Source organism: Meriones unguiculatus, chromosome 7, assembly GCF_030254825.1.
Source record: "Meriones unguiculatus strain TT.TT164.6M chromosome 7, Bangor_MerUng_6.1, whole genome shotgun sequence".
Lineage (NCBI taxonomy): Eukaryota > Metazoa > Chordata > Mammalia > Rodentia > Muridae > Meriones > Meriones unguiculatus.
In genome coordinates, this window is record NC_083355.1 from 92,220,434 (window position 1) to 93,245,456 (window position 1,025,023).

General features: G+C 46.2%; 12 protein-coding genes, 1 long non-coding RNA gene and 4 pseudogenes across 41 annotated transcripts; 10 read left to right on the forward strand and 7 right to left on the reverse strand.

Moving 5' to 3' along the window:
• Positions 1 to 333: 333 nt before the first annotated feature.
• On the reverse strand, positions 334 to 40,794 carry Nek9 (NIMA related kinase 9). The gene is made up of 22 exons (XM_021634129.2): positions 40,416 to 40,794; positions 37,742 to 37,919; positions 35,818 to 35,873; positions 35,220 to 35,290; positions 33,540 to 33,645; positions 31,069 to 31,200; positions 29,350 to 29,460; positions 27,388 to 27,452; positions 24,040 to 24,090; positions 22,828 to 23,020; positions 20,090 to 20,234; positions 18,979 to 19,179; positions 18,759 to 18,805; positions 17,306 to 17,461; positions 15,614 to 15,722; positions 14,461 to 14,622; positions 12,813 to 12,983; positions 11,923 to 11,982; positions 10,085 to 10,305; positions 6,670 to 6,831; positions 4,613 to 4,819; positions 334 to 2,788 (listed from the first exon to the last, which is right to left on the reverse strand). Exons 1-22 carry the CDS (start codon positions 40,629 to 40,631, stop codon positions 2,666 to 2,668), a joined length of 2,943 nt encoding a protein of 980 aa, XP_021489804.1. The 5' UTR covers positions 40,632 to 40,794; the 3' UTR covers positions 334 to 2,665.
• On the forward strand, positions 34,321 to 34,608 carry LOC110546931 (large ribosomal subunit protein eL37-like; annotated as a pseudogene).
• A 5,683-nt stretch (positions 40,795 to 46,477) lies between the features above and the next one.
• On the reverse strand, positions 46,478 to 81,744 carry Tmed10 (transmembrane p24 trafficking protein 10). Its single transcript, XM_021634143.2, has 5 exons — positions 81,465 to 81,744; positions 64,506 to 64,617; positions 60,237 to 60,310; positions 50,087 to 50,213; positions 46,478 to 49,466 (listed from the first exon to the last, which is right to left on the reverse strand). The coding sequence occupies exons 1-5, from the start codon at positions 81,687 to 81,689 to the stop codon at positions 49,345 to 49,347; spliced, it is 660 nt and encodes a 219-aa protein (XP_021489818.1). The 5' UTR covers positions 81,690 to 81,744; the 3' UTR covers positions 46,478 to 49,344.
• Positions 81,745 to 143,363: 61,619 nt separating this feature from the next.
• On the forward strand, positions 143,364 to 151,206 carry LOC110546941 (uncharacterized). Of its 2 annotated transcripts, XR_009593037.1 has the most exons (5): positions 143,364 to 143,531; positions 143,629 to 143,698; positions 148,258 to 148,728; positions 149,313 to 149,435; positions 150,496 to 151,206. It is a non-coding gene; the product is annotated as an uncharacterized LOC110546941 (long non-coding RNA). The 2 variants fall into 2 exon arrangements; XR_009593036.1 differs by having other exon boundaries at positions 148,258 to 149,435.
• Positions 151,207 to 164,587: 13,381 nt separating this feature from the next.
• Positions 164,588 to 168,039, forward strand: Fos (Fos proto-oncogene, AP-1 transcription factor subunit). The gene is made up of 4 exons (XM_021634168.2): positions 164,588 to 164,900; positions 165,645 to 165,899; positions 166,342 to 166,449; positions 166,573 to 168,039. Exons 1-4 carry the CDS (start codon positions 164,760 to 164,762, stop codon positions 167,212 to 167,214), a joined length of 1,146 nt encoding a protein of 381 aa, XP_021489843.1. The 5' UTR covers positions 164,588 to 164,759; the 3' UTR covers positions 167,215 to 168,039.
• A 98,541-nt stretch (positions 168,040 to 266,580) lies between these two features.
• LOC110546954 (U4/U6.U5 small nuclear ribonucleoprotein 27 kDa protein-like) lies at positions 266,581 to 267,379 on the reverse strand. The gene has a single exon (XM_060388451.1). It carries the CDS (start codon positions 267,377 to 267,379, stop codon positions 266,912 to 266,914), a length of 468 nt encoding a protein of 155 aa, XP_060244434.1. The 3' UTR covers positions 266,581 to 266,911.
• Positions 267,380 to 286,707: 19,328 nt separating this feature from the next.
• Jdp2 (Jun dimerization protein 2) lies at positions 286,708 to 327,675 on the forward strand. 2 transcript variants are annotated; one of them, XM_060387879.1, is made up of 4 exons: positions 286,708 to 287,936; positions 296,920 to 297,143; positions 319,690 to 319,794; positions 323,477 to 323,745. In XM_060387879.1, exons 1-4 carry the CDS (start codon positions 287,645 to 287,647, stop codon positions 323,546 to 323,548), a joined length of 693 nt encoding a protein of 230 aa, XP_060243862.1. In that variant the 5' UTR covers positions 286,708 to 287,644; the 3' UTR covers positions 323,549 to 323,745. The 2 variants fall into 2 exon arrangements, with proteins under 2 accessions (XP_060243862.1, XP_021489832.1); XM_021634157.2 differs by lacking the exon at positions 323,477 to 323,745 and adding an exon at positions 326,566 to 327,675 and having other exon boundaries at positions 286,719 to 287,936.
• A 40,147-nt stretch (positions 327,676 to 367,822) lies between these two features.
• Positions 367,823 to 368,376, reverse strand: LOC110546967 (large ribosomal subunit protein uL22-like; annotated as a pseudogene).
• Positions 368,377 to 368,905: 529 nt separating this feature from the next.
• On the forward strand, positions 368,906 to 413,596 carry Batf (basic leucine zipper ATF-like transcription factor). Of its 2 annotated transcripts, XM_060387881.1 has the most exons (5): positions 368,906 to 369,010; positions 369,122 to 369,440; positions 371,676 to 371,780; positions 411,922 to 412,028; positions 413,478 to 413,596. In XM_060387881.1, the coding sequence occupies exons 2-5, from the start codon at positions 369,378 to 369,380 to the stop codon at positions 413,512 to 413,514; spliced, it is 312 nt and encodes a 103-aa protein (XP_060243864.1). In that variant the 5' UTR covers positions 368,906 to 369,010; positions 369,122 to 369,377; the 3' UTR covers positions 413,515 to 413,596. The 2 variants fall into 2 exon arrangements, with proteins under 2 accessions (XP_060243864.1, XP_021489839.1); XM_021634164.2 differs by lacking the exons at positions 368,906 to 369,010; positions 411,922 to 412,028; positions 413,478 to 413,596 and adding an exon at positions 390,941 to 391,474 and having other exon boundaries at positions 369,131 to 369,440.
• Positions 413,597 to 415,669: 2,073 nt separating this feature from the next.
• On the forward strand, positions 415,670 to 473,854 carry Flvcr2 (FLVCR choline and putative heme transporter 2). The gene is made up of 10 exons (XM_021634171.2): positions 415,670 to 416,761; positions 451,185 to 451,326; positions 453,926 to 454,066; positions 460,001 to 460,068; positions 462,308 to 462,411; positions 465,836 to 465,946; positions 467,119 to 467,224; positions 467,348 to 467,459; positions 467,945 to 468,000; positions 472,321 to 473,854. The coding sequence occupies exons 1-10, from the start codon at positions 415,985 to 415,987 to the stop codon at positions 472,399 to 472,401; spliced, it is 1,698 nt and encodes a 565-aa protein (XP_021489846.1). The 5' UTR covers positions 415,670 to 415,984; the 3' UTR covers positions 472,402 to 473,854.
• Positions 423,138 to 428,163, forward strand: LOC110546939 (WD repeat-containing protein 73-like; annotated as a pseudogene).
• Positions 473,855 to 475,820: 1,966 nt separating the features above from the next.
• Erg28 (ergosterol biosynthesis 28 homolog) lies at positions 475,821 to 483,789 on the reverse strand. Of its 2 annotated transcripts, XM_021634184.2 has the most exons (5): positions 483,646 to 483,789; positions 481,272 to 481,432; positions 478,953 to 479,043; positions 476,651 to 476,769; positions 475,821 to 476,539 (listed from the first exon to the last, which is right to left on the reverse strand). In XM_021634184.2, exons 2-5 carry the CDS (start codon positions 481,402 to 481,404, stop codon positions 476,460 to 476,462), a joined length of 423 nt encoding a protein of 140 aa, XP_021489859.1. In that variant the 5' UTR covers positions 481,405 to 481,432; positions 483,646 to 483,789; the 3' UTR covers positions 475,821 to 476,459. The 2 variants fall into 2 exon arrangements, with proteins under 2 accessions (XP_021489859.1, XP_060243876.1); XM_060387893.1 differs by lacking the exon at positions 476,651 to 476,769.
• Positions 483,790 to 483,852: 63 nt separating this feature from the next.
• Positions 483,853 to 732,643, forward strand: Ttll5 (tubulin tyrosine ligase like 5). 10 transcript variants are annotated; one of them, XM_060387882.1, is made up of 34 exons: positions 483,854 to 484,262; positions 485,681 to 485,852; positions 491,758 to 491,864; positions 499,712 to 499,794; positions 501,211 to 501,317; positions 506,130 to 506,260; positions 513,114 to 513,196; positions 519,968 to 520,037; positions 520,960 to 521,044; positions 531,778 to 531,879; positions 534,109 to 534,200; positions 535,187 to 535,294; positions 545,238 to 545,319; positions 547,265 to 547,326; positions 548,624 to 548,718; positions 557,347 to 557,460; positions 557,731 to 557,822; positions 570,137 to 570,199; positions 574,832 to 574,870; positions 583,067 to 583,224; positions 584,161 to 584,467; positions 588,242 to 588,362; positions 590,970 to 591,116; positions 592,138 to 592,241; positions 595,317 to 595,444; positions 598,034 to 598,117; positions 598,651 to 599,043; positions 603,928 to 604,112; positions 623,804 to 623,958; positions 662,057 to 662,252; positions 683,044 to 683,258; positions 697,266 to 697,348; positions 701,061 to 701,183; positions 732,044 to 732,643. In XM_060387882.1, exons 2-33 carry the CDS (start codon positions 485,779 to 485,781, stop codon positions 701,180 to 701,182), a joined length of 3,987 nt encoding a protein of 1,328 aa, XP_060243865.1. In that variant the 5' UTR covers positions 483,854 to 484,262; positions 485,681 to 485,778; the 3' UTR covers position 701,183; positions 732,044 to 732,643. The 10 variants fall into 10 exon arrangements, with proteins under 10 accessions (XP_060243872.1, XP_060243868.1, XP_060243865.1 ...); XM_060387884.1 differs by having other exon boundaries at positions 603,931 to 604,112; XM_060387888.1 differs by having other exon boundaries at positions 598,651 to 598,791; positions 603,931 to 604,112.
• Positions 576,747 to 577,439, reverse strand: LOC110558206 (derlin-2-like; annotated as a pseudogene).
• Positions 732,644 to 735,768: 3,125 nt separating the features above from the next.
• Positions 735,769 to 756,444, reverse strand: Tgfb3 (transforming growth factor beta 3). The gene is made up of 7 exons (XM_021653001.2): positions 755,362 to 756,444; positions 746,274 to 746,437; positions 745,879 to 746,008; positions 741,796 to 741,903; positions 740,042 to 740,213; positions 737,890 to 738,043; positions 735,769 to 736,948 (listed from the first exon to the last, which is right to left on the reverse strand). The coding sequence occupies exons 1-7, from the start codon at positions 755,705 to 755,707 to the stop codon at positions 736,790 to 736,792; spliced, it is 1,233 nt and encodes a 410-aa protein (XP_021508676.1). The 5' UTR covers positions 755,708 to 756,444; the 3' UTR covers positions 735,769 to 736,789.
• A 150-nt stretch (positions 756,445 to 756,594) lies between these two features.
• Positions 756,595 to 832,677, forward strand: Ift43 (intraflagellar transport 43). Of its 9 annotated transcripts, none has more exons than XM_060387897.1 (10): positions 756,602 to 756,734; positions 763,201 to 763,293; positions 787,991 to 788,055; positions 811,722 to 811,754; positions 813,003 to 813,049; positions 831,064 to 831,108; positions 831,318 to 831,390; positions 831,623 to 831,698; positions 832,193 to 832,255; positions 832,398 to 832,677. In XM_060387897.1, exons 2-10 carry the CDS (start codon positions 763,210 to 763,212, stop codon positions 832,515 to 832,517), a joined length of 606 nt encoding a protein of 201 aa, XP_060243880.1. In that variant the 5' UTR covers positions 756,602 to 756,734; positions 763,201 to 763,209; the 3' UTR covers positions 832,518 to 832,677. The 9 variants fall into 9 exon arrangements, with proteins under 9 accessions (XP_060243877.1, XP_060243879.1, XP_060243884.1 ...); XM_060387895.1 differs by lacking the exon at positions 756,602 to 756,734 and adding an exon at positions 760,733 to 760,825; XM_060387898.1 differs by lacking the exon at positions 756,602 to 756,734 and adding an exon at positions 761,045 to 761,182.
• Positions 832,678 to 900,102: 67,425 nt separating this feature from the next.
• Positions 900,103 to 949,086, forward strand: Gpatch2l (G-patch domain containing 2 like). Of its 8 annotated transcripts, XM_060387905.1 has the most exons (11): positions 900,271 to 900,734; positions 902,232 to 902,903; positions 914,598 to 914,662; positions 917,891 to 918,067; positions 918,950 to 919,029; positions 922,436 to 922,503; positions 923,963 to 924,017; positions 926,032 to 926,117; positions 938,963 to 939,057; positions 941,579 to 941,706; positions 946,045 to 946,171. In XM_060387905.1, the coding sequence occupies exons 2-10, from the start codon at positions 902,242 to 902,244 to the stop codon at positions 941,695 to 941,697; spliced, it is 1,407 nt and encodes a 468-aa protein (XP_060243888.1). In that variant the 5' UTR covers positions 900,271 to 900,734; positions 902,232 to 902,241; the 3' UTR covers positions 941,698 to 941,706; positions 946,045 to 946,171. The 8 variants fall into 8 exon arrangements, with proteins under 8 accessions (XP_060243887.1, XP_060243888.1, XP_060243892.1 ...); XM_060387904.1 differs by lacking the exons at positions 900,271 to 900,734; positions 941,579 to 941,706 and adding an exon at positions 900,103 to 900,211 and having other exon boundaries at positions 946,045 to 949,086; XM_060387903.1 differs by lacking the exon at positions 941,579 to 941,706 and having other exon boundaries at positions 900,279 to 900,734; positions 946,045 to 949,086.
• The last annotated feature ends 75,937 nt before the right edge of the window (positions 949,087 to 1,025,023 follow it).

A 1,025,023-nucleotide genomic window follows, 5' to 3' on the forward strand; every position in this document is an offset into this window, starting at 1 on the left:
CTCAGGTTACCAGGAGTGCCCAGCAAGCTACTTTGACCTGCTGACCTGTCTTGCTAGCTCCGGATCCTTCTTTTAATGGCTTCCCCTGAATTTTTAGACTTTTGGGGAAAAATGCTGTAGCAGCAAAAAGGATTTTTTTTTCCTGGCAAGAATGAGATTGGAAAACAGCAGAGGTTATTTTTGTGTAATGTCTCTTGTATTATTTCTGTTAAAAGAACATATTTATTTATTTATAGAAGACTCACAAAATCAGAGATTTCCCAAGGCCTAGGACCGTGGGTGTTTCATCTCCGGTGACTGGAGTGTACAAGCTTACTGAAGCACAGCACTAGCTGAGAGTTTAAACGTTTATTTAAAACAGAAATGGCACACCACTCCACCCTCATCCTTTCCAGCATCTGGCTAACAATAAGCTGGCTCTTCAGCAAAGTGTTGGCACAGAGGATTAACGCAGGCTATACTGTAACTCAAAGCAACACTACTGGAAAGCTTCAAACATCTAGCATTGCATAGAAGACAAGCAGGACGATTTGTAAAGATTCAGCTACAGAAAACCATTTGAAGACATTTCTGCTGTTTTGCCTTTTACTCAACCTGGTGCATGGCTGTGACTTTTGAACTGGTTTCTGTTTGCATAGCTGTTGGGGGGGGGGGGAATCTTATGGCTGTCCTAGGCACAATACTGTAAAGTGCAAATTGTCTCTAAGGCACAGAACTTAGCTCCCAGCTGGATTAATAGCAAACCTAGATTTCCCAAGGGAACACACTAGAGAAAACGACCACCATGCTCTACCAGAGAATGACTCCCAGGGCTCCTGCCCCCTCAGCACTCACTGTCACACCACAGTCAGCAACATGCTCATGCCCTCAGCTTCCCGAGCAGAAGCAATGCTCTTAATGAACGCCTTAAACCCTGCCTCTCAGCCCTGCTGAGATGATAAGCATAAGGATACAGGACCTCGAAAGGCCAGCCAGTCCTGAAGAAAACCGAAGTTGCATTGACATGATGAACCAAAACTCTGACAGGGTTTACAGGCAACAGCCAGACCCCTAAATTTGTAACCTCACACCAGGATCGGGCCCTTCCCTCATTCTGGGAAAAGGCTTCAGTGATTACATCAGTACTACTGTACTACGCTTCTCAGAATTGAGAAAACAACAGAAGAGCAATCATCCCATCGGACAGAGCTGCCCATCCTCAGAGATAGGGTTTCCTCTCAGCACCAGCCTTTATACCACCAATTTGAGGAAATGGCAAAATTTCTCCTGCAGAGGTAAATCATCCTGCAATACTAAAATAGATAGCAAACCTTTTTTTTTTTGGCTTGGCTAAATGAAACAGTATTAATTTAGCTGTGTGTAACACGGAGGATGTGGTACTTATCAAAGCAGCTGCTGTGGCCCCAAACACAAGCAATTCATTAGACTTGGTGGAAGCACAAGGCTCACATTTAAGGGAAACCATCAAATGATTGCCCAGAGGGTTGGCTCTTCTAGGACACACACTGTCTGTCTTTGGAAAAGGTAGCTTGCTCCTCTCAACGAGATCACAGCAGGAGGGAGCTTGCAGCCAATTTCCTCTCACTTGGCAGGTTCTACCTGTCAAGCTCTTGGGACCCCTAGGATTTGGTGCTGGCTTTGGGCCACTCAAGTACAAAAGATGATACCAATTTACGGGGTATATGACATGGCTTCAAAACATACCAAAGGGAAGAAATACTGACTAGACATAAAAGGGAGTGTCTGGGACTGCTCATCCCGATCAGACCCCTACGGGCCATGACACTAGAGACACAAAAAAGCCTTCATAGGGGCAGGAGACCTCAATGCCTCTCAGACACCAAGGCAAGGCACTGAAAGAAGGGTTACCTTCCTTCTTGATTTTCCCCCACAGCTCTACCTACTACCCAATGGTGTAATTCTCACAGACACCTCTCCTGGAGGAATCCCACAGAGTCGGGAAATCCCACCTTGTACTAACCATTGCCTCAAATTCTGGCTATTGTGATGAGGGACCTGCCCTTTCTCTGCTCCTCACTGATGTTTCAAACAACCTCCACAGTGAAAGCAATCTAAGCTTTCCTCATAAAGCACTCAGCTGCATGAAGTAACCAAACTTCCTGAAAATAAGCTCTAGGCTGACTCTACCAGTAAATTTTCCTGGACTCCAGGCTTCTGAGAAGGCATGAATACTTTACTACCCTCTGGAGGACCATGGGCAGCCCACTCCATTTTTACATTTTTCCTCCTCCATCCAGATGTGCAATGCCTGCTGCTAAAATCTCAAGGCAGCTTCCAATTAATGATGAAAATGATAAACAGAATATGAGCTGCTACCAGTGCAATTAAGGTGAGTACTGTGTCTCCTCTTCAAAGGTAGAATTGAAAGATGAGGTACAGAGCTGCTGTTGCTATGGCAGTCACTGATGACAACGCCAGGGCCACAGGACCCTTCCATTCTCCAAAACAGTAAAATCACTCATAGATCCTATCTAAAAGGCAACGCCACTCTCCAAACGCACAAGGAAGTGCTTCAGAGCCTCCCTCTGCCCTCGCTCTGTCTCTGCAAGTGAACAAAGCCAGGAAAGCTGCTCTCTGCACTCGGTAAGTGTGCGGTGAAGTTCTTTGGGTCCCAGTTTCCTGAGGGCTATATGGGCTCAGGAGACTAGAGGCTGGGTCGACAAGAGTCTGTTCCAAGGAGGCACCAGGAATCTGAATCTAAGTCAGGCCTCGGATCCATTTCCATTTCTTCCTTTGCTGTCTGAGTTCCTCTGGAATGCATCCCCACCTGTGCAGACAAAGCAGTTCCACATTAGCAACAGTGCTACTGGCTGGGGCACTTCAGGACTGTTTTCAATATAGTCCAGTCTCTCAGAATTTTCTGTCACAGGCCTGTGGAAGGCTCAGGTGGCACTGCCTCAGAAACAGTCTCCATCTTCACATGGGTAGAAAGAGTAACAAGTTGTTCTGGTTTGCCAAAGCCTACAGGGTTTTCAGATTGTACTATAAAAAGTGAAACAGCTGGGGTCTTAGTACACACCTTTAATTCTAGCACTCAGGAAACAGAAGCAGGAGAATTTGTCTCCTTGAGTTTGAAGCCACCCTGGTCTACACAGTGAGTTCCAGACAAGCCAGGGTTACATGATGAGATCCTATCTCAAAAAACAAAAACAAGCTGGGTGTGGTGGGGCACGCCTGTGATCCCAGCACTCAGGGAGGCAGAGGCAGGTGGGTCGCTATGAGTTCGAGGTCAGGGTGGCCTACAAATCAGTCCAGGATAGGCAAGAAATCCAGAGAAATCCTATGTGGAAAAACCAAAACCAAACCAAACCAAACCAACTAACAAAAACCACAAAAAACAAAAAATACCAAACCATCAGTCCTGGATAAAACAAACTTAGTCCCTGCTATAGCTGCCAATCTTATCTCAGAAATGTATATTACATTCTAAAGTGTATCATACACACTGTTTCCCTTAATCTTTAAGACAACCATATAATTTAGGCTGTATTCACAAAGTAACAGGTCCAAACCCACATTAGGGGTAAATGGCAAAGCCAAAGAATGACTCCTCCCTCATCCTAGCTGAATCGAGGAGTGATACCAAGAAGCATCAAATGCAAAATGTTTTTCTCAAACTATTTGACCTGAACCCATTAAAACCATAATTCTAACTTGTAGTTTTCAGAAAAGAACATGTGCTCAGGCCATGTGCAGGTAAGAGGCTAACTCTTGGGAGTGGATTCTTTGCTTATTATTTATTTATTTACTTTTGAGTTATTTATTTATTTTTTTGAGACAAGGTTTATCTGTGTAACCTTGACTGTCTTGAACTTGTTTTGTAGACCAGCTTGGCCTCGAACTCACAGAGATCCACCTGCCTCTGCCTCTTAAGAGCTGAGATTACACGCATGTGCCACCATGCCTGACTGGGAGCTGATACTTTCCCATTACTGTGGGTTTTGGGGACTGAACTCAGATTGCCATGTTTATGTGGCAAGTGCTTTTTTCAGCTGAGCCATTTCCCCAGCCTTAAACCATTTTTTGACTCTACTTTAAAATGGTTCAGCAAGGACTAGGGATGTAGAGTGTTTGCCTACCATGCATAAGACATTGGGTTCAAGCCCCACTATTGCACAAATAAATAAATAAAATAGTTAAAATAGTAGCTGGGTGCTGATGGTACGCACCTTTAATCCCAGCACTCCAGAGGCAGAGGCGACCAGACTGGTCTACACAGTAAGTTCAGGATAGCTAAGGCTACACAGAGAAACCCTGTTTCAAAAAAACAAAAACCAACTAACCAAACAAACCAAAAAAATCAAGGGGCTAAGTCTTTAGTACCTTGAATCTTGTTTCTGTGACTTTTCAGAGCAGATTTAGAAATTCAGTTACTTTTTTTTTTTTAAAGATTTATTTATTATGTATATAGTGTTCTGCCTGCATGTACACCTGCACGCCAGAAGAGGGCACCAGACCCCATTATAGATGGTTGTGAGCCACCATGTGGTTGCTGGAAATTGAACTCAGGACCTTCGGAAGAGCAGCCAGTGCTCTTAATCTCTGAACCATCTCTCCAGCCCTCAGTTACTCTCTTAATAAATGCTCTTACCTGCTGGCCTCCTTCCAATTTCTTGTTCAGCTTTTGTAGTTGGGTAAAAATCTGGAGGTTTTCTTGCTGTAGCTTCTGCTGTTCATCCAGACACTTTAACACCAGACCCTGCAACCTCTCAACCTCCACCTGCAGAGTGCTGCATGCACAAGCGGGAGAGGTCAGTGCTTTCCCGGCACACGGTGCTGCAGGATTCAGCCGTGGGGGCTAGGGACAAGAAGGAGGTAATGCAGAAGGATCTGTAGTACAAACAACTTTCACTCTAACCAACAAGACGACAAAAATACAAAAGCAGGTGCAAGTAGAGCAGAAAAGGCCTGGATTCCAACTACTTGTGAGGGTTTTGCAAAAATGTTTATTTTTTAAATATGTTCTCTTTTAAAATGGCCTCAATTTATCTGGAGTAAGTTCTGTTCACAGTGAGGACATAGTTCACAAAATGTAGTTGGTTACACTGTAGAAGAAATTTTCGAAGAGTGTGGTGAAAAAAACTGAAGAGGACACAATTTAAGAAGGCTAACACAGAAAGGGAGATGTTCAATTTCAAGTTTTAAAGGTTTTGTTACCACTCTTCTGGGAAGGCTCTTAATTATTCTAGTTTGGATTTTTCTCCATTATATGCTTTTTAAAAATAGCAGGTCGGAGCCTAGTGTGGTGGTCCACACCTTTAATCCTAGCACTTAAGAGGCAGAGGCAGACAGATTTCCGTGAGTTCAAGGCCAGCCTGGTCTATAGAGTGAGGGAAGCCAGGGCTACACAGAATATCCCTGCTTCAATAAACAAACAAGTAAATAAAATTAAAAAAAAAAATAAAATAAATAGCAGGTCAAATAGCCTACAGGTCAATTCTGACCTGCTTTTAATAAAACTTTATTGAAACATAGATACACTCATTATGTATTACTGGTTGAGTATCCCTAACCTGAGATGCCTAACTCCAAAACTCTTTGAGTACTGACGGGACACTATGAGTGGATAATGTCATACTTGAGCTCATGAGATGGACTGCAGTTCAGAATAGGTACATTAAAAGATGGCACAAGGATGGGCATGGTGGCCCACACCTGCAATCCCAGCACTCAGGGAAGCAGAGGCAGGTGGATCTCAGCGAATTAGAGGCTAGTCTGGTCTACTAAGTGAGCTCAGGACAGCCAAGGCTACACAGAGAAACCCTATCTCAAAAAACAAAACAAAACAAAACAGCACAAAATGGCCTCCAATCTATGTTTACAAGGGCTTTATGAAACACGAAGAAATTTATCTTTAGCCTTGGGTCATAGCCCTTAAGATACCTCATTATGTATGTGCAAATATTCCAAAATCCAGCAAAATGTGAGATTTGAAAGACTTCTGGGTCCTAATCATTTGGATAAGAGATATTCAACTTGTATCTGTGACTGCTAAGTTATATGTCAGAGCTGTAGTTGCAAAGTGAATTATACAAGCCACAAAGTCATGTAGTAACTGTATAGCTTCTCCAGAAGCGTGATGGCCTCTGGGTCAGAGCTGTTGATCTGCACAATTTCATCTCTGCATGGGGTGGCTTTATATGCACCGTCCCTTCAGCAGACCACAGGCATTACTTCTTATACATGCCAAACCCACTGTCATGAAAACGGAGTTTAGGGGCTAGGAATGTAGCTGTTTATGCAGTACTTGCTTAGCACGTACAGAGCCCTGGGCTGGACCCCAGCACTGCATGACTGGCTATGTGGCACACGCCTGTAATATCATCACTTGGGAGGTAGAGGCAGGAGCAGCAGAGAAGTTAAAGGTCATCCTCCATCCTTGGCTGGGCTACACAACTTGTTTCACAAAGAAACAAACAAACCATTTAGGAGGGCTAATAGGAAAATTTACAGTTCAGTTTTTGTACTTCTGAGGAAGGGGAGGGAAAATAATCCTATGGCGCTGAAAGGTAGAGTGGCTTTTAGAACTCCCGAGAGACAGTGTGTAGCCCTGGCCCAGGGAGTCTGAGAGCATGGTGAAGCCAGGAGACCCTAAGAACTCACAGACACTGTCTACCCAGCTGAGGTTAAAGAGAAAACTCAAGTTACCCAGGCTCCTACTGGGGACTGGTGTTCTGGAGGAACTTCAGTTGTGACTTTGAGCCCTTGCAGCTCCTCATAGGGCAAGGTGTCCTTCTCAGATTCTGAAAACGCTGCACTTAGGGGAGTTGGGCTGTCAGGCATGGGGATGAACTCTGCGTTTTCCAGCTCCTAAGTCCACAGAAAAGAATCTTGTCAGTTTGTTAGCAGCAATTTACTTTCTCCCAAGTTCCCCTGTAGCTTTTACTTTCCTTCTGTTGTAACATCAGCACCCTCTAGTGGACAGAGTAGTGGTGGTTAACGACACATATTGCCTAGCCTGGAAACAAAATGCCATCCCTTATCAGTGATGCAAAGTCAGACTCAAGTTCAAGAACAGTTGTATCTGGTTCATTTCCCCAACCCAATTCTACACACAGTATCCTCTGGTCAGGAGGCTTGAAGGCAAGGCCCCCTGCCAGGCTGCCAGAGGTCGAGACCGGATGTGCCGCTCCCTCTGCTCTCCATCCTCAGTTAACGGGTTAAGTCCTATTGGATGAAGAGCTCTACATGTTGCTCACAACCACCACCCCTTTTTGTAAAAAATTAAAAATGCCACCATGCGTGCTGGTAGTGCCTTTAATCACAGCACTCAGGAGGCAGAGGTTGCAAGTTTGGAGCCAGACTAGTCTACATAGTGAGTCCCAGGCCAGGCAGAACTCTTAAGTATCTGCTGGCCATGCTGCACCTACTAAGTGAGTGAGTCAAGACGAATAAAAAGAGATAGGTTAAGAGCACCAATAAAACCCAGCAATTCCATCACCCCGAGAAATCACCACGGGTACGGTGGTGCCTAGATTGTCTCATCCACATTCTTCTGCGCAATGCATTTTCTGAAAGAATAAAGCCTTGCTGATAGAAATTCCATCTTCTCATATAAAATAGTTAACATTTTAACTTTCTGTACCTTTACTTTTAATAAACTGCATTTTTATTGCAAGGCATTTCAACTGCAAATATTTCGCTTCTGTGAACAGTAGTATATGATCAGTAAGTTTGATCTTTGTACAGGTACACTGCAAAAAATAGTTTCCATTCCACTTAAACTCTTTCTGTGTATGTTTTGCTTTTAGGAAGCTTGTACAGTAGTACATTTCCTTATGACTTTTTAAAAAAAGATCTACTTATTTATTATTTATATAGCATTCTGTCTGCATGTACCCTGCACACCAGAAGAGGGTACCAGATCTCACTCTAGATGGTTGCGAGCCACCATGTGGTTGCTGGGAATTGAACTCAGAACCTTTGGAAGAGCAGCCAGCATTCCTAACCTCTGCGCCATCTCCCCAGCCCTTCCCTATGAGTTTCTAAAACTGTCTTTGCAGTGTTACCCCTCCTGGTAGAGTTACCCTGTGAGTAGTGTTAGCCAACCCTCCCAGTAGAGTTGCCCTATAATGGGGCAATGATGCCCCTACTAGATGCCACAAGCTAACAAACAGAAGATTCAGTGCTAGGAATGGATTACCTCTTTTGGAGCTGTTGGCAAGTGAGGGCCCATAGGCCCCCAAACATTACAGGCTATGGCCAGTGTTCTTAGTTACCCTCTAGAACTTGACAGTAAGTTGAACAATAAGACCCTATTGATCACTTGGGAGAAAGAGGCAGGATGTTCTGTGAGCTGACACTCCCCAGAAGTCTTATCACTCCTGGCGAGCACCCATATTGCTGAAAGTTTCTATATACAGCATCAGAGAGAAAAAGTAATTACCTAGCTGTGAGCCCTTCAAACTATAATGACAAATGGCCTGGCAAAACAGGCCCACTGGTGCACAGGGGCATGGATATCACTGCAGTAAACAACCACTTTCTGACTAAATTTAAGGCTTATTTCACAAGCTGAATCCCATATCTGGACTGTTATTGGGGCCAAAAATGTAGCACAGACAGGTCACAGGCCCTAGGAGAACCTATTATTACTTTGTTAAATGGGGGTAGTATTAAACTGACTCCTAAGGACTTACTGTTATATTCACAGGCCAGAATCTCTCTCAACCTCAAAGAAGCTTCTTTTGGTAATAGATAGTGATTAATAAATACAGAGGCTCAAACTGCTGGTGATGGTGCAGAGAATGAGACTGGAAAGTGCTCAGCTCTAAATAGGACATCTATATCATACCCTCTCCTTTCAAGGCTCAGGGATCATCATGGAGGAGGCAGAAAGAACCTAAGATCCAGAGGCTGCATGCAGGTAACTATAAGAAACTGGGTTCCCTGGACACAGCAGGATGGCTGCATATATAAGTTCACAGCAGTTGTGACAACATGCCGAAGACCTATACAGGCTCAAGCCAGACCAAACCCCAGCCCCAGCATGAAGAGAGGAGGTGGGGATGAAACCCCATTCCTAGCTAAAGACCTACTGGCAACTGCTAGCTGCTGGGAGAGGAAGAGTCAGTCTTCTTAAAAGTGTGGCTCCTAGTAGATTAACTATACTTCAGTGGAAAGACATAAATCCAAGAGCATATGGAGCCAGGCATGCTGGCACACACCTTTAACCTCACCATTCAGGAGGCAGAAGCAGCAGATCTCTTGTGAGTTCAAGGCCAGCCTGATCTACAAAGACCAGGACAGCTAAGCCACACGGAGAAACCGTCTCTGGAAAAATAAAACAAACAAACAAACAAGAGCATATGGACAGTACAAACTACTTGATGGGCTTAAAAAAGGGTGGGGGACAGAGTTGGGTCATAAGAAAGGGGGTGGATGCAGGAAGAGTTGGGGGAGAGGGATGAATTAAATAGGATCAAAATAGAATGCACAACATTTTCAAAGAATTAATAAAAATGAAAAAAAAACTTTAAGACAGGTTGCAAAACAAAAAATACGTTTTATGAATTTACATTCACTTTAATAATGTAGGCACAAAGGAGCTGAGGCCACTGGGGCCCATGCCTTTAAACCCAGCATCTGGGAAGCAGAGACAGATGAAACTCTGAGTTCCAGGCCAACTACAGCTACAAACTGAGTCCCTGTTTTTAAACAAAATATAGATGTGAAAATATGCTGTAGGGTTCAGAGGCTAAGAGCACTGTCTGCTCTTCCAAAGGTCCTGAGTTCAATTCCCAGCAACCACATGGTGGCTCATAGCCATCTATGATGAGATCTGATGTCCTCTTCTGGCCTGCAGGCATACATGCAGACAGAACACTGTATATATAAATAAATCTTAAAAAAAAAAAAAAAAGAAAAGAAAAGAAAAGAAAACATGCTGAATCCTTTCTTCTTTGAAATGAAAACAGGATTAGCTTTGTGGTGCCTTCTTTCCAGGTGGGAATCTAAAGCCTAGACTCCTGCCTAAATTAGAAGGACACAAGAAACTGAGACCTTGGCAAGCCGCTCCTGCCACAGACTTATGTGAAGCATCTGTTGTAAGGGAATGAATTACCTTCCGCAGCCAGCCAGGACAGGAGCTGCTAGCCCCACAGCTGTTCCCCACGGCCTCCGTGGGACTGATTAAACCTTCCATTCCACGGTCTGCTTCCATTGTTCCTCGGAAGCCTCCGCTTGGATCTGGAGTTTCAGATTCCTGCTGACTGTCTTCCTCTTCACCGCCGCCGCCGCCGCCGCCACCAATGCCACCGCCTCCTGGGCTGGAGTTCTGAACCACTGGTAGATGTGTGGCACAGAAGGAGAGAGCTTTGCTATGCCTCAGAGAGATTTACCATCTGATAACCCCACTCATTCCCACAAAAGTTCTTAGAGTTGCACGAAGTGGAGCGTTCAGTAAAATAGTTGAGACAAAATAGTTAGTTTTTACAATAGGATTTAAATTAAAAAAAATCATTTAAAATAGATTTTGTGGGTGATTTTGCCTGTATGTATATCTGGGTACCCTGCACATGACTGCCCTCAGAGAGCAGAAGAGGGCATCTGATCCTCTGCAACTGGAGTCAAAGATGGCAGTGAGCGGCCATTTGAGTACTGGCAACCAAACCCCAGTTCTCTGTAAAACCAACAAGTGTTCTTCACTGCTAACCACCTCTCCAGCTCATTATTTTTAGATGTTATTACGTTTATTTATTGTGTGTGTGCATGTGGGCATGTGTGTGCCATGGTGCATGTGCAGAGGCCAGAAGACCACCTGTAGAGGTCAGTTCTCTTCTTCCACCATGTGGATCCCAGGACTGAGCTCAGGTCATGATGGCAGTGTAAGCCATCATGAGCCATCTTATAGGGCCAATTTCTATTCCTTCCTTCTTTCCTTCCTTTTTTTCTTTTCTACCTACCTGCTTATCTACCTATGTATGTATATGTGTGTGTGTGTGTATGTGTGTAGGTTTTTCAGAGTAGGGTTTCTCTGTGTAGCCTTGGTCATCTGGGAACTCACTTTAGAATGCTGGGAATAAAGGTGTACGCCACCAATACTCAACTTACAAATTTTTATTCTTCAGACAGAATCCTTATGTCACCCAGTCTGGCCTTGAACTTGGCATATAGCCGAGGATGGCCTTGAACTTCGAATCTTACTGCTGCCACACCTTCTCAATGCTAGGCTTTTAAGTATGTGCCACAATGCCTGGCTTACATAAACGTATTCATGTCCATTTTCCAAATCCTAATGTATCCCTGGCAGGTGATTCACACTGCAATGCCCTCTACCTGCATTTGTCTTTGGTAGAAAGTTGTTCAAAAGTGAGCCAAACACCTTTTAAGTTTCCACCAAATAACAACATGGATTCTGAGACACCAGCATATATATATATAACTTCTCACAGGTTGAAAGCAGGAACAGTTTTAGTTTCCTGGCATGGACCCAAGTAACAAAGAACCACAAAAACTAAAGTCAGAAAGCCATCAAAGGGTTTAGGCTTGTTTCTTAAGTTAAAAGTTTAACTGTCTTTTCCTTCTACAGGCCTATTTTGAAGATAAATTTTGTTTATGTAGCCCTGGCTGGCCCACAACTTGCTATATATATACCAGTCTGACCTCAGACTCACAGAAATCCACCTGCCTCTGCCTCCCAAGTGTGTAGATTTTTAAAGGCTAGAGTACCTGCAACACCATGGAAGAAAAGGCCCCTGGAACGGTAAGGAATACAAATGTCCTATTACAATGTGGAGCAAGTCTCTTAACTGCTTCCACACGTGATGCAGGCAAAAAAGATGCAAAGTTATCCCAGTAACAAAGCCAAACCTCATCACTCAACAAAATACAACCTTCCCTCTTAACCACAATTCCTCAATTCAAAGACCAAACTGGCACCGGGAGAGCACCACTACTTACCAGTTCCAATGGACAGGCCGCTGCTATTAGAACGGATGGTCTTAGAATTCAATACTTTCTCTGAGGAAAAATATGCAGTCGGTAAATGTCACATACAGACATTAGGAGGAGACTGCCACTGCCACCCCTGACCCCCAGAACTTAATTAGAAGTTAATCTCATAAGTGGAACACTTACTGAGCTATTATGCTCAACATCTGTACTGGGAATTTTCTCTCTCTCAGTTCACTGGAAGTACCATGGAAACTTTACAAAGTAACAATACCTAAGTCCAACCCCAGACATCCTGATTTTGGTCAAGGGTTGGGCAGGACTAAGATTTATAAAAACCAAGGCTTTAATCACGTATTTCAAAGTAATCTTTATGCAAAAAGCATTTGGAAATTTTTTTTAAAAGAATTACTAGATATTTCTCAAGAAAACACAAATGCAGACAACACATTATTATTATAACACATTAGTTATTAAATGGAAGTAATAAATTCTATGATGTAGATGTATATGGAGGGAAAAGTTCAAAATTGTTACACTAAAACAGGCCCAAACTGACAGGGGTGGAACAGGCCTGTAAGCCCTGCACTCAGGAAGTAGAAGCAGATCAGGAACTCAGGTTATTTTTGGCTACTAAGAACTGAGTGTGAGGCTAGACCTTATAAGCTACAAGACCCTGACATAAAACAGTCCAACAGAGAAGAAATGGCAGATGACTAACTTAGGAAATGAAATGTTCTGTTCCTACCACTCTGTATGACATCTTTATCCAGGACAAGACTTGAAGCAGCAGCCTCTGCTTCAGAATACTTCTGTTTCTAATTATGCCACCACTAGTACCTTAGGTGTGAGTCAATCCTGTCCAAGCCAGCCCAATTGCATATATATGAAACCCTTACCAACAATAAGAATGGTGTGCCAGCCACGGCAAGAAAGGTCTGGGACATGATGCAGAGATCCAAAAATAGGCCGAGGCCATGAGGTACAGATATCAGAGCCATGTGGTCTCTCTGTGGGAGTCATTGCCAGGCGGCCATTGCCACCATTACCCCAGGCAAAAATGTGATTATCTAGGAAAGAATTAAACAGCGAATTAATGGGACACTATTTTTCCAGCTCTATGATGGGTATCCCACCGTTATAACCTCGAACTTGAAAGACATCCTGCTAAGTACTAAGTGAGGGAAAAGCTAATTATTTCTCTAAATAGAGCCTAAAATTCTTCCTGACTCCACCCAGATAAAAATGATTACTGTTCCTAATGTCTGGCATTCACTCACTCACTCACTCACTCACTCACTCACTCACTCAAACAAGTATGAGAATCTACTCCATGGTAAGTGTTTCTCAAGGTATCTGAGGCATGAAACAAAGCTGCAGTGAATTCAGTGGGGAGAATGACAACACAAAAACAAATAGCCATCTCAGATTTCAGATAATGACCAGTGCTATGAAGGAAGCAAAATGGTGGTGAAAAATGAAGGAGATGAGTAACAGCAGGATGGCGTTTCATCATTTTAGAGAAAGTGGTCAGAGAAGTACTCTTTGACACTGGAGCAGAGATCTAGCTGAACTGCAGGAGTTCTCAAGGTCACATGGGTGCAGCTTTGCACAATCAGGGAACAAGGATGTCCCCAGGAGAAGAGAGTGTGGTAGAGTGTCCTGATCATATGGCCATGCAGGCCTGACTGATGTCCAAACCATGAGAGGCTCTGGGCAGGAGGTATTTAAGAGGAGCTTCGAGGCTATGCTGAGAACCAACTGCAAAAGAGCAAAAGTGGAAACAAGAGCAGCTGACATACTGATGATGGCAAGAAGCTGTTGGGTGTGTTCTGAAGAGTCATTAGTTTTTGCTGATGGAAAGGATGGTGGGTACAGGATGGAGCTGGCAGAGGTAAGGAGTCTGTAAGAAAACAGGCCTGGGCAGAGACTCACAATGTTTGACGTGCCAACACTAGAAATCTGATTCTTACCCAATTCAGGCTGGCATTCTTGCTCCTCTAAATGAAAGGGCATGGAAGTACTGACTACGGTAGGACAGCAGATATGAGTCATAACTCATTCAGAGTACATGGGCGATACTGCCACTCTAGCTTTTGTCATCCAAGCTGAGGGGCTGCTGACTAAATGTCCAAAGGCCAGAGATGATAGTGCATACTGCACAGTACGGAGGGGAATTTAAAGGGATGAGGTCCTGGTGGAGAAGAGGACTGAGTCCTGGGCAGAGGTGGATGTTTCCATCACAGCACCTGGAAGACTGTGTATGTGCCTCTTTCCACACACCCAGGCAGTGCTCACTGGTATCAACATTGGTACTCAACTAGACAGGCAGAAGTACTCAATGGTTCTGGAAATGTTTTACCAAAAATGTTAAAATGAAAATAAACTTGGGAGAACTTACAATATGAACCTGCCATTATCTAGAAATCTGGCCTTTAAAAAAATTACTATGTTGGACATAAAAGCATATGGCAGTTAGACAGAAACAACTTTCCCAGTCAAGAACTAAAGCTGTCTGGGAGGCATGAGGAACAGAAGCAGACTCACCATCAGTGGCAGCGATGGTAAACTCATCACCACAGGAGACCCTGACCACCTGCTTCCCACCAAGGGGGCCCCCCAACAGGTTGATTCCCAGGCGCTTCTTATAACTCCCAACACCCAGCTGTCCACACTTATTACAGCCAAAAGTCAGCAACCGGCCTCGTTCTGTGAAGCAAAAATAAACAGTCAATCAAAAATAGGTCATGAAACAGAGAGGACACAGCAATGCAGACCCCACACACTAGAGGCTAGAAATATGAAGCTACCCACATGACCTTGAGGTGAGGGTATCTAGGCAGCATGACCATTTAGAACCGTAATTTAGAATACTTAGAGTAGGTGCTAATTAGAGACCATAGAAGCCAGATGTGATAAATATGGTTTTTGTAAGAATATTTATAGCTGGGTGTAGTGATACATGCCTTTAATCCCAGCATTCAGAAGGCAGAAGCAGGCAGATCTCTGTGAGTTCAAGGACAGCCTGTCTACAAAGTGAGTTTCAGGACAGCCAAGGCTACTACACAGAGAAACCCTGTCCTGAAAAACAAAACAAAGATTTAAAAAAATTTTTTTTTGCATTTTTATTTTATGTGCATTACAGTGAAGGTATCAGATCCCTTGGAATTGGGGTTATCGACAGTTGTGAGCTGCTATGTGGATGCTGGGAGTTGAACCCAGGTCCTTGTGAAGAGGAGCCATTGCTCTTAACCACTGAGCCATCTCTCCAGCCCCCAAAACAAAGACTTATTTATTGAGTTTCTGTGTCTCTCTGTATGTATGCACATATGTGGGTTCCCTCAAAGATCAGAAGACAGCATTGGATCCCCTGAAGCTGGAGTCATAGCTATGAGCAGCCCGAAGTGGGAAATGGAACATGGGTCCTCTGGAAGGCCAGCAAACACTATTAACCACAGAGCCAGCTCTCCAGCTCGAAGTGTGCTCTTCTTATTAAAGTTCACATTTATTCTGTATTTATAAAGATCATTAAAATATAAAAAGATCTGTGCTTAAATGCCTAATTTGTTAACGAGGTAACACTGAGTACTAGGGAAAAGCCAGAAGGATGCATGTATCATTGAGAAAGCTAATACTGCACAGCCCAGCACCACAGAATCTGAGCTCTGAGGGCATGTGATACAGCTGAAAGCCAACTTACCATCAATAGCAGCTGTATGAGTCTTGCCTGGAGCAATGGTACGGATTTTGTAAAAGGACAACTGTTTGGCCAAGGTAAAGGAGGTCGTGTAGGGAACTTCATGGTATGCCTGAGACAAGTAAAACACAGAGCAACAGACTCATGAAGCAAACAACGGTGGTGGTGGTGGTGGTGGAACAGGCTGAGAATGGAAAAGCCCTTTCAAACCAATTCTGCTACTAAGCGAGGGTACCATATAGCTTCCCATCTTCAACAGGACATCTTCAACATAGGATCAGAGAAATCGGTGTATAAAGCAGGGATTTCTGATTATAAAATTTACATTTTTAATTAAAGCATGCAATACAAGAACTCTTCATCTAGGAACTTATTCATCTAAGGATAGAATAACTGACACCTGTGTTGCTTACGTACTCTATCTAACAAGGGCAGGGTACAGCTGGAGAGATGGCTCAGAGGTTAGGAGTACTGGCTGCCCTTCCAGGGGTCCTGAGTTCAATTCCCAGCAACCACATGGTGGCTCACAAACATCTATAATGAGATCTGGTGCCCTCTTCTGGCATGCAGGTGTACATGCAGACAAAACATTGCATACATAATAAATAAATCTTAAAAAGAAAATCTCTCTAGCTTACAAAGAAACCAGTTATTGTAATCTAATTTCACCTACAAAGTAGCATTTTACAGAAATTCACTACACAGTCTTCTGAAGTTGTATAAAAGCCCCAAGTAAACAAAGTTCACAACAAACCTGCAATTTAACAAACCACAAAATCACATACTAATTTTGAAGATGCCTTTACCCTGAGTCTGTGTTCTCCTGAGACTGGACTTTAGACACTGCATACAAATTAACTCACCTTTCATTTAAGTTAGGAAATTGTAAATTTACTTGATTTTTCTCTTTTGCATTTGAAGGTGAGAGGCAGGGAACAGACTTAATCTTTAGAAATGACAAACACTCGTGATATTAATACACCTGAAGGTGATAATTACCCTTGTTAGTTTATGTGAGATCAGTGTTTTGGAAGCAGTAAGTCAGGAATCTACAGACACGGGAAATGCTTATTTTCTCTAGCACATTCTTATTCCTGTTTTGATGGTGACAAGGTGAACATGAACTCTTTACCCTTTGCAGTCAACTTTGTTGAGCTGTAACTATAAAAAAGACTGCACAGCTTGACCCACTTCTGCACATAGGCATCAGTGAGATTTCTGCCTTGTTTTAAAGAGGTCTTGCTACAAATCACAGGGTGGCCTCAAACTAAAGAGCCTCCTTCCTCAGCATCCTGAGTGCTAACACTGAAGGCATGTACCATCACACTAAGCCTGTGCACCAACACATTTATAAAACTACCATCCTGCAAGATAAAGACCACTCCCTTAGGTGACTCTTCTACTTTCTGAGTAAGATCCCTGTCCCCCAACAAAGAAAAACGAATATAACAACAATAACAATAAACCCCACAAACACCTGTTCCTCTACTCCGAGGCAGCCTCTGACTAATGCCATCATATTCATTTACTCTGTCCCTGAATATCACATGATGCAATCATATACTGTGAACTCTTTTGTGGCTGGCTGCTTTTGCTGAACATAATGTCTGTCACTTTATTCTTAAGTTAACCTATAATAACAAAGAAATCCCAACCCAGAATTCGGACAGTGTTAAAACTTCAGGGGCCACTCACTTCATGGTTGATGATTCCAGACATGCACTGATTCAGACCCAGTTTGTTGAACTCATTGAGTCCACAGGCCAGCACTTTGCCTGACTGGGTGAGCAGAAAGGTCCCATCACAGCCACATTGAACAGCAACAATGATTAAGGCCTTTGGAACATCCACCTGCGAGAAAAAAATTAATTAGAAAAAAATCCCAAGTATATACCTCCTATTAGAAATAAAGCCCAAGTTCCTTCATCATGCTCTAAGTAGCTTGGAGATCACTCCTCCTAACAGAGCTGAACAACACAGAGCGAAAGGCTGCAGTTGAATGAACAGACCTCCCTGTCTGTTTTAGGAATGGCTCCTACTTCTCTGGAGAAGGCTTCTGTAGGGGGGTACTAGGCAGACAAATTGGGAAAGGGGCAGCTCTGATCTCTAGTTGGCTTTCTGCTGAGACGGAGGGCTCCTTGAGAGTTTGAAAAGAAACAGCAGCTTGGAGGGTCTCAATCTTTTGGGAAGTATACAGAGGTAGCAGCGGGTACTCGAATAGCCTCCTACAGCTTACAGGACAGGGCTGGAGAATGAAGGAAGTCAAATGGGGACATGGGCATGTGTAAAACCTTGAGCCTCAGTTTCTTCTCATAAGAGGAATGGCTGTGAATCTAAAGACAGTTTCTAGAGACTGGAGAGATGGCTCAGAGGTGAAGAGCACTGGTTGTTCTTCCAAAGGTCTTGAGTTCAATTCCCAGCAACCACATGGTGGCTCATAACCATCTATAATGAGATCTGGTGTCCTCTTCTGGCCTGCAGGCACACATGCAGTATAGTAGAATTATAGCAGAATACAATAAATAATAATAAAAACATCTTAAAAAAAGACAGTTTCTATATGTATCATTTCATCTTAGAATATAAATAAAAATTGACAACTGTCAATAGTACAGTACTGCAGTTAGTAGTGGTTAACCTTCCAGTCTCAGGTCAGCCTGAGATGGGGAGGTGTGACTGTGCTTGGCCCTCAGCTCCTCGGGCCCTGGGAGCCTCTTACAGTGCCAGCTCTAGCAGTCCTGACAGTAATCAGATATGTCTCCTGCCACACCACCTCTAAGCAAAAACAATTTCATGTGGTGTTCATCTGTAGAAGCGGAAGGCTGGGGTAAGAGGTAATACATTGCTTCCCATCACCTAAGGAGAGTTAGCTGTGTGTGACACTTTCTGTTTTATGCGCCGATTTTAACTTCTCTGAGTAAGATGTGACTGCAGTGTCTGTAACAGCTGTATCCACTTTCTCAATTTTCTGTGATTTACTCAGATGACAAGACCACATAGTGCTAAATCAGGAATCCTAGGTTGTCAATGTCCTAGACAGGACCGACTTCAGAAACGAACACTCTGCTATTAGGAGACAGGGAGAGAGGATGTCCTTTTGGAGCCTGTGTTTTAGACAGGCTTTAGGAAGAAGCTGCTTCTCAGTTACCCTCTGCGGTGTATAGTAATCCTCTTCAGAATCCAAACCCAGCCGTCCTGAAACACACATGAGGACAGTCATTATACCAAGGGTGTTCCTCCCCAGGAAGATGCTGTTACTCTTTCTGTATTAACATCCGTTGAAGAAAGGCTATTTGGTGTGCTCAGTGCTCAAAGACTGACACTGTATGAGCACCTGAAAGAAGCGGACGGAAACAGGCTTCACCTACCATATTCCCCACAGCCCCAAGAATAGACCTCCTTGTTCCGTGTCAGAACCACCACGTGATTATCCCCACAGGAGACCTGCTCCACCGGGTTGCTGAGGAAGAAGTTCAGCTGCATAGGTTCCAGCACTTCAGGGCCAAAAACCTTGTCCACGCCCATGCAGCCGTAATAATCTGATCCAAAGGTATAGAGCTGACCCTCATCTGCAAAAGGAAAGAAAACCATTAGAGAAAGGGATTATTCTGTCCAACCAGCTGGCCAGAGCTAGAGTGAGGACCGCCTTAGCCAATGGTCTCACATGAGATGTGATCCCATCATAAGTCAGGCAGGTGGACCATGCAAACAAGCAGAGCTGTTTGCAGCTAGGGGACCACTGTGGTAGTATTACTGTAATGAACAGTCTAAGAAGTTGTAGGGTTATCATGCTAAACTTCCCTGTTTTGTCGATAGAAATAGCAAGGATGGGGCTGCAGAGATAGCTCAGCAGTTGAGAATGTGTATTGCTGTTCCAAAGGACCCTAGTTTGACATCCTGCACCCATACCAGGAAGCTCACAACTATAACCCCAGTTTCAGGGAGATTCCAGCACCTCTCCTGGCCTCCATCATAAGCGTTACACTCACATGCACAAACCACACTCAGATAAACATATACACAAGATTTTAAAAAATACTGAGGAATTATAAAGTAATGATAAAAATGAAAACTCAGCGTAGCTCTTGCTCCTGATTTTGTGACATACAAAGCCTAAAGAGATGGTGAGGTTATTTTTTCCCCAAAGCAGGACACATAGTAATTTCCCCTATCTCACATCTTCTCTGTAATCTACCTTTTCTCCTTGCTCATCACTTTTTCCATACCACAGCAAATTGGGAAGTTTGTTTTGTTTGTCTTAGTGCTGATAATTGAACTTATAGCCTTGCCCATGTGCATCAAGCCTGGGGATGTTGTTATTTGTGAGTACATTTGTTTAATGTCTTTGGGGTTTTTTTGTTTGTTTGTTTGTTTGTTTATTTTGGTAGTCTTTTGCTATTAAATCCCAACTAAAACTGCATAGCATTAGCACAAAGTCCACATGAAATGTACCCAAGATGCTTTTTGTTAGTGGCTCACCTGTCACACAAACAGTAAAATCATCACCACAGGACACTTGGTGAATAGCTTTTCCCTGCAACTTTTCCACATGTTTTGGCTGTCGGTAGGAAGCTTTGTCTCCATGTCCTAGCTGACCGTGGAGTTTAGTGCCCCCTTGCATGTTCTGTCAAAAGAAAGGTCTTGTGAAGTTCTAACATTTCATGTTCAAAGCTAATCTTTAATATTACTACCTTGCGGGGGGGGGGGGGGAGAAAACAGTAAGAAAAAAACAGAAATTTAAAAACAAAAGTGGGTAAGGGGATTACGCTTAGTGCTCGCTGTCCTGTCACTAACTCTCTATGTATACCAGGCTGGGCAATTCGCCTGCCACTGCCTCTTTAGTGCTGGGATTAAAGGTGTTCATCACTTGGCTTCACTAGAATAAAGCATTTTAGTGTTTAATATAACCTTCATCTACAGGTAAGAAACGTTTTAAAGCACATCCAGATTCATATTCATCAGGTATCAGGACAAATTCCAAATTCTGTCTTTATCTTAGTATAAGGTGAATACTACACATAGTCATGTTCAACAATGGGGGGTGATGAAAAGTTCATTATAGAGTATAATTTGATTGCTTTCTGTTCTAACTTGATTTTTGTTGCTGTAATGAATACCATAACTAAAAAAATTGCAAAGAAAGTATAGTAAAAATTATGTTTTCGTTTTAACCCAGGCATGGGCATATGGGGCTGCTTTGTAGCAGCTGACTATGATTTGACTCATGCTCTAGCAAGGCGTGATTTTGCCAGCTGCAAATAGTTTCTGCAATTGTATGATATTTGGAGTTCTGGAAATTTTTCAGAGGGTATATAAAGTCTAGGGCCCTGAGAAGCAGAGTAGGTTGTTGGATGGCTGTGGGTAGTTGTTGGTCGCAGCTTGTTAAGTAGTTGTGCACAAAGAAGAAACAAGAAGAAGAAATCAGATATCCTTACATCGAAGATCAAACTTGCCTCAAGGAACTCCACACCCCAATCAGCAGGAAGTAGTCTAATAATAATGTTGCCCCATTTCCTACCCCTGACTTTATTCAGAGATCTCTTTCCTTTTCTCTTTATTCTTCTTTCTCTCATCTAGTGTTAGGGGGCTGAAAGGGTGAAAGAAAAGAGGCAGAGAACGGTGGAAGTAAGTAGCTAAAGACAACTTACAGAAAGCACTTACAGTTTATGGTCTATCATCAAGGGAAACCAGAGCAGGAGCTCAAGCAAAAGCCATCATTGCTTACTGGCTTGCTCCTCAGGGCTGTTCATCTTGCTTTCTTACAGCACCCAGGACCACCTGCTCAGACGGGTGGCACACCCATCCATCAAGAAAATGCCCCAGTTGAGGAGGGCAATTCCTCAACTGGGGTTCCCTTTTTCCAGGTGACTAGTTTGTGTCAAGTTGACAAAAACTAACCAGAACACTTTCTAAATGAGTATAACTTTGAAAACAACATGTACTAGAAGTTTTATATATTTTGGTCAGCTTCCTTAAAACACAGAACAGCTATAAAGAATATAGCTATATTAAAAAAGAAAAAAAAATGAGAAAAATAAAGTTTGGTTCTACCAAGGAAGTGCACACGGTAATAAGAACAGTCCTCATAGCTTTGTAACAGTTTCTTAGAGATAGCAATTCTTCCCATGCACTTACTCAAATATAAACCCTTTAACAACTAGTTGCAAGGTATTACTTTCATAGCATTTCTGATAGCCGTCCTCAGGCTAATTCTTTAAGGGATAAGGTAAAATAACAGCAGGTCATCAGTCTGTTCCTGGGACCAAATCACTCATATATTTTTTTTCAACACTTCACAATTACTCACTATCTATTCTCATACAATGGAGTTAAAACCCCTATAAAAAAGCTGACGCCACTTAAAAGTAGAGGAGCTCCTCAGAGAGGAAGCAGGGGTAGCACAGGGCTGGTGAGAGCAAGCAGCCTGAAATTCGCCCACAGAAGGCACAGCAATAAAATCAGAAGCCAAGTGACAACAGAACTTTGAGGGAGTAGCCAATTAACTGTGCTGGGTGCTGCTGAGAGGTCAGTGTAGGTAGGGACAAAGGTGTTTATCTTATTTGAGCAGTTCATAGGTCATCTGGTCAACACTATGTCAACTGGGTGGCAAGGATAGATGCTGTACTGTAGGTGAGTGAGGAAGAGTGGGAGATGTGGAAAACACATGTTGGTGATGTACACCTATAATCCCAGCAGGAGGCTGCAAATCTGAGATCAGCCTTCGCTACAGGGTAAGACCCTGTCTCAAAAATAAAAAATGCAACAATAAACAACAACGAAAGACGAATGACAGGGCTGAATTTAGAGGGCAACAAAGGGAAATTCTGAGCAATTTTCATTCACAGATGGGGGCTTTGAGGTTTCCTGACATGGCATGTGCTTGTTTACAAAGCTATTTCTCTGGTTGCTCTAACCTCATGGTAACAGAACACAAGTACCTGATATAGATGACATCATCTTGTTGTTCACAACAGAGTCCAGTCTTCTGACTAGACCCAGGCGCTCGCTCTCATGTTCTTTCCCTTTCTCAATCACTCATCCAAAAGCCATTCATAGGTGACCACTATGCCCTAGGAATGGCCTGAAGTACACAGCCCACACCCTTCTCACAGGAGCTCAATGTGAGTTCACCTCATCCCTGCAGCACAAGGACAGCTAACAGAATGCCTACACACACAGCTGGGCCAGAAGCAATGGCTGCAGTCCATTCCACTTACCACCCAGGTGTACAGCTCCTTTTCCACAGTGACCACAGCAAAGTGGGTGTTCCCTGCGCACACCTGTCGGGCACTACAGCCACTCTTGATGACATCCAACTTCTGGGGTGTGGACTTCCCACCACCCCAGACATAGACTTCACTGGTTCGTGATGTCACCACAGCAATGGGTGCCTCAGTCACAGTGCTTGACCTGCCAGCAGTCCCAAACACAGGCATGTTTAACATAAAGACAGCTTCAGAGAAGACTGGGGGTGTAGCTCAGCACTTCCCAAGCGATTTTCTTATTCCAGTGCTTGCCTAGTATGTATAAAGCCCTGAATTTGATCCTTGAAGCCACATAACAAAAGCAGTGTGAACTGTAAGAATCCTTTCTTAAAAAAAAGTCTTATTACCTCAGAAGAAGTGCCAATTTCACCATGAGAAAGCGTGTTTTTCAACACTGTCTCCTAACAGGCTTTCCAAGCTCAGCTAAGGCTTCATCACAGCCCTCAGCCAGACCACATTCCAGCCAGTCCCTAGCAGCTCCACTTTCAACATTCATCATGGTAACAATATCCGCTTTCTTGTGAGGGAAAATTATGGCTTCCTTCTTCTCTTCAGAAAAGACTATCTGGGGGCTAGAGAGATGGCTCAGAGACTAAGAGAACAGGTCGCTATTCCAGAGGACCCAGGTTTGATTCTCAGCACCCAGTGGTAGCTCAAACTCTAGTTCCAGGGGATCTGATGCTTTTTTCTGGCCTCTGCAGAGACCAGGCACACATGTGTACAGATATACATGCAGGCAAAACAGCCATACACATTAAAAAACATAATGAAACAACAAAAACACTCAGTAGGGGCCAAACAGCTAGCTCAGCAATTAAGAGTGTGTACTGTTCTTTCAGAAGACAGTTCCCAGCAACCCTATCAGGTGGCTCACAACTGCCTGCAAATCCAGCTCCAGGCCCAGTGTCCTGTTCCGTCTTTGAAGGCACCTGCATACACACAATTGTACATTCATACACGCATGAACACATACACAAATGAATCTTAAAAAATAAAAAGTAAAGAAAAGAAATGACTATCTGTGACTATCTGACATTTAAGCCAATGTTGACTCCTAAATTGACACCACAGGCTACTAGGATCAAATAATGCATAAATTTAAGTAAGTTCCTATATCAGGAACTGAAGATATATAACATTCCCATAGAGCCTCTTGAGAATTACCTTGGTCTCTTTGTAGGTGCATTAAGCAGGGTGACTTTTTCTTCCATCTCTCTACCAAAAGAAAAAAAAGTCATGTGAGCAAAATACCAGGTACATTGCAACCATGACCCGTTAATACATTTCCCAGACTAAATTTTATAACCACATACATGTATCCTACAACAGGACAATACTTTTAGGAAAGCAAATCAAAATAGCAAGTTACACAGGCCTGACATTGTTTGAGTTGCTAAACAGAGGGGGCAGCATTTTGAGGTCTTTGCTTTGTATGTATGAGGAATGGTCCAGACTGGAATAGGGCCTTGAGAGCCTCTGACGCACATGACACACATCTCCATCTGGTCTGCCCACTGACTCACAAATAACATCTCCAATCTTGGGCTTGTTATCTTTCTGCCAAGCCAGCTTTTCTCTCTGGTGTCTCTATTTTTGCAACTGACAATACTTCATTTTCTCCCAATCCACTTCAGTCATCTAACTTTCCTCTCTCCCTTTCTCCACTATGCCATTTTAATAGATTTTGTTTACATAGTACCTTTAAAATTTTCTTCTCTCTCCATCTCCCTCTCTCTGTGTGTGTCCATCCATGTGTGACTGTGTGTGTGTGTGTGTGTGTGTGTGTGTGTGTCTCAGACTGGCCTTGAACTTGTGATCTCCCACCTTGGCCTTCCAAGTGCTGGGATTATGGTTGTACACCATTATACTCCACTACTGTACTTTTCCTGTTACTCTTCCTGCCCCATCTCACTACCTTGTTCTGTGTGGCTTTGCTTCCCATCTGACTCACAAACACAGTAGTGTCTCTTGGCCAGCCTTGCTTCCGAGCATCCCAATTAGTTCCTATGTCCCAAACTAACTTAACACCTGGTACAAGTTCTGCTGTGTGACTTCTTCGGGCACCCCTCTCATCATATAAACTGTCCTCTACAAACACCTAATTCTTGTATAATCACTTTTTTCTTTTTTTAAAATATATTTTATTTTTATTTGGGGGGTGGGTTGGGGCATATATACACATGAGGGCAGGTGCTAGAAGAGGCCAGAGGAGCCCGATTCTTCAGAGCTGGAATGACAGGTAGCTGTGAGCCCTCCAAAGTGAGCACTGGGACTAAACGTAGAGCCTCTGCAAGAGCAGCAAGTGCTTATTCCCCTAAGCCGTCTCTCCAGCCCCTGTACTCTCTTTTGAATTGAGCTTGGCATTCAAGAGTCCCGATCCTTCTGCCTTTGATTTACACCCTATATTCCAGCCTAGCTCATCGTTCTGCATAAATTTATGAATTATTACAATATCTCTTAGGCATCAATAATTTTTGAAAGCTCTTAAGAGAGCTTGGCCAGGTCTAGAACCATTAATCTAGCCAAACAATATTTTGTGTTTGCAGAGTATTTTACACAACTTTCTGTATCTGTTTTTCATTCTATTATTTTTCTCTGCCTACAGTATGATATCTTATATCTTACAATTAAAGTACAAGTGCAAAATAAAATAATCAATTAAAAATTAATTGAAGGGGCTGGAGAGATGGCTCAGAGACTAAGAGCTGGCTGCTCTTCCAGAGGTCCTGAGTTCAATTCCCAGCAACCACATGGAGGCTCATGACTATTTATAGTGAGATCTGGTGCCCTCTGCTGGCCTGAAGGCACACATGCAGGCAGAACACTGTATACATAATAAATAAATCTTAAAAAAAAATAACTTAAAAATTTCAGTTAGAGATTAAGGCCAGTTAGAGAAAATTTTCAGTTAGATACTATTGAGAAATAAGCTAGATAAAAAATTAAATATATGTTTAATGAGTCCCAAATGGTAATAGTGTCTGAATATGCACAGAACATAAACAGAAGCTCACAGGCTGTATCTGGGCATAACGCATAATTCTACATATCGAAACACTGGTTATAAAATAGTAAGGCTCAGGGAACACCGGAGAAGGGGGGCTGGAGAGAATGTAAGAGCTGGATGATGGGGAAGAGTGCTATGAAATGCTCTTCTGGGCCTGACATGGCTGTTGCACTCATGAACTCACTGCAGTTGTGGTTACCTACACAAGATCAAATCAACAGGATCAGGTAACATCCCACAAAAGGTGGGATGACATGAAGGTGAGAGGGGATGCGGGGGCTTCCGAGGATGTGAAAGGGAGGTGACAGGGTGGATATGATTAAGATATACTACATACATGGATGGCATTGTCCAAGAATAAACAAATGATATGAAATAAACAAATGATATTCCAAAAATTAATAAAACAAAATGGACGGGAGGGAAGGCTCAGTAGTTAAGAACACTGGCTGCTCTTACGAGCACCAGGGCTTTGGTTCCTGTATCCATTCGGCGGCTCACAACCATCTGGAACTCCAGTCAGAGGACATCTGTTGCCCTCTTCTGATCTCTTTGGCACCAGGTATGTATGTGATGCATACATACAAGTAAAACACACATATAAAATAAAGTAATCAAAAAATTAAACAAAACAACTAGAAATGAGGAAAAATTAGTTATGGAGCAAAAATTTCAATGAACTATAGAACAATTATTAGAAAATACAGGAAAAAAAGCTTCAGAACATGAACTAGCCATGTCAGAACAAAGAATAGGTAATAAGAGCAAAAATTAAAATATGGGCTACATCAAATTAAAAAGCTTCTGTATAGCAGAGGAGACTGAATAGTGAGGGAACAGCTTACAGACTAGGAGAAAATATTTGTAAACTTCATCTGAGGTAATTTTCCAAATACATGAAGGATGTGACCACTCTACTAAAAGAAAATAAATCTAATCTCATTTTTAAAATGGTGATTTGAACAGACACTCCTCAAACACACAAAAATCGGCAAGTCTATAACAAATGCCCAAGATCATCACCATGAGGGAGAGCACACAAACCAGGGGAGAGCTACTTGTCCCAAACAGAAGGCTACCATCAAAAAGGCTAACAAGTAACAAGTACTGGCAAGGATGTGGAGCGACAGGAGGGGTAAGATAAATTAGTATGTCACGGAAAATGGAGGTTCCTCAAAAAAATAAAAAATAGGCTGATGTATGCCAATAATCTCAGTGCTTGGGAAGCTGAGGAAGGAGGATAGCAAGTTTGATGCCAGCCTGGGTTACAGAGCAAGGTCTTGTCTCAAAACAAAACAAAACACCCAACACTAAGAACTAAAAACTGTAGAACTGAAAGCAGAGAGCTCTTGGGTCCTACTAGAACAAATCTAGAATAAAGTGGTTGAAGAGATAAAGGCGAGGAGGCACCCTGAAACAAGGAGAGCAGGGCGCAGGAAGGAGGCAGTGCCCTTCCTTGCGCACTCTCCACTGTCTCTGGGTGAAGTGATTCCTTTGTGGATTACCTCCTGCGTTTCCTGAGAAGCGGGAGATCCAGAAGTTCATCCGCAGTGGGTCTCTGCTCTGGATCCTAAACAGTAAAAAAGATTAGTTTTCTCTAAAGTGAATGAGCAATATGAAAACCGAGGGATTTTTTTTTATTTATTTTTATTTATTTTTAGCTAACTTATTTACAGCCTTCTGTAAGTAAGTTAGCTAAAAATAAATAAAATAAATAAAAAAATTAAAAATAAGACTTTCATTTTTTAATTATAATTTCCAAGAATGAGAGGCCCAGATTGTCTGTTGATATATCCTGTCCCCTAAACATGACAGGGAAAATGCACCCACAAAATCTCAATAATATGGTTGCTGAATAAGACCAGCATAATGATACCTGCAGTTGACCTGCCAATGAGGACAGCAGAAATTACGTATGGTCCCAGCACTAGATGAAGAGCTATAGTCAATGGCTGCTGAATGAGAAAAAATCAGTTTCTTCCACAAATGACCAAACCCACATGGTCAGCTCTAGGCACACACATATACAAGAGAAGAGTGCTGGATCCTCTGGAATGGGAGTAACACAGAGTTGTGAGCCACCATGTGGATGCTGGGATTGAACCTGGGTCCTCTGGAAATGCACCCGGTGCTCTTACCTGCTAAACCACCCCTTAAGCCCCAATAGGGCTACCTTTATGTACCCAGGAACAATGTGGTCTTCCTTTTCTTCTAGAGCCTGGGCTCCACAGGTGACATATGCGTGTACATGGACATGTATGACTATATTCACATGTGTGTATACATGTAACAATAATAAAGAAGAAATCAACTATTTGGGGGAAAGAATATGGGAGGGGCTAGAGGGGGAAAGAGAGAGGCAAGAGTAATGTAGTGCCCATGTATAAAATTCTCAAAAAGAAAAAAAAGCCTTCCGTAAGAAATTTTAATTTCTTGCCAGTTATGGTGGAACACACTTTTAATCCCAGCACTCAGGAGGCAGACGCAGGTAAATCTCTATGATTCAAGGCTAGCCTGATCCATATAGCAAATTCATGGCCAATAAAGGCTACATAATGAGACTTTTCCTTCCATTTTTCTTTCTTCCATCACATTTCATGTCTGTCGGCACTATGACAAACACTGCACACGAATGAGGAGTTGTATAACGTGCCCTTCTCCTCTGTTCAGTTAAGGCAGCAACTCTCAAAGCCCAACACACAGGCACTGAGTCCTCTGGGGCTTTATTCACAGACTCTACTGTCTGGGGTAGGGACAATCAATCTTCATTTTCCTGAAAAAACTCCCCAACTAGGTGATTCTGATTGCTAGTGGCTTTCTGTCCATACCATCAGTAACGGTAGAATTGAATACACAGTAAACAAACTTTAATAAACTATATATTCTAGTCATAGCACTCAGGAGGCTGAGACTGGAGGATCATAGCAAGTTCAAGGCCAAGCCTGAGCTGTGTAGTGAGGAACCCTGTCTAAAAAAAAAAAAAAAAGGAGGACAGGAAAAAACAAAAAACAAAACAAAACAAAAAAACTTGACCATAAAAAAATGGAACACAATTTAGATGTTAAAACCATCTTACAATTATATATTTTCAAAATAGAAAAAAAAAAAAAAAGCCGGAAAGACCACTCAGCAGTTAAGAGCACTGGCTGCTCTTCCACAGGACCTGGGTTCAATATTTAGCATCCACATGGCAGCTCACAACTGTCTGTAACTTCAATTCCAGGAAATCTGACACCCTTATACAGACATACACACAGGCAAATCATCAATGCACATAAAATAAAAATAAATAAAGCAATTAAAAAATAGAATAAAGTAAAACTTTGCTAAAGAACACAGATACCATGAATTACCGATGCTTATCCTGAGATCAGTTTGGGGAGGTAGACATGGTTTTCTAAGTTTCATATCTAAGTCATACCCCAGACACTAAGGCTAAATGTAACAGATGAAGAGTTCAGGCCTACCTGGTCAAGGCATGCATGCACCAACTGGATCAGTTCCAAAGAATACTGACTAGAGTCAACTTCCATGGCCCGGATTCCCTGCACAATCTTCACACAAAGGTTGAGCGGGTTCTAGAATAAAAGGAAAACTACATTGTTCCTGGTTACAGAAAGACAGTGTTATTGTCACTTGAGGGGATGGCTCAGTAGTTAAGAGCACTGGGTGCTCTTCTGGAGGACCCAGGTTCAATCCCGAGCACAACTATATGCTGTTCCTATTGCAGAGGATCCAACACGCTCTTCTTACCTCTGTAGAGACCAGGCACTCATGTGGTACACAGACGCAGGCAAATACCCATATGAATAAGATAATTGACAAGTTAAACAAAAAGAGAAGAAGATAGTATTATCTCTACCAAGCAGGGGCCCAGAGGTATCTGGAACTATTCAGAGAAGTAGCAACAGTTCTATGTTAGCTGATTTCATCTTAGAACTATTAGTGTACATCAGAAAGAAGGGGTGATGCATTGCTGCTCTCAGATGGAATGAAGGGAACCCAAAGACAGAGATCAAAACTAGGACTATGTTCCTTGGAATACGATATAATATCACCCTTCCACTAGTTGTCTTTCTTCTACTCTGTTTCTTCTACTTCTACTTCTGTTTAGGAGAATTAGAGGGTAGACCAACTAAGTCTTGTAACAAAGCAGTGAGTCTGCATTACCTTACATTGTATCAAAAAATCTTCACAGGGAGATAGGCATCATTTTCATGGTATAGTGATGAGACAGGGTCACAGAAATGGTTTGTCTACATTCTCACACCTGGTTGTAGCAGACTGGATGTCAATCCACTGCAGCTACTCCGAAGTGTGGCCCATGGAGCACAGCCAACAGAAACATCTGGGAGCTTGTTAGAAATACAGAACACAGCCCATCCCACCCAACTTGCTCAAACAGAATCTGCATTTTAACAAGATGTCCCAGAGAGTCTGAATGCAAATTAAAGGTTGAGAAACTTTTTTAAAAAGGAAAAAGAAAAAGATTTAAAAAGACTTGCTATCCATAAAAACAAAGATGACCTTTACTTAGGGAGTGTGTGATGTTTCAAAATTATTTGATGGGTTGTTATACATAATATGCCTTAGCTTAAAGAAACAAAACAAAGCTGATGTAGCTAAAGTATAAGAAATGAAACAGCTTTTCCAAACTGTAGCATCACACAGGTGACTCTAGCTCAGTGGTTCTCACCCTTTCTAGTGCTGCAACCCTTTAATACAGTTCCTCAGGTGGTGGTGGTGACTCCAACCATAGTTATTTTCATTGCTGCTTCATAACTGTGATTTTGCTGCTGTTATGAAATGTAATATAAATATCTGACATGCAGAATATCTGCTATTTGACCTCATGAAAGGGTCATTAGACCCTCAAAAGGGTCTTGGCCCATAGGTTGAGAACCTTTGCTTTAGAGACAAAATTATAGTCAACAGATTAAAATACAGCAAGCGCTCCAACTGCTTCATTATGCTCATTTCAACAAGGGAACTCAAGCTGCAGATAAACTTGGTCTACGGCATTTTAATAACATATTATAAGCCAGAGTCTAATTACAGTTTACTTATTTATTTTCACTGCAGATGATTTCTTTTCAGGAAATGAGAAGTTCAGGAATAAATGAAGTTGGTTCACTTCATCACGTACTACACTGCAAACACAATTTGGGGATAATACACCAACTTACTGTAGCATCAAATGTCCTCTTTAGAGTAAGCAGTTCAAAAATGACACAGCCAACTGCCCAGATATCAGACTTGAAATTGTACTTTACTCCTTGGCAGAGCTCTGGAGACATGTAATATGGAGTGCCCACAAGCTAAACAACAAAAACAACAAAAAATACAGAATTAACTTATTTTCTCGGGTAACTAATCATTTCAACAGCTAAATTAAGAGTTAAAGGCATTAGAGATAATACCCACAGAACATTCGTCAGCATGCAAAAAGGGTTTTGTGAGATGATGCCACCCCAGGAAGAAATACAGTGGTGCTGGGGGTTCCGCTCAGTGGGTAGAGGGCCAGGCCAGCATAGCCGAGAAACAGTATTCACAGCAGATCTCCTGGGCCACTTCCTAAAGGGCAACTTTTGGTAAAGCACTTTGGATAAACTGGAAACCTAAAGCCTGACTCAGACTTTACACTTTCAAGGTCTACTCCAAACTTCAAGCAGGTAAGAGCCTGTGATGTCTCCTCTTGCTGAATAACTTGACCACATCTGCGATCAACTAAACTGCAAGCAGCAGGCCACACCTGTAAGGGATTTTTGTGGATTAAGTCACTTGATCCACAAATGTCTGCGCCTCACTTCTCAGAGATCCAATGCCCACTTCTGGCCTCCACGGGCACACATATGCAAGTGCTACACACACACACACACACACACACACACACACACACACCAATAAATCTTTAAAAGAAAAAAGTTTACCCATGGGAAAAAGCTATGTATAGGCAGTGAGAAATGGCAACTGAATCAAAGAATTAAATGGCCTAAATTGACATTTGTGAAAACAATATATTAAAATGGGCCTGGAGAGATGGCTCAGTGGTTAAGAACACCGACTGCTCTTACAGAGGACGTGAGTTCAAGTCTCAGCACCCACATGACACAAACTGTTTGGAACTTCAGTCCCAGAGGATCTGACACCTAAAGTGACACCTTCTACTGGCAAAATACATGAACAAAATCCAAAAAACCAAAATGGGCTCAGAGCTGGGCACAGTGGTACATGCCTGTAACACCAGCACCTGTGAGTTAGAAGCAGAAGATCAGTGAGGTTACATAGAGGGTTTGAGGTCCCATTTAAAAAAAAAAAATCTAAAAGAATTACCCTGAAAGTTAGACATAGTGGCACACACCTGTCATCCTATCACTGAGGCTTACCAGGGAGTCACTAGCTCAAAAAAGAACACAAAGGTCTAAAAATAAAAATGTGTACATTAACTACAGAACTCCCAAGAAAGCGGACATCTTTAGTTAGCAAAGCAAAAATGTTAAAAGGCTTACATGGCACTTATACATTTTTGCATCATTTTCTTACTGCATTTAACTAACCAAAAATAAGTCAATTTTTTTTTTCAGATTGATATTGAAAAAAAAAATCCGTAACAAAAGAATTACTTCTTTAGAAGTTCAATTAGGGACTGGAGAGATGGCTCAGAGGTTAAAAGCACTGGCTGTTCTTCCAGAGGTCCTGAGTTCAATATAGATGACTCACAACCATCTATAATGGGATCTGGTGCCCTCTTCTGGTGTGCGTGTGTACATGCAGGCAGAACACTGCATACATAATAAATAAATTTAAAAAAAAATGTTCAATTGGCCACCACAATACAAACACTGAGTCCCTGAAACAGAGGCTCTCAACCTTGGCTGTCTAAATTATTTGCAGGCATGTCTTGATATCAGAAAACATCAGGACAAAGTTAATTCTATGAATTTACATTTCCAAATTCTTTTAGGGGCAGAGCACTGTGAAACCAGACAAGTAATACTTGTGTCTTAATGCTAAAGAATAAGATCACTGTCCTAACAGCCAGCTTAGACCTGCTTTTTAACTAATGATTTTTTTTTTTTTTAGATAGGGTTTCTCTGTATAGCCTTGGCTGTTCTGGACTCACTTTTGTAGACCAGGCTGGCCTCAGACTCAGAGATCCACCTGCCTCCATCTCCGAGTGCCGGGATTACAGGTGTGCACCCTTGCACCTGGCTAACTAATGATCTTTTTAAAATCAAGTAGGATGGCTCTGCTGGTAATGGTGCTTGCTGCCAAGACTGACAACCTGAGTTTGATCCCCAGGATCCACGTGGTAGAGGAATAAAATGACTCTCACAGTCTTCCTCTAAGCTTCAAGTGCATCAATGTACATGTACTCATAGGAAAGTTAAAATATGGAACATGACACATACTAAGGCTGCAGAGATGGCTCTGTGGGTGAAAAGTACTTATAGCCCTTGCAGAGGACCTGGGTGTGGCTCCCAGCATCCACAGTAGGTGGCTCCCAACTCCTGTGACTCCACTATCCTCTCCTAGTCTCTGTGGGCACCTGCACTCATGTGATGCAGAGAAACTCATGCAGACACATATAAAAACAAATTCCCAAACACTTCAAAAAAAGTTGACATTTATTAACTTTTACTGTGGCTATACTCACCGTCTCAGCCATGGAGTATTCAGAATTCAGTTTCTTTGCTAGGCCATAGTCTCCAAGCTTTATCAGATTTGCCTTGGTCAGAAAAATATTTAATGTCTTTATATCTCTGAAAAAGAAGATGTAATATATTAAGCCCCTGTAACAATGACCTAACCTCCTCACCTCCCTTTTCCTGGGATCTGTACAAATAAAAATGAGTGTTAGTACCACTTGGTTTCTGTTACAAGGTTGTAAATGCCCCACACAGTGCTCACCACCAATTTATTGCTGGAGAAGGGGCTTTGGAAGGAAAGGCAAAGAACTATCTTCACTTTCTAGGGCTTCTCAGCAAAGGAGTATCTCCCAAATCAGTGATGTCACTGGGTGAAGAGTAAGATGACAGAACAGTGCTCCTGACAGCCACAGTCGTATGCGAGTCACTGACTTTTCAGGTACCAGTTAGGCCTTAAATTATATACCTTGACACATAGTTGGTGTCAAAGATTCAAATAATTTGTTAAGGCATAAGAGACTGCATGGCTCAGAAACAACACACAGGGCTGTTTTAATTATCTAAATAAAGCTGCTGGCCACTTTTCTAAAGATGAACTGATCACAGATAACACCCTCTCTGTCTGGCTCACACTCTGTCTTCTTTTATTACAAAACGTGAGCAAACCAGAACAGTACATTTCTTTACTTTTAAAAAGAAAGTGACAACCATGCAATGCAGGCATTGAGTGGCTTTAAAGAAATGCAGCCTAGCTCTTCCAGTCTCTTTGGCCTCGGCGGCAGAAGCAAGATGACGAAAGGAACGTCATCCTTTGGAAAGTGCTGCAGTAAGATGCACACGCTGTGCCACCGCTGAGGCTCTCAGACCTACCACCTTCAGAGGTCGACCTGCGGCAAATGTGGCTACCCTGCCAAGTGCAAGAGGAAGTATAACTGGAGCACCGAGGCTAAGAGACGAAATGCTACTGGTCGGACGAGGCACCTAAAAACTATCTATGGCGGATTCAGGCATGGATTCCATGTAGGAACGACACCTAAACCAAAGAGGGCAGCTGTTGCAGCACCCAGTTCATCTTGAGGATTTTAGTCAGTCAGAAAATAAATGCTCTGGTTTCAAAGGAAAAAAAAAAAAAAGAAATACAGTATAACTAAATGGACAAATTACTAAAAGAAACTCTGGTAGATTATTATCAGTTGCTAGCAATAGTCACTTGCTTAGGAAAAGTATAAGGTGGAAATGTTCTTAGCATGGTTTACAAGAAATGAATGGTAACTTTTTCTGCCCCAACTTTTTTTTTTTTTAATCAAATAAAGACTTGGCAAAAATCACATACAATGAACAGGTTTTAATTTAAATAAAAATAAAATTACAGTATTAACAATTGCCAACTACTCTTTCTCAAATACATTTTCTGTGAATTCCCTTTACAACCCTTTCTGGGCTTTACTGATGAATCAATGAACTCAACTCTAAGGTCCATCTAAAAGAACTAAGTACTTAGTTACTTAGCTACTGAGGAGGTTCTTCCTACATTACAAACATGGTTTAATGTCAGAGATAAGAGATTATATCCTTTCCTCACTCCTTTCCCCTAATCATCAACGAAAAAACCTTGACATGACACAAATAGGGTAATGAGAGGTAGGGCAGAGGCAGGACTGGCAGTGGGGTTTCTTTTCAGTCATTACCTGTGCAGGATCCCAGCTCTGTGGATACAGCTCACAGCTGAAACAATCTGGAAAAGGTACCACACCACCATCTGCAGATGTAACACGTTACACTTGGATTAGAAACAACAACTCTATTTAAACACACACACACACACACACACACACACCATAGACGCTGCAACCAGAGGTTACAACTCAACATGACTTGATAGCCCTTGCTTGTAGGTTGAGTAGGCAAAGAAAAGTAGTAAGGGTAAAAAGAAAACGCAGGTCATCTAAGATAGTTCCAAGATCATTACATACAGGATGGTAAAGCAGACTTGTGGAAAGAACCCCAGGAAGAATGCAAAGGTACAGAAAACTGGGCATACCAGTATGCAGTAATAGAACCAGGAAAGAAAGCCCATAGTGAATCATGGTGTGGAGGTAAAACGGTTAGGAAGCAGCTATAGACAGCTTCCTGGTTAGAGGTTTCCTTTCTCATGAATATCACTCAGAGCCTGGAAGGAGTCTGAACAAAAGGAAAAAAACACTCTTCATTGTTGGAAGAGTAAATACAGAACCAGAATGCAAGAATTAAACATAATTCTAGCTTCCTTCCACACATATGAATTACCTCTTCCTCGAACAACTTGTCCTTCTGACGAAGGATTTTGTCATACAGGTTCCCTCCTGCAATTAAGCAAAAAACAGGTTGAGTTGTTCAATGGAGAGAAAAGCTTGTAGCCTGTATTAATAAGGGTTTTAACAGGTGACATCAGGAAATGAAGGGTTCTACTTCCTTCCCAAAGGAAATTATTTCTTCCCTCTTGGGTTTTTACAGAGGTGCAAAATTCTTCTCATCTCCCTGTCAGAAATATTTGTCAAATGTCTCTTCCCCCAATACAAAAGGCTCAAAATTGGGAACTCTCCGCTTTAAAAAACACTGAGAGTAAAGACCACTCATATGCCTCTAGGGAAACAGCTTCAAAGTCAGAGCATTTTCTTGTCTAGACTCTCTTTTAAAGAATCTGCAATATTTTTGTAGCAATTTTGTCAATTTGGCTACTAGAAACTGTGGATTATACCTATGATGTACTGGTTTAAAAATACAGTGTTCATAAACAACTTTTTCTTTGTAAAGGTTTCCCAAAATCTAGGGTCTACTCCTAGACTGTTTGAAGTTATTGTTACTCTTACTCATTTCTTCCTGTAGAATAAGTGTAAATTTTATCTTACCTCCTACCCACAGCTCCAGTTTATGATTACATTTTTACAGTTCTCCTCCCCTGCAATTCAGTAACGCAGAGTGAAAAAAAAAAAAAGTATCGTTTGTTCTAGTTCCTCTTAACCAAAAAGGAAGTGAATTATGTAAGGATTGTGCTATTTCAAAAATTACTTGTATATTTAGGGTTGTTTGGAACCAGAAATAATCCCAAGACAACAGTGCAGATGAATATGCCAGTGCCACCTTGATGTGCAGCTCAGAAAAGGATTCTGAGGATTCTCATGTGTAATAACACTAATAGAAGATAAGTCCTGTAACAAACACTTGCTTCATATAAAGAATTCACTTAATAAATCCTTAGAATCAACAAACTGATTTAAGATGAGGAAACTGAGGCACATGGTTGTTTTTTGCCCAAGGTTACAGAGCAATGGAACTTAGGATGTGAGGTCAGAATTTTGTTTTTAAACAACTAGGCAGAACTGTCTATTAAGAAAATTTGTTCAAGAAATTAGAAAACAGAAAAATAAAACCATATCATACTATCATTCTCATTCACTTATGATCTTTAGACCATTTATTAGTAGACAGTAGAATAGCATTAGCTGAAGTTAATATAAATAAATATTCCATATAAGATTTCATTAAACATTACGCTGTTTGATACTGTGCTGTCTAAAATGGTGAACTAATGTCATCACATATGGAAAAACCCTGAAAAATCTATACAAAATTCAACTGAAAAAAAAAATTTGAAGAGGCAGGAATGTGGCTTCTACCTGCAGTCTCTCTCTCTCTCTCTCTAAGATTTTATTAATTATACATACAGTGTTTTGCCTGCATGTATACATGCAGGCCAGAAGAGGACACCATATGTCATTATAGATGGTTGCTGGGAAATGAACTCAGGACCTTTGGAAGAGCAGCCAATGCTCTTAACTTCTGAGCCATCTCTCCAGGCCCCTCCTGTAGTCTCAGCACTGGGGAGGCAGAAGCAGGACTTTATCAGCTGAAGGCCAATTTGGGGAATTGGAGATACAATGAGACTCACAAAACCAAACAATAACAAAAAACCAGACAGAACCTACCCCCACAATAGTCAATAGTAACTTGGAGATAGCTGGAACTATATCTACAAGAAAGAATGTGATAATGGAAGGAAACTCCCTACCCATCCTCTCAACATCATCTTACAAATCTCCAAGACCTCAGTCATTTCTCTTAAACCCCATAAATCCACTTAAAGTCTTATTCTAGGTCTCTTCCCTCTTCTCCCTCACGATACGGACATGTGAATGTCTCTCAGAGGAAGTACCCCTGAATTCTACCTTACCATTACAATATTCCAGCTCAATCAGCAGGGTGGTGTTGTCCATGAAGTGATTGTAGTAGGCAATGATGTTGTCATGCTGCAGCAGCGCCAGAATGACAATCTCATTCAAGGCATCACGACGTTCCTTCTCAGAAAGTCTGGTCAGATCAACTTCCTTCCACACCACCAGTGAGTCATCCTACAACACAGCAGCAGGAGGATTGTTTTCTTCTTGCCTGGCAGTGCACCGATCCATACCCAACCTGTGAGTCTAAGAAGAAAGCCTCCTAGAAGGGCAGAGAATGACTCTTTACTTTTTCCTTTTAACAGGCTTTAAAAGTTCTGCACAGTTATTATAATTTACTGAAGAACCAGGGGGAATTAAGCCTAGTTTAAGGTGGGATTTCCCGGCCTGGAGAGATGGTTCAACGTTTAAAAGAGTGTATTGCTTTTGCAGAGGACCAGAGTTTAATTACCAGCTTCCACCTTGGGCAGATCACAAATGTCTGTAACTTTAGCTCTGGAAGGACCTGGGTGGGATCCAATGTCCCTGACCTGTGAGGGGCCCTCCACTCACTTGCATATATCCACATATACACAGTGAATTAAAAAAACAAAAACCTAAATTCTTTTTTTAAGTCACTTTGAGGGCTGGTAAGATTGCTCAGTGGGTAAAGGTGCTTACTGTCAAAGCTGATAACTTGAATTTGAGCCCTAGAGCCTGCAGGGTGGAAGTGACCCTGCATGTTGTCCACTGACCTCCACACAATCAACGAAGAAAGGCTGAAACATTACTTTGTTGCTACCCTTAATTTGCACAGTATCAGTTGCAGAAAACAGGGAGAAGGATGAGAGGAGACCAGATCCCAGGGATTCTCTTGAGGAATGCTGCTGGTCCCCATGCCTGTGGTAGAACTAGAATTTGGGGGTGGGGGTGGGGACAAGTGCACAGCCCCATCTACAGCTGAGAACAGGGCCTTATGAAGTGGAAGAATTAAGCTTGCCTGATTTCCCAGAAAACCTAAACTTCATGATTTTCATTTACTCTGACACTCTGCTCCTTCCCCACCCTTTTTAAAAAAATCCTCATAACCTGCAGTCACTTCCATGCACACTGCCCTAACCTTTACCACAATTTGGGATACTTCAAATTCTTTCGATACTGCTTCCTAGCCTACCAGCACCTATACTAACATCCCTTTAGACTACCTCAGCAAGGCCTTTCAAACTTCCTTTCGGAAAACTTTAAATCTTTTCCCATACATGTAAATATGAGTTACTGTCTTATTTCGGTACCTGTACACTGGGAGTCTCTGTTCTTTTTTTCACCTTTAATATTCATGCCTGAAACCCTGTGACTAACAGGGCTGACTGGTCTTCCCGTGGACTGTAACCTAGGGGAAAGGGCTGCTTCTAAGAAGCTTTGTAAATTCAGATCTAGTAAATCCTGGGTGACACAGATAATGCCATACAGTTCTGAGGAGTGTGAGAAAAATGAACCCAAAGCTAGTAATCAAGTCCAACGTGATAATAAAAGCCAGAGCTATGAAGACTGGAGTGTTCAGCTAAACCTTGAGTAAGCCATTTTAAATATACCGAGTTAAAGGCTAGAAAGTAACAGTGATGCAAATAAAAACACAGACTACTAACAGGTGATATTATAACTCTCTTCCCTAATGGGGTACTGGAGCAGAAAAGAATACAAAGATATTTTCGTGCAACCACTTTTCTTCCATCTTTCAGTCTTAGACATATGCTAGGGGTTGGAGGTGTGGCCTCAGTGGTAGAATGCCTTCCCAGTCTTGGCAAAGCCTGTTTCGTCCCCGGCACAACAAAAATGCTGGCTGGGAGCAGACACTAGAATTGCAGGTGGATGAATCACCTCCTGCAACCTCGGTGAGTTCTCATTAAATGTTTACCCTAAAGCTAGAGCTTTAAGGCTATAGTGACTAAAGCCAACTTATGGGTAGTTTTAGGGAGCAGAATCATCACCACAGGGTTTTAAATCAGTACACATTCTTAACTGGGGAGTCAGGGATCCGGGGTCTCTCCAGAGGGTGTGAACCTATGCAAAAAGGTGGAGAAAATGACTTTGCCTTCCTGTGCTCTCAAAGAACACAAACACACAAACACTGAAGGAAAAGCAAGGAGGAAAAACAGAACAAAACACGATGATTTTCCCGGTGACCACCAAGAAAATCCTCCAACTGAGTGCTCATTTATAATAATAATAATAATAATAACGACAAAACTAACAGAGTTGGTGTCCGTGTGAATATTTGGAAGCATACACCGACTCCCCATCCCGAGCTTGAACAGCTATATGAAAGGAAGAAGGCTTTGATAGACTGTTCACAATGTGCAGAACACTTTCGTTTGGATCTCAAAATAACCTCTGAAAAGGAAAGACGGGGGTAGTGGGGGAGAGCAGTCATCGTTAAGTCCAATTACAAACAGGAAAACTAAGCTTCAAAAGGGCGCTCAGCGACTCGCTCAGTTTCACCCACAATGACAGGGTGATCAAACCAATTTTCTAGAGCAGGTAACGAAAAAGCGCGGTGGGGCCCCTGAGTGAGACCCAGTAAGCCCAGCGGACGCCTCAACACAGAGAACCCGGGGCCAGCCGGGCTGGAAAGCGGGGCCGGGAAGGAGGGCGCGGGGAGGCCCAGCAGTGGCCGGAGCCGAGGGCCGCTACCTCGGTGCGGCGGTACAGCGTGGCCTCCCCAAAGGCACCGCGGCCCAGGACGCGGATGGGGATGTAGTGCAGCTCCTCCTGTTCCGCCGCGCCGCCGGCTCGCGGCCCCGGGCTAGCGCTGGGGCCCGGGCCCGAGTCCCCGCCACCCCCGGACTCGCTTCCAAAGTCCGAGTTGATGGAATCGCAGTGTCGCTCGTACTCGCCCAGCACCGACATGGCGGAGGCCGCAGCTCCGCGGGACCCGCCTGCGTCTCCGCGGCGGGCAGTGCCGGCCGCGCAGCGCCTCTGTCGCCTCAGACGCCCGCCAGCTTAGGTGGCCCCGCGGCGGAGTGCGCTTCCATGGTGGCTCCTGCCCCCTGACCCGGAAGCAGTTGTCGGTGTTTCCGGCTCACTGAACTTTTCCTCCGCCTTCGCGTGCCCACTTGTTGCCAAAGCGTCCCCTACGCCTGGGGCGACGGTGGGTTTGGCACTTGTGACAGTCGTGGAAGCTGAAGGGCGGTCGCCCTGTGTCCTCCGGGCCTGGAGGTCGCTTCCCTGCATCCCCTACCAACTCTCCAAACTGCGTCAGACTTCGGAGATGGTCCAGTCTCATCATGGCGTCAAGTTTGTCCCAACAGCTGTGATTGCGGTAGCAGTCACTTGATTTATTGGACTGGGCTCTTGTTTGAAGAGATATAGTAAAGATACTGTAGCAGGCTGAAACACTTGACCTCTGACATCTCAGTCAACAGGACCAGATCTTTCTCTTATCACCACCACAGGTCCCCTCTTAACAACTTGTAAAATATCTTACCCTTGCTTACGCTATTCTTTCCTCCTCATCTTCCAGATTCAGCAAAATAGGATGCGTTTTTGCAGATCTTTGGCCGTCTGATCTAACGAAGCATTTCTGAAACACTAGGTGCCAGACATTCATCATATTTGCGAACAAAGAGTGGATGCTCCCTATTACCTTCAAGTCAACCAAGGGAGCTGCAATACAGTCGATAGTTTCATGATTATGTTACCTAAACCATTATTTTTTCTTTTGTCTATAAAGTTGCAGGACTACCACCTACACCACAGGCGAGGGCACTATGCTAAAGGCTTTATTTATGATACTGTGGCTGTCAATCCTCACAGTACCGTGAAACAAGGTTTATGTGTATTGGGGTGGGGAGTGTTTAACGTGATACAACTAGTTAGGAGGAGCTTGGAAGTCAAAGCCAGCAATCTGACTCCAGAACTAGGAACAGGCAGAATGGGATGAAGCTAAGAGGTTATGGGGGTGAAGCCCACTGTGTATGTGGGGTAGAAGCAGAAAGTACATTTTAAGTACAGTTTGGTGTTTCCTAGGGACAGTAGGAAATTATTGGAGACTTAAAGGACTATATGATTAGGGCTCTATGTCCCAACTGTTTCTTTTTTTAAAAAATATACAGTGTGGTACACACACACACACTCAATGGGAGGTTGTGTGCTTCCATGCCACACACATGAGAGTCAGAGGGTAACTTTGTGGAGTTTTTTTTCCTTTCACCTACACATGGGTTCTAGGGATCGGATTCGCCAGATTTGCATGGCAAGCGCCTTCACCCAGGGAGCCATTTTACTGGCTCTCGATGCTGCTCCAATCCTCTGAGGAAGTGATTCATTTATGCTTTCTTCCCCTAGCACATTCTTTTGCGTAGGTGTCCAGCTCAGTTACTAAGTTTGATCACCTGAGGCTAAGACCTAATTTCCATTTTACAAAGAACTCAGAGAGCAGGGTGGAGAACAGAGACTGGCAGAAAGGCCATCAGGTCGGAGGCAATTTCTGTTCTAAGAGGTGCTGAGGCAGTATTGCTGAGGAAAGAGGTTCAGATTGCAGACATCCATCTCAGGGATATTTATGACTTGGCGATCAATTGGAATATGGCAAGGTAGATGCAGGAACTCTGGAACTTCAGTCTAGGGCTTCACCAAATAGATCCCATGCCCGGGAGGAAGACAGAATGGGTAGTGGTGTGAGGGCTAAGTGACTGTACACCTCATCAATGCTCCATTTGATACATGGTAACAGTTCAGACTGCATGTGGATAGTAGACCACAAGGGGTTGCTGCTGTCTGGATCTACCTGGATCCCGTCTTTATTTATGTACCAGCCTCTGTAATGATAGTTTGCTTTCATGACGCTCGCTCTGAGCTAACTTTACCCTCTTCACATCCTGTCCAAACCAGCACAGGCATCCCAGTCTATTACCATTGCTGTTTTAAGGATGCTTATCTACCACATTCTGATGCTTCTTGCTTTTATTGTTATCTCCATTTGTTGGAGCGTTAAGTGCTGGGGGCTGAGGAGATGGGTCAGCAGCTAAAAAGACTAGCTGCTCTTCCAGAGGACCAGGGTTCAATTCCCAGCCTCCACATGGCAGTTCACAGCTGTATGTAACTTCATGATCTGACACCCTCACACTGACATACATGCAGGGAAAACACCAATGTATAAAAAGAACAGTTATTTTTTTAAAAATAATGTAAGGTCCATGAGAGCTTGGTCCTTGCGTTTTTCATTACTATATATCATCATTAGTACCCAGAAACATGCTTGACCTAATAGTAGAGGTGAAAAAAAAAAAAGTTGTTGAATGAATATTCATGGGGTTCACAGTGGTCCATGTAACAGGAAATAACCAGGCAGTAATAGTTTTGTGTAAGTGCTTTTTAAGTCCAAGCTTCCAAAAAAGCATTCTTTAGGAGGGGTGGAATCAAGCTGCACTTGTTGGGTATGTGAAGGGTTCTCAGAGGAATGTCCAAAGGAAAGTGTTAACAGTGATTAGAAGGAACTTTGAGAATAAATATTGCCTCTTTTTTTTTTTAAATCTGGGTACAGTAGATTTTAGGTAAACTAATTTTGTTTCATAGAACAGGAAGTTGGTATTTGAGCTGCAATAATGGAGGTAAATGAGATTACTTAAAATCAGAAGTGTTGACTTTCATTCCAAGACATTAAGTCTTGCTGAAGCCTAACAATTCATTTTCCTGGTCCCTTTGCAATGAAGAGCTGTTTAGCTTTCTTTAACTTGACTGCTTAAAACTGTGAATGGCCTTACTTATAATGCCTGCATATCTTAGGTCTAATTAACAGAACGTCATTTTGCATCTTAGAGTATACAGAAAGTTCATGCTGAATTCATTAAATTAGACTGAATTGAAACTAAAGTTTTGAGACAAAGCTGGCCTGAACTATGTAGCATGGGCTACACAGTCATTCAGATATTTATTCAACTTCATAGCATGCTTCCTGCTTCAGCCTCCCAAGTGCTAGGACTGCAGGTGTCAGTCACATGCCCAGCCTAAAACTAATTATCTGTAAACACTCATAAATCTTGAAATGTTCAACATTTATTTTAAAGACCTGTGGTCAAAACAGGCCATTTCCATATTTTAACAGATGAACAGCATGCTATGTTGCCAATTTCTAATTGGTGAATGGCAAACCCCCAGGACCGTAAAATTACTAGAAAAATTAAATAAGTCACTAAGTCACTAAAGCCACTAACTCCATGCAACTACTGAACACTGGTACTGTATATGTAGCTGCACTCTGGATTTCAAAGGAAACTTGAATCATTTTTATATTGATAACATATGGATATAAATAAATATATAGAGAAGAGGGGGGAGGGAGAGTTTTTTTTTTTTTCTTTTTTTGAGACAGAATTTCTCTGTGTAGCCTTGGCTGTAGCGGACTTCTTCTGTAGACAAGGCTGGCCTAGAACTCAGAGATCCACCTGCCTCTGCATCCCTGAGTTCTGGGATGACAGGCGTGTACCACTGAGCCCTGCAGATACACGACAATATTTACAGAATACTAATTAAATACACCGCTGGTATTTAATTCTACTTGTTTCTTTTTACTTTATTGTGACACTGTAACATTTTAAATTATGTACGTGACTCATATAGAGGACATCACCAAAGTTTATAAAGTATGAAAATATAACAGCTATGGCATGATTTTGTTTCTAAGTTTTTTTAAGATTTATTTTTATTCCCCGTGTATGAGTGTTTACTTGTGAGTATGTGCTGTATGTGCATACCTAATGGCCACAAAGGTCAGAAGTGGGCACTCCTGGAACTAGAATTACTATGTAGGGGTTAGGAACCAAAGCTGGCTCTTCTGCAAGAACAGCAGGTGCTCTTTACCGCTAAGCCATCTCTCCAGCCCCTAGCTGTAAGTTTTGCTGAACTCACTACGCTCTCTAAACCATCAGTGAGAAAACACTGGTGTTTGTGTCTGTGTGTATGTACACGCACGTAGACGCTACAGGGCAGCCTCATATGTCATTCCTCAGGAGCGATACCTTGTTTTTTGAGACGACATGGTCTCTCACCAGGACCTAATGCTCAATGGTTAGGCTGACAGGCCAATGAGCCCCAAGTATCTATCTATCTGTCTCCGCCTCCCTGGTACTGGGATTATAAGCACAGGCCACTCTTCCATGCATGTGCCCAGCCCCTTACATTAATATTAGGAATTGCCATGCAGCTCTTGGTCCAGTTGCTGTGTTGAGCACAGCAGAGGTGCGGGCAGAAGTCCACGCCTGCCTGGTTGGCTTGCAGCCAAGACACAGGCCCAGCAAGGCCCAGGCCCAGCGGATGGGAGGGAGGGCAGCCCTGTTGAGATGAAACCAGGCAGAGGATAAATGATGAGTCTCAGATAGTCTTGAAGTAAGAAAGCGTGAACCTTTATTCATGTGAAATCAAGGGCAATATACACCCGGGGCAGAGGGAGAGATTTGTTTGATTAGCTGGGGTCAGGTGGTCAGAGATACTTTGGTCCTATCACAAGAAGAAAAGTACAGTACCTAATTATCCTATGGGAGGGCGGGGCAAATCACTAAATACAATTGAAGGTCACTGCTGGACTAAGATCGTTAGCAGGGTGGGCGTTTCTAGGAATTCCTAGATACTTGCTAGAGAAATTTCCTTAGCAAATCTGGAATCACCCAGATCAGGGGAGACTTTTAGAACCCTGCTGAGAAAAGGGAGTCTACCATCATAGACTGAGTGTAGAGAAGACAACCAACTTCACCGTTTTCCAGAAGAGCCCCATAATGTTTCTGTGTCATGTTCTCTACTGACTTGAGATACCTTCTCAACTCCCAGGACACACAATCTGATGTTAAAATATACTTCACCAGGCATGGGCCAATCTTGGAAGACTGATACTTGAAAGATTGAGGCAAGGGGAATGCTATGCATCTGAGACCAGTCTGGCCTACACAGAGATTCTGTCTTAAAACAACAAGCAAAACCCTCCAAATATTGGGAAATAGTATTAAAATAGATTCATAGTAGACTGAATTTACTAATAAATTGTGTGTGTGGCCAGCTAGTGATCTATAAAACACTTTATGCTGGCTTTTAGAAAGAAGATTCATGGGAAGATGGAGATGGCTCAGCAATTAAGAGTACTTACTTGCTGCTTTTCCGAGGACCCACGTTTCATTCCCATGGCAGCTTACAACTGTCTGTAACTCTAGTCCAGGGGATCTGACACCCTCCCTAGCTTGCAGCTTCCCTGAGTGTGCATAGGCGTATATGTAGGCAAACACCCATCACACAAGAATAAATGAATAAAAATTAAAAAAAAAGAATACTCATGAGAAATGTTAAAAGTGCAAGGGGATAAGAAATTGCCCTCTGTTGTTTCGGGTGCATTTAATCTAGATGGACCAAAAATATATAAACAAAATACCCCAAAGTTGTAAACTGAGAGGGACACTACAGGAACAGAAATAACAAGAAACTCTGGAGAAACAACTCTAGTGGTAGCTACAAGAGAGGATGCTACAGAGCAGTCCACAGCCCACCTGCTCCCCCTAAGGACAGTCAAGGAATGGTTAGTGACATAAACACATGGATATAAAGGGTTACTAGTTCACATAAAAACCTTATCCATCTACAGTAAATTAGGGAGAACATTTTTTTCTTTAATTCATCAGGTTTCACTTACTGTACGTTAAAAAGTAGCAATAGAGGAATCACTGCTGATCCAGACAGAGGCAATAAAGAGTAACAGGAAAGTACACCTTAAATGGTTTCTGCTAGCCTTTATTTGTGACAGTTTACACAAAAGTTTCCAACAGGTAAGCTTGTATAAATCCCACATGCCTTTTTCCATTAACAGAAGAATGGCTCTGATGGGGGGGTCACGACAACGGTACATGTGGTAGTTTGTAACAAGGCTTATTGAAAACTATTATTCTCAGATTATTTTGAATATGTTGAAAATGGAGAGAAACACATCTGTTTATGTGTTTATAAAGCTGATATGCCTTTGTGCTAGCCTACTGTTAAAGGCAAATGCTCTTCAATTAACTTTTAAATAGAAAATACCATGTTCCAAGTTAGTTGTTTTTGGCATGACTTAAAATGAAAGGACTTGAAAGAATTTCTGTTCTACAAAGCTTAAGTTTAGAGTTGTATTTGGAAACAAAAATATGGACAAAAATCTATTTTCTCCTACTTTCCTTGACATTTTCAGAACAGAAAACCATAACTAACAGAGTAGCTATCACTGTTCCTTAAAGAGGGGAAGAAGGCACAAGTCAGAAATAGGAGTCTCTGGTTAGGCTAATGGTAAGACTGCGGTTTTGCATTTAAAAGTCTACAGATGGACTTTGATCCAAAAGTTTGTCTGTTCTTTTCCTGCTTGAATTGTTCCTCTGTCATCTGATTTATGAATGTTACAGATTTCTGAACATGTGCTGTTGCTATAGTGAGAACTCTGAGAAGCAAGACCTGTTACTTCTCAACAGCAGATGGCACTGTTGTACCAGAAAACACTTTATGCCACGTAAGAAGAAATTTATGGGAGTCATAAGACAAAGAAGGCTTTTGAGTTTACAGTAACTGGAACCTTAACAGAACAGCCTGAGACTTTAACAACATAAATCATTCCCTTTCACCTTCGTACTTCAGTCAGGCCAATGTAACAGTGTTCTCTGATAATTTCAATATTCCATTTCTTTACTGCAAGCAACATGGGCCTAAGTCCTGTAATTCTCAGAACCGCAATTAAGACAAGGCCTGTAACCGGTCAGCAGGGTTAAAAGATTACAGAAAAGATATATTACCTATTTCCCAGGAGAAGTGGGACAGACATGGGATGATAAATGAGTATTTTTCCTATTTACAAACATTTGTATCTACTTTCCCCCTGGCGCTGGAGATCAGGCCCAGAGCCTTACATACGTTAGGGAAGTGCTCTACCACTGAGGTACTCCCAGCCCCACGCCTCTTTTATACATTAGAATTGCCTTGAGGTACCCAATACTCCAACCAAGTGATCCTTGGCTTTGCTTTTACAACACGTGTTTTCAAGTATTTACTTTCTATGGCTTTCCTAGATGTCTATTTAAACCCCGTATGTCCAATTTTTAGAGATAACACATAAGGACAGGAATTAAATCAGTGATTGGCCATGCATGAAGGGCTGGTAAATTTACTCATTCTTCCCTGGTAGAAGTTACATGAAAAATTCAAGCAACTACATATCTGACAGAGGACCTACACAAATCTCAACAGTGAAGTGAACAAATGATGTATGTAGAAAATGGGCAAAAGTCATGAACAGGCATTTCACTAACAAGGACATACAGAAAGCAAATGACAAGCACATGAAAGGATGGTCAACACTATTTGCCATTAGAAAAAAAATGCAAATTAAAACCATAATGAGATTTTACAGGGGCTGAGTTAAAACAACAATGATAAATACTAATGAGAATGTGGAACTGTAACATGCTATGGCCACCCTAGACAAGAGCAGGGAAGTTTCTTTTAAAACTACATGTGCTCCCACACAGAGCAGCAACTGCCCGCTTAGGCATTTCTCCCAGAGTGATAAAAACTTACATTCACATAAGAACTTTACTAGCTAAGGGCCAAGCCCACCCATATGAGCTTTATGCACAATGTGGTACCATCCACGCTCCTGGAGGAGCACTAGCAACAGAAAGGAAACAGCTACCAGCATATGCAACAACTTTGAGGGGGATTTCCTAGGAACTGTGCTGAGCGGAGTGTGACCTCCAAAGTTACACTCTCGATGAGCCGTTTACGTAAGAAAGAAAAATAACAGAAATAGTGAGCAGATTCGGGAGCCAGGGGCTGAGGTGAGAAGGGAGTGGCTAGGACAAGGCAGTATGAAGACCATACTTCATACTGTAGTAGTGATGGAACTACTCTACCTGGAATGATCACCGAGACCTACGGGTGATAAACTCAGACAGAACTAAACACACACACACACAAGGAGTTCAAGCAGTTGAGCACAAATGTTTTAATTGTCTAAAATGAGATCTTCTTTTAAGAGATTATCTACAGTTCAAAGCTCACTGTTTTATGTGTCCCGTTCATGACCCTTTAGGAGACATAAAATTATGAAGGATATCACCAGAAGCTATGTAAACATTTCATCTAAGGGCCAAGAGAAGTTCAAGGTGGTTCCACAAGGAAACCAAAGAGGACAACTGATATGAAACAAGCTGACCATGGTCATAGAAATATTGGGAGAAGAACAAAAGTGAAAGACCAAGCTTATGAGCAAGTGCAAGAAAAAAGCAAACAGCTCAAACCTATCACGTGAGGAAACCCAGGACGAATGCTGGCTTTGGCATTATCTAGGTAACCCCTGTTTTTTGTTTTGTTTTGTCCATAGGCGACTTTAATAATCTTGTTGCAAAACCAGTCCAAATCCTACCACATTAAAAAGAAGTCCTCATTGACTTGTTGGTTGTAGGTGGTGCCCATGTTCTCCCACACCAAAAGAAATCAGTTCTGGCAAGAAAGCTCCACTGTGCCTTGATGGTACTGTTGATAGGATGGCCTTGGGCTAGGCCAGGCACGTCCCAGCGATGTTCTGCTGGCTGAGATACCAGGGACAGAAGACTGAGCTTCATTACTCTATCAGCTTCTTGGCCTTGAAGAAGCGACGCAGGTAGAAGACCTGCCAGGTGGCTAGTCCAATGAGGCAGAACATGGAAAAGATGCTGAAATACAGGACGCGGGTGTTCGTGGACTCTAAAGAAACAAAACAAAAGCATTGTAAATGGAAAAAGTAAATTGCTTCATTCAGTTGGCTAAACAACGGCCAGGGGAAAAGACAACTAATTAACCTTATTCTGTCCCTAGGTCTAAGAGTGCAAACAATTAAAGAAAGAAAAAAAGCAAAGAAGGCTATGGTAATACACCTGTGATCAGAGCACTTGAGGCTAAGATAGGAGGATCTTGAGATCTAGGCCAGTTTGGGCTATGTACAAGACCTTGTTAAGAAAGCAGTCGCTGGAGATGTACCTTAGCAGCACACACCTCTTTTTTTAGCATACACAAGGCCCTGAGTTCTATCTCCAGCACTGTTTTGTTTTGCTTTGTCTTTAATCCCATCTAAAACATTAAAAATTACACCTTGGTATGACTTTGTTACAAGCCAACCAAAAATACGGTCATTATATATCATGGAAGAAAATGTCATTCTTCTGAAAACTAGTCAGCTGGTTTACCTTTCAATAATAAAAGACCTAAAGAAGCAATTTTCTTTCCCTAAGTCATATTCCACTTTTCCCAAACTGAGATTCAGTGTTCAGGATGTCTCCTTTATCGCTGGCTCACTCACTGAGAAATGAAAGCCATTCCCAACTCACCATTGGTGTCCCGCATCTCCTCTTCCCGCTTCTTCATGTAGGCAAAATCATTAACGATTGATTCTGAAAGGTCCTCAAGACGCCGTAACTCCACCTCCAACGGTTTGAGTTTCTCGACTTTTGCAATCTGGAAAAGATCAGAATTAGGACCTCACTCCCTGAAAAAGCTGCTCAAGTAAAGAACACCAAGCATAAAATCGAAACAAGACATCTAACTGGGAGGGTTTGTAGGGCAGGAACTAGCCAGTGTTGTAAGGGGGCCAAGAGACAGGAAGGAGTGTGATCCAAATGCATTTATACACACATGTGCAACTGTCAAAGGTTTTAGAAGTTTACCACACTCAATTTTTCTTCTGTCAATCATCCTAAGATATTTTAAAATCCGGCTTTCTACATTTCTCTACACACTGTATTTCTCCACCTTACATCTTAATTTGATCAGGATCTCTTTACAACAGGTGTAGCAGTGGTACATGTAAACCCAGCACTGAGGAGGCAGAGGCTGGAAGATCACCAAGACAAGGTCAGCTACAATAAAAAAAAAAAAAAAAAAAAGACTCTTCAAAAAACGAGGCTGGGGATGCCGTAAATGGCTCAGTGGGTAGGTCACTTGCTATGAGAATCAGCGTACACGAGCTCATCTCTAGCACCCATGTTTTTGAAAGCGGGGCATGGTAATTTACTCTTGAAACTTCAACTTTGCATTGTGGGGCGAAGACATGCAGAGGGCAGAGCTTAAAGGCCTGCCAGCCTAGAAATACTGAACTTAAGGCTCAGTGACAGATACTGTCTCAAAAAAAAAAAAAAAAAGAAAGAAAGAAAGAAAGAAGAAAAGAAAAGAGAAAAAAAAAGTGGGAGAGCAACAGAGGTAGGTGCCCAATGCCTCCCTCATGCACACCACTTATACACCAAAACAAAATAACCCCCTTCTTTATAGGTACAGTAAAATGGGAGGTTGTGAAGCAAGACAGTCAGAGATTTTCTTTCTCCAGATCCCTGACTGTAATAAAGCACTATGTGTTGCTTTCTCATTCACTGTTAGGTAACAGTCATCTTCGGGCAAGTGTACATAGAAGAAAGCATGTACTCCTACAGCATCACAGAATAAGCAGAACCAAACAACAACAACAACAAGAGGACCCTATCTGCACATAGAAGTCACACAACACTGGGCTTCATTATACTTGGGAGCCAACAGAAATCCTGCATTTGCTCAAAAAACCACCCCAAGGTTTTTCTCCTTCCTTCCTAAAGTGATACAGCTAACTACGAAAACAAATCTCCAAAGACTCCCTGTATGCCAAGGAATGAGGGATGGAAGACTAATAAGCAAAGTGCACAGCACATGAGCAAAAGTTTAATTGCTTAATGCTTGTTTTAAATCAGCTTATTTTCTCTATTTTTCATTACATTAAAAAAAGGCCAGGCATGGTAGCACATCCCTGTATCTGTACATACAGAAGTGGAGGAAGGAGGTCTGGGTAATCCTTGCCTAGCTGCACCAACAGTTTGAGGTCAGCCTACAGATACAGATATTTGTAGCTGTATTCAAGTCACTGACAATATAGCCACTCAGCATGCCTCACTCATGCTCATGGTTTACTTTCAAATGGATCAACAACCCCCCTCCCCCAACAGGGTTTCTCTGTGTAGCCCTGGCTGTCCTAGACTCACTCTGTAGACCAGGCTGGCCTCAAACTCACAGAGATCCACCTGCCTCTGCCTGGGATTAAAAGTGTTCTCCACCACTGCCCAGCTCAAGACAAACATTACCAAGCATAAAAATATAATCATTCAAAACTTTAAAAGAAACCAGCTTTACATATCAAGTATATCAAAATATACTGCTAGGTTGACAGTGACAGGCACCTAAGTCGTCACTGGATGCCGATCTCTTCACACTGGAAAATGCTAGCTGCTTCATCAAGTATCTGGTAGCTGTGTGAGATTTAACCAGCAGTTAAATGTTCTCTGCTAAAAGAAAAATTTAATTAGTCAGAGACAGAGAATAAAAATCCAAAGTCTATCTTGACAGCTCCTTAGTTCCCTTTCAGTCCCCATGTTCCCTTTCAGAGGCAGCTATGGTTATCAACTTAGCATGAGGTTTTTCAGACCCTGTTAGAAGATAATACAGTGTTTACACTTTTGTAGCTTTTCTAGCTGAGGGTCCTGAGTTGCCATTCAGTGCACAAAATTCCCCAAAGCCGGGTGTCATGGCATATCTTTATTTAGCACTCAGGAGGCAGCAGTGGGCAGATTTCAGTGAGTTCAAGGCCACACTGGTCTACATAGTGAGTTCCAGGACAGCCAGAACTACATGGTAAGACCCTGTCTCAAACAACAACAGACCCAAAACCAACCAACCAAAACCCCCAGGGAAAGGGTACCAATGAAATATATGATAAACCAAATTTAGTCTGCTTAACATCTTCCCCCTGCTCTGTGCTTCCCCATCCAAAGCTTCCTGAATGAGACAGAGAAAGGCAACAGTATGAAACTTCTTAGACATCAATTATTTAAGGGTCCCCAAATAGAAACTTGCAAAAAGGAACTGGAAGTGAAACTGTGGTTGTGCTCTGCCAGCCAGATGACAATAGCCAAAGGCCTCAAACTCAAAAAAGCATCCATTTAAAGGGTGAACCATGTAGTACAGCTGCCCTTAGTCTGTCCTCAATCTCTGCAGCATTCCTTTCTCAACTGAATAAGCAATACATAAATGTTCTCTGCTAAAAATTTTTAATTAATCACAAACAGAGAATAAAAATCAAAGTCTACCTTGACAGCTCTTCAGATCCCAATTCTCACACCGCAAAGGCAGCTATTGTTATAAACTTAGTATATTATTTTCTAGACCATGCTAGAAGATATACGGTGTTTACACTTTTGTGTCTATGAAATTTACTAATGGTCTATGCTATACCGGGGTCTATGGCTCACTCTTTTCAAGCTAGAAAGACGCGTCTTTTCCAAATGCATCCCACTGTGGATTCATCTCACTCTAAACGGCCACATGGCTTGCCACACTGCTTACTCATCATTCTGAGCTGCAGCCCTTCTCTAGAATTGCGCTACCAGTCTTTACGGCTCTCCATAACTAATCAGTCAATTATGATTCTTTAACTTGATTTTATTTCACAGTGAAATCTAAACTAAACCCCCATCCTTCTTTCAGAAATTTTCAGTCTACTATTAGTGGGATGAAGATTTCATTAACTTTTTTTTTTTAAAAGAAAGGCTTATTTTTGTTAAAACTTTGCTCTTGATATTAGTTTAAAATTCAGAAAATACACATAAGTATCTATGTGTATGAACAAACATATAAACAAAACCTGCTGCGTTGGTTGAAAATAACAAACAAACAAATTACAATACAATTCAGAAAAACCTACAAGAAACCACAGGAAGAACCATTTGTTGGGACAGGCCACGCAGGCCAGCTTAGTGACAGCTACATGGAAGGCCTCTTGGGCAACTTAGTGAGATCCCATCTCAAACCAAAGTAAAAAGACGGCTAAGGGTACAGCTCAGTGGTAGGGCACTGGTCTAACATACACTGGGCCCCAACTTCAGTCCTTCAGAAAAAGGCAGGGAAGGAGAGAGGAAGAAGGTAGTAGAGGGAAAGAGGGAGGAGGACAGAGGGAAGGAAGGAAAGAGGGAGGAAGGCTTAAGTTAAATGGGGGGTGAAAAAAGCAACGCGACTAGCCGTATTGACACATGTTCAGAATGGGTTATTTTACGCTTTACAGTGTCTTTCAATCACAGAAAGCACTATTGTACATCTTTAGCAAAGGCACTAAGTCTAGAGACATGCAGTAACTTCTCAAGGCCTCACAGAGTGGTGGAACTGAGACGAAAGCCAGTCTGTCAGAATGCATACTCACTCTGCAGGGTAGCAATCTGAGAAGAACACCAGATGACTCCACTAGGGCACTCCTGATCAGATGTGAGATAAGAGCAAGGTGTACAACCTGCAGCCCCAGTACTCAGGAAGCCAAGGCTAGAGGCTGGCTGGAGGTAAAGCCAGAAGATCAGAGGCTCTAGGGCAGCCTGGCCTACCATACAGTAAGTGTGAGGTGAGCCTAGGCTACATGAGACTCTACCTAAAAACAAACAAACAGATGGATAAAGCACCCTCCCCCCAAATTATACTATGCCAGAGGGGTCCAGTTAAGTTTTTCAGACTAGTAAAGCTTGAGAACTTTCCAGTTTTCCCACTGCTACTATCCTCATGTGTTGTTTTTTGTTTGTTTGTTTGTTTGTTTTTGGGGGGGGGAGGTTCCGGGGGTAGGGAAGCAAAACTTTAAAAGAATTCCATGTGCATTTTCCAGAAGACCCTCTTCACTTGCCCAGGACTTTATATGCTAGTCAGTACAAATCTAAAAAGAAACCTCAAGGCTGGCATGCAGCTTGACTGGTGGAATGCTTGACTATTACGCATGAAATCTTGGGTTTGCTCCCCAGTGCTGCAAATAAGTAAAATTACACTTGTTCAAAAGAAAATGAAAACCTATCACCACCCCTAACTGCTGCTCTGCTCATCTAAATGTCTGACTTAATGCTCTAAGATTCTGAAAGAACACCAGTTCTATGTTTCTCAAAGACAGACCAGTATTTTATGTTTTTCTTCTAAGGCTGGAAATAGGGTATTATTCCCATAGCTTGATAAAGGCAGGCCATGACAATATGTAACACAAATATTCCACTAGGGGGTGCCACTCTCCCGACACACTACACATAGCCATTAAACAATCAAAGGAACAAGGTACTCATTTTGCAAGTCCCGCATTTTACAGAGAAAAAAAATTAAACATTCTATAGTCATTCAGCTTTTTTAGTAGCAGACTAAGGTTTTCAGTGGCAGGCATTTATTTACCATCAATACTGCAAAGCTTGGGTGTAAAATAAAACCCAAGAACACAATCCTCAAGTTCAAAAGCATACAATCTCATTCTGCCCAATTCTACCTACCTGTGTTGACTATGAAGACCCCTTCGGCCACCCTGTCCATGGCCACTCCCTCTCCCTAACCCTGAAGCGATGACTGGCACAGTGAACACTCACACGCTCTCATTTGCACATTACTGTTTTGACTCGTCTCTCAAGCCTGAACTCAAGGAGGTTACCTAATACGCAGCACTGGCTTCAAAGGGGCCACTGTCTTAAGTCCTGTGGCCCCTTAAGCAAGCACTCTGCACCTTTCTTCCCTAAAGCCCACCACCCAGAGAAAGCCCCCTATTCACCATTTCTACCACTCTAATGTGAACAGTCCATATTGCACAGAAAGCAACTAAAAGCCATGTGGCCTTTCCCTGACTATGTGTCTTCAGAGCATCAAGAAATTAGGCCCTTCCTAAACTGCATCCATGTCTGCCACTCTGATGATGACTTAATCCACAGTTCATTGTAATGGTACTTAGAAAACTGTTAACCTCCAAGTAAAACTAAGAACAAGTAAACTCAGCTGCTTCAAGATCCATGAAAAAAGCTTCTTGCTATAAGCCAAATTCAGTCAAATTAATGTGCTACCTTCATGCCCCGCCTCAAAAACAAAAACAAAAACAAAAACAAAAACAAATGGGCTCCCATAAGCTCCAAAGGCAAAGAAATAAATGTGAGGGACATGTAATCTAACACAAGGCAAAGAAAAGAAAAAGTTTCGTGGACCAATCTCCGGGCACAGGAGAGGTGTGCAGATCACAGGCCCATTCACAACCAAGAGGCTGTCAAAGCTGAGCTCAGATTAGAAGCCCAGGTTCAGAAATTTGAGTGCTCTGGTTTGTTTCTGTCACAGTCATTTGGTCCGGGATGGGTAGGAGTGGGAGGGAAACCCCTCAAGCTGATCAGCCACGCTTCCTTATGGACTTACTCCTGTCCTGTCCTTAGAATGTGCAACTGGTGCATGGACGCAGAGTTCCTCCTTCCTGACCGCATTTGGAGAGCTACAACACCTGGGAAGTCTTCAGCTGTAGCTCAACTGTGTTCTGGGGCATCAACTGGTGGAATGACAGACTAATGGAACCTAGATAAAACAGGACTTCCTCATGTTGAGAATGTGGACACCCACAGTAAGAAAGGACGTGTGCAGCTACGGAGTTACGGGACAAACTATTTGCTGGTTGCCTATCCCTGCAAATAGCTTCTCCAGTTCACAGAAAACAAGCTGCTTTAAAAAGTTAGGAAACAAAAAGGCTAGATTCATATATAGAATCTAAGAGATGCTCCCATCTAAGGGGCAGAGGCAAGGCAGTCCAGAAGTTCAAGCATCAAACATCAATTTCTGTGCACAGAACACTATTTCTTTTTACATTACAGCAAGTATTCTGTCTCCCAAATATCACTTGTATTAAGACTATGTAGTAATTTTACTAATTAAGTCCCTCATAACATTTCAAATAGGTTAATATGCTAACCTGTCCCACTATTAAGCTGGGTGTGGCGATACAGGCTGGCAGTCCTAGTACCTAGATGGCTGAGATTAAAGGCATTGACGGTTCGAGCCCAGCTGGGAAGCTACATAGTGAGCTCCAGGCTAGCCTGGGCTACATGGTGAGGTTCTGTCTCAAACAACAGGTATTACTTAATTTTACAGGACAAAAGAGGATTTCAGAACTGAGTCCACATTCTTAAGATGCTAGATGTTAAGAAAATTAAAGAAATACGCTGCCTTCCTAATGCCAAGTGGTTCAAATCCTTTTGGGATAAAGGATTTCTATTACTTTTAGGGTTTAAAATTAAATGCCTCAAAAACTCTAAATATGCTCAGCACTCTCTGGCAGTTACCCAGGAACAAAATACTTCTGTTACCCTCATCTCACCAAGGAAGCTATTAGCCTAGGCCTAAGCACAGCTATTTCTAAGTAAGATCCAAGGAGTCTAATAGCTAGCGTAGATTCAAAAGGACTGGTTTCGGCTTGTCAGAGCTACTCTGCCTTTGCCTCAATCTGCTTGACTGCTGGGAGCTGGAGAGGGGAAGTCATTAAAGAAAGTGGCGAGGAAGAGTTGGTGGTTAGGAAGCAGAACGTTAGAGCTGTGTTGTAATCATGTGCGTAAAAAGCTTAGGACACAGCAGACATCAGAAGCAGGAAACAGGCAAGGGAAGCGATGTAGTTCCTTTCCGCTAGGGATTCCCCTCTTGTGTTAAGAAGAAGGTCAAGTGAGACAAACTCTTTTCAGTGTTAGTGACACTTAAGGACGCTGGAGATGTCAGGAATTACCCAGGTATATGGAATGATAGGAGCATCCATACCATTCTTTATAAAAACCCACAGGAATGCCACTGTTTTGAGGAGACCATGGCATGTTTTCAGTTTAACAGGGCTTCAGGTACCCTGTTTTTTAATACATACATGCTTAATGACAGAACTACAGTAGGAAATAATGTCTCTGTTTCAGAGAATGATCTATGGTTGGAAAAGCAGCAGCAATGATGCCCTGAAAACACTGTACCTATTCTTGTAATTCAAAAGAGCTATATTTTCAACACCTCCAAGGCTCAGGGAACATGGTAGAGGAACAGAAAGAAGGTACGCTCTAGAGCACAGAGAGGAGTGCTGTGAAATGCTGTCGGCTAAGCCTAACATGGCGCTTATGCACACAAACTCCCAACAGCTGGACAAGACCTGAGCAAGATCAAGCCAGTCAAAATCCCAACACGGATGAGAGTGGCTCAGGAGTGCCCGACCCAGCTGAGGAGCTGCTGGCTGCAGACGGCTGCTGGGAGACACAGACAGAGTCATGTTCGCTGGGAGCATGACCACTGCTAGGTTGGCCATGTTCCACTGTTAAAGGTGGCTGGGCCCCACACTCATGTGCATATGATGTTAGTGACAACACTAACCAGGTTCTCACCTTGTGGCTTGTGACCCTTGGAGGGTATAACAACCCTTCACACAGGTCACCTAAGACCACTAGAAAACACAGATATTTACATTACAATTCGTAACAGTAGCAAAATTAGTTATAAAGTCGCAGTGAAAACACTTTATTGGTTGGGGAATGGTATTAAAGGGTTGCAACCTTAGATAGGCTGAGAACCACTGAACTGAACTAAATTCAGTGGGCTATAAAAAACAAGACATGAACTTAGAAGATGTGTTTGGGAAGGTCTGCAGGGATTGGAGTGAAGAGAGTAGGGGGATGTGGTCAAAATACACTGTGTACATACATATGTGAATTTCTCAAAGAATGGAAAGTTAGATAAAAGAGCCGCGTTCTTAGTATTTACTATCTCACAATAGCAGCTTATGCATGTTATTAAGATCCACTTTTGCCAGGTGCTGGTGGTACACACCTTTAATCCTAGTACTTCCGAACAGACGGGTGGGTTTTGGTGAGTTCAAGGCCAGCCTGATCTACAGAGTGAATTCCAGGACAGCTAGGGCTACACAGAGAAACTCTGTCTTAAGAAATAACACACACACAGAGACAGATTTCACTTATAAACTCATCAAATAGAGGCTCTTCTGCTTTATTTCTTTTAATTAAACAAGCTGGAGATACAAGCAATTTAGTCTCTACTGGGAACTGTCTTCTATTCATTACTGCATCATTTGCTTGCTCTAGGTACTTCTTCCAAGTAACTCTGGCCTCACTCAATTAAATATGTAAACAAGAGAAAAAAGAAAACTCTATGGACTTACAATCATTACGCTACCACTTCCTGATGCACAAATGGCCAATTACTTCCTGTCTGCTTCCATTTCAGTACATTTCCTTCCAAAGTCTTGACAGAGCAATGTCTGTTTATCATTCCTAAAATTCTAGATCACTTTAAGCAACTTTTCTTCATTTATTTAGGACACATAAAAATGCCCATTTCTAGTATTCTATAATACTTCCTAGCAGAATATAATTTTTCTTTCTTTCTTTGGGTTTTTTGAGACAGGGTCTTGCAATATAGCCCAGGTTGGTCTAGAACTTGCCATGTAGGCAAGGCTAGCCGCACACTTGTGGTGACCCTCGTACCTGTTCCTCTAGGATCACAGGTGTGCACAAGAGCCTCCTTCAATTTTCTACTCATTATTAAGGTCCCTTCTCACTTGCAGCTTTTTATGCCACTTTGCTTTCTTCCTTATGTCTGAAATTACATGAACCGGAGGTTACTTTTTGGCTATTATTTCTCAAAAAAACAGCACTGCTTTTAGGATATGTCTTTCCACTAAAAATAACCTGATCAAGAAGATTCCTTTCAGCTGTGCCCAACAGCTTCTCTCTCAGTTGATTACGTATCCAGTCAACTCAGACTGGACCGTCACAGTTAGTATAATTGCCGTTTAAAGACAAGAACTACAGACTGTGTTATCAAGATAAATTTGGTCTAGCTGTCCATGAAAATGCATCTGTTGAGACAGAAGTAAGTTCAGTCCTTCTATACCTCTTTAGCATAATAAACTAACTCCTGAAAAAGAAATAGGACTGTTATTCCAAGTTTTTCCATCCCTTTGCTAAGTTACCTTGAAGAAAGATTTAGTCCTGAGACCTTATTACCCCACCTAGGAAATGGTGAGGAATTTAAAGCCTGAGTTATAATACTGTCTTTAAGTTTTTTTTCAATAAATACAATTTTTATATTATATATATATATATAATATATATATGTTAAACCATAATGGTTAGTAACGGTATTGTAGTCTGAGTTGAAACGTTTTCTCTAATTAGAGTAAAACACAAAAATAACCTTCACTCTGCTCTTTAAAAGACAAACAAACAAAACAAACAAAGCATTGCTGTTCAAGACTAAACTGCACCGAATCTAAGTCGTAAGATAAATACCTACCTGTTGGTTCAGGGGGGGAAAAAATCTTAGGAATTAAAGAAAAAAAATCTTTCTTTTGACTAATTCTAGTTTTAAAAAGTTGCGTGTTTGTGTCTTCTGCCCCAGAATGCTAACGGCCTGAGTGAATTCTTTACCACACCAACATACATGTATACAGACAGCTGGTTCCGTCCCCTGGCTATAAACACAGTCAGAATTATTGTTCAAGTCTGTTGATATAACCTTTTGTATCACTAGGACCATAGCTGGTTGTCACGTATCTGCTGAGAAAAGCCACAACTTTCTGGCAAAGTGTAGCACATTGGCTTGATTAGGAAACACAAACCCCACAGCCCCAAATGCTACTCTGTCTTGTGCCTGTCAGAGCAGACATACCTCTTCATAATTTTTCGCCTCCACTCCATGCTTCATGTCTAGAATCACGAGTTGGTCAGGTATCCGCCCTGTTCCTGAAAAAGAAATCAAAAGATTCATTGTGCAGAATACTTAAAATTCCGGGAAATCACCACCCACCCTCCCTCCCTAACCCCTATCTGCTCAATAGAAGGAAACAGTCATAACTCCTCCCCGCTGTTCTGCAGCAGCAAAGTCCTGGCTAAAATCACCAGTACTGCAGACAAAGCCTCCGTCTGTGCAGCCGCTGGAAAGCAAGCAGAGCATGCTGCTGGCAAACATCTCTGAGCAGGACACAAGAGACTGTGGCTGGTACTGAGGGCAGATTCGGAAAAAGAAAACTCACAGCCTTGCTGGACTGAGAGACACGGAAATCGCAACAGTGTGAACTGAGTGGCACGGAGATCAACAAGGAGTGGGCGCCATTTCTACACCTCAAAAACAATGCTCTAGCAAACTGCGAGACAGTAGAGGTTTCTTAGGATTACTTGGGTATACTAAGTTTAGATTACTTAAAACAAACTTCAGCACTGAGAATGTAGGTCTTAACTAATATTCTACTTTGATTCAAACATTTTGGTCAAGGTAAAGTCTATCTTAATATGTGAATAAAAAGTTACAGGGATATTCCTATTAAGCATTTGAGAGAAAGTGCAAAAATGCAGGAACAAAAGCCAAATTTAGTCTTGAGTATAACTCTCGGGGATAGTTCTTAGAAAGAAATGTCTATCTGGGATAAAATGCCCAAGCAATGCAGTAATTATAGTAGAAAAGTAATCTGATTTAGCTGATCTGAATTAAGACACTAAGCAGGAAAAAAAAAATACTCAAAAATCCCCAGAAAACTGTTGACAATTTCCTGGGGTTTACTATTTATAGAATGAAAAACTGCCTGCATGAAATTAGAAGTCTTAGGCAAACCTAGAGCTGTTCAAGTGTGTTCAGGTGGGCCTTCTTGATGCCATGAGCCATAGGGAACTTGTTACTGTAACCCGATGCTGCCTGAAAGACAGCAAAGGTTTTCTGAAGTTGACTGAAGTCAACTCAGACAGTATGATGGACTAGAGCCTCACCAGTGAGACTTTACAAAGGTATAATCTGCCTTCAAGTGACAGAGCAGACAGACACAGCACGCACCAGCTGTGGTTAAAACGTGAAACACTGTAAAAGTTTAAATCCAAATCCCCAGCTCGGATAATTCCAGCTGTGGAACACAGGTTACAGAAGAAGCGAGCTCTGGGCTGACGCTGATAAGCTGTTAGCAAACATCTGAGGTCGAGACTGGAGCCAAACATTCTAGACAAAAGACAAAGCATGGGGACAGGGTCAGATATGAACTAAGCATGGCCTTATTTTTTTTTTTTTAATATTTGTATTTATGTGTCTGTGTGTATGTGGAATCCAGATGAGGGTGTCAGTCAGATCCTCTGGAGCTGGAGTGACAAGTGGGTCTGAGCAGCCCAATTCAGATGCTAGAAAAGTTTCTCTGAGAGTAGCAAACATTTTTAACCAATAAGCCATCTCTGTAGCCCCTCCCTGCTTTTAACACAGGGTTTCATGGAGCCCAGGCTAGCCTAGAACTCAGTTCATAGCTACTAACCCTGACTGTGACCTCCTGATTCCCCGTCTTTCACTTCGCAAGTGCTGGGATTATAGGTGTGAGCCAGACATGCATGGCTGAATATGTTTAAAAAGACACTACAGAACAACTTTTGGAGAGACTAGAACTTGCAAGCAAAAAGAGAAGACAGTATAGGCAAGATGCTGTGCAAACAGGAAAGCCTAAGCTCAAATCACCAATCAAATCACCACATAAAACCCAGTCATGGTGGTACATATCTATAATTCCCATGGGCATAAAGGCCAAGTCAAGAGAGCCCTTAGGTGCCCTCAGGTCCTGGTATACTCTGCAACAAACAGGGTGGAAGCAAGGACAAAGACCTGCAGTGGGTTGTCCTCTGATCATGTATCTGTTGTGGCATGCAGGTCTCTGAACTCACATATGCAAATTCTCAGTGCACACACAGACACACAGAGACACACAGGCACACACACATACACATCCATATACCTGTGCAAAATTTTTATACACACAAAGAACCAAAACCAAACAAACAACACCCCCAAAATCACCCCCCCAAAACCCTCCAAAACTCAAAATCCCACAAACTCAAAACAAACTAAGACCACCACAGATGCTTTCTGAATATTTAAACCAAGTTTACAATCAAGGTAGCCACAGCAGCCTCTGCCCAAATGCCGTGTGTACTCCTGAGAGTGACATTATCCATAGATAATACAAATCTTTGCTTTTCTTCCTCATTTAGAAGGTTAAGAGGCAAGCGAGGATGAAGGGTCATAGTTAAAAGTACTCAATGCTCTTGCACAGGACCTGGGTTTAGTTTCAAGTACCACATGACATCTCACCATCTCCCTTAACTCCAAATCCCGAGGATCCTATGACCTCTTCTGACCTCCTTAGGCAACAGGCATGCGTGCAGCGCACATACACACATAAAAACTCTAAAAACAAACAAACAAATAAACAAAGACCCAAGGAGGTGAGGTCTTGGTTAGTGTTTGGGAAGAGAAACCTCAACTGAGAAAGTGCCTTCATCAGATCGCCTGTAGGTAGGTCTTGGGGCATTTTCTCAATTAATGAAGGATGTGGGAGAGCACACCGTGGGTGCTGCCACCCCTGGGCAGGTGGTCCTGAGTGCTATAAAGAAGCAGGCTGAGCAAGCCATGGACAGCAAGCCAGAAAGCATCATTCCTTTGTGGTTTCTGCATCAGTTCCTGCCCTGGCTTCCCTTTTTGATGGACTGTAAACTGTAAATGAAAGAAACCCTTTCCTCTTCAAGGTGGTTTTGGCTAGTATTTTATCACAGCAGTAGAAAGCCAACCAAGTTAGGTTACAGCTCAGCGGTAAAGAAATTACCATTCATGCCCAAAGCCCTGGGTTCCATCCCTAACACTGAGGGTAGGCAGTGCAGGAATGGTGGCACACACTTATCATGCCAGCACTCCGGAGGCTAAGGCAAAAGGATCACTGGTTCAAGACCAGCCTAGGCCACATAGTGATATAAACTTAAATAACTCTAGTCTTGCTTGATCTAAGTGATCGGATTTCTGCGTGTCAGAGCACCACCCCCAAAATGCAAGGCACTCAATCTTCACTGTGGCAAAACAAACAAATAAACAAACAAACAATAAAACCCCACTTTTTCTCTCCTATTTTTTTTTCTTTAATTTTTTTTTTTTTTTTTTTCTGGACGTGATGGCACATGCCTGTAATCCCAGCACTCTGGGAGGCAGAAACAGGCAGAACTCTGTGAGTTTGAAGCCAGCCTGGTCTACAAAGTGAGTCCAGAACAGCCAGGGTTACACAGAAAAACCCTGTCTCGAAAAACCAAAAATAAAATAAAATTAATTAATTAAATATTTTTGAAGATGCTCTCACACTGTAGCCCAGGATGACCTCAAACTCAACAGTAATCCTGTGGCCTCAGTTTCCTGAGTGCTGGGACTGTAGGTACAAGTTACTATGCCTGGTTCTTGAGCATTCTCTGTCTACCAAAGTCTTCCCTTTCTGTGTGTCACAGCATAAAGCGTTAGCACTTCCCAAGCCCAAATAAAACCCCCAAACCACGAGCCTCTGGCTGACCTGAGTATAAACTATACAATTTCTTGTGCAGAATAGTTATCCTATTTCATTCGCTGATATGAACAAAGGCTTAAAGGATCTTTAACGTTTGTAAAACAAATAAACAAAACCTTTTGAGTAATACCTCTCTCTGCATCTGCCTGTCAAACGGATAATCAATTTTCTGTTTTCCAAGATTTTATTATAGCCGACTCGGGAAAGCAGTTCCTTTACTGCTCCAGGCCTGGGCTCTTACACTACACAGGCACAGCCTCCCCATTACCAGTATCTGCTATGGGCATGGTCTGTGGATGTTGAACCTATACTGACACATTATCATCCATAGCACATGTGATAGTGAAATCAATGGACCATGATACTTATATCACTATAGTACCAGACAGGAGGTTCCACAGTCCTAGAAACCCTGTATGCTATACTTCATCAACCCTTTATTCCACCCAGACAATCTTTTAGAAGATTCATCAAAGGCTATAAACGTTGGGTCTCTGCATCAGAACAAACAAGGACCAAATGAAAGTAGAAATCGAGTGCTACTGCAGCAGGTAGCTCTGCAGAGCTGAAGAAGAGGCTTTGTGACTACTTACCCTTGCTCTCAAAGCACACTTCAAACATGTCATAGTCTTCCGTGGTGAAGGCAAACTTCCCCTTAGTTGCATCCTCCTTGGCATACAGAATATGGCCAGCAGAGTCTGTGATCTAAAGATGCAATAAAGAACAGTTATTTAATAATGAACTTGGAAGAAGGGCAATTATGGAAACTGGGGAGACAGAGTTACAAGATAAAAGATAGCCAGGATTTTGGGCATTGTTGAGCTGAAAAGGACTTATACAAAGCTCTGGGCTTGATCCCCAGCACCATATAAACATGGTGTATTTGGGCAATGCACACCAGTCACCTCAATACTGTCCAAGTGGATGAAAAAAGATCAGAAAAGTTCAAGCTATCCTTAACTACACAGAGAACTCAAGACCAGTCAAGTCTATATAAAACCTTGTCTCAAAAAACAAAACAAACTAAAAAGACAAAGAGGGGCTGGAGAGAGGGCTTGTACTGCTCTTTGAGCACATGAGTGGAGTTTCCCTGTACTCATGGTCCAGTGGCTAACAACCATCTGTAACTCCAGCTCCAGGGATCTGCTGCCTCTAGCCTTCTAGGGCACTTGCACTCCTGTGCACACACCGCACAGACACACATCTACACATAACTAAAATTATAGCACTTATTTATTTATCTTTTTTAGTTTTTTTCAGGATGGGGCTTCTCTGTGTAGTCTTGGACTTGCTTTGTAGACCAGGGTGTCCTCGAACTCACAGTGATCCACAGTGATCTGTTTGTATGTATGTATGGGCACATGTGGAAGTCATAAGACTTAGTTTTTCCTTCCCCACGTGGTTCCCCGAGATCTAACCTGGATTGGAGCCATCTCATGAGCCATCTCACTGTCCCTAAAATCTGTTGACAGTACAGGACCCATACGACAGATCCAGACAATGTTCCAAGTACACAGTTTCCTGGCAAAAATTTCACATTACAGAATGTAATCTAATCTTACTTATTCCCTAAAGAGAGACATGTCACACACACACACACACACACACAAAAAAAAAACCAAAACAAACAAAAAAAACCTAATAAACAGGAAAAGAAAGGTACATAAACCACATTTGTTATATAAAGCAGCAAATCTTGAGAGGGCAACATTGAAAGGGTCAGAACAGACTTAGGACACTTGACTACACAAAAGGAAAAGCCATGTATACACAAGATCTGTTCCTGCAAACATGCTAAGTATGCAATGGTGGCTGAAGAGAAGGCTCAGAGTTCATGAGCACATACTGTTCTTACAGAGGCCTTAAGTTAGGTTTCCAGTACTCAGCCAGATAGCTCCCAACTATCTGAACACACACACACACATACAATACAAATAAAAAATTAATCTTAGACTCAAGATTAATTAATCTTAGAGGATAAGCCAAACTTTCTCCACAAAAAGTACTGGCTTCCTTATATTAAACTTGATATGCTAATGTCATTTGTTAAAATAAAATTCTTAGCCAGGTGTGATGGCACAGGCCTGTAATCCCAGCACACAGGGAGGCAGAGGCAGGCAGATCACTGTGAGTTTGAGGCCAGCCTGGTTTACAAAGCAAGTCCAGGATAGCCAAGGCTACACAGAAAAACCAAGGTCAAAAAAAAAAAAAGAAAGAAAGAAAGAAGAAAGAAAGAAAGAAAGAAAGAAAGAAAGAAAGAAAAAAAAAAGAGAAGAGAGAAGAAACATTTTACATGTTAAGCACATAAAAATATTTAGATTGTTTTTTGATCCATCATACATAGAGGTAAAAGCACTTTTTCTTTTGTTTGGTTGTCGTTTGAGACAGCGATCTTGGCTGTCCAGGAACTCACTGACATGTACTACCGTGTACAGGCATGAACCGCTGGCTAAGTAGAAGCACATTTTACAGAGTAGTTAATTTTGAATAGTAGGACTTCCTCTTTACCCACAGTCTCTCACACACAGTTTTTTTGTTTGTTTGTTTATCTACTAATTTATTTTGATAAGGGGTAGGGTCCATACACACATGTGGAAGTCATCGAGGGCAACCTATGAAGGTTGGTTTTCTACTACAGGGATTCTGGGAATCAAACTCAAAACAGCCTTTTAAAAGATGGTTCTTCTATTTTCTTAATTTTCTACAAAGGCATATGTTACTTAGCATTAAAAATAATAAAGTTACTTTATTTTGGAAAAATGGTAACTAAAGAAAGTTAACTTATTAGACAAAATTGAAATGACATATTAATAAAACTCCCAAATTCCCCAACACCAGTTAATATCAGTTCAGTGTCTCTGTTTTTCACATCATTCATTAATATGTGAAACATTTAAGATACTGAGATCTAAGCCAAGTGGTAATGGCGCACACTTTTAATCCTAGTGCTCTGGAGGCAGAGGCAGGCAGGTGTCTGTAAATTTAAGGCCAGCCTGGTCTACAGAGTGAGTTCAGGGACAGCCAGGGCTACACAGAGAAACTGCATACAAAACAAAACAAAATAAACAAAAATCCATGGTTACTGGTAAATGAGGGAAAGGGTTAGAAACAAGAAAGCTTCACCGTTCATTTGTTCATTCGTTATCATTTTGCATTTCCTTGATGATTAATGATGGTGGACATCGTTTTGTGTATCTGTTGGCTTTTGGTATGAAGTGATGACATATGCTAATGAACTGGGTATATCAAAGCATCAACACTGTATATACAACTTCCATTATATCAATTATACCAAAATGAAGCAGCAAATAAAATAAAACAGAAAGAGGACAGATGGAATGTAATGCAAAGAGTCACTGTTGCAGGTGCACAGGATTATGGCGCACCAAGGTGACTTTGGGAGAATAAGCTGAAACTTAGAGGATAAACATTGACCAAGGGAAGAAGAGAGGTAAAGAGACTCAGGGCAGCTGACAGTCCTCTCAAATGCTACATAGGACTGTTCATCTGCATTCACATCTTTGAGAGATTAGCAGACACGTACGTGGGTAAAACAATCTTGGCAAAGGAGCATTTGGCCCTGAAGATTTGTCAAGTCTCTGTTCATGGGATACTTTTCCTGGATTACCAGTTAAGGAGAAAAGCAAGAAAGCAAGCACACAAACTACTTGATAACTCTGACTATATCCATATTGTAAGGCAAAAAGATTTAAAAACTAATCAAATCCCAAACTCAGGTAGCTGGTGTGGTACTACACACCTCCTTTCTTCAGAATCAGCTCCGCCCCTAAGCATTTTCCTACAGCCAGCCTCCCAAAAGCACACTGACAACTCTTAAGGACTGTTCAAAAGGGCAGACTGTAGTGATGGCTCAGTGGTTTAGAGCACTCGTTGCTTTTGCAGGGGACCTGGGTTTCACTCCCAGCACCCACATGTAAGCTCACAACCATCCATAACTCTACGTCCTTGGGCACCAGGCACACATGAGATCTGGCATACATGCATGCAGAAAAAATATTCATACATATAAAATAAGATAAATATGAAAAAATTTAAAAGGCAGACTATAGGAACAAAGCTGATGTGAAAACACCAATTTGGATTAGTCTCTTATGAATGAGGTCTCACACAACACAGAACTTTTCTAAGGTGAATCTGGGTAAGAGAGATTTCATTTTTGTTGATGCCACTAGTTTAAATCTAAAGGGAGGAGGTTGCTAAGATGTGTTTCATCATATGACAGCCAGTAGAGGACAGCAGGGAATATGTGTTAAGCTTACAACAGTGAACAATCAGGTTTCATCGTCTCCATGCTCAGGCAAGGAAGGAGAGCAGGTCTCTGGCTAGACAAACACCTCACTTTAACAGTGTTTACAATATCTGGCACAATCTCCCACCCACATTATTTTCTGCAAGATATTAGGATCACCTTCCTTTCTCCTAGAATATTAAAAGTGTCCTTCAATGATTTTTTTTTTAATTTAATGAAAGGAGCCTTTCCAGATTGTAAAAGGACTTAAATGCAGGTCATAAATCTCTTACTAAAGCACAGTAGCAATGCTGCACGGAGTGATTTGGGACATAAATTAAGACCTAGCTATGTTCCTCTGAAGGACTCCACAGTTCACACCTCCAAATGGTACTTAAAGGAGTGGACACTGTTTAAAGGCCCCCTCCACACTGTGCTGAGAAACAACGATCATGCAGGCATCAGCTGCTCTGCTCCACCACATCTGAAAACCATTAGAGGTTAAGGTCACTCTAGGGCAAAGGCTCAACTGCATTACTACAGGCTGAACGAAGGACCCACGCGTGTGCCCAGAGGTCAGAAGATGGTTGCATTACACCCTCTGAAACTGGATTACAGACAGTTGTGAGGTACTGTGACGCTAGAGGGACTGAACCAGGTCCTCTGCAAAAGAAACGAAGGCTTTTACTGCTGAGCCATCTCTTCAGCCAATTGTAGAGTCACAGCTCACAGAAACTACGAGAGGAACCAGAATTGTTAAACACGCAGGTTTTTTTCTCCAAAGAGAGGAACGACACCTGTTCACCTGGAGTGGATGCTGCCTAACAACCTGGTGATCTTTTGCTGCTTATAGGACCAGCCTTCACCGGAACCCCCCAAATCCTGAGCAAGCCTCTGAATCAAAGAACCCACCTTCACACTTGTTACAAGCCCTTCTTCCCTAGGCCCTTGTCCTGAACACTGTTTATCAGTCATCTCTCGTTCTTATGGCTGAGGTTACAGGTGCTTGGCTAAAGAGGTGTAGCTATGCCTGAAGCTTTGTTGTGATCATGTGGAAACTTTTCCCAAAGTTTTACTGTGTTTAAATGTGTTAAAAATAAAGCACTTAAAAAAAAAAAAATAAAGCGCTTGGTCAGACTCCAGAAGTACTTGACCCAGCGCCGGCTAAGTCATGCTGACCCAAGTTTCATTTTTACCTCATGAGGATCATTTCCTTGCCAGCTGTGACATTCGCAGGGACCTCCACACCAACTCCAACCCACTGCCGTTCATCAGCATGAGTATCGCCTTCCAGAAATAACATGTGATAATGCTTAGTGTTCGTTTGGGCATCACAGTTCCATCCCTATCACCTTACACTATCCCAACCATGGGAGGGTATTTATTTGGATACTTAGAAATAAAAGCAATTGAACTTTCAGGTTCAACTGACTCATATGAACTGCTGGGCATTTTAACAGATCTTAATATTTCCCTAAAAACCAGTAAGTTTTATATCAAGTACAAGTAACTGCAGTTATTTAACAGCAAAGCTATTAAGTCTTGTAAACAAACAAAGAAACCAACAGGCCCCTCTTAACCCCAACATCATTATATAAACCAGCAGGTAGCTAAAATTAAGGAAGAGGAAACTGGGCCAACTCAGTGATTAATCAGAGCCCACAAAGTCTATGGGCTGAAGTGAGGAATTGATTATTTATTGGTTTTCCAGGCAAGGTTCTGCCTTGCAGCACTGGACAACCTGGAATTTGTGTTAACCCTCCTGCCTCAGTCCCTTACCACAATCCAAGCAAATGATGTTGCTTTTTGTTTTGTTTGTTGTTTGGCTTTTCAAGACAGGATTTCACTGTGTAACCCTGGCTGTCCTGGAATTCCCTCTGTGGACCAGGCCATGAACTCAGAAATCTGCCTGCCTCTGCCTCCCAGGTGCTGGGATTAAAGGTGTGCGCCATTAAGCCAGGTGCATATGTTTTTAAACTTACCCTTAATTACAAAATTTTGATTACCTATCACCTGCTTTCCAGTAATAACGTGTTTCTTAAATTCTACAGAATTACCCAGGCAGCATGCTAAACTGCTATTGATTTTGCCTACTGGAATGCTAAGTCTTTAGGGTCTGCTGCTATTGTTTTGAAGGCAGGGTCTAATAAATGTGGACTTAGCTGGGTGGAATTCCAACTCAACTGACATCAAACTTGGGTGATGTCACCGGCGGATCCTACTCCTGAAGCCTGCTCCTCAGCGCTGGGATTACAGCCATTAAGTCACCACCCACTATCATGCCTGACTAAATAAACAACAACAAAATACTTGTAGTAATTACCACAGAATGCTCGGATTAAACAAAGGTAATTTTAAACTCTGAACTGGTCCATAAATGACATCACGGAATAAGAAGTTATAAATTTTGTTTCTAGATAACAGTTTCTAATGAAAAACAAACCAAAATTCACAACTTGAAAAGAGAGGAAAAAGGTGTTAATTATATAAGCAGAGTAGTTGCCGTCAAGACTACGTGAATACTCACACTGAAACCATCAACTAAGGGAGAAAATAGGTCTCGGGGAAATAAACTCATCTAGAATTCTATCTTCTTGGATTAGTCTAAGCAGTGGCTAGGAGCAGGTTCTTGAGCTGGTCCAGAAACCTGCCTGCTGACCAGTTCCATTATCAAACATTCAAGCCAACAGCCTGCCCAGTGTAGCAGGGGCTTTAAGAAGCTCGGGTCAGTAAAGTACTTAGGAGTAAAAGAGAAGAGTGCTCACCCAGAGGAAGGAACAAGGAGTGTTAAGAGCCTGAAGTCTGTATGGTACATCTGACCTTAGGTTGGCTTGAAATTGAGATTAAAAGACTGGAAGAGAAAGCACTTGAAGAGGCAGAGGCAGGCAGATCTCTATGAGTTCAAGGCCAGCCTGGTCTACAAAGCCAGTCCAGGACAGCCAAGGCCACACAAAGAAACTCTGTGTCAGAAAACCAAACAACAACAACAAGACTATAAACGAAGCAAGCTAAATTATGTATTATTTGTTTAATGATGAAAGCCCACAAATATATCTCCGAACAATATAAACATGAACAATTTATCAGGAAGGTCCCTGTTGTTTTCAACCACGGCCTGCTGAAGGCACAGAGTTCACATGGATGTGACCTGACCCTCTGTACTGATGATGGCCTGACCCCACAAAGTACTGCACCAGGATCTAGAGGAACTGAATGTTTCCAAGCCTGGTTGGTCCCTTACTACCAAGACTTTCCCAGCCCAGCCCACTTGTGCTCACAGAACACCAGCCTCGCTCTAGAATTCCAAGGATGGGAATATTTGGCCACTTGTTGCTACAACTGTTGGTTGATGCAACTTATTAACAATAAACAACTTATACTGTCTAGTCTAAGAGACAATCTAATAAACAAAATAACTTCTAAAACCAACCAGAAAACACAGGATCATGGTATCTCATGGTGCCAGAAAGTAAGCAAGCGCATAAAGACAAAACCTCAAGGATGGGAGTGTGTGAAAGGGACAAGCACAAGGAAACTGCTCTGAACAGCCAGAGCTGAAAACAATTTGATCACCAAAATAAAGGAGAAATGGATTGTAATCTGAGGTAGACAGTATCTGTGAGTCCATACCAGTAAAGCATGGTTAAACAAATCACTGAAGAAGAGACACCTCTCCTGAGACTAACACACGCCCTCAAGGAAGTGAATCCAGCTCCTACTCCCTGTGTGGCTGGCCGCGCTGAAAGACTGCATCCCAGAGCACAGCATGAAGAGCACATGTGCTGAACTGGAGACACCTGACGAGCGCCGCTCAGACAAACGACCTGTGACAAGTCACGCTGCTGTGTGATAAGAATGGCACTTAACCCCTCAGTTTCCCCACCAAACCCAGTTTTACCTTGAGAAAATCACTGGATAAATCCTATTAAAGAGCCATCATGGGGCTGGGGAAGTGGCCCAGCACTTGGAAGCACTTGGCTGCTGCTCCAGAGGACTAGGATCTGGTTCTCAGTGCCCACACAGCGGCTAACAACACCCTCTTCAGACAACATACAAACGGCAGTCATACACATAAAATAATCTTTAAAATATTTTTAAACAAACGTAATAGGAGTGGGAAGATGTAATTCCCTTTAAGTTGGCTCCTATCTACACTCTTATCTTCTTTAGGTTGTGGTCAGTCTGTGATATACTGAGTAAAATATTTTAAAGATAACCACCAACCTTATGGGTCCTGCTTAGAAGCTCCAGTACAGAATAAAAATACCCTTGACAACGACACCTACTTTTTGTCTTTGAGAGACAATACTTTTAGATAAAAGGTTCTGGACTAGTGAGATGGCTCAGTGGTTAGAGCACTTGCTGCTCTTGCACAGCACCACAGTTCAATTCTAAAACCCACATGATGGCTTACAACCATCATAAACTCCAGTCTCAGGGGATCCAATGTCTCCTTCTGGACTCCTTGAGGACCAGACATGAATGTGGTATCTGTACACATGCAAGCAAAACACACCTACATGTAATAAATAAATAAATAAATAAATAAATAAAAGATGGGTGCTTCTAAGCTGGGCATGGTAGCTCATGCCTGCAATCTCAGTACTTGAGAAACACAGACAGAAAATCAGGAAGGAATTCAAAGCCATTCTAAGCTACACAGAGCTCAAGAACAGCTGGGCTTTAGAAGACCTGTTCTCAAAAACCCAAAATAAACAAAGAGAAAAAAAAATGCTGAAGGTTCTAGCGTCTGCCTGTCTGGTCTAATCATAGTTACACAGTTACTGGTCAAATCATAGTTACATCACTTACCAGTTGTAGAGCCTGAAACACGCTCCTTAACCTCTGTGCTTTGTTCACAAAGTAAGGACAGCTGTGTACACGTCATAAGATCACTGAGGAGGGTCAAGGCCTGGAACAGTGCCTGTCAGGCAGCACTCAGAACTTCCTGAACCATCAGGTTATCCTCACACTGACCACGGAACTATCCTAGGAGATGGCAGAGTAATAAATACACTATGTTATCCAAGCCCAAGGACGGCTGGGGCACAAAGGGTCACTGCAGGGGACTAGAAACCACGAGGTCCATCTTGAAGGAAACAGCAGGATTATTAGAAACTGTAGGGTATAAAAGCCTATCGAAGCAGGCATTCCACCCTTTTAGATGACAAAAAGGGAGAGTATATGCCATGGCTAGGTTTCTCGCCAATTTGACAGGAACTAGAACCTTAAAGAGGGTAACTCAATTGCAAAAATGCCTCCAACAGGATGATCTGTCAGCAAGCCTGTGGGACATTTCCTTGATTAAAGACTGATGTGGGAAGGCCCTGAGGGCAGTGCCACCCCTGGACAGGTGGGCTTGGATAACATAAGAAAACAAACTGAGCACGCCACGAAGAGCCTGCCAGGAAACCCCATTCCACCACGACCGCTGTTTCAGTCTCTGCCTCCTCGTTCCTGCCTGGCTTCCTGGATGATAAGCTGTAAGACCAAGCTGCTTTTGGTCATGGTGTTTTGTCACAGCAATAGAAACCCTGACCAACACAGTGAGGAATCCAGGTGGACTCTAGCATCTCCAGAATGCTGTTCTTAATCTGATAAGGGATACATCTGATAAGGAATAGCCCAACAGGAAGCTAGGTCTGGGGGCTCATGCCTGTAAGTCTAGCACCTGTGAGGCAGGGGGATCAACTTTGTGACCACCCTCAGACTACAGTGACTGTCAAGGTAGCCAGGGCTTCCAGGTAAGACCTCATAAAAACAAAGTAACTAAAACAAAACCCCAGTAGTCATAGTCTGGGAAAAGATGACACTTTCTGAAGGCTACAGCTGGCAAGATGGTTCAGCCAGTCAGGGTGCTTAATGACAAGTCTGAGGACCTGAATTCAATCCCTGGAACCCACACACTAGAAAGAGAGAAACACACACACACAGGCAAGCTCAGGCCCAGGGGTAGTAATCCATAACTACAATTCCAACATTTGGAAAATAGAGTAAAGAACAGAAGAGTTATCCTCAGCTACATACCAAGTTTGCACCTAGCCTAGGCTACATGGAGGGAGAGACAGGCTACCTCAGACAGGGGCTAGGTAAAGTCAGTGTTCTAGAAGTTCTGAGCTCAACTTCCTGTACAAATAAACCTGCAAACCACAATTTGCCCCTGTATCTAAAAAACAAAGAAGATGGTAGAAGTTACTAATTTTTGTTTCCTTTTTAAGATTTGCTTTTATGTTTGTGTGGAGGTGCACAACCTAACTTCAGCGGGAGTTACAGGTGGCTGTGAGCCGCCCACTGGGGCGCTAGGAACTCAGGGCTTCTGAAAGGGCAGCACATGCTAACTCACACCCACTTGGCCCCTACCCTGATTTTTCAGTCACGAGCAAATACGAAGTCTATCAACTGCATTTCTGCAGTCAGAAGATGACACATAGCAAACATACACTGGGAGCAGCAGCCAACACTAAATCCTTTCAAATCTCCCACCCGTTCAGTGATGGGCAAGGAGCACAGTGTGCCCACACTCCTTAAGCATATATGACCAAGGAGGGGGTTCTGTACAGTTGTTGAGAATCAGCAATGGAAAATTTCAAGCGCTGGTGGGATGGCGGGCAGATGTTCTCTCCCTGCTTCTATCAGCATTTGCTACATTAACTTAACACAGGCAACAGTCATGCTTGATTGGAGGGGGTGGGCAGCAGGGAAGACGAGAGCAAAAAGAGGAAGGGAGGAGATGAGAATGAAAGACCAGTTGCTGCCCTAACAACACTACTGTGGGGGTGAAGCCAGATCAAATGTTTTTTTTCATACTGTTCCAGAGTTATTTACGGTAAAAACCTCCAGCATGACCCTTTTAGGCACAAACAAAGCCTTGTTCTCTTTTAACAACTAATCTCTTGATTTCCCACACATTATGTTGAACAATGAAGTTGGGGTGCAGGATAAAGCAGATGACATCAACCTTCCTCAAGTCTGAGGCTTGTTTGGTGGCCCAAATTCTGGCCTGTGGCCAGCTGGGTGATTTCACAGAGGGCCCCACTGTCTAGGCCGCAGAGGACTCTGGGGCAGTGGCTGAGCATCAACCACCAGTCAGCAACTGACAAACCAGAGTTGCTGCGGCCCCCAGGCTACCTTTATAATTTGTTCCATCTCCAAAACACTGGACTCTGTCTTCAGACTGATTCCAAAAATCTACACAGTCCCTTGTTCTAGATTAGTTCAGAAGATACAAAGCTGTAGACAACTGGTCACTGAGTCCAACGAAGAAACATTATTTAACTCTTATGAAGAAAGAAATACAAGGTCAGGGCTTAAGTAAAAGCTAGAAGATTTATTCCGGGCATGGTCGCACATGCCTTTAATCCCAGCACTTGGGAGGCAGAGTCCTGCCTGGTCTCTGAAGTGAATTCAGGACAGCCAGGGCTACATAGAGAAACCCTGTCTTGGGGAGAAAAAAGCTAGAAGATTTGCATGTAATACAAAAAGAAATTAGACTGCAATACAATCAAATGTTAATGTAACAACCATCTTCTGTAGCAAACCATCTAGTTACTGGTCCGGTTTTAATATCTACTGATAACAGTAACATTAAATATCAATTTAAAAGGGCCGCATTTTCACTAAAAGAAAAAGGTGAGTCTAAGTAAGGGTTCACATGGTAGTTAATGATAAAAGACTGGCTTCTTCTGAGAAATAAGCAACAAGTATTCTAGTGTTTTTTCCTCTACAACACAGAAATATGCTCAGCATAGACACCAGAAATACAATCATTTCCTTAAAAAAAAAAAAAAACCTAGAAACTGTATTACATATAATATCTCTTGATGTTGCCCAGCATGGGTGCCCAGCCTGCAGTAGCAGGGTAACATCTATACTAACTATGGATGCTGAGGGGTCACGTCCAGCTTCAAATCTGGATAGCAATTTATAATCTAGTACCAATGCTGGTTTAGCCTCATACTGTGCAATGAGCAGACAATTTGTACATCTTCAACACAGAGTGTGTCTGGCCCAGAAGGCTTTGCATGAAAATCCCACACACATCATGGCTAGCTATCCAGAGGACTTTCCTGACCACGTAAATATCCTTTATCCAACCAATCACTTCCTCCACTACTGTCTGTTTAACTTTTTAGAATACTTTTCATTACCGGAAACCAGTTTTGTTTTGTTTTTTTTCCATCTTGTTTTATGTTTTATCTTTGTTGTTTCCTATTACAACTCATGGACTTTTAACTAATAAACTAGGTATGGCAAATACTAAATATTAAAGAAATATTTTTAAATGAATAGAAGAATCACAAGCAGATTTATTTTAAATCACAAATAAATGTCATTACAACATTCCATATCACTGTGCGGTGGTGGCAAGTGCCTTTAATCCCAGCACTTGGGAGGCAGAGGCAGGCAGATCTCTGTGAGTTTGAGGCCAGCCTGGTCTACAGAATGAGTTCCAGGACAGCCCAGGGTGTTACAGAGAAAAACTCTGTTTCAAAAAACAAAACAAAACAACAACAACAAAAACATTCCATATCGCCTGGCAGTGGTGGCATACACTTTTAACTGAGGCAGAGGCAGATAGATCTGAATTGAAGGCCAGCCTGGTCTAGCGAGGGAGTTCCAGGACAGCCAGGGCTACACAGAGAAACCCTATCTAGAAAACAACAACAACAAAAACCATTCCATATCTGGTCATTTCAATAACATATAAGGCCACGTTTTCACTCAGTGGAACAAAGCACAAGAGGTTCCCGGGATACAGAATCCCTGAGCTCAGTTCTTGCAGCTCCTTGACCTACACCGTAAGGGACTAGCTGAGATGGGTTAGGAAAGATCATACACTCTATCAGTTGTGCAGCGGCTAGCTTTTCAATCCAAAACTATGAGTAGAGATCAGACTCTCTTTATTCACTATTCTATGCAGATGGTGATGCTCCCCGGTAGCCCCAGAACTTGGGAGGAGGCAGGAGGATCGAGAGTTCAAGGTCATCCTTTGCTATTCTGTGCTACATAAACAATATCTCACTCTCTGGCTCTCACTTCGTCACTTCCTCAAGCTTTCCTTTCTCTCTGTCTCCCTGAGGGTGATCCCCTTACCTCCTCCCCCCTGCTACAATAAATCTTATGCCATTAACAAAACAAAACAACATAACAATAATAACAAAATCCCCACTATCTCAAGTTAACCCCCATCCCAACTCTGCAAAAGCTCTGAGTGTTGTGGTAAGTGCTTGTAATTCCAGCAGGCATAGAGACTTCAGAAAGCTTACAACGGTCAGCCTGGGCTATACAGCCCCATTTTCAAATAAACAAGCAAAAAATATAGGGGCTGAGGGAGCTGGCTCAGGCAACAGTGAACTAAGGACCTGACCTGAGTCTGGATCCTCAGCACTCACTTAAGGTCAAGTGAAGCAGGCATGCCCTCAATCCCAGCTCCGGGGAGGCGGATCAGGAGGAACCCTAGAGCTTGAGATCTGGGTTCAGCAAGGGATTTTGTTTGAAAAAAAATAATAAGGTAGATAGTGATAGAGAAAAATACCTGTTCAACAATAGATGTATGTATAAAGCTAAGGACACGGATGGATGTGATATGGAAATCAAAAAGGAAGCACTATACTACACCAAGACAGCTGTCCTGTCAAGCAGTGTGTAAAGAAAGCACATAGGGGGTTCCCCAAAGCCAAGAATGGGGCAACTTAATAACCCATAGGCTGATCAAAGTCCTGTACTGTGTGTGGCCTGCCATGTAAGCAGGGGCTACGAGCTTAGGAGGTACACTTTTGAAGTGGAAATGGACTACTGTAGGAACCCTTGAGGCAGAATCTGAGCCAGGAAGTAGAACTGTGAATAGACACTACAGTGGCAAACTGCCAAGGGGCTTATGAGAAAATACGAAATACATATATTACATAGAAATAACTGTTTACAAGATTCCATACTCTGAGAACTGTTCATTATAAAGTATAAAGTCAGGGCTGGAGAGATGGCTCAGCAGTTAAGAGCACTGGCTGCTCTTCTAGAGGTCATGAGCTCAATTCCTAGCACCCACGTGACAGCTCACAACTGTCTGTAACTTCAGTTCCAGGGGATCTGATATACTCACACCAATGCATATAAAATAAAGTTAAATAAAAGTTTGTTTTTTAAAGTATAAACTCTGTATTTGTTCTCCTTATATGAATTATAAATTTTAGGGTATTCAAATGGTCTTTTTGAATAAATGCGAACAGAGCAGCATCTTGCCATAGATTAAAATACAAACTACTGTATTGGCAGTCATACTAACAATAAAAATATCTTTTCTCTCAATTTCAAAATAAATGCTCAATTAGAAAGCAATGTTTTTGCAGATATCATGTCACACATCTCAATAGTCTCAGCATTTGGGAGGCTAAGGTCAGGTTGGGCTACAAAGACTGTTAAATCTCAACTGGGTGATGGTGACACACACCTTTAATCCCAGCACTTGGGAGACAAAGGCAGGCCAATCTCTGAGCCTGAGGCCAGCCTGGTCTACACATCAAATTCCAGGACAGCCAAGGCTACACATAGAAACCCTGTCTGAAAAAAACAAAAAACAGGTTCAGCAAGGGATTTTGTTTGAAAAAATAATAAGGTAGATAGTGACCGAGAAAAATACCTGTTCAACAACAGATGTATAAAGCAAACAAAACAAACAAAAAACCCAAACCAAAACAACAACAGAAATCTCTGCTTCTAGCATGAAGATCCCCTGCCTTCCTCTTCTCTAATCTTACTCCATATAGTAAACCACTGACTATTACATTTAGTATGGTCTTTCTAGTCAGTAAGTATATATGGTAATGTGTTACTACAGCAGTAGGGCCCTAAAGTACGTTTGAACTTACGGTTCTGTCTTAACAGATGAGAGGGGCTCAGAGTGTATCATCATGCTCCTTGACCCCACATAAAGAGTATAGACTATCCTATCCGTGAGCTAAGTATGGGGGTAAGTGCTCTTTCTACCAATAAGCTACAACCAGGCCCATACAGCAGCAGCTATCAAGTACCCACACCAAAGAGATAAAACTGAATCTGATTACGTATTTATTCCTTATTCCTTTTACAAGAAATATGGGATGGAAGGTTGAGCTGCCAGATGTGGGTGCTGGGGAACCTAACTGAGGTCCTCTACGAGAGTAGTATTGAGGCCAGACTCGGTGGCACACACCAGTAATCCCAGCACTCAGGGAGGCAGAGGCAGGCCTCTGAGGGTCCAGGACAGCTAAGGCTACACAGAGAACCCCTGTCTCCAAAAAAACCAAGGAGTGGTATTTGTTCTTAAATGCTAAGTCAATTCTCTAGCCCCAACAAACTAATTTTAAATAGGTCTTTTTTCAAACAAGTGGAGAATCTTTAAATTTTGTGTTGTAATTTATTGTGTGTGTGCTCATGACACACGTGTACATACGGAAGTTAGAGGACAACTTTGGGGAGTTGATTCTCTACACCGCCACGTAGGTTCCAGGAGGTGAACGCAGGCTTGGTGACAAATCTTCACCTATGGGACCATCTTGGCAGACTGGCCCCAGAGGTTCATTACTGTAAGGTTGTACCATGATCCCTATTCTCACCGAGTGCTCACGCTACTTAACGCTCTAGAAAACACAAACAGGAAAGCAATTCCTGCCCTTAGGAAGCCACTAATAGCTTGATAAGGGAGACAAAGGGTAGGCAGAAATCATTACAATGAGTACTGTTCAGGAAGGCCCGGTAACAGTGATTTAGAACACAAATCAGAAACTAACAACATATGAAGCTTCAAGACAGATCTCTTGAGTACTACGGAGCATGTCTGCAAACGTAAGCTATCAGGCAACAGGGAGCTACTGAAGAAGGGTTTTCAAACAGAGGATGCAAGGAGAGAGAGCATCCCTGAAGAGCAAGGCCTCTGTGAGTGCTCAAATTCTTTGATTCTGGGCACCACTTCTACTCTGAAGAGCCAGCATTATCAAACCCAAAAAAGCTGTTATGTAGGTCTTTAAAATGCACCATCCACATTTTCTTGGGTAGAGAGTTCAATATTTAAAGAGGATAATAAAAATGATGAGAACAATAGCCCTGAACAAAGTTTTTCTCTCCCAAATCTTGTCTGTTACAGTATCACTTCTGTGGTCCAATACCTTAAATATATAAACAATGTATCTGAAGAGTAAACTGTTTCAGGCTGGAGACATGGTTTAGATCACTTGTGGCTCTTTCAGAAGACCCAAGTTGGGTTCCCAGCACCCATATGGTAGCTTATATCCATCTTGAACTCCAGTGCTAGGAGATCTGATGCCCACTTCTGGCCTCCTTGGGCCCTAGGCACCCACATGGCACACATACATGTATGCAGAAAGAAACATATATATTATATATATATGTTAAGTAAACTTTCTATTTAGCTTAAGAATGTGAGGTTTCCATTGTTAAAAAGAAACAACAACAAAAAAAAGTTACAGTGCTTACTGTGAACGAATACAATTATTGAGAACACAATCAACTCTTGACTATCAGCAACTAAAAATCTGGCTAAGGAAAACTAAGACCAAATGGTATTATATAAAGTAGCTGTCACCATCCAAGGACCTAGCTGCCTCTGATGTAGCTAAGGGACTGAGACTATGAGCATCTTGTGACCAGTAACAAATCCCACGAATTACAAATTAAAAGCAAAACGAATAGTGTAGCACTTTTCTGTCAAGACACTGGCCAATTCCACCTCAAGTTCTTTCAACTTGAGCTCCAGTTTCTGTGTTTATATAACAAGGCCACCAGTTCCCATCTGTTCTCCCATAAGGTAGCATTTAAACTAAATAAATGCACAGCCTTAAGCGGCCCAGGAAGTGACACTGCAGATGCTTACTAACAAATTCAGTCAGCGTCAACCTTGCTGTCTCCATTGTTCTGTTAGGTGTTGAGGTGTCTTACACCAATCCCCACTGAGCCTCTCAAAATTCTGCCAGGAAAAAAGTAAAAAATCACGTTATTGCCCAAGACTCCTGAGACCTCACAGACACAGGACCCTGAACGACAGCCCGAAGTCCAAAGAGTCCCGGCCCTCCAGTCATTTGGTCCGCCAAGGCCTCGCCCCGACTTTGGCGCGCAGCCCCGCCCCACGAACCCCAACGCGCGGGGTGAAAGGGCGGTCCCCACCGCCCGGCCTCGGCGCCCGGGAGGTGGGGGAGGGGAGAGGCCGGGCCGAGCCCCAGCCCCCGCCCGCCGGCCTCCCCCGACCTCGGCCTGCCCGCCGGGACGACGCCTGCCGGCTGGCCGCCCGCCCCCGCGCCGCCCGGGGCCGCACCTTGAGGTGGGTGCGCAGGCCGCCGGCGCCCCCGGACTGGTCGGTGATCTCGTACGCGCCCGTCACCAGCAGGTCCTTGTGGATCTCCTCGCGGAGACACTTGCGAGAGTTCACGGGCAGGTGGAAGGAGATGGCGAGGACCGAGCTGGGGCCGAGCAGGAACAGAAAGAGCAACGCAGACGTCAGAGGGCCAGGCCAGAATAATGGGCCAGACAAACCAGACATGGTGCCGGAGCCTCGTTCACCACCCGGGGCCTCTAGCGCGCCGGAACCGGGCGGGCCCACGTGACTCGCCTTTGCCCTAGCGATGCCGGCGGCGCCATTTTGGAGATTGGCTAATAGAAAAAGAATGTAAAGCGAGTAATTTTTAAAAGGAAGAGGAGGTACTGTGGTATGGCATAACCAGGGGATTAAGAGCTAGCGAGGAGTTCCCAGAGCTTTTTCGTACAAGTTTTATTTTTTTGTTGAGGGGAAACTGCTGAGCGAGCCATAGTAAGTATGGGCAGCCCAGGAAGTAATTCGCGTTTAAAGCCCCGGAAGTGGTTCATGCGAGTTTTTTCTTACCGTCGGTGACACCATAGCAACCAGGCCCCAATAAGAAACAGCCACAAGGCCTTTTCTCTGGGCCCGCCCCCACGGTTCCTTAGACTGGGACTAAGTCACTGAATGAGATTCTGTGCCCTAAAGCTTACTCTGATAGCAGTTGGGACAGTGAAGCACTGGAGAGGAAAAACAAAGGAAAATTTTGATTCAGTTTTTTCAAATCAGAGAAGAATGTGTAGAGGTCAACAGGTGAATGAATTGACAGGAATCTAGCAGGGTTGCCTTGCCTCAGTGAAAGAAGTGGCACTTAGTCCTGATTCGACTTGATGTGCCAGGGTAGGTTGTTGTTGGGCGGGGGGGGGGGGGGGGGGGGGTAATGGGGAAAGTGGGTGGGAGGGTGGAACCGGGAGAAGAGGGATCAGGGTTTCGATTGGGATGTAAAATGAACAAATAAATAAAATAATGAAGAAAAATAAAAATAGTGCCTACATAGTGGTATACTCCTTTAATCACAGTGCTTGGAGGAAAGACTCAGGGCACCTCCTTGAGTTCGAGGACACCCTAGTCTACATAGTGAGTAAGCAGTGAGTTCCAGGCCTGCCAGAGCTACGTAGAAGACCCTGTCTTGGAAACAAAACAAAGCAGAAGTTTAGCATCTTTATGTTACAACCAAGTATTTAGAGCTGAAAAATATACCAAAAACCACCCACGCTCGGTACAACATGCCTGTAATCCCAGACTTTGGGAGGCTGAGAGAGAAGGATGGCCTTGAGATTGAGGCCAACTTGGACTACACAGTGAGTTCGAAGCCAGCCTGGGATACGTGTCTCAAAAAGGAGATACTACAACACCAAAGAATAAACAGTAGCCTGTGTGTGTAACCATTATCCACTTTAATTAAGGCCTCTTGAACATTAGGAAAAATATCCAGAAGTTGAACTGTTTGCCCTTAGTAATTTTCTTTTGTTTTGTTTTGTTTTTATAGCTTCTTTCTGTCTACCTAGTTCTTTTCCTGGAACAGAGATCTAAAAACAAAACAAGCACAAACATAATAGAGTCGTTTAACATTTTAAGATCTGGCAAATGCCATATAACATTTTATGAGGTGTCCACTCAGGAACGTTCCGTTTGATTTATCCCTGCTCTAAGCTAAGATTGACAGTCTACTGAGTACATCCTGATCATTTGCCTAGGCCTTTTCCCTGCCAGTGAGGGGAATCAATATGAAGTTATTCTAATTCGTTGTTCCTAGGGGTCTTCTGACTGTTAGCCAGAGTATTACAACCTGGAACTTACCTGTATATAAGTTTTCTTTACATTTTCATCTTTACACAATAGACTGTACATTTTTAAATGTCTTCATATATATATTTTTTTCTTTTGAGACAGGCTCTTTTGACCCAGGCTGGCCTGGAACTTGCAGTGATTCTCCTGTCTCTGCCTCCTAAGGGCAGGCGTGCACCACCAGACACAGCCTGTTTCACTTATCTTTTTGTTTTGTTGTTGTTTCCGAGACAAGGTGTCTCTCTGTAGCCTTGGCTGTCCTGGACTTTCTTTGCAGCCCAGGCTAGCTCGAACTCTCAGAGATTTGTTTGCCTCTGTCTCCTGGTGCTGGGATTGCCAGTGCTCACCTCCACACCTGGCTATTTCACATATTTTGTTTTCTTTTTTTAATTAATTTATTTTTTATTTCACGTATTTTAATGACCAACGTAATCTGATATTTTCAAAAACTATAATTTAGCCAAACATTTTCACTTTTAGATAAGGAAACCGAGGGCCTGAGATCTAAGAAACTTGGGTAGTGTTAAAAAGATGTTGTTGCCGCTGAGCTGGGAGGGCTGCCATCTTTACTCAAGGGAACTGTGGAGACTGACATGTGTCACAGTGCCACAATGGAATTGTATAGTAGGAGAGAGACTGTCAACTCATAATACAAGAAAAAGTAGGAAATTATGGGGCAAGGGGACTTAGTCACGAGGTAGAAAACCAACAGGAAATATTTGGATTAAGGGGAATTTCTGGTCAAACTGACTTAGCAGCATTCTTGCTCTCCGTGAACAATGCCTGGGCATAAATTCCAAAAGGGCTTAATTGAGAAATAGTTCAGAATAGCCTAAATTTAGGATCTGTCAATATTCAGAGTCCCAGGGGCCAGTGAGAGAGCCAAGGGAAACGTACCAACTGCCAAGCTTGAAAATCTGAGTAAGATTCTTGGGACCCACATGGTAGAAGGAGAAAACCAACCTCAAAAGTTGTTCTTTGGATTCTGCCCTTCCACACAGATAAATGAATGAATGACTGTAAAGGTACAACACAATCCCACAGTTTTGAAAGTGACAGAGGGCCAGGTGAGGAGGTGGGCACCTTTAGCCCCAGCACTCAGGAGGCAGAGGCAGGCGGATCTCTGTGAATTCAACAGCAATCTGGTCTGCATGTTGAGTTCTGGGACAGCCAGTTTGTCATGTGGAGCTCCTGTGTCAGGAAAAGAAAACGTGACAAAGGTCAGAGCCTTCTTCAGGAAGACACTGTAATATTTTACAGATGGAGGAACTGAGGCAGAGAAATTGCGTTACTTTCTGTACCACAGCCCTTGAATCCTTTCTTGACCTGTGCTCTCACTTACTCCCTTTCTGTCTCCGCCTTCTATTATTTATCTCCCCTCTTAGCGCTTACCGTAAATACGGTCTCCATTTTACCTACTTGTCTGCCTCCCCAGCATGATGTCTTTTTTGTAATGGGAAGGATTTTTATCTAGTTTCTTTCTTTCTCTCTCTCTCCTCTCTCTCTCTCTCTCTCTCTCTCTCTCTCTCTCTCCTCGGTTTTTTGAGACAAGGTTTCTCTGTGTAGCCTTGCCTGTCCTGGATGTAAACTAGGCTAGTCTCAAACTCATAGAGATCTGCCTGCCCCTGCCTCCCTGAGTACTGGGATTAATGGTGTGCACCATGCCCGGCTTGCTCTCCCTTCTTAATTTAAAATAATGCTTGCCTCCCAGGCATGATAAATACCGGCTCCATGAAGGCAAGACTGGTTCTTCGGTCCTGGTGGAAGGCCTAACAGCCAATTCCTTCCTTTGTTCTTTAGCCATTTTCACACATAGTTACTGAATAGTGATGTATCTAAACTGTAACTCTAACTTCAGTTTCACCAACATTATGCAAATATTTTGCTTCTGTTTCTTTGGGACAGGGTCTCCATCTATTGCCCAGGTGGCGAGTTCTCAATTCTGCTTCAGCCTCCGGCATGTTCCACCACACCTGGCTATTTTTTTTTCCCTGTTGGAAAATGTGTCCTTAGAAGGACACAGACTAACAACAATAACAAAATCTTGCCTCTATGCTGTGGAGCTGGAGGGTAGGAAGCAGAGCTCTAGGGAACCAAAACGTTTACACTCTGCACCTGAATTGAAGAAGGTATCATCTTACAGCTGCCTGAGAGCTAGGTACCATCACAGCTGCCCAAGAGCTAAGCATCGTTTTGAACTGGTGATGGAATAGAGAGTGTGCCTCTTCCTGACCAGCAGTCCTGGGTCGTCATGGCTGTCATCCTGAAACTTGACCAACCAGATTCTCCTAAAATTCCTGAGTTACAAATGCCCTTGGGGTTAAAGAAACATCTAGTGTATCTCTAAGCCACATGTTTGTTTTTTTTTTTAACTTTTCTTTTATACAAGAAAGAACATGCCTAAAATGCACCTCACTCAGACATTGAATCGGAAGCCCTTATTAAAATTTGACATTTGTGGGCTTGGCATGGTGGCAAATGCCTTTACTCCCAGCACTTGGACGGCAGTGCTAGGTGCTCTGTGACTTTGAGGCCAGCCTAGTCTACATGGTAAGTTCTAGGCCAGACAGAATTGTATAGTTTTTTTTTTTTAAATGGCATTAGGAGGGCTGGAGAGATGGCTCAGCAGTTAAGAGCACTGAAGTTCTTCCAGAGGACCCAGTTCAATTCCCAGCACCCACAACTCTGTAGCTCCAAGATCTGACCCCCACATACATGTTGACAAAACATCAATGCACTAAAAATAAATTATTTTTTAAAATGGCATTAATAGCAAATTTTTTGGGTGATTCTGCATTTGGGGAGCACTTTGGGCCTCTCAGCCCACCCACTTTAACCAGCTAACGTTCCAGTTAACTTGAGTTTTCTGGACACCAATCTGCAAGGACCCTTGGCTCCCATTCATGGGTAAAGTCCTACACACAATGTGTGTTTCCATAGCAAACACAAGCTAGTTTCTGTGGAAATGCAAAAGACTCCCTTGGAACACAGTTTGGCAGTATCTGTCATGTGTATAGTCTCTGACATAGAAACCGATTCCAAGGATTCCATCAACGAGTCCACTAAATGCTGGAGCCCTTGGGATCTGGCCCTAGAACATTCATGCTGCTTTCTAGGTGATGTCATACAGTCTCATGACATGAAATGCATCCACAGACTGATAACTCTCAGACATGGATCTCCAGCCCTGACCTCTGCCCTCTGCTGCAGAGTCTAAATCCACTGTCCGGCTCAAGAACTCCCGCTTACATGAGTAACGCTTGATTTCCCCTCTCCTTTGCCTCTCAAACCTACTTCCTCCTCATCCCACCCCCGCAAACAGCACCACCTTCTACCCAGTGCCTGAAACTATCCCTGCTTCCTCATCCATCCTCTCCACACACAGGCAGCTCATCAGCAAATCCTATCCAGTTCTGTGTCCTAAATAGATAATAATCAGTTTCTCCTCTCTAAACCCAGAGGCCACAAACTACTGCTCAGACAGGCAGATCCAATCAGGCCAGGGACCTTCTGTTTCTGTATTGCCTAAGAGCTAAGAATGTGGGTTTTTTTTCTTTCCTTTTTTACAGTTTTAGAGGGTTGTTAAGGAGGAAGAACAGAATGAGTGGCAGAGAACTTGTGTGACCCACGAAACCTGAAATTTTACTATCTGATCTTTATGAAAAGTATTTTGCTCTTCTCACCTAGACAACAACCTCCTGATGTTCTGTCCTCTCTTTCTTGTTGACCTATCACCACAGTCATTACTATACACAAGATGACTTTTTCAAAGTTTTTATTTGTATTTTGTTATATGTGTTCTGCCTGCCTGTGTGTCAGTGCACCACGTGTGTGCCTGGTGCCCACGGAGGCCAGAAGAGGGCATCAGATCTCCTGGAACTGGAGTTACAGACAGGTATGAAGCACTTTGTGGAGTCTGGGATTCAAACCAGAGTCTTCTGGAAGGGCAGCCAGTGTTCTTAACAGCTAAACCATCTCCAGCCCCCAGAAATGATATTTTTAACATGTAAATTAGGTCAATCAGAATAAAACCTAAACAGCATACCTTAGCTCACAAGGCTACTGTAACCTCTGTCTAATTTTGTCCTTCCCATTGGTAACTTCTTCCACATCCTGCTCTGTCTCTCGTTTATAATCACCCAGCCTTGCAAACAGCTTATATCCAACAGACAGGTCTCCCTGGAGCTTTCCTCCTCGGGCCTTGTCTTGCAGACTGGACTCTGCAAGCAGCCTCTCATTATTTGGGCCCCAGGTCCTCCATCACCTCCCACCAAGAGCTCATTCCTTACCCTATCCTCAACTTTCTTCCTACCATACTCTTTTGTTGCACAGCAGTTGTCACTACCTGGTATATTTCTCTTCATGTGTATTTATTCTCACTTCAGTGGAATTTAAACTCCAGAAGAGCTGAGACTTTGTTAGAGGCCTGATAAATTTCTGAGGTTAGGCATAGTCTCCTGTATATAGTTAAGTGTTCAACAAATATTTACCTTATGATTGATAAGCATAATAGTGGGTGCCCAGCACATGATGGACAGAAAGAAGTTGCTCAATAAATGCTAGTTCCTCTATCTAACAGCATTTTAATTACCATTTTTTTCATATAGAGAAGCTGAGGTCCAAAGCTGTTAAGTGACTTGTCTGAAACCATACAATGAGTCAGTGTTAGAGCTGAAAATAGGAATGACCAGTTTTCAGATAGGATTGTCACTACACTTGATAAAATTTTGTATTTAGTACTTAGTTCCCACTCTGTTGGAAAGTTTTGTATAGGTTTCATAGGTCGTCTTTCTCTACCCAAACTAACATTCATAATACAACACTGATGGTTCACATGGAGGTTCAAGCCTTCCAGAACATCCACAATGGTTTTTATAGTGGCTATTGAAATTTATAGAATCTCCCCTCAATTCTCTTTACTTGAGAAGACAAGATTTATATTCCTCTTCAGATGTCTGTGGGAATAAATTCATTTTTCATGGTGCTAGGGATTAAAGCCAGCTCCTCGCATTTGCTAAGTAAGCCCTCTACTGAAGAACTACGTTTCTACTTCTAGATGCTAACCATAGATGGGTACGTGAATGTCCCTCACCAGCTACCCACGTCAGTCAAGGCCCTTCCTCCACGATGGCTGTAGAACACTTTAAGATCAGGACTCTGTGGTGCCGTGTGCTTACAGCCTGTAAATTCTCATTGTCAAGATCAAAGTCCTTTTGTGTGTATGTGGGAAGGGGGGGCTTCGAAACAGGGTTTCTTGGTAACCCTTACTGTCCTGGAACTTGCTCTCTAGGCCAGGCTGGCCTTGAACTTGAGATCTGCCTGCCTTTGCCTCCCCAGAGCTGGGATTAAAGTTGTGTGCCACCACCAAGATCAAAGTTTTAGTGATAGCTGTGAATTGAGGTTATAAGATATCTAGATTTAACTGCAAAAACAACAAAAATCAGGTGGATATGGTAATTGCCTTTATTTAATCACTATTTACTGTACGTGTGTGTGAAAATGTCAACTATCCTTCATGAGTAAATTATGTCAGTTTTTTTTTTAACTCAGAAGAATTTTAAAGATGATTTACGCAAAAGATGCAAAACGTGCCTCAAAAACACGAGTTTTAGAAAAACAATCCTGTGGTTTGAAAGGATGAATCTAGAAGAGTTCTCTCTCTCTTTCTCTCTCTGTCTCTGTCTCTCTTCCTCATACACTCTGTTTGCTTATGGACACTGTTCCTAGAATCTGGTAGAGATTTGGAGTTCTGGAAACTACGGAGGCAAAATCTTATGGCAGGCATGAGGTAAAAAGTTCACTGGGCCACCATGAATAGAGTAATCGAGGGGCAAATAGAGTTGTTAAGACGGAATTGTAAGGAACAAAGAAACAGGGTGAATGACGGAAGATGAGACCTTCAGGGGCCCCCTCTTTACCGCGCGCGTATGCATAGCCACTCATGCCACAAAGAAGGAGTAATAAAAATACCGAGAAAGAAAGGAATGGGAAAATCGCTTAGAGCTTTGGAAAGTAGCCCCAGAGTTCCCTAAGGCCTCCAAAGGAGGATTAAGACAGAGTCAAAGGGCATCTGCGCTCAGCATCGGCAACACTGTCCACCTGGACACGGCCATGCCTGAAGCGTGCATGTATGTAGATCCTCAGATGACCTAAGATGACTACTAGAAGCCCTAGGACCATAAAGCCTGCTGACTTGGAGTGGAAAACCACACTGAAAACAGGCCTTCTTCATTCCTGGCTCTGAGAAAGCTGTGACTTCCTCCAATGCGTTTTCCTTCTCAGGCTCCGTGAGCAGTTAGCATCGGTGTCTGCCGTAGCTATGGATGAGCTTCCCTCCTAGCACAGCTTTTTGTTAGAGACAATCCTGCTGTGGAGCGGTGAATGGACTTGAACTTACATCAGTCCTCCTGTTGTAGCCTCTTGCGTGCTGAGATTACAGGGGTGTACTACCTCATCTGGCCTCAAGTTATCTTGAAGACTGCTAAAACTCACTCTTCCTCAGTGGCAGCTCACCCCTGCAAGAGACATGAGCCATACAGATTGAAAAGAACATCAGCCTCAGGAACCTTGATGATGTCTGCTTCCCTGTTGTGCTGTCATTATCTGCTAGACTGGACTTTGCATACCAGAGCCACCTGAGCAGCTTTTAAATACCTAAGACCTAACTCAGAAGAACAGAAACGGAATATGTCAGCATGACACCTGGAATAACATGTTTTTATCATGCCTTAATTTTGTTGCACGTTTGAATCATCTGTAAACCTGTTTAAAGCACACACACGCACACACACACACACACACACACACACACACAACCTGGGAGCTGGGTGTGGTGGTCTACTATAATCTAGCACATAAGGAGCAGAAACAAGAAGCTTGCAAGTTTGAGGCTAGCCTGAGCTACAAACCAAGACCTTGTCTTAAAAACCCAAGCCCGAGCCAGTGATACGGCTCAGCGGTAAAGGCTCCCACTGCCAAGACTGACAACCTGAGTTTGATCCCCAACACCTGACCCACATGGCAGAAAAAGAAAATCAACTCCTGCTGCCTTCTAACACGCCCCCCCCCATCATATTAGTAGTACCTAATAATTAAAACAACAACAAAAAAGACCTGGCCTGTTGGCATAGGCCTATATAATTGTAGCTACTTACAGAGTCTGAAACAGGAAGCTGAAAGAAGCAAAGGGGTCTGTCAGGAAGAGGGGGCACACATGCGTAATCCCAGGATTTAGGGGGCTGTAGAAGGACGCTGTAAATTTGAAGCTCACCTGGATTATATAACAAGACCCTGTTTCAATAAAGGAAAAAAAAATATTCAAGGCTTGCCCAGGCTACAGAGTTTGGCCTGAGCAATTTAGTGAGACTCTTTCCCAAAATAAAAAGCCGAAAAGAGAGGTGGAGACACATCTCAGCCATACAGTGCTTGCACAGCAAGTGACAGAGGCCCTAGGTTCAATCTCCAGTAAAGTAAGGCGGGTAGGTAGAGGAATAGATGATAGACGGACAGACAGACAGATGGAGGCTGATGCCTGGCTTCCACTCTCAGACTTTTGGATGCTAATGGCATGGGGTACAACCTGAGCATCAGGATTTAAAAGCCCAAATCACTATGATCCATTTTGTGTCCAGGATTGAAAATGAATCCAACTGGCTAACCCTGGCTCATTTCTGTTTTAGTCTCTAAAAATCTCCATACCTTCCTCCAGAAACATTTCCCTGTTTGGTTTACCTCCTGTTTCTCCTACTGAAGCCCCACCACCCTTTCACCTAGAATGCAATGCAAAATGTGTCCTCTGGTAAGGAGGAGTGTCTGCAATCCTAGCTGGAGGACAGGGTTCATTTCTTCATTTCCCGCTCCTGCAAGCTACTTGCCCCTAGCTTAAGAGCTGGAGAGGAGGGAGGAGTGAGAAGCAGGGCTTCAGGGCAGGAGGAAGGGAGGAAAAGCTTTTCCTTCTAGCTTGCAGAAAGTCACTGTGGCACGTGGGCAAAGGGAGTATTAATAACCTTCGTGAAGACATACTTTATGAAGCATGAACCACAGCCAGTGCTGTCTGTTCTACAGATGGCCAACTTCTGCATTTTGAATGACAGCTTTTGAAGCTGGTACAGTTCTCATCCCTAAAGCAGAAGCCCCAACCAAAGGGAAGGAATCATTCAAGTCTCTAGGCCAGAGGTCAAAAGCCACTACCCACATATTGGTAAGGAACAAAAAAAAAAAAAGTCACCAAGAACAGTGACCTCTTTTGGAGCGAAACTAAAGTAACATTACAGTGTCATCTAAAACACGGCTCAGTGGAATGGGCGGGCTGTGGCTCCCCCACTCAACCGGAGACTCTGGACTGCTATTTATGTGTTCTAGATGGTGTTGGCTTCCTTCTGTGTACCTTATGATGCCAGAGGTGGGGCTGAGTTTTTCTCTGACTTCTAACAAATAGGTCTAAGTGCTGGCTTATACCTATAGTCCTAGCATTCAAGATCAGCCTGGGCTACATAGAGAGTGTAAGGCCAACCTGTGCTACCATATGAAACCTTGTCTCAAAAAAATAAAAAATAAAAATGAAAATAAAAATAAAAGATTCAAAGCAAAACAAGTTCCTGCACCCAAGACGGAGAAGTGACAGGTCTGCACAGGCCACTTCCACACTCCATAGCTGACAGCTGTGTTTTGCTATCCTTCTGTGGTGCCTGGAGTCTCCTCTGCCTGCAAAGGGTCTAACTCCCACTGCTCAGGGTCTAACCCACTGACTGCCAGAAAACTTGTGTGCCTAGGATGCAAGTCTCTGTAATAGTTTCCTGGGACAGCAGCAAGAAATAACTGCAAACTGTATGACTTAAAACACCAGAAAGCTGTCCTCTCAGAGTTGGCAGGGACGCTATCCCTCTGAGGGCCAAGGGAAGACTCCATGAACGAGCCTCTTCCATCTTCTAATGGCCCCAAGCAGTTCTTGGCTCTCAGCTTCATCATCCTAATATCTCCTGCTTCACATAGCCCGTCTCTCCTCTTTGTGTCTGTTCCTTGTGTATGGAGGACGTAAATCACCGGATTGAGGACCCACCAAATAATCCAGAATGGTCTCCACATTCTACACTGATCACACCTCTAAAGACCTTTATTTCCCATAAGGCCACCTTCACAGATTCTAGCCATCAGGACTTCTTCGTGTCTTTCAGGGGACACAGTTACCCCCTCACACCCTCCAAATGGAGAAGAGTGGAGGGATGTACAGAATTTTGCCAGTCCTTAAAGTTCAGGTACAGCTGTCACCTCCTGTGACAGGACTCATTCCTCCACTAGGCCTTCTGTTTACTCCTGTCCTGCATGTTTTTCTCCCTACTTATGTCTAGAACTCCTGAATCAGACTATCCAGGGAGGACCAGCAAGATGGTTTAGCAGATAGAGGTTAGCACTCAGGCTGGAGACCTGAATTCAACCGCAAGATTCCACAGGTGGCAGGGAAGAACTGATCGCCAAGAACTGTCCCCTGACCTCCAGACAGGAACTGCAGTCATGCAGATATACATGTACACACACACACACACACACACAAGAAATCCATAACAGAATTCATTTACTTATGGAGTTAACTAAAAAAATATTAATTCTGTCCTTTCTGTGTCAGCCCTCACTGTCACTGCTGCCAACAAATCAGGCTCTCTGAAACAGAGTCCAGAAGTGTGCGATTTAAATAGCAACCCTGAGAGGTTGTTGTTTTTGTTTGTTTGGTTTGGTGTTTTTTTGGTTTGGCTTGGTTTGGTTTGGTTTGGTTTTTTGTTTTTTGTTTTTTTTTTTTTTTTTGAGAGAAGAGTTTCTCTGTGTATCCCTGGCTGTCCTGGAACTCACTCTATAGAACAGGCTGGCCTTGAACTCAGAGATCCACCTGCCTCTGCCTTCTGTGTGCTGGGGTTAAAGGCATGCACCATCCCTGTGCAAGGAGAATTTTATTTTATTATATATATAATATATATTAAATATAATATATATTATACACACATATATATATACATGTGTGTGTGTTGCCTGTGTGTGTATATATGTGTACCTGGTGCCCACAGAAGTCAGAAGAGAGCATCCAACACCCAGATACTGGAGTTATGGATGGTTATGAGCCACCTTGTAAATGCTAGAAGCCAAGTCTTTGTCCACTGCATGAGTAACAAGTGTTCTTAACCACTGAGCCATCTTCCTGGGAGATTCTAAGATATTTGAGGTGCCACCTGTGAGCTCCAGGACTATTTTCTGTATCTCTAGACATTTTACCTTTCATTAAGCTGATGCAATTAATTAAGTATTTAAATGTGGGGGCCATGAATTCCAGAATACTGGGACTCTGCTACCCTCCAAATCCACCCTTGCTCATGCACTAGCTATGCGACTTTACACGAGCTTCCTGAACGCACGTTGTCTGCTTCCTCATGTAGACAGAGAGGAGTGGAACATTTACTTCCTAAGCCTGGATGAGAGATAAGTGAAAGAAAGCACTTAAATGGCTTAGAAAAGGGTCTGGCCCATGGTGCAATCCTGAAAACTTTAAGCTGTGAAACAGGAGAAGTTGAAGGTGTCTTATTTTCTTACCACATTCTTAGACCCTTCCCTTCCAGGAGCTCACGTTGAGCTGCCCTCAACAATGGTTTTTTTCTTTCCACACACTATGCTAAATTCTGTACTCCTGGCCCTCTATACCCATAGGTTCCGTATCTGTGGACTCAACCAACTATAGGTGGCAAGTAAATACATAATAATAAGAGTAATCGCATCTGTCCTGGACATAGACCTTTCCCCTTGCTGTTCTCTAAACAATACAGTGCAACAGGTATTTATGAAGCATTCACATTATATCAGGTGGTAAAAGTATTTCCAGAGATAATCTAATTTATACAGGAGGATGCATCTATGTTCTGTGCAAATACTGTGCCTTTCAGATAATGGACTTGAATGCGCTCAATTTTGGTAGCTGATAGGGTCTTAGGAATGAGTCCTAACAGAGCTCATTTCATGCTCTCAGCAATGGGGTAAGTAAGGCTTGTGGTACAGTCCTTCACTCTCTGGTTAACAAGCCAAGGGTCAGTGTGGCGGCTAATCGTGGTTGTCAACTTGATGCACCTGGAAAGAGGATGCCTCCTTCAGATTGTGGCTCCCGGAAAGGTCCCTGAGCGGAGAGCCGGCCAGTAAGCAGTGGTCCGGTAAGGAGCAGTCCTCCATGGTTTGCTTCCGGCTCCCACCCTGAGTTCCCGTCTCGGATTCTCTCATGGCGGACTGGAAACTGCAAGATGAAGGGACCCTTTTCCTCTCCGGGTTTGCTTTTGGTCACGGTGTTCATCGCATCAACAGAAAACAGACGGGAACTAAAACAGATGGCTTGAAATCCCTGTTCAAAGTCTGCAGTGGACCTGAAAGTGAGAGGGGGGTCTGTCTGGATCCCACTTCCACCAGAACTCTGTCCTTCTCCGCACCCCAAAGGCTTTCTTTGCCCCCTTCTCCTGGCCCAGCCAGCTCTGAATCCCTAAACCTCTCACCACACACAGTCTTCCTACAACAGTTCATCTCCGCTTCCCCCACGGTTTTTCATCTCCCTCTCGGTCTGCTCCGTCCGGGAAAAAGGTCCTTTTAGAGGTGTTGAACCTGACCCCATCCTCCACTTCCCTGTGGCACTCCTTCAAGTCCCACACGTGCCTTCGGGAGTCCTCTGCCCCCACATCTCTGCCCAGAGGCCCCTTACGCCAGCATCCCTGCTGGCCTCCTGTCCGCCCAGATCCACTCCCAGGTTGCCTCTTTATGTTCCCAGCCTACAGCTCCTGGTGGGAAAAACCCACAGGCCTAGAAGCCAACAGCAGCCAAAGATCCCCTCTTCTACTGCATCCAAGTGTTCTTGACCACCTCTGATCAGGACATTGTTTCCCACACAGGCCCTCTCTATTGCTCGCTGCCCACTTTTTTTCTCACTGGCTCAGGGCACATGGTTCACCACCAGGCACACAGGTCTTATCTCTGTGCAAACACTTCCTTTTTCTCCAGGACTGGTTCTCACCCAATCAGTAATCAGGGTAAACTTCCTCTGACAATTTACTGAACAAACATTTACTGTGCAACTGCTCTAGGTAGGGTTCTGGCTAGGCCTGAAAGGGAGACCAAACCTAGTCTTTTCCTTGAGGAATCTCGTTCTGACATTAAGGAAGCACAGAAACGGGTACATGTATGAAGATGCTTATGATGGTCTTCCTGCCTTCCTCCTAATCGTGTTCCAGCTCCTTGCTCGCTATCTTTCATAGGTGCAGGTTGCTTTCCCTTTCAGATGCTGAATTTCCTTAGCTGTGCACGGGAATAATGCTGTGTAGGTTTGCTGAGAATTAACAAAGATAAGATGCATGAAGGGTGTGGCAGGACACTCTCGCTCTGGGAGCCAAGAACTGGTGCCACCTTTTAGATATCAACCGCGAGCTTTCTACCTGCTGGAGGGGATCAGCCAATCAGGCAGACAGCAAGAATGTGTTAAAGAGCAACGCATTTGTCTGTGTTTGGGGTAAGGTGGAAACCACAAGCGAGGCAATGAAACATAACCCCTCAGTTAACTGGCGTGAGTGGGTGTAATGTATCTGTACATGACAAGGAAACATTTCAGGATAAGACTGCTTCCTAGGTACTTGCTAATGCTGTGGGCAGTCTTTCAAGGAGAGATCCCTGCAGGCCTGGAGTAGCTGGGAAATGTCACTCACTGCTGGGGAGTCAGCATGCATAATCACAGCATCCCAGGCAAAGAATCGCTGACGCTTGAAGACGCAGAGTGAGAACAGTTTCTTCACCCCACCTCTCTGTCACAATAAGCAACCAAAGCGGCCAACCTCTAAAGAGGCCTTTTTCAGTTCTTTCTTAATTCTCTGGCCTGGATTTGCAGGAAATGTGGGAAGAAAGAGAAGAGAGGGAGCTAGAAAAGTCTAGGCTGAGCCTGGTGGCGCAAGCCTGTAACCCCAGCTCCTCTGCAGGCTGAAGCAGGAGGGACACAAGCCCAAGGCCTGCATGGGCTACAGAGAGAGCCCAAGTTCAGTTTGAACTTCTCCTTGTCCCGAAATAAAAAGTAAGGGGAAGGGACTCACAAGTGCCCACCCCTCCTTGGGAACTTACAAAAAGTTCATGGTTTTTTTTTGGGGGGTAGGGGAAGGGAGAAACATTTTCTTCAGCGTAGCCACTGGTAGGGAGTTCATCTTGCAAGTGTGTGTGTGTGTGTGTGTAGTGGTGGGGTGTCGTTTTCTTCAATGTAGGCACTGGTGGGGTGCCTACCCTCCTGTAAACATTTACTGGGCAGCTGCTTGGTGAGGGTTCTGGCTAGGCTGCAGACAACCCTAGGAAGGGTTGTGCCCATGATTCTGGAAGCAACCCTAATGAAACTTACTGCATAACCAACCGACCAACCAACCAACCAAACAACAGTCAAAACAACACAAACAAAAAAGATATGAAAATAAAAGAGGGATTAAATGGGAAGGAGAAGAATATTCTTGGGAACGAGAGAGGTAGTGGTGTATGTGTGTGAATATGATAAAAATATATACATGTCTAAAATCCAAGTAAACTCATTGTTATGTATAATTAGTATGCACTAATAAGAACTATGTTAAAGTAAAAAAGATGGCTGCGGATATTATTTAGTGTTAGAGCTTTTGAGTTGCTTGGCATGCAAAAATGCTAGGGTTCAATACCCGTTGCCATGGTTGGGGGAGGGGCCATGGGGGAGGTGTGAGGAGACACTGAGTGATGGACAAGGAGGGACAAGAATTGGAGAGCCTTGCCAGCTGCCCTCTTGACCTCTTGTTGCCCTCTCATGGGAAAGGAGGTGATGCTAACCACCCCTCTATGGGAGGAATGTTCTAGAGAAGGACACCACAAAGGCACAAAGCGTGAGCTTTAGTGTGGGGCAGACCCTGATTCTCATTAGGCCTTTAGCATACACTGGCCACGTGACCTTAGTGAATTTACTTTTTTTTTTCTTTTTAATCTCTCTCCAAGATAGGGTTTCTCTGTGTAATAGCCTTGGCTGTCCTGGACCTGCTTTGTAGACCAGGTTGGCCTCAAACTCACAGAGATCCCCCTCACTCTGCATCCTGAATGCTGGCATCAAAGTCATGTTCCAGCTCCACCCAGCTTACTTATCTTTTAAAAAATGTTTATTACTAAAATGTATTGTACGATGTATTTTGATCATATTTTCTCCCTCTCACGGCTCCAGATCTTCCCTACTTTCCCACCCACCCAAATTTATGCTCTTTTTCCTCTCTCTGTCAAAAAAGAAAAAAGAAAAAGAAAATTCAAAACAAACAAACAGTAAGACAAGAAATGCCAAGGCAGAAAGCACACAAAAGACACGGAGTCTGTTTCGTGTTGGCCAGCTACTCCTGGACATGAGGACTGCTCTGCAGTGTGGCTGACATACTCAGTGATACTCCATTAGAAAAAAACAAACAAACTGTTTTTTCCTTACTCAGCAGGTATCAATTCCAAATAGCTTCTCGGCTTAGGGGACTTTGTCTCCACTTCCCCTTCTCAGTGTTGGGATTTTGTCCGCTTTAACCTGTGTAGGTCTTAACATATGCTGCCAGGTTCTGTGAATTCATATTCATATCAGTTCTGGTGTATCTGGGAGATGCTTTTTTCTTGGGGCCATCCACTACCTCTGGCTCTCACAAGCTTGCCACCTCCTTTTCCAAATAGATCCCTGAGCCTCAGGAAAAGGAGTGTTATGAAGACACCCCATTTAGGACAGTGACTGCTTCAAAGTCTCTCATTTTCTGGGAGCTGTCCAGTTTGTGGGTCTCTGTGTTCATTCATCTACTACAAAAAGAAGCTTCTCTGATGAGAACTGAGCAGTACTCTGCTCTATGTGTACAGCAATATGTCATTGGGAATCCTTTCATTCCTATGTTCCTTCAGCAGAATAATAGGATTAGGTTTTTTCCTAGTTCTTGGCCTCTTCAGCAGTGTCAGGCATGGGTTCCATCTTTTGGAGTGGACCTTGAATCCAATCAAAGTGGATTGTTATTTCCATAACATTTGTACTTTTATCTTTTTGACCCTTAGTTTCCTACTGTCCAAATGAGGATCACTTTCTTAGAATCTGTATGAACTATTAATTGCCCGATACAACCTAGGGAGTGCTGCATTCCCTTCCCCTCTCCTGAACTTCTAGGAATGCTCTAGAAATATAGAATGGACTATATTTGGTGTCTAGCTCCTTTCCTGCCAACCCATGGTTAAATAAGAATGAAGCTATCTATGCTACAATCCTTAAAATTCCGAGTTTCTCTGGTAATGCAGTGGGCTGGGTGGGTCCACAGCTTATTAGTTCACTGTTGTGGCTTTTTGGAAGGCTGTCCTCAGTGACCCTGGGTACAAAACCCTGTTAGACCAATAGGCAGAGAGGTGAGGGGAAGCCCAGAATCATTTTTCTCCTGCCTGGGTCCCCTCACTCCCTTTTCTGTTGCTGCTGCTGATGAGTATGGGTGTGGGGTGGAGAGACAGGTGACCAGTAGAAAAGAGGGAGGGGATGGCTGGCCTCACAGAGGTGACTGTTCAGGGACATTCCTAGTTTAACTGGCTTGGGAAGGGACATTGTAGGAATAAGATGTCAGAGGGCCAGGGTTCTGGGTAGATTACTGGACTTTGCCCACTCTGAATGTCCGTAAGCAATGAATCTTGCATTGATGAGACTGTGTTGGTCTGTGGAGTAGCTGCACTGTGTAGGCTGAGGACGGAGACCAGTGATTCTGAGGAAGGTGATATAGGTCTCTGAATGGAGCTCCTTCCTCTGTGTCACTTCTGAGTCTAGGAGATTTGACTATGTCTCTACAAGAACAGGTGCTGGAAAGTTAATTCCCTAAGGTGACAGTTTTAAAAAGCCCAATCTTTTTCATTTTATTTTTTATTCTATGTGCATTGGTACTTTGCCTTCATGTACATCTGTGTGAGAGTGTTGAATTCTGGAGTTACAGACAGTTGTGAGTTGCCACGTGGGTGCTGGGTATTGAACCCCGGGCTTCTAGAACAACACTCAGTGCTCTTAGTCACCGAGCCATCTCTCCAGCCCTGAGAAGCTGAATCTTGAAACTCTTTTTATTGTATTTATGTGTGTGTGAGAGCGTATACATGCATGCACGTATGTATACATTCGTGAGAGAGACAGAGAGAGACTACACAGTCTTGCTTCCATCCTGACCTATTTAAACCATAGCAGCCTGAGTGATGTTCTCATGTAGAAACTGCACCCCATCCCTTTCTCATCCTCCTTCATCGTTTCCAGTGGGTCACGTTCCAATCTCAGCTCTTTACCCTGGGAACAAGGTGCGGGGTTTGACCTTTCCTCTGCCGTTCCCCTCATTTGCACTCTTCTTATCACAAGGACCTTTCTGCTCCTTATACCAAGCTACTTTTGCCCTGGGACTTTTGCTTCTTTTTCAAACACAAGTTTAGTAAAATGTACAACAGAATTCAAAACACTTGACTGCATAGGTGGTAAAAGGGCCACAGCAGAGAATCCAGACGTTTAAGTAGCAATGGAATCAAGGGCCAGTATCAAAAAAAGGAAGGAACAGTTAGCTTTTTGCCACGTTTCTGAATTCCGCCTGCAGCCTGAAGGACCTTCTCAGTGAATTTCCTCTGCTCCAGTTTGCTTGCTTTTGAAAGCCCCATCTTCATCATCTAGCTCTCCTGCCTGCTTCTTGGAGTATTCCAGGGGCATCTTGCCACCTTCCTGGTCCAACATGGCACCCTGATCCTGATCTTTGCCCCCTGGCTAGGATGAGTGAGCGGTGGAGCCCTTGCCTGAGCCCAGCCTCCGACTTTGGTAGTCCCTGCACCTCCTCCCTGGGGCATCCCCTTCCAGCGAGGGTGAGGTATGGCTCCTCCTCTAGACCAGAGAGGCAGCCTTTTCAGGGAAACTTTCTCTCACTTAGTGCGTCCACCTAACACTCATTCCCTACACCTTCCCCGGCTTTTCTGGTTCATCGCTGAAAATGCTCCCGTTCAAGAGAGTAAGTCTGCAAGAACAGGAAACTGTCTCAGTGCTGGCCTGAAAGGATTCTCTACAACTACTGGTTAGACGAATGAGCAAACAAGCACACAGACTAAGTTCCTCTAAAAGAGCAAGTGTTTTCATGTCCACAGACACATGCACTTGTTCATGGTGCAAATCAGAGGTCTGTAGTGGAAATGGACATTAGTACTAGGGAAGAAGGCATCAAAGGAGACGGGAAAGAACCGTTATTGAACTGTATCTTGGTGCCAGGTACTCTACGGCTTTTAGTACATTTGACCCTTACAATAAGCCACTCAGCACTGTGAAAGGCTGGAAACATTCTAGGCCCAGGTTAGCAGACAGAGGGAGTGAGCCTCTGAGACAACAACTGAAGCAGGCAAATAAAAGTTCCTGTGACAGGACACTGTGAAGAAAGTCCCAAGGATCCATCCCGTCACAGAAGTAGGATCTTCGGGGGTGGGATCTGGCTTACTGTCCCCATTAAAAAGATAAACTGAGTCTCAGAGAGAAGAAATGGCATGCCTGAAGGTAAGCTATTCATATGGCCACAGCAGGATGCGAAATCAAGTTTTTCGGGTTGTAGGGCAGTCTTGTTCTTTGTCTCATAGCAAAGGAGAGATGACTTTACTCGTTACTTCTTTTCACTGTTGAGGGATAATGAGAAAGCAAGCTGGGGAGCGGTGTTGCATGCCTGTAACTCCAACACTTGGAAAGCAGAGGCAGGCAGATCTGTTTTTTGTTTTTCAAGACAGGGTTTCTCTGTGTAGCCTTGGCTGTCCTGGACTCACTTTGTAGATCAGGCTGGCTTGAACTCACAGAAACCCACCTGCCTCTGCCTCCCAAGTGCTGGGATTATAGGCGTGTGCTACCAGGTCTAGCTGACATCAGATCAATCTTGAATCAAGACTGTCTTTTCATTTTATTTGTAAACTGTTAGGTTTTGTGTTGCTCTTTAGAATAAGATAGATAAATGAAGATAGTATGCTAACTTAAAATTTCAAGATGCATTAACTATGAGTAAGACCTCCTGAATCACCACGATGTCCTGAGGATACTACTAACCTTTTCTGGACTTCAAATTGCATAACCCAGAGGAGTCTGGCTGCAGTGGGGAACTGTACCATTTAGAGCCCCTAGGTTTCAGAAGACTCAGTTGCCGAGCTGATGTGTATCTGTAATCCCAGCACTTGAGAGGTGGAGATGGGAGAACCAAGGATTCAAGGCCAGCCTTGGCTACCTGAGACATGAGATCCCATCTAAAAAACAGACAGTAGGACTCATCATTTCTGGCCTCCTATCCTAAACTTTCAAATTATAGCAAGCCACATAGTGAGGACCCTTACAAAGGTGAGTTAGAGATCTTTTTTTTTTTTTTTTTTTTTTTCCGCCTAGACAGGGTTTCTCTGTATAGCTCTGGTTATCCTAGAACTGGCTTTGTAGGCCAGACTGGCCTCAAACTCACAGCGATTGGCCTGCCTCTGCCTCCCTGAGTGCTGGGATCACAGGTGGGCGCCACCGCACCCAGCTGAGGTCCCCTTTACCTATAAAAATGTAAGCCATCTCCTAGCCAACTTGTAGGAGACTCTTATCCATGGGCGTAAATGAACTCTTCGTCAGGGAAGAGCCATTACACACTGTGTGAGGACGACCTGGAGAGTCTGCATCTGCATCGTAGAGTCGCCATTAGCCCCCAAGCCCGCCTCTAAATCCTTCCTAAAATTCAGTCCCAGGAGTCCCAAGTAGCTCATTCTGGGCCATGTGCCTCTCTCATAGGACGTGGGATCGACTGGCCTTTAGGATTCTGCAAATTAGGAAAAAGAAAGACAGGTTTTAAAAGAACAGATGCTGACCACATTGAAAGAAATGTATGCACTAATAGCTACTGGTTATTTCTTTTCCCTTGTTGTAGTTTTGTTTTGTTTTGTTGGTGGGGATTGTTTGTTTGCTTTCTCAAGATAGGGTTTCTCTGTTTAGCCCTGGCTGTCCTGGGACTCACTCTGTAGACCAGGCTGGCCTCGAACTCAGAGATCTGCCTGCCTCAGCCTCCTGAGTCCTGGGACTAAAAGCGTGTGCCACCACACCCAGCCACTATTAGTCATTTCTGCCCAGTAGAGTAGAAATGATGTGACCAACTTATATCATGCTATTTGTGCTACTGTGTGCTTGTGTCAGGAGCTGTACGTGATCCTGATGACATCCATATTAAGCTTCCATGTGTGTATGAAAAGCTGAGGGCAACCTGACAGGAGTCATTGTTTTACTTCCATCATGAGGGTTCTGGGGATTGAACTCTGTGTCCATCATGGTTCGAGACAAGCACCTTTCCTGCTGAGTCATTTCTCTGATCCATTTTTTTTTTTTTTTATTTTGCTTCATGGTTTTCTTTCTTTTTTTTTTATGTTTACTAAAACATTTTAATGAGCATATCAGAATGACAGAAGGAAATGGGAGAAAGGACATATTTTACAGTGCAAAATAATTATGCAGAAATTTTAAAACATCTAATTCACAATTTTGAATGCCTACTTAAATTATTACTTCAGATGGTTTTCTTTTGTCCTTTAGCGTAATTGATTTGAAAAAGCCCGGCGCCGTGGCGCACGCCTGTGATCCCAGCACTTATGGAGGCAGAGGCAGGAGGGTCTCTGTGAGTTTGAGGCCAGCCTGGTCTACAAATCGAGTCCAGGACACCGAAGGCTACACAGAGAAATCCTGACTCAAAAACCAAGATAATAATAATAATAGATTTGACAATTTGAGAAACAAAATTGGATGTGTGCACCTCTAACCCTAGCACTTAGGAGGCTGAGACAGGAGAATTACCAGAAGTTGGAGTCCAGCTTGGACTCTATAGTTATAGTGAGTTCCAGGGCAGCCTGAGCAACAGACACGTGAGATTCTGACATGAGAGGGAGGGAGGAATGGAGGGAAGCTGGAAAGCTGTTAGCATTGACAACTGTGAGGAATGAGCAAGGCCGAGCTGATGGTGCGTGGTAGGAAGCAACTACCGAATAACGCTCACGGGCTCCAATTGCAGTTTGCAAACTTGACCGGACGTTTGAACAACTGTTAGAAAGGTGATCCCCAGAAAGTCATCTCCAGCCCGAACTAGAATACTCTGTGGGTGTTGCCTGCAAATGTTGTGTTATTTATGTTAGAGACGTTACGTTTTCCTCACGGTGAGGCCTCGCTGTTCTCTAGCTCCTGGCCTTAAGCAATTCTGCTGTCTCAGCCTCCTGAGGAATAGACTCATGCTATCAGAGCCGGCCTGGAATTATCAGCTTTGAAGTATTTGCCCATCCTTCTCCTGAGACAGGCGGCATAGTGGAGACTGTCCTGTAGCTAGCTGGACATCGGCCTGTAGACTGGACCATGCAGTCACTGGCCTATTAGACATTTTTTTTTTCTAAATGTCCTTTAGTCCACTTTTACATCTTATCTCTTGCTGTTGCAATTAAGTATTATCAAGGCATAGCTTTTGAGCACTCGCAATTTGTACTCATTATGTTAGAGCCAGCAATCTGCATGATCTCTTTTGAGGTCTTTAAGGACAAGAACAAGGCCAGAGAGGTTCAATGGCTCCGAGCCCTTGATTTATTTTGTTAGTGTGTCTGGGGTCTGGGACTCTTAACTGGGGCTCCAGGGAGAGGGCATGTCCGTTTTTCCTTTGAGGACAATAATCCCAGGTCACACCCTTCCTCTCATGGTAGCTAAGCCTCCACAGCAAACACACCTATGTCTGGTATTTCTGCATTGCTATCTGTGTGCTGAAGACATGCTGTTCTAGGAGCCAGGCTCATTTTGCAATTTCCATCCACCTCCACCCCTTGGTTCTGCTGATGAGCTCCTCTGAGTCTTGACACGTGACAGGCCATAGGTTCTGGGTGTTCTCTCTAGGTTGTCACAAAACTGTTGACTTTTCAGTAATAGCAAGAGTTCAAAATGATGGTGGTCTCTGGGCACGGGGATCTGGAGTAGGTGTAGACAGATCATATGAACTCAGCTTGTTCCTTCCCATTCCTACAGCAAGGGGGCTAAGGATTCTTTCTAACTTGGAAAAGGATTTCTAATTGTCAACCATGAATACCATCTTCATGATTTTTTTTTTTTGCCTATTCCATGTGCTACCCATCTGTTATTTATTTTGTATTTTCATAAGTTAATTACCATGCTTTGCCATAGCAATCACTACTCCTTCTAGCCTTGCTATAAACAAGACTATTCATGAAGTCACCAACCAACTCATGAAAGCAGATCTGATAGGATACCCACTAGTCTCCAGTACTCATTAAAATAAACACACATTTGTTGATGCTGTGTACTATGTAAAATCCTCTCATGGGCCACTAGATATGTGTGTCACACCTGGAGAACGTTAGCCTAAGAAAACCTAGGAGTTAAGAGGAAGGTGAAGGGCCAGGAAGATGGCGTAGCAGAGAGAAGATCTTGTTTCCAGGCAAACCCGATAACCTGATGATCTTCAGAATCCTCCTAAGGAGCTGGATGTTCCTGTCATCCTGGTGCTTCTCCTGTGAGGTGAGGGGCAGGGACACTCGGGCACTCTGTGCCAGCTGGGCTGGAGCCCTCAGTACAGCAACACAGATGAGAGAGACCCTGCCTCAGGTGGAGGCGACCAACTCATAATGACCCATGCGCACTCTCTCCTCCTCTCTCCCTCTCCTTTCTCCTCTCTCTTCCTCCTCTTACCTCTCTCTCTTTCTGTCCCACTTCTCTCTCTCACACACACACACCATGCCAAAGAGACGGATGAGGATGATTCCAGACCCATCAATTCATCACGGTGTAGATGCCAACTGTAAAAATATGTTTTTAAGAGTATGTTTACAAAAACAAAAACAAAAACAAAAAACCCTACTTTTGTGTCCTTTTGCTGCAGAAGTCATGGTTCAGGGCAGGGCAGGAACCAGGCTACCCAGTTCAGCAAAACTGAAATTGAAGGACAGTGATGGAGAGAATGGATAAGAACAAAATAAAATGACATATATGTACGAAAATACTATAATGAAACTCATTACTTTGTACATTAACATTTTTTATAGTCTCACCTTGTAGCCCTGGCTGGTCTAGAACTTGCTTTGTAAGCCAGATTGGCCTTAAACTCACAGAGACCCAGTTGCCTATTTCTTTCCAGTGCTGGGACTAAATGTGAGCTCCACTGTACTCTGCCTAATATTTTTCTTTCTTTTTAAAGAATAAAAATTGTTGCTAAAGATATGGCTCCACAGTTAAGAGCACCTGTTACTCTTACAGAGAACCCAAGTTCAGTTAACCAGCACCCACATGGTGGCTCACAACCATCCCCAACTCCAGTTCCAGTGGATTAGCGGCCCTCTTCTGATATCTAAGGGCACTAGGCACACAGGTGTACAAACACACATGCAAGCAAAACCCCCTGACACATACATCTAAAAAAGACCGAAGTTCACCGTTTTCTAATTAAGAGAATGTCTAGAAACGGGGTTCTCTCCTGGACTGAGTACCAGAGTACCCCAGATCTGATTTTCTGGGGCAACTGCAACTCCTCCATAGCCAGGGACCACTAACGAGATTGCTGACTTTAAGAACTGACCGGGCAGGACATGGGCAGATGGGCGAGTGTGACGAGCGGCTTCTGATCCTGAGAATCTGTGTAAAACCTGGACAGCCATGGTGGCTACTGCAATCCCAGCACTCCGGAGGCAGAGACAGAGGATCCCAGGAGCAAGCTGGCTGGCTAAGGTACCTGGGATCGATGAGCTCGGAGTTCAACACGAGACCCTGCTTCAATAAACAAAGCGGAGACCAATTAAGGAAGACACCAAGGTCAGCTTCGGGCTCTGCATACATTTCCACCTGTGCGTGGGCACCTGTGCATATACCCCCCTACACACACACACACACACACACATGACCCGTGGAATCCACCAGCAAGCCCTAATCTCAGAAGCAGGTGCTACCCCACTTCCTCTCCTCTGCCGCGTTTCTACCTTCCACACGTGGATCTGGAAACAGCGTGCTGGGGCATTGTCGGTATTCCATAGCCAAAGCAGCTCTGAAGGGAGTCTGACTTGGTCTCTTTCTGCCTTTCGAATGTCTCATAGGTGCATCTCATTTGCTAGGACTTTCTTCATCCCTAACTGTAAGGGGTCTAAGAAACAGTTTATAGAAACATGAGAAGGCTCAGGAGACAAAGAATGGATTGGATGAGACCCACACGTCGCCCGTCACTGCCAGCACAGCTTCTGTGAAGGAAGAAGTCAAAAGGGAAGAGAACATGATCAACCCAGCTCTTTAATTATACGGTGTATGTGGGTGTGTCCACATGTGCCATGGTGCATGTGTGGAGATCAAAGGACTATTTACAGGAGTGTGTGCTCTCCTGCAAACATGTGAGTCCCAGGGATCAAAAGTATGTCTTCAGCCTCGTTGGCAATCTTGCTGGCCCAGTGATGTTTTTCTATGTCAACAAACTTTTTTTGTGTGTATGAGTTGGAAGACTGTGTGTATGTGTGTGCTTGTGTGCGTGACACAGAGAGAGAGAGATTTTCTTTTAAGATTTATTTATTATATATACATATTCTGCACCAGCTATCATTTCAGATGGTTGTGAGCCACCATGGGGTTGCTGGGAATTGAACTCAGGACCTTTGGAAGAACAGCCAGGGCTCTTAAGCTCTGAGCCATTTCTCCAGCCGAGAGATACAGGTAAAGTCAATAAAAATGACCTTGATAGTACAAACTGATCTGCCTTTCCCAAACACCGGAAGTATGCCCCTAGAAGTATGCCTATTGGGGGAAGGCTTAGGAAAGCCTTGGTGTTGGTTGTTTGACAGGGTCTTCCTTTATAACCCAGGTTGGCCTTTAGTTCAAGGAGGCCCTCATGCCTCATGCCAAGTCCTCAAGTGCTGAGATTACCGCCATTCCTGGCTGGTCACGCCTCAAACCACCGGTCCAGTGTTGACCTCAGCAGCACTTTCTGCCTCCATGAGTCTTACATTCCCTTTTATTATGGGATGCTATATCTGGGACCCCCTTTCCTAGTCCCTCAACATTTGACACGCTAGACTGACCTGATCTGAATACAAGCTTGTGACAGGGCAGGGCCTCGGAGTCTGCATTCTAAGGCGCATGTTGTTCCTTCCTGTCTACAGCACACACTCTGGGTAGCCAGAGAATGGGGAAGGCGGTGCTTTCACTCTCACCTCACTCTGCCAAAAGATTTGCACAGAATCTGTACAGAATTGGAGGTGCAAATAATGGCCTCAGGACAAAATCTTCCCGTGGCATTGCTAAGCCAGCTGACTCTTTCAAAACCAATAACCTTGGCCTTATTAGCAACTGAGCTAACTGCAGCAAATGAATAAATGACAACATTTGGCTCATTTGCATTTTAAAACTGTTTCCTTCCTTTGCTTACACTCCGGTGGGGGTGCTAATGAACCGTGAAATGTCTAGAACACTGGCAGTGAGGAGAAAAGCAGAGCTGACCCGTGCCTGATGATTACCCATCTTGAAAAATCAAAAGCTGTTATATACAGGGTGATAATTTGGATTATGTACATGTGTGCACATGCACATATTCACACACGCACACACACACACGTGTGCACACACAGGTGCTCGAGCACACAGGAGCTCACACACACATGATATCACAAGGTGAAGATTAATGAGTTAATGATAACGTGTTGATTTCTTGGTTCTGACAGGTACAGTAGCATGGTGACGTGAAAAGGCTAACATTAGCAGAACATGAGGGAGAGGTACATGGAAATTCTCTATGAGCTATCTATTTTTTTTTTAATAAATAAAATTCCAAAATAAAGAATTTACTGCTAGGCATGCCTGTAATCCCAGCTTTCAGGAGGCTGAGGTGTAGGGATGGTGAATTTGAGACCAAGCTGAGCTACATGGGGAGACCATCTAAAAAAACAAATGAACAAAGAAAGAACAAAACAGCTAGACTGTATGAATTTTCTTGCTTTGCACAGTGTCATTTGTAACTATAAAGCAAGTTTCTGTAATTATAAAACAATTGCTATTATTTAAGAAAAAGACTGGAGGTAAGTATTCATGGGAAAAATTACCTAATCGAGCCCGAGTAGCCAATTCAAGATGTTAGAGGGTTGCTAGTCCCCAGAGTACACCGGGTAGGGTCATGTGCCATTGGTACCTATACTCCAGAAGTGAGTGGTCATACATCATGACTTCTGAGACGTCCTGGCTGCTATTAGCTGCTGATTCTTATCTCCCTTTCTTGAGCATATCAGAAATTCTTCTCATTCTTCATGTCTTAGTCTGCTTTCTGTTGCTATAATTAAATACTATAGATTAATTTACAAAGAATAAAGGGTTATTCAGGTCACAATCTTGGGGATGCAAGATAGAGGAGGGTCTTTGTGGTGGTTTGAATAGGAATAGCCCCATAGGCTCATATTTTTGAATGCTTAGTCATTATTTGGCATTATTTGAAAGGATTAGAAGGATTAAGAGGTGTGGCTTTGTTGGGGGAAGAGTGTCTCTCATCGTGGGGTTTGAGGTTTCAAAATCCCATGCTAGGCCCAGTGTTCCCCAACTCTGCCTACAGTCCAGGAAAAGGTCTCAGATACTGCTCCAGAGCCTATCTGTGTGCTGCCATGCTCCCAGCCATGATAATAATGAACCAAGCCTCTAAAACTATAAGCAAGTCCCCAGGTAAATGCATTCTCTTATAAGAGTTGCTGTGGTCATGGTGTCTTTTCATGGCAATAGAACAGTGAGAAAGGCAGCATTATTGTTGCAGGGCATTCTGCAGTCCTAAAAGATGGTGCTTGGGTATAATGCGATGAGATGGTATAGGCCATCTCAGGCCTCCCCTCCTCTTATATAGGTACAAGTCCACTAAAAATGACAATTGAATTCCAACCCAAATTTTAGTGGGATAGCATAAATGATCCTAAGAATTGACAGATTAGGATGCTGGGAGATAACTCAGTGGATGAAAGCACTTGTCGCACAAACCTGATGGCCTGAGCTTGGAACCTACAGAAAAATCTGGATATAGTGATATGTGTCTGTAATCCCATCTCTCAAGAGTCCAAATGGGAAGTAGAGACAGGACAATCAGATAGAGCTCTAATATGCATAGGGCAGTTGTGAAACCAAGAGAGACTCTGCCTTAAAAACACGGTGGAAAGAGAGAACCTCTTGCCAAAAAGTTGTTCTCTGGCCTCCACACACATGCTCTGCACACATGCATGTGCACGTGTGTGCACTCGAGGGCACACACACACACGACATGAATCATCTTTAAAAGAATTGACAGAGTTCCATGAAATTACAAGGCTTCTTCACATCAAAGTGTGCAGATAGAGCCTACAGAATGAGGCAAAAAATCTTTGCCAGCTATGTCTAGGGTATAGAAAAAATTCCAAAATTAAACACTGAAAAACCAAACCATTCAGTCCAAAAATGAGCTAATGAATCAGAGATAATTCTTAAAAAAGAAGAAATACAAATTCCCTCCAAAAAGTGTTCAACATCCTAAGCCATCAGAGAAATGCAAACTGGAACTACTTTGAGATTCCGTTTTACTCTAGGGGGATAAAAAGGCTATTAGCAAGAAAACAAAAGTTGGAGAAGATGAGGAGAAAGAGGAACCCTTATTCACTGCTGGTGTGAATGCAAATTTGTACAGCCACTGTGGAAACCAGGTCCTCGAATAAAAAGAAAAACAAAACTATCATATGACCAACCTGCATTGTTTTTAGTATATAGGTAAAGGACTCCAAGCCAACACATTACAAAGACTCACGGACGTCCGTATTCTTTGCTGCTCTACTCACAGCAGCAGGAAATGAAACCAATGTATCCATCAACAGATGAATGGAAAGCCAGGTGATATATATGTATATGTGTGTGTATATATGTATATATATATATGTATATATATGATTTTTTACAACCATAAAGAAAAATGAGGATTAAGGAGTTGGCCCAGTCTGTAAAATGTTTGCCTTGCAAACAGAAAGACCTGAGTTTAATCTCCAGAAGCCATGTCTGTTGCTTGTCGTTTGTGTGGCTGTTGTTTTAAAGGTGGTCTGAAGAGATGGTTAAGAGTTCTCATTGCTCTTGCAGAGGACCAGGTTTGCTTCCCAGCATGCATGGGATGGCTCACAGTAATTCACAACTCTAGTTGCAGAGGCTTCTGACACCCTCTTCTAGCCTCTGAGGGTACCAGGCATGCATGTGGTGCATATAAACACACACAAGCAAAACACTCCATAAGTATAAAAATAATAATAATAAAATACAAGTGTGGTGAAACACACATATTCTCAGTTTGATGGAGGCCGAGACAGGAGGATCCCTGGAAGGTTCTGGGCAGTTAGCCCAGCTGATTTCCAAGTTCTAGGCCAATCAGAGACACTGATTTCAAACCAAATGAGGACTGTACCTTATGTTGTGTGAGGGAGGTTGAGCTCTGCCTCCACAAGCACACACATGTACACACACACACACACACACACAGGGAAATGAAACCATGGCATTTTTTAGGAAAACAAAGAACTGGGAATCATTAAACTAAAATAAGACAAATGCGGAAAGACAAATACTGTATTTTACTCTCATATGCAGAACCTAGATTTAAAATTATACATGTATATATACATATATGTATGTGTGTATTTATATATACACACATGTATTATGTGGAGGTCATGAAACTAAAGGGGTAGGACAAGATCTTAAGGGAGGTGTGAAATAAAAACAGTAATGGAGGGGGCTGGAGAGATGGCTCAGTAGTTAAAAGGACTGGCTGCTCTTCCAGAGGACCTGGGTTCAATTCCCAGCACCCACATCGCAACTCAAAACTTTCTGTAACTCCTGTTCCAGGGGGTTGAACGCCCTCACACAGACATACACTCAGGCAAAACACCAATGCACATAACATGAAAACAAAAACCAGTAATGGAGCATGTGTCATCAGAGAGCAAAGGGGGCAACTAATTGGGAAGAAGGAAGAGAACAATCCAGAAGGAAAAGTGAGGTGCACGCAGGGGGACAGTCAGGGGGGGAAATGAGACCAAAGCATAACATATGAAACTGTCATAATGAAACGCGTTACTTTCTATATTAGCCCCCCCAAACTGATGAAAAACCAAAACCAGGCTGAGTGTGGTGGCCCATACCTTTAATCCCAGCACTCAGGAGGCAGAGGCATTTGCTCAGGAATTTGAGACCAGCCTGATCTGAAACGGCCAGGGCTACACAGAGGAACCCTGTCTCACCAACACCCCCCCCCCAAAAAAAAAAAATCAAAACCAAAAATCCAAACCTGAGTTTCAGCAGAGAATTTAAAATCACAGCACATAGGAATCCCCAGGAACTGTGCTCAGGGCTCAGGATTGCTGTTTATGGAACAGATTTATTTATTTATTCACTTACTTATGCGTTGGTTTTTAAAGAGAGATGGTCCAGGCCGGTCTGGAACTTCCTGCAGTCTTCCCGCAGACTCCTGCTTCCCGAGTCCTGGGACTATAGGTGTGGGCCACCATGCCCATCACCACACTGATTTAAATGCCTGGTCTTGGTCTCCCATCTTCCGCAACTGTGTTTCTTTACATGGGAAAGTCTGTAAGTCTGAGTACTTGAACTCAGCCCTTATCGCAGCTGGAACAGCTATCAGTTGGGCACGTTACAGGGGCTTGATAATTATTCGTTGGCTGGAAGAATGAATGAGTTACTTCAGTAACTCCCGCCTGAAAACCGTGGATTCCCCAGTGATATTTCATCTGGTGGAACTTTTTTAAAAATTTATCAATAGGCCTTATTTAATTCTGGTGAAGACTCAGAAAACCATGAAGGTCTGAAGTCGCTGTTACAGTTTGGATCTGGAATGATCTCTCGGGGTCACATGTTGGGAGCTTGCCCTCTAGCTCCGGCTGTTATTGGAAGGTGGTGGAAATGCCAGGAGGTTCGGAGTGTAACTTTGTATAAGATAGGCCCTACAGAGCCAGACCCTGGCTGGCTCTCTGAGCTTCTGGATGTCCTGAGCAGCTTTTGTCTCACCTCAGTACAGGCCAGCCTGTACTACATGGAGACCAGGGACTGTGGACTGAACCCTCTTAGACTGTGAGCCAAAACAGACCTTTCCTGCTTTAAGGTGTCTATCTTGGTTATTTTGTCATGGCGACTGAAAGCTGGCTATCCCGTTCTTCCAGGAGCTGCAGCTGTAACTAAGATGTGCACAGCATCTGTGCGCGGGTATCGTAGGGCCGTTCTCAGGACCGCCTGCGAGGACTGGTTCTGGGCTGGGCAATGTCCCGTCAGGGAATGTCGGCCTACGTGCCAGGTGTTTAAAGCTTTATCTGGCCTGTCCGTGCCTGTCCTTCAGTGTGATGGGAAAGAAAGGTGAATTCACAGTTCACCTGCCTTCTCGGTAGATGTATATGATCCCTGTCAGGCCAATCAGTCTTCGCTGGTTTTGAAAACTCTGAGCTAGCCTCAGTGAGATGGCTCAGAAGGTTGCTGTAGAAGCCTCGAGGCCTGATTTTAATCCTTGGCACACATGTAAAAGTGGAAGGAAAGAGCCAACTCCAAAGAGTTGTCTTCTGACCTCCAAACACACACACACACACACACACACACATGCTAATAATACAAAAATTTATTGAAAAGAGTTTGAACTTGGAGCTGATGGAGGAGGAGATTCTACTTGCTGGAGCACAGAACCAGAACACTGCAACTTGGGGCAGCTGTCAGCTATCTTCATCGTCATGCTGAGAGAATCAGCCCAGGCTCGGGAAAGATAACGAAACGGAGGAGAGAGAGATCTGACACTCACGCTGGGTGCCGGGTCCAATTAAACTCAGGCCATCTCAGGCATCTGAACTTCCAGATGTGACAGCCGACAAAGTCCCCCACCTCCCTCTCTCCCCTGTGGCTGATCTAAATTTCTGCCAGTTGCTATGGAGTTTTGACACTTCTATTGCTGGGGGAGAATATGCCATTTCCTTTCCACTCCTAATGGGAACTAGCACCAGCCAGGGAGCCTGCTAGGCCCCTCTGCCTGGATGGAGCGCTGAGCACTGAAAACCCAGGCCCCTCCTTCCATGACATGTCACTGGAGGCCTCGCCGCAGACTCTACTTCCTGTCTGTTACGTTCTGGTGGGGAGCATAAGCAGCTTTATCAAGGGGGTGTCAGCGAGAATAATGTGTATCACTGCCTATCTGGGAGGTTCTCAGCATGCTCCCTTTCTGGTTTTCTTGGACAGGGTCTTCCTATGTAGCCCAGGCTGGCCCTGAGCTAGAGGTAGTGCTCTTTCTGCTTCAGGCTCTTGACTACTGGGATTATAAACCTGTACCACATGGGCTGGATGAGTGTAAACTGTAATCTCTGGGTGCTGAGTGATGAGATGTGTTTGCCTGGTATGGTTTTGGTGTTTTTCTGAGAGCCTTGCCTATGTAAATTCCCCACTACTGAGCTACGGACACAGCCTTTACTTATCTTGTTTTTTGCTACCTACTAAGCGAATAAGAAGAATTCTCAGGCCCTCAGTGATAGCAGGGCCTCAGATGACCTGGGGATAGCCTTCTATTGTGCTTTGAATAGGTTTGACCTTCTAAAACTCATACTAAAAAAGCTAGGAGCAGCAATGTTCACCTGTAGTCTTAGCATCTGGGGAGTTAGAGGCAGGAGGATCAGGGGTTTAAAATCATCTTCAGGTGCATAGTGAGTTGGAGGTCAGCTTGGGTAACATGAGGTCTTGCTTCAAAACAAAACAAAACAAAACAAAACAAAAACAAAAATTCATCATTTTGACATTCTTGGTTGCTACTGTGCTAGAGTTGGGAGGTGGGTTCTAAGAAGTGATTTGATCATTAGAGGAATAAATGTATTTTTCTTTTCTATTCTTTCTTTCATTTTGTCCAGATACGGTTTCTCTGTGTAGCTCTGGCTGTCCTAGAACTGGCTTTGTAGGCCAGACTGGCCTCAAACTCACAGCGATTGGCCTGCCTCTGCCTCCCTGAGTGCTGGGATCACAGGTGGTTGCCACTGCGCCCAGCTGAGGTCCCCTTTACCTGTAAAATGTAAGCCATCTCCTAGCCAACTTGTAGGAGACTCTTATCCATGGACTTAAATGAACTCTTCGTCAGGGAAGAGCCATTACACACTGTGTGAGGACGACCTGGAGAGTCTGCATTGTAGAGTCACCATTAGCACCCAAGCCCGCCTCTAAATCCTTCCTAAAATTCAGTCCCAGGAGAGAGTTAAGTGGCTCGTGCTGGGCCATGTGTCTTTCTCAGTCGGAGATTTTCTAAGCGGCACAAGCCAAGATTAAGGTGCGTTTAGGGAAAGACCACAATTTAAGACAAGAAGAGATGAACTTTGTGGTCAAATCCAAGAGATGGTTTCAAAGACGCAAACAGAGAGAAAGTTGGAAAGTGAGCCACCAGGTAAAGTCTAAAAGAAGGGCAGATAGAAAAAGCAAAGAAAATGAGAAGCCTGTGGCAGTAAGGAACTGGGTGAGTCCTCTGGTTTAGAGGGGCAGGGGCGGGGTGGGCAGGAAGCACAGGTTACTGGGGGAACGGTGCCAGGCATCCGGCCAGGGGGGGATGAGTCGAATCCTCAAACAGGAAATCAGTCATGACGTCAGAACCTGCGAGGAGGTTTTGGAACATGTTGGGATATAGAGCTGGAAACAGGTCAAGACAAGTGGTTCAGAACTAATGGCTGAGGTATTTTGGAAGCTCATTTTCTGTGGAGTCTTGGGCTGGGTCTCATAGGTAAAGGGAAGGAACGCAGCCAGCCAGGTGGGGATGAGCTATCCAATGGGACAGCTGCATCTCAGCTCCCATGGACTGCTACCAGGTGGTCGCACCGTCCCAAAGTCCTCAGATTGCCCCATTTTTTTTTTTTTCAAGAAAAGCAGGAAATTCGGATTTTTATGTGAAATCTCCTGCATGTTAAAGGCTGGCAACAAATTAAACATTCCAAAAACACCTGGTGGGCCAACTAAAACACATCTGCAGGCTGAACTGGCCCACACATGGCCAGCTTTGGACCTCAACTCAGAAGAAGTGGGTAGAGATAGAAGCGTGTTAAAAAAAAAAAAAAAAGACCAGCAACAACTATGAAAACCATTCAGTTTCCCCGCATCTGCAGACTGCAACACAGACAAGGAGGAACTTTGTGATGCTGGCTAACAATACAATGTCTTTGGTCTAAAGAAGCTGCCACAGACGTTCCTCGTGGTCCCCGACACCCCTGCAGCATCCTCCAAATTAGCTCTGCTGCGCTGATGGAGCGAGCTGATTTTGCTTGATATCCCTATCAGGTACATCCACTTAGAATCATACTCTCTTTTCTAAAAGGCCATCAACTCTATCTTCCCAACTGGGTTTACAATAAAAGCGATTTAGAGAAACTGTACCTGAACCAAACATGACCTCGACTAGCTGGATTTTATGATAGGAAGTGCTTCCAGGCCAAAAACCTCAAAAGCGATCAAAGGTTTTCAAAGACGGGATCCAGCTAGCTCAGCTTATTGACCTTGGCCTGGGTCTGGGCCACGGTCATGCCCAGAGGATGTGGCAGAGGCCGAGGCTGATTCACTTAAAGGTGGTGTCTTTGAGGCTGCTTATTATCTAGCCTAAGGTTTGTGCAGCCCACCATCCTGTTTGCCAAGGAATGAGATAGTTCCTGGGATGTGGAGCTTTCAGGGCTCTTGAGAGAGCAGGGTTCCTGAGAGAAACAGAACCGATAAAATGAATCCATGTGTATATATGTGTAGACACGCAGACACACATGTAGACATTATTAAAGTGGCTTACAGACTGTGGTTGAGCTAGTCCAACAATGGCTGTCTACCAGTGGAAAGCCTAAGAATAACAGTAGCTGTTCAGGCCACAGGGCTGGATGTCTCAGCTGGTTTCAGCGTACACCAGAATCCTAAAGACGTAGGCTGTAATGCTGGTGAAGGAATGAACTTGCCAGCAAGGGCAAGGGCAAGGGCAAGGGCAAGCAGGAACAGAGCAACGTCTTCCTTCCCCCGTGTCCTTTTAACAGGCCGCCACCGGACAGTGTGGCCCAGACTTAAGTGTATCCTCCCACCTCAAAAGACCAGATTTAGGGTCCCCCCCTACTTCCAATATTTTAATTAAGAAAACTCCCTCACAGGTATACCTAGCTGCTTGGGTTTTAGTTAGTTCCAAATGCGGTCAAGCTGAAAACCGAGACTAGCCACCACAGGGGCTAACACTCAGACATCCTTGACCCGTCACCCTGTGTCATAACGTCCTTCTCTTAGTGTTCATGCCATGAAGCGTTGATATCTTTTGAACAACCCTTAAAAAAAAAATGACTAGGGATGAGCTCTCCATGAGATCTCTTGGTTATCGTGTTAAAGGCCCTGGGTTTGGTTCCCAGCACCACGTCATCATCATCATCATCATCAACAACATCATTTGGTATAGTGGCACGTGCCTGTAATCCCAGCAGTAGTATCAGGAATTCAAGTCTCGCTTTGGCTACATGAGACCTGTCTAAAACAAACCAACAAACCAAACCAAAACAAAAACAACAAACCCAAAATACAAATCAAGGTTTAAGGCCAGACTAGGCTACACAGTGAGACCGTGTCTGGAAAATTAGTGAGTCATGGGCCGGTGAGGAGTCTCAGCAGGGAAGTGTGCTTGCTACCAAGCCGGAGAGCTTGAATTTAATTCCTGGGACTTATATATGGAAAAAGAGAATTGACTATGGAAAAGTTGTTCTCTGACCCCTAACTGCACACACCCTCAGATTAGTAAATAAATAAGTAAATGTAATAAAATTTTAATTGGCCAATTAATCAGTATCAAGACAAAACAAAGTCTCTTTTAGGAAGTATACTAAAACGCTCTTAGCTTTCTTTCTTGTTTCTAAAATTGTTTTCTTTTTTTCTTTTTTCCTCCCTCCCTCCGTCCCTCCCTTGCTTGCTTCCTTCCTTTTCTAATGGTGCTAGACATTGAACCCAGGGCCTTGCCTCACCCATCCTTCTATCCATCTACCCATTATGCTCATGCTAAGCACATGCTCTACCAATAAGTGTCCCCTCTAGCCTTTTAATTGTTCTTGTCTTCTTTTAAAACTGCCTCCTCTTCCTCCTCCTCCCCCAATGCCGTCTCCTGCCTACTCTGAATTACTCTTCACAGCCCAGCCCCAGGGCTTCTGCTCTATTTTCTGCTTGTCTCAGTGGACTCACACGTACATGGATGATGTCTGCAGTTAGTCCTTGAGCTCTTGCCTGAGCCCCAGCCCTCAAGCTTCAACAAGCTCGGGAGCATTTCCCCAAGGACGCCCCGACGGTCTCACTCCTGAGTCACCGTCTTGCAGTCCAGCTCCTACTCACTCCTTCACCACCCTCTTTCACTAGCAGCAGCTTCATCTTTCGGAGCTCTGAGTCTCAGAACCCCAGAGTTGTCCCAAATCAGCATCACACACCTTGTGTCCACAGCAGCCACCTGTCAGCTGGACATGTGAAAAGGACTCAGTGAATGCTTACTGACCAAAGAGTCAAAAGAAAGGGACAGTTCACAGCACCCTACTGTAGGCTTAAGAAAGCCACCTAAGAGGTCTGGACTGTAGCTTGGATCATAGAGTGCTTGCTTAAAATACACAAAGCCTGAGGGCCGCTATCGCCAGTACTGCAAGAGCCTGGCATGGTGGTACACACTTGTACATCTGGCACTCAGGAGGTAGAAGCAGGAGGATCATAGGTTCAGCATCATCCTTGGCTATACACACTTGAGGCTCGTTTGGGCTACATGAGACCCTGTATTAAAAAAAAAAAATCCAAGTATCTGTCCAGGATTTTAAGTAAAAGTATTGGAAGAAATATGGGGCGTGTTATCACTGCTGCCACAGTAAACTCAAGTTGTCACTGATGTGGCTTCAACCACAGATATCTGACCTTCTTCAGGTAGGCATCTTTCAACCCAGGCAAGTTGGCAACTAAGATTAACCATTACAAGTCCACCCCTTGCCAACCCGACAGCCAAATCCGTCGCTTTCCACCATACTTACTTTCCAAAATAAAGATAACAGCTCAAGGTCACGATCCTGCATAGCCTGACTGTGCTGAGAACCACAGAGAATGTTCCTTCTCAGAACAGAAGACAAGGGATCTTTGTTTTACTTATTTACTTACTTATTTACGGACGTACATATGTATGTGTGCATGTTTATTTATTTATTTATTTATTACACATATGTAATAAATATGTAATATGTAATATGTAATACACATATTACATATGTATGTGTGCGTGCATGCCAAATTGTACATGTGGAGGTCAAAGGACAACTTTCAGGAGTCAATCCTCTCTTTCCACGTGGGAGTCCAGGGGGTTGAACTCAGAGAGTTAGGCTTGGTGGCAATCGCCTTCACCCCCTAAGCCATCTTGGCTGTTCCAAGAAGCCAAGTTTCTTGAGTAATTCTAGAACAACTAGGACTTTGAGGGCTTGAACTAAGAGTGGTAGTTTATGCCTATAATCACGACTCCTAGGAGGCTGGGGCAGGAGGATCTCCACGAGCTTGTGGGGTATTTGCAAGCATCCCAGGTTAGATGCTAATAGCAAGCACACACACACCTCCCGTCATGACCACCCCAGATGTCACCAACCATTGCCAAATACGTGGTCGGAGGCAAATTACCTATGGTTGCTTCTTTTATACAGAAACTGGCCAGACACCCATTCTAACAAAAAAGCATGTCATCCTATAGTCCACACAGGTCATGCCCCAGCCTGCAGCTGTCCACAGAGATGGGAGGAAAGAACTAGCTCTAAGCAGGGCCCAAGGCTGGCCCTGACAGTCACTCAGAGAGACAGAGCAGCCGGCATCTTATCTGAGAAAATTCTCTTTTGAAAGATATCCTGCTCCCTGCTGGGTGGAAGCCGGCTGCACAGAGAGAACAGGTGGGGTTGGAGACTGTGAGACTGAGTCAGCAGAGCTGCTGCAGGCCCTGGGGATTTCCATGGGGAACCGTGTGGACAGAATTCCCCCTGGGATGATGGTCTAGACAGGGCTCACCCTTCCCTCTGCTCTGGAGGAGCTTCTGCTTCCCCTTGAGGAAGAGGAAATGCTCTGCCTGTTTATTTTGGGACTGAGGATGTGTGGTGTGGGTGCCTAGGATGGGTGCCAGGATATGTCTTCTTGCAGGGGCCATGGTGAGAAAAAGGTGTCCTGGTGCCCGAGGGGCCATTCGAACCAACCGTAGAGTGGAGAAAGAAAGTGCCTGAGCAAAGTCTAGTGAACAGGAGCAGGTTAGAGACTGGCTTGGTGGCACCTGCTCGGAAGCTGAAGGGGCACCTGAAGAGACCCACCCAGGATAGAGACCGACAGACAGACAGACAATAGATATGTAAATTAGAGCCAGGTGTTTCCCACCTGCCTGTAATCCCAGCGCTCAGGAGGCTGAAGCAGGAGGATTAGAGGCCAGCCTGGGCTATATACAAGACTCTGTCTCAAAAACTAAACTAAACAAAGCAGCAATGAAAAACCCCACAAGTCATTACAGTGACTTCCACGACAAATCAGCACAAAGAGCTGGGCTTTGAACTCATCTTCTGCACACTATTGTCTATCTTCCTTACCTTCTACTTAAAGGCATTTTTCTAGGCACCATTTCATGTTCATAATGACATATTATTATTTTGTTTCATTAGTTTTATATTTATTTCTATCTTCATTATTAAAAAAAACAAAACACCAAAAAAAGCCTTTTGGTGATATGAATATGCCGTATCATTATTATCATCATTTTATTATTAGTGTGTATGTGTGTCCATGTGCGGCAGATGGTTTTGAACGTGGACAACCGTGGGTCTCAGTGTTTGCGCTCCATCCTTGTTTGGGAGGAGGATCTCTGTTGTTTTTCCACTGCATATGCCAAACTGGCTGGCCCACGCGTTTATGGGAGCTCTCCTGCCTCTACATCCCATCTGCCCTCGTAGAGGTTCTGAACTTACAGATGTTTTTCTGGATCTTAAATGGATCCAGGGGATTTGAACTCAGGCCTTCATGATTGTATGGTAATCGCCTTGCCTACTGAGCCATCTCCTCAGCTTCATACGACATTATTTTGATTAAAAGTCTGTCCCTAGGTAGATGGGCTTCTCCCTTCCTGTTCCTCTTGGTGTAGGTGAATCAGACACTCTTTGACGCTCTGTCCTTCCATCTCTTTCTTCTTGTCTCTTCTCTTCTGAGACAAGGTCTTACTCTGTAGCCTAGGCTCACCTGGGACTTATTCTGTAACTCCAGATGTCCTTGAGTTTTGCAGGATTCCTGCAGCCTCTCAGCGCTGGGATTACAGAAGCCTCCTTGCCATGGTGTGAAGCGGGTTCTCACTGGGGCCAGGGACACTGTCAGAGCTGGAAAGTCCAGGAGCCAGGATAGGTCCTCAGAAAGTGGCTGATGACAGGGGCCAGGTTAGCTCCTCAAGTAGTGGCTGGTGACAGAGGGCTGTGTTCCCTGAGCAGCAAATAGGAAGCACATTCATCACACTTTAACTCTGTGTCAGACCCGCCTGCCCCTTACACACCTCATCGGAACGTCACATTTTAGAGGCGAGGGCCCTGAGTCTGGGGCCAAAGTCTGTGGAAGAAAAGCATGTTGTAAGCATGTTGTATAGGCCTGGCTGATCCCACCTGGTGTGTGTGTGTTGACACCGCCAGGCGGTACCCAGTGTGTGTTGGTTGGCTCTGCTGGGCAGTAGCAGGCACTTCCAAAGGACCTCCTTCCCATCTTGGAGCCTCTTCCACTCTGCAAGAGGAAGCTCCCTCTCTCAGGACCCCTCCCCCACCCTTTCCTCACTGTCACAGCACAGTGCATGGTCGAGACCTGCACGCTTCCTCCAGCACATCTGTCTTCAGCGTCTCCCATGTCTTCTGCTCCCGCTCTAATTTCACACATCATCATTGTCCTCCGGGTGATTGCAATTGCCTCTTCGTTGGCCTTCCCAGGGCCTTCTGGTTTCTTCTTCCCCACACCCACACTGCAGCTGGGATGGTCTTTTTTTTTTTTTTTTTTTTTTTTTTTTTTTTAATTTTATATCACACTCCTTTTTCAAAGCCTCAAGAAACTGTCACCCAAACCCTAACTGCCTTCCTTGGCTTAGGAAGCCCCACAGAAAGTGGTTCTGCTCCTTCTCAGCCCTCCATGCTGCACTGACTTTTCTCTGTCGAGTGTGCTGGCCGTGGGGTGAGAGGTTGCTGTGTTTTACCTTTGGCTGCTTTCCCTCTTAGCTTGGAACACCTAGCTTCTCATCACTCCAAGCTCGATTTATCGCTCGTTTCTCAGAGGGGCTTTCCCAGACCACCTGTGACAAGTAGCTGCTCAATTGCTCGCTGTCACGTCTGCCTGTTTTAATGATCGGCATGCTTACCAAGACTGGCGCTTTTCACGTTCCGCTCTTCACTCACTCACTTCCTGCGTCTTTCTGTCTGAATTCGTCCCAGTGCTGAGGATGGGGCTGCTGGATCTGTATGCACTGAATAAACTTCTGAGTGGAAAAATGACATTTTCATCTGATTAGCTGATTCAACTAACATTTATAATCTGTTAAGAGCTAGAGGCTAAGCTTTGTGGATAAGCAAGATACAGCAGCCCTCAAGAACTATTTGACTTATAATGTCTGAGGCCTGCTCTAAGATAGCTCCAAAAACAGCGCGCAGGATTCGTGTCCTGGGGATGTGTGCAGCTGGTGAGTGCTTGCTGAGAATGTGGGAAGCGCTGGATTTTACTCCCAGCACTGAATAAGCCAGGCATGGCAGTACACACTTGTAATCCCAGCACTCAACACGGGGGAGGAATATCAAAAGTTCAACGTTATCTTTAGTTATTTATTGAATTTAAAGTCTGCTTGAGCTAAGTGCAACCCTGTCTGTTTAAAAAAAAAAAAAAAAAAGGAAGGAAGGAAAGAAGGAAGAAAGACAGGAAGGAAGACGTGGAACAAAGGAAATGACTGGCCAAATGTTGATGACAGTCAGGGCAACATGAATGCTATTATTTATTTTTTAAATATCCACAATAAAAAATGTTTTATTTTATTAAAAATAATGAAGTGCCTATGCTGTTGTAGATTGTTATGAATGGTTTCACCAGAGAAACCCTTGAGTGTCTAAACATTTACTGAGCATCTAATACATGTGTGGCCACTGAGCTAAGCACTGAGAATGTAAGAAGCAACACCACTCTTGATTTCAGGCAGCGTGCATCCCAGCCCATCCCAGCCGAGGGACGGAGGGGCAATTGCTAAGTGAAAGCATAAACAGAGGGTGGCAGGAGCGGGTCTGAAAGAGACCTCCCAGGGTGTGAGCTTCAAGAAATAGTGTAGATGAAGGGCAGACAGGGACAGGGAGAGCAGCATGCACGGTGGTTCAGCATCTTAAAAACAAAACAAAACACCACAACAAGAAAGGACCTTGCGGGCTGGAGAGATGGCTCAGAGGTTAAGAGCACTGTCTGCTCTTCCAGAGGTCCTGAGTTCAATTCCCAGCAACCACATGGTGGCTCACAACCATCTATAATAAGATCTGGTGCCCTCTACTGTCATGCAAATAGAGTACTCATATGTAAAATAAAGAAATAAAATCTAAAAAAAAAAAAAAAAAAAAAAAAAGAAAGGACCTTGCTCACCTGAGGGTCCCAGAGGAGACCAGTGCTCTCAGACAAAAGAACAAGGAACAAAGTGGGAAGAAAACAGAGAGAGAGAGAGAAAGAGAGAGAGAGAGAGAGAGAGAGAGAGAGAGAGAGAGAGAGAAGGCTAAACCAGTGAGCAGGCCAGACTCACAGGGATTTGAAAGTCATGTTAAAAAATTGGAACATGAAGCAGGGCGGTGGTGACGCACACCTTTGATCCCAGCAGAGACTGGCACATCTATGAGTTTGAGGCCACCCTGGTCTACAGAGTGAATTCTAGAACACCCAGGGCTACACAGAGAAACCCTGTCTCAAAACAAAAAACAAACAAACAAAAGATTTGGAAGCTTCAATTTAAAGGGGGATGCAGGGAGGTGGCCCAGGATGCAGGCCCTGGAGGTCAGGAAAAGTGCAAGAGGCAAAGGCAGTTGGGCTAGGCATTCATGGGAAGGGTAACAGAATGAACTATAATCCGGAGGGAGAAAGTCCAGGGTATTGAGGAAGTAGCCAGTGTGTGCGTGGGAGGAACCCTGGTGCTTGGAGGGGTGTAGAGGGCAATAAGTGGGAAGGTCAGAGACAAATGCCAGCCACCATATTCTAGGAGTCTGGACTTTACTCCACAGACAACGGGGAGCCACTGAAGATATTTTGATCATCAAGGAGATATGATCAGAGCTGTACAGGATAGCTCAGTTCAGAGCACAAAGCTGTCCATGGGAGAGGCAACGAGGGTCCTCTTTAAGACTCAGTGATCTGTCAGGCACTGTGCACCAGCCATTACACCCAACACTAGACGTACAAAGAAGACTGCCCCTTCTGACCTCGTAGCAGACTAAAACAAAATGTCAACACAGTGGATCAAGCTCTTAAGAAAGGGGTTCACACGTATACCCACAAACATACAAAAAGGAAGGAAGAAAAGAATGAACAAATGAAAGAAACAGGCTGGAAGGGACGGTCGTCAGAAAGGGCTTACAAATGATACGAGGTTTCACTGAGTTCTTCCTCCCTCCTTCCCTCCTCCACTCCCACCCTCTCTTTCCCCCTCCTTCTTCCTTCTCTTCTTCCTTTCTTCCTTCCCATCTGCATGTCATCCTGCGGTCCTGGGGATTGAATCTAACACCTCCTACAAAGCAGGCAAGCAATAGGCCACTGAGCTACTCTCTGGCCTTTCTCGAGGCAGATGGAGCTGGGGAGAAGGACAGCCTAAGAGACGAGGAGGAGTGTAGCACACAGACCATGAGGGTTTGTTTCTCCAGCTTTGTTTTTATCACTGTGGCAATGGACCCTCTTGGCTGTTGAATGAATAAACCTAAGGTCTTTATTCCCTGGTGGGGGGGGGGTGTCCTTCTCTCAGGTCCTACCTCAGTGAAATATGTTCTCTTTGTCTTTTTCTCTGTCCTCACTGACAACTTTGGATGTAGTAAACAATTCATTATCTTCAGCTGTGTCTATTTGAAGGCTAGGTTGGTGGCACTAACCTCCTGTGTGACCTTAGTGCTTGGGAGGATGAGGCAGGAGTAGCATAAACTTGAGGCCAGCTTGGATCACATAGTGCGTTTCTAGTCAGTCTAGGCAAGAAAGTCTCAAAAATCAGATAGCAGGCAGACAGACAGACAGAGACCAGTTGATCAATTTTAAGAGGATGAGCACAGTCAGATCTTCATCTTTCTGGGTATCAAAGAGAGTGATAGGTCCATTCTGGCTGGTGCAGAATTATCAAAAGAGGTCCTAGTTTAGGTTTCCGGGTTTGCATAATAGGTCAACTTATTGGGGCACAGAATATAGAAGCATTCAGGGCTATAGAGATTTACAGTTTGATTTTGTGTGTACAAGGGTATAGAGGCCAAGAAGCCTTGGTAGATCATGCTAACCTCAGGGGTCTGGGCTTGAGTCCACAGACAGTAGGGAGCCGCTGAAGGTTTTCTGGTCACCGAAGAGACGTGATCACAGCTATCCCTTAGGCCTGTATGAGAAGGCAGTTATGTAAGAGGCGGTGTGAGCCTGACTTTACTACCCAACAATTTATTGAGTGCATATGAATGCGCTTGGGTGGAAGGGGAGCCATCAGATAGAAATGTCCTGGAGGCAGCTGTATATACACATCTGTGGTCAGAACAGAGGCCTGAGCCAGACGGATGCAACTGGGAATCAGGAGGAGATAGATGATGGAGGTCTAGGCCCCCCAGAAGAGCGTGTGGCAGACAGCAGTCAAAGCAGGCTAAACCTGAACATTTAGGAGATGGGCTGAAGAAGTGGAACACAGAAACCAGCCTTAAAAGAGGGCTGGGGCCATAGAGTGATAGGGTAGGGGGGACACTGGACAGGATACTCAAAGGAAGTGAGGAGCTATGCCCTGAGGAGGCAAACCTGTGCAGGCGTATTCCAGGCATGTGGGGACATAAGCATCTTTTCAGTAATTCTTGTCCTTTAGCTTGGAATACTAAGGGGAAAAAAAAAACAACCCACACACTTTCACATCAATCCTGGTGCCATTGAGTGACCTGGCCCAACCCTTCACCATTGTCCAAATGCGTCAGGGGAAGCCACCTGGCAGGAAGGAGCCAGGTGGAGCAGAAAGCAGCCAGTCTTAGAGTCAATAACTGGCGATAAGACCAGATGTGTGGCAACATCAAATAATCAAGAACTGGCGTCATCCCAGGTAGCGTGGTCAACTGTCTTCAGTGTGGAGACAAGGAAGGAGTGTCCCAGACACCTGGGAGGGGCAGGGGAAGGGGCTTGGGTTTTTGGAGTGGGCCAGGCACGTGCTAGACTCTTCCTGTGTCCTCAACTTTTCCTTCAAAAGGTGAGAAAGCTGGGGTTCAGAGAGGTCAGATCACATTGCCTGAGGTTACAGTGACTGGATGACTTAGGCTTTGACTGGAGAAGGAAGGTCAAAGCCGCTGCCTCAGGGAGCGCTTGGTTGACACTTTAGTCTGTCCATGCTAGTGCCCTGAAGTTCCACATCCGAACTCCAGATGGACACTGTCACAAGCCTTCCCACCGAAGCTGGAGCTGGTCGGGAGTGGTGGCTCACTGACGAATCAGTGGCCTCGTTAGGCATTCTTCATAAGTGGTTACTGTGGGTGGGTGCTGGCTTCTAAGCCAGACTTCCGATTTTATTCACACCTGCTGTCTCACTCTCTCCTGGGGTTTTTGCCAGACTTTTTGCCACTCCCAGCATGGGGTGAGGTGACCTGGCAGCTTACAATGAGGAGCCTGTCAGACTTACTGACCCAAGATCTGGCAGGCTGTCAAGAACACTGGAGATGAACCCTTTTCAGCCAGCCCGGGAGACCCTAAAGGACCCCATCCAAGCCTATGTGCAGGCCAAACAATGGTAAAACCTAAAGGCTACTGGGTGGTTCTCTGTTATACAAGTTTAGGCCTTAAGTTATAGGCCTTACTTGTATTGTTTTCTATAATCCTTAAACCACGCCAGGATCAGGTGGAATGACTGTGCTCATTCTGTACTCAGTGAGCTCAGAGAAAAGTATGAACAGCCAGAATATACCAAGTGGATCTGAATCAGAACCCAGACAGGGTACCCCCAGGTCTCTCACTTCCTCTCTGTCTCTGCCCCCAAGGCCCTTGACATAGATGCCCTGATCCCTAAGGAGTCCTCCCTCTCCTTGTGTTTTTCTTTCTCTCTGACATAAGCCTGGACTGGCTTTGAACTCTCTATGTAGCTGAGAGTGACCATGAGCTGCTCTTGATCCTCCTGTAACTCACGGTGAACTTACAGACACATGTCACCATGCTGAAATGAATGCAAGGCTTGGGTTTGAACTCAGAACCTTGTGCATGCTGGACAAACACTCTACTAACTGGGCTACATCCTTAGTCCCTCCTCCTCTTTTCAGAGGTAAAGAAAAGACTGTCCAAAGGTGCAAAATGATAGTAAAGGCAACGTGGGCCTTGGACAATCCCTAGAGCCCCAATCAGAACCTTGTACTCTATAAACAGAGAGGAGTAAAAAGCACTGTCCCTGTTCCAACATTTTATACTGTCAATGGAGCTAATAAGGAAGACGTGGGTGTGTGTGTCTGTGTGCATGAATGAATGCTTACATATACGCAGGAGTGGCCTGACAAACCTCAGAGGCTTGTTCTCTCTGTCTAGTGTCACACGCAGCTGTGGTGGCCACGTGTGAAGACACATATTGCCCAGTGCAATGGTCTCTGTTGGAAATAACACCCCAACAGTGACACCGAGGCCACCCACATGAACACTCAGAGGCTGGCCCCTAACAATTGGACAGACACACTATGAGGACAGGCTCAAGCCCTCCGATAGAGACAATATTTTGTGTTCAGGCCTGGATACGTGATTCCAGACTTTGAATGGGTTGATAAAGGATTAGTGTTAGCAGGCTAATGTTAAACCTTTTCCCACAGATGATCTGATATCCCTGCAACATAAGGAATGGGAGTTCGAATCTAAGTCAGTCATGGTGATGCAGGCATTATTATAATCCCCGTACCCAGGAGGTTGAGGCAGGGGGATTGAAGGCTCAAGGACAGTCCACATAATAACCCTCTTGGAGGGGTGGGGAGGGACCTGAAATAGCATCTTGCTTTGGGGGCTACATTATAATCGGACCAGTGAGGGACGCAGCTTGGTGGCCTGGCAAGCTTGATGCCCTGGCTTTAAGTCTAGGTACTGTTGCCCCGACCAAGTGAAAAAGATGACTTCTTCTTCTTCTTCTTCTTCTTCTTCTTCTTCTTCTTCTTCTTCTTCTTCTTCTTCTTCTTCTTCTTCTTCTTGTCTTACAAGCATTTCCTCTCCAAATATTACCCATGAAGCCTCTTGCAACAGGCTATCCTTTCTGTCCCCGTTACACACTGGACAGCCTCTTTCCAAGATACCTCACCTTCTGCTGGCAGGTGCCAGCAGATGCCCTATGCCTTCTTCTTCTTCAAATAGACAATGGGCGGGTAAAAAAGCAACCTCGGGTTTAAGCCACATTAATTCAACATCATTCCTCCCTCGCAATTAGTTTTCAGACGGTGTCAGGACTAAGGCTGGAGAGGGGAGGCAGTGCAGTGCACCGGCCACTGTGTGCAGGTGGCGAAACGTAAGGAGGGTTATGGGACCAGAGAGCTCAAGATGTGGGGGTCCTGGCTTTACTTTTTCATTGCTGCAGAACAAAGTAGCCTAGTTTACCCACTTAGAAGGACAAGAATAGTCTTACTTTCCGTGTGCCAGGGGCCTAGCCTGAGCGTCACTGGATTCTCTGTTCAGGGTCTCACTTAGGGCCTGTGGACTGCATTTATCTCTGGAGCCTGGGGCTCTCTTCCAGGCTCGTGTGATGGTTGGGAGAATTCAGCTTCTTCCATACAAATCCTTAAGTCCTCGGTTTCATTCTTTGTTTAATTAACTTCCCCTTCCCCCTCTGAGACAGACTCTCATACAGCCTAGGCTGATCTCAAGGTCTCTGTGTAACCAAATATGACGCCGGACATCTGATTCTCTAGCCTCCAGCCCCCAGTGCTAGGAGTACGGGCATGCATCAACACTTTGTTTTGTTTTTTTTTTTTTTTTTGCTTTTTCCTGTTGTTTTGGTGATGGAGGCAGGATCTCACCCCGAGACTCAGGCTGGCTTCCAACTCATGAGTCTCCTCGCTCAGCCCCACTACTGAGAATTATTAGTGTGCCTTGCCTTTCATGGCTGAATCCTTGTGCTTCCAGGTGTCAATAGGGATCACTCTTAGCACCTAGCGTTGCCTCTGAGTACATGTCCTGCGTCCTTCTGTATGGCCCCTCATGGCCTGGTAGCTGGATTCCTCAAGGCCGCCGGGAAATTCTTTCTGACGTCAAGAAGAGCCCCATCACCTCATGTGATTGGCTCTCTACTTCAATTAGCTCCAAACTACATGACTAGGGGCCTTCATTATACCAGCAAAGCTCCCTTGCCATAATCCAGAGCAAGATGCCCTATCAAACCACACTCAAAGGAAAGATTGAGTGTGATGGGTACCACAGAGGCAGAAATCTTGGAGGACACCTGAGAGCCCTGTCCACTTGGACCAGGGAGAGAAGGACAGGCATCAGGGAAAGGCAGATTTTCACTGAGAATCATAGTTTATATTTATTTCATGTGTAAGAGTATTTGCCTGCAAGTATATATGTGTGTCATATGTGTGTCTGACCAAGGTTGCTCATGAGCAAAGGGGATGAAGAAGGACTAGGATGAAGGATAGATGATGCCTTCAGCAACAGTGGGGATATGAGAGGGGTGAGCCCCCAGCTGAAAAGGGCAGGCTACAGAAAGGGTGGGCAGAATTCTAAGCCTCAAACGCCCACTTTTTCAGTTAGTTCTTGGCCTCCACTCTCAGTGACCATGCAAGCCAGGCTGATAGACTAAAACTGTCCAACAGCCGACGTTTCACTTTGAAGCTTCCCACACTCCATTTCTCTACCCCGTCCACAGCCCAGCTCCCTCACACACGTTTCTCTCCTCGGAAGCCTCTCTGCAGGTCTGCCGGGCTCACACACGAGGCAGGCTCATCACAGCTCTGCTGGCCTACTGAGATGAGTACCTATGCTCACGTCACGCCCGGCCGTAGTAGGGGAGCAGAGCTTTGCCTGCTGAGCCGGTTTGGGATGTGTGTGCGGAGAAGCCAGAGCATGGCAGACCAGAGAGGACTGCAAGAAACCAGAGATCCCCGCCTGTCAGTCTGTGTAAAAATGAAGAGCTCAGAGGGAAGTGGGGAGGCAGCTGAGAGGGAAGAGGGGTCTCAGAGCAGCTATACGGTTTAGACCACAATGGAAGGGGGTGGGTTTTTTTTTTCTTTTGTTTTTGTTTGTTTGTTTTTCTGCTGGTCAGATCTCTTTCCTCTCACTTCCTCTTTCTCTCCTCTCCCCTCCCTCTCTTCCCTCCCTCTCTTTCTCTCCTCTCCCCTCCCTCTCTTCCCTCCCTCTCTTTCTCTCCTCTCCCCTCCCTCTCTTCCCTCTCCATTTCCCCTCCCCCATCTCTGATTCCTCTCTTTTGATACGCCGTCTAATGCTATAGCCCGGGCCAGAATGGCCTGGAAGTCAGTATGTAGCTTAATGGAGTCATTTTTTACTGCTAAGTTACTAATTAAAAATGGGGAATCTGGGGCCTGGAGAGATGGCTCAGTGGTTAATAGCATTGTCTGTTCTTCCAAAGGACCTGGGTTCTTGGGCTCTATAAAAATATACCCAGAATTTACTTTGGTTTTATTCAAGAATCAATAAATCCTATGTGATAGTTAAATACGTTTCAAAGAGGCCGGTAGACAGAAGGTTCCCCCAAGTGAATGTGTGGTAGCTTCCAGAGTCTGTACTACCAGATGGCGGAGCGTGCTTCGCCTGTACAAAGCCTGGGTTTCACCTCCCAGACAGCGCACAACAACAAGGAAAGCACCCCAACTCATCCTGTCTAATCTGTACCATTTTCCCGGTCTCTGGGGTCTGCCACGTCCCTCCCCGGAGGGGACACCTGGTAGTCAGTGAGGGAATTAACAAACCTCCTATTTATTTTCTGGCAAAAAGGTTCTACCCTGCCTTCTCTCAGGCAGAGGACAAATCACTCCACTGCTTCGGCTGGACCGAGTTTCTGCCTACCACACTCGTGAGCCAGACAAGGTCACAGCTCCAAAGCCTGCCGAGCAGCTGGCCACATTCCTCAGCCTTGTCTCTCCCCTTGACTTCTTAGCACTGTCTTTTAACCTCCAGATCGCCTGTGTTTGGGTCAGCTGAAATCAAAGCAAAGCGCGGGAATACTTTGCCTTTGCTTATCTGTTTTTGCAGAATGAGGTTTTGAAGAGGCCTGCCCTCCCCCTACGTGGCTCAGAGGGTAGTGTGTGGACCAGCGAAGAGGAACTGCAAGGTAAACTTGAGACTGGTGTGGAAACTGACTTGCTTCCAAATGGCCTGAAACAGCTTTTGCACAGTCCCACCTGGCCAAGCTCCTTGCCACCAGCTCTCAGGCCAGTTCTTTGACATGCTGTCCTCAGAGCGGGTCTCTTCATGGCATACACTTACACCAATGAACACACACACACACACACACACACACACACACACACACACACACACACGGCTCCGTCTGGTGACAGATTGGGGTCTGAAAAATCTGGCAGCCTGCGTGGCTGATGGCAGAGTGTTGAGTCTGTTCTGTCTCCCTGGAGTCCCTCTGCACACGCAGGTGCACGTCAGCGCCTGCTCTAATTTTATCCCTGGCTGATGGAGGAGACTAACTGAGCAGCGGGAAAGATGCTATTTTGGGTCTCTCTGCAGCTCTGGGTTATATAAAGCCTACTGCCGTGACCTGCATTGCTTTGAGGCTGAATCTCACTCTCTTGCGCATTCTGTCACAATATGTCATCCGTTCAGACACACACACACACACACACACACACACACACACACACACACACACGGTGCTCTTGGGGAATGAGAAGGGAGGTGTGTGCTGAGGAGTGTGTGTGTGTGTGTGTGTGTGTGTGTGTGTGTGTGTGTGTGCTTCTGCAAGCTTGCATATACTATCCAGTGAGGAGGGCACTGCAGGTGAAGGAGGCTTGTTCTGGAAGGAGATGGAAGAGCTCTTTCTGATGGAGGAACGTGAGAATCCTGCTTTGGATTAGGACATTAGGACACAGTGTTTGTGAGCTGATGCTGTAGGTCTGCTGTTGGCATGGTGATAAGAATAATTTCTATTTTGGTAACTTTTCATTTTAAAGGAACGTAAAGGGGTTCGTGAATTATACACAAACAACTCTGCTTTGGAATGGCAAGAGTTTTTATCTGACACCAGCAGCTGCTGTCGCGTGAACAGACGTTACAGTCTGTTTAGAGATGGGCCATGACAGAAGAGGGCCTTGCCCACACCAATAGGGAAAAATCTCACCTGGAAAGGTTTTTCCTGACAGGTCAAAAGACCCCTTACACTGCAGGGAATTTGTCTATCTGGTTCAAGATTCCCGCTCGTTTGATTTAGTCAGGTTCCATATGTGACCTGTCTTCGGGTTTTCTCTGAGACCGAATCTTTTGTTTTTCGATGTGTACATTTTGACAGACAAACACCCAGCAGAATCTTGCTAGAACAACCTTGAAAGCGCTAGGATCCTCAGTGTGTGTCATTTGCACAGAACGGGGGTGACCGGGCCCAAGGAGCCTGTCCCGGGCATCTGTTCTGATCTGCGCTTGTAGCAGAGTGAGGAGACAACGCCCTCTCAGCGAGCCACGTGTTTTTCGTCTATACTCCCTGTGGCTATGCTCCGGGTGACATGACAGTACCCATAAGGTATTACCCAGGGGAATGCAGACTTGGCAGGTTCTAGTTTTGGCTTCGGGAGCTGCCAGAATGGGAGGCCTAGGGCCAGGGCTCCTGCCGCTGATTCGGTTCCCGTCACTGGCAGCAGCTGCAACCGTGGCATTCCCATAAGTCCGTAACTTGACGGGTGCACTATTTCTCAGCTGCCCTTTGAAGGCAGTTGATCCTCCCCTCCCACTGGCCAAAGCGCTACTGAGGGATTTTGTAGAGAAAAAAACCTGAAGCTTCCCACAAAGAAAGCCAGGGGAATCTGGCCGTTAGCTGCAAAGAGCAGAGAGGAGACGGGCCTGTTGGAGAAGTCTAGTGAAGGGAACCACTAAGAGGAAGAGGAGAGGGAAATGAACCAGAACCAAAGGCAGGGTTTGCTGGGGCCGGTTGGGGAAATGAAGCCAGGAATGGGGAAGGTGCAGATGAATCACCAGGTGGCTCATTAATAATGGACTTGGATGGAATTTTGACACCTGAGCCCTCCTTTCCCTCTTCCAGGCTGGAGATTAGCAGCTCTCCCTGGTGGTCTGCTTGACGCCTTAATCAGTCTTAGTCTCTCTCTGTTTCTGTCTCTCTCTTTCTCTGTGTCTGTCTCCCTCCCTTTCTCTCGCTTACTATGTAGCCCAGACTGGCCTCAAACTTATGATCCTCCTGCCTCAGCTTCTTGAGCGCTGGGTCAGAATATCGTTTCTAAAACATTGATCCAGTTGTTAAACTGAGGCGGTTTCCTCAATACTCCGTTTCTGGAACATTCCCGATGTTTCCTTCAGATGTTGACTCAAACAAGTTGTTTTTAGCTCCTTCTGCCCTAGATCAGGTCCCTCTCCCCACCCACCCCCCAGCATATTTCTCCATCTCTGCTTGAGCGTTTACCTGCTCCGAAGCCCACCTAGACCGAGGGCATCTAGAGGACAAGAGCAGTGTAGGTCTTACCTAGCCTGCCGCTCGGGCTGCTCAGGTTGAAGGAATGCCGACATTGGGCAGATGCCACATTCCACTGCTTCCTCCATGGCACAGGGGTTGGGGGTGGAGCTTGTGGACAACATCAGAACGTTTGAAGAGAGAAGGCCCCGCACTGGTGGGGTCTGATGAAGAAAAGAGGTCATCCTGGGTTCTCAACAGAGGGACAAAAATAGATCTGGCCAGTGGCCCTGTCACACAGGTGAGATATTGACTGAGGCAGCCCATGTCAGCAGTCGGTACCTGCCCTTTCTGTACCCCATTTCCAACCAATTTATGGTATAGAGTAGATGAGTTGCACATGGACCCCAGTGTCCTTCCCAGAGAATGCCAGGCCCCCACCATGCCATGCTCCAGTCCCACCAAGGCTCTACCCAACCAGCTGTGACTCTACCATGACCACCAGAACTTACAGCCAGTGGGACCCGGCCCGGCGGTGCATGTCTGTGACCCCGGGGATTTGAGGAGCTGAGACAGGAGCAGTGCAAGGTAAAAATTACCAGAGTGGCTTAGCAAGACATCTCAAAATAAAAAGTGAAGGGGGTGGGGCGGGGTAAGTGGTGGAACTCGCTTAGCAGGAGCGAGGTTCTGGGTTTAAGCTCCACTACGTGGGTAGGTGGTGCTGGGAATAATGTCATAGTTCTATCCCTGGGCTGGCTGCCACCTCTGCCCAGGTCACACCCTGATAATGCTGCCCCAGGGCCGGAGGCACTGGAGAAAGTTTGGAGCGCCCATTGCTTGACCCAATTACACCAAACCAGCGGTCAGGGCTCTCAGCAAGTCTCAGGACATACACACTTCTGAGAAAGTCAAGAGAAGACCAGAGAAATCCCCCCCAACCCCCCCAACTGCAAATCAGGTTTAAGTTTAAATGCATTATTTAATCTAGGTTATTTAGTTTAACCTTGGATACAGTCTTGAAAATAATTTTGTGACGGCTTATTGTCAATTCGTGTCTGCACGTGCACAAAAATATTATCCTAACTCCTCCGCTCTTGCCCTCAGAGGTACTCTGTGAGAACAGAACCATAGTGACAGTATCCCAGGATACTGGCTATGAGAAGGGTTGGGCATATAATTGGCATTTGGAGGAAATTTTCAAAATTTTCAAACAGTTCCTTTTTAGAAAAGCTCCTGAATCTTGACAGCCACCCTGCTTTGACAGAGAGGTGGGGGAAAAGAGCAGTCTATGTGATTGGGAGCCATTCAGGGGAAGACGGAAGAGGACTGTTATCCCAGCCGACGACCCTGTGACAGCTGCAATGGCTGGACTAGCTCCCCTTGAATGAGATGACGCTGGGCCACTTAGGGGAAAGAGAGACGATCCCGCAGATGACCACAAGGCCGAGAGAGGGCTTGGGACACACGGAGGGTGGGTATTAGAAGGATTACGTGTTTTAGGCCGTGTTGCCATCACCCAGAAAGGCATGCGCTTTAACTGCCAAGAAACTAATAATGAATTGGCACACCATCCAGGGATGAGAACAAGTTAAAACAATAAATCCTTTGCTCAACCTGGGTGCTATTTCAAAATCAGCAGTACACTGGCTTTGCAGGGCACGGGGGAAGAAAGCCAGCACAGGGGCCTGTTTTCTTATTTCATGATTTTTTTTTTTTTTTTTAATTTGTGAGTTTATTTTGGTTTTTAAGGACAGAGTCTCAAAGAGTTGACTTTGAACGTGCTATGTATTCAACACTGGCCTTGAACTCCTGATCTTCCTACCTCAGACCCCCAACTTCTGGGATTCTTAAGATATGTGCTCCTACACTGGGCAATCTGATTTGGATTTTTTTTTTTTCTTTTAAAACAGGGTCTTTCTATGTAGCCTCAGCTGGCTTAGAAGTTGCTTTGTAGACCAGGCTATCTCAGACTCACAAAATCTGCTTGCCTCTGCTTCCAAAGTGCTGGGATGCAAGGTGTGAACTAACACACCTTGCTATTTTATCCTTACAAACAAACAAACAAACAAACAAACAAAAACAAAACAAAACAAACAAACAAAAACAAAACAAAACAAACAAACAAAAACAAAACAAAACAAAACAAAACAAACAAACAAACAAAATGCCGTCGAATAACCGGGCTCCTTACAGGAAGGAAGCTTGTTTGCAGCCTGCCAGTCCTTTTGTGTGTTTTACACCTGTCACCTCAGACAAGCCTCACAGCTTCACTACCTAACCCTGTACTAGGTGAGCATCCCCATTTCACTGGTGGGCAAATGAAGCCCCTGCAAGGTTAAGTAGCATGCTGAAGGCCACAGAGTTGGTGAACAGCAGAGTTAGGGTTTGAATGAAGGCAGTTGGGTTCCAGATCCCAACGGTAACCACCGTTCTAGACTGCCTTTGTAGTAGCCAATAAGCATTCAAACAAACAAACAAATAAACAAACACACAAACAGACAGACAAACCACCTGACTCTGGTGATATGCAGGGTGTGGGTTCAACCCCGGTGAGGCAGGATGAGAGCAGCTGTGTGGAAATCCTGTGCGGACGTCAGTATGACATCACTGAGGACGAACGCTTATGAATCCAGGTCAGTTGTGTCATCCTCAGGGCTCGGCCTCTCCACACTTGGAATGAGTCTCACTTCTGGAGGCCCTCCCCTGAAGCCTTCAACAAGTGCTCCGTGTATGCGTTCGCTCAGTAAGCGCTCCTTGAGCTCTTAGTCTGAGCCAGACAAGCCCTACTAGGCTCCGGAAATAAAAATGGGCCTGATACATAGCTCAGCACTACCCCAAGGCCGATGTCACCCATTGTCCGTTCATCTTTTGAGGACTGCTATCATTTTTTTAGAAGTCTTGATGGCTTCTAGTGAGCTGTCATCTCTGCAAGCCACCTGAGCCCACAAATGTTTATCAGACGAGAGCTTGAGGGTTTTTTGTTGTTGTTGTTGTTTCCAGTGAGTGGGGTGAAGTGGAGGTACTGAGACCAGGTGGCATGTAGCCCGAAGCAACCTTGAACTTGCTATATGTAGCTAAGGCTAGCCTGGAACTCCTGGTCTTCCCCTCTCCACCTCCTCGACGTGTACCATTTCGCCAGGCAAGAGCCTGACTGTCTTATCTAGAAAGTGATGTGCAGTGATGTCAAAGATGATGGTCAGATGAGAGATAGCGATGAAGAGAATGTGTAACACCAGCCCACGGTGGTTTAGTTAAGTATGCATAAACGGGCATCTGTGGCTAAGCGTCTAACCAGCTGCTGTAGCCCAGTGACTGGCAATCTGGGCTGTGAAGTCAGACTGTTTTGATTCTGTGAGTGTCGCAACTTGACCCTTTCTACGCCGTACATTGTGTCTGTGCAGATCTTGAACAGTCCATGCAAGCCACGGCAAAGCCTCAGTGAGAAAATATACATCCTTAGGATGGTGTTGGAACACAGTAAGCGTAAGCGCCCTCTATAAATTTACGAGCCATATTTTTTTATTTTTGCAGAAGTGGTAATTTTTAAAACAACATTATTAGTAACCATAGTTACTTTATGTGGCTTGAAGGGAAAAGGAAGAGGACTTTACCTTTTCCATTTGTATGATTGGATAGTTTTATTATTGCAATTAAAAAAAGGAATGAATTTTATGGTTAGAAAAGAAAGAAAAAGACAACATACATGTCTTTTTGCTCTAGAGGTCTTGGCTGAAATTAAATAGGTCATCTGAGAGGCCGTAAGTGTGTCCTGGCCATCTGTTTCCACCTAGATGTGCTTCACAGGGTGGCTTCAGGTAGGAGACTTGTAAAGGGTCCAACTAGTTTTTCTAAGAGGTACCTCATCGAATTGAATAGTCCAGGGCAGGCTGAATCAAGGAGATCCAGGGCCGGTGCTTATCTCTCAGCAGGTCCCCCTGGCAAGCTGGCGGGACTCTCAGCCTCCTCCTGTTTGGTGAGGACAGCAGCTGTAGGGCTCGATGCTCCTCCTTTAAGGCTAGTGTAAGAACAGCACCACCCTCTCTCTTAGCACTCTGGGCTTCACGAGGGTCATGTGCCCATATCTGAACCAATCACTGTGGTTGGAAAACTGAGCAAGGATCTGATTGGCCATACCTCTGTTATACATCTGCTGAGGAGGGGATCCATAGAGTCACCTTGACGTATGTAGAGACTAAGGGGAAATGGGTGATTCCCTGAAAGAGAAGTGGAGTCCAGTTGCAGAGGAAGAATGAATGAGTCCTGAGTGGCAAAGCAAGAGGTCTAATACAGCCAAATATGGTGGTAAATACCCATAATCCTAGCACCCAGGAGGATGGAGAGTTCAAGGTTAGCCTGGGCTACAGTAGCAAGACTGTTATCCACAAAACCAAATGAGTCTCTGGAGGGACGGCTCAGTGGGTAAGAGCACTTGTTCTTGCAGAAGACCTAGGTTCGATTCCCAGCACCAACATCACATGGAGGTCCACAGTGATCTGGAACTCCACTTCCAGGGGATTCAGAACCCTATTGTGACATCTGTGGACACCAGGCACACATGTGCAATGTGTGTGTGTGTGTGTGTGTGTGTGTGTGTGTGTGTACATGTAGGCTAACTACTCAGACACATAAAATAAAAGAATCTAAAAAAAAAAAAAAGTAAATAACCAAACAAGGGCCAGTAATATGGCTCAGCAAGTAAAGATGCCTGTCACTGTCACCAAGTCTGGCTTCCTGAGCTTACTCCCCAGGACCCACATAGTGTAAGGAGAGAATGATCTACTGTATAACACAAACACACACACACACACACACACACTAAATAAATAAAAAGAAATGACATAGTTTTCCTTATGCTCCAGTTAGGAAAACATGTTCACAGTTGGCTTTAGGGTAGCAGACCAATGACTTGGAACCAGGGGGGTCACATGGGAAAGGATAGTTCAAAATGAAGGCTGGAGTATACAGACTCGGGGTGCCAAGGGCCTACCTATGTCCTGGGGAACAGCGGCTGTGTGTCTGCCTTTCACTCACACAAGACAAAAGCCTGAAATCTCAAACACTCCTGAGTTCAGGCAGATAACACAAAGGAACACAGCAGATTCCTGCGCCAGGCCTGCACGCATGACTGCGAGGCAGCTGTTTTTCCCTCACAAAGGCCCTGAATCCAGACTCCAAGTGTTGGTATGCGTGTGCATACAGTCTCTGTTTTTAAATGCCGAATGATTTTAAAACACACGACATGAGCCAAAACAAACACACGTACCAATGGGTCAGAATCTGCTGTGTTACCCTCTTCCCTCCAGAAGGTGACATCTGAAAGAACCATATTGACACAGAGCAAATGGAAAGCCCTTCTCCTTTTTATAGAGTTTCAAATCTGTGCCCCAGGCAACAATTGCCCAGTGATAGCCCTCCTGCCCAAAGTTCAGTCCTTTCATCTCCACTATCTAATTCAAATCTGAAAAACACTGAGTGGGCCATGAAAGGCAAGGAACATTACGATGAGAACTGTACTTTCATTTCCTGCCGGGGGTGTGGTTAAATTCACAACTTTGGTGTGACTCTAACCGTCGGAGGGTTTTACATTCAATTTCCTGTTTCCTTTTCTTAATAAAGAAAGGAAAAGCAGGCCCCCGCAGCAACTGTACTTAGAGTTCCATAGGAAGACACCACGGGGGTTCCGAGTTGGCCACAAGCAAATACAAAACAAAACCTGAAACCCAGCAAATAGCAATCCACAGAAGACCGAGGTCACAGTGTGGCCTGTCATTGTTTTCATCCGCTCAGGCAGCAATTTTCCACACTACCCCCATTAGACTTGTGGCCATCTCCTCTCTGCTTCTGAGTGGCTGGAACCGTTTCTCACGTAAGTTTAGAATGTGCTGATGGCGACAACGGTAGTTGCGGTAGCTCTCCTGTTCCAGGGACTGCCTAGAATTCTAGCATAACTCCTCCAAGAGGTGCTTCTGTTTTATGCATGAAGGGACAGAGGCATGGAGGTGCTATGATAATTTGCCCAACTGTCCTAGCTAGCATTAGTTGTCAACCTCACACAGCCCAAAGCCCAACTCTTACAGAAGAGCCTCAGCTGAGGAATTGGCTAAATGGAGTTGGCCTGTGGGCACATCTGAAGGGGATTGCTAGTTGACGCGAGAGGGTTCAGCTCACTGTGGGCAATACTGTTCCCCGTGCATGTGCCCCTGGACTGTATAATGAAACTAGCTGAGTACGATTCGGCCACCAGGCACTATTTCTCTTTGGTTCCTGCCTTCAGGCTCCTGCCTTGAGTTCCCTCAGTGATGGGCCCGAAGTGTTCGATGAAGGAAACCTTTTCCTCAACAAGCTGCTTGTTGCCAGAGTGTGTTAGAATAGCAACAGAAAGGAAACTAGCATGCCAGCCTCTTCTCACATTCGGTGTTGGCTGGGAATTGAGAGGTGGCTCAGAGGTTAAGAGCACTGGTTGATCGCTCACCCGTTGGGGAGGCATTACCAAAGTGGTTCCAAGCGAGGGCACCCGTGCTCAGAATGAAGCCTGCTTGCTGAAAACAACCTGTGTAGAGTCTACTTTTGGCACAGTTGTCTGGACTTCCCCTTCATTTATTCAGGTTCTTTTTATAAAAAATGTATTTATTTACTTCTGTTATGTGCATGGCTGTGCACCCGTGTATTCGTATGCATGCTTCATGCATGAAGTGCCCTCAGAGGCCAAAAGAGGGGGTCTGATCCCCCCGGAGCTGGAATTACAGCTGGTTCTGAGCTGCTCTGTATGAGTTCTGGGAATTGAACCTGAGTCCTCTGCAAGAGCAGCAAGTGCTCTTAACTGCTGAGCCATCTCTCCTGGCCTACTCAGACTCTTAATGAGCATCTACTATATGCATAATTCTAGGCTGAGTGAGGCTAGGGTAATACAGAGAGGGACAAGGAGCTGACCTTGAATCCCTGAGCTTATTGCTTAGTTAGAAGGCAATCTGTACAGTAAAGCACACAGTAAAAGATGCTGCCCAATAAGGACCAAGGTCAGTGGTCAAAAGTCCAGAGTGGCTTTGCTAGGCATTGTGGCACATAACTACAGTCCCAGAACTTTGGAGGTGGAAGCAAGAGGCCATCTTTAGCTACATGGTAAGTCTGAGGTCAGCATAAAGGCACTTGAGACCTTGCCTCAAAAGAATAATCACAATTTTTCAGAGGAGCAACGGACTGGCTATTCTGGGATGAAATGGTTGGAGTCGCAAAACAATGATATTGTGTGTGTGCACACACGTGGACGTGTGCAAATAGAGTGCAAATACTATCCAAGGTAGGTACCCAGCAGAAAAGGGGCAAATCCTAGCACAAAGAGGATGTAGAAAGTATATGGTATATGCTGTACAGCATAATTTGGCAAAGGAGCCCTTGGTTGCAGCAGCCACATGAGAAGTCAGCCTCTGCCCCTTCCTACCTAGGTGACCCTGGATCACTCATTTCACTTGTCCTAAGTCCTGGTTTCTCAACCCAGGAAGCGTGCAGAATCAACCAAGTGATATAAAGTGGAGCCTGTCGTCCTTGGCAGCTGCGGCTGTTGCCATGGTCTGTCTGTGGGGGTATCCCTGCAGCTAGCTGTTCCACAAGAACAGCGGAGAGATACATGTGACCGCACTGAAACCATAACGTAAGAGCCCAGAGGACTGGAAACTGAAGCCGTGAACTAAGAGCAGTGTGTCAGTCCCCAGAATCGGATAACACAAGCAAACCACAAACATGCCGCTTAGGTGTTTGAAGTTCTCCGGCGGGGCAGGACCCACTGTAGATTAATTCACACGATTAAATCAAACCACATTTTTTTCTTCTTCTTCTTCTTCTTCTTCTTCTTCTTCTTGTTCTTCTTTTTCTCATCAGAGTTCACAGGAAATCTACTCCTCTGTTCAGATTTGAGATAAAACAGCCTTTCCCCTTGGCTCTTCTTTGTGGCAGAAACTCGGCCATAAACTCCCTCACTTTCTATCCTAGGATGGATCATCATCAACTTATATTTAGTAGGCATTGCCCTTAGGTTACAAGCGACGGAAGTTAAATCTAAGAAAAGGAGGTGAGGATACCGAGGGGGAAGCCGAGGCATGTGGATTTTTAAAGGCTGTTTATTTTGTACTTGTAATCCCTTACCATGCTGTTGTTACCCAATAATTATTTTAGGTTTCATGACTTTCAACCTAACCTCTGTGCCTAACAGAGAGAATCTATCCCGAGGCGATGACATGGTTTCTCCGCAGCTGCTACGGATGGACAGCTTTGGCTGCCTCCCCAAACTGACATATTAAAATTTACCAGGAACACTGGCCAGCCTTTAGGGATTTCTCAAGACCCCATCACCTAATTGAATAGCTCTTCTGTCCAATTCTAAGAGTGCTTGTTGCTGGGTCTCTTTGGAAAGGACTAACTCAAGAGATGAAGGCATGTCATGGAATAGTAACTATGACCACAAGTCCAGTAGGTGACAGCTCATCTTAGCATAATCAAGAAAGAATCAAAGATGTAACAACCCATCACCGTGGTATTGATGCCCATTCTCTGTGGAGTGCTAGTCCCCCCTCACCTCTGTACCTATTAAGCCTAAAAAGTGAGTTGTTAGTGTTGTCAACTTGACAGAATCTAGAATCCTTCAGAAGCAGGAATCTGTGGAAGATTATCTTGATTGTGTTAATTCATGTAGGAAGAGTCATTTTAATTGTGGATGAGACCATTCCTTAGGCTTGGGGTCCCAGACTGAACCAAAAAAGAGAGAGCCAGCTGAACCCCTGCACTCATTCCCCTCTGCTTCTTGATTGTAGATGAAGTGTCAGTGCCCACAACTGGAGTTACAAGCAGCCATGAGATGTGATATGGCTCCCGGGTTCCCTGGAAGAGCAGCCACTATTCTTAACTGCTCAGCCATCCCTCCAACTCTCATTGTAGATGAAATTTGGTCGACCAGACGTCTTAAGCTCGCCCTGACTTCCCATCATGAAGGACTACAACCTTGAACTAGGACCCAAAAGAAACCATTCCTCCTTTCAGTTGCTTTTGTGAGAGGTGTTTGTTTTTAAAATCACAGTAGCAAGAAAGAGATTAAGATATACAGATCTTCTAACTTTATAAACAAGGCAACCAAGCACAAAGAGATGAAAATTTGGGAGATCAACTGTTTATGAACAATGGCAGAGCTAGGATTTGAACCCAGAAGGGAAATCTGACTTCAGTAGCAAACATGACAAAGATATATATGTTCTACCAAGAGGAACAGGGGGAGGGGAAGATTCTAAGATTAGAAATAGAAAGAAGTCCGAGGCAGGAGGATCTCTGTGAGTTCAAAGCCAGCCTGTCTCACACAGGAAGTTCCAGCATAGCCAGGGATATATAGTAAGACTTTGTCATGATGAGGGACAGGGAGGGATTGGGAGATAAAGAAAGGTGTCTTAAGGCCATTGTCTTTAGTCTTGAAAGGTGTTTTCCCAGTTATAGAACAGAATCCAAGCTCAGATGGACAATATGTCTAGACAGATGCCCAGAGATAAGATCATCTGCTTAATATACCAGCTCTCTGAATCCATCCTTTTTTGTTCTGTTGGGTTAGCCAAGCTCCAGCCCATTCTGAGACTTACAGCAGACCATGGCGTTACTGGAGCATTCTCTAACCCATGAACTTACAAAGCGGCCACTGGGAGTTTGGTTGCCTATCAGATGGCATTCTGGAGGCATGGGTCCCAAGGATGCCCAGTCAACTGGACTTCAAGGCCTTGAATCCTCAAGTCAGTATGGAAATGTTGGCAGACTCTCTTGGTTCCACATCGTCTTCCCTGACTCTGAGAGAAGTTGAATATACTCCAGGAAGTCAAAGTGAGTTTGGACCTCACCCTTGCTTATGTTGACTTGGGGAGGTTATATTCTCTGTCTCTATTTCTTCCCCAGTCAAAGGGGGAGGGATTACGATCAAACATGCCTCATAGATTATTTAAGAATTGTGTCTTCAAGTCTACATCAGCCACCAAGGACTCCAAGGGGTCAATTAATGTGGGTGATTTAATTATCTAGCCCTTGTCTCTCTTTGAGAAGATTCTAACTGTCTAAAGCCCACAATACATGTTATCACATCCGGGTAGGGAGTGGCCTCAGGAACAAAGCCTGTAACCTTGCCACACCACTCTTGGAAAGGAAATGGTTTCATCACCCGGCTGTCTAAGTCACAACCACTTTCTTCAGGGAAGGGCTCTCTACAGTCTCGCCAGCTCAACATGCTGAGTTACACCAGGCAACACCAACCTGGCTCTGCCAGTCCCTAGCGTGTCAAGGCATCCCTGAGAGTTACACACCTACGTCTTGGGCAGAATGCTCATTCATGACAGGCCTAAGTGACACTGTGTTGGCCCTGTTCCCATCTGTGACACGGGTGAGAAGCTCGTTTGATCTGATGGCCTTCTGAAGGTCCTTTTGTCCACTTGATGACCATGACTGTCACCTTCAACTATGAAATCCTTGCATTCCAGAAAGACTACTCCAAGGTTCACAGCAAGAAGGTTCTTTCCTAAATTGACCTAGGAGCCTGAGAAATCAATTGTGAGTATGACAGAATGGGGAAGTAACGATGGTATCTGTGTTGGATACCCTAACACAATATGGCCCTGCAGGAACACCAATGGTAAGCTATGGATCCTGGGACCAGACACCCCTCCCTCCAGGCCTGCTGTAGTCGCAGAGAAGCTGTGCCATATTTGGCAATTTCCTTGACTTCTCTGTCCCTGTTTCTCATCTGTACAATGTGACAATGATAACACTGTTCACCTACTCACCTCTTTAGGTTGTTTTGGGGTGTCAACAGATTTTTGTAGAAATGTTTAGAACCCTTCCCGGTTAGTTGGGAATAGTGATCTATGTTGGGAAGATGGGATTGGGACGCAGGGGCAGGAACGTCAAGACTTCAACATCTTTGGCTACACAGTCAGTTTGAGGCCAGCCTGGGCTAGAAACCCTGCCTTTAAAATCCAAAGCCTACACACAGACAGATAGCAACAGCAACAAACAAAAGAGCAGTGCCTAGAATATGGTGGTATAAGTACTTGCTGTTGTTTCCCCATAAGCTTGAGATTTTCATTCTAGACACAGTCTCTAATAAATAAGGAGGTAAATCCTCCGTCTGGTCGACGTTGAAGGTTGTTCTTTTTGAATGTTATTACCTTGTCTGAAAGAATATACGCAAAGCCCATGTTTCACCCTTGGGAGCAACAGTTAGGTTTTTATTTTATTTTACTTTAATGAAATTAATTAAAATTTTTATTTTGTTTTTTGTTGGGACAGTGTCTCAGGTAGCCCAGGCTGGTTTTGAACTTGTGGTGATCCGTCTGCCTCAGGTTCCTTCCAATTGCTGTGATTACAAGTATGTCACTTTGTAGGGGTTTTGTTGTTGTTGTTGTTATTTTAGAAGCAAGAACTAAGGTTCCCCTGGGTAATAATATAGGATAATCTAACCCAAATGAATTTGACCACCCATTCCCTAATCCGGATGTCAGAGTGTCATGAATCTGGTAGGTCTGCCCTTTGGCCTGAATCTGGGTGATGTTAGTAATACAGGAATAGGTGAAATGCCAGCCACGCCTAGCTAACCCAGAAAAAAGGAAATACTTCCCACACCTTGCCTTTGCACACCAGGGCCCCCAGGAAAGGCATCCCCAGCACCAGCGCCTGGACCTGCTTTAATGCCTGGGTGTGGCTCCAGGAAACACCCAGTACAAACTGGAGTGAACCTGCTGCCCTCCCCCTCCCCTGGCTGCCAAGTCAAACAGAACACTGGGAACACAAATAGAATCATCACAATAAACCGGTTGTTGGAGCCAGACACTGGACAACCCACTCCCCGGCACTGCCACCCCCATCACAGGTCCAGACATGAGAAGTACTCTGAGGGCTGAAGAAGGTGTGGCCCTTGGGCATTCCTGCCCAGCAAGAAACCCTGCAGCTTGTCTGTACTTACTGCCACCTACACGCCCTGCTCAAGGATCTGCTTGCCAAGGCGGGGAGGGAGAAGGGTCTCCTCTTCCTCCGAGCCCTGGATCACTAGGAGATGCCCTTCCCTCCAGACCCACTTGACAAACACAGCTTGTCAAGGAGAGAACTCCTCAAACACTAAAGGCATCTGAGGTTGGGAGGTATTCCTGCTGGACGTGCCTCTCTGCAGGGTTGGGCATAGGGAGAAGAAGGAGGGGCCTGTCCTAAATGACAGCTTCAGATAAATGAGAGTAGGGTGCTCTGGGTAGCTCTGAACTGGGGTGGTGCTCTCCCTGGCCTGGAGCACGTCAGACTCCTCGAACCGCCCAAGCCTTTCTGCTGTGTGCTCTGGGCCATGTCTCCCTCTGCCTTCTTGGCTCCTGAGCCAAGGCAGAAATGTAGGCAAGGGTAGATCCTCTGTCTTACTTCCTGATGTCAGCACTTTTCCAGATAGTCTAGTAAATCTCACAAACGATCTCCAACCCACCCCATCCCCACCCCCGTTTCATTTTAGTCAGTTTGGGGAATTGATTAGAGCTTTCCCATGGAAAGGAACACATAGAATGAATGATCCAGGAGGAAGGTTTCGGGGTCTTCCACTGCATGAGAATGGAGGACGGAGGATGGGCAATCGGTCTGAAAAACGAACATCTGGCTGGGGAGCCTGAGTCTTTGTAAATACTGCATCCTTGGCATGTCGCTTAACTTCGGTAAGCTCAGTTTCTTTAGTTGTCAAAATGGATAACAAAGTGTCTAGTTCTCAGGGGTGTTAGAAGGACAAAACAGACCGTAGGAGAATATTTTGTCCTATCCCATGAAGTCCCTTCCCTCCTGACTCTTTGTCATCGCCTTCCTAAGTCCTTGACTGGCACAGAGAATCATTCAGTGAAAGAAACTGTTATTCTAACGTAGCCATGTTTTTCTTGGGATGATAATAAGGATTGCAAGATGGGTTATTTTGTGGCCTGCAGGGGAATCTCATCAGCTCTCTCTGTCACACATGAAACAAAACACGAACACTTCATTTTCAAGCCCAGAGGGATTCAGTCTAATCTACCTACAAGCCAGGCCTTTCCACACACCTGAACTTGAGGTTCTGCCTTGCCTCCACCTTATGTTCTGGGTTGAATATTGGCAGGAATGTGGCAAATGCTGCTCCAGGAGGTCCCTGAAAATGGCAGAATGGGCGCTTGCTTCCTTGCCTAGGGTCAGTCCCATAAGAAACAGTTCCCACCTGGCTATATCTTAACTACAATCAGGGGGTTTAAGTTCAAGGACAGGTTTGTTCCATTTACCATACGCCTCTGTTTGGAACTGAATGACAGTTCCAAAATGCTGCCTGTTGTAACCTATTAAAGCAGAGGTTTTGTTTTGTTTTTGGTAGTTGTTGGGGATGGGTAGATAGGACAAGAGTTGGGGGAGCACTGGTTGATGAGTTAGACCTGGAGAGAGGCAATAGAGTAGGAAGTGGAGGGAGGGAGAGCTGTTTAGAGAAGGGTGTCAAGGAAGTGAGCAACAGGTGGGTCAGAGGAAGGAGCAAGGGAACGTCGAGAGGGAATGGATAGGATACCCTTTGTGGACAGGTGGTAAAGCGTCTATCGGCAAGCCAAGGAGGGCTATTGCGGAGTGACAGGAAACCTTGAGGTGCTGATTGGTCGAAGAAGGAAAATGGGATGAGCTTTGAGTTGGAGGAGTAATGGGAGGACACCAGGCCAATTCCAAACGCTGTGCACGTACGTCCATGAGCTCCTTCACTAGGTCTTCAGCCCCTAACGCACTCAGGCACACTCACCCGGCGACTTGCGTTTTCGTTGTTTTGAGTCTTGCTGTATTGCCAGGGCTCCTTGAACTGGAAATGGCCCCTGCTATGCTTGTGTGCTGGGATTAGCGGAGTGCATCCCATGCCCTACCATGACTGACATTCCAACAAGTAATTTCCCTTGTGACTCCCCACCCCCATAAGACACGGTTTAAATCCAGATTGTGACCATTTGGAGTCCTGGGTCCTTCAGTCATGTCTTATCACCCAGAACTTACATTCTGGTTAGGGTGGTTGCCTGAAGGTGGTGGTCTCAACCCTTCGCTAAGCTTGTTTCTTCTTGCTTCAGTCTCTCTGTAACTTTTTCCGGAGCCTGGCCAAGGAGGGGGGCAGGGGAGAGTAAGAGACCGCACAGAAAAATTTCTCATGTTTGGCCTGCTTGTCTTAAGCATTAAGACAGAATTAAGCTTCAGTTGTTGACCTAAAATTTTCAGGACTTTGTCTTGTTTGCAAATCACAGACTTCAGGAACTTTTGAATTTCCTCTCCCTTTGAGTGGGGTCATTTAGGCATCCCCTTCTGTCTATGGAATCAGAGCCTCAAGTTCTGCTCTATGGAAGACAAAATGTAAACTTTTCCTCTCCTGATTTTCCTTGATTCCAACAGTGAGTTCTCTAAGTGATTCGAGCCTCCTGGGCAAGGTAGTTTGGTTAGCGGCTGTTCTGTGGTCTACTGTCTGAGGAGAAGTGGTTAGGGAGGTCACCCAGACAATTTTGGCCCACCGAGGGTGGAGGGAGTGGTCTAGGTTCGGCCTCAGTCTGGAGTCCCAGGCTCACAGACAGCTCTTGGCTCAGGACCTGAGGCTGAGGCGTGCTGGGACAACGTAGGGGTGTCCTGGCTTTCCCAGGGCTGGGGAACCCTCGCTGGCTCGGGGGCGGCAGACACTGTTCCAGAATCTGTTCTGGCTCCACTGCCGCCTCAGCACTTTCTAATTACAGCTCCAAACAACAACAGCAGCCCCTGCAGTCATGACAACAGGCCCCGCCCACCAGGCCTCCCGCCCAGCTGGCAACACGTGACGGCGACGCTCCCTCCGCCCCTGGCGCAGAGGGAGGGCGGGGAGGCGAGGAGGGAGGGAGGGAGGGATGACGTTTGCTCTGTCGTCTCCATGGCTATAATGCATAGACGTCAACGCCGCCAGTGTTTGGTGTGTAACGTTCTTCGGTCTCCATAGGAACGTCAGGCGGCCCAACACTGGACCCCGGCAACAGGCTTCTGATTGGTCCGAGGCCTGCAGGGGCGGAGCTTCGGCTCCCGCCCGCTCGGCCAGGTTGCTGTTTTGGTTGTTGTCTCCCAGCTGTTTATTTCTGTAACAGATCTTGGAGGTTGCGGTCTGGCTCCGTCGCCAAGGATGAGATCCAGGAGAAAACGTGCTTAACGTGCAGCTCTGCTCCTCCTGATTACAGCCCCACAGACGACATCGCTCCACAGTCACACCAAGTCGCCTGTGGGAGTCTTGCTTCCATGCCCAGAGCCTGCTACATAGCTCAGTATTTTAGTGTCAGAACGTCGGCTCCCAACCCGCACCGCCGCTCGCCAACGCCATTACCTTCTCAGCCAAGTCCTAGAAATGGGTTGGCTTCCCAGTTAACGCTTCTCCTGCTCTCAAGAGCAGCCAGGGCCTCTCGTACCCGATTCCTGGATTCGGTGCTACCCCTGCAGGATCTGGCTCCATTCCCTCCGTCTGGTCCTAATTCTGTGCAATGACATCATTTACCCACATTCCCACCAAGATGCCCAGATTTCTTCTTGCCAGGCGCACATCCAAAAATCCCAAATGACCTTGGGTGGGTATTTCTGGCTAAGGACTCTCGGGGTTTTCTCTCTCCCGTGGAACCCTGAAGGCGGCAGTGAGGGTGGGAGGGAGTGATTAACATCTTGATTTCTCCAAATGAACGGCGAAAACCGAACTGAAGAGAGAGGTACACAGAGTCACTTTTCACGTATTAAAATGCCAGACTTTCTGACCAATGACCCTGCCATCCTGATGGAGTTAACCTTCGAAGGCTTAAATAGTATCTACAGAAACTTCTCTGCTTGTCTCCCTCAATTGAGGAGTGAAGCCAGGGCCCAAGGCCTTAGGGAAGCACACTAAAGAGCCAAAGGTCCCAGCTGTGTTAAAACTGGAAGCAGTTTTAACCTTACCCTGGATTCCCATCAGTGAAACCAAGTTAGCAGCTGTCTAGAGATAACAATCTCTCCTCAGGGCTTTCAGTCAAGTCCTGCTTTAAAAAAAAAAAAAAAAAAAAAAGCCTTAAAATCTTTAGTTCCTGTGTCTTATAGAATACACCTTTGCCAGCTCATGCACATACAAGTCTGGGGTGTTTCATAAAAGGTTTTGATGACCTGATAACATGTTTTCAAACCCCAGGGAAGGAGGCTGACACAACAGTTAAAAACAAGAAAGTAAAATGGCTGTCCTAAGTCTGGGATGATGGGAGATCCTCAGTCCTTGCTCTCAGCCCACCGCCTCCTTTCCCCTTTCTCTTCTCTGGTGAGTATCTTTGCTAATTTCCCTTGCCCCCTTCTTGGCCTGCCTTACAGCCTATAATTCCCTTCAGAGATGTGAGTGAAATTAAATGAAATTAGGAGCTTGCTTAATGCAAATAAGACCAAAGGGCACAACTCTTTATCATAATGAACTTCATTCTGATTAAGTCAGGAACTGCAAGCATTTACTGTTTACACAGTAAATGTATTAAAGTGCCGGGCAGGTCTGCCAGGAGGTTTATGAAAGTCTGATACAAGATCATTTTTTGACCATCGTACATTGCTTTCTAATGCTCTTGTTTCTTTCGACATTTCCAGGAATACAGAGCGTCTTGGTTTCTAAAAGACAAAATATCTGGGTTATGTTTATCGGTGAGCTATGTACACTGCATGTTGAAGATGACCTGAAGGAATGGAATTGGTGATAGGGTGTTCTCTGGGTTAGACGAGAAAGCGGGGAGGAGGGTGGCAGGGCACAGCCTCTAAGTGCCCAGATTTAACTCTAGTTCCGGCACCAGATTTATGACCCCATCCAAGGTCATTCATTATAATAAAGCTTCCATGTTTTAGTTCTCTTTTTGGTAGACGCAAACATGACATGGGCCATGGTATGCAGATCAAAGAGTCTTCACTTCAGGAAATCCTAAATTGATTACAATTTAATGGTATTATAAGGAGTATGTGTATGTGTGGGTGTGGGTGTGTGTGCTTGTGCACACACGCGAGTGCATGCAGATGCTGCAGAGGCCAAACTGGAGTCCTCTGCAAGAGGACTCTTAACTACTGAGCCATCTCTCCAATCCCCAGCTTTTTTTTTTTTCCTGATCCAATTCAACAAAAGGACCATGATGACCTTCCAAGTTGCTGACTTTCTTAAAACACAGGACAATTAATTTCCCCAGTGTATTTCCTGGTCTGTAGCACGGACTTGGACACTCCCTGTGCTTGCTTTGACTGAAAAGGGCTGTGTGGCTACAGTGATTCTTGGTTGGCACCGTGGAAGTACCAGCTGCTGGTTGTTATGATTGGGCACACTGTCCCAAAACATCTCTCTGTCCCACCAGGTTTCCAGAGCAGAGGTTTTGTCCAAGGCCAGGGTGTGTAGGAAGAGTGACCTGCTTGACCTAAAACACACATACACCTCGAACCTCTTTCACGTCCCAGCCAGGATGGAAGGCAATCCCTTCTGCTGTGCTTCTCACCTCTGTCTTTCCTCAGATGTAAAAGCGGATGCACTGCTGTCGGCTGGCTTAGCCCTCAGACCTGCTGAGTTCACAGCAGTAATCCTGAGAGGTGGTTGAAACCATAAAGCAGAATGATTTTCAAGTTTAAAAACCTTTTGTAAGGAGCCACGGGTGACACACGCCTGTAATCCCAACTCTTGGGGAGGCAGAGGCAGGTGGATCTCCGAGTTCAAGGCCAGCGTGGTCTACAAAGTGAGTTCCAGGACATCCAGGGCTACACAGAGAAACCCTGCCTCAAAAAACAAACAGACAAAGACAAAACAAAACAGGACTGTTAGACCAGACCAGCTGCCTGGAAGAAGCAGAAACCAGCTGATCTGTTTGGAAGATATTTATTTAGACCTGAGCCACTTGCAAAGGGCACTCTCCAACCTGCTGAGCTGCCTGGAGGCTGTGCGCTGTGCACCAGGTTGCAGGCTTTTTGTGAGCTGTCACCCATGCTGGGGTGGGCCTTGGTGATGCGGCTGTCCCTGAGTCATTGCTGCTCCTGGAAGTAACCTCTCACCTACTCCTCTAAGTAACCCCAATAAAACTCTTTGGTTCATTGGTCTTTGCTCTGTCACGGGCTCTCTATTTGGGGCGAGAAGGCAAGGGTTGCATCTCCCCCATAAAAAGTTTTGTCACACAACACAGGAACACAATACCGTGAATGATGACTTTGGGATCTTTCCTCTTCGGGGGCAGATTGATTTGCTTTCAGCGGGGCCAATCCTTGCTTGAGCTATTTCCCACCTAAACCGAAGGGTCTAACCCAGAGAGGTACAATTACTGGTTGCACTATGGGTGCTTCAGGCAGATCCGATGGTGTTAAACTGCAGGAACTGGAGGAGTTCCAAGCCTGTCTTCCACCCATCGTCCCAGGACAGAAAGGCAGATACTGGCAGAGCCAGTTTGACCAGCACCTTAAGAAAGCTCAGGCCATTTTTCCTGCTTCTAGTTTTCTTTCTTAGATGTGGAAGCATTTTACATGTTCTATGATTGCCTATGAACTCACTAAAACCAGAAAAAAACAAAAAACAAAAAACAAAAAAAAACCATTCCCTCCAACACACCCATCCAAGCAAGTGCACACACACACGCACACACACACACACACACACACACACACAGACTGCTTGTCTTGTCTAGCATATAAGAGGCCCTGGATTCAATCCCAGGCACCCTAAAACAAACAAGCTAAACCCTACAAAGATCGTTTCGTGGAGCTTATCTTTTTGATATTAGGCCGATTTCTTTGTAAATAAACAGGTATAATTATAAAAATGTGTTATTAAAGTATGGTTAAATGTATCTAGAAGACAAGGCTGTAATTTAATTCTCTGTAATGTAAGCATAATTAAGGCCCACAAGCCTGCATTTCCCTTCTCAAACTCTCCCTGGCAGGTACCTAGGGAAACAAATACACTTAGGTCGCCAGGACGCTTCTTGCACTGCAATAGGGAGAAGGAGAAAATATTTAGACCAACTATCCACTGTGGGTTTGACAATTATAACATAAGTATTTAAAAAAGAAAATGAGCCTAAGGAAAGGATGGTGATATACTCCTACACCACCGGGTCTCAGGAGGCGGAGGCAGAGTGATTGAGCTTGAGCCATAAAGGAGTTCACATTGATTTTGTCTCAACCAACAAAATAACTGAACCTATTAAGCAGCCCAAATAACACACTTGACAAAGCTCAAGGTGAATATTCAGTAATCTCCGTGAGCGTCCTCCTGGAATTCGTGATTCCGGAGCAGGCACTCAATGAGCCACAAGCTATGGATGGTGTTTACACTGATTCAAAAACTTTCTGAAATGTTCACTTTCATGACTCGTGGGTGTACGCCGTGTGTATGTGGGTGCCCAAGAAGGCCAGAAGAGGTTGGATTGCCTGGGGCTGGAGTCTCACCACCTAATGTGGGGGTTGGGAACCAAACTCTGGAAAAAGCAGCAAGCGCTCTTAACGGCTGCGCCGTCCCTCCAGCGCCTGGAAAATAGCTGGCTCTGAGCAGCTGTTAGGCGGTGGCTACTGTTTTAGGCTGGGGAGAGTCCGTGATGAGTAAAACACAAGAGAAGTGCCTGCCTTTCTGGAGGTGGGCAGTACACACCAAACACCACGTGCTCAGCAATTAATAGCTGCTACTAGAACCTGGCCCGTTGGAAGGTACATCAGTCCCCAAAAGCAATGATCAGCCCGGCCTGGTGATTCAGACCCATAATCTCATTTACTTGGAAGACTGAGGCAGGGGGACTCCAGCTTCATCCACGAGGTTACGGAGAGATTTCAAGACTAACCTGGGTAACTTAGTGAGACCCTGTCTCAAGATGAAAAGGAAACACGGGGCTCGCGGTGAATGTCTCTGTGGTAGGGCACTTGCCCAACTTGCAAAATGGCCCTGGGGTTCAAGCCAACATCCTAGACTCTGTAAAGGTGGTTTGGAGTTCGTGGAGCTCACGCTTTAGATTTTAGGCCTATCGCTTCTCAGATAAATCTGTATATTATTATAAATGGTGTGTGAGTGCAGTCAATGGAAAACCTAGGACAGAATGAGGAATTCTAAAAAGTTTCCTGACTCAGCCTGGGTACTCATGATACATGTGAGGATGACATTTTTTTTTTTTTAAGTTTGAGATCTAGACAAGGGATAGGGTGGACTGAGCAAAGCGAGAGGGGTGAGGAAGAGAACGTACCCACGACACTAACGACGCGTATTAATTCTTGACGTCTTTCCCCAGGCGTCCTCAAGGTTGGGGCTGCCCAAAGACAGAAAACGTTCTTCACAAACTAAGTATGCCCTTGCCCTGACTGACTTCAGGCCTCCTCAGCTCCTTTCGTAGAAACAGCTTCCCTCTTCCGGAATGGCTGACAGCAGACAGCTGCTGCCTCAGCTTCCCTGGCTCTCCACTGCCTGGAACCATCAGTACTAACTATGATAGAAATGACCTCTCTGGGAACCAAAGACGACTTCTTGTCCTTGCAGTAATGAAAGTCACCCCAGTGACCCCAGGGATGTGTCAGCATACATTTGCGGCTGGATTTAAATAATAAAGTGTGGTTTGTATAATCCTGTCTCAGGCCCGAGCTACCCTCTTCCCTCAGCACTCATCCCCTGGCCCTTTGCTACTGAATTTTCTCTCATCTCACTTTTAATGCTTTGCTTATGTCATTCCCATTAGCAAGCTTTCCTAGTCGGGTTCATATTCCAGCTATGAAATAGTTCACATACTTCAGTGAAGACATAATATTTACAGGAATTGAAGATGGGTGGATTTGATAGCGGCTTGTGGAAAAGCCTCCAGTGCAGTCAAAATAACAAAGAATTCAAGAAACAGATGCCTCCCAGTGATTTCCCAAGAAACCCCGCCCCTCAAGCTCCCCCCTCCCCCGCCACTGCCCGGCCCCATGCCAAAATACACTCAATCAAACCTTAAGTAAGAATTCAGGGGAGCCGTGCCTTGGATGAGAAAGCTTGGTTTGCTCAGTGTTCTGCTATTTTACAGCACAAATTCTAGGCTGAACTCTGTTTGTTGTCAATAGCTTTCCAACAAAGGGTGAAATGGAATGTGCCTGTTTTCACATTCCTGTAAAAAAAAAAAAAAAAGGAGCCCTGGAAGTCCTCAAGGCCTGAGGATGAGTGGCTGGCTTCATTCTTTTGAAGACCCACTCAGCTATGGAGAAAGAGCTCAGGGTGGCGTCTATAAGAAGGTTCTGGAGGGCTTGTGTTTGCATGAGAATGAAATAAAACCGTCTGTATCCTGTTTGAAGTGGAGGGGCAGCGAGGGAGGAAATGAAGCGAGGAAGGAGCTGGGAATTTTCCAAATTTGGTAGCACTGATCCAAAAAGTTGGCATTTAAGGTCTAGGAAAGGGAGAGTCATTCACCCAGACAGTAGGGGCGGGGATGTCCCTTTGCAGCTTGGCACGGTGGGGGTGAAATGGTTAGCATGTCTGTCTCCCTCCCTTCCTCTCTCCCTCTTGTCATCCCACCATCTCTCTCTCTCTCTTTCTCTCTCTCTCTCTTTCTCTCTCTCTCTCTCTTTCTTTCTTTTGACAGACTCTCTAAAGCCTTGACTGACCTCAGATCCACAGCAGTCCTTCTGCTCCGCGTCCTGAGCGCTGGTGTTGCAGGTTTGTATCACCTTACCTCTTGGTTCAGGCCATGTCACCTCCTTTTACCCTGCCCAAAATAGCAACGCAAATACAACGTAACCTATCCTTCTTCTTTTTTTTTTTTTTAATGTGTTTTTAAAACAATTTATTTAATTTTATTTTATGTGCATTGGTGTGAGTGTGTCAGAGCCCTTGGAACTGGAGTTACAGAGATTATGAGCTGCCATGTGGGTACTGGGAATTGAACTAGGCCCTTCGGAAGGGCAGCCATATCCTTAACCACTGAGCCGTCTCTCTAGCCTCATATCCTTCCATTTTTAATTAAACTCAGCATTTTAAACAACCTCCCTGATGCATGTATGCATGCGGGCGTGCAAGAGCGAGTGAGAGCAAAAGAGAATGAGAGAGAGAGAGAGAGAGAGAGAGGAAGCCAGAAAATGTTCTTGTGGAGTTGGTTCTCTTCTTCCACGCGGTAGGTCCCAGGGATGGAACTTGTGTGGCAAGTGCCTTCACCCACTGATCCATGTTATCAGCACCTTAGTGTTTTCTTTTATCCGATGTTTTTCTCTTGTTTATTCGTTATCAGGCAGTAAGCCTCATCTTAGGAAGCTTGCCTATATACTATGGATTCCAGTGATCTGCACATAGTAGGTGCTCACCGCAGGTGTTGCGTGAATGGGAAGAGCAGGGTGCTGGAGTCTGCACAATCTGGACGGAGGAGTAACTGCAGAGGCCCTCTCTCAGGACCTTCTGGCTCATATACAAGGAAATGATATTTTGAAGTATGTGAAAACCCCTTTCTTCCCTGGAGGGAATTCTGAAACCATTGGGAAATAGAAAGAAAAACACTCATCTGATAAAAATACAGTTAAATTATCTCAAACTAGATGTATGATACATATACCTCGGAGCTGCTCTTACCTAAACACACGTCTAAGACACTTAACGTGAAACCCTTTACCTTCTTCATATGGTCCTTTACGGTGTAAGTCATAAATGGGCTAGAAAGAGCTGGGCATATAGTTCCAGCACTTGGAGAGCCGACACAGGAGGATTGCCAGGAGTCGGAGACCACCTGAGGTTACATAGTAAGTAACAGGTTAGTCAGGCCTATGCAGTGAGACCCTGCCTTAAAACACCCACAAACACACAAACAAAAACACCAGAAAATAGAACAAAACAGGGAGACGGGGAGGAGAAAGAGGAAAAGAACTTGTCCCAAGAAACAGCTTAGAGCTGTGAGAATCATTAGCTCCCACGGCTCAGAGTTATCATTTGGCAAGCTGTTTCAGTGGGTGAAGAGGAGAATGTGGGGTGAACATCAACTTTGTTTTTTTTTTTTTTTTTGTTTGTTTGTTTGTTTTTGTTTTCCCCCTTTGGACATTTCACAAGCCTTCATTTCTCTCTTTTCCATGTTCTAAATTCAGACATCGGCTAGATGAGGTCTGGGTTCCAATGAGCTCAATGTCAAGTGCTTGCCGCAAACACAGGCATTTCCTATTTGCAGCAGAGTCCGGGCAAAGGCAAAGACTGCTCACCCACAGACAGTCTCCGTAAAGGTAACCCATGACTTATCCCAAGCCACCTGACGAGTCTGGACAGAGGGCTGGAAAGGCCATGCCTTCACGCTCCACGTGTGGGAGCCAGGCTGGAGCAGAGATCGTGCCCACCCCAAAGGGCTGATGTAGCGGCTGCACCCAGAGCCTCAGTGATACTAGGTATGAGTATGTGATAGCCAGTCTCTTTATTCTGGGCAGTTCAAACAAGTCAACGTGCCCTGGTCTCACCCCCTGTGTGTGTGTGTTCAGCCTCAGACAGACGGTTCCATGAGCCAGTAGCTGGAGCAGGGGTGAGGGCTATTTAAGAAACAAAAGCTTTGGATCCCTTATCCTGCGGTGTGGGGTGCTGTTCCTGGTACTGGAGAAGCAGCTCTCGCTCTCCCCTTCTCTGTGGAATGTGTGCAATCATCCTGGCATGATCCCAGCATACTGTAAAGTGTGTGTGTGTGTGTGTGTGTGTGTGTAAGGTCTTCATGGATGCTAGGTCTCACCGATCACCTGTGGGTGAGGTGACTATAGCTTTAAAATGAAAATACCTCAGATCTCCCTTTCTGTGTGCCAAATGCTAGAAACGCCAAGAGCACAGAGGTGATGGGTCTGTGGAGTTCTAAGAGCAAGTGTGTGCACACCGTGGGTTGATAAGTGAACTATACTGATCATGAAGACGCTAACCAGCTTTTCGGTTTTGATGAGGAGGGTTGTGGCAAGAGGTCATGCCCATTACAATTCTGTACTAATCCCAACATTTAACAGGCAGAGGCAGGAGGATCACCATGGGTTTGAGGCCAGTCTGAGCTACCCAGCAAAACCTTGTCTCAAAGAAACAAATAGTAGTTTCTTGTCCAAATAAGGAAATCCATGTTGTTTTCTTAGCCATAGGACTCATGAGCCTTCTGTTCAACATCCATTCATTCCACAAGCATTTACCGAATGCCTGCTTGTGTCAGAAAACTGGGCAACTGAGTGAAGGCTGATACACACTAACCCAGATAAGCTCGACAGTCTTGAGGAGCTTGGGGTCTATGTAGGGGAAAGACAATGAAAAGGTGCATGGACAAACAGCCCGTACTGGCACTGTAGCGATAAATGCTCAGGAAAAGGAAAACCAAGGGACGTGACAGAAAGTGACGGAAGGCTAGGAGCATCGGAGGAGGGACACTCTTGGAGAAGGTGACATTTGAGCAGATGTTGCTCGGAGGAAGAGTCGACAGGTCAGTATCTGGAAGGGAAAGGAGTGGTCCCGCAACAGAACCGACTCGGCACATTCAGGGAAGGAAAAGAGAAACATCATGGCTGGAGTAGAGGGAAAGCAAGCGGTACAAGCTGAAACCCGAAGGCTAGGCAAGGGCTGGATGGAGAAGATGCAGAGATTAGAGACGCCACGAAGGAGTGTTATTTTGCTTGTATGTTTGATTTTTTTAAAAGTCGAATTTTAAGCAGGGTGGGTGGGACAGCAGGTCTGTTCAGAGTCGTGATTTACTTCACAACCTTTAAATGAGGAAGTAGAAACTGCTGGTGGGTGATCTGTCTCCATCTGCCCTTGTCTTAACAGATGACTCCACATCCAGGTTAGCCCAGAGTCCAAAGGTAAAAAATTGTTCTGGTGTTGGGCCTTGAATCCATGGCCTTTTGCACCCTAGGCAAGTAAGGTCTCCTGCCTCTGGCCTTGAAGATGAAAAATTCTCTGGTGAGTCACTTTTAGTATTTCACCAGGGATCTCTAACTCTAACCCTGCAGATGAAACAAGAGCAAAGTAAAATCAGACTTCAGCTGGCAGCAAACCACAGCTGGAAGTTTTCTTACAGGACACCATCAAATACTAAGTTGAAAACTGTTGCCACATCTAAGCTCAAACTCTGACTTGCATTCCCATATCCAGGTTTGGATTTTTCCAGGTTGGGAAAGGAGGAGGATTTCTTTGGCACGGCAATGACCAGTGCTTCGTTCAGCCTTGGTTAAGATGACGGATAAGATGTCTCAGCGCCTTGAAGCACGTCATGCGCCAGCCCTTTCCAGCCACCCTCGCCCTGCCCGTAGTGATGGTGAGGTTTTCTCGTGGGGCGGGAGGCCTGCATTTGAGGTTTCTCGGGGTGTGTTGCTGTCCTATAGGTTTATCGACGCATGGGAGGCTCCTTTGGAATCCCAGCAGCCAAGCTGACCCGAGCCACAGAAGGTCAGCTCAGGACACTTGAGCAGCTGGCAGCCCGAAGAAGTCCTCCCTTGTGGTCTGATAGTGGGTACTTGTTCCCGAAGCGAGGCCCAGCACGGCAGACAGACGGGTGTGTGATTCTGCCGCTGGTGGTGAAGGGAATGGCAGGCTTGGGCTGAAGTGAGTTGATCTTCGGGACCCAGTTCCTCAGCTCCAGATGGATCGTGTTCTGGGATTACACAGCCTCCTTTAAGGACTCACGTTAGCAGCAGGACGGGGTTCCTACTGAGGCATCATCTCTTGTCAGAAAGCCAAGAGTTGTTCAGAATGAAAACAGAATCCTTCCCAAAGAGGCTAAATCATTCTCACTAATTAGTCGCGGTGGTGGCGAGTGCGTGGGGTGGTGCTAGTGGCAAATCTGTGCCTGCGCTTTTCTAAATAAGGACAACTTGGGCTTTGTTCACCAGCAGAGGCATAGGAGGAGTAGCCCTGATCCCCTACGACCCTGTGTTGGGCTCACGTTCATGTGAGTCTCACAGAGAGTGGGACACGGCTTGTTGGATCCAGACCTTCAGAACGGACACATTTGGAATGCTCGGAACAGTTACTGTCATGGTAGACAATGTGGTGTCTGTGGATGGGCGCTGCAGCCCTTCCCATGGCGTCACATAACGGACTGAGTCTGATCCTTTGATCTTTCGCCCTCCATGGACCACTGGCATGTTACACACAGGCCGCATCAGCCGAAGAGAGCTCAAACATGTTCCTATTTCCCCTTTTCCAGTTTCCGACTAGTCCTACCCACGAATGTAAGTCTCCTTCTCTCCTCTTCCCTTTCCCTTTTTGAGATAGGGGTCTCCTGCAATCCCATCTGGCCTTGAACTTAACTACGTAGCCCTGTCTCAAAAAAAAAAAAAAAAAAAAATTGGGGGGGGGAGCAGTGCATAAAAATGACCAAAGAAGTTGAAGAAATAGCTGTCCCAGAGTCACCCAAAGAGTTGGTTCTGATGTGCACATCTTCCTGCCTGCTGGTCTCGTGCTCCAGCCACAAACCTTCACCACCAGACCACACTTCCCTAAATAAATAGCTACTTCTGCCTGCCGGGGACGGGGCCTGTGCGGCAGCACTTACGTAGGCGGCGCGGACAGCAGCCTTTCACCTAGTGTTGCAACAACACAGGCTGAACGACGCACACAGAGCTTCAAAAAGTCACCGAACAGTCTCGGCCCTGCTCGGGTTTCCCTGTCCACCGGTCGCACCACAGAGCGAAACCAGAAAAGCCTGCACGAGAGGAGAAAAAAAAAAATCTGCTGAGAAAAAGGAATTTTCCTTCCTTCCTCCTTTTCTCCTCCCTCTCTTCCTTCCTTTCTTCCTTTTGCTCAAGATCGCCCCACATTCCCTGTGTAGCCAAGGGTGATACTGAACTTCTGAGCCTCCTTCAACCCACCACCTAAGGATAAACCTTTATTACAGGCTGCTTGCTACCATGTCCAGCTCCCCAGCTCCTTTTTTTGGTTTGGTTGTTTGTTTTTGTTTTGTTTTTATACGACAAGGCCGGTCTCACTTGGTAACTAAGGCTGGCCTGGAACTCCCTGTGTGGCCCAGATTCAAAGCAATCTTCCTTTCTCAGCCTGCTTGAGTGCTGGGATTGCAGGTGGCAGCCTCGATGCCCACACTGAATTTGTTTTGAATTTGGGTTAAAATCAGACTAGGGATTCTGGAGCCTTGTGACTTTCGATCTCCAGCGAGAGGAACTAAGCACACAGATAGTCCATTCACGGCCAAGGCTCTGGTGGTTCATGCTCAGACTTGTCCAGAGCGCGGAATCCCTACCCTACTGGGAATCAGCACCTGCACCTGTCTCAAAGCTGCTCTGACCTTTGCAAATGGCAAAGATAATTTCACAGGCAGGTACCGATTTGTCTTTATTTTTAGGCTACATTGTGTGAGCTCCATTAAAAAAAAAAAGCCTTATCTTTAATTGGCAGATCATTGTATAGAATCTGTGGGGAGCATTTTAACACCTGTATATATTTTGTAATGATCACAGCAGAGTAATTAGTGTCTTTACCATCTCAAATGTTTATAAATTTCTTTGTGCATAAAAGTATCTAAAAATCCTTTCTTCTTTTTATAGATATTTTGAAATACGTTACCACCCAGGTTTAGTGGCATACATAATCCTAGCACTTGGGAGGTGGAGGCAGGAGGTCAGGAGTTCAAGGTCATCCTCAGCTACACAGTGAATTCCAGCCAGTTTTTGAGGCTCTGTCTCCAAACAAGAAAGTGTGTGTGTGTGTGTGTGTGTGTGTGTGAGATCTATGTAATAGAAAACCACAACCTTTTCTTTCTGCCTAATCATATCTTTGTACTTAGCCAACTTTTCCTTCCTTCCAGCTGTTTTTTCCTGGTAGTCTTGTTTTCTTCTCTCTACTTCCAAGGGTTCCACATTCTGAGATTTCAAATGTAAGTGAGAGCATGTGGTGTTTGTCTTTTGGTGTCTGGCTTATTTCACCTAACACGACCTCTTGTAGGTTCCTCGATACTGTTGCAAATGACAGATTTTTTCCTATTTTTTTTAAGAGTGAAAACACTGTTTCACTGTACGTGCATACCATATTTTAAAATTGATTTCTCTGTTGATGGGTGCAGCTATTTCTATGGCCTGGCTACTGTGATGAATGCTGCCATAAACACCTGTGCCAACACACCTGGCATAATTTCTTTTTACTGCTTGCTATTAGGTTTTGTAGTGGTGGGATTAAACTCAGGGCCTTGCACATATCAGGCGTCACTGCGTCACTGAGCCACACCCCCAGCCTGCCCCACTTTTTCCTCCCTCCCTTCCTTTCTTTGTTCCTTCGTTCCTTCCTTTCTTTCTTTCTTCCTTCCTTTTTCAAAGACAGGGTTTCTCTGTGTAGCATTGACTGTCCTTTGCAGACCAGGCTGGCCTTGATCACAGACATCTGCTTGCCTCTGCCTCCCTGAGTGCTGGAGTGACCACTGGTTCTTAGTGGGGGGGAGATAGAAGGGTCTGAGGTCTTGAACCCTTATACCCTTCTCAAGCCTGGCCTTACCCAGAGAGCAGATGATCTAGACCTCACCTGGGGATTGTGGTCACTCTGAGTTCTGACTCCAAACCCTCTCTGTGCCCCTTACTATTCCATTCTTCAATCTGTCAAACCACTTGCGACAGCCCCATAGTTCTCTATTGAGTAACTTCCCTAGCTTCCCCAGAAGCGTGGCTCTACGTGAAGGTAAGGACAGGTCCACCCCATTCACTGCAGGAAGTGTCAGCCTCTACCCTACCTGAGTCCTTTCATAGTTCTTTGTTAAGTAAACGAGAGAAGATATTAACACATGGTCTGTCCTTTTAAGTTTTATTATTTTATGTGTATAGTGTTTTGTCTGCATGTATGTCTGTGCAAAGTATGTGTGCTTGATGCCCAGGGAGGCCAGACAAGGACATTGGATCCCTTGGAACTGGAGTTACAGGCTGTTAGGTTGCCATGTGCTCAAGAGAGTTGAACCTCGGTCCTCTGGAAAAGCAGCCAGTGCTCTTAAACACTCAGCCACCTCTCTAGTCTCTGGCTTGTCCTTTTCTGGCCATAATGTTGCCAGGAAGGGGAAAAAAAAAAAAGCTAAGCTATTTAGCTATTGGGAGGAGAAAGGTTCACCCAAAGACCTCTTTTCTTCTTTTATTACCAACATAAGTGATGTATGAGATAAATCCTGGATATAAAATCTTGACACATCTTTGAGGTGTTGGCCGGAGCAAGCCTGAAGAGAAAGTAAATCAGATCACTCCAGGTTTTCCCTAAGAGCCCCTGAGATGCAGTTATGAGTGAAGGCAAGGCCAGACAGACCCAGGAATTCAAAGCTTGACCTACTTTGTCGAAGCTAATAAGAGGAAAGACGTCTGCATAATCTGTGTGTGTCTTTCTCTCTCTCTCTCTTCCTCTCTCTCTTCCATAGTAAAGGACAGTGGAAGCACAGGACAGACATTCGAATTCACAGAGAGCTGAAGGCCATGAAATCGCTTCAGGATTGAGCAGCTACGAGAAGCCTGTGTTTCTGCGTCGTGTTGTTCTCTTTCCCCTCCCCCTCTTTAGAGTGAGAGAGAGAGGAAAAAAAAAAGTAAGTGCCTAAATTCCCACCAGCATAAACCAATGACATACAATGATGAAATTCTGTTTTCACCTCTGCCTGTGACAGGGAATGCAAAAAATAGCAAGTGGCCTATTTCCACGAATCCCCGCCTCCCTGCCCTCCCCGCTCCCGCCGGGTTTGGATCTCTAAGAATGGAGGCTAGCGCACAGGCAGGAGCCAGCCGGGATCAGCCCCCGAACCCCAGGGTGATGTCAGTGGACGGGAGCGGCCGCAGCCGGGCTGGGGAGGCCGCGGCCCCTGGAGAGCAGGGAGGGCGGGTGGCCTCGATGGGCGGACCGCGCGCCTGGCCGCGCGGCGTCGCCTGGAGACGGCCCTGGCGGCGCTGTGTTGCTGTAAACAGCCGCTCGCTGTTACTATCTATAGCAAGATCGCCTAGCTCCCGGGTGCGGCGGCCCGAGGCAGGTTTGTGGGTCTGCACCCCTTGCGCCCCCAACGATCTACCCGCTGCCCTAATCCTTTCCAGCCCACCTTGGAATGCCCACCGGTTGGCTTGACCCCCAGAACCCACAGGATGGAGCCGAGGGGACACCTGAGTGGTGCGAGGATCTGCGGTTTCCTAACCCAGGGGTGACAGGCGCTCTGGGGCCGAGCCCAGTCAGTGTAACCTGCCTTGTCCTCTGCAGAAGGACAGGAGACTGAAGGCACGTAGGGGTGTCCTGCACTGAAGCACCTGGCCTCCCCAAAGTTCCATCTTCCAAGACTCAGAGCTGTGCTCGGGTCCCAGGCGCCAGAATCTCCCCTGCGCGCCGCTGGGCACCGTGCTTCAAGTCCCCTTTGGTTCCCCTTGCCCCTCCCCCTCGCCCAAGTCCGAACTGGAAAATCACCCGCTGCCGGCTCCCTGGAAGCGCAGTTTCCTGGCTGCACGGATTCAGGCCCCCACCTTCCCAACGCGGACTTGTGTCTCCTCCCCCCCAAGAGCTCACCTCATTTTGTAATCCTGAGCCGCCCCCTGCCCCCACCTGCCCTCCGGCCCCAGCTCAAAACCAAGCCGAAGACCCTTTCAAGGCAACTTTGCAGGGAGGGTTTTGCACAATGTTTATCCGTCCGTGTCTCGGGGACAGACAGTCGCCCCATAGCTCTAAGTGGCTAAGGGCCAGGGTTGGGGGTGCCGCCTTCCTTTAAAACACAAGTGAATGAATGAATGAATGAGTGAACTCAGTACCGTAGATAAAGCAGGTTACTGTACACTTTAGAGTCCTTCACTTGCGGCTTCCAACCTTAGTTCTGGTTTCTCGAGGCCAGGGGCTGGAGCGAGGGGCTGAGAAGCTGATTTCATCATCATCATTATTATTATTTTGCACTGATTTGACATGGGGGCCCGAGGTGGGCAAGCTTTCCTTTGGGAATAGAGGCTTCAAGGCTTTAGGGGCTCTCTGACTGTTTCTCCTAATACCAGAGACTCAGAAAATGTTCTAGATTTCTGGACAGTGAAAAGGAGGTGACCTGCCCCCCCTCCCCCCGCCCGTCTCATCCCCCGACCCTGGGGACACGGCCCGCATTGAATCAGGTGCGAATGTTCGCTCGCCTTCTCTGCCTTTCCCGCCTCCCCTCCCCCGGCCGCGGCCCCCGCTCCCCCCTTTGCGCTGCACCCTCGGAGTTGGCTGCAGCCTGCGAGCTGTTCCCGTCAATCCCTCCCTCCCCTACACAGGATGTCCATATTAGGACATCTGCGTCAGCAGGTTTCCACGGCCGGTCCCTGTCGTCCTGGGGGGGCCCGTCTCCGAGATCCCGCGTGCGGAGAGTTCAGGAGACCCCCCGAGACCCCTACCGTGAACCCCGTGGGCGAGAGTGCTCCGCTGGGACGGGGGTGGGGAGCCTGGGGCGCAGAGTTGAGCCCTGGGTGCCCGCAGGGGGCGCTGGGGCGCACGTCTCCCCCGCAGGGCCTTGGTTCCGCCCAGTGACGTCCGAGGTTCATTCACAGGCGCTTTCTATAAAGGCGCCGACCGAGGCGCCTACTACTCCAACCGCGACTGCAGCGAGCCACTGAGAGAAGACGGGATAGAGCCGGCGGCGCCGCGGACGAGCAGTGACCGCGCTCCCGCCCAGCTCTGCTCCGCAGCTCCCGCCAGGGTCCGCCCCTGGAGCCCTCGCCGGCCTCTGCCCAAACCTCGACCATGATGTTCTCGGGCTTCAACGCCGACTACGAGGCGTCGTCCTCCCGCTGCAGCAGCGCCTCCCCGGCCGGGGACAGTGTCTCCTACTACCATTCCCCGGCCGATTCCTTCTCCAGCATGGGCTCGCCTGTCAACGCACAGGTGAGTTTGACCGGGTGGTAGCCGCCGGGTCCGGGCTCGGGGGGTCGCAGAGGAGGGGACCCCGGGGCGGGACACTCGGGGACGTCCGTTTGGAGGGGGGCGGGTGTCTTCCTCTCTCACTCCGGAGGGAGGCTGCCCTGGCCTGAGGCTCCGGGACTTGTCTGAGCGCACGCACGCTTGTCGTAGTAAAAAGACTTGGCGACCCCTTCCCGAGCGGCAGGTGGATTCCGAGCGGCCTGCGCTCCTCTCTCGGGGACTTGTCTCAGTCTCGAGCAAAGGCTCGCTCGCCAACTTGAGCCCGGGAGGCGGCAAGCGAGCGGCGGTCCTCCCCCGCCCCCCGCCCCCCTCTTTTCCTGGGGCAGCCTGGAGCAGGGAGGAGGGAGGAGGGTGCTGCGGGCGGGTGTGTAAAGCGGTTTCATTGATAAAAAGCGAGTTCATTCTGGAGACTCCGGAGCGGCGCCTGCGTCAGCGCAGACGTCAGGGATATTTATAACAAACCCCCTTTCGAGCGAGCGATGCCGAAGGGATAACGGGCGCGCAGCGGTTGGATGGAGGGGAAAAGGCTGCGCTGCGGAATTCATGGGAGGGTATCGGGACAGCTTTTATCTCGGCTGAGAGGCGCGCAGGAGGGCGCTTCTCTCTCTCTCTCAGACCCTCCTGCGGGCGCCACCGAGGCCGCTCGCTCCACCTGCCTTGAAAGCTCCTCGCTCACCTCCCGCCTTCCCCTCCTGGTTCTGTTTTCAGGACTTCTGCTCGGATCTGTCCGTCTCCAGCGCCAGCTTCATCCCCACGGTGACGGCCATCTCCACCAGCCCAGACCTTCAGTGGCTGGTGCAGCCCACCCTGGTCTCCTCCGTGGCCCCGTCGCAGACCAGAGCGCCCCACCCCTACGGAGTTCCCACCCCGTCGTCGACCGGGGCTTACTCCAGGGTGGGAATGGTGAAGACCGTGTCAGGCGGCAGGGCGCAGAGCCTCGGCAGAAGGGGCAAGGTAGAGCAGGTGAGAGGCTGGACCTGCAGCTGGGAGGCAGCGGGAAGGGGGGGGGGGGATCCAGGGAGGGGGGACACGACACTGCCCAACGGAGAGGGTGAGACCCGGGCGCAGCCGACTGCACCTCCTGCACCGGGAGCCGTGCCTCCTAGCCCCTTTCCCTCCCTCGTCAGGTTCTGACAGTACTTCTGACAGTCAAGAAGTACTCCCTGACAGTTTTCCCAGACAGCTCCCTACCTCACTCCTTAGCCTGCACGCTTCTTTTGTTCCCTCCCCCGGGATCTTACTTTAAATGCAAATCACACTCAAGCCTGCCAACTGCAGGTTAGAAAAAGTGCTTTCCCGAGAGAGGGGCGAGGGCGCTGGAGGAGCCAGCTTTCCCGGGGTGTCCGATTGGAGGTGACGGCCAGGCTGCCTTACTGAATGTCGGTCCTTTTCTTCCTTGCTACAGTTGTCTCCCGAAGAGGAAGAGAAGCGGAGAATCCGAAGGGAAAGGAATAAGATGGCTGCAGCCAAATGCAGGAACCGGAGGAGGGAACTGACCGACACTCTCCAAGCGGTACGTTGAACCTGCTGGCTGCTCCTGAAACTTCAAAGCGAAGTCGAAGGTTGGGATTAAGGGAGCGGGAGGACCTTGAGCCAGACCGTGCCTCATGCTTTCCTTCATCTCTCCCCCGTGCAGGAGACAGACCAACTGGAAGACGAGAAGTCTGCCTTGCAGACGGAGATCGCCAACCTGCTGAAAGAGAAGGAAAAACTGGAGTTTATTTTGGCAGCCCACCGACCTGCCTGCAAGATCCCCGACGAGCTGGGCTTCCCAGAAGAGATGTCTGTGGCCTCCCTGGATTTGACTGGCGGTCTGCCTGAGGCCGCCACCCCAGAGTCAGAGGAGGCCTTTACCCTGCCCCTTCTCAATGACCCTGAGCCCAAGCCGTCGTTGGAGCCAGTGAAGAGCGTCAACAACGTGGAGCTGAAGGCTGAGCCCTTTGATGACTTCTTGTTTCCGGCATTGTCTAGGCCCAGCGGCTCCGAGACCGCCCGCTCTGTGCCCGACATGGACCTGTCCGGTTCTTTCTATGCAGCAGACTGGGAGCCCCTGCACAGCAGCTCCCTGGGGGTGGGGCCCCTGGTCACGGAGCTGGAGCCCCTGTGCACCCCGGTGGTCACCTGCACCCCCAGCTGCACTACCTACACGTCTTCCTTCGTCTTCACCTACCCCGAGGCTGACTCCTTCCCCAGCTGCGCCGCTGCCCACCGGAAAGGCAGCAGCAGCAACGAGCCCTCCTCTGACTCGCTGAGCTCACCCACGCTGCTGGCCCTGTGAGCAGTCAGGGAAAGGGAGGCAGCGGCGCCCGAGAAAGAGCCCGCTGCCTGAGCTGGTGCATTACAGAGAGGAGAAACACGTCTTCCCCAGGGGTTCCCGTAGACCTAGGGAGGACCTTATCTGTGCGTGAAACACACCAGGCTGTGGGCCTCAAGGACTTGAAAGCACCCGGACTTAAGTCCTCACCTCTTCCGGAGATGTAGCAAAAACAAAAACAAAAACAAAAACGCATGGAGTGTATTGTTCCTAGTGACTCCCGAGAGCTGGTAGTTAGTAGCATGTGAGCCAGGCCTGGGTCTGTGTCTCTTTCCTCTTTCTCCTTAGTCTTTTCGTACCATTAACTAATCTGTTGGGTTCATTATTGGAATTAACCTGGTGCTGGATATTTTCGGATCGTTATCTAGTGCAGCTGATTTTAACAATACCTACCGTGTTCCTGGCAATAGAGTGTTCCAATTAGAAGATGACCAATATTAAACTAAGAAGAGATAGAACTTTATTTTCCAGTAGATAGAACTAAAATAGCTATATCCATGTACTGTAGTTTTTCTTCAGCGTCGATGTTCATCCGTCATGTTACTGATCATGCATTGTTGAGGTGGTCTGAATGTTCTGACATTAACAGTTTTCCATGAAAACGTTTTTTTATTGTGTTTTCAATTTATTTATTAAGATGGATTCTCAGATATTTATATTTTTATTTTATTTTTTTCTACCCTGAGGTCTTTCGACATGTGGAAAGTGAATTTGAATGAAAAAAAATTAAGCATTTGTTTGCTTATTGTTCCAAGACATTGTCAATAAAAGCATTTAAGTTGAATGCGACTACCTTGTTGCTCTTTTTATTCTGAGAGGGTTTTTTTTTTTTGCACTGTTTCTGGAGGGCGGTCCAGGAGACCAGTTTGTCGAGATGGGTTGGTCCTGGAGGGAGGCACACCCTCTGCCTGTTTTCTTATCACTCAGAAGAAACGCCAGTTCAGGGTATTTTACAGATATGTGCCTTTATATTGCACTGGGAAGATTTTCTACCCACCTGCCCTGGGGGCCGAAAGCTTCGTGTAGCAGCTTGTGCAAGGACTTGCCTTCTTGCTTCTCTTCTCTGCTCTTTGGAGGGAGTATTCTTAAATTTATTTGCTCATCTTCAATTTAGCAGTTGTCATGGGAAAAGAATCCTTTGAACACAGCCTGGCTCTACACAAACTATTTTAACCTTTTTTTTTTTTTCTTTCCTTTTTTTGTCTTGTTTGAGATAGTATCTTGCTGGGGAGCCCAGAATGGCCTCAAACTTACAGTAATCTTCTTGTCTCAGCCCTGCCAGCGCTGCTATTACAGACAAGCAGCAAGCTTAGCCTTCTATTCCTACAAAGTCATGTGAAGGTTTACGCTTATCTCAAAAAGTGAGCGAACTGAAGAACGGTTGAGATAAACAACCTCCCGTACTGCAACAACAAATCACCACTTCCCACTCTTATCCAGTCTATTAGGCTGGACTGCCTGTTCTTTCTTTCTTTTTAATTAAGCATTAAAATCACATTTATTTATGTGGGAGGGCGTTTGTGCGCCTTTGCGCCCCCACAGGACAACTTCCAGAAGCTATAGGTCCTGGGGACTGACCCCAGGTTGTCAGGCATGGTGGCAAGCAATTTTACCCTCTGAACTAGTCCTGCCAGCACCCCCCCCCCCTTTTTAAAGATGTATTTTTATCTTATGGGTAAGGGTGTTCCGCAGGCATGTATGTCCACGCACCGTGTGCATGCAGTGCTCACAGAGGCCAGAAGAGGGCAGTGGTTCCCGCGGAACTGGAGTTCAGGGGCAATGGAGGCTAACTACGCAGGCGCTGGGAACCTGAACCTGACTCCCCTTGCAAGACCAGCAAGTGGTGCTCTTAACCGCTCAGCCACCTCTCCAGTCCTCCTGAACTGCCTCATAATACTTGGCTTTAAAAGTTTTCCCTTGGTTAAACAAAGGGTTTTCCCCCAAATTTTAGCTGTTTCTTTATTTTTTTGAGATAGGTCTAATGTAGTCTAGTCTGACCTCAAACTTGCTACGTAGCTGAGGCTGGCCCTGAACTCCTGATTTTTCTGTTACATCTCCCAAGTGCTGGCAGTGCCCGTCTGTCTGCACAGTCACACCTGGCTTCAGTTCCTCACTCTCACATGTATTCATTTAGTTGACCCTTTTTATTCTCAGAAGAAAGGAGGGGAGGCTCTTGCCCTATGCCACCGTGAAAAACAAATTCTAACTTCTGAAGTTACTTCAACGCCGCATGTACTTCAGGTTACAGTAGGGGGAGAGGGAGTTGGCAATTCAAAGAGCTCAAGCAGCACCCATAATGGCTGGTCATTCTGTAAATAAGAGGTTACATAATAGCTCAGTGGGAGGAGCCAGCAGACTCCTTGGTCTGGGACACCTATGGGAATGCTCCTTTCACTTACATACCCCAAAACGGTGGCGACAATGAGCCTCTACCCTTTGCTCTCGAGTGTCTAAGACCCGGAGACAGTTTCCACACATGCCGGGTGGAAGGGGAGCCTCCAGGGCAGTAATGGTAATGAAAATCACTCAGTGGTCACGGTGGATCCCACACTCTTGGCAAGTTACGTTTCAATTACAAATGACAGTTCAAATGACACTTGAGCTGTTCGCCTATGATCTACCTGTTCCTACCATAGTGATCGACACTTCAAAGCAACTCACTCAAGTCTCTTTAGAACATTCTTTACAGGACACACAACTTGCATACTGCTTTCGTCAGTTCTGAATGACGAGTGAGACCCAGAGCTGAGGTTCACCTTGAGTTCTGGGCTACACTGTGAGATCCTATATAAACACAATGAAATGTGTTTTTTTGTAAGGTTTGGGCTCATTATTTGCTGTTTGAAGGGTAAATATTCTTTAAATAATGATCTCTAGCTTTAGAATTAATGTGACATTTGTAAGGACCCAGTGGGCTCTTTTCGATGTGTGGTGATAACAACCTGAGGGAGATTTCCCAGATAGGCACACAGAAAAGTAGCTTGCCCCAGGGGCCTCACTAATAGCCCTGGCAGCCTGCATGCACACTAGCTATGGAAGAAGAGCATCACCTTTTTTGAGAGCCTTGACGCAAAGCCTACTGCAGTTCACCATAGCCCAGGCCATACTCCATCCACGGGAGAACACTGAAACTCCAGGAAGACAGAATCTCTAAAAGGTTTGCTCAGAGTCCATGGGATACCCTTAGGACTGACACCTTCCAAACACCTAGCCAGTTACTTCTAGATGTGAGGAAGAAGTATCTTCCCAGTCTAGCCAAAGGACTCCTTCTAAATCCCCCTTATGGGGGTTCAGGGTTCAAAAACTGCTGAGCACGACTGGCATTAGGAATGCCAACTTTCTCTTGGGAAACACTTCCATCACTGCTCAGAAGACGCAGCCTCAAACTAGTTGGACTGGAATAACTGCCTGCATGTCTTCATTGATTGATACAAGTCCTGAACATACAACAGAAAGGGCAAAAGATGAGGGGCCATTTCCTTTTGGGGACCATGTCTAGTCTGACCCACCAATGGAATGGACTTGAAGACCTAGTTCAGAGCTACAATACAGGGTTAGTGAACATTTTGCTCAGTGGGTGAATGAATAAATCCTGCACTCTTTCCACAAGCAGAAAGCAGCCTTGCACTGTTCTGTAATTTTTGTTCCAGTCCCCCTTAGGATGTTAGGCAATAGGAACATTGTTGCGCCTTTTACATCGGGCTGCAAACACACACCCCACTTCTGTCCTTCATTCCTGGAATTCCTTCACTGCCTCCCCTGGATCCCTTCGGCCATTTCAGCAAAGTGAATGTATTACAACTGGCTGAGATTAATTTTAGGTGATGGAAGCAAAAAAAAAAAAAAAAATACTCATCAGGCTCCACATCACCTTTGCACACGCCTACGTCTCATGCAATTACCAAAATTAACGAGAGGCACTTTTCGTTCTAATAACAGTTATTTTGTATCAACAGCAGTTCCCCTACGTGAGTGCAAGTAAATCAGTCATGCTATGTTTAATTAAGGGACAAAGTCTAAGGACTCGGTAAAAAGCCTAAGGCGATCACTCTAAGCAAATGATGGCAAGTTTCAATGTCTCTGAAGTAAAAAAGAAGCAAAGGCAAACACGACCTTTAAACCGTGCACACGTTCCCTCTGAAACAAGTCCTCAAAGGGTAGGGGATAGGAGTGACATTTGAGCAGGCTCTTTACATGGTGCTGGGTTTACTATTAACGTTAATGAGTTGAGCCTTTATTCTCCTTTCGATCCCCTCAAGCTCCCCGTAAACACCCTACAAATACCCTGTGAACACACACTGCATGAGGTCTTGAACTCAAACCTTCAAGAGGTTCTTGTTTGTTTCAGAATATAATAGGAGCCCATGTGGGTTCATTTAGTGTGCTGAAGGATGCAACCTGTCATTTGGTCTGCATTAGAATGGAAGAGTAAGGATCGGCATTCAAGTGATCAGTTTCAGTGTCATTAGCCAAAAGAAGGTCCAGACCCGAGATGGATAAGATGTGCTAGATGCTGGTGAATGACTTTGGCCCCTAGAAGTGGCCATTGGGTACATTTTCCTTGCCATTGCATGCAGGAAAAGGGGGACAGAAATCCAGACCTGTTTAGTTGTAACACAGCCCATTTCGACGCTTCCACACACTCACTCCTGGACTAAACGCAACACAACTGCCTTTCCTTTGGTCGAAAGCAATTGTCCTGCCGCTGAGAGGACACAGAATGGAAAGGGGTCCGGCTACTGTGCCAAGGAGGCTGCCTCCTCACTGTGGTCACTAGCTCTACTTCATACTCACTTTCTAACTTTCAGCCCTGGTGCTTGAGTTTGGTTAAAGCGGGCAGTTAGAAGTCTGGGGACCCACAAGTGTCTAATTGTTGGCTATGTTAGGAACGCTTCGTCTTAGAAACAGGCCCAGAGGCTCGGGATATAGTGGTATAGGCCTTGCTTGCTTGTGTGAAGTCCTGGGTTGGCTCCCTGGCACTGCAAAATGAACAAACATTAGCAGTAAGCTGGTGTGGAAAGGGCCTAATTTAAAAGGCCTGCCTGGGACAAAAAGCAGTTTTATCCTAAGTGTAAATGGTCTAGGATCCAGTTGCCAGTTTATTTTGGAGAGCAGTTTGTGATCAGTTCTACAGAAACAAGGATCCATTAGGGTTTTTTGTTTGTTTGTTTGTTTTGTTTTGTTTTGTTTTACCATTCAGATGGCTGTCATTGAAGATAAACTTATCAAGACAATATGATAGTTTAATCTGGATCCAATATGGCAAAGTATTCCAGAATACAGCCCTAATTCTGAATCCTGGCTCCTTGACTTTAGGCAAAGTAAGCAGTCTGGACTCAGTTTTCTCAGTGGTAAAATGGAGATGGTAATTGTGCCTGACTATTGAGACTTTTATGAGCGTTCAGCAAAGCAAACTGGAATGTAGAGAGGACTCCTTACAGCTCCTAGGCATGCAGAAATATGGTAGGAGAGTTGGTTGTTGTTATGACTTTGGGAGACAATGGTCTGTCCGAGAGACACATAGGGGCTGTATTACATAGAACAACAAGGTGCTGGGTGGCTACTGTATATCATACACTGAGTTCAGAGTGACCAAGATACAGTTGTGTTTTCAGAGTTTGGGATTTAGTAAAGTCGAGAGATATGCAAACATACACCCTGTAATACACGGCAACACCAGAAATATCAGGCTAGAGGGATGAAAGGAAGAAGGGAGGAAGTGTCTAAGTGACCTCTGAGTTGACCTTTGGAGGTAGATGATGTAGAGATTTTTCAAGGCATGGAACCACTCTAGAGGCACAGACTCGTAAAACAATGAGTTTGGATTTGCTGGGCTAAGGTTATGAAACACGTGGGGTGGAGCTAAGCAGCAGGGAGGGTGCGGAAGCTAACATGTACCTCAGTATTGCAGCATCAAGAGTGGAGGAGGTTAAAGGTAGGTCGAGACCAGATTACTGCGAGCCTGGTTCAGTGTGTTTCAAGGCTTCGCCAAGGCAGCGGTGGTGGGAATGGAGAGGGAACAAGCGCTAATTAGGAGGCGGGACTGCCCAGACTTGGTGATGGAGTAGATGTGGGTGGTGAGGGAGAGGAGGAATCTAGGAATCATCCTAGGTTTGCCAAGCTCGCCACACAGGGAGGCGTATGGTTCCTCCCCATCTCCCCAACCCCCCATCGTGACCTTGCATCCATAGAAAGAAGCACGGGTTTGGGAGATACATATGGACATTAAATTGCGCGTGGACCATTTAGGTTTGCAATGTAGGATCCATCTAGGGAGAGATGGGAGTAGTCACAATAACCTAATTAAAAAAAAAAAAATGAAATGAGCTGATAGGGTTTACTCAGCGCCCAAGGTTGGCATAGACCCTGTGGCCCTGGGGTAAGGTTTCATATGAGCCTATTAGGTACCAGGCTGGGCCAGGGACCTTGTTCGCTCTGCTAGTCAGCATGCCTCTAACAACTGGCACTTGATAGGTACAGGATCGTTATCATCTTGTCAAATGGTTGCCTCATTTGAGCCTCACACCTAACAGCCCAATGAGACAGATATTAGTATCTTCATTTCATAGGAATGGAACACGATCCAGGAAATAGTAAGCACATTGGCCAAGGGCCCACAGCTGATAAGCAGCAGACCTGAGATTTGAATATACACTTTGTGATTCTAAAGCCCAAATAGCTTAACCACATTACCAGGTCATTAGAATTTGACTCTGGTTATATGATCTACTTTCTCTGAGATTTTTTTTTTTTTTTTTTATATACCCATCAGGGGTGGGATTAAAATATCTCTAAGCTCAGGGTGGAGAGGTGACTCAACAAGTAAAGTGCTTGCCGCAAAACCCGGCAACCTGAGTTCGATCCCAGAGACCCACAGAAAGACAGAAGTCATCTACAAATTGTCTCCTGACCTCTACATACACACAAACAAATAAATGCATTTCGGGGCTGAAGCAGGGAGACCTCCATTTTCCATTTATTTATTTATTTGTGTGTGGGTGTGTGTGCACTTGTATCATGGTGTATGGAGGTCAGAGGGCAACTTTTGGGAGTCAGTCTTCCCCTTCCATTTCTACATGGCTTGCTCTTGGCATATGTATATGTATCTGCACACCAGAAGGTGGCATCAGATGGGTATAGGCTGCTATGTGGGTGCTGGGAATTGAACTCAGCTCTTAACCACTGAGCTATTTCTCCAGCCACTCAGGTGAGCCATCTTGCCAGCTCCCTTAAACTAATTTTGTTTGTTTGTTTTTTGATAAAGGGTCTTGTTTAGTCTTGTCTGGCTTGGAAATTGCTAGTAGACCAGCCTGGCCTTGAACTGTGGAGACCCCGACCGCCTCTGCCTCCTGAGTGCTGGGATTAGAGGAGTGTGCCACCATGCCCCACCCCACTCCAACAGATTTGAAATGATAGCTGGTTACGGTGCCCTATACCTGTAACCCCAAATCTGAGAAGTGGATGTAGGAGGCTCACCTCTGAAAGATAGTTCAAGGCCTAACTTTGGCTGCATACCAAGTCTGAGGCCAGCCTGAATGGCACAAATACTTTCTGAAAAACAAACAGGCAAAACCAAACTGATATAACACAGTGACTGTGAAGGCAAGCTGAACTTGAGTTACTTCAGAAGCTGTCGCTGTGTATGGGCAGTTGGGTTTTTGATGTGTGTTTGCAGGCTTTTGAGAAGCAGTGCAGGTAATATTTTGCCAATACTATTGGCAAATGCATTGTAGTGGACACATTTAGTATTTTTATTAGATGTTAACTTCTTTCTTTTTTCTTTTGGTTTTTTGAGACCTGGTTTCTCCGTGTAGCCTTGGCTGTCTTGGAACCCACTCTGTAAACAAGGCTGGCCTGGAACTCACAGAGATCCACCTGCCTCTTGCCTCCTGAGTGCTGGGATTAACGGCCTGTGCCACCAGCACCCGGCTAGATGTTAATTTCTTTGTGTGCTTTTTAAAATGGAAGCCTTAATGTTGTTTGCTTTGAAACTAAAGGCCAAGCAGAAAAACACGATGTGGGTTGGTGGTGTGATGTAGTGGTAAGCTTTTGAAGAATAGGGCAGCCAGCACTAACTTGGGCTCCCAGTGTGCTAAGCACTACTTAAAAAGAGTCTACTTTTTTTTTTTTTTTCCTTTTTAAAAGGGGGTGGGACTGGAGAGATGGCTCAGCGGTGAACAGGGTACACTGCTCCTGCACAGGACTTGAATCTGGTTCTCGGCACATCCATCCGGCACACCTGTACACACGTGCATAGAGACAAACATAAGAAATAATTAAGACAGATTTTTACTAACAGCAGTCACAGGGCTGGGGTTGTGCTTTAGTTACTGGCGTGCTTGCCTAGCGTGAAAGAAGTGCCCCAGAACTGTTTGAACAGGGTACCGTGGCACCTATTTGGGAAGAGGAAGCAACGGGATCAGACGTTCGAGGTCATTTCTCAGCTCCCCAGGGAAGTCCAGATCGACAAGGAGTTCGTGAAACCATGTCACAAATAAATAAAATAGTCACAAATACCCTCTACGGACAGCCTAGGGCACAGAAAGACTGTGGCCTGCACTTTATTAACCACGTGGAGTGGCGCCGCTGGAATTTGAGGGCAGTCCCCTGCATGCTCAGCGGCCAGTAAGAAAAAACTAAAGTCTGCAGCAACCTTGCAGGCCACTGAGACGCTCGGGAAGGGCAGGAAGATTCCTCTCTGCGGGCTTCCCCGGGGTCTCAGCGCCCCTGCTCCCTCCCTCCCGGCAATTTCTCGGCGCCCGCGCCCTGCTCTGCTGAGGCCAAGGTGTCTCCCAGCCCTTCCCAGCTTCCGGCCCTTTGCTCCAGGTCAGCTCGCTCCTGCAGGCAACGCCAGGAGCCCGCCAGTCCTCTATTTACTGTTTGGTTTCCATGGTGACACGTAGGCGCCGTCAGCGCCTCCCGTCAGCGGCTCCCACCCGGCGCCGTGACGTCTGCCCGCCGCTTCCGTTTTGCCCATATTTGGAAGGGGCGCTGCGGGCGGGGAGGGGCTGGAGCGGACTCCCGCGGCGCCCCGCCCCCTGGCCGGCTCCGCCCCCGCGCGGCCCCGCGGAGCCCCGGGCTGCGCACCCCTCCTCCTCCCCCGACCCTGCGGAGGCGGGCGGGGGCTCGGGTCGCCAGCTTTCCCGGGGCCCCGCTAGTGGAGGCTGCAGTCAAAGCCTAGGGCCTGGCTCCTCGGTTCCGTGTGGGTGACCGGGGATCACGATTTTGCTTTTCTGTGCCCGGAAATCCTGGGAGCCGTCGTGGTCTAACCCTCGCTCTTCTTGATACACTTGATTTCAGATTCTCGTCAGTGGCGCAGTGGAAAGCTTTGAGGATAGACGCGGGGGGTGGGGGGATCTGTGTTTTCCCCTGGGACATACGTGACCTTGGGAAGGCCACTTCTTCTGGCCGGGGGGCGGGGCCGCTCTCTTTGCAGCCCTGTCCTCTTGCTAGCGAGGTCTTCCATCACCTTCTAACTGACCCCCCTCCTGATGACATAATTGCGAAGTGGGGTGAGGTTCTTGGGGACCCCTGCCGTTCTTACGCCTGCGTTAGTTGTTGTCTGTGGGTCCCCCGGGGCTCGCTTTTATTAGACGCTTAATTAACTCGAGTTAACTGGCGATTGAATGAATGGATCCGAGGCAGGGTTTTCACCTTCAGAAGTCCGGACCCCGCAATTCCTTTTTACAGGCGGAGGGAAGATTGAGATGATTAATAATCGCGCGGCAGGGGTTGCTGATGCAAAACGATTCGAGGATGTAAAGGGCAATAAACATGCGGATGTAAAGGAATCCGCCGAGATTCCAGAAGTCTCGGAGGAGCCGTGGGTGTGTGCGGCAGGGCGGGAGGGGCGGAGGTGGGGCGCGCGGTGCCGCAGTGGCCGTGGCTGGCTGCTCCGTGGCAGTCCACGAGACGTGCGGGGCCAGTTCTCCAGGAGGCCTCTCTCCCCCCAACGCCGACACACTCCCCTGCCCTGCTGCGGTCGCCCACGTCCCCCCAATCCTCTTGGCCACAGGAGTGGGTGTTTTCCAGAATGTCAAAGCTGGGAGGGACTTCAGATTAAACTTGTCATTTCACAGACAAGGACACTGAGGCTCGGGGAAGTTGGCTCACCCAAATCAAGCTAGGACAGATAGCTAGAAACAGAGAAAAGTCGGGTTTCTGGCTTTAAACTGTCCTTCCCTCTCATTAGTGGGTATGGAGACCCGCCTAGACCTGAGCCCAGGACCCTATTTGCTTGGCTCAGCTGATGTACAGTTGGGCTAAATATTGCATCTAGGGGTCTAAGGATGCCTACTGTCACGACTCAGCAACAGAATGAAAAGATTGTCAAGAGGTGTTTACTCCTTAAAGCCGCTCTCTAGCGTGGCTGGATCTTTGTCTAGAGAAGGGTGAGAACCGCAGTCGGCCCTGTGGAAACCCCATTAGGGCTTTGTTCCCTGCTCAGACTGCGGCTGGTGGGCAGGCTACCAGGAGCAACCCTGGGCTGCTTCGAAGGTTTCTTAGGAGCCCGGCTGCAGGAAGGTATCTGTCAAAACTCTCTTTCGGCCTCCTCCGGATGCTCCTCACAACCCCTTGTCTGACCTCCAGGCTGGCTCTGAAGACACCTGAGCCTCAGCGTTGACTGGGGCCTCCTCGCGGCCGCTCAGCAGCCGGTGTGAGGAGTGGTCTGGGACTCGCCCTCTTCCCTCTCCCTGTTCTCGGTGCGGCCGCCTCAGAGCAGCAGCTCTGCCACCTGGTGGTTACCGGAGCCAAGTGTAACCCCCCTCCAGTTCCACCGTGGTGTTTGCTGTGAGGAGGCCTGGGGACCAAGTGTGAGAGTCGTTTCTTCTGTCCCACCGTGCCCGGGGAATCGAACTCAGGTTGTCACGCGTGGGCAGCAGTCACCCCTACCTGCCGAGCCACACTGAGAGACCACTCGGCTGGGAAGAGCCAACCTGGCAGGTGAAACCCAGAGCAAACCGAATCACCGAGTGACTCCAGCTGTTTTCTCTCTATTTCTGAGGATTTGCGGACGTAGGGAAACCGTTCTGTAATTTCTCTTCCCAGGACTGCTTTTTACACCCACTCCCTCGTCTCTTCCCAACCGTATTTCAGGCCCCATCGCTGAAATAAGTTCCCTGACTCTGCTCTCTCGTCAGCCTGCTGTGACTCAGCTGCACTGAGTGGGACAGCTAGGGTGGTCTTCCATTCTCCCTCTGGAAAAACTCAATCCGCTGCTGTGGCACGTGCATGCGTGTGTATGTGTGTGTCACGGTGTATATGTGGAGGTCAAGGGACAACTCTGTGGAACTGGCTCTCTCCTTCCATCTTTATAAAGGTTCTGGAGATGGAATTCAGGCCATATGGCTTGTGCAGCAAATACCTCTACCCTCTGACTATGTGGACAGCCCCCTTTTCTTTTCTTTTCTTTTCTTTTCTTTTCTTTTCTTTTCTTTTCTTTTCTTTTCTTTTCTTTTCTTTTCTTTTCTTTATCCATCCATCCCACCATTCGTTTGATCTTTATTTTTACTTTATTTTATTTTTCTTTCTGAGACAGGGTTTCTCTGTGTAGCCTTGGCAGTCCTGGACTTGCTTTGTAGACCAGGCTGGCCTTGAACTCACAAGAGATCCGACTGCCTCTGCCTCCCGGAGTGCTGGGACAGGTGTGCCCACCACCGCCCAGCTTTTATTTTTATTTTTTGAGACTGAGTTTGGCTATGTAGTGCACACTGGCTTCAAACTCACAGCCCTCCTGTGTCGGTCTTCTGTGGGTGGCAAGTACCGGTAAGTATCACCATATGGGGTTTGTGGTAGGGGTCCGTACCACCAAGTGGAGCCTATATGCTGGCTTCTTCACTGATTGTTTCCTTGGAGGTGGGAGGTCATATGTTGTCCCCTATAGGGCCTTCCACAGGGCTGGGGACCAAAATGGTTTTCAATAAGTGGTTGCTTTCTGACTGGCCGTTTCTACAGACGCGCTCTAGTCCTCTGCCCAGATAAGCCTTCTAGAACTCCTAGTTCTCAGTGGTGGGGGCCTGTAGAGGGTGATCTGACGGAAGGGCCTTGCACAACACGTCATTTCACAAGAGAATTACCACCCCCTGGAGTGAGATGAGGAAGCTGGAAGTTTGCAGTAGACTCAGAAAAATGAGGAGGGAGGGCTGCAACCAGGAAAGGAAGGAGAAAAAGGGAGGGGTCCTCTGTGGCTGGAGAGACGGTGAAGGCGTCAGAGCTAGCCTCAAGTCCAGACTCCCTTTGCTGCGTGGCCTTGGATGGTTTCCTCTGCTGTCCCCAGCTTTCTCCTACATACACAAGTGCCAGGGTGTGAGCTGAGCTTATAAACTGTATGAGGTAGGCATACTTACATCTGTCTCCAAAGACTGCCGGGTTAAGGCCTCATAAACTGCCTGGTATATCAGGAGCTTAAAGTCAGGAGTTACCAGTATTAGGTATAAGGGGAGGCCCTGTAAAGACAAACGGGGTCCCAAAAATCCTAGAAGTTTTAAGAGAGACAGAGTTCATGGGCTCGGAACAAGACCGGTTAGCCAGCTGGCAGGGGAGGAGAGGCTGGGCCGTGAGCACCTGTCATTTCTGAAGCAACCAGGAACCAGCCAGCCCCACAGGTGTGAGCGGCACAGCCCTTCACTCTAGGAACAGTTCTGCCCCATGGCTATGCTGAGGGTGTGGACCCAGTGGGGCTAGATGCCAGGCCCCGTAGGTTCTCCTGCCCTCCTCCAGGGAGGGGGGCTTCAGCACCCGAGGGTGTGTGCTGGGTGGGCCTTGGCAACCGATTGTTGTTGCGTGTGTGAGAATGGCCCAGGCACATCTTGGCCCAGGACACGGACTCTTGGTCCTAGTAAGTGAAGAACCTGCCTGCACAGCTCCTCCGAGCTGCAGCTCCAAGCCTTAACTGAGGGCACCCTGGGACCAGTTGCCAGCGATTACCAGAGAAGGGGGAGGAGGAGGGCTGTGGGAGCCACCATCATCTCAATTCCCTTCGACTTCGAGTGTGTGGAAAAGTACTAACTGAGCTATGCAAATGGCTGGATCTTTCAGTTCTTTTTGAAGAAGGAAGCGGGTTACGAAATCGTCTAGCGTTAGAGTGTTGCAATCTCGATGTGCTGGGAATCGTAATAAGGACCCCGCACTGGACAGCTCTGGTACCCGGTGTCAGCTCCTGTCCCTTGTAAGACATCAGAGTGTCTCCTGCTTTAAAACTGATGAGGGCCAGGGGTCTCCCGTCACGTAAGCTCTTCTTTGAGGATCCCAAACACGAGTCAAAGCTAAGCAAACTCTGGGGTTGCTTTTTGGGGAGCACAAAGAAAATTGGAAACCTCCTTCCAATTTCTAGTAACAGCAACAGGGTGGGCTCTGGTGAGCAGGCCCCGCAGCAGCTCTGTGGGAACCAGACAAACAAACAAAAATCACCAAACCAAACCAAACCAACCAACCAACCACCACCACCAAAAACCCATCTTGCAAAGCCATGGTGGTGCCTGGGGAGGAGGAAGGTATTTTCTTTTCTTTGCTCATCTGTGCTTTATGACTGTTTTTTTTTTTTTTTTTTTTTTTTTCTGGTGAGCACAAATTGCTTTTATAAAAAGGAGATATTTTAAAATGTTCTCAGCAGAGCAATGTTTTGTTTCTTTTTTTTAAAATAGATGGCAAAGCATAATTTGCCTTACCCTTTCTTTCCAAAAGAAATAGATATTCCTGGCTTAAAAAAAAAACTTCGAAAATTCAGACAGTGAATATATGAAGAAAATTTAAAATGACTGTTATTTTTTCACAAGGACAGCCACTGTCACCAGTTTTCACTCTAACTTTCCAATGCCTGCGTAAGGTGTTTTTTTTGTTTTGTTTTGTTTTGTTTTTGTTTGTTTGTTTGTTTGAGACAGGGTTTCTCTATGTAGCCTTGGCTGTCCTGGACTTGCTTTGTAGACCAGGCTGGCCTCAGACTCACAGAGATCTGCCTGCCTCTGCCTCCCGGAGTGCTGGGATTACAGGCGTGCACCACCGCGCCCGGAAGTTTTTTTTGTCTCTGCTTTTTCTTCGAGTGCTGCTGCTGGAACTCAACTCTGCATAAAATCAGATGTGATGGCACAGGCACTGGCCTGAAATTCCAGAATTGGGGAGGTGCAGGCAGGAAGAGCATCACAAGTTCAAGGCATCTCTCAACTGCCCAGTAAGTTTGAAGCCAGACTCAATTATGTAAGAAAAAGAAAACAAAACTGAAACACTGAGGCCTCAATGCAAAATTCTACATGTAATCCCAAGACAGAGCACAGCTAAAACACAGGTACTCTAAAATAGTGGTTAAAATTAGCATCAGGTGCTAGGCACGGTGGTGTACAACTTTCATGCCAGCACTCGGGAGGGCAGGCAGCTCTCCGCGAGTTTGAGGCCAGCCAAAGCCACGTAGTGAAATCTCAACAAAAGGGATCTTAAGGCTATTAATGTAGCGTGGTGCCTGAGGAGTCCACCTCAGTGGTCAGGGAGACCCTCCGGTCATCTGTGTCAGCCTCTTGAGTGCTAACATTATAGGCGTTTTTTGTTCTGAAGGGACTCCACCCCCCCCTGGGGGAGGGCCGCCGTATTGTGCTGGAGAAGGAGAGCTAGTAGAGAACACATAGCTCAGAGGGATCCTAATTAAAACACGGATTAGCCTTTTTTTTTTTTTTTTAACAATCTCACTTGTGAACTTTCTCAGAAAGGGGAGTAAGCTGTTTTGTAGGAGGTTTGGTCAGTTGTGCTGAAAAGTCTTGGCTGCCAGCCAGGGAGAGAGGGCAATCAGAGCCAGGAGGGTGGGGAGGGTCCCTTCCCATCTCAGGCGCCTCTCTTCTGAACCAGGCTGCTTTAGACAGGAAGCATGCTTAGATGTGGTTCCGTCCTCAAGATGTCCTGTTTAGTATATCGGATAGCTACAAAATCCAAAACACGTCAGGTCCCCAGCACGTGCAAGGATGCTACCAAACACTGTGTATGGGGAAGAAGTTACACACCTTCTCTTTCTTTTTCTTCTTCTCCTCCTCCTTCTTCTTTGAGACAGGGTTTCTCTGTGTATCCATGGTTGTCTCGGTAGAGCAGGCTGGCCTTGAACTCAGAGATCTGCCTGCCTTTTCCTCCCGAGTCCTGGGATTAAAAGGCTTGTGTCCCCAACGCCTGGCTAAACCCTCTTTACAGCTGAGAAAAGCACTACTTCCCTCAACTGTAGAGTTGGAATATGGCACAAGCTTTGTAATACAGTTGTTTTGTTGTTATTTTTCTTTCTTCCCTTTTTTGTTTTGCGATGGTAGGAGTTGAATTTATGGCCTCACACATTCAAGGTAAGCAGCCTCCTGCTGAGCTACAGTTGCTTTTTGTTTTTGAGATCATATAATCCAATGAAGATCAGGCTGGCTTTCAGTTTGTGGTGATCCTCCTGCCTCTGCCTCTGACATGCCGGAAATACAGGTGTGTGCTTACCATGCCTGGCTCTTAGACAATTGTGTTGAGAACTTTCTGGAAAACGTTTCTAAAGTAGGTACATTGGCACAGCATGTGCTTGGAAATGGCTTCTGATTTCTAGCTTGTCCTTTTCGAGTGGGAAGCTGTCTGGATGTAGTACTTGTTTCTCCTAGCTGGTTTGTTCATTTATTATTTTTTTAATTTTATTTATTCATTATTTATACATATTCTGCCTGCACCAGATCTCATTTCAGATGATTATGAGCCACCATGTGGTTGCTGGGAATTGAACTCAGGACCTTTAAAAGAACAGTCAGTGCTCTTAACTTCTGAGCCATCTCTCCAGCCCTTGTTCATCTGTTTTAGGATTTTTGGAAACAGGGTCTCCCCAGGTAGCCCAGGCTTGCCTCAAACTTGGGTTCCTTCTGTCTCGTCCTCCAAAGTGCTGGATTATGTGTATGTGGCACTATGCGTGATATTCAAAAGTGTTTTTGGTTTTGTTCTTAATATGGAGCAGGGTCTAGAGAGGTGGCTCAACAAGTAAGAGCACTTGCTGTTGGCTTCTCCAGAGGACCCAGGTTTGGCTCCCAGCAGCCATGCCAGGCAATTTACAGGTTTGTAACTCAAGGGGATCTGATGCCTTTGGGCTCTGAGGGTGCCTGCACTCATATGTACAGATATTCCAACTCAAGCACACTCCCATTCCCGGTGAATCCTGGTAAACAGTGACCTGAGGCCCCGAGAGCCCACTTCCTAGGTCAGAGGGGGCCCTGTGTGTCTGATCCGTGGTTCTGCTGTCTTCTGTTTCCCCTTGGTCCCCTCTTGCTCAGGCGGTGCCTATCCTTCCCGTTCCTCGAGTGCATCCCTGCTCTTCCCCGGTCTGGGACCTTCCTACCTTCTCCCCTGGCAGGGCCTCCCACTGTTCTCCCAGCCAACTCCTAGGCATCCCTCAGCCCTCAAGCTTAAAGTTTACTTCCTAAGCCTGGCCTACCACACTGTTCCCCATAAACCAGCCGCCCAGGGCGCCCCCCCCCATAGTCTCAGGATCCTCCCCTCTGTACGCTTCTAGCCCCGAAACTCCTTGTGGGGAGAAATTAAATGTTTTAGCTCTGGTAGATTATGGAAAGCCCATCTGCCGTAGGCACCCCTTGGGCATTTACAGAAAGCGAACAAACCGGTTCATTTGAGATCCATACAATGTGCCCCGCCCCACCTCAGAAGGGCTTTAATTCTGTCTTGATGGATGCCCGAGGATTAAGGAAGCAGGGAAGTGTGGAAGATACTTAGCCAGCTCCAGGATCGTCTTCCTCCTGCCGCTTACGCTACGGGGCTGTCATTTCCACCTTAATATTGAGTCGCTGCGCCCCCTTCTGGCCACTATGGGATATGACAAGGACAAAATTCTTGGCGGAAAAAGCTCTTTTGCCAAAGGCACATGGGCACAAGGTTAGGAAAAGCGCCTCAGAATTCACTCACCCTGTTCAGGACCTCTGCCACCCAGAGACACAAGGAATTGCCGGAGCGGGAGAATCCTGGGCCTGGAAGCTACCCTCAGCTACTGGACATTTTCCTCCGGCTCTCTCCGCTGTTTTGCATCGCACACCCCTTTTAATGTTGGGAGCTTGTCTACTAAGACTTGAATCACGACTTTCGTGGGCCCCTTCCTCTATTGGCACTAGTATATTTTTTTAAGCTGTCCTACTTTTTTTTTTTTCCATTTAAAAAGGTCATGGTAAGACATGCAAATAGCATTTACCATCTTATTTCTACTGTTGATGAGCACTGGGTTGCTTCATTTTTTTTTTTTCCCTTTGTGGATAATGTAGATATTTACCGGGTACACGAATGTTTCTATGTGGTTCTGCCCCAGAACGTTTAAGAGCACATACGGAAGTAGAATTGCTGGACCATATGTTGCTTTAATTTAATTTAATTATTTATTTAGGAGTGAGCACACTGCTTTCCATGGCTGCTGCAGGGCTCACCCATTTTCGGGGCCTCATAGGGCCTGTTGATACCGTGTTGATGGAGTTGAGGTGGTCCTGGTGCCCAGGAACGCTGAGCAGCGTTTTTTTTTTTTCATGGACTTATTGGCCACCCATGTTTCATCTTTGGAGACATATGTGTTCAGTTCTTTGTCCATTTTTCATTTTTATTAGTGTGTTTCTGTTTGTTTTCTTTTTGTGGAGCTGAAAATTAAAATCTGGAGCCTGGCACAAGCTAGGCAATTGCTCTACCATTGGTTCATACACCTAGTCTTCTTTGCCTCCCATTTTTTGAGCTGGATTGCATGGGTTTGGGTTCTTTCTCTTTCTTTCTTTCTTTTTTTCTTTCTTTCTTTCTTTCTTTTTATTTTTCTTTCTTTCTTTCTTTCTTTCTTTTTTTCTTTCTTCTTTCTTTCTTTCTCTCTCTCTTTCTTTCTCTTCCATCCTTCCTTCTTTTTTTCTTTTCTTTTTTGGCTTTTGAGATAGGCCTGCCTGTCCTGGAACTCTCTCTCTGCAGACCAAGCTGGTCTTGAACTCAGAGATCCACCTGCCTCTGCCTCCTAAGTGCTGGGATACCTCTCCACCTTTCGTGTGTCACTACTGCCTAGCTATTTTTTTTTAAATTAATTCTTTATATATTCTGGATATTAATCCTTTATCAGATACATATGTGATTTTCAAATATTTTCTTCCAGGCTATTTTATTTTGATGACAATTTCACCCTCTCTGTAATGATGGAAATCAAACCCCAACCTTGTACATGATTGCAGAACACTACCACTGGGCAGCACATGCATCCGAAGAACGTCTTGCCAGGCTGGCCTCAGACTCACAGATATCTACCTGCCTCCTGAGTGCCAGGAACTGAGGCATGCACCACCAGGCTGGGCCCAATGTCAACGTTTGCCTTATGTTTGCTTCTAATATAGTCTTAGGTCTTAAGTCTTTGTTCTGTTGTGAATTTGTTTTTATCCCTTTTCCTTTTGGTACTGGGGATTGAACCCAGGGCCTCACAAATAATGAACCAATGTTTCTTCGGGGTTACGTTCAGAACCCCATCTTGAATTAACCTTGTATATCGTGTTGAAAGAGGTCCCCCTTCATTCTTTGCACATCAACCTCCAGTCTCGCTGGTGCCAACTCTTATGACACTTTCCTTTGTTAAAGCATAGACTTTATTTTTTTTTAAACATATTAGCCATGTAAGGAATTCTGAGAGTGCAGGGCAACACAAAAATGTCCTTTGTGTCAAGTGTTCATATCGCTCTTGCCGAAAAGCATCCAAATGTTGAAACTATAGTTTACGGCTGCATTAGTTTAAAGTGGAAAGTGTTAATACGATATATGTGAAATATCTTCTCTTAAAGTTTATTCATCATTATTATCACTATTATTTGTGTGTGTGTGTGTACGGATATGCATGTCATTAGGCACATGCAGGAGTCAGAAGATGTTTTGTGGAGCAGGCTTTCTCCCTCCCTCTGCATATGGGCTTCAGAATCAGAAACAGGGCACCGGGCTGGTCTAACAAATGCTTTACATACTGAGTCATCTAGCCAGCTCTATGTTAATTTTTTTTTCTAATTTAAAAGTTTGGCGCTTTTTTCCCCTTGTGTATAAAGTCCTGAAAAAAAAAATCCCCACTCTTAGCCGGGCACAGTGGCACAGGCCTGTAATCCCAGCACTTGGGAAGCAGAGGCAGGTGGATCTCTGTGAGTTTGAGGCCAGTCTGGTCTATCTATAGAGTGAGTTCCAGAATAGCCAAGGCTACACAGAGAAACCCTGTCTCGATTACACAGATTACGTTTGTCTGGGACACGCCCAAGATGGCCTTAGATGCTCTGGGCACTGCTCTGCTTCGTAAGCCCTGCCCAAATTATGTCGTGTCAGCAGCAAAGCCCGGGACGGGCTGAAAGTGTGTTCCCCGCTCCCACGTGTCCTGTGAGCTGTAGAGCTGACAGGGTGACGTCACTTCCCTCACACCACACAACTAGTAGGTGGCAGATCAGAGGCCTGAACCCGTGGCAGGTCCCATCTCTCCAAAGGCTACGTCTTCTGTGTGACAGCACACGTGGATGAAATGGTTTCGCAGGTGTGAGGATTGCCTGCTGGCTAGGATGTCAGGGAGGTTGGCTGGTCCTGAGGAAGGAGGAGACTGGGAGAATTTTTTGAAGAAAGGGTAGTGGCAGGTCCACTCTGTGGATCACAAGTATGTGTGGATGCTTGTCTAGGAGACCAGGGGGTACCCCAAGGGGGAAGGAGCTCAAGGCTGGAAGCAGAAGGCCAGGGTATCGTGTGAAGAATTTGGGCTGAGGACAGTGTTTTGTGGCAGGGTCTTCATTTCCCTGAGCTGTGAAATCTCAACCTAAGTCTTCTTCACTAAGGTAGACAGTTTACGGCCCTCCTTGATGCTCTCTTAGAGGTGTCAAATGCTCACATAGCTGTCAGCGCAGCCCTGATGGGGGAGGGGGGGACCTGTGTCTATTCAGGCAGTCATCCTAGGACCAGATCCCTCAGAATGCCTCTAACGGAGGCACCCCCCCCCAAGTCCGCAAGTGGTAGCAGGCACCTGCCTGGAGGAATATTACCAGCAGAGGGCGCTCATCAGCAAGACAAGGCTGGCTAGGAACCCGGCTCTCTTCAGTAGCCTTGACCCTTGAGGACCTGTCTTCTACCACGTGGGTTCTGGGGCTCGGACTTGGGTCGTCAGGTTTGGTGGCCAGCACCCTTACCTGATGAGCTGTCTAGCCAGCCCCACTGATCGTTTCTTTATGATAAAAGCCTTCAAAGTTCTTCCAGCCTTTTGAAATGTGTTCTGTTGCCTTGTGTGTGTGTGTGTGTGTGTGTGTGTGATGAACCCAGGATCGTGCGCACATTAAGCAAGTGCTCAACCACTGAGCTACGTCCCCAGCCCCACAGTACATCAGCCTTCTCTATAGTCTCACCCAGTTCCTGTTGGCAAGAGTTCATCACCCCTTCCTCACCCTTTCAGCCTTCGGTGCCCATCATTCCCCTCGTCCAGCCTCTGAAATGCTTCTCTAGTTTTATTGAACAGCGGGCTAGCCTTTAGTCACGCCGTCGCGGTCAGCAGGGCTCTGGGGTTGAGGCGGGGTCAGCACCTTAGGGAATTATCTGATGCCCCACCGTCCTTTGCGGCTTCCACTTCGCCCAAGGGGTTAGCATGTGTGCCATCACACTGGGTTCTTCTGGATCTTAAAACCATGGTGGGGAAACACCCCAGGGTGCCAAAAGAATTCCTGCCCAGGCAGGGAGCTGCCTTCCCCGAATCCAGGGCTTCTGACCTCAGCCCGGCCGGCAGCCAACCAGCGAAAGAGCTCTTGCAAACTGGCTGGCCAGAGAGAGCCTTGCAAAGGCGGCTGAGCCCAAACAAACAGATTTGGGTGAGGCTGGGAGGAGCATCAGGCCTGGCGTCATCCGGCTGCAGGCCCAGCTGTTGCCTGGTGATAGCTTGTTCATTTACCAGCCAACAGCTGAGCCAGTTCTCTGAAGGGGAAGCCCAGGGTGGGGTGGTGGTGGGGGTGGTGGTGGGGATGGGAAGGGGGAGAGGGGAGGGGGGAGGGGGAGAGGTGGGGGGTGGGAAGGGTTGGGGAGGGCTGGTGCTCAGGGGTAGCCTGGGGTTCTTTAAGTGTTAGAAACCACAGGGAGGGCTTGGCAGCTTTCTGAGAGAGAGCACCTACTTCTCAAAGGAGCTGGCGGGAAGCCTGGGGTTGGAGGTTGAGGGAGGCAGGCTGGAGAGCCAGAAGCAGCTACTGCACCAAGGAAGGGGGGGGGGAAGAGAAGCTGGAAGGCTTTCCTGGCAGCAATGAAAGGATTCTCAGCTGCGTTGGCTTTCAGGGCAAAAGATGAACTGAAGTAGATCACAGAAGGTGTGTGTGTTTTGGTTATTTGGGACAAGGCCTCTCTATGTAGCCTAGGCTAGCCTGGGACTTATACATAGCAGAGGCTAGTCTTCCCACGCTCCTGCTTCAGCTCCCAAGGGCTGGGTCATGAGCCACCCTGCCCCACCTATTTTTATTATTGGGATGATGATCACAAATTCATCCAACGATCTTTTAAGTGTTCAGGTCTGTGGGGAAAGGTTACTTTAGGACGAAAGAGAGACCTCCTGTCCGGCCTCTGCAGACTGTCAGTCAAGACCAGTGCAGTGGGGGAGAGCATCTTGGTACTTACATCTTGCTACGAGAGTGTCTGTCATTCAGGCACGCATGCCCCGGCCTCACTTCCCCAAGGTTCCTGAAGGGGCATGTCCAAAGTGGAATGGGGATGAGGGACTGCACGTGGGCCGGGGAGTCGGTGCTTAATGAGTGTTTGTTCAGGAGGTGGTGATGAGCCAACAACTCGAAAGTGCTTAATGCTGAACTTAAAAAAGGCTCCTGCTTGCCAGGCCTGGAGGCACACGCCTTCAGTCCCAGCACTTGGGAGGCAGAGGCAGGCAGATCTCTGTGAGATTGAAGCTAGCCTGGTCTACATAGGTAGTTGTAGGCTAGCCAGGGAGACCCTGTCTCCAACAAAAACAAAGAACAGACAAACTGAAACAAATAAACAAAAACAAAAATCGGCTAACGACTCAGTAGATGATCCTTACCTAGCATACACGAGAGCCTGGTCTCAATACCCAGTAACACACACATACCCATTAAAACCAACAAAAAATAAAAATAGTAAGCTTCCATTGCTACAGTGAAAGCCTGGTGAACTAAAGATTTTTCGTGACCTGGAGACATGGCATTTCTTCCTTTCTTCCTTTCTTCCTTTCTTCCTTCCTTCTTCCTTCCTTCCTTCCTTCCTTCCTTCCTTCCTCCCTCCCTCCCTCCCTCCCTCTCTCTCTCTCTCTCTCTCTCTCTCTCTCTCTGTGTGTGTCTTTTTCTGGTGCTAGGGTTAGATAAAATCTCCACCGAACTACATCCCAGCCTCTCTGAGCCTGTGGCGTCCTGGAGGGGGACTTGGTGTTCCCCTGACAGCCGCTGTGGAGAAGGGTGAGTTTGTTGAGAGGCTTCCTGTGTGTGCCTCCTCAGGCTAGTTGACAGCGGGAGGGCAGGTGAGGCATCTGAGAAAGAACTGGTGCTTGGAGTGAGCCTGGAGGAATCGCCAGTGCAGGGCAGAGGAGGGAAGAAAAGGCCTGTCTCAGGAGGAGGGGGAGGAGGGGGAGGAGGCAGGCCCAGCTCCACTCTCACAGCCGCTCAAAATCCTTCTTCCTTCGCTCTGGCTAAATTGAGAAACAGGTTGAGCTTGCCCACTTAAGAGGAAACAAAACCAAATGAAACAATGTCAAAATGTCACCTCTCAAATTTCACGGAGGGAAATGGCTCGGTTACCACACAAGGCTGGGCGGCAGGCGGGGGAATCTAGAGCAGAGATGCTCCCGCCAAGGCACCACTGCAGTTACCTTACCTGTGAACAGTTTATCCAAGGCGAAGTCTCTGGTCTAAAGACACATCATCAGTCTCTGCCAGCACTTACTGAATACAGCTGTAGCTGCCTGGTTCTCCATATGCCAAGCTCTAGTGAAAGCAATAAACAGCCGTTCTTTTAATTCATTTAAGAGCCACTAAAGGGGATTTTTTTTTTTAATTTTAGCAAAACAGGCAACAACACAGACTCATAATGTTTTGTTTCCTTTTTCTTTTTGAGAATGGGTCTCACTGGGTAGCTAAGGCTGTTCTCACACGCTCCATCTTCCTGCCTCAGTTTCTCCCAAGCACTGGGAGTCCAGGCATGCACCGCCGTACCCGAGGAGACCTGCGTTTACTAATTTGGTCTCCCTGATCTGTATTTCCTGATCCTTTCCGTGAGAATAATGTCGCAGCCAGAGAAGCTGAGCAGCTCCCTAACCTGCACTCCCATAGCTGCAAGCAGCGGTATCAGGATTCGAATCCAAGTCTACATAACCTATGGCTCTGTTCTCAAACAGTAGTGTTGGAGGAGATACTGCTGCTGAGGTCATGAAAGTAAACGGATAACGAGCATCATGCTGCGTGCGGGAGCAATCAGAATGACTGCTAAGTTGCTCTAGCATCAGGTCACAATGACAGTCAGCGGGGGAGAGCAGCGAAGGTCGTGAGCAAGGAAGGGTTTGGCTGGAATGTCCATGAAGCCACAAAGCACACAACAGATAGAATATGAAACAAGTTCAGCTGTGGTGTGCGTGCGTGTGTGCTCGAGGGCGTCCTGTGGAAGTTCTGTTGTACGTGGGGTCTGCTGCATGAGCTGTGGTGTGTATGTGTGTTGCATGTATGTGCATGTGTGTTGCATGTATGTGCACGTGTGTGCATGTGTATGTGTTGGGGGTGTATGGGTGTGAGGGGGTGGGCTGTGTGATAGAGGCTTTTATGGCCGCTGACTTGTGCAACACTGAATCACACCGCAGCGGCCGGCACTTAGCTCTGACTAGGCGCATCCAGCTCAAGTCAGTGTTTCATTTGTCTCCACAGCTCTTCAGCTGCTAGTTATAGGACGTTCCCTGTTATGGATGGAGAAAATGGAGGCACAGAAAGACCCTGTCCTGCAGAGGCCTGTTAGGAAGAAGCTGAGCTGGGGTTTGAAGCCAGGCAGACTGGTGGCGGCTTCTCCTCTGCTTCCTGTTTTGTTTTTGTTTTTAGACAAGGACTCACTGTGTTACTATGTAGCCCTGCCTGGCCTGGGACTCACACAGATATACCCACTTCAATTGTGTGCATATGCTTTTCTGGGTGTGTGCAGAGTGCATGGAAACTAGAAGTTGATACCAACTTTTGAGGCAAGGCCTCTCCCCAGACTTTTAATCATTCTGGCCAGTGTGCTCCAGGGATCTGCCTCCCTCTGCACCCCCAGATCAGTGTGTGGACGTGGGACACTGCACTGGACTTTTCCCGGGGTTCCCCAAACTCAGGTCCTCAAGTTTATGTGGCAGGCATGTTCCTAAGGATGGTGTCTGCTAGGTCCTCTTTCTTCTAAGTAACTTTGTTACATTAATTGTTGTGTCTCCTGCCCGGTTTCTGTTGGCCTGCTTTGGAGATAGCACCTCATTACATAGCCCAGGCTGGCCTAGGACTCATCTCATCTTGTGATCGGAGGACCCGTTCACAGTGTGAAACTGTGGCGGCGAAGACAATCTAACAATCTGCACTCCTTCAGTCAGCACCAACCGAGCTGAGCCACCCAAGGCCACACAGGGCACCACGTGCAATCTTGCTGAATTTGATGATTAGTAAGAGCTGAAAAGATGACCGGGGAATCGGCCCCATGGGTAACAGCCATTGCCACACAGCCCTAGCAACCCGACTTTGACCCTCAGGACCCAAGGCAGAAGGGGAGGACCAACCCCCAACACTTGCCCCTGCCTTCTCCACCCATGCTGTGGCACAGTCACACACAACAAGAGCGGAAAACAGAACTCCAGTTCTCAGCCCTCAACATGGCCGCTCACAACCACGTATTGTCTACTGCCAGGGGTTTTGGCACCCTCTGGTGGCTTCCGTAGGTACTGCATGCTGTGGTGCATAGATACACGTAAGCAAAGCACTCAAACAAGTAAAATCTTTTGCACAAACATGAGAAAACGTCTGCGAGCACTGTGTGGTTCACGCTAGTGAAGTGTGTATCGACAAAATGGCCTTGTTGGTTTGCCGCTGTTAAAACAGGGGGTCCGGGGAGCCGGGGATGTATCTCAGCCGTTTGGATCTCGTGCGACATGCATGAGGCTCTGGGGCCGGTTTCTAGAACCTCAGGAATGAAAGCAAAGCAATGAAGGAGCCCGCGGAGACACTGGCACCACGACTTGGATGAGGTTTGAGTGCCACAGTGTTTCAGGTCCCCCGCGAGGTTGTGAGAGAGCAGGAGCTTAGTCTGACTATGGTGTTGACTTAGAGACACCTTTGGAGGTGGTTAGGGTAGGGTCCCCACGATGGAATCCCAGGACCGTTCTAAGGAGGGAGACCAGAGGACTAGCCGTGTACACACCCAGCTGTTTCGTAGGCTGTGCTGCCTCAGGGCTTCGACAGCAAATAAAAGTCACCACTCAGTGAGCTCTACCCCCTCCCACCCCACCAGCCTTAGGTCAGAACCGTGAAAACAAAGCTCTTTTCTTTAAACTGTACCCAGTCTGTGGAACTGTGCTGTGAGACATGGAGCAATAGCCAGAAGTATGGCTGGGTTAGAAGATCCGTCGCCAGGACAGTCCGAGTCCCTTTGGTAGGATGGTGTTCTCGCCTTTCTCCGGTTGCCTTTCTGGGGCTTGCCACATTAAAGTGGAGCATGACAGAAGGCGGTCTCTGGTCATGCCACTCAAAGTGGAAGAGACAGAGTCTGTTACTATAGCAACTCAGGTCATTCACCCCAGAGATGTTTACTGAGCACCTGTTATGTGGCAGGCTGTTTCATCTCCGTGACGAATGAGATGAAATAGGTGGACTTACAGAGTGTTGGTTCCAGTGTGGAAGAGAAGCATCAGACGAGGAAACCAACATCAAGGATATAAACCCAGACAGAAAGATGGTCTATGAAGAAAACAGTGCAGCCAGGGGGTTGGGGGAGGGGTAGTGTGGGAACAGAGGCGCATAGTAGGTGGTGTGGCCCCAGGAGGCGTAGCTGAGGCTGTGCAAAGTGGGCGCTCTAATTAACGTTAAAAATCTGATTGTTATGTACTCCACCCACGGCTCAGGCCCCACTTGCTGTCAGTGAGGTTGCATTCCTCATGTTCCTCTTCCTGTCTCAAGGATCTGACGCCACACGCTTCCCCAGACTCCCGCAGGGTGGAGGTGAATTGCAGTGAGTGCAAGATGGAGGAGACCCCACGGAGGGGACTGGGACATGAGGGGAGGCGTGGGGGCAGGTAGCAGCTGTTCAGTCCTCTTGCCTCCTCTCCCCAGGGTCCGAGAAACACCCAGATTCCTTGATGCAATGCTGAAGAAACTTCTGATCGTCCTAAAGCAACCAGGACAATACCAGTCTTTTTCCAAGTGGGGGATATAACATTAGAGTCTTTTCAGGGGTACTCAGAGGGGACACGCTCTCCCCTTGTGATCGAGAAACAGGTGCTGGAGTTCCAGGTCCATCTCTCAGCCTTCATGGGTTTTATGTAGAGGTCAAAGCTGACATGCAGATGAGGTAAGGGAGCAGAGAAATGCACCAGCATTATCTCTGAGCCTCTGCAGAAACCTATCTGTGAGCAAGTTCGTCCATTCCCAACATTTTGGGGTGCCTGTTTGGGATTAGCACGGGAGGAGTGTGGACAGATAACCGGCACAATCCACGGCCTGGATTTCATTCAGTCTTGTCATTCAGGCTGAGTGACTGCAGGCAGACCATCTCAGCTCTCTGTGTATCAGTTTTTATCTGTAAAAGGGGCTGATTCCAGGGCTGGAGAGATGGCTCAGAGGTTAAGAGGACTGACTGCTCTTCCAAAGGTCCCGAGTTCAACTCCCAGCAACCCCATGGTGGCTCACAATCATTTGTAATGAGATCTGGTGTCCTCTTGTGTCATGCAGGTGTACATGTAAGCAGAACTCTGTATAAATAATAAATAAATAAATTTTAAAAAAGGGGGGGCTGATTCCAGCCGGGCGGAGGTGGTGCATGCCTTTAATCCCGGCACTGGAGAAGCAGAGGCGGTCGGATCTGTGTGAGTTTGAGGTCATTTACAGAGTGAGTTCCAGGACAGCTAGGGCTGATTCCACAGGGTTAAGATCAAGCTCGCACACCCTGTGTAGGGCGCCACTCGGCGGGCAGTGCTTGCTTTGGACGATGTGACAGGCCACCCGGATCACTCCTCAGGTGCAGAGCTTACTGGTCCCAGCTGTTTGAATGCTCTATCAGTCAGTAGCTTTCTACAGAGATGGCTCCAGTGAAATAGAGGAGAAGCGCATTGCCCAGGGCCACGCCCCCTTCCGGGAGCTGCCTGACTGACCTGTGAGGAACACTGAGCTGCCTGGCTCCTTAAGTTCAAGACAGCTCCAAAGGGCTATCGTAAGCCCAGCAGCCTCTGCAGTGTGGATTCGAGCCTCTGTCAGAGGATCCCAGCTCAGCTCAACTTCTCCCTTGCCCTCTGCCCTCCCTTTCTACATGTGTCCATGCTAACAGTACACACTGCCCGCTGGTCATATCCTCCTAAGAACACAAACCTTGGCCCAGTGTCCAATGTTGTCCCTGTCACATCATCCTCACTATCTTCACCTTCATCCCAGGGCATCCTAAGGGGTAGAGGAGCTCAGAGGAAGAGCTACCTGTGAACAGGAAGTGGTGACCTCAAAGAGAGGTACAGATAGCCCAGAACAAAGGAGAAGGTGGACAAGCAGACAAGGATCCTCTGTAGACCTGGGGGGGTCCTTCCCAGACCCTGGTCTGCAGCCACCTCTGTGCTGGGAGAACCTGATGACCTGAACCCCAAGTTAAGCTCTGTGTGTGACCTTGAGCAGCCTATGGGGAGATCTTTCTCAATGGACTCGAAAACTCCCCACACGGCCATCCTACAGACGTGCTTCCCTTGTTTCTGGTCCTGCCTTCCTGCTCTGTGACTTTGGCAAACACTTTTCTCCCGTAAAGACTGAGCTTCGGTGGTGTGGTGAGAGGAGCGGGTGGAACGGGCCGTTTCCCCGCATTTGTAGTCACTCCGCTGCCTTCGTAGTCACTGGGAGCAGGATTTAGCCTTTTAGGCCTGAGAGGAACCTGTCTGATGGTCTCCATGTGAGGTCAGGGCCCCTCTGAAACACAAACCAGGGTTAGCCTGGGCCTTGTGTGGAGCTTAGGGAGAGGAGAAGGCCTCTGCCTGTCCTCTGGCTATGTAGGCAAGAGGTGGTGTCACAGACATCAGGCTGGTACTCAGTTATCTCCCTGTCAGTGGAGTTAACAGAACCCTATAGATTTCACTAGTGGGGTCTCAAGGACATCTCTCTCTTTCTCTCTTTCTCTCTCTCATTCTCTCTTATTCTCTTATGTTATTCTCCCCGCCTCTGTCTGTCTGAGGTGGTGTGAAATAGAATAAAGGACACTGTCCCAACTCTTGACATTGGCAGAAGAAATAAGCCACATTCCCAAGTGTGGTAGTTTGAATGAAAATAGCCCCATAGGTTCACGGGGCGCCTTGTTGGAGTAGGTGTGGCTTTGTTGGAGGAAGCTCCCATCCCTGAAACCATACAGGAAGGAGGGAAGGCCACTTAGCATAGGACAAGCCTGGAAGCTGAATAGAGATTCTCTGAGCTCCTAACACTGACCTAAGTGTGTCCGCCTGTCCTGTGTCTTTGCTCCTGCTATGTGTTAACTGGGTTAAGCACTCACCGCCATTCAAGGACTTTAATTTGGTCTGTGAGCCTTCTGATTCTGGTTGGTGGGTTTTTGCTCGTTCGTTTGTTTAAGACAGGTTCTCACTAGGTAGTCCTGCCTGGAACTCCCTCTGTAGACCAGGCTGCCTTGAACTCTCAGAGGTCTGCCTCCCTCCGTCTCCCAGTTCCGGGAGTAAAGATGGGGTCACTATGCCCAGCTTTCTTTTTTATTGTTGGTTTTGTTTGTTTGTTTTGTTTTTAAGGTAGCTTAGGACTATATAACTCAGGCTGGCTTAGAATTCCAGGGTGTCACACCTTAACTTCCTCAGTTCTGGGACTGGCAGTGTGGTCCACTACGCCTGGCCAAGGCTTTCTGCCTGTGACCTGAATACCTCACTGGCATGAACTACAGTTGGAGCAAAGGCAGCCTCCAGGTAGTTTCTGGAATGTCTGGTGCCTTGGTTCTAGCTTTCTGAATGAAACCCCAGGAAGACAGGGATTTTCCCCAGCAGGTGACTCCTGAGGGACTTCTCTCTGCAGGAAGTCTGTGAGGAAGTGACAGACCCAGGACAGGGCAAGTGACAAAGCCCTGTAAGGAAGAGGCCCTCCCGTGACATGCTCAGCCTGATTCACTGCAGCGCTGACTCCCTGGAGGATGGAGGGGCTGTTTGCGGCTGGCTGCAGCCACGGCTGCTGGAGTCCTTACATACTGTACTGTGGCTGCGTCCCTACTGCTGGGCTGGGAAGCCTCAGGCTTTTATCTGAGGGGGAATGGCGAAGCGTAGACTGTAGGGCAATGATCCTTGGCCTCAGACAAGGCTGGCCTCCAAAGACTGAGACTTTTTTTTTTTTTAAATGTGCATGTCAATCAATACCTTGAGAGTGTGGCTGGTTAGTGTCTCAAGGAAAGGAGAGTTTTCTAAAGAAGTGCAGACTTCTGGGCCCTTGTACAACAGCTCTGGTTCAGTAAGCCAGGGCTGAGAGAGGGGAGAAATTTGCATTTTAAGTTAAGTCCAAGGGTGCCTGGGAACAGGTTGTCCTAAGATAGTAACTGAGGTTAGGGAAGACTCAGCATTCAGTTATTCAGCCCTGGGAGGAGGAAATGCTGGCTTTATATTATTTTTCTGTTCCAAAAGAGTTAAATTAGCCTAAAAGGGATCAACCGAGCTTCCCAAGGTCGCAGAGCTACTAAATGGTAGAAGGCGGCTTCTAGAGTCACACTTGACTGCAGCCTCTGTGGTTCTCTGAGATCCAAAGGGAGAATAGTGGGGAACTGAGCCTAATCAGAGCTGCAGGCTGGTCCTTTGATCCTCCCTGAAGAAGCCCCTGTCTGAGCCTTGTCATTGGCTAAGTCAGGACCAGGTTAGGTTCTGCTGCAGTAACAAATGAGCCAGTGCATTTTCTCACATCTTGTGCCCACGACACATCCACAAGGGCTCCTATTCACAAGTCCAGCCTGAAGCTCCATCTGGTTAGGTGCTTCCGCTGCTGCAGAGGAGGGGGGAAGGGGTTGCTGGCTCTGGAACTAGGCTCTCTGTCTGGGAAGGACATGGGTGCCAGAGCTGTTGAAATTTCATCACCAAGTAGGTTCTGCGACCTAGCCTTTCATCAGGGTGCAGAAATGCCAGCTGCCACCCTGTTCTATCACCCTCTGCTTGAGACTGAGCCTCTTCCTGAACCTGGAGTCGGCCATTTTGTTTAGCTAAGCTGACGACTAGCAAAGCCCCAACAATCCTGCTTGTATTTCCATGGTGGGTCCTGGGAATGGAACTCAGGTCCTCATGTTTTCAGGACAAGTTCCTGAGGGAGCCATCTTCTTAGGCACCCCATCTGAAATTATTTTGTCCCAGATTCTCAGCTCGGCTGGCAGGTACCCAAAGGGCCTAATTCTGGATCACCTTCCACCAGCTTGAGTTAGCTTTTCCCAACTCGCCCAGGCTGGATAGAGGCCCCAGTCTCCAGGTGCCTGGAGGAACCTGGGCTTTTTGTATCGTGGGGCATTCCATGTTGCAAATTAGAACTGTCGATTCTCTTGTCTGTCCCCTGTGGCCTGTGGCTTGGATATGGTGGTGTGTAGGTGTATAGAGACAGGCCTTGTATTTTTTAGCCCCTAGAAAGGAGATGTGCAGGCTCCCAGGACAGAACAGCTTGGTGACTAAGAGCCAGGCTCCGGGCCTTTCCCATAGGAACTGGCGGGGTGGGGGTGGGGGCGGGGGGAGCTTAGAAAATGTGGAAGAGGAAGGCGAGCCCTCTGTGACTTCAGGGTGAGACAGCCCCAGATGGGCGAAGAAAGCCCCTCCTGAAGCAGTGGGCTTTTTCTGAGGTTTGCCCCATCGTGGAAAGGTCTGGCCTCAAACCTGGCTTAGTCACTCCTGGAGCCAGCTGTGTCGCTGCAGGGTGGACTCTGGGGTCCTTTGAGAGAGCATTATGCAACTGGGAGAAATGCCCCTATGTCCTCTGTAGGGGCTGCTGACCCTAAAGGCCGGAGCCAGCAGCAAGGACAAGTGCTCAGGGCCTCCAAAGAGACAACTTGACCTGAGCGCCCAGTCAGCCACAGCTTTCCTGCTCGGAGCCCACACCTGGAGGAGCACAGCAGACAGCTGAAGGTTCAACATTCTGTGTAGAGCAGGTCCTGCTCTGTGTCCCTGAGGCGACATGGCGTCCTGGCCTCAGCCCTCCTTCCTTCAAGGGCTCTAGGGAACGAACCATTTTTAGTGTCAGGAGACCCCCCTGGCCTCTCAGTTCCGTGCCTGTATATTCATTAGCTCCAAGACAACCCTGCGCCTTTTCACTGGCATTTCTTGGCTAGAAAACAAACTCTCTATATGATTCGTCTCTTTCTGATGTAGTTTCTACTGTGGCTTGAGGGAGGGGTCTGTTCTGGGTGGGCTCCATTCCATAGGGCCTGGCACTCCACAGTTCCATTCCTTCCTCCGCTCCTCACCTGGATTCTGGGGGAACATCCAGGCCTCCCCACTAACCACACACTGCAAGGCCTCTTTCCTGGAAAGCCTCCCAAGGCACCGTTCTAGGCCACTCTATCCCAGTCTAGAGGTTCCGCTGGTTCCTGAATTTAAAGCCCTTGTCTTTTATTTATTTATTTTTCTTCTTTTGAGGTGGGGGTGGTATCCGGGTACTGAATCCAGGGCGAGAGGCAAGCAGTTTACCACGGGGCTGTTTCTCGGCTCTTCCTCAGAGAACAGTTGCTGTTAGCTTTCTGCTGCAGAGACGGTCAGTTTCCTGCCTCAGTGTGTCGGTCCTTTTGCCCAGAGGCTTGGTCCCGCTCGGCCCAGCTAAGCCTGACCCCTTAGATCTCATCAGCCTGATCCTCTAAAGTTTAGTGCGGGTCCCACCACAGTGCCCTGTACCCCAGGAGAGCCACAGGATGAGTTTTGCCTGTGTGACTGGGCTGGGAGGGGGCCCCTTCCCTTTGTTCCTCTGTCTAGACTCAGGGATAGCTTGTTCCCAAGTGTTCTGTGCTCTCCACAGCCAGAGGGTTCTGTAGACAGAAGGTTGTGAGGAAAACTCACAGTGCTGAGCTCACACAGGAGGGTAGGCGATACAGCCAGGCACAGGATCAGGCTACAAGCTCTCTGAGGCAGATCTGAGGAAGGTCTGTGGCAGAGGCCTAGGTGAGAAAGCCCTTGAGAACGGCACAGGAGCACTCAGTTCCCTCCTTGTTTGCCCTATCCGCCCTTGCTCTCTTTGCACACCCATCTAAGTCTTCCTGTGCTAGCTGGCTGCTTTCTGGCTCTCATGGAACTGGAAATACATCATTTACACCAGCCTGACCGGACAGCAAGTCAAGTTCCCAGGATCCTCCTGTCTCTGCTTCCTCGGGCTGAGTTTACAAATGCATGGTGTAGCACCTGGCTTCTTTCTCTCTTTCTTTCCCTCTTTCCTTCTTTCCTTCTTTCCTTCCTTCCTTCCTTCCTTCCTTCCTTCCTTCCTTCCTTCCTTCCTTCCTTCCTTCCTTCCTTCCTTCCTTCCTTCCTTTCTTTCTTTCTTTCTTTCTTTCTTTCTTTCTTTCTTTCTTTCTTTCTTTCTTTCTTTCTTTCTTTCTTTCTTTCTTTCTTTCTTTCTTTCTTCTTAAAAGTAAGTTATTGGGCTGGAGAGATGGCTCAGAGTTTAAAGATACTGGCTGCTCTTCCAGAGGTCCTGAGTTCAATTCCCAGCAACCACATGGTGGCTTACAACCATCTATAGTGAGATCTGGCGCCCTCTTCTGGTGTGTACCTATATATGCAGACAGAACACTGTATATATAATAAATAAATAAATCGTTAAAAAAAGGTAATTATTTTCATACAATATGTCCTGATTGCAGTTCTCCCTCCCGCATCTCCTCCCAGGTTCTCCTTCACCTCCCCACTCATCCAACTCCACAGCTTCTTTAAAACCCAAACAAACAAACAAACAAACAAACAAACCAGAATTACAACAACAGAAAACAAAGAAAAGCGCAGGAAGCAGGCAAACATGAAGACTTAAATTAAATCTCCAGCACCCACATAAGCAGCATGCTAGTGTATGTGTGTGTGAGTGTGTGAGTGTATGTGAGTGTGTGTATGTGAGTGGTGTATGTGAGTGTATGTGTGTGTGAGAGTATATGTGTGTGAGTATAAGTGTATGTGTGTGGGTGTGCATTCCTGCTATGTATTGCTCTTGTGCCGAGGTCAGAGGACATCCTTGTGGAGTCACTTCCCTCCTTCCCCCTTTTACATGATGGTACAGTCACTTCTTGTCACTTTGACACAATGCAGAGTCACCAGGGCAGGGAATCTTAAGGAGAGACTGTCTAGACATGGCCTGCGGCATGTCGGGGGGAGGGGGAGGCTGTCTTGATTATCTTAGCTGACGTGGACCCAGCTTAGAGGTGGGCAGACGGTCCTCGGGCTTGGGTCCTGGGCATACAAAAGGGGGAACCTGAGCTGAGCAATAAGCCTGCATTAGCGTTCTTTCTGCTCTGCACTGTGGCATGACCCTCAGCGTGGTGACGGCAGATGCAGAATCAGCGTTGTCAGTCTTGGAGAGAGTCACGTGCCGAGTGCTTGAAGGATGCGAGGCACGATGTTACGTGTTTTATGAACACTGTCACCCCTAGGCGCCGTCCCATTACCGTGCTTTACAGGTGAGACAACTGAGGCTCAGAGGGGCCTCGCTTGAGATAGACTTCGTACTTCGGCGAGAACTCAGTGCGCTTTGCTTTTTGTAGTGGAGGCAGGAGACCTGTCTGTACAACTGAATGGTACTGTATGTTCCGGGCCCCAGAGCAAGCAACCTAACCCCCGTGACCTCAGCATTTTTCCTCTGTGGAAAGGGGTTGGTGTGTAGGGGAGAAGGGTTAGGACTGTCTGGCACATGAGAGTATTTGAAATGCACTGAAACGTGTCGATGCCAATTGAAAAACCTGAAGCCACAAAAACTGTGCCACGAAGCTAGTTCTCCTCAAAGGACTTAGCTGTTGCTGGGTGGTGGCGGCTCCCCAGCCCTCGGGAGGCAGAGGCAGGTGGATCTCTGTGATCTACAGAGTGAGTTTCAGGACAGCCGGAGCTGCCAATGCTACACAGAGGAACGCTGTCTCAAACAAAACAAAACAAAACAAAACAAAAAACAAAATAAAGAAATAGTTAACTTCAAAATATATCCTAGTCCTAAGACACTCACATCTGTATTTCTCAACCTTTTTTGGTTCAACTAAAAACCTATAATGAAGGAAAATGAAAACACACAAGGCACTTGGGTTAAATTGAATCATGGTGCAATTAAAAACCTTCTCCCAGTTTGCTGCTTTCCTTGTACCGTAGCCCGTTAACTTCGCTGAGCATCCGTTTCCCCGGGTCATTCAGTGGGATTAGTGTTGTCGTCCCCCCCCCCACCTTGGGGGAGAATACAAGACTAAAACCAGCGTATGTGAAAGCCGCTCAGGGTCTCAGTCATACAATAAGTAATGCATGTCAAGAGGAAGTGTGCATGGGGTGAGCTGGAACACGGGTTCTGAGGTGAAACTTGGGTTAAAGTTCCGGCTCTGCCACCTTGAGCAGGTTAGTTGATGGCTCCAACCTGGCCTCGTGGGGCTTGTAAGGACTGAGGGGTGGGGTATGTAGAGTGTGGCACAGAGCGGGCCAGCATCCTGGAACTCATCTGAAGACCAACCAGGCTGGCCTCGAACTCAGAAATCTGCCTGCCTCTGCCTCCCAAGTGCCGGGATTAAAGTCCTGCACCGGCACCACTTGGCACCTCAACATTCTTTAAGCTCCTTTTCACACTTGTCTGCAACACAGCTTGGTATTGTCCTGCTTAATTATTTTACAGAGAGGGTCTCATGTAGCTCAGGCTGGCCTCAGGCTCACTCTATCACTGAGGTTGACCTCAATTTTTTGGTCCTCCTGCTTCCCCAGCCTAAGTGCCAGGTTTACGGGTCTGTTCCTCCATGCCCAGGTCTGACTTTTTATTTTTCAGTTTTTGTTTTCCCATGAGGTGCAGGTTCCTGAAGTCTCCACCTGGGACAGAAAGGTTCTGTTTTGTTTATTTACTATTCCTTTTAGGGATTTATATTTGGGTTGTGCTTGATAATTCATTGCCGCTTTGAGCTGTGTTAATTCTTGCTGGTTTCTTCTCCTATTTCCCAGGGTTTAACCCAGATTGAGTTGAAACACTTACAGAAAATTTCACTGGGCCTGCCTGGTTCCCCAGAGATATGAGCTCCTGTCTCTGCTGCAGATCACAAATGGAGAGGCTGAAGGGCTTGCCTGCCTCAACAGGCTTCTGATAGTGACGGAGGGGGTCTCTGCAGCCCCCTCCCAGCCACTTGATTCCACTGTGGCTTTGTGGGACATCTATGGCCTTAAAAAGCATCAGGGTTTCAGTTGCTGGCCTTGGTGACTTAACTGCTGGCTTAGTGCCTAGTAAAGAGGCTATGTTGTGGTTACAACAGGTAACAGTGATGAAAACTTAGAGGCATACAGAGGGAGGGGGTAGAGAAAAGACTTGTTTGCAGACTCTTCAACTTTCCCAGCTGAGTACAAGTCATTAAAAAAGGGAACTTCATACTCTCCCAATCCTTCCGCTATTTTCATCCCACCCTCGAAGGGACTGAAGATTGAATAGACGAAAAGAGTTGGCTGTCAGTGACCAGCAGAGTGTATGAACAAGTATGCTAATTTGTGGATCTAAAATTGTCCTTGAGTACATCTTTTTTCTTTCTTTCTTTCTTCCTTCCTTTCTTTCTTTCTTTCTTTCTTTCTTTCTTTCTTTCTTTCTTTCTTTCTTTCTTTCTTTCTTTCTTTCTTTCTTATTTTTATGAGACACGGTTTCTCTGTGTAGCTTTGGCTGTCCTAGACTTGCTTTGTAGACCAGGCTGACCTCAAACTCACAGAGCTCAGCCTGCCTCTGTCTCCCTGAGTGCTGGCATGAACCACCTCGCCCAGCTGAGTACATCTTTTCTTTCTTTCCTTCCTTCACTAGATTTTTGTTTGTTAGTTAGAGATAATTATCTTATCACATAGCCCAGGCTGGTCTGGAACTTGTCATGTGGCCCAGGTTGGCTCCCAACCCATAATCCTCCTGTTTCAGGCTCCCAAGTGCTAAAACTATATGCATGTTCCACTGGTTGACTATCCTCCAGGCAGACCCTGTGTAGACCTCCTTGCAGAATATGGATGCAGCGGTGAGTGGGAAAGGCCTAGGGCCCCAATGTCTCAGACCTGGAAGGGAGCAAGATCATATGAATGGCTCGGCTCGCTACACAGTAGGCATTTCACAGGGCAGTAGGGATGTTCGTAGAAAGAATGCCAGGCCCTGACTGGCATTCAGGAGATTAAGCCGGCTAGACAGACACACAGTATCTAGGTGGGCGGGGGGGGGCGGTAGAGGGAGAGCTAGGCATGACAGGCTTGGTCTCGCCGCAGCCAAAGGGAATGGTGGGGTGGTGGCTCACAACTGTAACCCCAGAATTTAGGATCCTGGGGAAGCAGGATTGCTGTGAGTTTGAGGCCAGCCTGGGCAACAGGGTGAGACCTTTTCTCACAAACCCAGAAGCCAATGGCAACAGCGGAAAGGAAAGCCCAAGGCTCTCAGCATCCCAGTCATTTAATTCAAGAAACGCTTGTTTTCCAGTCCTCTGAAGTCTGGTGCGAGTTCAGCTCGCCACTGTCTTCTGCGGGTGACTCACTGATCCACTCTGGTAGTGACTCCTGGGTCACACATGGTATTTGGTGAGTCAGATTGTCTGTGCCGCACAGAAAGACCGACCAAGGCATGTTGGGAAACTACTAGTGGCTTCAAGGGGCTAGAACTCACCGTGTATATTGGGATGTGGGACGGCTCAACAGAGAAATTATAGGGAATCAAGCCAGGCTGAGGTCAGTTACACTGGGCCTGGGAAGCCACCTCAAACACTGAGGAGTTTGAGGAGGATGTGAAAGAACTTCTTAAGACATGATAGCTTAGAAAGATCAGGTTCTAGGTAGGGACGGGTGAGCCAGATTAGGGAACACAGCAACAGGATCGTGGCGATGGCCCAGTGGCCAAGCTATGCCACTGTGAAGACCGGAGTTCGGATCTCTGGAGCCCATGTAAATGCTTAGTGGGCAAAGCTGAGAAGGCAGAGATAGGTGATCTCCAGAGCAAACTGGCTATTTAAGCTAGCCGTATCAGAGAGCTCTGGGTTTGATTGAGTGATCTTGTCTCATTGAATGAGGTACAAGCGTCACTGAGAATGAGTTTCAACAGCAACCACGGGCTTCCACGGGCACTTGTGCACCCAAACGTGTGCACATCACACACATGAAAATGGAAAAAGAAAAGGAAAAAAACAAAGGAAATATGTTAGGTAAGAGGAGACGGTACCGGAATAAGTCTGGGCTGTGGGGACGAAAGGGATAGATGTTCCCAGGATCTATGGAGGATGTGGAGAGGATAGAGAAGGAGTGTGTGTGTGTGTGTGGGGGGGGGTAGGGCTCACACTTTTGGGGCTGAGCAACTAGAGGAGGGTTCTGTTCACCTCCTCAGACATTGCAGAAGTAAATTTAAGGGAAAGACAATGTGATCAGTTGGGGACTAATTTCAATTTCAATTTCAGAGACCAGCAGAGAGAGAAATCCAGAGGACGTTGGGACCAAAGGGCTGAGGCCTGAGAAGATGGGCTGACGGTGCTGTTGCCAGCATCAACCACGAGTTGGGTGGGATCTGAAGTCATGGTGTTGCAAAGCTGAATGAAAAACTACTTTGCTCCTGGCTCCTGTGGGGAAAGACTTGGCATATAAGTGACTGGAATTCAAGGTAAATGGTATTGTAAATGCTTTTACTTCCTCAGATGCGGGGATGAGATGAAAGTCGTGCCCAAGTCTTTCTAGCTCTTTCGGAACTCTTGATGGCTGGTTCAACTCAATTGTTCTGGCCCAAACTCCTCTCCAAGCTGACTGATTCAAACTGGCTTCTCTTAGCTTCTGACTGAATTGCTCTGCCTGGCCTCAAACTAATTCTTGAAGTGTGTTTTAATCTTCTGTCTCTTTCTCACTCTCTGACTCGTCCTGTCTTCACCTGGATCTAGCTTGTTCTTTCTTCAACCTGTCTCTGTAAAACTGTCTCCCTAAAAATAAAAAAATAATAAAAAATTCTCAGTAAAAACAAACAAACAAACAAACAAACAAAAAACAACTCTCTTCTCTCTCACTGCTCTTAAGTAGCCTCTCTTTTCCTGTTCTCACGAGAATTGGGCATATCCTATCTCAGACTCATTCCATCAAATCTTTCTTTGATTCATCACTTTGTCTGCCCCTCAATTAGATGCCACTGTCAAACACAGTTGCTTCTTTCTATAAACTAACCTTTCTTGCACTGTTTGGGATTAAAGGTTTGTACTAACCTGTCTGTGTCCCAGCCAGACCAACGACAGTCTAAAGTGTGTCTGCATTCCAGCCGGGCCTTCGGATGTGATCTCTTGCCAGAGAAGATATGGCGCCTCCCAGTGATCACACAGAGAGGTCCAAGGAAGGCTTGACAGGAGCCAAAGTGGAGTGACAACCTGGCAGGTGGGTCAGAGAAAGGCAGTCCATGGGGAGGCCACAGCATGTGTAAAGGCACAGAGGTGGGAAGCAGCTTTGCCCAGCCAAGGAAGCCTGCTTTCTGGAGCATCTCTGTGTGCCCATCTGTGAGGGGAAAAATCTGACCACCAGCAACTCCTTAACACCTGCTAGTCCCAGAGTTGCATTACATGGTTAGTTCACAGTACTGTGGCCCTGTTCTTTTTACATTAACTCATTTGTTTGTTCATGCACACATGCAAGCAAGCACGAATAGGCCCATGTAAGTACAACATATGTGTGAAGGTCACAGGACGTCTTGCAGGAGCTGGTCCTCCCCTTTCACCGTATGTGTTCCAAGGACTGAACTCAGGTCTTCTGGCTTACATGGCGAGCACCTTACCTGCTGAGCCATCTTGCCAGGCCTAAAAACGTATATATTTTAAGCACTGTGATAGCTTTAAGACATACTAAAAAGATGGAGAAAACAGCAGCACAAACTCACGTGTGACCGTCCCTGACGCTCAACAGTTATTCTCAACCGACCAATCTTTGTTCATGACTTTATTTCTCCCACTTCGACGGCCTGAGCATCGCTTTGAAGTTTGCACTGTGAGGGAAGTAGGCGGAGGAATACAGGGAACTGTCATGTTTCTTTCTAGTCCCAAGAGACGTCCCTCAGGGCCATTGTTTCCCTGCCTGTGCCGCCATCTGCTTACTGGCCTTCTACACTGTTCTGAAGCGAATTCCTGACACCGTGTCACTCTTTTCTAAAAGATGTGCACCAAATGAGCACCAAATCAAAGGGTGGTATTTGGAAATCCCCAGGGATGTGTTTGGCAAATCCAGAAAAAAAAAAAAAATCCCTTAACTATGCATGTACTTCAGGGAGAAAATACGAACGTCTGGGTTAGTTCAGACCTGAATCTTTTCACCAACGACCCTGTGAAAGCCTGGGGTGGATTAGGAGACAGGCCAAAGTGGCTCTCACACCTCTGTGTCCTTCACACGGACCGCCTTTACCTGGTCCATCTGCCAAGCTCCCACTCAGTGCTGGTCCCTGTAAGACATCTCCAAACACCACTCATTAGGGACATGCAAAGTTGTGAGTGGAAGCAGCTTGGGAGACTAGGAGAAGCAGGTGTGTGTGTCTGTGTGTGTGTGTGTGTGTGTGTGTGTCTCCCTCCAGCTCTACCAAGTGCCCTTGTGAGTAGGAAGTTCCATCCAAAGGAGAGACAGTTGGGAGTAGGGATGAAGAGGGAAATGGAAGCAGGGAGAGGGGCTGGTGTCAAGATGGAGAAAAGATGCAAAAGGCTAACCAGAAATAAATGACCAATAGAACATCCATGTACACCAGCCCTTCCCACCGGCTCCAGGCTCCTGGGAGAGGGGCTTTCCCACAGGTACTCGGCCTCTTCTTCAGCCTGTTCAGTAAGCTGCTCCATTGCTGAGGGCAGTTACAGGGCAGGTGTGCACAATGTATAAATGATCGCACCACGGTTGTAAAGAAGTTGGGCTCTGTGATGGCAGAGGGTCCGGCTCCAGCGGGGTGATTACAGCAGCCTCTGCCCAGGACCTCAGCAGAGTCCAGGGAAGGGTTCAGACTCCAGAAAGCTCCAGAATGGAACCCTCCAAAGAAAGGTCCGAGGGAGCAGGTGAAGGGATCGCTGCGTGACTGGCATGTGCTGTGTGACCTGGAACAGAGCATGTCTCAACACCCTACCGTGGGCCAAAGGTGGCCTTCCTGTTTCCTGCTGTTGGAGAGCAGTGCAGGGCATGGGAGGGGGCCCTGAGGAGATGGAGCGAAGTAGAAGGGTTCCTAGGCTTTCATAAATCCCCAGGGATTGTCTGTGGAGCGGGGGGGGGGGGGGGGGGGGGGGGAGGGGGCAGGGTGGCCAAGGCTTGGGCCATGGCGACTGCAGTTTCTGCTGAGCTCCGGTGTGACTTCCTCCAAGTTGGGAGGGCAAAGCTGAGGATAGGAGGCCTCCATCTGGGCTTTAGAGGGAAAGGGTGAGGCATCCATCCGGGCTTTAGGAAAGGCCTCTCTCTCCCAGGGCCACAAGCCCCAAGTTGCTGAGGAAGTCTGGACCTTCCTGTTCCTTCTCAGACCAGCACCCCGATGTGGGTGGAGGAGGCATGCCAAGGGTAGAATTGCCATTTTTCTCTTCAACCACGACAGTTGCTTGGGCTACTTAGCCTTCAGTCCAGTGTTTCACAAGGCCCAGGGCGCATGCCTGCAGCGTGCTGCCTTCCCACACATGTTAGCATGGATTGCAAGAGGCCTGCCTGCGTGTAGTGGGGTCTGACCCAGGGAGGGCGCTCTTTCTTTTTCCTTCTAGAAAAGACACCGGCTGGGGTTTGATCAGAGCAAATGGAATGACCAGTGCCCACAAGAGACCTGGGGATGAGGTCATTGGTGGTGACGTCACCAGGACTTAGCGGGTTGGTGAGCTCGCAGTACAAGGAGGTAGTAAGTGTTAACTCCACACTCGGACTCCGTCCATTCGCAGCCAGCAACAACAGTGCCAGCCATGGTTCCAAGCATTGTCCTGAGGCATCCCAGGGGGTCTGAAACACACCTCATCCAGATAGTTCCCGGCTTCAGATGAAGAATCAAGTCACAGAACCCAGAGATGATACCGCTTGGCTGAGGTCACGGAGCCTCTGGGGCTGGGGTTGTGTTCTGCCTCTGTGAAGAAGAGGGAACAAGAGCCGCCCTTCTCTGAGGGGAAAACTCGCTGACGTTAGGGTTTCTCTGCAGAAAGCACATCTCAGGGCTGTCGCTGACATCACTCTCTGGTTCAGCAGAACCTCCCAAGTGCTGAATCCACTCCCGTGTTCCTGGCTTCATTTTTCTGCACACGGCACAAATGGGCGCTCCCTAAGGTGACATTCAGCCACCAAGGAGAGATCAGCTTACAGTGGGCAAGCTGTCTGAGCAGGCTGTGGACCGAAGAACAAGTCCTAAAAACGTCTTGACCAAAAGCCAATCACTAAACACAAGAATTTGCTTCTCTGGAAGTTTGTCTTGGAACCAGGAAGGTGGTGCAGCAGGTAATGGCACTTGGCACCAAGCCTGAGGACGTGAATTTGATCTCTGGAAACCATCTGGTGGGAAGCAGGTTGCCCTTTGACCCCCACGTAGGTGCTGTAACAGGTTCATACCTCTTCAAATAAATATCGGAGAATTTTTAAAAATAAGGAAGTTTGGTTACCTTGGGAACTCATGCCAGAGGATGCTTGGCTTGTTCTCTCTTGTAGGACTTTTCGCGGTGTTAGCAGGGTCAGCATCTGGGAAGCAGAAAGGACAGAGTCCCACCATTGTTCCACTGACAATGACCCCAGGAGATGGCGGCGATCACGTGATAGAGCTCTCTTTCTTCTTATGGCCCAATTCTGAAATTCCCCAGACTCGGGGCCTCCCAGTGCCAGGCAGCCGGCAGTTTCTCCAGCATCGCCTTGGCATCTTACCCCCTTCACACAAAGCAGATATTGTTGAGGAAAGCCGCCATCCTCTGACCGGTTGGCATCAACCCCCTGCCCGGCATGCGTGTGGGAGAAGGAACTCGCTCACTGAGAACAGATTCTATCGTAACGTAGGCCTTTATGGAGAAAGGACTCCCAGGAGAATGACTTTCTTCAGGTGAGGATAGGGTGGGGCAGGTGAAGTGATTTCCTGGGGAAACCTGGTAATGCCACCAGGATACTGCAAAAGCCCTGGTCGGGCCCCGTTGCTCATGTCCTTGCCTCAACCTTCACTGGCACCGATTTCACCCAAGCCTCTCTGCCATTGCCCCGGCCTCTTGAATTTGTGTTCCACAATGGCATGCTCGGTCCACAGCCAGTGTCAGGCACTCTGGAATGAGTGGTCTAGAATTTTAGCCTCACTTTTTGTTTTCTTTTTCTTTTTTAATTGTTGGAGGCTGTCTTGGTCAGCGTTCTACTGCTGCGAAGAGACGCTGTGACCATGGCGGCTCTGAGGAAGGAACACATTTAATTAGGGCTGGCTTACAACCTCACAGGCAAGCCGTAAGTGGTTCGCCTTGGTTGGAAAGGTGTCCTGGTGGTCGGGACCCAGGTTTGATTCCGAGCCTGTCTGTAACTTCGTTACTAAGAGACCTCTTTCTCTCTCTCACTCTCTCTCTCTATATATATATGTGTATATATATATGTACATATATATGACACATATATGTATATATAATATATCCACATATGTATATATATAAATATATAATACATAATACACAACTATAAACATAGATATGAATGTAGAGGTCCATGGGATAATAAGCAAATGCAGACAGACTATAACTTGTAACCCCAACAGTTAGGACTGCTAAAATTTCCACACCAGTCTGAACTCCAAAGTGAGACCCCAGTCTCAACCCTCCCATCCCCCAAAAAGCATGAAACATAAGATTTGTCATTTTAATCATTTTTGGGTCCCACAGTAAAAGATGGATGACAACAACGTGGCCAGATGTTTATAAATGATGGGGGGGGGGAGGTCGTGAGGCATGGTTATCTTTTATGCTCATTTTATAAAAAGGATTTATTTATTATCTATAGTGTTCTGTCTGCATGTACACCTGCACGCCAGAAGAGGGCAGCAGATCTCACTATAGATGGTTGTGAGCCACCATGTGGTTGCTGGGAATTGAACCTTTGGAAGAACAGCCAGTGCTCTTCACCTCTGAGCCATCTCTCCAGCTTGTGACACTCATTTTATTTTGAAACTTTTTCTTTTATTTTCCTTAAAGGTGTATTAATTTTTTTTGTATTAATTTGTATATGTTTTGTCTGCACAGATGTCTGTGCACCACATGTGTGTCGGATGTCCACTGAGGACAGAAAAAGGCATCAGATATCCTAGAAATGAAGATATAGACAGCACTAGGAATCCCACCTGGGCCCTCTGAAAGAGCAGCAAGTGCTTTTAACCTCTGGACCATCTCTCCAGCCTCTCTAAAACTTTTTAAAATTAAAAAAAAAGTTTTCTTAAGAAAATTTCAGAGGGACTGGAGAGATGGCTCAGCAGGTAATAGTACTGGCTGTTCTTCCAGAGGACCTGGGTTCAATTCCCAGCACATACACCATACAGATGGCTCACAGACATCTGTAATGCCAGTTCTAGAGGATCTAGTGCCTTCTTCTGGCATCTGTAGGCACTGCACACACATGATAATCATAACACATGCAAACAAAACACCCATACATTTAAAATAAACTAATTAAAAAAAAAAGCTGGGTGTGGTGGGGCACGATGGTAATTACAGTCCTCGGAGAGGCAGAGGCAGGAGGATCTCTGGGAGTTTGAGGCCAGCCTGGTCTACAGAGTGAGTCCAGGACACAGAAAAACTGAGAGGAGGAGAAGGAGGAGGGGAGAAGGAACAGTAGGAGGAGGACGAAGAGGAGGAGGAGGAGGAGGAGGAGGAGGAGGAGGGGGAAGAAGAAGAAGAAGAAGAAGAAGAGGAGGAGGAGGAGGAGGAGGAGGAGGAGGAGGAGGAGGAGGAGGAAGAAGAAGAAAGAGAGAGAAAGGAAGGAAGGAGAAGCTTTCAGGTGGCAGGCACTTGCTGCAGTTAAGCCTGATGACCTGAGTTCAATTCTTGGACCCCACTTACAGGTGGAAATAACCAACTTCACAAAGATGTCCTCTAACCTCCACACGTGTGCTGTGGCACATGTGTTCCCACAAATAACAATCAATAAAGATTAAAAAGAATTAACAGAAGAAGGTTCTTTTAATTAAGAAAGAGGGAGGAAGAAAATGAACACTGGTTCATATGATGTTTGCATCTGGAATGTTCCCCAAAGGCTCTGTCCCAGCATGGGGTGCTGTTGGGAGGGTTTAGAGCCTGGGGGAGGGGCTGAAGGGTATTGGGGGAACCACAGCTTGCTACTCTTCCTTTTTCTTTTTCTGCTTCCTACCATGAAGTGGCTTCTGTCACACAGGGTCCCAAAGCAATAGGACCAGCCTATCTTGGGCTGAAACCAGGCACTGAAATAAATGTTTTCTCTTTGTAACTTGATTATTTCAGGTGTTTGTTATAGTCATGGAAAGCTGGCTAACTCAGCACAGGCCACAGACTACCCTTGGATCTCTTCTGTTCTTTTCTGAGACAGGGTTTCTCTGTGTAGCTCTGGCTGTCCTGGAAGTCTTAGACCAGGCTGGCCTTGAACTCACAGAGATCCCCCTGCTTCTGCCTCCAGAGTGCTGGAATTAAAGGCGTGTACCACAATCGCTCAGCTTTTTTTTTAAATGACATGTTTCCATGTGTGTTATACATGCATGTGTGTATGTGTGTTTGCATGTGAGTACAAGGGTGCACATACACACGTGTGCATATGCATGATGAGACCAAGGCTGACTTTGAGAGCCTTTCGGTATCCGGGTCCCTCTCCAGATTTATTCACTTAAAAGGTGTTCCCTATTGAACCCAGAGCTCCCTGACATGGGAGTCCAGTCTGCTTCTGAGCCCTGGAATTCCAGGTGGGCTCAGGCCTCCTGGTGTGCTGGGAACCCGAACCTCAGCCCTCATGTTTGTGCCCCACAGTCCTCCACAGCCTCCAGGTTTTCCTCAATGTCCTGTCTCCTGCTCCAGGATCAGATCCAGGATGCCGCATTGCATTTGGCGGTCACATTTCTTCTGAGCCGTGAAAAGTTACTTGGTTTTCATGACCTTGGCATTTCACTGAATGTCACTCGATTTGGGTTATCAGAGTTTTCACATGAACATATCGTGGCTAGGGGCTTAGGGGAAGAGCACCGTAGAAATAAAATACCGTTTTTCTTTGAATTTCAGCAGGAGGTGCAGGGTATCAATGTGCCATCAACATCCGGCGGGGGAGGGCTCACTTTGATACCGTGGCGGAAGTGGCCAGCCATGTTTCTCCACTATGAAGTGACTATTTCTTTTAATAGTCTTCTTTTTTTGAAGGGAGTCACTAAGTCCAGGCCACATTCAGAGTGAGAAACCTGAGGCTTTACCTCCAGAAGAGATTTTTACAGTGGAAATTTGAAGTCGTCTATAAAGAAGATATATCTCTTACCCACAATTTATTTTACTTTTCTTAAAACACACACACACACACACACACAATAATTTTTATTTGTTCTTCAAGAATGTTATACACATATATAATGTATTTTGGTCATATCATCCCCCATTGTCCCTCCAACTTCCCACAACCTTCCGCCTATCTCCCCCTCCAAACTTTATCTCTTCTTTGTCTTCTTTTTAAAATTAACACACTGAGTCAATTAATGTTGCCCCCATGTGCACAGGTGTGGGGCCATCCACTGAGGAGGAATAACTTACAAGTGTCTGGAAAACTACAAACCCCAGGAAAAAAAGATTCTTTTCCCTCCAACAACCATTAACTGACATTGGTTCCCTAGCTGGGGGAGCCTTGTGACCCTCCCCCCTCCAGGCTGGAATTTTTACTGACTTGATCTTGGACATGGAACCATAAACGCTGTGAGTTCCTAAGTGCAAAGCCCAGGTTCTGTCCAGAAGACACGATTTCACAGTCTTCTCCGCATCCTCCAGCTCTTATATTCCTTCTGCCCCCTCTTCCGTGTTGTTCCCTGAGCTGTATGTGCCCACATGCTTGCATCCATGTTGATGTATGTCTCATTTAGGGCTGAACACTGTCACGTGTTCTTAGATCTTTGATCAATTGAATCTCTGCATTAACCATTGCTTATTACAAAAATGAAACCTCCCCGATCGAGGTTGAGAGCAGCACAAATCTACGTGTATAAACAAAAATATTTAGAAGCCAGGTTGTCAGTAGGAAACCCCCCAGCCATGAACTTTTGACCATATTCGTAGTTCTAGGTGAGAATTCCCTCTCTTGGATCTGGCCTTAAATCCAACTGGTGATTGGTTCCCCCGTAACAAATATGCCATGATTGTACCAGTTCAGTATTATAGCATTCAGGACCCAGCACTGGGCAATACCACTGAAGTCTTTTCTCCCTGAGTGGTCTGGCACCATTAAAGTTAAAAACCAGATAGGAAGCTTTCTGTTCAGATCCAGACTGATCTCTTCATTTTCTGAAATTAAAGTATGTGATGTCTTCAACAGTAGGATCTTACCATGTGGTTATTGTGGGAAATGCAGAGCAATGGAAATAGTCTGTGTTGTCTTGGGGCCCAATGGAGCCTTTGGGGCCCAGTGGAGCCTCCTTGACCAATAACTCACAGAGAGCTTGTGTCACTGCTTGGATGGAGAGGTGTCTTGACAGTATAGAGCCACGGAATACCACAAAGTCACCACACAACAAACCTCACACAAGGGATTTATTGGGAGGGAAAAACCCAGGAGGGCGGCTGCTTCTGCTTGGGCCAGAAACAGTAAGGGCTGAGCAGAAGTCAGGGTTTCTGTAGGATTTCTTGCAGCGAGGATGGAGGTTTCCAGGGTGGAGATCGGTGAGATGTCACAGTGTCACGCGTCTAGAGCCTGGGCTTTTTAACTCTGCAGGGCAGGGGCTGGGTCTAGCCACTAGGGGAGTCAGAGTGTTCTTTGGGTGGAACCTGGTGGTTGGAGAGCCTCAGAGGAATGGCCACTCACGTGCCTCAAAAGAGGCATCTCGGCTATCTCGTGCCCAATACAGAGAATTTCATTTCGTCCACCCATTCAGGATACCTCTGTTCAAACTCCTTCTAACATTATATGTTTTCATAGCTTACAAAGTAGTGGGTTTCCTAAATCTACTTCATATAGCCTTATTTTTGCTTAACCCATTCTCACTCTTCCCCTCTCTCCATAATAAATCCATAATTTATTCTCATTACGATGGGCTTGCAGATACTTTATTCTTTGAACAATCATCTAATAATTCTGCTATTTTGTTGGACAAATTGTTCCAGCCTTAGTCACTGGGATGCCTTCTGCTGCTCTTGTGTTTTGGACGTGTCCTAGTTTCCCCTGCCATTGCCTTTCCAGCTCACCAAGAGGCTCCTGGCTCATCATGTATTTTTCCCACTTTGGCCTTAGAACCAGTCCTTTTCAAAGGAACCCTGGCTCCTTTTACTGGAGAAAAGTGTTTAAATGTTTTTGTTTGTTTGTCTTTTTCTGTGTTTTTTTTTTTTTTTTTTTTTTTTGAGACAGATTTTCTCTGTGTAGCCTTGGCTGTCCTGGAACTTGCTCTGTAGACCAGGCTGGCTTCGAACTCACAGAGATCTGCCTGCCTCTGCCTGCCAAGTGCTGGAACCAAAGGCGTGTCCCACGTTTTGTTTTGTTGTTAAGATTTATTTATTTTTATGGTATTTGTTTGGATGTTTTGCCTGCATATATGCATGTGTGTGCAGTTGTCCTTAAAGGCCCAAAGAAGGAGTCGGGTTCCCCTGGAACAGGAGTTACAGATCGTTACAGGCTGTTGTGTGCCGGGAGCCAAACCTGGGTCCTCTGCAAGAGCAGTGGGTGCTCTTAACTGCTGAGCCTTGTCTTCATCCCCGGGAATGGCGTTTAGAGACAAGTTTCTGAGTTCTGGGAGTGCTTCTTGCTGCTTGTGCTGTTGCTTCTAGAGCCTCTCCAAGGAAGGAGATAGGAAACGCATGGATAGATGCCAACCCATGTATATGCCTATCTGTATTTCTGTGTCTTTCTGTCTGCATATATATACATACACTATACACACACACACATATATACACATATACAGATACTATATATGTATATAATTATAACACACACACACACACACACACACACTAAAGAGATGACGTAACTTACCCCAGATGAGCCATCTAGCTAGAGGAGACAGACCCAGGGGAAATTCCTATTCTCACATCTATGTCCTTCTCACCACACTGTGTGGATCCTGGGGATGAGGAGAAGGTCAAGGGCCTTCAGGAAAAACCTGTTGACGTTGATTCAACAAGCCTGGGAAGAGATTCCCTTTCCAGTCCATCACTGTGTACGCAGAGAAGTGGAGAGAGAAAGGGTCCTTCATGCCTCTGCAGCCCCAAGATGAGGAGACGCCTAATGGCTCTAGGAACTGGGTCGCTACCTGTTACAGCAGTAGTGACTGTACCCAGAAGTGACGGCAGAGGCGCGCATGTCAGAGCTACCACGTGTGTGTACCATCCTGATTTCTCTTGTCATCCGCTTAGTACCTGAAACACTGAGGTTGTCCTACCTTCCCGGCTCAGGGCGTGAGCCCTCCCAGCCTTCCTGCTTGCTATAAAGAAGAGACTGAAACTTTTATTTCTTTCCTTTTTAAAAAGTTTCTTTTCTTTTCTTTTTTTTTTTTTTTTTTCTGGTTACTGTTTTCATAGTCTCCGTCACAGTTCATGGAACACGACAAAAGTACTATTTACTGGGTGAGTGAATGAATATAATGTCGGAGACGTCACACGAGAGTTCTTTGCCATCTCCGGAGTGGTGCACAAGGACTGTGTACAGCAGGGGCTGCTGCTCTGGCCTCGGGCGAGCGGCTTAACCTCTCCGGGCGTCAGTTTCTCCAAGTAATAGTTACTCTTGATGGCTGGCTTATGAGGCTGATAGAATTTAGAATCACTTTAAAGAGGACAGTACCCTTGCATGGACTAGGGTCATAGGCTGATTAAAAGAGAGAAAATGAGTTGAGCATAAGGATTTGCCGCTGTCTTAATCACCCCTTGGCCTTGTCCTCCCTGTTACACCTTCCTTGCAGTGATGAACTGCTTCCTCTGGAACCATGAGCCCAAAGAAACCTCCTCTACCTGGAAGTTGCTTTGGTCGGGTGTTCTGTGGAAGCAACGAGACAGGGAGCTGTGACACCCCATCGGGGACACCACACGCTCTTGGCCTATTTTGAATTAAACCAGGTGGTTGCTATAGCCCATTTGCAATCTGTAATTCTGTAACTCCAGTATTCACTGATTGTTATTAAAAGTACCACAAAGATCTTTCAGGTTGAGTCACGTGACAAGAGTATCAAAGGCCACCATGCCCTAGAGCTGGACCATGAGCTGACGTCTTCCTATGAGTCAAGGTGAGTTGATTGCTGGTGGACCCTGGAATGCTGGGAAGTCTCCCAGGGTCAGTGATATATGAGATGATCCAAGTGACACATATCATGAGAGCAAAATAGTGTCAAGCATGCCAATATTTGTCATCACCAAGTTAGAGGCTCAAGACAGTGTCCCCTCTGGGGCTTCTGGGAGAATTGTTACTTTCCTCTGATTCTGTGTGATAATGGAGAAGCCACTTAGCTGGTCCCAGGATTTCCTGGCAGTAATCACTGGATTAGACAGGATTTTAGTAACCCTTGTTGCCCATCTGCCCTTTTCTTTCTTTCAGTTTATCTATTCATGTATAAAAGTGCTCTATCTGCATTTACACCTGCTCGCCAGAAGAAGGAACCAGATCTCACTATAGATAGTTGTGGGGCACACTGGGGCTGCTGGGAATGGAACTCAGGACCTCTGGAAGAGCAGCCAGTGCCCTTAATCTTTGATCCATCTCTCCAGCTCCTGCCTTTTTTTTCTTTACCAGGCAAATACAGAACATTGATTGGCTGGTTCGTTGATTGATTCATGAGAACTAGAATCAGAATGATTCTAACTCCCTAAGATTCAAATAGTTCTTGAGGAAAATGAAGCTACAGAGATGTAAACATTCTCTAAATAAAACAAACCCACTTAGCCAAGAATTTTACATGCCAAACACCTCAAACATGCTAGTTAGCCCAACTAAACAGCATGGCTCCGAGAACACGGATGATTTTTTTTTCTCTATTTTATTTCTATTTACTTTAAGTGTATAAATAAGCATTTTACTTCCAAGTGCGACGTATACTTGCAGTGCCCACGGAGGCCAGAAGAGGGCGTCAGATTCCTGAAACTGGAGACAGCTGTGACCCCAGGCCTCTGCAAGAGCAGCAAGTTGCTGTTAAGAGCTGAGCTATCTTTCCAGCTCCACAGATGATCTCCACCCCTCATCCCCACCCACTACCCGTTCTCTTACATCACTGTGTGGGTCCATGAGCTTTCCGGATAAACCCTTGTTTCCATTGGTCTACTCAAGTGATGTGGAAATGGTAAACTCCGAGCTTGCTTCCCAGAAGTCTTAAAAGAAATATGCGAGAGATGCTTATTTACACTTCTTTGTACTCAGGGAAAGCCAACCAGCTGTGCTGCGAGCAGGGATATTCCCCTCCCCTGTCTGCTGGGCATGTGCCAAAAGTCTCAAGAACATGGTTTGGGGGTTGTATTATGGATGTTCCCATCACTTCATGGCTGGCCAGAAATATTTGACCTGGACAACCAAAACAGCAACCTTTTCCCTTCTTTCCCTGTGGTTGTTAGTTTTCCCTCGCTTAGCAACACAGGCTTCCATCATTTCCATCCGAGCTGGTCTTTCTCTGCTGTCCGGGCGGTTCTTGAAAAAGGCTGAGCTAACTTGGAGTGAGCTAACTTCGGGGCTTGAAATAGATGCTTTTCCTGTCCCACATCTGACATAGTGACTTCCTCAATAGAAACATCACTTCAAGAGGAACAGGACGTCCTTGCAACAGAGCCAAGAAAGTCATATGACTAGATAGTTGGGGGCCTCCTGGGACCTTGTTTCCCCTTAATCTGTTGGCAAGGGCTTGTCCCTAAAAGCCTGTCAGTGACAGATGCTGTCCGGACCTTGTGACCTCCTCCTTCCCAGGGTTTCTGCAGGGGACAGGCAGCGGGTGAACAAATGCTGGGAGGGGGCATTGGAGAAAATTTGTGGACCATCTCTGGTGATCTCAGGGTGACGAACCTGGCAGGCCAGAGCTTCCACATGTGACGGCCAGGGAATCCCCATGACTGTTTGATCTCATAACACCCTTAAAGGAGGTCGTAACGTTTGGACAAGAAGCCCAATGTGCTGACTGGGGAATTCCTTGGCCTAGTCCGGAGCCAGCTGGAATGGAGAATGGGAAGCAGAGGGGAAAAATTCAAGGTCAGCCAGAAGATAAAGGCGTGTATGAAGGATGAGTCTCTGCCCTAATACTGGTTCCAGATTCCCCCCTGACCTCACAGACACGTGGTCAGAGTTTATTGGGAAGTAGCACAGGAGAATGTTGCTTAGACATCTGTGCAGCATCAGGGCTTGGAGAACTAGGGCTGATCTTCAAGGGGCCCCAAAGCAAGGGGGAAATTAACTGAGTCAGAAGCCAACCAGAGGAACCTGCACAGGGGAACTTGGTCTGCTGGGTTCAAGTAAGCTTCGCACTGAAGAAGCAGTTGGGCATTTTAAAACTGTGGCTTCCCAGTCCTGTGAGAACCCCTGGTAGGCACAGGGTGATTTCACATTATTTAGTGAAATCTTCCAGCAGACTGAAGGGCGGAGGGTAAATCCCCAGGCAGACCAGGAAAACCCTCCGGGGTATCAGCAATTCTCTAGGGCCACCTGTTTTGGCTGCTCTCACAGGTCAACTCTCACACCCAGTGCACGCTTGAATCTTGCTCCCCGTGGAGATGTCAGCTTTGATGTCACAAAGGGTATGCTCCTAGAAGAACAGTAACAGATAAACCCAGAGACGCCATGCTTTTGTCCCATGGAGGAACCATACATAGCTGAGCATCAGCCAGGCGAGGCCACAGAACTTCAGTTTGTACTGAGATACAGTGAAGGTGCAAAGGTCACATAGCCTACCGGTGGGCACCCATTGCCTGGGTTAGAATGCACAGTTGCTGACAACGGGGTCCACACTGCCTAGGGGAGGAGAGGGCTTGCTTGGGGATTTGGGGACAACCACAGAACTACCAGAGGGCCGGAGGAATGGGCTCTCGGCAGAACTTCGGTTTCCCCGGAGCCGCACAGCAGGACTGGATTTGTAGGCAGCCCCTACAAATCACAATCAACCGTGGACTCTGTTTGCCTTTGTTGAAGATGAGGTACCACTGTCATCTCCGACCAGAAATCTGCCGTGCTCGCTACCACCCAGGCCCACAGAATACGGCTGCATTCTTCCAGTCTCCTCATGTAGCTCACTTCCATATCGAAGTCTCATGTGGACTTGTCTGCGTGGCAAAGTCTAAGCTGCCCTCCTGCAACCAGGAGCAGCAGAAGACGAGAAAAGTGTACAAGAATGTGGGCATGTGTGTGTGCCTGTGTGTGTGTGTGCCTGTGTGTGTGTGTGTATAAAGTCTTTATTTAAAAATAAAAAATAAAATACTCTTTAAAATGATAACTGTTTCGGTTAGTAAAGGACCCAGAACAGGGCCGTGCAGTGGTGGCGCACACCTCTAATCCCAGCGCTTGGTAGGCAGAAGCAGGCGGATCTCTGTGAGTTCGAGGCCAGCCTGGTGTACAAAAGTAAGTTCCAGAACAACCAAGGCTACCCAGAGAAACTCTGCCTTGGAAAACCAAAGCAAAAACAACAACAACAAAACCCAGAACCCTAAGCATTTCTTATTTTTCCATTTTTGCCTAAAATTAACCAATTAATGTTTTGGGGGAGACATCAGCTGGGGCTCCATCACTCACCCACACAGTGGGTGTGCCCTACGGACTGAGTCCAGTATCTCAAGGCCATGGGCCACAGACTCCTCACAGTGGGTACATCATTCCTGACTTCCCAAACGCCTTTATTAAGCTCTTAGTCTTTAAAGGACATTCACATCTCTCCCTGTCTCTGTGTGCACATGTGTGCATGCGCGTGTATATGTGTGTGCATATGTGTGTGTATGTTCCTTCCTGTGTATATGTGTGTGGCATATGTTATAGCACTTGACTGGAGGTCAGAGGACAAATTTGTCTGAGTTGGTGCTCTCCTTCTACCGTGTAATTTCTGGGGATTTAGCTCAGGGTGTCAGTCTTGGCTGCAGGCACCTTCACCCTCTGAGCCATCTCCCAGGCCTTGTCATTGCTTATTTATCTTGGAGAGATATGAGTATGTGAGTAAGCCCGCGTGCTGTTTTACACTTTGTTGTTCTAGTCCATTCCGAACATTGCGAATGGCGTGGACAGTTACCTACCTAACCGCTAGTCCTGACAGGATGGGGAATGCAGACTTTGACCTCTGTGGCATAACTATGGCCTAACCATGGCCGAGATGCACAGAGCAGACAGCACAGGCAGGTGACCCAGGAGCTCAGAGGAGCTCTGGGGCTTGGGATCCCCAGGGTGGCTTTTGGAGGGAGGCAGGAGAGAGCTGGTCTTGAGCAACGAGTAGGATTTAGACAGATATTGAAGAGGGAGAAGTGGAACTGGAGGGCAGAAGGAGGTAAGCAAGGCTTTGAGGGGGTGCAGGGTGTGTGAGAGGACCCTGCGAAGCAGCCAGTTCTAAGATGGGAAAAGGCAGGGGCCGCTTTGAACCGGAGAACTGGAGGCGATAATGAAACTGGAATTGCAACCGTATGCGTTTTGGAGACTCGTGACGGTCTTGCGGATTAGTTGGGGCTATTTTGGTTTCAGGTGATTGACACGTCCAACTTAAAACTAACTTAAGATAAAAGAATCTATCCCTGCATCTCCCCAGAGAGCCCCAGGGCATGAGTTAGATATATGGCTAGGTCTAGGCGCTCGGAAGAGCTTGTGAGGATTCAGTCCTGCTCTCTGAACTGGTTTGTCTATGCTCTTTGTTCTCCCGGCAGCTTTCTCCACGTGGTGGTTCACTGGTGCCGACTCCAGACTGTTCTCCATCGCACTGTAGTGGTATTTTCCGAATAGTCCTGAGGCCTGAGCACTGTTGACTGACTCAGCCTTTCCCCCTCTTCTGCCAGGACTGTAACCAGGGCCAAGAGGATGTAGGATTTCTCACTGACCAGGTTTGGGATGTGACCCAAGAGGACAAACCCAGCTGACCACATGAGCGACTATCGTTGGAATGCTGTGACGGCAGCTTGCATGCTCCCTGCAGCTGCGACAGGTGCTTGATCTTTAAAAGGCTACGTTAAGAGCCCTAAGAGGGTAGAACAGATGGAGACACATTCACGCGTGCGCCTCCACCTCTTAGAATGCACCACTCCATGCTGCCTCAGGAACAAACTTCTTTTCTTTATAAAGGCGCCTGCTCAGGTATTTCGTCATCCTAATAAAGGACTAGTACAGTCACCGTGGCAGACATGGTTGGTGCTTGTGGTAGTCAGACTGTTCTGCTCAAAACACATGTTGAAATAAATACACTTTTGTGGTAGCTGGTGTTGAAACTAGGGCCTGTGTGCTAAGCGCATGCTCTGATACTAGGCTATTTCCCCAGTCTGTCTGTCTATCTAACCGTCCATGTGTTGTGTGTGTGTGTGCTGCACACACAGGTGTATGGGTACATGAATTCATGTGCACACACAAGGAGGCCATGGCAAGATGTGGGTGTCTTCCTTTATGACCCTCCGCGTTATTTGCTTGAGACAGGGTCTTTCACTGAACACCGAAGCTCGCCATTTCAACTGGGCGGCAGCCGGTGAACTCTCAAGATCCGCCAGTCCCTGCCCCTCACCCTTCGGTGATGCTAGGGTCACAGGCAAAGGCAGCCATTCTCAGTGTCTTAGTTGCTGTGAGGCAACATCATGAGTAAGGCAACTCTTATAAAGAAAGAAATTAATTGGGGGCTTGCTTACAGGTTTAGAGGGTTAGTCCATGACTATTATGACAGGAAGCAGAAGAAGCAGACAGGAACAGTACCGGAGCAATAGCTGAGACCTTTACATACTAATGCAGGCAGCAGGCAGAGAGACTGGACCTGGTGTGAGCTTTTGAAACCCCAAGCCCATCCCCTATGACATGCCTCCTCCAACAAGGCCACACCTCCTAATCTATCCTAAACAGTTCACCTCTTAGGGACCAAACATTCAAACATCTGAGCCTGTGGGGGTTAATCTCATTTAAACCACCATACCCAGCTTTATATGTGGGTGCTGGAGATTCAAACTCAGGTCCTTGAACTTGCATAGCAAGCTATCTCTACAGCTCCCCTGTCTTTGTCGTCCTGAGACAGTATCTCACACTGTAGCCCAGGCTGGCCTAGAACTTGACAATTCTCCAGCCTCTGCCTCTTGAGTAGCTGGGATTACAGGCTTGCACCACCGTGACGAAGGGAAAATGTAACTGCCACTGTAAAAGTGGGGTGGGGCCTTCAGGAGGCAGATGGTTGAGAGGGTTCTGCCCTTATAAATGGCCTAATGGACCAATGCAGGAAGAGCTCTCTGAAAAAGAGGGTGTTCATACACTGTCCTGCCATACACAGGCCCACTGGCCCTTCTATCACATGTCCCAGCACAGAGGCTCCCGCTGAGTGCCAGGGTCATGCTGTTAGATTTCCCAGCCTCCAGCATCAAGGTCAAAATAGATTTGTATTGTTGGTAGATAACTCAGGCCCAGGCATTCCGTTAAAGCCTCGGGAAAACGGCCTGAGCCAGTGATGAATGCTCCATCCTTCTGCCCTTGGCCCTATCCACTTAAGTAGATGTTGGTTCAAACCTCAGCTGTTGACACCTGCATCTCTTCCTCCGGGGGCTTTCTGACCTCAGCACTGCTGTGAATGTATCCAGTCTGCGTGCTGCGGAGCCAGTGCTTCCAGATGTGGTTTCCACAGCACCGCTGTATAATCCCCCAGTTCTCCCGTCACTTGGGGGTGGCTCCTGGGTCACATTCTACAGGGCTCCTCAGCGCCCCAGGGGCTTGGAGTAGTCCCGGAACAGCACACTTCCTGTGGACATCCTTCCCCATCGACTCCTTTACTTCCCTTGTGGTATTTTCTGGAATCACCTCCTAAATTATCTGCTTGCGCTTGACTCTCCGCCTGTTTTTTTTGAGATTCAAATTAAGATATTCTTCAAGAGGAAGACCAGGTATTGTTGCAAGGATGAGGAAGGAGAGTGGATGCTGGGTTGGCAGAAGATCTGGTGATAGTTCCCTTTGGCTTAAACAATATTCGGTTTTTTAGTTTTCTTGTCTGGTAGGTGTCTGCCTTCTCATTGGGACAGGGGGAAATCACGGGTTGTTGACTGCGGTGTCCCAGAAAGCACCACAGATGCTAAACGGTGTTTGTGCCCATTAGGTTTTGTGAGTAATGAACAACCAGCTGTAGGAGCTTGCATTCTGTTGCTAAAACAAGACAGGTGTTTATGGAGCAATCTTGGAGCCTGAAAGTCTGAGACGTATCTGTGAGGTTCTGGTGGACTCTAAGACACCTTCCTCATTTCACCAAGGGAAGGAATTTCAAAAAGTGAAAGCATAGTAAATGTTTCCCTTAAGTTTGAGTGAGATCCTAAGGGTGGGATTGCCTCCAGAGCGGGGACTGTTTTCTGAAGAATTGTCTTTGTATCCAAGAAGAGTTTGTAGATTAACCGAAGGCTAGCAGCCAAGTAACACCAATGCCACGAAACAGATGGCCATTTGAACAGGTGACTTTGGGCTGCTTCTAGAGAATTCCTTGGAGTCTGGGGCTTCCTGAAGATAGGCTGAGTACCCAGGCACATAGCCCTAGGTCATTTCTGTGTGTCCATCAGTCCTTTATTTCTTTTCCTCTAGAACCAGAGCATGCCAGAACATGATTTCAAGCCTCTCTCAGAGTTAGTTGAGGACACGTGACATACTTGTAACCACTACAGTATGGGGTAAGGTGCAGTAGGCTACCTCTAGGCCTGGCCCTTAGGACCTCCTCCCCTGTGATCTGCTATCCTCTCTCTTGCCTTTCACCTGCTGGCTGGATTTTGAGATGCTGGTGTGGAGGACTCCAGACCTTGGTTGAAGACACATGCCTTGAAGGGGGTTGGGTCCCCTGAATGATTGTGTTTTTCAATGGCCTATGACAAGAGGGAGAAATAAATACACGCCAAGATTGGGGTGAACACAGAGTCATCAGCTGCCATGTTACAGAGGAACGCATTTTAACATGGGCAGGGAGAGAAGGCCTAGGCATCTCCCGGTAAGAAAACAAACCGACGTGTTCATAGATAAAGTGAAGTAGGAGAGCGCTGATTCCCAGGAAGGACTCAGGCCCCTGCTTAATGTGAATCTTTGTGGTGACAGGGGTCAAACACAAGGAGGCCAGGCCTGGGGTTTTGGTTAGAATCCGTTCTAGTAGAATTGGCCACTGAAATCAGGAAGTACAAGCTGAGTTGAGAAGGGCTTGTGAAGGGAGGGTGGCGGGACTTGGCCTGCATTTGGGAGATGGCAGGATGAGTGGAGAAAGTGGGTCTAAGCTGGCGAGACCCAGGGAGACACCATAAGCAATGTAGAAGAAGAGCATGGTAGGAGGTGAGGGCCAGGCACTGAGGAGAGTATGCTTCCTATATTTAAAGAGAGTCAGAAAGGATTCGTTTCCCTCAGGATAAATGTGACAGGAGAGTAAAGGTCACGGCAGCATGAGAGCTGAAGTCAGGGGGACATATGGGGGGAGGCAGAGGACAGTTTACTATGGGAGTAGGTTCTTCTTCCATTTTGTGGGTTCCGGGTATTGAACTCAGGTTGTCAGGCTTGGTGGTAATAAATACCTTCATCCACTGAGCCATCTTGCTGGTCCCTGTATGATTAGAAGATAGAGGAGGAGATAGAAGGAAGCAAGCTTAGAGATAAAGCGTGATTTGCTGTATGCTAAGTCTTTACAAGGCGTTTGTGTAAAATGTGTCTGCTCCAGAAATCAAACTGCAAAATCAAACCAAGCCACCGACGATTGAGTTTCTTACTCTGCATCACGTTTTCTACGCTTCAATAAATGTTACTCAATTTGGTGTCGCCCAGGTCCTTTAGATCCAGAGCGTAGGCCCGACCCAAATGATTTCCTGTACGGCTCCAACAATACTATACTTGACGAGTATCCACGGAGAAGAGAGCAGAATTTGCTGATCAGTTGGAAGCCAGGGGCTTGCTCTACTCTGAAGCCAGGGAAAGTTTCCCTCTGAGGCTTAAAGGCTGGTTGTGGGAGGAAGAAAGAGTGGCCTCTAAGGGGAAACGGGAGAATTGTTGCTGAGAACAGCAGGAAATGGAGGCAGGTGGCCGTGGGGGCAGCAGGTGTCCCTGAGAGCAGGTGTTTTGCAGGAGGATGACTCTGGCAGGTTCTCCAAGTTACACATTTCTCTCCTGCAGCTGGGTACCGTGACTGGTCTTTGGATCTCAGCTTCTTGGGTGGAAGTTGGGAAATCTCCAGGCCACAGCCATCTTGGCACCAGAGGGGTTAGGAGGTCAAACCTGGTTTGCAGAATGATAAAGACAGGCCCGTGGTGATGGCTTTTGTGCGCCGGGTTCTATGCTAAGTGCCTCCTGGGATCATTTCCATTTGTCACCGCCGTGCTACCGCCAGGGTTGGTGCTAGTCCCAGTTTCTACACTGCAGAGGAGAAAACGGAGGCTCCCAGGAATGAGGAAAATGTCCCACTCCGGGATACATGCCACTAAGTACCTGATTAGGAGCTTGGTAGGTAGGCTTCCAAAGACTGTTCACTTTGGAGAGACTGAGGCAGCACCTGGGAGGTACTGTGTTTGAGAGAGGACCTGCGTGAATGCACACCCCATGGGGGCTTGAGGCTCTGGAAACTATCTTTAGAAGACAGCCATGCAGGACAATGAGTGACTCTCACGACAGGCAACATTCGAATTAAGGTAGAGACATATATCATGATGACGTGGTCCTCCTGTCACTTCTTGTGCTAGGCACAGCCAAGCTTCCTGCTGAGACTCTCTAGCCCCGGACCTCAGAATGCACTAGCCCTCCCTCCAAAATGGTGGCCTCCCGCCTCCCTCAGCTCTCTCTGCCTCTGTTTCTTATGTTAGGATGGGGGAGAGAGAGACAGAGAGACAGACAGACAGAGAGAGAGAGAGAGAGAGAGAGAGAGAGAGAGAGAGAGAGAGAGTCTCATATAAGCCAGGCTGGCCTTGAACTTGCTTTTGTAGCTGAGGCTGACTTTGAACTAATGCCTCCACCTCCCGAATGCTAGGACCACAGGGTGCAACACGCCACACCCACCTGCTTATCTTTTCACAGCGCCTGATGTTTTTTAGCCACTGTGCTCCCTTCTAGTCACGCTTTGTCTCCCGAGCCCTCTGAAGCCGATACTGGTTTGCCCAGCGTAGGCCCTAGAGCCAATTTCAGTTGGTACAGAAAAAAGTGGAGGCCAGAGGTGCCCTGTCCTCATTTCTCCCAGCAGGTCCTGGGGTTAGAAGCCCTAAGGATAGACAAAGTTAGCAGGCTGTGGAATTCACATGCTCAGGTGTTCACGGGGTTCCGCTTCTTGGAGGCTGCTGTGAATGGCACCATCTGATCCCAGCGCTTCACACCTTCCGTGGTGTAAAAGTCCTTGGGGGTGCAGGACGGTCACAGCCCCCAGAATTCAGATTCAGAAATTACCAAAGGAGACAAAGAGGAGAGAGCTACCCAATCAGGTGGGGGTGGGTAGAGGGGTGGGGTGGGGGTGGAGTGGGAGGGTTGGGGGGGTGAAGTGGGGAGGGTGGGGGATGGGGTGGGGGAATGGGAGGGTGGTGCCTTGCTCCCCTCTCCTCCCCGGTTTAGGAATGGAGAATGGGGTGGGGCTTAGCTTGACCAGAGGTCTCAAGGAGAACCAAAGCTTGTCGTCCAGTTCCTGGCCAAAGGCAGACTCCCTTCCTAGGCATGAGCTTTGGTAGCTTTGTCCAGCTACAACCACGAAATACAGCCCAAGAGCTGATATTTGCCTGATGTCTACAATGCATTAAGCTTTGGGAGAGCAAAGGGTGGCTTAGACCAGCTCATGAGATTGAGGTTTCTGGAGTGGACGCTCACTCACCGTCCAGCTTTGACCTGACACGCAGGGCAGCTCCTTTCCACTCCTTCCCAGTTTCATCATTTTTTTTTCCTTCTTGGTCTGAACCAATCAGCCTTTCAACTTTCCCTTTTTCCTATTGTTCTTTTTTCTTCCTCTCTTTATCTTTACTTCTCTGATGTGTATTTCTTTGTTTGGTTGGTTTTTTTTTCTTTTTTTTGGAGTTAGGGATGGAAACCAGGGCTTTGACCTTGTTTGGACTGGCCTATGGGTATGTCCATGGGGGCATCTCCTTTGTTGCTGATTGATGTGGAAGGGCCCAGCCTACTGCGGGCAATGCCATCCCTAGGCAGGTCCACCATGGAGCCTTTTCCCAAGAACCCTTCATTATTCATTTAAAATAAGTTCCTTATCCCTTGCTTTTTGGTAATTAACGAGCATGTGAATTGTACACCTATTGAAGGCCTGTGACCAGCGACTACGAAGCCACACCCATGTGGAGAAGGCAGACAGACAAAGGCCCAGCCCTCCTGGGATTTAGAATCCGGAGGCAGAATAATGCATTCAGCCCAGGGCGGGATCCGTTTCCGTGTTTTTAGTGTATCCTGGATTAGCCTGTAGACATATGTGGTAGAAACTCATGTAGGACTTGTCAGAATTATAAAAATGTAACGCAGGCATCTGCAGGCCCTGCTTCTGTTCCAGATGTCCCCACCCCACTCCCTCCCCTCCCTCCATTTCATTCTGGGGCTGTGATACTGTGCTGGGGCTTTCTCTGACTCTGTGTGTGTGTGTGTGTGTGTGTGTGTGTCCAAGGCTACAGCTCAGGGGCCACCTGTTCTAAGAGGGTGGACCCATGAGGGCAAATTTATCATCACCCCACCCAGGCTTGTGGTCTGGGCTCCAGGAGAGCAGAGAGAGCAGGTGGGCAAAGGGAGTGATCTGGGGTAATTCCTTTGGCTCCTCCTACGTGGTGTCAGCATTACTCCGCTCCCTGGCCCTGCTGTGTGGTTTGGACGCACTTGCCAGCAGCCCTGCTTTTTGTTATGAAACCATCAGCTGTTTCCTCATACTTTCAGGCTTCTAACGTCACTGCTCCTGCTCAGCAGCAAGCAGCCTGAAGGCCCATGCATACAGGAGGTGGCCAAGTTGTTGGTGGCAAGGGGAGGAGATGAGAGTGCTTGACGTTCCTCTGCATGGAGCTGGGGTCACTGCTTGCCTTAGATACCTGGCAGAGATTCTCAGTTAGGACTGGTGTACATCAAAGCCTGTGTGGACACCATGACAACCTCGAGTGACTCCTGACTGGCTGAAGGGACACAGTCCTGGACACTGACTTAGAGGGGGTCTTCCATACGAACCTGTCTCGACCTTTCTTTTCCATAGAGTAGCATTCTGAGGTTCAGAGAGGTGGGGTAACGTACTCTCAGGATCTTAGTCCTGTCCCTTAAATTATTGTGTTTTCAGCCTCATCTTCCATTTGAACACTCAATAGTCCTTTACTTGCATGGAATATAATTAAGTACAGATACATGTTTATATTTTCATGATCAAAAATACAAACATTTTTTTTTTTGAGACAGTATCTTGCTACATAGTGAGGCTGGCCTTGAACTTGTCATCCTTCTGCCTTAGACTCCTGAGTTCTGGAGGTGTAGACAGGTACCACCTCACACAACATTCGTAGTCTTCTTCTTTTTTGTTTTTTTAAATAAAGGTTGAAATGTTCTCAGTAGCTGAAGAGGAAGGGATTCAACTTCCCCCGGCGTCCCTGTCTCTTCCCTGGAAGGACTCACAACCTTGTGCTCCTGAGTACAAATTCCCGTTGCATCACTCTAACCCTGTTCCACCCAGCAGGTAACCAGGCTGGTTTTGAGCTGGCGAGTCTCCTGCCTCAGCCTCGTGTGGGTAGATGGCAGGGTTGAGGCCCCACACCTGGTTGAAGCAATGTTAATGCCTCATCCAGCTCTCTCACCCTGGAACCCTTTGGGAAGATATGTATCTAAGTGCATGTACAAAGGCACACGCAGCGGAATCGTTTGGTGTCGTGACTGTTTTTACGACACCCAGAGCTCCGGCGAATTCGGAAGAGATCACTTCTGGAAGATTCTCTTCATTTGGTCAGGACAAGGATTTTTATTAGATGCTCAGGCATTATTCATTCCCAGAGGTGTCAACGTCCCCAGTTCTTGCCATCTTGGGTGTATAGGTGTGTAAGAGGCTGAGTAGGAATTTCCTGGCTTCCTACCGGAAGTCCAATCCGCCCGCAGTTATTGGAACAAGGAATGTATTTTCCCGTGAAAGCAGTGTTGTGCGATGGCTCCGAAGGTTAGCTAATCCCTGAGACTTGTTTAACTCCACTTATGTATGTATAGTTGAAATCCTGCTCGTGTGGAGTTAGGGACAAAGGGAAACGCTGCTTTTTAGCACCATCAGTATACTTCCCATAAGGTATAAAATTAAGTGCAAATTCATTTTGAATGAGCTTGCACACTAGCATTAGGAGTGGAGGTGGTGGACAAGGGCTACACAGAGACTGTCTCACATACATGCATACATACATACATACATGTTATATACTCACACAAACTTACATGTATGCACACACACATAAGGTCAATAGTGTGTATGAGAATGAGCTAGCCCAAGATAGGACCATGTCCTGGCTTACTTTTCTGTTGCTATGATAAACATGTCCACAAGCAGCCTGGAGAAAAAAGGGTTTACTCGGCTTACAGGTTTCTGTCCATCAAGAAGGAAGCCAAGGTGGGAACTGAAGTCAGGAACTAGGAAGCAGGAACTGAAGCAGACACCATGAAGAAATGCCGCTTGTCAGCTTGTTTCCAGGCTCCTGTTCAGCTACCCTTTGTTGTGGATATATATAAACATGTTTTTGTCTTGGTCCCAGGTGTGGGATGTGGGACTGATTCAAGGGTCCACAGCAGCAGACTATTTGCCTCATGCGGGCTCTGAGAGGAGCTCTTTGCCAGCTGTGGATAGTTTAAATCTCTAGTGTCCTCAGATTTAAATATTATATGCCAGGGCACAGAGAATGTGGCGGCTCTGAGAAAGAACAAGGCTACTGCCGCTTCCCTCCCCCCCCCCCCCCGCAATCCTGGTTGCTGTTGTGAGACAAGAAGTTGGAGATCTCCTGAAACGAACATTGGATTGGCTCCAAGGAGCCCAACGACCCTAACCAGCAGGAAGCAGCTAAGAGAACGGCTCCCCCTCTCCTACTAACCCTTCCTCTCTCCTACCTGGTGTTGGGGTGTTGGAAGGAATTGGGGTAGAGTAGGGAGAAAAAGATAAAAGAAATGTAAATAAGAGTTTTAAAAACTAACACCTTTCTTCTAAAGCTCAGGCTGTAGAATGCCCCGCAGACATGCACGCAGGCCAAGCCAATGGTGGCAATTTCTTAACTGAAGTTCCCTCTTTGTAGGTATGTCAAGGTGACCACTGAAACTGACTGTGCCGACAAGCCTCTAATGATAAATGGGTGTGCTGGTTAGTTTTGGTCAACTTGACGTAAACTAGAGTCACTTGAAAAGAGAGAATTGTCTTCATCAGACTGGCCTGTGGGCATGTCTGTAGGGGGCCTTTTCTTGATTAGTGATTGATGTGGGAGGGCCCAGCCCACTGTGAGGAATGGGTGTCACTGCTGATCAGGTAATCCTGGGTTGTAGAAGGAAGCAGGTCAGGTAAACAAGGGAGAGCAAGCCAGTGAGCGGTGTTCCTGCGTAACCCTCGCCTCTGTTCCTGAGTTCCTGCTCAATCATTCACTGTGATCAGCACACGGAAGCCAAAGAAAGCCTTCCGTTCCCAAGCTGCTTTTGTTCACGGGGGTTATCGAAGCAATAGAAAGCAGAGGAGGACAGCGGAAAAAGGAAAATATTTGACCCAAGGACCTAAAAGAAGAGAAAATGGGGTAGGGAGGAGGCACAGCTACTCTCCTGCACTGTCAGTTTGGGGATACTGAGCATCTCTGTGGTGTTGCTAAGGTGAAAGCAAATGGAGCGGCACTCACCCGGCACCCCAGGTTAGGAGACAGCTGCCACAGGCTCAGCCAGGATACTTACTCAGGGACGCTCTGGGAGAAGAAGGCTTGATGAGGAGGCCCGTCAGGTCCTCTTACCACTCTGCCAATTCTTTTTTTTTTTTTTTTTTTTTTTTTACTTTTTATTGATTCTTTGTGAGTTTCGAATCATGCGCCCCAGTCTCACTCACCTCCCTGTCCCCTCATCTCCACCTTTCACGCTTGCAACCTCCCCGTCCCCACAAATTAAAAAACACAAGCAAGCAAGCAAACAAACAATACCAATAACAAAAACAAAGCCTAGAAAACGGTTCATCGTGGAAGCCGTAGTGTGTCACAGTGTGTCCCATGGTGTAGCCCTCTGTCCACGTTTCTTCACTGGCAAATGAGTCATTGGTCTGGTTTGAGGTCTCTGGCTTCTGTGACACCATCAATATCCGGTCCTTACCGGCACTCCTGGTTATCCTGTTGTTGTCCCTTATCACGGAAATCCTGCAGCTTTGGAACAGCAGGGCTGGCCCAACCATTTGCAGATGATATTTTAAGGTGGATCTGGGCCTGGGTGGTGGTCAGCCTGCCAGCTCTTTCTTATCCACACCACCAGGGCGAGCTCTCCAGCACTGCTCCAGGTAGGCCACCCAGTGCCGCCTTAGGGAGGAGGCAGGGTCGGCAATCCTGCCCTTAGGGTAATTCTCACCCATGCCTCCAGAGCCAGCTCCACTGTGCTGCCCAGTCAAGGTTCAGAGGCCACTCTCCCAAGTGCTGCAGCCTGGGAGGGGCTGGGCCAGCTCTCCTGCTCTCACACCCTTGGGGCGGCCTCAGCCATGTTCTCGCCATCAGGGCCAGCTCCACTGTATTGCTTAGGTGAGGGGCAGGGCCTGCTCTCCCAAGTGCTAGTGAGGGGACAGGAGTAGCTCTTCCAACCTCATGACCCCAGGGTCAGCTCCCTCGGCTACTACAGGAGGCAAGTGGGGGAAGAGGAGGGTATATCACACCTGCACCCACACCACCTTATATTAGGTAAGTGGCTGCTCTCTGGGCTGGCTCGCCTGCGCCCCCTCCATCAGGGCCAGCTCTACTATGCTGCCCAGATGAGGTGTAGGGCAGCAGCAAGGGACCCAGCTAGCTCACCCATTCTCATGACTTCAAGATTAGTTCTCCCAACTGTTGCAGGTGGTGAGGGGCAAGGAGGGCAAGGCAGCACCCATGCACCCACGACACCTCATGGCAGATGAACGGTGGGGCCAGCTCTCCTGAGCTCTTGCCCTCGGGGCTGGCTCACCTGCACTCCTGGCCACCAGGCTCAGCTTTGCTGTGCTATTCAAGCAAGGTGCAGGCTCTCGGGAGTGCTGCAGCTGGTGATGGGCAGGGCTAGCTCTCCCGAGCTCATGACGCTGTGGGCAGCTTTCACAACTGCTGGAGGTGGTGAGGGGCAGGGTTCGAGGGTGGTATGGGGTATGAGTGGGGTGCATCACCTCTGTGCCGATGCTACCCCATGGAAGATGAGTGGCAGGGTCAGCTCTCCTACACTCACATCCCCACTGCCAGGACCAGTTCCCTTGTACTGCCTAGGCAAGGCACAGGGCCTGCTCTCCCAAGTGCTGTACCTAACGAGAGGCAGAGCCAATTATGCACAGCCCCTGGGCATCCATGTGGTCCCCGGTGACAGCCCTAACCAGGGACATCTCCATTTCCTCTAGTGGTAATATGAGTCACGGATATAGATACTGACTCCCGCCGCTGCTTAGCCACGGACTCAGACATGCCCCTCAAGGACAGCTAAGGCTTGGGACCTCACCATGGACCCAGGTGGCAGGGCTGGCTGTCTCTCCACTCTTGGCCCACAGGTTCCATCTCGCTTTGTAGTGCTCAAGCTGCTCCACTCTCCTTTCTCTCCCATCTGACCACAACATACTCGCACACTGCGGTGGCGCCCATGGCAGGCTGGCCACGTGGCTGGCGGGCCCCTAGGCAACATCCTCTATTCCCGCTGTGTAATGTGGCAGCAAGTGGGTGTCCATGGCCGGCCTGTGCCATGTGCTGGAGGGTTGGTCTGTGGGTGGCATGGAAGTCTGCCGGTCTCTGCTTTCCTCCTCCCGCACTGCACCGTCTGGGTTTGATTTGATTATCAGATCCAACCACTCTGGTTCTGAGAGTGTATCCTTGTATCACAGCTGTTGGCCTGAACTCTGACCTTGGGTGTCCTGTGGAAATGCTTTCGATCAACTTCCTCTTTTAAAAAAGCTGAATGAAAAAAAAAAGGAATTAAAAAAGGAAAGGGCGCACGACTGGTCCTGGTTATGACAGAGGACAGAGTTTATTGTAGCTACGTGGGACAGCAGAGCCAGAGGCAGGGGCATCTGGGAGAACCAGAGTGGCCATGACCCTGAGCCATCTGGAGAGAGGGGGACGGGAAGGGAGAAGGGAGAGCAGGGGAACCCGGTGCAGCAGCCAGGAGGCCCCAAAGGGAAGGGGTGAGCAAGCTAGCTGAATATTGTTTTCTGTTTGTTTGCTTTGTTTTTGTAAGCATGAATTTGAGAACCTTCTCTTGGATCTTCACTCTAGGGGTTGCTGTGTTCCTCAACACAGCATTTATTTTCTGGGTGATATGAACCACGTGTTCAATCATTCCCCCCCACCCTTCCACATGCTTTTGCTCAGCTTGCTAGAAAGCTCATGTTCAAATCTACAGCTTCATCCTGAGCAAGCTTAAAGACTCTTCCAGCCTCAGAACAGAAATTCCTCCCTCAGACTCTTCATCTTACTTTTTTTTTCCTCTCCCCACTTTATTTTCTCATTTACCTATACTTTTGCTTTCGTTCTATCTCACACACTTCTTAAAAGCCGTCTCAAATTATTTCAGGAACGACGTGGTTAAATAAACACCGAGGTAGTGGTGGGGCACTGGCTCTCCCCGACCGGTTGGCGAGTGGAGTTGGTGGCTTTGAACAACAGGTTATTCATAAGCACAGGGACTTCGCAAGGAACTCTGGAAGTACCTGTGCTATTTATAGTTGCATTTTTAACAGATTCTTGAATCCACCGAGTGGTGAATATGTGCCATTCTAACTGGAAAGGCAATTATCAAATTCCTTAGGAGTCCATTTGGCCAAGACGTGGAAGCACCATTGCACTCAGGAGCAGGAGGCCCTGAGAGGCGGAGCTGTTTTCTTTTAAGGTTGATACCTTCACCTGCCCATTCGAAGATCAAAGCTCAGATACCCAGTCAAAACCGCTGACTATGCAGATCCACAGCAACACTGGATGGGGTCCACAACCACCAAGGACCGAAGAAAGTGAAGAGACATGCAACCAAACCCTTATAAAACACAGTGTGTGCACACATCTTGTTCCGTCTTAGCACCCTCACTGGGCCCTGCTGCCTTCATAGTCTTTCTTTCTTATCAATGGGTGTGTGTGTGTGTGTGTGTGAATTTAAGGCTCAAAATCGTCTGAATGGTGCAAAAAAATAAGCAAATGAAATTGTTTCTTTTTTTTTTTTTTTTTTCAAGGCAGGGTTTCTCTGTGTAGCCTTGGCTATCCTGGACTCTTTTTGTAGACCAGGCTGGCCTTGAACTCACAGAAATATGCCTGCCTCTGCCTCTACCTCCCCATGGCTGGGATTCCAGGCATGTGCAACAACACCAAGTGAAAATTAATCTGTTTTATTTTGCTAAGGGCTCAGCCCACTTCACCTGTGCTAAAACACCATAAGGGGGCAAGAAAACCAGACTGCAGTACTGAAAAGGAAAAGGGGGTGGGGAGGTAAAAGAAGGGCTTAATTAAATAGCTGCAGCCAGCCTCCTGTCTGCTGACCACAAACTTTTTTACTTAGTACTTGGCCTGCCATGTGGCCTGCACAGCTGCCATGAGTGGTGGAAGTGCTGCTCTTGACCTGAATGAGGACACCTGCAAGATGGTGGGGATGTCTGAGGAGCATCTGAAGCTGTCACTGCCCAAGCGTCATCTTCTGGAGTCATGACAGGGTGCCCGGGGTAGCTGTGACTGAAAGCAAGCCTCCTGAGTAAGAGCTGTCAGCATGACATCCCCTCACACAGAAACAGCAGCTTTTGCAGTGGCGGTGACAGCTGTGGCAGTTTCTGCAGCTGGACTGAAGTCTCTCTGGGCATCAGCTGCTGGGTCAGAATCTCCCTCAACAGCCACGAGGCATTTAAAGCATCCTCTGCTCTCATAATGACAACAAGCTTCCCCGACTGCAGAAAAAGCAACTAGTTGATTGACAGCCCTCGGAGCTTCCAGGAAGCCACAGTGATGTTGTGCTTCCTGCTCTCTTCTGGAAGAGCCCAACCAGGCTGTGAGAGCGACGAGACAGCAGTGGTGGTCTTGAGTCTGGCTTCCGTCCCTTCTAGAGCTGGATTGCTGCCTGGGAGCATTCTAGGCAGTTGCCCTGTGTCCTGCTGTAAGAGAAAGATCCCACAGTTATGTTGTTGAGGCTGCCTTTGAACTCCTGAGCTTCCTGAATCCACTTCCAGAGTTCTGGGACCACAGATAAGAACCACCATGCCATATCCAATCCCTCTATTTTTCTTCCTCTTCTATTATTATTAATATTACTGTAAGTATATATTTATTTTTTTAAAAACGAGAATAAAATTATTGAATACGCTCCACAGGAAAGGAGCAGGCTTGGGCAAGCATGCCACTTAAAAGCCTTAGTTTTTTGATACAGAGTCTCACCAACGTGTTCAGGCTGGCCATGAACTTGTGATCTTCCTGCCCCAGCTAGGATTACAGGCCTGCATCACCAAGCCTGCTAATGATGTGTTTCAAAGGTGCTAACAGAGAGGCTTTAAAATTATCTATGATTTTGTTTTCATGTTCACGAACGTTTGCCTGTGTGTGTGTGTATGTGCTTGCTCCATCTGCTTGCAGGGTGCCTACAGGGGTCAGGAAAGGATGTTAGATCCTTTGGACCCGGAGCTGCAGATGTGTGTGAGCCATGATGTCGGTGTTGGGAACTCAACCCAGTTCATCTGTAAGAGCAACAAGTGTTCCTAACTGCTGAGCCATCTCTCCAGCCCCTAGAAAGGATTTCTAATGTTTCTAGCCCAGAGAAATGGTAAACCATGGGAGTGATGGTTAATCCGGCACCCTGACCTTATTATCATCACACACTGTATATTTGCTGAAAAGCGCAATGCACCCGGAACTATTTAGGGCACTTATTTGCCAATTACTTTTTTTAAATAAAAGTTTAGAGTCCATAGTGGTTATCTCTGACTTGTATAATATTAGGGATTTTTTTTTTCTGCTTAGTTCTATGGCCTGATTTCTCTGCCTTGTATACATGTAACAATATGTCTGGCGGCTAAGAGGAGGCAGCAATACCATAAAGAAGAAAATTACGTCCAATGAAATTACTCTCCCTATTATAACGGTGTTGCTGGGCAAGGTGGCTTATGTCTGTAACCCAGCACTCAAGGATGGGCAGAGGCCAGAGGACCACAAGCCTGGGCTGCAGAGTGAGTTCTGGGCTCCAGTAAATTGCACGTGTGAGTGTGGAGATGTATGCATACGTATAGATCACATGAAATAAGATGTACATGGTTTTGTGTGTTACAAAGTTGGTGCCTTGAGTTTAGGGCCAGGGTATATAGAAGAACATACCTTAAACCTTAGAATCCACATAAAGGGTCTGACCTTGTGGCATTGAGACCAGATGTGGGACTGTCAGTCATCTGCTCATTCCTATGGTGGAGCCCGTCCCCAAGAAAACACCTCCATCCTCCCCACTTCTCTCTCTCCCTAAGATGTGGCGTGGAAGCCGGCACCAGGCTGGGTTGCAGGGCATTGTTTTCACTAGCTGCTTGGAAGGTCATCAAACTAAACAGTGCTGCCTCAGAAGTAAGTCATCCCAACAGTTTTAAGCTATGGGACGACGGGGGTGCGCCTGCGCATAAAATCGGGGCCTCTCAGGATGCCCACAGGGCCTTCCCACATTTGCTTGGAAACCCAGACTGACAGCTGGGGGCGGCTGTGGGACGGGGTTCCTCTGGTGAGGATAAGCCTGTCATTTAAATGTCCTTTTTGAGATCCTGCTCTGATTTGGAGGGTGGGGCAGAGATTAGATGGCGGGACAAATTGCCAGCACTTCATTTATCCTCTCTCAATCTCTCGCCGTTGGAGCTCCCCACAGACTGGCTTGCCCCGGGTGAGGCCTGGCGTCTCAGACAGAGGAGCACATACTTCATGAGCATCTGTTATGCGTGAGACTGTAGTACTGGCTTTTGGCCTCTACCCCCAGGACCCTATAGGTTCTGGGGAAGACTGGCATTGGTATTTGTAAGTACAAAAACCACTAAGTTCTCCAAAGAGAAAAAGCAGAATCCTCCCAGACTATACCTGAGGTGCTACCGTGGAGAGAACCGCTGTCTGTCTGAAAAGCTCCTGTGCAAGTTGGAAAGTGTGGGCTAAGGAGGTATTGGCCAGAGTCAGGGTGTGGGAGACGGCGTTCCAGCAGAGGGGAAAGCGTTTGTCCCGGCCCACGGAGACACAGCCTCCCACGAAGAGCCAAAGGAGCCCTTCTTAGCTAAAAATAAGCTGTCCCTGCCAGGAAAGGGTCCCCCGAGAGAGACCCCCGAGACGAGTCTGTGGCTCTACCTCCAGGCTCCACCCCACCGGATGTGCAGGCCTGGTGGTCCGCACACCGCGGCTCCAGACCTTCCCAGCTAATTTCACCTCCCTGGAGCGTGTCTCCAGCGTGGCGCAGCTCCCAAGCTGGGCGCCCGCCAGTCAGTCTGGCCAGGGAAGGAACTATTTTGGGAATTTTTATGATGGAACAATATTTTTTGGGTAAACAAACGAAGAGCTGTTAAGCAGGGATGCTCACCCCTAGCTCCTGGTTCACCTTTCTCCACGCAGAGGTGTCACAGAGACGGTATTGTCGAGTGGGGAGAACGTCCCCCGGGCTGCCTCCTGCCCTGCACACACCCCATCATTCCTCCAGGGTAAATATTCATAGAAATCAATCAGTGGCAAAGGCTGTCCTCGGTCCCAGCTCCGCGCCTTGTATTCCTTGGAAACTCTCTCAGTGGAGTCCCATTAACCCCTTAGGGCCTTAGGCTCAGCTGGATTCAGACCTCCAGTCCTGGAGGAGAGATCTCGGAAGACACCTGCCTCCTCCTTGCCCACAAGAGGACACCAAGGCTTTCTCGAAGTCACTAGTATATCAACTTCAGGGGAGGATAGAGGATGTCAGCCGCTGGCCCTTTGCTCTTTCTTTGGAAAGAATTAAACCATCAGCAGAGACGGTGCCAGGGACACCCTCAGAGAATGGAGACTATGCTAAGTCCCTACGTGCTGATGGCTCTCCGCCTCCCGTGCTCAGCACCAGTCCTTTAGCATGGGCTTGACCCGACCCAGCAGCCTGGCCTTCCTGGGATGGGTACTTGGACCAACCAGTGGCACTTGCTTCTGGTTGCTGCTGGAAGGTGGGGCAGGACCCCCTTTATTCCCTTTGTTCCAAGTCCCTGCCCAAGCCTCCATTCTATAGCATCTGTGACACCCTCCCCCCGCCCCTGGAAGCCCTGGACTGGATTTTTCCAGATTGACCGTGGTCATGTTTTGATGTTCAGACTCAAAGAGAGATGGTTAAGGCCCCCAACCGAAAACAGTAATAAGTGTGACGGCTGTGGCTGTGCTCAGTTGGTAAAGCGCTTTGCGTAGCATGCGTGAAGTCCTGGGTTTGACCCCGGCACTCCATAAACCCAGTATGGTCCATGACTGCAATCCCAGCACTCAGGAGGTAGAGGCAAGGGGATCAGTTCAAGTCCATTCTCTGCTACGGAGTAAATTTGAGACTAAGATACAGGACATATTGCCTGGGGGTGGGGGTGCATGCCTTTAATCCCAGTGCTTGAAGCATTTGGGAGGCAGAGGCAGGTGGATCTCTGTGAATCTGAGGACAGCCTGGTCTAAGAGTGAGTTCCAAGACAGCCAGGATAGAAAAAGCTAAAAAAGGCAAAAAAGCCTGGCGGGGTGGCACATGCCTGTAATCCCAGCACTCAGGGATGCAGAGGCAGGCGGAGCTCTGTGAGTTTGGGGCCATCCTGATCTACAAAGTGAGTCCAGGACAGCCAAGGCTACACAGAGAAACCCTGAGTAAAAAAAAAAATAAAAACAAAAACAAAAACCCAACACACACACACATATATATGTATATATGTACACACACACTTAAGAGACATTTTCTAAAAGCGTGTACATACAGTCTCTTACTGAGACGCTGCTGATCCCTTATCTGTAACCTTTTATTATACAGTAACCCTGAATTACAGGGGTTTGTTGATTCACTGAGAGACAGGATCTTACTCTATTTCCAAGGGTGGCTTTTCAATTCATGGACTCAGGTGATGATCTTTCCTCTGTTTCTCAAGAATACAGGCATACACTGCTATGCCCAGAACAGTAGATGCTGTTTGTCCCTCTTTCTTTCTTTTTGCCCCCTCAAGACAGGCTTTCTCTGTGGGTAGCCCTGGCTGTCTTGGATCTCACTTTGTAGACCAGGCTGGCCTCGAACTCACAGAGATCCTCTGCCTCTGCCTCCAAGCGCTGGGACCAAAGGGCGTGCACCACCATGTCTCGGGGCTTGTTTGCCCCTCTTAGGCAGACGCAGAGGGCCAGAGAAATCCAAAGTCCCGTAACTAAAGAGGGTGTAATGGAACTGGGATTCCTTTTAGCTCTGGCTGGGTGGAATCCCACGTCTCTCCCTCTCAGGCCTCCTCCATGTGTGAAGAGAGTGTGTCCTTTAAAAAAACAGAAGAAAATGATAATGGGAGGGGCAGCCTGAGCTCCAAAAGATCAAATAATGAGACTGAAAGGCAGGGCCAAGTAGAAACAGATCATCCAAGCTTGGAGTCCGTGACTTCTGAGTAACGGTCATTCCCCACACCACCCCTGCTAGAGGGAAAGAATCCCTATGGAGAGAAACCAAGTATGAAAGGGGGGGTGTCTTCATCTCTGTGCCAGGGGGTGGGCTACAGCTGGCTGGGGGACATCTGGCCAGGGCACCAGCTCTCTTTCCTCTTTTTCATTTTGCTTGGCCTCATTGTCAAGACAGGCTTCCTGTGTATTCCAGGCCTGGCCATTGCAAGGAAGCCTGGACTCATACCCTCACCGCAGAAAGGAGCCATGTTATTTTATTTAAAAAATCTGATTGGTTGGCTTAGGTCACGTGCTCAACTCTGACACACTCACACAGGAGAAAAGTGGATCGATCGTGTGCCTGGAGGTAGATCACTGTGTATTCCCTAGAGGGGAAAGGAACTTTGGTATCTGATGCAGAGGAAAGAAAGAAAGAGAGAGAGAGAGAGAGAGAGAGAGAGAGAGAGAGAGAGAGAGAGAGAGAGAGAAAGAAAGAAAGAAACAGCAGGCCTCTTGGCTTAAGGACTGGGGTTGTTGGCACTGGTAATAATCAGAGGGAAACGTGAAGAAGGGTTTCTTAGGAATAGCAATCATGCTAACTTTATCAACAGTAGCGAGCAACGCTTACTTCATTACATGGCAGCTCACAGACCCCTTTCCCGCACAGCCTCTTTAATTTTGACGGGTAGGCAGACGGGGCAATGTTGCCGATCTAGCTGTACAGATGAGGTGGGTTTGCACAGGAGTAACTGGCAGGTGGTCACCCACACTTGTATTTTCTTAATCTAGTGAGAAGAGACTTGAATGTAGAGTGCCTCATCATCTGAAGGAAGATGCTACTTAAGCTTTTTTAAAAACTATTTTTTTATGTGCGTCAGTTTTTTCGGCATGTATGTCTGTGCACCGTGTGTGTGTGTGTGTGTGTGTGTGTGTGTGTGTGTGCTTGGTACTTGTGAAGGCCAGATGAGGGCATCAGATCCACTGGAACTGGAGTTAGAGATAGTTGTGAGCCGCCATGTGGTTGCGGGGATCCTAGCTCAGGTCCTCTGCAAGAGCATCAAGAGATAAACCTTCCCTCTGTCTCCTAGAAACTATTTTTGAGGTGATAGGCACAGACGAGTATGTCACTTTGGGGTCCTTTAGCTTAGTGTTGTCCCCTGCTAGGCTTAAGGGCCAGGGGACAGGGGCACTTATATGTTAGTGCACAGGAGCAAGGGAACGCAGGATGAAGTGTGGGGTGTCTTGCCTTCATTGAGAGATCAGGGACCAGAGCAGCAGGCCAAGGGATGAGGTTGGAGAGCGGGTGGAGGAGGAGAAGGGGTCCACAGGGTGGTGCAGCTCCCTCAAGCTCCAGAGGACCTTAGCCATGGACACTGAGACCTCCCCCCCACAACATTGTCTTTCTTAGAGCAGGGGATGAGAAATACCTTGCACACAACAAAGGGAGCCCCGCACTGAGGCCTACCCAGTAAGACAGCGCGCTTTAAGCCTCTTCATGACAGCAACCAAACCCTTTGAAATTCATTCAGTAGGTGGAGCAGGAGTGACTAGTTTTCCCTTCCCTGGTCTTGGATAAGCCACTTCATCGTGCCGGGTCTCAGCTGTCACCACCTGCAGGATGGGATGCTGGCACCTCTTTTCCTGGCTGCCTTGGGAAACCTCTAAGGTGACTTGGAGAAGGCAAATGAGCAGAGAGAGTGAGATCGAGGTGTGGGGGAGTGTTTTCAGTGAGAATGTGTGCCAGTTTCCCGTCACCCCACCACTTCCGCCTCAAAAGCTTGTTAGGCCCTAGATTTATCAGCTGGTCTAGTTAATCAGAGCTAGGAGAGGCCTCGTGGCCCTTCACCATCCGCCTGGACATGATTCTCCCCAACCTTCCATAGGCTCAGAAACTACAGTTTGCCTTGGCTGTGATGGGCCAGACCGAAGGAAGCAATCCTGATAGAGAGCTTTCATAGAACTCTCAGTGCTGGACCAGGTTGGGTCTCAGTAAAATGCCACGTGGGGTGAGGGAATCTCACGTTCATGATGCTTGAATGTTTTAATTCACATGAAAAACGCAAACATCGAGGTGCAATAACCGGTGGGGCCCGGGGCACTAATTCAGGATGAATTAGTGCTGGATGGTGACGGGAATGTTGACAGGGCACATCGGCTCTGCTGTTTGTGGGGGTCCCCAGCTCAGGAGGGACCCCACCAGGGCTGTGAAAGCCTCTCACCCTGCTGACTCACCATTAACACTCTTGCTCTTCTCGGGGAGCCCGATACAGGGCTTCTTTGTGAGGCTTGAAGGACAGCCGAAATGTGATTTGGGAGAGGCCAGTGGAAGAGCAGAGGGGAGGCAGTGTCTTAGGGTCGGGGATTAAATAAGAAAGAAGGAAGAATGTGAAGGAAAGGAAGAGGACAATGTATCTGAAAGCTGGGAAGCAATTTCTCAGATATCTCACACTTGGAAAACAATAAAGCAAATTATGGCCCATTCACTCACTCTGTTCATTTCTGAAAAAGTGTTCTCCCTAATTTAAAGTATGGTGCACACTCACGGAACTTCCTCTGAAATAGAGCATGCATTAGGATACAAAGCAAATCATAGCTAATATATTAAAATCGAGATGATTGTTCATGTAAGTTTTTAAATACTTGTTTTTATTATTTTTAATTGTGTGTATGTTTGCATGTATATGCTATGTGTGTGTGTGTGTGTGTGTGTTTATGCACACGAGTGCAGATGCCCATAGAAGACAAAGATGACTAATCCCCTTGAGGCTAGGGTTACAGACACTTGTGAGATGCCCAGTATGAGTACTGGGAGTCACACTCGGAGCCTCTGGGAGATCAAATGCATGCTCTTAACTGCTGAGCCAACTCTCCAACCCAATTCCTTGTATTCTATCTGATCATAACAAATTAAAACAACAACAACAACAATAAGAGACACTATAGAACATATACAAACCCATGGAGATTAAACACGGCTATTGAGTGATAAGTTGATCATTGAAGAAATCGAGAAGGAAGTTAAAAAAAAAATCCTAGAATCAAATGATAGTGAAAACCCAATATACCAAAGCCTGTGAGATACAATGAAAGCCATCCTAAGAGGGACAATGTTACTGCTTAGTTTTAACTGTCAATTTGTCACAACCTAGACTCCCTGGGAAGAAAGTCTTAGTGAGTAATTGTCTGGACCAGGTTTGCCTGCAGGCATGTCTGTGGGGGATTCTCATAATTGTTAATTGATGTAGGAAGGCCCAGTCCTTGTGGGTGGCATCATTCCCTAAGCAGAGAACCCTGAACCATTTAAGAGAGGGGTAAGCTAGTTGAGAGCAAGCAAGCAAGGGTCCATGCATTTATTTTGTCTTTGCTGTTGACTGCAGACATAGTACTTTAAGTCCCTACTTTGACTGTGTCTCCAATAATAGACAGAAATTCAGACTTGTAATTCAAATAAACCCTTTCTTCCCCAAGTTGTTTTTAGTGTTGAGATAAAGCTATGGCCTACTCAAAGTTACTGCATATTGTATAAAACTGTCTTTCAGGCTGTGCTTCGCCCCAGGAGATCCCATCTTCCACAGAGCCTTTGACTCCATTTTGAGGAAGAAGAAGACGACTGAAGACCCTGGATGCACCCTCTGCAGACACCCACCCATCCAGCACAGACTGATAAATGATTTCTTTCTGAGAATACAAAGGGAGCCATGTTGCAAATTTATTGAGGAGACTCGAAACTGTGGGGGCACATGGGCCTATTAAAAACCACGCCCGAGAACTGATCAAGACACACCGGGTTGACAGAAGGTCGTAATTCCCTCACTTAGACCCCGTGAAGTGGCAGGCGCCTAACACCGAGACAGTGAGGCCCCCATACCAACCTCCCAACTGATACTTGGGGAGTATCAAGGACTGAGGACTGCACGATTCAGCTCAGTCCTTCGCCGCCGAGGAAGACTAAGACTACTAGACTGCCTGCCAGTTCATATCTGCTCTCCCATCTGGACCTGCTTTCTGACCAGTTTCCTGCTCAGACCCATCGGAGCTTTCTCACCTTGCCGCTGAATCCTCTAATGTTGCTTTCAAACCCACCGGCGTCTTCTCCCTCAGCAGTTTCCCCAGCAGCCCCCTCTGAACTGGTCTATTATCTTGTAGACTCTTTCTCAGCCCACTTCTAATGCCTCTTCAACTCTTCTGTGGCCTCTTTAGCTGTATTCATTCATAAAATCCATATATATATATATATATATATATATATATATATATATATGTATAAAGAGAGAGAGAGAGAGATTTACTGTGTGCTGTGTAATATGAGTGTTAATATTAGCAATCATAATCGGAATAAGGAACTTGCATTTGCCCCGGCCTGGCTACCAAGGCAGGTAGATTTTTATGACACATGGCTGTCCTTGAAACTTTAACTCTTGTGAATTTATTGTCTCTCTCTGCTGGTTGAAATTTTTTTTTTTTCAATTTGACTCAAACCTAGACATATCTGGGAAAAGGGAATCTTAATTGAGGAAATGCTTCCATAATATTGGCCTATAGGCAAGTTTGTGGGGTATTCCCTTGGTTATAATATGGGAGAGACCAACTCACTGTGGGTGGTGCCACCCTGAGCTGGTGGGCCTGGAGTGTGTAAGAAAGCAAGCTGAGCAAGCCGTGGGGAGCAGGATAGTAAGCAGTGTTCCTCCGTGGTCTCTACCTTCAGTTCCTGCCTTCAGTTCCTGTCCTGACTTCCCTCAGTGACGGATTGGGACCCTAGAGCTGTCAGCTAAAACAAACTCTTTCCTTGTCAAGTTATTTTTGGCAACAGAGTTTTATCACAGCAATAGAAAAAAAAAAAAAAAAAAAAAAAAAAAAAAAGGACAGAGTTTATAGCTCTAAGTGCCTAGCTAAAAAAATCAGAAGGAGGCTAGAGCAATGTCTCAGTTGTTAAGAGCACTTGCTACTCCTGCAGAGGACCTGGGTTCAGTTCTCAGCCCCCTCATAAGAGCTCCCAACCATCTGTAACTCCAATCCCATGGTATCTGAGAACCTCTTCTGGCCTCCACAGACATCAGGCACACATATGGTGCATAGACATACATGTAAGCAAAACACCCACATAAAGTTAAACAAATAATAATTTGATGGTATATCCCAGGGACTCTGGAAAAACAAAAGGCCAAAACCCAAATCAGTCGATGCAAAGAAATAATTACTCTCAGGGCAGAAGTTAATGAAATAGAAACATGCAATTGATGAAACAAATGAAAGGATAAACAAGACTGAAAAACCTGTAGCCAAAATAACCAAAAGAAAAAAAGAGAAGGCTCGAATGAACAAAATTATAGACAGAGGACTGGATGGATGGCTTGATGGTTAAGATCACTTGTTCTTGCAGAGGATCTGGGTTTGGTTCCAAGCACCCATATGGCAGCTCACAACCATCTATAACTTCAGTTCCAGAGGCTCTCCTGCCTGCCTCTGACCTCCTCAGGCACCAAGTAAGCATGTGGTGCACAGACATAAATGCAGGAAAAACACCTACATACATCAAGAAAAAACCCAACCCCAAAGCCCTCCACTATAAAAAGTCCAGACATAGATGGACTCACTGATGAAGTTTGTCAGATTTCCAAAGAAAAACCAACATCAGTGCTTCTTAAATTATTCCATAAAACAAGAAAGAAAAAAAAAAAAACACCACCAAACTCTTTGTACTAAGCCACTATTAACCTGATAACAAAGCCACATAAAGACACAAAGTGAACAAAAAGTGGAGAAAATTACAACTCAGTCTCCCCAATGCACATGGATGCAAATATTCCTAACAAAATATTTGCAAACCAAATACAAGAACACATTAAAAAGATCATAGACATCAGTCAGGTTATTCCATCGATGTAAGGAATGTAAAGCTCAACAGATGTGTCCCAGTTGTTTGTTTTAGTTTTTTGTCAACTTGACATGAGCTATTTGAGAAGAGGAAATCTCAGTTGAGACAATGCCTCCATCAGATTGCTCGTAGGCAAGTCTGTAGGGCATTTTCTTGAGAGCCTGGGTTGACCTTTGCCTGCAGTGAGTGGAACCTTAGGATGTGGAGGGCTGGGTGAGGTGCCGTGCTGTAGGAGATCAGCCAGGGACAATGTCTACTGTCACTCTGCTCTGATAAAAGATGTAGTTCATCCGTAGACACAGAGATGTATCACCCAGAAACCCCTTCAAACACTAACTGCCCAGCTTTGGAGAGTGGTCAGCAGACAGCTGCCAGCTCACTCGGAGCCCACTTCCTCTGCACACAGTTCTATTAGTCCTTCTGGGACAGCCTTCTTTTAGTGACTAAGCAGAGGAGACTTTAAAAGACAGCCTGTTTGGGGACAACCTGGTGTACCTTAGCCACACTGCAGGGCTTCAGGCCTGGTCAGGGCAGGTCTGCTTGGGTCTGCCTCAGGTTGACTTATCCCTCTGCGTAACCTGCTTATTTACCCTTCTTTGCACAAGTTCCAGCCTCCGTAAACACCCCTGCCCTCTTCTCTTTTTCCCCTCCCACCAGGAACCCCAACATGTAATAATCCCCTTTGTCCCTCTCCCAGTTATTTAGTGTGCTATATGTTTAAATAGGGACCGCGATTTCCCAAGTTTGGTGCCAAGTTACAGTTAGAGATGAGGGAAGTTTATGCAAATTTGATAGAGGGAAGTGAGGTGGTACAGCCTGCCGGTCAGCGTTGGGCCGGGCACTGCTGTGTCTCTCCCGAGACACTAAGACACGTGCAGCTCATCTTGCAGGCACACTTGCTGTCCCTCACTCCTCCAGGCTCTCCCCCTCCACCACCTTCAGCAATTCTAAGTCCTGGGCCAGATGCATGGCCAAGTCCACGACGGGGCATCGGCGTGTGTAGAAGTTCTCCACTCGGAGACAGGAAGCCTGCAGACAGGTGCAGACTGCAGTTTCTCTAAGCTCTTCCCAAGCTGCCAGTTCTGCTGACCACAGGCCCAACACCAGACACCAAGGCAACCGTTTTCTGTAGACTATTTAACCAAGGTTCCATGACCACAAGAAATCTAATTCCTATGACGGTTTCTTCCCCCAACCCCACTCCACAAATTCTGGCTGATACTATCATTACTTCAGGCCCTCTGCTGATAATGTGGCATCAGCCATCAATGGTACTTGGGTTCTTACTCTGTAAGGTAGGATATTGACACCGGCATCAACTTTTCCCATTCTCTCCTGCCCTTCTTATCCCTTCTATCAGCTATTTATTTTCATTGTCGAGTGAGGTGACACATATAAAGCAGCAGTGAATTTTCCCCTTCTTGTCTATGGTCCATTACAGAAACCATCAAACATTTGAAGTAGTGAATTTCGTGTGGGTGTCTGGGCACAAAGCCTGGAGATGGGCTGAGATCGGTTTCCCTTCCTTAGATATCAAAGGCAGATTCACCTGTCACTACAAGGACAGTCGCCTTAGTCTCAGGGTCAAGGAGATTTCATTGTTTTATCTATCAACATTAAGTAAAACACATGCTGCTTATTTGGATCACAACTTTTCTGTTTAATGATTTGTTTTTCCAAGAGCTTTTGGTTTTTGTTTGTTCTGAGACAGGGTTTCTCTGTGTAGCCCTGGCTGTCCTGGACTTGCTTTATAGACCAGGCTGGCCTCCAACTCACAGAGATCTGCCTGCCTTTGCCTCCCTGAGTGCTAGGATTACAGGCCTGCATCACCACACCTGGCCATTCAAGAATTTTTGATCTTTCTTTCTTTCTTTCTTTCTTTCTTTCTTTCTTTCTTTCTTTCTTTCTTTCTTTCTTTCTTTCTCTCTCTCTCTCTTTCTCTTTCTCTTTTCTTTCTCTCCCTTCCTTCTTTCTTTCTTTCTTTCTTTCTTTCTTTCTTTCTTTCTTTCTTTCTTTCTTTCTTTCTTTTCTTCTTGGGAAAAGAAAATGAGGTCTTTGCCATCCTGTCCCAGTTACCATTAAGCTTCTTATACATTTTATGCATGGGTTGGAATTCTCTTTAGTGCTCTAGGACTCATTTTCTTTAGGACCCACTGACCTTTTATTGGCTACATATTTTTTTGAGGCTCACTAAACCAATATCACCCTGGCACTTGATTTTGTTGATCCTTATATTCTCACATTACCTTTATGTTCCCTGATGTCCACTCCAGCTTCTCTGGAAGGATTTGTTGCTCAGTGCACTCATAAAAAGCTGTACACCTTAAGTGAAATCAAGTATTACCTTTGTGACTGAGCAAGTTTCATAAGGATTGCGTTACCCTTCTCATGGAGTCACTATGAGGATTGTACTTCACAACGTTGCAGACACACGAGCAAATTTGAGTTTATTTCACTAATCAAACCACTGTTTTGATGAAAGATCCTAAAGTGCTATTGCCTGTGAAATAAATTCTAACTCTGCAAGGTCCTCTGTCGTCGGATCTCAGTTGACTTTCCAGATTTATCTCCTGGCCTCTTCGTGGACTTTGAGCTCTGCTCAACTCCTTGCCCAGCTCACTTGTACTTTCCAGTCTTTAGCTTTGGCTCTCTGTGGCCCCTGTTCCTCTGAAGCCTGTGTACCCAGATGCTCCTGCCACTGGGCAGCCTCTGATCCTCAGCTACAAGCCAGCCCCAGCTCTCCTCTCTACCCACGTGCTTGGCAGGCTACCAGTGGATGGAGCGGGCTCTCTAGGCTTCCCTGCAGCCGAGGAAGCTCCTGTGCTGCGTGATTCTCTTTGCGGGCTGGGCAGATTCTGTTGGCAGCATTTTCAGAAAGCCAGAAGGCTACTGCTTTCATCTTTGTCACCAGTGCAGCTACTGCTTTGTCACCAGTGCAGCTGTCCATCACCATAAACAGGCCCTTACCTCATCCCACGTAGGGCTCACACTATTTTTAGGGAAGCCACTATTAGCTAAGGTCTTTGGCCACTGGGAAAATGTTTCTCCATTAGGTATTGCTCTTAATGGGGTTTGGGTAAAGGAACTATATGCACAGACCCAGGGGTGGGGTCTATTACCTTAAGGGTAACTTAGTAACTCTAGCATTCACTCACTCACTCACTCACTCACTCACTCACTCACTCACTCACTCACTCACTCAGGTACTTGTTTACCCATTCAGTCAACAGGTCTATAAATGGCTTTGATGTCTCTGGGTGTGCCAGGCTTTGTGGAAAGACTTAAGGATAGAGGTAGGGAAGACCATAAGGAAATCATGACCATCTTAGGTGGCTTTCCAGCCAAGAGGTTGGATATGTGGGTTAGAATGGTGAGAAATTCCAAAAGTGCTGGAAACCTGGATTGAAGCGGATCCATAGAACGGTGAGGTGACAGGATTTCCTCTGCCTCCCTGTTTAGCAAATTAGAGCGTGGCCAGGTCAGCCACTCGGTTAGACAAGAAGAAGGTGGAAGGTGGCATGATTTGAGCTTGGAATACACAGTTCTGACCCTCCCAATTCACTTGAGCTCTCCTGACCCAGGAGAGAGCCCTGACAATACCTCAGTGTTCCTAAGGTGACCACAGAGAAAGGCCAATCCTACTCTTTGTTCAGCTTCCTGGTAACTTCCTCATTTCCAGAGTGAGCATAGGAGGCATGGGAGAAGAGTGGCCTTAACCATTGCTCATGCCACACCTTCCTCTTTGGAGTCACCAGCCCCAGCTGCAGTTCTCTGGACAGGGGCGGGGGGCACCCAGCCCTGGGAGCATCTTATATTTTTGAGTAGATGCTGCAGTCTATTAAAAGGTGGTCAAACCCTGGACTGGCTGCCCCACACCAGACAAAGCTCCTTCTGTGGCCACTGGGATGGCAGGGAGGGGCAAGCGAGGCTTTTAATGTGGCCAGCCATTTTCCAGCTTATGTCAGTAAATTTCTCCCCGGACCTCTTCAAAACCAGGCTTGACTAATGTGGAGCCATGGGGCAGTGTGGTGGGTGCTGGCCAGGCCTAGTGCCACCATCTACCAGCTCTGGTTCTCTCTGCTCTTGGGCAGAGCCAGTTCAGGGTAGACTAGGGTTTGGGCAATGGGTCTCACAACCTCAGCATTTCAGTTAAGCCTCTGTAACCATTCTACCCCAGAGGAAGGGCACTGGGGAGTGCTCCCCCCCCTAAATAAGAGGCTACATTTCTTACAACACAAATATCCTTGGAGACAGCCAATCTAACCTTTTTATGATATGACAGGGTGCGGAGAAGTGGATGTTGAGGCTCGCTCACCTATAGAGACAGTAGCCACACTTGGGCCTGAACCCAGATCTCCCTGCTCCTCGTTTGGAGAGCCTTTGGCATACACAAGGTATCACTTTTCTTTCAGAAATGTGTAGGCTTCAAGAAAAGTGCGAAAGCAAGAGGACAGTGTTAGCTCTTCAGACCCAGATGATGAAAGCTCTCAGAACAAAGTGAGTGGCCCACGGGACAGGGCACCCCCATGCTCCCATTACACCACCTAAGAGCTCTTAGGTGAAGCTCATGTGGGACTCGGAACAACCCTGAGAAAGCTTGTGCTATCTGTGTGTGTGTGTGTGTGTGTGTGTGTGTGTGTGTGTGCGTGTGTGCATGCGTGTGTTGAGATAAGGTCTTGTTATGTAGTTTAGGCAGGCCTTGAACTTGCAGCAATCCTCCTGCCTTAGCCTGCCAAGTGTTGGGATAACGGTCATATACCTCTATACCCCTCACTAAGAGATATTACTATCCCTTTTGATAACAATCCATGAGCTAAGGGGAAGAGAGGCTGTGTAGTTGCCAGATGATGTACAGCCTGTGGATGGTGAGCTGGGTCTTAAAGCCAAGTCCTAGACTCTGAATTGAACTTTCTTTCTTTTGTAACGCAAGAAAGCATGCAGAAGTGTTTTGAAAACTGGGAAGCTGTACAGGACGTGATATGATGATTGTTATTGTAATTGCTGTCACCTCCAGAATTGTTGCCACAAACACCATCATTATCATGCTACCGCCATGAACACTACCACCATCACTCCCCCAACCCACTCTCACCACAGCCACCCTCTTTCTTCCTACATCGCCATAACCACCACCATCACCACAACCATCACTCGTACATCACAGCATCCCTGTACATCAACAGCACCGCTCTCACATACCACCATCACCAGCATTAGTCTCCCTATATTGCCAGCCACCACCCTCAGCACCCCACAACCCGCCGCCACCTTTTCCACCACCACCATCAGCTACCACCAGGACCGCTACCGTCACCATCTCCATTAACACCACCATCCTCATGAATATCACAATCGCCACCAATAGCTGCGGCTTTTGCACTACCGCTGCAATGCCAATGCCATCCCCTGCATTGATGTCCGTGCTGTGTTGTGCTCACCTGCATCCTCAACCTCCTGAACAGCTAAGCAGCTGCAACAGGTTCAGCTCGCCCAGGCCTTTGCTGCCAAAGTAAAGGGCCAAACAGTGTGAGCCTCTCCTGGGAGCTTGTTCAAAGGGCACGACCTTCGCCTTCACTCAACTTGTGGGATGGGTATTTTAAATTTCAACGTGATAATCAGTAGTGATGTATGAGGAGCCGAGAGCAGGCTTAGAAGGGCTAGGACCCTGTCAGCCTGTCTGAGAGAGAGGTTCCCGGGGGTGGCTTGTGGACCACAGCTGCCAACACCCTCTCCTTGCCCTGTAACGGAGGTCAAAGGGCAGCTGTCATGACTGTGATTCTATGTGCTGAACATTGTGTCTCGTTCTAATGGGACACTGGGGCTCAGAGGCCTAGAAGAGGAAAAGTAGTCAAACAGTCTCAGTCTTGACAGTCGAAGAGTAAAATGAGACACGGTCTGTGTAAGAGCATTGCTTTTCACCATTCTCATGGATTTTCCCCCTCGCCAGGCATCGAATTGGAAAAGGAATCCATTTGAGCTATTTTTCTCTGCTATGCCTTCCACACGCACCTGGGGCTTCCCAGGGGAGCAAGAGCTGCTTGGTTAGGAAGAAAATCTGGAGCTCGTTCGTGATGTGACTAGAGTCACAGAGAAAATCCTGTGGCAAAGGGAATGCTGTCTTGCATCTCAACAGCTCTTTGGCAGCGGTGATAGCAAAGGATGGCTTTGGTGGGGGGATTAAATTGAGAGCTCATTGCAGGGCTTTATAAGCATGGCAGGAGGCAATGCAGCCAAGAGGGTTAGAAGATAGTGGGGACAGATACAGACTGAGGGACAGCTGTGCTAGGACTCACCGGCTCTGTGACCTTTCCACCAACGTCTCCTCCATCTGTCCACTGACGACATTAGGGTTGTTGCGATTTGTGGTGATTAATCTCAGTTGTCAGCTGGATGAGATCTAGGATCACCTGGGAGACTGATCTCTGAACATGCCTGCTGGATATTATCTTGATTAAGTTCATTGAGATGGGAAGACCCATCCATTGCAGGTAGCACCGTTCCCTGGGCTGGAACCCTGGGCTGCACAGGAAGGAGCGAGTGAGCGCTTACATTCACTCGGCTTTGTGTTTCCTGACTGCTTACGCCATGGGAGCAGCCATCCCAGGCTCCTGCCACCTGGCTTCTCTACCGTGATGGACACAGACCTTGAACCCTTTATCCTTGAAGTTGTATTTGTCAGGACATTTTATCAAGCCGCAGGAAAGGTAACTGAGGCAAGATGAAATGAATTAATAAAGTACCTAGAACAACACCTAGCACTCAGTAAGCGCTCAGTACACGCTCTTTATTATTATCAGAGGAGGAGGAAGTGGAAACAATAAGCATTTTCGAGTTCGTTTGTGCAGGCGATTGTAGATTCTAGGCACTTTGGGCAATAGATGGGTTAAAAGGAAGCAGAGTTGGGTGCCGCCATAAGGGCTTTCTGTCTAGAAGAAGAGAGAAGGTTCTAATGGCAGCTGAGAGGAATGCCATGCCAGTGAAAGCAAGAGAAAAGCCAAACAGACCTCAGCGTGGAGAAAGAAGGCTGGTCCCAAAAGGAGAAGAGCAGAAACCAGGCCAGACCTTGAACATCCTGAGCTCTCAGAGATGGGAAAATTACCTCGACTATTTAGGGCAGCACGGTGTTGTATATATGTGTATATAGACTCACCCATAAAAAGAAAGGCTAACTTTTTTTTTTAAGAGGAAAAAAAGGAACTTTTCCAGCACCCCCCTCTCGCCTCATTTCATCAGGCAGCTCCATGAATTCATTAACACATCAGGTATGGAACCTTGGCTTCAGCAACCCAGCCGAGAGGATTCTGGGGGAGGGCTCTCAGCCAGGGAGAGAAAGAGCCATATGGAGAAGTTCCGGGTCACAGGAGAGTTGGGTGACTCTTTCTCGGAAGGTGAACCAGGGACCTCGAGTCTCTGACACCAGAAGGAATCTGTCTCTGGGACCATCAACATGGAGGCTGATTTATGTGTGCGTATATCCTTTTATTTACCTTTTTTTTTTCTCCCCCCCCCCCCCCAAGACAGGGTTTCTCTGTGTAGCCTTGACTGTCTTGGACTCACTCTGTAGACCAGTCTGGCCTTGAAACTCATGGAGACCCACCTGCCTCTGCCTCCCCTTGTGCTGGGATTACAGGCGTGCACCACCACGCCCAGCTTATCACTGTGATAAGACACCATGAGCAAGGCAACTTACAGAAGGAAGGATTTATTTGGCTCACAGTCCCAGAGAGCTAAGAGCTCATCACGCCAGGGAATCGTGGCAGCAGGCAGCAGACACAGTGGCTAGAGCAGAAGCAGAGAGCTTGTTCACATCTTGAACTGCAAACAGGAAGCAGAGAGCACAGTCGGAATGACATTAGGCTTTGAAATATCAAGGCCCAACCCCAGAGACAAGCTTCCCTCGGAAAGGCCGGCACCTTCTAAATTTACCCCAAAGTGCTACTGGTCTCCAACTGGAGACCAAGTATTCTGAGCTTATGGGGAGCATTTCTTAAACAAACCACCGAACTGTGGTTGGTTGAATTCAGAGAGGCACGACCCGTGGAAACGGAGAACTGCCTGTGTTTTGAATTTTGTGATTTTATTGAAAACAAAAACCAACAGATTTGGGATCCCGCTCCGGCATGGAAGGCTTTGGAACTCAGAGTGTCTCACACCTATCTTTATAAAAAGAAAAAGCTGAGAAAACAAAAAAATCACCGAGCTTTCTTGGACCCATCATGGGTTGCAGTGCAGATAGTTCCGGAGCGCCGATTCCAGGACCCACTCACTGGAGGCTGACTATGAACTCTTGTGAAGGTTCTGGGACCCGCAAGCTAGGAGTCCCACACTGTTGTGGGCTTTACCCCAGGAATTCCGCCAAGTTCTCTCCAGAAGGAGCCCCTTGTGGCTTTGGCAGCAAGGTGAGGAAAATGTTCATTATGAAAATATTCAGAGCAGTCCCTGCAACAAAGCCAGCTCTTGGAGAAGACTTCACCAGAGCCTCAGCCTACCCGGGGGTTAAATGTCTATCAGACTCTGGCCTGCTAATCTTCCTGTCTCACCCAAAGGGACACAGAAGCTGAGATGCTTTTGTGAAGGTCACCGTCCAGTGACACAAGTCCACTGAAATACCGGGATTAAACAATAAAATTTATAACTCATCCTCTCACACCTTATCACCATAGCAACAGGGCTCTAGTATAGGTTATATCTGAGAGCACCAAGGTCCAGAATCTTTGTAAAGGGTGTTCCTAGGCATTCCCACAACACAGAGGAGACCAGATGCCTACAGTTACTGTAGTTAGAAACAGTAAATACAACCCAGCTAGCCAGATTAATATGAAACTTTACACTAAGACTATTACCTCAGTTTGTAAGACCCTACAGGTCCTATCTGCGTATGGACAACAAGGACAGCAAAGTCACAAGCCATGTTGTGAATGGGGGCTGCAGAGATGGCTCAGTGGTTGAGAGTGCTGGATGCTCTTCCAGAGGACCAGGGTTCAATTCCCAGCACACACATAGCAGCTCTCACCTGTCTGTAGCTCCAATTCCAGGACTTCTGACACCTTGACACCTTCATATTCAGGAAAAACACTAATCAACATAAAATAAAAGATATATATATATATTATATATTTCTCAATGCAGATGGTCTATATAAACAAAGCAAGCATTAGAACAGCTCTACAGTCATCCATGACATACCTTCTGGAAGGACTTTTTAAAAAAAGAATTACTTTACTTTAATTATTGTCTATATGTTGATGTACTTATGTGCAGGTGCTCAAAGAAGCCAGAGGCGTCCATCAGATCTGCACGGAGCTGTTACATGCAGTTGTGAGCCGCCTGACATGGGTGCTGGGAACCGAACTCAGATCCTCTGCAAACTCAGTTCACACTCTTAACTATTAAGCCATTTCTCCAGGCCCTAGACAAGGAACTTAAAATAACTAAAATGGAAAAGTAGGCAACATGGAAGAAGGCTAAAATAATCTGAAGGCTGGGGACTCTAAGAACAAGAAAAACAGAGGGAAACATTAGAAATAAAAACAAAATTATAAGAGACGTGCAGAATGCCTCTGGCAGGCTCAGGAGGAGACCAGGTGAGCTGATGGAGTAATTGGTGAGCTTGAAGGTGTTATTGGTAGAAAACCCCCATCCTTAAACCCTCAAGAAGGAGAAGGGGAAGGGAACACTAAGCTAAGTGGCTTTGGAAATGGGAGGAGTCCATGGGCATAAAGGCACAGGAGCAGCACGGGAAGAATGCAAGAAGACTGTGGTGGACAGAGTTGGCCCCTGAGGAGAGTCTGATGAATAGTCCTGACTTGGATCTTCAGGCAGAACCTGAACCATTGATGAAGATGTCAGCTGAGAGCAGGCAGCCACCCCCCCCCTGGCTGCGGTAAGATGGTAAGGGGGTTAGAATGGTCTTTGTGGTAGAGCACAAGAGCTGAAGACATCTGTCTGAACTCAGTAAGTCAACACTGACAGCATCTGTAGGATGTCTGCACGCACAGGGATAGACAGACATGCTTTGTTGGCTGAGGGGTCCTACACCCAGCCACAGCCTCATAGCAATGACCTCTTGGTATCTCTGATACCCTCCTCCAGTGAAAGGACACAGGGCCCTTGAAGAAAGGCCTGCCTATAAGACTTGGGCAGGAAACACACAAAATGAACCTAGAGAATATTCCAGGAAGGAAGCAAATGCTTGAAACAGAACAGTAACAGCAATGACATCAAACTGTACAATGAAAGGGATTCAACAAAAGGACCCAGGGAACCAACTGGAAGGGCTCACGGTGACCAAAGCTGGGACATCCTGAGCAAGTTTAACGCCAAGAGAAGAAAATAAATATCCACGAGGACACGTAGATATAAATAAAAGACTAAGTAAATAAACCCGTGGAGAGGGCAGAAATCTTCTGCATAGAAAAAATTCCAAATAACGTATGGAGACATTCCCCCTTCCATGTCGTGAATTCCTGCCAAAGAGTACAGCCTGGAAAGGTGGCTCAAGGACACAGGGCAATTAAAAGCACTGCGACACCGTTAGCGAAATCCCGGAAGCATCAAAGGACATTAAGTAGAAATGGAAAATGTGAATAAGGTTTTAACAACTCAGATATACATATTCATACAGGCATACACGCGTGTGTGTATATTCTGTAAAACCGTTGGGTAATTTCTGCTTCTGATCGCTAGCTGGGTGTCCCAGACAACCTCTCTCTCCTCTGTAATTGATCTGCTAACTCAGAAATCAAGTTTATTCAAATCATGCATAAAGCCAGGAAAAAAAAATTCGGGCCCAAAGAGGGGGCCGGGATGCTCTCCTGTAAGTGATATACATAAACATATGGAATTTATGACAACCGTTTGACTTCCCATGGTACTTCAGGCGGGGGTAAGTCTTTACTCTCGGATGCGTCAGGCTTAAAATAATCGCAATTTACATTTATGAGCACTTCTGGGTTGGGAGAGCGCATCTCCTCTGTTTATTTTGCTCTGTCATGGGATGAAGGTAATGGCTTTCAGACAAGATGAGATGGTGGGTGGTTCAGCTCACTGGGACCTGTGAAGTGGCCATATGCGGCTGAGTTCCACAGAGCCAAGGTGTGGCCATTTTCTTTCAAAAGAGTCAGAGTTTGCCAGGCATGGCAGCTCATACCACCACTATGGCTGTTAAGGATCACAATTTAGATAGAGGCCAGGCTGACTGACGTAGTGAGACTCAGCTCTCTCAAAACACCCAGAATAAATAACAAACAGCAGAATATTCAAAAGTTTTTTGAATGTCTGCTGATGGGCTTGGGGGTGTGAGGCTTATTTTTGGTCCCAGAATCACAATGATTGGTGTCTTCTATCCTCTCTTGAGGCACTGGCAATCCTGTGATTCTCCCTAGGAAAACTTCTTCCTGTCATCAGCTTAGAGAGTGGCTCCCCCCTGGCATAGCAGGTTCGCCCTTTGCTCTCTTCCAGGGCTAAAAGCTCTCACCAGTGAATTGACCTTGGAGCCCCTAGGGAAGAAGGGGCTTGGATGCCTTTGCTGCTCAGGGTTCCCTATGTAAAGAGCCCACCCCCCTCCACACAGGGACCAGGATCCTTGAAACCTCTGCTGTACCCATTTCGAGAACCCCCCTCCTTTTCCCTGTTCTGTCCCAGTGTGGACACTGATCTCCAAAGAGGTAGCAGGCTGAGTCCCCAAATAACTTAGGCTTGGTGGGGTTTGGGAATTATTTGGTGTGGCCACTGCTCAGCCCCTTCAGCAGCAGCAGGCTGGCCTTCTCCACAGGCCAGCGGAGAAAAGCTTTTGTAGAGTTCTGCTGGTTAGCCCAGTAATAAGAATTTTCTGCTTGTGAAACGGGGACAGCAGAGGGACCCACTTGCTATTTCTGGGCTGTTCGTGTGCACTGCATGACCTGCTGTGCGTTTAAGAGATTAAAAGGAAATAGTATCCAATGCTTAAAAGCCAACACGCTCACATAAAGTCTGGAATAAACACTAAGTCATTTCTTCATCTTTTCTGCTCCTTTATTTATTTATTTTTAAATTGGTGTGTGTGTGTGTTTGTGTGTGTTATTGGGGGGGGTATTAAGAAGAGTCTCTCTAGGTGTCTTGCCCCAGGCTCCTTAGTGCTAGGAGTACAGTCTCTAACCACCTTCAGGAAGAATGTCCTCACCTCCCGCTTCTGTTATCTGTCTACCTGTTAACACACCTGAGCTCCAGATTCTGCCAGGCATGACAGATGCGGAGGAAGGCGCAGGCAGTGCCGACACTGGAGCCCCTGACGGCACTCGGCAGGTGCAGCGCTGCTGTCTGTGTGCTCTGCCCTCCTGGGGCCCAGGAATGTGTTCACAGAGAGGGCAGCCTCTGCTTCCTCTCGCTGCCCAGCGAGGGGCGAGCTGACCCCTCCTGCGCCGCCTTTGCCTGTCTTGCTGAGGCAACTAGACAGCATTCAGATCTCCGAGGACCACAAGGTTGTGGAGCTCAGATGCCCTGTTGCCGTTTGTCGGTTTTCCTGACAGCTCTTTCCTGTACACACTGGATCCTACCTCAGGATGGATTGAGGTGGCTGTGTTTTCATTGTTCCTCGGAGCAGCCAGCGTTCACACCACTGAATCAGAACGCTGACTCAGCCACCTGCGTGTCTATCCTAATCCCTAGCTGTTTGAGCAACTGGGTAAGGCAGGAGGCGGTAATAATTAGAAATATTTGTTCTGCTTGGGCTCGGATTCCAGTTCCACCAACCAGCAGCTGTGTGACACTGGGTAGGTTCTTTGTCACCTCTGGGCCTTGTTTCCACCTCTTCGACCAGAGTCATGTGTGAAGAGCTTGGCGTGGGCCAGATGAGGTGGGAAGCGGATGGGACGGAGGAGGAGGTACCAAGTGTACGTACTGACTCAGCTGGTTGCCGCATCTCAGTAGAATGACCCCAGTCATGTCCGACTAGTAGCCCTCAGGCTGCATGTGTCCATGTAGTCTAACACGCTTGTAGATGACAATGTCACAACTCTGTAATTCATGCCACTTTAACCCTAGGGGTGGGGCAAACCGCCCCAGTGAAGACTAATCAGCAAAATCCTTCTTGTCTAAGGGTGACAGGTGACTCACTCTAACCTAAGAAATTGAAGGCAGCCTTGAGAGAATGATGCCCTCTCTCTCTCTCTCTCCCTCTCTTTCTCTCTGTGTGTGTCTCTATCTCTGTCTCTGTCTCTCTCCTTCATTCTACATTTCTACATAGTGAAAGGACAGGAATTGCTGCTGCCATTTTGGCACCCTAGGAAAAGCCTGTCTGAGGATCAAGACATTGCAAAGGGGCCCTGGAGACAACATCCAGACAGAAGGGGGGGGGTTGATGAGCCCTTGAGTCAAACCTACACCAAAGCCGCTCTATTGGAGCTCTTATGCAGATTTGAGCTACAGTGGGAGGAACCCAGGTCTTCCTCAGCCTTTACCCTGGGGGCTTCGGGGGCTGCGGGACATCACAGAAGGCTTTCAAGGAGGGGAATGAGATGAGAGGAGCGGAGCTGCAGCAAGAGGTTGCCTGGGTACTGGGAGTGCATGGAGTTTGGCCCGAGGCTTGAGTCAGTCAGAGACAGCGAGACTTGAAGGCCATGAAGATGCCAGAAGCTAGGCTGACTAGACTAAGAGGTCTGATGCAGATGGAGAGGTTTCCTCTTTCTGCCTCCATCACAAACCCCCTGGGAAGCCACCTGCTGCCATATCCCGTTTCCAGTGTTTGGTAGATTTGTGCCTCTAACTGCAGTTTCTATGGTTCTGCCTGGTTCTCCAAAGCCAGGACCGTACCCTGCCATTTTCACATCCCAGGGGGTAGGCCAACATAAGGTTGACAGTCAGCCCACACTGACTTGGACCAAGTTGACAGTGCACTCATTCTTGCTGAACTAGGCCTGAGCTGCTCCCTTCTCCTTCCCTGGGAGCTTAGTCATCGGTTTCATAAGCAGATTTGAAAAGCTGCAGCCCTAGTACCCAGCTTCCTTGTTGCTGGCAGGTGCTGGCAGCTGCAGAGCCAGAGTGGGGTGGGGGTGGGAGCGAGTGGGAAAATGACACACACACTGTGCTAGGGTGAGGAACTCAGCCAGGCCATCACGGTCACAGGCATTTATGAGGTGTGTGTGTTCCCTGGAAAAGACATGACCCCCCACCCCCACTCCATCCCCATCCCAGACAGAACCTGAAAAGAACCAGAAGAAGAACCAGGAAAGAATCAAGCCTCCTTCCTTGCCTCTTTTCACCTGTCCTGTCTGAGGTCTAGAAATACATCCGTGAACTTTCTGTTTCTAAAATAAATCAGTGGTGGGTCCCAAACCACAAGGCGACCTCAGATTCATTCCCTAGAACTGTTAACCCACTAGCGTCTCTTCAGGCGCGTTAAGATGTGTAAGTTCTATCTATGGTCCTGAAATATGAATCATTCGGCTCCTTTCAGGAGCGGGGGTCTCAGCTGCCTGTTGCTCCCCGTCTCCAGACTCCTTCCTCTGTACATACTTACCTGAGGATGTTAAGTGTCTTTGGGAATATTCAAGGGCCAGACACCGACAGGGTGGCGGAAGTGTTAACTGCCTCCCACCTTCACAGAACCCCTGCCTCCATCTTATCTTCCCAGCATCCTCTTGGTCTTTGGAAGGTCTTTCTTCCTCCCACCCTGGAGCTAGGTTTTCCCAATCTGCCCTCCAAGATGCCAAGGTTTCCCTCTGGGCTGTGTCGTCACGGAAATTCCTGGTTCTAATGCTTCCCAGAAGGGCTCTGCCACCGGGCTCTCATCCTCCCCAGTGTTGTGTTTTTCCCGTAGTCATGGCAGGGATTAAGCCTGCTGTTGAGCCAGGCAGGGCGGGCAGAAGGGAAGGAGTGAGCTGCGGGTAGGAGAAGGCAGCCTGATTGGAGGGCATTCTCGGGAGCGGGCCAGAGGCAAGCTGGTGGAGTGTCTGGGAGGATGGAGGCTTTCTGTTTTGCTTTTGTCATAATCCGGTTTGGGTTTGTTGTTGGGAATGATAAAAGTAAGTAAGTAAATAAATAAATAAATAAATCACTAGGAATTGAATTCTTCCCCGGGACTGAGTCACAGCTAAAGAGCTCTCTTCCTAGTGGTCAGAAATCTGAGGTCACATGCAGATCCCAGGTCTAACAGGAGGAACTCTTGAAGCTGATGGTAGAGGTCGGGGGTAATGCATTTGTCTGACAGGCAGGAGGCTCTGGGTTCTCCAAACAGCCTCTAGTTAGTCCTGATTCACACTGTGGACTAGCTGCTCGCTCAGCAGAGAATACAGGCCAGCATCCTCCAGGGCAGAAGGTGCCTCTCTTTGTAGACTTCTGCCCTGCCCTCCCTTTGTCTCTGGCATGGGAAGTCCTTGGATCAAGGGAGGCACATAAGCAGGGCCCACGGCCACAGCTGCAGCTCCCAGATATTCTCACAGCACCCAGGACCCTAGCATCTGCCTGGATGGCCCAAGCTCATTTCCAGGTCTCACATGGGCTTGTTCCAACCGTCTGCCCTCTCTGAGTGGCTCCAGGGATGATGGTTGCTTGCTGGGAAGCACACAGAACAGGGAGATATGGCCTGGCCTCCAGCATGGCTAGGGTAGAAGGCAGTAGGGACAGGCCCTGAGCTGGGGCTGTCTCTCCCTGTGATGCCACGTGAGCCCTCAGAGAATTCTGACTATACCTTTGGCCTTCCAGAAGGTCATAGGGTTCCATTTTTGATGCCCAGTGTGTGCCGTGGGGGCAGAGCCGCTCACCCTGTGGCTGCTGGGAAGCAAAGAGAGAAAAGGAGAAGGAAGGGTTGAGGGTCTCAGCAGCCTTCAAGGGCACACTTCCCACTCCCCAATGAGCTAACATCTTTCCATTAGGCCCCACCTCCTAAAGGTTCTAGGAATTCCCAAGAATGCCACAGGTTGGTGACTGTGGGTCAATTGAGACCCATACACTTCTGGGCCTTTGGGGGACATCTAAGATTCAAACCGTAATGTTTAGTTGCTAAACCATTTCCCATTTGGAGAGAGTCCTGCCCCCCTCACGTATGCTCTCTGATCCCTAACAGGCAATAGAGCCTGTCCCCCTAGAACCAAAGATAAACATGCTAAGAGCCTCCCATGACAGACGCTGTCACTGCCTCCTCTTGGCTCCATTCTCCCGTTTCTTGTTTCCTTTAAAATGTTATTTAAAATTTTAAATTTAAATTTAAATTTAAATCCTTTAAAATTTTTGAGATTATAACATCGTTACAGCATTTCTCCCCTCTCTCTCCTCCTTCCAAACCCTTTCATACAACACGCCCCACTGGGCTTCAAATTCACGGTCTCTTTTGATTATTTCGTGCATCTATATTCCTAAGTGTGACCCGCTCGGCCCATATCATGTTAGGTGGATGTGTGTTTTCAGGGCTGACTGTTTGGAACTGGCCGGCCGGCTGGTGTGCTCTTCTCTGGGGAGGACGACCTCTCCTACTCACACCTTTCCCAAGTTGCCTAGAGGTCCTTGTTTAGGACTGAGGCCCCCTGGGCTTTCCGGCATGCCTTCGGTGTCATCCCTGTTTGTCATCCCCACATTTGAGGGGTCGTGTCGGTGAGACTTTATGGGGATAGCTTCTGATAGTGCTAGGGCGCGCAGTCTTACAGCAAAGCCCACGATCCTCTGGCTCTCGCAATCTTTTCCCCTCCTCTTCTATAATGTTGCCCGAGCTTTAAGCACAAGAATGTTTTGTAGGTGTGCACTGAGTGGTTAGCTGGGTTTCCAGTCCCAGGCATGGTATCCCTCTGACTAAGCAAGCCATAGATCCAATTAGAGAGCTGTTGGTTACCGCCATGGTATGTGTGCCACTGTTGCCACTGGTGTGGCCTTCAGGCCACACTCACTGGACATTGATGTGCTTCATAGGCAAAACAGCTGTATAGGACTGTTGGTTGCCTCCCTCCATTGGAGATGCTTTCTGGTGCTATGAACGCTGGCCCTCAGGAAAAGGGCATTCGGCTTTCCCAGTTTTCTCTCATAAAAGAGTTTCCAATTTGTAGCTGGGTGCCCCGCTCTCTGGATCAGAGCGCACATTTCTCAGAGCTCTTCTCTGTTAGAGGCCGATTCAGCTCCTGAGCTGTAAGTGGTGAGCACACATTCCAGGAAGTAGACGGGAGCCAGAGCTTATGTTAATGGAGGAAGGATTCATTTGGCTTTTGGTGTCAGATGGTGGAATCTGTCCTGATGGAAACGGTGTGGTGCACTGTGGTAAGAGCAGGCAACCCCTCACCTCCTGGTGAGCCAGAAACAGGGCTGAGTAAGTCCTGCTCCCTAGCAACTCACTTCTGCCATCCAGGCCTCACCTCCTCAAAGTTCTACAACCTCCCAAAACACTGCCAGCAGGTGTTCAAACCCGAGAGTCTGTGGGGCACATTTTCTACCTTTCCTAGTGGCTGGAACTCCTAGTGGTGTGATGGCAGAGCAGACACAAGGCAGCATGCACGAGCACAGCAAACAGAGGGGACAGACTACAGGCGACCTTACACTGCCTGCCATCAATTTTTTTTTTCTTACACAGGCAAAACAAATGTGTAATTCTGTTTATACCACAGTCATTTTACATTTTCTGACACAGAGCAAAACCCAAACCTGAATGAAGTATTTGTTTTCCCAGCCTCTCTTACTGCTAGGTAGGAACACAAAACCATGCTCATTTAAAGGAGGCCTTCCTTTCAAGGGCCGTTGTAGCAGGAAGCTCCAGTCCCCGAGGCAGCGGTGGTGACATCCAGTGTGGAGTGTGGGTGAGGCAGGGTGAAGTATCTGGGGCTTGCTGGCAGCACAAGGGCCTCGCTGGGTCCTATTTTGGGCGGTAAGTTTCCCACCCCTGTCCTCCAGCTCACCCATTCTGTGGGTGACCCAATATCCTGCTAATAAATTCTGACAGAGTCAGTCATCGATGTAGTCTTGAGCCCTGTCAAAAGGCATTTCAATAAAAGTTCCTGAGGCAGTTAGTTGGCTCTGCCGCCACATTAGTCACTGAATAATCTGTTAAAAGTCTGTGTGAGGCATGAGTCCCATTTAAAAGTCAGAATTTTCTCACACCTTTGTTTCTATAGATACTTCTGGGACAGAATGGGGTGCTTTGAAATAGCTGGTGTCTCTTGTTGTAGGAGAGGGTGCCATCTGCTAGCAGAAGCCTTGATATTTGGGGACCCATCAGGACAAAGTAAATGCAGCACGGGAGTTGGTCAGAAGTGCACTCAGAGGGCAGTGGCACTTCATTTGTCCCCAAGTGATTTGCACAAAAACCTCAGCTGTTTGAAACATTGTCAGGAATGAGGAAAAGAGACAAAAATCAACAAGAACCAGGGTGGGGTAGAAAAGAAAGAGAAGTCAATAAAAAACCCCAAAACCAAACGAACATACAACAACCCTCAGAGGAAAATAAAACAAAACAAAACAACAAAAAAAGATTGTTCACAGCCAACACAAATGCTCCACCCTAGCTTGTGGATTCTCTCACAGGCAGGCCATTTCCCAGCTCATTTCCATCTTCAGAGAGACTTTGCAGCCTACAGCACAGAAGGAGGAAGAGCTTGGGCTGCGGCAGCCCTCCTCCTCCATGAGCCAGAAGATGGTTCGCAGTTTATTCCAAAGGCCGGGGTGGACCTGGAATGGCCAGCAGACAGGCGAGGTGGCATCTGGGCCCATTACTGCGATGGAAGCAGCACTGTGCTGCAGCTCGGTGTGGAGAGAAGAATGTGTGGTCTCAGATCTCCCCAGGGGATTGTGGGAAATTAGGGGGTTGTGGGAAATCAGCCAGCAGGATGGTCTCCAGCGCTGGTGGGCATGTAGGGCAGTGGGGAGCCTGTTACTGGAAGGAAAGCAACTACTTGGGAGAAGTTCAGCAGCTCCTTGTGGGGCCGAACACCCAGCAGCTTGGCCCAGAGGTCAGCTCTTACAGTAGCTGCAGGGACTGTGCCAGGAAAAACCCCAACAGCACAGTTTGCAGTGGTGCTCACAACCCCCTGAGCACACACTGCAGTGCCATCCATAACGGAACGTTACACGGTAGAGTAAATGAACACACTGAAGCCGCTTTTGACATGAATAGATCTAAGCATGAAGGAAATGAATCACAGGAAAGTACATAAGGGCTGGGATGTGGCTCAGTGGACAGAGAGCTCCCTAGCGCGTGTGAAGATCTGGGTGTGATCCCCGAGTCACATAAGCCAGGCATGGTGGCCCACGCCTATAATCGCAGCACTCAGGAGGTGGAGGCAGGAGGATCAGGAGTCTGTCATCATTCTCATCTATGTCATGCATTTGAGGCCAGCTTGGGGTACATCAGAGAGACAGACAGACACACAGAGAGAACACATAGACAACTCCATTTCTATAAAGTCCAAGAACAGGCAAACTAAAGTTGGAGCCAAATTCACATGCCGTTCACTAAAGAATGGCGGAGACACAGGGTATAATATCTGGAAGAAGGTTTGTAAGGTGCCATTAGGACATTGGTTTTTCTTAACTGGTCCTGCTGGTTGGTACTCTATAGTGACATTTGTTCAACTGTACAGTTGTTTTATTAATGTCTAGACATTGGTGACAATTGTTTAGGAAAAAAAAAAAAAGAATGAGCAGGCTGACGCTGTACTTGGGATGCTGAGGCAGGAGGGTCTGACTTTTGAAACTGGCATGTACTAAATACAATGGGCCTATCTCACAAGTAGAAACAAAATCAGCTGGGCCATGTGGGCCAGACCTGAAGTCTCAGCTGTTTTCAGGGGGCTGAGAGGGGAAGACTGTGAGTTGAAGGACTTCCTAGACAACTTAATGAGAAAGACCATAAACAGTAGAAGAGGTTGGTGACAAAGCTCAGTGTAGAGGACTGTGCCTAGCATGCGGGAAGCCCCAGGTTCGATCCTCCATAATGCCCAACACACTCACACACACACACACACACACACACACACACACAGCCCAAAACTAAACTAAACCCGAGAAAGCTAAATTCAGAAAGTCAAAGGGGTCATGTTCCGACCCATGGGCTCTGCTTAAGAAGGCAAAATAATATTTAATAGCAGCCGAGAAAACAAACCCCACACAAACAGTTTAGGTAGAGCACTGGGAAAGGTCATTGATAGAGGACAGCATCTCTGCTTTCTTCCCAGATGCAGAGAGACCCAGGGGTGCCGTGCTAATGACCCAGAGCCCCGACTCGTTTCTGTTTTCAGAAGAATTTTTTTTTTTAAATGGGTAGAAATAGTTTTATTGGGGAAAAGCATGTAAGTTACTTTCCATTTTTAAGAACATCTAGCAAACATCCACGGAAAAGCACACCCAGGTTCTAAGGAACAAGGACAGATAAGTGGACTGGTGGCCACCCCAGGGACACTGCCTTGAGAAGTTTTTACCTACCTCCCAAAGAAAGTAAGTAAACTGGGTGTCACAAATAAGACTTTCTTACTTTATAAAAAGGAAGAACCAAGATCCTGTTTTGATGTGTATTAAATACAAAATATAAAATAATCTCTGACCCAGATGAAGGGGAAAATCCTCCTTCCAACACTTCAAGTCTCATGCAATAAAATCCAGAGGTCTGTTGAATCCGCCTTTTCGATTCATGTACTGCCTGTATTTCCTCTTCTGAGACACGATTATGGCATAGGCATTTACAGAGCCATCTACCTTCTTCCCTTTTGTGGAGTCAAAAGAGGCAAATCCCATTAATTTCATCATTTCTATTTCTTCCTCTGTTTTACCCTCCAAATCTTCCTCAGTAATCTGACGTTCTTTGCTCTTTATTTCTTTAGTTTCTTTCTTTTCCTCATCTCTTCTTTCTTTCAGGCGAGAAGGAGAGGGAGATGTGGATCTATGTCGTCTTAGAGACCTGGAGCGTCTTCGGTGTGGGGATCTTGAGCGGCTCCTTCTGCGATCTCTCTCCCTGGACCGGGACCTTTCTCGGCGCCTTCTTTCCCGATCCCGGGATGTAGACCGGGACCGCCTACGTTCCCTTCGTGGGGAGCGGCTACGGCTTCGACCCATCGGATCAGAAGAATTTTTTAATGATTAAGATGAGAAACAGAAACCATTACCCAGGGGTTCTATGTCACGAAAGAGGATGTCCTCTCCTCCGCATCAAGAGCTTGTCACCCTGGCGCCAAGTTCGCTGTGACTCATCAGTGTTCTTCAGCACACAGTAGGTGCTTAATAATTGGTTTCTGAATCAGAACAGGAAATGCTTAATTTAGTTTATCTTAATACGCAGCTGTGGCCAGCCCATGCCACCGCTTATATGACCCTTGGCTGTCCTGGAACTCATTCTGTAGACCAGGCTGGCCTCGAACTCAGAGATCCTCCTGCCTCTGCCTCCTAGGCACTGGGATTAAAGGTGTGCTCCGCCACCACATGGTTTCAGTGTTGGTATAATGTTCTTTTGGAATGTATACACCTTACCCTTGTTCATTCAAATGCTGATTTCTCTCCCCAACTCTCTGGTTTCAATCCGGACATTGCATTGTGATATTTATTGTAAGCAACACCTGTCTAAACTTTGTGTAAACATGCCAAAATAAAACAACCAGCCACAATGTTGAGCAATAGAGAGAAAGGAGTAGGCGGGGAAAGGGGAGGAGCCAGAGGATAGGAAGAGTGGGAGGAAGAAGGGCAGAGGAGAGCTGGGAGAACAGAGGTAGGAGATCTTGGAATGATGTGGAGAGATGGACTAGACCTAATATATCACTAAAAGCAAGTGTAATGTGGGAAATCTAAATGTTAGGAAACTATGAGGGTTTGGGTGTTTAGGATGGGCTAACTATTGCCCAGCATTGTGTTCTAGGTTAACTAAATACATTCCAGTTTCTGTGTGGTGATTTGGGTATACAGCTGTTTAGGATTAACAGCAGCGTTTCAAAAAGATAATTAACAGTAAATTTTAGCAGCAACCTACAACACTTCAGCTTCTCTTAAAGCTAGAAGTGACTGTATAGCATGGTAATGCCAATCTGATGCAGGCTCTTAGAGAAACTGTGTGTGTGTGTGTGTGTGTGTGTGTGTGTGTGTGTGTGTGTGTGTTGTGTGTGTGTTATTTGTTAGGTATGTATGTGTTTCTGTATGTATACACACATGGGGTCCAGGGGACGATGTGGGTTATCTTCTTCCATCACTCCTATTCTATTTTTGAGACAATGAGCTGCAGGACCCACCCCCTCGAGCTCCCTCCCCCACCCCAATGCTGGGGTTATAGATGCGCACTGGCATGCCTGGATTTTAGGGGAGCTGAGGATCCGAACTCAGGCCCTCATGCTCATGTGGCAGGTATTTTACTGCAGGCGCCGTCTCCCTGGGCCCCTCAGGTTGTGATGTTTGTATTAGGTTCACTATTTTTTACGTTTATGAAATGTGCTTTCCCTTATCGTCTTCCTGCCTAGTGCCAGAGCTGCCAGGGGCACTGGATAGCCATGAGAGCAAGGCTAACAGAGCCAGACAGCAGCCCTCACAATGCAGAGCTCTGGTGCCGGAACCGGCGCTCTCTGCCCTTAGACTTTCCTTATTTGAGGAAAATGAACACCAAATTAGGCCAGTGCTGGATGGATTTTCTATTGTGTGCAGCTGACAGCTTGCCTGATAGAATCTTTTCATGGATGGCTGTCAAGGGTGTTGGGAGTGACAACAGGGAGCAATCTACTTTTTGGCTTGCCAAAGAAGGACAGTATTTCTTGTGGGCCTGCGAGTCCATGGTTACTTCAAAAGCAGGGCACATTTAACATCCAAATCTGCCAAGTGGAATTACTCAAGGCCCAACTGGATGGTGTGGTCATTCGGCTGGACCAGCCACACTGCACCTGACCCGGGCTGGACAAGCCACGCTGTGTCTGAGATGAGGGATTCATCTATAGATCAGCATCTTTTGTGACTATAGTTTCTCTAGTGTCGTGAGTCAGCTTTATTTATTTGGCAGACTGACAAGCTCGTTTGGTTGGTTGGTTGCTTTTTTGTTTGTTTTGGTTTGTTTTTCTTTGCTTCAGAAAGGATCTCACTCTATGGCCCAGGCTAATTTTGGACTTATGGCCATTCTCCTGCTTTAGCCTCCCGACTGGTGGGATTTAAAACTGTGAACCACTAGGCCAGGCTGTCATAGATGGGATCCTGGGTAGCCTCGGATGCCCTCAAACTCTTGAGCTTCCTGCCTCAGGCTCCTGAGTGCTAGATTGCAGGTGCATTCCAAGGAGCCAGACCTGTTCCATGGGGCAACAGAGAATGGATTTGCATATCAAGGCTCATACTGCATCAATGTTAAAACTACCCACTGCCACCCTAGAGCTGCCCGGCTGTGAAAGCAAGTCCTCTGCTGGCTTCCTTTCCCTCAGCAGAGGCTGTGTGTTGGCAGTCTCCAAATGCCCAGTGTGCCTTCAACTTTTATATCCTCATTAGAAACACACGTGCACACACCCATACTCTCTCTCTCTCTCTCTCTCTCTCTCTCTCTCTCTCTCTCTCAAGCACAACCACACCCAAGTATTGGCTTTTAAATTTGGTTCTTCTTTCCAGCCAGCCTTTCTATGGCTGCCTAATCCTCATAGCCAGACATTGTTTGGCTAATAAACACCTCAGCCGCACCCAGATGGTCAGAACCAGCCCTGGCTCCTGGCTGGACTCCACTGAAGCCCTCTTGGCTGGTCCCACTTTGAGACCTTGCACCAGATTTTGTGTCTACAGCACTGAGTTAGGATCCTAGCTTACAGACATGACTGAGGCTCAGGAAAGCCCCAGATCTGCTGGACTTTAAACCTAAGCTACACACAATCTTTTGGTGAAAGGTATTATTCATCCCATGTCCTAAAACCAGCTCCCTAGAGTTTCCCATCACACATCTATTCCCCTCCATCTTGGAAGTTCCTCTATTAAGCGATTTATTCCTGGCTGGGAGAGGTGACACACGCTTTTAATCCCAGCAGTAGGGAGGCAGAGGCAGGAGCACCTCTGAGTTTGACATCAACCTAGTCTACAGGGAGAGTTCCAGGTCAAGGGCTACACAGAGAAATCCTGTCTCAGACAGACAGAGAGAGAGAGAGAAAGAAAGAGAAGTAATTTTTTTCTTGCCTGGCTAACATTGAAATCAAGATCTGTTGGTTTCAGCATCTCTTGTGGACCACCAACTCTGATTTTAGCATTTCAATTTAGGGAAAGGCTACAGCAGGATTAAGAACTTTCTGCAAGATTCAACCTTTACCTGGGAACTCCTAAGTGGAGTTGTAAATAGAGGAGTCCTGACAGAGGACACTCCAAGGTGGTGAGAGACATCATGAGACTTTATCTTGAGGGCCTTTCCTCTGGAGCTTTGGGTAGCCCAGCGTTAGCTTCCTGCCTGGCTCCCAGAGGCCCTAAGGGGATTATTTACAGCTAGCTATTTTGGGAGGGCAATTACCCTGAGTACTTTCACCCCTTCAAGCATAGCACAGAAGACTTCTAGGGAGCCATAAGAAAAAACAGGCAAGCCACAGGCTCTCTGTCCTACACAGGGGACCCCAAATGCTGCTGTTCCCAGAGTCAGGCTCTTTACCAGATACGTGTGAGTCTGTGGTGGGTGGGTGGAGGTAGAGGGGGCTTCAGATCCTATCAGCCGCTGCCTCCTGGTTGTCATGGTGACCTCTCCTAGAGCCACACTTATAAGTAGCTTCCTGGCTGACAGTGTTGATTTCAGCATCGTGGAAAAAGCCTCTGCGGAGGGACGACTTGGACACTGCAGGCTTCCAGGCTTCCCTCATTGTTATTCCTGTCATGGTACAGAGTTTCCGAGACCAAAGGGAACAAACCTGCCCCTCCACATTCCGGAGCAGAATCAGCCAGAATCACAGCCTGAAGGAGGGTGATGAAGGTTCCCCGCCGGCAGGACCATTTTCAATTCCCTTTCTTTGTTTCCCTTCCTCCTGCCTCCTGAATTGACTGCTCTATGTTTCCTGCCTATATTCCAGGAGGGAGGATGCTAGCCAATCATTATACCAAGGAACAGACCATAAACACGTTGCAATAAGCTCCCGACACGCCCCATTTCCCTCTGATACAATCACAGCCCATATAGAGTAGGACTCATTTTACACCTGAGGGCTCTGATGTTTAAGGAAATAAATTGCTTGCCCGGGGTCACTGCGCGAGGCTGTGAGGAAACTTGGGTTGGGGCCTGGGTTGTCTGAGGGTTGAACCTGTGCGAGAATTAGACACGGTCTCTCCATCTGACCCCCTCAGTGGAGCCGGCTAGATATCAAGAGCTGTGTACACTGAGCTTTGGGGAGCATAAGGATGGCCAAGGACAGGGGGCCCACCCCTTCACTGTCACTTTTGCACTGAATGCCCCAGGGAGAAAACCAATATGTCTAAATGTGAAATGGCACCCCTTCTGGGGTTTAATGAGCTGGAATAAATAGCAGCCTGTCTCCTAGAGGGTTCTCATTGTATTTAAAATAGGAATGGGTGATTTCCAGTGTTTGATGTACTGTCCACTTCTTGTTTTTCTTTGCTTTTTGTAATATCTCCTTTGTAAAAGGACATCCGTCTGTGATGTAAGATTCGATTTAAGAAATACTGTCTCTGAGTCTCCAGCGGAACTCCGGAGAAGCTTAAATCATGTCCCCACACCACCTTGATTAACACTGGTACCCAGAAGAAATGGACCGCACCTGTTCGATCTGTAGGTAAGGTTCCTGTCCCCTCTCCCCACGGTCAACATCTCTAAATCCTCATCCTCACCGTGGCAGCGTTAGGAGGTGAGGCTTTAGGGAGTGAGGAGGGCGGTATTCTCATGAATGAGGCCACTTCCCTTATCAAAGGGACTTGAGAACAGTTTTGGCCCTCTGCTTTGGAGAAGGCAGGTGTATGCGTCATAGAGTAGCCCTCACCGGATACCCAATCTGCTGACACCTTGACCTAGGATTTCCTAGCCTCCAGCACCGGGAGAAATAATCGTGTTTATCAGCCTGCAATCTACAGCATTCTTTCGTAACAGCTGGACTAAAACACCTCAGTGGCCACTTTGTGAGAATGAGCAGTACAATGAATACACGTGCTGTTAGTTTCTGTTAGTATGTTACATAATAAAACAAACAAGCAAACAAAGCTGTTGGCTTTTGGGTGGAGCTAAAGAGCCCCCGGCACCTGCCCTGCCACAGAGCTGCCAGCACCCCTCAGGGGCTGCCCCTAATGTCACTCCTCTGTGGTGAGCTTTGCTTTCTTTCGGCTGGCTTCTGGGGATCTGGTGCTTCCTGCCATCAGCTTCTAGGGGCTTGCCAAATTTGGTTTGCATAGGCTCTGTGGAAACATTTCAGTGTGGAGCTGGGAGTGTGCTCAGTGGCAGAAAGCTTTGCTTAGCATGCACAAGGCCCTGTGCACAGACCTTGGCACTATGGAAAGTAAAGTAGAAATCAAACGGGTTGGGTGCACAGGAAAAGGGGGAAAGGGAGCAAGAGATGTACTTAGTGTAGAAACGCGTGTGCTCGAGCGTGTGCAGGACTCGGGCTAGTCAGCAGATCAGAAAGCAATCAAGCTGTCTTTCGTGGCATCTCAGCTCTAGCACTCATTAGCTGTGTGACCCCGAGTGGCTTCCTTAAGGTTTCTGAGTTCTGCTTTCTCAGGGCAGAGTGAGGATACCTAGGTGCACATCATAGCACGCATGAGGAAGGGCCAGGTACACAGCAAACACAAACACAGCATGAATGCCTGGAGATCATGGTGGGGAATGCTGGTGGATAGCCGAGGCTGGGAATTATAGCCTGACCTTTGACCTATGGCCTTTGCCCTGACGATTGCACTGAGGAGGATCCAGAAAGCTAATTCTCTTCCTTTCCTCTCCTACAGATAGGAGCAGAGGTCGGAGGGCAGCTCTCTGGAAAGGAGCAGGAAGTCAGAGAAAGGTCATTCGTTCATACCACACACATCCAGGGATCACATGCTGAACACTGTGCAGTAGACCATAGGTGGTCAGGTATGACTTCTGTCACTGGGAGCCGAGTACCCACCAAGGAAACAGCCCGATCACAGTGGTGGAGGGCGTGGGGCCCCGCCCCTTCCATGTGTGTGCCCTCTCACATGTATAAAACGGGTGAGTTGAGTTCTGAAGTCATCCATCCCACCCCTGATGCTGTGAAGCCCCACGGAGCCTGAAAAAGTCTGTGCTGCAAAACCCAACAACAGGGAAACCAACTGCTTCCTTAAAACCTGGACAAAGCCAGGGGTGGTGGAGCACACCTCCCAGCACCTGGGAGGATGAGGCACTGAGATCACTTAGTGTTCGTGGTGGAGCAAGGTGTCATAATGAGACCCTGTCTCAAAAACAAAAAACAAAACCAACAACAAAAAAATCAAAACAATAGGATGGAGAGACGGCTTGGTAGGTAAGCATGAGGATCTGACTTTACATTCCAAGCCCCATGTAAAAATCTGGATATAGCTATGCATTCCTACAACCCCAGTGCTGCTGGAGACAGAGGTAGCAGGATTGCTGGGGCTTGCTGGCTGCCCCTTCAGCTCAGATCCAGGTTCAATGAGTGGCTCTGTCTTAAAGGAACAGGTGGAGAATGATAGAGCGGGGTACCCAATGTCCTCTGGGCTCCTTGTGTGTGTGCCTGTGTGCCACTACACTCACACACACACACACACACACACACACACTGCTACCACCACCACCAAAGGCAAAAGACCTAAATAGATAGCTCCCCAAATAAGAGAAAAAATAAGCATATGAACACATGCTAACATTAAATGTGAAATATCAGAAAACGGGCAATTAAAACAGCAATTGGATGCTACTAGACAGCAATTAGAAGGGCCAAATTATAGCACATTGACAGTATCAAATGCTGGTGAGGATGTGGACAACCAGAGCTCATGTGTCACTGGTGGGTTTGCAAAATGGTCTACCCACTCTGGAAGACACCTTAGCAGTTTCTCGAATAAACACCTTTCCATGTGATTCAGCAGCCGGGTTCCTAGGTAATTACACAAAGGAGTTGAAAACGTGAGATCACACGCACACACAAAAAAAAAACCTGCCCACAACCAGGCATGGTGGTGCACGCCTTTAATCCCAGCACTTTGGAGGTAGAGGGTTGCAGAGCTCAGTGAGTTCAAGGCCAGCCTAGTCTACAAAGAGAGTCCAGGACAGCCAGGGCTACACCAAGAAACCCTGTCTCAAAAAACCAAAACAACAACAAAACCTGCCTACAGATGTTTGCAGTTGTCATTCATGATTGCCCAATATCACAAGCAACAAAGCAGGTAAATAAATTGCTGTATGCACAGACAATGGACTTTTATTCAGTGACGGAAAGAAATGAGCTACCAAGCCAAAAGACGTGGGGGAGGGTTGAAGTCACCAGTGAGTGTCAGAAGCCATTCTGAATCATTCCAAACATCTGATGCTCACAGCAGGCAAAAGCCTCGAGACAGGAAAAAGATCAGTGTTTACCAGATGTTGGAGGGAAAGACATAAGCTGGCAAAAAGCAGAGAGTGTTCAGGGCAGACAAACTATTTGGAACGATACTCTCACAGCGGCTTTGTGCTATTATATGCCATCCAAAGCCTGGAGCAGCTTTGTGTGTCTGTGTTAGGCTCCTCCATTTCAATAATTCACACCATCATGCTAGGAGGTGTTGATAGGGGCGGAGCTTCAGTAGACTTTAAAAAAGTTAAGTCGATTGAAAACAAGACCAAATAACAGCAGCAACAAAACTCCTCGTGTGTGATTAAGAGCATGGGTTTTGGCTATGGGATCTAAGTTGGCGTTGTGGCTCTGTCCCCTGGGCTGTGACTGTCAGCAAGCCCTGCAAAATGAGCCTGGGAATGAGCCTGCTTTGTGGGTTTCTGTGAAGACCAGGAGAATGAACAGATCTGAAACATTCACTGCTGTGCTCGGCACCTGTAGGAGCTCAATCGATATTAGCGACTATTTAAAAATGGATGCTTTAAAGAGCTGATTTCAATGGACTGGCTGCCACCAGCTTTTGGCACTGCGATCCCTTGCTGTCGGGATACAGGACTGACTGACTGCAGCAGAGTGACTTCTCTCTGACTGTGACACAGTGGAAGATCCTTTCTGGAGGCGCGGTCCTCAAGTCCAAACGTGCTCTGAGGCTCAGAGAAAATGCTCTTGACAGGACCGTTCCAGCATCCCCAGCAGCGAAAACCGGACGTACTGTGCACTTGAGTATCTTTTGCCTGAGTGACCTGGCAGATGCCCAGCCCGCATCCTGCCCTTCATCAGCCAAGTATTGTTCTGTGCCTGCTGTAGCTCCAGGGAGGAGAGCTTGGTCCTGGTTTGAGTTAGCTTTGAGTTCTACCACAAGGTCATCTGGTTTCCTCTTTACCCTACCTTGAGCACTTCAACAGAGAAGGCCCTCCAGTGTGGGATGCTGAAATCTGTGCTCTCCCCTCTCCTTTCTCCCTCTCCCTCCCCACCTATCTCTCTCTCTCTCACACATACATACAAACACACAGACCTCATTGGAGCTTCATAGCAATCTTATAAGTCAGTTCAGGGTTTTGGGGGTGTTGAGTCCTCAAGGATTTTTAGTCACTGTGAGGTGCAATTTGGACCCACCTGGCTGACTTCAAAGCCACCTCCAACTATCATGTTTTGATTGAGACAGATTTCTCTGCATATCCCTGGCTGTCCTGGAATTTACTCTATAAACCAGGCTGGCCCTGAACTCACAGTGATCTGGGGTTCACCACTGCCTGGCTAATCTATAATGTTTTAGTGTTCTCTTGTTGCAAACAAAAACGAGTCCCTTGCGGGCAAGGATAGCCTGTTGCCTTGCTGAGAGTCTACTTTCCTCTCCCTGCTGGGTAGCCTTCAAGTGTCCAGGAGGTTCAAGGATTCAGCCTCCATTAGGTGACTAGGGTCTAAACCAGGCAGGACTGGTCCAGAAGTATACATGCCACTCAGTGCTGACCAATGGGTAGGTCCAAGGAAGATGATTTTTCGAACTTAAGCACAGATTAACAAGAAGTTTTCTCCTTTTACTTAATAGTCTGGCATTTCTTAAGCAACACCGGCTCGTTTCTTTGACTCTGAGTTTAGCATCTCAGGATAACGGTACAACTGAATCCGTGGTTTAGATGGCCTGAGACAGGGAGAAGGTGCCACTGTCCCTACCGTGTGGTCTCTGTTCCAGAGCAGCAGTGACATTTGCTTTCAGAGAAGGCTGAGAGCCAAGCTGTAGGCCCAGTCATGTGCTTTATCTTATTGCTTCAGCCTCGCAGTACTAGTATGCTGGCAGAGAGACTTCTCGTGGGGAACTTTGCCCCGGAGACTATGCTGCTAGGCAGCAGCTTGGAAAAGGCTTCTCTTCTCTGAGAGGCCTTGTCCCTAGTGCCATCAAGAAGCAGAAACTAAAAATCCAGACGTGGACATAAACCGCTGAACTCCCAGTACCCTGACTATCTTCCCAAATGGGTTTAGGGGATCTCAACTGGACAAGGAAGGATCATCTGGTAAGCTTTGTCCTTAGAGCCCTGTTGCTGCCTAATTTTATTTATTTGATGTGTATGGGTGTTTTGTCTGCATATATATCTGTGCCCTATGTGTGTGCAGTGCCCTTAGAGGCAAGAAGAGGTGTTTCTCTCTTGGAATTGGAGTTACAGAGGGCTGTGAGCCACCAAGTGGGTACTAGGAGCCAAACCTTGGTCCCCTGCAAGAGCAGCGATTGCTCTGACTCCTGAGCCATCTCTCCAGCCCCCCCGTTTTCTCCCCCCATTACCCAGTGAAGACAGACACCGGGAGATGTCCTCACTTGGTACCCACATAGCTACATCCAGGCCTTGGGTCACGTGCATAACACACATGGTCAGCCTGGTCCTCCAGGTGACTCCTTGTGTTGCTGGAGAAGTTTCTAAGTCTTGGAGCCAGGTTGGGTTGTGAGCTTGGGTTTTAAGACTTTGTCCCTCTCCGGTCTTTCCACCACCCCATGCTGCCTGTGACACCTGGCTGTTGTAGTAAATAAAAGAGCGTTGGGCTATATAACATTTATTATTGGACCTAACATTATCACGGTGGTATTATTTGACAAATAAGACACAGACACCTGTTAGATTTGTAATTGCCTTATTTACCTTGGGCCGGGCAGATATTTCACTTACACTGTCTCAATAACCTCACCATCCATCTCCCAGTCCTTATCCACTGCCATCTGCCTTCATCATCCTCATCTGGACTATCTTTCATCCATAATCCCATGGCACTTGCTTTTATCCTTTATCTAGGCCTTTCCATGTCATCGTTGGAGTCCTTTCTCCAGGCTGACGTGGTTCCTTCTCCATGCTAACGTAACGTGGCTTCCTCCTTTTTCTTCTCTTTCGTCCATCCGACTCCCATGATTTTTTCTTGAACCCAAAAGCCCGGGAACCTTAGCCACTGATACTTCATTCTGCCCTGCTCAGGTATAGGCCATTTAAGCAACCAATCAGGTGTATCTTAGGCAGGTTGATTAAACAAGGATAGGTGTAATCAGATCTTGAGGGCCAGTAACACTGACCTCCAACACCTGGCTTTCCTGAGCCTCAGTTCCCTTAGAGGGAAAATCAGGAAGGGTGGAATGCGGAATACCTAAATTCGATTCTCGTTCAATGCCACTATTCTAAGAAAACTATTCTCCACCGTTCAAGAACAGAATGAAGCATAGGAAAGATCATAAGATCTAAAAAGCATTGAGCTTTGGTGCCTGTGTTCCTCTCCCTGCCCGAGCAATGCTCGGGAGCTGTGACTGCCGGTTTTGAAGCCACCGCCTTCCTTCTGTGTCTCTTTACATCTGGAGGGTCCTTTATTGCTATCAGTTGACTGGTCCCTTTGATGATAGTTCCAGGCCTTACTACGCAATGAACGTTGCTTCAAATTAAGTGGTCACTTCTCACAGCTTTATAACAGAGCTACAGGTTGGGCATTATGGAATAGACCCTATTAAGGATAGGCGGGACACAGCATGCTTAAGTAACTTGCCAAAGGCCACACAAAGGCCAGTGTGCATCAGAGAGTGATGTAAGTGGGCAGCCTGGTTAAACGAATCCACCCTTTTCCCACCGTGACCTACTGTCTTGCTCTATGTACTAATCTTAAAAGACGGGGTGTTATTAGTTTAAAAGCTCATATTCGGCCTGAGGTGTGTTGTTCATACTAAAAGTTCAGGAAACAGAGATTTCCCCATCCCCCATCCCCTACCCCACCTTCAATGACTCAGTGCCAAGGCAAATGTTTTCACTATTTTCCCCATGCACGACCCGCCATCACAGCCCGGCCTCTTGCTGTCTCCATCTCCTGCTCAGAGGCAGCCATTTTGCATGCCCTCCCCCCCCCCCCAATAAATCTCTTTTGTGAGGTCAATTTCGTGGTATGATTTTTTGTTTGTTTGCTTGCTTGCTTTTTTTTTTTTGTTTGTTTGTTTTTCAAGACAGGGTTTCTCTGTGTAGCCTTGCTGTCCTGGACTTACTTTGTAGACCAGGCTGGTAGGTCTGAAAGAATCATGACTGCAGAGATGTTCTGTAGCATGAAGACTCTGAACTGTGGGAAGAAGAAACAGGAGAAAGCCTCTAGAGAAGGCTTTTTAAAGTGTTCTCACCTATGCCCAGTGAGTGATAGTCCTTGGCACCATGCTGGTTTCCATAAAAACTTATGGCTTCACTTTGTTTTAGCTAAGATCTCTTTACATAGCCCAGGGTGTGGGAGAACCTACCATAGAGTCCAAGCTGGCTTCAAACTCATGATCCCCTGCTTTAGCACCCCAAGTTATAGGATTTTATGTGGGTGCTACCAAACATGGCTCTATAAACAATTTCTGATAAACAGGAAAAGTTGGTTGCAGTGGCTTTTCTGTCTTGGGACACTTCTAAATTCTCCCATATACTCTTGTAATTATTTAATTAGTTGGCTAATTATCCAACCGCCTAAAAACTGGGCTAGCCTTGTTCATCGATTTCCGACAAAAAACAAAAAACAAAACAAAACAAAACAAAAAAAACGGCCTTGCTCATGCACCTAATCAAATACTTGTGGAATGAATGGCTCCTGGATGAAGGAATGAATAAAACCGGAGCCTGTGGTCTGAAGCCCGCCATCAGCCAGAGCTCTCTGGAGTAAACCTTGAAGGGGCAGGCGGAAAAAAAAAATAACAAGCCTGCATTTGAGGAAATATTCGAAAGGAAAGGCAGGCTTTCAAAAGAAGGAAGGGGAGGATTAAGGAGGCGTGTTTAGGAGATAGAGGAAGGCTGGCAAGAGGCGCCAGGTGGGAGGACAGAGCAATTGTGGGCATGAACCCTGAAAAGAAGCCTGTGAAGCAGCCTGGGGTACCAAAGGGGCCCTTGTCCCCAAGCTCCCCTAAGGAGGGTTAGGGCCTCTCCTCTGTGAGGCCAGCCAGAGAGGTGTCTTCTTATAGGAGTGCGTTCATTTCATCCCCGCTGCTGGATGGTGACAGCAATTGTCCCGGTGACACACGTAGGAAGCATCTCTTGTCTCTGGGGATGCAGGGATTCCATCACCTGAGCAAGGGGAGTGTTGTTTTTACGGAAAGCACACACTGGCTGACTTCGGGCAGTGTGCTGCCTGGCGCCCTTGCCTGGAGCGGAGGAGTCTTCTCCCTCGAAGCGGCAGCCCCTCCCCTCCCCTCACTGGAGCCTACACAGCCTACACAGCCCTGTCACTGGCCCTGGAGTGCCTTCCACTTCTCTCCACCACACCGAGACTGATGAGGGTCCGAGGAGACACCACTGGGGGACTTTCCCCCTTCCATACACATTTACCGAAATAACTTTTCACTAATGGTTGCTTTAAGACACTCAGCAGAAAAAAGAGCATAAGAATTATTCCCATGGTAACTTTGGCTCAGCTAGATCGATGTCATCAGTGTGGGCCCTAATTTCCTCCTCGATGAAACAAAGCACCTTCTTCCTTTTAACGGGGTTAGGGTGTTGGCGCTCTGTGAGGTATGACTGGAAATTCCGTCTCTGCTCCGTACCTGCCTGATGAAGATTCTTAAATGCCAGAACCCAGACTTCCTTCTGCCTCAGCAGGGATTCAAAAGGAATTGTTTCCTGGGCCCTGTCCGTCATTTGTTTGAATGTCTGTCAAGTGCCAATTAGAAGCCCAGCATGTGGTATGGCATTATAGGAGTTTAACAATTTTAAGATATTGCCCCGACCTCTGCAGCAGGTCTGAGCAGAAGGGATGGCGGTGGGTGGGTGTGAACGGAGTAAGGAGCAGAGCTTAAAATCAAAGATGAGCTGAGTACTCAGCTCCGGAGAGGGAGGAGTCATGGTGAGTCTCACAGAAAGGCTACAAAGCAACAGGGTCTAATTACCTCACCATCAGGATGATGATGGACCATCTCCATTGTCCCCTTGAAGAGAATTGCCTGGGAGATGGATCTTCTGGCATGCCTGTGGGAGACTTTCTTGGTTAGGTTGAGGTCAGAGGACTCATCCACAGTGGGTGGCACCATTCCCTGGGCTGAGATCCTGGGCTGTGATCCTGGGCTGTGATCCTGGGCTATGTAAAAAGCAAAGAACAAAAACAAAAAGAAGCAAGTAAGCAAACAAAAACCAACCAACTGAGAAACAGCACTGGTTACTTTCGTCTTCCTGACTGCAGAATACAATGTGACCAGAAGCTTCAAGTTCCTGCTGCCTCGACTTCCCCTTGGTCTTGTCTCTCTAAGCTGCTTGTGTCAGAGTATCAAGTAACAAGAAAAGTAACCGAGACAGTGACTGTGTTCACAGAAACGGCAAAAGGGCTTGAGCTCTTAGCACCTGGCGGGTAGTCATGTGGTTCCAGAGCCTCATTTTATAACTGAGGAAAGTCACGTCCCGCTGTTTTACTCTGTCTCTTTCTTTTTAAAAAGGGGTTCTCAGATGGCCCAGGTTGGCCTCTAGCTCAGTATGTAGCCGAGGCTGGCCTTGAACTCCTTATCCCCTTGACTCTTTTGCCCAAGGGCTGGGGTTACAGGTATGAACCAGGCTGGGGCCCGGTCCAGATTTCTTATGCTGAAGTCCCGCCCATCTGCAGCAACACTTCCTTGGCATGAGAAGCAGGGATAAAGGAAAAAGGAGCTGTGGGAGAGATTTTAGTGCCTCTAGAAGCAGCGCTATGGGGCTAAGTGGAAATATCTTAAACTCCCTCTTGTAAAGCTTCCCAATGCTTCTTCACAGGACAGTGCTAAGATGAGAACGTGCTCTCAGATCCAAGAAATGCACCAGGCTCGTCTCACATCTTACTTCCTTCAATTGTGGTATTTTCTTCCTTCCTTCCTTCCTTCCTTCCTTCCTTCCTTCCTTCCTTCCTTCCTTCCTTCCTTCCTTCTTCCTTTTTGTTGTTGTTGTTTTGTTTTGTTGTTGTTTGTTTATTTTTGAGATAAGGTCTTACTATGTAACCCTTGTGGGCCTGGAATTCACCATGTATCCCTGGCTGATTTCAAACAGAGACCTGCCCTGCCTCAGCATGCTCTAAGGCTGGGTCCTATCCAGAATCTGTTCATTCATTCACTTATTTAGGCAATGCTAATAAGGTATGATTTGAAATTTAAGATGACTGAAGCATTGTTTTTGATCTAACAAAATTTAAAGAGTTCACCTACAATCCTGGTATTGCCGCCGGGGATCAGGTTTTCCTTGGGTCTCAATAACTCATTTCCTTAAATCTAGGAATATCACTCGTCTTCTTGGACCTTAAGGCTGGTTTGTTGTTATTGTTTTGCATATGTGTTCTGCTTTTGTTGTTTATTTGTTTTTGAGACAGGGTCTCCTATAGCCTAGCTTGACCTTCAACTTGCTATGTGGCTAAGGATGACTTTGAATTCCTCATGCTCCTGCCTCCAAATCTTGAGTGTTGGGACTACAGGTGGGCCAACATACCAGGACATTGTGTGTGGTAGCCAAGGACTATACCGTGTAGCCTGTACTCCCAGTCTATAGGCTGTTAATTTTCAAGGGCAGGAAGAAATTATGCGCACATATATTTTTTTTCTCTGATTCTTTTATAAGGGTGATGCTAGCTCCTAGCAGTTATTCAAATGAGGTTGGCTGACTAAATTATTTAAATGACTAACTCAACTGTGAACCATGGGAAAACAGTGCCTACAGCTCTGTATTTAGTCTCAGATCAGAGGTTGAGTGGCATTTGATGGATGAGCAAGAATAGAAACAGATAAAATTCTACGGAGCCAATTCAGCATTCCTTTGAAAGCTCGACTTTGGATATCTTCTGTATATATTCTTCGGTATTGCTTTAGTGGCAAGTGTCAAAAAAAAAAATGCAACCAAAAAAATCCAACTGGAGCTATCTTATCAAGAAAGGAAAAGGAGTTTGATGTCATCACTGCCACGTCTAAAGGCTGATGCAACATGTCCACATGACATGTTAGACTCAGTGACTCAAATGATGAACTCACGGCTACTTCTCTTCTTCTGGACTTTCTTTTCCTCCCTGCTTTGGTTTCTTTCTGGGTCAGACTCTTGTCACATGATAGGAAAATGGCCGCCAACAGCTGCGGTCTGTGTCTACGTGATAGATACTTTAAAGAAACCATTCTTCCTGGCTGTTTGGGTCATGGACCTATCCCCGAACCTGTCACTATAGTTTGAAAGATGAACAACTTTGGCTGGACAGCTCAGGTCACACCCTGTGTTTGTTATTTGGGGGTTGCTGTGGCCACAGTCCCTCAAGGAAACAGTGTGAGGGAGGAGAGATTTGTTTCAGCTCGTGGCTTCAGAGAGTTTCCGTACTTCGTGGAAGGGAAGGCGCGGCAGCAATGGTGTGTGAGAGCCTGTTCACATCAAAACAGCTCTGGAAACAGCGAGACAGGAAGTAGGCAGGGACAACGCTCTCCCAAGGATTCACTCCCAGTGACTTCCTCCAGCTAACCCCAAAATAGCACGACCAGCTGAAGACTGATTCCTGTGAACTTTGAAAATCAAGACCCACTTTACTTTGGCCAATGAAATGAAGTGAAAGTGATGCGCTCCAAGAAGGATGGCTGAGCTGCGGGTGCCTAGTCCTCTCTCTCCTCTCTGTTATGGCGGCCTTGATGATGCTAAGGGTCAATACTAAGCCTTCACCTCTACAATAGCTGCCCTGGGCAATCCTCTAGATCCATAGTTGTCTTGTGTGAGGGTTGTGTAACAGCTTCCTCCCAGATCCAAACATTGCATCTTGCTCCTTACTGCTCAAGGAAGGTGAACAACTCAAAGGAGCTTCAAGAAGTTCCTGAGAGCAGCCAGGTTCACTAGGTCCCTCCCTGCCAGAGGTAAGAAATGCAGGCCCTCCGAGAAGAGCAGAGCAGGGCTGCAAAGAAGACTCTTGAGGCCACACCAGCTGCCTGGAAGAAGCAGAAACTAGCCGAGCTGCCTGGAAGAGGTTTGGACGGAGTGAGACACCTGACAGGACCCTTTCCAACCTGTTGAGCTGCCTGCAGGCTGTACAGTGTGCTCCAGGTACCACACTGGGGGTAGGCTTTGTGGTGATGCCGCTGTCTTTGAGTCATTCTGCTCCTGTAAGTAACCTCAATAAAACTCATGGTTCACCAAATTGGACTTTGGGGGCACCCGTACTTTTGTCTGTTGTAGGTTTCCTACCTGGGGTTGGTAGATGTGTATGCTGTATCTTCCCGGGAAAATTTTTGTCACACAACTGTAAGGAGTAACCGTTCCTGTGTTAAGTCAGTGGGCTCAGGGATGCTTGCTTCTTCCATAACTAACCATCTTTCACTTCTGTGTGTATACCCAAAGTTGCCTAGCTTTGAGTTTGGTTATGGGCTTTGGGCTTTAATGGCTGGGTCATCTGTCTAGCCTTTGGCTTTGCTGCTGTTTTGTTTTGTCTTTTGTTTTGTTTTGTTTTGTTTTTTTGAGGCAGGGTTTCTCTGTGTTGCCCTGGCTGTCCTGGAACTCCATCTATAGACCAGGGTGCCCTTGAACTCACAAGAGGTCCAACTGCCTCTGCCTGCCAAGGGCTGGGATTTAAAGGCGTGCACCATCAGCCAGGCTTGGCTTGGCTTCTTAAAGAGAAGGTAGAAACACAGAGTTTGAGTGAAATGTTTGGTACACAGAAAAGAGGATGAGAAAAAGGAGACAGAGCGAGGAAGGGAGGAACAGAAAGGAGAGGTTTAACTCGAGGGAGGTTTAACTGGGGAAAGAATGCCTACCTGGAGGTGTGTGGCACCGTGCCAGGCCCAGGGTTCTGGATAAAATAAAAATGAAACCAGGGGAAAGCAAGCCAGGTGCAGCATGGCGCCGCTCCCTGCTTCCTGACGTGCCTAGATACGACCACGACTCTGTTGCCACCATACCCTCCCCACCACCCCTGAGCCATGAGGCAGAAGAAACCTTTCCATCCTGATAAGTTATTTGATCACAGCAATGACAAAAGTAGGTGATTTAAAGGCTGCTGCAGAAGGCTGTCCGCTGCTGCCCATGATCCCTGGCTTACGGTGGTTTGATACACCCTCTTTCAGCTTTACGGGGGTGCTAACATGCCTTCCCACAGCCACCCTGTCCTCCCCTTTCAGTCCAGCAGTGGGTAAAGTGCGTGAGATCTGAGTACATGGAATGAGTTTTGCGTTAGGAGCCTTTGCCCAAGCGTGGGCCAACATACGTGCTTTGAGCAAAGCCGAAGAAGCCCTCGTGTTTTGTAAGCTAGAAGAATTAATGATTTAGGGAATGTTCAGCTTGAGGTGGGTTCACCCCAGCATAACTCCATCATCTGTGAAGAAGCACCAGAGGTTTGTACTGCTGAATGGAGACGGGAGCAGGAGTCCTGCCTGGGCTCCTACGGTGCTCACGGTCCAGGTCACGTAATTACCTCTCAGCTACACTCGACCTTGCTGTTCATTTTTTGCTTTTTGCTTCTTTTTCCTAGCTAGGCGGAAGGCAGGGACAGGTGAGGAACCATGTCTTCCTGCATGTCACAGGTTACAGGCATACGAGAGATTTTCAGTAAATGCTGGATGTGGAGACGAGCCGATCGGTTGATTAGTCACAACTATCGCTTCCTCTTTGAATGCTGGAGGACAGTTCTGGGAAACGGCTTCACCTCATCAATTCGCTTTGTTTCCTCTGCAAGGAGCTCGAGCTTCATCAGTGTCCACTAATCTTTAAAACGGTGTATATTTATTTATTGATTTAGCTAGGGCCTCATGTGTAGCAGGTTGACCTGAAACTCACTGTGTGATGGAGGATGAACTTGAACTCTAGAGCCTCCTGTCCCTCACCCCCCCACCACCGAAACACTGAGCTGTAGGTGTGCTTCACTGTGCCAAATGTGTGCTGGTGCTGAGGACTGTGCGTGCTAGGCAGCACCCTACTATCGGAGCTTTATCCCCACCCCGACACCAGCTCTGTGGATGGGAGGGAACGTTAGTGGTAACCCATAGGAAATGCAAACCCAAGCTAGTGCAGAGGAGACACAGTTTACAGATTACCGTAAATGGAATCTCCAGAGTTAGGGGTGATAGCGGGCCTGGCTGGATGCAGGGACTTAAGTGTCACCAGCATGCCGTCATCACTCCCGTGGTGGCTTGGCTTCTCTACACTGTCCTTTGCACTAGAATTATTCCCAGTAAACTCCTTTGCTGAGTGGCACCTACCAGTTTCAGGCCAGCTTCCGGTAGCCTCTTCCTGGCCAACCCTGAAAACTCCTAGTTCCACCGACCTTATCTGGGGTATGTGATTATCTCTGAATCAGCCCACCAGCCACGAAACTGCACCTTTACTGGGACTTTTTTTTTCTCTCTCTCAAGAGGCAGAACACCTAAATTCAGACTGCCCTAGGCTAGACCACTGTTTCCCTAAAAGCCTGAGGTAGATCGGTTTCATCAGGCCTCTGCACAAAGGAGCCAGCCATGGCCTTTCCCTCCAGCCTCTCCCAGAGGCAATGACCACACAGAGGGTGGTAGGAAACAGTGTGAATAGAAGGGAGGTCTTGGGCTGTTATTTGTATAGCATCCTATATAAAACTGGAGAACATCTCTATCAAAAAGGGGGAGCCTAGTGGATCTCATGGGGAGATGAAAGGAAATCAAGAGCCCTTAGCCCCCCATGCCTTCCCTGTAGCATGTTTAATTCGTGGAGGAAGTAAAGGCCCGGGTAGGTCTTCAGTCTCCCTGCCACCATCCCAAGTAGACCCCGGAGAGGACCGGCTTCAACCACACACGTTTAATTATTAGTCCCTGCCTGGAGATCAGGTTAGCCTTCACAAAGTCCCAACAGAGGACGGGTAAAGTAATGCTTTCCTTCACATAAATGTCCAGACCCTCATCCTGGGGGAGAAACATCACGTAAGCCGGTTTCACAGGTCCCCAGCTTTGATCTTTGTGGCCGTCGTAAAGGTGTTGCCGGCCATTTGGGGGATGGAGAGTCATGTCCCTCGACAACACTCTGTGCTCCTCTGGGGCGTACTTTCTTTTTTCTTGCATCCGCCTTGTGAGGGAAGTCGCTGGTGGCCACTGCGAAGACAGGTGATGTCCCAGGGACTTGATCTGCCTCTTTCCATTCAGCCTGTTCTCCTCCTCTGCAGGAAGACTTGTAGGGAACTTGGGGAGTGATGGCTCCCCGAAAGCAGGCAGATAGAGACCTGTTTGTCCGGCTGGGCGCTTGCGCCTCCTTCCCAACGAGCTGGTCTTTCGCTCTCAGCGTGTGCACTCTACGAAGGCATGCACTTTTTCTTTCACTTCCCGTCTTCTCTGAGCGATGACCTGCCATCTCCCTGAGAAGGAGGCCGGAGGTCACTGAGTGTCAACATTGCCACCCCTTCTCTGGTCTAAGGAGAAAGGCACAGAGGCTGTGCTGGTCACCCAAGGGTCTGACGTTTCTGCCTGAGGGTTCTGTGCACCGGCCTTCGAAGGACCATCACATCTTCACCCGTCTACCACTGGAGGAGACTGGGAGGAGGGCGTGGAAGCTGGCCCTTGGGAGCCCTTGAGGAAGAAAGCCGTTGGAGGTCTCACAGAAGTCAGGTTGGCTCTCTGCTGCGTCCTGTCAAAGGGAGGCAAAAGCCTGCTGGAAGCGGGCCAAGAGCCCTGGCTCAAACTGGGGCCAGCCACCGAGACAGCAGCTGCGGCTCCGGTGCTGGGTGTCACCGCAGGGCTGCAGAACCTTTGGTGGCGCTCTGGTGGACAGTGGGTCGGGACGGAGTGCTCCCAACCTCCTTAAACCCCCGCCCATGCTCCCTCACGGGAAATCAGAGCAGGCTGGCGAGACGCCGCCGCAGCGTCCGAAGGAGACACCGCCGCGCCGAACGCCACCCTCGCCCAGGGTTCCGGGGAGCGCGCAGCGGAGGCAGGAGGATGGTTCGGCGCGGGCTGAGCTGGAAGGGCTTCCCTGCCTGTCCGGCCGCCTTCGCCTCGCTGCCTCCCCCGCTGCGTAACGCTGTGTTCGGGGTGGCGGCCGCGAGGCCGAGCGGGGGATGCGCTTACATAAGCGCCCGCCGCGTCCTGCTGCCTCTCGCTCTCGGGAGCCGCGGGCGGGGCCGCGATGCCGCCGCCGGGAGCAGCGCCGCCGAGGGGACCCGGCCGGCCCGGCGGGCGGAGGAGCGCGAGCAGCGGCCGGCGGAGGGCGCCGCCCGCGGCGGAGGTGAAGGTCAGTGGGTGTGAAGCGCGCGGTCCACACCCCCCCTCCTCCCCGTCCCCTCCTCCTCCTCTTCCTCTCCGTCCACCCCCCCACTCTGACGTGTGGAGCTGGCAGCTCGGCCGGTTCCGCATTCCCGACCCCTCCCCGCCACCCAGGGCCCCGCTATATAACCGGGGCTGATGCAACCCGTCCCGCCGCCCGCCACAGCCTGCGGGAGGGACGCTCGGCGGCCGCGACGGGGGTCGCTGGCGGCGGCGGACGCTGCGGCGGCGGCGGCGGCGGCGGGGCTGGCGCCGCGGCGGCTCCCCGGCCGGGCCGGGCCTGGGCAGCGGGCGGCAGCAGCGCGGAGCGGGCACGGCGCCTGCAGCCGGGTTCTGGGCCCGGGGGCGCCGCCTCCGCCGGCGGCTTCTGCACGGTGGGTGTCGTGGGGGCGCGGGGAGGAGGGGGGCAGGCGGGCACCTGGGGAGGACACCCCCCGTCGTTAGCTACTGTGCGCCGGCCAGGGGCCGTGGGCTCCCCGCTGGAACGCTGCAAGCCGCTGCCCACCCGTTGGCTTCCCGGGCTGGGCCTGGCGGTCCTGGCGGTGGCCGGGACAGCGGGGCGCTCCCTTCTCGCTCTTCTCCCCCCATCCCCGCTCCCGCCCTCGCCCCCGGCCGCCTCCCCCAGCCTCAAGTGCGAGTGTTGGGAGGTGCTGCTCACGGCGGAGAGGGTGGAGTGAGCTGGAGAAAACTGTTTCAGGGACTGCGGGGTGTTGGGGGGAGTGGGACTCGAGGGGGCATGCACGTCCCAGAGCCGCTGACAGGTCGCGCCCCAGTCTCTTCCGCAGCTCCGCAGGACCTGGAGGAGGGTATTGGGAAAGGCATCTAACCGACAGGGCTTCCTTCTCTCAGGACCATTGCTGCGGGGCTCTGGTTGGGTTAGGAGGGAACCACGGGGTAGTCCCGGGTCCCCTTGGGACCCCTTCTCGCACATCAGGTTACATAAGAAGGTAAGCAAGCTTCTCCAGGTAACCGGCCCACTTTAGAAGACACTCTCCTGGCCCTTTTCCCCAAGAAGGCTAGGCCTTCCATCTGGACTCCTGGACCCTGGAGTGGCAGAGACAGGCTTTGCCTGAGTATCTGGGAGAGCTGGCAAGCCGGGAAGCCTTGGCTCATTTGCAGAAACGGATGGGCCATTTGGGGATAGAGGTGGAGAGGCGGATGCAAGGAGGAAATCAAATCAATTGACTATTGGGAGTCAGCTCCAGCCAGAAGATTATCCGGCCCTTGTGTGTAGGAGTGGCACCTTTTCGGTGGCGTTCAGGGTAGAGGGGGTCTGTGGTACAGGTCTGTGTCTGAGAGAAGCTTGCACTGTTTGCGCTGGTACATCTTGGGCCACCTTACCCACAATCTTAGGTCAGCGAGTGTGAGAAACAGTTGGGTACCTGCCGTCAGCAACCCTCTCTTCCACTCCCGAAGTCTCCCTTTCCCTAGGGTTTAAACATCACCTCCTCTTTCATTGCTTTTCAGCAAATCTGGCTGCAGCTTGAATGGCAGGCTTATCTTCCTGTGCAGGTTTCTAGGGGAGAGTTTAACCAGGGATCAGGTGTGAGACGGGGCTCTTGGTTTTGCAGAAATCTGAGGTCCAGGGGATAGAAACAACAATTCCTGTGCCTCTGGGTGCTCCCCGGTTTCACTTTGTAAAGTAGGAAGGATGGATTTCTCAAAGACTCTTCTGTTTCCCCTCCATGTTGGCGTCAGTTCAGAGGAGCGGGCAGCTCTAGAATCTTCCCGAGGGGCTGGGTGCTGTGTGGTTTGAAAGGTTGCAGGAAGGACTTGGGGAGAAGGCCTCTGAATCTTGTGTCAATAAATTGGTTACAGTCATCTCCAAGGAGCTAGGTCTTTCCTGGCGCCTGTGTCACTTAGGAAAAGCTTCAGTTCGAAGTCTCTCTTAACCACTGCCACCTGTCTTCAGGATGTCCTCTCGCCCACCTCTTTCAACCTGCAGGCCTAGGCCTCCTGGGCCTTGTCTGTTACACAGTTCCTCCTAGTGTTGCAATTGGTATCCCGCTCCCTCTCCCGGTCTCCCTCTCCACTCTGGAAAGGAAGGAACCAGCACAGACTCTGGCCTGCTCTGTATCCATTCAGCCTCTAACTCTCCTTGACCCCTCTCAGCCCCCAGGGCAAAGGACAACTTTTATTCTTTTTCTGTGGCGGAATGCAAGCAGACCTTTCTTTCCTTGGGAATGAATTATGTTCGAAACCCAGAAAATGGGAGGAAGAGAAAAGGGGTGTGTGTGCAGGGCATGTGTGAGACTACCTCTATAGGCAGGGGCAGAGCAACAGGCGCGCTCTTTTTCCATTTTCCTTTAATTAACGCTCTGTGGAGGTGTGTTTGAAAACAGAGGGTCTCCTATGCCTTTGAGGAGGGTGAGAACACTGTTTTGGCTGCGTCCCTAGCCATATGCAATGTGTGGTGGCCAATGAAACCGGGCCTGGCTCTTTCTGTTGCTTGTCTTGGCAGTCAGTTCCATGGCTTGTGTTACCAGCTCTTGGAGCTCAGGGGCTGCCAAGCTCAGTGTGCCTGTGTGTGTGTGTTCATGTGTGCCTCCGTGCATGTGTGTGTGTGTGTGTGTGTGTGTGTCTTTGGAGACTCAGCAGAGACAAATGCCTCCCTGACCCAGGCTCGGAATTTCCAGTCTTTCTTTGCATTCAGGAACGGTGGGAGGCCTGGCAAGACCCCACCGCTAAGTCTGGTTTCTGCATGCAGCGGTGGTAGGGCTTCATTTCCAAAAAGAACCAAAGCCATCACACCCTACGGTGTCTGTAGCCGAGGGAAGGGAGGAGAGGAGAGAGATTGTCTAGCGACAGGACCTTCTTAGTTCCCTACAGCCTCCCTGAGTTCTGCCAGAAACGACTCGGTGCCATTTATTAAGCCTCTATGGGCAGGGGAAAGAGCTGTGTTTTCAGGCAGAGCTTTGTGGAACACGTCTTTCTGGTCTCCAGGGAAGAGCAGGAGTCTGCCGGGGGACAGTTACGGCTTCTTCCGTGGCCAGGACAGCTCTGGAGAGCTCATTCCTGCCAGCATGCTGTGGTTTCTCCTCATCCCAGCCGCCCTCTCCATCTTCCCATACAGCCCAATGAGTAATCCTGAATGGCCAGTGAAAGAGGAAAACGAGACTGGCACTGTGCTTCCGGAGCAGGGCCGGTGCCCTAGGCCACTCAGAGTACCTGTGGCCCATAACATATGCCCTCTAGCCTGCAAGTTCCGGGACGCTTTAGGAGAAACTGAGGCAAGCTGCAGGAGCCAGGCTTCCTTTCTGTTCTTTTGAACCCAGCCATGACTCAGCACCTTTCCTTTCCATGCCATGCTGTCGTGTACTGTCGGGGTACAATATGGCCCTGCCTTCTTGGGGCTTAGGGTTGGGAAGAGGGAGAGCAGAGAATCCTGTGAGGAGAATCCTCTTCCTGACTATGGAAAGACAGACCATGGCTAGATAGGAACCATCTAGAGGTTGTCTCGAGGGGTCACTTGACACCACCATCTCCCCAGGAAGGACCCCACACCCCTCCCTTCCCACTCATCCAGCCAGGGCTGTTCCAGGTGCTTTTGCAAGTGCAAAGCAATTTAATTTTCTCTCCTGCCTTCCAAGGCAAGTGATGTCACTACCACTTTAGAGTGAGGAAAGTGATGCCCGGAGAGGGGTAGAACTGCCTTGGGTCACATAGCTAGCAAAGTTTCACACTCAGCCAGCCGGCTCCACAGACTCCCCAGTCACCAGCCTGTGGAGCTCAGGGCAGCCTTTGCAAGAGGCAAGAGGAACGTTTTTGCAGTTTGCCCTTACTATCATCCAGGCGCTTTCTCCACCCTTTGCTCCCCGCCCCCTGGGTCTCTTTGGTTTTAGAGGCTGCTCGGCAGTGCCATTCAGATGGCTAGAAAGAAATTGTCCCCTGATTTTTTTTTTAAAATAGGTCTAAGAAGAGGCTTGGTGTCGCTTGCTAGCTGGGTAACTTTGACCACATTCCCTAACCCCCCGGCCCCCACGTCTCACTTCCTCTGAGATTCCTAACCTTTGGTCCTACACTCTGTGGTCACCGCCCTACTACCTTTCTGTCCCAGCCTGTGGAGTTCTGCCTCAGCATCTCCTACCGTCCTGGGAATCTTCCGGAGTCCAGCTCCCAAGTCTTCCTGATTCTTGATCACTGTTTGCTCCCTGCCTGTGACTTCAGCTCCACTCTTGCTCCCAGGGTTCCCAGCAATCTTGCTCATCCCCTGCTCTGTTCTTCCTGTTCTACTTTCTCTCAGCCTGGAGTCTCAGACCTGAGGCCATCTTGCGTACTCTTTGCACACCATTCCCTGTGCCAGCCCAGGCTGGCTGCTTATCTGGAGAGCAGCTGTCTTCGGGGACCCAGGGAGTTCGAATTTTTTTCTGATGTTCTGGAAAAGTTAGGGTCTCTATCCCTCTTATCTAGTCTTTCTAACTTTACAAACCTATTTTCGTTATTCTGGACGAAGGTGCTGATTATTTAAGGAGAACCCTTTCTACATGTAGCTTGCCAAAGGAGACCAGGACTTACAGGCATGCACAGAGGTTGTGTATTATATTGCTTTCCATAAGGAAAACAAGGAAGGGGAGAGGGGAAGCTGAGCGAATGGCTGCTGCCTTTATTCTCTTGAGTGGAAGAACTGTTCAAGTTAGTGTCTGCCACTGGATATTTTTGGCCTGGAAAAGCTTTGTGGCTTTTCATTCGGCGCATCCAACGCGGCACCCAACTGTGTTCTTCCAAGTTCCTAAGAAAGGCAGCAAAGACATATAAATACCAGATATTTCCTCCAGTTCTTTCCCCATGAGCCCATCTGGCTTATTTTCCTCAAGCTGGCTTTCAGGGGGCTGTGTCAACTCTCCCGCTGTCTTAGCTCCACAGCAGCTGAGGGTCCCTGTGACTTTTGAAACTTTTCTAAGTCTTATTAATACCAGGCTTGTCATCTCAAGCCTGGTGAGCATTTCCTAGATTAAAAAAAAAGAATTATTTTGTTTTTGCATACAAAGCAGTGGGTGATAGTTTGATACATGCCCAGCCTGGGTTTCCTGCATTGGCCAGTTTATCCCTGGTCAGTGTCCTAAATCGCCAAAGCTGCTTTGGGTTCTAGCCTGTATGTTGAGGTGAAACACCCAAATAGGGCGTTTGCTAGTACTGGGAGCTTGGTCCGTACTCATGATCCTGGTTACTCATGAAGACACGGAAGGAGTCTGTCTTCACTGAAGACCTCCGGGGCCCTGAAGGAAAGAAACACTCAGGTCTTCCTTGTCGAGCACCCAGTGTGCACTTCTCCTTTCCCACTAAATTGTTTCCGTCTAGAACAAGGGTTGTGGGGGATGACTTCGCCTCTTATCATCTCTCCTGTGTCTTCCTTGAGGTGGTGAGTTCCTCCTAGCTCTACTGAGTTCCCCCCAGCTCCAATCCCTCCCGCTTTTACAGATTCCCCAAATCACATGGAACTTGTGCTGTTTTCCGAAACACTGAAAGCTGCCTTTCGGCCTCTGCCGGCCAGCCAGTGGCTTTTCGGTTAACGGGTTTTCATTTTGCCGCAGCCCCGCTGCCCTCCCCTTCCCCCTGAGGCTGCGGGGAGACTTCTCCCTGGTGAGTGTCTCCTGGAAATGGCATGTGTTAAGGACTTTGTGGTTTGCATCTGAGCAGTAAGGGGCTTACAAGCAGGGGAAGGAGAGAGTGGGGTTTTTGTGTCTATAAAGAAAGCTGGTGCCTGATACCCGACCAAAATTTTGTGTTTGGGATGGATTCACAGGAGGCATTGGTAGCTGTTTCCGGTGGGGGTGGGGGGAGGGTTCTTCAGTAGCAGAAAATTCATTATTCGTTGGGAGCGTTTGTTAGTGTCTTGTATATATCCTCTGTATGGACATAAACAGAAGCTGCAAACAGAGCCTACTGTTCTGGGAACAGAATGAGGTCTGGCTTCCATCTCAAAGGGGTGGCTGAGGCGAGAAACACACCAAAGCCCTTGAGGCTTTTCTCTTGGGCTCTTCTATGGGAACGAAAGGCCTGGAGGCGAAAGCACAGCTTGACCAATGATTCTTACCTTACACGCTGAAGCTTCCTGTCACGAATTTGCTGTTGTTCATTTCTTCACACGTTCACTCATTGAACAATCCTTCCTTCGTTATTCTTTGTGTGCCAGAAATGATAGTAGGCAGTGGGGTCTAAATAACAGCCAGCCATGACCTGTTTCCAGGTGGCACAGCTTTGCCGTAGAGGAAGAATTGGCACCTGCCCCTTCCCTGTCCTTTTAGGGAGATGGCGGCTTGCCTGAAGGTGCCCTGGGCACGTCTTCCAGCTCTAGCTTAGGTCCCTCTGCGCCATAGACCCCACTCTGTCACTGGCCTTGGATACCGTCTTGGGACTAAGTTAGATCTCATGTGAGAGAGGCCTCTGGACTGTTTTATGTGGCCTCCTTGTACTTATGCTGCTGTGGAGCTGTCAGGGGGAACTTCCTAGACCTGGGTCTTCCTAAAACAGAGGGCGCCATACCATGGCTCTTACAGGAAAGTTGTCACTGGGAGACACTGCCTTCTACTGAGTCTCCTGGGGGTGGGGGTGGGGAGAGAAAAGGCAGGGTTCTAAAACCAGGGGCCAGAGTCTAGCCTTGGTTCTCCTGGGGTGGGGGTGGGGAGAGAAAAGGCAGGGTTCTAAAACCAGGGGCCAGAGCCTTGGTTCCACCATTATCTACCTGTGTGACCTCGGCAAGTCATTGAACTTTTTCTGAGCCTGAGCCTCACTGTGCAAAGTAAGGATGTGGTTTAGACAAGTTCAGGGCCTTCTTCAGCTCTGAGACTGTCACTCACTGGGACGTGAGTCTCAGGTCCTTTTCAGAGGCGGCCCCAGAGCACACTGAATGCTCAGGAGGTGCATAAAAGGGAGACCAGATGTTCAGGGTATAGTAGGCGAAGCTCAGATTAAAGAACCTGGGTACAAGGCAGGGAATCGGTGTAGGTGACTGGATGGACAGAGGCCATGTGGGTACTGAGGAATGACCAGCCCACCATTCATGTGAACCTTTCTTTACCAGCGGTTCTCAACCTGTGGATCGTGACCCATTCACGGGGTGGGGGGGCGCATATCAGATATTTACATCAGATTGTAACAATGGCAAAATTACACTTACAAAGTAGCAATGAAAATGATTTTACGGTTGGGGTCACCACAACGTGAGGACCTGTTTTAAAGGTCACAGCTTTAGAAAGGTTGAGAACCACTGTTTTAGACAAAATAACATCCATTGGAATCTGTACTTTGAGGGTGCCAATCACTTACCTGTGTTTAAGAAAGAGATGCAAGGGCTTGAGAGATGGTTCAGCAGTTAAGAGCACTGGGTTTTCTTCCAGAGGACCAGGACTGGTATCCCAGCATCTACATCGTAGCCCACAACTGTCTATAACTCCAGTCCCAGGGGATCTGACACTTTCTTCTGGCCTTCAAGGGCCCTGTGCCCACACAGTGCATAGACATACATGCAGGCAAAACACTTGTACACATCAAATATAATGAAAACTAAAAATATATAGGCCCACGTCTTAGATGGGGGAGCATATTTCATCCTTAGAGGTGACACAGAGCCTGGGTCTTGTGTCTTGTGGATAAAAGCCTCCCCAGTGTACTCCTCTCTTGATGCCAGGTCTGAGAAATTGAGTGAGGACAGTGTAGGTCACGCTCCAGGGTCACTTACATCTGAGGACAGATAGCCCCAAACGTCACAGCCTTATGAATACCAAACTCTGACAGCAGAGAAGCCTGGTCCGGCAGATGTCCAGGTCCCCTGTCCTGACCTGTGTGTCCTCCACAAAGAGACAGACGAACACATCTCCATTACCTGCCTACCCCACCCCACCCCTTGATTTCTAAGACTATAAAAATGGGCTTTTATGAACTTGGGACTATCTGTGGGAAAAGGGAGAAACTGTTTCCCATACAGCACTGGAATGGACGAATGGTTTTGCTTTAGAATGTTCCCTACAAGGCTTTCTCGGAGCTACAACCCTCTGGCCTCCATGTAGTGCCCCCTGGCTCTGAATAGCTTGTCAGTAATAGGATGGGTAGAAGGATGATGAGTGGATGGATAGACGGGTGGGCTGGAGGACTAGATATGCCTGCATTTACTGGCAGACAGACCTTCCCTTCTCCCTGTGCCTGGAAATTATCGTGTCTTACCCATGAGATTCTCTCAGTAAAGAGAAGGAAGAAATTAGAATTCTCTGGGTGTCCATCCCCATTCTATGTCCTTTCAAGTCTGCGTCTGTCTTTCCTTGTGTGGGGCTGTGAGAATAGAGAGATCTTGGGGGCGTTTTCTGGTGGTGCCTGGAGAAAGTGCACACCAATTAATTCCATCTTCTTTACCTCAGTCTCTTCCTCGGGTATCAGACATAATACATGGTCCACCTTTAACTTGGCTTAGGCTCATCTTGTATTCATGGTGTCTTAACAAGTGTGCAGAGTAGGATGTGTGATTTGAGGGGAGGCACCCTGCCAGACCAAAAATAGCTGCCTCTTGAGCAGGTGTGAAGGTGCTTCAGATTCCACGGCTGTGCCGGGTCTCCTCCGCGGCTGCCACTGCAGTTTAAATCCACCCCACCTGCTTTAACTGCAGAGCCCTGAGGACTTCTCTTTCTGCCTTGCAAGGGATTCTGGCCAGGTCTGGTGCCGTGGGTGGGAAGACTACGGGCAGCCTGGTGCCAAGCCAGTGCCGGATAAAGGTTGCCCACGGTTGGCCTAAGCATCGCCTTTAGGAAGGGCCAACTCTCCTGCCTGCCAGAGATGGATGGCCTCTGTGAGTCAATTGGCTGAGTTTCCCTGCGTCACCGGGACTTGGAGCTTACAGGCAGGAAGAGCAGGGAGAAAGGATTCAAGGGAACCCTGATGAAAGAAAGGATGGGCTCTGGCAGCTCACAGAGCCTGTTCACCTCAAACTAACCTACCCATCCTGCTTTCTCCAACCCCTCCAGGCAGGCCTGCCACTCCTCCTGCCATGATGCCTGGGCAGATCCCGGACCCTTCAGTGACCGCAGGCTCTCTGCCAGGGCTCGGCCCCCTCACTGCACTTCCCAGCTCTGCTCTGACCACAGAGGAGCTGAAATACGCTGACATCCGCAACATTGGGGCCATGATTGCACCCTTGCACTTCCTGGAGGTGAAACTGGGCAAGAGGCCCCAACCCGTGAAGAGTGAGGTGAGAACTCTGATCTCTTGACAAAGCCCAGGTTTCCAGGTTTGGTTCTAAACACACCTTGGAATGTTAGCCTTGCTCCTCAAAGCGTGTGTGGTCTGAGAACCGGCAGAAGAAATGGGGACTCAGGCCCCACCCCCTGCTGAGTCGGAACCTGTGTTTTTACCAAGCTCTAGGGGATTCGTGCATGCATTAAGTTTGAGCCACCCTGGGCTAGGGCAGGAGGCTTACCTTGCCTGTGGGTCTAGGAGGTGACAGGAGAGTGATGATACCGAGAAGACTGAGCCTGAGTCTTATCTTGGCAGTGTCTCTGCGGCGCTGGGAGGCTCAGCAGAGGTCATGGAAATGTGCGTGTGTTTTGAGAAGCGCAGAGGGGATTGAGTTCTTTTTAAAAGTGTCAGCAGCCACATCACTCCCTTCTGCCCTCTTTGTCCCCCGTCTGGAGCTGAACAAGGGAACTTGGGGGAAAGGATGGTGTCCTCTTCCTCTTTATACTGCTGCAGAGATAGGCATGGCTTCTCCTGAGGTGGGACTTGCAGAGGACAGACTTACAGAGCATCCCCTGTTGAGGTCTTCCAAACCTGCTACTCTTCTCTGCGTCAGGACAGCTGTTCCCCAGTGACATGTGAGAGGCAGCTGTCCCTAGAGTGGGTACCAGTATACCAATGTAGCACATGCCTGGGGCATTTACCCAGTGCTGATGATTGGATTTGTCCAAAGGCCCACCCTGGCGAGGGCTCCTGAAGAGGGACATTTCTTCCAAAAAGCCACCACCTGGAAGGAGCCAGGGGTAGGAGGTAGAGGAAGCGCTGGAGTGGGCCGGGAGCAGGCAGTGGCCAGGCATCGTGTATGTGCCCCTGTGTGTGCGTGTGGTCCTGCCTGGAGGAAGCATTCACATGTGAAAGTGAGCCTCTCAGAGACTCAGAGCTGGGAGGCTGGAAGCTATGGAGAAGGGGCTTCCCAGCGGAGAAGGGCGTCGGGCTGTGCACAAAGTGCATTCACCGGCCTTTGCTGTCCTCATTCCCTCTCTCCCTGTGAGTACCATGAAGGCTGCAGAGAAGAGCTTCCAGGGCCTTGCCCTGAGTGGCAAGCTCACTCTTTGCACGCTTGAGCTGGCTTTTAAGTGTGTTTGGTTTGGCCTGCTCAGTGTTTTAAAAGCAACCCAAACTGATACTTCACCTACAGTTTTCAACAAGAGATTTAGAAAATCTGGTCACACACTGCTTTTGGTCAGGCATCCCAAAGGCTAAATGAATAGAGAGAGTCGGCTCACTCCTTTTTTTTTTTTTTTTTTTTTTCTTCGAGACAGGGTTTCTTTGTGTAGACCTGGCTGTCCTGGAACTCACTCTGTCGACCAGGCTGGCCTCGAACTCACAGAGATCCCCCGTCTCTGCCTCCCAAGTGCTGGGATTAAAGGTATGAGCTGCCGCTGCCTGGCTGTCTAACTCTTGTTTACCGTAGACATGATGCTCCCCATACGTAGAACCTTGACTCTGCTTTTTCTGTTGGTTTTTCCTATCTTACCACTAGCTACCTTTATTCCCCTCCACTGCATGGCCCATCCTGGAGCCTCTGGACTTGAGACACCCGGATTAAAGACACCATAGGTATCTACTGAAGACTGCTGATTCCACAATGGGAACTGTCGGACTCTGTTCCTCTGAGTTTACTGTCAGCGGCCGCTGTGCTATTGATAGTACTTCTGTCACAGAAGACCCTTGTCTTCTGGCCTTCCGTTTCTCACCTTCCCAGGCCTATTACCTGAAAGTGGGTCCTTTCTGGATTGTTCAGTTGTGAGAGGCACTAACTGAAAAGTGTCATTGAATTTTGACGCCATGAGTGGCTTGATGAAACCAGCCACCTTGGGTGAGCCTTAACCCGGCTGTGACCTGCCTCAGGGTGCAGCATTTTCCATTTCTCGCCTCCCCCCAAAGGCCTTGGGAGGAGCTTCCTTTTTTTGGAGGAAAAAGCCCATTTTGGGGTTGGGTATTTTTACATTTCACAGCCACCCCCAGACTGGTGGCATATGCCCTGTACCTGATAGTGACGCTCTGTCCTCACAGGCACCCACAGACATGTACCATCCAGGCCGTGAAGATGACAAGCTGTTTTTAGGGCGTATTTGCATGTCCTCTCTCTCTCACTGTCAGGCTGCAGCATGGTGGGGGCAGAGAGGCAGTGGGAGCGGCTGAATTGTACTTCACCGGGGAAGGCCAGCCATGCCCCTGGAACTTCCTTCCAGAGGTTGCTTAGGTCAGACAGAGGGCTTAGAAGCTCTTTCTTGGAGCTAACGGAAAACCTCGCAGCCGATGAAGCTTATGTGGAAGGTCTATGCGCATACGACGAACGGCCTTTGCATCTTTTCCCTCAGTGTCTTAGGCTGGTACAGCTGTCTGCAGTGATGCTGAGGCACCGCAGCTCACATCGGGCCCTGTGCCAAGTTCTCACCACACACACTATCTTTCTCTCCTTACCTAGTCCTGGTGGCCACGGCCTCCCCATAGCAGGGAGCAGGAACTTGAGGTGAAGCCGCTTGAGTGCATGCTGCTGAGCAGTGGCGTGCCAGGTCCTAGGCAGTGATGGCTAGTTGCTGCCATCACAGCTCTTATCTCCTGTGCCCCAGGCTGGGCAGCAAGTGTAGTGCTGGTCAGTGTGTGAGGCTCCTGGTTTTTCTCGAAGGCCTCTGTGAAGTCACTCTCTCTGCCTTCCCCCCACTTTCCTCTCTGTGCATTCATGTGTGTGAATGTGGGTGCAGAGGTTAGAGGACAAGCTCAGATGTCAGCCCCTCACATTTCTGGGTTGAAACAGGCTCTCTGTTGGTTTTTTTTCACTGTGTGTACCAGGCTAGCCGGCTCCAAAGCTTTGGGAGATTGTCCGGTCTTCGCCTCTCCTCTCTCCACAGGAGCAGTAGGATGTCAGACACTCGGGCTATGTGTCCCTGTTTTCACAAGAGTTGCAGGGATTCCATGTCAGGCCCTCACGCTTGTACAAAGTGCGTTCACCCAGTGAGCCGTCTCCCCGGCCCTGAAGTCATGCTTGACAGTAGACTTGTTAGAGGTGAGGTCTGTAAGGTTGAGTGACGCCCACGGTTACCCTGTAGGAGAACCACGAAGCAGTGTGACTTTGGAGCCAGTGATGTTAACCTTAGGCAGCACTGTCCCCTTGCTCTAGGTTTCTGCCAGGCTTCTAACTGAGCTGTCTCTCGGACAGAGGATGCCAGATCCAATGAGCCCTAAAGCACTCATCCATTCAAAGACAGGGCTGTTTATTAGTGGCAGCGTTTCAGGGTCCCAAAGGGCACAGGCCGAGCCGCCGTGCAGGCAGCTCCGTCAGAATTGGCTCTCAGGCCATCCGCCTTGCAGAGATGGACCACATCGCCTGGACCACATCCAAACACACGCAGCAGTTCAGTTGGGGAAAGTCAGAGGGCTTAAGCAACAGGCTGTGAGGTACGGAGCCCTTTGCGCTGATGTTACTACTGTCAGCAGCTGGCACGACGCTGACACTTTATGGGGCCAATTGCTTGTCTGCGGTCCATCCACTACGTACCCGCTATGTGCCAAACGTGTGCTACGCCGAAGCCAGAACTATCAACGGGAAATAGAGTCCTTCCCTCTCTTGGAGCTATTTATTGTCATGGGCACCACCAAAAAAAAAAAAAAGGCAATTAATTTGTAGTATTAAAGGCCAGGTAGTGGTCAGTCAGTCCCATCTGATGAGATGGTGCGGTGCTCATTCTGTTGACAGGCCAGGGACTCGAGGGACAGTCTGTCCTGTTGATGGGTGTGTGTGCTTGTGCGTGCACAATGTTTTAAGAGCCAATGCTTCTTTGTTGTCTCTCCCTTCTTTTCAAGGCAGCCCTGCTTTCTAGAAGACTCTAGACTTTTCCTCCTGTTATTTTATGACCTGCCATCACAGCTCTTATCTCCTGTGCCCAGGAGATAAGAGGAATACCCCCTAGCCAGCTAGTCCCTTCTGAACTGGAGATCTCAACCCTGCTGCAGTGGGCGGCTGTGGCCTGGCGGCCTGGAGTGCATTTTCAGGTGTGAAGGACGGAGGCCAGATGCCTCACCCTCGTATACTCGGCCACACACAGCAGGCATTCACTCAACCCTAGTGGACAGGACCCCCATGCCCCACGCAGCCCCTCACAGGCTACAGCACTTGGGAGAGGGGCCCAGCACCTTCGCTTGGCAGCACAGCAGAGCTGGCTCTGGAGGCATGGGTGTGAGTGAGTTGGTCCCTAGGGCATGAGAGTAGGAGAGCCGACCCTGTCCTCTGCTCACGGTGGCCTTGGGTGGCAGTAGCAGTGCTGAAGAACATGCCCGAGTGGTGCTGATAAGAGAGAGCCGGTGGGTTGATCAGCTCAGCTACGACCCAGGCCCAGATCCAGGGCTCTGAGTTGGCCCACACTAAAATCTCTACCATCTAGGAACTGTTGGGATGTGTGCAAGGGCCAGTTCTGCTGTTCCAAAGCTTCAGCATCTCCATGACACAGGGCACCAACAGGATAAGCGGGAGGGTCTGGATGCTATCCAGAATTGATGGAGTCATGGAAGCCAGAGATCTCAAACCAGACCATGACTAATTGCAGTGAACATTTATTTGCAAGTGAAAATGGGTTTGGAGGAAGCCTAAGGACTCAAAAGGAGGCTGGTCTGGGTGACCTTCCAGGATAGAGGTTATAAGCCATCAGTCAGGCTGGGCTGGGGTGGTGTGTGTGTGTGTGTGTGTGTGTGTGTGTGTGTGTGTTTGTGTGTTTGTGTGTGTGGTCAGCCTGCAGACTGAGCCTTGTTGGTGCTGTGAAATACCACAACAGTCAATGGTCTCCTCCTTCCAGTACCCTCCCCTCTCCTCTCCTTCCTCTTGCTTTATTTTGCTATCCCCCCTCCCACCCCCGTAAGCTATGGTCTCCCTACATAGCGCAGGCTCGAACTCATGAGCCTCCTCTTCAATCCTGCACATTGACATTTAGTGATGGCCGCCCCGCTGTGTGTGTGTGTGTGTGTGTGTGTGTGTGCTGAATGGGTTGCAGTAGTTAGGTTTCTCTTTTAAAATAGCCCTCTCCAGCCCTACACCCCTCTGCGTAGAGGCGCTTGCTACGTCACCGTGCCACAGCCCACACCGCCCTCTTTGTTGTCTTGCACTGGCCTGTTCTCACTGTGCTTTCAGCAGCACAGTGGGTTTGGGTTTGTGCTCTAGGTTCAGGTGCAGGGGTCCGGTCTTACAGCCCATGCTGCTGCTGATGTCTGCTCCTTTAGCTCCTCACAGGGATCGTGTGTTCCACACCTGCTTTTTGGGACAGACATTTTTTAACTGCATCCGTTTGTCAAGGTGCTTAAACCCTTTCTCTCTCCTTTGCTCTAGCTTCTAAATCTTACTTTCCCTGGTTTTCCTCTTTCTTAATTTAAATGAGGTGGCAGCAGAGGGAAAGAGAGAGACAGAGAGACAGAGAGACAGAGAGAGAATATGAATCAAAATAACCATTCTCGAACTCAGCGGATCATCCACAAAGCTTGGGAGGCTTTTTCAAGCTCCAGGTTTCCATGCCCCGCCCCCACCCCACTGGGAGGTACTCTGTGTAGAATTTAGGGGCTCTGTGTGCACTCGGATGTTCTGGGGAGTGTGACTCCAACATCCATATGTCTTTCCCAGCTTCATTGCAGGGGTCCATCCCCTTGTCACTTTCAGAGCTAGAGAGGGGAATTCTGCTGCTAGCGTGTCTGAGCCTGGTGGCTTCCCGCCTTCTCCGGGGCCCTGTGGGACGTTTCAGAGCTCTGTCCCCACTGGATGAGGTGAGTTGGAATCTGTGGGCCCAGGGTGACCTGAGAAGACGTTCGCCCTGCAGCACAAGTGGCCTCTGCAGCGAGCGTTCACCAGAGGGACCAAGCTGTACATCCTTGTTTTAGCCTGAGCATATGAAGTTGCGTCAAGCCAGCGCTGTGCTGGGTAAACATTGGCCTAAGCTTGCTTGTGTTTTTAGAGACTCGAAATGTAAAGGCAGTCCGCTGACAATTTTAGCAAGCCTTGCATAATTGGTTTTTAATTCGTGGCTCTTTGGAATAGGCTTGGCCTTCTTCCCCTGGCTCAGGTCCCCGCTCCCCTCCCCCGTCTCATACTTGGTTGGCAGAGAATCCCAGTCTGTCCTTTCTGGAAACAGACTCCCGCAGCTCATCTTCGAAATCTTGAATTTCCCCTTTGGCTCCGCTGCTTTTGTGAGTGCGTTTTGAAAAGTGGCTGACTATTTAAAACGTGAGTGTGCGCAGGTACATGTGCAAATAAATGGAAGAGTTGGTGGGAGCCAGAGGAGAACCTCAGATGTCGCATTTCCTCAGTCACAAGCCACCTTGGTTTTTGAGACCAAGTCTCTTTTTAACTGTAGCTCCTCAAGCGGCAGGCTGGCCGGCCAGTGACCTCCTGGCTCCTCCGCCACCTTCTGACACTGGAATTGTGAGCATGTATCTTTACGCCTGGATTTTTAGGTAGGCCCTGGGGGCAGAACTCAGGTCCCCGTGTTTTCATGGCAAGCACTTTAATGAGAGAGCGACATCCCCATAGGCCTGGATTTTTTTGTTTTTAAGCAGTTAAATGGAAGGAGTGAGTGACAGTGACAGGCAGTGATGAGTTCGTTTGATGTGAGGCCCCTGTGGTCCTGAGCCTACATTGACACCAAACCCCGAGCATGTACAAGGCTTCTGGAGGATTTTTTTTTTTTTTAATTTAACTGAAAAAGATGTTTCTGGGATTGAGAGTAGCTCGGTGGTACTCAGGGTCCTAGATTCGACCCTTAGCACAAACCTATGGGTCCTCAGGAGGGGTGATGGAAGATATGGATGAGTCTGTGTCTTCTTGGGAAAAATCCAACACTTTTGAAAAGTTTGTTTTGGGGGCGCCGGGTCTTGTGGCTTCTTCATGCTCCCACATTCATAAGGGCATGGTACTAGTACCTCTCCCTTAGGGTTGATATCATACAGTGAATTAATGTGGGTAGTGATTTCCCAGGATGCCCGGCACATAAGAGGACACACATATCCAAAGTGTTGGTTGTTCAAGTTCATTTACTGGTTAAGCTTGTGCCATGGGCTCTCATTTCCTAGAAGGTCCTTTGTCCCTGGAAGTACTGGACCGCCTGGGTGTTTGGAAGTGCTCAGGAGTCAAGGCAGTGGGACACCGTCCTGGCTTCCTAACCCCATGGGCCAATTCTGGGATCTAGGAAGAGCCCTGGGCCTGAGTTTATGCTTCCGGGTTTAAAATGCCACTCATTCCCAGTGAGACTTTGGGCAAGTCATTAGCCACGCTGAGCAGTAGAACAAGGACAGTCAGACTCAAGAAATTTTAATTCGAAGGTTCAGGGAGACACTGTACAAAGACCTTGGCCACACAGAGTACACTGTGTGCTGGGGAATTACCTCTCATGGGAATGAGCGTGTTTGCTGTGACTCAACTGTCCTCACGGTGCTGTTCTCATGATGTGAGGAGCTTGTGACCTGGGCTGCAGGGAAGCAGCGAACCTTCCTGTTTCTGGTGCTGGAGACTGCGCTGTGGGTGGGGATGAGCTCTAACCCTTTTCTGCCTTGTGAGACCTCTCCTCGTACCCACTGCAGTGTTCGGGTCACTGCTGGAAGCCTATAGGCCACTAGGGGGTTTTTGGTTTTTTTTGTTTGTTTGTTTTTAGCAGCTCTGTAAAGTAGCCCCTTCAGGCAGTCCCATTGATCCCCTTTGCTGTCCCCCAGATCCATGGCAACGTGGGCGATGACGCTGGGTTGGGAAGCTGACTTCTTTCCCAGGCAAAATTCATCTGGCCGAACAGTGTGGAGCCATTCAAGGCCCGCTCTCTCTCTCTCTCTCCCTCTCTTTCTCCTTCTCTCTCCCCTCTACTGTCCTAAAAGGCACAGAACAGCTTGGCTTGAGGTTGGAGCAGAGGTCCCTGGAAAGAGCCACACGGGGATGGATTGAAGCAGGCTGTGTGGGCGCCGGGAGTGAGATCCTGAGTCTCTTCCGGGTTTAGCCACACTGGATGGTTACTGTACTCTGCAGGGTCAGTGTCCCACATTGTGGAGCCCAGTGTGGGGGCATGCTGTAGGCGGCAGAGCCTCTTCTGCCTTCGTCCGTCCGTGCCTGCTGCCCAGCCTCAGGGGAGATCCCAGTTCTGTGGCAGCCAAACCCATGGTGCTGGTGTGCAGGGGGCCTGGCCCTAGTGAGGTCATGAGACACCCTGAGCAACCCGGTCTGGTTAGCGCCACCTGGGGCTAGGGAGAAGACGGCAGCCAGTGCAGATTTGTCGGGGTGACTAGAGTCTGTGTCTATAAGTCTGATTCACCAACCTGGACTCATTTTATAATTTATTTCTAACAAGATTCTTTATTCTAAAAGGAAAAGAATAATTATATTGTTAGAAGAAACAAGATAAAAATTTTTATGTCCTTGGACTAGGCAGTGGGGACACTTATACACACACACACACACACACACATCGCTAACAGTGAAATAAGAGAAAAATTAGACATCTCACCCACAGATAAGAGCTTTTGCAAATCATAGATCTAGGAAGGCGCTGGTGTCCCATGTATAAAGAATGTTCGTGGAGCTAGAGAGATGGCTCAGGAGTTAAGCTCACTCACTGGCCACTCTTCCAGAGGATCAAAGTTCAATTTCCAGCACCCACATGACAGTTTATTACCTGTCTGTAATTCCAGCTCAGGGTTTCTGACACCCTCACACAGTCACACACATAGGCAAAACACCAATGAACTTAAAATAAAAATAAATTATATATATATATATATACATATATATACATACATATATATATATATATATATATATATATATATATATATATATATATAATGGTCATGGGGCTGAGGAGACAGCTCAGTTAGTAAAGTGCCTACCATGCAGGCTTGTGGACCTGAGTTGGATCCAAAAGCCCAGGCCCCATGACATGTGCCTGTAGCCCCAACACTGGGGCTGGAGAGGGATTGAGGAAGACACCTGTTATTTGACCGCAAAGAGGGGGAGGTACTGATACATGTCACAATGCAGATGGCACTGAAGTCAGTGCTCCAAGGAGTCCCAAGGATCCGATATTCCATGACTCCACGTACGTGAGAGGCAAATTGACACAGAGCTGTTCCCCTGATTGCCTTAGGGAGACAGGAGGAATGAAGAGTGTGGCAAGGCCAGGGGTGGGGGTCGTCCTAGAGAGGAAATATGAAATGTTTTAGAGTTGGTTATGGTTATGCAGGGCTGTTGCACAGAGAAACTCTGTATCACAAAAGAGAGAGAGATTGGAAAGCAAGAGATCTGCCTCACAGGGGTCTGAGGAGGTTTAACATGAACTTCTCCCAGCATGCAACACTGTTCCAGAATTTGCATGTATGGCTGTTAAATCCCCCTTTGGGGCTGGGGAGAGTTAAGTGGTTAAGAGCACTTGTTACTGCTTTGCAGAGGACCCAAGGATTCCCAGCATCCATCCACATGGTGGCTCAGAGCCATCCCTTGTCCCAGTTCCTGGGGCATGATGCATACAAGCAAAACATTCATACACGTAAGAGTAATATAAATCACTAGAAAAGATAATCAAATAAATCCCCCTTTGGTGCCAGTATCAGTAAAAAGCCCAGAGCTTGTGAGGTCAGCTTTCCCTCCTTCTTTTCTGTTGTTAGCGGCCATTTGGGAGCGGGCATCCTGGACAGGATTTTGTGCAGAACTCTAGAAAATAGGGTACACACCAGGGTGACCACTAACTCTGTCTACATACCTGGATCCCCAGTTCTGATTCACCCAGTCTGCATGGGACTGGCAGGTGGTTCTAACCAGTGTCTTGGTTGAAACCTCCAGCAAAGGAGAATGCAGCCCAGGTCTCCAAAAGAGTGAAGGCGTCTGTGTTTAGAGCAGGAGGCTTACCTGAATATCACCCCTGGTGCCCAGCAAGCTGCTTTTTGCAGATGTCAACTCTCTGCTCTAACCTCCGTGTGAGGTCGGTGGGAGGATGGTTGGCTGTCAGGGAATGGCAACTTAGCAAGGCCAAACCACCAGCCAGAGCCTCACTTATTTATGTATTTCTATTTATTTATTTTGGTTTTTCGAGACAGGGTTTCTCTGTGTAGCCTTGGCAGTCCTACACTCGCTTTGTAGACCAGGCTGGCCTCGAACTCACAGAGTTCTGCCTGCCTTTTCCTCCCTGAATGCTGGGATTAAAGACATGGGCCACTGCACCTGGCTTCAGGGCTGCACTTAGAGTGACTTTACCCTACTTAAAAGAAAGCTGTCTTTTGGCATGAGATCTGTCTGTACAGATTACTAGTTGCCTAAACCAAGGGCTCCTGGTGCCAGGATGATCTATTTCGCATAGATTTCAGAGCAAGGACTTCCTGCAACTTGTCTTTAATGGATGAGTGCCCCGAGAGGCAGCCAAAGCATCATCTCCATGTGTCTATTCATCTTGCTTAGCTCTCTGCCTACCAGCTTACTGATCTGCTGTTGTAGGTAAATTTGGATGTCCAGGCTCTCGGGAGGCCCCTGGTCTGAAGCTTTGCGTCAGCTAAGGCACCATCTTGCCATTCCTGACGATTGACTATAATAAGAATTGATACAATTACAGGCCTTTGAATTGACTGAAGTATTGATGCAGTTACAGGCCTTTGAATGAAGTTCTCCCATTTCTTTTTAGATTTAGCTTTTGGGGTACCGACTGGGCAAAAGGCTTTTGTTGCTAAGACCAGCCTGGAATCCACTGGTTGATACTGATGGGCTCCACTGTGAGGTCCACAGGCCAGTGCACTGGCAGCCAGGCGTATTCTGGAAGTGCTGTATTGGGTTTCACCCAAGCTGACCCAGTGGAGGCCGGGATCCAGGCCTCCTTTGTGCATTAAGCCATCTGGGATTTGGATGCTGTTAGATGAATTTGTCTTCCAGCCCTGCCCAGCAAGATCCTATGACTGACAAGGATCTAAAGCCACATTTTCTTCAAATTTGCCTCCAGCTTCTTGCACGGATCTGCCTGGCCTCGGGCATTTATCAAAGCGTGTGGGACCTGGGCCTGCTCAATCAGAGGTTGGTTTGAGTCAACAGTTCCAAACCACGATTTCCATGTCCTGAGATCCCTGGCCTGACATCAGCAGTGTCCACACCCTGAGGGACTTTACCCCATTCATTAAGCTGGCTCCTTTGTTGTTATAGGAGGGACAATCAGATAAACTGTCCCCATGCCCAAGGAGCCTACATTTGCTGTGGCTGCCCTGGAGTTCTTAACTGTTCTAGGACTGGGGAGAGCATCACTCCATCCCTTTTGCCAGGGACAGCTGTCTGCCATACTTCATCTGCCTTAGTGTGGCCAAGCCCTTCCTCACCCATCTGAACTTTCATTCTCAGGGTTTAATCCTTCAGGCAGGCATCCCCGACTGTGACCTCATTTGACCTTGTCACATGGGCAGGATTTTTATTACCCACCATTCAGTTCCCTCGACGGAGAGGTGGTCGTTCTGCTGAGTGATTTGTCAGTGATCTATTTCTTGCTCCTGAGAGAAGTTGGCTGAAATCTGTGGTTTGGCTGCACAGCCTGCATACAGATGAAACGGAACTGCCCTGGTGGAGAATAATTAAGCCCGGGACCTTGTTTTTCACCTTCACGATGAAAGACAAATGACTTCCAAAGGCTATAATGGGTTGGCACTTGAAAAGGGCGACTTTGGCCGACTTGGGGCTTTCAGAGCATCCCTGTTCATAAATATTCTGTGTGGTGGCTGAGCCTACCTCGGATTGTCGATAGAGTGGGTGTGCGGGAGCCCGTCTCTCCGTTTGTGGACCGGTGTGTCTTCCAGGCAGTTCACGCCAGACACCCTTGTTAGAGAACCCATTTTGGAAGTGGGGAGGTAGTTGAGTCAACAAGGTGATCGCCGCGTAAGCATGAGGAGCTGAGTTCCATCCCTGGCTCCGATGTAAAAGCCAGCCATGGAGGCACGTGGCTGAGGAGGCAGAGACCGGATTGTTAACTTTTAGATAAGAAAATGTCTGCCGTTTGTTTTCTGCCTCGTGCCTGCCTTTTGGGGGGTAACTGAGAATCTCTTCTCATCTTTTGAAGTAATTGTCAACCGGACAAGAAGAAAAAGGTGGATGGCCTAGTGGTGGGAAACCAGATCCCACTAAACCCTAAGTGTGGACTGGGCCTGAAACAGACACGTTTCAACAAAAGTCATCGCTCTCCACACACTCTTCCTTCACAGGCGGCCTCTGTGGCCAGTGTCAGCTCTTTTTTTCTGGAGGGATGGGGGGCGTTAGTGCTGACCCCTGCCTGTGCCAAGGTGGTCTCCTCCCTTCTCATGATCTGTGCTAGTTGTGTTTGCTCTTTCCCTAGTAGGGTTGGCGGCGAATGGGTGTCACCCTGCTCAGCCTGGTTTTGGAGGCTTTGTTCCAAACACAATGCTGTCTTTTCTTAGCCTTGGAAACAGGCTGTTCTGCGTGGCTTTTTGCAAAAAATGGCCCTTCCCTGTATGTGCTATAAACCAGCCCACGCCTAGAAGCCTTTTGTTTTATAGGTTCTCTTGACCCAGAGATTCCACCATCCCCCCATGGACTAAGTGGGTGGAAAGCCACGGTGTGGGAAAGGCCAAGGTCAGAGACACGCATCACTTCTTGGTGAGGAGTGGTGGGGAGACAGAAGCTGGTTTAATGAGGAGACTACGGCGCTAGTGTGACAATTCATAAAGGACTACCAGTCCCTGAGATGGCATCCATGCTTCTTCCTGGAAGACAGTGCCTTCTGCCTGGCCTGCCAGTGTCTGGCTCAGGGACCTGGGCATGGTTACTCCTCTCTTTGAGCATTTGGTCTCACGACACACAGGAGATATAGAAACTTCAGGGTTTGCCTGTTCTGGAACCTCAGGCTGCATTCTAGTTTTTAGCCCTGCCCCTCCCCCCCATCACCATTACCTGTAGGTGCTAGGAGCTCCTCATTCACCCGATGAGCCTGGGAGCTGGGGAATCGCTGACACAGGAGGCCTCCATCAGCAGTCCCATAGAGCCTTCTCCAGGGGTTGCAAAGTGTCCTTGAGGGAGCAAGTGTGATGCTTGGGTTTGCCATGGTTACATCCTGGCCCTTTGGGTAGAAGAGTGCAGGAGCAAAAGCTATGGACCAGGAGTCAGGAATCTTGGGATCTTGTACTGGGGCCATAGGGCTGGTCCCCAGCACTGTAAGGGGGAAAAAAAGAAAGTCCTGGGTTCTTGTCTAGATTGCATTTCCTTTCCTTTTAGCAAATGTTTAGCAATCATCTGGACAAACAAAAAGCCAACAAGACACAGCCTTTGTCTTCACGGAAGTTCCAACATGGTGGAGATAGCTGCAGAGGGTATAAAACTGTACAGTAAGGGCAAGGATACACTCAGAGTTGGATGGGAGCTTAGAGCGGAGGGATGCTGTCCAGAGAGGGCTTGCAGTCAAGGGGGACCACTGAGTATACAGGAGACCTGAGAAATGAGCTAAAGGCACAGCGGGGCAGAGATACGCAGGACAGGGAAGCCTGAGGCAGCTGGGCCCCAGGTACTGCAGGAGTACAGAGTGGTAGAGTTGGTAAGGGCAGCAGGTGAGGCCACAGGCAGGTAGGGCCAGGTCACAGGGGTCTTGTGCAATATGGTAAGCAGCTTGGTCTTCAGAGTGAGGAAAGCCACTAACGCTGTAGGAGGCCCGCCACTGGTTTTATTTGTTGGCATTTCAGAAGGATTCACTGGCTGGGCTGGCGGGAAGGATGCTCGCTGCAAGACCAGGAGTCCTCCTAGGAGGCCATGGCAGTGTCCAGCTGTGAAGTAGGGTCCAGGAAAAGGGCAGTGGAGGTGTGAGATGGAGACCAAACCTGAAAGCCATGCAGCATGAGTGTGACTAACCTGTGTTGCACGGGCCACATGCATGTCAGGTTAGCTGCGAATGCCGCTCAACACATCTGTAGATAACAGTGTCAACCTTGGATGGTCCTGATGGAGGGCATGGAATTGGGTGCCCAGTAGGATCAAAATTGCAGATAATGAGGAAGATAGGAGAGGGCAAGGCAGGCATTTGTAGCTGTAGGAAAAGGATGGGTGGTGATGCCAGCCAGGGTGGAGAACAGAGAGGAAGCAACCAGTAAGTGGTTCTCAACCTTCCTAATGCCTCAACCCAAAGGGTTCAGGACCCACAGGTTGAGAAATGCTGCAGTAGAAAATACCAATTTTGGGGAGCCAAGGCACATCACAGTGAGTGTCTGAAGGTCAGTTTGGAGATCAGGGTGTGGAAATACAGATTTGGCTGGTAGTCGTGTACAGGAGGTGAGGAAAGCACGGGGAGTGGATGGCATGGTGCCCGCAGGTGGTACAGGTGAAATGGTAAGATGATAAACCAAGAGCAGACTAGAGCATGGTGTGCAAAGGCCAGGAAGAGGCTCCCAGTGACGTCTGACAGGGTCAGGGGACAGGTAGGTACAGTGGCTTGGAACACGGTGTAGAGAATTCAAGAACAGAGATCACGCAGAGCAGTCAAGTAGCCCAAGAGGATGAACTCGGCAGTGTCCTTCCAACTTGTCCTCCAGGACCCAGTCCCTGGCCCCAAGTGTCAACCTGAAGCCAGCCTCAGTTTCCCAGCTGTAGAGTCAAGGGATGGGTTTAGGTGTTTGCCATTTAGTCTGTGAACATAGGAACCTCTTAAGAGAGATCTGGGGAATGTCATTGTCCTTCCTGTACCTCACTCTTGCTCCCTGCCATGTAACTACCACTGCCATGAGGACAAATGAATGAACCTAGGGAAGTCAGAGGCTAGAGTCAGCTCAGAGGAGGACCTTGTCCAGTCAGCCACGCAAGAGGCAGCCTGCTGTCATAGAATCCTGTAGTTCCCACGCCTGTTGGAGCAAGCCAGGAGGCTGTGCCAACCCACAGATGTGAGGGTTTTGTTGTTGTTGTTGTTGTTTTGTTTTGCTTTGCTTTGGCTCAAGCGGTGTTCAGTTCAAAGTGAAGTTCTGTTGGCAGTATTTAGAACTGAGAGGTTTTACTTTTAAAAATTCACATTTTCAGCTGGTTTTGAAAACGTGGAAAATCGGGCAGTATTGAGACCGCTGGTGTTAGCCTGGGTGTCTCTCTACAGACACAGCCCTGTCCGGCCCTCCTCCCTTGTTAACCATTCATTAACTGGCATAGCTCTCAAAGGTGCCTTGGGTTTGCCTCTCTGGCCTTTGAATGCCATTTGTGTGAGTTTCCTCAGAAAGCCCTGCCCAGAAACAGCAGAGGTTCAGCCCTTGGCTACTTGCACCAGAAGACTTGGCTAGGGAAGGGGAGAGGCCAAGGGCAGACAGTTGTCAACACTCAGCCTTTGAAAGTGCTTTGGAGGGCCAGAGGTTTGGCCCCTGAAGGCTTCAGGGAGACCCTGGGTTTTCCTCATCCCTGCAGGGGAAGGCCGCCAGCCTGGCCGGGCCAAGGTTTCACCTCTGGACTGTCCTGCTTTGTTGATGGGGGACAGGAGGACCCCTGGCTCAGTGCAGCCTGTTTATGTGAGGGAATGTCTGGTATGTTTGGCATTTGGGTGTTTACTTCGCTGGGTGCTCGTGGGTCCATGGTGTTGAAATGTGGCTTCTCCATGTTGGAGGGGGCTCTTGTGGGCGTGGCTAGTGGCTTTAAGCCCGGTGCTACGTTTGGATGCTGCAAGGCTGTTCCATCTCTCTCTCTCTCTCTCTCTCTCTCTCTCTCTCTCTCTTCCCATGTCAAGGAGGGAGGCTGAGTGCACCTCTAGAGCAACAGGGAGCATTAGCTGCCTTGCCTGCAGAGAAGGACTCTTGCGAGCATTCCTGCATTCTAGGCCCTGGGCTGTATGGCACTGTATCCTTTGCAGCCCACTCTGTGCCGTCCGTGTGCTTCAAAGAGTGGAGACTCAGAGAGACCCTGTGACTTGCCCAGGAGCCCACAGCCTGTCTAACGGTGTCTGAGGAGCTCTGCCTGCGAAGAACAGTACAGCTTAAGCCCTCACCTACATGCCCAGGCCCGGTTCTCTGTGCGCACGCTATGGTTCTTAGTTCCCGATGGGGCCCTTCCGACCTCCACTCTAACGATGCTGCTTGGCCCTGCTCTTCACTGTCTACCTGCCTGCTTGCTCCTAACATCCCTTTATTGCTTTGTTCTTGTGACCTTGTGAAAGAGAGTTTTCTGTATTTCCTATACCCTGGATTAACCGTGGAAGAGTGTCATTTTTCTTTTTTATTCTCTCTTGGTGGTCCCAAACAAGAAAATCTTTTTTTTTTTAATCATTTGATATAGTCTCATGTAGCTCAAGCTGGCCTTGACCTAGATACTGTAGCCAATGATAAGTTTGAACTTCTGATCCTCCGGCCTCCACCTCACAGGTGTGCATCACCACACCCAGTTTATGCGGTGCCGAGGATGGAGGCCGGGGCCTTCCCCACCACAGGCGAACACCGTCCTCTGAGTCATATTCCCAGCCTTCAAAAGACATAATCCCGAAGCTGCGTTTGAAATGTCAGACGTCACACATCGGTCTCGTGTGAACTCCTGTAGCCACTGAGGCAGAGTTGTGTGGCCTGAGGAACCTGACCCAAAGGTGGTAGAGGCTAAGCTGAAGAGAGCAGGAGAGGCAACTCCATGAGCCGTTACCTAGTCCTGTTCGTTTTAATTTAAAAGGACGCCAGGAGGAAAGAAACAAAAGGAACATTGCTGTCTGGACTGCTGGCTTCTGTTGCAGATGCGGGTTCCCTTTGTGAGGGCAGAGCTGGAAAGGCTGGGGCGGGGGCGCTGGCGCAGGCCGTGCACGTGTGCGAGATATACGTAGACCACCTAGGCCTTTCGAGAGAGTGCTTAGAGTCTTGGGACCCCAGGACGAAAGACCTGGACTTAAACCCTGAGCTGTCACAGATCGTACCGACAGCATTGTCTGTAAAAGCGTCTGTGTGTGATCAGGGGAGAGAGCTGTGCTAGATGCCTAGAAAGATGGAGACGTACGTATTCTTGATTCGGTTCATAACTATCCATTGAAAGCCTTTTCCTTCCGTGCCATGCTCAGCTCCAGTGGCTGGGTGATGGCGGTAGAGACAGGCTGAGATATTTGTGTAGACAGACTAACTATAAATAGGTTAATGACCTCAGGGGAAACTGACAGGCAGCAGGCAGATGCCTTCACGGAAAAGGTGAGCACAACTCTTGAAAAGCCCCTGCAAGGAAATAAACAGGGAGATGAGGAGAAGAAAGGCACCTTCCATGGAGGTGCCAGTGACATCTAGAACAAGAAATCCCAGCAGAGCAGACAGCGTGCGTAGAGCCCAGGGACAGGAACGAGCAAGGGGTACGCTGGTGAGACAGGAGGCCCTGTTGCTGGATTTGAGGGCAGAGAAAAGCCAGGCTGTAGAGGAAGCCGTCAGGACAAGTCCTCCCCCCAACAGGCCAAGGTTTGTGCCTTAAGCGATGGAGGCTGTGGAGGGTTGAAAGCAGAGGGGATGACTGGCATTTCAGCCGAGAAAGCCCTCGGGAGCTGTTGCTGTCATGCAGGGCTCGGCAGTGAGGGGTTGACGGGCAGAGGCCATAATGGTGGTGATGGTGCAATCTGATGGCCATTGCAAGTGGGATTCTTGTAGGATGTTAAATGGGGCTGGTGGGGTTCGGGGAGAGGTTGGGGTCAGGTTAGGGTGATTTCAGGTTTGTTTCTGGTTGAACCATCGGATAAATGGTGGCACTCAGAAAAGAGCACAACCGGGGAGAAATATGTTTGTAGGGAGAATGGCCAAGGCTTCAGCATGGCCTCCTTCGAAAACTCCTGTGCACCCAAGTCCCCTGGGAATCAGATTACAGACAAACTCCAGTCCGGCAGGTCTAGGGTGGGGCTCAGGAAGGAAGCTGATAGGCAGTGGACTGTCCACAGACTTGCACTCCGAGTCTAAGGGCGCTGGAGTCTGCACTCTTACCACCATCCCTGATGGCAACTGTCCAGAAATGGCTAACTGTGAGGGCAACCCCAATCCCCACCATTGTGTCTTGTCTGACAGCGCTGACTGAGGCTGCTGTTGTCAGTGGGCTTTGAGGGGATTGCAGACGGCCATATTTATCTTACCTGCCGTGTGCCTCTTGTGGCCTATCAAAGCAAGTACCATAACCCAGCATCCCTTGGTTTGAGTTTGGCCAATGGAAGGTCAAGGAGAAAGGCAGGGAGAGAGGATTTTTTTTTAAGCTAATTTTTTAATGGAAATTTCATATATGCATCCAGTGTGTTTGGATCTAGCTGACCCTCATTCTCTCCACTCCGGTTCCTCTTCCATCCCCTACCACAGTTTCCTCCCAACCTCGTGTGTTAATTGCTTGGCAACTGAGTGCCGCCAGCATCTGTCCAGACGTAGGGCTTATCTGCTGGAGTAAGGGTGGCCACTCATGGGGACCCTTGAGGAACACTGGCTCCCCTTTTCTGAGCAGCCATCAGTCACTAAGAGCTCCTCTGCTGGGGTAGGGCTTTGACCTTCCCTCTTCCCGCTGAAATTTTTTTCTGTCTTGAGCTTGCCAGGTTTCACGCATGATGTCACAACCGCTGTGAGTTATCCGGACAGCTGCCCAGGTGTGTCCTGAAAACAGCTTTGCTGTCGTCATCCACCACCTCTGGCACGGGTTCCGCCCTCTCTTCCACAAAGATTCCCTGAGCCTTGGGAGGGAGGGTACGGGGTAGATGTCCCATTCAGGATATTTTCTGCACGTTGACTCATTGTTCTACGGCACACGGGGGCTTCTCCGATGAGGGCTGAGAGATGCGTTAAGCTGAGGGCATAATGATACGCTGTTAGGAGTGAGTTCAATACCATGTGGGCTGGGAGAGGGAGGTTGAGACATCATTTCTCTTGGTCTCTGCCTGCTGGCACCATTTGCTTGCTGCCATAGCTGCTCGTTGAAGGGCCCTCTTCATCCACCCTCCGCCACCCTCCCGCTGGCAGTGGTGGAAATTGGTGACTCTACGTACCTCTCATGTCCTCTTCAAATTATAGAAGAGCACAGCTCATATCTGCCATTCGTCCCTTGTCCCGCCAGCTGTGGCCAGGATGTGGGGCCTCCTTATTCCACGGTAGGGACTTGAGAACAGAGATGGGATGGGGTGAGGGGGGACCCTTTCCCTTCAATGCACAGTACAGTGTGTAGGAGCACTTGTCACTGACAAGTACTCTCTGTTGGGACTTCTAGGAATTGGGGAGAACACAGACAAAGCTGAGGGTGATGGCTTGGAAGGATGGGCTCCCTGGCCCCCTATTCTGTTGCACCATTCTCTAACTGCCTTCTGCCATAAGCTTTCTCCTCCTCCTCTGACACCCAGGTTCTTCCAGCTGTGTCTGTAAGTTGTCCCTCCAACCTCAATTTGGGGTTCTGGTTTTAGATGGCTGCGCTGTGTGGTGAGAAGATTCTCTCAGATGCTTTGTAGAATTCAGGAAGTATAGGAAGGGGAGGCCCAGCTTCCTCTATAGGGTAGCAGGAGGTGGCCGGGGGAGGGCAGGAGAGTAGTCTCTGTGCAGTGTGAGGGGCCCCGTGGCTGTGGGGTGCCTGGAAGACATTTGCCAGCCACTTCTTCCTTGGGCACCTCTAAAGCAATAGCTATGGGGGATGGGGAGCAGGTTGAAGAGATGCACCCCCATTCTAATAGGGAAAATGCTGTAAGCGGCAGCCTTGGGCCACATCTCAGTTTCATGCGGCGGGGTTTAATGAGAAAGGTTGCTCAGGGTGTGCATGAGTGGAGGAATGGCCTGGGGTGGGTATATGCTGTGGTAGCTGTGGAACAGAGGGGACTCCAGACCTGAACACATACCCTGATTCTTGCCAGGACTGCGTAGGATCTGTACAGACATGTCCCAGTCATTAGTAACCTGTACCCCAGATCTAGACACTACCTTCGACACTATGCTCCGGGGGAAGACAGGTTCCAGACTTCTAACCCCTTCCAGACAGGCAAGAGGCATTCCAGTAGAGCGGGTTTCCTGAGTGCTGGACAGAGGTCACGTGGGTGTCAGCGCAGCCACTGAAGTCTGTGTGTATGGGTTAGGATCCATCCAGCTGCACCGTTCTCTGCAGTCTGGTATTCCATTCATCCAGCTGAGCCCATTATGACCAAGTGCCACAGCTCAGCTACCCATCCTCCGTGCTAGCAGGGAAGACAGGTGACCACTTTAACTGGGGCTGGGGTGGGATTCTGCGGTTACACAGGAGTTCTGTCAAGGACCTCCAAGAGGAGGTGGCATTTACGCCTTAAGAATGAGAAGGAGTTTTCCAAGTAGGAAAGGAAAGCCTTCTTAGCAGGGGTGGATGGGCTGACTGGCATGGAAGAGGGTGTGACACCCAGAGTAAAAAGTATTGACAGAAGGGTTTGATGGGCTCAGAGGGCGGATGGAACAGTCCGATGATATGGGTGTCAAACAGACGTGTTAAACTTGCAGCCACAGCCCCTGGATGTGTTACTCCCAACACTCTGGGCCCAGGCCTTGTGCAAAGGGGTGGGGGTAGGACTCAGGGTTTGGGGACAGGGGCTGTGTCTCCTTGAGCTACTTAGGGGAAGACATGCAGCCCTGGAGCCCAGCAGGAGCAGGCTGTGCCCATCATCATGGCAGTTTGTGGGCAGAGCCTCTTGGCGGAGGGAAGATTGCACTGCCAGCCACTTCCTCCGGTTCCTTCCCTTTGCCTGATGTCACGGTTACCTCGTCCTGCTCTGGGGTGAGGCTGAGGTCGGGCGGAATCAATTTCAGCCAGGTTTCTGTATCCTAGATGCAGGTCAGCCAGGGGAGCTGTCACTTCTGGTTCGATTTCAAAGGAGGCCATGGGCCTGGGAGGTGTAGGGTGTGGAGGACTCGCTGGGGCACCTTTCCAGCAGCCTCCAGCAGTGTGGCTTAAGGAGGAGTCTTAAGGTGGTGGGGAAGGAGGAAGTAGGCTGCCTTGCCAGAATCTGTGTCAGGGGCCAGTGTGCCGCCAGCCTGGGTCCTGGGCTGGGCCCTCTCGCCATGCTCTTGACTGTGCCAGAAGTGCAGGGAGAGAGGATGCTTGCTTTCCTGGCTGATATCCCTTTGGACGGAGAGAGACCTTGTCACAGGCTGTGGGCCAGAGTCACCCCCAATCTTACCCCACTCTGGAAGTGACAGAGTTGGCAAGCCCAGAGCAACACCACAGCTCGTGGCCTCTTGACTTGGAGCTGTCCCCAGCCCAGCTGGCCCTCCGAGGCTTCCAGATGTCCCTGGTTGGCAGGGACAGCACAAGGCACCCCAACAGAAAAACCCTGAAGGAATGTGGCTCAGCTGGCAAAGTGTTGGGCTAGCATACACAGGCCTTCGGTTCAACCCCCAGTACTTAATAAATTGAGTTTGTGTGGTAGCCCATAGCTATAATCTTAGCACTCAGGAAGTGGGGACCAGGTGATTACAAACTCAGGGTCATCTATACAGTGAGTCTATATGGTGAGTTGGGAAGCAGCCTGGGCTACATGAGACAATGCCTCCAAAAAAAAAAACAAAAAAATATTTATTTTTAAAGAGTATAAAAGTTGAAACTGGTAAGCCATGAGTCTAAAATCTGGCTCTGCTGTGTCTTTGCTGTGGCCTTGGGTAAAGCAAATTTCTAAGCCTCAGACTTACTGTCTGCAAAATGGGACAATAACAGCACCTTCCTGTAAGACTTGGTCTCGAGGATAGAGTGGTGGGTGAGTGCTGAAACCACTTGTGAAAGCTGGCAAGAGGCAGCGCTTATTATTACTGATAGTGAAAACATTTCACCTGCCAGGCAGGATGGGTGGATGGTGAGTTTTGGCCCCTCCTGGGTTATAGGCCTTATTTTAAGAGTCCTGAATTCCTTGGAGGAGACAGGCTAATTTGTAATCCCAAGGGATCCAAGGATGCATCCTGGCCCTCTTCTTAGCTTTCTCACACCTGGAGTCTTAGGAGAGAACTAAAAAAGAAAAGAAAAGGAAAGAAAAGAAAAGAAAAGAAAAGAAAAGAAAAGGTAGAAAAGAGAATTCCAGCCAGGTGAGGAGGCAGAGTTACCTGGACAGCCTTGGGCAATGGATCAGAAGTTTGGAGGATGGAGAAAAGGAGCCATATTGGTAGAAAGGTGTAGTGAGGGTTTGAAACCGCAGCAGAAGAGGTGAAGTAAAGACAGTCTGGGAGGGCTGGGTGAAGAATGGGAACCTGGGTCTCTGCCCAAGGTGTTTTTAAAGGAAGTGCCTGGGAGCTGCTGGCCTGGAAAAAAACACACCCAGAGGGCTGGAGCCACACAGAACAGGTTGCCTCACCCGCTCCGGGGAGCCGCCTGCCTCCTGAGTGGACTGGCCAGGCTCCCAGCCCCAGAAACTCTGGCTGAGCCAGGTAGCCCTGCCCTTGGGGGACACTGGCTCCTCCCAGGATGCCCACCTGCCCCGAGGAGTATCCTCCTGTGACCAAGAGACCCGTCTCAGCAGCCAGAGGTGTTTGCTGAGATGTGGGTGAGAAAGGGGGGTCTGTCCCCCTGTCTGTGCACATACCAGGGGGGGAGCTGTCCCCAGAGCCACCTGTGGTGTCTAATCGGTGGCTCTGTGCCCTCACAGCTAGACGAGGAAGAAGAGCGGAGGAAAAGGCGCCGGGAGAAGAACAAAGTCGCTGCTGCCAGATGCCGGAACAAGAAGAAGGAGCGCACGGAGTTTCTGCAGAGGGTGAGTAGGGCGGCTGTGGCCGGGGAGGCGCCCCATCCTTTGCAGGGGCTGACGTGCTCCGTAGCCGGGGACACCATCTGACACCGTGCAGCCCAGAAGAGGTAGAAGGCTCAGTGTCTTCCTCCGCTGAGCTTAGATCTTGGGTACTGACTGACCCGGTGGCCCAGACCTGGCACCATCCATTTTGGCCCCTTGCAGCCACCACAGTGTTCTAGGGTACATGCTAATGAAGTAGGATGTTGGGGCAATGTCATGTCTGTGGGCGGTAGATGTAGCTCATGGGGCTGGCTACCAGGAAACACTCTCTTTATTACAACGTCTCATCCATCCTGCGTCCCACACTGGCCAGGCCTTGGCCCCACCGCAGATGACCTCTGAACTCTTTGCTGCTGCCTCCAGGGACCAGAGGTTGGTCAGCCTTCGCTTGCTGCCCTTTGCCTCCCACTATCATCTGCCTTTTTACTCAGGATTTGCTTAGCAGGATGCTTGCTCTTTCTTCCCTTGGACCCTGTCTCTTAGCCCCTGCCTTTGTCTCAAAACAAACAAACAACAAACAAACAAACAAAGGGACAGTGAAGGGACGTGAGTGGAAAGCTGAATAGCACCCCCTCTAGTCAGCAGTGCCCCAAGCCAGTCGCTGGTTATTACTGAACAGTGTAGCCATGGCATACACTAACTTTAACGGGCATGGGTTATTATTCTATGTGCCACCACAGCGGTGAGTAGTAGCCATGACTGTTGAAAGAGCCAGGCACTGTACTGAGTGCCGAGTGTGCGAACTCATTCTGTGAGCAGAGTAGCCAGTAAAGACCGGGATCTCTGTGACTGCTTTCTGCAGGTAAGGAAATTGTGGTGAAGACAGTGCCCCCCCCCACTGCCCAGATCTCTCAGCCACCAAAGGGAGGGACTGATGTCATTGCCTGCTACTAACCTCAGCTCTTCATGTGCCTAATCCCTCTTTGACCCTCATCTCCTTGGCTGGGTCATTCATTAATTCATTTATTAATTCAACAAGTGTGGGAAGTGCTAGGCAGGACGCTGTTAGGGGGGCATAGCAAGAGCCACCATCGTCCTTCTGTGGGAGACGAAGAGGTAAGGCCGAATTGGCCTGATGTTCTCCGACACCAGGGTTTGTGTTCCCTTCTCATGTCTGCCGTGAGCAGAGAGCTGTTCTGGGGTCACGGGTATAAACAGTTGGGCGCGCTGGGCAGGGTGGCACTTATCAACAGGCCTGAGTTGCCTACGGCTGGGAGGTCTTTGAGATGGTATGTAACAGTAGACTTGACTGTTCAGCAGTTTCTAAGATGCGGGCCTTAGGGGCTAGAGAGATGGCTCAGTAGTTAAGAGCACTGTCTGCTCTTCCAAAGGACCTGGGTTCAACTCCCAGCATCCACATGACAGCTCACAACTGCCTGTAACTCTAGTTCCAGGTGTTCTGAAACCCTCACACCAATGCACATGAAATAAAATTAAATGTTATTTTATATTTTTTATTTTTATAATATATATATATATATATATATATATATATATATATATATATATATATATAAAAGATGAAGGGAGTGTCCAGTGCTGTATGTCCAGCATCAAGTACCTGATGGTCAGAGCCGTGAGGTTGAGGCAGGCTTCTTAGAAGAAGCCTCCCATGCGACTCCAGCTTCCTGGGTCTCGTTAGCCAGTTAGCAGGCAAGATCTGTCCGCACCACAGGCTCCCAACGGCACGCCAGTTCAGTGGATAGTCAGCGCCAGATGACAGCTCTTCATTCATTCTGCTAATACTTGCTAAGCACCTACTGTGTGCCTACGCGGTCAGTCAGCGTCAGACGAAGCTGTCAAAAGCCCACTGTGCGCCAGGCCTTCCACATGGCTACAAATTTCAGTCAGGTAACGTTCATTGTTCCCACTTTAGAAACTGATCTGTAGTTCAGAGAGACCAAGTTGCTCGCCCAGGGCCACACTGCTAGCAAGTGCTAGCTAGCATCTCTCTTGTCTGTGGGTCAGTGGGCCCTGGCCTCTCAGTGGACAGCAGATGGCTGATGAGGAGCAGTGGCCACTGAGGAGTGGTGTTTCGGAAGCCAGAGTGCTGTGGGAGCATGCACTCTTCCATTTGTGAGATAAAATAGGAGAAGACAGTCATAGGATAAAAAATGTGGGATTATGGCGGTCACCAGAAGCATCGTGTAAAAAGCGGGTGGTGCAGTTTAAGGGTGCGTTCAGAGCATCAGCAAAAACATCCTTCGTGTGGCTGGAGGTTAGACGTCCGGGTGGAAGGGCAGAGTGGCAGGCAGACCCAGAGCCTCATGCATAGAATGATCCTACAGGCTGGCTTGTCTGAGACAGATCAGTGCATCCCCCGCTGTCATGGCCCAACTTTTAAGACGCCGCCTTCCACTCTCACAGATGTCCCCGTTACATGATAATATCTATGGTCGTGGGGAGCCAGGACAGGGCTCCGGAGGAGAAGGGCGCCAGTCAGAGGAGTCCCCTGGCTGCGGGGCTTGGGTTAGGGTAGCTGAAGTAGTTCTGTGTTATCCCAGTAATAGATGCGGCTGCCAAGATGGAGAAAACTCTGTGACCTTGGGTCTGGAAAGCAACACCATGGGGCTTCTACCTGGTCCTCTTCCCTGGACAGCCCTCTCTGTCTGAGGCCTTGGAAGCAGAAGGCTGGTTGTGAAGGCAATCCACCATGCTGCCAGGGCCTGCAGACCTCAGTGACTCGTTTCTAACCCTCACCTCCCACACTGACCTCTGGGTACTCACATGCGACCCAAACAGAGACTACCTCTCAGAGAGCTTGCCTTTCTAGACCAACCAAGGCCCGAACTTGGGTGGACACAAGCCTTAGGGGACGTCAGTTCATCCCCCACAGACCTTGGGCCTACCTCAAAGCCTCTCTGTCTGCAGTCAGGAACACCAGCCCGATAGGTCTCTCTGCTGTGGTGCTGGCGCCTGCCATGCCGCTATGCCCAAGATTCTCTGGGCCCTGGAGGCAGTGACACCATTTTACATTCCCAAGATGCTCTGCGCTCTCTCTACCTAGGGGCTCTCTTCCTGGTGGTTGCATTGGCCCTGGGAGGATGAGAGAGAGGTCACCTCTGCTGGCAGGTTCCTGAAGCAGGGTGAGTGGGTGGCTTTCCTCTGTCCCCACCCACCCATCCACCCAGCACTCTCCTCAGGTTGCCCAGACTGCAAGAAGTGCAAGAAAGCTGTTCACAGTAGGGTAGCTAGCAAACAGCTAGTTCCCAACCCTTAGAAAAAGTCGATGGAACTCTTTTTTTTTTTTTTTTATGTCCCTTAGAGCATTTTAAAATATAAAGTTAGGGTAGGGTGGTGGTGGTACATGCCTTTAATCCCAGCACTTGGGAGGTAGAGGCAAGTGGATCTCTGAGTTCGAGGCCAGCCTTGGCTTAAGAATAAGTTCCAGGACAGCCAGAGCTACACAGAGAAACCCTGTCTAAAAAAAAAAAAATCAGTCTCCTGAACCAATCGTATTTTTTGTACACGGTCACATACATAAGATGAAAAGCTAGGGTGCCCAACCCCTCAACTTCTTTCTGCTAACTTTGCTGATGACAGTGAAGAAGACAAACATCCTAAACATATTTTTGTGTTAAGACAAAAACTTAAATAGAATACATTTCTATTCTACACCAACAAATGGTTTCATTTTTTTTTTCAGTGCAATAAATATCCCCCAGAAGTCAGCACAGTAAACAAAAACAAAAGCGTAACCACCTCCCTTAATGACTGAAGTACAGAAGATCCCAGCCTGATTGCTTCTTCACTCATGAGGCAAGCACAGCTGTTAGAAATCTAGAAACCTTTGCACACCTGGGTTCCCAGCACACGTAAGTCTGAGGCAGGAGGACCACAAGTGTGAGGCCAGCCTAGTGAAAACAGTCTCAAAAACAAACAAAAATTAAAAAATATCTTTAAAAACTCTACAAGCCACTGTTTTGTTTGTTTTTTGTGTGGGTTTTTTTTTTTGGTTTTTTTTTTGTTTTGTTTTGTTTTGTTTTGTTTTGTTTTTCTCAAAACAGTTTTTCTGTGGCGCCTTGGCTGTCCTGGACTCACTTAGTAGACCAGGCTGGCCTCAGACTCAGAGATCTGTCTGTCTCTGCCTCTCGAGCGCAGGGATTAAAGGCGTGTGCTACCACCACCCAGCTAACAAGCTGCTGTTATACACATGTTTTAATAATAGTCTGCTGAGCACAGATTCCGTAGTTGCACAATAAATAGCCACGTAGCACCAGGCAGTAACTCCTTGAGCACAGGAGGTTATCGAAGCTATGGTAGTCAGGCCAAGTTGCCCAGACCACACCTGTCTGTGTTTTGGAGGAGGTAGATCTGTATGATATTCAGTGTTGTGTTGTGTTCTTCCCTTAGGTTTTTTTGTTACTGTTTTGGTTTTGGGAGACAAAGTTTTATATAGACCAAGCTGGCTTCAAGCCTACTATGTATCCAAGGCTGGCCTTGAACCCCTGCCTCCAATTTCTGAGGGCTTGAATTACAGGCTTATGCCACTGTGCTTACATTCAGGTAGCCACATCCAGCTTGAACTCAGACACACTGTAACTAACCCCAGACTCCATTCAGCACGCTCCAGCTCAGCTTCCCTCTCAGGCTCCATTCTGGTACCCACCCAGCCATCCCTTCTCTGTCCTGCCCTCCTTCATTCTCCAAAGCCAGGTGGTCCCAAGAGCCTTGGAGAGTTGTCTTTGAAGCATCTTTCTTTTTCCTGCTCTCCTCCCGCTCGGAGGTGAAAGGAAGGCTCCCTTAAGCTGCTCTAGTTCTTCAGTTACCCAGTGCTTGCCTTGTGGCAACGCTTCTAATCCCAAGGATCAACACAGACAAGATAACCTGCCCTAGGCTCAGATTCTAAACCTACAGTATCCGCAGAGCTGCCATTTGGCTCTGTGATGCTTTCCCCATCTTATAACTTACTTCGTCCTAGGGAGCAGTGAGCACAGTGGTCCTTGGTTATGGCTTCACACATGGCAGCTTGCCCTGTCTGTCCTTTTCACTGAGAGTCTCTTTCTCAGAGTTCCTTGCCTCGCCCCTCTGCCATCTGAGGCCCTGCTCTTACACTTCTTTCTGGTCTTCTACACTCAAAATGGCTGGTGGCGAGCTGGGCCTGGCTGTGTGCTGAGTGGACACTCAGCACACTCCTCAGGAACCATGGGGGAGGGTGCCAGTGCAGGCAGGGAAGGGGGGTTCATAGGCTTTGAATTCCCCAAAGTATTCATCGCCATGGCAGGCTGAGGCACATCCTCTAGATGGCCCTGAGGCTTCTCAGTACAAAGGCTGAGGACAATCTGAAGATTGTGTTTGCAGCTTGGGCTGGGGGAGGTGGGGAGGATGGAGGAAACACTAGCCATCTCTCAGAATTCTGAGAACTGCAGCCCAGGCCAGCATTCCAGTCTTGTCTCAGCCTGTCCCGTTAAAAGCCACCATAGATGCCTTTTTCTTTTTTTAAATCGTTCCCCCTCTTAGCATTTCTTTTCTCCTTTTCGAAGCTGTTGCTCTGGGGTGTCTGGCCCTAACGCTTTTCTCCCTCAGCCACCCTGAGTTCTCTGAGAGCCCATGCGGCCACCTCAGATATGCACACAAGGAACAACCCTGACAGTCTGGCAGTGTGAGGAAGATCTCCCCGCCCCTAGGTGTGGGCCCCCCACCGAAGACCCCAGAGTCTCAGAGGGAGGCTGCCCCAAGATGCTCCAGACCGGGCAGAGGGACCTGTCACACAGGCAGCTGCAAGCTCAGCCTGCTCTGTGGTTAACGCTGGTCTCTCAGCCTCCGCACCATGAGCCTGTGGGGCTGGAAGGTCTCTGTGAGGGTTGCCTTGTATGTCAGAGTCGGAGCATCTTCATTCTCCATCCCTCACCTGCCAATCACCCTGCCTGAGCTGTGACAGCCAGACGCTTCTCCGGACCTGAGGACAAAGCGATTGCCAGTGAAGAGCTCACTGGCCTCATTGCCATGTCCTTCCATCCTTCTGCACAAGCCCCAGGCCTTGAACAGGCGTGCTTGCCACCTGTCCCCACTGTGAACACAACACCCCACACCCTGTCACATCCTCAGTGTTCCTTTCTCTGCCTGGGGCTGGGAGTATGTTGGGAATCTTACGTCAATTTGGAACCTCATTTTGGGTCCAACAGGTTGCTTGTTGATGGCCTGTCTGTGGACCAAGCTCTTAGATTATGGGGGGTCCCGAGGAACCGGGGTAAAGTTCCAAATAATCACAGGCTAATGGCCAGGAGGCACATGGTTTAGGAGGAAGGGCTCACACTGGGTTTATCATTCCCGACTATCCCACCGTACCTTTGCAACTTAGGAAAGGTTTTGTGCTGCCACCTGGGCCGTTTTGGACCTTCTGTCTGCCCTTCATGGACCTGCTCCAGACCCACCTGGTCTTCATTCTTTGCCTGCCTAACCCCACCCCAACCCCTCCTTTTTGGTGCAAAAATCTTGTTGCAGGAGAGCATGGGGTGTGCTTTTTTTGGTCGACAGCAAGGAGGCCATGAGACTGGAGTAGATAGAGGGAAGGGAGAGAGACGGGATATGAACTGGGCTAGCCCCCACGTGTCATTTGGACCCCTCTTACTGTGGCAGAGGCCACGACTGTGTGACGGAGTTGCTGCCTGCAGAAAGTCGCTTAGCCCAGATGCCCGGCCTTCAGCGGGACCCGGCAGGCTGTACAGTGCCCGGGCACCAATCCGAAGCAGGCTGGGAGTGGCCGCTGATGATGGTGTGTTTCTGTCTGCGCAGGAGTCGGAGCGGCTAGAGCTCATGAACGCAGAGCTGAAGACCCAGATAGAGGAGCTCAAGCTGGAGCGGCAACAGCTGATCCTGATGCTCAACCGGCACCGCCCCACCTGCATCGTGCGCACGGACAGCGTCAGGACGCCCGAGTCCGAGGGCAACCCGCTGCTGGAGCAGCTGGACAAGAAATGACTGAAGGCCTGGAGGAGGCGGAAGAGGAGGGGGAGGAGCAGCAGCGGAAGTCAGGAGAGGAGCGAGGTGACCAAGGGGCCCTCCCGGGCGCATGACAAACTCTAGGACGAGGCTTAGCATAACTGGCCTCCAGCCGGCTCTTTTATTTGAAAATCAGCCCAGCCACGCGCAAGAGCAAGAGCGGACTGAAGAAACCCAGAGGGACCAAGCGCTGAGACCAAAGTTGACCCGCAGGTAGGGGCTGGCCCACTCCAGGGCCCAGCTGGAAGGGCACCTGAGCGAGAGAAATGCCCACGCAGGTAGCCTCCTCTGGCCCCTCCGCCACGACTCCCACCCAAGGAACCCTTACCAAGCAGCCAAGAAAAGCCACGTGTTGCAAACAGTCTGGCCGAGGATGGAACTCAGCGCGGACTGCGATCCACCTTCCCCAGCCCTGCCCAAGCCCGGTGGAAAGGGGTGAACTGTGGGGCTGTGACGGCCCTGCCCCGGGTGGCGCAGCCTGGCGGCCCTGCTGGAATTTGCTTCGGCTCTGAGGCGCGGGCGCCCTTCCAAAGCACACACTCAATCAATGAATGTTTACAGACTGGCTGTCCTGGCAGGGCTTCCAACTGCACACTTTTTTTTTTTTGTACGTTCTTTTTTTTTTTTTTTTTTAATATTTTTTACAAAAAAAAAAGATTTTATACGAGCAATATATATATATGGATTTCTATAATCACTCGATGTGACACAGTACAGATATGCTATGGTCTGTTGTTCCAGACATCCACCCAGCAGTTACGGGCCGTTGTAATTCCTAAGTACTGTAGGCTCTGGGTGTTGGGGGGGGGTGGCCAGGCCGGTGGGGTGCATTTCCATCCTTGTTAAACCCTTCCTAAGTACTCAGTCCTGTATCGCTCAGTAAACATTGCTCTTAATTACCCAGCTGCCTGGAGTGGTGTCTGCTCAGGGAGAGGGCATGCCTAGGGCAGGAGATGTTTGCAGTGGTTTCCATAGGTGCCTTGCCAGGTGAGCCCAAATATGCCCGTTTCACAGATGAAGACGTCAAGACCTAGAGGCCTTAAAGAACTCCGCACATACCATTTTGAGAGCACTTGCTTCATTTATTCAGGCCATTTAAAAAAAATTACCATTTTTAAGTGTGTGTGTGTTAGTATGTGTGTGCAAGTGTGTGTGTGTGTGTGTGTGTGTGTTTGTGTATATAACTGCAGAGGTTAGAGGATTTGGATCCCCTCGGAGCTGGAGCTAAAGGCTGTTTTGAGCCACCTGACCTGCTCTCTGGGGATCAAACTTGGGTCCTCTGAAAGCAGACCGTGCTCTTAACTGCTGAAACATCTCGGTCTTGCTCCGTGGAGCTTGCAATGGGCTCATCTTGTGCTTGCTTGCTTCAGACCCATCTCCCTTCACCTGTGTGGCAGCCATTGTCCCCAGTTCATGGATGGGGACTTGGAGAACCAGGGAGACAAGATGAGGCCACCACTTGTTGAAGTCTTAGCTTCATGACACATTCGTGGTCTTACTTTCGACAACAGCACAGGATAGACCTTCCTCTTGCTGTACAAATAGCTTAACTAAGGCTCAGAAGACCTGTGACTTTACCCAGGGTCACTCAGCCAGCAAGAAGCAGAGCCAGTGTTTGAACCCCACTTCAGACTCACATGGCTTTTCCCATTGCCAGCTGCCTCTGTCCTCATGAATGAGTGTTGCATCCCTGAGAACAGGAAGTTTAGAGGCCACCGTTATAGATAGAATTTGGGAGAAGGCTGTAGACGCCGGAGCAGTGGTTCTCAACATGTGGGTTGTGACTCCTTTGAGGGGAGGGGGGAGTCATATCAGATATCCTACCTGTCAAATACTTGCATTACAATTCATAAAAAATGGAAGAGTTGCAGTTACGAAACTGAAGTAGCAATGAAAATAATTATATGGTTGGGGGGGGCAGCAGAACCTGAGAAACTGTGTTCAAGGGTCGCAGCGTTAGGAAGGTTGAGAACCACTGCCCTGGAGAGTTCTAGGTTGGCCCGGGATGGTGGGTGAACCAGCCCTCCCATCTCCACAGACAGATTTCCTGGCCTGGGCTGCGCCGTTCTTACTGCCATGTACTCAGCACTTGACAATTTACAAGGCACAGCTAGGTGTGTCATTCCCACTCCTGTTAGGGCTCTGTGAGGCAGGCAGAGTAGTTGCCATTAGCCCCCTTCTGCTGAGCTTACCGAGGCTTGAAGAGGCTTATGGAGCTAAAGGTTCACCCCGCTACAGAGAAGCAGGATGGGAGCAGACTCCAAAATGCTGCTGCTTCCTGGGAATGTGTTGCTTCTAGAGCCGAGTAACTTCTCCATCTTTGCGCCAGTGACCTCTAGTTGCCTCTCAGTCATAGATGAGGCCCCTGGGGGTGGGGAGTGGGGCAGACAGATGTAGAAAATAGCTCACTAATGAACAGTTGGTCCCTCTCTTCTCCTCAAGTCCCCTCCATCCAACTTGCTTGGTGTAATCGGTCCAGAGCCCCAGCCTGGAGACTGAGCCCCAGCTCACCAGCTACTATGGCAGCACACAGTGATAACCCATCACTTAGGTTCCTTCAACACTGTTCAGCCCGGAGGAAAAGAAAGATGAGACTATTTAAGAGCCCTTCAACAGGCCCATAGATACCCCTGCATGGTTACTGTTCATTCCAGGCTGTGGCTCCTCCAGATCCCTGCTGAGATGCCAAGCGCCAGCCTTTCATAGAGCCAGCCCTTCCTAAAGCCAGCCCTTCCTAAAGCCAGCCCTTCCTAAAGCCAGCTTTTCGTCTGTGTGGATGGCTGCCTTCCCAGCTCCGTGACCTGAACTTCTCTCCCTGCCATGGTATCTTTCTCCTCCTTAGTCACGTTCATTGGCTTCGCCATCAGAGCCAGCTCCGGGGTGTCTCCTGGGGGTCACACATTGCATGTGTTTCGGTGGGTTCACATGGCCTTCGGGGGAGATCGGTGCTGCAATCTCAGAAAGACGAGGCAGAGAGAGGAAGACCTCATCCAAGGTCACGGAGCTGTTAGGCAGCAGTGCCAGGACGCTATTACAAGCTCTGGTGGGTAACAGCTGCGCCCGCACCTCCCTGGAAAGGGAAATGCTCTGAGTTTGATTTGTTTGCCATGAGACCTCAGCTGGCAGAGGACCACGGCAGGAGGCAGGAGTGATGGCACAGAGCCTCATGGGCTCACAGCACACACTGAGTTCCCAGCTCTAACGCCCATCTACAAAGGAGAGCTTTCTTTCTTCCTTCCTTCCTTCCTTCCTTCCTTCCTTCCTTCCTTCCTTCCTTCCTTTCTTTCTTCCTTTCTCTCTCTGTTTCTTTTTCTTTCTTTTCTTTCCTTCTTTTTCTTTCTTCTTTCTTTCTTTCTTTCTTTCTTTCCTTTCTCTCTCTCTCTCTCTCTCTCTCTCTCTCTCTCTCTCTCTCTCTTTCTTCTTTAAAGTAAGACACTAGGATCCTAATCTTATGGGGATGTTGTCAGGATCAAAGGAGGAATGGAGGTAAGTGGGCATTGTCCTGCCTTCTGCTGTTGAGCCTGGTGTTGATCATATAAGATTATTTTAATACCTTTTAACCTCTAAAGGCAGGCTGCAGGGTTTGTGTTGTAGTCATGTCTTGACCCCGTGATGTGATAGATGCCTAGGACCCAAGACTCCTGGGCTCCCACAGCTGTGTTGGGTTCATCATCCCCTCCCTGGAAATCCAGGACTAAGCAACTGGGTTTCATGCAATCACAACCTGACAAAGCTAGGTGAGACACATTCACCATCACTGGAACTAGAATTGGATGGTCAGGATGTCAGCCGAAGGCAGCTTCCATCCTCTGCAAGTGACCTTGGGGACAGAAGTCTGTGTAGTGTGCTGTGATGACCAGTGGTGGCAAAGTAGTTTCCTCCCTTAGAATGTGCTTGGGAGGAGCTCTGTTACAGGCTCCCAAAAAATGCCCCAAAACCCACTGACACACTGTTTATGCTAAAGGGAAACTGGAGGCAACCTAACATCCTGTGGAGGTAAGACTAGACAAACAGACGATGGTGCATCGCAGAGTGGAGTGTCAGCCCTTAGAAATGAGCGAAGGGCTACGTCTGTCATTACGAAGGAATCTTGGAAACAGTCGGGAGAGCGAACTACAGAAGGATGTCTTGTATGGAACTTTTCTCAACACGTAAATCAATATGTTATTAAGGACACACACAGATCTGGGGAATGGGCAGAACAGCAAATGCGAGAATCCTATAAATATCAAAATCGGTGACTGGGATTGACGCTGGGGGTGGGCAGGGACCAGCAGTGGCTTCAAGGGTGACCAAGGCACGGGTTTTCAACTGTGCACAAGACTGTTCCTTTCCTTTTAAGCACGGTCATCAAATGTAGAGTAACTCCAGACTTGTCAGAGGTAGGCTGTACGCTCAAAGTCACACTTACTCTCCTCTCCTCCCTTGTCCGGTGGTTTTCTGATGAAAGAGAGAAAATTGCAAATGCAAATAGAAGATTTGGATTTTTCCCCCCTCATTCTTTCCTTAGCAAACTTGGGAAATAAAAGCCACTCTGAAATTATAATGGATTGCAACACTTGGCTCTAGCTTTGTGCCAAGTTCAGTTGCTGTCTAGAGAAGCAATTCGGAGTATGGGCCTGGCGGTCTTGCCCCGGGGAGCGCGTCCTGAGGGTCTTCCCCTAGAGAACATGGCTCTGCTCCGGTTCAGCAGCTCTGCTGCCTGAGTGCTGGGGTGGGCAGCTAAGGCACATTCAAAGTTAATTCCCGCTCCCTCGACTTTCTCCTTTCCTGCTGACTTTGCAGCACTGTGTGCTAAAGACTCCACAATGCCCCTGAAATGGAGAAGCCAGAGTTTGGGGACAGCCTCTGAAAGACAAGACCCCAGTGGTCCTGGTGTGCCGCTCCCTGTCGCTGCCGCTGTGACCTCACCATGGGGAGAATGACTTAGAACAACACGGATTTTATTATCTCTCAACTCTGAAGTGTGAAACGCGCGTCGCTGGGCTGTTGCCAAGACGTTGACAGGACCGTCCTTTCTGCACACTAGGGAGGAATCTGTGTCCTTGGTTTTATTCAGAGCTGAAGCTCACAGTCCTCTTCCATCTCCAAAACCAGCAGTAGCTCCTCAAGTCCTCTCAAGCTTTAGTTCCCTAACACTGACTCAGGCCCTTGTTCCGGCACTGCAGTCAATTAACTCATTAACTGAGCCCTCTCCCTGGGCCCCCTGTACAGTATTTTTTTTAAGACCCTGTGATAACATTGTCCCCACCCAGATCGTATAGGATAAACTCTTTCCTTTTAAGGCTGAATAAGAACCTTATCTCCACGTGCAAACTTCATTCCCCCTGGTTTGTGACAGCAGGATCCAAGGATTACAGTTTGGCCCTCGCTGGGCTGGGGCCATTATTTTGCCTACCACCCAGGAAACGAAGACTCAGAGATCCTTAACTATAGCCTTCCTGCCACCAGGAATAATAGGCTACATGCCCCAGGACTGCCACAAGATGTGTGGGGTACCTCCATCCACCCATCCCCCAGTGCCTGGCGCACAGACCTACACAGAAGCTGACAGACCTGTGAAACAGCACAAACACGGGAGCATGGCCCGATACGGAGATAAGTGCACAGACCACCAAGTTCACACACAGCCATTCGCAGATATATGCAGACACACGCACAGTCGGTACAAAACAATGAGAGCCTCCTCTTATTCCCTTGTGTTAAGTTCTGAAATTTTGAAGCAAGCTTCTTTACCATCCTGGCATATCCTGGTCATCTGGGAATGCCTAAATTTGGCTGACAGGGAGGTCAGTTGAGCTAGTTAGTGTGTGCTGTTTCAGATTGAAAACTGTGGGACAAGACCCTCACAAAACCAAGCCATTGGACCTTCCAGCAGGGGAAGCAGGGAGGGGCTCGGGTTACTCCCACCCCTAGCTGGGGGGCTAGTAACAGTTGCTTGAAGGCAGGAACTCCTTTTTCTTAGGGAGTTTGGCCCTCGGTAGGCTGAGCATGCTCCAGGGGATGCATGCTTATGCCCATATGTGTGTGGGCAGCACAAACGGGACCCAATAGGTGATGTTGATGATCTGTTTTTCGAGACAAGGTTTCTCTGTGTAGCCCTGGCTGTTCTGGACTCTCTCTGTAGACCAGGCTGGCCTTGAACTCACAGAGATCCTCCTGTCTCTGCCTCCTTGAGTGCTGGGATTAAAGAAAAGTGTGGAACACCGTGCCTGGCCTAGATTTTTTTTTTAAGGACTTGAAGTTGGGTGTAGGAAGGAAGTGGATCCAGAGGAGAGAGAAGGAGAAGTAGAGGGTTGCGTGCGGTCAAAATATATTATATGAATGTATGAAAATCTAAAAAATAAATATAAATATTACATTAACTATTTTGAGAGACTGATTTCTTTTTTTTTTTAAAGATTTATTTATTATGTATACAGCATTCTGCCTGCATGTAGGCCTGTGTACCAGAAGGGGGCACTAGACCTCATTATAGATGGCTGCTGGGAATTGAACTCAGGACCTTTGGAAGAGCAGCCAGTACTCTTAACTTCTGATGCAGGTGTTAACATCTGTTGCCCTAAGGTGTTCTCTTTTGGGGGCCTGAATTTGATGTAAAAGAAATTCATCAAGGGACAGGCAAGATGTGCTTGGTGGGTGAAGGAGTTTGCTGTGTACCACCACACACAGTAGGTTTTTGTTGTTGTTGGTTTGTTTTGTGTTAAAGGAAATTCATTGATGGCTATTCATTCAGAGACAGGTCTGTTACCTTGGCAATCTGATCTGATCTCCTTTGGGAGCTCAGGCCCCTGCACAGGTTTCAGAGAAGCAGGAGGAGCCCAGAAAGTCCAGGAGGAAGGAGATGACAAGATTGTCATCTGACAGTGCTTTCTGTCCCAGAGGCATTCCCCTGTGTGACAGGAGCATTCTGGTGAGCGACACCAGCATCTTGGAGAAGCTCGGCAGTGGCCACTTGGCAGCAAGGGTTGACCACAGGGACAGCTGCCCTAAGGCTGGAGCTGCTTGGCATCAGGGGTGATTGTGGAATTGCAGAAGGGAAGAGGCATGGTAGACAGATAAAGGGCATCATTACTTTGTGGGTGTCAAAGTCTTTATTCTTGAGTGGATGAAGTCAGCTCACAGGCCCAGACTGCAGTGATGGAAGGGCACCAGGGACCCCACTGAGGGATCCCGACGCCCCCCAGATCACTCTACAGTAGGGAAATGGACTTCTCAGCTCTTCTGAGAACTGTTGGATCTCACCAGGTCCATCAATATAAAGGATGTGAAATGACAGTGCCACCAGGGTACCTGTACCGGCTAGATTTACATCAACTTGACACACCTAGAGTCTTCCATTGAGAAAATGTCCCCACTAGATCAGCCTGTGGGCAAACCTGTGGCATATTTTCTTGATCAGTGATTGATGTGAGCGGGCCCAGCTCATTGTAGACAGTGTCACCCTTAGGCTGGTGGTCCTGGGTTCTATAAGAAAGCAGGCTGAGCAAGCCAAGGGGTGGGTAGTCAAGCCAGTAAGCACCAGTAAGCATGGCCTCTGCATCGGCTCCTGCCTCCAGGTTCCTGCCGTGGTGGAGTTCTTGTCCTGACTTCCGTCCGTGATGGACAGTGTTGTGGAACCGTAAGTTGAAATAAGCCCTTTGCTTCACAAGTTGCTTTTGCCTACAGTGTTTTGTCACAGAGATAGAAACTTAAGGTAGTGCCCTGAGAGCTCTGACACTCTGTCACAGAGACAAAGGGTGACTGGCCCCAGTCTGCCCCGCAGCGGTTCCAGTGGTGAATTACGGTCACATCCTTCCTGTCCCTGTTCGCCTCACCAGAAAGTTGCACCTGGGGGTGAAGACGCTTGGGGGCTGCGGCGTTGCTGCTCTGTAGCTTTTGACGGGAAAAGCTGAGCAGACGCGTTTGAAACCACTCCACCTCAGCAAGAACTCGGAAATGATACCTCACCCTCTGCGCAACTGCGGAGGAAAAGCTCCTGCAGCCAGAACTCAGAGGATGCGGGGGTGGGTGGGGTAGCGGTCCCCACCGGACCACTGTCGGATTCACTGTGTGACCCCTGAGAGGGGTGGTTTGCAGAGGGTGATCGCAGGCTGTGGCAGACCTAGACTGTGGCCGGCCAGCATGCTGGGCGCGTTATCATCAGCGCTGACAACCCCGCTCGGCCTCTCAGCGAGGCACTTTGCATCAACAAGGTCGGTACCACGGCTTGAATGCTCAAAGTCCCCCAAGGCTCATCATGAGTTAGTGACTTGGTTCTCAGTTGGTGGTGCCGTTAGGAAGTGGTCGGACTTTGAAGAACTGTAGCTATGCAAGAGGAAGTTAGGTCGATAGTGGTGTGCCCGTGACTAGGATGTTGGGACCCCAACTCCTTCCCTTCTCTTTGGGTTTCCTGGTTGCTGGGAGCTGAGTGGCTTCCTCTACCATGCATGGAGCCATGCTTTCTGCGTCACCACAGGCCCGAGCCCCTGGGTCTTCTGTCGGAGCAGCGGGGAGCTGACTGGGTTCCACCCTCCATTCCTCAGTTGTATCTGCAATACTGTATGTAACACCCTAAGCCTGAGCTCCACGGGGGCGGGCGCTTTCTATTTCTCATCCCCACTTTGCTGGTTGTCTCACCGTGTGCCACATTCGGTATTAAATGCCTGCCATGTACGGCGCCCATCACAGATTATTTCAGGCTCATTTTGCAGATCCACAAACTGAAGTCACATGGCCCGGCGACTAGACTAAACTCACACAGTGAGAAGTTCGGGAGCTCAGGATGGAAACCCTGGAATCTCCAGTCTACCACTGGCCTGCTACCATGAGGCTCAGCCCAGAGCCCGGCAGGCCAGAGGGAAGAAAGAAGCAGGAAGCAGGGGAGGGTCTAGAGGCTGCCACCATTCTCTGCCACAGTGATAAACAGAAACAAGGTCTGTCCTTAGGTGGACCCCAACATCAAGGAGGCCTGCAACATGTTTGAGAGGGAAAAGCTCAGGTATGAGAACACTATGAGCACAACACTGGGATTAAAGGCATGTGTCACCACCCCGTTTCCTCATCTTACTAAAAAAAAAAATTACAGGGCTGGGGATGTAGCTCAGTGATAGAGCACTTGGCTTGCATGCAGAAGACCCTGGGTTTAATCCCTGGCACCACCAAAACTGAAGTCGAATGAAATAAACGAGTAGTTTTTAAAAATTGAAAAGCAAGCCAGGTGTGGTGGCGCATGCCTTTAGTCCCAGTGCTCAGTGGATCCATGTGAGTTCATGGCCAGCCTGGTCTACAGAGGGAGTCCAGGACAGCCAAGGCTACAAAGAGAAACCCAGTCTCGGAAACCAGAAGAAAAAAAAAAAGAAAAGGAAGGAAGGAAAGAAAGAAAGAAAGAAGGAAGGAAGGAAGGAAGGAAGGAAAGAAGAAAGAGAGAGAGAAAGAAAGAAAGAAAGAAAATCTGTGCTTCACTTAATGTACTCAAAAAATTCTTTCTACAAAAGAAAAATTAAAATAAAAGTAAATGTACAGAAAAATGAACAAGAGGCAGCCATCCATAATCTTGCCATGAGGAATATTTACTTTTCCACTACATTTCTGTTTTTAGTCTTTTTTCATTGCAAATATGAACACTTGTGTCCCCCTGAGATCACACAATACAGCTCTTTATAAAGTAGTATGAGAAGTCTGGGGTCTGCAAAAGGGTTCAACATGTGCTTGTCCCCAAGACTGAGAAGCCGAGTTCAATCTCCAAAACCTGCAGAGGAGAGGGACAGAACCGACTGCTGTTGAAGGAAGGGCCAACTGTGTTTTCAAATGCTGATTTCAGTGCCTTGAGATCTACCTGGTTACCGCCCCGCGATGGCTATTGTTATAATGTTGAACTATCTCCTGTAACCATGTGATGAGAAGGAACGATCCCCAATTATCCCTGATTGGCTGATTAAAAGGCCTATAGCTGGGCAGGGCAGAAGGAAGTAGGCGTGGCAGAAGGAAGTAGGTGTGGCTAAGGTTTGGGGATTTGAGGACAGAGGAAGCAGGGATCCTCTGTTAGGGTGGAGAGGAACGCTTGGACAGATTGGCGTGGATAAAGGAGATCGACCCAGATGACAGAATAACCAGGTATTTACAGAATTATGGATGGGAAACAGAAATTACTAGAGCAGATGGTGTGGGATGGGGGCCTGGGAAGTAAAGATGGCTCAGGAGGTAATATATGCCCGCCCCAGGTGAAGTAAGGCTATTCTACAATCTATCAGGTGTCTGTGTCTTTTATTAATTGCTCTATAAACATTATTAGATCGTTCCTTTAAATTAAGCACAACTAACGGCCACTTGGTTGTCCCCTGACCTCTACAAGTGCATTGTGGTGCACATGGACACACACCCCATGCACTCAAAATAAATTTAAAAACTAAGATCAAAAAAGCAAAAGCTTAAGGGAACAGTTAGAATTAGAATTACTAGGATAGATACAATAAAATTTAAATCTGGGCTCAACGTTCCTGGCTTCCTTGAAGCTATCCAAGGCTATGTAGCTCACGTAACACAGGCAACAGGCTGTCAGTTCTGATGTCTCAGGAGCTGATGGATTTGACTACAGCATCTCTCAGTTGAGAAAGGAATTGCGGATCTTCCACATACACAATAGACAATAGTTGGCCGGTCAACCAATCCGTTTTCCTTTCTCTGAGCATAACTGGGCTACGCTTCTCTCTCTGTTGAGGCTGGGTGCGATCATGTGATTTGAACTGTCGCCAATGAAACGTAGCTGCAAATGTGTATTCGTCATCTGTTGCCTCATATCAAAATAGCCCCAGATCCCGCAGTTCAAAATGAGAATCAGTCCTCCCGTCACAGAGTGTGGAGAGCCAGGAATTCGGGGGTGACTCGCCTGCATGACCCTGGCTCAGGGGCTTTCAGGAAGCTGTAATCAATCTCTCAGGCGGAGCTGTGGTGTCTGAAGACGTGACTGAGACCGGAGGGTCAGCATGAGAGGTCACTTACATGATGCCAGACCCCCAGCAGCGCGAGCGTAGCTAGCCACGAACTGAAAACCCTCTGAAACGGCGAGCTTGATACACTTCTCTCTTGCGCTGTTTCTCTCTCGGATTTGCTCACAGCAACTTGCACAATATGTATACCTACATCTATTCACCCACACATAATGCAGGTGTATTGGTTACTTGTTCCTTTTCTGTAACAAAATACCTGTCAGAAGTAATGTAGAGAAGGGTGGGTTGATTCTGGCCCCGGTTTGAGGGTACAGCTCATTATGATGGGGGAGGGCACAGTGGCGGGAGCTTGAGGCGGTGGTCACATGGCTCCCTCAGCCAGGAAGCTTCGAGAGACAGACACTGGTCTTCAGCTCCTTCTCTCCATGTTGAGTCCAGATGTCAGACCAAGGAATGATGGATCCCACATTCAGAGTGGCATTTCCCCCTCAGTTAAACCTTTCCAGCAATCCCTCATAGACAAACCCAAAAATGTCTCCATGGGGATTCTAAATCCATGCCACAGGATGCACTGTCACCGTAGGTGTGCACATGCCTCCTACCCTCCCTGTCCCCAGACTTCATTAAGCCATAGGCACTCTGCCCAAAGGCCCCTCCTGCCTTTTTAAAAAAAGTAATGTGTTAACAGAACCTGCGGGGTGATAGTCAGTTTTCCTCCTACTTTTAAAATAAATTATTGCCCAGGGAGATGGCTCCAAGGCCAAAGTGCTTACTTCGTAGCTATGGGGCCTGAGCCTGTGGCAGTACGTGTCTAATCCCTGCATTCCTGCAGTGAGGTGGGAAGTGGAGACAAGAGATTCCCTGGAGGCTGGGGAGCCAGCTGGCCCTGCCTACAGAGCAGCAGTCAGGCTCTGCCTCAAATAAGGTGGAAGGTGAGGAGGTGAGGACGGCCACCCCAGGTTGTCCTCAAGCCATGGCATATCTACCCCAGACCCGCCCCCACAGAAGAGCATGTATGTACATCACACACAGGAAAAAAGAGAAGACATTTCCATGTGTCCCTGAAAGTATCAGAGACCTTATGTTCTGCCTCCATAGGGCCTAACGCAGTGGTTCTCTACCTTCCTAAGGCTGTGACCCTTTAACACAGTTCCTCGTGTTGCGGTGATCCCCCAACCATACCGTTGTTTCGTTGCTACTTCATAACTAATGTCACTACTGTCGTGAATCATAATTAAACATCTGTTTTCCAAATGCCTGTGTTTCCCAACGGTCGGTCGTGGGTAACGGTGTAAAAAGGTTGTTTGGACACCCCCTCCAAAGGGGTCACGACCCACAGGTTGAGAACCTCTGGTCTAATGGAGAAGTCAACGTGGCTGTCATGGGAAAGCAAACAGAGTAGGGTGTTCAGCCCCCTCAGGGGACCTCGGTCCGGCAGTAGAGGCACAAAAGCAAAGCTTCATGTGAGTATCCATGGCTCTCACTTGGATGGACCGAGTACTTGTAAGACTCCCTTGATTCTTTCAATAACCAAGGGGGTTCAGAGATAACTGTTTATTCATTTACGTATTTTGGTTTTGGAAACAGGGTCTTAGTTGCACTACACACAGCTCAGCCTGGCCTCACACTTACAGAGATCCTCCTCGGCCTTCTAACTAAGGCAACTTGTCCAACCTAAGGAGATAAATGAATGAATAAATAAATAATAAATAAATCTTTCAACTGGACAAGCAGTATAACACAGAGGTCCAGAGAGTTCTCCTCACTGGCCCAAGGTGCAGAGCCTGCCAGGAACAGATTTCAGTCAGTCGAGGTCTATGTGACCCACGGTTGGAGGCGGGGAGGAGGGAAGGCTGCAATTCTGTCCCAGTGCCTGACTACTGGAGCGGAAAAGACAGAATGGAGTCAGGCTGTCAGGGAGGTGTGGTCGGCTCCATCAGGCCGCTCACAACAGTTGCCGACTGCAGCAGCTGGGACAACTTGGCCTCCCGCCTGTTGCCAGCCACACAGAAGGGCTGGCCTCTGAAGATCACTCCTCTGTCAGCTGCCCAGAAGTCCCTCACCTGCAGCCCACTAACCCCAACTCAGGCTGCAGGCTCAGGATCACCATCTGCGTATGATCGCAAACCGTCTAAGGAGGTGGAGATGACAACAGGCGCCCAAAGAGAGGGCAGTGACACGTGGGTCTTAGCTTACCAAGCACTGGGCAAAACTGCCGATATTATCACGTCTCGGGCTGGGGCAACAGTTCACGTGGCAGAGGGATGGCCTGTGTGAAGCCGTGGGTCTCGGCTGTCACCAGTGGGTAAATGGGACACGGTGGTGCACGCCTGTAGTTCCGGCACTTACCTCTGTAAGGCATGTTTTTAACAACTGTGTTTCCTAGCTCTGTTCACTGAAGGAATTTAAGGGTATCCTCAGCTACCTAATGAGCTCCAGGTACATAGGACCAGGCCTCATAAACAAAACAAAACAATATGTTTTGTTATGGTACTGTGGTGCCTCTCGGTGGCCTTCCCAGCTGTGGGCCTCAGCCTCACCTTCCCTGGTTCCTGCCCTCTTGCTCCAGCTGAACTGCATAGTTGATACTTCTCATAAACTTCCCTGTGTCTCCGCCTTGGCTCCATTGAGATTACCAGCTCACACTGTGGGGTATTCACCAAAGGAGACTGCTCCAGCATGGCTTTAAGCCAATTGGAAGTCTTTATTAGCTGGCTGGGGACTACACGGGCTGTTCAGCATCCCAGCGGAGCCCTGAGCCTTTCTCAGGATGAGCTTTTAGGCACAAACACCATGTTCTGGGTTGACATACTTCAGTTAACGAGAACAGTTAGCCCCAAGTGGAAGTACAGAAGCTATAAAGCAAGATACTATGGACTCTGATTCATTTTGGCAAGTGGTGTTGTCTTCGTGCTGAGTTTTACGGCCTAAATGGCACTTCCATCATGGAGTCAGTTGTGCTAAGGTCTGGGGACCAGCTAGGCCTGGTACCCTGTTACAGTGTGACTTACCAGAGAACAGAAAGTCAGGATGCCATGGACTGAGATTCAGAATCAGACAAGCTGCTTTCCAAATCACATGACAATAAATTCCGCCGTGGGGGGGGGGGAGACGGCACCCACACTACCGTGGGAATAAGGAAGTGTGGTTCCTGAATGCAGGTGGCGGGAGCCCCTTCACCTGGTACACGCTTGTCATTTAAGCTCACTCAGGCGTGGCTGCACTTTCAGTGGGTTTAGGCTTGAAGCTCATCTGATGGCCGCAGCGGAGTATGGGCGCTCAGGCTTCACCGAGGGGGACGGAGAAGAGGGACGGAGAAGAGGTTTGGAGAGCTGAAGCCTCAGCCTGCTGCTGCCCAGTGGCCAGTGTGAAGGGTGCCTCCTCCTCTGAGGTGCAGGATGCGTCGGGCATGGGACCAGGAAGTGGTAATTCCTTAAACCTCACACCTTCCGTGACTCATTTTGGTGAAACTCAACCAACACCTGCACACGGCGGAGTACTTTCAGATAGAAAACCCCACAACTCCCCTCTCTACAGACCCCAGGGAACTGAGACCCAGCAGAGGGAACAGCCGCCTAAGAGAACACTGCTCCCGCCTGCCCGCCCCACAATGCTCTGCGCTCCTGGATGCCATGGGGACTGGCCTTGAAGGGCCCGGGGTGCTTGAGCCATTGAAGCACCCTTGGCTGAATACTTTATACACGCTCACGGAGACACCAACATAGACATAGATAGGAACACATATGGTGTGTGCGTCTGTGTGTTTTTAAAGCAGATCATAATTTGCATATCATGATCGATGTCAGTTTTTATAAAATAAAAATCTGTGTTATGTGTCTGTTTAAACTACTATGGTTCTCAGGGTGGTAGAATTTCAATAGTTTGGTTTTGTTTTCTTTAATCAGATCAATAATTTGATTCATTCTTTTTTTTTTTTTTCCTTTCTTTCTTCCCTTTTTTTTTTTTTTTTTTCCTCTTGCCGTTTTCAGCTTCCCCTTGTTTGTAGTCCAGGCTGGCTTCCAACTCCCCAGTGCTGGGGCTATGGGTAGGTGCTACTCACTCACTTACTTCTGTCTTTGCCAGACTGATGCCATCAGTTACGTGACCGGAAGGACCACCCTGGAGCCAGATCATTTCTAAGTGCTGGTGGGTCTGGAAAAAGCTCCTTGAACCAGACTGGAACGCGCTGCCTCCTCTAACCAGTGTCTTTGCTCCCCTCTAGTGGTCATTTGGGGCTTCGACACGTCTACTGCCTCAAACTGGTTGGTTTTTTTTTTTTTTTTTTTTTTTTTTTCTCTGCCTCTAATTTGCTTCTCAGGAACCCGGGTTCTTAGAACTGGTTTGCTTTTCTGAGGTTGAGAGCCATTTATATTCAGTGAGGTGCTCAGGTGTGAGCCTTTTCAAGATTCGGTGGAAGTGTGGAACTTGAAAACCTCCGAAGCCCCTTGGTAGAGCCAGAAGGACCCAGTAGCGGAGCTGGGAGGGCCCCGTTCTTACAGGTGGCGGAAGGGCAGAATTTGGTTTTGTTCAATGTCCTTACTGCCAGTTCCACCTATCCGCTTGCAGGAGAAGAAACCTTTTCCCTGCAGTGAGAGAAGGTTTCTGCTCTGGGCTTCCACAGCAGATTCTGGGACCCACTGTCCCGAAGTCCCAGACGCCTTTGCTTCGCATCTGTGTCCTTCATGCGCAAGCGTGGACACCGTCATCTTGCCTGCCGGATTTAAACTCCCAGCCCTATAACCAGCTGTTTCTTGAGAACAACTCTGCAGCTCCATTTTCTCATCTGAAAAATTGGAGCGGAATAGGGTGGAAGAGATTAATTTATACATGTCAGTAGTCATAAGGGTGCCTGGGCCATACCCAGTTCTTGATAAATGCTTATCAAGTTTATAAACATTAGCAGCTGTGGAAGCATATTAATAACCAACTGTCGCTGTGAGCATGCATGTAGTTAAGAGTATAGGAGCTATGGCTTGGTGTGCTCTTTATGCTTTAGAATCCACCCTAAGTGTTAGTTACTTCATGCCCCCCATCCATAAAATGTCTCCTCCCTGCCATGCTGGACCCGGAGGCCTTAAACGTAAGGGGCAAGCACCTTTAGGAGGTGTGTGGGTTGCTTTTCCTGTGGCTTGTGTCACAGCTTGAGAGCTCAATCCAACATGGTAAGGAGGGGCTTGGCTGCAGGGGCTTGGGATAGCCAGTCACCCTGCCTCTTCGGTCAGGGAATGGAGACGGAAGAACGCTGGTATGAACACTGGTGTTCCGCTTTCTTCTTCTTCTTCTTCTTCTTCCTCTTCATCTAGATACTGAGAGGCTAACCTAATCTAGAGCCCAAAGCATGTCCCTTAGGTGATTCTAGATCCTACCAAGTTGACAATATTAATCATCTCAGAAGGGATATCTTATCTTCATTTTACAACTGAGAAAAGCAAGATTCAGACAGGCTGGGTTTCCAAAGACCACACATCCGGGCAGTATCGAGTTCCTGGATCCTGTTTTCTGCTCACGTTCATCCCCACCTCTCGAAGCCAGGTTGGTGTTTACCAATATATTTTAAATTTTTCTAGAATGTTTTACTTCCTGCTCCTACCTGGTTGAAATTAGGGAGCCACCAGTTGCTGTCACAGGTAGGCCCTAAGCCTCTGAGGAGCCTCTGAGGCTTTAGATCACAGCTTTCTTTGTCGTGAATGCAACGGCATGTAAGGGCACTCTCATTTGGTGGGTTGGTCTTACCTCGGGTGATGTGGGAGATCCAGACTCTTCCCATCATTGTTTCTGATCCCCTCTGGGTCCTTGGTGTCCTCTGCTGTGGCTGGTGAGGGAGCCAAGGTTACATACAGGTCGTGACTCCAGGTTGTGATCCTGAAGCATCCTCGGGGCAATGACTCAAAGTACATTGCGTGGTCACGCTTTACCTCCAAGGAGGCTGGGAGCTGCAGGCCTACACAGTGCGCACTGGGCTGGACGCTTCTCTTCTGTGTCTCCTGCAGCATTGATGTCCTGGTTTGTGATGTGGTTCCTCAAGGAAGAGGCCTGACTCTTCAGGGTATACCGGGATCACTCCACACTCTTCCTCTCTCTCTCTCTCTCTCTCTCTCTCTATCTCTCTCTCCCTCTTTTGTAATTTGTAATTTATTTTTATTCCTATGCATTGGTGTTCTGCTTGCTTCACACATGTCTGGTTGTGTGAGGGTGTCAGATCTTGGAGTTACAGACAGTTGTGAGCTGCCATGTGGGTGCTGGGAATTGAACCCAGGTCCTCTGGGAGAGTATTCAGCGCTCTTAACCACTGAGCCATCTCTCCAGCCCCCACCCTCTCCCTTCCTCTTATGGTGGACTTGTAACGTTTGTTTATCTGTCTCTCCCACGATACCGGGCTCCCAGACACTGTCCCAGTTTACAAGGTTCCCGCCACAAGCAGGGGGTCTGGCAACTGTTGTACAGATACTGGTGGCGGCAGCTTGATGGGGGTCAAGGAAGCCGTTGACAGTGGTCTCCTGAGCTCCTCCGCACCCCACCACAGCGAGTTTCAGAATCGTGGGACAGCGAGCCTAGGAACAGGGCTGTTGAGGTTGATCTGGACCTGCTGCCCATTAAGAGTGGAACTGAGACCCTGTGTGGTCTCAGCGCTTTCACACCTGGCCCCCCGTGAGGGCCTCACTTAGTCTGTTCTGAGCCTGTGTCTACCAGCACTTGGGTTTGAACAGGTCGCCATCAGAACGCTAAAACAGTTGCCTGCCTTTGTTTCTTGTTTCTGAATTTGTGTATTGCTTGAGTACATCTTTGCAGTAGCTTACATAGGGACTGTGGTGGTGGTGGGGGCGGGGAATCTTGAATAAACATAAAATCCGGGAAAGCCAGATGGCATCGCTGACACACTGATGGCTCTGGGAATAACAAACTAGCTGGGGTTTCTTTTTCCCCATTATTTTGACCCATGTCTTCGTTGGGGACAGTTTTTAGTGTTTCTAAAACAAGCTGTCCATTCTTTCCCTGTCATAGTCCTCTGCTGAAACCAGGGGTGAGGCTGGGACAGAGAGCGGCTTATAGGGTCTCCCTTGTGGGGCTCTTAGCACCCCTCAGACCCCTCTACCTCACCAGGCTGCTTGCTCCCTCCCCCTGGCTACAAACGCCTTCACAGCCTGCTCTGTATATAAGTGGTAACAAAATGACTGTCCTTTCCCCCTGCCAGTCCCAGCCTCACCCTCCTGGCTAGTGACCTTCATGAATCTCAGCCTCCACGGTCTCCCGTAGGAAACGGGATTGCCGAACCTGCATGCACTGTGTGGACAGGACAACCTACCTGTTGGCACACAATACCCCAGAGGGGTAGCAAATCATGTCAGGGTCCTTCGACAGGGGCCAGTGAGTCAGGCCGTGGCTCCAGTGGCCTCCTTGGGGGGGCGCTGTGCCTGGTGGAGGGTGGGGTGGGAGGCTTGGCTCCTACGGGGTTTCTTGTGGGGAGTAGGCCCCGTGAAAGCTGAGTTGGGAGCAAGGAAAGACGTGCTGGCCTCTCCCCCTAACTCCTGGAGACACGGAGGGCTGGCTGGTGGGCTGCAGTAAACACGGCTCTGTGCTGTGCCCCATAATGGGACCGGAACCCAAGGGTGGAGTGACAGTCCGTAGGCTTAGGAGCAATGGGCCCCAGAAAGATCTGTATTGTAGAAGAGTCTGTGTCCCGTTGAGGTAAATTCTGTGCTGATTCATAAAAGAGAGAAGAAAACAAAACAAAAGCCAGGGTTCTGAAGGAGTAGGCTTGCAGTGGGCTTTATGAAGAACAAAGGCCAAGCTGAACCAGAGGAGGGGTTTCCCCCAAACTCTCCCTCCTCACCGTCTGAAGTTGGCAAAGAAGCTGAGAAAGTGCAGGAGGTAGACCTGGAGGGGGAGGGGCACTGGTGAGACACTCTTCTCAGGCAGTCATCACCGAGCTGACAAGTCCATGCCCCCCAACAGTCACAAGGGTCCCACTCTGCCACCGTAGAGGCTTCAGCGCCTGTCTCCAGCTGGAAGACAGGAAATGGACATCAACAGGAAGTGGAGAGCAATGTCACCTTATAGTATCCTGCCCCGGAGCGTTTAGCCACCAGGTGACAACGTACAGAATAACAGTCAGCCCAGGCAGTCCCATCACCCCACCAAACGGACTGTTGTCACCCCAGGTACGCGCCTGTACCTCTACTGTGCTCGCCATGTTAAGTCTGTCTTTCTTGACGGTGCAATGCTGAGCGAGCATGGCTTCCACCTATGTAAAATGGAGTCCTCTGTCACCCACCTGACAGGGCGCTGCGAGCCTCACACAAGACTCTGATTGCCTACTGCCCTGCTAATACTAGCAATAACGTGGCTCTACTTACCCCCAAAGTGTAGACTCACGGAGTGCTGCCACAACCCCGTGCTCAGGTGGGGAGACTAGGGCTCAGAAAAGTTCAATAATTTGTCCAAAGTCACATGACTAACAAACGGTAGAGCTGTGGTTTGATTCCGACTCTAGACTGCCTCGCCTTTCCTGCAGGCAGGATGCTGTGTGGTTTAAATATGGTCTGTCTCTCCCAAATGGGTGTTGAAATCCCACTGCTGTTGGCATAGTGTCAGGGGTGGGATGCTTAAAAAGTAATAATAAAGTTGCTGGTGATGGTGGCACACGCCTTTAATTCCAGCACTTGGAAGGCAGAGGCAGGCAGAGTTCCAGGCCAACCTGGTCTATGGAGTGAGTTCCAGGACAGTCAGGGCTATACAGAAAAATCCTGTCTTGAAAAACCATCATCATCATCATCATCATAGTTTTGTCAATTTTTAAAAGTTGCTTTCATGAAAATGGGTCAATTCTCACGAGAACAAATGAATTTTTACTCTTGGTACTGGATTGGCAGTTGTTGCAAAGCCCATCTGCTGCCATGGCCTTGTTTCTGGGCATGCTTTAATTGCCCATCGGCCTTTCCATCTGCCCACGAGGCAGCCCAGGGTCCTCCCCAGCAACAGCCGTCTCATCTTGGACTCCCAACCTCCCAAAAAACGAACCAAATAAACTTATTTTCCTTATAACCTTTATAAATCACCCAGTGTTGAATCTACTGTTACAGCACCAGAATGTGAGCCGAGACAAGGTTAAAACACTTCTGACTTCCCTGTGCACTCCACGGACACGGACTGAAAGGTTCACCTTTCAGTGTGTCGTCCTTCTAATACCGGCCCTGCCAGGAGTTTCGAGGCCCTTCTCATTGCTGACATTTGACCTCCAACACCTTGAGTATAGAAAGTAGCAGCCTTATTAGTATGCAAAGATCCAGGGAGATGAGTTTAAGAGCCTGTTAGTCGCTGGCTGCCTGGTTTTAGGAGGTTATGAATTGGTTTATTAGGACTAGAGATGGATCAGCCAAGTAAGGGCGCTGGCTGCTCCTCCAGAGGACTGGGGTTTAATTCCCAGCACCCACACAGCAGTTCACAACGGTCTGTAACATCAGTTCCAGGGGATGTGGTGACCTCTTCTTTCTTCTATGAGCACCAGACATGCAGGACACGTAAGTCACCCAGACACAGAAAAACAAACAAAAAAAAATTAAATAATTATTTGCTTCCCCCCCCCCTTCTCTCTCTCTCTTTCTCTGACACAGGCTCTCTACCGAGTCCCAGCTCCTGGAACTCAACTCTGTAGACCAGGCTGGCCTCAAACACAGATCCTCCTGCCTCTGCCTCCGAGAGCTGGGATTAAAGGTGTGAAACGTTACAGCCAGCGGTTTATTTTCTTTGTGTCCTATTTCAAGAGCTTTTTCTTCTTTCCCATGGTTGCCCCCTTCCCACTGCCAGTCCCCCCCCCCTTTATCTCTTCACATCTAGATATTTAGAACTCTTTGGGCCTCTTTGCATACATTAGAACAAGGGGATTTGGCAGCTTTCCAGTGCCACAGCAGTCTGGAGTCATTCCATTCTTGACGGCAGTTGCTTAAGTCCAAGTTTGCCAGTCACGCTGGCACAGTAACAGAAGCCCCAGGCTTTGACTTTCCTGAGTAGTAGGATCTGGTCACATGATGCCAGCCACAGCTCAGGTGCCACTGGGGGGCTTTCTGTGCTGTAAAGCTGTGGGGTGTGCAGAGCACCTAGAAGGAGAAAGACTGGCTTTTTTACCCCCGTGATAGTGCCGGAAGCAGCCAGACAACCCCCAGTAGCAGAGGCATTACCATCATCCTATGGATGAGGCCACTGGGCATCTTAAGATCATACAGCTCATTAGTGACCAAGTAGGACCAGGTCCCTGGCAACAGCTCTCAGATTCTGGTTCCCTCGACCAGCTCTTCCACATCCACTAAAGCTGGCTGGCCGAGATGGAAAGTTTCACCAAGAACATGATCTGGCTTCAAGGTTAGGCAAAAATAGGTGAGCCCAGATTTTCCCTTCCCTCCTCTTCTCTCTCTCTCTCTCTGATTCAATATGTACATAAGTTTTGGGCGTGTGGCTCCATGTCTTTCTCACCTTTCTTTCTGATGTCACCTTAAGCTCCACTGTGACTCCCAGCGGTTAGCCTTTCATCCTGTCCCTCTTCAGATTTCTCAGTGTGGAGCTGACACAGAGGAACTGCTGGGGGCTGGGTGAGACCCTCAGGGTCTGACTCCTTACTTTTAAGACGTTAAAAAGAAGGAAAAAAAATGCAGCCCTGAATGAAAACTCTACGTCTATTTCTTTTCTGCCTTTTCCTTTACTTCCTCCAGACACCACTTTTGAGAGCACACGTGCTTGGGTCTCTGAGAATTCTCCCACTCCTCCACTGGAATGGACCCTTGGCAGCCACGTATGTAAGACCAAGAACTGAGAGGGACAGGGACAGACCCCTGGCTCCGACTAGACCCACCAGAGTCTCGCTTCTAGGTTGGGGTTGCCACTTGGAGCTGTTCCTTGGGCGCCCCTGATGGTTTGAACTCAGATGAGACTAGCGCAGGACCCTGGAGACGGGAAAGCAAGCAAGCTTTCAGAGAAAGAGGGGACCTCCAGCTCTGCAGTCACACAAGGACAGTCTGCTGCCCGGAACCCTGCCGTTCTGATGTTATCAAGTTTCTGCAGAAATTGCTGGTTGAGCCCAGCCTCCAACAGAGCCACCAGGGGGGAAGTCCTTGGTTATGAACCATGCTGGAGCACGCGTAGTGCAGGCAGAAACTTTCTTCTCCGTCTCAAAGGGAAACCATAGACCAGGATGAAGGTCATAATTTAACTCCAGCTCCAGGAGGAATGGGACTCTGAAAAAAAAAATGCGTTAGTTATTTACTTATTATTTACTTTGGCAGAGGCTTGTCAATCAACAGCTGCCCAGCACTGTAATGACAGGGAAGAAACCCCAGTGCTCTCCAGCCCTCCGCATTGTGCTGGGGCCTGGGGAAGAGAGACAAACAGGACTGTCTGCTGGGCGGGACATGCTGTTTGACTCAGTTACTTCAAGAAAGGATTTCGTCCGGGGCTGACTGTTCTAGACGGGCAGGATCCACGACAGGCACGGTGGGGATTATGGCAGCAGCCAGGCAGACACGGAGCTGGAACAGTAGCTGAGAATTTACGTCTGGTCCACAAAACAAGAGGCAGAGAGAGAGAACCAGGAACGGCCTGGGTTTTTGAAACCTCAAAGCCCAGGGATACGCCTCCTCCAACAAGGCCACACCTCCTAATTCTTCCCAATTTTACAGCAGCATTCAAATATATGAAGCTATGGGGGGACATTCTCACCCCATGGACCGTACTGTGATAAAGGAATGCACATGCAGAGACGGCCTCTCCAGACCACCCAGCCACCCAGCCAGGGTGTTCCCTGGCAGAGACAGCAATGAGTGAAGGTGCTGAGAGTAAGAGCTGCTAGACCACTGGGAATGGGGGACCATCTAGAGGAAGCATCCTGAGCAGAAGCACATTGCTGAGGAGGAGGAGGAGGAAGCCGGCAGCTGGAGCATCAGACTGCATGAGTGGCCTCGTCACTCATCAGTCACCGCTGACTAAGGGGGAAGAAAAGAATCTTTAAAGAACAAATTACAGGGAGTCAGGCTCTGCCTTACAAATCCACGATCTCTACTCCTTTTCAGCTAATGCATTCATCTACTAGATTCTTTGGCATGGGGGGGGGGATGCACAAGATTAGAAAGATGGTTCAGTGGGTAAAGCCACTCAGCCTGATGGCCTCAGTCCAATCCCTCAGTCACACACGATAAAAGGAGAGAACTGATACCCACAAGTTGCCCTCTGACCTCTACCCCCATGCTGTGGCATGTCCCACCTCCTCCAAGAAGAAATAAATAAAAACTGGTATATATATATATATATATTAAATGTAAGACACATCATTGTTTATAAAAAAGTACCTATTTACACATTTGTCCTGGCATTAGTTTGTTAAATATGGTCGCCCCATAGTTTGCTACCTATGTCTGTTTTACAACAAGAAATAAATATTCTAAACTCTGCACACTGCACAGCACATGTCAGAGACCTGTTCTCCCCATGAGCCCCCGGAGGGTTTGTGGCACCATCTCTTTTCCCTAGAGTCAGCCAGATGTGTAACTGTAGCTTCAGTTGTCACAGTCACTCCTAGTTACCTCGGTGCTGAGTGATTCAGACCAAGAAACCTCAGCAGCAGGCCGAAGCTGGGCATCACCTCAGCCTAGACTTCTAGAATCCCCAGGACTTGGTGATTCCCAGTCTGAAATCTGGGTGTGTGTTCTACCATGACAGTGATTTTTTTTTTCTTTTTTAAAGTTAACTGGAACTTGGACTCTGTGGTCTGAGGGCTGTGGAGAGTGAACTAGAAACAGCACAGCAGGAAACGGCTAAGCTTTGTGTGGGATCAGGCCACCCAGGACAGCCCATGGCTGAGGTTCCTGGCATGCCATGGACTCTGCGCTCTCTCACTGAGGCTGGGGAACCTTGCCAGCTGGCCTTGGGCTGTCTGTGTTACTGTGATAAGAGGAGGGTCCAGTGCTGTTTTCTTTGCCTCTGGCAGAGAGCAGGGCTAAGCTGAGGCTCTGGGCTTTGTCTTCTTGGTGGGGGTGATTCTCACTAGGAAATGCCCCTGAGGTCTGCACTGATACAGACCTGAGCTTTTCAGAAGATTCCTGTCCCCGCTGAGGAAACCAAGAAACAACAGGGCTACCAACACAGCTTGTGGTACTGTGAGTGGCTATGGCGCAAAGCCCTTGGCAGCCACGATTTCATTCAAGTGTCCCGACAAGCCCACAAACAACACTAATGATTTAGGGTCCACAAATGAAGGGCGAAGCCTGAAGCAGCCTCCTCCACAGCTCCATGACAGAGACAGCAGAGCTTGGGAGAGGTATTTCTGCTGCTGCTGGAGGCTGGGAGGACTCAGCTCCCATCTCTGCACCTTTGAGAACTGTTTTGTTTTTTGTTTCGTTTTGTCTTGTTTTGTTTTGTTTTTTGCTTCTGCTAAGCAAGACTTAAATAAAACAAGATTCACAAAGGGTATCCTTAAACTGAAGAGGGAAAATAAACGAAATGATGGAGAGAGAAAAACGTAATTAAAAAGTTAGGAGAGTTGGTCTTCTCTAACACACCAACCAGTGTCCAGTGCCAAACAGTCAGTCCTGAAAACATCCACACAAGCAACATTACATGGACTGAACATATCCTGAGGCATATGTATGTATGTGCATATAGGCATGCAATAACAATTTTTAAAAAGGCCATGAAGAGCAGAGAGGGGAATATAGAAAGGTTTGGAGGGAGGAATGCAATTACAGTATAATTTCAAAAGCAATTTAAAAAAAAAAAAAAGCACATTTTCATAACAGCACTTGGGGAGACTGAGGCAGACAGACCTTTGTGCATTCTCGGCCAGCCTGCTCTATCTAGTGAGTTCCAGGCCGCTCAGAGCTACCTTCACCAATCAGTTTCTGCTCATAATACACATTGACAAAAAATCACTCATTTCTTTCTTTCTTCTCTCCTTTCCTGCTTCCTTTGTCTTGTTGTTTTGTTGTTGTTTGTTTGTTTGTTTTTGTACTGGTTTCTAATCCCGCCTGTTTCCAGCAATGATCTTAATGCTGCTTATCTTTGTAAGCGCCTAAAGGTTAGGCGCTTTCCTGTCAGACCTTATCACTCTCAGGTTTATTTCCATCTGTTTGGAAAACGTTCTCTAGGAAGTTCTTGGGGAAAGGGATGGAGAAGTGGTTTTATTTTTCGTAGTGCTTGCATGTTTCAGGATGTCTTTTACCATTAGGCTTCCTCACATTTTGGCTATCTAGAATTCTACCTCCAAGGGAATGCATTTTTCTTCTTCGGATGATGGAGGCTTTGTTTCACTGGCTCCCATCAGTGTTGCTACAAAGCCTGATGTCTGTGTGCACCTCCCTTCTTGCTAAGTTACCCATTGTTTCTCTCCGGAAGTTTTTAGGATTTTTTGCCCATTTTCTTGGTCTTACAAAGTTTCACAGAGAGAGAGAGAGAGAGAGTCCAGAAATAGACTTCTCTACAATTATCCCATCTGTACTTTCAATTTTAATATGCATTTCTTTTCCAGTTGGTTTGAAAATATCTTTGGCTAGTTCAACATACCTTTCAATGTTTATGGACTTTCCAAAAAAAAATGCTTTGAATTTTAAATTGCACTTATTTGTGCATGCACGCGTGTGCATGACATGGTATGTGTGTTGCAGGTCAGAGGACAACTTGCAGCAGGAGGTTGTCTCCGTCCACACTGTGGGTTCAGGGATCCAACTCGTGTCAGGCTTGGCCTCTACCCACTGAGCCATCTCCACGGCTGCCTTATTTCTCTGTGATTTGGTTTTCTTTTTCTCCCGGAACACTTATTGATCAAATGTATGTCCTTCCAGGTGAGATCTTTTATATTACTCTTTCTTCCAGCTCTTCAAAATTGCTTTTCATTTCAGTAGACATGTTCATTTCTTTTCTCTGAGCTTACACAGTTTTTCCTTCTTGAGTGCCGTATCTTCTCACGTGTATCTGAGAAGACTAAACAGTTCATTAGCTTGACTTTTTCCATGGTCAGTAGTCAATTTATTTGTTCTCTCCCCTCCTTTTGTGTAGTCATTTCCTTAGTTCATACACCTAATAATTTTTGGTTATACAGCAATTATCCTTAGTGAAAGGAACAGTATTGGCTCAAGACACCCCAAGATCCAATCCTCAACACAAAAGAGATATATATGTCCCAAAGGGACAGAGAACAGGGAATAAGAGACAACAGCAGGAGATAGAAAAATGAAGAAGAGGGGGAAGGGAAGAAGGGAAAGGGGGAAGACTTTTTTTTTTGTTATCTACCCCTCAGGGGATGAAAGATGACCATGGTGATGATGACAAAGGACTGCCTCTGGATAGAGAGGACACAGACATAGCCCGTAGGCAAAAGGTGGTTTATAAAGGTAAAAGGGGAAACCCCAGGATATGATGAAGTGCTTAATTTTAATTGGGCATGTCAATTAGGTGAACCAAAGGGGTCTTTTGATCACTGGACTCCAATACTTTGATGGCTGGACCATGGTAGTCAGCTTCAGGAAGAGGAAGTGGCCAAATAAGGTAATAGACCTTGGGGGCTAGCTTTAGAAACCTAATTTAATGGCTTTTAGCAAGTCACAGGGAATGGGGGAGAAGGACAAGACCTGCCGGGGCCATGTTTGCTGGTGCTCAGGCTGGCTAGAGCCCCTTCACTTAGGAATGAAGAACTGTATTGTTAAAGATAGAGAGATGCCATGGAGGGCACATGCTTCCTTAAGGTATTGTTTTAGGGTTTGTGTTTTTGTTGTTGTTGTTTGGTTTGGGTTTTTTTCTTTTCTTTTGAGACAGGGTCTCCATGGAGCCCTGGCTGTTCAGGAGCTTGCTATATAGCCTAGCTGGCCTCAAACTTAACAAAGCTCCACCTGCCTTCATCTCCAGTGTGCTGAGATTAAAGGCATGCACCACCAAGCCTAGCTTAAGGTATTAGCCGCGCGCGCACACACACACACACACACACACATACACTCACACAGACACACTCAGGCGCACAGTCTAACACACATAGAGGGCCTGTAGTCATCCCTAAGAAAACCATCAAATCTTTTCTGTCTAAACTCTCTGGTTTTACTGGAAGGGTGCAACTCAGCGCCGCTCCGGAGGTACACATGCGATGTGAGCTCAAACATTCCTTGGAACCAGCACTGTCTAGCTCAGTGCTTCTCAACCGTCCTAACGCTGTGACCCTTGAATGCAGTTCCTCGTGCTGTGCTGACCCCCAACCACAACGTTATTTAGTTGGCATTTATCAACTGTAATTTTGCTACTGTTATGAATTGTGATATGCAGCTCCAAGGGGTCACAACCCACAGGTTGAGAACCACTAGTCTAATGAAAATTTAATGTAAGCCACAGAAACATCCTTGAATTTTCTAGTAGCCGCATTCAAAATGCAAAAAAAAAAAGAGATACTGAGTTTAATAACATTTTAACATATGCAAAATATTTTCAATTCAGCAAAAACTAAGTGATAGTTTATATTCTTCCCCCGCCCCCCACCCCACTGCCTTCAAAATCTTGTATGTAGTTTACCTCTGCAGCATGCCTTAATTCAGAACAACCACATCTGAAAGGCTGGCCCCGCATCCACATGGGTGCTATTCATGCCTTAGACTGATGCTCATCTTATTCCTGCCCCGTTTCCTGCTCTAGCTCCAGTCCGCCGCCCACTCCTACTTCTAACTGAAGCCCTTCCCACCATCATTTCCCTCTCACATGGCTCCATCCATCCAAACTGCTCGGACCGCCTCCTGGCCTGCTCACATTCCTCCCTTCTCTGGCTAAGCATTTGTCATCCTAAAGGGTCTTCCCTCTCATTGCAGAGGTCTTTCCGTGCCGAACGCACAGGCTTAGCTCACCTCGGATCAGGGTGGAGTTTAAGTAGACCTTTTACATACTAACGGAGTCTTTTAGTCCTCCTGTCCACTCACATGCCTCCAGGCATGCTGCCTCAGCTAGTGGACCGGCAAGGAATGGCTTCTGTGTTCTCAGATACAACCCTGAAGATGGTCACGAGCTCAGAGGGACTGTTAGATGCCATCCTGCCTGCTTCCACAGTCTTCAACCAGCAAAATGTCCCCCCAAATTAATTCCAGAGCGATTCCTACACCACCAAATTCTGATTACAAATGCACTCATGGGGACCTTGATGTTTATTCTTCCACGCTGAAATGAATGGCTCAGGAGGGTGGGGAGACAGGCTGGAGAACTGTCATGATGGGGTTGGAGAGGATGGCTCAGTAGTTACAAGATGCTCTTGCAGGGACCCAGGCTCATCTCCAGGGACTCACAGGTCTGTGTAGCTCCAGCTCTAGGGAATCCAACACCCTCTTCTTTCCATCTTGGGTACCTTCACACACAGTGCACATACAGACAAGCAGACACACAGACACACAGATAAACAAAAAAGCAAAACAAAACCCAAAACTGTCATAATGGTAAGTTTTTGACACACAACAGCCTGAGCTTAGTTTCAAGATCACTGTTTCATGAAGACCCTCACCTTTCAATATCCCTGGTACATAGAGAGAAACCAAGAATATTTGAAATATAAGAATATATAAAATGGCATATTAGCAGTATGTTTTCCCTATCATTATGTAATTCAAATCATCATTGTTTATTCTTGTGATTAAATGCCACCTTCTTTTATTGGATTAAAATTGTGTTTTGAAGCTCTTGTTCATTTGTTTTCTAGAATTTATAGTAATATGGTCACTCTAACGACCGGTTACACACGTGTTACCTGTGTATGCATGCACAGACGCATGCCATATTGATACCCATCTTTGTTGGGTTATGTAATTGTGTCTCCCTGCTTTTCTAGGTTTCTATGACTGGACAGACAGACATTTGTTAAGGTCTAGGGTCTGATTGCCAAAGTTTCTCTAGGCTTTGGCAATGTTCCTGGGTCCAGGGTAGGATCTGGGACTGGGTGAGGAGTTCCCCTTTATCTCTTGGGTCGCCGAGCTGATGGCTTATTCAACCGATCACAAAAGATGATTGAAAGGAAAAGAAGTAGGGAAGGGAGCCCAGAATTCCTTCTCTAGGTCTAAAGTCTGGCTACACTACTTTTAGGGAGGAAAACTTTAAGTGGTCACTTTTTCCCCTGTAAAAGGCTGCTTCTAGTCCCAAAAACGGGCTCTTTGATCTGAGATGAGCTCCTGCCTGGGAGCACACCTCTACAGGCTAAATTAAACTTTTTCCTGCTTGTCTTAGGCTGACAGCTGGATCCTGAATTGCTGTTAACTTGTTTGTAAATCAGTAAGAATAAGAAAAGGTGGGGAGAGGGGGAGAAAGTAATCAAAAATCATTCACACACACATGCTCAAGGAAAAAGATGGATGAAGTTAAGAACTTTAACTTCTGTCTTGTTTATTGATTGGTTGCAGTATGTATGCTGTAATTACCACATAGTCAAAGAAGGCAATTAATCACAAAAACATCTGATTTCTAAAATACAACAGGTTACATGTTTTAAAACTGAACATTTCTTATTTATGTATCCATTACATAAGTTCGTATCGAGTTCAGAGTGACAAAGGATGACAAGGTCTAAAGGTTAACAGGGTCTAAAAATTTATAAAAATATATGTCTTTTCAATTAAGACTAACCTGACTACACATTTTTCAGCTATCTTTGGGGCGATAATCTTATCTGTCTTTCATGCAAAGAAACAAAGTAAATTTAAAATGACAGTATATAATGCCATAAGGTGACGAGGTATAAGGAATTACAATGACAGTTTGTATACAATGACATCAAGGTTTGTACTTAATTAGACATTGCTTGGTAGTTCCATTATAATTTGGGTTCATGGGAAGTTTAAACCAACTTGCTTATATTTATGGTATATACAGGATTTATGAGTGAAGTCTATCTGAGGCTACAAATCTGCCTTAAGCCTATCTCCTAGTGAGGCATCTGGAAGTCCACAAAGGTATTTATTATAGCCATAAACTTTCTAAAGGGTTAAAGAAGTTCTAAAACAATTTAACTTTTAAAATTGTTTGAGTTAAGTCAGGAACTCCATAATCAGGAATTAATTCATCTGAACAGCAGTAAATACCCAGAAAGTGATGATTCACACCATACCAGATTATAGAGAGATGCAGCCAAGCACAAAGAATGAGTGTCAGAAACTGGAAGCAATTCTGGGGTGTATCATGGTACAGGCCTTGCAAAATACCAGATCCCCTTCCAGAAAGCTCACCTGCCTAATGAAAGCTCCTTTAACAGAATGGTTCCCGACAGGCATTCTTATGTATACGAATGCTTCCTGCAAGCAATCTCTCTGCGGTGTCTGCAGGTCTGGAAATGCTCTTTGCATTGTCTTTGTCTATTCTCCTCCTAAAGCTCTCTATGAAACACATTTTAAAAAAAGAACTGAAAATTTTGTGAGGGCGGTGGTGGTGCACACCTTTAATCCCAGCATTCAGGGAGGCAGAAGCAGGTGAGTCTTTGTGAGTTTAGGCCAGCCAAGGCTACAAAGAGAAATCCTGTCTTGAAAAGCAAAAAAAAGAAGAGAGAGAGAGAGAGAGAGAGAGAGAGAGAGAGAGAGAGAAAAGAAAAATAAAAAAAGGAATTGAAAATTTTGGACTAAGATATGTGTGTGTATAAATACATATATATTAATACATACATATATATATGAATGTCTCATAGAGGAAAACAGCCACTGATGTTGCTGGGCACCCAAGGGTGTTCACCTCCATTGGGAGAAACTGAGAAGTCTTGTGAAGGGTGGAGGACAGAGTGGGAACATTGTGTTAGACCTGGAGGCCATGTGAGTGAGGCAAACCAGATTCAATTTGCAAGGGACCAGAATGATCATTGGTTTTTTTTTTTGTGACATGAATTTGACTACTCTATGCCTGCGTCAGTTAATCTTGTATAAATGCTGCATAACCACCCAGCCATCCAGCCCTGACAGCCAACAGTCTTAGAAATCTATGGAGATGGTAAACAAGCCTATTTTCTTATAAGTACATAGTAATTTAAAATTGCCATGTCATCACCATCATCATCATTATCATATGCATGTTGACTAAATGTCTTTTCCTGCAACTGGGATAAAATACCTGACAAAAGCAACTTAAAGGAGAAAGGATTGATTTTTAGCTCACAGTCCCATGTTATATCGTCCACATTATATCAAACCAACATTTGGCACTAACCACCATGCATCTTCATTGATTTCATGTTGCTATAATGCCTGAGATTGGGTGATTTATAATGAACAGAAATTTATTTCTCCTAGTTCGGCAGGTTGAGAAGTCCAAAATCAAGGTGCCATGCCAGCAGACATTTTTTGTGGTATTGGGGTTAAAACCTATGACCTTCCACCTGCTCAGCAAGCACTCTTCCACTGACTTACATTCCCAGCTTTCTGCAAACCCATGTCATTCATTCATTCATTCATGTTTTGTTTTCTGACACAGGGTTTCTCTGTGTAGCCCTGGCTTCCCCGGAACTTGTTCTATAGACCAGGCTGGCCTTGAACACAGAGATCCGCCTGCCTCTGCCTCCTGAGTCCTGTATTAACAACATGCACCACCACTGCCCAGCATGCAAACCCATTTTAAAACGTTAGGGATGTATTCATCGGGGCACAGCTAAACACCTCTGATTTAGGCCCTGCCTCACCATATTGCCACATGCAGACTAAGGTCCCAGCATAGGAACTGGGAGACACACCCAAAGCCTGACAGCTAGAAAAACCCTATCTTAGAGTTGGGTGAAGGAGGGAGCCTGCAAAGCAGTTTACTTCACGTTACACTCCCAAGGTACAGATGTGCTTTGTCCGTGCGTACATCTGCACACCAGAAGACACACCAGACAGTTGTGAGCTGCCATTCCCAGTGGGTGCTGGGAACTGAACTCAGGACCTTCAAAAGAACAGTGAATGCTCTTAACCACCGAGCCATCTCTTCAGGACCCCCAACCCCAGATTTTTTTGTTTTTTGATTTTTGAGACAGGGTTTCTCTAGGTAGCAATTTGCTTCACTCACTTCAGGGGAACAGAGATCTTCAAGGTCCATGTATGTAGAAGGAATTCACCCACACTGCCGAGAATAAAGGCTGGGTGAGTCTATGACTGCCTGGTTCTATCACACCGACATAGCTATAAACATAGTGTATCTTTGTTAATTAATTTTCTTTTTTATTATTTTAGCCTCTCTCTTTTCTCTGTGGTATGCACAGGGATGTGAGCTCACTCACCTTTGTGTGTGGGCATGGGGGCCACCCACTATATAAAGAAACTTCTCTTATGCGGCCTGAGAGCTACACTAAGCTATGGGTATAAACATGAAAATTTAGAGAACTGTATGATACTATGTCCATTTAGCAAAATGATGGCAGTAGGCTCACTTCCAGGACCTATGAGCTCCACAGTCGTGGGTTTTGGCCAGATTAATGATGCCAGACAAGGGTTTCCTTCTGTGGGAGGGATCTTAAATCCATTCAGAAAGTTGTTGGTTACTTCTGTAATGTGCCACTAGTACATTCATGGGCATATCTTGCCATGTTGGTCATTACTGTAGCTCCCTGAGTACATAGCTGGGTAAGACTATTGGTGACTTCCCACAAAGCCACCCTTACCAGCACTATGAAAGCTAGCCATAAAGAGGGAAGCTTCCTAGTCTGTACTGATGTGATTGAACCCAGGTTGTCAAGCTAAGCCATTTTGACAGCCTTTCTTTTTTTATTTTTTTAAGATTTATTTCAGTATTATGTGTGTGTGTGTGTGTGTGTGTGTATGAGTACCTTGTCTGCATGTACATCTGCACACCAGAAGATGGCGTCAGACAGCTGCTGTTCCCAGTGGGTGCTGGGAATTGAACTCTGGACATTCAAAAGAACAGTGAATGCTCTTAACCATTGAGCCATCTCTCCAGACCCCAATCCCAGCTTTTGTTGTTTTGTTTGTTTGTTTGTTTGTTTTTTCTTTGAGACAGGGATTCTCTGGGTAGCCCCAGCTGTCCTGGGACTCTCTCTGTAGATTAGGCTGGCCTCCAACTCACAAGAGACGTGCCTGCCTTTGATTCCCCAAGTGCTGGGATGATAAAAGCCTGTGCCACCACGCTTAATCTGCTAGGAAACAAAAAAATCAGGAACCCTCTCTCACCTTTCGAGAGGTTTTGCTTCATGCCTTCGTGTCTGAAAGGCAAAGGCAGATTGGAACCTTCCAGAAGCAACTCTGAGTGCCTCAGGAGCTCTGCTAACAGCGTGGTCACACGCTCAAGACTGAAGACTCAAAACCTGGAGCAGGGACATCTGAGGAGGTGACAGAGGAGGCCACAGGCTGAGGTGACAGGTGGAGCAGGAAATTTAGGACGTAAGTGCTTCCTCCCACAGAGCATTTGGTGATGGCCAGGGACGCATCAGATCTTCTCAGCTTGGGGTTCTGCTGGAGTCTGGTGGGTAGAAGGCCAGAGATGCTCCTAAGCAACCTGCTAGGCCTGGGACAGCTCCCCCCCCACACACACACAACAAAGACTTCTGTGGCCAAAATATCGAGAATTTTGCCTTTTACCTTTTAGGCTAGTCTTATGAAGGGCCACCTCCTCGGCGTTTCCTGCATTCTTAATCTATTCGGAGGGTTAGATTAGCGGCCACTGCAAGGGACTTTCCTTGGCATCACCTGGCCATCCCCTCCGGCCTGTTCACCAGAGAGCTCTGCCCTCAGGTAAATGTTTTCTCGACTTGTTTGGGGAACTTTGTAAAAACTCCCCTCTAGCCATCTCATAGGCTGTGAAGACAAGGTACCCTAATGTGCTTTTTTCCACTAAAACGTTTTTTTTTTTTTTTTTTTTTTTTTTTAATTAAAACAGTTAGGGGATTTTTATTATTTTTGTTCAAATAACTAAATAGCAGCCAATTTAAAGACTTCAAAGGTAACACATCTCAAGATTATCCCTCAAAAGGGAGCTCAGAAAGAAAGAAAGAAATAAGTGGGGGTTGAGGAGCTTAAATGTCATGAATCAATTGATGGCTTAGACAGGAAAGTCGGTAGCCTGGGCGTTCTGGTCTGGCCTGGGAAACAGCCAGACAAGGTTAAGCATCGGTGCGTGGGAGCCTGGAAGAGGCCTTAAACATCTCCCCAGCCAGGAGCCAGTCACTTAGGGTGGAGCCCATGGGGAACCTGGGTCATTTGCATGCACCCTTAAGAGACCCTTGATTATTGTTCCTGGGTTTCAACTTTAGTAACTAGAGAAGGGGCTGCTAGGGAATGGGAGGCCAGCTCTCTGGGAACATGGACCAGCCTTGCCACCCGCCACCACCAGGGGATAGAGACCAGACAGGCGCTTCAGAAAGCCCCAGTGAGAGCCAAATGGGTGATGGGGCGCTTTGGTGCAAGACGTTGCTGGATAACTCGAAGCAGATGGCGAGGATAGATGACAGTCTATCTGAGACCTTTTAGGCAGAAAAGTCCGAGTCTGGGGTACTGATGGGGCCCAGAGAGTCAACCCCTGGGCATCCCCAGGCAGATGAGTGAGAGTCAAGAGCGCTAATAGAGGCCAGTGGCATCTACCCCTCTTGTTGCCACACTGAGCTGGCCCGTGAGGCCACAGACTGCCCCCTACCGGACAATGTGTCCAGAATTTCCCATCTGACACAAGGCTGCATGACTCACTAGCATGGGGGTCAAGCCAGCATTTCCTTCCTTCTCTCTGTCTTTGGAGATGTCCTGCCACCAGCCTAGGAAGGATGTCTGACTCCTAATGTGATTCTCCAGCAGGGCAGGCACCTTCTCCACAGTTTGCCCAGGCCCACACCACGCTCTGCTCTCCTGGGTCTCTCTCCCAGTGTGGCCCAAGCCTCCCTGCCCTTGTCAATCATCAGCCAGTCGGAACTTAAGACTGTAAACTGAGTTGATAGCTGGGTGTTACAGTGTTGTCTGTTCCAACAAACTTCTAACATAAAAAAGTGTTGTGGATAAAGACATGTTTTTGTTTTAATCCCAGGTATGAGATGTGGACTGATTCAGATGGTCAACAGCAGCAGACTATTTGCCTCATGCTGGCTCTGAGAGGAACTCCTCGCCAGCTGCAGATAGTTTAAATCTGAGGACTCTGGAGAGAGAATAAATGCCAGAGCTCAGAGGGTGTGGAGGAGCTCTGAGAAAGAACAAGGCTGCTGCTGGAGCTCCTGGTTGATACAGTGAGACAAGAAGTTGGAGATCTCCTGAAAGGAGGATTGGACTGGCTCCAAGGTACCCCATGGCCCTAACCAGCAAGAAGCATCGAAGATAACTGTTCCCCCTCTCCCCACTAACCCTTTCTCTCTCCTACCTGATATTGGGATGTTGGAAGTGATTGGGGTGGAGTATGGAGAAAGAGATATAAGAAATGTAAATGAAAGAGTTTTTAAAAGTATGCCAACAAAGTAGGCAGGTAGTCAGGCACAGTGCTACATACCTATAATTCCAGCACTCGGGAGGCAGAGGCAGGCAGATCTCTGTGAGTTCGAGGCCAGCCTGGTCTATAAAGCAAGTCCAGGACAGCCAAGTCTACACAGAGAGACCCTGTCTCGAAAAACAAACTCTAGGACATTCTCTTTCAGCCATTACCCCCACAAGGTTAAACCTGGGGAAAGAGAGGAGAGGTAAAGAGATCTTTGCTATTATTTTAAAAATGATACACACAACAGATAATGTAAGAAAGAGTTTATTGGAGGGAAGGGAAGCAGAAGAGAGTTAGGGCCTGAATGAGCTGTGAGGGCAGAGAGAGAGAGAGACAGACAGAGATGGGGGAAGGGCACTCTGACAGAGAAATGGGAGAGAGCAGGAAAGAAGCGAGAGAGGGAATGATAGACCAGTCGCTAAGCTCCTGGCCCAGATGATGTCATAGGACACAGATACTGACATAGGACCTAACAGTCCCTAAAGGATCTTCCTTAGGGTCTATCTTAGTTAGGGCTTCTACTACTGCAGTAAGAGACCATGGCTAAGAGTAGCTCTGGGAGGAAAGGATTTATTCCGTTTTACACATTGCAGTCCATTAACCAGGGAAGTCAGGGTATGAGCTCAAGACAGGAACTTGGAGGCAGGAATTGCTTTCTTATAGCACCCAGGACTACCAGCCCAGGGGTGGGACCACCCACAGTAAGCTGGGCCCTCCCACATCAATCATCAGATAAGAAAATGTACCTCAAGCTTGTCTACAGGGTAACCTGGTGGGAACATTTTTTCAGTTGAGATTCTCTCTTCCCATATTACTCTCTCTGGTACCAAGTTGACATAAAACTAGCCAACACGGGGTTTTTAAGTCCCCTGAGGGGAAAGCCATGAAGGAACAGATTCTCCTTTAGCCTCATATCAGTCCACTTGCCTCTGATGGAAGTTCCATCAGTTTGGGGAGTGTGGTGGGTTTATGAAATGTGTTCCAAGTCCTTTTGGGGGAGGGTCTCACTATGTAGCCTTTACTGACCTGGAGTTAGCTATGTAGACCAGGCTGGCCTTGAACTCATAAAGATCTGGCTGCCTCTGCTTCTGCCTCCCAAGAACTGAGATTAAAAGCATGTGCCACCACAATGGTCAGTTCTCAAGTTTTTTACTATTCCTACCACACCTGGCTTGTGGGCAGGGTGCAAAAGGATTGTAGGAGAAGAAAAATGACATGTCTGCCTCATGCTGGGTGGGGCTTAAGTGTCTGACATCTTCAGATGCCAGGGACGTTGGGACAGCTGTCAGGAATACCTGGAATTTGGAACTAGGCCTCAAAGGCTTTCCTCAGAGGGGGCAGGGTTGGAGAAAGAGAATGGGATTGACTGCATCATGTTGGGGATCGGGGAAGGAGGGCGGGCAACTGGTAGTTTTCCAGTCGAACAAGTCGCAAAACAAGTAGCTAAGAGCCGTGTGGGGACTCCTGCTTGGGAACGGTCTCCCAGTGCATCAGGGCTTCAGATGGCAACAGTCTTAGTCACAGCTTCACAGCAACATTATGGGCCCACCCTGAGCTGGAGCCAAGAAGCCAAGCTTGTTTTTAGACTCCTGGCCTTCAAAATCTGTGTGAGGAGACCCCAAAAGGCCACCAGGAGTCGAGTCCATTGCAGAACACATAAGGATCTTTTTATTACAAGCTATAGCTTGGGCTCACACCTTCACCGTTACAGAGGTTGAGAGCAGGGAGCCCCGTGCTCAGGGTAGGTAGGTGATTTAAAGATTCCAGTCCCTCCTGGGGCGCCCAAAGCAGGGGAATTCCTGCCTGGCAAGAGTCTATTGGTTGAAACACAAAAGGGGATGTTGCATTTTGAACTGATTGGCTATAGGAAGGCCCCCAAACCCTTGTTTGGCTGTCCTAGGATGAGGGAGGGGTGATCAGGGCCGGTTTCCTAGCAACTGCATCTCCAGTGGGCAAGAAAAGAATGCAGTAAGCCTGGTTCCTCCCTGCAGGTGGCCGGACATGTCTCCACCTGTCTGGCCTTTGAACCAATAACTCAAAAAACTAATTTTTAATTCTTTGGTCTCTCAAGACAATTGGAATTTGTTACTTAAAACTGCTGAGTTTGGGGCAACAGTAACAACACAGGAGGTCCTGCCTCATTCTCACTGCTGTTGACTGTCCAGTCTTGTGCTGTAATGAGACCCAAGTATTATTATTGTTGTTGTTGATGTTGTTATTGTTTTTGTTAGTTCACAAGCCAATGCACTAGCCCACTCCTAGGTTGCCTAGCAACCTTACATCATCAACCCTTCACTGCAGGCTCTCTCTGCTTCTGTTTCCCTCCCCTTCCCTGTGTCTGGGCACCCCCCTCTCTCCATCTTTCTCTAGCTCTCTCTCTCTGTCTCTTTGTCTCTCTGTCTCTTTCTTCACCTCCATATAATAAATCTCTTCATACCAGATCTGTTGTGTGTGGCATTTTAAAATATATTACTACTACTATTTATTATTATTATTATTATTATTATTCAGAGGGTCATGTGCCAGACCTATTAGTGCTGGGCAGAGGACAACTTTGTGGAATCTATTCTCTCCTTCCATCTTTATAGTTAGCTCTGGGAGTCAAACCCAGGTCCCCAGGCTTGGGTGCCAAGCACCTTTATCCTCTGAGCCATCTTGCCAGCCTTGAAGTTTACTTATTATTATTATTATTATACTATTTTACAAAGCCTTTCTCTGATAATTTTATTATTTGACAGTAGTGGGGATTGAACCTTGGGCCTTGGTGCATATAAGGCAAGTACTTTTCCACTGAGCTATACACTCAGCTCCTGTGCTCTTGGGGTTTTTTGTTTTGTTTTGTTTTGCTTTGGTTTTTGGTTTTATGAGACAGGGTTTCTCTGTGTAGCCTTGACTGTCCTGGACTTGTTTGTAGACCAGGCTGCCCTCTAACTCACAGCTATCCTCCTGCCTCTGCCTCCCTGAGTGCTGGGATTACAGGTGTGTGCCAGGTGTTTATTATTTTTAAACTAAATTATTTTAAAATAATTTTTTGGTGTTCCATTGAATAGGACCCCTCTTTCTGTACAAAAGTGACCATTTTGTGTTTTTCTTCTCATTAGTCTCTAGTGTTTGACTACTGCCTAGACTGGACACCACTGAGTCCATGCCACCATTGACTGTCGAGTGATTGAATATTCAAAGAGCTAAGAATTTTGTGCACATTATAACACATAATTGACTATGTTTTCCTTTCTATGAAAGCAGGGACTCTGTCTTGCTTAGTATTTCATAATTCCCATTATAACACATAATAGGTGATAAATATGTCAGGTGAAACTAAATACAATATAAGTATGATTTCTATAATCCTTAAGGAGTTTTTATAATATACCTAGGTGTAGCGAAGACACAGGTCATAACTTTTAGTTGTGTGGAAATTCGTTCGGATACTTACTCAGACAGCTCTCTTTTGGGTACCTACAAGGGTCCAGAAGTACAAGTGTAAACACGATGAGGCAGACTTCAGCTTGAACATGGGCCGCACCTCACCACTTCCATCACCCCCTCCATGATTTATGCTACCAATAGCTCAGGTCATTGCACTAAATCCAACATTTTAATCCCTGCTGGTCTCCCCTCACTCTCTTTTCCACCCATAGTAAAATCTCAACTGTGTCTAAAGGGATCCGACGAAACCCGAGTCAGAGCACATTGCTTCTCTGCCCTGACACTACTAATGGCTGACCGAGTGTGAGTGGTGGCAGACAGGACCACAAGACTTACCTGGGCCCACATCAAGAGGTGGACCACATTTTCAGCCCACTGAACGGTGGGTGTTGGGTGGCTTTGTGACTTTCTCTGGTCAATAGTGTGTATGAGATGGGACACTGAGCTGGATCTGAGCATGGATTTGGGGAGGTCCTGAGTTCTGCTTTTAGAATACTGCCAAGTAAAGAACAGGCAGGATTGCTGGGAGGTGGGGTGGAGTAGGCCTGGGAGAACACTGCAAAAGCCTTCTCAGCCCAGTCAATTTACCATCCAACCTATCATCGGAGAAGCCCATATGAGATCAGAGGTACTGGAGCCTTCTGGAATCTTCTGAATGACCCACAAGTTCGTAAGCCAAAAATGTGTTTGTTTAGAACTATTGAGATGTTCTTGGTCTGTTACACAGTGGAAACTTATTGATAAACCATCTCAGCCAGAGGAAAGGTCAAACTTTTTGCCTGGAACATGGTGGGTGCTCGAGGAACATTTGCTGGAATAGTTAAGAAATTCACAAATGGAGTTAGCATTCCAATGAAGAAAACAAGTATTAAAGGAATCAGGAACAGCCAGCCCGGTGTGCACGCCTGTAATCCCAGCACTCTGGGAGGCAGAGGCAGGTGGATCTCTGTGAGTCCGAGGTCAGCCTGGTCTACGAAGCAAGTCCAGGACAGCCAAGGTTACACAGAGAAACCCTGTCTTGAAAAAACAAAATAAAACAGAAAACAACAAACACACACACACACACACACACACACCAAGCAACAAGTAATCAGGGACTATGGTAAGGGCTTTGAAGCAAACAGAAAATTACCAAGGTAGAGTGAGAGTGGGGGTGGGGCCATGGACCTGTGGTTGATTCTCCATTTACTTTCGAATACAACAAAAATCCTCCCAACGGACTCCAAGAACCTCCTTGCTGGCCTGACCACCTGCTGCTCCCCTCAGGACCTCTGATCTAGAGACACTGGCCTGCCCACTGCTCCCACCTTAGCCATTTGCTGATGTCCCACCTGGGATTTTCTTCACTTAGATATCCTCCTTAGTCTTCCTTGGGTTTCTGCTCGGATGTGACCCCTTAGGTCAAACCTTTCCTGACTGACTTACAGAGGTGGCCATCCTCGGAACCCTCCCACCCTGCTTATATTTTACCTGTGACACTTGTCACCCTCTGCTGTATCATTCATCAACTCACTTGTTTACTGCCTGCTCTCGCCACTAAATAAAAATTCCGCAAGGCTTGAGGTTTCTCTGCTTTGTTTTGTTTCTGGTAAGTTTTCCCTTAGAACAATATTGTCATCAGGCAGAATCTTGATCAGTGACTACGAAGATGCTTCAGGAGCCATAACACTTTGCCAGTCCTCGGGTTAAGCAAAGATGAGCGTTGGGGCCACACCCGGAAGATAGTAAGACCGCTTGCTGTAATATGTATGTTTTGCCTGCACATATCTATGTGCACATGTGCACTCCTGGTATCTGAGGAGGCCAGAAGAGGGAGTAGTATCCCCTGGAACTGGAGCTGAGGATGTTTGTGAGCTGCCCTGTGGGTGTTGGGAATAGAACTCAAGTCCTCTGGAAGAATAGCCAGTGCTACTAACTGCTGAACATCTTTCCAGCCCCCAAACCTTTTTGTAAATAAAAATATATATATATATCTTTATAAAAAAATATATATATGGCCAGATGAGACTGGGACAAGCATGCTCATGCCATGTGACACATGGCAAGCATGACCATCTCCCAGCATGCTTCACAGGGGCTGGGGGAGCATTCCAATTCCAATTTTTACTCACCCATTGCAGCAGCTCTGAAAGGCAGTAGGCAGGGCCCATTTTTAGGTGGAAGTAGGGGTAGGGATAGGGGTGTAGGGATAGGGGGTGGGAGAGAAGGGATGGGGTGGATTTTCTTTCTCTTTTCTTGTTTTTTTTTTTTTTTTTACTTTTATCTGCATTTATTTTATACTGAAGTTATTATTCCCATGCCATCAGTTTTTGTTTCTTCTGAGATATTTTTTTTTTCTTCTGTGCAACCTCTTCTTCTGGCTTTGGAGCAGTTTGTTCCTTTTCAGTCAGGATCATCTCAGTGCGGCAAGGGGAGCTCAGGTATGGGTTAATCCAGCCATGAGCTCTGTAAGGTCGATGACAAATATTACTTAGGTGCCTTGTTCACCTGGATATGTTCAATGACTAGAGAATCTACATCTAAACCCTTATGGTCAGCATTACTCTCTGTATTTTTAAGCATGGGTAGCAAAAATTCAGCACTGTCTTTTGGCCAACGACCCTGAGTCCAGCCCCACTGTTTGGCCTGGGTGCACCTCCCCACCCCACCATTTATACCGTCAGAATGGCACACACTGCTTCTTTAAAGTGACATCTTTCAGATACTTGGTGGCTTTTCGGAAGCGCATACCTTTGATGACCTGGGCAATTTCCCGCGTGTTCTTGAAGTGAAAAGGGAGATTTGAACCTCTTGATTTGCATGATTTTGTAGGGTTTTCTGGGTCAAGAGACTAGCGAACCATCTTCTCGGATCACCCCTGGCAGCTTTCAGGAAGAGGCCGTGGGGGTGGATTTTCATCACAGTGGATCTGACTCCAAATCCAGAGCCTCTGTCACTCATTTTGACATTCTTTCCTTGTTGAGTCCTGACCTGATGGCCAACCTTGAACTCCTGAATTACCCTCTCCGCAGAAGGTATCCTTTTGCTAAGGAGAACGTAAGTGCCCTGCTAAGAGGCACAGGTGATGGTAAAATTCAGCATCCATCCCAGAGCCCTCCCCCCCCACTCTCAGATAGTCCCAACTTCTTGTTGGGTGGTCTGTAAAAGACAGTGCCCTCCTACCCTTTTCCTTAGGCCACCACACCGTCCTTGTAGGTGAATGAGGAAGGCCTAACCTAAAACAGGGTGGGCAGCTGCTTTCGGCTGAAACCCCCAAAAAGAGATCCCAGCCTTGTTGCTTTATTTGGGTTTGAAAAAAAATCAAGTCGTGTGACGGTGGAAATTCTTTCCTGCTCCTCTCCCCTCTCTGCCATGTTGACAGCAGAGAACTTGCTAATTCTGGCTGGGGATTTTCCCTGCGCGGCTGTTTTTCTCTTCTATCTTCATCAATTGAAGAGAGCTCGCTCTGCCTTTCAAACTGCCGGAAGATACTGGGGGTTTGTGTATTTTTTTTTTCTTTCACCCGATTCTGTGGTCTTTTCCCAGATATGTATTTTCTCTCTAACTACCTTCTAACTTGTTGACGTTTCCGCCCATGTGACTTCCAGCTTGAATTACCAGAAACCACAAGAGAGAGAGCGTGTGCGCAAGCCCCAAAGTAAGCGAGATGTCCCTGCGGGGAGCAGTCCCTCTGCACCCCAGAGAGAAGAGGACGCAGGGGTCTGCCGGAGGTGGCCGCTGGGCAAGCAGGGGAGGCGCCGGTGGAAGGTGGAGGGCTGGTGGACCCCTAGCACTCAGGAAGGGGAGCCGGCGAGCGAGAAGGGGCATCTGGGACGGTGCGCGAGAGCCCGGAAGACTCCAGCCATGCCTCACAGCTCCGACAGCAGCGACTCCAGCTTCAGCCGCTCTCCTCCCCCTGGCAAGCAGGTACACCCGCATTCCCTTCTGAGGCTTCTGGGAGGATGGGAGAGGACCAGGCGCCCCTGGGAGCTCTGGTGGGGAAGGAGGTGGCCCCCGGCAGGACCCCTCCAGTAGCCGCTGGACATGGTATTTGCTATATAGGAGGTTCAAGCGGCGAAGCCTTCATCCCGCTACAAAGCCCCCCGCCCCGCCCTCCACCCCTTCCCCAGCGGTAAGCCTCATCTCTGCCACAGTTAGGCTCACACAGTGAAACTTTCTAGGAAGGGGGGTGGGTGAAGGGTGACTATCACAGAACTTAGAGGAGGGGTATACCGTGAGAGAGGGGTGTTCCAACAGGCTGCTGGCGGCTTCCTAGAGCTGTAGCTTTCCAGGGAGAGCCAAGGAGCGGGACAGAACCGAGGTCGGGGAAGAGAAGTACAATAAACCAAAGCACGGTAGATAGGAGGAAAAGGGTGGCTAGGTCTACCTGCCAACTGACTGCCTCTGTAACTAGAACAGCCCGTGGGGAGGGAGACTGAAACCACAGCCCGTATCTCTTTCCCTGCGGCTTCCAGATATGAGAAAGAAGGCGGTGGCCTGGGAGGTTTGTTGGAGACCTTCACTGGTAGTTAACACCAGCTCTGGAAACCCAGGGATGGAGGGAAGGAGTCTGGGAAATCTTGAGAGTACTGACCGAATATCAAGCCAGGATGCCTCAGCTTGGGAGGTGCCTCAGATAGGATGCACTTCACACTGAGTAGCTTCCGCGGCTCTAGAAAGATCTCCTCCTCATCCAGCATAGACCCACAGATTAGACTCTCTCTCTCTCTCTTTTTTTTTTTTTTTTTTTTTTTACATCTCAGTAGCTTAAATACTCCACTCTTTTCTTAGCACACATCTGGGGCAGGGCTATAGCCCAGTGGTAGAGTGCTTGCCTCACACACACATTTCAGAAGGCTTGCAAAATGCTGCAACCAAATAAAAGTATACAGTCATCTCTATCATAAGTGATCACCTGCTATCACATCTCGAATAAGACCCTAACCAAAAGGCCATACTGGTGAAGCCCTCTAGAGGGAAACAGTCCCTTCCTCACAGTGCTATCGGAGCAGCTCAGGCTGCCTGGAAGATGGTACCGTACTCTTCTTAAGAAGGAAATTACTCACAGCTTCCATGGTAACCTGGCCCCCCACCGCATTATAGGAAGAACACATCCTTGCTCTCTCTAACCCAATATCTGCCTGCTAGAATGACCTGGAAGTTTTGAATAAAGAGGGAAGGGGGTCAGAGCCTGACCCAAAAAATCTGTGCTTCTCTGGCCAAGGGGTTCAGGTGATAGGGTAGGGGTCACAGAAGGGTTTCTATCTCCCAGATCAATAAGATGTACCTAGAGAGCATCCAAAGAGTGCCTTGTCTTCCAAAGCACCAACTGGTGGCTCGCTAAAGCAGGAGACCTCCACTTTGATTCACAAATTTATTTTGGGCACCTCACTTCTAGCAGGCATCATGTTCAGAACTGGGAAGGTCTCAAGATGGCTATACAATGAAGGGAGTGAATGAAAGGAAGAGAGGTCTGGGAAAAGGGGGCCGCACAGTGAAATTGCTGCTGAAGAGGGGGTTCTCAGAAAGGCTTTAGAATCAGCACCAGAAGATGTCATTCCCCTGGATGGCCATGAGCTCAGAAACCAGCATGGAGAACCTCAACTTTGTCCAGTGTAAAAGAGAAATGACTGTCTACTCAGAGAGCTGGGAAGTTATATCATAGTGTCTCTGAAAGCATTTGTACAGAAATTGGCACATTGTAGATGCTCAATGAAGTTTGCAAAGGAAACAGCAAAAAGGAACATCAAGAAGGTTCTAGTGTGTGTATGCACACAGACACACACACACAGACACACACTCACACACATAGAGAAAATGTGAGGCTAGAGCAGCTCTGGAGAAGCAGAAGTGATAGGACAGACTTCATTGTCTCAACTGGTGTTTCCCAAAGCAGCCCTTCTGAGGACTCAATTTCTCTTCACTTCTTGGTGTAGCTTTTGATCAAAAGGCCACTATACCGGACCTGAGGGTGGGTAGCAGGGAATGCTGAAGAAAATGTCTTTGGGTGCAGGCTCTTTGTAAATAAGGGGATGGATGGTACAGAAGGAATGGAGGATGGGGAGGGAAAGAGGAAAGAATAACAAAGGCCACAGCAGCCTGTTTTGACTAGAAGAGAGGAATGGCTGGACCCATCTAGTTATTGCTATCACTGCTTCCTAGGACTCATCCGACGATGTGAGAAAAGTTCAGAGGAGGGAGAAGAACCGCATCGCTGCCCAGAAGAGCCGGCAGAGGCAGACACAGAAAGCCGACACCCTGCACTTGGTGAGTGCCCAGACTTCTTACCATGCCCTTGCGCCTTAGGCTTTGCTTCCCACACCAGTGGGGGTGTTGGTACCCAGCTCTGATGATTCTGTGGTCCTGGGGCTCTGTACATGGGCAGAGTAAGTGAAGGGCAAGGCCTGACGAGGCAAGGTGGGGAAGAAAGGCTCCCTTCTCCTGTGCGTGTATTAAAACACTCAGTAGCAGAGAATGGGACCGGAGGCTGGATCATTCTAGCCCAGGAGAGTGCAAGGGTAGATGAATAGGATGTTGGCAGCCTGGAGGCTTCTTGAGAGACAGAACCAGCTGCTTAGAGACAGTCTGCAGAGAGAGCGCCATCCTTCCTGAGCCACTGTGAGCGTAACATTGATGCTGAGTTGTCAGATGTTATGGACTTTGAGGAGCCCAGGATTTCAGGACCACACATATCATCTCTGTGGAAGGCAGGGGTCTGCCACCCACATGCCCTTGCGTTTGGAAGAAGGGTGCCAATGATGCTGCCCTTATTTTTTTTTTCCTGAGCACCGTGGAAGTTCTATGTTGAGATTTTCATTGTTAATGGTATCTCCAGGGGCTGTGAAAGACACGGATTCAAGGCATTTATCTGGGACAGTCGTTATTTTGGTTGAGTGGCCAAGTTTCTAGCAGGGAGGGGATGAGCTACAGCCCCACTTGGGAGACCCACAGCCTGGGCGACACCCTGAGTCCCGGCTGGGCACGGTGCTTCCAACCTCACTACCTTGCCTCTCTTACAGTCTGTCCCATTCACTGTGTTCCTGTTCAACCATTCTTTCTCCATGGCAGCCTTCTCCCTGCCCTGTCTCCTAAAATATTTCCCTACCGCTAATAGCCTAGAAATTTCTTTCAGTGGTAAAAGTACCAAAACCGAATAAGCTGATGACAATATGAATGTTTAACACAGCAAAGGGCTGCTTGACCCTTCTCAGGGATAAGTAATACAGGGCTGGGGAAATGACTCGGTGGGTAAAACGCTTGCCAATCAAACAGGAGGGTCAGAGTCCCCAGAACCCACAGAACAGCCAAATGGGCAGGAGGCAGAGGTGGACGGACGTCTGCGAGTTTGAAGCCAGCTGGTCTGCATAGTGAGTTTCATGAGGGCCAGGATTACATAGAGAGCCCCTGTCTCAAAATAAAGTGGGGTTGGGGGGAGGCTGAAAAATGGGCATGGCAGCCTGCTAGTAATCCCAGTTCCATGGGAGGTGGAGACAGGAAATCTTAGAGCGGGTTGGCTAGCCAGACTAGCCAAAACAGCAAGCGTTGAGTTCAGCAAGAGACCCTACCTCTATGCAAAAGTTGGAAAGTGATTGGAGAAGATACTGGCATCAACTTCGAGCCTCGCACAGGGGTATGCATCCACATACACGTATGTCCACATGCAAGCAACCACATAAACACACCACACACACACACACACACACACACACACACACACACACACACACGCAACAAAAGGATAAGGAACACATGGTTTTAGAAGCCATAAAAGGGAGGGGCACTTTTAGCCATAAGGAAACTGAGAGCAGGATGTCCTACTCTCTCTGCCTGTGCTCATGTTTTGTTTGATGGGTGGGTACTTAGCATATTCTCCAGTACATGCTAGCATCGTTTTCTGTTGACAAATATGTGTCAAACTGATGAGAGAGAGACAGAGAGAGAACAGCAGTCAGTGCAAACCGAGACACACGCTCTGACGATTCAGTCTCTGCCCCTGCTGCTCATACACTTCCAGTAATTTCCTTGGGGCGTAAAATCTCACAACACAGTTTTACTATTCTAAGTAGACTTTCCCTAGCTGAGTCTGGTTCTTATTTAATATTCCTTAGAGACACAAAGCCACACTTACCATAGGACAAAAATCCTCTTTGTTTGATCGAGTCCTAAGTGGGCAAGCTCCTACAATCTTTTTAAGTTTACAATATTAGAAGAAGGAGAAGGAGGAGGAGGAAGAGGAGGAGAAGGAGAAAGCAGAGCTCAGCCTCTCTGTGGCAGGGAGGGAGGGCCAGGTTTGAACCATCGCTCTGCCATCTGCTATCTGAGGGACTGAGCCCACATATGTTCTTCATGGTCCTTAGACTTGGGGCCCTTATCTATAGAACGGGGAGTGACAGGACCTGCTTCTAGAGATGGTGCAGGTGAAAAGTTCAGCATGATGCCTGGCATTCAGTAAGTGCTCAAAAGATTCAGTGCAATCGAAGTTGTAATAACAGTATAAAAAGCTTGAAAACTGGGATTGAGTAGGTGTATTTATGTCCATGGGTATACTTTTATACATAAAGGTGTACATTTATTTTCCCTGTGTGTGTGTGTGTATATATATATATATATATATATATATATATATATGTACATATTAAGTGTGTTGTGTGTGTTATATGTGTCATTGTGTGTTGTATGTGTATTGTTAGTGCGTTAAGTGTATCGTGTCTATGTTGTGTGTGTGTCTTGTTTGTGTGTTGTGAGTATGTGTGTGCCTATGTGCGTACTCTTTCTCCACAGAATCTCAGTGCTCAGAGACTTTGTAACGGCTGCAAGGCTCAGGCACATTTGATGCCTGAGAACCTTCTGCAGCACTCACTCCCGGGCAGAAGGTCCCCAGTGCACGCCCAGTCCCTTCTAGTAGCAGAGTGCTCTCTCCCTCCAGGCACAGAAGCGTCCACCTGGCTCTAGCTGCAGGCCGTCTCCCTGTAAATTCAGCCCCCTGGTATCTGCCCAACCCCTCAGGGGACGTCTCTAGCTCAGTTGTCTATCAGACGAAGAGTCGGAACCAAAAGGTTTAGACAGATGATTCTGCAGTAATCTCTGCTGTTCCCTGTGGGTCCCTGAGATCATGGGGTCATCGTGTCCCAGCCTCATTCCCTCCAGTGTCCTAATTTCCCTGTATCTAATCTCTTTTTTGCTCCTTTCTTTTGAGCACCGAAGTGTGACTTCACTTTCTGCCCAGCGGACATGTCTCATGGGCTGCACCGCAAGCTCATGGACTGCCGCCACTATGACTGGATGTTCGGTCGCTTCCAGGGAAAGCTTTGGCAGCAACACACAGTTGCCACCATTAAACAAAGAGGTTGGCTGTGGTCTGGACTGTGTGTGTCCCCGAGCTAACAGGCACCCCTCTCAAAAACCTACCCTCTTGATTACACGTGTGATTCAGAGAGGAAGGCTCCTGCTTCCTCCAACGAGCTCAGTTTCACGTCTCAGTTTGCCCTTGACTCCTTCCTATGCTTTCTCTACACGTAGAGGTTCTGGAACCTTCTTCTGGCCATAGGGTTCACCCACCAAGAATTTGAGAATCAGGGTTTATGAGTTATATAAATGTAATATAAAATCAACTATGGGGTATGTGAGGGCTCATCTCAGGTTCCCAGTCTCATAGATGCCGGGCTGCCAATGTCTTTTTTTATTTTCCTTTTCAAGACAGGGTTCCTCTGTGTAGCCCTAGCTGTCCTGGACTTGCTTTGTAGACCAGGATGGCCTTGAACTCACAGAGATCTGCCTGTGTCTCCCCAAGTGCTGGGATTACAGCAGCGCACCACTATCCCCAGCTGCCAATGTCTTAACATTGCGTGTTGACACCATCATCCACCTTAAAGCTCTCAGTCAGCTAACTTCTGTGCCAGTATGATGTGTTTCCCGTTAAGCATTTTGAATACCTGTCTTGTCGTCAAGCATGGTATACTGATTGCTTTTTAAATGACAGAGGTGAGGAGGAGCCTCCCACGACAACCGTGTCACGGTGTCCTCAGCACTGACTAGCTCCACACAAAATATATTTGTGATTCTGTTCATAATTATAAGATGCATGTGATGATTTTCAGGACACAAGTATAATAATTAGGATGACGTTTCAGCCCAGCCAGGGAAGTGGAATTATTCGGTCAATAGAGTTGGGAAGGCTGGCTAGCCACTTGAGAAATAAAAGGCAGGGTCCCTCATTCCTTATGCAACACACAGACAGTTGAAATATTTTAAAAGGAAACCAAAGGGACCTTTGAGGTAAATATGAGATTTAAAAATATATCTTGGCATGAAATATTTTTACAAATAAAATAGAAAAAATAAAGGAAAATATTGATATACAAATATGATTTATACATACATCAAAAATCAGTTTGGCTGGGCAAGGGGACACACGCCTTTAATCCTAGCACTTGGGAAGCAGGTGTACCTCTGTGAGCTCAAGATCAGTCTCGTCTACATAATGAAACTGTATCTTGGAAAATGGATGAAAAGAAAAGAAAAAGGGATGAAGTGGCCGGGCGATGGCAGCACACACCCATAATCCCAAAACTCAGGGATGTAGAGGCAGGCAGATCTCTGTGAGTTCGAGGCCAGCCTGGTCTACAAATCACGTCCAGGCTACACAGAGAAACCTTGTCTTGGAAAACCAAAAACAAAACAAAATAAAAAGATGAAGTTTATAAAAGTCCACATAGCTCAAAATACCATATACAAAATCAAAGGCAAATGGAAACCTGGGAGGAAATTACCTAGAAATCCTGTGAGCCAAAAAGGCTTGTTTACTGCATATGTGAAAAGCTCTATGACCAGGAAAATGATGGATCTGGGAGAAAAATGGGCAGGGCCTACAAAGTTATAGAGAGCGAGAAATATAACGTACTTTTTATATATGTAAAGATGTGGCAGGCCTCCTCGTGAGAATCCCGGTTAGCGTGAATATGAGACTTCCTTGCCGGGCTGGCAAAAGGTGAAAGATGATGCTGGCACAGGAAGTGGCCCAGGGAGAGGGGGCGGGGACACCCCTCTCAGATGGCAGGCGCACCTTCCCGTCTCCCAGAGGTTTGCCTCCCAGGAACCTGTTCACAGCACACCGCTGACCATGCGGTTCTCTGCAGCAAAGGGGAGAGTCATTGCCAGGGTTTGTTTTTTCTCTTGCTCTTTGTTTTGTTTAGTGGTCCTGGGGATTGAACCCAGACACTCGTACATGGCTAGGTAGGTGCTCTTCCGCTGATCTGTAATGACCGGAAACAAGTTAAATATCCACTATCCATTACTAGAAGGGAGATTGAATGAAGGGCAGTTGGTCCATCCTGATTACGAAGCTGTTAAAATGGGTTGCGTTTTACTGTGGAGAAACTATCATTTCCTTTCCTAAAACGGTTTTTAAGATTTATTTTATTTTTTTATTTTTTTTAAAGTTATGTGTGTTTGGGGGTGTAGGGGGGGTATGTGCAAGTGAGTGCAGGTGCCCACACGAGACAGAGGAGGTATTGATCACATGGGACCGGATTTATAAGGGGCTGTGAACCACAGGTGCTGGAGACTGAACTCAGGTCCTCTGCAAAAGCAGCAGATGCCCTTAAGCACTGAGCCATTTGCCCAGCTCCGCTTTAACGTGTTCTAAATCATGGCTGTTTATTGTTTGTTTGTGTGTTATGGGGGGCAGTACAGGAGTGCACATGTAATGCGTGCACAGAGGACAACCCTTAGGGGTGTGGGTCCCGCAGATAGAGCGGAAGTCATAAAAGGCTTCGCAGCAAGCACCTTTGCCAGCCCCAAGTTCCTAGATTTGTTTTGTTTTGTTTTCGAGACAGGCCTTCTCTGTGTAGCCTTGGCTGTTCTAGAACTCACTTTGTAGACCAGGCTGGCCTCGAACTCACAGACAGTTCCCCGAGTGCTGGGATTACAGGTGTGCACCACTGCACCCGACAGTTCCCAGACCTTTAAGTAAGAAAAGTGCAAGTACAGTTTCTAGTTTGCTCCAAACCACACTTGTTGATCTTTCTGAGCATGAGTATTCAAGCAAGTTCCAAATGGATTACCCAAACGTGTTGATGTTATTTATTTCCAGAAAGTCACACTGCAGATGTAAGACAGGAGGAGCATCGTTTGCACTTTTAATCCTTTTTCTGTCAGCCCTTGGGGGAAGTAACGCTCACTAAGATTTGGGTGACCCTCAGTCCATGGTACTAGATGAAGCACTGTAAGGTAAGGCAAGTCCCGCAGCCAGCCATCCTGTTAACGGTGGAGACTCTCTGTACCTTCCAGCATAGGAAACTTTAGGTCAAGGTCTCGGGTCAGTGGACAACAGAACTGAGATCAGTTTAGAAGCCTTGGTCGGGAGAAGGCTCAAAGAAGAGGAGGTGGGAGGCGCGCAGAGGAGTCCCCCAGGGTGTTCTGTTGGTGAGTGAGATCTGGTCTCAAGGCTCAGCTGGAGCAAGGTCTTTTGAGTGCCAGTGCCAGATCTGGAAACTGGAGCTCATGGTGCTCCTTTCAACAGAGATGAACCAAGTAACTGGCTGCTGAGGGTTCCTGAAAGAATCTCCCACGGTTCAGGACAAGAGAGGTCTGTAATGTTTCATATCGAATATACCAGAAAAGTCATGCAAACTGAGCTGGGGCTGTGAAAAATGAGGAAAAATTAGGGGAAAATTAAAAAGTGGAGAAATTTCCAAAGACGTTAGCCCCCGGGGCTATTGGTCTTGGCCTGCTGAGGTGGCCTGGGAGACGGAGCTACTACGGAAGGCCCTCTACCATTTCTGTAGTTCTTTGTCTCTGGGAGACCCTGCCCTTAGGTTCATTAAAATAAAGAATTCAGAGATCCATAAAATAATAAAACATAAATGAATGTTCTGGCTAGGTTCCACCTCTTAAAGGTTCAATATAAAGCCAGTGAATCATCTCTGGAAAAGAGCCGCCTCCCTGGTGTCTCTGTCACTCTGAATTTCTTTTTAAAGCGTGGTAATTGAACACCTGGCCGTGGTTACATGCCCTACCAGTGCTGTAGCACTTGATGCGCAAAAAAAAAAAAACAACAAACACTCTTTGCCTTAAGTAATCTGCCCAAGGTTACACAGCTTGAACTTCTGAATCTTCCTTCCTAACCCCTAATCATACTGTCTGTTCATACCTTCCTTGTATGTCTTGCTGAGGTTTGTTTTTTGTTTGGTTTTTTTTTTTTTTTTTCTGTTTAAGCAACACCCTCCAAAATTCTTATTTTAGGTTTGGTCAAGAAAGTAAAGGTCTATCTATCTGTCTATCTATCTATCTATCTATCTATCTATCTATCTATCTATCTATCTGTCTGTGTGTGGTTGTATATAAGTGTCTATATATGAATATGTGATATATAGGCATAGAAGCTTTTGAAGATTGTTACATTAATATTGTGCATGAGAATAATCTTTGGAGACAGTACTTGTGATTTTAAAAGTGTAAGGCAGAGATGATAGCTGAGAATGAATGGCATCTGCACAGTAAACCCTTACGGATGCCGTAAAATTAGACAGACGACTAACAATGAGGCATTGAGCAGATTGTGATCCGTTTATACAATAGAATTTGAGGCTGGCACTAGAATTGACCGTGGAGATCTATGTCTATTGACTTAGAAGGATGTGTGTGAGGCTGAACAGAGTTAAATAAGCAAGCCACGAGGAGTGTGGAGAGCACCATCTGCTACCGTAAAGCCCTGGGGGGCGGGGCAGTTGGGAGTGGACGCATAGTCTCCAAAATGCTAATAGTGGTTACTTCTGGGTGCCTGGGTTTGGGTGGTCTGCCTTCCTCCTGGTGCTCTTCGCACTTTTATTATGAGGAACATGTGCTGTTTAAGCAATCAGAAATAGTTGCAGAGTCTTCCCAAATCGGCTGTTTTAGTGGCGGAAGAACACACCAAGGCGATTTACCACCCCAACTGCTTCTCCAAGGACGATGGGCTGGTGTGGCAGGGTGGGAGACACTCAGACTTGAAGAAAAGCCTGGCTACACTGGATTGTGGGTGCCAGGTCACAAACTGGCAGCTAACCCATTCCACAGCTGTCTTCAGGAGGCCTCTTCCTCGGTACCTCGGTGTGGTCCCTGCTTCCCACAGCAGTAGACTGGTCCACAGGATAAAGGCCCTCTCTGCTTGTCTTTCCACAGTTTCACCATGGGGCCACATAATGGCGTGCAGAGGAAATGCCGATAATTGTGGCCATACTATCTTGTTCATAAGATCAAAATATTGAAAAAAAAAAAAAAGGAGACGAGGATTTTACGCCAACCTGTCATGTTACCAGCGAGAGGATCTTTGTGTTTCTTGGGGACATCAAAGGACCCTGATTTCTTGTCTCCCTACCAGCCTGCATCTGGTTTTTGTGCTATTCTGAGTTTTGTTTTTGGTTTTGGTTGGTTGCAGTTTTGTTTGTCTGGTTGGTTGTTTTTGTTTTTGTTTTTGCTGTTCCCATCTGTCATTTTGCAAAGGGTAAGCCAAGAAGTAGACTGATAGCCAGGATGCTTACACAAGACTCTCATTAGTTCTAGAATCTTCACTGACAGTATGAGACCATAAAAGGAGTTAAAGTGGATATGGCCTAGTGTTTTAACACCTCTTTGTTTAGAAGATGTAAAGGCAGGAACCTAAAAAGCTGATGATAGTTTTGAAGACTATATTTGCACTAAATTAAATAATACATGAAGATTTAATATGTATACCAAGAAAGAAAAACATCTTTGGAAAGAAAAGTATCAAGACACTAATCACTAAGTGGGCAGAGACTATGCCCAAAGAGCTTACACACATTTTTCCTACCCAAATGAAAACAACCTAGTTTTCTATTCTGATGATGAAAACAGTACACATTGAGGCAGGGTTTCTCAACCTCAGGGTGATTAACATTTTGAGTCTGATACTTTTTTTTTTTCCTCTGGTATTAGGGTTTGCACTTAGGGCCTTGGGCATGCTGGGCAAACACAGTACCACTGAACTGTACCCCTGGGCTTTTCTCCCCGTCTACATTTAAAATTTCGAGATAAGATACCCAGGCTGACCTTGAACTCACTTTATAGCCCAGGCAGCTGTTGAACTTTCAATATTTAGGATTTATAGGAGTTGTGACAGTGAAGCTATCACTAAGTTATAACAAAATGCAAAAGACAAATTGTCATTGCCCGAGGGTTGAGATTCTACAGAGGTAAGTCCACACATTATTTTAAAAGACAAGATGCTAATAAGTAGAAAGGAAAACAGGTGGTAGGGACTTTGATCATGGGTATTTTACATCCTAAATAAGGCTCTTTAAGGCCAGCATGAAGGAGGCAGAAGCAGATGGAGCTGTCTGATTCCAAGGCCAGCCTCGTCTATATAGTGAGTTTCAGGCCATCAGGGGAACACAGTGAGGCCCTACCTCAAATTAATTAATATCTTTATTGTAGTTATACTGTGTAGTTTATTTTATTATTATTTTTTTTTAAAAGAAGGTGGTCAAAGTTGAGAGAACTCTGAAGGAGACTGAGGGAGGGGTATCACTGTCAGGTTTTGCTGGGATTCCTTGCAATTTACCCTCGAAGCTGGAGCTCTTTGAGGGGTGAAAAGGGACCCTAGTATAAATCCAACCAGGACAGCAGGTGAACTTGGACCATCCCAGGAAGCTTGTGACAACCAAGGACAGTGACCTGGATCACTCGCAAATGCAAAGGAAATGATAGAGTTCAAATCCAAGCGGACAGCCAAAATTCTAGGACCACAAGGCAGTTTCTGGCAACTGGCCGGACTCAAGCGGCACATGACTGAGGCTCATGCTCACTGATTAGCTTGGAGCTCCAGGAGGCTGTGAGGGTAGAGCCGTGTCTCAGCACCGAAGCTCTCACCAGCAGAAATGATCCATTTGCTCCGCAAGTATTTACCAGCCTCCATCCTGTGTGGTTCAGCTGAGACTAAGATTATATCATGGAAGCCTGAACCTTTGCTTTCTTGGGCCTTACATTCCACTGTAGATCTGAAAAGCAGACAAATATAGGACGTCACTAACTATACCCCCCTGGGGGGAAAAACTTTTTGAAGAAAAAGTAATACTACAATGTTGAAAGTGAATTGGGGACAATTAGGGCAGTGACGACGGGGCGGGGGGGGGGAGGAGTTTGATCTGACACTGGAGATCAAGTGCAAGTCAATGAGGAGGCTGGGAAGATCTGGGGAAAGGAGACCAATGGCAGACACTTGGGGTCCAAAGCAACAGGAAGGAAGGTGAGCCACAGATGCAGTGGGAGGACAGAAGTTGGGAAGATGGAGTGCATGACATGACGGTCGTTCAAGCCAGCCTGGGGTTGCTCTCAACCTACAGTTTTTCAATAGAATATCCTTCATTAATTCTTGGACAATTTCAGACACGCAAGCAGTGCGTATCGATCATTCTTCCCCGGCTCTCTCCTCCCACTCTCCTCCACACATTCCCCTCCCCTCCCTGGTCCACGTCCTCTCTTCAATCCACGGAGTCCAATTAATGCTGCCCGTTGGATTGTTCACTAATCCCGTCAAATGACCATAGCTGCAGTGGATGCTCATGACTTTAATGGCCACGTCTCATCCGGAGGACAGCATTTGACGGCTCCTCCCCATCCTCCAGCCTCTGTGAGGTTGCCTGAGCCTTGGTGGAGGGGAATTGGCATCACTGTCCCAGGCAGGGCTGAGCACTCAATAGCACCTGGACCAGGGATGGGTCCCTGCTTTAACCCCTGACCGCTGCCGAAAGACGCTTCTTTCCAGCCTAAGTTGATGGCAGCACTAGTCTGCGGTATAAACAAGGCAGTTTGACAGCGAGTCACTTATCAGTGTCACATTACCCCGCCCTACCCCCACAACCCAGACCTCCCAACCAGTGAACCTAAATTCTTACCACAGAATGGGAAGCAGTAGCCACCCCAGGCTGTATGAGTTTCAATTAGAGAGAAAATGTGAGAATTCTCTTACATTTCCTACTGGGGAGAAAAGTAGAACCCCAACAGTCTGCGCAGAAACCCAGCCTTGACACAGGAATCAGTGTCCTGTCACTTGTGAGAGCTACGCCCTTTTCTACCTGCCGGTTCATGAAAACTCTGAGATCAATGCTTTACCACAGGGGCCTTCCACCGTCACTGCTTGAGCCTGCTTGGGTTGGTCTGATCAGGGAAGGTCAAATACAAGGGTGGGAAATCACATTCAGAGCTGAGGTGGTGGCAGAATTCTGTGACTCAGGCTATTCCCACTTTCTATATGGTGGGGCCTCTTAGGTTCTTTCGAAACTGCCCCCTAGTTACAAATGAGACACTCTTAAAGCAAGAATGTTGGGTTGAAACACTCACCAGTAGCTTCCTAGATGTCACTTGTCTACTCAGACACCCTCACAAGCATCTGTCACATGCCAAGCTGGCAATCAAGTCACATAACTTTGTTTAGCTTTTACCCTGTGTTATCTCTGTCCTGTCACTTGGGACTAACCCGTGAAGACCATGGTAGCTTCCCTCTGTCCTGGGGGAGCTCAGAAACTCAACGGGAACTAATGCAATCAAGTTTTAGCTAGTGAGAGTCACACAGATTCCTACCTCTTGCATCTCCACCCTATGTGCTGGCGCCAGAGCAATGTGCTGGCTTGCAGCACAGCCTGTTGACCTGGAACTCTGGTCCCTGGAACTCACAGAAATGACCCTGGAAAGATGGCCTTTGACCTCCAGAGGCCTACTATGGCTCCTGCAAGTCTGTCCTCACACACATGCCTCACACACACACACACACACACACACACAGTAATAATAACAATTAATAAATGTAATACTTAAAGAGCCCTTCTGAACATTGTTCTGACCAATAATACATTATGTTGAAATTCCAAAGCATTTTTAGGAAAAATTTTTAGTTTGGAAATTTTCATCCAACTTTACGATTCCTTGTCTTACGCTCCTTATGAAAATACATACTTAATGTAGCTGGGTGGTGGCATACCCCTTTAATTCCAGCACTTCAGAGGCAGAGGCAGGACGTAGCTCTGTGAGTCTGTGGTCAGCCTGGTCTACAGAATGTCCTGGTCTACAGGACAGCCAAGGCTACACAGAGAAACCCTGTCTTGAAAAAAAATAAATAAAAAATAAAAAAGGGAAAAAAAAGAAAGAAAAAAATTATTTAAGGAGGTAAAACATGAAATAATTTTAATAGTGATTAGTTATGCTAGTACGCTGTTTTTAAGAACCCACAGTAAATGTGGTTCTCAATTTTGCTAAGCACTGTACTCGCCTGGGAAGTATTTTTAAAATCTCCATGCCTGCGCCCCATACAGAACAATGAAATTGGGGCCTCTAAGGGACACAGGGTAGAGTTTACACTGTGGAGTCTGCACAAGGATGGAGCTGCTCACCAATCACACAGCTTGAAAAGCACTTTGAAAAAAAAAATGGAACAGTGCAGTGCTGAAAGGGACCTTAGGGCAGGGATGCAGAGAAACCTTCCCCAGCCCCTGGCATTGGAGATGAAGTGTGAATGAAAGCAGAGGCTGGGCTGATCTGGGAAGAGGGGACCAACAGGTGGAGACTCTGGGCCAAAAGCAACCGGAGGAGGCGTCAGGCATGGAAACAGACTGAGAGCCACAGGCAGAGATAAACTGGGTAAACCCAGGTCCTGAGGGGAACGCAGCAAACTGCGCAGAGCAGCAGTTCTCAATGTCAGGGTCACATGTCAGATATCCTGCACAGCAGATATTTACATGGGGTTTCATAGCAGCAGCAGAATTACGGTTGTGAAGTAGCAGTGAAAATCATAATCTTATGGTTGGGGGCGTGAAGATTTTAAAACGTGAGGAACTGCAATAAAGGGTCGGGAAGGCTGAGATCCACTGGTGTGGAACGAGTCCGTGAGTCCGTACAGGAAAGTGGTTACACACCCAGGGACTCCATCCCAGCACCTTGTAGCTGACTACACAACAGACACTTCAAGCCTCGGGGACAAGGAATAGATGAGCCATCTGGGAGAGGCAGCTCCAAGCCACGCTTTCTTTTTCCTCGCATTCCAACAAGCTCAGAAGGGGAAAGAGCAGGCTAGCGACAGGAGAAACAAAGACCTCTGTCTGTGCCACTGTCATCCGCTCAGGCTGCAATATGGTGGCTGTGGCTGCTGACCCTCCGTGCTCCACTTTGTGCTGAAGGGGAGTGGATTCAGCCTTGTCCAGCAATCACCCTCTCTCTCTCTCTCTCTCTCACACACACACACACACACACACACACACACACACTTCACCCTCCGGATGGCTATTTGAGTGTCTCTAGCTGAAAGCAGTGTGGTGGTGGTGTTTGGGGAGGACGCTGAGTGAGCTAACCTCCAGTGTTTTTCAAACGGTAGGGCTGTGGGAAAATGAGGCCCCAGTGTCAGTCTTCCAACCCTGTGACTATAGACAGGGCCCCTAGGTCATGGCTGCTGTGGCTGCCCAGCTACTGAGGGCTAGGAGCCAAAAGAAGACAGCTCCAGAGCCCAATGTGCGGCAACTCCTCCCCTCAGGTGAAAGGCAACGGTGGCGGGGGGGGGGGGGGGCTCGTCCTCCCTCTCCTGGGGAGCAGCCCGACTCTCATTGGAAAACCTCCTTCAGGAACTGTGGGCTGCCCTCGCCACATGAGACACGTGGGTGGTGGTACCAAATCCAAATGCCACGTGACTTGTGACTTGGAAGCTCACCATGCCAATGATAGTGTGCACATTCCTATGATCAGGAGAAACGCAGAGGTTATTTCCAACCTCTGGAAAATGGCTACTAGTAAATGCAAGAAGCCGGGGCTGGAGTGATGGAGTGGTTGAGAGCACCAACTGCTCTTCCGGAGGACCCAGGTTCAACGTCCAACACCCACACAGTGGTTCACAACATCTGTCGCTCCAGTTCCAGGAGATGGCTCTGACACCTTCTTCTGGCCTTCACAGACACACATGCAGGCAAACATGCACATAAAATGCTATATATATATATATATATATATATATATATATATATATTTTTTTTTTTTTTTTTTTTAAATAAAGAAAATGCAGGAAAGTCAAAGCATTCACCAAGAGCTGGCTAGGAGCAGAACAGAGCTCTACTGAGCATGTCTGGGGAGTCCCTGCTGAGCTCAGGCTAGACTCCAGCCAGGTACCCACTGCTCCCAATCTCCCTCCAACTCAGCTGCCTGGGGCTGAGGGACCAGCCTGGGGATTCCCCATCACTCAGGCACTCTAAGTGACCTCCTCTTCTGCCCCTCCAACAGGGGATTTCCCAGAATGTTCCCAGGCCTCAGGAAGCCTCCTCCTTAGCCACCCCCAGCTCTTGACAGAAGTGGTGTCAGATGACCCACAGGTGAGGGGTGTGAACCTTAGCTTTTGGAGGTAGGGGAAATGGAATGGTAATTTTGGCAGGTGAACAGAGCAGGGGATAATCCAGGCTCCCAAGGCAGGAGACAAAGAGCAGGTGTTTGTGCCTCAGCCTACAAGCTGTGTGACCCCTAGGTGCTGCTTAACTTCTCTGTGCCTCAGCTTCCCCTCTTTTGTAAAAGGGAGATGTTTGTAAAAGGGTGTTGTGCAATGGTGTTACATAAATTAAATATGATGACAGCTATAAAATACTTAAAAGGGTGGGTCATGGGGCACATTTTTTTAATTCCAACACACAGTGAGTTTATGACCAGCCTGATCTACACAGCCAGCTCCAGGCCAACTAGGCTCCATAATAAGACTCTCAAAAAAAAAATTATATATATGTGTGTGTGTGTGTGTGTGTGTGTGTGTGTGTGTGTAGCCAGGCATGGTGATGCATGCCCTTAATCCCAGCACTCAGTGAGGCAGAGGCAGGGGGATCTCTGTGAATTTAAGGCCAGCCTGCTCTACAAAGTGAGTATAGGACAGCCACGGCTACACAGAGAAACTGTGTCTCAAAAACAATATATATTATTATATATTTATAACATATATAGTGTGTGTTTATATGTGTGTGTACTATATATACACATACATTTAAATCTTGATGCCTGAGACAGACAGACAGACAGACAAACACACACACACACACACACACACAGGCACAGGCACATGCACAAAATTACCAAAAGGCTGGGGGGATGATAGGCTCTTATCTACTAATACATTTAGGTAGCCAATTTGGAGTCTGAAATGTTGGAGAAAAACTGGGGACGCCCCTGTTTCTGTAGCCATCAGCCTTAGCTGCCCCAACAGAAGCCTGTGGAGCCTGTAACAGGCTTAGCCCAGAATTAGTCAGTCAGAACCCATCACCGGCATCACTGGTGCTTCCCGGAGGACCCAGTATCTGGCTAAGGCTGAAGATCATTTTGGACTAGTCATCCTGTCTTCAAGAGAAGCAACTCGTACTCAATAGAAAAAGTGAGTCCTCCTAGGGCCACCCAGCCATGACCACCTCTGGAGTTCACCATTGCCCTAGTGCCAGGCCCTGGCTCTTTTTGGAGGATGGGGCCCTCGACGGAGGGTTCTTCCAGGCTGGCAGGGTGGAAGTGGGCAACTCTGTGGCTTCAGGGGTGTGGCTGGCTCAACGTGTGGTATTGGGTGACGTTGTGTGCGGCACGGTCTATGTGTGCAATCATTGCTAGGACTGCTGTCCCCGGGGTGGGCACAGGGGGCTGGGGACTTCTCCTGGCTCCTGAGAGCCCCCAGCTCACCTCTGTCCTCAGGCCTTCCGCTCAGGAGAGGTGGGAGGAAGGGACCCAAGTGGAGCCCTGCAGATCTCCTTCCTGGCTCTGGGTCTTCGGGTCCATTATTAGAAGCTTCTGCTCCTCTGAGAAGACGCTTGTGTGAGGGGGACCCTAGCACTTTCTCCTCACAGCTGCTGTCACCAGCCCGTGGGCGTTTTAGGAAACTAGGCAGGATGGTTTTGCTCCAGGTCTCTCTATTGGCCTCCTCAGTAGGATGCTCACACTGACAGCAGCAGACTTGGAGAGAACCCTGAGGGGTCTAACGGCATAACACAGGCTAGCGGTGGAGCCAGGAGCCAGGCTCGCTGCTCTCCCAACATAGCCAGGGGCCTGCTGGGTAGAAGGAAATTTCTTCACCCCCCCCCACACACACACCCACACCCCCCCACACACACACACCCACACACACACATACTCCCTCACTGAATTCTGCTCCCTGCACATACTGGGAAGTTATCAGGCATAGTTGCTGTCTCTGTGGATAAACAGCTGCCTCCAACTGTCCCTTTAGCTATATGAGTCCTCCTGTGTGTGTGGGGGGGGGGGGGAAGCGGCTGCCCCTGGCAGGGTAGAGGAATGGGGCCCAGGGCAGCCACTTCCTCCTACAAGGGAAGTCATTCTTTCTCTAGGGGGTGGCCACTGTCGGCAAGGCCTTGCCCTTACAGACTTTTTTTTTTTTTTTTTTTCAAGTAGCAGTCTGGCTTTACGAGGTAAAGAAAAACTTTGCCTCACGGTTAGAGGGAGCAGGCAGTGGTTAGCCTGGTCTGCCCGAGCCTGGGCTTTGGCATCTTAGGCTCAGGAGGTGACAGGAGAAGCCTGCTAGTGCCTTGCCCTTCAGTCACTTCCCGAAAGCTGGGCCAGCCTCTAGGCGGGGAGAAGATCGGAGCCCGCCCACTGGGTCGGTCCCTCCTTGGTGCCTGGGGGTTTGCCCAGGCTCTTCGGAGCACGGAACTTACAGTAAATGCTGTCACCAGTGGAAACTCTCAGAGGGGGCGAGGAGAGGGGTTGGAGGAAAGGGCCAGGACTCCGGGCCCCAGTTCCCGTCTTAGCATACCGCACCCCCAGGTTCATTTCGCCCACCTTTCAGTAAAGGGGTGCCGCCTTCCTGGTAAAGGGCCTGCTGACCTCCCTTTGGGATGTGCCAGCAAACAAAACAACAGTGAAATGCCCAGCTGGCCACAGCCCCCAGGAGCAGCAGCCAGGGACTGATCACCTTCCAGCTTCCGGCTTCCCTTACCCGGGCTCTAGAAATGGGGGTTCCCTTTGCACCAGGCTAGGGGCCTTGATTATCTCCGAAGGCTTTGAGAATGAGGCTGAGGCTGGGGCACGCTCACATCTGACCTTCAAAAGCAATGGAAGCCAGCTTGATGAGTGAGGGTCCCATCACTGTCCTGGGTTTGGACGTTTGGCAGCGTAACCGATACATGCCGTCTCTCACCAGCCCACTGCTCACTCCTGCTGGATCAGCTAGGGCAAACTTTAAATGTCAAGTTATCGTACATCTGCTAACCGCTATACTTTTGAGTCAACATTCTCATGCCAACAATTGATCTTATCAGCCAGTCAGTCAACAAACATTGAAGTTCGTTTGGCACTGAAGCAGGCATTTATAAATAATTGCTTAAATAATTAATTATTATTCTTAATATTTATTATTATTAATAAAGAATTAATAATTGCTTAAATAATTAAAGCCTGCTTTAACTATTTGTATCCTATTTAATCGGGGCTTTCAAACTTGCCTGGTCGTTAGAACGACCTGAGACACCTTCTTAAAGCTCAGATTTCCAGAGGTGGGGTGGCAGCTTGGTTGGTAAAGTCCTAACGTGGGGACCTGAGTTTGGGTCTCTGGCACCCACAGAAAGTGGGGTGAGGGAGTGCACACACACCCTGCACGTATGTACCTACACCCATACCTGTTTGCACACAAACACACGTGGAAAAGAGAAGCTCCGATTCCAGACTTCAGATTTCTCCCCAAACCCCAGCTCTGCAGAAGTAGGAGTTGCCTGGGAGCCTGCCCGTTCCTTTGCCCCTCCAGTACCGCTGGCTCTCTGGGGGAGTTGGGGAGGCCCCAGTTCTTAGCAGGAATCCATCCGTTTACTCAGCTCTGGGAATCCCATTGTCCGGAGAAACCGTGCCTCAGCAATTGCTGTGCACCAGAGCGCCCTGGAGGCTGGTAAATGAGGCAATCCTTTACTATCACGGAAACGTGTATCTGGACAAAAATGCTTGGCGCTTCCATAGTGACACACAGGGCACAGGACTCGTTATTTGAGGTTTCACTTTCTACGGTTTTAGTTATCCCCTGCCAGTTGCGGCCCGAGGATACTAACTGGAAAGTTCCAGAAATAAACAGTGTATACGGTTTAAATAACTCCGGTTATCACATATTGTCATAAATTTTCCATTCTGTGGCTGTTTATTGACAACCTCTTCCTACGTCTATAAACTCCGTCATAGGTTTACATGTGTAGGGAAGGCCGTAGCATCTACTGGGTCCTGCACCCAGGGTCTCTGGAGGACCTGGAACAGGATTGCAAAACCCACAGTGGTGGTGGGGGGGCGAATGGAATGCCAAGTCCATTGCAGGTCCTCACTATTCAGGAAGGCCCTACACACCCTAGAACCCCCAAGCCAGGCGGGCAGTCCTTGTCAGACAAATGCAAACAGCAGGTGCATGGTGAGTGTTGCAGAGTTAGCGGGCAGAAAGTGTTTCACAAACTGCTTTCTACTCTCCCAGGCTCTGGCCCGAATATATGCTTGCCACACTCAGCCCAGAGGCACACACGCAGTCATGCCTGCATGCACCCGAGCACACACACACATCTGGGTGAGGTTTTCCATGGTGTCCCCACCAAACTTGTGTGTGTGTTTGGGGGACAGGGTACCAGCAAGTGGAGATTATGTGGCTATGAGTCACTGATGCCTTTCTCATTTTTTCTACTGTTTTCTTCTATCCTTCCAACTCTCTCTCCCTTCATTCTCTCCAGCTCTCCCGTCTCCTTTCCTTTCTTCCCTTTCAGTATTGGAGATTGAACCTAGGGCTCCATTGCCTCACGCACACTCCATTGCCTCACGCACACTCCATTGCCTCATGTTTCCCAGCCCTCTAGACTCCTCTATTTAGAGACAGGGTGACCTGTCTAGCCTGGGCTGGCCTCAGCCTCCCAATCCCCCTGCCTCCACACGCTCGGTGCTGGGATGGCAGGTCTGTTCCACCATGCCCAGCTTGTCTCTCTCACTTTTGAGGGATGAGGCTGGGTATCATAAGCGGATTGTTACAAAGGGACTTGACCTCCCCTCTCTCTTTTACACACACGCTTCTTTTTACACTCCCCACTTGTCCATTCACTTTTTTCTATCACGCGTGACCCTCAGCCACCATGTCCTTAAACCTCCAGAACTCTGAGCTCAAATAGACTACTCAGCCTCCAGCATTCCGTTACAGTGCTAAGGACAGATGAAACAGCCTGTGTGGAATCACTGCTGTTCTTATCAGTCAAACCCGATATTTGCACATACCCACGTGCTTACATAGTTGTGCCCGTGCAAACATGTGTACACGTGTGCATATCCTCATGTGTACATGAATCTTCATGGCTGTGCTGATGGAAGACCACTCTGTCCCCCCACCCCCGCCCCCATGCACCTCCTTCCCACCCCCACCAACCTTCCCACCTTCCCTGACACTCATCATCCTGCCCACTGTCCCTTGACAGGAGAGCGAAGACCTGGAGAAACAGAACGCAGCTCTGCGCAAGGAGATCAAACAACTCACGGAGGAGCTCAAGTACTTCACCTCGGTGCTGAGCAGCCATGAGCCCCTGTGCTCCGTGCTGGCCAGCGGCACGCCCTCGCCCCCGGAGGTGGTGTACAGCGCGCATGCCTTCCATCAGCCTCACATCAGCTCCCCGCGCTTCCAGCCCTGAGCTTCCGGGACAGGAAGAGGTGGGAGCCTCCCAGTCGATGCTACTCCCACTGGCCATTGGAGAGGCATGCAAACCTAGGCCAGGCTGCCCTCATACCTCCATGCGGAGACCCAGTGGCAGGGGCCTGGACGAGTATTGAACACAAGAACTACAGTGGCCGGAAGGACTTGAAGCTGCAGGAAATTATACCCAATGGACTCCACCCTACAGGAAAGAAGCCGCTGCCCCGGAGTGTCATGGATGATGCGATGCCCAAGAACCCATAGCACAGAAGGGAGAGCAGGGCGTGAATAGTTTTCTAAATAAATATTTTCTAAGAAATAAGCCCTGGAAAGCGGCTTCCCTCGTTTTCCCCAACAGCATCCTGCAAACTACTTTCTGTTGTTTTGGGACCTGGTTTTTCCTCTTGCCTTCAGGGGGCTCCCCCAGACTCTAAGGTGTCGGCTCATACCTCCTGTCCATGTTTTGTTCACCTGTTTGGGAAGCTGGCCTCTCCTCAAATCATCTTCAGCCTCTAGACATGCCCCTCACCCTCCCTCCCCAGAGCTGCTCAGTGTGACCTCCCCAACCCTGCCTCTCGCACTGTGCTTTCTCTAGACGGTGGAACGGGTTGCTCTGCGATTAGAGAAAGGGTTGAGTGTAAGATCCCACGTGGAGAGATAGGAGGCAGGGGAATCCCCGCTTCTCCCATTTGTACGTCTTCCCGGCTGGCTGCTCCAGAGATACAGTCAAGTCTCAAGGATCCCAAGTTCCACACCAGGAATTTGAGTAGCGCAGAGGCAACAAGAGCCTCACGCTGGAGGAAGTAGGCAGTCTTTTCTCACACCCTGCCAAGGAGGCCCTTAGAAAATAGGGTGGCTGCTGCCTGGGCGCCTCGAGTGTCCCAAGATGGAGTAGTTCAGGGTAGTTTTCAGTTTGGACATCTGGTTGGAGCCAGTGTGCCTCATTTCCCTCTGATGTCCACCTGTTTCTCAGAAGATCCCAGGCCAGGTGTCTGCTGTCTCCTCCAGGGCTGCTGTGGAGCCATTTCTAGCTCCATAGCCTCTGCTGAGTGGTTGAGCACCGAGGAGGCAGATAGCATAGGGCCAGACTTCTGTGGCAGGCCCAGCCTGTAGTCCCTTAGAATAGCCAGCCCCTACTGCTTCCCTTAGGACAGCCACGCTCTCTCGAAGGGGGGAAGAGCAGCCAGCCACTTGCTTGTTAAGCAACTCCTAACCCACTGTCCGGTGCCTTTGGCTCATTTGATGATTCCTGCTCAGGTGCCTCCTACCATCTGGGATGAGGGCAGTGTTGGGCAGCTGTGACAGAGGCCTGACAAACCTGCCCCCTGCCTGTGGCTTCCTCCTATGAGAGAATCTCATAGCAATCATTGGGTAAGGGGCAGAGGGAGGCTCTTATTTTCAAAGCCATTGTCCCAGCTTGCCCAAGAGTAGGGCTCGGCTGAGCCCCTGATTCAGAGTCTGGGGAGACTGGCCAGAACACCTCCACTGAACACTCATTTTCCCTCCAGTGCCATATCTGGAATCCTAATCTTTAGTCTCCCAACAAAACAGCAAACCGGCACTCATCTTCTGGAGCAGAGACTCCACATGGCCTGGGATGTGTGATGAGTAGCAGCCGTCCCTTCCACTCCCTACAGGAGCTGGAATTTAAGGGCTGGTGCTCTGGTCCTCTCTTTCCCGCTCCTCCAGGAGCAGGTCCAGCAAAGAAGCCGTGTCACTGTGTTCCCTGTCACTCCGGGGGACACAGAATTCTGGGTCCAGTTTTCTTTGCAGCCGACCACGAGTTGGCCTTTCCTAGGCAGGCTTCCTTCCAGTCAGAGGTACCTCTTCCCCACCCCTGCTGCAGCATGGTGATTTTCCCCTAGAAACCCCCACACAAGGCACATGACTGGCCCGGGGCATCTTCTGAATGAGACTTGGGGCCAGAACTAGAAATGCAAGCTCACGTGTGCTGGATCCGTCTCTCAGCAAGGACTTCTCTTCCCCTTTCATTCTCCACTTTCTAATGACCCTCAGTGGTTCTACTTCTCCTTTCTGATCAGCCTGGTAAAAGAGCTGAGGCTGGGGGCAGCTCGATGTCCCCACACAGGGGCTTGGGAGAGGCAGCTGTTGAGTACAGACATCTCATTCCCTGCTCATGATGGGAATGACCCCAGGCTGGACCAGTTCTTAGGCACACACAGACACTGGAAGTGCAGTGAATTGGAAAGTGACACAAACCAAAAGCATAAGCCACGTCTCTGTAGTTCCACTGAGTAGCGTCGTTTTGGAATTCAGACACAGTGATTGCTGCATTTCCCAACTTGGAAGAAAAGCTAAAATCGTAATTCCTACATGAGTTTCTTTTTCCTGTGTGTGTTTTCCTCCTTTGCTGGTACTGACGATGGAACCCAGGACCTCCAACATGGTAGGCAAATTCTGTCACTGAATCACACTTCAGGATTCAAATCCATTTTTTAGGATAATGAGTTTCTCTGTTTATTTTGAGGCCCTATCTGTCTATGTAGTCTTGACCGTCCCGGCATTAAATAGCCCAGGCTGGCCTTTAGCTTGAAGTAATTCTTCTGACTCTGCTTTTTGGGTGCTGGAATTACAACTGTGTTGTACCACACTCTGCTCCAATGTCTAAACAATCAACAGACCAACAATGTACAGTGATGGATCAGATTTGCCCCTAACATTTACATGACCTGGAAGGAAGCACAAAAGTCGCATGCTATAGGTCTCAATATTTAAACACTACTCTTCTTCTTTCCCTGGCAAAGGCGGCTTCCTCTCCATCCTGAAATGCCAGCTTCAAATTTAGGATTTTTAGACACTTTGAAATTTTATATCAACACAGGCGGTAGAGGGAGATAGCCTTCCAGCTGCAGCCCATCTGCTCTTCCCGACTCCCTGGCTCCTGTCCACAGCATCAGACGATGTCCATACTCCAGGCTCAGGAAAAATAATCCTAGGAGAGCTGCTGGATGCCCTGCAGAGCCCGGGAAGGACCTCTGACTCAGGGAGTCCTGCTGTCCTGGTCACACGGAGCACTAGGGGTTCTGAAGAAATTTTACTTTGTCCTAAGGTCTGGAAGGAGTACAATAGGAGACAGACAGACCAGTGTTGGCCCCTGTAACACGGGGAGTCCAGTGCAGGGAGCCCGCTGCGTGAGTGCAGGGCAGACACTTCTGAGTTGACCTTTTCTGATCTAGGTCGACAACAGCTTCCGGGGAAGCCCAAGCTACAAAAAGGCGAAGAAGCAGCGATGGGTGTAAGTCAGCACCTGTGTCGTCTGTCGTCTTGACACCTGCCCCCTCCTGCTTCCCCACCTGTGGGCCTCTGTTTACCTCTTCCTAGCAGTACTGAACCCAGAATTTCAGTCGTCAGGTTGCGGAGTGTGGGTGGGGAAAAAAAGGGAGCCGGGTGAACTCAGAGTTCACGGGCTTACTGTCTGCCGGGCCACAACTTACCAGCAATGTATATTATTAATATTTCCAGCCCATGTCAGTTGTTGCTGTGGTTTTGAGATACAGGAAGTAAGGCATCTAGGTTTCCCACTTATTTAGAGGACAGGTAAGCTGTCTCTACCCCCTCTGCCCAGGTTTCCTTCTCTCAGACCGATTTCAGCATTCCAGAGTTGTTCAAGGGAATCCTAAGCAAAGAAAGGAGCTAGGGAACCAAGACCAACATTAGCCTGTCTGTTCTGCTTTGTTCTATTAATTTATTTATTTTTAGACACAGAGTCTTCCTATGTCTATGTATCTAGGCTGGCCTCAGACTTGAAATCCTCCTGCCTCAGCCTCCTGACAGCTGGGATTATAAACACAGAGTGGATTAACACCTTAAAACCTACCATGGGGTAGTGCTTGACTCAAGGGAATGAACTCCTTGATGGTGACATTTTAGGTTACCCAACACGGATGGAGATATTTGTTGGAGTTCCTCTTGCCATGGAGATGACCAGTGTCTGCCCTGGCCTTGGGTGGGGACAACACAAAGAATGGGAGATAGGAGTAGAAAAGGAACAGAGATGTGTCTCTCCAAAAACTACTGTGGCGTAATGTGTCTTGGCCAGTTACTATTGCCGTGAGGAAACACCATGACTAAAAACAACTTGGGGAAGAAAGAGTTTATTTGGCGTACACTTCCACAGCACTGTTCATCACTGAAGGAAGTCAGGACAGGAACTCACACAGGGTAGGAACCTGGAGGCTGGGGCTGACACAGAGCCTATGGAGGAGTGCTGCTTCCTGGCTTGCTCCTCATGGCTTACTCAGCCTTTCTTTTCTTTCTTTTTTTTTTCTTTCCTTTTTTCTTTCTTCTTCCTTCCTTTCTTTTTTCTTTCCTTTCTTTCTTTTTTAGCTCTTTATTTATTCCTTGTGAGTTTCACATCATGCACCCCAGTCCTGCTCATCTCTCTGTACCCTCATATCTGCTCTTCACCCTTCCAATACCCCCCCCCAATTAAAAACACACAAACAAAACCCAAAGCATAGAAAATATCTCACTGTGCAAATATGTCACAGTGTGTCCCACAGTACACCCCTCTGCCCACACATCCTCACTTGCAAATGTTCATTGCAATGAGTCATTGCTTTGGTTCGAGACCTCTGGCTTCTGAGACACCATCGATATTGGCTCCTCAGCGGGATTCCTCCCGGTTATCCTGTTGCTGTGCAGCGTTCATGGAGCTCCTGCAGCTTTGGGGTCAGCAGGACTGGCCTTTTCACATATCCCAAACATTCACAGATGATATGGAATTTTTGGGGTGGGCCAACTCAGAGCCCTGGATCTGGGCCTGGGTGGAGCCAAGCTGGTCAGCTTTATGCCACCCAGGCCCACTCGGGTGAAGCTCTTGCTAAGCCACCCAATGCCAATAACAGCAGGAGGCGGGATCAACTCTCTTGCTCTCACGCCCTCTGGCCAGCTCCACTGCGTTGCGTAGGTGAGGTGCAGGGTCCACTCCTCCAAGCGCTACAGCCAGTGAGGGAGCAAGGCTAGCTCTCCTACTCTCATGCCTGGGGGTCAGCTCTCCCAGACTACAGCAGGTAGAGAGGGACAAGGGTGGAAGACATCACCTCCTCCTCCACTGCACACCTCATGACAGATGAGAGGTGGGGCCAAGCTCTCCTGTGCCCTCGCCCTCGGGGCGGCTCACCTGCGCCCTCACCACCAGGGTCAGCTCTGCTGTGTTGTGCAGGCAGGTTCAGGGCTGCTTTCTCTGACTGATGCTGCAGCCGGTGAGGGGTGGGGGTAGGGCCAGCTCTCCGGAGCTCATGGTTCTGTGGACACCTTTCCCGAGGCACTGGGGTGGCAGTGTCAGCAGGGTCAGCTCCTCAACACCCACACCCCAACCATCAGGGCCAGCTCCGCTGTACTGCTTTGGTGAGGTACAGGGCCTGCCCTCCCGAAGGCTGCCCCCCAGTGAGAGGTGGAACCAACTCTCCCGAACAGTCAGTGAGGGGCGGGGCCAGACCTGCACAGCCCCAGGACATCTGCCCCAACTAGAGGTGACCCTATGTTCCCTAATGGTAATGAGCCGCAGACATCAACATCGACCTCTCCTGCTGTGCATAGCCACAGACCCCGACATGGCTCTGGCAGGGAGCTCACCGTGGCCGCAGGGAGCTGAGCTGGCCACTCACAACAGGCTACTCCTCTCTGATAAGCATTATTCGGTGTCGAAATGAGCTAATTCAAGACAAGCACATAAATGCAGGTTTATTAGGAGCAGCTCTTGGCGGGTTCACTGGTCCCAAAGAATGGGGCCAGAGAAGTCACCATGCAAGGGGAGACAGAAAGAGTCCAAACAGAGGGAGGGGCTGGGGAAGGGAGAGAGAGAGAAACAGAAAGAGAGAGAGAAGGGAGAGAGAAAGAGGAGGAGAAGAAGAAATGCAGAAAGAAGAGAGAGAAGAAAAAGAGAAGAGAGACAGAACCCAAAATGTCTGGATTATATAGTGAAGAATCTCTGGGATGGAGAGGGCAGCCATGCCCTGCAGCAGCTAGGGCTAAAGGATGCTGGGAGAACCTGGAGGTCAGATCCACCTTGGTTGAAAAGGCACTTGAAGCTGCTTGTCTGGGTCTGAGGCCCAACACCTTCCTCCCTCAAGTCTCCAGTTCCATCTCTCTTCATGATGTTCAAGCTGCTCCACTTCTCTTGTTAGGGCCTGTGTTGGTGTAGTTTTTAAAAACTCATTTATTTATGTTTCTTATAACTCTTTCTCCCTGCTCCACCCAATCCCTTCCAACATCCCAACACCAGGTAGAATAAAGGGTTAGTGGGAGTGGGAGAGGGGCCTCAGTTCTTTTAGCTGCTTCCTGCTGGTTAGGGTCATCGGGTTCCTTAGAGCCAGTCCAATCCTCCTTCCAGGAGATCTCCAACTTCTTGTCCCACCGCATCGTCAGCAATCAGGAACCACAGGAGGAAGCAGCAGCAGCCTCGTTCTTTCTCGGAGCTCCTTCACACTCTCTGAGCTCTGGCATTTATTCTCTTACCAGACTCCTCAGATTTAAAATATCTGCAGCTGGCAAAGAGCTCCTCTCAGTGCCAGCATGAGGCAAATAGTCTGCTGCTGTGACCATCTGAATCAGTCCCACATCCCACACCTGGGAGCAAAACAAAAACATGTTTATATCCACAACAGACCTGCTCTTTGTTACAAAGGTGAAGCTATTTTGTATTCAGTATCCATTTTTGTTTAGAAGGTAAAATTAAGTTAAAAAATTTTAATCCTGCTTCCTAGAGGTAGTTATTCAAAGCTGACACTAACAAACCCTGCCAGAGGGTCAAGTTAACCTTATATTTTACTATGACTCAATGGTGTCATAATTCATGCTATGTTATCTCCATACTTGGCTACACTCTGGTTACATTCTATGCTTTATCTCTGCACTTGGCTGTACTCTGGAGGACTCTGACCACCACCTCACTTACCTCACTTAGGGCCAATCAGCTTCAAGGTTAGATGATAATACTTTGTCTAGTTAGCCAAAGTGAACTTAAAATGTATTACTGGCTGTCCCCCCACCCCAAGGGCTTCTGCACTTGGTTTTCCTACAAAAGCCTGCTGTAAGGACAGACCAGCAGCACAATTGGGCTCCCGAGTCCTTTCTGTGGCCCTGCTCGAAATCAGCTTGGAACAGGTGTTAACCATCCATGTCTGACTGAGATTGGTGTCTGAGTGGTTTGTGTGGCTATTCTTGGACTACAACACTCTTTATCTCCCCTCTAACCATCACACATTATATTATGGTGGCTCCTGCCGCACAGCCTGCTTTCTTATAGAGCTCAGAACCACCAGTCCATCAGTGTCTCCACCCACAATGGCCTGAGCCCGCCTCCGTCAATCACTGATTACAAAAATGCCCAACAGGCTTGCCTACAACCTGAGCTTATGGCGGCGTTTTCTCAGTTGCGGTTCCCTCCTCTTAAACCACTCTAGATCATGTCATGTTGACAGAAAACTAGCCAGCAGTCTCTCCTCTCCCCTCCCCACACACACACAGGAGCACACGTGTGCAGGCCAGAAGTCGACTTTGGTTACATCTCAACTGCTCTTTACATTATTTTTTGAGACAAGGTTTCTCACTGAACCTAGAGCCCATTGATTAGTTAGTCAGTTTAGGAGCTCCAGGAGGGATTATGGATGCTCGGTGTTAGCCTAGCTCTTAAAGCGGACGGTGGGGATCTGAACTCAGGTCCTCACGCTTTCGTCGAAGTGTTTTGCCAACAGAACTGTCGTTCCAGCCACCCCACTTCCCACCCCAAACTTTTTTTTTTATGTACCTGATATATGATCTGAGTTAACTCACTCTAAGAAGATAAACAAAAACCTTATGCTGGCTTGAACAATCTACTCGGATTAAATTAATTTGACTTTGGTTGGTCTGTATTTGTCTGAATAAGTATTATAGTTGGGAGGAAGGAACAGGCACATTTCTTTGAGTTTGAGGATAGCCTGGTCTACCTTATCAAGTTCAGAGTCAGCCAGAGCCATACAAACAAGTTTCTGCCTCCAAGCAAACATTCTTGGGGCTGGAGAGATGACTCAGCAGTTAGGAGAATGCACAACTCTTGCAGAGGACCTAGGCTCAGTTTCCAATACCCACTACTATCAGTTCACACACAGCTGTAACTCTAGCGCTCGAGGACCTGGTGCCCTCTTCTGGCCTCCATAGGCACTGCACCCATTTGCACAACTCATATTGAGACACACACACACACACACGCAATTAAAATTTTTAAGTCTTTTAAAAAAGGGAAATACACAAACCCATACACAGATACACAGGTGTTCACATAATTCAAAATAATAATAATAAATCTTTTAAAAATGACTCTCGAATGCCCACAAGAATGTTAAGGCCCTAATGCCGAAGACTATATGATCTGGTCACAGGACATAGGGAGATTAAGCTGGGACTGAGCCAGAAGCTTCCTCATTTCAGACTGGACCCTGAGAGCCCCAGCAGATGCCATACAGGCTGTGGAGAAGGGACTTATCATCTAGAGTCTTACATGCTACCCTGCCCACCTTCCAGGCAAAATGTGCCCACCAGTGTAACAGTGGCAAGGCTGTTACGAAGATAACCAAGCATTTTCTGATTGAATTTGAAACCTGATCCACAGAAGGGAACTGGTATCTGTAAACCTTTTTAAAGCCTATGGCTAGGATGGTGTGGGCGCTAGCGGAAAAGCAACTGCTGTTGTTTCGATAAATGGAAATAATGTACCAAAGTCAAATAATTTAACATTGCCTGTTAAATAATGCTTATGCCAATAGACTAGTGCTGTGGCCAGCTTTGACAAGAGAAGACTATTTAAACAGTGGGCGATGGTAACGACAGAGCCCCATAACCGGTCAAAGTGATGAAAAGGAGTGGCTGGCTGCTCAATAATAAAGTGGAAAGGATGTGAGAGCCAGAGGAAGGGAGGGAGTATTGGGGAATGCTATTTTTTTTTTCTTTTGAGACAGGGTTTCTCTGTATGGCTCTGGCTGTCCTGGACTTGCTTTGTAGACCAGGATGTCCTTGAACTCAGAGAGATCCGTCTGCCTCGCAGAGTGCTGGGATTACAGGCTTGTGCCACCACGACCAGCGGCGAATGCTATCTTCTGGGCATAACCTGTTGCACTCTCGGGCTCACAGACTGTTCCTGCCAACATTCTGCCATGGAGCAAGGAGGAGCTCAAGAAGCCACTATAACAAAATTCATTAGATCACTAAAGACCTAAGAAGTAGAGAGGGATCAGTCAGGAAGAGGAAGGTGATCAAGGAGCGGGGAGAGACAAAAGATGGTACTGGTGGGTAATTATGATCAAACTATTATATACAAACATAAAAATGTCATAATGAAACCCATACATATAATTACTATGCAAACAAATTAAAAAAAAAAAAACTGCCTTTTTCTAAGCTTAGGGCTGGCAATCAAGACTTTGACTTATCTGGTCAAGGTGCTATCATGTGATACAGGCTGAGCCAATCTAAACTTCTCCCGGGAATTTGACTCTTCAAGGAAAAGACCTCAGAGATGATTGCAGCCCTTCCATCACCATAGCCGAGAAGTCCTGACCAGAAGATCCCTTCCTTTGTATTCTGTGAGCTAAATATGTTTCAGCAAATGCATAAGCCAAAAGACAGTGAGCATACCTGGGTTTCCCAGGGAGGGACACTGGGTCCTGACACTCGGGGCTCCCTGAGTGGGCTCTTGGATACTGTACCCTATTAGAAGCCAGGCATTCTGCTAGGCATTCACCAGCCCCCAGAGCAGCTAGCTGACCTGGACGACCATTGCTGCTTCTGACCTGGAAGGCACCACGGAGAGCTGAGTTCAGCCTCCAGCTTCATGCCCATCCCGTCGATCCATCCCACACCAAACACAGCTACTTGGCTTTAGGTAATGGTTGGGGTTTCAAAACCCCAGAGCTTCCTGATTGAAGCTTTAGTCTCCAGGGTGATGTCACTGGCATATGGTGAGAACTTTAGGGGGTCAGAGGTCAAGAGTAGCTCTTTAGGTCATTGACAGTACGCCCTGATGGGAGATTCTGGCTTCCTCATCCTCTTCCCCCTGTCCCCTCTTCCTCTTCCTTCCCCGGTATTAATTACTTCTCTATTGTTGTTATGAGACATAATGACCAAGGCAGCCTGTGCAGAGGGAGGGGTTTATTTGGACTTATGGTCCCAGCGTGTCACAGCAGAGAAGCACAACAGCAGGCAGGCACAGCGGCTGGAGCAGCAGGCTGAGAGCTCGCGTCTTGAACAGTAAGCAGGGAGCAGAGAGAGTGAACTGAGAATGGCTCAAGGCTTTGAAACCTCAAAGCCCACCCCCAAGTGACATACTTCCTCTGGCACCTCTTCCCACCCCTCCTCAAACTGCACCAACAACTGGGGACCAGGTGTTCGAGTATCTGAACCTAAGGGGGGGGTCATTCGTATTCAAACCGCCATGCTATCTCTCACCCTCCCTCCTTTCCCCTACTCTTCCTCCCCTCTTCCTAACCCACCGTGTGACCACTCCCTTTGCCATCTGCTCTCATCATTGCCACTCACCATCCTCACCAGAGATCTGAAAGGATAGGAGCCCCATTGGATTTGAATTCTCCCAACTACAAACTAAACACACCTTCCTTAGATAGTCTCTTCCTGGGACTTTGTCATGGCAATGCAAAACTGACCAACCCACCAGCCCATTGGCTCAAAGGCTGTATGCAAATCTCCATCTAGCCATGAACCAAACAGAACACCAGGGTAGGCAGGTACCCAGACAGGGGCTGTTAATCAGTTAGGATTGATGTGTTTTATTGTCCTAGCAATCAGTTTGACCCTGCCCTTCCTCCACCCCCCATCCAGCCTGGGAATAAGCTTAGCACCTGAGGAACTTGGATGCCGTGCTGGTAGAGGCGTTCTCCAGGTTGTCCTTATGTTTCTGCTTCACTGCCCTGCCTAGCTTAGGGCCTGATTCATAAGTAAGCTCAGGATAGAAGAGGAAAAGTTAAGACCAAGAAAAGGACAGGGTGAGAGAGTTGGGTCTGCCCTAGAAAAGTCTCACTTGGGGACTTCCTGCCTTCTCTCTCTGCCGCAAAATGCTTTCATGTGCTTCTTTGGAATGAGCATTGGGAGCCCTGCCTGTAATCCCAGAGCTCGGGGAGACAGGCCTGTGAGTTCAAGGCCAACCTGGTCTACAAAGCAAGTTCAGGACAGCAAAGAAACCCTGTCTCAAAAAAAAAAACCAAAACAAAACAGAGAAAAAAACACTGGGGTAGACGTGAAGGACAAAAGGGTGAGAATAATGTAAGGAAAAGGATTGTGGCCTGTGGGATGGCAGAGACTGCGGTGGCCTCGTTTTCGGCCTCATTTTCTGTTCCGGGTGTTATAAGGAACTGGTGTAATCCTCATCTTAGATACAGAAACAGTCTCAATCGAAGTTAGCTGGTTTGCCAGGGTTAAGTGCGGACACAGCACTCAGACTGGCCTGTGCTGCCTTCAAAACCGGGGCTCTGGGCCAGCCAAGCTTGAGATGCTGGAGATGGCTCGCCAGGATCAGAATTAAGCAGGCCTTGGTAGTGTTGCCACCTAGTGACAAGAAGGAGAACTGTATACACCAAGTTTTGGTCCCTGTTTCATCCCTGAGCTGACCATTGGAGTCACACCTTTCTTGCTCTGCCAGGAGAGGGGCCCATAGCTGTGACCTCTGGATGTAAGCTCACCGCTCTGGGCACCCAAGAGCTCAATATAAAGGGATTCATAAAGGAATGACAGGCAGCTCTGTAGGGTTTGGGGGTTCCACCTGGTCGCCACACATCACCTCTGAAGATGTGAGGGTCAAAGTTAATCCCATACCCACACTATGTCAAGAGCTCTGCTTCCTGTGCCTGTCCTGTTCAGCCAGACATGAAGCACCAGCTAGCCCTCTGGCCCGAGGTAACAGAGTGGAGACTAACGGTGAGCCTTGGGCTTTCCTGTTTCTACTCTGCCAGGCTGCCCTGTGCCCCACTTCTTGTCAGTTGGATTCACCTGGTGAGACCTGTTTGTGTCAGCATAGTCATTCAGACACGATGACTCAAGAGTCGGTGGGGGAGGGGGATCTGTGTCAGCAGGTTGGCTTTGCTGACCTTTATGGCAGTGAGAAGTCACTTCAGTCTGAAATGTGTGGCTCGCCTAGTGATTTCTGTCTCAACTGAAATACGGTCTTGAGTGATCAGCGGGCAGATAAACAGAAGCACTTCCCCATTTCCACTCCCTGCACATTCCATAACTCCTTCTGGGTGTTCTCTTTTTCAGATCCAGGACACCTGAACTAAGGAAGCCAGAGTTCCTATTCCCTTTCAGCATGGGCCTCAACATCTTGTTACAACTAGCAGGAGGATAAATGATCACTTCTTATAAGGAAGACCACCTCATTCTGGCCAAAATTAACCCAGTAGCTTCTTGGTCTAGCCCTCAAAAGCTGCCTCCAACATTCACAATTTGTACTGAAAAATCCATATTAGATATGTATTTCTGTGCTGGCTAGTTTAATGTCAACTTGACTCAAGTTACAGTCATCTGAGAGGAAGGGACCTCAATTGGAAAATGCCTCCGTAAGATCAGGCTGAAGGCAAGCTTGTAGGGTATTTTCTTACTTGAGTGATTGATGAAGGTGGGCCCATTTTGGGTGGGACATCCCTGAGCAGGTGGTCCTGGGTTCTATAAAAAAAGAGTTATGCCCAAGTCTCTCAAACCCCAAAGACCTCCAAGGAGCTGATTCCTATGCAAACACAGTAGGGTCTTAATCACAAGCTCAAGCTTGGGCCCACATTGCCATGCAGTGGTTCTCGAGTGCAGAGCCCCGAGCTCAGGGGCAGAAGGGTTTTTATTGGGGTTTGAGCAAGGGCCGGGAACTCCCAGCTTAGCAGTTACACGATTGGGTGACATTCAGTAAGGGGAAGCTTGTTAAAAAGTGACTGGCTAACTAACATAACTAACACTGGGTGAGCCATCTACAGATCTCAGGAAAGTTAGGCATTTTCTGTACCATGAATGTTCAGTACTACGAGGTTGGTGGGCTGCCCAGCACAGATGCCCACCCTGAGATAAGATACCTTCCCATTCTTGTGGTTACCTCCAGGCCATTCCTTGGGTAGGGACTTTTATGGTCTTGTTCCTGGAACTGGTGACCTACAGCCTAGTTCCTAGTTCCTGGGACTGATGACTTTTTTTTTGGGGGGGGGTCAGCCTGGTCCTCTCAAAAGCAGACTGAACAAGCCATGAAGAACAAACCAGTAAGCAGCACCCCTCCATGACCTCTGCATCAGCTCCTGCTTCCACGTTCCTGCCCTGTTTGAGTTCCTGCCCTGACTTCCCTCCATGATAGAGAGTGATGTGGAAGTATAAGCCAAGTAAACCCTTTTTCCTCCACATTAGCTGCTTTGGGCCATTGATTGTTTGTTTTTATCACAGCAATAGTAAGCCTAATTAGGACAGAAATTGTTACCACAAACATGGACATACATGACCATGTTGTTTCTGGAAGAACCATGGAAGAACTTTGGAGCTTTGGGTGAAAAACAAACAAACAAACAAACAGACAAACAAAAAAGTGAGTGGTTCATAATGTGGTGAGCTGTTACACAGGAGCCGGGAAGAAAAATGCTGAGAAAAATGCAGATGATGGAAGCCTGGCTTGAGAAGTTCAGAGAAAAGTCTGAGAATTACTTAAAGATTATCAAGACAGGGTTTCTCTGTGTAGCTCTGGCTGTCCTGGAACTGGGTTCGCAGATGAGATTGGCCTCAAAACTCAGAGATTCACCTGCCTCTGCCTCCCAAGAGTGCTGGAATTAAAGCCATGTGCCACCCAACCCCTCATCTCCCTGGCTGCATATTTGCTATTTTGAATTAAGATTCTGTGGTTCTGGTCAGCTGGGCAAAAGAGTCAGCTGTAATTAACAAGACACTAGTACCATTGAAGTGAAACTGGGGCAGTTGATGATGGTTACCTGGAACTGAGAAAATAGCAGCGATGAAGAATAGATCAGCATCACTGAGATGTTATCTTCTGGGAAGTGTTTCCGGAGAGTCAGCACACATGAGCTGTGCTCCAGAGGTGGCCAAGGTTGTGCCTTGAGCTGACAGCCAAATTTGGTGGTGTAGGAGTCACCCAGGCGATACTGGTTTTGAAGGCATGAAGGAGGTCATGGAGAGCAGCTAAGGCTTGGCACTGGGAGAGGTGAGCCTCAGTGTCAGTTAAAGGCCCAGGCCTGAAGGGGTCATGCAGAGAAGTTGAGTCTTGGCACCATGAAGGGAGCCCAGGAGAAGCTACTGGTGAAAGTTCAGCCCGGTTGCAGAAGACCCCGGCATTTTGGGCATTCTAATACAATGGGATGACCACCAGGAACAGCATCAGTGATGAGTGGAGCCAGCTGGAGCCTAGAAGTCAAACTGTGTGTATTGCAGAGGGTGTAGCCAAAGAAGTGACCCTTTACTAGAGCTCAGAAGATTGTAAGTGAATCCTAGATACTGGACTCTGAGTTTTTTTACACTGTTAAGAGTAAGTTTTGCTTAGATTGTGACTATGCCCTGGTTCTTCCCTCTTTTTTTTTTTAAGATTTATTTATTTATTATATATACATATTCTGCCTGCACCAGATCTTATTATAGATGATTGTGAGCCACCATGTGGTTGCTGAGAACTGAACTCAGGACCTTTGGAAGAACAGCCAGTGCTCTAACTTCTGAGCCACTTCTCCAGCCCGGTTCTTCCCTCTTGAGGTAAGGAAGCACTTAATTTATTTTTTTATTTTACTTGAGCCTACAGTTTAGAGACAAACATTTAAAAAAAGATTTTGAGCAGGGCGTGGTAGCACACACCTATAACCCCAGTGCTCTGGGAGGCAGAGGTAGGTGGAGCAATGTGAATTTCAAAGCCAGCCTGGTCTACAAAGAAAGTCCAGAACAGCCAAGGCCACACAGAGAAATCCTGTTTTTGTGTTGTTTTGTTTTTTAAAATATTTTATTTTTATTTATTTAACTTTATTTTATGTGCATTAGTGTGAAGGTGTCAGATCCTTTGGAATTGGCTTTACAGACAGTTGTGAGCTTCCATGTAGGTGCTGGGAATTGAACCAGGGTCCTTGGGAAAAGCAGGAAGTGCTCTTACTCACTGAGCCATCTCTCCAGCCCCAAGAAATCCTGCTTTGAAAAACAAAACAAAACAAAACAAAAAACCAAAGAAATAAAATCCCATATATATATATATATATATATTTTTTTTTTTTTTCATTCTATCAGTTTTGTTCTTCTAGAGAACCCTGACTAATACAACTACATAACTTGGTGGCCATGGTGATAAAATAAGCATGGTGTTGGTAGTAACAGCAGTAAACACACCCAATGATGTGCCCCATGGTGGATTTTTTTTTAATACTTGAAATATGTAAATCAGCCACCTAAACCACCGATTTCTTTTATTTGGGGGTAGACCCCATATAACCCCCAAATGCTTGAAGGTCTCTATAGGCTCTCTGCTTCCCCTCAACAAAACACACATGAATCCATCAACTTTTGGCAGTAGGATTCCAAGCATTTATAAACTCCCAAAGCATTCATGGACTCCAATGTACGAACTGTCCCTCTGTCAACGGAGCACTCTCTCAAAACTGAAGGAACACAGTTTCGGACAGAAAGCAGGACACGGGGTACACAGCACTGGAGTGAAATCCCGCAAGAAGCTTTGTGGCCACCACAGTAGGGTAAGCCAGGCAGCAGAGGAAAACACTCGACACAAAGCAGGATCTATGACTCGGGGCCAAGTCAGGTTGTCAACACAAGCCATCAAGGATGAGCATGAAGGAACAAGGATGAAGGCACAATGAGCTAAGGAACAGATGAAGGTAATCTGATGAATGCTTGAAGATAAATTATTAAAATGCGGAAGCTTAATAGGTTTTAAAATAATGCATTAATATATTGACGTGTCCTGTTGACAAATTGTTCCTATGATAAAGCTGTGGTCAAGTGTCCAGTGACCAAATGATCAGACCTTAGAGTGACAGCATGTAATACATTGAACAGGAGCCCAAAAATATGTACACACACACACACACACACACACACACACACACTATTTTATAATCTCTTCCATGCCTAACCGGATGCCTGAAACCCTATTCTTAGAACTTCATTCCCACGACTTTAGGTGTTTATTAAAATAAAATGCAAGTGCTTCCAGCAAGAAAAACACTTTGTCACCTTGGCCTTTCGCCTTTAATCCCAGCTCTCAGGAAGCGGAAGACTGTGAGTTTGAAGCCACCCTATTCTACATAGTGATTTCATGCCAGCTGGGGCCGCATAGTGAGACTCCACCTCAAAGAGAGGAGGAAGATGTTTGGAGAGATGGCTCAGCATTTAAGAGCATTTGCTGCTCTTCTAGAGGACGTGGATTCAATCCCCAGCTCTCACGTGGAGTTGTGCAGCTCCAGTCCAACGCCCTAGAGAATCCAACACCCCCTTCTGAACTCCAGGGGGCACTGCTGTACGCATGCACACAGATGTCCAGGCAAGCAGAACAGCCATGCCCATAAATGAAAGAATAAAAATACGAGAAGCCACGCCTAGACTCTAGGATCGCCTGCAGAATGCCTGTGATTGGAGACTCAGGCCTGGGCAGCCCAAGTGTAGGGGTGCTCCCAGGCCACACTCTGGCCACAGGAATGGTCCTTACAAAGGAGAGAGTGAAGGTGCGTGAAGCCCAAGGCTTGCCAAGGCACTGGAAAGCACAGCGGCCTCATTTAGTGGCTTGAGGAGGCGTGATGCCAGCAGAGAAAGATGACAAGGGACTTGGGACTCGCTGATTTTCATACCATTTGGCTATTGGCATCTCACGGGAACTCACATCCTGAATTTAAAGTAAATTCCCTGGCAGTTGGCATAGGGCCACATGTCTGTCATCCCAGCCCTGGGAGGTAGAGGTGGAGGATAAGGAATTCAAGGTCATTTACAGTGACTTAGAGATCAGCCTGGTCTATATTGAAAAACTGTCTCAAAAACTACATACATATGCGCGCACGCGCACACGTGCACACACACACACACACATCCCTCATCCCCCAGACATGGTTTCTCTGTGTAGCCCTGGCTGTCCTGGAACTCACTCTGTAGACCAGGCTGGCCTCACACTCAAAGATCTGCCTTTCCCTGCCTCCTGAGCGCTGGGATTCAAGGCATGTGCCACCACTGCTCAGGTTTTAAGCTTCCATCTGACAGTGGCTGAGAGAGTGGTAGGACAGTAAACAGCAGACACTTGCATTTATCCCCTTCCCGCAATACAACATTTCAGAATTATTAATAAAGTTATTAATAATGATACATTATTGAAATAATAATGAAGTTGCTAATCTCACCACCCATCCACTCAGATCTCCTAGAAACCCAGTCAGGACATTTATCCTGACTCCATCCTCATCACCCCCACACCATGGTTCAAATCCAGCCTCCTCCTTTTTCTTCCCATCCTGCTAGCTCTGTTCAGCTCATGAATCTCATTCTCACCTGAAGGACCTCAGCATCCTCCCGTGAGGTCTCTCTGACTTTGGATTCTTCCCAAAGCAATCAGAGCCATCGCTCCCAGCCTCAGAACGGACACCACCCATTTACTTTAAAGCTCCCAGTTGCTCTTCTTTGCAACTAAGATCCAGCTCCTCCCTTTCCCCTTCCCTCTTCTTTCTTCCTTCCTTCCTTCCTTTCCTTTCCCCTTCCTGTCTCCTCTCTCTTTACACATTCCTTCTTCCACCCCCACCTCTGTCTCTCACTTCTGACTTTCCCTCTAGCTATGCTATCTAGGTTCAATTCCAAAAACAAAGCAAAACAAACAAACAAATTTTCCTTCCCAGAACAGGGTCCTTGCTCATTGTCCTCTCTGACTAGGCTGCCTTTTTCAATTTTGTCAACTCTTAAGATCTCTAGCACATCCTACAATTAGAGCTCTTACTCTTTTTCTAAAAAGCCTTATGTACACACATGGGTACTTGATGGCATCTACCCTGTTGCCTTGACCATAAGCTCCCGGAAGGCAAGGAGATGAAGCTTTATTATATAAATGCAGGTTTGTTGGGAGCAGCGAGGGAAGGGGAGGGGAGAGGAAAGGGGAGTGCGTGCTGGGAGGGGAAGGGAGAGAGAGAGGGCAGAAAGGTGGGGGAAGGAGGAAAGGGCAAAAAGGGGGCCAAGGCACCAAGATGTCTGGATCATATAGTGAAGGGCCTCTGGGAGAGAAGCCCTGCCCCTAGGTAGAGGGCAGGGTATGGCAGCCACGCCCTGCAGCAGGTAAGGACTTTAACACCAAGAGCCTCCCAATTCCTGGCTTTGCCAGCCTCTGACTCAGCATGGCTCTCTCCCATGGCATTCACTGTGGTATCCTGAGACAATCTGCCCTACCGCTTCTGTGTGGGCAAGAACCCCACTTTTTGTTCTTTTCTGTACACCCAGGGCCTGACTGACCTGTGGGAAGTTACAGTGGTGAATGAATGAATGACTAACTCAGTTTTCTGGGCTCAAGTTTCATTCCCGTAAACATCATGGCGGAACCTGATGGTTCTCCGTCTGTATTTCCTCCAACATGCTGGCTCCATTAACCGCAGAGCCCTACCCAGTCAGCACCCCTTTGCTTTGTTACCCTGTACTTTTGACTGTGGCCCTGGCCATCAGCAAAGCTCTCTGCATACAGGTTCCCTATTCTGTTATGCAAAGAGGGCCTCACATCCCTAGGCTTTCTGTAGATTATGCAAAAAAGAAAAAAAAAATCTCCTTCCTCTTCAGCACTTGTGTTTTAGTTACTTTTTGGTTTGGTTTGGTTTTGGTTTTTCAAGACAGGGTTTCTCTGTGTAGCCCTGGCTGTCCTGGACTCCCTTGGTAGACCTGGCTGGCCTATCACTCACAGAAATCCCTCCTGCCTCTGTCTCCCTGAGGGCTGGGATTAAAGGCGAGTGTTCCTCCAATGTCTAGCACGTCTCATTTCATGAAGGGACATTTTTGTTTTTTATTCATTAAGAAGCATTTAACCTATACTAAACTTTGAGGCCACCTAAGGTAGGACTCCTCTGGGAAACGAGGCAAGAAGTCAGTCCCTAGTCCTCATGGAGCTAAACATGGAGCTGGGTTGGGGTTTGAAGATGGACGGGATAGGATCCAGAAACTTTAAGTCTAAAGTCAGTGAACCTTTACGAGTGAATGTGACAGGAATTACCATCAAGATGCACAAGCAGGGCGGGTCCAGCTCTGTAAAGCCCACCAGGGTGTGGGGAGGCTTCCTCATGGGGCAACTCCTGCCGTGCATTATAACGCATGGTGTGTGCAAGGCATACTGGGTCCATACTGCTGGTGGGAGCTGCAGGTGGGTCCATGTGTCTGGAGCAAAAGTGAGGAGTGGGCAGTGGTGGGAAGCATGTCCCAAATGACGTCAGAGAGGCCTTGTGCGGTAGGCTGGGGAGTGTATCAGGTGGCCACTGGAAAATTTGAGGCTGGGGAGTGACGGGAAAGAGTCTAAGAAAAACCCATCAAGTGGCCTGGCAGTAAGCTGGAAGAACTACGTACAATGAGAAGAGGGTGACAGGCCAAGAGAGGCCAAACCAAGATGGCAGCGATGGGAAAGGAGAGGAGGGGACCAGCGGAGCATTGGCAGTGATTGGGAGAGAATTCTGGGCAGTTCTCAGGCTCTGGGTTTCCTGAAGGGTAAACCTTGGAATGGCTCAGAAGGTGGAGGAAAGGGAACTGAGTTATAAATGGAAGAGATAAAACCTTAAAGATTAACAAGCTATGGGCAGATGACAATAGTGGAGAACTCCCTCTTCGTTGGACTAGGGGAAGGGAATGGGGGGAAGAGGAAGAGAGGGTGGGACCAGGGAGGTGTTGAAGGAGGGGGCTTCAATTGGGATATATAATGATTAAATCGTAATGGCATCTGATATCCTCTTCTGGTATGCATGACAACAAAGTGTTCATATACATACAATAAATAAATAAATCTTTAAAAAAAAAGAACTTATAAGTACGAAGATACTAGATGCAAAAAAGGTCAGAAACTAGTTAAATAAGATTCAGGAGTGGATACCGGGACTTCTGATGCCTCAGCCAGTATTGTGAGGAGGCAGCTTGATACATCTTTTGGAGAATACACCATAGCCAGGGAGGCATTCCTCTCTGCTCTGGCCAGGGTTTGGAGTCTCAAGTGTCCATCTTAACACTAACATTGTCAAACTCAGAGCTGACCACACCCTAGGCACCTCCTAAGGGTCTCTGTGAAATAACTCTATTAAATTTGATTCAACTTAACGGATTTATTTATTATTTATTTATGTAGTTTATTGTATGTACATGCTTACGTGCATGCATATGTGTGTTCGTAGGTGTGTGCAAATGTGTGTTTATGCGTGTGAACGTCAGAGGTTGAGGTCTCGTGTCTTCTTCAATTGCTCTCCACCCTAGTTTTGGAGACAAGGTCTCTCACTGAACCCGATTCAGCAAGACTAGCCAACAGTCAAGCCCCAGGAACCTAATGTCACCACTTTCCCAGTGCTGTGACTACGGGCACATGCTGCCTAGGCCCAGACTTTCACTTGTGTTTGGGGATCCAAATTCATGTCCTCACCCGGCACACTCCGTTAAGCCAAGCACATGGGAGGCAGAGGCAGGCAGATCTCTAAGAGTTTGAGATCAGCCTGTTGGGAGGCTGACATTTTTTCACTTCAGTTTTTGTGCTTACTGTGTCAAGCTGCTCTTAACCACCAGAGGGAAAACTTTGCTGGTATCCTTCAGGGGCCAGGCTGGATGGAGTTCACGGTTCCAGAGATTCCTTCATTCCCTGGCGATTGGGCTCAATCCCAAACCAGAGCCCTCAATCGGAAAGAAATCCCTTCCCTCAGGTATGTAGACCCATGTTCTTCAATGTGTGCCTGCAGATGCCTGTAGATGGGACACATAGGTAGAGAACACGTAGGAAGCTACTCAAGACATGTCTTTACGACAGATGACTAAAGAACCTCTCTGTGTAATATCCACCTAAAAGTTATAGAGCTATCTGGCCCCTGGTGGAAGTCAACCAGCAACAGTCACTAGCGACAGCCTAAACACCACTGTTCGTTTGTGGAGACAGGATTTCCCTGTGGAGTCCTGGACTCGATTTGTAGACCAGTCTGGCCTGGGACTCCCAGAGATCTGCCTGCCTCTGCCTCCAGAGTGCTGGGATCACAGGCATGCGCCACCAAGCCTGAGCGAATCAAGGGTGATTAATATTCATTGTTAGATGTGGAGGAATTAAGCCCTTCTTCCAAGATCCCAGAGAAGAGTAGAACTTCTAAGCAGATCCACTCCGGAGCACACAGCAAACCAGACCCATTCCACAACACAAAACAAGCTCAAATCTCAGGTTAGACCCTGGAAATTGCCACTAGAACACTGTTCTGAGAGCACGGCCAAGCTACACGGGGCAGGATTCCGCCTCATGGTTGTCTGTTCTGATGCTGATGAGCAAGGGAATCTGAAGAACAAGTCACACCCACACAGACTAGAGCACACACACACTCACACACAGAGATACACACCCCCACACTCACACACGTGTACACACACACAGATATATGCACACAGACACAGCACACACATACCACACATGTACATACATATATATATATATATACACACACACACACACAGAGACACACACACATTAGCCCACATGCACACACACATTCTCACACAGACACACACATCACACATACATGCACACATATACACATACTCACAGAGACACACACATCATGTACACATACAGACACACACCACACACACACACATACACACAAGGCCTCAGTTTCCATATCTGTCTAATGGAGAATATACTGTAAGGGCTGGCAACATGGCTCAGTTAATATAGTACCTGCTTAGCAGGAACAGGCGCTGGGTTTGATTCCCAGCGCTAAAGAAACCGTGTTTGGTGGCCCGTACTTGCAATCCCAGCACTTGGGAGTTGAAAGGCAGGAGGCATAAAGAGGGGGAGGCCAATGTGGGCTACACAAGTCCCGTCTAAATGAAAAGGGTAGTCTAAGAGTTTGGAGAGAGGTCATGCTCACCTCAGGAAGGGACCTGCACTCCCAGGAGGAGGAGGAGAACCCTAGAGAGACTGGAAGAGTGTGGGATGTCGAGTGAATACAGAAACCCTTCAACGGGCACAAGCTCTCTACGACTATCCCATCATGTAATGGAAATGCATGCTTCCAGCATTCTAGTCAGTGAGTTAGCGAAAATGCTCTTCTCCGCCCTGAGCCAGCACTAAATCTGGGGTCCTCAGATGTATTGATTTGTCTCCCACCCAGAACAGGCCCCCAGACCTCAGCACAACTGATTCCATGATGGGAGGACACATCCGGGCTATTAAACTCAGCACACAGGCAGGACCACCTGCCAAAACGAAAACAAAGACCTGATCCAGAGTCCTGGGGAAGTCTCTAAATGTTTTAAGCTTGCTTTCTGGCTTCTGTAGTTCTGCTTCTGGCTAACTGTTCTTGCTAACTGAGGCTAATAAAAACTTCTATTGGCTTAAACCTGTGTTGGCGCCATCTTGTCTTGTGGATACCCCCACAAAACCAACCCTCTCCCATTGATTCTCTTTTTAAACAATTATTATTATTTTATTGTTATCTACCTTTATGTCTGTGTATACGTGCCCATGTGTGCTGGTGCCTGAGGCTGGAAGAGGGTACGAGATTTCCTCGGAGTTGGAGTTACAGACGTTGGTGAGCCACTTAGCGTGAGTGGCGGGAACTGAACCAGGGTCCTCTGGGAAAGCAGCAAGCCCTCTTACATTCCAAACCATCTCTCTTCCCTGCCACCCATCCTTGAGTCTAATGTGCAACTCGAGTTGTAACCATTATTACCCCAGAACTTTAAAAGGTGGGCGTGGGAGGAGAAGGAAGCAGTGTTGGTTTTGTTGTTGTTGTTTTTCGAGACAGGGTTTCTCTGTGTAGCCTTGGCTGTCCTGGACTCGCTTTGTAGGACAGGCTGGCCTCAATCTCACAGCCATCCTCCTGCCTCTGCCTCCCAGAGTGCTGGGATTACGGGCATGGGGTACAGCACCCCGCTGGGATCTTCCCTTTTAAGGAGCTCTCTGGGGCCAGGCATGGTGGCATACACCTGAATTCCAAGCATTTAGGGGGCAGGAGGAACTGGAGCTCAAAGCCACCCTGAGCTACACTGAGCAACCCTGTCTCAAAACAAAACAAAACAAAAAAACAAAACCACCACCGGGTTCCCAGGGGACTCCCAGGCTGCAGCTCCAACTGCTCTTGCGTAGCTGCATGGTTAACAAGAATGATGAGAAGTTTGGCTCTTCAGGCCAACTGAGACCTCACAATAACTTGCTTCTAAGAGGCTTGTCTATAAAATGAGGCAAGAGGGCTGAGGGTAGCTGGGTGGTTTCAAAGCCTGCTGTGCATGGACATGCAACATACATACATACACACACACACACACACACACACACACACACACACGGGAAGCAATAGTTCTACGTCATAGAAGTCCCGGGATTCTCACACATGAAGTAATACATTAAGCGCGTTTCCAACAGTGCAACAAAATGCTAGCCTTTTGTCTGGACAGGCGACATTTCGCAGAATGAATAATCAGCCAGGGATTTTTTTTTTCTAACAGCTATTATTTCACCATCCACATTTTGTAGAAGAAACTGGGGGCCCAGAGGTGGTGTGCGGTGACCTACAGTTACGTTCCTAAATCGCTAATCCGGAACGGAACCGAGAGTTCGTGTTCTTTATCACTACGGATCCTCGGGGTTGTAGGGACCACGGCAAGCCAGCATTCCTCCCCTGCAGGCCTCGAAGGCTGCGACTAGACTCTCAGAGGATCGGCAGGTGGCAGCCTAGGACGAGGAGGCTTCCAAAACTACCTCTCAACGCCACGCCCCGGGCCAGCGCAGACGGCCACACTTCCGACAGCTTCTACTCCAGGCTGTGCTGGGCTCCCGGGGTTCCCTCGTGGGAGGCCTCCGGAACCGGTCAGAGACTAAACAGCCCTTTCCTTTAAGTTCATATAGGATTTCACCAAATAAGACTTTGTCCGCAGGGAGGGCCCCGAGAAAAGCAAGCTTTGACCAGGGACGCCGAACTATCACCCGTACAGTTCAGCACGAGAAGGGGAGAGAAAGTCGGGCATCTGCCTTGGATCACTTCCCACCCTGCGCGTTTTGAGGTACCCGGGCCTCAGGGCACATGCCCTGGCCCCCCGAGAAGACTCTGACCTCGGAAGGATGTGAGGAATCATCCAGCGATGTCCGCCGGGAGTGGGGGGACAACTGAATTTAGGGGCAGGGTGGGGGGTGGGGGCTAACCCGGGCGGTTTCCATGGTGCCCGGGACGTCGGGGAGAAATGCACCCCAAGCTATGGCGAAACAAGCGCCGTGCCCCGGCTCAAGAAGGCAGGGGAGCCTGGGTGGGAGGGGTTGCGGGGCGTGGGTAGCCGGGCAGGCCGGGGGGCGGGGCGGTCACGTGCGCCCGAGGGGGCGAGGCCCCAGCCTGCCCGGGAGCGAACCTAGCCGGCCCGGCCGCAGTTCAGGGAGCAGCCTCTTTCCAGGACGGTCAGCGCTTCCTCCGGACAGCCTGAGAGCGCGGGGCGAGGGACTGCGGCCGACCTGGGGACAACAGTTTGCGAGGGAGGGAGCAAGGGTTCCCAGGGACCCGTGAGAGGATCAGCATCTGAGGTCTCTTTCTCCGCGAACAGAGGCGCGCTCCTGGACAAGTGTTCCCTCGCCCAGTTCTAGGGGGACGGTCGTAGGGGTCAGCACGTGCCCGGGGAGCTCGCTGTGGTCATGGTGAATGAAAGTCTCAACCAGGAGGAGAGCAATGACAGCCCTAGGCCAGAGTCTGCATTCCAGACGGACACCAGCTACTCCAACCCTCCCAGCGACCCAGGCCATCTCAGTGTTTCCATCCATCCTAGCGTCTCGGGCCATCCCAACGTCTCCATCCATCCTAGCGTCTCGGGCCATCCCAGCGTCTCCATCCATCCTAGCGTCTCGGGCCATCCCAGCGTCTCCATCGACCCCAGCGTCTCTGTCCATCCCAGCAGTTCAGCACCCCCCAGTACCTTTGCTCAACCCAGCGGTGTGACGACCCAGCCCAGTAGCTCGGGTCGGGAAGGCAGCGTGATCAAGGTGAGCAAGCGCCGTTGGGTCGTGGTCCTGGTGTTCAGCTGCTACTCCTTGTGCAATGCCTTCCAGTGGATCCAGTACGGCTCCATCAATAACATCTTTATGACCTTCTATGGCGTCAGCGCCTTTGCCATCGACTGGCTGTCCATGTGCTACATGCTGACCTATATCCCTCTGCTCCTGCCGGTGGCCTGGATGCTGGAGAAGTTTGGTCTTCGTACCATCGCTATCACCGGCTCGGCTCTCAACTGCCTGGGGGCCTGGGTGAAGCTGGGCAGCCTGGAGCCTCACCTCTTTGCAGTCACAATGGTGGGTCAGGTCATCTGCTCTGTGGCACAGGTCTTCATCCTGGGCATGCCCTCCCGCATTGCTTCGGTCTGGTTCGGGGCTGATGAGGTCTCGACAGCTTGCTCCGTGGCTGTGTTTGGCAATCAGGTGAGTAGAGGACTTTGTTGGGGGGAGGGGGTTAGCTGTTCCAAAGAGAGAGCATCTCGCCATGATGGGGGCTATGTTAGAGGGTACCTGATTTGACCTGCTATGTAGGAAGCTGCAGTTGTCTGGTTCACAGCCTTTATGACCCTGGGTGGCTTTGTGGTTGGGTGTGACTGACATTGTGGTTGGATTAATTGTGACTGTCAGTGGCATTGTAAGATCAATGGGGGTCACAAAGAAGGAACTTTTTCTTTCATCCATTGTTTCTCCCGGCCAGCAGGAAGCATACTTCTAAAACAGTCATCTTTGGTGGTGTGTCTCCCGCAGCCTGCATCAGTCCACCAGTTCTTTAGGAATACTGGTCTTTCTCAGTCTTTGGCACCTAGCTGTTTAGGTGTCTTGGGACTTTGGCAGCTAAAATCCCCTGTGCATAATACTTTGGGCTGGGCTGTTTTTTATCTCCTTTTTTTTTTTTTAAGATTTATTTATTTAATGTATATGAGTTGCTCTATCTCCATGTATGCCTGCACGCCAGAAGAGGGCATAAGATCACATTATAGATGGTTATGAGGCAGCATGCAGTTACTGGGAATTGAACTCAGGACCTCTGGAAGAGCAGCCAGTGCTCTTCACCGCTGAGCCCTGTTTTTAACTTTCTTTTACACACTGTCCTAAATAAGGACAGTGGGAACAATGCTTTGTGACCCTCTCTGGGGTTTAAGAGTCTATCAGGATAGAGTAGAAATTTCACCCTGAACTTCCAAGAAGGCTTCTAGTCTAAGCACCTCATGTTTTTATTCTTTTTCTTTCCTCCTTGGGATTGGGGCAAGCAATCCCAAATTCTTACAGTCTTAGTATGGTTCAGATCCAGACACTTGGGCATGTTATGGAACTGATTACCTCCTCTATGTATTCGAAGCAAAGCAAGTGTGTACGGGTGCCGCTTTAAGGGGAGGCTCACTCCTCAGACTCTCACTTCTCCGTGCATACTGTCCAGGCAGTTGACAGATCGCTGGTCACCCCTCCCTCTCATAAGCCTATTTTTGTTTTTGTCTTACCAGTTCGTGTCATTTAGAAAGTGTAACTTCTACCTCTGTGAGTTTGAGGCCAGCCTGGTCTACAGAGTGTGATTCCAAAACAGCCAGGGCTACACAGAGTAACCCTGTCACACACACACACGAAGCCATTTATCTGTTGATGAGGTGATATTGTGGTATGGATCTCTGTTGGAGGTCAGTGATGTGAGTTCCAGGCCTACTAGGGCCACATGCTGAGACTCTGCCTCCAGAAAACGATTTACCTAATTTCTTCTTGTGAGTTTTGTTGTTTTGAAGACTGAATTGACTAAAAGTCTGGAGAGTTGGACAATGGTAACACGCACCTTGAATCCCAGCACTCAGAAGGCAGAGATAGGAGGAGCTCAAGACCAGCCCAGCCTACATAGTGAGTTCCAGGACAGCCAAGGCTACACAGAGAAACCCTGTCTTGAAAAACAAACCAAGAGGCAGGTACAGTGGCACATGCCTTTAATCCCAGCACTTGGAAGGCAGAGGCAGGTGGATCTCTGTGAGTTCAAGGCCAGCCTGGTCTACAAAAGCAAGTCCGGGACAGCCAAGGATATACAGAGAAACCCTGTCTTGAAAAACAAGAAAAAAGAAAAAGAAACCAAAACAAAAGCCTGTAGATGAATCTAGATGGGCCTTCATTAAGGACACATTACAGACACTGAGGGCTGGAGAGATAGCATGGCAGTTAAGAGCACTTACTGCTTTTGCAGAGGACCTGAGTTAGAAGCTCAGCACCCATGCTGGGTGACTCAAATCTACTGATGCCTCCTCCTTCCTATGGGAACAGCACTCAGATGTACATACCAACAGACTTACATGTAATAATAATAAACCTTTAAAAATACACTTACAAAAGATAAATATTGAACTGGGTGTAGTGTGTACCTCTAATCCTAGCACTTGGGAGTTGGACACTGGAGGATCAGGAGTTCAGGGTCATCCTAGGCTACATAGTGAGTTCAAGACCACCTGTGACTCTGTCTCAAATATATATAAATATAAACAAGAGAATTATATTTGTCAACCCTAAATTCTTAAAGTAATATGACTGTGAGTTTTAATGTTCCTAGCCTGGCAAGTAGATTTGTCCTTTATTGGGTCTAAGATTAGGACATGAAGAGTATATCTTCCAGAAGGTCTTCATTCTATTAGCAGAATAGGGTTCATATAAGGTGAAATAATCCAGCCCTACCATTTGGGAAGAACTAGAACAAGTTCTTTCTGTTTATCTGGGTCCATCAAAGTAGGGGTTTCTTTTCTTTTTTCCTTTCTTCCTTCCTTTCTTCCTTCCTTCCTTCCTTCCTTCTTCCTTCCTTTGAGGTAGGGTTTCTCTGTATAGCCCTGGCTGACATGGAATTTGCTTAGACCAGGCTGGCCTCGAACTAAGAGATCTGCCTGCCTCTGCCTCCCGAGCACTGGGGTTAAAGGTGTGCATCACTACTGCCTGGTTCTCCCTTGTTATTAGTCCTAAGGCACAAACTAAACCCTTGGCCCAACCTCTAAAGGATATAATACTAGGTATGTTGTTAAAATTTAAGAGGAATAAAGTTATTCATTTCCCGTTCTACTCTTCTCCCCCAACAAGGTCAAGAAATGCTAAGAATTTTACACTTGAAAAATATCCTGGGGCTGGTGAGATGGTTCAGTGGGTAACGGTATCTGCTGCCAAACATACTACCCAAACTGATGACCTGAGTTGGGTTTCCTGGACTCATGTGGTGGAAAAGAGCTCCTGCAACTTATGTTCTAACCTCTGCATGTTTGCTGTGGCATGCACATATCCCCCTCACGCCCCCAAATAAATACATAAGTAAGTAAATAAATAACTATAGATAGATGGTAGACACACACACACACACACACACACACACACATACATATAATAAAAATTGTGAACCCATGACGATTTGCGTCAGGAAGATAGCTGTTTCTTTTGATTTTTTTTTTAAAGAGTTGATGCTCTGTGCTAAATTTAGCATTATCAAAAACTATTTAGGATGCCTCATGGAGAGATTGGTGTGCTTTGTGCTCTGTGCCGTAGCCTTTTCTCCACGTAAAGCTCTGTTGCTTGGGAAGAAATAGCTACAGAACACCTGTGCTTTGCACCTTACGGGAGACTCCATAGAAGCAAACATTCTGCAGACTTAATTCTTCGGGGCTTGCAAACTTTACTTAGGCCTTGCCCAGCGTAAATCACCTTAAACCCTTCATATTTTCAACCCATTGTGGGGGATGGAGTAGGGAGGGGAGGCTGGGTTGTCGGAGAAAGAGATTTTCCCAAAGAATGCTGATATTTGTGAGTAGCAGAATATTGAAATGGTCATATGTGTGTTACTGTAATCTAATATGCAAACACGCTGAGGCAAGGGAGAGTTTTTAAATTACGTTTTATTTACTTTGTGTGTAGAGGTGTGTACATGTACCACAATGAATATATAGAGGTCAGAGGACAGTTTGCAAGAATTCTCTTTTTCCGTTATGAAGGTCCTGGGGATAGAACCCTGCTCCTCAGGCTTGTTGGCAGGTGCCTTGGGTGTGAGGCTGAACTGATGGGTGCTGCACATATGATGCTTTTCATGTGATGTCACACTGGTACTGGGGATGTAACTCAGTAGTAGAGTGTGTGTTTAGCATGTGCAAGTCCTGGGTTTGATCCCCAGCACCACAAAGGTGCCTCTGCAAGGTCGGACTCTAAGAGAAGCTGTTGAGGTCATTTCCATGAAATACAAACATTTTCTGTTTACCTATTTGTTTGTTTGTTCTGTGACCGATTCTCGCTCTGGCACTTTGGCTGACCTGGACATGTTCATATAGAGCAGGCTGACTTTTTCCCATCAGCAAAGGACACCAGATCTCACTGTAGATGGTTATAAGCCACCCTGTGGTTGCTGGGAATTGAACTACAGGTGTCTGGAAGAAGAGCCAGAGTTCTAAACCTCTGAGCCAGCTCTCCAGCCCCAACAACAGGCTGGCTTTGAATTCAGAGATCCTCCTACCTCTGCCTCCCAAGTGCTGGGATTGAAAGCATGGACCACCACACTGTCATCTTTTACTTTTTGTTGCTGTTCTTAAGATGCAAATGACTGTTTTGATCCTGGCAACTTTGATGTTTCTTTCACGAGGTGGGAACCCTGACCTCTCTATTCTTGTGTACATCATGAGGCAGCCAAGTCTCTGCTTGTATTAAATCCAACCTTAAGGTATAAGCTTTCTCTGAGAACCTCTCCTTCTGTTCTCCTTCCTTCCTCCTCTGACTCTAGGTAAAGGCTATGGAATTATTGTCTGCCTTCACAGACTTCCTCTAGAGTTTAAAATGCACACCTAGACTCAGAAGAAACATAATAGGTCGTAGCATAGATTTATTTTCAGTTTTCTGTGACATTTTTAATATTTTCTTGGCTTGCTGGCTATAGGAAAGAGTAAAGAAGAGGTAGAGAAGTTAATGTCTGTGAAACACCCAAAATACACAAAGTACAGCTGGGTGTGGTGGCTCATGCCTCAAATCCCAAGCACTGGGGAGGCCGAAGCAGGCAAATCTCTGAGTTCAAGTTTAATCTGGTCTACAGAGTGAGTCCAGGACAGCCAGAGCTCTTCTTACTCTTGTTACACAGAGAAACCCTGTGTAGAAAAACAACAACAACAAAATACAAAGTACGTTTCATCCATTATTTAATTTAATCTTTTCAGCTACTCCTGTGAGGTAGATAGAATTATTTCCTTGGTTATAGGTAAGGAAATAGTAATCACGGTTGGGTGGCTACAGGAGATTTGAACCAGTTCTGATTCTAAAGTCCAAACATCAGTAAGCCAACACTGAAATTTCATGGAGGAAAGCCAGTGGTTTTTTGTTTTGTTTTGTTTTGTTTTGTTTTTTAAATCAAAATGGGCAGTGATGGCTCGTGCCATCAATCTCAGCATTAGAGCGGCCCAAGAAGGCAGATCTCTGAGTTAGAAGCGTTCCAGGACAGCCAGTACACACAGTAAGACCCTTTCTCAAAAACTGAAAATCAAAAACCAAACCAACCAACCAACCAAACAAACAAATAAAAATCGAGGGCCCGGATACAGAATGTTTGACCAGCATGTATATGTTCTAGTTTTGATCCCTCACATGCTCGTGAGCACACACAAAGTGGGAAAAATCGGAGGTTCTAATTTTGTTCTGTGTCTGTCTTAGTGTTTTTTATTGCTGTGTAGAAAACTGCAAAACCAGAAAAGAAAGTCTGAGAAGAAAGGGTTTATTTTGCATACACTTCCAGATAGTAGTCTGTTGTTGGAGGAAGTGAGGACAGGAACTCAAGCAGGGCTGGAACCTGGAGGCAGGAGCTGATGCAGAGGCCCCACCCACCATGGGATGGGCCCTCCTGACTTAATCACTAATTGGGAAAATGCCTTACAGCTGGATGTCATGGGAGTATTTTCTCAGGTCAGGCTCCTTTCTCTCTGATGACTCTTAATTTGTGTCAAGTTGACATATTACCAGCCAGTACAGTGTCTCAAGGACTTTTGATCATTGCCTTCTGCTGTGAGGGCATTTCTGCCTTGTGTGTGTGTGTGTGTGTGTGTGTGTGTGTGTGTGTGTGTTTAAGATAAAGTCTCACTGTAAAACCTTGCCTGACCTGGAACTCAGTATGTCCACCACTCAACTGGCCTTGAATTCACAGAGACCCACCTGTCACTGCCTCCTAAGTGCTGGGATTAAATTAAAGCTCCTCGCCTCTTTTAACTATAGCACAGGAACTGGACACAGCCAGGAAGGTGGGCTAGAGTCCATAGGAAAGAAGCTGGAAGGGCCAGGCTTCCTGGGGGCAGGGATAACAGGCAATTGAAGACCCAAAGTGAAGCTCTTGTCTTTTGTTTTCATGGTGGACTGAGATCTGCTGTCAGTTGGGAAAAGCTGGTTACTTTTTGAGCAACACTCAGCCTTATTTTGAGGGAAAACCATCTGTAGTGAGGTTTTCAGTGACACAGACACATTGTTACTGTATAAGACTTAAAAGGTGTTAGTCTCAAACTCTAGGCTAACTCAGGTGCATATCTAACATATCAAAGAGGACCCTGGCTGCCAGGTTCTCCCAGCATCCCTCAGTCCCTGTCTGTTACAGAGTGTGGCTGGCATACGGAACTCTCCAGCCCGGGGACTGGGCTGCCGTTCCACCTGCAGCTCTTCCCTATAGAATCCAGCCATTTTGGCTACGCTGGTCTTTTTATCTTTATTTTTACCCATTACCCTCCTGGCCTCTTGGTCTCCTGACCCTCCCCTCTTTTCCCTTGGCCCGGCTCAGAGTCCTGTTCACTCTGGACTCTCCGAGATGTCCTTGCCTCTGGCTATGCTCGCCCTCACACCAACAGTAAACCTCTTGCACCACATGTAGGAGCAGTCATGTCCTCCTTTTTTACTTCATTCTCCCCACCCCTCCCCACCACCATCTAAAGAGAATCCTTGTAGTAGGTAGAGTTTGAGAGCTGGGTAACAGATGATAGGGCTTAGAAGAAATCTTCCAGTTCTGCTTCAGCCCTGCATTGGGGCTGTGGCACAGACAAGGAAAGGGAGCCCGGGGCCCTGCCCCCCAGAGGCAGAGTAACAGGAAAGTAATTTGCTTTTAGAGGCAGGGAAAAAGACAACACCGTCACAGTTCCAATCAAGCAGAAGTCCTTGATGGCTATAGGATAACAGTGGATCGTGGAACTATAGAGCATCTGCAAGCCTCATATAGAACAAACTTTTCTGGTCACCATGTTATAAATGTAAATGGCAAAAGAGATTATTAGTTTTGGTGCTAGATTTTATTTAGCGCAACACATCCCAAATACTATTTAGACTTGTTGCCAATCTTATACAAATAAAATAGTTGCCAATCTTATACTTATATAAATAGTGTGGTATTTTACATTTTGTCCCCCTTGTGCTGGGGATCCAACCCAAAGCTTCATTGTTCGAGGCAAGTGCTCTACCACTGAGCTACGTGCCTAGGCTTTACATCCACTTTGTTGCCAAGTCTTTGGAAATTCACACACTTCCTTGTGTTTCCCCGTGAGTTCTGAATGGGCCTTGCTCCACAGCCAATCGGGCATGCGGGGGTGAACAATGATGGGAAATATTTTGTGGCAGATAAAGATGGACTCTCAGAAGTGACTTTGAGGAGGCTGTGCTTGCTTGACTGGCCCAGCCTGTGCTGTTAGCAGGAGAGGCTGATGGAGGCTGAGGATGACTCAGGAACCAGAGTTTTAAGGCGAGGTCAGCAAAGTCTTATTTCAAAATCTTGGCTACTTAGGTAAGGTAAAGCTGTAGGTCAGGAGATCCTGGCTTAGCACGTATTTCCTAGGTCTTACCGTCTGTGGATCTACTGAACTCAGAGGCTGGTCAAGGTCTCAGATGGAGGCCTCTGATTATCTGCTGATTGTCTTTGCAATGGCCTACCTTGTGCTCCCACACCTGACTGCTTTCTGGCCTCCAGCAAAGCATTAGAGTCTAGGATAGAGAGGGGGTAGGGGTAGGACTGTTCAAGCCTGATGGTGACTGAGAGAGGTAGATTCAGGACTGCTCTTTCTGATGGGGCCAGCTCAGTCAGACACTGGAGTGAGCTGAGCCTACAATGGTGATGCTTGGAATGGCGTGTGGCCCCAGCCAGCACAAAGGCCAACTGTTGCTACAAAATATATAACCTGGTGTCCATAGGCCTATTTTCCTTCCTTATTTATTTGTTTGTCTGTCTGTCTGTTTTCAAGACAAGGTTTCTCTGTGTAACCTTGGCTGTCCTGGACTCACTTTGTAGACCCAGGCTGGCTTCCAACTCACAGAGATCCGCCTGCCTCTGCCTCCCCAAGCGCTGGGATTACAGGCGTGTGCCACCCCTCCTGACTCTTTTCTTATTTAAAGAGAACTATAAGTACAGATTTTTCACATGAAAAATTTGGGGGGAGGGATGTGGGACTTGAAACAGCATGTCTTCATGTAGCCCAGGTTAGACTTGAACTGCATGATACTTCTGCCGTAATCTTACAAGTAAATATAATAGGTGATCATAGGAAGGGCTAGTAAGTTCAGTGCATTATCTACATTGACCATTGTGACCTGTCAGCCCTAACAAAGCTCATCACCCGCTGGGAACCACTATGTTACTTGGTACCTCTTTGTATTGGATTTTGCCTGTTCTAGATCCTAATATAAATGGACTCATATTCATGGTTTTCACTGTCAAGCTTATGAAACTGATTTTTTTTAAATTTCTTTTAAAATTTTATCTGCATGGGTGTTTTGCCTGCGTGCATGACTGTGTACCAGATGCATGCTTGGAGCCTGAGAAGGCCAGAAGGGGACAACTCCTATAACTCCTGAAACTGGACAGCTGTGAGCTGTCATGTTGGTGCCAGAATTGAACCCAGGTCTTCTGGAAGAGCAGCCAGTGCTCTTAACCTCTGGGCCATCGTCTCTGAGATTAGTTTTAAAAGGCTGGTAATTAATTCAAAGATTCTACACTTGGTGGGTTTTGTTGGTTTATTTGATTTATTTTATTTTGTCTGTTGGTTTTATATGTAGCTGCACTGGCCTTGAACTTCAGATTTTCTTTCCTCAGCTTCCTGAGAACCAGGATTATAGAAATGTGCCACGAGGCATAAAGTCTCCTCCCCAGTGTGTGTGTGTGTGTGTGTGTGTGTGTGTGTGTGTGTGTGTTAAATTTTCTATTTTAAAACTCTGGGCTGGGAAAATTGCTAGTCTGAGACTTTGGGAGACAGTGGCATAGAGTTGAATTTTAGTTCTGCTTTCTTCTGCTCTGAAGGCCAAATGGTCCAGCCCTCCCCAAGCATGGCCATGGGGCTGGGTAGAAAGACAGATGCCCTGTGGAAACATCCTGACCAACTCTCTAGGGAGGGCCCAGAGATATATAAACAATGTTTTGTAGTTTTCAATATACAAGAATACTGTTTTCAGCTGGATCCCATTTTAGGTTAGCAATAAGGAGCTTTTGTTTGAAGGGCACAGAGTCAGCTGTGCAGAAAGGAGTTACCTGCATGCAGCCATTCTTGTCGGGGCTGATTTATTGTGTGTTTGCTCTGTGCTGTGTCTGGTGGGTGTCCAATTAGGAGGGGGCTTGCGTCCCTACAGACTGAGGGGGCAGGGCTAGAGAGATAGCTCAGAGCTTAAGAACACTGGCTGTTCTTCCAAAGGTCCTGAGTTCAATTCCCAGCAACCACATAGTGGCTCACAACCATCTATAATGAGATCTGGTCTCCTCTTCTGGTGTGCAGGCACACATGCATGCAGAATACTGTATAAATAATAAGTAAATAAATCTTAAAAAAAATAGACTGAGGGGACAGGCTAGACTTCTGAGGAGGTCTCCTAACTCTAATACCCTTAATTTTCAGAAGTCAAAGGCCAAGGGCAATCTGATGGAATATGAGGCACATCCATTGCAAACACTCCTAACCCCGACAGCAGACTGGAGGAGGTCCAGGTTAGCCTGACTGGCCTCCACCTTCACTTTGGTCCAATGCAGACCCTGCTTTGGAGTCTGTTAATTACACGGAGTTGAGTCTTCAGGTCCTGAACCCCTGCTTCCGTCCCTATCCTATCCTATCCTATCCTATCCTATCCTATCCTATCCTATCCTGGCCTATCCTATCCTATCCTGGCCTGTCTAGTTACTTCCCATCATTGATTCTGCTCTCACCAGTTTGGCTCAGTAACAAATCTCTTTGAAGTGATACTATTTGCAGAATAAAAGAGGCAGTGGGAGAGAGAAGTCAGAAGGATGGTTCTATGTCCTGGCTTCCCTGAAGAGACATAAAAGAAACAACTAGAAACTGGCCAAACTAACTTCTTTATGTGACCTTTTCAAATCTGTCAGAGATCTACAGAAAGGAAGCACAACCAAGAAAATGCAGTGTTCAAGAGGTAGGATGGTCATGAGTCTGTGTTCCTATTCTGGATCCTTCCCAGAATTGTTCCAGCCTCTAGTTTTCACTTGCAAAACTGAACACTTAATTTACAGCATTATAACCTGTTTTAAAACAACAGCATTTGATAAGATAACAATGAACAATCCAGCAAGAAACCTAAGAAAACAATCATTAATAATAATGAAAAAGGACAACAACAGAAACTACCATCAAACTTAGGGACAAGCCAAGGAAAACCTTACACGCTGAGAACTCTAAACTGTTGCTGAAGAAAACTGAGGAAGATACATAAACAGAAAGTCATTCTGTGTTTGTCAGTTGCCAAACCTCATAATGTTAAGAAGGCTACTGATTGACAGTTGCTATGGAGTGCCAGGAGGACTGGCTTGTACCAAGATTTCGGTGCATTTGATCTCCCGGGAGCCACTGGAGTCCTTGAGTGGATTGGTGAAGAAGGAGCCTTTGTTGATGGTTAGTTTGACCAAAAGAGAGAGAGAGAGAGAGAGAGAGAGAGAGAGAGAGAGAGAGAGACTCTTCATTTGATACTACCTCTCTGACTCTTTTTGAGGGAAACCAGGGCTTATTCCCAGAGAGGGATTTCAAAGTGCACCACGGAGGATTTTCAGACACATCTGTCTTTGACCTAAAGCATGTGCCAGATACCAGGTTGCTGGTGACCATTGGCCTTTAAGAGCGTTGCATACAGGTGGTAGCAAATTGGAGAGGACAATGATGTCATTGAAGCTGTCAGTACCATTGATGTGCAGGACAAAGAGGAGAGTCTCTGGCCTCAGGTGTCTGTCTTCTCCTCTGTGGCACCTGGAATCCTCCACGGGGCACAGCCCAGTGGCTTAAGGACTGTGGATGTAGACTCCCTGAAGATCACATGCAGCTCAGGTACAAGTGACAGGGAGCCATTGAGCAGCCTTCAGGTCCTAGATGCAGACACCTTTGCTTTCTACGGCTGGGGGTTGTGGACACCCGCCAGAAGTGGGCACCATCGGAGCCTGTCAGCCCCGGCCCTGACTCTAGTGGAGAGAGATGGTGTGCAGATGTTAGGGACAGGGGCCAAGACCCTGCACCCTGCATTGCCAGCCTTGGCTCACACGGGCAGCTCCATCTCTTGGACCCCCAGAATCTCTGTCAGTCTGTGAGCTCAGCCCAGTGTACAGATGCAACCCTGACCCAGAGCTGCTCCTGGTAACCAGGCCTAGACAACTGCTTGGCTCTTTCAGGCTTTGGCAGGACAGTGGAAATCTATGATGTCACATCATGGAATGGAGAGGAAGCCCAAGCGGAGCTCTTCACTCACAAAGGCCACATCTTCCTGGATGAAAATGAGGTTGGTTCTGCCCCTGTGGTCACCACCCATACCTGGCACCCTTGCCAACCACTTAGTTATCAGCAGCAAACGATGCCTCTCTGCATGTGTGAGGAGTGGGTGGACCTCCAGGCCTCCCGTTGACAGCATCAGTTTCTCTCATGGGCCTCTGAGAAGAGGAGCATTTGCCTGAGTGGCTGGTGTAGGATGCGGAGTCACCGTAGGTCTATCACAGCTATTGGCTTCAGGCACTGCCCGCCCTTCTCGTCCCTTTTTCTTCTCTGTAAAATTAGGGTGGGAGAAATTGCCACCCAGGGCTGTGGGGAGCGTCACAAGTAAAGTACCCGAGAGTAGTTGGTGGGGCGCATGGCCTAACACGGCCCCACCTCTCCCTGTGTAAAATGGCAGTGCTGTAATCTTCACAGTATCATGGGGAGAATCAGGAGAGCTGGAATATGAATTTGGATATGATCTTTTTCACAAAAGGAAGCAATGTCGAAGGGCCAGTAAACACTGGGGAAAAAAAGGCCAGTTAAAAACAAAAACAAGGGGGCTGCAGAGACAGCTCAGCCATTAAGAGCACTGGCTGCTCTTGCCGAGGACCTGAGTTCAATTCCTAACACCCACGTGGTGGCTCAAAACCATCTGTAACTCCAGTTCTTCTGACTTCCATGGTCATGTGACACTCAAATATACACACAGGCAAAGCATTTGTATGCATAAAATAAATAAAATTTAAAAACAAACAACAAACAAATAATACCTATGGCTATTGCTCTATGTGCTTGGAAGACTCATTGCAATCTCCCTCCAAATCCCAGTGATCTGTTCTGCCAAAATCAAAGAAATCATGCAAAAGTGCATAGGGAAGTTCAGCATAGCTGGAGTAATCTTGACAGGAGAATGACGAGAGTGTCAGGGCTTCAAAACCTACTACTCAGCCATGGCAATGGAGACAGAATGTACATGATCAATGAAATTCTGAAGAGAAGTCAGAAGTAAACCCCTGTGTATATGATAAAAAAAAATTTTTTTTTTAAAGTGTGTGCACTGCCTATATGCAAGTGCCCACCAAGCCGAGAGCAGGACGTTAACTCCCTTGGAATTGCAGTTATGAGCAGCCACGTGGGTTCTGGGAACCAAACTTCGGTTCTCTGCAAGAGAACCAAGAGCTCTTAACTGCTGAGCCATCTCTCCAGCCCTATTTAAAAAAAAAATGTTTAGTGTCTGTCTGTCTGTGTGCACACACAAAATGTAGCACATATTCCTGTGGAGGACAGAGGACAACTTTCAGAAGTCAGTTCTCCCCTCCTACAGCACGTGAGTTCCAGGGACTGAAATTCGGGCTTACTCAGTCTCGTTGGCAAGCAGCCTTACCCTCCGAGCTATCTCATCAGCCTCGTGATCGAGAGATTATTGACCAGGGAGTCCAGGTCTTTTAACGAGGAAGAGAGCTGTGCTTTGACGATGGAGTTCAAGCGCTGAAGAGGTCACTCGTGGGCACTTGTGCAATCCAAAGGGAAGGGTCAGTGTTTTCAACTGGCTGGCATTACCAAGTTCCTGAAAAGCAAGACTGAGAACCAGAGGTGTTAGCTCTGGCAAAATTAACAGGAGTCTAGGGCTGGGGACTTCTAATACTGGTTATCAAAGCAGGTCAAACTAGAAATGAAAAGCTGGGCGTCCTGGGGTTCAAGTCCCGCAGGCCAAACTGGATTTTTCAGATGCCGCAAGAGTTCGGTCTCACGAGCCTGCCCCTCTCTGCACTGGTGTAATGAATGCCTCCAGGGGATCCGGGGATCGCCCATGCTTTCACCCACCAGATTATCAGCTGGAGGTTCCTAAGATTTAATTTGACACCACAGCTCACCGGCTGGGGAGAAAACCTGACTTAAAATTTATCAGCTTATAGAGGTTGCAATCCAGGAAGTGTTAAGAGATGTGCAGAGTCGGGCATGGGAAGAGAGAGTGTGCCGAATTAGTCCCGGGCCTCGCAAGCCAACCTCCCAGCCCTTTGGTATGTTCCTGGCCTGAAAACTCTCTGTGACTCAACATCCTAGACTCTAGAACTCTGTCTCTAGAATCTAGAGTTTTTATTCAGCTCATTCTTGAGTGCTTCTCCCTGAAGCACTCATCAGGGGAAGATGGAACAGGTAGTTCTCATTTTCCAGTAATTGCTGCTCTCAGTAAAGCTAATTGTCCCTCACCCTCTGTCCAGAGGGCGTTAACCTGTTATCTCATTAACATAAACTCAGGTTTTTGGGAGAGACTCTTTAAGAATTACAAAAAGACATTTCTGTCATTCTGATCATTTCCATGAACTAGGACAAAGGTTAAATAATATAATTAAACTTTGTATTCTGCTACAGGTACATTGAGTAGTCAAATTAAAAACATCTAGAGAGAACGGTGGCTGCTGAGGAGCTGGGGGAAGGGGAGATGGGGAACCGTTTATCAGTGCTGCTTCAGTTTGAGAAGAGTTAAATCATGCGACCGTTGCACAGAGAAACCAATGCGTAATATAATGGATCTGGTCTACATGCTCAGAATGGTTAAAATACTTTTTCCCCCATTGATGTTGGAGATGGAATTCAGGGCCTCCTGCCTGCTAGGGAAGAACTCTACCACTGAGCTAAGCCCTCACCCAGAATATTAAACCTTTAAACTGCGTGTTTAATTCCACCAACAGGGGAAACAGTCTACACCTGCTGTCTTCCAGCTGGTACCCTTTCTAGGGAAATTGGGGGTCCTTTTGTGGGTTCTTTTATTTTATTTTTTTTCTTGAGACAGAGTCTCTCTGTGTAGCCCTGGCTCGCCTGATCTTTCTAAATTAGGGCTGGCATCGAACTCACAAAGGTCCAATAGCCTCTAGAGTGCTGGTATTAAAGGCGTGCGCAACTACGCTGACTTTTTTGAGGTCTCTTATTAATAAAAGAATTTAGAAATAGATCCAGAAGGAAGCTTGGGTGCAATCTTTATTAGTTTTAGAGTTTTTTTTCTTTTCTTTTCTTGTTTTTTTTTTTTTTAAGAACAAGCAAGATGCAAATCTCAACAGCTTCTCGGAATAGGGAGGTGGAGAAGAGGAAGAGAGAAAAGCCTGTCCTGTCTTTTGCAATGGAGGCTGGCCAGCAGCAGGGTAGGAGGGTCGGTGGTGCGTCTGAGGAGGCATGAGGGAAGCCAGAGAGCACCAGGCAGGGCCTGCGCAGGTGTCGGTAGGCGAGCTGCATGGCAGGCGAGCTGCATGGCAGGCGAGCTGCATGGCAGGCGAGCTGCATGGCAGGCGAGCTGCATGGCAGGCGAGCTGCATGGCAGGCGAGCTGCATGGCAGGCGTGCTGTCGCCCACTGGACTAGAGCGGTGGTTCTCAACCTTCCTAATGCTGCGACCCTTTAATACAGTTCCTCATGCTGTGGTGACCCCCCCCAACCGTAACGTTCTTTTGTTGCTACTGCACAACTGTAATTTTGCAGCTGTTATGAATCGTAATGGAAATGATTTGCAGGATCTCTAATATTGCACCTGTGAAAGGGTCCCTTAACACACACACACACACACACACACACACACACACACACACACGCACGCACACCAAGGGCTGTGCCCCATAGGTTGAGAACCACTGGTTTCTAGTGGCTGCACTGAGGTGAGCTGCTTCTAACAAATTATCTCATTCCATGTTTTCAGATGAAGGTCGGGAGTGGGTCCTGTCAGGATTGAGTCCTGTCAGGATTGATAAGCCAGCCGACTCATTCTTTTTGTTTATGAGGTTTTTTGTTTTGTTTTGTTTGTTTGTTTTTTTCTTGACAGGGTTTCTCTGTGTAGCCCTTCTCTGTGTAGCCCTGGCTGTCCTGGACTCTCTTTGTAGCCCAGACTTGCTTTGTGGCCTGGAACTCACAGGGATCTGCCTGCCTCTGCCTACCTAGTGCAGAGATTAAAGGCATGTTCAGCCACAACTGGCTAGTTGACTCATTCTTTTTTTTTTTTAAGATATATTTATTATTTATACAACATTCTGCCTGCACACCAGCTCTTACTGTAGATGGTTATGAGCCACCATGTGGTTTCTGGGAATTGAACTCAGGATCTTGGGAAGAACAGCCAGTGCTCTTAACCTATGAGCCATCTCTCCAGCCCCTAGTTGACTCATTCTTTAAAAAAAAAAAAAAAAAAATGATGTAGTAGTAAGTAATTTAGAATATCAGATCTCTACACAATAGAGCCAGAGTTCAGATTCCAGGCTTTTGACCCCTTTTTACCTTTGCCCTTGGTAGGCCTAGGCACTCATCTGCCTCCACTTTTTTTTTTTTCATATTTAAATTGAAATTTGAAGGATTCTTACCAAAAAAAGGGAAGTTGGAGGCCAAAGCCCCTACACCCTGGGCTGCATTAACATTCCAGCCCTGAGGGCTGAGGTCTCTTTGTTTCCTGGGGCCTAATGAACTGTCCCGCATTTTTTTGGTTTTTTTCTTCCTCCTGTTTTATCAGCAAGTAGAAAACTGATTGACAGGAGCCAGGGCCTTGGCCGTAGGAGGTTCCTGCCTTTGGGTATGTGACTTACTAGTTTTTTACTTCCTGAAAGAAATCAAGATGATGAATTAGTGAACCTCGGAGGTGTCCGTGCAAATCACAGGGAACAAGAAGTCGCTTACTCTGACCCAAATAGGAGGGACCATGGCCCAAGGACACAGATTCAGGTTGCCCTGAACAACATGTTCCCATGGAAAAGAGTTTACTCGAGCTTTTACAGTCACAGAACAAGACGGCCATAAATCAATGTATTTACCAAATTCACTGATCACTGGAACATCAGGTGGGTTGTTTACAGCAAAACCGAGACACTTAAGATGTAATCTGACAGTCTTATTCCGGGGGTTGATAGAAGGTAATGATATGCTAAGCCAATACATTCCAAAGGACTTATTATTAGCCAAAAGAACGTTTGATACACAGGGTGGTGATAAATGGCCATTAATGGGACTACTGTCCTTAGATAGCCCAGGATAACTTGGGCTCCTAAGGGGAACTTAGTTTACAGAGAGAAAAAAAATGATCATGCCTGAGCTGTTTTCTCTACTGTTATAGAATTCATATGCCTTCCGGATGAGAGATCACTCCATAGTTTAGAGATTAGGAAAGGGGAAAACTCTTTAATGATAGCTTGTGACTGGTTTTGGCTAATGTACAAAAAAGGTAAACAGCCTAGAACAGAAAAATGTTACTAACTTTTATAGACCGTAGACTTAAATATTTTATGTACACTGTCATCCTTAAACCACTTCTAGGTCCTGGCCTCAGGTTAGTTACACTTTGAACAATTTAAACAGAGACAGGAGACTGCAAGTCTGGCCAGTAAGGCAGAAGGGAAATTTACACAGCAGAGACGTTGTCAGAATTACTCTTAAGTACATCAGCGTTTTTGTCTTCCAATAGCCTGGGTCATTTTGCTCTTCTGGCTGAATTGTGCATTCCTTAAGAAGAGAACCTGGGGCCTTAATGGCAGACCAGGTCTTAATGATGGTCGTCACCCTGTGCTGCCTCCTTCAGGTGCCCCTAAAAGACAGTAGGCACCAGGTAGTGGTGGCACCAGCTTTTAATCCCAGCACTCAGGAGGCAGGGATAGCCTGGTCTACAGAGTGTGCCAGGACAGTCAGGGATGTACAGGGAAACCCTGTCTCAAAAGAAGGGGGTGGGGGTGGCGGTCATGTTTGCTGATGAGAAATGGGTTCTTACTACCTGAAGGCTGGCTGTCAGGGTTGTCTCTTGTTACGGGAAAGAACCTACTGGCTGGTCAATTCTGGTGAACAATCATTTATCCTAGCAATCCCAAACTTCACTTGTCTCCAAGAGGCCTGGTTAGTGTGCCACCTGTCTTTGAGGTATTTTGGTATTAACTTCTACTTTGTGTGACTTAATATCTCCCAGGCAAGTTTATTAGTAAATTCTGTTTGAGTTTCTTCTTCATCACCATGGGTCTGCGTCCTCTATTTCATCACCGTGTGCATCGTACACTATCTTCAGTGCAGCCATCTACCCTACAACCAGCCCCCCGTAACTGCCGGAGACAGCACTGGCCAAGGCAGAAGAAGTACAGCATTAAAGGGGCTGCTACATGAAGAACAAGAAGCTGGCTAGCATTTGTGAAAAAGGGAGAACCGAAGAAAGAGACCAGGATGGATCTCAGCAGTACTTAGCATGTATGAGGTCCTAGGCCCAGCCCCAGCTCTGAAATGCTAAAGGCAGACCTGTAGTCCGCTTATTGCCTCTATCCTCCTGATTTGTATGAATCTCAGGATGGGGAAGGACAAGGCCCTACTACTAGGCACAGTACGATGCAAACAGACAACTTTTCTGGGAAGCAGACATTTGAGTTGAATCTTTTTTTTTTTTTAATTTATTATTATTATTTGAGACAGGGTTTCTCTGTGTGGACTTGGCTATCCTGGACTCCCTTTGTAGACCAGGCTGGCCTGGAACTCACAGAGATCCACTTGCCTCTGCCTCCCTGCGTGCTTGAGTTGATTCTTAAGGGAAAATTTGTTTTAAAATTGTGGGGAGAGGGGCATGGGTGTGTAGCTGCCTGTGCATGTGTGTGCTCACCTCTGATTGCAGGTGCCTGTGGGGTCTAGAAGAGGGATAAAATTCCCTGGAGCTTGAGTCACAGGTGGTACTGAGCTTCCTGATGTGAGTGCAGGGAACCCAATTCAGGTCATCTATAAAGACAACAAACGTTCTTACCTGCTGAACCATCTCTCCGATTTCTAGAGTTGATTTTCTTTTCTTTTTTTTTTTTTTTTTTGTGTGTGTGTGTGTGTATCTGTTTTTTTTGTTTTTTTCAGGGTGGGGTTTCTCTGTGTAGCCCTGGCTGTCCTGGAACTCACTGTGTAGACCAGGCTGGCCTTGAACTCAGAGATTCACCTGCCTCTGGGCCTCTCTTAAAGATCTGCCTGCCTCTGCTTCCCAAATGCTGGCTTTAAAGGTATGGGCCACCACTGCCCAGCTTAGACTTGATTCTTAATGAGCAAAGTAGCCAAGACCTAGATCAGAAGGGAGACTGAGTCATTCTAGAAGGCTTCTTATCAGTGTCCTGATGTCCTCCAGAGCTTCTGAAGCTGAGAGTGGAGAGAAAGACGAAGTGTCATTTTCCCAGGCTGTGGTGACAAGAACTCTTTGTGATGTGACTTGGGAGTCTCTGGGATAACAGGGATCTTCTCCACATGATACGCTGTAACCACATGATACGCTGTAGCTTCTCTCACAAACCCAAGACGCTTCTTCTGAAGGGAGGCTTCCGGGCTTATCAGGTGCACACAGCTTCTTTCTGTTGCCTGATTCTCGATCTGTTTCTAGAAGTGCTTCTGGCGGATAGCCTTGCCTTGATTTAACCACCCTCCCTTCTGTCAGCACTGGGCAGAGTGCAGTATGAAGGTACAGGACCTTCAGGACCGATAAGGATCCATGAAGTCAAGGCGAAAGCGGCTGTTTCCTCCTCTTCATTCTCTGTCTCCCATTTTTTTCTCAGTAGCATTTTCAAAACCTAGGCAAGCATCTTTCTTTCCTTGGTCCTGTGGAACAAGCCCCTCTTCCCTTTTCTTTGGTAAATCATTAAACAGTAAAGGGCTTGGGGCTACAGATGCTGGTGGCCCAGCTTTCTGAACCCAGCTTCTCTCTACGCACAGTTCAAAATGCAGCCTGGCCAAGTAGGCAAAGATGGCCACAGGCCAACTGTTTGCAGAGAGGGATGGATGGGAAGCGAGTTGGATTTTACTTCCTCACCAGCTTCTGAAGATAAGACGGTATGTCAGAGCATTATGATGGTGTAATGTTTCCACTGGCTCCCACCAGCTCTTGAGAGAGAAGGCGAATGTTGGTGGAGGCTGGGAGCTGCAGCCCCACGGCTGCTGCCAGGAGCTCTGCTCCGTAAAGCCCAATCTGTGACCACCGTACAGAATTTCAGGAAAGAGGAATGCAAGGTTAACAAGCTTATTAAATATTTAGACAGAGACAAGCGAGGTTTTGTGGTTCATGCCCGTAATCCCGGCAGCAGGAAAGCTGAGACAGGAGGATCACTGCGTAGAACCTAGAGTACATAGTGAATTCCAGGTCAGTCTGGGTTATAGATGAGGCCCTGTCTGAAATAAAAAGGAAATAGAGGCACATAGGCCGAGGACAGAGCATACCAAGGTATGTGTGGGGGTCTCTTAAGAGATACACTTTTAAGTAAGTTCACAGTGGCTACATCCATATAACCATATACATACACATATATGTGTGCATTTTTATATGCACCCATGACACATGGAGGTTACAGCTCCTAACCAAGACTCTGCTGAAGGTAGATGTCCAAGTTTCTCAGGTGCGCACAGTTGCTTTCTGTGGCCTGATGATTCTCGATCTGTCTCCAGAGAGCTTTCCTTGACTTAACTGACTCCATCTGCACACATCAGTCAGCTAGACCTAATAGAATATATGTTATATATATTTGCATGTATGTATGCATGTTTGTTTGTTTGGTTGGTTGGTTGGTTTTTGTATGAGACAGGGTTTCTCTGTGTAGCCCTAGCTGACTCACACTAAAGACCAGGCTGGTTTTGAACTTGGAGATCTGCCTGCCTTTGCCTCCCAAGTGCTGGGATTAATAGCATGCACCACACATAGGTTGTGTGTGTGTGTGTGTGTGTTATGTTTATACAAGTATATATTATATAACATATTGTATATACATATATATATATATGCACATATATGAAATTTATGACTTTCTAAGTTACAATGCATGCAGGGTATAATTTATAATAAAGTTTGAAGATTAAGCAAATGTTAAAAATTAAAGTTTAAAAATTAAGTTGAGAATACCTGGACTGGTTTACTTACGCATCTTTAAAGAACTCCCTTTTGTGGATGAAATTGTAAGGTGGTTTATGAGGTCCATTGCTGCTTTGGACATCCTTGTTTTGAGATATCTTTATTTAGCTGGTGGTGGTGTCACACTCCTTCAATTCCAGCACTTGGGAAGCAGAGGCAGGTGGATCTCTATGAGTTTGAGGCAGCCTACTCTACAGAGCAGTGAGTTTCAAGACAGCTGGGGCTACACAGAGAAACCCTGTTTTGAAAAACAAAAAAACAAAACGAAAAGAAAGAAAGAAAAAGAAAAGAAAGAAAGAAGGAAAGAAGAAAGAAAAAGATATTTTTATATAACCCGCCCCATACATATAGTACTGTAGATGAATCTAGTTTTATCTATTGTGCTGAAGTTTGATTCTCAGCCAGCAGGCAATACAGACTAGATCCTAGAGTGAGTGCGAGCTTCTCTTTCTTCTCCTAGTCTTCTATCCTGCCTGAGTGAGTAAAAGAGCTTCATTTTCAGGAGCTGCAGTGGATCCATAGCACTGAGGACCCCAGGGAAGGAGCACAGAGTCCATGGCAAGGTGGGGGTTGTAGGATGGGCCTTTTTTTTTTTTTTTTTCTTCTTCTTCTTTTTGAGGCCATCCTGGAAATTCTGCTTTCTGTGTGAAATGTTTGGGCTGGGTCTTGAGCTGTGTTAGCAGCGAGCTCGTTAGACGCGCAACTATTTGTGTGCCCATCTTCTCTGCAGGTTGCAGGGAGAGAGCAGCTTAGTCAAGTTTAGCGGGCCCCTCTCTGTGAAGGTATTTATTTGAGGATAGCGGCTGCCCATTGAGCAACAAAACATCCTCAGACCTTTGCCCTGGACATGTTTACAGAGCCGGTTTGAGCACACTGGGGGAGCCATCTGTTCTGAAGAGGTTGCAGGAGCACTGCCTTCTCTGCCTGGGACACCTACAGAAAGAGCCTTGAGGTGTCCTCCCTGCGGCTAAGAGAAAAGTTTCTACAGGGTTGACCCATGAACCTCTAGGATCAGAGCCACCTTGGGGTATGTTGTTGGAAGTAGATGCGTACTTCCTGCAAGAGCAGCCCCAAGGAATTGGCCTCTCTGGGGTGGAAGCCAGAATCTGTGGTTTTGGTTTTCCCCAGGAGAGAAACACAACATGAACTTTGTTAATAAGCCAGGGAAGCTGAACCCAGCTTCTGTCAGCAGCTGAGTGGAGACCTCCAGCAGGACACCTGTCCCCTCTGGGCATCAGATTCATTGTCTGGAGCAGGAATACTAAACTCAGAGTTGTCATGAAGGCTAAATGAGGCAATGTCTGTGGAAATGCCTGGGACCAAATGCATCCTCGGTAAACATTGGCCCCAGCTCCATCCATCTTAACCCTCTGGCCCTAACCTCCTTTCCACAGACACTTTCTGCTGTCTGGCTCAAATTGCTCAGAACATCTCAGCTACTTTCCCAGAAATCCTTGTGGGTAGTTTTTTTGGTTTTGTTTTTTTTCTCTGGTGCCCAAAGTTGGGAAACTGAGAACAGAAGTTAACAAGGGAAGCTGGCACACTTGGCCAATATCTTTTGGGGGATGCGTGAGTGTGAGGTCAGTGTGTCACACTTCTAGGAAGAGCTCTGCCTCATAGCACGCTGGAGGGAGCACTAGGACCCAAAAGGGTCTGAAGAAGCTATGCCTGGCAGGTGCTGGAGGGGCCAAGAACACTGTGGGGTCTACCAGTCCCCTCTACCAGTCACCAGTGCCCTGCTGCCCGAGGCTGCTGCTGCTTATCTTGCTGCTCACTGCAGAAGGAACTTTTTGGAACACCTAAAAATGTTTATTTTATTCTTTAAATTTACTTTGCATCCTGGTTGTAGCCCCGTTCCTCCTACCTTCCTAGTCCCACCATCCCTCCCTCCCCCCTTGCCTATTCCTCAAAATACGGGAGCTTCCTTTCCCATCCACCCCAGCTCAGCAAGTTGCATCAGGACTGAGCGTGTCCTCTTCCCCTGTGGCCTGGCAAGGCAGTCTGGCTAGGGGGTGGGAAGAATGACCAAAGAGCTAGCAAGTGAGTCCTTGTCTGATGCAGTCTCCACTTCCCTTACTAGAGGACCCACATGAAGCCTAAGCTGCCCATTTGCTACATCTTTGTAGGGCTCCTAGGTCCAGTTCATGCATGGCTTCCATCTCAGCAAGCCCCTCTGGGCCCTGGTTATTTGGCTTTGTTGGTCTTAACTTGTGGAGTTCCTGTCACCTCCAGGTCCTTTTCTCTTTCCTCTCACTTTTCCACAAGACTCCCTATTCATTGCGCACTGCATTGTCCAAGGTTTGGCTGTGAGTTTCGGCATTTGTTTTGAGCTGCTGCTGGGTAGAATCTCTGAGGACAACTCTGACAGGCTCCTGTCTGCAAGCTTAGCAGAGTATCCTTGATGGTGTGAGGGGTTGGCACTCTCCCATGGGGTGGGTCTTTGGTTAGGCCAGGCATTGGTTGGGTATTTCCTCATTCTCTTCTCTCTCTGCTCTATCTTTATCCCTGCACATGCTGTAGGTAGGGTAAATTTGGGGTCAATGTTTTGTGGGTGGGTTAGTGTTCCCCTCCCAATCAAAACGACTCTGAGATTCCATCTCCCACCAGTCAGAATGGCTAAGATCAAAATCTCAAGTAACAGCACATGCTGTCGAGGGTGTGGAGAAAGGGGAACCCTCCTCCATTGCTGGTGGGAGTGTAAACTTGTACAACCACTTTGGAAATCAGTCTGGCGCTTTCTCAGAAAATAGGGCCTAGCTTTACCTCAAGACCCAACTATTCCACTCATGGATGCATACCCAAAAGACTCTCCACCGTACCACAAGGACACTTGCTCAACTTTGTTTATAGCAGCTTTATTCATAATAGCCAGAATCTGGACACCACCTAGATGTCCCTCAACTGAAGAATGGATAAAGAAAATTGTGGCACATTTACACAATGGAATATTACTCAGCTATTAAAAACAACAACAACAACAAAATGATGAAATTGGCAGGCAAATGGATGGAAGTAGAAAAGATCATTTTGAGTGAGGTAACCCAGACCCAGAAAGACACACATGGTATGTACTCACTTATAAGTGGATTTTAGCCATATAATACAGGATACACACACTCTGAGACACAGACCCAAAGAAGATAAGTAACAAAAAGGATCCAAGGAAGGAGGCATAAATCTCACTTGGAAAGGGAGACAGAATAGACAAAGGTAGTGGCTGAGGAGAGGGAACAGGTTAGGAGAGGGGGTGAAGAGAGTTAAGAGCATGGAGATCAGGCCTGGGGAGAGTGAGGGTGAGAGGACCGAAGGCCTGTAGAGAAAAGAAAAACTGAGGGTGGGGACATCTCTGTGACAAGCTGGAGACCTGAGTTAGGATAGGCTCCTGGGAGGATATGAGGGAGACTCAAGCAGAGACTCCTAATAGCAGAGGCCATAGAGACTGTAGAGGACGCCCTCTAACTAGATTAGTCCCAGAACTTTTTTTTTTTGAGACTTAACAAGGCCTGAAGAGGAATGGAGCCTGTGGGGTGTATGTGTGCAGTTTGGTCCAGTCCTCTTACTGATCTTCCTCATCTTTTTGTTTGTTTGTTTTGGTTTAGTTTCTTGAGCCAGGATTTCTCTGTGTTCTCTGTAGGCTAGGCTGGTGTCTCAGATCTGCCTGTCTCGGCCTCTCCAGTGCTGGGATTAAAGGCATGCATCTACCGCTCCCCTTATGTGTATCAGAAGCTCCCTTTACCCCCTACAAATCTTGAGAAAATTCCTTACATCATTTCCTAAATTTCTAAAGCCTTTGAAGTGGGTGCTGGAGGAGCCACAGGTGGTCAGGCCTCTTAGCCCCCACACAAGTGGAGCTGAGGTGGGGTGGGGCCTGTGAAGTCTCAGGGCTCCTTGGTCTCCAGAACACTTTCTCTCCTTCATCTAGCCACCACCTCACTCAGTCTCTTGTTTGCCTGTCTGTGCCATCCTACTCCAGCCCCTGGAGACATCCTGCCTGCCGGCCAGGTGGCCTTAACACCTTTCCTTTTTTTCCTGTGCTTGAGGACTTTCCTCCTTGCTGATGCTTGCTTCTTTGAAGGTTTGTGGCGGGTGGGAGGAGGAAACAGTATGTTCTCATGGTCTGAAAGACCCTGGGGAACTTCTGGAGACCCCAATGTTTGTCTCCTGTCACAAAACCATCCTTTGATTGACGCGTGGAGACAATGTCGAGATGAGGCCGTCTGTCAGTGTTACCCGTGTGTGTGACGACCCAGATATTCCACATAGCAGCACAGCAGGTTCTACACTTGGAATTATCCAGAATCTTTCCCATGCCTTCCTGGGCTCTGCTGCCCCTTGGTGACTTACTGAAGTTAAACAAGTTTTTTGGGAAGGGTGCAGGCCTGGGAAGGGAATCTCTGAGGTCTAGATGTTGAACTTGACCCTGATTGACCCTGTGACTTCAGGGCAGTGTTGAAATTTCATTATGAAATGGAAGCAGAGCTTCCCAGGGGGTCTGGTACCCCCATCTGGATATCAGGCCGCCTGCTGTAGGTCTCACTGCGTTATCTGAGGCCTGGATAATACTCGGGATGTGCAGATGTCTAAAAAAAAATGAAATATTCTGCAGATGTTGACTTTGGGTGCTCTTTCTTGAACTTAAACAAACAGAAAAGTTAAAGACTCCAGGCTTGTCCTTTGATAGGAAAGAAAAGAGTTTTCTTGTACATACTTCATGTCTGTCTTATGAAGTACAATCTTTTTTTTTTTTTAGAAATCCTGTCTCAAATCCGGATTTTCCAAGTCAGCTTTTCCCAAGTCAACTCTGATCTTTTTGCTTGTAGAAACCTGCCTTAGTTAGGGTTTCATTGCTGTACAAGAGACACTATGATAACAGCAACTCTTAGAAAGGAAAACATTTAAATCGGGCTGGTTTATAGTTTCAGAGGTTTAGTCCATTATCATCATGGTAGAAAGCATGGTGGCATGCAGGCACAAGTAGCTGAGAGTTCTCTACCCAGATCAGCATGCAGCAAGAAGAGAGAGCCATACTAGGTGCAGCTTGAGGATCTGAGACCTCAAAGCCTGCCTCCAGTGACATACTTCCTTCAACAAGGCCACACCTACTCCAGCACTTCCTAATATACTTCCTCATAGTGCCCCTCCCTATGGGCCTATGGGGGCCATTTTTATATAAATCACCACAGAAACTCTTGGAACTTTTGGGTTCCTGAATCCCTCTCATCAGTGCAGAGAGGGGGCTGCCCTTGGTTTTTGCTGGCTGGGCATTCTATAGTTCCTGAAGTCCTTCAGAACCTTCTGGTTCGTTTAGATTCCAGGGAGGGCACAAATGGCTGAAGAGGGCTGCTTGCCAGAGAGTAGCAAAGAGGAGTGTGTGCCTAGCAAGGTTCTTTAATCCTTCGTTAGAGCTACAAGGCTTAGCTCAGAATTGGCTTTGGGCCTACCCTCAGACCCTGGAGCTCTGTAGGGACACATTTCTCCTGGGAATGAATGGGGCTGGGTGGGACTGGGCAGTCTTAGTAAAGTCAGAGTTGTTTGAAGGTGTTGACTGTCTCCAGGTGTTATGGGGTAGCCACTGGAGAAGACTGTACCAACACAGGTTTAAACTGACTGACAATTACACTCAGTGTTCAAGATTCCAGTGTAGCCCTGAGCCTTTCTCAGGGTGAACTTTCAAGCAGAAAACCGTATTCTGATTTGACATACCTCAGTTAACAAGAACAATTGGCCAGAAGCCGAACCACAAAAGCTATAAAGCAAGGTTAGTAAGTTTAGAGACTTTCCAAGAACTATGGCCTTTGGATTAGGTCTTTGATTTCATTTTGGCAGGAGTTATTGTCAAAGTGCTGAGTTTTATAGCCTGAATGGTACTTCCATCATGGAGTCACTTGTGCTAAGGTCTGGGTCCCTGTTAACATGGTAGGTCTCTTTCCTCAAGCCCTGGGTATGGCTTGACTGCCACCTGTCACCATGGGCCAGACTTCTATTTATGCAAATGATTCCCATAGCCATGGCCAGTTTTTGCCCCTTCTCTCTTATCTCTACAAATTCTACCTGCTGTTCCTGTATCTTCCCATTTGACAGCAGACCAAGTGACACATAAAAGCCAGTGGATGTAGGCCTTGTCCCCTTGCTTATCATGTGACTTTGGGAGAGGAGTCAACCCAGCTGTTATTTTACTGAACAACTGTTGAGTGTCAATTGCATGCCAGCCCAGCTGAAGCATTGGGGATGCTGTGCGAACAGGCCCCTGCTCCCCTCCCCCCCAGGGTGCATTTAAGGGAAGGAAGGTTATCACAAGTTTCTGACATTGTGATGCTGTTATGCAATAGAGTTAAAAAAAAAAGAAAAGCCTTACGTTTTAAGTAAGTTTGTGATTTCATGTGAGACCTCATCCACAGCTATTTTGGTACATGTGGTCCATGGGCCTGCACAGGCTGGACAGGCCTAGATTTAGTCCATTAGGCTTTCAGAGGGACCATGATAAAGATATTAGGTCAAGGAGGAAGGAGAGGAGATGACTTTAGTCTTGAGTATTGGGAGATGTTTTGGGGGTTTGATGACCTCTGAGTAGCTCCTCAAATAACCAGGCCCTATTATTGATGCTGCTGTCTTGGCATTGGAGTATATATGTATAGCTAATAGTTTTTTTCGGTGTAAGGTTTAGGTCTCTTTTTTCTTCAAGATTTTTCTCTGGGTTCTTGAGGCAGGTTAAGTCAGCTTCCTAGAAAAAAAAAAAAGCTCTATGAGGCCCATCCTACTTATTTCTGGAGGTTGTATGCTCTAGGAAGAGGAACTGAGTCTTGTTCATGGTAATCAGTAAAGCAGCAGGTCTGAGGTTAAGTGCTGGAAATGGACATTGAAAGTTATCAGCATGCAGGGCTAGACAGTCAGTGGGTAAAAGCAAGCCTCATGTACTGAGTTCAATCCCTGATCCCTGGGACCCACATGGTGGAAGGAGAGAACTGACTCCCAGTCCCAGAGGTTGTTTTCTGACCACACATGCACTGTGGCGCACACACACACACAGAGAAAGGGGGGCAGGGAATACCCAGTGTGCCATGGTGTGCATGCAGGTTGGAGGACAGCTTTTGGTCTGGCGTTTGATCCATCTTCTAAAGTGACTTTTGGGGTTGAACTTGGCTTGTCTGGCTTGAGCATTAAGTGCTTCGACCTACTGAGTCATTTCCCAGCTTCCCTGGAACACTTCAGCTGTTATCTTGCTGCTGGCTCTGGCTGCCCCATGTGTCATCCATTCTTCATGTCGGTATCTCAGTTCCCCTGAACCCCAAATAAGGCAATACTGCCACTTGGATGAAGCTTTAGCCAAGGCCTAGATCATAGTATGAGGCAGATGTTAGGAGGAGCATCTCTCAGACTGACTAGGGGAAGGTGGCGTAGAGAGCCAGCGGTGCGTGTGCACAGCCTCATCTCTGCCAACCGCAAACTATTGAAAGTATTAAAAGAATCAGAACATTTACATCGAAAGAAAGGGGACCAGGCTAAGAAAGTCTGTGCAGGCTTAGAAGCCTGGAAAGATAAGCAAGATAAGCCACCACACACACAGGGACACTGTTTTGAACTGACAGTTTTGTCCCAGGCAAAGGTAACAGTTCCTCTCCTTTGGACCAGTTTATCTACCAAAGGGCAGGAAGTGTGGTACAGTTGAATGAACAAACACAGGATGAACACTCTAGAGGCGACAAAGTAGAACTTTGCCTCCTTGTCTCTTCAAGGGTGACGTTTGCATGGTGTAACCGTGCCTGGCCCGGATGGTTCCTAAAACACCCACTCATGTCTCCTCTCCCTGAACGAAAGGGAAGTTCTGTGAGGCTGTGTCTCATCTGGTGGTCAGCAGGGTCTGCCGGAGGGAGGACCTGTGAGCATGTGGCCTGCAGTGATTTGTGCTCTTGTGAAAGAGGAGACCTCACTACTCATCCCACCCTCTGCAGAATTTACCATAGGAACAATGCCGGGGAACACCCAGCCATTAAAAAAAAAGGATGTGTATACCAGGAGGCCTCAGAGTTGGGGATGATGAAAGCAGGCATAAGGACAAGGATTGGGTCAAAAAAATGAAATAAAAAGCTCTCAGTCAGTATGGCTTCTATCCTAGTTTCATTTCTGTGGCTGTGATAAAATAACCTGAACAACAACAACAACAACACATTGGGGGAAGCAGGCTGCAGTGGTGCACACCTGTAATCCCAGCACTCGGGGAGGCAGAGGCAGGTGGATCTCTGTGAGTTTGAGACCAGCCTGGTCTACAAAATGAGTCCAGGACAGCCGAAGCTATCCTGTCTCAAAAACAAACAAACAAACAAACAAACAAACAAACAAAAACCAAAACAACCCAAAACAAACAAAAAAACCGGAGGAAGAAAGTTTATTTAGCTCACAGTGCCAGGTTATAGCACATCATTGCAGGAAAGTCAAGGTAGGGACTGGAGGCAGCTGGTCACACCTCATCCGAGAATAGGACATGGCTTGCTTTCTCTGCTCTTAGACAGTCCAGGGCCCAACACTTGGTAATGATACTGCCCACGGCAGGCCGGGTCTTCTTCCCTCCATTAAGGCAACCAGGACAGTCCCCACAGACACACCCATGGGTCAACCTGATCTAGACAACCCCTCAGTGAGACTCTCCCCCAACAAGTGATTCTGGATTGTGTCAAGTTGGCAATTGGAGCCAAGCATCACAGCTTCTTTACTTCTTCATTTTTATTTTTATTTTTTAATTTATGTAGTGTGTGTTTGGTGAGGAGGGGCCACACAAAGAAGTTGTAGTCAATGCTCTTGTCTTCAACATGATACCAAAGAAGCTAAACAAATCTAAATATTTCATGAATCCTGCTGTTTGCAGTGGTGCACACAGCACTGAAAAAGATGAGGCAGGAGGATCATGTGGTTGAGGCGTGCCTAGGCTGCATATTTAACGGGCTGGGAGGCTGCTCAGTACCAGGACCTAAAGTTAATACCCAGGACCCACATAAAATCATCTGGGTACAGTGAGATGCACGTGCAGTCCTAGCACTGGGGAGGCAGAGACAGGTGTGTTCCCTGGGTCTCACTGGCCTCACAGCCTAATCTTCTCCAGGAGCTCAAGGTCAATGGTAGATCCTGTCTTAAAAAGAACAAGCAAACAAAACAAAACAAAACAAAACAAAACAAACGTGCAAAACCAGCTGGGCATGGTGGCACACACCTTAAGGCCAATCCCTTCAGTTTGAAGCCAGCCTGGTCTACATAGTGAGTTCCAGGTAAGCCAGAGTTCCTGGGTGAGAACCTGTCTCAAAACAACAAACCAAAACCCAAAAAACAAGGGAGTCTGGTGAGATAGGTCAGTGGGTAAAGACATTTTCTTGAGTTTGATTTCCTGGACCCATGACACGGAAAGAGAACTGGCTCTCACAAGTTGTCTTCTGAACTCCACATATGTACTGTGACAGACAGACAGACAGAATGTCACTATGTGGTAAATAAAGCTGACTATGGCCAGAAATGACTCTTGCCATTGCTTTTTCAACAGCACTAATTATAGATTAGAGCCTGTCAGCCAAAAGCCGTGTCAGGTTTGGGGACATCATTGTTCTGTGGTGCTTGTCTCTCCCATCAAGGAGTTAAATGTCTGTGGGTTTGAATCTTAGCCATTAGAAGCTGGGCAGCAAGTTCCAAAAGTTCTCTCGTCCTTAAGAATCTAGCAATGGTGTTACTGCATTCAGGGGGTGGATATGAGGGCTTAAAGGAGGCAGCATGTGAGCCGGGCACGGTGGTGCACATCTGTAATCCCAGCACTGCGAGGCAGAGAGAGGCAGGCAGATCTCTGTGAGTTCCAGGGGAGCCTGGTGTACAGAGTGAGTCCAGGATAGCCAGGGCTACACAGAGAAACCTTGTCTCAAACAAAACAAAACAAAACAAAAAGACAATATGTGAAAAATTCTTCAGCACGCTGTCAGGCATACAATGGGTGCTTATCACAGAGGGAGCTTCCATCTCCATTGGTATATTGTATCTTCTCAGCGTTTACTGAGATACTGTCATGTCTATCTTGGAATTAACTGTGTAGCTCCAATCAGCCTCTAGCTCACAGTGCTGCCTCAGTTCCCCAAGGGCTAGGACACAGGCATGTGCCACCACACCCAGCGCGCCCTCCTAGTTGAGGAGAACAGTTAACAGCAGCAACACTAACCCTGATGGATAAAAAAGACCTGAGCTGGAAATCTAGCCTCCTCACTGATTCCCAGGGGACCCTGAGCAAGCGAGTTCTCAACCAGCTCTGGGACGGGGATTAACTCAGCAGTTGGTACCGTGGCTCACTTTGTTATTATTGTCTTCCAAAGGAATCAATGACTGTGGGCTATTCTGGTTTCCGCAGCTGCCTTCCCTCCGTATTTCCCTAACCTTCTCTACCTTCCTAACGTGGGGACCCTTTAGTACAGTTCCTCCTGCTGTGGTGACCCCCCCAACCATAAAATTATTTTCGTTGTTACTTCATAACTGTAATTTTGCTGCTGTTATGAATTGTAATGTTAGTGTCTGATATGCAGGATATCCAATATGCAATCCTGTGAAAGGGTCACTTGACCCCCAAAAGGGGTCACAACCACAAGTTGAGAACCACTGTTCTAACCTCTTGCCCTCCTTCTCAGGAAACAAAACAAAACAACAAAAAATGACCCAGCAGTATAACCCACCAGCATAATCCTGGCTTTGAAGACAAACCTGGTGACGTGGTGGAACCCTAAGGAAGTCTGGCTTTGACCAGCTGTGACCTCATTTCCTCGGTTCTCCCACCCTTAAGCTCTGCCTTCAGATCCACAAACTCCTTTCATGAGAGATTTCCCATAAACCACTGGGGCCATTTTTTTTTTTTTTTTTTCACAAAGGCCTGCTACTTCCCTAATCCCAAATTGGCCTTTTCAAAGGAAGCCAAGGGCCTGGATTTGGAGATTTCAGATATGGTCATCTGAGTATGCCTTGGATGTGTGATCATTGGCGCTTACTGTGGCTTATCCCTCAGAGCTGCCTGGCATTCTTGGGTGGCTGGGAGCGGATTCTCAGGATTAAGCTGCAGGCCCATGCCCTCAGTTCTTTAGTGGGTCAGCAGCTACCCCCATCTTCCCTTGTTTCTTTTCACAGACTCTGTCCCAGGACCCCATGCCATATCCCCTCCACAGGACCAAGGATGAGTTCTGTTGCATAATTTGGGCCTCTATAGTCTCCATTTTTTATGCTCCACTTGTCCGGGTCAGTTACTCGCTAGCAGGTTTAAATAAATGTTTACATGACACTAGTCAGGGTGTACGGCAAAGGTTTTCATTTTATTTCACATTTATTCATTGGTGTGGGGGTGCGGTGGGATGGTGGAGGTGCATATAAGTATGTGTGGATTAGAAGACAACGTTCCTATCTTCCACCGTGTGCGGCCCAGGGGTTAAAATCGCGTCACCGGGGCTTAGCAGTTTGTGCCTTTACCTGTCGAGCTATCTTGCCAGCCCCCATATTAATAGCTCCAGGATTCTGTCTTAGACAGAGCATTTAGGCTTGTGCAGTGCCATCTTGAGAGGACAGGAGGCAGACTGTGGAAATCACCTTCACCTAGCTGCTCACGTGGACTCGATCATTGATGCTTTAGTGGTGGTCATTCTCTGCTTACCTGAGAAACCAGGGCCTACCCTCTTGGCCCCAGGGACACTTGGTATGGTTTCATATAGAATGGGAATTGGGGATACTGTATTTGAGCACCTTTTAAAGTCCATACCTGTAATATTTTTTCTTAGGCTTATCTGTGCAGTTTGGGTTTTCCTGAGCTGTCCAGCCTGTGAGCTTAGCTTTAGTTTAATGTTCAGATTGTAAGACCGTTGTTATTGCACATAGAACTACAAAGTAACACACTTTCACTGGGTCATCTCATTATGGGAAACATTCCTGGGAGAGGAGCATCATACTGCATGCTTTAAGATTACTTATATGGGGCTGGAGAAGATGGCTCAGAGGTTGAGAGCACTGGCTGTTCTTCCAAAGGTCCTGAGTTCAATTCCCAGCAACCACATGGAAGCTCACAACCATCTATAATGAGATCTGGTGCCCTGTGCAGGCAGAACACTGTATAAATAATAAATAAATCTTAAAGCAAAGATTACTTATATGAGCTGGGTTTGGTAGCACACGCCTTTAATCTCAGCACTCAGGAAGGCAGAGGCAGGTGGATCTCTGTGAGTCTGAGGACAGCCTGGTCAACAAAGTAAGTCCAGGACAGCCACATAGAGAAACCCTATCTGGAAAGAACAAAATAAAATTACTTATGTGGAGGCTGGAGAGATGCTCAGTGGTTAAGAGCACTTGCTGCTCTTCCAGAGGACCCAGGTTCCGTTCCCAGCACCGGCACGGTGGCTGACAACTTTCTAGAAGTCCGGTTCTACAGTATTTGATGTCTTCTTTTGACCTCTGTGGGCTTCTGCACACCTGTGGGAACACATAAATCACAGATGCTCACACACACATAAAAATAAATGAGTCTAAAATAAAGGTTCCTCTTATGGGCTTTAAGCAACCTGATGTTTGGAAGTCTTGCAATTTTTTGTGGTGCTCTGATTTTTTTTTTTCGAGACAGGGGTTCTCTGTGTAGCCTTTGCTGTCCTGTGTAGCCTTGACTCAGATTTCAGGGGCTGACTCTTGTTGGTCTGTCCATCCTGTGCTTGTAAAGTAGGACGTCGAGGTAATGAACTCTCTCCAGTTTATGCCTTGGCTATTATGTGACCTGGACTAGCAGTGACAGATTCCTGAGGGGGAGGGCCAGGGATGAGAGAAATGGTGAAGATAGGAAAGCTGGGACCAGAAGGCCTTTGGTGAGCTAATGGCTCAAGCCAAGTAAGTTTATTAAGAAGACATCATCTTATACGCCATTTGCAGGGGGAAGTGGGACAGAGCCCTCAGACTCTGTCAAGCTGTCACACAGATGGACTCAGATGCAGGCCAGCTAAGTACTGCTGCACAAAGGGAACACAGGCTATCTCAAGAGCACCACAGTCTGAGCGCTCAGTAGCCTTGGGATAAGAACCTTCAAATCTGAGGCAAAGCAGGTCCCAGGATTCAAAACTGCAGCTCTCCCAAGGCCCTGGCCCCAGGCTGTTACTGACCTTACCAAACTTGTTCCTGGGTTTAGACCAGAAACTAAGTTCCTTCTCCATACAACCAGGCCCAAGAGGAAGCCCTGACTGGCCTGCTCCCAACCATTGAGGGTGGCAGGACCTTGGGGAGTTTTGTGTTAGTAACTGCTGATCATTGTGTTTCTGATCTCAGGAACACCCAGGTCACGTTATTTGCTAGGTCCTAAGATAGTTTGCACTCCAGCATCAACATTAGGTGTTTTAATTCATGTGATTTGTATGCCTGTGTGTGCATACGTGTGTGTGCATATGTGTGTGTGTGTGTGTGTGTGTGTAAGCATTGTCAGTCATGTATGACCTCTCGTTACAGAAACTTTGGATGTTGCTAAGCTATTATACAATGAACTGAAGCATTCATGCTTATAAATGGGCGGACAGCTTCCAACCCTCCCTGAAGGCCAGTTCTGTGGTGAAAGGTTATAGAAGCTTTTCAGCTGAACTCGAAGCACTGGGCTGACAGGCTCAGTGAAACTGATCATTTCAATAGGACAAGAGGAAAAAGAGGGTCAATGTTATATTACTGTATTCCAGAGATGGGGACATGGAAACCGTTACTCATTTGTTTGCACTAGAGGAGAGCCCGCCTGTAGTGTGATCCACCTCTCATATTTTCCAGAGGTTTTTTTTTTGGGTTACAAGTGTTCATGAGTCAAGTTGTCAACCAAGAGTCTTGGTTGTAATTCTGACTTGTGACCAAGGAAGGACTGGAAATTGGGAATTACATTTATTTGTATGTGCATGTGTGTGAATAGTATATGTACAGGATCACGTGGGTATGTGCATATGTTGATGTTGGTTTTGGTTGTCTTCCTCCATTGTTCTCTACCTTTGTGTTTTGAAACAGGAGTTCACTGGTTCTGTGAGACTGGCTGGTCAATGAGTCCCAGGGATATCTCAGTCCTCCCAATGCTGGGGTGATAGCCACATTAAACCACATCCGATTTTTATACAGGTGCTAGGTCTGTGAGCTCAGATCCTCATGCTTGCTTACTAGGCATTTTACCAACTGAGCCATTTCCCCAGCCTCAGAAATTATGTTCCCTTAATAGTAGCCTCCAAATTTGGCTCTTGGCCATTTGATAACTGATTGATTGTGCCTGTCTTCTGTAGCTTGGAATTGCGATTGGGTTTTTGGTCCCTCCTGTTCTGGTACCCAACGTCAAAGACCAGGAAAAGCTTGCCTACCACATCAGCATCATGTTCTACATAATTGGAGGCGTGGCCACTCTCCTCTTCATCCTTGTCATCATCGGTAAGATCATTAGTAGGCTGCTGTTGGGGAGAGGGGTAGGAAAGTTATATCAAGATATGAGCATGTCCTAAATACCACAGATACTTAGAGACGTTGGAGGTAGAGCTTCTTCGAGTCTTTGGATGTTTTAGCCTCAGTAATTGTTCCTAATACAATTTTACAATGCTCTACTGGTGCTATACTTTGTTATCAGCCCTGGAGAGGTTTAAGTTGATCAGTTCTCCATTCCCACCTCACCAGAAGAATTAGGTAGATTGCTGTCACCTTGATTAAACCCAGCAGGGCCCTCCAGTGTCATAGACATTGTGTTAAGAATGTCTGATTCTAGGCCATACATGGTGTTGTGTGCCTTTAATCCCAGCACCCAGGAGGCAGGAGGATCTCTTTGACTTTGAGGCCAGCCTGGTCTACAAAACAATTTCCAGGACAACCAGGGTTATACAGAGAAACCCTGTCTCACCACCCTCCTAAACCCCCAAGAATGTCTGATTTCATCTATTCCCCAACAACCCAATGAACAAGATGCCTTGTAGGACCACTTCAAAAAGGAAGCTAAGACTGGAGGGAAATTCAGTAAGTCATTCCAGTTAGACAGCTAGCAAGTGGCTGGGAGTGGATTGAAGTCCAAGTTTGTTTAATGCCACACTCTAAATTACAAATAGAGTGTAGAGAAAGGACTGGACATTAATTTATCCTTGAGCAACTTAATCCCAACAAGCAAACTCAGATAACTGCTAGTAATGTTTTACACAGATGTCCAATTACTCACCCACATATTTGATTATTTATGTTTCCTGGCTGGCCCCTGTGATCCTTGCACTCTAGAGGCTGAAGCAGGAGGATGATTAATTCGAGGATATCCTATGCTACATAGGGAGACTCTGTCTCACAGAAAACAAACAAAACATAGCAAACCACAGTAAAAGTGAACAACAACAACAACAAACACTTATTGTTTTCATGTAAGTGATATTAGTAGGGTCAATTCAAGAGACGTCCAGGTAGAGTTTTTTTCCATTAGCCTGTTAGTCACCCATGTAAAGGCTACCCTCTGCCCTCTGCCCTGAAGTCCTATCTCAGGTAGTAAAGTTATATTCCTGTGTGCTGGCTCACCTGCAGAGCCATGGAGTTAAATGTTTATGCCATATCAGAATTCTCTATGTCATTTCATTCATGGTAGCTTAGAGAAAGGACAGGGCTAGCATCAAGAAGCTATGAGAGGGAGCAAAGGAAGAACGAACCAGCTCAGGGCGGTTTTAAATTCTACAATGCCTGCCTCCAAATGCTTGTGTTCATGGCTAATGAGGTCTAGGATCTTTGTGACTGAAAACCTAGGTGGTAGGATGTTCCTATGTTTGGCTATTTTATTAGGTAGTAGTCCACTGAGTGAAGGATGAAGAAAAAATAAACCTCATTTGTGTCTCGGTTCATGCCTGCCGGATCCTTGAGACAACACCCAATGCTGTGGAACTAAATCACCTTCTTGCATTACTTTCTTCTGATGGAAGGGGAGCTGAGCAGCCAAAACAATGGATGACACATTCCAGTGGGAGAATGTATCCAAACTATTATTGGAGAAGGAAGAGGCAGGGCTCTAAGTCAAAGCTGGAATGGTTGGGGTGGGGGTTCTTTGATCTTCTGGGAGAGCCAGCCTTATTTCCAGAACTTCCTCTGGAAGCAACTGCTCACCTTTCAGGAGATGTCTCATGGGACTCACCAGAAGCAAGTGCTTGCTTGCTTGCTTAGATAATATGGGGAACCAGTTTAGTTAAACAACTAGTTAAATACACCTGCCCACCAGAAAGCCAGATGGCACTCGGTGGGGTCACATCACACCAGCTGTGTGGAACTCGACTCTAAATAGTGCAGTCCCCCACAGTCACTCTTCAGCCAAGAGTGACACAAGAGTGGTCACTCCTGGATCTTGTCTCTTTCATAAGACAAGTCTGATTCAGCGTTGGTGAGACTAGGAATACACTCTCAACTTTTGCTACTGTAATTTTCACTGACTCAGGGAAGAGCTTGGCTGCCATGTTGCCAGGCTCTGTGACCCTGTTGTCACGTATCCCATTCCCCCTTGGAAGGATCCCTGGCGCTCAGCCACTCACAGGCTTCATAACCTTCCAAAGTTCCACTTTCGCTTCTCATCCATGTGTGTGCCCATCTCCCTTCAGCTTTGCAGCAAGTTATTTGCTAGTTATTACAGGCTGCCTTGATCTTTGAACACTGCCTGGGAGGCTCAATGATTCTGGCCCTCCACTGGCTATTAAAGAAAAGGAAGTATAATAAAAATTACGGTGCTGGAGATAATAGCTCAGAGATAGAGTGCTTGCCTTGCACGCTCGAGGTCCTAGGTTCCATCCCCTGTACTACAAAAGAGAAAAAAAAGAAAGAAAGAAAGAAAGAAAAAGCAATGAAAGGACTCAGACAACGAGAAATAATTTGAGGAGAGGAGTTAGGAAGATTTCTCTAGAAACAGTGTTATTACCTTTCCCGCCTCAGCCCCTCCCTAGATGATGGAGCCGGCTCGTGTCTGTGTGGCACTGGTTCTCCCAGGCTGGTGGTACCACTCCCCCCATCTCTATTACTTTTCTTTCAGTATTCAAGGAGAAGCCCAAGTACCCTCCCAGCAGGGCCCAATCCCTGAGTTATGCCTTGGCATCGCCTGATGCTTCGTACTTAAGTTCCATCGTCCGGCTCTTCAAAAACCTCAACTTCATGCTGCTGGTCATCACCTACGGTAAGGCATGCGAGTGCCCAGGAGTGCTTGGAACCAGCCTGTTCTGTCTGTGTTTCTCAGTCTTTCCAAGTCCCAAGTGTGCATGTGGAGTTGTTTACGGTTGACCCTGCAGGCCCCTGCATAAGTCAGAAGGTCCACCCTAGAAAAATCATCCCTGTCCTTGCTGGGTTTGGCAAGAGCTTGTTGGTATCGCCATATCTGTAGAGCAGTTGTAGATGATCGTCCCTCTGTCAGTGACACCTTAACACTTAGGACTCAAAATAAAGCTTCAAGTGAGCCTTCTGGTCGCTCCGCAGTATAAGGGACTACAGGCATGTGCCAGTGGTGGCTCGTGACCATCTGTAACTCCAGTGTTAAGGGGTCTGACTCCCTCTTCCGGCTGCCCCAGGCGATGGGCGTGCACATGGTACAGACATACTCGCAGACAAAACATCTATACACACAAAACAATGAATAAAAATTAAACAACTGCATACCAGGTTTATCAATGCCCTTTATCTCAAAACCCTCGTCTGCTGAAGTACTGGGTAAGAGACTGTCAACCCCTTAGAGAAGGGTATGGTTTTCAGCCGCTCGCCAAAGCTGGCAGCCCCTCCTCCTGCAGAGCTCTAGAGGCCCTTGTTAGCCGTAAAGTCTGGTTCTCCATCCCTCATTCCCTTCAGCTTCTCAGTTCCAAGTATGCCTCTGCATTCATCCCCAATAAAGTCTCCAACCTCTAGACAAGTCCAACTAAAGCAGTTGTGACCTGCCGGGGACGAGGCACGTAGAGGGTTGGCTATTCTCTAAGTAGAGAGGAGGCACGTGGGGAATGTTAGGCTTTGGACCAACCTTTAGACTCAACCTTCCTAACTTCAACTCTTTAATACAGCTCCTCATGTTGTGCTGACCTCCAGCCATACAATTACTTTTGTCACTACTTCATAACTGTAATTTTGATACTGTTATAAATCATAATACAAACATCTGTGTTTTCTGATAGTCTTAGGCTAACCCCTGTGAAAAGTTCATTCAATCCCCAAAGGGGTTGCGACCCACAGCTGGAGAAGCACTGCTGTAGACAGTGAAACCGGATGGCTTTGGGTTCTCTTCCAGGCCCTGGATTCCGTGGCTCCAAGAACTTTTACCTTTCGCTCTGTCTTGCGTGCATCCCTCTGACTGCTGTTAACATTATGGCTTCTGACATCTGGATATTTGAGGGCTAGCTTTAGGCTCAGGGGGAGATAAGTGCTTAAGTGTTTTCTGTGGCTGTCCTGGAACTCACCTTGTAGACAAGGCTGGCCTTGAACGCAGAGCTCCACCTGCCTCTGCCTCCCAAGCGCTGGGATTAAAGCTATGTGCCACCACTGCCCAACTGCATTTTGAACTTCAAAGTGGTCCCTGAAATAGTTCTTTTTTTTTTGGGTGGGGGAAACTGGCTTCCAAAAAGGAAGGGGACACCCAGTGATGACTGTCACATCTGCCCACCCCCTGCTCAGGTCCCAGCGATGTGCCCGGCATGGCAGGCTCCCAGGGTGGACATATTGCCCCTTCCCTGAACTGATGGGGGTTTACCTTGTTGGAAGTCAGAACTGAGAATCAGACCATCCCCTGGATTTATGGAGGTGGTGCCATGCCCTCTGGCAGGCCCTGCCTTTCCAGGCTCTTCCTGATCTGGAGTGTGAGTTACTCAACCCTTTGGGGTGGACTCACGTTGTCCGACTTGTGTCTGGCAACACTTGAAGATATGGGGAAGAACACCGAAAGACTGATTCAAGAATCACCTATCAACCGCCAGTTCCTCTGGGGACAATGTGTAGCACATGGGAAAGAGGGAGAACCTTCCCAGAGAGTATCTCTGCTCCCTGCCCTTCTCCACCTGAACCAGCGCACAGGGAGAGGCTGTTAATAAACCACACTACCTAAGTCAGTGTGTCCAGCCTCAGCCATGATAGCCTCACCTGGAAGGTTTGCTTACACGCAGATTACGGGGGCTCATTCCCAGCGCCCGTGTCCAGGGTGGGGTTGGACACGTGCTGATAGACTGACTGTACATGGTCACTAGCTCACTGACCTTCCCCCACCTCCCCCCCTCAGCTCAGCTTTAGCATCCTGGGCCAGGGTGCTCCGGATTCTTTGCTCACAAAAGTGATACTATTGAGGTGTTCCCTCCCCCCTTCAGCTGGATAATGTCTCTGCTTCCCTGCATTCTTCCCACCTTGTTCATCCCAGCTGGGGACCTAAGTGAGAACGGCTGTTCCACCTAAAGCCAAAGTTCACTTGGCTTTGGCAGGGTCAGGCTAGGCCAGAATGCTAAAGGATGAGCAAGCAGGAAGGGTAGGAAGATAATAGGACGAGAAGAGAAGAGAGCAGGAGCTATTTCCTTTCTCCCTGTTCTCTCCCACATTCCAGCCCACCCCACTTTTCAGGACCTTGTCTCCTGATGACTCTCTTGACACAGGAATGGAATTCTAAGTGTGTGGGTATGTGGTTGAAGTGAGTTGGGTTCGTTTTCCAGTAAGCTGCTGATTGGACGCTGACTAAACATTCTTTATAATAATTACAATTTGTTGGTGTGTGTGCGCATGTGTCCACATGACTTGCTGTATACTTGTGGAGCTCAGAGGACAACCTGTGGGAGTAGATTTATTTCAACCGTGTGGGTCCTGGTGGTGGAATGTGGGTCCTCACACGTGGTGGTAGGTACTTTTATTCAGCATCTCTCCGGTCCTCTGTGGGATGTTTTCTTATGTGACAATCACTAGCCTGGTAGTTGTGATACCTTGGGTAGCTTACGGCATGTGTTGGCTCTTTGCGACCCTGACTTGTTAAGTAGGCCACACTGATCTCAACCTTTTGCATCTGTGGGGTGACCTGCTGAGAGAGGCTGGGATGGTAAGAAACTGGCCTGGCTTGAAGACACCTTTGTTTTGAATCATGAAACTAATAACTGACATCAAGGGCTCTGGAGACACCAGGGGTAAATTCAGACCCAGATTTACCCTTTACTTTAATGCCTGTGTGCCTGCAGGGGTGGGGATGAAAATTCTTATCTATTTGCATGAAAATTTGACCTTCACTTTGTATCTTGTTCCTTTGGAACCCTGATATAGGGAACATGTCAACTATTTAGCAGTGTTGATGATTTAAAAAACAAAACAAAACAAAACAGATACGTGATTTAAGATGGACAGACAGAACTGATCCTGGGCCATCCACGTGCCTTTGAAAAGAGTGACTCTTTTCACTGGCCCATCCTTTATGGCTAGAGAGTTGTGCTCCAGGGAAGCATTATACCAAGGAGATTGTTGTACTCAACTTTTATTGTTCCTCAGCCAAAACCTTGAGGCCCAAATAGAAACAGCATCAAGATGCCTCTATGATCTGAGGCTCTGTGAACTGGCCTCACTAAAGCTCAATTCCCAAAGCTGCCCTGCTGTGTGTCCTGTCTTATACTCTTCTCCACAAATCGAATGTGATGAGTTTCTATGGTAGTCTTGTGATCCTCAATATGCAGGCAAAGCAATAAACAAACAAGCAAATAAAAATAAAATAAAAAGCCCTTAGTATGTATTATAGAATGCCTGTTCTTGTGGGGTTTTTGTTTGTTTTTTGTTTTTGTTTTTCTTAAAGATCATGAAATTTGCAGGTAAATGGTAGGAACTGGAAAGGATCATCCTGAGTGAGCTATTCCAGAAGCAGAAAGACACACACGGTATATACTCACTCATATAGACATATAATATAGGATAAACCTACTAAAATCTGTACACCTAAAGAAACTAATCAAGAGGGAGGACTCTGACTAAAATGCTCGATCCCCATCCCGAAAGGCAAAGAGGGTGGACATCAGAAGAAGGAGAGAAGAGGAAACAAGTTAGGAACCTGCCACAGAGAGCCTCTGAAAGGCTCTGCCCTGTAAACTATCAAAGCAGATGCTGAGACTTATAGCCAACTGTTGGGCAGAGTGCATGGAATCTTAAGGAAGAAGTGGGAAATAGTAAGATCTGGTGAGGAGCTCCACAAGGAGAGCAACAGAACCAAAAAATTTGAACACAGGGGTCTTTCCAGAGACTCATACTCCAAACAAGTACCATGCATGGAGATAACCTAGAACCCCTGCACAGATGTAGCCCATGGCAGTTCAGTGTCCAAGTTGGTTCCATAGTAATGGGAACAGGGACTGCTTCTGACATGAACTGATTGGCATGCTCTTTAATTACCTCCCCCTGAGGGGGAAGCAGCCTTACCAGGCCATGGAAGATGACAATGCAGCTACTCCTGAGATCTGATAGACTAGGATCAGAAAGAAGGAGAGGAGGACCTCCCTTATCAGTGGACTTGGGGAGGGGCATGTGTGAAGAAGGGGGAGGGAGGGTGGGATTAGGAGGGGAGGAGAGAGGGGTTTATGGGGGATACAAAGCGAATAAAGTGTAATTAATAAAAGTTAAAAAAAAAAGATAGGCTTCTTATTCATGATCCTCCTGCCTCAGTCTCCAAAATGCTGGGATTATGTGGGATATGACTAGTAGTAGTATGTATCACCTCATTCAGTCTTGGGTTTGCTTACAAACTGTGTGCATTTTTCTCATCTATAGAAAGAGGATGCTAACACTACTTATTTCTAGGGAAATTACAGAGATTGCATGGTCCTTAGAACAGAGCTAGCACTTATGTATATGGTGCTGTCATCATTATCATTATCTTCATCATCTTCATTACCATCATAGTGATCCTTGAAGAAAGGCCAAGAAGCCCTTTCTCCTTTTGGTCAGTTCTAATTTTAGCGTAGTTACTGATTCATTGTGTGGTTTTGGGTGAATCACCTTATTATCTACTTACTTTCTTTTTTGTTCTTTCCTTCCTTCCTTCTTTACTTCCTTCCTTCTTGTATGTTTTTGTATATACATATGTCTATATATACATGTATGTATGTACAACATATGTTTATATGTTATATTTATATATACATATGTGTTCATGTGGATATGTGCATATGTACATACACAGAGGCCAGAAGTCAATATTAGGTGTCTTTTCTCAGTCACTCTCTGCCTTTTTAAATAGTATTTTTATTTATTTTTTAAATTTTCACACATTTATATAATACATTTTGATCATACCTAGCTACTGCCTATCTTCAGTTCCTCACAGTGTCCCACATTCTGTCTCCTTCCTGATTCACTTTTTTATTGAAGCCGAGTCTCTGACTGAAATCTGGAGCTCATCAGTTTTGCTAGGTTGGCTGGCCAATGAGTGTCAGGACCCACTTGTCTCTGCCCTTCCCCAGAGTGCTGGGTCTACAGGCCCCAGAGGCCATGCCTGGCTCTTTGCAGTGTATACTAGAGATCTGAACTCAGGTCTTCATGTTTGAGTGGCAGAAACTTTACCAACTGAGTCATCTCCCCAGCCCCTATTCTCTCTTTCTACCAGCAATTTCTAGGTATGCCACCATTGTTGAATAAACTGATGAAGTAGGGCATCAACTAAATGCTCATTTGGGTGTTCTTAGTTTTGCATAGTAGATCTGTGTGAGTAGAGAGAAGAGAGAGGCAGCCAGCAGGTGGAAGGGTGCCAAGGCTCCAAGCTGGGTGCTCAGAGAGAGAAAAGGGTCACTGGGATGAGGTGGAGAGTGTCCACTGCTTGTTTGAACCCCAAAAGTTAAAACTGAAAGGAGGTTCTGACGTGGAGTGGTCCTGCACAGAGTCACTGGGACAGGCTAAAGGTATAATGGTACGTGGCTAAGAAAGGATTATGTTGGTTGCTCTGTGTTGTTTTCAGAAGAACTGGAAAGTCACTTCCTATTTCCTTGAATTTTTCTTGTCTGCAGATACCATGCATAGTGGCCGTGGGGACAAGGATTTCTTCTGACTTCCCTAATGGCTGCAGGGAGGAGAGATGCTAGCCCATGGTCTGAGAGGAAGCTGATCCTAATGTGTTCCCTTCTCCTTCCTTCAGGTCTGAACGCTGGTGCTTTTTACGCCTTATCCACTCTGCTGAATCGCATGGTGATCTTGAACTTCCCGGTAAGGCAGGGAGATACTAAACGTTCAAGTGTGTCTCTGCAGAGGCTAGGTAGCTCACTCCTGGGTCTAGCTTGTTCCAGGTAGCCTCTGATGGCAGTGTGCTCATGGGATTTGAAGGGAGATGGCCCTGGGTCTCAGTTTAAGTTTTGGTGGTATTAAGCGATGTCATAGTATGATTATGACAAGCTTGTTATCACCTTAGACCTCTCTTCTACAATAGACATGTTACCTTTTTTTTTTTTTTTTTTGAGGCAGGATTCCACAATACAGCCTTTGCTAGCCTGGAAAATTAAAGAGATCTGCCTCCCTCTACCTCCTGAGTGCTGGGATGAGAGGCATGTACCACTATGCCCAGCTACAATTACCTCTTGAAAGATTATTCTCTAAGAGTAGAGAATAGGGTCTGGAGAGATGTCTCAGTGGCTAAGAGCACTAGCTGCTTTTCCGGGGGACCTGGGTTCAATACTCAGAACCCACATGATGACTCCCAACCACTGTAACTTCAATTCCAGGAGATTGGAAACTTTCTATTGGCCTCTATAACCACTGGGCATGAATGTGGTATACATCTATCCGTGTAGGCGAAATACCCAAATACCTGAAACAAAATTTATATAAAAAGACTAGGGAATAAGTAATGACATATGATGTGTGTGTGTGTGTGTGTGTGTGTGTGTGTGTGTGTGTGTGTGAGTGTGTTCATATAATATTTATTATATAGGCAAGGTTTAATTTTGAACTCATATGTTCAATCATATGACATGCTTTGGCTTTTCTTAATTTTTATTTATTTTATGTGTATGGGTATTTTGCCTGCACGAATGTCTGTACACATATGTGTGCTTAATGTCCATAGAGACTAGGAGAGGGCATGCCATCCCCTGAGACTACAGTTACAGACAGTGGTGAGCTGCCATGTGTATATGCTGTGAATTGAACCACGGCCTCTGGGAAGGGTGGCCAGCTCTTCCCAGCTCTTAACTGCTGAGTCGTCTCTCCAGCCCCAACATTTTATTTCTTACTAATTAATTTTTTTTTTTTGAGACAAGGTCTTCTTATGTGGACCTGGCTGTTCTGAAAGCAGTGAAAGCATTTGGTATAAATGTTTCCAGAACCAGTAAGGCTGGATATTGGGAAAGCGATACTGAGTGTCATAGAGTCAGGCACACCAAGGCCATCGATGTCACATTTGCAGGGGCAGAAGCCACTACCGTTAGCTGTCCCTGTCTTCAGAGCTGGTTCTAAGATCATATTCTAGCTCTGTCTTTAAAGCTGTATGTCTGTAATTTGGGTAGCAGGCTAATCTCACTGTGCCTCTGTTTCACGTCATCAAATGGGTACAGACTGACTCCTAATGGTAGGCATTATGAGAGTTAAAGAATAATTTCCACACTTTTACATATTATATTAATATTATATAATTAATTATAATAATTCTATAATATATAGTATTAATATTATATAATTAATTATATAATATAATAATTATTTATATTATATTATATAATTATATAATATAATTATAATTATATAATTAATTATAATATTATATAATTAGTTATAATAATTATATAATATATAATATTAATATTATATAATTATATTATATATAATATTATTAGTATATATATAATTATTAGTGCCCAAACATGTTTTGATTGCAAAATGACATTATTATCTACAAGTGTGTTGGGCCACATTACTAGCTATCCTGGGAAGCATGGCCACAGTTGAGACCCATTTGAAAAAATGGATGAAATAAATCTATGTGTGCCAGTAGATTTTCCCATCTATAAAAACGGAAACAATGATACATAAGATAGAATTGCAGTAAGGATTAATTTTAAAATATCTGGGCTGAGCATGGTGGTGTAGCCCTTTAATCTCAGCAGTTGGGAGGCAAAGGCAAGTAGATCTCTGTGAGTTCAAGGCCAGCCTGATCTACAGAGCAAGTTCCAGACAAGGGTACATAGTAAGACCCTGTCTCAAAAACAAACAAACAAACTAATTAATTAATTTAAAAAATATATATCTGCCTGAAAGTGGTTCTAAGGATAGAATTTGGTTGACCATGGTACTCTAGCATACATAAATACACAGTTGGGGTATTATTATTATTGGAAGCCGCAGCTATTCTAGAATGTTCTCCAGGTTGTTGTTATAGGGGCCATCTTGTCCTGGCATTTGCTAAATACTGGCTATAATGGACCCCACGGGATGGTCTCTGTGTCGTTTCCAGGGGGAAGAAGTGAATGCCGGAAGAATCGGTCTGACCATTGTCATTGCCGGGATGTTTGGAGCAATGATCTCAGGCATCTGGCTGGATAAGTCCAAAACCTACAAGTGAGTGCCACTTTCTGGATCAAGACCTGGGGCCCCTTGCTTTTGGAATGCACACTTATTGGAACATAGCTCATTAGCTTTAGGGGAGGGGTAGCAGCCAGAGGTCTGAGTGGTCAAGCAGGCAGCTCCCACTTTCTCTGGAGTCACAGTTTCCTCATTTACAAAGCAGAACCTTGTGCTCACTCTGTGGGATCTTGGGAGATGGGGATTAGCGGACCGGAAGGCTAGCTTAGTCTTTTTCCCCATCCAAAAGCCTTGTGGAAAGGACAGAGGACAGAAAAATGAAAACAAATCTCAGCAGTTGGAAAGTTTGTGGAAACGCCAAGGAGAGATGAAGAGGTGATTTCCCTGACCCATGCCCTTGGCTGCTCTGGGCTAACTGAGCTCTCTGTGTTTTACACCAGTTTGCAGTGCATTTAACCTTGCAGTTGTTTTTATCTTGTTGGCAAATATCACGATGTGCCTTGGGCCTGAATATCCGGTATACTTGTAAGAGTACAGGGTGATCGTAGAAGATTTTCGTGCATGCCAACCTAATCCTGGCCTGTCAATACAAAATCCTGACACCCCGCTCTGCAGATGCCAATGCAGTAGAAGGGTCTGCTTTGTCAAATGCAAGCGCAAGCTGGGGGTCGGAGGGATGGCTCAATCGATGAAGCGCTTGCCCTGTAAGCTTGCCCTGAGTTGGATCCCTAGGATGCACATAAAAAGACCCACATGGTGGCATGTGCTTGTAATCTCAGCCCAGGGATGTAGACAGGAGGACCTCTGGTGTTTGCTGGGCAGCACTTCATCAGCCAGTCTTGAAGGAATTCTCCAGAGGACAGATAACTAGAGGACAGCCTCCCAACCTACTCCTAACCTACACCCATGTGTTGAGAATCGAACCCAGGACCTGTGTATGCTAGGCAAGTAATGGAGTACTGAACTATGTTGCCAGCATTGCCAGTCCTGTCCTTCCCTTTTACTTGTGACTCAGTGGTGCCCCTCACGCAGGGGGTCTTCGGTGGACACTAGCTGCCAGGAGGCCCTGCACCGGGATAGGCAACATTCCGAGCCCCTTTGTCGGAGCCTTCCAAAGTTCCCAGTGTCTGGAGGCAACAGACAGTGGTGGACCTGTTCTGTCACACAGACCCACTTCTGTTAGCCTCTGGGCAGGTCAAGCCTCACTTTGGCTGGCCTAGTCAAAGGCCAGCTGAGGCCACTCCCAGGGATGTGGCTGCTAGCCTTACTATTAAGCCTAGCTCGGCTTAATTGCCGCTGGTGAAGCTTGGCTGCCACCTCGTCTCTGCGTCTGTTAGTTGCTTGTTTCAGCCAGATACAAAAGTGCTGAAGGCTGGCCGCCCCCAGACAAGAGGACAGCAGTGTCCCTTTTTCCAGGGCCTGCCCTGCAGCAGGAGAAGGGAGGGACTGGAATGTTGGCTTGGCTGGATCGTGGGCAGCCAGATGACTTAGATGAATAAGAAAACACAGTAAAGGCCTGGGGAGACTCATGCTGTGCCCTCTTCAGAGATGAGACATGGCCAGTTCTGTCCAGAACCAGCGGTCAACCAGCTCTCTTCCTCTCCAAACTCTTGGATTTGTCTGCTTTGGGTTGAAGGCTGGAAATAGTTTTTTTATATTTTTGTCTTTTTAAAGAAGCTACTGTATGAAGGTAGAGTTGTGGTTTAACAGACACAGCAGAAAGAAGCTTTTTTGTTGTTGTTATTTTGTTTTACTTTCTGGTGAGTTTGTAGAAATCACTGAGACTGACTCATGGTCATGAGCATGCTTTCTATGGGGTGGTGGGAATGGAGGAAGTGGATGGGGTGAAGGGAGACGGTCCCTTATTCTCAGAAGCAGGGGAGTGTAGCATCTCCTATTGGCTATGGCTTTGACTTCTTCCCAAAATGCAACTGCATAGTAAATTATTATTCCAGTGTGTAGCTTGAGACGGTGCCCGATGTGTCAAACCCAGCATGTGTTCAGATCTTACCTTCTGCATTTATTCAGCTAGTGGTTTGTTTGTTTGTTTGTTTGTTTGGAGACAAGGTTTCTCTGTGTAGTCCTGGATGTTCCTGAACTTGATCTATAGACCAGGCTGGCCTCGAAACTCAGAGATCCACCTGCTTTTTACCTCCTGAGTGCTGGGATTAAATGTGTGATTTATCAAGTGACTTTAAACACATATCGAACCTGTTTCTTCATTGGTAAAATTAGGAGTGGCTGGAAATTTCTTGGCAGGGTTGATTGCAGTCATAAAGACCTGTGAAGTATGTAAGAGAATCTGAACCCCAATAGAAGTATTACTTTCATATACCATAGCTGGTGTCCCTTGCTTCAGAGGAGACAGGTAAAGGTTTGTTTGTGTAGTCCTGGCTGTCCTGGACTCAATTTGTATACCAGGCTGGCCTCGAACTCATGGAGATCCACCTGCCTCTGCCTGGGATTACACCACTGCAAGTGCACCGCCTCGCCCTGCTGACATGTAAAGGTTTTGAGCGCTCAAGTCTGAGTCCTGCTGTTCACAGGAAGTGGTACAGGGAACAGAGTGCAGGCCTGTTTGCAGGACTCAGGGACACGAGAGAGTCCTGGGAGGCCAACACTGTGAATGAAGGGAGTGTGTGGAGGAGCGTGGGAGCAGGGAGCCTGACATCAAACCCAGCACAAAGAGAAAGGCAGCAGGGAGTAGGCAGTGATTTCTCCCTTTGGCTTTGGAGTCAGGCACTTAGCTCAGGATAAGAGAACATTCTCTTTCAACTCTATTGTCTGGACCAGAGTAGTTCAGATTCAGTAGATTCAACAGGAAAAGCTGTGCAAATGGCCACAGGAAGAATTGGCAGAGGTAGCTGGCAAGCCAGACTACCGCCCAGCATTGCTACAGGGTTTTGATTCCCTAAATGTAGCAAGCAGCACTGGAGGCTTTAAGGAGCTGGCTGGGCGGTGGTGGCATGTGCCTTTAATCCCAGCACTGTGGAGGCAGAGAAAGGCAGGTCTCTGAGTTGAGGCTAGCCTGGTTTCAGAACATCCAGGGCTGCACAGAGAAACCCTGTCTCAAAAACAAAAACGAAAATAAAAACAGAAACAGAAAGAAAGAAAGGAAGCTTCTTCTTTTTGGCGGAAGACAGAAGGACAGAGCTGTATCGGTCTTACCTGTGGATGGGATACAGGCGAGGCTTGTGGAGAGGTCTGTACAGATAGAGAGCATGCAGCTAGCAGAATCGCCTCATGTTTACCTCGTCTTCCCCTTCGCAGCATCCATCACGGTGCGACTGTTGACTGGGCATGAGTACCTGTTGGGTTAGTGTCGGCAGGCGTGCCGGCACACTGCAGAGAGCCGGAAGGGGAACGGAGGCTCCGTAGCTCCTCGTGGAGTGAACAGCTCGGCCTGCTGGGTGCTGTTAAAGCAGACCATAAAACTCACTTCCTTCTCATTTTTCTGCAGGGAGACAACGCTGGTAGTGTATATCATGACTCTGGTGGGCATGGTGGTATACACGTTTACCTTGAAACTGGGCCGTTTGTGGGTGGTATTCATCACTGCTGGCACGCTGGGGTAAGTCTCAGGTCTGACTTGTTTAGTTGGAAAACACGTCCTCTGGCTCCTAGAGTGGCCCGTGGCCTAGGATGCAATGCGTGTCCTCTTTGCTGTTTTCTCACAGGCCTCAGGAGGTGTGGAAATTGTGTTGAGGGGTCTTAGGCTGGGGGGGGGGAGGGCGCATGCCTTGAATGCCAGCACCCAGGAGGCAGATGCAAGCAGATCTCTGTGACTTTGAGGCCAGCCTGGTCTACATAGTAAATTCTAAGACAGCCCAGGCTAATGTAGAGAGGCTCTGTCTCTAAACACCATAAAACAAAACAAAAACAACAACTGGGTCAATATCAAGTAGCTGGGCTATCCTGCTGGGATGGAATAAAGCATGAACTATGACCTTCAAGACATTCTGTGATGCTAGGGAATGTTTAGTGGCTCTGAGTCCAAGGTTCAGTTCTGCTCTCAACTTAGAGCACAGGCCTGCCAACTGATGTTCTGAGCTTCCGCCTCCTCATCTGAAAAGGAAGATAAGTATGATGGACTTCATAGGGTAACTGGAAGGAAGGAGAGAGACCAGGATATGAAGACATGGGGAAGCATGGGGTGGGTGAAAGGAGTTAGAACTGGCACTTTTGGATGTGTTGGGTGAGCAAATAAATGCACAGAGCCCCAGGCCTTTGCGGGGACCTCCCTGGCCTTCACCTCCCAGTTAGTTTCCTTCAGGCAGCATGATGCCCTGTGAGAGTGAGTGAGAGACACCCGGCTGTCAGTGCTTCTCAGCTGTCTCCTACTAGGAAGGAAATAGGGAGAACCCCAAACTTCTTCTAGGTCCCAGAGATCCATGGTGACAATGTCCAGGAACTTTTCCTTCCAGCCCAGGGCCTGTGGGTCTAGGACTCATTCTCAGCTGAAAGTGAAACACACCAGGCACTCTTGCCCTTCCCTGAATGCTAATGTATCATTGCTGGGTAGAGGGAAGAGCAGAAGAGCATGGAAAGACATTAGAGACCCACTGAGAACAAGGCCTAGAGGTCTGCAGGGAACTCCCTGTTTTGACAGACCATCCTAGAAGATGGACAGATAACCTGATGGGAAGAGAAAAGCAGGGGAGGGAGGGAGTCTAAGGGGAAAGGTGGGCTCCCATTCTTGTTCTGGAGACTCTCCATCACTTTGTTCTCTGGTCTGGACTTCAGCTTCTTCATGACTGGCTATCTGCCCCTGGGGTTTGAGTTTGCTGTGGAGCTCACGTACCCAGAATCTGAAGGCATGTCGTCTGGCCTCCTCAACGTGTCTGCACAGGTAGGGCCCTGCTTTCTCTTTGCTTCCTGATTCGCTGTGAGCCTGTAACCATATGGCATCTTAACCATCCCCGTGGCTTAATTGATTAAGTCCTCGTTTCCTGCCTCCCTTATGTTTCTCCAGGTATTTGGGATCATCTTCACCATCTCCCAAGGCCAGATTATTGAGAACTATGGATCCTCTGCTGGGAATATCTTCCTGTGTGTGTTCCTTGCTCTTGGATCAGCTCTCACTGGTGAGTGGAGGCCTGAGAGCAAGATGAGATTCATGCTACTCATGGGATGTTGGAAATTTGGAACCTGAGTCTTGACTGGTGATGATAGTGGGGAGCACACATGTGGGGATAGATGGGAGGGCTTGATGGATTTCTGGAATCAGAAGACCCATGTTTGATGTTGACTTCCACAGCACGAACAAATGGATCAGCCTCTGGAAACCTCAGTTTCTTAATTTGTACAGTGAGGATTTGTTGGTAGTGGTTAGCACAGTATGTATAAAGCCCCTTTTAAGAGACCCTTAAGTGAATGTTGGCATCACTATTGGCTTCTGCCTCTCAAGGACAGCAGTGATTTGGGACCTTTTCAAGATGGGTGATGGTTCTGAAGTAGGATTGGGATAGCTATGATCCTTGGGAAAATGAGGATTCCTTCTCTTGTATGAACTTGACTGGTGTATTTGCTTGATGACTCTGCCTCTGACACTCTTCTTTTTCAATCTCAGCTTTTATTAAGGCAGATCTTCGGAGACAGAAGGCGAACAAGGATGCTCCTGAGACTGTGAGTGTGTTTGAGTTTGTTGGGGTAGGATCTGGGTTCTAAGCCTTTGATAAGGATGTGGCAACACAGGTGGGGCTCCCTGCAGCTCCCAGAGGAACTGGTTTCTGCTGTGACTGTGAGGCCAGTTCACCTCTCATAAACATGACAGCCAAAGAATTTCCTCAGTGGGTGTCTAGTATTGCTCCTCTCTCAGAATCTTCATCCATTTCCCTTTTTGAATTCTTCAAAAGATTAACTTTTATTTTATATGTGAGTGTTTGCCTGCTTGTATACATGCGTCCCATGTACACGCCCAGTGACCACAGAGGCCAGAAGAAGGTATCATATCTCTTGGAACTGGAGTTGCAGGTGGTTCTGAACCATGTGGGTTCTGGGAACCAAACCTGGGTCCTCTGTAAGAGCAGCCAGTGCTCTTAACCATTGGCCCTTTCTCCATCCCCTTCTTTGACTCTCAACCAGCCTCCGGTCTCATTCTTCTGCTCCCCAGAGCATTATCATTGCTGTCACAAGCTCCTAAACAGCATCTGCTCTTGTGTTCTTAAACCAAGTCTTGAGTCCTCAGCTTCACTGTTATCAACTTGGTGTCTGTGACTAGCAAGGGAGTATCACTTTGTGACGGTAGTGGTGGCAGCAGAGTTATGAGGATGGAGCCACTAGGCTTCCAGAAGACCGCTACAAGGACCAGTCAAGAAGCAGGAGCTGGTGGCAGTGGAAGGTGTGGGACAGGGAATATGCTCTAGGACAGAAAAGTGATTTCCATCTGCCCTAGTCAGCTGGAAACCACTTTAACCAAAATGATAGAATTAAGTCTGAGTGAGGGCCTGGGGAACTCAGTGGCAGAGTGGTTACTCAGCATTCACAGAGTCTTAAGTTCAGTCCCCAGCGTGGAGCAGGAGGCACATTCAAGATAAAAGGAATGCAAGTGTGACGAACCAAAGGAGGATATTTGTTTTACACACACACACACACACACACACACACACACACACCACCACCATCACATTCATTACAGACATATCCTTTGTAGAAAAAAAAAAACAGAAAAAAATCTACAAAAATCTCAAAATCATTTCATAACTCTACCACCTAGAAATATTTACTATTTACTATTTATGCATGTCTATGTGTGTGGATATACATGCACACATACTTTTTTTCCTTTTTCATGTGTATGCATGTTTGCATATGTGTAGGTGTGTGTGTGCCTGCATGTGGAGGCCTTTGGTTGGCATCAGGAATTTCCTTGGCCATCTTCCACCTTCTACGTGAAGCAGACTCTCTGGCTGAACCCATGGCTCGTGCGTATAGCTAGTTTGGTTAGCCAGATTGTTCTGGGTCTCCATCCACCTTCTGAGTTCTAGAATTACAGGGGTGCTTACCACGGCTGCCCAACATCTGAGTGGGTTCTAGGGATCTGAACTCATGTCCTCACGCTTATCTGGAGAATGTAGCAGGTGTTGGTTCAAACTTGGTGAGTCTGACCCTGAGTAGTTTATTTTAGGTTTATTTATGCGTAGCACAGTTTGGCGAAAATTTTCCTGGTGACAATGAACTCAGTCCTGTGTGTATGACAAAGCACACATAAATCTCCCTGAGGAACAAAGCAAGCTAAACAAAGATCAGAGGTGACTACCTCTGAAAGTGATTGCATCGAAACTCTTTGTAAAAGACATGTGACTCCGTCCATAAAGATGGGCTCTATAGATTGACTGAGAAAAGTTTACTGTAGGGTCTGGGGAGGATCCGGTGTGGCCACAAAGGTCACCAGGCTAGGAACTACACCCACTACCAGCTTTCTGGGCACATTAGGTTAAGCATTCCTCCCCCTGAAGGGATAGCCCTGTCTGTCTAACACTCCTTGTTCTCCTAACCTCCTTGGTGAGCACAAAGACCTCCATGCCTCCTACATTATAATAATAGTACGGGGATTAATATGATGGAGGCTGGATTGCTGTGCTAAGCGGACAGTATTTCCTGAAGGAATGGATCAGCTGTCATGTTTTAATTTATGGGTTGTTAGCGTCTCTAGAGAGATGCAGTCAGTGCCATCAGTGTGTTGCTTCAGCTACTATACAGGCGCGCCAAGACTGGGCATTTATCAACTTGAAAAACCTTTGCCAGTTTTCTAAGGCAGAGCCGATTTTCCGGGGCTATGTGCTGGCTTCTAAGGGAGAATCCTTTAGTTCTTTTTACTGTTTGTATTCTGAAATCACATTCTAGAGTTGGCAGGCAGCAGCTAGCATGGGGTGGGGGGAGGGAGCCTATAATAGAGTGTTTACTGGGAGGTAGGGAAAGCCTAAGGTAAGAACGATGTTATCTAGATCAGTGCTGATGAGCAAAGGCCACCAAGGACATGGGCTTTTACTGTGTTGTCTATAAAGAGACACAATGATTTAGAATACTTTGGCCATAATTATATGACAAGCCTGGGTACAGGTGTCTAAAATAAAATAGATTTTTGTTGAAAAATTTTTAATTGGGGACCATGACTTTTGTGTCATCTGTTTAAGTTGGAAGATAAAGGCAAACAAAATATAAATAAAACATATTTATATATTAGAATGTACTATACACTAATACTATAAATAGCTGATTATATTATATCACCAGTCCAGTGCTGTAACCTATGAAGACGTATGTATCTCATTTTCTATTCTGTTTGCTTAATAACAATAAGTGCTAAAGAGATTGCTCCTCAGTTAAGAGTATGTATTCACACTGAGGGCCTGAGTTCAGTTCCTAATACCCCTATCAGGCAGTTCACCAGGTTCTGTAACTCCAGCTCTTCAGGCCTTGCATTCTGCTGAACATACCCACATAAATACACACACACACAAACAAGCGTGCACATATACAAACACACACAGTTTTAAAAAGATAAACTTCATCATCAATTACATGTTACACCTCGTATCTACAGATATGTGCATTTCCATCCTGTTTCCTTTTTCAGTTGTAAAAACTCACTGTTGTTGGAGCCGGATCCTGTCCATTTAATCAAATGGAGTTGTTGGCTCACTCTCCGTGATGGTTGAATACCAGAAGTAGCACTGAATGGGACTAGGTACCCGTAATGGGGCTCTCCTATGCTTTATCCCTGTTTTGCCTCCTTGTATTTGGGCCCATGGTCAGAGCCCAGTGAGGCGAGGGCATGCACCAGGTCTGGCTGCACCTATCCTTTCTACACATCAGGAGATGCACTGTTTAGAAAAGAGAACATAATGACAGGGCGAGTGACTTGACCTTGACTAGGAGACCCCTGGGTTTCCATTTTTCCTTCCAGCACCTAGACAGTGATGTGCGTCCCTGCTCCTAAGCTGTTTCTGATGGTGACTTTTGAGGCGGTGGCTTCAGAGGCAGCAGGCATGTGTGTAATAGGTGCAGTGTCAGATGAGGGCTGTCTGAATGAAGTTTCCTAATGGCTGAGGCAGATCTGGTGCCAAAAGGCCTGCAAGGTTGAGAATGAAAGAGGGGGTTGGGTTACTACAGCTGTGGCCCTTGCTATGGATGGGACCCAGGCATTCCTAGGGACAAAAGCACAGTGTGTCCAGCTGGCATTGGCCTCTGACTTGGCCCTGAGCACCCTCCTCTGGGCCTTGAGCAGTGTTGGCTCTGTAGTAATGTCTGTGTTCAAGGCCCTTTTGCTAATTAAAAGACAGCCAAATGCCCAAGTTGGCAATATGTGTCAGGGACCCCACAGGAAAATTTCCAGGCTATACCTAATCCCTAACCCACTTAATAATCGTGAGCCAGGAGACTTCCTATAAGTGAACTCCATGCCACCCTTCCCCTCAAAAAGCCAAGCCCGAACTGGTTCCCTCCAAAAGCTTCTGCAGTGTTCTTCTCTCTGAATTTATATAACTGCATGGCCATTGAATTCAGATATACAGTGTATCTTGGGGCATCTATCCCATAGGCATTATAACAGCAGGGTATCTTAAGCCATCCATTCCATAGACATTATAATAAACCTCATTCTGGGGTCCCCGCCTCCTAGTGGGCTAGTTGAGATTCTGAGGGAGCTGCTGATTTGGAACCAGCAGCAGCTTAGTTGATGGCCTGGGGAGGTGAGTTTGGGGCTGCTGGAACAGGAGGCTGGCTTTTTTTCCTCTGATGAGTGGCGATGGCGAGGGAGGTGTCTGGGGAACACACTGAGCTGCTCGCTTGTTTCCTTGTGCGTTTCATTTGCTCTGTGGGGACACGGAGGGGCCTCCCGCCCATGTACTTGCCACCGATCAGTTATGGACAGGTAGCTGCTTCAGCCAGGGAGGAGATCTGTAGGCTGTAATCACAGGGCTGCCTGTTTTCTTTGCCCTCTAGAAAGTCCAGGAGGAAGAAGAGGAGGAGGAGATTAATACCAGCAAGGCACCCACCGTCGTGTCGGAGGAGGCTCATCTCTGAGAGAGAGGTGGCAGAGACTCAGGAACATAGACACTCACCTCTTGGTTCCACTTAGCTGTCACTGCCAGCACCTAGATTTTCACGGAGAAGCTTTTAGAGGAAGCAGGAGGAAGATGTGACTTGCATGGCGGTGCCTATGCCTACTGGACCCTACCTGAGGACCTGGATGGTTTCCTTGGGGAAAACCTCACCTGTTCCCAAATGCAGACTGGATTCCAGTCCCCTCTCCCTCTTAGGTCTTGGGCTAATATTGGGAGAGGCTGGTGGAGGGTGTTGGAGTCCATCTTTGCTTGGTCCCTTGCCATCTCTTTATCCCCTTTCTTCTCTCGTGGAGAATGCTTGCAGAATTATCCTAAGAAAGCTTATTCAGGATATTAACTTTTTCTGATGTCTTAAAGCTTACCCAAACAAAGCCCAGTTTACTGAGACTGAGCAAGATGCTCTGCCCGAGGGTCATGATGAGGAAGTACCGTGGTTCAGCCTCCATCATTCCACCAGCACAGCTCTGTCAGGACTCTTGGCCTTAGCCCTTTCTGCCTAACACTACTATCTCTCTTCAGACCTTTCCGGAGAGTCAAGGAGATTAAACGCCAATAAACCAGAGCAAACCTTTCTGTGGCCTCAAAGGAGAAACTGACTGGCGAGGGCTCACTGTGTAGGTGGGACAGTGCTGGGGAGTCTGTAGAACTCTGAATTGGAATGGAAGGTGCTTTCCTACAAAAATGGTGCTCACCCAGGGACGCGCATGTCCCAGGCCACTCAGAATGTCTTCACTGGATATTGTACTGGGAACTGTAGCCACAGGGGGCACGTGGCTCCAACCTTTATTGAAAGTTAGTCTTATTCACTCTACTGTGACACAGAAGGATATCTCTGAGGAAAGAGGCAGAAGAAATGTCTGTTTCAGTTAAACATGATCCCGTGTATTTTGGGGCCAGTATTTGCACAACTAAATCCTCTCCCTGCCCCTGCTAGCAAGAGTCCTTGTCAGGTATTTTAAATTTAAAAGGGCTCCTTCCCCAGCCAGTCTGCTGGTTATACTCATGGGCTTTCATAGTGTCTCCCCCAAGACAAACTGCTAACTATTTTCTCCTGTGCCTTAAGCAACTCTGGTCATGACCATTGTATTGTCTGGCCTTAGCATACCAGAGCAGCCAGATTGCCTGCAGTGCTGGGGTGCCAGGCCAGAGGGGATCAGCTTGTGTGTACATGCATGCATATCTCTGTGTGTGTGTGTAGACCTGAGCAGTGGACGGAGTGTGGTGGAGGGAGTGTTAGGGATGAGAAGGAGAGATGCCTTACTGTCAAGAGAAAGGTGTTCCTTCTTTGGCTGTTCAGAATGGACGTTTAATCAATGCATTTCTTTATTAAAAAAAAAAAAAAACAAACAACCCATAATTTGTATTTCCTGTTTGTACCAGATATTTTAAGGCAATAAAGATTTTTAAAGTGGTCTGCTTTGTCGTTTAGCGAGGTAGTGGCAGTTTTGGGCAGTCCCCACCACATTATCACGTTTTTCTGAGACTGTCTGGGTAGTGGTGGGGATGGCGGGGGGCGGTGAGGGCAGGGATTGGGGCCTGCATAGCATCTGTGTCCTTTGTTTGTTGACAAGGGTGTAACATCCTGTTGGATTTTTTAAAGAGACTTTAAAGGTTCCTGACTGCCTACACAGAAGATACAACTCAGTGGCCAACCTGTGACCCTGACTTTTCCCTCTCCCGTGTATATGCTGGAATGTGCTCCTCCCTAAGGGAAGGTCCAGTGTTGTCTTTGGCTCTGCCTCAAAGGCTTCTCAAGTGTTTTGTTTGATCACCCCAGACCCACACCGGCTAGCTCTGGCCAGCATCCACAGATTTGCTCTAGCGTTGGCAGCTTGGTGATCTCTCAAACTGTACTCCCTACCGCTCTTCCCCACTCTGTCCAACTTATATCTGTTATCAGGTTCGCAGCTGTCACTTTTTCTGCATGCTTCTTGCCTTCCGTGACATCCTGGCACTCCGTTTCTTAGCAATTCTTGTCTGTCAAGACCATGACTCCACTAGGCACAGGGGAGAGACTGAGCCTGACTCCTCATGAGGCTGATATTCGTAGTACCTTCTAAGTGCACCTGTGTCGCATACCTTCTGGATTTGTACGCCAACATGTTTGTGTGACGTATGCCTAGGAGATCCACATCATCTTCTGCATCTACTCACTGCCTCTTAGGTGGTCTCTAGAGGGGCCCGCATGCAAATGTTAACTCTGTAAGATTGTTACTCCCTCCAAACTGCCTTGAAACAGCAATGGGGTGAAGATAATTTTTCACACTGAGCTGTCTTTTTGGTGTCATGGGGAACTGAGGTTTGGAACTACGTTCTGTTTTGGCACTTCAAATGAAGCAAGCCCGAATCAGAAGCCAGAGCCGTGCAAAGCAGTGAATGGGAGCTGGCAACCTGACCAAAACACCACCCAACCCCAGGAAGCCTATTTTTTTTTTTGGCTACAACAGCCACAATACCTTTCCTGTTTAAGGCAAACTTTCCTCTAAGCACTGAAGAAAACCTTGTTATGTATTTAACTAAAACATCAGCCATCCTCCTTACCCTTACAAGCTACACCCACTTGCTCTGACTCTTCACCTTTCACAGCTAAAGTTCCCTTCTGTAGCTTCACAAGGTTCATTCTTTGAATAGCTGCTGCTCTTTCTGCCTTAAATACCTCAAGACATCTACCCCCGGGGCATTTGAGTCTTAGCTGAGATCCGGGACCGCAGCTCAGGGAGATCTTTCTGATCTACTTAATTATGATCTACCTAACATCTTTCTCTCTCCACCTCTTGATTCAAACACCCGGCTTTCTTAGAGAATTCTGGCCGAAGTTCATGTGGAGGCATTGGCCTTGCTATTTTTTTTTTTTTTTTTTTACTGCCTGACTTGACCTTGCTTCTTCACATGTTCATGGAGCTGTTTGTCCTAGGCTGCTTCTTTGGGAAGAAAATAAGGAAGGGCCATAACTGGCCATAACTGTTGAGCTGTCCATGTAGAGTCCTGAAGGTGAAGAAGGAAGAAGAGAAGATTTGGCATCAAGAACACAAGGGGCTGGAGAGATGGCTCAGAGATTAAGAGCACTGCCTGCTCTTCCAGAGGCCCTGAGTGCAATTCCAGGTGGCTCACAACCATCTATAATGAGATCTAGTGTAGTGCCCTCTTCTGGCATGCAGGCATACATGTAGACAAAAACCTTGTAAACATTAAAAAAACAAAGCAAAACAAAACACAAGTAAACAAGTGACAAGGAGCTGGAGGCAGCCAAGCTTTCCTGAGTGTTGAGTTGTCTTACTGACTACAATGGATGCAAAGATGCCAGAAGCTTTGATGTTCCTGTGTTGGGGCTCATGGAGGTAAAAAGGTTCTTCGGAAAGGTCAAAGTACAAAGACTGATAAGGATGTATAGTTTTATTATTTATTATAAAATGCATTACACAAATACAACTGACCAAAAGGTCTAAAAACAGCCCAGACTCTTCCAACCTTCATCTGCCTGTAGATAAAAGAGGAGCCTGGTCCTGCTCACACCGGGGGCAGCCCTTCTCAGAAGAACTGCCTGTCCCTTGGCTGGTTCAGAGTCTTGGGTCCAGCAGCAGAAAGGAGCCCAGTATGTGTGGACAACCCCTTGAAGCAGCCCTTGGTTGCAGCTGCTCTGGGCAGGCAGCAGCTTGAGCTTCACAGTTCTCATGTTCCCATCAAGGAATGGAGATAAAAGGAAAAGAGTGAAGACTGGAAAAGGGACCCTGGAGGGGGCTGCAGCTAGGGGAGGACAGATCAGGGGGCTAATCAGGGTTCCTGACTTTGATGGAGTAACAGAATACTTTTTAAGTGGCTAAATTATATATACATGTTACATAATTTTTCTGTATGAGTATCTTAAAAAATTTAAAAACATAAATCAAAAGCTTAAGATGCTGAACCCAGATGAAGGAGCTAAGGATACAGCCAAAAAAGAAACGACCTAAGGACAGAGGATAAAGAAGGAAGACAAGGAAGGCGGAAGACGATGTTTTGGAGGTGGCAAGGCTGGCCTCAGTTTCTCTTCTTCTGTCTGGACACTGGTTCTGTTTCTAGGTACCGGAGTCCAACTAGCATACCCAGGATTGAGAAACCTTAACACAGAAAGATTAGTGGTGAACATAAAATAACACCAAACCATCCCAGCACATTGATCTCTGCAACAGCCCCACCCCTGCGGGGGTCTAGGGTGGCCCCGTGCTTACTTGCTACCATCAGAGGGGCTAGGACACCAACTGTGGGAGCTGCTGTTCCAAATATGAACAACTCTGAGAGGAAATGTCCCAGGGCGAGGAGGAATGTCCACAGTGTGATGTGATAGAGTCTGGGGGAACAGACAGAAACGGAAACCAAAGTTACCGCATGTTTGGTACGGAACTGCAGAGGATGTCAGCTGACATGACTGTTCTTCCCTTCTGGGGCAACACCAAAGATTTCTGAGGCGTGTGCCAAGTAGCCACAGTGGACCTTTATGACTTAACAAGGTATAGAACTCAGCTATGGGAGAATCAGGATCCCAGTTGGGGCAGTGCAGCAATTTTGGACCAAGCTCATGTTGTGCTCAGGGCAGATTGACAGACTCAGCAGCCTAAGCCTACCCAAGTAGGTGTCTGGCCATGTGCCAGCCAGTGCTGTACGATGGAACCATAAAGGAATGTCCTGAATGGGGACTGAGCAGCAAGAAGCTTTCAGACTCTTGCTGGTTACTTCATGTCTTGGCCTAAAATGTTGTCTGAGGAGGACATGCGACAGCTCCAGGAGGAGAGCTTGCTTGTCAGCTTTGACAATGAGGTGGCCCTGGCAGCTGACCACTTGAATTTCAGGTCTCTGGGTTTTGCTTTCTTTTTGTAAACTATGAAAAATAAATTAGGACACACTCCAAGGAGACAGAAAACTGCAAGGACTCAGTCCTATCAGTTTTACCATTTGGACACTTTTGGTTCGGATTCCTTTTTTTCAGGTTCTGGGGATCAAACTTGTTCTCATGAGAGCTAGATCCCCTGCTGGGTACTTCTATATTACAAAGAAATAAAAATTACACAGGTGAAAACATCTGTGTGCCCGAAGCCTGTCCTGATGGCTTTCTCTCTCATCTTTCCAAAAGAGCCAGTATCTTAAATTTAGTTCTTAATCATGCTGGTGCATGTTGGGATATGTGTGTGTCTGTGTGCATGTGCACAAGGTGATTTTAAGTTTCTGGTTAGGGAGGAAATGAGCTCAGGATGCATATCAGAGGTCCATGGATCAAAGTCCTATGCTAGAAAAAACTGGACGTGCTAAGTCAGCATTCACAACTGCTCTGGGTCGGAAGAGGGAAAACTGATGCGGAGAAGAGGTTGGAGGGCAGTATGAATTTCCTCTGTTTGCTCGAAACACACAGCAAACAGAGGTCACAGCCCTTATAGCTATCAGCAGCTCTTCACGGTGGTAAAAGGGCTTCAAACTTATTATCCAATCCTCCGGTCTTTTCGTTCCCTCTGAGAGGTAGACCAGATCTCTATCATCATTTTATAGATGGAGACCAAGGTACAGAGATATAGGTGATAAACCCAGTTACCAACAAAACTGAGAGCAGAATGTCTTTTTCTTGTTTTCATTCTTGACCCCAGGCAGTTTCTACCTAACCATACTGCTTCTAAAAATATGTGCCCAATCTAGGACATGTAATCCAGTTTCAAGTTTAAAAAAAAATTAAAAATAAAGATGGAGAGATCAAAGGGCTAATAGTCTTGCTTCAAGTCCCACTTGAGTCAGTTTTCCTCTGCTTAAATTAATTGGATTTTTAAACATTTAGACTGTAATATCAGTAATGAGCATCACTCCCCTTTCCCCCCAGGGGTTGCTCTGAGACTGAGACAAGGGCATGTAGGTGAGAGCTCCTGGCAAAATCAGAGAGAGAGGAGCCATAAATACTACTGCCTCCTCTCTTCCCCAGGTGATGATGGGAGGGACGAGATAAAAGGATTTCAGTGTGAGGTTGGACTTTTGACAGCTTCACCCTGTGAATTGAGCAATGACTGCTTCTATCAAGACGATGATGGTTACTGCAAGGAAGAAAGCTTGAGCCCCCTCCAGTGGCCACAGCTGGGTCTGGCATCATCTAGAGAAGAGGCTAGGATGGCCTGCACCTGTTCATGCTTGTCTCCCTCTTTGGAGAGACAGCAAAGTTCCCTTACTGACTGACCTCTTCTTGGGCCTCTTTCAGCTTACTCTCTCTTTTCACAGTCATGGTCATTCTTTTCTGGTCATTTCTGATTAAGAAGGACTGTGGGAAACATATGTATGGGGCTAGGAATGCAGATCAAGGGATAGAATGTACACCACCGCCATTTGCGATAGCCTGTTAGGCCTATAAAGTATTTTAGGCCTGGAAGGATTGGTCCACCGGCCACGTTCTATGCTAAAGCAGTAAAGTAATTTAACAGGTCCCAGAAGCAGGCTAGTATATATGGGCGGAGCCTGATAGCCAACAAAAAAGAAGCCAAAGGCCTTCTTTCCCTGACATACGTTTTGTTGTGGATGTCAATGGCACAGAGGCAGCGAATCACTGATGAGAGCAGCGTCCAGATCCCAAAGGTCCGGGCTTGGAGGCCATTCACTGTATAGTTTGAAAAAAAAAAAAAAAAAAAAAAAAGGCAAGACCAGTGAAAAGGGAGGGCTGAGGTGAGCCTTGTCCTAAGCTAATCTGCTTCCCTGACCTCCCCATGTGGGCCCCTGGGGAGCGGAATGGGAAGAATTCTGAGTGCTGCTCAATCCACTTCAGATGCTTAAGAGTTGGAAGGGAATGCTACAGAGATGGGTTGGAACATATAAGATGCCTAGCAAAACTAATGGACTTTGTAGACTGCTAGGAGAGACCGGATACCAGCAACAATATAGATGTCTTCAAGACTTAGTTTTATGAGGTCTATGATCTGCCCTGGTGGGACAAAGCTCAAGCCAGGACGGCTTCTGTGTACATAAAAGTGGAAATAGGCACTGTCTCCCCGGGGTTTGCTGGGGCCTCTGTTCTTGGTGGCTTAACTGTGAGGCTGTTGTATTAAAGATCTTGTCTTGAAAATTTGAGTCATATTTGACTGTAACAGTGGCCCTTGACCCTGAGTGCTTTCTGTATAATCTGAGAGAGTTATATATATGTATATGTGAGTCCTGGCATGAGTATTTTCTAGAAGCACCCTGCGTGGCTGACTTAAGTGTATAGCCAGTGAACTGAAGCACCCTGTGGATTCGAAATGTTCAAAGAGTTAAAAAAAAAAAAATCTAGAAATAGGTCAGTTGTTAAGTACCTTCCCAGCATGCAAGATAAGATGTCCTGGGTTTGATGCCCAGCACTGTGGGGAATCAGTGGACAAGACTGACATCTGAAAGACTTGTTATCGTTCACTTGGGCTTGCATTGCTAAGCATCTACACAGGTTCCGTGACCACCTGTGAGCAGCAATTGAGTAAAAATAAAAAATATAACCTTCCTGCTCACTTTTCCAGGTTCTTGATTCCCATTATATTTGAACATGGTTCAAAATAAGCCTCAGCCTACTTAGTTTCCTTTCTATCTAGAGGCTGCAGAGGAGCGAGTAGGTCAGAGCCTGGATCTGGGTTAGCTATAAATATGACAGAGCTCTTAGCTGCTGTCAGTCAGGGCGCAGCTCCAAGTACCCCCGTGTCAACAGGGGGAAGTGCCGGTTGTGGTGCACAGATCTGCAGTGGAGAGCTTCATGAGTTGAGAAAGGCCATCTTGAGCTGGAGGCTTTTGAGAAAGGAACTTAAGAGGATCTGGGTGTCCACTCAGGACTACACCTCAGTTGGAGAAGACCTTGGATTAGTAACTGTCTACCTGTTACATGGACGATGAACCATGTGTGCTACGCCCCTGATTTTTTTCTTTCCTTTTTTTTTTTTTTTTTTTTTTTTGAGATAGGATTTCTGTGTGAAGCCGTAGCTCTCCTGGACTCTTTACAGACTAGGCTGACCTTGAACCACCTGCCTCTGCCTCCAAAGTGCTCCAAGTGCTGGGATTATAGGAGTGTGCCATCATGCCTGGCTCACACTCTGATTTCTAATGAGGATACTGAGATATCGTAAAAGGCTTCTTTATGGCTTTCTAGTAGCATCCTACAATCAATATGTTATTCTATTTCCTTGCTTGTCCTTATGCCAGTGCTTCTGAACACATAGATTGTCCAGGGCAGTGTCAAATGAATGGAAAAGTATCTAGACATGTGGGGAAAAAAAAAGAGTCAAGGCCTTCTCACACATTCTATTACTCTAGTTACATGGTTCCCAACTGTCCTAATGTTGTGACCCTTTAATACAGTTCCTCATGCTGTGGTAACCCCAGCCATAAACTTTTTCATTGTTACTTCATAACTGTAATTTTTCTACTGTCATAAATCATAATGTAAATATCTGATATGCAGGATATCTGACATTCGACCCCCAAAGGGTCATTACTTACCAGTTGAGAACTGCTGCTCAAGTGGCTACCAAGACTAGATTAGGCAGAACCACCTGGATATTTTTGGAACTCGATTCCCAGCCAGGCTTAATAATCAGATTTTAAAAGGGAAATAAGCACCCAAGGCTTGACTTTAAGTAGCCTGGGTTTGTGAGATATATTGGCCCAGTTGGAGAATTAACAGCTATGCCAGTGCTACACAGAATATATGTCTTTACATTCTTTTCATTATTTTAGTTAATTTTTTTACATAGGCTCTCACCAAGTTGCCTAGTCTGGCTTTGAACTCTCAATCTTGCCCTATCCTCCTCCAGTGTGCCAGGATTACAGGCATGTGCTATGAAGCCCAGCCGGTTCTTTTTGACTTCTTACCAAGGTTAGGCTTGCCAGTGTAGAGTTTTTCGTAGAGAAAGGTGTGGTCTCGGAAGCTCTGGAGCGTGTTCCCCATGGCTATGATGGATACCATGACCAGCCAGCTCCGTAACACATTCAGGAAGCGGCTCATGACTCCCCTCCAAGAGAGGGTGCTCTGCCTTGGGAACAGAGAGGGCATAATGAAGTTATTTCTACATAAGTCACAAACTCTTTCCCTTCTGTGGTTAACCCGTGTCCCACTCATGAGAGCTGTCCTAAGCGATGCTGGCAGATCTCAAGTCCTTTGGGCCCACCCCATTTTCTTGCCACACCACTTCTATTTCACAAGATTACCTAGGAATATTTACCCTAAACAGAGGTATGCTGATCTTTGTTCAGAGTGACAGAGGTTAAAAAAAAAAAAAAATGCAATGGGTGGAAATGTCAATTCTATCAGGAAAGAAATGGCAAGCCAGGGAACAGAAGAAATGGTGTGCTTGTATTTCTGTAAAGTAATAGAATGGATTTCTGGGCAAAGCTTGTATTCCTGCCAATGCTCAGACACTTCAACAAGGGTGAATGAGCAGTACACCTTTCAGCAAGTGGTACCACACTTACCTTTGTTCAAGCCCCCCCCTCCCTCCCGCCAAAGCACAGTATTGCTACAAGTCAGAACTCCCTCCTCTTGTCTGGAATCAGTACTATGCCTTCATGTCTTCATGCCATTCCTTTGCAATACAAGTGGCTCAAGGTGATTCTAAATCTACTCAGCTATCTGGATATATGACACGCGGTTCCTAACTTGCAGAAGCTTTGAGTGGAAGCTATGGTGTAATTGCCTGACTGGCCTTCTTGGTTTCCCTCTGCTTGACTCCCAGGCATATCATGTTTCATAAACCAAAACAATCTGAAAGTCTTCAAACAAACAAACCTGCCTGGCATTGACTCGCAAGAAAAATAACACTAGCTATAGTTATGGGGTACTTGCCCCAAGGATCTAACATCGTTCTTTATTGACTCCCTAAGCAGGCACTACCAGTATTTCCATTTTACAGATGGAGGTCAGAACAAAGGGCTGAGTCTTTTGGTTAGGTAACACAGCTAATAAATGGCGGAGTGCCACGGTCTATTGGACTCTGTTGCAATACTTTCTCACAGAATATTTTGGTAAAGTTCCCATCTTAAGAAAAAGTATTTACTTATTATGAGATAGGGTTTTACTATGTAGTCCTGACTGGTCTGGAACTCTACATAGACCAGGCTGGCCTTGAACTCACAGAGGTCCATCTGCCTCTTCCTTCTGAGTGCTGGGATTAAAGGCATGTACCACTATGTGCAGCAAAGATCCCATTTTTTTGAGGAAGCTAAAAACACCAGACACACTTTTGTCTTCTGCTGGTTCTATACTTTTTGTTTAGATCAAGCCTTGCCGAGATATAAATGGATCCCACAAAGGTAATTTATCATGATCATCATCATTTTGGTCCTTCATTTATCTGTTGCCAGGCTAACTTCTTTGGCCTGAGTTGAAAGAAACTCTCAGGCTTCCTTTGGCACTGTGGTACTATGTTTCGGTATGATTCCATACCACTCAGCACAGATAGATAGTAAAGCGAAGTGACTAAAAAGGGCTCCAGGAAAGGAAGGGTGAATCCAGAGGAAACAAATCACAAACACAGACTGTTCTGGTCTGGAGATGATGGGGTGTGCTGGTCTTTACAGGTGCTCACAACACAGGCCAAGATCCACTTCTCTTCATTTTCTCCTCTCTACACTAGATTGAGCTTGGGTTAGTTAAACACACACACACTCTCTCTCTGTCTGTCTGTCTCTGTCTCCTTTTGCGTACAATGCAGAACTTGGGCCTTTCATTTCACGGATCGTAGAAATACTAGCAGAGAGCTGATGAGGACACACCAGAGAACATTTTTGTATTGCTCTACCTCAAACCCATTTCTCTGGAGCTTTGAGGTGGTCGGAGGGGCGGGGTTTTACAGCCTTGATTCCCAAATTTTGTCCTGGCTCATTTCAGCCTGGATGCGATGCCTAATAGCAATCAGTAAAGAGGGATTCCTATCCTGGCTACAGTACTCAGCTCTGGGGGTTCAGGCAAGCCATCGAGACTCCATAGCCTCGGTTTTCTCATTCGTAAAATGGGGATGTAAACATCTATCTCAAGGGTTCCCCGAGAATTACATGAGCAAAAGTGAAAAGTCCTCGCACTGAGCTAGGTTCACAATTCCTAGCACCCACTTGAACATCGTTTCTAGACTCCCCACTCTCCCGGCCCCCCTAAGGTAGCTTTCCAGGCAACTCCCATTTCCCTAAATTCCGCAGATAACCTCACTCGGATGCAATACCAATACCTACATCCAAATCCAAATTGTCCTACCTGGCGACCCAGTACTACTGCAGCAAGAGTATCGGCAGCATCCGCAAACCAGCTCCCCTAGGACAGCTCCAGTCCCCAGCCCACCTGGGCCACTTGTCCCCGCCCCAACCCTCAGTTCAGCTCCAGGATTGGATCATTCCTATCAGTCCTCGCTCTGATTGGCTAGGCTGGTTAAATTCGAGCAGGCGATAGGGAGTGAACCCCTTTGCTGCCAATCAGCGGTTGCCGCCGCCTAAGCCTCTCCGTGCTGCGCCGCCCACGCGGTAAACCCTTCAGCCGAGCATGGCGGAACTCTGATTTGGAGTGGGCCTTTTAGGGGTGTGGAAAGAGCGGAGAGAAAAGGAGGCAAGAAACCCTTCTGGCAACTGCCCAGCACTGCGCCGGAGCCTGGACGCGCTGTGGTGACGCCATCCACCTGCGCCCGCAGCAGTGCGTTGTTCGCGCCGCTGGCGGGCGCCTGCGCAGTGGCTCCGAGCGGGCGGTTGCTTGTTGGTTGTTGTAGTAACGGGGGAAGCAACCTTCGGCGGCTGCGTTGATTCCGGCTGGGGAGGGAGGAGGGAGGCGAAGCAGAGCGCGGTCCCCGCCTGTCCGCCCCGAGCCATGAGAAGATGAGACAGGTAAACGCCTGCGCCGGCGCGCTCTTGGGAGGTGCGCTCCAGGGTCGGGTCGGCGCCGCGGCGTTTCCCTCCGAGCCCCGGAGCAGCTGTTGGCTTCCGGGCGTGCTGGGCACAAGCGCTGCGGCAGAGTCGCCGCGTCCTTGTCTGCGGAGCACCTGCGGGTTGGGATGAGTTGGGGTGGAGCTGGCGGCAGATCCCTGTAGGGGCAAGGATTCCCTTTGGCATAGGGTTTCTGATCTTCAGAACACCGGCTCTTGGTTCTGCTCTTCGGGGAGGCAAGGAAGGGTGGGCATCCCTTCCTGCTTGTAGGTTTTCTTTCTGCGTGGAAGTTTTAGTTTTAATCTAAACGACTCTTCAAGCATTTTGGGAAAGATCAAGAAATTCCTCAGGAATCACCCGAAAAGAATTATTGAGGTTGTTAGATTTTACTCATTTCTGCCGAGGATGTGTAGGGTCGGGGTTAGCTGCTGTTGCTGCTTGCTGCAGTTGCTTCGTTTTATTCTTGCCGTCTATGTAAATGCATAGACATGCAGAAGTTTGAAAAACCGCCCCGAATTGATTATCTTTGAGTACCGAGGTTATGGTTAAGCGTTTTCCTTATGTGTTTCTATTTTCTCTACAACAACGAACATGAATCTTTTCCTCCATGGAAAGAATTAGAAATGCAGCGTTGAAAATTTCTTCATTTTAGTGCCTACTTGAGTTTTGGATTAAAATCTGTGGTTTTTAGTAACTGAATAATTATTAAGAGTATTTGACTTCTCCCCGGCTATATATGTCATCCATGGTGAGAGGAAATATTTTCACTACCCTTTTATTAATAGTCCAGTTAAATTGGTTTTCCTAGAAACATAGCATCTTGTCTGTGTGCTTGTAGAGTATGTATACATATTCATAAATGTTTTGAACCTTTAATTTGTCTAGCAAATAATTAACTAAATTTAGGTAATCAACCATCTACATCGGAGTACCTTAAAGCCTATTCTTTTTGGTGCATGCTGCTTTTACTATGTAAGACCAGTGAGGAACTCAAATGTAGTAACAGCTTTTTAGATACAACAGAAATGGTATGTTTGAAAAAAATTCTTAAGCTGGCCGTTGTGTCACGGGTCTTTAATCCCAGCAATCAGGAAGTAGAGGCAGGAGGATCTCTGAGTTTGAGACCAGCCTGATCTACAGACCTAGTTCCAAGGATAGCCAAAACTATACAGAAAAGCTTTGTTTTGGAAAACAAAAACAAACAAAATTCTTGATTTTTTTTTTTTGTGGCATATGAGGTGGACTGTTATAGAAAGCAAGCTTCTAGAGATTATATAATACTTAGAAATATACTCCTTTTCATTCATATTAAAGGTGGTGTGAAAAATCCCTGAAGTGTGCAGCTGCCTTGTGTTTGAAATCCTTTGGCTTTCTTACAGGAGTCTGTGCCAGCCAAATTGTCTGATCCAGTGAAACTGCAGGGAAGAAAGGTCTCTGAGGCCTCTGTGTGTTGACTGCATGACATACCCTAAAGGAAATGCCAGTTGTGATGGCCCGGGACCTGGAGGAGACAGCATCATCCTCAGAGGATGAGGACCTGGTAAACCAAGAGTAAGTGACAGCAAGTCTTTCTGGTAGAAAATAGTGTCTTTTACTTGCATCCACTTTCCCTCCTTTGATATTGTCTGGCTCTAGATTCCATCTGTGATTGAAGTCAAGATCATATTATTCACTTCCCTTCAGCTGTCAGAAATGTGAAGGCTGGGCTGTGTGTTTCTAGGCTTGTGAGTGAATATCAGCTTTAGATTTTGTAAAGTGAAGGTAGGAGCTTGGGTGAACTTTTTTTTTCCCACTTTGTTTCAGAGGTAGGGTCTCTCATCCTTGCTGCTGTGCCCCCACTACATCTGGCTTGAAAATTTATACGTGCCTGCTGCTTTAGTTTATGTGCACCATAGGCGTGCAGGTTTCTGAGGAGGCCAAAGGGCGTGGGGTCCCCTGGAGTTGGGGTTACAGAAGGTTGTGACTGCTTGATGGAGTGCTGGTCTTCTGCAAGAGCAGGAAGCTCTCTTAACTGTTGAGCCATCTCTCTGGTCCCTGCATCGGGCTTTTTTTGGTGGGTTTTGGGGACTGAACTTGGGTTATCAGGCTTACAGGCAAGTGCTTTTAACTGTCGCACCATCTCCCTGGCCCCATCAGGTGAACTTAAATATTTTTTTGTTTAACATTGATTTATTTTAGTGTTGGTGTGTGTTAGGGGATGGGGCACACATGCTGCAGTGCAGATGTGGAGGTCAGAGGATAACTTGCTGGAGTCTCTTGTGTCCTTTCACTGTGTGGGTTCTGGGAATTGAGCTCAGGTCAAGTGTGGTAACATGCCCTTTTATCCACTGAGTCATCTTAGGTTAGCTCTTGAGCATAACTTCTAATAATTTGAAATGCATCTGAAGGTTTTAAAGATTAATGAAAACTTGAAGTTCCTAAGCTCTGACCTTGACTATACGGGTTTTTTCAAAAGCGTCTACAGCCGTAGAACAGTGATAATATGAGAGTTAGGTCAGGTGAGTGTGTTAGTGGTCTGCAGCCTATGCTGGGTTCACTGTAACACGGTGGTTTTCTTGAGTTTTTTCAGGTTAAGAGTTAAAGTTTCTCTATTGCTGGGACCTCATAATGAAAATTATTAACGGTACAAAGTGCAGCTCCTAGAGATGGTGGAGTAGCTCATTTAATGTGGAAATTGAAAGATTTTAATTTAAAGATGTTATTTCCACTTTAGTAAACTCATTCTTACAACAAACATAAAGCAACAACAAAAAAAACACCCTCCAACTTCAAACCTTCAAGAACCCTTAGAGAGAAGAGAAAGATTGAGATTTGAACTTCTCTCTACTGATTTTGAAGAGTTTTGGATTTTTTTAATCCCAGGTAATTTTACTTGACACCGAAGAGAAAGGCTGACTTAATGTTAAGATAGTCTTATCTAATTTATTTATATATATTTAAGTTTTCATATGTATATACTGTATTTACATTGCTTCTCCCTCTCCTGCCATTCCCCTTCTCCAAATTCATGGCTTCTTTTTTTAAAAAAAAATCTTACATAAGTGTATGTACACATGTGTGCGTATGTATTTGAAAATGAATAAATACATAAATAAGATTTGGAGGTCAAGGTGTCCTGGAACACACTAGGTAACCTAGGCTGGCCTCAAATGCATAGTAATCCTCCTGCCTCAGCTTCCTCAGAGTGCTTGTGATTCTAACCATGAATGAGTCACCACTTCTAGCTTAAGATGTGTTCTTAGTCCTTTAGAATTTGTACTCTGTAACCTGAATAACTCCCATGGTTCTTCTGGAGCCCTGCTTCTTCCCTTGGGGCATCCAGGTGCCGATGTGTACAGATGCTGGCTCAAAGGAATGACACCTAGCTGGTCAGGTGGGTTAGCAGGATCTTGGTCTGGTGAGGGGTGGGAGAGAAAGCCTTGTCTGATATAGCTCTTTTAGTGATACAGCCCTTTCAGTGACACAGCAGTTCCAAATAAAACAGCTCTTCTTTATTGGGGGGATTAAGGGCTAGATAAACCTTGGGGAAGTGGGTAAGGGTTGTCAGGGTGAGTGTATATTGTTGGCTGGGGCTGAGGTATTAAGAATGCTTCATTTTCATGGAGAGGAATTCCAGGTGCTAGCCGCACATGTCTTTATGAGAAAACCTGAAACCTGCTCACCAGGCTGTATGACTACCTCAGGGGTGGCAGAGGTAGTCTAAAGACCAGGATATGCAGGCCCAGGATAGGGAGGCAGCAATCCTTACTCCTGCTGGTTTCAAGTTGAGATTTTCGGGATCTGCACACATCTCCTCTCGACCTCATTCTTACTCTAGACTGGTTCCCCAGATCACCCCATACCCAGGTATTTTGAGAGGATATGATTAGGCTCAAATACTATAATATGTTGAAATTCTTACAACAGTTATTGTAAACTTTGTAAGGTAGAAGATTGTATTAATGTTATCTGAAAAAGAGTTGAAGCATTAATTAAGTTTTGAGGAAAATCTTATCATTATTAGTTTTTAGCAAATAATGATTTGACAGTGTATTTGGGTCACTCTCTTTCAGATAATTAAATGGATAATTTCCTCTGGTTACTCAGTCTTCATTTGCCATTTTCCTTTCAGTGTGCTGTCCTTTACCCATAAAAAATTTTAATGCCAACCAAGATTGTTCTTTTACTTTTTTTTTTCTTTGAACAGTCTCTTAGCAGTGGCCTTAGATGATGAGCACGAATAATCCAATACAACTCTGACTATTGCTGATATTCATAATTGAGAAATGTTAAATATCTAGATTTTATGGAAAATGGATTTTCTGCAGACTCCTACTGTTGACTTTCCTGGTTACTGGTTATTCTTGTTTCCGCAGTTAATGGACCAGTCCATCAGATAGTTGCTTTATATTCAGAGAAGCTGACTTAGGGCTTCTGATACTGTGCTAAAATACCGTGACCAAAAGCAACATGAGGAGGAAGGGTTCGTGTCAGCGTGTGTGTTCACAGGCCATCATGAAGGGCAGTCAGGGCAGGGACCTGGAGGCAGGACCTGAAGCAGAAGCCATGGATGAACACTGCTTACTGTCTTGCCCCCATAGCTTGTTTAGCCTGCTTTCTTCTATAACCCAGGACCACTTGCCTGCGGGTGGCAGTGCCTGCAGTAGCTGGGCCCTGCAACATCAATCACTAATTAAGAAAATGTCCCACAGGCTCACCTATAGGCCAGTCTAGTAGAGTTATTTTCTTAGATGTGCTTTCTTCTCTCCAGATATGGCTAGGTTTGTGTCAAGTTGACAAAAACAAAACAAAACAAAAAAAACAACAAAAACCAACCAGTACAGAATCTTAAAATCATCTTTTTCACATTGAGGGCAATAGGCTTACATCTTAGAGGTTGTTGGAGTTTGAAGGGCTTATAGCTTATAAAGACGATAGTTGTTGCATGGCCACTGACCTCTGTTAGATTGGATCAGATTTATTAAAGCATTAATCCTTGTAGTCCCAGGCTTCAGGCTGAGGAATACCAAACAGCCTGCCATTGTTAGCTTCAATTCCAAATTGCAGGTGCGCTATGTTGACAACTGAAGCTAACTATGACATTGTCCTTCCTTTACATAGCATTATTTCAGATAAGAAACACAGAGAAACTACTCTGTTTTGGCTTGGGCACGCCAAAATTAATTTGTAGCCGTGAAAACTTCCATGTAAGAACTTGATTTAAGGCTTCTTTAGTCATTAAAAAAAAATTAGTAATGTTAGTTTCTATTGTGCAAAGAGGCTTTATGTCAGGCTAAAAGGCCAGCAGTAATTACCGCAGGAGCTCGTAGAAAGGATGGAGAAGGCACAGCAGCAGGAAGCTCAGCTGCTTCACACCTCTGTCTTTAGTTGTGTGCGCTGCCTCCCAGGAGTATGTTCTTAGGGTTTCATAAAGTCAGCTCTGCAGTTGGTCTATAGCAGTATGAGTTGTTCACATACCTTGTTAGGGGGCTGGAGAGATATCTCTGAGATTAAGGGGCCCTGCCTGTTCTTTCTGAGGACCTGGCTTCAGTTGCCAGCACCCAGACAGTTACTTACAACCTTCTGTAACTTCAGTTCTTGGTGGCGTGATGCTACCTTTTGCCTTCTACAGACACCAGGCTCACACAGACATACACGCACTTATACACACGCATAAATGCAGGCAAACATTCACACACAAAAGCTGAAAATAGGTAAATCTCCAAATAGCTTGTTCTTTCATACCTAACAAAGCAAAAAATTTTTATGCATGCAGTTTTAGGTAAAAATGAAGGTTTAAACTTCTAAGTTTTAGTTTCCTGATCATTTTGAATTTTTTTCCTTTAGCACCACTTGCAAGTGTTGCTGCTTTTTTTTTCTTTTTTTTTCTTTTTTTTTGTTATTGTTGTTTGTTTCCCTTTAGAGAAAATGTTATTTTCTTTTGAAATCAACCTCTGTCAGGAAACATGGCTTTTAATGACCGTTTAACATCTACCTAAAGAACTTCTTAGGTATGTTACTAATAATTACCTTAATGATTTATTTCTTTTATCTTTTCATTGGCTATGAGTGGAAAGAGTTCTCTCAGGAATTTGCCTTCCACAGGCAGGGCCTCGGCTCTTCGCAGCTGTGGATCTGTTTATTGTGGTGTTAAGTCTTGTCAGGCATCCTTCATGGTAGCGTAATCTATTGTTTGTAACTGGGAAGGCACAGTGGTACCAGTCTGTAGCTAGTGCCAGACTGACAAGGACTTTTGGCTACTTTCCAGACTCTGCCTATTTTTCCTGTGTCTATAGACACAGAAGGAAATGCAGTAGGGAAACTGTATTTGGAGAGAAGAAGAATCATCTGGGCTCATGCCTACATTTTTCTTGTGTTTAAGATGAAAAAGCAAACAACACACACACAGATGGACACACCTGCATCTTGCTAAAACATAATGTAATGTAAATGCCATTTCTTGTAAATGGGTACTATGTTGGTTAGGTTTGTTTGTTTTGGTCAACTTGAGACAAGCTAAGGTTATCTAGGTAGAGGGAATTTCAATTGAGAAAATGCCTCCATCAGACTTGTCCGTAAGCAAGTCTTGGGGGCCGTTTACTTGATTAATGATTGATGAAGAAGGGTCCAGCCTGAGGTGGTCCTGGGTCGTATAAGAAAGCAGGCTAAGCAAGCCAGGAGGAATAAGTCAGTAAGCAGCACATCTACATGGCTAGACTTGAGTTCCTACCTCTAGGTTCCTGCCCTGTTTGAGTTCCTGCCTTGACTTCCCTCAGCAATGGACTGTTAACAGGACCTGTAGACTGAAAGAAAATCTTTCCTCGCCAAGCTGTTTTCAGTTGTGTCTTTATCACAGCAATAGAAAGCTAACTTAAGTAGACACTCTTGCCTACTTCCAAATGAAGAGCAGCAAGTGTCCGCATTCACTTTACCTGAAAACAGAGGCCAACCCAGAGACAGTGTTTGCTTTCTTCACTGTAAGGCTTTGGCAGCTCAAGGCAACTGCTAAGGCTGCCCAGTTTCTGAAACTGGTGTCTTGGCCAGGGTGTGGCTGTTGTTAAGTTTGGATTGGGAGGATATATCCTGGCTCGGAAGTCTGTGGTCTGCCTTCTGTGATTATGTGAGTTTTTTTTCAGAGCGTAAGTCTTCCATAGTGGGGCTTATTCATCTTAAGGAATGGATAGCTTAAATTCTCAGTGTTCACTATACAGAACCTGATGGAAGCATGATTACTTATCAAGCCCTGGGAGAAAGCAGTCCTGGTCTCTCTCTTACGGTGTAACAGTTGTATGGCCTTAGGCAAGTAACTGAGACACTTGTGCCTCTTGCTCATAGTATGGGCAAGAGGGTCAAGTGAAGTGATTGACAGTTGTGCTTAGTTACAAGAACGAGAGCGGAACAAACCATAGTCATCTGCTTCAGTTGTTCATTCAGGTTTTGAGCTGTGAATTAATGAAGCATTTTATTATGCCTGTAGGGATCACCCATGTATCATGTGGACTGGAGGCTGCAGGAGAATTCCAGTTTTGGTTTTCCATGCTGAGGCTATTTTGACAAAGGACAACAATATTCGAGTAATTGGAGGTAGGTGTAACCTCTCCCATAGAAGGAAGATCTGGCCTGTCCCTGGCCACTTTAGAAACAGTGTAACACAGACTGAGAGGTTTTGGCTTTGAGAACATGCATTGGATTGTTACTTGAAATATTATTCATAGCTTCTTAAATTGTTTCCTGAGTTTTTCAAGATTATGTGTGTGTGTTTATTTTTCAGATTCTAGTTATTTCCATGTTCCAGAAGTTACCATTTTGACCATTTTAGAGTGTACAATTGATTGGCGTTTGGTTCATTCACATCTGTCACCAATGTCTAGTGGGAAGACATGGTCATCATTCAAGCAGCCGCTCCCTCTTCCTCCATACTACTCGCACCTTGTGACTACTAAGCTTTCTGGTTCTGGATTTTCCCATTCTGCTTATCACATATAACTCAGGGGTTCTCACCCTGTGGGTTCTCAAGTGGTTCTTCCTGACCTTGTCATTGCTATATAGCCAAGGCTGACCTTGAACTCTGATCCTCCTGTCTCTACCCCTTAACATTTTTTATTTTAGATTTATTTATTTTGTTATGTGTGAGTGTTTTGCACACACATGGCTGTGTGCACTCCATGTGTGTGCAGTGCACCCAGAAGTCAGAAGAGAGTGATAGATCCCCTGGAACTGGACATCCAGATGGCCGTGAGCCTTCTGTGTGCTTGGAACTGGTTCTGGGTGTTCTTAATTGCTGAGCTCCCCCAGCCTTGGCATGAAGTAGTCTGTCTTGGTCAGGTAACTTCAAGTCTCCGCCTGTTTCACTGTTAGGTAAATGGGGACGTCTCTGTAAGGCCCAAACGAGACTGTTTAATGTCTGGCAGATAATGGGCAATCAACCTTAGGCTGCTTGGCCCACTTGCCGAGCAGGAGCTGCTCTATTTTTAAATGACCTCATAACAATGCATTTCAGAGAGAACCGTAGGCTTACTTTTGGGATTTGAACGTTCCTCCCTTCCCAAGGGGCCTTGTGCTCTAACACCCTCAGCAAGTTGCTAAACTACCTTTTAAAGGGACAGGATTTATTCATTTTCTCTGAAGCCTTAATGACTAAAGACTGCTGAGAAAAATCCCTTAAGTATGATTTGACCCAAAATGACAAATGTGGGAAAAACTACAGAAGTGAATAAGTAATAATCCCCCAAAATATGCTACTTTTGGTCTGCTTGTCCCATTTGAAATAAAAAAAAAAATCTGTGTATTCCATGGCAATAAACAGACTCTTCCCCCTACCCCCTTGGAATAACTTCTATTTAGTAGAAAATAATGTTCATCAGCATTGTCATCCCACTGTTAAGCTCTTAGTATTTCCTGGAACTCATAAGTCTTTTTCATTACACATTTAGATAAAGGTACTGGTGGTTCATATGTAACTAGCATGATGGAGGATAAGGTAAGAGGATTTTCAGTTGGAGGACAGTCTAGGCTTCAGAGTAGGACCCATCTGGACAAAAAAAAAAAAAAAAAAAAAAGGAAAAAGCTATTAGATTTGTCTCAAATTATATAGTATAAAATTTGTTATTTATTTTCCTAATTTTTTTGAGGCTTAATTTTCTTCACTTTTTAAGCAAATGACAGTTTTAATGACTTTTACTAATGTATGGCTTGGTTTCCCGAATAATAATACAATAATATAATAATTATTATTTTTGTTTGATTTTTGAGACAGGGTTTCTCTGTGTAGCCCTGGCTGTCCTGGAACTTGTGGTCATGTGGTCTATCTTAAGTAGTTAAATCCATTTGAGAAGTTCTCTGGGGCATTAGATACGTCCTGCTGATCCTGTAGTGTTACACTCTGCCTCATAGCTCTGTTTATCTGTTGACTGTTTCTTGAATTCACTTTTAATAATTGGGGTTAGTATGATTTCTATGCTTTATTTGTGAAGTACTTTAGGAATGTGGCTTTTTTTGCCATATAGCCTCCTCCCCGAATGTATGTACTTTCCCATATAAATAGTGGTAACATAGGCGTTTCCAGATGAAAGTAAATATCTCAGAGAATGAACATTGTTTTATAATCTTCCCAACATGTCTGTTTAGTAAATTTGTATCTTTGTAGACTGACACAGAAGTGTGATACAAGATACATGTGTAATTTTAAATTGGAAAGGTGAAGTTAGCTTTTGTTTTATGCAGTATATTCCAATATCATTTTTATACTTACGCAATATAAAAAAACTTATCTTATATTGAGTACGCTTTTTATACTTTCATTATCTCAGTTTGGTACAGAATTGTTTCTGGAAGTATTTGAACTGTGTTTAAACTTCATAAACATTGTAGTTGAAAAGTAAATTCATGGAATTGTTTCAAAGATGTTTTCTAGTGTTTGTTGAGAAAGGGTCTTACTATGCAGCATAGGCTGGCTTAGAACTTTGCATCCTCTAGTCACTTTTATTTTTATATTTAGGGGCTGGGCATTGAGGCCAGGGCCTTTTACATATAGATTGTGTTCTCTACCATGGAGCTACACCCCAGCCCCTGTTTCCTAGGATTAATCAAGCATCTATTTTGTTTAATTAAGTTTGTTTATGTTTAAGATAATTTCATATAGCCCATGACCTTGCTAAAAGATGACTTTGAACTTCTGTTCCCTTAGCTCTACTTCCTCAGTGTTGGGATTTGAGACTTGTGCCACCACACAAGTTTATTAAGTATTCAGTCTTCAAAACTTAAATTTAATCAATTAAAGTTAAATAAAATAAAATGTCCTGGTCCTTTGTCATTCTGGTCACATTTCAGATACTCATTAGTCAGATGTGGTTGGTGAGTATTGTTTCTGAGAACTTAGTGCAGAACTACATTTCTGATAGCAGAGCATGACTCTACTGTGAAACCCCTGAAGAGTTTATTCTGGTATTATCTTAAAGTGTTCAGGTGTCTATAGAGAGAATGTGTGCATGCATGGTTGACCAGAGGATGGCTTTCAGGGGTTGAATCTCTCCCATTTTGTGGTTCCTGTGATTGAATTCAGATATCTAGGTTCTCTTGCTGGCTCTACTCATATATTTTGAAAAGCAAATGTATCATTTGTCTTCCTTCTGGGTTCCCATGCTATTGTTTTGTTTGCATGCTTGCTTTCTTGAGACAGCATCTCACTATGCAGCCTGGGCTGGTCTCAAATTCTAGATCTCTTTGCCACAATCTTCCAAGTGCTGGGATTTTAGGTGTGTGACTCTATTCACAGCTCCATGCTATTTTTTATTTTTGGTTTTAATTTTATGTTTGAGTGTTTCGACAGTATTTGTGTAAAGTGCCCTTGTAGTCCAGAAGAGGGCGCCAGAGCATCCGGATCCTAAGTTACAGGCTGATTTTAGCTGATTTAGTGTGAGTGTTGGGAATCCACCTGAATCCTCTGCAGGAGCAGCCAGTATTCTTAACCACTGAACCATCTCTCCAGCTCTGCCTCATGCTATTCTTTCTAACCTACTTAGGGATGTCACTACTGTCTAGGTGCCTAGTTTGCAGTTACATTGGTTTAAGTATATTTGAGGGACGGAGGAGGGGGAGTGTGAGGAGGGAGGAGAAGGAGAACACTCTCACTCACTTCATTAAGCCCTCAGTGCAATGGGCAGTGCCCACCCCCATGGGAGACTGTAATTTGCTTTACTCAGCCAATGGATTTGAGTGCCAGGCTTGCTAAGTGAACTCTTGGGGGAGATGGCTAAGTGGGAAAAAGGCTTTCAAGCGTGAGTACATGAGTTTGAATCCCCAGCATCCACAAAAGAAGCGGGCATGGTTGTGTGCTCTTGTAAGCCCAGCACTCTGTGGGGCAAAACCAGGATTATTAGGGCTTCAGCTTCAGGTATTGTCTCAAGGGAATATGGAGGAGAGTAACAGAGCAGGGCACCTGACATTAACCTTTGGCCTCTGGACGCTCACGTAGGCACATATACTCCCCTGCCAGCCCCCTCCATATACCTGAAAAGAATAATTTGTTTTGCTATATCAGGCATATGATTTACAACATATGATACTGAGTGTTAAAACATACAGCTTTATTTTACCGTATACTTGCTTTTTTATTATATGAAAACTTCTACTATGTGGCGTGTGTTCTGTAGCTCCAGGTAACATTCGCAACTGTCCTGTAAGGTGTGGGCCTGTGGGAGCACTCAGAGGCAGCCTGCACAGCTGGGGACTATCTGGTGGATGATGCGTTGGCTTTTAATTTTGTTGAAAATTTATTTTAGCTTTTGTTGAGCTAAGTTCTTGCTATGACCCTCCTACTGGCCTTGAACTCAAGGGTCTTCCTGCCCTCATCTCTTGAGTGTTGGGATTACAGGCCAAAGACTCATTTTGGCTTTTGCATGTGCAGAAGTGAGATGTTAGTGACAGTAGTTGTGATAACTAAAAGAGCTAAGTTTTCTTTCATTTCCTAATTTTTCATAAACCTCTTTAGGCGAGATGAAAAAGTAGTGCACTGAATGGGTATAGAGTCTTTCAGTTTCTCTCTCTCTCAGCTGTTTTTAGAAGTAGCTGGGATGCTCCCTGCCCTGAGTCCTTGTTCAGCAGGTGGCGACTGCGAGCTGGGGGTCTGCTGTAGAACAGGTGAAATGAATGCTGTGAGACCACCATATTCCCCTGGCAGGAAACAAGATGACAAAGCTATTCATCTTCAAACAAGTGCTAACTTTGGTGAAAAAGGAAGGGTTAGTAATTAATTGCTATCTCAATTATCAATCAAATATTAATAGGTAATTTACTAATAATTCTTACTCTAGAGGTGTAGCCTCAGGCCTGAGGGCAGGCCTGTGAATCACAGAGCATCAGTCTAAGACCTAGAAACAAATGGGAGTTTGCCTAGTTGGAATTTGAGTCTATAAATCCATGCCCTGACTCCTTTTTCCTCCTTAAATTGTCTCCCAGTTTGAACCAGCCTCCATGTAGCTGGAGTTCTGTTTATGTATTATTGTTGTATTTGTTTCAGCCCCACTGATGGAGAGCAGTTTTTCCCCAAGATGTGCCATACTGATTTAGATGATGAGATTTGGGAATTTTGAGCTGGATGAGATTGTTAGACTTTGGGTTGAGTTGACAGGGATGTTGAGATGGATTTGATTTATTTTGCCCGTGAGAGAAGTATGAATATTTGGGGAGCAGAGAGTGGGTTATAGTAGGCCTGCTAATGTGTCTGGAACCTGTGAATATAAACCTTTCACTGTAAAGGGGAATTACAGTGGCTAATTTGTTGACCTTCAAGTAAGACGATTACTCTGGATTACCCCAGAGTGTCTAGTCTAGTGCAGCCAAAGGGTTCCTTAATGTGGAAGGAGGAGCCAGCAAGGCCAGAGTGACACAAAGTGATAAAAGAGTAGACCTGCCATTGGTGCCTTTGAAAGTGAAAGAAGGAAAGCAAAACCATGAAGCTCTGAGGGGAGGTGGTCATTGGAAGCTGGAAAAGTAAAGGACCCCAATCCAACCTGGGGACCACAAAAGGGCGTATAGCCTGATGATCACAGATTTGCTTCAGATCGGTGGGGCTTGTGTTACCAAGGAGGCTGCACGTTTGTGTTTAAGCTGCCAAGCATGTTTGGTACAGCAGCAAAAGCAAACCAGAATACTGCCTCACTGTCGTGTGCATGCACACTTATGGTTTCTTTTGCAATTGCATTATAATTTATTTGTTGCTTCATCACTTTTATATTAGATTGTCTCAAACTTGTTCCTTGGGAGCCCACTCAGGCTCTTCGCGACCTGTTCTCAATTGGTTTTGAACATTTCTGTCCTCTGGGATCTAGCAGGATGGTTCAGGCCTCCCAGCGTACAGCCTGAACACTCTGCAGCACTCTGCACTGCTCTTGGCATTCTGTTCTGCACTGAAACAAGTGCCTACAAATGCAGAGGACTCTGCCTTGGTTTTCTTTCAACGATAGTGTAGAGACAACATAATGGTGGGGCCCTGCAGGGAACAGGTTGTGGCTGGGCTTTAGAAGAACGTTTGTCTTGTGCATGCTCAATTTTCTGATTCAGCTTTTCATAGAGGCTTATGGTAGGCCCTTAATGTGTCTACAGGAGTAGCTGGGATTTATGAAGCTTTCTATATAAATTCATCAAAAGCGTAGTTGTTTTTGATGATGGGCCTGAACATTGTGCTTTCTGTTTGCAAATGTCTACGCTGTACTCATTCCCAAGTGTTCAGGATACAGTTCTTTCAAAGCACTGACCTGGGACCACTCGTCCCAGCACTCAGGAGGCAGAGGCAGGCATATCTCTGTATGTTCGAGGGCACAAAGTTCTGGTCTACAAAGCAAGTCTAGGACAGCCAGTGAAACCAAACCCTTGAGCCAGATATTCAGGCTTGTGCTTGTAATCTCAACACTTGGGAGACTGAGGCAGGATCATCAATTCACTCTAGCCTGGGTTAGAGCAAACTTAGTCTTTAAAAACAAAAACAAAACAAAAAAAAAAAACCAATAACAAAAAGAATTTTCTATAGAATTCTTAGCTAAGGTTCTCAGTTTGTAGGGACATATAGAAAGAGCTAGCATCGTAGTTTAGAGTAAATAAATGCTCATGTGTTGTGTTTACAGATTTTTCTCTCAGACAGGGTTAAGGCCCAGATTCTGTCTCTAGGGCCAGTAGGAAATGTGCACCAGGGCAGGTAGCTGGCCAGGCTGGACCGGTAGCATGGTTTGTTTTAAGGGGGCCAATTTCAGGTCCTTGCTGGCATTTCCTGTTGGAGAGACCTCTTGTTTAAGATGCGCTGGTAATCAGCATAGGAGGACATAGAGGGCTGTCTGGAGCAGGCCCTTTTAGCCTTTTAAGTGCAGTAGACCTACTACTTCTCAGTCTGAAAAAGGGTGAGGGCTTTTTCCTAGAGTAATGCTTTTTTATTTTTATTTTTTTAATGTATGGGTGCTCTATCTTCATGTACACACCTGCGTATCAGAAGGGGGCATCAGATCACATGATAGTTGGTTGTGAGCCACCATGTGTGGGAATTGAACTCAGGTCCTGTGGAAGAGCAGACAGTGCTCTTAATCACTGAGCCATCTCTCTAGCCCCCTCCCCGCCGGAGTAATGATTTTAAGGTAGAAAAATAGACAGGTGGTAAAAAGAAAATAAAGCGCAGTAACTAGAATATTAAAATGGCAAATAGTTGGATGTAGTGCATGTCTGTAATTCTCGCTGCAGGAGTGCACATTTGAGGCTAGACTGGACTACATAATAAGTTCTAGGCCAGCCTTGGCTACTAGTATAGCCGTGTGTCAAGAAACTAACAAATAAAAATGTACCCAACCCCCCAGACCCAAGACTTCATGGTAGTTTGTGAACTACTGTAACTTTTGTGAACATTGTAACAACTGTGACGGGAACCTCATGCCTAGTGTCCATTGGTGGCAGCGCCACAGCACTGCTACACCACCTGCTTTTGTTGTCCGAAGTCCTCCTCGCTGAATAGCAACATCGGTACATTTCAGCTGAAAACTAGTAAAAACAAAGGCGTGGGTTTCCCTCTCCTTTCCTTACGGAGTGGACCTCAACATCTCTCAGCTGAAGAACCCTTGGTCTCTGGCTGGCGAGAGGACTCAGAGGGCAGAGTGCTTGTCCTGAAAGCCCAAGGACCTGCGTTCAGCTCTGCAGCCTGAGAAAGAGGGAGGGAGAGCAGAGCTGTCCACATACGTCTTGGTATACATATGCCCCCTCCACCGTCACATATCCACTACTGAAATATATTTAAAGCAAGTCTTTGCCTTGAATATCCTCAAACGATTGATAGTGGCTTTAAGGGCAGGAGTATAACCCTATTAAGTACATTAAGCAAATTTTCATGTTGCTGTTAATTTTTGTCTTTTTTAACTAAACTTCCTGGCTGAACTTGATTCTGTGTTTTTCTTTAGAACGTTATCATTTGTCTTATAAGATTGTGAGAACGGACAGTCGCCTGGTGCGAAGCATTCTGACAGCCCATGGATTTCATGAAGTAAGCTCATTTTTATGACCTCACCTCGCCTGATCTCCTCAAAAGCTGAAATCCTAGCTACCTGACTTAATCCATCCGCAGAGGCAGCGCTAGGAAGCGCGCTGGACCAGTGATTAGAGGCTCTGCAGAACGTGGTACTACCAGCAGCTTCTCCTTGTGGTACCCAGAAAACATTTCCACAGGATTTCCCTCTCCCCCGTTTCCTATACTGTTCTTGGATTTGGGCAGAGTTGCCATAAGGAGTTAACTGATAAAACAGAAGCAGATTCTGTAAGTGAAACCAAGACAGAGTTGTAGAATGTTATGGAAATGGTGGCTCACGAAGTAGCTAGAAGGAGAGAGGCCACAGCAGCCTACCAGAGGTCACGGGTCTCCAGAGTTATCTCAGGGCACTGCTATGGAAGTTACTGGACTCTGTTCATTGTCCTTGTGCCTTATTCCAGTGATAGGATCATTGGACCAGCTGAGGTCATAGGTCTCATGGGGGTGGGGGGTGGGGGGTGGGGATGGGGTGACTGGCAGGTGCTTTAATATCCAGGAGCAAGTCATTCCCCTAAGGAAACTGGGAAAACAAGGTCTTGTTATTGAAAAGGTCAGGCATAGATACTACGCAGTCCATCGCCACTGATACTGTGAGACCGCTGATGAAAGCCTGCTTGCTAGCTGCTTATTCTAGGAGGTTATAATAAGAGGTTCTGTTATGGGTTCTAGCTGCTTATAATAGGAGGTTCATGTCCTGTCTTGGGCTTTTCTGTCTCCAGCATTTGCCATTGTCCTAGCATGTTGTATGGACAGAGTACATAATTAATAATGAATGGACAAATAAATTCTAATGAATAAATAAGAGATCTAATTAAACGTTTTTCTTAGATTTACTGTTCTAATTATTAATTACGTGTCTGTGTGTGGGTTTGTGTGTGAGAGACCAGAGGCATCAGCCCCTCCCGCAACCTCCCCATAGCTGGAGTTATAGGTGGTTATGAGCCATCTAGTGGAGGTGCTGGGAATTGAACTTAGATCCTTTGCAAGAACAGTACATACTGTTAACTACTGAGCCATCGCTCCAGATCTGGCTTTAGTTTACGATCTACAAGGACATAAGGAAGGTCTGAGAAAAAGGAGTTTGGGGTTCAGTTTTGAGGCACACTTTGATATGTGTTAGAGATCATTGATTTGTACAGAAGGGTTAATTTCTCTTATTGTTTGTGTTTGGGATCTTCCAGCCCTCCCTTTCTTTAACCTTTGTTAGCATGTCTGCTTTGGTACTCTGCTGCAGTAATAGGCTTGTATAGTAACTGGCCATGCTGAGAGTCCTCTGTAAATGAGAAACCACTGAGTCCCTCTGTCCATGCTCTTCTGGAGACAGGCTGCTGCTGATGTTTGTTTGTTTGTTTTCTGTGTGTCTTCTGTGCCTAGGTTCACCCGAGCAGCACTGATTATAACTTGATGTGGACAGGATCCCACCTGAAGCCCTTCTTACTTCGAACCCTCTCTGAAGCACAAAAAGTTAATCACTTCCCCAGGTAATGCTCCCCTGTGGGCTTGGTAGCATTTAAAGGTGGCTGTCATGGGAATGTGTAGACAGTGGAGAGATTTAATGTTCTTAGGGGGAAAATGGAAGAAGAAACTTGGGAAGTGCCGTAGCTCACACTTGAGACTGAGGTGTTCATATTGCTGAGAGGTGCAGACTCTTCAAGGGCTGTGGAAGTGAGAATGTTTTTAAAGAGACAGTTTCCAATTCTCTTTCCTAAAGTCGAGGTTGTTCATAACATCTTATGTGGGTGGGAATCTTCCTTTTCACCTTCCCTTCCACTGTTATGTTTTCATTTCATTTCTAGTAAAGAATGACTCAGCTCATATCTTATTATGGTGCATTTTCCTCGGGCATAAAAAGTTTCAGGGTTCCAAGCTTGGAGCAATGGCACATGCTTATAACCCTTGTGCCTGGGAGATAGAAGCAGGATGAGAAGTTCATGGCAGCCTTGGCTCCAGAACAAATCAAGGCCAGCTTAGATTATATGAGATTCTGTCTCGAACAAACAAACAAACAAACAAACAAAATGAGGATTCTAAAGACCCAACAAACACATTGAAATCAGATTATAGTAATGGCTTTCTTCTTCCATGATAGTAGTTTCCATTTGTTTGTTTTAAGCAAATTTGAAAGCTAACACAGTCTGGTTGTCAACTGATAGATCATTAACTTTAATGACAGATCATTTTGTGTCTGTTTTGGGCAGGAACTCATGCTGTAGTTCTGAGGTGGAATCTTAGCTATTTAATTTTTTTTAGTCTGAAAATTTTGAGTATATTTATAAAAAGTCAGGCTTACAACATCTTTTTTATTTGTGTTCTAAATCTGTTTTAGAATGGGCTTTATACTTTTAAATTAAGTTAAAAAAACTCACTTGAGCCAGGTGTGGTGGCTCAATCCCAGCACTTGGGAGGCAGAGACAGGTGGATCTTTGTGAGTTTGAGGCCAGTGTGGTCTACAGAATGAGTCCAGGATAGCCAAGGCTACACAGAGAAACCCCATCTCAAAAAACCAAAAAGAAAGAAAGAAAAAGAAAAGATCCTAGATGTAAATTCTAAATATAAACTTGTACAAAGGAAATTTTTGATGATCTTTGCTTAAACAGGTTTTTTAGATAGAGCAAAGCTTCGTACATAAAAAGATAAAAACACAAGGGGACTTTACCGCGGGGGAAAGACTTTTAAGAAAGTAAGAAAGCAAGTCACAGGCTGGAGAAGTGTTTATAAACGTGTATCTGATTAAGAGTTTGTATCTAAAGTCTATCACAAGCTTTGATAACTCAGTAGTAGGAAAGCAATCTTAGTTTTCAAAGTGGAATAAAGATATAATACAAAATTGTTAGTGGATATGTATGTATGTATGTATGTATGTGTTTATAGAAAATCAAACAAATGTATCAAGTTAGGAAAACTTTAAATGGATGTGTCAGAGAAAATTTATGTGTTGGTTAAAGATATTCAACATCATTAGTCATTAGCGAAATACAAATTAAACCACATGAGGTACTGATATGTACTTATTAAAGTGACTTTAAATTTAGTTAGATAACCCCAAGTGATTCTGACAGCCGGGATGCATGGTGACTAGCATGCTAGCACATTGCTGGTGGGAGGGTAGAACGGGTCAGTCACCTGGGGTACCTGGAAATTGTACAGTATCTACTGGCCTAGGTCCTAGTTTCTTGATTTTCACCTTCTAGAATCTGTGGCATCACCAGCCTGTCTTTTGCATGCTAATGCACTGCCTGGTGACTGGCAGGCCTTAGTGGTGACTGGCAGGCCTTAGTAGCTCCAGGATGCTCACAGGCTCTAGGAAAGGCTAAGGTCTGGTAAGAGAGTTGGAGTTTCAGCCTGCCCCTTAACCTTCAGGAAGGGGGAGGAAGGTGAAGTTTCAACGGGATCACCAGTGACTAGTGTCTTAGTGATGCTTTCATTACAGCCCCAAAGGACTAGGCTAGGGGAGCAAGATAGGTGCACATGCAGAGGTCCTGGCAGGTTCAGTGCCAGAGAGAGGGCAGGCCTCTCCACACCTCATCTCACCCACACTTCTTTATCTGTATTTTTCTAATATGCTTTGTAGTCTACCAGTAAGTGTGCTTCTCCAAGATCTGTGACCCACTCAAGGAAACTCATCAAACCCAAAGAAAATGTCTTGGGTTAGCTGGTCAGAAGCACAGGTGGAACAATTTGCTACTTGGAACTGGGGTGAGCCTTGGGTACTGAGCCTTCATCCTGAGGGACCTGATTCCATGTCGAGTCAGACAGTATCAGAAATGAATTAGAGGACATCTAGTAGTATCCACAGTGTTGCTGCTTGCTTGCAGTAGGGACCCACTCCCACGCCTACTCCCCCAGCTGGTGTCAAAGTGTTGAGTAATTATGTGGAGCTGAGAGACTAGGAAAACACTTTGATATTTTCTTTACATCTCAGAATATGGTAGAAGAAACAGCCTGTTTTTCCAGTATCCTCAGAATAACTACTGGCAGTTCTTTTTTTTTTATTAATTTTTATTTTTTTAATATTCATCACAGGTTATTTACTTTGTAGCCCAGCCGTAGCTCCCTCCTTCATTCCCTCCCCATCCCACCCTCCCTCCCTCATCTCCTCCCTGTCCCTTTTCAAGTCCACTGCTAGGGGGTGTCCCCCTCCCCTTCCATCTGACTGACCCTAGCTTATCAGGACATTGCAGGAGGACTGGCTGCAATGTCCTCCTCTGTGGCCTAGCAAGACTGTTCTTCCCCCAGGGACGGGGGTGGGGGAGGTAAAGGAGCCAGTCCTTGAGTTCGTATCAGAAATAGTTCCTTTTCCCCTTACTGGGGAAACCCACTTGGATACTGAGCTATCATGGGCTACATCCGAGCAGGGGTTCTAGGTTATATCCAAACATGGTCCTTGGTTGGAGAAACAATCTTATAGGGGACCCCCGTGCCCTGATATATTTTGTCCTTGTGGAGCTCCTGTCCTCTCCGGTCATATTAACTCCCCTTTTACCATATGATTCCCTGCACTTTACCAAAGGTTTGGTTATGAGTCTCAGCATCTGCTTTGATACGCTGCTAGGTAGAGTCTTTCAGAGGCCCTCTGTGGTAGGCTCCTATCCTGTTTCTTGTTTTTTCCTACTTCCCATGTCCATCCCATTTGTCTTTCTAAGTGAGGATTGATCATCTTACCCTGGGTCCTCTTTCTTGATCTTTTTTAGGTGTACATATTTTAGTATATTTATCCTATCTTATAGGACTATATAATTGAGTATATACCATGTGTGTCTTTCTGCTCCTGGGATACCTCACTCAGGATGATCTTTTCTAGATCCCACCATTTGCCTGAAATTTCATGATTTCCTTGTTTTGAATTGCTGAGTAGTATTCCATTGTGTAAAAGTACCACAGTTTCTGTATCCATTCCTCAACTGAGGGACATCTGGGTTGTTTCCATTCTAGCTATTCCGAATAAAGCTGCTACAGACATGGTTGAGCAAATGTCCTTGTTGTGTACTTGAGCATCTTTTGGATATATGCCTAGGAGGGGTATAGCTGGGTCTTGAGGAAGTACTGTTCCTAATTGTAAAGTGCCACTGGCAGTTCTTAAAGAGTTAAACATATTCTGTGGTGATTATAAAATATATCTCTAAGTTCTTTGACACTGCCCTCAAAGGTTGACCTAAATCTTTCTGTTCTTGAGTGTCAACCAGACTAAGTGATTTGCCTCTAACAAATGGAATGTGACGGAAGTGGTGGTGTGCCACTTTGGAGACTTGGTCATAACAGACACTACAGCTTCTTTGTCAGATCACTGGTCCTCAGAGAAGCCAGCAGCGCGGCATGAAAGTATGCAGCCTTGCAGGAGAGTTCACCCGAGGAATTGAGGCCTCACTGGCAGCAGCCTCCATACCTGTGAACATCCTGTGAAGTCCATGCTCTACCCTAGCCAGCCTGATGATGGCAGTGTAGGCACACATCTGCACCATACCCTCATGGGATGGCTGAGGCAGAACTGCCCAGTTCTGTCATCTCACATTGCTGGCCCTCGGAAACCGTGTGACTTCATAGTGTGAACTGCTATTTTAAGTTGCTCTGTTTAGGGGTTGTTCATTCAGCAATCGATAACTAACGTAACTTGGTAAACTACATAGCAGCTTCACAGCTGGGAAAATGGAAGTGTTTGCATAAAAACTCCATGTTTATATAAAAATCTATATGTAAGTGCTTTCAAGCAACTTTATTCACAGTCTCCCCTAAACTAGAAATAATCCAGATGTCCTTCAACTGGTGAGTAGATAAACAAACTGTGGTGTAGCCACACTACAACCTGTAACTGAGCACATAAAAGAATAAAGCTACTGATGTATGCAGCCAGTAGAGATAAAGCCGAGATGTTTCTTCCTCAGTGAAAAGGACACATGTTGTATCATCCTGCCTATCTGACTGTTTGGAAGGAAGAGAAAACAGATGTTTGCCCTGTGTCTGGCAGTGATTGGAAGAGCTGACTGCAAGGGAACTGAGGCTACTTTAGGATGTTAGTATTCTCCTGGACTTTGATTGTGGTGGTCATTACCTAATCAGTACATCAAAATTACACATGACAAAGACACATAAATGGTATCTTTATGAACAAATCTAACAAAAAATGTCCACTTGATGACAATGTTTAATTAATAAAGTTTTTGGAGTAGCAGCCATGATAGATTTGGGATAATCTACTGTCTTCATTCAGTAACTGCTTCAGAACTCAGCGCTATGAGTTCCTCACAGTGTGCTAACAGGAAACCTCACTGAAATGGAAAGACTTTCTTGCTTTTCAGGTCTTACGAACTAACCCGGAAGGACCGACTGTACAAAAACATCATTCGAATGCAGCACACGCATGGATTCAAGGCGTTCCACATCCTTCCTCAGACCTTCCTCTTGCCAGCTGAGTATGCGGAATTCTGTAGTAAGTGCTTGACCGCCAGTGCCCCAGCGTCTGAACTAGAGATGGCTGATACGATAGCCAAAAGGCACTCTCCAAATCTTTGAAAGATTGTGTTGAATTCGGAAGAACAGTTACAGACATAAAATTTAACTCATTTATATTTGGATGGCACTTTTTAATGTTCATATTTGGTAGCATGATGGTAATAATTTATGTGAGGACACATTGGTATCACTCAAGCACACGCCATCTTGGGTGATTTTTGCTCAATTATCTCTTCATTGTTGAGAGTCAGTATGTGTTGAGGGTATTTTTGTACCTGTGTATGTGAACTTCATGTTTTCTTTTTGGCATTTCTTTTCCACTTCTCACTTTACATTATTGCTGCTTTGACTTTTGGATGTGTGTTCTTTAGGGAACAAGTATCTTATTTCTTTTTAAAACTTGTGCTTGCTGTTTATCTTTTGAGACAGTGTTTCACTATGTATCTCCAGCTGGCCTAGATAGAACTTACTATGTAAATCAGGCTGGCTAGAACTCGCAGAGATCTGCCTGCTTCTGCCTCCCAAGTGCTAAGGCTAAAGGTTATCATCATGGCCAGCACCATATGTCTTTTGATGTTAAGAGTTCGGTGGTATCCGTTAGACTCTTTTCTTTAGAGTTCATAGTAATAAAAACACACATAGTATCTGATGGGTCTGAAGATTAGCTGAATTCCTCGTAAAGTAACAGGGACATGTGGCCTGGATCTGGGTCTAAAATGGGATTCTTACTTCTATGACCTTATTGAACTTACCTTCCCAGGCCTGGTTGAGCATCTGGGCTGTTTGCAGCCCTCCTCCTCAGCCAGACTACTTCCTCAGTAGGTGTAATGTAGGTAGAGTGGAAGGGTAGATAGGATTTATTAACTAGAGGTGAGAAATATCAGGCAAAAGTTCCAAACAGGCCTCTAAAAATGTAAGTTAGAGAAATTGAGGATTGGTGGGGTTGGAGTGGGAGGATGCGGGTAGTTGCCCAGGCTTGCCTTAAACTCCTGGGCCCTAGCAGTCTTGCCTCAGTCTTCCTGGGAGTTGAGATTACAGGTGTGAACCATCACTGTCCCACCAGGACTTATTAGTCTAAGCAAGAATATTAACCAGGAAAATATAAGAGGAGCTGTCTCAGGAAAGAGGAATGTTCAGTTTGGACATAGTGTACACTTGAGGTGCTGTAGAGAAAGCATGCACTGATGTTTTGCAAACAGTTGTAAAAGCAACTCTGAGTTTGGCCAAAGATACAGATTCCGGAAGTTCCAGATGAAAGTGATGACTAAGAGACATAGGAAGACAGAGAAGCAGTCCCACAGAGAGCCAAGAGGAATGAGAGATAGTGGAAGAGCCTGGGAAAGAGGCGCAAGTAGGAAGGGTGAACCTCAGAAAGGAGGTGGGCACATCTTCCCTAAGAGAAGGAGGGAGGGGAGGATGGCTCAGCACTGGCCAGGAAAGACTTCCCATAGAGAAGAAAGCAGTTTGCTAGGTCATATGGTAAATTCCCAGCCTGCCTAGTAAGGAGGGTGGTATGATCTTTTGCCAAGAGAGAGGACAAAGTGTGGATTTGTGTTTTTCAGAGGGGCAAAAAGGTTCCAGCAGGGCCTTGGACAGGATTGAGCAGGGTGTAAAGCTTTTCAGAGGCACTGGGAAGATAAGCCAAGGTGATCTCAAGATGATTAGCTTCTTGTCATAATAAGAAAAAGTCTTAGGTTTGTATGTGATGAGGAACCAGTCACTGCAGCTAGAGATGTGCAAGTCTGCGGTCCTGAACTGCTCTGAGTCATGGTGAGTAGGGCTTGGAGATGCAGCATAGACTCTGCCAGGTTCTTGGTGTCCCTTTTCCACTTAATGTTTAGTAAGACTGTAGGTCTGTGACGCTAGAGAACTTGCCTAAAGCAGATGACTTTTAGGCAGGAAGAAGGGAGTGACAAGGAAGACTGGGCTGGCAGCAGTAGAGACGAGCAGAGCTTCCTCCCGGAACTGCGTTCTGTGGCATTGCTACCTATAATGGAAGCTGTGAAATAGTTCTGAGGTGTGAACAAAATTGTAGTGCCGTGCAGTTTATTGCAGACACTTAGATCAGTGCAGACAGTAAATTTCTAGACCATAATTTATAAGGGATCTTAGCAAATGAGGCAAAATTCCTCATTTTGAAAACCACTAAGAAGTTTAAGAATGTTGTCCAGGAGCACCATCATATCTGCAAAGCTGAAAATGCTCCTACTCCTGATTCAGTGCTCTTTCCAGTGTGCTGAGCACGCTGCCGCTGGAACCGGAAGGTTGTGTATAACAACTGCATGCAAGCAGACTGCTCTTACCTCTGCCCTGCCTTTGCCTCTGAGTTTTCCTGCTTCTTGCTCATTTTTTTTTGACACTTGCCAAAGAAATAGATCTTTGTTTTGAAATATCACAAGTCAGTGTAAAAATGCCGGCATAGAAGATGAATCCTGACCTTGGAACTTATACAACATGCCAGTAATTAGTACCAGAAGCCGAATTCATGTTTTTTTAATTAAACCTTTTTTTTGCCATGTTGGGATCCTGTGCATGCTAAGGAAGTGTGCGATCACTGAGCTCCCTCCTGAGCCCAGAAGCATTAGCTTCCCAGAAAACTGGGTCACAAAGCAGGGTCGAGGGAACAGCAGGCTAGTGGTAAATGCTACAAGTAGCTACAGTTCTTCTCTGAAAAAGAGTTTTCACCATCTCGTGGCACTGTGAAGGCTCCAGACAGTGATGGTCATCTTAGACATTTTATAGGCCCAATAACTTATAGACTTCATAACTCCCAGTGTCTGTAAGAGCTTATTTGATATCTGTCTGTCTGCTAGGCTCCTCTTTGTGAGGGAAAAGACTGTTTTACTGCTGTATACCCCACCTCTAGGAGACTGCTGGACAGATTAGATACATAAAGGTTTTGAATGAATGAATGCATGGAACGTAGGAAATTTAATTTTTTTAACAGCTTCTTGTCTTAGCTTCTCATCTGTTGCTGTGATAAAAGTTTCTACAAAAGCAACTTAAGGGGGGAAAGGTTTATTTTGTCTTAGAGTTCCAGGGGCTCGTGGTCTCTGCATTCAAGGGGATTGGCATGGGACTAGTGAGACCGGATCATGTTCAAACCCTGAAAATCTCAAACTTGAGATTTATACCTCATCCTAAGAATGGAAGGCGTGGAAGAGCGCACTCTCCTTGTTTCTTGGGCCTGCCTCAGGAACATGTGACACAGCCCCCACGGTTACAGGTGGTCACTGGCCACCAGTCTGCAACTGATGAGCTTTTCTCCTCTTATCTTTTCCCATGCAAATACAGCATGGCCAGCATCCTAGTCCCAGCCAATGACACACATTCATTCTCAAGCCCCTCCCATTGCCCAAGGATTCTAAGTCCTTGTTTCACATGAAATAAACGGGAGAGCACCATCTATTTCATCAAAGATCATTTAAGACTGGTCGTTTATTCTGGTGAAAGAGGGCTCCCTTTTCCCTGAAGGGTTCTTGGCTGGACCTCCATGTTTGACTGCCAGCCAGGCAGCCATAGCTCTCCTAGAGATTTGTCCGGTGGACAGGCAGCTGCCTGTACTACTGGTCAGCTGGAACTATTCAGAGCTGCTTGCTTCCATTGCTTGGATCAGCCCCAGAACCTGTGTTCTAGTGGCCACCAGATGAGGTATGGATGTTTGCCCACACCCTCCACCGTTAATACAGTGGTTTGACCCTTGGGTATCACTGTCGGCTTTTCTGCTTTGTGGTACCAGCGATCTCATTAAAAAGAGCTAACTCTAACACAGTGAAGTAACTCTTTTCCACTCCTGGGTTGAAATCAGGAGCCTTGGCACACAGACTTCAAGTGTGCTCCAGCTCTTCCTGAGGGCAGTGGAACCAGGGACTCCGACTCGTATCCATTTCCACCTGGAATCCAACAGCGATCGGACCTTCCTGTGGAGGAAATACATATTTCTGGCTGGGCGGGGCCTGGGCCTCCAGGAGATCTGGAACTGTTTGGCCGCAGCCCAGTGGCAGGACATATGGAACCACAGTACACCACATTGGGGAAATTGGTAGGGAAGGAAGGCCCTGTGCTATGAGCAGGAGGCTGAATGGTCAGTTGCATCTACACTCCGCAGAGAGTGAACAGGAAGAGGGGCTGGTCTATCAAGCTTCAGAGGCCCACCCCTATTGAACTGCTTCCCCCAGGGAGGCTCCATCTCGTTAAGGTTTCTGTAACTTTTCCTAACAGTGCCACCAGCTGAGGACCAGGAGTTCAGAATGAGCCTATGTGGGACATGTCATATTCAGAGCACAACATACTTAATCTCATTGCTTCCTTAGAAATCTGAAGGAGATCATAAAAGAATGACATCTTTTGTGTTCAGTGGCCTCATTTTATTTAGATTTAGCTTTTTCTCATGTAGCTATAAACATTTCTTCAGTGGCACTATTTTAATGTGATATAAATTAATTTTTTTGAAAGAGTACTATATTCCCATGGTATAAAACTAAATAAATCATTAATCAGGGAAGAAGCCTCTCAAATCTCGCACCGGAACTCACCGGGACTTGCTACTTGGTTTTTTTTTTGTTTTTTTTTTTTGTTTTTTGTTTTTTCATGTCTGGAGACACTTTTGAAAATTATTGGCAAACAGCTTGAATGTGTGTGGGTATGGAGTGAAGCATGTGGTAGCTATTGCCTCATGTTTTCTTTTCCACAGATCATCCTCCATCAGTTAATTAACAACATTCTCATTGTGTATGTTTGTTGACAGTCTTCTCATGTTGATCAGGTACTTGCAAATACGGCCTTTAAGTCATTCAGTCCTCTGCCTGTTTGCAAACACCCCTCTGAGCTGAATATGCTCTCTACATTTTCAAATGGTTGAAGTCAGGAAGACTATAACTCTGTGGCATATGCAGATGGCATGAAATTCAGGACAGCTATGTTTTGTGGAGACACGGCCACTGGTCTTTGTATGTCATCTGTTTTCAAGCTACAGCAGCAGGGTTGAGCTCTCAGAACAGAGCTTGCATTAATTACAAGCTTTTCATAATGAGTTTGTAAACCACAATCCCTCATACAGATATGATAGAGTAAATTTAATTACTCTTTCCCTTCTACCGCACAGCATGGGATAACTTTCTCTGTGTGTGTGCACACACACAATCGGATTTTTTAATTTTATGTGTCTGTGTATATGTGTGGGAGACAGAGAGAGACAGAGAGAGAGAGAGAGAGAGAGAGAGAGAGAGAGAGAGCATGCATGTGTATACCAAGTGTATGCAGCTGTCTAAGGAGGCCAGAAGAGGACTCCCTGGAGCTGGAGTTACCTGAGGTTATGAGCTACTCGGCAAGGGTGCTGGGAACCGGGTGGATCCTGTGCTTCCCAGTGCTCATGGCTGCTGAGCCCCTTTTCTAGCCCTCTCTCTCCCCCCCACCCCGCCTGGCTGAGGGTACAGTTCTAAATGTATTCACTATGTAGACGCTTCCCTCCCCCACCAGTTCTGTTAAACTGCGTCCAGGGAAAGGCACAGGAAGGTGGGGAAGGGTGGACAAAGGTACCTTGGTCCCTCCCCTGCTCCCCTTCAGGTAAAATGATTCAATAGTTTGTGGTACTGACAAAACCAAGTTCCTGTTTGGGGCTTAAATAGACTTTTGACTCCTGCCAAGGGGAGAGGGATGAAAAGGCGGCACGTGATCTGGGGAGATACGCTGCCCTGGGGTTGTGGCTGGTGCCAGGCTGCTTGGCTGCTGGGGTCCTGAGGTTGGCCTGGGTGGAACCGTACTCAGGGTTAGGGGAAATTTGTGTTCTCATGTGGGAAGAGCAGAGGTGGGATTAGCACACACAGGGGGCAGCAGTTGGCCTTTTAATAACTCAAGCCAGAGACCATAAACTTGAGGGAACTTTATTGAGTTTGTGCTTTTGTGTTATGGATAAAATGCTGTTACTGTGGTGCAGAACAGCCAGGAACACTTTCACTCACTTGATTTTATCTCTTCACATACTCACTCTCCTTTTGGAGAAGGAAAGTAGCAGGAAACCAGCATCCTAGTTTTCAGCTTTTACTTTCCCCTTTTCCTTAAAAACAGCGTTTTGGGGTTCATCAGAGGAGGAAGGGACTGACATAGGGTGAGGTCTACCACCAGCTCTCTCTTCCCAGGGGTTTCATTCAGCAGCTCCCCGTGCCTCCCTTTCCCCCATCCTAGGATGCTCTCCAGGTGGAAGTCAGACCCTTCTGCTTCTCCAGAGACCATCCATGGGCTCTGGGGAATCTGAGTGTTGGTTTTCTGCTTTTTCTTCACATGACCCAAAGATACTTGAAGACAGAGCTGAAGCTGGTGGAAGCACAGACCCCTTGCACTCATAAATCATCGTGCTTCCCTGCCCTAATACCCCGCCTGGTTTACAAGCACTGAAGAATTATTCAAAGGAAATAACTCTATTTGGAGATATAGTAAAAAACTCAATTGTCTGTCTACTGGTGGTTCTTCAGTTAACAAAAAGGAAATTTTCAGTTTTTCAAAAGTTGTTTTTGCTAATAAACTAACATTCAGATTTTACTTTATTTTGTTCCCATCATTATGTAAGAACGAGGAAATAGTGGAAGATATAATTAGAATGATTTGCTATTCTCTTTCTCTTTCCTCTTCTTTCACTTCTTCCTGCCTCATTTTCTTTTTTAAAGGTCAGTCTAAAAATGTAGGTGATTTTAGCTGTTGCTCTCCAGCTGGAGATGTGGAAGGTTCTTTGGATACCTCAGAGATTACCATTGTTGCAGCTTAAGATAACAAACTCATGTTCCTTCTTTCTCTTTGTTTGTCTCTTCTCTTTTTGTCTCCCAAATTTTGAGCAGATTCATATTCAAAGGACCGAGGACCTTGGATAGTAAAACCAGTGGCCTCTTCTCGGGGCCGGGGCGTCTACTTGATCAACAATGTAAGTATGCCCAGGACAGCAGACCTGAGACTCATTTGAGCAGGTATTTCCTTCTGCACCGAGCCCAGCAGTGAGTGGAGGCATGCTTGTCCATTTTTCCCCCTGCTGGCAGCAGCTTCCTCCCTTGCTGGGACACACTTATTCTGTGGCCAAAGTGTCACTTGCTAGATCGGTTTTGGGGAAGGCAGGCACAAAAGAGGTATCTTTTCTGTTTTCAGCCTGCTGTTCTGTCAGCTCCTCAGCACCGAGCTGTCACTCAAGCTCTAAGTAGGGGTGATGTTTTTGCCCCTGCTTCTTTTTTCTCTCCTTCTCCCTCCTCCTGCTCTTCTCCCTTATCCTCTTTTCCACCAGAAGCTGCCAGTGCCTTGATTCTTGACAAAATCCTTATTCAATGTTTTAAAAAATCAGTACAGTTAGGGGCATGATTGAGTGGTAAGAGGTTCAATCTTCAGTACCACCACCACAACAAATATATAAAATAAATAAAATAAATTGCCAACTCCCATAACATAATTGATTTTATATTTTTTCTTTTCTCAAATTCTTATCGTAGTTGGTAATTACCCATTTTACGTTTTTATACCCATATCACTTCTACCTGTCCTTTTATAGTCCATCTCTTAAGTTTAATTAGTTTCAGATTTTAGTTATATAACATTTATAGTTCTTTTCAATAACTGATTTAGTTTTTTCTCCTTTGTAAGTATATGAAAACTTTAAGCTCAGAAGAAATAGACTATAACATTAGGACTGTGAAATTTAACTAGCATTTGAGTCCCGACTTTTTTTTCCCCTTCTGGACATTGGGTCCTTTTTATCTGTTTTACCTTTACTTTGGGGAAAAGTGTTTTCTTTTTGTCTCTGTTTATATTTCCTTCTTTTTTTTCACTTGTGTTTGTGTGTGGTATGTGCATATATTTGTCTGTTTGTGTGTTTGTATGTGTGTACTCTTTGATTGCTCTTCTACCATATTCCCTAGGGCAGGGTCTTTCCATCACACTCAGAGCTTGCCAGGATTCACTGCTGGGGGGAGTCCCTATTTCCACTTTCCAAGGCTGGGCTATTTTCAGTGGGTCTACTGGGCTCACTGGACATTTGCATGGGTCCTGGGGATCTGAACTCCTGTCCCCTTGCTTATACAGCAAGCCATTTATCCACTGAGTCATCTCCTTGGGCCATTTCTTGTCTCCTTTTTGAAGAGTCCTGGGTCTTCCCTTCACAGGGTATTATATTTCAATTCCAGAGATGCTTATTTTCTGATTTCATCTTTATTATTATTTATTAATAAAAGCCTATCATTGTGCAGTAGACACCCACACTTTTGAGGATACCATTGAAATGTTATTAAAATACTCTCCTGTTCTTGCCTTTTTTGGGGATTGTCTTCCCTTCTGTTGTAGGATTTTTCTCAAGTCTGAGAAACCCTTAAGTGTTGGCCATTTTTTAAATGAACTTGGAGGCTGTTGTGGGCTTCCCTGTGTTGTATAATCCCCATTCTCACCCCCCAACTCCGATACCTCTCCTTGTAAGGGTGAAGCATGCCTTCTGCCTTCTGAAATAGGGAGGCTCTTGTGGTGCTGAGTTTATAGTAAGCTCCCTCTTAGAACTCACTTTTGCACTCTCTTTTTAATACCTGTTGGGGATAGAGTAGCTTTAGGTTATGTTCTCTTCCCTGAGAACCCTGCACCTATATAAAATGCTCTAAGCATCATCTTAGATTTGAGCTTCTGAGTTGTTGAAGTCCTATGGCCTCACTAATCCCATGTTGTGGGAACTAATCTGACTCTTGTTTCCTGACCCACCCTACTCTTGTTCATGATGTCTTGCTGCCAGCCTGGACCCTGGCAGGGGCCTCCCTGGGAATCTTTGTTACCTGGTATTTGAGGCTGCGGCTCCCTCTGCTCTGCTCCCTCCCCCTCCCGATCTTATCTGCTCCCTGTCTTTGAAGATTTACTTAGACTTTTGATCTATTGTGGCTCCTTTTGCTTTTTTTTTTCTAGCCTTTGTTATTATTTCATTCTTTTGAAAATATCCTGTCTTTCCAGTAAGCTCTGGAAGGGAAGGTTGGGGTAGATACATCGTGTGTGTGTGTGTGGTCACACTCCATCTTAAAATTCCCCAGTTATTTTTTCACATTGAGCTGTTTTCTATGTGTGCAGAAATGAACTTTCTAAAGTCTTTCACTTTGGAAAGTCCTCAGATTCCATCTGGATCCAAAACTGTACAGTAAACAATTAGAGCCAGACCTTTCTTCCTGGAGAAAGGATAGACTCTGGTTCTGGCAGTGCAACTACTATAGCATCAGGCCTCAGCCACAAATCCTGTTACCTGGAGCCCCTTGACCCTTCACGTAAAACATGGTGGCATGCCTTGGCTCTTTCTTCTTGTCTCTGTGACCTTGGCGTAAGGCTCCCATCTGACGGTCTTGCCTTCAGCTCTTTGCCAGGAGCACAGTGTTGTTTGAATTGCGTGGACGGCATTAGTTTGGGTTTGGGTTTTAGCTGCCAAATGGAATTGCTATTGAGAGTCAGCTACGGTTCAAGTTTGCTTTTTATTTTCTTAGACATGAGTCAAAGAGAATAGGATATATTCTCAGCTCATCTGGGGCTTTTTTCTTTTGGAATGATCTTTTGCCCTAGTGATTTGTTCTTTTAAAGCTAACATCATAAAGAATAGAAAAGTTAAACTTTCCTTAATGGGGCTGGGAACCTCTTGCTCCAACTCTTCACTGAGGCTGAGACTCATAAAGGGAATGACGCGTCTTTAGGGAATGCGCGTTTGGCAGCCTATGTAAGAGTCTTTTTCTCCCTCCCACCTCTCCATGGGCTCAGTCCCTTGAGACCCCCTGCATAGATCAAAGTACTTGGCTAGACCTTTGCCAGTTCTCCTCCCCACTGGTGAAGCTTTGGAATGAATCTGATTCTTTTAGGTGCCAGACAGAAGCCTGGGAAGATGCCAGCATGCACAAGGGGAGCTGGCAACACATGGATCTAATGGGAACACATTCCCATTTCACCCAGAAACTGGAATTTTATCTCCTTTTACCCAGACCTACAAACTGCACTGTTAATCCTCCTTTCTCTCCTTAACCATCCCTTCTTTTCCATACCTGGATCCTTTCCCTGGAATATGTGACCCGTTAGCCAGCTGGATGAAGTAACTCTTTCCAAGGCTGCTGCCTGCTTTTCTTTCAGAGTTGAGGGGGAGGGAGAGCAAACACTGAGGCGGAGGGTCCTTGCAGAACTCATAGGCGTTGAGGAGGGACTGTGGCAGGGGGCTGGACGTAGATGTGAGGGTCAAATGAAAACTTCATTCCCTTTCTTTCCACAAGCATGAGAAGACCTATTAGTAACACTGCCCTGTAGTGGTTAGAACCTATTGGAAAATATCTACAAAAGCAACTTTTTTAACTGTAAAGAGAACAGAAAAATGGAAATAAAAGTGTGGCTTTTGGGCAACACTGAAGAGAGCTTTGTGAACTCCCACAGAGGGAAACATCTTAGTGGGCTGGCTGACACGACTCTTAATGATGTGCTCTCATCTAGAAAAGCAGCATAAAGGAACAGAGCTGTTTACTCCAGCTTCTTCAGTAACCGACTAAATGTCATACTTTCCCAACTCATGATATTGAAATTGAGGTGGGGAAGACCTGGTGTTTTCTGATTAAGGTATGAACTTTACTCTTGAGGTCTAACTCAGCCATCCTTGTGTCATCCGTTATCTATGGTTCTGTTAATATACATCCTGAGATTGTAAAGTTCAGAAGACTGCTAGGCCACACTCTCTACCACTGTTGTTGTGCATCTAGTCCCTTATTTTCTTGATTTTATTTCTTTGAATGTCTTTGACTTATGTTGTCTGTGTTTCTTATTGTTTGACAATTATTTAGGAGGCGCTGGCTGTGTACCGTGTATTATCACTCCTTAAAACCTTTTGGGAAATTCTAATTATGTTCTATCTCCTAGTTCTTCTCTGTCTTCATTATAGTTGAGTGGATTGCTCTGGCAGGGGCACGCGGTGATGAATGATATCAGGTTGTGGAAGTTAGTGGTCAGGACCACATCGAAGCTAGTGAGTTTGCAGTAACAGCAACGGCATCTGATAATTTCTTTTTTGAGATACATTTTTGAGAGGATCTCACTATGTAGCCCTGCCTGGCCCAGAACTCACAGAGATGCCCTTCCTTCTGCCTTTTGAGTGGTGGGACTAACAGTGTGTAGCCCTGCCCCTAGCACGGACTGATATTTCTTGAGCATTTAACGTGCGCCTTCCATTTGAATCCAGATAGAATCTGCTCTTAAGATTACTCTTCCTAAGAACCCTCTGTGGCAGTCACTGTTTTCTTAGCAAGTGGTGGTGCCAAGGTTGTAGCTGAGGTCCAGCTGCTTCCAGAGCATCCGCTCTTGACCACAGCACTTTTCTACTCTGTGGTAACCTACTGAGTGCCCCAAGCTTGAGTCTTAAGATTTAGTTAGGAAAATAAACATATTTCCAGTTTCCACAGCAGTTCTGATTCCCGCATTAGCCTACTTTTACTTTGGGAGGAAAAATCTACCTTTTAAATTAGTTAACTGAGGATTAGTGAATAGGAAATACACTTAACGATGTCAAAAACTTTAATACATGGGCTTTAATATACACTACTAGGCAAAGAAACCGTTTTCAAATCCCTTTGGTCTATGAGCTTACAATTGCCTTATGCAGATAGGAATGAGAGGTTAAGACAACTGAGCAAGTTCTAAAGTCTTTTAACAGAAGAAGTTTATGTTATGCATAATTCAGTGGCCAGATATTTAGGAAGTAGAAGAGAGGAAGTAGGCTGGGCACTGGATATGTCATGGAGGGAGACCAGTATATTACCCAGTACAGAGGACAGTTATGTAGCAGTCGCTTACCTGTTATATATATAGTCCATAGGTGTTTCTCAGGTGTAGCCTACAGTTGTCACTCAGCCATGGCCTATGGGTGCTGCATGGCTGTCATTAACTTCATGTCTGGAACAGCTCACAGCTTTATTGCTTTTCTAGTGACTATACATTCTTACTCACTCGCTGACTCGGAATAGTGATAGTATGATAGACTTGTTAGGAAGTGTAGGAGCATCAGGAAGTGATGGGTGATTGAGTCCATTAGGGATGAGCCAGTATTGATGTCATTGTGTTCATCTGATACATAGAGATGAGTTGTTAAAGCTGCATCTGACTTTGAGATGACAGCAGTAGTATTTGGGATAGGAAATGTCTTGTTTCAGACTTTTAGACTTGGGGACATTATTTTGTGCTGGGATTTGGGGATCACTCTGAGCGGTGCTTGAAAGGGAAGCTCCTAAGACCCCGCACGGGCTCCAGCATTATACTAGTGCGCACGCACACAGCTATGGTGCTATATACTCTCAGAGCTCTGCCACAGAACAGGTCCCCACCACGGATTTTCCTTCATCTGTAGAATGTGGATGGTGGTATACCTGCCCCTGGGGTTGGGTGGGGATGAAATAATACATGCTTGGAACAGTTCTTGGCACGTGGCAAATGTTCAGAACCTTGATTAAATTATAATTATTTCTGCAAACGTTGTGGTTATTTCCCAGCAGCTGTAGTTAGTCTCATACTTGCTATTGTTGCCATCAACACTTCGGAGCCCCGTTGCCCTTTTGGTTGACTTGAAGCTGGTCCTTCTGTCTTAGTCTAATTACACACGCAATTGTTGTGTTTGAGGGATCTTCATCTCACTGCCTTTTTCATGTGGATTCTGCAATAATTTCCTGCTTCCCACCATTTTAAGTCTCAATTCTCCTTGCCAGTTCAAATGTCTCTTCCAGAGGACTCCATCCCTTCTAGTTCTCTCCCAGTTACAGCTTTTAGCCTCATACCTGTGAATATGCCTCCCTCCTTTCTGCTGGACTTTGCGCACGGCAGTGGCCTCTTTCTCTCTCTAGCACATGCCTGAAGCTCTCACTGTTTGCTTCTATGTCTGCCCTTCTGCTAGCTAGAGCTGTACTTTCCTTCCTGGTCCTGTAGACTGGCCCTTTTGGCAACTTGACATCTTACGTTTGTGGAATTGCTGCTGTGTCCCTTTAGAGTCTATACAGTGCTGTTCTAACTGGAAAGAGTAGACCCTTTTGGGGGAAAGGAGCTCCTAAATCTGAAGTTCTACGAGGGCACAGAGGTATCTGTTTTCTTCATCACTGTGTGCTCAGTGCTTTACACACGGGTGGCAGTACCTTAGATAAACAACCTTGCCCCTTGGCGAGATCTCTAAACGATCTAATGCACTCTTTACACGCAGTTGCTTAGCAAGTGCCTTACCTGACTCTCCGTCTACTCCATCTCACGGAATGCTGGGGGCTCCATTGTGCATCCGCGACTTTCCAGAGCAACCTAACAAGAGGTGCATTGGGAACAGTGTAGTGTTTTAAAACTTCCATTGCTGTTTCTATTTTTAAAGAAGCAACTTCTATTTTTTTTAAGTAGCTCTTATTTTCTTGGCAAATAACTACTTTATACCATGCGCATATATATATATATATATATATATATATATATATATATATATATATATATATATAAAGCCATCTAGCTGCATTTATTATGAGAGTTGCTGTGTAAATTTATTTTTTCCCATTGTAATTGGGTCCCCACAGTGGTATGTCACCTGGCCAGTTGACTATTACAGGTTTTCCATAGTGTCATTTCTTAAAAGGTTAAGTATTTCCCCACCTCACAATGCATTTTAGGATTTCTCCTTTCTGATTCTTTTCTGTGTACTCAACAGCCAAACCAGATCTCCCTGGAAGAGAACATCTTGGTCTCCCGTTACATTAACAACCCGCTGCTCATTGATGGTGAGTTGTGATCGGTCCTTGACTAGATTGGGCTGCATCTTGCTCAACTTTGAAACCTTTTCATAGTCTTCTCTAGTAAATCTTTTAAAGCTGCTCTGACATTTTTGGTACCCATGGTTCCAGAGATGAGGACGCTTCTTTACCTTTTGAAACTGGAATTAGGTGATACAGGAGAGATACTGCTCACGTAGGCACAGGAACAAATAGACACACACACACACACACACACACACACACACACACACACGGATGCGTACACACACAGTGAAATATTCTGTTGCCGTATTATCTGAAACAAATAATGAAATATCTGAAAACGGTACTGTTTACCACTGTATTGGTAATGCTCTATCGGTCACTCCCAGGTGGGGGAGCCTGGGAGAGGATGGAGATGACTAAAGTCTCATGCAGTAGCCAGTTTCATTTAGAGCATCAGACAATTTATACTCTGAGGGTTAAGAGGAATCACATGCGTGAAGTATAGAAGCACAAAGGCAAGCTGCATGTGGCGTATAAACAAATAATAGCCAGTTGTAATGAGTGATCAGAAGTGAACTCACTGCAGTCTGCTCCACCTGGGAGTGGCACGGAAGCATAATCTAGGAACATTTCCGTGTTCCCGAAGAAACTGAGGTCACAAGACCCTTGGTTTTTTTCATGTTTTCCCCCAGGCACTCAGAAATCTTCTCACTGATGCCATTCTTAGACTGTGTTTGGACCATGTCCTGACATCATATTTATGTATTTAGTGACTATACTGCTTACCACAGTATGAGATTCTTTAGTCTCAAAATGTAAGATGTGTCTGGTATGCTTTTTGTGAAGAGGATTGTTCATTCTTTCATAGCTCTTGGCTGTGTTGTCTTGTTCGTTGCAAGAAGATGAACTTAGTTTTTCTCGTGACTCCTAACTTTGTTCCTAGATTTCAAATTTGACGTGCGCCTCTATGTGCTCGTGACTTCCTATGATCCCCTCATCATCTATCTCTATGAGGAAGGACTGGCTAGGTAAGTCACTTTCTCAGGTGGAGGGGTTGGCCGGGTGGTTAGAGTGGATCCGTTAAACAAGGTTTCCAAGAGCAGGCTGCTGCTTTCTATTAGGTTCAACTCAGGGAAATCGAGAGCACTCGGGTGGGCTTTAGATGACAGGAAACAGTTTTGGGACTCCACAGCTTCACCTGCAGGTCTACACAGAGTATGTGGAAACAGACTTCTCGGGTGTCGAGGCCATAGGGTAGTCTCATGCAGTGAGGATTGTCATGTGAGTCCAAGGGTATTAAAAAAAATTGTAATTTTTTTTTTTCAGAGTAGCTCTAGAAGGGAAAAATAACAGCCACATTTAATTTACTTGTCATTAAGTAAATTAGGACTTGTCACCAGGTCCTTCTGTTAACCCTCGCAACAGCAATCCTGTTGTTTCTTTGCAGCAGAAGAAAAAGAAACAGATTGGCATAAGTGAGGGGTGGTGGTTTCTGAGTTTTACTAATGGGGTGGTGGGTGGGGATTGGAGCTCATTGAATAGTCATGTGTCCTCATATTCATAGGATATTCATGGCTCTTAATATACAAGTCACATACTTTGCAGTTTTCCTGGGGTGCTTAGAAGGTTTTAAAGTAGTGTCTATCAAGAGAATTAAGTTAAATTTATAATAATTTGGAGCTTTGTCTCCCATACCCACAAAGACTTACAGGTAACAAGTTTCCATAAATCCTTTAAGCTATTTAAACTTTTCCAAGTGTTCCTTCCCCTTCTATTTTTTTTTTTTAATCAGCTAGTTTGCTCTGCAGTTCTCCTGTGTCATGGCCTTTGATGGGATAGTGCATTGCAGTCTAGAGCGTGCTCTGCATCTGTGCACAGACATAGTAAGCCGAAAGTCACAGACTGTATGTCTCTGATTTTAGAAAATTCATTTTGAAAATGGAGATTACATGAATAAAATAAGGATAACCATTTGTGTTTGAGATGAAAGAAACAGATGAACTCCTGACCTCCCAAACTTCTCCAGTACCATGTTAGGAAGAGGGGCTTTGACAGGCCCCACTGTCCTGTGATAGCGGAGTTTTCTAAGTTGTTTTGGAGTCAAGTGAGCCATGCCTTCCCCTCACCTCTAGGTGGCAATGGCAGCTTTTATAAATTGTGTCATTTTTAACTAAGATTTATGAGTCTAGACCCTGGGAACACTAGCGGCTACTGAAACTCCATAGTCTTGGCCACTTGTCCCTTGAAAACTGAGAAGGAGAAAAATAAGACATTTCTCAGTTGTTGAATGAAGGCCTGGACCAAGCATCTCATGTGGACTATTAGCTCTAATCAGTGTCATAGGGAAGGCATTTCTATAGCATTTATGGATATGAGCTCCTGTACTTGGAAGTATTCCTAGAGAGAAGACCAATATAAAGATAAAAGCCTAATTTCCTTATTGTTTAGAATAGAGAGAAGGTAAAATACTCCTCCCCCTTCTGGGGCATATGGTGCTGTGGATGTGGTTTATGCTTTGGAGTTTTCCGTCTCTTTGTGCAGAGCTTCTTCATTTCCTTCTTCCACCCATTTGCACCCCAACTTGTGGCCTTGGTCCTGCTTGATCTTCTGGAAGAGAAAAGGTTATTTATGACACGGTTTCTCATGGGTCTCATAACAGTATATTTTGTATCACATTCTAAAGATGTTTCACCTGCAGTATTAGTAGCCCACACTATGAGTAAACTTTTACATAGCTTTTGCATTTTTATGGTTCAGAACACAAAATGAGAGCAGTACTTAGTGTATTCATTACAATTTGCTACAGATGAGCAAATAGTCATGGCTAGCTACATGTTACATCAGATGTCAGAAGCTACTGAATTAATGACACTTGTTTTGCTTCCAGCAGGAAGTTACATGTACATATGCACACACACACACACACACACACACACACACACCACACACATACATTTATATGGCCAGTGGACAGTTTTCCTCACTGTTAGGAAAATAGCTTTTTAGATACTCAGTCCACATTGAGCCAAAAAAGGGAAAAAAAAAATTCAGGTCTTGGGTGGGTTTACCTGAAACCTAGGTGACTGTGAAACCTTATCAAAGGCATACATGTGGCATTATCTGGAGCTATTGCCCCAGACGTACAAGGCACACTGCTCTGTGCAGGTTCTTCAGTGTGCCCAAATAGTCACTGTTTACCTTGGCACTCGCTTGCCTTGCAGCTCTCAGAGTGCGCTCAGCTGTGTCATTACGCTCAGCATCCGTCTGCAGCTCCTCCGCACCTGCAGAGTCTGCTAAACCTTGGGTCACGTGGGTTTTGTGTAGACATAACTGAAGGTAATCAGTTTGGGATGAGATCACTAGGTTGCTGTACTTTGAGACTCGAAGGAAAACCATAATCTTTCCTAAAGAGACAGACCTGGAGGCAAAAATAATTAGTTTCCTTCTTTAGGCTTTTATACCCTGTCATTTCTGTTGGGAGCTTCAAATTAATGCTAGGAGGCTGAAAGTTCACTTTATGAAGTTCGCTGCATTGTGAAGTAGGTTATTTTGTGTAAATTCCTTTCCCCTTTAAGCCCTTTTCAGAAAAAGACCTTAGTTTCATTACAGGTTACTGCTTTCATTTGTCTTTGTTTTATTCACACAAAAAGCAGACCTCTCACTGTGTATTTGATTTTATGTGTGGAAGGGTTGGCCTGCGTGCATAGAGGTACACTAACAGCGTGCAGTGCAGGCCCGAGGAGAGCACTGGATCCTCTTGAACTTAGAGATGGTCTGAGCTGTCATGTGGGTTCTGGGAACTGAACCCAGATCCTTTGCAAAAGCAACAAGTGCTATTAACCACAGACCAGCTTTCCAGCTCCTTCTCACTGTTTCTTTTATGTGGGTAAAATATTGAAGAGATTCTGAAATGAAATTGCTTATTTGGCAGTGGCGTCAGTCTCACTGCCCTGCCTCTGAATGCTGCTGTGGCTCTTGTGCAGGTCCCTGCTGTAGAACCCCCATGCAGGTTACTGTTTTGTACTAGTAGGAAGGAGACGTTGAGTTTCCAGAGAGAGTATTCTTACCAATATGGTGGTGATCCATTTTTTGTGTGTGTTAGAAGTAGAATTCAGAAAGACTTTCATTTGGATTTTACAACTGTAGGGGGATCCAATCTGAGATATAAATGACTTGAGAAAGTCCTTTTTGAGACAAAACTAATAGCCAAATTTACACTAAACCAGGACTGTATTTATTTTTATTTTTTATTTTTACTTAAAAGGTTACTGAGTTGTAAAGCAAGTGTGTTGTCAGTGACTTCAAGGAAAGGTAATGCCAGCTCATGAAAGTGTCCTTAAGGAGCTCTGAGGCTTGCACCAGGTCAGAGAAGTGGCAGAAGACGCTGAAAAGGCCTCTTCTAGTGCAGGCCTTTTTGCAGCTTTGCTACACCCCCTCCCCAACCATATTACCCAGTGGAAATGCAGAAAAGACCCCAAATCATTTTGTAATGCCTTTCTTTCCTCCCCCACCTTCAGGCCCTTCAGCAGTAGCCTTGCTTGCTAATTAACACTGGCTCCGGGGGGATATTTACCTTTTCTGTGCTGGATTCCTGTGGTTTTGAAAGAATTCAGGTACTTGCGGATTGCCAAGGAATTCACATTACCTCACAGGCTGCACACTGTCCAGAATCTGCCACAGCAGCAAGTGGGGGAAGAGACACCAGCAACGGGGAGAAGCCCTTTCTAGCCTCACTGTCACTCTCCCTGGCAGGCCCTTGCTGTTTGTGAAGTTTGAGTCATTTCTGGCTCTAAGGACAGAGGATCAGGCTGGTAATCCTCTCCCAGACTCTCTGCAGGGCGCTGCCCAGTCACTACAGCGTTTTGGCAGCTTCCCTGCTGCAGCTGGTTGACAGCAGATCAGAGCTCTTGGGCCTCTTGTTCTCTTCCATAAGATTTTTCTAGGTCAGGCCAGGATGAAACCCAGTGGTTTATGGCAAGGGTGCCTGAGGTGAAGTCTCATTGCCAGGTCTCTCTGCTCAGGACAGCTAGCTATACATGTGAAGGATAACTCCTGTGCTACCACAGCAATCTCCTTTCTTTGTGCATTTGTTCTGAATGTAGAAAACATATCTACCAAATTGAGTACTTAACCCTTCTACATCTAGGCTCTATGACTCTGATTGACCATAAGAATATATGTTTGTACATGGGAGGAGAGTTCGTAAGATCTCACTGACTTTGTGCTTGTTTCCCCCTTTTGCTTCTATAGTAGTAAAGGTCTTGAAACAAGCAGTTGAGGTGCACGTTCTAGTAGTTTTTGTAAGTACCCACCGCAGATACCTCTTGATTTATCATTGAGTTATATTCCAACATAGCGATCATTACTTTGTTATCATTTAGGAGTCTTGATAGCTTTTTCACTTTTCTTTTCTTTAGTCAGTTAAAAGAATTAAAAGGCAGGAAAAACAAACAAACAGAAAACCCCACCTCAAAATTTCAAGTGCAACAAGTAGCAGCAGGGAAAACCTCAGACACAGTTCACAGAATCAGCCAGTAAAGAAAGGCTTTTATTAGGCTAGGAAGCACACAGAAAGGCTCATGCAGAGAAAGACCCTGCCCAGCAGAATAGAGACTTGGGAAGCCAAAGCCTGGTCTCCGCTCAGTGGCTAGGGCCTTTAAGGGCCTTTTAGGGGTCTTCCTCCCTGAATTTAGGGTTGGTCAGTTTGAACAAAGAGAGATCCACAATCTTGTGGTAAACATGTCCTGATCTGGCCTTGAACTTGTAGGACTTTGAACTTGTTAAACTGGTCCACAGATTGTGTGGAGGGAAAGGCTGCAGGGCTTTAGGCCTTTGTGTTTGGTCAGAAATATGAGGAATAAGCTGAAGTTGGCAATCATTGTTTCCTAGTCATGCCCCCTCTTCCTGTTTGTCTGCCTACCAAGGAATTGTTTAGCTTACTTCTTCAGTTGAAAATGCATTTTAAAAAGGTTTTATTATTAGTTTTAGTTTCTTTTGCACAGATGTGTTTTACTTGTGTGTGTGTAGTGCATATGCAGTACATATGTACATGGCTGGAGGATGCCAGAAGAAAAATTCTTGGCTTACAGTGGTTGTGAAATGTGCCAAATGGATGCTGAGAACTGAACCCAGGACCCCTGGAAAAGAACAGCTAGTGCTCTTAATTGCTGAGCTCTTAATCTCTTCAGCACTCTAAAATGCATTTAACACTCCTCACCTACCAGAAATGTTAGCAGTATGGTTTACTGTTGCCTATCCGTTGTTACCCTCCTGGTGGTGTGGGTAGAACTGGCTACCGCTTGCTGTCGTGCTAAGGATTACAAGATAAGTACCCATGTGTTTTGCTAGTGTGGGAAAAGATCAACAGTCCGAACTTCAGGTGGGATTGCTTTAGAATGAAGATTGTTCTTAAACCATGGTAAGGTGGAAAACTTGTGAATGGAAGCCTGTTGTATGTCTGACCATGGGAGCCTTTTCTTCACATCACACACTTGCGATGCAGAGAAGTTGTGGCTGCTGTCCTGCTTCCAAGTGAGAAACATCAGCAAACAGAAAGTGTTCTTCTTAGGACTTCATTTTCAAAATAGAGATAATCTATATTTGTTTTCAGGTTGATTCAAAAATGGGCATATAGTTCTTTCACTATCAGTGAACTGTAAAATAAAGAGTTCAAAGTTTAAATTATCTGCAAAAGAAGATCTTCATTTCTTTTTTATCGGCATAAATGTCAAGGCTATAAGATTCTGTTGTGTGGGCTTTTTAATTTTTTTTTTCTTGTTTTTGTTTTCTCGAGACAGGGTTTCTCTATGTAGCCCTGGCTGTCCTGGAACTCACTCTGTAGACCAGGCTGGCCTTAGACTGAGAGATCTGCCTGCCTCTGCCTCCCAAGTGCTGGGATTAAAGGTGTGAGCTTGCCTGCTTTTTAAAATCTTAATTAAAAAAATCCATCATCTATCTGTCTGTTTCTATGCACAATGAACACGTGGAAGTCAGAGGACAAGTGTGGGAATTGGCTCTCTTCCTTCCGTGACGGTCTTAGAAATCTCATTCAGATCTTTAGGTATGGTGACAAGCGCCTTTTTCTGTTGAGCCGTTTTGAGGTCCCAGTGTACATCCTTACTTTCTCTCTTTTTGAATAGCACTCACTTTTGTTTTTAATTGAAAATAATTTTTTCACATTGTAAATTTCTGATCACTGCTTTCCCTCCTTTATCTCTTTCCTACCTCCCCACTGATCCAACTCCACTCTTTCTTTCTTTATCTTCAGAAAACAAACAAGCAAATAAATAAATGACTAGTGTTAAATAACAACAATAACAACAAAGAAAGAGCATGAGAGACACACACCAAGCCCATAAAAACACAAAATTGGAAGCCATTATATGTAAGACCAGTAAAAAAAAAAAAAACTCCAAATGAAGCATGTAAACTTCCAAAAATACCATTGAGATCATTTTGTATTGGCCGTGCGCTGGGCATGGGGCCTGCTCTGGAGTGTGTTTATACACCGTGAAACTCCATTGAAGGTCAACTCTTAAATCTTGATCTCCTTAGTAGAGAGGTTCAGGACTTAGTTCATCGTGTGACTTTTAGCTGAGTTACCTAGGAAATACTTGATTCTTCTAGCTTATTAGTAGAGAAATTGTATTGAAACTTTCAGGGCTCAGTAGGATGAAGCATGATAGTATGTGAAGGTCTAGTATTATATTGGTTTTCAACCTGTGGGTTACAACCCCTTTGGGGTTGATCAACCCTTTCGCAGGGCCACATATCAGATATTTATATTATGATTCATAACAGTAGCAAAATTACAATTAGGAAGTAGCACCAGAAATAATTTTATGGTCAGGGATCACCACAACATGAACTGTATGAAAGGGTCGCAGTATTAGGAAGGTTGAGAGCCCCTGATCTAATAAAAAGGTCACAAAGCTTCCCAGGGAACACTGAGAGTAGGAAAGTAGCTTTTCTTGGAGCTGTTCAGTGCTCCCAAGTCACCAAAAGTGAAGTGACCAGGTCTTCTGTTGTTCTAAACTTCACAAGAAGCTTACTAATTTCCTGTAAGACTTTGAATTTTGCACTTGTGAAAAAGCTATCTGAGGAGTGTGAAGAGCCACCCTTTAATCTATCCAGAGGCTCCATTAACTGCCAGATTGTCCTGTTAACATTCATTTTAACCAAAGGACCCAATCACGGATGGCATTTTGTTGTCAGGTCTCCTCAGACTCCAGCATTCTGGAGCAGCTCCTCAGTATTTCTGTGGATTCATGACCTCAGCACTTTGGAAAATGACAGGCAGTTTTGCAAATTGTCCTTCAGTTTGTCTGTATTTTCTCATGATTAAACTTTGGTTATTCATTTGGGGTCAAAGTCCCACAGAAGTGATGATAAATTCTCATTTCAGTATATTTGATGGAATGTGCTAATTGTTTAGTGTTTGACTAGCAGTATTACCTGCAAGAGTCCTCCACTGTAAAGTGACTTCTTCCCTCTGTGATTACCAAGAATTATGAGGAGGTAGTTGGAAACCATGTAAACCCTATTCCTTATCTCATTTTTACCAATATCTTTCATATCTATTGATGCTTTTTTGCTTGAGTGAGTTATACAGCAATGACTGCCAGATGATAATTTTTTATTCCTGTCATCCTTTTAGTTATACAGTTTGGCATTTTACTTCAAGGAAAAGTTTTTTATATTATATATTCACTTGTTTATTACTGCAGACTGAAGATTTATATATATATTTTTTAAGGACTCTTTATTATACTCTTTTTATCTTCATGCTCTGTTTGTCCCGGTTGGGCCAATGGGAGCCCCTTCACCCTAGTTTTTGTATCCTTTTAATATGCCTCCATCATTCTTTGAGTATGAAATGTTTCAGGCTCATCTTGTTCTGACCCAGCCCAGGAATCAGCCATATTTCCAAGGAGCATGGGTTACTTGGTAATGGGAATTGCACTCAGAATTGAAGGTTTGGACACTTGCTCCTCTGGGGCTTGCAATAGAGAGACCTAGGAAGCATGTATATGTTTCCCTGTTTTCATATGTATGTCCACATTCATTCTATATCTGTTTATAAGGAAATGGGATTATATTAGCATTTATAATTCTACTTGAAAATTCAAAATATAAAATGGCTTTTGTTGTTTTTTTTTTTTTTTTACAGATTTTTATCTTTCTATTCCAACAAAGAAAAAGCTGTCTCCCATTATCTTATTTTACTCTGTTTTTTTTGAGACAGAGATTCTCTGTGTAGCTCTGGTTGTCATGGAACTCACTGTATAGACCAGGCTGGCTTCAAATTCAGAGATTCACATGCCTCTGCCTCCCAAGTGTTGGGATTAAAGGTGTGTGACACCAACACTGGGCTTTAACACAATTACTTATTTACTCAGTTCTCATGTTTGTAGCCAATCTCTTGGCCTTATTGGGCTACTCCCAGCTCAGGTGCTCTCCATTCTGTGGATATAACGCCATGGGCAATTGTTCTGCCTAGATAACCCCCTGTACTTCCCAGGCCTTGCTTCTCAGCACATATACTGTCTTCCATGGGGCTGCAAGAAGTTAGCTAGTTAAGTTAAAAGCAAAACCACCAAACCTTTGTAGGTTAACCAGATCATTAGAACTGGACTGGTAGACTAGGTCTGAGATTTGTGTGACTTACTGTCTAGTCAGTAAGAAGACAATGATGATCAGAAGTAAATGTGGCTGTTTAATACAGATTTCATGAGAGCTTTAAGATCTGACTAAATTTGGTCTTCACCCTATATGCTCTCCTTGCATTGTTCTTTGTGCTGAGGGACAGCAGAGTCAGTGCTTTTGCCCTGTCAGGAACACTTGCTATGACACCTCTCTTCACCCTCGATTCTTTTATTTTGTTTCCTAGACCCTGTAGAAGCCTATTCTGTGACATCCATAATACTGTGCATGCTGGGTTTTAGAATCAGATGCTCTGGTGAAAGGTAGATGAGGAAGAAGAAAAATGATTTGTAGAAGTCCACCCTTCTTGAAAAGCTTGTGGCATGCAAACACATGGAACCCCAGTCAGCTCTCTGTGTGCTTCCTTAGGCTTTTCATGTTGACCAGGTTGAGTCAAGTATGCAGAGTTAGACAAGAAGAGACACCTTCCCTGACTAGAACGTTCTTTCCCTCACAAATGATACTTGAGGGAGATGATGACAAGTGATATGTCACCATGAGTTACTGTCAGTTGGAGTTAGGCAGTCTTGGATCTTGCCTGGTCATTCAGAGAGAAATCAGAGTGTCACTCTTCCACCTGCTCTGAGAATCATGCACCATATGAAGACTGGGATGTAAAGGCAAAGTTCATTTGCCACCACGTGATGATGAAGCGTTAAAGGGTAACTTGTAGAAGCTTCTGGAAGCTTTGAGGTCTTTCTCAAGCATAGACACACTGCTTGTCAAGCTCTCCTTAGCCATACATGCCTGGTCAAAATTTTCTCATTATCCACATCCGTTTTCCTGGCCTCATGTTTGTTTATTTTAGTTTCTTGGGTTTGTTTTTTTCTTTGGCTCTTGTATATTTCTGGTACAGGGAATTAGGGAGTGGAGATGGTTGGATGGGTAAAAAGAAATAGAGAAGAGGAAAAATTTTAAATGCTGACCTTTAATGCGGTAAAAATCATATTGACTTCAGAGTCTGGGTAAGCATATGTAAACCATTTGTAAATCATATGAAAATAAACTTGTGGCCTTCTAGGTTTTTTTCACACGCTTGGATATGTGTTTTGGGAAAATACTTACAGGCCGGGTGATACGGCACTAGCAGTGAGTAGCAGGGCTTGGTGTTCTCTGTCACCATTGTCTTGAGAGGCCTTTTTTGTGCCGAGCACTGCTGGGCAGTTTTCTCTTTCCCTGCTTGCTGCCTGCAGAGGTGCATTGTTTTATGCTTTGGTCTTCTCCTGACAGTAGTCCAGCACATCAGGCTGCTACCCTATTTGCTGTGGGCTCCATGTGAAATCCTTCTGTCTTTCCCTCTCATTCCAAATTCAGAAGGTCTTCTGTGCTGAGCAGTAGCTGTGCTGTGTTTCCTCTCATCAGTGCTTTATGGTCCTTCCTGAGCCATTTTGAATAAGTGCTGTCCCTCTCTGACTGTGTTCAGGTCTGCACGTCACTGTGCTGAACCATTTTTCCTTCTTCCTTTCTCTTGTAGATTGTTGTTCCAGTCACTGTGTGGACCCTAAGTAGGTGTTCCTTGAAGCTTTATAGCTCTAGCTTCCTACCTATAGTTTCCCAGCTTGTGAATTACTGTATTTTGAATTTTCATCCTTCCTATTTATAGAAGATATAAGAGAAGCAGCATCTAAGAGTGGTTAAGCCATGAATTTTTATTTTTTTTTTGAAACAGGGTCTCACTGCAGCCCTGCCTAACCTAACCTGGAACTCGCTATGTAGACTAGGCAGATTGTTGCCTCCTGTGTGCTGGGATTAAAGGTGTTTTTCACCATACTTGGCCAAGTTATTCACTCTTTATGGGTCATACTTAGTTTTATATCTATTTAAAATTTAGCTGTAATAAGGATCTACTTCCTAGTTGCTTTTAGGATTGAATTATGTGTGACAATGTGTAGAAAACACTTCTCACAACAGTTGTTGCTTAGCAGAGATCAATATTCATTAGATAATATTGTCACTCACTCCGTGTAAGATGATAATATTCTCCATGTTATTGCCATTTCTGCAATTTTCAGTTACTCTGAAACTGTTCCTGGCATTTAACCTGTGTTCTTCCTGTCAGGTTTGCAACTGTGCGATATGATCAAGGATCCAAGAACATTCGGAACCAGTTTATGCACCTGACAAACTACAGTGTGAATAAGAAGAGTGGAGACTATGTGAGGTACTGTCTGGGCCTGGGCTAGAAGTCAGCCTCAGATGCGAGTGGTGGAGACATGGAAAGTTAACCTGCTGGACCGGGGCACAGAGTTAGGGATACGTAGGTGATACTGGAAAGTCACCTTTAAAAAATTAGTGTATGTAAATGGGTGTTTTAGTTCTGTGTGTACCATGTGTGTGCCTGGTGTTCCTGGCTGCCAGAAGAGGGTAGCAGATTCTCTGGAACTGGAGTTACTGTAAGGGTCTTGAGAATTGATAACAGGTCCTCTGGAAGAGTGTGAGTTCTCTTAACCACTGAGCCAGCTCCAGCCCCTCAAGTATCAGTTGTAAGGCATTGCTGCTGTTGCTGCTGCTTCTCCATGGTATACCTGGACAGAAGGTCACCTTGTTCTATCAAAGTATGCCTTTGCCTTCCCTACTTGATTTAGGGGTAGAATTTCAGCTTGGAAATTATATCTAAAGCTCAAAATTATTTGTATCCTTTGGTAGCAATCCAATTCCATTTCTGTGAATTTAACCTAAAGGATGTATGTACTAAATCAGTTAATCAGTGTGCATCTTTACTCTGTATCGTTTGATGGAAAAGTACATTGAGACAGTTCATGCATTAGACACCCGATTCAACCAGTCTACTAGCTAAAGCTTGTTATTTCTGCTGAGGAAGGAGAAAAAGACAAGTCCTGAAACTACAAAGCGTAAGATTGGGATAGTCAATTTTTAGGTGTTTCTTCTTTGCTTTGATATATCTTCTTCAGTTTCCTAAAACACACTACTATGATCAAAAAAATAAAAAATAAAAACAAACCAAAAAAGAAAACAAAAAAAAAAAACAAAAAACAAAAAAGCATGGGCTACATCTGAGCAGGGGTTTTAGGTTATATCCATGCATGGTTCTTTGTTGGAGAAAAAGTCTCATAGAAGACCCCTGGGCCCTGATATATTTGGTCCTTGTAGAGGACCAAATCAGTATCCAAGTTGGTTCCCTAGTATGGGGGACAAGGATTATTTCTGACATGAACTCAGTAACTGGCTCATTGATCTCCCCTCCTCCCCTGAGGGAGGAGCAGCCTTGCTAGGCCACAGATAAGGACACTGCAGCCAGTCCTGAAGATACCTGATAAGGACCTCCCCTATCAGTGGACATGGAAAAGGGAGGGAGGAGATGAGGGAGGGAGGGTGGGATTGGGAAGGAAAGAAGGAGGAGGCTACAGCTGGGATACAAGTGAATGACCTGTGATTAAAATAAAATTAAAAAAACAAAACGGAAAAAACCTAAAGAAAGGAATGTGGCCATCTCACAGAAGAACTAAGGGAAGCAGCACCAGTCCAGCTGTGTGGAAATGTTGTTTTTGCTCTGTTTTCTTTCATCCTGATAATTTTGCCAGAAAGTGGAAAAATAGAAAAGAAACCCAAACAGTCACTTTCTATTCACACTAAAAATAAGTTCCCACCAGGCTCAAGGAAGGAAGAAAGAATCTGGAAGTGTTGGATAGTTGCTGAAGGGAAAGAGGTTTCATTGAGTGAACTATGAGCAGCATTTGAATTGCTTAGAGCTGCCATGTTCCTCACGTTAGATGAGCAGTGATATATAACTGGAGGGGGTGTTAAGAACTGGAAGTAAGTGGCAAAGCACAATTCCTGGTTGCAGTATGACATTCGTGGGAGCCTACTCCATTCACCATTTTTGTGGCAATGGGATGCCTAAGGGCTCTTGCTGTCAATCCAGTGCCTTGTGTCATCAGTAGTACTTGAGAAGTTTGGAAAAATAGCTGAAACAACCAGAGGCAGGAGGCTTGCTCAGTGTGTCAAAGCAAGTCTGTGTGGTTAGCTCCTTAAAAGTCAATAGTAAGTTAGCTTATTAACCTATCCCAGCTCAGTTCTGGTCTGAATGGTATTTGAGGTTGTTTGCTGGCCTCACATAACACTCGTCCCAAAGACTAGATGTGTTAGGTGCCATTGTTATTTACTATAACCATTCTTAAACTCGCTCATGTTTTCCTGCCTTTCTTCCCTCATTCTTGGTGTGGAAGAATTAGCTCCCTTCATTACCCTCTTCATAAAAGCAAACTCTCTGCATTTGCCTTTCCTCGTAAGAAATTATAGAAAGGATGTCTTACAGAAGAACCAAGGAAACCAGGTCGAAATCCACAAAGTGAATGTTTTTCTAAAATACCCACAGCACAGAGAAAGGCAGGCCTTTTGGCGTATGTAGCCTCAATTTCTTTCTTTTTAGTTGTGATGATCCAGAAGTAGAAGATTATGGGAACAAGTGGAGCATGAGTGCCATGCTTAGGTACCTGAAACAAGAAGGCAAGGATACAACTGGTGAGTATCAGACCTTTTCCTTTTAGATTCTACTTAAATTTTTTTTCTATTATTTACGTTTTGTGTGTGTGTGTGTGTGTGTGTGAGAGAGAGAGAGAGAGAGAGAGAGAGAGGAAGAGAGAGGTAGACTCTGTGTGTATCCATGCAGGTACTTGTAGAGGCCAGAAGAAGGTCTCAGATCCTCTGGAGCTGGAATTACAGGAGGTTGTGAACAGCTCTACATGGGTGCTGGGAACCAAATGCAGGCACCCTGCAAAAGCAGCAAGTGCTCTTAAGCTCGGAGCCATCTCTCCAGCCTTTTGTACTGTTATTATACTATTGTTTCTCACCCGGGCCTCCTGATGATGACGCTGAGAAGCCTTGTGGGTGACTGTTCTCGTTCTTTTTTTCTATGGTTTACAGTGGAGAACAGACCTCCCACAACCCCACCACACCCCAAATTCCTGTTCTTGTTTCTGGTTTGGAAAGTATCACTTTTCTCTTTAGTCCTCAGTGAATTTGTCTTTCTTGAATGTTGTACCGCTAAGATACTGTGATATTGTATAAACCACATTGCCTATCTATATTACCTCTGAGCTCAAAACTTTCTCTGTTGAACTCACTCATTCTTGTTGACGAGTTGGAGAATGTAGAGTAGAATTTGAGTACGGGGCTTGGAGAGAAAAAAGATCGCTTGGTGAGCCTTTAGCAGCTTGGGAAGCAGTGTGCAAGCAGACTCTGTTTGTGCTCAGGGTAGGGGTGCTAGGAGAGGGAGAAGGAAGAGAAGGCTCATTCTGCAGTCTGTGCCTTCTGTCACGGGCCGTCTGCACCCATGTCTGTCTACGCATGGCATGGTGGCCCTGTAGCACCTATTCTGAAGGACACCATTTAGATGCTCTTTGAATGAGCACACATGCTTTTATAATTGCACTGTGGCCTGGAATCTGCTCCTGCTAATGTGTGCTTTGTAGTGTTTCTGTTTTCATTACAAAAGATTGTTTTTGCAGCATTGATGGCCCATGTGGAAGACCTGATCATTAAGACAATAATCTCTGCTGAACTAGCTATCGCCACTGCCTGTAAAACCTTTGTTCCACACCGCAGCAGTTGTTTTGGTAAGGAGCTCCCAGATGCCTGGGTTTTGTGAGGAGGGTCTTGGGAACCTTGCATAGTGGGGCTTAGTGATTCTATAAGAGTCAGGGGCACATCCTGGCTTTGCTTTCTTAAGCTCACAGCAAATCCTACCAAGAGGCCAGTGGTAAATTTTCATTGGAATCTCTGGAGGAGTAACTCACTTTCTGTGTGGGGGACAGGGATTGAAGCTGAAGGATAGGTCTCTCTGTCAGAGTACACTCAGAAAAAGTCTGCAGTAGGCTGTACAGGAATCCAGCTCTAACAAATATATTCCAGAACTCTCTCTGGCAGCCAGACTGGGAACAGATCCAAGAAGCTCTGGCTGTACCAGGGTGTGCTTTCTCCCATTTTCCGATGACTCCTCCTTTTTGTTTTATTCTTCTTCCTAGTGGGTTCTCCCCCTCCTCCTTTCTCCTGCTTGTTTCCCCCCTCCTCCTCCTCCTCTCTTCTCCTTCACTTTCTATCTTAACTGTACAGAGAGAGTGTAACGAGCAGTTCACAACCCGGATCAAAAAGCCTGTGATCTCCTGACCCACTAGCTGCGTCTGTCAAACCAACATTGCTGTGTGCATCTGCTTTCTCCATGGATAGGAACTTAGTACTAATTGCCAGCATGAGTGTCTCTAAGGCCAGGTCGGCTTTGGGCACATGTCGAATGTTGTTAAAAACAAAACAAAACAAAACAACCCACAGTGTTACTGATACAGCATTGCTGTAACAGTGTTATTGTTATAGCATGGCATGGAGTGATACACACAGTAAGGACAGAAGTGGCGCATCTTACTTAGGGGCTGGAGAGTAGGGAAATAAAGAACATGGTTCATAGAGCTTATACAGACTGATTTTGAAACCCCTTTTGCACCTCTTTCTGGTTGGATGTTTTTCAGGACGTTATCCTAATTCTCATTTTCTAGACTTTAAATGACAGGCATGATGGTATCTCCCTCCTAAGAGGACTGTGAAGATCCAGTAAGGCGATGCAAGAAAAAAAAAAAAAGCGCTTGGCACCATGTCTGGCCCTTAAGCTGTACTTAATAAAAATTATTTTTATTAATTTTGTAATTAGACACTCTAATTCTCGATTTAATGGATTATAGTAGCGTGTATTTGACTGATGCTTAAGTAGGGAACTGTTGAGACCGAATAGAAGATGCAGATAAATCAGGATTTAGAATTACAGAATAAAAGAAAAGGCTGCGGTGTCTTTTTAAAAGCAGATCCCGTGGAAGGGAGGTGCACCAGTGTCCACAGGTTCTGTGTCTACCTGGAGAACCTTGCATTCTGTCACTCCTTTTAGACTCACTCCCCTCTGCTGCTTCTCTAAGGCATTGCTAAGCACAGGGCTCTGTCGTATCACACCACATGCTATTCTGTGCTGCTTTATGATACTCTTCCTGTTGTATGCGTAGACGCTTTCCCCGAAGCATCTGAGTTCATCCTCTTGAATTCTTCATAGTCATTGTATCCGCCTTCCCATTTCATAATGTATATGTCAAATCAGAGCTCTGGGGACCTTTTCTAACCCTTCGCCTTTGTGTGTGTTGAATGTGGCTTGTGGCTGAGCTACCTCCACTTTTCTCATGTTACTCTACTTAGTAGGTCACTGACATCCTTCCAGGTAAAGCCAAGCATCACTTCTCTGCTGGTCTTCTTCCTAACCCTCCTGGTGAGGGCTAGACTCCCACCCTGTAGCTCCAGCACTGTGCTGAGGTCTCTGCAGGGTCTCCTGTACGTCCTCTGGCATCATTTATGTGTGAGTCTCTTCAATGGAGTGGAAGCTCCTTGATGGTGGCCATCACAGTGTCACTATTGGCTTTGTCCCTCTGATGCACAGCAGCAGCTTTTGCTCACAGAGAATGTTGGGAAATGTTTGTTGAATGAATGCTTGGTGCTTGTTTTCATTGCTTCTTTCATTTCATTCCTGGCAGTAAAGTTTCTGATTTGGTAAGGCCTGCAACTCATAGAATTGTCGAAGTCTTTTTGAGGATGGGGGTGGGAGCTAACTGAATGGGACTCCTATTGTTGAAACCTTTCAAGATTAAATATGTTTCCTTTCTGTTTCTGTTTGCCTATGTTGGTAGATTTCTCATGGCCCTTGATATTAAAAAACAAAAACAAAAACAAAAACAAAAAAAAACAAAAAAAAAAAACAGTTTTGTTCTAAGTAGCTAATTCTGAAGGCTTTTCTGTTTGTTTTTGTTTTTTTTTTTCTTGTCTCACTCTGTCACCTGATTGCTTGTTGGAAGCTTAGGAATGGGTTCTCAGAACTCATTGTGAAAGGGCAGCAGCTCTCCCTGACTCAGGGACGTATCCCAAGGCCCATCAGCCAGGGTCTCATCTCCCTTCCCTGCCTGGGTCCTGCTCCAATAAACTCAGGGCATCTGGAGTTTTTTAAGTTGTTGACTGTCTCTTTGGCTTTTGTGGTTCTGATTCCACTTCCTGTCAGCCCTGGGATTCTGTGTGCTTCATTAACCGCCCCTCCCCCCCGTGAGATACGATTTTGTATATTTGAGTGTGTTTGTGTGGGTCTCTTTGCCTCTCTGTCTGACTCTTATTCTCCCCTGGGGTTTGTGTAATAAGGAGTAAGCTTTGTATGTGTGTCACAGTAAACAGGAATTGAGAGCTTCCTGGAAGTTTTGGCTCAAACGAGCATTCATACTTTTAGGGGAAACGAAGAATGTAGAGATGGGGTTCCCTATATGCTTTTGGTGGTAATTAATGGCCTCCCACTTACAGACTACTGCCAGGAGCATTCTGTTATTGGAGTCTCTGTCCTGTGATTTCTCCCCACTTTACCACCTGAACTGTTTCCAGGTCCCTTCAGCACTCCCAGTCAGTGCTTTATTTACACATGTGACTCTTTTCCAGTTCTGGCTGTGTACTGAGCAGAGATTAATGTCACAGCAGTGCGTTACTGTCAACAGTTTGTCTCCTCAAAATCAATTTGCCCTAGGATGCTGCTCTGTTCATGTGCCTGAACTGTGTTATTACTACCTATATATCAACTGTGATGGGCAGTCTGAAACTTAGCCATTTGATGCTATTTTATAAACTCGTATACCCAGAAGGGCCTTACTGAGTGATTTGTCACGATATAGAAATAGAGACCCTGATAAAGTAGCTGTTGTCTCAGGTTCTAGAGCTAGTGAGTGAAAGAACTTGGATGAAAGAGACTCAGCCTGAAAAACAGGGGCCTCAGAGGATGAGTCTTGGCAATCTCCCATCTTGATCATAGGACTTCAATTATATGATTTTTGGATGCCTCTCCTAATAAAACATGTTTCTAACAGTCAAATTGTACTAATTTCCAAGATTGTGAAAATGTGGGACAATGTGAACTAATATGCTTCAATGACAACTCTTTAAATATGCTAAGGAAATTGGCACTGTGAAATTACTGACTATGAGAACAACTTTTTTTTGACCATTTGAAGAAAAACAGCCAAAACCAACAGGATGTTAGCTGTCTTTCAAAGATGTTGCTGCTGACAGTGGTTTAATCTTTTGTTTGTGAGAATGGCTGAAGCGATGGGCCCTGATCCTCATCCTCTCCAGTGTGGGATCATGTGGACCAGACACTGAACTGACTAGCTTAGTCTTGTTTTGACCAGGGACCAATGTCATGCCTGCCGAGAAACAAGTATGCTCAGGACACCTCTCTTGAGTGAAATCTGGTCTAGTTTTCTGTTACCTCTGCTCTTGACCATTTTCCAGGGTAAGGCCATGTTCTTTAAAAGGAAGGTGTCCATAAATGATTGTCAGAGGAATGGAAGAAGGTAGCATGCTTTCTCCATTATGCAAATCTCCTCACCAACAGTAAAAGAATGGAAGGCAGGGGCAGTTTTCAAGGTAAGCCCCTCTTGAGTTTATCCCTTGCTCCAGTATAGATGGGGAGGGACATTTATGGTAGAAGGGACTTAGGTGCTAAGAGGCTATTGTTTTTCTTCAGCAGTGTTGTTGGTACTTACTACTAACCATATGTCATAAACCCTTGGTTTATGACAAGGGAAAGAGTCCGCAAGCTTAAAGAAGTTGTCTTGGGTCCTGTGGCTAATAAATGGCCAGGCCAAGTTTGAGGCCAGATATCTAGCCCTTTCTCCACCCACATAAAGACAACTCTGATGAGTCCACTCCTTTTGGCGTGCCTCACATCCTAGATTCTCCTGTGCTCTCCTGTAACTAGATCTCAGGAACAATGACATCATCTTTTCTAGCAGGCTTGGAAAAGAACAGTATTTCTGCCGAGACTACAGTGCTCAGTTCTAGATAGTCCTTTTGGACCTACCATAATAGGCAGTAGTTAGATGCCAGAGTGATTTCAGGGCAGAGGTAAAAAGTCAGCACTGGGCTCTTTCTGCTTAACTCAGGTCATTTTCCTGTGTGATCTTGCTCTACTTTTTCCCAGAATTCTCTTTGGACCCATTATAAATACTTTAGTTTTGCTTTTAAACTCAAGTCCCATGCTGAGGTAAAAAGCATTTCCATTACAGAAAGGATTTCGGTGACAGTGGGCACGGCCCAGTGCCAGCACTTCCCATTGCCTGGACTGTAGCTTCAGCTGGGTTCTGATTTCTGGGAGGGCTTAGTACATTGTCTCCAATGCCAGTGGTGTGGTGTGTTCAGTGATCTCTTAGGTCTTCGTGAGACGGTTTTTTCCGCTTATTCTGCCCCCACCCCACTTTCAGAAGTCATCTTTTATCAGAGTTTTCCCTGAATGTGTCTTTAATAAGTTTTTCTTAACGAGACATTTCTGTTTATTTTTGGCAGGTGGTTCTTCTGTCACTGTTATGCCAGCTCTTCTCTTTGCAGTAAACTAAATAAATTTATTTTCTTTCTTAAAAAAAAATGAATTCTTGTTATTTTTATTGTGACTGATAGCTTTGTCATGCCTGTGTAGGTAGGCCAGTAGAGAGCAGTTGTTCATTTTTTTACTTATACACAATCCTACCTCATGGGGGGTATCCTAATTATTTGTGTGTATGTGTGTCCATTTGTGTTTATGTGTGTACACATGTGTGCAAAACCCAGATGTCAGTGTCTTGTGCCTTCCTTAGTTGCTGTCTACTTTGCCTTTTGTTATAATTTTTTTTAAGATTTATTTCTTTGTTACATATACAGTGTTCTGCCTTCATGTATGCCTGCACGCCAGAAGAGGGCACCAGATCTTGTTGTAGATGGTTGTGAGCCATCATGTGGTTGCTGGGAATTGAACTCAGGACCTTTGGAAGAGCAGCCCGTACTTATAACCTCTGAGCCATCTCTCCAGCACCATATTATTATAATTTTTGAACAAGGTCTTTCGCTGAACCTGGAGTTCACTGCCTTAGCTGGCTGGAAAGCCCCAGATACCCTTCCATCTCTGCCTCTCCAGTACAGGGCTCAAGGTGCTGGCTGCCATTCCCATCTTTTTATGTGTGTTCTGGGGGTCTGAACTCAAACTCTTGGCAAGCATTTTAACTGAACTACTCCTCCCCCCCCCCCCCCCCCGTTAATACATGCCCTAAATGTTTTACTTCTGGAGTAGATTATTTCTGCCTTAGGTTTCTATTGCTGTGATAAATATCATTACCAAAAGCAACCCGGGAAAGAAAGTGTTCATTTACCTTATACCTCCACATCCCAACATTTAAGGTGGTCAGATCAAGAACTGAAGCAGAAGCCGTGAAGGAACATTACTTACTGGCTTGTTCCTGTTGTCCTGCCCAGCCTGCCTACCTGCCCAGGTGCCACTACCCTTACATCAATTGTCAGTAAAGAAAATACACCACTGGCATGCCAACAGACCAGTCTTTTGAGGGGACATTTTTTTCTTTTCTTTATTCTTTTTTTTAAGATTTATTTATTATTTTATATGATATTCTGTCTGCATATATGCCTGCATACCAGAAAAGGGCACCAGATCTCATTATGTGATGGTTGTCAACCACCATGTGGTTGCTAGGGATTGAACTCAGGACCTTTGGAACAACAGCCAGTGCTTGTAACCTCTGAGCCATCTCTCCAGCTCTGAGGGGACATTTTCTATATTGAGGTTCTCGCTTTCAAAATGACTTATGCTAGTGTGTTGGTAAACACACTAGTTTGTTTGATCCAAAATGATGAATGAGATGTGGCCCCTGCCTTCCTGAGAAGGGTACAGATATGAAGTGCTAAAGGACGGTTCATGTAGTAGAACGACCATAATGCTCTTGGACTATCCACGTGTCACCACCAGTTTGCCTAGAGGAGCCAGGGAAATACACCCTAATAGAAGGAATATGATATGCAGACTATAGAATATTAATTAGTACAGGATCTGGCTTTTTTTCTTTTCCTCCTAGACAGAAGCTCACTTTTCCCTCTTCTTGACAGCTAGGGAAATGGGTCAGGAAGTAAGAGCTAGATGGAGTAGTAAATGGCTACCATGTGATCAGGGGTTCCACTTGCAGGTGTTTCCTTAGGAGAAATGAAACTTTCTGTCCACACAATTTCTACTCACAAATATTGATTGTATTCGTGATGGCCCCAAATTGGAAACAGCCAAAATACCCACCAACTATTACATGGATAATTGTGGTATGTCCATATTATGGACTACCAACTACTTTGGAGTTAAAAGGAATGAACTACACTTTCGATACATGTAACAGCATAGGTAAGTTTCAGAAAACAACACTGCATGAAAGAAACTACTCTTAAGAAGACTATAGACTATACACATTTCATTGACTTGACTTTATTGAAATACTGCATGAAAGAAACTACTCTTAAGAAGACTATAGACTATACACATTTCATTGACTTTATTGAAAAGAAAAAAAGTAAACAAAAATCCCATTGGTAGTGGTTGGAAGATGAGGAAGGTGAGAATTGATCACAGAGAGGCACAAGTGTGCATCTATGGTATGATTTTTCTGTATCATGATTGAGGTTGGGTTTAAACAGCTCTATACTTTGCAAGATTCACTTTAAAAGGGGTGAATTTTGTAATATACGTTATACCTCTATACGTCTACATTAAAAGGAATTACTGATGTACATGGTAAATATAATATAAGAAGCAGGACTTAAATGAGTATATACTGTATGGTACCCATTTATATGAAATTCTAGAGTAGGTAGAATAAATTGGTGGTGGTAGAATTAAGTGACGGTTGTCAAAGATGAGGCAGGAATGAGCTATCTACCAGGAAGAGGCTGGAGGGAACTTTCTGGCCGATGGAAGTGTTGTATGTTTTCCTAGTGTGGGTACATGGATGTAACCACTTCCAGGATTCATCAATCTGTGTCTTTAAGACTTGTCCATCTCATCATCTCTAAATCATGCCTCACGAGGGAATAGAAATAATTGGTTGGATTAAAGAGATGAAGGCCATCAATGTCTTGGTTGTTTCAAGAGTTTGATCTGATACCCAAGTTATCTTTTCACCCCACTCCCCACCACTGAGCCTGACCTTACTAAGGTGAGTTGGACCTGGCACACTGTTGCCATATTGCAACTTAGCAACAGGCATTGCTCCTCCCACTCTCACGTAGTTGTTGGCTCAAGCCTGAGTTAAGTGTGGTTAGATTGAGGCCTGGTTGACTGTAGAGCTTGTCGCACTCCATAGTTGGTGTTTTCCAGGTGGCTTTTATCACGGGGTAAAAGTTAGTTTAGTGCTGTGAACATGATTTTCTCACTTTAAGACGTGTTTTTCTTTTCCCAGAATATTGTTTTTCAGACCTTTAGTCCATTGTGAACTCTTGGAATTTGTGTCTGATGCAGTGAAATGTTAAGTATGATTGCTTAAAACTCAATGTAGAGTGTTTGCATAGTGGCTGTCATTGATTGTTGATCCATCACATTAGTCTTCCTTTGTGGCTGGTTTTTTCTACGTTCTGTATGTGCATCAGTCATAATTGTCATTGTGTTCTTCATGCTGTTGTTAGATATTACTTTATGAAATAGTTGAATTCTATGCTTCTGCTCTTAAAAACTGAGGGGAATATTTTCTTATGTCAGATATTGTATCTTATATAATGCTGTAGGACTTGTAGATTGTACATTTTCCCCTCCCTCTTCCTTCCCTCCTCCCTCTCTTCCTTCCTTTCTCCCTCCCTTCTTTTCTTCTCTTTATTCACGTTCTTTGTCCTTTTCTTTCTCCATCCTTCCCTCCTTCCTTCTTTTTTCTGTTATCTTGATATGTAGTCCAAATTCACATTCAACTCATGATCTTTCTACCTCAGCCTCCCAAATGCTGTGACTATAGATTTATGCCAACTTAACTGCCCAGGTTTTTCCTTTGAAACGCCTTATTTAGAGCTTTATGACAAAGTATTTTTCTTAGATTAAGGAGAGGATTAGTGTTGTTGAAGACTAGGCAAGATATTGAGAAGATGTGGTGCCTGTAAAATCCTGAATTTGTTACCAAAGGGAGCCAGTTGAAGGTGTTTCTTTTTTTTTTTTTTTACTTCTTAGAGTAAGGTTTATATAGTTACATGGAAATGTATGCAGCCCCAAACTTTTATTGGTTTTTAATTGGTTTTACAAATTAAGTGGAATCCTATGGAAGCTGACATCTTCATAAAAACACTAGAATATTCAAGTCTAGCTGAGTGTGATGGTATGCCTGTAATCTCAGCACCTGCGAGCTAAGGCAGGAGGATTATGAGTTAGAGGTTGGCTTGGGTTACTCAAGGCCTGTCTCAAGAAAACAAAAAAGGGTGCGCATATTTGTTTGACCTGTACAGTAGAAATAGGCCGTAGCCTGTCTGAATATCCAGTTAGTGACTATTGAAAAGAGTAAGGGAGCCTGAAGGAGGTATCTTAGACTCAAGTGACAGGATGGAGTCAGACTGGCTGTCAGGTCTTTGGATCCTGTCCTAGGTTTTTTGGTGCTGCATTATAGCTTTAGATTTCTGTGTTCTAGAATATGTGTTTCTAGTTTTTTTTTTTTTTTTTTTTTTAAGACTAAAGAGTGAAAAAAAATCCTCTTGAAACAGGGAAATTTGTGTCAGGGTGAATTTCTAGAAAACACCTGCTGTTTTCTCTGTGTGTGAGCTCTGAGGTAGCAGTTTTTCTCTTGGAGAAGAGATGCAAGTGAGGGTTTGTTTGAGTGACACTTGGTATGATGACAGGAATGAGTGGAACTTCTGAGCATCTGTGTGTCTGGAATGTGAGTACCAAGGACTGTGTGCCACTGTTACATCTGTGTGTGAGGATCTCAGCAGCTGTATTCAAAGGGCTCCATGTTAGCCTCCCATCCCTGAAACTTTAAATTAAAAGTAGGGATTCTAGGAGAAGAGATACATTTTGGGCATTACTTTGCTTCTTTCCATAGCTGAAAAGAAAGAGGAAGAAAATCAAAAGAATTCAGAATCCATGGAGAGTTGATCTTTGCCCCCCCACCCCCCCCTTTTTTTTTTAATAATACCGGTGGTTCAAGGCACCTTTTCACCATTTGCCTATGTCCTCTGGATCAGTCTGAATGCTTTACTTTCTGCCTTTAAAGGGAAATTGAAACTGTAGGAGAAGGGAGTAAAGATGTATGCTTTATATTTGGATGTGTTTGAGCTGGGTTGCAGAAGCAATATCTTAAGAGTTAAGAGAAGGAGATAGAAGGATCCTGGTGCTGTGCCTTCCATGGATGTTTCAGTTTTTATAGTGTGGCTGGCGGGAGGTGGTAGAGGAGGCCAACGCAGAGCAAGCCCAGCGTGGCTCTGGTGACAGGTGTTGGGGCGTCATTCCTCCCCTCACTTTTATGGGGTCATGTGTGTTAAGTCTCAACTGTGTAGAAGTCAGCAAGAGCAATAGCTGGGTTCTTGGTCTTTTCCTTTGAAGGACACTAGCTTTTCCAGAACTTCAAGTTCTTTGCTCAGTGAGTGTCTAGGCCTCTGATGGGAGTGGAATGACTTCATGTGATCTTCTCGTGGAAAATGATCTTGCATGTTGTGTTGTATTTCCAGAACTGTATGGCTTTGATGTGCTCATAGATAATACTCTGAAGCCATGGTTGTTGGAAGTGAATCTCTCTCCTTCTTTGGCCTGGTAAGTCAGTTCTGTCAACAACAAAAAAAAAGACAAACTTGTACATGACACTAAGATATGTTTTATTTTTTAGAGGGGGCTGTTATTTCTTTTGTGGCAAAAGACTTTTCTTTTCCACAGTGGTGACTAGACTTTTAAAAATTAGATGGTTTATGGTCTGTCATTAAAACTCCATGGGAGTCAGGACCCCTAACTTCCCAGACAGTTTGCAATACATGTTTGTCATTTATTTGGCTTTTCAAGGATAATTCTTATTTTGATTTTTAACATTTTTTAAATGCTAAGATAAGACTATATTATTTCATCTTATTTGCATTACTAGACCATTTGAAACAAAAAGCATGAACAAGTTACTTCATTACATTGGAAAGAGCAATAGTCTTGAGAAAATATTCTGACAGCCATTCCAAACTTCAGAGTATGAACAAACTATACTACTCATCAGAGAACATGAATGAGAAAATAATTTCAAGTACTTAATTTCTTTATTATCTCTGAATATACTGCCAGCATCTCAGAATTTCTGTCCACTGACCTGCACTCACTCTGTAGCTTTGAAGTTAAAACAGTCTGAGCAGACCAAATTAAAACCAACATCAGCAACGGCTACTTCTTCATCCAAGCCAAGGTCTTCAGTTTTTCGCTACTAAGTAAATTATTCTTGGAGAAGATGTAGACTTTACCTCTGAGTCCATGGCCATCCCCCAGCAGAGCATCTTGCTGGAGTCAGACTCTGTTCACAGATTTTATCCTTCTTAGCCTCTCCCAGCCTCTCCCTCCAGCTTTGTAGGAGTTCAGCTACAGAAATACCCTCAGGTATGTGCTGCCTTTGCCCAGAGGAGTCTACCTCTACTATGGTGGTGTAAAACTGGGCTGAGGCTCTGGAGAGCAGTCTTTTTGCTCAGCTCTGTGGCCTGTTGTCCACCTAAGGTTAATATCTAAAACTTTCAACAATCTAAGATTTAAAAAAAAAAATCTGTGATGTAGAAGGGAAGAAGTATACTTTTTTAAATACCAAAGAAGACCCTGCTTGCATCTGCAGCAACAGAATTTCTATTAGCTATGCGCTTTTTTAAACAGAAGGCCCTAGAGGTTTCTGCCAAAGACCACCCAGCTGCCGAGCTGTTAAGGATGAGAGAGACTGGCAGAAAGCCAAGTCCTCAAATAAAGACATGTTGACTACTTGGTGCAGTGGGGATTCGGCTCACCTCAGGTACGAGGTGTGCAGCTGGGCAGTGCTTCATTGTTAGCGTTGCACTTTGTCAAGTCCGCCACTTACTTGATGCCCACCGAAGGACGGGAGCTGACGCTAAACATCTCAGAGGGACACGGTGGGCAGCAGCAGGAGGAGTGTGGTTCCTGGAGGAAAACGTAAACTCCACTCTGGTCCTCTCCACACTCTGTCAGTGTCCACATGGGTTCCTGTTTCCCTGTCTGGTAGGGCTTGCTTGGATCTTTTTGCCCTATTTATAAGCCTGCAAGCCTAAGGAGGCTGAATGTGCACAGAAAATGAAGACTTCCGAAAATTACCGCAGTGGCCAGAATGTCTTGTGTGTGTGATGAAGCACTGAGACGTAACTTGAATGAAGGGCCCTCATAAAATTACAAGTGTACTGACAGTGTGAGCCTCGGAACCCCACAGTGACAATGAAGCAATAGCCCTGGCTTCCTCAAAACTTGAATTGCACAAGATCTGGAGTCAGTGATTCCATGTCAGGGAGTCAGTGCGTTGGTACCAGGCCTGCCTTAGAGAGGACAGGTTTAGCACAAGGCTTGTATTTCTCTTATTTTCCACCCAGATTCCTCGCTCCTTTCCTGTGGGTTTGATGTCCTGTATGTCCCTTGTCTGCTCTCTGGAAACTTTGCTGTAGTGGGACCTGTGAGGAGGCAGCTCTTCTCTTAAGCCACAAAGTTCAATTGCTCTTTTCTTTCTCTGTTCTGTCAGTGATGCCCCTCTGGACCTCAAGATTAAAGCCAGTATGATCTCAGATATGTTCACTGTTGTAGGTGAGTAGCACTGCATTCTGAGCTGGGCTCTCAAAGAAAATTAACCAGCACTTCCATCTGCCAGGCTCCGTAGGTGCTGCCAACTGGCAGTTCCTAAGCCATGCTGAATGTTTTGTACTAAAAAATTATATTTTCAGGGAAGTGTTTATATGTTTTTACTCCCCCTGGCTCCATCCTGTCCTGGGGCTGAACCACAACTAAGGCTGAGACCTGGGGCATGAGAATTATGAGCTGAGGCAGAGAATTAAGCAAAGATCTGCAGAGAGTATATTTTCCTCTGAGCTAGGAAAGTGAAAGCCGCTGAAGAAGCCCTGTTACAAAGGAGACCAGCTGTGTTTCTCCTACACAGTCTCTGATGGTTTCAACATGGCCGCTCTGCAGTATCATAGCCAAAGCAGCCCAAGGAAGGAATCCCGTCTTAAGTAGATAAGCTAGAACTTTGAATGGAGATGGGTAGTCAGGCGGGTATGATGCGGATTTATTATTCTGTTTAAAAATCACCTCCCCCTGAGGGGGCAGCAGCCTTACCAGGCCACAGAAGAAGACAATGCGGACAGTCCCGATGACATGTAATTGACTAGGATCAGAAGGAAAGAAAAGAAGACCTCCCCTATCAGTGGACTTGGAGAGGGGCATTTATGCAGAGGGGGGAGGAAGGAAGGGATTGGGACAGGAGGAGGGAGGGAACCACAGGGGGGGAATCAAAGTGAATAAAGTGTAATTAATAAAGAATTAAAAAAATTTCCCCCGGAAAATACACAATGAAATGCATTTGATGTGAACATTCATACCAGTAGATGTTGTAAAGCTTAGCTACTCCCTTGCTCTCTCTCTCTTTTTTTTTTTTTGTTGAGAATCTAGTTCTTTTGAGGAAGGAAGTGAAACCAGTGGAAATTCGGTTTCTTAAGCTGTAGATTATCAGTTATAAAGCCTATTGCAGAAACTAGCAATAGGCTGTCTTCTGTATTCCCAGTAGGTTGTAACATGACATAACACACTTGCTATTATATTCTTCTGGTAAAAAGCATTTTCCCCCCTAGTCACCATCCAGAAAGCTACCAAAAAATACATATATATCAACAAACAAGTGTTTATAAACAGCTCTGTGTTCAAAAAGATGATTTGCTCATTTGTTTTGAGACTCATCAGAATTTCACATCTCTTTCAATCAGGGTTACATTTAGCTCCTCAGTCAGCATTGTCCTCTCTGGGATGAGTCTAAAGGTGCTTGAACCAAACCAAACAGACTGATTTCTTAGAAAAGGATGGCTCTTAAAACTACTCATTCCCCATTTAGGATTCGTGTGCCAAGATCCTGCCCAGCGGACATCCAGCCGGTCAATTTATCCTTCCTTTGAGTCTTCCAGGCGGAACCCTTTTCAGAAACCTCAGGTAAGCAATTTCAGGAGCTTGAAGCCCAGAGAAGGCTTACTGGAAGTAGTCACTGATCAAGTGAGGGGGCTCAGAACTACTGTTGTGAGGTCAATTAGGGCAGGGGAATTTGGGGATGGGCTCAGCAGTGGCCGGTAGCTTATGTTTTCAACTGCTCTCCAACAAACTTCCTCCTTGTTTTTATTCTGCCTTTTCTCTTTTCATGACTTTTCCTTCTCTCTTTCAAACTCACTATGTCTCCCCTCAGATTGATGTGCTCATAAATAAAGCAGAGGGGAGCCTGCTAATTCTTAAGCATGACAAGACCTCTTCTAACCTTCAGGCTAGTTTTGTAAGATGCTCCATTGAAACAATGTGTCTTCTGTCCTCTTTGAAGGGACCCTCAGTGGTCGAGAGCTCTGATCAAAGTTAAAGTAAGTACACAAAGAAGCGGATGAGTCAGGGATATCACCTGGTCAAATACAGCTCCAGTCTCCCTGCAGTCTGGTTTGGAGTCAGCTCATTCCATCACTTCATCAGTCTGCGTGTTTGAGTAATACTACATAGTCTTCTTTTTAAAGAAGCTCCACCTTCTACCTCTCTGCCCATCTGGTTTGATTCCCTGGCTCCTCAAGCTTTGGAGCCATTTCTTGTAATCAAGATTATCTCTAAGGACCTCCAGTGTTACGTCAGCACAGTTGTTCATTGCATTGTTTCGCATTCATTGATTTATGGCTTTTAAGTTGTACTCTGCTCCTCTGCTTAACCCTTCTCTCCCTCTTTCCTTTTCTCCTCCAGTCCTTTTTATCACTCGTTCCCCTACTTCCTTCTTTCCCTACTCATTCCTCCCAGTCTTCCTTCTTCCAGACTCTTTTCTTCCTTTCTTCCTCTTCATCCATCTGCTCACTGATCTCGTTTGGAGCTGTGCTATCTTGGATAGCTTCACATTTGAACAGGGTTTTTACAGCCAGAGACTCTCAGGCCTGTAGGCAGATAATGTGAAGAAGGACAGTAAGGGCAGGCACAATGCAGTGTAGTGACAGGATGACTGGAACCCAGCTAACAGGTGGCAGAGTGGTGAGCATGGTCTAGTTGATCATTCCATGCTCCAGTGGGCCAGCGGGGCTAGGAGCCTCCTGTTGTCAAGAGAAATCAGAAATGGTAGGGGTTTTTGTTTGTTGTTGTTTTTTTAAAAGATTTATTTATTATGTATACATTATCTGAAAGCATGCATGAAGAAAGTGCCAGGTCTCTTTATAGGTACTGACGAGCCACCATGTGGTTGCTGGGAATTGAACTCAGGACCTTTGGAAGAGTAGCTAGTGCTCTTAACCTCTGAGCCATCTCTCCAGCCCTTTGTTTGTTTTTTAAATACTGGAAACTAGTTCATTTAAAACAAAACCAAACTACTGCAAGCCAAACCTAACATGTCTTTGAGCTGGAGTGGATCCATGGCTCTTTATATGTAGGCCCTGCTCTGGGGTGGTTGGTCCCCTGGGTGCTGGGGTTGTGTGGAACAGGGTGTACTGTACTATAAGAGGTATTGTCTCAAATTAGAACTGTGACCAGGCGTCAGAGTCATACTTGCTGAGAGCATCATCACAGATCCAAGGGATTTCTGTAATTTTAATAAGAGAATGTAGAGAGTTATTAACCTGGGTATCGTGGGGAAGCTTAGGCAGTCACATTCTTGTACTAATTGTTCTCTGCAAGCATCCCTGGAAAGAGCTGCAGACTTAGAACAGTTTTGACATTTCTTCCAAGCTTTTCTTCTAGGGATAACAGCATTCTAATCTTGAAAGAATGGATGCCTTTTCTTAACTTGATGGTCATCTTTTATTGATAGATCATCAAAAATCTACCTGATGTTTTTTTCTGTCTACTGGTGGGCAGTGGCATGATGCCATCCATAAGCAGCCTTGGAATATTATACATAAAGGCCTATGAAGAAGCTCTTTGTACTGTATGAAACAGGATTGTCAGGCAGGCTGGTTCACTCCAGGGTCTTCAGTCTCTGACAGCAGTAAGAAGTTGGAACACAAAGAATAGCAAGAAAGCAATATTGAAGAGAAACACTCTCACTTTTCAACAAGGGCAGGACTCTTGCATGTGGTCTTTGCTTTTTAATACCTTAGATTCGGTGATGGAGAACCGTAGGTTTGTTAGGAGAAGGTAAGGCTTTATTCCAATTTTTGTCTCTTATAGCATCCAGTATCTGCCTAGGTTCAACCATCAAAAAATCACACAGGTAAGTTCTGGCTCATTTGGAAGACTTAAGCTTAATTTTATTCCCATTTCTCAAATAGACTGCCTCTTAGCTTTGGGCTTTTGTGGTACATATATTGTGCACCTGCTTTTTTCATAACTTGAAAACACAAAATAGAATGCATGGAAAGAAATATACCTTTACCTTCTTGGTTATAGATCATGAGAACAGAGGACACAGTCACTTAGGACCCTCAGTTTTTGAGGGTGATTATACTGTGGTAAAGGCAATTAGATTGAAATGATGAATAGAGCTTATCCATCATTTGCCCAGAATATTCTGGAAAGAAAATATTATAATTCATGAGGAATTTGTCTTGTTTGTCTGGTTCTTAGGAAACATATTACTCCTAACAGCTTCGTGTTGACACTCTTTTTCACATCGAGTGCTGGGCTTATGTGTGTTGTTTTTCACAGATGTTACTTGGTATGTATAGTGATTTGTGACTGAATTTAGAAATCTGCTGTAATTAGATGCGGCTTTTAGAATAAAGACAAATGGTTTTTGATACATTTGCCACTATCAGCAGTTTTTGAAATTGGCTGCCATTTTCTTCTCAGTTTGGGGCTCTGGCACCGTTTTGCTACAGTGGGTTAAAATTGGAGTTCATTGGCGTCAGTCCAGCTGATGTCCAGCAGGACATCAGATGCTGCAGGAATCTTACCAGTTGTCTTCTGTGATACACGTAAAGTGGTAAGCTGGAAGCCTGAGTGGTAACTTTCTAAACTTCTGCTTCCAGTAAAGAGATTTGTATGGTGAGGAAAAGTCCTCAGGGTGTCCAGTATCATGCTTGATAACTGCATCATGTAGTTCTATAGTGTGTATTTTGGTGGCGTGATGGTAGAATTCAAAACTGCAGAACATAGCGTTTCACATTTAGTAATTGTCTAAGTGTTATTTGCTGTTTGTAGCAAAACCCAAAACCAACCAACCAACCAACCAACCAACCAACCATCCAACCAATTAAAGGGCCTACATTCTAAATAGTTCTTGAACTAATTCTCATAAGCCTGGAGAACATTGCATGGCCTTCTGGTTTGGGTCAGTATATTTATGTGTAATTCCAGTCTTGCTTTCCTTGTATCATTTTTAATTTCTTTACATGTAGCTGCATTTTTTTCCCATTACTTGTGGTTTTTGTTGCTGTTGGCTTTTTTGTTGGTGGTGGTGAGCAAAGCTTCTCTCTAGTTGTGTATTTAAACATGATGCAGTGCCTTCCTGGCTTTTTAGCCAGCATTATAAATGTTGAATTCTCTGCCTTTACCTCTCTTTGCCACTGGTTTTCTGGAAATGAAGCCCTCCCAAATTTCATGTCAGAGCTAAAGAGACATCAAAAGAGGGAGGAAAGAACAGACATTTCTGAGCATGTAGACTTTTCTGTGGCTGTCAGATTCTGAAGCCTCTAGTATTGTTTTCTTTGTGTGCCTTTTCTTTTTGACTCTATTATTTCCATCTGCATTATTTCCCTTCTTGAATGTCTGTAGTCCAAATTTTTTTACCTGGTAGAACTATGCGGTTGTGATGGTGCAGTGGAAAGCAGGTGAACTTTAGAATGAGAGGGACCTGGGTTCAAGTTCAGCTCCCGCCAGTACCTAGCTGCTAGAGCTCAGGAAGGATCCTAAACTCTCTGGGATGGGTGCATACATGTGTGGAATTCCTGTGAGAAAGAAAGTATAAAACAGTGGTGGAGTGTTTAAGCTAGTGTCTGCACGTGGTTCCCCTCAGGAGGCTCAGTTTACCTCATAGTCTTTATTCTTCTAGATCTGCTATTACTTTAATATTCATCTACCCAAAGTTGTGTTTAGCACATGTCATCATCCACAAATATTTATTTGCCTCTTTTTTTTTTCAAACATTAGTGATGATTCTAAGTAAGGCTTCATTGATACTTCTTGATTTGTTGTTATTTATGTTATGCTCTAGTTAATGTTTTTAACTCTTTGCAATTTTTTACCATATATTATATTTGTTATAGTGTGGAAATAACTCCCTGACTGGAAATAAAGTTTAGAGTAAATATTGTATTAAATTTTCTTAAATGCTTCTGTAAAAGCCAAAGACTAATATTAAAACCTTCCTATAGCTGCTGTAGTCTTTGCCATGCATTTTTTTTAAAAGTTAATAATTTTTTTCTTAAAGTCCAACTTTGAGAGCATATTTAAAATAAATAAAGCAGTCACCATATTGTCATGCTTTGTGAGCCAGTTAAACTCATGTTTGTCTATTGTTTTATTAGGCATCTGAGTCAGCCTTACTGGGCAGCATTTACTCAGAACACACAATTTTGAAGATGGGCACTTCGCTTATTTTTTTTCTAGTTCTCTAGTGCTACCTCAGTGCTTCATGGTTTTTCAGACATAACTGCAAGTGATTTAGCTAAGTTTATTGTGGTGGTTTCTTCTTCCTCCTCCTCCTTCTTTTCCTCTTCCTCGCCCTCTCCCTCTTCCCTCTATCCTCCTCCTTTTTGTTGTTGTTTTAAAGCCAGTTCCCTTAATAGCAAGATGCATTCTCTCAGACTCGCTGATGCATGTTTGTTCCAGATTTTTAGATAGCTCATCTGATTTTCTTGTAACGAAAGCCTGCTTAACTTACTGATTTTTGTCCTGGTTTCAAAGTTGCTTGTGATTATCATTATGTTGAAACCATCTTCTAGAGGCCATCTTTTGGTCCAGTCTACCCATATTTAATGATGTGGTCTTTCTTTTCTTTCTTTCATTTGATAACATTAATTCATTTTACTTTTTCAACATTTATTTTCTCGATAGCCAGTCACAACACGTATTAAACTGTTCCTAGTTTCCTTTGCTTTCATTGTTCAGTTCTAAACTTTGTATGTAAAATTGTAGACTCTTGTTATTTACATTTGCTCTGTCTCATATTTTCTGCCTCTCACCTATGTAATTTTTTTTTCCGAGTCTCTATTTTGTCAGGTTATTGCCAGCCTTGGTTAGGCCGAGAGAGAAGTTTTGGAGTCACTATGTGCTGGTTACTGTTTGAGTGTGTGTGGGGGCACATGTTCCTTTGTCTTGGCCACTTTACATTCTTAGTTGGTTCCTCCTTAAGCAATGATGCAGAGATACATTTCTTCTCTGGGTAGATTCTAAATTCAAAGTTGTGCTCACGATCATTTCAGAGCTTTGGTGCATGTTGCATGGCAGAATTCTTACCTAGGTACTAATTTGGCAGTTTAAAGTGTATCTGGGCACTTGATGGTATAAGTAACTTGCCATCTCGCAGAGGAACTGGCCTCTCCCTTCAGTGGAGCTTTGTTTCTAACAGTCAGTCAGCCTATTGTGTAATTTACTGTGTCTGCCTCTCAGAAGGACTGTAGGTTAAAACCACAGGATGGCTGTTTTCCCTTAAGGTTTTGTTTGTTTGTTCGTTTGTTTGTTTGTTTAATAGGATGAACCTACAGTTTTTCACATGCTAGGCAAGTACTTTCCTAACTGAGCTATGTCCTCTGCCCTGCTTAATATGATATTTGTGATGCTTTTACAGATCAACCTGAATCCTTTTCTTTTTCTTGTCATGCTTTTGTTCTCCTAGTGTGCTGTAGAACTTCAAACACTGATTTCCCCCGCCCCCCATTCTCTTCTCTCTTTCTCTGTCTTCTTTCTCATGGATCTGTGATTCAAGTCATACCTTCCTTTATGTTACCTTAAACAAGCTAGCCAGAACTCCTGCCTGCCCTTCCTCACCTTCCAGTGCTCTGCGTAAAGGCATGCAGGAGCCAGGGCTAGAGTGGGAGTGGGTAAGATTCATACACACAGGAGTGTAGGAAGCAGCTCTCAAAAGTGATTGGAGAAAAACTTAAAAGAGTTGTAGGTTGCTAATTGTTTATAGGAGTGCCATTAAGTTAGCACTGAGAGAAAGGTACTATTGCAACATTTAGGACCCAGTGATACTAAAACTTATGCTGAAAAGCAAAGTTGGAAATCTTCATTATGCATTATTTAGTATTGGCTTGCCCTATGTCCCTAGATACACAGTGATGCGTGGCTGAGAACTGTTCTGGGATCAGCAGCCTTCATCACTTTAGCTGCCTAATGCATGTTTAGTTCATCAGTGCTTTTACATAGCAATCTGTCTAGTCTGTACATCTGATGAAAGGCTCTATTTGCGTGCAGTCATTTGAGTAACACATCTTAGATTATATTATTTGAGATGACTTTAGAATACCCTTAACAGCAAGGTGTGGTGACACATACCTGCAGTGTCAGTCCTTGGAGGCAGGAAGATCTGGTATCCGGCTAGCCTCTCTCCAAAAAAAAAAAAAAAAAAACCCAAGGACTGGGCATGTAGCTCAGTAGTAGAGAAGTCATACACACATGACCCTGGGTTCCACTTCCTAACTCCCCCCAACATTAAATCATAGTGCACCCTGAGTCGCATCAGGCAGAACGCCTACTTGATTTTGGAATTCTCATTGCCAGTGGCTTTATGCAGCTGTACTATCATAACTGTCCTTGACCAGGCGAGCTAGATAAGCTTGTTTGCTTGTGTGCTTGTTTGTTTTCTCAAACAGTAAGCAGTGTGGGACCGTGAGAACTGTCTCAAGCCATTCATTTACTACTTCAGTTCCTCTTTACTAAATAATGATGACACTTTATAGATTACAAAAGTGATATGTTCCTATCTGAATCTTTAAACTCTCACTTTTACACATTGATAGTATGAATAGAACATACTGCTATTAACTTATTCCTAAAGACTGAAGGGAATTAAAATGCTTCTCAAAATTCTTATGCAGTTTTAAATTCTTAATCTATGGGCTATATGCCAGCACAACCACTCACTTATTTAGCAAATATATATTGATTTGCTTCTAGATGTTAAAGATACCACAGTAAATGCTAGACAAACAAATGTTGATTTAATAATTTTTCATTATATAGGTATCATAGAGTTTTGCCTGTGGTAAAATCTAGTTTTTGCAGTTTCTTGTGGTTTTGCAGATGAGTATGTAATTCATTTCCTTGTGTTCAAAGGGAAAATCATGCTTCTATAATATGTTGGTAGGTGACTTTAGCAGAAAGTTTGTTTCTTACAGTTCTAGTCGCTGGGATGTTTAAGCCCAGGATTCCAGGTCCGAAGTGGGAGTGTACTCCTTTAATCCTAGCACTCACAGAGGCAGAGGCAGGTGGATCTCTGTGAGTTCAAGGTCGACCTGGTCTACAGAGTGAGTTCCAAGACAACCAAGGCTACACAAAGAAACCCTGTGTTTCAACTTAAACAAGCAAAGACACCAAGATTCCGTAAGGTAGAATTTCTTCTTAGGCCTGACCATTCCATTACCTTCTGAAAGCATACCTGTTTGCACACATTGGCTCTCTGGCATTAATTCTAGTAGACTAAGGCACCAGACATATGGCCTCATCTAACTCTTTAATTACCTATGAAAGGGCCTATTTCCAGATACTATCAGGTGGATCCTTTGTGAATTTTGGAGAGCCATAAACATCCATGATTGGTCCAATAATAGCTACTTACAGTTGTCCTGCCGCTGCTTGATGAAAGTGTTTTCTAGGAATCTAGAAAGATAATTCATGCCTATAGTTCAATCAATTCTTTCTTCCCTTTTCTTCTTGGCATTTTTATCTGTCATGTTTTACTGGTCATTTCATCTGTATTTTCACATGTCAGGCTATTTGAGTTCTGGCACTTGCTACTTTCCTGCTTGTGTAACATCAGAATCACTGTAAGGATGGTCCTCAGACTCCTGCTCATGCTGTAGCCCAGATCATCTGTTGGTCTGTGATGGCCATGGCCTCGGGGCTGCCTCCTTGGAGCATAGGGCAGTCAGCCCTCATCTAGTCTTGATATTCACAGCCACAGTGCTGCCTGAGTGGTAGCATTTTCGTTGAGCTGTATTTTAAATTCACTTGATGATTCTGCACTCAGCATTTTCCTTTCAGTTTCTAATATCCCGTAGCACCCAGCTTTTTCTTGTGTGGCATAAAAGCAAAGTGTATTCTTTGTATCTAGTCTCAAGTTTCCCAAATCTCCTCTCTAGTACCGAAGAAACTAATTATTTACTACAATAAATACACATTCTGTGGGGGCTGTTTTTGTTTTTTTTTTTCCCTACCCTGAAAATACGGGATACACTTTAAAACCAAGACCAAGTCTGCAATGCGGAAGACACTTAGTGTCTCTTTTTCCTGCTTGTGATAATTCAGCAGTTTTCTACCGTTTGTCTTCTTGATTGTGAATTCACTAGCTTTTCTCTGTTTCGTGGGGTTTGGAGTTAAGTGATTAATTCTAAAAATTGGGATGGAGAATGAGCTTTTGCAGGTTTGAGCAATACTGATGTTCAGGGAGTGAGCCAGGGAATTATAATGTTGCTTGCTCTCTCAGCCTTGCTTTCCTCTTCTTCCTCTTAGCGTTCCCGTCCACTTTCTGCCAGTGATGCAGAAATGAAAAACCTTGTGGCCTCAGCCCGGGAGAAGGTACCGGGGAAGTTAGGCGGTTCTGTGCTTGGTCTGTCAATGGAGGAGGTAAAGATTATTTCATTTCAGGCCTTTGTGGGTTAACATAGGGCTTAGTGCAATCCTCATGACAAACTCATGACTTGCCCTGAATGGAGAAAGAGTGTAGACAGGAGAAATCTCTCCTCAGAAGCATCCCAAATGTTATTAATTCTTCCACACATGTGCTTTTGTTGTTTTCTTCGTTTGTAACCCTGCCTTTGACTTATAGCCATGCGGACTTGAGGCTTCAAAGTAGGTACTCTCTTACCTTATTCTGTTCTCTCTTTCTCCACCTAGATCAAAGTTTTACGGAGGGTAAAGGAGGAGAATGATCGGAGAGGAGGATTTATTCGCATATTTCCTACATCTGAGACATGGGAAATATATGGGTGAGGTGACTACCCTTTTTTTTTTTCTTTCTAAACTTATACCTCAGGCCAATAGAATTAGCCTGTGATTGTGATTCATTGTCACTGCTTCCAATGTTAGACTGCCTTTCTTACTTTATTAAATATAATAATAAATCCACAAACCAGGCATAAAGACACGTGCTTGTGATTGCCAGACTCGGGATGTGGAGGCAGAGGTTCATCCTCTGCTACATAGTGAGTTGAGGCCTCCTGGGCTCCTTGAGACTCAGGCTTCAATGACAGGGAAAAAAAAACAACAAACAAATCACAAATATTAATGAATCCAAGAACAGGCACATTTGTGGTAATAATCCATCTGTGTATTGAGGTTCCCTTCCCATTTCTAATTCTGACCATTCACCTGTCCTTAATTTTGTTCTTTTTTGTTTGGTTGGTTTTTTCGCTTTGTTTATTAGAGGCAGAGTTTCTCTGTGTATGTAGCCCTGGCCATCCAGGACTCACTCTGCAGACCAGGCTGGCCTCAAACTCAGAGTTCCACCTGCCTCTGCCTCCAAAGAGCTGGGATTAAAGGTGTATGCCACCACCACTGACTGTAATTTTTTTCATCATCTTGATTTGAAAACTTGTTTGTCCTCACTGAATGTGCCTAAATAATACATTGTCCATCTCTGATAAGCACTCAGATCTTGTTTCCAGATAGTACATACTATGCCTGTAATGTGTTTGTTTTTCTGAGGGATAGGGTTTCTCTGTGTAGCCTTGTTTGTCCTGGACTCCCTTTGTAGACCAGGCTGGCCTCGAACTCACAGCGATCTGCCTGCCTCTGCCTTCCCGAGTGCTGTGAATAAAGAAAGGAATGCGCCATTATGCCTGGCCACAATGCCCATATTTTAAGTGTGCACTTTGATGGTGGGTTTTGGCAAGCTAAACACCAACTTAACTACTCCACAGCCATTACATAGGACACTTCCATACATATGTTATGACATGTGATGGTCACCCTTCACTGTAATCCCAAGTCCCAGGCATGAGCAGAGCAGCATTCTGTCACTCTGTGTTTTCCAGGAGCATTTATACTTGTGCAGTCACAGAGTATGTAATCTCCACATTTCACTTCCTTTTTCATACAGTATTTTTGAGGTTCATGTGTGTTGTCATATGAAGCAACAATCCATTCTTTTTTTTTTTAAATGTATTACATTTTATTCACTTTGTATCCCAGCTGTGGCCCCCTCCATCATCCCCTCCCAACCCCACCCTCTCTCCCTCTTCTCCTCCCGTGCCCCTCCCCTAACAGTCCATTCTTTCTTCCTGTGTACTGTTTGACTGTGTGACTCTATCACATTTTCTTGATGCACTCTCCTGCTGTGGACCAGCTGTGTCCAGTGTTTAGCTGTTATGAAGAAAACCCCAGAGAGTATCTGTGGGCTGTTCCCTGTGTGCCTTGAAATTTTCATGTCTCCTGGGTAAATACCTAGAGGAGAACCTGAGAAGTCATTGACTGGTGATACAGTTTACATTTCCGCCTAGAATTTGGAAAGCTCTAGTTGGTCTGGTTCCTCACTGTTACTTAGTGTCACCACAGTGTTCCAACCTAGGTGGACGGGTGTGTCTCTGTGAGTGAATGGCTATCCACAGGGGACAGTCACACTGAGCACGTCATCTACAGTCAGCATATCTGTCTCTTTATTACTGTCTTAGAAAAGACTTGCTTTGTTTGCTACAACCCCTTTCTTGGGAATGTGTTATGTGTGCACATGTATACATGTGTCCTGACGGTCTTTCCTCCAAGCCTGGGACTGGTTTGTTCATTTTTATAGGAGTGGCTTTTGTAAAGCCTACCTACTTTTATTTTTATTTTTCTAAGAAATACTTCCCATTTTCTGTTATGCAAAGCCTTTTTTTTTTGTTTCCAGTAGGAAGTTTTTAAAATTTAACTTGTATATGAGGTCTTTAATATGCTTTGAGCGAAGTATTGAGTATATAAATTTCAAACTAGGTTCCTCGTTAGTGACACCCCACAGATTCTGATTGTTGTGTTTTGTTTTCATCTGTTTAAGATACTTTCTCATTTCTCTATTCATTTTCTTTCTGGGTTATCTAGAAGTATGTTTGTCTTCAAATACTTGGGGTTTACCTAGAAATCATTCAGTCACTGATTTTTCAGTTTACTTCTCCTAAGGTCAGAGAAAATCATTTGAAGAAGCTGCATCTTACAGCTTGCGGAGATTTTCTGTGTGGCTCACTGTGGCCAATAGAAAGTGTATGTTGAAAGGGTGTCTGCCCTGTGGCTGGATGGGCTGCTTCGGGAAGGTGCAGGAGTCAGCGCCCTATCTCAGCCATCCTTACGTATTCCTTGTGCCAATTACTGAGAGGCTGGTCTGGACGTTTACAGTTGTCCTCGGTGGCACTCCGTATTTCCCTTTGGTTCTGTCAGTTTTGCTGTATTCTGGAGCTCTGTTGTTGGGTACGCTGATGAGGCTGTATCTTCATGAGAAACAGGCTTCCTCCTTGTTAGGAAATGTTTTGTTCCCCGTAATATCTTTTCTTTCCCTCTCTCCCTCCCCTCCTCCCTCTCTCTTTTTTTCAATTCTTCACTTAGTGTGCCTTAATATATGTCACTCCAACTTTCTTATGACAAGTATTTTTCTGTTGCTTTGTCCTTATGATTTGAAAAAAAAAACCTGATTTTTATCTTTTTTTGCAAATGATATTTAGAGGTTAGAATGGCTAAAGCTCACTGTTACTTTTTTCTGTGGTAAAAATACCTAAAATTCCTCCCATTTTGCAAGAATATTATTGCCTGTGGTTACTGTACTGCATAATAGATCATAACCTATTCTCCCTAACTACTCCAGACTCTTGTTATCACCAGTCTGTTTTCTGCTAGTATGATGTCATACTTTTTTTTTTTTTTTGATAGTACATAAGAGTGAGATAATACAGCATTTGTTTTTCTACGCCTGGCTTACTTCGTTCACATTTATGATCTCCAAGTTCATCTATGTTGTGGAAGATAACAAGATTTTGTTCTTTCTATGGAATAATAATATTCTAAAGTATACGAAACACATTTTCTTTATCCATTCCATTCTTAATGGATTGCATTGATTGACCCTGTATTCTGTTAATAGTGTTTGAGTAAACATGGGGATATAGGTATCTCTTGCTGGATCATATGGTAGCTCTTATTTTTAATTTGTGAGGAATTTTCATGCTGCTTTCCATAATGACAGCTTACATTTCTAGCAATGCCTCTGAGGGTTCTTTCTCTTTTCCTGTGTCCTTGCTCACTCATTTTACCTTTTGTTTTTGTTTTCCTTTGTTGTGCTCAGGGTACAGCACTTGGATCCATCTTTGTATCCTTGGGGTGGGTGTCACTTGATCAAGATGAAAAGTCTTTTTAGTCTTTCTAATGTACTTTGAATTTAGTGTGTTGATGATTTTTGTATTTATGCTAAATGTCTCCCCCCCTCCTTTTTTTTGGTGCTCTTGTCTGGTTTTGATATTAGGACAATGCTGATGTTGTAGAAGGAGTTTAGAAGTATTCTCCTCTGATTTTTTTTTGTAATTGTCTAAGATCTGATATTAGTGATGACACTAATATGAAGAGGTGAAGCAGCAAGGTTCTAGGCTGCTGCTGCTTTTCCTTCTTTTTTAAACTGAAGATTTTATTACTGATTCAGTCTCTTCATGTTTTATTCATCTGTTCTGATTTTATTTGTTCATAATTAAATCTTACTATGTTCTATATCCATAGGACCTTACTCATTTCTTCCAGCTCATCCAGTTTGCTGCCATGTAATTGTTCATAAAAGTTTCTTATGATCCTTAGGATTGAAAAAACAATATGTGTTTGTCTGTGGGTATATACACGTGAATATGGGTGCCTGCAGAGGCCAAAAGAGGGCTTTCAACCTCCTAGAGCTAGAGTTACAGGTGATTGTAAGTTGCCTGTTGTGGGTGCTAGGAAATAAACTGGGGTCCTCTGTAAGAATTATAAGTGCTCTTAACATTTGGGGCATTTCTGCAGCTCTAGTGTTTAACCATCTTTTTCTAAGACAGGCTCGCATGTATCCCAAGTGAGTGTCAAACTTGCTATATAGCCAAGGATGACCCTGAACTTCTGACCTTCTACTGCTGCCTCCTGAGTACTGAAATTACCCAGCTTATGTAGTGCGGGAAATTGAATCCAGAGTTGGGTGCATGCCCTATTAGGCCATCTCCCAAAAGCCGTGTCCTAGCCACCATCTCTGTTAACCAGTATAATGTCTCCTTTTTCATCCTGTTTTTTTTTTCCTTTTTTTTTTATTACTATAGCTAAAGGTTTATTGATACTATCTTAAAAAAAAATGAGACCTCTTGAAACTGAAAAGCTTCTGTAAAGCAAAAGACACTGTCGTCAGAATAAAACAACTGCCTACAGATTGAGAAAAGATCTTCACCAACCCTATATCTGCCAGAGGGCTAATATCCTGAATATATAAAGAACTCAAGTTAAACAGCAAAAAATCAAGTAATTCAATTGAAAAACGGGGTACAGAGCTAAACAGAGAATTCTCAATAGAGGAACATCGAAAAGCAGAGAAACACTTAAAGAAATGCTCAACATTCTTAGTCATCAGGGAGATGCAAATCAAAATGACCCTGAGATTTCACCTTACACCCATCAGAATGGCTAAGACCAAAAACCCAAGTGACAACACAAGCTGGAGAGGATGTGGAGAAAAGGAAACCCTCTTCCATTGCTGGTGGGAATGTAAACTTGTACAACCACTTTGGAAATGAATCTGGCACTTTCTCAGACAATTAGGAATAGTGCTACCTCAAGATCCAGCTATACCACTGCTAGGCATATATACAAAAGAGGCTCAAGTATACAACAAGGACATTTGCTCAACCATGTTTGTAGCAGGTTTATTTGTAACAGCCAGAAGCTGGAATCAACCCAGATGTCCCTCAGTTGAGGAATGGATACAGAAACTATGGTACATTTACACAATGAAATATTACTCAGCAATTAAAAACAAGGAAATCATGAAATTTGCAGGCAAATGGTGGGATCTAGAAAAGATCATCCTGAGTTAGGTATCTCAGAAGCAGAAAGACACACATGGTATATACTCACTCATAAGTGGATATTAGACATATAGCATAGGATAAACATACTAAAATCTGTACACCTAAGAAGCTAATCAAGGAGGAGGACTGTGGGTAAGATGTTCAATCCTCATTCAGAAAGGCAAAGAGGATGGACATCAGAAGAGGTGGAAAACGGGGAACAGGACAGGAGCCTACCACAGAGGGCCTCTGAAAGACTCTACCCAGCAGGGTATCAAAGCAGATGCTGAGATTCATAGCCAAACTTTGAGCAGAGTGCAGGGAATCTTATGAAAGAAGGGAGAGATAGAAAGACCTGGAGGGGACAGGAGCTCCACAAGGAGAGCAACAGAACCAAAAAATCTGGGCACAGGGCTCTTTTGTGAGACTAATACTCCAACCATGGACCATGCATGGAGATGACCTAGAACCCCTGCACAGATACAGCCCATGGCAGTTCAGTGTCCGAGTGGGTTCCCTAGTAACAGGAACAGGGACGATCTCTGACATGAACTCAGTGGCCTGCTCTTTGATCACCTCTACCTCAGGGGGGAGCAGCCTTACCAGGCCACAGAGGAAGACAGTGCAGCCACTCCTGATGAGACCTGATAGACTAGGGTCAAGTGGAAGGGGAGGACCTCCCCCATCACTGGACTGGGTGAGGGGTATAGGAGAAGAAGAGGGAGGGGAGGGTGGGGTCAGGAGGGGATGGGAGAGAGGGCTACATTTGGGATACAAAGGGAAAAAACTGTAATTAATAAAAATAAAATAAATCAGATATTTACTAAAATTATTACAATGCATGCGTAAGGGTCTAAAGGAAATGAAAAAAGGAAACAAGACAAAAATACAAATAGAAATTCTATATACAAAAAAGTCAATACTGGAGATAAAATGTTCACTAGAATTAATAGAAGTTAATTAATAGAAGCTGCAGAGAACATGAAAATGACCTTAAAGTGAGAAATAAATGGCCAACAGTTGGAAAGGCCATTAGGAACAGTCTTGAGGTTGTGGAGATGGCTCAGTGCGTAAAGCGCCTCTCATGTAAACATGAGGACCTGGGTGTGGATTCCCCAGAAACCACGCAAAAAGGCTTGTGTGATGGTGCCCATCTATAATGTCAGTGCTGAGTGTGGGGAAGCCTGGCCAAACTGAAGAGCTCCATCAAAAGGAGACCTTGTCTCAAATACAAACAGAGAGATGGCTCAGCAGGCTAAGACACCTGCTACCACGCTTGATGGACCTTAGGTCTATCCCTAAGAAACACATGGTAGAAGGAGAGAACCAGTTCCTTCACGTCATCCTTTCATATCCACACTAGCCTTGGCAAATATAGAACCACAGCCCTTCGGCAGCTTATACTGATAAAACAGGGTGGAGTGCCATTAAGAAAGACACTTGGCATTGGTCTCTGACCTCTGCATGCTGGTATACATGTGCGGAAGAACACCCACGTGCACAGTTACACAAACCTAAACCCATATCCTCAGAAGCAAGCTAAAGGAGGGGACAGCAGTGTGCTCAAATGAATAAGCAAAAGCTGAGCATGGTGGAGCACGCCTTTAAGCCCGGCACTGGGGAAGCAGAGGCAGCCCGATCTCTGAGTTCAAAGCCGGCGTGATCTCCAGAGTTCCAGGACAGCTAGAGCTACACAGAGAAGCCTGTCTTGAAAAACAAAACAAAACAAAAAACAAAAGAAAAAAAAAAAAAAAGCATGCCAGGAGATGGCAGAAAGACGCTGCACAGTTCTCCAAAGAATAAGAAAAGCAAGACAGTGGAATGTTTTTTTTTAAGTGCTGCAAAAGAATGTCAATCTAGAATTCTACAACTTGTCAAGAAAATCTTTCACATGTTGAAACAAAAATTTCTGGTAGAGTACCAGAAGTGGAGAGGTTTTTGCCATCAGAGCTATGTGGGATTCATCAAATCCTGAAAGAAGTTCTTCAGATGCAAACCTGATGGATGCGTAGTGAAGAATATGAAAAATGGCAGTGTATGTATAAATGGAAGACTTAAATTCCCTTCTATTATAACTGACTCTTCCATCAAAAACAACCATGGAGTACTGTGGGACCTAACAGCAAAAGGCATTCCAATAATAACAAAAGGAGGAAGGAAAAGTAGTATGGTTGTAAAGGGCCCATATTATACATGAGATCATATAGTATTTGATTATTCTGTGTTTTTGCTTGAGTTTAAGTTGTCTTTACTCTGTAACAGCTTCATGCATGTTCACAGTGCACTGTGATTACATCCATCCTCCACTACCCTCTTGTCCTCCGTCCCTCTCTGAAACCCTTCCTCTTCCCAACTAGCATGAGCTGATTTTTTTTCCAGTTTTTATCAATTTTCTTGTTCTTTTATGTGTGTTTTGTCTACGTGTATATATGACCACCACACATGTTTAGTGCCCACTGAGGTCTAAAGAGGGTACTGGATCTCCAGAACTGGAGTCAAGGATACATTTATACCGTCAAATGGACACTGGAAACTGAAGCTGGGTCCTCTGTAAGAGCAACAAGTGCTTTTAACTGCAGAGATATTTCTCCATCCCCAAGATGATTTTTTTATTATTGTAATATTTTATTAATTACAGTTTATCCCCTTTGTATCCCACCTGTAGCTCCCTCCCTCTTATCCCCTCCCAATCCTATCCTCCCTCCCTCTTCTCCACCCTCCCTCTTCTCTACCCATGCCCCTCCCCTAGCCCAATGATAAGGGAGGTCCTCCTCCCCTTCCATCTGACCCTAGTTTATCAGGTCTCATCAGGAGTGGCTGCATTGTCTTCCTTTGTGGCATGGTACCCCCTTGAGGTAGAGGTGATCTCAAAGAGCAGGTCAATTAGTTCATGTCAGAGACAGTCCCTGTTCCCATTACTAGGGAACCCACTTGGACACTGAGCTGCCATGGGCTGTATCTGTGCAGGGGTTCTAGATTATCTCCATGCATTATCTATGGTTGGAGTATTAGTCTCACAAAAGAGCCCTGTGCCCAGATTTTTTGGTTCTGTTGCTCTCCTTGTGGAGCTCCTGTCCCCTCCAGGTCTTTCTATCTCTCCCTTCTTTCATAAGATTCCCTGCACTCTGCTCAAAGTTTAGCTATGAATCTCAGCATCTGCTTTGATACCCTGCTGGGTAGAATCTTTCAGAGGCCCTCTGTGATAGGCTTCTGTCCTGTTCCCCGTTTTCCACCTCTTCTGATGTCCATCCTCTTTGCCTTTCTGAATGAGGATTGAACATCTTACCCACAGTCCTCCTCCTTGATTAGCTTCTTAGGTGTACAGATTTTAGTATGTTTATCCTATGTTATATGTCTAATATCTACTTATGAGTGAATATATACCATGTGTGTCTTTCTGCTTCTGAGATACCTAACTCAGGATGATCTTTTCTAGATCCCACCATTTGCCTGCAAATTTCATGATTTCCTTGTTTTTAATTGCTGAGTAATATTTCATTGTGTAAATGTACCATAGTTTCTGTATCCATTCCTCAACTGAGGGACATCTGGGTTGATTCCAGCTTCTGGCTGTTACAAATAAACCTGCTACAAACATGGTTGAGCAAATGTCCTTGTTGTATACTTGAGCCTCTTTTGTATATATGCCTAGCAGTGGTATAGCTGGATCTTGAGGTAGCACTATTCCTAATTGTCTGAGAAAGTGCCAGATTCATTTCCAAAGTGGTTGTACAAGTTTACATTCCCACCAGCAATGGAAGAGGGTTTCCTTTTCTCCACATCCTCTCCAGCTTGTGTTGTCACTTGGGTTTTTGGTCTTAGCCATTCTGATGGGTGTAAGGTGAAATCTCAGGGTCATTTTGATTTGCATCTCCCTGATGACTAAGAATGTTGAGCATTTCTTTAAGTGTTTCTCTGCTTTTCGATGTTCCTCTATTGAGAATTTTCCATTTAGCTCTGTACCCCATTTTTCAATTGAATTACTTGATTTTTTGCTGTTTAACTTCTTAAGTTCTTTACATATTCTGGAAAACACAGGAAATAAATAACCTCACTATAGCAAAACTAAAAGCAACCAAGCATACAACCTTATGACCACAGCCAACATCAAAATCAAAGGATCTAACAGCCACTGGTCATTAATCTCCCTTAACATCAATAGACTCAGCTCTCCAATAAAAAGACACAGACTAACAGAATGGATACATAAACAAGACTCCCCCAACAATCTGTTGCATACAAGAAACACACCTAAGTCACAAAGATAGACATTACCTGAGAGTAAAGGGCTGGCAGACGGTTTTCCAAGCAAATGAACTCAAGAAGCCAGCAGGAGTAGCCATTCTAATATCTAATAAAATTGATTTTCAACCAAAATTAATCAAAAGAGATAGGGAAGGTCATTTCATACTCATCAAAGGGAAATTCCACCAAGAAGACATCCCAATTCTGAACTTCTATGCCCCAAATACAAGGGCACCCACATTTGTAAAAGAAACATTGATAAAACTTAAACCACACATAGTTTCCCACACATTAATAGTAGGAGACTTCAACAGCCCACACTCAACAAAGGACAGATCAACAAAACAGAAATTAAACAAAGAAACAATGTCTCTGACAGGTCATGAATCAAATGGACCTAACAGACATCTTCAGAACCTTTCACCCAAACACAAAAGAATTTACCTTCTCAGTACCTTATGAAACCTGCTCCAAAATAGACCATATAGTTGCTCACAAAACAAGCCTCAACAGATACAAGAAGATTGAAATAATCCTTTGTCTCCTGTCTGACCACCATGGACTAACGCTGGACCTCAACAACAACAGAAGCAGCAAAAAGCCTACACACATATGGAAACTGAACAACTTGCTACTCAATGACAGCTGGGTCTGGGGAGAAATAAAGAAATTAAAAACTTCCTAGAATTCAGTGAAAATGAAGGCACAATATACTTATGGGACACAATGAAAGCAGTGCTAAGAGGAAAATTCATAGCACTAAGTACCTTCAAGAAGAAATTTGAAACATCTCATACAAGTAACTTAAAGTCTCACCTGAAAGCCCTAGAAAAAAGAAGCAGACATACTCAGAAGAAGTAGACAACTGGAAATACTCAAACTCAGGCCTGAAATCAATAAATTAGAAACAAATAAAAGTATTCAAAGAATCAATGAAACCAAGAGTTGGTTCTTTTGAGAAAATCAACAAGATAGGATTTTTTCTTTTTTCTTTTTTACTCATACCTTTCATTTCTGAGTACTTTGACTGGCTTTTTTTTTTTTTTTTTTTTTTTTTTGATTATGGCAGCAGCTCTCAATCTTCTGAATTCTGTGACCCTTTAGGATAGTTCCTCATATTGTGTTCACCCTAACCATGAAATTATTTTCATTGTTTTTGCTACAGTTATGAATTACAATGCATATATCTGATATGCATCCCCTGTGAAAGGGTGCATGACCCACAGGTTGAGAACCAATGGTTTTTGGCTACACTTCATATGTACAGTAAATTTTGGTTGCATGCTGTACACTGTACATGCTGTATCTCTAGTGTTTCGATTTAAACCCTGTTACAGTTTTCTGTTTGGCATTGTCTTTTTCAGCCTGCCTTCTGTACATTTATAAGACAAAGTAAGGGTTCCTTTATTATAAACCCAGCATATGTCTACCTCAAAAGACACATTTTCGGTATCTGTGAAGTGACCTAGCTTTCAAGAAGATCCCTGTGTGCTGGCAGCTGGCACTCAATTGGCAGTCCCCTGTTAACTGTGGAAATGTTTGAATTACATTTAGTCTTGCTTGTTCTTTATTGTTGCTTTTTTGCTTAGCCCAGAGAACCTTTGCCCTTTGCCTGAGCAGATTAGTATGCACCCCAAAAGTCAAGGGACCTCCCATCAATTTTTTGTTTTTTTTTTCCTCATGCATAACCTGTTCCTGTTCAGTACATTGTTCTCAAAATTCTAGATACTTTTTATAGCTTTGATAGAGTCTTTTCATCTTCGAGAATTTGAATTCTTCTGCAAGCTCTAGAAATTGCCTGTAGGAAGAAAGGCAGAGAAATTGTAAGACTTGATTCTGTTATTTCTCGCTAATAGTCATTACCCCCTGCACCACCATTTGTTTAATGTCTGAAAACAGTTGTTTCTATAGCTTGTACACTCTTGTGGCTCTTTGTGCTAGGAGAGCAGGCCTGTAGCAGTTGTCCTTTCGTGTGTAGAAGCAGAATTGTTTGTTTCACTGCTTTTGACATTTTCCAGACAGAAAATGTGTGCTCCATGTAATCTTGCTCTTTTCACTAAGCATTGCATTACCAAGATATATGTAGCTGCAGCTCATTCCTTTTTAATACCCTTTTCCCCTTTAAACTGTGTGTTGAAACTGCTGTTAAGTTCACATTCTCCTGTTGATGGACATTGGACTTCTTTCTGGTCTGTAACTATCAAGGACAGCTATGCTGTTGATGTTCTTGAATGTGTCTCCTGGGCGTGTACCTAGGAATGAATTGCATCAGGCAGCTTTTCTGGAAGAAGGTGTTCATGGAGACAGCATGTGACATGTCTTTTGGGAAGAGCAGAGCAGGTCAGACAAGGAAACCTGTCAACTCAGAGTGCTCCTATCAAGGAAGGCTTTGTGCAGCAGGGTGCTCTTGAGCAGCCATTGTCCTTGGAAAGTTTCCATTTCAAGCAGAGAATCTATGGGAGATGTGGGATGAGAAAGCTGCTAAGAGAGCTGTCTGACTGATCTTGCAGAATCTGCATTCAGCAGCTGCGTGGAGAACATATGAATGAATTAATAACACAGGCGCTGTAGCTTCTGAAAGTTTGGCCCCCAAAGTAAACCGCATGGAAGCACTGGATGCTCGCACTTTGGGGACAGTTGGGTGAAAGTCTCCCATTTCTCTCCTTTCGCAGTTTTCTTCAGTTTCTGTTGTCTCGTCTCTGCATATGATTTCTTGGTTTTGTTTTGTTTTTGTTTTACCTTTCATTAAAACGTTTTGAATGTAGTCTATCACCTCTTACCAATTTAAAAGAAAATTCTGTCTTTCTGTTTTCTATGTTAAATCCTCTTCTTTATTCATTTTGTTTTCTTCTACTTATTCTTGCTGTAACTATTTATCATTTTAGTTCTAGGATCCATCTCCTCAGTTGTCACTTTAGAAGCAGTGTATAAGCATTCTGCCCATCTTGTGCTTAGTTTGTAGCTTTATTTCTACCTTTTTTCTCTTGAAGTAAACTTAAATAATTTTGTCTTTCTTTATCCTTCAGGTCCTACCTTGAACACAAAACCTCCATGAACTATATGCTGGCAACACGCTTATTCCAGGACAGGTAGGAATTTGCTCAACTTAAATATTTAGAACTTGATGGCAAGCATAAGAGAAAACATATGTAAAAGAAGGGTACCGGCTTCATCTAACTCTTCATGCAGGGCCTGTGAGAGGAGGGGCCTTTTAGAAATCCAAGTATAAAGCTCTTTTTCTAGCATGTGTTAGCAGCTCTCAACATTTTGTAATATTTGTAAAAGCCAAAAATTAAGTCATAAAAATCTTCTGAGCAGTCTTACCAGATGCTCTACATTTTCTTTTTCTTTTTAAAGAAGAACCTTACTCAGCACCTTTTTGCATACTGTTTTTGTTTTTTGTTTTTTTTTCAAAATTCCCTTCCTTCCTTCCTTTCTTCCTCCCTCCTTCCCTTTCCCTTTCCTTCCCCTTTCCCTTTTCCTTCCCCCTCCCCTTCTCCCTCCTTTTCCCCCTCCCCTTCTCCCTCCTTTTCCCCCTCCCCTTCTCCCTCCTTTTCCCCCTCCCTTTCTTTCCCCTCCCCTTTTTTTGAGGTAGAAAGGGTTTGCTTAGGCTCATAGTTTGGGAGGCTAGTCCGTTTTGTCAGGGATGCCATGGAGGCAGGAATGCAATGCAGCTGGTTACATTGCATCTGCAGTGAGGAGGCAGAGAGTGATGAATGCTCTGGGCACAGTTTTCAATATTGTAATCATCTGGTTTTGAAGAACAAAAGAGTTATCAGATCAGAAAATGTGGAGGGTCCATAAATGGCAAAGAAAAGTCATAAGCTTAGGTGGCAGCTGCTAAGGAGAGTTGGGAAACAGTGTTAGCAGAAGCTGGAATCCAGATGGCACAGCCACCAGGGGCCACTTACCTCAGTGGACACTGGTAGCCCTTGTAGTATAGCCACATTGCTGAACAGTTCAGTAATTGGTTATTTTAATGACAGACCTTGGTGGTTTGAAGAAACTCATTTTACTTTAAGGATATGTCTTGTTTTCTGAGAGAGTCTTAAAATAGATACCCAGATTTCAGCAATTTCTTGCAGTTTCTTGGTTATTATAAGAAATTAGATTAGTACTTTGCATCTGTATATATTTGTGGTGAATACAGAACTTTTGATGATCCTTGGCTTTGCTTGGAAGACAGCTCCAGATCTTTGCATACAAAGTGGAGTGTAGATGGAGAACTTTCCCGAGGTTTCGTTATCTGTGCGGGGCAGACCCTTCAGCAAGATGTGTCCTGCTTCTTTAGTTTTCTCTGCTCTAGCTTTACAACACACAGCCCAGTCATTTAAACCTCACAATACTCCCCTTTCTTCTTAGGACTTTTTGTGGAATTTTTATTAATACATGTGCCTGTATTCTCTATTTCCTTCCTTTCTTTCTTTTTTATTCTTTTCGTCTCACTTCTTATCTTTACATCCTTGGAGATTTCTTGTTGTGAGTTCTCTGAGACGGGCTCAGGGTAGAGCACAGGTTGGACTGGAGCTTAGTGCAGCCAGTGCTGCACTTGAACTCCTGAGAGCCTGCTTCAGCTTCCGGTGTGCGGGGGGTTAAGACGTGAGCCACCTACCTCAGTTTCCGGTGTGCGGGGGTTAAGATGTGAGCCACCCCGCCTCAGCTTCCGGTGTGCGGGGGTCAAGACGTGAGCCACCCCACCTCAGCTTCCGGTGTGCGGGGGTCAAGACGTGAGCCACCCTGCCTGCCTGCTTGAGGTTCTCTTAAGCCTTGTCTTCTAAACTCTAGTTTCTAGCTCTAGTTGTCGTTCACCACAGTCACAGGCAGGAGTTACTACATTTATTTTCCTATTGGGGAAAGGACAACTTTCATTTCAACCTACTATTTTTAATTTTGACTAGCTTTCATGTTTTATGGCATATGTCTTTTCAAATCTGTTTTCTTGAAGATCTTTTCAGCTTTTTGCATTATATAATTTATTCATGTTCATCCCTTCCACCTAGTTCCTTTTTTTTTTTTTTAACTGTCAAGTATCTATCTAGATGCTTGGTTAGTTTTGATTGTTCAGTCATATTTAGAAGTAATTCACTAGTTACTTAAAATAGGCATTTGCACAGGTTTTCTTTCCAGAACTGTTGTTTTGTTTTGGAATTGACGTGGACTCTCTGCTTGACGCTGGATCTTGTCATACTTGGGTTTTTCATTAGAGGGAAAGAATGCCCAGCAAACCAGCTGAAAACTACCAGCCTAGCCATAATTATGAGACATTTTGTTTGGAGTGAGAGATGTGATATACATTATATTTGTGTAGTATTTATAGTATAGTATATGGAGTGAGCATGCTGTCAGACAAACCTGTAATCTTAGCACTCGGGAGGCTGAGATCAGGATTTTGAAGCCAGTGCTACAGAGTAAGACCATATCTCACAAAATAAAACAAACATGTCTTATTCATTAGTAAGACACAGCAGCAGCCTTGCCAGCCACCACAGTTTTAGCTACTGAGTGGTATCTGCAGCATTTACTATAGTTGTGACAGGAAGAAAGTATAGGTTCTTCAGAAAATGAAGTTATGATATGCTGGGTGTGGTGGCACATCCCTTTAAACTTAGCACTCTGGAGGTAGAGGCAGGCAAATCTCCGTGAGTTTGAGGTTATCCTGCTTTCCAGAATAGACAGGATACATAGTAAGACCTTGTCTTTAAAACAACAACAAAATCCATTATTGTGCATTTTCCTAAGTTTATATGGATAAAATGCTACATATAATGAAAATTTATCATCCAAGTTAGTGTATATCTGTATTATTTTTGCAGGTTCCAGCTAACAAATCTTGCTTATAAACTTCCTAGAATTTCGTTTAGCAAAGGAATGCCTTTATCATCTATTCTTAAGTAACCTCTCAAAGCCTCATCTCCGCATTTCCATATTAACCGTGGCCCCATCAGGACACATTTTCTTACATTTTCATGTCTTCTTATCCTTACAAACAGCCCTCTGCTTGTGATGACTTCCACCCATCCCTAACTAGCCCTAGCAAAGTCTTTTGTCTTTCAGTCAGCCTTGAATTCTTGAACTGGAGTAAAAGCTCCTGTTTACTTACTGGTACTTGACCCTGTTGGCCTTTTGAGTGGCTGCTTTGCTGTGTTCATGTTTGTTAGTGTCCAGGACCCACCACGTGGTAGAAAAATATGCTTTGAAAGAAATGAAATTGTGTTCATTCCAAACCCTAAAATCATCTACTCGGTTTCTTCTCTCAGTCTGAATTGATTTCCCTCGTACATTCAATTTTATTGTCAGTTTCAAACTACCTCCCCACTCATTCTGTAGGCTGTGTTGTGCACCTACCATCCCTTCTTCAACTCTTATCTACTCAGTCCAGCTTTGGCAAACAGTGTCTTACCTAGTGTCCTATTGTATGGCAATAGTTTTACCTCAGGCTGCAAATTAATAACACAGGGAATCTTGTAACTAATATTTATACCTCATCTCCATCTCTGGTGGGAAGTGGAGGTACCTATTAAAAGCTGCCTCTGTGATTGTATTTAAAAGCCATGATTGCCCATCCCTGGAGATGATCATTGTCTAGGCTAAAAGTTAGTTATCCTGAGTTTTCTAATGCACTCATATCAGGACACTAGCAGGCATTGGAAGGTATAGGAAAAGAAAAAACAAAAAACCTGGTGAAGATTTAATTCTTTCACTTATTTTTTTTCTGTAAATATTATCTATACTGCTTTGCCTTTTAAAAAGTATCACAATTTACATACTGTGTGTCTTCTCCATTAACATGACAATTTTGAAATGACAAAATACTTGATTGAACAAGTTACTGGAATGAGGGTTGGCTAGGCAGTATGCATAGTAACGAAAGGCCAACAGTGGTGGCTTCATGGTGAGTGCTGGAGGTTTCCAGGATCTTGTGGATACATGAACCTTACAGTGGTGATAAAAGCATGCTGACCTAAACACAGGAAGGAGTACAAGTCAGTTTGTGGAACCCTCCCCACCCCCAAAGTGTTTTACAGAAATTGAATGAGGAGGAAATGTTTTTAAAGGAAAAGCAAAAGCCTGTTTAACAGATACGGTTTGCATTTAGCTTGGGAACATCTTTTTTTTTTTTTTTTTAAATGGGTTTCTTTTTATCCTTAGTTGTGGAAAGTCTATTTTTTATGACTAGTCTTTTGGAACCCCATGAGAATGGAACTTGGTTTCCTATTCTGGAATAGTTCAATGAAAGTAGAAAGCTCTGTAGTCTGATGTAAGCCCTGGAATCCAGTATAAGCCTTTCAAGCCCTGACCATGGGCAGAATATAGAAATAACATCTCCCATTCATCTGCACACATGCAAATGCACACACACACACACACACACACACACACACACAATCACACCGGACAGTGGGGGTAATAACTGCCTTTGCATTGTCATGGGGATTAATTATAATTTACTTTGTAAGTAGGTGGACAAATGTTTAGTCACTCTTCACAGTTTTCTCTGCAGTTTCTTCACCTGTGCCCTGTTTTTAAATCCATCCTCCTACTTCACAGTAGTCTACTTTTCTCTGAGAATGTTCTGCTTCTCCCAGAAATGCCCAACCTGCCTTTATTAGATGTCAGAGCTCTAATAATGTATTTTGCAAATGCATTCCTCATGTGTGTAAACTTTGGAGTGATGGGGTGGGTGGTGTTCTCTAACCCCGTTGTCCTTTCTCCATCTGCAGGGGGAACCCAAGAAGAAGCTTGCTGACAGGAAGAACACGGTAACTAATTTTTCAAAGTTGACAAATTTTTTCCATCTGCATAATGTGTAGCCACGCACAGACAAACACTATGCCTTATATGACTGTTCTCAGTTTGGCTCATCATGAATAGAAGCAATATGTAAATGCTTTCTATTGAGAAAGTATTCTGTAAAAGAAGATTACAAACTAGGTATAAGATTTAACTTAACTAAAGTTACATGTAGATCATTTTAACTGATAATACTAGCTTTTTTGCTTGGTGGGGTGAAAAAGAACAGAATACTACTGAGACTTCAAGACCATTGTCATGTTATATTCATGTTTTTGTTGCGGCTTTGGTATACCTAAAGCATATGGCTGGACCTGGCTGGAAGTCAGCACACAGATAGCTTTCACTTGGGCAGAGCAGCAAATAGCCAGAGTAAAGACCAACACAGCTTTGCCTCAGTCAAGATTGCAGCTGCCACAGATATGTTTCAGCCTACACACAGCTGCAGGTTACAGACTAAGTGTTTTCATGTGTGTGTTCTGTGCCGTTCTCTTCAGAAAGCAAGATAACATGAAAAGTGGCGCCATAGCTACTTGTATCTAGCTTTCTGTTTTTCATTTATGAGGCAATTAAAACTCGGTTTCTCAGTTTGGCATGGTAGTGCACACCACTAATCCCAGCACTTGTGGAGGCAGAGGCAGGAAAACATCTGTGAGTTCAAGGCCAGCCTGGTCTACAAAAGAGTCCAGGGTAGCCAAGGATACACAGAGAAACCCTGTCTCAAAAAATAAAAAAACAAAAAACAACAACAAGAAAAACTTAGTTTCTCATCCAATAACTTAAGTTATTATTTGTGTGTTTCTCTGTGTATGTTGCATGTGGGTACCTCTGCCATGACACATGTGTAGAGTCAAGGAAGACATTTGTTGAATTGCTCCTCTTCGTTCTCCTTTAGCTGGGTCCTGGGTATCAAAGTCAGGTTGCCAGGCTCGTCCAGCAAGCACCTCTACCAACCAAGTGGTCCTACCAACCACACCAAGCTTTCTGAAACATAAATTTGACTTTTCTTTTAAAGACGTCATTTTGATTGCCTTCTAAGGGAAAAAAATAAACTAGCAGTAGCTTATTTTCAAATGAAAGTCATAACTTTCAAGTCTTCTATAGCTTTCAGTCAAGGAATAAACTTCCTAGGTATATTACCATGAATTTGGAAGTTGGAGGAAAAAAACAAGACAAAAAGAACGTTTATAATCCAAGTGTGGTGGCTGGGACATAAGAGACTTGGGTAGGAATGCTGTGGTGAATTAAAGACCAGCCTTGGCTACTTTTTTTTTGTTTGTTTTTAAGATTTTTATTTATTTTGAATACTCTATGTGTGTGTATATCTGCTCGCCAGAAGAGGGCAGTAGAGGGTATAGATGATTGTGAGCCACCATGTGGTTGCTGGGAATTGAACTCAAGGACCTCTGGAAGAACAGACAGAGCTCTTAACCACTGGGCCATCTCTCCAGCCCCCCTTGGCTACTTCTTTTCTTTTTAAAGATTTATTTATTGTTTATACAGCATTCTGCCTCATGTACATCTGCACGCCAGAAGAGGGCACCAGGTCTCATTGTAGATGGTTGTGAGCCACCATGTGGTTGCTGGGAATTGAACTTGGTACCTGTTTGTGGCAGCAGGACATGTTTCTCCTGTTTTTGGCTCCAAGAGCTTATACTTTCAGTACCAGCATAGTGAGGAACCCCTGGCAAACTGCTGGACATGTGCAATCCTGTAAAGTGCTTCTGGAGTTAAAGTCTGTCAAGCTGTCAGAAGTGCTCACACTTTTGCAACAAGGGTAGAAAAATCCCAATGGGCTTTTCACTGAGTTTTTCTCTGGTGGCTCTTGTAATTGGCACAGCTGCTTTACCCTCCAAGGTGCTGGCCCTCACCCCAAGCAAGCAAAGGCTCCTGGCCACTCTTTAGGTAGTGGGTTGTAGTTGGGATCCTCATCTGGCATATCAAAAATTGTCCTCAAAATAGATGGTGTTTTCAGAATTCTTATTCCACCATGCTGATTGGAAAATAATATCTTTCAAGAAAAAAACATATTTCTTGAAAAAAAATATTGCCCAACTGCAATACCCAAAAGGTCCACAATAATCGGATTCCCCAACAACAAGGAAAACCCCATGAGCACGCAGGGCAGAAGGGGGGCCTGGAAGTTTAGAAGACCAAAGAAGTTCATGTGGACATAGGGGTTCCTTTGGTTCCACATTATTGTAAAGGCCTAAAAAAAAAAAAAAGCGTAAGCTCACAAACGAACCAAAAAGAGTCACTGAAAAGAGCCACTGAAAAGGAACATAAAAACAAAGTCTGCCGTCGACCACAGAAAGAGCCTTCTTCTAGCATTTGACAGTAACGAGCCAGAAGAGTCATGTTAACAAAAGAGACTGAAGTGTAACTGAAAAGGGGTGATCAATTGCAATTGCTGGAACAGGAGGGTGTGGCAACACAGCTGCTCACCACGGCTGTGGCGCTGAGGACACAGGCAACAGTGTAGGCACGGCTGACTGGCGGGATCTACACGCACTCCAGCCGGAGGCCCTGGTCCGCCATCTTCCCCACCACTGAAACAACACATTTCTAAATAGTTAACGGGTATCAAGAGGGACATCATGAAGGAAATTAGAAAGTATCTTGACATCCTTAATAATAAAACGTAAAATGCATGATTTTCAGCTTAAGTGCTACCTTGAAGGATGGTTGTAGCTCTCAGTGCTGATACTGCAAGCTGAGCACAGAAATAGGGATGGTAATGTGCCTGCCGTCCTAGATGCTAAGGCAAAGGCTTAAGGCTTCAGAGCCAGCTTTGGGCTACAGATACCAAGATTTGTCTCAAAATAAAAAGAAAGCATGCAAGAAAGAAAGGAGGTGCATGGATTACAGGTGGCGCGCGTCTGTAATCCCAGCCTCAGGGAGGCAGAGGCAAGTGGAGCTCTGTGAGTTCTAGGCCAGCCTGGTCTACAAAGAGAGACCTGGACATCCATGGCTGCAACACAGAGAAACTCTGTCTCAAACAAACAACAACAACAACAAAAAACAAAGACAAAAACAAAAAAGCAAACCAAAACAACAACAAAAAGAATGGGAAGAGGAAGGACTCTGAGGACTGATGTCACAGATCAGAAATCCATCCTAAGAAACTACACTGCAGAGCAGAAAGATTAAGAGTAAGTAGAAGTGAGGGGGTCTGGAGAGATGGCTCATCAGTTAAGAGTACTGTCACCTCTGCCAGAGGTCCTGAGTTCAATTCCCAGCAACCACATGAAGGCTCACAAGCAACCATACTGGGATCTGGCTCCCTCTTTTGGCATTCAGGTGTACATGCAAATAGAGCACTCATACACGTAAAATAAATAAATAAACCTTTTTTTAAAAAGTGAGGAAGTAAGAAAAGGTATAAAGCACTTAAATAGTAGAGAAAATTAACAAAGCCAAAAGGAAAAGAGACCACTAAGTGCCAATTCAGATAAAGAGAAGATGGCATATGTCTAGATCAATAGACAAAATGGATCCTGTGGAAGAATGTTAAGGAAATGTTACTAATAGAATTATTCTGTCATTCTGACAACTTAGTTAAAGTGGCTAATCTCTTTGTTTAGGATAGCACTGATGGACTGAACAAAGCTGAAGTAGAAATTCTTCAGGGCTTTGAATCTAGTAAGGATATTGGGTTTGTTATAAAAGACTTTCTACAGAACAAGTCCAGGTTTATTGATTTCTGCAGTCAGTAAGAGACCCCGTCTCAAGGGAATAAGTCAGAAAGCAATAGAGGAGGACATACAGTGTTCTCTTCTGGCCTTTGAGCGCACACATGTCCACATGCTCCTGTACACACATGTACGCATACACTATATATACCATACATGCAGAAGACAAAGGAGTAGGAGGAAGAAGGGATAAGAAGATCACTATCCCAAGACATTTACAAAATACTACAGCACATCAGGGCACTTAGTAAAATTCTGGGATACAGGATCAATGTGCTAAAATCATATTTTAATATACTATTTTAATCATATTTTAATATACTGACAGCAGAAAATAATCAGAAAGAAATTTGAATTGCTTTTATAATAGCATTTGAAAATGTGATGTACTCAGAAATAAATTTAATAGCTGTACACAAAAAGCTACTAAATATTATTGATTGAAACTAGGAAAACCTAGGTTAATGGAGAGAGATACCTTATTCATGGATTGGTAGACTTAATATTTGATAAAATATTCATTTTTCTCAGATGAATTTAAAGACCCAGTACAATTTCAACCATTGCTAGAGCAGATTTTAAAGAAACAATAACTTTTAAAACTTACAGAAAAAGAAAAAAAAAAAAGGGTGGGGGCAGGGTGGAGGCAGAAAGCAGGCAGATCTCTTAAGTTTGAGACCAGCCTGGTCTACAGAGAAAGTTCCATGACAGCCCAGGCTACACAGGAAAACCTTGTCTTGAAAACAAAACAAACAAGCAAGCAAACAAAAAACTAAGGGACGTGCAAAGAGAATCCAAAGTAATTTTGAATAAGACTCAGAGTCCCTGACTTAAATCCTCTAATGCTCTTTAGTTAAGGTAGGGGCATTCTGATCCCAGAAAAAGACTCATGTTGTGGTCATTTGATTTTGAACAAAAACTCCAGTGTAACCCAAGTGGGAAAGGAAATTATTTTAAGCAAATATGGCTAGAATAGTTGGAAATAACACTTAAAAAAAATTAACTTCAATCCTTGTCCCGTAGAAAGGTGAGAGGTTGTTCATGACACTAAAAATAAAAGCTATGGTAAATGTGAAAAAGTATAGGATGCTTGGGTTTGGCAGAAGTTTTAGACATGACACAGAAAAGAATGAACAAAAATAAATAAATAAATAAGGTTATATTTTTTCAAAATCAGAAGCTTGTCATCAAGGACTATTTAAATGATTAGGCAAGCTATAGACTGAAGATGCTTACCTCACACACATGACAAAAATCATAAAGAATTCTTCAACTCATTTGTGAACAGATGGTGCGAATATAGCTCTGTTGTACGGAACATGCCTAGCACTTGAATGGCCTGGGTTCTTTTTCCAGCACTCCCCACCAAATATTAGATAATTAAAGGGTCAGTCCTGCTACAAATGGGTAAAACTGATCAATAGCTACGTCAAAGGGAAGATAGCTCCCACAGCCAATATGCTTATAATCACAGAGTTGTACATTAAAGCCTAGGTTATGCCACTGAACACCTAGCAATATAGCTGAAGTTAGACTCTACATACCACACGCTAGTGAGGACATGAACTGACTGAACTCCTGCAAACTGTCATCATTACTGCAAACTGGGACAAGCGCTTTCCACATCCAGGTGGGCAGTTTGTTAGCCATGCACATCCCACTTTTATGTTTTTAAAACATAAAAAAAAAATAATTACATCATGAGTTTTACAGATATGTTCATAGTAGCTTTATGTATAATGTAAAGAACCTTGGGTTCCATCTGGAGGGGAGATAAAGTGGATTATTTGGGCAGTGGCCCTCCTATTCACCAGTAAAAATGGGTGAATATAGAATATATATGCGTAGATGGAGCTCAGAAATCTTAGGCACATGCTGAATAAAAGAAGCCTCTGTGTCTGAAGTTTTTAAGCAGACAAAGGAACATGGTGAAAAACTCAGAACACTGATTGCTTGAAAGATGTTAGGGCAAGATAGGCTGGGAAGAGATGTCAGAGCTTCAGGTATTAATGTTAGACTGGAGCATTAGAATTATGGGTGCGCTCCATTATATGAAAATTTTAGGTTATGAAACTAGTATAACATAGTTACTGATTTCTTTCTTTTAAAAATTTATTTTCAATCATATGCATGTAGTACCCACGGAGTCCAAAGAGGGCCTCTGATTGCCTAGCGCTATAGTTACAGCCATATTACATGGGTGATGGGAACTGAACTTGGGTCCTCTGTAAGAGCAGCTCTTAACTGCTCTGCTCTTCTTTAACCCCATAGTTACTGATTTCCACATTGTGATGACATACATATGCAAATGTTTAGAGTTGTCTTTACTGTAAAAATGCTTTACATTTTTCATTGATTGGTAGATGGATAAAGACTATGATCAGATAGATACATCATGAGCTACATATGATGAATTCATCATAGAAACTAGATGTTGAATAACTCTATCTGCTATATAATCTTAGAAATTTCAGTTTTTAAAATATTCTTAAAATATTAGAAAAATAAAATGGACTAAATATAAATAACAGATATTTACAATTTATTTATTGATAATTAAAGTACTAATGCGCCAGTGTTCATGACATGTCATCTCTGTGCTGGTCCATCTCACCATGGATAATGCCAGTCGATAAGGAAGGCCTAATTCTTACCCTGGGAGAAGCTTGAGACTGGTATGTCCCCACTGTTCTGAGTTAGGATGCAGCTTTCTCTCAGGGTCTGGTCGCTGTTTACTAGTGTCCCTAGTAAACTTCTCCATAGCCCTTCACTCTTAGGTTTCATACTGTCAGCAGCCTTTTATTAAAAATTTCCTGTACTATTTTTTCTCTAAAGAATCATGCTCTTAGCTTTGTGAACAGGAATATTCTTTTTAATGCAATAAACATTAGTTTGTGAGCATAAACACTGGACTTTATTAAGATATCAATTGATGAGGAAGCTATTCATCAATTAAGTTGACCTAAAACATTAAGATATCTCAAATCAGGTTACTTTTTACTTTTTAAATTTTATTTACTTAGGGTTTTTGTTTGTTTGTTCGTTTGTTTGTTTGTTTTAAGAAAGGGTTTCTCTGTGCTGCCCTGACTATCCTGGAACTAATAGACCAGGCTGGCTTCATACTCAGAGATCCGCCTGCCTCTGCCTCTGCCTCTGCCTCTGCCTCTGCCTCTCCAGTGCTGGGATTAAAGGCATGTGCCCCCACTGCCTGACCACATGTTAAGCTTCTAAAAGACGTGTCTTTGGAAAGATAGAAATATCACATTTGAGTACACAATTACCACATTTGACCAAGTAGCCAGATATTTGCAAATAAATGGCTTGAATGGTGCTTTTCAGTCTAAGCTATTTATTATTTAGTTGGCTGGTTATCTATTTTCATAGCTCTGTGTGGTTCAGCCTTTGGGAGTATGATGATAGATAAGTTTGAACAGTTTTTGGTTATAGCTACTTGGGATGCTGAGGCAGGAGAATCACTTCAAAAGTTGGCAGTCAGGCTGGGCATCATCGTGATGTCTTTCATCCAAAAGGATGGTGAGATGGTTCAGCAGGTGAGAGCCCTGTGCTTTTTTGTCCACTCCTTGTCTGGACTGGGCCATACATCACTCACAGCCCTAATCTGTGGTTCATCTTTCTAGCACCTGGCATAGGCATTGCCAGGCCTCTTCCCTATCCCATTTCTCACTCAGAAACTGCTGGGGTTGGGTCTTATCTATAGCCTGGTGCCAGCTTCATGCCTGTGCCTATGACTCTAAATTTCTGTGCTCAACACGTGAAAGGATTCTGCCTCTCCCTTCTCTTTGTGGAACAATGTAGGTCCCAAAGGTGGGCAGGAGGTTTGGCATGTCCCCATGTTGTGTGACATTAGACTGGGGAGACCCTCACAGTCTCTGCATTAACTATTGTATACATTTCAAAAGGATGTTTAAATACTAATGAGAAAATTGTAACTAACTAAATAAAATATACTTTATATCTCAAGTCTTAAAATATTACTGCTACCTGCTAGTCCTTCTGATGGTATAAGGGCTTGGGTGACACTTTGTAGTCCACAAAGTAAAGTTATAGCCAATATTACTAGATGCTTAAAGGTATTTCAGTGTTGTCTTCACATGTATTTTTGTTCAGAACATTTAATAAATTGAGGAAATCTTGAATTAATGAAGTGTTAATGTTGACTGTAGTATTCCCATTTACCTGGGAACCTCAAGCACTTTAAAGTTTCCAAGGGTTCCCATGACAGCCTGTTGTCCTTACAGATGCTGGCAGGCTTAGTCTTGGAACGGAGAAGAGGACTTTACTGTCTTTTGTATCTGAGGCTGGCCTCAAACTTGCTGTGTAGCTATAGATGACTTTGAATTTAAGATTTCCTTGCTTCTACATCCTGAGTGCTGGGATTACAAGCATATACCAGCATGCACAGTTTAAGCAAGAGTGCTGTCTGAAGGTGTGCCTGCTGTGTTGTTTCTGCAGAGTGGGTACTGATGGACCACCAGAACTGAAGGTGGAGAGCATGAATTCCAAGGCCAAGCTGCATGCTGCTCTTTATGAGAGGAAGCTACTGTCTCTGGAGGTGCGAAAACGTAGACGACGGAGTGGCAGATTGAGGGCAATGAGACCAAAATACCCAGGTACCTGCCAGTGAGCATTCAACAAACTGTATGATCTGGGTCCTGGCAGAGACAGGTAGCCATTTTCTTCTTTTATACCTAATGAGTCAGAACTGATCACAGAAGGTTAGTTTTGCTCTAGGTAATCTTCCCTGCTCTGAAACTTAATTTTGAAAGGATTATAAAATTCTTAATGTTCAGTTCCTTAATACTTGCATTGAAGACTCCCCAGAGTGAAGTGCTTGTTTTGGCTCCTGCTCTCATTCTACCAGCAAACAAATACTTGATTCTTGAGAAATAACGAGCATCCAGATTAGTGGGTTTTGAGCAGTGCTTCTGGGATGGATGGTTTGGTAATCCCACTCCATTATTTGAAGTTGCCAGGTGGCATGACTATTTTAGATGAAAGAGTTTCTTTCCTATATTCTCCTACATCACAGATGTATTGTTAACTGACCGATTGCTATCAGCTCGGCTTCTCTCCTCTCCAGAGCACCTGTATCAGGCAGCTCATTAGTTCCTGGGGTTTCATTGACAATTTATAAATATTCTCATATATATATAATATGGTTCCTGTTCTTAGACAGCAGCAAGCGTAGCCTCGGAAGCTGTTCCCCCAGTCTTTGTACCTCCATGGAGGAGTTTTGTTTTTGTTTTTGAAAAATCCCCTGACATGCTAGAGAGACTATTCAGTCAAGGGCATTTTGTGGTAGGGAGTGACTTCAATCTTCAATGAGAGAGCCACGGGGTATGATGAGAACTCTTAACTCTAATAGTGATCATTAATAGAGTTGTTAGGAATATAAGATGAGGAAGTTATGTACTTTCTGTTAATTCTGTATCCTGTTGGTGGAGTGACTTAGAAATGGGCTTTTACTAAAAAGATAAAAGGAAGGTGTTGGGAGAGAGGACATTTTAATCCTTTTTTCAGCAACATTAGTGATTCTTCGCATTTAGTGATTACCCAACCAGCTGAAATGAATATTAAAACTGAGACAGAAAGTGAAGAGGAGGAAGAAGTTGGATTAGACAATGAAGATGAAGAACAGGAAGCTTCCCAGGAAGAGTCTGCCGGGTCTCTTGGAGAAAATCAACCCAAGTACACACCTTCATTGACTGTTATAGTAGAAAATTCACCCAGAGAAAATACCATGAAAGTTGCTGAGTGGACTAATAAAGGTGAACAGTGCGGCAAAATTGAGACTCAAGAGCCAGAGTCTAAATTTAATCTGATGCAGATTCTCCAGGATAATGGAAATCTAAGGTAGGTACCTTTGAGAGTGATGGTCGTCAAGCAGGTTATAACTAACTTGTACTGAATGCCAGGTACTGTGTCAGTGGCTTCCCAGTTTCCTTTGGTAATCACAGAAGTCCTGAGAACTAATGACTGGTTAACCATTGCTATTACCACAGAGACCGAGTCTCAGAGAAGTCACTTGTCTGAGGTCAAGCCATACTATAACCCAGGTTTTATAGGCTCAACAGATGCTTGGTTGGCATTAGTCTCACTAAGAATATTGAGGATGAACTCAAGCAGCTCTGGATGAGTGCGTGAGACCCTTCCCGGAGCTGTGGCTCTCACCCCATGATGACACAGAAAAAGAGGGCCAGAGAGGCATCACCTGAGAAGTGACCTTTGAACCAGCTTTTATTGATTGCAGAGTGCTGGAGTAGGTCGAAGTAAGTGGCACAGAAACGGGTAGTATAGTCATTTCTCCAGTCCATCAGCAAACATAGCTGAGTACCTGCTCAGTGCCAGGTATATGCTAGGCTATAGAGCATTACTCCAGAGGGCAAGGCAGGAGTGGGGAGCCTCCAGACTGCTGGGAAGATGGACAGTAAACAGAGAAACATGGTATTCCAGGCAGCGGAGAATGCTTTGAAGATGGTAAAGTGGTGTGATGCAAACAGAGAGTTACTAAGGCTGACTAGCGTACATGAAGAGGTGAGCTTTACATTAAGTTTTTTTGAGGAGTCAGTTCTGCCTCTAACTGCCAGGAGGCAGGTGATTCTAGGTGGACCAAAACATAGTGGCACTGAAATGGCACAAGTCCTGGTATTTGGGAAATGGCAGACTCGGGGACTAAAGAGGTCAGGAGTGTGTGGTAAGGAATTAATCTTTCCCAAAACAGACGCTGGTCGATTGTACATAGGCTTTAGGGAAACTGGCTTTTGTTTCTGGATGGTTTCTAGTAGCTATATGATATAGCCTGACCTTGTTTTAGAAAGTAAATTTTGCATGTATTGTGAGAGAAGAAACTCAAAGTAGAAAGGGGACAAGTAGAATTGTCCAAACCTGTAAGAACTGATGGAAGTGTTGGCCAGAGAGTGAGGTTACAGGAATGAAAAGGACAAGATTTATGAGGTAAGAGTGGCAGAGTCCCTTCTCTGACCAGCAAAAGTATAGCTCATAGGTAAAGGTATTTAGTTCAAGCCTTACAGTGGACATTAATGTTAGTTTGGATTAGCTCAGTGATGGGAGAAAGAACAGAGGAGGAGCACACTTGGGGAATAGGACTGGGTAGGTCAGAACAAAGACCAAGAGGTAACAGTTCAGAGATGGGCTTCAGAGTAGGAGACAGTAACACTGCCAGCAACAGAAGTCAGGTCTGCATAGAGTGCCTAAGACATGTTTGGAAGGAATAAAGGGATGCTTCTGTATTTGTGGGTGGGGAAGCAGTTGTGAGCTGAGGAAATCAGAGAGCAAGTGTGAAGTGGTTGTTCTAAAGAGCTTGCCAATGAAAAAAGGGTGAGACCACATCAAGGAGAGGTAAAAGATACCTGGTTTTCAAAGGTAGGGGTTCTGGAACTTATTTACAGACCTAGAGGAAGGATTTGATGGCCAGAGGATTAAGACATAAGAATGGCTGTATTGGCAGAGAAGGGTCCTGAAAGAAGGTGGAAAGAGACCAGCAGAGGGGCAGCTCTTCTTCTGAGTCATAAAGAATGGACTATAGAACGAGAGCTGATGGAAACCCAAGGGCAGAGAAGCTGAGTGGCCTGGGTGCAGTGGTCTGTGCTTTCTAGAGGCCAGATCTTACACAGGATCTTACACAATGGCCAGGAAGAGGGCGGGGTTAGGTTTGGGAGGGTGCTGTGGAGAATGAGAGTAGTATCTGGGCTCTGGCTTTTGGATTGAGCGAATTGGTTACTCAACTGAGGGCAAGTCAGAGAGTCAGAGACCCTTTCCAGGCTTCAGTCTCCTTTGTCAAGCCAAGATGTTGGATCAGACCAGGATTTCTGAAACTATTTCCTAAAATAGGGTGGGGGGGGTGTAGAGAATTGGAAATGGAAGATGGAAGTGTATTCTGAGCTCCATTCCAGCAATAACATCCTGCTGAGCTGCTGTAGAAGTAAGTGTTTCTTAGTAACTCTTAGGGACTTCACTTTTAGTGAGGAGACTGAGCTTGTAGGAGGTATTGCTGAAAGTCAGCGGACTCCAGACTACTGCTTTTTGTCCTGTGGAATACTTCAGTGGTCCCAGAGCTCTGGGGAAGGCCAAAGCTAGGGTTGGAAACTGCATGCACCACCTCCGTGCATGATTTATCTGCTGAGGATCTGTTTTAAAACCAGCTTGCTTTAATACAAATCCTGCTTATCTCATACTTTTGTCCAGATCTCTAAGTAAGGGGGTATGCCAGTGACTGATCAATGCCTTTGAAATGGTCTTAGGTTAGTCTTCTAGGGGGTCTCCTTGGGACAGTCTATAGGCATGAAAAACTCAGTACCCTTTATTTCATTTGAAACAAAATAAGGATTGAAATTTCAGCTGACAGTAAGTACGAGGGCTTCAGTTGGTGCAGTCAATTACTCAGCTACAGTTGGAAGTATCTACAAGCCGCTGTTGTTCTCTAGACAGGAATAGGAATGTCTTTGTTGGGAACATTTGGACCTTTAAATTCATTGTTTCAAATTCATATTATACTCCCAGAACTGCCCGTGGTAGTAATAGGATTGTAACCTTATTTATAGCTCACTTGCTGGAAGCTCTTACAGTGAAAACTCAAGAGCCAGCAGACCCCTAGCTCAACTCCCCTGCACTCCATTCCCCCAAAACACGCTCAGTCTAGACCCCTTTTATCTCCACTGGATCTCCAGTTCACTTGGTATGAATCCTTCATCTTAAACTTAGGAAACATGAGCAGACAGTGTTCGGTGATTACGTGTGTGAGGATTGGGAACAGAGCTTGTGTTGGGCCTTAATCTTAGCTGATGTAATTTTGGCTACAGTGTCAGGAGGCCGATCAGCTGAAGTAACCAAAATCTTGCCCGAAAGAAAACAGATCTGCTACAGTTAGCTGCTGAAGTGAAAGTCATCACTGTCTCTCTGGTCTGTTGGCTTTCCCACTGCAGCTTGAGGACAGTCTTTGTTTGTCTGTGACCTGGACCACCATGCAGAAAACAGCTGTCCTTGTGGGCTGTTTCACCATCTTGAAGGATATTTTCCCCACTGAACATCTGGGTTTGTCCCTGCCTGTCAGGTCATGTACACAAAGCTCCATTGGACACATTCACTTGTTCTGGGCTCCAGCCACTCCTGACATGCAGTTGAGATATTTGTGACCATAAAATTTGGGCTCAAAAGTTTCTTTGAAGGATTCATCTAGTTGCTGTTTCACAGGCTTTTCCACACTATGAATATTATTTATTCCTAATAAAATCCATATTTATATACTATCTGATAAGTATGTCCTGGAGGGCTTTCAGTGCCTCACCCATTTTCCAATTTGCTACCAATGTCCCATTGAACACTGAAGGCTATATTCTCCCAAGAATGTTCTTAGAAGCTTAAGAAGCTATGTGATGGGCAGGATAAGAGATTTTCAATTTTTGGGTATCCCTCACCTTTGCTAATATCATTGATTCTTGCATGGGAAACGTAGTGTTTAGAAGGGTTCTTTATTCAGTAGTGTCTATATAACAGTTTTTGTATTTTCAGCCATCCTAACAGAAGGATCCTTAAAGGTCACTTGGCAGGTATGTGGTTGGCAGTCTACCATTCTATCTCATAACGATGTATTGTTTTGGATTTCTACAGCAAAGTGCAGGCTCGGTTAGCCTTCTCTGCCTATCTTCAGCATGTGCAAGTCCGTCTGACGAAAGACAGTTGTGGTCAGATGCTCAGTCCCAGCTGGGCTGCCAAAGAGGATGAACAGATGGTGAGACTCTGCTTGCTGGGACCTTTCACTTGTCCTTTTTCTTTCTCTCCTTCTCTCCTTTTATCCCTAATTCAGCAATCTATTCTGATAAAAGAATCATTGCAGGGCTCAGCAAATGAATCAGCAGTTAAAGGGCTTACCATGCAAGCCTAAAGATCTGAGTTTGTTTCCCAGAACCTATGTAAAGGTGAAAGAAGGGAATCTAGTCCACAAGTTGTCCTCTGACTTCTGTATGCCATGTTGCTTGCTTTATTTCCATTATTTTCTGTCCTGAGGAGTTCTGGTAGCTCTTTGGAAGTCAGTACCCATTTCTAAGCTCTCTCAGAAAGTAGCATTCCTCAGCTTAACTTCTTACTTTGCTACTTGTAATTGTGTAAAAAAAAATCTTTTTTAAGGATTTATTATTTATACAGTGTTCTGCCTGCATGTGTGCCTGCATGCCAGAAGAGGGCACCAGATCTCATTATAGATGGTTGTGAGCCACCATGTGGGTGCTGGGAATTGAACCCAGGACCTTTGGAAGAACAACCAGTGCTCTTAACCTCTGAACCATCTCTCCAGCCCCTAAAATTTTTAATTACTAGAATCAACCTTAAATGGCAATTTTGATCTTGTGTCAGTTATGTGAGCATACCCATGATTTAATATTCTGGATCACAATGACAGAAATCAAGTTCTTTGGTAAGATCAGAGCTTGTAGAGGAAGCCACAGTCTTTTTATGGCCTTTTAAAACTACAGACATTACTGTGAGCAGAGAGAGGGATCTTTAACTCTGAGGAGGCTGAGTCTTTTTTCATTTCTAACTTTAATTTTTACTTCTCTCTATATACTGCAAAGTGCATTAAAAAAACACATTGAGCTGGGTGTGGTGGCGCATGCCTATAATCCCAACACTCGAGGAGGCAGAGGACAGAGGATCACTGTGAGTTGAAGGCCAACCTGGTCTACAAAGGGAGTCCAGGACAGCCAAGGCTACAAAGAAAAACCCTGTCTCAAAAAACACCAGATATATATATGTGTATGTGTGCATATTTATGTTGGTTATCCCAAAAAACAAATGATGAATTTAAAGTAGACAATATAACCCAGAGATAAACCTTGTGTGTCCTGAAAAATCTGTCAGCCATCAGTGGAAAATGTTAGATCTGCTCTTTCCAAGTGGAAATTTAAGCCTGCCTTTTTGAAAATTGATTTGTCTGCTCCACTGGGGGGAAAAATGTTTTAAGATAGTAGCTTAAACCACCCTATAGTAAAGACAAAGAGGTCTGAAATCCTCTGCTTATGAGACTGTGTACTCTTTATGCTGGAGAAAACTAGAGGAGGGGGCAATGAACAAAAATCAAATAAAAAAGTCACTTGGAAGAAAAAAACCAAAAGCAGACAAAAAAACCCAAACTAACCATCCTAGTTGTTGGCTGAGAATTTATCCAAGATGTGGGTTTTTCTACAAGAATATATAAGATCATCTCTGCAAACCCAAGTAAACCTTGTGGAACTCCTTCTTGAAAATATACCTAAAGCTACCCAGCAGTGGCTCTTGGACCGGTGGCCTTGCTTATAAGGAACGTAAGCACGTGGCTTCCCTCTCTGATCCAGAGATTTTGTATCTGATGGCTCTGAGGCACCTCACTGCAAGCCCCAAGACCCACCACCTGAAAACAGTTCTATCTCCCTATGGGGTATTGCCCTGCTGGGTTCTATAGTTCCACAAAATTTCTTGAATTTGTGATGTTACAGATGATCCGATTGATATTCTCTCAGCTTCAAATTCAATCCTTTGTCTACATCTTGAGTGAGTGAGGTACAGTCTTCAGCCTCCCCCCCCACACACACACACACTCACATGCACTTCTTCCGGCTTCCTTCATGGTCTTTATATGATGTTTCTTGATGCGCCTCAGATTCAGGACCTTGTCTTTAGCTTGTGGTCCTGTCTTGCTCCAGCTGGAAGTCTTTGCCATTCAGCCCTTTTCTTTCTGGCCTTGGTGGCATTGTTTTCTGTTAGGTTTCTCTGTATGCTGATTTGTTTTGTTTTGTTACATGGTCTTACTTTGTAGCCCAGGCTGGCCTCCGACTTGTCACCCGCTTACCTCAGCATCCTAAGCATGAGGATTATAAGCATGTGCCATCACACTTGGTTCTGTTTTTTCCTACTTTCTCACCTTTGATGAGTTCATCTGCCTCTGTGGTTTGAGTTTGCACTGACTTTGAGTGCTAGATTTCCTAAATGGCCCTTTTTGAGCACCTCATAAGATGTAACATCCACTCTTTGAATTAGGAGAGTTCTGTTTGGATGTATATTGGGCTATTTGTATAACTACTGCCTTATTACTTATTACTTATTACATAGTTACTTGCATCCACATTTGATTTTTTTTTTTTTGTTACCAGCATCCTGAGGAAGAGAATAAGATCCTTTCGTTTTGTCTTTCTGTAGTGTCTTACACCTAACATGTTTGTAAAATGTGCAACATCCCTTTCCTCACATCTCTTGTTGAAGTGCATCGTTGTTTGTCTTCTCACATCTTTTGTTCATCATTGCTTGTCTTCTGAGGCACAGCGTGAAGCACAGTCGCTACTTGCGTCCTCCTCTTTAATTTATGCAGGAGCTAGTGGTTCGTTTCCTGAAGCGCGCATCAAGCAACCTCCAGCACTCACTCAGGATGGTGTTACCTAGTCGGCGGCTGGCACTTCTGGAGCGCAGAAGAATCCTTGCCCACCAGCTAAGTGACTTTATCGTCGTGTACAACAAGGTGAGTCATTGCCTGATAGTCTTACGCGCTGGCTCATTATACCCTGTTGGGAACAGGCCAGTCTACTTTGCTCTTGTTCTCTTGGCAGCACCATCCCCGTGTGGCTCTCATGGGCAGTCCAGCTAGGCTGAAAAACTACTACTCCTGAGGGCCAGTGGCTGTACTTAACACTTAGGAAAGTGCACATTTCTTCTGTGCTCTGAGAAAGGCCCTGCCGTGTCTAATTGTATTATAATATTGTGCCTACAGACGGTGGTGAGTTGGCCATTTGAGAGTGAACTTAAACTGTGAACTTAAAGTGACAGCGTGTATTTCTGTTTTGAGAGGCTGAGATTTTCTTCTCTGAGATACTTGAAACAGGGGTATGATTTCATACCTACTTGATACACTTAATTAGAATTTTTCCAAAGTGTCTTGTATCTAAGTTCTAGAATCCTTTTAAAAAAATATTTTGGGGAGAAAAAGTATGGCCACCATGTAAAAGAAAAAGCTGAGCCTTGGAAATTGACATGGCTTTTCTGAAATTACATGGAAAAGCTAGCAGACACACACTGTCAGCACGCTACACCTGTAGCCACAGTTTACTCCATATTGGTTGAGAATTGTTTTGTCTTACACAAGTCAAAACACAGCTTAGAAGCTGATCTGAGGGACTCTTCAAGACCAGTCCTCTTGTGCATTGCAACAAAATATTGTGTCTGTTGTTCAGCCGCACAGTAAAGTTGCAATTTTCATCCCAGATGTTGCCATAAGAGGCTCTTTATCTATGAGCTGTATGAGTAGAAAGGAAAAACATGATTAAAAATTATGTTCTGCCACTGTTAATTGGGAATTTCAAAACATTTCATGGAATAATGACCAAAAGTAGTATGTCAGATTATATATAGGTGGTGAAAGTATACAAAGAATTAGAGTCTTTACTGTAAGGAGCCATTAACCCAAGATAATGAAAGCAGATGGAGCCCATTTATAGGAGTCAGTTTGATTTTTGTTGTTTTTCTCTGGGGTTGGACATGGGTAGGAAACAGAACAAATGGCTGAAAAGAAATCAAAGAAGAAACTAGAAGAGGAGGAGGAAGATGGGGTGAACGCAGAAAGCTTTCAGGGGTTCATCAGACAAGCAAGGTACAGGTCACTGTTGATTAGTAACATGCCCTTCCCCCTCCTGAGCTGCCCATTGAATCACCAGTGGCCTCTTGTTCCTGATACATGGATATGAATAAACTCAGTCCCCGAAGCAGGGAATGTTTTCTAGGTTTGGCCTCTCCATATCTTACCCAGTTGTGTTGCTGTTGTCATGACTTCAGTTATCAAAACAATGCTGTCTGGTGTCTGGGCCAGAGTTCTAGACAGCCTTCAAAGCACACAAGCCTGAGAGTATTGAAAGCCTCTTGGAAATGTGAAACTAGGGGCTTCTAGTGTTTCCTGGGTCCAGATTTATTCCTGATGCTGTGGAGATGACCAAATTTTGCCCACATCGAGTAGGGTGAGAAATTGGCAGTTTCTCAACACTGTGAGGATCACGCCCAATTTATATAAAACAGAAAAAAAAAAATTCATGCTTAGGGTTGACCTTGAGAAATTGAAAATCTCTGTGTAGCTCTGTTTTGATGTAAGCCAGCCAGTCCATTTTGCTCACTGACATTGTATTTCCAAGGGAAGATGTAACAAAAACACTTTATTTTAACTTTTGTAAAATCTCAGAATGAAGGGCCTTTTTAAATTTTAATTAGTTGTCAGGATGGAGAGTTAGTTCAGAGGTTAAAAGCATTGTCTGATATTGCAGAAGACCTGGGTTCTATTCCCAGCACCTACATGGTGGTTCCCAACTATCTCTAACTATAGTCCCAAAGTACCTGACATTCTCTTCTGATCTCTGAGAGTACTAATGATGCCTGTGTGCATATAGACAGACAGGGAAACAGTCATATATATAACCCCTTCCTCCCCCCCCTTTTTTTTTTCAAATTAGAGACTTGGGCAGAAACTACTAAACTAAACAGAAAAGCAACTCTAAGCCCTTTAAATTAGGCTAAGGTTGTCCAAGTCACAGTGGGTAGGCTTTCCGAAGAAAATCAACATTACATTATTTGTGAAGTTAAATTAGGTAGTGGTTTATCAGTTGCTAACATTGAGGTCCTTAGTTACGTCCTTGTACAGACCTCATTCTGGCCTCAATGTCTTGTGTTTTAGGTGTGCAACAAACATGTACGTCATTTTGTGGGGTCTATAGTTGTATGTACTATTTTGTGGACATTCTGAAGTTACGAGTAATACACTTGAGAAAGCAGCTCTAGAAAAGAAGCAAGAGCCATCTTCCCACATCCTCTTATAAAAACAGCAAAAGCAAAAAAGGATAAGATGGCTCAGTAGGTAAAGGCACTTGCCCTCAAGCCAGAGACCAGAGTTCATTCCCAGGACCCATGTGGTAGAAACAAAAATACGGCTCCTGCAGGTTGTCGGGCTGTCCTCCACGCCTGTACCGTGCATAGATGTACTCACACACAAAGTAAATGAATAAATGAAAAAGATCAAAAGCAGGAAAAAAGCCCAGTTGGCCATGGTGACACACACCTATGATTCCAGAGCCAGGCAGATCTCTGAGTTCAAGGCCAGCCTGGTCTAAAAAGTGAGTTCCAGGACAGCTAGGGGAAGAAAAAGCCTGTCTTGAGAAACCACCACCAATGACAAAAAGGCAGAAAAGACAAAAAAGTAGATGATACCAAGAAAATAGGGTCTTAAAGCAAAAAAACACAAACTATCAAAAAAGAAAAAAAGAAACCTAATTGGATACTAAATGTAAACTGTATATATTCTAAACAAATAGAGAGTTAGAGATGAAAATACATTTGGTTGTATTTATCATTGATTATAACTTAAGCAGCAGTTGCTGGGACTCTGTAGAGTGGGGTCTTTTAATAAGTCAGGGTAAACACAGGGTTTCTTCAATAGGCTAACAAACTCAAACGCCTGTAGGAAGGAGGCAGGAAGACCTAAATGAGGAAGTGGGCAGAGGTTAGGCAGGTACAGAGTGGCTTGTAGTTGGGCCAGCTATCCCTTGCCTTCCAATAGTCTGAGAAGGGCCAAATCAAACACTGCTGGAGAGAAGCAGGGCCCAGTGTAACCCCAGCTGTAGATCCTTGCTGGTTCCTAACACTATTTATCTTGTGCTGCTTTGCTCCTTGGGGACCTGAGGGTTTCTAGAGATCCGTAGATGTGGTCTCCTGGGTTCTCATTAGTGTGTTCTGGAGACAGCTGGTGGGTTGCTTCACCAACTTGAAGTCTACCTATGTGGAGTAAAGCCAAGCTCCAGGCATAAAAAAAAATGGCTATACATAAGGAAGTGGCTGTACATGCTGAACATCCCTGAATTCTCACTTGTGAGGCCTTTGGCAATGAAGTCTGTGCATGTTAAGTTTACTGCGAGGCCCACCTAAACTCTCCTCTGCTTTCTGACACTTTACATGTTGTGGCTAATGTAACATGCATAGTTTCAGTAATTCTAAGTGCCCATCTAGTTCTGTCTCACGCTTTGTTCAGACGATTACTGATCTTTTCTGTGGTCACACCAGATCTTCTTATTTCCGATGTAACTAATTAAAATGACTTGTGGCCATTTTCTGAAGATACTTCAGTTATCTAGAAACTGGGCAGATGCATTGAAAACTGCAGCCAGGTGACAGTTGCACTCTGTGACTATGAATAAGCCTTTTATTTTATTTTTTTAAAGGTGTATCCCCCCCCCCATGTGTGTGTAAATTGGAGAGATGTTATCATACAAAAATAGGTCACTGGTAAGCTTTGACCCAACCTGTGGTTTCAATTCCTTACCAAGAATGTGGTTATTCAGTAAAACTTCCTGTAGGTGACTACCAAGTGCTTGAAATGTGCATAGTGCAACTCTGGAAAAGAATATTCTAATTTACTTCATTCTAACTGAGTCTAAACAGCTCCATGTAACTAGTGGCTGCTTGATCAGATAGTGCAGATGTAGAAAATCTATGCATTAATAAAACCTTATCATAGTGTCCATTTCCCCTGCTGCTTTCATTTATGCTTCATTTTAAACATCTGTTAACAGGGAGCTTTCAGCTTGTGTGTCTCCCTTTCCCTTCTCCTGCCTACTTTTTCCATCATAAAATGTCAAAAGATTTTCCAGAGCAGCTTCCTGTGCTGACCATACTCTCTTCTTCATTTCAGTGAGGCTGAGCTGGAGGAGGTGTTGACCTTTTACACCCAAAAAAACAAGTCTGCCAGTGTTTTCCTGGGGACTCACTCTAAAGGTTCTAAGAACAGCAGTAGTTATTCTGATAGTGGGGCAAAAGGTGGTAAGTATGCCAGCGAAAGAGTGACAAATGCAAACATGTGGAAAGTGGAGCCGTGCAGAGAACTGAGAATAAAAGTTGGCTGAACACCCGGCTCCAGCATGACTGGACCCTGCTGCCTGGCCAGGGCAGGAGGGAGGGTGGGGTACAGCTTTCTGTCTTTAAAGCAAAAGGAGGGCAGCCTTTACAGTTTCATTTTCATTTTTAATGGCAGCAACTGGGTTTGTGGTTTTCTTTTCTTTTTGAAAACCTTATATTTAATGAGCACCCATCTTCCTTTCTGCTTCCACACAGCATGTAGAACAGGCTCCATTTTCAAACTTCATTACAGCTAAGAAAAGTCTCTGGGAGTTGAGCGTGGTTCACGTTCCTTCTCAGCTCCCAAGGCCTGGCTTTAAGCCATCATCTGTCCGATTTTGCTCTTAGTCTCTTCTTCAGACATCCTCTAGTCCATGCAGGCCTCTCAGCACTATTGGCATCTTGGATGGAGTTTTGTTGTTTGCTGTTGTGTGAGGCTGTTCCAGGCCTAACGAGGTGACCGATACTCTTGGTCCCAAGCCCCAGAAGCTGTTGGTTTTCTCCAGGCATTGTAACATTCCCCATGTGTCTGAAAGTTCTTGCTGCGGAGGAACACCATTCTTAGAGATTTGAAATCCATTGTGGACTACACTCTCTAGCTCCTACTCTCGTAAAAACACATAGCAATCACTCTGTAGCAACACACGCTATGCTTTCTATGTAAGATTCATTTCAAACCTGGACGCAAATATATCGATGTAGGTATTTTATCAACATTTTAATTTTTATTTTTATTTTATGTATTTGAGTGTCCTGCTACATATATGTCTGCGGACTGCATGTGTGCCTGGTGCCATGGAGACCAGAAAAGGCCATTGGCATCAGATTCCCTAAAACTACAGTTAAAGAATGTTGTGAGCTGCCATGTGGGTGCTGAGAACTGAACCCGGGTCTTCTGCAAGAGCAGCCAGTTCTCTTGTCAGTATTTTAAGTACTGGATTCAGTCTCACTATTCCTAAGGCTCTCTCAGTCTATTATGAAAATATTCTGGAAAATTGGCCATTTTAAATGTAAAATGAGGTTTTCAAAGAAGCATTGTTGCTTTTGTTTTGTGTTAATAGGGCTGGGGATTGATCCCAGAGCCTCACAGTCTAGACCGGCCCTCTACCATGGAGCTCCAGCCCCGCCCAGTGTTGTAAAGCTCATTTAGGCCATTCTGTAAAGCCCGCCTAGGAACTGTGTTGCTCAGTTGTATTTTTAGTAGTCCTCTTATGTCCAGCTTCCTCCTGGAGCTTATTTCTAACTTCATTTTTATGTGTCCATTCTTCTTTCTCTTATTTTTCATATTTTGTGTTAGCTCCTCTGATAGCTGCTAGCAATTTAATGACCGGGGCCATTAAAAGCCCTTGTGTTTATAAAGTGTTTTGAATGGAGTTTATTTTGGAAGGGAGACTGAGAAATTTTTACAGTAAGGTTGGAGTAGGGAAAAGTGTTTACCTGGTGAGATGGTGCCACATAGGCATTTGTGTGGCTGTTTAATCCCTTGACACTAATGGAGGAGCCCTAGCAGTTCCTGCTAAGACAGATGGGTCATTTAAAATTCTCGGATCTGGGTTTTTGGTTTGTTTGCCTTTTTTTTTTTGAGACAGGTTTTGTTTGTTTGGTTTTTTTCTAGACCTCGCTGGCCTTGAACTCAGAGATCCTGCCTCTGCCTTCCCAGTGCTGGGATTAAAGGTTTGTGCCATCACTGCCCAGCCCTTTAGATTTGTTTTTTAATGACTGCTTTTATATCAGAGGATCAATTCTTGCTTTATCTAGTGTATAAACCTAGAAAGGGTTATGAAGGTTTCAATCAAGAAAAAAAACACGTGATAGTTTGGTATCTGGGTTCATTTCATAGCTGAACAGGCAAGTAACAGCATTATCCCTGCACATGGTGATAGAGAGGACAGGATCCACAAGCCCTTATTCATCTTTCTGAGAGATTCTCATACTTTTGTATGTATCTTCCCCTTGACACAGATTTTGATACAGTTCTCTAAGTGCACGAATAGCTTTGGACTGTTTTGTTTCAGAATTCTGTAGAAGAGAAAAACTGCTCCAGTGGCAACTGGTTCTGTTATTGAATATAACGATCAACCTGTCTTAGTAAACTGAGGCACATACTTTAGGATACAGAGTCACAGTGGTACACTAACAATTAGTGAGCCTGTGCTTGCATCTCACAGCGCTGCTCTTCGCCATGCATGTTGCCTTGGCTGCAGCAGGCCCTGCCAGCCATTGTGATCTCTCATCTCCGCACCCCTGCCTCAGTCTGGAGTCTTGGTGGAAGCACCTGACTTCCCTTTACTTATTTCATCTTCCAGTCCTGTCCTAGCTGGGTCACAGTCAATCTTGCTTTGGGTTTGAGTATCTGTCCTTGATTTAGTGAGACGGAGCTACCCGCCCCAGGTGTTACCATCCTTAAAGGGTGTGCTGGGATGTGTAGTGTTTCCCAGCATTGAGTAATACTTGTGATTCACGTTAAGATTTTGATGAACAGAAGTGCCCTAAGTCCGTATTTTTTTATTTCAGATCACCCTGAGACAATACATGAAGTGAAAATAAAGCAGCCCAAACAGCAACAGGCAACAGAAATCCACTCCGATAAATTATCTCGTGAGTAGTGTTTGAAACACACATTGCTCTCTGACACGCCTGTAAAACGAAGAACAGTTGTCAGGTGTTATTTTAAATGCATGGGACAGCATTCCCCAGGGAAGTTTCCTTTTGTTCTTCTTTTTCCCTTAGAATTTCCTCCTGACTATCAGTAACTTACTTTCCTTCAAAAGCATTTTCCATTTTCTTTAGAAGTTCTGTGCACTTTCTTTTTTCCCAGAGGTTAGGAATTAGCTGCTCCTTGTAGACACTTTGTCCTGCTTGCCTGACATTTGTAGAATGTGCTTGCTCTGCTTTGTGGGGGAAGTCTGAAGCCTTTAGGAAGGGTTAAAAATATAGTAAAAATCTTGTTACCAGGCTGTCTCTGGTAAGCAGCATTTAAGTTCAAGATGAATACTCACTAAAGCCTGCATGATCTGTTTCATGTTAACATTATTTTGATGTTCTAAAATGTTTATGTGTCATAGAGATTGTATGTTTATTTTTCCTAAAATGACCTGTTCTTTTGTTTTGTTTTGTTTTTGCTTTAATAGGATTTACCACTTCAGCAGGAAAAGAGGCTAAACTAGTCTATACCAATTGTTCTTCTTTCTCTGGTCCTGCTGCTGTTCTTCTGCAGAAACTTCCCAGCACCCATTTGTCATCTATTATCACAACTTCTGCCCTCCCGTCAGGTCCTGGCCACCATTCTTCTTTATCTCAAATTTCTCCAGCTATCCCCAGCATGCCTCACCAGTCAACACTTTTACTGAGCCCAGTCCCTGACAGTGCTTCTCCCTCCATACACACTGGGACCCAGAGCATAAGCCCTGCTGGCCTGCCCCGCTGTCGATCAGGCAGTTACACCATTGGCCCCTTTTCCTCTTTCCAAAGTGCCGCCCAGATCTATAGCCAGAAACTGTCTCGTCCCTCTTCAGCAAAGGCAGGTGAGTGAGAAAATGAAGACCTGCCATGTCAGCTCCCCCCCAGCCCCATGAAAGCAGAATGCCCTCTTTTCTCTTTGCCTTTTCTTTTGCTGCCTTCTGCTGTGACAAAAGAGGGGTCTTGCATTTTGCCCACTAGCATTCCTTCACTGACACAGAATGAAACAGGGCTGCTCCTAGGTACTGCACAAGAGAGATGAAGAAGGCAAGGCCTGTAGATCTCCCACTGCAGATGATCAGAGACCTGTGACGTTTCTCTACATTCTTTCTGAATCAAGTAGTTATTCCTGACATCAGACAACTTAAAAATGATCTGACCAGAGAACTCAAAAGATAAGACATTTAATTTTAAATGAAGTAGACCCATATTATCAGTAGTTTTCTTTCCCATTATTTCATGGTGTTGGGGATTGAACCCTGGACCTTACATGTGTTAAACAAACATCCTACCAGTGAGCTATATCTCCAGTCCATTTTTCTCATGACAGCTTCAGTGAGATAATAACCCCTACCTGGAAACTTGGTGATTTTGTATAGCTTCAGTGGTTTTTAGTGTGTTCACAGATTTGTACACTTACCACCACTGCTTAACTTCATAACACTTTCTTTTCCCCTTAAAGAAACTCCAAGTCTGTTAGCAGTCTTTCTTCTTTCTCCTAGCCTCTGGCAACCACTGGTAGCTTTCTTTTTCTACAGATTTGTCTATTCTGGGCATTTCACATAGCTAGAATTACTCAATAAATGGTCTTTGTGATTGTCTTCTTTTACAGAGTATCGTGTTTTCCAGGTTCCTCTGTGGCATAGCATATATTATGCTTGATGCTTTCTAAATAGATAGGTGGTGTTCTGTTGTATGGCTATACAGCATTTGTTTTTCTGTTTGATAGATGGTGAACATTTTTCCCACTCTGTCCATTATGAATATTGGTGCTATAAGTCATGTTGTAACATTTATGAGAGGACATAAGTCTTTATTTTCTAGCTAGAGTAGAATTGCTAGGTCACATGATAAATTTCGTGAGTCCTCATTTTGATGAAGCATGTCCTTGCTAACATTTAATGTCTTTTTGATTTTACCCATCATAGAATATTTGGGTTAGAATCTATCTAATCTGTCTCTTGTATAGAAGGGTTGTGATTTGTATTTCCTTAACAGCTAATGATGTATTGTTTTTTTCATGCCTTGTATATCTTTGTAGGGGAAATGTGTATTTGATTTCTTTGCTAGTTTTTAAGTTGAGGATTATCTTTATTATTGAGATGTGTTCTTTATGGATTCTCCATAAAAGTCCCTTAGAAATAGTTACTCATTAGAAATAGATAATCATTTAGTGAGACTGTTAAAGAAAAGAGAGAAGACAGGATTCCATTCCATTATACAAGGAATGGAGGAACAGACAAAGATGCATAGATGAGAAAAAATAGGATATTATCAACAGCTTTATTTCCTCCAAGTTGAGACAGGCAAACTTAATTAAAAATGTAATGTGTAAAACTGACTCAGGATTATGAAGAAAGCCAGTATAATCCTATGTGTATAAATAATTGATAGAGTGCTTAAAGTTCTTCTCTGGGCAAAATCATAAGGCCCAGATAATTTGATAGGTAATTTCTAGTGCTCTTTCTATAAGTAGATAATTCTATTATTAAAAATTACTAGAGAATGGAAGAATACTTTTTAACCCCTTTTGTGTGACTGTATTTGTCTTGATAACAAATGCATATGCAGAAATTTTAATCAAAATAAAAGCCTGCCAAATCTAGCCACATCAGAAAGATGTGTATCATAAGCAAGTCTACCCAAAGAGTGCGGGCATGGTTTAGTAGTAGAAGACCCGTCATTATCACCTGCCACACTGACAGATGAAGAAGGACACTCCTGTCACCACTGGAAATTCAGAAAAGAGTTGGTAAACTCCAAACGCATTCATAGTAATTCTGACTACTGAAAAAGGTCCCTGTTAGCCTGAAAAGGCTGTCCCAGACCCGTAAATATGTCAGTCTAAGTGAGAAAATGTTTACTGTGTTCCCGACTACCTTATGGACAAGATGAGGTTGCTCACTAATGCTGCTTCTGGTCAGCACTTTACTAGAAGGCAGAACCAACATAAAAGATTAAAAATAATAATAAAACCAATGTGATAAAATTTAATTGCAGATAATGTTTTATGTATATCAAAAACCTAAAATGGTCTCTAGGTACATTTTGGAAAACAACTTTGAGCTGTATAGTGTTTGAAAACAATTGTTTCAACTGAAAACATATATAATTAAAATAGAGAACACGAAGTTTGGTAAGTAGTGAAGGGTGTGGGGAGAGGGTGTTTAATAATATAATAAAAACAAATGAAGGTCTCATAGAATAAAAAAAATGGTTTAAATGGTAAATTTTACTACATATACTTTATTAATTGAAGCCCACTGAGTCTAGTTTGTGGTGCTTATATACTCTTGTAAGTGTGGATATCCAAAGAACTGTGATCAGCTTACCAGAGGCCATTTATACTCTGAAGCTTAAATTCTATTAATTAAGTATACACAGCATTTTGAACCTATTATCACCCATTAAACTGTTTTTAGAAAGCATCTTGGACATTTACATAAAGCTATAAGCTACCCCCAGGAAAAGGCTAGAAAAGAGTTTTTATAAAATGTCAGAAGTCATCAGGGAAGAGCACATCAGTAGATAAATGTACTGCATGTGGGCATAGGAAGCCTCAGGTCATACTCATCAAAAGTTGGAAACCTCAGCAGGTTTACAGTGTTGAACTTAATAAGGCTATTCTAAATGATAAGAAAAAGGAGCATGGTCGAGAACACTGAGAACCTTCTGAGCCCTTTGCTAAGACTTCTGTAAAGGTAAGAAAGTGTAGTGTTTGCGGAAGCACAGAATAATGACCAAAGGAACCCTGTAGAAAGTTAGCATAAGTTTGTGGCATTGTACATTAGTTGAAAAGTGTCCTCATAAATGATGCTGTGTGGTAAACAAGTGGATCAGATCACTGCCTCACCCATGCATAAAAATAAATTTCAGTTGTGAATGGTGACACCCACACTTGGGTTGTGTAGGCAGGAGTATCATGAGTTCAGAAGGCCATCCTGGGAAACGTAGTAAGATCCTGTTTCAAAAACAAAAACAGTTTTTCAGATGTAGATCCTAATACTTAAAAAAATTCTTTGCAAGTTTATAATGTGGAACAGAAGTAAAAACAGAAGCACAATTCTAATAACCCAAGGAAAAGGCAATAGAAAAATGATGTTTTTCAGGAAAGCAATGGCATCCAACATCATTGTTAATTACATAATTAGCCTTTTAGAGAAGGGAACATTCAAATGTTTGACAGTCCCAAATAATTAAAGGATGTGTGGGTCAGCAGGAATGCATGTGTGTAGGAGTGTAAAGCATGCCACGCTGATACTGTCACTTCAGTTTGAAAATATATGTACCCCGTGACCCTGCAGTCTTACTCCTAGGCATGAGCACAAGAAAAGCCCTGCCGCAGTGTGTGCGTGAGTGCACACTGTCCGTTCAGAGTAACTACTGATGGAACTGAAGCATAACAAGAAGTAAATAAATCACATGAATTTACCTATACTGACCCAGCGAATATGCCTCCTGGTAGTACCCTGCTAAGTTACACTGGAAAACCACTATTGTGAGATGCCATTTTTATAGAGTCTGAAAATAAGCAAATTATGTAGTATTTGTATATATATATTTACATAATATTTATATCGAATATTTTAATATCTAGCATTTATGTATATGTATATATATATGTCTATATATGCACAGATATATCTATACATACGGGAACATGATAAAATGATGTACAAAAGGAAAAGAATGTACAAAAAAAAAGAATGTACAAAAGAGCGGAAGAGGGATTACACATGGGGAGGAGCACACTGGTTGATGTTTGCTATTTGTAAGACAGCTCCTGGCTTTAGTAGAAACGTACAGATGTTCATTATAACGTACTTGTAGCTTCCACATACATTGTAAAATATATGTATATGCCAGATATCACAGTAAACATGAAAAAGCCTTTTAAAGGAATGTCACCACATTGCATATAAAGAATGCTCATGCTTGTTTTAGCATTGCAAAAGGGCCTAAGGGGCCTGGGAGGCATGGCTCAGAGTAGATAGAGCTCTAGATTCCTGGCTCAATTCCCAGCACCACAAAGATACATAAGCAAGTAGATAGAACAGAAATACATTACAATGCTTCTGCTTTTGTGATTTTAAAAAGTTTTTCAGTGAGATTTTATAATCAGAAGAAAACTTGAACCTTGATTTTATTGTGATCAAGTAATTGAAAGAAGAAAATGTAAATCTGAGAGGACATCACTTGTGAATACAAAATCATTGCATTTTTTTTCTAAGTCTACTCAGTTTTTCTTTCATACTGGTTTCCTTTGGAGCTTTATAAGTATTGTGAGTGCTGTTTACCATGGATGCTACAGGCTGATATATGTATTTATGTAATAAAACCAAAAAGGAATCAGAATCTCAAAGTTTGAGTTCTCTTGTTCCTAGTGATGCTGAGGACAGAGCCTAGTGCCATGTGGTTGCCTTGCTGCTCAGCTGACTCTCAAGGAAATCCTAACATTGTCTCTTCCATCTCCCTGTGCTAGAAATCCTTTGTAAGCCATCACACATTAATTAACACAGGATAATTTGGCTATAGGAAGACTTCCTAGGGTATGGCAAGGATTTACATAGCTTTTTCTTTTTTTTTTTAATGACCATTTGAAGGTCATCTTTGGCCTTTAGAGCTCCCTAGGATTCATCAGTGTCTGTTGGTCTGATGTTTGTTTGCCACTGTTCTAATTTAATTCTGGACTTGATTCTTAAATGGGTGAGAACTGTTCTCTTTCTCAGCAGGTTCATGCCATCCACACAAGCATCATTCAGGAATAGCCAAAACACAAAAAGAAGGTGAAGAAGGTTCATTCAACAGAAGATACAACCAAAGTCTGGTTACGGCAGAACTACAGCGGCTCGCGGAAAAGCAGGCAGCCAGACAGTATTCTCCAGCCAGTCACATCAGTCTCCTCACCCAGCAGGTAGGGGCAGACCAGCTGCCACCCAGCTCTGTGGGCCTTGGAGTGGGTGTGACGGGGTAGGCCATGCTGTCCTTCCTTCACTTGGCTGTTTCCTGTGTGCTCATGGTCTTCAGTGAGTCTCGGTTGCTGTTCATGTATAAAACAATAGTTTCTCCCTAACTGTAAAGAAAATAACTCTTACAGGCATTGCAAAGTTTCTGTTACTGGCTCTTATGGTATACAGTATTGCATAGGTAACATCTAAATTTCAACTGCAGATATAAAGGGATCAAAGCACACACACATACACAAGGTCCATTTGAATGCATCACTTAGTGGAAGTGAGAGGATAGTTGCAGTAGTGTATTCTTTTATCCTGTGGGTCCCAGGTCATCAAGCTTGGCAGACAAGTGCCTTTATTAACCGAGCCATCTCGCTAGCCCAGCAGCTTTTAAATTAACTTTTCGTATTCTTAAAATTTTCCAGTGAGTCCTGGTTTTATAGATCTCTATCGGAATGTCATAACGTTTTTGTTATTCCCCCACCTCCGCCCCGTTTTTCTATTTAGTTGTTACCTGAGAATATTTCATGTCTAATGACTATTGACGCGGATGCGGCAGAAGCAGACTTGAGGGCACTGACTCTAGGATGCATGCATACATGTTTATGTTGGCATTGCTGCTTGGACAAAAAGGTATCCTGGGACCCTGGAGCCCAGGAACCACACAGCTCTGAGAGGAAACCTCCTCAGCAGAGGTGTTGCAGCCCTGAGGGAGGATATCCCTGGCTGATCTGGAGTGCTGCAGTGTAACAGTTCCTTTTTGGCACTGCCAGGGTAGGGTTATCCCCAACTGAGCTCAGGAGCCTCAGCCCAGCTCCACTTCTCTTTTCCTTCGCTTCATTGCTCCTTGGCTTCTTCCAGTGAGAGTCACACCAGGCAGCACATCTCATAAAAGAGATTTATTGGGAGGGTCCAGGGTATAGAGGGATGAATTGAGGGTTGGCTGCCTCTGCTCCCAGAAGAGGACAGCAGGGACCTGAACAGACACAGGCTTTATATAGGATTTCTTGGCAGGGGGGGCGGGGAGAGCTTTTCAGGGCAGATATTTCCAGAGTGAAGATTGGTAAGATTTCAAGTCCTGAGCTTGGTGAGCTCAAGGATTGGTGTGTTTTCCTGTTCAGGGATTGGTGGGTTTTCATGCTCAGGGATTGGTAGCTTTATATGCACGTATGCACGCACAACCACATCCCTGCATTGGGCCCATGGGTAAGGAATGGAAGACCTTCTTGACTGAGGGCTGTTTTGGCTGAGGTGTTGTTGCTATAGAACTGCTTGGGGAGGCTGGAGAGGAGGTGCCACCACCATGGGCAGCTCCCGTGGTGCTATCTCATAAGGGATGCAGGCTGAGGAAGGAAAGGAGGTGCCGCCTTTTTGACAGGTGCAGACCATTTTGACAGCTCCTGTTGTGGTGCTTTATGGTGGCTGCAGGCAGGACTGGGAAGAAGGTACTCCTGATTTGACAGGTCTTGTGTTATCCACATAGGGACTACAGAGGGTTTACAAAGTTTACAAAGTATACAGAGGTAGTCCACAGCACAGAAGGCTTTCCCTGCTGCTTGAGTCAGTGTGAATGTGCGAATAGCCAACGATGTGTATGTATGGTACTTTCATATGTACATGACACTTTTACGACCTTTGGGTTCTCTTTATTCTCTGGTAGTCACCATGGTATTTAATTGAAGGTGGAAACCTTCCTTAATGCTAAATGGAATCAGAGTTCTCCAAATGAGGTATGGATAATAATGTCATGATAGTCATTATGGCGTTGCATTTTTTCGTTTTTGTTTTTGTGTGTGTGTGGGTGTGTGTGTGTGTGTTTTTAAAATTGATTGTAACTCCATAATGATAATTAAATCTGGGGGAGAGGAATTAAGGTGAAAATTGCTTTAAGTGCATGTAAAAGTAGACAACACAGCACTCTCTGGTAGTACCCTAGTTTTCTGTTTTGTTTTGTTTTAATTATTTTAGAGCAAAGATAGAGAAACCTGACACATGGATTTGGCTTCTCCTCACCCTCTTCTCAGCATAGTGGGCAGTGATTATTTTCCAATCCCTAGTAATTTGAAATGAATAGATGAAGAGGCCTAATGTGCAGTTGAAAGCAAAGAAATAAGACAAGGTGGTAATGAGACTTGAAAGAGACTGGAAGTTGGATATCAGCCGTAGACCGATGAGACTAGGCATGGCCCTAGTAAGTGGAGAGTAGTCAGCTGACTATGAAAAAGTAAAGATCACTGCTCTCTACCTGGCATTTTGGCTTCCAGTTAAGTAAATACCTAGGCTTATCAAGACATTAAATTATTTTCTTGTGATTACTATAAAAAACAATCAATATTAGTGCTTACGTATTTCCAGCTCCTATCATTTGCTATGTTGCAGAGCCCAGAAAATTCTAAGATCCTGATCCTGTAATATCCAGCTTACATATCCTTACGGGGAGGCCACCTTCAGTCTTTCTCACCTGTAATCTCAGCGCCAGTGCTCCACGAGTCCATCAGCTCATGTTTGTGAGACTCCGAACCTGCTGTTAGATGTCAGTCTTAACGTTGAGAGTCTCAGCAATAGGGTGCTTCTTGTGTGATGCAGTGCTCAGAGAGGTGCTGTAGTGTGCAGAAACACAGGGTGGAACATCTGGGAAGGCTTGGATTAGTGAGCCCGAGACCTGTCCTTCTCCACCGACTGCCTATCTGATCTTGAGCACTTCCTTTCTCAACCTCTGTGGATGTGTTTACTGATGGGAAAACACAACTGGGTCATAAGGATGGGATGTAAAAAGCCTCTTTGCAAAGTCTGAAGGATATGCACTTGGGAAATACTGTTATTTCAGCCGTCAAGGCTTTAGGAATACATTGTTTCTAATGTGATGAAAGCAAGTTGTTAGATAAATGCATTCTATTATAGAAAAACTGTTACATGCTTTTCAGCCATTTCCTCTCAGAGGACAGTCATTTAATTTGTAGTTTGGAAAATCTAATGTAATTTTTTGTGCTTAATAACTAATAATACATTGTAGTGACTTCTTATATACACTCTGGAACATTTGTTTTCTAGCTGCTTTTTCTTTTTTGCTGTGTTCAAAAGGAAAGCTGTTTCCATTTCTTAACTGAGCTCAGTGATAAATGCCTGTGGCTTCCTGGAGGGCAGTGAGCAGGAGCTCTAGGAGTCTCTGAACAGTTCGCATGGGAGCTAACTGTGGCTGTCAGCACCAGCAGCTTTGAATCCAGAAACCTCCCCAGGTGCCTAGGTTTCCCTTGCTCAGTACTGCCTTCATCTTCAGTTTCTGTTTATATTTGTCCTTCCTTCCTTCCTTCCTTCCTTCCTTCCTTCCTTCCTTCCTTCCTTCCTTCCTTCCTTCCTCTTCCTTCCTTTCTTCTTTTTTTTTCCATCTTTTGGTTGGCCAATGGATAACTCGCCCGTCATAACATTAATTCTGAGCTGAGTGGTCGTGGCATGTGCCTTTGTACCCAGCAATCAAGAGACAGAGGCAGGTTGGATCTCTGAGTTCAAGGACAGCCAGAACTACACGGAGAAACCCTATCTCAAACAAACAAACAAACAAACAAAAAGATTAATTCTGGATATATTCATACTATTTATTTTTTTTTTTTTTGTTATTTTGTTTGTTTGCTTGTTTGTTTTGAGACAGGGTTTCTCTGTTTAACAAGCCCCAGCTGTCCTGTACTCACAGGTTGGCCTTGAACTCACAGAAATCAGCCTACCTCCCTGAGTGCTGGGATTAAGGGCGTATGACATCACACCCAGCCTCACACTATTTCTTTATTGTTGTAAAATTAATAATTTTGTTCCATTATCTTTACTAATTCCTTCCCTGTGCTTTTCTTATAATTATTTCACTATTTCTTAAAGTCTGTGAATTTTCCTCTGAGCATTGTTTTAGTTACATCCCATAAACTCTACTATTTAATTGTTTTGTAGCCAAGGAGTTAATAGACTTTCATTGAACAAGGAAAGCAGATTTTAAATTATTTGTACTATATTGAAGATGTGTACAAAATTAAATTGTAGAGATTTTTGAGAGAACATTTTATCTTTATCTGTAATTTCTGTAATCTGTAATTTCATCTACTTATCTGTTAAAGTAGTCAGTGTGACATTTTCTAGAAAACTTTGTATTTTGTTATGAATATTTATAAGAAAACATTTTGTCCAAGTTCTTAAGAGCATTCCTGGCTTTGGTGGTAAACCATTGATGATGTGACATCATGCTGACTGGGAAATAACTCAGAGTCCTGTGAGAACGGCAGCCACCCAAACACGACACTAATAGCCAACTGCACCCCACACTGTTTTCTTGGGGAATAGCATGACTGCCAAAAGGGTAAGCTGGCTTGCTGGTGAGAATAGAGATAGGCCAAAGCAGGCTTCTTTGAAGAGCTCGTTTTCAGCTGTATCAGAAGAAGGGCAGAGTCAGCTTCCAGGAGCAGGAGCCCTGGCCTTTGTGTCTTGGGCAACAGGTTGAGTGGTATGTTGGACTTGGGGAGTCTGTCCCGGTCACTTGGACTGAAGCTGGAGTAAAAGCCCAGCCACTTAGGAGGCCTGCAGAGGGGCTGCTGCTCTTGAAGATGACTGGAAACCCCTCAGGGACAGGTGCTTGAGCTGAGAAGCAGGGCAGCTGGAGGATGAGGCACTGCCACCCCTTCCTCCCTCTTTTCTAGTGAAAATACTAAGGAATGGTAGACTAGACAGAGGCGGGTCTTAAACCACAACTGGCTAAAAGGCTTTGAGCAACTTAGAATTTATATTAGGCCCTAAATTTTTAAGGAACTTATGTAGCTAAAAGCAGAAGCTAATTTCCCTGAATATCATTTTACCATTTTTCTGTGATGTCGCTTCATCTACGTCCTAGGACACATAAGAATAGCAAACATTCTCCACACGTAAGCAGTGGGCCCCTTAAACAGTGTTTGTGCTACATATGTGCATTCAGAATGAGAGGTATAACACGTCCTCAGCACATGGTTGGTCAGTGTATACCGTGGAAAACAATCAGGTTGAATTGGACCTTTCCCTTGCCATGTGAGAGGCTGGCCATCTTCTGGAACGGGGTTTTTTTAGTGGTTGCTGTGTGTGCTCCTGAAGGCTGTGTTAAGGATCGTCTGCACCTGCAGTGGGAGGGTCCTGGAGTGCCGGCACAGGGCTGCAGCTTAGTATGAGACCTCACCAGCTCTGCCTCAGTCAGCAAGGGAGGGCAGGTCAGCGTAGACCAGGCCCTCCACGGGTATCGCTGTTGTGAACAGAGGAGTGTGAGGAGCCTGTGGTGAGGAAGGGAGGCTGAGTGTTAGGGCCCTCTCCATCCGGCAAGTTTGAGATTTCAGGACCCCGCTATCGTTAGGAGCAGCTCCCGTTTCCCAGCCTGGGAATTTAATCAAAGGGATCCCAGCAGACCACCCAGGCAGGGCCCCACCACGAACTCGTGTGCTATGTCAGTCAGCCAGCCGTGCAGCAATGTGGCCAGGCCTCCTTGAATGTGCTGACAGACACAGATGAGGGAGGAGACGCTCTGTGCTCTTGAGATTTTTCATTTTGGTGGGGAGTGGAACAGAAAACCTTTCGATTCCTTTCATTTTGTTGCCTTTTACTCTGAGACTCTCCAGCCTAACCCTGCAGACGGCTGTATCAGAGATACAGAACACTTGCTTTACAGCGCTTAGCCCTTCACTCCTCCTCTGCATCAGGCGAGCTCTTTGTTGTCCCTTCTGTTTCAGTAGCTCCTAGAAGGCTCCACAGTGGACCTTGACTCAGTTTCAGAAGTTGCAGTTTGAGAGTGGCATTGAGAGTCAGTGCCGACTTCGCGAATTGAATGCCAGTGTCCCCTCTGGACATTACAGACAGCAGGACTTGGCCCCAGAAGCTTCCTTTTCACTTCTGAGCTCATCTGAACACACGAATTGCTGTGCACTTAGGCTCTGGTCTCGTGGTTGTTTACTGTTTCCTTTGACTCTGCAGTCTGTGCTGGTAGAAAACAGACTCTTTCATACCACATATGCTACCTGTTCCTGATTCTAGAAAGACAGCACAGTAGATAGGAAAAACAGTTCTAAAGTCAGTGAGAACTGGGAAGTTGTTTGCCCTGTCTGGCCTTGATTACCTCATCTTTAAAAAAAAGAGAGAGAGATTGGGCCAGAGGTGGGAGGTGGAAGATAAGTAAGTCACCATTACTTGCTACAGATACCGCACACTGCAAACACAGGACCCAGAGGTCTTGGGCTGGGTGGACCTGAAAGCCTCTTCCCTGAGGACTAACTTTCATGTACTAGAAGGCACCATGCAAACTTCCACAGAAGGGAAGCAGCCAACAGTCGTGCCCAGCTATGATGCCTGTAAGCTACAACAACAACCAGAATAGCACAATAATTTTAAGCGTTCAGAAGTGGCATACATACTTTGCCAGTAACCAGCAGCTATTTAATTGGACTTAAGACCTTCTTAACAAAAGGGAAATCATGCTTGGAACTGGAAACCTAGCCTACTACAGGGCTAGTGAAGTCATGGATCGTGGAGAAGAACCTGTAACTGCCACTTTTCCTAATCCCTAACTACATTCTAAATATTTGTCCTTATACCCACAGATAAGTGTAGTCCTCACTGCTCATCAAGGAAACTTCTCTCTGTAACAGGCAGAGACCATTACAGAAAACCATAGCCTATCCTAAGGCAGAGTTGTGGAGCCCAGTTTCAACTTGTATGTACGTCTATAACATAGCTCCTGCTCAGGGATCATTGCAGAAGAGGGGGCAAAACTCAGATTTAAGAGCCAGAAAAATACGGTGTTTGTTGTATTATTTTGTCACGTGGAAATATCATAAGCTACACCCATGAAGTCTTCCAATATGGCTTCCTAAACATGAGCTGAACAAGGATGGTACCAGTAGACATGCTGATGCGGAAGGGGGAAAGCTCATGGGGTCCTCAACCCTACACAAAGCTACAGGTAACTGAAGGATGCTGCAGTAGTTCTGAGTGAAGAATGTGGGGGCTCTGGGCCCTGTCCCCTTCCTGTTGTGGTTATCATTCAGTGAATCTATCCTGGGGTATAAATCCCTCTACACACACAGCTTCATCTGGTACCTCTGTGGGTTTCTCCCCACTATGAATCTTAACCTTGAACCTGTGCTGAGTGTGAGGTCCAAATAGCCAACTGTGTGCTAGACTATCTTGCCAGACATTTGAATATATCTCAGAAGCACGCAGGCATTCCTCCATGCAGCATATATGAAAGCTGTTTGTTCTTCCTGTCATCTCTGTGTTTGTGGCATTGGCACCCCAGAGACCTGAATGTGGAAGCCTGGCTTATCAGTACCTCCATCTCTGTTCTCTCTGCACAAAGTCTTGTTCATTCTGACTCCCGGTGTCTCTGCTCCATTTCTTGTCTAGTTAACTTACATCAACTGCTCTGCTAAAGGCCTTAATTATCTCTCAGATGGACAGCCACAGGTACCTCTTAAAGGATCTCCTGGCAGTGCTCTCCAGCTTATTCTCATCTTTAAAGACCTCTTGTTATGTTAAATCACAAGTCTGATCCTAGTATTCTCTGCTCAGAGAGAATCTCTGTGATGTGAAGTACTAACTAGTGATACTACCCATTGTCCTATTGAGTGTCCTGGGACCCGTCTCTGTTGTAACACACAGGATTTGGCGTAGCTCAGCTAGCATTTCTGCTAGTCTATATGTCTCCATTTATGCCATCTTCTTGGGAGAAGCGATTCCTAGTCAGCACGTATGATCCGTACATCTCTCCAGGGGCTGCCTGAATGCCACTTCATTCATTTGTTGTAATCTGATTCCCTCTTCATATTGTGTGTCGACATAACTGTCTTCTTTAACAGATGCTGAGCTCCTTAAGTTTTGGAGTCCCATGATGCCTCAGGCCTACTCAGGCATTGTACAACTGGCCCTCTGTACTGATATGTTCTCTGGGGTTAGTATAATAAATTCTGAAAAGCATGCATCTTTTCTGAACATGTACAGACCTTTTTCTGTGGTCATTGTTCCCTAGACAACTAAGTATAACAAGGGTTTATGTGACCTTTACATCTTATCAGTAATCTATCTGTAGGTGTTTTTATGAGAGGATATATAGAGGCTATATTCAAACATAGTTATATTTTACATAAGAAACTTGATCATTTATAGATTTTTGTATTTTCAAGAGGCCCTAAAATCCATGCTTTAAGGATGTTGAGAGACAACTATATTCTATAAATATGCTTACTCTTTATTATTGCTGTTGTAATCATCATCGTTATTACACAGTGTTGGAGATTGAACGCAGGGTCTTGTGAATGCTGGTCAAGAACTCAACTGCTGGTCCACATCCCCAGTCCTTAAATGTGCTTATACACTGTACTGTAAGATCCTTAAAGATTAGACCATACAGTTTCCAAACCCACCCACACCCCAGTATTCTCTAAAGTTTGCACTCTGGACACAGTTTTTAATAAAATAAATGAAGAGCACCTGCCACCACAGCCAGAGTCTTTCTGTTGTCTTCCTGCCTTCAGCCCTTCCCTAGCCACTCTTTAAAGCAGGTGGATGATAGTCATTTTGCATCTCCTGCCTGTTTGACTGTAAACCACATAATGGCAGCTCTTTCTAACCCACCACTTAGTGCAGGACCTTGTACTTTCTAGATACCATGTGCTTGCTAAAGGGAAAAGAATTTCTCTCCTGTACGTTGTTGTTTTTTTGTATTGTCTTTTAACACTAACACTATTGTTCTTCCATTCTTTTCCAATGATTATAGCATACCTGCCCTGTACACCAAAGCAACTGACATTAATTCCATTCCTGCTTTGTTCTAGGCAGTATGTTAACGAGTTTGTGTATATCACCTCTTCCATTTTTGGAGTGAGAAAAGTGCTTTTTCTTTTTTTTTTTTTTTTTCTCATGAAGATGAAGAAACAGAAACTAGTAGGACAAGTGACTGTTAAGGTCACATACTGGAAAGTCACTGTGCCAGGGCTCAAACTCTGATCTCTATGACTGTGTTTCATCTTAGTGGCCCTGCCTCTTCTTTTAGTCAGAATTTAGATCTTTTCTCAGACCGAAATGACTGAGCATCGCATTAACCTGCTATTCTGCGCTACTACTGCAGAGCTGTCTGTTCACCTCTGGGCCTGCAGAGACACCAGGAATAAACAAACACCTCTGCTTCCGAGATTACGAGCGCTCTCTCCTCCCTGGTGCAGGTTTTGAAGCACATGCTCTGTCGAGATGGTTGGCTATTTATTTAATTAGGCCCTTATCAGATTATTTTGTGAGCTGGGTCAGTGGTTTCTTTTTAGTGGGTGAGGAGAGATAATCCAGTCTTGGGGATCCCTCGCCAATATGTTTAAGTCTACTTACCAGGCTGGTAGTGGTCCCCACCAGCTCACAAAAACAGAATACATACATTGGAAATATTACAAAGATATTCAGCCATTTTCTCAGGTTGGCGTCCCAAGAATCTTGATCCGGAACTCTTACTATTGTTTAGCACTATGCGTGTATAAGGGTGTTATGTAGCCGGTGAAGTTCAAGAGAGGGAGGCGGTTGCCAGGAACCCTCAGCATGAGTGCTTGAGAATTTCTTGCTCTTCCCAAACCCTTTTAGGATATGATTAACATTGTAGCTCTTATCTCCTGGTGATTGGAATATAAACTTGTGGTTCATTTTATCAGCATCCAGGAATTAAAAAAGGAATGTAAACTGCCTTAAAACATGTGTTTATTGCTTATTGTAGCTAGTAGTTTAGCAAATACCCATGATGTGCCTTTGGAGGTGTGTCCAGAGTATAACTGCTTAAGGATGACTCTTTTTCATGTCCTTGAAAAATATGCCCTCCACTCTTCTCTAGTATAGTAAGCTTGCAAAATGTGCATGCCTGCCTCTGTGTTCTCCTCTTTGAACTAGTCTGGAGCAGATGTGATGTGTCCTTTTTGACAGTTACCTCTTATTCTAGGGACACACATGAAACAAGTTAGGAGGAACACGCCACTACTCTGCCCTACTCCAGATCACTCAGATCTGCATGGCTGGGAGGAGGCATATTTTTGTAGCACTGAACGGATCCACTCATGTTCTGATGGGCCTGTCTCTATGAACACAGCAGAGAGATCATTCTCCAGTGGCGCTGGCAGAGTTCTGAGGGCAGTGTGGATGCAGCTCTGGACAAACCCATGTTTCCCGTTCAGTCCACATGGTCCCTTTGAAAATCGAAAGGGATATTCTCCTGGGAAAAAAAGTGCACACATAGAAACTTGTAGTCATTTCCAAAGTGTTCATAAACATCCCACACAGGTTTCCTCTTGGTGTTCATGGACACTTGGTCTCCAAGTTTAGAGACCTTGAAAGCTTTGTGGTAGTATGTAGCCATTATTATCGATAATTTGACTCAAATTCAAATCTCCTAACATTGTCGCAGCATGCATTCATGAATAGTTCAGTAGGAGTCTGCATTCGACTGTCTTCAGCCTTCCTCCATGCTCAAAAGACTGGCAAGCCCAGGCAAAGTAGATACCTGGTAAATATTGGTGTGAGTTAATGAGAAGTTGTTTTGTGCAGCACCCCTCTAGATCTTACTAGACAAGAAATCTAAGATTTTGAGGGGCATGCTGTGGTAAGTTTGACTGGTGATAGGAATGCTACACACGAATGCTATGCCGCCATTTCTCATTAGTCAAGCTGTTACTAATGAAATGTTTGATGTTGAACTTCCATATCCATCTTGATAAATCGTAAGGTACGTGAAGTTTGCAAACAGCCTGTAAACACCCGAGGTTAGTCATCAAGCATCGCAATGCTTTTCTAGCCCTTTGTGGTCTTAGTGCAGAAAAAGTCATACAGAATAGTCATTGTGCAGAGAGGGAACACAAATATGTCTGTCAAAGCTATTATTTCACCCATTTGAGAACTTTGCCTGAGGCTTGGAGACCAGGCAGACATCATCTCTAAAATTATGTAAGGCACCAGCCAGAGCAACACTTAGCTCTCACTCTGATCACTGCTTATTTTATTTCCCTTAATTCCAAAGCAATCTCTCCCTTGTGGTCTATGCAGAAAGAGGTAATATGGAACCTCTAATTTCCTTGCTAGCCTTTTAGTGACATTGCCGCTCCACTACTTACTGGTAAAACTGGCTGCTGACTGGAAAGAGAGAGTCGAGGGGGACAAAGTCACAGATGGACAGGCCCTGAGACTTTGCCAAGACTCTCTGCTGGATTTCTTTGGATAAAACCCACTTCGTTTCCTATACAAATGACTGACCTTCTGTATCTGAAAGTTCCATGTCTCAGTATTCAACTAGCCACAGGTTTAAAATGTTTATGAAATGTCTGTGTTCAGTATGTACATTGTGTCATTGTCACCATTTCCTAAAGCATATGGTATAGCAGCCATTTATACTGTGTGTGTTGTTTGGGACCATACAGAAGTGATTATGTGGAAGTGTGTAGGAGGATGTGCACAAGCTGTGTTCAGATATTACACTTTTGTGAGGAGGAAGAGGAAGAGAGTGCAGAAGAGTGGACGAGGTTCCCAGCCCCACACCAGTCCCTTTTTGTAAGGGACTTGAACATCCTCTAGCTTTGCTATCTAGGGGTTGGTAACCCATCATCCCCAGATACCAAGAGAGGATGAGTGCTCCAGGGATGTAATGGAAACTAAAATATAGTCCCTGTCCTAAGTGGCTTGTACTTTGTGAAGTAAAGTAGGAAAATAAATTTGCACTTAATAACATAAGCATGGCTTGAGGTTTTTCAACCCTTACACTGAGCTCCTGAGGCAGAGTGATGGCAAAGATCTTTTATGGATGAAGGAGAGCCTTTGGGAGAAATAAATTTACCTTAGAATATAAATCATAATAGGGTAGTGATAAAACATACAGGATTTCTTACTCTGTTCTTTGCAGGTTGGGTCTGCTCACAACCTCTCGTTATAAGTATGTTTATTTACTGCTCATGTTTTTCCACAAGCAGCAGTGATAAACCTTGGTCTCATGCTGGGAAACATCAGAGTTATGGTCTTTACACAGACTTAAGCATGGTCCGAGGTAGAACTTAGCTACACAGTGTGGGCAAACCACTCATGATAGAAGTGTCAATATAAATGGAGAGTGCTCTGTCTTCAAAGGGTTGACAGAGAACATGGACACATAAAAACAGATGCCCCCGTATGGTCTATCTGGTGGGGGACTTGAGAAGTCACATTAAACACTTTTTATCCACTAAGCTGTATGACTTCTAAAATATTTACCAAGAACCTTACTGCTTCTGCATTATCAGTTTTTGGACTTGGTTTTCCATGATAAAGTTGGAGGTCAATGGACATGTGAATCCTATGAACTTATCCATAGACAGTGATGGCTGGAATCCAGCCTTCATCATTGAGGTTCAGGAGATGTCTCTAGAGAGGACATTTCAGGAAAATCCTTCTGTTGATTACTCTTAAGACTGCAGTGACTCAGTAGCTCTGGTAACTAGAACAAAGCAGTATATAAGCCAACATCTTTGCCTACAAGGCCAAAGCCCATGGGGACATCATGTAGCTGGTCTCCTGTGCAGTTTCCCCTTGGACTCCCCTTTCAGAATTGACTTTTAAACTAGTTTACTGTTAAGGTATAGTGGGGTAAATCTAAGTAGAGACAGATTGCCCTATGCTCCTAGAACAAAACTGGCCTCAAATGCCCTTTCTTTAAACAACCCCCCCCCATCCTTTGGGGGGCAGTAGGTGGAGGTGAGACACTCTCTTTCTGTAGTCCTGGCTGGTGGCTAGCCTCAACTTCACAGAGGTCTGCCTGCCTCTGCCCCCTGAGTACTGGGATTAAAGGTATGTGCCACCCTTTCACCTTCCTGTTTTAAATGGTAGAAAACTCCTTGCCTCACCATCTTTGGGGAAAATAGCATCCTAAAGTGAGCAGATCCAATAAACATGCAAACATGAACAGTGGATACATGATCTTTTCAAAACTTTCTTCAGATTACAAACCCAGTTCCATGACCTGCCTAGGCACAAGGGACAAAGAACATATCAATAGGAGATCTTTATCCCCTCCTACTTAACTACTGTAACTGTCCTCTCACCATCAGTTTTTTTCATCTCATCCCAGAAAACAGCTCTTGGTTTGCCAGCCTGCTACACAGTCCTCATACAGCATGGCTTGGGTGGGGCTTCCAGAAGTTTCCTTTTGTCTCTAGATCATGGGTAGATCAGTCCCAAGGTATTGTCTGTCTCTGGCTGTCTTCCGTCCCCTGGCCCTTCACCAAGTCAAGTATCTGTGTTTCAGACATGTTTTCCTGCTTGCCTGTTGGTCTCTGTTTTTTTTTTTTTTTTTAATAATCTACTTTCTTTTGTGTGTGTTGGTCCTTTGCCTGAATGTATGTCTATTTGAGGGTGTCAGGTCTCCTGAGGGTGTCTGTAACTGGAGTTACAGTTGTGAGCTGCCATGTAGGTGTTGAGAATTGAACCTGGATAGTCTGGAACAGCAGTCAGTGCTCTTAACCGCTGAGCCATCTCTCCAGCTCCTGTATTTTTACCTTCTTTTTTAGGCGTATGCCTATTTGAATTTTATTTGAATTTTCTTAGCATTGCCATGTTTTGGTATTCTCAGAAACTGTTTGTCCTGTGTGGCTTCAGGGTGGGGCAGAGCCATGTTTCTCATTGTACCTCCCGCTCTGTCCTGTCCTTGCTTCTGATAGGTAATACAGTGATTCTTTGTTCAGTTTTATTTGAGGTGAACTTTTTCTTTTGAGCGTGCAGGACGGCGTATAACTTCAGCCAGGGATATCTAGTTAGGTCCGTTCCCAGGCAGTTCCTTATGCATTCCATAAGGGACTGTATCAGAGAGGTTGGGGTTCTTTTCTGGGAATTTCTCAGGGCAGTTCCATGGTATTTTAATTACAGTACTGGCATCAGCACTACCTTTAGCAAACAGCAGTAACAAGCAGTAACACTTGGGCGGGCCAGGCACCGGAAATTGGCCGCCTCCTCTGTTTCTCCTACCTCCTTTCCAATCCATCACCTGTATTTATTCCTGCTATAATTTAAACACCTGTCTAGATGGAATGCATGCAATGTGTCCTTACCCCACACATTCAGATATTTGCTCACCTGCCTTGCTCGGAAGGCTGCCTCTAAAATAAATAGTGTTTTGGTACTAAAAGGAAAAATGCACTGAGGTCACCGTGGTAGTGGACGTGAGACAGGGAATGGGAGTAGAACATCTGGATTAGCTGCTACAGGAGTGGGAGCTGAGGAGGAGGGAAGCAGCAAGGGGGAAACATCTGCCAAGCAGGCTGCAAGGCTTAGATGGAGGTAAAATCTGGTGGCCAGATTTCCCACAGGCAATTACTCATTTAGCCAACCAGCCAAGGGAAGACAGGGATGGAAGCATAGGTAATAAGCTGATGGTTTTTAGGTTTAAATCCTGGTGGGGTTTTTTTTTTGTTTTGTTTTGTTTTGTTTTGTTTTTAATAATGCCAGAATAGCAAGTAGTAAGCATTTTGCATCCTCAGCATACTTCTAAAGTTTGGACATCTCAACACCGCCAAGAAATAGTGAAACCTGAATGTCCCTCCGGGAACTGTTTTCTCTTCTTCCTTGTCCCCCGTTCTGTGTCACACTCTATCCATCGCACTTCTGCTGTCTGTTGGAAGGTCCCTTAGCTCTGTGGAGGAGAGGAAGCAGTGTGTGTTCCCCTTTCCTGCCTTTTGTTTTCTACCATCTCTGAAGAGTGATGTTCAGACTTAGAAAGCAAATTTGCTACCTGTGGATGTTGTTAAATGCAGGCTTGGGTTTGCTGGGGCTAGGCTGGGTTCTCTATTGGAACAGGGGCCCAGGAACACAGATGTTACTGATCCACAGAATAAACTGTAAGAAGTGAGGCTCAGAGGTGTAAATTCTGACATGTTTCAAGTCACAGAATTGAGAAGTTTTGCCTCAGAAAGTCTAAGAAATTGAATTTAAGGGACACACTTAGCAATTCTTTTACTTCTCAACCTCAGTTTCTCCATCTGTCTTTAAGCAAATTAGGTAACACATAGTGTGCTGAGCACAGTGCCTACAATGAGCTGTTGATTAAATTCAGTCATAGGCCATCGTCACTGCTGATTCTTAGTGGGAACTGAAAAGTGATAAAGTTGTCCCTGTGATAGGACATCACAAACATGCAGATGCACAGGCTCCTCTTAGACTGCTGTGCTTCCTTTGTACATAAAGGGGTGAGTATTTCGGCTGGAGAGATGGCTCAGTGGTTAAGAGCACTGGCTGCTGCTGCAGAGGGCCTGAGTTCAAGTCCCAGCATCCACATGGTAGCTCACAACCATCTGTAACTCCAGTTCCAGGCGAGCCAGCACCTTCTTCTGATTTCCATGGCCACATGATACACATACACACATGCGGGAAAAACATTCAAACACAGAAAACAAAAAAATAAACAAATCTTTTAAAAAAGATGTGAGTATTCCTCATCAGTTGGGCATGTTCTCTTTTTATAATTTATTTTGTATTTTTCAAAGGGCCATGGGTGTTTTGCCTTCCTTTATGTCTGTGGACCATGTGTGTGCAGTGCCCACAGAAGCCAGAAGAGGGCTCTGGGACTGGAGTTGTTGTAAGACATCGTATAGATGCTGGGAATCCAATCCCAGTCGTCTGGAAGACCAGACAGTGCTCTTAATTGCTGGGCCATCTCTCTAACATGGGCATGTTCCTTGAATCACAGTTTCTATCATTTAAAGTGGTTTTTAAATTGCCCTGTCTCTCTTCTAGACCCATTTGTGGCCAATGCCATGACTCTAGCGTTGTTGAATCCAGGATTAGTAGCATGCATTAGCCCAGGGAAGCCAACTAGCCCAATGACTGTGACGTCTCCTTTAATAAAAAGGACAAGTGTTGCTGTATTTTTGTGCAGCTTAACTAAGGCTGTCCTTTGAAAAAATTCTGTAGCACTGAAATGTTTATTATGGCTACATATCCCATATACACAGCCATCTCTCACTTTCTCATCTCATCAGAGCTAGGGAAATGTAGGTGGACGAGAAGAAGATGCAGTCGGCGGGTACCCATTGTTACCTTCTCAATGTCTCAGGCCTCATTGGCCTGTAGACTCACCAGGGCCAGGAGACTTACCTTTCCTAGCAAAAACAAGGTAGTACTAGGGCCAAAAAATGGATGTTTGTGTCTGTAGTACTTCCGAGATTTCTTTTGCCCATTATGGAAAAGATGAAGAGGCTAGCAGAGGGTAGTTTGTGTGTAGTAATTTATCGTTATACATACTTATCTAGAGATGGTCAAAACTGAAGGGAAGTGCTGGCCAGAAATTAGCCACTATCTAGTTTCATTTTAAAATTAAAGTTTAAAATCTAGCTTCTCGGCCACATCAGTCACATTTCAAGTACCTAAAAGCCATGTCTGCTTAGTGGCTGCTCCACTGGACAGTGCAGATTATCAGTTCATCAGCAGGAAGCATTCTGGTAGCTAATGTTGTTTAGAGCAGAGCTAGAAAATAAGAATGACCTGCAAAATTTCTCTCTTTTTTTTTTCTCGTTTAAAACTGTATCAAATCATTCCATTATTACGTGATTAAGATGCAAATTCTGTACTTACACATAAAGAATAGAATCTTAAAAAGACAGATCAGTTCGTTGATTGGCAGTGCAAGGCCTCACAGGACGGATCTCCGACTCAAAGGGAGGGAGCAGGGGCTGCGGTGCGCATGTTACGTGACTCCTAGACAGAACAGAGTGTGAATATATTGAAAGTAAGGCCCAGGTTGTCACCATTTGGGGGAGGGACGTGGGGTTTGCAAGGAACAGTCGAGGCTGCCTGTCCGTGCGTTCTCCTCTATGCACTGAGCCCCTACTGGCTCTCTAAGCGTATTAACGTCGCTCTGCTTCTATGTGAGAGGAAGTCACAGTGACCCCCAGTTCTTGGTTCATCCATAAAGTAAAGAATGGATGTTGCGTGAGTCGGCAGCCCACCAGTTCAAAGTTGCTTGCATGCCTGTACCACCTTGTAGTTTACCTGGGACAAAATAAAACTGAATGAGCTTGTTTTTTCTGTCTTTCTTGTTGTCCTCTGAGGAAGAGTAAAGGTGGGAAATAAAATTTAAAGATGGAAGAGCTGTTACTGATTTCTTGATGCTTGCAAAATCACTGCCTTCAGCATTTGAGCTCTATATCTGATGACATTTTAAAGTGTTTTCTAATAGTTAAGAGTAAATAGGATTGTTTTCTTATATCCAGGGTAGAAAATGAGTTTTGAAACTAGAGCCCAAGTTGTACAACTTTTTAAAAGAATATATTTATTTTACATATATGAGTGCTCTATCAGCTACATGCCAGAAGAGGGCATCAGATCCCAGTATAGATAGTTGGGAGCCACCATGTGTGTGCTGGGAATTGAAATCAGGACTTCTGGAAGGGTAGGCAGTGCTCCTAACCTCTGAGCCATTTGTCCAGCCCAAAGTTGTACAACTCTTGCATGGCTTTAGTTAAAGCACTGTAGTAGGCTCATGCACTTTTGATCTATTGTTCAGCCACTATAAACCCCTTTATTACAATTTGGTACAAGTTTTTCTCTTTGTTTTTTAAGTGTATATGTCTTTGGGTGTATAGCTGCAGAGACTAACAAATCACTGGAGTCCCTGGAGCTGGAGTTACAGGTGGTTTTTGCCTCCAGACATGGCTGTTAAGCCCTGAACCCTGGTTCTCATGTTCAATTAACTTAAAATGCCTGGTGTTTAACAGAGCAGATAGGAGTGGAGTTGGTGTTGGCTACAAGTATATTCTCCAGTCTGTGCCAGTGTACTGTCTCAGAATCTGGTCCTTGCTATCTGTAGGATACAGGAAGAAGTAGGACAGAGGACTTCAAAGAGACCAGGGTGCAGAGAAGAGGTACTCCCATAATTCCCATTATCCCTGTGTGCTTTAGTCATCATGTACCTTCCCTCTGTCCCTGGTGCCTACACACAGCAGAGCACAGTGAAAAGTCAGGGTTGGTTCCTGAGGCCTCTTCTAAAGCCTGGCTCTCCCTGGAAGAACAGAGCCACAGTGCCCCACGCACTAGCCTCACTGTCGCCAGAGACGGCTCCCAACCTATGGAAAACAGCTTTCTGTCCAAGAAAAGTAGTTTGAGTCATTGGTGAGAAGACACTGGCCTGGGCTGTTTTCACTTATGAACTTCTATAACTAGGGAGGAAACACTACAGTGTTGCTAAAAATTACTTAGTTTTACATTATTTCAGACCATTTTAAAATTTAGAATTCTTTCATTTGTAAATATCAAGGTTATTTAGGTACTTCAGGTGTTTCATAGGGGAGTATTTCCCTTCAGTTTGCTTCTCTTGCCTTGTGACCTAACACGCTGTTCGGGCAGTCTGCACACAGAAGCCATACATTCAGCCCTGGGTCTTCCCTGTCAGCTTCTCTATGCACCCTATTCTGACGTGGAGCCCTTCCCTTCCTCTCATCTGCTGTCCCTGTCCAGGTGTTGCACTCGCCACTGCAACGATGCTAACAACTTTAAAAAAAAAAAATGGTGTAGCTTCTTAAATAATAAAAAAGTACAGAGAATACACAGAAGCACAAGAAAAAAATTACATCACAGTGCTCGCGTAGATGCTATTTATTCTGGATTTCTTTCTGGCTTTTGAGAAGTTTATCCACATGTCTAGTTATGATTACGGAGATTTACATTTTGATTTTTATTAGCATGGGTTTTTTTCTTGAGTTATCATCATGTTCCTAGATCAAGTGTTTCTGAAAACAAAGTTAATGAATAAACATATTCAATTATATGGGTAGAACAAACTATAACCGTCTTGCTAGCCATTTCTACCTTCTCCTATTTCACTGTTAAAAATAATGTTTGCTTTTAAGTACATGTTTTCTGTAGTGTGTGGAATGAACTGGACTGTGGAGTTCCAGTCACTGCGCCCTCGCTGCTGCCCTAGTGCAGTCCTCTCCCTTTTCTGCTTTTCAGAATGAGGGTTAGGATCTTCACTGCACTGAATACGGGACTCCGAATTTGCATAACGTGTATAATGGACTCATTCTTATGAAGCATGTTGTCATTAGTTACCTGCCGCATTCTTAGAATTAGTCTAGAAACATTGATGAGAGTGTACAATATTCTAGAGAGGGTACCTGAGTATCATCGCTGAATTGATTTCTAGAAATATTCTCTTAACTCATAGTCACACTGGAAATATGAGACCCTTTTTAATCTCTACCCTTCTTACTATACAGCAATGTGACAGGTTTGTCTTACAATTAAGGGACTATCCAGGCTTTTCTTTCTAAATGATTGAGGTTTGTATAATTTTTATTACTATTATTATCTACAGCTAAAGTTTGTTGAGCATCTAGAACTTCCAAATGAGGACAGAAGGCTGTCTAGTCTGAGCATTGCCTGGCTTAGCCCAGTGTCATCTGGAGAGTGGGGGCAGAATGAGAGCTTACCAGGCCTCTCAGGCGCTGCCTGCTTCCCGCCTCTGCTTTCTGTGCACAGAAGCCAGTCTGTGTTCTGAGCCTTTGTCGCAGCCACTGCTTTCAGCCTGGATGAGTCAGCATCTCAGACTGTGATTGCTCCCGTATGTTTCTCATGATACTTTTCTAAAACTCTGTAAAATCAAATTCTTTCTGTCCCCTCATTCTAGGTGACAAACCTGAATTTGGCCAGCAGTGTCATAAACAGAAGCAGTGCGTCAACCCCCCCTACCCTTCGACCTGTCATCAGTCCTAGTGGCCCGACGTGGTCTATACAGTCAGACCTCCATGCTCCAGAGAACCACACCAGCCCCCCTGGAAGCAGGTGAGTGGCGGGACTGGGGCAGGCATTTGGAAATCAAAGGACTGCCCTGCCTGTGACTGCAACCCAAGGATGATGGTGCCACCGAGAGCTGGGAGGAGAGTCTATGAGCAGCTGCCTTTGCCTATCCACAGCCTCTAGCACTGAGCCAAAAGGCCTACTTTAGTGTGTAAGGTCGTTTTGAAAAGTAGATGAAAAGGAAACTCTGTTAGGAAAATCGCCGTGTTTATCTGGTGGGTGTCTGAATTCTGCCTCTTTGTGCTTGCCTCCGGCTGCTTTTTTGACACCCATAGTGCATTGTGCTTTGGATACCAAATTTGGACTCTGCTTTGGAAGGGCATTTGCTTCTTATGTTTTCAAAAAAAAAAAAAACAGGTTAGGTAATTAAGTGCCCACAGCTTCCTCCAATAATGTTGATTTGAGGACTGTGAAGGTATTGCCTTTGTGGAATTGCATAGACGCAGTAGGAGATAAAATTCAAATGATTCTGGACATAAAGCAAGTTCTTAATTAAAAAAAAAAAGAAAGCATTGTATTGAATAATGGTCTCTATTTTAACAATTATTGTATAAAAAAAAAAAACAAACATATAACATGAAATAGGTTCCCAAATGAGAAATACTTGGCTCTCAGTTTTCAAGTATGATAGAATCCTAAAAGATAACGAAAGGATCTTGCTACTAAAACCTCAACGTGACACAGAAAATGCTTGGGGCCTGTGCTTGCCTCAGAAGCCTGACCACCTGATCTCAACCCATGGATGCACTGTGGAAGGAAAGCCATTCCTGAATGCTGTCCTCTGATCTTAACATGGGTGCTGTGCCGAGTACACACACACACACGGGAACAGAGTAATAATTAAAATGGTTTTGTTATTTTGTGTTTCCCCCAATTTATTGCCTTTTTTCATAGAATATTTTGATCCTATTCTTTCCCTACGCATCCAACTTCAAGTTGTTTTGGAGAAAAGGTTTCTCTGTGTAGCCCAGGTTGGCCTAGAACTCACAGAGATCCACCTGCCTCTGCTGCCTGAGTGCTGGGATTAAAGGCATATGCCGCCACACTTGTCTTAATAAATGTTTTTAGACAATAATATTGGGACAATGACAAATTGTAACGTAGATGATAGATCTCTTAACGCTGTTTGAAGTACTGTTGTCAGTGTAGAATTTCCTGACTGAGAGAGTGGTGGGTGGTTACCGAGTGTGGATTCAGCAGCAGCAGTCCCTCAGTCAAGTGAGCTGACCACGGGGATCCTCTTCCCTTGAAAGGAAGCTGTCAGGTGTCCCAGTGCCTGTTCCCCTCACCCCATGCCAGTGGTCCTAGCTGCTGCCTCTTCTGTGATATTTGCCTGAAGCTTGAGAAGGAAGACCAGAGACCTGGGGAGGGAGGGACTACCTAACTGTTGAAGTTTCTTTTGGTGTCAGAATGAGTATTTAAGGAGCTAATTGGGAAACCAGAAACCATGCCCAGGAAGTGACATAAACATAAGCACATTACATCATGCCCTGGAATGGTGTCTCTTATTCCCATAGTCACTGTGGTTGGGATCAAAAGAACCATCTCAGTTGAGTGTCAGAAGAATTGGAAACAGACAGACAGGGCTGTAGCACCCGGAGACTGGGCACCGTCCAAATAGTCCTCCCTATAGGAGGAGTCTGTTGTCTGATCCACAATCTACAGATCACGCCACAGTAGAGCCAGTCCTATGGAATGGGTTTGCACCTCAGTCTCTGCTGTTCATTGTGTGGGTGACAGCAACAGGCACATGCCTGCTGTAAACACGATGTCAGAGTATACATTTGAGGTCGTTTGTAGCACTTTGCATGTTGGGGGGGGGCTTTAATAAAGGTTCCAGTTGACCGTACCTCTTTCTCTTGGTAGTACCCGTTAGAAGTAAGAGGAAAGTTGGTGGAATATGTCAAAGCCAGGGCCGACACCTAGTTTCCTTTGACTTCCCCCAGCCAGATGGTGTGCCCTGCAGTGATCTGGCATACTTTATTTGCCTCACAGCCTCTGCAGCCAGAATGCAGCCCCCAAGTGGTCCCCTGAGTTTTCCATCCTGAGCTCTACTTGTTTCTATTTACACATAAAGGCTAGTTGCCCGGTTCCAGTGTGGTCCAAGGAGCCCTGAGAAGTCCTCTGGGGGCTCCCAGGTAACGTGTGGTTGCTAGGACAGCCGGGGGATCAACTGGGGCATTCCAGTTCCATGTGGAATTCCAGCAGCAGCAACCCAAAAGCAGTGCTGAGTGAATGCTGAGGTCCCAGCCAGAGGCATTCTGCAGAGTCCTGAATCCTGATTTCCATTTTCATGTGGTAAGTCACTGTGAAGAGGGTATTTTTGGATAATGACTTAGTCTCTTGTTCCTTCTTTGTAGTAAGAAGTGACTAAGCTTAATAAATGTGGGACTCGTAGCCTAGAGATGTGAGTTTTATTACTGGTTTTGACACTGTGTGACCCTAAGCTATTCATGTAATCTTTTTATGGGGTAAGCATACTTATGTATAAACTGGTCTGTTTTGAGAACTTTTGGATTGCCTTTGATCTCCTTGGAAGTGGGGGCTAAGTAAATAAAAGGTACTGTCACTAGCTTCTGTGATAGCAGCAGTAGATTCCAGGCTGATAGTCTGCTAATTCAGTAAACTAGACTGCCCAGCAAAGCTAAGATGTAAGGAGACTCCCGGTGCTGGCTGTCCTTTCATCAACATGTCGGAGAATTCGGAGACTTTGGTAGCCACAGGAATGAATAAACGGTGACTCACAAGAACTCACAGATAGTGTTACTCTTCATTTCCCCATGTTGCTATTGTTCTCTGTTTTATGGATCGCACAAGTTTTCACCAGACAACCTTATTCTTCCCGAGCTCTTGGAAACTGCTCCAAATGTAGCCTCAGGGCTGTCGTCTCCCATTGGGTCAGTGTGAGCTCAGCCCAGCGCCTCAAATCCCCCGGTTCCTTTGGTCTGTCTGGAGATCCTGCTCATGCTTTGTTGTGGGAGATGAAGGCAAAGAGCCACAACTTGCCCAGACAGTCTGAGACCTGGCCATGGAGCTTGCAGTTCCCTAGACACTCTGGAGTTGGACTTGGCCCGCCATTCCTCTGTTGTTACTTTTCAGAGGTAATAAGTGAGATTAATTGCAGGCCATTCTCCAGGAGAGAGACTTGTGAGGGCCAAGTGCAGTCACATGTGGAGAAGCCTGAGGCGTGCCTCAAATAAGGCCTGTGTGGAATTACCCAGCAGGGACTCTGCGGGCAGGTGCCACATGTTCATGGCCTTTTCCTCAGGCCTTGTCTCTGGCCTCTGGATGCCGGTACCTGGCTTGTTTGGCTTTTCCCCACCTAGTGGGGATTTGGGTTTTCCATTATCTGTTTTCTGGGCACAGGGGGAGCTACTGGGGCCTGAAATCCAGTGTGCAAGTCTCTCTCTCTCCTCTCCTGCCAGCCTTCCATGGAGCTGGACCACGTCACCAGGGAGACTTCCTAGGTGAGGAGCACCTGATGGGCTCGGGGTCCTTTTCTCTTTGTGGGTCCTTCTGAGTCCTGGAAAAGTTACTGCAAAGTCTTGCCTGCTGCTTGGAGTGATTTGGGTAGGACAGGGCCTCAGACAGCTTGGCAGGAACCTGAGGCCCTGTTTTTTCCAGACCAGCCCTTCCTTGTGGGTCGAGCTGTCAGGGAATCCCACGAATGTCTGGCTTCTGCCCCTTTGTGTGTTTTTCCAGCATTTGTCATTGAATTATTTTTATCCATCTCTGGCTTTTTCTGCACACACACACACATCCTGGGGATTTGTCTGTTCCTCGATGTTAAAGTTAGGAGAGTTGACAGAAGAATACAGGCAGAGTGTATTCCTACTTCTTGCGGTAGGACGTGACATTGAGGACATGGGATGCTCAGCCTGGCCAGCCCTAACTCTCAAATAAGCGTCTGCGTCTGTGAGCTTTGCATCCTACCAGAGAATGGGAATCCTGGCAGCTCAAGGCATTCTTTGTTACCTCCCCTCCCCTGGTCCTCTTATTTAGTAACCAGTCAGAAAGAGGCTGGTATCCCGCTGTGTATAATGTTCAGAAGTTTTTCAGAGGTTCTCATTCAGGTTAGGTAATATTCTTCTCCCTTTGTTTGAATTCCTTCTCCCAAATATTATTGGAGAGTCAGGTCTCTGACTTCACATCTTTTCATTCTTGGTCAGTTGTCAACAGCACTTGGTTTGTTCATTTCTTCTCCTGGTGTTTCCTGTGCATTTTCTGTCAGGCATTGTGCTACATGCTGGGATAGAGCAGTCAGTAACACAGAGATCAGCCAGCCCCTGATCTCCAGGCTGTGTGGTCCATACTGTCAGGAGAGAGTTCGGAGATAGGTAGGGATTAAAAGACAGGTAACCCGTGGTGTTTGATCACCAAGAAGCAAACATCTGGCTTGAGAGCAGTGCCGGGCAGCCCATAGCAGGGAACTGTGTTTTATGGTAGAGGCAATTTGACAGAATATGAAGAACAAGTCAGACTAAAGTCCTCTCACACACTTGCTACAGCATGGCGTGGAACCTTGAAGCTAGTACACTGAGGTGAGCTCATCACAAAGGAACAAGTGTGTGCACTCTCTAAAGCAGTCGGGGCCATAGAAATAGAATGTAGGTGGTTGCGGAGGACTGGGCAAGAGGAGAGGAAGTGTCAGCCAGTCTTCAGTGAATACAGAGTTTCAGTCTTACAAGATGAAAATGTTGTAGAATCTGTTGTAGAATAATGCCTTAACACTCTAGACTGTGCACGTAGGTGGGAAATGTTAAACTGTGTGCTTTTTACTACACTTTAAAAACAACAACATGAAAAGTCGATGTGTAGATTTAAAAGAGAGAGCTATGTTCCACAGAAGCTGTTCGGCAACCGAAGCATGCCAACTTCAATGGAAAATGGGCCTGAAATGTCTTTAGGGAAGGTGTATGGTAAGAGAAAGGGAGAGAACCTAGGGGTTAAGTTACAGTTAGCTATACCTCCCACCACCCCCAACCTCAGCGAGTGTATGCGTGCGTGTGTGCGTGTGCGTGTGTGCGTGTGTGTGTGTGTGTGTTAATGGAGATTGAACCTATAGCCTTGTGCATGCTACACAAGCACTCTACCACTGAGCTGTGGCCCTGCCCTTTTTAAAATATGCACAATAATACCTGCCTTGTTAGTTAAAGAGTAAATGGAATTGTGTCTAAAAGTAGCCAGCATAGTAAAATGCCTTGTTGAAGTAAAGGTTCTTGATAACTCTGAGTTGGGGGGAGATACAGACTGGACTCGGAAGGACTGACTTAAAATCAGATGGCCAGAGATAAGATGCTGCAGTAGCTCTTGGCCTTGTGCTGGACTAGATACGAGGCCACTGCCCTGTGTAGCACTTGAGCTAGATCACCCAGAGGCAGTCTTTCAGGAGGACGGGCAGTCTCAGGGATGGGCCAAGGAGAAACTGCCCTCGCTGGCCTCTGTTGAAGAGCAGTGACTACACAGCCCTTCCTTTTCGCTATCTTCTGAATGTTGAAATTTCCACTGCAGCTCAGTGTTCCAGCCAGTAAACACTCAGATTTTCCATCCATCTTGGGGGTCGAGCTTTGGGACAGCCTTTCTCTGGAGGAGTTTGGAGCTTATAATTTTGTACTTCATCCTGTTATATAAACAACAATCACGGAAAGAAACCACGTTGGGGGGGCAGACTAACAAAACAGCTTTTTCATGTTAGAGCTCTGCAGAAGTGCTATTTTACTACTTATTCTCTTTTCTCCTTTCCCATAAAACAAACCTTATCCTCCTGAGAACTCCCACCCTGACATCCCTGAGTCCAAGGCTTCTCTGGCATAGAACTAGCAAAGGTCTGTCTGTCCTCCTGAAGCTCCTGTCTTTCTGTGCCCACTCAGCCACCAACAACATAGCCTCTTCAGGGATAGCTGTACACCTCAGGCAGTTCCAACCTGTCACAGCCTTTAGCCCCTTACTCACCAACAAAGTAGTTGAGGGAATGTGCCCCTCACAACTGGCTGGACATCATGTCAGAGCAAGAGATACTTGGGAACTTGGGGCCTGGTCTCTGAACGAAAAGAAGTGTCTCCTCCTCATGCACAAGTCAGAAGTAAAGTACAGACTGCTGTGTGTGCTGCTGTCAGCCCCTTCACCTGAAGAATAACTGCTTTCCAGTTTCAGAGGGTGTACACATACACACGCACACGCATGTTGTCAGACACGCAATTCTATCTCGTGTAACTTCACTTTGCAATATTTTAGAATGTATGTTGACGTTGATGCTTATTTTAGTTTTCAGAGTCATAAGTAGCAGTTTCAGGTGGTAAGCTGAATGAGACTGAGTAGAACTGAAAAATTATAGTCATCCATCCCTCAGTATCATTGAAAGAGAAGCCACAGGACCCTGCAGAGAACAAAGCCTTAGGTGCTGTGGTCCCTCATGACATGCTGTAGTGTTTGCAAATAACTTACGCATATCTGCCCACATGCTTTGTCACTAGATTACTTGTAACACCTAATATTATGTTTGCAGATAGCCATTATACCATTATAGGGAATTATTTATCATAATGGAAAATTTTATTTGTGTTCAGTTGAGACTGAATTAAAAATTATTTTTGATCTGAGGTTGACTAAACCTCACAGATAGAAAAGGCCAATGCAGCATTCAAGTTGCTGCATTTATAATTTGGCCTAATTCCTCTCTTACATTATTATCACCACCCCCAGTGTTACCTTTTATCACTTCAAGTGAACTGTTTTACCATCCTTGAAAGAGCTTGGGTGGAATTGCAGCAGGGAGGGAACACTGTATCTTTGCCTCTCACTTCTGTAGAGAAACACCCATGAGTCTTTACCCAGTACTGACTTAACACATGTGAAGGGCCCCAAGCAGCTCTCCTGACCCTACCAAGCAAGCTCAGCTAAGTCGTCAGCATTTTGAACAACAAACAGCAGTTTGGGTTGAAGAGGTTAAAGGAAAAACCTCCTTGTAACTGCATTTTAATGAATGCAACCAGTAGAAAGAACCATAACACCTGAAAACATGAAGGTCCCCCTCCTGCTGGCCGCAGTGAGGAGCAGTGAGGAGCAGTGAGGAGCAGTGAGGAGTAGGTTCTTGGGAGCTTGCAGTTCCCTCCCTTCAAGGACAGAACTATGAAACTGTTGGAGTCAGCATTTGCTGCCCTACACCCTTTTGCACCCCCATTAGACTCCCTTTTGCACCCCCATTAGACTCACTGGCCATCGCCGTGTGATGTCCTACTGTTCGAGAACAAAAAAAAGTTCCTGGTGATGGCGCTGAGGCTTATAGTCACATTTATTAAGAAGTGAATGCCCTCAGGTTGCTTATGAACCGTTAAAGAAGCTAGACTTAAATAAGCAAGTTACTTAAATATGGAATATGTGTTCTTTGGGAGACAAAAGCAAGGCTTGTGGACTAGAGGCAGTATGGGAGAACTTCAGGTTTAACAATTCACCACCCAGCATGCATGGTAAGTAACAGCAGAGTGGTCCTAATGTGACCATTTGTATGCTTCAGCGGTAGCAAAGACTTGACTTACAACTTTGATGAATCACCAGGTTAAGATGGTATTAATGAGGCTTCAAGAAAATGATCAGCATGACATTTGGCCTGGTTCTTAGTTTTTGCTGTCTTTCTGTAACAACAGAGAAATATGACTATCTCAGTGCTGAGACTATGATGTGGAAGAATTTAGGTGAGAAATTGGTATTTCTGACATGACAGCTTAGGATCCTTTGAAGGTGGTGACCGGTGCATAATGGCTAGGGGTGTTGAGGTATGTTCCTCTGTAGCCAACTGCACCAAAGAAAGTGGACTGTGTCCTCGGGGAGGAAAATTAGTGACATCATTAGTGCAAGTACTGTGAAAGAGTATGTGCCTTATTCTCAAAGTGGTGAGAGTTCAGAGGACAGAATGTTCATGCTGGCTGAACAGACAGGTCAAAACTTCATGGAAAGCTGTGAGCTGAGTTTAGAAGCGTAGGTGGGAGTCGAGAGCCCATGGGGTTTCCTGGGCACCTGATTGTGGGACTTGTGAACCATCAGACAGACAGAATTCACGCTTCTGTTCTCTCAGCTAAAGTTGCTAGGTTGCAAAGTGGCCCAGGGAACGCTAGACTATACGTTTGGTTCTGGTTTTTATTTTTTTCATACAAAATCAAAAGCAGGTGATTAAAAGGGAGGACTTGGGACCAGAGTGCTTTCAACACAGATGTGCCAGTTGGGTGGGAAGCAAGGATCTCCATCCAGTCCCAGGCTGTGACCAGCACACAGATCAGTGGAGAAAAGTGGAGGTGGGGAAAGATGTGCAAAGTGAGACTGAATGTGAACTAATTTGGATAAATAACAATGTTTCTGCTTGAAATAATGTTAGTCAAAAAACATATTGAAGCCTAAGTGATAGCAACTGAAATCACATTGGCTATAGCAGAGAACTTTTTGTTTCATACAGCTAAAATGCCAAGAAGTTGAGAGTTCAGAAGTATAAATAATCGTGTATTCTGCTTTCTGCCAAGTTCATAGCTAATCAAGAAATTAACTTGAAGTTAAATTCTAAGAGAAAAATTAAAGCAAAGTACTGACTTTGCCAGTGATGGGGATAGCTTCAACACAAAAGGCCCACCTCTCCAGACTTTTTTGGGGGGACTTGGGGGGCTGCGGGGCAGAGATCTAAGATAAGGTTTCTCTGTTTAGTCTTGGCTGTCCTGGACCAGGCTGGCCTTAAACTCACAGAGATCCTCCTGCCCCTGTCTCCCTGGGATTAAAGGCGTGTGCCACTGCCGCCCAGCTTCCAGGCCGTTTCTAATTTGTCTTATTTATTCTAAATATTTTTCTGTGTTTATTAATACCTTCTTAATTTTTATAATCAAAACACATTTTCGGGGAAAATAGACCTAAAACACCACAGTCTGAAAAAAATAAACTGAGAAAACTGATTTGGGCCAAATCTCCAAGGTAAAACCTCTCTGTAGCTCCAGTCTGCCTTTCTAATGTCAAATCCTAGGTGAAGTGGCTCTCACCTTTAATCCCAGCCCTCAGGAGGCAGTGGTGGGTGGATCTCTGAGTTCAAGGCCAACCAGGTCTACATAGCAGGTTCCAGGCCAGCTAGGGCTACACAATGAGACCCTATCTCAAGAAACACACTAATAAAATAGAGTAAAATAAAAAAATAGGTCAAGTATTTGAACTGGAGGGGAAGCTAAGTTTGTAAAGTTCATACTCTCCTTGCAGAGGCCCAGGTGTCCTGTCTCAGTTCCCATGTCACAGCTCACAAATACCTGTTATTCCAGCTCTAGAGATCTGCTTCTGGCCTCCCCAGTCACCTAAAGTCACTGGCACACACCAACACTCAATTAATTAAATTAAATTAATTAATCAAAAAGAAAATAATTGGTTTCTTTGTTTAGTTTTGCTGTTTTTGTTTTTGTTGTTGTTGGTTTGACAGGATATCACTGAGTAGATCAGGCTGGCCTAAAACAGAAAGCCACCCACCGCTGCCACCCAGGTGCTGGGATCAAAAGTGTACATTACCATGCCTGGAGACAAAATAATTTTTTTTTAAGATTTATTTATTTATTTATTTATTTATTTATTTATTTATTCAATGCCTTGTCTGCATGTGTGCCTGCAGGCCAGAAGAGGCCACCAGATCTCATTATAGATGGTTATGAGCCACCCACCATGTGGTTGCTGGGAATTGAAACCAGGGCTGCCGGAAGAACAAGCCAGTGCCCTGAACCTCTGAACCATCTCTCCAGCCCTAATTGTGTTCTTTTTATTTTTAAAAAATAGTATATGAAATCTTCAGAAAGTATTTGACAGTATTAATGAAAAAGGATTACTGTAGCTAATTTTATATTGATTTGTCGCGCGTGTGCATGCACGTGCTGGTGTGGAGGTCGTAGTTGCAGGCATTAGCTCTTTTCTTTCACAATCTGGGTTCCAGGGATGGAGCTCAGGTCAGCAGGCTAGGCAGCAAGCACCTTTATAGGGTGAGCCATCTCATCTGCCCGCGTGCTGTAGTTAGTAACCTTGCTAGGAGGACATTTAAATTATTCTCACCAAGTAAAAGTTACAAGTATGTAAAGTAAGGCACACTTGTTAAGTGGCTCTGCTCAGCCGTTGCACAATGCAGATTTATTCTAGAACATCACATTGTGGCTCATCAATACATACAGGTTTTATCAATTGAAATAATTATTAAGTATGAGTCTTTCAAAGCAAAAAAGTTAAGCCTACTGTATGTTTTCCACTTTGACGTCACCTGTGTCAGTCTCAAGTTCTTAGACTATTAATGCCCTCTACTTTCTGTTACCATTTCACTGAGGGTGAATCATCTTACTGTTAGTGCCTAGTGCCTATGGAACAAGGTACATAGAAACAGCTCTGTAAGTCAGCCTCCCAAGCAAACCTCATAAGGTTTCTCCTCTCTGACTTGTCCACTGGGGTCTTCTAATACAAGGGTTAGAAGGAAGTTCTGGCTTCCTCCCAGGTACTAGGATACCATGGATAAGATGCCTTGCACCTCCCCAGGCACTGGGATACCACAGTGAATTAGATGGCTTGCAAAATTGCAGTTCCTACAGGATGGCCCCTGGAGCCCTTGTTGTCAGTGAACTGAACACTAGAGGATAAAAATTAGTTGGTCCATTAGGAAACTCTCTTCCAGACCCCACTTCTCAAGTCACTGGGTCCTGGTCTCCTTTTTACTTTATTGTTACTTTATTTAGTTTGAGATGGAACTGGCCTAGCACTCCCAATAATCCTCCTGCCACAGACTCCCTAATGGTAGGATTACAGGTGTGAGTTACCACACCAGGCCCTTTCCTTTAGTGCTGTTTGTTTCCTTGTAGTATCCAAAAATCAGAAATGCCCTGCAAGCAAGAGGTCTTCTCCAGTCTGAGGATGAAGGTCAGGTGTAGGACATGGGGTGGGGCAGGTTTCTTGCTCTTGTCATTATTATCCCACCATGCAAGAACCATTTTTTTTTAAGATTTATTTATTTTATTATGTATACAATGTTCTATCTGCATTTGTACCTACACACCAGAAGAGGGCGCCAGATCTCACTATAGATGGTTGTGAGCCACCATGTGGTTGCTTGGAATTGAACTCAGGACCTCTGGAAGAGCAGCCAGTATCTTTAACCTCTGAGCCATCTCCCCAGCCCCCAACCTGCAGGATTCTTAAAGGCTATTTCTGACAGATGCTTGAGAGCGGCCTGCCACTTGTGTGTGCCCTTCATTCCCAGCCTCTTCCACGCCCCTTGACCAGAAGTTGTAGTATATGCTGAGTGTGTGCCTCCAATTCTAGATGCTTCTCTCCTTTGTCCATTACATAAGCTTTTTGGCCTCCCTTATTTGAGTGACTAATGTGGAGGGAATGTATATTGTCAGGTCACCACACCTCTGCTCTTTAAAGAAAAAAAAAATTTGTTTGTGTGTGTGGTGTGTACATGTGAATGACTGAACACCTGTGTGATTGTCAGCTGTAGGGACCCTCAGAACTCGAGTTACGGGCTCTTATAAGCCGCCTGATATGGATGCTGAGATCTGTGTTCCTGACCACGAGCACGAGCCATCTCTGCAGCCCACAGCTCTGCTCCTAACATGCAGTATTGTGAGCCTCCTTGAATAGTGGCGGACAGTGTGCTTGCCTTGCTGCCCACGTTAGAGTGAAAGCTCTGGGAGGGTGCAGGCCAAGACTTGTGTCCTTCAGTACAGCCCCATTAGAGCACTCGCTCAAGTTCAGTGGGTGCCCAAGGAGGCCAGTGTTGCCCAGGATAGCAATCACAAGCTACACTTTGGCACTTAACTCAGAGTTCAAGGTCACACACACACCCTGAACACACTAAATGGCTAGATCAAGGCTAACCTAGCCTATACAATCCCTGTCTCAAAAACATTTTAAAAGTTTTAGCTGTAAGTCAAAGCTCAAAAGTGACATGTAGCCTGCGGTTTCCATTTGGGGCAGCACAGACCCAGAGACTAATAAAGGCTCCAAACTAGTCAGTTTAGAAAGAAATGAAATTCTGAGAAAGGCATATTCTTGATTATCCTCTTAGGATCTTCCACAGACTTGAGCCTCTCTTGTTAAGATCTAGCAGTTTACTGTTCTTGAACTAATTTGTGGTGCTGGGAGGGGTGAATTTTTAAAGCCTTGGAAATCTCAAAAGGCAGAGCTTCTGTGTTAAGAGTGCCTAGCCAATCCGGAGCTGGGCCACCTGACAGGAAAAGGTTTTAAAGCATTAGCACTTTGTTTTCTGAGCAGTCCATGACTAGATGCCAGGGGAGGTCTTGCTTCCCTTTCACCCCACTGCCTCACCCCATTCCCCACCTGCCTGGCTGGCAGTCCTGACATGGCTTCTAAAGTTGCTCCAGCCCCGGGGAACCAAGCCAAACATGCGGAAGTGGTTACGCACACTGGCTCCCAGAGAAGCTGTGGCTAGTAGGGGAATGGGTGGGGTCCTGCCTGATGGCTTTCCAAAGACGCCAAATCTTTGAAGTTTTGTTTTAGCGGCTGCCAGGTATGCTGTCTCAGCACTTTGCCTTTCCGACTCTCCATGGTCCTGTGTCACATATTTCTTTACGATATGTGCGTAGTATACACAACAGAGCTTAGATGTATTTTGGGAGGGTTAAGTATGAAGTTGTAAAGTTCAGAGCTGAACACACCCACTTGGCTTTGCAGCTTAACTACTCTTCTGTTGAGAAGTAGCCCCTTGAATGCCCCACCCTCCCTTTTGGCTGTCCTGTTCTTACACCTGCTGCAGGAGAAGCAGAACCTTTCCTGGTCTGGGATGGAACACGGTGAGGTCTAGAGACCTGGAGGTCCTGCACTTCTCAGAAGACTGGCCCCTCTCTCTTGAGATTAAAACTTCTCCCTTTTCTGGAAGCTCAGCTCTTGCTCCCCAATGTCCCCCTTCAAGGAACCCTAACTTTGCTGGCCCTGGAAGAAATTTCTTGTTCACTCCTAGCCCCTCATCATCTAGCACAGAGCCAGCAGTAGCTGTCTGTTAACTGGTGGTCACAGCTGTGCTGGGGACAGGGATGGAGTAGATCCAAGAGCCCAGGTGCAGTCCACACTGTTCTCTGCCTCTTCTCTCCTGCTGAGCTATCCCTTTCTCTACCCAGGCTTAAGCCGCCCCAAGACGGTTCAGCCGTGCTTCTGCCTCTGGATTCCACTCTTGTGGAGTTCAGCTTATGTTCCCGCAGAGAGTTATCCTTGTTTTTTCACTCCTGAGATACAAGTTTGTTAAGGGAAAAGCTGTATTTTGTATCTACCCTAAGAACCCTGGAGCAGGAACTGGGGAGACCTAGGTGTCAGGCCCAGATCCACCTGGGACTTCCTGACTTGAGACAAGTCACCAGACAAAAATTAAGCCTAAATTTACCACAGAGAAAGTGATGGAGGTTCTGAAGGTTCTGAGGAGATTCTGTTCATGATACACTTTTAGCTGTAAAGCTCTGCCCACTCAGTGTCCTAGGTTCTAGTAACCTGTATCCCTGTAAAACAGCCCTGTTTGTTTATGCTGCTGATGCACAGACTAATCCCGGCGCTGAGTCACTCTAGAGCAGTCTAGAGTTACTAGGTTAGCTTGGCAAGTGTTTAAAGCCTGGCCTGCTCCATTCCAGGTACTTCCTGTCATCACTTTCCTGCAGCCTGCCAGCTCCTCGCTCTGGCCTCTGAAGCCATTGTTGTCTGCAGCCTCCCCTTTCCTGTTGAGCCCAGCCCCACTCCCTCTTCTAACCCTGGTTTCTTTGAACTGCAAAGTTACCTGCCAGGCTCCTGAGGCTCAGCCAGTTGCTCTCCCAGCACACTCTCCTCACCATGACCTCCTTTGTCCCATAGAACTCACCTAGGCGCTCTGTCCCTCTCTCTTCCTCAGCCAGGCACCACACCTCTTCAACGTTTGTAGTCCTTTCCTCTCCCTGCCCTGGCCTTTCTGAAAGATTTCCCCCAAACCCAGTGACCCCTTTCCCATGGCAGCCCTTTTCTTGATGTGTTCCTTTCTCTAAATTCTAACCTGTCATCCAGAATTCAAGATTCTGGTGTTCAGTGCATGGTTACATCATGTGGCCACACACATACACACACAGACACACACACACACACACAGAGAGAGAGAGAGAAAAAAAAAAGAGTATATTATCTTGAAGCATATCCTTAAGAAAAAAAATGGGATAAATTAAGTATATTATTTTTAGCACTGCAGTCTGGCTTGAGTAGTTTCAGATTCTTTTATTTTGAAATACTGAAGTCTCACATTAAAACATCATGACCTAGTGCTTGAGGCCATGTCATTTAGAGATAAACCAATTTGAATTACTCTTTTTTTTTTTTTTTTGCCACTTATTTCACTAGAACAAGTTCTTTGAAGCTAACATTCTTATCTCTAAGGTCAAGGTGAAATGTCTCCTTTCTCCAGGCGTCCTCAGGAAAGCATGGAAACAATATGCCTAGCACACGTGCTTCTGTATTGAGTACATGCCCAGTCAATGGGCAGCACCACTGACATGGCCATGCCAGCTATCTGTAGCTCCGTAGGTGTTACAGGGTGCGACTCCGAGAAGCTGGGGAGGTGACGCACACTCTCATACCTGCAGATAAGGTCAGGAGCCACAACCGCTAGTAAACCCCCCCCGTCCCCCCCCCCCCAGTAGTTGTCAAAATGTCCTTTCTTCAGATGGAGCGTGGTCATTCAGTCATCTACAACAAGCGTCCCCTGTCAGGCTGTAGGTATACAAAGGCTAACAGGAGTGTGTGGCTGCCTTCCGGAGTGGTTAGTCCCGTTGGTAAAGAACAGCGGTGCTACGAAGAGTCCTAGCTCACGGCAGAGGGGCCTGGCCGAGCAAGCTGTATCACCCTCCGCTGAGCCAGGGCAGAATTTGCAAGGGATGATTTTCTTTTCCCCAAGTGAAAACAGGGAAGTTAGGAAGGTGTGGAAGAACTTGTGTGGAGTCAGGAAGGTGTAGAAGAACTTGCCTATAGTCTGTGGGGCAGGGTAAGCATGAGAGGGAAAGCTCTGGAGTTAAGGTTAGGCTATGCCAGTGGGGTAGGTGTGTCTCATTATGTTCCCTTTTAGACTAGCATCAAGTGGTGAACAGTTGTTTACTGTTATTTCACATAATTTTCACCATTTTTCCTTTTTCCCATTTCTATCTGGTAAACTTTATCATCTAGATGCAACCCAGTTCTGATGCTTATTCTTTTTTTTTAATTTTTTATTAATTACACTTTATTCACTTTGTATCCCCCCCATAAGCCCCTCCCTCCTCCCCTCTCAATCCCACCCTTCCTCCCCCTTCTTCACAAATGCCCCTTCCCAAGTCCGCTGATAGGGGAGGTCTTCTTTTCCTTCCTTCTGATCTTAGTCTATCAGATCACATCAGGAGTGGCTGCATTGTCATCTTCTGTGGCCTGGTAAGGCTGCTCCCCCCTCAGGGGGAGGTGATCAAAGAGCAGGCCAATCAGTTTATGTCAGAGGCAGTCCCTCTTCCCATTACTATGTAACCCACTTGGACACTGAACTGTCATGTGCTACATCTGTGCAGGGGTTCTAGGTTATCTCCATGAATAGTCCTTGGTTAGAGTATGAGTCTCTGGGAAGCTCCCTGTGTTCAAATTTTCTGGTTCTGTTGCTCTCCTTGTGGAGTTCCCGTTCTCTCCAGGTCTTACTATTTCCCACTTCTTACATAAGATTCCATGCACTTTTTTTGCCTTCTATTATCCTCACAGGCAGAAGCAGCCTACTTAACTCCAGCCATAGCATTTCTGCCAATCATTTAGATTTTCATCCTTTTGCTCTACCACCTCCTCTGGGGCGATGACCTGTCACATGTTTCTATCCCTATTCATTAATGAAGTGACTCACATGTAATCTCCATTGACTCTGTATGCTGAACGAGTTCAGACATGTACATCCACAGTCACAACCGAGACTTGTATCTAAGCAGCTCCCTGCCCAGTGTTTCTCCTCCATCCCCAAGAAGGCGCAACCTCTCTTCTCTGCTTCTCTCTCTCTCTCTCTCTCTCTCTCTCTCTCTCTTTCCCGAGATGGGGTCTCACAGCATAGTCTGGGCTTGCTTTGAACTTAGCAGATTCCTCAGTGCTGGGGTTCTGGGTGTATGTCACTGTGTCTGGCTTTACATGCTGTTACTTGGGATAAGGAGGACTGAACCAGGATCTGGGCGTGCCAGGCAAGCAAGCACTGCCACTAAACTGCATCCCTAACCTACCATCACTTCTCTTATTTTTTTTCTTGTTAATGTATTCATTATACAAAATAATAGATTTCACTATGATGTGCTCATACATACACGTCATACGCTTTAATCATATTAATCTCTGTTACCCTTTCCTGGCTCTGTGCTCCCTAGTCCCTTTCTCTTCCCAAGAGGCTCCCCCTTCTACTTCTTTTTAAAATTTTGTTTTTTACATATGAGAGAAAACACATGATATTTATCTGAATTTTGCTTACTTTACTTAACGCAGTGATCTATAGTGCCATTATTTTTGCTATAAAATGACATAATGTTCTTTTTAAACTTTTTTTAGATAACATGCAAAATAATGAGGTTCATTATGACATTCATATGTATCATTTTATACATATTTATTCCCCAACATACTACTCTCCCTTACCCCTCCCTCATTTCCCTAGTGTATATTCTTTCCTATCTCATGTGAGTGTTTATGAGAGAGAGCATGTATCTATGTATATCTGAGTGAGTGTGTGTCTGAATGAAAATGAGTGAGTGTGTATGAGTCTGTGTGAGTATGTTTGTGAGTATCTCAGTGTGAGTGTGTGTGTATAGTTAAATCTAGAAATTTCGTTGTTCTTTATGGCAGAATAAAACTGTTTATGTCACATTTCTTTATTCACTCATTTGTTGGTAAGCTGACTCTATAACTTCCACTGTGACTTTTTAAGAATCGTTTTTTTCTTTATGAAGATCATGTTAAGACTGTGTCCTTTAACCAGAATCATAGCTCAGCCTGCTGGCTTTGAACAGGAGATAGGGCTTTCTCTGGTAATGAACCTTAATACATAGCTGGCCTAGTTGTGGCGGCTGCTGCCCCCCTTTTTTGTTTATCTCACATATCCACTGAACTCTGATCAACACAACCGAAGAGATTAAAAGACAAAAACGGCCCTTAGCCCTGTGCTGCGTTCCCGGAGTGGACTTGTATGACGGCAGAGCTTGGGTTACCATGATGTGCAGGATCTACGCTGTGCTCCTCCCTGGCCAGCCTGTGGGCCCAGACAGCTTGACAATGCTGCTTATGGACTTGCCCTGGTGCGACTCCGCTGTGCTCACAGGCAAGGTTGTTTCAGTCCCTAATAAATGTACATTCTATATTTGGTACTAGCTTGATGTCATACTTCCTTTCATAAATATTACAAACATGCTCAGCCCCACCCTATGCCACAAGAGCCAACCACCTAGGCATTTTGTGTGATAAACACAGCTGTAACACTGTGCCGAAGCATGTAGTTAGGGGACTGGGACTGGGCCCGCGGCTGGGTGAGAAGAGCATGTGGGAGGATTTGGGTTTCTCCTCCAGCACCAAAAGAAACAAAGAAAAGAAGTAGCTTAAATGTAAAATGCTGATGAAACGCCACACACTTGTGAGGTTGCTGAGTCCAGTGCTGCCGAGAGCCTCCTGCCACCGGCTTTAGCCAGTAACATTGTCGTATGCCAAACTCTGCCCTGAAAGGATAGAGGCCACTCAAGTATGACAGTGCTTTAAGGCTGTTTCTTTTTTCCAAGTTAATCTAAAACAGTAAACATTTGTTGTCCCTGCTCTGTGGGCAGGGAGCTGAGGAACCGCTTAGCCACGTGGTTCTGGCTTGAGTTCTCCTGTGACACAGTCATGAGCATGCAGCCAGAAAGCTAGGGTCAGCTGCTGTGTCCCTGGGGCTGCAGGATCTGTTTCTGTTTCTGTGTCGCTTTCTGGATGGCTCATTCTCCCACGGTGGAGTTGATGCCTGCTGTTGCTGTGTGCGAGAGGTCCCAGATCTTACCACCTGGGCTTTTCCACAGGGCTTTCTGATCAACTTATGATGAGTGTTCCTTCTCAGAAGGATGATTCAACAGAGCGTTAGGTAGAGCCACAGGAGCCTCCATGACCTAAACAAGGCAGTCATGCATTCTCATTTGTATTTAATTCTCATTGTTATAAAATAGACATAACATGAAATTACCTTTAAAAAATCTTTGGTGTGGTGAAAACAACATAGCATTTGGTATTTTAACCATTCCTAAGTGAGCGGTTAAGACATTCACACTGTACATCTAACCATCGCGTCGTCTGAGGCCACAGGTTTGTTCATTCTGTAAAACTGGAAGGTGTCATGAAATTGTTTCCTCATTCTCCACTCCTCCCACTTAGAGCTCCCGTTCTGCTTTCTATCTTGCTAATCTGACTGTTCTAGATACCGGTGGAGTTTTTACAGTGTTTGCACAGCCATTTATTCATTCAGCATTATGCCTTCAAGGTTCAGCCTTATAAATAATGTGTTAGAATGGCTTTCTCTACACTGGGTTTTGCCCACTGTGACTATCTTATGGAGTAACACAGGTATGTAAATCTCTTTTTATGACCCTGCAACTGGTGATTTGGAGACTACCTGGAAATGGAATTGCTGGGTCATGTGATACTTATCGCTTTTTCTCTCAGGATTTTGATTTTGTTTGTTTGTTTGTTTGTTTTTTCTTACATAAAAATACTACCTGGCCAGATGTGGTGGTGCACACCCTTGATCCCAGCACTTGGGAGGCAGAGACAGGTGTATTTCTGTGAGTTCAAGGCCAAGGCTGGTCTACAAAGTGGAGTTCAGGAAGCCAGGGCTATTACACAGAGAAATCTTGTCTCAAAACAAAGCAAAACAAAACAAAAAAGAAAAGTGGGGACACTACCTGATGGCCAAAGTCAAAGCTAGGATGCTCTGGTGGGGGTCTTTTAAGAGGTAGTCTGATAGGAACACTTAATAAATACTTTCTCTTTTCAGAGGTCAGGGATCATGTAGCTATTCATGTCAGAGATGGACTCGAAAGGTAGTCTTGGTGATACTGGTAACAGGGACAGAACGACTGCCAACTGTGGTTTAGCAGTCATTAGATAAGCTCAGCTGTGCTTAGGGTGAGTGGCTGTAGAAGTATAGCAGCCGTTAGTCCTGGCCATCAGTAGTAGCTCCCAGGCACCAGAGCCAAAGTGTTGCTCTTAGGGTGCAGGCAAGAGCACCAGCACTGAGCCTTACACCGTACAGGGAGGATGTGAGACTCAGCTAAATGCTTTGTTATTTCCACTGCAGGCCTTGCATGTGATAAAAGGAAGCCAAGACAGTGGTTCCGAGGAGCCAGGTTTGCTTCCTTGGCACATCTAAGATGACTGAAGTAACCATTGTGTTCCCCATTGGTGACATCCTTGACCTGGATGCCTTGACCTGGTCTTTTGGATAGCATGGATCTGTTTCTGTGCAGAAATAGGGCAACCAGCCCCCACCTTTTATGGGACAAACCAGGCAATGGGTGAGCTCAGGGAAAACATAAGGTCGCTGATCCTCCTCAGCCTTTCCTCTACCATCTTGCCGGGGTCTAGCCCTGATGTCAGTGTCGTGCCCTTCTAGACACCATCTGGTGCACTTCCTGGACTCTTGGGCCCTCCTCCAACCCTGGTGAAACCTGCCACTTCTTATTTCTTGAAGGAACAAAGCAGTGTCATTTTAAGGCCCTGCTATCCTGTTTTTCATAGCTACTGTGCAGCTTGTTCATATTTCCACAGTGGGGTCATGGTCCCACAGTGGGGTCATGGTCCCACAGTAGGGTCATAGTCCTACAGTAGGGTCATAGTCCCATAGTGGGTTCATGGTCCCACAGTGGGCTCATGGTCTCACAGTAGGGTTCATAGTCCCACAATAGGGCCATAGTTCCACAGTGGGCTCATGGTCTCACAGTTGGTTACAGTCCCACCATTATGCATAGGTTCCTTACTCTCCTCATCTTCAGCAGCTTGTGGTTTTTGTCTTGTAATTGTTGCCATCCTAATGGATGTGAGTTGGTATCTTGTAGTTTTGATTTTGTTTCCCTGTTGATTTAGTATGTTGAGCATCTTTTCATGTGTGTGCTAGCCATAATGTGTCTGTTCACCTCCTTTGCCTACTTTAAAATCAGATTTGCTTTATTATTCTTAATTTGCATTCTTTCCATATTTTATATGTTAATCCCATACTAAAGTTATAAATATTTCCCCATTCCATGGATTGCCTTCTTCCTCTTTGAACAGTGGTGGTGCATGCCTTTAATCCCTGTACTGGGGAGGCAGAGGTAGAGGCAGGGGCGGAGAGATTTCTGCGAATTCAAGGCCAGCCCAGTCTACATAGTGAGTTTTAGGACAGGCAGAGCTACAATACAAGAGCTATAACACACACACACACACACACACACACACACACACACACCACGTTTTCTTTTTTTTATGTGTATGGGTATTTTGTCTGCATGTATGTCTGTGCATGCATGTGCCTGCAGAAGCCAGAAGAGGACAAAAGACCCTAGAGTTAAGGTGTTAGTTGCCTTGAGGGTGCTGGAAACTCAGATCATCTGCAAGAGCAGCAATTGCTCTTAACCACTGAGGCCATCTCAACAGTATAATCTTTTATACATAAACATCTTTAATTTTGATGAAATAGTTTGTCTATTTTTTGTATCTGACCTTAGAGTCATATGTAAGGAACTATTGTCAGTTCCAAAGTCATGAAGCTTTTGTCGTATGTGTTCTTTTGGTTTGAGTGTTTCTGTTGGTTCTGTTGTTTACACAGGCCAGCCAGCCAGCCAGCCAACTCAGTGTGAGAGGGGATTGCATGGAAGATGAGTATCAGTGAGTGGGGCCCATTAGGGCCATCCCACAACAGTCTCTGCAGTAATGAAAGTTTAGTTCTGAGGGGCTGAGGCAGAAGAATTGCTGGAAGTTCAAAGCCTCCCTGGGCTACGTAGTGTGCTCCAGGATACCCTTAGCTACACTGTGAGGCCCTGTCTCAAAACACCAAGTGTTTAATCTACAAATGGAGTAATTCTTTTAGGTTTGTTATGAAGTCCCTCCGGCCCTCCTCTTCCCGACTTGAAGATCTGTCCTCCAGAACCACCCTAAACTTAAAAAGTTCGTTCTTCTCTTACTCATCTTATGCAGTCCCACTGTCAAGTTGTATCTGACTGGCATCTGCACTGACTCTCTCGTATGGATGTCTGTGCATATATGTAAGTATGTCTAAAATATAAAGTGTAGGAGGTGGGCTTATTACCTCCAGTGATATATTCACTTAGACCTTTTATAGCTACTGTGAGAGATTCCCAGTCAGAAGAGCTGAAGCCCACCCTACTCGCTGCACCCTCACCTGTCACCGACCACTAAGCTTTCCAGCTATTCTGCTGGACCTATCCCTCCCATTTTTAGTGATGGCAGAATTGGGGGAGGGAGGGAAGGACTCTATCTTCAGATATTGCAATGGTAAGGGTGCTTTGTTTGGGGTAGAAAGCCGAAAGAAAGAGTAAAGGGTCCAACAGGCCCTTTTCTTAGTATCTTCAGACTACAGAGCTTCACTGGTTCGGTTCTTATATTTAGGTGTTTTCTTTCCTGGATGTGCTCTTGACTGATGTCATTCAAGGAGCCTAATCCTCTCTGCTCCCACAATAACGAATAACTCAATGAGCCTAGGAAGCTGAGGGAATCAAGCTTAAGGAAAAAGAGGAAGAAATGGTTTGATGTACTTTTAATATAGAGTGTGGAAAAAGTAGAAATGGTGGGGGTTGGGGAACTGGAGGAAAGAGATTATTCAAGGTAATTGGAAGCAAATGTTGGCTGGGAATGGGGCGGCATCCTCACTCTTCCTGTAAACCCAGCAGCTTTTCAAAGTGATCATAACAGAGAGGCACAGTCAGGACATGCTTTAACCCTTCCCTACCTGCACAGTTCCAGTGGCTACAGAGGTACTGTTCTCCAGGGAGGAGTCCTTGCACACGGGCAGTTTGCTGCAGCCCCCTGGCCAGCATGACTTCAGAAGGCAGGGGGCCAGATGTTGAGGAGTGAGACATGTGTACTGAAAGCCCTCAGTCTGCCTGCCCCTCCGCCGTGGGTAGCTGGTAGCCTATTGACCAATGGTTTAGCAGGTTTGCATGATAATGCTTTCTTGAGGGTACAGTAAAAATGCTCGTGGGACAGGCTGTCACTTTGCATCAGCAATAACCCATCCCTTGCACACCCTCTAATTTGAAATTCTTGTGCCCGTGAACAGGAGGGTACATGTTTGGAGTCTTGGACCTTCATGGATGATGGTCCACTCTGGCCATTGTGAAAGTGAGCTATAAGGAATGGTGAGCACGTGGGCTCACCTGGCCTTCTCTGACTTCCTGGTCAAGAATGGGCTGCTAGCCTCTTTCCAGCCATTCATCCAAGAAGGGAAATGAAAGGAAGTTACTACACGTGGCTCCTGTTTCCACTGGCTCCATCTGGAGTCACACTATGACCACACTCTCAGATGCCCATCTTGTGGCCAAGTATGGTGTTATGTGCCTGTTATCACAGCTCTAGAACGGTAGAGATAGGCCAGTCTGGGCTACATACCAGGTTGAAAACTAGCCCAAGCTATATAGGGAAACCCTGTCTCAAAAACAGACAAGGTTCATTTTACACAAGGAAGAGGGGTAGGGAATCTTGTCTTGTATGGCAAATAACCCACCCTTCTCCTTTCCCCCCCTCCCCTTTCTGTTTATTCGAGACAGGATGTGTGTGTGTGTGTGTATAGCCCTGGCTGTCCTGGAACTAGCTATAGGTTGGCCTCGAACTCAATGAGGTATGCTTGCCGCCTGAGTTGCTGGGAGTAAAGGCATGAGCTGCTGCCACCCAGCTTATCAGTCCCTTTTCAGTGGGACCTTGCGAGGCGAGTGCAGCAGTGAAGCGGGCAGCACCTGGTGATGCCAGCACTGCAGCCTCCAGGCAGATGTCCACGCTCTCTGGCTCATTTGTCTCCAAGTGAGACAGTGCTGGAACAGCACTCACCAACTACACCGTGCCTGGTGTCGCCTTTTGTCCTCATCATTACGCTGGTACTGTACATGGCCCATATGCAAACATCTTTTTAAACCTTTGTTGTTGTTTGTTTAGTTTTTGAGACAGGCCTCACTGTGTAACCCAGGCCGACCCTGAGTTTGCACTCCTCCAGTCCTTGAATGCTAGGATTATGGGTTATGCCACACCTAACTGAAATGATTTTAAAAAGCATATTTGAGATGGTTTTACATTTTATGTTTGAATAGATGATCTGTGATGAGCTGTGATGTGTAAGTTAAGGTTTATTTTTGTCTTTATATGCACAGTTCTATCATCTGTAAACCGATAGCTTGGTTTGGTTTGGTTTGGTTTGGTTTGGTTTGGTTTGGTTTGGTTTTTTCTAGATAGGATTTCTCTGTAATAGTCCAGGTTGTCCTGGAACTCTCTTTGTAGACCACGCTGGCCTCAAACTCACAGAGATCCCCCTGCCTCTGCTTCCCAAGTGCTAGGATTAAAGGCGTTCCCCACCACACCCAGCCACCAATGGTTTTTAAAAGATCATTTTTTGTTGGATTTGGACCTTTGCCAGAAATCGTTTGAGTGGGTCTTTGGATAATTTCAGTATTCCTCCTATGGCAGTAATAACTAGAACCTCCTTGGCAGTAGCTGTTTTGCATCCTAATTTTTGGTGGCTTGTTGTAGGTACAGAAGAATCTTTCTCACTCTGTGCAGTTGCAGACATGAACCTACGCCTCCATTTTCTCATCTATGATTGGAATGATATTATCTCTGCCAACAGTTTGCTATGGAACAAACGAGGAGGAATAGATGGAGGGCAGAGTGGTCACCCATTTAGAAAGCTCTCCCACTTGTGGTGGTAGTGAGACCTAGGCCTGGGCCTTGCTTGTGCCCTTTGCAGTTCCCAGACCATAGGTTTTTGTCCTCTCATCATGAGTGCATGGGTACTGTGTTCGGGCTACTTTTCTCTCTATTACTGAGTGGCAATTTTGACCAATCAGACTTGTTTCTGATGTGTGGGAGAGCTGCATCCTACCAACTTGACTGATGAGTTCTGCCCTCCTCTAACACTGTTCATGTGGCCAGTTAGCTTTCCTTGTTGTTCTGTGTTCTGCTGGATGCTATTCCCACTGCCTGGAATTCCTTTTCCAATTGACAAATTGCTGCTCATCTTTTGAGACAAAGATAAAATGTCGTGTCTATATTGGAGCCTTTTTTGATTTTTGTCTGTCAAAAGTTGTCCCATTTCTCTTACTTTCTGAAGCTAAATGAAGTTAGTAATATCTTGTTCCCAGCACAGAGACAGTGTGGGCAGTAGCAGATGAGTTTGTTTGTTTGTTTGTTTGTTTGTTTGTTTTGTTTTTCTTAACTAAAAAGAGAACATGCTTTTGTTTGATTGGTTGGTTGGTTGGTTTGGTTGGTTTTGGTTTTTTGAGAAAGGGTTCTTCTCTATGTAACTTTTGCTGTCCTGGACTTGCTTTTGTAAACCAGGCTGGCCTTGAACTCACAGCAATCCACCTGCCTCTGCCTCTCTGAGTGCTGGGATTAAAGGCATATGCTACCACACCTGCCTAACAGAACATGTTTTACACATACATAAATGTGTCCGTTTTGTGTTGGCATTGACAATAAATAATAAAAGCGGAATAATTTAACAGCTGTGTCTGGGACAAGAACAAAAGAACCACACTAATATATTTCCAGTGGTTGCAGGTGGCCATGTGGGTAACACTTTCCCTTTCTTTACACTTTCTAGTACTTACACATTTCATACTGTGCTTTTAAAATCTTTAAAATTAGGGGGCTGGAGAGATGGCTCAATGGTTAAGAGCACTGTCTGCTCTTCCAGAGGTCCTGAGTTCAATTCCTGGCAACCACATAGTGGCTTACAACCATCTACAATGTGATCTTCTGCCATGCGAGTGTATAGAGCACTCATATAAATAAAGAAATCTTTTTGAAAAATCTTTAAAATTGTATTGTTTAATTTTGTATTGCTTGATGTGTCCTGAAAGTTGATACTCATTGGGATTTTTTGCTAATTTTGATAAAATTATGTTTGGCATTTGTAAGAAAGGAACAAAATGCAGGACAGGAAAAAGAAATTAATATTTACTGATATAAATTAATATTATTAAAGGCCAACTTCATGCCAGAGCTGTGCTTTATGCCCTTTATCATATTTATTCCTGAAACATAGCTATGCTGTGGGCACTGCATTCTAATTGTGTGACTGTTTAAACAGCTCACAGATGGTACCGTTTGTCCATGGTCACATACCATGATGGTACAGGAGTCTGAGCCCTTCCCTTTCTGGTGAGAAAACTCACACTCTTTCTATTACAGTAACTTCCCTTCCTTTAGAGGCGGGGATGGGGAGTGGGGGTGGGAGTACTCTTCTTTTCCTGATGGTATTTCAGACCATTCCAACATCTTTGTTGATGTTTCTATGCAAAGGAGAGATGGGGATATTTCTTGATGATACAAAGGAGAGGTGGGGTCCTTCTGAAAATAAACTGTCACTGGTGACCCATGGAAAACAACTTTATGTTAGCAAGTGATTACAGATTTAGTTTAGCATCACAAATATCTTTGTCATTGCCAGCGGATATGTACCAATGTACAGTTGCTCACTTGGCTCCAAGTGCCAGTGTCACTTAGACGCCTTGTGTATGGGTAGAAGCTACCAGGAGCCTGAGCTCATGAACTGTGAATGTGTGACTTACATTTTCCACGTGGGTTAAATGTACCTGCTTTGTATGCTCATTCTCCTTGATGTAACTCACTGGCACAGATTTGAAATACTAGGGTCAGGCAAATTAGGGCATGTCTGTTTTATAAGGAAACTCTTATGACTCCAGGGGATGGAAATTGTGTGGGATCTGGTCCTCTTGTTTAACAATAGCCTAAGCCATGCAGGTGTTGGTCAATGGGTCTTTTAACTGTCATCAGTTATTTCATCAGTGAGCTAAACATATGGTTTAATAGCTAGCATTTTAGAGAGAAGCCAGTATCAGGAAAAGCACACTACAAAGAAGAGGTAGTGAAAGATGCCCCTATTGGGCTCTGTATTATTTCTGGGCTCCAAGCATGGGAATCAGGCCCCAAGACAAACAGATGAGCCCTGAGTTTCTCCCTCAGCAAGTGCAATGTCTGAACTTGGAGCTTTGGCTTTGTTCCCTAAGTGCACAGTCTGTGTTGTCATTTATTGCTTTTAAACCAAAGCTCATTCATTTGGGGGTTGGGGTTGGGACGGAGTGCCAGCTTACCCAATAGCATGACTTCCTATTGGTTTGTGAGAAATGTGTGTCAGTAAGAACAATAAGTAACAGGCAATGTGATGCTTTCTTCCCTGTACCTTTCATTGTGTCCTAGTAACTGTTCTGAACACTTGACAAGTTAGTTGACTTATAAAATTAACTTTCCCAAAAGGATTGGTGAGTAGTTGTCAGAACTCAAACTCATCAATATGTTAATAGAATACATGCTCTTAACCACTTGTCAGTGATAAGTGATCAGGTGATTAGGTGACTGGACCTCAACCATAGCTGCCCAGGGACTGAGTCTCATTATTGCCATCTTTAGCAAGTTCCAAAGTGAGGCTGACACGTTGTTTCTGACTCAAGGGCCACACTTAGAAAATTGCTGCCATCTCCTTTGCTTCCCCTCCTGCAACTGGTAATAAAAGGGTATACAGTGTAAGCACGGAGGAGTGGGGTGATGGTTTTGAACGGTCTGAAGAAGGTAGTGCCTCTCAGAGGCAGGTGCCCCCATCTTAGGCCAGCCTTTCTAGAAAACCTGAAGCAAATTGTAGTAGGCATGCCTTGGCACAACAGTATGTTCTGTTGTAGCTACGTTACTTGCCAGTTAGTGAAGGGTAGTTCCTACTGTTATTGTGCTGAAGGTGACTTGAGACCAGGCTCCTGGAAGCAGCTCACTCTCCCCTGCAGTTTAAAAAAAAAAAAAAAAAAAAAAAAAAAAGGCTCGACTGGAAGTAACCCCTCTGGCCTTAACTACTTCCTTAGAACATTTCCTTTTTTATTATTTCCCTAGTGTTTTAGTGTTTATGTTTATGAATATATCATGAGTTATAAAGCAAGAGAAAGGACATGTAGAGAAGGTCAAAATGGAGGGTGGAGCCTTTGGAATTGTGCTTTATTTCCCTTGGCCAGTTGAAAGAGGCAGAGAGGCAGGTCAGTGGGAGCCAAAGAGCCGAGAATGTGACAGTGCTGAGTCGCCTGCTGTTGTTTCCTGGGGAAAAGGAGGAGAAATGAAGGGAACCAGACTGAGGCCTTGGGGCTAGACTTCTCCACTTGGGACAGTTCCGCAAGCTGATTGTGTGTACTGGGTTTGAACCTAGCTGGTGTGGAAGTTCTTAGAAATGAGGGCGCCGATTGTCCCAGACAGTCTGCACACTCACGTTCACTCCGAAAGCTCTCCGTGGCTCGTCTCTGCGGGGTGTGAAAGGTAGGCGAAGGCAGCCCAGCTTTATGAGGGCCAGCTGTGCTTGTGTGTGTCACAATTACTGTTAGAGACATCAGCCCTTTCCCTCCAGTTGACAGAAATCCTGCTGAGCTGGGCTCAGTCTTGTTGAATGAACTGGTGTCAGGGAGTTCTCCTGTGGTGTTCTTAAAGGTCACTTTTTGCTCACTTCTTTTTTAGTTCACAGCGAAATTTTTTAGGCTTCATGTGGTGTGCTTGTTATGCCAAAATAAAGAGCTGGATCAAAGACAAGTCATTTCTTGATCATAAGGCGTAGGATCAGTCTGTCTTTTCAGATCCAGGAAGCTAATAGATAAAGGATCCAGGAGTCACTATCTACATAACTGGCTGGCTCCCAGAATCCTGCATAGTCTTCTAGAGCAGGGCTATGAACTTAACCTTTGAAAGGTTTAGTTTTATGTCTAGCTTTGTGTTCCATGAAGCTTGCTCCCAGAGTCTCTGCCAGACGCACTAAGTCCAACTGTGTCCTTATTTCCTACTCCTGAGCTCCATCAATCATGGGGTGGAAGGGGTGTGGAGACAGCAGAGTCTGGTTTGCATTCCATATTCACTGTCCAGTCCAGCTGGCTGTGATCTCGCAGTACTTTAAAAGGACAGACTTATCAACTCCTAGCTTTTCTACATGATACCTCACTGTACTCTTCCCAAAGTTATGTCATTGTCACACAGTTATTTAACAAAATCAAAGTTGAGTTAGCCAAAACATACCCCAGACAGCTTCCCGACACCATTCTTGATTCTTTTCCTTCACTGAATGAGTGATCTGAAGCCTTCCCTTTCCTCTGTTTGTCATTCTGTTTTAAATTAGGATCTCATTTGGATCCTGCTCATTTTCTTAATTTCTCTTGATTTTTTTTTCCTGGCTCTGAGGGTGGGATGGGATGAGAGTTTTATTGATTTTGAACCACCTTATGTCTGTGTTTTCCTGCTCTTGCTTTCAGCTTTTCTTTTAAGATGTGTAGTAAGCAGTAGGAGCCACATTTATTTTTTCAAGTGCTAATTGATATACAATCTTCTTATTTAGTTTTCAGGACACATCTTGGTCCTATCTAAACCTTAATTCAGGGGCAATGAAAGTCACCACAATTCAGGCTATTGAATCAATCTTACTTTCTCTATTGAATTACTATGTGGAAAGAAGCCGTTCTTATGATTACTGATACCTGATTTATGTCTCCAGAGCTTGAGATAGTGATTCAGTGTGTGATTAATGTGAAGGGAAGGAGCTCAGACAGTGGGAAAGGAAGAGAAGCGATAGAGATAAATTAGATGCTGAGTATATAAACTAGTAATTGAGATGTCAATTTCAGGTCAACATCTAACAGATTAGCCGATGAGTTGGCAGCCTGTGGAGAAGGGAAAGAGAATCGTGTTGGCCTAGCACTGATTCATGAGAAAATTAAGTCATGTTAGACTAACCTCATTTCCCTTCATGGTAGAATTCCTTAATTAAAAAAATAGATGAGGACAGAAAAGAATGACTGTGAATAGGTTTCAGGATAAAGCATAATGAAATCTTGTGTGCTCAGAAGAGAAATGTGAATGAAAAGAGGTTGTCATTAGTATCTGTAACTAAATGGGTAACTGCCCCAACAGCCAGTCTGCAGTTGGGAATTAAGACCTGAGACTGTGCCAATGGCTAACTAATTTCCCATGTTTGTCAATGAAATGATTTATCCATTCATATTTATTGGGGTGCCTGCTCTTTGCTAGGCACTTACACATCTAGAAAATATTCAAATCCTATTTTCAGTTGACGTGAAACAGTGTTTATTTTGGATGACAATCAGGATTTACAATGATTTAAAGACCAGAATTACTGTTCCTGTGAAGTTAGTATAGGGAAATGTATATTCCTTAGTATGAATTCAAACATTCAAGTAGGAAGAAGACTTAAAGATTCAGATTGACTATGAGTGTAATATGAGTGTAAGTGTAAGATGAAGTGGAAAAACTGGCGAAATATTTCAAAAAAAAACTCTTATTTCAAAAAAATGAAATAAATGAGAAAGAGAGATTCATTTTGCAAAGTGTGAGGGTTGTGGCCATTGCTCAGAATTCTGGTTTGGGTGAAGAGTTAAGGAGGATGATAATCTCGTCTATTCATGATTGCTGCTTCCTAATTGGCAACATTATTATTGTGGTAACCTTTACCTCCTGGCAGGAGCTAGCTCCCTACCCATGGTGGCCTTATTCTCCAGCTGCCTTCGCCCAGCCAGCAGCCTGCCTTCTATCTTGACAAAGGTCCCCTCAGGCAAGTACTGCCATTCTGCAGCTGCCCTGGTGGTTGGTAGCAATGGCTGGATGTGGTGCTCCAGCTCACACATCTTCAGCCCACTCTTTCTTTCTTTCATTTTTGTTTTGTTTGAGACAGGTTCTGGCTTTGTAGGATTGGCTGTCCTGGAACTCACTATGGTAGACCAGACTGGCCTTGAACCTCAAAGAGATCTGCTTGCTTCTGCCTCCCATGTGCTGAGATTAAAAGTGTGTGCCACCACACTCCGTTTCTGCCCTTTTTTGTATCTACTAGATCACTTTCCTCACTTGTTTCCCAGGGACAGTACTTAGTAAAGAGGTTGTGAAGGCCAGGTCTCCTCTCTCCAAAGTAGCATTGCTCCCACATGCTCCTCCTGTCCCACCCAAAGGCTCTCAGTAGGAAGGGCATTAGGAATTGAGCACTTACTCTGCGATGCCAGCTATGTGCTAAGTGCTGTGCGTGGTTGCCATATTTAATCCTCTGGCCAGCCTTTGAGAGGCGGATCAGGACTTATTCCCATCAGAGGAAAGCAAGGCACAAAGAGGCTAAATGTGTTGCTTTAGTGGCAAAGCCAGGACTTTAACGTAGCAGTCTTGTTGTAGATCCCTGGGTCTCAAGTGGCTGCTTTCCATTCTGGGGTGGTGCAAATCCAGGGACTCCATTACCACAGAATTCTCTCACTAACCCCGCTTTTCCTTTGGTTTACACACACACACACACACACACACACACACACACACACACACACACTACTTTTTGCCTTGTTTTTTGAATTATTTAATCCTTTCCCAAGAGCCTTCCATCATATAAAATAAAATATTTTAATGCCATTCTCCCTGTCCTCAAGAAGGAAGCTTGGCCTGCACTTAGGATTTTATTTAGCACATACTTTCAACCCACCATGTAGGTCATCAAGTCACATGGCTTCTGCAGAAAAGACCTATGTGTTCTTGGTATTGTGCTCTAACACCCCTGCAGAAAAATCATCTCCGTAAAACTCCTTAGGTGGAAAAAGGAGGGAACGAGAAAGAAAAGTATACTGTTACCCAATGAGCAAACTCAAAGGTTAAGTGCAATGTTTTTCTTGAATAGACCTGAATCATTCTCAGAAACTGTTTTAAAATTATAGTCCAGCACATAAGGTCTCTAAGAATCAAAGCCCTGACATCAAGAGCATGGGCTGTCTTAGCTAAGCGTTCTGACTTACATCCTAGTAAGTGATGTTAGGCAAAGTTCATCCTGTTAGCTCTCAGAGTGTCCAGTCAACAGTTACCAAATTGTACCTAGTTTGTAACTGAGGAAGACTAACACTTTTTACTAACATTGGATGGTGTGTGTGTGTGTGTGTGTTAATCTATTGGGTTCTTATATCCCTCTGTCCCTTCCAACCCTTATTCAGTCTAATCTCTTCCAATCCCCAACACTAGGCAGGAGAGAAAGAAGGTTAGAGGGGAAAGGCTTAGACCTCTATAGGTTACTTTTGCTGAATAGAGATGTAGTTTCCTTGGAGCAAGTCCAAACTTTACTCATCAGGATATCCAGCAGCCCAGCAAAGCAGCATAGCAAATACAGCAGCAAGACAAACCAACGTGGGGGAGGAGGGAGGACGAGGGGAGCCAGCAGCAGGACAAACCAGCAGGCCAGGGGGAAGCCAGCAGCAGCTACCACAGGCCCTCTCTGGGCTCTGGCATTTATACCCTCTCCAGAGTTGGAGGAATTAAAACTATCTGCAGCTGCCACAAATCATGCCCCCTGTCAGAGCATTATAGTTAGCTGCTGTGGGCAATCTGAAGCACCACCAGTCCCACACCTAGGATTAAAACAAAAACATATTCATATAACATAACTGAGGTTTTTTTAAGAAACCAAAATTCTCCCTACCGGTGTGTTTTCCTGTTGCTGGATTTGTTTCTAAAAGCAAATTGACTTTTGCTTTTCACAGGTGAAGTTCTGAATCGTTTATTAATTGTATTTCATAAACAAATGCTTTTTTCACAGAGCCCCTCACTGCAGTTTTACTGTAAAGCCGTCACCATCTGTTGGCTTTTTCTCTTCTAACTGCATCTGATACCCCTTTGTTGTTGTTGCTTTTTTAAAAAATTTACTTATTTTGTTTTTTTTTTTTGAGACAAGGTTTCTCTCTAACAAGCCTGGCTGTTCTGAACTCACTTTGTAGACCAGGCTGACCTAGAACTTACAGACATCTGCCTGCCTCTGCCTCCTGAGGGCTGGGCCACCACACTTTTAAGACAGACTCTTATAACATATCAGACTCAAACTTATACAAATCATCTTGCCTCATCTTCATAGATACTGGGATTACAAGCATGAGTCATGATGCCCACTCCACCTTTGTCTTTTAACGTCAATATATATCCTCAGGTTGCTTTTCAGAGCCAACCTTTCTTCCTGCCTTCATCTGTTGTGCTCCCCATTGTGGGCGCTCACTAATGTCTGTGTTACATTCATTCTTCTTCCTCCTTCAGACCTTCATGCAGATGATCCAAGGCTTAGGCTAATAGGATTTCATTACTGTCCTAAAGGCCAATTTGGGGGTGGGGTTAGGTCCCACACCTGTAATCCCACTACTCGGAGAAGCAGAAGCAGGCGGATTTCCACTAGTTCAAGGCCAGCCTGGTCCATAAAGCAAGTCCAAGACAGCCAGGGCTGCACAGAGAAACCCTGTCTTGAAAAACCGAAAAAGACAAACTAAAGGCCAATTCCCCTGAAGCTCACCTACTGCTGTCTCCCTAGGCTGGAGGCCTCTGTGTCAGTATGGTGTCTTCCCAGACCCTGCCATTCCTGACTCTATTCCTCCAGCTCATTCTCTACCTAGCAGGTACAGCTTAAGCTGCCCTGAAATAAAACAGCTCTACATGTTAAGTGGATCTTACCATGCGGTTCCACTGTTAGAAAGTGCATGGTTTCATAATGAGAATCGGGAAACTGCTATGCCCTATATACACAACAGGAAATGTTAACTAATATCTTAATTTAAAATGAAAGTTGTATGACTTTGTTTTTTTAACTTGCAGTGTCATTTACATGCATATTTTGACATGCTCAGTATGAGTTCCAGTGATTTTTGTGTATCTAGTATAACATACTTGGGATATTTCCGTCATACTTGAGAGTTCCCTTGTACCTCATTCAGTTCAGACCTCCGTATCCATCTTTCTCCATCTTTCTCCACCCTTCTCTGTCCTTCTCTGTGCAACGCCTTTGTGCCTCTTACCACATGTTAGTTTCTTTAGAGTTTGTTAAAGTGGAATCATAATCTTTTTTCCTAATGATGGGCATTAAGATCGGCTCCAATTATTAATAGTTATAAATATAATTTCAATGAAAATTTCTACAACTTTGTTGGTAGTCATATGCTTTTATTTATTTTATGCAATTAACTCATTTGTGTAGACATGTTTGACTTAAAAAAAAAAAAACCTGACAGTATTCTGTGGCATTGTTTTATACAAGAGTTCCTCTTGATCTACATGATCACCAATATTTGATGATGTGCTTGACTTTAAACAGTGGCCTACCCCCTCGTTTTGTTTTGTTTTGTTTTGTTTTTTGTTTTGTTTTGTTTTGGTCTACTGAAAAATGTCTCCTGTGGCCCAGGCTGGCTTTGAATTCTTGATCCCTCCTGCTTCTGCCTCTAAGTGCTGAAATTACAGATATCTGGCACTACACCCAGCTGCAGTTGTAATCCTTATAATAATCTAAAATGACAGTTGAAGTTTTCTGATGACCACTGATACTGAGAACTTGTTGTATGCTTACTGGACATTCATATTTTTTTCTTTCACAAATTATCTTTTCAACTCACATTTAGGTGAGTTCTTGTTCTGTTGCTAGGATCAGTTAACAATTCAGACTTTGTATATTAACGGGAGAAACCCTTTGCCATGGGCTGGAGAGATGGCAGTTAAGAGCGGCAGTAGTTTACAACAACCTGTTACTCCATCTTCGGGGCTTCAAAGATATTTTGATATTTTTCTTCTAGTAGCTTTATGATACTTTTAGGTTTAAGGGTCATGATCCAACCCCAAACTTCTTTGTGTGATGAATAAAACAATGACCAAGGTTCAATATTTATTTTTAGCAGCCCTGTGACCACAAAGGCACTGTGCTCACTGCAGCAGCAGGCCTTCTGCGGACGAAGTGGCTCACCTTAGTTTCTATGTCCTAATATTCTGACTGAAGGAAATCTAGGGCTCTGGTAGCACTGAAAAGAGATCGCAGGTTGGGGAAAGAATGGAATAACAGTAGCATTAATAGTGGGAATATTTCTTTTTAGTTGTCAGACTTCCACTTGCATTCCCTCTTGAATGCCTACAACAACCCTAGGAGATGGGGACTGTTCAGTCTCCATTTTGCAGATGAGAAAATTTAAGGATAATAAAGTTGTGGGGAAGTTAGATGCACTAAGGGCCTTGGTGCCAGGGTCCTTCCCTGCTTATGCCTCCCTTAACCTTACATTTGATCTTTATGAATATGACCTAACTGTCCCTGGCCTTAAGGCTATTTTTATTAGAATCCAAAGTGTTGGTTCCATACAAACTTTTGTTATTAGAAGCACTCTTAAGGCCAGAGAGATCCCCTCACATGACAGGACCTTGAGACGATGCTTCCCGTGGCCAGTGCTGTTTTGTCTACTCACGGAAGGCCTTGTCCATCTGGAAGGCTTCCTCCACTTGACGCGGGTCAAGACAAATTTACTTGTGATTAAGAATCTGTAGTTGAGCCGGGTATGGTGGCGCATGCCTTTGGTCCCAGCACTCAGGAGGCAGAGGCAGGCAGATCTCTGTGAGTTCGATCCCAGCCTACAAAGCAAGTTCCAGGTCAGGCATGGTGGTTATCCAAAGAAACCCTTTCAGGGGAAGGGGTCTGGGGAGAGGGAAGAAAAAGAATTTATAGTTGAAGTTATATTTTTATAATGTCTACTGTCCTTAATTATCTGCACAGTCCAGAAAGCATCACCATGCTTGTCATTAAGACTGTTTGGATTTTGAGCAGTATCACAGATTTTTCTAGTATAGGTCTATTTTTTAAATTGCTGGGCATTTACTATCATGACCCATACTTATTAAATGTTTTCCTATCCCCAACATCCACACATCACAGAGGCAACTGAAAGCAGGACCATAGAGATGCTCATATGATGAGGAGCAAGGCATCCTGCACATGAAAGCTCCTGTTTGCCAGGGATTGAGTGAAGCAGGCAGCGCAAGTGGACTGCACACATGCCCGACTCCACTGCCCTTTGGCTCCTCCCCTCGCTCTTGTGACATCTTCTTAGGAGGCCTCAGTGCCTTTGTGGAGGTGCAGCCCTGTGTGCTGAAGAAGTGTTGCTGTGGCTTTTGCAGTTTTCTCCAAGTCCACACAAAACCAGAGAGAAAAGCATGGGGCATTAGGAGATGGGGTGTGGGTTGGTGTGGGAAGAGCAGTTACAGTGGGAACAGTGTATCCAGCAGTTGGCATTGTTATGGGTGTGAGGTCAGCTCTTGGTGGATAAACTAGTAAGAAAATGTAGGATTCAAAAAACATGCCATATTGTTGCCCATTTGTAACTTTAAAAGAATCTTACCATAGTGTAGAATTATTGCAGTGCTGCAGAGACTGTCCGATTAAGCTCTTCTCCTCCCTCTGCTTTCCCAGTAGCTGGAAATACAAGTTTGGAGTATTAAAGTGTATATGAAGCATAAATTAATTAAATGTTCCAAGGTAGTCATTATACACACACACATATTTCAAAATATGCAACCAAAACCCCCACCTCTGAAAAAAAAAATCTAAATTCAGTAGATGCCCAAGCTTTTTGGATCAGGGAATCTCACAAATTTTAATGAGAACAACTGATCTCAGAATTTTGGTGAGGGTAGAAAGTGTATTCCTAAAGAAGCAGGATGCACACAATTTTATGAAAATGGGGTAGACTTTCAGATGGGTGTCGGGAGACATTGTGATTTGTAAAAAGTTTTGTTTAAACTCAGGTGTCAGAAATCAGGGGAAGCCTGCTCCAGTTTACACAGCCTCCTGTTAATCCTCGTAGAACTTGTATGCTAGGAACTCCAAAGACTTGTGCTTTGAATATGAGATAATGTGGTCCAGCTAATCCCACTGAAATTCAAACAAGAAGGTTCTCGTGGCACTTATTACATTACACAGCTGAGCACCCCACCCCCACCCAGTGCTGTGCTATAAAAATTCCTGCCTCTTTGCTAAAAGCTTCTACTGGCTTGAGAAACTTCCTTTTGTGATTTGCAGACTGAGCTTATGTTACTGATGAGATTAAAAACATATTTCACTATAAAAGTTTATGGTGTTCCAGCCTCTTCAATATATGTGGAATTGGAAGAACACTTCTTATCCACAGTCTCTGACTTGATTTCTTGCCCATGCCCTGCCCTGTATATCCAGGTGCCCTTTCTCACATGCCTGAGAACGTTGGGAGCATCTCCCCAAATCAAGGACCTGACTACAGACTCTGGTCTCTAACATACAGCAAGAAGGCATTGAAATGAACATCTCATGGAAATGTTTGTTGTTGAAAGAGTTATTAGCAAATAAAATGACTCAAGTTACCCAGTGGGGTTAATTCTGGTCTGAAGTGCTTATTGCTTTACTTTCTTAATACCTATTTACTGAATCTAGATTGTTCCCTGTGGCTACAAGCTTCTGTAACCATCAAGCCAGAAATTGAAGCAGAATCTCTGTGGGTGAATTTTCTAACCTCCAGTTCTGTGACTAATTGTTCCCCATGGAGATTTTTTTTAATAATATTTTCATCAAATCTCTGAGAATTTCTTATACTATTTTGATCATATTCACTACCACCCCAACCTGATTTCTTCTAGATCCATCCCCATCTCTGTACCCACCAAAATTTCTGTTCTCTTTTAAAAGCAGGACCTAGCTTAACTAACATGAAAATCTCAAGAAAATTCAACCCAGTCACTTGTCCCTTCCCTTTGTCTACATTTGAAGTCAAGGCACTCCTGCTTTGAGCCTTCTTATCTTTTAAACTCCATTATCTCGCTGACATGGTACCACATACCTGGATTCCCAACACTTAGAGGCTGCAGGAGGGAGATTTGCAAATTGAAAGCCAGCCTAGAAGACCGTATGTCAAATAAAATAAAATAAGCCTTAATGTATTTCTCCATTACCCCTTCCATGCATAGTCCTCTTGCTGTCTTATGTGTTACCATCAGTCAGCTTGTCTTCCTTCAGTCGTAAGAAAAAGGAGATAAGAGTCTCCAGGAGCTAGGGACATGGCCCAGTCTGTAAAGTTCCTCTTGCGTAAGCAAAGACCTGCATTCAGATCCTCAGCCCTCAAAACAATAAGGCAAGTGCCACAGTGTGCAGGTGTCAGCCAGGCACCCCTGGGGCTTGCTGGGACTCCATTCTAGCAGAATTAGCATCAGAGAGAGACCCTGTCTCAAAATCAGCTGGGAAGTAATTGAGGAAGGCGCTCAATATTGACCTCTGACTTCCACATACTTGTGAACACATGTACACATCTGTCTGTGCACACAAATGAATACATGCCTTGCCTCCCCACACACCAGCTTTTGTTTCCTAACCATGTAATCCCATCTTAACTCTCACTCATTCCCCTGCCTTGTGAATCAGGCAGACATTTCAGTCAGTCATTCAGGTGCTTGTTTTCCACCAGTGCTCACCACCTTTCTCCAATATGTTCAGAAGTCCATTCATAAGTATCTATTATGTGTACATACTGTTGTGGATATGACAGCATAGGTGACAGAGCCACATATCATACATAGATACACACATTGAGGTATTTTCAGAGGAATTGCTAAAAGTCAGATGTTCTCGAAAGCCAAATAAAGTTAAGCTCTGAGTCTTTCGGTCCTGAAGGCCAAGATGATTAGCAGGTAGCATGAATTTAGCAGTTTCTGCAGAAGCCAAACTTGAGCACCCCCATCCCTGAGCAAGCGGGGTGCCTTACCCGAAGGTGAAACTGTAGGAAAGCAAAAACCTTCCACACACAAACACATTTCACAGACATACTTTTAGCTAGATATTTGGAAATCTCTTTATTTGAGAGAAGTTGGGAAACCAAAGGAGAGAACAAAATATACGAAGATCTGGTTTAGTGGAGAACCTAGATAATAGTGCAAGTTGCTTTGTAATTCTAACTGGTATCTGGTCCTGTAAAGGAAAAATAGTAGACACGTATCTCTTTACACACTAAAACCAGATCCACGCTAAAACCGTGTCTGTTTTTCTCCTCAGGAGCCTCCAGACGGGTGGCTTTGCCTGGGAGGGCGAGGTGGAGAACAATGCGTACAGCAAGGCTACAGGAGTGGTCCCCCAGCACAAGTACCACCCCACAGCAGGCAGTTACCAACTCCATTTTGCCCTCCAGCAGCTTGAACAACAGAAACTTCAGTCCCGGCAGCTTCTGGACCAGAGTCGAGCCCGTCACCAGGTAACTGAAAACCGCAAGGTAGTGTCTTCGTTTTATCGGCAAGACAAGTTGAGGGGAATGGGCGGGCAAGGCATGACTAGACTGTCACACGCCTGCACACACCTGCTCCAGGTTGTCCCAGTGCCGCTCTTGAGCCGTAGCCTCAGCTTTGTTGGATGATGGTGCCGGGCAGGCATCGGACATGGTCACTTTATTTGAATTTGTAAAACCCTTTAGTAGCATGTTTACTTTTTCTGTTGGATGATCTTACTGGCTTCCCAGTCTAATTCCCAGTTCCCTAAAGCTGCATCTTAAGCACCTTTATTTGTAAATGTACCAATTTCTGGCCTCCTTAGACTTGGTGCTAGCAAGTACATAAGAATCCTTCATGACCTATCATATAGCTTGCAGTCTCTGAAGAAAAATGTCCATACATTAGGTTATTTGATTTCTGGAAATGACAGCTGTTCGTTTCAGCAAGTATTTGCTGTGTCTGCCGTGTTCTGGGCACTGTTTGTAACAGTGTCCTCCCTGCTGCTTATGACAGGTCAGCTCCTGGGTCTATGTGTGAGGTGTATGGTGCACACTGACTGGAGCCGTGACCCTATCCTGCAAGAGGGGTTATTTGGTTAAATTACAATTTCTTTCGTATTTCATAATAGAGGGAAAAGAACCATTTTCTGGATTTCCTGCTCTTTGCTTCTTTTTCATAAATAAATAATATGTCAGATTGTGCATAAAGATGAAAACAGTGTTTCAACCATTGCTTTCTTCTGTGAGGAGAGCTATTATCATACAGTATTTTTACTTATCAACTACTAAACTTAAGCACATAGCAAGGCAGAGACAGCATGGAGGAAGAGCTTGGCAGAGGAAGCTGTTCGCTTCATGACAACCTGGAAGCAGAGGTAACATTAAGGAGCCAGATCCAGGACACACAGGTGCCCTGTGACCTACTGCCTCCATCTTGATTATTGTTACAACCCCACCTATTATATCCTAAGGGCTCTAGCCTTCACGACCTAATGTTCTCTGGAAACATCATCACAGCCACAGGCAAAGGTGTGCTATGCTAATCGCCACATGTTGATCAAGGTGACAATCCAGAATAACCATCAAACCATGGTCCAGAATAAACTGCCCATCGTGCTTTGCCTGCATGGGTCACCTTATGGTATTTAGCTACAGTAGTGTGGCTTACCAATTTATGTATCATAATTGAGAAATTATAAGTGCAGACAATTGTCAGTAGCTCTGAGGATCACTTTTACCGGAGAAAACTTCAGACCTTTCACTGGGAAAGCATAGACTGCAGCACCTCATCTTAACTGCTCATTGTCACATCAAAATTTCTTCACATGGAGAATTTTTGAGGTAGCAGAATCAAGGAAGCCAGTTTGCATTTTCACAGTTGCAGATGTAAATATGTGTCGTAGGCTTTCTTTTATCAGTCTGTGAGTTTCTTAAAGCTGTTTACAGTTCTGAACTTTTCATGGTGGTTGCCCAGCGCTGCCAGTTAGCCACCTGCTGACCAGGACACACATGGATGGAAATAGCACATCAGCTGAATCTATATCATTGATCCCTTTTCATTCTTTTTCTATGTGTTTCATTGTGTGTGTGTGTGTGTGTGTGTGTGTGTGTGTGTGTGTGTGTGTGCATGCCCTTGAGTGTGGTGCAGCATGTATGTGAAGGTCAGTTTGTGGGAATTCATTTCCATACAGGCACTGGGTTCTTACTCAGGTTGTCGAGTTAGGAAGTAGGCGCCTAAGTACCCACTAAGCCATCTCTCTCGTCCCACTGGTCTCTTTTTTGGTTTTGGTTTTTTGTTTAATCAAAACTATAGGCAATGTTTTAAAATTACAGACTGTGTGAGTATATGTGTGGCCCAGTGTTCCTGTACAGGTCAGAGGACAGCCTTTGGGGGTCAGTTTTCTCCTTCCACTTTGGTGGTTCCAGGGGTGGAACTCTAGTAGCCAGATTTGGCAACAGTCACCTTTACCAACTGAGCCATCTCGTGTGCCCCGCAGGCTCCTTTTAAACTACATTTTAGACCCTAAAGTGGTAAGCAGCATTTTCTAAATAAAAGAAGCTGTATATAGAGCATTGAAGTTTGGGGAGAAAGAAGGCTTTTTTTTTTTTTTTCCTGATTTTCACTTTTAGAAACTGCTTCATTTTTGAGTCCTTCTCATGCTTTTGATTAGCTTCCAGCAACACACATTTCTTTGAAAACTCTGAGTACTGCTGTTCTCGTGTGGATTTTTTTTCCCCACTAAGGATTATCTTAGTTTAGTTTCACTGAATTATGAAGTATATGGAAAATATGTTTTTTCAGATCTGTCAGAATATCTGTCTTACGGAGGAGGCAGAACTCCCAAGAAGGGAGTTATCTTGTGTCTCCTAGAGAAAGAACAGAAAATCATTCATCATAGTTTTATATATGTATATATACATCATTTTATTTCTGTCCTTGTTCTTCACAACCACAACTGATTTAGGTAAGAATGAGTAAGAGTTAAGTCCCAGGGTTGTGAGAAAGCAAGAAAAACTAAACCCTACCAGCTTAGGTTTATAGCAAGACAGCAAATGAGGTATTAGGTGTTCTAACTTGTACAGTTTAGTGATTTAGAGTACCTTAATCAGAAGACATTGAGTTAGTCACTCCACACTGGAAGCAAAGTCCTGCTAGATTCCAAGCCTTTGCTTTTTAACTTAGCTGTGCTAGACCTGACCGTCCTAATTACCGCCAGACTATTGACTTAGACATGGGTTGTGTCCTCAGTGTGACCCGTGTCTTTCTTTGTGTTAACTCTTCAGGGGTGAAGACAGTATTTGTGCTTTTAAGCCATTTTCCTAAAGAATAGGTCACCAGCAATTTGGCCAACTGCCTCTTTGAGATTCCCCTGTAGAATTAAGGTTGGGTTTATCAAACATGCATCCACAGGCAAGATTTGGAGTCTGCTGTATTAAGGAGTCTTTATGTTTACATTGTGCTTAGGTACATTATCATACAGTATAGATAGTGTTTAATTCCTCCTGTAAAGAGCACCTTTCATGTGGGGATCTCTCAGTAAATGTTTGGATAGCCTGCATGGCTTTCCCTACATTACCTGCAAAGAAAGTTCTCCATCCTTTTCTGCCCTCAGTTGGAGCACTTAGGTATTAACTGCACTTAGATTTTCAGCCTATTAAGGTTCACTTCAGGGAGACAAGTTCTGATTCACGGTGTAAGTGTGGATACAGGGTATCCAACCATCTCTGCGGAATCATGTTTGCTCTTTGTCGATGCCTAGCATTATACTAGAAATTGCCATGAGCTGAGTTGGAGAGAGAAATGGATCATGTCACCTGGGAGTTAAAGAAGAAAGTCACTTAGAGCCATTGGCAAAGTGTGGTAACAGAAAGAAGAGAAAATAGCCATGATAAACAAAAGAAGTGAATACTCAACCCAGTAGCTTGCAAAACTTTGCACAAGGCTGACACGCTTTCCCTGTCAGTAACCTTTGCTGGCCATGGAATCTGTTGTGGCTCCTCAGCTCCGCCTTGCTAAGTGGTATGTGCAGGAATGACTGTAGCTGTGTTTCAGTAAAACTTCATTTACAAAAACTGGCAGCAGGCTGGATTTGGCCTGCAGGCCATAGTCTGTACATACCTGTCCAGGACAGCAGAAGAGCCAGTTAAAACACTGATCATCCATTCATCCCATGTCTGATATGAGTATGTTTGGGGAGAGGGCCCAGTTGTTTTCATTTCTCACAAGCTACTGAGGGATGCTGATGCCACTCTTGCAGGGACCATTCAGTGAAATCCATCCAGAAGCAAGGAGATTCATATTAATATTCTCTCTCTCTTTCTCTGTGTGTCTTTCTCTCTCTCTTTTTCTGTCTTCTTTCTCCTCTTCTCTCTCTTATGTTGCTCTTTTTCCTTCTCTCTCTCCCCTCTCCTCTCCCCCTCCCTCCCCCCCTTCTCCCTCTTCCCTTCCCTCCCGGTACCCCTTCTGGCTGGTCGGTTGCCCTTGGAAGGGAAACTATATATGTTTAAAACTTAGTATCACTCGTATAAAATTTCAAGCAGTCATGTTTATGGGAACTTTGTTGCTGTCTTTCTTACCCCATGTCCAGTCCCACAGCCTTCTCATAAGTAGCTATCAGAACACCTCCTTGCTCATCCTTCTTATCAGGGTACATTCTGCTCAGTAATCACTGCTCCGGGATTTACAGCTTAGAATAGGCAAGAGATAAGGAACCGGACAGAGTCCTCCCTTCTGTTTTGTTCCTAATGGACACTGCTTCATAGGCTCTGGCTCAGTCAAGCACTGTTTCAGGTGCAGCCTGTGTCTTAACTCACGTAAAATGCGCTTCAGTGTGCTTTGGGGGCTTTGTTGGAGTCCTGCATTAGGGCTGGGAGTTTTTTCTTACAGAGTGATGTATCCCTGTAGCCTCCCTGATTGCCACTTCCTTCTCCTACTGGCTTCCTGCCTCTACAAGAGAAAAGTGCAAAAGCACTTTTCTTTGAACTGAGTGGGGGACTTGCTGGGGCCACAGTGACTACTGGTGACATCAGCATGAGTAGTACCTCATGCTGGGGTCCGGCTGGAGGGCTGGAGCAGCGGTGAGGCCCAACTGACCTGATTCTAATTGGCGACATTGAGCTGATGTTATTCTTGGCACAGGCAAAGCCATTACTCAGTAGTCTCTGTTAAAGTGATCCTTTGTTAAACTTCTGCTCCCAGCCCCAGTCCCTCTGCCTGCCCTCCCACTCTCTTCTCTGCCTCATCCAGACTGAAAAGGAGCCCAAAAGACAGAAAAAAAGTTAAGGGCATTCTGGTGGCCAAGGCAGAATTGCTGAAGTCTCTTTTTGCAACAGTGGGGGCGAGGAGAGATTTTAAACACATCTGAATGTGTCACGGGTTCTGTTTTCTTTCCAAAGCCCTTCCATTTTTCAAAGATTTAGTTCGTGCGTGAGTATCCCAGAGTAGAAAGACACTGCATCTCTGTGTTCCTCATCCTCTCACCCGTCCGCTCTTTGCGTCCCTTCTCACAGGGAAACAAGTTCATTTTGGATCCCACGAAGCAGAGGGTTCTGTTCCTCCCGTTAGCAGGACCAGTACCTTGGCATTCACTGTGTATGTGACTAGCTGGGAGGCCCTGGGAGGGGGGACCCTATTGCCACTGATGTGTGTGTATGCGGTACTGTACAGGTATGGGAGGTTCCCATAGAAACATTCTAGGCTTGTTATGTTGCTCCTAAAAGTCTATTGCATCTGTCTAGAGAAGCTCAGCCCTCTGTGGGGAGGAAAACTGTTTCCCTCAAGCTTCGGGCTGCGGTGTATTTGGGAGTTGTCAGGGGACTGAGAAGAAATCCTTTTGTTTTTTAAGCAGTAAGCAATAGCAGGGAGCTGCTAGCAGGCTAGCCCAGCAGGAGGTGCAGGCTACCCCCACAGGAGGTGTCCTTAAATCCTGTGTATGTGAGAGAGGAAGGGTTGCCTGAGGGCATGCCTAGGAGGAGTTCATGCACATGTGCTGAAGTGGGTGGACTCAAATGTTCTGACATGCTACATGCTTATGTTTCTTCTAGTATTTGTGTGTGTGCACACACACACACACACACACACACACACTTTTCTCTTGACCTTTATCTGGAACTCATCTAACACTTGCATTTCTAGCTTTTCATTATTTATTTTTTCTGGGTTACTCTAATGTATTAGATTTTGCCAAGCTAAACTCTCTTCTTCTTTCTTAGTGAAAATACATGAATAATGTGTGTGAAAACTGCCCTACTGGCCTTGGAAGTAGTCACATGAGAAACGCTTTGATTTAAGTCTTCTCTGTCCAGGGCATGACCTAGAACAGGTTATCGAAACTTCTTCGAATATCATTTTCTTTCTCTTTAATTGGGAAGTGATGAGAGATTTGTGTGGAAACCACTGGGATTGTAATTCTCAAATGAACAATTAACCAAATGTTACCAAACCAAGTATTATATTTGTATTGATTCACTGACTCCCTATAACTAACTGCATTTGATTAGCTGTGTTTCTGTTGTTGTTGTTTTGTTTTTGTTTTTTGTTTTTCAAGACAGGGTTTCTCTGTGTAGCTCTGGCTGTTCTGGACTCGCTTTGTAGAACAGGCTGGCCTCGAACTCAAGAGGTCCACCTGCTTCTGCCTCCCTGAGTGCTAGGATTACAAGTGTGCACCATTATACCTAGCTGATCAGCCACATTTTTCAAAATGAGAAAAAAAGATTATTCATATAACTTTCTCAGGGTCATATAAGTGCAAAATGTGAGCAGTAGGGTTGGACCCCAGGACTGCCAGCATCGACATCTAAACTCCGGCTCCTGGGTGCTGCCCCTGAGGCACACAGTAAAGTGTGTGTGTGTGTGTGTGTGTTTACATAAATAGCAGTAAGTTATTACTGACACATGTATATAGAAAAGTTATAATTCAGCTGTCTTAACCTCCAGCTATTTCATATACACAGTCTCAAAGAAAATTTATTAAACCTGTTTAAGGCCTAGACACTCTCCCAACCACCTCAAATGCTTACTTAATTCAATAAGTATCTTAAGGAGTTCCTGGGTGCAAAGACTTTTAAAACTCGCATGCTCTGCCCTCCCTTGAACTTCATTAGCAACAGAAGGTAAAAGCTAATGAGCCATGCAAGATCCTGGAAATAAGTTCCAGGGGCTTCCAGATTCAGAGCTTATGTACACTCCTGTCTCCTCAGCTATAGCTTTTTTTTTTTTTCTTTTAACCCTGTTACTAATGATACTGTTTTATTTTTATTTCTGTTAGGTATTATGAGAAAACTGTTAGGGAACATAGCATGTGTCTACAAATGTAAATATTACTAACATTCTTGCATAATTCATATTAATTTACATTTTCTTTTTTCTACTTTTTTTTTTTTTTTCTTCACCAAGACAGGGTTTTTCTGTGTAGCTTGGCTGTCCTGGACTCACTTTGTAGACCAGGCTGGTCTCAAACTCACATTGATCCACCTGCCTCTGCCTCCCTGAGTGCTGGGATTACAGACTTACGCCACCACACCTGGCTTAGGTTTATGGTTTCGATGCCCTGTGGATATGAATCTTAACACGTTGGTCACACTATAGACTATATTTTGCTGTGTTAATTCATTGCTGGCAGTGAAAGAAGTCCCCTGGTTGCCTTCAGGTTGCTTTGTAAAGCAGCGGCTGTGATAATGTCCTTCAGTGATTTGGGCAGACACAGCACACGGGAAGTGCTTTCTGTGTGCCAGGTGAATGTTGTCTCTAATCCCTCCATCCCACTGCACCCTATCCCACCACCCCTTCAGCGCACTGCTCTAGTCACACAGCTGTTCCGGAGGACTTCGGAGTGCTTTTCTCTCTCCCTCCTCCTCAGCTCCCTTATTTACATAGGTGTCACTAATGAACTGAGGTATTCAGCCCTACTGCTGCTGCCCAGCCGCACACTGTCACCCAGAGACAGTGCCATCCCTTAGCAGACCCCAGCTTGGTTGTAGGTGTTTATGCCCCAGTGCTAAGGAGTGTGCTTGCTCAGCAAGAGCAGGGCTTCTCAACCTGTGGGTCACAACCCATTTAGGTCTAGATGACCCACCAGAAAACACAGATATTTACATTAAGGCTCATAACAGTAGGAAGTTACCATTAAGTAGGAACTATGAAGCTATGAAGTAGCAGCAAAATAATTCCACGGTTGGGAGTCAGCACAACTGGGAAGGTAGAGAACCGCTCACTGCTCTCGAGGGTTAGGTTGGGGTTTGCTGTAGGACCTTCCTTTCTGCACCCGGCCTTGTGGTTTCTGTCTCTGCACACAGAGGGGGAGATTCAAAGCAGTAGTTTTGTGTGAAATGATGAAAGACATCTTTAACAGGAAGAACTCCATCTGAGATGGATGCAGGCACAGGAAAATTGCTTAATGAATACATGACAGCAAGGTCTGTTTAAGACATGCACAGTAGGCCAACTGCACACGATTCTGGGCCAAATAAAACAAACCATTCATTTCAGGAAAGAGACAAGTTAGATATCTATAAATAGAGAATTTACAGTTGTGATGGAATTTAGTACTTTTTACTATTTCGTTTCACTAATCAAAAGGTATAAGATTCCAACATGTTAATAGGAAATCAGGGGCTCTAATATACAATTAATTATCTACAGCTGCTAGCAAATAAAATACAGAATAGGCCATTGAACATACAACTCTGAAACTCTCTTTGTTAATCAGTTGAGCTTTCAATCTGAATTCCTTGCTTTACCTTTAATTGACTTCGTACAGACTGAACCTCAGTTACTTGAAAATCCAAAAGTTTCATTATCCAGAACTTTTTGAGACCTAACATGATACCACAAGTGGAAAATTCCATGCCATAAAGAGTTTCATACACAAAATTACTCAAAATCTTATATAGAATGGCCTCAGGCTCCATGTATAAGGCACACTTCAGCAAATTGCTTGTTTGCACTTGGAGCCCTCTTTCAAGATGACTCATTATATAAACGGGTGAGGTCTATAATCTGAAATATTACCCAAGAATTTGGGGTAAAGGATATTCAACTAGTGTGTGTATGTGTGTGTGTGTGTGTGTGTACTCTCACTCATGCATGTATGCATATTTGTGTATATACGAGTATACATATATACTCATGCATGCTGACTTTTAAAATAATAATTAGCAAGGATTTGCTTATAGGTGATTTTATTTCCTTTTTATTTTTTGTGATTTGGTAGAAAGCAGATTTGGGTCTGGGAAGATGGCTCAAATTGCTTGCTGAGTAAGCGTAAGGAATCTGAGTTCAGATTCCATCCCCCATGTAAAAAGTGGGTGTGGTGATGCACGCCTGCAATCCCAGGCTGAGAAGACCGAAACAGGAGGAACCAGAGCTTTCTTGCTAACCAGTCCAGTCAACTGGGCAGTGCTAGGTTCAGGAAGAGATTTGCTTTGGGTAAATGTTCCCTAAAAGGAAGTCAACATAACCCAGTGAAGGGAGGCATGAGAGTGTGGTGGCCATTTTATACCCATGGGTTATAAATCCCAGCTTACTACGAAGGAACCACGTTCTCATGGACAAACGATTTCATATGTGTGAGCCATCAATGTAACTTTTATTTGCCTAATTTGATTGTTGTCTTGGAGGCTTACTGCCTCTGTCTGCTAACAAGGCCTAGTCCTGGAAGTTTCCAGCCTCCGTACAATCTGATCTAGGCCTAAAATATTTTCAGCCTCTGAGACTTACTGCTGAATAAGTTTGCCCTTTCTAGATTTCTGAACTCTGGCTGGCTGGTTCAACTCAGCTGTTCTGGCTCAAACTCCTCTCCAAGCTGGCTTTTCTCAGCTTCTGACTGAATTTCTCTCCTTGGCCTCAAACTAACTCTAGCAATCTGTTGTAATCTTCTGGCTTCTTCTCATTCTCTGGCTTGTTCTGTCTTCATCTGTGCCTAGCTTGTTATCTCTTCAAGCTGTCTCTGTAAAACTCTGTCAGTAAAATTGCCTCCTCTCTATCTGTCTGTCTGTCTCTCTCTTTCTCTGTCTCTTTCTCTTCTCTGTCTCTCAACCAAACTGCCTAAACAGCACTGACCACAACTCAGAGATCTGCATGGCTCTATCTCCTTTGTGCTGGGATTAAAGGCATGTACCACCTGGACCTAAGCTTTTCTTTTCCTGAAACTTGCTCCATACCAGGCTGGCCTTGAACTCGGAGATCCACTTGCCTCTACCTCCTGGGATTAAAGCATGTCTGTATTACAGCAAAATGACACAGACCTAGAAGGTCTTTGGATGTGATTTCTCCACAGAGGAGCCATGTTCTATATTAAAATTCCTCTACAGTGTGCCTTCTATAAACAGAGATGATGGTACAGCCCACTGCAGATGATTGGTGGAAGTTTAGCTGAGTTTAACATGTAAAGCATTTAGAGCAATGCTGACCCATGATAAAGAGTTCGCTAAAAACTAATTCCTTTTAGACTGAGCAATCCTAGCGCTTGGGCATCTGAGAGAGGTGGTTATCAGAGTTTAAAGTAAGCCTGGCCTCAGAAGGAGATCTTGTCTCAAAAAAAAAAAAAGAAAAAAATTTCAGCTGCTCTTAGCATAGCTTTTCATTGTGGTAAAAAGCACATAAAATAAATACACCCTCTTAGCAATTTTGGCAGTCCAGTACAGTGTTGTTAACTGTGCGTGTTCGCTGTTCAGCAGATCTCTACAGCACATGCCTGATGCGGGATGGGAACTCAAGTCTCACTGGACAATGTTTCCTCTGCTTCCTCCCATCATCTGGCACTGCCATTTAACTTTCTGTTACCAAGGATTTGGTTACTACACGTTTTTCATATACATAGGCTATTGTAGGACTTGCCTTTCTGTGACTGTTTTATTTCGCTTAGCCTCACATTCTTAAGTTTCATCCATACTGTAGTATCAAAGGCCAGCTTTGACATCACAGGGTACACTGAGGCAGGGCATAGATAGGGGGCTGGTTGATGACCCAGCAGACTTTCTCTGAGGGTAGCAAGCTTGATTCTCCAGGCCAGAACAGACAGAGGTTTCCACTGATGGTGGCAAGTGCAGGCCATATTTCTGGTAGGGCCTGCTACGGAAGGTAGCTAGCATCTAAGAAAAGGAAAGAAGAAGAAAGAAGACCTGCTCGTGCACACACACATACATACACATTCACACATCGGGTGGATGGAGCAAACTCCGAAGATTGAGTTCCAACAACTTTATTTTTTCTTCCACATCTTATATATCCCAGCAAAATCTTTCAGGCAGTACAAACATTACAGTGTGGTTACAGTCTCTTTTTCCTTAAGTGAACAATTACAATGAGTATATATAAGAAAAACACGTGCTCCAGTACCCTCACATGATCAAATGCTTTATGTATTATGGGTGAAAAACTAATATAAAAAAATTATTTCCCCCAGAAGCAGAAAGACACACACGGTATATACTCACTCATGTAGACATATAATATGGGATAAACCTACTAAAATCTGTACACCTAAAGAAACTAATCAAGAGTGAGGACTCTGACTAAAATGCTCAGTCCCCATCCCGAAAGGCAAAGAGGATGGACATCAGAAGAGAAAAAAAACAAACAAACAGGAAACAAGTTAGGAACCTGCCACAGAGGACCTCTGAAAGGCTCCTCCCTGTAGACTATCAAAGCAGATGCTGAGACTTATGGCCAACTGTTGGGCATAAGTGCATGGAATCTTATGAAAGAAGTGGGAAATAGTAAGATCTGGAGAGAACGGGAACCCCACAAGGAGAGCAACAGAACCAGAAAATTTGAACATAGGGGTCTTTCCAGAGACTCATACTCCAACCAAGTACCATGCATGGAGATAACCTAGAACCCCTGCACAGATGTAGCCCATTGCAGTTCAGTGTCCAAGTTGGTTCCACAGTAATGGGAACAGGGACTGCCTCTGACATAAACTGATTGGCCTGCTCTTTAATTACCTCCCCCTGAGGGGGAAGCAGCATTACCAGGCCACAGAAGATGACAATTCAGCCACTCCTGATAAGATCTGATAGACTAGGATCAGAAGGAAGGAGAGGAGGACCTCCCCTATCAGTGGACTTGGGAAGGGGCATGTGTGAAGAAGGGGAAAGGAAGGTGGGATTGGGAGGGGAGGAGGAAGGGGTTTATGGGGGATACAAAGTGAATAAAGTGTAATTAATAAAAGTTTAAAAATAAACAAATAAATAAATAAATAAATAAATAAATAAAATTATTTCCTAGAACCCATATACATCTGTAACTAAGCAACTTGTTATACATTTACAAAGTAAGAGCAAGAAAGGTAATTTCTCAGCCAGATTTTCTTTACCAACAGGCTGTAATTTGAGGCTACAAAGAAAGAATCAAGTATCTTAAAAAGTAATCTTATAAAAACTTAAAAGAATCACAAACCTCAACTTCTATATAAAAGCCAATAAGCTGGGTGGTGGTGGCACAGGACTTTAATCTCAGCACTCTGGAAGCAGAGGCAGGCGGATCTCAGGTCAAGGCCACCCTGATCTACAGAACGACTTCCAGGACAGCCAAGGCTATACAGAGAAACCCTCTCTTGAAAAAAACAAAACAAAACAATCAGCCATTTCTACTTTAAATCCTCAAGCTGTACATTTGCTCATTAACAATTATTAAATCACATCAGGAAGCTGAGGGCAAAATGGGTACAAGAAATTAATCACCTTGAAGCCCAGCTTCAGTGAGTCACATCTGCTAGTGTTAATTGGGGTATAGTTCTTGCTCACCAATATCAAAAAGTCCCTAGCTCAGCTATTAAGAATGAGCTTTTCTGAACTTCAAATTGTTCCCTAGATTTTCTTTATCAGAGTCATTGACAAAAACATCTCTACCTAACCTTGCTAAGTAATCTGTTTTTCCAAGTTCTTTCTAAGGGTAGTGGTCATGGCTAACACTCTGCATCTCTAGGTTCTACTCAAGGTTGGTGGTTGAATCATTAATCTGCTCCAGCAGCAATGCCTGAAAGAGATCAGGTATTATTATTGAGTGCCAGTGCTACTGGCCAGTGAGGGGCTGGACGCCCCCTTAGAGTTTCCATACAACTCCTACATTACAAGGGATGTGGTGAGCACAGGGCAGCAAGCAGAGCTATGCTCCATAACATCATGACGTCCTCAGGACGCATAGTCCTGGGGGCTCTGCCCCCTGAGGCACACTCATCGTGGTTGCACTAACCAGTGGGCCACAGTCTGTGAGTTCAAAGGCTGTTTGCTGTTCCTCCTACCCGGCCCCCGAAACTGTAGCATGTGGAAAAAATGTTCCCACCACACATGAAGTGTCCATTTCCAAAGTAGAATGTTCTAACTGGATAAGAACATGCTGTTATCTATGTGTATCACATTTCTTTTTCCGTTTTTTCATCAGTAAATAGTTAAGTTGCCTCCTTATTTTGGCTATATCAATAATGTTTCACCAGACCTTAAATGCACATAGTATTGTAATTTCAACTTGGAAGATTTAGTTAAACTTTCTGTGCTTCTCCCAGAAGTAGAACTTGGTTAAGATGAAATTAGATGTGTCTTGGGAGAAGGTCCAGGCTCATAAAATATTAATTAGCTATTTATTTGGACAACTAAAAAGGGATGTATAATTAGTTTATTCACAGTTGCTAGAGAGAGAAATATGAGAGTAAGTTTAAATGGATTACTACCAGATAAAATGAATATTCTTTAGAATAGTATCTGTAAATTGTTAACACATATTTCCAAAGACAGAGCTGCCTTATAAATTTTAGAAGGAAAAACAGCATCATTATCACATTATGGTGGACCTTTTATAGAGTACACGCCATTTCTGCATCATGGCCAAAGGAAAGTCAAGGAACAAAAGGAAAGCTTTGGAGCAAAAGAATATGAAGGCAGTGGAAATAGCCCAGTCTGTCAGGCAAGCAAACATGAAGGCCTGAGTTACACACACCATAATCTCAGCCAGTGTGTGTGTGTGTGTGTGTGTTTTCAAAGTGGAGACTGAAAATTTGAAATACTGTTTTTATCATTCTATTTAAACATATGTTACAGCTTTACTTATATGACTAGCAATTATAAACCTATCCCATGTTGCTGTGTAATATTTTACTGTTGGTCTTAAGTCAGATTTGTTAGCTGTAGTGACAATTCTGGAACTTTGGTTTCTTTTAAAAACGCAGAAATATTATAAGAATATATTTTCATTTTAATCCAAGGTGTGAACACAGCTTTCGGCTGCTTCGGACTGTCCACAGTAGCTAGGATTGCCTCTTGCTTTAGCAGAGGTGTGTCAGATCTTTATTACTCTGTAGGTTTTTCTTTCCTTTTGTTTCTTCTTTGCTTGTTGCTTTGATTCAGAGATCTCTATCTTTCTCCCCTTTCTCTCCTTTCTAGTGATAGGGGATGAAATGGTTGGGGGGGGGATAAAAGGTGGGAAAAAGAAGGACCCATAAAGTAATAAAGACCAACTACAGGTAACCACATAGAAAATATATAATCAAGGGGCTGGAGAGGTGGCTCAGTGGTTGAGGCATTGACTGCTCTTCCAGAGGATCTGGGTTCAAATTCCAGCACCCACATGGCAGCTCACAGCTGTCTGCAACTCCAAGATTTGACACTCTCACATAGATATATATGCAATCAAAGCACTAATGCACATAAAATAAAGGTAAATAATTTTTAAAAAGAAAATATATAATCATTAAAAGCAACATTAGGTCCACCTTTAGAGATATGACAAGATCTTTGAACGAAAAAGCTGGTCTCAAAACAGGAGATGTCATGTGTTTCCATTTCCGTAAGTGCCTAGAAATGTATATATATATATATATATATATATATATATATATATATACACAGAGAATGAAGACATGAGATGTTAGCAGGTATTTCCTTGAGTAGAATTGGAGCTGACTTTTAACAGAGTTTTCCCTTTTCAAATGAACATGTGTTAAAGAAACTCAAGTGTTTTGAGAAAGATGAGCCCTCTGCCTGCCAAGCTTTTGTGTGCATGCGCCATTGTATTCACATAGTGCTAGGCATGGAGGGAGCAAGGAAGGAAGAGGAGAGCAAAGCAGAGCCACAAGTCATCCGCATCTAGAGTGACCACCCGAACACCACCCTCCCCCTGTGTCTGAGCGACTGCCTCTGTTGTTAGGTTTGGAATGGGGTTGCTGATGAAGCTAGGCAAGCCATGAGATATTTTAGGGCAAATTACCTTCCTTGTAGTCATGCACAGCGGCCCTGGCCCAAGCCAATTGCTTTTAACTCCAAGACAAATAGCATCTCCAGTTTGGCTAGCTATGAGGAGTCTGGGGCTTATAAGTGCATTCAGTTATCTGGTTTGAATTATTTTCATTGCACCTCAGATATCAGTTAATGCAGTTAATGTAGGGACTGTCTATTGAAGCATACTTGTTTCACTGGTTGATAATAGGAATTTCAAAGTTGTTCTGGTCGGGTAAACACTTGTATCTGCCTCCTGTACGGTAAGTCATCAGAAGCATTGAGGCTTTCTTCCTTGTTCATTGCTTTTAGAAATGGAAGGATGTGCTTGTACCTTAGGTTGCTCAGTATCCTGTCTCTGACTTTTGTGTGGTTGGTCTCCCTCCATACACAAACAGTAGCATTTCTGGGTTTCAGCTCCATCCTCGCCCAAGCCATGGCCCTGCTCAGAGCACAGCAGCACCAAGAGCTGCACTGCCTTTCCCTCAGTCCTGAGTCTTGTCCCAGCTGACAAACATTGTGAGTGGAGGACAGCCAAAAACTGCATACGCTGTAAAACAAAGGCCTTTTAGAAGCTTGCTTTTGCCAAAATATAAACAGCTTCCTTACCCTCCAAGGTTTTCTAGAGCATCATAGAAAACCTCCAAGGTTTTCTAGAGCATCATAAGCTCTCTCAAAAGTGGTAAAGTGTTTTTTAGAAGCTTGCTTTTGCCAAAATATAAACAGCTTCCTTACCCTCCAAGGTTTTCTAGAGCATCATAAGCTCTCTCAAAAGTGGTAAAGTGTATTTTTTTCTCTGAACAGCTCTCGGTCTGGCGGTAGACCAGTGTGTGGATAGGAGTTTGAGTGTGTAAGTAAGTAAACCGTCCCTATCTATTGTGCAGGAAAGGGCACCTTTCCTGTCTGTGGTGCAAGAAGGTGTACCATCCCTGCCTGTGAGCTGCCACAGAGGAGCCTTTCGGAAGTAGCTTTCTGTGCTCACTAATGGGCATTTTATCCTAGTTAGGTCAAAATATGATATGAAGAAAATGCCACCTACAAACCTTTCCTCCTCTGAAATGAAAGGGACACACCGGCGCTGCTCTGCTCAAACAGAGGACGTTGCTGCTTCCCCTCCCTTGGTGCTCCAGGAGTAAATTGAGAGTTTCTACTGCAGAGATCCCTGCTCTATCATAGGCCAGCCTAAGTGAAGGCCAAAAGAAGTGTTTTTTTCTGGAAGAAAAAAATTAAAGCCTCCTAGAACTTAATCTCTGAACAGCATTATCTTTCTAGTAAGAGGCCAGATTCTGCTTCCCCCATGACTTCTGTGACCTTTCCAGTGGCAGCCTGTGTGCTTCTATCAGAAACCCCTCCTTCCCACTCACGAGCACCCTGTGCTGTGGGAAAAGGAGGACCTTTCCAGTCCTTTGCCTGGGGCTATGCCAGCCCTCAAGCTATAGTTTTCTGAGTCTCCTTGCTGTGGTATGGCTGTTTCCTGCACCCAGCAAAGCAGCAGGAGACATAGATATGTTGAGCAGGCCAATAGAATCACCTCTGACTCCCAGCTGGAGTCATGCCCTGCATGACAGCCACCCACCAATCACCCCTTTGTTGCTGATAATTGTGTATCTGAACCTCTTGTGTCTTGAGAAGGAGCTTCATCTACTACTTCTGTCCTTTTACACATGGTTATCAGGAGAAAGAATCCCCACAGTCTGTGATTGGTAGAGTGGCAGAATTAAAGCCGAGATGCAGGGAAGGGGGAGGGACCCTGGGGTCTAAACACACTCACAGCTCTGCTTTTAAGGAGCCCCAGTGTTTCCTAGGCTGTTTCTTAGCGGATGCGATTGCGTTAACCTTGTCCTGATTAGCCTCAGCTTCAGCGAGCTGCCTAGGGACTTGTCCCCACTGCTGAGTCTAACATTGATGTAATGTCAGCTGGCATATGTCACCATACACAATGGCGAGCACTTCATTGTCCATTGAGTGTGTCGAGTGTGGTCATCAGACCACAGGCCACAGCGTTCTTACTGGAGAAAGTGCTTCCTGAAGTACAGTCCATGCCTGTTGTGTTAAAGCTTAAGTAAGCTGAGTCTGTGTAGACTGAGAATCAGTTAAATCAGGATTACAATTAACTTCATGTAGCAGCTAACCTCTCCCTACCCAGTAACTAAGTTAAGCATGTTAGAGGGGTTTCCCCATGTAATTAGAAATCTGTGGAAATCGGCTTCTCCAGACACCGTGGTGCCGTCAGAAGCCCATGCTCCTTCTGCTCTGTCTTCAGCAAACCTACTGACTTTGTTCATCCTAGTCCATCCCCCTCTGGCAGGCTGTCCATCCCCCTCTTCCCAGGCTATCTGGCGGGAAGCAGAGCAGTGTCAGCAAAGGCTGTAATCCACGGTCTGTCAGCTTGGGAAGAGCTGCCCTAAAACCACACCCTGCACTTCTGCCTGTGCCTCAGTGTCCAGAACTGTGCCGTGTGCTTATATTTAAGTAGAAGAGAAATAGGAAGTATAATTTTTGATTTTTTAAGGTAAGCATGCATTATTCGGACAGAATCAGAACAGTGTTACTAGAAAGAAAAGGAGATGTGGTAATGTCTAGGCCAGCCTAACCTAAGTAAGAATTTCTGCATCTTCATTTTGCTCTTCAAAGACATCAGCATGGAAGGACCTTGCAGAGAATTTGCACTTAAGAAAACTAAACTGTCCTTCGTTTGGATCTGCAGAAAACTTGTATATAATTGGATATAATAATACCCAGAATTAGATATAATATATACTCTACACTCTAGATACTACAATCTAGAAAAAGGCCCTACCCCAACATTATATGCACATGCAGGTCTACATGCCTGTTACTAGAAAATCAAGTTGTTGCTTTAAAATTTACATATTTATTTTTACGTGCATTGGTGTTTTGCCTGTATGTATATCTGAGGGTGTTCAGTTCCCTGGAACTGAAGATGGTTGTGATCCGCCATTTGAGCCTTGGGAATTGAACCCTGTGCCTCTGGAAGAGCAGTCAGTGCTCTTGTTCACTGAGCCATCTCTCCAGCCCTGAGTTGTTACTTTAAAAAAAATAATAAATAGATAAATAAATAAATTAGAGCTAGGCAGCTAGGCAGTGGTGGTGCATGCCTTTAATCCCATCACTCGGGAGGTGGATCTCTGAGTTTGAGGCCAGCCTGGTCTACAGAACAAGTTCCAGGACAGCCAAATCCTACACAGAGAAACCCTGTCTCAGACAAGCGAAAAGCTGCTCTGCCAATGAGTGTGTCTGTGTGCATTCACTCTCTAAGCTGTTCTGTCGCTGAGTGTGTCTGTGTGCATTCACTCTCTGTTTGTGGTGTGAATGTTACTAAGCATCGGGCACTCTGGGTACAACAGAGATTAATCACAGGGACTTGGGAGGTGGTTCAGCAAGTCAAGTCTTTGCTGCACAGGCATGAGAAGCCCACATTCCCTAGTGCCTACCTAAGGGCTAGCTGGCACCAAAGTTGTCCTCAGCCACCACATGTGCATTCATATGCACAAGCACACACTCACATGCTCCTTCTAAAAAACTTTTAAACACAAGCAATTAAAAAAAAAAAAGAAGAGCTGGGCACAGTGGCACACGCCTGTGATCCAAGTACTCAGGGAGGCAGAGGCAGGTGGATCTCTGTGAATCTGAGGCCAGCCTGGTCTACAAAGAGAGTCGAGGACAGGCAGGGCTACACAGAGAAACCTTGTCTTAAAAAACAAACAAATAAAAAGAAAAATATGATCAAACAAATACAACCATTTTCATTGTGTAGTGTTTAGAAAAGAAGAAAACTTTGTTTGTAAATGGCTGCCATACATGGTAGAATGGCCTGACTCTGATAAGAACCATGCAAATACATGTTTATAAATGTTCAGAAGAGGAAAAGATTATTTCTGCCAGAAAGAATTGAGTAACTGTGACTTGAAAATCTAAACATATGTTTTCATTTTAAGAGTTTGCATTCCCAGCTAGCGAGCATCATCATAAGACCAGGAAATATATGTTAGAAAAATGCATAACCAACTACCATTAGCACAGGATTACAGGTAGGTGGGCTGTGTGCTCTTCCGTTCCTCCATAAACCAAGAAAGAGGTTTGGGAAGGAATGAGTGTGTGTTGAGTGTCCGTGTGTGTGTGTGTGTGTGTGTGTGTGTGTGTGTGTGTGTGTGATGCTTTGGTTAATGTCCAGGCACCTTTGTTGAATGCCTAACCTACAGTCTTCACTCAACCTCCAATGGTCCAGCAATGCAGTTACGAGTACCTACAAGAGACTTAAGGCTGAGAGGTTAAATAACTGAGGCCAGTTAGTGAGCATCAGACCCACATTTGAGCCCCAGCCCAAATAAAGGAAAGGCCACCCTTCCCACAGTCCGTGGGTCCCTCTGTCTTTTACTGTGGCCAACCTGAGCCACAGCAGACGGGCGGCTTGAACCACTCAGGTTCTCTGCCTTATAAACCTCTGTTCCCGGTCAGGCATCTCAATCAACAGAGTCACTCCAAACAAGACTCTTCAGCTCAGTCCTTGTCACATTCTAGTAACCAGACTTTGGGACTCAGTTCCCAAAATAGAATCCCCCAAAGTCATGCACACAACCTCTCAAGTCATCTTTTAAACTTTTTCTATATCTAATTTACAAAAGACAAAATAATTCTGGTACAGGCTGTAGAAAGTTGCTGTTTCCTGAGAGTGTTCCCCTTCATACATTCATTCATTCCCTTCATGTCAGGTCCATTCATGTGGAGACAGCATTAACTCATCTGTCTTTACATGTTGTATCTAGTGGTGGAAGTCAATTTCAGGATATCCTTTTATTTAAAAAGTACTCTGTTTTGTCGGTCATTATTTTCACTTACTATGACTTTACAATTAAAGTTCTCACAGTGAATGCCTGTTGAAAGCAGTATTTATCCTATTGAGGACCAATAACAAAAACTAATTCTACTGAGTTAAATAAGAGTAAATAAATAAAAATTTTGTTTCATGGCGCTGGAAAAAGATGGCTCAGCATTAGCATTTGCCTTACCAATGTGAGAGCTTGAGTTCAGATTCCCAGGACCAACAAAATGCCAGGTAGGTGTGTTAGCTAGCTTGTCATTCAGCCTCAGGAGACAGAGACAGAAGGGTCACAGAGCAAGATGGCTAGTGAGAGCAGCCATATCACTGTATTCTGAATTTGATTTAGAGGCCCTGCCCTGATGACTAAGATAGAATAACCATCAAGGCTGATTTCCAGCATCAACCTTACACATACCGTACACGACCTTACAGGAACACAAACACCTACATAGAAAAAAGAAAAACTATCGCTAAGCATCTATTAGGAAGAAAAGTGCCTTCACTTCCACAGACTGTGTGGCACTTGCCACGTTTTGTTCGTGCTTTGGGTCTTTGTAGGCCTACTTCCTGCAGAAGGTACCTAGTGTCAGTTTTGTATTCATCATATGACGTGTTCACATAGTGAACTTATTTTGTGTGTTGTCAAACATTACATCTTAGGTTAAATTTTAGATCAGTGAAGTGTTACTGTGTTGGGATTCTGAAACTAGCCCTCAGGGTCATGCATGGCTTGGTGGCTCCTAGTTTCTGTTCCTGCCTCGTTTATCCAACTGTTTTGTCACGAAGCCCAGGTCACCTTCCTCCAATCTTCAGACCTTCTGGGACAGTGATTCAGGGTCCTGAAGTGGTCTAGTATCCCAGCCAGGTTTCCAGACTGTTTTCCTCTGACCTAGAAGGACATTCATTAAACACTTTCTGAGTTGAATGAACAGTGAAGGGAGCTAAACTGAGAGGCCAAATGCTTTTCTCATCTGTATTGACTCACACATAGCGCCCAGGTGCTCTAATTTCTGAGTCAGTGTGCTTTGAAAAGCCCCTGGCACTCTTCTTTAAGAGACCCCTCTTCTTTGAATCATGATCTGTCCTGACAACCTTAAGGAAGCTTCTCCTTAAACTTGCTTAAAAGTTTCCCTTTTTCTTTGACCCCCCCCCCATTACAAATCACTTCAGGCAGGAGTGATGAAGGAGCCCTCCATCAATCATTTCTTCTTTTTCTTTTCCTTATAGGCAATCTTTGGCAGCCAGACACTGCCTAACTCCAGTTTGTGGACAATGAATAACGGTGCAGGCTGCAGAATTTCAAGTGCCACAGCTGGTGGGCAGAAGCCAAACACCCTGCCACAAAAAGTGGTACCACCTCCAGGTTCCTCTACCTTGGTCTCCAAGCCCACCTCCAATCACAAACAAGTGCTCAGAAAGGCAGCATCCCAGAGGGCTTCCAAGTAAGTTATTTGTGATGGTTCATGCAGTTTCCAGTGTCACACCAATCCTAACAGCACTCACTAGAAAGCTTTCAGGACACCTGACAGAAACACTGCCGTAGTTTCAGGTTGGAATCTCCTGGGGAGGCATTGACCCGAGAAGTATCTGGGCTCGCCCCTATGGGAGGGACAGCCACTGTGCTCTAAGGTTGCCCAGTAATGGCTAACCGACTGTGCTGGCCTCTGACAGGGCTGCAGACAGTGTACCAGGTAATGGTTCTGGACCGTCTGCTTAGAGAAAGGAGGTAAAAGTGTTTCCCTCAAGTGTGTCTCCGCTTGCTCACTTTGCAAAATCAGATCCTTTCAATTTCATGTCCGATTCAGCCCTCTTTTCCCTTTGTTTGCACATTGGTGTTTAGATGGTTAACTTCATCAGCATTAATCAAAGAACTGTGTAGCAGTGGTATTCCTGATGCCCTTTGTAAGCCACCTGTTTTATACTAAAAACAACAGCCCCGTGCCTGGCATGCACTGTCCTTCCTCTACCTTCAGCCCTTTAGTCAGTTAACTAGAAATAGATCGGCAGGGCGTTTGCTCTAGCAGTTTTCTCCATTTTAAAACCAGGTACCCAACCAAAGTCTGAGAGATACAGGCATTTTCTGCCTGGGGATTTTTCCTAGGGGTTTTTACTTATTGCTCTTACTCATTAAGACTCCTCCTCATTTGTCCTTCACAAGCTTAATTTTAGTTGTCAGAAACTCAGAACATGTACTTACTGCTTTTTCCCCTTTAGAGAGTGAATCAAATTGTGGACTTGAACAGAAACAATTCCCTGTGGCTCTCTTAACTATATTGCTGCCATTATTCATTTACCCAGCAAATATTTACTCAGCACCTGCTATGCATTGTAGTGAGGGAGCACTCTCTGGAGCCGGAGAGAAGGACAGTGGGAAGGCTACAGGTGAATGCTAGTGGAAAGACAGAAAAGAAACTGTGTGCCCCTCCTGCCCTGCACCAGAAAATAGAGTGAACTTCTGAAGAGTGTAGGCCCTGTACCCAGCCTACTGAACTCCTACCTCATTATACATTTATTGATTGCCATGTTGAGCATGTTACTTAATCTCTTGGTCTTGGTCTCTTCATTTGTCTTAATGGGGCTGTAATCACCTACTTCATAGGTAAGTGGATAAACAGGAACTGAGTGAGCTTTAATCATCCTCGGCTGGATGTTTAAACACTCTCTTGCAGTCTGAACCGCTCACAGCTAACCATTTGAAAGCATGTGTTGAATCTGCCGACATGTTCCTTGTGAGCTCTGCAGTGTGGGCCTGGGGGCCTGGGCGGTGCTAGTGAGGAGCTGGGCTTGGGCAGCGGGGCTGGGATTTTGAAAGTACAGCTTGCTGCCCTGAACTCACTGCTGGCAGGGAAGCCCTGCAGACTCCCAGGGTGGAATTGCAGCTCTTTGGGCAAATTCGACTTTGCTGAATTTTTGTGGTTTCTTTTTTTGTGACAGGCAGCAGTGTGGGAAAACCGGAAACAGCTCAGCGTCAAAAATGCACAGAAGGGGGGAAGCAAAGATTTCTTCAGAATTTAAGAAATATAATCCAAGCATCAGAAGGCATGCTGTGAGGCGTTGTTCCAGCAAATAGTTTCCAATTTGCCTTTAAAACTAGCATAAGTCTGTGGGGCTAAGTTAGCGCTAGTGAAGACCTTAACATTCTCTCGCATGTAAAATGCCCTGGTATCACAGAGGCCAAATAGAGTTTCTCCAATATTATTGTTGTTGTTATTGTGTGGTAGGGAGGGAGAACGGGCCAAAACATACCATGGTACACTTGTGGAGGTCAGAGGACAGCTTTGGGGGAGCCAGTTGCTCTTTTGCCACCGAGGGTTCCAGAGACCTACCTCGCTCAGGTCGTCAGGCTTGCACAGCAAGTGTTTTTATGAGTTGAACCCTCTTCTCACTTCAAAGAAAATAGTAAACTTTTGTTATTTTTCTGGAACTGATTCAATCCATTACATTAATTTCACACTTAACAAAAAAGTTATAGGGACAGCACAGACAGTCTGGAAGGTACCCACTAGCATTGCTTATTGTTACCATCATTACCTTATATAGGCTTAGGTCATTCTGCATTTGAAGGCTACACCAGACTGTGAAACTGCCACCAATACAGGACTGTCAGCTAAACATTATATTTTATTTGGATCAGTGCAGTCATTTTTAATCCACAAAAAATTTTCATGGTTCCTGGAATGAGAATCTTGAGTACCACTCAGTCTGTTCTTGCTCATCTGGCGGGATTCTTGTTCCTGACCAATCTATCAACTTTTTCTCTTAGCTCTGTGATTCAGTTTCCTACTTTAAAACAGAAAAATGACAACAGTACCTGGCTAAAGGGATCTTAGAGAAGTGAATTCAGAGCACAAATACAATGTGTACTCCACAGTACAAGCTAAGTGAGTATCACGTGGCAAGAGGATATCTGATAGTAAGAGGACAGGCAAGAAAATTTCAGGCAGCTTTTTTACTGTGTTCTGCAAAGCGTGTCGCTTCTTCCGCTCCCATGGTGGTAGAGCCTTTATTCTCGCTCAGCTCAGATTAACCGCGAGCCATTCATTCTGGCTGGCAGGACTGAGTCACACTCAAGAATGCCACTGTTGCCCCAAGAGACACACTAGTGAGAAGGTGTAATGAGCCAAGCCCTGCGCTTTGGGGTTGAACTTGAAGCTTCTCCTAGCACCGAGGTTGGCACGGGGCAGACAGAAGCACTTCCCAAGAGCATCATCACAGTTTCCACATCCCAGGGGCCGGGTCTGAAGAACAATAGGACATCAAAGATGGAATGTCATTTGGATTTGGGTGCAAAAGGAGATAAAAATCAAAACATTGGAGTCCTGTTTTGTTATGATAATATTTAAGTCACATTCCCATCTATAAAACAAAAACCACTGCCCTCCTGAATAATTAGCCAAAATAGCTTGTGGTCTGTTGATGCAGTTGAAAGCTTCTTTATGAGTGCATTTGTGTTCTAGTCTTGCTTCACAGACCTTTTTCTGGTCCGCTCTTGGTCCAGCAGTTCTTGTTATCATTTACCAATTCATATACCCCCACTCTACTTAGGTATAACTTGTCATTTCAGTGAAGAGAGTGGACATTCTTCCTTCTCTCCCTTCCCCTTTGTTTGTTTTTAGCTGTTTACATAGGGCCGGTCACCTTTCCTAATTTTCCTCCAATGCTTGAAACGCTATAATCTAGTGCTCATCTCACCTTCTACTTTCAAAAATATTTGTGGCATTTTTTTCTAAGAAATAACTGAATTAAAAGGGGTGGCAGCTATGAACAACTAAAAGTGCATCTGAACTGCTTTTCCTTGTGACCTTAGTTTTCAGAGCCAGAATCACACATATTTCCCAAGAAATATGGAAAAACAGAACCAAGGAGCTTAAAGATTGCCAGGCAAACTGACAGGCTCATGATGGGTTTGAATGAACTAGCTCAAAGTGGTTGTAATTTGGGAAACTTCTCCTAAGAAAGCAAGCATATCCACGCTGGGCATAGAATCCTAGAGGAGAGGAAAGGAGAGAGGAGGAGGGGAAGGGCAGGAAAAGAGGAAGGATGGAGGAGAAGGAAAAGGAGGAAGGCAGAGACTGGAGTATAGTACTTAAGTCACTCTGCCTCAGGCGACCTTGGTGGGAATTTTTAAAGTTAACTAAGTGCTCTACTGTGCCAGCACCTAGGATGGTGGTATTTGTTAACGACTTTGGGATTAGGAGGAGAAAACATCAAGAGCTGAGCAGCCCTGTCAAACTAGATATCAGCAATGTGGTCTGAGCACTTGCTGAGGTCAGCAGTATGATGAAACATGCTCAGAGATGTCAGGATAATATAAAAAGACATATCCACTAACACATGTAGATGTGTGTGTGTTAGAGCCTTTTTCTTACGTGACTCAGTGCAAGACTCCAGGGCAGGAGTTGTAGTGGTCCGAACCCCCTTGTTGTGGGTGTAGCCGGGGTTGTATTGTAGATTAACCATTGTCTGTTGATTTCAGTCTTTTATTATGAGGTTTGAAGAAACATGGTTGAGTATGTTGTATATCCATCCTTACATAGGGAGTTCTCAGTACTTGTGAAAGTGGTCATTGTAATTAGTAATAGTAAAATTTTCATGCCAGAAGGTAAAGGAATGGGGGTGCAATGTGGGCCTCAAGTATAGGAAGGTCCACAGGTGACTGAGCCAGAGCTGGCATTCTTAGCACCCAGAATGCCAACCCCACACTTTCCAGCAGACCACTGACTTCACAAGTCCCCACCAGCCCTCTTAAATTGCATGTGTACAGCAAATGCAGATTAATCATCCCAAAATGCTGCTTCTGGAAAATTCAAAGTAAGCACTTAGGAACTCACCCCCTTTCCTTTCTAGGCCAGTTTTACCACTTATGACTGGTGAAGCACTCAAAAGGGGGGGAGGATTAGTGCCACTCTGATGCAGAGCTTGTGGAGAATTCCTGCTAGGTGCTACCTAGGAAGGAATGGGTTGAAGAACAACATTGAAGGCTTTTAGATGGCTTCCTATGAGAGTGCAGTCTGGAAAATGAGTGGAAACTTGGAACACCCCACACAGTCCCCTCTCACCCTGGGACAGAGCCTGGACCTGGGAAGGAAGCAGTCAGGAGGTTAGATCCTCATTTGGGCCTGAGTAGTAGTTTGGAGTAATCTTCAGGCTTGCTTTTTTTTTTGTGTGTGTGTGTGTGGATAGTGACATCAGAGAAACAGCCCAGTGTCTTCATCATCAAAAGTCACAATAGTTGTGCATGGATAAGGACTGTACGAGTCACAGAATGATGGATCTTCTTTTAGTGGTTCATACATGGGTCATTGGATTAAAAAAAACATTACTTTTCTTCCCTGCCTGCTTTGGATGCAATGGTAATATGATTGATGCAGATTTCCCTCCCTCACTTTGCGTCTCTTAAGACTTTCATCTTTAAAGATGAGCAAATATTGAGAGTTCCTGGGTCTGAGAACAGATTAAAAGGATTAAGTATAAGAGAGAAGAGCATTTTAGCAAACACTTTAGTTGTATTCTTATGACTTTAAAGGTGGAGTGTATTAAAGGTGTCAGAGAAAGCACAGGCATTGACCGGCTGCACAGGCTCCAGAGCTACCTGTGACAGTCCAGGAGAATGCCATGAGTTAGAGCCCAGGCACAGGGGAGCAGGCAAATCCCTGAAGCAAAGACAGTCATCAAAAAATTGTGGTAGAAAGTATGTGTACAAAAGTTAAAAAAACAATATTAGAAGAAAGAGAAACTCCTCCTAAAAAATGCCTTCCAGAAGGAGAATTGTCACAATTGAAGGTACATTGGATTTCACAAGCCCACACAGAGCTTTGAACAGTGCAATTTAAAAATCACTAGAGAAATCGCTTTGTCTCCAATGGAATAGTTTTTAAGGCTGGAACATTTCAGTTCTCAAAAAGACAAAAATTATTCTCCGACCACTTTTACAGTAAAATGACAAAATACCCAAATAATTTGGAAAATTTTTAGCGTTATTTTAAGTAACTTGTGTCAAAGTCATATTGAAGACTATACGAAAATAAGAATTATGTACACCAAAAGTTATATTTGAAATATGGCCAGAGATGCACTCCAAGATAAATTCACAATCTACATCATTTTCATTTTAAGGTACAGAAAGATTTAAAAGAAATGAGCCAAAATGTAGGCTTCTTGGCTTGTTCCAGGCACCTGTGCCAGCTCTGCTGCGTGCCCTGAGCCCTCCTGAGTCAGATCCTGCCTTTTTGATGTGGTTTTACTCTCTTGCCTTTGTGCGTCTTTATCTTCTGTCCTGTCCTCAACCTCTCAGCTAAATCTATGGAGTCCCTCCCTGTTTATTTTCTCCTTTTCTTCAAAACTACTCTGATTTGTGGTGTGGGGGGACCTGTCTCCACTCTCAATGCTATGTGAGTGAATGCTGGACTTCCAGATGTGTGCCGTCACATCCAGCTTTTTACATGGGTTCCAGGGAACAAACCATCAAACTCAGGTGGATAGGCATATGTGACACTGGTCAGGTTTTTGAAAAGCATGTGTATGTACTTAACATTATAAATTCAAAATATGTAAGTCAAAGCTCATAGCTTACAGAGAGAAATTGCCAAACTGTCAAATATTGGGTGGTTTATCTAAACGTATATGTCTGTTTTGGGGAGAGGGGGTTGAGTTTGAGTTTTTGAGACCGGGTTTTTCTGTGTAGCCCTGGCTGTCCTGGAATTCACTTTGTAGAACAGGCTGGCCTTGAATTTACGGAGATCTACCTGCCTCTCCTCTGCCTCCCGAGTGCTGACATTAAAGGTCATCCTGAGTGAGGTATCCTAGAAGCAGAAAGACAGACATGGTATATACTCACTTATAAGTGGATATTAGATATCTAATATAGGATAAACATACTAAAATCTGTACACCTAAAGAAGCTAAGCAAGAAGGAGGAACCTGGGCAGGATGCTCAATCCTCATTCGTTAAGGCAAACAGGATAGACATCGGAAGAGAGAGAAAACAGGGAATAGGACAGTTGCCTACCACAGAGGGCCTCTGAAAGACTCTACCCATCAGGGTATCGAAGCAGATGCTGAGACTCATAGTCAAACTTTGTGCAGAGTGCAAGGAATCTTATGGAAGAAGGGGGAGATGAAAGACTTGGAGGGGACAGGAGCTCCACAAGGAGAGCAACAGAACCAAAAAATCTGGTCCCAGGGATCTTTTGTGAGACTGATACTCCAGCCATGGACCATGCATGGCAATAACCTAGAACCCCTGCATAGATATAGCCCATGGTAGCTCAGTGTCCAGGAGGGTTCCCTAGTAAGGGGAACAAGGGCTGTCTCTGACATGAACTCCGTGGATGATTCTTTGATCACCTCCCCCTTGGAGGGAGGTGCAGCATTACCAGGGCACAGAGGAAGACAATGCAGCCAGTCCTGATGAGACCTGATAGACTAGGATCAGATGGAAGGGGAGGAGGACTTCCCCTATCATTGGACTAAGGGAATGGCATGAGAGGGGAAGAAAAAGGGAGGGCAGGATTGGGAGAGAATGAGGAAGAGGACTACAGCTAGGATACAAAGTGAATAAATTGTAATGAAAAAAAAAAGGTGTATGTCACCTCATCTGGCTTATATGTATCTTTTTAATTGTACATTTGATGGTTCTTTTGTTTTTCACACACGAGCATTTCTCCCTTCCACTCTTTGAAGCTCTTCTTTATTGAAATACACCCCTATTAATAACTCAAACAAAATAACTATTAAAGGTTTGAGTGAAGTGCAGAATTAGAAGTTTGCTTTAATGGGTAGCTTTTAATACTTATGGCCACCACACAAAAATTATTTTTAATATACAATCCAAGAGAATAGCTATGTGCATTTGTGAACTAAAATGTCATAAGTATTTCCCTTCTTAATCTTTTTTCTTTTTTCTTTCATTTATCTGTCTATCTATTTATTTATTTCTTTGGGTTTGTTCTTATTTCTGAGTCTCTGTGTGTGCTCATAGGAGCCAGAAGAGAGGGTTGAATCCCTTGGAGATGAAGTTGCAGATGGTTGTCAATCATCCAACATGGGCACTGGCAGCTAAATTCAAGCCCTCTGTAAAAACCACATACTCAGAATGACAGCCCATCTCCCCATCCCCATTATTTATTATTTTAATGCTGATTGGGAACCCCTAAAATGATTTTACAATTCACAAGTTACAAGTCAGCCTCTTTCAAAAGAGAGAATTAGTTACGCATAGATGACTGCTTCTAACAGAATATACATTTTTAAGTAAAATTGTATGCTCACAAAAGTTCAACACATACTGTGCCACAAAGTATCAGCCTCAAAACAGTTTATATTCTTTAACCATAATGAACTCGTTAGAAATAATTTAAAAGATAGCTTTTGCATTTTTAAAGTCTATTTGGTGGTAACTTTTTAGAAATGTGCCTATTACTCATAATTTAGAGGTAGCAATGAAATTATAAAATCCTTAAGACTATCTGTGGGCTGTGGCGAGTCTGCTTCCAGACGGGTTTTGGCATTGTAGCTGTTGGAGATGGAGCTCAGCACCTCATGCGTGCTTGGCAAGTATTCTAGCGCTGCGCCACTGTCCTCTGCCTAACTCTACTGCAAATAGACATATTACCACAGGGAAAAGAGGGCTAGCGAGATGGCTCGTGGCTCAGACCTTGCTGTTCTTATAGGAAACACAAGTCCAGTTCCAGCAGCTGTATCAGGAGACTCACAGCCACCTGCAGTTCCACCTTCGGGGCATCTGGTGCCTCCTCTGGCCCCCACAGGCACTCTGTGCATGTCTACTCACACACGCACAGACACATGTACACACGTACACACATGCACACAAATCTTTTTTTTTTAAAGGCAAGTGATAGAAAATAAATGAGTTAGTTGTATAATCTGAAAAGATAATAAAAAGACAGTTGAGGAAACTAATTTTAAGAAAAAATAAAAACACAAATCACCTGTAGGAATGTTGGATGCAGTTGGAAGACAGGTAGTCTGTGAGTGAGTACTTACTAAGATAAACCAAAGCACATGTTTCATTTAGCCTACCCTGTCTTCTAAAGAGGTATTCTCACCCTTGGGAGGTGATTTTCAGTGTTTGAGTGGAGTTTTATTGGTTTTTTTCGTAAATTTTAAATTATGTATTATGAGTCTGGTGGTAGTGGTTCATGCCTTTAATCCTAGCACTTGTAAGGCAGAGGCAGAAGTAGCTCTATGAGTTTGAGGACAGTGTGGTCTACAGAGCAAGTTCCAGGTCAACCCAGGCGATAGAAGAAACCCTGTCTCAAAAGAACAAACAAATGAAACATGTTTATTATGTGCACATGTGTGTAGGTACCCGTGAAGGACAAAAGAGGGCATCAGATCTTCTGGAGCTAAGAGTTATAAGTAGTTGTGAGTCACTCACCGTGAGTGCTGGGAATGGAACTCTGCTCCTCTGCAAAAGGAATAAGTGCTCTTAATTTCTGAGCCATCTCTCCAGCCCCACCACCAACTCTTTGTGAAAATGATTGAATTTGGGGTGTTTTCAGGACCTTCCCAAATGTACCCAGGCCTCTGTCAGACAGTCCTGAGATGGTCAGCATCTCAAGCTCTGGCTTGTTTACAGTCTGAGCATTTTCCTTCAGTGGATCCTTCCTTCCTGCCCTGGCCAGCTTATTGTCACCTTGACATAAGTAAACATTTATTTGGGAAGAGGGGCTCTGAATTGAGAAGATGCCTCTTTAAGATTTGCCTGGAAACAAACCTGTAGTCTGTTTTCTTAGTTACTGATTGATGTGGTTTGCTCAGCCCATTATCAGTGATGCCACCCCTGGGCAGGTGGTCCTGAGATGTAGAAGTAAGCAAGCTGAGAAAGCCAAGAGGAACAAGCACTCCTCCTCCTGACCTCTGCTTCAGCTCTTACCTCTAGGTTCCTGCCTTGCGTTCTTGCTCTGACTTCTCATGATGGACTGTGATGTGGAACTGTACTTTGAAATAAACCCTTTTGGTTTTGGTTATGGTGTTACATCCCAGCAAATAAAGAAGCCCTAAGACACTTCTAAGAAAAGTCATTTCTGATGTGACACCGTGATTCCAACTAAACTGTTTTGCTCTAAAGTATTGGACTAGGATACCAGCATCCATGAGTTAGAGGTGGGAAAAGCCTTGGAAAGGCTGAAGTCTGGCACTGAACTGTAATTAACTGGTGAGAAAATAAAAAAAAGAGACCCTGAAGGAAAACCTTCAGCAAAGGTTACATGAAGTGAAATCATGGGCAGAAGCAAGAGCAGAGGAAGTCACAAAAAGAAAGAATAAAGATGCACCAAAAAAGACATCAGATGCCTCATTGGCCAAATGGATAACAGGGCTGTTCCCATAGTTTCCAAGACCTGTGCCAAGGAGTGTAGGGGCTGCCTGCCTGGAGTGGTCAGGCTGCCAGTGGATGTCTGGGACAACCCTTTCGTTGATTCAAATTCCCCAAGTAGAAGCTTTCTTCTAGTCCTACCAGAAGTCTTTCAAAGGGAGGAACACAGACAGTATTTTATCTTACAGCGATATTATTTGTAATTCATTGTTGAACTTGCTTCTTTAATGACCTGCTGTAAAAGGAACTTTTATTCCTGTTTCAGTTGTCTCTGAGGATTACTGCCTCTGTCTGCTAACCTAGGCCTAATCCCAGAAGCTTCTAGCCTCCGTACAATCTAACGTAGGCCCAGAATCTTTTCAGCCTCTGAGAATTACTCTTAATAAGCTCACCCTTTCTTGATTTTTCTGAGCTCATAGGTGGTTCAACTCAGTTGTTCCTACCCAAACTCCTCTCCAAGCTGACTTATTCAATCTGTCTTTTTCTTGGCCCTTGAATGGCTCTGCTTGGCCTCAGACTAACTCAAGCAATCTGCTCTAATCTCCCAGCTCTTTCTCATTCTCTGGCTCATTCAGTCTAAACCTAAGTTCTCTCTCTGCAACCTGACTCTATTATAGTTCTGGTAAAACTCCCTCTCTCACTCTGCATTGCCATTAAGTAGCTTCCCTTTCCTCTCTTCTCATGAGAGTTGGTCATATCCTATTCTGTCAACTCTCTCTCTGATTTGTCAGTTTTTCTACCACTCAATCAAATATTACTTTCAAACATGGGTGCTTCTGCAAACCACCTTCACCTTCATTGTTTGGGATTAAAGGTGTGTACCACCATGCCTGGATATAAGCTTTTCTTTACCACTTGCTCTATACCAGGCTAACCTTGAACTCAGATATGCTTGGCTCTGTCTCCTGGATTAAAGGTGTGGTTATATTCCAGGTGGATCACACAGACCTAGAGGGTCTTTGCATGTGATCTCTTGCCATATTCTGAATTAAAATTCCTCTACAACCTGTTCCTTTAAAAGAAGAATGAACATTTCAGGCCCTTTTTTTAGACTTCAGAAAAGTAAGAGGAGTAGACAGACAGGGGCTAAGTGATTCCCAACTCTGTCTGCAGAGTGCATTTAATCATTCAGGAACCCCTGTGGGTGGTAGCTATGGGAAAGTCCAGAGAACACACCGCCTAAATGAGAACAGCAAGCTATCCTTAGCAGAACTTTTTGTATGACAGTGGTGATATTATGGGTGTCTGTTTAGTGGGACACCTATCATGGGGCTGTCCTGTCCTTTACCTTCACTGTCTTCACTCTCAACATTCTGTGATCCTGTTACACTGTTGCCCAAGAGTAGTAACCACCTTGAAGACAGCCAGAGAAGCCTGGGAAAAGCTCAGGAGTGGAGTGCCTGCTAGGATGCATGAACCCATTGATTCTATCGCATGTCCTGGAGGATCAGGGAGGGGAAAGACAAAGAACTGCCGTCCCGGTTCCCTTTCTGTTGCTGTGATTAAAAACACTGACCCAAAGCAACTTTGGGGTGGAGGGCTGAAAGGGATTGTTCCAGGTTACACCGTCTCTGAGGGAAGTCAAGGCAGGACCTTGAAGGCAGGCCTGCTTGCTATTCCTTACTGCAGTTCATCACCTTTTACCAAGGTCATCACCTCACAGCCACAGAGGTCCAGCAGGAAGCGTGGAAGCTAGCTGGCCTGCAGCCTAGCTTACACCAGCTTTGCTACACATTTGACAGACCACCTGCCTAGGGATGGTACCAACCTTCTGTGGGTTGGCTCTCCCACATCGGTTAACAATCACTGCCCCCTCGCCCCCACCCAGGCCAATCTGATCTAGGCAGTTCCTCAGTTGAGGCTCTCAGATGATTCTAGGCTGCATCATGTTGATAGGTAAAGCTAACTAGAACATCATCCCTGAAATACAATTACTCCTAGGAAAGCAGCAAAGAATCATTTCGAGCCCAAGTGCAAAAGAACATGCCCACCCCTGACTACACCCACCCCTGCCTAGCCATGTTTCAGAGTGGGTTGCTCAGAAGTTGTAATGTATTTTCCCAAGGAAATGATGTTAGCACAACAAAAGCGTGTTTACCCGTAGTATGCCAAAACAGTCATAACAGACCTAAACCATTTTGGATACTAGTGTTTCCATGGAAAATTTCACTCAACTTTTTCCCCTTGAATTGCTGTGGACACATTTCTCCATCAAAGAGGAGTAGGGGCCCCATGGAAGAAACTGTAGAATCATAAGTTTCCGACTCCAGGCTTGTGCTTGATGGTGGAAGGAGGATGGAAAAGTAAGTGGAATTGGACACAGGGGCCTGGAGATCTTGGAAGAAGAACAGAATAAATCTTGTTAAGGGAGAAAGTGAGTTGGGAACTCCAGAGAGGCAAAAAAGAAGTTTAAGAGACCTTGGGGACCCAGAACTCACTGGGTCTAAGCCTCCATGTTCTCCTCTCTTTGTCTGGCAGCTTCCTGTTTCTTCTACAGACCAAAGAGTCTGCCCTCCCTGCCTCCTTTTTTACTGTTCACACATAGGCTTTTCTTTTTTTTTAAACTCTGAGTTCAAGCCCATGCTGCTCCCTACACAGCTGATCTTAAAGTAAGCGCTATATTTACTTTTTGTTTGTTTGTTTACGTCCATCAAGGAGAAGGCCATGCTAGCCCCCCTCTCCAGGGAGGCTTTTTTCAACTGAACTAAATATTCACAATCTCCTTATTGGTTCCCAAAGGTTCTCAGGACAGTGTCAGCTTGCTCCTGGCTCAGAATCATTAAACAATCTATTTCTTTTATTAAAATGTTTTCGCTTTTCCCACTCTGCACCAGCACCTATTTCTCATAATGTTATGACTCGGCTAAAATGCGATTTCCTCAGAAAGGCCATCCTTGACCTTGCTCTTCACCAGTGAACACAGGCTCCCTCCTCCCTTCTTTCCTAATCAGTTCTGTCTTGCTCCTTAACACCCATTACACATTCACATCTTATGTGTTTGTTTTAATGTCTGTGCGCCCCCATCAGAAATATAGGGATTTTATAAATATGAGATATAATTTAAAAATATTTTATGTGAAACAGTAAGTAGGAAAACATTGGGGAGGAGTTCCAAAGACGGGATTGGATAAATGCTCAGCAGTACAGAACCAAAGGAATGAGCAAAGAGTAGCTGTAGTCTTCCAGCCAGAACTTTTGTATATCAACTAAAATCAAGGTAGATGGCCCCAGAAAATAAATGTGCTTATAGACATAGTGGGTCAAATTTCTTCCCAAAAAAAAAATCTATTAAATATCTGCTATAAGCAAAATGCGTCAAGTGAACAAGGCTGTTAATAGTCTCTCTTCAGAGATGACAGATAGAATGCATCCATCTATATAAATTGACAATTATAACTTCGAAGCTTAAGATTTTGATGAGTGCAATGAAAAATTACAAAGAGCTGTAAGAGCCTTTAACAGAAGGGTTGATGTAATGATCTGTAGCCATCATGTCAGAACGGACATGCTGAGAAGCTTGTATACAAGAACCCATCCTGTTCTGCCTCTTCCAGAGTAGGCCCGAGGGGAGGTGCCAATCGTGGTGTCTCAGCCTGAATGACTGTGTACTACGGAATGAATGCATAGAGGCATTCCCGCTCTACTACTAGGCAATCCAATACATGACAGTCATAGATGTCCAGAGCCAGGAGAGGGTGGTGGTGACCAAATGTGCCCCTTCTCCCTTCCCAACTAAGAAGCCAGAAGAGCTGAAATGTGGCCTTTAAAAACAGTGCGTTAGCTAGGTCAGAACCAGAAACCAAATGTATTTATTTGCTGAGTAACTACTTGCTGAAAGACACTGCAGTGAGAAAGGAACCATAAAGATGGGAATAGGCGGAAGGTCAGTTTTGAAATACATAATATTCTGGGAGATGGATGTCTACTGGTGAAGGAAGTCGTCTCTGGGAATATGACGTACTAACAAAGTCTTAACAGAAGCAGGGGATATGTTCCAAGAGAAGAAACACCAAGACCAAGAGAGAAGGCCGTTGGAGGGCCTGTCCTTGACCTTGCCTTTCCATCAGCACCTTTCTGCCTGCAGGTCTCACCAGGCTCCTTTGTGTTTCAGAGGGTCCTCCGCAGAAGGGCAGCTGAATGGACTCCAGAACAGCCTTAACCCTGCAGCCTTTATGCCCATCGCCAGCTCCACAGGTCAGTGGGCTGTACCAGCTCTTCCCTGGGTGGGGCAGCAAGGCAGGCAGCGTCTAACAGTTCTCTCCCTTGCCCCTGTTAAGAGCTTCAGCTCAAAGAGCAGATGTCCAGGCTTTGGAAGCATTGGCAGATAGGTGTTTTGATTATATTTCTTCCTTAGAATGGTAACGACATCCTGGGGTAGGCATTTTTTTGGAACAGATCTGGTGAAGGTACCATCCTTGTCTGCTAGAACACTCTCAGAGTTGTAACGCTGAGCGCACACTCGCTGTGTTTGACTGCTTTCACTATTCCCAGAGCGTTTCTTGATGGTGCAGCTCTCGCCCTCACAGCAGCTTTATGCGATCCCTCTCCTACCTCCTCTCACGTGTGGAAGCTAGGACTCAGCATTTTAGTTGTGTATGCATCCAGAGTTAGCTGTCTGGTCTTTGATGTGTCTTGCATTGATGCTGAAGGTCAGTTGACAGAGCCCATAGCCTGTCGTTACAGGTGCACATATGCAAGTTATGTAGCCAGTAAGCCAGGGATTCTCTTTGCAGAATTCTTAAACATAACACCAGTGAGAAAACTGAAAGCCACATTGACTCAAGTCAGCAAGCATGCGCTACTGAGTACCTCCTGCAGGGCAGATTACATGGCCTCTGAGTTCCTCACAGCACAGGGCAAACAAAAGTCTCCACTCTGCTTGGGGAGCTGGAAAGAGACTCAGGGAGACGGAAAAGGCATGGGGAGTAGCTATGGGAGATTTTGTGGTTGATTCTGCTACTGGGGATGTGGGGAATGACAACAGGCTACGCTGACTTGGCTGAATGTCAGGCTGCGGGCTGAGTGCTCTACAGTAATCTCATTGGCAAGTGTACAAACATAAGAACTGAGAACCCCTGTCTTATTTATGTGTCGAGGAATCATGGCTGCTAAACGGCAAGGCAGTTTTACACCTAGGGAGTGAATCTACGTTCTTTCAGTGGTAGGAGTGCTTCCTAGAGAAAAACTTCTAAGCCAGCACATGAAGATAGGTAGCCTACCCGGAGCAGGTACATCTGGGATGAAAGGACTTCCTGGAAGGTGTGTTTGTTTGTTAGTATGGCCAGGGAAGGGGTATGAGCAAGAGAATTCGAGAGAAAAGTGGTGAAGTATCTGGGCCAGTCATGAGCCATGGAGGGAATTTGTCATTTTGACAGCTGCAAGAAGTCCTGGAGGAGTTCAGGCAGAGTGCAGGCAGTGTGATAAGGAGTGGCAGTGCCCCTGAAAGCGGTAGCGAACTCCCTGAGAAGCTTGGCTCTAGCGTGAGATGGCTAGATATGTCTTACTGCTCTATTTTGAGGATGTGGAAGGACTCTTCCTACACCCAGCTTATTGGGCCATATTAGCATTCTAATGAGAGCATTAAAAATTAGTTCTCCTTCACAGTTTTAGAGCCTCGGTTCAGAAGAGATTTGATGGCTCAGCGCTGGTGACCTTCCCTATGAATAGTGGAGCAGCATAGTGTTTGCTCTCTCGTGCTGGGCACTGAAGGCACCTCACATGCGCCAGGAGCTTTGCCACTGAACACCCCGAGCCCTCTAGAGCATGGCAGCTGTTTTGAAGGAGGTAAAACTTGGCCCCTGGAACTGTGCTGGAGAGAAGTGATGACTGAGAATCACGGGCAGGTTTGAAGTTGCTCTGGGTCACAGCATTTAGAGCCCCTTCCCTCTCCACATGCCTATCCTGGAGAAGTTTGCAAGGCCCAAGAGCCCTGGCTGCCTCCTGTGTGTGTCGGATTGAACAGTGCGGGGTTGAACTGTGTCCTCTCAGGCTGAGGGAATTGAAACTGGTAAAGGATCAACTGGGCCCTGATTGCAGCCGCCTGATGGCCCTTGATGACATTGTATAGCTGACATTGACGAAGTTGTATTGTGTTTGGTGTCCGTATAAACCACAGATCAAGCCGTTATTCTCTCCAGCAACCGTTTCTCCCTGCTTTCACCTTAAGGTAACAAACAGCTTGTTTACTCACCAGACAGTCAGTTACCCTGTGGCTCTGTCTTTACACGTGGTTGGATTTGTTGTCTGTGACTTTCCCGGTACTCCATTGCTAAAGAAATGCTGAAGGGCAGGAATGAGTAAGAGCTGACACTTTCTGGGTTCCCAGCACACGGGGCATTGGCAGCTGCTAGTGAGGAGCTGCCCTGCATGGCAGGGTTTCAGCAGTGCAGCTTGAGATTTCTGCAGCAGTAAGATTTAAAAGCTATTTTAGAGTTTCAAAAGGTTGCTCTGTTTGAAGGAGACAGGGCTACCACTGACAGAAGTTTTCATTAAGCCCGGAAACAGGGGAGGAGAGAGAGAGAGAGAGAGAGAGAGAGAGAGAGAGAACACACAACAATGCCATATCACTCTTCCTCAGCTGTCTTCCAAATACCTTTAGCCCCTGTCTTGTACAGTATCGGGTCCATAAATACAGCTCCTGGCTGTTTCCTGGCCCTTAACCCTTCTCTTTCATCTGCCTAACCCCACTTTGCAGGTAACAAGGTAGTGCCTCATCCCACTCTGAGCTGTAAATCAGCGGAGCCCTTTACTGCTGCCGGTGGGCTAATTGCATCCTTTGTATTATGCGCATTAGGTGTAGCACCAACTTTCCCAGCAGAGTGCCTGGGAGGAATGCTGCCTGAATGTTATCTTCCTTGACTTCCCTACTTCCGGCCTTAATTCCAAGTTTGCAATGAAAGGAAGGGAGAGAGTCAGCACATTTGGAAACTTGAGAAGGAAGCTGGAGTCAGGGCCCTTGTCCTGAAGCCAAACTCATTGGCTCGCCTTCTTTATAACCATGGTATTCCTTCTTGAGCCCTGAAGTGCTAATAGTGAACTAAAACAGCAGAGAAGGCAAATTAGGTAACTGAGGTCAGCTACCATTCCTGTAGGGATCTGCAGCCACACCCTCTGCCCTCTGCCCAGCCCATCCCTTACCTTCTGTAAAGCATGCTCTCCTGGACTTCAGCCTCTTCTTGCCCCACACTCCTACCTTAAGCTCCTGTTGGCCTGTAGTTATAAGTGGGACCTTGCTTTCTTGAAAATCAGTGATTGATGTCATTTGCAGGAAGTAAGAAGCCATGTTCGTTAAATGCTTCTTGTCTCCAGTTGAAATGTGAAGTAGCTCCGTGCTCTTTGCATGGGAACAGCACAGAAGCCCTTAGTGTGGCTGTGCCCATCCCACTCCCTGAGTCTTGAGACAAGAGAAATGAGCTTACTCTTGTATAAGTAAATCCAACAGGGCTTCCCCCCTTAGGACCCAGAAGTCACTCTGACTTCCACATGGCTTATTTGCCTATTTGCCTGGAATAACCTCCAGTAATTTCATTACTGGATCATTATTTTATCATATGTTATGTAGTTGTTGGGCTCCTGGGTGGGAAATTAAGAAGAATAAAATAAGCAATGTTCCTGAGTCCACAGCCCTAACCTCTTTTCTTTTTTTTTTTTTTTCCTTCCATTTCCTCCTCTACACCCATTACTAAAACTCCCCAAACATTTCTCTGTGCAGGGCCAGATGGTAAGATTGTGAGGTGCTGGCCCCTCCAGAGCAGAAGAGAGACAATGGAGTTGGTGTTGGTAGGAAGCAGGGTGACAACATCTGAGAACGATGACTCTCTTAGCTCTGTTTGGGATTTTACCTCTTGTCCTTTGGGCCAAGATCAAATACAGTGTTAAGTGGGTTTTTTTTCCTTCATTTTTTCAGGATCTTTGGAAGCTCCCCAAGTTATTTTCGCCAGATCTAAACCCTTACCCACACAGTCTGGAGCCCTTGCTACAGTTATAGGACAGAGAAAATCAAAGTCGATGAAGTCAGGGACAATTTAAGGTAATAGTAAGAATAAGAAAAGCGTGTTTTGTTGTTCTCACTTTCTGACTTTGTGCCACAGCAAGGGACGTAGTAGCTATGAAGAAAAGCAAGGCCGTGCAAGGGTCTGGGGACATAGCTCAGTGCTGTAACATGCTCAGCTTGCACGAAGCCCTGGGTCAGATCCCAAGCATCAACAAAGAAAAAAGGCAACCAGGTTGGAACTTCATAAAAACAAAGCACATAAGGACTACTTCAAACCTGGGTCAAGGTTGAGCTGTGCTTATCTCGGCTAACTTCTCTCCTGTACTGGCCTCCCAGAAGGTGGCGCTGTGGCAGTGAGAACTTTCTCTGCTGTTATTGGAGGCTTTTGTTTAAACATGTGGGGTCTTTAAGACAGATCAAAACTATTAAAGCCATAACCAAGGTTTACAGGAAGAGTATAACAGGGTGTGTGAGAAAGGGTGATGCTGTTAAGGCCTAATTGCAGTTGTCTCAAAGGAGAGCAGGTATTTATCATCAGGAAGGCTTATTGACAAGGGGTAGGTAGTTTGTGGACTTTGAGATGCTGAGGTGAAAAGGGAACAAAAATATTTTGTGAAGGCTTTGGTGATGTTGATAATTGTAGTTGTTACAAGTTTTTAATAAGCACACACCCATTAATTGGCAGCAGCACAAGCTATGCCCCATCCTGACCACCCGTGGTAGCCCATGCAGTTAAGGGGTTGCCAGTCTTGGTCTTGAGAAGCTGTGTCCTCACTTCACTAATACTGCCCTCAGTGTTATGTTCCAGCTATAGCCTTCAAAACTTACCAGAAATTTCTTTGAAACCTCAAGACAGTAATTATTCCTTTCTTCTTTGCTCCGTCCCACATACTCAGCATTAATGGCACACCTCCTATGAGCTTAATATTCTTCTTGCCTCTGGGGGAATATTTATAAACTTCCTTGAGAAGTATTATTCATTAAAATACCCCAGGAGTGCAAAGGAGAAAGGAAAGTTATTTACCCACCACAGGGTTCATTTACATTGGATCAGAAACCTTCAAATATCTTTCCCCAGCCCATTTAAACTCTCTCCAGAAAGGAATGAGAGGAGAGACAGGAACACCAAATCCATGGCTTGGTCATCTACCAGAATGTACCAGAGAATCCGAAAACACCCAGAATTCTGGTGCCACTCAGCCAGTGGCTCTTTAATGCTGACACTGAGCATGCTGTCTGGTGATGAACAACTTGTAAAGTATAGAAAACTGAGCGAGAAGGTCAAGATGTCCTTTAGTATACTGGCATCCAGAAGGATGAATGTGACAACCAGCTCCAAACCAAACTCCTGGCCTGCCAAGGAGTGCTGGCGTCTCTACGTTTCCAGGTCTGTGAGACTTGGACCTTCGGAATAGTATCACTTTCCTCGAGCCTCTCTCCTGGTATCCCCTGCAGGCCTCTCTGAATCAGTTCTCGGCAGTATAGGCTTGTCAGCAACGCAGCCTTGAGAGAGCTCATCTCTTCCCCTGGAATTCTATGAAAACACGGTCTTGCTGAACTTGAGCTCACCATCCTCTGGGACAGCTGAGGCAGGGAGACAGCATACCAAAGGGGCATGGACATGGGCCTAGAGTCAGTCCTAGTCTCAGAAACCAGCCATTCATGAGCAGTACAGTGCCAAGCAGGCCCACCAGCCTGGTGTCTGCAGAAACTATCAGTTCGGTTCCTATCAGCCCTCTGCAGTGGGCTCCTTCCTTTAACAGAGAAAGTTACTTGGTGAGGAGGCCACAAGCCTCCTTCACAGCAGCAGTCTTGTGAAACTGTGGCAAGCAGAGGTCTCTGCAATCATTTACTGATGAGCAACGTCACCAGCTATGACTGTCCCAGAAACCTTCGTTATGCAGGTTAAAGAAACACGCGATAGAATGAAGAACATGCAGTATGTTTGCAAAATACATTATATAATGCTGAGAAAATGCCAGCTGTCCACTTCAAGGGAACTCTGCAGAGGGTATCAGGAACAAAAGCTCATCTAAGACCCTTTTGTGCTGCCCTAGGCACAGTTACATTCAGACAGACATTGCCGTTCTTCTGTTTTGCTCCTGCCTGTCTCTTTTATCAATGCAATGTAAACATATATATTTTGTTAACTGTATTTTCTGTATCCTTAGATTTCTAATATTTGGGGTCCCTACAAACCCGTCCAAGTTTCATATGCCCAACAACTCTCTTCATCAGACTCCCCCCACCAATCCCAAGTGTCCCCCGCCCAGTCACTCTGGAACCAGATCCCAACATCTAGTGAGTACCTCAGATTTCCAAAGCCTCCTGGAAATTATTCTGAACAGATAAACCATGTCCTTGATAAGGTGCCTGCCTAGACTTTCTTCTCACTCCTGTGCGCACACTGACCAGCACTGGTTTTTTTGATTGTTTGTTTTGTTTTTTCTGACCAGTGATTGTAATGTACATGGTTATGCCCCTCTCTAGGAGCTGTAACTACAGCCTGCTTCCTCCTCCCAAGCCTTTCCCTCTTCCTTCTGTGGCCGCACTGACTTCTCCATTCCATGGCCAACATGCACATTCTTAGAACAAACAGCAATAGGAAGAATTTCATTAATTTGCAGCACCGGGAATCAACCAAAATTGTTAATTCAGCTCATCTCTCCCAGCTCCAAGCTGCTGTCTTAGTGTTCCTGGACCTCATCCCACATCGGTACTTAAGTAGTGCATTCTGCTAGCCTGATCTGTCTGCAGCCACACAAAAGGATGCAGCCTGTCCATGGCCTGGCTGCCAGTCAGTGAAGCTCCATGCATCCCTGTCCCGAGGCCTCTCGATGGCATTTAGTAACTCTTTCTACATTCAAAACCCAAGTATCACTGAACACCCCCCCCCCCCGCCCCCTGGTTGGAGGTTAGAGAGGAGGCCCGCCTTGGCTTTCAGTTTAGGTAAGATGGGAGGGTACATCTAAGAGCCCGCCCAGAGGGGCTTGGCCTGCTTGAAAGAAAGCCAAGGGACTCTTTTTCTGAAATGGATTAAGAAATAAGCTACTGGGAAAGATAACATCTGAAAATTGATACTGTCTCTTGCAGAGCTGGCCAAATCCCAAGAGAAGAGTGATGCTTCTTCAACTGTTAACAATTACTACCTTGTTATAGAGACAGGGAGGTTCGGTGGCCTCATTTCAGGCTATCTCGATGAAGCACACACTGCTCTTGGAAAAATGCCTGGCACCGTGAATCCTTAGACTTGAATCTACCGTTGTATTTTGTAGCAAAGTTGTGTGGTCCCGTGTAACCTCCATTCAGTTTGGGTGGAAGAGGTTCCAGTTCGTTCTTGCATCCCTGAACTGGGCAGGCAACCGGTATAAAGCTGCCTTCCCCCTGTGAGTCTCTCTGCAGGGCACGCCCTGTTAGCAAGCCAGCCCCCAGTCACACAGCCAGCAAACCCACACACCTGGCTCCCAGTCTTAACGGGATGCCTGTTACAGCCTCTGCTTTAGCAACCTTGGGTCCTTGGGACATAATTGTTCCTAAAAGCTCTGCAGAAAGAAGATGGCATGTTAAGCCATGCCTGTCTTTGGAAAAAGCAAGCTTTACTCACGGAATATTTACAACTGTGCTTACCTGATCTGCAGAGTTGGAACTGGGTTCCAGGGAGTGTAGGTGTTTAACTGCAGAGCTTGGAGAATGATGGAGTTGATTGCCCTGTTGATAGGACTGGTGTTGATATTTATTCTTTATTCTTTCGAATTAGGTTATAAAGAAAAGACTGAGGTTCCCTCCAGTACTCAGAGTGAAAAGCATCCCTAGTTAAACTAAAACAGTCATCACTTAGTCTTCTTTTTTCTCCTTCTGAGCGTGGGTATTCCAGTCAGCTGCATAGCGAGGGCAGTCTGCTCTTAACCTCATCCAGTTACCTGATGCCAGAGGGGCTTGAATGGGTAAAGTGTTCCTTTAGTTATGTCAGTAAAACATAACCTCTGACCCCAGCATAAAATGGGGATATAAGTAGGAAAGCCAGCCTTGTTCTCAGGTGATGAGAAAAGTCAGCTGGCGGTAAGTCATTGTAATGCTTTGATTTATTAGTTTCTTGGTATTAAGTTGAAAGTTTCTTTTTTTAAAATTTCTGTACTGAAATATTTGAGTTTCTTTCCCCCTCCCCAATTCCTATTTATTTGTAATTTGCCATGGAAATTCAGATAGGTGATGAGCCCAAATGTAGATATTTTAAAATTTGATCTTTTTTTGTTTTGTTTTGTTTTGTTTTGTTTTTTTAGTTGAACTGAAAACTATTGGGTAATGAGCCATTCATAGTTTTTAACCAGATATCATAATATGAAATTTTCAAGAAGATTCTCCTCTGATCTTTTGTTTGCATCTGTTCATCCTTCTTTCAGATACACGTGTGTGCAAATACTTATACCTTCTCTTTGCAAAGGATCTGAGTTGTCCATAGTAGTTGATCATTAAGAAGGGAGACATCCCAAGATGGAGGGAGGTGGCTCATCAGGTAAAGCGCTCTGTGTGCAGCATGATGCCTGAGTTCCAATGCACAGGGCCAGCATAGAGCCAGGCACGGTAGCGCATGGCTGTCATCGCATGCTTCTGCAGCAGGGAAGGAGGTGGAAATGGGGAAATCTCTAGAAGCTCAGGGAGCTAGCAAACATGGTATGTGTTTTAGCGCACAACAAAGAGAATCTCAAACAAGATGGAATGCTTGTAGTCACACACATAAACACACACACATCCTACAAACACATACCACATACACAAAAGGAGAGAAGCCCCCCATGTGCCTCTATGAAGGGAAGTTACTGCTTATAAACATGCCGAAGAGACAGTCTCCTTAGAAGCCAGGCTCATGAACACTGGCCACACGACTGAGCAGTGCAGCAGGGCTCTGTTAGCCCATCCCTCTGGCCAGGTCATCTGTGAACTCTTCAGGCACAGACGTCTGACTTATGTCGGATCCTCTGCAAAAGGAAGGGAAAATATGTGAACATAATCATAGCAATAAGAGGGGTGAGCAGGTAGAGAATAAAGATTGAGGAGAGTCTTATTTCTAAAGGTTCTGTAATATAATGTCTGATTTAGAGCTACAAATGTCATTACTAGTACAAGTTTGCAGGATGTCAGCACTGGAGGACACAGGACTCCACCCGGCACTGTACACTGCTTTTTGCGTCCGGTCTTCAGAAGAAGTGATCAGAACTCATTTGTCAGCAGATGGCTACTGGTGGCCAGAGCTCCCTCTCCTCAGTGGCAGCTGCCCGCCAGTCACATGTCACACGGGTGCTGGTGTAGCTAGCTAGGAGTCAAAGGCACCAGTTCATACATTGCTGGCAGCTTCTTTCAGATGAGATCATAACTAGACAGGTACAACGTAAACCACCTCTAGCATAGTCTCAGAATACAATATTAATAAAATAGAATATTAGTAAAACAAAGATGAAACATGAAGGGAAACTCAGCGTCAAGAAATGAAAAGATTCGTTTTTTAAAAAAAAAATATGAGTGGTCAAATAAACTACAGTTGGGGTAAAACTTGGTCCTGAGTGTTGTATTAACAAGAAGAAAAGGAAACCTGACGTAAATCTGAGCTCCCATTGCCTGAAAGGGCGTGCTCAGTAGCGGAGTACTTGCCTAGTGTGCACCGGGCTCAGGGTTGGCTTTCCCAGCACTACAAAAAATAAAAATAAAAAAACCTACAGGAGGGTAAAAAATCAAGCTTTTTCCTAGCTCTTATTCCAAAGTAACTATTTAGCATTCTTTATGTAGAGTTCACCGAATGAAGTAATATTACTCTTAGCCAGCTAGCCCAGAAATGTGTTTCATTTGGCAACTCTCTGACATGATGTACGTGCAGGAAAAATATTATGGTGCGTCTCAGTAAAGATGGCACCAGGACAGGACAGAGCCAGTAGTCACATAATCCAGGGGTAAGATAATGACTGCCTAGAGGACTTTATGGATTACATGTGTCTTGGGCCATCCTAAATATAGCTTCTCTGGGGGCTGGTTGTACACTTAGGCAGGCGCTGACACCCTTCCTCCCGGTCTCTCCTCTGGCTGCATGATACCGAGGCACCCCCATGGTTGGGAAGCAGGTGACCGAAGTGCTGTCTCCACAGCACACAGCCTTTGTGTTCTAGCTTCTGCTGTCTGGAGACCGTGCCTCTCTCCCTGTCTCTCTCCCTCCCCCATCCCTCCCTCTTTCTCTTCATCTCTCCTTGTCTGGCCCGAGCATCTTCCCTCCTGCCCAACCCTCTCCTGTTCCCACTGTTCCCACTCTGATGTGACTTAGTGTCTTTGAGTTTGCTCTGGCAGAGCTGACTGTTGTTCTCGTACTCAGCCTTCATGGATCACTTTACTGTCTTGCCAGTCTCTGGAAGGTGGAAATCAGGTCTAGTCTGAAATCCCAGCATAGTATCCAGAATACAGCAGGCATTTAAGAAGTTCTGCTGAGGACGTGAGTGGGTGAATGCCACACTTCTTCCTTTGTTTATTCTGCTAATATTTGGGTGTCTGCGTACATTTGCAAACTCTCCCCATCCAGTTAACTGGGGACCCAGTTAAACTTTTCTTCCTCCAGTAAACCTTACATGTAAAATTTCATTTATCTTGTCAGCTTTCAGTCCCCTGAGACTTAACAGTTTATATTATCAAGTTTAACAGTTTTTATATTCTGGCATCTCTTTTTTAATTTTTTTATTTTTTTATATTAATTACAGTTAATTCACTTTATCCCAGCTGTAGCCCCCTCCCTCACTCCCTCCCAATCCTAACCTCCCTCCCTCCCTCATCTCTCATGCCCCTCTCCAAGTCCACTGAGAGGAGAGGTTCTCCTCCCCCTCTGTCTGACCCCCAGCCTATCAGGTCTCCTCAGGACTGGCTGCCTTGTCTTCCTCTGTGGCCTGGTAAGGCTGTACCCCTTTGAGGGGGAAGAGATCAAAGAGTTGGGCACTGAGTTCATGTCAGAGACAGTCCCTGTTCCCCTTACTAGGGAACCCACCTAGAGACTGAGCTGCCATGGGCTGCATCTGTGCAGGGGTTCTAGGTTATCTCCGTGCATGGTCCTTGGCTATTTTGGCATCTCTTCTCTACCCCTTAGAGCACTTTCATGGTTTTATCACTGAGATGATATTTTCTTACATATATGTATGTATTTAAAATTTGAACTTTCCATGTATGTCAGGTGTGTCTCATCGTATACTGCGTCTGCTGGAGACTGCGCTCTGCTGTGACCAGTGCTGAGCATCTTGTGAGATATATCAGCACAGTTCTAGAGCAATGCACTTTACATTTCTGTATATAGTGGGCTCAGAACAGAACCAAAGCTCTTTTAGCTTTTAGCTCTTCCACTTGTACTTAAATTCAGTCCTGTGTGGTATTATTATTGTCACTGTCAGTAACCATGTCTTAAGCTCTCAAATAATTCAGAATACAAAGTGGAAATTTCGCGATTCTGAAGGTAGGCCAACCAATATGGTGTCTCTTGCTTCGGCAACTTTGTACATCCACTAACTTTGAGCCTTGGTTTCCTCCTCTGTATGATAAACATTAAATTATTCATCTTCAGGAAAGAGCCACCCAGTTTTAAAATAGAGAGCTTGGATAGACATTTCTGCAAGGAGAGACTACCAAAGGCCAGTACATGTAAAAAGACTCCCCTGCTGATCACAAGGGAAGTGCAAGTCAGACCCACAGTGATAACACCTCATACCCATCAGGGTAGCTGCCATTGCACAAGTCAGTCCACCAAGGACTGGAGAAGAGAGTGAGGGTTTAATGAACACAGATTTACAAAATGAAGTAGGGATGCCTACATTTCAGTTTTATCATAGTTTCATGAAGCTGAACCATGATTTAGATTGTCAACATGTTAAGTTGTATGTTCTTTGTAATCTGTTAACGTTTCCAAAGTGAGTGCAGACTGTGTAATGTTCCCAGTGCCACAGAAAAGGGGGTGTTACTATCTCACTTGTATGTCTGAGGAAAAGAGGGGGAGGAAAAGAAGTTAGAGAGCTTGCCTATGTGGACAGTGGTGGGGCTGAAATTCAGACACAAGCAGCTGTAACCCAGACCCTGCCTCTGAGCACTGAGCCCCCCAACTCTCTTAGTTTTATCAGCTTCCTTTCCTAGTGGAGCTGCTGGTCAGTCTGGCCTGAGTCTCCCTGCAAAGTCTAGCTATCATCACAAAAGGCTCCAGTATTTCTGGCAGTATGTAAATGTATGTGGGTCAGGCCATCTTGCTATAAGCTAACTTAAAAAAATATATATATGCATATAAATATTTTGTCACAGGATCAGAAAAGGGCATTGGATCTTATAACAGTAACTTTCATTGCCAGATGTAATTGTCATCTCAGAGGCTTACTGCTGAATAAGCTCACCCCTTTCTAGTTCTTTCTGAGTTCTGGCTGAATGGTTCAACTCAGCTGTTCTGGCTCAAACTCCTCTTCAAGCTGACTGATTCAGTTTGGCTTCTCTCAGCTCCTCACTGTATTGCTCTGCTTTGCCTCAAACTAACTCTGGCCATTTATTCTAATCTTCTGGCTGCGTATTCTCTGACTTCAACTGCCTCTGCATGAACTCATGAGCGAACTCAACTCCACTGCACTGCACTCATTCTGCTGAACTCCCAGCTGACTGCCAACTGGCCAACCTCAACCCAGCTGTACTGTCTTCTCTACTGAGCTCCCTACTGTACCCTACTGTCTTCTCTACTCTGTGCTGTACCATACCCTACTGTCTGAACTCTGCTGTTCTGCTCTTCAGCAGCTTCTCTTTCCTGTCCTTGGGATAGTTGGGTATATTCTACCTCTGACTCATTCTGTCAAGTCTTTCTCTGATTCGTCACTTAGTCTGCCCCTCAATTAGAGGTCATATTCAGACAAGGGTGCTTCCTTCTACAAACTGCCTTTACCTCCATTGTGTGGAATTAAAGGTGTGTACTAAGAGCATGTCCGAATTCCAGCCAGAGTGATTAAAGGTATGTGGCATGTCTGCTTTCTAGCCAGATCACACAGACCTAGAAGGTCTTTGGATATGATCAGATCAGCCAGGCTGCTGGATTAAATTTTCTCTACAGGATCCCCTGGGCCTGGAGTCACATATGGTTGTGAGCCGATCTGTAGGTACTAGAAGTTGAGCCCCAGTCCTCTGCATAAACAGTCAGTGTTCCTAATGCTGAGCTCCAGTTCTTGACCCTTCTTTGCCCACATCCTAGCCAGCATATGGCACTGGGTCCATTACGTGGAGGTTTCAGAAATACAAGAGAATCTCCATCTTCCTGGCAGAATTAGAAGGGAAAATGAGCCAGAGATAGAAAAACCCAATTGTAGATGTTTGTTCATTTGAAATAACATCATTTTCTTGGTACACTGTTGCAGAGATATGCCATGTCCATTTCCTGAGTTGTGTGCAGGCCACTCCTGGCTGTCCTGCAGCAAAGGAGGGGCTAGGCTGCTTAACTACCCAGACCTGCATAATGAGCTTATTTTGCCACTGAAGAGATTCTGTTTGCAGATGTAACCAGGTTTGCTCACAGTATGGCTACTCTAAGAACTGAAAGAGGCTCCTAACGATCCCTGTTTCATTTGAAGAAAAGCTTTCTTGTGCTCAAGTCTTCCCTGAGATTCTCCAAAAAGAGAAGTAGTGGGGCCTCCTAACTAATGATAACTCAAAGCAAGCGTTTACTCAGCAGTACTGCTCTGGAAGGTTAGAGAGAAGTTAAAAGTAGTGAATGCAGATGCTGTCCAGTAGTAAGTGCGACATAGGGCACACTAGTAGGCTAGAACTCAAAGTTCTAGAAATGGACCTGCATGATGCCATGGACTGCCAGCCAGACAACCAGAACTCCACAGCGGAGAAAGAATAGTCTTATCAACAGATAGCCTCAGACAATGGGCCGTCCACCTGCAAAAGAATGAAGTTGGATCCTAGTTCGTGCTGTACATAAAAATTAACCCCAAGTTGTCAGAATGCAAGTATTAAAGCTAACATCCGTACATTTTTATGACTTTGACTAGCAGCAGTTTCCTTTTTTTAATAATTTATTTATTTTTATTTTGTGTACCTTGGTGTTTAGCCAGCATGTACGTCTGTGTGAGGATGTCAGCTCTTGGAATTAGAGACAGCTGTGAGCTGCTATGTGGGTGCTGGGAGTTGAACCCAGGTCCTCTGGAAAAGCAATCAGTACTCTTAACTGCTGAGCCATCTCTCCAGCTCCCCAGCAGGTTCTTTAATACTGCCCCATAAAGCACACGAGACAATGGAATTAGAGTGGATCCCATCAAAAAGTTTGCAATGGGGGGCTTCAGAAGGTATCATCAAGAAAAGCACAGACTAAAAAGGGGGGGAAGTCTGGGGAAATGGGTCAGTGTGTTAGAGCATTTGCTGCACAAGCATGAGGACCTGAGTTCAAATTCAGCACTAGTGAGGGGATGGACAGAGACAGATCCCTGGGGCTTATTGCACACCACTCTAGCTCCAGGTCCAGTGAGAGACCCTGTCTCAGGGGAACAAGGTGGAGAGTAATAAAACAGAGTATGTCGTGTCCTCCTCTGGCCCCTGCACACAGGGGCCACATGAACTTGCATGCATGCATGCATATACCACACCAAAGCACACACAAAGGTTCAATGTGGAAGAAAATAACTGCAAATCATATATATGGCAGAAGACTTTATTCAGAATATATTCAGCATTCTTACAACTCAACAATAAAAGGACAGGCAATTTTTAAAATGATCTAAGGATTTCAAAGACATCCCTTTAAAGAACATGTGCAAATGGCCAATAGCCACCTAGAAAAGATGTGTCACTAGGAGAATACAGATCAGAACCACTTCACACCCAGGGGGGAGCTATAATCAGAGCTAGGTAATGACAAGTGTGGGTGAAGATGGAGAGAAATTGGAATCTTTACACACTGCTGAGGAGACTGTGAAATGGTGTTGCTGCTTTGGAAAAAGTTGGCAGTCCCCCAGGGTTAAATATGCAGTTGCCAATTAACCCAGCCACCCCGTAGGGAAGGGTATATTTGAGCGCGTGAATATGTAGCGGCATTACTCTTAAGAGCCATTATGTGGAAGCAGCCTGATGTCTACCCGATAATAAAAAGTGAAATATAGTATACACGTGGCTATAGAAAGAATAAAATACTGATACACTGCAGTCTGGGCATGCTTTGAAAACATGGAGTAAAGCCAGCCACAGAGTACCACATGACACAATCCAATTAATGTCAAATGTACAGGTTGAATGTGGTGGCACATGCCTGTTATCTTAACACTCAAGGCCTAGAGTAAGAGGATTCTGAAGACAGCCTAGGCTACAAAGACACTAAAACAAACAATGTACAGAATAGATGATTCCAGAGAGACTAAAAGTACTAGTGGTGGTCCTGGGCTGGGTGGGGGAGAGAGAGCGGGGGTGACTTTCTGGAAAAATGAGAACTTCCTAAGATTCGAGCTTCTTGTGGTAATCTCATAACTCTATGATAAAAACTCTTAGATTCTGTATGTTAGCCCTCTGTTAGATATAGGGTTGGTGAAGATCTTTTCCCAATCTGTAGGCTGTCATTTTGTTCTGACAACAGTGTCTTTGGTTTTCAGTTTCATGAGGTCCCATTTATTGATTGTTGCTCTTAGAGCCTGTGCTGTTGGTGTTCAGGAAGTTGTCTCCTGTGCCAGCGAGTTCAAGGCTCTTCCCCACTTTTTCTTCTAACAGGTTTAGTGTGTCTGATTTTATGTTAAGGTCTTTGACCCACTTGGACTTTAGTTTTGTGGAGAGTAATAAGTATGGATCTTTTTGCCTTTTTCTACATGTAGACATCCAATTAGGCCAGCGCCGTTTGTTGAAGATGCTGTCTTTCTTCCATTGTATGGTTTTAGTATCTTTGTCAAAAATCAGGTGTCCATAAGAGTAAAGGTTTATTTCTGGGTCTTCTATTTGGTTCCATTGATCCACCAACCTGTTTCTATGCCAGTACCATGCAGCTTTTATTACTGTTGCTCTATAGTACAGCTTGAGATGAGAGACGGGGATACCTCCAGATCTTTCATTGTAGAGAATTGTTTTAGCAATTCTAGGCTTCTTGTTATTCCATATGAAGTTAGAAATTTTTCTTTCAAGATCTGTAAAGAATTGTGTTGTTAATTTGATGGGAATTGCATTGAATCTGTAGATTGCTTTTGGTAAGATGGCCATTTTTATTTTACTCCTGCCAATATTCAGAATATATAAAGAACTCAAGAAGTTAAACAGCACCAGATCAAGTAATCCAACTTAAAAATGGGGTACAGAGCTAAACAGAAAATTCTCAATGGAGGAACATTGAATGGCAGAGAAACACTTAAAAAAAATATTCAGTGTCCTTAGTCATCAGGGAAATGCAAATCAAAACGACCCTGAGATTTCACCTTACATCCATCAGAATGGCTAAAGACCAAAAACTCAAGTGACAACACATGCTGGAGAGGATGTGGAGAAAGAGGAACCTTACTCCATTGCTGGTGGGAATGTAAACTTGTACAACCACTTTGGAAATCAATCTGGTACTTTCTCATACAATTAGGAATAGTGCTACCTCAAGATCCAGCTGTACTACTCCTAGGCATATATCCAAAATATGCTCAAGTATACAAGGACATTTGCTCAACTGTGTTCGTAGCAGCTTTATTCATAATAGCCAGAATCTGGAATCAACCCAGATGTCCCTCAATTGAGGAATGGATACAGAAATTATAGTACATTTACACAATGGAATACTACTCACCAATTAAAAACAAAGAAATCACGAAATTTGCAGGCAAATGGTAGAAACTAGAAAAGATCGTCCTGAGTGAGGTATCCCAGAAGCAGAAAGACACATGGTATATACTCACTTATAAGTAGATATTAGACATATAATATAGGATAAACATACTAAAATCTGTACACCTAAAGAAGCTAAGCAAGAAGGAGGACCCTGGGTAAGATGTTCAATCCTCATTCAGAAAGGCAAATGGGGTAGACATCAGAGGAGGGTGAAAACAGGAAACAGGACAGGAGCTTACCACAGAGGGCCTCTGAAAGACTCTACCCAGCAGGGTATTAAAGCAGATGCTGAGACTCATAGCCAAACTTTGGGCAGAGTGCAGGGAATCTTAGGAAAGAAGGGGGAGATAGAAAGACCTAGAGTGGAAAGGAGCTCCACAAGGAGAGCAACAGGACCAAAAAATCTAGGCCCAGGAGTCTAAGACTGATACTCCAACCACGGACCATGCATGGAGATAACCTAGAACCGCTGCACAGTTGTAGCCCATGGCAGCTCAGTCTCCAAATGGGCTTCCTAGTAAGGGGAACAAGGGCTGTCTCTGACATGAATTCAGTGTATGGCTCTTTAATCACCTCCCCGCTGAGGGGGGGAACCATCTTACCAGGCTATAGAGGAAGACAATCCATCCAGTCCTGATGAGACCTGATAGGCTAGAGTCAGATGGAAAGGGGGGAGGACCTCCCCTATCAGTGGACTGGGGAAGGGGCACAGGAAGAGAAGAGGGTGGGCAGATGGGACTAGGAGAGGATGAGGGAGGGGGCTACAGCTAGAATACAAAGTGAGTAAGTTGTAATAAATTAAAAAAGAAATGTTGAACATAGCCATTAGGAAAATGCAAATTAAAAAAAAAAAACTCTTGGGTTACTTACTCTTAAGTGGGAGGGTTTTAATCAGATGTGAAATATAGCCAGAGATAGTAGCACACACTTTGTAACCCCAGCAGGGAAGCCGGTAATCCAGGGTCATCCCCCCTGCATAGTCTCAGTTCAGAATCATCTTAGGCAACCTGAGGGAGGCCCTGTGTTTTAAAAAAAAAAAAAAAAAAAAAAAAAAAAAAAAAAAAACAGATGTAAAATCAAGAGCTAGGTGTGGTGGCTCATGCCCTAACATCTCTGCATTTAGGAATAGAAGACATGAGGATTGCCATGAGTTTGAGACCAGCCTGGGCAACATAGTAAATTCCAGGCCAGCCTGACCTAACAGGCTTTTTCAAAACAAAACAAAAAGCCTTCCGTGTCAGCAGTAAATTTTTTACTTTTTTATTTTTTTTAAACCTATACTCTCACTCTCACAAAAGCAGCTATAGGGTTGGAGCTATGGCTTAGAGCTTAAGAGCATGGATGGCTCCTCCAATAGTTCTGTACCCTCTCAGAGAGCTGCCAACTGTCTGTTACTTCTGCTTCCAGGGCATCTGATGCCTCTGGCCAACTTGGGCACCAGTACAGAAATGCACCCACTTATACATAATTAAAAGTAATAAAAAAACATATCTTTAGAAATAAAGTTAATAAACAATTTCTGATAGAAATTTAAGGGTTGGTTTGAAATGCTTATTTATTGTGTGTCCTGTTCATGAAACACAATATTGGTTTATCCGACAGTATTTGTCCATTTTATTTTAGGTATGCTTTAAGGTGTTAAGAAGAAAGGCTTGGGGGCCCATGTTGCCCACAGTGTCTCACACCGCCAAGCAAGCTACATGCGTTTGGTGCATGGCAGCTGTTCCTGGGCCTGGCCTCACTTTCATGTCCCTGTTGGGAAAGGTGTAGGCTCTAGGGGACTTCATGGCTCAGGGGACCTTGACTATGGCTTCAGGGCCTTAAGCTTCACCTCGTGCTCCAAATCCATGAGGGAGCAGCTGAGAACTGGCTGGTTGGTCCCCGCTTGCTTCCCTGCCCTTGGTAATCCCTCCCTCCACACAGCCCTGCCCCCGATCATTGTGGCTGAACAAGTGTTCACTAAACAGTGTGGCTGAACAAGTGGTTTGGTCTTTGAAAGGTGACTCCCAGAGATACCTTAAGTGACTGGGGCTGGCCAGGCTGTTCCTGGTACTCTCTGTGGAGCGGCAGACATTTCCCTGGCTAGCCTTCTGCAGTCATGCCTGGGTTGAAAAAGTGGGACCTGCTGATGACTCTCCCAGGGCTCCTGACCTTACTGCCCATGTCATTAGGGAACCCTGCATTTCCGTGTTAACCAAAGGAGCCATGGGCTTCAGTCAGCCTGGTACATACTGTGAGCTTCTGTTCTGACACTTAAGGCACAAGCAGCTGTGATGGATGGGGGAAAAGTATATACACATACTCTGTATGTGTGTGCACATGTATGTTTTCTGTCATACAGGGAGTGTTACCTCGCCAAGATGATAGCTTTCCTTAATTCATCTGTCTCTCTTGGTTCATAGGAAGACAAAATCCCCTATTATTAGTATTCTCCCATTTCTGTTTTCAGCACTTGGAATTAAGCTAATTCTGATTTCTCCCTGTCCACGATCGAGGTATCAGGATTCTAAATCACATTTCAAAGCAACTGCTTCCTTGTGGCCCCAGGGGAGGAACGCAGCTGTGTCCCTGGGTGAAGGAGGTCTGGAGCCTGCCACATGTCCCCACCTCTGCTGTTGTCAGGTGCAAGAAAGGGCAGACAGCCTCTCTTCTGATAGTCCCAGCTCTCCCCTTGGTTGTGTAGGGAGGGGAGGGTGTAGCAGGAAGAGGCCTGTGCCCTGGTCATGGGAGTTTTGAAAGCAGCCGAAGCCTAGTGTGATGAAGAGCAGGTTAACCCTGCTCTTTCATTTCCCTTCCTGAAAGAGCAAGGCAGGAATGGGCTGTGAAGTATTCGGTTTCACATCTGTTCCAGGAATTAGCCTCACATAAATCCACTTTTCTTTTAAGCATCCCAGGAGCTCCTCTCTCCCTATTGACTCCCCCGCCCCCAGCCTGCCTAGGACAGCTGAAGGGCTCCCAGAGAGATCATCCGATTGATCTTTGTCATTGCTACCAAAAGAGAGAATCTCGGGGTCTTAGAAGTCAGAATGTCCATGGGGTCAGTGTGAGCTACTGTAGAAAGTGAGGTGTGTCAAAAAGAAGGCTGCATTTAGAGGGAGAGAGCTGCTTCTCACCTCAGCTTGGTTTGTGGGAGCTTGGGAAGCTCACCCACCCTCTCTCCGCTGGTAAAATCGGGACCATGTTTCCAAAGTGTATTCAAAACGTACAGGCTCCCACCTCCAACTGCTCTGAGGAAGGCGGCCTTTGACTGCCAGTCCTGAAAGGCCCACTTTAAAGACTCTGAAGAGCCTGTCCTCCAAGAGACTATAAAGAAGTGTCTCAAATCTGTGTGGCCTGGAGCCATTTGCCCTACAATGCTGAGTAATGTCTTGACATTTTGAGAAAGGAGGTAACATTTCTCCAAATGCTGCAAGTATCTAGCCCACCGTGTGGTACATTTGCTGTATTCAGTTTAACTTTCTGGCTTCCATATCTCATTCAAGGGGGGAAAAAAAGACAAATAAATTTCCTACATGACAAAGTGTTTAAACAAAACAAAACAAAACAGCACAGAGTTATAGGTAGAATTAGGAGACAGTGCCAGGTGTGGTAGCCATACCTTTAATCCTAGTCCTCAGGAAGCAGAAGGAGATGAACCTCAGAGTCTGAGGGTCAACCTGATTTACACAGGGAGTCATATGCCAACCCAAGCTGCAGTGTTGAGAATGTGCTTCAAACAGCAACAGAAGTTCTGGGATCCAGGGCTTGCGCTTTCTCCCTCCACCTTTCAGGTGTTTGTTCTCATATGGTTTGGGGTTGTATGGTTCTGTTAATTCTGTGAATTCATTAGGCCCACCCCAGAGCGCCAGTGTAGTCGGTCAGTGCCCAGTATTCACATGTTCGCCCTAGTATTTGACACACACAGGAAATAACACAATGACTAGACCAAAAGGCCCTAACCTACAGTTCCTTTATAAGCATATATAAGAAAAAATTAAGTTGCCAATTTTATAAGGCAAAGAATGGTTGTAAATTCTCCCTAAATTAGTATGTTTCTTAATTGAATTTCTACTGGAAGATATATAACTGGGAATTAAGGAGCAACTGGATTAGGGACTGCATGGGAGCTGTATGAGAGGGAATGGGAAAATAGAAACAAGCAAAGGTCCTCTTGCCTTGAGAAACTGCAGTATTTTTATATTTGCTAATTTTACATGTGTGTATCGTGTGTTTTGGTCACAATCATAGTCCTTCCTCCCTCTTACCCACCGTCCCCTTTCATTCTTGCTGACCCCCTTCTCACCAACAAGTTCCCCTCCCTTTTGTGTGTGTTTGTGATCCTCCTGGAATAGTCGGAGGTGCCTGCATGAGTCGGAGAAAGTGTTTTTCCTGGAGCGTGTTATAACCAGTGCCTAAAACACTGTGGAAAAGGACACCCCTTTTTTGGTAGTGATTATGGTATTAGGAACATATTTAAGACATTGATCTTCAGTGTTGAGTTTTGAGTTTGATAATGTGAAACACACACACAAGCACACACACAAGCACACACATACACACACACACACACAAAAGTGAACAACTGGCTGAGGAACACACTGAGCCTACGCTCTGCTCTCCACACTGGCGTGACCTTGCACATAAATTTGTGCACACATATATGAAAAAGGGTCTTTTAAGAATAACTGTTTCACCGGGCGATAGGGGTGCATGCCTTTAATCCCAGCACACAGGAGGCAGAGGCAGGCAGATATCTATGAGTTCAAGGCCAGCCTGGTCTACAGAGTAAATAAATACCAGGACAGCCAAGTCTACACAGAGAAACCTTGTCTTGAAAAATAGAGAGAGAGAGAGCAAGCAATCTTCAGAAGCTGCATGTAATACCAGCACACAAAAGGCAGAGGCAGTAGGATTGCCTTGAGTTAAAGGCTGCAAGGCTTTATTCAAGGCCTGCCTGGGATACAGAGTAAAACCCTGTTTAAAACTGTGTTAGGTTTGCTTATGTGTCACTAATGTTTTATCTATCTATGGATATGCCCCTTGTGCATGCCTAGGGCCTGGGGGGGTCCGAGGAAGAGTCCAGTCCCCTAGAACTGGAGTTAGAGAAAATGTGAGCTGCCATCTGAGTGCTGGGAACCAAACCCAGGTGCAAGAGCATCAAGTGCTCTTCACTGCTGAACAATCTCCCCAGCCCCGTGAGACCCTGTCTTAAATGTGGAAATAAAAGCTTGACCCCGCACGCAGAGATGCCAGTCTCTAAGCCTGGAAACTTGTTTTCAGTCTCTGGGACGCACATGATAACTCGTCTTTTTCTTCCATACCCCTAATGCACAAATTTCACTAATTAATCAAGACAACAAATAATAATACAAATAAATGAACCATTCCTGAAGGATGTGGTGGCTCATGTCTTTGGTCCTAGTACTTGGGAGTCAGAGGCTGGCAGTTTGGGGCCATCCTGAGCTACATACATAGAGAATTGTAGGCCAGCCAGGGCAATATAATAAGACCCTGTTTTTAAACAAACCCAACAACAAACCCAGTGCAAAGTTCTGGTGCCTGCGTGGTGGTGTTCCCGGCATTCAGCAGGTCAGAGCCAGCCTGGGCTACACAGTGAATCACTGTCTCTAAACTGCCATGCGGATAAACGACCAAGCGTTAGCCTCACAGGCAGAAGGCCCCGGAGTCCGTCCCCTCCACTGCCAGACAAAGCAGACAAGTCTGCGCTCGGTCTCACTGCTGTTGCTCTCCACTGGCCCAGCGCTCCCCTACATTCCGGCCATCCGGGACCGCTTGCCTGCTGCCTCGCACAAGCTGTCCCTTTCCAAAAACCCATCTCTTTCCCATCACCTTTGACCTTCCTCTAATAAAATTTGCTGAAATGCTGTATTTTACTTGTTTCCCTCTGTCACTGAGTTTCTAAAGGAAATCTAGGAATGGTGTCACTCGTCCGTCACACACGTCATCGTAGGTGTAGTACATCCTTGGCAATTAACTGTGAAACAAGTAAGAGTCATCTCCTAAAAGAAAACATAAACGCCATTCATTTTTGTAATCCTGTTTTTCCTGAAATTTAAAGGCTGTTCTTTTAGTCACCCAGAACTTCCTGTGAAAGTCCACCAGATAGATGGCAGAGTACCTATCTTTAATAACCTGAAGGTGTGATCTGGGTGTGGTGGTGCATGCCTTTAATCTCCGCACTCAGGAGACAGAGGCAGTCAGATTTCTGAGGCCAGTCAGTCTACAGAGCGAGTTCCAGGATAGCCCGGGCTACACGGAGAAACCCTGTCTTTAAAAGCAAACAAAAATATTTTTATTTATAATTTCAGGGAAGAAAAATGAAAATAGAAAATATGTGAGATGGTTCAGTAGAAAAAAAAACAATCCTGTACTTGGATTCTGCCCCTTCATTAGGCCACATATAAGCAGAGGCAGGAGGATTGCCTTGCCTTGAACTATGCAAACAGCCTTTCTGGGCAAAGTTTTACCACAGGACATTGGGAACACCTTCAGCTAGAAATATTTTTAATACCTGCCGTGTATCAGATACTTGGCTGTGCACCTGAATGAAAACAGCTGCCATGTCTTCTTCAGAGGGCTGCTGTGGAGGCCAGATGAGACAGTGCAAAGGAAAATGAATGAATCTGCTAGCTTTCTGCTTCTGTTTTGCACTGTCATGCAACACCTCCAACAGTCTTTATCTTCAGAGGGTAAATACCCTGGGCTAAAAAAAAATGTACATTGATTTTACTTGTAGCAAATTTTGAAACAAAGAGGTATTTGGCCCACACCCCACTTCACAGAAGCCCTCTCCAGCCACACTGTTATTCTTTGCATAAATATTCAGTTAACACAAGTTTTTCTTTGTTGGTAGTTATCGTCTATTGTGTAACAGATTATATTCGGAAACTTAGAACTTTACAAGCCTTTATTACCTCACGATTTCTGTGGCTTGGCCTTCCTGGTTCAGCCAGCCATCTTTGGTTAAGGCTTTTCATGCAGTTGTGGTCAAGCTGGCAGCTAGAGACTCTGACCTCATTTGTTAGATGAACTGGAGACCAGCTTCCAGGCTCTTACTCTCGTGGTTGCTGGCCAGCCTCTCCATGCAGTCCTCTCCCAGAGCTGTCTGTCAGTGTGTGCTTTGCTCAAACTGTGTCTTTCTAAATCTCAGCCATGGAAGCTCTCCCCGCCCCCACAGTCCCTCAGAAAGCGACCACACCTGGAGGTACACCTTTAAAGATGTGGTTCAGTTAAAACGAAGCTAGCCCCTGGGTGCTCAGCCCTTCTGCCCTCTAGAAGAGGAAACCCTAGGCCGATGTGCTCACTGAGGAAAGACCGTGTGAGGGCTGGGGACCAGAGAGAAGCCAAACCTATCAGTACCCTGATCTTGGACCCCCAGAGCTGTGAGAGAAATGAGGTTATCTGTGTCCTTCCCGGCATGTATTTTGATATGGTGGCCCTTACAAACTAATAAAGCTGCTGTTGGGTCAGTGGCATGGTGAGAAAGCCCCTAGGGCACAAGCCACAGGCTGTTTATAACTTAATTTTGGCAGCAGCACCCTGTAACTTAACTGTCTGTTGTCTATCTTAGAGTGAGCCATTCAGTCCCGTCCACGCTGGAGGCAGATGCCAGGAGGCAGGATCATCACAGGACCTCCTGCAGGCTGCCAGTCACAGTGGGTTTGTTCGCATGTGTGCTTCTTAAAGAACATTAAAGAGATGGTCAGTTCAGAGATGAATTTACACCGCAGATTCTATTTACCAAACACTTGGTTGGGCACCCTGACTGGCTTAATCTATAGGCGACAGAACCATCCTGTGAAATGAAGATTATGTTGGAGAAGAGCCAGAACTCTGGCTGGCAAGACAAGGTCTGAGGGTGGAAAAGAGCACCTGTAGGGTAGGGTGAGGGTCAACAATGGGATGGCCCCCTCAGTCCAAGTCTCAACAAGGTGATCCTCAGCCAGGAGTTCATGTCAGCATGGGCGTCGGGGAGAGACACAGGAGAAGCAGTGTTAGAAAAGCTTAGGCAAACTCAGAATGTCACATACGGAGAGTGGAAAGAAATGGATAGCTTTAAAAAGACAGAGTACAGACGGTGGAACTGCATAGACTCTTCTCGGCTGCTAGAGCTGAGGTCAGCAGAGGTTAGGGAACTGCCCTGATTCGTGTCTGGTCTGTGGACACAGAGGGCCATAAGTGAGGTTAGGTTAGAGATGGGCCTGCAACGTGCCGTAATCCCCAGCAAGCTGAGACAGTTTAGGATAGCCAGTGAAGAGTGATAAAAATGATTAAGGGGCTGGGTGGATTAGTTTGGGTGACGAACGTAAAACAGCAGACACATCCCAGAGCCTTTATGACTTACAGGAAGAGGTTTGCAGGGGAAGGGTTGGCGACTGTTGAAGCCCAGCTTTCATTCAGAGGATCTGGAGGACATCTGCCGAGTGACAGCAAGCGGACATCTGATGACCCAGCAAAGACACCAGGTTCCCAGTGACTGTAGCCATTGTCAGCATGGCTGCCTCATGCCCATCTAAGTGCAGCGTCCATGTGGCAGAGCTGTCATTGTGCCCAACTGAGGTTAAACTTCTCTTTCCCATGATCTTGAGGGGCACTAATCATCCTCTCTTTCCCTTTCAGAGGGTCTTGAGAAACAGCACTTTCCTTTTTGAGCTGCGGCTCTTGTGGGCTCTTCTGGGTCAGTCTCAGTTGTCAGGGAGGAAGAGGCTGTTTCCTGTTGTCTCCCGGTTGCAGGGTGACAAGATGACAAACTGGTCCTAGGGGGCCATTTTACTTTACAGAGAGCTGTGGAACCCAAGAGTAAGCTCCCAGACCCCACTTACAGAGATGTCTTGAGATTTGTATATGGATTACCTAAGGAGTGTTCTTGACTGAGATATTTCTATGGATAAGGAACAATTTCCGAGATACACTGTTAAGTAAAAAATGGAAGAAGAGCAGAAAGCAAAGCACAGTGTAGGTCGTGCTCCTGTTTGTATGTTGACTGTCCTGAGAAAGACAGGTATGTGTGGTCACAGGTCAGAAGCAGGCAGCTGCCCGCCTGGGAGATGGAAGCCCCAGAGCCTAGTGTGGAAGACACACTTGAACTTTGGGTCTTTTTTTTTTTCCATTTAAGTTTTTTAATCACATTTATGTATTTTATGTGTATCCAGGCACACAAGTATTTCTGTGGAGTTTGTGGGAGTCAGTTTTCTCCATCTACCACATAGAATCCAAAAATGGAACTGAGGTCATCAGGCTTGGAGGCAGGCTTCCTCACCCGCTGAGCCATCTCAGGCCCCTGCTTTATTTCAGTTTGATTGTTACTTTGTCTTAATGCATACAGGGATTGGTTTTAAATATATATATTTATTTATTTATTTATTTATTTATTTTAGGAAAGGTCTAGGGGCCAAGGATATGACTCAGTGGCTAAGAGCACTTGCTGTGAAAGCAGAAGGGCCTGAGTTTGGACCGTCAGCACTTACCTACACGCCAGGCCTGACCACACAGGCCTCTGATCCCTGTTGGGTAGGCAGATCCCAGCCTGCCAAAACAGCTTTTCAGGTTCAGCGAAAGACCTGCCTCAGAAAGTGAACAATGACAAAGGCAACGCTTAACGCCCTCTTCTGATAGCCACACATTCACACACGCGAACATCCATGAAACGCCCACACACATACCTCAACGCACAGAAAAGGGAAAGCCTTGGAAGAATGAAATTCAAGTTACTGTGAACAACCTTGGAACTCAGTGTGTCCCCGAGCCCATGTTGTTGAACATATGTTCAAAGGCTATTACATACAAAATCTTAAATTTATGCACACAGTTTTAAATGGTTTTTTGTTGTTGTTGTTGTTTTGTATTTGACTATTTTTTGCCAGTATTTGCCAGTCTGTGCGTATGTGCACCATACACATGCTTGGTGCCAGTGGAATTCAGAAGGCATCAGATCCTCTAGGACTAGAGTTACAATCCTCAGCAAGAGCATCAGTGGTTAAGGGTTCTTAACCACTGAACTATCTCTCCAGCCCCAAAATAACTTTAAAATATGAATCCCAAGATTGAATTGTCTACCAGATACCAAGCTGCCTTTGTGCAGCAAAGATTAGAATGGTCCTTTTCTTGAAGAGGTGCTGCAGGTCATTCTTCTAGCTCCTTCTCTGTTTTCCTTCTTTGTGCTTTCTAGTTCATTCTTCGTCGAGATTTTAGCTTGTCCCTTCTCTCAGTCAGTCCTGGCGTCTGAGTCTCCACTAGTGCTGTCTAGAATACATTTTGTTGCAAGTAGCTGGACCTAACTCACAATAACCATGAAAGGAGTTTGGCTCATGTTAATGGCGAGTCCTTATGCTGTCTATATTAATTCCTCTTCTCATTGCTGTGATACATTACCTGACACAAGCAAAGATTTGTGTTTTGGTCCATGGTTGAGAGGACACAGTCCTTCATGGTGGGGAAGGTGTGGTGGGGCTCATGCCAGTAAGAGCGTGGCTTGGGACTCCTCACATCTCCCTGGGCCAGAAGCAGGGCCAGCTTATAAAGTGCCAGGCCTCCCCTGCCCTTCACCCTGTGACCTACTTCCTCAGCAAGGCCCCACTTCCAGATGGTTCCAGAACCTCCCATTACAGTACCACCAGGTACAGACCAAGTGTTCAAACATGTGAGCCTGTGGGGGACACTTCACATCCAAATTACCATAGGAGTCTAGAACTAAGTGTGTTAGGATATTCTGCCTCATGCCTCCTGTCCCCCCACACTTCATCCTTTTTCATTCCTGTCATAGCCTCATTGACCTCCCTGGTCCTTCCTTTCTGTGGCTTTAACTGTGTGGAAACATCAGGGAGGTATGTGGTTTGAACAGCTCCAGCCTTTATTCTTTACAGCCAGGGACCAAAAAGGATGGGAATTTTTGCTCATTCTACTGAAGGGGACCCGTCTCTCAAGGCAGCACCAGAGGCTTGGTTCACATGGCAAGGCCACCTCTTGAAGCAGTTGCTGTGGTCAAGGAGGTGTGGATTTGGGCCAAGTATGGGTCACTTGCCAGCTTGCCACTGGTCCAGGGAGTATGGAACTACTATTTCCAGTCTGGCCAGAATAACCTAGTTGACATCAGTGGAAGGGAATGGGGCACTTTCCCAAAGGGGCTGAAACCGTAAGCAAGTGGGAGGAGCCACAGAGCAGGGTAAACCAGTAAAGTCCTCTAGGTTCCACTTCTGACTTCGTAAAGTCCATACAGGTGTAGGTTTTAGGTAAGATAATACAAGCGATAAGCATTTGTTGTTATGCCTGGAGCCGATGGGTTTATTTGCCACTTTGCCTGTGTTCAGTACGTGGTACACTGGTCTCAAGCACATTCACGTCAGGAAATTGGCTCCACCCTCCATCTGCAGACTTTCATCTTGCAACGCTTCAGCTCTATCCCTGTTAAATGACTCCCTTTACACCGAGTCTGCCATTCTGCTTTCTGTCCCTAGAGGTTTCAATAGACGCCTCAAACAAGTGGGAACATGCATTATTGACCTTTTGTGACTGTTACTTCACTTAACATAATGTTCTTTAGGGTTCATCTGGGTTGTGACTTGCGTCAGAGTCTCCTTCCTGTTGAAGGCTGAATAATACTTCATTGTGTGAACGTGCTAGTTTTGTCTGTCATCTGTTCATCCAGCAGTGGACACTTGGGTTGCTGTCACCTTTTAGCTGTTGTGTTTAGTGTCGCTGTGAGCGTAGCCATACAATTATCTTTTCATTCTCTGCATTTGTTTCTTTTGCATCTATATGGAGGATCACGTTGTAGTTCTATTTTTAAGGTTTTTGAGAGGACCGTTTCTGTTGCTGTCCACAGAGACTATACCCTTTTACCTTTCCACCAACAGTACCCAAAAATCCTCTCTCCTGTCTTCACCAATACATGTTGTTTTCTAAAAGCCTCCTATGCATCCTATTGTGTCCTTATGGCCTTTTCATATGTACATATAATGCATTTTGATCATATTCACTCCCCATGGTGCTCAGACACAATACTCCTTGAGTTTCCACTGATGTCCTTCTCAACTGGTGTCCCCTCTACTTTCATGTCCCTTTTTGTGTGGGGAGACCAGTGAGTCTGGGTACAGGAGCATGGGTGAGGGGTTGCCTCCAGGCACCCTCCTGATGACTGTGACCTCCCTTTCAGTGCTTTTGAATTCAGCTGTGGTAACTGAGCTATTAGTTGTGCCACTGGCAGCATCCACCTTGTGAAGGATAGGGCAGGCCTAGCCTGGAGCATCCTTCAGCACCCTCTTTCCAAAGAGTAAAGCTATGGGTGGACAAACTCCCAAGGAAAGACTGTGAGGAAGAACAGCGCGGGGCGGAGAAGGAACCCTGGGGGAGCCCAGCAGGTGGCCCCTATAGACATCTGAGTAGTTTAGACCCCAGAAGTGCCTGGCATGGGGACAGCTGAGCTCAGATAATGGGACAGGTGCCTTTTTTTTAATTGTCTGGGAATAGTTTTTTGTTTGGGTTATTTCCTTGTGACTCATGCTCCATAGAACCCCTTTGAATGGACAGAAAACACTGTCATGTAGTAACGCTGACGTTTGTCAAGTTTCTTCTGCATTACAGAGGAAGAACGTCAGCACGGGGACTGTGGTTTGTCAGCCTTTATTCACGCACATCCCAGCTGCTCAGGGTGATGGCTTGGGATCACTGGAGGCTGTCTTTAGGGAAGCTCAGAACATGAGTTCTGGCCCTCTGGTGCCTGGGAACTTAGCCTCTTTAGCACATGCCATCTCCCTCGGCTTCTGGACTAGAATACACCGCTCCTCTTGGCCTCCTCTAAACTGTTAAAGAATTTGATGATTCACTCGTGAGAACAGTGGTTTGTTTTTTTTTTTGTTTTGTTTTGTTTTGTTTTTTACTTTGTGCTTTGGTTTGTTTGGTTCCTGGCTTGTTGTTTGAGAACAGTCTCACTAAGTAGTGAAGGCTTGAACTCATTATGCAGCCTGGGCTGTTGGAGAGCTCAGGGTGAACCTCCCATCTTAGACCCCAAGCCCAGGGATTACGGGCATGGATCACCCTGCCCGAGTTGACAGCAATAGAGTTTAACTATGAGTCATGACCTAGCGGTGATGGGTCAACTAGTGGGTCACATTTAGGTTCATGAGAACCAGTCCAGTAGCATCATAGTGGTTATTTGAATTCAGTTGTGGTATAAATCAGCCACCAATACAAAGTTAGAATTTTTATTTGCTTTACCAGGGAGAGCTGGCCTAACAGTTGCTAGCACGCATAGAGTCACAACCATCAACTGCCCCCAACCCTAGTGGAAGGAAATGGAATCAAGCAAGCAACTACCAGGGGTCCTGGATAATTAAGTACTAAGGAGCCAGGTGTGGTGTTGCAAGCCTTTAATCCCAGCATTTGGGAGGCAGAGTAGGAGGAGCTCTGTTGAGTTCCTCTGGGAGGCCAGTGTGGTCTACAAAGCAAGTCCAGGACAGCCAGGGCTACACAGAGAAACCCTGCTGGAAAAAAAAAGTACTAAGGCTTCTGTTGAAGTTATAACTTGTGTATTCCATGACCATTTAAGATTTTTTTTTTTTTTTTTTTTTTTACTGTACACTGCAGTACTAAAGCAGGTTAAAGGCCACCTAGGTCTCTATGTTTCCTTCTGAACTTCCTCGGGCAGTTGAAACTCTGCTTTTCTGATCTTCAGGGACAGAGCTGTGCCCAGTTGAAAGAGTCATAAACAGCAAAACTAAGATTCTGGGCTCACTTTTGAAACGGCTCAATGGGTAAAGGCACTTGCCCACCAAGCTCGCTGACCTGATCTCAGGGTACAAGCTGAGCTGACCCCCTCAGTCTGCTCTGACCCCCACATGACTGTGACATATGAATACACACAAAAGTGAGCGTGAAGAAAAAGTTTTAGTCAGATTAAACACCCCTCTCCGTCACAGAATGGTGGCAAGGGGATCAGAAGCCTTTCGTAAGTAATTATTCTCACAATGATTATTTTACAATTTCTTTTTGAGATAGGGTTTCATTGTGCAGCCCTGGCCGGCCTAAAACTCACAGAAATCCACCTGCCTCTGCCTCCCAAGTGCTGAAATTAAAGCTGCGCACCACCACACCCAGCTACACATCTAAATTTGTATATATAGACAGAAATAATCAGATATACTTAGGTAGATTGTACTTCAAAACTGGCACCGTAGTCACATCACAGAATTAGAACTGAAGTTTAATTTAGATCAGCAATGCAGTATTTAACTTTTCATAAAAGGGTAGATATTAAATATCCTCATGCCTGTCCCCTCAAGAAAGTGGCCTTCCCTCTGGATATCACTGCTTACGTTCAGTGACAGGAAGCAGTATTCCACTGAGGCACTGGAAAGTCGTCCAGAGACCTGTTTCTGTACTCTGATGTTATTGTATCAGTACATTTATGTGCCCTATTAAGAAAATGAACCTCAGTATTAAAACTATATAGGTTAGTAAATATCAAGCATGTTTAAAAAAAAACATGTTTTTTCTAGAAGAATAATTAGCCTGGTACAGTGCTACATATCTATAATACTGACTCAGGGAAGTTGAAACAGGATCAAGAGTTCAAGGCCAGCCTGGGCAAGGACTTTGTCTCAAATAAAAAGGCTTATTGTATTAAAAACAATAACAGAAGTTCCTTAAAATATCTTTATACTAAAAAGTATTCTCTCGTTTGCAAATAGAACATATTAGAGCTAATGTTGGTGTTGACATCTATGGCTTAGACCAAGTGCCTTCATTGTTCATTCACAATTAAAAGGGGTTCCGGGAGGGCTTGGGGTTAGAGCCAGCACTGATCGGCAGCCCACGCCCCATGGCTGCCTCTCCATTACCCCGGGCTGACTGAGCTCCGAGCAAACCCTGGCAGCTGTGTCGCCCGGGCAGGGTTTCATGAAACGGATCTGATATTCTTGTGTGCCGGTGTTGTTCATTCCTCCGGGCTGGAACCGTGCCCGGGAAGGTGAGGGGCAGAGCACGGCCCTCACTCCAGCTGTCCCTTTCTGCAAGTGTCACTCAGATATAAATAGGTGGATTAATTCACTTCCCTTCCCATCAAACTAGAATGATTCCAGAGGAGACTACCAGGGCCACTTTGACCAGTTGGAAAGGCTTTAGGCACTGACCTAAGAGATAAAGATATTTACATTTAGATAAATTTTTTAAAAAATATGCACCCCATAAAATGGGCATGGTAGTGTGTGCTTATAAATTCCCATCATTTGGGAGGTACAGGCAGGAGGGTCAGAAATGTAAGGTCATCTTCAGCTTGGTATAACAAGTTCAAAGCTAGCCTAGGATACATAAGACTCTGTCTCAAAATATTTTTTTTTTAAGCCACACATGGTCGTACAAGCCTTTAATCCCAACACTTGGGAGCAGAGGTCAGCCTAGTCTACATAGCAAGTTCCAGGACAGGCAGGGCTGTACAGCGAAACCTTATCTCAAAAATAAAACAAAAAATAAGTAAATGAAAAATTCATCCAGTTTTAGGTTCATGATTGAGGCTTCAGCCTTCCCTCGTGGCATAGAAGTTACAATTTTTCCTTTCCTAAGCGTCAAAGCTTGTGAGTCACAGGAGCTCATGGTAAATGGTCGTCTTTCTCCTTCAGCCAGCTGCTGAACTGGCCTTGGGAGCTAAGGTCTGGGCCTAGGTATGGTCTTGGCACACCAGCGTTATGCTGTTGGCACAAATCTGCTTTGCAGCGTTAGCTGGGGGTCTCCTGCTAAGCCGCTGTGGACCATCTCCCCCGCTTCCCAACAGTAAGCTATTTACCGAGCAGATACTTAATTGACAGCATGGTGTAGGGGGCCAGTCACAGCAGAAGCCCCAGCAGCCTATGGGAGAGTCCAGGCCGAGGCCAGAAACAGAGCCATCCAGTGCTGCGGTCCAGGCACTGTGCCTCCTGGAGGGCAAGAACCAGAGCTGCCCCTGCCTCTGCAGTGTTCTCCATCAGGGGAGGCATCATAGTGCCCATGTGGCAAGTCATGGTGCCTTAGGAATGCTCCATTGTGTGTGGCCATCAGCGGAAGCCGGATGGGAACAGAAAAGCAGGCTGAAGAGCCAGGTTTACGGAAGTGGTTTGCATGCACATTCCTCAGTGTGCCCTGAGGGCCAGTTCCAAGCGTGCGTGTTGACTGGCATACCCGGCAGGAAGAAACCGCATCTGCCAACGAGCACCAAGTCCACAGGTCTGCGTAGAGTCGAGCGCAGGACTGCAGCAGCACGGGGGTAACCTCAGAGGACAACCTGCAAGAGTCAGCCCTCTCCTTCCGCCTGGAGGGTCCCAGTGAGCCAACCCGGTTGTCACGCCACAAGCACCGCTACTCACTGGGCCATCTTGCTGGCCCTAAAGGAACCTTCTTTAACCCAATTCTCAAATAGTACCCACAGGCAAAACTCGGAGAAATGTGATGTCACAGCTTAAAATAATAGAACGGTTCAGGAACCAGCCCCGTGAGCAAAAGCTGACAAAACAGGAGATACTAGATCTGGAGAGACCAAGATACTGCCATCACCAAATGATGCAAAGTGAATATTTGCATAGCCAGAGAAAATAGAGGGACTTAAAAAGAGAGAGAGAAAGTAAGAACAGTAGATTAGAATTGTGACAAACACATTTTCAAGAGCTAAGTCTAACGATCAGTAGGTGGGCCTAATGGCAGATTAGACCCAGCCGAGGTCAAGACTTAATGAACTCAGAAGTGTGCTTAGAGACCAAAGAAACAGAGAGAGAAGGAAAACCAACTGAGAAGGCCAAATAGATTCGTAAGTGGAGTTCTGGAAAGAAAAAGTGGGAAGGGACAGTATCTGGGAAGATAATGGCTGGAATGTCTCAGAACTGACGCATGCTGTGGCAGGGACCCTGTCCTCCTTTAAAATACTAAAGACAAAGCTGCCAGGGAGAGCAAGATTCCTCTCTCAAAAGACAAGAGGCAAGGAGCAAGAGAGCTGACCGGGACCTATGGCCTTCACCATGTGCACCTAAAGACAAGCACAATTGAGATGAATGAGTACCAACACGCCACATGCCTTGAAAATTAAGCAAACAATAGGAAGATGACCATGAGGAACTTTCTGCTGATCATTTTATTCATTCATTCATTCCTACAGTGCTAGGGATCAACCTCAAGTTCCCACCGCTCATGTTGGGAGGCTTACCACCGTCTGTGATCCCAGCCCCAGTGGGAATCTGATGTCTCTGGACATGTGCTCGTACCCCTCCCCCACGAACATCATTAATTATGAATCTTTTTAAAAGAGAGAACTATTTACTAAACCTATTTTAAATTAAAAGCAGTCATGGAAAGGATAAATTCGGTGCAGTGGGTACCCGAGCACTTTTTCTGGGTGAGGAGTATGTAACAGGGGATGAGGTCGGGGTGGGGACATAGCTGACAACCTGGCACATACTCGGATCACAAAGGCACATGTGGAACCTCTTTACACACAGTTCGAAACTGCTGGTGCTTCTCAGACCCTGAGCTCCAAAAAGGTGACCACGTTTAGTCTCTTCTGCTTATAAACCAGTGGGGTGTGTTTGCTTATTTGTTTGTTTTGGATGGAGGAGTCTAACTCTGTTGTTGCCAGGGCTGCCTTTGAACTCCTGGACTGAGGTGATCCTCCTGCCTCAGCATCCTGTGTGGCTGGGACTACCAAAGAGTTATCACTGAGCCTAATGAGGAGGAATGAAACTATGTTCATGTTTCTGGGCTTCATCTGCGGTTCCAGCTGCTCTGGAGACTGAAGCAGCACGGTTGCTTGAGCCTCGGAGTTCAGGGTCAGCCTGGGCAACACATAAGACCCATTCTCTTTAAAGAGTAGTTAAGTGAACAAGTAAATGCTTTTACTCCCCCCCCCCACACACACACACACACAAAGTCAGAGTCACCCAGAAGCAGCAGTGACGGAACACAGATGTTGCAGGGTGGCTTTGAGCAGAGGTTAAAGGTGAAGAGCTGTGTGCTCCGGGTGAGCCTCCTCTGTTGGGGACAGCCCTTCTTCGTTGTCAGCCCCTGCTGTAGACTGGGAACTGCCCTTCAGTCGCTAATGACTTGACACTCTCTTCCAGATCCTACTCACACTGACAGATGAACCAGAGACTCGGGAAGAAGAACCTGCTGTGCACTCCTAGGAGCTTGACGGAGGCTCAGCCTCCACGGTGCTGCGAGGGGTCCATAGTATTTTTTTGCTGCCTCAGAGTCCCCAAGGCCTTCAAGCAGAAGTGACAGTAGATGATTGCCATCAGCCAAACCAGACTTTGACTAGTACAACAGGGAAACAGATCCTCTGGGTTTGGACGGAACTTGGCAGTGGGGACTCTCGCCTGATTGCGTTGTGTCCCCGTCAGAGTGTGCCTTTCCCTGCCCTTCCTCTCCCCCACCCTGCTAGGCCCCCCTGTCCCTCCTCCTGCTGCTCTCAGATGATATAAAAGAGGCTCTTTGGCTATTTGCATCTGGCTTTCGCTTCTTTTCCAGATTGAAATACTAAGTTTGTTTTATTTTGTACAAGCTTCAGATCCCAACATTATCCACCAAACTTGAACTTCCCTTTTCTGAGAGTGTGGGGGAGGGGAGCCAACAGCACTGGTTCCCCAGAGTGGCAACTGCCGTGATACAGGCGCCTTTTGGAATTACTGACTTCTAAGATTAATAAAGTAATTCAATTTTTCTTTCCTTTTTTTTTTCCATTCACTAACTTCCCAACAAGCAATATTGACAATCAGGGCTGAAATGGAACCAGCTTTTCATTTTGTTTCCTCTTTCTTTGTTGGACAGTTTTTATTTTAGAATGGGAGCTATCAAGAAACTTTGAGCGGATGGTGGGGCCAGGCTAGTTCACTCCCACACAGGAATAGTGTGCGCTCCCCACTCCCTGCTTGTCGTCCAGCAGACTTAATCATTGTGGTCCTACAGGAGGATGTGAATGTGCCCAGTTGCACCCCGCCTCCCCCCACAGTTCCTCTGGGTGACTGCAGCACACAGTAGGTCTTCCCTCTAGTGTCTTCTGAGAGTCGGGCTTTCAAGACAGCCCCAGTGTTGAAATCCAAACAGAAAAAAAAAAATGACGCCCAAGAAGACAGACAGGGGTTCTGTGTGGTGGCTCATGCCTGACATCCCGGCATTGAGGGAGGCAGGCTGAGGCACCAGGCTGGGCTGTTCTACGTAGTGAGTGCACTAGCAGCCTGGAGGACAGAGTCCCCGAGACCTGTCTCAACAAACTGAAGAAGAGAAGAGGGAGGAAGATGAAGATAGAAAGGGGAGACTTTGTTGTTTCATCAGTGCTTGGATCGGATTCAGGCACGGCTGAGGATGAGGACTCTCAAGAGCAGTAAGAGGTTTTCCATGTAGTCCTGGGACCATCAGAATAACCACCTGATTTGAGTTGGTTAAGGAGACAAATTCTGATCCCTCCATAATGCCCTTCTTATATGGAGGGCTGGACAAAAGGTTCCAGGAGTTCTCCACATGCAAATCTTGGAAAAAGGGAGTAAGAGGGCATGGGTGTAGGGTGAGAACTTTGAGAACAGCTCTAGCAATTGGTCTAGCCCTAAGCAACCAACTGGACTGAATCATCAAGCTCCATTCTCTCTGCCCACTCGGGGCTAAGGCCAAGCTCCAGTCTTGCCTTGCCTAGCGCTTCCAAGTTGTTCTTTCTGGTACTGGGCTATAAACCGGGTGGGATTGCTCTAGCTCCCTCCTCAAAACAAGTGTGCACTTATGGAGACAATGGCCCAGGTAGCCCTACCACGTGTGAGTGCCTGGAGAAAGGGAAAGCCGGACTCCAGGCCTTCACATGTTAAGGAGACACCTGCTACTTGACAGGTAGTGTCTAACGTGAAAACATTGGCAATCATGATGTGTTCATTGAGATTGCTTCAAAAAAAAAACCAGCACATCTAGCTGCCTTGGTTCAAACTTGTGGCAGGACCCTGGGAGGCAGGATAAAAGGGACAGAAAGATTGTATTCCCCACATCCGTTTTGGTGCTAGAAAGGACCTGTGATGCAGAACACTGCTTCCCCAAAAGTAATTTATGTAGGCAGCCTGGATTCTACCCCAGTGGAAAACACACTTTTTAGGCTGCAGCCTAAAATCATATGCTATTTTTGTTTGTTCTTTTAACTCTGTGTGTGGGTGTTTTGACCGCATGTACCTCTGAGTGCCATGTTTGCCTGGTGCCCATGGAAGCCAGAGGAGGACATCAGATCTTCTGGAACATGAGTTACACACAATGGGCGCTGGGAATCAAACAGTGATCTTCCAGAAGAGTGACCAGTTCTCTCTCTGAGCCATTTCCTAAGCCCTAAATTTGCACTGGACGCAGGAGGTAATCCTCGCACCTGCTTAAGTTTGAGGATAACTGTCACAGTTAATGGACTGTGGTACTAGCCTGGCATGGTGGCACACACTTTTAATTGCAGCACTGGAGAGGCAGGCGAATCTTCGTGTGTTCGAGGCCAGCCTGGTCTACAAAGAGAGTTCTAGGACAGCCAGGGCTATACAGAGAAACCCTGTCTCAGAAGAGGAAGAAGAGGAGGAGGAGGAGGAAAGGAAAGGAAGGAAGGAAGGACAGATCATGGTATGTGGTGGCTCTCGCCTTTAATTCCAGCACTCAGGAGGCAGAGGCATTCAAAGACCCACTTGGTCTACATAGTGGGTTCCAGGACAGAGTAAGAACCTGTCCACAGCCAGGATTTCAGTCCACACACACACACACACACACACACACACACACACACACACACAGGTGTGTGCATATGTCCCTCAACCCGCAGACTTCAGCTTCAGTCAGATGTCTGCCTGTGCCTCTGTGGACATGCTGGAGGCTGGCAGCTTTCAGGAGCTTAAGGGCACGGGCTGCCTTGCTCTGCTGGCCCCCTGCAGAGGCGTCTGCAGACGAATGCCAAGCCACCGTGGAATTCTGCATTGCCCTGGATCCCTTGCCTCTAAAGAGGCCCACCATCTGGCTCCGATAACAGAACTTGCCTCGTTAGGGGCCATTTGCTGCAGGTGGCTGTTTTAATGCTCGACGTGATTTGGAGGCAGAGGTGAGATTTCCCAAACTGGCAGCTTTTGTATCATTTAGATTGAATCTCCAATGGTACATTTCTGTATGCAAGCAGGCACACCTTACGGTTGTGCAGGAATTTCATAACTTTTCTCTGTGTGTGTGTGTGTGTGCGTGTGTGTGTGTACGTCCCCAAAGAACACACACATGGAGGCTAGACATCAACTTCAGGTGCCTTCTTCACCTTATTTCTTGAGACAGGATCTCACATTGGCCCTGGAGCTTGTGATTTCAGCTGGACTAGCTGGTCAGGCAGCCTCCAGGATTTACCTGTCTCTGTCTCCTGCCCCTCCCCAGGACGGAGGTTACAGATGGCTACTACCGTGCCTGACCTTTATACCGGTGCCAGGAAACCAAACTCAGGTCCTTGTTTGCACAGCAGCCGCCAAACCCGCTGAGTCATCTCTCCCCAGTCACGAGATTGGTGTGCAGTTTTGCACATCTCGGGCGCTGCCTCTGTGTCTGAGAAAAATGCTCCCTGCAGGAGGGTCATGTGCCCAGACAGTGGTGCGGTTTCCTCAGGTTCTAGAGACAGCGCAGCGAACCCAGTGTCCTCACGCTAAACAATGGTTGAAAGACACTGTGCCGGGATCCCAGTTATCTCTGGTAAGTAGATGCCAGTGAGCAATTAAAAGACTACTCACGGAGTCCTACACACACACACACACACACACCTTAGAACGAGGTTTTTACTGTTCTAGAAGCAACCTTCCAGAAGATGAGATCATCCGTGATTCCCCAAAAATATTTATTCATACAAAGATTTTGAGAGTAATACTCGTATCTGTCTTTATACTTTAGTCTGTGTGTCCGGGGCCCGAGTCACCATGCCAGGTGCGTGCAGCCTCCCCAGACAGTCTGCCCGCAGCACCCGCTTCCAGGAACACCAGGAGAGCGTGGGGTCTAGGAGGGTAGGAGGGAGACAATCCCTGATGCCCCACGCTACGTGGACCCAGAATCCAGAGAGTGCACCCTGACCCAGAAGGTGTGTAGCCAGATGTCCAAGGGGAAATATGACCAAGGAGGAAGGCAAAAGGAGGGCCCCCGAGGGAAGACATGAGAGAACGAGTTCTGACCTTTGCTTTTAAGTTCAGCATCTCCAAGGGACCCGAGAAGCTAGCTGCTGGCCCAGAATCTAATTACATTATCTGTAATGACTCACGATGCTGACTGATGGGAGAACACAGTTTGCAAAAAGAACAGATTGTCCTTAATCCCAGGCAGTGCAAAGATATGGTTCTGGGGGTGGGGTTGGCGGGGGTGGGGGGGACTTTGTCTTGGTAAACTGTCTGAAGAAAAAACGCTCGCCTCCTCTAACGACATCCCATTTCCCTAGAACAGATGTGCTGCAATGAGCAAAGACCTCAGAGCTCAAGTGCCTTCCAGCCTGGCCCTCACCTGACCAACCACTCCACCCATCCTCCTCCCTGGGGTCGCCCCAGTCCCATTGCCACACACCGTGTCGACCTACCATCCCTTCTCCTCTACCCCACCACCTCCGTGTGCCCCACAGAAATTCCGTGTTCTCAAGAGTCTGCCTTCCCCTAACCAACCCACACTTCCTTTACCACAGTGATTCTCAGAGCTAGCAGAAAGAAACGTTCCAGAAGGAAGCCTCCCTCTCGGCCGTTGGCCAGGAGCCAGGGCTTGGGGGCTCCAGGCCTCTAGGGTGAGGTCCGTCGCTTCAGTTTCCCAAGGAGCAGCGGTCGGTGGTGTGGTAGTTTTCCCTCCTGTGTCCCGGGCCAGCCTCAGCTGCACTTGCACGACTTCACCACCATGTTAGACAGCTGCTCCACCTTGGGGGTCCTGCCGACGTAGTACAGGATGGTCAGGGGCTCCAGGTCCTGGGGCACGCAGCATGGTGAGGCCGAGGCCTCCGGGTTCAGGGTGTTGTACAGTCCCAGCACCTGCGGGTGGGGTCACACGTTTAAGCAGGAGAAAGCCAAGCCTGGAGCCTGTGATTCCGGAACGGTGTGAGCTGTGGGGGCTACTCTGGGTAGGCAGAGTGGCCACGGGGGCTGCTCAGGAGGGACTGTGGGACCAGTGCGGGTAAGAGACCAGTTGCAGCCGTGCACCGTGGCAGAAGGCGGAACCCACAGTCATGGTCCTTGCTAACCGGAGGGCATGACTGTTGTGGGGATTTGTAGTGGATAAACTCTTGGCTGCTGAGAAAGTCCTTCAGGTCTTCCTTACTGTAAGTTCCCACACTGGTTTAAAACGTTCTCACTCACCACTACCTTGACCCGTTTAATAATTGCCAGAGTGTGTGGCCCAGACAGGACGCAACAGCGATGTGCTCGCTGGTAGACAGCGTCATAGATTACTGCCCTCCTTTCCCCTCGAGGAAGGCAGGTTGCAGAGCTTGCGGGCCTTCCGCTCTTTTTATTGCTACTGTTTTCCTACATGCTTCATGCTGTCTTAACGGAAGTAGAAACCTCTCTGGACCACATATCTACAGACGTGGACCAGACAGGTGCACACGTCTGTGCCATAGGGTGGCATGTGACAGCTGAATAGCTCCCGTGGTACAAAAGCTTTAGACAAAGTAAACAAAAAGGATGCTTGAAACTATATGGTAGGAGCTCCAAACGCATGTCCGTGTGTCGGTGTACATGTCTGTCTGTGCCGGAGACTGAATCTAGAGCACTGTACATGCTAAGCAAACTTTTCACCCATTGCAGAGTGCGAGTAGAATCGGGCCAGCCTGCCGGGATCAGAATGTTACCACAGGGATTTTCTCATCCAAGATGATCACTCATTTAACAGTCAACCTCTCATTCACTCAGACAGACAAGTAGCCTGGTCAGCGGAGCCCCAGTACCCAGAGAGCATGAGCCTTGCTCCATACCGTGCTGTGGGTTGTGTCTGCGCTGCGGAGGTACGGGCAGGGGCCCGAGCAGAAGTTGGCATAGTAACCCTTAGGTTCGTGGACCCATTTCCAGCCCAGATCCTGCCGGAAGTCAATGTAGAGGGGGCGCACACAGCAGTTCTCCTCCAAGTTGCTATGATGAAAACACACACAGGAAATCAACAGAGAGGGAGACTATTATGTCAGAAGCTTCACTCGCATTTTCCCGTCTGAAGACACCAGGAAGTCACGCTTTCCAAAGGTAAAGTCTGATTTTTTTTTTTTTCGGTTTTTCGAGACAGGGTTTCTCTGTGTAGCCTTGGATGTCCTGGACTCACTTTGTAGACCAGGCTGGCCTCGAACTCTTAGAGTTCACCTGCCCTGCCTCCTCAAGTGCTGTGATTACAGGTATGCCCCACCTGGCCTGGCTAGTCTGATGTCTTGTAGGTTTTAAGACTGAACCAGGATAGACTCCATTGTTTATCCTTTAAATAGCCATTCCTAACCACATTCTTCCTTGACTCCTCCCATCCCAGGGACACTCATTTTCCTGGCCACCCTTGAAGGCCAGGGCAGTCATGTGACTTGATTAACGGCCAGTCAGAACTAGAGAAGTTGGCGAGAGTAGGACAAGCTCTGGCAAAGATACTTGATTGTTTAGAAAAGCAACAGCTGGAAGAGGAAAGCTCTTGGCTCTTCCCTCCTTTTTTCTTAAGCATGGACAAGTCACCTGGAGTTCCAGAAACCCCCATGGCCTCAGGCAAGAAGCTGAAGAGCCCTCACAGTAAGCAGTCCAGGTGAGATCAGAAAAACACGCAAATGAAGCAGTTAGACCAACCTTACGTACGTCACAGAAACCCCTTAGGGCTGAAGTCACTGGGTTCACCCCAGCTAACAAATGGCCCTATGAGATGGGCCTACTTGACAGCCTTGGAGCAGGTGATGGCAGCCACACCACCTCTTCCATCCCTGCTGTTTCCTGAGCTGGCGGTATATTTAGCTGTCCCACCCAAACTCCATCCCGGTATCTTCTCTGGCCCATGGACCCTTTGTGCTCCTCCTCTCCCTGGAAGTACTCTCCCTCTGCCCCATCCCCCACCCCCTCTTGGATCCCTTCATGAAACTTCACCCATCCTTGAAGGAAGGCTTTGTTCAAACCCCAGCCTTTCCGGTCTCCATTTATGTGCTCCCAGTTCCCAGTCTGCAAGAACTTCACTCTCCAGACCCCCTCCCAATGCCATGGTCTTCCTGTTATCCCCAGGGAGGTAGGCTTTCTCATCCTTCCCGCATCTGTGAGCTGTTCAGCTGTCCAATAAAGAAGCGCAACAGCCTCCATAAAAAGGCAGGTTCCTTCTGAAGCCCTTGGTGATTTCTCTAACCCAAGAGCTCCACTGTGAATGAAGGACTGTCCTATCTTCCCTATCCAGTCTCATCCTCCAGGCTTGCATAGATGTGATGGATCCTGTTAATTGTCAACTCCAAAGAATCCACGATCTCCTGTGAGAAGGGCTGCTGGGTGTGCCTATGGGGGATTATCTTTATTTCAAGAATTGAGATGGGAAGACCCACCTACGTGGGGGGCGCCATTCCCTAGGCAGGAGAATGTGAGTTTGAGGAAATGAGCTGAACACTAGCGTGCATTCCTTTTTCTCTTCTCCTAACTGCGAATATAATGTGAGCAGCTACTTCAAGCTCCTGATACCCTGAAGTCTTCGTGATGGATATAATCTAGAACTGTGAGCTAAAATAAGTCCTTTCTCCCTCACAATAATTTGCATCAGAGTACTTATCACAACAGTGGGAAAGAAAGTAAGACAATAGGAACCAAGCACTTTTTCAATGGAGTCTCTGCATTAATCTCCCTGCACACAAAAGCATCTTGTAAGTACTTTAAACAGGAAGACCATGAGGAAGCTTTGCCTAAGTACCTCCAATGGCAGCACCCCAGATTCTCCTCCTGACCAGAGCCAAGCTACAGAAAACACTGGGTTCCCAGAAAAGCAAGAAGAGGTTGGAAAAGACTTTTAGTTGTCTTCTCTAGACATGTTTGTGACAAGGATCGGGGACCCTTGGCTGAGGGGGGCTCAGATCTCAAGGCAGCGCCACAGGACGTCAGGTTGACCTCACCCCCTAAAGGGGCCAGACTGCTCACCGGAAGCAGTAATTGGTGTCCAGTGCCCGCTTCTTCCTCTGCCCGCCCTGGCCCGGGCTGTGGAGTCGGTGTGGGGGGATCATCATGAGGATCAGGTGAGGGTTGTGGTGGTCCTTCTGCTTCTTGAGACGCCCCAGGTCTCCGCGGCCATGGTCATCTTCATTGTCCACTCCTGCAAAGGGAAGCAAGGTGACAACCACCTGTCTGAGACAAGCAGTGCCTCTGCAGCTTGCGTACACACCCCATCTTAGCCCATCACTGCCCAGTCAGGATGAGTGGTGGTACAGCCTGTGAGGGAGGAATCCCAGAGCAAGAACCCCGTAAGACGGCACAGACTGAGGGAAGCAAGCAGTATCAAAAGTTCTCAATGGTTACCATGGATACCCCTCCGGACACCAGTCAGACACCCTCACAACTCCTGCACAAAAGCGCATCACCTTCCTGGGGTCCCCTGGTGGAGTCATGGAGCGTCCCACTGCCAGGCGGGTACCTGTCACACACTTCGGATCATGAAACTTAGAACCTCGGGGTTTGGGTTCCCTGCTGGAATCTGAGTTAGTCAAACTTTCACAGAAATCCTACTGACAACTTAAGGTGTCGCAGTTTGAGATAGCCCAGGTTGGAGACAAAGAGGCAAGACCTGGGAACTGTGGCCCTGCACGCTGGGCTCAGGGGCTCAGAGGTGTCTTCACTGTGAGATTCAGGTAAGGTAATAGAGCCTAAGACAGGCTCAGGAAGGGAGCCCGAATTCAGCTGCCGAGAAGACCAGAGCCTGACTCAGAAGGCTTGTGAAGGACTGCCACAGGCCACTGACTGTCTTTACCAGGACAGGAAAGCTGGGAATCTAATTGACAATTACACGAAGGACTTGGATCTTAGGGAGGGGCCCTTGGGTATATAAGATAGATGCGAGCCGTTGGCGTGTGGCCCCCTTGTCTTGAAGTCTTTATGCAAAAGGGACAATAAATGCAGTGAGGGGAAGGTACCACCTTAGCCTGACCTGGATGTGAGGATGTGTGGCACTGTGGTTAGGACATCAAGCTCTTATTGTTAAAAAAATAAATACACAAAAGCTTTCGGGTTGAGTCCATGCAGGGTAAGGGCTGGCTAAGGCCCAGGCCCAAGATCTCTACAAGATCAAGAGCAACCTTCACCTTTCTCCAGATGACTTCCTTATCACTACACTTCTCATGTGCCCAAAACAGAGACAGGAAGGCAAAAGAGAGCTTCCCTACACTGCAGAAAATTATGCTTATCTTAGAAACTGAGAAAAGCTCTGCTATAGCACCAATTCTATACAACTGCCCATGGTCAAGCGGTCAGGCCAGGAAGCACCATCCTAACCTACACAGTTCCTGGGCAGGGAGCAGGAAAGTCCAGCAACACCTGAAAGCCCAGCAGCGGGGCACTCACCTTCTGGCCTACCGGAGGTCATTTCCTTGAGGAGAGGGAGGACAGCTGTTATTCACTGAGCATCCATTGGCTCACTGTTACACATTTCTTGTCTCATTTAATTGTGTACCGAGCTTATGAAAGAGGCACTCTTGTCCTAGTTCCCTGGACAGCTGGCCTGCATGATTTCACCACTCCCCAGAACCCTGCTGCCTCTCAGATGCTAATCTATTCTCTCCGAGGGGAATGGTGGACTCAGTGCTTTGCGGACAAAGCAGGATCACCCAAGTGCAAATCAGGCCTCGCCACGAAGGAGACTGGGTCGCCTATGCCCTCATTCCACCACGCGTCGTTATCAGTACCTTTGAATTTGATCTCCATCACCTCGTGAACATTTTCCAGTATATCTCCATTGGGCTGAAAGGTGTGGCATGGACAGTGAATGCTGATTTCCAGGCCCAAGTTGGACTCTGCAAGAGAAGATGTGGAGTTGGGGGGGAGAACAGCGGGTGACAGGGCAGTGTGCCCACCATCTGAGGAAGGGCAAGAAGTGAGTTACGTTGAGAGGCACAAGGTGACGAAAGAGCCTCTAAGGTTGGGAGCCTCCCTCACAGGGTACTGCACGCCACAGATTTCTGTTATGTTATGACCAGCTAGATGGCAGTGCAAACAGTGGGTATCATGAAGAACGGAAGTAAACATCTATTTTCAACGGATGCTATAAAGAGATTGAGGCCTACATGCACACACATACATACACACCACACACACACATACACACACACACAGATGGGGGTTACACGTACATGCACACTAACTGAAATGTTTGACTGAATCAAATAGTCGAAGAGAAAACCAGGTTGGGTCTGGGGTAAGGCCAATCCCGTTGGGTCAGAGCTCTGTCAATCCCAGGGTAGCAGCCAGTTATGGCTGGTGTAGGGAAAGGTCCTGGGAGATGGACCTTTTCCAGGTTAACATCTCAGGGAGATGATTGGTTTACTGTTCCATGAAGCCACCTTAGTGGATCATCATCTGGCCTCGGGAGCAACCTGAGGTCTTCCTAAAAGCCCATCGTCATCAAGGAACACTCCAAAAGCCACTTGGCTCAGCCCATTTCTCCAAGGTAGAATGGTACAGGCATGGTGGTTCCGGTGACCATGACATGAGCCTGGCATCCCAAGGGTCCAGATGACATGAACTCAGACAGTTAAAGAATAGCTCGGCTCCTCATAAATCCCAAAACCCAACCAGATTTGTTATGTCCCGGGGAGAATTTGTTAAGCATGAAGATCTCTGTTTCTGAATACTAGCTCACTGGGGAAACAAGTCAATACAGCAAGGCATATTTCTAGCCCAGCTAGAAAGGACGGGGCCAGGCATGAGGTCTGCCCTTTCCTTGGTGTTAGGCAGCTGGAAGGAGCCATGTAGCTGCAATGAGCAATACACAGCACTTTCTGTCCAAGCATGGGTGGGAGACCTGGACTGAGCAAGTTCTATGATTCTATGTGTTAGAAAGTGAAGGCACATGCAGATGTGTTGGAGAAAGGAAAGGTCACAGTGCATGTGGCCAGCACAAGACGGTGGCCTAACTTGGTCTATGGCTCAGAGCTGATAGTTGCCAACATTTGTTGACATTACTGTCCATTAAACTGCCATAAGATTTTCCCAGCAATAGTTCATTTAGTCTCTATAATGATCCTATCAACTAAAAACATCACTGGCCCATTGTACAGAGGAGATCACTGGGGCTATTAAGTTGTTTATGCAAGATACCCAGTCGGTAAGGAGTTATTTCAAGATCCAGACAGAGAGCCTATGGGTTCTGATAAGAGAGGCCACACTATACATTTTGTTTGTTTTAAACAAGGCCTCACACATTTTGTTTGTTTTAAATAAGGGCTCACTGTATAGCCCAGACTAGCCTGGAACTCGTGATCCTCCTGCCTCAGCTTAGTGCTGGAACTGCAGGTGTGTGGCACCGTTCCCAGCTGAGATACTACACAACTAGTTGTCAGGGACAAAGACCAGGCAACAAAAGGCGCCAGGGACACATCCCTCCCACATTCACCGAGATGCAGAATGCCCGTGCTTTCTTACCGTGCCACCTGTCCTGCACCACGACCCCGGGGTACTTCCCACCAGCCTGGCTCTGTATACAGAGAAGCTGTGGGCTGCGTGAGTAAACGCACAATAGTGGAAGGACCTGGGTCCTCCATGCTGGAGAGAGGCCCAGGCAGTTCTGGGTACCTGGAGCACACAGGCTTGCAGATGCTTCCTGAGTCCCAAACCACAGGTGTGACTCAGTCCTCATCACTCCACACCACCAGCTGCTCCAACTCGGAGTCTGTTTGCTGCCTGGTTCGGGGCCATGAACTCTGAGGAGATTCAGGAACAGAGGCCTCAGCTACTTCCCCTGAGGGAAGGGAGGGGTGGGCAGAATTTGCCGAAGTGTGAAATGAAGGTTCCAATGAAAAACAAACCTCAGGAGTTGGCAGTGGTGGGTGGTGGGTGGAGGACCCCCAGGTTTTATTATGAAATGTCTCAAGGAGGCTGGAAAGCGTGTCCTATGCAAACTTCTCCTTGAGTTCTGCAGCTGTGAACAGAAGCGCTCCAAGTGCCCAGGGCTTCAGAGAAATCCAGGTGGAGCTGATTAAAATCAGACAGGGAAACTAAGAGATGAATTCGCCCAGCCCCTCTTTCCGTGCCCGAGCTGAAGGCTGGCTACAGAACTGCCTGGAGAGGTGTGCCATTGCTACCATCTGGGTCCTGTTCTTTCTCACAGGCCGTATTACCTTTCTACCAGGACCAGGACAGGGTCTGTAGCCTATCATGTGTCAAACTCAGTTACCACACTAGGCCCCGCAGATGGGAGCTTGAAGACTTGGCCGTCTACAGAGTCCAGTAGATCATGGAAGTCCGCACATTTTTCAGGGTGGCTACCGCTCATCCCTGACACACTGTCAGGGGGCCAGTCTTGTCATTAGTCAAGAAAAATCAGAAATCTTTGTGTTTTTGGGTTTTTTTGAGACCACATCTCTCTACATAGCCGTGGCTGTCCTGAAACATGCTACGTAGACCAGGTTGGCCTCGAACTCACAGAGATGTGTCTGCTTCTGCCACCAGAGTGCTAGGATTAAAGGCGTGCACCACTATACCCAGTTTTAGATGAAATCTCCTACTGCCACCACCACCACTAAGCAGTCAGAGCAGAAAGGACCAACATGGTGTCAAGACACACCAGACTGTTATTACTCAGGGGACGCAAGTTCTAATCCAGGCTGGGTCAGCTCAGACCTCTCCACTCTGGACCTTGGCTTCCTCATCTGACGTAATGAGAGCTTGCTCTTGACAAGGCGCTTTGGAATCCACAGAGTTCTCTCAGATACATGGGACCCTTGAAACAACTCTGGGAGGCCTGCAGAGTGGAAGCATTACTTCATTTTCCAGGTGAGGAGGCACGGCGGGTGCATATGATATTTGTGACATGTGACCTTTGATTCACGTACTGTGGAGTTCAATGACCCTGGGCATCGGAAACTGAATCAGCCCACACCGAACCTGCCACAGATCTCTTCTAGTCTGCCCTAGACATCATCGGAGATCGCTCTATTGTCTTAACACTATACCTAATGCTAGCCTATTGGCTCAACCTCCAAATTACAGAATGAATCCATATTTCTGTGTCGACTGCACTGTCCCATCCAAGCCGCCGCTGCCCTTGCTAGACCGCTACCGCGCTCCCTAAACGTTTTCCTTGCTTCTCCCCTTTCCTTGCCAGCAACCAGAGGGCTTGTGGTAAGGGCCACCTCATTGCAGCCACATGCCTACCCTGCTGATAGCATCCAGCACACTTGGAGTAAGTCCCCAATCCTGCCTGTGGTCCCACAGATACTGGACAAGATGGCCTCAGCTTCCGGTATTCCACTCTGCTCACTGCTGCAACAAATCAGGCTGGGTTCTGCCTAGGGGCCTGGGTCTTATGGTTTGTTGTTGTTGTTGTTTTGCTTAGGTCACCCTTTAGCCTAGCCTCCTGACCTTAAAGGGCTCGCTCCTTCTCGTCGCCTAGATCTCAGTGTCAGACTCCCCTTCCTTACAGAGACCTCCCCTAAGCAGCCAGCCGTCCAGCCCGCCTCCAGCCGTCATCACCTTGATTCCTTAGTTTTTCAGTGCATTGTCATCGATATGTTCACGGGCTTACTATATGTCTCTGCCACCGGAACGAAAGCCCCGTGAGATCTGAGCCCTCACCTGTCTCGTTCGATGCTGACTTAGGGCCTGACTTAGAGCCAGCATTTAATGATGGAGGGAGAACAGTTAGTAGCAAAGCTAGATTTTGATATACGGCTTCCTCCCCACACCCTCCCCCAGTTCTTTCCCCTTTCCTCTCATGACACAGAAGGGACCTGGAGTTCCTCCTGAAACGTCCCTGCTAAGAGTTCACCCACCTCTCCGCAACAGCCACTCGCGCACAGTGTCAGTGACATCAAAAGACAGCCACTCAGCAGTGCCCCTTGTGGGCAGATTCTTGCCGCCAATGTAGCGCTGCTTGGCGATGTGCTCATCTGGTCGCAGAATCTGTGGGGCAGAGGAGAGAGTAAGCATCTGAGGCCAGGATGGAGCGCCGGGGATAGCCTACAAGGCACGGGACCGGAGGGCCAAGCAAGGGGTGACCAAAGGCTTCTGAACACCAGGCCCCTTGCACACCGCGGGTAACTCAGCCCTCTTAATGAGAAAGGCTCCCAGGGGTCTGACCAGGTCCGTCAAACTCCCATGCTCAGTGCGGGCCAGCCCTGGAGGTGGAACCAGCTTCTAGGGTGTGGTTTCCCGCTGGAAGAGGTACCTGGAAGAGCTCAATTCTCTGCTCCATGCGCTTGGAGCTGGGGTTGGGCACCCGCAGGACCCGGAACTCTGCCCGGAACAGATTGGTTCCATTTTTCTCCACTGAGGACACGTTGAAACGAAAAATCTTAGAGGTAATCCCTTTGGGGCAGACAGCCAGCTCATCTAGAAGGAAAAGCAGTGGGGAGAGGCATAGTGAGCGAGGGCCCCCAGAACAGTGTGCTGCCAGCAGACACACGGCCACAGTCCTATCTATGACTGCCTTACAGGCTGGAGGCCTCAGACCTGAAGGTGTAGATGAAGGAAGATTCTTGGTGACCCCAGAGTCATAGAGAGTCCTGAATGAGGAGCAGAGAGGCCTGGGAGCCCCAGGACATATAATTGAGAACAAACAGTCCAGTGTAATTGCCCCCTTTAAACGCTGTCTTTTAATATGTGTGTGTGTGTGTGTGTGTGTGTGTGTGTGTGTGTACCCAAGTATTTGTATGTACACCGTGTGTGTACAGTGCCCACAGAGGGCAGAAGAGGGCATTGGATCTTCTGGAACTGGAGCTGTAGGCCATTGTGAGCTACCTGACATGGATGCTAGGACTCGAACCCTGGTCTTCAGGAGGAGCCCCAGTGCTCTTAAGCTGAGCCAGCTCTCCAGCCCTCCTCCCACTGTCTTGCTATCCCCAAACTGTTAAGCTCTCCAGATTTGTTTTTCTTAATCTTGCAAAAATACAGATTCTCGGCCAGGCCTAGCAGCAAAGCCTGCAGTGTCAGCACTTGGGAGACTGAAGCAGGAGGATCTTGAGTTTAAGGCCAGCCCAGTCTGTGTAGCAAGTTCCCAGCCAGGCTAAGTTATAAGAACAAAACAAGCAATCAAACAACAACAAAACAAGTTGTGAGAAGATAGCAGCTAGTCATTCAGTTGTCTTATAGCTAGTGGATCCATTCATGTTCTTGTTCACTGGGCGCTTATCCAATTTTAAACATGTATAGGGGCTGGAGAGATGGCTCAGTGGTTAAGCACATCTGCTGCTTTCCCACAGGACCGAAGTTCAACTCCCAGCACCCACATTAGATGGCTTGCAACTAGTTGGTTGTAACTCTAGCTTCAAGGGATCCGACACCCTCTACTGGCTTCCTCAGGAACACAGATAGACAGACACACACACCCATACACACACACTAAATCTTTACAATTTCCATTTGTTTGGTTGGTTTTGGTTTTTCAAGAGTGGATGTCTCCGTGTAACATCCCTGGCTATCCTGGAACTCACTCTGTAGACCAAGCTGGCCTTGAACTCAGAGATCAGCCTGCCTCTGCCTCCCTAATGCTGGGATCAAAGGTGTGCACCACCACTTCCCAGCTTTTTAAACATCTAAACATATGTGAAAGATGATAGGAAGCCACGGCCCCTGCCTGCAGGTGACACCAAGTCAAATCACAGAACCTTCGGGTGATGCAGAGGAATGGCAGGAAGAATAAGGAAGAATCAAGTCCTTAAGGGGCCAAGGGCTCAGTACCTAATGGAAGCAGTGACAGCAATCTGCCCCCTGCACAAGGGTAGGGCGTTGACAAAGGGATTTTACATACATGGACTGCTGGAGGCAGACGAGGGCTGGAGAGGAAGAGAGACCCACAGCGGCATGCTGAAGTGAAGAGAAGAGATTGAAACATTGGGTTGTAGGGACACCCAGGTGTCAAACTGAGAGGCCAAACCCTATCCTATTCATAGCAGGGAGCTGCAGAATCAAGGCGGTGGCTTAGACCTAAACAGCAAGCAGTTTCTATGGCAAAGAGGCCTTTTTTTTTTTTTTTTTTTTTTCCAAATAAAAAGATATGGCTGTCAACAACTCCTTTCTCTTTAAGGATGTCCTAGTTAGGGCTGCTATTGTTGTGATGAAACACCATGACGAAAAGAAAAGCAATGTGGGGAGAAAAGGTTTTGTTTGGCTTATGCTACCACATCAAATAGTCCGTCACTGAAGGAAGTCAGGGCAGGAACTCAAACTGGGCTGGCACCTGGAGGCAGGAGCTGATGCAGAAGCTGTGGAGGGGTGCTGCTTCCTGGCTTGCTCAGCCTGCTTTCTTTCTTTGTTTATTCTTTTGTTTTGTGTTTTTTTTTTGGGGGGGGGAGGGGACAGGTATCTCTGTGTAGCCCTGGCTGTCCTGGAACTCTTTGTAAACCATGAACTCATGGAGATCTTCTTGCTTCTGCTTCTTGAGTGCTGGAATCAAAGGTGTGCACCACCATACCCGGCCAGCCTGCTTTCTTATAGAAGCAAAAACTTCCAGCCTGGGGATGGTGTCACCCTCAATAGGCAGGGCCCTCCCTCCCCATTAATCACTAGTTAAGAAGAGGCCCTACAGTTGGATCTTATGGAGGCGTTTTCTCAACTGAGACTCCCTCCTCTCTGATGACTCTAGTCTGTGTCGAGTTGACATAAAACTAGCCAGCCCAAAGAGTCTGTGCCCTTGGTAGCCTGTGCTACGCCAGCCTGTACCATCCCACTATCAGCCGGAAGGGAGCATCTGCTCCCTGCAGGTCCAAGCCAGATAAAGGAGAGCAGAAGCCTCTGTCTCCTCTCTGCCCCGGTGTCCTTTATAACTTCAAGGTCTGAGAGCATTAACACCAGAGAAATCCTTTCTACACAAAGGGTAACAACAGCCATGACTTGAAATTCAAGCTCCTAGACCCAGATTCCACACATAATGGACATGGCTGGGATGTGAGCAGAAGCATCCGCCAGGGGCGGGTGAGGAGTCATGGCCCAGGTGGGGCAGATAAGAAGCCTAAAACCAGCAAACACACTTCTGGTTCTTTAGGCAAGGACGAGTGGGTGTTTCTGGAAACTGCCATCTGGTGGGCCTGACGCTGGCAGTTAAAGGAAAATGAATGGAACAGATATAGGAAAGAAGTGTTGTGAACAGCAGCTAATGAAGCCCTCATTAGTAATTGGCCTTGGAGGAACAAATACTGCCAATTATTCTCTAAGCCAGTCCAGGGACCAGGGAGTGGTGGCAATCCTCGTATGTGCATGTATAGAAGGCTTCTAGGGGTGGAACCAAGAGTCCCTCACATACAAAGCACACGTCTAGAAAGCATTTTATCTCAAGTTCTAACTATGCCTACTTACATGTGCCTTGGGTGGGGGTTTGTACACATGAGCGCAGTGCCCAAAGAGGCCAGAAGAGGGCATCGGATCCCCTGGAGTTAGCATGAGGGGTGGGTGTGGGTGCTGGGAACTGAACTATGGTCCTCTGCAAGAGTAGGACACATTGTGTAACAGAGTCACATCCGCCGTGTTCGTGTATAAGTCAGCAGGCCTGTATCTCTGGATGTGGACAAGCACCTGGACCAGTGACCCTCCCAGTGACTGAGAACTGGTCTGGGAGATGTCTCCAGTCTGGCCTCTGCAATAATTGTCTTTTAGGAGAGCATGAAGGGGAGTCAGGGCAATGTGTACCCTGATATGAAAGGGGAGAAGAAAGTAGAAAATAGTAACTAAGGAGGAAGGGACCAGAGTGGGGTGGAAGCAGCGAGCTTCCAGGAAACAGGGAAGGTGACACCCTAACAGAGTCCTCGGGACACGCTGATGGCTTCCCTTGCTAACCTCCATTCCATCACTCACGTACCTGTACCTCAACAGACCCCTCTTAGTGAAAATTCTGTGGCAATTCAAGAAGGAATGGGAAGTACTTGGGAGGTAGAGGCTGAGGCATGAAAATTCTGAGTTCAGAACCAGAGAGATGGCTCAGTGGGAAGATCACTGAGTGCTCTTCTAGAGGACCTGGGTTCAATTCCCAGCACCCACATAGTGGCTCACAACTGTCTGTAACTCCAGTTCCTGGGCATTTGACACCCTCTTCTGGCCTCTGCAGGCACCAGGCACATATGTGCTGTAGACAAACATATAGGCAAAACCCCCATGTACAGAAAATTTTAAAAATATTTTTCAAATTTGTCTGAGGCCATGGGCTGGCAAGACGGCTTTATGAGTAAAGGTAAGTGTTGCTAAGTCTGGTGATCTGAGTTTGACTTCCAGAACCCACACTGGAGAAGAGGACGATGCTAGACTTCTGAAAGTTTTCATCTGGCACAACTCACGTGCAAGCATGCCTGGGTGCCCTGATGCACACATAAATAAATGTAATAAGAAACTTTTAAGAGTTCAGAGCCAAGCTGAACATAGTAAGACCCTGTCTCTAGACAAATAAATAAAAATACCTTCATGTAGTTAGTGGAATTAGTGGAAAGGATTGTGTAAACAAGTAAGCAAAACATATCACGCACCAACTTACATATTATGTAGCTCCTCTACCAATACGCAAAAATAAGGAGAATCTGTAAAATGTATCATTCTACTCATGAGAAAATAGAACATCAGAAGAGCTAAATGGTTGTCCCATGGCCACTCAGGTAGCAGGTGGCAGACGTGGGATTTGACCACACCCCATTGATCGAATCTGAGGTCCTGAAAGTCGGAGTAGACCCGGGTGATTACCCAGGGGAAAGATATTAATAATTTTAGCAGCAAATATGACAGAATTCCTCAAAAGGTCCCTGGCATCCCAACATTGCCCTAAAGAGTCAATGACCAGGACCCTTTGTGCTTAAGAGCTGCTCTTGACAGGCAAGAGCTAGGCACAGGCGTCACCTTGACAAAGTACATCATTTCCAACTGTTTCTGATGCCCTGACGATTGCATAGTGATGGACGCTCTTTCGTCTGTTTTGCTCTAGGAAGAACAGCAAACAACCCACAAAACCCATACACAGTATTCATGGAGAACCCATGTGTCTGTAGCTGTCTCTTAAAATGTTCTCAGACAGGTGTGTATCGGCTTGAACACCTCCTTTCTGTGGGAGCCAATGGCAGAATGATATGAACAACAGGGCCACCTGGAGTGTTTAAAGCAGTGAACTATGACCCCACTACTCAGCAACTGACTGCACTGGGTGGGTCCACAGCAGTTTTCCAGATGTTTCCAGTGTGCAGCCAGAACAGAGAAGCAAAGTTTATCATTTTTCTGCGAAAGGTACCACGGTTTCAAGTGTGCTAGGGGCCTGAGAAAGCCCTGCCTGGATGGTCTCAAACTTTAGATGGATTAACCTGGAAATGAATTAGATGTTGTTTAGCCAATGTTTAAAAGTTTTGCCTTAGAAGCCCATAAACATTTTAAGTCTGTGTTACAAGTTGGGAGATTTTGCAGAAATTTCCAGATTCTCCGCTATCCTGAGAAATGATAAAATAGAGTCAAGCTGGACCTACATTCCTGAACGTGAAAATCAGTAAGAGCTGCATGGTGGCTTCCTCCTTAGCAGCCACTCCAGCTCCTCCCACCCCAACCCTGCCACATAAGCCTACTTTCTCCGTGGCCGTAGCTGCTTTTCTAGAACCATCTGAACCCCCGACCTATTCTCTGAAGGCATTTGTCCTTAACAGCCACTGCTAGGAAACCCTTTGCCCCTGGGCCACCCCATCTTCAAGCTGACTGAGAACAAAAGTTCCCCTCGATGTCTCCACACTTCCCCTATTCTGTGAGGGAGAGATGGGCCCAGGGTGTTCTCTCCAGGCCCCCCTTGGGTAGCCAGAACCTTACTGAGTGTCCAACACTCATAGCTGTGGTATATAAGTTCTTTCAATATGCAATATCTTTTCTCAATGGTTTCTTTATTTTTGTTTTTCTGTGCCTTGGTGTTTTGCTTGCATATATGTCTGGGTGAGGGCGTTGGATCCCTAGGAGCTGAGGCTACTGACAGTTGTGGGTTCTGGGAATTGAACCCACGTCCTTGTGGAAGAGCAACCAGCGCTCTTAACTGCTGAGCCATCTCCTCAGCCCAGCCCCCGTGGAATATCTTTTACATTTCATAACGAACAAAATCTACAGGTGAAGAGAAAGCCCAAAACACGAGGTCGTCTTCCTGCTGGGGGAATTCTGCCCTTGGTCTTAGCACTTCCCTTGGCTGCTAAGAACACGAGTCTCACAAGACACAGATAGCTCCAAGGCCGAAGGTGAAAATGATGCTTATGCCCATGCTTGTATGGATGATACGGAAAAGATAGTGTCCTTCCCTATTACACGAGTCAGAGAAAGCACCTACTCATTTCCCATGGCAACGTCTTAGAGAATTATGTGATGGCTGACTCTTGCCTCTGTCTGACAAAGTTCATATGAGGTAAAAAGGGAGCCGAGGGACGACCTCCCATGAGGAAGCTGGGGCTCTGGGAAGAAACACCCTATGGCCGAGTTCGCTTAACGCGCTTGAGACTGTCTAGGAGGAAAAGGAGACCCATTCACTGAACCTGGGGGAATACGTCTGGCATAGGAATCTCCTGTGCCACCCCCAACGGTCAGAGCGGAAGCAAATCCAGTTTACTCCTGAGGCTGGGTAACCTGGGTTACAGACGCAGCAGCCGCCACCCCCTCTTCTGCCACCCCCTCTCCTGGTGAGATTAACGTAGGATACATCTGTGTCACAGGCCAAGGTTCTACTAGAGCCAAAGAGTAAAGGTGGCCTTAAAATGTGCGTTTTACGTGGACACCGCTGCTCAGCATGCATTTCACACAGATCCATTCTAGGTTGGAGCACTTAACGGATGCGCCATGACGAGGCAGAGACCGTTCTCTCTGGCCTCACTCCGGTGCCTGGCCTCCCACTGGAGACTATTCCTTCTTCGGGTTTGTCTGTCTATGTCACCTTGTCCCAGGTCCTATTGTCGCTTCCTTCCAAAGGCCCATCCTCTGGGAGTGATACAGTGTGAAAGCAAACTTTATCTCTCGTACAGAGCCTCTGATAGTGCAACAGGATCGACCCGGAACCAGTCCTATCTACCCTCAGAAGCTCAGGACAAGACAGGCAGTGAGCCTTTAATCCCAGTGCTCCAGAGGCAGAAGCAGGCAGATCTCTGTGCTTTCGAGGCTAGCCTGCTCTACAGAGTGAGTTCCAGGACAGTCAGGGCACCACAGAGGAACCCTACCCGCCCCCCCCCAGTCCAGTCTAGGAAAACAAAAACAAACAAAAAGTTGTTCGGGATGGGCTTCTCAGCAGCTGTTCCGGCCTTCTTTGCACTTAGTGTGCCAGGGTGAACCACCACCTGGCCAGCTGCAGGGTGGGCCCCAGGTTGGTGCCCATCCAACCAGCTGTGCTAACTGCAGAGCGCCGGGACCTGCTTCCTGATGGTCCTGTGAGCCTCCCCGGCATTGCCTGTGTCCCATTCAACACTGGCTCCTCCTCAGCGTCTAGAAGATGATCCTGTTCACTGCACCAAGCTGGCACACTCCATAGGCCCCCATGTCCCACCCCTGCCTCAACTCTTGATGCTACAGCCTGGCAACTGCGCATCTGTCGGGGGCGCTCTCGGCTTTGTCTGAGGCTACCCCTTCTGCACCCTGGATTTCTGCACGAAGTCCACATCCACACATACCTGTGTGGCCGTGAGTCCACGTGGATGGCTTGTTCTCACCTCAGGGCTCCAGACAGGGCGATCCCTCATGACCCAGAATCCCTCCTTCCTCAGACTCTCCTCCTGACCTAGGCTCTAAAGGTTCCAGGACTACCGTCTTGTCCTCTGCTTTCCTCAGACTTGTGAGCACCTCTGATGCCTGTGGTTACTATGACTGGCTTTTGGTAGGTGACCAAGGAGCCCTGGGTTCAGCCCATCTAGTCCTGAATGACTCCAGAAACTGTGATCACCTCAGGCAGGCAGTTCCAGATCTGCCTGGTTTCCAGCCTTGACTTTGCACAAGTAGCCAAATCCGAAGAAAGGAAACTGCAGGCAGTCACAGGAAACTGTACTGAGAACGCTCCCATCCCCACCTCCCAAAACCACAGGTTTCTTTCTGCCTGGTAGGCCAGCTCCCTCCTGGCCTTTCCATCTTCCTTGAGAGCCACTCCACCCATCGACACTCACCCCTGCTCCTTCCCTGCAGCCAGGTTTCTTTAGCTGCCTGCTGTTTGCCCCATGGCCACTCTGACTGTGCCACCCCCCTGGCTCTGACCCATCCTCTCACCCCCACTTGGGCACTGCCCACCTCTCAGGTGGGCCCCGGGACTGAAGTCACCAGGGCTCGGAGGACACCTGCTGGTAGGGAGAGCAAACCAGGCGGCTCCCAGACTCGGGCCCAGAGCGTCTCACATTCCTCTTTCCTAGGCTGTCAGTTTCTCGACATCTGCCAAATTTCTCTCTCTTGTATTGAGGTTTTTTTAAATCCCCGTTCAGTAAACACACATGACTTCCACACGTGTGCAAACACACACAGGCGTCTCGCACAGAAGCTTCCCAGCTCCTCTGCAGACAGCAGCCTCCTGGGAAGAAACACTCCCAGACACACATCCCCATCGCCCCCACGGCCATCCCTCCTACTCACACCTCCCCTTGGCGGGCCAGATGCTTTGGGTTATTCTGTGTCCATTACCGTGGGAGGCCTCGCTTTACACATATGAATCCTTCTGCTGTGTAATGTAAGTGTTCACATCGCCCCAAAGTCCACGTATGTGAGAATAGGGCACGCATTACCCTCCCCCTCCCAGCTCACGTGGTGTGGTGTGTGTGTGTGTGTGTTAGACTAAGGGGCCTCGACTGGGCTTCTGAAAAAAACGTGACGGACACAGATGTGAGGCAGGTGCTGTGCTTCCTGGGAGCTAGGACACTGACTGGGACATGTGACACAAGTTGCTGGGAAAAGCAAGGAGAATATGGAGGTGTCCGGACTCAGAAGACTGTGAGGATTTGGGGGCCAGCCAGCCCACCCCTTGATAGAACCCATGTGCTCACAGCTAATCTCTGCGCATACTTGTGTGAGAACATGTCTCCCGAGGTGGCACAATACCAATCGGAGTTAATATTCATCAAGGATGTCCTGGGAGTCCACTTGGCTCCAGGGCTCCTGGCCTCTTGGAGCTCTAGGCTCACACCAGAACGTCTCTGTCTCCTTTCCCACCCACCCACACAGCTGCAGCTGCAATGCCTGACCTCCGTGGTGAACCCCGGGGCGCTCTGCCGTATAACCGCCGCCAGGGCCCCTCTGTGAAACACCCCCCACCTCTTCCAGTTCACCCGCTCCAGAGCAGACACCCAGCAAGCATTTGGACTTACTGTGCTCGGCCAGTCCCTGGATCATGTCGAACTTATGGATCTCTTTGGCATAGTACTCCGACTCAGTGTTTTCCTGAGTGCAGCCTTCCTCCTTTTCCCCGTGCATCTCTTCCAGAAGCTCCCGGGTGCTGTTGTAAAGTGCCAGGACCTGATAGGGGACGTGGGTCATCACCGACGGCTCAGGGGGGCTGGTGAGCCTGAGCTTGCTCAAGATCTGTCCCCTAATGGCTTCCACCCTTTTCTTCTTGATGTGGCCGAAGTCCAAGGTGGTGCAAGTGGACAGAGAGAGGCTGACTGTGGCCAAGTTCAGTAGGGCCAGGACCACCAGAGCCTTTTGCAAGTGCATCTTCTTGTGTGAGTCCAGGAGCGAGGCCAGGGGGCTGGGGAAGCCTGGCAAGGACGATACCCCAGTCGAAAGAGGGAGGAAAACCAGGCGTCCTCCCCAGATCCCAAAGACTGAGGCTTGGCAAGAGGGTGCATGAACTCACTGCACTGCGAGCGCTTCAGGACTCCCAGGAAGCGCTGGCAAACCCCGGGACGAAGAAATAGCGGACTGAGTGCTGTGGAGCGCTGGGCTTCCTGTCCATACGTCTAAACAGGTTCTGCTGGGCTCTGACTCCCAGCAGGCCAGGTGGAGAGCAAGCCGAGGGTTGGGAGGGGTGGCAGGGCAGCTGGGAGTGGGAAGAGAGCTGGAGTTTTTTCCTTAGGTAAAAATAAATAGAGTGGATATCTGATATTGCCAAACGCTGCTTGGCGATGGCGAGAAAGTGGGTATTTTACAGAAAGTGCAGAAGGGCCATGGCTGGGTCCCAAAAAATCAGAAACTTTGCCTTGCCCTAAAGGAGAATAAAAGAGAGAGAGAGAGAGAGAGAGAGAGAGAGAGAGAGAGAGAGAGAGAATGGAAAAGAAAAAGAAAAAAAATTCTAAATCACCAGTGGGTATGTGGGGAGAGGCAGAGCTGGGCAGCAGCGGCAGGCCCAACTAAAGGTGTCGCGGGCAGTGCTGGACACACTTGTCTCTGGAGCGCTCCATTCATGCTTTCCCTTTTGTTTACACTTCCTCGGGGGCTTTCTAAATGACTCTGTTCACGCTGCCTCTCCTCTTCATTGGCTGGGATGAGAGCTTATGTGCTACTGGCAAGCTGGGGCGGGGGACAGGCCTCTTGGAGACAGCTCCGGTAGGTAATCCGCTTGGACCCACGGTCAACATCTCAGCTTGTCTTCTCTCTCGGCCATGGCTTCTCTCCCTTGCTTCTCCTCAGGGGAAGAAGAAGAAGAAGAAGGGAAAAAAAAATCAAAAGGAAAAGAAAACAGAAGCCGATTCACCGCAGCTGACTCCGGAGAGCGTTATCCCTTCCTCGCAAGCCTCTTTCGGTGCGCGCGTCTCCCTTCTCTGCGGCTGAGTCCCCTACGCTTGGCCCTCTCCTGCCCTCCTTTTCTCCCTCTCTCCCCTTCTCTCTCCCTCTCTCTCTCTCCCTCTTCTCCCTCTCTCTCTCTCTCACACACACACATGCACACACACTGCTTTCTCTATTTCTCTCTGCTGAAATTTTATACCTCCCTCCCATGACGTCTCGGCCTGGGGTGGGGGAGGGAGGGAGGGAGGGACCAGCGTACACGGCCTCTCTCGCTGCACGGTTTTAATGTTTTAAACAGGCACAGGAAAAGCCGAGCCCATTTGAAAAATACTTTGCGAGTCCTCTGGTTCGACGTGGTAACTGAACTTTTTTTTTTTTCTTCCTCTTCTCTCCCCTCCTCTTGGAGTCATTCCTGCTACACGTTGGCTGTTTTTCTGGAAAGTTACTCCCGAGCCCCCTCCCTCCTGCTACCCCGGCCCCTCTGCGCAGGGGCCAGCTGTCAGTCCACGCTCTCCGCCCCGCTCTCTCGCCTCCCCCGCGTCCCCGATCGCCCCCGGGCAGGCCGGGGGGGATAGGAGCGAGGTCCGCTAGGGCAGCAGGGCCGGGCGGCCGGGCCACTCTCTCCAGGCCCGAGGGTGGAACTGGGCTCGGCCGCGATCCTGGCAGCGGTTCTTCACGGACCATCCCGGAGCCCGGCGGCGGCGGCTCGGGTGAATGATGGCGCTTTCCGGAAGGCCGAGGGTGCCCTCTGGCGAAGCCGGGCCGCCAGTGACGGTGGCGCCGGGGCTAGGGACACCTGGAACGCCACCGTCGCGTCCCCGGCCCCACGGGTGGGCGGGGTCCGCTCCTCTCGCGGCCAACTCGGTACCTGGGCCCCCCTCATTTCCCAGCCAGGTTTCTAGGTCTTTTTTTTTTTGTCCTCATGAGCAGCTTAAGGGAGGTCAGACTCAGGTGGAGCTGCTCACCTTCTTCCTGTTAGTGGCCTTTTCCCAATTCTCATATGTAGCCTTTCTGACCCTTTCTGAGATGCCTGGCTCCTAAGTCTCAATTGAAAAGATATTTATGTGTTATCTAACAATTGAGAAAACTGAGGCACAGTTTTTTTTTTTTTTTTTCAGGGTCACAATGCATGTGGGTAAGCCGAAAAGGCATTATTTTAACTTGCGTGACTGAGGAAACCTAGCACAGAGAGACCTTCAAAGTGACTTCTTGCTCACACAGCTCTTAGGTTGTCAATCCCACCATCCAGCTCTGACCCTTTCTGAGATGCCTGGCTCCTAAGTCTCAATTGAAAAGATATTTATGTGTTATCTAACAATTGAGAAAACTGAGGCACAGTTTTTTTTTTTTCAGGGTCACAATGCATGTGGTTAAGCCGAAAAGGCATTATTTTAACTTGCGTGACTGAGGAAACCTAGCACAGAGAGACCTTCAAAGTGACTTCTTGCTCACACAGCTCTTAGGTTGTCAATCCCACCATCCAGCTCATCCATTGCCAGTGTGCACTGTGGCCATTATGCTATGTTTGCTTCTGAAATTTGGAAAATAAAAATTTTGAGAGACGTGTGTGTGAGACAGACACACACAGAGAGAGACAGAGACAGAGAAAAAGAGAGAGTGCCTATGTGTAGGTACCCTTGGAAGCCAGGTATGAGCAGCCATTCCTCTGGAGTTGGAGTTACAGAGGGCTGTGAGCTGCCCAGCATAGGTTGCTGGGAATTTGGCCCCAGTCTTCTGCAAGAGTAGTGAGTGTGTGCTCTTGATCGCGACCTACTTCTCCGGCCCTGAGGGATGGCCCTGAGGGATGGCCCTGGTGTTTATTCCATGCCCTGCACTGGTCTAGGCATGGAAAAGTGTCAGTGTGCAAAGCAGAACTTGCTTTTATGGAATTTGCATTTTAGAATAGGCGAGGGTGGTAAAAAAAAAAAAAAAAACAAAAACAAACAAACAAAACTCTAAGGAAATATGCAAATTTATGGGAGTGCAAGGAGTGGGGTGTGAAATTTAAAAAGGGGCGACCCCAGAGGCTTAGGCTCTTGAGCCAACTCTACAACATGGGAGGCAAAGTTAATGAAGGAATTCTCTTCCGGGTTTCACACTCCCTACCTCTCTCACTCCAGTAAGAGCTATGTTTTTAGACTCACTTCTCAAATGATTCAAGCTCGTGGTAGAATTTGCCAGCCCCTGCTTGCTGGGTATTCTCTTTGCCCACTGTGAGTACCATTCACCCTTTGTTTTCTCTGAGTTGGGGAACGAGTGGGCGGGAGCTTACAAGAAGCTGAAAAATCCAAACATTAATCCCTTCTTGCACGGCTGGTGCCAAGGAAGAAGGAACAAGGGAAGAGTTGATGCCTACATGGTCGAAACCGTCTTCGATTTTTGGCAATGATTGCTCCATCAGATTAAAATCTAAAAAATAGTCTCACCTCGAAGCCAGTAAGGATCTCAGAAGCCTCTGAAGGTCATTCCAAGAGAGGAGACACTGAGGTCAGGCAAGGCTGGGATGAGAAGTCAACAGCTCCTGTGACTTGCAGGCCAGGGTCACTGGGCATGAAAAGGCTTGGTCTCACTCGGTAAACGCTGGGAATGTACCCTTGAGCTGTCGCTTGCTGGCTGCTTCAGTAATGTTCGTCATTCAACTTTAGGGACAGTTGTCCCACTTTCAAGTCCTTGTTTTGTTTTTCGAGACAGGGTTTCTCTGCGTATGGCTGTCCTGGAACTCACTTTGTAGACCAGGCTGGCCTCGAACTTACAGAGATCGGCCTGCCTCTGCCTCCTGAGTGCTGGGATTAAAGGCATGAATCACCACCGGCTGGCTCAAGTTCTTGGTGTGTTTTGTTTTGTTTTGTTTTGTTTTGTTGTTTTTAACTGTGGCCATCTTTATTCTATTTTCTGTGGGTCCCGGTGACCAATGCCGAGAATTGGCCAGAGATGTTGGCTTAGGGATCTTACTAACATGACTCAAGGAAGACTCAAGCTGACTATGCCTAGGCTGGGAATCTATGGGCTATCTCCTTCTGCAGGCCTGGGAGGGTAGCTGGCAGCCGACACGTGGGGAAGAAACACTGGAGTAACACGTGGTGTCACGAGGGCTGGTCCAACACTTAGGATTGGGGTTATTTTCTTCATGCTGTCTGTCTTGCTGATTAGAGGAACCACTGCTAACACTTTGTTTGATTGTTCAGATTAAATAAGATTATTATCCCTTCTTTTCTATTTCGTTTGAAAAGGGTCTCACCATGTCGCAAAGGCTGGACTCCAACTCCTAGGCAGATGTGATCCACTGGCCTCACTCTCCTGGATAGCATTGGGGATTATGGCCCCTGTCACCGCGCTTGGCTATATATATATACTTTTGAAAGCAATTAGCACTTGAGTACTGAATATTTTAATCTTGCCTCTAAATAAACTCTTGCTTTCAAAGACAGAATTTCAGGCCACCCAGTCCCACCTCCCAAACTCACCATGTAGCCAACGAAGATACCGAACTCCTGACTTTCCTGCCTCTAACTCCCAGCTTCTGGAAATACAGGCGTGCAGCACCGCGTGTGCCTGCTTTCAATAAACTTCTCGACGGCAGAAATCACATACACCACATTTTGCCAAGTCATCGTAAACTTTGTTGACTGTTTCTTAGGTTAGTGCTTATCTGTCAAAAGGAGAGAATGCCACACAGTCCTCCCGGCACAGTAACGTAAGCAGTAACTACTAAGATCTCCGTACATCGTGAACGCCAGCGCTCACAATGATCAACAGTAGTGCTTTCACTTACTCCTAAACGTGTTTAGTCAGAGTTACAAATGTAGGCCAGTCTCCAAGGCTAGCCTCCCTGGAGCAGCCGTAGCGGATTTTGCTATCTGGAGATTTGTTTTGTTTTCCCGAAGTCCGAGTAAAGTTGGCTTGGGAAAGATCTGATTTAAAATTGGAAGGTGGTACACAGCACCTAGGAATTGTGAGGCGGACTCTTTAAATACTGGGGTGGAGGGGCGGGGTCGTCGTTAGGGACGCGGGGGAGATGCCCGTTTCCAGGAAGTGACATCAGCGGCCGCGGAGATGGACGATTTACTGGACCTGGGAGAGGAGAGACGACGCAGCTCGGCCACCTCTGTGAGGAGCGATGTTAGGGGCTGGGGTCCGGCTCGGCGGGTGGGACAAGTGGCCAGGCTCCCCGAGAGGCCCGGAGTCAGGACAGACCCCGGCAATGGAGGGTCTGCGCCCGAGCCCCGCCCGCCCCCGCCCTGGGGTTCTCTCGTGGGCAGTCCAGTTCCGGAAGCTCTCCTGAAAGCTGCTGGGAAGAGAGGTGGCTGGGGATTTCTTTTCCTCCCTGTAACCCCGCTCCCCCAGGACTGGAAGCCAATACTCCAGTTTGGGAGTAACTTGGTAAAACAAAACCAAACTGTTGGTGAGCCGGAATACACCTAGCCTCGGCTTCCTTGCTGGTAGAATGGAGCTGTTGCTGTGCAGGTGAAATGGGGTAATGCGTAAAAAGCATTTACCTTGGCTGCTTTTCCCTCCCAGGCCATGACGATCATGTAGTCAGTAGATAACAGAACTTGATTGAAGACCTGCCTTCAGGATTTTCTGTCATAGCTTCCACCACGACCCGATAACCTTTAGAGTTAGTTGAGGTCATGATTGGGTGATAAGTCCTTAGTTTCTGCTGTAAAGCCTCAGGCGTTTCGAAGGGCCCAGGTAGCATCCAATGCCCCAAGGTGCTAAGGGGCAGGAGCCCATTAGTTGAGAATTGGAGCAGGGTTTTTAAAAAGCTAAGAACATTAAGCCAGCAGGTCTTTCTGATACACAAACCTTTTCAGTACCTGGGATGTGAATGTGGTGATTCTTTTTTTTTTCATCCTTTCCACAAATGCATATTGAGCTCTACTGTGCATCAGTCTTTGTTATAGGCAATGCAGAGATAGCAGAGAACAGAACATCACTGGCTTTTGCCGTAGTGGGGCGGTGTGTGTGTGTGGGGGGGACAGTAAACAGACCACCCTTAAAATACGTGATTTCAGCTTGTAAAGTGGTTTTCCATGTTGTCAATTTACAGGGTCTTTAAATAGTCTCAAACTTTAACGGTTGTTAGAGAAATTGATTGTCAACAGCATTTACAGACACAATCATTAATTTTTGCTTTAGGGTAACTACTGTAGGAACGGATACCTAATACTTAGACAAACAAAAGAGGGTACCTTCCCAGAGAAGGAAATGAGCTCTGTTATCAGAAAGATTGTTCCCGTCATCCTTAAACCTAAAAGATCGACATCACAACTTGAGGGGTTGATAATTGCACTATGATGCCCAGATCCTACCTTAGCATAGATATGTGTATACACACACACATAAACACACACACACACACAAAATCTTTTTCCTTAGAACCCTTAGCACTGACTTTTCAGTGGGATGTGGTGGGACAAACCTGGGATTTGAAGTCACAGGAAGACTTTGCTACTTAATCACCTCCCTGGGCCTCAGTTTCCTCTTTTATGAAACATAGTCAGTCTTTGTCCATACCATTGTGAGACTCAGCCCTGGTAAATGAGATCTGAGAGCGCTATGCTATTTTTTTTTATGTTTTTTTTTTTTTTTTTTTTTTTTTTTTTTTTAAGTAAATGATCACACACAGACATTCTTGAGCACCCATTAGTGTGCCTCAGAGTTTTGGTTTTTGTTCTGGGGAATGTTGGAGACGGGGCCCTTGCCCACTAGGAGGGCTTGGGGAACACCTGCAAATGTTTTGTACGGTGACTCAGAATCTCGGAGGGCTGTGGCTTCCACAGGTGATGTCTCAGCATTCCTGTGGCGGGCCTCCCTCCAGCCTGGAGATGCAGAAACAGCCAGCCAAGCAAGAGCTCACTGGATTTCCCTGGTGTCAGTTGCCACGAAATTGAGGAATTCTTTCTGAAAGCCTGTCTGGTAGCTCCCTCAAGTTGAAGGTGGAAGTCTTCTCCCCCCCCCCCCCCCCCCCCCCCGCTCTGAGCTGTGGCTTGAGGTGTCTGCCTGGGCTAGCTGTGTTTCTAACTGTGTGTCATGGGCAGAATGATGTCTTCACTTTTGCTGTACCTGAGGCTGTTGAAGCCTCAAGATCAAGAACCTGTATATTAGCCGGGAGGTGGTGGCAAGTGCCTTTAATCTCAGCACTGGGGAGGTAGAGGCAGGCGGATCTCTGTGATTTGGAAGCCAGCTTGGTCTACAGATTGAGTTCCAGGATAGCCATGGCTACACAGAGAACCCTGTCTCAAAAAAAACGAATGAACAAACAAAACAGAAAACAAAAAAAACCTGTATATATCCTATTCTACGTAATACAATTGACTTGGGTGTTTTCACATAAGGGTTTTAGAGAGTTCTCTGTGCATATATCCAGGTTACTCAAACCCTGTTCTCGGCCATGCCATAAACCTGCAGTCCTGGCCTACCGCATGTCATACAGGGCCTCAAATGCTATTGGATCAGCTGTGCTCTCCGTCTCCTTTCAGGGGGCTAAGATGGGTCGCCGAGCTCAACCGGAGCCACCCCAGGCTGAGCATTACTTCAACAGCAAGAATTCTTCCTTGGCTCAGACCGGAGAGGTGAGTGCTGCAGAGACAGAAAGGGAACAAGACAGTGTGGATAAAAAGCCCTGTAAGAATAAACAAGCCGGCAACCGTCAGGGCCGTGGTGCTCTGTATTTGTTTGGAATGAAAGCCTTTCCGAGTGTCTCAGTTTGGAAATTCCCTTCAAGGACATTTGTCCTACTGGGAACATTTTTTTTTTTTTTTTTCAGACCCAACTGACTTCTGGACTTTTTTTCTTTCTTTCTTTCATTCATATTCATAGTGTACAGTTTTAATTCATTAATTTTAAAGACAGGGTCTCACGTAGCCCAGGCTGGTGTGGAACTCACTGTGTAACTGAGGATGACCTTGAATTATTACTGATTCTCCTGGCTCTAACTGCCACGCTGTGTTGTTTGAGGGAATTTAGGATTAAGCCTAGGGCTTCATGCATGCTAGACAATCACTGAGCACCTGAGCACACCCCCAGCCCTATAAAGCTTTTCATGCCGTCTGAAGTGAGGGACTGGGACGCCATCCGTCCGGGAAGGTATACACAGATACTGAAAGGTTGGCTCACGCGGCTAGATGTTTGCTGCCGGTAAGGACCACTATTCCCCAGCCTCTGCCCTCTGTGAACGTCTCCAAGAGCCCTCCACCTTTGGGGAATGATGCAGCTTCTTTGTGAGAGGTGGGAGATCCATGAACAGTAATCTGTAATATCGGGGTTCACTCATCCCCTTCAGTCTGTGTTTCTAGAGTCTCCCCGACCTCTGCCTGCCGCCTTCTTAGGTCTGTTGCCTTCTGATTTTGCAGTACCCGCCTCAGGGCAGGTTGGGTTATTTGCTCATTGTAGTTTGCCATGTCTCTCTTCTCTGCTAGAAAGCGAGTCACTAGATGGCGGGCCGCCTGGCTTCTTAGTGGCTTGTCGAACTCAGCAGTTCACAGTGGCTGAGGGGACCGGTGCCGAGAAACCTAGCAGGCACGCAGGTGCACATAAAACAGACACACTGCACGTAGCAGTCACATTAGGGGTCCGTCAGATACAGCGTCACCACTTTCTTAAGCTCTTTACGTGGTCGTGTCTGCATATCTTTCACTTTCCCACTTAGGTGTAGAGGCGTAACTATGACCATGAGGAATCATTATTGTACCTGTGATGCCGGCATGTAAAATCTGGCAGCTGACTCTTCCTTCATCAGCAGGAAGACTCTTGGGAGGGCATTAGGGCCTGCAGGTCATATGACCACTGTACAGGGTTTACTGGTACCTCGTCAGCGCTGGTTAATGCTGGAAGGATACAGAACAGCTCTGCCTGATCTTCCAAGAAATACTGGCAGTCTGTGCCTGTGCGTGTGCATGTGTGTGATGCACAGCTGTTGCCTCCTCTGGTTTTCAGCATTTTCCTGAGAATTTTCCTTAGGAAAAGTCATTGTGCTCCTGGGCTCACTGGTGCCCCTGGAAGCAAGGTGCCCTGTGGGATTCCGGAATGCCTCCCTCCCCTTCCTGTGTGAATGGGGGTTGAAGCTGCCTGGGCAGCCTCCCTTAGGTCCAGAGACTCCCTTCGTTGTGTGAGACATTTTTGGCCTTTTTTTTTTCTTCTAAAATTAGATCCAGGAATTGTGCCCATTTACACCCAGCTTTGTTATGTTTATTTTTATCCCGTCACTGGCTTTATTCAGTGGTGATATCCCTAAAAATATAAGCATGGTTACCTGGGAACTGTCAAGCTACTGCTACTTCAGAGTTAAGTAGGAATTAGTTTTGAATAAATAGTTATTTTAAAGTGAGGTAGTGGAGTTGGGACGTGGAGGAAGGAAGCGGAGAGACACGGGGCTTGCCGCTGGCTCTCCTGATTGCTTGGATCTTAAATCCGCTAATCTCTGGAATCCTCTACTCCATCATTTGTCAGCTGGTGACCATGGGTACCATTAGATGAATGTGAGGATCAAGTGAGCTATGCGTTTAAGCGCTTTGGCAAACTAAAAAACACCCTGTAAGCTCTCGTTCACTCAGCACATTAGGGAGCGAGGGAGTCTTTGCTCTCTGCTGTCCCTGTTGGAGGGCTGCAGTGAGATGATTAGGGCCGGATGTGGGGGCACGCGCCGTGATCCAGGCCCTTGGTTTTCTCCTTCCGCCATGGGTCCCCACCACGGGATTTGAACTTAGGTCACCAGGCTTGCACAGCAAGCACTTTATCCACGGAGGGTCTTTCCCCGGGCTGCAGCCACATCGTGTTTGACTTACACAGTTACACTTTTTAAAAAACAGTTGGTTAATGCTTATAAAATTTGGGAAACCTGGTATGAAAACTCCCATCTGGGGTTTCCCCAGAAATGAGAAGCTGTTCTCAATGAGACCAGTGGGATGGCATTTCTGTGTGGCAGCAGTTGGCCAGGGCACTGGTGCCACCATTTTATGGGTTACTAGACATCTCCTGTTTGCTGCTTTTTGTCTACCTGTCTTTCTATTTGTAGTGCTGGTAATGGAACCCAGGGTCTTGCACGTGCTGGCAAGTGCTCTACTACTGAGCTGTACCCTAGCTCGCTCTTTGAATAAAATAAAATGATGTCACTAAGTTGTCCAGGATGACCCTTAACTTGCCATCCTCTTGCTCCATCCTCTGAAGAGCTGGAATTGCAGGCATTTGCTACTGTTTCCAGCTTGTGTCTGCTGCTACTGCCGCTTTCTCTTCCTCCTCTTTTCTCTTACTTTTGGCTTGTGAGACAAGGGTTTCTCTGTGTAGCCCTGGCTGTCCTGGAACTCACTCTGTAGACCACGCTGGCCTTGAACTCACAGAGATCTGCCGGTCTCTGCCTCTGAAGTGTTGGGATCAAAGGCATGCGCCACCACCACCTGGCCATTTCTTACATTTTGTTTCTGGTTTGTTTGTTTGTTTGTTTCTGAGACAGTTTTGCTTAGTGGCCTGGGTTGGCCTCGAACTTAGGGGTCTTTCTGGCTCAGCCTCTTGAGTGCTGGGGTTGCAGGCATGTGCCTCTGTACCTGGCCACTTCATTCTTGAACACGCTGGCAGGCCTGCTCCATCTGCGTGGTGCCCATTTCCTCCCGAGTCTCAAATCTCTGCTGTTTGGGGATGATTTCCAGGCAGCCTTCTGCGTCTTTAGTGCTTGCTGACTTTGGCTACATTCAGCAGACACTTTCCTCTGACCTGACTGAAACAGGATCAGCTTTCGAGGAGTTCAGTGGAGGACGGACGGATGTGGTCACTGGGCGCTGTCCTGTGTCATCCTCGTTTCCTGCTGTGCCGTGGGAAGCATGTGGCTTTAGTTCTCATGGTTTCAAGATGACTGATGATCATCCAGGGGTTGATTTGCATTCTAGGCAGGAAAGGAGTTCAGGGCATACCCCCTGAATGTTCCCCTTTAGTTAGGAAACAGTAGCTAGTGACCTCAGCAAGTATACAGCTAGCGGCATTCTGTCGGTCAGCACATAGTTTTACAACTGTCCTAGCTTTCAAGAGAGGTTGTTTTTGTTTGTTTGGTTAGGTTTTTTTTTTGTTTTGTTTTGTTTGGGGGGACAGGAATTCTCTGTGTAGACCTGGCTGTCCTGGAAACTCACTCTGTAGACCAGACTGTCCTGGAACTCACAGAGATCTGCCTGTCTCTGCCTCCCGAGTGCTGGGACTAAAGGCATGGGCCACCATCGCCTGGCTCAAGAGAGCTTTTAGTCCACTCAGAATCGGGTCTCATTGTTACCCCTCTGAGTTTTAGGGGCTTTTCCAGCTGGGACAATGATGTTTCTCAGTGGGAGAGGAGGAATGGCTGTGAAATAGGCTGTTTGGAGCTGACCTGATGGGGCTGGGAGCTGGGAGCTGACTCAGCCAGCAAAGTGCTTGCCAGGAGTATTAGTCACTTTACTGCTGCTGTGCTAAAACTCCACGTCCACAGTAACTGATGGAGGAATGGCTTATTTGGGGCTTATGGTTCCAGAGGGAGGTGAGTTTATCAGCATCATGGTGGGGTGCCGGGTGGTAGGCAGGAAGGGTTGGAGCAGCAGCCGAGAGCTCACAGTAATTTTGTTTTTTTTGAGATTATAATTACATCATCTCTCTTTTCCTTTCCTTTCTCCAAATCCTCCCATGTGTGCGCTGCACCCTCCCCAAGAACTCACATCTTGAGGAGGAAAAACAACAACAGGAAAGTATTGTCTTGAGTCTTTTGGATTGTCAAAGCCTACCCACAGGGCCACATCTCCTAATTCATCCCAAACAGTTCCACCCACTAAGGACCAGTGTTCAAACAGGTGAATCTGCTGGGCATTCTTACTCAAACCATCACCCTGAGAGCAGGGGGAGACCCGTGGTAGGTCCCCTGTACCCACATAAAAGCCAGGCTCAGTGGTGCTCACCTGTAACCCCAACACTGGGAAGTGGAGACAGGAGGATCCCTGGGTCTTTCTTGCGACCAGTAATCCAGTCTGTGGGCTCCAGATTGGGTGAGAAGCCCCGTCTCAAACATGAAGGTGGGGAGCAATTCAGGAACTACACCTGACCTCAACATTTGGTCTCTGTGAACATGGAGACACAGATACAGACACAGACACAGACACAGACACACAGACAAAGAGGGGAGAGTGGGAGATGCTGATAGACACTAACTTGACATTACAATTTAGAATTTATAGCTGGGTCGTATTGTGCCCACCTTTAATCCCAGCACTGGGGAGGCAGAGGCAGGCAAATCTCTTGAGTTTGAGACCATCCAGGGCTGCTCAGAAAAACCCTCTCTCTTTCTCTCTCTCTCTCTCTCTCTCTCTCAAAAAAATTAGAACTTATACAAAATGTTTAAATAGACTGGGGTAAGAAAGGGAAGACTCAATTTTTGGCTAACTCCCTTCCCCACATTCTCCTCCAACTCCTTACAGTTTTCAGGGAGCACCTTGAAATCACTTTCCTGTGTCTCTGTGTGCCTAAGAGAGTTGCCCAGTGAACTCTGCACCTTGTTTGTCTTCTCCTTTCCATTTTGGTCACCATTTAGGGGCTTTCTGCCCATGGAGTACACGCAGCTCAATCCAAGCCCACACCAGGAGAGAAGGAAATGTCTTTTGGTTTGCTTGATCATTCTTTAGATTTCAGAGAATGCAGAACTGCCCGGTTTTCCTGAATTACCAGGAAGCCAAACTCTGTCACTTCACTAGCATGGAGTCTATTGGAGTTGCTCCGTGGTCTCTGTGCCTGTCTGTCCATCTCCATGCGATGTATGGACTTGTTCACACAAGCTTATGCATCCTGGAGGTTGATGTGGGGTGTCTTCCTTGATCAATCTCCATCTTGTTTTTTTGGGGGACACGGTCTGTCCCTAAACCAGGAACTGACCAAGTCAGCTAGGCTAGCTGGCCAGTAAGCTCTAGGAAGCTGCCTGTCCCCCAAGACTTCCTCACTCTCCTGAGGTTTAAAGCTGTGAGCCAAGCCACTGCCCCTGGCTTTTACATGGGTACTGTGCTGGAGACTGAGCCCAGGTTCTCATGTCTGTGGAGCAGGCATTTTACCAACCACTTAGCCATTGCCCCAGCCATCTGGACTCAGGCCTGATTTTTTTAGGGCTATTGTGGTAACATAGCATCTAGCAATGGGGCCTCCAAGATATGCAGAGCACTGAGAAGGCTCACAACCATTGTGCGCGCGCGCGCGCATGTATGTGTGTGTGTGTGTGTGTGTGTGCGTGCGCACACATCTGGTCACAAATCAGGCTTGGATCAGGTTCAGTTAGCAAGTCAAGTCAGTCATTTAAAGAGTGCCTTGCTAGAAGATAGTTCTGTAGTATGCCTGAGAAAAAGCAGCGGTGAGAGTTAAAAGTGGTTGTCTCTACCTCATGAGCCATTCTGCTGATTCAAACAATTCTTACATAATTCCTTTGAGAAAAGCCTTGGGCCATCCAATTATGTTACGCTGAGTTTGGGCAAAAGTAGTCTTTGGCAGACCGCTCCAAGGCTGGTTTAGCTGTGGACGTGTGTCTCTTCTCTTCCCTTGCTTCTATAAGGTGGCTTTTGGCCTGAGCTTTATTTCATAGATAGAGATCAGATCCTCTGTTGCAACAGTTGCTTCCTGTCTGCTAAGTCCATGCAGCAACCTGTAAAGCCTCAAGGTGCTTCTTGAAATAGATGTCACCACTTCACTCAGGACCTGAGAGGCTGGATCACTCGCCCTGAGCCGCCAGCTCTTCGCTGCCTGTAGCCAGCCCTCTCCCTGCCTGCCCTGCAGGCGGGTGTGCAGAAGGGGCTCTGAGAGAGAGCCAAGAGGCCGTGGAGATTGTCCTGGAGTCTCGTGCAAAAGGTGTGAGTCCTCCTTTGGGCACCCTTATTCGTCTAGTTGTAGAGAGCAATGTTTGAGTCACAGCTGTTCCTTTTCTCTCCCCCCGCCCCCAATGCCCTCACTGTTCCTCCTGAGGACACAGAGCTCAAAGTTAGCCAGAATCTTGCCCCAGGAATCTGAGAAATGCTGCTGGACTCATGTTCCCAAATTAGGCCAATTTCCTCATCCCCAAAGCCACCTCCCTCGGCCAGCGCTCCCGTGGCACTCAGCATTACGTCCCTCGCCCTCGGCCTGTTCCCTGACTGGGCTGCCAGCAGGGTGGTTATTTTCAGCCCAATAGGCTTATCTATTGACCCTTTTTTGGTGACATTTTTCTCCTTTCTCACAAAAATAACACTCATGATTGGTCACATTTTTCAGCCTTTTTCGTAGCCTCTTCTCCAATCGGCTGGCTTGAATGATGCCTCTGATAACGTTGCCAAAGAGGGACGCAGAGAATTTGATGTGGAGCTGTTCACCAGGAATGCATTTTCCACACTTCATATTTATGTCATGCTTCGAATGCCTCGGTTTGGGCTCTCCCTCCGGGTGGGCAGATACACATCACCGACCCATCCCCAAGCCTGACTGCTGTGTGGGCGGGAATGTCATGTCGGGGGAGCTCACCATTCGAAACCAGCATCTTCATTCCTGGCTTTTTGGCTGCCCCAGGACAGTGCTCTGTCTTCTTGCCTTCACCGGAGTCCCATGCTGAAGTCTGATGCTTACCAAGCTCTTTAAGATTCTCTTTCTCATCTTTGTTAAGTCAGAGATACATACCAGAGGCCTCGGCCAGTGGGTCTGTAAGTCGTCTGTTGTCGTTATCTGCCTGAAAAAAGGTGACGACTGTCATTTTGCCTCCAGTCCCAGCTCTGCCATTTGGAGGATTACTCACAAGTTACTTAGCACGCTAAGCCTGCTTTCTCATCTGCTGAGTGGAGACAGTGGTGGTAGTTACCCCATAGTCCTCCTGGGGGTTGACTGAGAACAAACACAGCTTTAGAGCAGTGTCCAACACAGGCAGCTACTATTGACATTTGTCTTTAGTCAGGCCAATTAGAACCTGTTATCAATTTTTCCTAAGTTTGCAGTTCTGGTCAAGAGTCACAAGTGTTCATATTTCACAGAACTAACTGGTTCTTCGGGCAACCTCCCCAAAACAAACAAACAAAGCAAAACAGAAAAACAATGTTGGGATGGGAACTCCTTGGAGAGGGTCTGTCACTGGAGACCCATTCTGTCTCCTCTGTGAGCATGCCTGCTCAGACTGTTGGCCAGTTACTTTCCAGTGCCTGTCCACTTTCCAGAGAAAAACCTGTAGTTGTTGATACATCCTTTAGTAGTTGTGAGGGCATGAGAAGGAAAGTGAGAGGACAGGAGTAACCTTGGTGATGTCAGTGGCCTTGGATAAAAGATAACATTCATTCATTCATTCATTCACCTACAAAGCTTGATTGAAAAGCCTTCTGTGTGCCAGGTCTTGTATATTCATGGTCACTGTCTTCTAGAACCTGCAAGGAAGATTGTGGCAAACGGAAGTAAAGCAGAGAGACAAGAATCAGCTGTGGGGCTCCTAATCTCAGGGGCACCCAGACGAAGTCCCCAGAAAGAAGCTGTGTTTGAGCTGAGACTCAGTTTACACCAGAAGAAAAGGGAAGACTTCTCACGTAAAGGGAGGGCTGTTCTTGAGGCAGGGAGAGAGTGTGGCAAGTCGGCTTTGTGCTGGGGGTCATGGGTGCCCTTGGGTTTGAAACCAGCCCACTTCCCATTAGACTTTTCTCTCTATGTTTGTAAAGAAAACCTCTGAGGTGGGCCCACAGATCTCACACTGTCTCCATCCCCAACGCTGGGGTTACAGTCATATACAGCCATGCCTGGCTTTTATTCATACCCAAGTGCTGGGGATCCAGGCTCAGGCCCCCTTGCCTGTCCCCCTCTCCTAGTGTGTATCTGTAATCTGTGTAATTAGTTAGGCCTGTCCTCCCACCATGTGTAAGCTCCAGCTGTTTCTGCTTTGCTTCCTCTGGCCCTGGTGTTGATGTTTGGTAGGTCCTCAGTTCTGGATAAAGAAACAGAGAAGAAGCTCAGCAGGGGTTGGAGTGCTGGGCTTTGTGTTTGCTAGCGAGGTGCCAGTTTGTGGAAGGCCAGTGGGAAATGCCCGGGACGGGACGCTTTGTTGTGTGGTGCTTTAGTGTGCCAGTGTTCTCAGTGAGAGAGTTTGTAGGCTTAGAAGAGAAGGGGCCCCTTGACAAGCTGAGGAACAGGCAAAAGTGGAGATGTACCCACAGTATGTTCATTGCTGTTAATCGTCAAACGGAGTCCGGACAGGACCTCCAACAGGGTAGAAACCTGGAGGCAGGAGCCATGGAGGGGTGCTGCTTACTGGCTTGCTCTCCATGGCTCACTCAGCCTGCTTTCTTATGGAACCCAGGACCACCAGCCCAGGGATGGCTCCTCCCACAGTGGACTGGTCCCTCCCACATCACTCACTAATTTAAAAAAATACTCTAAAGGCTTGCCTACAGACTGATCCTATGGAGGCATTTTCTCAATGTTTCCTCCTGTCATCTAACTCTAATTTGTGTCATGTTGACACAGGAGGAGCAAGCAAGCAGGCCTTGTGTTCAGGCAGGAAAGCTGGGGGCTTATTTTGCATGCTTATTTTGCATCTAGTTTGTATTAAGTTGACACAGGAGCAGCAAGCAAGCAGGCCTTGTGTTCAGGCAGGAAAGCTGGGGGCTTATTTTGCATGCTGTGGCATGCACACAAAGATGTTGAACAGAGAAAGACATTATTGACTTGGTTTTCTAGGAAGAGAAATCTGTCAGTTATATTAGAGAGTGGTCTAGAACAGAGAGCATTTTGTCAGGGTGATGCATGGAGTCAGGTGGAGATGATGTAGCTGATTGAAGGCAGTATTCCCAAGCTTCGTGCTGTCCCAGGATGCTTTTACAATTTCTGGTGTCCACATGGTTAATGTTAAACCAAAACCAAAATAAACCCTCCCCTTTTGAACTTAAGTATTTTTTAAAAGAAAACTGTATCAGTGACATTACAGCTTCTGGTAGTTAGATGTTTCAGGATGGATATGAAATAGTTGCAGCTTCTAACTGGAGTTGCAAAAGCAGCAAGGTCAGTCGCTGAAGCTCGGGAAGCTGTGAGCTTACAGGTGGCTTAAAATGAAACCACTAGTGGAGAGTTAGCCAAATGCCCATGTCAGTGTATTAGTTACTTTTTGTTGCTGTGACAAAATGTTGACTAAAAGAACTTTGGGAAGGATAAGGCTCATTCCATCTTTACGCTTCCATTGAGGGAAGCATAAAAAAGGCTTATTTCATCTTTATGCTTTCACTGAGGGAAGTCAGGGCAGGAGCCAGGGAGGAACACAGCCTATGCTCTCACTTTGGTTCATTTACCTGTACATGCTCAGCCAATTTTCTTAGGGTACCCAGGCCCACCTACCTAGGAATGGTGCCTCGCACAAGGGGCGAGGCCTTCATATGTCAGTCATCAATCAAGACACTCACACGGCCACCAGGCCGGTCTGATCTAAGCAATTCCTCAGCTGACTCTGGGTTATGTCAGTTTGACCATAAACATCAACCAGCACAATCATTGATTCCTTAGGCAACTTTAGTGACAAAGATGGAGAATAAAAGAGAATTTGATTATACTGAATAGCATGAGCTCAGAAAACATGTTCTGTAATTGTTTAGAAAAGTCAGAATCAGGATCTAGAGGAGCTTGGGGGAGTAAGGTAAGTCTGCTTAGGAACCATAAGGGAGACCGCTAGCTAGGCTGGACCACTTCTCATTGTGTGCATGCCAGTAATTCCCGTGGAGCAGGCTGATAGTAAAACACACATTTAGCAATGATACGTCACGTGAGAAGGCTCCAACTAAGGCTGAATGTCATCAACGCCAGACAGGGAACATTTCTGCCCAGTATAATAGAGTTATGTCCTGTCTTAGTCCTACCACTGCCTTTTTGTGCATAGCTTTTTACATAATCCTTACAGCAGCTACTCTACCTAGGAGCTAGAATATGACCCTCCAACAGATGAGCAGCTACTTGGGGTTACAGCTGTGCATACAATGTGAGGGGCCCTGCACTGCAGAGGGTGTGTCCCTTTCTGTGCTGTCAACAGCACACACTTTAAAAGCACATGCATTATCACTTCTACAAAACACCTTGTAATTTCAGCTTAGAGAGAGCATTTAGGGTCGGCTATGATGGTCAGGTTCTCATGAGGTATAGATTCTCCTCAGCCTAGACACCTCTGCTCAGCTGGCGGTTCTTGTTTGCCAGGGACTGTTCTGCTTGGTTTGCCTGAAAACTGTTTCATTTCACCTTCACTTTTCATGGATGTTCTCTTTGTATGTAGAATTCTGGACTCCCTCCTCCTCCTCCTCCTCCTCCTCCTCCTCCTCCTCCTCCTCCTCCTCCTCCTCCTCCCCCCCCCCTTCTTTCTTCTTCATTTCTCAGAATCACAAATATCAGCCAGGCTTAGGGGCACAGTTCTCCTAATCCTGATGTTGGGAGGCAAATACAGGAAGATCAGTGCAGTTATGAGGCTAGCCTGATCTATGCAGTGAGTTCCAGGGTAGCCAAGGCTATGTGGGGAGGCCCTGTCTCAAAACAGAACACAATTGCTATTCCTTTGGCCACTGGCCTCCACTGTAGCTGGTGATGGTGGTTTTATATGCAAATTGTACCTTATTTCCAGCAGGCAGACACAGAGGCAGAGGTAATCAATGTTTCCAGGCTAGCCTGGGTCATGTTGGGAGCTTATTCTGCATGTGCTGATGTTTAGATTTTAGCAAATTGCCTGGGATGCTCCTCTGTGTGATGTTCTGTAAATTTATTGTCATGTTGGGATTTGCTGAATTGTTCTCATCTGTAGATTGATTTTTTTTTTTTTTTTAATCAGATTTGGAAGTGTTTAGGCCAGTTTTTCCTCAGGTGACTTTTCCGATCCAAGTACTAACTAGGCCAACCCTGCTTAGCTTCCAAGTAGGTGTGTTCATGGCGGTGGCCCTGCGGCTCTTTCCTTGTTCCTGGAAACTGTATGTTAGACGCTTGCTCTTCTGTCCACTGATTTGCACTCTTACTCCCCGTGAAACATTCTTGTTTTGTTCCCCTTTCTCTCCTTTTTGTGTTTGTTCACACCACGACTCTTCTGCTGCTCTTTGAAGACCACCTGCCTCTCAGTTTATTTCTGTTGCTGTTTCCAGCCGCTGCTAAGCGCATTAACTGAAATTTTCATTCAGTTAGTTTACATTTAAGTACTAAGCTGCTATTTGGCTCCCCCGCCCCATACACATACACATTTTTTAAACATGTAATTTCTGCTTTGCACCTAGATTTCCTGTCTACTCATCTTTTATGACCATCTTTTCCTTTACAACATTGAAATATTTATTTATTTTTAATGTATCTGAGTTTTTTCCCCTAGATGTATGTATGAGCAGCATGGGCGTGCCTGGTGACCTCAGAAGTCAGAAGAGTGAGGCGATCCCCCAGAACTGGTGTTTATGGATGGATGTGAGCTTCCATGTGGGTGCTGGGCTTTGACCCGGGGCTTCTTCCAAGAGCAGTATATGCTCTTAACCACTGAGCCATTTTTCCAGCCACCCCCTTTGAACATATTTATAATTGTTTATTTAAAGCCGTTATTTAAATTCCAATATCTGAGGCACGGGAGGTCAGTGTTTTGCCTAGGCTTTTTAATTTTGACTGTGGGTCCTGCATTTCGTCGCTCCATGGGTCCAGTAGTTTTTGCTTCAGTGTGAGCCTTTGTGCTGCTACATTATAGAAACATGGATTATATTCCTCTCTGTCTGGACTTGGTTTTTTGCAGATAGGCATCCGTAGGTCAGTGAGCGTGTGTAGCACTCTGAAAAGCTAAATGTAAAAAGTCTCAAGAGTTGGAGAGGTCGCTGGTGTGCTGCCCTAATGGCAGGAGGCCTTCCTGAGGAGCCTCGTGCCCAGTGGCAAAGTTGAGCCACTAAGGGATATACCTGGCCATGCCTTTGTGGCAATCCATCGTCACCTAGGAGCAGGTCTTCGGCCTGCATTGCTTGAGAAAGAATGGGAAGGGGCTGTAGAGATGGCTCAGTGGTCTAGAGTGCTGCAGAAGACTGGAGTTTGTTTCCCATCAGGCAGTTCGTAACCACCTGCAACTTCAGCCGAGGCCTCAGACACCTTCTGCTGGCCCCTGTGAGTTCCCACACGCACACAAACGAGCATACACGCCCATAAGCACACATCACATAAATCAGAGAGGAGAGCGTATGTCTGGGGCACACAGTAACATCTTCCAACACTGGAATGCTTCAGCAAGTGATAAAGCCAAGAACCAAAGCTTTAAGTTCTCACAAAATAAATTCATTCAGTAAAGGACAACTTCCCATGTCGGAGCGAGCCTTTGTAATTTGGGTGGATTGTACAGTTCCATTCTTTGATGAACTGAACGTCATCGAAGATGGCTTTCTTTTAAGGACAATTTTTAACAAGATTAAAGCTCAATCCAGTACTTCTGGCCACACCCCAAAAATCTCAAACAAAAATTTTACTGTTTGAAATATTGAGAGTCCATGAAATCTGGGAGTTGGGGAACTTGGGAGGAGCACAGGAGCCGCTTGTGAAGTGATGGGGAGTGGCTGGACCGAAACATTAGCCACGTCCTTGCTGTGTGCTCACACAGTTCCTACTGTATCCTCAGAGGTAAAGACTGCAGTATGCGGCCTGATGTCCTTGAGGTACCACTAGCACGTGGAGTGAGAACGGAGCGTGGCATTCCTTCTGGGTCCCGCACAGTGGGGCAGGCAGCCCCAGGCCCCCCGCTTCTTTTCCATGGTCACCCCTGAAGAACCACACAGGAGCTCAGCTTCCTCCCAGCATGCTTCCGTTCTCAACTTGCTCCAGGTTACTCCACTCTGGCTGTGGTGGAGGTGGCGAGTCTAGACTGACGATCCAGAGCCACGGAGTCCCAGGTGCCAGGAGGGGTGACTTTTTAGAGGGCCAGAAATTTTCGCCCTTCCACACCGTGCACATGCCTCACTACACACATGCTGGATTAATTTGAACAAATGGAAAAGAGTAAAGAGAATGACAAAAATGTATAGGTTTTGATTTATGATGAAAGCTGCAAAGAATGTTTATGTTGGCTAAGTGGCAAAATATATGAGGGAACCAGGCATGTCTTTGTTAGTGTCTGGAAGGTATGTGGACACAAGGAGACGATGAGGGGAAAGCTGGTTTTAGTGTGACCCAAGGGATATAATTCAGGGATGCTGTCCAAGATGGGCGAATCCAGGGTGAATTTTAAGCGTGATTTTCAGGGCTGAAATATGTCCCTTTTAGTTCAGCCTCTTTGGAAACTGCTGGCAGCCATATCCCAGGAGTGACTTACAGTGAACAGACAGTTTGATGGCTTTCAGGTGTAATGCCACCAGATCGTTTGTCAGACAGTGTGGCTTCCTGAGCATCACAGTCACAGGCCAGAGAGAAGAGCTTGGGTCTCTCCTCCTGGTTTTTCTCTGTGTGAAGTGAGGTAGATAAGGATTAGATTCTGTGACAGAACATGGGCAGGGGAGGCCCTGGACGGGCCCCTGTGCTGCTGCCAAAACCTTCCCCCCCCATCCATGCGGGGCATGAAGGACGTTTCCTCCAAAGCTTGCATTTGATCACCATTGCTGCCCTTGACAGTACACTCACGACATGAAGTGATGCTGTGGCAGTCATGTGCCAGGGTTCACAGCAGACCTGTAAGGGACTGTGACCTTCCTCATTTTACACAAGCAAGCAGGCTTTGTGAAGGTGTGGCCAGCCCACGGCTACACAGGTAAAAAGAGGCAGTTCTAAAATTTGAGCCCCGATCCTTTCCCTCCTCCTGTTTCTGAATCTTTTAAAACTACAGCTTTTCCCTGTACTTCTTTCTGGCAAACTCACTTCTCTCCCCTTGTGTGTACTCCCTCACTCGTCAAAACTAGCCCACTCAGTAGAAGGAGACTGTCCTGGGGCTCATGGCGAAGATCTAGCTGCTTCCGAGGCACACAGCTTCACATTGCATGAGCCTGACACTGTTTGGTACAGTGCTCACGCCGTCATGGTTCATTTTGGGTATCCTGCCTCTGCCCTTAACCTTTCCCACAGCGTAAGCCCAGGGTAAGCAGAGCAGAGGCTAGCCCAAGCCCGTGTGCCGGTCCTGTATTAGGACACTTACATCATTATTCAGTACCTCTTATTTTTGATGTCGAAAATGAAGTTTTGGTTTTGGCTTCTCAGGTCTTCTCTTTAAGGTCAGGATAGACAGATGTGTTGATGGGGCTCTTTGGGGCTGCCTGGCTCTAGCCTCGAGTGACCTTGTCTCTTGCTATAACATTCAGCACTAGCTTCTAGCTGTCAGGGAGTCTCAGATAGTTCAGGGCAAGTTCTAGTGTCTGACCTGGCTTTTGATCCTTGTCCACCCTTTGCAAATGACACAGTTTTAGGTGTGTCACTTTCAGCTCAGCCCTACTTCCTCATCTGTGACCTTGATGTTGTCTGAGGGCCTTCCCTGGTTGAGATGCAGCAAAGCAGTTTTCCCTCACATAACTGGCCATCATTATTCCTGACCCTTAATTAGTATATTCTTTTGACTTGTCCAGATTGGCACTTTTGATCCTGTCTTGATGCTGATGTCTCTTATTTCTGTCTGTAGCCTGGTCTTCTCTGTTTATGTCCCATCAAGTTTGTGTTCACATGGATCACAAATGTTCCAGCTCATCATTTATTTGTTTGGTTTAGGCCAAACAAACCTGGTCCAAGAATTTAAAGTACTACAGTTCATAGTACCACAGAATCATGGGATAGTACAACAGGAGGGATTCTTTTGAAGGGAGGAAACAGCCTGGGTCGTGGGGTTGGTTAGTGGCTGGGTAAGGACCTGAGCTGGCTTGGCTTACTTCTTTCTACCACATGTTTTTACCCTAATGCATACACGCATTTATTCACGAGCTAGCATTCACCATGGGGCATGGGTGGGGGGGGCGCTTTCACCTAAAAGCACAGGGAGAGCGGGGTGTTGTAGGTCAGTGGTAGAGCTCTTGCTTGTTGTGTTTGAAGTTCTGGGGTCAGTCTCCAGCCAAACAAAACCAAACAAGCAACAAAAGCACCTTTCCCTGTCGCTTCCGCTCATGTCAGGGATCACAAGGCCTGGTGTGTTTGGTGGAAAGTTATTTTCTGGCTGTGGCATTAGGAATTCCTGGCCATTAAGTGGAGAATGCCTCTGTTGCTGTTAAACAGTTTTTATGGAGCAGATACACCCATGGGCAGCTTGCCCAATGCACCCCCTCCACAGCAGCCCTGCCCTTCTGCTCTTTGTTAAGCCAAGCTTAACACTGGGGCTCTCTCCTTGATTGGTTCATCTGCTCTGGACAAAACTCGGGAAAGGAGGGGAGAACGGCGCAAGGTGCAGCCTGTGCTCCTCACTGGACTGTAACTAACACTCTACTCTCCCTGTTGGCCTAGATTAAACTTGTAAAATACCTCAGTGTGAAAAAGTTGTGCTCTGTGGATAGTCTCTGTTGAGTTACACCCGCAAAAATTATAGACCATGTTGCGTAAGCATTCCACCATTTATCTAAAGTGACGTTTTCCTAGAAAACGGAGTCACACCAGCAGTGTGGCCACTCCCGGCATCGTCTGCTTCCCCCTGTTCCCTCATTTTCTCTCTCCAAAGTTGTTTTCATCTGAGAACTGGGCCTCTCTGAAGCCACGTTTTGTTGTTGTTGTTTTTGTTTTTGTTTTGTTTTAACTCTCTTCCCTTTTTAATGGCTTTGGCTTTTTGAAGAGATGTAGAAGATGGCTCTCTCAGGTTTCCTGATTCTAGATTCATCACATTCTTTACTCCTGGTGTCATTTAGCTTATTCCTCTCTTACCTGATTTCCAGCTTACTGGAAACCAGATCAGAGGGCTTGATTAGATTCCAGAGGAACATTCTTGGCAGGCATCTTTCCGGGGTGGCGGTGTGAGCTTCCAGGGATGGCCTGTCCCACTCTTACGGCTGTGCAGTGTGTGCTGGCTGAGCTGGGCTGGTGACAGACAGGGCCTTCCTTAAGAACCATCTGCTTCCCTGCAACCAATACTTAATGTGTAGGGCAGTTTTTCTTTTTGGAACCATGAAAATCAGCTCTTCCCAGTCAATCTTCCACCCATGGCTCTGGTGTCCATAAATGCTCAGATTTATTTCCTCCTTGTTCAGGAAATGGAATGTGTTCTAGGTCCATTTCAGTTTGTTCTTTCACAGAGAGAGCTGTGTTTACTCTCACAAGGGTTTAGCAGAAAGCTCTGGTGATCTATGGGCCTCCTTGACCTTCAACCCACTGTGGGAAAACTCAGCTCCATGATGTCTTAGCCGTGAGACCCAGGGTTTAGACAGGAGACACAAAGCCTTGGGGACATACTGGCACAGGAGTGCCAAGAGGCGGAGCGGGGACTCCAGCTTCCTACAGGGCATCAGTACCTGCATTGCTGGAGCAAGGAAGGAGGTCTGTTTTCAGTCAGTGACCGGGGTTTGAACTGAAGGTGGCCATTGTGAACTTTGCACTCGATCTCGCTTAACCATGTGTCTTTGTCGTGGGCATTTATGTGTGCTCGCACTGGCCTTCTGAAACAGGTTGCCCTCTGCATTGAGAACTCCGATGAGCTGTCTTCATCTTCATGAGGGTAGGTGGGAGTGGGAATTCTCCAGAGCTCCTGAGAATATGTACGAAGGCTCCAAACTCAAAAGGCTCCTTTTTTGGCACTGCCAGCATCTTTGCGTGTCGGCATCTTAGGAATCTGGGGAAACCATATAAAGATCAGAAACGAGTCTGGCCCGGGAGGCTCCCTCTGACATGGTAATTCCAGTTCGTTGAATCCCGGCCCATTCGGATGAGACCATATAAAGAGGCCGTTTCCTGAATTTCCCGCGCTCTGCCTCTCACAGGCTCCTTTTTGTAGCACGCTGGTATTTCAGGACTGCAGCCACGGTCACGTGCTGGTTGAACCCTTTCCTCGCAGCCATTCCTGCGCTGCGTTTATTTTTGGAGGCAGCACATTTTTGCCTCTCTTCAGGAGCTATGCAGGGTCCTGCTCCCTCCGCCCATCGGCAGCAGCCCCAGCAGGCTGTGCTCATTTCCCACACTCTAGATGTGACTGGGCTTTCCAGAGAGAACAGAGGGCCGCGCTGCCCGAGGGCTGCTGTCACCAGGGCTTATTTTTGTCCTTTATGATATCGCATATTTTAAGACTCTTCTTTAGAAGAAGAGAGTGGTGTGTGTCTGAGTGTGTGTGTGTGTGTGTGTGTGTGTGTGTGTGTGTCAGTGTGTCACCTCGCAGTTAGTGAACTGGAGTTGTAAATGGCATTTCCAACTGATGTCTTATGGTCTTGCCTCTGGACCTAGAAGCAGGATAAGATGGCACTTTTGAATTTAAGGTCAGGCCTCTCTTCTGGCACTGAAGGTCATTGTGCCTGGCCATTCTTTCCTCCCCAACACAGGAACAGCCATGCTGTCTCTTCCAGGGAGCCTGCGGGAGGGAACAGAGTGGGCTGAGCCTCCCAGGTGCTCCAGGAAAACAGTATGGCGACTGTCTCAGCCTGCTGGAAGACTGAGTGTCTCCTTTCAAGGAGGGACCACAGAAAACTTTTCCCTCAAATGAGTGGGTTATTATGTGGAGAACTCAGGCATAGAAGAGCTAAGAAAAAAAATGAATCATGTATTCATGTCTCTTCTGGTCCTACCCAGACCCTGATGGAGGGCTGTGTGTGTGTGAATGCAGCTGGAGCTCTGAGTGTTGAGCTGGTTAGGGCCTTCAGGCCTGTAGGGCCCCTGCCTCCAAGCTGTGACCTCCAGGCACACTTTCAGCTTGCCCTGGGAAGAGGGTCTTGGGACTCTTTCTTGGGTACCTAGATGTCATCAGAGTTTCTAGGAAGGGCAACGAGGCATTCAGGGGGTGGACAATCCATGCAGAAGGAGCTGGTTGACTTTCTGAATCTGCACTGTCAGAACCCAGTTATCTACTTCCACTTCAGGTAGCTCATCTGTGCTTAATTTTAGAAGTGGCAGCGAACAAGGTGTGCCCAAAGTAACTCGGCTTGTGTTGTAGATGCTCGGGCTGGGTCCCCAGGATCTTCCCAGGGTCCCTGACCGCACAGTGATGGGGCAGTGGCATTTGCTTTAGGATTATGTGTTATCTAACCCTGGTACCACTATACCCTTGGTCTCTCTCTCTCTGCCCACCCGCCTTCGAAGTGCTAGGGATCCATTCAACTAAGCAAGTGCTTTTCTGGTGAGCTGCATCTGCAGCCCTTCCCATGGGTTTCCAATTGCCCCACTTTCCCCGCAAAGCTTCCCTGACTTCACTTCCTCTGCGAGTCCTGGGTTGGCACCACTCTCCTCAGCCTTCAGCCATGTCCCGAGGACTTTGGTAAGCATGCTTGTCAGAGCAGTCTTCAAGATGACCCAGGACAGAAGTGGCTTCATAAGACAGGGTGACAAGAAAGCAGAGTCAAAAACTGCCCTGGGCCTAAGCCTCACCTTGCCTCCCTGGAGCACTGTGTCCCCCTGAACTCATGTCTGCCTCCGGGGTCAGCTTCAGCCTGATGTCTGCTCACATAGATCTCACACAGACCTGCACTTTGCCTCCTGTTGGCCTCGTTGAACTGGAGCATCTAAGGACAAGGTTGGCACAGTTTTCTGTCTCACTGCACTATCCTGGCGCGGTGATATCCTGGCACTGGGTGCACCAGGATAGCGCCTGCCCGGGAATGAAGCTGAACTCTGGAGATGAGTCCTTATAATTTGGGATAGTGGTTAATAAAGTCTATCTCATCCAGCCAGGATGTTTATGTGTGGCTTTGACGGGACTCATGAGCCTGGAGATGGTGTCCAGTTCCAGGTCTCAAGAGTAAACCCAGAGCGTAAGCATTTCCAGTCCACCAGGAAACGGATGTCTCTCTCTAAATGTGCAGATTCCAGCCTTACAGAGAGCTGAGTCCCCCCTGTCCCTCCTCACCTCCCACGGTACCAACTTGTCAGCTGTGGGTTCAGCAACCACGGAAAAACAGCTGCAGGTGTGCCTGGGAGGGCACTTTCAGAGAGGTTTAACTGAAAAGGCCCACCGTGAATATGGCTAGCCCCAATCATGGATGCGGGGAGGTTGAGGGGGAGAGGCGGCAAACAGCACACCGGGTGAGGAGAAAGCAAACTGAGCTGCTGCGCTCACCTCTGCATAGTGACTGGGTGCAGTGTGACAGCTGCCTCACCCCCTCCACCCGCTTCGTCTTCCCCGACACAATGGCTCGTACCCTCAGACTATGAACTAATACATTTCCTTTCCCCTTTAAGTCTTGGGCAATTCTTGAGGGCAGTGAGCAAAGGCACAGGCGCGCCTCCTGAGCTTTGCCGAGGCGCTGGTGGGCAGGACCCCTGTTGCCCGCCTGTCTGCCCAGAGGGTCCCTCTGCGTGGCCCCTTTTCCCAGCTGCTCCAGTGTTTGAGGAAGATGAGGAGTGGCTCGAACAGCGGTGTGTTACACAGGTCTGGGAAGCTCCTGCCATTTGTGACGAAAGCCTTTGATTCTAGAGCTGGTGTCAAGCAGGTGGGCACGGAGGAATGACTCTGTAGCAAGCTTCTTGTTTCTCATTTGAGGGCACCATTTTACAGCTGGGGAAATGAGGAGAGCGGTAGCTGTCACCTGCTTCACACACACACCCTAGGCCATAGCTTCTTGAGGTCTGGCTAGAGGTGAAACATATCACCTCGGTTGCAGTGACCGAGGAGATCCAGCCTGCCTGAAAGGAGTCTGGCTTTAGTTTTCCCCTCAGATGATTGCATGTTTGATTACAGCCTGATCTTTCCTGTGTCGACACTAGTCATAGTGGTGACAGTGATCACAGAGGAGTCGAGACATGCATACCACTGTTCTGCACACTTAGGCATCCCATCAACAGCCCAGTCCCCCTCCATTAGGAAATCACCCAAAGGATACATTTCAAAGGTTTATGGCATCTCAGTTTCTGGTCCACGGTGCCTAACCTTGCACCATCTTTTCCCAGGTCAGCCTCTGCCCCTGCTGTTACTGTAAAACCCACATCCACAGTTGAGACGAGGCAGTATCAGGAGAGCCAGATTCCTCCCTGTCTTGTTCTGGACTGACTCTTGGCATCCCTAACCGACTGGATGCGCCCACACTTTAATGCCGTAGGTCTTACTTGAGTTCGTTTTGTCTTCCTCAGTACCTGAAGCAGAGAGCTAGTTGGAGGCCACATGCCCAGGTGTCAGCTCCGCCAGCCTCAGGGAACGAAGTTGGACTAGGATTAGGTCCGACTGCCACCGTGGTCCTCAACCTTCCCAACACTGCGACCCTTTAATACAGTTCCTCGTGTTGTTCTGTCCCCCAACCAGAGGATTATTTTTGTTGCTACCTCACAACTGTGATTTTGCTGCTGTTAGGAATCGTAATGTAAAATATCCACTATGCAGCCTGTCTGATATGCGACCTCTGTGAAAGGGTCATTTGACCCCCAAGGGGATCCTGACCCACAGATTGAGAACTGCCCGACTAATGGCTGAGTCAGAGTGTGTTTATTCTGCCCATCACTCTGCCTGTGTTTCTCAGAACACTACGTGGGCCCCTCCGCCCACGCTCGGTAAGCAGAGGGGCAGAGAGAGAATCCCATCCTGGGGTAGACACAGCTGCGCAGCGCAGTACAAACAGAAGGGACACTAGCAGGAAGGAGCTGGAGGTGCGGAGCGAAGCTGACTGCCCCACAAGTCCCAGCCCCCGGGAATGGCTCCTGCTCAGCCCCAGCATTACTGGATAGTCAAGTTTGTCAGGACAGCTGGAAACTGACTTTTAATGGGGATGTTTTCCAGTTCTTAGATGGTATCGTAAATTGAAAACAAACAAAAAAAATTGTGTGGCCAAACAAAACGTGGCAATCAGTTCATGACCACACTGCATTCATTATCACAGGATAGATAGGCCATCCTCGGGTAGAGAGATGTCAGGTTCTCCCAGGGGCAACAGGGAGAGGGGGCGTGGGGAAATTGGCTTATTTATATTTTAATTTTTAAAGATTTATTGGAATGTGTTGTGTGTTCGCCTGTGTGTGATGTGCCCATGTACGCATATCCGGGCATGAGGCTGTGCATGGAGGCCAGAAGGGGGCCTGGGGGATCCTCCTCTATCCCTCTTCACCTATTTCTTTTGAGGCAGGGTCTCTCCCTGAGCCTGAAGCTTGAGTTTTCTTGGCCAGGCAGGAAGCCAGCGAGCCTTGGCGATCCTCCCATCTCCATCATCCTCAGAGTTGGGGCCAGAAGTGTGATAAGCTGCCCAGACTGTTAAGTGGGAGCTGGGATTTGAACTTTGGTCCTTAGGATTACGTCACCACGCACTCATTAAGCACCGGGCCATTTTCCAGCTCCCCTACCCCCTTTTGAGACAGTGCCTCACTGTGTAGCCCAGGCTGGCCTTGAATTCATGACTTAGCTTGTAAACATGCACCACCTTGCTTGGCCATAAGTTGGTTTACACCCCCACCCAGGGCTTCAGTGTGAGCCGGTTCACTTCAGAATTTTGTCTCTTCAGCACACTGAGGTGTACTTCCGCACGGCAAGAGATAAGACAAGGTCCTCTGATTCTGCGAGCCTCTTTGGCATTTCCTAGTCTCTGGCCACGCTGCCTCTAGTTGGCCTCTGGAGTTACTGCTTCGGGGGTCTGAAGGATCCCACCTCTGTTCCTCAGTTCTGGACTCCTAGGACAGGCAATCCAGTTGATTCTTGGCTGTTGTTTGTCTCACTGTGTAACTCAGGCTAGCCCCAAACTTGGAATCCCCCTGCTTCAGCCTCTTGAGTGCTAGGATTAGGGACACAACCTGGCTCTAATTAGTTCAGCCTGGGTCCAGTCCCCTGGGATTCAGCCAGCTGTGTGTGAGGGAAAGCGGCGAATGGAATACATTTGCTTCTTTCAGCCCACAGATACACCCCTGGGTAGAGTGAGAAGCAGGGGTGCAGTCCCTCGGTACATCTTTGGGTGTCCCCTCTGCCCTGCCCCAGGGATAAAGAGTGGGTGGTTTTCCACTTCTGTTTTTAAGATGCCTCTAAGTGGGACGGACATGCAGGTCCTTCCCCCGGCTCCATCGCTGGCCTCTAGTGTAGAAATCTGACTTGGGTTTTTTTTTCTAAAGTGCCCCTTTCATTTTCCAAGTGCTCAGTGGGATGTAGGTATTTTATTTCCAGGGCTTGGATCCTTGGCAGTCATTTCTAGCAGGCTCTGGCTCATGCCACAGAAAGGCCCCGTGTGTAAGGAAAAAGCATCTTTGCCAGGCCGGGGCACTGCTACACAGGTAGGAAAGAAAACCTATCACCACGTTAAAAACAACAACAAAACATCAAACGCACAAAGGCATGCAACCGTGTTGAAAGGGTGTTCTCAGATGGTCCCCGCTGGACTATAGAGGGAGGTCACGATGACACAACATTTCGGTCCAGGGGTCAGCAAACCACATCCTTCCCCTAAGAGTTGGCCCACTGCCTGGGTTTTAGAGTTTTCGTTTTGTTTTTGAAAGTCGGCTTGTCTTAGTATCCAAACTGTCTGTCTCCACAGTGTCAGAGTTCAGCCGTCACATCAGAGGCACACTTACCTCCTGGCCCTTGGTAAAGTGTGCCGTCCCCTGTGGTAGCCCATCTATCCCAACTCCTCTCCAGGCTGAGAGCCACACTCAGAATTTTGTCAAGTTCTTGGAAAAAGAAAATTGAGATTTCAAAAAAACCTTCCCGGAAGAATGCTGGGTATTTCAAAATAGGAAGCACCGTGCGCCGTCGCATCCGGCTCAGGTGCTTTGGCGGCTGGCTGTTGGCTGTGTTTTTGGTTAGGACTCACTGGGTAACGGCTGTACAGTGTGGTTCCTGGATGTGCCGATTCCAGGTGAGCACCTCCTGGCCAGACAGTCTGAGGAAAGCCGAACCTGCAGAGCAGAGCAGACCTTACTCTTAAATCTCCGTTTTGTTAATTTATTCTTATAAAAGACCATTAAAAGTCAGAAAACGTGTAACAGCATGGGGGTGGGAAATTTAAATTGCCCTTAATCGGGAGCTCCTCCTCATGCGCATACAGCTAGCGCTAGTGAAGTACTTTGTATTCATGGTCTTTCTGTAAAATCAGGCCGTTGCTCTTACTGTTCTGAAACATGTTTTTTAAATTAATGTATTTGAACTTGGATACCATTTTCACAACATAAATTTGCATCATTTGCATACTGTTTGTGTATATTCTTTCATTTTGTTTAGTTCCTCATTGCTGATCATTTTGGTTGTTTCCAAGTATTATGCAGAAATGACATTATGTTCCGCTGTGTTTATGTCCTTGGTTGCTGGGTTTAGAATTGCTGCCTTGGGGCTGCAGAGAAGGCTCAGCCATTAAGAGCGTTAAGAGCAATGGCTGCTCTTCCAGAAGACCTGGGTTTAATCTCCCGAGCTTCCACATAGTGGCTCCTAACATCTGTTAGCTCCAGTTCCAGGGGATCTGATGCCCTCTTCTGGCCATGATGGGCATTGCACACATGTGGTGCACAGACAGACATGCCGAAAGAACACATAAAGTAAAAATAAAGAAATATTACAATAAATGGAATTACTGCATTACCAGGTTTTAGCAGGCTGGAAAGGTGGCTCAGTAGGTGAGGCATCAGCTCCTCAGAACACACATAAAAAGCTGGCGCGCATTGGGCCTCTAACTCTTGGGTGGGAAACACAGGTAGAGCCTTGAAACTCATTGTCCAACCAACCTAGCATCAGTGAGATGCATGCTTAGGGAGAGACTGTACCTGAAGTCAAGGTGGAAGGCACCCTCTGTCGTCAACCTCAGACCTCCACATACCTGAGAAGACATATGTACACACACACACACACAAAGCTCACTGGTAAAGTTTGTGCTTAGCATGAATGAGGCCCCGATTTAATCTTCTGTCCCAGTGGAAAAAAGTCTTGAGTATTTTTAAGCCTTTAGTAGACATCTGCCAGACTGTCCATTAGGAACAGTGTACCAGTTTCCACACCCATCAGGAAGGATGAAGGTACCTGGTTTTCAAAGTGAATTGGAGTTTATTTTCTTATTTTTTTTTTTGAGACAGGGTTTCTCTGTGTAGCCTTGGCTGTCCCAGAACTTGCTTTGTAGACCAGGCTGGCCTCGAACTCACAGAGATCCACCTGCCTCCACCTCCCAGGTGCTGGGGTCACAGGCGGGCATCGCTGCCACCGCCGCCATCTGGCTATTTTCCTATTTTCACTGGAGAAGTACTTCAGCGGGCTGACTTGGTTTAGGTGATCTGGACCAGGGTTCCGTGGTGTTTGGAGGCACAAGCTGAGTGACTGCCGTTCTGGCTTTTCTCACACAGGCTCCCCCACCAAAACCACCTCGAAGGCAGGGAGGCTGGGCAGATGACTCCATAAAGGTGTCCAAGTGAGTACACAGCTTCCGGGCATAAGCTAGGGTGGGTAGGGAGGGATGGGGATGGGGGCGGTGCTCCTGTGTTGTCACTTTTGTAACCTTAATGAAAGTCACACACCACTTAAAGTGTACAGCGTGATCTATCTGAGTACAGGCTCGGGGTTCTCACCTGCCACCCCGTCAGTTTTAGAGCATTCCCTCCCATCCCATCAGGAGGCTCTGTACCTCAGAGTGGCCCCCTTCCATGGCACCCTGACTCCCCAGCAGTGGGCAGCAATGCACACTGAGGGACGTTACCCAGTCCTTAAAATATCAGTACCGTGCAAGGCACAGCGTGCTCGGGCTGGGACACACAGCACAGGAGCAGCTCAGTGCAGGGCCGGGCAGGCGCCGCAGTTTATGTTAGCCTGTGCAGGGAGCCCATTCGATTCCCGGCGCCGCACGAAACTACAAAATTCTAACAGCGGCGCTCAGAAATGAGGCCGTGGTGCAGGTCTCTCAGTTCCAGGACTATAAGATACGAGGGTGTCACGTGGACACACTGGCTGCTGCCTGCAGCGCCCATTGTGAGTTTCTGGTTTTCAGCAGTTCTGGGGTGGGCAGCCCCTAGGCTGGACAGGTTTGATCGCAGTTGGGTTTTGTGGATTCTTGAAGTTTGGTCCGTTGTGTAAGCCAGTTAATGAAGGCCAGACGGACACCAAGAGCAACACTCCTGGACACTTTTCTAGCCTTTGCCTTTAGTCCCATTTTACAGGTGAAGTAAGTGAAGCTGATGGCTGTAAGCTGACAGGGGCAGGTGCTCTCTCTCTCTCTCTCTCTCTCTCTCTCTCTCTCTCTCTTCAGAGTTCCCTGCCAAAGGCAGGATCACAGATGAGTTCTGTTCTGAATCCCTTGCATTAAGCCTTAGATGGAAGGTAAACAAAATTGCATTCACCACAGCAGTAGGAGGATCACCTGCTAAGGTTATTCACGACACAAAGATGAACAGCGTTAAAGATGTATAGTCTTAAAGAGCAGACGTCACCCGGATTGGAATTTCATTGAGCAGCTATCTTCAACATAACTATTAAAAAGATTTTCTTGGATCGCGGCTGTAGCTCAGTGGAAGAGAGTTTGCCCAGCAGGTAGGAGGCTCTAGGTTCTATCCCCAACACTGGGACAAAATAAAAGCCAGCGCAGGACATGTTTCTCCCCCAGTCCTTGCGTTCCTTCCTTCCACTCCCTTCTCTCCTTGTTTCCCTGACTCTATGTGTGTTTTCCTAACCATTTCCAAGTAAGTTGTAGATGTTACAACATTTATCCCTAACTACTAAAGCTCCTATCTTACAGTGGAGTCACAGAATCTTGAGCACTAGGACACTGCATGGTTACCTAATAGTATCCAGTATGTAGTTTACATTTAAATTTCCCTATTTGTCCTTAAATGCCTTTCTCACTCTGGAATCTAATCAGAGTCCATACAATATACTAGTTAGTTCTGCCTCTTCTCTGCCCCTCTTTCCTTCCTCCCTTTCTGTTTTTTGTTTTGTTTTTAAACAGGGTCATTATAGCCCAGGCTAGCCTCAGGTTTACATCCATCCTCCTGCCTCAGCTTCTCACAGGCTGCTCATGGAGTCTATGATGCCAGGCCCAGCTCCTCTCACCTTCCTTGATCTGAAAGAGCTCCCACTACCGTGGAGTACATGGACTGTCTGAGCAGCTTTAGATTTCTCCAGTTTGTTCCGGTTAGATTCAGGTTGAGGCTTTGGGGCAAGAGCAGGTGATACTGTAGGCCTGCTTCCACATCTGATGAGAAGACATAGGACTGAGCGCAGCTCTGTGCTAATGGCGCCAGGTGTGATCACTCAGCTTTGGTGGGGACCCAGGGAACGTCTCCTTAGGAAGTCTTGGTTTTTTTGTTGTTGGTTTGTTTTATTTTTAAGAGTAAATGGTGACCGCATTTGATGTTGTAGGGCACTGTGCGGAGTCTGTTCTCCACAGCTTTTCCCTAGCAGTGTCTCCTAGTGTGTTGGCATGAGCCAGGACACTCTAGTGAGTACCACAGTGCAAGGTGTGTCTCCTGTCCTGGGAGAGCTAGATTGTAATCCAGGGCATCAGGCCTCTCTAGTGAAAAAGTAAGGACTCGCCCGAAGAGTGCATGGTAAGCACGAGGCGGGCGGCATGGGTAGTCCTTGGCATGTGACGTCAGAAGAAAGTGATTCTAAGGTCAGGGGCCACCTTGCAGAGTAGATGGAGGTCAGGCGGGTTGGATTCTGACAGCGACAGAGGCTCATGAGAGTGGTTTGGTTTAAGATTTGGTGGCGGGAGGGTGACAGCCTTCCCGCTAGGCTGTTAGATCGGAGAATTCACGGTGGAAAAGAACCGGTTTTCAGTGCTTTAGGGTTAACAGTACTGCACAGTGCTGTGTGTCTGGCACAGCCTGGCCGCCATAAGGCATTACCAAATCCCGGGAATCCAGACAACGCACCTTACCACCAGGCCTCCCCGGGGAGTTTTCCTGACATCTGACATCAGATGGCAGTATGACAAAGCTCTTGGTGACAGGCCTTTTCTAGTTAGGTCCTTCAGGATCTACACACAGGGAGACAGACCTCACGTTTCTCTTCCCCTCTCTTATCCTGAGAGGCCATCCTTATGACCTCAGCCGCACCTTTCACCACCTGCAAACACTCCGCCCTGGGGATCGGGGTGCCAGCAGAAGGCTTTGGGGCTGGGGAGCAAACAAGCCCAGCTGTGCCTTGTACACACGACTGACCAACTCAGTCAGGGAGGTCGCCTTCAGTGAAGTAGGACAAGCGACAGTTGCAGGCAGCTGCGTGTCTCCAGTGAGAGGAAGAGGGCTGTTTATGGCCCTGACTAAGGAGCTTGCAGCCAACACACATGAGATCCCGTGATACCTTTGTTCGGTGTGTGAAACACCCACACAGAGAGCAGAGCGCGTGTGGGCCTTGGCCCTGGGAGATACCACGTCCTAGAACTCACACTCACTCCGAGGTACGGGGCAGGGCTCACCTGAGGAATGGCTTGGGATGGGAAATTACTACCGGTCCCTTCTCCTGGTCTGAAAGCAGCAGCTGTGCCAAAACCACCATCTTGGAATCAGCCGCCTGAAGTTGCCTGAACTGGGACACTTTAGAGAGTTCATGGGTCACCAGCATGGCCCTGTGACTCGAGCTGAGTGCAGGGGAACCAGACCTGGGAAGGAGGAGAAGAAAGGCCTTCTGATTAAGTTTTGTCTCAAAGTGTCTGTTTTTGGGTTTGTCCCTGCATTCATCTGCAAGGGAATGAGGCAAGTAATGGCCCCTTGGGGACTTTCAGGACTTTGCTCTCAATGTCAGCCGTCATTTTCAATCACCCTCTCCCTCCCAGCCATTAATTTTGGCCCAGGATCACGGGGACTTGTCCATCTATCACTCCTAATTGACACTAAATGATCTGTCAGTTTATTGATGAACGGCAGGAGTGGAATTGTCACAATATATTTTACTTTCCAACAACTCCTCCTGACAATTTTACCTTGTCCATCTCGCTCTGTTCACATAAATCTCCATTGGCCGCTCATTCCTCCTCACGGGCCGTTCTGGTGCCAGGCACTTCCACACCGTCTGCACGTGTCAAGGACATCAAGATGGCGGGAGAACTGCTGTGTGCCGGTCCCGAGGTTACCCCCTTCCCTCCTCCTCCTCCTCCTCTCTCTCTCTCTCTCTTTTAATGGCAGAGATGTTCCAAGAATACTAAAGGGCTTCTTTCCTCTCCCTCCATGTCATTGCCACATCGGAGTCTCTACCTTCTTGTTAGCAGCGAGTAGTTAATTCTTACCAAGTTACAGAAGTGTGAAAGGCAAAAACTCACCGGGCTGGAGGGCTCGGCGCTCTGTAAGCACAGCTGCAGACGCAGGCTTTGTCCTCCCAGCCCAGCCATGTTCCAGCCTGCCCAGCCTCCCCGCAGCCTGCTCATTAGGAAGGTGGCTCGGGCGTGGGTGTGCCGTCCGTGGCCCTCTGGATGCAGGCATGCTGCCATCTTCTGCCCTTGGGCCTGCGCCAGGCCTCGCGCTGCCGAGACCCAAGGCTGGTCGTGCCTGGGAGAATTCTGGCCATCCACCCAGCTTGCCCCTCAGACGCTTCATCCCCGTGCTCCGTGACGTGCAGCCGCCGGTTTAGACATAGGCACAGATCATGCACGTAGGGATATGAAAATCCCGTGGCAGGCAGAGCAGCCTGACAGCGTCGCTGGATCCCTCCTCCTGCAGGAGATCATTTCCATTAATTGACAAGGACTGTTTTCGTTTATTAGCCACCATGCTATTTTATGCCTATCAAAATTAATAACAACTCCTTAATGTTATCTGATATCCCGATCATATTCAGTTATTTTCATTGCAGCAAAGATGTCTTGGTAGAGCTGGGCCGTAGAAAGGACAAATCAAGGTCCACACTTTGTCTAGTTTGTATGTCTTTAGCTTCTCATTTATGCCTCGCCCCGGCCCTTCTCCCCATGCCTTTTGATTTTTTGTTGGGTGGAGAGAAGAAACCTAGCCTGTCGAGTGACCTGTATTCTGCTTTTGGACCATTTCTTCTGAGTTGTGATGTTTAAATTGTTTCTCCATCTCTCCATGGTCCTGTTCAAAAGGAGAATTAGAGCTAGATCTAGCTGGTGGTTCAAACTGTGTGCACTCTTGGGTTGGAGTACTCCATTGCATGAAGCCCAGGTGTGGGGAGGCCCGGGTATGAGGAGGCCCAGGTGTGTGGAGGCCCGGGTGTGTGAGGCCCAGGTGTGGGGAGGCCCGGGTGTGAGGAGGCCCAGGTGTGTGGAGGCCCGGGTGTGAGGAGGCCCAGGTGTGTGGAGGCCTGGGTGTGTGGAGGCCCGGGTGTGGGGAGGCCCAGGTGTAACGAGGCCCGGGTGTGGGGACACCCAGCTATGAAGAGGGCACTGGTTCCATCTATTCCACCTCGTGTAAGCTGGGGTAGATCATGCTGCCTCCCTCCCCCTCACCGTCAGACTCCTACTGTGTGCAGCTTCTGCTGCCGAGAGTTTTGTAGGGAAATGATTTCGTTAAAGGTTAGCATATCGTGGGTTTTAAACTTTTCACTTCATACGGAAAATTCTTCTCTAGAGAACTTCTAATCGATGATTGGCTTGCCCAAAATATATCGCTATTCTGCCTCCCTATCAAAGTTCAAACCTATGGAAGGGTATGAATGGTCCAGTGAGCACCCACATCCCTTCCCCCTGAAGGACCGCTGTGACTGTGTGTACCCGTGACTGTGCACCTGTGGTGTGTGCCTGTGGTGTGTGCACCTGTGACTGTGTGTACCTGTGGTGTGTGTACCTGTGGTGTGTGTACCTGTGACTGTGTGTACCTGTGACTGTGCACCTGTGACTATGCGCCTGTGATGTGTACCTGTGGTGTGTGCACCTGTGACTGTGTACCTGTGACTGTGTGTACCTGTGACTGTGCACCTGTGGTGTGTGTACCTGTGACTGTGTGTACCTGTGATGTGTGCCTGTGATGTGTGCCTGTGACTGTGTACCTGTGACTGTGTGTACCTGTGGTGTGTGCACCTGTGACTGTGTACCTGTGACTGTGTGTACCTGTGGTGTGTGCACCTGTGACTGTGCACCTGTGGTGTGTGCACCTGTGACTGTGTACCTGTGACTGTGTGTACCTGTGACTGTGCACCTGTGACTGTGCGCCTGTGATGTGTGCCTGTGGTGTGTGTACCTGTGACTGTGTACCTGTGACTGTGTACCTGTGACTGTGCACCTGTGACTGTGCACCTGTGACTGTGCACCTGTGGTGTGTGCACCTGTGACTGTGTACCTGTGACTGTGTGTACTTGTGACTGTGCACCTGTGACTGTGCGCCTGTGATGTGTGCCTGTGGTGTGTGTGCCTGTGGTGTGTGTACCTGTGACTGTGTACCTGTGACTGTGCACCTGTGACTGTGCACCTGTGACTGTGCACCTGTGATGTGCGCCTGTGACTGTGTACCTGTGACTGTGCACCTGTGACTGTGCACCTGTGATGTGTACCTGTGACTGTGTACCTGTGACTGTGCACCTGTGACTGTGCACCTGTGATGTGTGCCTGTGACTGTGCGCCTGTGACTGTGCACCTGTGACTGTGTGCCTGTGACTGTGCACCTGTGACTGTGTGCCTGTGACTGTGCACCTGTGACTGTGCACCTGTGACTGTGCACCTGTGATGTGTACCTGTGACTGTGTACCTGTGACTGTGTACCTGTGACTGTGCACCTGTGATGTGTGCCTGTGACTGTGCGCCTGTGACTGTGCGCCTGTGACTGTGCGCCTGTGACTGTGTACCTGTGACTGTGCACCTGTGACTGTGCACCTGTGATGTGTGCCTGTGACTGTGCACCTGTGACTGTGCACCTGTGACTGTGCACCTGTGACTGTGCACCTGTGATGTGTGCCTGTGACTGTGTACCCGTGACTGTGTACCTGTGACTGTGTGTACCTGTGACTGTGTGTCTATGGTGTGTGTACCTGTGACTGTGTGTCTATGGTGTGTGTACCTGTGATGTGTGTACCTGTGGTATGTGTTCCTGTGGTGTGTGTACAGCTGAATATGTGCACCTGTGGTATGTGTACCTGTGGTGTGTGCACCTGTGGTGTGTGTACAGGTGAACATGTGTACCTGTGGGGTGTGCACCTGTGATGTGTGCACCTGTGGGGTGTGCGCCTGTGAACATGTGCACCTGTGGGGTGTGCACCTGTGGGGTGTGTACCTGTGATGTGTGCACCTGTGGGGTGTGCGCCTGTGGGGTGTGGCTCCTTCCTAGCTCTCCAGGTTGCTCTTGGTCTTATTGTTCCGCTGAGCACCTTGGGGCCATTACTGCCTCTTCCTCCGCATTGCTAACTAGAACTAGTTGCTAGAGATTGTTACCCATTTCTGTGCTCCCAGGCCTGCAATGCCGACACACAGGTGCACAGTGTGCAGCTGGTCTGTGATGCCCTACGGACTTCTTCCAGAGCGCCAGTAAATACAAAGAGACCGTGTGTCCCTGAGTCCAGAGAAGGAAATGGCCTTAACTCTTGACAATTTTACTTGTTTGGATTTCAAGAAAAAATAAACTCGGAAGTCTTGAAAATGGATTTCCTTTGTGTTAGCGTTACCTAAAAAGAAACCAGAGCTGAATGGTACAAGGGAGTCCTGGGCACCAAGAGGGAGCAGTTACTTGTGGCAGGTTAGTCATCTGTGAGGTGACGAGGGTGCAAGATTGAGTGAGATCATGTGGGCAGATGATTGTGAAGGGACTATCCAGTTAGTGCACACAAACGCACGCACATACCAGCCAGTTAACTGACGCCAGGACACCTGTCTTAACAGTCATGTGTGCTGTGTGTGTATGTGTGTGTGTGTGCTCTGTGTGTGTGTGTGCTCTGTGTGTGTGGTTGTCAGAGCAAACCTCTGAGATACTCTAAGCTTAGAAAAGATGGCTTAGAGCCAAACAGTCATAACTTTTTAGCATACCTCTTACATTTATTTGCTGTAAGAGCCTCTGTGTGTCACTACTCTTGGGGAGACATGAACAGACATCTGCTCACCCAGGATAGGGAACTGATGACAGAGCAAAGTAAGGATACCACCAAAGTCCAACATGTCGAACCAGTGAGTTGTATTGGGATTTCTTACAAGTGACTGGGTGAGGGGTGACTGACAGGAACAAGAATTACTCAAAGACAGCTTCATCCCCAGAGCCCACTCCAGCATGGGTGACAACTCTCGAAAGCTAGAAACCTGGAGTAGAGCCTTCAGGCAGAGCAACAGGCTGGAATGTCTCTTCCAGACAGCTTGACCAGTCTGAGCCTCTTCTAGGTGGCTCAGCTAGTTGCCTAGATAGCTGGTTGTTGTTTGAGAGTGTCTTCCAGCAATTCTTACTGCTTATATATGCTTGCGGATGGATGGATGAATCTGGTCAGTTTCAGGGACTTCCTGAAGGTGTTGAGTTGTTTTCTCCCCAAGTTTAAAGAGCTTTCTAAAGGATGGAATCTTTCACCTCCTAGAACACCTAGGGCTTAAAGAGCATCTCACCAGTCTAGAAACTTTTGTCCCTTCCTCAACATAACACCCTCAAAGAGTAAGTTCTGCGTTCCTCTAAATTTATGTTCAGAACCTAGACTGAAAGATGGCAGAGGAAGAGGTGGATAGGTTTTTGTTTAATGAATTTAGAAAAAAAATGTAATCAAGCCAGGCTTGGTGACTGAAATTCCTATAACTTCAATTACTTGTGATGCTGAGCCAGGAAGATTGCAAGGCCAGCCTGGACAGCTCAATGAGACCTTGTCTCAAAATTGAGGAAGAAGCTGAAGACGGGCTGGGGACGCAGCTCAGTGGTCTTTACACATACAAAACCCCAGGGCCCATCCCCGTTCTGCAAAAGCAAGCATAAGCGTAAGCAAGCCCCACAATTAACTAATTAATTTTAATCTACCTGCAATGTTTACTGCTGGATATCTGATATATTCAATAGGGCCCGAAGATAAACTAACTAACACCTACACCTCAGGCATTGAAATAACAAGCACAAAGCAAGGATCCTCATGGAAGCAGGGAAAAGTGGGCTGGCATTTAGGTCAAGCACTCCTGTTCTGCTGGTAGAGTTCATTCGTTTTGTAGCTGATAGGGGAAGGGTGAGAATGATGGGCAGATAATGGCAGAACAGGATGCAGGTGAAGGAGGAGCTGAACTGCCCCTCCCACTCAGCCCTGCTGCCTCATCGCAGGGGGAAACTTCCCAGGTCTCTTACTGGTGCTGGGAAAGGCAAGCCCTGGAGATGGGCCCTCAGGACAGCAGCCTGGGCCTTCTGGAATGACTTTTTTGTGGAGGAAAGCCTGGGCTTAAAACCGAAGTGTGGGGGCTGGAGAGATGGTTCAGCAGTTTAAGAGCACTGGCTCTTAACTGACCCAGGTTCTGTTCCCAGCACTCACACAGCAACTCACAATTGTCTGTAGCTCCAGTTCCAGGAATCTGACACCCTTACTCGGACATACTTCACACAGCTATACATATGAGCAAACACCAATGCACAGAAAATTGCACGGGTTATTTTTAAAAACCTGAAGCATAATCAGACCAATGAAGGCTAAGGATTCTGAAAGGAGGAAGGGAGACGTGGAGATTTTGCAAGTTTGCTTCATGCTTTTTTTGTTTTTGAGACAGGGTTTCACTCTGTAGCCCAGGAACTCACTATATAAGCCAGGCTGGCTCTGCCTCCAGTGTGGTAGAATTACGTGCACCACCATGCCAAACTTAATGTCATTGTGTGAGTGTTTGTGTGTGTGTGTACACACACACATACAAACACTATTTAATATAGTTCCCCTTCCTGCTAGGACACAAAAGGCAGTAGCACTCATCTTTACTTTCCTGTTTAGATCTCAGTGTGCTGTTTCTTACCAGTCTCTCCAAAGCTCTGTGGAGGGTGGGAAGGGAAGAGGTACAGTAGTATCCCAGGCTGAGAAAGCAGCTATCATGCGGCCCCTGGAAAGTTTCACAGCAGCCTCTACAATGCTTTTGTCACATGTGCACAGGGATCCTGTAAGGCTAGATTAAAAAGTACAACATGCACGTCGCTCTTTCTTGTGATTTGGGGGTCACTTTGACACGCCTCCCCTTGGGACGGATACAGGGGTGTCTGGTGCACTGTGTTGCAGCTTGGGGCCCTGTGTAGTGTCACAAAGCCAGTTCGCTGATGCAGTGTGTGGGTGTGAAGTGACTGTCGCACGCAGCCAAGCACTTCCCAGCTCGGAGCAGCATTTAGCTCTGCAGAGCGGAGCAGTTCGCTGCTCAGTAGCCCCCGAGACCTCTGTGTGGAGCAGAGGGACACCTGAGGCCCAAGGAGCATCGAGGAGAGGAAAACGGACTGCCCGAGCTGAGCTTGTTGTCCACCCATGTGCATAGGGGGGGCAGCAGGAGCCCCGAGGTACAGCTTTCTGAGGCCCTCAGTCCACAGGTCCTTGTTGCAGGAGCTGTGTGTTAGCCTGGTGGACCCAGAGATGGTGCCAGCCCTCACCTCCCCAGCCTGCCACCAGCCCCTCTCCCGGGGTCCCCTTTCCCCAGTGAGGTCAGCCCCGCCTTCATTGTAATTAAAGTCCTGCTGTGCTTCTAGAATGAATTCTTACATATTCTTCGGAGACTTTGACCTTTAGCCCTTCACAGTGTCTAGTTTTGCAAACTGAAGCTCCTAACCAGTCTAGCTGGAGCTGGAGCTGGGACTGTAGAGCCGGAGGCGTGTCCCAGATGCTCAGGAGCAGAATGAGCATCCCTGAGTAATAGCCCTTGAATAAGCACGGGCAAAAAGCCGAATCTCCTGTGGAACAGTCCCTGTTTCTCTGAACTGTCCGTAGCACAGAGGGCCTCTCTCTAGAAAGTTCAAACCCTCGTCTTTTAATCTGTCCAATTCTGCTGTTGCCAGAAGAGCCATCTGAGGCCCGTGTGACGCCCTTCGCTGCTGGAGAGCTCACTGACAGCAGCCTCGGGCCTCACATTTCAGAAATAGAGCCCTTCCTTTCCCTGATGTAAAAATACAAACAAGACAGAAAAGAAACTTACCCCCAGCTGCTGTCTCTTCCCGTCCCAGCCATCTCTCTAGCAGTTCGGAGTCCTCGTGCACTTCAGGAGACACATAGGTGGCTCCTGACTGGTGACAGTTCGGCAGGTGACCTCTGGTTTTCTGATGGTGTGAAAGCAGTATGTGTGAGTAGAAACTATACTTTGAATCTTGGGTTTGGATCCTTTTCTGGGTGAGCGGGGCTGCGTTTCTAAGTTGGCCACACGATTTCAGTGGAGAGCCCGAAATGCTGCAGGTGCTGTGCTGAGCTGTGTGCTTCTGTTAGGTTGGGGCATTGTCCACATTTTAACACCGTTAGTGAGAGATGGAGGACTATCTTAAAAAGGTGTGTGTATCTGCTTGCATATACATACATACACCACATATAAATTTTAAGTTCACTATGTTCTGCACCTTGCTTTTTTATTATTATATTTTTGCATAATGGTAATTGCATTTTATGCTTGCATTTAGGGCTTTCTTCTCTTTCTTTTTTTCCTTCCTTCCTTCCTTCCTTCCCCCTCTCTCTCTCTCTCTTTCTCTCTCTCTCTCAAGTTTGCCTTTGAACTTCCCACATAGAGAATGACATGGAACTGATCCTTCTGCCACTACCTCCTGAATGAATGCTGGTATCACAGACAGTGCCACCATGGCCAGTTTCTGCGGAGCTGGTGCTGAAACTCTGGGCTTCATGCGTGCCAGGCAAGCATTCTTCCAACTGAGCCCCATCCCCACCCCTACTTTGTTTTTCTGTTTTGTAAGAATTCCATGAGCTGGATTCCTCTGTTGGTGGGCATTTTGGTTGTTTCCTTTCTTTCTTTTTCTTCCCTGTTATCAGTCCTCTGATGCTGCTGCTGATGATTGTGTTGTTGTTATTGTTGTTGTTTATTATTATATGTCTCCATTCTTTAGGAAATTTACAGTTTCCTTCTCAGAGACATTTCTCTTCTGGAGGAATAGCCTCGGTGTCTTGCCCTCTGTTGTATGGAGTGAGAACACACGTGAGGACCAGTGGTGGCTCAGGCATGCACGCTCATCATTTGTGACTTTTGTGAGGGGCACTGTGCTAGAAACAGTCATCATCTTTTGGCCTCATAACAGCCCCCACGTGGTCACTTCTGTCATTAGCACTGCTGGCAGGTGAGAAAGCCAGCATCAGAAGGGTTAAATAGCTCGCCAGACGTCATACAGCTGATCGGCAGCCAGCCAGAACTTGAGCCATGGTACAGCAGGATGTAGGACTCACCCTCACGTTCTCCAGGCCTCACCACCTGCTGAGGGTTTTGTTTGTTTGTTTGCTTTGTTTTGCCACTTGGCACTTGGCATGGTGCCCTTAAGTATGGTAGGGCTCAGCAGACATCACTGGGACTCTGTTGATATGGCTCCTCCGTGTACACTGTGTGTACGACTAGAACAGCAAGGCCAGCAGGTGTAGCCAGAGCCCTCTTACCTCCAAGGGCCTGTCATCTTCAGAGCCGTGCTTCAGCCAGCCCCTTGCCCTGCAGAGGAAGGTGAGAGTGAAGGGTGCAGCCTGCATTGAGGCATGAGCCAAGGCCCTACTAGGCCTGCCATTAACAGGCTTAATTAGGCCAGTCATTAAGTTCAATTAGGCATTGGAAGCGGCTGTCCCTTCCAACCCTGTCGTGCCCTCCAAGAGCTGGATCTACTCCCAAACAGCCAGTTTGGGAGCCAGGCACTCAGACCCTGGGGCCCTAGCAGTCCCCCGTCCATGGTTGCGGGGCGGTGACTCCGACGCGAAGCCCAGGGCACGGTTACACAGGGTAAGGTGCTGAGGATGCGAACTCACATGGCCAGGCATCTGTTTCCTGAGCTTGCTGACTGACCGCCCCTCCTTTGCTAGTACCCCGCCTCCCACTCCCGTGTCTGTAATGGGAGCCAGCGTCTACCTACGCTCATTCCCTCTTCCTCACCACGTGATCTTGGTCACGTCATGTGCACTCTTTGACGCACAGTTCCCCGAGTAGTTTGGACGAGACCTAGATGGTCACGGGGCCAGAGAGACGGCTCAGTTGGTAAGGTGCTTGCCCTGTAGGTAGGAGGACTTAAGTTTCAATCCCCAACACCCATGTGGAAAAGCAGGGTACCATGGCACATGCCTGTAATTCCAGTGCTGAGGAGGTGGAGACAGGACCATCCCTGGGGCCTGCTGGCTGGTCAGTGTAGCCTCATCAGTGAGCACCGAGTTCAGTGAGAGAGACCCTAACTCACTCCTCCCCTCTTCCCCCGACAAAATGGTAGAGAAGCAACTAAGGAAGATAACCAATGCCCCAATGCCAACCTTTTGCCTCCATGCACATATGTATAAACACATAGACCCAAACCTAAACATGCTCTTGCACAAGAGCACACATGCAAGAACATACATAAACACACACACGAACTGGGTATACTCAGGGTTACCAGTTAACTCCAGGAAGTAAATCCCATGTACTTATACCCTGGAGGTGGGACGTTTAAGGAGACTGAGGCAGTGGTGGGGTGCAGACCCCTAGGTGGGTCACATGGGTCGCTGAGGTGTGGCATGGCTCTGAGCTTGCAGCTCACTATGCTTGGCTCTGCTTCTTCAGACTCGTTAAAACCAAATCTCAGGCTGTAGCTGTGCCTCAGGGAAAGAGCACTTGCTTGGCGTGTGTGAACCCCTGGGTTCAGCCCCAGCACACCCCGACAGCACACACGTGATCTCAAAGGCCTCTGAAAGCCCATGTAAACACCTAACACAATTCCTTGCTGCCTGCTCAGAACAGATAATTTTTGTGCAAGAGTTACTGCTTTGAAGTGAGACAGTTGATGGAAGTGAGGCAGGATGGGGCCTTCCCGGCCCAGGCCAGGTGTGTGGAGGCCTGGATGTACCATGTGTGCTTAGAATGAGCTGCCCTAGGGACTAGAACCCAGGGCTAGCCCGGGGGAGCTGCAAGCATGACTTCATCTTTGAAGGAATAGGAACACTGGGAGTGTTGGCAGGCGTGTGTCCAGTGGACACACTTAGTACAGGGGACATACTAAGTCCCAGTTCTTCCGAAGGCCTCTTTGACACAGCACAATCCTGAGGGGTTTGCAGACAGGAAGGGAAACCTGTGCTTCTCAGAGGAAAATCCTCTTTGTGAGAGGCGCAAACCAGCTACCCCGTTATCCCACTCAGTGCTCAATACTCAGCTTCACTGCTGTCATCAGATGTGTGTGTGTGTGTGTGTGTGTATGAAATGCATCACGAGATATGGAGGCTACATAGCATAGAAACAGTGTGCCTAATTCTAAAAGCTGGGAGAAGTGGAGAATCCTTCAGAGAGGCTTTAACATGTAAAAGCCAGGAAAAGGTGCTTTTCACATAGGAATAAACTGTTAGAGGCTGGAGCGAAGCAAAGGGACCAAGAGGCAGAGAGCATTCCAGGAGGTAGGAAAGTGAGCAGGGCACACAGTCTAAAGCCTTGGGGGTCAAGTTCATGTCATTTCAAAAGCAGTGGCTCGCTAAGGTGAGGCCCGCAAGCTAGGAGGAATGTCCGTGGAGTCCGGGATCTGGAGGCAGCAAGGGCAGGTGCTGGCTTCTCAGCTGAGAGCCCGGGGGTGGGGGAACTCAGTGAGGGTCAGCAGGAGTTGGGGGAATGCGGGTCCCTAGAGACAGGAAGTACCAAATAACTGACGCACACACAACTCGCTAGCAGTCCGCGGACTCAGGGTTGGTTTGGGAGAAAGAGCATCCCTGCAAGGAAAAGCATCCTGTGGCATTACTGTCCACGGTGAGGGTAGCTGTGGCCATGGCTGCAGCTGCTTCTAGCCACCGAGCACTTCCCGAGTACCAAGGATAGTCACGAGCTGAGTAGGTACATTAGTCAGCAGCAGACCTCAGATACCTCAGCGGTCTCCCGAGATGAGTTTGCCTGGTGGCACCCTAGCTGGCTCAGTTTAAACACACACTGTGATGGCCACAGAGCGATAGAACTGTCTATGGTGTGCTGCTCAGCATGTATCTCCCTCATTAAGTGGTGTGTGAGTGGGCAACGCCCAGCACTTTGCCTGAATTATGGTACCCGGTTCCTGGAACAGCCTTGTAGAACAGAAAGGCAGTATTTTCACTGTTTAAGGAACTGTCCCACAAGCACACTGCCAGAGAATGGTGAACCGCTGATTTGAAATGAACCTCTCTCAGTCTTAGTCTGTTTCAGCTGCTATAACAGGACACGATAGACCAGGTAACAGGAATGTTTCTCCCACGTACTGGATCTGGGAAGTAAGAGGCAGCAACAGATTCTGGTGAGAGGTGCCATCTGCTTCCAAAGTGGCTCCCTGGGGCTGTGTCCTCTATGGAAGGGTAGAAGGACCTAGTGAGTTTCCTCCAGCCTTTTCCCCTCCACTCCCATGCTCCTAGCGCCCTTGAAGGCTGTGCCACCCAGCCACTGCTACACCAGCGGTGAAGTTGCGACATGAGTTCGGGGGAGACTCCCATTCAAGCATTGGGACACGCCCACACTCAGAATACATCAAGGCCCGAGGCCCAGGGCTGTACCCAGGTTGGAGCTACCTGGGTTTGGAGGTTTAGGGGGTACAGCGGACCTCTGCAGACACCCTTCTTCCAGCCACCTGGTAGGAAGGGAGATGGGAGTGACATTCAGAGAAAAGAAACAGGAAGATGCTTGATAACAGGTGGGTGTGCTAGGAGAGTCATCAAGAGAAAGCCAGACTTCTCCATGCCGGTGACAGTGTGGTCCCTAAAGATGACTGCAAGAGGAAAGACAGTTTCTTTCCCATCCTCCCTGCTTCCCACAACTGAAACCATCCCCCCGCCCCTTCACTGGGCTTCCTATCCCGCCATGTTGACTTGGGCCTCCCAACAAACATATTACACTGGCTTGGTTGAAATTTTCAGGCAGGGTAAGGGTTGTGAAGAAGGGACTTCTTGGAGGCTGTCAGGCTAGAGGACGTTCCCAGCAGACATGCGATGGGATGTGGATCAGGGGAGGCAGGGCCGGTGTCACTGTCTAACTCCGGAGAGCCCTGGAACGGGTGGAGTATGGCTTCCTCAGCTCAGAGATGAAGAACGTGAGGCCTGCGGAGGTTAAGTGGCTCGAATTACAGGCTCTTACAGTCAGAAAGGCCCTTACAAGTCACCTTGCCCCACCGCCCAAGGTCAGGCAGCTAATTAGTGTAATGGAATGTGCCTGGAATTCTACAGCCATGCCCATTCTCAAACCTTGAGAGCCGCTCACATTCATCTCAGGTTCATGAAAAGGCCACACTGTACTGTTTGTGTACAAGAAAGGTGCTTGGAATGAAATCGTCTTTACCAACGTCCTCTGGGACCCCCACAGAAATGAGATGTTGATCATATGAAGCAAATCTTATGAACAACAACAAAAACAAAAAAAAAAAACTTTCAAGGAAAAAAGTTGTGTCCCCTGAGCCAGCCAGGCTGAGCTAAAGGGAGACTGACTGCCTTGTAGTCTGAGCAGGTGAAACCAGGAGGGAATGCTGAGTGACGCCGGCCATTGGTTAAAATTCTCCTGACAGAAGTGGTCCCCTTGTTCTCCCTTTGATGGGTTCGTGCTCTCAAAAATAAAATGCGTCTGTGAACATCACACTGCTTCCTCCCTTTGCTCTTTAGTCCTCTATTAAGAAATAACCAAGAGCAGTTTTATTACAAGCTGCAGCAATTTTGGGCATATGTGCATGGGAGACAGACCTCCAGTGCTTCAATCTGGTGGGCTCGTCAGGGATTTTACCTTGGGGGCCCAGCCTCACCAGAGCTACTTTCGGGGTCTTTGCTAGTGTTTTCTGGTTTCATGGTCATCACGTAAGAAGCCATGTTTTGAAGTGTCATATTTACCCTTACTGTACCTGGCAGTTCTCTGAGATCTCCAGGAAGCCACCACACATGGCCCTGCTGGTCCTCTTGCCTCAAATGGAGCAGCCACAAGGAGGATGTAGGGGTCCTGGGACCTTTCCTATACATGTCTCATTACTCAGGCCAGGTGGAGTCTCTTTGGACATCTGTGGCTGAGTACAGGATGTAAAGGAGGAGTAGAAAGACCACAGTTTAGTGTAGAAGGAAATCTTCACAGGCCTCGGTGGTGGAGCAACCTTAAACTCCAGCACTAGGGAGGCTAAGTCAGGAGGAATTCAAGTTCAAGGCCAGCCTGAGCTGTATCGGGAGATTAGCTCAGAAAACAAAACCCAGCCAAAAAGCAAACAAAAGAGAACTGAGATCAACGTTTCTGGAAGCACAGAGAAGCTGGCCTCTGACTTAGGAACCTCTGGTTTCTGCTTCTGTTGCCACATCCTGCTCTCATGATCTACACAGAAGCCCGAGGCTCTTCATCTTTTCCATTAGCTTTCACCTCTGAGCGTCCGTGATTGAATCTCCCCATGTCCACAGTATTTCTTTGACACTTCTTCAGTCCTGTCCATTACTATCAAAGAATATGCTGAAAGCAGACTTTAGGCAAACTGTAGTATCTAGCGACACTAAAATAAAATGTATATTCTTTAAAACTGTATTTTATCTTTATGGTCCCTCTGACTGGTAATGCTATCTTTCCATTGAAGATGTAGTTTCCTCTCGAATAAATTGATTAAAGGATAAGTAAGGAGCCTTTTTAAAGGAAATACGGAGCTTGTATAGAAAATACGCAGCTGTAGCAGAAATCCAGACTGGCATTTGACATGGGGAGTGCTTGGGGAAACTGTCCCACCTCTGTCCACTCTCCCTCCCACAGGAGCAGAGGTAACCTCTTCCACTTCCGCCTTTGCTGCTGACGAATGCAGGCTACAAGGCGTGCTGCATGTTGTCTGCAGAAACCCAGCTTCTATGTTGGCTTGAACGACTCGAGGGGGAACCAAGGACCCAGTGAGAATTGATTTCCATTTCAGCATAGGTGGTGTGGGCTCTCAAGCAAGCCCGCCTGCCGACCCTCCCGGCTCTGACACCTTCCTTGTTTTCAGCCACTCCCTAGCCGCCAGCAGCTACGACCTTGTCTGGCCTCAGGTGGCCCTGACCTTTGTCTGGGCTGCCTTTTCCAACTGGAAAGCCTTCCTGTAGCCTCATTGCCTGTCTCTCACCAGGCAGGTCTTCGAGGAAGGGTGACCGCAGTGGCTAGTTCCTTTTGAGTCCCTTCCTGGTGTTTTTCTTGTCAGCCTCCCTGTCTGGTATGTTTGGAGCATGGTAGAGCACAAAGCAGAAACCTCAAGGTTGCGCCTGGGTCTCTAGCTCTGCAACCAGCAAGCTTTGAGCCTTCTTCGGGTCCCTGTAATCTCCATGTCAAACTCAGCAGTCACTAAGGGTTGGATGACAGCAGATTGGGTGTCTCAGGCTCTGCAGTGTGAGTTTATAGAAGATGTAATGTTCTATAATGCTGTTTTCTCCTACCAGAATAGAAAATATCAAACAGCATTTCCCAAGTTCTTACTTGTTCTAGTCAATAACTGTAGTCTGGTAAAGGTTTCCTGAGTAATATAATGCTTACTTGAAGTACCCTACAGCACAGACTCAACTCTTGGCCACTTTTCCCTGCAGCAGACATGGATACATATTTTATATTGGTTCCGTAACTGGGTTCAGCTACTAAAATTGTTGCTGTGTGATCTGACTCCCCCCACCTTGCTGTGTTAGAATTGTAACAAAGATGCCATTTTTAATTTTCGCAGCAGGGGGCAGACTTCATCCAGGAATGGCCATGTAATTCACTGTGGCATCTAGAGGACGGGATTTGTGCCCTGGACTGGGACATGGTTTTCATCTCACAACATGATACTTGAGGATGAGCTCTTATTGCACAAACTGAACAGGATGCAGCGTGACCTATAACCACGCAGTGGCAAAATGCGGATGCCAGGGAGTTCTTCCTTTCAAAGAAGCGGCAAAAGATAATACTAGTCCTCATGGGACAGCAAACACAAAAATGACAAGAACCAGGAACCGAGGGACGAGCAGGTAGTCACTTCTGCTTTCAGAAGAGACGTGGGTGAGGAGTCTGGTGGCTTCTCTCTAGAATGTCAGGTGTGGGGACAGCTAGAGCAGAGACGCAGGTGGTCAGCTCATTGGCCCGTCCTGAGCGGACTGTGTGGCCATGTTTACAACAGCAGACTTCACCTTCCCTTTGATCTCCATCACGAAGGCCCTTTTGGAGGGCCACAGGCTTATGACGTGGAGCCTTCCTCCCCCACCCCTGGGTGAGAGTCCCTCTGAGCTTTCAGAGGCAATGGTGGGGGGGGGTGAGTTTTTGATGGTTTGGTTCGGTTGTTCTGATTTTTGAGACGGAGTTTCACTACGGAGCCTAGGCTGGCCTAGAACTTACTGTGTAGACCAGGGCCTCAAACTCATAGAAATCCATCTGCCTCTGCCTCCTGATTAAAGGTGTGCGCCACTGCACCCAGCAGTTATGAGGTTTCCATCAGGTATTTTTAACCATGAGGTTAGAACAAGTTGTGGGGAAATGGCAATTTAATTGTTTCCTTCCACAGGAGGACACGTTGGTCAACTGCGAGGAGCTTTGGCCATTATCTGTTTCCCGATGTCTTTCTCACAAATTCTCTTTTATGAACTTGGTTCCTGCTACAGAATTTCACCTTTTTGCCGTGGTCAAATGTGACTTTAGAGTCTTGTCACCTGCACCGAGTTGTGGTTGTCGCTGTGTGCCCAGACCTTTCACTTTGCTTCCTGGATCGTAGGCAGTGCTCATTGGGAGTGAACAGTGGCTCGGGGGGTCCATTTGGCACTTGTTCTGTCTCAGCAGGGAAGCAGGTCTGGGGTCCAGTGTGTGCCATCACCATTAAGAGGCTTCAAGGACACTTCCCCCCATTTATCCCAGTTATGTCCCCTGCTAAACTAGGTTAACGGTGTCTAATTAACCACCGAACATTGTCATGCTACATAAAGACAGAATCCCCGGCTGTCCTCTGAGCCGTGGTACTTCATCTCCATTTAGATCTCTGCAGTGTTCCATTAGGCACGAGAGACCGTTTCCACGAGGTCTGCTCGAGGGTCGCATTCAGTTTTTGCGTGGAGACAGCAGTCAAAGGCTTTGTCCGGTGCCAAAGGGGACCCAGGTTGCTTTGGGGGGGCCTCACCCTCAGCTGCTGGCAATGTCTGAAAGTTGGGGTCACGGCCACTTACAGGTTCTTCAGATGTAGCCCTTATTTTGATCATGATGGCCAACCCAAGCCCTTGCTGGCAGGGGAGGGCAGCGAGGACAGATGGCCGCAAGCAATGAACCAGGTGATACAGACAAAGGTAGACAGACACTCATCTGAGGAGTCATCCCAGGGATGATCTTTTTTTTTTTTTTTTTTTTTTTTAACACCATAGCACATCTTTCCACGAAGCCTCAGGATGAAAGGAGGAGAACCCAGAGTCATTGAGTTCCCTCTGGCTGCTGTCCTGCAGGGTGGCCGTGACATCACACTTATTTGGTCAGCCAGCCAAATAAGCAAAAAGGTGGGACTGGGGGAGGGAGGGTGATCTAGCTAGATGAAATCCCTCCCCACCATAATACAAAATGCACAATAAACCACACAGAACAAATAAGCCACTCGATTTGGAGACTTGCCAAAGCTGTAGCCCCACTGTAAGTTCGAAGCATGTTCGTGCCATGGAAAATATTAATTGGTTCCTAGCAGAGTGTCTTGAAGGGGCATATCTGCCCACGCAGAGCTGCTGTCACGCATGTGTGTTCCTGTCAGGCAGGGGTTAGAAGCTGAGCTTTGGAGTTAGCTGTCCTGGCTTACATTCACACCTGCCTTTCTGCAGGCGGGCAGCAGAAAGCAAGTTCCTTTAGCTCTCCGGGCCTCAGCTCCTTCACTTGTACAATGGAGTAAGGAGGGTGATGATGGGATCGTCGCAGGACATCACATACGCTATACATAATGGCAGTTCACAAGTTATACCGTGTTAGCGCTGTACAGTGGGAGTGCCTGGTCTCTAGCTGCCCCCGTGCCAACTCTCAACCCTCCTGAAAACCCTGTGGCTGCGTCAAGCTGAGCAGGGCAGAGAGAAGCAGGTTTGGGACTGGTCGGGGGCTGAGCCAAGGCTCTCTCTGAGCTTTAAAGGAAGGTGGCGCTAGCAGGGCAGCCGTTAAACATTTCCATCTGAGAAGCCGGTATTTGGAGAGCAGCAGCTCACGGCCAGGTGTTGTGGCGGTTTGCAAAGGGCCATCGCACAAGGCCGGATTTCTCCTCATCGAGTTGCTGGCTGACCAGACACGCTTCCTCACCACGTGTGCCCCTGATATCAAGTCTGCATGGTGGGAGGGGGTGGGGTTATTTCCTCTGGTCCACAGGCAAAGTTGTATTCAGAATGGCCAAAGCAGGCAGCAAGTGATGGAGGAACCCCTCGGAAGAAACCTGGCATTTAATTAACTCTTCAAAGTGCTGGTTCAGCAAGCGCCGCACTTTTACATTCTGCATATTGAGCAAGTGAGCGCCCCTAATGGGTCTGAATTGTCTGGCCTGTGGTGGCGGTGAACTCCTGGTCAGGTTATGCAAACGCCACAGACTCTGTGTGAGTCCCAGGAACAGAAGCTTTGCTTTGTGAGCTGTTTGGGCTCCTGGCCATTTCTTCAAGTCCATATTCATTAACCCTTCTGGTAGAAGGCAGCAGGCAACTGAAAAAGAGAAGGGAGAAAAAGAGGCAGGTGTCTGTTCTTCTGCGTAGCATCTCTGGAGTCCAGCCTCCTATCTGGAATACAGTTTGGGATGTGACTCTCATAACCATGACTGGGACCCATTTCTAGAAGTTCCTACCTGGGGTGGGGTTGAGGGGACTAGCACATTTCCATTGAAAAAGTTCTGCGTGTGATTCTGTGGCTTCCTGTGGTTATGAGCTGCCGAATTGGAGGACTAGCCGCAGCCTTCAGTTCTTCGTGTGGGCAGCGGGACTTAGAAGGACTGTGAGCACAGGAATCCAAACAGACGTGCGTGTGCCAGCTAGGGCAGTGTGTGTGCAGCCTATGGTGAAAATCAGGGAAGCAAAGCCTGCTGTCAGGCTCATCACTAACAAGCTCTGTGACGAGAGTGAGGCCTGTGGCCACAGTGCCCAGTATCCTGAGTGTCGCTGGTTACCAAAGACACCTTCAGTGGCACCGTGGAAGCCTTTGCAAAGTACGGAAAACTGTTGTATGCGTGTGGCCCTGTGCTACCCAAGATGCCCTAGGGTATAGGAGATCTGTGAGGCAGAGCTGTGCTTCACATTGAATCCCCACAGGCACATACGGATATGTGTCCATTTCTCTTTCTGCAGAGAAACACACACCAGGTCTAGAATGTACTCCCCACCTCGCGTCCTCTGGCTCACACACTAATAGCCACACATCTGTAGGACCTGTAGTGTCCCTTGGCTCCTCTAAAAAAAAAACCAGCAGCACAGAGTGGGTGACTCAGAACTACTCCTGGCTTTGTCGGAGGGAGCCCAGGTGGCCGGAGTTCCGGCTTCTGTCCCAGAGGTTGTGTTGTCGCCAAGCTTTTTATTAATCCTGAAAGATGAGCATCTGTAAAAAGAGTAAACAGCTCTGTGGTCCAAACCAGAGCCACCCACACTCCGGGTCAGTGGTTCTCAAACCTCCTAATGCTTCGGACCCTGTAATACAGTTCCTCATGTTGTGGTGACCCCCAACCACAAAACCATGGCTACTTCTGTTCCCAGTAATGTAAGATACTCATAATAATACCACATAAAAAGAGCAATAATAATACCACAGATAACAACAACAGTATGTAGTCCAGGGTTCCCCACCCCTAAATCAGCTGATTCAGAAATCTCTCCGCCCCAGGCCCAGCAGGCTGCATGTCTGACAGTCCTCCCGGTGGCCCTCATGTCATTGGCATGAAGACTGCTGCCCTAGGTAAGGGCCTGGGTGCCGCACAGGTCCAGGATCTCATGGGTTATCTCAGACTGAGTCCTCACCCAGCGCCAGTCATGTGTCTCTGCTCCCTCTTGCTAGAAGATTGCTTGCCAGGCAGTGGGCCCAGTGCGCCCCCTTTGCTTCTGGGAGCTTACCGAGGCTGGTACGGAACAGCCCCAAATATGACCAGAGCCTCAGTCACTGAAACAGCCCGCTGTCAGCAACTCGCCCAGCTGCTAAAGGAGTCATTGTCTGCATCCATTTCAGTTTTCTGCTTCTTGCTCTACCAGCACTCAAACTCAGCAGTTTACTTTGGAGTTGTACTGAGTCAAGGCTTTAAGAAGACCTTACAAGAGCTGGGAATATGGCCCACTGTGAAGTCATGAGGACCTGAGTTCTGATTTCCAGCATCCACATAAAAGCCATGATATGGATCTAGGCAGTGGTGGCGCATGCCTTTAATCCCAGCACTCAGGAGGCAGAGGCAGGCAGATCTGAGTTTAAGGCCAGCCTGGTCTATAGAGTGAATTCCAGGACAGCCAAGGCTACACAAAGAAACCCTGTCTTCAAAAACCAAAACAAAACAAAAAACATGATAAGGTCATGCGTGTCACCCTGGCATGGGACAGGTGTCCAGAGATTGCTGGCCAGCCAGTCTAGCCAATAGGTGAGCACCAGGTTCAATGAAAGAAATCTTATCTCAGAAGATAAGGTGGCAGGGCGTGGCGGTCTGAGCCTTTAATCCTAGCATTCAGGAGGCAGATGCAAGGCAAATGGATTTCTGGGAGTTTTAGGCCAGCCTAGTCTACATAGAGAGTTTCAGGCCAGCCCTGAGTCAATGAGAGAGATGGGCGGTAATGGAGGGTGGTCATGTATACATGAGTGTGTCCTTCCTGCCTTGCACCCTCCTTCCTTCCCTCCCTCTTTTCTCTCTTTCTCTCTCTCTCTCTCTCTTTCTCGTACATGCACAGACACATAGAGACACAGATACATACAGAGATGCACGCACACAGACACACACACACACAAACAAGAGAGAGACACATACACACAAATATACTTAGAGACACGTACATGTGGAGACATACACAGACATACACACGCACACACAGAGACACACGTGCACACCCATACACACACGCACACACAGCGGCTACAAAGAAAGCCTTTGGGATGTGCTGCCTTGCCCCCACTTGAGCTTCTCCCCAGACAACTTATGGGTTATCTTAAACTTTGTCTCTCTCTCTTTTTTTTTTCAGATTGGGAAAGAAGAATTCTGAGGAGATGGAAGAGTAAGTTCCATGGTACCGTGTATCCTGTAGTGAGCTTTGCTAGCAGTATGGCCTTGGCCGTCATTGTCCCTCCAGCCGGTGTTGAACACAGCACTGGGAAAACGACAGAGCCCTGGAGAGAGGGTTCGGCACTTAGGGGCCTTTGCAGAACACCCAGGGTTGGGTCTCCAGCAGCTCACAAACATCCTTAACTCCAGGTCTGGGGGCCCAGCGCCCCCTCCTGACCTCCATGGAACCCAGGCACACACAGTGCACCTACAGACACCCAGACAAAACACTCATCCACATAGGCAAAAATAGTAAGTCTTCAAAGAGCAAATCAGATGGTCTGGAAGCTGGCCGTGGCCCGGGACTGCGATCTGCATGGTGAATTAAGAGCTGGCTTCATGCTGCCTCCTCCCCTGAAGGTCAGAACCTGGCACCAATGTCCATGTCATAGTCTCACACGGGGATTTAGGATTGCATTGCAGGTCCAGGTATCAGGACACCAGTCCAAACTGTAGCAACACAGGTGGGCAGAGGAATAATGACAGTCCACCGACGCTGGCCTTCTCCCAAGACTTACATGTGAAAATTTGAAGTTAATTAAAATTAAGGGGAAAGGCTGTGGACCAAGCTATCATGGCAGGTGCCCTCGCACCTCGGGGGGGGGGGAGCATTCATGTCGGTGTGTGGGTGCTGCCCTGGGAACAGTGTGTCCCATGCCTCTGCAACCATGCATGGCAAACCCATTTGCCTAAAAAGGTTTGACCGAGATTATGGAAACAGGAGAATTTTTATTGTGACCTGTTCTGTTAGTCAGGGTTTCTCTTGCCGCGATGAAATGCCATGGCCAAAAGCAAGTTGGGGAGGAAAGGATTTATTTGGCTCACACCTCCAGATCAGTGAAGGAAGTCAGGACAGGCACTCAAACAAGGCAGGAACCTGGAGGCGGGAGCTGATGCAGAGGCCATGGAGGGGTGCTGCTTACAGGCTAGCTCAGCCTGCTTTCTTATAGAACCCAGGACCACCAGCCCAGGGATGGCACCACCCACCATGGGCTGGGACCCCATCAATCATTAATTAATAACACGCCTTACGGTTTGATCTTATAGAGACGTTTTCTCGATTGAGGCTTCCTCCTTTCAGATGACTATAGCTGGTGCCCAGCTGACATGAAACTAGTCAGGACACTTACTAACTCTAGGTTGTTGCTATCTGTGTTTGAAACTCATTTTTTTTTTCTTTCTTGTTGTTTTTCACTGGCAGTCGCCGCCTCAGACAACATAACGTAACTGGATCAGACGAAGGAGAAGGTGAGCCACCTTAGAGGAAGTCCAGCCATGGCCAGGAGGCCTGGGAGCCCACAGGGAGCCTTTGGGTGCATGCTTAAGTCGCAGACAGCCATTCATATCTGTGCTTTGCTGAACGCTCCTGCCGGGTCCTCTGCTTTCTCCAGTTGCAGCCACCTAAGCTCCCCTGGAATTCCGTTTTCCTCCTCATGCCAAGAGGCCTCCCTGCTTAGGGCAGGTGTTTCTGCCATGACAGTGCCCAGCACACCTCTGTGCAGGAAGCCAGGGTGGCCATTGGCTCACTTCCAAGTCCCCCCGTCTCAAGGTCAGAGGGCTCAACTGCCCATGGCCGGTGTCCGAGTGCAGCCTGCCACACACTCCTTCACTGTCCCGGCGTTTACGGCAGGAGCTGTGGTACCACTCAGTCTTTGGAAGCATGGTCCCTAAGTCTTTTTAGCAAGTTTGTGTGGGCATCTGCATGCAAAGAGGAGGAGAATTCAGTCCGTAAAACCAGATAATCCCAAGATTGGGTAGGGTCAGAAAGAATACGCATGAAATGTTCTGAGATATGGGTCCAGCTACAGGTCCTAAACCATGCTCAGGTCAGAAACCTGGACGGGGAGGGAGGGACACGGAGAACTGAACTCATTTAAACAGGCTGCCTGAATGGGCGTGTGACAGGCCAAAGTCTGACAGTAAGTTTAGCCGTTCTGCTGCCCTCTGCAATGGGAGAGGACGGGAGCCTCAGCTTGGAACTAGGCCATGGTAATAGGGACTGTCTGGCCAGCCTGGACCAGTATGGTAGGAGTGTGTATATGGCAGGCCATGCCCTGCAGGTCATTTTTTCAGTAACTTCAATCTCCAGTTGCTTGTGTATCTCTTTGTAACACCAAGAAACTTGGTTTTACGTAAGAAAGCATTGACTTCAGGGAACACGATTTCCAGAGCTTTTCAGCAGAGACTTCCAAATGCAAATAACAAGGAAATCGTGTGGCTCATGAAACCTGGTGCTCTCGCTCACTGGACTGTCTCCAGGCTGTTAGCCACCCCGCCCGGAACCACCTCCCGGCGCCCCTCAAAGGGCTTCTGAACCCCTACTTTCGCCACCCCTTTTCACTGTGGAAAATGCTACGTTTTGAGAAGTAAATCTAAAATGTCACAGCCAGCCTTCGCAAACGCTGCGCTTGCCGCATGTCTGTGTGTAGGGCCGGAGGCCGCACAGTCGTCCTAGGGCCTCCGGTTCAGAGTCACACCGCTGCAGCTTGAGGGCCATCCTGAGCAAACCTGCCCCTCAACACATTAAGAAATTGAGGCTTAGAGACTGTGACATAGTGCAGCAGGCCCCGGGCAGACACCCAAGGGAATCAGCTCTTGCACCTTAGTTGTCCGCTGATGTCTGTCATTGTCACCATTAACTCCCAAACATTCACCTTGTACCAGCCTCCAAGCAAGGTGCTTTATATTTTCTTGTTCATCCTCTTTGAAAGCTTTCGGTTCTCTTTTAACCTTTTTCGGAGACACAGTTTCCAGCCCAGGCTGACCTTGAACTTCTGTTTCCCTGGCCTTAGATTCCTACATGCTGCTATAAGCATACTGTTACAAGCCTATAATACCACATTGGCTTATGGTTTACATATTGCATCATGTGATTCTCAGGAACAGTCAACTTTCTGTGTCCAGGACTGTGTGTGTGTGTGTGTGTGTGTGTGTGTGTGTGTGTGTGTGTGTGTTTTGAATGTATAAGTGTGTTGTACATGTGAGAGGCTGATACAGATGTCACTTTCTGATCACTCTTCTCCTTTATTGTTTTAAATGACTGAGCCTGGGGTTTAGGAGTCTGACTAGGCAGCCAGTGAGCTTCGGGGATCTGCCTGCAGCCCCTGCCCTGCATCGCTGGGGTTGTGGGCACACAGCATGCTGCTTAGCTTTTTAGCTGGGCTCCTATCATTATGCTCATACTGTCGGCACTTTCCTGACACCCATCTCTCCGTGCTAATGTACTTAAGACTTTGCTGAGTCTTAAGTACAGAAAGCCTTAACCATTAAAGTAGACAATGAGTTTGGCTGACAGTTATGTTCTGTGAAACCTCTGTCACAATGAACATACAGAGTCTTCATTACCTCCTTAGCGAATCCTCCTCTACCTCTGGCCTCAACAACTATTGGTGCTTTTTTTTTTCTTTTACATGAGAAAATGATTTCATTTCCTAGAACGAATGAAAACGTAAGTACATATGTTTTATACCAGCTTATACAAGTAGAAACATAAACATGCCTGGCTTTTTTTTTTTTTCTCATTATGATTCCAACATTGGTCCAGGTTGCCGCATGTATTATTTCTATTTTCATTCTTATTGCAGAGTGATACCCCATTAAATGGATGTACCACAGTGTCTTAAACTGCTGATGAACACGTGAATTGCTCATTATCCCCATTTTGAAGACAGGAAGGCTTAAGGCAGGGAAGAGTAACCTTGTCCAAGGTCACACATCCCACAGATGGTGGCAGCAGGATTGTGAGGCAGACCTTTGACCCCAGGGGTCTTATTTTTGGCCTTTGTCTCAGGTGCGCTGGTGCCCTCCCCAGGCAGCTTAGAGTGATTGAGGGGTGCTTAGGCTCCAGCAAGGAGGGAAAGAAGAAAGAGACTATTTCTCAGAGAATTACTCTAATGTTTTCCCTTCATAAACTTGGCATGAGAAAGTTGTGGTTTTGTCCTGGAGGTCTGAAACACAAACGCCTTTCTTGTGAGAGGGCACCCCTTACCCCCACCAGAGAGACTCCTCCTCTCCCACATAAATCTGTTTTTCCATTTAGTTCTGCTTGCGTCCTTAATGGAAAGTCAGCTCATACGTCACACTTCACACTCGACTTAGTCCATTTCGCTGAATGTGAATGTTTAGAATCCATTATGCACTAAGAATCATATGTTGCATATAACTAGTTTCCAGAATTATCTTTGCTCAGAGAATTACTTGGTTGGCTAGTGAAGGCTGCTCCTTTGAACTTAGAATATCCAGTGGATGGGGAGACTCCGAGAATGATTGCTGTGAATCATCCACGGCCACACATCCAGTGTTGACATTAAACAGCCCCGTGGACACCTATAAGGAAACCTTCTGGCTCCCTTGATAAAACCACATCCAGCTTCTTTGGGCTCACACCTGGTGGGCACAGGTTGTTGGTGGGCAGTCCCAAAGAGAAAAATAACAAAGCCCAAATCAAGTTTCCCACCGTCAGCCTTGGAGGTTAGGGTTATGGAGGAAACGGGGTTTCACCCAGTGCTGGCTGGGGCCAGTTTTGCCCCAGGTACTAGAGATGGTGGTGACTTGACACTAAGGCAGCCCCAGGCCTCCAGGAGTGTCTGATCTAGTGAGAAGACACGTTTGCTCCTTCCCTGCCTGTCGGTCATAGAATGTGTTCACGAGCCTTGTCTCCCTGGCTGCAGTCTGAGCATCTTCATGAGTGGGTAACACTCATCTGCCCCAGGAGGAGGAAGACGCATGATGTTCTCACCGCCAGTGCTCCATCCTTCCAGGGAGTAAGGCGTAAAAACCCAGGAGAAAGGAACATTTATAAGTGAGTGACATTTATAAGGGGTCTGGGCATCTGCTGGTGAGCCAAAAGACATGACATAGGACGGTTTGCAAGACCATGGCTAGGCTGTGAGCTCAGATGGATGTAGAGGCCAGACAGAGAATACAAACACACAAAACCACACAAGGATAGTGACGGAGAGTGTCAGAGCCTGTGATGAATGCAGAGAGTACAGCCTGAAAGATTTCAAATTATATTTGAGAAGGCGATAAACAGACTGAGGACATATATTTCTAATTGTAAAATGCCCATAGCTCCTGTAAGGCTCCGTCCGCAGCATGAGAAAATTAAATACGAAATTGCCGATGACACTTTTAGGTGTGTGATGCTGGAGATTGTGCCCAGGGCCACGTGTATTCTAAGCCGTCTGTTTGTCACTGAGCTAGGCTCAGTGAAAGAATTTAAAAAACATCTTGTAAGTAGAACATATATCTGCAGGTTGGATTGGGTCTTTGGGAAGAGCTTTGCAAAGTCTTTCCAAGACCCCGCATAGCTCTACCCTAAAGGAACACAGACCCTCACTGGGAAGCAAAACAGAAGATGAAAACAAAACAAAACAAAAACCTACTACAGGAATTCAGCAGGTATGACAGAATGAGGGGTGGCATGGCAGGACATGGTTACAGTGACCATGCCTTTAGACATGTGTAGGCTGAGAGCCTTGGGGAAGAAGGAAAAACTTGGAGCAGGTTGTAAAGGGTGAACAGGACCCTATTAGCTGGATCAGAATGGTTAGTGAAACCAGAAGGAACACTGGTTTGCAGAGCTAAGTCCTGATAATTGTTCATTCCAACTACAGACTGCCTTATGGAGACTTGCAGTCATCTTTCTAACCTGCTGGTTCTAGCTGAGAACATTCCGGCTATCCCTAAACAAAGCACTTGGGCAGGTGGGAGGTTGTGATTACAGAGAATAGCTGGAGAGCAATAGGGAGCCAGAGCCCCACATCACCTTTGCGGACAGGCAAACCAAGTCTTCTCTGTTTAGATGAGCATCCTTCAGTGGCAGAGATGCCCAGTCTCAAAAACACATTTTAAGTTAGTATACAGTGTAATGGGTTTTGGTTTGGCATTTTTACACACATGTCATATACTTTGTTTGATGGGATGGGTTCCAGTCTCTCTTATGCCCTCCCGCTGTGACTTACTGGTGCCCTTCTTCAAATAGCTTCTGCTTTCTTGTCACACGTATTCCATTACTCTTCCTTTTCTCCCCCTCTCTGCCCTTAAGATCTCCCCTTCCAGCTTTGTATCTCACACACACACATACACACACACACACACACACACACACACACACACAGTCTCTAAATATGTGCACATTTAAATCTAGAGTCTACATGTAAGACATAGCATAATGCTCTTCCGTTGCACCTGCTTTTCCTCTAAAGGTCGCAGTTTCATTTTCCTTTCTGGCGAACTGAAATCCCACTGTGTATACCGTATTTCTTCTTGCATCTGCTTATGGACGTCTAGCGTGGTTCCGTTTATTACTGCTAGTGAACAGCACAGCAGAAGATGTGGATGTGAAGGGTCTCCATGGTACACGACCCAGTGTCCTTCCGGTGTACCCCTGGGAGTGGTCCAGCTGAGTCACGTAGTTCTGTTTCTAGTCCTTTTGAGGAGCTCCCGCACTGACTACTGCAGCGGCTTCTCCAGTTCTCGTTCCCCCAGCAGCTACAGGTGTCCTCTTCCCACAGCCTCAGCATTTGATGATGCTCATTCTGACCAGGGTGAGATGGGAGTCCCAAAGCACTTCTAACGGCTAAGAACGTTGACGTTGAACAATTTTTTTTTGAAGTGTTTGTTCTTATTCCTTCTCTTGAGGGCTTCCTATTCAGCTCAGTTGGCCGTATCTCAGCTGGCTGTTGTTTGGTGTTGAATGTTTCAAGTTCTTTGTATGTGTCACATTGTAATTCCTCATCTGATAAATAGTACAGTGATCTCTACCGGCCGCTGCTGCCCCCCCCCCCCCCATTCTGTAGGCTCTTTTGTCTCTGGTGATTATTTCTTTTGCTATGCTGAAAAATTGAAATTTCATAATACATCTCATTTTTCAATTTGTAGATCATCCATTCTTAAAATCAAGTTTTTGGCTTGTCCTAAAGCCAGTAGATATCTGTCATTGGAACGTTACATGACATTTGAAAAGGAATATCGTATCTGGCATAGGACTGAAGCCAGTGTCTTTGGACAAGCCACTCACTGATTCATTGACTCAGCAACCATTTGTAGATCACTCTGCCGAGTGATGTGTGAGGCTGGGCTCCAGGATATGGCGGTGAACAAGATACTCATTGTCTTTGCCTTCAAGGCAGCTTCCAGTCTAGCAGGGGACAGGACAACACATTATCATACAACTAAGAAAGTAGGAATGGATTGTGACTCAGTCCCCTGAAGGCACTCCTAGAAAAACAGAGACCTAATGAATTGGGGGATGGAGTGGAAGGGCAATCTAAAGTACTAATCTAAGTAAGGGCAATCTAAGTACTTCAGAGCATCAACTGGAAGAAAAGCAGAAATTGCCAGGGAAGGACAGTGGGGGTTGGGAGATAGAGAAGGTACAGCAAGTGCAAACATGTGTCACCTGCCAACCTCTCCCCGGCCCGCTTAGTCTCCATCAGACCCAGAACCCACCCAAGTAGTGGAAGGCAAGCTCAGGATAGAATGTGAGGCGGTGAAGAACATTGAGAGGTACACAGATGAAGAAAAGACATTCTACATCTTCAGAAAAGACTATTCAGGGGCACTGGGGAGAATCCTCAGTCGGCAAAGCACTTGGCTGTGCAAGCATGGACTTGAGTTTTATTTGTGCCCACGTGAAATCATGGGTTCTGCAGTATGTGCCCACAATCCCAACACTGGGCAAGTGGATGCCTGGGGTGCTTACCACCCAGTATAACCACACCCGGAAGCTCCAGTTTCAGTGAGAGACCCGGCCTCGAAAGTAAGGTGGCGAGCAGTTGAGAAGGACACCCGATGTCTCTAGCCTTGACACACAAGCACACACATGACAGTGCACACCCAAACACAAAGAATATCCAGGCTAAGACCATCTCTGGACATACAGTTGAACATGGACTCAACTTTCAGGTCATTTATGTCAGACCAAAATGCAAGTTAGAAAATCACCCATGAGCAGCCCTAATCTGTCTTCTAGAAAATGGAAAGTCTCTGAAAACAGGAGCTTACTAAAAGAAGCCACCATGGTAAAGCATTGCCTTCTTGCATCATGCAGGACGTGTCTGGCATTGTGACTCCCTCTCACGGAAGCTCCACGCTGTGGGTGCATGTCAGCCCCACTTGGAGGGCTGTCTCTCTCACATCCTGAGGTCCAGTTTTGACAGACGTGAAATGCCTTGAAACCTAGCAATAATAAATCCTTCTGGCCAGCCAAAAAGTGTTTAATTCCTAAAGGACAAGTTGCGTCGAGCCACTTCTAGCCAGGGGCGATTGGGGACTTAATTCTTCAAGTGTAGCAATCTGGATGATCTGAGAGCTTTGAGTTTAAGGGTAATTGCTCAATTTTCTATCCATGTCAACAGGGAAAATAGGTAAAAGTGGCTGAACACAGCCACACAATGAGGCTGGAAGAGATGTGAGGTGAGTGCTGTCAGCGGAATTGGAAACACGCTATCTCTAGAGGGCTATCTCTCCGCCGACCCCCTGACTCCTGCTCTCCAGTCATCTCCATCTCTGGGCTTCTCTGCCTCTCTTTTAGGTGTTGTCTCGTTTTTGCTTAACCCTTTTTACCACATACCCATCCCTTCCGCAAACAGCAGAGTCACTTTGAGCCTAGACAGCGTTAATGAAGAGAAGGGAAGAGTGGAAAGGTTCCTTAAGGACAGACGAAATGGAGTCCCGGCGCCTCGCCTCCTCGCCTCCTCTCGTGCTTAGTGCAAACATTTTGATCGTGTGGCCTGCCTGCCTGAAGCTTCACGCAGCTGGGGGCATTTCCTGGGGGCATTTCCTAGGTGCCTACGAAGCTGCCACCTTTGTGCTCACTTTAGCTAGGCAATAATAATTACCACTGATGCTGCATTAAATAAGCCAGTTTAAGTCCAAAGTTAATAGCACATTATAACCTTATTTCCACCTACCTGCGTCAGCAAGTGACAGCAGGTACTCAGAGGTTGCGAGCCAAGAACCAGGCTGTCCTCCCTTTGGTCCATGCCTTACTTTGTCTACAGGATACTGGGTGAGAAGTCTGAAACGAACCAATCTTGCAGGAAAGAGCGTTGATAATTAAGCTTGTGTTCACCACGGGGCTAACACAGCTTCGCCTGTGGGGCAGCTGCAGCGCTCACTGAGGTGATTATTATTGGCCTCTCAGAGAGGAGGAAGTGAAAGCTTTGCAGTGTTAAATAGCTCACCCAGGTCGCGTGGCCAGTAAGCAACAAGGCACAAATTAGCAACCAGCTCTCCAGAGGAAGAAAACCAGTCACGAAGGGCAGTGTCTGCCAGGTTCTGCGCTACCACACTGTCTGGTTTCAAGCTAACAATGTGACATTACCAGCCACAGTTGGGCCAGTTGGCCACACCATTGTAGCATATTGTAGCCCACTGTGTAGGCACCTCAGCTGTAACAATGGAGAAAGCATGGCTAACAGTGCTGAATTTTAAGTACTTGGTAGCCTTGTTTTCAATGTTACTTACTTTTAAGGGCGTAGGACCTCATTGATACCTAGGTTTGACAGCCTTGTTTTAGTCAATGTAATGACTAAAACTAAAATATTAGTTTTCTACTTAATAGGATCCAGAATCACCCCAGAGACAAATCTCAGGGCAGGGCTATGAGGGACTTTCTTGATTAGGGTAATTGCAGTAGGAAGACTCACCCTAACTGCTGAACTGAAGAAAAAGGGAAGAGCTAGCTGAGCACCAGCAATCATTTCTCTCCACCTTCCTAGCTTATGGATGCCAAGTTACCAGCCACCTCAGGCTCCTGCTACCTCAGCTTTCCTGCCATCGTGGACTGTGTACCCTCAAACTGTGAGCCAAGTTAAACTCTTTCCTGAGTTGCTTTTTGTTCAGGTATTCTGTCGCAGCAATAAGGAACGTAGCTATAAAGTCATCTTTCCCTTACTATGATAAAATACCTGAGATAATGAACTTATGGAGAAAAACGGTTTGTTCAGATTCATGGTTTTAGACATTCCAGTTTAAGATGCGCTCCATTGGTTTGGGCCCCTGGAGGGGGTCCAGCATAGCAATGGCAAGAAGCACACAGTAGACACGTGTTGCTGCAACTGGCAGAGGAGAGAGAGAGAGAGAGAGAGAGAGAGAGAGAGAGAGAGTTCTTTGTGTCTGAGTGGTATCCTCAAGTCACACCAGATGTGTTCATTACTTTTGAGTCACTGTGACCACAGCATCTGCCGGGAACATTTATTTTGGCTCACAGTTTTGGAGGGTCCCAGTCCACCATGGAGCGGCTTATTTCACAGTAGTAGAAGTACATGTGGCAGTGGCTATTCCCATCATGGTGCACCACGATGCTATAACCCTCAAAGGCCAAGCCCAGTGACCCGCTTCTGCCAGCTGGGCACTACCCATAGATTCATAGTCCCACTGCCAGCCAGAGAACCAGTGTTCATAGCTTTGAACCTGTGGCGACACCTCACATTCAAACTGTAACAGACTTCACCAGAGCTGATGTCATGTCATCACGGCTCGGTCGGGAGCACAGTTTACAGCGACCTCCTCCAGGGGTTCTCTCTTCTTCGTTCACATGAACAGCTTCCTCACATGTCCCCACTGAAGGGGCAGGGTGAGAAAAGAAAGCTTCGTACCACGTACGCATGCATGTTTTTTGATGAAGCGGGTTGTGTAACCTTTTCCTGGGCACACAAGGAAAGTGCCCTCAGCCTTGTTGTCACCATAGCTGGAGGAATGTGACTTACAGTAGATCATCCCCCGACATTGAGCTGACCAATGTGAAGGACGATTACATCTCTCTGAAATCAACTCCTGGCTTCTTTCTCATGAGGGCGGAAGGTAGATAGGAAGAATTTGCTCCTGTTGAGCTCTCTGAGGCATTCCAGATGGAGCCGAGTGGTCCAGCTTTCCGAGCCAGATGCAGTCCCTCTTCCCCACAGAGGCAAAGGGCGTGAGCAGCTACTGTATGAGAGCAGGTGAGCTCCTCAGTGTAGCCAGCGCTACATTGAGAAGAGCAGCCTCTACATAGAGGCCCTAAGCTCCTAGAACGTATGTGACCAGGAGGTAGAGGCCCAGGGTCTTGGGATCTTTTTCAAATGGTGGAGGTTGTGGAAAGAAAAAGCCCAGGGTTCTCTGCAGTAAGCCAGGCGTGGCTTCAGAATCGTCCTCCATCCTCAGCAGGTATGGTCTTGCTTGGCTGGGAACTGCCCATGTACCCCTTATTAGCTGGTTGATGGCTCCTGGCGAAGCCTGGCTGCCTGGTGTTGCCTAGGTGAAATGGAAATGGTTAGGTGTGTTTTATGTGTCCGAGGATAGACATGGGACGTCACCTCGATCTTGCTTGGGAGAGGGAGTTTTTTTGCCTTTTGACACAAATGGAGATCTGTTCCTGTAGGACCCGAGTCAACCAAACCTCCGGGTGGCCAAAATCTGGCGAGGCAATAAAAAGGGACCTCCCCCCCCCCAAGCCTTGCAAGAGGCAAGCTTAGCCAAGTGGTAGCTCCTTCCTATTGTTAGGTTCCCCAATACTTTCGAAACTTCATTGCGGGCCACCGGCGACAGGGACTCACCTGTGCACATCCACCGGAGGAGAGTTTGATTCCCGAGTCCATAAGTGCAGTTGACGGACTAGGTTTACCTAAAAGACCCTTTAAGAGAAAGCTCTTGAAAGATGATTACAGAATGGAGACACCATCATTTAAAAGTGCCCGAGGCGATCTCTTTTGAAAATTGCAGCAGCTGAGGGACACAGAAAGAACCACACAGCCCTTGATTGTTGCGCTGTTCCCCCAGGACCCGTGCTCCCCTCCCCCTCCGTTTCTCATCTGATAAGAGAGAGCAGCACTAAGACTCCTCATCTATCTTATGAAAATCCGATTCGGAATGGCTGTGATCAAAACCAGCTGCCTGTCACCAGCAGTGGCCTCGCGTGGAGGGAGCCGCTTGGAGGTGTTCCGTATGTGGGGTGTCACGGGTGGCGACGATCAAAGGAGCATTTTTTTAATAAATATATTTAAGGAAAAAACACAAAAACCTAAGGATTTGGAATGAAAGCAGTGTAGTTTGTCTTGTTTTTTTCCCGGGGAACATGAAGAGGATGAAATAGAATCCGATATGCCTAGTTTTTAACACACTCCTGCGACGGTGCTCCCCCTGCCACGCTGACACGGTGTCACTCATCCGGGGCCTCGCTGAAGCGTCTCCCCCGCTCTCCATTCCTTCGAGCCACTCGTTTTCCTCTCATGTCTAAAGTCCTTTCTTCCTCCATATCCTCAATGCAGGCCTGCAGATAAAAGCTGGAGAAAACTTCCAGGAAGCCCTGAGGTGCCTGTCTCCCATTTCTTCAGCTGCCAGTCACCAGCGGGATGACGGTCCCGAGAGGCCATCCCGACATGTAACACTCAGGTCATCTCAGAATTGAGTCCCTTAAAGTTCTTAGCCCTTTGTGTGTGAGAAACCTCCTAGGCTAACTTGTCTCTCCTGAGCACTGGCCTGGCATCGATCCCAAAGCTCAGTCCTGGTTGATGGTCATCACTAAGTCCTATAGAGCTTTGGGTAGGCTTTGGGCAGGGTTTCCAGAAGGGGCGTGCTGGTGAAGGAGATGCCATCTGGGTATTCGAGGGCTCTTCAGAAGCATCGTGACACCCCTCTGTGGGTGATAGAGTGGGGCCAGGCTTCTGTACAGCACACTGTGCCGTGGCTCATGTGACTCTCACCAAACCCCTTCTCTGCCGCTGCACTGTCGAGAAGCCGGCATGGGGAGGCACAGCCCATCCCAGGAGCCACGTACTTACCAGAGCGTCTTTTTGACCTTCTTCCTCTCAAGGTCAGATCTGCCTCCCCAGCAACACAGGAGGGTTTGGCAGGAGCGTGTGGCACTCCACTGTGTGGGGCAAAGCATCTGCTCTCTGTCTTCAGTCACAGGCTTCCTCAGGGAGCTGACCAGGCAGGGCTGCCTGCAGCCACCATCTTGCCTGCAGTCAATCCTGGTCCTAGGGTTTCATAGTATGGCTCTCTGGCCACCATCATCATTTCTGCACTCTTTGCTTCATCTGCCAGTAACAAGGACAGCCTGGACCCTATGTTAAGGAGTAGAAATCACAAGGGACAAGCCTTCAGAGAGCAGGCCAGTCAGGGGCCTGGAGACCTCAGTCCCCGATTCGGGAAGTACAGGGGACCACTGAGGACTCCTCCGAGACCTCGTTCCCTTGTTCCTTCGGGTGTTTGAAGCCTGTTGCCTACTGCTTTCCCCTTTTCTTTTCCCTTTTAAAAAAAATTCTCCATTTTTTCACTTAGAAAAAAAAATTTATTTATACGATTGAGATCCACTAATTAAAGCCATTTTCTGGTATTTGGTTACTGGAGCGTTTGATGTCTCTCTGACAAGACCATGAAATGCACGGGGTGTCCACAGGGACAGAATTTGCTGAACACGGCTCTTTGTAAATGAGGGGACATAGTGTCGCAGCAGCTCATGAATATGAAACGCCCATGATGCCACCTCAGTGGACTTGGGAACACAGATGAATCCTGTCATGTGCTAAATGAGACCAATTTCTTTCACTTAACTTCATCTTCAATCAGACCTTCTTCCGTTTGCCTGCTTAAAATTCCCCATACGTGATGCAGAAGGTAACAGCATTCAGTAAAACAAAGTTTCAAGCTACAGAGAAAAGGCACAGTGATCCCTGCCTTCGGGTCACCATCCACTGAGAACATGGCCGCTGTTTTCTCTCGCCTGCAAGTACTGACTTCAGGCACAAATTCGGCCTGTCCAGACTGCTCTTATGGGGGCCCCCTGAAGCTGTGTGCCCAGAATTTCTGTCATGTGGATTGGTTGTTGGGCTTGGCTCTGAATAGTGGACATGAGCCCTAACAGTCCATGAATGCCCTGCAGTGGCCAGGTCGCAGAGTGGAAGAGAAGTTTGCCAAGAGGTGTGTGTGCCCAGCAGTTAGCAGATGAAGCAATAGGGACGGATGTTGCCATAACCCCCCTAAGGGACTGGGAAAGTGAGGATGTCAAGGTGAGAAAGGGGTGACATAGAGAGGAGATGTTATGTTGTTCTGTAGAAGCCTGTCTGAACAGATATAGAAATCCCCAACCAAGAAAATGAGCCGAGGGTCAAATGAACCTCAGCGGTAGAACGGTTACCTTGAGTGTGCAGGCCTAGGCCTGATGCACAGCACTGCTAAGAGAAAAACCCGATCAGTAGAAAAAGCCGAACCTAAGAATGAAGGGCTGTTGGCCTAAGACGTCTTCTCCTGGGCAGAACCCAAAGCCTGTGAGCTATCCAAGCTGTACTCGGAGCCAGCAGAGCCCACCTTAAACATCACTCTCTGCCAGCGTCATGGCTTGAACCTGTAATCCCAACACCTTGGGGGCTGAAGCAAGAGGATTGCTGTGAATTTGAGGCCAGCTCAGGCCAGAGGGGGAAACCTGTCTTAAAAGCCCAAGTATCGCCGGGGTGAGGAGGTACAGGGGGGACTGGGGGCAGTGATCATAGTCTGTCCGGTGCGAACAGCTGGATGGGGCAGAGCCCTTTGTAAAGCAGATTCTCAGCGCTTCCGTTATACATTCATAACTCTTAACTTTGCCCCTTTGCCCCAATCACCCATTGTGTCCCAGAAGGCCTCGTGATTACAGAGCAAGGCAAAAAGCCTTTGCTAGGATTCTTTGAAATCCAGAAGTGGCTCAGGGTCAGTGCCGGCTGGCCTGTAGAACAAATCCTACTGCCGCAGCGCAGGCCTCGGTGGTACTCAGACTGTGGGTGGAAGAACGTGAAGGAGATTGCCTCGGCCCTTCCCCGTGTTCGGCTTGACATTGGAGGGGCATCCGTTGAGCCAGTTCTGCTCAGCCCTCCTTTGTTTTGCTATCACTTATTTGGGGACCTATCTGTGACCTCACGGGGTAAATTCCACTTACTCTGCTTCTGCTTCAGACCACTGCGAGGTCTGTCTGAGGTCACAGATGAATTATGCAAGGACAAATGTGAAGCCTTTGATCCTGCCTGTGGGGCCCAGTTGTTGGTCATGGAGGAAGGGCCGTGCACCTCCTGGTTTATCACTTGCCGCGTGCAGAGCCCCCCTTTGCCGTTTTGCCACGTTTATCCCATCATGGCTCCCAGAACATGCATACAGCACATTCTTTCTGGTCGGCTGTGCATGTCCTTCTGCCCCTGGCACCATGTCGCGCTCTCCCTCCATGCCAGTCTCTTTGGGGCCTCATGCTCCAGCCTCCCCGACCTACCTTCAGGGTTGCTCCCCCTCCGAGTACTGTGTCCGTCACATGGTCCCCACCAGGCTTGATCTTGCCTCTCTCCCAGTTCTCAGCCGCTTCGTCCCTAACTCCAGCAGATCTTTTTAAGCCCCCACCCCACGCCCCATGTTCTAAACCAGATCCTCTCTGGACTGGGCTACGTGCATCATGGAGCATTCACTTAGTAGAATGCTCGATGGCTGCTTGAAAGAACACCACACAATTCTGTGTCCAGAAGGACAGAAATTGCACAACATTCCAGCACTTCAAAAGGACGGACATGCTGTGGTGTGCTTGAATTTCCCACAAATCCATACAAACGTTGAGTACCCCTGAGGAAAGGGCTCAGTCCTGCAGAAGGAAGGTAAACGTCACCATAGCATCCGAATCCATTGCACCTATAATGTGGCTTTTACTTTACTTCAGAAGAATAAAAGAAAACAATTAGGTCTCCCCATTGCTCCCTCATAGAACAAAGTCAGGTTCCTTCCTAGTCTGTGTTCTTATTTGTAAGCAGGTATTTGTTTCTGCTCATTATCCTTGTCTGACTGGTGCGTCATGAATACTGGGACCATGTCTGCCTTCTCTGCTGCTGCCGCCAGCTTTACCTAGCATGATGCCTTCCACATAGTGGCTGCGCAGTCAGTATACCTCCAATCTATGAGCTGCTGGCTGGCTGGGTGGGTGGGTAGAGAGATGGGTGATCAGACAGGACAAACAAGAGACAATATTTCTCACGGTTTGACTGAGCAGGCATTGCGTGGGCAGAGAGGTAGCTTGCACAGCTGGCCTGACATAGGTAGTACAGGCCGGGAAGGAGTATGCAAGACAAGGAAGGAGACCTTAGGGCTCTGGCCTGGAGCTGTGCAGCAGATGCTGAAGTGGGAGGAAAATCTGCTTGTGCCCCAGGGTCAAGCAGGGACATGAGGGCTGAGTCCCAGAGAAGGGGAAGGAGAGGTGAGGGCGTCTCTGGCTGCTGAAGATGCTCAGGCCCCTTTCCCTAGTTTCCCACGACATGCTAGGTGTCTCCAGGTTCTCGGGTACAGGAATACTTTTCCCATTCTGTGGACAGGAACAAGTCAGGCATTCCAGTGGGAACTAAGCTTACTTCAATGTGGGAACCCAGGGAAAGCCGGCCTGCTCTTGGAAGTCTCTTGGCCCTCCACTGTCAGAGAGGTGTCTTTGGAGGTGAGAGGCCTTACATTAGAAAAGAAAGCTTCTGGGTTTGAGAGAGCCTCAGAGTAGCTGAGCTAGCAGCCTGGTGCCGTCCCTGTTAAGGGCTTCATCTCACACAGGCTGCTTAATCCTGCTTCACCTCCATGCTCTCTTCTAGAAACCTCATTCACAGGCAGGGTTGGTGTGGAAATGAGCAGAGGGCCACAGCCACTTCCCATGGGCTATGTTATAACTGCTGCCAGTGAAATAATAGTTGTGTGGACCTAGCATGGTCCTTAGCATTTTATACTACTGCTCTTGATACCAAAGAGCCAGAAGTGGTCATGACTGACGATGGCCTTAGTGCTACAAAAGGGATGAAAACAGTGTAACTTCTCCACAATATCAATCTGATTGCCTCCTCCCTAAAAGAGCTGTATGTTCTGAAAGTGTCAAGTTGCAGCCCATGTGTGCCAGTCTGTGTGTATATGTGTGTGCGCACGACCAAGCCATAGGTCAACATCAGGTGTCCTTCTTTATCCCTCTCCATGTTTTTGAGACAAGGTCTCTCAGGGAGCCTGGAGCTCATTGATTGGCTAAGCTAGGCAGCCAGTGAGCTCCAAGGACTTGCCTGTCTTCACCTCCAGTGCTTAGGTTACAGTTGACATGCCCAGCTTTCTCCTGGGTGCTGGGGATTTGAACTTAGGACCTCATGCTTGCACAGTAAGCACTTTATCCACTGAACCATCTCTCCAGCTCTGAAGAAGCAGATTTCTGAAGTCTATTCTCTCTCTCTCTCTCTCTCTCTCTCTCTCCCTCCCTCCCTCCCTCCCTCCCTTCCTCTCTCCCTCTCCCTCCTTCCTTTTCTCCCTTTTCTTCCCTCCCTCCCTCTTTCTGTCTCTTTCTTCTTCTAAGTTTGTTCATGGTATATGAGATGGAAGGGTCAGGTTGGGGGAAGGGAAGGAAGGAAAGTGGAAACCGATTTCCCAGGCATCCCCTGGACACATAAGCAAGCACTTGTCTGTGACTGTAAATCCAAAAACTCGAAAAATGTGAAGTTCTTTGAAGTTTGCCCAAAACCTGCTTCATGGCCACCTGTTCCACTGGGAGCCGGGAATTGGATGGCCTGCCTCTGCTTCGATAGCTCAAGCTGTCACTGCACCAGAATGGTCCAGCTTGTCTTGGCCTGGCTGTCATCGCTGGCTCTGTCCCACTCAGGCGGTTCACCGGGTTCTACTGGGCACCAGGCTTCCAATTAGAGAGAAGTCCCACTGTGTGGCCATCCCCACCAGTGCCACTCTGAGCGGCCTTTTGCCAAGGCCTGCACTGACCTCTGATCTGTCACAGATGGGCAGGCCCCACGTTCCCTTGTGCACATTTGGAGGAGGGGAGTGGGGCCCAACAGGAAAGCCCATGGGGAGCGACAGTGAATGCCGAGCAGAAGTGCAATTCCTCAGAGCTTGAAGATGCCGAGCTGAGTTGACAGGGTCCAAATGCTGAAGTTGTGGAGGGAAAGGGGACTTGGGGAAGACCCCGTCCTGAGCCCCAACTCAGCATGGGCCATTTTCTCAGCAACTCCTGAATATTCATCTCAGGCTGGACTCCACAGCCAAGGAGAGCCAACAGCGGGCTGCTGACTGGCTCACTCTAAAACTGTCACTCTGTGGATGGCACAGGGCACAGCCAGCTTCCCTGTCTCCCTGCTGGGCTGTGCAGCCTGAGCCAGGAAGCCCCACCCCCATGCGCTACTGATCCTAGGAGAATGAGGAAAGAAATCTAAGTTTCTATTAGTGTTAGAAATGGAATCCGATGGAATACCACATCTTGTGTTTTCAGCAAGGCAGGGAGATAGAATCCAAGCTTCGAAGAGCCCCCTTAGGTACAGGGCCTGCTGAATGTGGCTCAGTATTTGGGGGCTGGTGCGTGTGTCTCCTTTTTTTATTTCCTGTTGGTGGATTCTCTTTATTTTTCACCCTCTTCACAGTTCTGCTTCTCTGCCTGTCTCTCTCCTTGTTTTCTTTTCTGTGCCTTCCCTCTCCTCTGCTCAGTTTCATTTTCTGGGCACAATGAGGCCGAAGTCCGAAGTTAGACGCGGTAATAAAGACATTTCTGTACTCTGGCTTAGCTTGGCTAGCAGTCGCAATGTCTAAATAATGACTAGGCTGGAAGTGGCGGAAATCCTCCAAGCTGTTCTTGGAATGACTTTGTGCGTCTTGCCCACGGAAGCCGGCCTTCCCTCTGGGTTGTTTTCCTTCATTGTATACCTGCAGTTAGTTGGGTTAAGATCCCAGGACTGCGTCGCCACTTGCAGCCTTTCTTCCTGCCCCACCTCTTCTTTTTTTCTTCTCCCTGATTGATTAAAACAAAACCCCTAGTGATTGTCATTTGGAGGAAATGTGTCTTCATCTCTCTGGACACTATTTGGCAACTTAAGCATGTTGCCCTAATGAAGCGACAGGCCCGTCTCTCCATTCTCCTTTTTGTGACACTGTAGACCAATGAACATATCTGTAATATGTCTGGAGAGTTCAGAGACAGCAAGAGGAAGTGGGACCACTAAACTAGTGTCACAGTAGGCCTGGCCAGTGGCAGCCCTGGTCTCTGACAGTGTCAGGAGCTGCATTCTGAGATTGGAGTAAAGCGTCCTCCTGAGATAAAGAAGCAGCTGGGATCTGGACAGCTGCCCTCCGGAGCTAGTGCATGTGCAGATCTCTGTCATGAATGGGTGTCATTTCTGCTTGTGACACCACACATTGTTCTTTGTCCTTTGTCTGTCCGTCTGTGCCAAACCCATTGCTCCCACTCTCATCTGCACTCATAGAAACCATTTTCCAAGGGCTGAAAATTTCTTCTTATTCTTATACATTTCTCCATGGAGATCTACCCCAGGTGACCATGCCAGAGTCACTGGTGAAAGCCCCAGGTGAGACACAGGTCTGTCAGCACGCTCTCTGTCACTGCATTTTGGGATACGGCCTGTGGCTCAGAAACGCATGAAGCCCCCTGTGTGACTGTGTCTGAGTGTGTAGGGCCCCACAGCATCAGGGCTGGCAGTGCTCTAGCACTCGGTGGAGGAGCAGGCGGGAGCCCGGTTCAAGCCGAGGACAGCAGCGCCTCCACCTCTCCTTGCAGATATCCCCGTGATTCCAGATCTGGAAGATGTGCAGGAGGAGGACTTCGTGCTGCAGGTGGCATCCCCACCGAGGTAGGTGAAGTTTGGTGTGGAGTTGGTGAGGAAGCCCAGCACAGACACCCTCACGCACTCCAGATGCCAATTGCGGCAGGCCTTGCTGGTCTTTCCGGCAAGAGGTTCCGTTCTATTCATCACACTCTACGAGGACATTTTGTCTGCACACAAGGATCTAGACAAAGTGGTCACTCAGGAGCCCTCCTGGAACCAGTACTGCCTGCGGCTCCTTCAACCCCCTTCCCTTCAGCATCCAGGTCAACCGAGTGATGACCTACCGTGACCTGGACAATGACCTCATGAAGTACTCAGCCTTTCAGACTTTGGTGAGTGGACCCGCTTCTGCCCAGAGGGGCCCAGCCTCAGGGACCTCGATGGGGAAAGTCCTCCGTTACTCCAGAGCTGAACATATTTCCTCCACATCCCCTGGGCTGCCTAGAAATGCCAGAGGTGACATCCCTGGCCATCTCACAACACACTCAGACCCTCCGTAGGCCATAGACATCTGTTCAGGTTCCCAGCTGCTCTGGCCAGGCTCTTAGCACATGATGGCTACCGGATGGCCGCCCTGTTCCGTCTGCCCTTGTGGACATCCTCTGTCCTCCTGGTGTTGCTTTTTCTCAGTGAGCCCGGTGTGGAGGACGCCACAGCGCCTCCTTTCCCGGTGGCCATGCCTTTCATTCCGGGCTTTGTGCTTTGTTCAAGGCTTTTCTGGGGTCTCCATTTGGGGAGTTGCATCATACACAAACTCCCCTCCTTACTGTATAAAAGCTGAGGCTGAAGCCTCTAGGGTCCAGCCTGGTTTTCTGTGCGTTCGCAGGATGGAGAAATTGACCTGAAGCTCCTCACCAAAGTGCTGGCGCCAGAGCACGAAGTACGAGAGGTATAGTACCCGCCGCCCCTGCCCTGCGTCTCTATGTCTTTGAGCCAGTGAGCTCCACAGCTCAGGCTGCGCCTTCCAGTGTGGGGTGGGGAGCTGGCCACTGGCCTTTCTTTGTCTTACCTAGCAGTCTTCGCCTTGGCAGGATGACGTAGGCTGGGACTGGGACCACCTGTACACTGAGGTGTCCTCAGAGCTCCTCACAGAGTGGGACCTGCAGCGATCGGATAAGGAGGACCCTGTGGGGCCATCCAGGCACACTTGACCCAGGAACATCACCAGGCACGTGAAGAAATGCACGAAGTCTAAAGCCAAGGGAGCCTGCAAGCAGCGTAGAATTTTTATATAGAATGTTTTCTAATAAAATATTTATTTTCAATAAACCACATTGGAGCATTCGGTTCAATAAATGGCTTTATTCTGTAGCATTTCCTCCATTCTGTCCAGCACCTTCAACCCATGAGTGACAGAAGGCAACCCTTTTTCTTTCTTTAATTTTTGTTTTGTGTTGTTGTTTGAGAACAGGTTTTACTACATAGCCCAGATTCCCCTTGAACTTCTGATCTGCCTACCTCAGTCTCCCAAGTGCTGGATTTATAGGCATGCTACCATGTGTGGCAGGAAGGGGACTTTTAAACAATCAGATAAGGACTCTAAACTCTGCATAGTTGAAGAGCACAAGGGAGGGAAGATGGCTGTTCCTTGGAGCAGGTACCGCTTCTCAGGAGGCCTCAGCAGCTCCCTGGAGTGTTGCGCCTAGAGGCCGCTTACCTGAGTCCTGGGGCAGTGGCCTCGGTGCCTTTCTGACCAGCATGCTCCAGCTCCACTTTGCCCACAACAGTAAGTAGATGGAGGGAGGGGTCAGGGCATCATGAGAGGACCTTAGCAGGATGCCTGGCTGGTCGGACAACACTCCCCTTCTGCCTGAGGATCCCCAGAGCCTCCTGCTGGGAACCTCCAGGTTGAGAGGTTCCCTCCTGGCACCCCTAAAAGCACTCTTCTAGCCAACCGTGGCCCCTGTTCTCACCCCTGCATTCAGGAGCCTCTGACTTTCTTAGCATGGCACTGCTGATCGGCTCCATCCCCCAACTTCACTACCTGTTCCAGAATTTGCTGAGGTGGCAGGAAGCCCCACCCACTTCCTAAACAGCCTCCCTTTTTTGTTTTTACGGGAGATGGTAGCGTCTTTCTCTGCTACCTGTGCTGGCCATGCGGGCCCAGGAAGGTTGCTGCAGCTGGCCAAGGCCCATTCTCTGGCCACTGAATGGGGAGGCTGAGCACTGAGCCTTCCTGCTTGGAAAGCCCTTCATTAAAATTCAGAAAAACAAAGAGGCTCAACACATCAAAAACCCACTGGGGGGTTATTTTTGTGTGACTACAGTGCCCTTCCCTGGTGAGCTGCTGGGCTCCAGTTCTGCAGAGTGGATGCTTGTCAGTTAATTATAAACTCAGGGACTTAGTGGCTTTGGGGTCCTGTTGCTGTTGCCTCCTGTTTCAGAGTCACACTAGACAGGCCTTCTTTGGAATAATTCCCATGGCCACTGAGAAGTTTTCATCCAGGCTGGCTTTTCTTGAGCCTACATCCTTCTGAAACCCAAAGGACAAAGGCTGCATTCTAGTCCCTTAATTACTAGCAAACTCCATAGCGGCCTCCAGGCTCTTAACAACCTTGGAGGTCTTCTCCTGGCCCCAGCTAGTGGCTAGGGCTTGGTTGCTTTCCTCTCCCTACAACAGTAGCAAGTTCCAACCCACAGTGAGTGCTCAAGTGTGCTAGCTGTGGGGCTGTTGGCACGTGCAGTTCCCCAGTGTTCCGTCCCATCCCGCAGCTGTCAGGGACACCGGTGAAACATGCTTTGCCCATGTGACAGATGCTGAGTGAGTGACGGCGTGCAAAAGCTTATTCCACTGAAGGCATGGCACTTCAGCTTGCGAAAGTAATCAGATGAATGGGCAGAAGCTAACGTTCTCTAGAACTTTCTGCAACTCCCCCTTGTCCCAGAACAGGCATCCCTTCTGGTTGTGAATTGTCTGAAGGCTTGTGGTATGGAACCTTCTCTGTGCCTGAGCCCACGAGGCCCAGACACATTGGCATTTAAATCGGGGCGGCCCATCTGGGGATGTGGCTCAGTTGGTAGAGTATTTGCCCAGCCTGTGCAAAGCCCTGGGTTCAATGCCAGCACCATGGAAACGAGGCATGGCGGCACCCACCTGTAAACTTTTCTGCTGGTGAGGAGGCGACAGGACGATTATCAGAAATTCAAGGTCATCCTCAGCTTAATACCAACCTAAAATAAGATGAATGTGTGAGCAGGAGAGCCTTCATCTTTGCTGTCACATTTGCTCAAAGCTCTGACGGAGCTCACGGAAAGAGGACTGGTGATCTGGCCGAGAGGACCTTCCCAGAGCCAGGAGGCTAGGATGTGCCTGGCCTCACCAAAGGTATTAGAGGATTAGGGTATGGTGATCAAGCTAATCAGGGAAGACAGGATGTTCTGCTTCTGTGTTCCCAAGGCCTCTGGGTATCACAGGTATTCTCAGCCTCTTCTGTCTTTCAAGTACCATAGGGGGAAAATTTTTCTTCAAATTTTTTTTCCCCTATTCATGCCTCAGCCTGTCAACAGGAACAATGGGCTCTTTCTGTCATGTGCCAGAGGTCAGGAGGTGGCTGTCAGATCCTAGGCCGACCAGGTGTGCCCAGTGTGCTGGGCAGAATGTCTTAAGAGGTTTGCATGGCAGAATGTTCCCTGGTATTTTCAGCTCTTGATGAAGAGCCTCAGTGAGAAATCTTGTGGGCAGGCCTACAACTGGAGCGAGCTAGCTCTCTTGTCCCTGGAAGCCGATGGCTAAAGGCTGTCAGTTGTCTTCACTGATTCCCCAGTAACCTCCAAGGCTTTTCAACTCCATGCTCCAGAGACAGTCTAAAGTGTGCTGCTGACAGCAATGAGACCCTTATAGATGAAGACCTCTGCCCAGCAGTTAGCGGGGCCTGTGGGCACACTGGACTGGACACCTCTGTACAAAAGCGATATTGAAAGCGTTTGATTCAGTAATTTTAGTAAATTTGAGGAGTGGGGCTGTTTCCTGGCTGCGCTACTCTCTGTGTCCTTCACAAGATGGAAGTCTTGTTACCATCCCCAGCCTTAGGCAACACACAACCAACACCCGCCCTGACTCCTTACGTGTGCAGTTTCTAGACGTTTCCTATACGCGTGCTGGGAATGTATAGAGTTTGGAATCTTCCACAGAGAAACATTCGCCTAGTTTTCTTAGGTGGATTCCTGGGGTGAGGTCATGATTGCATGACGTTTACTCAAACTGCTAAGCCTTCCCAGGGCATTGTGTTTGGTTTTGTTGTTGTTGTTGTTTATGTCTTAGTGCTTTAGGGCATCAGTCTTCTTCAATCCTTAGGGCTTTCCCCCCCCCCCAAGTCTTGAGGTGACTGTTGGCATCTTCAGGAGGTGTACTCTCCTTTCTTCTCTGTTTTCCTCTCACCCAGCTCATCTCTGTTTGCGGGAACATGTTTTCAGACTGGAAGTGCTTTAGGGATGAGCTGGACATGTTCGCATTTCTGTCAAGCCCCATGTTCCTTCCAGAGTCAAAGGAAGCCCTGGCCTGAGATGCTAATGACACAGCAGAGAGAGAAATAGGCGTGCTCCTCCCTAGAGCAGAACCCCTAGGCTTGCTCCAGACAGCAGAGGAGAGAGAGGGGAATTCTGAAATGAGGCGCACTGGTTTACTTGAGCAGGGGTCAGAAAGCCCAGCCCATCAGCCAAAGCCAGCCCACCCCTTACTCTGTGAAGTTTTGCCTGAACGCAGCCATTTTCATATGCTGACATGTACTCTATGGCTGCTCTGAGGCCCAATAAGCAGAACTCAGCTGCAACCTAGGCCACCCAGCCTATGAGGCTTAAAATATTCGCTATTTAGTTCTTTCCAGGAAAAAGGTTGCCAACCCCTCCTTAGAGTTTAGCTATTTGTTTCTGTCCAGAGAATCACTGCAGTGGGAGTGATTTGAGTTAGACGTAAGGAAAAGACTAGCAGAATGGTGTGAATCTGGTCTCTCAGAGAGAGAGGGAAATACTCTGTGAAAAGGAGTTAATGCATCCATTCCAGGAAAATCAGGACATAATCTATCTGGGGATGAGAATGTAGGGACCAGGGATTCTGGGCTCCTTTTCAGCCCTCTGATGGAACCTAATATCAAATGCCTTCAGCATTGAGCCCAGGAGGGGCGGGTTTGGGTGAGTGGAGGAGGGGGAGCCCGAGGGACACAGTGTGAGGACCAAGGAGGAGGGAAAATCCAAATTTTCTTCTAGCATTGGAGAGACAGAAAGCAAAGGTGGCTGGGGCAGACAGAGGAGGAGGCTGGTCCTCCTCGGCTGTGCTGGAGCGAATTAATTCACAGCATATGTTCCCAGCATCTGTCGCAGGGACCTGGACTGGAGGGGTTAGCAAGAGAGGACCATGCCAGGGTTGAGCATTAGCCCAGAATTCCCCGGGCTGCTGGGGCTATTGGCTTCCACAGAATGAGGGGCCAGCCAGCCCACCCGAGAACATCTGTCGCAGCTCCAACCCACAGGCCTGCCTCCGGGAGAAGAGACGGCCTCTGCCGCAGGCCCTCTGCAAGAAAACACCTGGCAGGGCCTGGCGACTTGAGAGAGCCCCTTGAAATCCTCCAGTCCTGAGCCCGTTGCTACCAACCCTCCCCACCAACCACAGGTCCGACTGGAGGTGGAGCACGAGGATCAGTGGGAGGGGCAAGGAAGCCCGGCCCTAGGGGGCACAATAATATTGGAACTTCCTTTCAAGTGCAGTCCCAGGACCCCTGCATGCCATCTGGGCTACCCGGTGCTAACTGTCCCCTCCTCCACTCACCCAAAGCATCTCCTGCCTCATCTCCCCTTAGTTGCTTGTGAGCCATGATATTTGCAACTCTGCTTGAAGGAGGAAGAAGTGGGCCTCAGGCGGTCCTGCTAGAGCAGGGTCAAGACCCCAGAACAGACAGGGTGGTGTATGTATGAGCCCAGTGGCTTGGCTGCTATGGGTGGGGTTGCAGGGGATAGGGCAGAGACAGAGGATTGTGGGTACCAAAATAGAATCCGGAGTCACTGAAGAGGCTCGAAAGGAGGAACTGAATTCCTACCACAGGCATTTAGCAGAAGAGCCTGGCCTACCAGCAGGAGAAGGAAATGGCCCAGTTCTCTGCTGAGGTTAGTGCACAGTAAGCTCCTGTTGGCGCTATGCAGGCGTGAAAAGGGGGTGCCTTGACGTACCAGGCCTGTCAGGAGGCATGGATCCACCCCCAATGCTGCATATGTCCCTGGCTCAAGGTATCACCTCTGGAAGTGGGGGAAGAGATAAAGATTAGACAACCGAACACCTCAGGCCATACTGTGGCGGGATTAACAAGGCTCAGTAGGCAGAGCAAAGTGGCATGCGCTCTGCCGGCCAAGGAAAGCTCCCGAGGATGGCTGATGGGCCAGGCATGTCCTGGGGCATCTTGGGGCATGGTTCTCATGGCATTAAGAATGGGGGCTGAGGCACAGGCGGAGTGGAAATCGGCCTTACAGAGTGCAGGAAGGTTTGTAGGGAAAGGAGAAGGTGCTCAGCAAGAAGCAAAGCCAAGACTAAAGAGCTCACAGCTCCTTAAGCAGAGATCAGGGAGGAGCCGCAAATCTAAGGGGCACAGGTTGAGTAGAAGGACAGTGAGAGATCTGGGATGGAGTCCCTGTCTTGGTTGTGGTGGTAGCTGAATGTCCATCTGCTGTTTGTAAATAACGTAAGTTTTTGCGGTATCTAAACTACTCTCCAGTGACCCAGGCTTAGGTCCCTCCCACAAGGCCTCCTAGGGAGGGGACTGAGGATTTCCCAGGGTCTTACCTGGTCTGTCCTGGACCTGAGCTCCAGGTCAGGAGGCAAAGGGGCCAATGCTGTGCCACCTCAAGCTGCTGATCCCTAGACCAAGGTGCCTTCAGTGTGATTTGCCACTGGGTGGTTTGGGAAGGAAAACCCAGCAATTTGACCATTGGAGAAAGCAGATGGCCCAAGTAAAACCGCGGGCCTCTGGGAGTCAGTGTTGCCATTCTCCTGCAAGCACAGGTTTATTGAGCACAGAGTGAGGAAGGACACAGGGAAATTGGAAAGACCAAAACAGTCTTGTTTTGTAAGGATCGTGCAAGAAGGGGCCAGGCTCTACTACATACTGTCTCACCTCAAGAATTCAGCCCCACCCAAGCCCTGAAAGGACAAGAGGTGCTTCTACTTACTCTGAGGTGTCCTGAGTAAGATGGTAGCTGAGAGAACACAAGCTCTCTGAGGTGTTCCCCCCCCCCAGGGCAGTGAAGGACTGAGGAGAGCAAGAGGGTGAGGCCATGCAGCAAAAAAAAAAAAAAAAAAAAAAAAAAGGAACCCAGCTTGCAAAGCTAGACCAGTTTGCCTCTAGAGGTAGGGAGGGGGCTATGTTTGGTCTTAGAAAGAAAATCGAAGATGGGCTTTTTGTTTTGTTTTGTTTTGTGTTTTTGTTTGTTTGTTTGGGGCCTTTTCTTATTGTTGTTTGGTTTTTACCTCACTTGGTGCATGCCCTCTCTCTGTCTCTCCATCTCTCCATCTCTCCATTTCTCAGTCTGTCTGTCTATCTGTCTTTTCTTGGTCTCTCTCAGTCTCTTTCTTTATCTCTGTCTGCTGAGTGTCATATAGCCTAGGCTGACCTCAACTCAATGTGTAGCCAAGAATGACCTTGAACTCTTAGTCCTCCTGCCTTTCTCTCCCAAGTGCTAGATTGTAGGTAAGCACACTTGGTTTCATTTTGTCTGGTGCTGGGGGGTTCAACCCAAAGCTTCATATATGTGAGTCAATCATTCTACCAAACAGCTGCCTCTCAGACCCCACAGAGCAGTGGTTTTTAACCTACATCTGGAGAGTGCTCTATTAGACAGCTTCCTTCATGGTTAAGGCTAAGAGCAAAGACCCTGCAGGGCCCTTGGTAGCTGTGCACCCACGTGCAGTAACTCACCTCCAAAGTGTTTGCTGCTTACCACAGAACACGCTCTTCTCACTCAGCTCTCTCGGTGTCAAGTTGTACAGTCAACTGTGCTCACCTCTGAGGGACAAGGAGCTGAGGCTTAACCCCAGGCCTTTCTCCAGATGGAGAGGGTAATGGCCATGCCTGTTTCATGTACCTGTTAGTTCTTCCTCCTGACAGTAAGGTTGTGTCCTTCGCCATTCTCTCCTTCGGTGAGTGACACAAGGCCATGAATGGCCATCCATGTAGATTGTCATACATGGCCAGTTTGGGTGACTCTGCTCCAGACAGCCTCTGCCTGTTGGGAGCCTAGTGGGAGCACTGGATTCAGAGAGAGGAGCCCTGCCTTTGAGCCAAGGACATCAGGCTTTCTTCAGATCTGCCTTAAGTGGCTGTTTACCATGTTTTCTTAGCATACAGAGGAAAACGCCAACACTCAGAGGCAGGATCGCTGCAGGCATGGACCACCCATGTCAGAATCCCCTTGTAGAACTCCCTAATATATACAGGCTCTTAGAAAGTGGGTGCAAGGGAGGCTGTGAGAAGGCACTAAACAAGCTGTCTCCTCAGAACCAGAACTGAGAAGCTTTGTTAGAGGCAGAGATGCAGCCTGTGGCTCATACACCGTTAAGATAAGAGGCAGCTTCCTGGAAAAACCCAGCCACACAGAGTTAGTTACTTCTGGAGGTGTCATGGGCCTTGCTGGCCTCATAAGGTCCCTCCCTCCCTGGCTGTCTCTCTCAGGTTTTGGGGAAGCATTTTGAGTCGGTGAGCTCTGATTAGAAGAGATGGCAATGTTTATGTCTGTCAGCCCCAGCCCCAGCATCCACAACAGGTCAGGGTGGATGGTTGCTGCCTTCCTGCACACAGGTGGCATTGCCGGGCTTTGCTGAGCTTGAGGTCTGTCGCTCCCCACTCTGCTGCTGTCTGTCGTTTGGCAGCTCCTGGCACACATACTGTTAGAATGACTGAGACCTGAAATGGGCTTCATCTCCCGGTTGAATACCCCGCCTGGCATAGCTCACGGACCACCTGCCTTTTATGCTCCAGGGGAGAGTTGCAAAATGCAGGCGCCTGGCCTCCACTGGAGACCTGGGGGGTCTCCGAGGTGTGGTCTGGAGGTGTGCCTTTTGGAAAGATGGGGGAGGGGGTTGGCTAATGGAGCCTCTGGACAAATCAGCTTTCTGAAAGCAGATGGCCCAGGGAGCCTTCACTCTCTGTATACCTCTCCCTTCACCCCCAGGACTGTGGGCACCCGGGGGAGGGGGTTTGCCTTCTATCAGATTCCATCTCCTGTCACTTTCAGGGCCAGTTCATTAGCCCTTTATTATTCCCATTCTCCTGCTTATCATTATTAATGATCACGCTCTGCAAGCCAGGGTGCTGACAGCTCTGCCTTGCCCGTTCTTTCTGTCCGTCCTAACCCTGCCTGCTTATCTAGCATTGACCTGCTCTCTCTCCCCCATTTAATTAAGCAGTGCTGGTCAGCCCACTGCTCCCAGGTGGAGGAAAGAGTATCCTGCTAGGCCTTGCAATGATGGTCCTGTAGCCTGGGCAGCTACCTCTTAGAGTCTGGGCTACGAAGTGAAATGCAAGAGAGAGGGAGGGGGAGGTTAAGAATCTTAAGACATAAATCTCGGAATCACAGAGCATGAATCAAGGGTGGTCTTTTCTGTGTGTGGCTCTGGCACCTGTACTGGCCACACGCCAACAAGGAGACCTCAAATTCAGACTTGGGCATCAGCAAGAGATCCACCCAGCATAGACTATCACCTTGGCGGCTTGTCCCTCCTCTGCAGACCCCGGGGGTGATTGGCACATCCATTTCCAATGCCATATGAGACAAAACGGGAGGTCAGAGGCTCAGATTCATAATTCAGAGGTGTATGGGAGAAGTGCCACAAATAGGAGGACACGATTGATTAGACCCAAGAAGCAGGCGCCGGCACAGCCTAGGGATGAACTCACAGGAATTCCCTCACCTTCAGAACATCACTATTCTGAATAGACACCCCTTCCTGTTCCTCCCATGTGTGTTCTGCACCGAGCTTTGTACCAAGCCCTCTAACACATTGCTTCCTCCTTGCAACAACGATACAAGGTGTGTGCCATTCCCTCCCTCGTTCAGGTGAGGAAACCAAGGCAGAGAGAGACCTAAAACCAGATGCGTCTGGGGCTAGGGAACACTGTTTCCACGGGGCTCTGGATAGAAAGGGTCAGGAATCCTGGGGGTGGGACCGATGTAGGTGGGCATAGCCGAGGGAGGGGGATCCATGCGCACCTGCGCATTGCAGCAAACCGCACAGATACCCAAGCGGCAGCCAGAGATGGAAGTGTTCGTAGCAATTAAAATGTTTTGCCTGGGAGCTGTTTAGAGCTTTTGTGTGTGTGGAGTTTTCTGACTTCAAGGTGTTAACGGCCCCTCTAAGTGGTTTTGTTTTTTAATTGCAGCAAATGATGGTGGGGCCATTAGCTTTCGCCTCTCTACGGTTGTTTCTGAACCCTTCAGTCCTCCTCCTTCTATTTATTCTGTTTAATTCAGTCAGGTAGCTCCGGGGCAGTGAAGATCAATACTTCCCTTTGATAGCAAAGAGTCAGGTTTGAAACCTAGAGATAAAACTGACACATTTTGTATAAATTTAATTAAAAATGCACCTTTAGTGGCTTGTTGCGGGCACAAAGCCCAGTGTCTATCTCTCTATCTGCCCCTCTCTCTTTCTCTCTGCCTCTCCCCCGGCCTCCCTCTCCTGTTCTTTCTTTTCTTGTTCCTAACAGGGAGATCTCTAAATCTACCTCACTCTAGAGTCTCAGCTCATGCTTTTGGACTTGAAACTTCTGTGCCGAGGGATGTTGAAGGAAGCCTGAGGAATCCTAAACAGGGCAGCTGGGACCTCTTTTCTTCCAGGGTGGGCTGGAGAGCAGGGCTGCGGGATTGGATTTGCTTTTCTGCTTAAAACCTTCCTTAGAGCCAGCTCCAGGAATCCTCTGGGCTGGAGCCCACTCCTCCTGCCTAGATGTCTTTTCTCCAGGTGTGTGACAGAGCCCAGGAGGTGCCATGTGCCCCTCTTTCCAGGAACCCCAGGGCTGATGTACACATTTGTCTCGTATTTTCTAATCACTCCTCACCCCTTCCCCGCTGCTGCTCCCTGGCTAGCGCCACTCAATCCCATTTGGCTTTCCTCATTTTTCACTTGAGTGGGTTTCCTATCCCCGACTCTGCTCTGGCCTCACTCTGCTCAACACCAATAAAACACACTCAACACAGGTAGAACAAGGTGCCCGGGGTTGGCGTGACAAATGACTTACCCGGCCCTGGCTAAGCGGGGCTGTAAATCGCCTTTCGCGCTGGCCCGTCTGGGCCTGGGCCTGTTGCCCACAGTCCCTTGGTGGGGCCACTGACCCTGAATCTGGGTGGCCTCAAGACCTTCCTTGGGATCCTGGATGCCTGAAGGGAGCAGGGTGACAGGGGTGAACTACAGAGCCACTTATACCCATAGCTTTGGCCTGATTTTGTATATTAATTTGAGCTGTAACTTCTGCAGCTGGCATTTACGGCAGGCACACCTACTGTGTGCCAGACACTGGGCTGAGCTTTCACCCTGAATTTAATTTAGTAGTCTCAGCATCCCCATGAGGTCGAAACACAAGTGTCTCAGTGTCACAGACGATGAAGGGCCAACAAGGTCACATACTTGCTCAAGGTCAGCTGCCCTGAGAGTGGGACAGACAGACACTACCCATCCCCCAGAGCTCTAAAGCCTGGACTTTCATGGCACTTCCCATGTGGGTGCCACCATCCTGGACGCAGTGAGATGTCATGTCAAATCTCAATATCAGTAGTTCAGTGCTATGGGGACCGGGCCATTGGGGAAAGCTGGCAGGAACATTTGTTCCTCTTTCCTAGACTCCTGAAGCACCTCCAATGCATTAGGTCCCACAAACCAAGGGCAAGGTAGAGAGCACATGGCTCTGTCTCCCCTACAGCCTGTGTTCCTGGACTCTGGAGCAGCCATCTAGGTGCCTCCCCTTAGAGAAGAAGAGAGGGAGAGAAAACCTCCCTAGATTTTTATGTGGATGTGAGGCTCGGGGACTCTGGTACCTGTTCTTTGCCAGCATCTGTCCCTTGGTGATACAGCCGAGTGTGGGGCTTTGATGGCTACAAGTGCAAGTTCAGACCGGAGAGGCAGACACCATGCATGAGTCAGAGCCCCCTGACTTCCTCTCCCTGCCTCTTTCCTCACTGGCAATTACAAACACCAGCCGCTTTGTGTGGGAAATGGCCGAGATAATTGAAACGGAATTTGGAATCAGGGCCCTGCAGGCAACCCTTGTTGAAAGAAGAAATAAAGATCGTTTAGGTCACGTCTTTTGTAATTTGCGTTTAATAATCGTACCAGGAGGGATACACAAAGCCAGCTCCCAACCTGCCAGCCACCCTGCCTGTCTGCTGGGGAGGGAGGAACCCAGCCTGGCAGAAGCAGCCAAGGAGATGAGGAGGGGCTAGTGGAGTCCCTGTGAAGAGAAAGTTTGCTCCACACTGGGCCAGCGTGGGTACCTGAGCTGCTGGCTAGAAGAAGGCCCTTGTGGAAAAGCTTCCCTGTTGGGTGGCCTCACCTCCTACACTCTACACACACTCATGCACCTCACTTCCTCTGTACCCTATGAGGACTAACAGTGACTGCATGAGAAGCAAGAGCCCCTTGGAGGCAGGGAAGGCTGCAGCTACTTCAGGCTATGGTGGCTTTCTCATTCACACCATGTGAGTGGGGGTGGGGCAGGGGTCTGCCCGTCTGTGTGGTAGATGGTGAGATGCAGGCACAACTTCCTGCCTGGGTTTGTGGTCCTTCAAAGGCACCTCTCTCGCGCCTGACATGGTGGTGCACACCTGTAATCCTGGTACTTAGGAGTCTGAGCTAGGAGGATCACCCCGACTTGCAGGCCAGGCTTGACTAAACAATGAGGAGTCCAAGGTCAGCCTGGACTACATAGAGCAAGACTCTGTCTCTGAAAAACCAAACCAAACTGAGACAGAGCTAAGCTCTGGAGATCCCAAACCAACCCTTCATCCTCTTAAGATGACTGATGCTACGTGTCCTTAAAATGTGTATGGGAAGGAGGATATTCCGAGCTCCCTGGCTTTGGCATATCGTCAAGGTGGGCTTCAGTTAGCTGTGAGCAGCTCAGCCTTTGTGGGGGATGCACTGGGTTACAGGCTATAATTCCCTTATAATTCCTATGTTGAAGCCACACCCGCGCCCGCACCCCTCAGTACCTCCAGAACTTTAAAGAGGTAATTAGTTTAAAATAAGGTCACAGAGGTGGGCTACTGGTATGAGTGCTTGTCCTTAGAAGAAGAGGCAATTTAGGGACAAAATGAGACAACGGTGTATGCCAAAGGAAAGGCCATGTGAGGACACAGAGAAGATGGCCATCTGCAAGCCCAGACATAGGCCTCTGGAGGATTCAAAGCTGTCAACAGCTTGATCTTGAACTTCTAGCTTACAGACCTGTGGGAAAATAAGTTTCTGTTGCATAAGCAAGGCCATCTGTGGTCCTTCATTCTGGCTGGGTGATGCTATGGGAGATGCTGGCCTGGATGGTCCTTGCCTGCCAGTTCCTTCCATCTCATCTCCGGGAGAGGTGGGCTCCAAAAGTACCAGATAGGAGCCCCAGCTGCTTCCCTCCCCGGTGGGAAGGAGGCAAGGACCATGCAGGCTGGCTTTTTGCCTCTGCACAGCCTCTCTAAGACTCAAGGCTGTTGTCACCAGGCTCTAGATCTGGATCCTCATACCACAGTGATGCCCAGGCTCTATCTCTTGCCTCCACTCTCAAGGTTCTCTTCCCAGGCCGGGCAAGATGGCCTAACGGGCTTGTTACTTAGGCTAATTTCAGTCTCTAGAGCCTACGTGACAAAGCACGTAGCCCGCATGCTCGGGAAGGGGGCCTGGTCCTCTCAGACAAGGCCTGTGGGCACAGGATTGCTGGGCTCTAGCAGAGAGCACTGGTCCTGATCTCTCACTGTGGATGGTCTGGAGCATCCGAGGAGCAGGTGTGGGGGACAGAGGAGGGCGAGCGGCAGCAAAGAGAAGACAAAAGACAGGCTTCGTTCTGGATCTCACCACCCATAAGAGCTTTACAGGGGTGTAGGGGAGGTGGGCACAGACCTGCTCACATTGCTAAGAGGGGCTGTGATATTCTCAGACCTTCTCATTTTAGCCCCCCCCCCCCATGCTGGCAGAGGTGGGTGTATAGCATCACCACTGTCAAGAGCAGGTAATCGAGATCAGAGAGGTGAAGGGCTTGCTCACGGTTGCACAGCCAAAAAGTGGCAAAGGCCCCGGACTTTCATACCCTCTCTCGTTCAGGCAGTTTTTTCTAGAACAGAGGTTGGCAAACGACACAGACAAGATCAGCATATTGTAACGCAGCCTCTGAGAAGAGAAAGCATCGTTTGCCTTTTGAAATATGTAAAGGAAGAATACAAAGGAAAACATTCCATGACAAGTGGACGTTATGTGAAGTGAATGTCAGTGTTCGTGCATAGTTGTGTAGGCACACAGCCATGCTCATTTGGTTACTGACTGTCCATCTGTTTCCCCACCGCAGCAGCAGAATAGTCTTGTGACCAGGACTGTGTGGTCCTTGGTACCTCTAATAAACACTTCTTGCACCTTCCCTGAGGATCTCCGTCAACTTCTGCACTCAAACTCTAAAGCTTGGGGGTGGAAGGGGTCTTAGACAGCCACATTGTCCCATCACTCCTTTTCCAAAGGGGCCCAGTAAGGCATGTGGCTGCCCAAGGCTTCCCTTGGGTCTGGCCCCTGCTCAGCCTGCTCCTCACCCCTGCCTGACTCCCAGCAGTGTGCGGGAAACAGGACTTTGCCCTCCTCGTCTGTGCTCCATCTTCATCTGTGCCTGAGCCCCAAGGAGCAGCCTTGGCTATGTCTTCAGGCTTGGGAGCTCATGGCCCACAGAACACACAAGAGCCTGGGGGTGAGAGTCCAGAGGTGACCACCTGGCCGACACGTTGGTGACACAACTGAAATTTGAGGTTGTCTCATGGGGCTACATGTTCGGGTTAATATGGGTTCCAGGCCTGGTTCTGGGTAACATGGTGACGTTGGCTTTCTCACTCAGAAAATGGCACCTATAAAGCGTCTACCCATTGGGACTGTGTGAGCATTGAGTGGGTAAATACTCTTCCATAGCTGAGCACTGTGCCTGCATCAGGACAGGCTGACGAGGAGGAGTGAAAGGAGGAGGATGATATTATTATTACATTGTATATCATTTTACTATACTGTATATTTTATATATTATATAGCTTTACCACTATATAGCCTTGCCTCTCGGTGCTGAGGATGGAACCCAGGGCCTCACACACACTGAGGAAGTGGCCCACCCCTGGGCTGTGACTCCCACTGGAAATCTGCTTTATCTAGCTGTTGTTCCAGGCCTACCGGGCACAAGCAGAGGTTCTACAGTCCTGCCCTACCTCCCAAGCACCCAACTTCAGCCTTCGCTGATCTGTCAGCCGCTGAAAGAGACCATGGATCTTAGGCAGAGATTCAGTGAGAAATTCTTGCTCCTAAAACCTGTGACAGTAATGGAGGTGCTGGAGGGACCGGAAGGTCAAGGTCACAGGCGAAGTGCCCTCTCTCTAAGGCTTGGTGGTGCTGTGAAAATAAAATAGTGAAGAGAAGAGGAAGTAGGCAGGCTGGGAACACATTTGAATCTCACAAATATGAGCCAGCAATCAAAAAAAAAAAAAAAAAAGCAAAAGATGAACTGTGTGACAGCCAGTTTATTTATGGATATTAGATCTTGAAGGACAGCACTGAGAGATGTTAGGATCTTAAAGATCAAAAGCAGCATACAGGACAGCAGGGCCCTGTCAGGAGGGTTGGCCAGGGATTTTGCCTACATTTGGAGAAAAAAAAAAAAAAAGCATGATTTCTTCAGATGAAGAATGAATGTGTGAGTCCCTCACACATACAAACACATACATACAGATTTGCATGGATGTGTAAGACTTTCACACATTCCTGTGTGTGTGTGTGTGTGTGTGTGTGTGTGTGTGTGTGTGTGTGAGTCTTTTCAGGGGACTGAGGTGTCCTGCCAGATAGAGTAATGGAGAGATACAGAAACAGTGGTAGGGATAGAAACAGAAAGATTAATGTACATAAGGTTAATTTTGCAAACCCAATATAAAGTGGCAGGAATGGAGGGAGTTCAACGTTTTACCCAAAAGCCAGATTAGCCTGGACCAATGGTTTTGCAGCGTGTGGGCACACACGAACATTCTCATCCCTTCATCTGTGCCCACCCTGCTCCTGGCCTGGGCTGGTCTGCCCTCCCTCTTTCGTCTCAGTCTCACACCCTTCCCCTCTGCCAGTTGTACTGATCCTTGCTCCTTAATCCGTCCACTCCGAGCCTTGGAGCAACGGGCTCTGGTATCATTCCTGGTGAGGCAGAGGGGCTTGGAACATGTGTTTCAAGAGAGGCAGACACCAGCTGGTTAGGGAGGTATTTGCATATTCAGCTGAGCCCCCCAGAGCCGAGGTGGGGTTGGAAAGGAGAAGCTGTGGCAGGACTGAGAGGGAGGGCGGGCTCAAGTCTTCTAGGGGTCAGTGGAACAGATTTCAGCTCAGAGAGACAGATGGTTAAAGCCCACAAAGAGGGAGGTAGTGAGTCCTGACTGCCACCCAGGGGAAGCCATCGCGACATTATGCCTTCTGTCTTCAGAGCGCTCTGTGGCTCTCAAACCTTCTGCTTCTGTTGATTCCTCACCATTGCAGGAGGAAGCATCCAGGTCATTTCCTCTCTACAGATGAGGAAACCGAGGTTTGGACACGTGAAATGCCCTGTTCAAAGTCACGGGCAGCTGGTGCATGAAGATTTGGACTCCAAGCCTCGTGCTCTGTTTCTACATTACAGAGCTGGTGTGAGGTTTTCCAGTTACATTGGTCTACCCTCACACTATTCACACCCCCGGGGCGTCTGTCCCTCCATTCACTGAAATGCTCCCCTCTAAATTATCAGTTGTCCCCACACCCAAGCCCAGATGTCATTTCCCAAATCTCTCCTTCCTTGGCTTCTCCCAGAATTCCATCTAGAGGACCATGGAAATAGCCCTTCTCCCTGGAGCAGCCTCCTTTATTTTGGTTTCCATAGCAACACCTCTGGGCTTGCCTCCCCCATGGGCCTGCCCTTTCTCTGTTCTCTGCTTCTCTTTTGAAAGTGGGGCTACTGGGTTTGGGCCCCAGCCCTATGCTCTGTCTATGTCTAAAGTCACCTCACCCATCCGGGCCTTTCAGATGACATTTATCCTGGACTGACAGCCTCAACTCTGGGTTTGAATCTCAGCTGTGCTATCTGGCAGTCAAGTGACCTTGAATGCCTGATTTTTCTCATATCTCTCTCTAGCTAAAAGGGAGATCCGTGTTCTAAAACATTGCTATGAACATTGAATAAAGTGTATCTAGCATGAAATGGGCAGAAAACAAAGGCAAGAGATTATGACCAACCACCTTCTCACCCCAGGGCTTTTGTGCTACCTCATCTCACTGTCTGAAATCTGAAATCTGAATCTTCCCTTGATTTTCCTAAGGTAGACTCTTTTTTTTTTTTTTTAGATTCTTTGACTACTTGGGCTAAAGCATTCTCCAGTCCGTGACTGTCACCTTACCCCACTTAAATGTTTTGTAGAACACCATTGTTATTGGGTGTTTCCTTGCTTGCTTTCCTCTAGGGCCAGACTCCCCAACTCTAGTCATCCCCTCAGTAGAGCAGGGACTTGTGTCTGTTCTGTTTCCTCTGTTATCACACGGTCACCAGTTGGCACCAGGTGATAACTTGTCATAGGAATGAAGCAAAGGATGGCTCCGGTCTCCAGCCTGGGCCTGGATTGTCAGTGGAGGCACGATGGAGACACGATGTAGGCACCATGTAGCTTGCTCTTGACCGCAGCAGCTTGAAGAGTTCTTTTCAGAAACTTCCACACAGGCAAATCCAGAATTCCTGGCTTGGATGCAGAGGAGAGTTTCAAGATGAGATTAAAAAATAAAGACACTTCAATAGAGAGCTTAAATACAAGGGTTAAGGGAAAGAGAAAAGTTGAGGAAGACATACCCTAGGTTTTGAGTGTGGGGTTCCCAAAGAAGAATCTCCCTTCCTTGTCTATACACACATACACACACACACACACACACACACACACGAACATATGATACACACACATATGAACATATGATATATACACACACATATATAATTTTGTTGGTTATTGAAGTTACTATCTTCAAAGCTTCACTAAGAAATTGAATGAGCTCACAGGTTGTCCCTGAGGAGAACCTGACAGAATTACTATGGATAAGGTAAAACTGTGGGTGACAGAATACAGGAGGGTAGGACATCTTCATGGTTTGTGAGGTCCCCAGAAATGTCTGGGCCAGCAAAGAGGCCCTACCCAAGGTCATCTAGAGTCAACTTGGTTCCTTGCCATCGGAACATAAAGACGCAGGAGAGGATATCGTCCCTGTGTTGGCAGTCTTCACAGCAAATGTTGTCACTGGTGCTGGAACCCTTTCCTCTCAGGCTTCCAACACACTCTGTGGTTGGGCATTTCTTTTCCCTCCCATGCTTTCTATCTTTCAATCCCACCACTGAGTGAGCTGCGCCCATCACTGCCGTCCTCAGTCAGAACTCTCCATTCCAATCCCCTCACCACCCCCTGTGGCTTCCAGGCTTTTTCCTGCCCCCAGACCTTTACATTTCTGCTTTGTGTGAAGCCCAAAGTCACCCCTGGGGGGTTAGCCTCTGACCTCCCGGTCTAACTAGTCACCTGCCAGCACCTGGCCCCCCTCTTATCTCCTCATCCTGATTATTCTCCCAGGGCCTCTACCACAACTTAGTCCACTTGGTTTTTTGACTACTCCTCACCCCCAGCCTTGCCTGAAGTCTTCTCTTATTCCCAGCTCAAGCTGACAAGCCCAAAGCTCACCATGCTCTCCTGTCCTGCCTGGGCCCGAGGCTAAGTACCTGAGCGCCTGGGTACTACACTCAGTCCTTCCCCTTAAGCAGCCGTGTGACTTTACGTAACTCCCTTAGCTTCTCTGAAAGCTAAGTGAATCTAATTTAATAGCGTTAAGTTAATAAACATTTACACCCAGTTTGGCTGAAGCAAGAATCAATAACAAGCTTTGCATATGAATGAGCCCCGGAGACTAACCATCAGGCTGTGGAGGTGGAGGCACCTGTTTCCCAGCGAGCATTGCTGTTTCCTGGCTGGCCTGCAGGGGGCTCTGGTTTCCCCACCCCGCCATGGTTTTGGCACTCTGGCAGGCTTTGAGGCTCTCCACCGCACCTAAGTCCTCTCTTCCCTGGAGGTTAGCAGCTTTTCATTACTTTAACGAACTCCCGAGGCAGCCAACTTACGAAGAGCATTGGGTCATTTAGGTCATGGTTTCACAGGTTTTAGTCCACAGTTGAGTCTGTGGCTTTGAGGCCTGTGGTGGTGTGCAGCCGGGCCTGTCAGGAACCTGTGACAGAGGAAAATGCTAACAGCCAAAGAACAAAAGAGGGTGGCCCCCCTACTTCCCTTAAAGGGCATGTGCCCCATGATCTAAAGACTTCCCAGTAGACTGGGCATGTAGCTTGAAGAAGAAACACACTGTCATTATTTCAAACCATAAGATTTTGGGACCACTTGCTATAACAGCACAACCTAGCCTCACCTAACTGATAGAGTGCTGTTCACAGAGCCCCTCAATACTGGGGTTCCAAGACCAGTGGAGCAGTTAAACATGCAGATTCCCATGCCGGGTGGTGATGGCGCACACCTTTAATCCCAGCACATGGGAAGCAGAGGCAGGTGGATCTTTGTGAGTTCGGGTCTGGGTTTACAGAGTGAGTTCCAGGGCAGCCAGGGCTACATGAGAAACCCTGTCTAGAAAACAAACAAACAAAGCACATTTCCAGGCCCTGCCTCAGAAGTACGGAATCAAAGAGGTCAGGGGTGGACCCAGGAGTTGACTCAGTACCTTCATCATACATCTCAGTCATGAAGATAGTGGGAGGGGCTTTGTCCTCTGCTTCCTCTTTATTACAGCAGGCCTACTTCGTGGTCGAGCCTGGCCTCTGAGGATGCTGCTGGGTGTAGCCTCTGAGCTGTCCCCATAGTTCTCTCTACCTGTCTCTCCAGCTACCTGTCCTCTTCCCATCCCTCCCTCCCTCCCCACCTTCCCCAGCCAGTGCTGGTACCTGGAGAAGCTGCAGATCCCATGGGCCTGGGTGGGGGAAGGGCCCACCGAGTGGTCTTGGAGTGAGAGTCTTGGAAACCCTGCATGATGGATTGAAGGAGACGAGACCATTCCCAGCTGATGGCTGACGTGCTGCAGCAGTGACAGGCGCCGGCATTTGTTCTCTGAACCTGCAATCTCAGCTAATGGGGAAGATTGAGGGATTCAGAATGAGACACGTTATGAGCCAGCACCGCAGGCAAGAGCTACAGCTGGCAGAGAGCAACCGAGCTCCGAGGCCTCATGAGGGAGGGGCTGATGACCAGGTCTTCCCTGTCCCTGGGCGGATGGAGAATGCCCTTGCATATCTGACAGCCAGGCTGGACCTGCAGGTCCTCAGCTGGCCCTCGGCTCCCTATGGCCATGTCATGGGGCCAGGTGGGAAGCCTCAGAGTGCAAGAAGACGGGGTCTTCTCAGTGCCCACACTGTCCTGAACAGACACATAGCCTGCAATGTCCCCAAAGGAGCTAAGTGGGAAGAACTCTCAGCCTCCTACTGCTGCCCTCTCCTAAGGGAGCTTTAGCTATCCTTCCGGGGCTCCTGGAGGTGGGGGTAGAGAACCAGCAACAGAAGCTTAGTGAGAAGCTCCTCAGACCACCCTCCATCACCCTCCAGGATCAGAAATCCTCTCTACCACCTCCTACCCATGTCATACTCTAACCAACTCCGTGTCTCTGGGTCTCTGACTCCTCATCTGTAAGAGCCGAAAGAAAACAAAACCAAAAGCACCCTCCACTTCCTGGAATGCTGCACACAGAGAGAGAAAGAGATGGAGAGACGTTGGGATGTGACCCTCCTGGCACCCACCCATCTCCCAGGAGTGGAGTGCAGGTTGTGACTCGGGGTGTCTTGGGTGAGTCAGAGGTCCTACATTTTTAAGACCCTCACAGTGATTCTGATACTGTGGGTCTGGGGGATGACAGCTTTAGTAACAAAGGCACAGATGATGACAAAGGCGCAGATGATGACAGCGGGTGCCTGGCTCCTAGTGGATGCTTGGAAAGCAGCTTGTTTGTTCTCGCCATCACCATTCTCAATGCCACATGGATGAACCTCCTGGAGGCAGCACATACTCTCCTCCAAAGCTGCCCCCAAAGTTAACACAAATGAATCCAAAGTAGGGTTCTAAGCTTCACCCCAGGACTGGTCCAAGGCCAACTCGTCTAGTAGGCATCTTTAGAGGTGGCTCTTGTTCTCAGTGACTCCGTGGATACGGTTGGAAGCCACTATCTCATGGGAGAGCATCCACAGAAGGGCTAGGAAGGGTGTGGGTCTCTGTAAACAAGGAGGCAACGCAATGTGTGTAAACCTGTGCTGGGCTCAATGGAAGGCAGGGAGTGGAGGTCTGTCACCACCAGCTGACTGGGCTGGTGGAGGCCTGCCCGAAGCAGGGAGGACTACTGTGTCCCTTTCCCTCAGCTTCTTTCTTTCCTCACCAAACAACCTTCCCTCACTTTTACTAATTAACTAATTTATTTATTTGTTGTGACGGAGCCTCACTGGTTTATGCTGTCCTAAAACTCATGATCCTCCTGCCTCAGGCTCCGGGGTGCTGGCATCACTAACCCGCAGCAGTATGTTTGACCCTCTTGCTTCTCAGGAGGAAACATTACTTAAGATGCTAAGTTTGTGATGTTTTGTGTTTTAGCTAGGGTTTCCGTTGCTGCAACAAAGCACCAAGACCAAACAGCAAGCTGGGAAGGAAAGGGTTTATCTGGCTTACACTTCCAGGTCAGTTCATCATTGGAGGAAGTCAGGACAGGAACTCAAGCAGGGCAGGAGCCTGGAGGCAGGAGCTGATGCAGAGGCCATGAAGGGGTGCTGCTTACTGGCTTGCTTCACAGGGCTTGCTCAGCCTGCTTTCTTATAGAACCCAGGACCACCAGCCCAGGAATGGCCCCACCCAAAAGTGGGCTGGGCCCTCCCCCGTTGATCACTAATTGAGAAAATGTTTTATAGCTGGATTTCATGGAGGCATTTCCTCAACTGAGGCTCCGTCCTCTCTGATAACCCTGTATCACACTGACACACAAAACCAGCCAGTAACATGGGTTACTGCATGAGATCCCCTGCATGAGATGAGGATAGCACGTTTGTTTCAGCATCATGGCTGAGACAGGCAGGAAAGACGCACCTGCCTTTGAATATCTGCATGAATGCGCACACATGTATATGTTGGCACGCGTGTATATGTCTACTCGGGCATATCTTTGTGCATACATATGTGTGCATGTATGAGTGCGACTCCTCAGGATGACTCTCATGGTTTTAGCATGTCCCTCTGTAAGACCTTTTATTAATCCGCTGGTTCGCCCACTCATCGCTTCATGTAGTCCTGCCACACACTGAGTAGCTGTACGATAAATTAGAACTGTGTTAAATGCCATGGTGCCGTCAGAGCGTATCATGGGGTCACTTCACTGCCCATCATTTTATGGGGTCACAAGCCCATGAGATCTCTAGGGACCATGTCTTCCTGGTCTCAAGGACATCGACAGCTGCTCCTGTGCTTGCCAGGCCACTGGGAGTGTTCCTTGGGTCCCCCTGCCTTTAACCTCCAGGCACACCTGCCTCTGTTTCTGCATATAGCCTGTTTCATCAGTGCCACTGTGCTGTCTCCAGCCTAGGCAGGCCGTATTTCGCTTGTTGCTTTTATACACAAGGCGTGCATGAGTCCGTCTGACGGCGTCCAGGGGTAGATGTGTGCCCCCAGAGAGGTACTCGTGAAATCTAGAGGTGTGGGACAGTGTTCTCTCCTGCCTGGGGTCTGGGAGGTTGGGAGTCTCTCTGAGGGAGCTCTGAGTATCTCTAAGTGTTCAGCCGTATCTGAGCTTGGTGGAGCCTGGCCCCCAGTCCTAGCCTGCCCTGGAAGCCCCCTGCGTTGTCCTGCCAGTAATTACAGCAGATAAACTGCGCCGGTTGAGGCTGACGTCCCCGGCTGGCTGCCAGCTGTGGGGCCCCAGGCTGCGCCGTGGGAGTCCATTCATTTTAATAAGAGTACACCCTGTGTTATTAAGAAGAGTGTTTATTACCGTCGCCACGCACTGACAGCAACTTCCATCATCGTTAAACGGCAGATGGGGGGAGGGCAGGGGGGCTGCGTGCCGCAGCTTTTCGGGCGCGCAGGCCCAGCTGGTGACCCTCAAGAGGAAGAGTCTCCTTCTTCCTTCTTTTACCCCAGGACTAAGTGGCAACCTCTTTCAAAGCAGGAACAGGATTTTGGGAGCCTGCTTGCAGGGTAGGGGCCCAGGAGACAATAGGTACCACAGGGGTTAGTCTGCTTAGTGTCCATCCAATGGTCCAAATGTGGAAGAGACTCCGGATTAGAGCTTCAGGGCTGGGCAAGGGTGACCTTGTGGCCCACCTGCCTGATGCTTCCTAGTTTCATGGGGACGGGGATGGGGGTAGTGGGGAGGGGAGTACACCTGAAATGCCCCACCCCAGGAACTCCCTGATTGCTCTTTAGACTCCTACAGCTGGGTCTAAAGTAGCTGCACACCCACCCTAGCCTGCCTCGACACCTACCCAGCCATCTTTTTTTTTTTTTTCTAAAGATTTATTTATTATGCATACAGAGTTCTGCCTGCATGTACACCTGCACAACAGAATAGGAAACCAGATCTCATTATAGATGGTTGTGAGCCACCATGTGGTTGCTGGGAATTGAACTCAGGACCTTTGGAAGAGCAGTCAGTGCTCTTAACCTCTGAGCCATCTCTCCAGCACCCCTACCCAGCCATCTTTAGATGAAGCTCCATGGCTCTCTGTCTCTGTACAGTGATGGAAGATCCAAGGGGGAGGCCTCTCCAGTCTCACTCACTGCTCCATTCACATCACTAAGAGCAGAACCTGCACCAGTAGGCATCCACAGAAGTGTGTTCAGCCACGGAGTAGATGAAATAGATGCCTTCCTTCTGTCTGTCTAGACACTGGGTAAGGGCAAGTACTCCATGAAATAAGAAGAAGCACCTGGAGGAAGAACAGAGCTGCCCAGGCTTCTCACTTCTTGGAGAGTCTTATAATTTTTTTTTCATCATGCCCCAAGTCTAAAGAAACATCAGCAGTTATTTTTTTACTTAGCTGTTCCTACACAACCTAAGTGTGCTGTTCTGAACAATCAATTAATGACAGACAGAGATAACTCAGTCTGTCAAGTGCCCGTTGGACAAGCATGAGGACCTGTGCTTGAACTCTAGAACTCACATAGAAAAGGCAGTGTGGCAGCAAGCATTTGTAAGCCCAGCGTTGAGAATGCAGAGATGGCTGTTTCCTGGCTGGCCAGGCATCTTGGTAGGTGGCAGGCCAGTGGAAGCAGCTGAAGGACAATACAACAACACCCAAAATTGTTCTCTTGCCTATACACACACAGTCACCAACATACACATGAACACACTCCAAACTGATACACATAAAAGGAGTGATAGCACACACCCTCAATACCAACACTCAGGAGGTAGAGGCAGGTGGATATCTGTGAGTTTGAGGCTCGTCTGGTCTACAAAGCCAGTCCTAAGACAGCCAGGGCTACACAAAGAAATGCTGTCTCAAAACAAAACAAACCAAAAACTTGGCAGAGGAGGTGAAGAAATGGCTCAGCAGTTAAGAGCACTGGTGGCTCCTGCAGAGGACCCAGGCTGGAGTCTCAGAATCCACATGGGAACTCACAAACGTCTATAACTCCAGAGCACCAAGCGTACGTGTGGTACACAAACATTCGCGCAGGCACACACATAAAAAATAAATAAAAATGTGTAACAAACATCTGGGGAGATGGCTCAGGTGGAAGAGTGCTTGCTGCATAAGCACAGAGACACAAGAGCAAATCCTTAACACCAATGTAAAGATTGGGGTAGGGTTGTATGTGCCTGTCACCCCCAGCACTAGGGGTTGGGGCAGGAGGATCACTGTGGCCTGCTGGTCAGCAGCGCAGCTCCAGGCCTTGTGTAAAGAGAATAAGGGAGAGAGTGAAAGAACAGGACACCCAAGGTTCTCCTCTGACTGCTCCCCCTATGTGCGTAATACACTCTCACACAAATACAACTGTGCGTTAATTCTGTTTCTTACCCCAACTTCATACAGGTTGGATGTGATGGCCGTAGGGGATCCTGTAGCCTCGCAAGCTTTGGGTCACATGCGGGACTGTACTGCTCCAGCTTTAGTCACGGTGACAAATTATGTGGGGTGATCAATTTAAAAGGAGGAAGAGTTGATCTTGGCTCACGGTGTTGGAGGTTTCAGTCCATGGTCAGATGGCTACAGCTGAAATTAAGTGAAGCCCAAGTGGCTGGGTACACCTGTGTGGGAATTTTTTTTTAATTAAATCTTGACTGTTCATCTCTTCCACAAAATATTGGTGCACTGTATTGATGACATTATGCTGATCGGACCAGGTGCGCAGAAGGTAGCAACCACTTCGGACTTGTTGGTAGCACGTATGTACATCAGAGGATAAATAAATCCACCCAAATCTCAAGGGCCTTCTATGTCAGTGAAATTCTTAGGAGTCCAGTGGTGTGGGGCACGCAGAGACATTCCTTCCAAGGTGAAGGGTAAGTCATTGCACCTGGCTCCTCCCGACACCAAGAAAAAAAGCACAATGTTTAGCGACTCTATTGGGATCCTGGAGGCAGCACATTCCTCACTTGGCTGTGTTACTCCCGCCCGTATACCAACTGACCCCAAAGGCTGCTAGCTTTGCTTGGGGCCTAGAACAGGAGAGGGCTCTTCAACAGGTCCAGGCTCCTGTGCAGGCTGCTCTACGCTTGGACCCTTCAGCAGACCTGATGGCAACGGAGGTGTCAGTGGCAGATAGGGATGCCATTTGGAGCCCTTAGCATGACCCTGTAGATGAACCACAGAAGAGACCTTTGGAACTTTGGAGCAAGGCTCTACCGTCATCTTTTGATAACTATTCTCCCTTTGAGAGACAGCATGGACCCTGGCAAAAGGGGGCAGAACTTTGGACAGTATCCATGGTATTACAGTTTGTTTGGAAAGAACCACAACACTAACCTGCCACGCCAGTTGTGCCCTGCATGCGGTAGTGGCATGGCTATCACATAACCAGCCATTCTCCAACCATTAGAGACTGACCCCACAAACGTGATCCTGTGCCTAGACCTAGAAGCCTGTTCAAAATCCATGTGCTCCAGGAAGGCATAAGCCTGATGAAGGAAATTATTATTGTTATTTACCTAAGTAGACATAACATATAACTGCCTTTTTAAATATCTATATTTATTCCCTTAGACAAAGGCTACTCTCAACCCTAGTCAGAGAGGCTTCCATTTGTAGTAAATGATGATCAGTGCAGAGACGGATGGCTGCCTAGGATATTGAGAATAAATGACAGATTAGGGCTCATGTCTAAACAAGTCATTTTTACTACTCTCTTTAAGGCTTGGGGAACATTGCAGAGAAGGGGACAGAAAGAATGTAAGAGCCCAAAGGTAGGAAGAAGGGCCATGAAATCTCATCCTCCAGACACAACACAGCTGGTATAACTATCATCTCATAGCAGCTGTGGTTACTTGCCCTGGGTGTGCCTGCACAGGATAGGCCCTCAATGTCAGTCATCAGTGGGGGAGGAGCACTGAGGATCTATTTGTTACGGCTGAATATTAGCAACTGATAGACTCTGGGAGATGAGGAACCACTCTCTTCTGTTAGGTACCCAATGGAGAACATGGGAGGCTCCAATGTGTTCCATTCCATGGCCACATAGACAGCCCTGGTCAAAGCCAGAGAGACACACTAAACTAACAAGCAAGCAGAAAAAAAAATGAATTTGGTTAGTAGGAAAGAGGGGAGATGGGCAGAGGAAGGAGGGAAATAAGAGACAGTGAAAGGCAGAGCAATCAAAATGCATTATATACATGTATCAAATTGTCCAGGAACAAATTTAATGAAAATTAAAAACCCCTCCAATCCACTTTGAACTAGAAGTTCCCATGGTGTCCAAAGAATGTCAAGTATTGCTTGTGTCTGAATAGAAACCACTTACCAACTAACCAGCTGTAAGGCCTTGGGCAGGTGGCTTTCTCTTTGAGCCTCTGTTTTGTCTTGATCAAATGAAGGCGTTCAACAAGCCGAACTCAGAGCTGCTCTCAGCACTCACGCCTTGGCACTACCACTGACGTGGGCCCCATCCTTTCTCGTGGGGGGTGGCCTCGTACACTGAGGATCATTTCACAAAATCTTGTTAAATTCTAGTAGCTCCCCTCTCCTTAAAACAGCCAAAACCACTCCAGAATTCTCCAAATGTTCCTTGGGGGAGGAAACAGTATCACCCAGGTTGGGAACTGTTGCACTAGACTTTACTCTTAAAATCAAACCACGAACTTCTAGTTGTCTGGGCTCGAAAAAAAAAAAAAATGGGGCTATAGTCCTTACCAAGTTTTACAGCTTGGCTCTCAGATGCTCTCCGAAGGCTGCATGCTGAAGGCTTGGTGGCCAGCTAGCGCAGCTATCGAGAGGCAGGAGCTGCAGCAGTGATCCTGTGTCTATGAGGCATGAACCATGAGGTGAAGGTAGCAGACCAGAAACCAGAGAGAGCCTGTCCCCTGATATGAATAAGTGGTCAAATTAACCCTATGACCCCTGGTTTAGTATGCAGACTCTATGCATCTCTGTGCTTAAACTATTGCCGTTGAATGCTCTGTCGTGATCCAGTCATGGTATTTTTACCTGACTCAAATATCTTTTTTTTCTTTTCTTTTTTTTTTTTTTTTTTTTTTTGGCAAGGAGGGGGCAGGGTCTCTAGCCCAGGCTGGCCTCCAATTCCTAGGTAGGTAGCTGAGGATGACCTTGAACTTCTGATCCTCCTGCTTCCACACCCCATTCCTTCTAGTGCTGGGATCATAGGCATATATGCCTAACGATTTATCCAGTGTTTCACACAGGCTAAGCCCGTACTCGACCAACTGAGCTACACCCCAGCCCACAGGTATTTCTACCTACTGCTAGAAGCCGAGGCTTGGCTGGTCGAGCAATCCAGAGATCCAAAGTCCTGACATTGAGGACTATGGATTTGGACCTCAAGGAGACCGATTTGTCCTTATTAAGTTGTAACTTTGACTTTAAACAGAGGGACAAATGCACTTTTTGTTTTTCAATAGGCAGTGCCACGTGATCAGTGAGACTAATGCTACCCAGACAGCAGCCCAACAGTGTGTTTCTCCAGTGTGTGGTTCTATGGCCCACAGAAAGGCAGGTAGGGCTGGGGGCCCAGCACTGTTCATGCTAGCCAGACATCCCTTTTCTGCTTCCTGACCCATGAGGAGGAAGCCTGAAATACTGATCTTTTTTTCTTCTTTCTTTTGAGGGACAGGAGTAGGAACAGGGTTTAGACCCTGAATTTTTATTAATTTATTAATTATTAATTTTATTAATTAATTATTTAACTTTACATCACAATTGCGGCTTCCCCTACCTCCTGGCCTCCTAGTCAACCCCCTCTCCCATTCCTCCTCAGTTTCTCCTGAGGTGAGGCAACCCAATAGGAGCAAAGGGTCCCAAAGGCAGGCAACAGAGTCAGAGACAGCCTCTGCGCTGGCTGTTAGGAGTCCCACATGAAGACCAAGCTACACAACTGTTTCATATGTACCAAGGGCCTAGGTCCGTCCCATGCTGGCTCCCTGATTGGTGGTTCAGGCTCTGCGGGCCCCTATAGGTCCAGGTTAGTTGATTCTATAGGTTTTCTTGGGATGTCCTTGACCCCTCTGATTCCTACAACCCTTCTTTCCCTCTTCTTCATCTTCAGGATTCCCCAAGCCACGCCTAATGTTTAACTCTGAGTGCACCCATCTCCATCAGTTTCTGGGTGAAGCCTCCCTGGTGATAATTATGCTAGGCGCTGCAAGTATAGCAGAATATCATCAGCAGGAAACGCTGAATTCTTATATTCCCGCTTTTTAATCAAGCCTATCACAGAGTTTGGAGACAGACGGAGGAGTGTTAGTGAATAAGTCCACGTTTTAAGTTCACATCTCTTGATCTATTGGGTTCTCGCTTGTTGAACAAATGCTTTCTTATCATCAGTTCCATGCCAGGCCTCGTTCTAAGGGCTTTACCAATATGGACTTTAATTATTCTGACAATCTTAACAGGGCAGCGGCTGCCATTCTCACTAAGAAGGGCTCATTATTGGATCACCGTAATCCTGCATGAAATGTCCAGTGGCTAGCCGGAAGACACTGCTCCTACCCCTAGCACTAGGACCTGTGTAGGAAACACATGACACAGAGAACAAACTGGTTTCTAACTTACTATTCTCTCTCTGCCTCTCTCTTTCTCTGAGAAAGGGTTTTTCTGTGTAGCCTTGGCTGTCTTGGATTCACTTCGTAAACCAGGATGGGCTCAAACTCGCAGAGATCCGCTTGCCTCTGCCTCCCTGAGTGCTGGGATTTACAGGCATGCGCCACTGCACCCTGCTTTTTCATTTATTTATTTTAATGTGTATCCCAGGCTGGCCTAGAACTCATGATCTTCCTGCCTCCATCTCCTTCAGCAAATCCTACTGTCTTGTGCCTCCACAACCGGCGACCTTGAGTTCTTAATCTTCCCATTTAACACTCCTTCTGAGCCTTACAATTACTTGGGTGTGTCGTCATATCTCATTTGTAAAAGACACTTTGGGTTTGGGGTTTTGGTTTTTTGTTTGTTTGTTTGTTTGTTTGTTTTCAGTGATAGGCCTGCAGGGCAACCACCATACCAACAGAGCAATAGCCCTAGTCCACACCTGGCATTTTGACCACATGTAGAATGCTTTCATATGTTACATCATTGCAGACGAGCTGGGATGAGGCCTCTGAAAGTACTAAGCTCCAACCGAAGCCTCTGAAGCCATGCACCGTTATGAAGCTGGGTGTGGTGGCTCCAACCTCAAATCCCAGCACTTGAGAAGTAGAGGCAAGATGACGGCTGAGAATTCAAGGCTACAGGGTGCTCCCCAAAGGAACATGGGTAGCTGGCTGTTGCACATGTGGGGGAACTATGGGGTGGCCTATGGCCTCAGAGAGCCAGAGCTTCGATAGAGCTGCACAGTATCAAGAGAACCTCGTTCTGTGAGGACCTCGGTGCCAGTTCTTGGTTGATGAAAACACCCTTTAACCTAGATCTCGCATCAGAGGGTGCAAGAAAGCCAGGATGGGCCAGGCCCCCCAGGCCGGAGCAATGGCAATGAAAATGGTTATTTGGACCCAGCCTCTGCTCTTCTCTGTGTTGGAAACAGTGGCACGTCTCCTTGGGTGCCGCTCCCATTTTTTCCATGGGAAGATGTAGTCACGCAGGCATGTCCAATAATAATAATAATTATTATGATTATCAGTGTCTGTGTGTGTGTATGAAATGGGGGATGTGCGTGCCTGGCTCACATGCAGAAGTCAGAGGCTAACTTTGTGGAGTCAGTTTTCTCACTCATGCGTTCTAAGGATCAAACTCAGGCAACACTCTTGTGTTTTCAGGTACCAAGGCTTCTACTGCTGAGTCATTCTGACGGCCCTCATCTTACTACTTTTGTTGAGTCAGTGGGACTTAGGCTGGTTCTACACTGGGTGCACTGACTGAAAACAGGATCCACGTACAAGAGCCAAAAAAAAAAAAAAAAAAAAAAAAAAGGTGTTTCCCACATGAGAATGAGAGTCCCCCATACAGATCCTGAGAGCAGATAGGCCAATGATGGTGGTGAGGGACCACAGAGTTGGCCTCCCCAAGTATGAGAAAGAGTGTCCTGAAGGGCAAGAGGCTGTGTTATTTCACCTATCTTGAGGGTGTCCTGGATTTTTCTTCATAAGACAGAGAACTGGACTGAAAGGGCTTTGAGTCTGATCCATAATCTTTCAACCTGAAATTTATAATTGGGTGTGATAGAGGCAAAATTTCAACAAAACGGCCTGGTAGAGAGACAGGTTTGGAAGAAGATTCTTGCTCCCACTCGTGTGTGTGTGTGTGTGTGTGTGTGTGTGTAGTTGTAAGGACCAGAGCAAGCCAGTTAACTCTTCCATTCTCTGCTGAGGTTATCAAGGCCCAGGTAAACCACCTGGATACAAGGTACAGATGTGGCTGCAAGAAGTACGAAGGGTCTGAGTGGGACCTCCTGGCTTGCAGGGGCTTCTTCAGGGGTCAAGCTCCACACAGAGAAGGGAGGCGATAAGACTGGCAGACAGCTCCAGGAGGGGCTAAGATGACAAGCATCCTCGGAACATGGATTACAGGAAACCTATCCTGTCTGAAGACCTGAAAATCGGAGTCCGATAAACTCAATATGACCAAATAAAAGATGCAGAACAGCAAACGTGGTGAGTTGTGGGTCCCCATTATTCACCCCTGAGCGACACTTAGGGGATAGATGAGAAGGACTCGGAAGCTGGTGTCTTAGAAGTGAATGTAGTTCTGAATTATCAACTGACACCAGCTCAAAGGTATTTCAGGATTGGGGGACATGCCTGCCTGGGTCAGAGTTCCCATTCATTCTCAGATGCTTTGCAGGGACCAACCGTGCTTTGTCTAACCTGAGAGGCTCAGAAAAGGATTGGCTATGTGCCACACACACACCTATGACGTCATCCCTGTCAGTGCCCTCTGTCCAGGTGGCCTGTTACCATGCAGAAGGCACCACACCAAGTTCTCTCTAGAGAGCTCAGAAAGATCCCAGCATGGTGATGCTCCTTCCTGAAGCCACCCTGGAAAGGCTTCCGAGTGAGCTCCCCAGGGAGCCAGGGGCTCATTGCTTGAGGCAGGTCTTCCTCTTCTCTGTAAGGTAATAAGCCATCGTCTATGTCCTGTTGCTGCTCCTCTCCTGCCCCCACCCCCAACCCCCAGAGACCCAGGGTGGATGTGACATTGGGCCTTGTGTGGAGGCTGCCAACTTTGGCAAGGTTGATTGGGACCCACATGTCAGCTGGGGCCACTTCCTCATCACCGTAACTCTACGCCAAATAACAAGACCACCGAAATCTGCCCGTACAGGTCTGGGGCACACACTCCATTACTCTCTTTTATTCACCGGGGAGATTTATGTAGCCTATCTCCCTTCCCTTTGTCCACCTGCAAGGGCCTATAAGTCATGTCCCCAGGCTGACAGGTCACAGGGCCTGTGCTGCTGCTCTGTCAGAGTGAGTGATGCCAGGGGGTGATTAAAAGAGAGGAAGGGTGAGAGGTCAGCAGCAGACGGCATGATGGGAGTTTGGAATGTAATTATCACTCCCGTGACATACTGCTTGGTTGTTCCCCCTTCTCATAATAGATATACACACTTGGGTACAGCTTGGAGGGAGGAGGTGCTGAAGCAAGGCAGTGCCCCGAAGGACCTGTGGAAAGGGCTCTGTACAGTGGGCTGCCCAGGTGGGAGTGGGATACCAGGCACCAAACAGCATCTTTAGCTCATGAGGAAGAATGCTCTCCACACCCAGAATTCTCTCTAAAACCTTGGGACAGGGAGAGCACCAACTGCTGCCATTGCTGTCCTTATCTCAGAGGGATCTCTCAGGGAAGACATTGGCGGGGCAAGGCCATGGCCTGGTGAAATGGACCAGATGGGTTATTCGGTCACGTACCCCCTTCTGAGTTCCCATTCCCACAGTGTGCCCAGACTGGCCATGACGTGCAGTCAAAATGAGGTTGTGAGAATACTGAGATTGGATGGGACCGGCCCTGCAGGATCCACTTTTGTTGTCTTGGAGTTCTGAGCCACCATGTGAAGAAGTCTGTGCTAGTCTATCAGAGACATCAAGTGAAAAGAAAGGCCCTGGAGGGTGACTCTGTGTGTGTGTGTGTGTGTGTGTGTGTGTGAGAGAGAGAGAGAGAGAGAGAGAGAGAGAGAGAGAGAGAGAGAGAGAATGTGTGTATGTGTGTGTGTGGAGAGAGAGAGAGAGAGAGAGAGAGAGAGAGAGAGAGAAATGTCTCAGGGTTCCAGCCTCTCTGCTTGAGGACCAAATATGAAGAAAAGGTCACTTTGGATTCTTCAGCCCAAAGACGCAGCTGGCCCCAGCTGCACCCTGCTGGGATAGTAAAGGATCCCAGGATACTTAGGATCATAAAGTCATTCACAGTAACATTGTGGCGGTTTTAGTTTTGTTGTTTCACAACAGTTCCATTACCGATCAAATCCTTGGGTTCTTTTACTTGATTTGAGGTAGAAATCGCCAAGAGGCAAGAAACACCATCTGAAAGAAGCTGCACTGGGGCCTCTGTGTCCAAGCATGAGGGAAACACACCCAGGACAGTCTCTGGAGGAAATCTTATATAGTGGTGATGCAAGGAGGCAGCCTTGAATCCTTCGGGGCGCCTCCTTGCATATAGCTTATGAGGCATCCACTGTCTGTCTTCACTGGGGCTTCTGCTGTTGACATAAACACCATGACCAAAGGAAACATGGAGAGAAAGGGACTTATTTACACTTCAAGGTAACAGCCAGATCACGGAGGGAAGTCAGGACAGGAACTCAAGCAGGACAGGAACCTGGAGGCAGGACCTGTAGTGGAGGCCATGGAGGAACATCGTTTAGCAGCACTTCTCAACCTGTGGGTCCCAACCCCTTTGGGGGTTGCAGGAGATATCAAATCTCCTGCATATCAGATATTTACATTATGATTCATAACAGTAGTAAAATGACAGTTATGAAGTAGCAAGAAAGTAATTCTATGGTTGTGGGTCATCACCGCATGAGGAACTTGCTGCATTAGGAAAGTTGAGTACCACTGGCTCATTGCCTTTCTCCCACAGCTTGCTCAGCCTGGTTCCTTACACCACGCCAGACCACCTTCACAAGAGTGGCACTGCCCATAGTGAGCTGGGCACTCCCACAGAACTCCTCAATCAAGAAAATGCCTTACAGCCTTGTATATGAGCCCATCCGATGGGGGCATTTTCTCAATGTGGTTCTCTCTTACAGAAGCTCTCTAGCTTGTGTCAAGTTGACATAAAATTAGCCAGCACTCTATTTTGGTCCTTGGAATAGTCATAGCTGGGAAGCCTGCACATGCAGAGTCTGCAAGAGTTAAAGGAAATGAGCGCTACCTCAGGTTTTTGTTTGTTTTGTTTTCTGAAGCAGGGTTTCTCTGTGTAGCCCTGGCTGTTCTGGAACTCAGCCTGTAGATCAGGCTGGCCTCTAACTCAGAGATGGGCCTGACTTTGCTTCCTGAGTGCTGGGATTGAAGGCATGTGCCATCACCACCCAGCAGCTGCCTCCGTGTTTTATGTAGAAAGAGATGACTGGATTTTTAATTTGATTTAATTTTAAAATCAAAACCTGTCCACAGATGCCCCTGGAATATCATGTTCCTTATTCTTTCTCAGGATAATATGAACTTTGGGAAGGAAGAGCTAGAGAGCAGCTTAACTTGAACCCAGGGCAGGAAGATCGAGAGGAGAGGCCCTCTGAGGCAGATAGGATTTTGTAGCTGCTATTGTCTTTATCCTCAGGATCCTTGTCTCCTCACCTAACCCCCCCACAATCCCCTCACCTTGTGTGTGTGTGTGTGTGTGTGTGTGTGTGTGTGTGTGTATGTGTTTCTGTACCCTTAGGTACCTACCTTGTTTTATGAGACAGGATCTCCTGCTAGCCCATAGCTCCCAGATTAGGGTAGGCTGACTGGCCAGTGGGGCCCAAGGATCTGCCTATCTCTGTCTCCCCAGCGCTGGGATCAGAAGTGTGGGTTCTGGGTGTGCTGCCTGAGAAGAAGAATATCCAGGGCAGGAAACCCGTGAGTTCACAGAACAAGGCAGTGGTAAGCTCAGGTGTGGACACAGGCACGGGGATTTTGAACCTGGTGAAGACTGGTGAGGTTGATCCCTGGTCTCTAAATCTGTCATATCCTGCATAAGGTTATGGTTGTTGCTGACAGAGGCCTGCCTGGGCTCTTTCTAAATGTCTTCGAAGGTACTGTGAGAGTTTTCTCCCATGTTCACAGCTACTCCAAGAAGAGAAGGCCTTCTCTTTCTCTGCCTTCACCACGTCCCCATGGAGGGCTGTACGTAAGAGGGCTGGGCAATCTGGATTCCCATCATAGGTCTTCCCAGAGTGACTGTGTGACCTTGATTTAATGTCTCCATCTCTTTGTGCCAGTTTCTTTCTCCATCAGAGGAGATTAACTGCAGCATTCACCACATTAAAATAGGAATGAGGGTCAAATAAATAAATATACATACATACATACACAGACACACACACATATATGTAAAGCCTTATAGGTTAAGAACACATATTGCTCTAGCAGAGGACCCGAGTTTGGTTCCCAACACTCATGTTAGGTCACTCACAACTCCTGCTCCAGGGAATCTGACATTCTCTTCTGGCCTCGGTGGGCACCTGCATCTGTGTGCTTATATCTCCCTTCCCCGTACACACACAGTTAAAAATTAAATAAATGCAGGTTGATGGCTCCACACTTTTAATCCCAGCCCTTGAGAGGCAGAGGCAAGCAGATCTTTGTGAATTCTAGACCAGCCTGTTCTACACAGTGAGTTGCAGTGAGATCCCATGTCAAAATAATAATAATAATAATAATAATAATAATACAAAACCAACCCCCCACGCTTGTGGGGCATCTAATTATTGCTGAGTGAAAAAAATATAATTAAACACTTACAAATCCATTTATGTAGAAGAAAAACCATGCCACAAAATGACAACATATGTTTTATTTAAATTTTTGTTACATTTTTTTTGTTTAGTGTGTGTGTGCCTGTGTGTGTGTGTGTGTGTGTGTGTGTGTGTGTGTGTGTGGCATGCACATGCTGAAGGAAGGCATGTACCCATGCATGTGTGGAAGCCATAGGAGGATGTCATTATTATCCTTAACAGCTCTCCACTTTATTCCCTGGAGGCAAGGTCTCTCACTGAACCTGTAGCTTGGTGCTTTTCTGTGAGGTGAGGTTGGCTGGTTGACCAGCAAGTGCAAAGGATCTTCTTGCTTGCAGCACTGGGGTTAGAGGTACGAGGTGCTCAGCTCAGCTTTTTTTTTTTTTTCTATTTGTTTGTTTATTTATTTACTTATTTACCTGGTGTGTGTGTGTGTGTGTGTGTGTGTGTGTGTGTGTACATTTATGTGTTCAGATCAGAGGACAACTTGCAGGAACTGCTTCTTTTTTTTTTCTTCTACTATGCAGGTAGGTCCTGGGATCCAACCCAGGTCATCGCACTTATTGGCAAACTCCTTTACTTGCCGTTCCATCTCCCAGTTTCCAAGTTTAGCTTTTTTTAGGTGGGTGCTGGGGGTGTGAACTCAGGTCCTCGAGGCAGCACAGCAGGTGCTCTCATTTGCTAAGCGATATCCCCAGCCCTATAGATAAGATTTAATATGAATACATTACAGTCAATCAGAGAATATCCTTTTTGTGGTGCAAACCTTAAGATTAGACAAGCCTGCTGTGTTAGACTCTACAGGCTGCCAGAACAAATCACTGTGCACTGGACGGCTTAGGCAGCCCGCGCTCTACTAGGTTTTAAAGGCTGAGTGGTCTGAGGTCAAGACTCTCACCTAAGGGATACCTCCTTCTTTTCATAAGGACACTAGTTGCCACAAGGGCTCTGCCCACAGGACCTCACTTAACTCACAGACCCGCCACCAGGTCCTATCATCTCAGTCATTAGTAGTTCAAAATGTGAGCATAATCATTCCGTCTAGAATATCTGAGTTAGGATCCCAGATGTTACTGTGTGGCTTCGGCCTGTTATCATTCTCTCTCTGACCCTGGGGCTCACACCTCCCACTTCAAAGGAATGTGGTGAGCTTTTAAAAACCTGTCAATGTGAGCCCAAGTTTCCTGACAACTTAAACCCTGCTCTGTGTTAGAACCCAGGTTCCTCATGGTCCCCATCCTCACTTCCTCTTACCTCGTGCACATGACTGTCTGTACTTGAGCCTCAGGTTAATGTGACCGGGTAAACAATGGTAGGGGAGTCCATGTCCTCCTAAGTCCCCCTGAACACACCTTCAGTTGGGTTTATTTAGGATTCGGGTTTGTGTTAGGTGGTTTTGGAAAGAGTTCTATGAGGCTTTGTTCTAAGCTTTGTGTTGTTTGGAAGTGGCTAACTCTCTAATGGTGTATATAATCAATTTTAAGAACAGATTGACTTAAGTTAAAGCTACAATTGAAGAGGTGGCTATTATCCTATTAGTTAACTGTGCTAAGGGCAATATTTTTGTGCTCTTAATAATACTTGCTCATGAAATACAAAGTAATACAAAATAATAATAAAAACAAAATAATAATACAAAGCTCATGAAATGGCTTTGTCTGATTCTTGTGAAATTATTCACAATCCCCAGGAAAGCACCATAACTTCTCTGAATGCCAGGCCAGTGTTGATGTCACCATGAAGTCCCTATGAGTGCCAGTACTGATGTACCTCCCCTTCCTTCTTTCTCTGCTCTGCCTAACCCTGCCCCCAACAATTCAGGACAGCAGAATACTCAAAAGTCAGGGACCTGTCTGCCCAGAAGATGGGCCAAGTCAGAGATGGTGGAAGTTTGGAGGTTGGCGATAGAAAGGGAATTGTCCCTATTGACAGGATGGGAGTCCCAGTCCCAGCACGGTGTTGAGCTAAGTGAGGTGGGAGGTAACGGAGAGGGCTCTCTTAGAGAGATGATGGCCATGGAATTGATGCATGTCGATAATGCGGAGGCCAGCTGGAACAACAAGGGACTTAGGGGCCACTTTCACTGCAGAATGCTTTCTTAAATGGGAGCCTGCTTAGAAGGCAGGCACATAACAGACACGAGTGGAGCTGTTGAAGATGGGTCAGATAAGATGGCGGGCCACTTCTCTCGGAACCCTTAGGTTATTGCAGATCACGTGGCCCAAACCCCGAATCTTACTCAACATGTCACTTTCCAGAAGTCCAGGAAAAGGCAGTTTTCCATCTAAGACACTCACTCCCTTCCCTACCAACCTCCTAGTTCGGGTCTTCCGTGGCTCTCTGGGCTTTGCTCTGATCTTGTGCAGGTCTCCAGATAAGGTCTCACTTGGGTGTGTTATAGTCTACAGTGCACAGTAAGGACTGGTGCTGGATATGGCACACACTGGCCCCTATCAGCTTTCAAGAGAGGCATCTCTCATCTCTTCCCAACTCTGTGATCAGTAATGGCATATCGGTACCGGAAAATAGCCATGGTGGGAGAATTAACATCATGGAAAATGGGGAAATACTTGCAGCTTCTTTCAGGCCTCCTGAAGAACTAGTTCAAGCCTGACCAGCAAATATGAGAGAGAGAGAGAGAGAGAGAGAGAGAGAGAGAGAGAGAGAGAGAGAGAAAGAGAGAGAGAGAGAAAGAAAGAGAGAGAGAGAGAGAGAGAGAGAGAGAGAGAGAGAGAGAGAGACTTATCTGCCTCCCTCTCTGCTAAGTGTTGTAAAGCAAGACTCTCATCCATCTTGTCCACTACCCAGGAATTGACACTTGCATAAAATAAGAGTTTCTTTGGTACCAGTAAATCCTGGACCAACCTAAGTGTGTGCCCTTCCATGAGTGCTCTAGTTCACACCCTGAGGGTTTGGGATGCTCCTGGAGGTACCCGTCCTTGGTGCCTCTGCATTGTAGAACTGTAAAGGCAGCATAACCGCTTATTCCCAATGGTGCTTGGGAACATTCATGTAAAATCCTTTTACACTCCTTCTTCCCTGAGAGAAATTCAACTGCTGTTTCCTCTTTCATCGCTCCTTTTCAGAGCTCTGCTCTTCAGCTCTGCTGAATGGAGACTGAAGGCCACTTCACTTCCCCAAGAGGACTAGGGGCTGCTTAGGAAGGACCATGATTCATCCATCTCTGTGTGGATGCGACTGTACTTTCAGCCATCATTGGAGTTGCAAGAAGGAGAGTGTAATGGTTCTTAGTCTTCCTAATGCTGTGACCCTTTGATACTCAAGCTGTGCTGACCCCAACCATAAAATTGTTTCTATTGCTAGCTCACAACTGTAATTTTGCTACAGATGAATTATAATGTAAGCATCTGATATGCAGGATAGCTGATATTCAATCTCTTTGAAAAGGTCATTTGACCCCCGAAGGGGGTTTGTAACTCATGTCAGAAATGAAGAAGTCAACAGACAGCCTGCTCAGTCCTTCTCAATTCTACACCCCACTAATCTAAAGGAGAGGAGACAATCCCAAAGCCTGGGCCCAAGTTAGGAGCTGCTCAGCCAGGCTCCTGATGTACCGATATTCTCCACAGAGGCCCCTGTTCCTCATAGGATTTTCTCTAGATTATTCTGAGTCCTCCAGAGTAGAGGGATTTGTTTATGGCAAATCCAGGTCTTTCTTTCTTTCTTTCTTTCTTTCTTTCTTTCTTTCTTTCTTTCTTTCTTTCTTTCTTTCTTTCTTAATTTTATTCATTTATTTATTTTGCCTATGAGTGCTCTATTTGCCAGTTGTGAGCCACCATGTGGTTGCTGGGAATTGAACTCAGAACCTCTGGAAGAGCAGACAGTGCTCTTAACCACTGAGCCATCTCTCCAGCCTTCCCCTGCCCCAATTTTCTTTCCATCTCCTGTCCAGGAAGTGGCAAGAGGGTGGTGCCATTGATGTCTTCGGGTATCATAATCTGCATCCCAAAGAGCTGTGCATTACAAGGAAACAGTAAAAGAAACAAAAGCTATGCCATCTGCCAGTGTGTTTGCTTTTGTCTGGTGCACCAGAGTCAGAGGCTGATGGGAAGAGAAAGAAAGAGAGAGGGAGGGAGGGAGGGGATGAAGGGAGAGAGAGAGAGAGAGAGAGAGAGAGAGAGAGAGAGAGAGAAAATGAATGGGTAGAAGAGATGAAGAAGGGAAATTATCTGAGGCTTCCAGAAGAGGACAAGGATGGTTGGGCCCAAGGAAAGTTGGGTGTTGAGCAAGTACTGTCTATGGATGGGTGCTGGGGAGCGGGTCTGGAGAGCAGTGGGTGGGCGCGGCTGCAGCCTGCACTGACCAGATGCTGGGAGGAGGCAGGGTGGAGCGCTGGGGAGGAGGGGAAGACAGCGTGACCGTGTCTGATCTACAGTGACGAGTACCAATGTTAACTGTCACCTCTCATCTCCAAACTAAATCACACCTGGAATTGGAGCCACGGAGGAGCTGATAGAGTCAGCCTCGCAGAGGCGACAAGTCAATCAGCGCAGAGATGCGCGCTCGGAGACAGGCTCCACCAGGCCGGGCGCCTTCATTCATTCTGGGATTTACACTTGTCAAGCAGCCGCCTGGGGGTGGGCAGGAGGAGGGGTGGGCAGGAGGCTGGTCTCACTTCAGCTTCACTTAAAATGAGATGACTGGCGGCTTTCCCCCAGGGGCCTCGAAGGCTGGGTCCCCTTACTCTGGGATGGGAAAGGACTGGCAGGCTCAGAGGAAGCCTTATGGGATGCTCAAGCGGCCTGCAGCATCCAGCAGCCCTCCACATGTTTGGCAACTATGAGTTTTTTTTTTTTAAAAAATGTTCTTTCTAGGGCAACAGGTTGTGGTTTTGGGAGGGAGCAGTGAGGCTTGGTAGGCAAAAGTGGGTGGATTTATATGGATCACTTTGGAGCAAATTTTACCTGTGTTGGAATGTTGTGCAAAAAGGGCTTCCTTTCAGTTTTATTCTTCTGCTCATTCAACGAATGTTATCCAGTTACACCCTGTGGTGGGCTGAGGATTCAGTAGCACAGAGCTTCCACATTCTGAAAAGGAGGAGGACTAAAAGTGACGAAAAGGGCTGGGGTGTAGCTTGGTTGGTACTGGCCTAGTATGCGATTCTCCGTTCAGCTCCCAGCACTTTTGAAATTCAAGGTCACCCAGGACTACATAATGGTGCTAAAAACATCTCAAGTTAGGGTCTTCTACAGCCTTTGAGTTACTTAATGACTCCTTAGCCAGCCTCCCACCCCCACCGTGGCTGACCATATTGGTGACCATCCCTCACATTTATAAAAAGAAAGGGCTTCTCACTTATCAGCATAACTGATAACTGTCATGCCAAGGGAAGTGCCTAGGCATGTAAATGCCAGGTAGAGAGAAAGCCATCAAGAGTCCTTGCTTCTTTCTTTCTTGTCATCATGAAAGCAGCAAAACTTCATCACAGAAAGTCTGGAGCAACACACAGAGAGAAAGTCACCTACATACAACATTAGCATTTTGATTGGCTCCCTTGTGGTCCTCGCTCTCTTTTCCAAAAAAAAAAAAAATCTTTGTTGTTGTTTTGTTTCATTTTGAGACAGGTTCTCACTGTGTAATTCAGTCTGGCTCTGAATTCATGATCCTCCTACCTCGGTCTTCCAAGTATTAGAATTACAGATGAGCGCCTCTGTGCCCACCTCCTCTTGCTCTGTCTTTTCCGTATGGCTTCTCAGAATCCCTTAGCTGAGAGCGTGTGCTAGGATGGATGCGGAGGTAGGAAGGAAGCTTCACTTTCTCCCCATTCCGACTGGTCCCTAAGGACGAGGCTTCATTCTGCCTGGTGCCTAGCACAGGCGTGGTGACTCGGGCGCTGGGCAGGCTGATCTCTTAATCCAGATTGGTGTAGCCATTTGGAACTGAAAGTAGCTCCTTTTATGTTGCCTGCTTCTCTGCATTAACTTCTCTTTGATGTAATTTTTGCTTCCGATGCTCTCTCCCTTCATGGGTTAGATTAGTGTGAAATTGGCCCGGCTTCTCTAGAGACCTCAGTGTTAAGCTTCAAATATTTGGTCCTTATTGAAAATCCTTAACCCACATCAAGGGAGAAAAGTGACTGTGTTACTTGGGAGCAGGCGTGTGTGTGAGTGTGTGCGCTCCTGTGAGCATATGTGTACATGATTTGGCATAGGGTAAGAGGGATAAATGTGTGTGTTGGATAGGAGGCTGCGGGGAAGTGAAGGCTACTATTGACTTCAGAGACTGTCTTACAAGGAACTTGAAAGCTTCAAAGGGAAGAAAGCCTGATTGTTTGGCTGGCCCTCTGGCTGGAGCTGTCCAGCCATCCCGGTGCTGAAGGAAAGCAAGGACTCCTGTTGACTGTGGTCGGGAAACGTGTGCGATTTCAACTTCCTGGTGGTACCCATGTGGTTAAAGCTGCCCTAGTGACTGTGCTTCCTGGTTCAGGGATGACTCTGAAGCACACAGTTCCCAGCATTCTGAAAGAACTGACATTAGTGAGTCCTGTCAGTACTGCTAACCTGTTTTTTTTGTTACCACCTCACAAAGAGAAGCGGTAGCTCAAACTCGGGTCAGACTGCTGGACAGAGGTACTCCGCTCCAGGAGACTTTCACCTGAGTACAAGGCCCCAGAGAAAGCTCCCCACTGTTAAGAAGAAATTGGGGGGCAGAGCTTCCCATAGTAAGTGGTCCAGACAAGCCCAGAAGGGAGAGATCTGAAGGAAGGCAGCTTATGTCCCCTGCTCCCAAATCTAGGATGACATCTGAGAACTTTAATGGAGGCCTGAAGCAAGGACAGACTTGACCCCACCTTCGGCCAGCTGTCCAAAGGGAATGTAATCATATGATCAGGGATTGGGGCTGAGGCTGAAGACAGATCAACTCTGTGTATTTCATTCTTGCTTTCAGCCAACCAACAATGCTTTGCTCTTGTCTTCCCACCCAACTTTTCACTGCTCCACTAACCTTGGCCTTTTATTGTATGTCTGTCTTCTGTACTGATTTGTTTTCTTCCTTGACAACACTCCTTTCTCAAATCCCAGTCTCTATGACCTTCCCTTCTGCTGGCCTTCTCCATCCTTTCCTTCAGTCCCATTGGGTCCTTCTGATTCCTTCCCCTCTCTACTTTCACTTTCATGTTGGTCCGTGCTCCCTCCCCGCTTTGACTCCAGTGCCGGACCAGACCTCCAGGGAAGGGCCCTGGCCCAACTTTGGCTCAGCCTCATGCCTCCTTGTGCTTGGGCCCTCCTCTCCCCTTCTGGAGTTCGCAAATCACTCCTTCCAGTGTCAGCGGGCAAATTGGTTTATCCTCCCCCCACTCTGGCTTTCATTACCTTGCCGAAATGAAGCGATATCTCCTGGAGGAGGCTTCCAGTCCGTGCCGCTGCTGGCATAATAAATGAAGACAAAGTGCCGACGGCAGAGACCATCTCCCCTCCGCACCACCAGCCGCTGCCAGCTTCATTATTCGCTTAAGTTGCCGGAGAGAATTACTTAACCCTGACCCGTGTATTAGGGGCCTGTATTAATGCCGCGACAGGCGCCTCTTACGGCAGAGAACAATTTATTAGCGCCGAAACAGGCTGCTTTTCTCTGTCATTTTTCCAATCTGAGCTTTGAACACACATCATTAAACTTGTCTGACTCTCTCCCCTTCTCCATCATTCCTTTCATTTTTTTAAACAGAAAGCACCATAGAGAATGGAGATTGTTCTGAAAATCTCCAAGCTCCCCTCCCTCGCTCCCCTCCTCCCCTTTTCTTTCTTCTTTTCCTCTTTCTTATTCTTTCCTTGGGCTCTTTCTCAGTCTGGATCCTTGTTTTCAGGGTCAGAATGTGTGGGGAGGGGACTTGGGGATTCCAGGAGGGAATGAAGTTGTCCTCTGGGTGTGGGGCCTGGGGGCTAGGAAAGCATAGCCCCATCCCTTAAGCCATGTATCAGCTACCGGTCCTTCAGATGCCTCAGCCTGGCTCCTTTTTCTGCCTTCAGCAAAGTACCCACATTGTAATCAGGCTTGTGATGGATCATGAAAACTAAAAGAAGCAGGGAGTGATGAAAAGCTGGGGGAGTCTCCTATTTCCCATGCAGGACTTGCCATGCGAGGATGGAAAGTAAGCAGAAGTACCTAGACAGGGCCATGCTGGACCTGAATACCCCGAGCCCCGGTGCAAAGGCTGGCCATTGCCCTAAGGAGTTGGCCATGGGCTATGCTGCCACGGGATGTATGCCTAGCTCTCCCAGATCAGGGCACCACAGTCAGTCTCTACTTCCTATCACTGGCTACACATATGACTTTGTCTCAGCGCTTGAGCTCAGTTTGCAGCTTGCACTGTCTTCCTTGGTTCCTGGTCTTGATGCTTCTGCTCTTGGAGAGGTGTGTGTAGCACCAGATGCTTACTGGAGTCTTGGGAGCCATGCTCTCTCATGGCTTCCTCTGCCCTTTGAACTGGAAGTGCATAAAGCCACTGTCTTTTTCTTTCTTTCTTCTTTTTTTTTTTTTTTAATGCCCTCTGAGGCAGACCTCAAGCAGACTTGGAATGAATAGTTTGAGAAGCAATAGTGGAAGCTGAGGAGAGTGAGGCTAAGAAGGAGGAGAATTGAGAATGTGTGAGTCATTGTAGACGGCAGAGTTTGACTCCAATAGGCTCTCTGGGCTAGTCAAAAAATATATTCTCACCTCTCCTTCTGGGAAGCTGAAGTATTTATCCTATCCACCCCCCTCACTAGTTGGGGGAATAAACTTCATATATTTCTCCCATGATCTCCTGTGTGCGTGTGTGTGTGTGTGTGTGTGTGTGTGTGTGTGTGTGTGTGTGTTGAGTGCTGCTACTAAGCATGCCTCCCTTGGAGAAAGGTCTCAGGGCCAAACTGAAAAGGTGAGTCCCCTCATTAAAGCATGTTGGGTTAGGATGGGTTCACATGTCACTGACCAGCACAATTATGCAATGGGTGAAATCAGAGGTGGTCCAGAAGGACAGCACCCGCGCTTTTATCAACCCCATCTGCCCACCACCTCCAAACATGCTCTCTCCCCAGTCCCCAGCACCCGCTGACTCTGGCAGGTCTCAGCTTTGCAGCCCCAGCCCAACCATGGGCAGAGCAGAATTCTCAGGTCAGGGGAGGCCATGAACAGGATGGAAGCAGTAAGCAGGAACTTATGGGAACTGTCAAGTCACAGCACAATGACAAAGGCATCGTTAAAAGCAAAAACAAAAAACACATGCTCTCAGCCAAGCCCACAGGGCAGGGGGCAGTCAATCTGCCCTGTGGATTTCCAGTTCAGTGCCAAGGTGGGATTTTTAGAAGGGACATGATTTCTGTAAAGTTTTGTTCAATTTTTTTTGTGTTCTTCATGACACCAGTTGGCAGTTTGGGGGGCAATGGACTGTGAGCCTGGGGAGAGGGGTGGAGGAGGAATGAAGGGCTGAAAGCTCATCTAAGAGGCCAGTGGCTTTCCCCCAGCTCAGTCCTCCCCAGGTTCCTGGGGCCTGCCGATCTAGCCTCCCTCCCGCTTAGCTCAATGGCTCTGGAAGACTTCTCTAATCGCCTCTGCTTCCTGCGTTAATGAGCCTCTCATCTCACTGATGGCAATCAGGGTATTTGCTTATGAAAGGGACACGGTTAATAACACGATTGCTCCCCTCCACCTCCTTCCTTCCTCTCTTCCCCCTCCCTTTCCCTCACCCTCCACACAATTCTCTCAATTAACGATAGGCAGAAATTAATTTTTCCCCTCGATCGAAACAATTGCCGAGAAGCGGATTGCCAGCGTGGCTTCAGATAGCGACTGCTCCCAGCAGGGCCCAGAGAAAGGAAGGGAGATGCCGGTGATAAGCGGGCTCTATCTGCAGGCACAGGACAGGGTAATACAAATGTTATCCTTAGAAATGTACTTAAAGAGGATATGTTTATAATTCGGAGGGGATTTTCAGGGCCGCTCCTGTCCTCCCTCCCTCTCCAGGGTGCTCTGCTCCACTCACTTCTGTACGGCAGAACCCGGGGTTTGCTGCCTCAGTGAGGGAGTGGCCCAGGGTGAGGAGTGAGATCCAGTTGCCCAAGGTCCTGACCAGGGACCAAGCGCCCTGGATAAGCCTCCACCAGTAGCATTCACTTGGTCTAACTGTTGTGTGGGTCTCCACGTAAGAGCCTATCTAGCTGCTACCTTACCACCCCTCACATCCCCACCTGTATTCGTGGTGGGCTCCCTTCCAGTCAGATCTCTGACCAGATAAATAGGCCTATTTCCCATCCTGGGCCTGAAATCCACATCCTAGTGTCTTTTTTTTTTTAATTTTTATTTATTTTTATGAACATTTGTTGTCTGTGTGAGGGAGTCGGATCCACTGGAATTGGAGTTACAGTTTAGACAGACAGTTGTGAGCTGCTGTGTGGCCACTGGGAACTGAACCAGGGTCCTCTGGAAGAGCAGGCAGTGCTCTTAAACGCTGAGCCATCTCTCCAGCTCCACATCCTTGTGTCTTTAAGAGCCAAGACGCTGCTGCATCTGAAGAGCCTGGCTTTGAATCTCAGCCCTGCTGCTTAGAAAGCTGTTTGCTTTCTCTGTGGCTTTATTTCCTCACCTGTAACACAGGGGCAAAAACACTTCTTGGAGTTGTACTAAAGACTAAACAAGGAATGGTGTGTATCAGTCAGCTTTGCGCTATTGTTATGAAATACCTGAGATCCAAGTTTTAGTTTGGTTCATGGTTCTGGGGGTTCAAAGCCAAGATCTCCCAACTATATTGGTTTGGACCTGTGGCCGGAGAAGCACATCATGGCAGGAAGGCATGTTGGAGTGACTACAAGCCAGAAAAGAGTGAGAAGAGGAAAGAACAGAGAGAGAGAGAGAGAGAGAGAGAGAGAGAGAGGGAAAGGGAGGAACAGAGAGAGAGAAAGAGAGAGAGAGACTACCAGGATCTCATCTTTCAATCTTCCAGCCCTAATGATCTAAGTATGCCCCATTAGATGGCCCACAGGTTCTAGCACCTCAGTGGTACCCACCCTCAGGACCAAGCCTCCTATACAAAGCAGCGGAGGACATTCAGTATCCAAACCATGACAGTTGGTGAGCACTTAGAATGGCATGTGGAACACAGCAAGTGCTGCTTAAATGTTCAGTATGGAAAAAGAAGTCTCTGAAGTCAGGAATCTGTGGACAAGTTCACTTATCACTCACCAGGTCCTGCTCCAATGAGGCCTGTGAGCACTGCAAAGCCCTGACGTCTGCATGCTAGGAGTTGTAATCAGCCATAAGGCGTTTGGAATTCAAAGCCTATGAAAAGTGCTATGGGGTCGCCGTGGGAAGAAACAGAAATGTTCACCCAGGACAAGCAGGACTGGCTTCGCAGAGGAGGGGGCCTTTTTCTTTCATGCAGATTTCTTTATTTTAATCGTGGGGGGGGGGTGTTTTGTTTGTATGTATGTAAATGCACAGTATGCATGTCTGGTGCCCGTGGGAGCCTGAAGAGGGTGCCAGGTTGCCCAGAAATAGAGTTAAGATGGTTGTGAACCACCACCTGGGTGCTGGGAATCCAACCTAGGTCCTCTAGAAATGCCCTTACCGGCTGAACCATCTGCCCAGATCCATTAGTGGAACCCCAAAGAATGTGTTGAGTTCTTGTTTTGTTTTTTTTAGACAGGTTTTATCTGTGTAGCCTTGGCCGGCTTGGACTTGATTCGTAGACCAGGCTAGCCTCGAACTCACAGAGATCCCCCTGCCTCTGCCTCCCTGAGTGCTGGGATTACAGGCCTGCACTCAGGTTGAGTTCTTATAAATGAAGGCTGGTGCAGGCTGCTACTGGGTAGAGGGGGCAGAAAAAACAAGGGGTCTAGTTGTAAAGCCGACAGGTCGCAGGGAATTTGGAGAATTGGGTGGGCAGAGTCCCTCTGTGGTTCCCATCTGTGTCTAATCCCCCCACCCCTACACACACACACACACACACACACTGCCTGACTCCCTGCTTTCTCTCTACATCCAAGAAAGATTAACTTCTCTCAGTTCCAGAAGAAAGTTATCATTAGCCAAGAATTAAAAGAGTGATTAATGATGCACACCCCCTCCCCGTGGCCTTATCTGGTGGCGGTGAGCTGGACAATGGGGCGAGAGAGGAGGGGGACAGACCAGGAGAGGGAGAAAATGGAAAACAATAAATATTAAGTGCAAGAAGAAAGGGAGCGCGGCGGTTCCCACTTGTTACATTGAAGGCGCCTCTCCAGAGGGGGCAAGGCTCCAAATTGCTAATTAGTGCCTCTGAAAAGGCCTGGCTCTGATATGCGCGCGGCTGAAAGGCCGCGTTAATGAAGGCGAGGAGCCCGCTTCCCTTTGACGGGCCCGCAGCCCTCCTCCAGCCCCGGGCCGCCGAACAATGCGGTGGGGAGCGCCGGCTCCCCCAGGCCTCGCCGGGACGGCCCGGGCAGAGCGCGCGCAATGTGGAGGGGGAGATAAGGCCGAGCGCAGGGAAGAGCTCCCTCCCAGGGGCCCAGGGAAAATTTGCAGTTATTATGAAGGAGATGAGACAGATTAAAAGCCCTTGTGTTCGGCCGCTTTGCCCCTTTATTTAGTGGCTTCATCTTGGAGATGAAAGAAGTTGGAAATGACTTTCTCTGCTTTGCGCTGCAAGAAGCTTCATGGCACATTTCTTGACTTTATTCCTCCCTTTGTTTCTCTCTTCCTTGCTTTTAACCCCTGAATGGCTTCTTCCTGTGGCCTCCGGTACTTGGGCTGCGGAAGCAAGAGGGGCTTTCTCGGTTGGCCGCAGGCAGCCAGACCCCTGGAGGTCTGTGGCATGGTTTTCCGAAGGCAGTGGCTGAGCTTGGAGTGGAAGACTCCAAGAGGAGGCTGGAAGAGCAGCGCCCAAGGCTGGATCTTCTCTGGGCCTGTCCCTAGTAGGTAACACCAAGGCCAAGTTACCTGGGCTCAAGTCCCAAGGGCTTCGAACGTACCCTTGGCGGGGGTCCTTAATTTGTGTGCACTTTATTTTCCTATCTGTGAAATAGGCATGATGTTATATTCGTACTGTTCCAATGCCTACTTGGTGGGTGGGGAAATGGATCTCAGTATTGACCCCACCCCTGAAAGTTTGTTCGGGGTGTTGTTATTGTTGTTTTTCTTTAATGTCTCCCTATATGTAATCTTGCCCCAGGGACTTTGGACTTGGCCAATGTGTCACTTACAACCTTGATTCAAGCAGGGCTCTTACGGTCAGAAGAACGTGTAAGGGCTTGCCTTTGCTCGCGAGAAAGTGGCTGTATCAGCTTGCTGGAGACATGGGCGAGACATAGAGGGACAGCCAAGATGCACGACACAGCAATATCCTAGAGTAATAGTATACAGTAATAATATACAGTCTGTATTGAGTGAACTCAGCCATGAGCATACAGCTCAGGCAGGCAGAATGTCCCCACCAGCAGAAGGATCAGTGAGACCTGCTGAATAAATGTTGTTTTATTTTTTTAAACATTTGTTTTTTGTTTGTTTAGTGTGGAGGGGTGGGGGGCACATGTGCCAGATTGCACACAGGGCAGTCAGAGGGACCCCCTGAGGGGGTCAGCTCTCTCCTTCGGCCGTGTGAGTCTCTGGAATCGAACTTATGTTGCCAGGATTGGGTCTATCTTGGCTACCTCACCACCCCAGTAACTAAATTTAAAAGCTTTTTTTGAGTACACAAAGCAATCAGTTTCATCACGGCCTCTCCAGGCCTATGTGTCATTATTCCTTGTTCTCACTCATTCCCCTCTCCTAAGCAGCTGCATTGATTGTTTTAAACATTTTTTTTTATTTGTTTGCGTTTGTATGTGTAGGGATATCACAGCCTGTTTGTAAAGATCAGAGGAACATGTGCAATAGCCAGTTCTCTCCTTCTGCCGTGTGGCTCCCTGGGACTCAGATCCTTGGGACTAGTGGCAAGAATTCTCACCAACTGAATCATCTCACCTGCCCAGGTGTGATGCTTTGAGGTGACTTGGTAAGCGGCATCAATATGGCAGCAGATGCTGGGCGGTCCAGTGTAGAAGCCTAACAATCAAGTGGAGCTGAACATCAGAGCGTTGGTTTTGGAAGGCTGAGCGGCAGAGCAAGAAAGGATGGGAAGGAGCTGCCGCAGCAGGTTAGAAGAGAGGGTGACCTGTACTGTGTCAGGTGAGAGCTGGTTAAACCGTCGCCTGGGGTCATCTGGAGATGGAAGCGCTTAATGAACTTATGGGTGCGAGTAGCGACAATCTCACATAGAAATCTGAGGGGGTCAGATGCTCTTGACTGTTGAATTTGATCAAATACTGTGAGGAGGAGATGAGTTAGAGAAGGAAATGACCAGATAACAGGATTTAGAGCGACTATTAAGGACCCCAGAACTGGCTGGATAACTTAAAAAAAAAAAATTATTTCTCATCTCCAACCGCCTGAGCTGTGAAAGATACTAAATGCAATACTGGTCTCAAGACTTCCACCTTTGGTTTTGGACCTTCTTAGGCCCCCAAACGCTTACCGAGTTGTTGAAGGTTTGGTTCCCAGTACAGAAATGTTCCAAGGAGGGCCCTCTGGGGAAGGGACTGGATCCTGAGGACATTAACTTCAGGCCTTGATGAATGAAATGATGAGTTCATATCCTGGGAAGTGATGAGAACTTATAAGATGGGGCCTACTTAAGGGGCTAGGCCCCCAGTGGAGTGCCCTTGAAGGCAGTGTCTTCTCCACAGGCCCTCCTCTCTTTCTGTTTCCTGGCTGCTATGAAGTGGGAAGCTTGGTGTCATTATATTCTCTTTGAATGATGCTCTGCCTGACCCAAAGCCTGCAGACAGCAGAGCCAAGTGACACCAAGGAAGAAGGGAGCCAAGATAAAGCTTCCTTTGTGTGTGTGTTTAATGCAATGGTGGTGCATGCCTCTAATCCCAGAATTTGGGAGGCAGAAGCAGGCAATTCTCTTTGAGTTCGAGGCCAGCCTGGTCTACAGAATGAGTTCCAGGACAGCCAGGGCTACACAAAGAAACCTTATCTTGAAAAACCAAAAAAAAAAAAAAAAACAAAAAAACCCAAAACTAAAATAAAAGGCCAAAAATAAGAAAGGAAGAAAGGAAAAAAAAAAAAGACTGAAAAATAACAAAATAACCTAATATGTATGTATGTACAGATTTGACTTAAGATGGAGTTACATCCTGACAAATCCAAAATAATTTGAAAATATGAGTCTAAAATACAGTTAGTATCCCTAACCTTCTGAACATCATAACTCATCCCATCGTAAACATGCTCAGAAAGCTTACTTACAATCAGGCAAAATCAGCCAACATAAAGCCCATTGTGTAATAGAGTGTTGACTATCTCATCTTATTCATTGGATACTCTATTTAGAGTGAAAAACAGATGGTTATATGGATACTTTTAAATGCCTTTGTGAAATAAAAGAAATTGAAAATTGAACCATTGTAAGGAGTTGCCTGTGATTTGATCCAGAAGTAGATGAGAAATGGGAAGACAAAAATGCTTGAAGAAATTACCCCTATTACAAATAAAGCTGCTATGGACATGGCTGAGCAAATGTCCTTCTTGTATGGTTCAGCATCTTTTGTAATAGCCAGAAACTGGAAACAACTTAGATGTCCCTCAACTGAGGAATTGATAAAGAAACTGTGATATATTTATACAACGAAATACTACTCAGCCATTAAAAACAAGTAAATCATGAAATTTGCAGGCAAATAGATGGAACTAGAAAAGTTCATCATGAGTTAGGTAACCCAGACCCAGAAAGACACACACAGTATATACTCACTTATAAGTGGATTTTATTATAGTACAGGATAGACATACTACAATGCACAGACCCCAAGAAGATAAGTCTGATGGGCATCTTAGGCCTAATGTTGGCCCACTAGTTAGGGGAGTGGGGGACATCTCTGACATAGACTATGGTGCCTGCTTCTTGATCACTTCCCCCAGATGGGACTTCTCTACCGGGTCACAGGGGAGAAAGATGAACTCAGTCTTCATGTGAATAGATGAGCTGGGGGGTCTGGGTAGGGGGCTAACCTATTCTGAGGAATACGGAAGAGGGGATGTGGGAGGGAGACTGAATGAGAAGAGGGAGAGGCCTATGACCGAGATGTAAATTGAATTAGTTAATAAAAAAAGCAAAAAGAGAAGTTACCCCTAAAAGTTTTCTAAAGTCAACAAAAATTAAGTCTATAGATTTAAGACGCCTTATCACTTCAAAGACAAGAAACATCATGAAAATGACATGAAAACATATCATAACCAGAATTTTTTCTTTTTAGTTTTCTGAGACAGGGTTTTTCTGTGTAGCCCTGCCTGTCCTAGATTCACTTTATAGATCAGGCTGACCTCGAACTCACAGAGATCTGCCTACCTGTGCCTCCCCGAGTGCTGGGATTACAGGTGTGCACCACTGCACCCGACAGTTCCCAGACCTTCAAGTAAGAAAAGTGCAAGTACAGTTTCTAGTTTGCTCCAAACCACATTTTTAAACCGTTCTGAGCATAAGTATACAAGCAAGCTCCAAATGGATTACCCAAACGTGTTGATGTTATTTATTTCCAGAAAGTCACACTGCAGATGTAAGACAGGAGGAGCATCGTTTGCACTTTTGATCCTTTTCCTGTCAGCCCTGGGGGGAAGTAACGCTCACTAAGATTTGGGTGACCCTCAGTCCATGGTACTAGATGAAGCACTGTAAGGTAAGGCAAGTCGTTGTCCCGCAGCCAGCCATCCTGTTAACGGTGGAGACTCTCTGTACCTTCCAGCATAGGAAACTTTAGGTCAAGGTCTCGGGTCAGTGGACAACAGAACTGAGATCAGTTTAGAAGCCTTGGTCGAGAGCAGGCTCAAATAAAACCTTAAGTTGAGTAGGTTCAATAATCTACCTTTCGTCTTATTAATTTTATAAGTTATCCCTATATTGCCTTCTCTTTCTTTTCAACCCCCTTTCTCCTTATCTAAGAAAAAAATATACAGAAAAGAGAGAAATACCTAAGTCTAACCTTATTTTCCCTCTAAATAGGACCACTAATAACGTATAACCATCTCCCAATGACAGCAAACATTCACAGCCGCAGAAAATAACCAAAAACCTACCCAACCCCCCTTTAAAGGAAATGGGATGTCACTCTCATTCTTCTGTTGATCTCATTTCTTCTAGCTGATTTAGGGACGAAGAAATCCTATTTGGAAGTCCAAAGGAAATTGGGAAAAATGGTTAGGCAAGCTAGCAATAACATTTGCAGTCCAGTCTCTAAATGTTGAGAAATTCCAGGCGTAATAGAAGCCCTGTTTGGAGCAGTCTGAAATGCTGGACCAGTTGAGATCAGTAGCTTTCTTTGAAGCTCTCCTGGGAGCAGGCTTTGATGAGGAACAGCAATTGAAGCAGTTGAGGCTGCAACATGCAGGATGCTGGAACAGATGTGTCAGCATCTCAGCATGCTGAAAGGATGAATCCTGTCAGGTCTGATCCAGCATCACTGGTGTCCGATTCTTTGTTCTGAAAATATATAAGTTCTCACAAGCATTAGACAGTTCTAAAAGTGTAAATGTATGAGATGTGCAAGACGCACAGATCAATTAAGGATGGCTCTCTGCTCTTTGTATAAGCAGAAGAAAGACATTCGTAAGTCTTCATTAATGTCATAATGTCTGTAGCCGACAAGAGTTACTGGCTGTTCATAGGCATCCATGTCTCCATCAGTTTCAGAGCTATTCTCATGTAGCAGGGTCAGCAATATAAGTTACCATTGTTATTGAACATACAATCATTATCATGTTGAAATCAAAACAAGGTTGTACAGACCTAAATATTCTCTCTGGGCTCTTGGGCACCTGTTGTTTTAGGACATGCTGCTACCTGTCTCCAGAGACAAGCCGGTTGCCCTAAGCAATAAAAAAAAGGCATATGTTTTAAATAAACTTTATATAAACTCCTCTTTAATTTAGAGTTTAAGCATACCCCAGGTGTCTTGTACCTGTTTAGAGGTTTAGGCCTGGGTTTTTATATTTGTTGCAGCTATTTTTGTCCTATCCCTTTATATATATATATATATATATATATATATATATATATATATATGGAATGGGCAGTTATACCTTTAGAGCCAAACTTTATATAAACCCCCTTTTACCTTTAAGCATACCCTAGGCATCTTGTACCTGGGTTTTTACGTTGGTTGTGGCTATTTTTTGCTTGCGCCTCTTTTGATATGGGGTAGGTGGTTTTGCCTTTATAGCCAAGCTTTGTATAAACTCCCTTTTACCATTAGAGTTTAAGCACACCCTAGGCATTTTGTACCTGGGTTTTACATTGGTTTTGGCTATTCTTGGCTTTCCTTTTGATATGAGATGGACAGTTCCACCTTTTAAACACGTGAATTGTAATTTTTGAGTTTTTAGGACTTAACTAGGCTGGCATGTACTTTGCCACCTGTAAGTCCCTTGTCTTTTTTGCTTTAGGTGTGACCTACATTTGTCCCTCCCTCACCCTGAAAATGTCTCACATTAAGGATAAGCCAGTGGCCAAAGCAGTGTGACACCTTAATTTAGTCAGCATTTAAAAGTTTTTTGATGTGGGAGGCATGCAGATTACATGTGTATCTCTTAGCCTAATTCAGGTCCTTACATTGACCAACAGAACATATCTCTTAAGCCAAAATGCGCTTTTGCACCAGTTCTCCTGTGGAAGTCCCACTTTCTGAGGAGATTGGCTGGCCTGTTTTTTTAGACAGAAAAGGGGAATTGTTGGAGGTTGGTCTGATGTGTGTTATGGGCCCTCAAGCTCTGGCTTTAGCTTAGGCTTCAGCTCCTCAGCTCCCTGGCTTTGGGGGCTTTGAACTAGCAAGCCTTCAGCTTTGGGTTTTGCAGCCTTTTTCTCCTGGGCTGTCAGTTGTACTAGCGAGCCTTTTGTTTTTTTTTTTTTTTTTTCCATCTAGAACTGAGCTGAGAAGGAAAGTTAGCTGGTTACCTTCTCTGCCTCTCTGAGCTAGCAGGTTTTCACCCCAGCATCTGGCTCCAGAGTCTTTATTGGTAAGATAGAATGGTTGGGATTTTTATCATTGTTTATAACAACATTGTCACATATCAGATATCCTGTGTATCATGTATTTATATTAGGAATCACAATAGTAGCCAAATATAAAAAAAGCAACAAAATTATTTTATGGTAGGCGGTCACCACAACGTGAGGAGTTGTATTAAAGGGCCACAGCATTAGGAAGGTTGAGAAGCATTGTCTTAGATTATAGGGTTATTCTGAGAATTAACGAAACAAGCATATCGATAAATAAAAGAGGTATGGTCTTCTCTGCATCACTGTATATGCCCAACAGTTAATAGATCTGTATCTAAAGGTGTCCTGCTGTGTGGCAAGCAAGATGCTTGCTAGACACAGTCTCATTTTAGAAGCATTATAGCTTAAGCAGCTGAGTGTATGGTTCTAGAAGCTGGAAGGTGGTCATAACAGGCGTATATCTTAGGTAAGCTAGTTAACCTGCCTTAGTGTTTGCACCTGTAAGATGGAGCTGCGGGACAGGTGAGATGATGGCTCCGCAGGTAAAGGTGCTTGCTGCTGAAGCTGCGGATCTGAGTTTGGTCGTTGGAACCTGTAAGGTAGAAGGAGAGGAGCCATCACCTAAAGGAGAATTTCTTGATTCTCATCATTTTCTTCAAGGTCGAAAAGGGGTGCTGCCAAGAGCTGACATGTCTCTTTGTCAAAAAATTCTCAAATTAATGAAATATCTTTAAGTGCTATACTCTATAGATCTCTGAGGCTTCTGAAGAGCATCTATCTCTAGTATATCTCAATTACTTGTTTCTAGCTATATACAGACTTAGAAAACACGTGTTTAATTAAACTGGTACCTAACAAAACCACAGATTTGATTCACTATTAGTTTGCATTTCTTAATTATCCTGAACAGTTTATGGTAGTAGCTTTCAAAAGGACTAAAACTTCACATTGCATTTTAAAGAATTACATAGGTATAATACCTTAAAAAGAGTTGATACATAGTATGCTGTAACCGAAATATAACCTTAATTTTGTACCACTATACAAATTATTTATACCAATGTAACCAATTATAACCTTAATTTTGTATCAATATACAAAGACCTATAAGAGTAGATGCAATAATCTACCCTTTTCTTCTATTGTTCCTATATTATTTCTATATCCCCCTCTTTTTCTAAATAAAAAGGAATAATACAGTAAAACCATTTACAAAAAAAATAAGCAATTTTGGTAAGCTCTCCCCAGTGTCCAGCGTGGTTGTATTTGGCAGCCTTTGGGTTAAGTATTTTTGAGTTCAAAGTTCTGTAGAATGTTCATGTTAGTCTCATATGAACTCAGCATTTTGAATGTCCTCAGCAGTCTGTAGTGTATCTTTGGGTGGTGATTGTCAGCCTAGTGGCAATCCTGACTATAACATAACAGTCAGCTCGAAGGGCACCCTGTGTGTGCAGAACCAGGCAGCAGAATAAGCTTGTTTTGTTTTGTTTTTGTTTTTGTTTTTTTCCTGTGGTTGTGGGGTTGTGCCACTTGTTGGAGTGACAAAATGTCTTATATAAAAATGAAAGTCCAAACTGTTCTATTTCAACAATAAAGACTCAGGAGCCAGATGCTGGAGAGGCAGAGAAAGCACCCAGCTGACTCAGGCCCGGATGAAAAAAACCTCAAAAGGTTCACTTGCTCAACTGACAGCCAGTAGCACAAGGCCAAAAAACTCAAGGCTGAGAAGGCTTGCTAGCTCAAAGCCCAAAAAGCCAGGGATCTGAGGAGCGGAAGCCTAGACGAAAGCCAGAGAGTTTGAGGAGCTGGAGCCTAAGCTAAAGCCAGAGCTTGAGCTAAAAGCTCGCTCTTCTTCGCCACGCCTGTTTTAAATACCCCTCAACTCAAAGGCCCTCCTACTCTTTAATCCCTGTCAGCTGTTTTCTTGCTCAGCCTCTTGACCTAGGGTTAACTCTTTTAGATCCCGTGTACAGAGGACTTAATCCAAGTTCTCGGATTAAAGGGGAGTGCTAGGGTGCTAGGGCTGGGTGAACCACACCATAATCACCTGTTTACAATAAAAAGTTCTTGGATTAAAGGTGTGTGATAGGGATCAACCACTCCAAACAAGAAACAGGGATTTACAGATCACAATTCCGGGGTTCACAATGGGGCTCAAATATCCTGCAACACAAATCCTGCAAATTGTCGACTGACCTAGACCTGACACACAGGGAGTAAGCCAATGTAATAAAACAGAGATAATACTACTACTCACAAACATGATTTCCTTGAGGAGTAGTCCTCAGAGGATTAATGAGTTAATTCACAGGAAGTTTTAGAGTACTGGGTGCCCAAGAGATGATGAGAGACCATTACGTTAATGCCTGCCCCCGGGATGTTTTGACCAACAATAGATTGCATACATAAGGGTGGAACTGTAAGACTAGAAGGAAGCTGGAAAATTCCCATCACTTAGTGACATCACAGCTGCTGTAATGGCGCAGTGCCATCATCCTTCATGGGTCCTTGGTGCTGCCAGCGTGAACAAACCTAAGGGCTGTTGGCTCTATGAAAATATAGCACGTACAATGAGAGTATGGACGCTGGGGAGATGGCTCAGTCTGTAATGTGCTCACGTGCAAGTGTGAGGACCTGAGTTCCCACCCCCAGTACCCACATGCAATCCCAGCTCAGGGGACAGGGAGGGAGACAGGAGAATCCTTGGGGTTGGTCAGCTCCCGGCCAATAAGAGATCGTGTCTCAAAGGAGGCGGACATTCCTGGGGGATATCCTTCGAAGTTGTCCTCTGGCTCCCCATACACGCTCACACACGTGTGGCTGCACACACATGAACAAGTACACATACACACATAAATAATATAAAATAGTCAATAATTATATATAGTGATAATACTTGATAACGAGATGGATTGCTGTTGTTAGCTCCTGCGTTATTTTATATTGTTGTCTTAGAGCTTTTTTTCCTTCCCGAGACAGGGTTTCTCCGTGTAGCCATGGCTGTCCTGGGCTCTCTTTGTAGACCAGGCTGGCCTTGAATCCTCACAGCGATCCGCCTGCCTCTGCCTCCCTGAGTGCTGGGATTACAGGCGTGCACCGCCGGGCCCGGCTTCATTCTTCACTCCTATAAAAACAAGTTGGTGTAAAACAATTTGCGGGGTTACACCAGCGGCTCCCCCTCCACAGCCCACACTCGCTCTTGACAAGCAGCTGTGTTTTTAATTGTCTAGCTGAGTCTATGTGTTTCTGGGGCGGTTCCTGACACAGCAGAGCTCCTGAAAGCTCCTTTCCTTCCCTCGTCCTCTTCCAGCCCATCTGAAAGTCAGGTCCAGCTAGCTTTTCATCACTCTCTTCCAAGCACCCCAAGAGTACCATCTTTTTTTTTTTTTTAACTTTTTAACTTTTTATTGATTCTTTGTGAATTTCACATCATGCACCCCAATCCCCCTCATTTCCCTGTTGGTTCATATCCACCCTTTGCCCTTGCAACCTCCTCCCCAAAAGAAAACAAAAAAGTAAAAATGGAAATACAAAACAAAACAGAAAAACGACAACAATAAAACATCTCATCCTGGAAGCTGCTGTGGGTCACACAGTATACCCTTCTGCCCCAACAGCTTTACTTGCAAAGGTTCATTGCAGTGAGTCTGTTTCAAGGCCTCTGGCTTCTGCTCCACTATCAACACTGGATCGTCACCCGGACTCCTCAACAGGATATCCTGTTGTTGCCCTGTGTCATGGAGATCCTGCAGCTTTGGAGCTGTAGGACTGGCCCCTTTATGTGCACTGGCAGTTCACAGATGTGGTGGCTATTGGGGTGGGCAGCCTTTGCCCATTCTTCTGAGAGCTCCTGCTATCTTCTCTTACCCATCTCTGGTGTAAGGACAAAGGCCATGTGAGAACCAACCCAGCCAAACAGAAAAGGCAAGTTATCTGTGCTTGGCATTATTCCTTGGGAAGGCTCCTCATGACCTTGAGAGAGTACTTCCAAACAGATCATCCATGCCAAGCTTTTTTTTTTTTTTTTTTTTTAGATTTAATATTTATACAGTACTCTACCTGCATGTATGCCTACTACACACCAGACGAGGGCACCAGATCTCATTAGAGAGGGTTATAAGCCACAAGCACATGGTTGTGGTTGCTGGGAATTGAACTCGGGACCTCTGCAAAAGCAGACAGTGCTCTTAACTGCTGAGCCATCACTCCAACTCCATGCCAAACTTTCAATGGTAGAGCAATTTGTAAGTATTAGTAGGTAGAAAGTCAGGTATGCACTTTACTGCCATTTCTGTAAAGATGTTGGGAGAGAGACATGAGTAGAATTGTTGTGGGTTTTGTCTAAGTAAGGGACAGCATTGCTTTCCACCCCTGAGAATGGATAAGAAAAAAGATAGTGATGGGTGTGGAGAACAGCATAAGTAATGGGAAAGTGGGAAAGCTAGGGATTCTGGGCTGCAAGTAACAGAGTCTGACAACTCAGGGCTGCTTAAAGAATAGGAGAATTAGTGTGTAACAGAATGGAAAGTTCTGGAAAGAATCTGTTAGAGTTGGTTGTGAGAGAACCAGGCCTGACTCCCCCACTCTCACCCCAAAAGTCACCAGTCCCAGGAACTAGGCCATAAAATTCCCTACCCAAGGAATAGTCTGGAGGTAAACTCAAGAATGGGAAGGTATCCTATCTCAGGGTGGGTCATCTGTGCTGGGCAGCCAGAAATGGACCTTAGAATAAAACATTCAAGGCACAGAAATACCTAACATTCCTGAGGTCTATAGATACCTTGCTCAATGTTAGTTAGCTGCAATCATTTTGTAACAAGCTTGCCATTGCCAAATGTCACCCAATGGTGTAACTGCTAAACTGGAATTTCCCAAACTTTGTTGTAACCGTAAATAAAAATCCCTCTCTTCCTGAGCTCAGGGCTCTACACTCAAGAACCGCTATGTCAGTGACAGTGTGGGCCTGAGATCGAGCTTATAATAAGGACCCTAACTGTATTTGCATTGGAATTGGCTCCTTGGTCATCTTTGGGGTCCATGAGACTCGGGCATAACTGTTGGTTACAGTGTTCAGGGACCTCATGAGAGATTTAGGTTGTCTCTCTTTTCTGCTTTTGTCAAGGTTAGCAAGAAGATGTGGCATTCCCAGGTGTCATACTCAGTCTAATTACCAGAAAAAAAAAAGAAAGTAGATGGTCTCTTGCTGTGATTCTATGGAGGAGCAGACATGTTCCTCTGAAGGGGTCCCAGCTAGTTCCCTCAGGCCCCATTGCTGCGTGCTGAGTCCTGTAGCTAGTACTGAAATAATCTACATAGAGACTGGGATTGGGAACCCTTGACACAGGGTAAGGACCAAGAAATCTTTGACATGTGGGTTCTTGAGATATTATGGGGTGCATTGGGTCCCTTTAGTGCCTCAGAACTTAACTGTACTTGGAGGGAGATGGGGTCTTTAAAGATGGGGGTAACTTCTGATGAAGCTGTGAGAATGGACCCTAATCCAATTTGATTGGTGACTTGATAAAAAGAACCTTTCACACACAGACACCAGGGGAGGAGACACCCAGAAGGATGTCCATCCAAAGAGGCAGCAAGAAAGGAGCCATCTGCCAGATATGGAGGGAGGGCTGTGTTGGAGGATGTTTTTGTGCCCTGTGTATTCAAATGCTGATTTCTGTACCCAGAGATCTGGTTGCAGTCCAGACTTTAGCATTGCCATTATTATGAAGCATCTCCTGTTGTGGTAGTGAAAGACCAAAGAATTAAAAATTAGTTTTTTGAGTTATTGAAGTAGTACAAAGCACAAGCCTGAACAAAGGCCAGACAGGTGGAGACATGTCCAGCCACCTTCAGGGAAGAACCGGCCTTACTGCATTCTTTTCCTACCCACTAGAAATACAGTTGCTAGGAAACCAGCCCAAATCACCTCTCTTCCCTCGGACAGCCAAACAAGGGAAGCCAGACTATTAAGGTTTTGAGGCCTTCCTATAGCCAATCAATTCAAAATGCAACATCCCCTTTTATGTTCCAACCAATAGACACTTGCCAGGCAGATATACCCCTGTTTGGGTGCACTAGGAGGGACCAGAATCTTTAAATCAGCCACCTACCCTGAGCACAAAGCCCTTTGGCTCTCAACTGATGCAACGGTGAGGGTGTGAGCCCAAGCTATAGCTTGTAATAAAAAGATCCTCATGTGTTTTGCAACAGATTTGACTCCTGGTGGCCTTTTGGGGTCTCATGAATAGGGCACAACAGTAGGTTGTAAACATTGTTCTCCATCACCTTCTGATTAGTCTAATAAAGAGCTGAAAGGCCAACAGCTGGGCTGGAGAGTTAAGGCAGGACTTCTGATCTGAGATAGTGAGTGACCAGAAGGAGACATCAGGACATGGATTAATAAGGAGGTGCCAGGGCAAGACTAAGATGGCAGGTAACAGACTAAGTGGCTGGGAAGGAGGCTAGATCATTATTGGTGGGTTACAATAGCCCAGCTATAGTGGTTGAAGCCTTTAATAAATATAAAAGTCTCTGTGTCATTATTTAGAGCAAGAGCAGACACAAACCCCAAACTTTTACAGGGCTGAGCTTGGGGTTATTGTGCCTAATTTGTGAGACCCCGAAAGACTGCCAGGAATTGAGTCCATTGCAAAACACATGAGGATCTTTTTATTTCAAGCTAGAGGCTTGGGCTCACATTCTCACCAACACAGTGGTTGAGAGTAGAGCCTCAGGGTAGATGGGTGATTTAAAGATCCCAGTCCCTCACAGTGCATCCAAGGCAGGGGAAGTGTCTATTGGTTGAAACACAAAAGGGGATGTTGCGTTTTAAACTGGTTGGCTGTATGTAGGAAGGCCCCCAAACCATTAACAGTCTGGCTTCCCTTGTTTGGCTGTCCTAGGGGAGAGGGGCTGATCTGGGCTGGTTTCCTAGCAATTGTGTCTCTAGTGGGTAGGAAAAGAATGCAGTAAGGCTGGACATGTCTCCACCTGTCTGGCCTTTGTTCAGGCTTGTGCTTTAAACTTTAATCCAATAACCCAAAACACTAAATTTTAATTCTTTGGTCTCTCAGGGTGTGGCTCAGAAGCAGAGCCCTTGCTGACATGTTATGTTGCTTGTCACTGCTGAAACAACAATCAAGTAAAAAAGTAAACAAACAAACAAACAAGAAGAGAGGCCTCAGAGGAAGTAAATCTTGTGGCACCTTGGTTCTAAATTTCTGGTCTCTAGAAATGGAGAAAACACATTTCCACTGGGTAAGTCCAGGGTATTGATTCTTCAGAGCCTCTAGAAAAGAACATAGTTTATCAGGTGTCTTGAGTTTAGCCCAGTGAGGCCTGCACCCCATTTCATAAGAATATAAACTGGTCTTGGAAGCCACTCCATTGTGGTGGCTTGCCAAAGCAGCCGTAGGGAATGGACAGCCGCTGACATCAAGTTGTTACTGACATGGTACGGCGTGAATACTTTTCCATTTGGGGAGATGTGTACAAATGTCTATGCATATTTATGTCAGGTACAGCACAGATTACAGACAAAAGCAACGATTCCATCTAAGTCTACGTTAGTGAACCAGAGAACATTGTAGCTACTTACAGGGGTCCACATAAAGGGCAACTTACAGGAACATGGATGATTCAAAGGCAGCTGCTTTGTCAAAAAAAAAAAAAAAAAAAAAGCCTACCCTACATGGGGCAAATCTATTCTTAAAACTCCTTGTAGGTCCTGCAGGCCAGTGGGAGAGTTTCCTCTCTCTAGCAGTTAGGTCACTACTTAAATAAGCTTGGGAAGGGGCCTTGTGACTTCCTGGCACTTACAAAGTTTGTGTACTTCCTTAGCTTTACAAGTTTCCTCTGCTTCCTGTGTTTTAAGAAGCACCTTTCCTTCTTCAGGGAGGGAATGTTTCAAATAGCTACACAACAAGAGGGTTGAATAAAATAATAACTCTGAAGCCTCTACATGCCTGCCTGCCTGCTGGGGGCCTTTAGTAAAATTACTTCAACAAAACCACAAAATTCAACAGGGTTGAAGAGAGGGAGATAGGACGAGTGACGAGTGGCATTGGAGAATTGGGTGAACCCCTGTCATCCTGGACTACAACACAGACCTCTCTTGACATGCTTTAAGGCAATTCTGTGTCTGCCACCAATGCTGCCAAGAAGTGATCAATGCCCCCTATTTCTAAGTCCTTGCCTCCAGGGTGGTTTCTTGTACAAGGAGAAGATACCAGAGTATAGGGAGCAGGGGAGGAAGAGGTGTTGCTGGGAATCACTTGTAAACATAACAGTGTTGCCCTCTTTGGTTGCTGGAAACAACAACAAGGAACTTTGGAAATTTCCCAGTGTGTCTGGGATTAGAGGAGATTTCAGCTGGAGTTGGGGGGAAATGAAAAAGAATGGTGAGATGAGAGAATCAAGAATTTAGTCATGAGATGTTTACTGGTCTGATGTTTAGCTGGCATGAGAGCTGTCATTATGACCAGGCTTGAGAGCAGTGAGATGGTCTCTCTCATCTCTCCTCTCTCCCTTACTCTCTTCCCTCTTTTCCCCCTCTCCCCCACCTTTCTCTACCTTGAGAAAGTGTCTCCTGTATCCCAGGCTTGCCTCAATGTAGCCAAGGATGAATGTGAACTTCTAATCCTCCTGCTTCTACCTCCTGAGTGGGGACTTGAGTTATGTGCTACTACACCAGTTTTGTGAAGTTGCTGAGAGTTAACCCAGGCAAGAACTCTTTCAAATGGGCTGCCTCCTTAGCTCTTTTATCCTGAATCTTTGCTCATGGCTTCCAAATATAAAGATTGAATTTTCATTAAAAATTTATCTTAGAATTGTGGCAAGTGCTTCTAATTTCCTGGTTCAGTATTTAGTAAACAACAACAAAAACAAAAAACCTATGTGATTGTATACCTGCCATGTGCGCAGCTTTCAGCTATTCCAGTAAGATGATGAATAGGGCTGGGCCTCAGGGAGGTGGAGTAGGCTTTGTTTTGTTTATATAGTCATATCTCCAGGGTTTAGCCAGGGACTTGGGAAGCTGAAGGTGCTCAGTAAATATTTGCTTTCTGAGTGATTTAGTTGGGGAGGCAAACTTGCTCATAATTGCCTCTAATTCAAGGCTGAATGAAGAAAGTACTGTAATCAAGATTCTAATAAGAGAGAGAGGGGCTGAGGCATGGCCAAGCAAGCAAGCTGAAGTCTTCATGGAGGTGACTTTAGCTTTGAGCCTTTAAATCAACCCGACCCCCCAATCCCCCCCCCCCGGGGTATTCCAGAAGCAGCAAGTGGTATGCTGTGCTCAAGCGTGACGCACGAGGCAGTAGACCGTGGATGAAGTGATATGATCCAAATTGTGTTTTAGAAAGTTCACTGAGGAGGGGTGACAAGCACTAGGACCAGTAAGGCGCTGTTGTGTCACTTAGCAGAGTGACTGCCTGTCAATGGCAGGGAGCAAAAAGAGAAAAAGCATGAGTTGGAGGACGCTGTAAGAGTGGCATCTTGAGGCTTAGTTTTAATAATAAACTAGATAGACAGGAGGAGCCAGGAGGTAGTAGCGTGAGCCTGTAACCCCATCACTCGGAGGCAGAGACTGGAGGATCTCTGAGTTTGAGGGCAGCCTTGTCTATAGAGCAAGTTCCAGGACAGCCAGGGCTACACTGTCTCAAAAAAAAGGAAAACAAAAAACCTTGCACTCCCCTCATTCCCAGAAGAAGAAGAAGAAGAAGAAGAAGAAGAAGAAGAAGAAGAAGAAGAAGAAGAAGAAGAAGAAGAAGAAGGAGGAAGAAGCAAGAAAGAACTGGAAAGAGTTTGAAGCTTTGGGCCTTGGTGACTACAGGATAGCAGTGACATTTTCCAAAACAGGGACAGATTTGATAGGAACTACAGAAGAAACTAAGCTATATCTTGACGTCTTAAATTACAGATGCCAGCCAGGCGGTGGTGGCACCTGCCTTTAATTCCAAGCAGAATCAGTCAGATCTCTGCGAGTTCAAGGCCAACCTGGTCTACAGAGTGCATTCCAGGATAGCCAAGGTTACACAGAGAAACTCTTTCTCAAAAACAAAACAAAATAGAATTATAGATGATGGTGGAGTGTGTACACATGACATCTAGCAGAAAGCAGACACTAAAGCTGAATTTAAGACATTTGGGAGCTCTCAGAGTAGATGGAGGAAACTGACACTATAGAAACAAATGAGACCCGAGGGAGAGGATTTTCACTTAAGCAGAACAGAGGTCTGATGGCTGTTCGTACCTAGTGAATATTTCCATATTTCGTGCCCTGTGGGAGTCACAAATTTGACAAGATCAGAACAGAATGAATCATCTTCCCACCAACCCATTTCTCTCTTTGACTTCTCTTGCTGATCAGTCTCTCTGTCACTCTGGCTTCAAGTTTGTTATCTTCGTCAATCTATCTTTCCTAACTCTGTGGGCAATTGTGTGTGTGTGAAGAGGTTGACATCAGACACTGGCTAACTCTTTGTGTGACAATCTCTTGTCTGTGTCTGTGTGTGTGTGTCTGTGTATGGACACAGGATGACTTCAGATATGGACTGTCAATCAAGCCTGAGGTCCTTCTAATTTGCATTGCAAATACAGGAGCAGGCCAGTACACTAGTTTTCATGTGAAGACTGAAGATCTGAAATCATACTTGAGCAGTAAGCTCTTAACCACTCAGCCATTTCTTCCCATTCCCTTAATTCTTCACACAAACAATTTACTAACAGATAATTCTGGAAATCCACAAAAGCACAGGTTGGAGATACAGGTATTTATACAAAACTACTATTGTTGTTGTTATTATTATTATTATTATTAGTTGAGCCAAAGTCTCACTATGTAGCTCTGGCTAGCCTGGAACTCTCTAGATGAGGCTGGCTTCAAACCCGCAGAGATCTGCCTGCCTCTGCCTACTGAATACTGGGATTAAAAGTGTGTGGTACCACACCCAGCATTTGGAATGTTGTTTACAGTAACATTCTGGTCCTATTCCTGTGTAAGCATAGTCCTGATTTCTAAGAGTCAAATTCTACCATTTTTGTTGAAATGTAATATATAGAATATATATAATCATAAATCAATAACTTTTTTTGAGACTGGGTCTCTTTATATAGTCTTGACAATTCTAGAACTCTCAATTAGATCAGGCTGGCCTCAAACCCACAGAGGCCTGCCTCTGCCTCCCCACTGCTGGGATTAAAGGCATGCACCACCAAGCATGGCTTAAATCAGTAACTTTTCATGTCATCAAATAATCCCCTGCAACATCAATTTTTATTTATATTTATGGGATGGAACTTCCATGGCCTTGTGCATGCTAAACTTATGCTTTACCATTGAGGACAACCCAAGTCTCCTGACAGCAATTCTGAAAGGCTGCAAGGAATTCTGTTTCATAGATGTACCATGATTTCATTACCTAATCCCTGTCATGTATGTCTATTTTTAGTCTGCAATGAATGAAACAAATTTACATATTTAACATTTTTTAAAAGTATATTTCAATTTTTCCTTAGAATAAGTATTAGAAGAATTTTTGAGTCAAAATTCATATGCACTAAAAAAAAAAACCTGTTAACTTTTGGATAATTTTAGTTTTGTGGAAAAAATTATGGAGATTCTACAGTTTCTATATGAACCACATACACCGAGTTTCTTTTGTTTACATCTTATATTATATTGGAAAAGGAACTTTTATCCACCTGCTTCAGTTGTTGTCTCTGAGGATTACTGCCTCTGTCTGCTAATCTAGCCTAGTCCTAGAAGCTTCTAGACTCTGTACAATCTAATCTAGACCTAGAAATGTTTTCAGCCTCTGAGACTTACTGCTTAGTAAGCTCACTCACCCTTTCTTACACTTACTGAGCTCTTGGCTGGCTGGTTCAATTTATCTATTCTGGCTTAAAAACCTCTTCCAACTGACTTATTCAATCTGGCTTCTCTCTTGGCCCCTGAATCGCTCTGCTTGGCATTAAACTAATTCCAGCAATCTTTTCTATTCTTCTGGTTCCTTCTCATTCTCTGTTTTCACCTGTGTCTAGCTTGTTCTCTCATTCAACCTCTCTCTATAAAACTCCCCTGGTAATTGCCTCCCCTCTCTCTTTGCATTACCCCTTAAGTAGTTTCCCTTTCCTCTTTCTTCTTGTGAGAGTTGGACATAACCTATTCTGTCAAATCTTCTCTGATTTGTCACTTTATTTTTCTGCCACTCAATTAGACATCACTATCAAACATGGATTCTTCCTTCTACAAACTAACTTTACCTTCATTGTTTGGGATTAAAGGAGTGTATCACCACAACCGCACCAAAGCTTTTCTTTACCTAATACTTGCTGTATACCAGGATGGCTTTGATCTCTTGCCTCTGTCTCTTGGACTAAAGGTATGTTTGTATTCCAGCCAGATGACACAGACCTTTGTATGCGATCTCTTGCCAGAACAGCTATGTTCTGAATTAAAATTCCTCTATATTATATAGTACATTTATCATAATTAATATGTCTTTTTACACAGGTATTGCTATGCTGGCTAGAACTTGCTATGTAGTTCAGACTGGTTCCAAACTGGCAATTTTTCTTTCTTGACCTTCCAAGTGCTGGGATCAAAGGCATGTTCCACCATGCCCAGTGTCTTAGTTAGGGTTTCCATTGCTGCTATGAAACACCATGGCCAAACCAACTTAGGGAGGAAAAGATTTACTTGGCTTACACTTTTGCAGAATTGTTCATCACTGAAAGAAGTCAGCACCCGAACTCAATCAGGGCAGAACACTGGTGGCAGGAGCTGAGACCATGTAGGTGCTGCTTACTGGCTTGCTCCTCATGGCTTGCTCAGCCTGCTTTCTTACAGAAACTAGGACCACCATCCCAGGGATGGTACCATCTACAATGGTCTGGGCCCTCCCCCATCAATCACTAATTAAGAATATGCTCTACATGCTTGTCGATTGCCTGGTCTTATGGAGGCATTTTCTTAACTGAGGTTCCTTTCTCTCAGAGCACTTTAGCTTGTGTCAAGTTGACCTAAAACTATCCAGAATGCCTAGGTAATAAAGTCTATTCTTTATCCAGATGTACTTTTCATCTGATTATTATTATTATTTTTAAATTCCAGTATCCCACCCAGTATATAATGTGGCATTTAGTTGTTTGGTTTCTCTTTAGGCTCCTCTAAGCTTTTGACAGTATCTTAGATGGCTTTCCTTATATTTGACGTCCTTAACAATTTTGCGGAATACTGGTGAGGCATTCTGTAGGCTGGTTTTCAACCAGGAAATCTTTCCATCCTTCCTTCCTTCCTGCCTGCCTTCATTCCTTCCTTTTCTTGAGATTAGACTGAGGTTATGAATTTTGGAAGGAAAGCACCATGTCATTGTTATTAAACATCAAGCTCATGGACAATCAACATAATTGTTGTTGTTAACCTTGATCCTGGCCAGGATAATGCTTGTCAGGTTCTCCACTGTAAAGCGACTCCTTTTAGCCCCCATTCTCAATCATTTAGAAGGAAGCTGCTATACACAGCTCAAAATGCTTAGGATGGGGTGTTTACGCTTCAAGAGAGCATGTCTTCTATGGGAAATTTATCTCTTCTCCTCTTACTTTTTCACTCAGTCAGTATGGAATTATTATAATATTTCTTTTATGCTTTTGAGTTACAACGCAGTATGACTTCCTTTTTTGCTCAAGCCATGTCTTAAGTAACTTAAATTGATGGCAGGTGGCCCACTTCTCCTTAGTGTCAGCACCCTAAGGAGGAGGTTTCGTTTCAGGCCTAACAGGCTGCTCACCCCATACCATCCCATTCTATTCGTTTCTTCCTTGCCTCAGCCCCACTTCCTAGTTTCCCGTGGCCCCGCCCACCACGGAGCGGAAGTGGGCCGCGGTAGGGCGGAAGTGCAGGGCGGGCGCCTGTCCTCTCTTATAGCCCGCCCCTCCCATACCGTTGCAGCCCCACCTCTCCGGCCCAGACCGGAAATGAGGTCAGAGAGGGAAACCCGGGCTGGGAGCTTGTGCCCCGAAGGCGGCGCCGAGTGCGAGCCGCTGCGGCAGCTGGTGAGGGGAAGGGTGGTTGCGAGGCTGGTCCCGCGCCGGGTGGGATGGGGGCTCCAGACTGCGACGGGGCGGCCGAGGGCACCGCGGGACTGCGGCGCGCCACCGAGAGTGGCGGGGCCTTACTGCTCTAGGCGCGTCTCCCCAGCTTGGGCGCTGAGGGTCGGGCCGCCTCCGTGGCGACAGGCGCCTCCACTCTCGGTGTCTCTTTGGTGGGCGACAGCGAGAGCTCAGGCTTGGTGTCCCGGGCAGGGGTCTCCCTAGCCCTGGAGGACGGGCTGGGCATGGTGGAGAGTCCTCCGAAACACTGCTCTGCTCATCTCTGGGGCGGTGCTGTGACACCCTCTCCCTACCATCCATCACTGAGGGAACCCAGTCGTCAGGACGAGATTTGAGACAGTTTCTGCCCCAGGCAGCTGACCCCCAGTCTCGGGTGAATCCAAAGGAGAAGTTGACTCTTGCCTCCCTGCCATCCGTCACTCTCACCCGGAGACTGGCTCGCTGCTTTGCGGCCCTCCAGCGTCCTGTGAGTGAGAGACTCAGACCAGGGTCTCTAGGGTGTGCTCCTGAGAGACTGGAGGTGTGGGTGTACCAGGGTTTTCTGGTCTGCCCCCTTTGAGACGAGGAAGAATTCGGAGCCAGCATTTGACCACGCATTGTTTAGGACAGTTGTCCCACGTTAAAGTTTGTACGGCTCTGCCCGAGTTTCAAACCTGTAGTTCTTTCTTAGAGACTTAGACGGGCTCTTCCTGCTTATCTGCTTTGGGCTTAGGGACAGCTGGCTTCTGAACTGCGGTCCTGGCATTTTAAACTACTAAATACTTTTCGGTTGCTAAAGGAGATGGCCTTTTTTACGTGTAAGGGTTTTGGCACTTTGAGGAAGTTTGTTTGGGTGGTAGTTTTAGAGCTGGATGGCCCCATTGCTCTCACAGATGTGACACATGAGCCAGAAGACTTTTCTTGCTTTTGAATTTGTTGACATAGGGACCCTGTGAGAATAATTTCTAGAAAGCCCTTTGCAAAATGTAAATTGCATGAAGGGAAATATGGTCTGAACTCAGCTCTAGGCTCTAATTATGCCCGAGATGTACTTTGGGCTTTAACAAGAGCTGGGGAGAAAGTGCTATTTTAGTATACAGAATTTAGAGGTATTACACGGCTAATACAGATGGTATTAGACATTTCTTTTGAAAAGTGAAAATTTGAAAATCACCTCTACTGGGCATGCCTTGAAAGGGTTGCTTCTATTAGCTAGGAATCCTAGAGACTTTCCCCTGCATCTCCATTTTTAGTTTCATTTATGTCCTGCTTTTGTGTGATTGGTGACCAGGATGAGGAGTCCAAAAGTCCTGTACTATAATACTACTACTAGTAGGAGTAATAATAAAATCAGTGTCATACTCTCCAGCAGTCTGTTTCTATTAACTTCCAGGTAGCAATTGGTACCGGGGTAGTATCAGATGTGGGCCTTCTTTTCTCTCCCATTCTGAGTAGGTACTCACACTTGGTTCGGCACAGGTTCTCTGACTGTGAACACTGCAAAGTCTTCCTGATAGTTGCCGCTCAGCTGTTTCTCTCCTCCCTACCACAGGCATTCTTAGCCGGTATCCCGGACCACAGCAGAGCCCTCCATTGTGGCTGGGGCTTGTCTGGTACTCCCTTATCTCTACCATAGTGTTGAAGTTGTGTGGTTTGCTCTTCCTCTTTATGAGACACTCTCTCATGATCAGGCAGCCAAGGGACACATTTACTTGGAGAAAGGAGGAAGTTCTGTTTGTTATTGCTAATGCCCCAGTTTTTACCTGGTGAGCTTTTGAATATGTTGACCTCAGGTGTTTAACAAGGGCCAGACACCTATTTTTAAGGGTGCATGGATGGTAGAGACAGTGGTAAGTGTGGCTGGATGAAAGGACTCTATTTTCTATGGCCAGGCAGGGAGTCACAATGCCATTATGTGCTTTATAAAATTACTGGAAAACAGCAGGTCTTCTGGAGCTTTTCTTCTTTTTTTTTTATTTGGCAGCTGTGGCCTCATGGATGAGCTGGTACATGACTTAGCCTCAGCCTTGGAGCAGACATCTGAGCAGAATAAGCTTGGTGAGCTGTGGGAGGAGATGGCCCTGAGCCCTAGGCAGCAGAGGCGGCAGCTTCGGAAACGCCGAGGCCGGAAACGCCGGTCTGACTTTGCTCACCTGGCAGAGCATGCCTGCTGCTTCAGTGAGGCCTCTGAGTCAAGTCTGGACGAGGCCACCAAGGACTGTAGAGAAGTGGCTCCGCTCACCAATTTCAGTGACTCTGATGACACCGTGGTGGCCAAACGGCACCCAGCTCTCAGCACCATCATTAGGAGTAAACAGCATACTTGGCATGAATCTGACTCCTTTACAGAAAATGCACCTTGTCGACCGCTCCGGCGCCGAAGGAAGGTGAAGAGGGTAACATCAGAGGTGGCTGCCAGCCTTCAGCAGAAGCTGAAAGTGTCAGATTGGAGCTATGAGAGAGGCTGCAGGTTCAAGTCTGCCAAAAAGCAGCGTTTGTCCCGCTGGAAGGAGAATACTCCTTGGACCTCATCGGGCCATGGGCTGTGCGAATCAGCAGAAAATAGGACTTTCCTTAGCAAAACAGGAAGGAAAGAAAGGATGGAGTGTGAAGCAGAGGAACAGAAGCAGGGCTCTGATGAGAACATGTCAGAATGGTGAGCTCTCCCTTCCTAATGCAAGGATTTCCCTGGCCAATTTTACCCACTGTGTAAACCATCACTCTCTCAATGAGTTCCACTCTTCTAAATTAGCCATGCTAGGATTGCCTTTGTAGCCTTCCTATAGTCAGTTGGTAGTTGATATGTGGCTTGCAAAGTGTCATTCAAGAAGCCGTGTCGCTATGTCAAGAGGGCCGTGTGTAACAGAGATAATTTGATCCTAAGAATAATTTGAAACATGTACTTGAAATGCATAAGAATTTGTTTCAAAAATAATTTGCTATTCTTCATAGCATTCAGTTCACACAAAGATACTGTTATTTTAGAACCAAGGTATGAGCAGGGGCTGGCATTGACAATTGTGGCAGCGAAGGCATGCAGGTGCTAGGTGCAGGCGCTTTGTAAATAAATGCAAACTGTTTGCTCTTTAGGAACCATGGCTTTATTTACTTTGGGGCTATAGGCCTGTTCTCTGTGAATTATAATTTGACCATTTTGAGTGCATTTCCTGTTTTGTTTGTGTGTATGCATGTGCAGGAGCACATGGAGCCCTGAGGTGTGTGGTATGTGTCTTCCTCTTTCACTTTTCACCTTGTTTGGGGTGGTAGTCTGTCACTGAACCCAGAGCTCACCAGTTGCCTTGACTAGGTTGCCAGCTAGCTCTGGGAATCCACCTATCTCAGCTCTCACAGTAAGATTACAGAGATGCGCTGCTGTGCCCGGCTTCCATGAGGGTGTTAGGGCTCCAATCAGTAACCACTTTACCCACTCAGCCATCTCCACAGCTTCTTGAATGTCCACCCTCTCTAACAGTGTGTGTGTGAGTGTGATCAATCTCAGGCCAGCAGGCTTGGCAGCAGGTGCCTTTACCTACTCACCTAGCCATCTTACCAGTCCTTGAGTGTCCGTGGCAGACATTTAAGTTGTATGCAGATATAATGGGGTGTGAAAATAACACTGAGTCCCTTTAATCTTCTGTCATGTGATCAGATACTCTGATGGTTGCATGTTTGAAATCTCTCTCACTTCTCTGTATGTCAGAGCACCCTGAAAGCACAGATCCTTGGCAGCTTGATACTTGCTGGAGTCACTCTGTGACCTCTCAGTGAGGATGCCTTTCATGTCTGGGGCAGTGACTTGTGGCACACTGCAGGAGGTTTAGCAGCTCTGCCATGTTCCTACCCTTCTTCCTTGTATCCACGCAGATGCTGCCAGGCGTGGCGGTCAAGTGTGTTGAGCCCTGCAGGTTTGGTAGGCACTCTGTGGCAGGCACTGTATGGCATGCCTGCTTGACATTCTTATTTAATGCTTATGATTCGACTGTGTGGTAGAACCTCATCATTTGTATTTTTTAGAAGAGGAAACTAGGTTTAGAGTTTGGTTAATTTGCCAGGGTCACCTAGTGTTCAAACCTGATTTCCAAGCTCATATTTTACCAGGTTTTGCTGCCTGTTAGGCTTACATCTGTAGAACACGGAACTTTAGGATTTTATTCTTTTAAAATTTCACCCCTGAAGACATAAGCTTAGGTACACCAAGGTAGGCTGTCGGCAACTGGACCAGCTGTGTAGGTCTGTGTGCTCTCTCTCTTTTTCTGAATGTTTTTAATTTAACTTTCAGACTTTTTTCTTAATAACTATATTTTGCCTGCATGGTTCAGCGGTGTTGAGGTAGGCTCACAATTTGACTCTTGAAATTTTCTTCTAAATTTGATTCTAAGACTGATTTACGATTTATCCAATTTATATGTAGTTTTTAAATTATAAAAGGCACTTTTCCTCCATAAACATACTACTTTTTAATCAAACAAAAATTGCTTAACCAACTTGTAGCTACACCCCCCCCAAGACAGGGTTTCTCTGTGTGTATTCTTGACTGTCCTAGAACTCAATCTGTAGACCAGGCTAGCCTTGAACTCAGAGATCACCTGCCTCTGTCTCCTGAGCGCTGGGATTAAAGGTGTGCACCACCATCCAGCAAACTTGTAGCTTTTAATGATGCTGAAACCTGTTGAGGTGTTCAAGTTGACTTTAAAATCAAGCATATACATTTTAGACTCTAACAGTTGGGAGTGGAGAATTAAAATAGCCCTTTGCAATGTTTTTTCTTCCCTGGAATTTCTTATTAAACTGAAGTTACTGTGTGTGCCAAAGACTGTCAGCTTCCTTCTCTAAGCTACAGCTCCCAGCACAGGCCTATGGTCCAGCAGTGGTGCTTTTGTCTCCGTCCCTTTCTAACTGTCAGGCTCTAAGTTCTAGTCACCCAAGAGCCTGGAGACACTGCAGTCGACAGTGATCCTTTTTTCACATTGAGGAGAGCTGGTTCTTCTCTGTAGCCTCTCTTTTTCTGGCTAGGGCTTCAGAGCCTTACAGTGCTAGGGATGCTAGAGTCCTTGTCACTGTGAAGAAATAATGGGTGAAGTGGTAGTGTGACATTGGTCATATGTGACCCATGGCTGGGAAGGAGGCATTCTAAAAGGGACCCCCGAATGGAGGCTGGGTAAAGGGCTCAGCAGTAAAGAGCACTTGTTCTCAAAAAAGACCTGAGATCAGTTCTCAATACATACTTTGTGTGGCTTACACCTGTTTCTAGCTCCAAGGGGATCCAATACTCTCCTTTTCCCCTACCTCACACACTTTCCTTAAAAAAAAGAGAGAGAGATCCTTGTGCCCTCAGTGTCCACTGTTGAGATTATTGAAAGAATGGATCTTGAAGAATTAAAATTTCCCAGGATTTTCATGCTGGGAAGGGAGAGCCTGAAATCCTAGTCCCATGCAGAGGAGGTGCTTGCCTTCCAGGAAGAGATTTTACACACCTGGACCGCTTATCTCACAGTTCAGTTAATTCGGGTGTTTCCAGGGAAGGGTTTGGAGGCCCTAGGAGATTTTTCTTCCCTAATTTTCCCAAACTGTAAGTAGTTCCATTTTTATTTGCCAATCTCTGTTTCCTAATTTCCTTTAGAATACTGGGCAGTTAGGTGTGGTTTATGGTGACAGTGGTAGACATGCGCTGAGAAAGCCTCTCTGAACTCTTCTTACTTGAATTGCTCGGTGTGCTAGCACATTCTTGTGGTCCCCGCAGTGGGGAAGTAGAGGCATCAAGATCAAGACCAATCTCAACTACATAATGAGTTTGAGACCAGCCTGGGCTAGATGAGACCCCGTTTTTTAAAAAATAAGTAGAATATTTTTTTAAAGGAATGTTAAGTCACTTCCTGACTTGTCTCCATTTATCTATAGTTACAAAGAGAAATGCTTTTGTATTTTTCCTCCTAAATACATTCTGTCGAGAGAGGGGTGCTTCTCACTCTCTGACATCAGACTGTATCCAAACTTTCCTCAACAGTGAAGGGAATACAATATTTTTAAAGCTGCTTTTAAGTCTTACTTATTTTTGTTTTGTTTTGTTTTTTACCTATTATTTACTGTATCAGTAGGGTCTTTACTTCAGGATGGCCTTCAAGTTGCAATCCTCCTACCTCAGCTTCCTGAATGTATGTGGCCTGTCTTTTGTTTTGCTTTGGTGTTGGGGATTGAACCTAGAGCTTTGTGCATGTGGGGGAGGTCTTCTGACACTAAGCCTCACCTAGTCCTGCCCTTAGCTGTTAAGCATATTATATAAACAGAGCTAACAGTAGCCCACAATTAGAAAATAGTTATGATTTTTATATTGCTCCCTGCTGGCAAGTTGGTTATGTCAAAATTTCCCTACCCCCTGTTTTAAAAGAAGTACTTTCAAGAATCCTCATGGTTATTCTTTAATGAAGCTGCTTGACTGTGCCATGGTTTATTCCATAGAGATCCAAGTGTTGAACTTTACTTTTCTGTCAGTCATGTTGAGGGTTCTCGCCATCAGCCTTGTAAAATTACGAACCTTGATCCACCTTGTAAAATTGCTGAGATAAGAAGTTAACCTTAGTTTGTGGATAGGGTATTAAGAAACCATGTATTAAAGGTTTTGGATTTGGGAATGTATATCTTAATTGGCTTTATTTCTAGTTTACTTAAATTTACCTATTGCTAACAACTTAAAATCACTAACAGTTTTAAGCCTCGCCACTATCTTTTTCTGCTTTTCTTTCTCTGTTCTTCATTCAGTTGTGTTTCAGCCAAGAATTGTGAGGATTTAGAAATGGGTGCAACATAGTAGCTTTATTCATGCTGTATAAAGATCTAGTTATTACTGTAACGTTCTTCAGTGTATGTATGGGAGTAAATGCTCTGAGATTTTTATAAATCCTGTAAAATTACTTCCTACCAATCTGCATTCAGATTTTCTGAGTATCACTTATCCGTTAGGTGATGGAACTTAGCCAACTTCTCTGCTCTTCAGCAAGACATTGCTCTTTCTGAATATAGTTTAGTTCTTTGAGCAGATTGATTGGGTGGTGGTCTAAAGTCACATCAGGAGTCTTTCTCAGGTGATGTATTAGAGGCCAGTCTCACAGGAAAGAAAATATTCTGTTGTCCTGGAAGGCACATGACAGAGATGGAGTGCTAGACCTGTCCCCTCCTTCTCAGCCCAAGCTGACCTTCTGCAGCCCCTTGGTGCCTCTTGTTTTCTTATCTTTATAGAAAATCAATATCCCTTCTGACACAAACAATAGCTCAGAAGCAAGAATAAATGGGAGAAAGCTGAGATCTCTGTCCATCACCTCTCATTTCAACTGCCCCAAACTCTTTAATTATGAGTGTGCTTTGCTCCAGGTGTTTGTGACAGTGAAATTGCTAAATGAGGACCATTTTAACCAAAGATTGGGTGATCAATAACACTCTATAGCAGTAGCTTGTTGGATCAATAGCCTTCATTATTTCATGGTTAAGGTAAGTAGTCTCCTTTGCAAGTGGAGGTCATTAATCAGGGGTTACCGGGGCAGTGGAAAGAGTATCTGTGTGTTGGAATGTTCTGCTTTCCTTCTCTGTAAACAGAGGTACCAACCATTTGCATGCTTACCTATTTTGCAGTTGGCACATTCACTGAAAGGTATTGGGAGGCTAGCATAGACTGCTTACATGGGCTTAGTCTGGTTCTGCTAGTGCATCCTTAGAGCGAGCTGGAAAGCACCTTGGGAGGTGCACTGGTATCGCTGTATTTGAAAGTCCATCTCTTAGAGTATTTCTCTGGGAATGAACTTTGCTAGAAAGTGAAGACCTAACTAGTAAAGGGATAACACTCTAAAGAACAGAACTGTGAAAAAGAAGTGGATTGTTTCACTAAGCTCAGAGTTCTAGGTTACTGCAAGGGTTAGGGGTCCCATTGTGGGCCCGATGGCCATTACCATTATCATAGAGCTGAGAAAAGTAAACTGGACGCTTCTAAGGACCCTGACACATGAGACCTTATGCTTCTTAGTCTACCTGCTGTTGTGAATTCGTATTTTAAAAGGCATCTAATAAACAGCTTCAACTACCCACTAGAATACTTAAAAAAAAAATTAAATGTTTAGGCCAGCAAGATGGTTCAGTGGATGAAGCTGCTTGCCATCAAGCTTGACGAGGTGAGTTCAGTCTCCAGGATTCACAGGGTGGAAAGAAAGAACCAGTTCCCTACAAGTTATTGTTTGACTCCCACGCATGCACTGTGGTACTAGTTCCTCCTAGTCAGTCAATCAAACAAATATAATAAAGGCTTAAAACAACAGGAAAACATGAAACATTTGTACACTCACATCATCAGAAATCAGGACTCGAGAGTTTGGGCCTGTCAGCAAGGTTTTCTCTGCTGCAAGCTGGTATACTGAGGAATGTAATCATGTCGGTCTGTCCCAAGGGACGAGACCCTGGGTTCAGAAATGCAAGTGTAACTAGAACTTTGTAGGCTCAATGTTGTTCCTTCATTTCCGACCTGTGGCCTCCATTTTCTGTGTGGAGTATACTTGGTTAGGACTCTGGTTCTGCCTGTGATTTGTGTTTGTGTACAGGAGGCAGCCATGGGGTATTGAGCCTCAAGCATACAGTTTAGTATTGCATGGCCAGAAAAAAATTTAAAATATCCCTCTTTGTAGTGAATTCTAGAGATTGTAGTGTTTCAGATACCGCAGTTTGTTGCACATATCTGGGGTGGGGCGAGAGTCAGGCAGTGAGGGTAGGAAGATGATCCAGTGTCAGGCTAGTAGACCTGTGTGAGGAGAAACCCCCAGTAGCCCTGGGGATTATGTCAAAGCCTCCTCACCTTCTGTCCTTTGGTCAGGTGTATGGGTCTGAGGGCATATATTTAAGTATCTGTGGACAGATAGGAACTGGTGGCCTTTGGATAATTGGAAATAATCCCAATACTTGACAAATAGGATTGCACGAAATTAAAAAGCTGCTGCACAGCAAAAGGAGTAATTACCAGAATAAAGAGAGCCTCCAGGATAGGAGGAAATCTGGCAGCTATTTATCTGATTAATGTCCAGAGTCTACAGAGAACTCAGAAAGTTAAACACAAAAATAAATAATCCATCAGTAAATGATGCTAGCATTTGAGCAGACAGTTCTCAAAAGAAGTGCAAAATCGCAGTAAATATGTGAAAAAAAATTGCCATCAGGCAAATCAAAACTACATTGACATTCATTCAGTTTTATCCCAGTCAGAATGACTGACAGCAAGAAATCAAATAGTAGTAAAGGCTGGCAAGGATGGGGTTGGGGCACTTATATAGTGTTGGAATGTAAATTGATGATGTAGCCACAATGGAAATCAGTATGGAGGCTCCTAAGAAAGCTAATGATCCAGCTGTGCTATTCTTGGTTATGTACCTGAAGGAATTCATGCTAACACACGACAGAGGAGATGCTTGTGTGCTCATGTGTGTTGTGACAGTATTTACAGTAGTCAAGTTACAGACTCAGCCTAGCTGATGAAGAAAATATTGTATATACAAGTAATGGAATATTATTTAGCTATTAAGAATAATAATAAAGTATTTTCAGGAAAATGGTAGGTACTGGAGATCATGCTAAATGAAGTTAGCCAGGCTCAGAAAGACAAGTATCACATGTGTTCTCTCTTATATGGAATATAGACATTAAAAAAAAAAAAGACTTAAAAGTAGTAGGGCAGCTATTTGGGAAGACGAAGAAGCAGGAGTCAAGCTTGAGAGATAGCTATGGGAGGGTGAGTAGGAGCTAGGTATGTGGCATGCAGGTTTGAGGACTCCACAATGAAATGTGATATTTTGCACAGTGATGTATGACTAGACATACTAGCACTGAAATCAGAGGAACTGAATTAAATTCTGCCCAGTTTCATACATTTAAACAAGAGAAAGATTACAAATAGTTTGGGACATGTTCAGTAAAGGAAAAAAAGAGGGTTCTGGACATATTCTGTAGAATAAGGGAAAGGGAAACATTATTCTCAAAGTTCAGAGGAAGAGCAAACCTATGAAGGAGACTACCAGTGGACATCAGAAGAATATTTCAGGAAATATTCACCACGATACAAAAAGATGGAACATTTTGAAATAGGAAACAGAATTGGGAGGCGACTATTCAGACAGCTAGTATCTGGCAGGAAAAAGTACAAGAAAATTTAAGGTGTCATTATAATTACAAAATGAAGGACGGAAAATTGAATTGATGACATAGAGAACTTCAAAGTCTTCCTAGAATGCAGATGGAAGAGATGTTGGTGAGAGAAGACACCAGGTCTGGAGGACAAGATATTAGAGGCCTAGTCTTTGTACAATCGGCCAATGAAGAAACCAAGGCTTGGAAGGAAGGAAGGAAGGAAGGAAGGAAGGAAGGAAGGAAGGAAGGAAGGAAGGAAGGAAGGATGGATTTAAGGGATACGATTGATGGAAAACATCTGAATTAGGAAAAAAAATTTAAGCCTAAGGTTTAAAAGGGAACACCAGTAAAAACAATCCTTTCCCCATACAAGTCCTGGCAATGTTTTGTGTTCTACATTGGCAGAATGGGTGGAAAAGATATGAAGATATAAAGGAGAGAAAAATACCATGGCATTCATCCTCAGTGATAAATGTGAGGGGCAGAATTTTGAGGAGAAAAGCATTGTTTCCTTCTGTCATTCTGAATTTTACATAAAGATAAATTTCATGTGAAAAGGCAACAGAAGGTCTCAGAAATAGGGTCTGAAGAAATGGCTCAGTGGTTAAGAGCACTGGCTGCTCTTCCAGAGGTTCTGAGTTCCATTCCCAGCAACAACATGGTTGTTTACAACCATCTCTAACTCCAGGCAAAATACCAATACACATAAAAAATAAGATTAAAAGTGTCAGAAATATAGGCCTCTTAAAAAAGAACCCTTACCCACCTAAGAGTTGCTATTAATGCTACAAATAGATAGATGTACATTAAAGGGATGGGTGGGCTTCTCTGATCTCCTTTGCCAGGCTAGATTACCCAGCAGAGACTACCCAATTGTCCTAGTCCCTTTCTGGTCATGGTCAGATGAACTGGAGAGGCGGCCTGTCTGCTGTCATGGCGCCGTCTGGATGAAACTGAACATAAACTCACAGGACTAGTCTGGAATTGGAGGAGGAGCTGTTTCGGGGTACCTCGCTTCCATTGTGTGGATACAGGTTCATGATGACATGCAGTCGCTGAGGCCCCACCTCTGCCCAGAAGCATGGCAGGAAGTAGATGGGAAGATCAGGGTGTCTTTGGGCAATGCATGTAGGAGTGACATTTTTCTTTCTTTTTTTCTCTTGAATTTTAAAATATTTTGAGAGTTTTTTTTTGAGAGTTTTTTTTAAATGTACTTTTAATTTGAAAGATTAACCTAAAAAGCTTTAATTTTTGTAATAATCATAAGAACCATAAATTTGTTTGGCTTTAAGTATATAAAAATTATATGTAAGAGATAACTTCTTTTTAAACTTCTTGGTTAATAAATGAGCGGTAAACTTGCGTGGTAACTGTAGTTCAGCTGTGTGTGTGCACTTAGATAGCACACCTGGGTGAGGAGGACCCTGGGTGTCTTCCTCTACCGCTGTCACCTTAGTCCTTTGATCTCTGTGAGGCTGGGACTTTCCGACTTTCAGCCTGTCTGGATAGACAGAAGCCTCAGTGGTACTTCTGCCTCTCTCTTCATTTCTCTGCCATAATTATGAAAACTGCTCCTAGGAACCGTGGTGGGCTATGTATACTCAGTAGAGGCCTGGGCTTCTGTCCCCAGTCCAGGAGGGAGAACATTGGAACCACTGCTAAATGACCCTGTGAGTGATGCAAAATTGCTCCCAGTTGAGGATGTTCGTCTACTGAGATTGGGTTTCACTTCATTGGCTCAGCTTTATATAATAAGCATGAGTTTCAAATTAGAAAACCAAATAAAACAAATAATTGCTTTTTCCCTATAGAATAAATATACCATAGTTTAAAAACTGAGACCGGTGCTCATTTGAAACGATAACCTTTAATTCTCCCCAAAGTACACAAAATTTATTTTCAGAGTTTGGGAAGAACAACATTTGAGAGCCAGCAGTCAAGACACTACTGAGGGTCGTGATGCCGGGCTAACAGTGATTGACTGAGATGGGGGTGGTAGATGAGGGTGTCGGGGCGGCTTATTGGGCTCATTCCTGTGATGCATGCTTATGTGGATGTGAATACTGTGCCTCATCATCTGCTCCACTGAGAGAGCCTCTAATTACAGAGAGGCTCTGGAGGGAGGGTTAGATGGATGGATGTGTGATAAAGCAGAATACTGTCTGCAGAGCGTAAGTGATGTGAGGGTGCCTTCCACCCTCCTTTAATTCTAATAGAACGTTGGTGGGAGGATCAATCTTTAGAGGTGGCTTTCTTTACACTTCCGTTATTTTGTTTGGATGTGCTTCAGTTGCTTTTCCAATAATACTGTAGTAATTAGATAATACAGTTGGTGGTCCAAAATCCCGGCTCTAATTTTGTGTCTCATTTAAAATGGTGATCATGCTGCTCATTGAAATATGGAAACTTCTTTATATTTAAGTAGTAAACATTGTGGAGAAGTATGGGGCCAGTGAGATGCCTCAGGAGGTAAAGGTGCTTGCCGCCTAAGCCTGAGGCCCTGAGTTCAGTTTCCGGAACCCACGTAGTGGAAAGCAAGAACCAACTCCCAGAAGTTGTCCCCTGGCCGCCACACTAGTGCGTACACACACACACGAATAAGTGACTCAGAGAACTCCTTTCTTCAAGTTTTTCTCAGACCTCCTCTAAATTTCTTTTTAATCCACTAGGAATCTTTTTTGTTTTTTTTTGACATTTTTTTAGCTGTTAAAAGGTGAAGATTTTCCTAGTGTTGTGAGGTTAAACTCTAGACCTGTTCTACTCCTTATTGACTGAGGAATATTTGTCTTTGGAAAGCACTCTCCTAATTTTTCATATTCCTCTCCCATTATCTTGACTAGGAGTATTTACCAAATGCATCATTTAAATTGCTATTGAGATGATTCTTGTTGGTTTTAGTGCCAGTTTCTAGCAAGGACTACCTTCTTGCAAGTTGCTTCTTAGTTCTTATGTACAAGCTTGTTGCAAAGCTTCTACTGTTTTCCTTCTTAGTAAATTGTGAAACCGGTTTTTTTTTCACATATACTTACAGTTTCACAATGCAGATTATACTAAAGGAATACACAGGATTAGAAAATGCCATCAGAGAATATACTCTATTTCCACATTGGTAAAATAATGATTCTTGTATGGAACAAGTATTCTGTATAACTTTTTAAACTAAGAAAATACATATCTCCCTTTGTCAGAGTCTGAAGAGTCCTGAAGATGTTTTTATGATATCACTGTCATTACAAATGCCATACAGGAAACTCTTGCATAAATTCAATCCAAGTTCTTTCAGGAATATTCTCAACTGCTAATTGACACAGTAGGAGAAATTATTTCTCATTTTATTTGACCAATAAGAGACTTTTTGACCAACAGACTCTTTGAGCCTACCCTTTTAATTTAGAATATAAGGAGAGAATAGATTCCATATTAATAAAATCATAGCCTCCTTGTATGTAGTGTTGCTGATAACTTGAGATTAGTGGAAAGAGATTTGACAGACTTTATGATAAAACATCTCTTAATTTTTTTACATTAAAACACTGGGAACATAGTCATCTCAGAGTAGAACTTGTAATACAGGAATTCACGAAATTTGTTTGTAATGAACCTGCCAGCCAGTGTCTGAGGACCTTGTAGGCTGTCCGTTCTGTGTTGAGCTGCGCACCTTTGCCGGTGAGTGCAGCCCTGGGTGGTCCATGAACGAATTCATAAGGCTGCATTACAGGAAAGCTTTATTTACGTACACCCAAACTTAACATTTTTTGTAATTTCTACATGTCAGAAAATACTCATTTTTTTTTATAGTCTTTTCTTCCAGCCACTTAAAACTGTAGAAACCATTTGAGGGCTTCTGCACTCATCTGCAAAGGTAAGCAGCTGCTGCAGAGAACGGACTGCCCTAAGTCCTCATGGTTCATACCAAAGAGGAAGAAAGAAGGAGAATGGGCTAGTGGTTGCTGTTCCCTAGGGGCCTTTATATTGTGAACCTAGTTTAGTATGGAAGAGTTTTAACATTCTTCTCTTACCTTTTGAGGGAGGATGGATAAACTTTACTTCTGTCTTCTGTGTGGAATTTTCCTATCAGGTTGGCTGGTGGGTGGGAGTGAAGCTGGAGAGGGGACTGGGATGCTTCCATTTGAAAATGGTTTTTGACGGGAGTTGCGGGAGTGGCTGAGTTCTCTTGTCTTTATTTCCCCCCATTCAGTGAAACTAGCAGTGTATGCAGCAGCAGCGACACAGGGCTCTTCACCAATGATGAAGGACGACAAGGTAATCTTAAAATATTAAAAGATTTGGTTAAGACTCTTGTTTTTTAATTTTTAAGTTATGTCTATAAATGTGTGTCTGAATTGTATTTGCTTGCAGTCACCCACAGACACCAGAAGAGAGGGCATCAGATCCCTTTGGAGTTGGAGTTTTAAGCTGTTGTGAGCTATCTGACATGGGTGCTGGAAAGCAAACCCTGGGTTTCTGGAAGAGCAGTACACACTTTTAACTGCTGAGCTATTTCTCCAGCCCCCTGTAAAGTAATTTGATTCCAGCTTTGGGACTTTGCCTGAATGATTGATTCTGGTGACTATAAAATGACTTATTGAAGGCATATGAGAGCCATTTGGGGAATTATGAAGATTCCAGATTTTCTGAGCTGTGAGAAAGATAGATTTGGAGTTGGTCCCTGGAATCTGTAGGTTTTTACAAGTCCCTAAAGTGGTTCTTATATAGTAGCTTATAGCTTGAGAATCATTGGTCCCTGGAGTCAGAGTGTCAAGGCTAAGCTTGTGAAAGTTTCTTGTAATTATAACCAATAATATTCTCATACATAATCTTTTTTGGAGGGAATGACATTTTCTTATTTTTACTGAGGGATAACTTTGACCTTATTTACATTTAAATGTCTGAAGATTATTACAGAGTTCTATGAACAAACACTGTAGTGCCCCAAGTAAATATTTAATAAGTATCTTTAAAAGTCACCAAGTATCCTCACTTAAATGTTTTTTTTTTTTTCTGAAGAAACCCTCACCGATAGCCTTTACTTGTGTGTGTGTGTGTGCACGCATTCTTGTTCATTGTACCTGTTACTTTTTTATTTTGTTTGTTTTGAGATGTTTTTAAATTTTGTGTCTGAGTGTTTTGCTCACATGTATGTAATGTGTACCATGTGTATGTCTGGTAACTTTGTAGATTAGAAGAAGGTCTGATCCCTGGTCAGATCAAGTCCTCTGCAAGAACAACAAGTACTCCTAACTACTAAGCCTTCCCTCCACATTTCCCCAACCCCTGCTTTTATTTTTTTTAATCACCTATTGTGCTACATATTTCTTTGTGCTTTCTATTAAGGCATTCCACAGCTGGGAATTATTTTATAATAATTATTTGCTTGATTTTTTTTTTTTTTTCTGAGTGTGTGTATGAGCTTCGTGAGCGAGGATGAGCATGAAGAGGTCAGAAGAGACATCAGATCCCTGGAACTAGGGTTATAGACTGTTATGAGTTACTGTGTAGGTGCTGGGAACTGAACCTAGGAACAGTGCAAGAAAAGTGAGTGATCCTAACACAAAACTCTCTCTCCAGCCTTTGGAATTATTTATAACCATGGCACCTTACAACATTGCCTGAAATGTCCCAGCCCCTATTCAGTTGATAAATCCAGGTAAGTGTAAGCGAGGGTACAGGAAACCACCAAACTAGACTATTCCACGGGTAGAAAAAAGAATCACTGGGGATCAAACTGCCAAGGCTATCTCTGGGAGAGGGAGGCAGAAAGAAGCAAATGGCAGGAAATCAAGAGGATCTTATATGATATTCTCACAGTGTCTTCTAGCTCAGCAAGTTCCTATTCATTCCCTGGAACACACAGTGTAGATCAGGCCACTTTCGAACTCAGAGATCTTCCTGCTTCTGCCTCTCAAGTGCTGGGAATAAAGGAGTGTGCGTGCCACCATGCCCAGCTGCAAGTCCTTTTTAAAAAATTTTACTATTGGATCATGAGTGAGCTGTAAGAACCAACGCTCCCATTCTGTGGTAATTCATGGCCAGAGCAGGGTCTAATGTGTCTACCTGTTGTGGTGCATGTCCTGAGAAACGTTTCTGGATGAGAGTGGAACAAGCATGGCAGCGTGCATAGAAACTAACCATATTTGCCAGTGCGCGTCCTGATCACCTGTGCCAGTGGCTGGGTAGGTGCATGTCAGAGTAGTGTTCTCAGACTTGCTCCCCAGATCTGCTCAGCTTCATGGGGCAACTTGCTAGTATTTGATTCAGTCAGAAATTTTGGTAGATGTGGCCCAGCAGCTTGTATTTCACCTGGCATGTGTCTTCCTTCCCATCTGTCATCATTCCCTTACTTCCCCAAATCCTGGTTTTAACAAGCCCTTCTGGTGCTTCTGAGGTTTGCTGAAGCTTGGGAATCCCTGTTTTCAAGACAGCTATTTGCAGAGTGTGTTTATAGTGAGACACCAATATACATCAAAGAGCAAGTTCTGTGGTGCATGGTGGGAATAACTACTTTGTGCAGAATGCAGTCTCACTGCCCCTCTTGGAGAGTTGTTATTATCCTGGGTGTTAGTGGCATATGTTAGAGGAAGGCGGCATGAACTACAGATGCTGTTGTAATAGTTTTCTTTATTCCTGTAGTTTGGAAAGGGGATGAGGTAGCAGGCACAGAGCTGCCTGTGTCTTATCCGTCTTGAAGGCAGGGATACACTGTAGTGGGAACTGAGGTGTTGTTAGAGCTAAGTTTGAACCAACAGGTTAGATATATTAGTTGGGACCTTACCATTAATGAACAACATGGCCTCAGGCAGATCACATAGTTTCTTGAAAAGCCTTAGGGAGTTTTATTACTTATTTCTTTTATTGCTTGTTTCTATGGTTATTTTTTCCCCCAGGAGTTCGTATTTTTAGTTCAAAATTATTTTCTGTCCCATCAGTGAGATACCAAGGCCAAGACAAAATGTGGGCATACATTCTTTACCGATCTATTATGATAACATGTAAACATGTAACCCTCCTAGCAATAACAGCTAATTTATTTTTTAATTGAGGAACATTTATGGCTTTGAACTCTGTCTACACCATGGGTAGTGGTAAGGAAGGCAGTTTGGTTTTTGTGGAAAATATTTTGGGCTTTGTTTGTCAGGTTCTGGGTTCAAATTCTGACTTCATTTACTAGCTTAACCTTAGCTTCCAGGCATTAGTTGCTTTACTGTAAGTTGGAGCTATTGTATATTTTACAGAGATAAAACATTTGTGGATTTTCCACGTGGATGGCTATAAGGCTGTATCTTAGAATTTGCTATTTAAGTGGTGAAAATAGTCGAGCATTCATGTGGAACTAGGTTGATGCCTCAGTTCTCATCTTACTGTGTACCAAGAGGGACTAGACACAGTCTTTTACACTTTGCCTTCTTTGACAGTGTCACAACTGTGGCATTAAGGAAGCCTCCGGGCATTTGTATTTTAACATGACAGCTCAGGATGATCTATTTGCTCTAGGGGATGATGAGCAGAGTGATTGGTTTTATGAAGGAGAATGTGTCCCAGGATTCACAGTCCATAACCTTCTGCCCAAGTGGGCTCCTGACCACTGCACTGACGTAGAAGGAATGGACTCCGGACTGGATAAACTCTCAGATCCCACGTTCCTTTTGCCTTCCCGGCCAGCTCAGAGAGGTGAGTTTGGAGAAGATGAAAGTTGAGGTCATGACTTCATGCTTCTCTCTGAGAAGACTCATCATGCCCTGCCTCAAGTACTCGCATGCCCTGGCCATGCACTACTCTCTAATCATGGAGTTAGCTTAGGATCCTCTGGAAAGAGGATTCAAGGGTGGGTCTCAAAGCTCAGGCTTCTCTCTCTCCCAGGTCAATCCAGGTAACACATGAGGAGCATCGACAGCCTGTGCCACATTTAGGAATCCTGGCACCACTCATGCCACAGCTACAGGTCCCATTGTAAAGCTGATGTGCTGCTTCCTGAGTGCTCATTGGAAGCTTGAAAGATTGGCTCTTACAAGAAACAAGCTTTTGTAAGGACATTCACATATGAGATAGGATTTCTTTTTAAAGAAGATGGTTTAAAAATTCTTCTTTAGATGTATTTATTTTTGTGATCTTGTTATTTTGTACTTTGACACAATGCTTATCTGTTCCTTTGTTTTATTTCTGTTCTAAAGTAGCAGAATAGGGTGGAAAGGGCCCATGACAGGAGACAGAAGTGGGATGATGCTTCACTTTAGTTAGCTCCATGCTTGTGACCAAGTCAGTCCACGTTTTGGAATATCAGGGCCATTGCCTAAGATGTGTGACAACAAACAGGACTGTTTTATAGGTCTCTTTGACTCTGTAAATTTAGGACTCTCAGGAAGTAGTGATCAGTCATTGTCTGGTATTTGTTGATGCTTCATGCTCAGAGTGACACATCTTTGGTCTTACTGCTCAGGACAAAGATATGAACACAGGAAGTCTTTGGCAGATAGCCTTGTGAGGGTGCTGGGGTGGGGACTCTAATGTGCTTATGGATTTGGGTGGTTAATAACTGAAGCCTTCTTTCCACAGGATACCATGCCCGTCTGAATCGGTTGCCAGGAACTGCAGCTCGGTGCCTTAGGAAGGGGCGGAGAAGGCTGGCTGGGAAGGTGACAGATTTCATGGTTTCTCCAGTGCTGTGGGAAGGTGGTAGTCCCCATGGGATTTGCATGCCCTACTGACAATTGAAGGCATTACAGGACTCTCTTGAGTTAATTAGGCAATTAAGAAGGGTGAATGAACATTATGTGGGCTTTGAATGGATACAAACATGAAAGATACATACTTTATCCACATAGATGTTCTGATCAAGCAAATACTTAATGCAGCCTCTACTTCATATGAATCTGCTGACTTGATCTCTCTCTTTAGTACTTTTTAAGAGACTATTTTGGTTTGTTTGTTTGTTTGGTTGGTTTTTTTTTTTTACAACTCCTGAATTCAGGAATGTATCTTTATCCTAACTTGACTTTTTATCCCAGAATTGATTTAAAAGGAGAACACTAAACAGTAATAAAGAAGCAATCCCCCTTTCCTCAACCCCCTCACAAAATAACGCTAAGCCTGCTCTGCAAAAGTCCAGGAGCTGCTTTGTGGCCCCAGAGACATCTACTGCTCCTTCAGTTCTGTCCTTGCCAGGGACATCTGTGCTAGGTACTGGGTCTTTGATTCCTCCCACAAGAAGAACTTAGGTTTAGAGAAGTGAGAGATGTGTGGCATTATCTGCATCAAAGTAGCAGAGCAGAGACTTGAACCTAGGATAACTTTATTCTTTTTGAACTACCTTTAATTTTTGGGTCTCTGTGAAGTCCAAACTGGCCTGTTACTTGCTTTGTGTCCCAGTCTAGCCTTCAACTTGAAATTGTCCTAACTCCCTGAGTCCTAGGGTTAAAGGCATGTACCTAGTGCTTGATCTCATTTGTAGTCCAGCTTTGAGATTGAGAAATAGGTTAAGACAAAGGTTCTCTAGCCAGGCAGGGACAATAGTGGGGAGGAGTTTGTCAAGCGTCTAGAATACCTGCTGTAAGGTTGTCTGTCTGTCCAGCCATGTGTGTGATTGTGGGTCATAGTCATCTGGCTACTGCTTTGTGTTGTAGTCTACTCAGAGAGCTATTTTTTTAAGTTTAGGGCATGGAAAAAAATAATAGAAAAAAAAGGGGGTGAGGTTAATTAATTTGTGTGTATATACCATAGAGGAGATTTGTAGGAGTCTCTTTTTTTCTTCTACCATGTGGATCCTGGGGATTGAGCTCAGGCCATCAGACTTGGCAGCAAGTGCCTTTACCTCCTGAGCCACCTCTCCAACCAGATTCTTATTTTTCATCCTTATATTCCAATTTCAGTCTCTAACTAGAAAGGCATTTGGTCATTGGAAAAATCACATTCTGTTTCTTTTGGCTTGCCTCATTTATAGACTATGGGCCACTTGCTCCCTGTGCTGTTTAGGGAGCTTGTCCTTGACAGGAACACTTCTGTGTAGATGTGGTTAAGGAAGGCAGAAGCTTAGGAGTAGAGGACAGTTAGGTTTTCTTTCCCTTCTGTTTACTAGGCAGAATAACGCTCTCCCTACCATCTGCTGCCTTTCTTTAAGCTCATAGAAAGTAAGAGCCTTCTGCTTCCATGGAAGCGAGTCTGTTCATCTTGAAGGCTCTCTTCAGTGTGCTTAGGAGGAGTCTAGGGTTTATTGGACATGCAGCTAGTTATATCAAATGAATAGGGTGGTGTGTACTTGTTTAATTCATCTTCATCACCTTAAAGGGAGATCTGTCACTTCTAGCAGAGGTCACCACTCTTTTCCCCCTCTTCCCCCTCCCCAGTCCTTTTCCTCTCTTTCTAAACTGTAATCATAAATAATGAGTTTCATTCACAGCTCCCTGCCAGTGAGCTGCTAATTACACAAAGTACTGCTTGTAATTTACACAGTAATAAACTGTATATTTAAATATTATGGCATTTTAAGTTAATAATTTTTCTGCTGTAATAAATAGCTCATTTTTCACCCATCTTTTCCCTTGGCCCTCTACCATTCTGTATCTGTGACCTGGAGGCGTAGCCAGAGGGATGAAAAATAAATGTGTGAGCCTTCCACTTAGTCCCACCCCTGTTAGACTCTGACCTCAAATTAATTTTTCAAAAGCTGGTGGTTCTACTAAAGAGTGTTTCCTACTCTTTAGGCTAGTTCATACACATAATTGAACACAACATCTGCCAAGATAAGATGCGTTTGAGTAATGCTGATGCTCATGCCTGTGACTTGTGTCCTCTCACGTAGCACTTACTCTTGTGTGTGGCTCTTGGTTCTGTGCAGGGTGCTGTGGCAGGTATCATCGTAAATGTACTCAAATTAGGGGAGGGTGAGTGCCTTCACTCTGCGGTGGAGATGACTGCTTTGCTGTGGTGTTACGGGTATGCTTTCACACTGCAGTCCCGAGAACCCCAAAGTTAAGAATCAGTGTATACATCCATTTACTTTACTTTAAAATGTTGTTCTAGGGATAGAACGTGGTGATAATCCTTGTGGGTTTTGTTTCTTGTGGTGATAGGGATTGAACTCGGCCTGTGCATACCAGGCAAGCACTCTACCATTGAACTTTGGTTATCCAACCTGGCTGGTTGTTTTTGTAAATAACACGTAGACATTTAGTCAACGGATATTTGGGTCTCACCAGGTAGGCTTCAGTCAGCGTTCGCCTGTGATGGTTGTTGAGCTTCAGTCAAACTCAGTCACGGAGCTTCATGTGCTCTTCTGCTAAAAACTGGCTCCTGCTGCTGAGTGTGCGTAAACCTCCTTTCTCAACACTTGGGAATCTGGAGCAGGAGTTTGAGGCCAGTTTTAGCTACATAGTGAAACCGAGTCACAAAAAAACAAAAAAGTGTTGAGTCTTCTGAAAAAGTTTTTCTACTTCTTTATACTTTAGAACCGTAAGAAGTATTATATTAGTACTCCAGGAAGTATTACTACATTAAAATTACATACACATATAGACAGTAAACAGTGTATACACATGTTGAAACAGCACTTGGTATTAGTTTTATATTTCACACAATTAAGAAATAAACTCAGGGCTGGAGACAGAGCTCAAGCTGGTCAAGTGCTTCCGGAAGACTTAGAGTTTATTCCCAGAACCCATGTGGGAAGAAAACTGTCAGGTGTGGTGGCGGGCTTGTCATCCCAGCACTGGGGAGGTGGAGACAGGAAGACAGCTGAGGCTCCCTGCCCACACAGCCTAGCCTAAGCCCTACCTGTTGGCATACATGTAGACAATGCCTGAAGAGTGACACCTGAGATGGTCCTCTGGCTTCCATGCATACCCACACTTATGCATGCCACACACGTGCTTGTCTACACATTTACACAAAACTAAATTGAAAACAGAAGAAACCTCAAGTTCAACAAACAGTATTTATATGGCTTTTTAAAGAATTTTTGGATCTTTAAGGTTGACACGATTTTGAGGTCTCATTGCATATATTTGCTTCTGTGCGTAGAAGACACTCTTGCTCTTGTCCTTTTAGGAGACCAGCATAAGCAGTCTGGGAACTGAGAGGATAAGCCATATCATCAGTGACCCCCGGCAGAAAGAGTAAGTGACTGTCCTACCTGGTACTGAGAGAAGGAGGCAGAGAAGGCATTTATAAAGCAACCTTTATATTAGATTGCAGAGCTGAAAAAGGAGATCTTAAAGATTGCTACTTCTTAACAGTGAAGATGGCTGAAGTCAGACTGGCAAGATGGCTCAGTGGCTAAAGTGCTTGCCATCTGGTGTTGCTTGTCTGACAACCAGAGTTCAGTCCCAGAGTCCACGTAAAGGCGGAAGAAAAGTACCACACCACAGACTTGTTCTCTGACCCTCACAAGCGTGCTGTGGCACAACAATAAGTAAAAAAATTTGAGGTGGCTAAATCCCTAAAGTTATGACAGTAGTTTGCTTTTCCTTCTAGAGTAGTTTTTATTCTGTTGCCTGTTGTATTTCTAGGTGTTGTATTCATATCCACCACTAAGATGCCATATTTTCAATACATTTTTCTCTCTTAATTTTTTTAAAATAGTCATTGTAAATGACCGATTACTTCTGCTCCCCTTCAGAACTCTTTATGGAGAAATCTTTTTGTCCTTGTTTCCATGGTGAATACAGTGGGAAGCTCACATGTAACTATTCAGGAATCATCTGCCTTTCTCGTAACAGCTTCATCTTCTAAATTGTTGGCTTTGCTGTTTGTTTTGCCTTCCTATTGGGTCTTCCATGACAAAAATATTTGCTGAATAAATACATACATGTGGGGGCTGGAGAGATGGTTCAGTGGATCAAGCATAAGGTCCAGAGTCTGGATTCCCATCACCCACGTGAAAAAGCAGACAGGTGTGGCAGGCCTGCCTGTAACATCGGCACTTGAAAAGCAGATCCCAGAGCAAGCTGGCTAACAGTGAGCTCTAGGTTCGGTAAGAGATCTTGTCTCAATAGATGAAATGGAGAATGATCCAGGAAGATATCCATCCGACATCAACCTCTGGCCTCCACACACATGTATACCTGTGAACTTACCCACTTGTAGACACACACATGTTACATATCATACAAACCTACACATGCAGAAAAAAAAAGCCCCACATTGTAAGAACTTGTACAGTTTATTCCTTATATATCATGGTCAGTACCCAGTGGCAGTCCTATACTAATTTTGGAGTTAGAAACCTTTTCTCACTGAACAGCCAAGATATGTGACTGTCAGGCTGTAGCCTTAATTGACTCCCCCTGGTCCGGCTTTTTGCCTTTCATTGCTCAGCATCTCCATTGAAGGGTTACTTCAGTAAGATTGTTGTTCCCACATAGCCCGCATCCCTCTTCAGGTACACCTCTCCCAGTCCTTCCTGTCTTCACTTCAGTATCCCGCCATTTATCTTATCACTTCCTTTATCATTTTCTTTCCTCTTATTCTCTTTAGTTTCTGGTTACCATCAGCTGGGAAAAGAGAACGAAATCAGGTAAGATCACTTTTTGGGGGGGTCATCTTTATTTTATCATTCCATTTCCTTTTCTTTAGAAGGAATAAAGCGTTGGTTTCTGATTTCCCTCACATTTCTGCGTGTGCACACGAGGTGAGTAGGAGTCATCTTCGTCATTACTCTGACTTTTGAGCCATGTTCTCAGACTGTGCGATGCTCATCTGTAAGAGCTGTAGCTGTTCCCAGTTTCAGCTGCAGTTGTCAGTTTCTTTTTAGTGACACACATTTCAAGGGAAGCCTGGTTTTATTAGTTTCTTTTTCTAAGGCTTATTTTTACGTGTGTGTGTGTGTGTGAGCTCCAGTGCCTGCAGAGGCCCAAGGGCATCATGTCTGCTGGAGCTGGAGTTACAGGCAGTTGTGAGCTGTTGGACATGAGTGCTGAGAACAAAGTTTGGGTCTTCTGCTATGAACCCCTTGTTTCTGGCTGGAACTTTGATTAAACATGTAGAGTGATTCTCCTTGTCTCTGGCTTAGTTTGCCACTCAAAACCTGTGCTGTGACAGTCTGAACATAGTAAACAGAAAGCTGAACTCCTGTGGGGGAAGTGTCCAAAGCCTTAGAGCTGTTTCCCTTAGTTTTTTTCCCTATCTCCCTATTGGGGGAGGCCTTGACATATTCAGGCCTTTGAGTGGGATCTAGTATTTAAAAGTGGTTCATCGTGGTGGTACTTACGTTTATAGACATTTGAAACGTTTTCAGTTCGGGGGGGGGGGTTGCTAAACCTTAGTGAAGTTGGTAGAGACTGATGGGCAAGGCTTCTCAGGCTTCCCTTGCTCTGTGGTTGGCTGCTTGGTCATTTTGGAGACTACTTGGTAGTTTATTATGTTGCACCATTCACACTTGGAAAGTTACCTGTGAAGTTGCCAGTTCACAATAAAAGTAGAAGATAAAGCCAGTGTATGTTTATGAGATGATTTTACGTCAAGCACTTTGTTATATATTATAATATATATTAGAGAAATGTAATTACAATGCCAAACTTAGTTTGTGGAAACAGGACAAAGCTGAGTATAAGTAACTGGTGTAAAGAAAAGTTCTAGATAAATAGTTGTGTGGGTAGTGGGTAGTAGGCAGATAAGCAAAGGGTCATGAAGGTGGCTGGCGTGCAAGAGATTCAGAGGACTGTTAAGCTAGAGTGCGGGTTGTATTTGCTTCAGAGCATGCACAGGCAGAAGGGGACTTCGGGCCATCATCTCCTCCACATCTGTTATGTACAAGTGAGGAACATGCTCTGCAGGTTTCAGCTATTTTCCTAAAGTTGCAGAGCTGTGTCTACTAGCTTAGTTCTGTTCTTTTTAAGTACGTTTCAAGTTACCACTCAAGGTCTTTCAGTCAGTCTTAAGTCATTAAGGTATCCATTTTCAAAGGACTGTTTATTGTGGGGAAAGTACAAAGAAGGCTACAGGGCAAACAAAGTGTGGTGCTTTGTACACAGTATCCCATGTGTTCCTCAGCCTCCTTTTTGGTTTTGAAATTTTGGTGTGGTGCTGAGGATGTTGTGCTAACATGTGCACTGTTCTCTTACCATCTCACTTACCTTTTAAGGTAATTAGGTGAGAAACTGAAATTACTTTATGACCTGAAAAGTAGAACTTGAGTTAGTGCTGCCGGTATCCCTATTATAAGACAGGTAAGATGGCCAGTGATACATCCTGGAGAGGAGGCTAGCAAAGCTCAGAGATGATGCTACTTTTTAATGTGAAGCAACTCAGTGATATTTCAGTTAGGCATCTAACTCTAGGCACCTTACTTTACACTGTACTTACAGTGTACACTGGGATGTGCTGTGCATTTGTCCTTGAAAAGGCAATTTCATGCTAGCCCTCTTGGGAGAGGGGCTGATACACAGTGGATAATTGATAGGTGTCCATTAAGAAGTCCTGTGTTTGGCCATTTAAGTGATTCTTGCATAAAAGTTTTGTTTGATGGGAATAGTTTGTTTGCTATGTGCTGGGACATAAGCTTAGACATGCATATCTTTATTGACTGATATCGATGTTTAGGGAGAAGGGTTAGGAGTTGTTAAAGAGCTTGTTGGCTCTCTTTGGAATCAGGCCTGTTTCATTTAATCCTTACTAAAATTATCTCATCTCATTTATCCCCACAGTTGAATCCTCTGTCTCCTCTTTACTCCCTGGATGTTCTTGCCGATGCTCCTCATCGAAGGTGTTCACCTGCACACTGCTCTGCCAGGTAATTGGCTTCCAGTGGTACAGCTTCCTTCTGGAGAATGCTGTGTCCCTTCTCATAACTCTTGAGATTCTACGTGTATGTGCACAGGATCCAATTTGTCAGTTGGTGTTTCACAGATGCAGAAGCAGGTTGAGGGCTGAGGACTTTTCCTGTGACCACATGGCTTGTATGTGATTTGTCTGAACTGTAGCCTATGTCTTCTGACTCATATTTCACATTATTTCTGCTGCTAAAAGCCCATCATCAAAGAACATTAATGTCTCTTGCCATGACCTGCAAAACCCTACATAATCTGATTTCTACCAACATGGTTAGCTTCCTTTCATATAGACCTGTCCCTCTCTGAGGGGAAAGATCTAGCAGTACCAGGGAGCTCCATTTTCTTATAGAATGGCAGCCCTTCCTGCCTTGGACCTTTGCTTTCATTCCCTCTGCTTACAAAGCTCTTGAGCCCCTGGATACCTAATGGCCACCTGCAGCACCATCTGGTTATATTTGTCTTCACCAAGTTCTTACTCTTGTCTATAATGAGTATGTGCACTGGTTGATTTAAAATTTTATCCCTCCCGCATTGTCCTTCTCACTAGGATGTAGAGACCTTGTCTTGTTCCTTAATAAATCCCAGCACATGAGTCTGGCACTTGTTAGCAATTTTGTATATATTTGTCACATCTCTCATGGGTTCTCTTAATTCAGATGACATAGAAGTTTGATGATAGCATTTCTTAGTATCATTATTATGTGTAGGACAGCTAACAGTCTAGACCAAAGAACTTTTTTTTTTTTTTTTTTTGGTAGCATAAAGAATTTCTCTTTCAAGGTTGTGATGGTTTTGCTGTTTTTGTTTTTGGTTTTTGGTCTCTTGAAACAGGCTCTCACTCTCATTATGTAACCCTGGCTGTCCTGTAACTATGTAAAACAGGCTGGCCTTGAACTTACAGAGATCCACCTGTCTCTGCCTCACAGTGCTGGGATTGAAAGGGTGTACTACTATGCCCAACTTCTGGTGCTTTTTTATTAGTCAGCTCTTAGGTAAATGCGCTCATAGATTTGTGCTGTAGACTGCACAAAGGAGTTACTATTCTTTAGACACAGTTCTGTTGAGTTTGGATGATGAGCCCTGTTTTATAGTCTACTGCTAGTCTTTCTGCTAGGAAGTATTTTGGTAAGGAAGGTCTGTGGAGAAGAGAGGCTATTGGAAATAGTGTGGCTAAGAATGTGAAATTGCGGGGTGATTCAAACTTCCACTGTAGGCCTTTATGTCACTGTCATGCTGCTGGTTCACCATTCATTCATTCAGCATTTGCTGACTCTACTGTGTGCTAGGCTTTTTGTCGAGAAATGAAGCTCTCATGACAAATCAGGTGTGGAAACTGACAGCTATGAAAAAGGTTGCACCTAAAAGCTATGACACACAGAGGTAGAGCTCCTGATGCAGCTCCATGGGAAGTATTCTAGATTTCAGTTCATAGAAGAGCATGCCTCTGCATTTTGTCTTGATATTAGAGTATGGCTGTATGTTCTTTGGGAAGACCAGATGAACAGCACCACATAAATCCAGCACACAGAGTGGATTACTCTGCCCTCCTTTCTCCATGAGTACTACCCGGGCTATACTGGCACTTTTCTCTTTCATTAGAAGCCTCACCCATGGCCAGGACCCAGTGCTAGATTCATGATTCTTTGTGCATCCTGTTAACTATTGTTAGTGTTGCTCTTGTGACTGCCAGACACTGTGCATGGCTGGCCTTGGAAACATTAAGGAGTCTCAGCCAAACTTCTAGTGCACACAGATCAGAAGAGAGCTGCTGTTGCTTCAAGCTCTTGCTAGAAGTAAAGGAGAGAGAACGAGGGTGATTACACGCTGTCTTTGTCTTGTCTCTTTAGAGTAGTAGGCTGGATGCGTGTTCTTTGGTTTGGGGAAGAAAAACGTTTGAATTAACATTCATTATCTTATCCTTAAGTTTTTCTTTGTTTTAAATTATGTGTGTATTTGGCCTAAAACTACATGTGTATGCATTTTGTATGTGTTGTATGTGTAATATCTGCTGCTCCCCCATAGTTCTCAACTTAATGAAGGGCTCCCAAAGGTTTGGCAGATGCTGCTCTGTGTGGATGATGGAGCAGATGCCCTCAGTGCAGGTTTCAGAAAACAGGAGTGAGAAACACTGAGTTCTTTGGGATAGCACAAGCACCTTCAGAGTGATGGGGTCCCATGCAGCATGGTGTCACTGGAGCAGGACCTGTCTAACTAGTTTGGGAGACTTCTAAGATGGGATTGGAACCATGCAGTGAATTTTAGGGAGAGCGGATCGTTTAGCAAAAGCCTCAAATCAAGGACAGGGTGTGGAGAGTGCTAGACAAGAGGCCAGCTGAATGACTGCATTAAAGAGTGTTTCGAATGGAGATTTTATCTTTTCCTTGTCCCATTTTATTTGTAGTAGGAAGAAATTTCTTTCAAAGCATCTGGGCAGCACTGGGAATTTTACACCCATCATTAGAACGATTTGTGCATGTGTGTGGTGACTGTGTTATCATTAGTGGTATAATTTTATTTTGCAAAGAGAGAAGTGTTTCCTGTTTTATCGCAGCTTTCCCTGAGGAGGGCTGCTGTATTAATTTGCTGTATTGCCTCCTGGCTGTTCCCAGGCTGTTTTTCCTCTTCATCATGGAATTTTTAATGGCTCTCCTGCCTCTTGGGAAGCATGTGGGGAAGAGTTCCTGAGGGAGTGCTTCCCTTTTTTCACATGCCATAATTACTCTCCTTTAAGAGCACAAAGAGTCTGATAATCGTGCCTGGGCTCTGAAAGTTCCCTCCTGTCAGGGATCTGAGCTGAGCCACCTCCTTGCTGGACACTTGCCATTTGCATTCTGCTCGACTTCAGCATCTGAACATGGCCACCTCCAAAGCCACATGCAGCTTGGGATCCCGGAATACACTGAGGCCACTGGGTTGTGGTGAGTGGCCTCAAATATTGTAGGTTAGCATTTCACTTACTCAAATAAATAATGAGATGTAGTTTAGCACTATGTGGGTGTGTCATTTGCTAGGTGTAGAGGGTGGGAAGGAGACTTTTGTGGTTATTGTGCCATTCAGTAATTTGGAGGTTCACTCTAAAAATACTTAAGTTTGGTGATAGTTTTCAACCCTGACTCTACTTGGAAGTTATCTGAGAAACCTTAAAAAAATGTAGTCACAGGCAGCAAGGGAGGTGGCTTAGTTGGTAAGGACTTGTATAAGCCCTGGGACCTGAGTTCAAGCCCTAGCACCCATTTTTTTTAAAAGTGGAGCATTACAGTGTGTATCTGTAATCTCAGCACTGGGCCAGCAGAGACAAGAGGATCCCTGGGGTTTGCTGAGCAGCCATTCCAGCCCAAATCAGTGAGCCCCAGGTCGGAAAACAATTGAGGAAGGGCCTAATACTAACCTCTGGTATCTGTGCTCACATATATGCATCTGTGTGTAAGCGCACACATAAAAACACATGTGTGAGCACACACATGCACACAAACTAAAAAGAACAGCAATAGTCATCCATGTTGAGCCTGACCTTCACAGATCACATGTTGTTGGACTGGGGCAAAGCCCAAGCATTGACATGACTTCAGAGTTTCTGAGGTGGTGGCTAGGCAACCAGGGTTAAGAACTGTTGCCCTAAGTACTGATGATTTCTTGGCTGGTCCTTAACAGGGGCACCTATTTTGTAACTGGCGCAGGTTCTATGCTTTGGTGTTGTGCACACCATTCTTCTGGAGGCAGGCCGCTGGGATTCCTGTAGCTTGAGAGAAGCTGCTCCAGGTGAAGAGTGTGTATGCAGCACATAGTCAGTGCATGAGAGCAGGCCGAGCTTTGTTGGGGGCAAGGGCGCACGAACACTTGGGGAAATCCGTACAGCTGTTGAGGTTAGTTTTGTTTAGCATTGGCTTTGCTGTTGACGTAGCCACGAGCAGGACTAAGGATTGCTGCCACTCACACAGCGGATGGGGGTTGGGTTCCGCTGGAAGCAGTGCTGTTGTAGACAAATTCACAGTGCAACCAGACCTGTGGGCAGCTTTCCCCTAAATGGGATTGACTGTGAAGAAAAACCTTAACAGAATTGCCTACAGGAAACTAGTAGAGATCGCTGCTTGCTTCATATCTCAGGTACATGTTATTGGCTAACATATTTGAAGGCTTTATGGAAGTTTTAGTTTTCTCTGATTCCTATGTTGTGCTTTGGGTGGTGATTTGGAAATACATCCATTTGAAGTTATTCTCTAAGTTCTGAAATGGGAAATAGTGCCCACCCCCACCCTGTTGTCATCCCTGTGCCCACCTATCACCCCCACCAAATAGGCCAGTTTCTTTGTAAATAAACGTTTTCATTTGTGAAATCTAATTTTCAGTTGAGTAAGGCTGTCAGATTCCCAAGCATGTGAATTTTAGTGAGAATGAAAAGTCTCATAGCATATTCTGTTGTCATTGCTCATGAGATGTTGAACAGACATAAGGTTAAAAGCATGGGTGTTAATGTACCATAGGCCTCCGGTGAGAATCTTGGCTTATCTGGACAAACACTTAACACCCTGTTCCTCAGTTTCCACATGTTTAAAGTGGAAAACTTTTCTGGTCAAACCAGTGGGGATCAAAGTGAAATGATGTATGTAAATATTCAGTAGCCTGGGAACCAACATTAGGATGATCTCAATTTTAAGACCTTTAAACTGGGTCTAGACTTATTTACTAATAAGATGCCGTGCAGATTCCTGAGAGGTTTGAATGGTCTCAAATTGACTCTAAGAAGAGACATTTGGACAGTGCTTGGGTAGAAAGACAGAAGCCTTCCTGCCCATTAGAGAGTTGAAATATGATGGACCTAGCTCATTGTAATTCATTTTATCTGTTCACAAGCGTTACGATCTGCATATCAGAGTTGTGTGCCCAGCTGGCTGTGCCACTTGACAAGGAGTTTCAAAGAGCAAGAAGACGACTCAATTCATGCTATTAATTTTGACCTTTGGAGCCATAATAAACAGCCTGAGGTTTTACCCCAGGGCTTGGGGGAAGGAATCTTTTATTAGTCCTCTGTCTGTCTGGGATGCTCTGACACACAGCAACCCCAACTCAAATCTTTAGTGCCTTTGGTTTCAGCCCTGTTTGCTGTAATGGCATCCATACACATCCATAGGCAGTCTGTGCTTCTTGGAACCTCCTGTGTATAGCACACAGTTCTTGAATGTTCTTCTTTTAAAGGGGCTTATTTCCAGGGGTTTTTGGATGGATGCCATCTGACTGTCTGTGTAGAGTGATGAAAGCACTTTCTGTCTGTCTGTCCTCCCATTGTAAAACACATCTTGCCAACAGATGACGAGTGATTCTGCTCTCGTGGGTGACATCTGCTTTGGCTCCACCAAGGGAACAATTTAAAGGCAGCTTTAACTACTGTGAGCCCGTGCCACAGGCTGCTAAGGGTTAGGTCTAAGTGAGAGGCAATCAGGAGTTGTCAGGATTTCTTCTTGCTAGTTCAGCACCTGTCTCTTGTGTAATTGTGAAGTGAGTTTCTCCCCATGGGCCTTCATTTTTTTTTCCCTGTGCAGTAGGTGAAGGAAGATCTTTCTCCTACTGGGCATTTAATAAATGCCAGGAACCCTGAAGGTACACTTTCAGGTGAGGGAGGGTTCTTCCTGCTTCTCCAGATGTAAACTCCTCTCCCTCATGTCACCCAGTGCTTGGCTTATTCCTTGATTAGGACTCACTGTCTCAAAGTATTAGTTCTCTGCTTCTCACCGTGCTGTGAGCTGCTGGGGACAGTCGTGGCACAGTCAGCATGCATTGACCCTGTGTGCCTCTAAGCATAAGATTTTACCCAGGGCAAGCTGCCATAAGTTTTTGTTGAATAAAATTATCTGAATGGGTTTGAAATTAAGGATAATATTTAGAACATATGATATGTATGACCTTTGGTCCTTATTAACATCAGTTTTTCCTCCGGTGTTATATAAGGAGAAAATATACCAAATAAGTATTCTTTTTTTTTTTTTAAACTAAAAATGAACTTTTTCATAGCTTTTAAAAACAAGCAGTTTTGAAGGTGAACTGCTCCTTCCATTAGCTTGCCATTGGCAGACAAAGGCTGCTTTTGCTTCCTCTGAGTGACTTTCAGTATCTTTGTTCTAAACCAGAAGCAGTCACTTGAGTTATTTTTTTTTCCAAGCACTGGTTCTATTAAACATGCATGTATTTCTCTCAAAGTATTTTTCCCCCTAAAAGTACATTCCTGCCCCTGGGACACAGTAATCCGCCCGGTTTCCTAAGTAACCCTGCAGTTGGGGCAGCTCACCTGATCCTTCTTTCTCTGCAGCAAAAATAAAGTAGAAATGTTGTGTTTGCATGAGGAGAGAAAGAGTTCTCTTTTCATTAATTGTTAATCTTCACTGTTCACCTTCACAGAAAAATTTAGTGGCTGCTTATGAAGGAATACATTTTAAGAAGTATACTGTTTACTGATAATTATTTCCTCCCATCTTTGAGTGTGTGTGTACGTGTTTGTATGGTGTGTGTGTGTCCACATGCTTGAACATGGAGGTCAGAAGTCACCACAGGTGTCTTCTTCAGCTGCTCATAACCTTTTTTTTTTTTTTTTTTTATTCTTTGCATTTATTTGTTTTGGGGGGTAGTGGGAGGTACTTGTGTCACAGCACTCATGTTGAAGTCTGAGGGTCAACTGTGGGAGTTGGTTTTCACCATGTGGATCCTGGGGATCAAATCCAGATCATCAGGCTTGGCAGCAAGCACCTTTATCCACTGAGCTGTCTCACTGACCCTCCACTGAACTCTAGGCATTTCCTTGGCTCTTGCTCCCCAATGCTGGGACTGCAGATGCATGCTTTATGTGTGTGTTAGGATCCAAACTCGGGTCTTCGTTAATATGCAGCCTGCACTTTACCAGCTGGCATTTCCCTCGCCCTAACCTCCAGTCTTTGGCAGATGCCATCACAGTCCACAGTAGGAGACAAGGACATTAGTAGGAGAAATACTGGTCCCAGTATTCATACTATGAAGGATGTACCATCCTAGGTACTAATCGGCCAGTGGGCAGGTGGTTCTGAGACCCCGTCAGGTGGAATGGAGCAAGCGGAGACTCAGTCTCTCTCTCTAGGTTCTTGGCTTGTATACTGCGAATGATTTTTTTATTAGTTAGACTTACATTTATTTAATTGACATTTAGTATAAGCTCTGTTATTGACTAGATTGGCTTTGGGGGTAACTCCATAATTATAACAGTAATCAGGTGCTATCAGAATTATCCAGTAGCAAAACTCAAAATAAACCCTTTGCCAATTCTGTATACTAAATAGTAAATATGGATTCTATATGTATTCTCTGAACACTGCTTATGTAATTCCAGTAACCATTTGTCACACCAGTCGAGCGAAGTTTTAGCCTGGTAGAACCACACAGGGCTAACTTCTGCATAGCCTTTTTTGTTCCCAGAGCAGCTAGGGTGCTCCTTCCCTGTAGGTATATAGCAACTACATGTTTGTGTTCAAGCCTCTGGTTAGGTCTGAGTCTTCTGCCTTCCCTGCTAGGGAAGGGCTTTGTGGGCTGATGAACATGACTCTTACCTCTCCTTTCTGTGAACTGGTTTTGTTGTTGTTGTTGCCATTTTGTGGGAGTGACTAGGACTTTCACAGTAAAGTAACACCCACTGATAAACCACACATTAAAGGAAAGCCAAGAATCAGATCTCCATAAGTGAAAATGTGGATGGGAGCTCAATCTCTATTTTTTTCCTCCCTTAAAATATTTTTATATCCACTCTTGAATTATTTTGGGACACACACACATATACCAATAAAAATCACACAAACAAAATGTGTAGGAAGCAGAAGGCTCAAAGGTTGTCTGTCCATTTGCCAACAGTCTCCCAAATACCCTGAGCTCCCCCAAAGTGAGCACAGCAGCTCCCTTTCTGGTCTTCTATGTTCAGAGCACTCAGCTCCTCCTCAGGCTTGTTCTGGTCCTTGTCCTTCTTTGTTCTTATCCGGTTTTCCCTAAGCATGTGGACTCTCTGCTGGTGTGCCCCTGATACACGAGAGGGAGAGCCTCTTTCTGCCCCTCTTATCATAGTTTGACCATTTCAAGAACAAAAGCCCTCTCATGTTTTCAGCCTACCTCCTATGAAGTGCTTGTCCAGCCTAGAGCTGGGATGCAGTGTTGTAAGTGGGTGAGCATATTTCCACTGAGATTTAGAAATGATCATGCTTTCTCTTTCTCAGCACTCCTGTCTCTCCATTACTTATGTCTTGTTCCCAGAAAAGCCATGAAACTCCAGATCATACTTTTTTGGAAGACTCGTAAAAGCAGAGATGGTCTGCTCACTGGCTGTGTTCTTAATGGTTAATACTGTGTTTGGCACATAGTAGGTACTCAATAAGAGGTTAGCTGAGACTCTTTGACAACCCCCCCACACCTGAGGGAGGAGCAGCCTTGCCAGGCCACAGAGGAGGACATTGCAGCCAGTCCTGATGAGACCTTATAAGCTAGGGTCAGATGGAAGGGGAGGAGGACCTCCCCTATCAGTGGACTTGGAAAGGGGAAGAGAGGAGATGAGGGAGGAAGGGTGGGATTGGGAGACAATGTGGCAGAGGGCTACAGCTGGGATACAAAGTGAATAAACTGTAATTAATATAAAAAAATAAAAATTTAATTAAAAAAAGAAAAAAGCTGAGTTGAAAGGAAATAATTTATAGAGAAATAGCAGACTTTTACAATCAAGTAAAAAGATCAACTAATACTTTTTTTTTTCTTGATTTGCTTAGGAATCCCGAAGTTCTTTCCTTGGCTGTAGCTCCAAAAGAGTTCCAAAAGTTGAAAGAATTAGAATATCCCCAGCAGCAGTTAGAAGTGGGAATAGGGTAGCAGAAATAAACCATTAAGAAGTGACGGGCTTAGGTGCTGGAGATCATTTAGTGCAGAAGCAGTTCACTCTCAGGTCTTCAGTGTTGCTCACCAGGGACGAGTCAGGAGAGTGTAGGCCCCTCTGCGCTTGTCAGTGCTCAGTCGACCCCAGGGACATACAGTGCACATAATAAAGTGCTCTGCAGGTGAGCAACCCTAAGTTCCATTGGCTAAAAGAAGTATTTTAATATCTGCTGTATTTTCACCTAAAATTGTTACAAATTTTAACATTTTAACACTAACAAATTCATTTTTTTTTAACTTAAAACATGTTTCTTACAAGTGTGAGGTAAATATTTATGTGTACATACATAACCAAGTTGATAACCTGGTCCTTTAACCATATTACGAACATAAACCAAACAGGCAAAGCTTAGACAGTAATGGATGTGTTTTAAATAAAAGCTACTTATCCCATTTTGCATCTGTCTCCTAACCCTAGCAATCATGTAACCTTTTTAAAAAATATGTTAATTTTGTGTGTGGGTGTTGTGCCAGCAAGTATGTCTGTGCACCATGTGTGTGCAGTGCCTGTGGAGGCCTCAAGAGGGCGTGTGATGCCCTGGCACTGGTCCTGATTATGAGCTGCTAAATGGGTGCTGGGAATCAAATCTAGGTCCTCTGCAAGAACAGCCAGTCTCTTAACCACCAGGCCATGTGTCCAGGCCTGTAAATGCTGTTTTAAAGTAATATAGGTGGTAATTGTTCTTGTTCTTCTTGTTGTTCTTGTTCTTGCCAGGGAGAAGCTCAGAATCCCCTGCACCTCTTTTCTCTCATCCCTCTTCCCATTTCTTACTGTTCTAATCTAAGAACTGCTCCCAACACTTACTCTGAAAAGGAAGTTGATTTTGTGTGTGTGTGTGTGTGTGTGTGTTTTGAATAAGCTTACAGTGAAGAGAAAAGATGGCTAATACACACCTGATGTCCCTGCGGCTGAGCATGGCTGACTTAGGTGGAAGTGTGGGGTAGCTAAGAGTTTCAGTCAGCATGTAATTAGGGCCCTTGCTTGTGGAAAGGTGGAACACAATTCTGTGTGTCACTTCCTTTTCTGCCTAAGTCTGGGCATCAAAGTGTCTGTCCCTCCATCCGGACAGGAGTCCTATGTGCTTTTGGTGCTCAGTCACCCAGGTTAATTTATTAAGACAGCATGCTGACTTAGAGCCATTCAGTGGATTTTTGTAAGGTGTGAGAAATCAACCATTTTCATTTCTTTTCCCATTTACTCAGAATTAATTGTTTCAGCTTTCAAAATTAACTTCATGAAGTGTGGAACTTAAAGTTAACTCTTGCATATAGAGCAGAGTGATCAGTAAAAGTGATTTAGATGGATTTTTTTTTCTTCATTTTGCTCAGCTTAAAAAAAAAAAGATCTTTCTCTGGAGGGATCTGCAGGCCACTACTTGGCTATGTAGCCCAGGCTGGCCTCCAGCTCCTCCTGCTGGGCCTGTAAGTGCTAGGATTAGATCTGTGCCACCACACTCAGTTTAAATGGAATTTTCCAAACCACCAGCCTTTATAATAACTGGCACATATTCTTTTATTCTTAGAAAAGTTTCTTAAGATTCTCATTAGATTCTTACGTTTCTCTGTTTGTAAACTGAATTAACTTAAGCTTTTACTATTTAAAGAAATGGGTATGTGGATGTAGATTGTGGAAGCTGATGAAGAATCTTACTCTGTAGATCTGGCAGGCCACTACTTGGGTATGTAATAGGAAAATTTGTCCGTGTAATGATTGTCTTATAATTTACTAACTCTATACTCCTAGGTTTATCTGAGCTCCCAAATTTAGGCCATTAATTTATGAGACTTGATCCCCACCTGGCAGTACTGATTAGAAGTTCATTGTGTGTTGTGTTTATGTGTGTGTGTTTGTGTGAGAGTACATGTACACAGTATATGCATTAGTACAGAAACTAAAGGTTAACATTAGGTGTCTTGTCTTCCTCAATTGCCCTCCTCCTTATTTTTTGAGGTAGGGTCTCTCACTGATTCTGGAGCTCAGTGGTGTGGCAAGACTAGCTGGCCAGCAAACCCTGGGGATCTGTCTCTGCCTCCACTGTGCTGGATTACTGGGGTGTGCTGCCATGCCTGGCCTGTTTATGTGGGTTCTGGAGTTCGGATCACAGGCCCTCGTGCTAGTCTGTCAAGCACTTTGCCAACTGAGCCATCTCTTTAGCCCCCTAAAATCTGCGTGTGTGTGTGTGTGTGTGTACACGTGTGTGTCTGCAGGCACATGCACACGTATGCATGTTGGTGCCCATGAGGGTCAGAAGAGGGCACATGCAGGTGGAAGCTACTTGAAGCGGGTGCTGGGAAGGGAGCTTCGGTTCTCTGCAACTCCAGTTCTCCTCTCCAGCCTCACACACCAGACTTCTTTTTATTTTTAATGGGTTATAGCTGTTTATTTTTAAAATTGTGACAAAATATAAAACAAAATTTACCATTTTAATCTACTTTTCATTCAGTCTACTGTTTGATTTTTAAAGTCTTATTCCTACCACCATATACTTAATGAGGATCAGCTTTTGCCCTGTGCTGAGGCTGGTAGATCATTGGATAGTTATGAAAGAAGTAAAAATATGGCCCCTGCTCTCAGGGTCCCTGTTCTTAATCTCAAGGGGATTAAGCCTTATTAGGGAAGCATGATGTATGCTCACCACTCAGATAATGCTTTGTGGCACATAAGCCCTGCAGTGTTGAGGGAAAGCTTTGTAAAAAAGTGACACTCAGCTTAATCAGGCTGCAGAAAGGGAGGAAGGGAGGAACTTGGGGAACTAAGATTCTACCGTAGCTAGTTCAGTGTTCTGACCATTGTTTTCTGGAGAGTCTTGCTTTTCTGGATTAGAATATTTACATGTATTATTGATGAAATAAGCTGAATATCTAAGAGCACTGACTGCTCTTCCAAAGGACCTGGATTCAATTCCCAGCATGCATATGGCAGCTCACAACTGTCTGTAATGTCAATTCTAAGGAATCTGACACCTTCACACTAATACATAAAAAATTTAAAAAAAAGTTCACAACAAAACAAACAAAACCCCCAGATTATCAGGGTTAGAGATGTAGCTCAGTGGTTAAGAACATTTGGTGTTCTTGTAGAGGACCCAGCTTCCACCCCAGAACCCACATGGTGTCTCTCTACTCTTTGTAACTGTAGTTCCAGGGAATCCAGATTCCTTCTCCAGTCTCCAGTACACATAGGATGTACCTACATATTTGTAGACGAAACACTTACACATAAAAAATAAAAACTTTTTTAGAGTCCAGATTGTCCAGTGGCCGCAGAGTTAAACTTATTATAATTCTATGTAAATGTCTCTGTTCACAGAGCATTAACTCAATATGTTAGCATGTGGGAGTAGATATTTCATTAGTGAGTTTAGCTCAGTTGAAGTTAGAGTTTTCATGTCAAAGCATTCTAGAAAAATGATGCAATGAAATACATATTTATTGAGACTTGACTGTCTGCTTCCCTGAAATCTGGTAAGGATTTGAGAGTGCCATGTATTGTGGGTTATGAATAATTCTGAGCATGTGCAGAAGCTGTAGTGACTAGTGGCAAAAATGATGCCTGTTCTGTTCTTTTTTTTTTAAGATTTATTTATTTGTTTGTTTACTTATTATACAGTGTTCTGCCTGCAGGTATGCCTGCTCGCCAGAAGAGGGCACCAGATCTCACTATAGATGGTTGTGAGCCACTATGTGGTTGCTGGGAATTGAACTCAGGACCCTTGGAAGAGCAGCCAGTGCTCTTAACCTCTGAGCCATCTCTCCAGTCCCCTGTTATCATACATCTATAGCAGGTCAGAAATTGCATCTGGACAACACAGTGCCTCACAATAAAGTCCATGAAGTTAAATATCTTTCTTCTTCCTCTTGTTTCTCCTTATTTTTGCAGGCAGGCAAGTGTACACTGGGGACCACCATGTTCACGTGACATTAAGAGGAAACGGAAACCTGTGGCCTCAGCATCTTTATCTAGTCCTAGTTCAGGTGATTATATATAGTTGTCATTTATAGAGCATCTTTTGTGTACTAAACATTAAAATGTGTTTCATATACTTTTCTATGTAATCTTTGTGATAAGAAATCTCTGTTCCCATTTTACGTAAGAAAACTGAGATGCTGAGAAGTAATTTTTCCAGTTTTCTCTGACAGTGGAGTATGCTTTTTCATCCTGTCACTTGCTTTCTGTATTCCTCTGTCAGCTGTCCCCAGTCATCTGAACTTTGCTGTAGTACAGGCAGGAGCTGGTGTCCATGCCAATGCACATCCAGCTGGGCAGCAGTGTGCTCACAGTCCACGATTACCTGCGTTCATGTACTTTCTTTTTCAAAAAATTACTTTTATTTTATTTTTTGTATGTGAATGTTTTGCCTGCATGCATTTCTGTATGCCATGTGTGCGCCAGGTGGAGGCCAGAAAACAGTGCTGAATTTCCTAGGACTAGACTTATAGATGATTATAAGCTACCATGTAGGTACTGGAAATTGAACCTGGGTCCTCTGAAGAATAAGCAGTGCTCTTAACCACTGACCCATCTCTCTCTAGTCCCTGTTTGCTCACTTTTTCTTTTTCTTTCTTTCTTTCTTCCTTTCTTTCTTTCTTTCTTTCTTTCTTTCTTTCTTTCTTTCTTTCTTTCTTTCTTTCTTTCTTTCTTTCTTTCTTTTCCTTTTCTTCCTTTCTTTTCTTTTCTTTTTTCTTTTCTTCCTTTCTTTCAGATAGGGTCTCACTATATAGCTCTGGCTGTCCTGCAACTCACTATGTAGACTGTAGACCAGGCTAGACTTCAACATATATAGACCTATGCCTCTGCCTCCCAAGTGCTGGGATTAAAGGTGTGCACCACTCTGCCTGGGCCTGTTTATTTTCTTAATTTGTGTATACAGTTCAGTGCATTCTCACTGGTTATATATAGTAGTGTGTCTATTTTTATTTATGAAATATCTAATTAAAATCATTTTTAGTTATACCTTTTTTGTTTCTATATAAAGCTTATGCCAGTTGGTAGAAGCCAAAATAGTGGCTGTCTTTGGTGGGAGAGTGCTCAAGAGAGGACATAGAGCCATCTGGGGCTCTGGAAATGTTCTACATTACAAACCAGACTGGGGTGACGTGGGTGTTTATGTATGTAAATGTTTTTAAGCTGTACACTTAAGGTGTGTATACTTTACTATACACATATTATCAAGGATATTGAATATCAAGCCATTGTAAATTACTTTCCCTAAGATAAACTGCAGGTTCAACATTTTTTATTTAAAAATCCAAAATCTGAAGCAGTTCAAAATATGAAAGCCGGTCATTAGTGGCACACTCCTTTAATCACAGCACTTGGAGGCAGAGGCAGGTAGATCTCTTGAGTTTGAGGCCAGCCTGGTCTACAAAGTGAGTTCTAGGACAACCAGGGCTATACAGAGAAACCCTGCTTTGAAACCTCCACCCCCACAAAAAGTGTGCCTCAAACTATGAAACTTTTGAGCACTTACATGTACATGTAAGTAGGATTCTCTACCTAACTTTGTATGATGGGCTGCAGTGAAAGCAAGCATAGTACAATAGCATATGTATGACCTTTCAGCTGTGAGCATAAGATGTGTGATATAAACAGACCTAAACCCCAAGCAGTTCTGTAGCCAAACAGCTTATAAAGCTTATTTAACCTGTACTACATAGCACATATCTCAGATCAGTTGAGAGCTGAAATGAAGATGGAGAACAGACAAGTGTGCTCTCCAGCACCTTGTCTTCACTGAGTGACTTTTCTCACATTCTGAAGTGGATATCTTTGAGACTCTGTTAGGGGTGACTCCTGAACTGTGGCCCATCCTGAACAAATATCTCAGTCCTAATGATTATTGTGAATTTTTGTTGTGGTTTCCACTTGGCCAGGCCCTGAGCTAGGCGTTTTGTCTGCAGTAGTTCATTTAACCTCTGCCTCAGCTTTTCAGGATGGATGCAGTTCTTATTATTCCCTCTGATACATGAGAAAACTGAGGTGTAATTCACCTTCTGGAGTTACAGGTCAGAGCAGACATGTCCCTGATGCTCTAGATTTGCCCTTTAAACACTCAGCTGTCTTTTGTGTATACAGTAGGATTATTCCAGACTGTAAAACTCAGCTTCTTGTCCCTTGTTCAAAGAATTTAAACCTTTCTTCTTAGCTTTTGTTCTCTCTTCCCCCTTTAATTCCCTGACCCTATTTTTGCTTTTAATTCTCCTCCCTCCCAGTTCTGGGGATCAAACCTAGGCCCTCATTTCCATAGGCAGGTGTTGTACTGCTGAGCCACAACCCCCGCTCTGCTCTAATGCTTTATGAGAACAGACCATTGGGAAGAGTTTATTCTACATTCAAAGCAGGAAATGTATTTAGGGTATTAAAGAAGATGTTAGCTCTGAGTGTTTTCCAAGGGAGCAAGCTCCTCTCCCCTCACTTGTTGACTAAGCCCTGCTTCACTGAGCACTTTCTTTCTTTTTCTTTTCTTTTCTTTTTTTCCCCTACTCACAACCTGAGTGCCCCATGGAGGTGAAGGACACAGCCTGAGCCTGCGCCATCAGTCAGGAGAACAAATGGGCTTGCTCTGCCTACCATCGGGCCATCTCGGATTCCACCTCTTTTATAGAAATGAGTGATGAAGAGAGGTGCGTCCTGCTTTGCCGCTGTATTAATACACATCAGGGGCCAGCTCCTGGCACTAAATCACACAACTGCATACATCTGTTATCAGCTCTTCACCAGTGTGATGAACAAGACTGCAGATAGAGGCTTCCTTGTGTCATTCTTTATAGGATTTTCCTAAAAGAATAAATAGCTCAGATCTCTGCCAACACTCTCCCCTGTCACTGTGATGAATTCAGCTTCTTTCTTAAGCATGCAGCTACAAATCTCTGCCCTTCCCCCACCCGTAGAAAGTTTTGAGTTGAAATTGACTGAATTTAAAGATCTTAGTAAGGCTAGAAGAGTGAAGACAGGCAGGGACACACAAGTCTTTTCTTGTTTTGTGTTTGTTTTAATAGTACAAAGCTGGGGAAGGACTCTTTTAAGGGCCATTAAGTAGCTCCTTCTGGAACTAGAGCCCCGTTATTTTCCTCTTTTTGTCTTTGCTTCCCTCCCTTCCCTGGCTTTATAGCATGCAGAGGTTTAGTGCACAGCTGTGTCCTGGATCCTAGTAAGTGTGCAGATGTTTTCTAAAACCGGTACCCAGGACAGGAATCTGCCGAGTCTGGACTGCATGCTAAATCAAACTAGCTGTATTAGACACTTTAAAAATGGTTTGTTGTTGTTGTTGGTTGAGAAGATGAGGCTTTCTTCAAAACTTAAGAATCAGTGGCTATAGGAAGTGTAAGGCATGCAGGCGTACACTGAGCCAGGCTGCTTGAAGTGACTTTCTTCATCAGAGTCCTTGGCATTCAAACTCCTTCTTTACCTTCAAAAGATGAACTGGTATTTTTGAATAGGGGAATTGGGGCCATTGGAGATTCTGTTCAGAACCTGGATAGTTTGGGCTATTCCTAAGGCCTTTTCCCAACCTTCCTTTTTCTGGGATTATGAATATCACTGAGAATATCACTGTTTAACAGATGACGTATTAGTTACTTGACCATCAAGCCAGCTGTGTGTGCAGAAAGGTAGGAGGTTTTAATCTATTTGTTCACTGCTATCCCCTAGCATCTGGCAAGACACCCAACACTACAGCAGACTCACTAGGTAGTATTTATGAGTAAGCCAATGGTATCTTTTAGTTTTATTAGCACTTATGAAAGTAATGGTTGGCATTATGACATTTCATATGTATAGATAATATACTTTGGCCATCTTCAATCCCCTGTTATCACATACTGACTGCTCTTTCCTCCCACTGTTCCCTTTCCTGTAACTCTAAGTACTCCTTCTACTTTTATATATTCTGTTGTTTCAATTATTATTGTGCCATATATATATAAATATAAACATATTTATACATACATACATATAAGTGTACATATGCATATTTGTGTGCAACCTATTGAGTCCATTTAGTATTGTTCCTATGTGCATGTTTTTAGGACTGGCCACTGGTATTGGATAACCACTTAAGGGTTTCATCCCTGGGGGAGACTGTTTTTCCCGCTCTCGGCAGTCATTAATTTTCTGCATTTCTTCATCTTGGGCTGGGACTCTGTCTGAATTCCTCTGTTCATGTTGGCATGTCAGTTGTTACTATTGTTGAGATCCTGTTTAGGCAGCCATATTGTTAGTCTTTTATGGGTGCAGCTTTACTCTCTTGTATAGAAGGCATAATCTCACAGCAGATGTCTTGGCCCTCTAGCTCTTGAAAACCTCCTTACCTCTGTCTTCTTGATATTCTCTGTGCCTTAGATGTAAGGGTTTTGTTGTGCACATCGAGATATCCCCAACAATGCAGTAGTGGTGCTTATATCTTAGGGGTAACCAGCAGCTGTCTGATTGGTCTTAAGACCTGGTCAATAGGAAGGAATTCATGCCTGATACTGTAAATGTAGCCAACTATACAACCGATAAGGTGGTGATACCAAGAGGAAACCTTCTGAGGCTATTTTCTTAAATCAGTATAATTTCTAACTGCATTCTTAATACTTACCCTTAAGGGTAGCTCTCAAAGAAGGTCTTTTTTTGCAGTAGATAGAAAACATTACAGCTAAGTAATCAGAATGTGAGAGAACTGACCATAGGATGCTCTGCTCTAATCAATATATCTAAATTAATTATCTTAAAGTTGGAACAGTGTTCTCCCTATTATTCTAACCCCTTGGCACATATCTAATTGCTATAAAAGAATATTGATAGTAGGTATATAAGGTGTAAAGAAAAACAGTGTAGCTAGAGTTATATGTGTTATTCACCTTAAAAATCTTTCCACTCTCCTCAGCAGTAATAGTTTTCCTGCTTATTTGTTTTCTTTTGTTTTAACTATCACTTTTGTTTTTTAAAGTAGTTTTAACAGGTAGATTTATTTATAAAGATATCTCTAAAGAATATGTTGTCTGGTTTTTAATGTTTCTGGACCTTGTACAAAAGAATTCATATTGACAAGTTTCCCCCAGTTCTGTTCCGGAGATTCAGACATGGTTTCTTGTGCAAAATTCTTTTGTTTCTGACTGCCACACACAGGGTATCCATTGTATGAGGAGGCCTGTGCCACAGCTCAGTGTTCTTGATGGCCATTGGATTGTATCCTGTATACCATTGTGAAAAACACTGTGTTCTGGGAGTGGATGCTACAGACATCCTTCTGGTTTACTTCACACTTATTCACTGGTGGTTTCAGAAACCAGACAATACTAGACCTTGGCAAAGACATGATTGAAACCCTTGAGCATTTCCGGTGGAATGTAAAATGGTATAGCCTATAGAAAAACTGTAGTTTCTCAGAAGAATCCTCATTAAACTGTCATGAGATCTGCCAACTCTGCCTCTGGTTATATCAACTAAAGAACTAAAAACAAAATTTTTGAATGTTTAAAAATTAGTTCCATGTTACATATATGGCTGTTTTGCTTGCATGTATGTCTGTGTGCCATGAACATGCAGTGCCTACAGAAGCCAGAAGGTGTTGGGTAACTCTGGAACTGGGATGACTTAAGGGTGTGGACCTTCAGGTTGGGGCTGGGAATTGAACCCAGGTTGTCTACAACAGTAGCCAGTGCTCTAAACTGCTGAGCCATCTCTCCAGCTCCCAAAGCATAGATTTTCCTAATGTTTACTGATGTTTACAGTAGCATTGTTCACAGTAGAGCAGCCCAGATGTCCAGCCAGGTGAGTGAGTGTCAAAATATGGGGCATTCACACATACAGTGTCACTCAGCTAAATTTGTTTTTTTCTGATCTACTTTTTGAAAAGTACCAAGGCTATACTCTTTGGTAGAATTATTGGATGCGAAAGAAAAATTTAAACTGTGCTGTATTTTACTATATCTCAGTGTATTTTTTATCCTTGGCAGAGTGAATAGGTGAGGTTGGTTTGTCATGATCTACTCGGGGGCATTTGAGAAGATGAAGAAAATGCTGGGGATGCTATTGGCATTCAGTGGACGGGGTCCAGGATGCTGTGTTCTGAGTACACAGCACGGCTTTGCAGTAGCATTGAGTATCCAGTCCGGAGTGTCTTAAGCTTCATTAAAATACCATGCCTGGTGCTGTTTATTTCCTTGTTGTATTTACTGGTAAATACTGGTATCCAGGGTCGGGTGTAGCAAGAAAACTATATGGCTTCAAGCCCAATATTTGAGCTTGAATTGCTGGTTTTGATCTCTATACTTTACTTTCCTGATCCTTAAAATGGGAGTGACAATGCCTGCCTCTAAGAGTTTTTGTTAAGAAATTAGGTCCTGCGGGTAATGGCACATACCTGTAATCCCAGTGCTTGGGGCCTGAGTCAAGAAGACCATGGGTTTGAAGCTATCTTGGGCTACATCATAAGACCTTATTTATAAAAAGGAACACACACACACACACAAGATACGATGGGGGGAGGTGGAGAGGGAAAGAGTGGGGGAGGGAGTCCTGAGTAGGCAGTGTTTAGCAGAGCAGTGTCTAGCACATCTGTGCTCCATGGTTTTTCCTATACTGTAAATCTGCTGTAGTGTGTTTATTATTAGAGAAATGGTTCATAAATTTCACCTTTTTTTTCATTTTTTTTTTTTTACCTTTTTTTAATGAAGAAAATAGTAAACCTTGTGATGTCACTTACATCAATTGGGCATGAAATACAAAGATTAAGAAATTTATTTTTGAGCCAGGTGCAGTGGTGCACACCTGTAATCCCAGCACTCTGGGAGGCAGAGGCAGGTGGATCTCTGTGAGTTCGAGGCCAGCCTGGTCTACAAAGCGAGTCCAGGACAGCCAAAGCAACACAGAGAAACCCTGTCTCGAACAAACAAACAAACAAACTTACTTCTAAACGCCTCTTACCCTAACTTCTTACACTAACTCATCTGCCCTTCTTCTGTTGTGAAACACAGTGCACCCAGATGCGCTGGAGCCAGCCACCCCAGCACAGAAGCCTCCCAACTCCGAATGGTTGGACGGGACCCCTGCAGCAGAGAAAGCCACTGCCTCCGCTCCAGCCACGGTTTTCAAAATGCCGCCTGAAAAGAGTTCTGGATGCAGCTACAGCCCAGGAGCCGATGGGTGTTGAGACTTTGTACTGTACAGTCTTAGCATTCTAATCGGCATTCCTGCTCCTTCCACCACCAGGACCGACTCCTCTTCACGTGCAACAGTCACCTTTTCTTTTAGAAAATTATATTTGAGGCATCTTTTTTTTTTTTTTTATAAAATATTAGTTTTCCTTAAGGGGTGGGGCAGCCTCTGCTGTATTCCTTACGTTGTTGTTGGCCCACCGTTTATCTCCAGCTGCCTTCCTAGAGCTGTTGCTCCTTGGCAGCCATATCTTTGATCCTGGAAAACTAGTGACCGCTTTTGCATACCTTGTGTCTAGAGCTTTTAATATCACCAATGAAGTCTCAAATCCACAGCCAATTCTAAACACATTCCTGGACGGAATTGTGTCTATGCACTAAGGCTTGCCGTTGAGCCTTGATTTCACTCAGTGCCGATAAGATACGTCAACCGAGTTCTCAGTTTGGGGCCTCAGGAAACACCAGCACTGTGGGATGGAGCATATTGCCTACGTGTGGTCTGAGGGGATCACCAGCAGCTGCGTTGCACTTGACCCCATCTTCATGCTCTGCATTCTCCTGACAGAGAGCACAGAGGTCTGCATGCTACAATGCAAATGATGGTTTAGGTGCCCAGCAAAGTCGTCAGTGGATGATGTTTGCTGTAGTGTTTCCGACCCTGGTCTAAGGCTTTCTGTCCTAAGTGGACTTCATTGCTCGTATGTTATAGGTCAGTAACCAGCGTGCACTGTTATCTGTTATGATAACAGCTGGTTGGGGCCATGCTTTGGGAAGGAAAAATGTCTTTTTGACATGCCTTTCTATGTGGCATGTTTATGACCGCTTAGCCGCATGTACAGTTGTATATACAGTTGTGCCTGAAGTTGATCCTACTTTGTCAAAGTGAGGAATAAGTGACTGCCTAGAGCTGCTGGGGGAAAGCCACATTATTTCCCAAAAAGTATTATCCAGAGCACCTGTCATTTAGGGTCCGGCTTAACAGAGTGCTCTTTTTTTTCTTTTTTCTTTTTTTTTATATATATCAACTGAGTGCTTCTACTCTGAAATACACCAGAGCTGTTTGTTAAATGCTCACTGCTTTGGTCACTTGGGAGACAACACCTCTCTCTTAGACAGGTGCCTGGTGGTCCAACAGCCTCCTTTTCCCAAAGTGTAACTATCCCTCCCACACAGGGTGTAATCAGTGTGTTCCCTGTGAGAGTTACATTCACTTGGGCGATGTAGTGAGATGGGCAGGTGGCCAGAGTATGACTGTTTGGAAAGGGGAACCTGAAACTCGGTTTTCATAGATCTTGTGGACAGCTGAAAATGTATGAGCTGAGCATGGCAAGAATGGTGGAGGGAGGTGCAGAGAGCGAGCACAGGACGGAAGAGGTAACACCAAAGCCAGAATCACCCTGGCTCCTAAAAGGAGCAACTGTCTTATGGTGTCACAGCTGCATCCACAGAAGATAGTGTGGCACTGTTAAACGGTTAGGTGATGAAAGTGGATGTGTGTGTCATCAGGCATTCACACCCGGTTCCTGCAGTAGCCCATGGAGCACATTTCTAGCATTCTGAGTCAGGTTAAGGGAAAAATCTACTGATAATGTTTTTGAAATTTTCCAAGCTGGTTCATGCAGACATTGGTTCTGGTGATGACTTGTGGACACCTCTACAGTTAGGTGCAAAGGCATTCCCATTGCTCACCTTTGTGCTACATTGACTGATTGTCCTCTTTCCTATCTAGGATTTCAAATAGTTTGTGTATATTTATTTATTTGCATTTTAGATGTCTCTTTGAAGCAGTGGCAGTTTTCAGAGGGAAAGGCAGAGTTGTATGCTTTACTCAGTCACGTTAGTAAGCCCAGACTGAAACTACAGACATTCATGCTGTTCTGCCTTGGGTTAATCTGTTGTTTCTCATTGGTCTCCCAAGTCAGCCTGAGGCCTGTATCTATTCATGACTGTTTATCATCTTCCTTGGTCATGCATTTCTACACATTTTTGAATAGTTTTGACAGGGATCACCCAAGATTGCAGCATCTACCTACCTATGATGAATGGGAATAAAGTTATTTACCTGAGAAAATAGAATATTAAGCACACACATACTTTCTAATACAGGGTTGTAAATTATACTCATTTTTAGGTGTAAATGCATGCTTAAGGAAGCCATTTATTCTGCTTAGTTTCTCTTTACCAGCTTCAGGGGCTAACTTTACTATCAGCTGTATTTTAAACCTTACATTTAATTTTTTTTTTTAAATGACACAGTGCATAATGTCATAAATTAAGATCTGCTCTTCAAGGAGAGATGTGGTTTTGCAATCAGGTTTTGTTGTCAGTATTGAAGATCACCTGACAGACCTTAAAGATGACCATTGATTGTGCTCATACATTTAATACCAGAATTAATGAAGCCAAGTGCCACAGTTCTGAGTTCCGGGTCCTGATATATCCTTATCGAGTGTATGGATGTTTCTCTGAATTTCACTGTTATATATATATATTTTTTTTTCTGTAGTGGACAAAAGTCACATTATCTACTTGCATGAAGTCCATTCATAAGATGTTAGCTTTACCAAGAAGTTTGAGGGGATCTGAGATTATTTTTAGATGCTGCGTTTACAGGAAGAGTTGCATTTTATCAAAGCTGCTGGGTAGCTGGTTAGAGCTGATGAGAAGAGGAATTCAGTCCTGTTTACATGGTGCTACATTTGGAGGGGCAGAAACTAGTTTTTCTGAATGGTGTGGTTTGGCCTTGAGTTCTTTAGAAATCAATTGCAAAGAAAAAATTTCAGATGACCTTGGCTCTTAAACAAGGGAGTTCTCTCGGCAAATGACCCAAAGTAAATAAAGCGTCTTAATCTGTGGTGCTTATGAATGAGATCTTTTATTAAGTAAAACTCAATGTAGAACAAGTATTTAAAATATCAGCCCTAAAAAGATTAAGCTTTGCATGTGGGTATGATACTAAGCATGTATGTATGTATGTATATATATATGTATGTATGTATGTATCTATCTGTCTATCATATATCCATTTTTCTATGTATCTGTCTATCCATCTATCTAAAATTTCTTTCCATGGCCTAAGAAGTTCTGCTGCACCTGAGTTATCCTCACAGAAGCCACTCAGAGCTGAAAGTCATAGTTTAGGAGGAGCTCTGGGCTGCCATGGTCATGGCTGGTGCAGTAGGTTCTTTGGCTCTAGGTAAAGTGTGCTAGGGACTCATGGCTCATTTAAGGTCTTTGTTCTGTTTTGTCATCATTACTGCGGTTCTGAGCAATGTGCTTTTTTCCTTTCCTTCCTGGGTTAAATGCCTCAGATACACTTCAGCAGCAGAAGCTGCATTCTGTGTCTTAGGAACCTCGTTTGGGCTGAGAGCAGAGTGGCTGGCGCTGGTGGACACGGCCGCTGTCTTGTTGGGAGCATAGCTTAGACATTGGGGTAGTGGAGGCATTCCACTGTTATCAGCCTCCTTTGCTAAAGCTAGTTTTGCTTGTCAGCATTTCCTTATCTCCCTTTGCTGCAGTTAGAGTTACATTTGCTAGCAAGTAAGGATAGCTTCTTAACCTGTCAGAGAAGTGAAGTCAAGGCATAGGCCTGGTATTTCTACTACAGGCACTGCACAGAAGTGGCCAGGGATGTTCACTCCTGGGTTACAGTCTCAAAAAGAGGAAGATCTATGCCTGGAAATGTCAATGTGGAAGGAAAAAAAAGGAACAGTGATGCAGAGGGGTGTAGATTATAGGTTTTAAAAATAGGAGCCCCGCAAAACAGATTGGGCAGATAGAGCACTCTTAAATATGAGGATGAGGCCAATGCTTAAAAATGCAATGGTGTTCTGAGAACTGTCTAGCTTTGTTTCCTTAGACTCTAAATCTGTGTGGTTGTCTTAGCTCTCAATTGTTACAATCTTTTAAAACACTACACAACTTCTCTTTCCCATCTTAAAGACCAATTAAAACCACCTGTTGCCAAAAAGGTCAGCATTACTAAATGACTATCAAGTCTCTTGATAGTGCAAGGCATGGTGACACACACCCTTAACCCCAGGATTGCTGAGACAAAGGTATCTTTAGGAGTTTGAGGACAGCCTAGTCTACATACTGAGTTCTGGGACAGTCAGGGCTATGTAGACCACACCTGTCTTTAAAAAAATCGTGATGGTGGCTCATGCCAGTGATTTCAGCAACGCCATGGAAGGGGCAGGAGAATTTTAGGCTGACTTGAACGTCATAGCAAGACTGTCTTTAACAAACAATTTTAAAAGCTTCCTATGGTTTTCATAATGCAAATGTTTTCTTTCTCTGCAGTGTAGTTTATGACCCTTGTAAATCTTGAAATGTTTTAAATTGAAGAATGAAAGAAGGTAGAGAATTTTTAAATAGCCTCCAGGTAGCTTTCCAAACTTACCTACATCTTATTCCTACCAGTGGCTGATGACAGCAGCTGAGCAAAGTGATAGCACCCAGAATCATGCTGACGGTTCTTACTGCCCAGTATCTCAGCCAGTTCCCCTCCTAGTCACAGCTTTTGCAGCGCAGCCACTCCAAACTGTTAACTGCGGCCTCTCAGCGACTGATCTCACTCTTCCATCCATGACCATTCAGCAGTGTACCCTGCCTCCCAGTCACACTTCCTTTCTTGTGCAAGTTTGTTGCTCTCAGCCCCCTTGATTTGTCATTACTCAGGCTAGCTATGTATAGCCTCTTGTCAGACATTTTAGCATTTTAAAATGCTCAGAAACTTCCCACTTCAACCAAAATATCCTTTCTTAACTCTGGACCCCTGCCTACCACTGAAGTATGCCCCCTACTCTATCTGTGAATTCTGTTGTCCATTAAAGCAGGGGTTTTTAATCCTGGATAAACATGAGGATCAACTGGAAGTTTTAAAAGGGATGATATAGGGCTGGAGAGATGGCTCAGCGGTTAAGAGCACTGTTTGCTCTTCCAGAGGTCCTGAGTTCAATTCCCAGCAACCACATGCTGGCTCACAACCATGTGTACCCTCTACTGCCCTCTTCTGGCCTGCAGGTGCACATGCAGCTAGAGCACAATATGCATAAAATAAATAAATAAATAATCCTTAAAATTAAAAGGGATGATAGTTGAGCAGGTAAAGAGCATTTGTCACCAAGCACAATGACTTGCGTTCTGTCCCTGGGACTCACATGGTAAAAGGAAAGAATCAGCCCTCACAGTGTGTCCTCTGCTCTATATGGCCATGCCATGGCACACGTGTGCACAATAAATATAATTAAGGGCGAAACAGTTTTCAAGTGAATGTTCGGGCAAGTTCATCCTATCTTTACTGTCTGATGCCTATGCATAATTGGATGAAAATCAGATACACTGTAGGAAGGGACATGCAGAAAAATGACGTGACTCATCAGTCGAAGCACTCGCCAGTTGTATCTTCTAGCCGGTAATGCTTTATATAAAGGTGCTGATTTTTTGTATGCTAATTTTATTTCCTGCTACTGACTTGTTCTACTTGTGGGAGTTAATTTCACTGTTAATCCACTAGAGTAAAAGGAAACTCTTCCTAAATACACAGTGGATTGAATAGGACAGAAAGAGTCTACAGTGGTGTAAAAAAAAGATGTGGGTGGGGGGGAGGCAAATGTGACACCATCTTTCACTTCTAAGTGTTTTTATCAAGCCCCAGTGATCTTGGGCTTCTGGCATGAAGACTGGGGTGAGCACCTGGGGTCAGGCAGGGGATGCTAAGGAAGGGGTTCTCAGCTGAGGTCTCTCACAAGGCCAGCTCCCTCCAAGCAGGACACCTACTAGTGTGGATTAAGTGCTAACTAAACCATAGACCTAAAGAGAAGCAAGTTTGCCTTTTTCCATCTTGACCCCAGTGGAAGAAATGACGTTTTTCACCTAAAAAATGTTCAACAAGTTGTTCCTGACATAGGTTTCTGTCCCATTGTATGTTGTGTGTTCCAAATTTGTGGTCTAAAAGTGGACCTGGGTCTGTCATAATTCCAGATGATTAGCAGAAGCAACCTCAAAACTCTGCAAGAGCAAATTTCCCTCCAGGTGTCAAAGTACTCCCACAGGTAAGGTGGTGTAGAAACTGAGCTCACAGAGATAAAATCATAAACCAAAGCAGGAAGTGAGGTAGATGCAGCCAAAATATGGAAGTAAGGTAATACTGTAAACAACCTTTGCCAATAAAATTCAAAACCTCCCTAAATAATTTACCAAAATTACCCAATCAGGACAAATGAAAAGATGGGTTAGTTCTGTGACATTAAACAAACCTGATTATAACTTAAAATCTGGGATTGTTCTCTAGAAAGAACAGTGTGGTCATCTCCCAACCCTCCACCCCATTGCAAATATCATCAGTTCTTTTTTTTTTTTTTTTTTTTTTTTTTGTTTTGTTTTTTGGTGGTATGTTTGTGATAAGATTGACTTCGAAGAACAAAGGAAGAAGACCAGCCTGAGAAAACCCTGAAAAAGTGCTTGGAAGACAGACTTTGTCCTACTACATATTAACATGAAATCTAACTCTGAAAGTGAGGTACAGGCACATGTATAGGCAGGCAGTGGAACAGAATAGACAATTCAGAAATGGGCTCAGCTGTGTAAGAAAGTTCAGGATATAGGAAAGTTGATGTGCTCAGTCACAGCAGTGTTGGTGGCAGAGATGGGCTAGAAGACTGAGGTTGGGGCAGCTGGATAGAATTCTTTAAACGGCTATACAGTAATAGGGAAATTGGGCCTGTCCCTCAAACTGTATGCCAGGATAATTTCCAGAGTGGCCACGAATTTGCTTAGACAACACTATACAATTGCTAGGGGAAATAACGGCAGATTTCTCTAATAAGAATCAGCAAGCTTTGGCTGCTAGGAGCTGTGAATGTTGATTTGGTTTTTCCCACAATTTAAATAAGAAAGGAAAGAACATGAGATGGAGTTGTGTGATTACAAGTTCTTAAAATACGAAGCTTTCATAAGCAAGTTGGCCGGGTCTGGAAGCTGGGTTTGGGCAAGCTTCCCAGGGGTGCTGGTCAACTGCCAGGTCATGATGGGTGGTCATATAAGGCACAGTGTGCCTTCCTCATTCTCCTTGGACCAGTAGGAAAACTCCACTTTCATTGGAGACGATTGCAGGTTCATATGGTGAAGGGGCAGGGGAGCAGGGACGGTGAGGGATTGGAAACACGTATCTTCCCCTGCTGCCTTTTGAAATCCAGGTGCAGTTGGAAACTTTTGACTTTTTCAAAGAAAACAAAGCTTTTGCATTTTGTTATGCCATAAGCAAATAAAAATACAGTAACTTGAAGCATGTCTGTAATTTACATCACTAATGACTAAGCTCAATGTATAAGGAATTTTTAAAAATAGAAAATATTCCACAGGAGAATGGGGAATAAATATGAACAGCCCACTCAGGGTGTGTGTCTGTGTCTGTAAGTAGCTTTTAAACATTTGAAGAGATGCTCAGATTTCCATACAGCCAGTTGATATGCACAGCCACATAATGAACAGGTGCCCTCCTCCACCCCCATCCTTGTTTTAAAAGGCAAAGAAAGGGACTGAGTCATGAGGAGGTAAAGCATTCTGCTGAACTCCAGTAGTAAGCATTGGAGCTAGGATTTGAATCCAGCCAGATGGCTGTAGATAAGAGTAATTCACCATGACTAAGTGAGGCTTATTTGAGGAATACAAGGATCATTTAATATTAGGAATAGCTGGGTGTCTCCTTAATATGATAAAATATATTTATCTCAATCCGAAGCTGGCATCGTGCTTAATTGAGAATACCAGCAGCAATTTCATTAAAGCCAGGAACAAGACAAGATGTCTACTAATCATCACTTTTTAAAATTGTTACACAGGACGTAGACAAAACAATTAGACAAGAGAAGGAAATTGAAGGCAGAGATATTAGAAGGGAAGAGAAGATAAAATTGGAATTCCCAGATGAAATAATTGGATTGTTTACCTAGAAGCAAAACAGGACTAACCAAAGGCAAACAAAATAATTTACAAAATTAATTTTCAGGAAACATCTTTATCTACATGGTGTCCAATTTCATGCTCTAGGGGAAAATAACTTCTACAATAGCAGCAGAAGCCAAAAAATAAAAATTAGGAATAAATTTATTTGCAGAAACAAAAAATCTAAATTCTAGTTAGGGACCAAACAAGACCCGGTGAAAATAAGACAAATGGAAAGATTATCATGTTATGTTCTTACATAGGAATGATCAACACGAAGACATCACTTCCCCATGTTTAATCGTCAGTTCACTATGATATCCAGGGTTGGAGAGATGGCTCAGCATTTAAGAGTGCTGTTCTTCCAGAGGACCCAGTTTCAGTTCCCAGCACCTGCCTCAGGCAGCTAATCACCACCTGTAAGCTCACCCAGAGGGATCCAGTGCCCTCTTCTGGCTGCTGTAGGCACCCACATGTAATAAATAAAAAATAAAAATCTTAATATGATACCCAAGAAGCATACTAGTAGGCTTTTTCTTTTTTGGTTTTTCAAGACAGGGTTTCTCCGTGTAGCCCTGGCTGTCCTGGATTCGCTTTGTAGACCAGGCCAGCCTCGAACTCACAGAGATCTGCCTGCCTTTCTGCTCCCTGGGTGCTAGGATTATAGGCTTATTAAAAAACACTTAACTACTGATTTTAAAAGTCTCGTGGGAAAACAGATGCTATTAGCACAGGTAGAAGGTGATGAGAGAGACTCCACTACATATTAGCATTTACATATGTGTAGTTACAGTGTGCTAATAATTTACAAATAGAGGAAAATAGAACAGTTCAGAGATAGAGCAAACATACATGGAAGCTGAGGCTATGATCGAGGTGGCTTTCAAATCAGTGGGGCGGGGACCGCTCCACGGTGTTCCAGAAAAATGAACAGAGACATTCTTCACTCCTCACGACAGGACAGTCTGCACACAGTCCAGTGGGAAATAAGAATAGCTGTGTGGGTGTATTTGTGTGCGTGGAGGCCAGAGGTCAACCTCAAATGCTGGTCTTCAGGAGCCAGCCACCTTCTTCTCCAAGAAGGCTCCTTGTTGAGCAGGAGAGTGAGACCACATCTGGGCATTTTCACACAGGTGCTGAGGGCAGACCTGAGGTTCTGCTTGTGCAGTGAGCCCTCTTCTACAGAGCTAAAAAGTCTTCATAACTCAAATGCAGGAAGGCCTTAAAGCAGGGAACAAAGCACGGAAGCTATGAGGCTACTGCATTCAGTTTATAGACAGAGAATTCTTCTATATGAATTTTAAACATTTGAAGAGATGCTCAGATTTCCATACAGCCAGTTGATACACACAGCCACATAATGAGGGAGAGATGTCTCAGCAGTTAAGAGTGCTTGTTCTTGCAGAGGACCTGGGTTCAATTCCCAGCACCCATGTGGTGACTCAGTAGCTCTGGTTTAGGGCCTCTGATGCCTTATTCTGACCTCTGCATGGGAGAATCTACCTTACCTCGGGCTGTGAAGCTAAGTACGTGGTGCACAGACACCCATTCGAGCAAAACACTTCATACATAAAATATATAAATCAAAAAAATTTTTAAAGGTTTGATCGTAGTACTACAAGCCAATGCAAATAAGAACCTGGGCAAAGAGTTGGCAGCTTTGTTAAGGTGAGAAACTAAAACAGAAGAGAGTGTCTGCAAAGAAACAGCGCAACAGTCCAAAGCGGAGCCAAAGACACCAAGTGATTTTTAAGGAATAGATAACAGATGTGGCCTTTAAATGACACAAATATTAAATAAGAATATTTTACCTATCAAAATAATCAAAAGGGAGGGAATTAAAAAGAGGAAAGTGTGTGTGTGTTAGTCAACCGGGTTATCTTAAAGATGCTGCCTACTGTACATGAAAAGAATACCTTCAAGGCTTACGTAGTTGCTTCCAAGAGGCACATTTAATGGAAACGCAAAGAACAACTAAAATAAAAGGATGGAAAGGATGACCTAAGCATAGACCAACCAAGTCAAGGCTAATGTAGCTATTCAACTATCGGGTAGATATAGGCCAGGAAGCATGGTTACAGAGAGTACTTTTCATAAAGATTAATAATAAATATGTCAGGAACATATACTTTGGATTTTTGTGCATCAACAGTTTCAAACTATGGAAATAAAAATTATAGAATGGTAAGTACCTGATTGTACAGACTTTTAAAGTGTGGAAGGTATAATAAGAGAAATGATTAATTGTGGGGGTTCAGTGTGGAAGCAGAGGACCTTGGATTCAGGCCCCAGAGTGAAGAGGGTAAAGTTTACCCACGTTAGGTACAGAGCACTATAACCAACACCAGGACTGTTCTAGTACCCATGGGATATTTACCCAAAATGACCAGAAGCTGATCCTTAAGGGTGAACTCATCTTAAGTGTTCTTTGTGGGTAAAAAGCTATGTCTGTGAGGCACTGAATGAGAAGAGTCAGGATAACAAAGAATTGACTTCATTCCAAAGAAAGAGTGGGAGAGCATGAGGAGCCACAGAAAAGGGGTGAGGCAATGGAGAAGTGTGGAGGGACAGAATGGTGGTTCCATGCACAGGAGTAGGCAGCACAGGGCCCTGGTCATGACTCTGCCGGGAGTGGGAAGAGAGCTAGGTGATCCTCAGCTCTCCCAAGCCTTGGATGCAGCTGAGGATTTGTGCATCAGCTCCTCGATAGGCCAGAGGTCGGTCCTGTTTCTTGAAGCACTGAGGCTGAGCTGGCTTTGAAAACAGCCCGTTTCCCCTGTTCACCTCCCAGTGCTTTTTGCTTCCCCATCTCCCGACATGCTTGCAGGACACACTATGGCTAGCCAATGTAGAGTATACAAATGGGGGGGGTGTCTCAGGAGTATGGGAGGATCTACCTTGCCTCGGGCTGTGAAGCTAAGTGTGGCTAGAAGAAATGCCAAGTACAAATGGTAGCACAAACACCTGAGATGGTGCGCTGGATTCAGCACCAGCTTAAATGGTAAAGAGAAGGCAAGACCCCCATCTTCAGCTGAACACCCAGACTCTTCCACCTGTCAGACTCAAACACCCAAAAGGTGATAGATACTCTGACGTTTTAATTTTTTTTTAAATTTTGTCCCAATATTTATTTATTTACTCATTTCTTCATCTTCTTCTCACTACTAGTATTTTCCTGTTACTTTTTTTTAAAAGCCTACATTTTTATTCCTCCTCTTACATTTATTTTGTTTATGCGTTTTCTTTATTGGGCAACCAGCTTCTTTTCTCTTACTTTCGATTAATCTCCATTCTTGTCTTCTCTGTCATTTAACCTTTCTTTTTCCCCTTTCCAAGCTTCCTTACTTTATTTCATTCATCTGCCGTTTTATTTTTTTACCCCAAATAAATTTAACTTCACTGCATAGCTGGGCTGGAGAGATGGCTCCATGGTTAAGGGCACTGGCTGCTCTTCCCAAGGACCTGAGTTTGATACCCAGTATCCACATGGTAGTTTACAACTATCTGCAGTTCCATGAGATCTAACATCCTCTTCTAGTCTCCCTGGCTACCAGGCATGCACATGGGGTACAGACATACTTAAAGGCAAAACACATATACACATAAAATAATTTTAAAAAGCATAGTATAGTCTACACGATCTCTGTCATCTTCTATTCTGTGGTTATCAATGGCATCCTAATGTGGTTTGGTATACTTTAAGTGTATTTCTATATCTTGTTCAGTTTGATGTTGTAATTACAGTGGTTTGAATTCTCTCTGAGGGGCAGTAGTGACTGTGTCCTCAAAGAGTAGGCTGCTCACTAAGAATATTTTCAAATAAAAGTGGATGAGAGAGCACAGGTGCAGACAGATACACAAACCATCACACAGAGCACAGAAAACACAAAAGAGTAAGGCAAGATGATGCCTCCAAAAGATACTACCTCCTTAATTAGCAAATCTAAAGATACTGAAACGGTTTGACTTGTTAGGCAAATAATTCAAAAGTCTTGTAAAAAATGATCAGTGATTTCAAAAAGGAAAAAAAATTAGACCAATGAAGTAGAGATTGAAAATCAGCAAAATGAAAGAGAAAATGACATGGATGAAAAATTGAGCAAGGAAGTTTAAATTTGGAGAAAAAAAAACTCCAGAAGCATTAGAAATGCGAAGCTTGTTGAAATGAATACAAATATAATGGAGAGAATCCCTAGCAGATTAGATTAAGTCAAAGAAAGAATATCAGGGATGGAGGATTAGGACACAGAAATACTATATCCATACATAAAGTTTTAAAAATTAAAAAGTGTACTTTAACTTTCAAGAAATATATGACATAAGAGACCCCATCTCAGAGTAGAAGTAGGAGTAAGTGAAGGAGCTAATTGGATTGAAACAAGATTTAACTATTTGTTGTCTGCTGGAAAAGTAGTTTTTCAACAAAGAAAGCCAGAGATTAGAACATAGTGTCTATTTCCATTTGTATGCAGCGTGATGGTTTAGATTTCACGTGTTCCCCCAAAAGCCCGTGCATGAAAGACTTGGTTGCCAGTCTTGATATTTACTGGGACAGATGTGGTAGGACCTTTAGGAGGTAGGGCCTTATGCTAGCTTTCTATTGCTATAACAAAGTGTGGGAGGCAATCAACTTATTAGTAAGAAAGATTTGTTTAGGCTCACAGTTTCAGAGGTTTTAGACTCTTGTCAGTTGGCACTGTTGTGTTGGGCCTGGGGCAGCATATCACGGCAGGCAGCAGGTGGCGAAACAAACATGCTTATCTCATGGCAGCAGAGAAGCAGAGAGAGAGAGACAGAAGAGAGGCTGGGGTTTTAATAGCCTCTACTTTTCTTCCCTCCATTGTAAGGTGGATAGGCCTCTTCCTCCGTGTTGTGCTCTGCTGTGATGGATGCACTGTGCTGCCACAGGCAATACGACAGGGACAAGTGGCCACGGGCTGGGACCTCTGAACCTGTCTAATAGAAGGAAATTTCTTCCTCACCCATTGTTCATCTCAGGCATTTTGTTACAGGGATGGAAAGCTGACTGTGGGGCAGCAGGCAGAACGGAACTTTGTTCCTGCACAACAGGATCCTGATCACCCAGAGAAGTGTAAAGTAACTGGAGGAGAGTAGAAAGGTCCCTGGAAGTCAAGGTGATATCAACTCTATGCCTTGGGAGTGTGCAGTGGCCTGGGAGTGTGTTATTGTCCATGAAAACGAGGCAAGACAAAACAAACTCAAAAACAGGAAATATGTGTGAGCATAAGGCAGTGTTTTTTGAGGATGGGGAGATGTCTGGGAGCTTCAGGGTGACATACAGGGCAGCCCAAGCCCTGAGCAGGAAGCACTGCACAGAGCCCTTCCCTCTTGGACTCGGGAATTCTCCCACCGTACGGTGTGGCCATCCTGGATGGACCCTGATATTCCCCTTTGTGATAGGCCATGAAAGCAGGTATAATTTTAGGTCATGTGTGGAAAAGGACTTCCGTAGCAGAGGGCATGCTGGGATTCTGACTCAGTCATCCCTTCGTTGGGGTAACCCCCTTCCCATAAATGCCTTAATATGGGATTCAGCTGCTGTCCCCTGATGCTCTAAGCACCTGTTTCCTCTAATCCCCAAGGCCTGAGCACCTGCCTGCCCATGTGAGGTAGATGAAAGAGCTAGCAAGGGGTGAAGCCGGAAGAGCCACAGAGCTGAGGAGGGAGACTCGGGATTTTGCAGAAATGACTGTGCCAGCAGATGAGGTAGAAGCCTGTGCGTGAAGCGGATTCTCAGAAGATGAATTCAGGGACGTGCAGGGACACTCTAAGGCCACAAAGGATGTTCACCTTCTATAGCTCACGGCAGCGCCCTCATAGGTCATTTGTGGATTGAATCATGTTCTTGCTAAGACCCAAGCTTTTAAGATATTAAAAAGTAGCACATGCTCATGACACAGATACCATCCTGCACATTTAGAAATGCATTGGAGAAAGTAGTACCTGTAAGAACTCTAGAAGAATTAATATGACCATGGGGAGTGGCTTAGGTCAGCTTTCATTACTGTAATGAAATACCCAAGGAGGGCTAACTTTACAAAAAAAGAAAAAGATTTATTTCGGCTCACCGTTCTGGAGGTGCAAGGTCTGGCGGACTCACTTATCTTTGAAGAGAGAGTTTTGGCTTGGGTGGGCCATCAGTGTCAAGGCTCTGTGTGTGTTCCTCATTATGTTTCAGCTTTTACATAACCACAAGGACTCAGCTTTGGAGGCTTCCACATAATGAACTTGTCTAACTTGCCTCCTCCTACGACCTTACTTCTAACCACCATGATGAGAGCCAGTTTTTACTCTCTCCTGGTTTCTCAAATGGGAACAGGCAGCACAGTCAAACCATACCCAAACAGTAGCTGCACACTGGCAGGCAGGTAGGTGTGGAAATACAGGTTAACTTCCCTCCCAGGCAGCAGATAGACTGACGGGTTCAGCCCCTCTAAGCCTGCAACTCAGGGAGCCTCTAGGCCTTGACGGGCCAACATTTACAGCGCTGGTTCTCAACTGTTCTCAGCTGTGGCTCACGACCCCTTTAGGGGCCAAATGACCCTTTCACGGGTGTTGTCTAAGACCGTCTGCATTTTCAGACATTTACATTATGATTCATAACGGCAGCAAAATGACAGCCATGAAGCAGCAAGGAAATAATTATATGGTTGGGGGTCACCACAACATGAACTGTATTAAGGAGTTGCAGCATTAGGGAGCATTAGGGATACTGAGGAGGACTGATCTAGAGGACGTCTCTTGTTCCAGCCTGGGGCAGGGGCTCAGCCTGTGATCCCCAGCCTCTGGGAGCAAGGAAAATAGCAAAACTACCTATTTCCTTCTCCTGGGGCAACCCCACTCACGTGTCGTATATGGTGGTGGGCATCCTTGGGGCTTTCCGAAAGCGAAGTGACTATGGCGCAGACACAGGTAAGTGCTCTTTGGAATCCTGCTCAGACTCCCGGCTTATTGCTCTAGGTGTCCAGATGTGATTGATTTGCTTCCCCCAGTAAGAGGTTCATTCCCTCTTTACCCCAAGACCCCAGAAGGAGCAACACTTCACACCCAAGATTCTCAAGGGTCTTGTTTTGAACGTTGTCCCCCTCTGGAGGGGGGGGACAGAGAGGGACTTCTGGTTCCTTTTGGTGTACATGCATACATGCATGTACAGAGCAAGGGGCTGCTTCCTCCTGTCACCTCTCTGCATCACAAGTCTTTTCTCTCCATCTGAACTTCTGTTAACTTCTGCCAGGGGGCACGCAGTTTCTAGTCCGTCGGTTTCCCAAGGTCATCCTCTGAGACTGGCTGACTGCTGGGTGTATCCGCAGTAAACACTGCCTCACTCAATGCACTCAGGAGGGAAGCTGGGCCTCTTGGACCCGGAAGCTGCAGGGCGAGGCATGGCGTGGCCTGTAGACGGTCTGGTTGCTATGAATTCCTAGGAGAGGGTAGAAGCAGAGTCATCATTCCTGGTCCCCTTTTCTTCCCTCCTCCCTGCCCTTTGGCAAGTGTGGAAGGATGTGACAATGCCTGGTGGAATTGGGAGGGGGAAAGCAGTGGCCTGTGGGTTGGAGGCTGGAGAAAGAGGTTATCCTAGGATGAAATATCAAACCATATCTCATTGATTTTTTTCCCTCTGGGGGGGCCGGATATCACATCCTTCCATTTCCCTCTAGTGCCTGCCCGCCATCGATGGGGAAGCATTAACGGGGAATAATCAATGATGCTCTCCTGAAAATAAAAAGCTTGTCATGTCTCTCCATTTGGTGGAATGGATGTGGGACCAGGGGTCATGTGGCCGATTCCATCTGTCTCCTGACAGGCAACTGACTCAGACATGCCTCCCATCCAGAGGCCTGCAGCCCACCGACCACCTGCTCTCCACAGGCCTCAGGAAAATCAAGACCGGTTTCTTTGAACTCTGTCAGCAAGTCAGTTAACTCACAAACTAGGAGGGGCTTTCATGAATGTTAACTTGGGGGTTTCATCACCGGCTGGTGTTCCCTCGTGTACTGGGTGCTGGGTGCTGAGTGCTGGGCTGGCCAGCAGTACAAGGCCATTGCTTCAAGGCAGGTCTTCCTCTGGCCTCTCAGACTCAGTTCTTACTTGGCTCTCCACTCCTCACTCTCCCACTTACAAGCCCTTGAAGTCCTTTTAGAGTGAGTCCTCATGTCTCTATTCATCAGCAGCTTTGGCTTGGAAGCATGCCAGGGCTCTTCTTTTGGCCCCTGGGGTGTCCACTCTGCCCTGCCTCGTCCCCAACCCTTCAGCCCAGAGGTACGTGAGAAACAGCCCTTCCACTTTCCCTCTCTGTGTTCACACGGCTGAAGGCTTTAGAAGAGGTCCTTTGAACTAGTTTGAAGGTAGTAGTTCTAGTTTAAAGTCCCTTTTGCTTTTTGTCGGGTGCCTATTTGCTCCTGGAGGGAGGGGGGAGCCCTCTGTGGAAACTTACAAGGGTCAAGAAGCTCAGAAAGCCGGAACATTCACTAGCCCTCTCCCGCAGGGTATAAGAGCAGTTAATAGCTGAGGATTGGTGACTGCTGGCGCTACCTGCGAGTCGGACAGCAGCTCCTTGGGTGGAGCTTTTGTGCGCTGTCACCAGTGCTGGGGTGCACTTTTCTGGGAGTCCTTTTTACCCTCCTGTAAGAATCCCCTGTGAACTCACCAGCTAGACCTTTGTGGAATCCTTCCCTGGTCTGCTGCCGGGGTCCCGGCTGGCGTGAACAGGCATTTACTCACATCTCCAAGGAGAAGTTAGTTATATACTTCGGATTCTTTGGAGGGTGCTGGGTAGAAAACGAGCCTCGGCGGTTGGGTATTCTAGGCACCTGCTCTTCCGCTAAGCCATATCCCAAACTCCTTTGTTTTTCTTTTCCTTTTCTTTTTCTTTTTTCAAGACAAAGTCTAATGTAGCTGAGGTTGACCTCCAGTGCTGAAGAGGGTTTTGAGTAATTCTCCTGGCTCTACCTCCTGATTACAAGTGTGTGCTACCATGCTCAGTTTTACGCAGTGCCAGGGATGGAACCCAGGGCCTCGTGCATGCTGGGTGAATTCTGCCATCTGGGCTCCATCCTTCTCCACTTCTGCTCACAAGGTCTGGCCAGCTTTGTCTTCTCTGTGTAGCTTAGGCTGGCCTTGAACTCTGTCTCACCCTCCCATGTCTGTATTTCTGGTGCATGCTATATCTGAAGTAAACCCTATGCCACCCTATACCTGTTTGGTTGGCTTGTTTCAGGCCTACACAAAGTATCATGCATCTGCTGTCGGCATACTTTCTCTGGTTAGGTAGGGTTGTTGTGTCACTCTCTGGAGCTCAGTTTAAGTCAGGATCCACCACTGAAAACATTCGCTTTCATTCACAGCTTTGGCTAATCTGGAAATTCCAGAACCACGCTTTTTCTTTCCCAGTAAACACGAAAGGGTGGGGCTCAGCAGACCCAGGTGTCAACTTCAAGACTGAAAAGAGTGCAGGACTTAGGGGGCACTGGACACTCAGGCGAGTTGCATTTCCTCCTCTGGTAAAGGGGACAGAGCCTAGCTGGCCAAGTCAAGATACAGCAGAGAGCAGTGACAGAGTCCAGAGGAGGGCTTTGGAGGGCCTTTCTCCTCCACCTGTCAGTAGTGGGGATGGAAGCATTGTGAGTCTCCCTACCATTTTCTGTGACCCCCGTCTCACACACACACACACACACACACACACACACACACACACACACGTCATTCACACTACCCACATTAGTGTGTGGGCTGAATGGTATTTTCCTCTCTCAAGGCCCTCTGAGGTCAACGTGGGCCCTGGAAGATGCTAAGCTCAGTTACCCCAGAGGGGTGCTGCGTTCCAGTCCTGACCAGGTGACTCTTCTGACCAACTGAGTCCTGCCCATCCTAATGCAGGCAGTCTTTTCTTCCTGCTAGCCTGTGAGTTCAAGATTTTCCCAGGAAAGTTCTCTGTTGCTCTTAAATGCCTGGGGGATTCCAGCTGCTTGCACACAGTAATGTGACTCCAAGCAACATGAAAGGCTCCAAGCCCCTGCTTGAACTCACAACCTCTAGCCCCGCTGATCTGATAGCCCATGTTTCCTTGTTGGTGCTATAAGCTTCCCCTGTCTATCAAGATGCAACCCAGTCTCTTGCCTGGCAGGGAGGGGGCTAGGACCCACTTTGATAAGATGTGTATACTATGCCTTGTTTGTGTGCCATATTGGAATAAGAAATGACCATGGCAAAGATGATGCCAGTCTGATTGTGTGTGTGTGTGTGTGTGTGTTTCCAACTCTCATCTTCTGGCACCTACTGTTCTTGTTGCTCTGAGCAGCAATCCCATTTGCAAGAGTTATCAGCATCCTGGGAAGTAATTCATTGAGGTAAGTGACTTTAATTCATTACATGCTAGAGAAAGGGGGTGCTTCCTATAATCTCTAAACTTCAAGCTCTAATTCTCTCTTATCAATGTCTCTGTTACCCATTTCATGGTAAAAAGATTGTATTTGACAATAACGATAGAAAAAAGCTAGGGGTACAGAGGTGCTGCCTCTTTTCTGGTAAAAAAACAACAAACAAACAAAAACCATTACTGCTTTAAACAATGGCCTGTGTCATCTTTTTGTTTCTTTTGCTATTTGACCTCAATTTAAACTTAAAAAAAATCTACTTTTGATGACTGTTTTGATTTCTCCACTCATTCTTCAGCCTCTGACACCCTCAAGGCAAATGTCATATTTGTTATTAAAATTGGTGGTGATCAGTGAAATTTCTGTTACTAAGACAAATGCCTGGGATAATCAACTTACAGAGAGAAAAGTATCAGGGTATGGTGGCCATGCCTGTGATTCCCAGCGCTTAGGGAAGTGGAAGGGTCAGAACCTCAGGGTTATCCTCAGATATATAGCCTGGGCTACATGAGCTCCTGATTAAAAAAACAAAACAAATCTAACAAACAAACAAAAACCAGAGAGGGAGAGAAGGAGAGTAGGCCCTGTCTCCTAAAGGTTCGGTTACCTCCCAGCATTGTACCAGGCCAGGAACTAAGCCTTTAAAACATAAGCCTTTGGAAAATACTTCAAACCCAAAATGTAGCACTTGCCCCCCAGAGGCCTCCCAGCTAAGACCTACTGGAGACACGAACTGGCTGACATCTGGAAGTTCTGTTCTGCAACACCCCATGCTGGCCTCTGAGCTCCCAGGCCGTGGTGCTGTGGGCTCCGGGCACCATGGACCCGGGAGCTGTTTCTTTCTCCCACTCCCCATCTCGCTGCCTTTCACTGAGCTTGTCAGAGCACCGTTTGCAGCAGCTTCCTCATGTCTCATCTCTCTCTCCCTGTTTGGTGCCATTGTTAGTCCCACAGTCACACCCCAGGCTTCTGAGAGGCTTCGGGGTCTGACGGTTTGGATCTGGCCTGTTCTCCGGAAGTTCCTGTAGCCGTGATGAGGGGCTGTGGTTTGAGCAGGTGGGCTCTCTGGGTGTTGCTTCAGGTGGCACTGATGTGCATCCACGGGAAGTGGGTTTGGTCTTGGACTGGATGGGGGTTCGTGAGAAGAGGCTGACGCTCAAAGGGAGCGCAAGCTCTCCCAGCACTCCTGTTCTTATTTCCTCTCTGGTGTGACTTGCGTGTCTTGCACACGCGCCCGAGCTTCCTGTCTGGAATCTCTGTCATCCTGCTTTTATGTCTCCAGAACTGCAAGATAAGCAACTAAGACACCAGTAACAGAGTAAATCATGCATATTCGTGTATTGTAGACCACTTGTTAAAAAAAAAATCAGAGAGACGGTCCGGTCCAGTGGTTAAGAGCGCTGGCTGCTCTCCCAGAGGACCTGGGTTCAATTCCCAGCACCCACATGACAGTTCATAACTGCTCTCCTGTTCCAAGAGATCTGACATCTTCACACAGACATACATGCAAGCAAAACACCAATGCACATAAAATACAAATAAATAAATAATTAAAAAATCAGAGAACTAGGCACCATAAGAACTGAATTATATAATATTGCCACCTAAAAACAGTTTCTTATTGGCCATCTTGATATAACCTCCCTGGATCATTTTCTCTGTTTTAAAAGTCTACATCTGAAAGCTGAGCAGAGTGGCCTTTACCCCCAGCACTCCAGGAGGAAGGGACCAGTGGGTTTTTGTGACTTTTGATGTCAGCTTCATCCACACAGCAAGTTCTAAGACAGCCAGAGATACATAGAGACCTTGTCCCAAAAAGAAAAAAAAGAAAATCTACATTTGAATAGTAATTATACTGTATATTAAATATTTTGTATTGACACTTTATATAACTTTTTATCATGTTAGTATAAAATTTTTAACATTTTATTAGCACATATTAATTATGCAAAATAATGGGTTTCACTATGCCATTTTCATACAAGTACATAATATATTTCAATTATATTCACCCTGTTACCATCTCTTGTCCCCCTCCTACTGATATTATTTCTCTTCCCAACTGGCCCCCCCTTCTACTTTCAGATCTTTTTTGTATCTTTTTTTTTTTTTTTTTTTTTTTCTGAGACAGGGTCCCAGCTGTCCTGGAGCTCACTATGCAGACCAGGCTGGCCTTGAACTCATAAAGATCTGCCTGCCTCTGCCTCTCAAATGCTGAGATTAAAGGCATGTATACCTGGATGTTTCTTTTATTATTATTATTATTATTATTATTATTATTATTAATTACCCAATGAGTTTCTTCTGTAGGTTTGTGTACAGGATCATGGATAACGGTTTGTTTACAGGAACATGGGTACCTTATATCACTTATATCACTGAAGAAAATGTCTCTCCCCCATCAACCATCAACCGCATATAAATTCTCAGGGACAGGTGGATCCCTAGGATCCCTTTCCTCCTCCACAACGGGATGTTGCTAGACCCAATCTTGTGCAGTCATGAATGGCCATGTCATGGCCAGAGGTCAGTGTTTGCACACCAATTCTCCCTTTTCTCTGGTTCCTACATTCTTTCTGCCCCTTCTTCGGCAATGCTCCCTGAGCTGTGCAGAGTGGGGCTAGAGACATCCTGTTCCTCACCAAACATCCATCAGTGACTTTTCTCAGCCCGTTGACCAGTTTGAGTCTCTGTAACGTCACTGCAAGAAGGAGGCATCCCTCACTGAAGCTCATGGCAGCATTAACCTTGGGCAGAAACATAGTTACTGAGAAGGCGATTTGATGGCCACATCATGTCCATGTAACAAAAACAACAGCAGAAGTTTCCGTGCCAGGACTTGTGGCCTCCCCAGTCAGGAAGTAGCTGCTTATTCCCATAACAGAGTGGCCCCTCCCGCACTTGCCCGGCTGGTCAGTAGTTGTGTTGGTTATTGTTCTGTTGCTCTAAAGACATACCGTGAGTAAGGAAAATTATAAAACAAAACACCTAATTGCGGCCTTGCTTACAGTGTTAGAGGATTAATTCATGACTATCATGGCAGGAAGCATGGGAGCAATAGCTGAGAGGTTACGTCTTCATCCTCTCATCCCACACAAGGCATAAAGACAGAAAGACTAGGCCTGCCATGAAATCTCAAAGCCCACCCCACAGGGACAAACCTCCTCCAAAGAGGCCACACCTCTAATCCCCCCCAAACAGTTCCACTACTGGGGACCCCGCATTCAAACATATGCGCCTGTGGGGGCCATTTTCATTCAAATCACCACAGCAGTGTAGCAGCCAGGGCCCACAGCTGAATGAGACTGTTGGTGTTGATTTAACAGCCTACACACTGTTGCGTAGTTGCTGTTTTGAAACAGGCTCTCACTAGGGTAGGCTAGGCTGGCCTCAAACTCAAAACCTGCTGCCTCAGCCTCCTGATGATTTTAGATATCTTCCTACACACCTAGGCAGGAGTTTAATACAATATGCTCTCCACAGAGTATGGTGGTACGTTTTCTACCTACCCAGTAAGGACTAGAGTACCCAGCCTCACCTGCAGTTAGGTTTAGCGTCTCATAGTTTTCCTGCAATGGAATCAACACAAAATCGTTTCACATGGTTTTCATTTGCATCTGTGACTACTGATGAGAGCAGATACGTTCTTTTCTTTTCTTTTCTTTTTTTAAAGATTTATCTTATTATTTATTTTTGCATGTCTGTGTGGGACTTACATACAGGTGCCTGATCCCCTGGAGTTGGAGTTCCAGGAGACTGTGAACCACGTGACATGGGTTCTGGGACTGAACTGGGTCGCTGGGAAAAACAACAAGCACCCTTAGCCACTGAGCCACTTTTCTAACTTTTAACCGAAGTTTTATTATGAAGAAATTCGAGTTGGGGCTGGGGGTGTGGCTCAGCTGTCAGAGGCCTTGACTAGCGCTCAGCAAACTCACAACATGCTCCCTAGAACTGTAAATAAAACAAGTACGGTTGGTGCTATGATCCTAGCACGTGGGAAATAGAAGCAGGAGGATCAGAAGCTGAAGGTCATCTTTAGTACATAGTAAGGAGGCCAGGCTAGCCTGGACTACAGGAGACTTAGTTGCTAAAAAAAGTGATCATCTACAAAAGTTGACAATAGTTTCCTGAGTTCCCATGGTCCTGCCTCTCTGCTGCCCAACTTCTCCCAGTCTCCTCATTCCTTTTGAAAGTCTCTAGGATACATTTTATCTTTGGTGTTTCAGTGTGAGTTTCCAAATATGAAGGTTATTAAATATTCAAAATAGGGATACAAGTGAATGATCTCCAATTAAAAAGTAAAAAATAAAAATTTTCAAAATAAGGGCTAGAGAGATGGCTCAGAGGTTAAGAGCACTGGCTGTTCTTCCAAAGGTCCTGAGTTCAATTCCCAGCAACCACATGGTGGCTCACAACCATCTATAATGAGGTCTGGTGCCCTCTTCTGGCGCATGTATGTGGAACACTGTCTACATAATAGATAAATAAAAAATTTTTTAAAAGTGGCAGATTGGGAATATTAATTAAATTTTTTTCAAACTAAAATTTTCATAAATTTTAAAAATAATTTCTTCATATCATCATATGAACCATCAGTGCTCACATTTCTGGTTGTCTCATAAATAAAAGGGGTTTCATGATGTTTAAAATGATCCAAAAACAAAGGAAGAGCTCTTGAGATTCTTGTAATCTCTAGATAATATTTTTTAGTTCAGCATATGTTCTTTAACCTTTGACCTAGTCCACACCCTCCCATTTTTTTGTTTCTCTCTCTCCAGCTGCTTCCCTTGAAGATGTGACTCTATTCACCCCTGTGTCCTGGTGTAACAGAGAGACTCTAAGATGTCCCTTTGGTCCCTGCCCCTTGCTTACATCTCTGTGTAGTCCCCTCCCCTTGACTGTGACGTGCTTCTAACCAAGGGAACGGGGCAGAAATGCTAAGACGTACTCGTGTTCTGTGGGAGCCCATCTTGCTAGCATCCTCTCTCTCTGCTCCCTTCTCTGAAAGAGAAAACTGTGCTGAGGGACCTGGCCGTGTTGGAGAAGCTTGTGGGATAGACAGTCTCGAGGGGCTGAGGGCAGATTCAGCAAGACAACAAAGGAATAAATTCTGCCAACAACTTTCCGTAGTTTGGAAACGACTTTGGTTGGGCTTTGGAGGAGACCGAAGCCCCAGTCAACGTCTGGCTCGCAGCCCCAGGAGAGCCTGGAGCTGCTAGATCAGCCAAGCCGTACGCAGCCACCTGACCTGCAGAAACTAGAGCTAAGGAGACGCTGTCTGCAGCTGCCAAGTTGGAAGTGCTTTGCAGCACTCACTGAAACATGTTGGATTGACTGCACAAACAAACAAAAGGTTGGTTAAGAACTGGTTAGGCACAGTGCTTTGTTCTTAGCGGAATGAGTGTTCTAGCCGTTGACCAGAAGGTTAAACTAACACCACGTTGCCCTGTGGCCTACTCACCTACATCAGCACCGACTGGTGTGCTCGGCTCCCTTCCTGCCCGCCTGACAGTGGCACACCCAACGCTTGCTTCTCTATCCGCTCTTCAGTAACCATCTCCTCCTCAGGTGCCTCTGTGGGCCCTGGGGTGAAGTTCCAGAGACGCAGCACCACCCTCAGAGTCTACCCGGGGTGTACAGCTATCTGCTCAGTAGACCTGGCATTCCCTCTTCTGACTCGGGTGTCTGTCTGCTCCCTCTTCACCCTGTGGATGTAATCTGCCTTTGGTATGGTGTCCCTGCTTCCCCGTGCACAGCTTCCCCCGTCTGATTTCTGAATGGCTGTACATTGCTCCCAGGAAGCTGTTGAAGTGAAACATCTCTCCTTGAGCTGACCCTGTGTGGTTACCTCGTGGATCAAGAACCCCACAAAGCTTCCTTTCTTCTCCACATGCAGGGCGGTTCTCTGGGTTTTCATGGTCCAGGACTCCCATAGAGAGACCTTGTTCTATTTCTGGTGCTCCCCTGCCACCTCCCCTACTCCAGTCTGAGTGCTTGAAAACAATGGTCAGAATGTACCACTTAATCTGTTTTCGTTTTTTGTTATGTAAAGAGGAAGGGAGACCAGTGGTAAGATCGTGGCTGAGCAATGAAGGGTTCCCCACAGCAGTTCAGGGATGTTATTTTTTATTTTTTGGAGTGGAGCGGGACAGAGTCCCATCCCAGCTGTGGGACATGCTCCTCCATCAAGACCCCTCACCTGTCACGCTCACAGGGGTCGGTGAAGAAGACTCACTGCAGATGTAACCCGGCTCAGAAGCGACTGGTCAAGGCTGGCCTTGCGGTCATGACAGAGATGTTGTAGAATCATTTCTCGAAGGTACTGCTGGCCGGGCACCGTGCCCCGAGCAGCCTTGCTCTGTGGCTGCTCTCCCGTTCCTTTCCAGTCACACTGCCTTGCCACTGAAATAGAGTCACAGTCATGGCGGCATCCGGGATGTTACAGTCACCTCTGTTCCACGCTAGATTGACAGGGAGCCAAACACACGTGTTGTTGGGATCTGTGATAAAGCTGAGCTGGTTGCTCCTGGGAGCGTTTACTTCTTTGTCCAGGTGCTACTAGGGCTCATCTTGCCAAGGATTCTAAGCAAGATAGACACATGTTGCATGTCTTAGTTAGGGTTTTCATTGCTGCAGAGAATCACTATGACTAAAAAAGCAAGTTGGGGAGGAAAGGGTTTATTCAACTTACACTTCCAAGTTGCTGTTCATACCAAAGGAAGTCAGGACAGGAACTCAAGCAGGGCAGGAACCTGGGGGCAGGAGCTGGTGCAGAGAGAGGTCATGGAGGAGGGCTGCTTACTTGGTTGCTTCTCCATGGCTTTTCCAGGTGCTTGTTTGTTTGTTTGTTTTTGTTGTTGTTGCTTGGTTTGGTTTGGGTTCATTTTTTGAGACATTGTTTCTCTGTGTAGCCTTGGCTGTCCTAAGCTCACTTTGCAGACCAGGCTGGCCTCAAACTCACAGAGATCCACCTGCCTCTGCCTCCCAGAGTGCTGGGATTACAGGTGTGTGCCACTGCACCTGGCTCCCAGTCTGCTTTCTTATAGAACCCAGGACCACCAGCCCAGGGATGGCACCACCCACAAAGGGCTTGTCCCTCCCCCATCAATCACTAATTAAGAAAATGCCTTACAGCCAGATCTTATAGAAGTGTTTTGAGGTTCCCTCCTTTCAGATAACTCTGTGTTGTCAAGTTGATGGGACGCCAGCTGTCACGGTGGGCTAGAGCCAAGGCAGATGCATGACACCTGGTGAGAAGGCAAGCTCAGATCTAGGATGCTGCAGCAGGGTTGCCAGTGCCGTGCAGATCCCGACTGGTCTCAAAGCAAGGGGTTCAGAGGTGACCATTTCCCAAGACAGCTGATGCTGGACCACAGTTTTCTCTTTCTCTCAACCTCCTTTTGATCCCAGCCCCAGGCAATCACCTGTGCAAAGATCTTTTCTGCCTCCCGTGCAAAGAGTAAGCATTGTCTCCAACTCCCCGTGCCATAGGCCGAGCAGACTGACTGTTGTGCTGCATCGTCAGGGGGACCCTTTGACCTACAGAACCACTGCCTCTCCGCCTAGGAAAGCAAAGAGCCTTTCTTCCTCCTTTGAACATGTATCCATTTCCTGGATAGTATAGCAAAGTAGAGATAAGAGAGGAGGATCAACTAGGGAAATAGAGGCAGAGAAAATGAGACAAAGTTACTCGAGCCCCTTACACCAAAAGCTGACTGATGTCCAATTGCTAACTTGCTTCAGAATTTTCTGGAAGAAGCAAACACAATTACTGACTCCCAGATTGTAGGCTCTGCCTCACCAATGGTTAATAGTAAATAGAATACTGTAGAAATCCTGTGTGTGTGTGTGTGTGAGTGTCTGAGTGTGTGTGTGTACATGTGCACACACACAAGGAGGCCAGCAGGGGGTGTCAGAGCTTTTGAAGCTGGACTTACAGGTCACTACCCTTTGTGGATTCCGGGAACCATACTCTGCTCCTCTGCAAGAGCAGCAAGAGCTCCGACCCACTGAGCTTCCTCTCCAGCCTAGATTTTATCCAGCTCTTTGCCACATCTGAAATGGAGTCGTGGAAGACATGGCAGCTTCCTCCTTTCCCCATGCTCTGTGGTCCTTCTCTCTGGGGCCCCCGATGCCCTGTGAGGCTCAAGCACAGCTATGGAAAGCAATGTGCTGTGGGACCGAAGCCTATGGCAACAGTCTGCGAATGGGTTACTGCTGGTGGGGACCTTCCAGAGTGTCACACCTTCAAATGACTCAGCCCAGGAAACAGCCCAGACAAGCCACTCTCGAATTCTTTGCTTGTGGAAACCAGGAGTTAAAATGTGTTGTTTGTAGGCATAAGTTTGAGGACAGTTGGTTTCCTGGACAGGCTTTGATGCCGCCAGGGCCAGGACCCTGATCATGTGACATTCCCCTCAAGAATCACTCTGCGACTTATTACTTCCTGCCAAAGGTTCACAGCTCAGAAGACCTCAGTCCTCCTTGTCTCACTCAGTTTCCCAAAAAGAGTACAAAGCCTGGGTGCTCTTCCCAAACTCACTTCAAACCCACACCAGCTTCTGGATCCTGCCTTTTGCCTTTTCTTGCATCTTCTTGGTCTGATACCCAAAGCTTCCTGAAATTGAGTGTCAGTCAGGCATTCACACGCTTTCCAATGTGCTTTCAGCCTCAGTGCCTCTTCCTTCACCCTAACTCAGGGGTCCTCAGCCTTCCCAACGCTGCAACCCTTTAATGCAGTTCCTCATGTTTCGGTGACCCCCAATTACAAAAGTGTTTGCTACTTCATAACTGCAATGTTGCTGCTGCTATGAAGCGCAATGTAAATATCTATGTTTTCTGATGGCCTTGGGCGACCTCTGGTTAAGAGTAGTTCCACATCCCTCCCCAAGGTCGAGGGCCCACAGGTTGAGAACCACTGCCCTAATGGCTTTTGCTAGTTTCTGTGGCCATGCCTCATTTGGACTTCAGGCAAACTGGAAATGTGTATTTCATTTCTAGAATCACAATTGCTGTCTTATGAACACAAAGGGGGTAGCCCGAAAATGGATGGAAGAACAGGGGACTATAGGACTCCGTTTGTTTGTCTGTCTGTTTATTTGTCTATTTTAGTTTGGGGCCCGGAACTCACTGTGCAGACAAGAGCAATCTCACACTCACAGAGATCTGCCCACTTTGTGTCTCCAGTACTGGTGTGTGTGATGATATCCTGCCTAGATGGTTTTTGTCAGGATGTAGATCAGCCAGTATGGTTGCTGCCTGCCTCTGGCCTCATGGGATGTGAACTCCTATATTCAGTAGTCTAGAGTAGACCGAGTAAGCCTTGTTGCTTCTTACAGATGGAAACATCCTAAGTAGCACAGGAACTCTGGCGACAGAGAGGCTTGTTCAGGTGACCCTACACTCATGTGTTTCATGTATCCTGTCACAATCCAGAGGGAGTGATTGGATTTTTGTTGAAGTCAAAACATACATACAGAACAAACATATGGTTCTGGTGCTAGGTCTGCTAGGTCGATGAGTGCTCACCAGTTATCCGTCTTACAGAACTTAGGTAAGCAGTGCCCGGGGCCAGAAACAGGAATGTTTGCCTGCCTCGACATGGCCCTAGATCTCATCCCTTATGGGGAAGTGGAAAAAAAAAAAAAGGAGAAAGGGAGGTGGGGGAGGAAGAAATCTCATCACTTAGGGATTTAGGAAGACTGAGGCAGAAAGCTAGACCACCAAGGCTCTGTTTAAAAAAATTTCTTCTATTTCCGAATTTTAATCACAACCACCCCCCCCCATCCTATTATTCTGCTTCTAAGAGCATGAGTCAGGGTGAGCTGTCTTCAAATTTCATGAAGCAGCACCTCAATCCATGTGCTTTTTGCCTGGCTGTTTTGCACATCGTCACATCTGTGGGATTTATCCAGTTTGTTGTATGTGTCAGTAATGTGTTCATGTTGTAGAGGTGGAATATTGCGTAATTTGCCACCCTTATTACAGATAGTCTATTGACAGACTACTCCAGCTTGGGGCTGTTACCGATGGTATTGCAATGGACAAGCATGCAGTCTCTTGGTAAGTGTGTGTACACATACTTTGGGATGAGTTGATGGGCTATGCACGCCGTAGGCACATGTTCACAGTCAGCATCTATATTTCCACATGAATCTTGAGACACTTTTCATCTCTCTTTGCGTCCTTACACACTCTCCTGTCCCTTTTCACTCAAAGAACTTTCTTCACACAAAGTATATATGCAGCAGATATGCGTAACACGGTTTGTATGCATTCATGTCTAAACTGCATGTACTCACACACAAATGGGTGTGTCTATACAAGTGTGTGCACAAACATATGTGTATATGTGTATAATATATATATATATATGACGTACAACAGATAAAAATATATCATAATAGAATATCAAACAACCTTAGCAAGCCCACGGTGCCAGGGTCTCACAAGATATGAGACTGGCCAAGGACAGCCATTCCCACCTGAGATTCAGTTCTTCAACAGATTCAACTCCAGAAATATTTCAGTTGCCTTTGGCTTGAGTTCTGGAAGTTGCTTTAATTTACTTAGTTCTTACGGTTGACAGATTGTAAGTAGGCAGAACAAAGAGGCTTTTTTGCCACAGCAATGGACTTGGGGGAAGATGTCCCATGTTAGGCTATTTAGAGCACAGAATAAAATCTTTGGTGGGAGAACAGTCTAGTAAAAGCTGCCAGGCCAAGGTCTCAGATGCAGTATTGATTTTCTTAGAATTATTTTTGTTTTCAACAAACCACCTTTTCCTGCATGCTTTCTCCTCATTCAACCTTTAGAAAGAACCCAGGCTACAGTGTGATATTAACACAGCTCTTGTATGAACGATCTCACAAAACCAGCATCAATCTTTAGAATTTCTATAAAAGAAAACATTATGGTGTTGGGGACTTTTTTTTTCTACAGGAGGACCAAATATATATATTTTGCTTGATTGGCCTCATGGGAAAAATCCCATGCTGTTCAGAAATTTGTAATTTCCCACAAAAGATAAATCTTTGGTATTAAGCCACTAACATCCAAGATCCCTACACTCATGGAAATCCATGACTTCAGCTAACCATCTACCTTTCACCAACTTCTTTTACCATTTCTTTTTTTTTTAAAGATGGGAGCTTACCACATAGTCCAGTATGCCCTTAAACTCACTATGTGACCTTGAACTTGTAATCCTCTTGCATCTCTGCCTTCCTATTGCTGGGTTTACAGCCTTGCACCACAAAGGTTCAGCTCTGTTAGCAGTTTCTAATGGAAAAAATATATGTTAAGCTGTGTCTGCGATCTCCAGTCTCTGAGAAATTGCATGAGATGGGGAGAATGGATCTGTGGCTGTGTCTGTCATTAGGAAGGGCGCAGATGGCTGCCATTTAAACGCCCAAAATACAGTCCTTTACTTCACGTGCTCAGGAAAACATGGCCCCAGGTAGAAATGCATAGATCCCTCAGAAAGCACTGTAGGTGTCCTAACAAACTAGATGCATTTGGAGTCGGAACTGCCAGGAAATGCTCGCTGAGGGGAGGAGGAACCACCCTTGAGCTGGCCAGGTGAGCCGCACCAACACTGACACTGTTGGAACACTGGCAATGAAGTATCTTCTTCCGAAAGGATGGGAACTCCATGCAAGCACGGTCAGCAGGCGCTCTGCCATGACCAAGAGCGGCGCCGGGGTCAGCTTAGCAGACCCTGAACTAGACCCATTCTCAGTGAATGCTGGGAATTCCGTCAATGAAGCTTAGGAAGCATTTGTCCTGAAGAACTGCTACAGCGGGGATACAAAGTGAATACATTGTAACAAATAGTACATACTTTTTTTTTTTTTTTAAAAAAGAACTGTTTTCTAGGACAGTGGTTCTCAACCTTGCTAATGTGTCAACCTTTTAATTCAGTTCCCCCTGCTGTTTTGATCCCCAACCATAAAAGTATTTCCTAACTGTGATGGTGCTACTGTTACGAACTTGCAATGTGGCTACCTAATATGTGAACCCTTGTGAACGGGCTGGTCAGCTCCAAAGGGGTCTCAACCCACAGGTGAAGAGCCATTGTTCTAGGAACTGACTAGTACAAACTCCGTAATCATAAAGCGGGGAATGAAAGCCTTGGTAATTCCTTATTCTTTGCTCTTAGGAACCAAGAAATGATGTGTGCTATCTCTTGCCCAGCAGGAGACCACCCTGTTCAAGGTGACCCTGTTCAACTCACCAGTGGGACACAGTGAGCTCCTCCGCTGAGGAACACTGAGGTCTACATTGCGTAGTTTCACGTCGTTTCGACATGAGCTAGAGTTGTCTAAGAGGAGGAAGCCTCAGCTGAGAAAGCGTCTCCGTAAGATCGAGCTATAGGACAACTTCTTAGTGGGTGATTGATGGGAGAGGGCCCAGATCATTGGGTGTGGCCACCCCTGGGCTGGTGGTCTTGGGTCTATAGGCTGCTGCCATAGAGAGCAAGCCAATAAGAAGCGTTCCTCCATGGCCTCTGCATCAGCTCCTGCCTCCAGGTTCCTGCCCTGCTTGAGTTCCCGTCCCGACTTCCTCCAACGACAGACTATCATACAGGAGTAAAGGCCAAATAAACTCTTTCCTTCTCAACTTGTTTTTCGGTCATGGTGTCCAACATATAGTAACCCTAAGATAGAAACTGCTGCTAGGAATGTGGGGTGTTGCTCAGAAAGACGCGACCGTGTGTTTTTGGGGGAGGGTTGTGGAAGGGCTTTGGAGCATTGGGCTAGAAAAGCCACTGAGTGTTCAAACGTTGGTGAGCTGTTCTGTGGGGTCTTGGAAGAGAAGAGTGTTGAGAGACTCGAAGACGATAGAGGCCTGGCTTGTGAAGGTCCAGGGGGAAGTTTAAGAGTCATGCAAACACTCTATCCGGATTGTATAATTTGAGTTAAGAATCTGTGGTTCTAGGCTGCTGGGCATGAAGAGTCAGCCACAATTGACAGAACAAGCTGCATCACTGAGGTGAAAGCTGTATGTTACTGGGGCAGTTGATGCCGGCCAGGTGAAACTGAGAAATCAACAGTGATTAAAAGAAACCAGCGTTGCCATGATGAAATCTTCTGGGAAGTGTTTCCCGGAAGTCCGCACACAGAAGCCGTGTTCTAGAAGTGGTTTTGTGCTGGCAGTGGGCCTTGGTGGTCTGTAAGTATCACCCAGTGAAGGCATGAAGGGGGGTCATGGAGAGCAACTGAGGCTTGTCGCCATGAGAGCCCAGGAGAAGCTGTTGGTGAAAGGGCAGCCCAGTTGCAGCAGAGACTCCCGCATTTTGGAGGTACCAGTACAGGGGGATGGCCACCAAGAACAGCACTGGCAGTGGATGGAACCAGCCAGAGCCTGGAAGTCAAGCTGAGTGTGTGCTTCAGAGGGTGGAGCCAGAGAAGTGACCCCAAGCCCTTTGGAGGACCCCAGAAAATCGTGAGTGAATCCCAGATACTGACACTGAGTTATTTGCACTGTTGGGGTTTGGTTTTGCTTTGCTTTGATTGTGATTGTGCCCTGGTTCTTCTCTTCTTGGAGTAAGGAAGTATTTAACTTCTTTTTTTTTTATTTCACAAGAGCCCACAGTTGGGAGACATTAGATTTTTTTGGAAAAGACTTTGGATTTTAAGGGCCTAGACATTTTCAAGAGACTGAACTTTTTAAAGGCTGTGTGGGACCTTTTAAGTTTGTAAACTGCTGTGCTGTCTTTATGTGTGATCTTAAGGATGAACAAGAAAGGAAAGGTTGTGGCTTAAGAGTGACATGTTTGTGTGTCAAGTTGGCAAGGGTCAGTTGTGCTGGCTGGTTTTATGTTAACCTGACGCAAGCTAGAGTCATTGAAGGGAAGGAAGCTTCAGTTGAAAAAAAAAAAAGTCTCCATAAGATTAGGCTGTGGTGTGGGCAAGCCTGGAGGGCATTTTCTTAATTAGTGACTGATGTGGGAGGGCTCAGCCCATTGTGCAGTAGGACCCCTAACTAGGACAAGTCTGTTTGTGCAGGTTTAAATTTTCCTGCCCGTGCTTAGGATATATAGGATGAGTTTAAGGAACACAAACTAGAGGAACGGCCACAGAGTAAACCAGGCTAACCATAGGTGTGTCCAGCATGGTGTACTTGTAGATGAGTCCATTGGGTTAAGACTAGACTGGGGACTGGGGTGGTTAATTATTGTGTCTATCACAACGGTGGTGATGGTGGCTCTTAGAGGTGGTGCGTGTTAGGAGAAGCCAGGCCGATTCATTGGTTGTATATTTCTAGTCTTTTTGCAGTCACCTAAAAAAGAAAGTAAGAGCCCAGTGGTGGTGGTGGCACACTCCTTTATCCCAGCACTCAGGAGGCAGAGGCAGGCAGCTCTCTGAGTTCGAGGCCAGCCTGGTCTACAGAGTGAGTTCCAGGACAGCCAAGGAGAGACTCTCATCTCAAAAACAAAAAGAGGAGGAGGAAGAGGAGGAGGAGGAAAATATTAGAGAGGCTGTGGAGAAAAGGAAAGCTTATACAGTATTCTTGGGAAGGCATGCAGTCACTATGTAAATCAGAATGGAGGTTCGTTCCTCAAAAACCCAAAAATAAACCCAGCCGTGTCACTGAAAGAAAGCTAATCTAGAAACATCTAAGGCCATATTCACTGAAAAGCACTGTTCACAAGAGCCAATGGTGAATGGACAAAGAAAGTGAAATGTACAGTGGAGCTTCATTCAGCCACGAAGGAGAACAAAGCTGTGTCATTTTCAGGGAAAATGAGACTGGGAGATCATCATAATAAGCAAAATAAGCCAGACCTAGAAAAAATGAGCATCCCATTTTCTCTCCTGAGTAATCTAGACTTTGAAATAGAGAGAAAAAGAAAGAAAAAAAAGATCTGAAAGTAGCAGGGGTATCTCAGCAAAGAGAAGGGAGCAGCAGAAAGGACGGTGGGGATGAGAGGGGTGGAGAGAATGGAAGTGTGTCATACGCACATATGAAAATGTAATAAAATCTATTACTTTGTATATTCATACAAACTAGTAAAAAAAATGAATGGAAAAAAGTAATGAGTGAGCCAGGAGTTGATTTATAACTGAAGTCAGCTTCTAGTCAGCTCACTCCACTCCAAATATATATTTCAAAGCTCTGCGTGGCGTTCAGAGCCGTAGAGAGATGAGACAGCCTACAAAGAGCAGATCTTGTCACTTGTGGATTTGGTGAATGATGCCTTTTGAATTGCCACTTGATGGTTTATTATCCTACAAGTCTTAAGCGTTTCCCAAAGTAAAGGAGGTCTTCAGACACCCACGTGGCCACTTGCCTTTTATTTCCAGCCTCCTAATATAGTCTGCATTAATCTCCACCTGGCCTTTCTTAGTCCTCATTTGCTAAGCGTTACACTAACCAGAATCCCAGCTGATTTTTTTTTCAAGCCAGTGTTTCTCAGCTGGTGAAGGTTGCTTATAAAGACGGTTGTACATCCTGAGCTCCTGCCGGATATCAAAAGACAGAATTAGCCATGAGCTTCTCCCTCCGTGCTCACCATGAAAATATTAAACAGGATGGAGGCATGAGGAAAGCACAGGAACACGCACCTTTGTAGCTCTGTTTTTCCACTGGATCCTGTGGCTCTGTCTCCATTTTGCAGAATATTTTTACAAACGTGTTTATTGATGGTTTTAGAAAGGCAGGTGGACCCGTGGCCGCATCTGTGTTAGCTCCCAGTAGGGCCTGGATTGCCTGCCTGATGTGCTAACTAGATGTCGTGAACCTGTCACACCCAGGAAGCAGTAGAGGGCCACCAGAACCCGAGGAAATGCCTGGAGCCTGGGCAACTGTGTAAGTGGCTTGTTGGCAATACTGGGTTTGGTCTTGGACCCGCTTAGGGAGCTTGCTTTATTTCTGTGGTTGGCGTGACTTTGTTCTTCACTCTGAACTGCTAAACCCAGCCCAACAAACTAATTTTTTTGCACTCCAGCCTGTTGTGATGGCATGAAAGTTGACAGGTGCCTCATCTGTCTACCCCTTATAGATGAGACTTTTAAACAGAGCCCCAGTATAAACTGGCGAGGGAGGGGAGAAGGTGAATTTTGCTATAATTACTCCTCTCAGCTCTCTTCTCCCACATAGATGCTTTGAGTCCTCCTGAAACTGGATTGAATGATACCCCAGTTGAATGGGAAGGCAGGTGAGAGGAGCATGCTGGGAACTTGAGAGGGGATTCAGAGACACAGGCTGAAGTGAATTAGATGGAGCTACTGTGATGATGGAGTCAGGAAGGCTGAAGCAGAATGGAGGCTCTGAGGCAGAGAAGATGCTGGGACTCTGGGCCTTCATCAAGCCATACCTTCCTCCGTGTCTGCTTCTCACATGTACAATGGCAAAGTTTTTTCTTAAGTCCAGGGAAAGGACAGCATCATTAGGCAAGAGGCAGAGAGCAGGGGTCCGAGTATGCACAGAAGAGAGCAGGGAAAGAGGCAGCCAAACACGCCTAGAGACAGGTGAGTCCTGGCTTCCCACAGCACAGCAGGATAGCCGCTGCTTACAAAATCTATTTAGCAGAACACCATGGATATCCCCAACACATAAACATGATTAATGCTGAGGAGGAATAAGCGCTCATTACCCTGATTTGATCAGAATGTACTGAGCACATGCATCAAATTACCGTACTGTCCCATAAAAATCCACAAATATCATGTCGCAATAAAAGCAAATAGAAACAAAACCATGAAGCAAAGTGACTGTGATGGCACAGCCCCCGCAGCCTTAGCACTGCAGGGGGGCAGAGGCAGGAGGATTGCTGTGAGTTGAAGGCCAGCCTCTACTACTAAGAACCTTTTCTTCCCAAAAGAAAGATGCTGCTTAATTCCTTCAGGGGGCTTTCCGTTCTAGGTGCAATGTTTCCATTGAAAGGAGGGACGGGACCAGGGACCACAATTCTCACCCTCACCCAGAATGCTCTCCACCCCTGACACCTCAGTGGCTCCTTTTTGTGGGACGTCTTCATCTTTCTGCTTTTCAAAGATGGGTTGTCCCATCTGTGCTCTTTTGAGTGGCTGAAAAACCAAGGAAGATGATCGATTCGTCAGTGTTATCGACTGCCTGAACAGTGAGCGAGTGGTTCCTCTCACAGAGGCTGAGAAGCTCAACAACGGGAGGAAAGGGTTTGGTCCTATGGAGGCATGGCCTTGCAAATGTATGGAACAGAGCTTACGCCATTTTGAGGAATTTCAGCAGGCTTTCACTTAGTTTCATTCATCCTCACGGGGCTGACAAGTGTCTGGCAAATGCTCTTTTGGCAGGCAAGAAAACAGACACACGAATCACCCAGCCACACACACACCATCCAGGCTAATTGATGGCACGAGGACCTACCCCTCTCAGGCAGCGTCCCTCGGCCATTAGGTGAAGACTCCGACAGTCACTTCTATACATTCCCCTCTTTAATTTATCTTTTTTCTTTATGTGCAGCATGGGTGGGTGGGTGGGTGTGTGTTTGTGCGTGTGCAAATGTGCGAGCAAGTGTGTGCACATACATACGGTAGCCCTAGGTCAGTGTCTTCTGTCTTCATCTTGCTGTATTACTATTTTTGAGGCAGGGTTTCTGTCCCTCTCCCTCTCCCTCTCTCTCCCCCTCTCTCTTTCTCTATCTCTGTCTCCTCCCTCTGAGTCTCTTGGACTGGCTAGACTTGGACTGGCCAGCAAGCCCCAGGAGTCCTCTCATCCTCCATCTTCCCAGCACCGGGATTGCAGGCACATGCTGTCACATCAGGTTTCTACCTGGGTGCCGGGGAATCTGAACTCAGGTCCTCAGGCTTGCATGGCAAGCCCTTTACCAGCTGAGCTATCTCTCCAGACCTCCTTTTTTCTTTCTTTTCTCCCCCCCTCCTGCTTTTTTTTTTTTTTTTTTTTTTTTTTTTGAGACAGGGTTTCTCTGTGTAACAGCCCTGGCTGTCCTGGAACTCTCTTTGTAGATGAGGCTGGCCTTGAACTCACAGAGCTCCACGTGCCTTTGCCTCCCAGGTGCTGGGATTAAAGGTGTGAACCACCCTGCCTGGCTTTTCCATTCATTCCTGAGTATACACAGTTTACAGAGAGGAAGAGGCCCCAGGAAATCCATATTAGAAAATAAGGGTGCATTTCGCATGAGAATTCCTTATGCGCATTTAGGAACTGAGGTCTCTCCCTCACCTCCTTCCTTGTCCTTCCCCATTAGTGCTCAGTTCCTATCCTGCAACCCTGTCCCCAGATTTATTCCCCATTGGTCCTTTCAAAGTGGAGTCATGAATTAGGAGGGGAGAGGCTCCGTCCCAGTAACTAGTTTTGACCTTGTTTGTTTAGGGGGCATCTCTTGGCCCCTTCGCCCCCGCATGTGCGCGCGTACTTCTTTATTCTCTTTGCATGTTCCTCTAATTGATCTTGAAAAGAAGGGACAGTTAAAGAAGACGTTAAGGTGAAATGAAGCCATAACCGCAGCTGGAGACTTTTATTAAGTGTGGCAAAGTTCCCTGGGCTGCGCTGAAATTGTTTATTGATTTTGGTATGGCTGGGTGCTCGGGAGTAATCGCCCAGAATGCCGCCTGAGAGGGCTGCTTGTTAGTTGTACCTGGCCTTGCCCAGCCCCGCCTTCACTCTGGAGCTTGCCTCCTTAACCTGTAAATAAATAGCGGCTTAACTCCTGAGGTGCCTCACCTGAGACCAGCTCTGCTCCTTGGCTATCCAACCACCTACAGGAGGGCTGCCCCAGGAGAGAGGAAACCGGGGTCAGGGTTGATGGTAAGGACACATCATCTTCCATCTTTGCTCTTGTTTATTTGTCTCCCCCAACCTCTATTCCCCTTTAGTAGTAAGGTCAGAAGTTTGCAGAAACAAAGTAAATTGAGGTTATTTTTTTGTGGTGGTAGTTTTACTCTTTCATCTCTCTCTCTCTTTCTCTCTCTCTCTCCCTCTCTCTCTCTCTCTGTGTGTGTGTTTATCAGTTTCTGTGCTCTGTCTATGTTTGGGCCTTCTACTGTCTCTGTTACTGTAACCAGACTTCCCTGGGGCCTCCACAGAGGCAGGGTGGTCTGAGACAGGTCTTGGCTCTGCAGCAAGGGCTCCTGGGCAGGACAGCAGAAAGGACAGGGCATGGTCGGTCCAGTCAGGCAGCCAGGCCTATGTGCTCATGGATGGGAATCCCAGCATCACTGAAGGGAAGGGATCAAATAGTGAGAAGAAGGCCTGAAATTTTGGGTCAAAATTTGGATCTCTGAAAGAACTGACTTTAGCTGGGCCACCCTATCCCAAAGGCAGACAGACCTTTCATGATGTCTCCTGGGGTCCCAGGTTGACTGAACCATCCAGTTCCTGGGGTTGTTTTGTTTGAGAGTTAGGCTTGGTAGAGTAGGGAAGGCAGACATCATTGTTTTGGTAGATTTTGTCTGACCTTATCCAATGAGCTAACAGAGCTGCTCTTTATCTCTTAGATCTTTCCTCGGTTTCTACACACCTTCTCTCCAAGCCTCAGGGCTGTGCTGTCGATCCACTTGTAACACAGTGTGCTGTTCCAAAATCACAGAGCCACCAGGCTCTCGGTGACAGGGTCTTCCACGAGCCCTGCAGAACCAGGAACTGTTCAGTGCTCACGTTTATGGGAACTGTCTCCTAACTGTCCTTTAAAAATATCTCTGTTGAGATGCTCCTGTGATGTTGTGCTCTCCTTGAGCCCCTCTGCACTGGCCAACCTCCTTTCACTCACTGTTTTCTCTCAGAGTTCAGAAATGACCTTTCCTCTCTTTTTGTTCTGACCTTGGTGAATCCCACCTCCCACCCCAACCCCTGCCTTATTGGGAGAATCAGAGACTATATGGAAAAATACCACAGTCTCAATAGCTCAAAAACTGCCTCGAGGCCAGCCTGATCTACAAATCAAGTCCAGGACAGTCAAGGCTACACAGAGAAACCCTGTTTCGAAATAAAACGAAAATCCAGACCAAAAAAATTTCCACCTTCCTAATACACTTTCTGATTCATTTAAATATTGTATCAACCATACCCAGTGTCTGGGGAGAACTCTGTCACCAGGGAAGGTGGAAGGAGACACAGAACACTTGGCTTTCATCCCTAAACCATTGTAGATTATACCCTGATGTCTTTTTCTTTTCTTTTTTTCTTTTTTTCCTGATGTCTTTTTCTGTGGTCATAACAAAATACTGGAAACCAAGTCATTTAAAGCCTAGAGGCTTAGTTGCAGGATTCTGGAGGCTGAAGCATGACAGCCAGTATTCTCTGGCTGGTAGAGGGCCCCTCATAAGGCGAGGGAGAGAGAGCTTGCTTCAGTTTGGCTGGGCTCGGGTCCCCTGCTTACCCAGCTACCAGGCCCAGCCTGATAACCTTATCTAATCCTAATTACTTCTCAAAGGCCCTACTTCCTAATATTACCAAGATGTAAGTTCCACAGTTAAATTTTTGACTCATGAATGTAGGGGGCCAACGTGGCGAGGAGGGCCAGCAAACCAGGTCCATGGCCTCACGAAGGTGGGAGAGTGCCTTCCACATCTCAGAGGATCAGGAAGCAGAGCTAGGCCACCACTAGCTCTATATCCTCCAGCTAAGCCCATGTCCCAAGTCTCAAAGCTTCCCTAACCTCCCCAGCCAGCACCAGCAAAAGCGGGTGGAGCATTCAAGCACAGGAGCCTGGGGGCTCAGGTTGGGGGCATTTCACAATCAAATCACAACACGTGCTTCCACTTAGCATCCTGTAAGGGAGACTTCCTATCGACTCCCTCAGCCCAGTGATAGGGCTTGGTCAAGACCGAGAAGGCAGTCAGTTCCCCCAAGATGAAATGAAGTCAAGTTAACTCTGGACAAATAACTTTAAGCTGAAGTCTCAGCAGAAGCAAAAGATTTCTAAACGTAGGATGATATCTCACCCAACTTCAAAATCTACATAAGTGGGCCCCTCATGGTAGGGCACACTTTTAATCCCAGCACTTGGGAGGCAGAGATAGGAGGATCTCTATGAGTTTTAAGGCCAGTTTGGATGACAGAAAGAGTTCCAGGCCAGCAAGGGCTACAGAGAGAGTGGACCTGCCTTAAACTAAACAAACAAAAACCCACTCTAAGAAACTACTTCGCGGGCTGGAGAGATGGCTCAGCGATTAAGTGTACTGGCTGCTCTTCCAGAGGACCTGGGTTCGATTCCAGGCATCCACGTAGTGGTTCACAACTCTCTGTAACCCTAGTCCCAGGGGATGTAGCACTCTCTTCTGGCCTCTGTGGGCACCAGACACACATGTGATGCACAGATTTACATGTAGACTGATCACTCACACATAAAATAATAATAATTATTTTTTTTTAAAAAAAAGACTTAACTAGACAAGTAACTTTAGTGAAACAGTGAGGTTCGAACAGCATTTCGATCAAATCTGACTTGTGGATAGACACTTGATTTGTATAGATGCTTACAGGCTATTACTAAGGAGCGGTCATGATGTCCCCTTTGGAAATAGCATACATCTTAGAAATGGACTTATTTTTATATTAAACAGACTGGGTTCAGATCCCGACAGCATCTCTGAATCTGATCCTGGCCACATTATTAGCCTTCATAATTAAATCTTCCTATATAAGACGGGGATATAAAAAATTGTGTCCTCTAGTACAGGGTAGGCAGCTGTTTTCTGTAACAAACCAGCTTGTATGCATCTAAGGCTGTCCAGTCCAAACCACCTTTATTGCCACCCTCAACCGTCATTGTAGTAGAACAGTAGTGGCCAAGCACATTGGTGAATGGGTTCCAGCGTGTTTGGCTGATTACAAACGGCAGTGAGCAGATCTGGTCGAAGTGTGCCAAAGTCTGCTGCGGATTAGCTATGTGGAAAGAGATCTGCCATTCATAAATGCGAAACGCTACCACCACCGAGATGGCTCAGGATGGAAAGCTGCCTTGCTTCCGAGCGGAATTCAATCCCTGGGAGCTGCATGGTGGTAGCGGAGAGCCGGCTCTCCCAAGTTGACCTCTGACTTCTACATGTGTGCCCTGCCGTGTGCTTGGCCTCTCCCCAAGTAATTAAATGTAAAAGTAAACTGGTTTTAGCTTGGTGGTGCATGCGTTTAATCTCAACGCCTGGAAGGCAGAGGCAGAAGGATCTCTGAGAGTTTGAGGACAGCCTGGTCTACACAGCAAGTTTCAGGCTAGCGGGGGCTATATAGAGAGACCACATCTCAAAGACAAAAAATAACAGCAAAAACCTTCTAATGAAGCATCAACTCTGACATCAATCATAGAACCATTGGCTGACACTTAGACATATTTAGCCAACTGATTTGGCCAAATATGTCTAAGTGTCAATGAAAAAATTAACTTCCTAAACTCTCTTAAAATTATCCTGGATGTTGGTGATAAGTCAAAACTCATTACAGCTTCTTAATTTTTTATTTTGTCCCTAATCTGATGTGTCATAGGTTTCATTCTGAGCCCCTCCCCTTTCCCCAGTCTCTTGATTTGGCATCAAGACAGTGTGGTCCTCCGTTACTTCCCAGCCACACGGAAAATTTAGAATTCTTCCTTGAATCCCTCACTCTGTTGCCTCCAGTGGAGACAGTGATTTTTGACCTCTCCTGACCCTGTCTTGAACAACAATAAAACAGGGATTGGGAGAAATGTGACACAAATCAATAGGTTATCCCAACAGGCTGGCTCTTTGAAGCTCTTTTCTCTTGGACACTTGCAGCAGTAACAAAGATAAATAGCGACTCCCTCCCAATGCTGTGGAAGCCCTAGATGGTTCAGTGAATCACAGTGTAACCTCTTTGGTGGGTTTGGGCTGGATGAGGACAAGGAAAAGCCAGGATTAGGCCATGAAAAGAGGACACGAGGAGGAGGCTGCCTTACTTCCTCTGTCAGGAAAACAGTTTCCTACTCACTGCTGATGGCCCTCCTTGTTGCCTCTCATTGAGTCATGCCCCTCATTTTGCATCCATTAAGTAACACTGATCCTTTACAGGCTGCTGGAGCCTTCAGATGACTTGAGCCTTAGGAGTTCCTGCAGTGTTTCATTTGCCTGCTTCTGAACAAACTGTTACGAACAGGTGGCCAGAGCCAATTCTAGGACCCCAGGAGAAGAAAGGGAATGATAACCCAATGGCTTCCCTCTTCCTAGATGCACCAGCTGCGTGGAGCTAGAGGAGGATGTTGAAAAGGTACAGGAAGCCTCTACTGTCATATATATGGTATTTCTAGTATTCTGATTTCTTTTTCTTTTTCCTTTCCTTTAAAAAAAATTTTATTTTATTTTTTTTCTGTTTTTCAAGACAGGATTTCTGTGTATAGTCATGGCTGTCCTAGAACTTGCTTTGTAGACCAGGCTGGCCTCAAACTCATGAGATTCGCCTGCCTCTGTCTCCCGAGCGCTGGGATTAAAGGCATGTGCCACCACGTCTGGCTCTGCTGCTTCTTATTTCATTTCCTAACCATCTCCCATGAGGCAGATATGTTTGGCCATCACACGGCTAGGTTGGGGCAGATATGGCCAAGGAAACCAAGTGGTCTCACTCATGGTGATGTGAGTTTCACTGTGCTGCCTACATTTACTAACTTTCCTATCTCCCCAGCTTGGCTGGGAGCCACTGGTACCACGGGCCAGCGTTCTTATATTGTAGATCACAGCACATACACAGAGTATGTGCTGCATAAGGGCAATGAATCACCAAGACAGCACACCCCTGTGTTTCCACCACCTAGACATTGCCGACACTACAAAACCCTTCTGAGGCCTTTCTTTCCACTCTTCCTCTTCTTCATGAATCATCACCTACTACTGGTCAGTTTTGACCATATCTGAGCTAGAGCTACATGGGGTTCTGAGGAAGAGCCCCCTTTTGCATCTGGCCATCCCACCTTCTGTGTGTCAGCTTCCAGCACACCGGGACATGGAGCTGTAGGCATCTGTTTTCATCTCAGCAGAGCATTCCGCTGTACAGGCACGCAGCTCTGTTGTCGATGGGCCCTGGGGAGCGTGAGGAAGACATCATTAACACATGCCAGGCCTGCCTCTCAGAGTTCCTGTGCGCATATTCTTTTGAATAGAGGAGTGGGGCTTCTGGCTCGATGTGTGCTCCTTTGTTGCACTTTGGTTTGAGCCTCCCACCAGCAGGTGCAGGAAGCTCCTCGCAGCTTGGCACTTTGCTAACATTGGGGACCATGGGTTTTCAGGCAGGTCCTGGCAACTCCTTCTGACCCCTGTGTATTCGCAGTTGGAATGTGGCCAGCATTTTCATCTCTCTGTTGGCTTTTTGGAATCTTCCTTTTGAAGCACTTGTTCACCCAGTCTACCCTTTCATTTTGTTTTGTTTTGTTTTGTTTTGTTTTGTTTTGTTTTGTTTGTGCTTTCCTCTTTAAAACTTCTTTTGGGTTGTATTAGTCAGGGTTCTCTGGAGGAACAAAACCCCAAGGATGAATATAAATCACAAAGAGGGATTGATGCAAGGGCTTGTTGGGGCCTGCCTGTGATCCCAGCACTCAGGGAGGCAGAGGCAGGCAGATCTCTATGAGTTCGAGGCCAGCCTGGTCTACAAAGTGAGCCCAGGACAGCCAAGGCTACCCAGAGAAACCCTGTCTTGACAAAAATAAAAATAAAAACAAACAAAGAAACAAGAAAGAAAACAAAGGAGGATTTATTAGATTGCCTTACATGATATGGGCTGGGTAGCTCAGCAATGGCTGGCTGTACTCTAGGGAGGCTGAAGATCCCATAATTAGCTCAATCCATGAGAATGGATGCCTCAGGAACCCCAGGCTAGCACTGAAGGCCAGGGGGGTGGGGATTCTTGGAGAGCAGCAGGGTCTTCAGCTCAAATAGGAGGGCTGATGAAGCTGGGCTCTAACTGCAGCAAAAAATGATAAAAGCAGCAGGAACAGCATCATGAACCAAAATTGGATAGACACGCACCAGCAGGAACCAAAGGCAGGTCAGCAAAAGCAGCTCCAGCTCCTCCTTCAAAATTAACTCTTTTTTTTTTCTTTTTCTTTTTTTTTTTTTTAAATTTTTCATCAATTACACTTTATTCATTCTGCATCCCCCCATAAGCCCCTCCCTCCTCCCTCTGCATGCATGCCACTCCCCAAGTCCACTGATAGGGGAGGTTCTCCTCTCCTTTCTGATCTTAGTCTATCAGTTCACATCAAAAGTGGCTGCATTGTCCTCTACTATGGCCTGGTAAGGCTGCTCCCCCCCAGGGGGAGGTGATCAAAGAGCAGGCCAATCAGATTATGTCAGGGGCAGTCCCTCTTCACATTACTATGTAACCCAATTGGACTCTGAACTGCCCTGGGCTACATCTGTGCAGGGGTTCTGGGTTATCTCTATGAATAGTCCTTGGTTGGAGTATGAGTCTCTGGGAAGTTCCCTGTGTTCAAATTTTCTGGTTCTTTTGCTCTCCTTGTGGAGACCCTGTCCTCTCCAGCTCTTACTATTTCCCAGCTCTTACATAAAATTCCATTCACTCTGCCCAACAGTTGCCCATCAGGCTCAGCATCTGCTTTGATAGTCTGTAGGGCAGAGGCTTTCAGAGGCCCTCTGTGGTAGGTTCCTAGGTTGTTTCCTGTTTTCTTCTTCTTCTGATGTCCATCCTCTTTGTCTTTCCGGATGGGGATTGGACATTTTAGTTAGGGTCCTCTCTCTTCAGAATTAACTCTTTATATCTGGGCAGCAGCCGGAAAGTGCCACCCACCGTGGGAGGGTCTTCCTGCCCCAGGTAATTCTTCCTGGAAATCCCCTCACAGATATCCTCTCCCCCACCCATTCCTTGCATATCTCTTAGTTAATTTCAGACCCAATCAGGTTGACAATCAAGACTAACCATCACGTAGGTTGACTATAAATCATTTGTGGGTGACACGTAGGGTTACCTTGCTCGCTTTTCCTTTATTGAGACTGCCTTGACCCGCTATCATTCATCCCTGGGCCAGTTCTCCCTTTTGCTCGCTTGGTTTTGTAAGTCAAGCGGTGATGTAGTCCCTGCTTCTAGACTCTGTTTTGTTCTGTTCTGTTTTGGTCCAGCTGGTTATCCGTGCCAACACCACACCACTCTGCTCCCTGGGGAACTCCCGCGTGGACAGTGACATGGTTCTGCTTCGTGTCTCCACGGCTTTTCAGTTGCTTGGTACATAATAGATGTTCAGTGACTAAGTACCAGGCTCAAGGGCTTCTCAAACTGGTTTCTGGCTTTTTGCTCTGCATAAGGCTGTGGGAGGGTGGGAGAAAGATTTCGCTCTCCTTCTGCAGTGGAGGCTGGGCTTGGAGGGAGCTTTGCACCTACCGGTGTTTTTACTGGGTTAGTCAGACCTCCTGCAATAGGCAGGATTCGATAGGATGGGAACTTGGTGGAACCGGAAAGCTATGACAGAGCAGGATGGTAGAGGCGACAGCCACATGGTGGTGGTTACTAGGGGGGGTCTTTGCAATGGCAGTGGCAGCCATCTGTGCCCCACAACAGTGGTGTCCTACTCTGCTTCTTGGTTACTGTAATCAAAACCAAACTGGGAAGCAGAGAGGGTTTACCTGCCTCGTACTCCATGTCATAACCCATCAGGGAACCGAAACCTGGAGGTACGACCTGGAACGGAGACCATGGCTTGTTCTCCATGATTTCATTTCTTATGTACTCTGGGCCCACCTGCCCGGAATGGTACCACCCACAGTGGGCTGGGACCTCCCTCATTAACCATCAGTCAAGAAAATGTCCCATCGATTTGCCTACAATCTGATGGAGGCATTTTCTCAGGCGAGGCTCCCTCTTCCCAGATGGCCCTAGCCTATGCCAAGTTGACAAAACAAACAAACAAGATGACTAAACAGGTGGGAATAGAATAGGACTTCTGGATGGGTACAGGCAGGCGGTAGCACCCAAAAGCACTACCAAGTCTGACTCCAAAGGCCTCCACAGCCTTCCTGCCAGTCACAGAAACACCGGGAACCAAAGCCTTGACCATGTCTCCGTCCTCCAGGCGAAAGCTCAGAGATCTTTCAGAGTTAGAAGATCTGGAGCCGGATCCTGGAATCCATCTCTCTCTGTCTCTGCAGCTGTGTTCCCTCAAAACCTGACCTTGAGAAGCATGGCCGGACAGTGCCCCTGAGCCCTGGAATGAAGTTCCTGGGTGAGCAGAGATGAGCTTATTCCTTTTCTGTTCTGCAGACTGGATTCAGAGCGGAATGTCCCGAGGTGAGTCTTGGTGGAACAGGCAGGTTAGGAGTTGTTTCTGACTTTGCGTTTCTTGAAGAAGGCTTAGTTAAAGCTTCGGAAAAGAAGAGAGTCACCAGGGATGGTTTTAAGGAAGGGAAATTGCTAATTAACAAGGTGCATGGAACTTCAAAAGCTGACCTTTGTGAAAAATGTAACTAGCAAAAGAATAGTGATTTTACATTCGTCCACGTTAATTGGGCACTCCTTTCATTCGGAAATCCATATTCACTGATAATCCATATCCACTGATAATCCCAAATGGACCTTTGATTTCAGAATATATATATATTAGGCCTATATGGCAGAGATTTACTACCTAATCATGTTTATAACTTTAGTTAATATGGAAATCAACCCTGAAACTCCAGATCATTTCAAAATCTAGGTTTTTTTATTTTTTATAGAATTTGAACTACTTTAAAACAAATGTTGAAAATGTGAACTGCATAACAATAAAAGCTGATCATATTAATTTAATTTAATCTCCATTAAATATGCCAGGAATGATTTGTTGAGGTTTTTTTTTTCTTTTCTTTTCTTTTCTTTCTTTCTTTCTTTTTTTTTTTTTTTTTTAAAGGAGAAAGTCTCTGTTATGGACATACGCCACCAACAGAACAAGTTATTTGAATGAAAATTGTGCTTTTGTTAGATGCTAGTTGATTGCTGGATCCCAACCAGGAATAAGACTTGTGAGCTTCACTTAAGTGGTTCTCTGGGAACCCGCCTTTGTGTGGAAACACTTGAGCAGCCCCACACCAGGCTGCAGTCCATTCCAGACCCTGAGGCCTGAGGGAGAAAAAGGTTCCAATTGTTTTGAACTGCTTCTGTTCACTCACTGACATGTACTGAACACTCAGAGCCACTATGCAGTGAGCCACATGTTGGCTGAAAGTGGCAGGGGAGGCGATGGCTGTCCCATACCTGAGGGGGATCTATGGCCTAAGGCGTGAGGGAGACAGGAAGTCATGATCAGGTGATCAGACCGTGGCCATTTGGGGTCTGTGGTGTTCTATGAAGTACAGGATGGAGTGAAGCCCGGCTTGGCTGGGGCGGGGTCTGCAAAGGCCCCTCTGAGAAACTGGCATTCAGCCTGAGAGAGACAAAAGGGGAGGGAGGACCTTCTGCACCATCCCCTCCCCCAGCTCTCTTTCGTATTTGTATTCTTTGTTGTTTTTTCGAGATGGGACCTCTTCTTGTTCTCCTTCTATGGGGAGAGGCTCTTGATTCCCAGGACAGGGCTCACTGAGGGCAGCACCAGTGTTCAGCATCCTCTGGCTTGGACAGCCAGCCTAATGTCAGGGGGACAGTTTCTTTCCAGTAGTTGCACAAACATCTGCGGTTTGATTCTCACTGAACTTGTTACCCCTGTCACATGAATCTGGGTACTGATTGGTCGACCCTAGGTCACATAGGTGATCCACACTTCACTCCCACTGATAGAAAGAAAAGGAAAAGAAATCCTTCAGATGGAAAGTAGGGATGTTTCCCAGGGCACAGGGAAAGACTCGCTCGTCTGAGGAGGCACGGAAGTCTAGTATGACACCCATCCATCTTTTTAAAAATGTGTGTGTGGTATGTGTGCAGATAGCCCTGTGTGCACATATGTATTGAAGCCAGAGGACAATTCGGCATCATCCACAGGAACACAGTTCACCTTCATGAGGACAAGGTCTCTCAGGAAAGCTGCGTGACTGGTGAGCTCCAGGATTCTCCGGTTTCTGCTTCCCAGCACTGAGATTACAATGCATTCCATACTGTCTGGTTCTCTCTCTCTCTCTCTCTCTCTCTCTCTCTCTCTCTCTCTCTGTGTGTGTGTGTGTGTGTGTGTGTGTGTGTGTGTGTGTCTGTCTGTCTCTCTCTGTCTCGGGCCCTCATTCGTATGAGACAAACAGTTTGCTGACTGACCTCTCTCCTCACTTTCTGTTTATATTTCTATCTTTTGGCCTTTACCCTTCTAAAACCAGCCAGAGAGGATTCTGGGACTGTTGTGTGTGGCATGCCTCGGCCCTGATTGACACAGTTCCTTAGGCGGAGCTCTCAAAACTGTCCTTCTAGTCAAGCAGAGGAATGGTTAGCAAGTTCATTTTGCTAAGAGAATGTTAATCCCATTTCTCGCCTGGCCCATCGTCAAGGCATAGACCTCGGCGCTTAATGGAAACGCAATACAGTATCTGCGTTACAAAGTCCTACGAAGGAAAATAACTCCGAGGCCTCCCCGGCCAACTCATAAACATCTGCATTTCTGAAAGCAATTCCCAAGAAAGATTGTGAGGAGCGTTTACAGTTGGATAGTTCCTCTAGCTGTTGTGTACTGCACTATAGGATCAAGAAGGGGCTGCCCAAGAGCAGTGTACTGGACCCTGTGGCTTTAGCCCCAATATCCACCTATTTTGGGGGAGTGTGTCCTTGGCTTTCACTACAATCTGCTGTAAAAAGCAGCTGTAACTATTCACAAGAGCTGATATACGGACCTCACCGAAGCGTCCAACCACGGAGGAATGGATAAAGAAAATGTGTGTACACGGTGGATTTTTTTTTTTTTCCAGCAGGAAAATGGGTGCAACTGAAGTGTTCTCTCCCTTCTAGAAAATGAGACCAGCTTGGAGAGCATAAAAGCTGAACGTGTGGACTGTGCCTGCCTAGCTGCAAGGGAGCCTGGGAAACGTAGTCTCTTGAGTGCCTGAGACAACAGCTCCTCCTCCTCTCTTCCTTGAGAACCACAGAGGAAGCCAGGGTTTCAAGTGTCCACTGAAGGGCTTGCAACTCATCCCTAGAGGGTGGGGCACACCGGCAAGTTACTGTATACAGAGAGCAAAGTCGATTCTTCATTTTGTGATTGGAGAGTATGCTGCAGCTGTCTCTATGGGCCCTGCTAGAGTATTGGGTGGGAGAGAGGATTCTGGGAAACAGGGTTTGAGATGTAGGGACTGGAGGCGGGCCACGGAAAATTGTCTCAGGGAATTGAAGTGAGTGACAAAAGAATGAGCTTATATTTCTACCAGTAGGTGCTAGTTTCTTCCTCGGCCTCCATCTCCCTCTTCCTCTCTCTCTCTCTCCCTCTCCCTTCTTCCCTCCCTCCCTTTTTCCCTTTCTCCGCCTCTCTCCATACACTGGTTTTTGCTACACAGACCATGCTGGCCTCAAACTCTCAATCTTCCAGCCTTAGTTTCCCAAATGCTGGCATTGCAGACACTGGGCACCACACAGCTACAGGCACCTCTAAAAGAGATTCGACTCCGCCCTTCAGCTCCCCGGTGTCTGTGGAACCCGTAAGGCCGTAGCCCATAGCATTGCAGACGTCCTCCAGCTGGTCTCAGAAACATGCCCGTGAGCCAGCTGCTGCTCCTGTTGGTGGCCAAGTTCTGCTACAAGGGTCTCATTGTCCTGATCTTCTCCCCGTCCCCACGGTCTGGGGTGTGCAGGCCATAGATGACTGATGGTCTGAGGCTGGCTTCCCTAGGCCTAGGATGCTAAGACCACCTTTGCTTGGCATTATACTCTGCACGGGTGCGTGTGCATGTCCAGGCTCACACGTGTGCACACTCCCTTGGGGAAGTTAATAGAGATCTACAGCCCTCATTCCCGCTTGCTTTCATAAATAAATACATTAAATCGGTAAGCTGGATTTATTTCTGGTAACAGCTTGCTGGCGACACCTCTCCCTCGGTATTCACAGTTCCCGAAGCAGCCCCAGCGTCTCCTGCCCCACCCCCAGGCATGACTTTCTCTCTTAAAATTTTATTTTTAATTTGTTGTGATAAATGAGTGGCACCTCTGACAGCCGATTCGCAGAGATTAATAGAAACGACACAATATTTACGTCGGCGCTACGAACAATTATCCCGCCATCTATCTCTGAGATTATCTTCCTGATTGAAAACTACTCATCCGTGTAATCGGAATTATTTGGAATTAGAAGGGAATTTATAGCCCCCCGGAGCCCGCCATCTCCCCTCGCTTCTGCACCTCAATTTCCGTCATTCTCTTTTTTTTCTTCTCTGGGTATTTGGCCTCTTCCATGCTGGTGATGGAGCAGAGTTAAGTCAGGTCAGGGGACATGTCTATGGAGGGAGATGGGGGGGTTAGGACCTGGGACTGGAAGTAATAGTTGAGAGGAAGGAGGATCTCTGTGTTGTTGGGCGAATTAGGGGTCAGCGAGGCCAGCTTGAGAGTACAAGATAGATGAGGATAATCGGTAGAAAGAGGCTTAAGGTGAAGGTGGAGAAGGAAGGTGACTTTGGAAAGCGCCCAGCAGCAGGATGTGACAGCAGTAGAAGCCTAGAGGAGTGTGCTCCCACAGTGGAGTCAGATCTGGTCACCCCCCCCCCCCCCCCGGCTCTCAGGCTGCCAGAGCGATGCCATGGGCTGGGAGTGCGGACAGAAGTGGCTATTGCTCACAGATGGAAGTATGGAGTTCAGGATGACAGTGTGGTAGGCTTCCTGTGAGAGGCTTCGTTGTGCTCTTATATGGGAGAAGGATAAAGGAAGGAAGGGAGAAAGTGCTGTTTAGTGTATGGGGGTGGGGCCGGGGGAAGCTGGGTGTGAATCCAGGGCCTGTGTCTGCTGGATTAGTGCTCTGCCACCAGCTGCAGCTCAGCTGGAGGCGGCCCTCTGTGTCTCCTGCTCTCCCTTGACAGGCACAGAGTTGATGATAAGGGCCCCACCATGATGGCTTAGTTCCTTGCCAGAGGTGCCATCTCCAAAACCACGTGTGAGCGTGAGCATTAGGGGACCCAAGCGTCTAGTGCAGGGCAGGGAAGTTGGTATCAGGGGCCAAGGAGGGGAAGTCGGGAGGCTGGACCTCGTCAAGACCCACGTTGAGTTGGAGGAGTGGAATGTGGGAGGCTGGACAATCGTGTGTCCGGATCTGGGAGAGAACACCTGCCCCACACACCAGGCTGCGAAGCTGCCAGGCAGGCGTCAGCATGGATGAATGGCAAACTGACTCCTCAAGATGTCGCTTCAAAGCTGAGTGACCCCAGGCTAGTTTCTTAATCTCGCTGAATGCTAGTGTCCGGTCTATAAGTCCCTCATTTATAGTCCTTTTGTTGGGGTGTGTGAAACCTTTAAATCTGTAAACAGTATCCACTTACAGTGTGTTGTAAGGTGCATCATGGGTCACGTAGGATCTCACATGTATGTGATACAAAGTACATACTTCCGCTGTCATAGACCCGAGCCCTGGGTCTTTCACAAGGCAAAGCACTGGATTCACAGAATAGTCTTGGCTCCATTCTTCTTGATAACCTGTCCATTTGTAGCCTCCCCCCCCCCTTTTCCTCTTTCTGTCTCTGCAGTTCAGAATGGCTGCAGCACCCAAGCAGGCAGGGCCCTAGGACCTTCAAAACCTTCTGAGATGTTTCTCTTGCCCTCTGACACCTGTGACTATTGACACGCACCAAAACGATATTCTTGAGCTGGTGAGATGGCTCAGAGGGTAGATGTGCTTGCCACCAAGCTTGAGGACCTAGGATTGATTCCAGGGATCCATGTGGAGAAAGGAGAACAGACCAGTTCCTGTAAGTTGTCCTCTGACCTCTACGCACAGCCCACCTGGGTCCGCCTGAGCCTTGCTCACGGACATCACATTCCATGACACCCAGCAAGCCCTCTGGGACTGAGCTCAGAGGCCTCCTGCATCATGCCTGACCTGGGTAGGCTATTGGCTTTTACCTTAGAGCAGTGGCTTGCAACCTTCCATGCTGTGACCCTGTAATTCAGTTCCTCATGTAGTGCTGACCCCCCAACCACAAAGTTATTTCATTGCTACTACATAACTGTAGTTTGCTACCGCTGTGAATCATGATGTAAATATCTGATATGCAGGATATCTGATACGTGACCCTGTGAAAGGGTCAGAGGTTGAGACCCACGGCTTTAGACCAAGATTCAGACTGAATGAGATTAAAGTGTGTCCTGCCAGGGCTGAAGAGATGGCTGAAGAGATGCAAGAGCGTTGGCTGCTCTTCCAGAGGACCCAAGTTCAGATCCAAGTGCCCATGTTTTGGCAGCTCACAAGTGACCGTAACCCCAGCTTCAGGGAATCACATAACCCTCTTCTGACCCGCGTCTGCAAATACGTGGCAGATTCTCACACAGACGTACACACATGCATAGTTGTTCGTTTGTTTTTTTTTTTTTTAATTAAAAGTATATTTGTATCTAAGGTATACCCTGTGATGGGAATTTAGCAATGCCTCCTGGGAAAGGTGTCTCCCCTGCAGATGAGTCCAGTCCTGTCTGGACTGGGATACAGTGGAGGGATACAGGCTCCATCTCCACTCTCCAGAGTCACATGGACTTCCTTCCTGGGTTGCGTCTAGGCGTGAAAAGACAAGTGGTACCATCAGGATGCCTTGGGTCAAGGACAGGTAAGGACCGGCTTTGAGCGCCCTTGAGACCTGCCTCCAGGCCAAGCAGGTCTCCCTGGTTCAGAATGCCCCCCCCACCCGGGGCTGGAGGACCTTGTCTCCCACAGAATTAGACACCAGCCCTGCCATACTGACTGGAAACAAGAGCTGCTCCAGACACAGCCACGTGCTCTTTAAATGCTGGGTGGGACCCTGCTCCTCAGGAGATGGGGACAAGAAAAAATTGTCATTGAGACCTCGTTCCCTTCCTTCTTTACATCAGCTGAAAGGCTTCCTTCAGCTCCTCAGAGAGAGAGACCATGGAACTTCAGAGCTTAGCAGAAGGCTGTGGAGATGATCATTGGGTAAAACATTTGCCATGGAAATGTGAGAAGGTGGGTCAGAGCCCATGTAAAGCTAAGCATGGTGGTCCACCTCTATAGTGCCAGCGCTTTTAGGAGCACGAGGGGAGAAGCAGAGACAGGACAGTCCCCAGAAGCTCTTGTGCCAGCTAGCCTGGCATATGACATGGAGAACAAGTGACCCCAAGCTGGAAGGTGAGGGCTGGCACCCCAACTTTCCTGTGACCTTTAAAAGTATACTGTGGCTCATGTACATTCTTGTCCACCCAATACACACATACACACACACTAAAAATTATTTTTAAAACATTCCACCAGAGTCCAGGGCCCATCAGTGAGTAACAAAGGACCACACGAAGGGGCGTAACAGGCCCCCAGACCTTAGCACAGCTGTTGCCATGACAGAAGTACTGTTCAGGCCTTGGAACCCAGCCCATAGGTAGGAATACCTTACCAATCCATCAAAGTCCATGGTTCTGGGGAAGTCCATAAATGCATGAACCTTGCTTTTTGGCTTCTGTCGTTCTGCTTCTGGCTAACTGTTCTTGCTCACTGAGGCGTGTCAACCCAGGATGTGGTTTTGTGCCTTAAAGCTCACCCTGAGAAAGGCTCAGGATGGCACATGGTTCCAGAACACCCAGTGCAGTTGTCAGAGGTTAATAAAAGCTCTCTATTGGCTTGAGTCCGTGTCTGAGTGGTCTTCTCTGATGGATGCCTCACAACAGTGGTGCCTGGGTCCAGGGGTAGAGCCTGATGGCAGGAGAGGACAAAGGTTAGGGGTAAACTGTAACCTCATCTTAGCTGAAAGGCAGCATGTGCTCACGTTTGAGAAAACATGGCCATTTTCTGTTTACTTATCATTTTTCTAGACACGGTCCTCCTAATCTGGCCTCAAGCTCACTGTGGAGCAGTGACCTTCTTGCTTCCATCTCCCAAGTTCTGGGATTACAGATGTGCATCACCGTTCCTGGCTCTAACGGTTTCATTGGCATTAGACCATCACATGGATTTTTTTTTCACACAAATTAGGATATTTTGGGGAGTGGTCCATGTGTCCATCTTCAGAGCCAGCAGACAAAATGGGTGGGTGGCCTTCCTCAGTTTCATGCAGTTAGCTACTGAGGGGAGTGTCCACCCAGAAGGGCCCATGTCCCCTTTCAGGCTGTCTGCCTGTTAGAGCTTGGTCATCTCTGGTCATTTGTCAGGCCTGGCCCACTACTCCAGAGTGAGTGGATTGGACGGGGAGCATTTTGGGAGGACGGCAAGGCCAAACAAGATTGTGATGATGAGAGAATGTTGACTCTCATGAATGGAAAAAAAAAAATCTAGGCTGGAGAGATGACCCAGCAGTTATAAGAAGCACTTGCTACTCTAGCAGAGGACCAGAGTTCAGTTCCCAGCATTCACTTGGTGACTCACAACTGTCTTTAACTCCAGTTCCAGGGACACAATGCCCTCTCCTGGCCTTTGTTGGCATTGCATATGGTGTGAATCTGTTAATGCAGGCAAAACACTCATAGATATAAAATAAAAATAAATAGATCCTTAAAAAAACAAAACAAAACAAAAAAACAAACAAACCTAAAAACCTGGTCTAAGGAGGAAATGATGGCTATGGAATACTGTGTACAGCTGCCCCTTTCCAAGAAACCTCTGCGTGCAGCTGGGTGAATCTACAGAGCACCAGGGCAGGGCCCAGGGACGGCCGCTGAGCCTTATTTAAAGCATGGCAGAGAGGCCTGCATTTGGGGGGTGCTTTGTGCAGCGGGAGGGGCCACTGAGGTGAGATGTGTGCTGTCCCCATCGGGCCTAGAGCAGAGCGGAAATTAGTGTACAGCATCTGCCACAAAGCCGAGGAGCTGTAAATCCTCCCCCCTCCCCCGCCGACCCTGGGGTCCCGCTCTAAGTGCTGAAGGACTATCATCCCCGAACAAGGTGAGGGGGCTCTTCCTAAGAGGAACCGTGGGGTACACAGAGAGTTCCCAGGGTGCCCAGCCTTAATACAGTCAGACAAGCTGGGGAGGCTGTGCTGAAGCAAGGGGGGTCTGCAGGAAGGAAATGACTGCTGGAGAAGAAACAGATGCAATTGAGCAAGACTCCTGGAGATGGGTTTCCCTGCCTCTGCCCGAACGCAAGTCCCCGTGCTCAGATTAATTAGCAAGGAAATATTTTCCTGTCTGCAGAGAAAGGCTGCCGGATTGCCGGTGGGACTCGAGGGTGGGCAGTCTATCAAATAGCTACTAATTAGGTCACTTCCCACTGCTGTTGACATGCTGGGGACATGTTCCTGGACCAAAATAAAAGGGGAGGAGGGGAGGGGAGCTGGGGCCGAGCTGGAGGAGCAGAGCCGAGTCTTCTCTGTACCTTTCAGAGACAGGTTGGCTGGGATCATGAAGAAGTAGGTCCACATGGCAGAGAGGAGACGAGAGCAGAGGGGTCCGTGACGCTAGAGGGGGCTGGCTGGGGGCTGCTTTCCTGCGTGTCTCTCACTGTTCTCCACAATGTCCCGTCTCCTGAGAGGGCAGGCACTGACCGGGTCAGAATCCGGATGATGCCGTGATACTGAGTGGACTGAGTGCTGATTAGCTGTTGGGAACTGCTTTCCTGGGCTGGCGAGATGGCTCCGAAGGTGAAGGCATTTGCCATCAAGCCTGATGGCTGGAACTTGGGCCCACAGACCCACATAATAGGAAAGACCCAACTCCTGAAAGTTGTCCTCTGGCCAAGCACACATACCATAAAGCATAGTAATGAAATTTAAAGAAAGCACTTCATTCATTTGTTCTCTCCAGTATGTGAAAGGTCGGGAAATTAATGCATATTTGCTTCACCTCTTCTCCCAACTATGATCAAGCAGTTTAGCCCTTTTTTTACCAGAAAAGAAACTGGGGCCCAGAAATGTTGATTAACTTGTCCGTGATTAAGTTGCCAAGAAAAAGCTTGAGTTTTGAATCCAAGACCTGCCTGAGCTCCTCCCTGTCTGCTCTCTGTTCTGTAGATAGTGTGTGTTCACCAGCACTGGGTTATTTTCAGGGATCCGACAAGGGACACTGACTAGTGCATCCTGGCATTCTGCTGACGGCCAGTGCATCTTCATCCGGCCAGGTGATGTTGGTCTCCTTATATGCTGTCTTGACAGGAGACTGGGCAAGCAAAAGAAGTGTGTTATCAACTATCAGGAAAATGCTAACCAAAACCACAAAATACTATCACTTGCCACTAGTGTGCCTAACACTGAAGAAATTGATACAATATCAAGTATCACCTGGCCGGATGAAGATGGCATGGTGCCGTCAGCGGAAGGCCACCCTGCACCCGTCAGGGTCCTTTGCTGGGTCCCTGAAGATAACACAGTGTTGGTGAACACACACTAGCTATAGGACAGAGAGCAGCAAGCAGGGATGGGCTCAGGCAGGTCTTGGATTCAAAACTCAATGATATGTGTGCAGTGGGCCTTCATCGTCCCTTCTTTTCCCTTCACCTCCAACCCTGTGCTTCCTTTGTGGACAGAGGCCACTGAGTGCTCACTGTCCAGGGTGAGCACTCCTTTTGGGGAGTCCTGAGCTAGTGGTGTATTGTTTTCCTTCTCTAAAATTCTCTCCAGCGATGCCCTTCTTTTTCTTATAACAATTCCTAATGGCCTAACCAGCCCATGTACCAGCCTATGTATTGCTTAAGGCCAAGGACTGTATCTCATATATTCTTGTGTCCTCTGCCTTTAAACTACACCAGGGTTCTGGGTAGAGACTGTCCCGTGAATGTTTTCTAGATCGGAGTAAGACCTCTTGATCTCGTGCAGCCTGCTGCCAAAATGGCTTCCTGGTTTTTAACGCTGCCACCGGTCACCCCATTGATTGTGAGTGTCTAGATATCCCGTGCTGAATGCTGAGGAGAGGTGACAGCACTTGAGAGCTGTCCTTACTCCTGTGTATGTCCAGATTCTGCCTCCACGCAGGGAAGGAGGGGAGGCCACATTCTGGAAGGAGCTGCTTCCAGCAGGCAGAAATGGATGTGTGGCCCTGTTCCAGGACCTTGGAACTTTAGAAGGTGTGCCCAGGAGTGAGCTCCGGGGATGATGATGCCAAGGATGCCATTCACCAGAGTAGCTGGGAGTGAAAGAGTGTCCCCAAAACCCTGCTCGCTCAGAGCAGCCCTGCGTGAGCACAGAAGGGTGGGATGGCAGAGCAAGTGGGTTACCTAAAAATAGCAGCGCCGCTTTCCCATGGTGAAGGATGGGTCCTCTGCCATCGTGGGATGCTTTGTGCAAGATTGCACATGTATGGAAATGCAGGGGAAAGGGTTAAAGCCTCCACCCAGAGATGGACACCAGCAGCCTATTCCAAGAGAAGCCAAGCAGGTAAGCTGAGAGACTGAGAAGCTCCTGTCTGACTCAGAGGCCTGGGCTGGTGGTGGGAGGGCCTGGGAGCTCCCTCAATGCATCAGCTTTCAGCAGTGTTGGGCAGGCCCTGACCTAGCCACCATGGGAACTTTTGTTGTTGTTGTTTGTTTGTTTAAGAGAGGACTTACTCTCTGAGTCACAGAGAACTCCCCTGTAAATGCTGAGGACAGAGCAAGAATCCTAGTCTCGCAGGGATGCTGGTCTGGGAGGGTTGTACAGATAGGCTTCCTGTACTGAGGCTCAAGAAAACATAGTGTAACGGTGTGAATAAGAGCTGTCCCCCCCAGGCTCATGCATTTGATCGCATTGTCCCCAATTGGTGCTGTTTGGTGTGGTTATGGAGCCTCTAGGAGGGGAAGCCTTGTTGGAAGAATTATGTCTCTAGGGGTGGAGTTGATAGGGGTTGATCGCCTCTCCCCACCTCTATGTCACTCCCTGCTTCCTGTGTGTGCTTGAGATGTGATCTCTCAGCTTCCTGCTCTAGCTACCTGATGCCACACCTCCCCTGCCATTACGGTCACCTAGCCCTCTGAAGCCTTGAACCTAAAGAAACTCTTCCTTAAGTTGCCTTTGGTCATGGCTATTTTATCACAGCAGGAAAAAAAGTAGCTAATACACAGAGGGTTTTGTTTTGTTTTTTGTTTTTGTTTTTGTTTTTGTGTTTTTCGTTTTTATCATCTTCAAAAGAGCACCATAGACAATGATAATGGCTTTTTAAAAAATTCTGGCCATGAGCTTGGGAAAGCTGAGGCAGGAGGGTTGTGAATTCCAGATCTGAAGCCTTCTTGGAGAAGGGTTTGCTCCTTTAACTTGCCCTAATCCAGAAGTGGACTATTCTATCACCCTGAAAACGTCCCTTCCTGCCCACTGCCCACCCCCTCGTGGTCGCAACAAACACTGCTCCGCCCTGTGGTGTTCTAACTCACCCGTGCTTCTCCTGGAATTTCATAAAATGAAGCCCTGAAGCTCGCGCCTTCTGAGCTTGACGTCACCCACTTAGCGTCACGTTTTTGAGCTTCCCCTGTGGTGTGTGCAGCTTTGTCCTTTCGACTGCTCTATAGTATTCCACTCTGCGTGTGCCACGAGTTACCTCTTCACTAGTTAGTGTGTTCGGGATGGTTTCTAGCTTTTAGCTACTGCAAATAAAGTTATTCTAAGTATTTATATGCAGGACTTTGCACAATCTGTGTTTTCATTTCTTTTCTGTGACCACAAGAGCCATTGAGTTACACAGTAGTAAATTTGTATTAACTTAGTAGGCTAGGTAGCTGGCGACTTTGTATCCCCACCAACAATGGATGTGTCTTCCAGTCTTCTGCAGCCACTGGTACTTAGAAGAAGCAATCTTTTCAATGTTAGACACACTAGTGGCAAGTGAGAGTATTTTGTGGTTTTAATTAGTGTTTTCCTGATAATTGATAACACATTTCATTTGTGTCTATACGGGTCACTGTTTATCTTCTTTCATGGTTCAAATCTCTTATTTGCATTGTTTGTCTTGCTGGGCTGTAAGATTTCTTTATATATTCTTGATACAAACTGAGAGGGCGAGAGAGAGAGCAAGAGATTGATTTCCTTCCAGCCTGTGGCTTGAATTTTTATTTTCTTAATGATGTCTGTATTTGGTTCTTGTTAACACTGGAACAAATTGCCACAGACTCGATGGCTGAAGACAACACAAATTACATCCCTTACTCTCAGGATGTAGCTCTTCAAAGCTGCTAACAGGAACCTTGAAGTGTCTTCAAGCCTCGCCTGCATCAATGACACCTGTCTTGGCACATCTCCAAAGCCCTGTAGTTTTGCATTTTATCTAGCATTCCTATTTCTTCTCAGTGGGAACACTAGCCTGATACAAGCCATGAGTTCAGACAGACTCCCCTTCACAGGCTCTATTTTGTTGGTGCTGGCCCAGGACTAGCATTCATATATTTTCTGGACAATCCTAATCGAATATCTGCTATGTTTCAGGCACCATTCCAGGGCTGGGAACACAGAAACATGCAATGAGAAAAAAAAATTTTTTTGAAATGCCTACATACAGTTACTTATATTTTTACTGGAAGAGATGGACAATCAATAAAAGTTAAGTATAGTATACATAATGTTAAACAATAAAAATCATTAAGGAAAAGAAAGCAAGAAAGGGAATTGAAATGTTTTGGGGGGTGACATGCTGAGTGAAGCCTCTTAGGAAAGTGATGCATACTATAATAAAGACCAGTATAGAGTTAGGGAGCCAGTCCTGCAGGTCTATGGGGAAGAGCGTTCCAGGGAAATGGACAGGAAGAGAAAAAGCCACAGGCAGGAACCCAGGCCCTGTTGCAGCCATTGAGGCCGGGATGAGACGTGAAAAGAGGAGGAGGGGGTCAGAGAAAAAGTAGGCAGTTTGGGGAGTCTTTAGAGAGCACAGGTGGGGGGGAGCTTTTACTCAGATCTTCTAAGTGGTAAATAGAAGGGCAGCAGCAGGGGCAATAAGACTCATTAGCTGGCAAACATAATCTAGGAGGGAGGGCCAGGGTGGAAAAGAACAGCTACAGGTGAGCCAGAAGGATCTCATGTAGGGAAAAGACCGGAGTCAAGGATAGGTTGGGGTTTGGGCCTTGAGAATTGGAAGAATGGAATACCTATTTACCAAGATGAGAGGGGAGGCCTGAAGAGGCCGAAATGGGGACGGGCAGAATCTCAGCTTTGGAACACACTTGGAAACGTGATCACGATGATGTTCTCGTTCACCAGAATCCCAATCCAGAAATCTCACAGGTGGAAAATTCAAGAGCTTCGAAGAGCGTGAGCAACAGCCACCCCCCTCCACACACACACACCAGCCACTCATAACCACTTAACGTGAGATACAAATCACTGACCAAATTATGTCCTTAGAGACTTCCAGAAACGATCCGCCAGTAGCAAGATCCAAGTCGATTACACAAGCGGTTCCGCAGGCTTGAGGGAGTCCAAGCTTTCTGTGGTGTCACATACTCCCAAGAGGTGCCTCGCTGGAAGGGCTCACTCACCAGCACCAGGATCAGGCACAGGATTTTATCTACCCTCTGGCAGCAGCAGTATCTCCCAGCATTCACAGATGTCTTCCCATTGAGAAATGTGACTTAAAGCAGGACTTCTTAAACTGTTTCACTCGATGGAGTCTGGAAAGATGACCCAGAGGTTAAGAGCACTGGCTGCTTGCTCTTGCAGAGAACATAGGTTCAGTTCTCAGAATATATATATATATATATATATATATATATATATATATATATGTTTCTCACTAAAAAAAGCCCACCTACTGTACAAAAAACTCTTATGTAACGCCGGGGATGCAGGTGTATAAAAGAGGCATATAATCAAACGTTTACTGATAGCAAATCATTAAATTTTTATTTTAAAACATTTTGGAGGGGGCTGGAGAGATGGCTCAGTGGTTAAAAAACGCTAGCTATCCCTGGGGAGGGCCCAGGTTCAATTCTCAGCACCCACATTGCAGCTCACAATTCTCTGTAACTCCAGTTCCTGGAATTCCAAAACTCTGTTCTGGCTTCCATGGGCACTGCACACGCATGGTACACAGACACAGGTACAGGCAAATGAAATCCTCGTACACATTTTTAAAACTACTTCTCAAGAAATTGAAAAGAAAATTATATAGTACACATATATAATTTTACTATTTACTAAAGATGAAAACAAATTTGCAGACCATTGAGGCAGATGACTTCGTTCATTTAAATAAATCTTGGGATCAGAGATGGCTCAGCAGGTAGGGCACCTACTGCCAAGCCTGCCAACCTCTGGGTACAATCTCTGGGACTCACACTGGGGAAGCAGAGTACTGATTCCTGCAAGCTGCCCTGTGGCCTCTGCACAAGTGCTATGCCACATCCCCCAAAACAAATAAGTAAAAATGTGATTTTTAAAGTGTAACAGAATTGCCACTTTACACAAGCACCTAGCACAGAAATGGAAGAGGTGTGGTTAGGGCTATTTTACGAAGTCTGCCCTAATCTCCAGCAATATTCACTTGATGAATTTTTATCAGACTAAAACCAACAACCCAAGTAGCAATTTTAAACACCAAACATTCTTCCTGGAGAGGTGGCTCAGGTAGCTAAGAGTGAGTACCCTTGCAGAGGACCTGAGTTAAATTGCCAGCACCCACATCAGGTAGTTCACAACTGTCTGTAACTCCAGTTCTAGAAAAACCAAATGCCCTCTTTTGGCCTCCACAGGTATTGCATTCATGTGCCCAAACCCACAATCTCTCTCTCTCTCTCTCTCTCTCTCTCTCTCTCTCTCTCTCTCTCTCTCTCTCCCTTCCTCCCGACCCCCACTTAATAAAATTTAGCCAGATGTGGTGCTGCACAGCTTTATTTCCAGCAAAGAGAGACAGGTCTTTGTGAGTTCAAGGCCAAGTAGGGCAACATAGAGACCCTCTGTCGTAAATAAATATTAAACTAAAAATATTCAAATACAATATGAATATACAATAATTAGTATATCCAAAGACACTCTAGCTTGATGCTTCCATGCTGAGGAATGATGTTTAAAGTTTACCGTAATGGAGCTATTATGTTTCTGTGAGGAGGAGAAACTTTGTATATGCAGTGAAAACACTGTAATTTCTGACATATAAGAGTCTCAGATCTGAACTGAGGTGTTTTGAACTTTGGATTAATTGTGGGTTTTGTTCATTTCACTCTTGGTAAACAGTTTTCAAACCCCAAATCTGGCTCCATTTCCCCATACGAAGGCAGCAGCCCATTTTTATTAAACCAGGAAATACAGTCTCACCAAATGCAGCTCCAGACCCCACTAGATCCTTCCATGAACAAGATAAAGAGTGCTTTGGGGACATTTTATTCCTCCCAGAGATGTCATAGTCAGTCCGTCACAAGCAGACCTTGAGATGGCCTCCTTTATTTAGATGGTCCAGGAAGTATAAACAAGAGGTGAAGAAAGCAGAGACGAGGGGCATGGGAGGAGAGGTGTGGAAGGAATGACCAGTCATGGCCTGGTCACATCAGTGGTTCATCCTGTCGTAGAGGGGTTTGGGATCCTTGTCTCTGGCTGTAAGAGCCAGACTTAAACCTTAAACTTGCTAGATAACATCTGGGCACTCCCCGTATGAGCTATGGAAGTATCAGCCATTCCATTCATGAGGCTAAGGTCCCACAGGGCCAGGGCCTTTCTGAGCCCTTTCTGAGTGGCAGTCAGGTCTCAACCCAGGGAAGGACCCTGTAAGACAGTGGGTAGAGCATACCTCAACACTTCAGAAAAAGACCAAGATTCATCCTTACTGGTCGAGGGTTGCCAATGAGGCACTCTTTTGATAGCCCTAACTTTGGGTAGAACTTTCAATACAGAAAAAAAAAAAAAAAAAAAAAAAGGCAGAAACGAAGAAAGATTTCAGGTCCCTAAGGCTGCAGGGGTGTGTCTATTCCACAGGACTTGAAAGGATGCTTTCATGGGAGTACCCTCTTCCTTTCTTCCTTCCTTCCTTTCTTTCTTTCTTTTTTTTTTTGTTGTTGTTGTTTTGTTTTTTTTGAGACAGGGTTTCTCTTGTGTAGCCCTGGCTGTCCTGGAACCCACTCTGTAGACCAGGCTGGCCTTGAACTCACAGTGATCTGCCGGCCTCTGCCTCCCAAGTGCTGGAACTAGAGGTGTGCCCACCACACCCAGCATGGGAACTCTTGTCTCTAACATGTGAGTGAACGTTCATAGGCTCTAGCCTGCCAACAAGCCCACTTCAGACATCACCATGTGGCCAAGCCTCGTGTGGCTCACGGAGCAGGCCTCAGTGGGCCCTGCACTCACTACCATCTTGCCCCGTGCTGTGCATTCTTCACGGAAACACTGTGTCTTAATGTTGTGAGAAACCCCATGACCGAAAGAAACTTGGGAAGGAAAAGGTTTATTTCCCCTTACACGTCCAGGTAATAGTCCATCACTGAGGTAAGTTAGGACAGGAACTCAAGCAGGGCAGGGAACCTGGAGGCAGGAACTGAAGCAGAGGCCACGGCACAAAGCTTGCTCCTCACGGCTTGCTTAGCCTGCTTTCTTACAGCTTCTGGGAGCACTTGCCCAGGGGGAGCACCACCCACAGTGAACTGGGCCCTCCCACATCAATCATCAATCAAAAGATGCATCACAGGCTTGCCCACTGGCCAATCTGGTAATCTGGCGAGGGCATTTTCTCAGGTGAGGGTCCCTTATCCCAAAGGACTCTAGCTTGTATCTAGTTGACATAAAACTACCCAGAACACACTAGTAAGCTCCTAGCTACTAGTCTCACACACACACACACACACACACACACACACACACACACACACACACGCTGGGAAAATTTAAAGCATAGGGTATATGCTAGCACGTGGCTGTTTGGTACAGTCTGTTGGAGGCAGCCATGAAGCTGAACTCTCAATGACAAGAAGCAGCCCCACAGGTCAACGAGGCGCCGCAGAGCAATTTAGACACAGGGACATTGCTTTTGTCACTTCCTGCTTTTTTCCCTCTTCTCTGTAGACCTCAGGTCCTTTTTGGTTTGTCAGCTGGAAAGTGACACCAAGCTGTGTGTCTGACAATCCCTTCTTGGGCCTTCAAAGGCCAGCTTAAAGACCCCAACACCTTATAACCCCTTTTCAAGTCACAGTGGAGCTTTCTGACCATCCCAGACACTCAGCCATCCATGATTGCTCCTTGCTAAATTTTGATTTTTTTTTTCCATGTATTTATCTTCCTTTAAGAGCAGTGATGGTAGAATGCTCATCTCTGTATTCCCTGACCTCAGTCCAACACCTGGCTAGCTAAAGGTGTCCAATAAGCTTTGGTGGAATGAACGCTGCTAGTGGGCTGGCCAAGGAAGAGGATCAGGATAATGGTCAAGGTCATCCCATGTTGTCCAGGCGCTTTCCATCAAACCCTTCCACGCGAAAGCCTCTGTGGAGTTTGAGGAAGGGAGTTTTAGACTTGAAAATGATAGATCTCCCTCTACCTGCTGGGCTCAAAGGCGGGCCTCGGGGCTGTACAGGGCTGTACTACAGGGTGGGGAGACCTCTGCTCTCTCCCATTCCAGGGTTTAATGTATAACTTGTCCCCTTCCCTGAATGTCATTTACTTTTACTTGCCTGAAACGTTTTCACCTTCCTCGGTTTCCTCGACAAAAGCATGTCATTCCCAGCTCTACAGCCTGCTGCAGCCACCTCCGCTCTTGGGTGCTTGCGAGGTCTTTGGACCCTTGTCATTAGCCATTGGCGCCTAATCTAGATGCCATGAGCCCACCAAGTACACCTGGGCACCCCCCCCCCCGAATCTGGGACTCTGCTCCAGGCAAAGCTCATAGGAAATGTCAGCCATCGATGAAGCAAGGGTTCCCTCCAGGCCACAGTCTCCCTAGCCTTCCAGAATTTTGCTCATCAGAAGTGTTTGCAGGATTCAAATAAATGACTGCTCTTCCTCCTGCTGAGGCCCTCTGCTGGGAATGCAGTTTCCTTCTTCCCTGTCCTCCAAGCTCTCTCTCTCTTCTGCCCTGCCCACTCCCTCCTTCCTTTCCCTCCTCCTACAGATGTTTACCGAGCACCTACCACGCAGAAGCCATGGCAGAACCATGGGGAAGTAGGATGGTCTCTTTTGTGGAAACGGCCTTAATGTGGGGAATGCACCGGCAACTCGACACGGTGACCTCACACCATGGAAGATGCCGAAGAGGAAGTAAGTAGAGGTCCCCACACCCACAGAGGAGAGAAGAAGGGTGAGCTCTGAGGAGGACAGTCAGGGAAGGTGCGGTTGGAAGGGGTGGCAGGGGCCAGTGAAACACTACTGGTAGTCTGTGGTGGTGAGGGGGGGCGGGGCCGCTGTGTGGAACTGCTCCAAGCTTTGCTCCTTGCATCGAATGACATCATGGGTTCTCCTGCCACTTGCTGGGGCAGAGCTGCTGGTATCAGGAGCCAGGCACAAGTCTGGGTGGAGGAGGCCCTCTGTGGTGCTCTGCTTCTGGGATCCTGTATCGGCCATTTCACGGCTGGGGTGGCCCTGCTTCCTGCTCTGGCAGTGATGGAGCGCTTCCTGCTGAGGTTCCAGCCGACCGACATTGGCAGTCTGGACTCATCACTGCGCCCCCTGGTCATGTGATCCGGGAAGACACACCGTGAAGAGGCGCACACCTATTGTCAAATACGAGGCAGCCCTGTACTTCCAGCTACACAAGGCAGGGGTCGACGGGGAGAAGGAGCAGGCAGTGCCAGGAAGGTCTTGCTAGAGCTGGGCAACTTACCCTAACCTCCTTGGAACCCCACTGTTGGCACTTATATCCGGGACAACAAATGCAGCCTGATGACAGATTGATGTCTGCAATGGGCCACCAGAGAACGGGAGCAGATATTACAGGATTAGGGCATCCGGACCCAGGGAAGGAGGCATGGGCACTCATCCTTCAAAGCCCAGCTCAAAGATCTCTGCGCTGGCGAAGGCTTTCTTTATCTCTCCTCAGAGAGTTGTTGCTGGTCTATAATTGCTTGCTTAGAACAGTGTGTGTGCCTGTGTGTGTGTGCGTGTGTGTGTATGTGTATATTTGTGTGCTACGAGCATCTGTGTACATGTATGGAAGCAAGAAGATGTCAGGTACCCTGCTCTATTGCTCTCCTTACTCCCCTGAGGCTTCCTCTGCCCTTCCCATCCCTGGTTCCAGAAACCACATATGTGGCCACATCTGCCTTCTTATGGGGGTGCTGGGGACCCAAACTCAGCTCCTTGTGCCTGGGCAGCAACTGCTCTTACCCTGCAAGTGTCTCCCCAGCACCCCGTGAGTGCGCTTCTAAGAGGCACACACTGCGCCATCCTTCGCACGTATCCGCCACCTGTATCTTCTCATCTTCTGTCGGTCTGCAGAGCCTTTCGGCAAATCGTGCGAATCCTGCTCATGCCTTTGTCCTTGGCTTCTAGGAGCGCGTAGTGGGGCAGAGCGGTTCTACAGTGACGATTCTCCAGGCCTGCCAGATGCATGAATGAATGTCTAACCTTCAAACAAACAAACAAACAAACAAACAAAAAGCTTTCCAGAGAATTAAGGGGAGATATTTATACACAAGGATATGCTAATTAAATTAGCTTTATTTATTCATCCACACAGACGCAGCAAGAGCCTCATTTGGCCGCTATTAGCATTCACTGTGATTTACTGGAAGGGCTCAGGATATGAAAAGGTATCTCTTGACTTTCCCAATGGGCTCTCGCTTGCCTGAATTAGCAAGACTGGACTTCTGGAGACCCGCGGGCTGGTTGCGTGGCTTTTAATCACCGCCTGAATTTATGAAGAGTGCAAATAACTGGCAGTCTCTGGGGTGGGGGCAATGGGTGGGAGGAGTAATGGAGTGGGTTCAAAGAGTCTGCTGCGCTGCATCAGTCAAGAGAAAGGTTTGGACCTCAAACAAGAGCAATGGAAATGGGGGCCAAGCATCCCCTTGCTGAGTGGACACCAATTCAAATCCCTCCAGCTCCTTCTCTGTGGGAGGAGGTTGAGGGGCAAGAGGCTCTGAAGCTAGATCAGCTCATTTCCTACCCTGGCTATGCCCTGCCAGTACATGGTACAAGGGATCCTAGGACTGTTTCCTGGTCAGTGCACTGGGGAGGTGAGTTTGAGCATGCAAGACATGTGCATCTCCTAGAGGCTTTGGGACAGAGGTGTCCCCAAAGAGGAACCCTGATTCATTGTAGCCACTTGTCTCTGGCTGCTTATTTGCCCGTACTCTGCTTTCTGGGGCCTACTGTGACTCAAGTGGGTTCTATCAGCCCTCCATGGTATCAGGTTCTTAAGTCTGACTCAAAAATGGGATGACCAAAATCATGGAATCAACATAATGCCACTTTCAATCCCAGGCTGGTCATCCTCCTGCCTAATGTCTGCATTGTGGGGATTCTCAGTCTGCGGGGTCTCAGGGGCTTTCCTGTTGATTTTTACCCACTTTACATTCATCATCTGACTTTTTTTTTTAAAGATTTTATTTATTATTTTTACAACATTCTACCTGCACACCAGATCTTACTGTAAATGGTTATGAGCCACCATGTGGTCACTGGGAATTGAACTCAGGACCTTTGGAAGAACAGAGAGTGTTCTTAACCTCTGAGCCATCTCTCCAGCCCCATCATCTGACTCTTGGCTTGTTAAATCACAAGTAGCTTTCATTGAGGGTGTTGGGACATCACGATTTGAAATGCAAGCAGCAGGAAAATAATGAAGAGGGAAAGAAATTTGATCAGGAAAGTGAACTTTCTCCCCTCCCCCATTAAGGCTCAAGCAGTTGTTTTGGGGGTTGGAGCTTAGTTCTACAGCCTCAGGAGTATCAGGACCCACCCTATTTCACTCTCATCCCACCGGCCTGGGCATGCTGGCTTTTCTTCTCTGAGCTGTTGCATTGTGATTGCATGAGAGCTTCTTCATCTCCCCCACCTGACTCCCAGCTGCCCCCTAACCCTCCTTCTCCCCCGAAATCTCTCCCTTGACTCTCATTGACTGAGATACATGGAAACTTCTAGATATAAGGAAGGCAAAAATCAAAACAAAGCAACAACAACAACAAAAACCTGGTTTTTATCTCTACCACATGTGTCAGGGCTGGCCAGGCGGGAAACCCCAGGAGCAGACAGCATGGTCAACAGCCAAGGAAGTTGGCCAGGCTTGCTCCAGCTCCTGTTTCACAATCCTCACCTGTCTTCCTCAGCCTAAAAGCCTTGTCCCCACTCACTTGCTCCCTGGCAGTCTATACTTCCTAAGCCAATTCCTTTTGTAAGGCTGCTGCCTACACCTGCCTAGTTGTGGTTTACACTGGTCTGCAAAGTACACATGGACCACCAGCCGCAAGAATGGTGCCTCTTGGGGTCATACAGGGTGTGACATTTCCATCCAGAGCCCTGTGTTCCTCACTCTCCATTATCTTACTGTGTTGCCTAACTCATTGGCATTCCTTCACTCCTTCCATGAACATTTGTAGATTTCTTTGTGAATGCCAAACATCTGGATAGGCATTGGTTGATTGTAAGATATAAACATGGGGGAAAAAAACAACAACAACAAGTTCTCGTCCTCCAGGAGTTACATCCTAGTGGTGGAGACCTGTATGTGAATAACTATTATGTCATGGGAGTAGAGTGTGTCAGCCAGCTCTGTTGGTGTTTAGAAAAAGGAATGGCGTGTGTGTGTGTGTGTGTGTGTGTGTGTGTGTGTGTGTAGAAATGCCCAGAAGAGGTGACATTTACGGACAAAGGCATGTTCCAGGCAGACGTATGAAACAGGATGCATCGTACAGGAAAAGCTCCATTTGCATGGCCATGGCCCGGTGACAGCTGTGGTTGGGAATGCAGGTCAGAACCGACCTACTGGGTGTAGGTTAGAGCTGGACAAAGGAGTTAACCCGTGGAAGACAGTGTCACTAAAGAGTTTACAACAGCAAAACCAATGGAATCAATTCTCTGGTTCAAAATTAAAACTTCGGCCCCCAGTTGACACCCGAGGCAAGAACGAAGTCAAAGCATTCCCCTGAGACCCAGAAGGACACAAGGATCCTGTTCTTGCCCTGCCCTCAGTCATGGGACCAGAAGTCCCAGCCAGAGCAATTAGCAAGTCAAACAAACAAACAAACAAACAAACAAACAAATCAGCATCAGAACAGAAGACATGAGATGCTCTGTACACATATGAATAGCCTGTTCGCCATCTTCCATGTAGAATCCCGTCTCCCGGCAATCGGGACTAACCAGTATGGTAAAGTTGTAAGAGACGAGGTAAAGTGAAAAGAATGTACTCGTGGTCAGTGTTCAGTTCCTGTGAAGGATCACTATGACCACAGCAACTTGTGTGTGTGTGTGTGTGTGTGCGCGCGCGCACAAATCGATGTTTTGCCTGCATGTATGTCTGTGTGAGGGTGTTGGATCATGGAATTACAGGCACTGTAAGCATTCATGAGGGTGCTGGGAATTGAACCTGGGTCCTCTGGAAAAGCTGAGCCATCTCTCTAGCCCCCACAGCAACTCTTATAAACAGAAAGTGTTTGATTGGGGCTGGCTTACAGGTTTAGAGGTTCAGTCCGTTATCACCACGGCAGAAAGCATAGCGGCATGCAGGGAGGCCTGGTGCTGGAGAAGCAGCTGAGCGTTCCTCATTGGATCCACGGGGGCAATAAGAGAGAGTCACTGAGCCTGGCTGGAGCTTTAAAAAAATCTCAAAGCCTACCTCCAGTGACACCCTTCCTCCAACAAAGCCACACCTCCTGATCCTTTTAAATAGTGCCACTGCCTGGTGGCCAAGCACTTAAATCCATGAGCCTATGGGGCCCGTTCTTACTCAGACCAGCACAAGTGTGTTGCGCCTGAACAGCCAACCACAAACTATCTGAAAGGGAGGCTGGGTAACCAGTCCAATTATCATAGCTTCAACAGGAGTGAAATACTTTTAACCAAGGAGGTTAAATAAATAAATAAAGACTTAACACAGAAAACAAAAATGCGTATCAGTGATGAAGAAAATTAGAAAAAACACAAAGCAGTATGAAGATACCCTCTGCTCACAGACTAAAAGACTAAACACTGTTTAAACATCTGTGTGTCCAAAGCAATCTGCGGAGTGAGTGCAAAAACTCTATTAAAAATCCCAATGGCATATTTTATGGAAATAGAAAACATCAAAATTCATATGGAACTCAGCATTCAGCAGGCAGAGGCTTGTGTGAGTCCAGCCTCATCTGCACAGTGAGATCCAGGCCAACCGAGGCAACATAGTGAGACCTTGTCTCAAAAACAAACAAAAACAAAACAACAACAAAAAATCCACCACAATTTCATGGAATCCTAAAAGACTCAAATATACAAGGAAAGCTAGAGCATAAGAATTGCTCTAAAGGCTTACCCTTTCTGACTATGCAGTACAGTGTAAGCCAAAAGAAATTAACCGGAAGCTGGAGGTGTTGGCGCCACACACCTTTAATCCCAGTGCTCAGAAAGTAGAACCTCTTAAGTTTGAGGTCAGCCTGGTCTATAGAGTGGTCTATAGCGTTCCAAGGCAGCCAGGGATACACACAGAAACCCTGTCTCCATCAAAACAAAACAAACACGCAAATAAGAAGGAAAAAAAAAAAAAAAAAAGGAAGGGAGGAAGAAAGAAAGAAAAAAGGAAAGAGCAGAAATTAACATAGGGCATTTCTGGTATTTAAAAAAAATACAAAGTGATAGAATAGACTAGAGAGCTCAGAATAGACTACTGATCTATTTACTTGGCAGTAAAATTGTGCATATAGGAACAAGCGGCCTATGACAAGAGTGCAAGAATATCCAAGAGGGAAAGGATGGTCTCTGCAAGAAATGGTATTGGGATATCCAGATGCAAAAAGGATGAAATTAGACCTTAGACCATATACAAGAATTAACGTGGATGGACCCAGTGGATATTCCAGCCTGGAAGTGCAAATGTCCCAGAAGAGAAGATTAGGGAAGGCCTGAGTCTGTATTGGATGTGACACCAAAAAAGATCAGCTGCAAAAGCAGAATGAGACCAAGAGGCTGCATCAAACTAAGTGACTAAATGTCTGTGCAGCAAAGGAAACAGCAGGAGTCCGGCAGAGTGTGAGAGAGCATTGGCAAAATAGGCTAACGCCAGAGAAGGCATTGATAACAGAAACACATGAGCGATTCCCAGGACTCTGATGCCAGGGCTGAAGAGCCTGATGACTAGACCAGCCAGGTCAATGAGTTCCAGGTTCAGTGAGAGACTCTGCCTCAAAAAATTAGGTGGAGAGTGTCTGCTCTTGACCTCTGACCTGCACATGCACGCTCATTCACACACCCTGGTATACCCCAGCACAAACTATAAGACAAACATGATGGAGACAGCTTGTAATCCCAGCACTGAGGAAGCTGAAGCAGGAGGAGCTGGAGTTGAAGGCTAAACTGAGCCACATGGTGAGACCCTATCGCAAAATAAAAGGAGAGAAGAGATAAAAGGGCTTAATAAAGGATTTCTCCAGAGAAGATACACAGCCAACTCATGTATGAAAAGGTGCTGGACACTGCTGTCAGAGAAACGCCAATCAAAGCTACAATGGGCCATCATCTCACATTTGTTAGGGTGGCGACTGCTAAAACAAATGGCAATGAAAACAAAAAATAGGAAGTGTGGATGAGCGTATAGATAAATTAGTTATTGCGTGTTATTGATAGGAGGGATCCCACTGTGGGAAATACAATGCTTCCTCAGAGTTAAAGAGGGAGCTACCTCACACTGTAATAGTTGTGTGTGTGTGTAGCTACATATCATATTTGGATATATAGATATACACACACACACACATATATACACAAAACACATATATCAGAGTCTCAAAAAGATACATACACCTTACTGTAGTATAATTCATAATAGCCAAGCTGTGAAAACAATCTCAATCCTTTCATCAAGAGTTGAAAGGATAAAGAAAATGTAACATGCATACAGTGAACTGTTACTCACCCTTGAAAAGAGATCCTGCCATATGTGACAACATGGCAGAGTTCTGGAGGACACGGTAAGTGAAATAAGACACCGACAGGACAAACTGCACGACCCTTCTGACAGGATGTGTCTGAAGTCAAACTCATGGAAACGGTAGAATGCTATTTGTCAGGGGTTGGGGGTGGGGACAGCAGAGAGTTGCTGGTCAGTGCGGGATAAAGTTTTGCTTCTTGAGTGTCCTGCTATGTGCCACCGCACCGTAGTTAGCGATCCTGCCTGTGCGCTGGGACAGCTGGTAAGGGCACAGACATTGCACTGGGTCTTCATCATCACAGAGACCCAAACATGGCATCCCGGGGGCCTGTATGGAAGTGGTTTGGCAGAGACTTAGGCCAGAGTAACCAACAAGAAGATTGTCCACGTAGTCCAAGTAGAAGCTAGTAAGAGCTTGAGTTAAAGCCAGACCAAAGCCTGGTAAGAGACTGGGTTCAAGCTGAGTGGATCCTCCTGGTTGAACTTGATCACTAGTGAGATGGTTAAGCATAGGGTTAGGATTAGAGGGAAAGATGAAAGGAGGAGTAACTTGAAAGCCTCTGTTGGGGGATGGTGTAGATGGTGGTGCCTTGGAAACCAAGGAACACGGAGGGACGAGTGTGTCACAGAAAGAGAGGGCAAGTCTGGTTTTGAGTGCACTGAGTCAAAGGCAGTAGCTGGACTGCTAACCTGGTCACACAGAAGGAAGACTTATCGACGGTATACCAGGGAAGGGAGGCTGAGGAGAAGGCAGGCCCTACAGGAGGCAGTGTGCTTTGTTCTCATTTAGCACAGAGGAGACTTCTAAAGTGTTTGATGTGCTCAGTGGAAGGAGCTGTGGGAGGATTGATGATGGGAGAGAGGGAAGGAGAGTCCTGGCGGGGCGAGGAGCGGGGCCCAGATGGTGCTGCTAGCTGGGGGCAGGCAGAAGAGCAGTAATTAATCTGAGATAGGAGAAGAGGGTCGCCATTAATCTTGCTTCCCCAAAAGGTTCGTGCTCCCCCACAGATTTCTTTTTGGATATAGAAAATCCATATTCCTAAGAGTCCTAGACATTTTTTATTTGTAAGATTTGACTCTTAGAGAGTCTTAGCATGCCCAGTACTCTCTTTTCCTTGGAAGTAACCTCTCCCATTGTAGTCTTGGTGGGCTGTCAGCTCCCTCACCTGCAAGATGGTCACATGACCCTGGCTGAGCCAATTAGTGTCTTCCCAGGGCCTTTGGCCTTTGGCCTTTGGGAAGAGCAAGCAGGGTTAAGCAGTTGAGTGTCTGTTCCTTCATCCTGTGTCTGTACCACAAAGAATTTACCTACAAGGTTCTGTTTTCAAAGACCTCCCAGGTCATTTCAACCTTTTTTATATCTAGTTCAGTTAGCCATGGCCAGATTTTGCTGGGTTTTGACTCAAGTAAATGAATGGTCACTATGACACATTTTAGAATAACAGAATATTCCAGAACTGCAGCGGTGTCTTCAGTCTTCGCGTTTTACAGAGCAGGCTGGTCAGGTTGAGAGGGCAGCTCCTCTCTCTTTGATTTATGAGAAAACAAGATTTGAAGCTGGGACAGGATGCCAGAGTCTCTTCCAGCCTGAGCCCAGACTCTCAGAGTCTCTTCCAGCCTGAGCCCAGACTCTCCGTCTTTTCTCTCCTGCCTCCCCTCCTCCATTTGTATGCTAAACCCCATTCTGGAGAAGAGGCTGGTGGTGGTTGGAAGGGGGGATGGATGACAGTCCCCTCGGGATTCCATCCAACACCGAGGAATCTTCCAGAAGCCGCTGGGTTCTAAGGTCTTGCTCTACCCACAAGAACAAAAACCCAAACCTCTGGAAGTGATCTGGGGGCCTAAAGACAACACTCAGGGCCCACTCAGCCACCAAGCCTGTGGCTGGCCTCTTTCCCCCCTCTACCTGTTTGTGGAGGCCCTTCTCCTTTAGCTAAACAGCATCACGGGGCTGTCTTGATGCCCCTTCCCTTGGGTGGAGGCTAGAGTAGGGATGGTTAATCAGCAACTTCAGTACAGGCCTTCTTGACTGTACAGTTTGCTGCCTGCTCTGCAACTTAGGGCAAGTCACAGGACTGCTCCGACTTGGTGGCCTCCTGGATTAGGAGCCAGAGAAAAGAATCTTTTGTTCATCAGCCCATCAAGGTAACTGTAAGATTAAACGCGACAATCTAGGTTGGGCGACTCCTAGAGAGCTCGGTACACAGAAGATCTCAAGGCTTGAGAGCCGTCAATTTCATGCCTGTTGTGTCTTTGTCACCTGAGACGGTGGACCCAAAAAGTCAACATACACTTCTCAGTTTAGCATGGGGTGAGCAGCGACGGCCAAGATGTGTTCGTGGTGGGAGGGGGTTGTGGTTAGGATCCTAAAAGGGCAGATAGTAGACATCGAGGATGACTCTCTTAGGCTGGCCTGTGGACAATAATTAGAAGTAGGGTCAAGGATGAGGGAGGGAGGAGCTGGGATTGCACCCGATGAAGATAGCTTGCCCTTTGGGAGGTTGACTGACTAGCAGACAGCAGGCAGGTCTTCTGTGCTGGTGCGATGGCAGAAGTTGGAAGAGACTGTTCAAGCCTGAAGCTCCCGATGTGTTGATTTTACTGCAAGTTGCATTATGTCTTGCCTTTATGTTCCGGTACCTTCTCCTTCCCCTAAAAAGAGCACAGAACTCAGTGGATGACAGCTATGCCAAAATGCCAGACCTGGCGAATCCTCTGAAAAAAATGGGACTCCCGGTCAAGTGACAACAAGGGTCCCAGAGTGGGAAGCTGTATCGTTAGGATACCCTTTGAAAGGGTTCCCACCGCCCTTCCCAATTCTCTTCCCATGCCTGCTGTGACCAGCATGGAACTTTTCGGCCCCTGCCCACAATGCCATGCTGCCCCAGGTTGTCTGGAAGGATGCCTGGACAGGAAGAGTCCGGCGGCATCGCCCCCACCCGCCCCCCAGGAAACCTTGTCCTTGTGTTGAAAGCCAGTGTGCCCACTGTGGCCTGCTCCTGGTCTCTCCTGTCCCAGTAGGAGATGATTAATGACATAGCTGCATTGCTGTGTTGTATTTAAGTCTGTCCCCAAGCAGATAGATTGTCTTTGCAGATAAAGTGCTCCAGGGCCCTCCCTGGGCTGTGGCTCCTGGCCCACTCCTCCCTCTGGGTTGGCAGGCTGCTCCAGGGAACTCTGAAAGGTAAATGAATTGATAAGGCAGCGGGGGCAGGGAACAGGGCTGTATCTTCAGTGGCTCTTGTAAACAGTGTAAAGTCACCTTGATGTGCCAGGACTAATGACGCTGGAGTTGGGTGGCACAGAGCCAGGACAGGGCCAGGCATCCCTAAGGCAGAAGGAACCACGGGAGGTGGGAGGGGTATGCCTCTCTATGTCTGTGCCCTCTCCCTGAGGTGACACATTCTCAGCTCTGTGTCTCAGAGCTCTGCTTCACCATCTATTCTGTAAATCGACATTTTGTGTCAGACCTGTCCCCCAAAAGATGATGAAATCCCAATTTCCAATGCTTGTGGCTATGACCTTTCTAGGAAGTAGGGTCTTTGCAAATAATCCCGTTGCGATGAGGTCCTATGACCGGTGTCTTTACAGAAAAGGGCAATTTAGACACAGCGACAGAGAGGCAAACACGGACAATGGCACACAGCTGCCTTTCCAACCCAAGAACACCAAAGATGGCCAACAAGCCTCTAAATTCAGGGGAGGTCATGGAACAGGAACCGTCACAGCCTCAAAAGGAAGCAACCCTACTCTGATATTGGACTTCTAGCTTCCAGAATAATGAGTCAATACATTTCTGTTGTTGTAAGCCACGTGGTTTGGGACACTTGATAAGGCAGCCAATTCAGAGCAGTAAATCTTTCCTACAGGTGTGCGTGTGGAGGACATGACAAGGACAGCCCCACGAAGCAGCCATGATGGAACAGGAGTTTCACTTACTGAAGGCTGAGGCTGCGAGGCTCACCCCAGACATGGCTGAGAGAGAACTGGGACAGCAAGAGACGGAAGACCACAAAATCCCCAGAAATCACACAAAACACGCGGCTGCAATGGGGCCATGGCCACGTAGGCTTAGGAGTTTAGGAGGGGGTGCCTGTGTTGCATGAGTCTTTGCAAAGGACGTTCTCAGGCTGGGAAACCCACAGAAACATAAAGATAAGATAAGCTTCCTGGAGGCTGAGGTCCCTAAATCTGTGTGTTAAAGAGAAATAGTGTTACAGTATTGCACTGAGGTGGCGGTTGCAGACTAACCCAGGGGGAAATGGAGACACCTGTCTAAGACGGGGAGGCAACCTTTGGGGGTGCTGTGAATGTTCTAGAAATAGATAGGTAATGCCAGCTCTTGTGCAGTACGTGGATGAACTTACCATGCTCAAGTGTATGCTTCAGGATGGTGCCCTTCTATGAGAGTGCATTGCACACACAAAGCAAAACACTCAAGGGGAGGGGCAGAAAAGCTCAAGAAGATCTCAGGAGGCTGAGCCTCTTCTGAAGGAGGAGAAGCCCTCTGCTCTGTTGGAGCACAGCAGGTGACTGGGTTGCAGTGAGATGGAGATCAGCTGCTTCTATTTTTGTTTCTCCCTTTGCCTCTCCCTCTCTCAGTGTATGTGTGTGTATGTGTGTATGTGTATGTGTGTGAGTGTCGGGGTTACATGTACATGTGAAGTCAAGGACAACCTTTGGTGTGTCCTCAGGCGCCCTTATCTGTTGTTTGAGACAGGTTCTCTCTCTGGCCTGGGACTTTGCCACATGGGACATACTAGTTAGCCTGCTTCCAAGGATCCCCTTGTCCCTGTCACTTGTCTGTCATGGGATTATAGCCGTGCGTCACCACATCTGTCTTTTCCCATGGGTTCTGGAGATATAAACTCAGGCCATCATGTCTTTATCAACTGAGCCATCTTTCCAGCCACCTGGATTACCTGAGTTAAAAAAAAAAAAAATCTAGCTGTGCTGGGTGCGGTGGGGCACGCCTGTAATTCCAGCACTCAGGGAGGCAGAGGCAGGTGGATGTCTGTGAGTTTGAGGCCAGCCTGGTCTACAAAGTGAGTCCAGAATAGCCAGGGCTACACAGAGAAACCCTGTCTTGAAAAAAAAATCTATCTATCTATCTATCTATCTATCTATCTATCTATCTATCTACCTACTACTATCATATATCTACTTATTTATTAGGGATGCTATGGCATGTGTGTAGAGGTCAGAGAACAGCTTGTGGGGGTTGATTCTCTTCAATCATGTGGGTTCTGGGGATAGAATTCAATCCATCAGGCTTGGAGACAGGAAAACTTATCAAGATGGCCTGTTTTAAAGCAACACTGTGACTGACTTCCGGATGGTGGAGGATTCTCAACTCTTCAGAAATCCTCGGACACTCCAAATTGTGTGTAGCGTTTCAGGGCGGATGGATGGGGTGTTGAGGAGGGGTGGGTGTGCTGTGATCCTGACTGTTGGGGTGACAGGTAAAGTCACAGGGAAAGATCCAGGATCTTTCTGGGACTGTTTTATTTTTCTCGTCCCCTGCCTGTGGATGGACACAGTAAAACTTCTAAAGTCCCCAGTCTTTTCTTCCTGACCTCTGACTTCCACCCGGGGACTATGTGGGCCAGAGCACCAGTCATCAGCCCATCCTGCCAATGTTACCTCTAGATGGGGAGAACCAAAGCAAGGAGAAGGGAGGTGGTGAAGGTGGGCAGGGACCATATCCAGAAGGAACCCAGGATGCCCGTGGGTGATGTAGATGGCCAGAGTATTCACTGATACAGGACCCTCTGTATTCCAGGCACTGTCCTGTGCATCTTCTTGAACAGAGTCATTTTATTCCCATGCTAATTTTGTGAGTTAGACACTTGAGGTTTCCAGTTGCAAATGAGGAAAGTGAGGCTCAGAAGACTAAGGGACCTGACTTTCGTTTCCTAGGAGTAGATGAAAGAGGAGCTTTCAACACAGCTAGTCGGTTGATGGGCCTGCAGGTGGCAGGGGGACAGGCTTCAGGATAGAACAGTGAGCCTCTTGAGAGCTCAGTGCTCAGTGGTCTCCCACGATGGCGACCAGCATTCAAAGGAACTCTGTAGGTTATCATTGGCAGTGCAAAGGGGTGACTCCAAGGCTGGGTTCAGTTAGAAGAGTTGAGAATGAGATTGGACCAATTTAGGAATCAGCCTGGGGATGACAGTCAGAATCAGGATTTCATGGGGTCTCTCTAAGCAGATGCTTCCTGGAGGTGCACATTCAAACACTTGGATCAGAGCAGGTACTGCACTGAGGCCTGGGGAAGCCCAGGACCACACACACATGCACGCACACACTCACACACATACACGCACACACTCACACACATACGTGCACACACGTGCGCGCACACACACAAAAGCCTTCTGCCGGGAAGCAGTGAGGAGTCAGTGACAAGCCAGACAGCCTGCTGGAGACTGTACAGAGAAAGGCGGTTATGAAGGGAAGACCTCAGTCTGCATCAGAAGAGGGGTTTTCCCCAGGAAGGCGCCTGGTGGGGAGTGTGTGCCAAGTGCCTCTGAATCTGGTCATCAGCTGGGACCCCTCCCAAGCCCCACCCCTGCAGGGCTCTCTGCCTTCCCAGCAGCAAGCCCCCCTGCAGATGGCCAGGCTGGTTAGAGGGATGACCACTAGCTGCACCGGCCTGGTACCCAGAAGCACCAAGGTCTCAAATAGAACTGTGCATACATGTCGGACACATCAGCCTGATTCTCCTCAGATCCCTGTCCCAATTCTCTGCTTTCCCAGTGGTATTCTCATGAAACACACACTTCCGACATCCCAGGAGAATGACTTCCATTCGTCTTGGGTACCACTCATTCACCCAACCACTCCTCCATCCATTTATTTAGTCAACTAGGAAGTCCACCGTCCGGGAGTCTTGCCATGTATCACTTACACGGTAACCCTGGACCATGAGGTGAATAAGACAAACCTGGTCTTCACCTTCCTGAAACTTCTGCGCCACTGGCAGGCTGTAACAAGGATAACTGAATGAGGTTAAACAGACCTGTGGCTTGGGTACCACGCATCCTTGTGGTTCCTGTCAACCCAGGGAAGGAAGAATTGGGTCTAACAGGAAGAGACGGAGGATTAACTCCTTCCTTTAGAAAGCATGATCAGGAAGTTTGAAGGGTTTTATCGCGTCCCCTCCATACCAGCAAGGGCTGGCTCCATGACCCTCTTGAAGGGGAACCTCGTACAAATGGCACTGTGCCCAGCTGAGCATTCACAAATGATTCTAAAGCCAAGGCCCCCGGCCCCGCCTGATCAAGCTACATGACTGTCTTTCCCCTAATGATGCTACCATTTTCTGGAAAGTTCATCCCCTTGTTTAGCTCCTAGATATGGACTGACCTGTGTTAGGAAGCTTGTGTCAGGTATGTAGGAACTGGATCTTTTTCCCAAAGAGTGATGCTCATTTTCTGGAAAACAAACGAACAAACAAACAAACTTTGCAGAACTTGGCCTCCCAAGAAATCATTCTGGAAAAAACAGGTGCCAGGGGCTACCACGAGAGCCCTTCCTTCCTGGAGAATGCCACTCTGCCTTATGAACACAATTGCTTCCTGGGCTTCCTTACCCTCGGGGTAGGGCCTTCTGCCTGGCCCCGCAGTCCT

Bases quoted from the DNA above. Each gene is read 5' to 3' on its own strand.
- Batf (XM_021634164.2), top strand. From the start codon at position 369,378: ATGCCTCACAGCTCCGACAGCAGCGACTCCAGCTTCAGCCGCTCTCCT. The intron at 369,441-371,675 runs GTACACCCGCAT...ACTGCTTCCTAG, and splicing joins CTCCTCCCCCTGGCAAGCAG to GACTCATCCGACGATGTGAG. The intron at 371,781-390,940 runs GTGAGTGCCCAG...GTCCCTTGACAG, and splicing joins AAGCCGACACCCTGCACTTG to GAGAGCGAAGACCTGGAGAA.
- Nek9 (XM_021634129.2), bottom strand. From the start codon at position 40,631: ATGTCGGTGCTGGGCGAGTACGAGCGACACTGCGATTCCATCAACTCG. The intron at 35,291-35,817 runs GTAATTCATATG...TTACATCTGCAG, and splicing joins ACAAGTTGTTCGAGGAAGAG to ATGGTGGTGTGGTACCTTTT. The intron at 12,984-14,460 runs GTGAGTCTGCTT...ATTCTTTCCTAG, and splicing joins TACCATCGCTGCCACTGATG to ATAATCACATTTTTGCCTGG.
- Tgfb3 (XM_021653001.2), bottom strand. From the start codon at position 755,707: ATGCACTTGCAAAAGGCTCTGGTGGTCCTGGCCCTACTGAACTTGGCC. The intron at 740,214-741,795 runs GTACTGATAACG...TTCCCTTTGCAG, and splicing joins GATGGAGATCAAATTCAAAG to GAGTGGACAATGAAGATGAC. The intron at 738,044-740,041 runs GTGAGCAGTCTG...TTTTCATCATAG, and splicing joins GACACCAATTACTGCTTCCG to CAACTTGGAGGAGAACTGCT.
- Ttll5 (XM_060387882.1), top strand. From the start codon at position 485,779: ATGCCAGTTGTGATGGCCCGGGACCTGGAGGAGACAGCATCATCCTCA. The intron at 506,261-513,113 runs GTAAGTGCTTGA...AATTTTGAGCAG, and splicing joins TGAGTATGCGGAATTCTGTA to ATTCATATTCAAAGGACCGA. The intron at 584,468-588,241 runs GTAGGTACCTTT...GGATTTCTACAG, and splicing joins CAGGATAATGGAAATCTAAG to CAAAGTGCAGGCTCGGTTAG.
- Flvcr2 (XM_021634171.2), top strand. From the start codon at position 415,985: ATGGTGAATGAAAGTCTCAACCAGGAGGAGAGCAATGACAGCCCTAGG. The intron at 460,069-462,307 runs GTAAGGCAGGGA...TGTCGTTTCCAG, and splicing joins TGGTGATCTTGAACTTCCCG to GGGGAAGAAGTGAATGCCGG. The intron at 467,225-467,347 runs GTAGGGCCCTGC...ATGTTTCTCCAG, and splicing joins TCCTCAACGTGTCTGCACAG to GTATTTGGGATCATCTTCAC.
- Erg28 (XM_021634184.2), bottom strand. From the start codon at position 481,404: ATGAGCCGCTTCCTGAATGTGTTACGGAGCTGGCTGGTCATGGTATCC. The intron at 476,770-478,952 runs GTATGTCAGGGA...CTGTTCCCCCAG, and splicing joins ATTGACATCCACAACAAAAC to ACTCTATCACATCACACTGT. The intron at 476,540-476,650 runs GTAAGCACGGGG...TTCTGTGTTAAG, and splicing joins AGCCCCTCTGATGGTAGCAA to GTTTCTCAATCCTGGGTATG.
- Gpatch2l (XM_060387904.1), top strand. From the start codon at position 902,242: ATGGATGAGCTGGTACATGACTTAGCCTCAGCCTTGGAGCAGACATCT. The intron at 918,068-918,949 runs GTGAGTTTGGAG...TTCTTTCCACAG, and splicing joins TTCCCGGCCAGCTCAGAGAG to GATACCATGCCCGTCTGAAT. The intron at 939,058-946,044 runs GTGATTATATAT...TGTGAAACACAG, and splicing joins TTTATCTAGTCCTAGTTCAG to TGCACCCAGATGCGCTGGAG.
- Ift43 (XM_060387894.1), top strand. From the start codon at position 756,595: ATGGCTTCTCTCCCTTGCTTCTCCTCAGGGGAAGAAGAAGAAGAAGAA. The intron at 813,050-831,063 runs GTGAGCCACCTT...TTCTCCATGGAG, and splicing joins TGGATCAGACGAAGGAGAAG to ATCTACCCCAGGTGACCATG. The intron at 831,109-831,317 runs GTGAGACACAGG...CTCTCCTTGCAG, and splicing joins GTCACTGGTGAAAGCCCCAG to ATATCCCCGTGATTCCAGAT.
- Fos (XM_021634168.2), top strand. From the start codon at position 164,760: ATGATGTTCTCGGGCTTCAACGCCGACTACGAGGCGTCGTCCTCCCGC. The intron at 165,900-166,341 runs GTGAGAGGCTGG...TCCTTGCTACAG, and splicing joins GAAGGGGCAAGGTAGAGCAG to TTGTCTCCCGAAGAGGAAGA. The intron at 166,450-166,572 runs GTACGTTGAACC...TCCCCCGTGCAG, and splicing joins TGACCGACACTCTCCAAGCG to GAGACAGACCAACTGGAAGA.
- Jdp2 (XM_021634157.2), top strand. From the start codon at position 287,645: ATGGTTCGGCGCGGGCTGAGCTGGAAGGGCTTCCCTGCCTGTCCGGCC. The intron at 287,937-296,919 runs GTCAGTGGGTGT...CAACCCCTCCAG, and splicing joins CGCCCGCGGCGGAGGTGAAG to GCAGGCCTGCCACTCCTCCT. The intron at 297,144-319,689 runs GTGAGAACTCTG...GTGCCCTCACAG, and splicing joins CCCAACCCGTGAAGAGTGAG to CTAGACGAGGAAGAAGAGCG.
- Tmed10 (XM_021634143.2), bottom strand. From the start codon at position 81,689: ATGTCTGGTTTGTCTGGCCCATTATTCTGGCCTGGCCCTCTGACGTCT. The intron at 64,618-81,464 runs GTGCGGCCCCGG...TTGCATCTTTAG, and splicing joins GCCTGCGCACCCACCTCAAG to ATCACAGACTCTGCTGGCCA. The intron at 49,467-50,086 runs GTGAGTTGGGAA...TTGTTTCTTTAG, and splicing joins GGAGATGCGGGACACCAATG to AGTCCACGAACACCCGCGTC.
- LOC110546954 (XM_060388451.1), bottom strand. From the start codon at position 267,379: ATGGGTCGAAGCCGTAGCCGCTCCCCACGAAGGGAACGTAGGCGGTCC.